Source organism: Cylas formicarius, unplaced genomic scaffold, assembly GCF_029955315.1.
Source record: "Cylas formicarius isolate icCylForm1 unplaced genomic scaffold, icCylForm1.1 PGA_scaffold_6__28_contigs__length_40554024, whole genome shotgun sequence".
NCBI classification, from domain to species: domain Eukaryota; kingdom Metazoa; phylum Arthropoda; class Insecta; order Coleoptera; family Brentidae; genus Cylas; species Cylas formicarius.
Window position 1 is genome coordinate 10,318,745 of NW_026844347.1, and position 1,153,433 is coordinate 11,472,177.

At 32.9% G+C, this 1,153,433-nt stretch overlaps 29 protein-coding genes and 1 pseudogene across 80 annotated transcripts in view; 15 read left to right on the forward strand and 15 right to left on the reverse strand.

The window, feature by feature from the left end:
• Nucleotides 1–4,870, reverse strand: part of LOC132703930 (odorant receptor 4-like) — a 7,988-nt gene extending 3,118 nt beyond the window's left edge. For both annotated transcript variants that reach the window (XR_009619190.1, XM_060673477.1), the window contains exons 1-3: nt 4,342–4,870; nt 3,856–4,105; nt 759–999 (exon numbers count right to left, since the gene is read on the reverse strand). Coding sequence is in view for 1 of the 2 variants with exons in the window: in XM_060673477.1 (XP_060529460.1) it covers nt 759–999; nt 3,856–4,105; nt 4,342–4,701 (851 nt within the window). In the remaining variant the exon portion in view is untranslated. The remainder of the gene's footprint in view (nt 1–758; nt 1,000–3,855; nt 4,106–4,341) is intronic.
• A 5,245-nt stretch (nt 4,871–10,115) lies between these two features.
• Nucleotides 10,116–17,008, forward strand: LOC132703931 (guanine nucleotide-binding protein subunit alpha homolog). The gene is made up of 2 exons (XM_060673478.1): nt 10,116–10,998; nt 13,901–17,008. Exons 1-2 carry the CDS (start codon nt 10,513–10,515, stop codon nt 14,525–14,527), a joined length of 1,113 nt encoding a protein of 370 aa, XP_060529461.1. The 5' UTR covers nt 10,116–10,512; the 3' UTR covers nt 14,528–17,008.
• An 821-nt stretch (nt 17,009–17,829) lies between these two features.
• LOC132702754 (rotatin) lies at nt 17,830–51,941 on the forward strand. Its single transcript, XM_060671489.1, has 29 exons — nt 17,830–17,966; nt 18,100–18,311; nt 18,364–18,551; nt 18,609–18,898; nt 19,011–19,248; nt 19,300–19,527; nt 20,637–20,777; nt 21,663–21,878; nt 21,936–22,102; nt 22,170–22,389; nt 22,908–23,166; nt 26,325–26,524; nt 26,577–26,836; nt 28,833–28,998; nt 29,391–29,700; nt 30,976–31,179; nt 31,231–31,498; nt 40,083–40,267; nt 40,325–40,591; nt 41,529–41,779; nt 42,227–42,386; nt 42,780–42,967; nt 44,057–44,355; nt 45,387–45,583; nt 46,552–46,764; nt 49,054–49,860; nt 50,534–50,745; nt 50,804–51,086; nt 51,589–51,941. The coding sequence occupies exons 2-29, from the start codon at nt 18,269–18,271 to the stop codon at nt 51,840–51,842; spliced, it is 6,714 nt and encodes a 2,237-aa protein (XP_060527472.1). The 5' UTR covers nt 17,830–17,966; nt 18,100–18,268; the 3' UTR covers nt 51,843–51,941.
• A 183-nt stretch (nt 51,942–52,124) lies between these two features.
• Nucleotides 52,125–66,596, reverse strand: LOC132703932 (chaperonin CPN60, mitochondrial-like). 10 transcript variants are annotated; one of them, XM_060673480.1, is made up of 8 exons: nt 66,131–66,283; nt 60,979–61,026; nt 57,514–57,553; nt 55,037–55,153; nt 54,861–54,887; nt 54,756–54,788; nt 53,732–54,031; nt 52,125–52,522 (listed from the first exon to the last, which is right to left on the reverse strand). In XM_060673480.1, the coding sequence occupies exons 3-8, from the start codon at nt 57,521–57,523 to the stop codon at nt 52,497–52,499; spliced, it is 513 nt and encodes a 170-aa protein (XP_060529463.1). In that variant the 5' UTR covers nt 57,524–57,553; nt 60,979–61,026; nt 66,131–66,283; the 3' UTR covers nt 52,125–52,496. The 10 variants fall into 10 exon arrangements, with proteins under 10 accessions (XP_060529463.1, XP_060529465.1, XP_060529464.1 ...); XM_060673482.1 differs by lacking the exon at nt 66,131–66,283 and adding an exon at nt 66,458–66,596 and having other exon boundaries at nt 52,126–52,522; nt 57,514–57,537; XM_060673481.1 differs by having other exon boundaries at nt 52,126–52,522; nt 57,514–57,537; nt 60,984–61,026.
• A 32-nt stretch (nt 66,597–66,628) lies between these two features.
• On the forward strand, nt 66,629–244,623 carry LOC132703929 (inositol-trisphosphate 3-kinase homolog). 10 transcript variants are annotated; one of them, XM_060673468.1, is made up of 7 exons: nt 66,629–66,768; nt 67,048–67,122; nt 73,953–74,015; nt 231,556–231,756; nt 241,334–241,612; nt 242,473–243,048; nt 244,025–244,623. In XM_060673468.1, the coding sequence occupies exons 1-7, from the start codon at nt 66,691–66,693 to the stop codon at nt 244,109–244,111; spliced, it is 1,359 nt and encodes a 452-aa protein (XP_060529451.1). In that variant the 5' UTR covers nt 66,629–66,690; the 3' UTR covers nt 244,112–244,623. The 10 variants fall into 10 exon arrangements, with proteins under 10 accessions (XP_060529451.1, XP_060529452.1, XP_060529454.1 ...); XM_060673469.1 differs by lacking the exon at nt 73,953–74,015; XM_060673476.1 differs by lacking the exons at nt 66,629–66,768; nt 67,048–67,122; nt 73,953–74,015 and adding an exon at nt 140,445–140,647.
• Nucleotides 244,624–246,764: 2,141 nt separating this feature from the next.
• LOC132702921 (serine/arginine repetitive matrix protein 2) lies at nt 246,765–278,807 on the reverse strand. 5 transcript variants are annotated; one of them, XM_060671783.1, is made up of 10 exons: nt 278,661–278,807; nt 278,233–278,478; nt 278,025–278,129; nt 261,960–262,265; nt 258,923–258,979; nt 258,114–258,246; nt 254,432–254,484; nt 251,231–253,093; nt 248,769–248,966; nt 246,765–248,255 (listed from the first exon to the last, which is right to left on the reverse strand). In XM_060671783.1, the coding sequence occupies exons 2-10, from the start codon at nt 278,469–278,471 to the stop codon at nt 248,084–248,086; spliced, it is 3,126 nt and encodes a 1,041-aa protein (XP_060527766.1). In that variant the 5' UTR covers nt 278,472–278,478; nt 278,661–278,807; the 3' UTR covers nt 246,765–248,083. The 5 variants fall into 5 exon arrangements, with proteins under 5 accessions (XP_060527766.1, XP_060527767.1, XP_060527769.1 ...); XM_060671784.1 differs by lacking the exon at nt 278,661–278,807 and adding an exon at nt 278,639–278,657; XM_060671787.1 differs by lacking the exon at nt 246,765–248,255 and adding an exon at nt 248,539–248,697.
• A 916-nt stretch (nt 278,808–279,723) lies between these two features.
• LOC132703243 (death-associated protein kinase related-like) lies at nt 279,724–468,243 on the reverse strand. Of its 8 annotated transcripts, none has more exons than XR_009619041.1 (8): nt 467,775–468,243; nt 289,002–289,197; nt 287,184–287,448; nt 285,730–285,976; nt 284,468–284,700; nt 281,290–281,443; nt 280,962–281,183; nt 279,728–280,604 (listed from the first exon to the last, which is right to left on the reverse strand). XR_009619041.1 is itself a non-coding variant. In XM_060672389.1 (7 exons), the coding sequence occupies exons 4-7, from the start codon at nt 289,098–289,100 to the stop codon at nt 284,349–284,351; spliced, it is 963 nt and encodes a 320-aa protein (XP_060528372.1). In that variant the 5' UTR covers nt 289,101–289,197; nt 326,928–326,973; nt 350,065–350,099; nt 362,986–363,281; the 3' UTR covers nt 281,450–284,348. The 8 variants fall into 8 exon arrangements, 5 of the variants coding, with proteins under 5 accessions (XP_060528371.1, XP_060528372.1, XP_060528374.1 ...); XR_009619039.1 differs by having other exon boundaries at nt 279,728–280,276; nt 280,341–280,604; nt 280,962–281,443; XR_009619038.1 differs by having other exon boundaries at nt 279,727–280,604; nt 280,962–281,443.
• A 233-nt stretch (nt 468,244–468,476) lies between these two features.
• LOC132703405 (zinc finger protein 45-like) lies at nt 468,477–473,279 on the forward strand. 2 transcript variants are annotated; one of them, XM_060672647.1, is made up of 7 exons: nt 468,477–468,500; nt 468,952–469,255; nt 469,309–469,474; nt 469,524–469,693; nt 470,332–470,593; nt 472,335–472,492; nt 472,955–473,279. In XM_060672647.1, exons 4-7 carry the CDS (start codon nt 469,594–469,596, stop codon nt 473,143–473,145), a joined length of 711 nt encoding a protein of 236 aa, XP_060528630.1. In that variant the 5' UTR covers nt 468,477–468,500; nt 468,952–469,255; nt 469,309–469,474; nt 469,524–469,593; the 3' UTR covers nt 473,146–473,279. The 2 variants fall into 2 exon arrangements, with proteins under 2 accessions (XP_060528630.1, XP_060528629.1); XM_060672646.1 differs by lacking the exon at nt 468,477–468,500 and adding an exon at nt 468,561–468,902.
• A 464-nt stretch (nt 473,280–473,743) lies between these two features.
• LOC132703407 (HIG1 domain family member 2A, mitochondrial) lies at nt 473,744–474,956 on the reverse strand. Its single transcript, XM_060672650.1, has 2 exons — nt 474,654–474,956; nt 473,744–474,605 (listed from the first exon to the last, which is right to left on the reverse strand). Exons 1-2 carry the CDS (start codon nt 474,799–474,801, stop codon nt 474,439–474,441), a joined length of 315 nt encoding a protein of 104 aa, XP_060528633.1. The 5' UTR covers nt 474,802–474,956; the 3' UTR covers nt 473,744–474,438.
• Nucleotides 474,957–475,163: 207 nt separating this feature from the next.
• Nucleotides 475,164–479,977, forward strand: LOC132703406 (electron transfer flavoprotein subunit beta-like). Its single transcript, XM_060672649.1, has 5 exons — nt 475,164–475,318; nt 477,961–478,278; nt 478,448–478,528; nt 479,092–479,232; nt 479,724–479,977. The coding sequence occupies exons 1-5, from the start codon at nt 475,268–475,270 to the stop codon at nt 479,895–479,897; spliced, it is 765 nt and encodes a 254-aa protein (XP_060528632.1). The 5' UTR covers nt 475,164–475,267; the 3' UTR covers nt 479,898–479,977.
• A 400-nt stretch (nt 479,978–480,377) lies between these two features.
• LOC132702985 (uncharacterized) lies at nt 480,378–484,188 on the forward strand. Its single transcript, XM_060671956.1, has 4 exons — nt 480,378–480,480; nt 482,024–482,345; nt 482,745–482,931; nt 484,048–484,188. Coding segments are annotated over exons 1-4 (591 nt in total). The 5' UTR covers nt 480,378–480,479; the 3' UTR covers nt 484,129–484,188.
• On the forward strand, nt 480,489–481,869 carry LOC132702984 (tubulin delta chain-like). The gene has a single exon (XM_060671955.1). The coding sequence runs from the start codon at nt 480,509–480,511 to the stop codon at nt 481,721–481,723; it is 1,215 nt and encodes a 404-aa protein (XP_060527938.1). The 5' UTR covers nt 480,489–480,508; the 3' UTR covers nt 481,724–481,869.
• A 1,966-nt stretch (nt 484,189–486,154) lies between the features above and the next one.
• LOC132702983 (E3 ubiquitin-protein ligase HECW2) lies at nt 486,155–640,007 on the reverse strand. 7 transcript variants are annotated; one of them, XM_060671952.1, is made up of 15 exons: nt 639,435–639,500; nt 631,964–632,133; nt 574,136–574,234; nt 570,544–571,089; nt 567,690–568,182; nt 567,175–567,635; nt 562,860–563,137; nt 562,244–562,429; nt 561,170–561,265; nt 560,795–561,051; nt 491,865–492,098; nt 488,689–488,955; nt 486,797–487,094; nt 486,489–486,739; nt 486,155–486,428 (listed from the first exon to the last, which is right to left on the reverse strand). In XM_060671952.1, exons 3-15 carry the CDS (start codon nt 574,170–574,172, stop codon nt 486,170–486,172), a joined length of 3,663 nt encoding a protein of 1,220 aa, XP_060527935.1. In that variant the 5' UTR covers nt 574,173–574,234; nt 631,964–632,133; nt 639,435–639,500; the 3' UTR covers nt 486,155–486,169. The 7 variants fall into 7 exon arrangements, with proteins under 7 accessions (XP_060527935.1, XP_060527931.1, XP_060527933.1 ...); XM_060671948.1 differs by lacking the exon at nt 631,964–632,133 and having other exon boundaries at nt 639,435–640,007; XM_060671950.1 differs by lacking the exons at nt 631,964–632,133; nt 639,435–639,500 and adding an exon at nt 628,151–628,305.
• LOC132702987 (FUN14 domain-containing protein 1B-like) lies at nt 599,593–600,041 on the reverse strand. The gene has a single exon (XM_060671957.1). The coding sequence runs from the start codon at nt 600,036–600,038 to the stop codon at nt 599,595–599,597; it is 444 nt and encodes a 147-aa protein (XP_060527940.1). The 5' UTR covers nt 600,039–600,041; the 3' UTR covers nt 599,593–599,594.
• Nucleotides 640,008–647,730: 7,723 nt separating the features above from the next.
• On the reverse strand, nt 647,731–650,786 carry LOC132703599 (uncharacterized). Its single transcript, XM_060672951.1, has 5 exons — nt 650,509–650,786; nt 650,337–650,454; nt 650,077–650,288; nt 649,382–649,946; nt 647,731–648,856 (listed from the first exon to the last, which is right to left on the reverse strand). The coding sequence occupies exons 1-5, from the start codon at nt 650,604–650,606 to the stop codon at nt 647,759–647,761; spliced, it is 2,091 nt and encodes a 696-aa protein (XP_060528934.1). The 5' UTR covers nt 650,607–650,786; the 3' UTR covers nt 647,731–647,758.
• A 948-nt stretch (nt 650,787–651,734) lies between these two features.
• LOC132702905 (YEATS domain-containing protein 4) lies at nt 651,735–652,833 on the forward strand. Its single transcript, XM_060671765.1, has 4 exons — nt 651,735–651,866; nt 651,920–652,201; nt 652,251–652,440; nt 652,670–652,833. Exons 1-4 carry the CDS (start codon nt 651,819–651,821, stop codon nt 652,831–652,833), a joined length of 684 nt encoding a protein of 227 aa, XP_060527748.1. The 5' UTR covers nt 651,735–651,818.
• A 116-nt stretch (nt 652,834–652,949) lies between these two features.
• On the reverse strand, nt 652,950–662,061 carry LOC132702901 (coatomer subunit gamma). Its single transcript, XM_060671759.1, has 12 exons — nt 661,880–662,061; nt 661,698–661,828; nt 661,251–661,645; nt 661,069–661,198; nt 659,224–659,581; nt 658,709–659,066; nt 657,556–657,799; nt 656,523–656,739; nt 656,264–656,452; nt 655,342–655,521; nt 654,319–654,579; nt 652,950–653,091 (listed from the first exon to the last, which is right to left on the reverse strand). Exons 1-12 carry the CDS (start codon nt 661,917–661,919, stop codon nt 652,961–652,963), a joined length of 2,634 nt encoding a protein of 877 aa, XP_060527742.1. The 5' UTR covers nt 661,920–662,061; the 3' UTR covers nt 652,950–652,960.
• An 80-nt stretch (nt 662,062–662,141) lies between these two features.
• LOC132702903 (ubiquitin carboxyl-terminal hydrolase isozyme L5) lies at nt 662,142–663,585 on the forward strand. The gene is made up of 4 exons (XM_060671762.1): nt 662,142–662,329; nt 662,410–662,569; nt 662,638–662,701; nt 662,756–663,585. Exons 2-4 carry the CDS (start codon nt 662,494–662,496, stop codon nt 663,573–663,575), a joined length of 960 nt encoding a protein of 319 aa, XP_060527745.1. The 5' UTR covers nt 662,142–662,329; nt 662,410–662,493; the 3' UTR covers nt 663,576–663,585.
• Nucleotides 663,586–663,924: 339 nt separating this feature from the next.
• On the reverse strand, nt 663,925–665,667 carry LOC132702904 (protein IMPACT-B-like). 2 transcript variants are annotated; one of them, XM_060671764.1, is made up of 4 exons: nt 664,694–665,667; nt 664,396–664,635; nt 664,111–664,305; nt 663,925–664,063 (listed from the first exon to the last, which is right to left on the reverse strand). In XM_060671764.1, the coding sequence occupies exons 1-4, from the start codon at nt 664,933–664,935 to the stop codon at nt 663,961–663,963; spliced, it is 780 nt and encodes a 259-aa protein (XP_060527747.1). In that variant the 5' UTR covers nt 664,936–665,667; the 3' UTR covers nt 663,925–663,960. The 2 variants fall into 2 exon arrangements, with proteins under 2 accessions (XP_060527747.1, XP_060527746.1); XM_060671763.1 differs by having other exon boundaries at nt 664,396–664,638; nt 664,694–665,662.
• Nucleotides 665,668–665,834: 167 nt separating this feature from the next.
• Nucleotides 665,835–667,262, reverse strand: LOC132702902 (programmed cell death protein 2). The gene has a single exon (XM_060671761.1). It carries the CDS (start codon nt 666,926–666,928, stop codon nt 665,894–665,896), a length of 1,035 nt encoding a protein of 344 aa, XP_060527744.1. The 5' UTR covers nt 666,929–667,262; the 3' UTR covers nt 665,835–665,893.
• Nucleotides 667,263–667,600: 338 nt separating this feature from the next.
• LOC132703124 (uncharacterized) lies at nt 667,601–673,318 on the forward strand. Its single transcript, XM_060672201.1, has 7 exons — nt 667,601–667,727; nt 667,869–667,966; nt 668,018–668,158; nt 669,664–669,841; nt 670,869–671,004; nt 671,114–671,343; nt 672,465–673,318. Exons 1-7 carry the CDS (start codon nt 667,649–667,651, stop codon nt 672,575–672,577), a joined length of 975 nt encoding a protein of 324 aa, XP_060528184.1. The 5' UTR covers nt 667,601–667,648; the 3' UTR covers nt 672,578–673,318.
• A 4,099-nt stretch (nt 673,319–677,417) lies between these two features.
• On the reverse strand, nt 677,418–704,346 carry LOC132703479 (ileal sodium/bile acid cotransporter-like). 10 transcript variants are annotated; one of them, XM_060672758.1, is made up of 10 exons: nt 704,173–704,346; nt 701,830–701,877; nt 697,429–697,546; nt 685,689–685,851; nt 682,761–682,895; nt 679,900–680,144; nt 679,375–679,812; nt 677,909–678,095; nt 677,630–677,705; nt 677,418–677,568 (listed from the first exon to the last, which is right to left on the reverse strand). In XM_060672758.1, the coding sequence occupies exons 3-10, from the start codon at nt 697,459–697,461 to the stop codon at nt 677,445–677,447; spliced, it is 1,401 nt and encodes a 466-aa protein (XP_060528741.1). In that variant the 5' UTR covers nt 697,462–697,546; nt 701,830–701,877; nt 704,173–704,346; the 3' UTR covers nt 677,418–677,444. The 10 variants fall into 10 exon arrangements, with proteins under 10 accessions (XP_060528741.1, XP_060528743.1, XP_060528740.1 ...); XM_060672760.1 differs by having other exon boundaries at nt 697,459–697,546; nt 701,830–701,928; XM_060672757.1 differs by having other exon boundaries at nt 701,830–701,928.
• LOC132702758 (uncharacterized) lies at nt 704,115–706,535 on the reverse strand. Its single transcript, XM_060671508.1, has 3 exons — nt 706,216–706,535; nt 704,325–704,491; nt 704,115–704,122 (listed from the first exon to the last, which is right to left on the reverse strand). Exons 1-3 carry the CDS (start codon nt 706,533–706,535, stop codon nt 704,115–704,117), a joined length of 495 nt encoding a protein of 164 aa, XP_060527491.1.
• A 2,464-nt stretch (nt 706,536–708,999) lies between these two features.
• LOC132702759 (enhancer of split m7 protein-like) lies at nt 709,000–709,548 on the forward strand. The gene has a single exon (XM_060671509.1). It carries the CDS (start codon nt 709,000–709,002, stop codon nt 709,546–709,548), a length of 549 nt encoding a protein of 182 aa, XP_060527492.1.
• A 28,734-nt stretch (nt 709,549–738,282) lies between these two features.
• LOC132702760 (uncharacterized) lies at nt 738,283–764,704 on the forward strand. Its single transcript, XM_060671510.1, has 3 exons — nt 738,283–738,432; nt 757,392–757,903; nt 764,548–764,704. Exons 1-3 carry the CDS (start codon nt 738,283–738,285, stop codon nt 764,702–764,704), a joined length of 819 nt encoding a protein of 272 aa, XP_060527493.1.
• A 58-nt stretch (nt 764,705–764,762) lies between these two features.
• LOC132702970 (uncharacterized) lies at nt 764,763–796,652 on the forward strand. The gene is made up of 22 exons (XM_060671917.1): nt 764,763–764,890; nt 766,323–766,404; nt 766,451–766,574; nt 768,938–769,133; nt 770,189–770,436; nt 773,186–773,404; nt 773,463–773,572; nt 775,712–775,888; nt 775,941–776,043; nt 776,099–776,187; nt 777,611–778,173; nt 779,840–780,096; nt 782,321–782,489; nt 783,382–783,510; nt 785,386–785,644; nt 788,144–788,375; nt 790,982–791,130; nt 791,183–791,465; nt 792,590–792,769; nt 795,760–795,883; nt 795,944–796,079; nt 796,529–796,652. The coding sequence occupies exons 1-22, from the start codon at nt 764,785–764,787 to the stop codon at nt 796,650–796,652; spliced, it is 4,059 nt and encodes a 1,352-aa protein (XP_060527900.1). The 5' UTR covers nt 764,763–764,784.
• A 16-nt stretch (nt 796,653–796,668) lies between these two features.
• LOC132702971 (tRNA (cytosine(72)-C(5))-methyltransferase NSUN6) lies at nt 796,669–804,222 on the reverse strand. Of its 5 annotated transcripts, XM_060671918.1 has the most exons (7): nt 804,088–804,222; nt 803,895–804,026; nt 803,131–803,317; nt 802,841–802,997; nt 802,576–802,783; nt 802,220–802,516; nt 796,669–796,953 (listed from the first exon to the last, which is right to left on the reverse strand). In XM_060671918.1, the coding sequence occupies exons 1-7, from the start codon at nt 804,178–804,180 to the stop codon at nt 796,669–796,671; spliced, it is 1,359 nt and encodes a 452-aa protein (XP_060527901.1). In that variant the 5' UTR covers nt 804,181–804,222. The 5 variants fall into 5 exon arrangements, with proteins under 5 accessions (XP_060527901.1, XP_060527902.1, XP_060527904.1 ...); XM_060671919.1 differs by lacking the exon at nt 803,895–804,026 and having other exon boundaries at nt 804,088–804,197; XM_060671921.1 differs by lacking the exon at nt 804,088–804,222 and having other exon boundaries at nt 803,872–804,007.
• An 85-nt stretch (nt 804,223–804,307) lies between these two features.
• On the forward strand, nt 804,308–808,091 carry LOC132702973 (ADP-ribosylation factor 1). Its single transcript, XM_060671923.1, has 4 exons — nt 804,308–804,459; nt 804,856–805,023; nt 805,209–805,318; nt 807,206–808,091. The coding sequence occupies exons 2-4, from the start codon at nt 804,876–804,878 to the stop codon at nt 807,494–807,496; spliced, it is 549 nt and encodes a 182-aa protein (XP_060527906.1). The 5' UTR covers nt 804,308–804,459; nt 804,856–804,875; the 3' UTR covers nt 807,497–808,091.
• A 201,666-nt stretch (nt 808,092–1,009,757) lies between these two features.
• Nucleotides 1,009,758–1,107,797, forward strand: LOC132703760 (dorsal-ventral patterning protein Sog). The gene is made up of 7 exons (XM_060673208.1): nt 1,009,758–1,010,398; nt 1,059,149–1,059,252; nt 1,069,870–1,070,002; nt 1,096,701–1,096,766; nt 1,100,014–1,101,539; nt 1,103,519–1,104,229; nt 1,106,252–1,107,797. Exons 1-7 carry the CDS (start codon nt 1,010,278–1,010,280, stop codon nt 1,106,417–1,106,419), a joined length of 2,829 nt encoding a protein of 942 aa, XP_060529191.1. The 5' UTR covers nt 1,009,758–1,010,277; the 3' UTR covers nt 1,106,420–1,107,797.
• A 16,255-nt stretch (nt 1,107,798–1,124,052) lies between these two features.
• Nucleotides 1,124,053–1,138,315, reverse strand: LOC132703956 (alanine--glyoxylate aminotransferase-like; annotated as a pseudogene).
• Between the last annotated feature and the right edge of the window lie 15,118 nt (nt 1,138,316–1,153,433).

The window sequence follows — 1,153,433 nt, forward strand, 5'->3', positions numbered from 1 at the left end:
AAAAATTAGCATCTCTTTCAAATAAAACAATTTAATTGCACTCTACAGTCTGTTTCAGTTTTTTGTTGCATAACTTTAACGGTTGGTAAAAGTTTTGAAATTAATATAATGCTCTTATAAGTACATGTTATAAGGAGCTTAATAAGATACCTAATTGGTTTGATACATAGCTAGTAGAGATGTAGAGGCCCTGTCTATGCCTATATTACAAGAACTTATGAAGCAACTATAAAAAAAAAAGAGAAGATACAACATTGCCGCTTGGCGCAGTATTTTGTCAAAGTATATGTCGATCTGGTTAAATGTTCTGAGAAATCGAGTTAAGTATGTTGAAATCGCTGTTTATATGATCTAATAGCTGTATAGTTTGACATAATGAGATTTAGGAGTTTTTGTAGGCAGGAAATTTAAATTAATTTTTAGTTTTCATATTGCTGATAATTTGAGACTTTTATCGATAGAGTGGAGGACCAGCTGAGTGGCCTCCACGATTTCCAGATTTAAACGGAGCACTTTAACACCCTGTAATATTTTGAAAATTTGTGAAAAAAATGAAACACCTTCACTTTTTTGAATATAGCTTTCAGCAACGTTAAAAACTATTTAAAAATATATAACTTTCATGAATAACCATGCACAATGTATTATGTCGCATTCCTGCGACATAATACATTGTACGTAGAAAGATGCGAAACAACCTCAAAAGAATTGCCATTTTAATGGTACGTAAAGTACGATAATTTAATCAATGAACCCACTGTAGTACAGTCTGAAGATGCCTGGAGATTTTTCTAAATTGTTTATAGAGCTCATCAGTGAATTCAGCGTTTTCATGTAATCGAAGGCTAGAGATCGGCTGGCCAACTATCTTTGCAGTTCGTCCACGAAGCGTCTTAAAAGCTCCTTGCATGATGGTCAAATTTGATCCAATGTTATTCATAATGTTCATGAAAAGGGTATCAATTCCAACGATGCTGTAGGCATACGAAAACATTGGACCTAAAAACAATCACGTACAAAATACGAGTTGACTTCATTATTATTATTATTATTATTATTATTATTATTATTATTGTTATTATTATTATTATTATAAAAAGTATAAATGATCCAGTGCTCTATATGAGAAGGCAATCAAGTCCCACGAGGTCGTTTTTCCTGGATCCGGTTTCCAGTCAATTAGTCTATCACACAATTCTACATTTAAGTAATTCTAATTCTTTAGACGTCTATATCTCACCCTATAGCTCATCTAATTAACCAGATGTTTGAAACTGGAATATTTTCAGGAATAAGCAGGATTGTGCCGCTACACAAGAAGGCAGATACCAACGTCCCCTCAAATTATAGACCTATTGCAATCATCCCTATAATGGGTAAGATCGTCGAAATAATCTTAAAAGATCGTTTGCTAAACTATCTTGAAAAACATAAACTTTCGTGTAAAGAACAGTTCGCGTTTAGGGGCGGAAGGTCCACCACGCATGCTTTGCTAAGTTTTGTTGGAGCATTATCGAAGGCTTTGAGCTGGTGAAATAGCAGAGGCCACCTTTTGCGATCTCACGAAGGCTTTTGGTTGTGTGGATCATGGAGTGCTGATGCAGAAGCTCGAGTGGTATGGCATCAGGGGCATGCCTTACAGATTATTACGCTCTTACCTTAGCGGTAGATTTCAGTGTGGAAGAATGGAAGATTTAGTAGTTCTAGCTTGCCGGTATCGTTTGGAGTGCCGCAGGGGTCGGTGCTCGCGCCCCTGCTGTTCATAGTTTACATCAACGATTTGCCTTCGCACATACCATGTAAAACTACGCTCTACGCAGATGATACAATTCTTTTATCCCGAGCTAGGAACCCATATGAACTTATTATTGATAGGGTGGCCGATAGGACTAGAACGCGTGGATCGTTCGGGTCGAACTCCTTACAGTTAAACGAAAATAAAACGAACAATCTTATTTTCTCTTGTAGCAAGGTGCACAATTTAAACAATGCTCCGGTTAAGGTACTTGAAGTCTGGATCGATCGGACTCTTTCTTGGAAAGATCACATTGAACACCTTTGCCACAAACTGTCAAGTCAATTGTTTCTAATTAGACACTTAAACAAGTCACTCATTCCTATCACGTCAAGACTTGCTTATTTCGGATTGTTCCATTCTCACTTAGCGTACGCTATTGTTTTGTGGGGTGGTTCTGCGCATGCCCGCAAGGCTTTTCTTATGCAAAAAAGAGCGATACATGTGACTGCGAATGCAAAACCTCGTGATCACTGCCGCCCGCTCTTCTCAAAGCTTAATATTTTTACCTTACCATCATTATTTATTTACTATACAGTCACTCCCATACATACATGAGCTAAAGAACGATATGCCTAAGCACTGTGATCGCCACAATCACTACACCAGGGGATCTGAATTAATTGTCCAGGGCCACAAGCTGCGCACATCCGAGTTAAATAAATTGTACATTAATTACTACAATGTTCTACTAACCGTTGTCAAGGATCTGCCATTCCCTAAATTTTGTAAGATAATAAAACAATTTCTATTGGAGAACGCATTCTATACTGCAGATGAGTATATCCGTGTTGCGTCACGAGTGTCTCCATAATATTAACTGGGAATTTATTTATATATTTATTTATTTTTTTTTAGCTAATTTTTGTTTCAATGTTTGGTGTTTGTCGATCTGATAATTATGTTGGTCTCTATGAATGTTATTAGAATGTGTTTGGTATTGCTTTAATTCATTTTCATTCACAGATGTGACTTCCCATTTGTTGTTCTTGTAATGTATTTAATGGCCAATAAAGTCTATTATAATAATAATAATAATAATAATAATAATTATCATTATTATTATTATTACATTTAATACTCATGTGTGTAATATGCAATGTGGAAAACAGTGTTCTGGGAAATTAGAATTCCTTTAACATCTTTCCTTGTTCGTCATAGAAGAGTCCTGTTCTCTAAACGGAGGAGCCTTCTTAGATAGCAGTGCCCTATGTGGATTCCTAACATCCTTGACTTTTATTAATTACTGAAAACCCTGGCTCTTGAATATTTTGATCAAATTTCTTAATTTAAATAGGTTTTAGGCAATAAACATCGACGATATATTTCTATCTATACATTTGCCATTTATACATTAATTCATAATATTTTTATTTTGCATTTATACTTTGTTGTGGTATTAATACAATTTATGCAAAATCACAGAAAAAAATTCTAATATCAATATCAACCGAATGAAAAGCTAAACAAATGAAGGGGCATTTTCTCTGTTGGCAATTATGAAAGTGGGCAACAAATTTATTGTTTGTTGCAGCTTCCCGTTTTGAGTGTCCAAAGAAGTTTATGTGTTGGGAACTGCAATTTTCAAGTAGACTCAATGTTTTAACTTTTAATAATATATTATATTAGGTATATTTTATAAACAACCATTTAAGTCATGAGTTTTGGGTGACTGAAGAATATTAAGTTTGTAAAAGTATTACCTAACTACTTTTATACGGATGCATGTGTTTAATCAAGCTGGAGTTTTAAAGTAACACCTTACACACTCCTGATTTGTGCGTATTTAGGTATTTAAAGTAGGAAGTAGAAAAATTTCGAACAAAATTAAGTTTGTATATAATTTCTTAAAAAATAGAATCGAAAATTTTTCTATTTATTGGAGTTAAAATGTGGTATTTTTGGTTGTGAATTATGAATGTCCAGAATTAAAGAGGGAGCACACAGCATCAAATGTACACAACAAGAAATTTATTTGGAGGTGTATGCTACTAAATTTAAATCAACTTTCATTTAAAAAAGAAACTAAAGTACATGTTTCCACATTATTATGGATATACCTGCTTGATATGCGACAGCCAAAAGGTAAAGTTTTTCTGTGTTGTATGCAAATGGCATCCAACTGTAATAGGGTAACTTTTCGGGTAACAAGTGCGTAGAATTTGCGTCGCTACGCATATATCTCGTAACACTGATGATGGGCGGAATGTAAGAAGAAGATAGCGTTGCATGCGCCAAAGCGAGAAACGACAGCGTATATGTCACACCTATTTTCTTATAACGTTTGGAGATCTTGCCAGGATTATATTCCTGTAAATTGAAGGAAATGATTAATCATTATACAAAAATAAATATAATATATAAATAAAAATATATAAATGAGATTTCAGATTTGATTTAATTGAGCACCCGATGATATCATGTGTGCAATATTTAATTTGTCAACTGTATGTAAGATTATTTATAATCATTCATTTATAATTTCAATTGGTTTAGTTTTAAGCTTTTCCCTAACAACACTGCGAAATCTGCGATTTCGTACTTACCGTAAAAGGTTTGTAATGCAGATCGGGATCTTCCAAAGTCTTCATGATTCGAATTAAACAGTCGCCCCTGAAGTACCAGAATATAACCTTGACGGCTCCCATGAAATGGGTAAGGAAAAAGTTAATATTTTTGATGAATGCGTCTTCGCGTTTGTAAGTGTAAAAGAGAGAAACGAATTCGGTAGAGGTAAACCACAGATTCGGGAACAAAAAGACAACAATAGCGTAAGCGTTGTACGCGAATTGAGCGTAAGGGTTTTTATTTTCGGGGCACCACAGCCCAGCTAGACGCAAAATCCAGCGGTTTACGTAAAAAAAATCTTCCGCGTATTCCCGACGAAGACTTTGTATTGAGTTCATTTTGACGCTGCCCAAAACTTGATTAGCAACACGTCTATTTGGTACGTAAATTTTCTTTTATAGAGGTATGTTTCGCCGCATATCCTGCAAGATAATTTATAACCATTGGCGGGGATGTGTTATTCTTATCCGAAGCATAAAAATCATATCATATTATTGTGACACTGCAATGTTTCCCCATGTGGAGCCTACTATGGTTCCTTTCAAATGCTAAAAGTAATGAATAATAATGAATAAATTAATGAACATCTGAATCTTAAGGATTCGCAAAGAATTTGAATTTGAATTTCTAAAATATTTACGTAAACAAAATTTACAGGAAAGTGTAACCTTATTTCATATCCCAATTATAAAAAAAATACTATCTTATTCTAATCTTGTAAGAACTACTTGAATTTCTTAACTTCGAAGAATACTAGAAATTACGAGTTTTGGCGCCATCTGGTGTTTTACGGGGTGTGTTTTAAATAAAAGTGTTATCGCATCTGAGTAGCATTTAGAAACGTCAAATGATTTCTTTAGGCGGTCAGCCATATAGTGATATAGAGGAGAAGGTCTATTCAAGGTGCGCATGCGCAAGATTCAAAATCTCAAAATGTGGAGATCAGTACATGATCCGAGTATTCATATTCAGTTTACGTCTAAATTTTTTGTGTCAAGGGAGTAACTAAAGAAGAAATAAACCGGAACCCTAAAAGTTTGACATATTTGTAATCTAAAAACAACATCTAACCTGTAGGACGCTAATTTACCGCTTAGTTATTTAATCTCTTAAAACCGATGCAGGTATCGTTCACCTTACTAAAACACATTCCATAATACACAAATAAGAATAAACAACTTCTATAGCTTTAGCACTGTCTATACTAGTCGTAAGCATATCAATATAAATTTGGGAGACCCAAAGAAGCCTGATGATATTGACGGTTCTCTTGTGAGGTATAACACACAAAGTTTTATTTAATTCGTTATGTACTAGAAGAAAAAAAATGTTTTTCTACTCCCGTCTGTAAAATACCTAATTACGCACCGATCTAGCGAGCGGGAAGCGTCGCTTCACCACGTCAATTTCATTTCCCACAAATCCGAGTCACTTCGGACATTTCCGGGATTTTACCGCACGGGTTTGGGAGCAATCGGATGTTTTCGGAGATATTTTCCACGCTTTGAATTTTGACGTTTGTCAATTCTGACAGTCATGTCAGTGAATGTAGTCGTGTTTTGTGAAAATGTACCCAAAAACTAACGGTCGTAGAAAAAGTATAGTATGCAACACGTTCGGTAAACTTTTCAACTCACTCGTTTATTAAACACTCGCTTCGCTCGTGTCAAATAAACTCGTGGGTCAAATGCCGTTTACCGCACTTGTTGCATAATATACTATTGCAGAGTAGAATATTTCATGGCTTCTTTGTATGGCACGGCTTGGAAAAAGTTCCAAATGGATTTAATTTAACTCATTTAAATTTTTGAATTTTGTACAGGGTATTCAGAATTGTGGAATAATCACACATTGGAAACCAAATTTTTTCAAACGAAACACAGTGAATATTTTTTTACCGAGTGATGCAAAATTAAATAACAGCGAAGGATATTTACGAAAATACATTTATCTTTATTTCAATATTTATTTATTTGCAATCAAACTTTAATAATCTTAGTGTTGGGTAATGTGTTAAATAATGTTAAAACAAAAGAAAACAACGGCAGCAGCTAAATATCTATCTATTATTATAGTCGCAACCAAGAAACCTCTTAATATATCTACTTCAAATGATTTTCCATATTTTACGTTTCCTGATTAATGATTACTAAATTTTTCTTGTTAATTTTATATTTTTTGTTAAAATCCCTCCAATGCGATCATTTTTGTTGAAAGTACACCAAAAAAAAAAATCAATTTGCATTATTTCAATTTTTTAAGCGTATTAACACATTGGATGTATATATTTTTTGCTCCAATAAACATGAGAAACTCTCAGATGTTACGCCTATGCCAGTCAAAGCATATAAATTTAATATGCTCTCTCTATATTTGACACATTCTTAATATCTATATATCTACCATAAAAGTGTTTGTAAACTGACTTTTTCCACGGATAGAATTTTAACTTTTCTGATCTCATTAAATATTAATTTTACCTTTGAACGGAAACCGATTTTATCGACATATCTCTTTATGGGTATTAGGCGTTATTATCCTAATGGGAGAGATTAATATGATTAGATCCCTGTAATAAATAGCAAACGTTATTTTTCCGACCCATATTACTATTACTAATATTAAAAGATTAATGGGAAATTGGTTACATATGTAGCTCGTAAATGGTGACCAAAAATGAAACTTCATAATATTGAATTTGCAAGGGGGGTAAGGGCTTTTTTCTACAAAACGTTTATATAGGGTGCTTCGTTAAAAAATACCGGGTATTGCACATGAAATAACGTATTTTCATTGTTTCTACATATTTTAAAAACGCGGGTGATAGAAAAAATGGCGGAGCTTATGGAGTGGAGAGTATCGGCGGTTCATTTTTTCCATTTTTTTTTGTGAACTACTCTCTACAATAAAATGATATATATCTTAAATATATACTATGGGCATAAAAATAACGCTGCACACAAAAATGCCAAAACAACATTTCCTTTGACATAACTATGTAGTTACTAGATATATAGGCATTGCAACATTTCAGTACAGTTCTTTCTTATTCATCCTTGTGAAAATTTCCTTGGTTTCATATAATTTTATTCAAGGGTTCGACTTACTTTTCTTTAAAATTTTCCGACCAAGTTTAAAAAAATGAAATTCAAAGCTATCTGTTGTTATGGGATACAGGTTATGAATAATACCACGGTATGATAGCACGGTAGTAGTGTATATTCCAATATGGCTAGCTTTATTTATGTAAAAGTGGGAGGGATGGAATCAATACAATATATCACTATTATGGCATCCCTCGTTTTAATTAGAACACTATTAATAATTTAAAACAAGACAAGACAACAACAACAAGAAACTCAAGTAGGCAGAGGTAAGTCGATTAAATTATTCAAATCAAAATAAGTTTTTGTTGTCTTAATTCCTCCAAGTCATTTTTTTTACATTTTATGTAAAATGTGAACACAGTTTACAGTCTTAGTGTAATTTATGGAAAAGGTAAATTTATGTAAAAATTTTTGCTAATAAAAAACTTTATAGTTTGTCCATTTACTTTTATAAATTGTTTTTTCTATACAAAGTTAATACGTGACATGATCTGAAAATTTTGTGTTTTTCTTGACGGATCTACCAGCCCTGGAAATAAAGTTTTTAAAATCTGTATTTTCCTAGAAAGGAGTAGAGCTAGATCCTGAAGATCTTCTTTGAATTTTTAAAAACGTGATTTCCATTTACCGACTGCGCCATGTTATGGGATACAGGTTATGAATAATATCACGGTTTGATAGCAACTATTCATATTCCAATATGGCTGGCTTTATATATGTAAAAGTGAGGGGGCCGGAATCATAATGCCAACAGTACAATACAATATATCGCTATGATGATAGTTACAATATACAATATATTTTGAATACAACTCAATTTGGAAGTAATTAGTTATTTAAAAGTATGAGAATAATATGAGTATAAGTATAAAACCAAAAATTCATTTGCGTAGAGATTCTTTCTCTAGCTTAGCCCAAAAATCAATTAATCAAATGACCGCTTAGTAAAGAAAGATAGAAAATTCATGTACTAACAAAAAGTGTGATCAATTGAATTAAAATAAACTATTTCTACTGACATTTTACTAAAATCAGAAATAATTATCTATAAAGGGTGTTTCAAAATATGATTAATCAAAAACATGTTTAGCAGGCACATAGCCTGACAAGGATTTTGGCACAAGCTGTTTTTTTTTTTTTAATTTTAAACACGATCGTGGACCTACGTTTTTGAAACACATTTCATTAAATTTCTAATTAATTAATTTTGTCACTTATCTAGCTGAGTAGATCCTGTTTCCCTTTTTATTTTCATTTCGTTTGGTACTTTTTCATTTTCCTTTATTTGCCTTTAAATTGTGCTGCTGTCACTTCTTACGATGTTTCTGCTTTATGTGACATTGCTCAGTAGTTTGAATACAAAATAGTACTAATATAATCAAAAATTTATTATATAATCATTTAATTGTTCAATAATAAGGGTTTTAATCCAATAATAGGGAATCGCATTAATGCAGAAATAGCAGGCAGATATGCATTTTATGTGCAACAAACACACAAAAAAAAGAAAATGCCATGGAAGGTTGTCTTTATACACAAATATTGAGGTGCAACGGGAGACAAGTACCAGGAAAATTGCAGCAGGATTAAATACTGATGCATCAACTGTAGGGAGGATATTACCATACCATGTCTAGAGCGTTCAAGCTTTCAGTGCTTTCCATTTTATTTGAAAATTGTAAGTTTGATGAGAAAGTTGCAGGAAACAAAAAGGTTTCTAATAAACCCGCCTGTAAAAGTGTCAGTATTGCGCTTTTCTTCACATTTTAGTTAAGAATTGTAGGGGTATTGTTTGCACTCATTAAAAAAATATACATAAAAAAAGCGATTTCTTGTAATATTAATTCTTCCTTATTGTTTTATTTTTATTTTAAGATAAAAAATAAAAACAGTATTTTTTCGTCGTATTTGCAGCGTGATATCACCCTAATGGTTGGCTTTTGATCTAACGTTTATATGACAAATTACCTTTTATTTTAAAGAACGAATCACGCCCTTAAGTTTGCATTGGTTTTGAAACACTCTGTTACTTTGTTAATACGAGACATGTTTAAATTAGGAGACCTACACGTCACGGATTGGCGAACGCAGCACTTATGGCAAGTGATTATTCTCTTTTATTTATTGTCCTTGCGAGAGCTCAATCCATTGAATTCCAGCGTTCGCCATTTGATAAAACTTAAACAAATTTGTTTCTATGGCAACGGTCAAAGGAAACTGCGACATTTTTGTAGAAAGTATTCACAAAAAGAAGCAGATCAAAATATAGTGGATTAAAAACAAAATGACTTTATTTGATGTTACCACTTATTTCTTGACGGACTTGAAATCATTCATTATTGAATTTTTGAAATCGGATAATAATTGAGAATACCACAATGGTGAGCGTTTTCAGTGCACCAATACCTATGTAAATCAAACGTTTATCGATGATTTTAAATTAGCTGAATAGAAATATTAACGCCAGCAGAACAATTGCTAACTATAAATAACAATACGTATAAAACGGGTATTGTTTTAATTAACAAAGAAGAAAACAAAATGATACCAGTCTCGGCAACGCTGCGTTTAAGTCAATGGCTCTTTAACAAATTTAATTTGTAAACGTTTACTACCGCTTCCGTAATTTATGGACTCGACTACGTAAACTTCACTGGTATAAGTGCGGTAATTGTTATTTTCGTTTGGTGCATACTATCAGAAATAAGACACAAGAGCAAAATTGATCATCCGATTAACAAAACATTTAGTTCATTTTCAATAGAACATAATAAAAGACCGATTACCTAACTTATCTATCTGGTGAATGGTTCCCATTTCGCAATATAATTCATAAAATGGTTTACAAAACGGGGAGTGGTAATCGAATAACAAATAAAGAATTCGCAAAAAGCGCGTGACGCTTTGACAGAAGCAGGCGGACAGGAAGCGCGTGCGCACCACCGCAATTTCTAATGTCAGTATGTGTCAGCTCTTGTGGTTTTGCAGCTAGTCGTGACAGCTATGTAGTTTTTAAATTATCATTTAAAAGTTTTATTAAAAATGTCCACTTTTAAGTGGTCGTGTCCCTGTTGTTTGCGCTTTAAATTTACACCGGAAGAACTGGAACAAAGGAATAAGAGCCAAGAAATCGACAAGATGATTGAAAAAGACAAACAGGCCATGAAAAGACAAGTGAAGCTGTTGCTGCTCGGAGCAGGCGAGAGCGGAAAGTCTACGTTTTTAAAGCAAATGCGTATCATACACGGAATAAAATTCGAGGGCCAACAAATTAAAGAGTACCAGCAGGTGATATATCAGAATGTGCTTAAAGGTATGAAAGTGCTAGTGGACGCAAGGGAGAAACTCGGCATTCCGTGGGGAGACAACAACAATGGGGACATTGGGAGAGAACTCCTCCAGTTTAAGGTTGACAATAGTATGGTGTTTGATTCAAGAGTGTTTTCCCAGTTTGCGCCTTTGTTATCGATGCTGTGGAAAGATTCAGGAATACGTAGGGCCTTCGAAAGGCGGCGGGAATTTCAATTGGTTAGTATCGTGTAATTGCTTCATTTTGTAGATAAAATTTGAGGCTCAACATATTTGAATAGCTGAGATAACATCAGCAACAATGCAGTGTTTCTATGATTTCATAGGATGTAAAAATACAAAAACTAACAAAGATTTTAAACGCAAATCCATAAAGTACTAGAAAATTTGTTTAGATTTACATATCAGGTCAAGCAGATTTATAGGATGTAAATTCTGCTATCAAGTAATTTTTAATTGAAATTAAGCTAGGTAAATAAACGAAATACAAAACAAATAAATAAAAAAAATTCAAACTGTTACGCCTTATAATTTATCATTCATTTAGCCTATATTGACTAATTTAATACCTGGACATCTTGTAAAATTTAAATACTGAAATATGAACAGGCACAACATGAAATGTGAAAATGGTTATCATAAAATGCAACAAACACAAAAAAGATATGTATTTAAAAAATTCTGAGTAGTTGACTTCCTGGCAGCAAAGATTATTCCTACCTACATACATTATTAATTCATCAAAACCATTACAGGAAATGGAACTAAGGTTATGAAGCTAAATTTAATATCTAGGCGCACTTGTTTATGTTAGGCTTGTTTATGAATCATGAAGCATGAAGTAAAGTTCTCCATAGTGTTGGTATAATGCTAAATTATAATTATATTTTGCTTAAATTCCATTCAAAAGTTAAATTGTTTAAAGCTTTTTTTGCTTGTACATTTTTTTGTATTAAACAGAAAAAAAAATTAAGAAAGTATCTTCATTACATATAAAAATTTTCGCGAGGTATTCCAATGCCAGCCTTCGCCAAAATTTCAATATTGTGCTTGTAAATATTTATCGGGGATTATAAATTTTTACTGGGATTTTCCTCTCTTGCGTAAATATTTACAACTGTTTTTCTTCCAGAAACCTATATCGCCTACCGGCGTCTGCCATCAGGCTTAGCGGAAAATTGCGTAAAATATGAAAAATATTCGCGATTCATTATTCTATTATTCATGGGTTAATATCCTTTTATGTCCCGCAACATTATTATAAAATTTTGTCGATTTTGGAGATAGCGGCATATTAAAAAAGCGAACAAAATATAATGGAAACTTTTATAATGAATTCTAATAAAATCTTTGTTTTGTCGGTTAGGTGCTTCAATTCCACATAGCAGCAGTAAGGAATATTTATTGTTGACTTTATTATGCAACCTTTGTTTTATTTTATTTTTTAGAAAAGCATATTTATACTGATTTCTCTTAACTTTTGTACGCATTTTTGGATCCTTTATCAAAATTTCACAAAATAATTATTTAAAAAGTCTGCAGTCACCATAAATAATGAGGTTTATGTTGCAAAGTCTCAGAGAGCTTTTTGATCGAATTAGAAATAACTGTCGACGTATTAAAAAGTCTATAAGGAAAACTTAATTTATTAAAATATCTAATATTTCAATTTTCACGAATTTTCGTTAGGTTCTAGTTATATGAAGTTGTCTTTAATTAAAAAAAAAATTACTTAAGTTACAAACAAGATTCTAAATTAAATTTTGTTAACTAAGTAGTGTGAGAGTAGTGTTGGAGATTTTTTTAAAATAAAAAATATCTTGCTTCATAATATTTTTTAAAATAATAAATGAATGATGAAATTAGCGGTGAGCTTTGCTTGCGTGCTTATCTATTTTTAATAAATTCTTTCATAATTGAAAAATAATTGGATTTGGGCATATTGACAATGGAGTTCCATGGTGAAATTTTGCACTTTTTTTTCCAAAAAAGTGAACTGTTCTTATAAATTTCCTTTAAATGGGTGCTTAATTCTAGAAAATCAGATTTTGACATGTGCCCACATATTTATTATATTTTAAGTTGTAGACATTAGTGGGAAGAAATAATTTATTTAAACTACTATTTATACAGTATTTTCCTCTATATTTTTTCTTGATTTCATAAAATTTCCCAGTGAATCTTCATAATTTCCTGTATTTTTTAATAATAATAATAACTTAAAAACTGTTCCCTATATTTTCTCTGTCTTTAAAAACATGACCTTAATACTTTTATTATTTTTCGAATCATCGGAGGGACAACCTATATAAAAGCTATCCAAAAATACAACTTTTTCAAGCACTGACTGTTACATTCTATGCCATATAGCATGAATATCTTTGTATAAACATTTGAGACATTTTTAAAACGCAGTTTTTTACATTACTATCTTGTCTTTGTTTCCATTATCGGGAAACAAAACGAAATACTTGTGGCATTAGTCAAATTTGCGCAATTTCTCTTATCTCTCAAAAATAGTCATCTATTGATTCGAGGTTTTCATTATAGGTTTGAATCGATGCTTGGATATAAAAATTATTAACTGTAAATCAATATGAAACTAACATTTAAACATTAATCATGATGTAGGGACATAGTTCCAGCTGAATCGAATTGAAACACAAAGATTTAAATAGACACGTGTCCTAAAATGTCTGGTTTTGAAGTGTTAAAGAAAACAAATATGTTTTTTATTATTGTCTGCAGAGTTTGTTGAATTTGGCAATTGTTATTAACTATAACAAGACAATGACCACTACTGACTTTTTTTATTGTTTTTTGTTTTTGCCCTTTTGTCAAAACGAGACTGTCAAATTTCAACAAATTCTTGAGAAACATTATTACAAACATTAATTTTAAAAAAATTCTATGTCATTCATTATCTTGAAAATTGCCATATTGGAGCACCAAAACCATTCTTGATTAATTTTTCAAAAACATGCATAAAAAATCATTCATATCGACGATTTGTTCTTTTCTAAATATCCGTTTTATATTGGCACATGGTGCCGGTGATTTAATTGAAACGGTTTTAGTGTCATCTATAAATAAAACAGTCTAAATGTTACATTTGTTGCAGAGTGATTCGGTGGAATATTTTCTAAACAATTTGGAAAGGATAGCGCAGCCCAACTACATGCCCACAAATAAGGACATATTGCACTGCAGAAAAGCTACCAAAGGCATAACCGAATTTGTAATATCAATTAATAACATACCGTTTCTCTTCGTGGACGTTGGCGGTCAAAGGTCACAACGACAGAAGTGGTTTCAGTGTTTTGATTCCGTCACTTCGATTCTATTCCTGGTTTCTTCATCAGAGTTTGATCAGGTCTTGTTGGAAGACCGGAAAACAAACAGACTGGAAGAGGCTAGAGATATTTTTGATACAATAGTCAATAATATTATTTTTAGCAACGTTTCAATTATATTATTTTTAAACAAATTTGATCTCCTGGAAAAGAAGACTAAGAATCCTGAAACCGACATCCGTTGGTACTTTCCTCAGTTTACTGGGGACAGCCATTCACTGGAGGACGTCCGTAAATATATTTTATATTTATTTACAAGCGTCAGACGAGATCAGAAAAAGTCACTGTACCACCATTTTACAACGGCAGTAGACACAGAAAATATTAAAGTCGTATTCTATTCCGTGAAAGACACGATATTACATAGGAATTTGCAAAATTTGATGCTGCAGTAAAAGCTAAGTGTTCTTTTATTTGGGCTGTGTTAAACGGAAAATAATACATGTTTAAAACTAAGACTGACTAAGTTTAATTAGTCGTAATTTTATATAACATGGATTATATTATTTAGATGTAAAGTTTTTTCGAACCTCAAAGAGATAGTAGAGTACAATGCCATAGTTATAACGCGCGCACATATATTCTTAAACCGTGTTTTGGTATACTGATCTACGATGTCTTTCCGATACAAATTTAAGCCAAAAATATTTTATTAAAGACTTTACACTCATATAAGCATTTAAATGTTGTGTGAACTTGCGATTGAGTTCTGCCAAAGATTTTGTAGGTGGTTTCTTTCTACTTTAATGTATTGGTCATTAAAAAATGCCTGAAATAACTCATTCAATTAGAGGACAATGCAGCAATGCGCAAGTCTTACAAGTGTTCGTGATATTGAATCTTAAATTTTGACATAATATTAGTCCTACACAGGATTAAGTTAAAAAAAATTGAGTTGAATTAGTTTTGAGAAAGTGTAGGTTGTTTTTGTGACCTTTTTTTGAGTACATAATTACATAATAATTGGAGTTTTTATAATTATCAAAACAGCAATGCAGCGACTGTCTAACAAATGCACTGTTTACTAATTTTTTTTCTGATATTTGTTTTAACAATGGCACTCCAATTTGACATTTTGTGTACAGCATCCAAAGTGTTTCAAATTGGACTTTTGTAATCAGAAGTGGTACTTATTTACTTATTTCGGGTTGTCTATTGGTCATCCTGATAGCAGTCGGTAATTGGTTTTTTATATAATTTTGGGTAAAAAAGTAATTTAAATGAGCAATTGCATAAGACAAAAAATTGAGACCATTAAGAAAAACTGTAATGTCTCCAAAGCGATTTTGGGCAACAGATGAAGCTTAAAGTATTCCACTGATATCTAAATTTTGAAATAAACTCAAAAAATGAAATAAAATCAAAAACCGGAAGTTTCAGTTCAGAAATATCAAGTTGAATTTGAAACACCTTGTACATGACACTAATCTTAAAGTACAAAAAATGGCCTACATAAAACTTAAGCTTGTTTCAGAGTTAACCTGGCAAAAGCCTAGGAGATTCCCGTCAGCTAAATATGTTGTTTCAAAGATACATAGTGTTTTAATTAGTGACGCTTTTGAAAAAAATCTGTTGTTAATGGTTTAAGAACAGTTGCATATTTGAGTCATTTATTATTCATTATTAAACTAATTAAGACTAAATAAAATTTCCGTTAGACGAGCAAGCAATCAAATTATTTGTTTTTTTTTGCATACAACATTTTTTATTAGAAAATTCTTGTGATAGTTTAACAAGAAATACAACAATAGGGTTTCTTAAGCATTTTTAATTCTCCGGGTTGAATTTGTTGAACTGAATAATTAATAAAAACGGTAACAAACATTACAGACTAGATACTAGATAAATTTCAATTCATCCAGCAAACTAACATTTTTGTAAAAAATACCTTATGGTATAAATTAAAACTCTTTAAAAAAATATTTTCCATATTTCGCTGGAAGGTGTTTCCTAGATTTGTTAAACTTATAGGGCTCTGAAGCACCGGATATTTTCAATTTTATACTCCAATTTTTATTGCTGCCAAACTAGTGCCTAACACGATTTTATTTTCTTATGTAAGCAGTGAAACGCACATAAGCAGTATTATTAACATTCAATTCAATATTGAAAATTCATTAAAGTCAGAAACGGTCTAATGAAAATCATATGTATAATATTATAGTTTAAGCTCAATATTATCATAATCACTTGTACAAGAGCTCAGCTATTTTCTTGTGGTGAAATCGGAAGACGGCGTCCTTATATTTTCTCTAATTTGCTTTAGCACATATATTACTAGTTTATATGGTAATGTTTGTTTTTGAAGTACGATATTATATCCCAAATGTTTAAAATTAAAAAAAAGATTTAATTTAATTTTTAAATTCTTGTAAATCCTCGTTAATTTAATCATGTGATAACCTTTTCATTAAAAGTTTAGAACGCAAATCTATTAAGGACAATGTCGAGTTGACCTCTCCTATGTTGTAAATAAATGTAAAATATAATTTTATTAAGTTAAATATTTTATCATTGTAGATTCAGGTACTCGTATTTAAAATGGTGTAAAATACTGATTTAAGTTTACAGATGTTAAGCAGTCTATTATTGAAAATAAGTTCTATATTAATAATGATTCGGAAATTTTCTGGTATTATGCTCATGGATTTCCGAATGCATATATATATGGATTTCCTTTACTCTCATTGTTTACATATTTTTGTAATTGTTAATAAAATGATTAAATGTCTACCATTTATTTAAAGTCCACTATTTATTGAGCTCCGTGGATTTTAGATTTTTATATGTAAAGCGTTCTATTATAATATTCAACAGAATTCATTGCTGAAATTTTCTTTGTTACTTTTTGGGAGGTAAGATTATGGAAGTTAAAAAAAACTACTAATATTCGTCGCTAAGCTTGTTTCTTTTTAATAACCCAAATGATTCACAGGCAACAATTACGTAACCTAGTTGACTTGCTCGACTGTCCTCTCCTCGCGTTTTCATTCCGAGTGGGCCAATAAATTAAGAGTATTCGCCCATTGCCGACTATCGTCGATTGAATAAACAATTTTTAGTTAGAAGATTTTTTACCAAGACAAATGATTTTTGAAAGTCATATGCCATAAACTTGTCACAACGTATTGAAATATTCTTGGAAATTCTAGTAAATTTACAGTAATCCAAATGTTTTCCAAAATTGCAAATATTGCCCAAGATGTCTATATTAATTTGAAGAATATCGAAGTGTTTGATGTCAAAACTGCAGAAGATTTGTACAAACTATTTTTCTTTTGTCACATTTTCTCGTGGCTGGTTGTTATGTGGAAATTGAAAGATTAAAGTTGATTTAGTCAAACGCAAGATTTTGTGTTTTAGTGTCGCCATTTTCCGTTTAGCAATATTCCGTGAGTGTTTTTTATTTCAACGCATCAGAAACTCCCTTTTAAAAACTAGAAACAATTTCAATTAATTGTTTTAGAATCTTTGTATTAAAAAGAAACCCAAACCGCCGTTGTATTTTAATTCGATATTTAATTAATAAAACAATTAAAAGAAATGAAAGGTATTGCAAATAAAAAGATATTTCCAAATTGTAATGTTCTTAATGTTCGTTTTGTTTATTATCTTATTAACATGTGCACGTTTATTTTCTGTCCTTGATCTCTAACTCTCGACCACAGAATACTAATGTTAGTTTTGGTGAGTAAGTGGCTGTTGACACTACTAAACGGATAACCCTTAATTCACATTTACATTAGATTAAATATGTTTTCTTATAATCACTACGGATATCAAGGTTGGCTAGTGACTATTTTTTTGTTCTACAATAGAAACGTATCATTTAAGGTAAATTTATTGGAATAAAAAACAAAATAATAGCACCAAAATGCTAAACTATATTGTGTCCTTTCTTCCAAATAACGTATGAAACATTTCTAGGTAATGTGATGCCCCTGTTCATTATGAATCTATTTTTTAGTAAGTCTGGTACCAGCACGGTTCTAGGTTAAGCACGTTTTGGAACGTAGTCAAATAGTATAATGAGGACGGTTATGGGCGGTTTGCCCTGATCAAAATGAAGAGTTACTTATTTGAATTTAATTTTTCGGTTGTCACCAACAAACTATGAGAAATAAGTACAACCTATAATGAGTGAGAAATGTATTTCTTCGTTCCATATACAAAAATTGGGTAACTTTCATTAATTTACGTTTTCAGGATTAATTTCAGACTATTGTTATAGGGCATGAACTATTAGAAATTAGACAAAGGGCACTTTTTACTATAATATCCAAGTTGGAAAATGGATTTATATTTGATAGTGAAATTCCAAGGACCAGAGAGCTTCTTAGCCGGTTGTTTAAGTGGTTTCTTTTCGAACCATGTACCAATGAGGACCAAGTTTTAAATTTATTGAAAAATGTCCTTAAAGTATGTTCCTGTTCAATGAAATTTGCTTAATCGTTTTGTTATTCCCTGTGTTTTTAGTCTAAATCTGGTATGTTATTGATAAACCATTGTGGAAAAAACATCATCCAATCAGAGTTAGAGAAAATTCGAACATATATTAAACCAAAATATTTTGAAGAATTAAAAGAGATTATAGAAATGATCAATAGTAGTGGTTCTCCAAAAATTGAAATTCCTCCTTTAGAAAGTAATATACCACTAAGTTTCCGTTCTAATGTGATGGGAAGTGGACAGCACTTACCTAACACTACAGCTACAACAATGAAGGGGGTGGTGCAGCAAGAATCATCTGTTGATGATCAACTGGGGTAATATTTTTTATTGACTCAAACTTTTTATTTAGAAATAGGAAGAATGGTGGACTGATTTGAATTTGATTAATTATTAATTTAATTTTTTGTGTAAAGCTATCATTTTTAGACATATTAAGGATACTGGAAGTTCCGATGAACAAACAAGTGATGTTTATGAAATGAAGTATACATTGCCTTGGCAGCCCCTTATAGAAACTGATGCTCATGTGCTACATTCAGTTGAAAAATCACTAATTGAAGAGTCACAATTAAGTACTTTATTTCATTCCTGTGAATTTTTTATGAATGTGCTTCTCAATGATTTTCCTGCAGAAATATTTATCCAAAGACCTAAAATAATTTTGGTAAGTTTTTATATATATAAAAATATACAAAATTATGTAATTCCCATTAAGGATACTGGAAGTTCTGATGAACAAACAAGTGATGTTTATGAAATGAAGTATACATTGCCTTGGCAGCCCCTTATAGAAACTGATGCTCATGTGCTACACTCAGTTGAAAAATCACTAATTGAAGAGTCACAATTAAGTACTTTATTTCATTCCTGTGAATTTTTTATGAATGTGCTTCTCAATGATTTTCCTGCAGAAATATTTATCCAAAGACCTAAAATAATTTTGGTACATACTTTTAAAACTATTAAAATTGGTTAATTTTTTTTATAATAATATTAGCTCCAAGGTAATATTGAACTGAGGTGGCTTTTACTTGATGAAAATCCATTTATCAAAATAAATAAGAACTAAAAGTTCAGATTTTCACGAAATTATATATTATGACATGACAATTGTTTCGACAAGACCGTGTTTGATAAAGACACGGTGTTGTCGAAACAATTGTCAATTGTCAACTTTTAGTTCTTATTTATTTCCAAGGTAATAGTGTTTCTACACTCTGATTAAATGGATTATTTATTTCTATATTTAGTGTCAGTGAATATATGTTTAGAAAATTCATGCATGAGGTGCTAATAAAACATATGGGAACACTTCTTTAAACATATGTTGTATGTTCCATTTAGTCTCTAGCAACCATATTTTTCTGAGGTTTCAATACCATTTGCTGCAGATTTTTTTTGTATTTAGGACTTTTTGAAACTCTATACCCTACTACTATACTACTATACTATATTAAAAAAACAAAATTGCATAGGAAAATTTAAGATAATGATGCTTTAAAACACGAAACTAAGGAATTTGCTATTCCTCACTCTCTATTATCAAAAATTTATAGGTTTAGCTAAAATCTTTGGGAAAGGGGTGATTTACTCTTACATGGTAAATTCCTCAGCCCCATTATGGGTAATGAGAAAGATGTAGGTAAACGTAAAAAATAAAAATATAATTGAAAAAAAAAATAGATTTGTTGGAAATTGGATGACACTAAATTTTTTTCAGCTTCTGTGCCCACGTTTTGGACATTTATTGAAAAACAACTCTTTTTAAAAACAAATTGGGTTGAAAAAATTACTCTAAATGAAAATTTTACTTTTCCCATCGATTGCAATTTTTTAAAGGATGATCGTACTCACCGATACTGCATTTTCATCTAACTGTAATCAGTAACTGGCAGGATCAATAGGATTGCGAAACGTAGAAAATAATAACTGCTAATGACGCGATACACGCTCTGCGCATTAAAATCTGCGCAAACGGTTCTCTCGAGACTCGTCTTATTGTATCAGAAATTTAGAGATCAACTGAAGATTATGATTAATTATTATTTGCAGAATTTCCACGAGTTGCTGTTCAAGATAAACTCGATGAAATTGATTAACCTTATATTAGAGTGCTTACATAATTTGACTCAGGCACTTCAGGTTAGAATAAATCAATCCCGGGACCCTTCTTTGAAGAATGTAAAAGCAGAGGTAAGAGATTTTAGCCGCTGTACTTTGACTATTTGTGAATTTTTTGTACGTTTGTTGTGACGCAAAAAAGAGGATCACTTAAGCAAATTGTGACAGTGATTTCAAATAAGGTAGTGTTAATAAGGATAAAAGTGTTATTGACACTTCCAGACTTGAGAGGAAACGACTGTAACTTTATAATTTAAAACTATGAAGTTGAGCCTTTCTTCACACTACTAAAATATACAGGCTTACACATTTGCAATTCTAATGTTACTGTTCTTTCCATTCCAACCATTAAATCTATAGCATATTAATAATCCAAAAAATATGTAATGTTTAAAACTTGCCATTCAGTTGTATTATCCGGTAAATTGATTATACCATGTTTATTAAAAAATGATTTGGACTAGGTGATTAGTAGTAAAAGAGGAGAGTTTTTGCATTTTTTAATTTTTTAGTCACTTTCGATTTTACTGGAAATGATTCGGGTTTCAGTTTATTAAATGTTTATATATGTTTGTTTTGGATTATGTAAGTCAATTCTAGATCTGAATGTGACATTTTTTAAAAGTTTTTCCTCTTACTTAAAACGTCAGCGACATTGAACACGATCGCGAGTCAATTCGAAAATTTCCGGTCACAGGTAAAAATATACTGAGCGCCCGAAAATTTACTGTAAATTCTAAAAAAAATTACATTTATTGAAAACTTAAGAGTTTGACTGAATACGTCCACTAGGTACCTGAGAGAAAAGTTCTCAATCCTTTTAAATATTCGGAAAAAATCTAGAAAATGAGTTTTTCGGTTATATTTTTTATGTATTCCACAATTTTAATTCAACTGTTTTTGTTATATGTCCATCTTTATGTTGTAAAGGAGACCTATGTAAAAACATTTTTGTAGTTCCTGTTATACTCGAATTCAGTGTCAAATATGTCTGAAAAAGACAGTGCTAGGAGTGAAACAAGTGAAAAGTCAAATGTTCAAGAAGATGTTTTTGTTCTAAAAAACAATCAACTAACACTGCCAGACTTCGCGTTCCGTACCATTAAATTGATATTGAAATGTTTGGTTTTTAAACAGGAAACTCTTAGTGATTCTACATCAAAATTTGACAAAGTAAGTACTTTTTTAATCAGAATATATGTCGATATCATCTAATGATTTCTATTTTAGAAAGGTATAGGTCTGGCTCTCGTGTTATTGGATGAACTTTTTAAATTGTTATTTTTATGCATTAAGAAAAAAATTTGGAAATATTCGTACCATTTCGAAAGCAAGAACATTTTAGAGAATTTCTTAGATGTGTTGACATTTTATGGTGAAGTTCTGGAGTATTACAGGTATGTAGATGTGACCAACGTATTACTCAAAATCGCATTCAGATTTCGATTATTCATTTCATTTTAGGGTTGAATCCATAAGTCTTGAAAATGATTTCCTAAAACGTGAGATTTATTTGCACCTGTTAATTGGCTGCACAAAATTTTTGGAAAAGTTGATCCCGCGTGAAAAAACCAAAGTGATTTTTCCAAAGAACTTTAGAGTTACTATTACAAATAGCTTGCTCGATATCAGTCTAGCAAGATTATATCCTAAAGTTCATAAGTCTTTGTTGGAGTATGTAGAGGTAAGGTATTTTAGATTTGGTTAAATTATAGAGGGCTAAACAGAAATCACAATCTTGACGTAGTGGGATATCTTATATGAGTTTCTATATAATAGTACATCTCTGCTTTAATTTACATAAAATACCTGTGTTATTTAAAAAATGGCATTATTAGTTAAATGATGCTACTGGCATTTTTGTCAGATGAATAAGTTTTGTACAAGGTTGTCAATTAAGCTAACAAAGCTGTATTTTGTAATATATCCGTTAGTGGGCGTATGGGTTATAAGCGGCTATATTCAGTTTAATAGGACCATTGATATAAATTATAGCAGGGATCCCATCTTTATAGGGTGGCAAAAATGTTATTTTAATCTAATAATATCAAGCGGCTAAAACATGATTTATTTAAATGGAATGCCAATGTTGTGGTTTCGAATGTCCGTCGATAGCCACGGACGTTGGTTTGAATGTGAATGTGATTCAGTGCTTGGCCATATCCAATTTCAGTTCAATTGTCATGTATTTGGTACTTTTAGAGTTTTAGTGGCCAAAACGAATTCAATTATCTGAAAATGTACCGAGACGTATCAAAAATTTGCGACGGTTTGAAAGCAACGGTCAAATTTTTGAAACACCAGGAAACTATGACTCTCACGGAATGTTTATATTCAGCGAGGAGTGCGCTACCAAGTTTTGAGTTGCATCGAAATTTATTGGTTTTGTCGAGCTTTGTTGATGTTTGTTCTGATAAATTGTTTTCCGCCCGTGAGGAGCGAATAAGGGAAGTTGCTGAAGGTAAGGTACTTTTGCCTCAACATAGTTCCTCTAAAACGATTTACTTTGGAAGGTGGTTTTGCAAAAAGTGCCTCTGTAAATTTTCTTGTAGGTATGTTATTTTAAATATTTTAGTTATTGTAAAAACTATCATAAAATTTAGCACTTGGCACTCAATATTTAGCACAATCCCTTGGCTGTAGCTTCACAGCTTTATTAAATTAATGTACTTCAAGAAAATGTAGAGTAGAAGGTATAACTAGCGCCCTCTGGAAAGGGTGTCTCATTGTTATGGGAACATTATACATTTTGAAAAAACCGGAGGTTTTTGATGCCCCTCTCTATAAAATATTTTCAGTGCCCCCGCTTGGCCCGAAATTGTCTAGAATTTATAAGATCAGACGAACGTACCGTGATGTTCAGTCTTGAGTATATGAAGGCCTGGACGAAATAGATAAAGTCTCCTATTTTACTTCTCCCTGATTTGGTTGCTGGGACTAATTTAAAATGGGCTGACTAATAGATTTTATGAGCATTATAAATAAATAACGACTGAACGTATGAAAACTATTATTGTTACCATAGAATAGATTTCCAATAACATTGATACAAACATCCAATAAGAAAACTTTTCTACGGCATAGGAATAGGATATTCATAACTATTTCTAATAGGAGCATAAACTGGATATCTCTCGCCGAAGGTGTTGATTACCAGGGTTTAGTCTCAATAAAGTGTTTATTTTGTCTTCTTCAGCTTTGAAGTTGTGAGTCTATTGACTAGAGGTAGAGGTGTTACATATTAGCCCGAACATTATTTGATTTTTTAAATGGAGCAGCTTCTGGAATCTTTTTGTAAAATATTTTCTAGATTTATCCCTAGTGGTTTTCGAGATGTTAATTATTGTCTATATTTTTCAGTCGAAATAGACGCCAATATAATTTCTTATTCCTGGGAAAGTTGAATACAATGAACTGGGGTTAAGAAGTACCTTCTCTAGGGACCAGAAAATGAGTACTCTGTTAGCGGAAGTCCTGTTGAACATCGTCGTCGCTTTTGTTACCAAAGATTTGAGGATCATTTGGCTCTAAAACTTCAGTAATAATACATTATCGGTTAATAACTCCGTTGTTAATAAATTATCATCAACAGTTGGGAAGCTATCCAGCTCAGCAATATAGATTTCAATGTTAGTCAAATCTTGGCCGCTATTACGCAACCAATTACTTACGGGAATTGCCCGGTCATCGTCGTCATTATTTTTGTACTTCACGAACTACTGAACAACCAGAGGTAAGTCATCGTCTGAATCAAACTCATCTTCTGATTTTGTCAGACCTGCATGTCGAAAGCAGTTTTAAATAGTGGTTGAAGTACCATTATTCCAACATTTTGCAAGTAATTTTATGGAGTGTAGGATAGTGATATTGAGAGGTTCCTTATTTTCAAATGACTGGATCAAACGATATAAAAAATATCTGCGGTAATATGTCTTAAGGCATTTTATTATGCCTTGGTCCATTGGTTGGATGACTGAGGTACTATTTGGAGGCAAAAACTTTAATGTGATATTTGAAAGGATTAGATTTTTTGGATGAGCTGCACAATTGTCAAACAGTTAGTTTTTCATCTCAATCATTTAAATAATTATAAAAAATTGCTGAAGTTATCCATCCACGCTCGCTGGTTTGACTTATAAATGACAGGTAGATTTTTCACCTTTTTCATGCATCTTGGTCGTTCATATTTACCAATAACAAGAAGTTTGCATTTTTCGCTTCCTGTCATATTTGCACAAACCAAATGGTGTACCTTAACTTCGACTGCTTCCCACCTAAACACTTTTCTCCTATAAATTTAAGAGTACAATATGGAGTCATCTTGTAAATTAGCCCAGTCGCGTCACCAACGAAAATATCCTCAGAGCTGTAATTTTGTGCAATACTGGGCCACTTATCATCTAACCAGTTCAGTATACCTTGTTTGTTAACATCTGCTTTATCAGAAAATTTTCCGACGTTTTTGTTGTGACGAACTTTAAAACGTTCGAACCAACCTGTAGAACAACTAAAATCCCCACCCTGTAATCCCCTGGCTAATTCTTCGGCTTTCGATTTTAGAACTGGACCACATACTGCAATATTTTCAGATCTTAGAACTTGAAACCATGGTAAAGGAGCTTTATCTGCATCTGAACATACAGTACTTCTATTTTTTTTAATCCTGTGCGATTTACAGTCACCTACTTTCATGATCTTTACCCGATTACTCCAAATTGTAGATTTGTTGTTTTTGCTAATTTCTTTTGTCTAGTAAATTCCGCCTTACCGATGCTACTCTCAATACTTCTGATAATCTCTATCTTTTCTTTTACAGTTAAAGACTTGCACCGTTTTAGTGTACACTCGTATTTTATAACCAGAACAATAGTGAAAATATTGTACTTTATAACCGTAGTAGAAGTTACATGTGGTGCGTAATATCCGACGAAAAATCAAGAGTATTTTGACCAGACCAGAAAAATGTAAACGGAGTTTACTGTATTACCAAGCTGAAATTTTCACTGCAATTTAGTATCCTACTAGTTCCTTGTGGAGTAATAAATTCTGAGATGCTCGGGGTTTACATAATCCTGATTTAACTCTTACTCAAAATTGTCGAAAAGTTTTTTTTTAATGGAATACCCTGTTTTAGCAAATTTGTACATGGTGTATAATTGTGCCTGCTTCATGTAAAAACCTCCGATTCAAAGCGAAGAAGTTCTTCTCGACCAAACTAGTGTGAGATATACGTATAGAAATAAGAATTTCGAGAACATTTTACTAAGCTATATTGGCTATATATTTTTATTTTAATTAGTTATTGAAATATTGTAGATGTTTTATCGTGCACTACGTAAATATTGTTCTGAAATAATTAAGAAACTATTTTTTATTTTATTGCTTTTTAACTCTTTAAGTTGGTTTCTGGCCAGGCTGAGTCTATTCAGCTCGTTCGTCAATATCCGTCTGAGCTGCGTTCTCAAAAGACTCTTTTTTTAGTTGTTATGTAGATAAGAAGAATTTATATTCTTTTGGAAATATTTTTGTTGCGCACCCAACTTCTCTTGTCAATAATATCATTTACCGTACTAAATTTAATGCAAGATTTGTTTAATATTCGTGATTTTGACGTTTTAGAAATAATTCTTCAGCTATTGGCGCATCCGGTGGAATCTATTAGGAAAGAAATGTACACACTGTGTCGCAATAAAGTTGTACGCAATATAGGCACCGAGATAAATCTAAACAATATAAGGTGCCCGGGCGTCGAAATATATTTCTTGCTTTCTTCAAAAATTCTTACTGAGATAGCACAATTTGGGTTACGAAACGAAAACGTATAACACGACAATATTGGTTTTTGTCATTCTATTGTTGCAATATTTTCAGACGAAACATCTCGCAGAAGACGTTCTTATTTATCTCATGAAGTGTAAGCATATTGTTAACGAAAGCATTTGGAACTATTGCGTGGAAGCTTTAATTCCAACTATGCCTTATTTGTTGTGCTACGCCGATAATAAATCACTTTTGGGTCGGAACATAGTTAACCTTGCAGATCCCGATACCGCAAATGCTCTTGATTTGCCGCACATTGTCATGTTCAAAGCTAATGTGCAGTTATTATTTTCAAAAGAATCATTTCTGAGGTAAGTTGAAGAAGTTAAAAAGTGAAATTTGAAATACGGTCGTAAAAGATACGTAGTCTAAAACAAAATCTTTTGCAAGCTATAAGACATCAAGTCCAAGTGCGGTGCTGCCATCTATTAGGCCGCAGGAAGTGTCCGAATACATTTTAGTCTGATTATTTGGTTGGCTAAAAACGTATTTACATGGACAAATAATTAAGCCTCTCATATATTTTGAGTGGTATGTGTGCAAATACTTATAATGAGTATCAAACGAAAAAATGCGCATTTTATTACAATTCTCAACAATTTAATTTATTATTATTATTATTTATTTCAATTTAATAATTATTGGAAAAGCGTGAAAGTCGATGGCCAGATGTATGTCGGTCTACGGATTAACTTTTCATTCGACAATTGTTTTTTTACTGATATAATATCCATTATGCTTTATTGATAAACAAAAGGGAGTTTCAAATTCCTGTCACGGCCTGGAAACAGAGTTAAATATCTCGTTGAATTACGATTTTGTTTTAGATGGAGTATCAATTTTAGAAATAATTTGTCGGTTTCAGCATTGTCAAATATACCAATTTCATTGCTAACATATTTTAAAGGAGATTAGGATCCTATAGTGTTTAAAAAAAACTATTTATGTTATATATCGCAAATAAGGAGAGCTTAATTTTTTCTAGAATTAAAATATGGGCTACAATTGAAATTAATTTGTCTAAGTAGTTGAGGGTTGTCAGATTTAAAGTTCAATTAATTGTATTGAAATACTACCATTGTATATTTCCTTCTTACTTCTGAGGATATAAAAATAAATTCATTTAGGTAAGTCTAGTAACCGAGATTGAATATGTATTCATCGTGCTTTTTATAATAAAAATTTTAAATTTTATTTTGCATGCTTTCAGCTAGGCGTTTATGATCTACGTTACCAAATTATTCCTGCGTTTTCTAGTACGCTATGAACAAACGCATTGTAGAGCATTTGTAGTGTTTTTAATCCCAGTATTCTATAAGCTCTCTTCACTATATTGTTTATATGTCGTATGAAACCAAGTCTGCTGTCTAGTTTTAGGCCTGTCTTTACACTCATATTTTTTATCAGTTTTATCTTGTTAATTGAATAATTATTGTTATTACCATGATAGATGATTTGCCAGGGGCCAGTCATTTACTCTATCCAAGTCATTTTGAAGTAACAACACATTTTGACCCTTCTCTATTTTCCTATAAACTTTCAAAATCATGGGCGCTCAGAATTCCGAACTATCCCCGGAAAATAATTTATCATTTAAAAAAAAAGTGGTTCAAGATTTGAATCTTTGTCAACAATGTGTCGTGATCTACTCTGGCAAAAACTTTTATTTTTGTTGCAAATCTTTTAGGTAAAAAGCCATGTTCTTTTCGCTTAGACAGGAGTTGTCGTGATTAAACATTTTATTATACTACAGAGATTCAAAGACCTAGAAGCATAAACAAGAGCTACCGCCCTATGGTTTTTCACATCAATCTTTCATTACTGTTTTCTAATTTGACCATGATTTTCAAAATTTTACCCTTTAATTTTTTTTTCATGCATGGGTGGTAAATGGGGATATAATTCACAAAGTCTTCTACAGGTTCGGTTGATAACTTTGTGGTACTCACCATGAAAGTAAAGTAAGTTTGAAATGTGAAAAAAGCGAATTAATAATAGGGAAATGTTAATAAAAGTTACTCATAAAACCATAAAACGTACATTTTCAACGCAGCAGGTGAAAACAAATTGAAAAGAAAAAACTGTTTAGCTCTCCAGAATTTCTAGATTTTCTTACATTCAAGATTGGTCTATTTGTAACATAATTTCTTTATTTATATTCGGAAAAAATGCATATTTTTGGAACACCCTTTTATAGTATTTTTTTTTTTAATTTCAATGTTATTGATGGATTGCTGTTTGTAGATTTGACAACGATGTATTTGTGCCTTCGTAGCACTTCAGAGACAAATTAAAGTTTATTTTTAGGGAAGAAGCATTTTCCAGAATATGTTGGTTAATGGCACGTCAAGAAAATTCTAGGGAACTCCTGCCAAAGTTTAATACGGTTTTTGATAAGGCTCTGGCTGGAGCCTGTAGAATGAGGACAATTGTTGATATCAATAAGATTAGAAATTCTGACCATTTTTATCAGGCATGTTGTTTTTTTTTTTAATAATATTAGAGACATTCTTTATATTTGTCTAAAATGTTTCTCGTAAGGACATCAAAATTTTTAGTTTGTTGAAAATAGTGGCGAAATACATTCCCAAAATATAATTGATGAAAATTTAATGAACGTTGGTAATCTTTTCAATTTTTGTTCTCTAAAATTTCATTGAATTTCGTATTCAGTGGTTGATTGTACTACTTATCTAAATTCATATATATTTTCCAATTTTAATCCTTTTTTTAATTTTTCAAAATCAGAAGTGGGAAAAACTACATCCAACATAATAAAAAATATTTTTTAAAATCGATTTTGTTTAATAAACTTTAAGTTAATAATATTTTAACATATTAGTTAATCAAGTGGCCGTTTTTTAGCCAAGTAGCTTAAACCAAGTTATGGATCTCCTAAGAGCACCGGACGTTGAACCTGTAATCAGAAGGTCTGCACTAAATCAAGTAAGCGTTATTATTGAAGATCCATTGCTGCACGAAACATTTTTGAAAAATCGTGGAATAGACTTGATAATTGATGTCATGAAAACTTCGTTGACCGAAAAAGATTACAGAGATTATCCAGATTCAGTTGTACCCATAATATCGATATTGAAGTCTCTGTGCCTTTACCATTCTAGCGTAAGGGAAGAACTTTGCACAAATGAAAACGTGATGTATTTTGTACTAAGAGGTTCGTATCCATTTAACAGATGTGTCAGGTGACGTTGCGGCTTTAAGAAAATTGTCAGAGGAACATTACGTTATGAGTTTTTCTTTTTATCGCGAGTACGAAATTCCTCGGAAAATACAGTTTTTTTAAAGAACTTGACAATATAGTGACGTTGACAGGATTTCAAACTTTCATTTTCTTCTATTACTGAAAATTTACTCAATGGGACGGTCAACTGACTGCTGCTGTCCACATAGATTTTAAAAACGGAAAATTATTTTTTTCAATATGTAATATGTTGGAAATTTACTTCAAATAAATAATTTAAATTAAAAATTATATACCGGTTGTCCAAGTCAGGTATTTTAAATTCTCTTATTTGACTATTTAATGACATAAAAAACATATCTTTGTATTTTCTTCAGCAAATAAATTTTTTGCGTTTTCCAGAAAAAGCCCTCTGGTGGCATAAATCGCAATCGCACGATTGGTCGCTTAGAAAAAGCTCTTTTTACTACTTCAAATGCGTTAAGCCTTTTGGGAGTTATCAACATTTATGTAATAGCATGTTCTAACACCCCATCTTCCTTTCAGATATAGAGCAAATAGCATTAAATTAAAGAGGTCACTTTCTTAAGCGAAATAAAGAGAGTGAATATATGTCCATAGTTACCAATAGGTTGAAAAGAACAAAATGAGGTTCTAATTTGTTAAAATTCTTTACATTTCACTATCAAGGTTAAAATTACCTGATTGTCCATCCTACTACCCTTAGTTCAAACCTACCTTTGTTTTTAATTACCTGCTAAATTTTAATTTACGGTAATTCCTAATTTGGCCTTTTTAAGTGCATTGTTGAATTCTGTTTCTTTTCTGGTGACATGATAAGAATAAGACTAAAGGCGCAACCATTTTCTTATTTTCGTCTGATTCTTTTAAATTTATGAAAATATTATTTTACTTTAGTGTAATATGTTTTACACCCACTATAAAAAAATGTAATACACAACCAGCTGATAATAATAATTAAACCTCAAATTTTAATAGTTTATTGTTCTGTTGCGTCCTGACATTTTGTTTAATATAAAATAAAAATAAAATATACAGACAAGAACGACCAAATAGCTTACTGAAATTTAAAAATATTTGCAAATACTGAGCCTTACTTGTGTTAGATGTGTTACAATGTTCTAGTCTATATTAGGTATCTTTGTTTCATTCTTGATTTGACGCGTTAGTTATTATCAATAAAATAAACTAAATCGCAAGTAACCTCTGGCGTCTTTTTCATTTCAGGTTTATTTCTGTTTTTTACTGATGAGAGAATGCGGCATGATGCAACAGCATTGTTATTTTTGCTTATTTTTAAGGATTGTATTGTTGGGACACCCGCAAGAAGTGATCTTTCTTTGCCTGTCTTGATAACGGAAAGCACAGTTGTGCCGTTTCAAGCCCACATACACGGGCACGTTAGTGATTTTATTCCAGAGAGTTTCTATGGTAATCGCAAGTAAATCGTTAAGAAAAAGCTTATTTCAATTACAATTTCAGATTCTATAACTAAAAATAGGTGGGCGCTCAGTTCGTTGCAGATACAGTGGAATGCGGAAATGAGAGGGGGCTTCGAAAAGCTCCTGGAAATAAATGATCTGGACTCGAATGGAGATATTGAAACTGAGGCAATTTTACAATTAAATAAGTGTGACCTGCAAATAATAAAAACTTCCTGCATAGACCATTGCATAGAAAAATTGCTATTTGCTATCCAAAATGCTACTTCCCACATGGGGGTAATAGACTCAATAACTGAATTAACTATGTAAGATGCAAAAATATTTCTTATATCTAATACTTAAGAAGCTTCAAGAGACATGGTTCGCTTACAGTATCCCCAAGTGTTATATTTTAAAAGCATACTTTTAGATGGGATACATAATTTTGATGCTACTGCGCATAGCCATGTATTTATTATTGTGTTTAGACTGACGTTGTTGTTTTCATGCTTGTAGTCTTTAACATCTAGAAATCAGTACTTATTTCTCGTTTTAACAGAACAAGTATGACCGCAACCGAGCATCTCACTGTCAGACTAACAATCGCGATGCCTCTTAACCCAACGTTGCCAAATGATTGCAACATATTTCTCGCAACAGTTAGTTTTGGTTAGTTTAAATGTGTCCAGCAAATAAAATTAAACACTCTATTGGTTACTATTTAAAAATATACAATTCAGATAAATTTTAGTTACCGCAGAGAATAAATAAGGTTTTAAACGACTGTTAAGGTGTCAGTGAAGAGGTACAGTTTGATTTAAATATTTTTCGGAGCGATATTTGTAGCGCCATCTATGTTCTAATATGCGAATCATCAATAAGGAAAGTTAAAATAGAGGCTAGCGCTAAAACGCCTCCATTTAGCATTGCAGCGAGCTTATTCACATGTACAGTTCCCTACCCATCAAGCAATACTTGTTTATTTATTTGTTATATATATATATATATATATATATATATATATATATATATATATATATATATATATATATATATATATATATATATATATATATATATATATTTATAGTTATACTTATTTATTTTTTGGCTGCAAATAATTGTTTCAATTCAATTTAATTCAACAGAGTTCGTTTGAGATTGTCAACGACCTGTAACAACTATTTTGATCCAAATTTCTTACAATGTGGTATAACGAATACTGTTCAATATAGAAGAAGTAGTTGCACTGGTAGGTGGAGTGATTAAACTAATAACGAAGTAATGGCGTGTAAGTTTGTTGTTTAGTAGCGGATTAGACTATTTTTTGCGGTTTAAATTGATGATATAGATATCTTGATTTGTACCAAAAATGAATCGGTAATCAATAATACTGAAACAAATATTTTTTGGGGTTTGAATTTATCAGGTTAGCAATATTCGTATTAAAAATTGACCAGAAATCCTTTGTAGTGTTAGAAGGCAAAATAATAAGTCCGTCGAAATTGTTTTTTTTTTCTTCATATTTAAGCTTATTAAACAAGAGGTTGTACGATTTGGCAGCATGGCAAACCTTATTAATAATTATAAAAGTCTCTGTTTGTTTAGAAAAAATACATTAAGTAGGATATTAATAGTATTAATAGTTAGTTCTAAAGTTAGCCAGCGCGAGTCACGCTCACGGAGATATGGTCAGTTACGAATATACGTATACTGTATTACAATATGAAATATTTAGCAGGATGGAATTATTCTGTTACCCAAGAACGATGATCATAAGGTTATGGGGAATTATCGTCCCACTTCGCTTTTCTGCTCTGCCTCTAAAATCTTACAAAAAATAATATTTTTAGACTTTCAACATGGGTTTAGAAAACGCAGAAACGGCGTTACAATTTCTAGATAAAGTCGTAGCCCTGTACACAAAAATGAAAATTATTTGCGTTTATTTATGCATGTGCTAAACCTTTGTAGATCATATTTTGGGTAAAGTTTCAGGTTAAATCTTACCTATTGTTAAGGGTTGAATAACATTTTTCGGTAACTTCATAATTTTTTTGTTTTGGGTTAACTTTTTATTTTCGCGCTGTGTATACAACACCCCCACCATACCCAACCTTGGTTAAGCCGCGCGAAAAGACAGACTTGCGTGAGCGTCCGTAGTGCGAACCACGAAAAAACAAGCTCCCTTTTGTGACCGGTTCGCGAGAACCCCGCGCTGTGTTGTGGTCCTTACCACCCCCAACCCTGCAGAAAATACCCCTAAGAAGACCCGGCCGGGCAGACGACGGCGCGGGAAACCATCGAGGTGGGTGATTAACCGTTTCGGGTGTTGTATGTCCTACCGTTTTCTTGCCGCTCTTTCTCGTTTAAATTTTGAGGGTGATTTACAACCACCTTCCCCCAACCCCTTACATGTTGGTTCTTCGAGCCGGATCAGAATCAGTCTTTTGGATTTTTATAGTCATTCACAAACTTTAGTAATTTTAAATACGTTCGCTATCGTGAACAGGTTAGCAAAAAACGTGTAAAGTTTGGAGCGCAAAAAAGCGGTTTCATAAAAAGTGTTTACTGTCGTTTCGAATTGCGGCCGTCTTTTTATTTGATTCGTTCTAAGCATATTTTCTGCGTGCTCAAATTCTTCTTCCTTTTAATTTACGTGGGTACTTAAATTTATTGCTAAGCGGGATTTAACACTTAGACGCTTTAACGATATATTGTCAGCGGGTCAGAAAGCTCGCGTTGAATCCGATGATGATGAAATTTTATGCAAATTCCAGTGCATGGTGGAGGATTTGCCGAGTTTAGTTAGCACTTTTGAGTCCTTGCAATTGGAAGTAATCTCCTTAGCGAATGATTCGGAAAGAGATCGACAGTTTGCGGTTCAAGATCACTTTGATCAGTTGCATTATTCAATTCGATCTATTGCCAAGCGATTATTTGAGAAAGTGGAACCTAAGGCAGGCTCTCCGGTACCATCTGTAGTTGGTCGAGAGTCGCAAAGAAATAGTAATCTCCGACTCCCCCGTATTATCATTCCGAAATTTGATGGCGATTTGAAAAATTGGCCTACATTTTTTGATATGTTTAACACGTTGATCCATTATAATTCTTCATTTTCAAACATTGAAAAATTTCAATTTTTAGTGTCTTATTTGGAAAAGGATGCTCTCAGTGTCGTGAAGAATTTGCCAATTAAGGATGCCAATTATAGTATAGCTTACAATGCCCTCGTGAAGCGTTATCAAAACGATCGATTGTTGGCTGTCGATCTTTCGGGCTCCGACTATGAAGAGTGACTCGGTTGTTGAACTGAGGAGATTGCTTTCAACATTTTCAGAGAATCTTGCAGCTATCGATAAATTCGATATCGACTTGTGGGATTTTACAAAATTCAATTTGCTTTTAGAGAAACTCGACTCGACTCTCAAGACGAGGTTCGAACTCAAATTTTGTGATAAAGATATCCCAACTTTTCAAGATTTATGTGATTTTTTGGAACAGAATTGTAAAGCTTTAGAAAACTCTTTAGTTACCTCAAAAGGTATTACCCCTACCAAGAGGCTTGAGGTTTCGAAGCGAGTTTCAACCGATACACGTAGACCCACATCTATGATAGCGACGTCTACCCCTCCGAGTGCTGATGTGAGTTGCACCAGTAAGTGTTTATACTGCCCTATGGACATCCTCTGACAGAGTGTGATTCCTTCCTATCTCTTGAGCCCCCTCAAAGGCATGTGTTCATCAAGCAACATCGTTTGTGCTTTAATTGCTTCGCGCGATCCCATGGTGTTGGAAGATGCTCCTCCAAGATTAATTGTCGTCTATGTGGCAAGTGCCACCATACTTTAGTGCATTTTGGAAATGCTACTACCCCCTCCCCGGCGAATGAAGCTCCCCCTGCTTCCATCAACCAGGAAGGTACTATCCCTAGTCCTGTGACCATGATGACCAATCTCTCCTCTCAAAAGGTCGTGCTCTTTGCCACTTGCTTGGTGTCCGTTTTGAATAAATCTGGCAGACTTGTTACTTGTCGTGCACTGTTGGATTCAGCTAGTCAAGCCAGTTTTGTGACAGATTCCTTTGCGAAGAAATTGGAGCTTCCAAGGTCTCTCTCTCCGACACTAATTCAACCCCTCAACCAAATGTCGACGTCTGCGTTAGGGAAGGTTGCCCTGAGCGTGACTCCCTCCCAAAGAAAATCCGCTGCTCTCCATATAGAGGCTTTAGTTATTCCATCTATTTGTGATAAGGTACCCTACCAGGTGATTGATAAGCAGAATCTAAAACATCTCAGGTCCCTACCCTTGGCTGATCCTCACTTCTGTGAACCCAACGAAATAGACGTGCTTTTAGGGGCAGAAGTTTACGGAGATATTTGTTTGCCTGGATTTAGAAAAGGACAGAACGGTGGCCCATGCGCTTTTCGGACCATCTTCGGATGGGTTGTCCGAGGAAAAGTGAATTCTTTAGAACCATCTTCTCCCTTTAGTTTTTATACCACTGTGAGTACTGCTGTTGATGTTTCTTTGAAGAGATTTTGGGAACTCGAGTCCGTCCCTTCAAAGACCTTCATATCTCCTGAAGACAAATTGTGTGAGAAGATCTTTCTCTCTACCCATTCCCGTGCCCCTTCAGGTAGATACGTCGTATCCTTACCCTTTAAGGATAAACACCCTTCACTTGGTGAATCTTACCCTCAAGCCCTTAGGCGATTCCAGTTGTTAGAGGCGCGTTTGGCCAAGAACCCAACTTTGCGATTAGCCTACAACGAGTTCTTGAGAGATTATTGGGAACAAGGTCACATGGCACTCGTTAGCGACCTGCCCCCCTCTCCCCAAGGTTACTACATTCCTCATCACGCCGTCTGGAAGCCACATAGCGAACCCCTTAAATTGCGTGTTGTGTTTGATGCTACCTACATCGACGACATTATCGGAGAAACAGACTCGTTGGAGGAAGCCCGTGAGTTGAGGGATCAATTAGTATCGCTGCTAAAGTTGGGTGGTTTCGAGTTGCGCAAATGGGCGAGCAACTCCCCCGAGTTATTGAGTTCACTCCCCGCTTCACATCATCAACCCGTTTTCCTATGCGGAGACGACAATCCCAGTTTAAAGGTGTTGGGATTGCAGTGGTGTCCCTTACGGGATGTGTTCTCCTACCGCATCCAAGTAGCGGATAGGACGTGCACAAAAAGGAATATTTTGTCACAAGTAGCCCAAATATACGATCCCCTAGGTTTTTTATTCCCGGTCGTGTTGACTGCCAAAATGCTCCTACAGAGGCTTTGGTCCCAGGGCGTCGATTGGGATGCACCTCCCCCCCGCGACATATTCGAAGATTGGAGTTCGTTTTCATCTCAGCTGGACAGTCTTTCTGGGCTGACAATCCCTCGTCGGGTACTGCCTAGCAATGGCGTCCAGGTGGAGACGCACGGATTTTGTGACGCTTCGGAGCGCGGATACGGTGCAGTCGTGTATCTGCGAAGCATCAGAGAGGGCTATATCTCTGTCACCCTTCTGTGTGCAAAGAATCGGGTAGCGCCTTTGAAGCGAGTGTCGATCCCCCGTCTGGAGTTGTGCCCAGCGTTGCTGCTCGCCCAACTCGTAGATTTCGTCCGATCCACTATAGCCTCTGAGTTGACTATCACGAGAGTATTCGCCTGGAGTGACTCCAAAATTGCGTTGTCTTGGATAAAGTCCTCCCCCCACAGATGGAAAACTTTTGTGGCCAATCGCGTGTCCCTCATTCAGGACATCATTTCCCCCAGTTCCTGGCATCACGTCGCCGGTTCATCCAACCCTGCTGACTGCGCATCCCGAGGGCTTTTCCCCGAGCAAATATTAATTCACCCCTCTTGGTTCTGTGGTCCCCCCTGGTTGCGTCTTCCGGTGGAAGAGTGGCCCACCTCCGACTTCACCCCCGGAGACGATCTGGAACTGGAACGTAAACCAGTGTTGACTTGTGTGTCCACCCCTTTAGTTGACTCGCTCGGAGAACTGTTAACCCGTTTCTCGTCGTTACGAAAAATTGAGAGGATTCTGGCTTATTGTTGTAGGTTTCTAAATAATTGTCGTATCCCCATTCCCAAGCGAGCGCTTGATAATTTGTCTTTTGCGGACACGTACCACGCCCGCACATTGCTCACAGGATACATCCAACGTGAGGTGTTCGCCGGTTTGCTGAAGTGTCTTCGAAACGGTAAACTGTGCCCCAAACCTTTACGCTCCCTAGCGCCCTTTATCGACGAGCACGGTCTCATTCGAGTCGGTGGCAGACTCCGAGGTTCTGCGTTGTCTTTCGACGCAAAACATCCTCTTCTACTACCTCGAGACCATCGCTTTACCGAACTCGTGATCGAAAAGTTCCATAAGGAAAATTGCCACCCGGGCCCCCAATCGTTGTTGTACCAGATTTCACAACAATTCTGGATTTTGTCCGCCCGCAGAGCAATTCGTCACACCCTATCGCAGTGTTACCGATGCTTCCGTGTCCAACCTTCTTGTGTACAGCCATTCATGGCTGATTTACCCCCCGTTCGTGTATCGCAAGTCAAGCCATTCGCGCATACCGGTGTCGATTTCGCCGGTCCAATTTCCATTACCCTTGCGCGAAGACGTGGCGCTAAGACTCAGAAGGCTTACATTTGCCTATTCGTTTGCATGGCTACCAAAGCCATCCATTTGGAATTGGCTTCTGAACTCAGCTCCGACGCATTCTTGGCCGCTTTTCGGCGCTTTGTCGCTCGCCGCGGGCGTTGCACTGACATGTATAGTGATCAGGGTAGAAATTTTGTCGGTGCTAACCGGTTGTTGGTACAGTATTGCCAGCAGTCCGCCGACCAGTGTGAGGTGCGCTGGCACTTCAACCCACCCTCCAGTCCTCACTTTGGAGGTCTTTGGGAGGCCGGCGTCAAGTCGGTAAAGACCCATTTGTTTCGTGTGATAGGCTCTCAAATCCTGACTTTCGAGGAAATGTCGACAGTGTTAACTCAGGTGGAATCCATACTGAATTCCCGCCCATTATGTAGTTTGAGTTCCAACCCAAACGATGTGCATAGCCTTACTCCTGGGCATTTTCTGACCCTGGAGCCCCTATCTGCCCCTCCCGACGACCCTTTAGCTAATCTGAACACTAACAGACTCACTCGTTGGCAGCTCGAGCAGCAGTTGCATCAGCACTTCTGGGACAGATGGCATCGGGAATACCTCCACCAGCTGCAGCAACGGCATAAGTGGAACACCACGACTAACCCCCCAAAAGTTGGTCAGTTGGTTTTAATTAAAGACGAGAACCTCCCTCCGTTAAAGTGGCTTCTGGGCCGCATCACGCGCTTTACCCCAGTTCCGACAAGGAAATTCGCGTTGTGCAAGTGCACACGGCCAAAGGCACTTTCGATCGACCTTTGGTCAAATTATCTTTTGTCCCTAACTGTTAACCTGTTCAAGGGGCAACCGTGTATATAGTATAGGATAAGTGTATGGGAAAAATTGGGTATTTTTGGGAAGCCGGAATGTTAAGGGTTGAATAACATTTTTCGGTAACTTCATAATTTTTTTGTTTTGGGTTAACTTTTTATTTTCGCGCTGTGTATACAACACCCCCACCATACCCAACCTTGGTTAAGCCGCGCGAAAAGACAGACTTGCGTGAGCGTCCGTAGTGCGAACCACGAAAAAACAAGCTCTCTTTTGTGACCGGTTCGCGAGATCCCCGCGCTGTGTTCTGGTCCTTACCACCCCCAACCCTCCAGAAAATACCCCTAAGAAGACCCGGCCGGGCAGACGACGGCGCGGGAAACCATCAAGGTGGGTGATTAACCGTTTCGGGTGTTGTATGTCCTACCGTTTTCTTGCCGCTCTTTCTCGTTTAAATTTTGAGGGTGATTTACAACCACCTTCCCCCAACCCTTTACACCTATTATTCCTGTTATTTATTAATACTCTATATGACACGCCAGTCCTGCAAAATGAATATTTGGCAGGATGACTATTTCCACCTATGTTGTGAGCGTTCGATCGAGAAAGCTTCCAATAAACTTCAATTAATTAATGATACTTTTAACGATTGCCTTGTTAAGACAGTTAAGACTTTGTCAAAACGGTTTTGGAAATTTTTAATCTGGCAACATATTTTGGGGCATTTTCCCTCAACGAGATTGAATATTTAAATTGCAAAAAATATTATCGGTGCCACTGTAAAGCATTTTTTTAAAGTCTATCCCTATCTAACTTACATTCACTTAACAGTGACTTTCGCGATTTTGGTACCAAATATGGCAATAAGTTCACTTATAAACTAGAATTGTGTGGGAAGTCATAAACTCAAAAAAAAATTTTTCGAGTAGTAGAACATTCAGAAATTGGAACATACCTTTTTAATAGAAAATTGTTTCTATAATATTGATGAATAATTTAATATGTAATATTAAATTTAATTCATTAGTAGATCTGTCCGTCAACTTATATTATTTGGTTTTGATGTTTGAGTTGATTCGATTTGGGAGGGTAGAGAATCCGAATTTCGGATTAATGCCTCCTTCAAAGCAAAGATTACTATTAAAAAATACTTCTAAGCTTTCTTTGACGAAAATCAAAGGTTTATCGCTGTCATTATTTCATCCAGTGACACAAGCATTTTGTACAAAATTGTTGGAACAATTTGTCCGGAATTCCAGGCAGCAACCGTTGTAACGAGTATTTTTGCTATTCCTCCATCAATCATTACATTCATTCGCTAAATTATATGATGTCCTTTTAATAACACCCTGCGGCTACTCATAATTTAATTCTTACTTTCATCCAATTGCTGTTAGCAAATATATCGCGGTACACTTTGGGGCTGCAGTAGGCGAAGCTATCTCTATTTTTTAAGAGTGTTTTAAACGTGACACAAAATTATGTATTTTAGGTATTTAAATCTGTATAAAATTGCAATGAAATTCGGTTCAACCCATCATGGTATTTTGCATCATCGATGGGAATCGAGCTTTAGGCGGTTTTTACAAACCTTGCCTTCCAGTAAAGAGGACGTGTATCTACTGAAAACCGTAATACGACTTTTATTGGTTTTAATTCCATTTTACAAACAAACTGGTAAATCATATGAAACCGCATTTTGCGGCTACGATAACGCTTGAAATTTTTTTGTAGGCTCGAATTGGATTAGCTGTTTTCTCAAAGACCCAACGCAATGTCTGTTGGACTTGTTGTACACCGAAAACTTGTCTGACGATGAACTTAAAGACTTAAGTCGAGATATTTTGAAGCTGGTAGCTCTATGCGTGTCTCAGGAGCATCATTACCTCGATTATGTCAACTCCTGTCCGGTTGCAAATTCTCAACCAAATTGGAATCATGTTATTCAGGCAATTGCTGAAAATTTGAAATTGAATGACTCCCAACACTTCTATAATTTAGGTAATCTTTAAGATTTCTAAATTGATTCTGTTCATGGATTATTCATATAGCTATTAGATAAACGCAGTGGTCGTTTTTTCACTAAGGTTCTATGAGTATTTTTTAAGAAAATGAAGATCAGTGTCAGTTAAATCGAATAAAAGTTGTATATTTAGATGTCGCGAAGCTACCACAATGAAATTAGCAAAGCTGGACTAAGAAATACTTTAGGTAAACTAAATTCCTTAATTTTTGTATTTCTTGCCTTGTCTACAGAGTGTTCCAATTTTGAACTATTACTACCCTGTATTTTTGTGCATTTTTAGTTTCTTTATAATAGATCTCAGCTACCTTTAGTATTAGTTTTCATTACTATATCTTTAGAATTTGTTGTATGTATATTTTCATTTGTATGTTCATTCGAGACTAATAATAATAATTTAATTTAATAATAAATATATAAATTGAAAAAAGATTAAATGATATTCATTTATTTTGGTAGTTTCAGGACACTAAGCATCTAAAAATACATATCTTTTATCTCATTAAACCGACACTGTATTTTTACTTGTTTAAAAGTTACCGATAAAATTCTGCTGAAAAAGTGTTCACCGGCCTTGCTCATCCGCACTAATAAGAGTTTCCGGCGTTTAGTAATCAACATGGCCACTGACAGTTCGCTAATTCGATAGTTTTAATTAGGGATATGGCATTTTGTAATCAGTATTTTCCCAAAATATGGTCAGATTTCGTTATATTTTGGATCTTTTTTTTTTGTTAAACCGCAAGATTTTACATACGATGTTTTTTCTCTGAAATTTTTATCTGGGCATATTTTGAAAAAATGTCAACGTCAAAGTGAAAACTCAAACTCAAGAATCGATTCCCAGGGCTGTGCAACGCCAAGACCTTATTAATTAGAAAGGAAGCGATGTCTTTGTTAAAACTTTGATTTTAGCTTATTTAGACGCACTCCTTGGTTGTTTGGTAAATGTAACAATTGTTCTGGGATGGAGCACTGCGAAACATGACCAAAAGCCTAACAAGTTATTACTCGGATTGATATCTAGCCTTTGCGAACTTACTAGCTCTTTTCATTGCGGTAAAGGTCAAACGGCAGCTAATTCAGTGCTTGGTATAAATATATCAAAGAATGTACTTCTGACCCTGAATAATCTACTTGCCGAATTACAATATGTGAAAACGAAGGTAACAGCTATTTATTTTTACCATTTATATATGCAAATGAGACTCAGCAAAGTACTATAATTATGTTGACAACTTAAAGTCACATTTTCAATGCACATTGCGTAGTATAATCTAAAAAAAATCTATTTTTGAAATCCTTATTACTTAGTTTTAGCATAAAGCGTCAAAATTTCAAATCGTTATAATTATGTTGAAGGTTTTGCAATTTTTACAATTTGATGATTGTGTGCTAAACTTACCAAACAAACCATTTTCGAGAGCACAACAGAATAACGGTTTTTAGCTCCAAAAGAGTAGGGGTGGTTCTCAATTTTTTACGGGGCGGGGTTAAGGCTTCGTTTATGTTAGTTTCCAGTTTTAATACATTAACTTATGCGATTTTCTTGGGTTAATATTACTACCTGTCCATTCCATTTTTTTTTCATTTAATATGTAAACATTTTGTAGAAGTGGGAGTATTGCTTTTTTGATGACATCGAAAGCCCGGCAAATTTAACTAGTTTCTTAACCCTTTGGACTAGTCGAGATGTCATTCTAAGGGCTGCAGCTTTACAACTGTTTGCTGGGCTGGCGAACTCGGAAAAAATAGCTCTGAAAATAATCAATGGTAAGATTTCTTATTATAACTAACTTAAAATAAAGTTACCGTTATGATGCAGCTTTGTCGCTTTTTGTTCGAAAATTGGACCTAAACAATATTAATATTTAATGTCATCCTTCTAATCTGCTATTGAATTTTTCGAAAGTATTAAATAATAAAAGATTAACCATTCTTAACAATCCTTTTTACGGCTCTTAACTTTTTGGAATTTAACCTACAATTATTAATGGTTCTTATATATCCTATATTGCAGAAGGTCACCTATTGAAATGTCTGTCTTAACTGTATCTAAAATAAATTGATATTTGAAAGAAAAAGAAGAATGTCGTATATACAGTTACAGTTATGATGATTTTTTTTTCTGTAATCAATATTGTTTGATATTTATTAAATTTACAGATTTAAAACATGTCAATGGTAGCTTTTGGGAATTGGTCTTTGCCGTTATTATTGACCACACCGAGGCTGGAATAGTAAGAGAAAATGCCGCTCTGTTGTTAGTGAATTTAACAAATCACATTTACGTACCATTTAACGACGGAAGTATAACATCAGTTGTTACATCATTGGGAGTAAATTCAAAAAAGGTATGTTACAGTGCGTAAAGGACGACTCCTTTATATAATATATATAATCTAGCAGCTACCGACAGCTGCTAGATTATATTGCATGGCTAGACAGTCATATAGAAGCATTATTTGAATGTGTAGTTAATTTTATAAGGTTAAATTATATCATATCAATCAAAAATACACAAGTCTGGTTAATACGTCTGACGAAAACCGACTACGACTCTGGATCTTATGTAAAAATACACTTGTATCATATTTGTTTTTTCCTTGTTTGGGATATTTTAGCACTAATTTTGAAATTGTTTAAAAGTTTACCTACTATAATAATTAAAATGTCACAATTATGGGCAATTTATGGTTTGTCTTTTCCTTTATAAATATTGGCAAACCTCACCATTGTGTAAAGTTTAATTTATCCAGAAATTTAATGTTCGAATCCTCCGGGGTAATGAATGTTATTACTAAAAAATCATCCATGCAAATATTATGAATTATAATAAAAACATGTTACTTCATAAGATTTCTGGATGAATTTATTATAAGGCTTTGGTTAGTTCGTTTCTTAATGTTTGCTTGTCTCGGGCCCCCGTATCCCTAAAACCCTTGACTTCCGTTCGCAAACGTGAACTATCCAATTTGGCGTCCCCTTACTTTGACTCCCGACTGATTCTTTGTTCTTTCGTAAATGTCATTGCCATTCTGTATGGTTCATATAGTCACTAAATTTTTTTTTAAATTATTTCCAAGTATGCCCTGATGTCATCGTGCGGCTAACTTTACTATAATGTTAATTTTTAAAAAATACAAAACTAGTATTTAAAATATCAACAAATTGCTTACTATTGCACTTTGTGAAAAGATTGTTTGCAATATATTTACTTGGGCAAACTAGAAAAACTCGTAAAAATAATAAAAATTATTGACAATAAATAATAAATAAAATCAAACCCTCTTATTAACCTATACGGCAAAGAAAAGGATACCCATTACTATCCGTCTCCCTCTATATAAAATTTCCATTCTAGTTTGGATGCCCATTGGAGCTGTGCTTTTATTAATTAGAAACACGGAACACTCTATATAATGTAGTGTACTTTCTTTCAGGGCTTCATAAAAGAATTAATGGACGTATTTACAAAGCACGATTTCTATAGTCACCTTCAAATTATCCTGACGTCCTTGTTCACTTTGACGATCGGCAACGACTCTGGAACTGAAACTGAAAAAAATTATTATTTTACTGATAACTGCGGTTCTTCCAGCGCAACATCCGAACATGTTAATATTACCACTCCCGGTTTCGTGAAAGCTGTATGTATGTTTCTGAATAATGTTGCCTGTTTTTCTACAAATGACGTCATTGGAGAATTGTACAGGAAAGGCCTAGTAAAACTGATTTTCAGGTAAGTTTTTGTGCCCCAGTATATGCAACGGATGTACGACCCTAGAAATTGGAAAAAAAATTATTAAGCAAAAGAGAAATAGCTAAAAATTATTTGCGAGTGTCTGAAAGGGCCACCAAAGGGTTTAATTCCTATTAATTTATTATTCAGAATGCCAAATGATATTTAAAATCAAAATAAAATTTTGTTATTTTTCTTTATTACCCATTTTTCAATACTTCGAAGTGCACGAGCCTACCCAGTAGCTGCCGTTACCACTTTTTGATGTACTTGCCAGTATTCAACTTATTAATTATTATTACTTATTTTTTTATTAAAAATTAAGTTTAGTCAACTGATCAAAACTAATCAATTGTTGACGACTAACTGATTTTTTTTAACTTTGGAGTTATGTAAGTAGTAAATTATGTATTGAAATATATATTTTTAATGCTATAAATAGTTAAAATTTAAACTAATTAAAATTGTAGGAAATCAAGAGACTTTGACAAGCATCAAGTAATGACATGAAAAATGCGTACTATTTAGATTGAAAAAAAAAAGTTTTCTGGGCAAACTTGATAATTAGGAATGACTTTCCACATTTTACTACATAAATACATCAATACTTAATAAAATGAAGTTATGCTCCAATTAATGATTTATAAGTGATAATTCTAAATCTTTGGAAACGGGTAAGAATATCAGAACATAGTAATGTTAGCTACGGGCTCACTTAGAAGATATTTAGAAAGAAAGTAATAAACATAAATTTGATGATAAGTATCACTTGGCATGCCAAATAATAAATTATCGCTTTATTTGGTAGATTAGCAATAATTAGGCAATAATGACAACCCGCAAAGTGACGCAGGTTTTCCAAAAATGAACTATTTTTGAGTGTTGTTGTATTCATATTTTAGGTTAGGGTAAAGATATGGAGATGCGGTTTTCACTGAGTTGCTGGGCGCTTATTAGATAAATTGCCGTAAAAATGTCTTCGTTGTATTAATTCTTTTTTGTGATTATTTATATTTATAACTTATCCTTAGGATCTTATGCTACCCGTCAGTGACTGTAGACACGACCAAGGAATTAATGTTCTACTGTGATCTGTTGGAGATGAATGCAAGTGTATGTTTGCTTCTGAAAACTTTGTGTCATAACAACACATTGTGTCTTGGTACCGTTCTTCACACAAAGGATTGCCTCAATGTTATGTTATCATTATTAAACCGCAACATGTACCGTAAGTATATTTTATTAAAATAAAAAAAAAAACTTTGCAAAAACCATCATTGACCCATAGTTAAAGTAGTTCCAAGAAACCATATATTACCACTTTGCGAGCAACCCTCGTGGCTTTATTGAATTCATTCATTCAATTCTTCAAACAATTCTTTAATTAAATGAGGTTCAGTCTCCTAACACACATAATATTAACTTTCTTGATGAAGTGGACGTGTTACTGTTAACAGCTTATGTTGTTGAACTTCTTAACCTCTGAAGCTGTGGTTATCATAGTATAAAAAACTACTATGCTCAGGCATTCAAAGCAGTGTTACATTATTACAGCACTCTAGCCTCTTTGTGTACTATTGCACAAGTTGCTTCCTTACCAGCATTAGACAGATTTCAATCGCCTGCACTTCCGCTGCCATATGCTAGATATGCGGCAACAGATGTGGATATGTGCCTTTTGGTTTTCCGGCCCCTATGAGGTCAAGTCAGGTTCACTTTATAGAAAAGATCTATGTCTCAGGTATCATGTCCGATGACATCCCCAGAATGCCCTGGTTAGATACCCTATCCGGCAAATAGGGGTTTTATCTACTAATATATTCATTAACATTTATTAGTCTAGAAATTTCTTTGAGAATTATTTTATTTTTAATTTTAGTATTAATATTCCTAATTAAAATACCCATATATATTTTTTATTTATGACTATTAAAAGCTCATGTTGAAGAGCCAGTTTCAGGATCAATAGTATTAGCCGGAATTTTATTAAAGTTGGGAGGATATGGACTTTTACGAGTAATAATTATATTTTTAGATTTTAAGTTTATAAATTTATTAATTATAAATTTTTCTTTGTTGGAAGCTGTAATTATTTGTATGGTTTGTTTACGTGAAAGGGAATTAAAATTATTAATTGCCTATTACCATCCCGGATGATATAATTGTAATATTTTAAACTATCTATTTTGAATTTAGATACGAACCTATCCCAACTGATATATCTGAGAAACAAACTCTGGAGCGAAATTTTCAATTTATGCGCTGTATTACTTGGAGCGAGTAACCATGATCCCAAGTTGAAGCTAGCCGCTGAATCTTTAACTATTATTAGGGATACCATAGTAGACGTAGGAGTTAGTCAGTTTTTGGAAATTCTGTTTGAATCCCTTATTTGTATTGGAGAGAGTGGTAAGTATTATTTAAAACTAATTTACTTGCGTTATTATATAGAGTATAAGACCTCTTAACCGATTATTTCGTAGTTACACCCCGACCTGTTGTGCCAGCATGTTTGATAAACGCTGCTTTAGTCAAGAGCAACTGAAAAAGTTGTATGCTATATTTATTCTACGTTTTGGGTACCTTTTTGCAAAACAACCCGGATGCATTCACTGAGTGTGACCATCAGAACTGACAAACGTTAAAATACCATTCTTACTCTAAAATACCCGTTTATGCGTAGTTTATATAGCTGCGCTAGAGAAATTTTGTTGAAAGTTTACTTTCCAGTCTAAACAAATGAGTTTTTGTTAACTTTTTATTTATTATTTTCGCAAGAATGGCGGTACGCCGTGTTTAAAATAGGAAGACACCCTTGTGTTAATTGAAAATCTTTGTACTGTACAAAGAAATATGAAATCTATTGAAATGGACTGCAAAAAATTTAAAAATAGAGTGAAATAATAAAACACATTTAAAAAATTAATTAATTAAGAACTATTTAAGACGTCTGAACATCAACTTAAGCGCAAGCTACATTACTTGAGAACACAACTGAATCAGAAGTGGTGAAAGATGGAAAAAAAAGACAAGAGACACGAATTGTATAAAAACATGTGCAATTTTTTTGATTTTTTAAAATTTATATTAGTTCCAGCCGGTTATCTGGCAAGTTTAAAGTTTTTATTACAAAAAATTTTCTTACAAATAAAACTTAATATGTAATATAACATTTTAAAGGTAATTTAATTTTATGTAGACTTTTAAATATAAACTATATTGCCATTCCACAAAAAAAAATAGTCCTTACATTGTAGGAAGTTTTTTAATGACTGAGGATCTTCCATTCCCATTTCAGACAATCGTCTTATGTATTCCTAAAGTAGATCTGCGTTTTTTCTCACATTCCTCTTTTTTATTTGTTTTTTTTTTCTAAAGTGCGTGTACCTGTTTCAAAGCAAAAATACATAGTTCCACAAAATATATGGAAATACAGCAAGAAGTATACGTTTCCCAACTGAACTGTCACTATAACTTGTCATCAGTTCATCATAACATATTTGGAATAATGTTTGAATTTTCTTTAGAGAATGCATGCACCCACTTTTAAATTGCGCTTTTTACCCCCGCTAGATTAAAACAAAAAATAAAATAAAACATAAGTGTCAATAGCCTAAATAAACCTAACCTAAAATAAAGTGGCATATTATGATATGAGCAAGCCGTTTAGTGGAGTTCTTCCGTAGACCTCGAGAAATGTTATCTTCCGAAGCGGTACGCCATCCCTTGAATTGAATGCGTTTTTAAAAATGGGAATTAATTCAATAACATTTTCGTGGCTGTTCTTTATTTGAACTTATCAATACAAAAATACTCAAAAACAAAACTGAATACACTCAAGTTTTTGTTTTTATGAGTTGTATATTGGTTCGACCACCATCTTTAAATGTAACGACCGCAAAGCCTAACGTTTTATTACAATTGACAAGAAACCAATTTTGTTTTTTTTTTAATGGGCAACCTGGCGCTTGCTTGCTGCTTAGGTTAATGATGATCAACCGCGTTAGAACACTCTGCCACAAAAATAAAGACGAAAAAAAATTGACATTAAACGAGACAGCAAGTCAGAATTAGGTGAAACTGTGATGAGTACCAGGACACGAAAGCTCCTCAAGGCGCATGGTTGGACCAGAACACACTTTTTGTGGGGTGGCTCAACTAATTGCGACATCAGCCAACAAAAAATAGACCTATGGAAAGTGCTGGAGGAGCCACTATGGAAGCTAATCAGAGTCAATCAAAGGGACAGAGGTAGAACACTTGCTATGGAATCACAATAGATCTTTTGAGTTGCAGTAATGGACAGGCCAATTGCTAATAATTTTAATTTGGATCTTAAATATTAGTGTCCGAAAAATACTTGAAAACGATTATTTTACAAAAATCGTCAAAAATGTTTAACCAACCTTTTAATAATTAAGCTTGTGTCATAATATGCCACATTTCTTGGTGACCTTCAGTGCATCGCGGTAACTGGAAGTGCTGGAAGAGTGTTTGACACAAGTACGCACGGTTGCTGCCGACCTTGTAACTTTAGGGTTCTATATTACAGCTCTGGATTGGGTAAAATAGTATAATTATTATTAATTGAATACAAACCCTTTGCAGAGCGAGCATCGCTATATTTCAACAAAAAGTGTTTATTTTAACGATTTTATTCCCGCCTTTCCATTTTTGAGTAAATTATGTTTGTTTTAGACTTACAAAATGCTTCGTTGTGTGTTCTGATTTCGTTTTTGAAGATCGAATGTCAGTTTTCCACCGTTGACTCGATGAATCTTTCATTAAATTCTCCGTCTTTTGGAACACTTCTTGATACAGTGCAGACTCCAAGAACTGTTATTATGTCATCGTCTGACGAAAATCTTGAGAACGAGAACCCCAATCTCACTAAACCCAATAAAATACGTCAGAAATCAGAAGACAGGGCCAATTTACTTCAGGAACTTTACTTCAATAGCGTTATTCCGCAACGAAAATCAAGTTCACTGGATGAGATTGAAGTTAGTTTTGTAGAAAACGGATCAAACGTCATGATGGCCGGCGGCGAACTATGCAAAATTCTGTTATATTTGTACGACATTACCAACATAAAAGTTTTTCGTGGTAATAAACTTTCTGACAAAAAAACGTTAATATTAGCCGCCCTTGCTGGACTGCTGTACGCGTCCCAAGAGGCAAAAAAGTTTGCAATTCAGAATAACCTAATGCAGATTGTAGTAAAGCAACTTCGAGATTATCATGTAAAACTCAGCTTGGAATCGGTCGAGGCATTAAAGAGAGTTCAGGATAAGAAACGCATATGCCCTGTCCTGAAAGAAATTGATGATCTTATTGGCCTTCTGACCAACTTTATGATCAATAGTAATAGTGCTAAAAGTTTAGCTAGCCAGTTGCACGTTGCCGACGTTATTCATAAACTGTGGATATGGTTCTCGTTACAAAATATTTACGTGGTAGATGTGCTGAGAATGTTGGAAGTTTATACCACTGAGTGCAGCGAAGGTGAGTTAGTTTGTTGGTTTTCTCCATGGAAAAGTTTTTGCCATATAATATGAGAAATATTTTTTTGAATGTATTTTTTGCGGTTTTACATAATAATAATACGTTTATTATATCAATTTATTACAAGAACAAAAAACAGGCTTAAACAAGCCAATAATATACTAACTTGTCTTATGAGGCGAACGCTCACAAAATACTGTTGAAGTTTGGTTAGACTTGTTACATCAAATAAGATCAACTCTCTACTACTCTCTTCTTTATTATTCTAAATTATATATTTTTTTAAGTGCCAAAGGGGTAAGGGAAGGGAAAGAAGAAACGGGGTGAGACGCAAATTTGCTTAAAATTAATGCAGACATTTGTTAATATACACATAACATAAAAATCAAGATATAAAAAAAGTCATTTAGGTAAAACTAAAAATTAATATTCTAAATATTGTGTGTTGTGAATTTGAGTTCGATGTTGCACGTAGTCTACGGGACAAGGTGCACAGATAAGAGGTTTCATTTTAAAGTTTTTATGTGTATGTTAGTTTTAAAACTTTTTTTTATTAAGCCACTTTAACACACTACACAAATAATTGATGGCATTCCTAACAGTATACGCGACCTTCCCCTCTATTTTATACTCTTTGGTTTAAGAATAGAATATGAAAAAAAATATTTTTCAGCTTGCCGTTCCTTACCTTTGACCAGTGCTGTAAGCGGATCCGGACCTAGAAAGATACCAGGAAATCCATCTCTTTTGCATGTGATTATTAGTTTAATTTTAAAGGAAATGGATCAAATCAGCAAGACTCACGATTTAATCTGTTTAGAAAAGGCATTTAACATTTTGCATAATTGTTCTGATATTTTGGAGTGTCGTATTTTGATGTCTAAGGTTAATTTACTCAGGTTTTTTATTTACCGCGTGGGAAGAATCGATTTTTTTGTTGTAGAGCAACCTCTTTCATTGTTTAAATCGATTAAATCCCACAACAACCAAATGCCAAACGATTTGGGAAAACGTCGAATTTATTTGGCTGGAGTTCCTGCAGGCGTTTTCTAGACACGCAGAAGGTCAGTCCGTTATTGCAAAGTCTAAGGACGCGCTAGAAGTAATCATGTTATTATGCTGTAACGGCACAGGCAACCGCCGCAATACCAATCGAGAGATGGCTCTAAAAGTGATTAGAAATATATCGTTTTATCAGCCCAACAAACAAAGACTGCTTTCGTCAGGTGAGTAAATGATTTTACCACAGCACCATCCTAGTAGTGAACGAAAATAAGACAGGCTACTGTAATACATTTACCAAACTTCTGGTCCTCCTGTGTCGGTTTTTGTTGAGTCGAAGTTGCCAATGTTTCGCTAATCGTCCTGTTGGCTTCTTCAGGTCAGAAGTTTTGTAAATAGTAAAATAAGACTTTTTAGACGGGAAAATTTATAAAGTTTTGGTTAGTTTTGGTATTGAACTCGCAGTAGAAACCCAAATATCTTGCTCATAGTTTTGAAGATATAGCAAACATCTTCTGTTATTTTTAAACACGGTAGTTTTTGAAACTGCCCTGTATGTCCAACATACAAATATTCTTGTGCAAATTTATTTTCTCACCAAGCAGGACTTTCGAGGAAGAGGCACTTTTTTTCGTAAAATTAATAATTAAAAATTTTCCCATTTGGAGCAACTTCCGAAGGCACATATAAATTTATTTTATTGTAATTGTCTCGAATTACTTTTAGGTACTTTTTTAAACGTCCTACAATCAAGACTAATGACGGGAAGCACAGAAGAAAAAAAGGTAACAATAACTATACTATGGTCTCTCGCTGCGAACAGTCAAAAGGCAAAGATAATTTTTAAGTCAGCCCAGTTAGACCTTAAGCTCGAAAATGCCATAAAACAGTGGCGGCTTTTACATGAGAATGGCGACCTAGATCAAGCCGATCTGCAAAGGGCTTTTTCAGTGTTATCCATCTTAAGAAGTGGTAGTTAATAAGAACACTTAAATTGTAACTAATTTATAATTTAATATTTATAGCATCTTCTACTGTTTTGTGTATATTTTTAACAATAAAGTTATATTATGTGTATTTTTGGTGATAAAAATACTCTAAAATCTTATATACAGTTTTTAGTCCAAAATTCTAGTCAAATCTAAAATAATTAACAATTAACAGATTACTTTTGATTGCGGCGGTGCAAAAGTGACAACCTTGCTCTATTTCTTTTTACATTGCTCCGTTGCTCATTTATAGCATGAGACTGGCAAAGCTATGTATTTATTTTATTATAGTGTTTTTAAGGAAATATTTTGTTGCAATCATTTTAAATGCGTATTTGTTTTGTATAGGATAAAAGCGGAGCGCAATTCATTACTAACATAACACAAATATCATAAATAGCTAAGACTCTTTCAAGGTTTTTAGCGAGTATTGCTGATCTGGTCTGATCCACCTTGACAGTAACAACAGATAATTGCGTTTCCTGAATTGGTGTTCTGGGAATGACATTGTCACTGCATTCTTCTCTTTTGACATTGATATTACAACATAAAATAGTTGTGGTTTTTAAATAAAGGAAACGGGTTACAACAGTAAACAACTTTTATTTTCAATCCTTTGCTGGAATAGCGTAACTGGTGTCCCTCTCATTTGCCGAAGTTGTAATACAGCTCTACAACATAACATAACACATGTAATTTGGGAAATTGTGGTATTGTGCATGTGCAACGAAAATTATTTTTTATATGTATTTTATTGAATGGACACCTCTATAACATGTTTTTCCCATGACATGAATTTTAGTTCAGATACCTATACAAAAATTTCATTTATGTCTAAATTGTTTGCCAAAAACCACTCCGAGTTCCTGCCATGTTTTTAAGGCCAAAAGTACTACAGAAGACCCCAAGCCTGACATCTACCCCTACACATACCCGATTTTTTTCTTGTTGCCAGTTCGGAGTCGTATTTATAGCCCTTTTTTGAGACGTCTTTGTACATAAGACCAGTTTCAAGACAGACGTTTTTAGTACGGAAAAAAAAAACAAGTTAAGTAAGGCTCAGCGGTTTAAGGAAAAAGGCTATAAATTGACCCTTTAGTACTCATCCATTTAGACTACTTACTTACGTGCCGTGTGTTCCATGTTTGAGATTATACGGCGTAATCCCCTTATTAATAAAGTTAACGTTTTTCGGATTTAGGACCCAAGGCTAGTTTTTCATGAAATGAAAGATGAATAGATATATATTGCATACGCGAATGACTAACTTTTTGCAATCAATGATATGGTTTATGTAAAAATCTGTATTTTCTATGTCTTACTCATAAAAAAATAAAGTTAAAGATATACTGTATTCGAAATGTGTCTTATGTATTACATATTATTAAAATTATTAAAAAATATACGGGATTTTTGTCAGTTTTAGAATAAAATAGAACCTACTTGAAAAGCCGTATCCAGATAGGTTTTTGCCTTTTCATATGTTTAGGAATAACCGAAGTGTATCTACAAATTCAAAATTACCTTGTATCTCTCATTTGTGAAAAAGTTAGCTTTAGGTTACGAAAGTTGCAACACGCCAGCTTGATTAAAAAGAGATATACGCTGTAACACTATAAAAGATGGGATAATGTACACACTATTGACATCTATACGTTTTCAGTTCAAACTTGTCTGTTTATTATAGTATCCGGCCCAGTAGTAGCTTTTGAATCAACAAATGCAAATCATATATACAGAGCATGTCATAAAAAATTTATCAATTTTAAGAACCGACAACAATAGCACCAAAGAAATCATATTTAAATTTGCAAATTACTGTTTTCTGCCTGTACTCGCATCATATTCTTTATAAATTCAATCATTCATTCATAACTTACCTTTCCAGTTAGACGGGCGTGTTTTATATCCCAGATTAATCCAATACAAATCGTTATTTGGATTATTTGTGTTACTCCTAAGCCTGTGTATTTCATAATACTCGTCAGATTCGTCTTCATCTTCCTCACCATATTCATCGTCGTCATCGTATTCATCTTCATCATCGTATTCATCTTCATCATCGTATTCATCTTCGTCATCATATTCATCTTCGTCATCATATTCATCTTCGTCATAATATTCATCTTCGTCATAATATTCATCTTCGTCATCATATTCATCGTCTTCATCATACTCACCTTCACGAAAATAAGAAAAATTGTGCAAAAGCAAATATTAAATTTTTGAAAATGAGAAACTACTTACGTGACTCAAGATTATTTATTTTTAACGAAAAATTGAATCACAAGCTTTCATAATATGATTAGCAATCGATTGGCAGTGTTCAGAGCATGGCTTTTTCGTAACTATTCCACCAATGAAAAAGTATTGAAAGAGACTATTCAAAACGGTAAAAATTAAAACCTTCATCAAGGTTTTAAGAAAATAAAAAGATGAAGCTCAAAAACTTCCGACGAGAATGTATAGAAAGTAAAAGCAAAAATGCCGAGTACGGTTTTCACTTTGTATAATAAAAAATATGTAATTAAAAAAAAAGAGAAAATATGGTGTTAGTGGGCAAAATGAACCCCAAGTCCTTGGCCAAATATCTTTTTCATCCCCCGACACAAGTGAAAATACCATAACCTCATCTTAATTCGTGGTGTAATTCTTGAGCTACGAGGAGTGTTTCGAAAGGCATAATTTTTTTTTTTAAACTCAATGATTCTCGTTACCGAAGATAAAGAATATAAACAAAATCTAGTTTTTAATCCTAAAATATTTAAAATGATTGAACAGATACCAAAACCATCAATTTTCTGTTATAAATAAGATAATGATGTAAAATATACACATGTAATCTTGTTAAAACAAATATTTTCTTTCTATAAGCCAGCATAACTTGTTTATTCGTATGCTCACCATCTTCTTCATATTCACTTGCATTCTGGCTTCCTTTGTTGTGGAGAACATAAAATATATGCGTAAAAATTAATTAGTAAATATTTCTTCTGTGTTGCAACTCACCGTAGTAATGCATGCGCTGAAGCAAATCTAAAACAAAATTGATCACAACTTAAATGGTAAAGTGTACATTCAAGACTTCTTCTGAAAATTTTTCAATGCAATAATAAGATTAAAAAAAATATATCTGATTTTATGCTAATACAGTTTTCAAATATAATTTAACTTCACCAACTTACATTTCCAATTAATCGGACGGCTCTGATATCCTCTACTTTTCCAGAATAAAACATCACAAGGATTTAGTTGTCTGCTTCTTAGGTCTCTTTGTTTCTGATAAACTAATATCAAAAAGGCATAAAAAAATTATTAAATGGTAAAAATAATTAAAAAAAAAAGTATTTGTACGCAATTATTATATAACACCATAAAGTATGAGCTCAATAATAACGTATTACGTAAATGCACAACATATACTGTTGATAAAGGATTATAAACACTAGACGTTATATTAATTATTAATAGCGTGTACAGTGAAGAGTAGCGTGTAAATGATTATTAGTGACTTTAATTGCTATTATGTTAGGTTCATTTTCTTAAAATATATTTGGCAACATATTACGAAATTTAAGGATGGAGAAAAGGTAATAAATAAATAATTCAATAAAATAGTATTTAACATTAAATAATAACAGAAAAAATAGCAAAATTTTTCACGGGATAAACACGAATAGCAACAGTATACTATGCAACAAGTGTGGTAAACGACAGCGGAGGATTTATTAAGCACTCGCTCCGCTGCGCTCCGTTCTTGCCAAATAAACTCGTGACTAAATGTGCTGCATTCTATACTTTTTCTACAACAGTCAGTTCTTGGGGACATTTTGCAAAACAACACGAATACATTCACTGCCATAACCGTCAGAATTAACAAACGTCAAAATTCAAGCCGTGCGGTAAAATCTCCGAAAACATTATTGCTCCCAAACCCGTGCGGTAATATCCCGGAAATGTCCGAAGTGACTCGGGTTAGTGGGAAACAAAACTGACATGATAAAATGACACTTCCTGCAGGGTAGATCGGTGCGTGCAGAAAGTGTTATTTCTGGGTGGAATCAATCGGATGTTTTCAGAAATATTTCCCACGGCTTGAATTTTGAAACTATTCTTATTTCATACTTATCACTTACATTTTGAAGTAGACAGTTCACTTTATGTTGCTCATCTGATTGCATTTTTTCTATCATTGCTCATCAGAATCGGGCTTAAAATTTGTTGACAAAAATTAAAACAATAGTATATTATGCAACAAGTGCGGTAAACGGCATTTCACTCACGAGTTTATTTGTGTTTAATAGATAAGTGAGTTAAAAAGTTTACCGAACGTGTTGCATACTATTTCTACGACCCTTAGTTTTTTGGTACATTTTCGCTGACACGATCGTCAGAATTGACAAACGTCCAAATTCAAGGCGTGGGAAATATTTCAATTTATTTTAGAAAAATTTAATCTATAAAGATATCTTACTAAAATATCTAATAGCAGATGAACATAGTAGACCACCTACATAAAAAAAACTACCTATATCACCTTGCGCCTCAAAAATACTATTGTCACTATCACTTTATTTGTGGTTCCTCGCGAAGAGCTAAAACTTCTGTTGGATACTGCCAGAATTTTGTAGCAGAATTCTTTTTGATATTTGAAATTAGAAAATCTGATGACACAAGAATTAATTATTAAATATGCATCTATATTGCCCAGAAGTTGGTATATTGTACCAAGCATATCTACTTGCTAATTGATTCAAGACAGGATTTTGAATTTGAATTTGAAAAGCTCTGTGTTGACCTTGGAATCACTGGGTATGGTTTGCAGGTCTTCAATAAAACCTATAATTCTTGCAGAAATATCTGAATTTTCAAAAAAAAAAAAACGCCTAGTCGTATTGCCACCGTTTGTACTACCAAATCCAGGCTTTCGTCTATCGACTAACAAACCCAAATCTTTTAAAAATAAACCCTGAGAATTTTTTTTATTTGGCACTATCTTTTCACAGTTTTCTTTAATTCTAAGTTTATTTTCACAAAATCAAGCCAAAGCATAAAAACGCCATATCAGTCTTCCAGATTTTTTCAAAAACATTTTTTTATTATCCGAAAATTTTTGTGGTTTTGTTTTAAAAAAATATTTCAAGTAGAACAGCACATTACTTCAGGATTTTTTGATATTTTAATTTTAATATTTCATATATGTTTTGAAAGCGTAATTGCGCGGAAGAAAAAGTTTTCACTTTTTCTTTTTGAAAAACTAACCAAAACTATATTATTAAAAAAAAATGCCTGTTTCTACAATACTGCCTAGAGGGTTATCCATATTAATATTAAGGTATTTATTTAAATAAGTCACAAAAATTTGTAAAAATGTTCAGTCTTCGATTTTTGGCCGGGATTTCCCCGAAATTCGCCTACGTGTAACGCTAAAATCTCGAGTTATACACGAAATGTGTGTATTTATTTTTATGGTGTGTCTTTTTCAAGTGTTTTATGTTTTTTTCAAAAAAGAAAATGTTGAAAAACAAATGAGCTAGATGGTGTCAATTTTGTACCCGTTACACATTAATGTGATTTTTGATAAAAAGTTTAATTTTCTGGACACGATCCGTGACATATTCATCTTTATCAATCAACTTTAAAATTACATGTTTGAACTCACCGTAATCCATGTCCTCTGCTGAGGCTAAAATTAAAAATAACTGAAATGAATAATAAGAAATGTACAGATTGTAACCAAATTTCAGAGGTATATAGAAATAAAGGCCTCTTCTCGCGCCCTAGTAGAGAGCGTTGAGAGATTTTAAATGCGTTTGTTTCGGCGAAATCAATATTAACATTATTTTTTCATATGGTCCGTGAAAAAACTACACCATGGATTAAATAACATTTTTTTATTACGAATAACACAATATGGTTCTTGTTTAAATCACAAAAAAGGGTTTCTAATAAATTTTCAATGTTTTGGTGAATATGCGAATACACTAGACCAATTACTCAAAAAGAACTAATTAAAAAATATATAAAGAATAATCAAATAAGTGACTATTGTTTTTCCAAGATGATACCTTGTAACTGCCGAGTTTAAAACATTATTTAATATATCAGTTGTAATGTAATGTTTTGAAAGGCTGCAAGAACTAGTCCTCTTAACTTTTTTTTTTCAAACTAGGACATTTAATTGTCAATTTTCTTGATTTTCGTTGAACCAAAAACCAACAGCGATACACAATTTAATTAAATAATGTCGATAATCCATAGAAAATAAAATTTGCTGAATTCCGACAAAACTCAAAATTTTGCTTATTGCATCTTCAAGAGCTACTACTATCCCTCAAAATGGGCAAAGTGTTCAGGCATTTGCCATCATATTTACATACAATTGTTTCTTTCAAAAGAAAACAATCTGAATCCGTCCTACATAAAAAGGAAAGTTCTCACCAAATTTTTTTTTAAAACTGTTTTAATAATTAACTGCCTTATGAACACCACTTATGCTTGCATAAAATTTCTTAGGCCGTTTATAGAAAAATCCAGTACTATAGGGTAAGGACAAATATTAGGGCTTCGATCCAATATGACGACCGGACAGAAATAGAGCCAATCGTTTGCCTAGTCCCTTACAACATCGTAGAGTAACAAAACAGTAAAAATTTTAAGTGGCAAAATATTCCTCATGATTAACATAAATCTACTGTTTTTACAAATACTGCTAAGAACTGCATCCCATTTTTTTTTCTCTTCTTTCTAGAGCCCATAAATCCACAATTGCAGTTCATCCATCGAATAGTAGCGCACTAATCGCGGTCATTATAGTCACTTTCACTGTCCAAATGTTACCGAAAAGTTTTGATCCCACTTCTGATGTCGGAGAAAAATAAAATAATAAATAATAAATAAAAATAGTAAAACAGAAATAGAAACCGGGAGTGGCGGGTTCAGATGACGAGCGAGGCGCTATAGGGTTAAACTTCTCTGATATATTAAAAGACTGCACATAACACAGTGCGTAAAACAAACAAATAAGATAATCACTTGATTGATTATTAAAACGGAATCCAACGATCCGCGACCCGCTAGATCAACTATAAAATAGCCAATCAAAAATAAACTATCGGAGCTACTCAAAATCCGACTTAACCAGTGCTTTTATAAAGCCAGACAAGCTTAGCCGGTCCACAATATTACGAATGAATAACCATTTATAAACATTAGAGAGCTGGATTTGAACCGGGATAGCATCTTCGTGCGAACTATACATTTTTAAATCATCTGTAAATAATAGAGAGTCACATTTAATTTTATCAGACAGGTCGTTGATAAAGATCAAAAACAATAATAGTCCAAGATTAGATCCATGAGGCATGGCGCATGTTGCGACAAACTGCGCCGACTGGAATTCGTTATAGTTTGAGCAGACAAGACATAAAAAGATACAAAAGTGGCTCGCTAAAAACCAGCACTGAATGTTTTTTAATCAAGCCTTAGCCTTAACAACATCCAAATATACTAAATCAACCTGAAGTCCCTTTTTGACACATTCTGAAATATACGGCGTCAGTTCAGTTGGATCGTCCTGGTATTAAGCCGTGTTGATTAGGCGAAATATGAAATTTAATATGGCGAGCAAGATGAGTATATTAGTTATTAAAAGAATTTAGCAAAGGTTGATAGAATCGCAATTGGCCGATAATTTTTAATATAATCAGGAGTGGAGTCGGTCTTCAGACCGGGACGCACCTTAGCCAACTTCCGGCATTGTGGAACAGTGCAGTATTTTATAATTCGGTTAAAAATGGCTAGTAGAGGGAAACCCTATTACATCTAGCTGTAAGTTTTCGCCATAGCTGGCAAGACTCTTAATAACTTTCCTCCATCAAGCTGTCAATATGAATAGACAGGTGGAGGTACAAGTTCATGGTAAGGTGATCAGTTTTAGGACCATAAACATTACTAAAATACTCTGCAAAACAATCAATGATCACCTAAGGGGTGTCATCAGTTTCATTGTTAAATTCAAGCAAGATATGTATCCTAGAAGATCAGTAGCAAAAGAAAGTTTCACCTGTTTCAAATAATTATCATAAGCCAATTTATATATATCATAAGATTTTATATGTATTCTCGTCCTACAGAATTCCTGATAATAGCATATTAGTTCGTCTAAATTTTCTGTAATAAAAAGACTTTAATGTTAAAGAGCAATCTATATCCGATGGGTACCACTTAGAATAAGAATATTAAACCCAAAACAATGTTGATGTTTAGGTCTTTTGTGTAATCAAGGATTATCTTTTGCTTAATAATGAACATTTCGCAGGTTAAAACATCTATTATTTGTTATCATACTTTCGTCCGACCAGTTAATCTTTAGGGGAAAATTTTCATCTCTTTGACACTTCCTAGTATACCATTCGCGAAATGTTCTTCGTCTCTATTTACCGCCACGTCTGAGCGATTGACAAATTCTATATAAAATGAGCAGTAGATTTCGATATTTCATGTTCTATTGTTGCGGATTTTCAGTGACAGCTAACAACACATTATTTACTTTTTCTTGATTGCATTTTTATCTCTGGATAAAACTGGTTTAATAAACGCACCAAATGAAAAAGCACTTTGAATAGTAAATAAAATTAATATGACATTTTCTCAACGTCATCATGTGAGCAACTACGCCAAAACATTGAAAATAAAAAAAAAACATTTTGTGATTTAAACAATGTAGAATCATATTGTGTCGTGCATTGTTGTATTTGGAATAAAAAATTCTTTTTAAAACATGGTGTAGTTTTTTCACCGCAAATATGAAAAAAATTTTTGCCGAAATCAAACTTCCTCAAAATCTTGTAGAGCTTGAAAAGTGGCAAGGAGAAAGTGTTTTTTTATATCTCTTTAAATAATACCAGACAAAAAAACGAAAACGAAATAGGAAAATTTCTTTTTTTTATTTTATCTTAGGAAGTGATTCGAATTTTGCAACTTTTTTCTAATTTAACCATTTTCTTATATCTCTTATGGTTTTCAATATCCTCATTCTTATCTTGGCGACTATTTCGAGTTCGGTAAAAACTGTCAAAACCTCTATCTAAAGGAGCCTTTTCTTATAATTATTGACTTAACTTACTCTACCAATTAGACATTGATATCCTTTCCAAGAAGTAGTGGTCACAATCTAAAAAATAAAAAATTAATTAAAAACTTAAAAGTACAAGATTTGTCCACTGCACGCCATCGAAAGGTATGTAAATTTTGTTTACTAATATGTTCATTATTCTAAAATAAATAGAAAGGTAGATAATCAATACTTTGAGATTTTATATAAATCATTTTTCCTTGCTATCACGTAGGTACCATTTGCTTTCAAACCCTGAGTGGCATGAAGTTCAATAAACGGAGCCTGCCGGGTAGTTGGGAACGTTCCTAATTCCCCTAGTGCTGATGATTGATAGCCTATTGTTTGTGTTTCCATGCATATTCTTATGTTTTCTTATTACAGTACCAAGTTTATATCTCAAAAAATAAGATACATTTCTGTGAATTAAAGAATTCTAAAATACGAATTAAACTTCATAAAATTCATTTTAAATATGTTATTACTGTTATAAATTGTTCTAGATGCCTTGAAAATATATACGTAAGGCTGAATCAAAATTCCAAGTTCAAGACCTTCGTCACGCAGTCAAAGATGTCAAAAGTAAAAGGCCGACATTGGGCCCAAGCTAATACTACGTACCGAAAATAACATTATTCAATCAAATCAGGCAAAATGAAGTGAACACACCAAGAAAAAACGTCGGTACACCGTATTTAACACGATTACTTTCGAAAAATCGACACTGGGCGGGGCAAGTTCGTAGCGCATAGCGCGAAGCAGCTTTTTATTATAAAAGCAAAGAACTTGCTTTTGTTTTTCTATCGTGCTCCTGCGCACCACTATGAAACTTTCGCAAAATCGATGTAATTTAATTGTGCATACACCGTGTATAAAATGTCCTTCACATCTCCTCGAACTTCAAAGTTGCAGCAAACATCGATAAGTATCAAAATTTGCACAAATAATAGCGTACCCGAATGATTTTTTCATAAATCTCGCGCCCTCTATAATTGATGAGACCTGAAACTCTCACGACACGATTTACGATACTGTTCAAATAAAATTATCCCATCTTTAACGGTTTTTCACACGACACACCGTGTATATGATACAATCATTGTTCGAACTAGAGGTTATAGCCCTGGATTTTCCACGCGTCCTGGTTCAAGAATGGTTTTCGAGAAAATAAGTTTTTTCTGAAACCATGCAGTGCGCCGTAATAATCAATGACGTCATGGCGTCTTAACAGCCCCCGAAATAGCGATTTCAATATGGATTTTTTCAAATATTCCGAGCAGCGTATGTGATAGACAAATACAAAAATTGTAGCTCTTGATGCGGCCTATGACACCGTTTCAACCAATTAACCAAATTTTTTACGATTTTTGATTTGCAGTTAATAATTTACTCTGTAAAAAAACAATTTCTTTTACATTTTTGTCTATAATTTGAAAACCCTGTATATAATCGAAAAAATGGATGAATGGCTTTGGAGGAAAAGATGTTTTTCTGGATGCCAACTAACCACAAAATAAAATCAAAAATTAGAAAAAAATACTTTGCGTTATTTTATTGCGCCCAATTTAATATCGCGAACACCCTGTACCGTAAATACAAAAGTTTAAGCTGTCTATATGAGCTATATCGGCATGTGAAAGAAACTGACATCTAAAACACATATTTGAAATTCTTGCCAATTTTCAATAATAGGGGGACCAAAAAAATGGGTTTTTTTGAATTTGCGGCGCACCCTATATATTTTTGAAAAATTATCAAGAATGATAGTTTATGGAGTCTTCCGGTTCAAGAATGTTTTCGGTCTTGTAAACAGTTTTTGAAAAATAGTCTTTTTTGTAGACCCTGCACACGCGATTTTTATTTTTTTTTTTAAATACTTCCAGACCCCCCACCCCTATTTTCAATAGGTTCCGTCACGGGGCGAAGCTGCATATATGTGCCAAATATGAAGTCGAATGCTTCAAATTTCGGACACTTATCGTGTTTCATAGCAAGATCCAAGAAACAGTCGAAAATCGCGAAAAAAAGATGGATACCGGCGTCGGATCAGGGCCATTTCTTACAAAGCTTATGTGGCAAAAGGCTTAAGGCTTAAAAGGCAAATTTCAATTTTGTAATTTCAACGGTTCAAAAGTTATTCAGGAAAAACCAAAAGACGAGAACGGAGAACGGACAGAGAAAAGAAATTTTTTTTTTCGACGGTGATTTCTGTACCAACGGCGATCCCGTAGGACTTACTGTTTATACGAGCGTAGATACTTTCGAAAATTCGATTTCATCGATTTTCGAAAGCAACAAGAAACAGGAATGCCACTTAGGAAAATACATACTTAACACCAAATTTATCACGTAAAATTGATTTCCGATTTGCTGAATCCAACGAACTGAAACAATTTTAAGAGGGACCCAGCTGGCAGGCTAGTACAAAATGATAAAAACGAAACCCAATATATCGGGTCATTGTATTTTTAATATTGATGAAACCGAAATTAGTGCAGTTCAAGAAAATGATTAGATTGCAATTGTTTATATGAGGTAACGAACGCTGTGTCACAACAATAGTTTGTGATGTCAGCGCTAATGGTATATATATCTCCCTTGTTTACGTCCAAAAGACAGGACGATCACACTGTTACTTAAAGGCCGTAATATCGTCTTGATTGCCACGGTTTCTGATTCTGGTTGGATAAATGAGTCCATCTTTCAAGACCGCTTATGACACTTCATTTCTTTTGTGATATCTACCAAGGAAGAACCAATTCCAAGTTTTTTCCTTGTCACCCCATGTTCCTCTTCTTCTTGCAATTTTCAGTTCACTAAAAGTGGCATACAATCCTGGTAACGCGCAAGTCAATATGAGGTTGGAAAACTTTTCAAAAAGGCGTACACCAAAATTGCTAACATAAGTAAGGCTGTCAGTGGATTTAAAGTCCATTTATCCTGACAAATTTAAAAATAGCTTCGAAAATACGATATCTGATCATTCAACAAATTTTGAATGACTCCGTTAACACCGCCACTGAAAGTGAAACAGGAACATAGGTTGCCACTTCTATTCTTACAAATTACAATGGTCTGCTGCATCCACTGCTGTACCACTTGACAAAATAATGTACGAAACGACAGAATAAAATATATTCTCAGATTTTACCCAGAACACCGATAAAAATTCAACAGAAAAGACAAAAATGAGAGAAAAGCTATGGAAACGAAAAAAAAAAAATTGAAAAGAACATTACACCCATACAAAAGAAGCCACAAGTTAAGAGCAAAGCAGTCAGAAATTTGACCAGCAGACCATTGTAATTTGCATGGGAATGGAAACGAAAAGGAGTTTTTACTGCATAATGTGTAATAAAAAGTATGAATCCCTAGCGCGTTAGACAAGGGCTTAACTTTTCGCATTTAGTAATATTTTTGAAAAAAAAATGACAAAGTGTGGTTTCTCTTACTTTTTAAGCATGCATCCCTCTTTACTATTAGTTAAAATGAACATACCGTTAACTTAATTTTTTTAAAAAAACGTGCAATGTTAAGTTGTATGACGGCGCCTTCTAGGTAAAATGTTTGAAACAAAGAATTGTAAAATTTACTGAAGATTACGATGTTTTCGTTCATAATACGCCTTACCTAGGCAAAATTTTGTAAAAATTACATTTTGTTATTCGCGATAGAAGTTGCGCCCTCCAGGAGTCATTCTAGGAACTTTATAATAATTTCCACAAATTTCTCAAGGCTTTTTGTTAGTGGGACACCCATATGCCCATACCATACCCATAATGCATATTTTTTATTTATGTTATGTTATGTTATTTATGTTATGTTTTTTATTCTGTTACGAGTATCCTATCGGGACGCCTTAGGCAAACCATTTTCAGTATTTTTTTCAGAAGTTTTAGGAAATTTTATTCTTAATAAAATGACATAAATTGTATATTATGCAACGAGTCCGAGACCGTTAATTGGTGGGTACATTGACATGACCGTCAGAATTGACAAACGTCAAAATTCAAGCCCTGAAAACATCAGAATAACTCGGAAATGTCCGAATTGGCTCCGATCCGTGGAAAACGAAACTGATGTGGTAAAATCACACTTTCCACACGCTAGATCGGTGTATAATTAGGTATTTTACAGAAGCGAGTAGAAAATAGTATATTATGCAACAACTGTGGTAAACGAATGACTTAAAAAATTTACCAAAGGTGTATTATAAATGCATCTGAGACTGAGAATTAGTTGTCTTAGCTTCTTAAGGACAGACCACCAATGTCATTAAATTCTCATTTGCAACAGCTTGAAGTTCAGCCCTTGCAAATCTTGTATCTTCGTAAACTTTGCATTTGACAGCTCCCCACAAAAAATCTCTGAAATATTGGAGATCTTGGTGGCCATAAAACAGAAACGTTTCTATTTATCGAACAAATCGGGAATATTTCATTTAGGTAATTTCTAACCAGCGCCATGCTTCCTGTATTTTTATTGCACCCTATATATTACTTTATAATATCGCGTTGTTCTAAATTAGAAAATTCCATTTTACCAAAAAAAAAAATTTGAAATAAGTAAGTTGTCAAAATAATACCATATTGTTATTTGTTTGTAAATATGGTAAACATACTAAAGCGCAATTAGAAAAAAAACGCTCATGTGCTTTATCGTTAGAATAAAAAACTCAAATTCATTTTATTGCGAATAAAATTTACTAAAACTTTTGTATTTATCACTTTCTATAGAATTAATACCTACGCAACTAGGAGCATTTTAGTAAATCACCGAAAATCTTTTTTTTATTAACCTTTGACAGTTGTCAAATCAGGAAAAACAAAAAATGGTTTTGAAAAGCTTAGACAACTGCATTTCGCTGTATATTTAAATTTTAATCGATCAAGTCAAATACTTTTTAGCTCAAAACCAATATGCGTGTAAATTTATAACTAATTTGCCAATAATTAAGCTTATTAAATTAAGAAACATTTTTTATAATTTATTAACTAGTTTTCTCCAGTACTATTAGCAGAGACATCAATACCACTTCGATTTTTAGTTCTTGATTCGGGAGCAATTCTATCCTGCGGGAATACCAGAGAACCACTTCAGAAATAACTGTGCAACATGTTCAAAAGAACTTTAGTTTTGACGTTTCACAATAAGCTATACATACCAGCAATTACGACGGTTTAATATTAACGAACCACCACGAATGTAAATACTTTCACTTTTATAAAATCTGTTAATTTATTTCGTTTTAGATAAGTAAAGGTAATACAAATGTCACGTCCTACTAGATGTCACGGTTCATAATTGGTAAGTAACAACTTTGTACCACAGAACACTCTGGATATCAAATATTAAGAAGATTGCTGGTTGATTTCTAAAAATATTTGGATAATTATGAAGAATGCTCCAGAGAGGTCGCTAGAGTATGCGCACATTAAATATTCCACATTTACTTCTCGAAAAAATGCAAGCTCAAGTTTAGCATACGTACCCACTGCTTTTCGTTTATAACGTATTAGATAGAAATGAAGCGATGTGATTGCGTACTTAGCTGCTTAACTTCCGAACTAAATCAAACTGTGACTATTTGTGACTTGTGCGTCGAAGCAAATGCAGCGAAGGAAGCTCTATTGCATAGATAATAAACTGTACTTTTTCTATGTTTTCGCCGAATATCATTATTCTCGCGACGGTATTTGTGTTTACGTCTGTGATTTGTGATTGATGGATATGTCTGACAACGGAACAAATTTTCCACCGCAAACTTATTCCTCTCTGTATGATTTCAACGGTTTGATTGAGGTAATTTCTAGGTTATGTAGTCAGACATAAACAAAAACAAATAATATGAAATTGTACCACTTGGTAGTGATTTTTTGAAGGAAATTGTTTTTACTATGTTTTTTGTAAATTTACTTTTGACCCTCTCTGCAGTTGCGAAGTTGTCGTAGTGGTTTTTAATATTTTTTGTTTCCATTTCATTTACCTACTGGTGACAACAGAGATTCTTTATAAAGTTGTTCCAACATTTCAGGAATATTTACTATTACAATTTTAAAAGGTCAACTTCTTTATTTATAGGATGAAAAGAATAAAAATGGTTTGAGAAGAACTGGAAAAAATGGATCAACTACAGTGAATCGTTTCATTAGAACGGTATGTCGTATTTCAGTAATATTTTGCTGCAAAAATCTATAATTGTAGATTTTACATTTTAAATTAATTGCAAAATACGAAGAACAAACTTTATTAAAATTATGTAATACAATGGTGGCGGTGTTCTGCTTAAGAAATTGCTTTTCAGATTTGTTGAAAACATGTTTTTGTGTAACTCATTGACTTTTTTTATTTAGGCCTTGTGGTTTTAGTTGTTCACTTAGGAATCCTGTTAACGCCAACAATTTAGCGGCATTCAAAAAATGCATTTTTAGTGATATTTCGATAGCATTTCATCATTTAGTTTAAGGATACATTCGTTCGGAAAATTAAAAACTTTCTGGTATATTCGACAAAAAAAAACTAGAACTAATTTTAAAGTAAATTACTGATTTATATCTATGGACACTACAGCGTGGATTAAAGTTACGCACATTTTTGGGACGCCACCGATATACCTAACGCAACTGAATTATTATATATTCCATTTTTAAAGAAATGACAATAGAACAGAATAATAGTATATTATGCAACAAGTGCGGTAATAGTATATTATGCAACAAGTGCAGTAAACGGCATTTGACTCACGAGTTTATTTGACACGAGCGGAGCGTAGCGTTGAGTTAGTTACTTTAGTACTATGCTGATTCACTACTTCATACGATTGGTCGTAATGTGAGACTCCCATTTGTGCAACGCTTGATCTAACGTACCTTATTCTATTGTTCAACTTGTTATATCATTTAATAAATGCAGTGACAACCAAAACAACCAGACAAAAATAATTAAAAAAAAATGCATAGCATTTAATACAGTGTATACCTACTTCGAGGTTAAGCTATACGTGGATTAGCTTACTCTATATGAAGTCTCATGTATGTAATGGATTGGCCAAATTCATCAGTTTTAAAAATCATAATGGTAAGAATCGCAGATCAGATATCTGCTACCGTTTGGTTACTATACGGTGTATTTCTAAAGCGCACATTTTTGAAAAACTACTTTGATTTTGATGATTAAAAAAAAATCTTTAAATTCCTTGTCTTATGTACTGAGTATGTATGTAGTATGACTTCTGTTAAGGGCAAATATTACGGCTTCAAATGTTCTTCTCATTTTGTTTCCTGTCTTAATGAATTTAAATTTTTATGCAACCAAGAATGGTAAAACAAAAAAAGTATCTTTTTGAAACAGCTTAATTAAATAAGAATAACAAAATATACATTATTTGTTACCTCAAATCAGTACGTTGATAGCTCTGAGCTCGATACTTAAATTACCAAATTAACAGTATGATATGTTGATTAGTGTTTCTAATTTCTTTTTTCAAGGAATATTCAGAAAGTTTGTATTTGATTTTTGTAAGTTATTAATTGTTTTATATAAGGGGTGTTTTTTTTTATGTATAGAACTTTAAGTTGCAATAAAACAACGATGGATTGTTGTTTTATTGCAATTCGTTTGACATGAATTTTATTTATCCGAAAGATAATCTTGTGGAATTATATTTTAAATATGATTTCTGGCATATGACCGCCACGGCTGGTGCTTATGTAGTCCAATCTGGACGTCCAATTTTCGATGACTTTTGCCAACATTTGTGGCCGTATATCGGCAATAACACGGCAAATGTTGTCTTCCAAATGGTCAAGCGTTTGTGGCTTATCCGCATAGAACAATGACTTTGCATAGCCCCACAGAAGGTAGTCTAGCGGTGTTAAATCACAAGATCTTGGATGCCAATTCACAGGTCCAAAACTTGAAATTAGGCGGTCACCAAACATGTCTTTCAATAAATCGATTGTGGCACGAGCTGTATGACATGTTGCACCGTCTTGCTAAAACCACATCTCCTGGACATCATGGTTATTCAATTCAGGAATGAAAAAGTTAGTAATCAAAGCTCTATACCGATCACCATTGACTGTAACGTTCTGGCCATCGTCGTTTTTGAAGAAGTACGGACCAATGATTCCACCAGTCCACAAAGCGCACCAAACAGTCAGTTTTTCTGGATGTAACGGTGTTTCAACATACACTTGAGGATTAGCTTCGCTCCTAATGCGGCAGTTTTGTTTGTTGACGTAGCCATTCAACCAGAAGTGCGCGTCATAGCTAAACAAAATTCGCTTATGAAAATCGGGATCAACGGCAATCTTGTTTTCTTCTTCTTCTTCTTCAATTCTTGCACGAGTTGGATTTTGTAAGCACGTAAACCAAGATCCTTCCGCAAAATCTTCCATGAAATGGATGGACACAGATCCAATTCCTGTGCTCGATGGCGGATGGACTCATTCGGGTCTTCCTCAATGCTATGCTCTACAGCAGCTTCTTCTGTACGCACCGTACGGCGTCTCTGGGGATGCCGGATGGATGGGGATAAGAGTAAACGGGGTGCGAAAACGTTCCATGGTTAATTGGGCGTAGTGCGCGATACGTATTCAGCACAGAACCATTATTTTCGAAATAAAAATAAAAACCAAATTGAGAATAAATCACTTGACAGCTGTTAAATCGGCCGCCATCTTGAACAGTAATGCCATCTTAAATTTCTATACATCGAAAAAAAACACCCAATATAAGTTTCCATTGCTAAAATTCCAGTATAGTTTTTTTTTTGCTTAATTGGCGTCTCATTCAAAATGGTCTTTCGACAAGTCTTTGACAGGGATTAGATATCTCAGTGGTGACAAGAAAAAGGTACCAGTTTATTTGTCTATTATAGATATAATTTTTATACTTTTAGGACTCACTTTATATCTTATCTATGTGCAATTATCAGTTCAAATACTCATTCAAAATTAGACGTAAATATTTTAGGGATGTTACTTTTTCCAAATGGATGCTGTTTATTTTTAGATCAATATTTTGTTTTTTTGTTTAAGAATTATAACTTTTGTTTTGTCAATATATATTTGATTCCCTTGTTTATTAGTTTTGTTAATTTCTTCTCATTTTCTCCTGTCTATACTAATAATGTGTCATCCGCAATTGTGTAACTTTAAGGCTAGCCATTTGCAAACCAAGCAGGTAAATGGAATCAATTAGTGGTCCAAGAACAAAACTTACCTATTACCTTTACCTGTACCCTTGGCTTAGATTGACGCAGTTACAATTTCCTCTTGGTCTATTGCTTTTATTACATAAATTGCCAAGCCCTTCACTTTTTTGTAAGTAACCATTCTGGAATTTTTCTGATTCGCCATAAATTGGCTGATTCTTTTTTTAATCACCATTTAATCTTACAAAGAACACTGACTAGAGAAATTGGTCTATAATTATACTTTTTATCTCCCGTCTTAAAAATGGGACATACTTTACTTGTTTTTAGTTCTCCTCGAAAGTAGTGAATGTCTTACTTATTATTCATACAAGAGTCAATCATTAACTTTAACTAAATCCCTAGGTATTTTTAAGGCAATATTAATGATTTTGAAATTCCGTTTTTATATAAAAAAACGTTTTAGTTGTTGGAAACGTGGCTAAACCAAATGGCGCATTTTTTGCAATCGGGTCGAAAGTAAAAATTGACAGTTTGTCCCATTAAAAAAAAAATGATCATATCTGTTTTATTTCTCCTGCTTCGAGAATTGACTTGATTCTGTCTTGCTGGCGTTTCGTTAAACATACCACTGACTTCTTCAAAGCACTGCCTGAAACTAAGGGGGGTTTATTTGCTTTCTCGCGGTTTATGCTATTGGCGTGTATGATGATTTCGATAGACTCGAATTTTTCTTGGATAGAAGGAAGCGTTAGAGGCTAGTATTTTGGTCTTATCGAAATAATCTGGTGTCTTGCTTCGTGATGAGGTTCAGAAACTACTGATGTCGTTATTAGCCGAACTCTGACTCTAGTGTTCTCTTTTAGTCTGGTTAATATTTTCTGTGTTCTTTGCTACATCTGCACTATATTGTAAATATTTGCTGTCTCTAGAGGAATTTTATCTTTTACCGATCGTAGATGTTGGGAGATTTTAGGACGAGCAGAGAATCTAGTTTTGATCTTTTTTTTTAATTTGTGATATTTGATCGGTAAAATTTTGATCATGCGGAAGGCGGAAGTACTATGGCGGCAAACGAAGGTCTCAAGAGAAGTACTGTTTAGTATCCAGGTTCTACTACAACGATATCGAGACATAACTGTTGATGTTCGTAAATCACGGGTCTGTTCCACATAATAAGTTGATGGCTATACGGAACTATGTCCTATGTACATGAGACCAGTTCGACAAGGCTGTGTGCTCTCCCCCCTTTTGTTTAATTTATATGTAAAAAATCTTCAGAGAAAATGTTACGGAGAGGTCATAATAAATTTAAGATATGGTTATACGGTTTTACAACAAACAGATAAAGATGATTTACAGTTAGTGTTCTCGGCGGTAACACCACAGACAGCAAATGGGTCTAGGCCTAAATATAAAGAAAACCAAGAGAGCGTGCGAATTTCTGGGCTGCTGGGTGAATGAAAAATGAAACTCAACTGAAGAAATCAAAAGGAGAATAGGGCAAGCAAGAACATTATTCCCTGCACACGCTTCGCTTATTACGTTACTATATCTTCAGCATATTATTCTACGGTATGGAAGCATCCAGCACTGCAACAATGTACAATGTATATCATGGGATAACATAAAAGAAGGAAGATATAGGATTATGCACACGTAATGAGAAATAAAAAATATTAATTGCTACATATAATTTTTCGGGAAAAATGTGGGGGGGGGGAATACGTGGTCTTGGTCACTCAAGAATTTTCGCTAGTATGGAGTATCCACCAAGAGATTGTTTATTTGTGCTAACGTTACGATTCTCAATTGCTAGTGATATTTTTACGGCTTAAAGAATAATAAATGTTAATAAATATAAATGAAAAAACTGCTACATCTGTTTCAGCGACGCACTTTTTTAATTATTGAAATGGTCGGTCGATTAGTGCAAGAAAATGTGAATATTATTAGTAATTGCGTCACATGCCGTTAAATATCCGAGATTCGTGAATTGAATGTTAATGCGATATGATTTTTTACTTTTGCGTACATTGTTTGTTAAGTTTATTAATGTTTTACTAAGTAAGTATATTTTTTTGGTTAGTGTTTAATCTGATCTGTTTTCTGTATTGGTAAACGGAAATATCAAGATTTTTTAACCGTTGCTTTAAATTTGTGGAAATTATTTCTTATTTAAAAAAAGGTGAAGATCTACAATATTCTGCCCGAAAGCATTGGAAAAATATAGATATTTAAACAAGGTACGCAATTTTTTAGCAACCTAATCCGAGTTAAAATACCTAAAATTGTAAAAAATGATTCCTTTAAGAATATACATTTTATATACATAATTTCTTTCCGCCTTTTGACCCTTAACGGTACAGTGTCAACCTTTTAAAATTAATGATTTTTTAAAACATTCTTTTGAACTGTGATTGTGATCATAAACATCACGTAGAGTTGACTTTTATTGCATTTTTTAAATGCTTTTTCTTGCATGTTCCTTATTTTTCTTCGATTTGTATGTTGTGCTGTTCTGTATGTTTTGAATAAACCTTATTGTTATTATCTATCTTAAACGGCTTTTTTGTGAAATGAAAATCAGAGTTAATCAAATTTTAAATTGTGGTTTTTCGGGACAACTTGTTAGTAACGAAAACGCCTTTTTAAATAAGCGGGATATTAAATAGATTATTTAAGTTTCAATATAAATGTACAACTTTTATTTTACACTCAGACATAAATTAACAATTTAAATTAAAATTAAATTTACTTATTTTTGTAAAGCAACGAATATTATGGAAAAACTTTAATCGATATGAAAATGCTAACAAACATGCTGGAGGGGCAATAGCTAAGAACTAAAACTAAATTTAAAAAAATATATTATATAGGTGTTTCATTTAAAAAATCAGAGAGATAGTCAAGTTGGCAAGAATTTGGAAAACACCCTATATGCAATAGTTACTTAACTCTTAGTAACTATTAAGCATAAGCATATTTTTTGAAATAGTTTTTAATTATTTTTCAGTAAGTTGGCAATGCCCTTTAAAATGTTGTCGAATAGGCATTTCTTTCTTTTACAGAAAATATTTTTAAAATGTATTCTCTCGATTGTGTTCATTTTTTCAAAATTGTATTATATAGGATTGTTCAGAAAATATGAGCCATTCTCCGCTGGAGATTCGTTATAAAAAGAAAGAAATCCACGATTTCTTGTATATTGTAGGGTCCAAAAAATTATTGTGATATTTATTTTTCACTCGAAAACGAGGCAAGCTACGAAACCAACTCAAGAGTAAAAAAAGTTTTAATTTTAGTGGCGTATTCAAAGTAAATTCGACAATCCTAATCCTCCTCCTCCCGAGAGGGCATTGGACTTCACAGTTTTCTCATTATACATGACTTGCTAACTTTTAGCATCGGACAAAAATTAAAAATTGTAAAAAAGTCGTTTTTTTTAATCCTGTATTTTGCAAATTAAGTATTTCCGGACCTGCATTTGTATGATTTTTTTTTGTTTTTTTTTAAGACGAATCTCCAGCCAAACGTTGGCGAGTATTGTACGTTGCCTAAAACTAACTAAAAATAGAGCTTTGCAAGATCCATTGGAATTGTTATTAGTATCTTATAATTGTATTTTGCTCTAGAGAGAGGGTTCATCATCATCTCGGTTTCAAGTAAATGCTTAATAAATGTATTTTCAACGGGGCGTAACGAAAATAAACAGCAGCAATTAAAGTGATTTAAAAGTGATTATAATGAAAAATATTAATAGATATTATTTACAGCGATAAGAAGAGACGATAGGAGGCAGTATTGATATTTGTTGTGGTTTTTCTAGCGGGTAGTCATTCCGTGGCACTCGGAAGAATTAAACCGCATTATTAAATTTCAGCCGATCAAGGTAAGTCAATAAAAATTCTTTGTTTTTGAGTTATTTGGTTGTTGTGCATGATGCGCATGTTCGTAGTGATAAAACGCTGATGCATCGTTCTTTGTTCTGTTTTCATGCAATTGTCGATAACCCGCGTTAAGTCTTTGAATACTGTCGGAACATCCTCGGTTGAATACCGTAAAACGTACGACAAATCAGCGACCTACTCAATATTTCGAAATAAATATTGATTATAAAACTCTTCTTCCCCAATCGTTGGCAAAATCGATTTAAAAACTCAAAATAGGGAATAAGGTATAGTAAAGAAAGTAAATCGTTTCCTTCGTTATAAGAAAAAGGCAAGCGTAGGATTGATTGCATGCTTCCAGTACCGGATGACCCGTTTATTGCATTATGTCGGAAAAAATATCAAAAAACTGAAACACAAAAGTTTATACGCATAAAATATTGCAGTGTTATATATACGGGGTGTATGTATTTTTGTGGACAACTAACAATTTTCTTATTTAAAATAAAACACTATGTATTAAATCATTTTTTAATTCCTCGGAACTTGTAGACATATTTCATTTACTGTTTCCTATATCACTTTTCTAGGTCACAACGTTGTTGACATATTCTGAATTTTTTTATCAAAAGTATCTTTCTTCAATTGAAAGCCTTTGTTTATATTTGGGGTTGATTCCCTTATGTCCGGGTTGATATTTTAAAAATAAAAGAACACGTTGTGATCAAAGACTGACATCGTTAAAAACCATTCTTTTGGAATAAAAATACCCCATTTTTATCATTTTATCGGATTTGGCACTAAGAAAATGGTGACTCTTGTTAAAAATTTCGAAAAATTAGCAACTGGATTAGCAGTAGTAAAACGTTTTTCCATTTTAAAAATGCTGTAAGGCTTTTAGGTTTGGCTAAGTTGGTTATGACGATGACGGAGAAACATGAGAGAAAAACAATTGGGCACTACAGAGATGTCACTATTTCGGCTTCTGTGAGTTTGGAAAATAATTTAACTTTATTTTAATGTGTTTATTATTAATTCAATCTACAACCCTTTGTCGCAATAACACGTTGCTAAAATTAACTTAAAATCTAGTACTACTTACAATAGGCTTACAATAGAGATATACAGTGTGTCCAAGGTAAGTACGTCTCTCATGGGGATTTTCGAAACCATACAAAGATGGTGAAATTAGAAAAAAGTAAAACAAAATGTAAAGCTTAATAACGTTCTGTTGAGAAAAATATTGTTATTTGAAGAGATATAAAAATAAAGGTCACTTTCTCGTTGTCACTTTTTGAGCTCTTCAAGATAGTGTTGAGAGATTTTAAGTACGACGTTTTGTTTCGGCGAAATCATTATCAATTTCATTTTTTCATATGGTCCATAAAAAAACTACACCATGTATTAAATATTATTACGAATACAATGATGTATGACACAATATGATTCTACATTGTTTAAATTTGCTAAAAAAGGTTGTTGTTACGTCTTTTTGCTGTTGGTTCTTTTTTGCTATACAAAATCATCATCATCTGAGGAGAAGTTAGATATGCTAATAATTCAAATTCAAGTTCAAAAATTAAGCACTATGGATTTATGAAACCAGTTTTATCGAGAAATAAACCCTGCAATGAAGAAAAAGTAAATAATGTATTGCTAGCCGTAACCGAAAATTAGGAAACATCTGTTAGAAAGATAGAATGAAACCGCTAAATCTGCTGTTCATTTTATTTTGAGAGAACAAAAATTTCACCCGTTCAAATTTAGGTGAAAGGTGAAGAACCTTTTGTAAATGGTATTCTAGGAAGTGTCAGAAACATTAAAACTTTCCCCATAACATTATTTGGTCAGACGAAAGTATGATTACAAATCAAATCTTTTTGTGTTTAATGTATTGGTTCAGATTTTTGAAACCCATGTTTTTAATAATGGGTCTCTTAATTGTGGCCGTTACCGTAACCTCCTGAACCATGATATTGAAGAAGTTTTGCACAATTCACCGCTTGCAAAAGTTGGAAACTGTTGCTTTCAAAGGGGCGGCGCATCCGCGCACAACGCCCTAAGGGTGTGCGAATACTTATCGGGCGGATTTCCGGAAAAATGGATAGGTATACGTTCAGCAGTTTCGTGGCCCCTCGTTCGCCGGATCTAACGTGCGGGATGCGTCACTTTATCACATCAGCTTCGTTTCCCACGAATCCGAGTCATTTCGGACATTTCCGGGATTTTACCGCACGGATTTGGGAGCAATCAGATGTTTTCGGAGATATTTCCCACGCTTTCATTTTTGACGTTTGTCAATTCTGACGGTTATGTCAATGAATGTATTCGTGTTGTTTTGCGAAAATGTACCCAAAAACTTAGCGGTCGTAGAAAAAGTATAGTATGCAACACGTTCGGTAAACTTTTTAAGTCACTCGTTTACCGTACTTGTTGCATTATAAACTATTACCAACGAGTTTTTGAGACTGGAGGACAACTGAGAAGACTAGTTCTTCAAGTCTTTCAGAAGTTTGCAACTGATGTGTTAAGAAATGTTTTAAATTCGACAGTTACAAGATGTTATCTGTGTTTATAAAATAATGGTCACGTGTTTGAACATTCTTTATAATTGTTTTTTGTAGTAAGTTTTTTTTTCAGTAATTTGTCCCTCCTATGTAGATATCATTTCATTTCTTTTATTTATCATGTGAGCGCTTACTACACCAAAACATTGAAAATTTAATAAAAATTCGTTTATGTGATTTAAACATGTAGAATTATATTGCGTCATACATCGTTCTATTTGTAAAAAAAATGCTTTTTTAAACATGGTGTAGTCTTTTCACGGCCCATATGATAGAATAAAGTTGATAATGATTTCGCCGAATTGAATCGTCTCAACGCTGTCAGTAGAGCTCGAAAAGTAGCAACGCGACAGTGACCATTATTTTTTTTATATCTCTTAAAATAGCAGCAGAAAAAAAAAGAATACGAAGTCGGCAAATTTCGGTTTGTTTGGCGTATCTTTGAATTTATGGAAATTTTTTCTTTTTCTCAACAGCACGTTATTAACCTTTCAATTTTGCAATTTTTTTTCTTTTCTTTATTATCTCTTATGGTTTCCAATATCCCCATGATAGGCATATCCTTATCGTAGACACACTGTAATCAGGAAATCTTTCAATTAAAATAATTTAATGACGTTGATAACCTTCACTATTAAATTTTCTAATAATTTTGCAAACAATGCTTTTTTTATTACATGTCTATTTTACTTGGGTATTGATTATAAGATGTAGCCATTGTCATGACTGGGGATTTCAACTGGTAATTAGTTCTAGGCGTGCCTTTCATGGTAAAGGTCCCGTAGCCTTTTAAACGTGTTTTATTTGGGACAAAGTAACTGAGTCATGATTCTTTCGTTGTGCAGTGTTAATATTTTATAGCGTTCTATGTTGACATAAGCTTCACTTTGTCTTTTTTACTTGAAAGTCACTTTTAACGATTTTTTTTATTTAAATGGTAAATGATTCTTAAATATAGTTTGAAGTAATGTTATTTCGATGCAAATTGGTATTCCGTTTGCAAAGAACTAAATCTTGGTTCATTGCATTTTTGGCGATTTCTCTTTAATAATTAAAAACGGTCAAGAATACATTTATTATGGAAGATACCCTATCAAATTTTATATATTTTGTCGTACATGAAGGTGGTTGGTGTGATATAATACACATAATACAATCCGTTTTGGAATCATATTTAAGAACGGCTGAAGCATTGGAACAAATTCATTTAAAAATATAGTATTGGATTTCAAGAAAAATGCTCGCACATGGCCATCATAGTTTCTTTTTGCGTATTTTTTGCAGTACATAGAAAATCTACAGGAATTCTGCGTCAAATTTCACATAGAATTCATAATTCATACCTATACCAATCTTTTACTTTTTATGAGCAAAAGAATAAAAAAAATATTTTGAAATGAACAGGTAAGTTGTAGCTAGTACCAGTAAAGTTCTTAAATTGTTCTGTCTGGAAAGGGCGTGAATATGGCGCATACAAATGAAATTGGATATCTTGCAGGCCATTCTATTGATCACCTTTTACCAATCCACTGCCCGGCCGAAAATAAATCTGTCTCTCTGACATATCAGGCTGATTTGGATTGGCTGATTTTAAATAAATTTTAAATGTCGGACTCGAGGAAGATTTTGAGTGAAGAAATAAGCTCCAATAATGTTTTTTAAAATCCCTGCCGAAACATTTATTTTTTGTGGATGTTGTGTATGATTTACTCTCATCCATCGGGAATTATTTGTACTCCAATACCTACAATTTTGTTTGTTTACCGCACCATGATTTAAGTGTAATATTTTCACAAAACTGTAGTTGTTCTGTCTCCATTTACTTTGTATTTCTTTTTCTTTTTTTATCTTACATTTATTTAACTTTACGAATGATTTTTTTGTTTACGTTGGGTGGTATTCATTCACTTTAGGAAGTGCTTTGGGTTTCGGGATATAGTTAAATTATTATTATTTTGTGCGTATATACATGCCTTGACAACTGTATACTCCGTCTTGTTCTCCCTCCTTTATTGCCGGGAAACCTTTCCTTCTTTTATATATACATTTTTTGTTACTCCATTTTTACCTGCCTCCGGCACTTCGCGAGCGGCCGTGCCGGAATCGAGAATTGCGCGTTGCGAGTCGGAAATTTGAACACCTGTTTTGAAAAGCAGTGTGCAACACCCTCAAGAGTCGAACCCTCCGGTAGAACCGTGCAGCGCATTCCCTTCAACCCAGCACATCCTCCACAAGGAAATTTGGGGTAAGTCAGGGCATGATTACGGTCATTTTACTTCGGATTCGGGGAACCAGAGTGATCTTGGAATTACAGATTGGTACCAACAAATTTATACACAAATTTGTTGCGTAACCGAAACAAATTAGTAGTCTTCGGTCGGGATCATCTTCGTTCAGCTCCTGTCGTAATTAATCATGATGATCTCCTTTTATTAAACTCATAGTCGTTCATTGGCTGACATCATTTTTTGAATCTACTTCAGAAGCTGCTTGATGGGATGGAGTTCTTGAACTTCTAATAAAATGTTTGAATGTTATGTTCTCATTAGCTTTTTACTCGCTCTGGATCTTGTAATGGATCTTTCTGGATATTTTGTGTTTAACAAATTAAAAACTTCTTTTTGAGTTCTCGTTTTGTCTCCGTATCCAATAAAAATTAAAATTTTATTTTTTTCGGTTGACGTGAACGAGCATTTTCCTTCAAATCCAATACGTTCTTTTTAAATGAATTTGTTCCATATTTTAGACGTTCACAGTATATAAAGGTCACATTTAATTAATAAATTACAAACATTTTTTAAGGCTAATCAGATTTATATTCGTAAGTAATTTTAGAAAGATTTTTCATATTGGGTTTCCATTTCATAGTGTTATACTCAGCTCGTCTATCCGTGGTACGAAATCTCGATGTACTGTATGTGTATCAATTTTTAATTATTAAAAACTACAGGAAACCATTTGTAAACCAGATGTTTCTGTGTTATTGCGAGTTGTTACATCGCATCGAGATGACTAATCCATTCTTTGAAGCATCATTTAAAATCTGTTTGGTAAGATGATAGGGTAAATTAAATGGCTGTGGAAATAGAACACTAACAAATTCTTATTCCACTTCTGCGTTTTAACACAAAACATTGCGAAAACCAAAACCAGGAAATGGAAAACTACTTCTCCAAAAGATAATCTTTTTCATTTTGAGGATTTTGTCTTGATTTCTGAATAGTGTATTCTTTTAATAATAATTCTAATCCAGTAGAGAAACGAGGGGCATTGTAAACACTATGGAAAATATTTTTTGAAATTCTGCAAACGTTATAAGGGACCGGAGTAGTATTTGCTAAAGTCAGACTTACCAACTAACTGAACCAACACAACTTCCAAAAATAATTTTAAAAAAAGTTACCCAAACAAATGTTTGGTACATATTGGGTGCTATTAAAAGTCATTAAGTCATAAAATTATATTATTATCAAAATAAAGTTAATTGACTCTAGCAACAGATAACTTGCGGGATCTAACAAATACTCTCTTCTGCCTATGCAAATAACAAATTTGAAGATGACATTTAATATCATAACCGTCACCAGAATGGATTTAGGCATGTGAAATTTTGCATTATTGTTAAAATTTCTTGAACCCATTTTTCACATGACAACTTTTCAGTCATGCGCATAGACAGTGTTTCAGTCACTCATTTTAGTAAAGCATTGGATTGGCTTAACCACTAGGTACTTCATTCCACATCATTTAGGATTAGGATTTAGGAAATTCATATGTTCATTTTTGTCTGATAGAATTCAGCAAACTGTTTATGATACCTATAAAATTCTGGGACCCTTGGTAGATATTGTTATATGTGTGGTTTAATAATGAAAAAACAAATATTTATTAATGAAATAGATTTTATTGTTCTTCAAAATATTCTCCATTGGAACCCATCTTTGAAGCAGTTTTCCACTCTGATTGAGTTAACTTCAAAACAAGCGATTTGAAAGCGTAACTTTTTTTTGTCATTAGTCATTAGGTGGCAAATCAGGGCTGTACGGCGAATGGCCTGTCAATTCGATGTTTTCGCTGGTCAAAAAATTACTTTGCTTTAAGTTGATGTGTGAGAGCTCGCATTGTCATGATGAAATATGATTCGTCTCTTCTGCTTATTTTAAAAAATATTTTCGATGACTTATGGCAATTACATGGTTGTGTACCATTCAGAATTGACCGTCCTCCGTTACTATCACGTTACTGCAACCACGAGACTTGTAATACCGAAAAGACAGGCAAGCATTTGCTTCTATGAGCTTCTTCCGCGAACAACTTTTGTTGGATTTTGTTCGTCTTGGAAGATCCATACGGCCGCCGATTGCTGTTTCGTTTCAGGCTCATATGCATAGATTTAGACACGAACCTTTTTTTACGCGTTTGTCAAATTATGCGGAATATAACGTTGACAAATCTTTTTTACAGCCAAATGATAATGAAATATCTTATCGATGCTTGTCATACTATCCTCAATCTCACGATATGTCACATGAAGATCTTGCATTGTCAGTTCACGGACAGCGTCGATGTTTTGGTGATCCATATCGAAAGTTATGAAAAATAAATTAATTACTCGAACATAAGTACCTGTAAATAAAAGAACGGTTATAGTTCAACACATTTTGCAAAGGACTACTTAATTAATCAACCTCTACATCTTTTGCTGTTAACAAGGAAGTACTACTGAGTAATATTTTAGGACAACTTCTGTCTGCGATTTTATATCCAGGTTTACAACATTATTACTGGTTTGTGTTATCATCTTGATGCCGATAACACTCAACTGTACTTTTCTTTTTCCGAGAATTGCCTTAGCGAAGCAAGCAACAGTATTAATTCCGATTGGAGTAGATTTTGCGAATCTGTATTCATAACGTAAAGATCTCTATAAAGATCTCCGTTTTGCTTTAACAGTTGTAAAAGTTTGAGGCGTAATCTAGATTCATGGCTAAAATTTAAAAATTACGTTACAAGCAAATTAAAGTAATACAGTAATGTAATGTAATGTATTATCAGAGTTTAATCATTGTTCCTTGTCTAAATAATAGAGTTTCATTCAATAAGTTCAAAACTCCCGTCTTCGACTAGTATATGGAGTTGGAACGTATTTCAGATTCTGCTATTCTAATGCGCAATCATTGAATATGCGACACCGTCCTACAACAAAATTAAATTTCTTGGACGCTATGACTCCAAAAAATAATATGAAAAATTGCCTTTTGGATGAGCAAAATTAAACCGTTACATAGATACTTTCTTTGCCCTTAATTCCCTCCCACTGTCACTCCAAGTGTTGTCTGTCCCCTTCGGTTATTTCAATGCTAAATTTTGGCTGTAACAGTATCTGGGTGTGCCAAATGTCTAACGCTCTTAGCCCTTTGCTACCAAATTTAATTCAGGATAATAAAGACTTCATAATTCAGGTAAATTTCTAAATTCTTTGAAATGATGTACCTACCGTTTTTTTCGGGGAGACTAATGAAGACATTCAACTGAAATATCTTAACATTTCCTATTCAAATTAAGGGAAGCGTATTTTTGTGACCTAAAAACTTAATCGATAAATATTTTTGCAAAAACATCTCGTTTGAAAAATCTAACTTAATGGCTTCGAAAATCGAAGTCAGAGGTTTTAAAGTGATTGCTAGAAATTGTAGGTTTTGGTATTATTTTATTTATGTGGTGCCAGACGTCAGGGCTTCTTGAAAATCTACAACAAGAAGTGACACTAGGCACAAATATTATACGATATAAGAAAATAAATGCACCATATGAATACACCTAATGAATACACGCATGGATTTGCTTGCATACCCATGAAATGACATGTTGCGGCATTTTCACTATAATCGGTCCTTATAATATTATTATTTCTCGCTTTTAAAAACTTGCTCTTCTCACACAAACAAAGCAAACTTGGATAAAAGTGCATTTCTTACTAACCATATTGCTATTAGGATTAAAAGATGTGCTTTTCGGTTTATGATTTATCAAATAGTAAAGCTACATTTTATACCTAAAAATGTTATTGTGTATGTTATTAATCCATTGAAACCTTTGAAATGTCAACAACGCCATCTCCCTTGATTATCGCCATCTCCCTTGTTTATATATCAATAGCAAATCCCTTATCCTCGACCCTATTCACCAAACTGTGAATAGTTTAACAGAAACACTAAATAATTCGAGCTTCAGGTGCTTTCAAAATGGCTCTTGCGAAAAAATACTTTTTCACTTGTTGTATAAAAACATTTTCCACTTTTTTTGTGTGTACAGGTAGACCCCTACCCTGGCCACATTTCACTCTATTAATAATAGATCAATAGATCGATGATCCTACTATACATTGCCAACTTACCCTTGTATCCAAATAGGTTCGGTCTCCTCTCTGTAGTAATCTGTAGAAAAATCTGCCTTCTAACTTATTGATTGATGTCAACTTGTTTCTCAACGATTTACATTAGATTTTTTGAAAAATTTCAGATGTATGTCTATATGGTGCTTCTGATCTGCAACGTCCCTTTAATATCAACGAAGATCCTCGAATGTATCGTCCAATCGTCAGAGAAAACAAGAACGTTTCATTCTTTGAGGGACTATCAAGCCAACGACATTCCATTTGACCCTCGCCATATGGGCTTTCTAGGAAACCACGTTAATTTCGATTTCGTCTCCATAGATAGAATTCCGAGGAACGCATTCATAACCTACAATTCCGAAAACTTAGTAAGCTTAAGTTTGAGCAAAAAGGGAATAGTAACGGTAGACCCCGGAGCGTTTAACAGCTTGTTTTGTTTACACCGTCTCGACTTGGACGGTAACTTTATTGCCAACTTGTCTGCCGAAGTATTCCAAGGGCTGGACACTTTAAGAGTGTTGAACCTTAGCGGCAATATGCTCGAGTTTATCCCCCGATTGCTGTTTAGCAATTTGAGGAGCATAAAACAAATCGATTTGTCGAATAACGTCATTAAGCGGATCGATAGTATGGGCCTTCGCAACGCAACTACATTGGAAGCGTTATATTTGGGCAATAATAAAATCAAAGCGTTTCCGGCTACTTGTTTCGTGGAGTCGACAAATTTGAAAGTGCTGGATCTTTATTCGAATTTTCTTACGATAGAAGGGGCGAATATGCTGCAGGGCCTCGAACGTTTGGAGTATCTCAATTTGTCGAGGAATCACATCGCGACATTGAACTTCGAAAACGATACTTATGTGTGGGAGAATCTAAAAGTTCTGAATGTATCGGGCAACGTCTTGGCAAATATCGATGTTCCCGGCTTAAGGAATCATTTTCCGACGCTACGCATGTTGGATATCAACGATAATAATTTTCTTTGTACTGAACTGGACATAATTTTTAGAAGTTTGAGATACGAAAGCATCGACGTAGCAAAGGGAAGATACGTTTCGTCTCACTATTCCATTCAAGGTGTTTACTGCAAAGGTGCCATCGTAAACGAACCCAGCAGAAGTTTACCAGTTGCATCGACAGTTCCACATGTAGAAAACTACGATGGACGTGTCGACGCCAGTCTGAGTCACTGGCTTGGCTTCGTGTCGGCTTTAACCGGTAGCGTGCTAATAACTGTGGTGTTGTTTTCTTTATATAAAACGGGAATTGCGGCCACCGTGTACGACCGGATTAGGCACCGGGTGACAAACAGTTCTCTTAATCCAGAATATATTTCGTTAAATAGTTAGTGTAGGACGCGTTGTTCTAATTTGACGGTTTGTGAGAGTTAATAAATGTGCTGTGAATTTTAATATAGGTTTGAAGTGCAATTATCATTTTTGTTATTGCTACCTACTATTCGATTTATTTCATTTCTCCACAAATATACTGCACACAGATCCGTCAAAACTTTTTTAATGTACCGGGTGGCCAATTAAGAAGAGCGCTCTGTCGTAGTGTTGTGGAATTAACTGGTCAATTTTTTTGTGTCAATTGACCAGTCAAATGACCGAAATAATTTTAAAAATACAATGACATTTATATTTATTTATTTATGTTGTGCTTTACGTCGCTGTAGCGTCGTTTAAAAGTCGCTATTTTTATTGAGATTCTCCGAATCGCCAAGTATCGTATTCGGGTATGCCTTGAAGAGGTTATAGGTAAATTGGACATCTCAATCGCATAATAATTTATTGTAAGATACATATTATAATAAATAGTGATAGATAATACTCTCCAATTGCAAGTTGTTATTTAAGACATTTTGATAGCATTTGTCAATTGTGTCACTGATGGTCAATTGACCAGCCCCAACACTACTCTGCCCTCGGTGGATTTGGATTGCTCGTATCGCCACTAGAGAGCGTTTTACGACATCGCTATAAATAAAGTATATTTTCTCAAAGAAATTTAATGCACCGATATAATTTTTTTGTGACAAAAGCTAGCTAAATAAGCATCCAACACGCTAGTGAAAATTCAAAATAATATCCCATCTTTGGGAATATTTTTAGTATACCTGCCATTATTAGATCCTGATTTTCGTTTTTTAGCAATATACAGGGCATCCCAGTGAGGGCAACGAGATACGATAATAGGGGGAACGGGAAAAAAACTAGGTAAACCGTCCGAGACAAAATGCCGGAAATAATTTTCGAGGTTTCTAAAAAAATTTTAACGTTAACCATAGTTACAGTGAGAATCTTTAATAAACTTGGAGCCATTAAAAAATGCTTTTCCTAGCCTGCTAATGGCATACCAATATCTTTTTCCTAACCTAAAATATGAATAAAAAAACTTAACGCTTCAGAAAAACTTCGATTTTAGGAAAAATTCGCATTTTACTCCACTTACAACGCTTATTTAATATTCCTTAATAATTTTTCTTCCGAATTTCTAGGATCATCCGATTCCCTAATGCAGTACCTCGTCGTGCTTTCTGAGACACCCGGTATATATACATTTACATTTTCTTTATAAACAGAGATTTACACACACTGAACTCATTTTGTCAGATTATTTAATGAGATCTAGGCATATTTTGAGAAAAATATGTCTAATTATATTAAGATTATTACAATTTATAGTCTATTTTGTATTTATTTGTACAAAATTGTCAACCTTAGAATTGCTCGATGCTGCATTAAAACAGAAAGTTCGTAGTCTGTTATTACTGTAATATATTGAATTCCAATATTTAGTTATGACTTCTGGGTTTCTCGTGCACAGGTTGTTGATAAATTCAACTTGTTGACGTTTCTTCAATCATCCTGTTGACTTCTTCAGAGCTTAACTGAAACTAAATGTGATTGCACCCCCAAGTTAGAATCTTACAAATAGTTTCTAGCATTTTCTCTTGGTTGCTTTTGTTTTTTCACCGACGTCACCCTTAGAAAAAACTATCGGCCAATCTTCCTGAATCTTCAAAGTCCACCGTTTTTGAATTATTGCTAGAGAAAAAAAACATGTCCAAGGAAACGTGCTGGTAGACCAGTAAAAGTCCTTGATGAATATACAAAATAGGTAATACGAAGAAAAGTTCAGATTTTGAAAAAAGTTTTTGTTGGAACTTACCCAGGATGATTTAAAAAAAATCTCTTCATATATGGATTGATGAAGGCTGTATAGTATGTATTTTAGTAAGTTTGACACTGTGATAAACTCATTCTATGACTGATTTGGTTCGTAATTTTTTTCCATCAAGTTATATCCCAACCAGTATTTACTAAATTTTTTAAATTAAAAGTTGTTTAAAAATTAGAAATTAAACTCAGTACGAACCTAAGTAAAAACAGCTGAATGCAACTAACTAATTCGTACAACGTTATCTATGTTATTTTCTTGGAAGAAATACCTCAAATACGCGACAAGATATTTCAATTTTCAGAGAATCAAATCTCAAGGTAAATAAACAACATTAGAGAAGCATGTGCACGAAAATCATTCATTAATGTTGTTTGTATGCAAAGCTCGCAATCTTAATGTGTCCAAACGCTTTGGCATGTTATTCGCATAATGAATATTATTAAGTATTTATTATTATCGGCGTTCGCTTGATTAAAATAGGCTGAAAATTATTTCTAGTTCCTCTGGGATATTTGGTAGTTCTGATGTTTTGAGTCAAATCAAAGCAATATTTAATAGTATTGCATTGTACCGTTCGTGGTTATAAATATGTTTCTAACCAAATTTTGAGCGGATTATATTATGGGTTGCATACCTTCACGTATTCCGCGCAAACTTACCGGCTGCGTCAAGTTTAAATAACCTTGTTATTTTCGACCAGACTCTACTAGGTGTCCGTAGTTGTATCGTTTATGATTTTCTTGTTCAAAGTCAATGACTCACCCACGCAATAGATTCGGTATTCGTTCAATTGTACAGTGTGTCCCATTTTTGATGGTTTTAGGACTTACCTCCCCTGTTAATAAGGCCAGCGTGTTGCGGTTTTCATAGCTATCTTGGATATTTATTTACATGATGAATTTGAAATTATTGTAGTTCAGTTATGAGTTAAATTGTTAAAAAGGTGAAAACCGTTCTGGACTGGATTTTTTCCGCAGAATTCAGCGGCGTACTCAGTTTTCTGATTTTCATGTACGAGCTAAACTTGTTTTTTTTTTATCTTATTTAAAATGATTATTTGACCTTGCGGTATAAACAACCAACATGGCCGCTGACAGATCGACAATAAGTTCGGATGCAGAAATTTTACGGCAGTTTTAGAGTAAAAAAAAAAAATTATATTTCCCATGGCATATTTAATAATGTTAAAGATATATTTAATTTTTTAATGCATGCAGGGTATTTTATTAAAAAAAATACAAGTTTAGTTTGTGATTTTCAGAAGAAAACTGACTATGCCACAGGATCCTATGTACCTTTCACATTTTCGATAAGTTTATGCATAATCGAGCTACAAAGGGTCTCTAAAAAATTCTAAAATCACCGTGTTTCTAAAAATCCAAGTCCAAATCCAAATCCATTTTTGACTGTGTCATCTTATGAGAAAGTACCCTTGGGCCACAGTTGGTCATGGTGTTTGTGAGATTTTGTGTCGAAAATACAATATACGAAATTAGGAAAAGGTGCAATATTTTATTTATTAAAAAACTACCATTGCAAACTCAAAAATACATAACATTGACAATAATGGTTATAATTTTGATATATTAAAACTGCAGCCTTAACTAATATAGTATTGCATGGTCAACCTTATATCATGGGTATATTTCATATTTCATATTTCAGTTGTTCAGTTAACTAATATTTAAATAATAAAAATATGGTCCTGACTAATTAGTATTAAAGATTTGGACGTATGCTGAATTTAATAAAATAATAATAATGTGAACATTTTTTGATTTTGATCATTTTTGTATAAAGATTGTGAAAAATGCAAATAAAATGATCATACAAACACACATTTAGAAAATATAACATTTCGTAACTTGAGAAACGTTTGACATATTTTACACCTTTTTTGAAATTCGACAAATCTTTCGACAATTTTTTTTTCTTTTTTTTTGTGAAGAATTTAAATTGATTTAATATAAGTTTCACTTTTTCTAAATTTTTCGAATTTATTGTACTTTATTGCTAATTAATAGTGTTTCAATTTTTAAAGATACTTAATTGTTTTAATTTTTTTTTCTTTTTATATTATAAAGACTAACGATTTGAATAGAAACACATTATGAAAATCTAGAAAAGGGGAAATCATTACTGCATCTTCTTTTGGTATTTTGTGGAAAACATTAATGCTGTCTATTATCGACATTTTTCTCTTAAATTTCGGTTAAAATAATTTTGAGAAACTTTTGGCTGGGCTTATAATTTTTTAACAATATTGGTAGAAATGCTTTTGAAAATGCAAATAATGATATAATCGTTATATAAATACAAAAATTAGGAAGGATAACATTTCATTTAACTTAACAACTTTTTGATATATCTTACACCTTTTTCGAAATTCTAATTTATCTTTTTAAAACTGACGACACTGCTTTGTTGTTTCTTATCATGATTCACAAGCTCTTAATTTTTAAAGTCTTAATTGTTCGTTCCTTTTGATGCTACGGATTTACATCACTTTTGCATCATTTCCTCTCTCGACATTTTAAGGATGAAATTAATGATTGTCTCATACGCTTCGCTTAATTCGTTAAATTTCTGAAAATAACCCGTTTCGCCGGTATTTCGTTATCGGCGTATAATCGATTCGTCATTAATGACTTGACATCGAACCGATTTGCCCAGCTCTACTTTGTTCTGTTTAGAAAAATATGGAGCTCGGTTTGGCTTATAAAGTGGGTTAGAAAAAAAACAGTGGTGGAGTGTATTGGATTGGTTTGTTTTAATCTTATGGAAAAATATTTGTCGGTAAGTTTTCTCACGTTTTCTTAATTAAAAAATCCTTCGCCGCAATGTAGACAAAATGCTGACAGTGTAAATAATTCTTGAGCCGGTAGTGCCTCTTAATAAACATTTTTGCATCAGGATTAATATTTTTCGTAATTAATAATAAAAATACGATTTTATGCTAATATATATAAAGTGGTTCATTAACAATTGGACCGGAGATAACCATCAAATATAAAATTGCTATTGTATTGTATTGTATTGTTAATATATATTCTTAAGAAATGGTTCTTGGGTTTTTTTTTGTCCTTTTTTAGTGAAATTAAAATAAGTTTCCGTTACTTGTGAAACATTTTATTTTTTGTGACGTTTCGGCCTTCAAGACCTTCTTCAGACATTTAATTTTAACCTACAAAAATGTATTTTTACATAAAATTATTTATAGCATTGTTTTCCTGGTCATATTTAAAACATAGATAAAAATTTGTATAGGAGTCAGCAAAATAGATGGAAATGATTAAAAATTACTAGTGCAAGTCAATAGAACATACAAAGTGATTAAAAATAGTATAAAAATAGATGCACAAGAATAAAACATACATAATTTTTTATATTACGATTACATACCTTAAGCCAAAAATCAACGGTTCACTATATAGTTGTTTGGTAATTTACAGTTTTACAACATTCAAAACAGACATATCGAATATGTAAATCGACAAGCCACATTGATAAGACGACGAACCAAAACAATAATGCGAAGCACGGATGTACGTTTCTTCACGGTAGGTCAACGGAGTTTTTTTTTCTAAAGCGTTTTTTTTTTTTTTGGTTTGTGTGAGATTCACGGGTTAATTTGTCTCTTTATTTAATTAAGTTGTGATAAATTTTGCTGAGATTTTTTGTGTCAGTCTTAGAATTTATGGCGTTTGGATTTTTTTGGATCTCAATCATTTCATAAAATTCTCGTCTTTTTGTGTGGCTTTCTGAGCGTAAAATTTTCACACTTTGAAAGTCAAACGAGTGCTGATTCTCCCTGGAATGGCTCGAAAGAGCAGTGTTATTTTTTTTGTCATATTTATGGCCGTTTAAGCGACTTTTTAAGTATTGACTAGTTTGTCCGATGTAGACACCGTTACAATTTTGGCACGATATTTGATATACAACGTGGCTTTTTTTCTCGTCAGGGATTTTTGATTTTAATTTACTAAAGTTTTGTTGTAATAGGTTATAACCTTTGTGTGCCACAGTAATGTCGTGTTGTTTGAACACATTGCACAAATTTTCCGATAGCCCTGGAACGTACGGTAAAGGGAGATATTGTTTTTGAGTATTTTTCTTTTCGGATTTGTTACCAGCATTTTGATTGTAAAATTTGTGTATCCGTTTATTGAAAATTTTATTTATTAATACATCCGGATAACAGTTTAATTTTAGGGCTTGTTTTGCTTTTTTAATAGCTTGCTGTCTGTAGTCAGGATCGGACAGTTTAATAGCTTGGTCGGCTAAACCTATTATTACGGATTTTTTTTGGGTGATGGGATGTTGGGAGTTGAAACTTACATACCTAGATGACCAAGTATCTTTGGTGTACCATTTGGTTTTGATCTGGTCTTTGCTTGTGTATAGAGTCAGGTCTAGAAAGTTAATGACGTTATTTTTTTCGATCTCTATTAAAAATTGAAGGGGGATATGAAGATTTATATTTTTTAGTACGGATTCTTCCAAATCTTCCATTACTAACTGTGCAATGACACCGGAAATCGATGCTCCCATTGCACAACCATCGACCTGTCTGTAATATCATGTCATTGAATAAGAAATAGGTTGATGTTAATGTTAATTCTACAGCTTCAAGAAAGTGATTTAACGGAATGTCTGTGAAATGTTTAATTTTTGGCCATTTTTTCTTTATTATATCTTTAGCTAGAGGGATGGGAATATTTGTGTATAGAGAAATGACATCTAACGAGATCAAAACATAGTTTTCAGGTATCCTGACATTTTTTATTTTTTCTTTAAAATCGAAAGAGTTTTTGATTTTGATTTATAACGTTTTTTAGTATATTTTTAAGGAACTTTGATAATTTTTCACAAGGGGATTGAATGCATGACACTCTGTATATATATATATATATATATATATATATATATATATATATATATATATATATATATATATATATATATGATGACACTATATTCCGGGATATCATCCGTTCGCTCGTTGAACTCCGACTGGAATCCTGCATCCGACTGGAATCCTGCAAATCTTGCATCCGACTGGAATCCTGCAGACGTTTCGCCAAAATCTCACTTGGCATCTTCAATGCTCGCGCTCCGAAAACACTTCGAACACGAGCGCGAGCATTGAAGATGCCAAGTGAGATTTTGGCGAAACGTCTGCAGGATTCCAGTCGGATGCAAGATTTGCAGGATTCCAGTCGGATGCAGGATTCCAGTCGGAGTTCAACGAGCGAACGGATGATATCCCGGAATATAGTGTCATCACATTTTTCCATCCGTGAATCAATACGTGAGATATATATATATATATATATATATATATATATATATATATATATATATATATATATATATATATATATATATATATATATATATATATATAAATATATATATATATATATATATATATATATATATATATATATATATATATATATATATATATATATATATATATATATATATATATATATATATATATATATATATATATATATATATATATATATATATATATATATATATATAAACTTCCCACCAATTCACGATTATAGGACAATAGTTTGGAGTACTAATTGTTGGTCAACGTTTCGTTTATACCGGGTGTCCCAGTAAGGGCAACGAGGTACGATATTATTGCGGCCAAGAGAAAATGTTGGAAATCGTTATAAAGTTCCTGAAATGGCCGCCAGAGTGCGTAATTGTGTCTTGAATTTTACAAAATTGTATACAAAATTTCTAATATTGATTATTGTTAAAAATGACACAAATTCAAATGAGTTTTGTGGATGATCTTTTCTCTATCTCGGCAAGGAAAGTGATACGGGGATGTACACATTTTCAGAAATGTCCATATCTCCAAAAGACGACGTATTTTAATTAACTTGGAGTAGTTAAAAAGGGCTTTCCTATGCTGTCAAACGTGCGACCAGGTGGTGTTTTCTGACGTAATCGCAAAAATGATTTTCCGGAAAAAGAATAAATTCAACGGTGAAAACCGCATCTCAATCTCTTTATCTTTATCCTTCCTAGCCTGAAATGTAAATAAAAAATCTCAAGAATTTTCACTTTACGAGTTGTTAATAATGTCTAATTATCCTTAAATTTACTAAATAAAAATCTAAAAAGTTTGACATTTATCTGAACAAAATGCTGCCCCTCTTGATTGTCTGCTATTATTGGTATTTCAATACACATTTTACTTCTTAATATTTTACGTTAGAATAAAAATATTTACTAGGTTGTGAACCCTTATTTGACCATCTAATTTTTTAGAAAAGTTAGATTGTTCAATATATATTTTTTTCAGACCATTAATTTTCCTGATATTCGAAAATAATCTTGAGCACTTGGTCGATTTACTTAATAATGTTTTCCCATACCTAGTTGCCCTTACTGGAAAACCCACTACAAGACAAGACGCATGAACTAATCTCGCATTTAATATATAATAACTTCTACTGTATCAGAACGAGATGCAAAGTATTGTGCATCGCTGCTTTCTTTCCATCCTCTTCAAAAGCTAATAAGTTTATACACAATATTTTGCTTGATAAACTTTAATTTGTCTTGACTAAAATATAATCTTGCTGGCTTTCCTTCAGCATCGGGCAGATTTTGATCTTTTTTTAATATATCTAAATAAACTTTGCTCTTGAAAACATCGTTATAACAAGTAGTAGCTTAACAAATGCACTTATGCAGTCCATATTGTCCACTCCGGTAGTAATTTTGGGTTGTCACTTTTTTAGAAAAAAATCCACTGAGATCAATGTGAACGTAAACACTATGCACAGCTTGAGTGGCAACAGTGTGATCAAAACTAAAATGAAAAATGCATCTGAAAAGCAGTTTGCAAATTAACTTAAGAAAACACTGCTCGTGATATTTTTGGGCGGTGTACTTTTATGTAGCCTTGATCATATAGTAATTGAAATAAAATATTAAAATGATAATAAATAACTGAATAAAAAGAGAATTGCGACCAGTCGTATTTTTTTTGTTTCCCTTACGTCAACATTATACAAAATACGTAATTGAATTTAATCTGCACGTTTGTAATATATCGAGCGGCAAATAAAGAATGTATTTTTCCTTTCACTTGTGGTAAATTAGCTTACTTATAAGTTACTAGCAGCTTATTTGCTGTTGCGATATTCTAACTAGCTATTTATAAGCATTGAGCGAAAAACAATTTAACATAGAACGCGCATATTTAACCGAAACGAATTTTTTTTTTGCAACTGCAACTGAAGTTTTGAATTGATATCGGAAATAAAGTTGCCAAAATCAGCAGACAACAAACTGTTTTTTACTGGGTTTTTCAAAATTCAAATTATATATATATATATATATATATATATATATATATATATATATATATATATATATATATATATATATATATATATATATATATATATATATATATATATATATATATATATATATATATATATATATATATATATATATATATATATATATATATATATGATGACACTATACTCCGGGATATCATCCGTTCGCTCGTTGAACTCCGACTGGAATCCTGCATCCGACTGGAATCCTGCAAATCCTGCATCCGACTGGAATCCTGCAGACGTTTCGCCAAAATCTCACTTGGCATCTTCAATGCTCGCGCTCCGAGTGTTCGAAGTGTTCCAGTCGGAGTTCAACGAGCGAACGGATGATATCCCGGAGTATAGTGTCATCACATTTTTCCATCCGTGAATCAATACGTGAGAATATATATATATATATATATATATATATATATATATATATATATATATATATATATATATATATATATATATATATATATATATATATATATATATATATATATATATACAGTGTGTCCAAGATAAGGATGCACAGCATGGGGATCTCGGAAACTATAAGAGATACAGTGTCGGTTAAATCAGACAAAAGTTGCGCATTTTGATACCGAACAAGATCCCGTTTTACAAATTTGAAAATTCCAAGCCGTTCTGGAAATATCCGAGAAAAACCGAAATATTGCGATTTCGTTTTTATTATTTTTTAAAGCTATTTGAAAAGATATGAAAAAACGGAAAACACTTTTCCATTGGCACTTTTTAATCTCTCCAAATTGACGTTAACAAATTTTCATTACAGCGTTTCGATTCCATGGAACCACCATCAACTTTGATTTTTCTTATGGGACGGAAAAAAAGTACACACAGTATTAGGTTGTGCTTTTCATTGCGAATTCAACGATGTACGATACAATACGGTTACTTATGTTTTTATCCAGAAAAATGGATTTTTAATACATTTCAGCATTTAAATGGAGTAGGCCATGACAAAATGACATCCAGTCAATTTCAATGACACATTAATGTTATTTGTCTTTGTTATCAGTCGATCATAAGTTTATTCCTTTAGTTATTGTTTTTGTATTTTTATTGTTGTTGTCTTTTTCTAATTTATTTTGTTCTACAATGGAGGGAGGTAATTTTACAAAGAAGAAAAATGTGATATGCTGTCTTGCTACATCTGATGCCAAAGAAATTGTGTGGAAGCCGAGCGTATGTATTCTAACAAATACCCAGAGCGGAGACAACCTGACAAGAGTATTTTTCGGCGTTTGTTATTTAATCTGAAAGAATATGGATCATTTAAGAAGCCTGCATTATCCCGACAAAAACCTTCCAATGAAGAAAACCAATACATTGTTCTACAATCTGTTATCGAAAATCCACAAACTTCTACCAGAGAAATTGAAGACCAGAATGGGGTAGCTAAATCTACAGCTCAGTTTATTTTAAGGAAAAATGAATTTAAGCCTTACAAATTCAGAATATGTCAAGGATTAAAACCGGGTGACGACGAACGACGTAGACATTTTTGTGAGTGGTATAGCAGGATGTGTGATGAGAGTTTTAATTTTCCATATAAAGTGATTTGGTCTGATGAAAGTATGGTGACCAATAACGGTATTTATAACAGGCGCAATACACACTATTGGTCGCAACAAAATCCACGTGTTAATAGACTATCCAGACATCAAGTTCGCTTTGGGTTTAATATTTGGTGTGGGATTTTTGGTAGCAAGATTATAGGCCCTATTTTCTATAATAATTCCTTAACTTCCGAGCGGTACCTTGACATCTTGAGGCACGATTTAGAAGATGCCTTAGATGATTTACCGCTAGGCGCTGTGCAAGGCTGCTGGTTCCAACAAGATGGTGCCCCAGCCCATAACTCCAGAGAAGTTCGCCAATATTTAACTGAACGGTTTGATGGAAAATACATTGGGACTTACAGTGAAACACCTTGGCCTCCAAGGTCCCCGGACTTAACTCCCTTGGACTTTTTCTTATGGGGCTACATAAAAAATGAGGTATTCAAAGAATGTTTTGACAACGAGGAACAATTACGTCAATCAGTACGAGCAGCGTTTAATAAAATTACTCCTGAAATGTTAAGTCGTGTTTTGGAGTCTACCGTGAGACGGGCGTACTTATGCCTAGAAAATGGAGGTCATTTATTCGAACATTTGTTATAGAATGTGTTTTTCATTAACTTGTTGGATTTAGTTGTTATGTTAAATGAACAGTTAGAGTTAGTAAATAAATAAACACATTAACTCGAACTTGTCAACCATTTTCTTTTGCCTTTCATCGTTCGGATCTCATGGCCTACTACAATAAAATACTAGAAATGTATTAAAAAGCCATTTTTCTGGATAAAAACATAAGTAACCGTATTGTATCGTACATCGTTGAATTCGCAATGAAAAGCACAACCTAATACTGTGTGTACTTTTTTTCCGTCCCATAAGAAAAATCAAAGTTGATGGTGGTTCCATGGAATCGAAACGCTGTAATGAAAATTTGTTAACGTCAATTTGGAGAGATTAAAAAGTGCCAATGGAAAAGTGTTTTCCGTTTTTTCATATCTTTTCAAATAGCTTTAAAAAATAATAAAAACGAAATCGCAATATTTCGGTTTTTCTCGGATATTTCCGGAACGGCTTGGAATTTTCAAATTTGTAAAACGGGATCTTGTTCGGTATCAAAATGCGCAACTTTTGTCTAATTTAACCGACACTGTATCTCTTATAGTTTCCGAGATCCCCATGCTGTGCATCCTTATCTTGGACACACTGTATATATATATATATATATATATATATATATATATATATATATATATATATATATATATATATATATATATATATATATATATATATATAATGATTCACGGATGGAAACATGTGATGGCACTATATACCGGGATGTCATCCGTTCGTTTGTTGAACTCTGACTGGAATCCTGCAGACGTTTCGCCAAGATCTCACTTGGCATCATCCATCTTCAATGCTCGCGATCCGTGTTGGAAGTGTTTTCATACAATGGAATGCAAATGAATAATTCTGAATTATTTAATTACTGTACAAGAATTATAAATAATTTGTATTTGCACCTTACTAGAACTAATATAAGTTTATACATTCCTAATGGAATGCGCAAATCTTTTTAATAGTCTTTCAAATAATATAAGTCTAATCAAAATTATAAACGTCTCGTATATTTTGAAAATGAACCTAAAAAGTTAATTCAGGATCTTATTTCTTCTCAAGGTACCGTCCCCATTTAGTGAAGGTGGGAGCAAATCTCATTCGATCCTTGACAGCTTGGAACAGGGTGTGAGTGTCTTTCAGTCCAGCCTCGGATATTCTTAAGGCAGGAGTGTTTTTTTCTCCCAATACCACGTCGACTCTCATTCTCACCTTTCATTATCAGTTTAAAAAGGTCGCATTTACTACTCCGCATTATATGGCCTGGTTTTTCTTTTCTTGATGATTATTAGCAATTTACTTTCCCGTTGTGCTCTTTTCAATATTTCGCAGTTAGTAACATGTGCTGTCCATAACTTTGCCAAGTCTCCGTTAGGTCCACATTTCGAATGTTTCTGTTGTATTTATGGTATTCACTTTAAGCGTCCATTCCTCACATCCGCACATGACAACAGAGTGGATTTACGATACCTTGTCTCGAAACTCAGAGCATGTTTCATATTTTTGAATGTACCTCTTGCAATTTCTTCTTAGCTATCTAGATCGGGGTCTAAGTTGCAATGTAGCTAAGTTCCAAGATATATAAAGTTTTCACCCACTTTAATGTTTTCTCCAGTTATCATTATCTTTGGTTTAGTTTCAGGTCTTGGTCTTATCAGCGTAGTCCTAGCTTCTCTCCCGTTATAGTTAACGAGTGCTTTCCGGGTATCAGCAATAATAACAGTGTCATCTACGTCCCGCAGATTGTTATTGATCTGTCCGTTAACTTGAATACCATCCGTTGCATTCTGTAGGGCATATGCGACAATGTTTTCCGAATATATATTACAACAAGGGCCATAAAACACACCCCTGTGGTTTTAATTGAAGATTTCTTGCTTTGATTACAGAATCGCGTAGGTAAAGTACTGACTAGTGAATTTCACGTAATTATTGATTGTATATCAGCTCCTTTAACAGGTGTCTTTTGTATAACTATATAACAGATAGCAATGTTCTTAGTTATAATTGTAGTATAATGGTTGTTACCGTAAGTAACCGACTAACTGACAAACAAGCAAAACAGTTTTATGTGATTAAAAGTTGATGTGGTAAAGTCTAGCTAAGCATCTTCTTATGGGTGTAGGGACGGCTCATGACATAATTTATGCGCAAAATATCACTTGTAGATCGGATGTTTTCGGTAGATTTTAAACTAGTGGTATAAAAAAGTAGTATGCAGCCCCTGGATTAACTTCACTTAGTCGTTTAAGTATAAGCTGAGCTGGGCTCCGCTCGTCCCAAATCAAACTCGTGACTAAAGCGGGGTTAATCAAACTTGTTGCATAAAATGCTGTTAAAATATGAATCAACTTTCGTTCAATATTTTTTTTCATATTTCTCAGTCTAATTAAGTTTTTCTGACGGATTTGATTGTAGAAAAATTTGATAAACGTGTTTAGCCACCCATTTATTAAGCACTCGCTTAGGTGCGCTGAGTGACTCGAACTAGCTAACGTTTCGCCAATCATCCGGTTGGCTTCTTCAGAGCTCGACTGAAACTGAAGTTAGTTCGACTCAACAAAAACCGACGCAGGAGGTATCCAGAAGTTTTATAAAAAGATACAAAACTATTTCCAGCTTTGTATGATTCAAAAATATTTGAAACGAAATTTAGGCAACGATTTAAATTTTCTCCAAATTTGCTTAGTCGGCTTCGCAATATTGACATGATTTTTTTTTAAATTTTGTTGCGGAAGGTTCCGTATATGGAGATATTTTCATTGGTTGGACTATTTTCTTATAATTCAATTTGGTTGTCATGTCAGGGTGGCTAAGGAACTAATACTGTAGTTCTTGATGCGAAGTTTAATCAGTTTTAATTTTTTTTTCCGAGCTTCAAAAGCTGCGTGCTGGGTTTCTATTTCCAACTTGCATGTTGATTGATGTACAAGTGATAAGAGTTGCGAAGTATATTATTATTAGGAATCAGGCTTGTAATTATGTTGTTTGTTTTTTGCATGTTCACGAGCCAATTCCTGAGCCAAAAATTCGTCGAAATTTTAATATGCTAATATTCGAAAAAATTACCTCATAATTACCAGGAACACTTTTAATATTTTTAATAATCGGTTAACCCTTGGTATTGCTTCAACCTGTATTTAACAGTAAATGACCACTACCGCACATCACACAACTTAATTGACTTGCATATCATTGTTATTAATTTTGGGTTTCTCATAATTACGTCTTTCGAGATGACGGTGTTTTTTCTTGGAGATAAGAATAATCATCATGCGTAGTTCAATGATGTTAGCAGCACAGGGACTGAGTAATGTGAAAAACCAATCCCCGCATCGTTTGCTCTTAGAACACAGGCTTTATGCGCTGTTATTGCGTCAGGAATGATAAAAAAAAGAGAATAAAATTATCTATGGGAAAAATTGTCGAGTTTGTAAGACCAAACTTGGCTGAGCTTTTTTCCTTCAATGTGTATGATTTAGTGGTACCGGTTTAGATTTATGTTTGTTAACGATAATTAGATTTTAGACCATTTACCGCATTTACAAAAATACAGTTATAACGGTTCGACCTGTCAAAGTGGTTTCTTGAACTTTACGTATGGGGTGGCCCGTTTATTATGTCAGTATCTGTACACAATATCAAAATAATTTAAAGTTGTGTGGTTTCATTTGTGATAAATATATTAGTTAATTAATATTATATAATGTAATATTATTAATATATTCTTTGTATGTTCGTGGACATGTAACAATTTTCTTATTTTTATTAATTATATTTATATATTATTATGTTGCATTTTAGAGTTCCTCGGAACTTTATTGGCATATCATATCCAACTGAAAGCTTCTGCTAAAGGGCTAATTGGCCAAGAAAATAACAACGAAACATGCCAAAAAAACAATGGAGTACTATATAAATTCTTTAAAATTGTTTTCGTTGTTGCTTCATAAGTTCCTGTTTTATCGGCATAGCCAGGGCATTTATATCTCCTGTATATCTGATTAACACAAATGTTTTCAAATTATTTTAATTTCCAAAAATGGAACAGCATTTTGGAATTTTTTGAAAAATATCCTGATAGACAAAACACTGTTTTTTTTGTAAATGTTGAAAAATGTCTTTTTAAAAAACGTTTAAAATAGGCTGTCTTAGACAAATTGATCCTTTTTTAATGATTTTTTCTTTAAATTTTTAATGTATTGATTTATTTACTATTAATTTTTTAATATCAACGCAGGCTACTAAACTGGATCCCCTTCTATAAGGAAATCAGCTCCAAAGACGGAAAAGTCTACCTCATTTGACATAAAATTTAAAATGTGTCAAAAACGATAGGACTTGGGTCTAGGATATTTTTTTTACTAATAATTAAAAACTTATTTATTGTATATATGTTTTATTTAAAATAAGAGAGTTGTTATTCTTGTTTTTTTGAAAATTTAAACAGATTCTGAGAGAAGGTATTATCGCACAATAGACTGGTCATTCCGTAACTATATCCACTTATAAGCGAAATACCCACTGACAAACTAACCAAGCGTTATTTCCAAATGAACTTTAACAAAGTTGCAAATTATAATTTTGAAAACACGACCCCACTACCCAATAATAAATTTTCTTTGAAGATCGATTGATTGCGAAAAAACTGTTTTCTTCGAATTAAATTTTTCCCCTATCTGCTTTGCTAACATTTTGAAGATGATAAAATTCCATTTCGCATCAATAATTTATGCGAATTCAATAGTTTAGCAATATAATTTCTCCATTTTTATCAAGTGTAGGTTTTACGTATATTTGGGTGTAAAATTCATCAACGTATTGCGTTGATTTTTGGCTATCATTTTAACAAAACAGCACTTTATATTCTCTGATTGGCTTGTTACGTTATCGTCAGAATTGACAAACGTCAAAATATTATTGCTAGAATCTACGGAATACTCTCAAACCCGTGATTAAAGTTTCGGAAATGTTTGAAGATGCTCGCTACCGTGGTTAACGAAGCTGACGCCTTTTGGTTAATGGCACTTTTACCATGCTTTATCAGTGCATAATAGGTTATTTTTTTGAGTAGGGAGTAACAAGAAAAATTAACGTTTTAAAGTAAATTTAATATTTTTGGATTATATAAATGAAAGATACGTACGTATGAACCGAGTGTCCAGTAATATTTTGACAAACCTGCGCCTTTAGACTTTATTATGGGTTTCTGTTAAATTGAATAAAGAACCTACAAATCTTGCATTTACCACTTTTTTGTATAACCCGCAATTAAGCCTGTTGGTGCGGGTCAATAGGTGGCTAGACGCTCTGTATAATTTCTTCTTCTTTAATAAGATGACGTAATAATCTATGTAATATACTGTTCGCCAGTAATCTGTTTATTTCAGGGCATTTTGTATGTACATCTCAGATAAACATATGCTTCTTGTTACTGTTCAAGTACTTTTTGATCAACACACAATTTCGTCGCTCTCAACCAAAAGGACTTTGCGGCGATGATTATTAATAGTTCTGCAGACCTAGAAGGTCACTGGCTTGGTTAACTCTGTTTCTCTATTACTTTTCTGTTTTCTTTTTTTCTTCTCTAGTTGTTAATCCCCAATTCCATTTTCTAATATTTTTTGGGTAGTCTATCATTTTTTATATGCTCTATGTGTCCTCTACATCTTAGTCTATAACCCTTTGCTGTGCCTACACTTTTAGGTTGGACAAATAGTTCTGGCATTCGGTTATTGCTTCTTATTTCCCATCTAGCACCGACTTTCTTTTCTTTAAAGATTTTGCGCAAACACTTTCTTTCCCATCTTTTGCTCGCTTTTGTTCATGTCTATATTTCGCTTCCAAAGAACACTATAGTTCTCAGGAATTCTTAATTTTGCAATTCTACACAGCAATTTTGCTATTAAGTAGATTGCTAAGTTTATATACACATTAATTCTTTTTCAATAACCTGCTTTAAATTTTTTGTTGTAGATTTGGTTTCCTAGTAAATACTACGCCCGCCCTAATATATAAATAATTCCACTCCCTCAAAAGTGTATACTTTCCCTCTTGCTGTTGTTATTTTAATTTTATTATTTTATTTTTATGTACTTTGTTTTCTTTTCATTTATTTCAAGTCCATCTGTGGTCGAGAGGTAGGAGTACTCCTGTTGTTTGCTTCCAGGCCCCAATGCAATGTAGTCTGCAGATGCCGGACATTGGTGCCTTTTTTGGTACGACATATTCCAGGACGTAATTAAAAATGTTGAAGATAATTTTTCGAACGTTCTCTTACCTCCAATATTCTCAGTTATACTCCTCACTCCGATTCTTACTCAGCATTTCGTCTAATCGAATATTAGTATTATCATTGTGATGAGCTCGCTATCTACTCTGAGGCTGTATATATTTTTTTTTATTCTGTCTAAGATTTGTTTAAAATCTATGAATATAATGTTTGTGTCCTTTTCAAATTCGGCCTGAATTTTTCTGAGCATCTATCCTTTCTAAATCCGCAATGATATTCACCCGGTTCATTTTCTGTTTTCGCGATCAATAATTTCTTTATATATGAAGCAAGAATTTTACAGAGCTATTTATATACCCGGAAAAATTCTTATCCTTTAACAGTAGTTTTCTATTTATTCAAGGAATACTGTCCCAGTGTCTAAGATCAATTAAAATTGTGTCTAGGATGTCTCCTTCCTTTTTAAGATAGAGACAGTGAACTGAATCGGATATTTTATGTCATCATCAGAGATTTTTATTGTTGTACCGCTTAACGTTGCGCTGCAATAGTTTAAATACAGCGATCTTCAAATTTCAAACATTCGGCAACATCCATCCATATTCTTGTACCGTAGAATTACGTTTATCGAGTCTAAATGAGTACTAGATTTGAAACGATGTTTTCGATTCGCTAATGAGAGGGCATTATATCAGCTTCTTTTTATTGGAACGAACGTCGATGATGTACTCACCGTTTTACTGATATCGTAATTATTGTTGACACTATGATTAACAGCATATTTCAAATTTTTTAATATGCCATTAGGAGCATTTATCACCTATCTGAGATATTGTCAATCGCCATATGAATTTATGAATTAATTTTCAGCATTTTTACTCTTCCGACTACCTCATTCGGTATGCAAATGGACCCAACAAATACTTTAACCAGATTTCAATGCTTCGCATTCATTTCGTTGTAAAATTATTTTATTTAGCTTGAAATTTTCTTATTCATCAATATTGAAATCGTAATATTGTTCATCATCTGAGAAACTATTTTCTCTTCTTAACGCTATAATTAACGGGTCGACGCCCAGTCTAACGAAACATTCATTTTGTTCGACATTGGGCAATATTTCTTATGTCATGTTTTGAAACTACACAATATTTCACAGAATGGTAAAAAATCCATCCTAGCATAATGTGAAATAAAATAGTGTTCAAAAAATTTTTATTCTTGTGGGATTTATAGAAATATGAAGTAAATAGTAGGATCCTAAATCTCCTAAATATTAAAAAGCTTTTGTGACTCGTTGCTATTGTTCGTTGTAACATCTAAAATATACTCTAAACATTAACTTGGTAATGAATTTCTTATGCATTTCTTATAATCTGAGATTATAAGGCAAGTCTAACAAATCTAAAGCTTCTAAAGGCAGTTCAGTAATATATCATAATTTTTCAAGTATATAAAAGATATTAGCACATCTAGATGTTTTCTTGGTGTGGATTCACGTGAATGATCTAAATAATTTGTTCCTGAACTTAGTTGTCCTATGGGTACCAAAGCTTTGTCAGTAATATATGCCCAATGGATGACATACAGTACTCACCTTATAATTCAACATATATTTTGCAGTTTCAGTACAATAACTAACAAAATTAGTTGATTTAGCTTGTTTTTGGTTTCGTTTTATTAATGCCTATTTGAAAAATATTTGGACTGCCGGAATTATTTAATGTTAAAGTAAATGTCTAATAAAGCGTGCAGGAAAGTGCTTTTAAGGAAAATAACGATTGTTTAGTGATGAAATACTAATTTCTCATTTGGAAATTATTTTTGTTCGGCTTATAATAACTGACATCGAAGATGTATCCAAAAAAAGGAATGGGGAGGATGGTTTGGTTTTTAAACAAATGAATATACGATTTATACATGATATGAAAGAAAGCTCCTAATATATTTTTACAGCCAGACTTGTTCAACTTACTGAAAAGACCTCTAGAAATAGTGCGCATCGTACAGTTCAAAATTCAAATTGCAACGGTCTTTCCAAAAAGTGTTTCGATACAATTTAAACAGTTAACACCATTGCACGTGTAAATAAATTATAAAACTTAGATTGAACAATTATGTTGACCTACTGGGAAATAATGAAGAGAGACAAAAGAATTGAAATTTGCATATAAGCTATTTCGAAAAAATGTAGAATAATACAATGGAAATTCACTTCATTGACAGAGTAATTAAAACAGGGTTACGGTGGAATCTCTATAAGTATATATTTTTAGTATTTGGTTATTAGATTATAGATTGATAAAGAAGGAAGGACCAATTGCAATATGGCAAATTTACACAAACATCGTTTTATGAAATACGGCTTCGAAGATATGGCAATGATAGGATTAGTAGTAAGACACCAAGTGACATTTAGAATAAAACGTCGGAAAACTGGCGAAAATCAGTCCAGAATATCACTAAAGAAGAGGAGAAAATTTTTGACTATTTGATCGATTGCACCGTCGTCAATGGAACAAGTCCTTGTTAAATGTTTTACATGGGGCTAAATATTTGTTTCTACTCCCTTCTGTAAAATACCTAATTATATATAGATATAGCACGAGAAAAGTATCATTTTACCACGTCAGTTTTGTGTTCTACGGATCCGAGCCAGTTCTGACATCTCCTGGATATTATCACATAGGTTTGGGAGCAATTGGATATTTTCTTCGATATTTCCCTCGGCTTGAATTTTGACGTCTGTCAACTTTGACGGTCATGTCAGTGAATGTATTCGTCTTGTTTTGCAAAAATAATACTCAAAAACTAATAGTCCTAGGAAAAGTATAATATACCATAAGTTTGGTAAACTTTTTAAATGCCGATAAATGGAAAATTGAGTACGGTAGTTTCAAAACTTATAAACTGATTTTTAGAATACAAAATGTGTTATGGCGTTTTTATAGAGGTCTAAAATTTTCTTTTTGGAAAATTCATATTAAAAATATTAATTGTAGTGTTTTAAATATATTATTATTTATATTGTATAGTTTTTAACATAAATAGTTTCGACCGTTTTAACCGAAACTTTCGAATCTTTATATTTAGATTTCAGCATTAAGAGGTACCATAAAACGAGAATGGGCCATAATAGACCATTATACAGGATTATAATTATAGGGATGAGCAGATAATTGAGACATTCATTATTCTAAGATCAAGTAAATAAAAACTTATACAAAGGTAAGAATAACATGAAACTAGACAATTTGGGATAAATATTATTATTTAAAAAAATCTACTATTTACAACACAAATTCATTTGTTATTTTCCAATTTTAGTCATCATGTTCCGAGTAGACATTCTTTCAAATTTTTCGATTCCATGTTCGACGCACTTACTCTATTTTTCACAGTCCACTGTTTTTATTCACCCTTGCAAGAGGGGGAGTAAAGACAGTCTCATTTTAAAAGTCGGGTTATGCATTACTTGCGCCCATACCAATTCTATTAATTCGCAGGTGTGTCACGGAAGGCGAATTACCATTTTATTTCATTTTGAAACGATTTCGTCGACAAGATATTTCGTACAATGAGGGTTATTTAAATTTAAAATCTCCAGTATCTTCATTGTCAGCATATCTGAAATTGCTTCTTATTGCTATAATTGCTATAATTACTATACTAGAACTAAGAAAAATAAAATCTAGCTGGAAATAGTCTCTAGTCTAGTTGTGATTGAAATGCTAGTAAGCCACGCCAACAAATCCATGTTTGCTAACAATGTGAACAATTTTTTACCTTTTTGCAAGGGTGGTTTTAGTTCAGTGAGGCACCCTTTCGTGAAAGCTTGCTCGCTTTTTACATTTTTGGCCTGCTACATTTTACCAACGGTATATCCTTCATTTACCCAAGCTTTGTCCACATAATAGATATTCTTGTTTTCCCTTAAACGCTGGTACCATACTACGCCTATGGAATTCGGCTAATACCACTAAGTTTTACAGTTTATTAATTATTCAGAACTCGCTTGCATTTAGAAACAGAGCATGGTTGCACTTGAAGTCCTACCAGTGATCGATAAACCCAAGATATAAAGTTATAATATTAAGGGGCCGACATATAGATCACACTCTAAACTATCATGATCAATATTGATGCATTTGACTAAGTTTCATTCAAAACAATGATTTATGTTTTGGCTGCAGATTTTTATGAATGACTTCCTGCCAGCATTCATTGTGGACTTCGATTTATTTGATCCATATGCACCCATTCTTGTTTACATTTATATTTTAAATCTGAAGCTTTCGCTAGGTGTTGCTGCAAAGAGTGGAACAGCAAATAAGGGAAGAACAATGTCGAACCTCCGTCATAAATCATTTCTAAAATCATTCCAAATTTAATATATATATATATATATATATATATATATATATATATATATATATATATATATATATATATATATATATATATATATATATATATATATATATATATATAATATATATATATATATATATATATATATATATATATATATATATATATATATATATATATATATATATATATATATATATATATATATATATATATATATATATATATATATATATATATATATATATATATATATATATATATATATATATATATATATATATAATATATATATATAAATTGATCCGCCCAGTATCTAGAATAAAATGGAAAAATGGACGCATATTAAATCGCGCGGAGCATCTTCGCCTTCTCTTTGATACGACCTTGGGTAGAATAACGTAGTGTGCTTTTTAAAGATGGTTCACCGGCAAAATTACCGTATGATTACCCGCGTATTATAATACGAGTGAAACATTTATACAATATATATTGCGTTGTTTTCAAATCGGTAAAAGAAGGTCTTCGGATTTGGAGCAGAAACCGTGGTGTTCGTAACCGTTCGTCAGACCCAGCCAGAAGGTCACCATTGACGTCAATTGGTGGTCACGTGGTCGCTCGATTCTTTAAAGTAAATGTACTCTCCACGAGAAAATAAGTCGACGTTTGTAGGAATGGAGCGCGCGATCGACGTGTTTACGAATTTGTCTACAGTGTGTTGCATACATTTTCATATTGGTTAACCACTAAAACAAAAAAAAACATTATAGCTACTCTCCTTTAATAATGATGATTTAAGACAATGCATACACTTTGCAATAACAAATACAGTGACAATAAAATGACAGTAAAACTAAATAAGACGCTCAAAGCCAAAAAACATTCAGCAACCGGGCAGACATTTACCATATTTTTCCACGTGTTATCAAATTTTAGTTAGTTTTGGTTAGGGTATGGTCTATATTTTAGTCCATCGCCGCTAATAGAATAAGGAAAAGTTTTATAGGAAAACCTTATGGGAAAAAAGATAACTTAAGAAGAACTTAAGACAAAGAACAAAGTTGACAAGACACACGTTACTCAGTAAACGTATTCGTCCTGTTGTACCCAAAAACTAAAAAAAACTAATGGTCGTACAGAGATAAATTTTTTGAGTCTCTTTTCTCACCTTAATTTGTAACGCAAGGACTCACATTAGATATTTTAGATGAATCAGCTATCTGAATATTTTGATAGTATCACTTTTGAGCATTTTCTTATCGGTTTACCAAGAGAAGGTTGAAAAGAAATGAAAACTTTGTAAATAATATAAAAGGGATAATAATATTCCTATTCACGTTAGATGATTCTGAAACGTCGTGAATATTGCGCAAAATATCCTCCTATTATAATAAATTATAATTATCCATTCTAAAATTTATGTTTGGAAGGCAAAAACTCTCAGAAGAAATTTCCATTCCCTTGGTTGCTTTAGAATGACATTCAAAATTAGAAATTTATTCTATTGCGGTCAAGAATAAGGGCCCTGATGTGAGATCCTAATAACGTGGTTGATAAAACGATAGACCGTTTAATAGCAATATTAACAGAAGACTCTAATGAGGAAGAATATGAATTTTCATATATAGTATGTAATAAATTGTACTAACTTCGAAACTTTGTATCTAACTGTTGTTCTTTTGCTTGGTTTCTTAAAACAAAACGAAACTTTAATTCGATCATTTTTACCTTTTATATGAGTTTTTTCACTTATGCTGGGGCACACTGTATATACGATCAAAGCTTGAGTGTGGTATTCGTGGGTGTGTATGAAATAAATCATATCTCCTCTCTCTATTTGTTGAGGTATTCCCCTAGGTCATTTTTTAAAAAGGACTGGGGGTCGATATATTTTTATTTTGCAATTTGTAAAAAGTGGGCCACAAAATCAAGCTCTAAAATGTAACGTGTTGGATAGACGTCACTTTAGCCACGAGTTTAATGTGGCACTAGCGAAGCGATCAGTGGATAATGGGATATTTTATTGATGTTTAGTAAATTACGGAGGGTTAGACATAAATCATAAAGCGGCAATACTAGTTGTTGGCTCCTTGTTTGACTATCTAACGCCATCTGGTGACAACGTAAACAGTTGCAAACACGATTGATAGCCTAGCGAAAGCCATTTTTAACGGCTCCAAATTTATTCTACCCCCTCCGAGAGATGGAGCAAAGAGAATTGAAAAGAAAATGTTTTAAATTTGTCTCAGCTTTAAAGCAGTACTCATTAATGTATGAAAATTTTGCAGAAATCGAGTTTTAAAAATCAAAATAGCAATTACGCCTCCTGGTTGCCGTTATTCGGATAGCCGGTATAGACTTGTTAGAATTTCCACCTGGTAAACTATTAGTGTTGCAAATGAGGGGATATTCTTAAAATAAATGGTTTATAATAACATAAAAATTAAATGCTTGCCACTTATACTTTTGCAATTATTTCTATACTATAAACTATAAAATAATTACTTCCTACTGCCATATTTTATAAATAATAATTTGTGTTTTCCTGGCACTCGATATATATATATATATATATATATATATATATATATATATATATATATATATATATATATATATATATATATATATATATATATATATATATATATATATATATATATATATATATATATATATATATATATATATATATATATATATATATATATATATATATATATATATATATATATATAATATTATTATAATATTATTTTTACGCGCAACATAGCTTAACTTTTCTTATTTGTTTTTTTATACTATTAATTTTTTTCATATTTAATAGTTAGTTCGTTCTTTTTTATTATCGTTCTATCTATTTTCGTCATCTCGTGTTACTGCAAACATAAACTGAAGCGTCTTTGTCAGTCGTAAGATTTGAAGACTTGGAGACCTTTTCTACGCACTAAGGGGTTTGTATCCGTCGATGTGTAACAATTTATATGTTCCTTTCCGGTAGATTTACGTGTCTCACAAAAAATCATTAAAGAATGGGCAACGTCGTTTTAACGCTGTTTGTTGATATATCCGATTTCAAACAAGTTTATGCTGCACATAAATTCTTACGCCTCTTCGAGGTAGACGCAGTAGTCGCGCAATATGATTTCATCTCATTCGGTCATTTATCGGAATTATGCTGATTGCGTACTACTGCGAAAGGAAAGAATGTGCTGTTTGGTCTTGCCATTTCAATTAAGACCTTTTTGATTAACTACGTGCTACCTAACCACACCGAACCAATAGAAAAGAAGTTTAGATGTAATCGTTTAAACCTTTTGTTTCGTGTTGAAATATTTTTAGTGAGAAATGGCGGGTAAGTGAAATAGTTACTTTTTTATGAAGGCGGTGAAACTATTTTAGTAGAAAATATATTTGAAAAATTATAATGACAAGCCAAATTTTGAAAAAAAATATCTTCTAAAATATTTGAAATAACATAATGCAGTTTTGCAAAAAATTGCTGCGAAGTATACAAAAAATACGCATACTTACGATAGAAAAAAATGTTAACACTCTATAACAGTTAAACAATTTGAGAAAATGAACTGAAATTGGGATAGAGTCATAAAGGCTAAATTTATCATTTTTTTTCTCTATGTTGTGAATGAATTTCCGGTTTGACCGGAAACGATAGTAACTTTTGCGGGACAGTGCCTTTTGGTTTTTCATATTTTTTTTATTTTGAAATTATTATGTATTGAAAACATATCGGATCATTATTTTGGAGATTGTTTGCCGTTAGATAAGTTAGATAGCAAAAATATTTGGAAATGCTATCACTATTAAGTAGAATATTATTGGGACGCAACATCCAACATTGTTGCTCTCATGCAACCCCCTAAACAGACATTCCGTCCCAGATATGCAATTTTGATTATACAGGGTGTTTCAAGACAAACGCGAAAAACATATGCGGGGTCATTCCTTGTTTAAAAGAAATTGCATTTTTTATATAAATGTTAAGTCACAAACCAACCATTGGGATATCGAGCTACAAATATTGCGGAAAAATTTGTTACGAAAATACATAGATAGAACAATAAAACACACTCATACACTGTATATATTTTTTGTTTTTTTAAATTTAGGGGGGTTGAATTAGATCACTCCTATCTATCATTCTTCCACTCTAAATTTAAGAAAAAAATTTAGCAATGACATTTTTTTTAAATTTTGGTTTATTGTGAAAGTTTTGTCTCCTATGAGTTTTTTTATAATACTTACCGTTTTCAAAATAGGAAAATAATTTCTAAATCAATACACGTCGAGATAAAAAAATGTATTAGCTAAAAAAATCTGCTGTCACTTCTTTCTTTTTTCTATTATCGCTTTATTTGATGTTCCTGAGTTAGTTTAAATACAAAATACGAATAGTTAAATAAAAAAAAGTATAAAAAAACAATTGAAGTATCCTCCTCTTCGAGCCCTAGTAAGTATGCATATTAGTCAAAAAGATCATTTGGTCTGATCTACACACACACACACATTTATTAAACACTCGCTCCGCTGCGCTCGTACCAAATAAACTCGTCACTCAAATGCCGTTTACCACACCTGTTGCATAATATATTCTTTTGTACTCCCTTCTCTAAAATACCTAGTTATACACAGATCTAGCGTGCGGAAAGTGTTCTTTTACCATGTCAGTTTCGTTTCTCACGGATGCGAGCCACTTCGAGCATTTCCGGGATATTACCGCGCGAGTTTGGGAGCAATCGAATGTTTTCCGAGATTTTACAGCAGGGCTTGAATTTTGACGTTTGTCAATTCTAACGGTCATGTCAGTGAATGTATTCTTGTTGTTTGGCGAAAATTACCCAAAAAACTAACGGTAGTAGAAAAGTATAGCATGCAACACGTTTGGTAAAAACTTTTATGTCATTCGTTTACTACGTTTACTAGGTTTGGTTAACTTTTTAAGTCACTCGTTTATTAAACACTCGCTCCGCTGCGCTCCGCTCGTGCCAAAAAAACTTGTGGCACAAATGCCGTTTACCACACTGGCTGCATAATATACTATTTTTCCATGTATAAGTGCTTTCTTAGTTTTAGTTAAGAAGAATGATAGGGATAGTCTATTCGAAATATGCAGAAAGTGTATTTTTGTAATGGTAATACATCCGTAATATTGATTGTATTCTTCAATCTAGTCTCGTTTTTAAGATAAGAAATAAAATCATGAATTTTTCCTCTAAAGGTTGACTTTTACCCAACGTTTACATAACAAACTACCGTTTGTTTAAAAAAGGGGATTACCACCTTAAGTTTTTTGCAATTGTTTGAAACACCCTTTTTATATATTAGTTAAAATAAATTGATATCGAGTAGGTATGCCAAAATAAATCATACACAGCGGAAAAAGAAAATGACGTTACTTGAGCAAAAAAGTTTTCAATATAAACAACTTAAAAAAATATGCAAAAGGAAATTTAACAATACAACACATTGACATTCTAATTAAAAAGATGTTCTATTTTACGTAGATGTTCGGGCTCTGTTTTAAAAAATGTGTTGCCCTAAAGTAGTTAATGAGGTAGTTAGTTAGTGAGGTCTTTTGTAGAGGAAGTTTATTGTAGTTGTTGATGGCGTTATATGTAAAGCAACGTTTAAATTGAGCTGGGCAGGTATATGAAGACGCCGAAGGCTGATTTTATCATTTTGAAGTATTGGACGGTATTAGAGAATCGATCAGGTTCAACTTCTTAGCTATGTTTACCACATCTTTAACGAGCGTGCTTTTTAAAATATTTATATTTTTTTCCAATAAGTTGACAAATTCACATTGAAATTCAAAAGCGATTACGGTGTCATAATAAACCTTTCTGGTGGACTCACAGAATACAAAAATATATAGGACTTCTTTAAAAAAACAAATTTTAGTATTGCCACGCTTTCACACAACACCCTGTATTACTGAAAATATTTTTAAAGCGTATACCTTTGGATTTTATGCAAATAATTTTTTTGAAATTATGCTAAACAAAGCACATATTGTACTTTGACACATTATTGCGCCACTCTGTATATAGTTTCGGCTAAACGAAAGTAGAATGTTTTGGTACATCAAATTCAACGCTTTCTTTCATTAGCAACAAGTAACAAAAATGATTTTGCAGCAATCTCAATTGTCCTGGAAAGTAAAAGTTATACGCGTTAAAAAAATGAACTTAAAAACTAATTTGTTTTTTTTGTTGTTGTTGTTTTTTAACCGATACTAATTAAGTTTAACCGAAGCATTTAACTATCTATACATCAGGCCTAGCAAATACTTTAAACTTTAATTATTACGCAAGGAAGGATCGCGCGCAGATCATTTGTTAGCCGCGAATGTATTTATAATATTTTATTAATTTGTTATATTTGGTGTTGCGACCGATTGTGTCATAAGCAGATAACGTTAAGAACTATTAGCCAAATCGATATTTGATTAGTTTTTAAGTTGCATAATCCGAATATCGTAGAAGATGGCCCAAATTTTTCTATAAGGAGGTCGAAAAAAAATAACTCAGTGTATAATTAATAGTGTTAATGATAAAAATACGACTTTATTAAGGCAAGGCTAAATCATACATTGCTTTGGTTGACCGTGAAAGAAAAAGAGGAATTGCAAATTACTAAACATGAGAAGCAACATTAATATGGGATGACGGGGATGACTTATTACTTATTACTTATCCTTTAAATACAGTTTTATCGTCACAGATACATGAATGCTAGTGTTAAGACGTTGTAAATATAAGTCTAGTGATATGTAAAACATCCCTTAAATTAAGTGATGTAATGATGTGGAAGAGTAATTGTTTTACTGGATTAAGTTTCAATCGCCTTCTTGTAGACCAGGGGCGGATCTGATGAAAATTGGTGTTTAAAAGATTAGCATTAGTATTAGCATAATTTTAAAATTATGTTAGGTTGATAAGCTCTGAAAATCACAAAAAGTAATGGCCCTAAAATGGACTCCATGAGGATAATCGGCCGTATAACCCTATAATTCAACTCCTCCAGATTAAATATCGAATAAGATTTAAACGTTGAATTAATTTAAGAAAATGAAATAATTGACTCTAAGAATGAAGAATGAAGAATGCCTTATTTTTCTTATGAATATCTAATTTTAAATTGTTTGTGTTCTGCAGCATTTTGCAACACAAACATTGACTCTGTTTCTACATGTATTCAACGGTTTTATGGATATACCCCAAACCTAGTATTTTTTAAATTAAACTCGCAAAATTATTCCCACCCGAAGAAAATCGAGAAAATATAAAAAGTTAAATTTTCAATTTTTGCCTGGAAACCCCAAAATACGCGACACATGATCTTGGGTTTAGTAAATTATTAGAACTCTTTTAAGAAGAATTTAATAACATGAAGACCGATTTCTTTTTTTCACTTGTTTTCGAGATCAGCACCAATATTGAAATTTTCATATGGTGGCCATACTATTGGACTGAGGGTACAATGTTTTTACTTGATGCAAATGCAATGCAAAATCAGGCCAGAAATTATGAGCCTGATTGACTTTCGCTAGCGGTAAGTTACTATTAATCAAACCATTCCGTCAAGTCATGGCAAAAGTGGATTTTGAAAATTCCGTAGTTTGTTACCTATTTTCATCGTAAAATCATATTTTTGTACTCCCGTCTGTAAAATGCCCAATTACACACCATCTAACTTGCGGGAAGCGTTACTTTACTACGTCTGTTTCGTTTCCCACGGATCTGAGCCACTTCGGACATTTCCGAGATTTTACCTCACGGGTTTGGAAGCAATCGGATGTTTTCGGAGATATTTCCCACGGCTTGACTTGTGGTGTTCGTTAATTCTGACGGTCATGTCAGTGAATGGATTCGTGTTGTTCTTCAAAAATTCACTCAAAAACTAACGGTTGTAGAAAAAGTATAGTATGTAACACGTTCGGTAAACTTTTTAAGTCAAACGTGAGTCAAATGCCGTTTGCCGCACTTTTTGCATAATATACTATTTATTAACCATATTATCGTCATCTCGGTATTTTCTGGTGTACCGCTCTCCACCTAATGTCGTCAGGCCTTAGTTCTTGACAGATTTTAATTTTGTATGGGCGATAGTGTTGTAGATTTTGGCGTTCCACTCACTTGTTTTTAACCGAAATTGTTTACGATTACAGTTAACATATAATGTTGATTGGTTTATGTTTTTCAGTAACTTTTTTTTTTAGTGGGCCATACTAACATTGGCACTTACATACTACACACAATATCGCAAGGCCAAAAAAGCACCAACACGCCTCGAAGTACGTGTGCCCAGCTTCTGGAGAATTACTATGGCATAAAATGCAACAATATGTCGAAATTATTCTCTAAATTATATAAAAATTGTTAATTATTCTAAGATAAATTTAATAAAATATTAATAATAATAATAATAATAATTTTTATTGTCTAACAGATTAACATCTATTTAGAAGACAATTTCATCATGAGAACTCTAACTATAATTATAATAAGTAGTCAACTGTCTACACTCCAGCAAAGTAATAGTGAAACATACAATCCATTACAATATGTCAAATTTACACTTAATTAACTGTGGCAGTTCCCTAGCCGGGTAGAAACCATTTAAATGAAAGTGAAGAAATTTCAGAAACTTTCTCTGTACGTTTTTAATTTGAGTGATGTACTTGCCAAATATTGGTTGCCACACCTTTGAACGGTACTGTAGTTTCGAGCGCACATAACTATAGTATAACAGTTTTAAAGTATGTTCCCTTGCAAAATCTCTAGAGTTTCTCACTATTTCTCTCACAGGCTTTATCGACATAATTTCTGAAGGAGAGTTTTGTCTCAAACGTTACACCCAGATCTTTTAAGTTATCACATTTTCTTAATAATACTTGATCCAGATGGTAATTAAAAGTTATAGTGTCAGTTTTGTTTGAAAATGTCATTGCGGATTAGGTTATTAGAAGTACACCAAGAACCAATAATCTCCAAATCATTCTGCAGAGAGACACAGTCGAATAAAGTAAGAATAAATTTGTTAATTTTATTCATCATGTTATTAGGTTGCCACATTTTTTCTTCTATTTAAATCACATGTTCGACTCACTTACACGTACGCCCTTTTTTCTTAATGAAAAATTCATTTCCGTTAAAGTTTTTGCACAATTTTCATTTAAAACATTTTATTTCAGATACTATTTTGTCCAATTTAGGTATTTTTTTTAAATAATACGAGTGTATCATTATTCATTTCGCAATCTGTTTCTCCTTATTTAGTTCAGTTTCTTTTCTTCCTGAGAGCATAGACTCACAAGTTTTCGCACAATTACCTTGCGAAAAATGTCTATCATCCCTCCTACTATCCCGCCATTACGAATATCTATTGGAAACTATTCATTTTTTAAGTGTTCTTACAATAAATACCGTCTTCTTGACATTCAGATGGAAGAGCGGAGAATTAAGCATAATACAGAAATTTTAATTTTAATAAAAACAATTATTATAAAATAACTTGTAACTCGCTTCGATAGACAAACAATCATATTAATAGTTGATTAAAGACTTACGTCGACCTTTTTTTATTGTAGAAGTAGAAAGTCTGAGACCTGTTTTGACGACCGAAACTTGAATCGTCAACTTTCATTGACGTCATTGTGTTTCGCAAAGTTATTCAGCCAAATTTATTTGCCTATGTTATGGTCCTATGTAATTTACAGTCCAATTTTTCGTTAATGAACCAATTAATAATAATCATCTGTCATTGTGTTATAATATACCGGGTGGCGTACAGTGGTCTCTGCCGAACGACTTAACGGATTTACTTTAAATTATACAAGGTTATGTAAGACGCGGTAATCCATCGCTGTAAAATATTTGAATTATCATGTTAATTAGTTTAAATGGGAACCTCTAGATTCCATTTCATTTTAAGATTTTACTCAAGACAGTAAAGTAAATTGTGTTTAGGTTTCTCTATATCGTTATCCAAATAAAAAATAATGTGCTGGTTTTTTTAAATTTTAATAGTTCCATGCTTTAATTGAACAGAAGCTTTTGCAGACTGTTCCCGAAATGACTCGGGCTTTCTTTCCGGGCATAGGATTTTACATAGAATATACAGGGTGGTTCAGCAATAAGATTCTGTACGAGAGATCTGGAGACAAAGACATTTTTTTTTAATAACACAAGCTGTATTTTTTTATTTTTAAAATCTGGGGAAAGAAACTAACCCATTTTTGTTCAGGTTTTGCAATACCGTCTTTGAAATAAAAATAAATTTTCACACATCAGTTAATTCTAAGAAAGCAACTCTCATATTCAGAAAACTTCGTAAAATCTCATTTTAATTTAAGTTTAAAATTGTTGGCTTTGAAGCTTCTATTCTGATTGCGAAACTTTTTTCGAAATGACGGTGTTTATTGTTGAGATTACGTAAGAATGATGAAAATTAATTTTTATTTCAAAGTACAAGAAAGTAAAGAAAGTGAAGTGCTAAAAAATGTAGTATAAACTAAATGATATCGCTTAATAATGTGAGCTAAAGTCTACTCGTACGCCATGACTCGATTTTTTGACCTCTTCTTTTCATTATATACAGTAGCCAGCAAAATTTTAGGCATAGTAATAGTAATATAAGGCGCAAGCAAAGCCAAGGAAATAAAATATTACAAAAGTTCAGTATAAGAATGGTTTGACGAAATCAAATCAGCAAATTGAAAACATTTTTCAGAAATCTATTAGATTATTAGAAACTATAAAACAAAATATAAACATTGTGAACAAGCACATAAAAAGAAAAAAAGGTGTATTCAAAATTTATTAATAGAATAAAACCAGTTTATACTATTCGATTAATATTTTATATTCATTTACATTTATATTACATGTCAGTTTCAAGATATCTTGCAACTGCACTAGCTTTTGCAATATTTTTTCCTTCATTTTTTTCATTTTTCTTATAAAACTTCTAGTAAATTATTTTTACTGGTTATTTTACGACAACGAATCCTTTTTTCTAATATATTCCCGCAAGTGCTCAATAGTTTTGAGATCCTGACTTTGAGGAGAAATTGTTGGAAAATAATAGCCACCCTCTAAAAAGAGTTTTTGTATACGCTTTCTGATTTTCTTAAATTATTTAGGTAAACATTTTTATCCATTCTTCCTTAACTAACTATTGCTAAATAACCATAATTCCCCGTACCATTATGCCGCCCCTCCATGCTGAACAGTCTTAATTGTACTTTTAAGATTTAATGAATCTCCTCTTTTTCCCTACACTTTTCTGATGTCGTCTGATCTATACACGTTACTGTGATCATTACCTTATTCCAGAAGTTCATTCTATGATTTCGGTATTGTTTTGCAAAACTGAATCTTTTTCTTCTATTAATTTTACTGTCCAGCTATCCTTTTTGCCATAATATTATACCACAACTGCAAAACTATTGATTTGACATTTTAGAACCCATGCTTTTTTTTAGTCACATTCTATTTCACCAATTCAAAAGTAATAAATATAAAATATAATGTTGAACGTTTATAGCATTTTATTTTCTTGGATTTAGTTCCACTTTATAATATTTTATAAAAACATTTTTTCACACACATTTGGGGGCTACTGTATATGAATAACTTTGGCAACTATATTAATCAAAGATTATCTAAAGCTATACGCGGATGATACGATCTTAATACTATGTAATAAAACATCATTTTCAATTATATTAATTATAATACAATATAATATATAATAAAAAAAAGCATTACATTGTTTTAATATAAACAAGCTAAAACTAAATCGAGCGAAACTAAATGAAGATGTGGCGATCGTTTTATTTTACTTATACTTTTGTGGCTCTTTTATTTTTACTTACTGAGAAACTAAAGTCCTACCGAATGCTGCGTTATATCTAGAAATAACAATTAAAGTAACGCATTTTGAGTTTAATGAAGTGTTTTTTGGACAGGTAATAAATTTGCTTCTTTAGCGAGTTATATACTCGCATAACTTACTCACTCGATCACAAAACTGTTATAGTATTGTCAAAGCAGAGTCGCAGGAAAATAGTTTTAAAATTTAGTTAAAATCGATCGAAGTTTTCAAGGTTAACTCGGACAGTTACAACCTGCTCCTAAATAATATGATGTAAGGATAAGGTATGCTTTTTATAAAAAAAAATGCTTTTGCGTGCAAGTCGATAGCCAAAGGCAGATAACTTTCATTGTAGCTTTTAAATGTCCTTAGAAAAATACGTTTTTTGACCCTTTTAGAAATCTCTACACAAAATTTATATTTATTAATGCTCCCTTAAAAACACTTGTTAGTTCATTGTTTAAATTTGGGTGAATTTGTCAAAATTTACCTATTTAATAAATCTAAGTCGAAAAAATATGGTATTTCCATTTTACTTTTTCTATAGCTTCTAATGAAACGAGCCTACAGTGACTACGTAATATAAATTTTACTAAATTTAGACTTTTTTTATTCCCCAGAATATTTAATAGGACCAATGATGGAAACGAAGAGGTGATCAAATTGGCGAAAGAAAATATTATCTTTCCCCTTTTTCTATTTTGAGATCTCGACATTTGTAAACAGTAGCACCGATCAAGGTTGCACCATTAATCTCTTTAATTTATGAAAATTGTAATACATGGAAACTTATTTTTAGTATGTTCTATTTAAATTGGTTTCCTCTAAAGCAGTTTGTCAAACACCTCCTACAACGGAAACGTGCGTATTCGCCGGAATATACATTTAAATGGAAACTTAATTGTGTCCATATTTCAGATTAAATTTATCTCTTTCCGCGTTTACAAAAAAACCTTCGGGCTAATTGCGCGCTACAAGTCCTTTAAACTACTTACATGTGTTTGTTATAAAGATGAAATATGAGTGTTACGATTTAATTAGGAATATTCTAATATGGCAGCGAACGGGACAATTAAATCCTTCCCGCGAGAAATTTTCGAGTTATTGAGATTATGGTAATTAATTAAATAGAACGAAAAAATACCGCGGGACTAATATGAGACGTGTTGGTTAAGGTGATGGTCTTCTGGAGTGTTAATGAGCTAATGAACCGGCTGCACGGTTAAGTGAAGGTCAGGTTGCTAATTCTATTGTATTGTTTTTTTTTTACAAGCTTAAGTCGGTATATATAAGTTGGTTTTTTCGGTAGATAGATTAATTAAAATAGAAACTTGGTATGGACGTATTAATAATAGCAATAATAGTAAATAATTTCATCAACTGATAGAGAGGACCTTTAATCAAAAAATTGGTTCTTGGAGTCACTAGGTGATGCCCTAACACTCCTTGAAGGAACGTGAAAGTCCAGTTGATTCAACAACTCAGGGCAATCCACTAATGAATTGCAAAATTTATACAAAAACTGAAATGAAAGGTACCTCCTACGATTGAAGAGTGAGTGAACCTTAAACATTAGTAATAAGTAATAAATCACTCTGTGGCAGTCCTCTAACCGGGTAGAAACCATTTATATGAAAATGAAGAAATTTCAGAAACTTTCTCTGTACGTTTTTAATTTGAGTGATGTACTTGCCAAATATTTGATGCCACACCGTTGAACCGTACTCTAGTTTCGAGCGCACAACTATAGTATACCAGTTTTAAAGTATGTTCCCTTGCAAAATCTCTAGAGTTTCTCACTATTTGTCTCACAGGCTTTATCGACATGATTTCTGAAGGAGAGTTTTGTGTCAAACGTTACACAGGTCTTTGAAGTTATCACATTTTCTTAATAATACATGATCCAGATGGTAATTAAAAGTTATAGTGTCAGTTTTGTTTGAAAATGTCATTGCGAAACATTTATCTGTATTCTGGAGTAGGTTATTAGAAGCACACCAAGAACCAATAATCTCCAAATCATTCTGCAGAGAGACACAGTCGACCATACTGCCAAAGTCTTTAATTTGCCGGAAATGTAGTGCGGGTGTTACAAATTAGTCAGGGTCAGAGTTTCATGAAAGTTTATTTATTTATTTATTTATGTACAAAACTACCCAAAACCCAATTATATGGCAGTAAAGCTGGAATATAAGAAACAAAGATTAATAGTGCATAAAACATAAATCATACAATGTTACGTAATGATAATTAAAGCAATGTTAGGTAATAGCTAACAATAGTAATAATAAACTGTCTTTATAAAATACTACAATATAAGTTATAATACAAGAGTGGTGACATTCGCAAATTGCGGTCTTCCATGTAACCACAAAAAACAGCACCATTGTCAAAGTCATACGCTTTTGCTAGATACTGGCGGGCCTAATAAACAATATTAACACTTTTTTGAAGGAATTTCTTGTGGCGAGGGACGTTATAGCGTAAGGTATTTCATTAAATATTTTAACTGCGTTCTAGCTAAAAGGTCACTGGAAAGTTACCGAAGCGTGTCTAGGAACGCAATATCTTAAACAGTGGCGTGTGCCACGATTATGAATATCATTTCCCCTGCAAAGTTTATCAAACAAGTACGACGGGGTCTTATTGGAGTTTAGTAAAAAAAACAAAAGTGGCTAACTGAACTTTATAACGGTCTGTCCTCCAGCTTGAGGCAACCCTAATCAGAGAGGCACTAGGAAATATGATCATACTTTCTGAGATTGTAACTAAAACAAATATAAGCATTCTGAAGACATTGGATTATATCCTTATCTCGATTTAGTATAGCTGGCAAATAGACGAAACTGCAATAAGTAACATCGGATAAAACGTATCACACAGTTTAAGTTTGACTTCTTTACTGAGAAGATGTTTATGAATATACGATGTCCTCAACTTATAATGGGTGTTTTTTTTTTCGATGTATAGAACTTTAAGTTGACATTACTGTTCAAGATGACGACCCATTTAACAGCTGTCGAGTGATTTATTCTCAGTTTGGTTTGGGAATTCATCATGAATAGACTCACGCCTGAACAATGCTTGCAAATAGCGCAATTTTATTTCGAACATAATGGTTCTGTGCGGAATACGTATCTTGGTTTACGTGCTTACAAAATCCAACTCGTGCAAGAAGTGAGCCCAAAACGAGATTGCCGTTGTTCCCGATTTTCATAAGCGAATTTTGTTTAGCGATGAAGCGCCCTTCTGGTTGAATGGCTACGTCAACAAACAAAACTGCCGCATTTGGAGCGAAGCTAATCCTTAAGTGTATGTCGAAACACCGTTACATCCAGAAAAACTGGCTGTTTGGTGCGCTATGATTACTAACTCTTTCATTCCTGAATTGAATTACCATGATCTCCAGGAGATGTGGTTTCAACAAGACGGCGCAACATGTCACACAGGTCGTGCCACAATCGATTTATTGAAAGATACGTTCGGTGACCGGCTAATTTCAGGTTTTGGACCTGTGAATTGGCCTCCAAGATCTTGTAATTTAACACCGCTAGACTACTTTCTGTGGGGCTATGTAAAGTCATTGGTCTATGCGGATAAGCCACAAACACTTGACCATTTGGAAGACAACTTTCGCCGTGTTATTGCCGATATACGGCCACAAATGTTGCAAAAAGTCATCGAAAATTGGACGTCCAGATTGGACTACATCCGCGCCAACCGTGGCGGTCATATGCCAGAAATCATATTTAAAATGTAATGCCACAAGATTATCTATTGGATAAATAAAATTCATGTCAATCGAATAATCCATCGTTGTTTTATTGCAACTTAAAGTTCTGTGCATCGAAAAAGAAAACACCCCTTAGAAGGATTTTTGTAACACCGAGTCAATATGCTTAGAAAATCGCAGGTCAAACCATAATCCTAAATTTTTACACCCGTACGAAGAAGGAGATATAATCTCATCATTAAGCTTAATCTTAAAGATAGCTTTTCTTACAATTTCTTCCGTTTTATTTCCAAACAATATCTGCGTTTTGTTAGTATTAAATAAGAGGGTATCAGCCGCAGACAACTCCGAAATTAGTTTTATACCCAAATATATTTTAGTAGCAGCATTTAAAGTTTCACTAGGAACAGAAGTTAAACATAACTGGGTATCATCGGCGTATTGATGAGATTTACAAAATTTAAGAAAAGTCAGCTTTAAAAACTGAGAATAAAATAGGTCCCATAAAACTCCCGTGGGAACACTGCTTTCCTATAACTACTTTTTGTTATGTTTGACAAAAAAATTAAAAAAAAATGAAAGAGCAGTACCTTTTATCCCGAAGTATTTCATTTTAGCTAAGAAAATGAAATGACCCAAGGTGTCGAATGCTTTGCTATAGTCCAAGAGTATGAGAGAAGAGTTTAATTTTGAATCATTTTCTCTCAATAAATCATCAGTAAAATGAAGCAAGGCGGAGTTAGTGCCGTGAAGAGGTCGAAATTGTTATTGCATACGAATTGACGAAGTTGTTTAGCTGTATTTTTTTTAACAACAAAATAAGCTAGTTGGTCTAAAATCGGTAATGCCAATAATGCGAATAAGGTAGAAATTCAAAAAACAAACAGGAAAATGTCAATTTCCCTTTGAAGCATTTCAGGCTATCCAAAGGGTATTCAAAATAAGGTTCTCTATCCCCTTAACTTACAAACTACTAACGACAGAAATAAAGATAAATAAGAAAGTCACATTGGGAGGTTGCAGGGTGGTCGGTTCAACTGTGGTAATTACCAGTTTTATTTTAAATAGAACACGCTGTATGGTATGGTATGGTATGGCTATATAGTTCTCTAACTTGATTAACCTGATTTTCTTCGTTAAAACACAAAATGTATTCAGATAATTAAACATTGGACCGATATAATTGTTATTGTGAAAACAACAAAAACATCACAAGAGAATATTAGAGAAACTACCCACAAAGATAAAACAATTTTTGGAAAAACTGAATTTGATTGGGGAGCATGGTGTTAATGTTCGAAGACTATACATTTCAAAAGACAATCTTATAAATCGTCACCTTAATTATTATAAAAATTATAAAAATAGAGGGTTTTCCTTTGAAAAAAAAAAACTTTTTTAGGTTTCTTATAATTTAATTTTTGTACTACATTTTTCCTTCCTTTCTCTCCTCCACGACGGGATCGATCCAAAATATCTTTCCCTTATAGGAAAAGTTGTTAATCATTTTTGAGCCTAAAAACTCCTTTATTTTACATAAAATTTTAATTTTGTCGAAAACGATTGGAAATTTATCTAGAATTTCAAGCGGAATCCAAAAAAGGAATATTGTATAGGGTGTTCTATTAAAATTAGAAAGCTGGTTGATACGATCTTAATTTTCTGAGTTAATGAAGTAGGCTAGGATACCACTACTTATCACACGTTCCATGCAATGCCGAAAACTTCCTTATGAAAGTATGAAACGTCTGGAAGTAAACTCCAGAATTTAAGCACGTTACCATAAATTTTCGTCACTGTAGTAAAGAATGTTATTAGTGGTAACTTATATAAGACCAACAGTTAAAAATTAGCCCGCCGCTTTCTAAGCCCAACAAAATTGGGGGTTTGTCTAAAACAGTTTGTTGAACAACAGTTTAAAATTATTGTAAAATTATATTATAATATATATATATATATATATATATATATATATATATATATATATATATATATATATATATATATATATATATATATATATATATATATATATATATATATATATATATATATATATATATATATATATTGCTAGATGTTGAAACGGCATATGCCGTTAAAAACACACAGCCGAATATCCGGACAATGCAGCTTTCTGGCAAAAAGACGTAGATTTCACTCAAAAAAAGTCTGAGTAAAGTTTTTTTCTTTTTTTACTGAATAAAAAAAATGTTTTGGAAGTATCTTTTTCATTTAATATTTGCAAAAAAAACTTACTTGATACGAATAAATGCATAGAATTTTTGAAATCACCCTAGCAAAAATATAGAAAATCAGTTTTAAAAGCATCTGTTAAAAAGTTTAACTTTGTAAACCTGTCATATCATATCATATTTAATATTAGCCTTATTCGAAGATGATGGAATTTAAAATGTTGAAAATTAGTGAACATATTAAATGGCACATGATAATATCATTATTGTTTCTGAAAGATCCTACAAAACCCTACAACTTTTATTAAGTATGTGATTTATTGCAACTTTTCGAATATTTCTTCTTTCGATCTAAGACTATGACTATAATATATATATATATATATATATATATATATATATATATATATATATATATATATATATATATATATATATATATATATATATATATATATATATATATTGTTTATATTTTGTTTTTTCTTAGACCTTCTCTATATTTATGTTTAGCTTTTGGTTCTTGGGTTATAGGTCTTTGTATTAAAAGCGATTAAAATTTTTTTTGTCCATATATTGACGTTTCGGTCTTCTATGACCTTCTTCAGAAAGGGGTACAGTCTAAAATTATGTTATAGTACAGTTCTTTTTTTTTTACATATACACAACGGAATTACAAAGAACCTTACCAAAAAGAGACAAACACAAATCTTAAAATTGAAGAGGTAGCATCATATGAAAGTTTATACTTTAAAAGCGTTTGGTTTTGTCATAGTGCCTAGAAATATTATTGTTTTGGTTTTTTCCAACTATGAGAATAAAAAAGTCATACCCTTGATAAAAGATAAAAGTCCAACAAAAAATGATTTGTATACGGCACTCACACACATAATACACACAAATTTAACGAAACAGTTAAAATATATATAAGAGTTTAAAATAATAATAATAATAATAATACCGATACGCGAGGTTTGCTCGCGTCGACGTTACTGTAAAAACATCGTACGATGCACGATTGTTTTGGTGCAAGGTTCAGAGGATATACAGAGTGTTTTTGTTAATTTATAATTTTTTTCTTTTATTTATTTTAAATTATTTTTATAATTTTATATTAATATATCCCTATGTTGTTACTTCCATTGTTGTTTTATTTCAGAATGTTGCAATATAACTTACTGAGATTGTTGGTGTCTGTTTTCGAATTTATAGAGTTCTTATTTTTTTGGATCTCAACCATTTCCAGAATTTCCCTTTTTTTTGTATTATTTTCGGTTTTTAGAATTTTTACTTTCGCAAAGTTGAAAGAATGCTTGGTTTTCGCGCAATGACTCTTCAGGGCAGTCGTATTTTTTTTGTCGTATTTGTGACCATTAATTCTGTTTTTAAGATACTGGCTTGTTTGACCGATGTACACACCCTCACAATCGTTGCAAGGTATCTCGTAAATGACGTGACTCTTCTTTTCGTCCGGTATCTTGTCTTTTAATTTACTGAAAATGTTTTTTACCAAATTGTATCCTTTGTGAGCAATAGTAATGTTGTGATTCATAAAAATTTTGCTAAAATTTTCGGACATACTGGGTATATAAGGAAGCGAAAGATAATTTTTTTTTTGTTTTTGTTGGGTGTTGCTTTTTTGTTTAGTTTGGTTATAGAATAGGTGTATACGTTTTTTGAAAATGGTGTTAATTAATCGTTCCGGATAGTTATTTAGTTTTAATGCTTGTTTTGCTTTAGTAATCGATTTTTCTCTGAAATCCGGATCAGAGAGTTTAATTGCACGGTCAGCCAAGTCAATAAATACGGATTTTTTTTGCGATATAGGGTGCTGGGAGTTAAAATTAACGTATCTGGAAGACCAGGTCACTTTAGTGTACCACTCGGTTTTAATTCCTTTTTTTAAATTATGAAGGGTTAAATCTAAAAAGTTGATTTTACTTTGGGACTCTATTTCTATTGTAAATTGTAATTTCTGATGGTAGCTGTTGAAGAGTTGAAGAATTTCGTGTTGTTTGTTTTTTGGTATTGCCGTTATGCAATCGTCTACGTATCTGTAGAAAAAAGGTATGTCAAAAAGGGCATTGCTAAGGACCGACTCCTCCAAATCTTCCAGTACAATTTGTGCGATGGCGCTGGAAATTGAAACTCCCATGGCGCATCCGTCGATTTGTTGATAAAAAACTTTGTTGTATGCAAAATAGGTTGATTTTAGTGTTATTTCGACTGCTTCTAAAAAGTCATCGAGCGGAATGTCGGTAAAGGTTTTGATGTTATCCCATTTTTTGATGATTACTTGCTTAGCAATATTTATTGGAATGTTGGTGTATAGAGAAGCAACATCTAATGAAACTAGGATGTAATCGTTGGGTAGAGAAATATTTTTAATTTTGTTTTTGAAATCAAAAGAGTCTTTAATATAGTATCTATTTTTATGTATAACGTTTTGCAAGATGTTCTTTAAAAATTTTGAGAGTTTTTCAAATGGTGATTGGATACATGATACTATTGGTCTTAGAGGGATGGATTCCTTGTGAAGCTTGGGTAATCCATAAATTCTGGGTGGCTGAGAATTAAGAATTTTTAAGCTTTGCGCTGTGCTATGGGAAATGTATAACTTTTTTTCCCAGGAGGACACTAAGTCGTTGTTCTTTCTCTGAAAAATAGCTGTTGGGTCGTTTTTCATTTCTCTGTAGGTGGTATTGTCTTTTAGTAGATCTAGCATTTTTTTGTCATACTGAGCGTCCGTCATAATAACTGTTTTATTTGTTTTATCTGGTATCAAAATTTTGAGTTCTTTATGTTGTTTCAGGAAACGTTCTGTTTTTTTAATTTTAGCGCATAGTTTTGAATTTTGTTTATTTTGATCTGTTTTTTTTGGTTTTTTGTTGAATTTATTTTTGTAATTAGTTATTATATTGCAACATTCCGATCGCACCCCGTCCCTAGTTTGAGTGTTAATACCGTTTAAGGAAATTTTGTGCTAAATACAATAAATCTTTTAATCACGGACACAACTAAAAATATCTCAAAACTACAAAGGCAAATTGACGGTTTTATAGAAAAGCTCACCACTCTAGTCCCTGCAAACATATCAACAATTTTGATCGACAGACAAACAAAAAAAACCGAATTCTTGTTCCAAAAAATTAAAAACAAAAACATTAAGAAATTCGAACAATTATACAAAAAAAACAAAAATCCAGATATTTGTGTCACCGATTGGGTGGAAAATCTAACAGAGACCGTTATTCCGGAATACGTAAATGAAGTTTTGAGTCTTGGTCCAAATTTTGCTACACCGTTAGAACGAGCCGATCAGTTACCAATCGGTGACAATTGCAGGTATAGAAACTTCCTTAAACGGTCTTAACACTCAAACTAGGGACGGGGTGCGATCGGAATGTTGCAATATAATAACTAATTACAAAAATAAATTCAACAAAAAACCAAAAAAAACAGATCAAAATAAACAAAATTCAAAACTATGCGCTAAAATTAAAAAAACAGAACGTTTCCTGAAACAACATAAAGAACTCAAAATTTTGATACCAGATAAAACAAATAAAACAGTTATTATGACGGACGCTCAGTATGACAAAAAAATGCTAGATCTACTAAAAGACAATACCACCTACAGAGAAATGAAAAACGACCCAACAGCTATTTTTCAGAGAAAGAACAACGACTTAGTGTCCTCCTGGGAAAAAAAGTTATACATTTCCCATAGCACAGCGCAAAGCTTAAAAATTCTTAATTCTCAGCCACCCAGAATTTATGGATTACCCAAGCTTCACAAGGAATCCATCCCTCTAAGACCAATAGTATCATGTATCCAATCACCATTTGAAAAACTCTCAAAATTTTTAAAGAACATCTTGCAAAACGTTATACATAAAAATAGATACTATATTAAAGACTCTTTTGATTTCAAAAACAAAATTAAAAATATTTCTCTACCCAACGATTACATCCTAGTTTCATTAGATGTTGCTTCTCTATACACCAACATTCCAATAAATATTGCTAAGCAAGTAATCATCAAAAAATGGGATAACATCAAAACCTTTACCGACATTCCGCTCGATGACTTTTTAGAAGCAGTCGAAATAACACTAAAATCAACCTATTTTGCATACAACAAAGTTTTTTATCAACAAATCGACGGATGCGCCATGGGAGTTTCAATTTCCAGCGCCATCGCACAAATTGTACTGGAAGATTTGGAGGAGTCGGTCCTTAGCAATGCCCTTTTTGACATACCTTTTTTCTACAGATACGTAGACGATTGCATAACGGCAATACCAAAAAACAAACAACACGAAATTCTTCAACTCTTCAACAGCTACAATCAGAAATTACAATTTACAATAGAAATAGAGTCCCAAAGTAAAATCAACTTTTTAGATTTAACCCTTCATAATTTAAAAAAAGGAATTAAAACCGAGTGGTACACTAAAGTGACCTGGTCTTCCAGATACGTTAATTTTAACTCCCAGCACCCTATATCGCAAAAAAAATCCGTAATTATTGGCTTGGCTGACCGTGCAATTAAACTCTCTGATCCGGATTTCAGAGAAAAATCGATTACTAAAGCAAAACAAGCATTAAAACTAAATAACTATCCGGAACGATTAATTAACACCATTTTCAAAAAACGTATACACCTATTCTATAACCAAACTAAACAAAAAAGCAACACCCAACAAAAACAAAAAAAAAATTATCTTTCGCTTCCTTATATACCCAGTATGTCCGAAAATTTTAGCAAAATTTTTATGAATCACAACATTACTATTGCTCACAAAGGATACAATTTGGTAAAAAACATTTTCAGTAAATTAAAAGACAAGATACCGGACGAAAAGAAGAGTCACGTCATTTACGAGATACCTTGCAACGATTGTGAGGGTGTGTACATCGGTCAAACAAGCCAGTATCTTAAAAACAGAATTAATGGTCACAAATACGACAAAAAAAATACGACTGCCCTGAAGAGTCATTGCGCGAAAACCAAGCATTCTTTCAACTTTGCGAAAGTAAAAATTCTAAAAACCGAAAATAATACAAAAAAAAGGGAAATTCTGGAAATGGTTGAGATCCAAAAAAATAAGAACTCTATAAATTCGAAAACAGACACCAACAATCTCAGTAAGTTATATTGCAACATTCTGAAATAAAACAACAATGGAAGTAACAACATAGGGATATATTAATATAAAATTATAAAAATAATTTAAAATAAATAAAAGAAAAAAATTATAAATTAACAAAAACACTCTGTATATCCTCTGAACCTTGCACCAAAACAATCGTGCATCGTACGATGTTTTTACAGTAACGTCGACGCGAGCAAACCTCGCGTATCGGTATTATTATTATTATTATTATTTTAAACTCTTATATATATTTTAACTGTTTCGTTAAATTTGTGTGTATTATGTCTGTGAGTGCCGTATACAAATCATTTTTTGTTGGACTTTTATCTTTTATCAAGGGTATGACTTTTTTATTCTCATAGTTGGAAAAAACCAAAACAATAATATTTCTAGGCACTATGACAAAACCAAACGCTTTTAAAGTATAAACTTTCATATGATGCTACCTCTTCAATTTTAAGATTTGTGTTTGTCTCTTTTTGGTAAGGTTCTTTGTAATTCCGTTGTGTATATGTAAAAAAAAAAGAACTGTACTATAACATAATTTTAGACTGTACCCCTTTCTGGAGAAGGTCATAGAAGACCGAAACGTCAATATATGGACAAAAAAAATTTTAATCGCTTTTAATACAAAGACCTATAACCCAAGAACCAAAAGCTAAACATATATATATATATATATATATATATATATATATATATATATATATATATATATATATATATATATATATATATATATATATATATATATATATATATATATATATATATATATATATATATATATATATATATATATATATATATATATATATATATATAATTACTAATATTCCTACAAATTAACCCATGCTATTCTTAATTATTATTATTTCGCAATAAATGTTCAAAAATATACGCTTCCATATTTTCTGGTGTTGTAAGGGGATTCACATAAACACGATCTTTAACAAAAAACATTTGGTGGTGTTAAGTCACATGATCGATTTTCACTAGCTTCATTTAGAATTACAATATATCTTCTATGAGTAACGCTAATATCAAATATGAGTGATCTATTTTTAAAAATAATGTTGCCATCGTAATTTTTCTTGCATGTGTGAGAGCTAGTTCTTTTTTTCGAAAAATTTAATTATTGTTTTTAATAAAAAAGTTGGGGAATTTTAAAATGAATTCAAAAGTAAATTTAAAAATTGGGTGTTCCTTTTAAAAAACTGTATGTTTTATTCTTCATGGTTTTCTCAACCTCCCTGTATTCTTTAAAATCATTTTAAATTGTGCATCCTAATAATCTTTATAACTTTTGTATTCCTCATTTTGTCGTAACTTTTGAAACCAATGAGATAATTAACTTTACTCTTTCGTTAACTCAGCCTGACAAGTAAATTTACAAAAATGGCAAAAATAGCACAGTAACTTTTCTTCGCGTAACTCCATATATTGAGAACTAAATCGTATAGCACTTATAAAGGACTTATGTATTGTGTGTTGTAATGCCTAATTAATATTCTATTAAAATAAAATTTGTCCCTTTTTATGAATACTTTACCGGAATACCTTTGGCACACCATTTTCAATGTTACTGAATGAATAAGTCTTTAACATTGGCAATAACTAATTCATCTCGTGTATACTTTGTTCCTATGTATTATTATTATAGTTACGTTTGTGAAGTTAGCTATGATTTAAAAATATTGTCGTTTATACCAATATTTTTATTAAAAATGAAGAAATATTGTAGGGGAAATTTTCAACAAAAAGGAAGGGTTTTAAAAAGGTCCCTTAAAGAGCTTCCACGATATCATAAACGCGTACATTAGAATTGACAAAAAGAGAATAAAGATATATAAAACAAACAATAAAAAATGGAGAGGATATTTGGATGCATCCTAGGAAAGTAGCCTTAAAAGCGGAACTAGACAATTCAAAAATTATTCTAGCTATTCGTGTTAAAGAAAACAAAACGTTAGCACTATTTTAGAAACTTCTGCATCATTACGCTAATAATTTATATTAATCATTTTTTTTGTTATTATTTACAAATCTTCTGATTTGCTTCTGCATCGGTTGTTGATAAATCGTACATTGCACGCACCGCATTTGCAATTCAACAGGTCATTCTGTCCATTTGTAGTCGAATTTCTAAAAATTTTGGTAACGATTGTGGAGAAGACAACATTTACAACTATTTAGTCGGTATCGATGGTACGGACAGTTGGACGAGTATAATATATAAATTCGCGTTTTAATAATAATTTCCCTAACGACGCAGCCAAGACGTTAAAATCATAAAATTTAAATTTTTGTGAAAAATTAGCATACGTCCAATTTATGTCCAAAAATAAAGTTGACGCAATTTGTAGTCCCGGAGAAAAAAAAGTGATTTTTATGGCACGACGTCTGGTTTCAATAAGTTCGTATCAAATTTTGTTCCAGTTAGATACGTCTCTGGCTATTCAATTTTGAAAGGGTATTTCCGTCATAGAAAAGGGCAAGGTCATACAAGTAGATCATTTTATTCACAAACGTACAAACTCAAAAACATGAATTATTGTAATGATATATTTCTGTTGAATAAGAATTTTTATATGACGCAAACTGTGGTAGGTAATACTCAATTGATAGCTCCTTTACCATAGATAAAGCCAAATATAAATTTGAATGCTATTATTGGCTATGTCGAAACATTTTAATAAATAATGAACCCAGCGGTTGACTTGTCTTCTTACTAATCGGCACAGTAGTCGTAATAGCTTTGGAGTAGAGTATTGAAAACATTTAAGAGGTAAATTTTATGGAAAAATAAAAAAATTCGACGTGTACACTTATAATTCCAAACCATTTGATAAATTGCCTATTCCAACAGTGCTTGTGTAACCTGAGAGTGTCGGTGTACACGGTGAACTATTGAGGCGGGTCACTACTTACGTTTCTAACAACTCGCAGTGTGTTAAAAGAAATAACTCGAAATCCAAGTTTATTACAATAACCTCTGAAGTTCCACAGGCGAGGCCCCTCTTTCGCTGCTCAATATTTCTTAGTGTTCGTTCTGGTGTTTTCGTTATTCTGAATTCTTGTTCAATTCCTTTTCCGTAAAAGTTAGTTTTGGTTATTTTTATTTTAGGTTTGTAGGTCTTTGTTTTTAATTATTTAGGGATATCAATGTTTTTGTTGTTAAATGGATAAAGAAAATTTCTTTTGCTTTTGTTGGAAAAAATTTCTGATGTTCATTCTGCAGCACCATTAGTCTTGGTTTATTGTTTGGTTTGTGTTATTGTTTATTGTTATTTAAAACTAAATCTAGAAGTAAAGTTCAGTATTAAAACGTTCGGATAATGATTCTCAAGGGCAGTTACTCCAAACCCTTAGTTGTTGTATTACAAAAATTATTTTTCTTGTTTTCAGCAGTTTTCTTGTAAGTCTTCGAATTTCTTTGGGGCCCATGTTGAGTTTGATAGTTTCTTTGTATTTTGATTTATCTATATACCCGATCTAGACAACATACCTAAGCTTACAAAATACCGCTAGTCTTGATGGCATATCAAGTTTTATCGTGAGAGACTGTTCCCACGCACTGCGTGCCCTTTATGTCACATTTTTAACCAGGTACTTGAATGAAATGTTTATCCAAAACCTTGGACAATTGTCAAATTTTATCCTATTCTCAAAAAAAGGTGATCCTTCCGTAGTTGAAAACTACCGACCTATTTCGATCTTGTGGAACTTTTCTAAGATATAATTAGAAATAAATTATCTACGCCACAACATGGTTTTTATGCGAAAAGATCATGTATCACCAACTTATGTTCCCTGTGACTCCCTGAACAAGCAAGGTCAAGTTGACGTTATATACACTGACTTCCATAAAGCGTCTGACCACATAGGTCATCACTTACTGATTGAAAATGTATTTCAAAAATTTCGTTTCTCCGATTCGCTGAATATAGAGGTCCTATCTGGTGAATCGTCGACAGTTTGTTGAGATTGAATGGTTTCGATCAGTTCCTTTTGTTCCAACTTCTCGTTCAAAGTTCTAAGCTTGGACGACTTTTGTTCAATATATTTATAGACGATCTCATATATTTGATCATCTGCAAGAAGCTTGCCTATGCAGATGGCCTAAAACTATATCAGTGCATTAAAACCGGCACAGACTGCATGACTCTCCAGGACAACATCAATATTCTCAGTCACTGGTGTAAAAAAAATAAATTTTTTCATAAAAACTCCTATAGTCTTTAATTACAATATAGATGGTACTGTCCTGACTAGACTTGCCACTATGAAGGATCTGGGGATTTTATTTGACCGGACGTTCTCTTTTGTACCTCACATTACTAAAATTTTAGGATTCGTGATAAGAAATTGCAGGCACTTTTTTTGTAGCTCAGCTATTGTTAAATTGTTATTTAACTGTTACGTTAGGTCCAAACTTGACTCGCTGGTATGGTCACTAATATATAACTGCCACCCTCAGTCCATTGAGAGTGTGCGGTGAAGGTTACTGAAGTATCTAATGTTAAGGGAGGAGGGGTCCTATCCTGACAGGGGAGTTGATCACGATCTTCTGCTGGGAGGGTTCGCTGTACTGCTTCTGAACCTGCCCAGAGACTTGCAATCTGTTTCATTTCTCTACAAGTTAGTTCATTACGGAGACGATTGTCCGTTTCTTTTGGAACAATTAAGTTTTCATGTGCCGCGGCTGGAAGGGAGACATCAATCAACTTCCTTATCGCAGTTACCCAGGTCCGATAACCATTTTCAGAACCCTGTTTACAAGATCTGTGTTACCTTCAATCAACTATCATCACACTGCGATTTATATTATGATGGTCTCCAGGTGATACTTCGGCAACTTCGATTGGCGTCGGGTTATCCGTACTGACGAGTCTTATCCTTTTCTTTGTCCTTTTAGATTTAAGATTAGTTTATACACAATAAATAATTTCACGCACAGTGGCGGTATCACTAAGAACTAGACATATCATATGTAAGATTGTTAAGACCAGGTTTCTTAAACTACGTCCAATCTTTTTTAAAAACACAATAGTATATTTATATAAAACTCAAATAAAGCTTACTTTTTTAATCCATATATCTTTTTCTTATATTTCGTAGGTGGATTTCAGAGAAAATTAAAAAAAAAAAATGTATAGGACTTTAGATTTGAGGACGATACTGTTACCAGTTAGAATGATGGAAAAAACGCCCATAATTTGTATATTGGACTTGATTTAGTGCCGTGTAAATATTCAATAATAACCCATAATTACATTTGATGGTTTTCATTCTCGAAGTACAGGGGAATCAATTGGTTGGCGTGGTGTTGAGAAGCGGCTAACGAACAACAGACCAGTTCATTTTCATAACTAATTCTAATTTATCGTTATAGCCTCGCTTAGAGGATGCAATCTAAGTATCTTTCACCGACTTGACGATCTGACAAAAACATCGAAAGATATTCCTGCTGAATTCACGTCACTGCCAACCTTGTAAATTTATATTCATTAATACTAACCAACACTTAGCCAAAACACTTATTAATTATATCGGTAAATTACGATATTATTAGTTATTTCTGGCGTTAATTTGTAAAAGTCGAGAACTGAGTTATTTATAACATTGAGCCGTTCGATGTCACTGCTATAAAGCTGTTTCCACGTCAACAATTTTTGACAATATTTTTGCAAGTCGTTCTCTTCGTGTCCGAACATGTACTGCCATTTATTGATCAATTTTTTACTTTATTAGCGTAAAATCAAGCAAATCTACACGTAAACCTTCAGGATTATCATCTCGGCTGAATATTAGTAATGCTAAAGTCAAGCCCCATAAACCGGAGTTCTTAGATAAATTAAAAGGTGATGAGAAAATGGAAGAAATAATAAAGTTTGTCTAACTTTCCGTAAAACCGGAAGTGCTATTCTCTTATTGCAAACTTCAGAATATAGCTTCATTCATATACCCTATTCCTAAATACCCTAAATTTCAAATTTATTCATTTTTTCCCATCCAGTATGTTGTATGTTGTAGTTTTATATCTTTCCGACTGTCTCAAGTTGCGCTCTCTTAGCTTTCTCAAGTGGTTCTCCAAAGGCCCAATTAAATATCTGGGACATGTGCGATGGGAAACAGGGTTGTTTTCTCTACTTCAACCTTGAATATGGTTTTTGGGAGTTCCTTAGTAGTATTTGTTTTTTTTTTGGGTAGCGTAAGTGACGAAGAGTGCTGCCCACTTTTTCGTGCGTGAGACGGCCACACTGGGCTTTTACAAACATCAAAGGAAAGAAGGAGTGGGTCATTTCGAAAAAGGTCGACGCAACTTCGTATTCCATTGAGTCTGTTGCAATCGGAACTGATGGCATATGACTGACAATTTTATTATTCCCTTGTCCATATAAACTCCTGCATCTCTTCCCGAACATTTCCAGATTGTTGTAAACCAACTCCTGTCTTACGTTTTCCTAAAGTTGATTCTCCAACTAAGCTCTAACAATTGATACCTATTAGTATATTGCCCACACTTTCCAAGGTATTAGAAAAAATTCTCGACGGACAGATAAGATTCCATGTTGTAGGGTATGCATTAGTACCATCAATAAATCGGGTTTCAACAACTGCATTGCTTAAAGTGACGATGACATAATGGAGGTAACGGACCCTGGTGAGCTGACTGCACTCGTTGTTTTTAACTATTCAAATGCATTCGATCGCCTCAATCACTGTCCTTTTAAGTATTCTGGGATTTATGGGCTTAAGCAATAACTTACAAAGATTCATTAAATCATATTTAGTATGCGGATCATAGATAGTAAAAGTAAAAGATAATTAATCTATCTTCAACGGTTCATGTGCCATATGGTGCGCTTCCAAGCACTCCAGCCCTCATTTCTATGCTGACGATACGCGGGTCAAAGACTGACATGCCACTTAAATATTTTGATATGGGTATCGTAGGCGCATTGTTTTTCTATAAACCCACGAAAGTCTCAGATACAGAGTCTGTTGCGAGTAAGTGTTTGGGTAACTCCTCCCAAATACGATCCTGTGGTACGAATCTTGGTTCGACTATTGATACTGAGATGAGATTTTCGGACCATATAAATAATTGTGTAAAAAAATCTTTCGCTGATCTTAGTATATAGTCCAAAAAGCGTACTAAACGTTAAAATTGTATGTGACTCAATGGTACTCTCTCTCTCTCTCTCTCTCTCTCTCTCTGCCTTCTAGAATACGATACGAAAAGTATCCAGCTTATTCAGAATTATTGTGTTACATTAGCGCCAGAGAGTAGTAGAGTGATAAATTAACTAACCAAAACTAAATGACTCACGATGGTAGACAGACGTACTCTTCATAGGCTAGTGTTCAATAAAGTAATTAATAATAAATGTCCTTATTATTTGCATGTTTAGTTGTGATGAACATAACCTAGATCTTAGACATCACATAATTTTGTTATTGCGCCTCCAGCGCATACCACTACATTGTTTGAAAGTTGGTTCACTTCCGAGTTCCTAAATTGTATAATAAACTTTCTTCAGACTTAAAAATTTTTTCGAGCTTTTGGTTTAAAACTTGTATCAGGAAATTTATCCAATATTAAGTGTAACTCCCCCGACAATAACCTTAATGCTTATTGTTTCATAGAATTTCTGTGATTACGGCCTATTTTGTGGAAGATTGTTATAGTCGGTACGATTTGCGATGGCAGAGATAGCACCAATTACCGGATAATTTCAGTAGTTTCCACTACCAAAGAGGGTCGCATTTTTCGAAAACTGCTGCCAAACCTCAAAAGGCCCTGTTTAATTATTATTACCGTCGGCACCCTTTCATCACCTTAGAAACGTGCCGTCGGCGTCCGTTATCGGCGACTCAACCCCGTCTTCGCATATTATAAACACTATTAGTTTTGTATTACTTTTGGAGGCCCACGAAATGATGAGATTGGGCTTAGGTCTTTCAGTTATTAAAAAGCTTTCAATGTAACAGCACAATTCTTTCACAGTGCACGTAATGTTAAGACCGAACGATTGTAAGAGGGGGTAACCAGAACAATAAAATTTTAATTTGAAAATTTATAATACATATATTTATTTCTTTTAATGAATATTTATTAAGTTTTTGGGTCTAAACGAATGGTGATCAGTCAGTCAGCGCGGTGACACGGTTCCCATCTGAAACTAAAAAAATAACCTTTGTACCAAAGAATATTAAGATTCATAAAACAAACTTAATATTACTTAATATCACCAGAAAACACAGATAACATATATTTTTTGCATAAAATCTGGTACTGAGTTTAGGTTGGTACGCGAAGTATCCTGTTGCAAATAACCACACCGGCACTGAAGGGTAGCAACACACGACAGTGCAATAAACAACACTGAAGGGCAGAGACACTCGACAGTAGCCCCGACTTTCAACCAACAAAGTAACAACGTTTAAAATAAGAAACTTCCATAGGCTACTGTAATACTTTTTACAAAGCTTCTGGATTCCTCGTGCATCGGTTGTTGCTGAGTCGAAATTGCTGATGTTTCGCCAATCATCCTGTTGGCTTCTTCAGAGCTTGACTGAAACTGGACTGCACTCAGCAAAAACCGACGCGGGAGGAATCCAGAAGCTTTGTCAAAAGTGAACGTTTATAATAGTTTAATATTTAACTAAATTCCTTGGGTATATTTAAAAAAATTAAAATGAAACCGATCAATAAATCATTTGGTACTTTGGCATTTTGGCCAATAAAACAAAACCATCATGAAATTCAACTGCTGTACTCGTGGGAACACTCACCTTTAAGTCTTCGCAATAGCTCGCAACACTGGAATGCACGGTTAACCGAGAAATGCCGGAAAGATATTTCTTAAAATGTTACTGCACCCCAATACTGCCCTTCTACTAATCGATATTTTTATAGAGCGACGGCCAAAAATGCGGTTTTAAGAAAACATCTGGCTCACAAGTGGTTGTTTATTGCGTAGTATGTACAAAAATTTTATAGGGTAGCTTAAAAAAATATGCGTCTTACACGATTAAAGGTATTTAATAGTATTTATTTCAGAAAGGAGGACTTTCAAGCGAACTTATTATTTTTAGTGTAGTAAAGTAGTAAAAGATACCGATCACGAAGTGTAACTAGTGAATCTAGTGGGACTTCAAGAAGTAGTTCCCGTTCTTCGTCTTCCTGTGACAATACAAGAAAGGAAGTTCGTAGATGGCGAGCTAAGTTTCATAAAATTCGTAAGAAAGAGGAATAAGGGTATCGACCACGGCAGTTGGTATGGCGAGAGGAAACGGACAGGTCAAAAGTGCAAACAAGACAGCATTAGACTCGTTGGCAACAATCGGTGCCAAATGAGATAGCGATTTGTGGGAGACAAATCTTAAGAACATACAACTTCGTAAATTGGGGGTTAAACATAAAATTCGTAAGAAGGAGAAATAAGATAGAACGACTAAACGTATTAAAAACAGGTTGTAATTATTTCATAAAGACTTAGTTAAAGTGTGCCAAATGCATCGACAAGAAAGCTCATGAATTACCCAGAAAATGGTTTCAAATGTGAGTTGTTAAAAATTGACAAAAATTACAAAACAAACTTGCTGTATGCTACAGACGAAATAATTGCTGAAATAGGTCATCACGTTTTAAAATTGCCTGCCTACCATTGTATATTTAATGCCATAAAATTGTGTGGGCTCAATGCAAAATATTTTTTTATAAAAATATTGTAAGTGAGGCAAGCCACGATGATGCTGCAGTAGTATCTGTTTGGAGGCCCAGCAGTTACCAAAGAAAATTGGATCAGTTATATAACATAATAGAAGAAGAAATAGAAGAATACTGGGAAAAAGAGATATAACGGACCGCCACTTATTATTAATGTAGACTACGGATCATTTTCTGGTAGTAGCAGTTCCAATTTTCTCTCTGATGATAACGATATTTCGTCGAAATTACAAACTAAATATGGCTTACTGGTATATTTATTCTTGGCAAACTGTTATACGGTATGATTTTTTTGGTATTGTTTTAATTTTTATTGCATGGACAGAGTTTTCGGATAATAGTTTATTTAGCAAATTATGATGATTTTTTTCATGTAGATTTACCTACTTAAGTATTCACGTATCATTAACGAACACCCTGATTGAATAACATGAATCTATCTCTGTGCATTTGCGTAATAGTTAAACTAATAAATGCCTACAACTGATTCTGTCTCTCTAACTCCCGAGTAATATAATCGTGATCATAAGTGACGCCTATCTTGCATGGACATTTAGGGCTTAACAACATCTGTTGAAACATAAGCAGAAGCAAGATGAACCATCTATTTTATTCTGTCCGGCATTTTATTGCCGACTATACCACCACAAATCGTAGCGACTATATTCTACTTACTCCGCACGCTGCGCTCTATTAATCTATATTATCTACTCTATTGCCATAATGTTGCATATTAGTTCATGACAATGCGTTTTTGTGGTTAAGATAGGAAGCATTGCATCAACTTTGCCAATTCCCTAATTACAATAAAGTTTTATTTATTATTATTGTTATTTGCAAATCTGAGTCCAAACTAAAATCTAACTTGAACCAGATTCTGGCGATCCTTCCAAAGGCGGAATTCAACACCCCCCGTAAAATCAGGTAAACCACATGCGGACCACCCGTCGTCTTCTCCAACCGTTTGATCTTACTGCAACGATGGGCATAACGAGAGTGTCCCTTATCGCCGCTAATGTTCGATGCCCGCGTGAATGAATTCGAGACCCAATCCGAAATATAGTTCGTTATCTGGTGGGATAAATATTTATCACTATGTTAAACCACTCACTGGATCAGTTTTAAGATTCTAATGTCGGGATCGGGGTATTGACCACTTGTTGCTCTTTACGTCATCAGAGTTCGCCGCCAATGGTCCGCGTTCGCAGCGAGATAAATGCCTTGACGTCAATCGGCATGTATTTTTCTTCCATTTCCGCCGATTAAGCGAATTCGTGCATATTGCGTGTGGCCGGAAAACGGGGGTGTGCGGCGAAGATAGTGCATTTATATGGGCGGACCCGATAACAATTTCATACGTACATTGTTTATTGTTATCTAAATTGGTACCCATTACCGGCCGAATGGCGACCAAAACGGTGGACTAATTTTTCGTGCGTCGCGAGCGGCGTCAACTTAAATAAGTTCGCGTTTGATTTCTTGCTTATGAATGCCGAATACTTGCCTCAGTTATGATCGTGAAAGTATTTGAGAACTTTTTCACGTTATGCAAAAACAGGGACGAATGTTCAAAGGTAACAAATAATTATTTGGTATTTTTTGATCGATAATAGCAAAGTTTGCAGAATAATATATAAAGTTGCTTCACTCTCCGTAAATCTGTTGTCCACGTCGCTTCAGATTGCTTTTATAGAGGTTTTCTGGTATAGTGCAGCGATCGACAACCGTTTCATGAGGTTATGCAAGTTTTTAAAATTCTTGTCTTCAAGATTACAGTGCGAGCGAACACTTGAAGGGGGCGGGGGTAAAATTTTTATTGTATTCGGTAAATTTATTATCATAATTGTAAAAAAAAACGTTACATGGTTTTTTAGAGACGGATTTTTTTCATTTCTATGATTTGCAAAATATAAAAACTGCAGAAAAATGTTCATAATTGTTAGTTACTTTGCCGTGCCATTAAAAATCCCAAACTGTGCTACCTAGTGGTAGATGTGGTATTTTTTATGCGACATTTGGTACTCATGTTTCTCAAGCAAAATCTCCAACCTAGCCCTAGCAGTTTTAGTCGCCATAACCACTCTACGGGCGTAAAAACAGTGGGCTTTCATATCTTAATCCGAGAACTTTTGAACAATTTTAATGAAATTCCGTTCCGTTTTAGAGAGATTTAAATCGATTCAGAACGTAATGCAGAGCTTGGCTTGTGGGGCATCAATTAAAAGGTAATTAAGATTAGATTGTAAAGAAATATATTTAGGGATGTTATCTGTCAGATTGACATTTTTATACCTAAATTATTGCTTCTGGGCAAAAAAAAATGTATGTTGCAACCTGTAGACGACTTTGTTCCCGTCAAAAACATGTGGAATAGAACTCTTAAATAAGCTTTACCCACTAAGGCACACCCCAATCTGCAACATCGCCTGCTAGGTCCCTTAGCTGTTAATCTGTATTGCATACATACAGATATGTCCCTAGTCTAACCATATTTTTTTCCATATATTGTTAAATATATTAATGTTTTTTTTAAATATGCCAGTGTGGGTTTAATCTGTTCTTTCTTCAAATTGTCTTAAAAAAATTGAGTTTATTTTATGTTGTTGCTTTTGTAAACCATAGATTTGACATTCATTGATTATGTCAACTACGGTTAAATTTACTTCACATATATCACACTTAAATGGAGGTTTGCCGTTAAGATGTTTAAGTTAAAGTTCGTATTACTTCCAGTCTGGGTTATATAATATGATTATATTTTGTTACTTATTACTTCTGGTAATGCTTTTCGAAGTAAAGTTTTGTTTGCAATTGCGATTTCATCGTCACCTATTAGTTCCCTTGTTTCCTCAATTATTTCGAGATACTCTATTTTTGTTACTGCTAAATCACGTGTGATACATCTACTGGAGTGAGCATGTATATCGGAGAAAGCGTTTTTTTGGATATGTTTTTACAGTCGTTATATATTTTGCCATCGCTACTTTTCTTTGTAGGTTTAGTGGCATCAATCCAGATCCACAGTAGAACCTCTGGATTGGTGTTGTTAGAAAAGTACCCAAGCAACACCTAGTTTTGACAGTATGAGGGCTTTGTATATTTGAAGAAAACTTTTCGGATCTGCTCGCCATTTTGTGTGAGATTAAAGGTTCAGGATATTTAGTAATTGCTTACATTCGAGTTTCTTAATTTGCTTTTGCCAGATAGGTGTGCTCTCAAAAGCAAGTCCTAAAAATTTGATTTTATTTACACACTCGATGATATTTCATTCTATAATTATATTGTAGCATACTTTTGTTTGACGTAATTACACTTTGTAATAATATGTTGCAAATTTGAAATAAATATAAATAATTTAAATATTATTAGTAGTTATAATTTGTATAGAAAACTTTCCAAAGGGTAGTTATTCCGCAATTTATTTGTGTTTTTGTCTTTAACTATCTGTTCCTTCAAAAAATTTGCTGGAACCAAAATCTTTACGCTACCTTCTTGTTTTAATGGAATTTGAATCTACTTTTTTCAACAAGGCAACCTAAATTACATAATTCATTTGCAGCGGCACCATGCTTAAGTCATCTATTAAACAAAGAATTATAAGGAGTTGTTACAATATTTGACAAATCAGCAACGCACTATTGGTATTCACTTGAGAAATTAAGACTAAATTTTTGAAAATAAAAAAAAATCCTATATCTACAAAAAGGCCAGTGCCAACTACGTATTATCTTTACAAATAATTATAACACATAACATATTGCTGTCAAAACCATTTATCTGCGAAATCACTATAGTCGCTTATTCAAACTTAAGGGGTGATTCTTGGACGTTGGACCAAAAGACAACCTTTAGGGAGATATCGCGCTGCAAACGTGGCGGAAAAATAATATAATAATATAATAAAATATTACTATTATTAAAAAAATATCGACTTATTTTTTATTTTTTAACGAACTAACTTTGAGAAAAAACTCCATTCATTTTGTCTACTGTATTTTTTTCGTAAAACTTACACTTTCCAAAGAAAAAAATAAAATGTAAAAGCATGTAAAAAAAAGATTTTAAAAATAATTTAGTCATAAATCAATACCGTCTTGAAAAACATTTTATCTAAACAATGTAACTCAAATGAACCACAACAAATAGGCAAATCAAGAATAGAATTTTGCGATACAATACGTTCATTTATCTTGAGCATTATTGAATCAATAATACGCTGGAAATTATTCCTTATCATGTTACAAGACGCAATTATCCGATTTCTTAGGCCTTTGATAGCCTGTATTGCGAATTGTAGACTAACTATTTTAAGTATCCCCAGATACAATAATGTATTCAAATTTGAGCAAAGTCAAATAAAGCAATAATAAGAAACGCCTTAGGAGGTTTTGTTATCCACTACATTTTTTCTACTTCCTTCTGTAAAATACATCATTAAACACTGATCTAACATGCGGAAAGTGTTATTTTACCGCCAATTTTAACGTTTGTCAATTCTGACGTTCATGTCAGTGAATCTATTCTTGTTGTTCGTCAAAAATTCACCCAAAAACTAACGGTCGTAGAAAAAGTATAGTATGCAACACGTTTGGTAAAGTTTTTAAGTCACCAGTTTTTTAAACTCGTTAGTCAAATGCCGTTTACCACACTTGTTGCATAATATATTATGCATTGCTGTATATTGTTTAAACACGGTAAGTATTAGGAAACAATGGTAGGAGACAAAGAGTATCTAAATAAAACAAAATAAAAAAATATTTTTTCATTCATAATTGTTTCCCTAAATTTTAGAAGAATGAAGGATTCATTTAATTCATTCCCGTCCACGTGTTTTAAAAAATATGCAGATAGTATTTTTTATAATAGTAATACTTCCGTAGTATTTTACACATTATTAACATTTTTTTCAGCCATATTTGTAGCGCGATATCTACTTAATGGTTGAATTTGAACGTTTATACAGGGTGTTTTCTAATTTTAAAAAGAAAACTTCATATGAACATATGTCCTAAACGTCTTAATTTTTCAGATACGGGAAGTTTTCAAAAATATATATTTTTTAATGTCAGTAATACCACTTTAGATATTTTAATGAAACTTGGCACACATGCACTATGTATCAAGAGGCATTATTGAGAGTACTTTAAAATACACTAGTGGCGAGCGCACGGTATTTCACTATCCATTTTGGTACACCACTGATTTCTTTTAAAATAACAACTATTCTTACAATCTCCAACCTTTCCTAAAGAAATTTAATTTCGTGACTTTTCAATCCGATGCACGGTTTTCGCTTAAAAAGATAAAAATCTCTTCTGCACGTTCAAAACAATATTCTTTAATATGACAGCATGCAAAGAAATTAGTTTTTATTTTTAAGTGAAAAATAAAATATCTAGTTTTTGGCTACCAACTAATGTCCTTTAGAAAAAAAAAGTAAAAAGAACACTTTTACAGTTTTAATGAAATAACATAACAAGATAAATAATAAACGATTCTTATTTAAAAAAAAACTACCTAGCATTAATAATTTTTAACAAAATTGCCTTTTAATAAATAACAACATTTTAAAAAAAAGTAGAAAATAGAAACTAGATAAATTGTAAATTGTTGAAAGTGTCCTCCACCTTGAAAGATACACGCTTCGGCTCTTTTCCTCATATTGTTGCGCATATCTCCAGTGATTCTTATTAAATATCAGGAATCGATCCTTTGGCTCTTCTATAGCGATAAACCGGACTTTTAAGAGGTCCCCATAATAAAAAGTCCAAACTTTTAACTTTTTTTTAGGGGGTCGTGGTTGAGATCCGCCGCGACCCACCTATCGGTTATTAAATGTGTAATTTAAATATTCTCTACCGTAACACTAAAGTGGGCAGACGCGCCATCACCCATGAACCACATTCGGTTCCTAATTAAATATAGCGCTTCTTTTAGCAATATTGGCAAATCCTCTTCTAAAGACCGACGATAATTGTGGCCATTTAGCCTTTCTGGCAGGAAAAAGGATCCAATCAAGTAATTTCCAACAATTCCAGTCCAAATATTTACCGAAAACTGTTCTTGATATTTAAATTCTACAACTGTATGGGGTTTTAGTCGGCCCAAATATGGTTATTGTGGAAATTTCTGATTACGTTTCTGAAAAAGTTAGCTTCACCTCTAAATCTTGGTCAAACAAGAGATAATGCGCAATGTTGTTCAAAAACCGTTTACATAAATTAACACGCAAGGTAAAATCTTTGAGATGTAACGCTTGAACTCGTTGAATATGATATGGGTACAATAGAAAATCGTGCCAAATTATCCAAACCAAGACGTGAGAGATATTCAGATTATTTCCATTTTTTTTAGTACAAGGTTGAGGATTTTTATCAACAGAATTTAAAACTGCTTCTTCAATTTCTGGAGTTCTTATAGTCCGATGGGCTCCTTTGCCCTCAAAATACCTGTTTCAGTCAACCTAAAAATGTTAGCCTATCCGGTATGAAAGCGCTCTTGATATTATCGCCTAGCTTCCGGTACACTGCCATCAGCCAAACCATACATAAAATGCATATCTGCCGACTCCTCATTAGTAAACTCGATTATTCTTTTTTAAAATAACAATGTTCGTATATTTTAAACACCAAATTAATAAAACGCGAAGAACTGAATTTAAAAGCAGATGTCGAACAACTGTCAGACAACCGCCTTGACAACAGAATTAATAAATCTTACAGACACAACCTACTCCATAGATAAAAAATAATTATAAAAATTTCAAAAATACCCTTCAGAGTTTACGTACTTCGTATTCGTACTTCGATTTTTTAAAGTATTTTAATAAAACTGATAGACAATTACTTAAGTAAGAAATAATACTGATAATATTTCTGTGCATGCTGTCATGTTAACGATTTTTATGGCCATGCAGAGAATAGGTTTTTATTTTTTTAAGCGAAAACCGTACATCGGATTGCAAAAAAAATCAAAAAATTAAATTTCCTTAGAAATGATTTGAGATTGTTAGAATATTTTTTATTTTGAGAGAAATCAGTTGCATGCCATCAGGGTCTACCAAAATAGACAGGTGAAATTCTGTACGCCCGCCACTGGTGTATTTTTAAAAAATTGTGGTACACTAAACAGTGCCTCTTGATACATAGTATATGTGTGTCAAATTTCACTAAAATATATAAAGTGGTATTACAGATATTAAAAAAATATATCTTATTTTACCATCCTTTAGGACACATGTTCATATAATTTTTTTTTAACGCACCCAAAAATCACCTCCCTAATTATTGACATTCAGTTAGAAAAAACTCTGCATAACAATCTACCTTTTATTTTAAGGAATCACCCCTCAACTTGTTTTGACACACCGCGTATAATTATTCTGTAAATTTTCATAATAAATCTCATTTATAAAAACGATGCTGTGGAGTGTTTGAGCTTATTTTTTTCTTCACCCCACATCAAATCATACTCGCACTAACGAAATGTGAAAATACGAACAAAAAAATAACTAATTTGGTATGATTAAATACGTTCGCTCTTACGTCATATTAGAGTTTTTTTGCTGTAACGCCCTTACGTTTTATCAATTTTCACGATTCTCTGTGTAAATGTTTTTGAAAATTCGTTCGTCATTCATTGGACTCTGATCCCGCCGCGTTTTAAAATTACTGTTTTTATTGTATAACGATATCAAAATACGTGATACAAAAAGTGCACTTTAATGGCGCGATGTCCTGCCGATTTTTTCGCATCGAAATTAGAATAATCAAATAAAATTTTCCACACTACTGAATTGATAGGAGATATTATGGCAATTTATTTCTATCGATCTATTATGGTTAAACAGTCCAACTTTTTTTGTTATCTACTGGTAAAGCTTACGTTTCAACTTTTTCTCGAAAGTTGCCAGCAACGGATTGCCTTTATAAATATTAAAACAATCTAAAAACTCGGCGAATTAATCTTATTAAATAATTGAATTGAATAATTTAATATTTTATCCTTCCTAAAACTGAAGCGCCCTTACTTTGAGTACCTTAAAACTTAAGTTTGTTAAAAACCTTGAAGTTAAAATTGTGTAATGAATTCTTTTTTGCAGTTAATATGCAGAATATTTTCTAATCACATTCTTAAAAACATGTCGACGGACGTTATGTGCACCAGGTTCCCTTTTTAAAAACTTAGTTTTATGCGGGCTGCCAAATAATATTAAACTTTGAAACCAAAGAATTTGGGAAAGCATGGGAGTCCATAACGCTGCTGCTTTGGCCCCCTAGAAATAGAAATAACTTAGTGCGCAACAAAAATTTATTGTCGGAATCTGTTTGGAAACAATACGAATGCAATATCGTTCAATATAGATGGAACGACTGCTATTAATAAGCTCCGAAACTTTTGCCAAGAGTTAAATAATCCGAGAAGATAACAGGTAGTATCCTTAAGTATTTTCGGAGCTTTAACTGAAACTGCCAAGCTCCAACATGATGATAGGCGAAACGTCAACATTTTCCAAATAGAGAGAAAAGTTTGTGATTTGTACCCAGACTTTTCTTGGTTTAGGGTTGGACAAAAGGCATAATTGGAAAAGGCACACGAGGCATATTGCCGTATCATTAGGTAGATGGCTCGTTTTTTTCTGCAGGCGCCCATAAGAGAATTTCCGAAAAAGGTGGCCAAAAGTCCATTACACCAAGTCATTAAACATCAGGTAGTCATAATCGCCCCTATTTTATTTGCATTGCAGCTAATTAGTGCTTTTTGTAAATTTAGTGTTTCGTTACTTGTTTCTTGAAACTTTCAGAAACGGCCATGGCCGGTGATACATACTTTTAATTTTAATTTTTTAAAAAACATTTAACTTTCCGCGTAGCACTATTTTGATATGGCTGGTAACCAAAATTGTTCTTTCTTGGGCTTGACGGCATATGGCGGAAACACTTGTTGTAAAACCTCTAGCTCGTATTTCAAATAACTGTATAAATAACGAGATATAATTTTTAAAGAATAGGTTGTAGTTGGCGACAAAACCCACCCCACAAATTACAAATGTTAAAAATTTTAATCATACACCATCATCAATTTGGAATCCATAAAGGTAAATCAACCCAAGATTCTATTAATAGACTGACAGAAAAAAATTTATAAATCATTAGATAGAAATCTTAAATCACTCTGTATTTATTTAGATATTAAGAAAGCGAAAGGATAGCGCATATCAGTTGATTGATGTTTTCGAGGGTATAGGAGTTAGTGGAGTAGCCTTAAAATTAATACCAAGTTATCTCAGTGACAGAACGCAATGCATCATTCAGGATGGTGTACTTAGTTGTGAAAGAAAGGTTGAATATATAGGAATTTTATTGGGTCCAATTATCCTTGTATACTAATGATATGTTTCGTGTAAACTCAAATGGAAATGCTTAAAAACAACGTTGAAAATGATTTAATTGTTGTATAATTACTTTTTCTATAAAGAGCTAACTTCAGCTTGTCAAAAAGTGTTTACTCCATTTCTCCTGTAAATCGCGTAACTTGCCAAATTTCGTTAAACTCCAAATCCTACCTAACTAAAGCTACATAAATGAGTTTATCGATATATAGTTTCTCCCGATGATGTTAAATAGCGCTATTTCTATATGGACAAGCGCATGATTTGGAAATATAATACTGATAAACTTATAAAAAAATTGAGATCCTTTCGCCCAATATTCAAGAATGTCAGCGAATAGGGGGTGGTTTGACTAATAACTACTACAGAAGAACTCTACCAAATTATTTTTACAAACGCAAGAACAGCTTATCTTCTGTATGATCTATATCTCTTACTTAGTAACAAGAATTAATGCCGTGGCATCTGAAGTGATTCAAAATTCTAAATTCTCCAATGGATATACCAAAGAAAATTAAGGAATGGGTTATTAAGCAGCGGATTTTTAGAAAAGAATCGTATAGTTTGTTGCAAGTCTGTGTGGTGTAAATCTAAAATCTAAATCTAAATATGCTGTTTCCAGCTCACAAACAAATATTTATTTCCTAATATTTAGTAAGCTTTTTCCTTGTTTATTTCTTATTTACGTATCTCAACTTATTTAATGTTCTTTTGACCGAGTTATTACCAGTTGTAAATAAACGGTTATTATTATTACTATTATTATTCATGGTTTATCCTAAGTCATTTTTATATTATACATTTAGATAAAAAAATAAATGTTCATAATTTTTGCGCAATACAAGTAATGGACATTTTTAATTCAGCAGAGCAATTTACTCAGGTTATAGGCGCAGAACATTTTTGTATATAACGCCTTTTTCGCCGGTTATTGAATAAACCAAGTATAATAAATGCATTTTATATACTCCTATTTCCAACTTTAAAATATCATTTAAATTGCATTTAAATCTTTTAATAAATGCTAGTAGTTGATATAGCGAACTTCGAATAAAAGGAAGGAAAAAATGGAAAAGTTTGGGTTTCTATAAAATTAAAAGGCATTGTTGTGATTTATGCAATAGCTTAAAAATTGCATAAATTGATTTAAATGGGGGACAATGTAAACTAAGCAAGATGGTGCGTTCTTCATTGTGCGGTTCAAAACTAAATACCCTAATGTACCGTCGATCCATCCATTCTGAGCCACCAGACACCTATACGTATTTATACCACCAGAAGTTATATGTGCATGAAAAATAATACCTTTCAATATTTTTAATAACTCGGCAACCCACATGGTATGCCGGTGGGTGCGTCCGGAGGCTGTACCAGTCGCGCATGTTTGTTCACGAACGAAGCAAACCACATTTAATTATCATATTGGTTTGCGGACTGTAATAAAATACGGCGCTGATTGTATTATCAAGTCCTTTTATTACGTCGAACATTTTCAATTGGATTAGCGCTAAGAACTTGGATCACTTGCCGATGCTTTGCGATTGCTTTTTGCCGATTTCACAAAAATGATACTCAAAATTTTGTTTTTTAATTTTATACCTGTACACCGTGTTAGTTGCAAATAAATTATTTAATTTAATAAGTGAATCTAAGACCGGAGGAAAAATGGCCTTAATAGTCGTTGCTGCCCAATAGAAATAAAAATAGATCCCAAGATTTAGTATAAAAAGTCAGTGCATCTGGAGAGAATAATAATAATAGTCATCATACATTGCGGTAATCTGATGTTAATCAGTTACAGTAACTACATCCAATAACCAAAGTTACAAGCAAAAGAGGGGCTGAAATTCAATTTAAAAAACGGGAGGAGAAAAAATGAAAAGGAGTTACTCGTAAAGCACTTACTTAAAGAAAACTGTATATAATAATAATTAAATAGAAAAAAGAAGTCACTCATACAATATCATCCTAAGCTGTTTATATTGAGATATCTTGCATAGCACCTAGACTGTGATCAGAACTGTAATTTCGAAACCCTAAATTTTTTATTTATTAGATACGAAGGACAATCAGTAGTTTTAATTTTATGCAAAAATTAAGTTTCGTTTATTTTAATTTATAAAAGACAAATTCTCTACCGCAAATCCTATAAATTAATCGAAGGCATGCTTTCTGGGCGCACTGCATTCTATTGCTGTCTATATTAATTAGGGGTTCATATACAACATCCCCAAAATTAAAATGACGAAGAACATGAATATAATACGTTTAAGATGAGAATATGCCATTTGGATGGATACATTTGTTGATGGAAAATTCACATCTTAACTCAGAATCAAAAATTGTTCCAAGATTCTTGCTCTGATTGGAATGAGGAACATCATATCCAACACAAAAGGCACCAAATTTTTGAAGTTAATATAAAATTGAGCGATGTTTATTTACATCTCTGCAAATTTGGCAATGTTTAATACATAATTTAATATTAAACGTATAAAAACAAAAGAAGAAAATTCACCACCATGGTAGTCTATACAATTATTTGATTAGCGCTGACTCACCAGCACTTGTCTCTACAAACTGAACTCTATCTTGTAAATGGTAATTCAATCGAATTAGGATGAAAACCGATATAATGAAAAATTGCTATTAGGCGATCAAATATCTTGCGGAACTGCATTAAAATCAATCAATTAAAATCAATTAATTATCAGTAACATTAATGATTTCGTTAGTTATACTTACGAGCGCAGTGGTGCAGCTGAATCCGGGCCTGAATCCCAAAATCCATCAATGCTCTCTCATTTGATAATTAATATTTTTAAGCTTCAGAAATTACCAGATTAATTTGATCTGGTCTGATCGCCGAAGATTTTAATTTAAAATTATACATAGCGTCTTAAGGTTTATGTAACAGTTTAAAAATTCCTGGCTCTATCGAGTTGTTATTGCTGGATTTTAGTAAGTGTTTATTAAAACTTGTGGATTTATTTAAATTTTCGGGTATTTTGTATTAATAAAATTCGAAGCAACTCTTGGCCCTGAGGTCAAATAACAAAAGGATTGTTAACGTCGTGTCTTCAGAGTTTTGGTTATAGATAAAAAGTGTGGAGGGATTTTTCCTGAAAAGATTCCATAAATATATTTGCGTTGACTCGCGATAATAGCTGCTGTTGAAATTTATTCATATTTTGAACCTTACATGAAAAATTTGTTCCATGAAGCCTTTTTCAATTGAGATGAGAAATTCTCGAATTTCAATATATCTAAAATTGTGTTGAGAGTTTGAGGAATAGGAACTTTAATAAAGAAGGAGTCGACGTCGGAACTATCCAAAATATCGTAATTTAATGGTTTGAATTGCAATGCAGTAAAAGGGAAATAAATCTATCAGTAAAGGTTTTAATATGGAAGCAAGATTATATTTCCAAGAATAGGTTGGAGAAAATATTAGATTTAGATGGTCCTTTATTTAGAATAGACGACATTTGAAATGATTTCCTCTTTTGAGATAATACGTGGGGCAGGAGAAATCCAAAAGATTTGTAAATAGTAATAAACTCTTTTAAATAGTAAATAAACTCTTTTACAATAACTTTTGTATATTTGAGAAGTCTCCTGATTAAATAACAAGCTGCATGTTATTTATATAAAATACAGTGTAAAAAGGTATAATTGAAGTCTATGTGACGGTTAATCCCACCATAGCAATTTTCTTGGTTACATTATAGAGAAATCTGCAAATGTTAAAAAAAAACGATTATAACGGTTTATAATTAAATAATTACTGCCGAAATTGCCCAAACGGGGTCGTAAAAGTTGCGCGACGCGCATTTTACTGAGAAGTATTGAGCAGGCTATTAATAGAAATCTATTTCGGGCGTATTTAGCACGTCAGAAAACCAAAAATAGTGTCGTTTAATGCCTTTCGGGAACGATACTAAAGGAATTTTATTGCGAATTTAGCCGGCCCGATATGTTAGGCCACCGCAGATGTTCCCTGACAGGAATAAATATATACTTATTTGGATGGAAACTACACGATAAATAACTCTATCGAAAGCGTACGGCAGCTCTTTAATGGTAAGCGACGTTAAAAGTGCGAAATTTAAATGCGCTGTTTATATCAATCACTCCGTGTGGGGTCCCCCATAAATATTGAAATTGAACGTTGTCGACCGGGGAGGCAGATATTTTATGCCACCTTGTTTTGCCGGTCTAAAAATAATTTCCGCGAAGGATGACATTTTAGTCGAGACGTCACTGCTGGTAAGGTAAACATGAGTCCGTCATATAATGATGGGTGGTTATCATAGGTGCGAGTTGGAGAACTAAATTGAAGTTTATACAGAGTGTTTCAAAAAATACAAGGCTGTTTCTAGGGTATATAGAATATTAAAAAATGACATTAGCTTGCTTAATCTTTCAAAAATTATAGATTGGTTTCTTAGTAACGACGCTATGTCATAAATTTTTATGCAGATTTGAATTTAGGTATTTACGGCGTGCAACAATGAGACGAAATTTTTTTCCCAAAATTTGGAACACGCTGTAGAATGCAATACTGTCAATTGGAATAACCTTGAGCATAATCTTTTCTGAACGTTTTGTTTTAATTAGAAAACTAAAAAGAACTTTATCAATAAGGTAAAGTGCGATGCCATCAAATTTTCTCCGAAGTGCAATTCGCAGATCATAAAAGTAATGCATGAGTCTGGTTTTAATCCATTGGAGCATGGAGCATTTCGATATAAGCAAGGAAGGATTTGATGGCATTCCACAAGAATTTGTTGCAAACCTCATTAACGGCTAGATACTAGCTTTGTTTTATTTTTTTTTTAATTTTCATATTTTTGAGTTTCCAAATAGCATTAATAAAAATTTATAACATTCCTTCGTTTCTAAGAAGTCAATCTACAATTTAAAAAAAAATGATCAACACCAAACGAGTGGAGCGGTTCATATGTTCATGCTAGCTTTGGAATTGAGTTTTAGTGGTCATTTTTTTTTACGGTGAGCGTAAATATTAACTGTCATTGTGTTTCCATACTTGTAGTAATGACTTGATTTGAAAAAACGTATTAAACCATTTCAACAGTATTTTTTATATTGAACCAAGAATATTACTTATTTTGGAACATTTTTTATTTTTTTTTATTTTTTCTGCATATTTATTTAGTTAGTGTATGGCTGTACCACGCAATCACGATCAAAAAATGGCAAAATATAATAATACTATTTACTTCTAGATTCGCGCTACCTCACGTTTTATCCCAAAGAGGAAATCAGTTCCGATGTCGAGGCTATTCTAAACAAACTGCCATCTCAAGCAGCTAATAAAATTCTATTTTAATTTTTCTTCGGAATTCCTCCTGCGTTGGTTTTTGCCGACTCGAACTTGCTGACGTTTCGTCAATCATCCTGTTGACTTCTTCAGAGCTTGACTAACCAAAAATCTCTCAACATCTTCGGCCCGTCAAAGACAAAATTCCATTTGAAATGCCAGGAGTTTACAGTATTCCATGCATGTGCGGCAAAGAATACATTGGAGAGACCGGACGAAAAATATCAACTAGGCTCAAAGAACACGAAAGAGCCTTACGACTAAGACTAATAAACTCATCAGCTGTTGCTGAACACAATCAGGAAACTAAACTAAAATTCTTGCATGTAATCAATTCTTCTACCAACGAACAATCCGAGAGTCTATAAAAATATATAAATAACCTAACAATCTTAACCGCCACTCAGGTCTTTATCTGTCAATATGGTAATCAGTCATCCGAGGCAATACATAAGCAGGTACAGAGTAAAATGCGAGCGTATTTCAGTCAGGCTCCGAAGAAGCCCAGGATGATTGGCGAAACGTCAGCAATTTCGACTCAGCAAAAACCGACGGAGGAGCAATCCAGAAGTTTTGTAAACACTAAAATTCTACCATCTAATCAATCATGAATTTTAAAAGCAGATAAAGGAAATGCTACGGTATTTATGGACACAACTGGCTATCAAGAAAAAATCTCGCGATCTTAAATCTGCTATTACAACCTCTTTTTTTATTAGGATTTGCAAAAAAATCTGTGACTCCTCACGACTTTAAACTTTCTCGTTTTTACGTAATTCCTAAGACTTACAAACTAGGATTACCCCTTCGATCTATCATTAGTACCATTGATTCTTCAATCTGTTTTCTAGCAAAATAACGTAGCTTGTATATTAAAATCCTTTACAATCTGGGTTAGTTTAGAAAGTAACTACAGGCGAATACACGGTCGGTCATCAGCCTACAATGAATACATAGGGTGTGAGAGCCCACAAACAAGTTCCTATATCATATAATAATAAAACATAGAGCAAGGGACTCAAGTAAATACGATCCGAAATAGTTTTTAAAAGGTCTAGAAGCCTCCCATGCAGATCAAAAATTTCCATGTTTAACAGCCAAAGTTGGGTGATCAACCTTGTCAAAGGCTTTGGACAACAACCGACCTACAAACAGACTTAAAAAACTGTTCCCAAATGACATAGTAGAAAAATCACATGAAGTAAGCATTACCTAAGATATTTTCAAAACTACTGCACGACAATTTTTTTCTTTTACGACGAAAGAATGGCAACTTTTAAGATATGCAAATTTCCGTATGATTTTTGATTTGTTTTTCGAAAAATAATATACACATAAACCATTAAAAATTCATATATATAATTAAATTTATCACGTTTTGAAAATAAGGATAATCGTTTGATACTGTGAGTTTTTAAAAGCGCTTAAAATTAAATATTAAGGTAACACACATCTTACCCAAAAATAGCGAAGCAAGGTAGACAGACAGTCTGGCAGGGCTATCGGTCCGCGCTCGTATTACGTACTGAAAGTGTGACCTTATCCAATAACATTGTTCTGATTGACGTTTAGATGTTAATCTATCGAATTGTTGCAGATGTTGAATTATTTATAAGGTTCCTAATGATTTCTGATATATAAATCTTTTGTGTGGGTAGGTAACACGCTCGTTTTAAATGGATCTTTAAACCCGGTTTACGCACATGCCGTTATATTATTAATTTGCTTAACGAAGCAGACTAAACAACAATGTAATTGATTTATTGCTAAACAGAGACGATAGAGTTTGTGTTTAAAATAAGCAGTGGATATTATAGCACGCGGAACCAGAATATGCTATTTCAGAAGACATATCTCTGTTACAATTTGCTAATGATACTGTTTTAGTTTCTTGCTGCACCAATATCCAATTAATGATAAATGGTTTAAATAGAATGAATATACTACATGGACCATGGACCAGCAACAGATCATATGGCATTTTTATTTTCAAGGAAGCCCTTTGAATGGAAATCTCCCTATTCTCTACTTAAAAATAATCAATTATATGGAAAATGAATCAACGCGGGAACCTCAAATTAGGAGGCTGATTAAAAGAGTTTCAGACGGTCTAAAAATGCTCCGTTTTATTAACACCTTTCTGATATTCTACAAGGCATATATTAGGTCTGGAGCCGGTGCAGTAAAAAAATCATCTCTCAAATAGATAAAAATTCTGTTCCAAGCCTTCAGATTAGCTATGGACCTCATGAAATCTATCACAACTAATGTAAGCGTGTGAAATGGATTCGCAAACCAGAATAATTCTGGTGTCGTCTAAATTGTTGTTAAACGTTGTTTTCCTTGCTTTCTTCAAACGAAAAAGTCTTCCTGCCCTAGAGAAGCCCTAGAAATTATTGAACCAATTTTAGAAAAAAATTCATACTTTGAAATTCCTCCTTATTTTCACAGGTGTGCTCTAAGAGATGTTCCAATTATTCTCCAATATCAGTCAGTATGGTTTTTACCTTTTCTTTTGATGATACGTGGAAACGAGTGGCAGTTCCTCAGATGATGAATAATATATTTTTTTATTATTATTTAATTTAATTTTTTGTATAATATCGTATATAAAATAAGAGAATATAATGCGTTGACCCTCCCACTTTCGTCTACTCAAACTTTGTTTACTTTCTTTCGGTCATTTCAATATACCAGCAACGGTAACAATAAAAGTTGGAAATAATACATGAGCGACCCTGTCTTGGTACTGTAAAATGCCTTTTTTTTAACTCGAAGTATTAATAAATTTAAATAAAAACGTCCTGATCGAGAACAATTTAATTCTTCTCAAAATCTTTCTAGTTGTTCGCCCAGAAGAGAAGGACAAGTCAGTCAGAGTCAAAGATAAAACCAAAATCATCGTCGTGCTAAACGAAACGTACAGTTCCAGCAATTTTATCTAACTAACGAAAATTACTCTGCGTAACATGACCGGTTGACTTAAAGCAGATCAGGACAACAAGTAAATAAAAATGAAATATACCTTAAGAAAATGTAATTATGATACCAGTGATATAGGAAGTCAAGGTGGAAAATAACAAAAGCAACATTTGTAAATCAAAATGCTAGAGTCTTTGACCCCCAACCCGTGGGTAATATCTTCAGTTGTTAAAAAAAGTTTTGCAATGAAATCAATACCAAGTGGTTTAAATATAAGGTGGGTCACTCTGTCGTCCCTTTGCATACCTAATCAGGTTTTATTCTGAATAGACTTTAATTAATTTTATTTTTTACACTAGGTCTGTTTTATACTACCATTTGCATTTACATCATTTTATACCTTTTCGAATTTTAAATAATCTGCATTTTCAATTTGGAAAAATAGAGTTTTGTGCATTTTTCTGTATTTAACTCGATAGGTATAGAAACGTAATAAGCAAAAATGATCAGAAGGAAGCAGTGAATCTATGTTATGGTAAGAAGCGGCAACATTGAATCGTCCAAAATATTTTAGTTCCATACTCAAAAATTAAAAAAAAGCAACATATTTATCCTTAAATGTGTAACTTAACAGGGACCATCAACATCCAGTACATATGGTAACATTCTACAGCACTCTTACAATTGGATCGTTATCCTTTTCTGTTTAGTCATACTTCAATACGTCTTATAGTCCAGTCTAGTTTAGTATCCGGAAGTCTGTGGTCTTTCTTTTATCCCTATTGCTTTTAATTGATTTCCATGTCCTAATCGGCAATCTTTCATCTGTCGTTTCCACTCACTTCCAAATTTAATATAAGCATCGAATGCTCTTATTTTCTTCTTTATTCTTATTAAGACATTCGTATTTATTCTTTAAGGACGGTAAATACATTTTTTCTGATAATAGTAAGTAATATTCTAAATTACATTGTTTTGAAGCGTTTTATAAAGTAATTTAATTAATAATTAAATATATTACAAGAAAATTGCTCAAATCTGTTCCAATTTACTGAAATTACGATTGCGAAGTTTTCGTAAATTTATTATATTAATTTCGTAATTATGAATTTAATAGGACCTTAAAGCTTATGACGTCTTCAACAAATCACTTTTAATTGTTTTAATGACGTTAATTAATAAATTCACCATACGCAGATATGTTAAAAAATTGAACACTAGCGATTATATGCGTTCATAATGCATCAATATTTTGATTGCTCGCAATAACGGAACAACAGAAAAGTTTATCCCTGATGACACATTTAACCTCATTTGGCAATTTGCGTCAATAGGATTTGAACACGATCGTTGCAATTGTATGGTTTATTAAAAAATAAAATTAGTTTTTGTTGTACATCTGTCATTTGCATAAACGTATGGTGCTTATGCGCGTGTATTAGAAATTTTGGTTATGGTAACATGTTCTTCCATTTTTTCTACATTTCTACATTTTTTACGACTTGTTTCTCTCAAATGAGAACATAGGACCTTATTTTCTCTCTTTTATCAAGACTAAAACTAAAAACAGAGGCTTTTTTGTACGTTTGTACTTTTGTTACTCAACTGTTTTTCTTTTTATTTTTCTTCCTTTTCTTTGTGTGTGCTATTCTTAGTTTATTTCTTTTGTTTCTGTGATTAGTTTATGGTAATGATGGTGTCGTGATCAGCCAATATCTCCTCTGCTGCAGAAAATGCGGTTTAAATTTCGATTTTTTAAATTGAAAACTTGCGCTTCACATTTAGTGGAAAGATAGATGTTATGTTAAATAGTTCAAAGCTTATTTAATTTAATATTTCTGATTGAACAATTTTAAATAAAAAAATTTACCCTTATAATATCGACTTTCACTGTGTCGCATCAAAATCCGACTCACAGGACATCGATCAATCACCTTTCGTGTGGAATTGAATAAGATCTTAACTGGATTAAAAGTGAATTTCAAAATTTGTCGTGTCTAAGCCCAAATGATATATCAACGTATCGGTTCTCTCTTTGACGACTAGCGTAATTTTCTCGAGGTGATAATTTTAGTAGCTAATAATTTGTATTCAGTCTCTAGTACTCATCCTGGAATTTAGGTGATAAAGTGATGACTGATCTAAACTGGAAAATGTTTTTGTTATAATTATTTATTCAAAATATAATATTTTTGATAAATGTATCGATGAAGATTTACTTTAGTAAACTCTGTCTATTATTTAGTTTCTCTGAAATGTTTAATATGGAAACACTGATGTCAATGTCAATTCATAATTGTCAATATAGCATAAGAAAACCGTAAGACTTTCACACTCTGTATCTCGCAAAAAAAGCTCCCGCGGATATACCGGGTGCCCAGTAAGTTTTTTTTTATTCTATCTATGAAAGAATCATTTCCTCTGCTTAACTTATTTTAATAAACTTTTCACGTCATTCAATATTCACATAAAGATCCAACAATCCATCGAGAACCGCTCCTCAAAATCTTCATCTTAACATAAAAAAAAACTCAAAAAGGAGTTGAACTGTGGTAAGCAAGCAAACCGCAAATTATCCATAATTTAGCAAAAAATGCCAAATAATATTTTTTTCAATTTATTTAAATTGCTGTTGAAACTTGGTGCCTAATATATTAAGGAGATTTGGTTATTTATCGTTATTACTGTTTTTACAATATCTTCGAAGGACAGCAAATTCCCCAGTAGCTTACATAGATGTCTTATATTTTGATACCCTTTCTCGTTGGTTGGTATAATGACTTTTTTCTTATTAAAAAATATTTTTAGTCACGAATCACTAATTTTATTAATTCTTAACATATAAAAGTAGTAAAATGTGTATTAAAATTATTGACGTTTTCCTTCTTTCCCAACATGATTTATCATAGGCTCTATACGATGAACTAGTTATTACCTACACTGAAAAATGAAAAAGTTATGAAATAAAGAGACTTTGACGAGCACCAAAGAGCGACGTGGATTATTTTCATTCCTTTTCGGAAACATTTTCGCAAAACGTATAGGTCTACTTGGTTTTTAAATATTGTACGGATACTTTGCTGCTGTCGCTATTTTTAATTCTTAAGAAACGTTTATTAGTGGGTACTTCCCGACTATTTGGGAGCATACGAAATTAGTACCTGTTCATAAGAGTGGCCGTAAGATTGAGGTTATAAACTATCTACTCATATCACGTCTTTCTACTTCGGGCAAAATGTTTGAGCCCATTATAACATAGGAGTTATTTTTTAGAGTTAAGAATCTTCTTAAACTTAAAAATTTCGTTGTGCACGCATTTCTTTACAAAATTTTGCTAGGTTTTGTATATATCATTTTGATTATAAATTTATTGGTGTAAGTATTAAAGAAGTTTGCTGGACCTCGAAGACGCAAATTTAAAAAAGCGTATAAAAACTTGGGTTTTATTTTAAGCAAAGCATTTCAAGATCCCAAATCGCAGATCATACTCTGTAACGCCTATGTGCGGTCTCATCTTGGGTTTGATATGGAATCCCCAATATCATAAGTTGTGAATAGAAATGAAAACATTATTTTGCGCATCCTATGAAGCAAACCTTGACTTCTATCCTATCTCGTATCAGATAATATTGTTAATAACAGATCAAAGGGTCCAAAACTGTTTTAATGCTAGGGTGGTACGCGCCTAGATATAGTACAAATTTAGGAAACAACTCACCAATATCTTGTTTGCAAAGAGATTATAACGGTTACTTTTTGGGAATAGATGTTTTTGTTTTCTCACGCAATTCTGAACTAAATTTCTACTTTGTTTCTTGTTTTTTTCTTTTGTTTAGAAATATTTTTAATTACTAATTTGAATTAAGATGAATGTAAGTATTCTTGGTAGTATTATGTTAGGGCAACTTGTTATAAAATTAATAAATAAACTCTTCCGAATGATTGACCTCTTGGAATTTTAACAAAAGTGGTTAAAAATTGGCACTTTTTGTTTTAGGGATCGCCGATTGCATATCACTCTTTAATTCGACCTTCTACTATCGTATTTGCTTCTATTAAGAGACCAATAACGCCGTTTAATTTATTTTAAGCACTTCGGTATCGAATCTATAATTATTGAAAAGTGACGCAGTCGCTGGTATATTAAACCTTAAGCGAAATGGAATGTCGGTACCTATATATTCAATCGGAGATTAAACAAAATTTAAAACGTCTGATTTTGATCAACGTCTGGTTCGAATTTGAGATAATAAACTTGTTTGCCCAAGTTTCCTGTGCATTAACTTGATTTATTGGAATCGGCGGCGCATATTGGAAAGTCAAGTTCAACGGTACAAAATTGAACAAAAGACCGGCCCGTAATTTTACTTAATTAACACAAAATTGTCGTATAATTTATTGTTTGAACGCAAATGTAGCGTGGAATTTGCGTAATGAAACGTTGTTGCTAATTGATAGTACAGCGATATTTATAACACTTAAATCGGACTGTTAGTATCGATGTAAATGTCAATCTTGCCTATCGGAGTCTTCGTGTAGTGTCAATTTTAATTATCGTTATAGTATTTTCGACGCCGCATTTTGTTTTCTAGAGTTTTCCTCCACACGAGCGTTCCATTCGAAACACGTACGTTTCGTTATTGATGGCCGTGTTTAATTTTTAAGTGCTGCTATTTTCGAAGTGTACATTTGTGTGTCTCTGAGTCGGTAGTCTAATTGCGAAAAATGTATCGAAATATCATGGAATGGAAACTTCCTCTAATAACGAAACCCTAATTCTTCATTCGAAATAGTATTCTGAGACATTTTTGCTAGAACCTATATTTTTACAATTATTATTAAATAAAAATTCTAGTTGTTAAAAGAGTAAAAAATTTTTTTGTTAAATTCGACTAGTCCAGGAACTAAACTAACGATTAACAACAAATTTCCCTTTCTTCACCGACAGTGTATACGATCGCGGACAGTCTGGGTAAATCATTTAGAGAGAAAATTAATTTTAACGGAAACAAGTTGGCTAAAGGCCACAACAAATATTACATTTTTATTGCATACACCAATGATTTATTACCCCTCTGGGGCAAGTAAAAACGTCATACTAGCACAAAGGAGTCTCCTGCACTCTATTATCGCTACAAATTATCTGCGTAAGACTATGGTCTTAAAACTTGGTTCGTTTAACAAGCCTCTCTTTTAGGGCAATCCTTAAGTGATATTTTTTATATTTGAAAATTTACTCGGTTTAAGAAGCAAAGATTTTTTGAATAATAAAAAGATCAGTGCTGCATTTAGCATTGCGTTACGTTGAGCTACGTAGTTGTGAGGAGTTATCTCCTTTGTTTATTCAAATCTCTCTTGCAATAACGCATTTAATGGTTCACGCGATCACCCGAGATGACCTTGCAAGATTGCCTCTCGCGAGCAAATTCGATAAAAAATTGTTAATAATCGCGCGTTCTTAAAAATAGGCTATTTTGATAAAATTTGTGAAACAAACATACAAAAACAAGTGGGATTCACGTTCTGAAAAACGGAGAAAAAAATCCAAATTTGTAAACATAATTTCATTAAAATTTGAAAGTTTATTTTATTTCATTTAGCATTTCCAAGCAAGTAATTTAGTTTTAATTTATTTATTTTAATTTAGTTTTTAATTTAAATTAACTGCCGAAAATTCAAAAATATTTCTTTTCCGGTATTATTATTATTATTTATTGGTAAACTATAAGCAAAGTTTATTTTAATTTCATCACTTTTCATTAAGTATTTTTGTTGTTTTAAACATTTTGATCGAGTTGTGGTTTGATGCTACAATTAATTTTAAAAAATATCCATTTTTGATGGTGTTGTGATTTTTTTTAAATGAAGAATATACTTAAACCAAGTGACCGTGCATTCCTCCTGCGTCATTTGTTGCTGAATCGAACTTGCTGACGTTTCACCAATCATCCTGTTGACTTCTTCAGGGCTTAACTAAAACTCTTTCGCATTCTGTTCTGTATATGGTTGTATACTGTTTGAGCCGGGCGGAGCCAAATGAGGGACATAGAAATTGTGTTGGATTACTGATTCCCATATTGGTAAATTGGTAAAGACCTGAGTCGCGGTTAAGGTTGTTTGGTTGTTTAGAGATTTTTGGGATTGGGTTGTTTAGAGATATTTAGGATTCTAGAATATTTCTTTGGTAGAAGAACTGATTAAATGCAAGAATTTTTGTTTTGTTGAATAAGATTTGACCTCCGGCTTCACGATTATTTTCGGCAACTGCTGTCGCAGTCTTAAGGCGCTTTCATGTTCTCACTCCTCAAACGGATTTTTATTTTTGATGGAATGAAAATGTTGTGGGATTTTTGGACAAGTGGTAAACTCGGTTTAAGATTATATTTCTTAAGAAATTTTGATATGTGGTCAGTTGAATGCAAGGAAGGCCCGTAGTGGCCAATGTGGAGTTGCTTTCGGACTTTTTTTTTGTAAGGTTGTGGTGAAGGGTATTTTATGTTTGAATGCTTAATGTCTTTAACGTGAAAACTGTTTGAGAAAAGAGCAGATGCTAGTAGTATTAACACTGCGTTTAGTGATTCGGGTTCAGATAGTTTTGCGGCTCTGTAAACAAGAGAGTTGATAACTGATGATTTGTGAGTCAGACAGAAAAGCTCCTGGAAAAAACCGCATCCCAAACGAACGCCGGACCTGAGCTAGAAATGCTCTACAACAAAATTTTAGAATCATCGGAAATACCTACGAAATGGCCTATATTCAAAAAAGAACAGAAGACGCACCCAGACAACTACAGAAGCATAACGCTGTTGAACACAAGCATGAAACTTTTTACTAGAATTTTGGAGGAAAGACTTGGAAAGACAAATAACAAACAAGGATCAACAACAAGGCTTCAGACGAAACAGATGCACGACCTAGACTGAATTCATTATCAAACAACTAAAAGAAAAATTAATCGAATTCAATACACCAGCGTATGTTTGCTTCATGCTTCATGCGCATGTTTGCCTCTGCGACATCATAAATATACTGATAGCGAAAGAATATGAACAACATGACGAAAGTAAGGGCAGGAGACACTTATATGGAAGAGATATCGACATCAGGAGGCATCAGACAAGGTCACAACCTTAGTCCATTTCTGTTCAATCTACTTGAATGTACAAAATTATAGAGGGAGTGTCATCACTAAATATGGGATTCCGAATGGGACAGAATAAAAGAATCAGCATGGTGCAGCTATTTTCACGGAAACCTAGGACGAGCTACAGAGACAACTACACAAATTCTGCCAGGTCAGCCAAGCGATGAACATTACCATATCTATAGAAAAAAACGAAAAGTATGACCTTTGCTAAAGAGGCCATACTATGTAAGTTGGTAGTTCAGGACAAAATCATCGAATAAGTATAACATTTTTAATATCTGCTTATGGATCTGTCGAGTTATCACGACCCAGTGAAGGACCTGAGAAGCCAGATCAACAAAGCGACTGCCATGTCGGGCTGCTTAAGGCAGATAATATGTGCGAACAAATACGTGCGAAAGGATAGCAAGGTTAGGATCTATAAGACCTGTATCAGGCCAATCATGACATAGAGAATAGAAACCGGAGAAGAAACCAACAAAATGAAAAGAATGCTTCGAGTAGCGTAAATAAAAATGCTCAGGATTATAGTGAGGGACACAAGAAGACACTGAATTAGGAACACTGACATCAGGGAACAATGTGGGGTGCAAGACATCATAAGGTGGGGCGGACAAAGAAAAAGATATTGGTACGCTCATGTGAGGAGAAGGGAAGAAAGAATACTGCCACGAATTGCACTTGACGTGAAAAGTGAAAAGACCACCCGGAAGACCACTTAACAGATGGAAGGACAGCTGGCAGACAAACACTCACAACAGTGTTCGAAGTGTTGTCGGAGCGCGAGCATTGAAGATGCCAAGTGAGATTTTGGCGAAACGTCTGCAGGATTCCAGTCGGAGTTCAACAAGCGAACGGATGATATCCCGGAATATAGTGTCATGATATATATATATATATATATATATATATATATATATATATATATATATATATATATATATATATATATACGGAAACTGTTGAGAAGAAAGTCCAGAGACAAGACGAAAAATATCAACTAATGGTCATGTTCTTTGGCTCTGTCTAACAATATATAAACAAATACATAGTAGAATGCAAACCAGTGTCAATGAAGGTCTTAAGAAGCCAACAAGATGATTGGGGAACCGTCAACAAGTGGTATTGCTCTTTAGTTTACTCAAAATACTTTTCTTTATATCTCAAGTTCAACAATAAAAGAAGTCTATTGATACCGCAAATGAAGGTGCTAAATTTTTTTTCAAAATTGTGTAAAATTCTTGTGTCTAATTAATCAAAAAATAATTTGATCATTAAACCTTGGCTCACTCTGTATACTCTCTTTGAAATGGAGATTAAGTTGCGAAAAAGTGCGTCAGAATAGTATTCGACAAACACATACATAATTCCAAGCGTCAACTATATACAATATTTTTCAGGATTGACTAAAAGAATAATCAGATGCAAGGTAACCAAATCATCATTATCATCATATTTATTTCCTCAGCAAGTCGAGGTGCAATATGAACGAATTGATTTTCAATTTTTGTAATGACGACTACAATTTTTTTTTCAATTCTTTTGCATTATACCTACACCTTCTATTCTCTTTTCAAACGTTTCGAAAACATCGGAACCTAAACTATATTAAATCTGCTTCTTTGTTGCAGGTAAGCTCTCACTTAAATGAAACGAGCGCAGGTAAGATTCGTAACTTTTTAAAAACTCGAAGCTAGCAAGTATTTGGTTTGTGGATTACATGGTGTTATGAATATTTTTCTTTACGCATAAACATTGTGGGAATATGACTTGATTCATTTCGACTCGTGTGGACCTAACTTCTCTTTGTGGCTGTTTAAGCTAGTTGTAGCTTCTGAAACACCTTGCTAGTAGACATTAGAAACATGAGACTGTCAACATGTCAAAACTAAAACTGAAATATATATTTCGTTAAGGCTTTAGATTTAGATCAAATTCTGAGCATTCTCGACATGATTTTAAAGAAATTTATTTAAAAATAAGAAGACATTTTGCGGGTATTAATTAGACATTTATATTGTATATATATAATTAATATTTGCTAAAATGCCAAAAATGATATAGTTTTGGTGAGTTTTGTTTAGTTTGCAAAGCCGCAGAAATAATGAAGAATAAGCATTTATACAAGGTAATATGGTACTCAAAAATAAAACCTCATAAAAAAGTATCTTTGATGTTTCATTAAACTGATTAAAAATATGAAAATTTTTCTACATATTTTGAAAACGACGATCAGGACACAATCAAAGTTAGGTGCATTAATCTATACAAATTATTTGCACAAAATTAAGAAATTTTTTAAAGTTTAGATGCGCCAATAGCGGAGATGCAGGGTAACTCAAATCCTCCGCACTGGTTTATGATCACAATATTTTTGGATTCGTCTTTCCATTGTTTAGAAATTAATAGTGTTTTTTAAAATGGCTTCAATTGTTAAGTACAACTTTTGAAATCATATTTATATACCATAATGAAATGCTCTAATAAAAAATCAGGTAGATAACGTCCAAATTGTTGTCCATAACATGAATCATTTTTTCTAAAAGTTATATATACCAGTGACTGAGGTAAAGAATATCAGTCGTATATTTTCTCTAAATGAAATATAACGCAGTGGTTAACTGACAACCGATACCCTATGTTGTTGTCACTGGCATATCTAATTTTTAGAAAAAAAGCATTCATGTTATGGACACTATTTCCGTAAACCCTTTAAAAAAGTTGTAAATGTGAGACGTGCAAAAATTATCTTGAATGTGGATATTATAGATTTCACGATTTAAAATACAAACATTTTTTTCAATACAAAAAAGTATTGCCCAGAGTTTTTGATTTGTTTTACTGTTCGAAATTCCTTTGGGTAAAACAGTTCAAAATAAAAAAAAAAAGAAAGTAAGAATACTTTTTTAATTTTCTTGAAATTAAAATCCACGTAGTTGTTGTAGAACCAAATAAAATATACCGTATAAACTCCATTTTCTATAAACAAGAATGTGTCATTTTACGTCAGTGCGTCACCTACGATTGCGATCCACTTCGGACATTGCCAAAACATTACCCAGGGGTTCGGGAGCAATCGGATATTTTATGGCACTCGCCGAAAATCACAAATAAGTCATAAATGTGAGAAATGTGTAATTATTTTCAATTCCAGTCATTTTTGTCTTACAATTGATAAACTGTACTATTATGGCGTACTTGTTGATAGCTTGGCGATGGCTAAAAGGTAGGTAGATAGGCTATGTGCGCCCAACAGCAAGTTCGGCCATTGTTACATGTAAATTCCCATAAGAAAATTTAAGGTTCATATTAGCGAAAATTGGTCCGCTCAAGGTCATTCGATCCACCACTCCTCTTAGAACCAACCTACCCACCCTTGCCCTCAACCCCCCCCCCCCCTCCTACACACTTCCCACAAACATCACCACCCCCCTCTCCCTCAACCATTACCACCCCTGCAAGACGGCGGAATGAAGGGGTGTGAGGGTTGGGAGGGTTGAAGGAGGGGGGTGATGGTTGAGAGAGGGGTTGAGGGTTGAAGGGTTGAGGGTTGAGTTTATGCATACGGGTGATGGTTGTCCAGATGATGATGGTTGTCCAGAACTAACCCTTTTTTTTTTGTACACTCTGGACGGCTTTAGACAGCTCGTTAGTCCAAGTTATTCCTGTATAAATGTTGTTTCTAAGTTGATTACCGATACTTAGTAGTTTCTAGTTTCATTTTAAACAAAATACTGTAGAAATATCCCGGCAAAAGTTCTTGATATACGTATAATTGGTCCTCTACGTGAACTACCCTGTATTAAATCCACAATTAGTATTGCTTACTCGTTGCGGTTGATTAGAAAATACTTTAATACTTATTTTCTAACAAGTCAAAAAACGACAGGAAGTTAAGATAGCATAGCATGGTTAGGCTGTAATTGGCAATAATAATAACTATATAACAATTTAGTTAGATACGCATAACAAAGGTTACAAAAAGTACTGTTTGTAAATAACCGAAGTTATTAGGCGGCGCACCCGCACATGATAGGAGGAATAATGTTGCCATTTCCGATAAAGAAAAATCTAAAATCAATTAACTATGGCAAATTCATAAATCAAACAGTGCCATTTAAGTTTATTTAACGATACAGTTGCATTTCCTAAATACGTTATGTAACATTTCATCACGTTCTGTTATTAAGTCTGAAACGAACTTAAAATTTTTAGTATTGAAAAAAAATTCAAAGGAATTTGCTTTCGCGTAGTTTTCTGTTAAATGTTTATGGTCGAGTTTATGCATACTGGAATTAATTTTAGCATTAGAAATAGCAAGGAAATTAGTGTACAATAGCGGAAGAATGCGGGTCGAGTTTCTTTTGTAGACAATTTGGAACGCTAGGGGCAATAAATAACTTTTATTTTTGAAATTTGACAGGAGTTGTGAGACCATAAAACATATGGTTATTAGATTACATACCAGTGGTTTATTTGGATATTGTGTAAATCCAAAGAAATCGCAAATGAAAGTTTATATTATAGCTATATGTGAACGAGGATTGAGGCTCTTCGGTTCGTTACTGGAACAAAAGGGTCAAGAGAACGGAATGGCTTTTCATGCATCGTTTCTACAGAGACCAAGCTAACTCTTTGTTTATATCGACTGTCGATGAAACAATATTTGCAAACTTGCCCTACCCATTTAACTCAGAAACTCTAAAAACTACCGATAGAAAAATAGTTAAATAGAAAAGTTGCATATTTTCATTTAGATTTGTTATTTTTTTATTATTTATTTTATTGTTCATACATACAAGGTATTTGTATGGGGTAAATACAAGTTTTCTTAGATTAGATATTACGCAATGTACATTATTGAATTTTTGGATTCCCCCGGAAGTTCTAGATATATTTCATGTCCTATGCTTAAGTCTAACCGTTTTGATAAATCTTGATTTTGATGTCAAAAACGACATCTGCAGGCCTTTAAGTAACTAACAAATTTTGTCACATTTTGGGTGGATATTTTGGATGTAAATTAACCAAGTGGAGCAAAAATGAAATACAAAAATTACGTTATAAAAAGCGTAGAAAGTAATTTAAGTAAAAATTAAGTTGAAATAATTAATAATAATAAATAATTAACAATTTCACATTGTCCTATTGCAATAATGTTATAATATAGCTGTTATGTTTTGTTATTAGTTGGTCATGATACTAAAGATCTAAAAAAGAAAATTAGGAACCAATTTTTAAATAGAAGGGATACTGTGAGAAACACAGTTCGATAATTAGAACTAATATATACAACTTGTATTGCTGAATATAGAACACTTAGTTTAAATTTTAAAATTTTATTTATTTAATTTGTAATGTAAATATGATAGTTAACACGTGTTCTGTAATAATTTGTAATCCTCCTTGTGATAGAATCTTTCAAATCTTATTCCTTTTCTTGTAGTTTATGCTTCACCAAATTACGTTCAATTGTTCCACAAATTGCTTTACCGGGAATTCTGTTATGGTGATATTTTCTCTGACATTCCCTTGTGGTAAAAGTTGTTTTCAATCTAACAATTATATAGACCCAATCCTTTATTTTCTGAATATGTTATTTCTGGATTCCTCCTGCGTCAGTTTTTGTTCGACTTCACAAAAACCGACGTAGGAGGAATCCAGAAAAAAAATTATTACAGTAGCCTGTAGAAGTTTCTTTGAAAAATTAACTCGTGTCAAACTGACATGTCAATAGATAGGGTTTGACGTATTATAGCATTATTACAATAACAAAATGTTAAAATTTCGGAAACTATCAATTTTTAATACCAAATCGAATAAAATCACTCTCTATCAGTGTATATCCAAAATATCAAAACTAAATAATTAAGATGTTAATTATTTTAGAGCCTGCAAACGTCATTTTTGACATAATTCAAGGTTTGTCGAAAACGATTAGATATATCTAGAATTTCTGGGGGAATTCAAAAATTCTATAATGTGGTTCTATTTAAAATAAGAAATCTCTTATTCACCCCACGTACCCTGTATTTAAGAAAAATTAAAAATTAAGAAATCTAGATGAAACTATGCAACTTTTCTATTTAACTTTTTTTTCTATCGTTTGTAGTTTCTGAGTTAAGGCGCAAAAATAAATTGCTATTAAGTAAGTCTATACTACATCAATACGTGACATTATTGTTATACATGTATTATTATTATATAAGAGCTAGTCTATATATACAATATCCGTGTGAACATTTTGAACAACTAATACAATAAAATAAGATGTAAATTAATAATAAAATATTAAATGGTCTTTATTTGACGTTTTTAACTTGAAATCACCCCAGCAACACACTCCCAAACTATGGTAGTCTTATGGTGGGACACCCTGTAGATTGGGATAGGATACCATATGGATATGGGAAACCACTAGGTATACAGGGTTGATTAAATTATGAAAGTTTTAAAGAATTTTATAAGAAATATAGATCTGCCCTGAAAAATTATACAACATATAAAAAGTTGGATTTTTTATTTTGTATTTTTGTTTATATATTTTTATCGGATTATTTATTTTAATATGAAATATTTATTGTGGTTTCCACAAGTGGAGCAATATAATGTAATTAAAAATGCTGGGTTGTTACAGCTCTCCATTATGCAAACTTTCCTCAATTATAGATTCTCTATAGGTCGCGAATTGTTGAGAAAGCCCAGAATAACCCCTAGATCTTTAACCGCATTGACACGTTTTAAGCTTCAGCTTAGAAAAAACTATATTATTGATACTTTTTCTAAAACTTCTGGATACCTCCTGCGTCGGTTTTTGTTGAGTCGAACTAGCCAACGTTTCGCCAATCATCCTGTAGGCTTCTTCAGAGCTTGACTGAAACTGGTTCGCATTTTACTCTGTACCTGCTTTTATATTGTTGGTCTCATGATCAGGAATCCTAGCAGACATTTAAACGCTGTACACCCTAACATACGTTTTACCATTGAAATGGAAACTAATAACAACTTCCCATTCTTAGATATTCTTGTCAATAGAAAGTCACACTTAACATTGAGTCATTGTATTTACAGAAAACCTACGCACACAGACCGATACCTTCCTTAATGCATTGTCAGTCACATCACCATCCTAACCAAAAAGCATCGGTTATAAACTCTCTTGTTTACAGAGCCATAAACCTATCTCAGAACGAGTCATTGAACGCAAAATTAAAACTCCTTACCTCTTTTCTCTAATAATTTCCACATTAAAGATCCAGAAGTTTTATAAAAAGTATTACAGTAGTCTGTGGAAGTTTCTTTGAAAAAAAAAAGTTACTGATAGTTATCAACATTTAAAGTCCATGGTGAATTATCGACAGTAGAAATCTTCAGGTTATCAGCATCTCTCGGAATATACTAAATAATTATCATTATCACCATACCCAAACTTATACATCAAAGTTTTCGCCGAAACCTACTCCAATTGATAATTGCAGTAAATTCGAAAGGTTTTTTTTAGTTTCATAAACACGTTATATTTGATCAATGAACAAAGGACTTATTTTAGTTTTATAAATACTGATTTGCACTTAATTGTTCAACGAGTGCCTAAAAAGCGATGAACACCTTTAATTTAATCACGTCACAAAAACCGTAACGCGTCAACGAGGACATTCATTGGCACTTTGATTAATAAACACCATACGCTACGTAGCGTTCGAAAGGCGTATGTATGTATGTTCGGCCTATTAGAATTACAAATAGAGAAGCATTCACGTCATACGCCGGAGAAAGTGTTTTCCAATTTATCAAAATAGATCGGTGGAGACGGTTCTTTGTACCCGCGATGACGCACTGATGAATGAGTTGGGTTTTCTATCGTTCCGGCTTTTCAGCGGGCGATAATAATTATCTGTAGAAATTATACACGGTTTTATTGAAATGAAATCATATAATCTAGTGAGTGAATTTAGACCCAAGCCTGATACCGAATCGATATTTTGATTGGTCGATTTCGGTTAATAAAGGGCATTTTTTTGTTACATATTTTTCACAAGAACATAGCCCAAACAACACACCTCACTATAAATTAATTTTCGAAACACATGCAGTCTACTCTCTGAAGAAAGAGTATGGTAGCATCATGTTATATCTGAATCGATCATGTTGTGTGTCGTTAGAATTAAACAACCTACTATTTTTTTTTAATATCTTCCCGACCCCCTATCTTCGTGCCAAATTTCAGCCGGATCGGTAAATATCCACCTTGATCCAAAATTTTCATAAGCACTTGGTCGTTTTTAAATTAATTTAAATTTTTAATTTTTTAAAATACCTAGGTTGCTCCGAGAAAGTTGAAATTTTTACTGTAGATGGAGCTCAATTAGGTCTATCCGCGGATACTATAGAATAAATTCCAACCATCCCCATTTACTTGTAATTATTTTATAAAAAAATTTAAATTTGGCACGAAGATGGGTCGGGAAGATATTAAAAAAAATACTGTTTAATTCCAAGTTTCTTAGCTCCTCCGGGAGACAAAGTATTGGTAAAAAAATTGAAAGTAATAAATCGAAAATATTAGTGGCAAAAGGAAAAACCAAAGTGCTTTAGGGTTAGTTTTTTTTACGTGCTATTGCCAATCTATATTTGATTTTTATTAACCTTTGGTAGTTAAAACTCAACTTCTCAACAAGAAATTTTTCTGTGTTTCTGACGGAGGGCGACGAGTGATTTTGGTCTAATTTTTGCTTTGAATAAGACCTTTTTTGGTTTCTGATTCTCTCCGGTTTCTTCATTATTGGGACCATTTCTTCTTCAAAGTAAAATAAAATTTAAGAATCATCGGCGCAACGGGAGGTTCGTGATCTTTTTTGCCACCTATTCCGCCCTTCCAATCTCGCAAGACCTTATGTATTTGTAATTTGTGATTTTTATCGCTCCATATTTTTTGCCGAAATAGCTTGTAACGAATGTTAAATTTTAATAATTTCAACACAATGAGATGTTTGGGAATCTCGATATTTTCCAAGACTAATCACAGCCTCCTCCGCTTCACGCATCGAATACCTTGCTACTAACAATATCACAAAACTACTAACTAACAAACGGAACTTTAAAGGGCGCGGCGAAGTATATATTTTTTAATTCTCAATCGCTCTTTTGTCAATTTTGTGGAAATTTGATAGTATGATGGGGCGTTAATTTATGATGACACCCAGACGCTCGCTTTCACAATTTTAATCTTTATAAATGACAATGGCAAATTTGATCGAAATTGGATAATTTGGTAAAAAACTTTTTTTTTAATATAACACCTCGTATCTTGGAAATTTCATTTCTAGACATGAATTTATATGATTTTTTTATTTGTTGGATTGGATTTTTGAAACACAAAATACGCTAGCATATTTTTCCTTGCTGGTGGTTCAATTTGATTTACTTTGCCCTCTATTTTGACTTTTAATATATACGTATATGTTCTTTCAGTCATCTATCTTATCTTTTCAGTCTATCTTTATTACATCGGTTTTGAGAACTTTCTTCGTAACATGAAACCATTTCGTGGTTAAAAAAAAAAGTTCGCTTCATCAAATAGCGATACGTCCATCTGCAAGCTCTCCATTTCTAATCGACGTAATGACGTTTTGTTTTGATTTATGTATTTTACAACGCTGGGGGACTATATAAGTAATTTCAATAATATATAACGTATTACTGTGACAGCATTAAACCGAAACATGTTTGTGTCAATCAGGAATGATTAGTCGCGCGTTATTTAAGAATAGGCAGTTTGAATGCAGAATTGCTTTTCATTGACGTCAGTGTAGTTATAAATGTGGAATATTGACCGTGCAGGAAACGAAAACGTACACCACCGTAAATTTTAGGAACTGCGATTTTCCTTTTCTATTTACATTAAGTAAGGCAAGAAAAATATATATTATAGAGGCCATAAATACCTTAAAATTAATGAGCCTCAGACGCCTGTGGCATTTTCATACAGGCATGCCCCTCACTAACCAGCACAGCAGCATTTTCTTATTCTACACACATTCACACTAACAACGAATTGACGAACTGACAGAGGCCATGTTGATTGTCTTATTAGACGAAAGGGACATTTATACTGGCGAAGATGTGAATGTAAAGAAAAGATAAGTTTCTCACAGTCATATTACGGTTAATCAGTATTCAGATATACCCGTATTTACTTGAAGACTATTGCTGGTACTTAATCAGTGGAAACTTTGTAGAAAATAAAGAAAATCTCTCATTTTATATACATTTTTCATTGTCTACGATACTCAAACAAACAAATATTGATCAGATCCCAATAGATGACCACACAGCTCAGAACTCTTTAATAGATAGCATTGATCTTGAGGCGAAAAGGCTGACCACGGAATGGGAATGCCTTTTCAAAATTCACGTGCCCGCCACTGCAACGTATTGCTTCATAGCTATTGGGCTGTACAACAACATTACAGTTTTGTGATTATTATGTTTATTCCGATGACACTCAACTGTACTTTTCTAAGAAACTTCACGCCCTGAGACAGCTTCTTGGTGTGCCATAGCAATCAAAGACCACTTGAATAGGTCATTCTTATATCATGTTGTAAATATGATTAGTAAATGTCTCCTTAATATAGACTTCTCTCGCCTTTGGGGTCTTTAGGGTGAGCCAAATACATGCTGGCAGGTTCGTTTCTACCTAATTAAACTTTGATGCTCGCTGGTCCTTAGTTTCCTCCCACTCCTACTCCCAGGGTTGCGCGTTCCTTTGTTTCTCTGTTAATTTAATGTCGAATTTTGGGTTGTGGTCGTGGCTGTGCCAGTTGTCTTGGTTTTTTGCTACCAATTTTAATTCGGGATATAATTTCGTCAAAACTATTTTTATTAATGGTTAAATCAATAAAACTATTCATTATTATTATTGTGGATCTGCAGATACATTTGGTTCATCTTATAATCTACCTTGTATATAATTTATTCGTGCATTTAGGGTAAACTTTTTAATATTAACTGTTTTTGTCAAGTGTTTCATGTATTGTGGGATATAAGTCATCACTACTGGAATGATTTTGACTTTCATACTCCATATTCTTTCAATCTCTTTGTATTTCAGCCTCTCTTTTGCTTTTTTTTGAGTAATGTAGTCTGAATGATTGCTTGGTGTTTGCCTGTCTGAAGGATTCTGACCGTAACCTAGTTAGTTACTATCGACTGTTTTGAGCATGCAGTGATAAGCGATTCTATTTTCGCTTTCAGGTCTTCTAAATTTAACCATTCCCATGACTTCACTTCGTTAATGGCTTCTTACTCTGACTTTGAATATTTGCACGTGCATTTCTTTTTCCCCGCACTTATTTTTTCTTCTCCTTTACTTGTTTTTTTTTTATTTCTTCCATTTCTGCTATAGATGATCTGCTAGGATTCGTGCTTATGGGTAGGTTTCTTTTCGATTTTCTTATTCCCTGTCTATACATCGTTCCCTGATATTTCTCTCGCTGTTTCAGCTCCAGATAGCGAGAGAGTGAGTGGCAATTTCATCTCCCTTTATGACGCCTTATTATTATTATTATTATTATTATTATTTATGTTTGTCTCTCAGAATAGAATCCACAAATTGGATGGTGACCCCTTGATATTGCTCATTTCCTCTGATTTGTTTATGCGCAGCAGATGAAAATGCACACTCGATAGATTTTCTGGGATATTATTTTAGTCTTTTTACAATGCGAAAATCACAATTCATGTCGCAGGTTTGTCACCTAGTTACCACAATATAACTGAAAATGTCACAATTTTGTTGCATTCCTTCTTTTAACCAGCGTTCGTCACAACTCCAAGTTGAAAATCAAGATTTCGTTTACCAGATGGTCTGCTAGGTTCTAGAATTTTTAAATATTGAACGAAAATCAAAATTGATTAAAAACTTTCCAAAAATTATTGCCATAACTTTCAAATTTCCTCCAATTTTCGGAACCACAGTTGAACAAGATCAAACAAAGTTTTTTAAACCCTTATAAAAGAAAGCAAACGGTTGCGACAAAGAATGTATCATTTTTCTGCTTGCATTATTTTAGTGCCAAAAAAATACCTCCGTCATTAAAAAATAATTTCTTTAATGACCATTCTCGTTCGAGTTAACAGTTTTTTAACGCGTTTTGTAATAAATAATAACTGGACTCGGTCGATCCTACGAGAGAGCGAAGATAGCGAAATTAAATTTTAATTAACAGACGTCATTCTCCAATCATGTGTAATTTAGTTGATTTTTCGAATAATTTAAATATTAAATATTCACTGGGTTTTTGTTTGACGACAGAGAAATTTACCCTTCGAAAACCCGATTATAATTCCGCACCTAATTAGTCCTGGAAGAAAACGGCGGAATAACCAAATGTATAATAAAAATCATATGTTTCCTAATTGCCAGCATATTGGATGGAAAATCACAAGTTGTTAAACGTCAAAAAAAAGTTTTATCGATACCATTATTCAGGCAAGTAATTGAGCGTCGTTTCAAACGTCGTAGAAAAAGAATTACCAATTTCATTCTTCATTAGCAGGACTAATATCAGTACGCATCAACTAAAATGTCGCTGGACTTTTAAGAATTTAATTGTTATATATATTTTCTGAAGATTGTTTTCACTGCTGAAAATTGGCCGAGAGCTTCAGCAATCAATATCGCTTCGAAAAAAGGAGACAAGCCAATAATCGATAGGATACTGGGATGGAAATAGTAACATAAAATGAAAAGCGTTTGTTAAAATGTTTTAAGACAAACTCCATGATTAGTTAAGCGAGGAGGCGGAGGTAGAGGGAGCATTACAAGTTAATAATAGAAAGGTGAAAGGAAATGAAAAGTAAAAGAGAAAGGATAAAGAGAAGAGTAATTCAAGAAAGATTATTGTTGTTTAGATGTAGAAATGAAAAAAGAGACAGGTAAGACAGATAAAATAAATGTTCAAGAGAAGAGAAAGAGAACTTAAATGAGCAGCGAAATGGGATTGATGTAGTCGAAGATGTTGAGAAACAAGTGCTAAATTTAGTTTTAAGATTAAATTTCTTCAGAACTTTTAATATGTAGTCATAAAGGCTTTGAATGTAAGGCAGGACCACTAGGCAAGTGTGGGATGCTTTTGGACTCATTTTCTTTGGGAGGTTCTGGCGAAGTGTATTTTGTAATGGAATATGTAATATCCCTAATGTGAAAATACTTAAAGAGAAGAGCAGATTTTAGGTGTTTTAATTCTGGATTCAATGATTTGGAGGGTGATGTAAAAATGCGTCTGTTTTTGTAAAACGAATGAGATTATTATTAGTTTCTAATTCGCAGCAGCCTTACGATTAACGCGTTTTTAATTCTTTTCTGGTACATTTCCCAATTATTTTATAATTTTAACTCAAGCATCTTCCTCATATTTGAATATAAAAAAATTTGTGGACTAGTAAGTAGTTGACCAGATGGCGGTATACGATACGATAAAAACCCAATAAAAAGACTACCGTACAAAATTTTTTTTTCGGCAATCTTTTACTAAATTTAAATCTGTAGCAAAAATATTTCGTAAGGTTCCCCTAACAGTGGTTTATGTTTTTATTCAAAGGCCGAAATTCAAAAATCTCTGTGCAGCGAAACTCGTCACCGTTGGGCAATTTTATTTTTGATTACCACCGAGGAGGATTGGCAGGAAACAGTTGACTTGCTGAATGTCGCAAGATGTTGAAATCGGAAGGTGTCAGTGACTAGCGCATGTATATATTTATTGCTATTAAACTTCTTGCTAGGAAGTTGGGTTTTCCATTACCTCTCAGTCCAGTTCGAGTGGTGTCGATTTCATCCATACCTTATTGCTTCAACTAGCTTTAAAACGACATATATCGGTGAATAGAAACGAGTAATAGGATATAACAGCACTTTTGGAATGAGAGAAAATAAAGACTATTTACAACATTTCTGCATTCTTACGAGGTTAGCGCCAAAATTTCCCGGCCTGACATAGATGCAGCTCCAGTATCACAATAAAACTTTGTCTTCTTTTAAATATATATCTTAGTAGGCTGCTAAAAAAAAATTAAAGTCTTGCGTCAAATAGTTTTTTATTGACTGCATTTTAAACAAGACGTGTCCGAAAAAATGTCACAAATTGAGTATAGAGCAGTCATAAAGCTTATAACAAAAGAAGGGTTAGCACCTAAAATTATTCAAGAAAGACTGAAAGATGGTGTATACGGCCAAAGTTCTCCTTCGTATTCTGTAGTGCAAGAATGGGCAAAACGTTTTCGAATTGGACAGGAGTCCCTTCAAGATGATTCAAGAACTGGTCGACCAGTGGAGGTCATAACGGAAGATATTGTTGCGATTGTGGAAGAGGTGGTATTGAGTGATCGATGCTTAAAGGTCAAGGAAATCTCAGAGATTACTAATCTTTCTGATACAAGTGTTCATCGAATCCTGCAGGATCATTTAGGTATGCATAAGGTTAGTGCAAGTTCCTAAAAACATTTCGGCTATTCAAAAACAACGCCGTGTCGAGTGTGCGCGGTCTTTTTTGGAACTCTGTGGGCCGGAACCGAAGCCTGTGATAGAAACTATTGTCACGGGAGATGAAACTATGGTTCTCTATTATGACCCTCTATCGAAAAACAATCAATGGAGTGGCGTCGTAAGGGTGAAGCACCTCCAAGAAAATTCAGAGTCTGCCAGTCAACAAAAAAGGTGATGGCCACGATCTTTTGGGATTGTGAAGGGATTCTTTTGATAAATTTTAAAGAAACTAACACCGCTGTCAATGGTAAATATTACGCAACATTATTACATAAATTGCTAGACTGCATACGTGTAAAACGTCGAGGAAAACTGACCAGAGGCGTTCGTCTTTTGCATGATAATGCACGTGTCCATACTGTTGGTGTTGCACAAGCTGCCATTTTAGAGTGTGGATTCCAACAGATAGATCATCCTCCCTATAGTCCAGATATGGTCCCCAGCGACTATTATTTGTTTGGATATTTGAAAAAGGTCTTACGTGGACGGCGGTTTAACGACGAAGTTGAGTTAAAAAAAGGTTGTTTTAGCTTATTTTGCAGACAAACCAAAAGAATATTTTTTTTAAAGGGATTGAGTTGTTAATAAAGAGATGTAATAAGTGTATTGAAGTGTATTCATGGGGGATTATATTGAAAAATAATAAAAAATTGTTACTCTACTTTGTTTCTTTCATATTCAGGCCGGGAAATTTTGGCGCTGCATTCGTACTAATGTTTCGCCAATCATGCTGTTGAATCCTTCAGAGCTTAACTGAAACTCTTTCAGTATTACAGTAGCCTGTGGAAGTTTCCTTTGAAAAAGAAAAGAAAATAAAGACAGTGGAAGAACTGCTGATGATATGCTACAAAACACTGTTGGTCCCCTTATTACTTCTCTGGATTCCACTGACTATAGTTCATCTGGCTACTTTGAACATGATGTCGTTTTACAGTTGTTTGTTTTTCATTATTTATCTATACTTATTTATTGAAATTTATCTATTTTCATGTTATTCTTACCTCTATATGAGTCCCTATTTGATCTTGGAATAATTAATATCTGAATTAACTAATATTTTTCTAATAAACTACCTGCAGTAGTATTTCAGGTGTGTAAGTCTGTGGTGAAAAACAATCAGAGAATTAAATGATTGAAATGTGTAAACCAATGATATTTTTTATTTTGTCCAAACCCACTGATCAATATATAATTTATGCATTACCTATTAATCGAATAATTGAATAATTACAACTAACCCGAGAACATTTTTGAGAGGTGATTTTACACGGTGACGTATTTCCTTCTCGCGGAACGATTCTTATGAATTGCGGTAACCATAATATTTCTCACAAAATTTTCGCGGAAAATGAAATCGTAAACTCTTTAATCTAAGAAGTCGCTTCTGTGAATAGATCGTAAATAAGAGCCGCCAATGTTCGTTTACAGTAACCTAAATTACGGGTTTAGTTGTTAGGTAAAGGAAAATGGGTTAAGTGTAAAAACACATAAACAAACATTCACTTTTTTCTTTCTTTAAAATATTTGCTTTGGTTTTCACTTAATTGATGTACTATTAATGGTATTATGGTTTTTTGTTGCCAAGTCTTCGCGTTTTTCACAGATTTTTCGTTTCTAAAAAGGTTTTGTTATAAAGTGTATTTAGATTCTATATAACTGAATTAATAATTTTATTTTTCGTTGTTACCAGTAACATAGCCGATGCATTCCTACTGTCAAGAGTTCTATTAAATACGTCAGAGTTGTGGGTTGGCTTAACCCTATATATATATATATATATATATATATATATATATATATATATATATATATATATATATATATATATATATATATATATATATATATATATATATATATATATATATATATATATATACATTATATATATATATAAATTCGAACGCTCTTGACCAATTTCATTGGGTAAAATTGTCAGAGTGTATTTTATTTCCATGGAAAGTAATTCAAAGGCCAATAAACTGAAACAGTCCCAAAAAGTAACAATTAGGCCTGTAACCAATAAATCATGCAACAAGTTTAGTAAACGGCGTTTGAGTCACCAGTTCATTTAATTTAATTTAATAAACAAGTGACTTAAAAAGTTTACCAAACCTGTTGCACACTATACTTTTTCCTCGACCGTTAATTTTTGGGAAAATTTTGTAAAACAACGCGAATACATTCACTGACATGACCGTCAGGATTCGCAAACGTCAAAATGCAAACCGTGCGGTAAAATCTCCGAAAACATCCGATCGCTCCCAAGCTCATGGGGTAAAGTAACGCCTCAAGCACTCTAGATCGATATTTTTTTACCGGACTCTAACGTTATTTTCTTAGAAACTACGATTTGCTGGCCTAATACGAGGTCTATTTTCCATTATATTGTGTCTTTTATTGTCTTTTGGTAATTCCAAGGGTAGATAGATAAGAACAAAATATTCAATAATTACTTAAAAAAAGATGGTCGACACTACTTTATAACTGTATAGATTGGACATAGTTAAAGCTTTCGTAAAATATTTGATTGATATATCTATCGTCTACAATGTTTGTGCATTTATGGGTACATACAAAAGTATGCCACAATATTAAACTTTCCGCAAATCATATATATAAATTGTAAAATGTTATTTTAAAGGTATTGGATAGCAAAGCGTACGTTTCAAAAGTTTTTTCGATATATTCTAGAAGTTTTTCAGCTTTAAAAAACCCGTAATACCGCGTCCACATGAATCAAAAATTTATAGACATTCAATAACTGGTAAACTAAAAAGAATTTACATAAATTATAAATATAAAAGGCATTCACCGTTATTCCAGTGGTGTCTTTAAAAATATTCAATTTATTTAAGTATCATTAGGGTTAAGCCAACCCACAACTCTGACGTATTTAATGGAACTCTTGACAGTAGGAATGCATCGGCTATGTTACTGGTAACAACGAAAAATAAAATTATTATTTCAGTCATATAGAATCTAAATACACTTTATAATAAAACCTTTTTAGAAACGAAAAATCTGTGAAAACGCGAAGACTTGGCAACAAAAAACCATAATACCATTAATAGTACATCAATTAAGTGAAAACCAAAGCAAATATTTTAAAGAAAGAAAAAAGTGAATGTTTGTTTATGTGTTTTTACACTCAACCCATTTTCCTTTACTTAACAACTAAACCCGTAATTTAGGTTACTGTAAACGAACATTGGCGGCTCTTATTTACGATCTATTCACAAAAGCGACTTCTTAGATTAAATAGTTAACGGTTTCATTTTCCGCGAAAATTTTGTGAGAAATATTATGGTTACCGCAATTCATAAGAATCCTTCCGCGAGAAGGAAATACGTCACCGTGTAAAATCACCTCTCAAAAATGTTAGATTCTCAGGTTAGTTGTAATTATTCAATTATTCGATTAATAGGTAATGCATAAAATATATATTGACCAGTGGGTTTGGACAAAATAAAAAATATCATTGGTTTACACATTTCGATCATTTAATTCTCTGATTATTTTTCACCAAAGACCTACACACCTGAAATACTATTGGTACTTTCAATAAATAAGTATAGATAAATAATTAAAGACAAACAACTGTAAAACGACATCATGTTCAAAGTAGCCAGATGAACTATAGTGGGTTTGTCTGCAAAATAAGCTAAAACAGCCTTTTTTTAACTCAACTTCGTCGTTAAACCGCCGTCCAAGTAAGACCTTTTTCAAAGATCCAAACAAATAATAGTCCCTGGGGACCATATCTGGACTATAGGGAGGATGATCTATCTGTCGGAATTCACACTCTAAAATGGCAGCTTGTGCAACACCAACAGTATGGACATGTGCATTATCATGCAAAAGACGCAAATATATATATATATATATATATATATATATATATATATATATATATATATATATATATATATATATATATATATATATATATATATATATATATATATATATATATATATATATATATATATATATATATATATATATATATATATATTATAACACGATATGAACAAACATACCAAAATTCTAAAAAAGTTTAATGTTTTTGGTTAACATTCCAAACACTCAAACAAATAATCCTAGGTTATTCATTATTAACAGAGAAAAGAACTAAATTGTTAGAGAAAGGGTTTATATGCCGAGCCAACGAATCCTCATCGACGTCGTTTATTGGTTAAAAGACAATGTTTATCAAAAACCCGTAGGAGTATATATGTTGCAGTCAAAGTGTACATTCCAGTCAATGTATACATTTACTAGCCAATGCATACATTCACTTCCCATTTTATTGGAATGAACACTTTAACTAGTAACTGCATGCATTAACTAAGTAATGCATGCAGTTACTAACCAACTGCAGTCAAAGCGTTAATTGATGAATTTCAAAATAAAATTTAGTTTAGCGAATAATTAAATTAATTACTGACTCGATGATTATTGCACTGGAGCTAGTTATAACATAAAAATACAAAAGCACCTAACATAGAAAGGAAATAATTTGAAACACAAACACATTTATAAATAAGAAAAACACTTTATTTGTTTGAACAATTCAAACTTCCATGGCATTTGTAATTGCACAATTTTAACAAACTCTCGGCCATTGTCCGATTGCAAAATAGATGGTACCCCAAATAGTAAAAAAATTCGAAGGAGTTGATCAGCTACTTCATTAGCTGTCTTATTCTTAAGAGCTCTAAGATTAACAAACTTTGTTAAGTGGTCCTGGTATACCAATATAAATTTAAATTTATCATCTGGCTGTGATTGGAAGTCAATTAAATCTACTTGACATCTTGATTTAAAATGAGAAAACACCATTGGCTTAACCACCAAGCCTTTCTTTTCATTCGCCCTTTTTTTAAGGCACACTTCACAATTATTTAAAAATGTTTGAATATCTTGTGCTGTTATATTTTTTAAGCGAAGGTTAAGTTTCATTCTGTCTCATCCATCATGTCCAATTGATAAATGAGTTTCATATAAAACTTCAAACAATTCTTCAACGGTAACGTAATTCAGCACTTTTTCATTTGCTATTGGTGCAATTAGTTTATCCACATTACATACATACACTATATCATAATGTTTTAGTAACCAGAAGTGACGATTTTCCTTTTTCTGCGCAGATTTAGCGGATTTAACATTATTTATTAGTTTTGTATATCTTTCCGCATTCATACGAAAGCCGTTAGCTTTTTGTGGAATATTGTTAATATATTCGTAGAATTTAACTTTCATCGCTTCTTTATCCATTTTATATTTGTGACTAAAATGAATAATTATTAATTACTCTGGATACATACAATGTAAACAATTCACTTACCAACAATCTCAAACGGAAAAACAACAAACAGCAAACGGTGCAGCACGAATAAAGAGGTTTTAGGTTTCCCGGTAAATTTAACCCACTTCCCACTTTAACTAGAAGCAGTCCGTCAATGCATACATCCACTAGCAAATGTGCTCATTTCCGTTAAAATGAATACTTTAACTACGGAGTTTAGCAAATATATGCATTGGCTAGTAAATGTATACATTTACTAAATGAATGCTTTTACTGCAACATATACACTAAGTAAACCTCCCTTTGAAATAGCTACTTTCTTAAAATTGCCCAACCCAGCGGAATACACAGGGAAATGTTTGATAGATTAGAAAGATTGATACAGCTTGTTGACCCAAAAGTCAATAATTTAGCATGAATAAATCTTTAAACAGTACGGTCTGAAACTAATTTTAAAATGATCTCCCAAATTGTTAGTTGTTGGCTCAACATCTCGGTCGAAAATCGACCGCCGCCCGTAGTTATTCCCAATGCAATTTCTTCAATTCCTTTTTTTAACCCATATTTTCATCAAAAAATTCAATTTATGCCAACTTCTCAAAAAGTGCTGTGAACGTGGATTAACTTCTACCGTTCATTGTTGCTGTGCAAATTCGTCTGAATTAAATAAGTTTATTTTTTGTGCCATGTACTGTAAAACTTGTGGGAAGCAATACAAATAGTGTTATACACCCGGGTGCTTTATTTATGACAATTTTTTCTGCTGATTGGGAATGTGAGGAGTTTATTTCGAATTTTCCACTACTCTAAAGTCCTAAATTGTCCACGCAGCTGGCAATATTCAATAGGAAGTTAGTTCAAACACAGGTTGTGTCGCACACGTATTATAATTTAATAATAAATAATGTCAACATTTAATATTAATATTCGAAAATAATGTTTATATTTTTTACTAAACACTAATTTCAGATTGGTGGAAAATGTTAAAAATTGTTAAACACTGAGCCGGCTTTTTTTTACGCACTTGTCCAGTAAAATGGGACCGGCGAAGTGCTTGCGAGTGCTTAATTAACGAGTGACTAAAGGAGTTTATTAATGTCCTAGCAAACTATACTTTCTTTACGGTACATTTTTGCAAAACAACACGAATCCATTCAATGGATGGATGAAAGTAACGTGTGACGTGACCGTCTGAACTGAAATCTGCTAAATACTATCTCAAAAATCTACCGCAAGCATCTTATCGCTCTCATACCCGTGACTATAGTACCGGAAACGACTGAATTGACTCGAGGCAGTGTTTAACGAAGCGGATGTTTTAAAGCGAGACTTTGCGCACGCTCGATCAGTATATAATTGGGTATTTTAGAGGAGGAAGTATTAAAAATAAATTACCATAAATTTACAACTGCCCAATAGTCATTGAAATGAGTTCTACCATTAGTTGATAATTTTGGCGTGACGTTACAAGGCATTCAGCCGAGATTATTAACTAACAAGTTGATATTTAAGACTTAACATTTCTTGGCTTGTTAAAACACGCACCTTTTGAAAAGTTTGATTTAAACAGGTTCACGCGCACGTTAACAATAAATAAAAAAGGATCGTTTTACACGCAAGTCTTCGAAAAACGTGCACGTAAAACATATGCAAAGAATTCGCAATCGATTTCATTGGAATAAACAAACATGTCCTTTTTCAAGAATATAAAGTTTGCATCGAAGGTCTGTTTATACCGACTCCATGCGTGGTTTGCAAAATTAAAATTTTATACGTGCCGACTGGCCCTTGAATGTATAGTAAATCTTATGTATCTTAAATAGGTATTTTTATTACCGGTTCGGATGTGTCATTCGGAAAAGTTAATAATAATAAAAACGTACATTTCCGAAGTTGTAAATCCAAAGCCGCGAGAATATTTCGTCGGCGGCTCTTTGAGATGTACGTATGGTAACGCGACTTGACGTCATTTGATTTAATAATAATTCAAAATGTGGATGACCCGATTAACGCGTTTACCCGTACGTATATACGTCTGTGTTACCCTGTCGGCGACTTTAAGGACAACAAAATGTTGTGAACTTGGCTTTATCCGTTTGGGTTAAATTTACAGCGTGTTTCAAAAAGCATGCGTCAATGCTAGGCGGGAGATTCGCCATTCAAAAAATTCAAATTCAAATAACTCCGACAATGCTTAGTTTCCAATGTAAAAAAATGCTGAAATCTTGCTTGCTATATGCTTGCAATTTGCAAATTTATTCTCCCATGGTGGTTTACTTACAATCTAAATGTTCACATGAACCTTTGACCAGCTGATTGTACCTGCATAAGCGACAATTATTATCAATTTTTGTGGTGTGCGGTTTGTAGAAAATGACGCAAAATACGATAAAATCCATTTTTATCCCATTTAAAGTGTAATGTAATAGCTGAAGTTTTGTAGAAAGAAAATATGCAATTTTAATTGGATATAGTATGGGACCTATAACTTAAAGGCGAAAATTTTCACACAATTTCGCTAATTGGTAGTCAACATTTTCTTTACTGTCCAAAAAATAGATGTTCACCATACATTTTGTCTATTTATATAAGTTTGTGTGCATTTTTTTCCCGAGGGCCGACGGCTGGGGCGTGTTATATTTAAAGACGATTTTGATGAATGAGTGGTGTAATATCGTCCGGCTGATTCAGTAGTAGTTATGGATAATGGAAAATACAATTCACAGCGCATACAGCCTGGTTAACTTCCAAAAACGTTGTATTTGAAGATAATTTGATAACTGTATTCTTATAGAACTTATAATATGGGCGCAGCTGAAATGATTTATAGCAAGACACAACACGATATTCGAAATGATGCTGTTTCATCAAGCCATTGAGCAAGTAACACCAGATAACTGACGAAAAGTAGTCCAGCTTGTCCTTAAAGATGAGGAAACAATGTGGGATCGTGACAATAGCCAAAAAAAATAAGTCGACTCAAACATGAGTGGTACTAACTCCAGTCAATAAAAAGACAGAATTTGACTTTAAATATTCTTTTCGTAGCCCTGTTTCCTCTTTAAATTCAAAATATGGTTTTATTATTCTTCCTGAAATACAATTTATAAAAATGGACCTTGAGATAGTCAAATTATAACAAAGAGTTCAGTAAAGGGGCTAAGTAATTATTATTTATAGGGTATTTTCCCACACTCTTGACGAATTCTTAAACATTAAACTAGTTTATTTCTGATTTTTTAAAAGAAGCACACTATGACTAACTACTTTAAAGCTATTATTGCATCTCTACCACTTTCGCTGTTAAGGCTTCCTGTCGATTTACAAACTTACACAATGTGTTTTTTATTTTCTAGAATAAATAAATTTAAACTTAGTTATTCGACAACCCCTTCGTGAATAAACACTCACAAAATCATAAGTCAATACATTGTCATACCAAGATTTTAAAAAACGTAGATTTCTCCTTATTTGATTTTTGTTATTCTTTCTTTATCCCATACTATATTTATACCTAAATTTATTATTTAGTAATAACAAAAATTTATTTTGACCTGAGTTAGGCTCTTACTTACTTACTAGCTTACTAGCGCTGTCTCAGCTCGCTAAGGTCATTTATCTAAATTATGGGACCAAAAACAGATCACTACGTCTTAATTTGCTGTAACAAAAATGTGTTTGTAATATAAATAAATGGTATCTGAAATTAAACGAAACCTAAATTTTGCTGAACTTTATCGTGCCTGAGCAAACGAAACTTTTGGATAATCAGAAAGCTTAAAAGCAAGTAATTGAGGGCAATGTAATTAATGGCAAAATTTTAAAGTTTGGTGATAATTGCCATCATAAACTAAGAAAACAATAACAAAATATTTCTCGGGACCTCCACCGGCAAATTACCTGCTAAAGTTTAATTAAGATTATTTTTTATTTGCGTTCATCCGCTAAACAAACGTAATATTTGGTTTGAATTGTTTAATTAATGTTTCGAGAGATAACAGTAATCCAATACGATTATTCGGGGGGACAATATTTTCTATAGCAATGTTTTTTACGCGCCATTGCTGTAGGAACCAATAGCGCAGGAGGTCCAAAGTTCGCTGAAATTGCTTTTGTTGGGTGCTTATTGAAGTTTTACCTACGTGCCTCCTGCTTGTTGTAAAGAAAGAGGTTTTCCAGAAGTGTCAATAGTTTCATAAAGAAGCGCGCTCCCATCTTCAGTTGCTATTGTTTGCCATATAACTGGCTCATTGTGGACGTTTGACTATCCGTCAATGGACATACTCACACATTGTTCTGACAGAGTGGAAAAACAGTTTGCCTTTTCCTTCTCATAGATGTCATCCAAAATCTTGTTGATAACGCTGTTCATGATGGCGGAGTATAGTCATGTCTTAATAAGTGAATCGCTTTTTTTTACTTCACAGTTTTCAATGCATCGAAATCTCAAATTAGGAGCCTTTGCTATCTGTTTGTCGTTTGTCAATCTATTCTATAACTACTCAAATTAGGCCCATTTTCTGTTTTTTTCTTTTCTTTGTTTGAACTTTGTGGAGACTTCCAAGGGCTTGAAAAATCTGTCGTGAGTGTCATGGAACTGGAGGCAGACGAGGTAGTAACAAGATCTACAGAACTGTCAAGCGACATTTGGGTGCCTAAAAAGAAGATAAGAAGATTAAAAACATAATTTATAAATTTATATCATGGTTAATAAATGATAAACAATATACGCGCCCAATTTTCGTTTAAAAAATTAGTAAGGGGTTTATTGAATTTTATTAAATTTATACGGTTACCTATTTTTTTTAATACCTTGAGAATACCTTTTATACCTTTCCTAAGATAAAATGAAATAATTTTTGTATGTATCGTAAAAAATGAAAATAATATGCATGAATTCAAATTTTGGCAAGAAGAGACAAGAAAAACATGACATTTTTTAAATAATAAATGCCTTAATTATTTTGAAAACGTTTTTGTGAACACCATACTTCAACCTTTTTACGAGATGGAAAGTTAAATAAATAAAATGAAATATGTAATAACAAAACAATTTTCGTGTATTCGTTTCTTGCTAATTATTATTACAAACATCATGGTGTGCTTTAAGTATTTGAAGTGTCCCTTGAATTTCTTTCTTGCAGATTTTACAAATCGCTGTACACCCAGATTTATTTGGATCTGTTGTTTTAAGGTAAAAACACCTAATGCTCTATTGTCCACGAGCTTCACTGTTTTGACAAACCACCAACTAAATACGAGACGTATTCGACAACGACAATTTATGGATCGGGAAAAAAAAACAAGCCACGACAGAAATGTTCATGCAAAAAGCACGTTCTGAGGAATACTACTACTACTACTACTACATTGTACTACATTGTACTATATTGTTTATAGTGGCTTTAAAATATTTTATAATTGCTACAAAAAAAACGGGAGATCCATAATCTTAGGAAATTAAAAAAAAATCATTTAAAACAACTAGGAGGCTAGAAATATTAATGTTATTTATCAACTGAATGTCGGGACTTATAGCCTATATCAACTAATATTAGTTCTTGCATTTGATTTGATTTGACTTTGATTTGATATATATAATATTTACTTAATTTAAGTCTTAGAAATAGTTTTCAAGATATTTTTTACTCAATTGCTTTGAGAGTAAATTATAATTTATTTGTCAAAAAATTTAAACAATGCTTATCGAATGAGCGAATTAGCTGTGAATTGTTTGGTGAAATGACAACACTAATTTAAGCTATTTAGTCTTTTTTTACTAGAATGTTCGAATTATGGTAGCAGTATTGGACACGTTGATAAACTGTTCCATATACTCATTTATTAAACACTAACAACCATTTAAGTGATGATCAACCGTAATGTAATAAATATATTATTAATTAAAACTGTTGTGTTATTAGTTTTCTGGATGCTAAAAATTCTTGTTTAAAAAATAGTTTTGTGGATTTCGGATGGTCATAATATTGAAAAGGATAAAAAATATTAAAAAAAGGATATTTACATCCAATAAAAATTACCAAAGTGCAAAAGTCATGTTTCATCGACGAAGAACATTATTTTTTATTAACATGGAACGTCAGCGGGAAAATACGGCAATACCATTTGTTTTCTTACGCGGCGTAATTTTGGAAAAACGGATATTAAGCAGACAGCCGACGTCATATTGTACGAGTATATTAACAAGAAATAACGTTCTTTCGTGGATCGGGTGTTTTAACTTTCTTTTCGCCGATGGCGTCAATCATTTTTCAAGAATAAACAAGTTCGGTTAATGTGTATAAACTATGTAAACATATTTACGATTTAATATCCTCTTTGATCGACTTACGGATGTGACGTGGGTTGGTGGAATGTGTGGTTTATATGTTATACCTGATAATTATTTGATCCTTTTGTTTATTTTTAACTTTCCGTATATTTTATATTAAAAATTGTTTATAATTTTTCCCTGAAGAGGACTCTATATGATTTTTACTATTTTTTGAATAAAAACATTTCCCACAAGAAACTCTCCGCTGTGATATTCAGTACTGAGGCTGTGACAGAGATGAACAATAAAGTTACAATATGATGAAGTTAAATCATAGATGAAGCGGTTTTGCTATTCGCTGGCTAATACTGTTGACTAAATTACGGTTCATCTGTCACTGTCTACCAAAAATATATCATAAAGCTCAAAACATTTCTTTGACTATTAATATTTATGGTACAAAAATTCGAACACAAAAGCCGCGAAAACAAACAAACATTTATGAATGGGAAGTAATTGCCTAAAGCTGATTCATATTGTACTTTTGGATATATCCCTGCTTTCAAGTTCTGCTTCAATTTGTTGAGTGTGTTAAATGAGCTGTTATATCAATTAATCGCCAAAACTAAGAAGCATAAAACACATCAATCTCAAATTATGATCAAGAGTTTTACACATTCTGCTCACGGAGTTTTGTTATTTATTTATTTGTTTGTTAAGTACAGTACTATAACAGTTAAATCTTAGTCTTGTCAAATGTTACTCCAAGGTTAAGGTAATAATAACATACATGTGCTTTTTGCTTAAATCCGACGGCCATTAGTCATAACAGTATATTTTTGGGGGTTTAGTGGTAAAATTATTCTTTTGACACCATAACTAAACATTACGTAAGTTAACTGACCAAATTTGACAATCAATAACGATTTTTATACTACCATAAAATTTAACATCGATAGCATATAGATCTAATACTAATGATACCTACTTTATCGTTGATAAAGAGATTGAACAACAGGGGTCTCAAGTTGGAAGTGGGGCATCAGGGGTATTGTTTAATTCTACAGTCTTAAATCATTGACTTCAACATAATGAGTTCAGATTGGTATTATTTGAAAAATTTAATAAGCGCCCTAAGCGCTCAGTTTATTTACTAAATAATATCAAATTGAAGTCTGTTGTCAATGTAATCAGTAATCAAACCCTTCATGAATCCATGTTGATAGACTGTTAGACGATTCTCAATATTTTTCAATATTTCGATTTGATAGTTTTTTCCAAAAGTATAGCGAATAAATAATAAAGATGACACGATAAATGCACACATCTTTTCTGTTACCTGTTTCAAATTTTTTAGATAGACGGAATTTTTGACGATTTTGAATATAATTTAATGATTGTTAAAGGGGAAATCTTTCAACGATAATTATTATTTGAAATTTCTACGATACGGAGTATGCTTGAACATTGATTTGTTTCTAACTGGAACTGTCAGATTTGGTTCGGGTTGAAATAATAAACCCACATGTCCACGCGTTGTACAAGAATCCCATTACTGTAATTTATTTATTTTATTTGTTATAATTTTAAAATAAAGTGATTAAAAAGTACACACCATTCAGGAACTTATCAGAATAATATTAAGATATTTAAATGGTTTTCCAAATACGACGGGTCATCAGCCTTTGTGAAACATCTAATCCCAATTGAATGAATGTGCATGTTTGTTTTAGCGCTTTGATCACAGCATTCCAGTCTCAAACCGTATATTTCTCCACCAGGATGTTAAACTGTAAATATTTTTGTGAACGTGTGTGTCGGTATAACCTGAACTGGTTCGTTTCCGAAAACTGATTGACGCAAAATATAAAATGTTTAAATTCATCAGAAATACGCCTTCTTGTTTAGGCAATTTTGCGGATTCATTCTGTAATTATATTATAATAGTCAAAATCAAATAAGTATGTTAAATCTGGCAACCCCCCTTAGGTTTGATACGCTTGGAGATTTTGAAAAATTTTCAATTAAGGCTTAATATTGGAAATCTAATCAAAAGCAGAGATGAAAACTATCAAAATGAATTCAATATTTTAAAATACAATGTTGCAAAAGATTAACAAATTTATACCTTTAAAGTATAAATCATAGAATTATAAATTTTCCTTTAGCCGTGTGAGTGTAAATTGTTCACCGCTCATAATTTTCTGTTTATTTTTAAAAACAAGTAACTGCGCAAAAATAGAGTACAGTTAAAGTTTAAAGTTATGGTTAAATATTTTTAAAAATACAATATTGAACAGACACAGTTATTTACATACATAAATTATATCTATTACGAGATATCATGTCAAGGAAAAATTTTGTCACGATTGTAGTATACTAGCTTGGAGCGGCGTGAGCTCATAATTGTTTTTATTTAAGAACAGTTTACAAAAAATTGAAAAACTTTATTTGCAGCAATTAGAAAAAAAGGGAACAAATTTATGTAATATCACATATTGCGTTACTAACGAGGGACATTTACAACAACAAACTTTTTTATATTTAAATTATATTTACATTTTCTGGGACAATTAAACCTCCTATTTCGTAAGTAATTATCGAATTTAGTAATGAAAAGGAGTGTTCATATATGTCTTTATCCCCTGCTTTAGAATTTATTCATCAACCTTTTTTGCTCCTTATATTTTTTATTTCTTTTCTTTGCTGACTACTTATAGTTATTACTAAAAATGGTCACTGTTGATGATTGTTTTTCCCTACATGAGGACATGGCGAATGGCATGGATCTCAATATGTCAAAGTGTAAAGCAACGAAATGTCACAGCATATGTAAAAGATATAAGATACGATGAAACTTTCATTATTCATCATTTTGTGACACACTCAACCTGTCAATCCTTGCTCATAGGTAGCAAAGCGACTTCGAACTTATCTACAAAATTATTAACTTTGAATGACAAACGGCATAATGAAAGAATACGTCATTAATGGGTTGAACCATCTTTTTGATGCATATTTTATCATAATTATTAATTATTAACTTTATTCCCCATAAATAATATACAATGAAAAGGAGAGTGTTCAGATGAACAAAATACCTGTTGTGGATAGTTTACAGTTCGAATTATTTAAATCTTTAATGCTAATAACACCTCACGCATGCGTGGGAAAAGGAGACCGATCCAATCGATTATATGTTTTGTTTTAGCCATGTCTTATTTAAAGGATCCTTCGAAAATTCCAGATGTGTAACGTGGAGAAGGCCTTTAAATCTTAAATTTAAATTGTGAACATCCGTGCGAAAACTGATTTTCTTGAAAAAAATGATAAGTTCTGTAGGTTACCAAACACACGAATATGGTACTTCCTGGACTCTTCCCACACACACTTACAGCAATTGTACCCACTCGCAGTTTTTGGTGCCGATTATCATTAAATATGTTTTAAGATAAATCCACAATCATGATTTTATGTTCACTGGCAGCTTTTTTCCTCGATTACAGTGCAAAACATCCAAACTGCAGGTCAGAATTATTTTTGAAATTTGAAAGCGAAATACAAAGCCTTGTCACACCAATAAAAAAAACAGACGAACATTGTATTGCTGGTTGCAGCGAGCTATTCATGCAAACAGAAACAAAACAAAACAAAAGTTTCATAACCATATCACATTCTGGTGAATGTTTCGTCCTGTGCAACAGGAAAAATGTCTACACAATTGCAGCGTGTGTGTTCCTAGTTTCTAAACAATGTGGTGCGACGAAGATTTACAGAAAACAGAAAAAAACGAGTCCGCAAATGTTGGATTAGACCAAGCTTTTTAAACCGAAAGTCACATTCGTCTTCTAAATTCGGTAATGACAGATAATATCTGAATGTATTGACAAATATTTTTGTCGTATGAGTGGTATTGGTTACGGTACAAAAGTTCACCTTTAATCAAAAAAGGACATACGAATTAGAGCTGTTCTATCTCAATTGGAGCGCCTCCTATTAATACTTTGATTTCTTGCAACGGGAAATTTATATACTTCTCCGATTCCGATTTTTAAACAAGCAATTTTCTTAATTAGACCAAAATTCTGTCTGTTTGCGATAATAGCAGTTCTTCAGGATTAAATTGAGGTAAGTACAAGTATTTTAACATTTAAAGAAATCAAAAGTAGCTATTTTATTCAGACAACAATAAATATAATACATTCTGCGTTTATCTAATATTATTGTCAAGGCAATATTACATAAAAACATAGTTGATAAATCAATGTAAATAAATATTCCTTGATATTTGAGTATCAGTTGATGACATTGTTTGACGGAAAGGTGAAGGCGGAGAAGAAAGTGTCACAGATGATTAATATGCCGATGCTGTAGCTGTTGATATATGAACCTACGGTAGCCTATTGTAAGTGTGGGGGTGGTCGTTTTTGTCAATGCAAGCTTCCGAGAATATGTTTCCAATTAAATTTTCAACTGTTTTTTGTGCAAAATGGGATTTTAAACTTGAAAGCCACCTGTGCAGTTTTCTTTCTTGCTTTTCCTCTACTGGCACACCTTTTGAATTTTGTGTACCTCGTATTTTCTTTTTTCTTCGTCTTTCCTGCGTCTAGCTTCTCACTAATGTGAGAAGCTAGACTTCTGTTCAATAAAAATAAATGTTTGTTTAAAATTTTTGCCAATGTTTCTGTATTTCCTTTGATCTTTGGCGCTAAATATGGAAACAAGCAAACAAGTTATAGGAACTTTTTTTGCTCCAACGGTAAGCAATGAGGAACCTCAAAAAACTTTTGCCAACATTCAGAAACAAGATTGCTTTCGAAAAATCGTCGCTGGGCGGCGCAAGTTCGTAGCGCCTAGCGCAAAGCAGCTTTTTATTATAAAGGTTTCGTGTGGTAAAGAGACGCATTGTTTTGCTATCTTGCTCCCTGTATAAAGTGTCCTTCACATCTCGTCGAACTTCAAAGTTATAGCAAATATCGGTAAATATTAAAATTTGCACAAATAAAAGCGTTGTCGAATGATATTTTTTCAAATATCTGGCGCTCTGTATAATTGACGAAACCTGAAACTCTCACGACACGGTTTACGATACTGTTCAAATAAAATTATCATCTTTAACGGTTTTTCATTTAACGCCCACAAAAACTGAAATTTTTAGGATCTTTTAGATTTTTTGCCCATAAAGGACACACCTTGTATATGATTCAAACATTGTTCGAAGTAGATGTTATAGCCCTGGATCTTCCACGTTTCCTGGTCCAGGAATTTTGCCTATAATTTGAAAACCCTGTATATAATAGAAAAAATGTCTGAAATAAATGTTATTGCACTGATCGGGTAAACGGTTATGGACGAAAATATATTTTTCTGGAAGCTAAAATTACTAAAAAATTTTTTTTTATTTTTTTAAAAAACACTTGGTAAAATTTGATTGCACCCAATTTCTACCGTTTCAATGAGGACACGGACTTTTACTCTTCTGCTGAATTTGAAGTTGGTATCTGCAAATTTGGGACACTTAACAAATTTCTCATTTAGCACGGAATATCGGGAAAACCTTAAATAGAAAAGTTTTTGCTGTCTATGCGGGCTATATGTCAATATAAAAGAAAGTGAGATCTGAATCATAGTCTTTCAGTAATTTTCAATAATAGCTGGACCCATTTTTGAGATTTTTTTTAATTTGCCGCTCACCTTGTATATTTTAGAAAAATTGTCAAGAATAATAGTTTATGGAGTCGTATCTTCTGCGTCCTCTGGTTGAAGAATTTTTTTGGTCCCGTGAACGGTTTGTGAAAAATGATGTTTTTTGTTGCACACGCTATTTTCAATTTTTTTAGAATACTTGTCGACCCCCTAGCATTTTCAGCAGGTTCCGTCACGGGGCAAAGCTGCATATATCTGCCAAATATGAAGTCGATTGCTTCAAATTTCGGACACTTATCGTGTTTCATAGCAATATCCTAAAATTAGTCGAAAATCGCGAAAATAAGATGCATACCGCCGTCGGATCAGGGCCATTTCTTATAAGCTTATGTGCCTCATGGAGGCAAATTTTAATTTTGTAGAGAAAAACCAAAAGACGAGAACGGAGAACGGACAGTCAAAAAAAAAATTTTTTTCGTCGGTGAACATTTATGTACCAACGGCGATCCCGTAGGACGTACCGTTACCGAGATATAAAATTTTTATACGAGCGTAGATACTTTAGAAACAATCGATTTCATCGATTTTCGAAAATAACAAGTTCCAGGAACAGGCAACATAAAAAGAATGTTCCTATGTGTTGCTTTCGGTGCGGACGTAGCTTAAACATCCGACAAGCTGGGGTTGTCGCTAGTTCAGTAGTATTTATATTCAACCCTCTATTGTAATCAGTTTAATTATAAAACCTAATATTATTTGAACTGTTTCCCAAAGAAAAAATGTCCGGTCCGACCGATGTGCCACTTGGATCGAAAGCGTACACCTTACGTGTTCGGTTACGTGCTTAAATTCATTGACGACGTTGAAATAATTGCTTTAATTGGAGTTAGAAACGCGTGCGTTCATTAATTGCAAAACTCCAATAATTAAATATTTTAAAATTAACACACAAAAAATTGCATATAGTACATCAATCTGCATCGCTACATTAATTGACCTTTATTATTTAAATTGTAAAATTGTACATATTTTGATAATTTTGTAACAATGTAGTAAATGTGTGTCGTGACTTACGTGCGCGATATGAAAATAATTACACGGGGTTGATGATATGAAAATTAGCAGCTTAGAAATTTTGTATAGGTGTTTTTTTAGTGGCCATGAAAAAAAGAAGTTAGACGTCATTTAGTTCAAATAGTTTACTTATGCTTTTTTCATTATGCAAGAAAATTATGCCTTCCCTTCAAATTTGACTTTTGTTGACATACTATTTTTCTCAATGTGCGAAGCTTCGGGAATGATTTAATTGTAGGCATATCTCTGGTTCAATCAGGCAACCTCAGAAAATATCTTTTTCTAAAAACGTTAAAAAATGCGTTGCGTTGATAAACTAACCAAAACACATGCGCCGTGTTGAAATTTCTTCCCGACATCGTTAGAAATTAGTTCACTAACAGAAAATTACTATTAGTTCTTCTAAAGTAACGATTCAGCCGGTTAAATTTTTTTTTGTTATAATATCCAAAATATATGTTATTACAAATGTTGTATTTAAATAAAATAAAAATTGTTGATTGCACAATAGGATGTTTTATGCAAGTGAACTGTATGAGATATTTTTTGTTTTAATCTTTGTGTTGCTCAATCAACCAAAATGTATTTATTTTGATTGATTTCATTTGATAAAGACTGTTGTCGAAACAATTGTCGTGTGAATCTATTTATTTACTACATATAATTACGAGCGAAATTTTATTGATCTCTTTGTCTAAACTTCTGATACTTCTATTTTCTTTTCCTTTATCTAGCGGCTTCCAGTGGTCTTTCGCTAGACTTCTGACAAACATTCCCCTTTCTCTCTCTTTTTTTGAGCGGTGCCTGTCGATTTCGGGTTTGCTGAACTGAACTAAATAACCATGATAAAGTACAAAAAAAAAGAGTTTGTTTTTGTGTTTGAATTATGTCAAAATGATTCCATTTAATAAAAGTTACTAAAAGGACTGACATGCGCATTTTCAAAAATATTTTCCGGCGGACGATGGATAATTCGAAATTTCAATTCTAAACTGTTAGATTCAATATAGCATATGGTTAATTGTGGTATCTTTAGAACAGTGCGCATTGGTTTAGTAACATACCTAGAAAAGTTTTGGATACCAATTATGAGAAATCAATTTTGTCGATTATTGTGTTGACGAAAAAAATAAAGGAAACCAAAGAGAGAATGGCAGCATAAATTTACTTAAAGTAGCAAATATTTAGAAAGCGGAGAAGCATTCTTAAACAAATAAGGGATAATCTTAAGTACCAAGAACGACGTCTACGCGAATAATGCAAGGGGTTTTTGATTTTTAATTGATTAAATTGGTTTCTTGATTTATTTAAAGTGACTTAGGCTGTTAAATTGCTCAAATGAGTTAGTGATATAAGTTAAGTTACTTATTGTTTTGTTATAATTTCAGTATAAAGTTTAAACTGGTTTATTAAAGTTAAAATGAAATCGCCGATTACACAATAACATCTTTTATGAAAGTAAACTATATGAGATATTTTTATTTTAACCTTTGTGGCCTTTAATCAAGCATTTATTTATGCCAAAATGTTTAACAAAAATTATTTATTCATTGAAATTTTATTTCCACCAGACTCGTGACAAACATTCTCTTTTTTCTTTCTCTTTTTTTTTTTGAGCGCTGTCTACCGACTTTGACTTCCAAAAGAAATAATAATCAATCAATTATTACTTTTATTATTTTAAGTAATATTACGATAAATATTTTAGAAGATATATTCCTTCTATTATCCATTATTCAAAAGAACTTTACAAATTAATGGAAGACAATAAAAGTTTGATCGGTTTACTATTATTTTTGGTTGAGCTGAATCCCTATGATAAAATACGTTCAAACTCTTTGTTTTCTTTTATGTGTGACTTGTGTCAATTTTTCTGTGTAGCTTCGTTTCCACAAGACGCCCAACTTAAAAGCTAAGAGATTGGGCAGATCTGAAACACGTTGATTTGGTGATAGTCAGATATTTATTACTAAAAATAAATTTCTTAGTTTAATCATGAAATAAGGTTACAACAAATATAAACAACATTTGTCCTACAAAAAAAATATATTAGCATTGTTGTCCCCCAACCCATTCATGTACCATTTACTGGGGCATACGAATTTATCACTAACCATCTAATTTGTATACGTAAGCTTAATTAATAATCGTACAATTAAGTGGTCATATTGTCATACAAGTTACAAAATAGGTCTTCTCAGACCTACATCTGAATTCCATGGGGCACTTTTTTTTATTACTAACTGTAGGACACAAATAAAATATTATACTTTAGCATATTTTACGCCCAGATAAAATAATGTCCTCCAAAAAAATTGATATTTAACACTAGTCCGATTATTATAAATTTGTTGATCATCCACCCCCAGCTAATACTTTGCTCTTATTTAAATTATACGTTAAGTTTGTACATATATACACCATTTTTGTTATATAGATATTTGTACACGCATAAATAAATTTATATTAATATTTTTGAAAATAAAAAAATATGTTAATTATAATAATCTATAAAAATAGGTGGAATAAGTTGAACAAAAAAATTTTTTTCTCTCAATTTTCGATAGTCCATTCCTATAGGTGAATTGATAAACGAATATACGAGTGAGTGGGTGGGAGTTTTGAAGGGTAGAGAGTTAGATAAAATATGTTGGAAATATAATTCTGTTTTTTTCTAACTATGGGTAAGGACAATAGTAATAAAAAATAATGATGCATAAGATGTATTAAGAGGGTGATAAAGATGCGCAGTGATTATAGGTTGGAAGAAGGAATGCACAGTAGTAATAGGAAGGTATTAGAGATGCGCAATAATGTTAGGAATGTTATAAAGAAGTATCATCAATGCAATCAATGCAATCAGTATTTTAAATGTTTCGTCACGTTTGCAAATCACATAATTCGGTAGCATAACTTTTAATTTTGTCCAGAAATGCGACAAATATTAGTTTTTTGGTAGACTTATCGTCTGTGAGACTCTGAACACTTGCACTGCATTCGGTGTTATCCTCCTCAACTGTGTCATCCACAAGTTCAGTATTATCTTCAGTATTACTGGATTTTATTATTATTAATTGGAGTGTCACCGGAAAAGCTGCAAATGATAACAAAATTGCGATTGTATAACCAAAAACAAGTTCTTTTATATACATATAAATAACAGAACTGTAGCTCATAATGATTTCATTTTTTTAAACAATTATCGCGCAGTCCGACACTCCTAGACGAGTGCAAATAAACATATAGACCCCAAAAATTGTACAAACGTTTTTTTTTTTGTATTGATGCGAATAGTAAATAACTATTATTGTTTATAAAAAGTGCGTAAATAGTTGTACAGACTTTTCCAAAGGAAGCGGATATCCTGCAATTGCTATAAAAATTAAAAAATAAAGTCTTTTTAGTTCATGTACAAACTAAAAATCAACGGAAAATACGTGCTCACTGCTTCGCCGAACTCCTCTGCCAGTAACAACTGTATTAAATATATACACTTTATAAGTATAAATATACATACATAATCTTTATTTATAATCACTAATATATTTATAAAATACTATTACTTGACAATAGTATACAGCAAATATAAAAAATATAACAGTGTTTATTAGGGTTCTGAACTTCGGGCAAAATATTTCCTTAATTTTATATAAAGCTACAAATTCTGTAAATTAAAGATTTTAATAAATAAATTGTTAAAATAAATATTAAAAAGTTGCACAATTGAAAAGTTAATGATTAAAAAGACACAGAAAATTTTGAATTTTTTTTCAATAGCTGAAACTTTGTAGAGATCAATTTTTTATAATTTTTTTGACGAATATTTCTATAAAAAATATTAATAATTTGTACTACCAGATATTTATATAAAAATAAAAATATGCCTACCAAGTAGCGGACATAAGTGATTATAAATAAATAAATAAATAAATATATATATATATATATATATATATATATATATATATATATATATATATATATATATATATATATATATATATATATATATAAATATATATATATATATATATATATATGATGACACTATATTCCGGGATATCATCCGTTCGCTCGGTGAACTCCGACTGGAATCCTGCAAATCTTGCATCCGACTGGAATCCTGCAGACGTTTCGCCAAAATCTCACTTGGCATCTTCAATGCTCGCGCTCCGAAAACACTTCGAACACTTCGAAGTGTTTTCGAGTTCAACGAGCGAACGGATGATATCCCGGAATAGAGTGTCATCACATTTTTCCATCCGTGAATCAATACGTGAGAATATATATATATATATATATATATATATATATATATATATATATATATATATATATATATATATATATATATATATATATATATATAAATGTATATATATATATATATATATATATATATATATATATATATATATATATATATTGAGGATATATATATATATATATATATATATATATATATATATATATATATATATATATAGAAATAATTTATATTTTGATATTCATGAAAATTAATTATTATTATATGCATAATAAAAAGCCAAATGTAACATAAAAATCCGGTTGTTAAAATTAGTATGAAATTAAACAATGAAAATAATGAAGTATCGTCGAGCCTTTTTATTTGTATTTTCATTAATACGAGAAAATATATAATTTTTGAAATACTTATGGCTTAAGTGACTTAATATTAAAAAATATTAAATTTAATTACCATGCCGTGGGATCACTGCAACGCTGGGTTATTGAGGGACACGCGCTTTTTGATGCCTTATCACTGAATTGTTGATAAAGAAATAATTGATTATTGATAGTTACAAGTTAACAAAAAATTGTTAAACAATCTAACCGTGAAGTGAATGGCAATAAATTCGTTTCTGTAAATAAAAAGTATTAAGAAACATAACATAATAAACAAAAAATTGTTTATATATAAAACAGTCAATAAGTATTTATTTTAAATGCCAAGCGGAGTCATTTTTTTATATGAGAAAAAATAAATGGTCATATTTTTTAAGTAAATATCTAGTTTTATCCAAGACACTTAAGTAAAATTTATTTCATGGAGATTCTTTGCCATATTTAATCTTGAAAAATGCAATGCAATGCAAATAAGGGGTGTTTTTTTTCGATGTATAGAATTTTAAGTTGCAATAAAACAACGATGGATTATTTGATTGACATGAATTTTATTTATCCTAAAGATAATCTTGTGGCATTACATACGTGTCTTTCAATAAATCGATTGTGGCACGAATTGTGTGACATGTTGCGCCGTCATGTTGAATTAAAGGGTTGGTAATCATAGCTCTATACCGATCACCATTGACTGTAACGTTCTGGCCATCATCGTTTTTGAGTACGGACCAATGATTCCACCAGCCCATAAAGCGCACCACCAGTTTTTCTGGATGTAACGGTGTTTCGAAATACACTTGAGGATTAGCTTCGCTCCAAAGTTTTGTTTGTTGACGTAGCCATTCAACCAGAAGTGCGTTTCATCGCTAAACAAAATTCGTTTATGAAAATCAGGAACAACGGCAATCTCGTTTTGCACTATTTGCAAGCGTTGTTCAGGCGTGAGTCTATTCATGATGAATTGCCAAACCAATCTGAGAATAAATCACTTGACAGCTGTTAAATCGGTCGCCATCTTGAACAGTAATGCCAACTTAAAGTTCTATACATCGAAAAAAAATACCAATTATTTATTTAGAGCAATTAAACAGTATCTTTTTTTAAGAATTTGGGATAATTTTCTTTCGTATAATGGTTATTTGACCTAATTTTAAAAAAATTAATTTGGCTTAATTATATTAATTAAATAAAAAATTAGTAGTAAGAGTCATGTATAATAATTGTACATATGTTTTATTCATTTACTTTAACATGAATTTAACCGAGTCAAATAAATAAAACACACCCAGGCCAAAAGCACGTGGGCCGAATTAATTAAAAGCACGTGGTTCGATTTACTATTTAATATATATTTTGCACATAAATATGGGCGAATATATATCAAAGAAATTATGATATATTTTTATGATTAAATTTTAATAATTTATTTTCTTACCTTCTATAAGACAAAAAGTTTTACTCCGAATTCCAAGATTAATGATAACCTATTATATCATCATTCCAAATTTCAGGCAATATCACGTCCTGATATTTATGTTTATGATGCTTTCAAGCCGTAAGAAAAGTTTACGCGATAAAAAAAATCTTTTGTAAAGTTTTTTATCTCTTCTCTATAACTATAATAAATAAATAATAAACAACTAACTATAATAAAAATATATAACAAAAATTATTTCTCCGTAGACATTTTTCGACAGATTAGCTTCGTATGAATATCTAAATCGAAAGGGACTTACGGTCCATACCACCGTGGGATAGCTGACGCTTGACAAATTGGTGCGCGCATGCGCGTCGATATCAAATTCGTTCATCAAACTTGGTATTTTAACATTTCTAACAGCAGGACAATTACAACCTATTATATAATTTGTAGGAGAACAATGATCATATCTTTTTTTTGTTTGGAAAATTGTTGATAATATTTGTTATTACATTATTTCACGATTAAAATTTTACTGTTAGTAATAAATTTTTGATTATCACCAAATCAACGTTTTTCAGACCTGCCCAATCTTTTAACTATTACGATCGAACTTTTTCGCAGAGGAAAAAATTGGGCTTCTTGTGGAAGCGAAGCCTACAGCTTGATATAAATAATTTGAAAAAACCGGCCTCGGCCCCTAGACTCTAGATTTCTAAAAATCGCCGATTTGATTAGAATTCAAATAAACTGCTTTCAAGATAGCGCGAACATTTTGAATGACATCGCAAAAAGCGAATGAAGTATAGTAAACTGTGTATATCCCGGAGGCTCGTCATACCCCACGAAGCGGCGTATGTAGTAAAAGCTATTTACCCGTTTCCTAATGACCGTATGTTGACAAAGGCGATTAGATACAGACCATAAACGCAGATCAAATAAATTGAAATTTGCGCGGAACTCAAACGTCGTGTTTGTTTCGTTTTATTTAACTTTACCATCACGATAGACTAATGTCGCTAATTCGTAACGTTGGACTTGAACTTGGACCATATAGTTTTCGCGTTAGATTGACGCACAGTGTCTTCGTTCACTCGTACCAAATCTGTTGCACGTATTTTGCAATATAATTGAATTGGGTGATGGCGTAGAACAATCCAATCCGTTTTTGACAATGATGTTGTATTCACATTCCAAACTCATATCCACACGTCAAATTTGTCAAATTTTGTTTGGTTGTAGACCCCATTGCTTCTCCAACTTCGACGTTCCAGCATCTTTTCCTCCTTTCTCATCAGATGGATTCCTGGCATAAGCCATTTTCCAAGACAAGATAAGAGATACGAAGGTTGTTAAACTAGAAATAAGTTGCAAAATTTAAAGGTTATTAACGCGTCGTTGAGAATATTAAAAAAATCCCATCACTTCCGAAGATAGGCAAAAAAAAAACAAAATTTGCCGATTCCGTTTTTATTTTTTCTTTCTTTCTTGTTGCCACTTTTTAACTTTAAGAAATTTTAAGTACGACGTTTCGTTTAGGTGAAATCATCAACAACTTTATTTTTTCATATGGACCACAATTTGCCAAACACAAATAAGACCTCGTAACTTTCGAATTCAAAAAATTACAATGTTTCAACAACTAGTCTTTTCCGTTAATCCTCAGTCTGAAAAACTCGCTGGTAAACATAATTTTTGCAATGTGCCCATATAAAAAAAATCGAGTGGAGTGAGGTCCGGCGAGCGAGGGGGCCACGAAACTACCGGAGCCATTTTTCCGGAAATTGGTCCGTTGATCCGGTCGGTACTCGCGTACGCTGGAGCGTTGTGCGCGGGTGCGCCGGAAACCAACAGTTTCTAACTTTCGCAAGCGGTAAGTTGTGCAAAGCTTCTTCAATGTCGTGCTCCAGGAAGTTGTGGTAACGCTTAGAGTAAGAGAACCACTATAAAAAACCTATTAAATGTGTTCTAAAAATCGCAACCCACACATTAAACCCAAAACGATATTGATGTCTAGATATTCATGGTACTTAAGGGTTATCTCTTGCTCAATAATGAGCATTTCAATTTCAATTATTTGTTGTTAGACTTTCACCCTACTAAATAACCTTATGAGGGTTTTCATCCTTTTGACTCTTCCAACTATACCATTCGCAAAATATTCCTCGCGTTTCTTCATCGTCAGGTCTGAGCGTTTGACAACTTCTAACATATGTTTCCGAATTTTCAGTAGCTGCTAACAATGCATTATTTATTTTTTTTTATTGCAGGATTTAATTCTCGATAAAATTGGTTTCCTAAACGCACCATACTGTTTTAAATTTGTGGTTAATCTTCCATCCTTATCTTGAACACCCGATATATTCCTATAATAATAAAAAAAATAAAAAATAATAATAAAAAAGAGTGCGGGTATTCATGATGTACGAGAAAATGAGACATACCGAACATACACATATTTTAAAAAAATGTTTTATAGGCTATTTCAGTAAAGGATAGACTAACAAAAAAGGGTAATTCGTAGACATAAACTTTGAGCAATAAATACAAAACAGTACAGAAGAGAGCAGAAGAAAATCTATTGTCATCATAATGAGACGTTGATTAATGGAGATTAAATAGTATGCAAAATGTGAGAAGACAGAGCTCGCCAAACTTTCATGGAAGGCCTGTCAAACGGATTGCTAATCATACCACGAGGACATGACAAAATATCTTCTGGCTGATTCAGTAGTAGTAATGAATAACTATCATCACCTTCACCAACTTCATCTTGGAAAAAACAAAAAAGTATTGACCAGTTAAATACTAAAAATACTGAAGATACCATATGGGCACAAGTGAAACGATTTTTGGCAAGACACAACAATACATTCAAAATAAAAAAAACCTTGAGGTACTGTTTAACCAAGCCAATGAAGAAGTGGCGACAGAAAAATGGCGAAAAGAATTCCAACACATCATGAAAGAAGACGAGAAAATATGGAATATCGACCACTTAATCGATCTCACTACAAATAAAATGTATTTCCTCAAAAAAATTAAAGCAACCATGCAACAAAAGATAGTCAAATAAGAGTCTAATACGCTAGTGAAAACTGCATTGCTATACATCTTTCCTTAGATCAATGAAAGAAATAAAAGCAAAATAATGTCGCCATCGATAATAATTAATATTCATTCCTATATGACTGAAGAGTGCAGTACAATAAAGTAAAATAATGAAAAACAATTACACACCAACAATCAATATTTTGAAAATAAACACGAAACATATCATGCACTTGTACAGGAGGAGCGTTTTTCTTTTTCAAATAAAGCCACCAAAAGGTACTTTTAAGTAGCTGCAATTTTAATAGACCACCAATATAGTTTTTTATTTTTCAAAAAAAGTTACACAGGGATACTGTAATACTATTTACAAATCTTCTGGATTCCTCCTGAGCCGGTTGTTTATAAATCGAAATGAGAGAGATACTATTAAGCTGAAGCTTTGAAGATCTGAAAAAGCCATCTGGCAAATTCAATTTATCAATATCCCCAATGACCCAAACCCGGATGATACTGCATGCATTCGATAAAACGAAAGAATTTGCGATTAAATCAACGCCAAACAAGTGCATACTTCGCATACCTAGTAAATTTTAATCACTCATAAAAGCATGGCAATACAAGAATATATTGTTGGAAATTGAATTCTAAAAATATGTAGGTATAGAACACTCCGATGTTTTTTAATTTTAATTTTACGTTTTTTTTTAAATAGATATTCCTATTTTTTCTTTAATATATTCAAATGTATTACCTACTAACAGTTTAGTGAAGCCCCTAAGAAATTATTTTATTCAGAGTTTTTGAAAGTTTTGCCAACTTGACAAGTTTTTAACTAATTTTCCTCTGAACAATACGTTGCCAAATTATATCAAAATACCAACGATTTTATAGACAAAACAAACGATATCTATACAAGAAACAATTTCATATAAGAAAATTAGTTAGGTATCGATTCTACTATTTATATTATTTATACTATTACTTAAAGCAGACAACATTGTTAGAATATTTCAGAAACAAATATTATTATCTAACATCTAAATCAATGCCATCAAAATTTAATTTGAGCAGGTGTTATGTGTAAGCAAAATGTATGAATAATAATGATCAATCCTTTGTATAAAATATATCAAGCACCAAATTTCACAGGAATCTCATTGTATTAATACTAATGTTAACACGATTAATTTTTATCATTAATAGATATTAGCGACAATAATAGGTGTAAGAAATAAACTGACTTTGCCTTAACACATTTTATCTCAGAGGGTTCTCACGTATTTATTTTAATATGATAATGCTAAAAAAATTATATTATTTTAATATTTTTTAAAATTTAAAATTTATTCCCATTTCAACCAGTCTGAGGTCTGTAAAAAAAGATATGTATATCTATTTAAAAAAAAAAAAACAGACACTCGGTATGCAATTAGTATAAGAGAATATATTTTTTGCCCATTTGGATACTTAACTAAACTAGATTAACTAAACAACGGCCATAGCAAGAATAACATGGGAACAGTTTGATAAACTTCTTCAGTCACTCGGTTGCCAAAAGTGGCGTTTATCAGACTTGTTGCATCATATACTATTAAAACTATGAAGGAGCTATCTGGTAAAAAATATGGTTTAGTACCTACTGGTCGCCAAACAAAATGATGAACTCGAACGGGTAATTTCGACAACTCGTGACTAAAGTCGTTTATTTAGTGTTGTATAATATACTATAAATATATTTGATCGCGTGATTTTGGAAGAGCTAGTGTTATACATAGTGGTCGAAAGTTTTGGTGATCTATGGACGAATTTAAATCACTTTGTTTGTTGTCCCTTTGATTTGTATATATGTTATCTTGCAAATATATGGAAATAAATATACATTATTTATGAAGCAACTATGAAAAAAAAAGAGAAGATCCGTTGAACATGTGCATTCGTCATTCGACAACCAACATGGCTGCAGACAGATCACCAATAAATCAAAATAAATGTTCTGGAAAAACAAGTTGAATCTGTTAAAATCGCAGTTTAGAAATAAAATGGCGCAAAGTGCGAAAATATTAATGCAGCCTGCGGCGCATCAATTATATTATATATTATCTAATAGCTATATGAGATAGTACACACATAAAATTTTTCTTTTTCTTCGTTAAAGTATAGGGGTATAAGAATCCAGGAACTGCGCAGAACGTGTTGTTAAGCAATATTACAAAGTAGGTAACTGAAATTTATTCGTTAGAACAAAGTTTCAAATAATAAATAAGTTCATGTGTTGCCAAAAATTAAAATTAGCTTTTATTTTTGTCAAATGATTTAGTGTAATAGCGTGTTTATTGAAAATATCACCCATCACTTTTACGCAGCAAATCTTTACATTTTGTAATGCCTAAGTTTACATGTCCACGAAATTATCTCGAATCAAAAAAATGTAAACGATTCCTAGATAAAATAATACAAAGTTTTGCTAAAATGACAGAAGTAACATAACCATAATACAATAAGTTGCCAAAACTTAAAGTAGAAGTTATATTATTAATAATAATTTTAAAAGTAAAAATATAAAACATTAATTCCATGAAAACAATACTAATTAAAGATAAAAATTATACTCAACATATTAATTTTCCAACCTGCTCGCAGCATCACTGCTTTTCTAAGAAGATAGAACATAGAAATTAATTTCACTTATTATAACATTTTGAATTGCTGTAACTTTTTTTTATTTTTAAACATCTAAGGATATGTATAAAAAAAATGTAGAGTTACCTAGTTTAAAAAAAAACACACTATCAATGTTCTTACTTGTAAGCTTGCATTATGTGCTTTTAATGGAACACAATGGAATCTGGCAGAGTAACGCAGCTGTTAATTTATTTTGAAATCATCAAAATAAAAAAAATGCTGTGAATCAGAATGATAAATTGAACGCATGGTTGTTTATAATCATAAATCCAACAACAAACACCCAACAATCATCTTCAACTGCAGGTGAGTTAAAAACCAAACAAAAATGTCTCAATTTTTATGGGGATAATTATTATCAGATCACAAGTGGAATTAATACAATAAATCAAGTTGCATTAGCTAGAAGTATAAAGACTTTAATAATCCCCAAAGCGAGGATTTAAAATAGAGAGGCACAAAATGAGATGCTTTTGTTGTTGCTCAACTTTTTGGCGCAAAAACACATCTTGTTCTTTTCATTTAAGTTAAATTATTATTTTTTTTCAACATGAAAGAAACAGAACACGATTCTATACTCTGCAGCCATATAATTAGCCAACGTTATAATCAGTTCAATTTTAGTTGGTACAAGACGTACAAGTTGAGTACAAAATTTTAAATTTTAGGCGAAACCAAAAGTTTACACACTTTTACCTATCCATTAAAAACAAAAACAAAACTTTTTATTAAACACTGACGTCAGATAATAGTTGATTTAAACTTAAAACATTTGAGGGTTTCCACAACGCTATATTTTAAACATTTAACAATTTTCTCATAGTTGTCGAAGTTATTTCATTCATTAAATTACATAATTTGGCCTAGATAAAGAATGGAGGAACAATGATAAATGAATACAAATTGCTACTAAACCTATCTACAAGATTACAATACTACAATTAAAACAATTTTTAGTTCTCAGATTAGGGGTTAAAAAATATTCTCTTGCGCTTTTCACCTATTCTTTGATAATCTGTTATACTGATTTAATTTCTCGAAATTTAAAACTAACCAAAACTGTTATTATTGAGAACTTTATTTGAAACAATCCTGTATCAATGGTATTACGATATTTCCACTTTTCACACTTTTCCGTGATTTTTTTATTTATTTATTTGATGGACATTAGGCACACTACAAGCGAACCCAAATGGTGCCCACAAAAATTATAGAACAATTTAAATAAGAACATTTTGTATAGCATTAACACTACTTATTCTTAATTCAATCAACATATGAAACAAAACAAATATCATATACTAAACGCCCACATATCAACAGGAAGCTTTTGAATAACAGTACATACAAGTCATCTAATCTTATCACTTAATTGATTATTAAAAGTTCCCGTGGGTCCACAATATTACGAATAGCAGAACTATAGCTGTTTAGGCTAGATCGATAAATAATACGAGTCAAAAAGAGACAATTCATAACACTCAAAATGCAACAGGGGAGAGTGTCGACCACTTAAAGCTAAGGGTGCTCATACGGACATACTGATTAGTACAGGCCTTCCAATCAAGCAAAGCTTATCGAAACAATCACTTTAGGTAACACGTGCCCCTCCACTAACGCAATATTTATCGGGATAACCACCCTCGGCGACACACGCCTCTCGAATAAAGCATTGCACACACCTTACCTGATCACACTGTTTACCTTCATGTAAACCTAACCAGTTCATAACACATCTTCATTTAGACTCTTCTTACTGGGTAAATCAAACTAGGCAACAATATGCACACACCGGCGACACACGCTACATCTGGCTCACCGTTTACCTTCATGTAAACCAAACCAGGCAACAACGCAACAAACGCAACAAAACTTGGCAAACATATGCCTTCACCACATAAACCCCGTTAAATCAAGTAGCAGAAATCTATGTGACCAATCGAAAAACAAACTAAAATGCTGAAATGTTCCAGATAACCAATAAAAAATAAATAAGCCGTAATTATTTTCTGCTTAACTTTGCCATGACGAAGTGAATTTCATTTATCGAAATATTACCTATTTCTTTTAAGAATTCGCCGACACAGGCTCATTCTGCTATTCATTTTCTGGATCTGATTCGCTGAAGGCTTTATTTTGCCCATCAGGCACACGAATAAGCTGATCATAATCAAATTTGAAAAACGTATTAGTGCTTTTAATGAGTCTAATGACTTGAAAATGGACATTTTTTAAAACTGATGTAATTTTAAGTGAACCTCGAGATGTATAAGATAATTGTTTGCTTAATTAATCAGATTATTTATTTATATACTTATAAAAATAATAGTATGTCATGCAACAAGTGAGGTAAAGGGTAAAAGTTTACCAAACGTGTTGCAAACTATACACTTTCCAGCACTGTTAGTTTTTGGGTGAATTTTTGGCAACACAACACGAATTGCCAACGTCAAAATTCAAGTCGTGCAGTAAAATCTCAGAAAACATCGGATTGCTCCCAAACCCGTGCGGTAATATCCTGGAAATATCCTAAGTGGCGTGGGTCCGTAAGACAAGAAACTCACGTTGTAATGTGACGTTTTCCGCATTTTAGATCGGTGTATAATTAGGTATTTCACAAAATGCAGTAGGAAAAGACATTTTTCAAACAAGACCGTCATTTTCGACAAGACCTACAACAACTAAAACTAACCAAAACTATTGCTATAAGAATAACCATCTTATTCCCGGAAAACGTACTATAATATGCTTGCTGCTGAAATTAGAGACGTTATAAAATTAGATGAACAATAGATAAAAATGAAAAAGTTTCGGTGACAATTTAGCTCTTTGTTGGAGTTTTCACGTAATATTTTTTATTTGTTTATTTTATATAACATTTTTATGTTTATAATTTTTAACAACGTTTAGATATATTGCTATCCTTCCTGACCAAACTTTTCTTTTGTTATATTGGTATTACTTTTTCAAAGTCTTTGGGTACATTTTTGCAAAACATCACAAATACAAATACTGAGTGACGTGTGGCGTGATCGTCAAAACTGAATCTCCCGAATCCGATCGCTCTCAAACCCGTCGCCAAACTATCGAAAACATCGGAAGTGGTTCATCACAAACTTTCGTTTTAAAACGACACTTTGGCCATGCTTGAACAGTACATAATTGGTTATCTTATAGTAGATACTAGAAAAATATTTTCTCAAGTCCGCTTCTTGGATGGATTTTTTAATCGTTTGCCGTATTGTTTCCCAAGATTTCATATATAACGTAATACCACCCGATAACGAATTTACGTAAGAAAATTTCATTAAGGCGTAATTTGAGCGGGACGATGACGTCAATTTTCTCTTATCTGCCAATGTCTCATGATAAGCCGATGCCGCTAACAGCCCTGTATGCGCGAATGTATAACGTCACAGTCACTTGACTGCAATTAAACGACTACTTATATTAAATTCCCACTGACTAAAACCAACAAGTAGACGGCCAACAAAGCTAACGTTATACTTTAGTACCAGTGTATTATTTTTTGCCACCCAAGAGAAATTAGAATGACTCAATGTTCGTGAAATAGCGCATAAGTACATTAGCTGCGGTTAAACAAAAAAAGAAGTTGATTACGTTCCAATTTTAGTCATACTTAAAGTTGTCTGCGAAAATGGCTGACGTAGGAAGTATTAGATGCCGACCTAAAATCTTAGCACAGCAAAAAATAACAACAAAACGATGTTTGGTATGTTTGGTCAGTTTCGGCGCATAATGCGTCCGATTCTCCTCAAAATTTGAAAAAATATTAAATGGTTACTTATAATGAAAAATAGAATGTATATATTTGGAAAGAGCAATAAGAACACGTTGGTTTTCTATTTGGGTGAATTAAAAAAAACAGACGCTTTATTTTTTTTTGTTTAATAAGCTACAGACCAAATGAGTTACCACATAAGATTTGTAAGTAATTTGTTTTAATTTGTTACACCTACTCAGTGAAGTATGTATTAAGCAAAACATAGTCATTAGAAAGTTTCCACCGTAAGTCCGGTTTTATAAAATGTAAGATGGGAGAAAATGAGACAATATTAAAATTGTCATAAATAATTTATAAATAGTTAAACTAAACAAACCTGATATACTTTGGCAAATAATGCAAGCCATAGCGTTCACAGATTTATATACAGATGAAAAAGCACTGCGGAATTCAAACCGCTCAGTTCTTGGCAAACTTTGTAATAGCAATATCCAAAAACACCTTTTCACTTTCAAAAAGTCACGAAAAATATGCAAAAGCAGACGCGTAGTAAAAGCTCCCGTACATAGGAGTAAGCGTTTATTTGTTGCAACGTTGTCACATTAAAAAAAAATCATTTCTGGCAAACTATATCGCTATAGTTAAAAAAAGAACTAGTTGATATTTTGTGAGTAATGTTTAACGTAATGTTAGCAAAACATTTTATTAACGTATATCCTATACGTATATATTAGTTTAACTATACTTTTGAATACATAAAAATATGGAGTGTGTTGGCGTTGGCAATGCATCACGTTGAAGTGACAATACCGTAAGATATATGGTTGATTTGCAATGTTAAATTACATTTAAGGGATTTAGCTTTATACATCTTATTAAAAAGTCGCTATTATTAAGTGTATAATATCACCTTGCTTACCTTAAACTTAGGTCACTTTCAAAATAAAAAATTGTTTTGTTACAAAAAGTGAAAGAGCTTAAATCCGTTACACATAGCTTAAAAAATGGGAAAAAAAACATTTAAATTATATTTTCGGACAATACAAATAAATTTACCAACAAGTTATTCGTTAACATTCTCAGTATGCGGGAGTGATTTGATGTAGTTATGCTGTTCAGGAGGTATATACCGCATCATGTGTCGGTGTTTTAGTGATGCGATGCTTCTTATACTTTTATATAACGATGGCAATACAATATTCCCATTTCTTTAGGTCTATCCCGACGTGGCAGTAAATCAAGAATTTTAAATTCTGCGTTCTCATCCATGGTTGTTTTGTATAACATTTTATATGGTTCATTTCTTAAAAATCTCATCCAGCATATTTGAAGCTAGTTTATTTTTTGGATCTTTTGTAAACTGCTTCTTCCAAGAATCTTGTTGATATAAAATTCTCTTGTTTCATTTCAATTAGTATGAAAGTATTACCTTTTCTACATTTTTTAATTATATTATAATAATCTCGTGGCACGTGCAATAACTTATTTCTTTTTAACGACATTTCTATAACGCCAAAATCTCTGTCATTAGGTAACAATGATATTAAAAATTTGTGGTATATGATTTCCACATTATTTCACATCGATCGAATTTTTAACCACATTAAAGATATTTTGATGTTTTTGTTTTGTCGTACACACATATGCAATGATGTGTTTTTCACCTTTCAGGGTTTTTAGGTGTCTCAAGAGGCATGAAGCCATTTCTTGGGAACCTTTAGAAGTTTTTGTTTCATCCCAAACGTACATGTATACATTATGGTTGGGAAATTTGTATGCCTAAATTTAAAATATACATGTCACATTTATGATAAACTACTGAAGTAGTTAACTTTGGGAATGGTAACGCTTTCTGCAAATCGAATGAAAAGCCAAAATAATGAGATGGATTACTTGATACTCGCTCTTGATCTTGTTTTAACGCAGTTCTAGCCGATTCTTCTAGCTTCAAATGAATGTCATGTTCTTCCATAAGTTTTTTCTGTTCTTCATGGTTTTCTGATGCTTTGACTTTAATGTTTAATAGATCACATCTTTGACATGTGTCTTTGCGTGGTTGGTGGAAATGTACATTAAAATCCTTTTTGAATATTTTTCTGTAAGTCCATTCATTTACTGCTTTTAAATTATTTTCTTTACAGTGAAGCTCATAAAAATTAAATATTTTTTTTAAGTCAATTCAGGATGAAGATATTTTCTGTCGGGATTATGGTCCCTAGTATAATGGGATGCAAATTTCGGGAAACTGTTAATATGGTTTTGAACAATCATATTTGCTTCATCACATATTTTTCGCTACGATCCAGGCAAACGCCCAAGTAAATCCGTAGCCAACGTTTTTAGATTTTTATACACATTTCAATCGTCCTTCGCTTATTTGAAAAGTATCTAAAAAGATTTTTTTACAAACAGCAACTTTGCCTGTTTAAGAACATAGAATTCTCATTTCTACATGAACCTTTTCCGTTTCTCTGACGTCTTCTTTTTACAACACTGCGTCCGGTCGCTTCGTATAGCAATATATTTTGCTTATTAAAGTCTCTTGAGTTCCAAAACATTTCAAAAATACATTTTCTTTCTGTTTCATTTTCGGCATTGGCAATCTTCATTTTGAGAAACTTTGGCAGGAATAATTTGCAAGGTGCTGTTTTGTAAATTCTCATTCTCAATTACTTCCTCTGTTGAAGAATGAACTTCTAAATTCTCCCTCTTTTTTTAAATCTGTTGTATGAGTTTAATTCCTCTTCTCTTTCAGAATCAGGTTGTTATTGTATCCTTTCCCATGGGTTTAATAGTTTGTTTAAATTAAATATTATTTTTTTGAATTTCAATTTAATTCCAAAACGTAATTTAAATTACCTTCATCACTGCTTTCAACATTTTGGGCTGCAAAAATTTTCAAATGTACTAAGTATATTTCAATACCGATTTATTACTTTTAAAATTACAATTACTTTCAAAATAAACGGCTCATATATACTACGAGTTTTTGGTTTTTATTAACCCTCTGCGCGCAAAGATTGAATTCACATTGGAGTTTGTTCAGGATACTAGTCTACCCTTTCTTGATCTACTCTTGATTAGAAAAGATGATGAAATTGAGTTTGAAATCTACCGAAAATCTGCAACAACGAACAACATTATTCAGTTCAGGTCCAATTGTCAAGCTTCACACAATATTTCCATTTTCAATTTCCTCTTGTTTAGATTTTTTAGCCCACCTGTATTAAAAGTAGCTTTCAGTAAGGAGTCAACTATAATCAAACATAATAATGCTTGCGGTCTAAAAACAATTAATAAATTAATACTTCAAGATGCGAGTATTCATTCATGTTTTTATACATTTTGGTAATATTTAAATCTAGAGTATATTTGACACGAGCGGAGCGCAGCAGAGAGCACCAGTGACTTAAAGTTTAGAAAATGTGTTGCATACGGGACCTTTTCTACAAGCATCAGTTTTTAGGTATATTTTTGCAAAACAATCGAATTCATCCACTGTGTGACATGTGACATGACCGTCAGAATTGACAAACGTCAAAATTGAAGCCGATTGCTCCCAAACCTGTGGGTAATATCCCGGAAATGTCAGAAGTGGCTTGAAGCTGTAGGTAACGAAACTGGCGTAGTAGACGTAGTAAAATAACATTTTCCGCATTCTAGATCGATGTATAATTTGATATTTTAGGAAGGGGAGTAGAACATAGCTGTGTGGTAAAAGCGTAAAGTAATCGATATTTTGATATGCTTAACAATTCCCTGCGTCCAAAAATGAACGAGTTGAACAACGATCAAAGAGAACATCTTTGGTTCCAGCAGGATGGTGCTACATCGCACACAACACGTCGTTCACTAAATCTTCTTCAAGAAATGTTCCTAAACAAAGTGGTGTCTTAACGGGGTGATCTTGGCTGGCCGCCACGTTCACCTGATTTGTCGCCTTGCGACTTTTTTCTTTGAAATTACCTGAAAGCGAGATTTTTCACACATCGTCCATGGACTTTGGAAGAATTAAAGGCAGCCATGAGACAAGAAATTGCCTCAATTCCCCAAGAAATGATCCATCGGGTAATGATGCGCTTCCGCGAGAACCTACAAGAGTGCATCGACAATAATGGCCGTCATTTGAAAGACATCATTTTTAAAAAATAACGTTCCTAAATGGCATGAAATGTACATTTCAAAAATAATTTTTAAAAAATGTTTGCTTTATGTAGTTTGGTTTTTATTAACATCCCAAATAGTACCTATCATTTTGCGGCACCCTGTACATTGCCGTTCTGTGAATCACACATGATTTTTTCTATAAACCGTGTTTTTATATAAAATGTTTATCAAAATTATTAGTACCTAACTAGTAATCAAATTTAAAAACGTAAGCATCACTTTGCACTACACGTGTTTTTCAAAAAATATTTTCATTATACGTAAACGAACTTAAAAAAAAATCTTAAAATCATTATGGTTTCCATGGTAACTAAAAAAATACTTCCGCCTCGGAAAAGTGCAACTTGTGCTTTCTTCTGGAAATAGTATAGTATGATGTACCAAGTGTGGTAAACGGCATTTGACTCACGAGTTTATTTGGCACGAGCGGAGCGAGTGTTTTTTAAACGAGTGAACTTGAACTAACCAAACATGTTGAATACTTTTTCTACGGCCGTTAGTTTTTGGAATGCAGAACAACAGGAATATATTCACTGACATGACCGTCAGAATTGACGAACGTCAAAATTCAAATCGTGCGGTAAAATCTCCGAAAACATCCGATTGCCCCCAAACGCGTGAGGTAATATCCCGGAAATGTCCGAAGCGGCTCGGATCCGTGGGACAAGAAACTCACGTGGTAAAGTGACGCTTCCCGCACGCTAGATTGGTGTATAATTAGGCATTTTATAGAAGGGAGTAGAAAAAATCATTAAGTAAGAACTAAAGGAAATTGTGCCGTTTAAAATCCTTAGGTGAGGGTAATTTAATAAATTTAAAATTATTTCCACCTGAGCAAATAATAGGGGTGCTACATATTTGTGATAATGAGAGAAAGCTAGATTTACTGGGAAAGATGAACATCAAAAAAGCACAAATCGGAACTGATATACGGTGCCTTAATGATCAATTTTTATTTGAAAAATTAATTATATCAATAATCCTTAACGCCACACCTTTTCATTTTTGTTGTTCTTTTCTTTTATTTGTTGTTCTTATTCGAACTTTAAGTTAAAATTTTTAATTTATGGCGTTTCAACCTCTTAATTGTTAAGCGAGTATTTTTTAGTATTTTTCTTTGACATTTAGCACATCTTGTAAAGTAAAATTTTTTGTTTTTTTCTTATTACAAATGCTTTAAGTCAATTGTTTAATTACATATCAATAACAATTTATCTAAAACTATTACACGATCCATTAATTCTACTTGCCTCCACAAAATAGTTGCTTTTTTAAAGCTTCTAAAACTTTTGAATTCAAAGGCACACATTAATCATCCCATTTCCGTAAGCAGTATTCTCTAAACTTACGCGCCTTTAGAGGACTTAGACGTGAGGAGCTGTAGGCGAATTAGACATAATTGTTAGAAAAATTCAAATATCTAATAATAAATTCCATTCTAAATAACGAATTGCTTAACTGTCAACTTCCAGTAGAACCACAAATAGCTGTCTTTATTATTATGGGTTAGTTTATGCAGATTACACAAAAATTGTGCCATGTCCCAGCGTGCCGCATATCAGCAACAAAAATATTGCATACAATGATAAAATCAATCAATAAAATCAAAAATGCATTTTTAATATCCAAACCTAAATCTCATCCAATAAAAAACTTTATATAGCAAAACCTTGCATTTTTTGTAGTTAAACTTCCGTAAACTTTCTATAAATTTTTACGAGTACTCAAAATAACCAAAATTTGCGATGTTTGACTTTTGGTACATCAAAATTGAGGAACAAAATCATTAAATTTGCAGAAAAAGTTAGGAACATTTTAAATATTTTCAGCTAGGTCTCACTCATAGTTGATGATGAGCTGATTATCACTATCGTTGCTCTAAGAGAAAATTCTATAAGTCAAGTTCAGGTAACCCTATCTTTAAACTTTTTTTTTTACTTTCGCTTTGTGTTAGCGGCTTTTGAAATATAAAAATGATCGTTATCAATAATGCAAGAAATACACAAGCACGCAATATTTGCACCAGGAAATTGCAACACGTATTTCGAGAACTACATACGATAGTATCAAATATTTAACATCTCAAAAGTATGACTCACTTTAAATTCGAGTAACTCCCGCATATTTGCTATTAGATGTCAGTGCGGCTTTTAATTCACACTAAATAATTACTTTAACTATTGCGGACTGAGAGGAAAAATATGCGACTTGTCGAGTCTATCTAATAATAAACAATGCCTAGATACTGACAATGTCCTAGACGATATGACAATAACAAAAATATTGCGTACCACGAGGTATCGTTAGCGTTTACAACACATAGTTTTGCACAAGCAAACTTATGGTAGTTGCACTAAAGCTAAAAGGATCAGGGTCGGAGCAGACCTAAATTTTTACAGAAAAGCAAAGGGAAATTTTATAGATAATATCCTTTAATTCTCTTGGCATTACTATCGATCGCCAGCTAATAGTGGTACTTAAGAAATAATAGGAAAAGTACACTTCAATTCAACTTTTTTTATTCATATTTTAGATTGCTATAAAGATATTCAAATGCGGATTTCACTGAGTTGTTCACCCCAATCATAGCACAATTAAGAAACTAAGAAAAGCCCTTTTTAACGACCCCAAGTTTGTTAAAAATCGGTTTGGCCTTTTATTTATTAAAATGTTCAAACATCCAGACCGCGCACAGAAGATAGAGCGTTAGACATAGAAGTCTTACCATAACTATCTACCTGCTGGTCATTTAAAATTTCTAGGATGCCTTTTGTGGGCTATTTCAACTCGGAAACAATTTCCAGCATTTGCTCTTGCCCTATATACTGTTTTTCTTTTCAAATTTCTAGCACCACACGTTTACCTAATACATTAACACCCTAATCCTTGCCGTTACTGGGAAACCAGGTACGAAACTTTTTTGGAAAGAGGATCCGGAATGATCTTTTGATAACTGTAGAAAACAAACGTGAGACATACCGAAGGCGTATATATTTTTTCTCGTCGCCCAGTATTAGTTCCCATTCCAGAATTTTGCAAGTTGGTAGCACATTTGTTTATGTCTGATATCGCTGGAATTATAAATATGTAGTTCATTTACATATATTACATAAAACAAATAATACTCCTATCTCGTTCAGTGCTCCGATTAGAGCGTACCTTAAGTCTTTCCTATTTACCTGTTAAATAACATCGGCTCGTAATGTTACAGATCGACCCAGACCTTTGTTTAGTAGATAATAATGTGGTAGAAGTAAATAAATATGGCAAATCGTTCATTAACACCGATTCACCGCTTAAAAAACATATAAACTTCTTGGGAATAAATGTATACCATTTATTTGAAATGGAATATTCAATGTTCAATTTTTGTTTTGGAAGTATAGGGTTAAAGTATAAAATCAAAATAGACATTTTGAATACCAAAAATGGCGACAGTGCTGGATTTTGGTGGAGTTGTTTACTACACCAGTGTAAATAAAGCGCCAAAAGCCCCCATCGATTCCATAAATGCTAAAAATCCATGATCAAAAGTCAAACTATTCGGTTCTTTGGAAGTTTCAGTAAGTTTTATCAAAAAATATGTGACATGGACTGTAAATTCGAAGAAAACAATTCCTTAAAATACACAAGCCAAATATGGCCTCTAGCTTGTACCTACAATTAGGTGCTGTGCAAAATACCCATTAGTATTCTGACTAAGAATATATCCATATCTTTAAAATTGTTAACTTACTGTAAAATATTCAAGTATGCATTGACCAAGAGTGCTCAAAGTGTCACTTTAAGACTGAATAATTTAAAAGATGTATAAATTGTAATATTTATTGTATTTATAAATTTTATTGCATCTCAAAAGCTTTGCCCTATAATGAATTGTGATTGACGTGACTAGTACTGATAAAATGTTAATGAAACTTTATACCATGAGTTTCTTCTTGAAACTATACGTTTGGTAATTTCTAATAACAATTCAATATAAATAACAAAACTAATTGCAGTTAAAAAAAAACAAATACTTGCTCTTGGAATAAGACAAAATAAATATAAATTGGAGAGTATCGCCTTTGTTAACAATTTTAATGAAGGTAATTTATCTATCCAACAAGAAGTGTCAAATAATGTGATCTAACTACACTGATACAATATTATGGTGGTTTACTTAAAAATGCAGTGTACCAATGCTTTATCCAAAACATTGTGTAACTTTTATGATAAATCTCTTCTATTTCTAGTCGCTTTATTTTTAGTATTTCAAAGAGGTAAAAATAAAATGTCTATAGAAATAATTAAAGAAAATTTCCTGCCATATTTAACGTACATATCTTCCCAAAAATTTAAGTCGAATGATTTACATACAAAACAGAGATAATTCGTGTCTGAAAAAATATATTGAACTTAGAAGGATCTGTTCTTTTTTCTCAAATTCTCTGCATTCTTTTTCTTTTAAACTGAACCGCACAGCTATTTAACTTCAACAACGATATCCATGCTTGATCCCAGTTCACAAATAAACTAAAATTTTAGTTGTACAACTAGGCCTCACCGTCTCTTCCCTTCCGAATAATTTTTGCCTCAGCTTTAAACGTGACTTATCAGCATGGGCTATATGAGAGTAACTTCGTTCAAAGCAGCCTACATTAATAAAAAATAAAAGAAGTCAGGCAAAAAGTATGGACACCTGAAGTGATATTTACATATTGAAAAAAATAATCCGGACGCCAACAACATTTTTAGGCACGTAGGCAGTTCAGTCGCACTAAACGCTGGAAGTGGCATTTCTGTGACGCAAAACAGTCGATGCGTGCATTCCAATATCTAAGCTCCATCCCGACCCGTTCATATTCAGTACGACCAGTCGACTCGTTACGGTTGGTAATGATTGATCACGACGTTTCGTCCGTCAGCTTCAACTTCAAGATAATCTGCTTGGCGTACAACGCGAAAATTTAGGACACACACAGTGACTCTTTTTTGTTTGGTTCAGTGGAGTTTTTTTCGGTTACTTTTCGTTTCGGAACTGTAAAATGTGCGTTAGCCACATTGAAATGGTACCGGCTGTAGTTAGTCTTGTTGCGAGTAAAGGAAGGGATACGTACTCTGGATTGATTCAAGAGTTTACCTGCTTCAAATGCAAGAATCTTTCGGTAAGGCCAAAAATCGGAATCTTCTTAGCGTTGCGGATTGTTATACCTATAAGTTTTGATAAACCTTTTAGGCTTTTATCGGTTCGTTATATAGCAATAGTTCAAAAGCATTTAATCTTGCATCCACAGTTCAATCTGAATCGGACACATCCGTTTTATGTTTGTCTCGAATGAGGACATGTCCGGTTTTTCAATGGAGGCTCCTGATCGACAAAGGCCGAATACATAGGGTGTTCATAAAACATGCGCCAACGCAAGTTTCTATTTAAGTAGGTCCGGATATGCTTAGTTTCCACTATGCAGGATATTTTAAAAAACGGTGTGCAAATTTTTTTAAGTTTATTCTGATCAAAGTCAAGAAAATTAATGTTCATACAAATACGTTTTTTCGATTTTTATTTTTTTGCAAAATACCTTCCCGGACTTTTTTGATTTTGAAAATGAACTCAAAAATTGGATACCTTGCTATATTTACTGAAGATTTAGTTGTTGCATTTATAACAATAATTTATTTATTTTTTTAAAAGCCTATGGTCGATCCTTATTCTCGTTAACAATTATTGTTTAGAGATTTAGGTGCTATATTAGAGGTAATGTATATTCCAAATCCACAAAGTTTTCAAAAAAATATAATAACACTACTTACGTTTATATGAACCTTCGAAAACTTATAATTAAAATTAAAAAATTATAAACATCGTAAATGTTTTAAATATTTGGGATGATAAAAAATTCGCTCCGGCAATCTGGAGATGTAAAACTGTTCGCGTGTAGATACGCTTAACAAGGACCAAAGTGTTTTACGTCATTAGATATTGTTGAAGTACCCGCGTGCGTCATTTTTTGTATTTAGGTCACCCAAGTAATTCAATACACATTTCTTTCAGTGTACGCAACGTTGTAAAAAGTCAGTACTCCCTTTAATTAATTGTCGCTCTCGTAGCGCGGCAGCTTTCACTAACCCGGAGTAGATGTTCCAGTTACCGATTTCCGGGTGCGGACATTGTTAAAGGTCAAATTATTTTACGAATTTTAAATTACCTTTCTGTCGAGGTAGCAAATTTCGTATACGCATAAATAACGCAAACCAATTAAATTATTGGCCAATTACCTGTACAGAGTGTCCCGTCGGGAAGTATAATTAAATTTATTATCCAAAAACTGTAATTAACAATAATAATAAGCTTTATTTAAAAACATACATTTTTTGCCAATAGCATAGCAAATAGCACCCAAGTAAGTATTAAAATACAAAGAATATGAATTTTAGTAAATAAAGGTTAACAAATCACAGAAGCATTGTGACGTTTGTATTTGATTATCATGATTGCAAAATTACACATTTTTATATTATGTATATATTTTACTCGAATATTCGTTTTTTCGAATAATTTTCGGGAGCATATTGTACAATCTACTAGAAAATTATTATGTATTATAATAATAATAATAATAATTAAATTATTAATTTTTTAATTTAATTAATTAGTTTTTTATTTTATTTATAAAAACGCGACTAAATATTTCGAAGATGGCAACCTTAATTTTTTTTTTCAATTCTTTAGAAAATTCAAGCTTCGGCTTTTTTGAGATATTCAATATTTAAAGCGACGGTATAACATAAAAAGCCATCTTTAACAGACTCACTGGGCAGATTTAATAAATTAACCAAGATATTGGTATAAGATTGCCTTTCACCTCAGGCTTAAAGGTCGATCTAATATGGAACGTTTGGAAAAAACGAGTTGCATTTTTATAAATGTTATTTTCATTCCTATATTTTAATAAACCTAGACCTAAACCACCCTTAAATCAAATTTCCCTTTTCAATGAAGACATATTCAAGCAGACATTCTCCGTCTTGAAAATATTACATTTCAAATATTAAACATCCTAAAAATCTACATTTTTTTAACATAATTTTCGAGATGATGATTCTATTGACAATAGCAGAATAAAAAATTTTCATATAACTTTAAATTTCGAGAATATATTTCGTTATTTTTTTTTAAATTAACGTTTTTATTTTATTAACTAAGCTATTTCTCGGTACAATTGTTATCGTAATTTTGTAATGTATTACATTATTACGTGAGCATTATTATCTCCAAACACAAGAAATATAGAAAAATAAATTGGCATGAAAGATCAATTTGTCATAAACAATTACACTAGAAATGTTTACATAACTTAACTTCAATAAATTGGTTACCAAAATTATCAAAATGCAACGACTTTATTATCAAATTTCCCATGATGTCCATACAAACTACCGTGAGTTTGTAAGCGGGAATTTGATTTTATTCCTGGAAATGATTTATTTTGTAATAATATACAATAAAATGATGCCAAAGAAGAGCTTAATTTATCATCTAAATAAAATCTCGCAATGTTACCAAACATTTTCAAATCGTTTTTAAGCTGTCTATATTTCAGACACGTATCTAATCTTATCAAAAGTGATGAACCGGCAATAAACGAAAAAGTTAATTCATTAACTGCCCTCACGTGGTTAAGTTAAATTGTATACCCACGTGTTCGTTTATTTGGATTTTATTGAATTTATTGCCGCGATTTTACTGAATGAATTTTATTTGCTTTATGTAGGACACCTACAACGTGACGATAGATATCAGGAACAGCACCGACTATACGGAGATAATACCCTATATTATTGTGATGTGGGATGATCATTTTTTTAGAGCGATTTGGGAGTACGTGATAATTTATCAATAGTGTACTAGACAATTATTGCTTTGAAAATATTAGAACTAGAAATGAAACAACCAATTAAAGTATTTTATTGAAAATTATAATATGACTTAGAAATATTAATATTATTGAGGGTGTCATAGCAGGAGTGTCTGAATATTGGCTTTCCATATTTCAAGTTTGGTCTTAAATGTTCGGCAATCAGAGGGAATCCTGAAATTTATTTGAGATAGGTTGTGTTTTCATTTTCTATAGAATAATCTAACTAGTTTTATTTCCAATTCTAACAATTACAACTGAGTAATGAATAGTACGCTATTGATAAATAATCACAAAACGCACAAAACTGAAACATCCACAAATCGGTTAACTGGAATCTAAAATATAAGATGCCTGGTCGTGTGCAATCGAAACAAATTGTTTCTACTGTGTTACCAGCGTGATTTGAGTGCAAACTAAATTCTATCCGAAAAATCCTGTTCAGACCATAAATTAGTGATTGAGGTGACATTCAACTGAAACCAAAAAATTGTCCGCGTTCCTATGATAACCACATGATATAATTAATTATTAAGGATTTCAGGAAATATGCTGTTTGGCTATGCTAAAGTTAAAAAAGAAAAACTCCAAGCGGAATGTGAGGATTTCAAAAAAAAACTTTGTTTAATCTGTTTTTGTCTTTTTTTTGTAGATGATTTTGACATGTGTACATGATAATTCTTGAACATTTTCTCAGGCGAAACATGTTCCATTTGAAATTTCCAATTTATTCATTCTATTTCATATTTCAAAAAACTTTTAGAGATTCGTAAATTTGTAAAATCGTATTAGTTGGTATACGCCATTTCGTAAAACTAGGGAAGAAATGTTCATACCAAAACGGATAAACAACAATAGCTTTTTTATATTTTACAAAAACTGACTAATGAACTAAACTACTACACAATTCCATCTGTATGGTAAAATGCTGTGTTATGATAATTTTATAGAAACATGGTACATACAATCGTTCTGCCAATAAACAAATTTCCAACACAGCAATAATTTTACAGAATATTGTTATAGGGTCATCCAAGTAGGTAACGTTGACAGTTACCGAGCAAAATGGCCGACGCTACGCCATCAGTAACATAACGCATAATATACTATCGCATCCGTATTAAAAATAGAATCCGGCGTCTTTCGATATAATATACGCTTTCTTTTTGCTGGGATCCGGTTCCGCATTATATCTGCCCGTCTACCAAACGTTAAAAAAAATTGAGTTCATGGATGTGTAACGACAGTGGAAATTCACGGATGCGGTTTATGACGTGGGCCGCAGATTTTCATTCACAGTTCGGTGTTTATTATTAATATTTTCACATACGGACGAGCCTCTCGATTGGATGCTCGTCCCATAGTTGTAAATTGAAATTGTCTGTGTCAACAGTAAAGCTTATTTTTATCTGCGTCTCTTTTAAGTTGCCGGTCTGTTTTATTTTTAGTAATCCATGGCTCGCTAATTTGATATATTTTGTATTTGTATTTCTACGCGAAGCACACAGTACACGGTGTCACAGTATTTGATTGAAAAAGAAAATAAGTAAAACGGCCGATACTGGAAATTATTTTTCAGTTTTCGAAATGGCCACCAGGGGGCGTAATTGCAATCTCGATTTGTAAGACCCGCAAAATATTCCTATATTAACAATAGATAGAGTGAGCAAGCCAGCAAATGGTGAGGGTCGGTGGAATATTTTTGGAAATATATGTCTGTAATTTCAAAAAGCCTTACAGCAATTTAATAAATTGCGGTCATTAAAGAGGACTTTTCCTAAGCTATCGAACTTGTTTACTGACTAGAGTCCCTACAGTGCCACGATAGGGCATTTCCTGACATAATTAAATAATATACGCCAATTTTTACAGAACACCTGAGTTTCTTAAGCAACTTTTACCTTTATGTAGCTTTACCTACCACCCAAAAAGTTAAGAAAATAACCAAATAACAACGAAAGAGTTAATCATAGATTTTTGCTGTTGTTTCCCTTTCTCTTTTATTAATGAACCTGTAATTTTCTTTTTTTAGTTTTACTTTCTTTGCATGCATTTTTAGATATTTAAATAGGTCCTCAACAGTTCAATGAAAACAGCATCTCCTAACTAATCTATAATATGAAAAAATTAATTCGAATCTAAAAAAAAAAGAATTTTATATGAAATTATCCTTACTTTACCAAATACAACGCTAATTTATTTCTTTTGGATACCAAAGTAAATTTGAAATAAAAATAAAAAATAATGTATATTTGTTATTTTTTTACAATACGTGAACATGTTATAATTCCCTCCACCATTGTTCCTTTTACAGCAAGAGCACTAAACAAAAATATTTGACTTTAAGTATCGGACATTCTGCAGAGACCTTTTTTTTAAAAAAAGAGTCTTCTAAACACGATCGAGGAATTTTTATAAAAAGAAAGAATTTAACAATATTCCCACCATCGCGGTGTTGCCGGATCCACTTAAAAGTAACGAAAACATTGAAATTTCATGTAGATTATTGTCTGTAAAATAACTTCAGCTGTTTTTAAATTATATTTTAACTTAGGTTTAGCTATTAAGTCGTCTTAAGAAAACCAAATTTCTGCGGTTACATCCGAACGTATCAGCGATTTGACAACCTATTTTTATTTTTTGTATAGTGTTTCATGTCAACCTAGTTATTTGGACGGAATTAGCGTTTTCAGAATACCCGCAGACTAATTTAAGCAAAGCAGCATATAATTCTCGGCGTACGACTTAAATTCGAGTTGTTTTGAGTTTGAAAAGGCACGATTGTTTTCCGAAAAGTTGGTGATCCCTAATACGAGTGACGAATTTGGGCGGGTCAAAGTTGATTCGTCCCCAATCGAACGATTTAAATACAATGCGATTTGAAAGAAATATTGAATTAACGAGTGACTAATGCTCCGTTTTAAGTTTGTAGCGGGTCAACATTTTAATAATTTGTGAGTGAATATTAATCAACCTCTAATATGTATGCGATTCATAACGTCAATGTATATTGTTGCCCTACTAGCTTGTGGAATGATACGGTGTTGTATTTTAATAAATTTGCCAATTAAATTAAATACCAATTCGCACTACTACAGTTTACCGGGCGACAAAATAAGTATACAAATTGATTCTAAAATAAAAATTTAATCTAATATGATTTTTTTTTAATCGTGATCAGGATTCTCTTGAAATCTTTAAATTTGACAAGACATTTTCTATGGAACTTTTGAATCACTAACTTCACTAATCATTTTCGATGTTCAAAAGCTCTGAAAATGGAAAATATCTTTTGTAATTTAAAAATAGTAACGAACCAAAAGAGGCACTTCCTATACCGTCCTCTTACGCCTTGCCACCTTTAATGCTAAGAATTCATAACATTAACATGTAATGGAATGGGCAGTTAGCTGTAAGTTCGTAATGGGTTAATTTTACTCTTGTTTAATGAACATTAATTGTTATTTTCAACGATGAACGGCGACCGCGCCACATGCTTCGCGTAGTTTATTCTTTTTCCGAAAACAAACCGTTTTACACCCGAACAAACGGTAATTAAACGGCAAACGACTCAATAAAACGAAGAAATAAACATAAACTTTTAACGCACCACTTGTCGAACTCGTATTTTCCATTGTTTTAACCGAAATGTAGAAATTGACGAGAAATTGTAGTTTATTATTTCGAATCGTATGCAAAAAAAAAAAAATTCCTAAGGTGTGTGTTTATCAAATAAATTTTGCTTTGTAGACCACGGGTCTAGGTTGTCTTGTTTCCATGATCCATGATAGTGGGTGCCCTAACTTTCGTACCAATGGTTATATGCAAAAAAGATGAAGATGAAGATGAAAAAGCTGAAATGTCAAGACATTTTTATTTTTCTCAAAGCGTGCATCCATCCAATCTGAAAAACACATAAAAAAATAACAGAAAACTTATCAAGAAGCAATTGGCTGGTGAGAATTCAGCACTTGCAGCAAGTGCCTCTTTGATCACGTGAAATTACAACATTTTATGATTTCAAAAATAATTTTCAGTAGCTTTTACTCCTTTAGTAACCATTTTTTTATCTCTAAAATCAGATCTAAATATATTTCGACATTACTTCCGTACACTTGGTATAAAGATTAACGAGTGGCAGCCTGCGATTGGGATTTACAAAAAAAATAGACCGACGTGCCAATTGGGACGACAAAATTCGCATAGTATGCGTGAGAAACAGCGTCTGTTTTTCTATCTTATAATTACACATATCCTTTTTAAATAAGGCGCTCGACTACTATTTCTTAATTAATATATTAGCAAAGGTTTGGTATGCGTCGAAGTGTTTGTTCGATTGCGCTGTCTGCGAATGGTGAGATATCGACCTCAACATTTTTCCAATTTGAGATTTTAATCGCTATAATGGTTCAAAAGAGACGTCAGAATGAAGACAACAGCTCGCTTTGAAGACAATACAATCTTGGTCGATTGGCGTAGTTATCGGCCATGTACATGTGTATACGCTGTTTTTTTTTTCTGTTGCACTTTAAAAGAGAGTTTTTACTTTGTGTTGACGCTTATCGATCAATTACCCAAGAATGTTGATTGATTCACAGGGTTCAAGGTGACAATTTACAAATGTCAAGGGATTAAACTTAATAATTCGTCATTTTTATTCAACCCTGTTATCTGCCAAAGTTTGAATAAATATTTTATGTTGTCCATTTTCTAAAAAATATTGTCACAAAAGGAACTAAGTTAAAGAGAGAATTCAACCCTCATTGCTCAACAGCTCATTGATTATAGATTAAAGGAGGCTACTATCACACCAATAGAACTCTGAGTCCGCCTAGTCGATGGCAACTTAAAGGATACAGTCAAAGGCAAAGATGTCGAGGATCTTGATAATATTTTTACCTACCTTTTCTATCAAGTACACACAAGAAACCAACATTGCCTAATTTTTAGGAGCAAACTTGAGTGAAAACCAACATAACCTCTAACACTAATCTCTTGAATTTAAATTTTTAAAGAAACTTTTGAGTTTACTTGGTTGGTTTGTTATTTTTGCAGGTGGTAACAATTCTTCCAGTTCATGATATTTTTCATTCTCTGTAGTCTGTTGTTTTTGTTTCCTCTCTAATTTAATCTGAATGTTTTAAGCATCTCCAACTGTTAGCGTTCATATCGTTTTGTGATTAATGTTTTTGATTGTCTCGATTCAAAGTTGTAAAGTTGTGTTTCCAACAGATCCAATAGATAACAAAAAACAATCTCTATTCACTGAGCTCGTGCATCTTTTAAAAAATCGAAACAATTGATTAATATATTTTAAATTAATTGCCATTAACAATCCGCCTACAATTTTCTTTTCTTCATAATAGTTTGACCTTGGAAAAATGAGCAGCCTCATAAACTTTACTGATCCATAATTCGGAAATGATTCTCTGGTTCGTATTTGACCTTGAGAATCATACTTAATATAGTAGGTATATAGGTAGTACAACGCAAGACGTAAACGTAAAAGTTGATACCCATTAGGCCAGGAGTCGGATTTAATATTACGACAGCATATAAATAATATCTGCAATCTACATTCACAATAAGATATTAAGTAACACGTTCATTGTTAACTTCATTATTGTATAACCATAATAATTATTCGCGATTGTGTGAACCGACTTATTTCTAGGTGCCTCCTTCAAGCGTTATTGAATTTTAGAAACAATATCGTTATTTCTTCGCTTATCTTGATCCCTGTCCGCATCTTATTCGCGTGCGAGTTTAAAAAAAAAATTAGGTTCAGTGAAAACTTTTATAATCGGTTTTTGGACGTTCTGTTAAAAAAGGATAGTTTTAAATCTTCAAAACCTTCATTGACCATTCATCCTCAACAGACACAAATTGAAGAAAACATGGCATTCAGACTCAAGTGAATACACGTGGAAACGGTATAAATTAGATTAAAATAAAACTAAATGTGACACATTTAAAATTTGCATTGTTTCGGGCAATGAGATTTTATAAACCATTACCTGGTGGCCCTTTGTTTATAATAAGCTAGTGAATTTCCACAGGCTACTGTAATACTATTTGCAAATCTTCTGGATTTCTCATGCGTCGGTTATTGAATTGAATTGAATCGAACTTGCTGTTTCTGTGAAGAATTCAAGAGGATGATTGACGAAACGTCAGCCAATTCGTTTCGTCAACAACCCACGCAGGATTAATCTAGAATATTTGAATTTGAATTAGTCATAAGCTAGTGCTTTATAAACGAGTGACCGAAGCAATTTATCAACGTATTTAATACATAGCGCACATTCACCAAGTGAAAGTGGTATTTTAACATTTGAAAATTGTATGCGTGCTGTTTTGCAAAACTGTACCCAAAAACTAAAGGTCGTAAAAAAAATATAATTTGCAACGTGTTTATTAAACACTCACTCCGCTTGGTCCTAAAGAAACTCGTGATAAGTGTTGTTTATAAAACGGGTTGCATATTAACTGTTAGAAGAATTATTGACATTCGTAAAAGTCATTACAAAGATATGATTTTATTGTTGTATAAAAGATTTACAATGGCAGTCGTCAAAAACTATTATAGAGTATGTTGAAATAACATTCACTAGTCTGATTTTAACATATTTTTCAAGTTGAACTAAGACTTTTCTTCCTACAAACATGACGTGGCTACAGCGTGTTATGTTTTCAATTTTTTTTTATAGCTCTTGCAATTTTGAATGTATGATGATTGTTTTTTGAGTTCACGCTCCCCTTTTGCTCGCACTGAGAACTGAGAACAAATAAATAAAAAAGTAGTTGACTTTGACTACTGCATTCATTTTGATTTTTGGTTTCATTTCAACATTGGTTTTTGTCTAATTACGTATTTGTTCGTTTTGTTTTTATTTATTTATCATTACATTGGAAAATAACTGTAAATCTTGAAACTTTAATGGCTAATTTCAATTCGAAAAATACGTCATTAAATTTTGGATAGTGAATTTTAAAACAGTTCCATTCTACGCCTCAAAACATAATCCCTTGAGCATTGCTTTTTTCCAAATTCATTTTCTTTCCTGGCCTACCCTATATAGGGTAGTTTTCGTTAGTTAAACGTTAATTAAACGTCAAAACAAATTATCCTAAGATATTTTCACAATGTCAGGCGCTATGTTAACACGTATTCGGGTTTTAGATATTATTAAACACGTATGTGCTTTGTTGTTACAGGCGAACGATGCGGAAGCGGAAAACACGGATTTCTGGAAAAACAGTAGACACGGGAAAACCGTGAGGTCTCCATCGCCGCACAACGCGTTCAAAAGGTGGAGGAAAGCGAACCAAACGAAATCCGCGATAAATGGGGGAAAACACAATTCGGAAAGTATTAATAGCGAAGACGACATGTCGTTCCTGAAATTTTTAGCGATTGTAAGTATTATAGATGAATAAGATTTACGTAAGTTACGTACGACCCAAGCTAAACAAATTGATTAACACTTAAGCCAAAGCTTCCGGTGAAAGCGGGGAAGGAATTGATTCCTGAATCGAAAAATGTTTTTTGAGACATCGCCATTTTCCTTAAGCGAACACAACATGTACAATAACACCAAATAATAATATTAATACTAATTTTGCAATTAATGAGCAGTAATTGATCAACGTTCTGCCCCCACATTGATCCAAATTTATATTCACCAACCAGGTCTATTTCAACTATGAAAAAAAACAAAATTATATACTTAGCAGAAAAGAAGAAAGACAGAATATGAATAACAAAACCAAAGGTGGAAAATAGTTCAAAAAAACAATAATTACAAACGATGATAATATATTCAATAATAAAATATTTTTATTCTCTTCTTTAAAATGTGGAGAGGATGAAGATCTTTTAGTAAAACTAGCACAATGTTATAAAGCTTATATGAAAGCCTCTTTTAAAAAGTGCTGTGCTGTAAGGAGGTGGAGAAAGAGGCCCTGTAAATTTGAGAAATAATCTATAAGATATTTTCTTTATCAGATGCGGGGGACAGTTATAAAACAAAATTTTGTGGTAAAAAAAATTGTATCTGGACTGTATAACATCTTCACATAATTTGAGGATTCAATGTTTTAAGGAAAGATAAGCTTTTTGTAGACAGCTTGCAATATCGTAAATTACTGTCAAGTTAAAGACCCAAACATCTTTGTACTTACCGAAAACCGTAAGTCATGGTTTTGTGTATTTTTTACTATATTATTTATCATTTTATTTAAATAGGTAGATTATTTTTAAAACACACTATCGCTTAATTAGTTCACTGATCTATAAGTTATTTATATATGACCATGCTTAATATAGTAACCCATAGAATTAAATAAATTTCACCGTTTACACATTACATACACGTGTTTATTTATTTATTTATCCCTGATGAAATTAGGTAGAAAAATTATCCATCTCCTTGACTCTTTCGCCTACAACCATATTTGTACGTGACCGTTTCGTTTTATAGATCAGTTCCACATCGTACTAAAATAGATTTCAAAATAATTAAATCATTTTTATTGGCTGCGAGTTAACAAGGTTTACGTCCAATAATTGAAGCCAGTGACTATCGAAGTATTTAACCGATTTATCGGTTTATTTTTAGATATAGAGTACACGCCGTTCCAATTAACAGACGGGTTATTCTAATTAATGATCGATATGGTTTCGACGTAAAATTTTCGGGGTTGTTGGCTGGAATCCTCCCCCCCCTCCCTCGCATGCAAAACGATAACATGTAATTTCCATCTCACCGATTTTTCCTCGTAATTGATGTTATTTTGATCGAATTTGCCGGTTAATTAATTGCAGGAATAAGCATAAATCAAAACTAATGAGTGATTATTATTTTAATCGTTGTGCTATAATTTCTTTATTTACTGGGTTGCTGCTAATATTAGTGGTCTTATTCAAACGGATTTTTAATTTGAAAGTTAAGCTTTCGCCCGGATATATTGACACATAAACAAGTTCAAGTTTATATTTCATTTGATTAGTTGTCAGGCAAAATTGGGATGCAAGCGAAACTAAGGGCGCTAATAACCGAAATAACCCGCAGTTGCGACCAAAGTCTTCTATCGGAAAAATGTTAGCCCTCCAAATGGCTGTTGCGATTGAGGTCTATATTCAATTGAAAAGCCAAATAAGGCACAGGATGAGAAACTGCATGAATATGCTTTCATTACTAACAAAAAAATACTGATCAATAAAGGAAGTGTCTTTCTCCACTGCTTTTTAACCTATATTCGGAAGTTATCTTTAGAGAATCAATGTACAATTCAGGGCGGAATTAATTGAGATCAATGGAACTACACTAGACTACATAGACATCCTGATCGTACCGTTATAATAGCAACAATTTGCAAGACTTACAAAATATAATAAATTCTGTAGATCATCATAGCGAAGTGTTTCTTTTGCATTTCAATGTCTCGAAAACGATAATAAATGGTCTTTTCGAAAACAGTAGTGCAGTTGCATGTCAAGGGACAAACAATCAAACAAATGAAGCCTATTAAATATCCAGGATGGTTGGAGCGACTCGAAAATAGATGTTCTCTCGAGAACAAGCGAGGAAAATCTTCATGAGTATGAAAAAATTTTTCACAAGGATCTCATAATATGATATTACTCAATTTATATCTTGTCGGACTTGACTATCGAACTGTGTGGGTGGAACTGATCACCAATACCGAGAAACTTAATCGCATGCATAAACAAAAAGAGTTATTGAAAAACATCAAGGAATGGCAAATTTTATATTTAAGTCATGTGATCAGAGGTGAAAGATACGAATTACATCTGCTCATAATAACACAAAAAGTACAGGGAAAAATATAAGACGCCAAAATTGATGGCTAAAAGACTTAAGAATATGGCTTCATTGCTCGTCTACAGAAAATTTCATACTGCAATTTACAAAGCTACAATTGCCACTGAGGGCGCCAAAATTCGTGAGTCGAGGTCGTGGATGAAGAACTAATAAAAAATGGATCACTGTAACATTTTTTGAGTATATTCTTAGAAAACTTTACGTAAGATATTAATAGATATTTAATCAGAGAATCTGTAAATTTTTGTATTCAAGATATTCACCAAATTACAAAAGTTTTTTAATATTTCATTTTGTTTTTGCGCGTGATTTAGTTCATTTCACAAAAGTTGTACTCTGATAAAATACAGCAAGCCAATGAATATAAATATAAAACGAAAGTATTTAGGGGTCATGAGGAAAAAAACTAGAAGTTAGGAAACTCCGTGGCTTTAATTAAAACCTTTACACTCATTACGCGCGTGTTTCTTTTTTTGTTTAGTTCCAGCTTAATTATTTGCTGTCGGCGGTCTAACTATTGCACGTTAACCTTTTCGTCACTTAAGTCATTGCTCTCGTCCTCTTACGTCGTCCCAAAGGTATTTTTTAATAACTAAAATTAACCAATAACCGACGATTTCGTGTGATAAACGCTCTCCCAATTTCGACACGTTAATTGGAATTCTAATAGGTCCGTCTTTATTGTAATAAATTTTCGTACCCGTTTATTTAACGAAAGTAATTGCCCATTTAAGAACGCGATCACACTTCGAAAGCGTGCTCCAACATTGATCCGTCGTTCAATTGACCTTTTCTTGATCGAATCCAGTACGATGTTTATTTTCGTGACGTCAAACCGAAGCATCTGAGAGAATAAATTTTACAGTCGGCTATTTGAAGCCCGCATCTCGACCGTGCACTACTAAAGCAACATTCCCAGCGGATATTGTTTTATTTATTGTCTTTTTAAGGTTCGTGTTTGTCCGAATTAGAGGAAATCTGCCATTCCGTGCGTTTAAGATCAGACGACCAGGATTAACTTTGCGGACGACAACTTCGTAATTAAAAAAAAAAAAACAAAGAACGGGTCATTTTTATGAATGGGGATAACAAACAATCAGCTACGAGACAAAATTCGCACAAATTACTTCGACGGAAGTGATAAGCTTAAGGCTTAATTAAGTGCAGCCAAGTTCAACACCACGCTTAACACACCATTTAGGCTATCGGGAGATAAGGTTTGAACATATTTAACCACAGAAGAGATCGTTAATGTTTACCGCAAGCGGAATCAAAAGTTATATCGTATACTGATGGTCAAAGGACTACACAATAATTTAATTGATGAAAAAAAAAGAAAAAAATTAAACAGGCTGCCAAAACAATAATAAATCTAGCTAAACAATAATGGGTATTAATTTTTCGAAGAACCTTCCAGTTGCTACCGTAATACTATTTACAAATCATAATCATGAAAGGGGATATAAAATCTAATTCGACCAAACCAAAATTCTTTTATATTTGAGGCACCAGTTTACAGCATTCCGTCATGCATACTCGTATGCAGAAAAAACACATTGGAGAGACAGGACGATAAATGTTAACTGACCAAATGAAATCTTATTATTCTACCAATGAAAAATCTGAAAATCCATAAAAACATTTAAACAACCAAACAGTCGTAACCTCGACTCAGGTATCTTGGGCATAATTTTTTATTTTTATTTTATTCTAATGAATCGCGTCACAAATTACCCCATTTTTTAAAGACACACAACGTTCATGTTTGTTCTAACAAAATCCGTAACATGCCGAGTCAGTAAAACATAGTTAAACTAGTTAAATAAAAAAAAAATACAAAAAAAAATCGATCGTTAAGTTGGCACACATGTTTATTTCTGAAAAAAAGTTTCTAATGGAATATTTATTAATGAGACATATCGCAGAAAAAATACAACAAATGTTTAATCCGCATAGACAGTTTGCGCGCCTATCTCTTATTTCGTCTAGACGTGTATTGCGGATTGCAGCGAACCCATTGACCTTTTACCTATAATTCTATTAGATAACAAATATACAGACACAGAGAATTAGAACTAACCGTCGAATAATGTAGATAACTCAATGTGGGTAGGTACTAGGTATAGTGCCGTCGTAGATAAATAGTTTTGACCAAATGACTGAAACCTGCAGTCGTTAATTTGCCAGTGGCATGTACCGATAATAAAGATAATATGTAATAATCGTTCAATCGTTTACCTCATAGTTTCCTACTCATGACACGACACTCCATCCACAGAATTCTTCCGAAAAGTATAGAACAGGTTCGTCTAAATAAGGGAAAAGATTGAGTCCAAATATTTGGTGACTGCTGTAAAAACATTAACATAGCGTTATAATAATATACAATACGCACAATCGTGAACTAGGTAAGGTCCCAGGGTCAAATAATACAAAATTGGTAATGCCAAACTACATGGCAGCCATTTTGTTTTAGAGGGGCTATACATAAAGTGAAGTTTTGAAAGCATTCAACATAGAATAGTATATGTTTGTAACTCGTTAGCAGAGGTAACGGTGCATACCGTGTTACCGCTACCACCATATTATTGTGTCTTCTATTCTATAGAGCAGCTGTGGCAGCAACTAAGTGCTATTGTTGTTTAATTTTAAAAAATATGTTAATGAGACGCTCCCGGATATTTGGAAAAATTTACTTACCCAATGGATTTTTTCTATAATACTTTTAATCGCATTGTTAACTCATATAGAATATTATAAAATCTGTATATTAGAATATATAGGTATAGATTCTTATATACCAAATCGGAATAAGTATTATTTTAAAACTTGTTTTGTTAAATTTGGGCACTTCTTTAAATTAATTATAACACTTTTTTCTTACCTAGGCTATTTACCATTGCTCACTTACAGCGTATTATTGGTAAGCCCTTCTCCACACAATGGGACCAGAACATGTAGTTACATTTAATAAGCCAAAACAATTGATCTATGAAAGCACTATACCAGTATATTTCCGATACGCTTAAAAGCTTCTATATGGAATTGTCATTATTTTTTCAAAAACCGCATGGCATTCAAGAACATATGCGAATGAATCTCTATCACGTACGAGCGACCTCAACGCGATTTTTACTGTTCCGAACGGCATTTTTTGTCAAGGCGAAAACCAGGCAAGTCATACGTTTATTTTATTTTTTCGATATGTTAGCGTCAGTTTCATAACGATTTGCGTAGTTATTCATCTAGAGGCCACGTTCATAAATTAACCATTAAATTGTCATATCGTTCGCATAACAAACAGCTTTTCGGATTGAATTTCGACCGGCCACGGTGCATCCTTTTAGTTTATCCGCCATAGATCATATGGGAAATAATAGATTTTTTTTAAATGCAAGAAAGCCAAATCTATAAATGTTGCTCTTTAGAGTTGATAGCACAAAGTTCCTTGGAATTAAACCCGAATCTAAATTAGAAAAACCTACGTGATTTCTTTTACGTGGCGAATATTAACAAATAATTCGTTAACATGCGTCATGCGCTCAAGAACCTGAGGCTTAAGATGGAATGAGTCCTCACTTTAAGAACATGCAATTGTTGACTTCGGCAAGTATTTTCGAACTTGGATTTGCATTTTTAGAAACAAACACTGGTGTGCATTAAATGGCGAAACAAGTAACCAGGATACAAGAAATAACATGAAATAAAAGTAATTCTATGCAATTTTAACAAACCTAAAAACAATTTTACTGAAAATGTTAATTGCCATACAATTTAGCAATTATTGGAACTATCTAATATAATATATCTTTTTATTGTATCGCATTCGCATATTCATTCTCCAATAAAATGATTGGACTGTGAACATATAGACACTAATACGCAACATATAGGCACTAATAATAACCACGGGTAGATTGCAAAAAAAAAAGAAAATTTTGTTATAATTGCTTATTGTATAGTAGTATCAAACAATAACATTATTCTATAAAATAGGTATACTGGAATTATTAATCTTAGGTTCATTTTAAAAGTTTTGGTTAGTGAGGTAACGGAGATTGCTGCGGTACTTGGCTTAAATAAGAACAATGACAACTTTTTTGTAAAATATCATTTTTTCAAGTATACCCTGTAAAGTTACTTCTGATCAACAGACCATTTTACGTTAAAGTGTATTTTATTCATTTGTAAAAAATTATAAATACCGTCCCATCTTGCCCCATGAAGGCGATTATCTAAACAATAAGTACCAAAAAATGAATAACATACGAACATATTTTAAAGCTAATGCGAGACAAGTATCGAAATAAATTATGCACGTTCAATTTCACCTATTTAAAAATTCGACGGCAGAGTAACTCGTAAAATCGGTTTACCATCGACCGGTGTTGACTTATTCGTTCAGGTTTAAGAATTTATACGCGCGCTTATCCTTGCACATGATAAATATGTATGGAAGTAAGTGTAGTATGCTTCAGACCTTTTATAATTGCTTCCCCATTTAAAAGCTCACTACACTTGGATAAGTAATTTTATACTTACTTCCGCTACTACCACTTGTCCTACGTTTATTAACCTTAATATAGATTCTGCGAATTATTCTTGCTCCTCAATAACACACGCACGAGATTATTTAACGTATGTTGTATGATGATGTTTTGAATCGTAAATATATATTCGGTCAATTTTTTTTTCCACTCACTACAGATAATACAAGGGCTCACTAACGTGCACTTTACGCCGTTTTCATGTTTAACACGCACTTACCACGTCGAAATGTCGAATTGATGATCTGTCAGCGGCCAAGTGGGTTGTTAACCTCATCCAGTGTCACCACCTTCGAATTTGTTCATCCTCTGTCTCAGCGACACGTACGGCCTATAAAAAATTTGAGCCGGTGGTGTAAATCGGGTAATCATATTTCCGAGTCAATTTTGCATCCACTTGAATAATACAGTGTCAAAAATATGTACCATGAGTTTATGAAATGTAATAATCGAGCAAATCTGCATCACTTTTCGATTTTCACCGGAATGAGTTTTCGGATAAAGAAATGTCTTCCTTGGCAATACATCAGCTGGTCGGCTGTACACTACAGGTTCCGTGTATAATCTTAATAATTGGGGCAGAGACTACTAATTGTTGTATTCTGTGATTATTTATTTTTTACAGGATCTACTTATAATAATGAAAATATTTAATGTTTAGAATTTAAACGATGCTGATCTATCGCCAATCGACAGTCATGCAAGTGAAAAAATCTTTCATCATTTGGCATACTGAAAAGAAATTTGTTTATATTGATATATTTCGATCTAAATTTGGCTCTGTTGTGACACTGTTAATTCACGATTGCGTCAGATGTGACGTGACATTCGCGTAAATATGCCGTGGATCGGTTGCAAAACTGAGATTTTTTTTTAATCGGCTGTTTTGATCAACGGTGGCGCTATGTGGACAGATATCACGCTGTGTGCGTGGTATCAGAAAGGTCATAATTTTATGTAACACGGCAAATAAAAAACTGTATAAATAACAATAATATCATGGGATACGTTTCGTTTGTAGTTAATTTGTTCCCATCAATTTGAAGGACGTTTTTGAAATTAATAATTTATGTTGCCAAGGCTTATTCAACATAATATTATCGCACGTATTATCGAGGTAAAATATTTTCAATTTGTGTTTCAGAAAATTAAATAAAACAATGTTTTCCTTCAATTTTTAAATAACAGTGACTAAATTTACCCGTGGCAATCAATGGTCGCCCCAAGCAATAGGTAATACGTGAGCTTTTCGATGTCCTTTGGTTTCGTGACGTAAATTTTAACATATTTTTTTATATATGAGTTTGGTACAGGCTATTTTCATAGAGTCAATTAATTTATAGAAAGGAATAATTTTTTATTTATCATCCATTTGATGCTATAATATGAAATAGAAAATAATTTCAATAGGAAAAAAAGTATTAGTTATTAAATCCATCCATTAAGTTATGCAACCCTTTTTACTTTCCATTGTTTTGTAACCTACCAATACTGACAGTATGTGTTTCAAAGGTTAGTGTTCCCTTTCATGCCTCAGAATGGCGCTAAGCTATTTTATATGCAAATAAATAAAATCTTTAAAAATTATAGCCATCGGCAGTTATTGAGTTGTTTGTCTCGTATTCCTATATTAGGACCAATACAGATCAGGGGGCCTGTTTTAAAAAAGATTCGTATTGAACCATTCGTTATCTTTCCTTGAAGCATTTTTCAATAACCAATGCATTATTAACAACAAAATCTCTTTTATGATTTTTCATTACTTGAACAAAATGAAATCGGAGGTAAATGAAGCAAATCGCAAAAAATCCGACTGTTGAATGTATTTAACCCGTTTAAAGAATTTATTTTTATTTCATTTCTCAAAATGTTTTGGAGAATATGTTGCTTTCTACACTCACATGCGTAGTAGTTTTTTTATACTTTGTACATTTAAAACAATTAGAATTGTTTAAATATACGTATATACCTAATTATTGCAATTCCAAGTTGTTAGCTTATAATTTTAGGATCCGAAAAACGCTTCTATTTTTACTTGTCTAGACAGCAAACAACGGTTTAAATGTTTATCGTCGTCTATAGTTTGTGCGTATGTGTAATTTTTACAATAAAATATGGAGCACTAGTATGGCATTAGGTTGGCGCGACAATATCTACTTTATGGTGAAAGTAAGGGAAGAAGTTATAGAAGTACTGAACGAAAAGAGAGCTTGAATGAGGGGTAAAAGTAAGATTAAAGGATTTTGCAAACAAAAAAAACTTATTTTTGGTATTATTATTATTTTAAAGTTTTGTAATAAAATTTATAAGTTTGATTTCTCACCTCTAACGGTTTATATGAACTTTTCTTCTTGTTTTTTTTTTAATGATGCCGCGCCGAACGTTGGGGCATGATTTTTGAAATCCCAATTTTGTGACAGAAATTTGGAATTTTATTTTAAAACTCAGGGAAACCCTCGAAGTAAAGCAATTATTATGGATACCTGGTAATTCCATCGGAAGCTTTGGCTGCACAGCAATTTTTCATATAAACATTTTTGTTTTTCTTTTCTTTCTTTGCATCCATTTACTGTACTTTTTACCGTTTTTTCGTATTTTCAGAACGCCTTAGATCTCAGCCTGCCAGCTAGTCCAGTTTTAATAAAAAGCCGCGGCACCAATTGGTTCCAGCTCAGCGGCCACCCCGATAGTCTGGCACCCGCCGGTCCTGGAACGGTTTGGAAAAAGAGGTCATCGAATTCCGACGACACAGAGCGGATCGTCTACGAAGAACTTTTACACGATCCCGTTTTACGAGACATCGTGCCAAGGTATTACAGGGAAGTCGAATACCAAGGCGAGACCTTTATCGAGCTTCAGGATCTGCTTCATGGATTCCAGGTAACTTAACTTTTCCAATGTAAACCAACCAAATAAACCAATAAAACCAAATAATTTTATGTGTTTTTGAGAAATCACCATGTATTTCAGAAAATATAACTAAATTGACAATTCTATAACAACAACACTCTATAAATGTATATCTTATAATAATTTTAGTTTAAGTGGTAAATTCTTCCTTACTTTCTTCAATACATGTAACGATTAAACTAAACGGTACTGGTTGCTATTTTAAATTAAAAAATAATTCATAATGCGTGCGATATCAATATAGTCCACGAAAAAAAAAACATGCACAACACCAAGCATTAAATAGAAAATATTGAAAAAACAACTAGAAAACAAAGCACGATCCAAATGAGCATTAAACTGACTATAGCTATTGCTACACGCCTATTAGTTCTCATCACTGAGTCTGCGAAACATAAGATTTCTATTAAATAGAAATTAGTTATTTAGAAAATGGTAGTCAGAACTGCACGAAATCCTTTATCTCGAAGACGTAGCTCCCAAGTATCGAAGTTTACGATGAGATAGATCCTTCCTAACCTGTTGATATTACAGGAACTTTTCAAGTCACCATGAAGTCAGTCATTTTCTCGGCAACCTTTAAACCCACACATGTGCAATCATTTTAAATCTCGTTGTCAACCAGTAAAACGGCTTTCAACAATCAGTTGACCAGCAGCCATGTTGGTTGTTGAACGCCGCTATGTTTTCTTGGTTGGTTTGAAATGACAGATGTTATCGTTTGAAAACGAGATTTCAAATGACCGCATATTGAATGGCCCTTCTCAACTAACCAAAACTATATAGTTTTTTAAAAAATGTATTTTTTAACAGAATAATATGTTTTTCAGGACCCCTACGTAATCGACATCAAAATGGGAACCAGAACATTTTTGGAATCGGAAGTGGTGAAGACTGTACCCCGACCGGATTTGTATAAGAAAATGATGGCGATCGATCCGGCAGCACCGACCGAAGAAGAACACATGAACAAAGCGGTGACCAAACTGCGTTACATGCAGTTCCGCGAGCACCAGTCCTCGACTTGCAGCCACGGCTTCAGAATCGAAGCGATGAAGTGTAGGGGTTCGCCGCCAGTGACGGACTTGAAAAAGATGAAGTCCATAGATGACGTGGTGAACACGTTGGATTTGTTCCTCGGTGGGAGAGACGACGTGAGACAAAGACTAGTTGCGAGACTGTGTGAAATCAGGAGCAAAATTGAGCAGTCCGACTATTTCAAAACGAGAGAGGTGGTCGGCAGTAGTCTGTTCATTGTCTACGACGAGACGAAAGTGGGGATTTGGCTGATTGACTTTGCCAAAACCAACAAATTGCCCGACGGAAGGACTGTAAATCACAGAAGTGCCTGGGTTCAGGGGAACTATGAAGAAGGACTTTTGTTTGGATTTGACCACCTTATCAATGTGAGTATGTTTTATTTAGTCGGTGCACAAAACGGTTTGAACATTTATTGAATCTGAATTTATAGCGAAAATCGATAAAAATAATGTGGCGTTTTTGTAAAAACTAGTAATCTGTTGTTTCACTCTATCCGTTTTTGTTTCTTGCTCAAGACCTGAAAATAAGCCCTATTATTCAGTCAACTGACCATTTTGACAAGTTGCAATTCAACGTCATCTCGAAAACGCCTCTTATGCCTTTCTCTCACAAATGGTGTACATAAGGACTCTCTTTTGTTGGTCAAGCATAAATTTTTAAAACAAATAGCTTACAAATGACACATTCTGGACAATTAAGATAAAAGTAAAGTCACTTTCTATTCTGAATATGGGTCTTATGAAGAGAATACCTAATAACATTCTACACGCAAAAGCTGCTTTCCTTGGAAACCTTAATAAAATTAACCTCAATATTATCCATTACACACCACAACCAAGACTCTAAGTTAAACTTTTTTTTAACTTTATCTGGAATCAAATCTTAATTCTTAATTTTCAACACTTTTTCGACTCTAATTTATAACGCTTGGCTTTTAGTTTTACTTTAATAGATAGTATATTAATACTTGCAATTATAAAACCTTATACCATTTTCATACTAATATTCTTTTTATACCTTTACTACAACTGAGCCATAATTTTCAAAACTTTGGACAATAATAATCAAATAGTAGTAGTTTTCTTCTCTTTAAATAGCAAACAAACAAATCCACATGACTAAAATCCTAATGAAATTAACCACCTTTCTGAATATTTTTGAGCAATCACTTTTATACTTTCAACATTTCTTCTTAATCTTAACATTTTTTTCATAGTGGATTTAAAAGTTCTACTCAGAATAAGCAAGGCCTCTATATTATATCTAGTAGCCATAGGCTTGTGATTCGACCGCCCTTTATTTTTAGCTTTGGTTAGAAATACGTTGCTTTGCTTGTTGCAGATTATTGAAGGTCTAAAACGCCCTTGCGGCGATAGCCGAGGCGATTCAATCAAGAAGCCCGTCCCAACAGTGAGCGTGAAGACCTGAAAATTCGCGACGAGCGTTAAGCGTAAAGCAGATAAAGATGCTTGAAGCACTCCGAAGCGGGTCTGAAAGATTGCGATGAGATTATCTGCCCCGGATCGCGTCATATCCCGTGCTGCAGCATTTGCTTGTTGTGTATCCCGGATCGGGCCGCTGTATTTTAAAAGTATTATAAGTTACGTCGAACGCCATTCTTGTGGAACAAGTCGAAAGTGAACGTCTTCGTCGGACTGCCGGGTGCGACCACTGCGGCAACGGCCGAAATTGTGAAAACAAAACGGTACGCACTTTTGTTGCGATAGACTTAATTGATTTCTTCTAGTCAATATTTCTTAATATTATATTTATGAACGTAAAGCGACGTGCGAGAATGTTACCAGTTACGTGGAACTACTGTAAATATTGTAATTATGAATTTTTGTATTAAATTATGACGATTTTTTCATTATGTACTTATCAGAAATTAAAGATAATGACATTTAAGTTTGGTGGTTTTATTAGCTAATTCCGCAACAACTCGGGATAGTTAACACTTAATCCATAAGAAAACTCTTAGTTTTCTCCACCAACAAACAAATTTGGAAATTAAAGAATTTTGTCATCAATCACAAATTCTATTTTAATTTCAAAACATGTAACATGTAATTAAAAACGGTTTGGTAATATATCTTTCACAAGTTTGTGGAGAAGACTCAGTGTTTTCTTTTGGCTTATCCTTACGCCCCGCTGTGTTAAAATGGACTATTTTTTTCAGTAAACAATTACTGGAAAAGTTACTCTTAAGTGTCTACATCAAAAGAAGTTAAACAGCCGAACCTAACACACAACTAACCATTCTATTGATGGAAAAGATGTTATTCAATATGTTAACAAATTGACGTTACATTGTTGTTGCGTTCGTACTATGTATGTGAATATTTCCAAAATAAGGCGCTTTAGACCAGGCTTGGAAACATTTAAAAAAAAAAGTCAAAAAGCGTTCCGCCTAGCGGTTTAAAGTATAGGAGGTAATTTATAACCAAATGTTTCATAAAAGATTTAAATATAGTGTGACCATCGATCTCGGCTAACGCATCTTAACATTGGTTAAAACATTTTAATGGAAAAAAAATGAAACCTGAACTACTCTGCTCTTTACTTTTTGAATGCTAGTAAACTGAAAACTCCGTTGAAAAGATAAAGGACCTAAATGGTAACATTATACCAATAACAAGTTACTTCAGCTTTATCAATTTATTATTACGCAAAAGCCATATTTACCGGAAAGATATAATAAATAAAATAATATCATAATCCAATTAAGTTTCATAATCACATATAAAAGCAACACGGTGCAAGTATACGAAAATTTTTAAGGTTTGTGTTGATTTATTGTGGACGTCGTGATTTTTGCTTTGCTAAATAAAAAAAGAGGTAGGTACCATTTTCTCAAAAAGAATTTAACGAAAAAGAATCGAATTTACCCCAGCTTTGAAACGGTGTCAATTTTATATATACGTAATATAAGATTATTTCTCAAAAAACGGGATTTCAAATTCGAGAATATGAATACACTGCCTGGTGACCATTCTACAAGCTTAAAAATAATCGTATTACTGTTATTATTTAATTTGAGTACCCCCAGTGTATTTAAATCACGACCGCATAAATTGTCTTTTATATGTATTATGTTTTTACTTTACAAATACACTTTTATAATTGTAACACTAATAAATTCCCTATTTGACAATTTTATTCGGTGGCATTTTATCTGGGCCCCTTTAAATAGTACCAATACCAGTAATATTTCAGTTTGCCAAACTAATTTTCTTCCTATAATTTTTCACCTACAAAAGTGAAACAAACTCTAATAATGAAAAGATCTAAGTTGTGTAATTTTCAGGAATACACAAATACTTAACAACTTGACTACCTGATAGCGCAATCCGGTATATACATATATTTTCGTAGAAAAGGGAATTATTTTCGGCGCAATTTTTTTAATTTGGCACTAACCTGCATTTTCTGAACAGCGATCTCCAGTCGGGATATTTTGAGAACAGTGCTAAATCTCAATTGAGATCTGTTAAATTGACACACTGTCAGCGGTCATATTGGTTGCTGAACGCCCCCGTTATTGAGGGGCGCCAACCACACACGTCAAATGTTACTATTAAAAGTACGCAAAATATTCAAACAGAAGCGTCTACTACCATAGATATATAATCATTATAATATATAGATAAATAATTAAGTATATCTATTATGTAGTCTGTCCCTTGCCTGCCGGCAAACTCCCGAATTTTTACGAATAGTGCCTCTAAATTTTACATTCCCAATTTTTTTCGGTTAGTGTTGGTTACTTTTGGTTTTGAAGGACCTGTTAAAGATAAGTGCCGGAGACTATTGTTTAATGATTTCAATTCGAGTGCCAAGTTCACCGCTGGCGACATGTTAGTCAAATAAATGGACCACAGACCATAAAATTAAAAAAAAAATAGTTTACATGTATTACGCTTTCTATTCGTTGAAAACGAGATTTGCGGATATTGAATGATATTGAATGAACTTCATGAATTCTTGAACCAACTTTATGAAGAAATTGTGAGTGTAAAAATAGTATGAGATGTATTTATGATCCTACATAAGTCAACAAGGGATAAAATAAAACACCCGATTCATTCAAATATTTTTAATTGCAGTATACGCATTAAGTAGACATTTTAATAAATAAATTACTATAAATAAATAATGCCGCAACAATATATTACACTAATACAATGACTGGGCTAAATGAATGACGAAAATATTGAAGGATTGGAATGATCAAGTGCCTAATATCAATAGTTTAAAAAATCTGAGTATCAACAATTTCTTATAATAACTAAAAAATAATTTCAGTTATAAACTTCTTTTGTGTCTATAAAATTCGGCTCTTCCGAATTAGATATTTAAATTAATTTGTAACAGCAATTACCACTTGTAGCAAACTATGCGTGGTGTGTATACAGAAAATTTTCTAAGATGGCCGTATAGAGTGATTGAAATTGATGTCCTATTTTATAGAATTAAAAAACGGAGCCCAAATAAATTTAATTTGCCAAATTTAATTAAAATCTACGCGACACCGACGGCAAAATTGACATTTAAAATGGTTTTAAAACAAAAATGGGTAGGGGATGAAAATATTCTAGAAAAGTATTGACACACAAATGTATCTAACAAAAAAAAAGTAGTTTTCGATTCTTATATTGGTCTATTTTGGTTATATTTTTTTAAATTCAAAATTTCGGACCCAATGTATTATTTATAATTAAATTTTAATAATCGGTTATATATGCACTCAGCACTTTTATATCCTCAATACCTTTTCATAGGACCCTCAACATGAATCACCCTGTACGTGCCCAAACATTTCCCTATATTAAATGATTTTTGGAGATGTATAAGTGATGATACGGTACGAAACGTCAACGATTTTGTTGATATAGGTACCGAGAATTGGGTGCGATGTAGTCAAAAAGTAAATAATGCTGATGGCGTAGATATTTCTACTTTTTCGTAGACTCACTGATATTGGGTTTATCAACTATAATGCAATAAGCAGAAAGAACTCGAATTCACCATGTTCTCTGTTACACAAAATACTAACAAAGGCAGAAAGTGCTACTCTCCGTCAACACACATTACATTAATACAAAAAACTGGGATTGAGATTTACGACTGGAACTGTTTGATCTAACCGCAACAGTGGCAAAACGGAAAGCGGTCATTTTTGTCTTCATTAATTTTGTGATTTATTCTAATGATGAAAAATAAGTGTTAAGTGGCAATAGACTGAGAAATGCCCAGAATGTCTTAAATACGCACAGAATATGCGAATTTATCTTTTTGTAAAATCTATATTTATTGCACATTTTGTAAAGCAATGAGCTAAACGACAACAAATACGATATTAAATTGTTTGCACTTTTAATTGCTGTCCGCACGGGTCCGTTAAGGAGATTTTGATGAACGTACAGGAGAAGTACTTGGTGATCGACTTGTTGCACTTACAGAATGACTCAACGACCGCCTTCGGTAGTATGGACTACCGCTGCTATAGCTGCTGTCACTTGACGGCGAAGAGGGTGAAGGTCTTGTGTAAGGAATAGGTCGTTTTCTGGCGCTATGTTAGTAAAATTAGTGTTAAAGTTAGTGGGTATTAGTACAGGATTTGCATGCAGTAAGCTTGTTTTATCTCAGAATATTATGGCCGCATAATGCGGTTAATGCTGCATAAAAATGGTTTCCAATCAAATATGGCACTCCCTTATCTCTCCCCAATCTAAACCAACCTTTTTTGCAGCTCTGAGCAAACGTTATGTGATAAAATAATCATGCAACTTACCTGGACATTCGCTAGTTTTATATGATCTAGTAAACAATATAAAATGAAATAAATAAAACTAAAAATGTGAATATAACTAACATTTATTTTACAACGGTCTAGCTAATCTTACACTAAATTATACAAAGGTTTTTATGACCGAAATACAACCAAAATTGAAAAAAAAAAGAAAAGAATGATACTGTATAAATAAAAGAAAATCCTCAAAAATTACTTGCGTCTGAAAATAAAAAAAAAGCAAATAAAATAAGGAAAAACCACTAACTAGGTGCGCTCCTGAGCAACATTTACCTCGTTATCCTTCTGCGGGAAAGGAAGCTGGGGGACCCATGACGTCGCGGAATTGAAATGGATCTGGATCGTCTAGATGAACCGCTTGATGAATACGAGCTGCTCGAGTAACTGGACCTGCTTCGATCCCTAGATCTCGACTTTGAACTTCTGCTTGAATCGCTGCTAGAGGAAGATGAACTTCTGCTATGTTTTTCACTGAAACACCAAACAATTAATGTACTTGATTGGGATTAAAGAGATTCCCTTTAATAATTTCACTCTCTGAACTTTTAAGCTACTTAGAAGAATTAACAAAATTTGTTAGAGAAATGTTATTGAAGGCATTAAACCAAAGTCATGGAATCATTCGATTAAATGCGCATCATAAATTGTTACCTAGAATCAAAATTAATAAGCAATGCATTTAGAAGTATCTGAAGAATAACAATGACTTTGGAACTAACATATCAACCATTGACGCAAATTTCATAACACGTTAGAGCAAAACAACATAGCCATAGCAACTGAAAAAACCAAAAACAACAACATACAATAGGATACATTTTCAAGCTGTTATGTTTATGGGCGCCTGAGTTTCTGGATTGCTACAAAACATGACAAGAAGATATAAATATATCAATGTAGACACAACAAAGGTAGAAAATTATAAAACAATGATGAGACGCATAATGGCATATTGGATAGAAACTCTGTACAACTATACAGTTGAAATGAACGCGTTAGGAGAGCTACAGTTTGGAAAGGCTCAAGTAGCACGGAGAAAATTCAATTAAACGACAACATACTCTAAAGTAACTGACATCACGAAATTCATAACACCAAGAAGATATTAGAATTAACCTGTAACAAGAACTAATAAATATAGCCCCCAGGAATATATAGATACAAACTTGGCTATCTTTTTTGCCAAGAAAGGTTAATAAATAGTAACAACTTTTAGATAATACGATTATTTCTAACAATGAATTAATTAATAACGTTCATAACCAAACCTTACTCAGGTACTTATTCAACTAACAACTAACCAACAGATGGATGAAATTTAGTAGTTATGAAAGGAAAGAGAAAGCTATAGGACCCTAAATTTTATAAGTAGACTTTAAATCCTTTACGTTTTCCAAATTAAGTCACAAGTGTTCTTTATTTCTTTGACAACACCGGTAAAATTTGATTAAAAAGGTTATTCTATAATTACTTATAATCCTAAAGGATATTTTTTTTGTATTATAAGGTTAAAAAAAGTTCAGTACAAGAAAGGGTGTAAGACAGGGATGTGCTGTACTCATCTGCTCATTTACGGCGAATGGACTGTAATCCATTCGCCAAGGCTACAGAGGATTGGAATAGAGGAGATAGATCGGTGTTAGAATGTCAAATTAAGATCTTCCAACGATTCCGGCACACACGGAGGGGGAAATGGAATTACGCCTTCAGTAGTAGAGCATTTTAGCAGATAAGGTGGAGTTAAATTAAATATAAAGAAATGCTTTTTGTTGGTCGTCGATAGAGTCAATGTGCTGCCAAAGAAAGGAAAAACAATATACTAGTATTTCGAACATTGGAGGCAGCATAGAAAGACATTAAACAGAGAATCGGAATGCAAAATCGGCCGCAAAAAAAAGCTAGTAAAGATTTACATATCAGGAAAGAAACAAAAATTCGGTTGATGTAGGCGTTCACATTTCCGATTGCCATCTACAGATCAGAATCATGTACATTAAACGCAGCATGCCGCAGGAGGGTTGATGCTTTCGTGAGAGTGATTGGGGGGGGGGGGCGAAAAGAGAAAGGGGGAATGAGAGAGGGGGAGAAGAGAGATAGGGAAAGAGAGAGAGGGGGGAAAGAGAGAGAGAAAGAAGTTGTAATTTTTTCTTCAATTCAAAGATATAATCAAAGACGGCGGCCAGCATAAACAAACATGTTTGGTTCCCATGCACGAACGAATTTGGTTCTATTGATCATGCTCTACACTTGAAAATGTCAAAACTTCGACATTTCCAAGCATAGAACGTGTTTCCCTGAACCAAATGATGGAAAATCCATTTTATCGCCACAATTATAGCACCCAAATCAATCATTAAACTCTTTCTGTCTGACTAAAATAAACAAAAATATTTATTTTTTATTTTTCAAATAAATTAATAGAATAATTTTAAACTTCAGATTTAAAAAGATTTTAATTTTAAACTCTCAATTTAACTTGCAAAAAAAGAGACCCCTAATGTTTTTTTACAGAACCAACTATCATTTAATGTTTGATCGATCATGAAATATTATTTTAAATTGTTTATTTCATATTCTAAACTGTTATAACAGTCATAAGATTCGATTTTTATACTTGAGAGACTCTACCCCGTAAGCTGGAAACAATGACATATCCCAACATATAAGCCTAGAATCACTTTACCCTTCCACAATAATAAAAGATCAGTTTTGCATACATAACTAAATCCAAATACCTTCCACTTGAATGCGAAGATCCTTTGCTGTGAGACCTGGACTTTCTACTTTTGAATAGCGACTTTTCTATCCTAGAAGTTAATCTGGTCTGAATCGCTTTCGCCTTATCTGGGATGTCAAAGTCGTCCTTATTAATTCTTGGCGAATTTGCGACTTCAGTCCTCAAAGGCAAAACTTTGATATCAAACAAGTCTGGCTGAATCGTTTTGACGGGAGTGTTTGGTCTCTCTTTCTTTTTCTCGAGACTCTCCTTCGCTTTGGCAGCCAAACCAGATTTCAAAAGACGCAGCATTTTCAAGTCCTTGTCTTCCACCTCTTCCTCTTTCTCGTAGCTATAGTCGGACTGTTCCGATTCACTAGACGACGGCCGTAACTTAACGACGGGCTGCGGCTTTTTTGATTTGGGCGACCTTTCACGCGTTCTGTCCTTCTTCTTGGATTTCGCGACTTCGGGCGAAGTAGACTTAGATTGCCTTCTACGCGGGCTCTTCGACGCATCATTCTTGCCAGAGGATTTCCTTTCGCTGCTAGAACTTGCTCCGCGTGATTTTTTTAAACTAACCGGTGACTTTGACCCGCTACTCCTGGACTTGCGCTTTTCCTTCATTTTTTCCCGCGATTTTTTCAGTTTCTCGTACTCGTCCTTTGCCCGACGCAACTGTTCCAACTCCAGCTTCGCGTTTCTCAATTTTTCCAGATGTTCTCTCGACGCCTTTAACTCCTCTAATTTTTTCGCACGTTTCAGATTTTCCAAATACTCATTTTGCGCGTTGGCTTTGCCGATCTCAGCTTCTCTTTTCTCCAATTTATCGCTCTTTACGGGATTTTGATTGTTTTTAGTTGGCGACTCGGGTTTGGCAGATTTCATCCTAAAGGTTTCATTTGGTGACGGGCTTCTACTGGGTGATTCCTTTTTGGACCGACGCTTCTTGTCTTTAGATCGGCTTCTGCTCCCCGACTGTTTGCTACTTTTGTCGCGGTCCCCCGAGACAGACCTCTGCTTAACTAAAGTCTTTTTTACAACCGGCGATTGACTCCTACTCAACGACTTTCTGTTTTTGTACTTTCCGTTTGGTGATGGACTTTTGCTACTTTGATCTCTCGATCTACTCCTGTGCTTTTTATGTTTCTTGTCTAAAGATTTATTTCTGACGTTCTTGTTGCTTTTACTGTAAGACGGACTCCTGCTGGGAGTTCTTCTAGTTTTTTTTACTTGTTTCCGATCTGCCGAAAGACTTCTACTGCGGGAACGATGCTTCCTGTTGTTTCTAAGATCGGGAGACCGGCTTCTACTCGACGAAGTTTTCCTTTTCCCTTTAGATTTCCTCTCTTGTGACTTGGTTTCATCGTTGGCGTTTTTTTTAATTTTCAAACCGGGTTTCCTCTCAGGCGATTGACTTCTATTAGCCGACCTGCACCTTTTTGTCGTATCTTTTCGTTTCTCGTTGGATCTATCTCGAGATTTTTTCCGGTTCTGAGGTGAGTGCGATCGAGATCGCTTAGACTTTTTATAATCGCGAGAAGAGGATCTTCGGCATTTTCTGTCCCTATCGCCTGACGGTGACCTTTTCCTAGACTTGGGTGATTTCGATCTTTCCGTACGTTTCTTGGATTTATCACCTTCGTATTTCTTGTCTGTTATTTCGGTCTCGTCCTTATCGCGACGTTTCCGTCTGCTTGGAGACTTGGTCTTTTCTCTCTTCCCTCGATGTCTGTCGTTGGATGACGAAACCGAATCCGCGGACAAATCCCTTTTCTTCCTTGACTCTTTTGATTTTTCCCTGCTTTTTTTCTGAGTTGAATGATTATTATCTAGATGTTTGTGATTTTTAGTTACTCTGGGTCTTTTCACTTCCGGTGAACTGGAACAAAAATAATTATTATAATAATTGAAATATTCAACATGTGTAAATAAAATATGAGCTTCAGCTATTTCACTTTCGAAAGAATTTTCGTTATAAAATCCTCCATTTCTAACCTTAGAAGACTACTTATATCTCAAACTGATGTCTACTATAATGGTAATTTTCGCGATATCTCCAATTATAGTATGGCTCGCCAGTACCATCTGTTAATGAACTCGAGTTTCTTAAACCTCAGTCTGTTATTGATGCATAACTGTTGAAATCGACATTAAAGAGTACGAATCTGATTAACATATTAAGAGAAATCAGAACCACTGCCATATATCGATATATATAATTATGATGAAGTAAATAACGTATTTCTACCAAAACAGAGCGTAAAGTACACTACCACACGTGTGCTGCGGAACAGGGTGTATATATCGCATTGAACTTCCTTAACTTTTAAAATCACGTCATTTTGTAGATAATGTTATAAACTACAATTTATGTCCGAGACAATTTTATTACACAGCTTATGGTAATCGAGAAAAATTCGGACGGTGATTTTTGGCACATTGTTTCTATTGATGTACCCACCAAAATTCAGTTCTGTCGGAATTTTTATTTGATTACTATTTCTATTTCTAATTTCGCCTGATCATTTACTAACATATCGGCACTGGCAGATGCGAACCATGGCTGGCATTTAGATAGGGCATAAGGAGAAGTGGCATTCCCAAGTGTAAATTGATCTGGGAATGAAGTAACCAAGGCTCAGAGAAAGGCAGGATCTTTCAATGTTGGAACCGGAAGTCAAAAGGTAAGCCATAATAAAAGTTAATTCAGAGGAAACTCGCTATCCGAAGTTGTTAACGAATGGAATGGACGGTCGAGACCCAATGAAAGCTTGCAAGTCGTTTGAATGTCACATCCTTAAATCTGTTTGTTGGATATCCGCCCGTCTGGATTTTATAACATCAATTATAATTATAATTTCGGTTTTGAATATATACTCAAGCCAATTTATGGAGTGAACAATATGAGTTGTTCAAAAATATTCAAATGAATTTGATAAGTAAAACAGATTTCAAAAAACTGACAGATGCATCACTGCTGGTACAAAGTTATTCACAAAGTTTTGTTGCCAAAGCAATAATGTTCCTAATTTAGCTTTAATATTTTTGTTTGCAGGTTAGCAATTCTTTTGAAATATCGTGCTGTTTCTATTTACTATTTCAAATATGCGATAGTAAAAATTTTGTTTATTCCTTAAAAATATCACCGCTCTATATTCAAGTCACAAAGTGTTTAGTTCAATCAAATAATATGTTCCACAGATTTTTATATACTAACCTTTCTCGAGAACTGTCAGACGAACTTTTTGGCTTCTTCTTTGATGGTTTCTTCTAGAGAATAACAAAACGGAAACATTAGTTACCAATCTGCTAATAACAATCAGAAACACACAGTGCCATCATAACCGTTTGAAAATACTCTACAAAAAATCCTATGTTAAACATTGTGTTGTACAATTCTAAAGAATAAATTGAATTCATTACATTCCAAAATATCTCGAAACAGAAAAAATTAGTTTCTATGATGACTTTTGATCATTGAAATTCGAAAATTTACAATACGTGGTAACGTGGCATATATTCAAAAAATATTTTGCATGCAAGTCGATGGTTCTATGAGGCCTTTGGACCAATACTTACAGAATAATGTAACCTGTGAGGCTATCCTATAATGATGCGCAAGGTTCAAAAAAACAATGTTTACTTATCTGAACAAAAATCTTGAAATCAAGCAAAATAAACAAATAATAGTAAATACGAATAAGGGAAAAGGCAGATTTATAAAAAAAAAACTACTTCAAAAATCTCCCCAGGAAAAAAAAAGCGGAATACATTGAAAACGTTTGTATTTATATACAAGAACGACAAATCTGCACCAATACAAACCTGGGTTCTTGAAATACTTCAATCAAAGCTATTAGTGTTTCCACGGCTAAGAAAATTTGCACGACATATAAAATACGAGCGTAAATAATAATAACTTATGATCAAGCCAAAATTAAATAAAAAGAGTGTGTCTCAGTCAAACACCTATGATGTATTATCGCGAACAATTCATAAATTTCTTCTTTTATACATCATGTATATAAGGCTCGGAACTTTCTTAGCATATTTCATATTTAATATCTTATACTGAAGTATCACTTTTTCAGACATCGTTTTAATTTTGTCCAAAATTACCTTTTTTCTCCCTTCTGTAAAATACCTAATTATACACCGACCTAGGGTGCGGAAGGCGTCACTTTACAACGTGAATTTCTAGTCCCACGGATATGAGCCCCTTCGGACATTTCCGGAATATTACAGCACGGGTTTGGGAGCCATCGGATGTTTCCGGAGATTTTGCTGCACGCCGTGAATTTTGACGTTTGACAATTCTGTGTTATTTTTAAAAAACGTACAAAAAAACTAACGGTTCTAAAAAAATAGTATGCAACACGTATGGTGAAATTTTTCTCCGCTCGTGCCAAATAAACTCGTGACACAAATGCCGTTTACCCAACTTGTTGCATAATATACTATTACAGGCTTAAATATATCTAGCAATTTTAAAAAATAGTACCGCTAGGTTTAGGCAATCAATTTAACATAAGTATTTTCTCCGTTATCTTTTTTTAAGAAAAAAGAAAAAAATAGCTGAGATCATTTTTTTGCATTAAAATAAAAATAACAACAAAAATTACTAATTACACTACAGCTTTTGTTTTTTTTTTTGTTTTGTTTGTTGTCGTCATAGCATGTGCACAATAGAAAAATGTTTTATTGCTAATATTTAGAATATTCCTTTTTTTTAATAGGCAGAGTTACACACAGCATTTCTACATAAAAAAAATCGCTATTAACGATTTTCATTTAAATATTTTAAATATCAATCCAACAAAATAGATTCCAAATATATAGCAAAGCCTTTCATTCGAATAAATCGATAGTTATAAGGTTGATTGTACATTTAAAGTGCTCCTATACTTTACTCCAATAAGTACGACACTGAGGAAAAAAATTAAATACAAAAAATGTTCGACCCTAAGTATTTATTTTATTTATAGTATTTTTATGTATACAGGGTGTTTATTTGTTAAATCGACTGCTATGAATAATCTTAAAAATTTTAATTATTCCCTTGATTTTGAATATTTTTGGTCATTACATAGAAAACGAAATTTTGAGTTTTTGAGAAATACTTGATAACTAAAATTGGAAATTTGTATTATGGGTCGATATAAGAGGTCAATATTTAATGCAATCTATTTATCTATGGCTAAAATATAATATACAAGGTGACCAGAAAATAAAATCAAAAAATGAGTTGTCTAATTTAAAAAAATGTTATTTAGCACTTTCGTTGAGTTTAGGATTTAATTCTGTATCATTTCATATAAATATAGCTTTTATTACAAAAATAGGAGCATCTCAAATGGGCCATCCTGCACCTAAGACGTAGAAGTAGCATAAATAGTGAAATTTATACAAATATAAATGGGACACCATGTATATTAACGCATTTTCCGATCCGCTAATACTTTATGATTGTTTTCAAATAACACCTTCCCTGTGTATGCATCTTCAGCGGTTTTCGAGAAAATCATTTTTCCAATCAAAACATAGATTAAATTAAATTTTATTAAATTTATTTTTATTAAAAGATTAATTATGCCAAAGTAAAACAGTTTTCAGAAAAACTTGATTTTATTTCAGAAACCAAAAGATTTAGGTATACGTACATGATACATTAATTATTCGAAAGGGTCAAAGTCGCCGGGTTGAAAACATTTTAGGTCGAGAGAGCTAACCAAATTTTCAGAACAATCCAATGTACCGCTCGCAGTAAACGTCTAAGGTATCATCAACTCTGAAACATCCTATACACGAAATATGTTTAGGAAATTCCGAGGAATTCAAAAATACCTAAATATACACAGGGTGTTCTATTTACAATATACCCGGTACAACAATGGATCAATCAATCGTCACGTGGGCAGTTGGCTCAATCAAGATTTAAACAAGACACTATTAACGCAAAAAAAAAATTAAAACCCTTAAATTTATATTTTAAAAATAAAGGAAATAATAACAAAGGATAGAATATCACACTGATAATTCGTGCCAATAAAAATAATAAATAAGTAAAAATGCAATAGCATGTTTTTATTTGTCTATTGGATTTTAGTCCTTAACTAAAATATTCTTCCTATCTTATCCTTCCAGTTACTGTCAAAATAAGTCGTGTCAACTATGTTAATAATAAATAATAAATAATAAAAACATCATCGTATCAACATCTTTTTGAGACCTGGCGTAGTGCAGAGACCCTTAAATGAATAAAAATTATGGAAAGTTTATGGCAAATTATTTTCTGTAACTTTTGTGAGGAAAATAATTATCTCTATACGTTTCTCCATAAAAAGATGTTTTCGGAGAAAACCACGGTTACATTTTTTTTTTTTGATATCGGAAAATAAATTTCCTTAGAATCGTGTCAGAAAAAACGATTTTGCTTTACAAATAACACACTTTTATGAAATTCAATAGCTTAGGTGTGGCAGTTTTGGTTAATAAACTTTAGTAACTGTAAATGAAAAAACATAATCTGATAGATAGCGCACTGCGCCCTCTACCGGCTCGCTACAATTACAAAATACAATTTATATAACGGTAAAGAAATCCTAATTTCATCAATGTCCCACCATCTACTATGCCAAATTTTAAAAAATGTCATATGTATGTTATAAAAGAACAAAAATATAGATAGTTCGTGCAATTTTTTATTACTTAGGGTAAATATTTTCCAATATTAACCATTTTCTGTGCAGCTCTACGTTCACTTTCCAGCATTTCCACAAATTTATCCTTTTTATATCACCAACCAGCTAAGGCATCTAACACAAAAAGAAGCAACCAAAAAAAAAACACAAAATTTTATTTTTCACTTTATAAAACGGCACGCCTCATCTACGACTTACCTCCTTCTTTTTCCCCTTTTTCTTCTTTTTCGACCCATCATCAGAATCGTCCTGGTCAGTACTAGAGTCAGCTTCATCTGACGATTCTTCCGCCTTATGCTTCTTTTTTTTCTTCTTCTCCTTCTTATTCGATCTGAACATGAAAGAAAAATATAGACTAAAATATTGATAGGCTAATTATTTGAACGATAATAGAAAAGAATTCAGAAATATGCACATTGACATTATGAGTAAATTGTGACATTAACACGCGTTTCTTACTATTAATTAATTAAGTAATAGTAATGCTTGTATACATTAACAATTAATTCGCATATTACTGTCCTAGAACTGGGCTTGAAAAAATAATACAAATTTTTCATTCGTTAATAAATTAGCGACATACGTTATTGAAAGCAGTGGCAAACGAACTCAAATTCTTGCGCTCCATTAATTCTTTGCGAAAATAATTCGTTAGCAATTGGCTAAACATGCATAATGTAAATGCGTATATTTATGAACGCGATGCTTCACAATTTGTCGCTTGGACTAGAATTATTAATGCTGAACGCACCTTCGATATCCATTAATGGAACCGGCTAAACATTTAAAAAGGACAAAAAAACGAGAATAAATTATCTTCAAAATATATAGTCATACCATACAGTTACCTGGTTACAGCCTTCATTACAGTTTTGTAAGGCAAAAAAATATACCACCAACGAATTAGTATTAGGAAAATATTTTTCTTTATTTATTTTTTTTTGGTCAAAATAAAATCAGCACTTATACACTAGTATAACGTTTCCACAAACAACAAATTTACTTACTTATCCTTTTTGCGACTTTTTTTCTTCTTTTTCTTTTTTGGATCCTCACTCGATAAACTAGGCATTAAAAAAGAAACCTATCATTCATCACATAATATAGACAACTATTGAAAAAAGTGAATTTACACTAGAACTAGAATCATGCTGAAAAACGTACTGCTTCTTTTATTATAATTTCAATGCGGTACCAATTGGAGTTTCTTTAGAAGAATACGAAAAAAAAACTGACATTCTCTAAAAAACGGACTAGAGCTCATAAAAAAGAAATAGCTCGAGATTTGTTGGTTTTGTTTCCGACTGAAAATCGAGTTCGCTAAGTTCTGGTTAAGTCGGAATGAGCTCAGCGCTGTTTAGCACCAGCACACGAAATTGTTTGATATGAAACATTAAACAAATGCAAATTTTACTAATGAGACTCACTGCAATCTTGATTTTAAAAACGAAAGCTAATTTTTACAGATCTTGCCTATAATATTTAGAATGAATTACTTTAAAAAAAGTAAAATTTGTCGTTTGTTTTTTCAATTTTGACACAAATTTTTGAAAGATTGGCAAAATATGGTGTCTATTGTCGTCTATGTATATCCCAAAGTGCAATTTTGATTTTGACTGCAAATTTGCTCTGAAATACACATCCCAATCGAGTTCGTTATGTTGTTTTGGATGAGATCTACTTGTTTGTTGTTTTACGGTTCTGGTTCTGTGTAATTAAGTACTTTAAACCATTCCTAGGTGAGACCAAAACAAACCAAGTTGTAAATTAATATACAATGAAGTCCAGGCTACTTCGAACACAATATCAACACTGTCACATAACAAACCGCCAAATAAAAAAAAGAGCTCACCTTGAGAGCATTTCATGCAGAACTGCTCAGATGTATTAGCCACAATGTGTTACAATAATAGTCACAATGTATATCCAAATTTTACATCTCCCAACAAATTTCAAACGTCTGTTTAACAATTGTACGTTGAAAAGAATATATTCTAAAATCAGCCTTTCCGGTGATTCCAAAATTTCACAACTCTTAAAAGAACATAGCTGACGTGAAAGTAAACTTTTAAATAAAAAAGAAAAACCGTATATCTAAGCTCGAATTATTATTTAGAAGTTTAAAAATTATTACAAAAAATCGGCTTATTGATTGTGTCCTTGTGGGAGTGTCCACGGCACTGAATGATTTCTTAAAAGCACAAAAAAAAACTGATCTATTGCAGTAGAGACAGTTTTGTTAGTTTATTTTTGAAATTTTTCCACAAAACCGAAATGTGAATGACAATGATACTCATAGTTTAACAGTATTTAACAAACTTCCGACAAAACATCCAAAGAGAGGTTTCTTTCTGTGTCTTTTTGTCTCTTTCGGTATCGCAGGCTCAAATCTCTAATAATTGCTTCTATTTTTATTTGTTGCATTTGTTTGTTTTACCGTAATGCTTTTATGGCGTTTTCCACATAGAAAAATAAGAAATTATTATTATTGTTATTAACATACTGGGTATTTTATGACAACGAATGGATGAGTATCAATGCTCTGAGTTGATACTGCTACCTAAACTTTTTCGGCGGCCAATAAGCTACGAGAAACGAGTAGTAATTCAATTAAATTTAAAAGTAGTATTTTCGTCAATTCTTTTACGAATTCCATTACATCCACCCCATCCATTTTATTGGTAATTAAATTCATTGGGAGATGTCTATCCTGGGTGGAGCAAATCAACACAACGTGTTGTAAACTAAGTTAAAAGTTTTTATACTACAAACTCTTTTGCCTTCGTATATTCTATAACATTTGTGTCGTGTTGTGTTTGTGTTGCACTGCAATTTTTTTCATATAAAACCTAGATACGAATACAAAAGAAACTTTACTACTCCAATTCTGAATCTACTGATTCTCGGTCTTGTTAAGGATATAATTTTAAATGAGTAACGCTTTTATCTGTTGCCTTCAAATTGTTATTCTGTATAAACAAAATAAGTACAACTTCACTCACCCACTTTTTATGTTCGTAGTAGCTTGGACATTGTACTACATCAGCAACTAAACCCAAAATCTAATAATTTCTAAGTAATTATTTTTATGATTGTTTAGCACATCATTATTGTTCAAAGTAATTTCAGATATTAATATTTTCGAAAATTGTAAATCTAACGCGTGTGCGACTATGTGTTCATTTTTACCACATACATGGCCTCTGGCGGCAAATGATATTACTTTTATCGAATCCACACTTCCCGAATGATGCAGATTTTGTAAGGCACATGCAGTAAACATGAACTATTCGTTTCTTTAGTATTAAAGAATATGTTCCTTAAATTTCAGCTTCGCTGTTAAGTACTGTTACTATTATAATTTTTACAAAACTTCTGGATTCCTCCTGCGTCGGTTTTTGCTGAGTCGAACTTGCTGACTGAGCTTGACTAAAACTGGCTTGCATTTTACTCTGTACCTACTTATATATTGTTTACCCCTTGTGGAAAAATCCCTCAAAGACAAAATTCCATTTGAGATGATAGGCGTTTTCAATATTCCATTCATATGCGACAAAGAATGCATTGGAGAGACCGGACGAAAAATATCAACTAGGCTCAAAGAACATGAAAGAGCCTTACGATTAGGACAAAACGGGACATAAAATTTTATTCGATAAAACTAAAATTCTTGCAATCTATTAACAACTTAAGAATCTTAACAGCGACTGTGGTCTCTACCTGTTACCAATATCGGAATCAGTCATCTGAGACGGTGTTTATGCCCCTCATTTAGCTCCATCCCCCTCAAACATATATAAGCAGGTACAGAGTAAAATACGAGTCAGTTTCAGTCAAGCTCTGAAGAAGCCAACAGGATGATTGGCGAAACGTCAGCAAAAATCGACGCAGGAGGAATCCAGAAGTTTTACAAAAAGTATTACAGTAGCCTGTGGAAGTTTCTTTGAAAAATTTACTGTTACTATTACGGACATTATCATGTGAATATGTACGATTTAGTTTTAATCAGCTAAAATAGCAACCACTAAAGGCAGCAACACCAACCTTCTGTCTTTTAGTTTTCTCTTTTTCTTCTTGGAACTTTTTTCATTATCGGATGGCGGCTCCGGTTCCGGACTAGGCGTTCTGACCAGTTCGTAGCGGGCTGCCTGTTCTTTTTCTTTCTCTCTCTCCAACGCTTTCTGCTTCTCCCTATCTTGGATCGCAGCGCTGGCAGCCAACTTCTCTTTCGCTTCCCTGTCAGGATCGAAGCTGCTTCCTTCCACGAAATATTCCGATATTCCAAACGCCTCTCTCAGTCGCGCATTTTTTTCTTGCTGGGCGGCCGCCACTTGATGCGTTTCCGTCACACTGCAAAAGAACACAATCGTTATCGTTACCTTTAGTATGAAATATTATCAATATTAAAAACAAAACAAAAGTATTGTTTGTTTGAAGGCAAATATTCACAAAATGAGATATTTGAGATTTCCTATTAGGTAGCGTTATAGGAAAGTAAAAAAAAAGATATATTATCCTTAATATTGTGAGGATCGACCTGATGAACGTGCTGGCCTGACCCTGTATGAGTCCAAAAGAAAATCGAAAATACGTGTATGACCACCTCTCGAGCATGGTGAACTGTTCCACCACAGAATCAAAATAAAAGTTATGTTGGGCAAGAATTACTTAAGTGCCATCCCAACCCGACCTATTTTGCGAGCAGGCACTGCGTTCCATAAAAGCGGGCGCCGCTCTCGTTAGTCAGTTAGTCGAAAAGAGAACCCGGAGCGCGGAAATACTAATAATCTCCGGATATAAATAGAGACATAATATAAATTATATATCGTGTATAGTAAATAGTAATATCTAGTTAGTGACTGTTATTTTGGACGAAATAAATTTTACCCAGAATGACTTGTTTAATTTCGGTGTCACCTTTATCAAGTTAAAAAAGTAACAATACAAATATACTATAATAATTGCAATAATAATAAATTATAATAAATACAAATAAAAAAAAATTAGGTGTTCACTGCTGGCACAGTCTAGCTTAGAGATACTGTACTGAATCAGTAAGTACACTGTAGATTAGGTAGTAAATTTTAAATAAAAATGGCATGCACATACTTAAAAAATATAATTTTAGGAAAGAATAACCTGGGTAAACAATAGTCACTAACTTGCACTAATAAGCTAAATCACAAAAATTTACATTACATACAATTATTTAGTTATCAAGGAAAGTACTGTATAGTTTGTTGTATATAAAGTAAATATTTTTTAAATTTAAATTTGAAATTTTCAACACTTAAGTTTAATAAATCAAATGGCAACGCTGCATTACAAGCAAACGAACGCTGAACATGGAACTCTGATGGGGTGGAACCGGCAATTTAATCCTATACTTCATTTGAACATTGAACATTATGAACGTTCTGACGAAATAGCAATCCCTGAATGAATCGTAGTTTTCGTTTTTACTAACTTTATATAAAATTCATGCTCGTTGTATAGGTGGGATACATGATCATACTTTCTAAAGTCATATATACATCGTATACAGAAATTTTTGATTCTTTGTAATAATTTTCTGCTCTCCAGATCGAGGCAAAAACCTTAAACATAATCATTGTAAATAAAATGTGACAATACTAAGGTTTCACACAAACTTTTCCTGCTTTAATAAAATATAGTTTTAATAAATTAAAATATGTCGGTTGGTGTAAAGCATTTTTAGAAACAAAAAAGTTCTTTGCAATATAACCTGTAGGTGTTGCCTAAACCCAAGATTACTATCGATTACTACTCTCATCAACGAAACCAATGTTAGTATCGCCTATAGAGATTTGAACATTGCTTTTAAGTTGCGTTTTTGAGAAACATCACTTAGTATTTGTAAATCTAATAGCCCCCAAGAAACATTCCGCATCAAAAGAAAAATAAATTTGAGTATCATCAGCTAATACTTTTACAAGATCGCAGTGACTTAAGAATATCTGACGCATTAACGATAAAGAGTAAGCGTCCTAAGATAGAAGCTTGTGGAAACGTATCGTCTAAATAGGAACTTATAAGAAGGTAAGCTACTTAAGACGCCGACGTTCTGACAAGATGCACGTTATGGAGGAAGAAAAAGTACTAACAACTTATATTAAAATATACAACGTACTTACAAATTCAGTATCAAAATTTTAGTATCACAACTCATGGGAAATTTTTTATTTATAAGGGAGCCAAATTTTTAAGTGACTGACCTAGGTGTAACCTAAAAGTACATCTTGACATCAGACATTTCGTAAATGTTGCGTTTGTGAGACAGGGTATTTTGGATATTGGCTGATCTATACAATATTAGGTTTTTGATTAGTTACACAAATTAAAACAAAATTAACAAATATAGGATTAAATATGAACCAAATATAAATAATGTACTGATAACTACTTGAAATAAAACGAGTTCGCTCATGCAAATAAATTACAAACGATTAAAAAGTTTCTCAACAAAAATTTCATTTTGTATTTTAGACTTAGCTCTTTTGATTTTCATAAAAAACGAAATGGGGTTGTGTATTCTAGGATCTTAGCAAATGCAAACTACGCATTGCAACTATTATTACACTTTTTTGAATTCCTAAAAAAATATTCATCGTAAGAAGTTTTAATGGAAATGTTTTTATACACTTTTGAATTCAGGAAATGATGCCACATATAATAGAATATATTTTCCATGTTTGTTTTTGTTTTTGGCCAGGACAACCATAAAGGTACTGAGTTTAATATGTTGCCTACAGGTCACACGAGGTTGTAATTTAAAATAATTAGTTGTAGCTCCAAATGCTTTTTTAACACACACAGATTTATTAATTTGAAAAGGAAGAAATTGCTGCTATTTAAAATTAAGACCCTAAAAATTATACACTGCAGTGGTGAAAAAAAAAAGCATATTCGAATAAATGCGCTTTAAAACTTTACAGAAGGCGAGCGATAACCAAACTTTCTTAATAAGGCTAATCAGAAAAATCTATTGGTCACATATCAGAATTGTTATCGCAAACTGATTATAAAACGTTACACCGCATTTTTTTTAAGTTTTACTTAAAAATCAAATTATTATTTATATGTGTAACACAAAATTAAATTAAATCAATCTTTACAAAAATTAAGATCTCTAGTTGTTTAGTAAAAGAATTAAAATCAAGCAAGATAATTATTGCAAAAAGCAAAACTGAAAATTTGAATTTTATGTAATATGAGAACTTGTTGTTTAAAAATATCCCATCAAAATTCTTTTCGCATGCCACTCGTAAACATTTAAAAAATACATTGCTCAAAAATGACTTTTGATCTGTACCAAAATTTAACAAAAAAATGTAGTTTAATAATGAAATAATAAAGGGTGATCTGGTGATCTGGACGGAGAGTTCTAGAGTTTTTTAACCTTTTTGAACTAAATAAAGCCAAGGACGTGTCCACTTTTCCTAAAATCAATCAATCAATCAATCATGAAAGAAGGGATTCGATTAACTTTTGATACAAAATACGAAATAGTGAGAAAACCGTTCGAAAAGGGTGTAAGGGAAAGAAAGGGGTGATTTCGTTCTAACTGAAACTTTTATACTTTTACTAAGATTTTAAAACTACACTTTCTGACTTTTTGAATGCACATTATTCATCGATTTTACTATAAAAATAAAAACCTGAGAGGATTTCACTATAACTTCAAAGCGCCAACAACGAGGAACAAATTTCAAATTTTCCGTTTCACGGTACTGACTCATTTATCCATAAAATGAATTAGAGTTCTAAATTCATATAAACTCTTTGTACCACAAATTTCATCAACTCTATATTCGCAATCAGATGACGTACTTTCAACATGATTCACTGGACGTTTCATATATCTCAAGGTAGATGGCGCTCGAGTGATATAAATTTAAATTCGAAAATTCGTTAAATTTTAAAGAGAAAACCGGAATTCAGTGTCAACTTAAAATATTAACCAAAAAAGTGTTATCTTTTTTAGTTTGAACATAGAAATAAGAAATTATGACGTAATTGCGACAAAAGAATTAAAAATTTATCGATAAATTTTAGAAATTATGTTATATGTTCATGATTATAAATTTACATACATACTATTTACAAATCTTCTGGATTTCTCCTGCGACAATTGTTGATGAATTGAGCTTGCTGACGTTTTGAAAATCATCCTGTTGGGTTCTTCAGAGCTTAACCGAAACTCTTCAGCTCAGTTAAGCTCTGAAGAAGCCAACAGGATGATTGGCGAAACGTCAGCAAGTTCGACTCAGCAAAAACCGACGCAGGAGGAATCCAGAAGTTTTGTAAATAGTATTGTGGAAGTTTCTTTAAAAAATATAAGAAAAAAAATCACAGAATTAGATTGTAAAGGCGTCACATTTGAAAATGGCCAAAGGAGCATTGTTCAAAGCGATGTTAAATATTTCAAAATTTTTAAATTACCCAAAAAAAAAGTAATAGGAAAGAAACTTGCCATGAAATTATCTCAACAATAAAAATATAAAATAATGTATAATAAATTCAAACAAACAGATATGTATTTAAAACTTTTATATAAAATAAAATATTATGGAGATATATTTTATATGGGGTAAATACACTTTTGCATGAAGTTTAGGCACTTAATTAAATTATCCGAACACTAAAACTAAATTTTTTCTTTGAAAATAGCAATTTAATGCGACTTCAATATAGAATATAACTTGTGAATACTTTGTGAGCGACAATTTTAGTAATTAAAATCGCATAAAAAATCTTACTCTTCTTTAAATTCTTTTTCATGATTGTAGCACACCATTTCTCCTCCGCGAACGTTCGCATATCAAACACTATAAAACATAACATAAAATTTACGTTTGCACCGACATCCCGTAACCCTATAAATCCACTGTTAAAAAAAAATCAGTAACACTTAGAACGCATGGAGTCTCACAAAAAAATCTTTTGTATAATCCAAGGCACTAACGTAAAATGGAGCGGCGTCGTAATAGAAGCGTGGGGTTGGCACGCGACGTTGATCAATATTCACCCGCGTAGTGGTGGTGGAAACTGAGAAATCGAAAACCGAGGGGAAGGCAAAGTAGGGAAACCCTGTTGTAACCGGAACAATGAGTCATAATCATAGGACGCGAAGTTGGATTTTTGATTAAAGTATATTTAAGAAATGTGTAGAGTAATAATTCTCCATTAGGTACGCAAATGAACTAAAAAGTGAATCAACGAATTCTTCATGGCTTTGCAACATTCTTCATTAATTGAACTGAGGTGGCTTTTACTTGAAAAGCCATTTAAAGAAATAAATAAGAACTAAAAGTTCAGATTTTCACGAAATTATATATATATTCACATGACAATTGTCTTTGTAAATGTAATATTTACAAACTACCTGCTACTATATATATCGAAAAATGGCAATAAAACCTTAATTAATGTTGTTGTGAGAATTTAAGTTTAATAATGTAGAGGTATTTAAATCTAATTGATCGTTAAGCAATACATCTGAATGTCTCATTTTGTTAATCTCTATGGCTTCCAATAAATTTAGTTTTCTACTTTTTGTGGCTGTATGTTGTGAAATATGGAATGTGGCTGTACGGAAAATTGGCGTCAAAAATGTGTTTTTCTGTGTTTAAGTGTGTAGCATAATTAGAATCTAGACTATTGTTTTTATGATCGTTTGTTGAAGGATCTACCTGTGTGTCCAATATAAATTTTAGGACAAGATCCGCATTCCAACCTCATTTTTGAGATTTTGGACATTTTGAAACACATTTTGACAAATGTTTTGTAAAAAAGTTACTCTAAAAGGCAATTATCCTTAAAAAATTCTACATTGTTTTGAGTCAAATTAAAAAAATAGTCCAAAGGTGTTTGTAATTTATTAAGCAATATGTTACAATTTTAGCATAATCTAGGGTGGTGTTGATACTATGTATTAAAATAACATGTTGTGGTGTTACGTGCAAGACACAATCTTGCTCCCACCTGCTCCATTTTATAAAAATAATTTTTAAAGAACTTACCGGGTGGGCAAAAAAAAACGGAGAAAAATGTTTTTCGTTATAAGTTTTGACCTATTAATATAAAAATTTGTTTTCTTTTTTTTATAGAGCGATAGTGTAACTTACTATTTTTGGCATTTCAATAACTTTTGACACTAAGACTAACTATAAATCAAAACCTTAAACGAACGCTCTTATTGCAAAGCAATGGTTTGACTTTTTAAAGCTGTGACTAATGCAAAAATTGTAACAAAAACATAGCAAAGTGAATGATACTTTAAATGTATAAAAACCCTGTTATTGTTTTATTTCGATTCTTTCACGTAAACAAACTTAAATATTTTAAAAAATATATTAAATGAATAACTAACTTTTTTTGTTAAATTGTTACTTTTAATATATCCTATTTTTTTTTAAATTACTTTAATATAATTATTCTGAAATCTATCTGAATTTTGTGAAGTGTTATTAAAACGTTTTTATGATTTAATTAAAAACTGTTTGTAAATATAGAGTTGTTTGTGAATACTCTGTATAATAATTATATTGTATTAAAATTTAATGTTCGTAATATTTTTTTCTTTCTATTGATGTGTTTTTAATAATATTAAGTAAAAGTTATTGGCATTACAAGAAAATCGAATAAGTCAAACAACTAGGGTCTCCCTGACCCACTGTGGGGCGTACCTTATCACCTACATCATTTAAAGCCTCATGTACACAGTGTAAAAAATGCAAGTATTTATAACTGGTGATTTTTTTATTGTCGACACGATGCAATTTGGGCATGATTATTTGGTTGAAATTTTATTTTTAAGGGTTGATTTTGTTTTTAAATTTTGATACTACAAACTGTTTAAACTTTTTAGCGTTTGTTAGTGTTAAATTGTTTTTACCAGCATATAATAACTTATGGGTATATAAGCAAAATCCATAATCCAAATACTAAAAAGAAAGCAATTATATTAATTTATTCTGATTTCTGTGCAATTCCCTTAAATTTAAGACTAATTAAAGTTACATATTAAAATATTTTTTTAAAACAAATTGTTTATTGCCTTGTTTTAAAATAGTTCTTAATTTTCCTGTTTAATTTTTGCAATACTCAAAATTTTTCAAACAAATCGTCCACTGGTATTTTGTATAATCGTATTTGGGAGATGAAACTTTCATCTGCAATTACTTACGACGAAGCAATGAGCCTTCCGTCTATACGAATTTACGAGGGTCTACATTTGCTTCTTCAACATTTTTCACCTTAGATTTTTGCTGTGCGATATTTAATAACTCATACAGTTTTATTTACTTTTAAGAGCCATCTTTCAAAATTTTGGCCTTATGGCCTTAGAAGTTAAACCTGTACGTTCCGGAACAAATCGGAAAAAAATTAGCTGGTATTATATGAAACAATTACTGAAAAAGGCATTTTCATTAGTCAAAATGACAGTTTCGCATGGTTTGTTTTTTTTTCTGGAAAAGCGGGCCATGCGACATGAGGACCTTTTTATACTTAAATCAAACATCGATTAACACATTCACGACTAATAATATTTTATCAGCAATAATTTGTTTTTTGGACGGACCTTATGTCCTCGCTGAAAATATCCAAGAAGCAAATGGATAACTGGAGAAAGAAAAAAGCAAAATTGGAAGATGACTACGATGACTAAGTACAAACATCACCAAAACAGAGTATTTCAGGGTTGCAGATATACACAAGAAGATCATCTACAAATAAATAGACTCAAAATATATACTTTTTGGAGATACTGTTTCTGAGGACAAAATTGGATTCGACAAAACGGAACGACCTCCTGACCAGCGAGCAGTCCAGATTTGACCTCGATGGACTTTTTTTTGTGGCGCACATTGAAAGATATGGTTTACAAAGATAACAATACCCCTAAATTAACCCAAACCCGAGTGGTACACTAGGCAAAATGAAAGAATTTTGGAATGAAATCAAACTATAGTTTGTACAGTACCTGCATACATACAGACGTTATTGTTAATAACTTTGCTATCATACCCTATCTTAAGCGCGCCTTTCCTTCGACTCTCACAACATACCTAGCCATACATTATTTTTTATTTGTAGTAATTAAAAAACATCATTTAACATTCAGCTCAAAACATCCGATAGACGTCCATTTCGGATCCATTTTAAGTGGGTGCATGTTTCATGATGACAGTCCTATGAGTGTAAAAAAGATACTATTGTACATTCATTCAATTATTTCGACTTTTTTTTCCAACTCTTACTTTTGCAATTTCTTAATATAATAAATTATAGAAATTAACTTCTACCCCATTTAACTCTTCCTTCAACAATAAAATCATTTCAAAATAAATAATGATTAAATATTTATATTTTATATTTAATAAATTTAACCATAGTCAAGAGTTTGAGTGGCATACTATACTTTTTCTATGATCAATAGTTTTTGGGTACATTTTCGAAAAACGGCAAGAATTCCAAAATTCCATCTTCGGCTAAATTGCAACAAACAGATTCAATCGCTCCAAAACACGTGACTAAAATAGCGGATATATTAAGAGCTGACGTCTTAAAGAGAAACTTTCGCACGCTTGAACTCTGCACAATTATTTTAGAGGAAGTAGAGAAATATAATTAAAGGCAAACAAATAGCTTTTGAGGAAAACACAAAGAGCAAACGCTTTCGAATGCGACCGTAATCTCGAAGGTGGATTTTCAGGCTGCAGTTTAAATATTATTAGAAGAAACCTTTAAGTTAATCCTTAATCGTATTACCGAAGAGATTTGTCACTTGGGGTGATGCAGTCTGCAATCTCGTTATCGGACTTGGCCACAGGTTTTCAAAATAAAGTTCAGGGGGATTCGGGTCTAAACGATTTTAGCCATTCAATGGGCTAGTTTAAAATCAAACGTTAGCTCTCTGGTATGCCTTTGACACTGCGGTAATAAGAAATCTACTCAAATATTACAGATACAATATATTTTTTTTATATTATCTTTGTACTTTTTCTCTCGAAGCTGTTTTTTTAACAAATATATTTAATCTCAGCTTTTTTAATAAAGTTTAAAAACTTTGATTTCATGTTTGATTGTTCATGTTGAAATAAATTTAGTTTAACTCCAACTATAGTACCTCTACAAACTCTGGCATATAGAACAAGTAGGTTTTCACCCATAATTTCCAAGAATTGTATCACGCAAATGGCATTTTCAGTAAATTTAAATATTCGTTACCCTGTTATATACTGGGAATAATATTGTGACGAGCTAGCGGAATGGGCTGGGCGACTGGAATATTCGACCTCCATAGCGAAAAGGCGCTGCGATCTATAAAAGCGAACACCGGTCCAAAAAAGGTCCATGTTGTACAAAGGAAAAAAGATTTAATTATTTCTCTAGTGGAAAACCATCTTCCTCTCTTTATAAGTGTCTTTATTAGATGAATAAAGTTACCCAAATCACTTTAAATTTTAAATATACACCTATAGAGCACAGAAAGTGGTTTTTGGTATGCTTTTATTACATAAAAAGGGTTTTAAAGACGTTTTTGAAACATTTTTCATCTTTTACACCTGCTCAAATTCGCTAATATATATTTTTAATAGACACAAAGTTGCATTAGACGCATAACCTAAAATTATATTCATGTTTTTAATCATTTAATCGATTGTTGGAGACTAACTAATTTTATTAATGATATAATTATTTAACTATTAAAATGTGTATTGAAGCGATCAGTATTTTTCGGCGTTCCTAAAGGGTCGCTTTCTTTTACTCCCTGGATTACGATGAACTCGTCCTGTTTAAATAACACATTTTCATTAACGCCATTTGGTCACATAAAACCAAAATTAGTTTTTATAGCAAACTTGATCATTAGAAATGAATTATATCTGCAAAGCAAATGTATTATGTATTTTCTCAATGGTTTTATAATATTTTTATAATATTTTATCTGCAGGAAAGAAATGATGTGAGTTTTTGAAGGGTTTATTAAGTTATTTTCGATATTGTCTTCGAAATGTAGATTAGTAAATAGAATATTTACAGAGTTTTCTTGATTTATCCTAATTACCTATCTTCAATTTATAAAGATTGCCTCTTGATTGGTAATAGTTACAAGTACTTTAAATATGTTAGATATTTACTGCTTTAAAATGTGTTTTTACTATTTAAATAATTCAATAATTAATAATATTGGCTAGTCTTCAACAATTGATTAGTTTTGGTTTGTTGAGTAAACCTAAGTATTAATGGAAGGATAAGTGATAATACCAAATATTTGAAGACGGCTAAGCATGTCGAAACGTAGAAATGTCAACTAAGGGGGGGGAAATTTTGTGGCCTTTCGAATATATTGTAAAAAAAGTAATGAAGATAAATAACAATATTTTACTTTGACTTTAAATATGATCTGGCATTCTAAAGAATAAATTAACTGGATAATTAGATATTAATAAACATCCTGCAATAAATCTTTATTTTGAGCGGTAAGTTCATTTATATATTTGGTTAGGATAGAGCAAACAGCATTAAACAAAAAAGATTTGATTTGGCTCAGCTTTAAAATAGTACAAACTTTAAAGATGATTACAATTAGAACTCAAACACAATTTCTAGGATTTTCTCTTAGCCCTTAGTGTAACCCCCGATATATATGCTATGTCTAGAAATTTCCAATGAACAAAAAATTGCCCTATATAGGGTGGTGTATTCAAAACAAGAAAGATATTAGTTTTCTACGAAAATGCAAACACTCTGCGTATTCAACTATAAAATATTTTAAAACCAAAAGTATAAGTAAAATTATAAGTTTTTTATTATTTTTAGTAGGGCAACATGACAAAAATTGTCCATACGACGTTTTTACGTTAAACTCTATGTCTCTAGTCTACCCTACTTTTTTGAGCACTTGTAAACAGAACAGCGACTACCCTGCAAACTTACAGAATAGACAGATGAATCTAAATTTCAGACCAAAGGCTCAAAAAAGGAGCTAAATACCTAACGACGGATCTCATTGCGTTTTTTCTGGGCGCGTTCGAATTCCTGTTAACGGCGTCTTCGCTGACACACTGACAATGGCAACAGCACTGTCGTCGTCTGGCCGCGACCAAATTGGCCCTCGAACCCAACGCCTGACAAAGGGCACCTCTCCATAACCTCTCGAATATTAATCTCTCGTCCACAGGAATACGTTGACTTTTAATGGGACAATAATCGGAAGACAAACGGCCTTCTAAGACCAAACGATTTTTTGGACTATTGTAAAACATTTTCGTCGGAAAAGCACAACAAAAAAACGCGAACCCTAATATCATTTACGAGCTAGAAAACTGGAAGACGCGGTATCACCACTGTTATAACTTACTAGTACTATAATTATAAACTAAATGGAAGACATATCGGATTTTGTGTATCGCGAAAAGTTCGTTTCACATTTTGATTTGATCGGAGGAACGTTTGACGTTAAACGATCCGCGTCACGACGGGCACTTTCTGTGTCGAAAACAGACCCGACTCCGTGGGTGGTGGGGCGGGGAGGGACGAGCGCCGGGACGCGCAGCATCCCGACGCCGGATGCACGGGATTCACGCCGGAATCGATTGGAATTAGGGAAAATGACACTTTCGAAAGGCTTAAAACGATCTCGAGATAATAAGTTTTTGCTGGAATTTTACGTACAGTGGCTTTAAATGACCTTCTATAGCGAAATAAAGCATGATCTTGAGATATTTGCCAAACTGCTACGAATTTATTTTGTTACTTAGATCACTTTCTTCTACTGTAACACGTCTACAAGGCGGTGAAACGGCATACCGTAAACAATCGGTGAGTCATCACGAAAAGGAGAGTAAATGCCGGTCGCTAAAGGGTTATTTGTTCATTTATACACATGATACACAGGCAACAGTACAATATTCCCAAAGGGCGAAGTCTAGTGGACCAGGTTATCTAGTCATTCATTAACCCAACTAGATAAATCCATTTATTATACACCTTTTTGCACTACATAATACATACATTTTACTCTATTCAGATTTATGACAATATACTAAGTATTACCCGTACTAAACAAAAATAAAATAAAAGCGAAAGGAAGAGTAAGATTAAGTAAGTATTTAGAAAAATAATCATGTAACTATTAGAAGTTGAACTAAAAACCCAAGTCACACAACAACAACAACAAAGTTTTTGCATTATTGCTCGTAAAGCGCAGTTCTGTGTTATGGCACAGTTAGGCTATTCACCCTAATATTTACATTATAAGTTTCGCTACGAAAAACTAATGTATTATTATCTATTATTTAAATAGAGAAGTTTTTATTACCTTATATACAGGTGTCCCTTAAAGAATGATACATGGCAAAATTCTATAGGAAAAATATTACGATTTAACGAAACCTACCTGAATCCAAAAGTTGATATTAACTCAGACACAGGTTCTCAAAGTTGCAATTTCATTTTTGATTTTTTAAATAATTTCTGAAATAGTTTGCACAAAATTTAGTAAATCGGGATTTTTGGAATGAAAAATTCATTTTCTTGAATAATTTTGGAAGAAATTGTAGAGGGCGCTACGTATGGTACTTTTCGCGCATTTCATACTTCTTAACTTTTTTGCGCTTTAGTCTATGCAGACTTTTAATAAAGATATCATCGCTAACAGGTTTTTTAAACAAATTTCTGTCCAAGTTGCCGTTTTCGAGAAATGCACATTTGAAATTTTCGTTGCACCTACTTCAACAGTTTCATGACGACATGCATGGCTTTGAATAACATAATCACAATAAAAGGCAGTAAAATAGTGCGAGATAGACTCTGACGAAAACAGAGACAATAAAATACCTGCAAAATTTTCCTTGTAATAGGCGTTGTAGTCAAACCAAAACTAACCAAATGCGACTTAGGTTCTGGGGAATTTCTTTGCTGTTTTGCAATATCTTGGGTGTTTTTAAAAAAGTTTTGGTTAGTTTTCCGATAATGCCAAGACATAACTTGTTTCATAATAAATTGATACATGTTGGTACCCATCGAACTACCACCTAATTTAAACGGTGAGCTGTACATCAATTTATTGCAGACTCAATCAGTCGATTGTCTGGATGATCTATCCTTAGAGTTAAGAAGAACAATTATTTTCGTGCAAGATGGAGTTTCGGCGCACTTTTCGAGACATTTTAGAGACTAACTAAATAATCAATTTTCTTATCGGTGGATTGGTCGTGGGTAGTTTTGGGACTGGTCTATTGACTAGTCAATTGACCACTTCTCGACAAAAAAATGTTTTAAATAACATCTGGAAATTGTAGAATGTTATCTACCATTATTTAATATGTATTTTATAATAAATTATTATGCATCTGTGATGTCCAATTTACACATAACCTTCTTCAAGGAATATCCGAATACGATACGTAGCAATTCCAATAATAATATCGACTCCATTTGGTTCACAGAACGACGCGACGGCGATGTAACGCACAATAAATATAAATTTCATGGTATTTTAAAAATTATTTTGGTCAATTGATTGGTCAATTGACAAAAAAATTTGACCGCTCGATTAAACAACCCTAGTCTTGGCCGCCTAGGAGTCCAGATTTCAATCCTATTGAATTTTGTGTTTGAGGGTATATGAAGTCACTAATGTATGAAGTAGTTCATAGTCGAGGTTAATTATGGCAGAGGATTATTATTTCAGGCAGCCTTTCAATAAACGTGTGTCTAAATGCAGCACAGTGAATGGAAATCATTTTAAACATTTATTGCTGAATAGAAGCCTTTTTTTAATAATCGTTTTTTTATATACTATATATAATATAGTTTAAAAATAATTTTGTGGTTCCATAAAATTGTTTTCATTGAAGGCGAAGTTTTTTTGAGTATCTTGTAAAAATCTCTAAATAAATAATATTAAAAACGCTGTTAAGATCTGTACTACCATATTAGCTCAGTTCACTAACTAGGTGATTTTAAAATTGATTGAAAATTAGTACGTAATGATGTACTGAAAATTTCAAGTTCAAATTTCTCGAAAACATCGACTCCGGGCGAAATTTAGGCATGCGTTTTCTATGCAAAAAAGGTTTAAAAAGTGATATCTTAATTAAAAATCTGCATACTCTAAGGCGCAAAAAAGTAAGAAAGAATCAATTGCACGAAAAGTACCATACGTAGCGCCCTCTCAACTTTCCCCAAAATTGTTCACGGAAATGGATTTCTCATGTCAAAAACTCCAATTCGCCAAATTTTGTGCAAAAAGTTCATTTATTTTATTAAATTATTATTTAAAAACGTCAAAAATGAAATCGCAACTTTGACATAAAGTCTCTCGGTTAATATCAACTTTTGGATTAAGTAAACGTTAGTTAAATCATAATATTTTAACCTAAAGAATCTCCTATTTATTATTATTTATAGGATACACTGTATTAACAGAGAAAACAGGTATTCGAATAAATTGTATATATGCAGCTCTTTAATTTTTGGGGACACGTGGTCATATTTCCTTAAGTCAAACACAACAAACCTACAACAGTTGTTTTGTATTTTTTGAATGCGTTGACGATGAAAGAGTAAACATGGGTAATACAGTACGAGGCAATATGACAATGGGGATATACACACAGAGTTTTTAATACAGAGTAAGAATAAAGTAAGTTCCTTTACTTAAATATGAAATGCTCTCACTAAATCTTAATGAAGCGTCCACCGTTACCCCAATGTTTTTTAACCTAGTAGCAAACGACAAGGGTTCCCCATTTATTTCAAGATGCAACTATATTTTTAGTAAGTGCACTGCACAATCGGGTGCAAAGAGTAAGTAAGTAAATACAGGCAGCAGATCAAAATTAATATCCCCTTGCCCTCATCATAATGTAATAGATCAAAAAAGTTCACCAGTATCGTCAGCATATGACTGATATTGGCAAAACTGCGACGCGGTGCCCAAATAAAAGAAATACAGTAAAAATAAGAGTGGCCCCAAGATTAATCCTTGAGGCACCACTATTGCAATTTTACAGATAAAAGTGAATGTTCCGCACAATCAAAAAGATACAGAACGAGAATTTATTTGGTCGAGGCTGTGAATAATTCAATACGTCATATCCAACAAAACTGTTACCGGACGGAGCTCTGATTACTTTTAACAAATTCATAGATATCTAAGTTCAGAAATTCAGAAATTTGCTAATGTTCACGCCTCAATGAGGATAATATAAAATTACGAAGGTGATAATGTATCTGTCTCGATTTATTCAGTAGATCTTTGACAGTGAAAAAACGTCAAACGTCAGTATTTTTATCAAAAACGTTTACCCGTCGTTACGGGTCTCACAATTAGTGTGTGAGATTTTTTTTTGTTTTTTGATACGGTGCCTCGATTTGTTGATTGCCTTAAATTACTACTGCTCAAAGTTTTTCTGCAAAAGACCGGATAAAAGTAAGCCATCCCTTTCACGTTTTCTCTATGTTATATTTTCATTAAATTAACTTTAATAATAATCATATATATATATATATATATATATATATATATATATATATATATATATATATATATATATATATATATATATATATATATATATATATATATATATATATATATATATATATATATATATATATATATAACGTACCAACGATACCAAAGTTGTATCAAAACTACAGATTTCCAACTTGCCAAAGCCAAATTTTAGGTATCAACTAGAGTAACTTAGGGACGATTTTAGTGGTCTAGCAAACCAATGTCTCTTCCAACCAAAATTTTGCTGTTGTCTAGCATTTGGTGGTCAATAAAAATATTCTTCACATGCCTTGAATTTTTTGATTTTACACTGTCAATTAAGCAGAGGGCAACAAAAACCTGTTTTTAGATAAAAATCACTTAAATCAATTTAATTACTATTGAACATAAATTTTGCTAATAGTTGCCATTAAAAATCAACTTGACTATGTCAGCTATATTGCAAATCATAGGCGATCACAAAAAAACAAACCAAAACTAACCAAAACAAATGAGCAACATACTTTGGAATTAGTACATACAGTCTATAAATACAAGTAAAATTTTTCTCTTACCTTGGTCTACCCCAATAATCAACAGATTTGTCTAATTTTGTCCCTTGTTTCATTAATACATTCCTGTAGTTGTTCACTTTGTTTTGAACAGCTTCCTCACTAAATCTGTAACAAATAAACACATCACACTTATATAGAATACATAGATATCAGGTGCACACATTAACAAGTGAATATGGGTTAACACCAAAAATTGGAATTTACGTACCCTTGTTCTTCGAGTATTTCAGAAAATTCAGCACATTTGAGTTCAATTTTTCTTTTTCGCTCATGATCTAATATTTCTTTATTTGGTTGTCTATTATTTGCTGTGTCCAAAATCGCTAATTCTTGTTCAGTTTTGTAGGAGGTTGACTTAGCCTGAGGACGAACAGATGCCCAGTTCCTCTGTACATGACCATTAGTACCCGAACCCCTGGGGGTAGCTAATCCTATTCCGTTGTACATTTATAGACTAAAAATTCAAAAAAACTTAGTTACGTGCAATGGAAAATCCGCTAAAATTGAATTTTGCGTTTAAAACCAAATGTCAATTATAGTACGCCTTAAATAAGTATTGATTTATTCGAACTTTCAAACCCTAAATGTATGAACCTAAAATAGCACTACATTACCGACAAAAGTGAATTTATCTACCTTTCATTAAATTGCATACAAATAACAAAAAATAACTAGCATCTAGCATTCATAAAGCATTTCGTATAGCAAATCGTCAACATCCACCCCATAGATAAATTCAAAGCATAAATTAAGGTTGGAGTCTCATGAAGAAAAATGACATTTCTGACACGTTAGTAAATTGGTAACCATGAAAGGTCACAGACCAAAATAAATTGGATTTTACTTAGAAATCAATGGCCCAGAAAGTAAAACGAAAAAAAAACGAAGAGATGGGAATAATACTAAATTAGTCGGGCCCAACTGTATTAGTGAAACGCATCATTGAATTGAATAATACTAAATTCTGGATTTGTCCGTGGCATTGCACATGGCAGTTTAACCTTCGTTCGCTCCCGACAGAATCCGTTATAATCGTCCTTAATTTTTTTAAACTTATAAATCATTGTCGGCATCACTGTTTTTTCTTGTTCACGCCGGTATAGAGGCCCGGTTGGTCTGTGGGGGTAGCGGAGGAAGCCGTTTTTTGCTATCGGTTAAAGATACTTTTTTGTTGAAATCCATTTTGTATATGTTAATCAACCTGGAGGATGATGGATTGGTCCAGAGCCTTCTTTTAGGAAGGCATTGTTCAGGATTTTTGGATTCTGTTCACACTTGTCGTAAGCTGGCCGAATGACCTATTGTAATTGTGGCCATTAGAAGTAATTCCAATCCAATACTAAATTTCGTTTTATTACGTTATAGTTTATAGTGGACTACTTTCTTTGTGGCAGATTGTTTGCATCATTGGTTTGTGTTTGGTCACTTCAAGAATTATAAGGGTATTGTGAGAATAATCCTGAGATATAATTCGACGCGTTTGCTTCTATAAACTTATAGGTTTAACCTCGATGAAAAATATAATGTCGCAACCACTAAAGATGACTGTTAAAAGTGTATATATATATATATATATATATATATATATATATATATATATATATATATATATATATATGTATTGGTTTAAATAAATAGGATAGCAACATGTAATATGCTATGTATATTCTTTTATAGGTATTTATTATCATCCATAGCTTTTACTTTTTCACTCGCCGCTTCATTGGTGATTACTGAATCGAAAGGGTAAGGGTAAGGAGGTTAACGGAGATGAAATATATAGTCGTAACGTCTAAGGATAACTATTAAAACTGTAAATATATGTATTTAGTATAAATAAATGGGATATCAATATATAACATGCTGTGTGCATTCTTTTATAGGTATTTATTGTGATCCATAGCTTTTACCTTTTCACTCTCCGCTTCATTGGTGAATACTGTATCGTAACGATCGCCTAACGGCGATAAAAAATATAAATAAAGTCAGAACCTCTAAGGATAACTATTAAAAGTGTAAATATATGTATTTAGTATAAATAAATGGGATATGAATATATATGCTGTACATACATTCTTTTATAGGTATTTATTGTGATATATAGCTTTTACTTTTTCACTAGCCTCTTCATGGGTCTTTTCAAACGTGATTTATATAAATCGGCGTCTCCTTTGATGCGTTTTCATACACGTTGAAAACCTTTTTTTGTTGTCTTTATAAATTGATGCGAATCAGGAATCAACACAAATGTCCTGAAGAAGGTGAAGGCTTGGAGTGGGACTGCCAAAGAGATGGGAATCACACATTTACCCATACCTATGTCGCCTCGAGTTTGTTGTAATCGTCTCAAATCGTCAAAATTTGATGTTGACCTTGATAAGTATTATAAAAAAGCGATATTCATGAGGGCGCAGCTCCCTGTACGGACGGTGGTGTTCACCCAGTTCTTCCCACTGCTGGGTGAACCCAATACCGCTTCCTCCTATATAACTGCGTGAACGACGTAGTCAGTATCGCCGAACACCAAGCTGGAGGTCGTTCCATAAGGGCTGCGTTACAAAGTGTTCTGTATGCTTGAGCCTATAGATAAATCGTTTTTTTTGTCTCTAGAGTTATGGTTGAAACATGATGAAAATTGTTTAGGCCGCCTAACTGTGTATTTAAAATGTTCAAGGTATTTTTTTAGATATACCTAAAATATATGGTGCGGGGAGCAAAAAAAATGTATTTAGCAATCACAATTCCAGTAATAGTAGAAAAAAAACTTTAAACCAAATGTAATGGTCCAAAAAATCAATACATTTTACAATACACTCTATTAAATGTCCTTGAATGTTAAACGAAAGTTCTCTATTATTTCTGTGGATATGCCTGGCTCATTGTATTCTCTGCCGCAACTCAAAAAACGACAGAATTAGACGGCTTAAACAAAATTACCTTTTTTGACGAAAAATAAACATTCTTTCATATTTTCTTCACATTTCAATCACAACGACAGATACATTTAATTGCCAGCTAGAAAAAAAATGCTGGTTTGTGGTTTCCAGAAAAAAAATGTGTTCCATGAAAACAACGTTATTGCGTTTCCTGCAAGGAGCGGGCTGTGTAATTTACTGATATTTTACCAGTTCTAGCGCTTAACCTAGGCTCTCCTAAATACTGCAAAAAAAAACACTGGTCGCATAGCAAAGATACAAATATTACCAAAAGTCAATTCAATTTTTATTAAAATAAAAACTTTGATTCCTTCACTTAGTCTTTTTACCTCTTACGTAATACTGTTAAATTATTTAAATTCCAGTTGGAAAAGTATCACATTGTCCAGCGTTTGGTAAGCACAGATAAAATCCTGGGCCGCTTTGAGGGAATTATTACAGATCCATTATATATATCGTCCTCTAAGGAAGCGCGGCGTGATACTAAAACAGTATAAAAATAGCGTGAAAAAATGTAATATCTTGACAGTGACCAAGACAATAGTCCCAAACCGATGCATCTAAATTCTGAAACATTTTCCAAGCCATACACTAAACAAATGAAATAATCATATCAGAAGCACATAAAATCCCCAAATACCTTTTTTATAGCTCAATATAAGCAGAGAGAAAGTACCTCAACAAAATGGGCTGTTAGAGATTTTAAACCTTAATTGCATAATACAATTTGTCTTGAAAAAAATGTATGTACAGGCACTACGTAATTTGGGAGCACATTTCTTAAACCCCAGTTTTCGATAAGATATATGTACAAAAGTACTTGATTACTGAGATGTAGGCTGTTGAATTTCTCATCACATCACTAAAGAGATTGTTATGAAACCAAATGAAAATTGAGTCGTATTAAATTCGATCTTGTATTTGTTATTCTGTTGTTGTTGTTGGGTGGATAGAGCAGAAAATTATTTTAAAATTGGACCATTTAAGGATATTATTATTATATTATATTATTATTAGTGTAAGACCAAGTTTAAACATACTAGCTTTATTTCTCAGCTCTTTTCCCTAGGGAAGGAATTTAGTCCTAATGTCCAACGTTGGCCAGGCGGATTGGAAGATGTTTTTCACAACACAAACACCCTAGGCTCGCGGTGGCAATTTAACCCACAACCTCTTTCAAGACGCCAGGCCAACCCAGCCATCCTCCATCCCCAAATACTTGCCTATTTCTACACAATTGAGAAAGCCAACAATAACCTTGGACCAAGGTCAAACATTTAACACCTTCTGTATTAAAGCATAGGTAATCAAGGGAATTTCATTTACTCAAAATTGAACGGGAAATAATTTTTATACAAAAAGGAGTGGCTTATACATTTTTACTTCAAAAACTTTTTGTTCCAGAAATATTTATATTAGAAAACTGACAAAATCACACCTTAAAATATGTGCTCCCAATTTATGGACACTCAGTGCACTGTTTTAAATACTTCCTATCCCTTCCACGTCGTTAAAACCCTACTGCCACTAAAGGAGTGGGGAGAAGAGTTTGCTTTAGTTCATAATCTCTATAGAGGCAAAGTTAAGCTATTGCTTGCGGCAAGGCTTTTAAGCACTTTGTGAATGAATTTGTCCGTCGTCGCTTTTAGATGTCTTCGGTGGAACAGACGACGAAACACAAACAAATGGGCTGATACGTGCAGCGTTGACAGGAAATAAAAAGCGGATGGCAAAAAAAATCAACTTTTATTTAGGTACACACCATTCAAAATTAAAAAAAGCAACAAAAACATAAATTACCGCTTATGTAAAAACTAAATCTGTACAAGAAACCCGACATACAAAGCACGAACATATGATTCACTGAATTTTGTGCTCCATGAGGGTGTAAATACAACTCAAGACGTTTATGTACTTCCAAACAACAAATTGCAAAACCGATGTCGTTCTGCATAAATGAATAATAAGATATACGTACCAGGAAAAAAAATTAGGTACCATGTGTTTGTAATACACTATATTTGTGGTGACATCCAAACAAAAGCATTTGCCTATAAGTTTTACGGGTATTTCAGTTTTTGTGCGTTTTTTAATTATTATAGAATATTTAACGCACTTTGTGATTATCTACCAATATATACAATTATTACTGTGTAACTATCAAAACTGAAAATGAAAAAACGAATTAGTTTAACTTTTCTCACTCGTGGCATTTAAGTGTAAAAATAAAAAGACTTGAAAATTTTAAAAGCCACATTTGATAATTGTATTGAATTTGCGTTATTAGGGTCAAGCAATATTAGAGCTCAATTAGATTCTGCTTCTTGGGTAAATATATAGAAACATAATGAAAATGTGTCAAAGAACAGAGATATATTTTATCAAACATTATGAATTGTATTCAATTTTGTTGAGCGAAAATTCCGAGAATCCCGGGATATATATTTTTAAATTTTCAAAGAAATTCAGAAAAAATAATTGACCAAATTAATAATTCTCCATTTTTGGGTCCGGTAAGATTTTTGCAAGAATTGCAGAACACCTTAAAGTTGATCCCTATGAGCCGCCACTGGAGTTAAAGCATTTTATTAATAACGGAAATAAAACCTATAATATTAAAAAAACTGCATGTTTAGCTTTGACAAATTGTGAAGTGTTGGATACTAATTATTCAGACACTGATCAATTCTAGTAATTAATTAGCTGAAAATTTATTGGGCCTATTAATACATAGTGATAAATGACCACAAATATGGTTAAATAGTCTCCGATAATAAAAAATCACGCACAGACTGAAATAATCCTATAAACTTATTTTGCAAATCCGTTTGTTTATATCCCAAACTTTGACAGCTGACGTCACACTGATATAACGTATTAGGACGCCGCTAGAAGCTTTTTACCTACAGAGTGAAGCATCATTGTCAAGTTTCAATTCCTAATCAGCAGTTCCTGCATTAAGTTTTACCTTATCCTAGATACTAATTAGCTGTAACCAGGTAAACCTAATTTCAACAAAATCTGTTTATGTAAAACAACAACGCTGTGTTGGAGGAGATTATACAACTATTATCGCTTTATTCCTGCGGCTTTTGTAGTTGTATATAATTTAGCGTAATATGATATGAGCGATTCATCGCGATATGGCAGGGTAATTTTGGCGGGAGCGCGAGAGAAAAAAAATTGGAATACCTCATTAAACAATAATACTGACAAAGTTTTCGGCAACTTCTTTCTCTCTCCCCACTACCGTTGCAACGGCGCCCACCATTTATATGTATAATCGATTAGGTACAGAGAAAATGGTTTACTTGGACCTACTCTCTTGACAAACATCTTTCAATTTATCGATTGAATGTACATGGTGAAAGTTGGAAATATAACCGAGCTAACATAGGATGCCTCTATCGATTGTAATATTAGTTTTAGACACTGGCGCGTGTGTTATATGACGGCACGTCGTACCACACTGAGGACATAGGCAGTTAGCGGAGACTGTGTACGTACGAACGGCCGCGTCTGTGAATGATCCGTTGATGGTGTTCCGCTTGTGTTGAAAGTCTTTTGGTAGGGATTTTGGGGCATCTGATATGCAGGAGAAGCTCTTCCGTTGGCTTATCGGGGTCGCTTTGGGTGATATATTTAACAATTCTGAGGACTTCATTGGTAAGGTAGGTACTAAGTTCGTTTTCAATGATATCCAGGGATGGTCCAGCAGTTCATGTACTGAGGGCCTCTTCCTAGAATTGAGAAAAATAATCGTTTAATGCCGATACGATACGATACGATTTAATAATAATAATAGCCATAAATAAAATAATAATAATAATAATAATAGTAATAACAAAAAAAAATAACAATAATAATCTATTAATATATAAAAATAGTATATAAGAAAAGAAAAAAATAGGGTTCAACTGCCCAGCAACGAAAAGTCTTTTTGTTGTTGTAGGAGGCAAAATTCTAAGACCAAGAGTCATCTAATAAAGAGTAACGTTTTATAAGAGGAAGGGGATATAATCTATTTACGCTTAAGGCCAAATTATGAGCATCATATCTAAATTTAATTATGGTCATACAGTCGTCATGAATAAATTGGCATAATACAAAATATGAAAAGTAGCATGAACGGGATCAACCCCAGTACGCAAACTAGTGCATTAAAGTCATAGCGCACGTACCTAAATTTCAAGGAGTAACCTATAAAATGAATGATTTAATGAGGCGTTTTTAGAAAATTGTTGCAACCAAGACCTAGATTCAATTTTTTCTCAAATTTCATTTCGTTTAATTAAATGACATAATATTCAGGAGTTATAAGCATATAATAAGATCATTTGGTTATTTGAGTCCTATCAGACAGAGAATCCTCAAGCCAGGCCCCTACAACATCAGATGATTTGGAACAGCCGAGTATTACCTTTAAGATGAAATTAATGACTTTCGTGTTACTAGTGTATGATTTTTTTTTCAGAAGAATTTTGTTCTTAGGAAATTTGTCTACCACATTGTCGCTAATAACTGTACGCAGAAATAGCTTTGAAAAAGAGGTAAATTGACTGTAAATCATAAAAATAAACTAATTTATCTGTCAATGTTAGTATCAATGTCAACTGTCAAATTGATGTCAGTGGGGTTAGAACAAAAGCACTTTTGACTCCAATTAATAAAAAGTATAAAAACTGGTGAAAATGTCTTTTTTTTGTGCTTCGTTAAATCTAACAAAAAAAAAGTTAGTTCTGCGGAGTCAATTGTTTCATCATATTTACCTGGGATCCACTATAAGGGCGGTCTTAATAAAGTCTATAGCTGCGCTGGATACATCATCGAAGTGTTCAGGTTCGAAAGACAATGCGCATTTTGAAATGTTGAGGAAGGTCTGCTGCTTATCGTCCGCCCCAAATGGACTGAAGCCTGATAACAGCACATAGGCTAACACGCCTATAGACCAAATATCTGTGGATAGGCTAATGGGCTCGTAACTAAGCACTTCGGGTGCTACATAATCTACAGTACCTGGAAAATAAAATAAAAGCATTCTAATTTAATAATTTTTTGTTGTATATGGATTAAGAATAATTGGAAGAAATTATCGATTATCAATCTGGTCATTTTTGAACAATGTAGGAGAGGCCGTTTTCTATGTTCTTTTCGAAGTAAAACATAATTATTTTAAAGCAAGTTTTAAAAAATTACTTGTTGTTTTATATGGGAATTTACAGTATTGTGGTCATGCACCACATCCACTGAGTTGAAAGTTTTAGACAATCTTGGTAGTTCGGTTATGTAGTCACTTTTCTTATGAAAAAGTAAACATTATATAGCATACATTAGCACATAGACAAGTTTATTTTGACTAGTAATAAATTGTGTAATTTATGTAAAAAGTTAGTGTTACATAAAGAAAAATAACACGTTTTGCAGTTGAAATAGCTACACATTTTTGAAAAACGAATAGCAAGTCTAATGAAATTCTTCAAAGGCATACATACAATGTTTCATAAGAAAGATTTGTGAGTTTCGGAAGAAAACTGACAAGTGGGTCCATGTCCCTAAAACTAAGTAAAAACTGTTCAAAATGTGCTCTTCGAAACACCAAAGCCTCAAACCATTTACTTATTCATGGACCATTTTAAATTAAAGTTGTGACTCTAATACTAGTGCAGGCAGTTATTTGCTTTCCTTTTCATAGCAAGAGACCGAGTCGAAACGAACGAATAAATGTATATATTTAGTAAATTGTATAAATAAAAGAACAAATAAAATGTTTTTTTAGATTTTTTTGGTTTCAGTTCCATTGAACGTCGAAGAAGATTCTATTTAAAAAAGGGTAGCGTTTCATCTGAAATATCTTCTTCAGTTGTTTTTTGTTGGCAGTTTTCAATATATCCTTTTGACGTTTTGGAAAATACGTTCAGATATAAATAATTTCCATATAGCGCGAAATGTAAAATGTTCGTACGAGTGATTAACCGCAAATAAATTAGTATACAGTATGCAAGAATTCCAGGGAATTCTAAACGATTTTCTGCTTAATTGCGACAAATTTTAAGGAATTCTAAATATACCCAAAGGATCGTGACGAATTCCAGGGAATTCCGAGTAATTATAAATTTAAAAGGAATTACTCTTCGCTATGCGATTTAATCTTCGTTTTCCTATGAAAATTTTCTTGGTGTCACTGTGACGCACGCAATTTGAAAAAATATGTATGTCAACTCACCTAATATTTCTCGTACTGTAACGCCGGGCTGTAACACTTTGGATATACCAAAATCGCACAATTTGATGTCGTCGCAGCGATCGGTCACGGATAACAACAGATTCTGGGGCTTGAGATCTAGATGAGCAATGTTTCTGTCATGTAAAAACGATACACCCTCCAGAATCTGTTTCATCGCTTTGCGTGCTTCGATCTCTCCCAAGCATTGGCCGCCGTCCAGGATGTGTTGGAGTTCGCCGCCTGCGGCCAATTCCAAAACTAAAACCTGGAACAGCAAGTAACGAAATGTTTATAATGTAATGTAATACGTCTGTTTACAAATAACCATATTTTTTTTATTTCGAAGAAAAATAAACAATTTATAGTTAGTTTTGGTTAGTTAAACTGAAATTTGTCTAAATGCAGTAAAGTAGATAACTTTTGTTAAATATTTATTATTTTTGGGCCACAAGCCAAACGTATGCTTTTATAAATGGAATGCGTGTGCTAACTATACAGTTTGTAATAAATAAATGACAATTTTGTCAAATGAAATTCATTATTAACAGTGTATGATAAGAAACAAAAGTAAATGTAAATGTCGACTTTTGGATCGACTTTTGCTTTGTAAAAAAATTATTTCAATTATCAATCAATTTATATCAATTTACCAATGTATTGATCTATTCGCAATAATTTATTAGCGAAAAAACAAGAAATTCACAAAGCATCTTTTTTGGTATAACATCTTCTGCGCTCAATACGTATGCTTCTATATTTGAAGAAAGTAATTTGAAATCGATTGGTTTTATTCTGCGTTAGAAAAAAATTCTCGTTTATTACGGTTGTTCTTCGAAAAGTACATTTAAAAATACTAAAACCAATGAAATCGGCGGCTACATATAGTCTCTCAAGTATCAGTCTGTTTCTTTAAGGCAACGAAACAACAATTGCAACAGGCAATGTTCTCAAAGAGACATTGGAAAAAGAATATAAAATTAAATAACGCAGCTAGTAAAGCTTTCGAGGTGTTACCCCGAAATTTCGATCAAAATTAAAAAAAAAAGTATTTCACAATGTTGTTCAATTATCATGTACAAGATGGTTATGCAGATATAATGTAATTAATATTATAACTGAACAATATAAAGGACTGAAAGTTTATTTTAATGCAATTGTTCATACCGAAAAATCAAATACAACTCTTTTGTTAAGAAAAGTTTTAATTTAAGGTATAGGTTCCATTTTTATTATTTTGTATCTTGTAACATTTTTTTGACTTACGAAAGAAAAGTATTTTACCTTGGTAAATTATGTTTAATTGAATTAACATCGATCAATTTGGAATGACGTCATGACGGAGGGTGACAAACAAAGCATTGTGTGATTTAAATTCATATGGTTAAGTTTTACTTTTTTTTTTGGAAAAATGCCAATGTTTTGGGCTATTGTGGTTTGTTGGAGTGCGTCTATGGAAGACAAAGATCAACCTCGAGAATTCCGTTTTTTTTTTTCGTAAGGATGTTTTATTTTGACACTAAGGGTCTTATAATAACCACCTAACTTCATACATCAAAATTATCTAAAAAAAAAAACAAACAGATTAGTACAAAAATAACTTCTAAACAAATTCTTGTTCTTATCTAAGAAAACTGGCCGCTCATGAGTTCAAAATGATTCTAAATAGTCAACGGGTATAAATAGAGACGTTATATAAATTAGTTTTATACTGAATCGCAGCGTATAAATAGTGTTAAGTTATACACTCTGTTTATCGAACCAGAACAATGTTTGAAAAATTAATAACTTTGAGTAAGAGAATTTGCAAATTTCACTTACCATTTCTGTGGAAGACTCGTATACTTCGTGGAGACGAATAACACGGCTAGTGGCCGAGCACTGCATCAATACGGCTATTTCGTGTATAATTTCTTTCATTTGATCTTGATTTCGACGTCGCTTTTTCACAAATTTCGCGGCGTAGTGCGTTCCCGTTTTCTTGTGTACTGCACGGCATACTGTTGCGTATTTTCCCCTAAACAAAAAAATACTAGAAATAAGTTTTGTTCTTCTCAAGGTGTTTCAAAACTCAAAATGCAAAGATTTTATTTAATAAGCGCATAGTGGAAAAGTTCGTTTTTTATTAATTACTTAAAAACCTGAAATAAATTTCAGTCCAATAGCAGTTGAAAAAGATAGGCAAATAAGAACCAAATTTTATGAAAATTGGCTTTTAGTAATTAATAAAAAAAATACCGCTTTTCTATAACCTTTAATACTCTGGATCTTGAAAACGCAGCAACTTAAGACGTATATTTATATGAAAAAACTGACTGTTTTTTGAATGTAAAATCTATGTACTAAACTCCGAAACACTCTGTATATTTCTCATACACTCTATTCTATATCTGAATAGATTTTTAAACAGAAATATATTTCACAATACCCCATTTTTAACTAAATTAAAATTAAAATTAAATAAATTAATATATTACTCAAGAGACACCTTCACGTATACAATGGTACCTATCTTATTGACAAGCCGTTATTAGGACACTATTTTCAGTAAGTGTAGTTATATTCTCATGAATAATTAGTGTTGGGACTAGTCCATCGACCACTTCTTAATTGACTAGTCAAATTCGATCAAAATGTTTTAAATAATATCTTGCAATTGTACTGTGAAATCTATCATTATTTAATAATATTATATATATAATAATAATAAATGCGATTGTCATGTCCAATTTACCTATAAACCTCTTCAAGGCTTAACCGAATACAACACTTGGAGATTCTAGAAATCTCAATAAAAATTTCGACTCCATTTACAGTTCTTAAAACGACGCAATGACGACCTAACGCACAATATAAATAATAAATAAATATAAACTTCCTTGTATTAATAAAATTATTTCGGTTAATTGACCGGTCATTTCACTGGTCAATTTACACAAAAAAAATTGTACCGGTCAATTTCACAACGCTAGTAATAATGCTCACCTATTAATAATAAATTTAGACTAACTCTAACTTTTTACTTTTAATTTTTAATTTTTTATTTTCGCCTAAAAAGTTATCAACAATTTGTTGTTCAAAACTCTACATTATTTGAAATTCGACTTAAAGTTTAGATTCGATTTTTGAAACCAATCGGCAAAATCTAACAAACAGACTTTGAGGCAGAAAAAATATTTATACTAATTTCAAATAATACACAGAGGGTATTATTAAATCTGAAAATCAACCTGTCGAAATTTGATATTTACCAAAATTTGTTAATATTATTGAGCAAATTTTCACTTCACCTATGGGAGACGCCGTAAGTAAAGCAAAAATGTACAAGAAAACACTGTACCTTGTAATAAGGGCATTTTTTTCATATTTGCTAATTTTGATCAACCTGTATATAAGCGGAATATAATTTCCATTTGTGTTTGATGTTTAAAGATAAACATTAAGGCTAATAAGGTATATAAAAAATAACTGTATCTTATAAACTTATCTAAAACATTTGTGTTTTATAATAACCATTTAATTTGAATGAAAGAAAATAAAATATTATGCAACACGTTTGGCAAAACGCCACATTAGTTACGAGTTTCGTGAAATTATCAACGTGAGCCAGAATACATTCACTTAGTGACGTCATCAGCAAAATTGACAAACGTTAAAATACTATGGTTAAAATCTACCGAAAAAATCCGATCGCTTCAAGCCCAAACGAAATTTCCAAAAAATCATATCTAAGTAAAGATATCGACGAAAACCAAAAAACGAAAAAGTCAATAAAAGTAGCTTGACAATTAAAGGGCAACAATTGGATCTCTATCACTCTATCCCCCTCTAAATTTTAGCTCAACATTTATACTTGTATATTAATTGCACCTATATTCATGCAATTGCAGATGAATTTACCGATAATATAAAACAAAAGGAACTAAATTTACTGACTTTACCGAGGCAGCTGACTCAAAGTCTGCTATACAGCCGCAAATTACGAGCCCTTAGACAAAAAAAGAAGATTTAAACCGATTCCTCGAGCACCAGTTTTCGCGATGTTTGCGGTGCGAGGTTACGTTCTTTATCGCCCGTTAATGTCTCCATTTGAACCAGGCCGTTTCCGAGAAACGATATCGGCCACGGTTTATTATTCAATTAACGTCCGTCGCGCGTCTTCTTTCTCGGAACTGCGCGTCATTCCCGTATACGCCACCTTCCATTTTTCTACACCACTGGCCGGTCAAAGACGTAAGTGTAGTATGGATTCCGAGAGGTGATCGAATGTCATATGGCCAAGGCCATTAAAGGCCGACCGAAGTCTGCGAAAGAGGAAGCTTAATATCGAACACAAAGTGACGGGATTGGCAAGAAGCCAACGGGCGCGGCGTTGCCAATTCGTTGGAAACTTAGCCGAAAAGCACGACTGCTTCTTACTACTCATTTATTTATTTTTGCACGGATGGAGAGTCACAAAATTAAAGAAGTATAACATAAACTGTGAAAGGAGATTTCAAACAAATTTATTAAATGGAATTCTTAAGTAAGGTTAACATTACGTTATATTAAATCGAAGAAAATCATTTTTAAGGTAAATTTGCGTGATTTATATTGCCATACAGCGAATAAATACATAAAAAATGTAAAAATTTCATTTTTCTGACGACATTTTGAAAATTCTCTGGTAACCAAATGTAATTATTATACGTTGCAACTTGTCTGTTAATTCTCGTTAAAAATCAGTGGTTAGGGTCAAAAAGGGTAACTTGTGTATTTGCTGCGTGTTACTAGTTAAGAAATGCTGAAGGTATCATACGACTTGTGTGTAATTCTTTTCCAAATTAAAATGCCGGCGATAAAAGAACATCTCTGGTAAGAAACCAGTATATATTTTGCTGTAATTTTTTGACAAAATTACGTGAAATTACAATTGCAACATAGGTTGTCAAACAATAATTTTATGTAAAATTAGTAAATAGTTTTAACAGGGTGGCCTGCGCCTCCACCTAAGTGTTGACATTCTGTAACTCTTTGTGGCATGCTGCGATCCAGTTGATTGATTCAACCGATCATATCCTATATATGTTAGTAGACCATAAATGTGATTTATTAGGATTATTTAGGATTGAGGTTTACGTTTCGGTCTAAAAAACTGGAGGTGACCTGTTTCATTCAAAATTTATATTTCTTCAGGTCTTGTCAATTTTGTATTGAAGCATATGGAGAAAGAAATGACATTTAGCCGTATTTAGCTGTATTCCGTCCAAAGCAGTGGCTAGTCTCTCCAAGCTTGGCGGCAGAAGAAAACTACGTTTGATACCTTGAAATCTATATAGACAGAATCAATCTCTCCACCACCCTCCAAGGACTCGACCAGACAATCAATATATGAAATCAAACAAACGAAAAATATAGATTTATGTGCACTAGAAAATAATACAAAATGAAATGAAAAGTTATTATAGTCAGGTGTTTGCTGAAGATGCAGAAATCAATATTAAAACAACTGTCCTCCAATGTTAGGCGGTATAGCAAAGACATAGAAACATTATTTGAAGTTGTTGAAACTAAAAACAGAAAAAATAATACCGGCTTACAAAAAAGGTGCACAAGATGGTTTCTCTTAGTAGTACAGTGTATGAGCAAGTGTATAAATTCCGAATATGGGATTAAAATAAATATAAACAATAAAATATAATAATAAAAATAAATCTTTGTTTTCATCAACCTACAAAAAACAATCGACACTGTCTATTATAATGACACAAAGTTGACAAAATTTGAGAAAATAGGGTTTCGAAGTATATGATAATTTGTTTTGCATGTATATGAATTAATGAATGAAAGCTTATATAAGAAGTACAGTAATTTTTTAAAATGGAAGGACAAAAAACTTTGGAGCAACTTAAAGAGCCATCCGATTGGTTGAAGGCAACCTTCATACTTAATACGCAAAAAGGCTAACTCCTCAACCTGTGATAATCACTCAATAGAATTTAAAAAAATATATGATTTCCCCGTCCAATTTGGATTTAGTAATGGTATTGGTGCGAGAGAAGCATTGTTTTCTCTAACCCAGAGGTGTAGAGATATTGAATGTGGACGTATTGAGTGTTTTGACCACTGTTGTAAAGCTCTTGATAATGTTTACCACCACAAACTAATAGAAATCCTAAAATCCAGTGAACTGTACTGGAATCAAATAGTTGAAATCAACATTGATCAGAATATATCTGAACAAAACAAAAATTAATTGTTTAATATATTCTGAAGAAACAATTAGAGAAGCACTTGACGAAGAATCAAAAGAAATTAAAATAAACGGAAACCCAATAACTAACATTAGATATGAGGATGACACTGTAATACTATCTGCGAACTTAATGGAATTACATATGATAAACCGTATCACGCACCACTGCGAACCTATTGGTCTGCAAATAAACACCTCTAAGACCAAACTGTTTTTTTCCAAAATACGTGGAAACGCGTCACTTTGGTGATTTAGTTGAATTGAAATAAAATACAGGACTGAGCGGGCTCGATGAACATTTATAAGCATATAGAAACTGTTCATCAGATCTACCCTTAATCTACAACTTCAGAAAGGCGAGTTGCTATATAACACAAATAGAGCAGCGATTAGCATTTGAAATGTATATTTACCGCCACATATTAAAAATATCTTGGCCCCAAAGATTATCAAATGCCGAAGTTCTCAACACACAACACTAAAAAACGGAAAGCTTCATATTGAAAACATACCATGAGAAGCGATTGGTTCAAGTTGTTAAAATTAATTATAGAAGGCAAGATACAAGGCAAGAGATCGGCACTTGAGAGAGAAACTAATGTTAAATATATAAGATTTTGGTAATAGAAAATATTAATTTTTGTTATCTGTTTATATAAATGGATGCTGAGGCGTCGCTGCCAGTATGCATTCTGCTGTTTATCATTAAGCCACCAGTCAGAACTAATCTCTAGGATAATTTAAAAGAGAATTTTGCTTCTAATTAAAGATATCCCAGTCAGAGGTACGTTACAAGTTTGTTTTGTAGACTAGGTAGTATTTAAGAAGGGCACAGGAAGTAGAAGCAGCTGTTGACGACAATTTTTTATGACGCAAACCGTAGAGTGCTGTGTGTTAGGTTCAGCTGTGATTGTTCTGTAGTCAAATTTTCATATTTACCACCCTGACAGGGAGGAAAGGAGTCATCAAAGGTAATTTAGACAACTGATAACCGTCCGTAAACTTGATAACGGATTGTTCAAAATGTTATTAACGTAATTAAACGCAATTAAACAAATATAAAGCCAATTGAAGTTCCCAGTTCTTTTAGTTTTAGCACTGAAACAAGGCCTCCTACATTCTAGCAGCCACGCGTAAATCAAAGTCATTCTTGTTAGGCGTGATTCTTTCTGTTCGACATCTTTTGTCTATAACGACAAAATAATATAAGCGATGGCAACGTCGTTACGCTAGAAATACCACACAGCTGATAACGTGGAAGTAGAACAGGTTTTTCTGCAGACAACGCTCCAGCGGCTACCGTTTGATTTAACGTTCCTTTTTACACAAAGAAGTCGTACAAAAGATGTTGCACGGCCAACAGTTGGTAGGCACGGGAATATAAAGTACGTTAAATAATCTAGCAGCGCTCTTACGTAAATTGTTTTTGTTAAGGGATGCAGCTTTTTCTTATTCGACGCATGAAGAAGAGAAGTCGCGAATTTTAATGCATCCTTTTAAAATCTCGCTAAGCTAAAACAGATCAAGAAAATATAATCAAAAAAAGTAAATCTGAACAGTATTCACTTGTATTCCCAAGTGAAGAAATAGGCAAACGTATAATTGGTTGCATACTTATAAAGTGTAGTAATGTATTCACTGAACAATAGGTATAAAATCTGACATCGTTTCCTTATACGTTTTAATAAAAACATAAATTGTAGTAAAAGCAAAATATTGTCATATATTCACGAAAAATAACTATTATCATGCTTATCAAATTATTTTTTTTAAATGCCACATGTAATCAAGAGTGTTACAAACATATAGACAGTATCCGACAAAATTAGAACGACTGCTTAAAATTTGCTAGTTCTGTTTTTGTACTGACCCTATAAAATAAATTGAATGCTGACTTTATGGACAACAACGACAAACATATATTTTTTTAAAGAATGTGGGTCCTTATCAAAATTTTTGGACTGAACATAAATTTTCTGCGGACAAATTAAAACGATTGGTTCATTTTCGACTGATCACTAGTTGAGTGTAGCTAACTGAAGATAAAATTTTTCGGTACAGCCTAATAGTGCAAGATGCCGGTACAGCCTAATAGTGCAAGATGCTTCGTAGCCTACATTATTCTGCTGTTCTTAAACAAATATTGACCCGAAAAGCTGGAAAACCACAAAAAACAATAAACGAACAATTCAGGGTGACAAAACAAATGGTGGAAGGGTTATAAACTTGAAGCGAAGGAGAAGAAAAAGAAAAACTATCAAGCAAGAAGATCGGAGAATTAAAAGAATTGGTCCAAGCTGTCCACTCAGATTTTAGCAGGAATAGAGTACAGAAAATGTATCTTCGAGAACCATCCAACATCGTTTTCGTGGAGGCCGGACTTCCTGGAAGACGACCAGCAAAAAAAAAAGGAACCCGTCGAGAAAAATCGAGATACTGTCTGTTATTTGCTACTCGCCATTTAAATTGCACAGGCAGTTTATACATCGAGCTGATAAGAAAATACTTGACCCCACGTTGCTGGTACTGTAAAGCACGGTGGTGGCAACATTATGGTTTGGGGTTGCTTTTCTGCATCATTTCTATTCATAAAATTGATACTAAAATGGATGAATTTATTAGAAGACTTTATATTCCAGCACGATAACGACCCCAAACACACTGCAAAAATAATTAAAGAATAGTTTACTATAAACAATGTACTAGTTTTAGAATGGCCAGCGCAGAAACCGCATAGGAATGGTTGAAAAAAAAATCTCGCACAAAAAAACTCCAAATAAAGATGACGCTGAAAAGATTCGATGCCAAAAAATGCCAGTCAGGCAGGTGGTTGCAAATAAAGGATACTGGACCAAATACTGACTTCAGATAATTTGTCACTCTAGTTAGTCGGTTTAATTTTATCGCGGTAAACACTTGTTTTTGAATTATTAATAATATAATGTAACAAGCTAAAATTTTAATCAGTGCTGACCAAGTTATAACGAAACGTCCGTCAATGGATATTAATGTGCCTTCAGTGCCTTTGAGTCAGATTACATAGAAGATAACTACCATATGAATGCGGAGCTTTTTGAATACTGCTTTGAGAAATAATAAAATATGACTGCTTCAGCAAGCTATCATTCATGACATATAGAGAAGATTCGAATGGTATCTTATACAATAGGCAAAACTGGCTGATAATAAGTGACCACCAAAAAAAAAAACATTTTGCAATGTAATCATTTCCAAACAATGAAAGACTTAATATACGATAAGTTGAAAATTCAATTATGTATTTTAATAAAATCTTTAAGATTAAAAAATTCATTTTTTCTATTTATAAGTAACACATTTGTTTTCATGTTGTATGGTCGTTATATGCTTGTCGGTTCACAATGTGCTTTATAGTGCAATTTTGTTCTGAAGACACGTCACTGCGAACAAAAGATTCATAATTCTATCAAATTTTAAAGTTCGGGTCAAACACTCGATGGCGATTCGCGGACCATTGGTTGCCCCGGTCGATTTTGTCCGGCAAATTTTCCCACGTAAGGTTATTGGCGCTTTGATAACCTGGAGCGCTTCGAGAACGGGTCACTCGAGACGAGTTCCCCCCCGTAGTCACGTTATCTCGTACCCAACAAGTCGTCGATGATTTCCCTACGAGTTAGAAAACGTTTAGATCATTTCAATATAGGAGTTCGAATCAGGCTGTCACTGTAAGAAAAAGGAACAATAAAAATATTCCAAAAAAGTTCAAGAATATATTACTTTTCGACATTATAAAGAGAAAAAACGAAACAAAAAAATCGTAGTGCACGTTGCGAGGAAATTCGTCCAAATACAGATTCTAAAAGATATGCTGTAATTAATTCTGTCGCGAAAAAGTTTTGTCACGACAGAGTAGCAATAAACTAACACAAATGCGATTAAAGAAACTAATCGGCTAAAGAAAATCTATTATAGATTTTAATTTTCTGTTTACTTTGAAACTGCAGCTGTGAGCTTCACTGATTCTTGATTTTTTTGGCAAAAATTCTCCTTTAAGCTAGTTTAAGGTAGTTTTCATTACATATGTGGTGGAAAAGCTGCTTTTGACTGGAATTTGATCAAAATCTATAACAAAAAGTGGAATTTCGCTATTTTTTTTCGTGTGCTCCTTTAAGCTAATTTTCAACCCAGAAAGTGACATTATAAGTTGAAAACTAGTTTAGAGGTAGATATTGTCAAAATGGTGGACAAGCTGATTTTAACTGGAACTTAAATCATGAAATCGGCTACCAAATAATTACAAAATGAATATTTTTTATACTACTACCATTTTATCTAGTGTATGCTTTTTCAGGGTAGCTTCAGAGAAACATGTTGATTTTCAAGCATGTCTAGATTATTTTTTTTGGAAATAACAAAAAATAAAAGAGCATCGAATCTGGATTAACATTGGAAAAAGCTAACACAGAAAAACACCATTTTATGACACCCAGAAATCAAGCCTTTAGATAAAATGAAACTTCTTGTTTTACTAGTATGTAGTAAAGTCTATTTTTAAATCAGAAAAGAATCATAGCATTCTTTTCTACCTATATTCTATTTGTAAAAATATATGTTTTAAAAATAAAATAATATGTTGAAAAAAAGAAAATAAATAAAGTATATACATACACAGAGAAGGTTTATTAAGTTCTTTTGTATTTCTTTAGTACTGGCTTAGTTTTACAAACAGCATTTATAATTAATTAATATAATTAATAATTTTTATTTGAATATAACTAAATTTGCCTCTGCTTTTCATAAATAGGTATTATCCAATATTGAAAAAAAATCTTTCTAATTTTCCTTGTGATTTTGCAGCGTACGTTTCTAACATCTTGTATACATTTATGAGGATTTTTTTTCATAAATAACCACAACTTTCGCAAGAAAACGGCTTATAAAACTAACCAAAAACCAAACCAGACGTACCTAAATTAATTCTATTACAAAATAAACATTTTTTTTCTTGCTAAACCGTTAGGTAAGTGCTGCGGACCGTACACGGATGCCGAGCTGAATCGATATCGAATGTCGCTGCGAGCAATAGGACAGTGACGACAGTTCGTTGAATACTTTATTTATAAATATAATCTTCACATCGTCCAACGTGTGACATTTGCTTAACGTGTGATTGACTAATCGTTTTAAATATCGTAAGACAGTTTTTCTTTCCATTTCGACGGATTTCTGGGCGAAAATTCCCCGTTACCGTTTGGATTAGTTTCCGGTTTTTGACTTTTTGCGATGATTTTTGAGTTTATTAATTAACGGTTCATTTAACTTGTCGATGAATGCGGTCGTGATACTTTTTCACCTAGCTCGGAGGATAGTATCGCCTTAAAAAAAATGAGTTGAAAAACCGAACCAATTAACAAGTAACCAGAATGCCGATACAGATTGTAGAGAATAAACTGAAACAAACAGAAATTTTGCTGCAATATTAGCAAGTCAGGAATATAAAACGGCAATGTCAACATTTCCATTTTGAGAACACAAAGATTTGGCATCATACCCGATGAAGTCGGTGTTGTGGCAAACAAATATCGAAGGAAAAGAATGGCCCTAGATGATTTGTCGTTTAGCATTAATATTTTCCCCTTTTTCGCTCAAATCTCACAAAAAAGTCTACACGAAAGATACAAAGACCTTGGAAAATATTTCGGAGCAATCGTGGATCGATTAAATTCCTTTAATAATGGGTGCCACAAAAAGAAGACCAAAATGCAAAATTAAAATATTTTAAAAACGCAATTCAATTAACTATCTGGTTACTGGGTGAATGAAAAATTTGTCAGTGCTGCATTGCTGAACTGAACTGAAAGCACGTCCGGCAGTGTTTAATGTTTAATAATTGAGTTTTATAGATTAGAAGCGCCTGTCGAAATTTTTTTTGGAATCGGGGAACCAAAAAAACAACGTTTTCTACTATTAAGGATTACATATTTCCATAATAAACAAATGAGGCTCTCATCGACTTACATTTATTATTTTTATTATACATGGTAAGCCAGGGTTAAACATGTACAGGGTGATTCATAAAAAAGTGCCAATCTCTGAATTGGAGATATTAGACAAAAAAATATGATTAAGCTCCATAAAACTTATACTGTCTGTTTGTACTTTAGGAGATAATAATTAATAGAGAAAGTTTTTATGCTAAAATAACAAAAATTGGCAGTTTTAAATTGCTTTGATCGGGCAATTACAAATTTGAAACTAATCTAAATGGAATGGAAATGGAATAATCTTTTTTTTATCTGTTGACCGTTTTGACCAAAACTAATAGAAAAAAAATCAAATCACGTTTTTCATATTAATTAAATTAAACCTTGTCTATTATTTTTATATTCGCGGCTTCTTTTACTTCCCAGCGCAAGTTCTGCAATTCCTTCAGCGAATACCAAACATTAAATATGATCAGAGGATTTAAGCCTGAATTCATTGGTGGCCAAACAAATTCAGTTCCACTGAGGGCATCGGTAAAATATTACTATCACCAAAGGTTATTGTTATTTGTTTTTTAATTTTTCATCTAATCAGGATTTATAAGAAAAAAACATCTAGAACTTTATAAATGGAAACAAGTCAAATACCGACTTAGTTGGATCAGGAGCACTTCTCTAGGAAAAATAAGGCTTAAATTCGTAGATATCATGTCAAAAAACCTAAAACTGACAATTTTTGGAATACTGTCATTATCAATTAATGACAAAATTCAGAATTCAGAAACCTGCAATCTGAGTAATGTTGAGTTCAATTACAAAAGTTTGAGGTCTAGTATCTCCATTACAGAGATTGTCCATTCTTTATGCACCACCCTGTATAACAAAATTAAACTACTGCGAATTACTGCGAATAGCTTTATCGTAGATATTAGTTTTTTTATTATTGATATGCATAGACGAAACTCTAACATGGAAATATTACATTTTGAAAATAATTGAAAAAATCGAACCGGTTATTCCCATAATTTTCCAAAGTGCAAGTGTAACATTTCTTTTTCCCATCGCATGTGACTACTACCTTCATGGGACATATATCTACTACCTATATACCTTTCGAAATAAAATATTGAAAACTCTGTTTAATTTTGAAATAATAACCAATAATGCATGGTTATATGACTTAGTAAAGGTAGCTGATATTTTAAAATCATAACAATGTAAATTAATTTATAAAATCGTAAATGGCCTGCGAAAATTAAAGTCGATAATTTTCACAAGATAATTTGTTTTTAACATCTAGCAGAATTAATGTTGGATTACATAGGGGCGTTAGTGATTTATAATAAATATTCAAAAAAATAAATAAATATAAATTAAATTAAATTAAAAAACGAAAATAGTTAAATTAATTAATTAAAAAATTAGTTGTGTCGTATTCTATTAAACAGCATTTCATTTACATACCGATTATAAAAAACAATTGTCAAATTTTTCGCCGAATTTGTGTTCATGGAGCGTTTTTATTTATTTTTTTCATTATTTTCGGCGGCAGCGTCACGCCGGTCGTACTTGTCCTCCGACGACCTCGGAAGTAGAGAGGTTAACGATTTAAATTCACCGCGTACGCGTTTAACTGTTCACGTTCGTCTCGTAATATTTTCGTCACACGCTACACGTTTTAACTTTAAATTGCCTAATAAAAACAATCCGGAAAATCATTAGTTTGCGTACGCCTAAAAGAAGTAGCAGTGCTACCATCATCAACGTTGTTAATCCTTATTTCGCGTGTTTCAAACCTTTAGATTCGATTATTACACAGATTACGGTAGGACAAATCATCGTCATTCTTCAGGTTTATTTATAACGAGTAAATGATTCCTTCCTAGTCCTGATGCGATTTCGACTACCGGAATCTCATGCTCGATAGAAAAAAAAGTCCTCTTGACCTCTTTAACGACTCACAAAAAGTCATTAGTAGTTTAAAGGTATTTTAGCTATTTGAACTGAAAGGGCGCAACAAATATACAGCTGACAATGTAGGTGGACTATGGCGGATGGCAGGGTAGAAGTTTATGATTATTCTCATATAATACCTCCCTATACCTATTTTTCAATCGAATTAATCGACAATTTCATGGCTACCTACGGCCAATATACCAATTTTTACAGAAACTTGCTTTTATTTTGGACCTCTTAATATTTAAGTAATAAAGGAATACGATATATTATTTGAATCGGTTTGTAATTGTCTTGCAGAATAGTTAGTAAAACTAATGAAATTTTCATTAATTATATCTACTAAAATTACTGAACCCAAATTACTGTCAATTAAATATTGCATGGCTTTCGTAATGTATAGCCCAAATTTCAGTTCTGTACAAATTGAAATATGGCTATAATAAAGATTTAATGGAGCTGTACTTTGAACAAATAAATAAGGAAATTATTTAATTTCTCGAAAACAACCAGAAATTGATGCCGGAAAGGAAAATCCAATAACATACAGGGTGTCGCATAAAAAAAAGTTTTTTGCTACTTTCCCGAAAAAGGGTGCTATTTGCAATTTTGCAAGGATGCAGCGATGTAATCCTAATAAAAAATAATGTCATAGGTAGAAATAGTAATAGAGGCAGCAACGGTTAAATTAAACAAAACCTGCGTTTTTCGGATCTTTAGGAATTAGAAAGAAAGTTGTTTAGATCCGACGTCAAATCATGACACAAAGGTACAATCGACAATTTTTTATTACTGAAATTGCCTACATTAGATTATCATCCGGATTTCGGGGCAGTATTTTCTGAACACCTTTTAAGGACACCCTGTATATAGATAAGTATATGTCTAACGTAACGCTTCTACTTAACAAATCCTCTTTTTTTAGATATTTCCTATTTCTTTTTTGCCAGTATATACGAAGCTACGGTTCTGGGAATAGGTGAAGTTCTGCAAAACTTTAATTCAATTTATAACAGCTTATGCGGCTGCATAAGCATTAACTCCAAATAATGTATTCATGGCAATTCTTGCCTTTTGTTTCTGCTTTCCATAATAACGGGTGGTTAAATTGTAAGGGCCGATGTTGAATGTGAACCACACCTAAACGCCAAGTTTTTTTCCGAATTTTATTTGACATTTCTCTATTTCAGACTTACTCAATTTGAACCATGGAGAGATACACAATCCAACAACGTGTTAAAGTTATCCAGACTTATTATGAAAATGGGCGTTCAAATCAAAATGCATATCGTGCACTTCGTGATTTTTTTGGTCAATTTGATCGTCCAAATGTGCGTACAATCGCAAAAATCGTGAAAAAATTCGAGCAAACCGGGTCTGTAGAAGATGTGAGAACACCAGTGCATGCTCGTGCAGCTCGTACTGCGGAAAATATTGCTGCTGTTCGCGATAGTGTGGCTGAAGAGCCGTCCACCTCAACTCGTCGTCGTGCCCAACAATTGCACCTCTCACGCTCGTCGTTGATAAACATTATGCATAAAGACTTGCATTTACACGCTTACAAGGTGCAATTGGCTCAAGAACTAAAGCCTCTTGACCATTCCAAACGTCGTGAATGGGCAGAATGGTGGCAAGAAATGGCAACAGTGGATGATCAATTTTCGAAGAAAATCATCTTCAGTGATGATGCACATTTTCACCTCAGTAGATTCGTCAATAAACAGAATTGCCGCATTTGGGTGAATGAGAATCCAAGAGTGATTGTCGAAAAACCAATGCACCCCCAAAGAGTGACTGTTTGGTGCGGTTTATGGGCTGGTGGCATCATCGGGCCGTATTTTTTCCAAAATGAGGCCAGTCCGGCAGTTACTGTGAATGGTTTTCGCTATCGTGAGATGATAACGAACTTTTTATGGCCCGAATTGGAAGATATGGATGTGGACGATATGTGGATTCAACAGGACGGTGCCACTTGCCACACAGCTAACGAAACAATGGCTCTTTTGCGCAACAAATTCAATGGTCGTGTTATCTCACATAATGGCGATGTCAATTGGCCGCCAAGATCATGTGATTTGACACCGTTGGACTTTTTTCTTTGCGGTTATTTGAAAGAAAAGGTGTACGTCTATAAGCCAGCAACAATTCAAGAGCTAAAGGATGAGATAATTCGGCACATTAACGGCATAGAACCTCCATTATGCCTCAGGGTCATCGAAAATTTGGACCATCGGATGGAGGTGTGCCGCCGTGGTCGCGGCGCCCATTTGGCCGATATTTTATTCCATACATAATTGAGTAATACCAATATATCATAATAAAATAAAATTACAATAATTTCCTAAATAGTTTGTGTTTTATTCAAAATCAACATCGGCCCTTGAAATTTAACCACCCGTTATTATAACAAGTGGTGGGATTGGTTTGGTTTTGCTAAAATATAACCCAGCACTTTTTCTTTTTTAACAATCACTGTTTATAAAATAATTATTATCTAAAACTTCATCATCCATATTATTTTACTATGTAAGGATTGAGTACTATGACTTCATCCAATGCAAAAACTTGAGCTGTGGATGGTGTGAAGAACGCATTTAAAAGTAATAATTTACTATGCAGCAAGTTTGGTAAGTAAAGTAAATAAAACGTTCAGAACTAAGAAAAAGCACATTGGGTTGAAAATTTCGGTATATGAAGACATTATTTCTGGCATGACAGCGTTTCATCCAAACACAGAGTTTTAAGCTAGTTTATATATATTTTTTGTAAATGTCTATACTTTAAATAGTATATTATGCAATAAGTGTGGTAAAAGTCATTTGTTATGGGTTTTGTTTTGGTACGAATAGAGCGAGTTTACCAAACGTGTTGCATACTATACTTTTCCTACGTTCATTAGGTTTGGGTATATTTTTCCAAACAAAAAAAACACATGCAAACATTCACTAATATGACCGTCAGAATTGATAAACGTCAAAATTCGTGGTGTGGGTAAGACTTTCGAAAATATTCGAACGCTCTCAAATCCGTGTGGTAATATCCCGGAAATGTCCAAAGTGGCTCGCATCCGTAGGTAAAGAAACTGCACCAAAATATATCGGGACACTTTAAAAACACAGTGGCTTGGCTTTTGATTATAGCGCAAGTGAAAAAGTATTGGCAGTATCGTATGTTTTTCTTGTGAAATTTTTTGATTTACCTTTGCTTTTAGTAGCGGCTTAACCGGCAATAAACATTAAAATATTTTTTTAACCAGCAATTAAAAAACACTTTTATTTTAATCAACTGGTATCTAACTTAAGGTTATAGGTAGGTTATCAATTATTGAAGAACCGGTCCTAATAAATTATAATAAATATGTCGGGTTGCGGTATATTTTTATATTTGACGAAAGAGAAAACGGAAATTGATATTGACTAAGTAAGACCGGACGCGAAATTAAACAATACTTAATGAAATGTAACAGTAGTAACGATTGAATTGTTCCGTGAATTAACCAAACCTTCGCCGCAGAAAATTAGAGAGACCAAATAAAATAACGGACGCTTAAAAAGCACCGTAAGATTTAGCGTGGAGCGATAAATGTAAGCGGAGATTCGTAATAACGTTTAGGCACAGTTATAAAGCAATCAGCTAAATTGACGCATAAAGCTTAAATTAGATTTAAGTTACATAAATTCTATCGTTGCAGTATAAATAAATTGTATTTATTAGTACATTTGCTTCTACCGAATGTTTATAATCGTGTGGCGAATTTATGAAACGAGATGTTGTGGTGCTTTTCACCGTGGATAATTTAAACCAACACTGACTGGATACTAGTGCAGGTTCTGAGATGCTTATTTCTTGACGGACCTGTCTTATTCTGGCACAAAGTTCACCTCGATTCTTTTATGATTTCTCAATAATAAAAATCGAGTGATGTAATATCAGGGGTTCAAAAACAAACCGCATAGGAATTTTTTGGTTTAACCATTGAAGAACAATCATTGAATTGAAAAAGTAAACATTGAGAGCAGGATTTTCTATAGCATCCTATAATGCACTATCGAAAAAGTTAACTAAACGATTAATGAGTAATGATTAATGATTCATTAAAGAAAAAAGGACCTACTGCTTAGCCTCCCAAAATCCCACACCAGATATAGATTTTTTGGGAAAATTCATCTTTTAAAATTTATAACCCAGTGGGGTCCAGTATCGATCTATAATTTTGAAATGACACAACCCATTGTATCACCTTTAAAAAATTACCCTGGGCACAATAAGATCACTAAGCAGTGGGATTGTTTCGATTTTTTCGTTTAAAGTCAATGGCATTTTAATTCGGTGATCACCAAATACAACTCAATATAATAAATTAAGTATTGGGATGCAAGCAAGAAAAAATGCATTGACAACTACTAAAAGACTTATCATCGCATTTTAATTACCTTGGATGTTGTAAAAAAGGTTTATCCAGTGCTATAATCCCACAAAAAATGTTTTTGAAAAAATGCAATGATATGGCTATGTTTATTGTATTAAATAGTCAAATAACGGTCCAACAACTTAGAGAAAATCGCATCTGTCCTAATCAAAAATATGAAAAAAAAGAACATAAACTGGAATTTTGGGAAACATTTCCATGAATATCCCGAATTTACCAAATTAAACGTTAAAAATTAGATTTAATCATTAATTCGGCCACTAATCAATTGTTGGAGATAATTAATTTTATTTATTGGCGTTCTTAAGTAGCAAAATAAGTAAAACAAATAATTGAATAAAATATCTCGTCTTACAAAAATAATTCATCTCTAATTATCAAGATTGCCATGAAAACAAATTTTTGTTTTTTTCTGACCAAAGGCTAAGCATTTTTCATGTCGTTATTTGTTGCTTGCGAAAGCCTCTTAACAGGCCACCGTTTCAAATAGTTTATTTTTGTTTTAAATAAAAGCACTGATTACTTTAATATACATTTTACTACTTAAATAATACATTAGTTAATAAAACGAGTTAGTCTTCAATAATTAGTTTTGGGTAGTTAACCAAACCTAATTTTTAAAGAGAAAATATGTGAATATAAATTAATTGAAAACCTACGAAGGTATTGTAAAAAATAAAATAAAGATAAGTTACATTTTTATATGAGTTTAAATATCATCATTACACAAACATAAATGACGTAATTACTAATACGGGACAAAAAACTTATTGGACTATCTATTGACTCAAAAAGCCATATCGTTGAATGGATTGCTTTATCACGATTTTTTTTTGTTTGCGATTATGTCAGAAAGCGCCATCTGCAGGCAAGATAAGCAACCGCATATTACTTTATTTTTTAAATAGCCTGGGGAAAACCCTTTTTAACGACTCGAAGTTTTATAAAATTGGAGTTATAGATATTTATTTCGAAAAATGTGCAACCATATTCCTTACAGAGATAGAGGACATATTATTTTAAAAAAAAGGAATTTGTCTCAATTTTAAAATAATTTCCAGCATTTTGTTTAGGTCGATTTATTTTTTCTTCCAATTCTTATGTCCATGCGTGTCCCTAGTCCCGTACCTCGTTCCCCCCACTGAGACAACCGGTATAGTGTCATATAATCACAAGTTTGAGTCATGAGTTATAACAATGGGTGAATAAGAACACATGCAGTCTCGGATTAAACAATTTGTAAAGACCAAAAGAAGGTGATCATTTTTAGTTTATACCTTTGTTAAACGCAGAATCTGGATCCTTAAAATCTACGAAGTAATTTTTTAAAAGTACTTAAAAAACACCTCATGGAATTCAATAATTGGCGACGGGATATTTTCGTATTCCGTGTGGCGCCTCCCGAATTTCGCGAGTCGCCAAAAATGAGGAATGCGAGAGACGCGAATATTTTCACTTTGACTAATCAAATATTTAACGACTGAGTAATAACAGCTGCTCTCATCGTTTCGCATTGTCGTGCGGTTTCGTTTCGTTGTCGGTAAACTCGCAAAGAATTCCCGGTGTTGACACCTCAAGCTTTATTTAATCCGATTGTGTTATTTGAATAGGTACGCTGTCATGCTCTTGTTGAATTAATTTCAGCGAACGTCGACGGTGTTGACTCGTACGCTATCGGACAAAATTAGAGCGACTTTTACGATAAAGCCAAATATTTAAATAATTATGGATTCTTTCGGTAAAGTGTAAAGGAAATTCCGTCCAGATCCGCTCAATTTCAGAAATAGGAGTAGTAATGTGGGAGGTTACGACAAGGACGTTTTTTGGAGATTTTTTCGGTATAATGACAATATATCTTCCAGCTAATTAGGTAGTAGTTATGGACAACGCAAGGCATCATTCATAACTTCATCTTGGAGAAAACAAGAAATTATTAACACGTTAACCACCAAAAATATTAAATTTGGAGATAGTTAGATAAAAAGGAACTAATACATACAGCAAATTTACACAAACACAGTTTTATTAAACTTTTTATAAAATTTCTGGATTCCTCCTGCGTCGGTTTTTGTTGAGTCGAACTGACAAACATTTCACCAACCATCCTGTTGGCTTCTTCAGAGCTTGACTGAAACTGGCTCGCAGTTTACTCTCTACCTACCTATCTATCTATATTGTTTGAGGGAGGCGGAACTAAATGAGGGGCATCGGATGACTGATTCCCATATTCGTGACAGATAAAGACCTGAGTCGCGGTTAAGATTGTTGGGTTGTTGTTTATAGATTTCTGACCATGAGGCCAAATAACAAAAGTATCATCGACGTAGCGTTTAAATAATTTTAGTTTTAGATGAAAGGCGTCGAGAGCTTTCTTCTCAAAGGCTTCCATAAATATGTTTGCTATGACGGGTGATAGTAGATAACCCATAGCTGTTCCCGACGTTTGTGCAAAAATTTGACCGTTATAAGAAAAATATATTCCAGACAAGCATTTTTCCTTCTTCATTCTCACCTAAGACAAATAAACTCAGCAGCAGTTGCCGAACACAATCCCGAAACCGGACATAAAATTTTAGTCAATAAAACTAACATTCTTGTATGTAATCAATTCTTCTACCAAAGAAAAATCCGAGAGTCTATAGAAATCTATAAGCAACCTAACAATCTTAACCGCGACTCATGTCTCCACCGGTCACCAATATATGGGAATCAGTCATCCGAGACGGTGTTCATGCCCCTCATTTAGTTCCGCCCCCCTCAAACAATATAAAAGCAGGTACAGAGTAAAATGCGGCTCTAAAACTCAGTCAAGCTCTGAAGAAGCCAACAGGATGATTGGCGAAACGTTAGCTAGTTCGACTCAACAAAAACCGACGCAGGAGGAATCCAGAAGTTTTATAAAAAGTATAACAGTAGTCTGTAGAAGTTTCTTTGAAAAAAAAAATAGTTTTATTAAATACGCACATAAAAACATGCATCAAAGAAGCAGCTACTGAAGCTCTCGGAGAGAAGGAAGAATCACAAAAGCAACATAAAATAGACATTAATAAAGACCTAAATGAAATCATAAATGAAAAGAAGGAACTTTATATGAAGTGGTTAAATACAAAAACAGATGAGAGGAAAATCCAGAAGTCAAAAGAATAGTAAAGAAAGAAAAGAACAACAAATGGGAAGAGGCCTGCAAAAATGTGGAACAATATATAGGAGGAACGCGTAATTCAGAATCCTGGCGTCTAATTAAATCTCTTAGAACCAATAGGAAAGAAAAAGTACATCTAGAATATGTACCAGATACTATGTGGGAAACATACTACAAAAAACTGCTAACAGAGGATAGACCTACTTTTATTGGAGAAAACTCGGAGACAACATCAGACGAACAAAAGGATATAGATCTTAGCTTAGAAGAAGTAAAAATGGCCATTAAAAATATGAAGAATAATAAAGCTGCCGGCCCAGGAGGCATTGTTACTGAACTAATAAAATACGGATCAGAAAAACTATACCGAATGATACACCAAATGTTTCTAAGAGCAATAAATGGAGAACAACTACCAAAAGAGTGGACAACTGCATATATGACATCGATATTCAAAAAAGGCGACCGTAAAAATAATATCATCTATGGGAAGACTATATGGAAAACTCGTAAAGGCAAAACTAGAAATAGAAATAAAAGGCAAAATTGGAGAAGAACAAACAGGTTTTACGGCGGGTCGATCTTGTATAGACATATACAAGATATATAGATATATACTACAAGTGATAGAGAAGAAAATGGCTAAAAATAGAGCGGTTCACTTAGCCTTTATAGATCTAAAAAAAGCATACGACACCATACCCAGGGGGATACTATGGAAGGCAATGAAGACCATCGGATTGCCACAAAAATTAATAGAGACCGTTAAAAAATGTTTGAAGGAAACCAAATATCTTTAAAAATCGAAGATAGACTCTCAAAAAGCTTTAAAACAACAAAAGGGCTGCTACAAGGATGCTCCACACCACCAACATTGTTTAAAATATTTCTAGAGGAGATCTTAAAACCATGGAAGAAAAAATGTGAACAAATGGGAATTGCAATCAGAGGCGACTGTCTTTACACTTTAAATTTCGCGGACGACCAAATTGTACTCGCACAAGACGAAGAAGACCTAAGTTACATGTTACGAAAACTGAAGAAAGAATATGAGAAAAATGGAATGGAAATAAATTTTTCGAAAACGGAATACCTGGCAACAACAGAAGATGGAGAAAACTACCTACAAGTCGATGAAAATCATCAAATAAAGAGAACCAAAAATTTCAAATACTTAGGTTTCATAATATCTCAAAAAGGGACAACAGAGGAAGAAATGAACAGTAGACTAGGCCAGACGCGAAACTGTATCAGACAACTAAATCCAATACTCTGGGATAGACACATCACTCGACACACCAAATCACATATATTTAACACCATAGTACAGAGCGTAATGACATACGGCGCGGAAAACTGGGTGATCAACAAAAAATACAAAAGTAAAATACAGGCCACTGAAATGGAATACTTGAGGAGAAGTTGTAGAATTTCGAGAATAGACAAAGTAAGAAATGAGGAGATCAGGCAGCGAATGGGTGTCAAGAAAGATACCTTAACATTGATTGATGAAAAGAGATTGGTATGGTATGGGCATGTAAGAAGAACGGACAGAAATAGGTGGATACACAAGATAACAGAATGGAGCCCCATAGGTAGAAGAAAAAGGGGTAGACCCAGAAGATCTTGGAGGGATGAAGTAGATGAATCTATGGAAAAAAGAGGTATCGGAGATGAATGGCAGGACAGAGATGGATGGAGGCGTAGGTTGAGAGAAGGGAGACAGCGACAGCTGTAAAAAACTCTATATATATATATATATATATATATATATATATATATATATATATATATATATATATATATATTCTCACGTATTGATTCACGGATGGAAAAATGTGATGACACTATATTCCGGGATATCATCCGTTCGCTCGTTGAACTCCGACTGGAATCCTGCATCCGACTGGAATCCTGCAAATCTTGCATCCGACTGGAATCCTGCAGACGTTTCGCCAAAATCTCACTTGGCATCTTCAATGCTCGCGCTGTGTTCGAAGTGTTTTCGGAGCGCGAGCATTGAAGATGCCAAGTGAGATTTTGGCGAAACGTCTGCAGGATTCCAGTCGGATGCAAGATTTGCAGGATTCCAGTCGGATGCAGGATTCCAGTCGGAGTTCAACGAGCGAACGGATGATATCCCGGAATATAGTGTCATCATATATATATATATATATATATATATATATATATATATATATATATATATATATATATATATATATATATATATATATATATATATATATATATATATATATATATATATATATATATATATATATATATATATATATATATATATATATATATATATAAATACGCCGTTGAACATATAGCAGAAAAACACTTATGTGGCAATACTTATTCACCATGATAGCTAGCTCGGTAGCGTTACTAGTTCGAAGAATTTACATTATATACATTTTTAACGACTTTACATTTTTATCTATGGTAATTTTACCCTCACTGTCTGCAGGTCTGTTTAGTATATTTTATTTACATTTTTATTTTTGCATTTCCTTGAATTGCTCCTTAATTTTAATTTCCTTTGCTTCTCTTGTTCTAAATTGTTTTGTCATGTTCAGTAGATTCTAGAAAATATCTTTTCCATGAATTTCGTTGATCATCGACGAAACCGTTCAGCTTGACAATCTCTTCCTCTACGGTCAAAGTGTCAGGGGGTATTTTAAGTTCGCAGTTAAGTCTATTTTCAACTTGCTGTCTTATTATTGTAAAATTTTTCGATTTTCCATTGTCCAATTTTTGAGCCAATTTTTTTCTGTAATTTTCGATTTACCTCAGTTTCGTTATACATGATTTTCATTTATATTTTGACATCCACGTACCTTTAAGAGGTATCGACAAAAACTTTTGATATGTAATTGTAATGTATAAAAAATTAACATCACTTTTTTCTACTTAAGATGAAAGTCGAGTTCATTATTCAAAAATAAAATTTAATAAACAACATCAACATTGACTGAAAGAAAAGGAAATTTTTAAATCAAACAGTAACTCAAACTAATAAGTAATTAAAAAATTTTCAACGTAATCTCCATCGTTTGCTCTGTAGCTGAACAGGTTTTTTCATAACATACTTGTGGTTACTCTAAAAAAAATCGGAACAGTTTCTGTTAAGTAAAAATATTTAATTTTCAATTCTTTATCTTAAAATATTTTCTGGTCTATCCTGATATATTTTATTTTTTAAGTAACCCCACAACAATAAGTGAAGGATATTGTAATTCTGATTAGGTATGTTTACTAGCATGTTTTCTACTTCATTTTGAAACAAGTGCAAATACCTTTTACCCGTTAAAATCCCTTAAAATATTACCGGTCCGATAACTTTATCAGCTAACATGCCGCACCAGACATGAACGAACTTATATTTTTACCGTTTGCTTATTTTTGCAGTTTTAAAAATAATTTCGTTAAAAAAAATGCCAATCATTTTAAAGATTTTCAATCATTTCTTCACAATATTGAAGTGGCTGAATCTTATAGTGGGAAACATTTGTAGGAGTGGAAATGGTGTCTTTTAAAGTATTATGAATTTTTCCCTATATCGTTTGCAGCATTTGGAATTGATGTAGTTACTGTTACTTTCAAAATAAAATTCACCTTCAAAATAGCGTGCTTAATTTTTCCTCCTAATACTTTTTGTCTCATTAAATCGATGAACATTGAAAGTATACGCAGTACATGCGTTATATTTTCATTTTTTGAATAAAACGGGAAAATTATTTTATTTTTTCGATATTCCGAACCATCCGTATTATAAAGATATAGTGTTTCTAAAAAATATAATTAGTCGTCGTGACACTATTAATGTCTGTTAGAGAGCCATCAAAACTTATAACCAATATTTTGTTTTCCCACGCAATAATGGTGTTGATCACTAAATTCTAGTTTTGAATAATAAACTAGAGTTATTTTAAAAACGGCTAAGCCGAATACCGACAAACTACATATTTTTGAAATCGGGTTAAAAAGAACTTTCAAATTAAGTAGACATATACAAGGTGTTCCATACAAAAAAGTGAAGTTGCTAATTCGTTATCGATTTGCGGCATGCATTTGTTTTTATTAGTGCGTTCAGAAGTTATAGAGAAAAACCCGCATTATTTTTGGAAAAAAGTTTTTGCCAAAAATAACCGTGTGCTAATGAAAAACAGATAATTTGCAACGGTTAGTGAGAATTTTGCTAAGGACGCAAAAAAAAAAATATATACATCCGCTCGCCAAACGGCACGCCGAATGGCAATGACTATGTTTATCGACGAAATGGAACTGTGAAAGTAGGTTCGCCAGTAGCCAAAATCAATTTTCAAATTTGCCGGTGGCCACCTTCGTCCTATTAATTGGACTAATTGAACGTTGTAAACTAAGTTTAATAGGAACGGGCCGCGTGGCCTAAGGGGTTGTAGGCTAATATCTTCCCACAATCCGACTTTAAAAGGATTAAACAAATTTACAAGCAAATTTATTTATTGCGCTCAGAGCGGAACTGTCGAACCTACGGCAAACACTTCTAAACTGTCTTTCTTGACGCAGCTAGGCATGTGGCTAGTTCACCTAATAATTCACCTCGATAATACAGTGTGGTACACATTAAAAAAAAAATTTACTTGTTTTGATTTAAATTTCTTAAGTATAAGTATACAGGTGGTTGATTTTTTTTCAGGAAACTAATCAAAACTTTCTACTTTTAAATGGAACATTCTACAGGAAACAGCTAGAATATGGAACAAGTTCATTTAAAAATCGGGTATTCAATTTTAAGAAAAATGCTCGCACACGTCAATCATAATTTTTTCTTGAGCACTTTTTGCAGTAAATATAAAATAGATTAAAAAGTAGATGGCGATTCCGAGTTCCTTTGTTTAAATGGTATCTCTCAATCTCTCAAAATTTATTTTCGAATTGCACGCAAAATTCATGTAGCATAACCCATCTCTTACTATTTTCGAGTAAAAGAAAGAAAATTATGAATTTAATTTTGAAATTTTGAAATGAAGTAGGTAGTACCAGTATAGTTCCTAAATTTTCCTGTGAGGTCTTTCATATCTAGAGGCATTTTTCTTTATTTCTGACACAAAATACCTGTAAATTATATATATTCAACATATTTTATTCAATAAGTATGATTTCGAAACGGTCATCATACCCATCCTACGGTTTAGGTTATTTGAAAAATTTATGAGGATGGTTCACATAAAATAAGACACGCACGACATGGAATATATATATATATATATATATATATATATATATATATATATATATATATATATATATATATATATATATATGGAATGGGTAATGTAATTGGAAAAATTTTCTTGGATATGCCTGAGATGTATACATAACGAATAGATATGTGGTAGTTGAAGATTGATGATTTGACTAAGGGTAAATACAATGAATCAGGATTTGCCAGCGCGAAAACAACTTTGTTGCTCTTTTTCTTTCAACTCTTTTCCTATTCTTTCGTTTATGATCTTACCATACAACCTTCCCATGGAATGTTTCCCGGCCAGCTGCTTTTTTAATTTTCATTTTTCTTAACGTGGATTTGAGTTCAGTCAAGGTGATGTGAATTTCATCTCTCTTAAAAGATAGTACGCTAATCTTTCAACTCTCACGAGGATATTTCGGGCATGTTGCTGGCCACTTTTGTATTGTTCCTGAGATTCGTTGATTGTATCTTTTGATTTCGTCACATTTATTCTTCCATGTTGCGTTTTATAATTTTGCTACCTCTTTCATGACTTCTCTCTATTGCAACAACCAACACTTTAAAATAAATATTAAGCAACGATTATGGAGAATAAGCACCGTGAAGGATCAAACCCAAGCTACTTTTTGGGGAGGCGAAAATCATTCCAAAATCAGATTTCAAAAAATAGATGGAAAGAGAAACTCGGAAATGAAGGAGAGACCTGCCAGAACAAAGACAGATCAAGGAATTTCTCTAGGGGAATGTGAAGGCCTCTCCAGAATGCGTTTTCATCTGCGGGACGTATCAGAAAGACGTAGCTATATAAAGCTCTACACCTATGGGGAGAGTCACGACTGATCATTTGAGTCGAAGGTGAAATGATTTTTTTCCTAAATTTTGAAACTTCAATCTAGTATATTCATACATTTCCACATCGAATAGTGTAAATCTTTATGAATACATATTTTAAATAAGGTATAAAAGGGTATAGGGACAAGCATTTCTGATTTCGATTCACATATTCTTACATTTTTTCATCCAATGGTGTAAAGTTATCTAAATATATAATGTGGATGAGGGACAACAATCTTGTTTCAGACCTATACTGATTTCGAAGGGCGCGGATATGTTTTTCCCTGTTTTAATTACTAGTTTTGCGTCTTTATATATGTCATAAATCGCTCTAACATTGCCTTCTAAAGTCAATTTCGTCTATCACTTCAAAAAGTTTATTTAAGAAAGAGAATTTCAGAAATGATGGAGAGACTTGCCAGAACAAATCAGACCAAGAACTCCTAGACGAATTTGAAGGCCTATCCAGAATGCGTTTCAATCTGCTGAAAAGCGACGAACCATGAGAAACGAATAAAGAAAAAGCTATATAGCTGTTTGGGTCCCAGTGACGAACAAGTTAATTGATTGATTGATCCTCCCCAATCTTGGATCTTGAATCGAGTAGCTACATGAATTAGGAATAGGATAAGACGATCCGAAACATCATTACGCGACACGCGCTGTCCGCACTGAACAAAATAAACGAGCCCGAAATGTATTTCGTTTTTTTAATTTCCTGGCAACCGTCTGCCGACTAGGGACGCGCTCATTACCTGTCTCAATTAGATTAGGATTGCGTTAGGAATGCAAAAAAATAAGAGGGAAACCGCGTGCCGTTTCACGCGTCTCCGACCGTTGCCAAATAGCTGGGCGAATATCTGAACCGGTGCCAAAATACCTGAAACGCCGCCGCCGCCGCCGTCAGAGGACTTTCAAGATTTATATTCGTTTTGGTTTACTTTTCCAGACGCGCGTAAACACGCGATTGTAACATTGTACGACAAATAACGAAAAATCTCCGAATGACACGCTATATTAGTATGAAGCAGGACTGTCAAAATTTTGCATCCAAAAAAACCATTTGCAATTCAATTGTTTAACAGACGTTGTGATCATTTAACAATAGTGTACTATTCAATTAATGCTTTGTACGTGTTGGAGACGTTAGAGAGGAGGTAGACCTTGGGAAAATACAAGAAATAGCGGATGACCTCAAATGAAATGGGTGAATGACCTGAAAAAGCATGATGGGTCCAGGTGGATGGATGGGACGCCGAAGAGAGGTGTGGACAAGACTGGAGGAAGCTAATGTCCAAAATGGACTGCACAGTGCTAAATGGAAATGAAACAAAGTGTAATATCATCTACAAATATTAATAGTTCCAATAAGTTTTCAACGCATTAAACTTATTATTTCAGGTTACCATACTAGGAGCAGTGTCTGAATATTGGTAGTCTAATTTTAACCATCACAGCTATAGGGAACCAAGCATTTTTTAATATTACAGTTTTCAGTTCAATTCATTTATTGTCAACATTTTTACCATACAAAATTTCCAATGATGAATGAAAGCGACAAAAAGGTTAATAAATCTGATTGTTTTGCCATGCTGGTTGCAAAGGTTCTGTTAAAATAACGTCTAAAACCGCTTTTTCAAAATTTTATTTTTCTGGTGACGACGAAAAACTCGAACTTGAATACTCAAGGATATTAGTCAAATCTACTATATTTATCGCAATAAATAAATAAAAAAAAAACACAACTTATTTTTCTTTTTATAGGTTAGTCAGGAAAAATCAGGTATTTTGCACCTTCTAGATGTTTGTGTCTATACACTTATGGCCAGATTTTAGCAAATGAACACTTATAAATTATTTCAGAAGTGAGCAATTGTTTGTTCCAGAGTGGTGTATTTTCCTCCAATTTTTTTTTGTTCAGCATCAATATTCAAGCGAAATTAGAGCAATTTAAAATCTACTTCCTTCTACTCCCGTCTACCTATTTATACAACGATCTAGCGTGCGGGAAGCGCTACTTTACCACGTCAGTTTCGTTGTCCACGGATCCGAGCCACATTGGACATTTCCGGGATATTACCGCACGGGTTTGGGAGCAATCTGAACATCAATTTTGCAAGGTAAACTTCATTTGCAGGAAGACATGTGGTAATGGAGATTGTTGTCTTCGTCATACACGTTAATACTAATGATAACATAAACAAAAAGTATTGTAGAACAAACTTACACGCATCGATTATTTCAAGTCAAGATATTTCGAAAATGTTCGACTCCTAATAAGATGATTTTTTTTAAAGAAAATATGATCGAACCATTGATTTTTTTAAACAAAAATATATGACAATTTCGTACAAAGAGCCATGAAGTGAGAAAACCTAATTAAAATATAACTCCGATCCCCTATATCGCAAAAACGTCTTTAGTAACTTTTTACTTTAAGTATATTGGAGAATTAAACCTATGAAATTTTAAACACTCATCAAATAACACACTGTATATTTGCACCGAAATCTTACCATAAAGGAAAAATATACAACACAATAATAACAATTATATCGTGATATAAAAAATATTTATAGTAAAGTTCATAAATAGGAATTTTTTTATCGCACATCTTATTTAGTCCGCCATGAAACATAATTCGTGGTACACTGTTGTAGCTCTAGATACTTGTCAAAATCGGACAGTCCAGCCTTTTGCTTGATTCTTGCAAATAGGGATAGGGTGGCTATGGTTATCATGATTGTGTCTTAATACAGCGCTGGATGTCCGTATGGCTTTTTATTTGCTCGCTAGCTTTTCACAAATTGATTATAAATGCAGCTTGCATTGCGAACCAACTGTCTTCAGAGAACTAATATACTGAGCGGTGCACTGCATTCTTATCCGACTTCAAAATTTAGTAAAATTTAATTTCTTTATTGTAGTTTTTTGTTTGTTTTGGTTTCAACTATTTTATTAATCAGGTTAATAGTAACTTTGTGGTTTTTCTTAATTTTCCAAATTTGGGAAACAGTAATTTATTTAGAAAAATATAGTATGGCAGTAATCACCCCAGATTTCTCTTACGGCCCGATCTAATGCAATTGGGACTCGCCTTCGGTATAGGTGAGGGGCGTGGTACATGATGATTCTGTTAGTTATGGAGTGTCGAAAAGGTCATAGCCTAGTTTGAAAGGGTCACGATCGGTTTCAGAACCCGCCCACTAAATTGTATTATTCATTAAGGTCGTTCATCTTTTCCGCTATCATAAAGTTTGTTTCATAAATATACCTCTAGCGGTCGTAGGTAACTTAAAATCCAGTTGATTGAAAAAATTGTTTTTCTATTTTCCATTATTTTGCACCATAACGAATCATAATATAAACTGGCATCCATAAATGCTGTAAAATTGTCCCACAGGCTGAAATAGTAAGTAAAGCTCCAGATTTGCATTAGTGCAATTGTTAGTTTGAAAACCATGTAGATCATATTGCATATGTGTGCGAAACTAGGCGTTTTTCAGTCAGTAGCAACGTATAGTAGGTATGAAAACACTCAGCTCATGCGTGGCGTATATTTGCTTTGTAAATAAGTAAGCGTTGCTGCTAGTCAAAAGTATAGGGTTGATGTTAAAACAAAATTTATTAAAATTAGAATATTGCCACAAACATTTTAATTACTACCATGTAAACTCCTTTTACGCGAGGGTCTGTTAGTACACAGATTAAAAACAATACTTATATCAGTAAACTACCATTCTCTTGTTTAGCTCCAAGTACTTTAAAGCAGTTACCAAAAATTCTGCTTGTTTAAAAAATAAATGCGTTTCTAACCGAGAAAGCGTTTTCCTCCATGAATTTGTTCAGTACGGTGTGTTATGTATTTAATGCCTTTTGGTAAACGATAACATTTCGGAACCTGTAGACTTCTTCCAAGTTCATAAAACTCAAAAAGTTTTATTAATTTCCTTTTAGAATGTGTTTGAAGTATTGAAGATATCGTCTAGCAACCACCTTCTATAAGAAGACGTGAGAGGCTATGATGTAGTTTTGGGAAGTTGGACAGGCTGGCATGCTACTACGCTGACATACATGTATAGGGACGTTAAGAAGAATCAGCGATCGACTTCTAAGACTGAACGACCAAGACAGCGTGTCAGCACAATCAGCGCAATCGGACAGGAGTGGAAGGTCGATACCGTTCTTGGTTGGAATGGGATCATTTTTAATGGCGACGCATTGTGTTTAATGAATTAATGAATTAACTAACATCGATCAATTTGGAATAACGTCATGATGACAAAGCATTGCGCGATTTAGATTCGTATGATTAAGTTTTGCTTTAGTTTTTGTTCTATTATGGGAGACACAAACAAACTTCGTTTTTTCAAGAGAATTACGGTTTCTTTTCATAAGGATGTTTTATTTTGGCAGGAAGAGTCTTATATTAAACCTCCAACTTCATGTACCAAAATTATCTAAAAAAAAACAATTAGGTCAGTAAAAAAATAACTATTAAACAAATGCTTTCGCTGTCATCCAAGCAAACTGGCCACTCATGAAGCCGAAAATTGCGCTTGTCCCAAATTAGAGGGTGTCTATTCCGATCTCGAAAACAGCGAGATACGGTTAAATAGAGGCAAAGTTATGTATTTTGGTGCTTAATTTAATTAATTCAAAATTGAGAAAATTCTGATTAGTTTTGAAGGCATTCGTGAAAAACTTCATTCCATTTGAGTTTTCCTGGACTTAATTTAAAGAAAAAAAGTGAACAAATAACACTTTGTCATTGCATTTTTTTTTCTTTAGAAATTGATATTATCTTAAGTATGACGTTTCAATTTTGTGGGCCCATCATGAACTTCATTTTTTTATACACACCTAACTTTGTCATTTCAAATTTAAACAAAAAATTAAAACAAGCATTATTGTGTCAAACCGTCTTGACGTATTTGTTAAATATTAGAGTTTTAATTCCATTTTACGTTGGTAACTAATTATTATAGTAGAAAAAAGACGATTTTAAAATAAATTTACAAAAATATTTTATTACTGTATATAAACAATTGAGAATATGAGAACACACACGCAATTATTAAAATTTCTTTGATCTCGTAAATTATGTAATAATAAAATAAAATAAATAAATAAAGCCTAAATGCATTTCAAGAACTTGCAATTTTAATATTGTACGTTGAATGAACCGCGCAGGAATAATTCTAATTTCTCGAACTAAATTGTAGTTCATCTACGTCGATTTTTTTAAATAACCCCATAAGAAGTAATGCAGTGGATTTATATCTGGACTTCTGGCACGATTTGATATCCTCTTATTTCGGTCTATATTTGATGATTTGTTGAGAATATTATTTAATATCAATAGTTGATATTTTTCGGACGTTATATTGAACCGATAATTTTATTATTTCAAGAGCCTACACAAACATTAAAGGACGATCGCCTGTGTGCTCTCACTTATTCGTGTTATTGCGGAGTTTCAATAAAGCAGGAATGTTCATTATGCAAATTAAATAAAGTTGTAAAACTACCATTCATCGGTCAAAACTATTTTTAATGCGGTTTAATTCTTTGACTTAACTTGATTTTTTAGGGATGATAGCGGTTTGAAATAATGTCTTCCATATTCACATTCTCGGAGTTATCGCGTCATTTTCAAAATATCCGATTGATCTTCGCAATTAGGGATTTTAAATTATCAATTTGGAAACAAATTTGGATACGGATGCACTAGCCGGGGATATAGATTTAGGTACCGTTCACTAGAAATTCTGGAATTTATGAGTGAATTGTAATAAATACACATTAATACATTAATACTACAAATAATAATTAACAACTATGTCAAGACTGTTTGACATGAATGCTTTTGTTTCATAGCCACCTTATTTTTTGTGTAAATTTGGCTTTATTGCCAACTTTTGGGGAAGTATTGATTAATAAGTAAGTAGTAAGTAAGTTAAGTTGTAAGTTAACTTGTGAGTAAGTGTAATTTGTTTTCAATTAAGGCCAGGGAAAAATTCAAAAGAAATCGCTGATTTTTCCCATAGATACTGCGGGCTAGGGAGGGCTTCTCGCACAGGCACATGGGACCAGAGCGCCGTGCGTGAGACGGGGAGCTCTCGAATCGTGGGTGAGAGAATGGGCCGTGAAGGGCTGGAGGGTTGCTCCGGGAATGAGGCAGGTGAGCTTAGGATGGATGGGTCCGCCCTTCCTCGGACCAGAGAGCTGCTTGGACTGACCGGAAGGGAGTGTAGAACACTAACAGCGGCCTACACAGGACATTGCAGGCTTAGGGGGCATCTTTGCTTGCTAGGCATTGGAGCCGACCCGGAGTGCAGGTGGTGCATGGAAGGGGAGGAAACCCCGTATCACCTGCTCACCGAGTGCCCTGCTTTGACATGGGCAAGATTTGGAGTCTTCTGCTGACCTTCTATACGAGGGACGGTATTCTGGACGCCCTCTAGCGCGGTCTGGGAGCACAACGGGCCCATCTGGTGTCCTGAGTGCTCGGGCGCGGGGGGCGCCCCCCTTAATACCAATACCAATAGATACTGCGCTATAAATTGACAAGCCGTAAGCAATATTGATATTTTCGTTTAGAAGGTAATGATTGCACCAACTAACCTGCAATTTGTGCTACCTTCTTTCTAAACAGCAATTTCCTCATACCTAACTCGTTATCACAAACCATTTAACGAGATCTAGTGCCGCATTCAAACATATAGTGGGGGTGTTGGGTGCCGCAAGGTCAATGGTCAAAAACTTCTTCTTCTTCTTCTCTTTTTTTTCATAGCTTCATAAGTACATGTAAGGATTAGCATAGACAGGGCTAGAAGCTAGAAGGTTTTTACGGATATCACCGGAACTAATCGGAATTTTCTCGATTTGGAAACGGTTTTAAATTTAGCATCAAAATGCACAACTTCGCATCTATTTAGCTGACTTTGTATCTCTTACGGTTTACGAGTCCCCCTCGAATTTGGCACGCTGGTTGGCCAACGCAGCACCCGTACCGGTCGGGATTAAAGAAAAGCATTCCGAATTTTCCCCGCGGGAAATATTTTCGGATTGTTCGCGGACGCATTACGAAATGTGCGCGGCTAATTCGCATAATCCCCCGGCAGTTGTCTCATTAAATTTTCAATATTCATTGGACCGCTTAAGCCGCGGAATGCGTATACCGGGTTTAGATGTCGCCACGAAGTGCCACGAGCTTTATAGCGGTCGTTTCGCGTCGTATTTCATCCTCGCCTCGGACACGGCGATGCAAATTATTTAAACGGCGCATATATTAATAACGCCCGAGACTCTTACCGCATTGCTCGAAAGGAAATTTATCGAACGGAGGACAATGTCGAAACGGCCCGAATCCGAAAACGCTAATGTCGTACGTAGGCGTTGTTTACCTGTTTTAATCGCAGAATACCGAAAAGCTGACGATTGCGAAGTATTTTTGTGAGCGTGTGAGCTTCGAAAGGAATCCGTTTCGGTATCCTTGCCATTTCATATTGAAAGATGTTACAAAACATCTTTACACCATGCACTCGATTGATCTGAAGCTACGACAGGCTACAAGGAGGGCACGACTCTTACGTCGTGCCAAAGTCCGAACTGTGAGTGAAAATAGTGGCTATACTGAAGAACATCGGAAAAAAGGATCCTAATAAATATTTATTTAGAAGTATTTTATTCCTTTGAACATAATTTGCTTCAGTAAACTAATTCTTGGCTCGCATTAAATCCGTGTATGTATTTGAATATTTTCAATCATTTAATTTTTTTTTGTTCTTATTTGGATTTGTTTAGTTCATTATATCAAATCATAGCTTCTTTTACAAATAACTCTAATTATTTATTGAGTAAGCACCGCCCCACCAACGTGACTATGGCCTAGGCTTTTTAGGTTTTTGGAGATATAACTTAATACCAACTTAACAACTTAATATAAAATGAATTACGTAATATTGTATGTAGACCAATTCAATGCATATGCAGTTGAACATTCACTTTCTCATCTTAAATTTGCGTATCTCCTAGCTCCTAGTTTTCGACTAAATATGGCGTCTTTCACGGCATCTTGCCTTTATTGTTTTCATCTAAATGGAAGATCGGCAGCTCTATCGACCTGTTCACATCATTCAAATAAACTTTTAATTGATCTAAATAAATAGCATTTCATTCACTTAACACTTGTGACATAAAAAAAAACACTTATTTAAATCAAACTAACATTAAAAAAAAACCACTCGACGAGCCTTAACAGCCATAAAATATAGAAAAATCTCCTATCTGCTTTAATTTCAAAATAAATTGCACGTTTGCACCGCCACGAATTTTTTTCTTTCATTTTTAGACTTAACGGATGATAGCAATTTGTTAATTTTTATAATTGCTTTCTTCTATTTTTTCGTTTTATTTTCTCTCATTGGAAAATACGTGATACACAGAGATGTTGTGTTTACAAAAAAATCAAAACCACTGGCAGTTATACTGAGAAAGCACGTTCGAATAATAAGAACATTTTTTCATATGATAACATGAATATGGGTTACCAAGATACAGGATCACGAACTTAAAAAAAGGGGTTTTAATAAATAGTTAAATATTCCTTGACCGAATGGTGGAATTTCTTAGTGTTGTTTGTGGCGACAACAGCCTCGTTTAAGAATAATTAAATTAAACAAGATTTTTTTAAAGTTTTATATTCTGTGTCTTGAAAAGTATGCAGTTCCGGATCCACGTAAATATAAAAAAAATATTATATTTTCAAATTATTTGAAAGTTATTTCCTTCAATCATATATAAATAATCCTGCAGTTTCTGTCATTGCTATTGAATTTCATATCAAAAGCGACGTTTATAAGTTTAAATATGTATATCTATCTATTTATGATACTATTGAAATTCCCAAAATAGATAAAAACAGGCGACTACAAACAAATTAAATATATACACCAAAGAGTAGCTGAAAGTCATTTTATTCAAATAGAAACACTGTATTTTTATAATTTATCATATCGTATTTATTAAGAAGGGTGACTTTGTATAAACATGTTTATATTTGAAAAAGTTTATTCAGATTTAGAAATATTTCCAATAAAACGTTTTTCTATTGGAAAAATGCTATATGGATATGGATTTGCCAAAAACTATTTACTCTTTTGATAAATTTTTATTACTCTCATAAATCACGACCGACAATTAATGACATTTTAAGATTTTGCTAAAAAAATCCAGACAGACAAAAACCCATAAAAAACATTATATATATATATATATATATATATATATATATATATATATATATATATATATATATATATATATATATATATATATATATATATATATATATATATATATATATATATATATATATATATGATGACACTATATTCCGGGATATCATCCGTTCGCTCGTTGAACTCCGACTGGAATCCTGCATCCGACTGGAATCCTGCAAATCTTGCATCCGACTGGAATCCTGCAGACGTTTCGCCAAAATCTCACTTGGCATCTTCAATGCTCGCGCTCCGAAAACACTTCGAACACTCGGAGCGCGAGCATTGAAGATGCCAAGTGAGATTTTGGCGAAACGTCTGCAGGATTCCAGTCGGATGCAAGATTTGCAGGATTCCAGTCGGATGCAGGATTCCAGTCGGAGTTCAACGAGCGAACGGATGATATCCCGGAATATAGTGTCATCACATTTTTCCATCCGTGAATCAATACGTGAGAATATATATATATATATATATATATATATATATATATATATATATATATATATATATATATATATATATATATATATATATATATATATATATATATATATATATATATATATATATATATATATATATATATATATATATATATATATATATATATATATATATATATATATATATATATATATATATATATATATGATGACACTATATTCCGGGATATCATCCGTTCGCTCGTTGCGAAGTGTTCGAAGTATTTTCGGAGCGTGAGCATTGAAGATGCCAAGTGAGATTTTGGCGAAACGTCTGCAGGATTCCAGTCGGATGCAGGATTTGCAGGAATCCAGTCGGAGTTCAACGAGCGAACGGATGATATCCCGGAATATAGTGTCATCATATATATATATATATATATATATATATATATATATATATATATATATATATATATATATATATATATATATATACACATATTTTTAAAATTTAAAAAAATACAGGGTCGGATTTGACAAATTCAAAAATCAACCGCCTGTATGTCAATACTTAGAAAATTGTTTTAAAATACGGAAAGATCGTAAAAAGGTAAGTAATTTGTTTATACAAGCTGAGTGCTAACTGCAACCTGCTCTGATCGCCTACTACCTCAAGTAATGGAACATAAGACACAAGTCATAACCTAGCCTAGTCCCGGCCCTCCGAAATTACATTAAAATCATCTACTAAACGGTACCAAAAAAGGACATTCCTTTTAAAGCTAAACATCATTCGACCAATTTTTGTTAAACATTTTATTTAAGTATTTAAAATAAAGTCGTAGAGATGGTTTTGTCTTGAAATTAACTTTTATATTAGTTTCAAGTAATACAGCGTGTTCGGTTTTTCACGGGCGATGAGTATTAAAACTCAACTCGCTATCGCTTATAAAAGTGATTTAATAATAGTCTGCTTTTTCTAGTTTCTATTGAATTCTTATGGAGCATTAACGACTAACCAGAGAAATGGCTGAAGACAAAACAAAAGTTCGTTTATTTAGAAATCTTCGCGGAACATTAAACATTTCATGCCGGTTTGTCACTACACGTACACAGAACTCTCAACTAATTCTCAATTGATTAGCGAATAATGCTAATATTATTGACATAAAAATGTACAAGAAATGTGAGCCGAGAAGGTCTATCGTACGGCGCCAGTGCTTTTATAACGATCTAGGAGTATGCAAACACGGTGCGCGCTCCTCCATGCAACAACAAAAAAAAAACATGGCGACGATAGCGGTCGTCGACGTTCTCGAGGAATTCACGACTGGGGTTACTAGACGGAACAATATTTGCTAAAAGTCGAGAAAACTCCAGGAAACTAATATGCCAGAAAATAATATGCCTGAGGTACAGGCTCATAATCAAGTTTTGGTTAGTTTTTTTAAAAAATACGAAATATACGGATACATAGGTTCCATTTGTATTCAAATCCACCCTTATGACAGCTAACTAACAATATGGACGCAACGGCATTCGAAGCTTTCGAATGGATAATATAAAAATCACGATGTTTAGTTGGTAAAAAAAATAATCGTTTATTGACCACTTATAAATAAAAAAACGTATTTTTGAAGTCAGGAACAGTACAAACAAGATAAATATATTACACATAAACAGTTAAATCCCCAAAAAGTAAAACTTTGTACACTCTAAGAATAATTAATTTATAAAATAACTTAGATCTACTGTGCCTGATGAGTAAGAAATTCGTTTATAGAATAGAAACAATGCTCTTAAAAAAACGTTTTTGATAATTGTCTGAATTTTTTAATGGAAAGCCGGTTAACATCAATATTTTTGGACCGGATAAATTTGTTAGAAAAAAGGAATTTCAGTTGTGGTAACGTGACCTTACTAAAATTTGCATAATTGTTGATAATTTTAATCCAAATTCGTCAGACAGAAAAAATGTAAATATTTAAATTGCTTTCGTCAATTAAACTGTTTTTTTTTTATTTTAAGGGGCGTGAACTTAATGGAATGTTAAAATGTTATTATTAATATTTTTCAAAAGATAACCAGTAAAATTATACAATAATAATATCGTTTTGTATATAATGTTTGCACAATTTATAAATACATTTTGAATGAAACAAAAACATAAACGTGTTTTGTATATACCCCACTAAATATTTGTTTTGCAACATAAAATTTGTTGTACTTACCATAGAGGTTCTTTGTATTATGCACTAGAGAAAGAAAAGTATTTACCTGAAACAAAAGAAATCGAATTAATGATCAGTTTAGTACAACAATCACCTAAACAGAAAACCCAATTTATAATAATATATAACCTCAGTACTTGCAAATTAACAAGATTTTTGGCCAAGTCCTTTTTTACTTTAAAAGAACTCATTTACGAAAAAAAATCATTTTGGGTTTGAAGATCTCTATTTTAAATGCAACTGCGTACATTTTTCATATCAGAACTTTACATTTACATTCAAAATCGCAGTGGAATTGGCAGTTCAATAATAAATCAAGTTATCTATTTGACGCACAAGAAAACAGATGAATATAAAAACAAATGTTTTAACGAATAAAAGAGGCGTTTACTTCTTTACTGAACAAATTACCAAATTTTGAAAACGGATTTTAAATTTTCACCAGCATTATCACCGTATCACCTGCGGAATATGATACGAAAATGAAGTCGGTTGCCACATCAATCTGAAGAAGCTATTACATCAGGTATATGTAGATCATCTCAATTGCAGTATGCTATGAAGAATTACATAATTTCTAAACTTAAATGAAATTGACTATTAATTTTTATGAGTTTCATTTAATAAATTTGTTTGACAGTGTTATCCGTTGTATTTCATATTTATCATATATCATATTTATCCAGTCAAACCCATACAACTGCTAGAGATATGCCTGCCTAAAGTCGATAATACAGGAACTTGTGAAAAAAATTTCAATAAGCTCCATGATAGATGACGATGTGACAGGTCGCCAGTATGTTTGGATTCGGCCTTTTTACGGCAGTATCTTTGCAAAATATACCTAGACCTAGTTAAATGTTCTGGGAAAACGAGTTAAGTGTGTGGAAAGGTACAATGAAATATCAGTGCCGAATGTGGCATCAATTTTTACCACAGCAGGGCCACTACATTATCTATTAGCTATATAGGCAAACCATACGGTTTTGTTCACATTTCCCCATATCAAAATTGTATGTTTTTGTTATAGTTACTTACTTAATATTAATTTTTATAATAATATGTATCAAATAGTACAACCATGGTTTGTGTGCAAATCTAAAAAAAAAAGATTTATTGACCCAACATTTACACTAGCTCACTAGAAGAGTTAATACTTATTAAAATCGACCATGGCACGATACTGTTAGAACACCACCAGGGCGTCCGTAAAAGCTATCATTCTGGAAGAGCATCGGTTAATCGTGGCCGGTCGCGGCGGTATCAACTTGATTGAATTAAACGGACTAAAAATAGGATGCAGTACATTTCAACAACACCGTCCGTAAGTACTTTAATGGTGGAACCACTTTTTCAGACATACCGCCGCAATTCCTGTCCGTAATATTTCAAAAAAGTAGATCTATTTACGAATAACGACTTCATCAGTATACGAAGTTCGGAATCAACCGAATATAAAATGATATTTTTATAAATATAAAATATAAAAACATAATTTTATGGAGTTATTCTCCTTTTCTTATGAACTTCAGAGGGACACAAGAGTCTCATTCAAGAGTTTTCATTCTGTATATCAACAACAAAAAGTAGAACTAAAATTATTTGAAAAATGATAATCGAAACCATATTTTGAAGTTACGTTTTCATTAGATATGAATTCGTTCAACACGTAAAATTGTACCCTTACTTTATATCCTGTATAACTGGAATTGAAGCTAAAATATTTTTACTGCTTGTATATAATATTAAATGTCAGACCGGAAGTTTGTAATTTGTTTAACGCCAAAACCATCTAACCAAAACTATTGAGAGAATATTTATAGAAACAAGGTATGTAAAAGATCATCTACCGGCCGAGTCGTCCAAAAACTAATGAGAACTCAAGGTTAAACATTTGATTTGATTCTCAGCGTGCAACTTCTGAAGTAGCTTCAAATAATGATGACAGCAAAAGAACAACTTTGCGTGTATTGAAAGAAGAAAATTATCTTCCGTACAAGGTAACGCGGTAACACTACTACAAGAGCTGGGAAACTATGATAGAAATGTGCAACTGAAATCCGTTTATTCATCTTCAGATACTGTTTAGTGATGAAGCCACGCAGTGTGTAATTGGTACGGCAAATAAAGAAAATTGTAGGTATTGAAGTACAAATAATCTCCGATGGATGAGAGAAAATTATACACAACATCCACAAAATAAATAAATAAAGGGATATTGAATAACAAAATTATTGGACCTTATTTTTTTTTTATGCAAATCTTTGTGGAGCCCGATATTCACAATTCATGGGTCTATAGAATGACCTGCAAGATCTCCAGATATTAATCGACTGAATTTTAAAAATTTATATAATTTAAAACATAGAATTAGATACAAAGTAAGGCAAAGTAATGATATAGGGTATGATGTGGTGTTCCACTGAACAAAGGAAATTGCTATCAACGTCTTATTTTTGACTCTGTATAATTTCTATTTCCTAGTTTATCTCTTGATGCTTAGCTTTGGTGGTGCTGCTAACAGTAAACATTTACAGCTTCTTGAAAAATGGCGCAATATCCTACGATGAAATCCATTTAAGCATATTTAATTTAATGTGAATAGCCCCTGTGTTGTAGCAAACGAAGCACTATTAAATGCAGAACAAGTACTTTTAAATGCGTCTACTGCAGAAACCGATAACTCAAAAGATATTTTTGCAATTGAAAGTATATTGCTGCAGTTCCCCTAAAGCTTGTTAATATAGTTTATAAATATAATGTAACATTCCTTGATTGACATCAGAGTGATTTTCAATTCATGATGATGACCGGGATAAATCCATACAGGACTCCATATGGCGAATGATACCAAACGAACTATTTTTTGACCAATATCAATATAAACCATACAGTACAAAGGTGAGACTCATATGATCACAACATAACCATTCCCACTCTCCCTTAGTTAGTAGATTAACAATTTTTTCCGCCAGAGGTCCATTGAACTGGAAAATCTAAAATAGTTGACGCAAGATTCGATGGGTTAAAAAGGCAAAGCACGAAATGTAGCCACAAGTTATCAAAAACAACAGCCATATTCACTAAATTGCGCATCTACCTGACTAACATTTATTTCTCAAATTGAACGAATATTTGCTTGGAATTAAATTTAAGATTTTGATGATAGACGTGACGAGTATTTGGCAGCCCAGCATTTTTTATCGTTATCGTTATTGCCAGTGTTTCCACTATGTTGAAAAACGGAAAACTCCACTATCTCAACAGTTTCTATTTAATTTTGAGGATAAGTAATATTTGAACGACACTATAGCAACTAAAAATCGTTTATTTATCTCAAGTTCCTTTTAAAATTTTGGTCGATAATCTCTTGTCTTCTTCAACGCGAACTTTTTGTGTGTGTTTTTTCTTTAAGCGTCTCCTTAGAGAGGACTCAAGCATCTTCTAGGAATCGATCTTCGCTCATGACGTACAAAAGTAATTAGTCTTCTTTCTCTTCCCGATGGTACTTTGACATTCCTCGACATCCATGAGTGTCTCGCGAGTGCTCGTTATATTTTTGTCAGGCCACATTGTTGATTACACATATAACCCTCTCATTCATTAACGCCGCATAGGTAACGCTTTATAGTTTTCAAGTTATTTTCTTCGCCAACAATTTCATCGATCTCAAGCAACTGACCTTTTAATGTTTTCTATAGAAGATTTCTACTTGAAAAAAACGTATTAACAACTCTGCTAAAGGAAGAAACACAACTAGAACTAATGTTGCTTCAGTTGATTGTGGAATTATTGCGGTTTTCCAGAGTGAAGAAATGACATGTCATCGGGACGCGTGTTTTTCGTTTTTTTATAATGGCTTTTCACTCCTTCTACCTACCTACTAATTTAATACTCTCCTCTTATCCAAGATCAAATTAAAATTCTGCCTTGGATGCGTGTTTCCTCTTTTCAAGACACCATCAAGGGATTTTTGCTGGTTTTACTGGACTTTTTTGCGAACGCCCTCTTCAGTTAGTGCCTTTGTGCAATAATTTGCATACACTGGTATTTCCAATGTATAAATAATGGGAGAGATCTCGCTATTTTGCGTCGCTGCCTTTTGTTTTGAACATTTTGTTCCCTTTACGTCTCCGTGTGTGTATGGCAGCGTTATCTTTAGAAACATGTATAACGTAAGATTCGCGCGGATCAAATCCGACAATCGAAACAGTTTCGACACGCAATACGCGGTGGAACGTCGCACCATCTTTTCCCCGACGACGTTCAATATCTGACAGGTAAATCTAAAGTATGTGGCCGACCGTGACGGGATATACGAAAATTACCGCACAGAAATTTATTTCCAGCACAAAACGTCCGTCGAGAATTATCTTAATCGCAACAAATACTGGCGGGATAAATCGACCTTTTGATGTTGATTCATTGAGTGAGAAATTATTCAGACGCGCGAAGAATTTAAAGCCTTGCTGAAACGCTTTAATAACATTCGCTCGGTGTGTCGGTCGGCCCGATCAGGAACAACAAATCGCCAAACGGGCTATATTTAACGCAAGTGCAATGCAAAAGATAAAGTTTGGGTTGAATGCTAGAACGAAGAAGACGAGTTCGGCTTCAATCTAGATAAACAAAAATAATTGGCGCGAGTGCCGCGCTCTGCTAAGAAATAGTTCGGTTTCTAAACAAAACAAACGCAATTCTATTAATTAATGCAAAAATAATGCAGATACAAAGTGTCTGAAGTAGGGTGCTCCTCCTACCTTCACTCAGAAACCACGAACAATAGAAAAAAGGTAAACTCTAGACGTTTCAATTTTTCATATTTGAATGTTCCGTTCTTCTGGGACAAAACCAACATTATTATTTTAAATAGAATATCCTGTATATTATTGCCATTTTTGAATTCCCCGGGCAATTCTACGAGGGCTGCTTATTATATTTCGGGATTTTCTTAAACTAGCCCTGCCATCTGGCGACTAACGTTTTTACAGGGAAGTTTGACATTTTGAGGTTAGGTTTACTCAGTTACGTTTTCGCGAAAGAGTGTTGTTTGTGTTTTTTTGTGATAAATTAAAAATATTGTATAATATATTTTTTTATAACTTTAGACGTTGACTAACAACAAGAATGTATCGATGAACTTAATTCGACTTTTGGAGTTAAAGCACCATTTAGGACTACTGTTTATCGCTGGTTTCCGGACTTCAGTCGTGGTCGTAGTTTTTCTTAAGGAAAAATTTCGTTCAGGTCGTCTAAAATAGGTGGTTGTCCAAGAAAACATTGATGCAGTGCGGAAATTGATATTGCAAGATCGTCCTGTGACATACCATGAGATTGAGGTATCGTTGGGCATTAGTGGAACCAGCATACATAACAATTTTGCTTGATCATTAGGCCGCTAAAAAATTTTGTTCGCATTGGATTCCACACAATTTGACATCAGCTCAAAAAAGGCTCGTGTTGATTGGTCGAAGGAAATGCTACAAAAATCTGATCACGGGGCCTCCAAACACGTCTATGATATCCACAGGTGATAAATCATGCATCTATGCATATGAACCTGAAAGTGAGCAGCAGTCGACTATGTGCGTCTTTCAGAATGAGACAAAGCCCACGAAATTGTTCGTGCGAGAAGCACCTCGAAACAAATGGTAGCCTCTTTTTTCAAGAAAAATGGCCATGCTGCAATTGTTTCTTTGGTGAAAGGTATATATATATATATATATATATATATATATATATATATATATATATATATATATATATATATATATATATATATATATATATATATATATATATATATATATATATATATATATATATATATATATATATATATATATATATATATATATATATATATATATATATATATATATATATATATATATATATATATATATATATATATATATATATATATATATATATATATATATATATATATATATATATATATATATATATATATATATATATATATATATATATATATATATAATCGAATAAAACCCGAATATATATGGGTTTTATTCGAGCGGCTCCGGAACTGTTCGGCATTTTAAAACTTTGTCATGCACTTCTATAGTTACAATTTACTATACTTTGGAAGCTCCTAATGGAAGGGGTCGAATTACCCTGTCTATACATTATCCGAACGCCATTATTGCGCGGCTAGACACATATTTTAGCGACGCCGCTCATTAATTTTAGTGCCTAGTGCGAGAAGTGATTGACAGTAACCGGTATTGCTCATCAAACGTTTTATTAATAACCAAACCACTAACCATGCGCCGTTTGATGTTAAATGTTCCACGGGCAATTGAAACTCGCAACTATACGAGGCGAAACGCTCACTATCAACTATAGAGATAAATAAAGTTCTAATGAGCCAAAAAAAATCTGTTTTTCGTTAATTTAAATGAAATATAATACAGGTTGTTTCAGAATTCAGTACAAAGATTTTAAGAGTATGTTATAGGGTTTATAGAAAAAAATCGTTTTTTTCAAATTCCTTAAAGGTCTTTACGTAGTAAAGTAAAATTACTCAAGCCAGTGGCGTCCCTGAAGGGAAATTTATAGATAAAATCATAGCAATCGACCAAGCAGTTAATAATGAAGCTCTATTATTTGTTCATCTTCAAAATCGCAGGATAAATATATAAGCTAAAAAGTTAGGAGTTCATAAAAAAAAAGAATGGATACAAATTTTGACACCCTGTATCTAAAAACCGAAGCAAGTTAAAACACACGCTTCTATAAAAAGCAAGCTAATAAATATGGCCTTAAAATACTTACCTACGAATTTGCTAAGTATGTACAGTGTTCCGCAACACTTATAAAGCATATTTTTTACCTTTTACCAATCTAGTATTTATTCCATGTATTTTTGTAGAGAGATAGTATTTTATGCAAGAAGTGCGGTAAACGGCACTTGACTCACGAGTTTATTTGACAGTAGCGGAGCGCAGCGGAGTGAGTGTTTAATAAACGAGTGACTTAAAAAAATTACCGAACGTGTTGCATAATATACTTTTTTTACGACCGTTAGTTTTTGGGTACATTTTCGCAAAACAACACGAATACATTCATTGACATGACCGTCAGAATTGACAAACGTGAAAATTCAAAGCGTGGGAAATATCTCCGAAAACATCCGATTGCTCCCAAACCCGTGCGGTAAAATCCCGGAAATGTCCGAAGTGGCTCGGATTCATGGGAAAGGAAACTGAAGTGGTAAAGTGGAGCTCCGCGTATGTTAGATCGGTGTGAAATTAGACATTTTACAGACGGGAGTAGAAAAAATAAATTTTATTACAGTTACAAAAAATTTCTTCCCCGCTATTTTTATAATTATTATTAGTAATTTGCACTTCCTTAAAATTCTGGAAAATTATAAAAATCTGGGTGCGATAATGTCCCTACACCCCAGAAAAGCAGTAGGGGACGACTCTTGTAAAAAAGTGTAAGAAGTGTAAGTTAGTATAAATAAATTGGAAAGTGTTAGATCGCAGGATACATCTCTAACTTCAAACTGGCTGGGTTTAAAATATCCATCAAATGCGGCATATTTTGCGTAACGTTGACAGTTTTATTTGATAGGCGTACATCGTTGCTAACGAAAGATCGCGATAAACATTCCCGGCGATACCATTTTGTATTTCTGCCTTCGTCCCGGAGACAAAGTGAAATAGCGGCAAGTCTGGATTATAAATCACGCACTGAATATTCGCAGAATGAACTTAATTCCACCAAATGCGATGTAATGCGGTTAAGAGGTTATTTCGGCACTTATTAAAATTATCTTGTCAAATAATTTAAAAAATAACACCACCGGCCAAATAAAATTAGGAATCATTCATTATTCATTCATTAGAAAAAGTAAAGCAGTTTTTCTTCAGAACGAACCTCTAGCTCTTTTAGAAACATATATGCATTTTTTTTTTTAAGAAAGAAGCTTGGAAAATTATTCATTTTCTTCAGTTCAGTTCAGTTTCATTATATAAAAGTATAATTTTTTATGCAAAATGGCTTCAAATTAATAAATTTTGGACAGCTGATTTGAAAATTTAATGAAATTTACTTTTGCACATTTCAAAAATATATTAATAGAGTATTTTTTATTTTAAAAATTACAATCTTATATTTTAGTTTGTGTCATAACCAAAAAATGAAACAATTTATATGATGGGTGGAGGGAAGGGGGGACTCGGTCACCTTTTTAAGAATAATCCAAATAGCATGAAAAAGTGTACTCATTGCAACATTGTTTTGATCTTTCAATCTGTATCTTGAAAAATTAATGGAAATAAATGGAAAATGAAAAATTACACTGTATTATAATGTTTTGAACTTTTCAAACACAATGTAATTTGATTGATACATTTAATATTTTGATAATTGGACACGAACGCGTTCGGATCAGTTAAGTGGCCCCCAAGCGATGTAATCACGACCTCATTAGTTCAGGTCGTCAGAACCACTCGCTAACCACAGCAGGTGACCCAAGGTTAGATCGTATTGTTGCACATTTTTAGGAGGTGCGTATGCTAGAACAAAGCGATTGATTTGAAACTCTAGAAGCTATAATAGGGGCATACAAAAAATCTTTCGCCCATATAAGACAGAATCAAAAACCGTGATCATGTCGTTGTATTACTGATACGTCAGAGGTTAATTTTTTTACGTTTAAGTCACTTCGAAATATCTCTTCAAGTTAGCTCGAAGAATTGCTATATAACCCAAAAAAAAAACTAACCAATATGTGCTGTGATCCCGGCGTAGTCGGAAATCGGGGGGACATCGTAGACGGAAATACTTGCGTTTCATAACAGCGGAACGCCGCGCCTGGGCCAGTCAGTCAATGGAAAAGAAAAACCACAAAGTCGTTAGTAACTTTGTGATTGTGGAAGAAATAAATTCGCAGTTCCCTGCCTAAATTTTGCGAGGAGTGCAATTTTTGTTGGGTTCATATGATCTAAAATAAGTATTAGGAAAATTTGGCAAAACATTGCTCCCTATAAATATGAAAGGGTCACTAAAACCATACCAAAACCATGGTTTAAATGTTAGAAACGGGTTTTAAAAACGCTGTATATAGATATTTTCAATATATATTGACTTTACACCATGCTTGTCAAACTGTCAAAACTTTATTTTTATAACACAAATGCAAATAGATATGATGTACATATACTATAAGTCAAGTTTGTTTTGGTTACTAATATAGTAAATGATTGCTGACCGATTTTTATTATATCATTTCAGTGTCACTATTTTATATATAACACTATTAAGAACAATAGAGTTTATTATTCCAAATTACAAATTATACATGCCATGGCAAATACGACAATATGCAGAAAGAATATTCGGCGCTTACGCAACTTCCTTCGAAGGGAAGTGGCTGTTGATGTTATTTCAACAAAATTGTAGATGCTCTATAAAAGGGACCGAGAATAGTACCCCGATTTTATTTATAATTTAATCTGAACTGTGTCTGAAGAACAGTATAGTAAACCATCCTCTGATTAGTATGGTACAATAAATACAACAATCAGCTGTATCAGACAATAAACAACATATTTAAATATATCTTAAAATAATAAACATAAAAATATTATATAAACCAAATAAATAAAATCAACAAACAAAAAGACAAACTTGTCGATTGTCTGTGTGATTTTCGTATTCAGACACGTTATTTCTAAAAAACATTTGTTGTTAGTAAATATTTTAAATAATTTTTGAATGAATTTTGATTTACGTCTCTGATTACAGCAATATTTACAATTTTTTTAACTGAAAGTCGAATTTTTTGAAGCATAGTCTAATTGATTGGCCTATTTTGACAATATGATGCCTTTACTTCTTGACATATTCGTAAAATACATTTTCCATATAACCACCACGTTAAGACATTAACATAATAAGTAATTAAAATTTTAAATTATATCTCAACAAAAGTAACATTAAAAACAGCAAGCGTAATCTTGTAAAAATTATTATTTACAAAGTGAAAAAAAAAAAGAAACTCATTTACACTGCGAAAACATTCAACTTAACTCAGACCTTATATGCTTACTCAGTTTTTTTAAAAATATGTATCAATATATTTGGAGCCTCTTTAATACTACTTAGGGATTTTATTAAACCCTTTTTAAACCCTTTAAGGGCATTCTAGTTAAAAGATAGAACTTCCCTTTTTTAGGTACTCTAAGGAGATCACTAAACTTCACATCTGTGATGGAGATTCAGCAGATAAAACGCACAGTGTAACGTTTATCTTGTTTACTTAAAGCGTTCTTATGATTATATAAGATTTTAAGTTAAGCATACGATTTTTGAAGAAAAATCGAGGCACGATGCCGAATCGATCCATAGGCTCAGATTTTTAGCTGAGTTCAAAAGACCGACAATTATGTCTTCAAACCACGAGATTTGGGTAGTTCATTAGTAATTTACAGATCACAGTAGATATTATTGATAGCGAGATCAACGTCAACCAAATCAAAGCTGCAAGCACAAGACTACTAATAAACTCAAACTGCTGTGCAATTTTCTATTCATAATTGCGTTACACATTCGATTTATTACGTTTTCATTTCCGTCAAAGAAAACTGTAACAAGACTCGCTTATTATAAAGTACGACGGTATAAATACCCGCGAAAATGAGACCTAACAAAAATATGGACAGTAAACAACTCAAATTTTAAAATATACATGCTCGCGGTCGGTTAAACAACATTCATTATTAAACGGGTTGTCGTCGCAACAAGGACAATATTATATATGTTAATTGCGCGGGAACGCGGAAAGAGCGTTAATAACCTTTTTGGTTATATAATTTATATGAAACGAAAACGTATATAGCACACGATTTAATCTCCAAGAAACCACGTCTACGCTATAAATACATGTAGTTAATAATGGAAAAAGTAATCTTCCGCATATTATTATTTTGAAATAGAAGTATTATGTGGCAGACGAAATCGTTTCGATCGATTTAAGTGCTCGCGAGACATCCGAGCTTGTTCCTATAAATATCGGGTATTTCATTCGTCTTCGATGAAACAGTAAACAAATGATGAAGAACTTGACAAGATTCTTCGGCTCGGTCATATTTTAAATAGGGGATTAAATACCCAGTTCAAGATTATGCGAGCTAACAGCCTGGGAGAACTACAAAGTTCGATTCTGGGAACAATTAACGCTTTAATGAAAAATATTTAACATTTCATAGCGAAAATATTCGAGAAATGTTAAAAATTCATTCTAACAGAATTTTTACACAAAAGGGTAAGGGTAAGGGTAAAAAGGGACAATTGGTGTCCCAAGTGTGATGCATTTAAATGATTTTGAGGTTAGTAATGGTAAATCGCTGCTAACTAAAGCTTATGCAAACTCCTTAAATTCTGTTTTTGTCAAAGATGATTTTAATCACTTTTTATAACTCACATCAGATTATTTTTGTCTGTATAAAATCCGATATGAGGATGTCTGTCATCCTGTCAAAGACCTCAAGAGTAAGTCCTGCTGATATTTCTTATTTCATCTTTAAAGATATGATTAGTTTTTGCTGAACCGCTTAGGACCTTGTTCAACATCTCACTGCCAATTAAAAACAAATATATTTCCTTCATCATGGAAAGACATAATAATCTGCAGAGTTTAAAAAAGCTGATGATACTGATATTGAGAACTACGGACTATATACTTTTGTGCGACACAAAATATCAACAAACCTTAGTGAAATTACTCAATATTACTGAGGGAATGGACAAGAAAACTCAAGTTGATGTTATTTGCACATATTTTGTTGCCGAAGCGCTTGAGAATGTATCACATAATGTCTTTCTGCAAAAAATATATTGGATTTCATAATAACCTGGTTAAATTTTTTTAAATCAGACCACAGCGAGTTGTTAAAAAGGGTCAATACTCTCACTATTATTATTAAATGTCAGGTGTTCTGCAGGGTTCCAATCTTGGCCCATTGTTTTTTCTTTTGTTTATTAATGATTTGGTTGCATTAGTTTTTGATTCCAAAAATACTTTTATAAGCCGATGAAATAAAACTTGCTCTAATTAAAAATTACATTAACTCTTTAGAACACGAAAGACAAAGCTAGTATAATTTGAATACAGAATTGGAGAAACAGTAAGGATCGGAAAAACTTTTTTTCTACTCCCGTCTGTAAAATACCTAATTACCCACCGATCTAGCATGCGGGAAGCGTCACTTTACCACGTCAGTTTCCTTTCCCATGAATCCGAACCACTTCGGACATTTGCGGGATTTTACAGCACGGATTTGGGAGCAATCGGATGTTTTTGGAGATATTTCCCACGCTTTGAATTTTGACGTTTGTCAATTCTGACAGTCATGTCAGTGAATGTATTCGTGTTTTGCGAAAATGTACCCAAAAACTAACGGTCATAGAAAAAGTATAGTACACAACTTTTTAATTCACTCGTTTATTAAACACTCGCTCCGCTCGTGTCAAATAAACTCGTGAGTCAAATGCCGTTTACCGCACTTGTTGCATAATATACTATAATGAAACTAAACACCTTTGCTCGGTATACTGTTATACTATATTCAATAACAAAAAAGTCAAAAACAACATTCTAGGATAGCAGACACGGTTCTTTCGCCAACCTATTTGGCAAAAGTTTATTGCTTTCATTTAACATAAGTCCTTATAGCAAATTTAATAATCGGGAAATTTTGGCCTCGATCGCTCCAATAGCCTTTCTACGGTGAGAAACATCGGAATTAATTGCCGTGAGATGTTACGAAACAATAGTAAGCGTTAGAATATGGAAATGGAGTCACAGTTACGTAACGGCCACCAGCAATCAAAATAAATTTGTCCCCAAAAAGTATGTAAGGGGAACATACAGGGTGTTTCCGAACAAAATGCAGATTCTTAAGCGTGCGAATCTTTAGGAGATTTCACTTTTCGAGATAAGGGGTGATATAGCCTTACAGGTGATTTCAGATAAAAAAATAAAAAACAATTTAACGACGAATATCGCTATGTGCCTTTTGAAAAGTAAACAATGTAACAAAACTTAAATAAAAAAAAATCCACCAAATCTATGATATTACAAAATATAATTTGACAAATAATACGATGACTATGATGACAATGATATAATACTCAATAAAATTCCATAAGGCTTCGTTAAATTTTCTCGGAAACATTGGCGGGCATAATATTTTTGCAAAATTATATTTATATTTACTTCACATCAGCAACGTTTGGAAGTATAAATACATATATCTATAGAATTTTTTCGACTAAAAGCATTTGTTATATATTTATAAATATGTCAGAAGCGGGGTGTCTAGAAAGTTTCAAGGAAATAAAAAAATGTTTTAATATAGAGCGTGTCCTATTTTATATAAGAAAGTGGTTAGCAAACCTCTAAAATACAAAACCCCGTATATATAACAATATAATATTATAAAACTATAAGTATAAGTAAATCCAAGCAATTTTTAACAGGTTCTGAGATCCCGATAATAAAGAGGGCAACCTTGGACTGAACTTCGTGTTTGTAGATCCACTTTGACCATCTTGATTGGGCATTGTCTGTTCTTATGAGATAATCTTAGATAATTTCGTAATTCTGCTTTCAATCACGCTCTCTCCTAACGAAGATTGGTGATCCAGATGACAATTGTAACTTTCCATCACCAAAAATTTCTGTAGACGAGCGGTCAAACCATCTTAAGTCTTTTTAGCCATGAATTTTGGCTTCTTCCTACTGTTTTTTTTCCCCTACGCCTTCCTTTTTATTTTGAGGCGAAACCAGTCGTATGTCTCACTTCTTACCACATGACCTTAATATTGAGTTTTCTTTTCTTGATTATGTTCAATCACTTTTTTACATGCGTGCATCCATGAATTTTGAAGCGTCTGTAACGATTCAATTCGAAATCTTCTATTCTTTTCTAACGGTCTAGGCTCCAGCTCTTACACCCATAGCTCAAGATAGAAAATACGTAACCCCTTATTATTCGAATTCTAAGTTCTATGGTAAGATCATGAAAAAATGTTTTCATGTTGATGAAGGTTTTCTTCGCTTGTTCAATTCTCCAGAGAGCTTCTTTTTTCCACTCGAATAAATAATTGATGTTGCTACTCATTTAGTAGATTTCACTTATTCTATTGTTTGTCCCTTCACATGGAACTGTACATTTATTGGTGTTGTCGAATATTAACTTTTGTTCTAGATAAATTGATAATGTTTATTGTAGTTCCATTGTTCCATTATTTCAGTGCTGAACTGTACCTAATACCTGAACAAAGATAACTTCTGAATATAGGTTGAAAACGGTAGACACTAGTTATTATTATTGTCCATCTAGTTTTTCGCCTATTTCCTAGCGGTATCGCTGTGCCCTTTTTAAAGTTCTCAGTGCTGCTAATCCTGCAGATCATGCTTATTTTTAGTTCAAAATCTCTGCATTTACTAAACTTCTCAGTTTCCTTTACTGGCGCATTTGAATCCTCAGGGGAAAGGATACACCAAGTAGGAGGCACATTTTCTGATTTTGTCATGCAGGATTATATCTGGCCTGTTGGCTAAGATGGTACGATCAGTTGTGATTAGGTAATCGCAAGGGACGATTATATCGTTGTGCTTAACTACCTTTTCCGGCATATGTCCGTATAACTTTTCTGACACCTGAAGCCCAATATCTGGGCATATGGTCCAAAGCAAACATGCAGCCACTTTGTTATGGCCGCGAGTAGACTCGTTTGGAGGAAGTGTTAATCACTTAGCAATGTGGCTTATACGTTTCTCTGCCCATGTTACACATTCTGCATTGGCATTTTGCTAAAAGATGTTCTTCTAGTAGTATCTAGTCTTCAGGGCTTGATTTTGTCCTGCTCTTATTAGACATTCCGTTCCTCCCTTAATTAATAAACTCTTCCGGGTTTTCCGATCAATAATTTTAATTCTCACCTCTTAACCAGTCAATGGTACCAATACGATATGTCATGATCGGTACAGCACTTAACTCTGTGTTTAAAATCTCGGTAAATAGTATTCGTTAGACACGGTCTTCTTCATGCTATCATTATTAAATTTTTTATCATTGTCTTTTCCTCCGGTGTTATATTTTAACTTTTGCTCAGCTTGCCGCGTTTGTCCAAAGTCCTGTTCTGCCTTTATATCGTTACTGAACTTTGTCACTATCGTAAGTGCATGCTGTAGCTGGTTTTCATTATTAGTGAACAATTTAAGACCGTCCGTATAAAACAGATGATTTATTTCAGTTTTCTCATCGATTATTATTATTATTATTATTATTATTGGTCAGGAGTGCGAAGTCCGTAATTTAGAGTAGACTACACGATAGTGTTCGTTCGCATAGCTGTTTTACATCCGTAGGATTAATTAAAACGTGAGAGTATTCAAAGGTATTTATACTTCTCTCATTTTTTGTATTCAAAATTATGAATTATTAATTACATTTGCCCGAACAGCAATACATAATTTATGAGTTCTTAATTGGGTATACCCGGTCACCGGTGGACGCGTTCATAATCGAGACTAAAACGCGCATAAACCCATTTAAAATCCGGTAGTGCTTATACAGACACGCTAACTTGTAATCGGTCAAAACGGGACCCGCCCCGACAATTTTTTTCTCACAACCTCGTCAAATCCCGTCTAATGTAATGAATCGACAAATTTCCAATTTGCAAATTAAATTAAATCCCTTTGTAACAATGTTCTTTGCGCGCCTACGTCCCGGCTACTTTTTAACGTGTAGGTAGAACGGTTTAAGTTAATGCTCGTGGCTTTCATTACTGCGTTTGTACTTACGTCTCAATTAAATCAAACGTTACGAGTCGTAAATTTTCGTTGTTAACGACTTTGTTTAAGTGACGGAGGTCGGGAGTTCGAATTAAAAGGACATTTTAAATGACCAACGTCGGAAGGTTTTCCTGAACCGCCACACGCAAGTGTTTAAAATAGCGGATATAGGGTGTTTAATGTCGGTACCTTTCAGCAATCATTCTGGGACTGGTCTAAATACAAATCTACGATCAGAGCCTTCAAAATGTTCTGCATAACACTACGGCTAATGAGTTTGGTGTCCCTAATAAAAGAACACCTAAACGGCTCTTGAACTGAGGTGGATTTACTTGATGAAAATCCATTTATCAAAATAAATAAGAACTAAAAGTTCAGATTTTCACAAAATTATATATTATGACATGACAATTGTTTCGACAAAACCGTGTCTTTATCAAATGTGCAAATGCACTTTTAGTTCTTATTTATTTTGATAAATGGCTCTTATCGAATATTGGGTAGTTACTCGTCCATTTTATATTCATCCACTGCCGAAAACATATAATGCTATTTTATTTGAATTTCACGAAAAATTTCATAACGTTTAATTAGATTTGTCTTAATAAAATCTGTATAATCAATCAATCTGTATAAACATAACCTTTATGGTATTTTTAAAATTATTTTGGGTCAATTCACTCAAAAAAAATTGACCAGTCATATCCACAACTCTGAATGTTCCCTTATATACACTACACAAAAACTATCGCATCATATACAGGGTGTCTCATCGGGAACGTCGACCTGTTTTGGTAACTATAAGTAAAAAATAAATAATAAAATTCAAATTTATACCGGTATAGCTGATGATAAATAGAATTTTTTTTATAAATAATTTTTATTTATCTTCTAAACCTTAAGTAATTTTCTTAATCCTACCAATTAGGTGTTTCAAATTATAAGACTTTTGTTTAATGTATTCTTAGCTCTCTTGAGGTTACCAATCACATGCTGTTTATCAAAATTGGTGACTTAATCTTACAACAATTTCACATAGACGAAAAACAGAGAATCAAAGAGAAACTTTGATTAAGAAACTTTTCATGAATTAGTCAAAAAATCCTGCCGTTGCCTATACAGACAAAGTTAAATAATAAAAAGCGTCTTTCTAAAATTGTATATACATTTTTAACTATTGCTTATCAGTGTAACCGCCAGAGGCCTCTTCACACCATACATATAGTCGCATAGTCGCTTTCAAGTGACCGTAATATTTTTCTCAGTGCAATCTTCATTAATTTTTGTTAAGGAAATAGTCTAATTGGCATTTCTGAGCAACGAAATTACTCGACGTATGATTCGATACGACAGCGAAATTTTAAAATTCTATTGAATAAAAAATGTTGCTGATAAAAAGTATCTTAAGGAACCCATTAACAAGATTCGGCAAATCATCTTAACAAAAAAAAACTGCAAAAATACACTGAGAAAAATCATCTTTTCAGAACACTGGGCAATCTCGGAAATAAACAAAAGATGATTAAGAATAAACTAATATCGAATTTAGATAAAATGCGCCCAAATTATAAAAAAACAGCAGCTGCGTTTCTGAAAAAATGAAGATTTTGATTTGATTTCACACGAATTGACTGGTCAATTTTTTTGTGGCAATTCACTGAAACAGTTTTAAAGATACAATTAAATTTATATTTATTTATTTATATTTATTTATATAGCGATTTACACAGCCCTAGCGTCGTTTGAGACTAAATGGGGACGATATTTTTATTGGGATTCCCCGAATCGCTAAGTATCGTATTGGGGTTTCCTTAAAGAGGTAAATTGAACATCACAAACGCATAATAATTTATTGTAAAATACAAATTATTATTAAATAATGATAGATAATATAATTGCAAGATGTTATTTAAAACATTGTGATCGAATTTGACTAGTCAATTGAGCGGTTAATTCACTAGTCTATTCACACTTAACATGAAAGTAACCAAAGCCGCCATAACAAAACTTCATTTATTTGAAAATATCTGTCGGAACAGGGGGGCAAAAACAATGGAAAGTGTCCCAAATTGGTAAGATATATCCAAACGGCCTTATACTGAGCACCAAATCATATGGTGCTTTAGGCGTCTTTAAGGAAGTAAATAGTGGTTGTTATAATGAGGTAAATCGTCTTTCAAGGCGCCTCAGGACACTTATCACCGTTATTAAAATTCAGTACTTACATGGGTTTAGCATTTTTGAGTTCCTTGAATTACGGAAAAACTTATTTTTCTATTGCCAAGTTAACAAAATTCTTAGACCAACTAAAGAAATTTTAGATAAACAGTTTATTTATTATTAAAACAAAACTAAACATAAACAAGAAAAAATGGAAAATCTTAAGACGTTTATCACCACATCGAGAAAATCCCGCTTTCATCTAAATAGTGAAAATCGTATATATGACGCCCCGTATATTAATAGCACTCGTAATTTAAACCGAATTTTTTGTTACAGCCATTACCGCGCACGGCTTTATATTCAACAAAATTTCCAAATCGAACGGCAAAGGTAAATAATGTATTAAAAGCGTTTTTCGCAAATATCAATAAACCTATAAATAATTTGCCTTGGCGAGACAAGTCGACCTTATTGTTTTAGCAGATGGTTTCCAGATGTAAAAGTAAACAAAATAAGTGAGGTAAACGTTCGACGAAATATTTAAATGAACACATTCGTGAGTCAGGAACGCCGCGTTCCGTGCATGACAATCCATTGATGCGCAAACAAAAATATAAGTGGACAGTTTCTGCTTTTACAAATAGCTCACCTAGTTTTGGTGTAAATAAGAGTCTCCAAATTACTCTATGGTGAAAGAGGAATAAAATACTGCATTTGCAAAAAAACACCTTTCCTCCAGAAGATATAAAGTAAACTATCCAAGCTTGTGGTCATTTGGTCATAACGATGGCCTATGGCCAATACAATACAACAAGTCTTATCTCTGAAATTATCTATTACCTACAAGCCTCGCCATTTTTAATTCATTGCCTAATAAACATAGACACAAGAAAATACAACATGGGACACTGATACGTTTCATTACAATTCTTATAAAAACCAATACAAGAGTAGGGAGTTGAAAAAATATTTTCAAGCATACAGCGTTGCCGCTTCCATCTGAAAGTAAAGAAATGTTCGTTCATTTAATTGGCACCCCAATTTAACTAAATATATATGAATTCTAAACAAAAAAATAAAGTAGGAGTTCAGGTTTTCCTATAATTGTATGGATATAAAAGCGACAGGTTTAATTTAATAAATTTCCAAAAATAGGAAATATCATACTGGTTATTATTTTTGTAGCAACTACAGGCAAAAACGTATGAGGCGTTAAAGGTAATTTTTTTGTACTATGTGGTTTGTATTTATATTTTTTTAAAGTTCTTCAATTGCTCCTATTCTCAATTTCTTGAAACTTCCTGACCTTATCTGATGTATAGTTTCGTTTTTTTCTTTTCAAACTGTCGACATCTTCCAAAAATGTGTTTCAGAATGTTGGTAATAGTACAAATTACTTGCCGTATCTGCTTTCTTCTAGGCTTTCATAAAACATATTCAATTTATTTGAAAGGCCAAACAAAAACTGAGCCAGCGCGCATTTATTTTCTGTATTACGGCCAAAGCTATCTTGTTCGCAGTGCTAAAATTCTGAAAAAAATATTAACATTAACATTCCAAAGTATACATACAGGTTGTCCGATATACAAAATGTTCTCATAGAAACATAACATTGCAGCAAAAAAATTACAGCAACGGTAATAAATATCCACATGCGGATGTTAACATTACAATTTTCATTAAAACTAAACGACCACAGATACCGACATCAGACTTCGTTTATCTGTTTTAGAAAGGAGAGATTCTTTTTAAAAATGTCCCGTTTGGCTCACTCACTCTGTACAATGTTTCGCCATATATTTTTCCATTTTTCTCATCAACACTAAAAAAAATGTACCGGGTGTACCAGTAGATAAGGGCATCGGGGTACAGTATTAAAGGAACGAACGGACCAAGAAATGGAAAAAAAAATTAAATCGCCCAAAGCCAAATGCAGAAAATCATTTTCGAGTTTCTCAAATAACAACTAGGGGGCCTAATTCTTTTCTTGAATTAGAAAATTCGGATTCTACAAAAAATTCTAATGTTATAGTTGAAAACTAAGACAAATTCTCCCAAAAGCACTAACGCATTTTAATAAACGTGGAGTGAATAAAAAGGACTTTTCCTAGGCTATCGGTTGTGATATGGATGACGCGATTGCAATTGCTGACCTTACAACTAGATGGCATTTTCAGACAAACGAAAAAAATCATTTTCTGAAAAAGAATAAATGCATAGATATGGCTATTTAATGTCATTACGCAGTGAAATAAGGGACCAACAACCCAGAGAAAACTGTATCTCAATATCTATATCCTAAAAATGTAGAATTTTGGGAAATATTTTCACTTCACAAAATTTTGCAAATAAAACACTAATTCAATACTTAGCATGCCGCAGATATTTAAATCAAATATTTTAATTATCGTTATTAGTTTTTTGCGGTACCCTCGAAGGGTATCAAATTACACCGTGGCTGAAATTTCTGTTTTTATACACGAAGCCCTTTTTAGGATTTAGTATTTTCAATTATTTTGCATTAGATTTAGTTAAGGGAACTAACAAAATGTGTATTGAAATAATTCTTTTTTTTTGTTTCAAACGGATGAATTTTTTCTAGACACTGGATTTTATATAAGACATTTTGTATGGAATAAACATTTAATCAATTTGAACTAATTAAAACGGTAGGCAATCAAGAAATTTTGATAAGCACCAAATAACGACAACAAAGATGCAGCGCGTGGTCAGATAAAAAAATGTATTTTCATGTCAGGGGTGACGATTAAAAACGAATCACTTCTGTCAAAAGATGCTTTATTCATTTTTTAAACAGTTTAGCACATTTTACTAGGTCAATTCCCTTACTGAGACAGCTGGTATATATATCCTCTAATTCAAGCTGCCCAATTACTTCTCGTCAACTTAACATCATATGGAAAGGCAAACGTTACGAAACAGACATGTCGGTCAGAGTTCCACGACTGATACACAATCATCTCAATCAACCAAACTAACTCGTGCAATGGACCATTGTATTGCTTCACGTACGTTAACTGCTCCAGGGCAATCGATTTAAATCAACCTAACACTAAACCTAATGGGACAAACGTGATCACCGCTTAGTATTCCGTAAAGCTAAACTTTCACCTTTATTTTGCAAAGCCCGTCAAGATTTACCGCGATTTAATTTCTGAATTGCAAAATCGCTTATTATTCCGAAGAAGCGTTTCGTTACATTTGATATGTATGTCCCGGCTCGATTGTTTGTACGAAACCGTATGCCACGTTACACTTAATTATCAACCGCGCTCGTAAATCATCTATTAACGTTTAATTGGTGTCGTTTAGGCCCATAGAAACGTTCCAATTGCCATGCCCGCATCCAAATCTAGCTAAATGAAACGAAGGGAGCGCGGTTTCAATTACTAGGCCCGTTTTACGAGCACGCAAGGATAACAAATATATAACATCGATTGCATGTGAAGCAAGATCTCCATTAGCAATTAAGCACTCGTATCGCTGCGCTTCGCTCATGTCAAACCAAATTCCTCGCCAAAGAAGCGTAAGCAAAGGACGCATGCATGAGTTGGGACTAGAAGATAACGCAGCAATAGAAAGCTTGAATTGGTCACTTGACTTTTAAGACGACATAGCCACATACCCTAAAATGAGCGTGGATTTTATATTGGTTCAAAAATTATACAACATTCTCCTTTAAGAAGTGACTGGTTATGTCTAAAGTGCCAAATTTCACTTTTGTTAAACACTTCAACACAATTTCAAAAATTCAGTAGTATAGTGCATGCGTTTTTTCGAATTTTCAGAAAAAATTAAAAATTGGAACCCTTAAGGATCGGCAAACTATTTTGAACTACCCTGTATATCCCTGCTGTATATTTTTTGTTGACAAAGCCAAAATTTTAGAATAATCAAAATATAAATTTTCCATAATTAATTGTATCATAATAAAAAAAAAGTTTTGTCAAATTTGGACATATTGTAGAAACATCGCAGAATGTTCGTTTTACTTACTGCAGAACTAACCAAGAACAAAGTGGGTTGTATATACTGACTAGTATAAATGGTATACCTGGTGAAGCCTATTAGAACTATCTGGCAATCGGATCAACGGATTTACTTTAAATTATATAGGGTGATGTACAAAGTAGGTGCTCCATTGCTCAAAAATATTTTCAGTGTTGTCGCTCCGATATAGACATGTCAACCACTTGTTTACTTTTAGTATATCATTTCGTTTTTTAGATTCTACGCAAGAAATGAAGTGTTCTTATTATTATTATTCTTACCATTATCGAAATAAAAACGAATTTCCTAGATTTTTAAGCAATTTGGACTATTGAAGAAATCTTAATAGTTCCGTGCTTTAATTGACCAGAAAGCCGAACTTTTTGTGTTTAAAAATGAGATTTTGTAAGGGGGTTGCAGGACCACGGTATACTGAGTTTTTTTAATAGCACACACCGTATATTCTATCATTTACGGATTCTACTATAGAAACTAACCCAATTTTGTTTAAATAGAATCAGCAATTCTCGCTCATGAAAGAGTAACAGAGTTTAAAAAAATATCAATTTAAAATTAACTAATCAAATTATGTATCTGTTTTTACTTTATAACTCACAACTGGAATATAATATATACGTGGAATTTTTCTTGCTTTCTTCATTTGTTACGATACCGTGTAGATTTTGTATTACATGAGTTGGAATTTTCTTCATTTATATCAATATATTTATGGTTGGAATCAGTTGAAAACTGATTTTCGTTGCTTTCGCTCTTCTGATAGTACAAAACGGACCCAAATGGACAGCTATCCTCTAAATGAGAGCAATCTGGCGAACTTTATCCCTCAGCTAGATAAGTACAACTTGCCAACGGCTTACTCTCCGCCATATCTGTCAGGATGGTATCCACTTGTGGATATAGTAGCGTGAAAGAACAAAAATTATGCGGGACAGATACTTAAGAATTGACGTTAAAAAGAAAACAAGGGGTGAATTAGGAACAGATGTGAAAATGAAAATTACGTTACGAGTTAACAGACGAATGTAAAAAGGAAGGTATACACTACAATAGAATTTCTATTAAGTAAGTTAAATTACACTAAAAACTAAAAACACTTACGCAAATCCTTTGAATGGAAAACTTGGGACGCTTACCTGAAAAAAAAAAAACATTATATTATGATACATAATATTGAAAAAAAAAACTCTGTGAGTCGTAGAAAGGACTTTACTTTTTTCATCATTTTGGGTTAAATAATTCATGACTGCGCAAAGCCTAAAACTATTCGCTCATTAGGAACCAATGGGTAAAACATTCTCTTTTAATTTGAAGTTTTTTTAAATAACAGCCTTTGAAGAATTTTTTTAGAATTAAAACAATTATTATGATTTATTTCTTATCGAATTTTTTCATCAAAACACAATTTTTATTTTATGTATAATTCTGACCACTGAAAATTATAATACATTGATGTTTCTGCTGTCAAGACTATGACAGGAATTATATTTATTCTATACTAAGCTAATTATTTTCCGAAGTATTTGTTTCTGACATAAACAATCATATTTTATTTTCATTCTTTTATTATGTTGTTAGACACTTGGTCTTATTGGACCACAATTATTGCATCCCGCATCCAGAAAGGGTAATGAAGTAGGTTTGGTATTTAAAAAACTGTGTTTATTTGAAGTTATACATATCGGAAAACCAGTATTTATGCATATTTTTATTATATTGCAGCAGGGAACTACAAATCACATAAAATATTATCATCACTTTTACAAAACTGAAATTAAAAGATTCTTTTATCTTATCAAAGTCCCCTTTATCTTCATTATATGCCTCTCTAACAGATGTTATTATTGAGGAAACAGAAAGCATTTAACAGTTTCGCAGCAAGTTTTGTCCTGGATAGACAACGTCACTAGAAAATGACGTCACAGGACAATTAAAGGTTTACATGGTCTGAACTATATATTTCCCACTTAAAAAATCACAAAACCAAAATTATTGTCTAGGCAATCAATAATCAAAAGCGCCGATATCAATGTTTTTTTTTAAATAAAAATATAATATAAAGTCGGTAATATTTACTGAAATTGCACGAATTTATCTTGACATCAATGAGGTAAGCGAAATGTTCATGTTTTATTTGTTATTGTTATAAACCACATATCCACCACACATTGGGAACTTCAAATCGTTTTGTGGAATAACCAAGTTATAAATGGGCAAAAAAAGTGTAATTACCGCTTGCAATACAGAGAAAATAAAGTATAAAAAAAAAAACAAAGAGACTTACGAGAAAAAAACATTCGAATTCGCAATCACGCGTCGATTAACCAGTAACAAATACACACATAAAGGTGCGTGTATTGCAAATAATTTGCTTAAATGAATATAATAGAGCTTCAACAATGCACCGACTGACTGCCTTTGTCCCGTAACGAAGGTCAGCAATAGGTTAATCGAGCATTGTGCACAGAGAGAATATTACCGCGGGTCGTGTAAAACTTTTATAACGACCAAAAATAACAAATATATATATAACTTCCGCATAGTAAATAATAAATTAATGACGGCCAATCGAGAAATTAGGAAGCAATAATTAATCAAATACGTTCAATTCTGCAAGTCAAATGCCAAGGTGCGTACCAATTTCTTCTCGAGTTTATTTGACTTATTTTCGATATTAAGTGCGGAAAATTATGCAACGAAAATGTTGGTCGATATTGTTGTGTGCATTTTTGAACCAATGAAGACAAGAAGTTGAAATTTTGAAAATATGACACAAAATGTTTCTTCCTTTTTTGGGTTATTCTGATGTCACCATTCTAAGTAAAATGCAATGAAGCTTAACATTGGAGTATTTTATAATATAATATAAATAATTAAGTTATTTTTATTTTTACTTCGTGTTTCGTAACATTTAATTGTTTTTTACCAGAAGTCTTGAAAAATAAACTTGGTATGAAGAAGAAATCCATATTATTTTGTTACATTCTGGTACTGGTTGTGTCTCATTTCATTATTTAAATTTTATGTATATGATTTCTTTGGCACCAAAAGACACACGGTAGTCACAGTGAGCAATTAGTTTGGGTTAATAGTTATAAATAAAAATGCTATTAATTCTAAACAAAATTTCCATATCTTCTGAGTAAAGAAAGACTTTATGTTTTTGTAATTATTTTTTTTATTATAGTTGTTGTAATTTTGTACTACGTATATTACACAATATAATAGTATCTGTAGATTATGATTATCTGGATTTTATGCACTTACGCAGAGGTGGAAAAAAGTATGGAAAATTTTTATAAGTTGTGTTCTTAAAGCACTCAGTTTTGATTCTACAATTTTATAATATTTAAAATAGTTCTTTATCACGCCCAGTCGTCGTTACTTCTCATCTGATTTCAGACAAAAAATTGTAGTGCACTAACGAAAATATTACAAAAATATACTGGAGATGTAAGAAATGTGTCCAAGTCGAGAAGACCCCTCAAAACTATTTCCAGGGTTGACAAAACCATTTTAAGTTAGAATAGTTTGGCATAGAAGTAACCAGTAGAACGGTAAAAAAAATCGCTTCTGTTAACGAAGAATAGAATGGCCAAGAGAAAAATGCAATATCGTCCTTTTAGAGTGATGAAAGCAATGGGAGAAGATTGAGATGACGATTTCAACAGGCCGTAGATCCGAAACACGCATCCAAGCTAGCGAAAGAATGGTTTCCCAAATTCCCAGATCTAAACCCTTGGGATGTCTAGAATCCGCGTATTCCATTCCAATTTTAAAACCCAATAGAATTGTTTTTTTGATTTTGACTATACAGTATACTTACACTGTTTTTTCTTTCTTAGAGTAACTTTTAAATAACCTAAAAAAACAAACAACTTCTAGACAACACTTTAAATATTGATATCGGAGGCACACAGATGTTTATTAATGGTACTGGTTGTAATAAGCTATGAATTCTCATTTCAATAAGTTTCAAGATACTTGCCTTTTTATCGTATGGGAGTATAGAGAGCCTTGTTTGTTATAGCAATATCTATATAGATATTGTTTCTCCTTGTATAATGGGGATGGGCTTTGTTATTGTGAATAATCCCAGTCTTTGATTTGCGCAAATTAACGATTTTATAGAGTTTAATATCATTAAATCGGAGTGGTCATAGAAACTCTGCAAAAATTGGTGAGATGCTATGCCTAGAAGAATCAAGGCATTTTAGATGCTCTAAGTAATGTTACAAAACATTAAAAATAACAAACGTTTAATTTAAAAATATGAAGAAAATAATTCTTTGAAAAATGATAAAATACCATCTAAAAAAAACATTGTAATTATGCCATACATTGTTTGACACAGATGCTCTTGATATTAAAAAGTTTTCATACTTTTTCCGCCATTATACATATAAATTAGTAGAGCATGTATATACCATTTTGGAGAATTCTTATAAAATCCTTAAACCTAACGCAATTACATTTCTTTCAAAAAATGTAAATTAATGCTCATAAAAATTTGTCGCAAATGTATAAAAAGCGGTTTCTTGGCAACTTATATCCCAAACATAAATGGCAACGCGACGTGGGAGATTCAATGCCAAACGAAAAATTATCATAACTTGTTGCGCAAAAAGAAGTACTACTTAACTAGAGCCAGAGCAAATTGGTCATTTTGATTAATTCTCCACGGCGAAATCAGATTGTTATTATAATTAATTGGGCGAAACGTGGGTGTTCCGAGTCTAGCTAGCTGGAATGAATATTAATTCGTTAACCGGCAATGCGCAAAGCCACAAAGCAACGAAATTGGTCGGTTAGCTACATGTATCAGAAAGATATAGTATATTAACGATCTAAACACAAAAATGATAAAAATTATCATATCAATCTTGGTTTAACATGTTTTAATAATAGTCCAAAAAATATTTGCAGCATTTGGAATTAAAATTAAAATTCAATTGGAACAACTGCTAAAACACGATTTCGAATATTGTGTTGTGCGCATAATTTTAATAGGAAATATTGCGAGCACTTTTGGAAGAAAGCTAAATTGTGTGGTTATTAAAAAAATATCCTCTCCTCTCCTCCGAAACTTAAGCATAACACTAGAAGCTCAGAATTAAGAACTATTTTTCAATGAGATCCAGCTACGTGTCTTTCAGACAAGGGGTACGACATTCCGCATGGTTCAGTAGATCTTGGGTAAAATTTTAACGAAAAAATTGAAATACAAAAGTTATTTGTATGCAAGTGGTGCATGCGATGAAAATAGCTACCATTAAACAGCATATATCGTAAGTCGCTCACAGCTCCTCGCTTCTTATATTATTTAATATTTAGGTTTCTTTATACTTAATTGCAATAGTTGGATAATTGATTTAGAGCTTATATGGTGTTAAAAATTTATCAGCAAATCACTTTATGATATGATTGCATTCTATACCTATTTTCAAAAGTCAATGGAATTCTAAAGTTAGCATTGACTTTGACAAAGTTGGATATGTTTTTTATATGAGGTTATACAAAAGTCCAAGAAGCTGTCAAGAAGATTGTGACATGTGACTACCAAGATCACCTAAATCTACTCTCTAAGATTTTCACCTCTTTAGTTGTAAATTTAATTTAATTAAATTTTGAATTTTTAAATATGACACCCGGTACATTATTTCGTGGCCGCCTTAAATATTAATAAATAAAAGGAATATTCGAATATGGAAAAACACAGAGGAAAAAACGAGGAACCCAAGAAACAAGAAACGAAATGAAATAATATATAATATAAAAATAATATAATATATATAAAATAATATAATAATTTTTATATACAGGGTGATTTTGACAATGTTGCATTTTTAGACACCCATTGTAGTTACGCGTTAGTTTATCGAAAAGATGAAAACTCTTCTATTAAGTGTTTTTTTTACATAGAATCCAGTGGGGAAGAAATTTTGATATACAAATTTGTATTTTTTTAAATAATAACAATAATATAATGTTATTAGCATATTGAAAAATATATAACATGGGCTAGTACAAATATAAAAGAAATATTTTTAAATTTATTTACTTTATGAGTAGGTTATGGAAAATATAGCTATTTTTCTTGTGTTATCCGCCAAAATAAACTTGTGTTTGCGCATTGATAAAACGACTCTATTCTATTTAATTTCTCATAATTGTAATATGCTCAGTTAAAATGAGTCAAGGAAGGAAATGAGAAGGAAGAGGACACTGAAATTAAAATAACACCTTTCCCCATGTCGTATTCATAAGAAACAACAACTCAAAAGTGAAAAGTTCATAAAAAGCATAGAATTATTAAAAACATTTTCCATTAAAAAGGACACAAGTTAGGTTTTAGTTTGTGAGTTTCGGAAGAGAACTGCTTACGCCACTGGATCGTACGTAAAAAAAACCTTATCGATAGCAGTTTTCACCTTTTCGGTAGCCTAAAAATTTAAGACTTTAAAAATCACCATTACGATATTTCTATTTGTGCCACCTTTCATTTCACGAAAAAGTAGCTATGGTCCATTATATTATTACTATTAATAAGTGTAAAACTATCACAAATGGGATACACTGTACAATACTGTACTCTAACTTACGTTTTTAAAATTTTTCGATAAAACTGCAGAAATAAAAGAAATTCGCGGTCATAAATAAACTCCCCGTATATCGCTAACGAATACGAAACTCAACCGGCAACAATCAAGGCAAATTCTAGACGTAGCAGTCAAAATAACAACAACAAAACAAGAGAAAAGGAACACGCCAAGTTCGGCGCCTGATCATCCGTCGAAGTTTCTCTATGCCGGCATCGGAGAACTTGTCGTCAACCGGCGTGTAAACAAATCATTATGCAAAACAAAGCGCCTTAATTGTCCATTAATTGTTGGACCGATCAATAAGGAACCGTCCGAGCGAGTTGTATTGCGAGCCAAGGCCGATCGCCTTATACAAGCATGCGGAGAGATGATGAACGCCATATTATATTCCAGACCTGTTAAATAAATTATGAAAAGTGAAACGGTTTTATCTAAAAAGCACTTCGCGTCGCGACTGGGGAATGCGTATACAAAGCTTGAGAAGCACAATAAGACAAACGGCGGAGATTTTATGAATTTTAATTGCAAAAAATGCACCATATTGAGCGTTAAAAGCGTTTTCATTAACCTTAGCTTACATCACGGTTTTGTCACTTCAATCACTTTTCAAATGACAAACGTTGCGACAGTACTTCACACACAGAAATAAAGTGTGTAAGTCCCCATCGATGTGTGTGTGTGTGTTGGATTTTTCTAGAAAACAGTAAGTTATATCAATTATATTGGACATAAATTGTAGATCATCAATTGTCTACAAAAATCGTTCTTATACTTTTTCTCTAGGAGTCACCATTCCGATGGTATCACGATTCAAAAAATTGAAGGATGTACATTCCACATTTACATTATATGCACCCATTTAACGCCATCGGTGAGGGGATGTATTTTTTAATAACATGGCCGAATTTTATGGGAAAATCCTCGACACAGTTTCAACTTCAATCAAAAGTTTATTGGCAATAAACAACTGTGCCACTTTTCATTCCAAGATTAAATGTAACAAATTCACCCTCAGTCAAAAGTAAATGGCAAATAAAAACAATTGTATCATTTTTAAAAAAAAACATTAATTGGTACCCCTTGTAATAAATATCTATATTCATTCGAAAAGAAAGTTCAACACTAAAATTTTTTCTCAATATACAATTTGCGTTGAGTCGCTGTTTCTATATGGCTGTTTTACTGTTTCCGCATTCAATTTATAACACAGACACATAAGGGATGGTTACGAGAAAGAGCTTCTTTCTCAGTCGAACTCCATTGAAGTTATTTATCAAAGTCACTTTAGGTACCTTGAATTGTGGAGAAACACTAAGTTTGGTGCAGAGGATGAATAGTTTTCGTACCTACACTTAATAAAGGCACTATACTTCCTAAATGTTTTAGGAAGTGAGGTGGTGAGGAAACTGTCATTTTTCTTCTACCTTAGATATGCACACTACATCTACCTCTAATATGAGCGACATAATCTCATAGCTCTGGTTATGATGGTGGTTCATGTAAAACTTTAAAGCATACACTTGAATTTATCATGAATTTTTTTTCTGTTGGTGGATTTCCATCTGCCTTAGAAAATGCAATAGAATTTCCACTGCACAAAAAGAGCGACAGTAGGTTAATTTTTACTACAGAGGCTTTGCTGTTAGCACTTTCCACAATCATTGAGAAAAAAAGTTTTAAGAGCAACTATTTTTTTTCAATACTTTCTCTCTAGAGACATATTTAGATGAAAATAGCGTTCTAAAAGTTAACACGGTACTTAAGAAATTATTTGTACATGGTGTTTGTGGTAATGGATTAAAATCACGATGCAAATAATAGTTATATGTCAGAATCAATGGTGGTTCTAAATGTGGTTCCTCTTTTGTATATTGCATTTAATAATGCAATATACAAAATATATAGCCAAATTTTGCTGGCAGTTACCTATCTATTTGAGTGATATGAGATTGAGAAGTATAACTCGCCAAATCCTTTTATTTTTAACTCTCTGTTGAATGTTAAAACTAATCCTAATGAGTCACTTCAAAATAGCAACCTATGTAAACAATTAAGAAATCATTTTGATAAGAAAATTCGTAGTCATAAATTGTCCATTGTGGCTAATAGCCCATCTGGCATGGCTATAAAACTTAATTTGCCCACTTCAATGACAAGGTTGCACTGTGCAAATAATTAAATGTTTGCTAAAATATAGTTTTGTGCGCCATGCATTTTATAGCTTGAATGAGTTCTTTGATAATAGTTTATTACCATAATTTTTGTTTTGTCCTATGTTTAATTTGCTTTGTTTCAATTTTTATCACGTCGACGAGTCGAAATGGAAATGAATCGTGTCGAATAATTGAATTTATTGCTTGTCAGTCATCTAGCTCAGCTTCACCCACAATAACACTGGAGATTTTCAGAATGAGTGTTCATTATTAAATATATTGTAGTTCTATTTGAAGAGATAAATTTATCTATGCACGTTGAACGAACATTAAAAACGTAAAATTTCTTCTAAATGTATTTCCTATTAAATGAAAAAGTCGCGGTGGCGGCAATCTAAGACAAACTCCCGCGAAATTTATAATTAACCGAGAAAACAAAAATAGACATGTGGGGGCCGTACATACGAGTGACTGGTGATGCGCATCATACGAGTTCAGGTTCACGTTCGTCTCTAAACATATACACGCATTCTTTCATGACCGCAGTTCATTCTATCTTCTACTTACTTACGGAAATATGTGAACGCCGAATCAATAAACACGGTCGTAAAGTCAATGTCTGTGTGTACGTTTTGGCTACGCTTTGTGTTTTATGTGGATCCGTTTCAAACATCAGCCACACGCGTATAACCCTATTTAAGATCGTTATTTATTGATGCTTTTAAACCGCTGCTGCTGCTGCTGCTGTTGGCCTGCTGGCGGTTCACAGAACTGCTGGCTGCTATAATCAGTTGCCTTTTGAAATTTTTCCGTCGTGCCATCGAACACTTTCGCTTTCTTTGTAGGGTATTGTACAAGCGCGTGCACGTGCGGTGAAAATGTTTCGGATGTGATATGTAAATAACGCCGAGAAGGATCGTATATTAGTTTTCTCTTTGCGGGTGCCTTCAACTTTACCCTATTGTGCCGTACGAACTCTCAAGCAGTTTCAAGCTCCCAAAAGATTATTACACTGGCCATTTGCTTCAATTATGTAAATATTCCCATGAGAAAGGCGAAATTATCTAAAATATTGAGTCGGATATGCATATAAACGAACAGAGATAAAAAATGATTTTTTGTTATATTACCTTGTCTTTAATTATAGACATTCAGTGTGATTAATCTAGTTTAAGAATTACATTTTCTGTTTATCGGTTCGTACGTTTGCTTGAAGGTTCATATGGTATACGATTCAGTAGAAATACTAAGAGATTCTCGATCTTCCATTATCTTTATTTTTTGTTTACACAACGCCAACTTTTAAAACTATGGTCTCGCTCGAGTACAAAGTTAAGACTGTATTCCCGTCCGCCACGACATTACGGAGTATACTTGCAAGAACAAAGCCAGAAAAGAGTAAATACACTATGAATATATCGCAGAAACAAAAAGATCTTTAAACGTTTGAATTGAAAAAATAGGAAGCACACAATGAGGGGTGGAATCCAAAAGTCACAACATTAAATGGTCTGAAGCTCGAGTTGTCTGCAAAAAGCGCAAGTTTAAGGAAGTAGTGTAGCACTCTAAGCGTGGAAAAAACACAAAATATATACGCACCATGCGGTCAGCTCAGCCCTGGTCCCCGTTAATTCCAGACTAGTAGGAAACTTTTCAATGTAACTTCAGTGAGTTTTACAGAAGTTATTGAGGAGTGAAATTAGTGAACCATTTGAAGTAATTGAAGCGACCTAGGCTACAAGGTAGGTTTGCATTTATTTTGTATTAAACTCGCCATTATAATTATTGCAACATATGCTTCATATATGCTCCTATTGCAGTGATACAGTGAATATTTGTACCGCTTTTTTTTATCGTAGTTTACCATCAGTCTCGGAATTCTAGTGATTAACTAGTCAACAGGTGGAATTTGCTACGGATTCGAGTTTTATGTATTTAGTAGATCAGTTTTGTTGTTCTAATTATGTCTTCTGTTTCTCCTCTCCCCCTTAAAAAAAAAGCAAGATTATATTGATTTCAGATTGAGATTTTTGGAAGCAGATTTTAGATGTTATGAGAGATGTAAGAGCACGAAACACTTGAGTCATGAATTTATTTCTCTAGTTTTTACTTGAAGAACTAATTTCAAAATCTTCAATCAAAGTAAATATTTTTGTAGAATTAGTGTACATGATTATTCATGTACACTTAAAAAATATTTTGGATCACGATTGCGGCTACTGGACCAGAGTAATGATTATCTTCTATAATATATAATCTTGAATGAATATTATCCAAACCAAAGAATTCGTAGATTTTTGTTAAGATATTTGATCATATGCTATATATATTCTTCAATTTCTCTTGGGTATTCGGTCTCTCGAAAACAATTAATGTGATTCTTCAAAATATTTATTAACGCTTCTTATTTTGTATAGATGATATATTAGCAATTAGCAATTGTCACAATGCATATTACAAAAACTGATGCTGTAAAATCTGCAAAAGGGAAAGAATTTGTGCCAAAAACAAACGCTAATTCAATAATTAATTCATTTCGTTGAAAGTTGAAAATTGAGAACTGACCACTATTTTTTGAGGTGTCTTCGTACATTTCTCTTATTTGTTCGTTAGTAAGTGATCCATTCTGAGACAGTTCTTAAAGTCATCTTGAGTACTATTTCGAACTCTCACACGAATGTCATAATGCCAAATAATCACTCTTTAATCCAAAAACGCTTGATTGGTTTTATTGGTGAAAATTTCAATAATAAAAGATAAGCGCTGCCAGTTACCTTTTTTATGAATAGTTTCACTAAAAAACATTGTTCACTATATGTGGACTAACGATTAATACTGACGAAAAACGACTGTTCAGGCACACCGTACGTGAACGGGTAGCGTTTTAACATCTTTTACAGATCTACGATATTGGTTGATACTTCTGAAATTACGGGGTACCATTAATAACGCACGAAACATTTGTTAGGGAACTACTAACTGTAACAGTTGATACTGCTGCATTACCTGATGAATTTTTGAATGCCATAGCACCAAAACAAACCAAAAAGTTTTCCTTTTATTTATTGTACGTCATAATCCTTAATCAGATCTATACTTATGTCTCCAATTTCCTCTTACATTTACCCGCCAATGCCAAGCCAATGATTGATTGATAGTTTATTAATGGAAAATAAATACCTTATCATTCTAGCCTGCCACTTAATTAATGCCTCCAACTCCATAATATTATAATTCCAATTAAAAATATTCGAAGATGCATGGCAATAAAAGTTTTTATTAATGCTATTCTTGCTTACAATAATTAAACACACACAAATAAAAATAATGCATTGATTAATTCAAAAAAATTATTTAAGTTATCCTTTGTTACTAATGTTAAAATATAATATCCTTGGTACCTACACCTTTTGGCAATCCAAATTTATCTGCAAAACTTACAATAGCAGAACCTGTTAACCGGAAAAAAATGCTAATGGTTTTTTTTTTAAGTTAAAATACCGTCTATGAAATACCATTTCAAAATTTCGATAGGATTTTCCTGATTCAAAACATCTGTCTCACTCAGTCACTTTCACACAAAAACATTCGTCTTTACTAGATAATAAAGTGTGAAACTGCCGGCGAATGATTTAAAACTGGGGAACGAGAGCAGGTACCTTGAATGTGAAATAAAATATTAACAACAAACTTTACAAAATACGTTGAAACTCATGTATAAGTTGGTAACTGGCCTTTCAAACATTTGCTGTATCACACGTCTTGGCGGTTCGGGCAAATCCATCCCGCGAACGGACATCGAAATCTTTGCAGCATACCAAATATCCCCCCACTATTCAAACCCACTGCTCGATCGTTAATGGCATAAAACACCGCTTTATGCATAATAATACGTTTTTGCCATCGACTTGCCCAAAATGGCAGGCAGTTTCGCGAGTCGACGGAACGCCATTAAAATACCAGGAAAATAGCAAACAATGTCGGCAGATTTTGACCTTCTCTCATTGTTGAAAGTGTTCTGATTTATTGCCTGGTATCCGAAAATACGCAAACAAACTTAACGCTTCCGCCACGCGATTTTATTAATAATCTTCGCTAAATTTATTTATGGGCTATTAAATGAAGCCACTTATGGCCACTTTGAAGTTTCGATTCGTATGTTTTAAAAATAGCGTCTCGACTTCCTGAAATAATTTCAATGCTGTCTCCGATATAACAGTGTAATTTGACATTCCGGCCACCACTATCTCTCTCGATCTCGAAAACTATACCGCTAAATTAGGGTATCGTTGCTGATGTCACTGCCTTAACAATACGTGGTGTAAAACCTTCATGTTTGAATTTAAAACTTCTAACTTTCTGTCAGTCACAATGGAAGGAGACTATAAGAATAAATTGCTGCCAAAGGTGATACCAAATTTCTTGAAAAAATAAAGTGAAAAAAGTGATTTTACTTTAATTTGTTTTGCTCCCCAAAGTGACCTTATCAATTGAACATGTTTTTAGAACATTTGGATTGTTTTCCTGTTGTTCCTATAAAATTTTATATTTAGAAAACCTAATAATTATCAACTTGAACATGACATCAGAGCGTTCACTAACATAAGTTATTAATCGAGGCAGGAAGTATTTATTCTTTGTTGTACTGTTGAACATAAGTTTAAGAAAAAGAAACGGGTTGAGTTGAGGGTATAAGCTTTCTGTTTTGCTGCGTTGAATTCCAGGAGCAATAGATGTTGAAAAATTGAAAATTCCTACAATTTTAAGAGAAGATGCTACTTCTCAGCAAAAGAAAAAGGGCAGATGTATAGAGATAGAACGGTATAGTATGGTATGAAGTTTATAGAATATATGATTCATCTGTAGAGAATATGACGTGATGATTTGTGTACAGAATTTTTTACGTCGAAGAACATTTTTGAGACGCTGACGTTTTAACGCGCACTGGTGATCATTGCACAAGTACGTAATTTATACGATCAGAAAATAGTTACTGAAATAACTAATGCAAAAGGGGACGAAGTTTACAAGATTGCCATCAAATTTTATATTACGTGCATCAAATTTCATTTTTGTAGATATAGATCAAATTCAATTTTTAACAGCTTTACGACAAAATATGGAAATATTAAATTTAAAACAAATTATAACTAAATATTAGAATAATTACACCTTTTTTTAAAATAACAACTGAACAAAGTGGGTACCTTAATATGGTTCTGTCCTATAATGTCGAGTACTATTTAAACTTTTAAGAAAATACTCACGAATAGATTAATAACACTAAAGCTTCCGACATTGAATATCAACAACACTCTCTATTTTCATTTATAACATGAACAAACACCAATTAGTGAAAATAAACTAACCAACCAGAGCAGATTGATAAATCAGGGTTTTTTTACGGAGAACAATTTTAGGGCCGCTGCTATTATCAAACTGCTAACCGATTTATAGCTTCTAAAAATTGCGAGTTCGAATCCGAGTTGATCTGAACTTTTCCACGTACAAAAAAATTGTCTGTCAAAAGTCGTAATGTAAATCCGATACAAAAGCCCAAGGAACTAACATCGCACGAAACAATTTCACTTCTCCGAGCGCGTATTATATAGGCGAAGATAACACAACAACAATAATTAAAACTACTTAAAAGTCACGATTCTGATAGTGAAAATATAATTACATAAAAAAGTTATAGTCTAGTTGGCAATGTTAATGGCAGATACGTGTTCGGCTGTTGCTTTCAATACAAGCGGGCAGTTAAAATTATGTTTTCCTGAATGATCTAGAGTATAATTTTGCATTCCAACAAAAAAAAAGTAACATTACATTAACAAAGAAAGCACGCAGTTTAGACTATAAATTTTAAGGTGCCATTGGTTAATTGCTAGAAAAACATTAGCGCAAAAAAGATTTCCTTTAAGTATTGCAGTAATCAAACACTAACCACACCTTAAACAAACCAGAACCAGTACGAGGACTCACAGAATAAAAATTGGTCACAGACTCTTATGAAACTTCTATGTCGATAAAGAGCCGCTTCAAGGCCGCTTGAAGTTGACGCGAAGACAGTCGCTTCATTTGCTTTTAGAGACTTATGGTCTGTTCATAGATATAAGAAAATGACCATGTGCTTTGGAATGGGATTATACAAGGGTGGTCATTAATGGTGGTAATAGAAAATAATTTTATACCTACCTGTGTTTAATATTCTTTGGTTTGGTATACTACTTAGTGTAAGTTTATTAGTAATCATTCTTATTTCGTGTGTAATACAGCGTGTGTTGAATCGTGTGCGAATTATGCAAAATATGTGCGAGTCTAGTGTATCTCAGGAGATTCTCCCGCCCAAATGTAGAAAACACTATTCTATTAAGACTAAGGAAGTTATAAACAATGTTTATTTGACTCGCATTGAACGTGGTGCCAGCAAGCAAGCATCTTTAGAAGAAAGGGCCAGATTGACGAAAATTCCAACATCAACTGTATGGAAAATTGTGAATAATCCCATTTCAGCGAGGAAAAAAAGAAGCGATGCTGACATTTTCTCGAGTGTAGATGAAAGCCATCAAGATATAATACGGAGTAAAATTTACCAGTTATACGAGGAATAAAGCGTGCCTATATTAGATATCATAATTAGGAGGCTTGAAAAAGATGAAACCGGTGTTAAATGTGACAGACCTACCTTATCGAAGGGTTTTAGATTTAAAGAAATTGACAAAAGGCAAGTTTTAATGGAATTTTTTAGAATTCGGAAATGGCGACTGGAATATCTAGAAAAAATTAGGATTTACAGAGAACAACAAAGGCCTATTATTTACTTGGATGAAACCTGGTTCGACACTTATGATATCCCGGAAAAGGGTTGGGTTGACTCAACTGATAAGTGTACAACAAACGCGCCATCAAAAAAAGGTAAAAGAATAACTATTTTGCATGTTGGCTCTAAAGATGGTTGGATTCCAAATGGACTTTCTCTGTCTGTGAAAAATATTAAAGATTCTTCTCTGGATTACCATGAAGACACCACAAAGTTGGTTTAAAAACAAACTAGTTCCAAACATTCATCCTAATAGCGTAATTGTAATGGACAATGCAAGTTATCACAGTAGACAGTTGACGAAAACCTCTTCCTCATGTGACACAAAAGCAACAATCCAAAACTACATATATAATAACGACATTTATTTTCACGAAGTTTATACCAAAAAGCAATTAACTGAGGTTCTACAAAGCTTGAACCTACAAAACGAATACGTCTGTGATAATTATGCAAAAAATCTAGGGCATACAGTTTTAAGGCTTCCACCTAACTACTGTATATTTAATCCCATTGAACATGTTTGGCACCAAATAACATCTGCCATTCGTCGTAACAATGTTTTTCCCCGTGTTAACTCCAATGTCCTCAAACTTATACTAACCGAGGCTTTTAACATCCCTCCACAAAGTTGGGCAAATTCTCTTAAACATAAAGAAAAAGCAGAACAATCGTATATCCATAGTGCAAATAATAGGGAACAAATAATAATTAGAACAGGCGATGATAGCGATAGTGATACTGATATATTATGTGAATAATTTTAAGTAATTTAAGTAGGTAATAAAAATAATTTGTAATTTTATTTTAGATTCAAACATAAACACAAACATAATATACATACAATAAATAATGTTTAGTATGTTTCCTAACAAAACCCCAAATAATTATATTCTAAGCAAAGTACGGACGTGTTCAACATATCCAGAATAGAAAGAACACGATCCAATAACTTTCAAGAACGAATTGGAGCAACACTAATGACAGATATAGAACAAATATGGCCCTATCACGGGACGTATTAGCGGTATGGCACGTGGAAAAAAAATACTAAGACCTTGAGAAATTGCAGTAAGTTGCACTCGAAGGGCCGTTAGCGCGAATAGCAAATTTTAATTTCTACAAAATTTTGCATAGGCGAAAGGTATTAGAAATAATGGCATCACAATCTGCAGCAACTTTTCATTCTTATTGTTTCAACCATTTGCCAAAATAAAGTGGTGGGGAAAGTTTAGATCTGGTTTTATTTAAATACAAATACCATAACTCCTTTATGGAGTTATTAGAATCAAATAAGCAGGTTATGTTTAAAAAAGCATTGCATGTCCTTCTGAATAACAAAATTTAGAAAAATATAAAATGTGAATGTGGGATCGAAAAAAAGAAAACTTAAATATAACACACAAAATATTGCTTGAGGGCAAAGTTTCAATAACAAAGAATAAATTAAAAAGTATATATACTGAAGACGAAATCTTTAAAAATAAGATTAGTAATTTAATAAAAAGGATATTATTTTTTAAAACTTTTTTTCAATAATTTTTTTAGACATTTTATGTTCACAAGGTATGGTCTTGCTTGGTATATAGCACATTGAATGTTACCTCAAAAAATACCAACTCTTGGTTTCTGCTGCAGCTATCGGTATACATGTATCACGATATTCTAGAAATCCATAACTCAAAAACTCTTTTTACAAAACTTCTGGATTCTTTCTGCGTTGGTTTTTGCTGAATCGAACTTGCTAACCTTTCGCCAATCATCCGGTTGGCTTTTTCAAAGCTTGAACTGAATACATTTTTCTTGTATTTAGACGTATTGCAGATATGTTCTGCATTGCAAAACAGTCAAAGAATCTACCTATACATATCTCTAAGACTAACGCAAGAATAAAAATGTTAACGAACATCTCAATCTTGACTTTGATTTTAAGATATTGAAATTGGTGACTTCATACAAAGACATGAAGAAATCATTTCAGGGTCAATTATTTGATGCGTCTTGATCTGACTACAATTTGCCATACATATGATTTTGTGAAAGTCACTGCAAACATAGTGAACAGTTACCAAGAGAAACGTTTTAATCGCTTATAGGATGTAGGATTGCGATAAAAATAACTCTTGAGGCAAGAACCGATAAACTGAAAATATAATTTATCGCTTTAATATCAAAAAATTGCGAAAAGCGTCGGTTGATGATGAAACGAACTTGCTGACGTTTCGCTAATCACACTGTTGGCTCCTGCAGAGCTTAACTGAAACTGGTTTCCATTTTGCTCTGTACCTGCCTGCGTCGTTTTTTGCTAAGTCGAACTTCCTGACGTTTCGCCAATCATCCTGTTGGCTTCTTCAGAGCGTGACTGAAACTGGCTCGCATTTTACCCTGTACCTGTTTGACGGGGGCGGAGCTAAAGGATGAGCATGAACATTGTCACGAATGACTGATTCCCATATTGGAGAAAGGTGAAGACCTGAGTCGCGGTTAATATAACTTGGTTGTTTAGAGATGTTTCGATTCTTGGATTTTTCTTTGGTAGAAGAATTGATTACATGCAATAATTTTAGATTGATCGAGTTTGATTTTATGTCCGGTTTCGTGACTGTGTTGGGCAACTGCAGATGAGTTTATTTGTCGTAGTCTTAAACTTTTAAGGATTTCTCATGTTCTTTTAGCCTAGTTGATATTTTTCGTCCTGTCTCTCCAACATCCTTTGCCGCATATGCATGGAATGCTGTAAACTTCTGGTGTTTCAGACGGAATTTTATCTTTGCTACATCGAACATATTTGGACAACTGCAAAAGCTGGTTTTAACATTATATTTCTTAAGAAATTTTGATATATGGTAAGTAATGTTTTGAATGTAAGGAAGGTACGTTTTCGTTGGGAACTTGTGGTAAAATGTATTTGGTAATTAAACGCTTAATATCTCTAATATGGAAATTATTTGAACGAAGATAGATGCTAAGTATATTAATTTATTTTGGGATTTGCTGATCAGGTCGAGATAGTTTGATAGTTGTTGATTTGATGATTTTTGAGCCAGATGGTGATGGACAATCATTCTTCTGTCAAGTAATTTCCACATTCGAGATATTAAGCGCTCTACTAGATAGATGATAGATAGATGGTTTATTTAGTACTTTACAATATCATTGCTTGTAGCAAGTCATACAAAGGGAAAAAATTAAATTGAATATATGTAAGTATATGCTAACATAAAATTGTATATAACGTCATAATATACTAAATCTAGATATACAATGTACATAACTTCACAACAAAACCTAACAGGACAACAAATAAAAAATAATTTTTTATGTATATAGCACCGACCAATCATTAAAATATAATCTATGCACAACGCAACACGTCAAAAAATTCATCAACGCTATAATAGCCCCTACTAAGAAGAAAACTTTTAATTTTATATTTAAAATGTTTGTCGTTTAAAAGTTTAAAAGATTGTGGCAATGCGTTATAAAGTTTTATATAAGGAGAGTTCTGTTTTGATTTCTGCAACCTGTATCTCGGAACCACGAGATTATTTGCACTCAGGTTGTTATTCCTATGAGAATCAGAACCCCTCGGCAAACTATCGGTCGTGGAGTGTATCTCAAGAACACTTTGAAATATAAATATACATCGTCATTATTTTATGTTTAATAAACAATGGCTTACAGTGTTCGTTAAAATTTGAATTTGTGATTATCCGTAGTGCCTTTTTTTGCATTCTAAATATTTTAATGGCATAAGAGGAGTTACCCCACCGTATGGTGGCATAGCTTATACGCGAGTGAAGTAAACCAAAGTAAGTTGACTTCAATACATCAAAGCTCACCATTCTGCGAAGTGGACGGAAAAGAAAATGAATAAATGAAAGATTTTTACTTAGCTCGCCAATGTGATCTGACCTATTCAGAGTGTCATCCAAGGTAACGCCCAGAATCTTGCATCCCTTGCCACATGTCAACCTACTGCTACTAGACACTAATAAATTCTTCGTTTTAGATTCATTAAGTTGTAGATTATGTACTGAAAACCATGCTTTGGCCCTAGATAAAGTATATGTTTCAATATTACTCATAGTAGTGATGTTCCTGTTTGAATTAAAAAACGTTGTGTCGTCAGCAAACAGCCCAATCTCAGTATCAGACATCATGTACTGGCAAATATCATTTATGTATATAATAAAAAGGAGGGGCCCAGAACGGAGCACTGGGGTACTCCAAACTCAACGCAAGCCAAATCAGACTTATTGTTTTTTACGCTCAAAAACTGTTGTCTATCTGTTAAATAGGACCTAAAAAGTTTGAGTGGAACACCACGCACTCCATAAAATTCAAGCTTGCTCAAGAGAATCTGATGAGAAACACAGTCGAAAGTCTTTGAGAGGTAGCACTGTGAAATCCAGGCCCCCGACTATGTCCTCCACTACCCTCATCAAAGCTCTAGTTGTGGAAAACTTGCTTCTGAAGCCAAACTGGGCAGTCAAGTAATTGATTTACCTCAACAAATTTATATAGCCTCTCTTTTAACCGGATTTCAAAAACTTTAGAGAAAACAACAATGGTAGAGATAGGACGATTATTATCGACCACTGCACTGCCATAGTTGAGGAACTGTACTTTGTGGTCAGAACAAACATGGATCGAACACACCTGCCGATCCACTAGAAATTTTCAAGTTAGTTATAATGTTATCAATACATGTTGAAGACTAGTGCACTCCGAGATTGTTACTGTCAAACCAAAAGAGTCGAGTAACATAGGAAATGAACTGAGTCTTGGTGAATGAGTATTAAAATTTAGGACAATATTTTGCTGCTTTTCAAGTGATTCACACAAAACGAGCTCCAAGCTATCCAAAAACTAATGAAAATTACCAGAACAACACCGATAACATGTTATAACAATAACTTTAATCGAACACAATTCCACTGCACAAAATTCAGATACAAATTCTTGATTATATTTACTTAAGCACACTGGCTTGCATGTTATATCATTTTTAACAAATATACATACACCACCATGTCTACCAATCTCCCTACAAAAGTAGTCAGCAAGATAATATCCATGAATGTGTACATTCTTTATATTAGATTCAGAAAGCCAGTGCTCTGATATGCAAAATATGCTTACCTCGAATTTGGTTAAAAAAATATTAATTTGATCAACCTTGTTGCTGAGGCACTGCACATTGATATGAAATAAGCTGATAATGTTATTGCCCTCAATAATCTTTTCAAAACTATTACAAGATTTCTGAGACTGTCTCACACTGCTCTCGTCCCCCTTGCCAGATGGTGAAAAAACTTATTCACGCACACGCCTCTTGGCCAGATGGTGGGGTTCATTTGTTGTTGAAGATTATTTTCACTCACGGTGAGCTTAAAACTTAAATAATAACTACGATACTTTGATGCAATTTGCTCACATACAGCTTCTGGAAATATTTGCCTTAAATATGTTGACAGATTTTCGACTGTAGTCTGAGGATGAAGCTTGGTTACATGCAAAAAACCAAACCTGTCCACTAATTTCAATCATGGAGTCACCTCCTTGAAACCATCATTATTGGAACTTTCTATTTTAGCCATTGAAATCGCTTCCGATACGCTCTTTTTCGTAACTTGTTGCTTGTTTTTCGCATCCTTTTCTTTTGTTCTCTCAGTGCTAACCCGTTCAGTTAGATCATTTTTTTTTGTTTTGTGTTTGTGTTGTTTTGTTTTTGAGGTTGACGTGTCAGATTTCGGTTTGATGAGCTCGACAGCACCCTCTCTCAGTTCGTTATATTAGCTTGGTCCACTACTACCGGTACGACGACAGAGGACTGCGGAACCATAGGAACCTTTAAACTGTCCTGCCTATTGTCATGATCTCTGTTTGGGTTTCTTCGGTGTGTAGTGGTATCACCTGTAGAGGGCATATGTGATTCCTAATCCTTCAGTCGTTGAGATAACCTTTCAGCGTGATTTTCCATAAAAACCAGTCTTTGTTTTAAAAATACATTGGTATCTTGCAAACTTACGACGAAGGCGTCTTTGTCATCTATTATTCTTTTTAGTAGTTCAATCTTTTCGTTAAAATTTGCGTCCGTTATTCTATCGGCACTGTTAAAACTTTCATTAGGTTGGCTATCTCTCGCATAGCTCGCACTGGCCTTTTCGTAGTCCTCACTGTCACTTAATACGATTGTTTTACAACAATTTACCAGTTTGTCACTAACTTTCTCAATTCCACGAATGTATTTAACATATCCTGGGTGTGCGAGTCCACCACATACATGGCATTTTATTCCCGAAAGGGGGGATAATCCCACATTTTTTACACTTTTTACTGTTCGCGCACGCGAACGTCACGTTACCGGTTGTCGCCATTATCTATTTACAAACACACAATACACAATACACAAAATACACTTCACCACAACTTCCCAAAGAAAATTAGACTGAATGTAAGTAATGACCACACATAACAAATATAACGTTAAAACTAAATTAACCACTTGTCCAAAAATCTTAACATTCATCAAAGACAAAATTCCGATCGAAATATCAGGAGTTTACAGCAGAAACAGGACGAAAAATATCAACTACGCCAAAAGATTCTTAAGACCAAGACAGCAGTTGCCGATCATAAATAATCATGAAACCGGACACTTATTATTTTATTTATTTATTTATTTAGGACTTGGCTATTTACATAAGCAAGTAAAATTTGCATAAACAGAACTATAAACTTCGCAAATACCCCGCAAGTCTCTTCTTGAACACTCTTGGGCAAGGCGCGCCCTTAATATTATCCGGCACTTTATTAAAATTACAAACACCATCGTAGAATAGAGTTTTCTGTAAATTTGTTGTTTTTACCATAGAACCATTGAAGTGCTGATTGGAACGTATATTGTATTGAAAAAAGTTTGACCTTTTTTCCAACCATAATTTAAGATAGCCTGGTTGGTGATCGTGCGCAATTCCATAAACATTAAACTTGCTCTTTTAATGAACTGCCCGGCATTTAGCCAATTTAGCTGGTCTAACATACTCTTTATAGAAGTATATCTATCACAGTTCAGAATGAATCTTATAACCCTATTTTGTTGTAACTGTAACTTATTTAAATCTTCTTTTGTACAAGATATAAGCAATGAACAAACATATGAAAAATGAGGCAAAATTATACTATTATACACTAATATCCTAGTCCACTGCGATAAAAACCGCGATACACGGTTAAAAAACCCTATTTTCTTACCAATTTTTTTGCATAGATATTCAACATGATTACTAAAGCATAATTGTGGATCCAAGACCACATCTAAATATTTAATTTCGGAAACAAACTCAATTTTATTACCCTGTATATCCACATAATACCCCGACTTATAAAATTTTTGACAGTTAACCTTAGAACCGATAACCATGCACTTGGTTTTGGAGCTACTTAATTTCAGTTTATTTTGACACAGCCATTCGTAGATATACTGCATTTCGGTGTTCAGTTTGATAGCTATTTCTTTGCAATCGTTTCCAGAGACTGAAATAAGCGTGTCATTAGCAAATAAGTTAACAAAGGAGTTTTTTAAAACCTGATACATATCATTTATATAAATAATAAATAAAAGCGGGCCCAACACGCTTCCCTGCGGTACCCCCATCTGCTATCCCTATGACTAGAAACAGTATTATTAATTTTAGTCTGGTGAGATCTATCAGATAAAAAGTTCTTTATTCATTCTAGTGCAGAGTCTTTAATGCCATATAAACCTAATTTTGTAATAAGAATGCCCCTGTCAATAGTCTCAAATGCACGTTTACAATCTACAAAAACACTCAGAATTAGTTTTGATTCATTCATGTCTTTCCGCCACACTGCACACATATATCGCAACGCAGATTCGCACGAGTGTTTGCTCCTGAAACCAGACTGTCCACTGTAGAGTAGGCAGTTCCGCTCCAGGTAGTCTCTCAACTGCCCACACACTATCGTTTCCAGGATTTTATCCACTACTGGCAGCAAGTTAATTGGTCGAAAATCACCAGGTGTTTTCGGTTTTGACACTTTAGGTATGGGCACTATGATGCTTTTTTTTAGTTTATCAGGGATTTTTCCGACACTTAAAGACGCATTCACCAAATACAACAACGGATAACCTATTACACAAAATAAATCCTTGACGAGCTTAATATTTAGAACAGCAACATCAAATCATATTCGACCAAACTAAAACTAAAACTCTTGCATGCAACCAATTCTTCTACCAAAGAAAAATTCGATAATCCAATGAAACCAAACAATCTTAACCGCTACTCAGCTCTTTACCTATCACCAATATGGGCGACACGTCAGCAAGTTCGATTCATCACCAACCGACACAAGAGCATTTGTAAATAAGATTACAGTAGCTTGGGGAAGTTCTTTCTTTTTTCTTTCTAAATGTGGATGACATACTACCTTATTAATAATAAGTCATTTTTAGCTATGTACTCACTGTGAGATCCACCGCGTAGCGATCGATTCACTGGTCATTTTTCTTCCCAGCGCACGGTACCATTGTAACTTGTGCGTCCCGAGAAGCCATTAGCACAAAACGACTACTCATTGGTCCGAAGTAAATAAATAATTCCGAGTAATTGGACACTTCGGGACCATCAATATCGCCTGGAAACGGTATTAAAAAGGGAATTGCATCGCGATTCCAACGAAAGGCGTTTACGACAGTCATAAACACCGTTCCTTACAAACATTAATGCCATAATTTAGAATTTTAAAATGCGGCGTATTAGAGGGATGCCCGGGGCAATTAATTCCGCAGATTGCGCGCGACGTTGGCAATATTCTCGGGAATATTCTCCAATATTTTAAAGTTAGACTCGGCGAAAAGGTATATGAAGCCGGCACTCGTTAGATACCGCATTTATACGGACACCGTGATTTATATTTATTGCCGAAGCTTTGTCGGTGTTAAGAACATTCCGAAGATGATTTAAGTGGCAAAATGTACCCGCAAAACGATTTTGGAAACGTTACGAAATGTATGCGCACGATTCCCATTGGTGGGCCAACCCAAACTAAACGGCAACTAAATTATAACTGCAGTTACATGTTTCTATTCATAATAATAATAATAATAACAACAACCACAATAATGATAATAATAATAATAACAATATATAATAAATTATAATAAACTATAATTATAACATATAACGAGGTAGCTAAGCTAGTGCATCGAAAGCTAGGAATACTTACTGACAGAACCATAGAGTACAAGCGATATACCGAACTTGGTAGTGGTAAAAAGAAAGAAAAGTCATTTTAATCGATATTCTCCATTAACCTGCGATCTGGAAAAAACAGAGGGCCAAAAGATCAGAAAATACCAGAACTTGTGCATCAACTTGCCTGGTAGCATGAAAAGGTTCGAGTGGTTCCTCTGGTGATTTTGATTATAGGGATAATGACAACTTGTGCTGTCAGCAAATTTAGTAAGACTGCGATAATAATAATATTAATAATAACAACAAACAATCATTTATCCATTTTTCACACAATTAATTAGACAATGTTATTGGTAGAGGGGCACATCAAGATTTTTCTCATGCAACTCCCCACATATACAACTGTCATATTGCAGGTCAAGAGGCATTTTGGTGTCTACGATTTTTCAAGGTAATTTTCAGGGTAATTTTGAGTGCAGAATCTATATCTATCTATCTGTAGAATATCTTTATAATTTTATATCTCTAACTTGAGTATATTACACATTATAACTCTTACATTATTAAGTTTTGGTTAACCACTCATCACTTAAAAATCTTCTAGGGCTGACTAACGGTTCCTATTTAATCGTCCTTGGATAACTATTTTCCATAGTTCCAATGTCGTGATGAAGTATTTTCCCTTGTTCTTCACGACAATCGCCTAAGCGATCTAGTTGAGGTAGCGAACTTTTATACTCATGGTACAAGAATATGAAAATTTGAATTTCAATAGTTTCCACTAATTCTATTTAATTCTCTGCTTTATGATTACCAAGAAAATTTTATACCACTTGAGCAAATGAACATCATATTATATATAATTATATTCAGTACCGTTCAATGATCTGGTGAATTGAGGATCTTGAACAAGTTGTCTTATTCAAGGACCATGGAATATACCAGCATTTAGTTTTCCTGTGCTAATCCCCGGAAATTTAGGCGACAAGTACTCAAAACAACATCTCGAATTAGAGTCTTCACAAATCAGCCCCAACTCGATATGAAGGAGTTGAAAGTAAGATTTTTTCTTTCGTTGATTACGATTTGTTTTCGTTTAATCATTATATCTCTTTTTGTTAACATAGTGCTCATTTTTCGATCGGCTGCTATAAAATAACATAACATAAAAAACAAAGATTATTTGTATAACAATACTGCTGTCCAAGTTGAAATCAATGCAAATTGCCCACTGATGGTTCTTCAACAGGAATTGAGCCTCTACAAATTTTGAAACAAGTTTTGAATTGTCAATAAGGCCCAAATAGTTTGAGTATATACAGCACACTCATTTCTTTTATCTTGAACTATCGTTCACTTCTCAATTGAAAACCTGCGTGATTGTTAAATCGGTTCGAAATTCGCTGGTGTTTTCTGAATCACCTTCCGTGAGTTCAGGAAAGCTGCTGAAGAATGGATCGGCTATTTCTTGTCACTGCACTACAGGACCTCTTACAGAATCTAGATCGGTGCTTATTTTGCTACTATTTTTCTCTAAACCACTGATACAGAACATTTTAGGCTCTTTTTCTTTCCAGTTATTCGCTGTCGCAAAATGAAGCAAATGAAGCCCAAAATTGGCAAGATACCAATGGGCTTAATTACGCTTGGAAGCAAAATTTGAAACGGACTTTCCTATGTACTCTGGTATCGTTCGTGATTCAGTACCTTTATGGATTCATTAATAGGGCTTTGTCTTCCCAATACCCCGATGTTGCACATTACTATTTCAATACGGCATTCTCAAAGTTCGCTTGTCATGTGATGGTGGTAGTCTGATGAGCGGTCTTAAACTTTTTTTTGATTGTTTGGCATTTTCAACCAAACCAAAGAAGACAATTTTTTATACAATTTTCAAAAAGTTAATTTGTCATGTCCTGGTGGTAATCTAATGAGAGCAGTCTTTAATCCGATTTTTTGCAGAAAATGGCGCGATTTTTCACGATTGCCAGTAAGTCGACGACTTTCCTACAAGTTTTGTTCCAATGATTGAAGTGACCGTATCTGATTACTTTCATATATTGAATATACCTCCCTAAACATAACAAACACCAACTGAAACAGCATTAATGTCAAAGCGCAAATAATTTTAAAATTTATATAGTGTCGACACTACTAAAATAAAAATAACTCGCTGTATTATTCGTTTATTGAGGGTAAATGATCTTTTATCATTTATTATTTATATATGTGTGCATCAAGTACTAAAATCGAGATATCGATTAGTGATTTAGGAAAAAAATTCAAAAAAAAACAAGGGTTTAATTTATTTTTATTTTTGCTAGTATACAAAAGGTGTCCACCAAAATCCAGTGTCGAATTTCTGGGATTACTAATTTAATGGGATAGTTGAGTATCTTATCAACACTTACATGGTGGTGTCACTCACCACAGATGTTTTTCTATGCTTTCTTACCAATTGTTGGTTTCATCGAGCCATTTAATTACATTTACAAGGCATTTCTAGATTTTGTCTCAATCAGCCGAGGCTGCCGAGCAACAAAAAAAAAACATAGCCGCGCCCTGTTCTCTATAAAATTCTTCAATCTGCAGCGTTTCGTATTAGGTATGTATTATTTACTTATCCCGCAACCTTGCCGATGGCGAAAAATTTCAAAACATCCAGGCTCAGTTAGCAACCGTTACTTCATTGTAATTACACGCATTGTTCGGCCATAACATTCCTCGTTAGAATACGTCGTCAAATAATTTACTTTTACATTTATGACAATACCAATAAAACTTTTGCATTAGGTTTCGGTTCTGTATATTTTTTAAAAATACTAGAGGCCGACATTAAAGTTACACTATTGATCAGCTAACTATGTGTATATTTTATAAAAACAACTCCAAATTGACACTTTTGAAAAATGCGATGAAATTTTGTCCTGTTGAACATTTATTTGTAGCTTTGTTGGCATCAAACTTCATTTTTATTGCAGCAAGTTATGGTTGCATTGCACTGAACAGAATGCCAAATATGAAAAGCATCTGATGGCAAGACCAATTTCTTTTTAGAGGATTTTCGATATCCCAGTATATTGCAAGGCGATACGTCAGCAACTTTCAGATAAGAGCCATTCATATTTAATCTGGACATATCCTAAAATAACTTTCGTTCGGATTAAGATAATAGAATGAGGCCTGTACACATTAATAATGTCCTAAAATCCGGTATAAACATTCAATTTTAGCCATATACGAAACGATACAACTCGTTTGGATGGCCCTATCTCTACTGTTTCTCCAAGTGAGTCGTGTTCCATAGGAAAATAGCAAGGGAATATGGCTTCACCTTTTTGTCTTTCTACCCACTTTTAATAACACCCTGTGGATTTAGGATGACTTCAAATATTAAAAATCTAGGTGTTATCATTTCACTCGACAATGGAAACCAAATAAGTGGAATTAAGTGGTTAAATAAAATTATTGGGAAAACCCAACTGAATTATATTAAATAAACATTTAGAATTCCCCGTTAATATCTTGCTAAATTGCAGTAAGCTCGTGTCAAATTCGTAAAAAAAAAACCGTATACCGGCCCTAAGAGATGTAGAAGCTCATACGACTGTCTCAGTCCCGGTGCCCTCTTAGTCAATCTATGAATAGGGTTGAAATGCAACTTGTTGAAACGAATTATTAACAGTTCTGCAATAACAACACTTAAACGTACAGGATCCGATGAGAAAACTATAACCAATAGAAATTTGTTAAAAATTTAGCACCTAGTTTTTTGTATGACAGGAATCATTGAACAGGGTGGACAAATTCAGTATTCCAGTTTTAAAGATCTAAACATTTCGATTGTTTCCTAAATTTGTAAATTTTAGTCATCATGTTCCGAGAAATTAGATGAACTATAGTAGTCTATTTAGTCTGGACCCCGCAACAAATTCAGAAACACTAGCCGTATTTAAGAACGAACTTTGCCGAAAACTACCGGAAAGTACCTATAACACTATTAGACACAGATAGGACAACTACCTGTCACTCTCGCGAGCCTTGATAATACAATACATACAATACCAGCCTATAGAATTGGGGCTAAAACCACTAAGTTTTACAGTACAATAATAATTTATAATAATTGATATTATTTTTTCGTATTTTTTTTTTACCTTCTCTTCAGGACCCGGTTAGAAAGAAGATATATCTAAAAATGTTTTGAAGTGGAAATAAACATATTAAACCAGAAGAAATAGAAATATTTTATTATTAATAACCAAAATCGATCCGCCCCTTTTAGTCACGTTGTTTATATATATATATATATATATATATATATATATATATATATATATATATATATATATATATATATATATATATATATATATATATATATATATATATATATATATATATATATATATATATATATATATATAATAGATACAACGTAAGTAATTATAACTAGTTTAAAAATAAAAAAATAATAATAATTTTAAATTTATTTATTTAAACAGAAGTGAACATAGCAAATGACAATGAGTTACTTGAACAAAACGTTTGTTTTATTACAATGACAGCAAATATATTTTTTTAAATTTAGAGCAAAGATAAAACATTAATTCACTAGCAAAGAGGAATGAAAAATACTAACATCGAACTTAGATGAAATGGGACATATCTCTCAAAAAATACATTTAGACAGCCAGATTTATTTTGAAAACGTTTTTTTTTTCCTGTATTTTTTTATTACCATTTCCAAATATAAAAAAATAAAACTGAAAACATTGCACGTCGGAAAGAGGAACTTTAATTTTGTCTATCGTGTGTAATTCAGGCCCCCAAAAAAGCGAAAAATTATTCGGAAACTGTATTTTTATAATTATAATACCTCCATTAAATTTGTACTCTGTTTTTGTTTTTAAGTTAAAAAATACGAACTTAATTTTTCCCTCATATCTGTAGCGGTTGAGACTTGAAACAATATTTATATTGTGACGAGGCCGTACCTGGCCCGACCCCGTCGCTGTTCCAGGAACTCGGATCTAAGCAGTGATTGGAGAGAGATCGCGGTGAAACGGCTTCAATTTTCTATAAATTCGAAGCACCGCGCTCGATAGTCAGTCAAAAAGGGAAGCCAGAGCGCGCAAATATTTCTAAATATTCGATATATACAGAGACTTAGTAGTGAACAGTGGTGTGGAAATAGTTAATAACTCTGTTATTATTGGAAGAAATAACTGTTAAATTCCATTAAAAACGTATAACAATATTATACGGTACAATTTATTTTGAACGTTGAATCACTCTCCTATGTATATAAAGTTTGACTTACGAATTAAGCCAAACAATTTGCCCCGTACATGATATTCACGCACACCCCGTATTAGCAGGTGGATCGAATTTATTTATTCAAATTTAACGGTCGAAGTGTGCCAACGGACGGTCGGTGACGTCAATCATAACCCCATTTTGCGCGACGGCAAGTTCAAATTATTAATTAATTAAGATGCGTTCATTAATAAATCGGTGTGTTTAACCTTTTTGTTTGGCATTGCCTGAAGCGGAGAGGCGCATCGCTGGAATATTTTCGTTCTATTCTTAGGCGACGGGGTTTATATTTATACGATCGAAAGTATTCGTTCCGGACGACGTTATACATCATGTTATTCCTTTCGACAATAATAATCCCGCGATCTATACTCTGGCGGCCAGCGAAGTGTGTGCGCGGTGCCGTCAATCGAAAATAGTTTTTCAGGAATGCCGCGGTGGCGCCCTGTGATCTGCTTCCTATTGGATTAACGTGCTACGAAATTTAATTTTTTAACAACGGCTGCTGATTTCAAATCAGGAAACACTTCTATGACCTAACAGATGCTATTCGAGTTTCCGATAACCTATGACGTCACGTTCAGTTTGAGTTGAATGGATTATTCAGTCACTATCAAACCCCAAAACAAACAAGTAAAAGGATATGAAATGAATAATCGAGAAGGAGGCATCTTTGACTTTCTTTAAATTACAAAACATTAATTCCAAATTTAATCAATTTAATATAATTTAGAGCATTTATCAAATAGTCGCAAAACCCGCATTATTAATACTGCTGAACCAATGGCTCCATTATAAAAAACACTTAAGGGTTACATCCCCACCTAAAATTAAAGTGGGTTGAGTCTCGTCTCCACAATCTGAAAATCAGTTCATATTGGCCAAATCTATAAGAAAAAGGGTTCTACGAGCAGTCAATGATAGACATAACTAAAGTAGTTCAAGAATTCAGTAGAAATCTGAAGTATTCAAGTGCCCAAATAGGCTTCCAAAGTGCAATGACATCTGGGTCTACTTGGCCTTAAATTATACACAAATTTAGAAAGCACAAGTAGGTTTACATTGTTAATCAAATCTGAACTAAAAATAAGGCCATAGTGAGCGCCAGAACTTGCCTTGGTTAGAATTATGAAAGAAATCCAAAACAAGTGCAGGTTAGAAAGAGGGAGCATTCATCCCCTTTGTTAAGAAATATTGTTTAAAAGATCTTGACTCAATTCTACTCTATTTTATATTTATGTTGCCGTGTAGCAAGAACAAAATTAAAAAATATTTAATGCCAATGAAAGATAGCTATCCCCGACTCTTACTGTAAAAAACTCCAGAATTTTTTTGGACAAAGTTATTGTGATAATGGTGGAAGAGAGGTGACGTTATCTCTTCCGGTACTGAAATAGTTTTGTTTCTGTTAGTATTGTATTGTATTTTATAGTTTTTAGAAATACCGAACGAGTTAATGCTAAAGCTGTCCTACACAAAATTTTGTTCCAGGACAATAATAACAAAGAAGAAAAAGTCACTAATAACACTATTTATAGCTATTCATATACATCTGCATAAATAACAGCTTCTTTTTCAATCTTGATATACATATAAAAATATAATTCTGAAGTTGTTCTTGGGTGGATTCTGTGGTGGAGTATTGCACATGGCGGTCTAACCTCCGCTCCCTCCCTTCGCTCCCTGCAGAATCCGTTGTAAACCTTGATATCGGTCTTTTTTTCGGGTGATTTTGTTTCGGAAGTGTTTGGTGAACGTTTTTAAATGTTTAAAAGTATCGCCGGCCTCGCCGTTTTATGCGTTCACGCCGGTTGGAGGCCGGATGGCCTCGGATGATCCGTGGTGGAAGCGGGGGGAGGCCGATTTTTTTTGGTATCGGTCAAAGAACAAATGTTGGATATATTTCTTTTTTTCGTGTTGGTATCTGACCAAAACGAAAAATACCTCAACGGATGTCGGTAATGGGCGAATGACCATAGTAGTTGTGCCCAACTGTTTCTGAAAAGTATTGTCTTTCTCTCTGTTGTTCTTGGGTGGAGATTGTTTAATAATGTTGTTTTATTCAACGTTTCAACCACAACGTGTATTTCGGTCAAGAATCTTAGTGATATTTTGAATGAATTAAGAACACGTAAGAAATAATTGACAGGAATATTATTATTTCATAATATTTAAAAATTTAAAGATTTTGCTATTATTGAACAAACTCCACTCAAAAACTACTCCAGCATTATATAAATTGTTTAAGTGCGGACACTTGCACAAGTGACACAGACGCGCAGCCCCTGAAGATGCCAGATGAAGTTCTGGCGAAACGTCAAACAACCGATCTTATCTACTCTAGGATCAAACAAAGGACGGATCAATACCCGGATCAGCACCATCACATACATATATACCTATATACATAATGGCACAAATGGCCCAATTTGGAAAAGATGTGTTCCATGACACTCAAGGGCAAAAATACGTTTTCGTATTGCGAAGAAATATGAAAACATATTTTTTAAATGGTACCCTATGTAATATTTTAAAAATGCTATAGATATTAGCGGCCATCTGTGGGCCACCTAGCAGTTTTACCAATAAAAAATATTGTCTGAAAACGGTCGCTTTGTACATAACCCAAATTACGACACCGATCCTCCTCCCTTCTTTAGAATAATTATTCCCGATATAAACGCGCAAGGCACCTGCAGGGAAATTATTTAGCGGAAATTTTGAGACGACAAAAATCACACAGGGGTCATCAAACGTTCTCGCGTTTGGTATGCACGTTTCAGGTTCAACGAGTTGCGTAATTATCTGGTTAAGTTTAGGACTGGAATGATGAGTCTCTGCCAACACCTTTTTTCGTCGACTACCTAAGTGACGAAACGTTTTCGTCGTGCAAACTTGTTTCCACTCAATTTAACAACAACGTCCCATTTTTCCACATCATAAGCTATACAGGGTGATTTATGTTTAATGACCTATTAAATGTGCCGCAGAATTGGAAATAATGTTCAACTTAGATATATCTTTAAAAAAAATTGCCAGAAAAACATTTTTATTCCTGGGACAGACAACGCACTGATGTAACACTTTGACATGGCGAAGTAATGGGTGTTTTTTTTTTCGATGTATAGAACTTTAAGTTGGCATTACTGTTCAAGATGGCGACCGATTTAACAGCTGTCAAGTGATTTATTCTCAGTTTGGTTTGGCAATTCATCACGAATAGACAAGTAAGGCGTAGATTCGTCGAATGAGGCCAAAACGAGATTGCCGTACTTCTGGTTGAATGGCTACGTCAACAAACAAAACTGACGCATTTGGAGCGAAGCTAATCCTCAAGTGTATGTCGAAACATCGTTACATCCAGAAAAACTGACTGTTTAGTGCGCTTTATGGGCTGGTGGAATCATTGGTGAGTACTTCTTCAAAAACGATGATGGCCAGAACGTTACAGTCAATGGTGATCGGTATAGAGCTATGATTACTAATTCTGTCATTTCTGAATTGATTCCAGGAGATGTGGTTCCAACAAGACGGCGCAACATGTCACACAGCTCGTGCTACAATCGATTTATTGAAAGACACGTTTGGTAACCGCCTAATTTCACGTTTTGTACCTGTGAATTGGCCTCCAGGGTCTTGTGATTTAACACCGCTAGACTACTTCCTGTGGGGCTACGTAAAATCATTGGTCTTGGTCAAACGCTTGACCATTTGAAAGACAACATTCGCCGTGTTACTGCCGATATACGGCCACAAATGTTGGAAAAAGTCATCGAAAATTGGACGTCCAGATTGGACTACATCCGCGCCAGCTGTGGCGGTCATATGCCAGAAATCATATTTAAAATGTAATGCCACAAGGTTATTTTTCGGATAACTAAAATTCATGTCAAACGAATAATCCATCGTTGTTTTATTGCAACTTAAAGTTCTATACATCGAAAAGAAACACCTTATAGTAAACAGGGTGGCCCAAAGGTTGTAAAATTTAATTATTGGAGAAATAAGTTAATTATCATATATTTGTCTGTTTGCAAAGGTTAGCCAGTTACCTCTAAACCTCATCACCAATGCAACGACGGAACTCAAGTGTGCAAGCAGAATACAAGCAATTAGATTGAGTAAGGCAGGGATGTTCTAATTACACGGTGCGTCGAAATAAATAAAAAAAAATTTAAATCAAACTTACCCTAATGAACTCTGAACGGTGGTTGTAATGAAATTAATAGTTAGAAAATGTCATGGCAACTAAAGTATAATTAGGAAAACTACATAATTTCATGGCGTGGTAGTAAAAAAAATAAAAATATGTGCATTCCATTTGAAATGCCTCTTATGTGTTGCATAACAATCCTAATAAAATTACTTAAAGGACATACAGTATGTTCCATATTAAAAAACACAAGTTTAGTTTATATATTAAAATTTGCGACTTTTAAATGAAAACCCAAACCCGCCAAACCCTAAAAAACCCTATTCACAACAGTTTCCACTTGTTGGTAAGTTAAGGCATAACAGTACTACAAATGCAACATTTTCAAAATTACCATCTAAAAATCTAAGATAGCACCTTTCACAAGTAGACTTCTGTCACAAAACCATCAAAAATGAAAAATAGAGACATACAAAAAATACTAGTGCAAAAGTGCTTGTACGTGGAAATTTACATAACTTACATAAACATGCCAGTTAAATCATAAGAAAACTAAAACAATCTTTTGAGAATTTTTCATTTGGTTTCCAAACTAGGGAATAGAAAATTGAATAAAGAAAATTTAATTTAGGAAAGTTACTATGGCATTTGGTCTTTTATAAAACATAGCCAAATATCCACAGGGTCTCAATGAGATTAATGGTCAAAGCCTAACTTCCTTAAGTAAAAAAATATAATCGTAAATTTGTACTGCATGAATTGGTAAGGAACATGTCCATTTACATGAACGAAACAAAAACATTTCCAGATTGATTTTGACTTTTTTTTATATATAAGGGCATCTTCTTGTAACATACATGTATTCTAAATTTTAAAAAAATAGATATCTTCTTAAGTAAACAAGTAATGCCTTAGCGAACAATCTCGTCAACACCCGGTATAGCGGGTATTGAAGGCACGATTTATTAAAAAAAAAAAACGAAAATCCAACAATTTCCTTTTACGAATCCAACACCAACAACACCACTGTCTACTTACACCCACGTCCCCAATAATTTTCAATGCCAAGCGAGACGCCAGATTTCCAATACAAGTTTTAAGAAATAAAAACGGGTAGGCGCTAAACTATCGAGTATAAACCATTAAAAGCGTTCCTTTTCTCGTAACGGTAGGTATCCATACATATGTATATCGCGGTATTTTATTGATACGTGTTGGTGTTTACATATTTTTGCAACAGCAAAGTTTGTTTTCATACAAAGTGGGCCCCTAATTACTAAAATAAATAACGGTCTAAATGTCGCCCGATATATGAGTTAAAACGATATTGAGAAATTGCTTGTTTCAATTTGATTTATGCAAGAGATCCTTGCAATATATCGTGTTAATTAGAAGAACTAGACGTATTAGGGCACAGAGATATAATGTACGGCTTGGTGCATCATAAAATATAATCTAATAATATAAGAGCCCATCATCTCTGCTCTTTCTTAAAAAAACGATTACTAGGATTTGTGATTCTCTATCGAAATTCACACCCATCCAACAAAAGTAGTTTGCTGTACACATAGTATGTGATATTGCGTAAAACATAGCCTCAAAATAAATAACGTTCACGTTACGACACAAAAAATAACGACTAGTTAATTATAATAACTTAAAAAGACAATTTTGGATTACTATAAAGGAAGTTTGCCATGTTGCCATAGTACACAGGAGGATGAACCGGAAGAGCTTCAGTTTTGGTTAGTTTATTGAATTGAGGTGGCTTTTACTAAAAGTTAAGATTTCCACGAAATTCGGGAAAATCTGGACTTTTAGTTTTTATTTATTTTGGTTAGTTTATGTTTATGTTAGTTATTTTTGAACTGTTATATTGAATTTTCTTATATTCCTAGATCAGTTAGTATATTGTCTGTTACTCGGAACACAAAGGGCCATTTTTTATGTGCAGCTCTGTTTCCTATATTTTTCTACATTATTGAATTTAAGTTTTATACCAAAATTTGGTTTTTGAATTTGTTGAAACATTTTCTTTTTCAAAAATCAATTTTTTCTATCTATCTCACGTTATGCTCCTGTTGGCTTCCAAAAATTTAGTCATCTAGTGTTATGTATTCATGTTTATTCGATATCGTTTTAATACGATGATGGTTGATTTTATTTTTATTTTATTTTATTTATTTATTTATTATTTTATTTTAATTTATATTAAATAAAGACCGTTACCGATAAGAATAAATGCCTCAGAATCCCAGTGCATACGTAATTTAAAACGAAATAAATAGAAAATATAGTAAAATATACAGTATGCTCTTAAATCTGAAAAACTAGAAGAGCTAATACTGGAGTAACTCTATTCCTGAATTATCTCAATCTATGTATAGGTTTGGTTTTAATACCTATTTTTCCACCTAAGATTCAAGTCAAATACAGCACAGACATTATTAGCTGACATATTTAATTATTTAATACAATTATCAAAGACTTATCCATAAATCGCATATACCAAAAATATAGGCAAATATATGGCGATAAAAAAAAGTAGCGTTATGTGGTGGGATGCTGTGGGCAGACACCGGCGAATTTGTGTGGATACTGTCGAAACCTGCATAACTTTATTGGACCGATTATTAAAAGGGAGCCATAAACATTAAAAAATAATAATGACGATATTAAACAGATTAATGAGGTAAAAGCGAGTAATTTCCGAAAAAGAAATTTAAATCCTTAATATGATTTCATCCGGTTGATCGGAATCAATCAGGATGCAAATATTTTCTACTACAAAATCTTCTGATAGTATTAATTGGTGTTTTATTGACTTTTTCGACTTCTGTTCCTAAATTGATCCCCGAATGCATATGCTTGAATAATAATAAATACTTATTTATTCTGAATGTTTTTGTAATTGCGTATTCAATTATGTTTCTATCTAGTGCGAGGAGAAATGAGAAATTGTTCAGATCTAAATGTAATTTTATTAATAAAGTATAGAGCAGCCCTGAATACTAAAATCGACGGGTAAAAAGTAGCGGAGTGCAGTAACCTTCTGTGTATTAGATACGAGCTCATATTTTTTAATCCCATTGATGTATAGGGGTGCGCCGCTTATCTTGGGATACTATCTTATCTCGGAAACCATAGGGTATGGAGCCAACAGTTACATAAAAAAGTTAATTCGGGTATTACGAACCTTTAATTTATTTTAATTTTGTATTAATTTTAGCAAATATATTTTCTAAAAATTGTCTCTCCACAAGATTGTTGCAAAAATCTAATCTGATGTTGTAATCTCGTTGTTCTAATTTCTGAACTGGACAGAATTTATAGTCCTTCCAGTCGTTTATTTGAAGGCACGTTCGAAGCGTCGTTCTTTTGACATCTAGATTTAAACACGCACTTCGGGTTGAATCTTTAGGAGCCTCTGCAAATTGCAACAAAATATTTAGTTAATTGAAAATATGACGGCGGCTTTTTTTTTCTTTCTTCAAGGTTCCATATATTCTAACTAAAATGTTGGTAAATCCTGCCGAAGATCTTTTTTTCTGGGCGCCTGCTTAATGGAAATTTTGTTATTTAATCTCTAAGAGACCGGGACCGGTTTTTATTGTTTCATATATAACTTTCTAACATATCAATCTTTTCCTCTGTGGTAAACATGATACGCAAGCAAGCGAATAAATTAAATTTATAAACGATAAATAAATAAATCAGTAATATGCCAAAAAATATTTGAATTATGACAGTAATCAACAACAAAACACACGTCCAAGGAAGCAGTGTCCAGCACTTGCTTTGTTTAAAAAGTCATAGCCCCCTTATACTAACTGAACTTATATGGCACCAGCATATTATTTGTGATAGACAAATGTTTAAAGGAAATATTTCAAAAAGTAAAAATATCAGGTATATACAACCTTATATAAAATTGTCTTAATTTTTAAAGCCAAATATGACAAGATTAGAAAAATAAAAATAATAATAAAATAACAAAAATCCATTTAAAAAAAAAAAAAAATTGGCAGTATTTTTCATCTTATTTCTCGGGTACTCTTTTATGTCTTGCAAACGTCATTTTTGGCATGAAAAAAATAAAAATGTCAAAAACGGTTAGACTTAGGTATAGGACATTATACAAAAAATATGTCTAGAATTTATAATAGAAGTCAAACAAAAAGTAATATACCAGGTCTTTCATTTAAAATAAGAAAGTTAATACTTGCCCACGAAAAATGAAACACCCTGTATATATAACATTCCAATAAATTGAATATTTGTAATACCCTAATTAACTTTTGTATGTAACTTTTGCCTCCATTCCCTATAGTCTCTGAGATCCAAGATAAACGGCCCATCCTATACATATGATACAACGAAAAAGAAATCCTGGATGACCACCGAGATTCTGCAGTGGATGTAACACCGAGAAAAGCTCGTCAAGCTAAGGGAAGACACCTTGAAGAAAGGGTAGTGAAAGAGAAACACTGCGGGCAAAACACGATACGTACATCAAAAGATTAAACAATTAACTAGGATTTATTAATGTAAATATGTAACCACCCTAACCAATAAGGAGGCAAAAGATTTAACGGGTATAGTTGACTCTAAAAAACAAATAGGAAACATACATAGAACATTTTTTATGACAAGACTCGAGTCTAGGATACAAAGTAGGGGATACCCAAGTACAGATATCCTCATTAACGAGGTTAGAATAGCAATAAAGTCCACTAAGGAAGGAAAATCTAAAAAAAAATCGGAGTTCTTGAAAATTTTTGATGAGACCAACGGAAGATGGTTAAAAATCAGGAGCGAAAAGTGTCAAGACTTTAGGACAATAACTATGATGGCCCATCTATTGAAACTATTTCATAAAATCATATACAGAAGGATTTACAGAATCTATCAGGAAGAAATAGGACAACTATCGCAATGCAGAGACTCCGCATGTTTTGTTGACTACCAGGAGACTTTTGATAGAGTGAAACATCAATAGACAACCTGTACAATCAGCTTCAAACAAACGCTGGAAAACACTTTGAGAAATTCAGTTTGCTGCAAAAACCTCGTTTAAAATTGACTGTTTGCCAGCGTTCTCCTGTCCGGTACACGTTTAGATTTATCTGTGGACATCAGTCTACACATACTTTTACAAAAATTGCGCGTTAACATATCGCGCGACAGTTTTTATGCAGATTTCGCGCGCGCCTAATTAATAAGCACCATAAATCAGTCCAGGTGTTCGGGCAGTTGTCCGTTTTCGGCCGTTAAATTTTTCAAATAAGGCGACTAACTAAAATCTCGCTGACGGTTTGTTTACACGGGATAATTAAATATCGGAATACGAAATTAGGTTTTTTCCCGGCCGATTCATTATTCAAATATGACAAATGAGGTTTAAGAATGCTAGACATATGCTACGTCGAAGACTAGAAAAAGAAACAAAACCGCGCGAGCACATTGAAACAAACATATTTAAAACGTGAACGAAAAAAACGAAATCCTGAGACATAGTATATTATGCAACAAGTGCGGTAAACGGCATTTGACTCACGAGTTTATTTGACACGAGTTGAGCGAGTGCTTAATAAACGAGTGAGATAACGGGTTGCATACTATACTTTTTCTACGACCGTCACGAAAAAATCACAATTCAACAAATTAAAAATAATAACAGATTATCGGATTGCTAAATTTCGCACCACCCAAACCAAATATTTGTTAGTTAAACCTATTCGTTTATCGTTCCGATCGGATCTGCTATTGTTGTCCCTTTTTAACTGTGTCCAGTAGACAGAGAGAAATATAAATTGGATCTCATATAAATAACGGAATAAACACAAGTTTAAAACGTTATGTTGTTTATTTAACTTTTTCAATCGATCATTAAGTAGTTTATTTAAAGAAAAAGACCATAATTGGGCGAAAAATCATCCAAGGATGGAGATGTCAAATGTTGCTTTTAAAAGGATTAAATTTTTAAGATCGTATATGCAAGAAAAAGCAGGTCCTAACTTTCAATTTTGTTTTGTTTGTACTGATGAGATATGATTATTTGAAAATGTTACATGTTGTCTTGGCAGGGTATTAATATAAAAACTGTAAAAACCACTAAAGTTCTTACAAATGTTATGTACTATTAATAAGGAGCAAAATTTTTAAGCTTCTTCATGATAATATACACTTCTAGGGATGTCATATTTCATGTTGATAAAAATGGGGTTGTCGATGGTACCAAAACTTTTCATTCAGAAGTCACCAAATTAACTATTACTGCGAGATGAATGATGAAAATTTTTGACTATTGTATCAAAATGTGTTGAAAAATTTTACTGGGTCATCGACAATTGTTGTTAGTCTCTATTACAGCAAAATAAATAAGAACTAAAAGTTCAGATTTTCACGAAATTATATATTTTGACATGACAATTGTTTCGACAACACCGTGTCATTATCAAATGTCCTACATTTGATAAACATCTGATTGCTCCCAAATCCGTGCGGTAAAATCCCGGAAATGTCCGAAGTGGCTCGGATCCGTGGGAAACGAAACTGACGTGGCACGCTAGATCGGTGAATAATTAGGCATTTTACAGACGGGAGTAGAAAAACACCTTATTTTTGTAGAAAACATAACACGAAGAATTAAAAGTGTGTTTTTATTTATATTATTCTATTTATTATATATGAAAATTTTAATGATAATATACAATAATTTCAGATTAATATGTAATATGCTGGACTTATGCGTTAGCTATTTTATCAGCCATGGATAAATTTAAATTTGCAAAACACCGAAACCCCCGAGCAAACCTTATAAAACAAACTTGAAGTCTTACTTTCAAAAAATAAACAAAATATAAATCTCCAAAGTAATACAATTATTACAAGAGAATAGAACAGTAAGCCAAGATGCACGCTGAGTTGTAAACCCATGGAGCAAGTAACTAAGTAAAATAATACAAATAAATTTATTTGTCGAACTGTTAATTCACTTTAATTAGATAAATTTTCATTTAGACCTTTACAATTTTAACATAACAGCTCATCATTTGTTCTTAATCACCTATTCGTGTATTAATAGAATTATTATCATCTTTCGCAACCCTGAATAAAATTTCTTCTGAAAGATACTTTTTTTCAACAACTTAATCAACAAAAAAAAATTTCCACAAACAAGGTAATTTTTTAAATACCAAAATTTAATATTTTAAAATCAAAAACAAGTTAATGCGCTTGGCGGTTCTATAGAACACGTAATGCTAATGCAAAAAAAAACAATGACTTAAGTATCGAATCAGTAGTTGAACGTGGGCGTATACAACAAAAGAACCGAAAAAAAAGCATTAGTCATTAAATTATAAACTACAGAATTTTAATTTCTTTCTTCGAGACAACTGCAATTAATTCCAATGTCGATATATATTGCCGGGAGAATATTGCCGGGTTCGAAAAAAATTAGATAGTTACATCCTGTGGATAATTTGTGCTAAAAATTGTGATATTACTTTAATAAATTTAACCTAATAAGCAAGCAATAATTTTAATGAGCATAAACTAGTTACAACCGAGTTATATATAAGCCATTAAAAAACGTCTTTCTCATTGCTACTCATATTTTTGAAAGTGATAAATAAATAAAACGTACAGGGTGTCCAACAGAAAATTCTCCGTTCCAATCATATCGAAGGATATAAATTTATATTAAAACTTTTATATTATTTGAATATCTTAAAATGGCACTTAACAGAGTAATGTTAGCACAGCACAGTGTAGCATATAATTTTAATTAACATATTTAACTTTCCGAGAAGACAATATAATCATTACTTTCCTCAAACCAGACACAACAATTGAGAGAACACTTTAATATTTACTGATATGATACGTTGGGTGCAATTACTAAATGGATAGCAAAAGTTTAAAAATTTAAAGACCAATTAATGAATACTATGTAAAAACAACTCAAATAAAATTACTACACTCTTTTTAGCTTGATGGTCCTGAAGAATACGTTGTGTTCTAAAGTTCCTTTTCAAATACGGCTTCGTATTATTTTAAAACTACGTAGGAAAACACATTTGTACACTATTTCATTTTAAAGTAAAACACGGAGTGATCCATTTAATTTTGAAAAGTTTTGCTGTCGATGAGAGACCGGGCACAAGGCACAATCAAGTTTATTTAAAAATAACAAACGTTTGTTGCGTAGCTTTAATTTTTATATTACCATTGCACATCTTACAAGATAAGGGGTGATAGAGGGTACCCTGTACATAACGTTTTAATTTGGTTCGTGTAATATATTATGCTGGTTTACTTGCTCCGTTATAAATTTGTTATAATCTAGCAAATCAACTTTATTAACAGAAAGACGCTCCATCATAAGTAAATATGTATGTATAATACTTACACTTTGTTGTTTTCGCTAAAGCTGATAAATAGAGGCGCACAAACAAAACCATACACGTTTCTTACCTGAAATTAAAAATAACCAAATATGACTATGTATGGTGTAGTAATTTTTCAGCATCATATGGCCCTACAATTTTCCGTCATAAAAATATTAATCCGCCTAAGTTATTCCTATATATCGACTGTGAAAAAGACTGTCCAAGCATTGTAATCTATATCTAACCGTATTTAGGTTTTCCGGAAATGAAATCCTATACCTTGAGAACCTCTTTCATGTATGCTCAATGAACTGAGCTTCTAGTATTCTGCCTTCTCCACTCCTGTCCCTTAATCCTATTAAGATTCCAACCATCACTCCTGAGACCTCATTTTTGATGTTTTTTTCATAGATATAAGCCTAAAAAAACTGTCGAAAACAGTAAAATATTAAGTATAGAACTGATATTTGCAAATGCTTACACTTTTCTTTTAAGGTTTTAAAATGTTCTTTTCTTCCCAGTTTTCAAATTTGTTTTATTTCGTTTTGCATTATCAATTCTCTTTTCTTCGCGTTCTTTAATATTTGGGGCTTATTTTCTGGTTAGCCACTCAATTGACAGAAATAACTTTCAAACGAAATGAAATTTATATTCACTTTCTTATATTTATTTATATCGCGTCGTTCTAAGCACTAAATGGAGTTCATATTTTTATTGGGATTCACCGAATCGCTATGCATCGTATTCAGGTATTCCTTGAAGAGGACTAAACGTAAATTGGACATCACAAACGCATAATAATTTATTATAAAATACATATTATTAAATAATGATAAATAACATTCTACATTTGCAAGATTTTATTTAAAACATCTTCTAACTTCAATAAGTAAAAATGTTTAAAATTGCATATAAAAAATTAAATTTTCAGAAATGAAATTACCGTCTCATTCTTCTCATATTTATTAGTTGTGTATTGCATACCTGTATTTTTTTGCGATTTCGACTAGGAAGCAAAACTGCGCATAGCAATTATCTGACTACGACAACCCTTAAATGGCAAAGTATAGCTTATAAACCACTCAACATTAACCTAGTTGAAAAAAAGAAGAGAAAATTGTGAGACGACGTAACTACATAATAACTACTAGATAGTAATACCTTTCTTTTTTTTTTTTGATAATCGTAAATTATTTATAGGTGCGCCACTTTTGTTGTCTTTTTTTCCAGTAAAGACGATTTATTATTATAACTAGTTTCATTAAATGCTAACACGCAGTGATCCTTCCTTGACATCGACAGTTGCCTTTTTTAGGATTTCCAAAAATTCCGTTGGCCTTTCCCATCAATACAAGACTCAGGAAAAGCAAGATTCCCCCATGTCAATAATGTATGTACATACAGCCGCATGTTAAGCACAAAAGTATCGAATAGGTAAATAAAATTCGGTTTCACAAATTTTCGTACGTTTTTACAGCTTCTTGAACAAAAGCCAAAACCAACGTTACGGAATTTATAGGCGATCGTTAAATATTACGTGCGACACATACGAATCCCGACAGAAATGATTAAGGCTGGTCAGTTTTTACGCACTAATGGCCACTTAGCGTCGTCGTAAATCTCGGGCGCCGTTATTTTTTTCAACTTCCGTCATAACAATATTTGGCAGGGAAGATTCGCGAGTTGGTATGATTATCGGAACGCCGAGAGATCAAAGGATTTATTCCCGCGGCAAATTTGGCACCGCGATACGAGAGTGACTAATGTTATTGTGTCTAATAAATTATTATACGTAACGGCAACGCCGAATTGTTTTATCTAAATTAATCCGAGCGAAATAGTTGCAACATCGTCCGATTAAATGCAAAAATAGGACTACCTACGTAATTTTTAATATCATATAAATTGAACTAAACCAACCAGGTTGCTACTTTTCCATTTCAATTCTTGATTCAAACGAAATTGAATGATTCAAAAAAATAATAACAATAATTGAAGTGGTTATGTGTAAGGTTATTTACAAAATGGTCTTAAACATAATACCGTAAGATTTACACTCGCATATTCATTTAATCCGAATTTAAGGGCCATGTTGTATTTAACTGAACTTACCAGAAAATTATTACTTGTTTTGTAAGTTTAAAAGCACTGAAAAAATTACCAAATTCATGTTATTAGTGACAAATATACTGCTACATTTACCGTTAAGACGCATGCGTATTATATCAAGATTAAATAATATCAAATAAACCTTCCGGGATTAACCGATCCGATATAAATCTGATGTCGTTTTGATCCGGATTAAACGTCAAATATAAACGTTGGCAATAATGGTTTGTTTCAACCTCTATTTTGCGTTCGCGTTCCTACATTTCGATTCAATTTTCTTTCTCAAAAAAGATAGTGCTAGTATAACTCAAGGCAAAGTAACAGTAAAACAGTTTTCCACTCATTTTTTTCAATTTATTGAAAATTAATTTAAAAAAATGTTTTTTTTTTCAGACAGTACACTTCTCAGCATTCAGCAACCTTACTGCTGGAATCAACTGAAGAGGACACGAGCGAAAAACATAATTAATTTATCCCACGGTATGTTCAAAAACAATTAATTGCTCAGCACACGAGCGTGTCTTTTCCACGATATTGATAGATGATATTGCTATTAAGGAACTAAAGAAAAAAATATGACAGCTGTTCAAAATGTGACACTTATTAATGCTAGACACAAATATTCAGGAAGCTCTAAAATATCAAAAATTATTTTTTCTACCCCCGTCTGTAAAATACCTAATTACACACCGATCTAGCGTGCGAGAAGCGTCACTTTACCACGTCAATTTCCTTTCCTACAAATCCGAGTTACTTCGAATATTTCCGGGATTTTACCGCACGGGTTTGGCAGCAATCGGATGTTTTCGGAAATATTTCCCACACCTTGAATTTTGACGTTTGTCAATTCTGACTTTCATGTCAGTGAATGTATTCGTGTTGTTTTGCGAAAATGTGCCCAAAAACTAACGGTCGTAGAAAAAGTATAGTATGCAACACGTGCGGCAAGTCACTCGTTTATTAAACACTCGCTCCGCTCGTGTAAAATAAACTCGTGGGTTAAATGCCGTTTACCGCACTTGTTGCATGATATACTAATTTTGCACTCCAGATTAAAATGTCAAAACAAGTTCTCAAATTTCCGTCAGACAGAAAATTTCCACTTGACAGATTTCTTTTTTTTTATGGAGAACTACTTTAAAGAATTGATAGAATTTATATAAAATATTTGCAAATTAACTAGATGTATTTTCAATATAAAGTTAAAAATATTTACGATTTTTTGACAACTAAAACATTTAATTTTTATTTTAAGTTTTTTCTTTAATAGTTCCTAAAGTAACTTTTCCTAGCCTTTACTCTAAACACATCAAAGACCGTAGTGAGCTAGTTCGAGCTTTACTGGTATTTTAGTCACGGGTTTGGGAGCGATCGGATGTTTTCGGTAGATTGTAGCTACTTTTGACCATTTTGACCATATTCGTGCTGGTTTGCAAAAATGCAGCAGATCGTGGAAAAAATAGATTTAGCAACACGTTAATAAACCTCTTCTCCTTAATAAACTAGTGACTATAGTGTTTCTTTATAAAACTTGTTGCATAATCCAGGTGTTTTTGACCCTCCACGTGAGACACATGAACGATGAACGCAAAAACTGCACAACAGCCTGCCTGTAGATTGACGTTTCCTAAGGAATAGATGCTACGTTATTTTTTTCGATTAATAACTAATCTTATCTATTTTATTAAACTATATGTTTGTACAATTGATATCGCGGTATTAGCGTGTAAATTTTATACTTGTATACTTGATTGGAAGAATTTTTAGACGTTGGTTCTTTTATTTACATTTACAACCTGCTTCTGAGAAACTATATTTCCTGTTTTTTTGCGGTATATTTGTTTAAAGTTTCAGATACTGAATTATTTGGAAAAAATTCTCGCTCATTTCGGATATTGCGTGCCTATACTCGATATATTCAACAACGTCCCATTCAACTTTCGTCGTTGTTGGATTATATATATATATATATATATATATATATATATATATATATATATATATATATATATATATATATATATATATATATATATATATATATATATATATATACATATATATATATATATAAGAAGCGATGGACAGTAACGGGGCTACTGGTAACACACAAACAAACTGTTAATTATTGGGATCACCCCAACTTCGATGGATCGCCGTAAAGGGAGCAATAAAAGATGTTGAAGTTCAAAGCAAAGTGGCAATTTATTGTAATATCTAGCTTTCGCCCATGGATACAGGCTTCATCAGGACACTAAGTCATATAGAGAACAAAAAAAACACTCTATCAGAGTTAACAATCTAACCAAAAAATAGTGAAAAAAACTTACACAACACGCCTCTTTCAACCTCTACATATAGAGACATGACATTGGTATATAAAATAAAGTGTTTCGCCCGTTCTAACTATCAACATAACACTCGATGGATGAAATTTATGGAAAAAAATTTACAATTGTAAAAAATATTAACATCCACCACAACGTTACAAAACAATCCCGCTAACATAAAACGTTAAGGTCAATAAAATATCCGGATTGATAAAATATTAAAAGATGAAAAAAAAAACAGCCGATTTGTTACAAATGACACTCCGTATTGTCGAGAAGCAAAACTAAATGTGCGGGAACTTATTAACAATTCGCAATAACCTAAAAAAGCCACAACCAAAAAACCAATCAATGATACCAACTGTACATCCAACCATAACAAAACACCAAACAAGGGAGGGAATTTCAAACAGAATTCTTTCAAATATGCACCCATTGTACACTATTTATATAACTATGTTTACATTATTGAAGTTAATAATAAATAAGTTAATATATATATATATATATATATATATATATATATATATATATATATATATATATATATATATATATATATATATATATATATATATATATATATATATATATATATATATATATATATTGTCTTTCCTTATTCGGCATGCAATTTCACATTTTAACTCAAGATATGTTACTTTCAATTATCATCTTCCGGAGGTCCTCTTACGTACACATATTGAGTTTTGTTTATATCTACTTGCAGACCTCAATTTTCATGTTAGAAAACCCATTCAAGTCAATAAACAAATAAAGTACTAAAGCCACCGAGAAATAAGAAAACATGTAGTCCCCTGCAGAACTTCAACATTGTAAACATATTCAAACTATCAGCAACAAGAAGCATATAGAAATGCGGAAGCGGAATATAGAATGAAGCATATCAATGAAAAGTACTTGGAGAAACCCTAATGCCAGTCTCACCGAAGATAAGAAGATTAGTGAAAGGAATTGGAGAAAATCTAATATCATGGAAAATCGGATGATGTAAGCCAATCCATAAAATAGGCCAAAGCGACTCAAACTATCGATACATAGTAGTGATTTGGAGAAGGGGGAAAAGAGGCACAAACTATCGATGCATATAAGTGAGCAGCATTCAGAGAAGACCTACCACAAGATTCATGAAAAATCGGGTGATATAAGTCACTTCACAAAAAGGGGCGAAGCGAATCTAACTATCGATGCATATTAGTGATTTGGAGAAGGGGGCAAAGAGACACAAACTATCAATGCATAACAATGAAAATACTCGGAGAAGATACAAACTATCAATGCATATCAGTGAAAACACTCGCAGAAGACCTAATACCAGACTCATGAAAAATTGAATGATAGTGTAAGCCAATCCATAATAAAGGCCAAAGCGACTCAAACTATCGAAGCATATGGGCGAAAAGACTCATGGAAACTCGGATAGTGTGAGCCAATCTATAAAAAGGGGCCAAACGACTAAACTAACGATGCATATTAGTGATTTGAAGAAGGGGCAAAGAGACACAAACTAGATGAACAGCACTCAGAGAAGACGTAATACCAGACCCATGAAAAATCGGATGGTGTGCGCCAATTCATAGAAATGGGCAAAGCAACTCCCTATCGATGCATATTAGTGATTTGGAGGAGGGGGCAAAGAGACACAAACTATTAATGCATATCGAAGAAAACACTCGGAGAAGACACAAACTTCCAATGCGTATTAGTGAAAACACTCGGAGAAGACTTAATACCAGACTCATGGAAAATGGGATAATGTAAGCCAATTCATAAGAAAGGCCAAACCATCGATACATGTCAGTGGAAACCCTTTCGATGGTGTAAGCCAATCCACAAAAAGGGGCAAAAAGACACAATCGATGGACATCAGTGACAAGCATTTGGAGTAGCCCTAATATGGAAAATCGGATGCATTACGCCAATCCTGGCCAAAAAAAACTCAAACTATAGATGCATATTAGTGACAAGCACTTTCAGTAAACTATACGGAAAGCTCCTAAAACAAATTTTAGAAGAATATGGCCTCTTAGGAGGGCCCGAATGGAGGGGCAAGTAGAATTTAGAGCAGACTCATCTACAATAGAAAATATATTTACAATGACTCAGATCATTCTCTATCAGCAATGATAAAACCCAAGGCCTTACGAAAGTATGAGACCCTAGTCCATTGCTGGCACCGCGGCCGCTTGTCCGGTCGTCTCGCTGACCCCCCCATCTTTAGTCGCGGCTCGGTGAGCACATTGTGTGTGTAATGGAATGACGTTTTGTTCCGCGTATACGCACACATAATGGATAAATATTAATGACGAGAATTCCTAGTCGGGTTATATTATGCCTTTTCTGTAATAATCGTTTTGCGCAATTCGATTCTCTCCGTTTGGCGTTGTTGTGGTGTGTGAGTCTTACGGTGGCGCCGACCTCGTTCGCGACGGTTCCGACACAACATCCTTTTGGCTGACGCCTCTACAGGGAAATTTTTGCATAAATCAATAATGACTGGGTAAATCGAGATAGTATGCGTGTATGTGCGAGCTCGCTCGACCGCGAGGTTATTGTTTCGGAAAGTTTACACTTCTTCTTTGTGTCCGACGAATGTCAGGGGTCAAGTTCTTCTCGAGTAAAACAAATAAGTAATCGAGACGACGCCACGTCGACAACGTGCGCCCGGGGAAATGGAAACGAACGCACAAGGACTGAAAATGTTCTTTCACAAAAAAACTGGGTCCTAGCTCGCACACCATTTGCAAATTTCGATTGGCCCTAGTGCTCCGACACAAATTAGTATATTCGGGTTTGTAAAGTCGGCCTATCCTGCAACAGTTCTCCGATTATCTTCTGACGAAGCGCACATAGGTGCGAGTTTGCGTGATCCTAACACTGTTTTCGAACTGTCAACGAATTGGTAAAAACGCCTTTTTAGAATTATTCATTTGAACACGATATTGCCACACAGTGATGAATTAAACAGATCCATTTATTTTAAAATGCTGATTGCGAAGATTCTGTTAAAATAAAGCATCAAAACGCCTCTACAAAATTGTCACGTAAAGGAAATTAGCATTATCAATTTTAAAATTTTCATGGTTTATACCACAACAAAGTACTGGAACTCTTAAACATCTCCAAAACTGCCAAAGCTGGAACGATAAAAAAAAATTCCTGGGCGTGTTTGATCATCAAAAAATCCCTGTTAATAAAAATAATCAGCTTTATTGTCTAACAATATCCATTGACAAGATAATTAATTTGCCAAGTATAGTTAGCAGGTCAACGTAAACAAATAACGAATACTGAATATGCATCAATACGTACCAACAAATTTTTAATACCTAAGTAAACTGAGCCGATGTTAGATTAATGACATCTATATACAATTAAAGCAATTAAAGCAATGTTAATTGCTTGAAAGAATGGACTTTTAAGCAAAAAGGTTGTAGAAGAATCGGTAGGTGGAATATTGGTGATGTTCTGATGCCCGTGAAGGAACGTGAAAACTCATTTGCGATAACAATATCACAGATCAACATAATTTAAATAAAAATTGAAATGATGCATAGTTCATTCTTACAATTAATTAAATCCGGTGTTTCGAATCGCGTTAATAGAACATTATGACCAAATAAATATAAATAAAAATTTAGAAAATTTCCTATCAACTTTTTCTAACTGAATAACGTTGCATTGCACTGCACTGCAGCTTAGATCTAACGTCACTTACTGCCTGTCCGCTTGTTAATCTACGAACATTACGGAATATGAATACCAACATTTTTAAGGCACAAGTTTGACGGATATGGTTAGGAAAACAAATCAAATAAAACTCCCCAACTCCCTTTTGTTTTAGATTCCTATTACCTAGATAATAATTAAAACAAATAAAACCAACCCTGTTCAAAAAACTAACAAAAAAACATTAACCAATTCAATGGTAGCATGTTGAATTTACAAAAGGCCGTTGTGCGAAAGTGAGCATTACCCCAGGGAAGACTTGTAATTTTTGAATAATGTGTTTATGGAATAGGTGCTACTTTTTTGTCGCGACGCATTTTAAAACACACAATTCTCCTTAGAATGACATTTACTAATTTATTTGTTTCGGTACTCAACATAATCTACAAACATTACAATTTGTAGAGTACACATAACTATTCCATTCTACTCCTAAATAATAATAAGTCATAATTTCTGACAAAGGCAGCTGAGAAGCAAGTCATAATTTCTGAGAAACAAGTCATAATTTCTGAAAAATAAGTCAGAATTTCTGAAAAACAAGTCAGAATTTTTGACGTAGCTCTCTCGTAAGAGACATTGCGAATCTAAACGTCAAATATACAGGGTAATCATAAAGAATGGACAATCTCTAAACTGGAGGTACTAGCCACCAAAGTATTATGAATTCCCAATATATTTGTTTTTTCTACTAACACTACTACTAACAAAATTGTTATTGTTAAACTTTAGTTTATATTGTTCATCGTACCTACAAAGTCAGAAACCTAGAGAGTTAGAATGAATAAATGAAAACTTGAAAATTCGGTCAGATTTCCATCATGTTTCTACTACGAAAAATATAGTTCGATGGTGAAGCTAGCGCCCTCGAGGATCCACGACCAAATAGGTTTCAAATGTGTTATCGTCATGTCAAAAAAAACCAAAAACCTAAGCTAACCTAACCTAAAATTTTTATTAGGTACCCTAAAAAAACGTTCTAAATCAATGAAAAAATTCAGAATAAAATTAAAACATTATGTATTTCCGAAATCAGCGACATTTGTATAAGGCATGTTGAGCTCATCCGTAATATCTTGGTGGCTAGTACTACCACTTTGGAGTTTACCTATTTTTTATGAATCTGTATATCTGACGAGAGACATGTTATAAATTTTGACTTCAGAACTTTTGACATATTTCCCACAAATTCTCACATATTTCTGAAAAATTCTGACCTCAAAAGTTCCGACGTGTTTTTCAGAAGTTCTAACTTAAGTCAGAAATTATGATATCTTTCTCACAATTTCTTGTTGATTTGTTTTTCAGAAATTCTCACTTATTGTTCAAAAATTTGCCCAAGTTAACTAAAACCGTTTGGTGGCCTTTCCTAGCAACCTAATCTCCTCGTTTTCGAGCGAAACGATAAAAATCATAATGAATTCAACAATTGAGTAATTTTTCCCAAACAATACAGTATCGCGTTCTTAACTGATATAAATAAGACGACCGCTGCAGTTTTCTATCTTGCAAAGGAATTCGCTAAATCGACCATTCCGTTAGAATTTAATTGGTTCAAGGACAACGATATTTCCAATTTATAGATCAATTGGGTAATTTTTTTAATGCTTTTCAAGATTGGATCAATTTGTTCAAATATAATGATTTATTATTTATTTGGAGGCGTAAATCCGCCACGACTGTACCGTGAATAAAAAAATATCGTTAGCCAGCTTAAGCCGCTCCAGTTCCACAAAAAGTGGCACAAAACACTTGAGCGTCTTGTATTGATTTTTTTGAAATTGGGGCGGACGGATTTTGCATTATTTATTTTATTCTTAAAAGTGTTTGTCTTATCAAGAGAAGCAAATAAATCTGTGGAAGATTAATTTTTATCGATACATCGACCGCGACGGGTTTATTAAAATTTAATTTAATTTTGAAATTTAAGGTCACCAACATAGGTAATTACTTACAGACATTTAATTGAAAAAAGAAAAACTCTAATGACTTCGGAGGGCTAGAAAGAAAGAGATAAGTCGATAAGGTCGCGTGTCGACATTTCTTTTCCTATTTTCGATATTAGAACTAAATGAGACCTCTGCCGGAAAGAATATTAAGCTACCTGGGAGGTCAAATTTGAAATGGCGAGATAGGGTTCACATGGATTGCACTAAAAAATGGTTCGTTTGGTATCGTTTGTGACTTGTTGCCTTTATGAATTTATTCGAATGTTCTACATGGAAGGAAAAAACTTACCGGTTCCAATTCAAAACCAAGCCCTTAATTCCATAGGAGTCTTTTCAATTTTGCTAGTCTGGAGGCACACTGTCAAAATGCCCTTTAAGTTACTCCTCTTCTTAAGGTAGTCTAATTAGTTCTTCTACAAAACTTCAGCTTCCGTGTAACACTTTAAATAGGACACAAAAATCGCTAATACTTTTACAGTAGCTCAAGTTTTCTGCCAATTTTAGCGATTCTTTAAGTTTATATATTTAAGTTATATATTCAGTTGACACACATAGCTAATACTTAACAATGAAGGCTAAAACCAAACCCCAGTTCCATACATGTGGTTTATCGAAAATACGGCGCCCCTATTGGCGGTTGTAAAAACCTAAACAAGAGCACGAATTCCTGATTTTTTTTTTGCACGAGATATTCACCAAAGTTTTTAACTATACATGGCGGATCAACCTATCGTAGTACAGTAAAATACCAGACATTTTCTAGACAAAGAAACAATAACGCTATTTTCTGGAAATTTCTTTTTTTTTTAATGAAAATTGAAGTAGAAATCACCCATCTCGAAAATTGTTTGCATCAAAAATTGTCAATATAAATGGTAACGTCTTTTTTTTTCAAAAACGAAAAATAAAAGAGTTGGAATGCATATCCTTCGTACTTAATACATTTCAAAGTTCAAAAATAATTTACATCTATTTAAATGGAAAGTGTCGAATATTGTCAAAATTAAAACAAAACAGTTTAAACACACCTATATAGGAAAAAAAATTATAATAAACTATTATCACAGTCAAAAAAACTCATTTAAGCTACAAAAAGCATGACGCATCATCTACAATTTTTTGGGTCGGAAAATGATGACAACTGGACAATTGTACACAACGGACAGATTGACCAGGAATTTTCTTATCAAAAGCAAAATAACGATGTTTAGAAAAGATTGCATTAAGGGTTCGCTTTTGCAATTTAAATACTTCGGTAGAATACGATGTCAGGCAGTTTTAAAGCGGCAGCAAAAGCAGAAACAGTATCGTCGGGCAAGAAAAAGTGCATTAAAAAAAGACGGCCTCACAAGCCTCCTTGAGGAATCCCATTTAAAACCGCTATACTGTGATGTAACTATTAGTCTCATCTTTGAGCTTTAAAAGAAAAAAAATGATGAGCACACTTAATAACTTTGTATTTTGTAAAACGGAACATTACTGTATGATTTTGGAGGAATTCAATGTAGTTCCTTAGATATTGGGTCGAAAAATGCCATATTGGAAAACGTTTCAAACAATTACCGGTGTAAACAAATAAGTACACGCTTTTTCATACCGGCCAGACCCCATTGCATAATGATTATGGCGTAATAAATTAACATTGACGTAGGTATTAATCAGACGTTAAGTATTATGTTAATGGCAAGTACAAACGTGTCTGAAGTGGTTGCCAAAAATCAATGTCCGATTGAGAAATCGTGGTCCGTAAATACAATCCGTTGGCATTGACCTCAGAAGCTTTGGAGCCTAAATCAGGTAGGCTGAACAAAGTCTTGGATTTACATTTACGCCCATGTCGTCAAAACAAAATATTTTTGTTCGATTTTGGTTAGAAGTTGAAGTAATATTCCCGAGATATACAAATTTCATTTTAAAAATATACATAGTGCGCAAACTGTGCGATAACAGGTTTGAAAAAATGGATTTTTCATTTTACTTTCGCGGTCGGTAGCTTCAATGGTGAAAACCAGAACTTGCTATCGAAAACACTGAGTTTACACTATAAGTGATTACTAAAAAAACAAAATAAGATACACCTGTTACGGCAATTTTAGTCTACTCAAAGAACAGCCTAAAAAAATGTGTAAATATCCTTTTTGTACCTTCAAAACTGAACTCTTTTTGTAGATAAAATTTGTCTAACAAAAATTATTTTATTACACTAACACTTTAATGACAGACTAATTCGAATGTTTTTGAAGACGATTTTCGTGAAATGATAAAATATCTCCAGGAAGAAAGGAAGCTATCATTCAAACAAGAAATTATTGACCGGTAAACCAGCAAAAAATATTGAATTTTGCCACACAACGAAATATTACACATAGCAAATTTACACTTGTGTTGTTGCGAACTAAATCCTATAGAACTTATATGGACGCAAATGAAAGGATTTGTAACACCTAGCAGGACACCATTGCACCAGAGAACTGACAGTTCAGTATGACATTAAGGAAAAGAATAAATGTGTGTGATCGATAGCATCGTGGAACCCTTAATTATAAATAACATCAAGAGGTGAGCTTCCTTAAGATGACGATGATAATTTAATTTCTGTGTAATCAATTTTTTGTATAGTGTTTAATAAAAAAATGCGGGTACCTAATACTATGTACACCAGGTGGCCAATTAAGAAAGACACTCAACCCCATCCCGAAAAGTAATTGTCAAAACGCCCTCTACAGGCGAGACCACTCCAAGACGATTCCAAGTTTGACAAAATGCTTTTAACCATTCTGAAGTTATTAACTCTTATTTCCGCCCCCTACCAATTTCCTTTAAGAGGTAGAACAGCAACAATTCTATTAAAAAAAAAACGAATTTATACCAACTTTAAAACGGTGTTCATTTTAACTTGTAATTTAGTTTATTACGCCTCCTGGCGGTTACTCTAGAAATTTTCATTTTCTCTTGGCGCCTTTGGTCATAGGTTTTTGCACCCCAAGTCTTTAAGACAATTACTTCTCGAGATGGATGGTACGGTATGGTCTGTTCATACAATGCAACAAGATTATTACCTAAAGTTTCGGAATTTAAATTCAGGTAAAATTGTGGTCGGTAATAGAAAATAATTTTATACCTACCTGTGTTTAATATTCTTTGGTTTGGTATACTACTTAGTGTAAGTTTATTAGTAATCATTATTATTTCGTGTGTAATACAGCGTCCGTTGAATCGTGTGCGAATTAGGCAAAATATGTGCGAGTCTAGTGTATCTCAGGAAATGCTCTCGCCCACACTATTCTATCGAGACTAAGGAAGTTATAAACAATGTTTATTTGACTCTCATTGAACGTGGTGCCAGCAAGCAAGCATCTTTAGAAGAAACGGCCACATTGACGAAAATTCCAAGATCAACTGTATGGAAAATTGTGAATAATCCCATTTCAGCGAGGAAAAAAGGAAGCGATGCTGACATTTTCTCGAGCGTAGATGAAAGTGATCAAGATATAATACGGCGTAAAAGTTACCAGTTATCCGAGGAACAAAGCGTGCCTACATTAAATATCTTAATTAGGAGGCTTGAAAAAGATAAAACCGGTGTTAAATGTGGCAGAACTACGTTATCGAAGGGTATTCAACACATGGGTTTTAGATTTTAAAAAATTGGCAAAAGGCAAGTTTTAATAGAATCTTTTAGAATTCGGAAATGGCGACTGGAATATCTAGAAAAAATTAGGATTTACAGAGAACAACAAAGGCCAATTATTTACTTGGATGAAACCTGGTTCGAGACTTATTATACTCCGGAAAAGAGTTGGGTTGACTCAACTGATAAGTGTAAGAGGTAAAAGAATAACTATTTTGCATGCTGGCTCTAAAGATGGTTGGATTCCAAATGGACTTTCTCTGTCTGCGAAAAATATTAAAGATTCTTCTCTGGATTACCACCGCTGATTCATTTGAAAGCTGGTTTAAAAACAAACTAGTTCCAAAAATTCATCCTAATAGCGTAATTGTAATGGCCAATGCAAGTTATCACAGTAGACTAAAACCTCTTCCTCACATTTATTTTCAACAAGATTATACCAAAAAGCAATTAATTGAGGTTCTACAAAGCTTGAACCTACATAAGGAATACGTTTGTGATAATTATGCAAGCAATCTCGGGCATACAGTTTTAAGGCTTCCTTCCACCTTACCACTGCATATTTAATCCCATTGAACATGTTTGGCACCAACAGAAATCTGCCAGTCGTCGTAACAATGTTTTTCTCACTGTTAACTCCAATGTCCTTAAACTTATAGAAACTGAAGTTTTTAAGATCCCTCCACAAAGTTGGGCAAATATAGAAAAATAATGATACTGATATATTATGTGAATAATTTTAAGTAATTTAAGTTGGTAATAAAAATATTTTCTAATTTTATTTTAGATTTAAACATAAATACATACATAAATAAATAAATATTGTTTAGTATATTTCCTAACAAAACCCCAAATAATTAAATTCTAGGCAAAGTACGGACCTGTTCGGCCATATATCATTCTTAAAGATTGCCCGGGTCTTTCCTTAATTCGTATCAGTTAGTCACTTTCTTATATCTATGAACAGACTTTACCACCTGCACTTGATGAGAAATAAGAATTTTGCAATGCTAAACAAACTATTGGTTGGGTCACATTAGTTTAGTTACTACCCTTTTGTGAATTCAAAACATCAAATGCTTGAAAACAAAAGAAAATGGTGCGTTCTGGAATTCACCATTGAGCCCCTCTCAAAAAAAGAACGTGCCAGGCTGATATTTCCTATAGAAACAATCCTATACATAAAAGTGTGTGGCGAAGATAAGGACGAATCGCTTATCTCTTGTAATTTGATTGGCTACGCAACGCATTTCTCCGACGTTGGTTAATGTTATTATAATTATTTTCAGGTCTAATTTTGCATGGCACCTTTCGAAATGACTAATATTAATAATGTCAACGTAATTATCGCAGTTATTAAATATTTCTATTTTCATAACGTTGGTATCAATGCAACATTAAAAATAATAATTATCACGTTTAATTATACTTGAACAATAAATGCTTTAACCTTTGCAGGCCAGGTAATGCATGAAAGAAAGCGATTATCAATATTAGCGAAATACCAGGAGTGTCACAAACGTTAACGCTACCAGGCAAAAAAAATTGATTTCTTCCATACCGCACTTTATACTAATATATAGTTCGATCAAGGATTTAATATAGCCTAGAAATTTATCGAACAAAATTTGTAGTCAGTTAAAAACGCAACGTTGTCGCTTCTTATAAAAAATAGCGTCATCTTTCATATTTTCATAATATTGTATTTATTGTTTTTGTCTATTTTCCCATACCTACTTTCAGCGATTTTCTAGAAATTAATAAATTTCCATAATTTTTTGCTGCACACATATTTGAACCAGCAGTGCCATAAGGAAGACCACAAATGTACACGTCAGAAGTCACAACTTTTTGGGGCACATATTTTTGCAACTCAAATGTTTTCTAATTTTTTATGCAAAATAATGTATTTATAACTAATTAATTTTATGCTGAAAATTGGATTATCGTGTCGTAATCGCCTATCATAAACATCTAACCTGCCATCCACCATAAAAAAGGGGTTCCCTCCTTCAACAAGACAATCCCTACCTTGTTGGACACTTCTCAAGTCTCGTTTCTAAAATAAGGTTCGAATTAAAGCCAAGAAACCAAACCCAAACAAACTGGTGCCTCGAGTAATTGAACTCGGCTAGATCAAGGGATTTATTTTAGCGCCAGTTAGAAAGTTGTGGTGAATTTATGCAGTCACCGTGTCGTTATGGCGAACTTTGGCACCGTGTCTCTTTTACCTCAAATTATGGCTTCATAATGGCTTAGTACTTCGTGCACAATGTTGTGTTATAAAGTCAGACTTCTAGTTATGTATGTATACATCAGTATAATTTCGAAAGATATATGATGCTTCAAATATCAGCTTGTTGACAATAAGCAACATTAAGTGATGTCAATAATGGCCAAACGGCACTGGAGTGAATTGAATCGCGATTGAATCATAGAAAACATGCGTTTTCTTTGTCATTAAGTTCGTTGCTAATTGGCCGCCAAAAAACCAATTAAGATAAAGAAGTAATAATTGCATTGCGGGTTAACCTCCGTTCGAAACTACCAGAATCCGTTGGAATCGATTAAAAATTCTCTCTGTAGGTCTGGATGGTCCTTGCCGTAATCTTCTTTTTTTTTGAGTCGTTCAAAGTTCAACTTGGAACCTGAGATGAATTGTTGGTGTTATCAAGTCATAGAATACGTGTCTTGCTGTGAACGAAATCGTTAACCTTACTTGAACTAAGCTGAACTATGGTTGGCTGAATGATCGTGGCTAATAGAAGTAATAAAGAAAAAGAAACCTCAAGAAAACACTAACGATAGGTTCTTCTTTATCAATTTTTATAAAATTTAATTTCTTGTTTGAGACAGTTTGCTTAACTACTACTGGCAGGCACAGCATATTTTATCATTTCATTAAAATAGTTTTCGAAACCATCCGAATTTATATTCTTATGGTAATCTCCCGTATGAGAAAAGTTAGCAAACCTTCTTTAAAAAATCCTTTCTAGCTTTAGTCTCTTTCATTTTCCTAAAGGCAACTTAATAGCCCATAAATGTTAGAGGAATACTGATTATATTTTTGTCATACCATGCCATGTCATGTTTTGATTAGTTTAGACGTTTCATCAACTTGAAACATTTTCTTCTGTACTGGCTTTACACTTTTCAAGTATTTTTGACGCCAGCAAACAATTCATAGTTTTCCAGTAAAAGTGATCTACTATTATGCGGTATTCACTTATAGCTTCACTGTTTTTCGCGTAGATTCGGCAGCGCAGGCCAAGTCGCTTTATAGTTTCGCAGATTTTTCAGATAAAACACAGTTATACGTAGGATATCCTGCACTTAATTATGCGATCTTATTTTGTACGCCTTGTTTACCTTTAGCGACAGTCGAAACGGGAAATTGGGTATCTAGTTACCGTTCCTTATCGCATACATCGCATCTTTATGGTTGCAGCAATAACGATGTGCCGTATTTGATTCGCTTTCCGAGTTACCTTCCTGCGATGTGGATTACTGTAAATATAGGAAATGCCTACGCCATCATTTAAAAAGTTTTATATTTGGATTACGATTTTTGTTTCCGGTGTTGGGTCTCATAATCGATATAAATGATATATGTTCTAACGACACGACTTTTCACATCAACGAAACTCAAAATTATTGTTAAAATGGATGCTAAATGTCAAACATTATTGATATACACCTAAATCTAATTACTTTAATTCGTCGTTTCTCTTTTAATATTATTAAATATATTAATTTACAAATGTGTGTTAGGTTATGAAGTTTTAAATGCATTTTCTTAAGTTTCAAACCACCCGAAGATCAAGATGAGGATCGGCATTCCGAGCGGAAGCGCAACTGCTGACTTGGTATCCATGTTAGCTTAACTGACATAGTGAAGCTTGAGAATCCGAGGGACATACATACCCACAAATTAAGATTAATGGAGAATAACAGTGGTCCTAAAGACGTTCCTTGTGGAACCCCGAAATTCATACCTTTGGTTTGACTCGTTACATCATCGATTCAATAAATAGTTCTTCATTCAATAAGAAGTTGTATTTGTGTCATTTGTATGACAGAACAACTAATCGGCTTAATTTCGCAACCGCAACAGAGGAACATATGGAAAGAGTAATATCTAAAATTAAGTCAAGTGCAAAAGGTGTGGACGGCATCGATCTAAAAATACATTTTTTAATTACTCCTCACCTGACACCATTGGTGACGTTTATTGTTAACCAATGTATTATTACCTGCTACTTTTGATACGGAGTAGCACCTGAGATTTCGCTGGATCTAGGCTCAAGCAGCCACTGTCATTATTAGACAGAATTCTTGAATTGAATTAATCTTATCGTTGGCGTTAGCGATATTTTCGGGTATAAACCAGAGTCGTCAGCATACAAGCGAGCAAAGCAATGACACAAGTGCCCTATAAGCTGAGACGTACTGTAGAGGGAAAAGTGTACAGACCCGAGAATAGGGAATACCGCAAGTTTCGAAGGTGATGTGCAAATCTTGCCTGCCTGCTACGCAGTTAAGTAATTTGCGATAAGTGATAAGGCGTTTTAGCGATTAAAAGGGAATGATCGAGTTTGTCGACGGTTTTGCTAAAGTCTAAGAGAACCAAGATAGTTAATTCGCCAGCAGTTGAACAACTGTGATCTAACTGAAACCCCGACTGCATTGCGGGAAAACCCCTACTAACATCTGGATTTTGTTTCAGTTATTTATTAAGACGGGCTCCAAAACTTTAGATAATGTAGGCTAATGAAGCGCAGATCCTTCAATTTCCTTGGTAAATTAGATTTTAGTACTGCAATGTGCTCTTTCAACACTCAGGACAAGTGGGAGTTTCAACGCAAAAATTTACTAAACATGTTACTACTGGTATAATTGCGGGACAAGGTGCTCTTTTAGGTGCTGACGGGAACATGACGATCGAATAATTCTGTCACCAGTGTATTAAAAAATATCATTTTATCGTTAATGTTTTTCAGATAGTATAGATTATCAAAGCGACTACCATCAAAGTTCTTGAAATTCTGATGTATGAAAAATTAGCTTAGGTTTGGGCAATAATAACTTAAAGGTACACTTGATTTCGAGATGATCAGATATCAGATATAACTAAATCATGGTCAACAACCGAGTCAGCTTCGAAATTACTATTTGAGCACAGAATTATATTCAACGCTCCGCCTAGTTGGTTAACCTCTGATTTGCTCTAAGTCGTATAACCTCATGAACGACCAGTATACACTTAATCAACATCTAATAATCATAATCATCAAATCGCCTACTACATTTTGAGAATATACCAGAATCCTCCACTAGTCAAGTGGATGTTAAAAGAGCAAAGCTCAGAAATTGTTTAAAATTAAATAAGCGAAAAGCATTTAAGTTTGGACCGATGAGCCCTAAGTTTTAATCGGGAAAACACATATTACTGGAATGATGAAAATAAGAAAAGGATGTTGAAAGTAAAATGACAACGCAGCCGATTTGTGAAAGTGTGGTGCGGAATATACACATCAAAGGTTATAACGCCAATTTTCTTTAATGAAAACTTTTTCTACTTCTTGGAGATCTGTCGATCTGTTAATTCTGAAGCTGCCTCAGCATCTTTTCCTGTGATGTGGATTGCGAACTATCTTTCCACCTTTTAGGTGGTCTCCCGGGACGTCTTAGGCCGGGCGGGTTGTTTTCCAGGGCTATTCTCGGAAGTCTGTTCTCGTCCATCCATCTTACATGGTTGTACCACTGCCTCTTCCGTTGTCTTCCCCATCTCACAATATCTTGCCACGTCTCTTTTCCACTGAAGGTGGAGGGGAGACCAAAGCAATCCTACTATACTATGCTCACTTTGCTACTGATTGAAAGCAGTAAGTATAGGGCCCAAGCAGCTCAGTATCTCAAAATATGGGCGGGTTATAGAAAAAATAAATAAATAAATAAAAGGTTGGAAACCGGGGCGCCAGCTAGGACAAAACCCCAACCTATACTATAATCTGGTAATAGTGACTAGTGTCCTTGCTCACTAGCCACCAAACAAACTCACAAAGTTAACAAAGTTCTGGGCCAAAAAATAATAAATAAATAAGACAGGCACGTCAGTTTAAATCTCCATATATTGGCTTAAGTACACACTAAGCACAGGAAGCTTGGTTACGATAGATCGTTTACAAATAATTCTCACAAAAAAAATGTTTCTATAATTGTGTACTTTATCTTTACCCTAACTGAGCTCTTTAATTTGTATTGATGTTTAAAAATTGAAATTTGTATTTAATAGGCATAAAATTAACCGGAACGTAAATAAAATGGCCTTATCTGTGATCCTTCAGTTACCAGCAACGAACGAGTGGGGTAAGCTCTAAGATAGCTGTGCTGTATACTGCCTACGGGTTCACCAGTCAGTGGGATAAGCACGAATGCTTATCACTCTTGGACGAGGAGATATGCACTGCAACGTCCGGAACAGAGCTAACTAAGACTTGACGAATTCTTGGGTTGCAGAATTCAAAACGCGTGCCGTTCACGAAGGAAAGAGGCACCAAATCCAAATGAACCGGAACTAGGGAACCCAGTACCAAATGGGAAGCCAAAACCAGTCCAACAATCAATAACTGGTTCCAAAAGGAAAACCAAAGCCAAACCCAAAACCAAAACCCTACAAAACAAAATAATGAGTTGCGGTGTTCATAATTACTTGCAAAGCGTAAAATACATTGTGAAACTTACGCCTGATGATCGTGGGTGGCGGTGAAGAGTGCCAGGTGCTAGGTTGGTTAGCTTTAATCCAGCTTAAGCTGTAATATTGGGGACATCCAAGCAAAATACTACCAACAAGACGACGATCCGCAACTTCTATACGATTTCAATCCGGTTTAATCCTCGAAAACTACGAGATGCCACAAACTTATTCTTGCAACCACTTGCACCGGCGAAAATCGAAAAGCCAAAGAAAGAAAGACCGATGAAGTTTCACAAAGTTCCAAAAAAGAGACCGATGGTGCTGGCAATACGATGTTCGGTTCTGACACCACTAGGGTCAATGGGCCAACAATGACAGAAGTTAATCAACGCAAGGAGACCAAATATTACCTAACTACTACCCGCTATTACCAATAATAACCAATTATTACACACACATGAACGAGATTACACAGTAACGTCTTAGGAAATCGAAGACGAACGTGGGCCAAAGGTCGAGTGCTTAACTGTACTAATGGCCGGGTGCATTCGCGTTGACAGAGGATTGAAATATAACCTCTCCAAAAAGCAACAAGTGTAAATAAATGAAAGCAAGGGATATAAGAATAGAAATTGCCGTTAGTTCGGAAATAAGAAGGAATACAGGACGATCGTCTCGTGCAATCCAACCGCATTCTGCAGTAACATCTTAAATTGCAGCAAAAATGCAAGGGCTTACACTTATTTACATTTATTTTAGGACAGGCAAACCATACCTAGCAATTAAGCAGTTACAGTGTGTCCGAACAGAATGAAGTAGTGAAGAATAATTAGCAATACCAGTAGTTTTGAGGATTAAGACAGTGTGTAATTGTGAGAATAAAACATTTAATAGGTAGTCTCCGAGCATTATTAACCTACATGTGAGAAACATAAGTCGAAGTAGCCAATGACAAATTAAACCCGTTACAATCTTGTATCCTGCACTGCCCTCTGACATCTGTGTTTCTTACTCTGTCTCTTCTTGTTTTCTCCACTATTGTCCTCAGTGTTTTCATCTCTGCTACCCTCAGCATTTGTTTCGTCTTGTTGGTATCTCCGCGGACTTCCGTGCCGTACGTCATGATGGGTCTGATACAAGTCTTGTAGATTCTAATTTTGCCATCCTTATATCTCGTAGGCATCCTGATAGTGCGGATGCTTTGTTAATCTGGCTCCTTATGTCTATAACTGGGTCGTGGGTGCTTGATATATCTATGCCCAGATATCTAAATTGCATCACTTGTTCTATGGGTTTGTCCTCCACCACCAGCTTACATATGAGCGGATCCTTCGAGATTGAGATACATTTAGTCTTGCTGATGGAAATGTTCATATTGAGTTGGCGGCTTTCTAGGAAGAACTGGAACAGTTATCTCTGTAGGTCGTGATGATTGCTGCATCATCGGCGTAGCACACCATTCCAAATCTTTTGTTGCTCAGTCTGTATCAGAGGTTGAGCCATGTTACTTTGTTTATTATTTTGTCCATGGGGAGATTAAACAAAAGGGGGCTTAGACTGTCACCCTGTGTGAATCCCCCCGGTGTTGGGATATTTTCAGTGAATTGATCTCCTACCTTGACCTTTGTTACGTTATTGTTATTTAGGTTGTGAATTATCTTCGTTATGTTTGCTGGTGCCGTATTTTCCATTAATATATGTAAAACGTCTCCCAATCGGACCCTATCAAATGTTAGGTCAATGAAGCAGATATACGCTGGCATGTTGTACTCTGTGGCCTTTTCTTTTATTTGTTTTATTATGAACATTGGGTCTGTTGTTGACCGTCCCTTTGTGAAGCCCTGTTGTTCTTCAGCATTCTTAATTTGTGCTTCCAGTTTGTCCTTGCGAATACTTGTGAAGAGTTTAATAAATATAATTTTTTTTTTTATTTATTCATAAATTTAATAATGAAAACTTAAACTCTAGAAATTAATAGTAAATGAAATATCTGTTTTTAAACGTGCTCAATTAATATGGCAGCAAGCTGACGCTCCGTACAACCGGGGAAACGATATCACTGAATTCTTAAATCAAAATTACAATCTTTGCATAGGACAAAATGGAAACATCTTGTGGCCACCTCGAAGTTCAGATCTTACCCTACTGGACTTTTTTAATAGTGGACAATTAAAGATGTGGTATATAAAGAAAGATGCACTACCGTAAATGAACTACAAAGGTGTATTAGAGAAGCTGTAGCCCACCTAAGTAACACAGATTTTGTTTGTAATGCTATAAACCAAAAGTTGTTTATACCTGATGGACATGCTGAAAAGCTACTGTGGATTTTCTATTTTGTTTCACCTTAGTTTTTACTTTAATTTTTACAGTTACTGCCGATTATTGCTTTTGCTTGTTACTGTTACTTGCTTTAAATTTGATATCATCCGTTCGTTTGTTGAACTCCGACTCGAATATTGAAGACGCTTCGCCAAGATCTCAGGTCGAACAATAACAAACTCTCTAGATTTTAGTTAAAATAAAAGTCATACGAAAAATGTCGAACCGATCTATTAATGTCGATTTGGAGGCACCTTTGAAGCCCACTACTTCCTATTTAATATTGTTAGCAATCAGATACTGCGTATAGTGTGATAACCTGAATCCGCCGGTGACCGCGAACAAGTTCGTATTTTATGGTTTTATGCGACGAACGTCCAATTAATAAATTGACGTCGTCGTTGATCTTGAAAGCGATTTCTCGACACCCAGACTGCATACGCACGCGTACATGCGCGAATCTCAGAACGTACATATATACATGATTGCCGCGTTTTTCGGTTTAAACTAATTGCCGCCATAACAATTTTATGTACACGAAGGTATTTGAATAAGTTTAAGCGCGAAGGAAATCCGGAAACGCTAGCCGTTTTACGGTTTGTTTACGTATATGCGTCTCGGGCTTTTTAATGATTTCGACCGTGTCCGTTTTCGATTCTATGGACGCGGAGGTAAACAATTGCGTTATATGTTGTTATTAAATGCGCGACTACGGAATTCTGGAAACGCGCGTATTTAAGGTCATAATAATAATAAGACTAGTTGGCAGATATATTCGAAAAATGTAAGCCGACTAGTTGATTCAAAACTACCCAAAACTAACCCATTCGAGGATGAAAATAAAAACAAATTTTCACTACCCATATTACGTAAAAAGGTATGTACGTATTTTAAGCATTTATTAAACTCCTGAAAAAATGCGTACTATGTAAAAAAACGTTAGAAAATATTTAAAATTCATAAATATATCAATTTGCATGAGGTTTTTTGGTAGTTCTTTTTTAATAAGGTAAATCAAAAAATTTAATAAGTAATTTTTTTCAAATATTTAAACAAAACATGGTCTATCGTAAAATATAAATATGTATGTCGGTAAATACTATAATTAAAAAATGAGAGCACTCCAGTCTTACATTAATATTAATGAGCAAGAGAAAGACAAGAATGGCCATTAATTTAGCGCCTTTTTCTATTGCAAAATTTTCTTCATTCTTTCAGTTCAGTTTGGTTCGCCTTTGCACGGTGCAAAATGACCAGTTACTAGGTTTGTGCTTTTAATGTAATTAAAATAATTTAAATTTTCAACAATTAGAGCGCACAGTGAATTCAGGTCTTCCTACAGTACTTAACACTAGTAACAGTAGTGAATAATTCCTTTTTTCTACACCCGTCTGTAAAATACCTAATTACACACCGATCTAGCGTGCGGGAAGCATCACTTTACCACGTCAGTTTCGTTTCCCACGAATACGAGCCACTTCAGACATATCCGGGATTTTACGGCACGGGTTTGGGAGCAATCGGATGTTTTCGGAGGTATTTCCCACGCTTTTAAAATTTGAACTTTGTCAATTCTGTCGGTCATGTCAACGTAAGTATTGGTGTTGTTTTGCAAAAATGTACCCAAAAACTAACGGTCGTAAAAAAAGTATATTATGCAACACGTTCGGTAAACTTTTTAAGTCACTCGTTTATTAAACACTCGCTCCCCTGCGCTCCGCTCGTGTCAAATAAACTCATGAGTCAAATGGCGTTTACCGCACTTGTTGCATAATATACTATTTTCGACTCCCTAACTAACGGTCGTAGAAAAAGTATAGCATGCAACACGTTTGGTAAACTTTTTAAGTCACTCGTTTATTAAATACTCGCTCCGCTCGTGTCAAATAAACTCGTGAGTCAAATGCCGCTTACTGCGGGAAGTGTCATTTTATCAGTCAGTTTTCCATGAACCCAGCTACCTAGGATATTTCCGGGATATTACCGTTGGGCTTTGGGAGCAATTCGGATGTTTTCGGACATATTACCGCCCGGCTTGAATTTTGACGTTTGTCGATTCTGACGGTCACGTCAGTGAATGTATTCGTGTTGTTTTGCGAAAATGTACCCAAAAACTAACGGTCGTAGAAAAAGTATACACGCAACACGTTTGGTAAACTTTTCAAGTTACTCGTTTATTAAACACTCGCTCCGCTAGTGCCAAATAACCTCTTGACTCAAATGTCTTATTTTTGAAATTCTATTCGAAATTCCATCTGCGACTGAAAAATAAACCTTTCGACGACGAACGCGATATAATCACCCTTACAATTTTACACAAAGGCGGTCAACGCTTCGGAACGCGTGGGAACTCTCGCTCTATAGAAATAGTATATTATCCATCAAGTGTGGTAACCGGCATTTGAGTCACGAGGTTATTTGGCACGAGCGGAGCGAGCGATTTAAAAAGTTTACCAAACGTGTTGCATGCTATACTTTTTCTACGACCGTTAGTTAAGGAGTCGAAAACTAGTATATTACTAGTACGAGTTTATTTGACACAAGGAAGGCGGAGCGGAGTGAGTGTTTAATAAACGAGTGACTTAAAAAGTTTACCGAACGAGTTGCATACTATACTTTTTCTACGACCATTAGTTTTTGGGTACATTTTCGCAAAACAACACCAATACATTCCATGATATTACCGTCAGGCGTCAAGGCGTGGGAAATATCTCCGAAAACATCCGATTGCTCCCAAACCCATGCGGTAAAATCCCGAAAATGTCCGAAGTGGCTCGGATCAGTGGGACACGAAAGTAATGTGGTAAAGTGACGCTTCCCACACGCTAGATCGGTGTGTAATTAGGTATTTAACAGACGGGAGTAGAAAATAGTATATTATGCAACAAGTGCGGTAAACGCCATTTGACTCATGAGTTTATTTGACACGAGCGGAGCGCAGGGGAGCGAGTGTTTAATAAACGAGTGACGTAAAAAGTTTACCGAACGTGTTGCATAATATACTTTTTTTACGACCGTTAGTTTTTGGGTACATTTTTGCAAAACAACACAAATACTTTCATTGACATGACCGTCAGAATTAACAAACGTCAAATTTCAAAACATCCGAATGCTCTCAAATCTGTGCGATAAAATCCCGAAAATATCGGAAGTGGCTCGGATCAGTGGGAAACGAAAGTGACGTGGAAAAGTGACGCTTACCGCACGATAGATCGGTGTGTAATTAGGCATTTTACAGACGGGAGTAGAAAAAAGGAATTATTCACTACTGTTACTAATGTTAAGCACTGTAGGAAGACCTGAATTCACTGTGCGCTCTAATTGTTAAAAATTACAAATTATTTTAATTACATTAAAAGCACAAAACTAGTAACTAGCCACTTTGCACCGTGCAAAGGCGATCTAAACTGGACTGGAAAAATGAAGAAAATTTTGCTATAGAAAAAGGCGCCTAATTAATGGGCATTGTTGTCTTTCTCTTGCTCCTTAATATAAATGTAAGACTAGACTTTTCTGATTAAGGAAGTTAAAAATAAAGAGGAGTCCTTATTGAAAACAACATGGTGTAGGATTCATTAAGATGTTATCAGCAAACGCATCAAAAGATTTAGTCAAACCTGACAAAATCAAAAATATCTGCTAGTCTCCAAAGTCTGAGAACATGATCCGTAAAAGTGGGAAGCAACCAATCACAACTATACGAAGTCATTTCAAGACCAGACCAGACCACACCATTTTTAAGATATTTAATCAATAGAGTGTCAACAAATACACCATCTGGGCTTCCATATTCTGCCTCAAACGATATAAACGAATTTAAAAGGTGTTAGTTATAATGATCATAGTTGAATAATATTCGACTAATAGCTGGGCGGCAATATTTGGTTTCATGCTCGGTTTCATATGAAAAAGACCAATTTTGATTTCAGCTTACAGGCGTTTCCAACTGATTTTCCTCTGCGAAAATATTTACAATGGGACGATTTTAAAGGGTAGAGGGGTCAATAGAGAGTGTTAAAGAAATAAGATATTATTTTTCAAATTGAAAAACACGATTTTTGGATACCTTCTTGAGAAAGGAATGCGCATTGGCATATATTATCGTCTTTCAGACATTTTATGACAACTAAGGGTTTAATTTCTGGAACCTTTAAAAGTATTTTCACATGAGATCAACTGACCTATCCAGGTTACACCAATAAGAGTTACAATCTCTTTTAGTTTTTTCATTCGTTATTCCATTTAATCATTTTGGCTGGTTAGAGCTTCTTTTCCAATAATTAAAGTTACGTCCCCAATCCGGTCCAAATTACACCTTTATTGACAGTCGTAGCAATAAGAAAGAGTGAGCATGAAGTTGTTGGAGACAGTTAAAATTGAAAATATTCAAAAAGCAATTCAAATTCAAACGTTAAAAACTCTGAAAAAAATCTAATGTACTCTTTGCGGTTGTCACTGAGAAGTCCCTTTCATGGTTTTAATATCCCCAACAGCCGTTCAAATTCAGATTACAACAAAAATGCATCCATCATGAAATCATCCTGCACTGACTTATTAAAAAACACATTTCGTTTTCAAATTCACTTAAAATATTGGGCACGCCCCTGTATATAAGTATTTCATTTTCGGCAAACCGAAAACTAATCAACAATTTCCAATTTCCATTCAATCCGAAACAAAATTCACTGTATTTTTACCGATGCTAATTTTAATAATTTCGTAGTGGAAGTGAAAAACCGCAAGAAGAAATTTGTAACAATAAAGAAAGGAAAGTACTTTCAATGATTGTGACTAGGTCGTTTCTAAATGTAAAAACCACAGTCGTTTCGTCAACAAAATGGCGAAAAAAAAACGTTGCCGCAACCTTGGACGAAATATTAATTGTCAGAACGTGTGGACGCAATATTAAGTACGGAAATGATTAAGTACGCATGTCCGTGTCAGATGTTCAGTACCATTCGTTTCAGTGATTCAGCGATGGATTGTAAATTAAAATATCACCTTTAATACTTTGGAATTTATGTAAGTTGGGAGGAATGCAAACAACTAAATTTGGATTTCCAGTTGGAAATTGATGTTGGCGGTTAGTTAACCGCGAACATCAATTATAGGTTATACCCGAATCATAGATAAGACCGGTAAATTTCAATACCCGTCAATCTATGATAGATCGCTTCCGTATGCAATAAATATTGGTTTCAAAATAAGATTCGTCGGCATTATCTATAAGAGTCTACAAATATTTTAATCCTTGCAAATAAATGCACTAAAATAAAAATATTCACGCAATAACTTTATGCCAAACTAACATCAATAATTCCTGATATGTCGTTTGAAATAAAACAAGCGCACACTTTTAAAAGAAATTAAATTAAGAAGAGTTTCTCATGCATATGACAATATTATAAATGAATTTACTGAAACACACGCCTCTGTTATAAAAATAAAATTCGAAAGCACATATAATAATATCTCTCATTCAGCATTTCAAATTCCATTTCTACTTTTTACAGTTATCAGAAAATAATGAGATTTGCGATATAAATGGTATTTTATTATGGTCAAACCAATACCACATATACCTAACACAAACAGAAATGCGGAAACTATGACATATTATTATATATACAGGAACGAAGCATTTGATATTCGGAACCGAATAAAATAAAAAACATAGGCATTCAATTTAATTTAATCAATCGATTTAAAATCACGATTCATTTTACCTGAATTTTTTATACACCCTGTTCAGTACTGACTAACTGTATTAACTAAAGCAGTTAAATCGTAGTTTCAGTCATATTCCTGGCAAAAATCATAATTTTGCATGTTATACAAAATGTGTTCAGAATTAGCGTTAGTATATAAATACTTTTAGGTTTTTTATGCAACTTTTAAATAAACTAAGCATGGCATCAGCCTTTTCAGCAATTGACCGTTTATATTATTTGTTGTAGTTGTTGATATGTTCGTTTTTATGCTGACGCATTAATAGATTAGCATGGATTTAAAAAAAAATTATACCTGAGGCACTGGATCAAAAACAAACTGTCTTGGTGCTATTTGCGGATTTGCAGAAAGCATTTGATGCCGGTAGTATGGATGTTCTTTTGAACCAATTTGGGATTTTGTGAAAATTGTCTTAGATAAATGCATTCATATTTGTCTGACAAAGAACGGGGTCCTTAGGGTTCAATTGTGGTCACACTGATATAGTTCACTTTATGTTCTAAACTTAAAGCTTGCAAACTTAGAATGCCGGTATTTTACCTCTGCTAGTAACAGACCCTTAGTTTATAGAGCCGAAAATAAGAGTATGGAAATGACCTGGAACGTTACATCAACTGCTTGTATCATAAAATATAAAAATAAAATATAAAAATTAACAAGTTAAACAAAGCATGTATTCCTTCGTTCTAAAAATAAAGATGGAAAAACATAGATAATAACAGTTCTAAAAAAGCATTGATTGAAGTTGTCTAACATGTGTCGCATATGAGGTATCTACTACCTATCTGGAGAATGTGGGAATGAAACCCACTTTAATGAATAAAATACTTAAAATACTGAACGGTAATAAGAAAATACTGAAGTTAGTAAGTAGTAAATGAATACTTACATTAAGGAAAATAAACGGACCGTTTTAAAAAGAAAGTTGAAGAAAAAAGAATAGCAAAAGTTTGCACGAATTTAACTCTCAACTAACTTATGGATCCCTGTATACGATTGTAAAATGTCAATTAATACAAAAAGAACACGGTGTTAGTATGTTAAGATTATCAAATGTATGCAAAATAATTTCCCACAATAAATTCGGATCGTAAAAAAATTGTAGACTATCTCGCATACATTTACATAATTCCCACATAAAATTCCATTTTGATGCAACTAAAGCGTTTCAAATAAAAGAAAATCCCGAGTTTATCGTTTTATGTAAAAGGAGGTGCGCATCGGTGCAATTAAAACTATATCAACAACCTCTCACTTCCTCTTTCGTATTTATATGCTCGCGTCGAAATCTCCGTGAGAACTAATTAAATTACGTTGCCGGACTCTTTCGCCCGGAGCATTTTATTAGTAACCTCAAAAGAAATATGCCAAGAAACGGAACTAGTTCTCGGGCTACTAAAGACAATTCGCCTTACAACTTCTTCTACGGCCCGTTAAAAAAAAATCAACAAAGGGTAAAAGCCGGTGTAAAATTATGCAACCGGTAAAACTTCTCACGCGTTTGAAAGGTCACATAGGCTTTAAGTTCACCGTATTTATGTACACGGTGTTTTTGCAACAATATTGCTTTTTTTTTAGCATTTCAAAGGTACTAAGTGTGTAGGCGAATGATTTTACCATTAAAATTGTGGTCTTTTAAACCAGTTATTTACCGTTAATAGTATATATATTTTTTCTTAAATATTGCTAAAAATACTCATGCAACAAGCGTTGAAAACGAGTGTCTGAAGAAGTTTTTTAACGTTTTGCCCTAGAGATTCAAATATCTACGGAAAACATATGGTCCGTATGAAATCCTTGACTAAAGTACCGGAAATGTCCGAATGTCCGTGGGTAAAGTGGTTGATATCTTAAAGTGACACATAATTGGGTACTTTAGAGTACGCAGAGTACAAAATTCAATTTTCACAAAAGATTCGATTATTTTTTTGGACTTAAAAATATTTTGAAAATTATCAAGAATCAAGGTCGAGGGAAAATTTTCTAAAAAAATATTCATGAGTGAGAAAAAATAACGGGATCTAATTTTACCTCGAGTGGTAGTTGGTAAGAAAATTTCACACTATTCTATTAAACTATTCCACTTAAAACACTATAATTCCGTTGGAGCGACTCCAATCAATCACGGACTCCAAGGCGCGGTTACCCAAAGCAGAAAGTTCGCTTATATCAGAAGCGTGAATGATATCATTGGAGTCATCCGAGTAGAGAACAGTGTTTCTAAATTAAGAGAGATTACGCGGTAAATCATATAATTTTGAAAAAAAATGGTGATAGGCAAGAATCCTCAGGCGTCGTATCGTTGGTTAGTTTTGGTTAGTTGGTTGGTTGGTTGGTTACCTTAGAAAGAATAATTACCGATAAAATAAATTCCGTGCTATTGCAATATGAAAACTAGAGATATAATAAGCGTAAATATAGTAATTTTAAAAACACTCCAATCCACAGTTAGAGTTAAGTTTCTCTCAATCTAAAATTTTGCATAAGTTAGATGCTAGATGAACGATCATTCGGGAATTTGATAGCACACACAATACTTCCTTAGTGCTTATCTTTAAATAATTCGAACAATGGTCTATTGACCCCTTAAAAAAATAGAGAGTTCTAGTAGGGAGATAGGATAGGAAAGTTGAATAGAAATATCAACTTATATAGTTATGTTTAAAAATAAACGTGCTTGAAGATTTTAGCCATGATTTTAGGCAAAAACAATTTTTGGCTAACACCTCACAAATTCCTTCTGACTGTGCAGTATAACAGAGCTTTACGTCTTAGTTAAGGTATAACAATATATAACAACAAAAATTTAACAACCCCTCTTTCGATATTAAGGAATTGATGAGTTTTGGGCTAGCTTTACTAAAAATCAAAATCTTATGTGGTAGACGTTTCGGCAATTTTCTTGCCATCTTCAGCACCATTAAGAATGATTTTTGTTATCTACATAATGAAATCGTGGACCATTATTTAGGTCAGCACATCAAGCACAAACATTTTTAATTTTTAATAGTGATGTGTGTGCGACCTTATTAACAGTCCAGTATTTCAGTGTAAGTATTAACAGGAAAAATGATCCTTATTGGTAATTCCTTAATATCCTTCAAGAATACCTGTCAATTATAAGTACAGCTTGTAAGTAAAATGTTAGAATTGTTGAATGCAATTGATCACACGTAAAATATTTTTGTTTCTTATTTCGTCGGTGAAAAGCAAATTTAACAATTAGTAAGGTATTTTCTTTATCAACCAAGGTCGAAATAATCGTACTTGTACACAGATATATTTGTCTAGGTCACTTACCAAAATCCAAAAACGAAGTTTAAGCAGAATAAATAATTCCCAACTCACCTGGAAAAGAAAATACGAAAATTAAAAAGAGAACAAACATAAGAATTTATCGAGAATATAAGGACAATTATATAAAGCTTCACATATAATTAGACGCAATTAAAATCTGACTTGATTAGTAAGTCCATATCGACCGGAATATTAACCGCCGAAGGAAAAAATCGGCAGGATTTCCTACGCATCAACTTATCACGCATACCGACAAAACTGTAAAATGCACAAAAACGTAATGTGTAGATTACCCGGCATATTCTTTGTTGGAGATAATAAATAACAACTAGCAGAACTGGTTTATATACATTGTATCAGCTTCCTTCTACTCGGAATTGATGTCGACGCAAAAATAAGCATTGTGATAACAAAACGAAAACTTATAGTTCCAACAATATTTTATTCAATTCTCCTATGAATCGCCATTTTAGAGTGGCGGATAACTAAATAACTGTTTAACGAAAGTTATGTATTTTATGAACTTTGATTAGCTACGTGGTACCAACGATCAGACCAGCGGATTTAAGTTCCCATATAGAGACGTCATACTCAAAAAAGAACGTGTTTAAGTTGTGCCATTCCTATCTCATAGCCCTCTCGAAATAAAAAGTAATTTCCCCAATTTTTAAGCGCAATTTTGACCATGGAAGAAACATTAATTGTCAATTTAACAGAAAGCAGAAGAAGACTTCAAACATTCTACCATGGCATTAATTTGTTTGTCAGTAAGTCAGGAGTTGCTAGATTCTGGGACCTTGAAATTTTTTATTTGAATAAAAACCTGACTACCACTGCCTACTTTGCAATTTGAGCATTTCCGGTATTTTAGCCACGGCTCAATGTTTTTTTTTTTTTTTCGTTTGTCAATTTCGATGGTCACGATTGAGGGTCAACTGTCTTTATGCAAGCACTTTGAGTATATTTATTTCAAACTGGATAAAAACTTCTTTGTAGTAAGTTCCTTAAAAAACTTTGTCAGTGCTCAGGCACTAGTAAATGTTTAGTGCTATTTAGTGCTCTCGATAATCTGTTATTGCATTGTGGTCTAGGAATAGGCCATCTAGTTATCATTCATTGCTTCAGACTCCTTTTTATCCTGGTCCATAATGGGAAACCTTATAGGGAAACCTCTAAAATTACTTAATTGACTGCATAATATTTTAAAATATTTGTAGGAAAATAAATTGAAGATAATGGAAACAATTTTTATAACAAAAAATAAAAATTATTTACTTTAGGTCGGGTGGTACGCCTTCCGGGAAGTTGTTTTTAGTAAATAACAATCCCGTTGAAGTAATTAGTCATGCATGTTTGCCAGGTGCTTTTTCTTATTCACAATTCAAATTATTTCAAGCTTTGGCTGTAGATTGTATATATTTATTATTCTTATAATTAGTTACTTTATAAGACTATATATGAAGATGCCACTGACATGAGTGAAATTGTTATTACTGTTATTACTAAATGATGGAAAACAATATAATAGATCGAGTCGCCGACATTTTCATATTGGTCACATGTAATGTGATAAAATTAATAAGAAAAGGTTAAAAAACGCATATAATAACAACTCACAGAGTTGGACTGTTTGCAAATATAAAATTGATAAATTAATTAAAAATATATAGGATTACAACAGGTAATTATAACAGCTTAGATCTTCAGTTTCTGTTCCAAAGAGTTATCTTTTCTTTTCAATTTCGATCAAATTCTAGTTAAAAATTGACACCTTCGGCCCTCATTGTCGTTAACTGAAGGAGCAAAACAACACTTCAGTGACTTGAGTGGCAATGACGCCTACAAAGCCGGCAATTTTAAAATTAATACCATGTTATTAACTTTCTTTTATGTCCTCTTGCTTCCGACAATATGGCAACAAGAAAATCAACAAAACCACTAAAATTTAAACGCCTCATAATGTTTGTTCATATCACACTTATGCCATTCAGATTCAACTCTAGGTCCACTATCGCAACCTCATCAAAAGAAACCAACGCAATGCATCTTTTTAACCCTTCCGACTTCCTTTAAAGGTCCATCTTCTAATATCATTCTGCCACTGTTATAGGCGTAAAACATTAAGTACATTTTTATTAAATTCCCAGCGTTGTGCGTGCGATAAAACCTTCAGACTTTTAAATGAGTACTAAATAGGTTACAAATAAAGGCGATGAATCACGTAAAGGTAACCGCGCAGACTAAACGAAGTCTGTTTGTATCGCGTTTTCCAATTTCACGGCATTTCTGCTCACACGAATTATTAATTAGTGACTAAACCGACAAGTTGAAACGCTAAATGGAAAAATATCGCCAGCACATTGTTGTCGCAGTTCCCGGCAACAGAGGTGAGAGCGAACGAACATTCATGTTTTATGCAATCGAACAAACGGCTTCGGCTGACGAATAAAAGAATGTCGCCGTTAAACCGACTCTTTAAACGACACACCGTGTACAAGTGTAGTCATAACGGGAACTAAAATAAATGTAATCGATATGTTATTGTTGCGTTATCTTGACATTTCTTGCGCTTGGGAACTAGTATTGCTTTGAGTAATGTTTTGATTAGATGTTCCGGTAGGCAATACGGTGCAACCTGGTTAACATCTTCAGACTTTGGTCCTCATCAATGAATATTTAAATACAATCTTGTAAATGATGTACCGTGTGTGTACTACAATGGACAGGTTTACAAAATGAATACACATATTGGTATATGAGCTTCGATATAACGAAAAGTTGAACGTAAGGACAGCGGAAAGGACAGCTGGTCGATGTTGATGAAGACACCATTATCAAGTTCATTATCAAAATGTTATTAAAAAGCAATTGATATTTTAGTGAATTCCTAATTACTAGCTGTGCAGGTGCAGACGATATATCAGGATTGCGAACAAACTGATAGCAAAGAAATATTTGGAAGGTTATAAGTGTAGTAAACCGGAAACGGAACGAGCAATATGGAAGTAATTCATGAACAATTAGTAAAGATCGTGTTAAATATCAGAAGAAGACCTTACCCAAGATAAATAATTAATTAGTGGCCACTGCTGGTTCATTATACTTCTAATTTGAAATAAAATGAGAATTTTGGGATATTCTGGGACAAGAAGGCAAAATGTCCCTTATATGATTAATGGGTGGATAAGAACCAACTGCAACATGGTAACGAAATACGGAGTGAGTTGGACATTCAAGTTTATAAGAAAAAGGTAATCATTTGTCTGTTTCTAAGGTTTTCTACAATTGCCTCTGTCACAACCAGTTCCCCGGAGAGGGCGATACGGATACTGGACATTATTTTTTATTATTTTCGATTTTCTGAAATGTTCGGCGGGTGCGCAATTGCTATATTGATTTTGAAAACTTGATTTCTACAAAAATTTCTAATATTAACAATAGTTAAAGCGAGTACGACACAGAGCTGAAACAAGCTAAAATCGTTTTTGTTTAATGCTTCATCTCTGTAAGCAGTGTGGTGGATGCTGTATGAATATTCTACTATCTTAATAAACTTGAGAGTATTAGAAAGGACTTTTCCGAGCCAATCGATCATGTTATTAGTGATACGACTGCGATTGTTTACTCTGCTACTAGATGGCTAATTTTATGAAAAAAGAATAAATGCAACGATATGCTTTAGGTAGTTAAATAGATGCCACACAGCCTCTCAATATCTTTGTCCAATCTAAAATATGAATAAAAGAACTAAAACCTAAAAAATACAGTTTTTAAGAAAATCTATTGTTCTTGTTATTTTATTATTTAGAATCCAATTTGATATTTAACATCTAAATTCAATAATTTATTATTGTTACTTAACAAACCAATACTCATCATTTGATTGAGACTAACTAATTTCATTAATTATCGAATTATTTAATTATTAAAATGTCCATTGAAATAATAATTTTTTTTTTTATTTTAAAGCATCGATTTCTTCGATAGTCACTGGATTATGGTGATCTCGTCCGGTTTAATGCAACAAACATTTAACAATGATAAGCAGCAAGAGATTTTGACAACCAACAAATAACGATAAGCTGCGTAGCGTTTAGTGAGTTCGATACATGTTACTAATTAAAAATTTCGTTGGTAGAAGAATCAATTAAAAAAAAATCCGAGAGTCTATAGAAATCTAACAATCTTAACCGCGACTCAGGTCTTTACCTGTTACCAATATGGGAATTAGTCATCCGGGACAATGTTTATACTTCCTCATTTAGCTCCGCCCCCTCAAACAATATATAAGCAGGTACAGAGAATACGAGAAAGTTTCAGTCAAGCTCTAAAGAAGCCAACAGTATGAGTGGTGAAACGTTAGCAAATTCGACAAATGACAGTTTGTTGAAGGTAACACACATATTGTAAATAGGGTTTTAAAAATGGATATTGGACCTGGGCAACTGCGGTCTCCCTTCCCGCCGCGGAACTTGAAAACGTACTTGTTCCAGAAGAAACGGACAATCGACTCCGTAATAAACTAACTTGAAGAGAACTGAAACAGATTGCAAGTCTCTGCGCAAGCTCGGAGAAAGTACAGCGAACCTTCCCAGCTGAAAATCATGATCAACTCCCCTCTCAGGATAGGAGCCATCCTCCCTGAATATTAGATACTTCAGTAACCTTCATGGACCGAGCGTGGCAGTTATATATTGGTGACCAAACCAGCGAGCCATAGTTAACCTTGGACTTAAAGTAACAGTTCAATAACAACCTACAAAAATGGGTGCAATTTCTTATCACAAATCCTAATATTTGCATTGCACTGGAAACCATTTTAGTAATGCGAGGTACAAAAGAGAACGTCTGCTTAAATAAAATCCCCAGATCCTTTAGAGTAGCAAGTCTAATCAGGATAGTACCTTCATAAAACACTCCGTATAAACGGAACCATAGGAACGATAAAAGTCCCGTTCTGACAAAACACGACCAGATAGATGTTGGGTCTGACGATCTACGCTTCACTTATCCGCGGCAGGCATACAAATCAAACAACGGCTTAAAGGGGTACTTTCGGAAACCGAACACGTACTAAATAATTATTATGCCACATTCGGCGGCTCGAAATCGACATGCGGCGGCGCATTACGTAAGACAACAATACACGTAAATCTTCCGTTATGTGCCGCGCGTTTATTCCGATCCGATAATAGTATTGACAGTGCGAAATGCCGGTCGATTTTATCCGCGTAGATTCTGGCCGTCGGCTTACCGCGCAAAGTTCTGCGTCGTTCCAAGTATACCGCTACTTTCACTGATAGCATCCCGCTTTTATAAATTCTAAGATTATGTTTGCTAAATATCGAAAGGCTTTGCTATACCTACGCTGGATTTCCCGTTGTTAAATCGACGTTAATACGACATTTTAACGGAGGAAGATATTTATCATACGCACACGTAATCCTTAACTACTAATAATCCGAAATTTGGTGAAAAGCGTTTCGTAATTGGTGTAAAAAACTACATCCGACATTTACACGAATAGTTCCCCATATTTCCTCAATATTTCCCCACAATTTCACAGCAGTTTTAGTAAAAATTTCATCGGTATTTCCACACAGAGTTAACTAAATTTAAATTCCATGAATTAACTCTTGATTACGAACGTTTGTGCTGTGGTATAAACAATCGGTCAAATCTCATATTATAATTATGGCTTTTTGATGAAAACAATCTTTAATACTATGAATTGCAATAAAGTGAAATGTATAAAAACACGCGGCAAATGCCACAAACAAGTGCCGACAATAAAGCTTGAAGATGTTTAAAGAATTAAGTGAATTAGAAAAATGTCACTGGATAACTCTCGTGACAAATTTTCGGTGTATGGAAACCTACAAAGTTTGTCATCAATCGTTAACTCAAGGAGTTTTACTGCATTAGCTACAGCCAATCTGAATCGGTGATATTACTGCGTCGTTTGTTGACAAATAGAAATTGCTGACGTCTCGCCATTCATCCTGTTGTCTTTTGTTCAGCTAAGCTCTAAAGAAGTCAACAGGATGATTGGCGGAACGTCAGCAAGTTCCGCAAGCCGACGCAGAAGAATCCAGAAGAGTATACCAGTAGCCTGTGGAAGTTTATTTGAAATCGATATAGCTACGTCGTGCATTGTGTCAAGAAGAAGTTCCATAACATCGGAAGCAGGTAATATCTAGCCTACATTAATAAGCGTGTTATAATTTGTGGCGTTGTTCTACCTTCAGCAGATGCAAAATACAAGTTTTCAATAAAGTATGCTATGCTATAAAGTTTGAGTCGAATGTCGAATCTTATAAAACCTATCGATCATATGATTCGAAGTTTGCCACTAAAGGCCCCCACAGACGCTCAGTTTCTTAGCACAGGCCAACTGTGCAGGCCAATTTGTGCAGTTTACCTGTACTATTGCCTGTCCCACACACACGCAGTTTTATAGCACAGTTCTTTCTATACAGCCAACTGGGTAAATTCACACTCACTAGTTTTGGCACGGTTTTTCTATACTTAGTAAAAGAAAATGGCTTCTCGAGACACGGCATTATATTGCATTGTGCTTGCCTGTGCAATAAAGAAAAAACAAAAAAAGCAACGGTTGGTTCAAAGAAGCAAATGGACCAAAGATTGGACTTTTGACTGACCATATTAGTGTTTCAATAATATCCTATTCCCTTTATTCCATGTTCTTTATCATCTAGGTTACTCGTTGTGGCATTTGGTGTCTCGTGATCACTTGAAAAGATCAGCAATTCATAATACCACAGGTTTGGAGTATAAATATTTCTGTACCGGCCCCACTTACTTTGCTTTTCAATACTTTTTTTAATTCTTTCCTAAATGAACTCCTTAAATTATTTATTTTTTAACCACGGCTTCCCTATTTGCTCCCGTATCAACTTCTTTGAGTTTTTCGACCAACACATCATAGGCTGCGGACTTTTTATTTCTGTCACTGTATTCTTTACTTTCCATAAACATGGTAAGCTTTCGTATACCTCAATAAATTCGCTTAAAAACTGTTTGTTTGCGCAGGCTAAATTCAAGCACGGTCTGATTTTGCTCAGGCCAGGCCGACGGCCTGCGCAGTCGGCCGAACGTTCACACAAACGCACCGATATGCCTGCACAAACTAGGTTTGCTCATTCGGCCTGTATTAAAAAACTGAGCGTCTGTGGGGGCCTTAAGAATTCCTTTCAACAAATTTATTTTAATATGTCATCGATTTACAAAATCATGACATTTATGACAATCTTTAAATGATATATTCCATTTTCTGGATGTTGCAACTTTTGTCACACAGTAAATGCAACACTTAATATATCATAAAGTTTTTTTTGTTTTACATTTTTTCAGTAAGCGTTTATTTTAACATATAATTATTTATAACTAAAATTGTACTGATTTTGAACAAAACAAAAAATGTTAATTGTTATAAAGCATATTTTACTTATCAAAATTGTGCGTTAATCGAAAAATATTGATATTTAAAATTATAACGAATACCAAAAGAGAGTATTTAGTACAATTAAAATCCGGAACTGATTCACCAAGGCAAAAAAAACACTATGGAACAAAATTGTTTACACCATAATAGAAGTATGTCACGACCTTTCTCACGAAAATTTGAGATTTTTGTGAGAACATGAAGGAGTTATTATAAGCATATAATAGAAACGTTTGCGAACACCTGTAACCCAAATATGCTGTCCCAACTCAGACGATAAGCTTAAAGGCTTCCAAAAAAATAGGTGACGATCTATAAAAAAAGTTCGATAAAGATTTAATAAGCGCGAGCGCAGAATTTCCAGAAAAACTGTATCAGTTTTCCGAAATTTGGTTGCCATGTAATATAAGAAAATTGTATTCGTTTGTGGAACATTAGAAAATTATAGAATAAATCTGGGTGCGTATTTGAGTCAAAAAGTGTTCGAATAATGTTTTTATCCAAAACAGAAATATTGGTAAATAAAAAAAATGGGGCGAAAATTGAATCAGCGTTTTGAACCAACGACTTTTTTTTATTATGAAACGGAAATGTCACAGCTATCTTGGATTTTTAGATACAGGGTGATTTTGAAAATCTAACCTTTGTGGTTCGATTATGCGTTAACTTATCGAAAATTTTACTTTTCGGTGTGGATAAGGTTTTTTTAAATAATATCTAGTGGCGTAATCAGTCTTGATCTTACATCTCACATATTTTAATACATCAACTAAACTTATAAAACATATTTTAGTTAAGAAATAGCAGGAGGAAGAGCGGACAAAGAACAAATAATTACGAAATGTCACGACTGTACAAAAGATATGTGCATTGCTATATATTTTTCAAAAGCTCATAACAATCCCAATAAAATTATTAAATTAAAAAAAAACAGAAATTTTGTTTTTACATCAAAATTGCGACAACGCCACTGGATACTACTTAAAATGCTCTATCTAGAACAGTTCTCAAATTTTCGTTTAACGCATAATAGAACTACAAAAACATCTGCAAAAATTTTAAGTTCTGTATCTAAAAAGTTTAATTAGCTATGACATTCCTGTTTGTGCCAAGGCGTAAAACCATCAAAAATGGGAGACACTGTACGACGGCCTTCACACTGATAAAATTCACAGGTATTCTTTTCCGAGTCTAAAATTGTTACGCTACTGCGGCCACAAATCCAAGTACAAAATAAAAAAACGCAGAAATCGGCCTTCAAAGGTCACACCGGTTCCAATACGAGGCAAGTCCGGTCGTCCGGCCGGCAGTTCATTGGCTCAATCGCCGTGTAATTAGGTGAGAAACGATTTCGTTTCTTACACCAAAAGTTTAAGCGCAATGAGAAAGCTACAGTAAGGTTGTTATCAACGTCTAGGAATTTAGGTAGTAGTCAGATCATTAACGTTTCTATTTTAGTCCTAAAGTTAGACCTCGCGACATCTTATCTAATACGAACTACAAATTTCTTGTTTATTAATATATTTTTTAAATCGTTAACGCTCTTTTCTGGCTGCCAGCAGAATTTTACGGAAACAATGGAAAATAATATAAACAATTAAATTTCAAACTAATTTAAATTAAATTATAAAAAAATTACTTTTAATCTTTAGTTTAATCACATTTTTTCTTAATCGTTAACGCTCTTTACCGACTACCAAAAAAGCTCATGGAAGCAATAGACAATAATAGCAATTAAACTAAAAAAGGAAAAAAAATGTGTACACCATAATTTCTTTTAAATGTATAATTCCTTGGAATTCCTACTCAATTTCAATTCAATTAAATTTGCTTTCAAACCCAATAAACTTCAAATATAACTAAATTGAACATCTAGTGCAATGGAATATCAAAACTTTTACCGACTATAATAATGCAAAGATTAAACAATATTAAAATCAAAAGAAATTTGTATATTTAAGAGAACGATGAATTTTTAAATAACATCATTTTAGAAATTAACGATTAAAGATGTTAAAAACGAATTTAAACAATTTAGAATCGCTATTCCAAACCACTAAAGTTTCAAATTAAAAAATTGGTGTGATTTTTAAAACTCAAAGCTTAAAAACTTAAAAAGTGGCAAACTACTATATCAAACCGACGCAAAACGAATACAATGTATATGTTACGACACTTTGTCGTGTTACGCCACTGAGGTCGGGCACTGGGGTGCACGTCCTTCGACGGTATGCCTTTGGTGGGAATGCTGTTGGAGTTACATCTTTCTGACGCGCTTGAGCGAGTGTTACATCCTGCGCCGATGCACTTCCTTTCTTACGTTGACCTTTTGCCCTTTTCTCATGACTGACTTTAAAGCTAGTCGGTTGCAGCAGCGTGCAGCCATCCAAGAACGCAAATTTATAAAATGCCATCGGTGGCTCTAATCCCACCCAAGTTATGAGAGCAAGTAACAATATAAACGAACGTCATTTCATGTTGAATAACGTCTATTATTCTTCTAGGTTATAGAAAATCTAAAAACTACCAACCCCTATGTTTTTACTAAATAGTTTCTCAATTTTTTTTATAAAACATGTTTTAACTGCTAGTAATCATGGATTTAGAGAACGGCAATCGGCAGAAACCGTTACCATAGGCTTTGTGCATTGGTTGCAAATCTTTCAACATACTGCCAAACACCCAAAATTCGGAACAAAATTAAAACGGACTGGAAACTAACGTGAAAACATGAAAGCTGATGTCTTTGAAGACGACTTCCTGTGGTCTAGTTATGCCAAATACCACTCAAGAAAATCCGAATACCCACGTCTACCATAAATAAAAAGCAATTTCTGAAAGATATGCTGAAAAGGTAGCTTTGAACGAAATTTTTTGCGGACAAAACAACTTCAATACGATATTTCGCCTTGCGACATTCACTGGGAATGGGCACAAGAGTAAAGGTTTGTAGCAAACCATCAAACCACTTTCAAAATGAGGACACTAAAACCCGCTTGCAAGAGGAAAAAAGACAATGAATTGTGAAAAATGGAGTTTGTGCGCCGAGCATGTGATTGAAAAAATTCGAGTCCCTTATTATTTCTCTGGTTTCCAACGACTACAGTTTGTATGATTACTCGGAACATGATAGCAAACATTTAGCAATGAATTTTTCAAAGAATGTTCCACAGGCTACTGTAATACTTTTTATAAAACTTCTGGATTCCTCCTGCGTCGATTTTTGTTGAATCGAACTTGTTAAAGTTTCGCCAATCATCCTGTTGGCTTCTTCAGAGCTTGACTGAAACTTCTGATAGTATAAAACTTATAGCTGTTCCCGACGTTTTGTTCAAAATTTGGCAGTTATAAGAAAAAATGTTCAAGACAAGCATTTTTTTAATTAAGGTGAGAAGGTTTGGTTCCAGATTCTCGGATTTTAATATATCTGAAATCATGGTGAGAGTCATAGGAACTTTAGTAAAGATGGATTCTACGTTGAAACTAACCAGAATATCTTGTATTCAGTTTTCCCTGTAAAGAGTTTTAATAAGGAAGCTAGAGAATATGTTGCAGACAATAGGTCGAAGGGGTAGTCCTGGTTCGTGAATCTTTGGGAGTCGTAGAGACGAGGAATTTTAGAGTAATGAGGGGTGACAGATTTTTTCACAGAGTCTGATAGAGAAGAAGCCTTAATCACAGATTTAAGGTTACGTAGGTTCTTTTTTTAACTTGACGATATGATCCAGCTATAAGATTGTCTTGCATCTTTTCCTGATATTCATTCGTGTTCATGATCTTGAATCTTTTCCTGATGTTCATTTGTGTCCATGTTTCAGTCAAGCTCTGAAGAAGTCAACAGGATGATTGGCGAAACGTTAGCAAGTTCGAGTCAACCAAAACCGACGCAGGAGGAATCCAGAAATTTTATAAAAAGAATTTACCAATGAACTTGTGTCGTAAATAGTAGATGTTTTTTTAGAACAGAATAGAATAGAAAAATGGTACGTCCAAAATAACAAAATTCTATACAATAATATAGAGAAGTAATTGTATATTACATACAAATCTAATAATGAGAGCACACAAAAAAACCAAGTTTTTATGACTAAGTAGCTCCAAGTATTTATTTGTGTTATAAAATGACTAAAAAAATCTTTCATTTTTATTTTAAATTGCTTGAAAGGTAGGTTTTTAAGATTCGGCGGAAGGACCTTAGTCTGGAATAACCAGGTGCAATCATATCAACTTGCCTGGTATTGCAGTTGTGCCTATTAGTGGTTACTCGATAGACATCAACGTTTTCACGTCTATCTATATAGAAGGCAGCGTCATAATTTGCAAGCGGGTAAAAATAGAGTACTCAAATAGAACTCTGCACAGCACCCGCACAAGTGTTTTCCGAATATCTAACCCCACCCCAAAGCACTATACCATAGGTTTTTTTAGTTCATTAGGTACTAGATCATTTGCAGACAACGACTGTTGCAGAATATTTGTAATTGCATCAACATTTTCAGTGAGTTTTCTATGATGTTTAGTAATTGACAAAACGGCAGTATAGTCCGCGAACAGGGTGATGAGTATAGACAGCGGCAAATGGTTTATATAAATGACAAATAGCAGCGGTCCAAGAATCGGGCCTTGTGGAACACCGCACTTTACGTACGGACACCTGTTAGCGAGATATGATTCAATTAATATTAGAGGAATTCTCTGATACAATATAATTCTAAATTATTTAAGATTACATTGTGGGTCACACAGTCGAAGGCTTTAGTAAAGTCATATAAGAGTGAAATTGAAATGTCACCATCATCCAACCATCATTGAACCATTCCTACCTACAAAATAGATAAACACGTCTGTAGTACATTTAATTGCACGAAAACTGAATTGCGATTCACTTAGAAATTTCTTCGCGTTAAGGAACATAGATTAACGGATTTTTAAGGTCTTTTCCATAACTTTCCCACAAATGGGGGCAATAACAGTAGGTCAGAAATTATTTGGAATATCCAGATCTCCTTTTTATGGACAGAAATTAGTTTAAAGATTTTTAAATCTAAAGGAAATTCGCCACCCGAAATTACGACATTTCTTATAGCTGTCGAAAGAACCTACAATATACTTTCCAGTGTACTTTAGTATTTTGAATTTAAACGGATACAGTCAGTGGAACTTGCATTCACAGACTTAAGAGAGATTAATAATAATATTTATTATAATTTATCTATTTTCATATCTTTTTTACTTACTATCTCTGTAATTATAATCATATATAATCATAATTATTTTTATTATTTTAATAAACTACTTTGAGTAACGCCGCTGTCACATTACTTTCGTTCACCCAACTCGTCTTTCTATTGTATGGCAATTAGTGTGATCCTAATTTAGGGATGATTCCAGGTGTGTATCTTAACTTTATGATATAACCTTTAGGTCCTCCGGTCTGTTTAATGATACCTGTCAATGCAAATTTGCATTTTATAACTTAATTTCTGTTAGTCCTTTATATTTTGATTTTTTAATAGATGTGGCCGCTCGATATCCTTGACTGATCACCCCGTACACGGAGCATTTGGCGCTATTACGTACTAACCTAAATTTAAAAAATGTTGAAAAATTAAATGATCAATATTAATTTGCAAATAGATGCCGTGCGGCCACAATAACTTAACGGTACTTGTCGCGTTGATTGCACGTATCTACCACGGCAAGGATAGCAATCGGTTGACGACGTGCAAAAAATGGGTCGAACACATTTCCGCCTTTTACCGATTCCATTTTCTGATTGCAGAGTAAGAAAGGCAACATACCGGGTGAGATCATAGCTCCATCATTATCGCCCACTTTATCAGATCAATAAGGTTTAAGGAGGTATGTGTGATTGATCAGAGCTGAGTATCGCAATATCTCATTCGCCGTTTCCCCTAAGCCTAACACTAAATATACGTAGTTAGTGTTTATTCGAAACCGTTAACCGTTTCGTGCGCGTGCTTTCGGTACAAACAAAGAAACATAGCTTCGTTTTTTGAGTACTGTGATTGGATAAATATAAACTTGACGTTTAGCACCAGGAAAAATAATTACAATAGAGACATTTTCGAACAATTTCAATTTTAATCTTTTAATAATTTAATCCAGCTAGTTTTGGATCCAACTGGGAATTAGAATCATTTGATAATAACGTTTCCATGGCTGTTAAACTTTATTAAAAACTGGAAAAATAATAATAAACCATTTTAGAACATTTCAAATTCTGACTTTCATTCGAACTTCAGCATTGCCTCTTTGACAAATCTCACTCGTTTTAGATTCAACTCAGATTCAGAGTCATTTTATTGTAACGTTTAGAATTCCGTAACTGTTTCAACTTTATTGAAAATATACTAAATTATATATATATATATATATATATATATATATATATATATATATATATATATATATATATATATATATATATATATATATATATATACGCCAAGGCAAGAACGTTATTGTTTTTGGCAATGATGTATGTTGTGGTACTTTTTCACAAACAGCGCTAATAATAGACATTTAAAAAAAAAATAATAAATTTGTGAGTATGACTAATATATGTCATTTATTTTTATAATATTTGTAATTTTTAAATTCGTATATGTCTACTGTTTAAGATATTCTGTGTTAGACGCTTTTTTTGTCCTTTGTTTTGCAGTTTTTGAGAAAGACCTGGGTTGCCGGTCGAAACGTCAATGACAATTACAGTGTTTTAAAATTATTTGTGAGTTTTGTTCACTGTGGACCAAATCCTAAGAATCATCCTATAAAAAAAAATATATATATATATATATATATATATATATATATATATATATATATATATATATATATATATATATATATATATATATGTATATATATATATTAAGCACCTATATATAGTTTAAAATGCTCTTTACAACAAACGGATCGAAAAAATTTTGTTCTATTCTCATGACCTTAGCGGTCATCTAAGAGTAGCAACTACCACGAACAGATCAGATTTTAGATAACAGAAGCAATCTAGACAAATTGTAAAAGGCGCTTTATACTGTAAAAATGGACAATATTTTATCATTTCTAATATAAGCCCGAACAAAAATCTCTAAAATTAAACGAAAAAAAAATTGTATCTGTTTTTACGCCTTTCGCTGGCGCAAACCATTTTATTAAATATTTCTGGTACTGTGACTATGACTCCCAAATTGGGAAAAACGTTTCTCTCTGAGTTATTACAAGCTTGGGAACGCATCACATTGTGTAGGCAGGTGTTTAATTTCCTTACAGTTTTATGATCATCAGCCCTAAATCTCAAAACTATGCTTTAAAGGTATTTATTTCCGCTTTAACTTTTACCTCTTGAACACTTTTCCACTTACATTTTCCTGTCCTATATTTAGTATAGTATAGTTTTGAAAAAGTGGATCTAAACGGTTTTATTTATACTTATTACATCTGCCAAATTTCTTGAAATTAGGTGTAGACACGTTGCAATATTTATGTGCAATACTGTACTTTTCATGAAAAAATACATATAGAAATTGCATTGTGTTTACCGGGCTTTAGGTAATATGAAAACAAAAAAAAATCTAAAAAAGAGAACTCTTAACATTTATTTGTAAACAAAAATTGAATTATTTATTTCATTTACGGTTTACTTATAAGTTGGTGGGTGGCCTATCCAATCGCAGTGATAAAAATTGAGCCTATGGATTGTTAAAGTGTATGATAAACGCAGAAGTTTGATCTGACATGAGCGTTTAATAAATGAGTGACTAAAAAAGTCTATGATCCACTTGTTGCATACTGTTTCCACGACCATTCATTTTTGGGTACATTTTTGCAAAACAACACTGAGAGAAGTGACCATCAGAACTTGGAAACCAACCACACCAAACCAAAAACGTCCGATCTATCCCCCAATATGTGGCTAAAGAAGCTTATAATTCGGCATTTTAGAATATCATACATTAAATTTTAACATACCCATGTTAAATATCTAGAAATCGAATGGAATTAAAATCGCCGCGGATCAAAATGTTTTTTTTTATACTGCAACTGCACCACGTAACCTTACCAAATACGTGGTGAAACGTTTAGCATTGACAATAGAATAGGTCAGTCGCAACAAAGGCATCGCTATAAAAAAATTAATTCCGATGTGTCGACCCGACGTTAAATAGGAAACGCACAGGCGAACATGTATCGTTTAGAACGAACGATGTCAGCATTATTTTTTTTAATTGATTTCAAGGAAAACAGAACGTGTGCGATGGAGCTTTTCCGAATTCTTATTTTTTTCATAATTTACGTCGGTTTCACAATATAGCGTGTTTGAAAAAAATATTTCAAGGTTTTATGGACTTATTTTTCACTCCTTTCCCATAAACCGATGTACAGTGTCAAAGTTTCAAGACATTTTTATAATTTATAGCTCTTGAAACCTATTGCAATTAAAGTTACATACAGGGAAAATTTTATTTTCCCTTGAGTTTTTTACAAACTTTCTAATTGACTCAAATCTGCAAAAATAATGTTCTTGGTTTTTGCTAATTTTTGCCGTTTCTGAATTGGTTTTCTAATTTTAAGATGTGTGAGAGAATGCTCATTTTATGCTAATGTTTGATAATTATTATCTTGTGTTAAAATTTTAGTTTCCTTAATATTAAATTTATGGTTTGTTAAATTTTCGTGTTTATATGTATGTATGTATGTATGAGTAAAAATTGATTTTATTAATTTGTAAGATTTGTGAGAAGAATATGTTGTATTATTTCAGATAATTATTTATGTATAGTATTGCAACATATTTCTGATTAATTGGGTTATTTTTTGATATCTTATTTTCATTATTCTGTTAACCTGATAATAACAGCATACTTTCAAGTTCGGGGGTGGTTAGAATTATAATTTAGTTATCTTCCTGATCATGTATCTTTTGCATACCATTTTGTTTTTATGTTATTATCATAAAGATTTTTTATTAAATTTGTTATTAAAATTTTTATTAAATTTAAGTGAAGGAAATTTATTTTTTTATCTTTTTCAATTTCATTAGTACAATAGTACGATTGAAATTTATAATGAAAATTATTAAAAGCATTAAGGATATTATTAACATGATTTTTTAAAAAAATTATTTAATGTTAGGTTAACTGCTTCTATATAATCCTTTATTAAAAGAAAAGTGTGGTCTTTAATATATCATATGTTTTTTGGTTAAAATGGTAATTTCAATTTCATTCGAAATGTTAGTATAAGAATTCATAACAATTGTTTTATTTATTTTATCTGGTTTCAAAATTCTAATTTGTGGGATATGCTTAACAAATTGTTTTGTTTTATTCAGTTTTTTTGTAAGTTAATATGTAATAATAGTATGTCATCTATAAAGTCCCTTTTACACAATTATTCGATTTATTATCATCAATATCCATTCAAATGCCAATGGGCTCTGTGAAGATATGCAAAATAAAATAATAAAAATCAATTGATATTTTGAATATTGATCTTCTTACAATAATCACAGATCCCCGTTAAAATAACGATTCAATAAATTGGTAGTCAATTTAATATCTTTCAGGTTTATCTAATCAGTCATTAGACATAATTAAACGATAAACTTAGCTTTGTTCAACTATGTACGTTTAGTTGAGAAGAAAATGTATTCGAACGTTGCGCGCGTTTTCTTTGTGAATAACGTCTTTGTTTGTTCTTTAAAGAAGGGAGTTAATAGTTTCCGCTTGAGTACCCATCCGCACACATCCGGCATGGCCGTTAAGAGAGATGATAACGCCGACGAATAAAGAGTCATAAATTTGCGCGAAATTAATTGTTCAGGCGACAGTAGTTTGCATTCAGCTGCAGCTTGGCTTGTTACTGTTTCGGGGAATGATCGGGTGGCCTGCGTAGGAGACAAAGCCGCGTCGTATACAGGGTGCGTCGGTTTATAAGTTTTATAACAATCGCGGATTTTTGGTTAACGACGCTAATGACATTAATAGTGAACTTGAAATTTTGTATGACTGGCTGTGTCAAACTAGTTTAAAATTAAATTCAATGTGGTTATACGTTCCAAAGGAAATTATTTGAAATATGCTTAGTATGGATTAATATTAAATATTAATAACACTTTTGGAAAATCAAATTGTTTTCGATAGTTTCTGTGGACCTCTCAGATCATTCCTTTGCGATTCATTAGTCTTATGTCTACAAAATTAAATATATTCAATACTCAGTACTTGCGCATACAGCAATGCGCATAATTACTTAATTGTAACAGATTCGCTCCAGTGAGGAAATGGCTACAGACAATGAACTGCCTAACGGTTGAACAAACCATTAAAAGGGCACATTGATAGAAAATAGACCGACATATTTAAATGCGTTTTTGGTAAAGAGGTCTAATTTGCATGAACACAACATACGTGCTGGATAAAGCCTAGGATTGTGGAATTGACCTTTCAAATTTTAAAAATACAATGAAATTTATATTAATTTATTTATATTGTGCGTTATGTTACCATCGGGTAGTTGTGAGAAATAAATGGAGTCGATATTTTTATTCGGATCCCCTGCATCGCTAAGTATCGTATCGGGTATTCCCTTAAGAGGGTTATAGGTAAATTGGACATCACAAATACATAATAATTTATTATAAAATACATATTATTAAATAATGACAGAAAATAGTCTGCAATTGCAAGATATTATGTAAAACATTTTTTGCGGGTCAATTGACCAACTCCAAAAACTATACTTACATATGAAGCAAATTATCTATTATTTTTTAATTAATATTGCGTATGAGAGTCTCTCAAAATCTTAAATAATAACCTCGACAATAATTTTTAATTATACGAGTTTTTTACAGCGTAAGTAAGATCTTTCAGTTATTATCATGTTACACATATTCCAGTTTTTTGTCGTTAGTTCGTCGTTTTTTTTAAACATGAAAAATAAGAAAAAATTCAATTTTAATACGCGAAATAAATTTTGATAGAATCGAATTTGACTAGTCAATTAAGTCAATTGGCCAGCTCCCACACTAGTAAAGCTGCAATATTGAAGCAGTTCTCACAGTGTCTCTGCAGAAATCATTATTTTGAGAAGGGGTTTGTTTGTTGAAATAAATTGCTCCTAGTGTATATGTATTTATTAAAACAGTAAGTGCGTATTTAGAAGATGTCTAGCTAGGCAATGTTACTCATTACTTTTTGTTCTAACTAGCCAAGTTCTAAACAACAATTAAAGAGTTAAAAGTTACCAGACAAATTTTCAAGAGATAATTATTTAATCATTAGTACAGACATCGAAATGGATTTGGTAGTTCCAACTTCAATTAGCAATCGCTTTGTAGATATAATAACAATTAAAGTAGAATACGCTCGGTTACGTACATCAGAAGAAAAATTTCCATTATCTCGAAACTGTTTTACTGCTACATGATGTATATATGAATTAGTTTATGTTTGATCACCTATAATTTCTAAATAGGAAATTTTATCTCGTACAAGCGAATACCATATATTCTACTTCAGCGATTATTTTGTGTTTATTTACCATAAATTTAAAATTATGTGAGTTAAAACCGAAAAGTATCCTATCCTATCCTATTATATAAAGCTGTATAACAATGCCTTAACAACAACAAAAACACAACACTAAAAAACAGGGTGTACTGTACAGGTTGCCTTAATCGAGGAATTAATTTTATTGATCTTATTTTACGTCGTTTTAGGATGCCTCATTTTTCAGGACGTTAGCTCGCTGTATTGCGAACTAACTAATACAACATATAATACGTGTATTACGGAATCTTTTCATCCTTTAATAAACCAAAGTTTAACAATGTAGTAAATGAAAGGTTTTTTTTTTAAATAAATATCTCATCTCATCTTGAAATTGTGCCTTATTTGACAGACTTTTTACTCCACGTCTCCATATCATATAACTAATTAAAATCCAGACTGCAAGAGTTGAAGTTCCATTAATTATAATGTTGCCCAAAACAAAATTTCATCTAAGAAGTGATTTAAGGGTGAAGGTTCGAGAATAAATATTTTTAAAAATTCGTTTCATTCGTTAAGCAATAAATATTAACATCTTGACAAATAGGAAGTACATTCTGTTTTAGTATATATATGTAGAATATTTTTTTATACGGGCAGTCACGCTGTACTAACCTTCGTTCAATAGGTAATACCAAAACGATTTCAAGGTTTGTTTAACTTACTCTTTATACACCGGTACCGGCTAATGGCGATTAAATCGCGAACGTTAATATCGTTTCGTAATCTGGCTCGACGGTGAAGTTAATAAATCTCGTTAATAAAAACAGTTTTGTTTATCCATTAAGTCTCTCGCGTCGAATGGGATTGAGTGATAGACGTGATTAATATTTGGAGAACAGGTCGCGTTTAACGGAGTGACTGCAAAATTTCGGCTGAAGCTTCGCCGCGAATCGGTCAAACGTTTTTGTTATTCAGAAAGTCCCCAAACTAAGAAAACACAGAAAGGCCACCAAAAATATAGTATAGGTTTTAGTTAAGTTAAGCAACTTTTTAAGAATAAATCCCAATTTCTGAACAAGTCAGAATTTCTGACATAACCCAAAATTTCTGAGAAACGTACCGGAATTTCAGACTCAAGAGACATTGCGAATCAAAACATCAGAAAGGTATACAGGTTAACTCATAAAGGATGGACGACAACCTCTAAATTGAAGCTACTAGACACCAAAATATAATTGAACTTGCCTCATCCAAATGTCGCTGGTTTCAGAAAGACAGAAAGTTCAATGTTTTAATTTTAATCTGATTTTTTCATTAATTTAGAAAAAAAATAATAGTTTATAGTTCAGTTGGGTTTTTTGACACAATGAAAGAATTTTTTTCACAAAAAGGGCGTGCGTCTAACTATATAGGTTTTAGAGTAATTTATATATAAAAGGTTTGAAGTATTTTTTCTGATTTTATTCATAAATGCTTAACTCTTACTTGATTCTCAGAAATTCTGACATGTTTCTCAAAAATTCTGATTTGTTTCTCTGACACAAACGAATGAGGAAAATTATTTTTGTCTTTTAATTAAGAAGAAATTTTCCTAAAATTATTGTATTTTTCATTTTCTGCTACAATTAATAATTAATCAGTTTTACTGAAATATTGACAGCTGTCAAATCTTCAAAATTCTAAAAATAGTTTTAAGTAAAACTTACAAAACTGCAATTCTTAGTATATTTAAACTTTTTCGTTCTTCTCCTTCCATTCTTTATATAACCCTTTGTTGTATGCAGAATTGCGGATTGTTTGTTTCCCGTGTTTATAAAATAATAGATTATAACAATAATAATATGTGTGACAGAATATTTAGAAAATGTTATGCAGCTTTGTATATTATGCTAAAATACACTAATATTTCCTTTTTCCTTTTAATTTACGACTAGCAATTAAAAATCCGATACATAGAAAACTATATTAACGTTGTCAATTAATTATCTTTGAAACTATTTGATATTAAAATAGCAAGATTTTAAGTAAACTTCCGGGTGTATCAGCTTATTGTAGAAACGCATCGTCAAATGGAAATTTTCTTTTGAAGTACTTCATTGGGTGTATTTTAGTTTAATTTCGTGTAAATCTGGAAAAATTAAACCAGAATTAGCCCAGTGACGTACATCAAAGAAGCAATTGAAAATTGATTGATTTTAAAACTGCAGCACTCTCATTTTCATATCTATACTAATGTTTAAATAATTACCTGTTGAAGATTTGTGTGCAAGGTCTTAAGATTAAAATTTTAAAATTAAAAAATTATTTGAATTTTTTATCTTTTAATACTTCGTAAACATCGAGAACTATGGATCTGTCCCTGCGGGTCAATAAAAGGACATCTCGTTTAGTCGGGCAAATTTCCTAGAACCAAATTTTCACATTTCAATCACACACAACACAAAACTTTTACAGCCCCATGATTTTTTTGAAGTGATTTTAATTCGTTTGCGAGTTTGTAATGTTTATTTTAAAGAAAAAGATCGAAATTGTGAGAGAACGCGCAAGCAACTGAAATATCCAAAACTAAGGCAGATGTGCACAAATAAATGGCAATCTCGAACAACTTCTATTTTTTGAAAGTCTTTAGTCCTCCCCGACACATAAACGAATAAGTCTTCGTTTATTAGAGCTTTCACTGTAAGACTAAAATGTTCCGATGCATTTAAAAAATGAAAAGTGGCATAAAATTCATTGAAGATGGGTGCGACTCAAGCGGTAGTTTCAATCAAAATTTAAAAAATATAATATATATTAACCACAATGAATTATAAAATAAGTTTTGACGTTTTCTCATTTTTGGTTAGTTAATAATACAAAAATGAGGTACGTCAAAATTGATTTTTTTAAAGAAAAAACTAACATCTTAATCTTAGAGCTTTAGTATCCAAATAAGAGTAAAAGATATTGCAATTGACTCAAAAATTAAAAAAAAAAACTTGTGACTTCTTTACACCATTTTTTCCTAATTTTTATAATTTTCCAGGAACAAATACAAGAGAAGGGAATAAAAATTTAAATAGAAAATATATGTAATATGATAATAAGTGGAAGATCATAAGAGCTGAAAAGGATTCTGGTTTTCAATGCTTATCAACCTGTCATCAAAACTGTAGAAAACTTGTATAATTAAAAATTGTTGCCGATGTTATTCTTCAAGATTTTAAGATACAGTCTCATACGCTAAATTAATTTAAAAATAATAGCTAATTTGCGAGCGTCAAGTGTATAGGGTAGGCTAACTCCACAACATTTCAAAATAATATTATTGGAGAAAATAAAGTTTCTTCCGGTAGTTTCGTCTAGTGTGCGTTATCTATAAACCTGCATACTTCCGGTATTCTAGAGTTTTAGCTTACAAATAACATATAGAAGCGATTAAGTAACCCCAGGATCGCGTTAATATCCTGACGATCAAACGAATAGGTATAGAGGACGTCGACAAGGTATTGCCCCCTCATTACGGCACATTCTAAACGTGTAACGATTTAACTTTCAAGCCGTGAAAAACGAGCAAAACGCACCTGTGTGTGAGTGCGGAGTAGATGTGTGTGTGAATGCGAAACGAAAATGACTAAGGCCGCGAGCATCTTAGACCGTTACAAAAACACGTCTTCAAATACCGTCTGGGCCCGAAACCCATGCTGAAACGCAGTACCGTACGAAGCAAACCGACCAAAATTTATGGCACAGAGCCGTTAAAGTAAGTTTAATATAACAAACAGTTTCTAGTTCTTGTATTGACTTGAACGGCAATCTGTTAAAGTATAGATGGTGTTTGATATTTTCATAACCCTCACCTATATAGGTGATAGGTGGTGCACATTCGAAGAGTGCGTTCCAAGACGAGTTCAAAGTCCATAGTCGATGCCTACGACGAGACCTAGAACGGTTTTCTTTAGTTTTTGACCAGACCGAAAATTGTGATAGCGAGAATATTTTCCATACCTTTCATACCAAATAAAGGACTAAAGTTTATGTTGCCTTAATCCGCAATGGTACAATGTTGCCACATTTCGCATCTAGTAAATTTCACTTATATTACATTACGTACATTAAAAAACAACTTATGGAGATAATAACCATGTTTTGAACATTGTTTACTTATTGCTTATAATTAGGACAATTACATTTATTTTATTTAAAATTTGTATTTATTTGGCTGGTTATAATAATCATAATAAACAAAGTCTCAAAACATAAAATAATAAAATACAAGTTTTCTGCAAAAATTTTTTATAACAAAATAAACTATAGATATTCAATCAGTATGATAGTGTTATTATTTAATGTCGTTGAAATTGTCACGTAATACTCTAAGTATTAAAATATATATAAAGTAAGGGGAAACATGACTAAACTGTAGCACTGGCTTCCTTAGGTTTAAACGGACATACACAAAAAATTTAAAAATTTAAAACATGTTGATATGACAGTTTACATGTGCCTCTAAGAGTGACGAAAAACTCCATTTAAAATAAGAAAAAACACCAGAAACTTGCATAGAACTTTTCTTTCTTTTATCATTTATCAAATCGGATAGATGGTCATCTTATATGGACCACATTGTACGTATACAATATATGTTTGCTAACCTCTTCATAAAACGGAAAATCTGAACCCAATCACGATGCAAATGTTGAAAAATAAAACATAATATTTGTCAAAGAATTAAATAAATAAAAATATGTTCTGCCTAGTTTAAGAGATGAATGAGCATCACTCTAATTCTTACTGTCAAAATTCACCAACATTAAAGAAAAAAAACGAAAATATGATCGATAAGATTAAAATTTCCCGCGTTTATTGGCAAAGACTATGTACATCAACAGTTGCCCATCGTATCAAAATAATACTCTCAGAATGGGAAAAGTCCAATACGGCTCTGATAAATCACCAAGGCATTCCAATCACGTTGAAATTCAGGTATATTGTGCAAAGTATTGTTCCATACCAATTCGTTGAATATCAAGGGGCTGCTTTTGTAATCCAACGGCCATTTATTAAGTCACTGAGAATAATAATAATAATAAAAATAGCTGTTTTTAGTACAAATGGGCATATTATATAATATAATTATTGGACGAAAAAAATTAATTATTTAGTGTGAAAGGGTATAGGACAAATTTCTATACCTATTATTCGGATCCTTTGAGGGGAAACTAGCTTCCTGTCAGGCTGTCCCAAAAGCTTTGCCAGTCATTTCCTGTCAATTTCACTTCAATTTCAAGAAAGAAAGAACCTGTGGCAGGTATATGTTTTTCAAAATCCAAGGGGTATTTCTAACTTCTCTCTTAATACACGTGAAATTTAGCGTTCATATTAAGTATCAGTATAAGTTGTGTCAGACACTTCGCGATTTATATGCGGATAACGTGTAGCATTGCAAAAGTATAGAAAATTAAAAAATCACATTATTCTTGATAATTTTTAGTCATTTAAAAACATTAGTAAATCTTAAGAACTTGTAATTTTTGCTTGTTTTTAATAAGTCAACTTCGACCATGCTAGGAAAGTATGAATTAATAGACTATTTTAAGTGCTGAAATTTGCCACTAAAAGCATAGACTAGTTTAAACCACTGGGTTTCGATAAATCCTCATCCCAAAGTCTTACTTTAGTTTTGAACAAGTTGGGTTGGAAGGCATATGTAAATATTAATAAATTAAAAAATATTATCCTCACGCACAATTACTTAAAAATTAACATAGATCAAACGAAATATATAGTATGCAGGCAAAAAGATTACAATACGGATAACATTTATAGAATGAAGAATGATAAAATATTTAAGCTTGGTAGCAGGCTAGAAATTCAACTGGCCTCTAAATCTTGAATTGATCACTATAAATATAATTAAGAAATAAAGACGAAGTATCTGCTTCACGAAATGGACTGCAGAGGGAACATGCAACAGTGTTTCAGGAAAACCCGCGATTCGGTGCAGCGACATAGACACCACACAAATATATCCAGAAACTGATGTAGGTAACTAAAGTCCCAATAGTAAATCCGTGTAAACATTGAAAAATACTCATAATTAAAAATATAAAATTTTAGATCCCGAGACCAGTGCTATTACAAGTTCGGTTAAGATAATTAAATAAATGTAGCCAAATAAAAAAATTAAAAAAAAAACATGTTCAAAAACTCACACACTGTAACATATAGATAAAATCAAAATAATTAAATCACGCGTCCTTGATTCACAAAAAAGGGTTCCAGTTTTTATGCCATTTAAGTAATGACTTAATTTACAAGCTGTCCAAAAGTATGAGAACTGTAGAATATCTCGAGAATTACACATTTAATCAAACACAAAAATGTATATGAATAAAATAACTGTTTAATAATACCAATGCCACAAGTTTTATTATTCTCTTTGATTTTTGGTGGATGACGCTGTAATCGCAAAAAAAACGATTCATCCTATTTGGCAAGAAATACGAAGGGGGGCAATGTTATTAATCAAATTTAAGTGTCATAATACATTCGTTTTCACGTATTTTTTTCCACTCGCTATTCTAAAATGCTAAAATAACGATACGCATTCATAAATAAAAAAGGGGTAAATTATTATCCAAAAGTAATTTCACAAGGATTTCACCCTATTCGGATTTTGCCGTATTTAAAAAATTATTTTTAGGTAATGTGGATTTTTTTTTATTCCGTCGTAATTACAAACTTAACAAGTAAAAATAGTAGGTAAATAAAAAATACACACAGCGAATACAAATTGGGAAAGAGTATTGTCATTGAAATTTTTAAATTAGTAAATGAAAATTTTATATATTCCATAAATTTAGAAAACGGACAAATTTTAGTTTTCTTTTTCTTCAACTTTAATTAAGTAACTTCCTTCGTTAATAAATAAAGATAAATATGAAAAAAAGGGGAGAAAATATTATTCATGGCTTTTTGTTATGTTTTGTATCTTATAAACTTAAACATGAAAAGTGAGTTTGTTGAATTAAAAAAGTCACACGCGAACGGGGGATGTTATCCCGAAATAATTTTCCTTCATTATTTGAGTCAATACTACAGAAAATGAAAATGAAACATATCATCGATAAAGTTCTATTTAATCACACAACGAATATATAACATTAAAGTCGGATTAACCGCGTTGTGGCATAGAATCTTCCTATTCGGTAATAAAAAATTCCCAACCATCAATGGGTTTGGTTGGAGGTCATGTTTGGTGTTATTGAATAGTTTTTTACTGCTAGTCAAATGGATTTATCAAGATATTCCAATATTTCCATCCCATCATCAGGACGAGTACCAGATTGACAGAATTAGATACCGCTGGCCTTGTCAGTGTTTTTCGGCTGTCAAGTAGGAATCTTCATGTTCACACAGGTAAGAGTCTGGACAACTGCTCAACTGTCTCTGCAAATAAAGATGTGCTTGTCCGAGTATCCTTTGTTGTGATTCTCGTGAACACACACACCAATATCGCATAGATCTCCGCCTGGAATATACGAGGATGGATAACTAGAGATACAGATATCTATGCTCTAGGAGCAGCTGCTGTCGGTGCTCCTTTGTCGCCGACCTTTCCATAATCTGCAATCTGACAGCAGTTCTCCAGGACTCAAACCCCATATGGCGTGGTTTTCAAACAGTCGGCCTTCATTATGTAGCCCAACCTCTGTATTCGCCCTAGATCTGCCCTGATATTTTATATATCGACGAAACTCCACCATGCTAAGGCAACACAGGTAATGAGCGGTCTCCCTTCTTTTTCAAGAAAAAAAAAAAGCGCTTAACACGTATGAGCGTGACGGCAACTATGCTTAGTTATAGACGTTATTTAATTCAATTTGCTCGTTCAACTTTAGTTAACGAGCAAAAATAAACGTATTTATGATTGCAGTATATGCCACACACTCGATTTTATTCGACGTCTAATTATCCCTTTCCACCACCGTTATATTAATTAAGTGGAGCAGTAATTATTTACAGGAGTTATTTTCAAGTACGTTTTTCGCTATATAGTTTAGCCCGCTCCCTTGCCACCACGTAATACCGGGCGATACGACAGCACGGTTTGTGCCGAACCGAACGACACAATTACGGCAACACCGTCACGTTTCGCTTAATTCAAAAGCAAACCTCCATTAAGTAACTGAAATCGAATTACGATACGCGGGTATTATGGCCCGCGACGCCGTTCAGGAAATTTGATAGAAACACTCGAAGAAACGTTAGAAAAAGTAACCCGGTCAGATATTTCACCAGATATACTTGTTACTCAACTATGTATACAACAATAACGGCCGTCACAACAACGGTGTGCAGGGTATCGAATTTTCGACACTTAAAAATACAGTGTTCACAGCATATACAGGGTGAACTAGAAGTGGGACTGTTTTGAAGAGTTTATAGTTTACAAAAGCGAAGATAATCTATAAGTATAACGTTGCAGTGGAAACGAGGAACAAATATCATTTTTTTAAATGCAGAAATATATATTGTGTATATAAGTATTAGAAAGAAACCATATGCAAAAGTTTTTTAACCTTAATTTTAAGAGAGTAGTATATTATGCAACAAGTGTGATAAACGGAATTTGAGTCACGAGTTTATTTAGCACGAGCGGAACGAGTGTCTAATAATAAACGAGTGACTTAAAAGTTTTACTAAATGTGGAAATGTAAACGGGTATACTATTAGGTATTTTACAGTTTTACACGAAAAAATTCTGGATGAAGTAAAACTTGCTCACTTAATTATATGCATTAACTAACTAACATAAATAACTATCTACAACAAATACAGAAAAACAATTTAAACGGTTTTAGATTGGAGGTGCAGCTATATTCCCTTATTTTCACGTAAAAGTTGATAGTTTAGAAAGTCTAAGTTACAAGCAAGTTTGTTTTTGTGTGTCTCAATGAGCGACTGAAACTAGACTGGAATTAGACTCAAATAATGGCCTACAGTGCACGCGTTGGTTAGCCCCACATAAGATCCGCACTACCCGTTTCTACGAAATTGATATTTCGGGAATTACCTGACAATTTGATTTGATGGGCAATGTGTGAGTAAAAAGGCGCATAATAAGCGCTTTTAAGTGCATCAAGGCTAAGAAACAATTTCAGACCTCTGAATAAAAATATGTGGTTAGAAAGTTTGTTACATTATATGTATAAAGTGAACTATCCACTTCAATGAATTATCTATATTAATACCCAATTTAGTTACCTTTCTGTACTATTGGATTGCTTGAAATTATCATTCTGTCAGTCTTCTCTTTTTTAAGGCAGAATTTGTTTTGAGTTAACAATTCTGCTGTCCTATTTTCAAGGAAGTTTGTTTGTTAAAACACAGTGTAAAACACAAAAGTCAGGATGGAAAAAGTAATACAGATTAATGTCAGAATTTCCCTGACTTGTTGTGCCCTACTGGTTTTCGTCTGCAAGGTATAATTGTAAACGTTTCAGTACTGTCTAAGGAATTGCTGAGCGAGTGAGTGATGGAGTCCCTGGCGCCTCCCTCAAGGCACACGATAATAAGATGACTGAAGTGGACAGCCTAGGCCTAAAGCCAAACTGTTTCGGAAGAAGGTTTGAGACAATACGAGGCTTCGAAGCTACCAATTTTCCAACAATAGGAATTATTGAGATAGGGCGATAGTTATGAATACCCCTTCTTAAATACAGGGAATACGCCGCTGACCTTAAAAGGGTCGGGAAAGTCTCCTTCACAACTGCACGAGTTGATAAGATGGACTAAGGGTAAAAACCACTTGCTCAGCACAACCTTTACTATTTTAGATGGAAAAGACGATGCCAATTTGTAAATAACTAAAACCCCCAAAACTCTCAACAATTCACCTCTAAACTTAATAAATTGTAGTTATAAGACAATTCATACTTTAAGAATCAATTCAGTCATAAACCTAATAGTTAATTACAGTTCCTAAGAAAATTTCATTGCAAGAAGCACCGCCATTTTTGAGATGAAAGCTGATGTAAACTGCAAATTACTTCAAAAGTCCCATGAAAGAAATAATTGTGTTCTCAAAATGACCACTTTTTTCTTAAATTCAATATTTCATAAACTTTTTGATTCATATTATTGAACATACAGTTTCATAAAGGTCAACCCAAAGCAAAACGGATGCGTACATGACAAAAAATGCTAAATTTTAAGGTTGTCTTGGTACTTGCAAGAACCCGACTTTTAGTCACAGCGAAACTCCCGATCCCACAAGTCACGTTCATATTCCTTTAGACTAGCGATTATATGCAACTTTTGAATTCTTAATTTGTAGATATATCGGTTGTAATTATACGGCTTATCTTTATGTCCAACATTTGTTTTCAAACGACGTCATTTATGTTCTGTGGTAATTTGTACCTAAAAGCATTTTTATTAGGCATTTAAAATGCAATCATCCTCGAAAATTTACGGAATATAAATTAAATAGGTAGGGCACTATTTCCACCAACCCATTCCGTAATAATTTGTGATGATATTGCCTAAATAATAACATATAACAAATTATTAATATAATAAAATATGACAAACAAATTAGTCATTTATTGAACATCTTTTTAGCTCAAAAAATAACAAACATATATTTAAATCGAAATCCAAGTACGAAATATACGAAATGTTCTTTAATTGTGTGCCAATACTGAAGGAATAATTTACGAAGATGAAATTATAACCTAATAGTTTGACATTTCCAGTGTTTTATCAAAATACACTCATGAATTTTCCTCTTCAGTATTAGGGAACACCCTGTACAAAGTCAAATTTAAGCATTTAGAGGATATTGTGCCAGCAGTTCAAATTTCTAAACAGAGAAATATTTTATTTACTTCTTTACTCCAAAAAAAAGACTTTATTTAGAAAGTCAAGTGTGGTTTCGCGTCTTGTGAAAGACTGAATGAACGTGTAACGCCCATAGATACTAAAAGTAGACCAGTAAACTAATTCTATCGTAGTTTGCGTTACGAATTTTGCAACGGAAAGGACAGCCGACTTGTGCAAGTCGATAAAATAATAATCCGCGCGCAATTAACTAAATTAAAAATTTGACAAATTCGGTTTACGTAACTTATCCGGACGAACTAATAGAGTAAAAGTAGAACACCAAACAAAAAATACTGAACACAAGATCCAATATTAACAGAACTAATTGTCAAATAGCACTGGCAATATCAAATGCGTTCAATACTCCCTGCTTAGAGCATTATTAACAAAACCTTAACCAAAAACGGCATAATTTTGAGTGTTTTCCCCCATTCGGGGCTGGTCATAAGCCACAGGTATTTTTTATCCCTGTTGTAAATCCGATATTAATAGATTTTGATATCATTTTTGCCTGAGAAAAGCGTAGTCATAAAGCACTTATATTGGAACGCGATGAAATTGTTTGCTGATTCCGAAAAGCAGCATCGAAAGGAGCAACAGAAAAAATAATTGTTATATAATACCAATAAGCATCCATAATGGAAAGAGGGATTTGCAAAAAAAGGGTTTGATAACCTCTCAGTATTACCAAGAGAACAACAATGCGAAGATAAGAAGAAGAAGAAGAAATGATAAACAATCTTCCGGACGATTCAGTAGTAGTTATGGATACCGCAAGCTAACGAATAGAGAAGACTCCAACTTCATCTTGGAGATACAAAGCAATTATCGATTGGTAAAAAAACAACAAAACTATTAGAACATAACCTGAACAATACGGGGCAGAAGATAACCAGAAAATAAAAGTAAACATAAAGAATTTTTATTGTTCGCTCTTCTATCAACCACTGCTACAACATTTGGGCTGAAAGCTTGAGCTGCCACAGAAACTTTTTGTCTTTATCGATGTAATGACAAGTTAACCTTTTACAAAGCTTGTAGTCATCATCCCCACCTTACTCAGTTTCACTTAATGATTGTTTGGTTGTTACTAAACCACATCGATTCTATTGAGGGTTTATTTGTTGTTTAAATGTTCCTTGAGTCGCTCTGTAGTGGACTCAAGGAACACTTAAACAACTCTGTACTCTGTAACTCGAGTAAATAAAAAATGTAATTAAAACCAGCGGAAAATATTAATCTATCTTACAATAAAATAACCAGTTTACGACAACCAAAAAGAAAAATGGGTCTGTCGATTCCACAGGTAATGCACTAGTTAAATTGCAAATCTACGTCATCACATTAACCCAGATCTGCATATTGTGCTTTTAATTTGCATAACGTTAATCAATTTGCAGTGATGACGTTTCGTCTTTCGGATAACCGTCGTCGATTTTATTTTCTTACAGCCGCCACATTGGATTTTTAAACCAATAAATAATTGGTTTCATAGGCACACCTATAATTCAGTATATTAGGGACATCGACCATTTTGGTTAGCAACGATTTTCTAAAAAAGATTTATGTGATTTTTTAATTCTTACGAGATACTCTAACTTGTTTCATTTCCACCATAAATGTTCAAGAACTCTGCAAAATACTCCAAAAATTGAAAATAACTCAAAAATAGTATAAAACAGAAGATAAATCGGTTTGTTTGGAGCCCGAACTTTGACAGGTGAAAAGAATAGGTCCGTCTACGTCACACCAATATTACGTATAGCTCAACGCTTTTGCTTATACTTTGTGCCCGCACACGACGCAAGGTTCTGATTAATTTTCCGCTAGGCGATTAGCAAATTGCCGTCCAACTGTTGCGGGAAGCTAAACCAATCAAATCCGCTTTTCTTATTTATCTTCTCTCTTATCCGACGAATTATCTATGCCCATCTAATAAGGGACGCAATTCGTTCAGATAGACTCCTAATAACATTTCGCGGACAATAGCACAGGTTATTATGGAGTTGCGATCTCGTCGGCATATGATAACTGAGACAGACTAACAAATGGTCTTCGCTATTGTGAAGAAATGCCGGTTGTTTTTATAGATACTTAAAGAATTCTATTAAATTCAAAGTTTTACTAATACATATTATACCTTTGACTACAAAAGGTAAATAAAGGCGGACATCAAATTAAAACATCAAACACGTTGGCTCTTCAAGGCAGGTCCCTCGCCAAGGAAACAATTGGCAACATTTGGCAAAAAAGCGAAGGTGATGGAATAAACAATTGTTTGGACAACTTGGTGCTGTTTTCGAGAATGTCACAAAAATGAGTTTAACTGCTTTCCACAATTTATTAACTAAATTAGCTCCTCATACACCAAAACAAGACAACGAACTATCGCAACAGTGAGATTATTGATGAATTTTAACGTTTTTCGCAAGTGGCGATTCGCACAGGTCATTAATATATATCTGTTTGAGGTATCCCATATGAAGATATCTATAATTATGCCAACAATTTGTGGAGCAATATGGCTTAAATTAAATTGTAGTCACCTTGTAATAAGTTTTGTTGTTAAAAGTTCCTTGTGGATTGGCAGTAACAAACAAACAAATACAAAAACAAGTCCATTTTCCATAAAAATACGTATTGAGTCGAAAAAACACATTATCATCAATTACTCAAATACCTTTTATATGATAAATCATACTGATGTTTTGAAGAATTAATAATCTTTATTAGATGAAACAATAAAAAATAAAACACGTTTCTGTATTTACTTTATTCGTTTTTGAAAAATTAATCAGAAGACGGTTCCAAAATCCAGGAAATTTCAAATCTTCCTCAAAAAATCAATAGCGTACCATGATTTTACCTTATAATTAGATCATTCTTAGCTACATTTTGTTTGAGTAATTAATAAAAATAAAATGACATCATATATCTGGCAGATGAAGCAACTTAAGATATATATTTATATGAAAATACATACTCACTTTTGGCTGCTAAAGATGAATGATGAATTCTGAAACACTCTCTTAAAGTTGGAAAAAGAAGACATGTTAGGTATTTTATAATAAGTAATAATCATAATCACGTGGTACCAAGCAACAATAATTCTGGTGCTAAAAATATCTTAAAGTTAAAACACTTTATTAAAATGGCCACTGCAAAATATTCCAATCTTCCGAGGTCAAATTCTAAACCTTACTTATCAATTTACTGCGTACGATCCGAGATAAAATCTGGCAGTCTTCTAAAACCTTAGCTAAAATCCGAAAAGGAAACTAAGGGACTCAGTTTATTGAAAACACAAATGCAATACAACCAATGAAAATTATAAGCAAAACTCAAAACGAGATCGACGAACTCTTGTTTTAATGTTGACGTATGATATACGTGCGAATCAAGTAATGACACACTTTTGATCGACGTCGAGACGTATAACGTATATCTCTCGTATCTACACGATTAAAATTAATCACATCTCTACGATACCTACCATAAAATTAATGTCAATTGTCAACAACAGAAAACGGAAAATTCTTTGTGATAGATAAATACCGCAGAAGTAATTAATTTCCTTAAAAGATAAAGTGCCGAATGCAGATATTTCGAGAACACTGCACAAGTCCAAAATAGTTCTAATTTTTAACGGGTGCATAATTTTTGTGTTTAAACGTAAAGAACGCGTTTTGATGTTTAATCACATTTTATAAAATATTCTTGCTAAATTTTAGTGTTAAACTTTTAGTACCGTTTCATGAGGCACTTAAAAACTTAAAAAACACTCAATCCTTTAAAAAATGTTACAAAATAATATTGCCACAACCTAAAATGGAATACAGTGCTGCAAAACAGTTGCAATGTTGACAACGGCACATGGTTACTTTGAGCAAAAAAAAATGTTTATAAGGGGTACAAACTCTTCTAAGATGGTCGTGAAGACGTCGATGACGAACCTCGCTCTGGACGCTCCAGCACGTCAATAACTGATGAAAGCTTTGAAGAAGTGAAACAAATGGTTTTGAAAAATGGTCGAATCAATATTAGAGAAGTGGTTGAAATGATCGGCATCTCTATTGGCTCGTGCCATGCAATTCCAAGTTTTGGACATGAAACGTATAGCAGCAAAATTTGTTCCGAAACTGCTGATATGCTCAAAAAGTTCACAACTGGTAATGAATCATGGGTATCTGGTTATAATGTCGAAACCAAAGCCCAGTCGCTCCCAGTTCTTACCACAAGTTAGCACGATGAATAAAGAGTATTACCTTGAAGTTATGCGCCGTTTGCGAGAAGCAATACGAAAAAAACGTTGCATCACGATAATGCACCTGCTCAATCATCGTTGCTTGTACGTCAGTTTTCCGCCAAAAATAAAACCAGAATCATGCCTCAGCCACCATATTCACCGGATACGGCCCCTGCGACCTTTTCCTGTTCTCAAAACTGATGAAACTCATGAAAGGAAAAAAGTTGGCCCAATGTGATATATGAGCACATCAAAATCGAGATCGCGAAACCTACAATAAAATCAAGCCAGCAATTTTACAAACAGTTCACAGCTGCTTCAAACAGATTAACTCAATAAATATATTTTTGAAATGAAAAAAAAAATCAAGCAAAATTAGAAAGGTTTCGCATTTGATTTTTTTTTCGTATCGGTTCAAATAAAAAACAACAAACACCCACTCTCCCAATATGAGAGTGAGTGCAAAGCCAGAAACAGATAAACTCAAAAAATCTGAGAAACTACAAAAATGTTATCCGAATGATCTTAAAACCAACCGCAAAATAGGTATAGTTAGAGACCCAGACGGAAACGTTTTCCCCGTAACTCTTTATCGGTATATTTTTCGCCGAATTGAACGATAAGCGTTCATCGCGCAAACGGAAAAAATTGAATTAACTGTTTATGCAGTCGACAGCGCGTAGCGGATCAACGTTAGCGAATAATCTTTGTGTGTTAATATGGTCTTTACTTGGGGGGTCTATTGAAGTGACAAATCATTGCCCCGCAACTAGGCATCGCCATTAATATGATGAATATGCGTTACGTGACACTACAGAACTTCATTGTAAACAACTTGACATTCTACGGGATCAAAAAGCGCTAAAACAATAATATCTACGACCTCGCCAAAGACTTCGTACGATTCTGTATACAGGGTACTCTCATAAGAGGTCGTTATTTCCGATTAAGGAGCAAAAAATCCCCATCATATAAATGGTCATTCTGGTGAAGATCTGGAGAACTAAATGTTTGTTTTTAATTTGGTAAATGGCCGTGCGCTATGATCTACATTTCCAAAATATTTACCCAGCGTTGCTAATTGTTAGTACGTTTCTATGGTTGACACAACATCACTTTATTAATGACCAACCAATACGTGACTTTGATGGTAAGTCATACAAGATGCCCCCAAAATGTACTTTTCTGAAGAAAAAAAATTAGTAACAGTAACAACCCATTATATAAAAAATAAATTAAATTAAATTAAAAAGTTGAATAATTTGTGTACAAAATCTCCATCTCTGTTTGCTGATGTTTTATTTAATAATTAGAGAGTAAAAGAGGTATTAGTAACGGAATTAGTGGGTATTAGAAGTATTAATAAGGGATTTAATGTGTATTAGAGGAGTATAGTTATTTACAATTGGAAATCTACAGGCGCTACTAGTAATTAGAAGACACTTAAAAAAATTATAGGCGATAGCTAGTAAATTCATCATGCAATTGAGGTCGATGAATTACACAACCGAAGACTGTTGGTAATAAAAGTTCGGTAAAAAAAAATTGGCCATATTATCATCCATTGTTCCCAACGCAAAGGTACACCACGTCTAAGTTGTGGTAACTTTATTGTGAATAAATATTTTAATAGCGATTGTAAATTCAGTGGTTGAAAGAAAATTGCACAAGATTTTATCATTTTTTAAGCGAAGAAGAAATTTACTTTCTCAAAATAACAGACTTTTGATTTTTAATAGTTATAAAGAAAAAACCAAAAAATGACCAATTTCAAGTAATGTTTGCAATTCGATCGGACCATACTGTATATAATTCTATAAACCCACGTTGTTCATTTACTATTTTTAATCGCACATCATAATATATCATTGGCGTCGCCATTTATTGGACGACCTTTCTCGCGTTCTTCACTTCGCCGCAGCCTCCGACTTATGAATCACGTCGTCCGCTTTTTTTTCCTCCTCCCAAAAAATCCTCCGCAGCAGCAGCGTTGAAGTTGAAGACGAATGAATAAAAATTACGGCACCGGCAAAAAACAAACAATGGGTCCGCTCATTTTGAACGTTGGAAGGTTTTTGGTAACGGTCGTTTTTCAAAGTCCGCCACGTTGGACGTTTTACCATAATAAGTTCGTATTTAAAAATAACTTTTCGGACCAACCAAGGTCTTTAACAGATTAAAATACACACTCGCTGGTGGAATAACGAACCAACTGTTACAATTTCGGACCTTGACTGAAATTTTCCTTATTTCGTGACGCGAAAATATGTTTACTATCGGCGGAAAAGATACCTTTTGCATTTTCGAGAATCTCAGGAATCCAGAATTTATAGCACATTACCGAAATCTAACTCTACTATGTAAAACTAACCAAAATAAAAATGCCTTTATTTGGAAACTCCAGGGTTCAATCAATCAAATAATCAACACGCGTAACAATAACAGATAATAATCAGTGTAATTATTGATGAACAGAAGTTTCTACTTCTATACACTACTTTCCTTATATCACTCAACAACAACGGTTTCTAAGAATTTTAAAATGTTCTACCAAAAATATACCAGACATCTCCTCTAAAGAAATCAAGCAGGTTCTCAAAAAGATGAAAAACTTAATATTTTGTTGAGTAAAATTAAGAAACTATTCAACATGTGCCTTCTAAATAACGCAATCATAATTCTACTCTCTGCTGACTAGGAAGGAGGCCTATGTTCGACAAGGGACAAGAGAAGAAGGCTGGTGATGATGATGATTTATTTTGGTTCAAATTCCTGCAAAACTATGTTTCATAATCACTCTTCAATGAATAACATTCTATTCTCTACAGTACGTTATTTGGACTAAAGGCTGGAACTTTGGTCTAGGGATCTCAAAAATAAGAACTTGCCTTGTCGTGTAAGTTGGGACGTAGATATTTAATTAACAAAACACGTTTATCTCATTTGTATCTTAATTTCTACCCCAAAGGATACCTATTTGGTTCAACCAGTGATTAGAGTAGTACATAATAAAAAGCAAAGTTATAACTTACGAAGTACAGTCGTAAAAAAATAGTTCTATTTTGAAAAGATGCCAATAGTGGGTTAAATTCGAAACACCCTGTATAAGGCTCACCATCAAAGTAATGAAAGTTTAAATTAGAATGTTCTGAATCTGAATCGACGGAACTGTGGAAATCCTCGTATTTGCACTTGCCTTAGCGGTTTATTCATTTATAACGTAATAATACCGATTACTATAAGGTAAATAATGCCAGGCAAACATTTCAAAATTCATCATTTATATTTATTGAAATCGCGAGCAAACACTCTGGTGATTTCACTTCTAAATTTAAATTTTATCACATCCAATTAAAATGCGCTATACAACACGATAACCACCTGCAAACAATTTTTAAATACTTACGTTACAAATATTTATGCACTTTAACCCGATGGGTCACATCATTACAATTTTTATAAAACTTTAAAAAAGGCATCGGGCAGTACAGTACAACTTTTGTTTTTGGTTTCATAGAAACAAGTTTCATGACACACTATCTTTCATATCTTATAAATAATTCAAAGTACAATCGAACTTCGACAAGTCGAACTGCGATTTGACACATGAAAATTTCGAGTTATCAAGACTTCGAGTTATCAAGACTTCGAGTTATCAATAAAAACTACAAATGCATGTACTTTTTTGTGAATGAACGTTTATTCATTCATTTTTAAAAATGGGTTATACGTTACATAAATGCCCTAATATCTATGATTTTTGAACAAAAAACGAAAATTATGAAATAGTAGTACATATGTATGTATGTATTTACATAATATATATGTACCCAGTATATATAAACATAGTATGTATGCACATACACATACATATGTATATACATATTAAAGTTTACTGTTTCACTGGAAAAAAGTCAGTTATTTGTGACTGACGACCGGATTTCTTATTTTGGTTTTCAACAAAAGCTTCAATTTTATTTAAACAATCATAGAGGAAATCGGTTGTGTATTCACTGGTTTTCAAATAGGAACGCAAGGCAATCAACGAATTTTCAATCAATTCATTTGAAGGTGGTTGCTGAGAATCATCTTCCAATTCCTCCTCCATCGTGTCACTTTCGCAGTCATCTTCGATGTTTAACTGTACCGGTTCGGATCTGCAGGACTCGATAATATCTTCATCAGTAGGAAACTCTGAAGTAACAATATCCTCATCCACATGTATAAAATCGTTGATGGTTCTACCTTCTGCTATACCTCTAAGGTTTGTCCAAGCTTTAAACTCAATTTCTATTTGGATTTCGTCTTCACTCTTTTCTTTCAGGCGTTCACTTAGGAAAATCTCATCTTCTTCTTTCCATTCAGAATACTGACCAAAACCGGCTTTGTTTCAGGCTTAACGTCGATATTCCATGCCGTAGTTACGTCGTCAACACAATCCATTAGTGTAATGTTATTGTTTTTGTTTTCTTCGAAACGTTCCATTGCGGTGATGACTGAATGTTTCTTTTTCGAAATTGTAGACACTTTACTCGCCGAAATCCCACACTTCACAGCTACATCTTTATTTTTTGAGCCACTTTCCACTTCCTTTATAACCTTGAATTTTTGATCAACAGACAAAGCTTTTAAAGTACGTTTTGATGACATATCAACAAATGCAAAAATCCAAAAATGTCTTTAATATAATGTGTAAATTGAATAGGGACAGTATTTTTCACTTAATATTAACTAGTAAGTCATACAAGTGAACTTAGCAAGCACAGAAACTGAACTGCTTAACGTTAACGTTAAAAAGACAGGTTAGGGGGTTCCCCGAGAAAATTCGACTTTCCGAAGTTGGCACCAAATGTTTCGTTTGAGTTATCAAGATATTCCAGTAATCGAATTTCGAGTAATCAAGACGAACTAACACGCATTTCCTACTTTTGACGCTATTGCCAACCAATTTGGTTCGACTTATCAAAAATTCGAGTTATCGAAGTTCGACTGTATTTGAACTTTCAAGCAAAACATTCACTCTTGATAGTTTTTCTAAAAAACTTGATTGATTTCAAACTTACATTACGGCGTGTAAACTGGCCCCGAAGATTATAAATATATTGATGTCAATTAGGGTTTTAAATAAAATTAATAAACACAGACCATCTTAAATTATAATTATAACAATGTATCTGGAATTAACTAAAGTTTTTAAATTAAAGTTATATGAGCAAAAACTGATACAATCTGTATAATTCAATCCCATGGGTCTTATTCTTATAATTTTAATAATTTAAAAAAGGCAGCGGCTGGTAAGACGAACTGGTTATCGAAAATAAAGAAATCATTCTGACTGTAAATGATTCACTACATAGCAAAAATATATACACAATACACAGAACGGGGCCTTTGTGTAGTTTCCCACCGCAAGCTATGTAAATCAATGTTTAAACAGCGGTACTGTACTGTAACTTTTTATAATGTGTTAATATCTTTCACCCATTTTGGGAATATTGTATGTCACGACTTAAAAGGCGATGAAAGAAATATTTTAACAGTATATACACAAAGGAGGCAGAGCACTCACGTAGAAAATATCTGAAAACGATTCTCGTCTAGATATTCTCTGGAAAATTTAGTCTGCAGTAATATCTACGTCATCAGGGTTTTAGTATGTCGAACGAAAACCATATAATCGCTAATCCATCTTCTGAAAAATGTATGAAAAAAGATAAATGGGTCACGAATCTTGTTAAATATTCCCAAACAAGTTTTCTGTAAAGTAATGTTATGATTTTTTTGGGTTTAATTTAATCTAATTTCAACACCCCCATAAGAGTTTATTTATTTTATGGTAAATACTTTCTAGAAAATCATCATTTAAGTATTTTAAACACTTTTAAAAACTACAGGGTGATACTAAGGCAAGGTAAAGGCTTTTTTTATAACCCCCCACCCCGCTTAAATTTTATCCTCAGAAAGAACAAATTTTACTGGACGACATTAAAGGGGTACTACGAACAGGTTTGTTGGGAAGGGGAAAAGAAGCCTCTACTCGCAAAAATGTAAAAATGCTTAAAACGCTTCAAATGACAATCTTCTGGGGATCATTTATATGTAAGTGAGCCAGATTAATAGAAAAAGATAACCAAAGGTTGACCCCCTGTTAATATAAACGTTTTTGCTTAAAACCACCGTCGTCCACATAAGTCTGTGCCTTGAAACCTGAAATATCCAGTATCATGCATTTTGCTCACAAAATGTTTTAAAAACTCAATGAACTAACTGTGACGAGCCATAATACGGCCCTAATTTTTTTTACTAGCGTTGAATACTTTCAAACGACCACCGACTCAACGGGCGGAACACGAATAATTCGTGATACACGTTTATGAATTGTGAAAATGTCCTACAAACCTTTAACGTAAAGCCTTCTAAACTGGTTTTAGCGTCGCAAATGCATACCCACAATTAATTAAACGGTGAATGATATTTCAGGCTCGATTTCACGTCGCGATCAAAATTAAACGCGGCGATTTTGCGACGCACAGTGGATCGACGGAAATTGAGGAAATTTTCAACATTTAACTTTGAAACTTTCAAGTTGTACATATTAAAATGATTTTTATTAAAATACATAAAAACACGACTTAATGTCACAAAATCTCATACACGCATAGAAATAACCTGAATAACTTTTATAAAATCAAACTGCGTGATTCATAAGTCGTAAGTCATTAAAAAAAACACTATTATGCAAATAGCTACTAGAGATATATAGAGGCCCTGAATATGCTAGCTGATACTACAGGAACTTATGCTGCAACTCTCAAAAATTTTTGAAAACAAACACATCGGGAAAAAGCGAAGGAACAAAAACTGAATCCAATAGGGGCGCATCAAAGATGAAATTGATCCTCGCACACCCAGCCTTCCAGCCAAAAGGAACGTAGTGTCACCCGTTTTCCACGTTCCCACTTCTTCAGATAATGTTTATCCATATTTATAATCTATAAAAAGAAACAGACAAACAAAACTAACCAAAAGGCCAAAAAGCAGAAGAAACGACTAAATTCAAAATATGTAAACAACATACTTAGCTATAAAATTGGGAAGGTTAAATGGGTCGAACAAATTTTATTGAAAACCCCGTTAAACCCTTAAATGAATTATTTGCTTCGTAATACGACTAATACTGAAATGCTAAACATATAGCACGTAACAAGTAAACTTTAGTCACGTAGGAAAACATTCTTCGTTGGTTCGAAAATCAACTGTTGAAGAACTTGACTCGAGACTTGAGTGAGCCATGTATCAATGCTCCTTAGCATTGCACGTTATTGAAACAAGGCTGAAATTCAGAATTGATTAACCAAACAAAAACTTGGGTATCCGAACATAGCATCGAAATCTGAACTTCTAACCTTGGTGACAGGGTAACAAAAATTGTATGCATTCTATAAAGCAACAAAGAAGTAGGTGGTAGATGACACCGAGCGAAAGATTCATTCAAAAATGTGGGAAAAGATACTGGAAACTCTTACCCTTGAAATGGGGATAAACACATTACACACATGACGAATGACATAACAGGGAACAAACAACGCACAGGCAGGAGATTCTTCCACTCATGTTGTCGACGACTCTAGTGATTCTAGTCATATCAGTAAGAATAATAAATAAAAATATTCTACATATATTCATAATACCTAATTATTAATATTTAAGAGGTTTGAATGTTATGGTTAGATCTTTTTAATATGAGCGATAAATGAACAAATAAAATCAAGTTCTGGGTAAATACCTTTAAAATTAAGCATTGAAATATTGTTTATATTTTAATTAAAGAAAAATATGTAATGACGTTTATTTGGTATCAGCTATATATTTGCACTACCATTTTGGATCCAAGTTAACAAGGGACAGTAGCTTGGACAGTGCAAATGTTGCAACATCACTAAATCTATATGCAGTTACATCAGTGTTATCATTCACAGTTCCCTAAAAGCTTTTAATTACGTACCAGCAATACCAGCAAAGATGATTGTGGACGTGAAAAATTATCAAACGGTCTTTACAGAAAAAAAAATGGCAGCAACTTTCTATAGGCATTTTATCCGTGGCTCTTTCGAATGTAACGACATTGGTGATTTTTATACTCGATTTTACGTCACCGATAGTATAAATCGGCACCGTCGCGAGCGTGCTTGTTTTTGGGTTAATCCGTAACGCGACAGAGTAGCGATTACGCATCGGAGATGCGAGTTTGCGGCTGTTGGACCGGCATGCGATTGACCGTTTCTCGAAAAACGAATACTTAGCCTACTTTCTCTGCCGAGATCGCTCAACCTCAGCCGTCGGATTAAAACTTTGTGCTGTACGCGAATATCAATTTGAAAGCATGCCTTCAGAGCGCCGACACTGCCTAGACTGTACATTTTTCTCGGATAGTTCGCCGCTTCCGCTGCAAATTCTCACGCAGTAAGGCGAGTCTAGCGCATGAGTGCCATAGTACTCATTTTTGTTTTTTAATGGTGCTGATCGCTTATAAGACCATAAATGAACCATCGTTTTTTTACTGGTCGGGAGTTCGAATTCAATTCTTCCAAAAGCTAACCCGAAGAAACTTTCAACGTAACAATTTAAGCACGATATACGAGTTTATTTCAATTTTCGGTTTTTTAAGTTATTCATTTTTTTCGTTTTTAAATTTCCTATTTCCTTCTACCGCGTATTCGCCCATCGTTTCTTTTTCGTTAGTTTTTGTAATGTTTACTAATCACTGCTTAGGAAGAAACCACGATGCTGGGTTATTTATTTTATAGTTTAAAAAATACATCCAATATGCACTTCTGCACTTCACACCATGTCAACTTTTGATTGAGCAATATTTTGTGATCCCTGTCTTTCGTTGCCACGGTGGATTCTTGGATCCTAACTTTTTTAAAATTTTCACTGGGCAATAATCTGACGTTTAATTTATTCTCCTAGGACCTACCTACCTCTAGAATATTTCTGAAGTTACCTTTTTTTTTTTAAACTCACTTTCAAAATAAAGACAAACATTTACCCAACCATATTATATGTATTTGAATCCTTTCAAATTTCAAATTCTGGGCAACTATAAATTAAAGTTTTATTATTTATTAAAGTACCTAAAACGTAACTGGCGACGGTGCTTAATAAATCTAACGCTTTAAATTAATATTCTGCGGGACACGCCTAATGAGTGCATAGTTTCACCAAATATTCTCATAAGAAACACTTAGTCGGCAAAATGAATAGCACCATAAACCCCTTAGCTCGTGTGCAAAATATGACCCCAATTTTATTTAGGTACTGCTGAAAATATTTTCGGGAGTCCTTTTTACAGGGAAAAGGCATTTTCACACACATATTTATTAACCAAACCAATTGCTGCATACCTAGATGAAACTTTGAATATTAAACATAAATTCCTTACACCAAAAAATTTGGTTGTGATTTAACTTCCAAACTAACCAATATATAGCATTGTAGGTAATTACAGCTCGCATAGACATAGGTATTTGTATTTTCAATGCTTTGCTTAAATTCTATAATTTTCTTAGTGACAAGTTACTTTAATCACTTTTTAACCGACTGGTAGTACTATGGCTTATATTAACTCAATTAAATAAACGTAGCTATGTAGAGTAAAAAAAATAGAGTTCGAAAGTAATAAAAGATTGAAGTAAAATTTAAAAAAAAATCAACATCCTAGTTTGGGTTTCCAAAACTCTAGGTAGGTACATCCTACGTCTAAAATCAAAATGCAAAAAACAATAATAAGAGGTAACGCTAAAGCTAAAAGTACGTTGCAAACACGCTAAGTAATTAATATGCAAAAAGTTGGGTGGCGCCCATTTACCTGCGAAAATACCTTAAATTTGATCTTAGTAGTTCTTATTCCCTCCGACCCAAGCAATTTAGGAAACCTGAATAACTAAAGAAACCTTTAGAAATACTCGATTGACTTCGCCAACTATGAGGACAATTTACCGTCTAATTCTTTGATAAATTTGATATCAAATTAATATTTTATAGGTGGTTTAACGCAACTTAAAAAATCCTTGATAACATAACATGTTTCCATAAACGAATTTCGCAAATAAATTAACTACTTATCTTGATAACATATAATACAAGTACATGCATAATATTCCAGATAAATCCTAACGTTTTAAAATTAATACGAAATCCAAATAAAAGTCCACATACCTGCCAAGCGGAGTTTTATCTACGTCATATACTGCCAAGATTGATTCCTTTTGAACTACGGTGCCCAAGACACCTTCTTCTAACTGTAGGAGACCGTCACGTGAAGTCGTATATCCCAACATATTGCCAATGTCACTAATTTATTGCAAATAAATAATCACAGTACAAAACAATAAACAATTTGACAGTCTCGTTGAATTTCCAACAACCGTTTCTACCTGTTCCTAATTCGGCCAAACAGCTGCCGACTCTGCGAAGGTTATGTTTGCTTTGCTTTCAAATTAACGTTTTTTTTTTCAAAATCTGGTTTTCGGCAGAAAAAAATAAGACATAATGGAGAATATAACAGAAAAGTTACATACTCGCATAAATATACGCGCACTACTTATTGGAAATGCACAGAAATAAAAGAAAAAACAAAACTATAAACACAATCAAGCCATACGATCCGAAGCGCTTGCTATGCCCTTGCCCACATGGAACTAACTGACAAGAAACATGAAAATTTCACATGCGTTCTCCACCTCTCGACTTGGACGATATTGGCAACAATCAGTGCGACATCTTCTGATCAAATGTGAATGCAAAATTGTTGAAATCAAGTTTTTGGCACGAAGGGCGCTAGATGTCAGTAGTGCGGTAATTGATATTTTATTAAATTTCTCATTTTATTTATTCAATGATAAGTCGTATTAAAGTTTTAGCGACATAAAATTACCAAAGCATGTATGTTCGATATTTTTGTTTTTATAAATTTACACACACATGTAGAGAGCAGGTTGCGACAGTAAAAAACGCGAAATAAAAATTTATAATCTATTTTTAATACGCATGAGCATATACTACATTTTTCTCCTTTCCAGAAACAATGAATGAAAGATTGGGAATATTTCAGGCACAGCATATTATTCCATTATCTATGAAGTTAACCTCGAATATTTTAAATTTAAAAAAGAGTTCTTGTAAATAAACTAAAAAGAACTTTAAGAATTGGCCAAAATGTACAGTCCTCCGTCGCAATTAATTTTTCACAAAATTTGCCGAATTTGTCTTAACGAATCAAAAGAGTTGTTAAACATCTTTTCTACAAATTGTAGGAATTTTATCCAGCAACTTTCTTCAGTCCAAGTAAAGTTATCGTGTTGCGCTTTGGATTAATTATTGTAGATTGTTTCAGATCCATGTGAACGACCATCTACCACAAAACATATGCAATAGCTGTGTAGGTAAACTAAATGAGTTGATAGAATTTAAAGAACAAATTGAAAATAGTGATCGAGTGCTTCTTGAAGTATTAAGCATCTCACAATCAGAGGTAGGAAAAGAACCTAATAATTGTGAATTGGACACAATTCTAAGCAAAAAGGATTCAAGTAACCATGAATTATTTGCCAAAGAATCTAATAATTGTGAATTGGACACAATACTAAGCAAAAAGGATTCAAGTGACCATGAATTATTTGCCCAATCAACTTCAAAAGGTAGCACTAATTACTTATTAGCAAATATTTTTTTTATAAACATCATTTAAAAGTTTTTTGTAGTATATGCAGCTTGAGTTTTGTTGATAATCAGCTGCAAGAAGCACATAATGACACATTTCATCCCAAAGATGATTTACATTTTTGTCACATTTGCACCAAAAATGTTAGTAAGGAATATAAGAAAAATTCTCTAAAAAGACATTTATATAGTCATAGGTAAATGTGAGAACCGACATTAAGTTGGCAATAATGTAGCAAATTTTAGAAAGGAAGTCAAATACTCTTGTGATGTGTGCGGGAAAATCTGTAAAAGTCTGTTTGATCAGAAACTGCATATGAGACAACATAAAGGGGTAGAACCAGCCATTTGTAATATTTGCATGAAGTCCTTTGCAACCCCTAGATATCTTAGAAAACATATGATTATACATAAGTGTAAGTTAAGTTCAAATTTCAATTTAATTAGGGATTACAGTACCTGTAACCGTTTCCATATATGTTATATAATGTACCATGTAAAAGTGCTGAAGGTTTTTGCTTAATTCAAAAAATTAATACGTGGAGACAGTTCTGGACCAGTTCTAAGTAAAGCATATTATCGAACATCCAGCCTAGAGATGGTGCATGGTTTTTTAAACACTTTCCATAATTTAGAGTATGTTTGTAAGTTTTAATGAATTTTTAGTTTGTATAAGAACATGTAGTTCAAAACCAGCATCCAAATCCAAGTGTGTTCGTTTTTGTAAAAATTAATTTATAAGAAGCTCCATTTAATTTTGTATAAAGGCTCCTCGTTTATTGTTGAACTTTTTATTTAAGAATTGCAAAAAAGGATTTTTCTTATTTTAATTACATTCTTCAATGCTGATGGCATCGCAATTCTGCCATTTAATATTGGTTTGGGAAATGACAGAAATGACTGACTCACTCAAACTATACTACACTTTTATAAACTTGTTGCATAATATACAAAAATGATTGGAAGTACCAAATTTAGAAATTTTCACAAGTTGAGAATGTGATATACTGTATAATTCAAGCAAGGGAATTTCGCATCAGTTTTTTTTTTGCAGCTGAAAAACCACATACTTGCAAAATATGCGATAAATCTTTTGCTCGAAAATTCAGTTTGAGAATTCATCTCAGAAGCCATACAATGGAGAAAAAGTACATGTGTACCGACTGTGGCAAAACATTCCGATATAGCCACAATTTGACCATCCACTGTCGCCAACATTCGGGAGAAAAACCCTACAAGTGTAAGATCTGCAGCAACGCATTCCACTCCAGTTCAATTTTAAGAGCTCACATGCTAATACATACGGATCATAAAAAGTAAGCATACTTTTGCTTGATGGTTGTAATGTAAATAAAGTAAAAAATATCCTCATAACCTTGATAATTGTGTAGGTTGGTAGAACAGGAAATTACAATGTCACCAAATGTATTATTAACATTTACACTAATTTAACATTCATATTGAAAAGTGAATCCAGATTTACATGCAGTTCCACTAAAGAACATTAACATTAAAAAGTCAGTCAACTTTTTACTTTATGCGCATGTGCATCACGAATATCAGTTTTGTCAGTTATGTTTCAAACTCTACTTACTTACATGACCGTCAGAATTGACAAACGTCAAAGTTCAAAACGTGGGAAATATCTCCAAAAACATCCGATTGATTGCTCCCAAACCCGTGCGGTAAAATCCCGGAAATGTCCGAAGTGCCTCGGATCCGCGAGAAACGAAACTGACTGGTAAAGTGCACGCTAGATCGGTGTGTAATTAGGTATTTTACATAGGGGAGAAGAAAAAATATTTTTTCCATTATTTGCTATTGTCTGTTAAGTAATTAATTTTTAATTATTGCACTTAATGCCACCGCCTACCGTTGTTTTCCCAATTTTAATGTTGAATTAATTAGTGCTAAATTTATTTTAATTTTTGTTAAATTTTTTTATTTTAATTTCCTTGATGGACGTATTTAGGATGAATATACTAGTTATTATTACTAACATCATAAAAATAAATTTTACCGTTAGGTTGGAATAATTGAAATACCATCAAATTATCTAACAAAAAAATGAAAATTAAAAATGAAATACATAAAAGGTTAAAAAAGCATAGTTTTTCAGGCACTTTAATATGATATCCTGTATGAAAATAATAAACAAATTGTTGGTTATTTTAATCCTTATGATATAGGAAATATGTTCTAATAATTATTGTTATCAAAAAAATTATTTTTTTAAACTTTTATTTTTATCACTTCGCTTTAACTTGATGAACAAATTAAGGGACGAGTAGAATTCGTAGTTAGCATGATGAAAAGGAATTGCGAAACATTGAGGTATTACGGCTTGTATAACCCATGTGAGCTAGCCAAAAACAAGTACCATTCAAAATTTTCAGTAGAGTTAGTACATCAAGATGAAACGTTTGAACGAAGAGAATCAATTTGATATGCGCAGCTAATTGCATTATAATTGATATGATAACAAAAAAAAACGCTCTCTGAACAGTTTCAATATTACTTATATAACACACATTGTATGTGAATGTATGTAGTACTTATATAACACACACTGATACTCAATTCCAGAGCCTACTGAATCGTCAAATAGCTCGAAGCAAATCGGAGTTAGTTAATTACTGTTGTCTATTATAAAACCCAGGTTTCGCATTGCTCTATTTATAATTATATGGTAATAGTCTACAAAAGTTAGTTTACACTCATTGGGATATTTGAGAAAGAAATCAACAGATTAAATGTTCTAAGAAGGGGAAGTTTTATTCAAACTTGCTGGTAGTAGCCTACACAAATAAAGTAATTAATGTTGCAGTCAACAAGAAGACCCTTCTTTTTTAGCTGAATCTGTGACTCCTCATTACCAGTAAAAGTTTTGATTAGATGACCCAGGCAGCCTGTAAACAAAACTCCAAGAAATTTATAGGTCAATTTTTTTCAATACTTGGTTTAGGCGTTGTTGCAAGTGCATTTATGCACAGGTGGAATTGTCGACCAAAGAAATAAATGGTAGCTAAAGTAAGAATAATGGGATACAATTTTCAGGTTCATTTGCAATGCATGTGGCAAAAAGTTTAAACGATCCGGCGACGTAAAGATACACATGAGAAGTCATACAGGGGAGAAGCCCTATGCGTGTACCATATGTTTAAACAGATACAAAATGGCTTCACACCTAACGGATCATATGAAAACTCATAAAGGTGTGTATGAATAGCAATATACAATGCAATATAATGAGTCAATGGTGAACTGAGTATACAATAATAATGTTGATAATCGATAATCTCAATGGGATTGATTTTTGTTCCAGGAGCCTAATTCCCCTAGTTACTTTATGTATAGCAACTGGACATTTTATTATGTATTTCTTTGTGATTTAATTTTTAATTTGACAAATTACTTAGCGCGAATATGGGTATTTGTAGTTATTTTTTAAAAGTAAGCCATAAAATAACCAAAACCAAGTGGGGTTGAGTAAAAACACTGGCAGTAATTTTAAAAAGTTTAATTACAAGAGAAATTTCTGAATTTTTTCCTGCATAATCAGAACTTTCCAAAAACTGGCATCTGCAAAATTTGATCAAAAACTATACATACGGTTACTTTTTACTTGTAGTTATAAAAATATGAGAATCAAAACCTAATGAAATTTTGATTTTCAGGTGAAAAAGATCACAAATGTGGTGACTGTGGCAAGGCATTTTATGATCAGAAAACTTTAAACATTCATAGAAAATGCCACAGTGGAGAAAGGTCCTTCATTTGCGATTTATGTGGTAAATCATTTATACATCAAAGCTCGCTTAGTGCACATGTTAAAAGAACACATAAATCAGAAACTCTGAGACACTGACTATATATATTTCTTATTTGATTATTAATAAAATCTAAAACTAGGTATATGATTATTATTGAAATTGGAAATTTTAATTCCCTCACTATGTTCGGGGAAAACCTTATACCAAAGTACTGAAGTGGTAAACACGTTCACCATTCCCAGGAGCACCAATTTGTTAAATAAGGCAATAAAGAAAAGAAATCCAAATAGTACAGTATCTGGAATAAACAATAAGGAACAATAAAAAAAAATGTTAATGGTTTTCTTTTTTACAAAAAGGATACGAAACATGAGCCGTTCCCATTTTTCCACCATAAACAATTCCGTGACTAGCAAATACCTGAAATACCAATAATCTAAGAATCTTGCGATAGAATTGAGCATTTTAGTATGGACTATTCTCAAGCTGTGACGAATGTTCTTTGAAATTCTTATTTAATACTCAAATGAACACTTTGACCCTAATTAACTAAATAGTCGCTTAATTTAACTACTACGACGTACTAAGTTACTAACTTCAAGTTAGTAACTTATCGATCCTCTCGCATTCTTAGCTTTTGCGACCACGATATAGCCAACATTGTGTGGGTCGTTCGCCCAACTTCATTTTTCTATACAAGGTAAGGAGTTCATTGAATGCAAGTCACAACGTCGATCTCGTTCTACGGACATCATAAAAGGCGACAGACATCAAATAAATTCGAAGCCTACTACTCATAAAATTTAATAAATTAAATCAAGCACTTTTTGAAACTATTTTATTATGGTGTCGTAAACCCGTTTCTCACTTGGCAACTTTTCACTGTTGCAATTTCAATATTTTCCATCAGCTGTTGCAATTTTATTACATTGCAAGTATTTGGTTAAATTGGTGAACGCATTTTTTTTTAATTGCAGGTCCTGAACATTCAGCAATGTCACTAGAATACATAATACAGCTAATTTTAGAATTTTTCTGTTTTTGAGATTATATTTCTAATCACCTTAATCAAATCATAAATCCAAAAGAATAAAAAAATGATTGTTTTATTTAAAATTGAATAGTATGCCCCAATTCCTTTGTAATGAAGGAATGTGAAACAACTAGGAACAGTAAAATTGCCAAGTAAAAAAGGAGCTTTCCTTATAGCAAGTCCTGATATACTTTTGTTTGTACTTCATTTCAATTTTCATTTTAATTAACATACATGAAAACGCTTAATGGAGTTCTCAATTTTTTATGCACAGGTTCCTAGCATAATCAAAAGTTATATTTACATTTAAGCATATTGTACTTGCTAAGTCAACAAAGTGAACTGCTCAATAAAGTTATTTTGCAATGCCTTTGGCGCCCATGAGTATTCCAAAAACCAAAGCAGCAACTGTAAAACCTTGGGCTACAATTCGAGTTCTCATCATATACTGTGACAGCTTTCTTCTACCTGTTCGAAAGCTCCAAAGTCCAACAGAAAGAGCAGTCGCAGTTGCTAATGCGCCTGTAAAATTATTAATGCATCAACTGCGCTGAGCCCTCTGGCTCCTACCTATTGGTATAAAAGGTTCCTCAGAAAACTTTCTGCGGAATTTTTCTGCAGCAGTTTCAATAGTTTTCCCTTCATCCATTTCATTTCGCAAACTTATCCAGTCATATTTACTTAAATCCTCTTTGGTACTTTTTTTATTTGAATCCATTTCACAAAAAAAATTTCAGGTTTGAGATTGAGGTTAATTTTACAGGTCAAAAGACTTAGAGCAAATTTGGTGGGTTACGAATAGCATAAAAGGAAGAGAGAAAAAAATCGCTAAAAACTTGCAATACTTTAAGAACAATTTGGAATTATCACTCAATATTGGGACGTAAACAGTATGCAACATAGTAAAATTTGTCTGAGTTAAGATCAGAAATTTGTATTATGATAAAACTATTTCTTTTTATTAATTGTCTCATGTTGAATGAAAGTAGAGTTTATCTGTGATGATTGCCACACAGTTTGCATCTTGAATCAGCAACGACCTTTTTTAATTCTTAATTATACCATGCAACACGTTGACAAGTTAACCTAATTTTGTGTTCAAACTGTTGACAAGCAAAGTGCAAAGTCCAAATCCTGCTTGTGCCTTCTATTCGGCCTTCTATAATAGTTTGTTTGAAATTAAAATGGCTCGTGTCTTAGTTGGTGTAAAAAGAGTAATTGATTATGCAGTTAAGGTAAAAATCTGTCCTTAAAATATGATCAAAATAAATTATAAAAATGTTGCAATAGATCTACCATTAAATGGCTGAATCTTGTGTCATTATCTCAAAATTTTTCTTTATTAAACTATTGATCTTATCCTCGTTTTTGGTTAGTTTTTGAACATTTAATAAATAAGGAAATAAAGTATTACTGAACAAACAATTTCTAGAAATTGTTATTATTAATGTGGGAAATAATATATTTTTGGAAATCCTAATTGAACAAACAAAAATAAGAGGCTGCCCATTAAATATTTTCCTTTATATATCTCAAAGCTGATAAAAGCTTATCTTTTATTTTTTTTCTTATAATTATTCTGGTACAACAAATTGAGGATGGCAAAAAAACATTGGCTCTATCAAATTTTAGGAGATTATGCTTGAAAATTTATATATTCCTTATTTATTGTGATAAAATTTTCCAGTTTTTCCGGTAAAAGAGTATTAGAAATCAGCAGAAAAAATATTATTTTGGTAATAGCAAAATTGATTAAAATTTAACTTAAATAATAGTTTGATAAATCAGAAACGAAGAAAGTTAATATTTCTTTACAACTGAAGAAAAATATGTAAGCGTGTAATTGGTTGCATATTCTAAGTTCGATGCCTTCTCACGGTTATATGATTGAAATATAGAAATTAAAAATGTTTTCTTATACTAAGTAATAAAATGATTGGATTTTGTAGTGTTGGGGCTGGTCAATTGACCACTTCTTAATGTATAATAAAAATATCCACTCCATTTAGTTCTCAGAACGATGTGATTTGCGATGGAACACAATATAAATAAATATAAATTTCATTGTATTTATAAAATTAATTCTGTCAGTTGACTGATCAATTGACACAAAAACAATTTGATTTTTGAGAAACAAATCTTTTACTGTTGTGAAAAAAAAAGTGTTTTTTAGTCCTAGTGTTTAGATATGATAAATTATGCTCATTGATAATTTAATGCAGAACAAACTTCTTCATAAAAAACAAAGACACTTGATCTTGGTCAACCAAAAATTTCAGTTTTTCTAATACACATAAAGAAGGTTCGCACGGCACAGAAAACATCTCATGTCAGCTCAACACCGTAGGTCTGTAAATCACGGTCATCTCTTTATTCCTAAATTTAATTTTCAATTTCGGTGTTGCATCGCGATATTCTTTTGTAAAGCCTCATTAGCATCTATCATTGCAATTTATAGAAATTAATTACTTCTCAGAGTCTAAATTAATATGCTACATAAATGCAGGCGTTGTGTTTGAAGGGCACATGGGTTATCTGCAGAGATCAAAATTTTTACAATTTTCAAACTTACATGTAATTTTTTTTTGGCATTTTTCTATATATTATAAAAATAATCTAGAGGGTCTCGACAGGGAACTAAACCAAAATTAAGTAATTAACGATTGCTTTTAGAAAAAAATGATAGGTACTATATTCACCTTAATCAATGGGTATATGGTTTAGTATATGGCTTAGTAAAATGTCGCTCATCCCATCTGAAATTCTTTTTTTTGAGATAATACATAGAGGGCGCTAGTTTTGGTTATTTTTTTCGAAGTAAAACTGTATACTAAAGTGTATACTAAATTTCCTTTGATCAAACACACGATTTCTGAGACATTGACATTTTAACACAAAAAAACAAAACACAAAAAAACAAAACAAAACAAAAAACAGTGATTTCAGTGATCTTTTTCTGATTTATTCGTCGGCAACAATACAATATCACGCGAATTTGATGTGTTCATATTCATACATATGACTCAAATATTTTTTGTTCAGTTTCAAAAAGGACTTTAAATTTAAATTGATGAATGTCAATGCTAATGTCAATGTGAATGTGTTCATTTCTAATCCATAGCCTACCCATTTTTAGTGAATTGTGTTTCCGTTAACTTGGAATATAATATTACAATGCAAATATCTCTGTGGGTTTTATTGCAATAAATGAAGTATATTTTTTTTACTTAGAAATCATTACCAGTAATTGTAATCAATATCTCCAAAAATCCTGAATTCAAGTTTTCATGTCAATATCGCAAAAACAATTTAAGCTATAGAGAAATACCAGTTGTGCGAACTAAATTTGTACACTCTCTATTGTCGGGTTTCATATATACCCAAATCAAATTCTGAATAAAAGCGTTGTTGCCAAAGAATCAGCCATATTATATTTCGAAACCTCAGGTATAAAAGATCTTATTAAACAAATTTGAGCTCTCATTTTTAAAAGCAATGAAATTCAGTTTTCAACTGTTTTTTCAAATTTGCACTATCTTAGATCTTTTGTATTTGTTGCATAGCGCATATTTTCTCAGATCAGCGAGTATCTCAAGAAACGCACTACCCAACCACAACCATACAAATTTAAGTCAATTTACAATTGATCCCACTAAGGAAAAATATAATACCTGCTTATATTTTGCTGAACTTAAATTGGTTCATTCTTTAAGCAGTAAGGGCTTCTATGAGTCAAATTGTCAATATTTGATTACTCTCTTATAATTTTGTGGTGACTGTGACTGACATATAACAGGGGTATTTTGCTGATATTTGCTATAATCAATACATTAAATCTAACTGTGTATATGTAACGTTCAATAATGTTGTGCATTAGGTAAGGGTAAAACCTGACAAGACTGGTGTGGTCACTGAAGGCGTAAAACATTCCATGAACCCGTTTGATGAGATCGCAGTCGAAGAAGCCATTAGATTAAAGGAAAAAAAGATTGCTTCGGAAATAATAGCTGTCTCGTGTGGTCCTCCACAGGCGCAAGAGGTGTTACGGACTGCTTTAGCAATGGGAGTAGATAAAGCCATCCATGTTGACGTTGCAGGTCCAGAGTATGAAACATTACAACCTCTCCATGTATCTAAAATATTGGCAAAAATTGCTCAAAATGAAAAAGTGGATATTGTAATAGTGGGCAAACAGGTATCTTTTTTAACACTTGACAAAATAGAAATTAAGTTGGTATTAAAGCCGACAAAGGGATAGTTTTGGTTGGTTTAGTTTAGATTAATTGTTTTTTCAAAATGTTTATTTTTTTATATTTCACTGCGAAAAGCATTAGTACAAATATTTCACTATATTGTTTTTTTAGGCAATAGATGATGACTGCAATCAGACTGCTCAGATGACAGCAGGCATTTTAGGGTGGGCGCAGGCAACATTTTGCTCGAAGGTAATACCTAACTTAATAACTATGCATCGATAATACACATCCCTGGTCTTTATCAACCATATGGGTACTAGACATTAAGATTTCTTAGTTCAAATCTTCCTGTTATCCAATATGACCTTTCGGCGTTCAACAATTAAAATGGTTTCTGATAGTTTGTCAAATCAACAGTTTTCAGTTTGGGTGTGGCATTTTTTTGGCACAATTTTGGCCAAATATAGCTCAGATCCCATTGAATTTCTAGGGAGCAAAAACGAATTAAATGTTTGGAGATTGCTTTTTAGAAAGATATCTCTGTATTTTGTGTTGGCCTTGAAACGTGCCCATTGGTCGTATTAACCACGTTTTAGAGTATCATGGAGGCTTACAAATTCGGCTATACTGTGTTCGTAGTTTTTTTTAGTTATAATATACCAATCCACTTCCTAAGCACCTTTGTGTGGACTAATGAGTCTGACGGCTTTTTTATTTAACTGATTCCACTAGATGGAAAATTACTTTCACAGTGTTAAAATAATAGATAAATAAGTAAATGTGAAAAATGTTTTCCAAATAATTAATTTTAGATTGAGAAGGGAGACCAAGAGTTGACTGTTACGAGAGAAGTTGATGGTGGATTAGAAACTGTAAAGTGCAAGTTGCCCACTGTTATCAGCGCCGACTTAAGGTTAAACGAACCAAGATATGCTACTCTACCAAATATTATGGTAAGCTTTCAGGTTGAAAAATCAGTATATGTATATTTCACTAATTCTGGTAATCAAATAATAATTATTGAACAAAATATGTGTTGTTCAAATATTTAAATGTGATAAATACATATATACAATTATTCTTAAGTTTCTTAAGGTTTATAGTTTTTTAATATAGATAGATATTCATAGAGGGCGCTGTTATAGTAAGTAGTGTCACAAGCGTTTACCTCAAACATTTAATATCAAATATGTTTCAAAATCGGAATGAGCAACGTTTTCTACAATTAAACTATGAAATGCCAACTTATTGGGAAATATTTTCCAATATGCGTTCTGAGAGACACAATCCTTAATCTAGAATTTTTGTCGGTAGTGTTGTATTTGTTGTCACAATTTCTCAGAAATAGAAGAAGGGATAATTGTTGGTTGTTTATTTAAGAAAAAATCAATTAAAAATTATATTTTATTTTATATATTATTATATTATAATTTTTGTTGTTTAGAAAGCCAAGAAGAAACCGTTACAGAAGATTACTCCAAAAGATTTAGGCGTTGATACCAGCCCAAGAGTTCAAATTCTAAGTGTTGAAGATCCACCAACTAGGCAGGCCGGTACTATTGTTCCAGATGTGGATACTTTAATCTCTCGTCTTAAAGAAAGCGGGCATATACAGTGATAAAGAATCAATTTGTATTTTTGTTATTATTGTTTATATAAATTTTGAACAGCTATTTTCTTGTAATATATTCTTGTAGTATACAAAATTTAATTTTTCATTTGCTAACAATTTAAAGGGGGAAGAAGGTATAACAGTGAATATGTAGTGGCGAATTTGACAGTGGGAAAGTACTACAATGTCTTATACTGTGCGTAGTCACTTTCTACCAGAAAACGGTAAATCTGTCCTGGTACGCTTAGTTTGTGAGGACGTCAAATATCAGCAACTTTAAGTCTGTTGCGAAGTTGTTCTTACGAGATTGCTATGATGTTGCAACTCTATTTGCTAGCACAATTTTGTGCTAGTATTGTTGATTTTCTCGATTCTTGCCTGTACAAGTCCACATTTTCCACTATTTACCGTTAGATAAAATATGGAATAGATAATGGGAGAGTGGTCTCAGTGAAGTAAAGTTAACTAAGTAAAGAGGAAGCAGCAGTTATCACAGCGCCACAGACTACGGCTAGTATTCTGTGACAGCGTAATACAAAATTTGGAGAAAATTTGTTTGTTTTTGTGATTTTTAAAAGACTGAGTGAAAGTAAGTGTGATATTAATTGTTTTTACGAATGAGCGTTATTTCGTTGCAATTTGGACAGTGCGGAAATCAAATAGGACAAACCCTTTATTCTGTAGTTGACGACGATATTAAACTCAACTATAAAGATGATGTTTACTTGCAAAAAAAATGGTTTCGAACAAACAGAAACGGTGTTTGGGAGCCTCGCTCAGTTTTAATAGATACCGAAACAAAAGTAACCGACAATGTCCAAAGATCGAATTTTAAATTCAGAAATGTTGTTGCAAAATCTTTCGGAGGTGCTGCGAATAATTGGGCGTTTGGATATTTTCAACTTAGTAGGAAGATTGTAGACGAAGCACTTAATTGTGTTCGTCTTGAAGTAGAGGAATGTGATTTTTTAACCAGTATTCTTAATATATATGGTTTGGCTGGTGGGACAGGATCTGGAGTGGGAAGTTACATCATAGAACAGTTGAGGGATGAATATCCTAAAAAAAATATTTTGAATTGTTCGGTATTGGCCAATTCAAAAGGAGAAATTTCAACACAGTGTTACAATTCGCTTCTGACTCTATCTCATTTGCATTCCATCAGTAGTGGAACAATATTGTTTCAAAACGAAAAACTTTTTAATATTTGTTCTTATATACTTAACCAGAAGCAAGTGTCATTTTCACAATTGAACTTGGTACTATCCAACCAATTAGTATCTGCTGTGCAAAGTGAAGATATTACATTGCTTAACAATTTAACTGCTTATCCTTGTTTCAAATATTTAGAAATTCAAACAGAACCATATATTCGAGAGCATAATATGAAGTTTGAAGGTATTAGATCTTGGGATGCTTTAGTTTGCTCCACATTCAAAGGATCCAGGTATGATTTGCATCTTTTAAAAGAAAACTCTTTCAATATGAAGCTGATATCAGGTGCTTTGATGACACATGGATCTAAAAATTTTGTGTTTAACAAACAGGTTTATCAACATTCCACAAAATTTGTCAATTGGATTCCAAATGAGGAAGTATTCAAATCATTTCATAACAAAAAAAAATTTCTTGACTTTGAGAAATATGTTACTTTGATATTAAATAGTAACAGGATATACATACCTTTGAATTCTCTAATAAAAGATGCCTGGACGTCATTTGTACATGGGGCCTACTTACACCATTATAAAAAATTTGGATTGGAAGAAGATAACTTCATAAATGCATTTCAAGAACTTGAAAATTTGTTAGATGAATATAAAAATATATGACATATTTTGTATTTGAATGTCTTTTGTGTTCAAATAAATTTTTTTACACTTTTTTGTTTTGCTTGTGAACCTAATGGTGGATATGATGTGAAGTCGAACTGTTGGTTTTTACAGTATATTTATTAATCCTTTAATCGCAAATTCAAAATCCCCTGCCTTATCAAAGAGTGCTTAGTTGGCTATCTGAACACCCAATATTCTCCTTAAATATTGACTAGAGCTTATTGTATTTTTGTTTGTTCTGGAAATTAATGTTTTGTTATTCCCAACTTAAAATACATATTTATTACTATTTTTTAGTGACTGTAGAGTGGTCGATTGAGGACAAACGAAAGTTCTTGGTTTTATTAAAAAAATATGGCGCCAGCGACCTTGAAACTCTTCATCTTAATATGCCCAACAAGAGCATAGGAGAAATAAGGTATATGATCGATAAATACAAAAAAATGGCCCAAGAAAGATGGTCTCCTACGAGTGGGACAAATGAAACTGTAAGCTGGATTGAAATCATAAAAAGAGTGAATCTATCGCAGCAACATCCGGTCCAAAATATTTTATCCAGAGTTTTCAAGTATATAGCGCTCTATGAAAAAAAAGCAGAAGAAAGTGACATATGTTTGAGGTAACTGAGCACAACAAAATTTGTTTCAAAATGCCTTTAAATATATACAGGATGTCCTACCAAGACATCCTTAGATCTGGTCTTACAACTACAGCTAAAAAAAGGCATTAGGTACACAAAGTAAAATCATATATTTTGGAAAAATTTACCACAGGAAAATATTAAAAATAAAAAAACGATAAATAAAATCTCAACTCAGAAACTCACATAAAATAAGTTGATACCTATTTTTTATTATTAGTGAAAATTCTGTCATATTGCCAAGGCTATAGGCTGATATTGTACCATCTACTTTGGAATACCGAATTCTCATATTTTGGAAAAGTTTTTTTAGTAGGGCATCCTGTAATGGCTGGTAGCGCTTATTGTTTTTAGAATTGACCATTCATGTTTTTTCAGAGATTGTTATATGTTTTTGTCCGATGTTTGTAATGATAAGTCACCCAAGGAACTATCTGAAAGAGATGGCTATTTATTAAAACAATGCTTAGAGGATATGTCAACAAATCTTCAAGGAGAATATTTGTACCAAACTAAAAAATATTTTGAAAGTATCAATAATTTTGAATCATTAACTTCTAAGAGGGTAAGTTTGAATAAACCATTCACTTTTATTTAGCATTAAATGAACTTCACATTAAAATTAAGGTACCACTAAAATTTGGGTGAAATTGAAATTGATTCTTCAAAAAAGCGAAAAACCTATTTTATATTAAACATTTGTCACATTCTGTACTGTCTGTCTAAGTCATTGCACTATTTTCTTTCTAAACAGCGATCTTCACAAATTTTATTCAGTTTTCCATAACAGTTAATAAGGTCTGGGCATATACCTAAATTGATACCTATCGAATTTATCAACCGTTTTTGTCACAGTTATTACAAAAGTTTGCCACCACAAAAATCGAAGTGCAATAGAAATGGCTATAGAAAACCAAAGCATGTCACTATCTGTCATTACATTACATGCCTTGACTTGGTCAGGTCATGTTGACAGGAATTCCCACTGAATGTAACAGACTGTTCTGTATTGTTTATATAAACATTATTTCTAAAATATCTTTGGGGTGACAACTAAAATTATACCGGGTTTCAGGGTTAAAGGGCAAATCACAAAAATACTTGTAACATTATTAGGTAACAAATTGAACTATCGTCAATAGAAATTATGAAAGTGACCTATACTGCTTTCTTGTGGATTTTAACAAAATCATTAATTCACTATTCTATGCATCTCACAAGTCACAGTTTAAACCTTGCTGATATAATATATTATAATGTCAATGGAAATAACAGCCTCTTGTTAATCTCAAATAAACTTTTATTTATTGTGCCCGCAAATATATATTGTCATAAATATATATATTTTAGGCTTTTTACAAAGTAAGATTGCTTGACAAGTATCTCTTGAAAAAATATGTAATAAAATTAAGTTTAACTTTTTTTCTATCACCTTGCAATAGATCATTTAATTTTGTTTGTGTAATTTTTTATGATGCATTTATCGCATGCAAAGGAGTTACATCAAATTAGAAAATGCTGAAAAACTTGAAGGGATAATTTTTTTTTGTGATAGAGAGAGAGATGAGAATATTATAAATGGACATGCATAAATAAATATGTATTTTAATGTTTAAAATAATTTGTTTGTCTTTACTAAATAAAACCTTTTGTTTTCTGATTATGTTTATTTTTTTTTTAGGAAGGATCATTACTAAATCCCCTGAATATTCCTGAAACTTTGCTACAACCCAACAATCAGGATATCAAGGCTGAATTATGAAAAACCACGGTTTTTGGGAACAGCTGTTTATTTTGAGGAATGTTACAGATCATTTTAAATCCAGGAGAAAAACGATTCTTATCTCCTTGCATAAGGGGGTGAGTCATATTTCTTAATTTGTCAAGGTTAACTGAACGTTTTACTTTGTAATAGTTGAATATAATCCACGTTTTTATGATCACCTAATTGAGCGTCATTCCCTTATACAGTGAGGTCACGAAATTCATTCTAGAAGTAGCTTAGAAGGCAGAAGTAAAATGGCAAACATGTCTTTGCGATTTAATGAAAGCATTCAACTTTTGTTTCGGTTTATACCTCTTAAATATTGACTAGACTTTTAAAAATCACATTTTACCTTTTCTTTTATATAAAAATGAACAAATAGTATATTATCATTTGGTAACTACATTTGTAAAAGCTTAACATTAAAATAAATTATAGCTTGACTTGTATAAATAAAAACAAATAAATGCGAAATTTACATATCAATATTTGTGAGTGATCTATGTACAAAAAATTTTTCTTCCGTTAAACCCTTAGCAGCTGTTTAATAAGAAATTAACTTGTCGCGAGAGAAAAACTGAAGAAAAAACACACCTATAATACAAACGCTAAATGTTAAAGGAAAGGGAATAAATTACTCTACATAAATTATTTCTAGCCACGAAAGAATTATTTGGTGATAAAATCGTTGGTTACAGATTATATTAATATATACCTATGGTTAAACTGGCATTTGTTCCTACGCTTTACAAAATACCGCTGTACAGTACTACTACTGGCTTTAACTTGAAATTTTTAAAGAGGAACAAAGAACTTTTCAACAATGTGTAGTATGTCCATTTTTCTTTGTTATTGTAATGTATGTCAGTTATTTACAAAAAATGCCGTTTTTAAAACAATCCTAGCTGACTTTGTTTTTAAAATACAGCGTGAAATAGAAAATTTTGGCCATTTCAGTTACAGTTTGTATTTTAAACATGTTGAAAACGAAACCCTATAGATCTTTTTGGGTAGAATCCGGAAGCGTATTCAGATTTTTTAGCAATATCTAATTTTTAAGATACAGGCTAAACGTCATGCATATTTTAAAAAATATTTGAATTATTATTTTATTTAAAGGAATACGAATAGACTACACAAAAGTAACCTTAAAAAATTGCTCAAACTGCAATCAGCTGCCAGACATTCAAAAAAATTATAATTTGAGACCTCTTCTCACCTCACATCTTCTTATTCACATTTTTTTATAAATGAGTCACAAGCCAAAAGTAATTTAAATAAAACATAATGTGTATTTAAAAAAAAAATGAATTGAGCCTTTTATGTAAAAATGTAAACAAGTACTTTAAGAAATATAAGCAAGACCTATTGACCTCGTAAATGCCCAAAGAAGAATTTTCAAAATATGTGAAACATGTCTGAATGCTGATAGCTGCTTTTAAAAAATATGTACTAGTTTTTTATTCTCTAGTTTTTTCTGATTATAATAATAAAATTAGGATGTTATAAAAAACTAGTAAATATTAAAAAAACTGTCCATCAGCTTCCAGACATGTTTGACACGTGACGATTGCTAGTGATACTTTCTAGAAAAAACGTATTAAAAACGTTTATAGACAATGGATGTTCGAAACGCCCATGTTTGACACATTTTGCTAATTCTTTATGGGTAAAATATTTTTCATTTAAAAAAAAAGAATGTTTCATAAAAAAACAAAAGTTTTCCTAATATCTTAAAAGTTAAAAACAAAAGTATTTCACTTGATTCTAAGTGAGGTCTATAAGGTTTCGTGTTTATCTGAACTGAATGTTTAACTGAACTGGCCAAATTTTCTGTTTCATCTTGTATCCTAAAAACAAAGCCAGCTAGGAATGCTTCGAAAACGGAATCTTTTGTATCACGAAAATAAACCATGCAATGACAACGAAAAATCAACACGCTGTACAATTTACTCGGAACACGCAACATCTAGCTTTTAACGAAAACGAATATGAATGTATCAACATTAAGTACCATTAACAACAATAATAATTATATCTATTCGATACCGAACGTATTAGTCTCTTCAACTGCCAACAGAAGCTTTTCAAACAGAACTTCAAATGTTGGATAGGGTGGCAAATCTAACCTATTAAAACAAGTATGCGCCCTTGGTAGACTATTTGGCTTTCCCCATTTCTCTATGCAAAATTTTCTAGAACCTATCGAGCCTCTAAGCGCGGCGAAGCCTTCAAATGGAATACTAGAAGTACCCGTAACGAACTGTAATAATCTCAACCTTTGCTCATTAGTGAACCTGAAAGAAAAAATGGTAAACAGAATAGTTTGTTCAACTTTTATTTTTGTTTGAATATACCTTTCGATTGCTTGCCAAAACCAAGCAACAACAGGATGCTGATCATGATACCCGCTCCTGTATTCTGTATTATTTCTCCAGTCCAGCAAATCTATTTCTGCTGTACCGGCTATAACTAATTCTAATTCTCTGGCATCGAAAACGCTTACTAATCTAGGATCAACGACTTCGTAAAATCCCCTAACTAGAGATTCGGTTTGTTCTGAAACTCCTCTCTCTAGGCGCCACCTTACTATCCTTTCTAGGTACTCCTAAAAAAAGCCCGTCACTATTGCCTATCGAACCTTAACGAGTCAAACGTCGTCAACCTTTTTATTTTTCTCTGTGACCGGAACATTTCTTCCTCCCGGTTTCAATTCCTTCTCCAAAACTTGCCCGAATACTTCCTCCGTTACGGCAAAGGTAAGCTCAAGTTCTCCTTGCAGTGACACGTCGTGTTCCTTAATCCACTGTAGGGATTGGTGAAATTCAAAATCTAAGCTTTCCAAATCTGACAAAGCCACGGGGAGTCTCAGCAGAGCTTTGTAAAAAGGGCGTGTGAAAAACGCGTCCAAAAGATATTGATGAACTAGCGCTAATCCTAATACTCTTCCGCTAAATCTAAACCTAGAACAAAATTAAGTAGTAGGGTCTAATTTAACATTGTTTGCATACCGAGTAGTATATCTGAATAATAATAATTAGAGACTATTATAGAAGAAAAGGGCATTTTCATAGTCAAACACAAGCGTTAGTTAAAATCTAATAGTTTTTCAAGAAGAAAGAAAGTTCTTTTTGGTAACTTCGATACTTTTTACCATTCTTATTTTCTGAAACATCTTGTATAACGACATAACGAAATACTGATCATAGAACTACTAAAAGAAAGGGCAAAATGTAACACTAGCAATTATTATAATATGGAAGTCAATTTAATCGCGCGAGGGTTGCTATTTATATTTCTGGTCTAAAAATGAAGAAATAATTATCATAATGAGTTTTACTATTTTTCAAAATACTCTTGAAAATCAATATACAGGGCTGCAGAGCAATTCGATGTTATTGGTCAACAATTCCTTTGTCTGAGCCGCTGAGAGCCCGCATTGTGCTGATGAAAAATGATTATTTATCTTTCGCTTTTTTTGAATTTCCCCAATAACTTCTGATAAACAAATAGTTCTGTACCATTTAGAATTGATTGACTTGCTTTGCTCTAACGCAATGTGAGCAGTAATGTCAAAGAAACTGGCAAGAATTTGCTTCGATGTACATTTTGGAAGATCCATACAGTTGGCAACCGTGTAGATATTATACATAAGCTTCGATGCTCCTTGATTTTTTAAATTTCCTTGGACCAATCGACACTGACCTTCTTTTGAGCGTTTATGAAATTTTGTAGGATCCAATCCGAAGTGCATAAAATTGGTCCTGAAGTGAACGACGATCACGATTGAATTAGTCATACCAGTTTTTTACACTTCTATAGGATGGTGCTTTATCACTAAAGAAGCGAGTAAGTTCATCTATGCACTCTTGTCTCGATAATTCGCGTTGAAAGTCTAGAAAAATGATTGCTCAAGTTGTTACATTTTTTGTTCAGGATGAATTTTTCAAGTTATGTGAACGAAACTTACTCATGGTTTTAAAATGTAAAACTTCGGATTGGAAACGTCAACACTGTTGGATTGGACGTAATTTTACAATGGGACACTATCACGTGACCGATTGCAGACGCCCGCAAACCCGAAACCACTCGCTTGCCGCGAGGGGCATTGAGGTAGCATAGTTTTCCCTTTTTTACTATTTTTTTTTTTGAACCATATTTGTACAAATTGTTTAAATCAACTATCAGAGCCCTAAAAAATAAACACGCACAAATGAGAACTCATAATGAGACATTGACTGATTGCCTAGGCAACGGCATTGGACGACTGCAGCCGAACAATAGCAATCGCCACGTGCTGTCCCATTTTAAAATTATATTCTTTTAGGCTAGAAATATAAGCAACAACCCTCGGTACCTCTCATATATGGCTTATTTTTAGTCGTGCTTTACTTTTCTCTATCACTCTAAAAAATATGAATATATTTAAGCAACTAAAGTGCAAAGCGACCGATAGTAACAATTTTTTCGTCAACATTCAGTTTCTTTAGTGTTACAGTTTTGTGCATTATAGAAGGAAAACCACCGATTACATAACGTATAGGTAACGCAACTCACCAGTCATGATAGTTATCTACAAAAGCCGACATAGGCGATATCTGGACGGTATATGTGTCATTAGCAGAATATTCAAATAGCCCGTAATAGGGATTAAACAATTCACGAGATAGCAAGAAGAAAAACTCCCTCGATGGACCTCCATAATCCAAACCCTCTTCATTATCCCACACAATACACAATTTTCCTTTTTGGAGTTCTTTTTTGTTGGCCGACATGATCCTTCTGAAGGCATCTTCTAAAAGGTGCTCTCTTCTGATGTGCAACCTAGAAAAAAATATATTTCTCTGAACTTGGACACAAACATAGTAATTTTGTTTTGGAAAAACAAAGGAGTTGGGTGAACGGTTGACAAAGGACAAAATAGCATTCGTGGCTAAAATCTACCGCAGTCTGAATTAACTTGGGAAAGTGTTTAATGCAGCTGATGCCCTTTGCATACGTTTGCGAACCAATGATTGAAAAAAGGAAAATTTTTACTCCCTATCCTTGAAATTGCGGAATAGAAATGCAAGAGAATTTCGCAACAGCAGTAATCCATAATATAAATAAATATTATGATTGATGATAAATATTATGATTTTCATAATCAACTGGCTAAAAAAAGTATAAGGTTACCTTTGAAACGTCTATTGGGTTCGTATATAACAGAAAAGCCTCAATTAGTGGCCACACCCACAAATTCTTGAACGATAAGTTTGATTAGTCTGAATAGCAGAGTACATTTTCTGTTAGAAACTTAAATAAGCTAATCTCTTCCAATCTCAATCTCTTTCAGAGCATCCTCAACATCGGCATTGATCATGCCAGAAAGGCAGTTGGTTGAGATCCTCCATTATTATTCCGATTTTTGGTTAGACATTAATTTAGTAGTAAAAATCATCATCATCATTATGACCAATAGAATAGATTTCTGCTGAATTTGTCTCATTCGTTTTCTCTCCCTTTCTCTTTTTATTGCTCTTCTACATTATTTACTCTTTGTAAATTTCTTTTCTGCTAATAAAACAAATTTAGGCTTTAGCTGAACTAAAAGTTGTCTGCAATGATATGCGTGATATTTTTATTTTATAATTAAAAATTGTAAAAAAAAAATGTTATTATACAGGCTACTGCGGGATTCTTTAATAGTTCCATAAGAGTTTGTTTTGGAAAAATTTTAAAAATTGAACTGAGGAGGCTTTTACTTGATGAAAATCCATTTATCAAAATAAATAAGAACCAAAAGTTCAGATTTTCACGAAATTATATATTTTGACATGACAATTGTTTCGACAACACCATGTCTTTATCAACAACATTTGATAAAGACACGGTGTTGTGGAAACAATTGTCATGTCAAAATATATAATTTCGTGAAAATCTGAACTTTTAGTTCTTATTTATTTTGAAAAATTTTAACTACAAAGTTTGTTTTTTATGAGCGTACTGTATTACAGAGAGTATCTCATAAGCCTCTCATGTCATCCGATTTCTTTATTTTAAATGCAACGCCCGGTATATTATTTTATTTTTGATTAATTATTTTAAAAATGTTGATGTCGATGTAACATTTTTCCTTTTGACTGGTGATTGATCCACAAGAATCATCTTCCAAAAAAAAATTATTATATGGCTGATGTGTATATGCTGTCAATTTTTTTTTGCGGTATAACACCCTATATATTATTAGATAACGTGATGCATAATTTATTTCTATCATGATTGGCTATGTCAAACTTAACCAAAACCAATGTACATGTACATATAAAATGCAAAATTATGTGCAAAGTTTGGTTTATGAGTATATAACGCAGTTAAGTATGGCAAGAAAATTTTAAATACGTCTTAGACACATTTAATATCTTAAAATTTGCGCCTGGGGTAACATGTGGATGACTACTTCTGGAAGTGTCTGGGGCATTCGTCATTTCAAAGGCTGCAGGTTATTTTAATTTATTTTAAAACAGTGCTCCGAATTTTTACAATGGCAAAAATAAAAAATTGGATTCTATCTAAATCCCTCTCAAGTCCTAGTAATTCTAATTATTATTATATTTTTCTTTCTCACCTTCAATTTTATTCTAATGTTGATATTTGTCGTTTGAAGAACAACAAATAAGTAGACTTCCCAAACTTGAAACACAACTAAATACTGTGTACAAATAGATTTTGATTAAATAAAATATCGCGGTGCTGTTTTGTTTACCGCAAAAGGTTATTTATCAAAAATCAGTTATTTTAAATATTTTGATTTAATTTTTAATTATTTTATTTAATTTATTTGGATAAAAATCTTACAGAGTTATCCCGCAGTTATAAGCTGTATAACAAATTTGAAATTTTGTGTGTTCTGATCACTGACCCCCTATACATTATCGCTCTCCATTGACTTTGATCCTGAGCTATATTTACAGACTTGCAGAACGAGGTGCCGGTGGCCTTTTGGATCTGATCAGTCCATAGAGTTGGTGAGCGCCATTCAGACCTCCATCCTTCTGTGTTTCAAAAAATTATCATCGTCTATACTCGCGATGTGTTTGAAAAATCTATAGTCTACTGCGGTTGTTCAGTTTTCTAAGGATTGAATCGTTTGACTTGTCTGCCATTCATGGAATTCGAAGCATGCGCCTCTCCAGCACCACATTAATCAGTTTCAGTCTCATATTGGAAAATGGAGGAAATGAAATATTGAATTAATTTATTTTTCATTTTCAAATATAAAATTTTATGAATTTTCCTATGAGTTTGGCCTTCACAAAACCTTCCTGTTCTTAGGGATCTGTCGATCCAGATAGAACCCTACTACTTACTCTTACTTATGAAATGGTATAAATATAGGGGAGAACCACTCTTTGGGCCCCTGATCATGCTTTCATATTATATTACGGTTAAGATGTTGGCGCTATGTAGACCCAAATTCTGCAATACTTCTCCCACAATGTTATCAAAAGCTGCAGATTTTCCTTTCAAATCTGCTATTGCTTCATTTGTATTGTAAATTTTATCCTCTGTGTCCCCAACCACAAAGTTTATTTCTATGCGCGTGTGGACGTCTCTATAGGTCGCTTCATTGATAGGGCCTATTTTCAATTGTTTCCTCTGTTCTGTGTGTGTTTATAACAAAATATAAGTTAGCTATCAAAAGTCCAGGTCCGGATTGGCTCAGTGGGTAATTAACATAAAATAGCACTTACTTGAATTTTCCGGGACCCTGCCCGTATCCTTTGTTTTCTAGTTTCCTATAGAAGTTCCTCAATTTGGCTTCGAAATCTCTTTTATGTGGCGCAGGCACTCGATGTCTGCTGAGACCGGGCGATGCAATCGGTGACGGTTGGGGCGAATTCCTGGGACTTCTAGAAGTACCGCTCGTTGCGGTAGTTCGACTATCGACCGTCGGAACATAAGACATAATCTCCTGCTCGAAAAGGCTGAAACAAAAATGAATGATAATTCTTTTCACATTTGTTAATATAATTTATAATATAATAATAATAAAGACTTTTTTTGTAGAAAATAAATAAATATATATAATACAATTTTCCAAGTTAATATATCCTACAACGGACGAGATTCAGTTCATCTGCCTTAAAGAGGCCTTAAAGAAGGATGTCTGTTGTTCCCTCTCACCCAAGTACTTAAACGTAAAAGAAATATTTATACGAAAGGGAAAAAAAAGTAGATGCTTACACACTTTAGCGTCAACCCTGAAAAAATAAATAAAATCAAGGAAAACATAAGATAAAATAAGAAAAATAAATAAGAAGCCTGAAATATTGTAGAATGTGCAAGATCAATTAAACAGGCAAATACTAAAGTTTAATTAATTAATTAAAAAAAAATAATTAGTTTTTAATTGTTGTATTTTAGCAACGAGTTTATTAATGAGAAACGGAGGTTTAACGTATGTGCATATGTTTGCAGTTTTTGGTGCAAATGCTTCCATGTATTAATTCTTTATCAATTAATTACGACGTGTTATTACTAAGCGTTTGCAAGTTCTTCACTAGCAGCATATTGCTCCAAACACCCGCACAACAACCAGTCAATTGACCGAAATAATTTGGGAAATGCAATTAAATTTATATTTATTTATATTGTGCGTTACGTCGCCGTCGCATCGTTCTGAGTACTAAATGGAGTCGATATTTTTATTGTGATTATCCAAATCGCTAAGTATCGTATTAGTGTATTGCTCGAAGAAGGTATTGGTAAATTGACAATCACAAACCCATAATAAAATTCGAAATATTTTATGTATAAACTGATAAAAATGCATATGGCCAGACGCCAGTATATGGAAATAAACAGGGAAGACAGGCGCATTAAATTTCGATGAAGAACTAAACATCATATTATGTTACTTATTAAATAACTGATTTAGTCAAATTAATATAACATTAAAAAAAATTAAAATCTGTTAAATTCGTAACAAACAATAATGATAACTTGTTATCTATGTTTCAAATCAGCGTAAAAGGGCCTTTCTTTTTGTGACATAATAGATATATAGTGCTAACTTTGATATACTATGCTTTTTGCTTTTCTTTTATATAAATAAGAACTTAATATCTAAAATAAAAAAGTTAGAAGTACAGAATTCTGGTGTGCGCTTTATGTACACCTTTAAACACAAGTCATAAACTTCGCGATTTAAAATGGTTAAATAATGCCTGTTTTGACTAGTGGAAATAGTGTTCAGTGCAGTGGAATTCGTTTTAATATTTAATGGAAAATACCCAAAATTAATAAAACCATGGGTGAAAGTTTTCTCTGGTATAAATCTGTTCGGATGGGCTGCTTTATCGGTATACTTAGATTAGCCAAGGGTGTCTGTAGTTCCCTGGAGATGCAAAAAACTTTTTTATTTTAAATAGAACATTCTATACATTAAAGCACGTGTTACCGTTTCCGACATATTTTTAATCATAAATCAAAAGTGACGTTTGGAGGTTATTGATTTCTGAGACTGAAAACATTTATTATATATTCGGGGTTGATTTCTTCATAGAAGGGGATCACTTTATTAATGGTTCATGTTGACATTTTAAAAATAAATAAATATAGGCCGATGAAAAGTAACATGAAAAAATTAAATGAAAAAATGTTGATTTCTAAATGGAAGCACCCAATTGTAATGTATTGAACATTTAAGAAAGGGCCACTTTGCCTCATTAGCAATAAAACGTTTTTTCATGATAAAAAGGCCATTCGGATATTATAATTGGAAAGGAAGATGAGGGCAAAACGTGGCATAAATGTAAATCAATAAATGAATAAAGATTTCTTTAAATATACCAAATAAAAACCTACAAAAGTTCTAAAAGAATAATAGAAAAAGTTAAAAATTCTAGAATATAGGGTTTGGCAATTAATAGAACCGCCATATAAAAAAAATGGATTTTTTTTGGTCGTTGCAAATTTAAACTAAGTCTTTTTGATTTGTTTCATTTAGTATTAGTATATTTTGCTTTTTTTTTTAGAACAACGTCGTATAGGCATTTCTTTTTTGCCTAAAATAACAATAACAATAAAAACTGATTCAGTTAAGGGGCATAAAACTGTCAACCTCCAATTCACAGGACAGTGACGTTTGTGTAGTGCTCTATTGTTTTTTTTTCTGCCATGTTTCCGGTGATCTTGGCCAATTAATATGCGTTTAACATTTTAACAATGAAAAAATAGGTTATTAAAAAGAAACTGCAAGTTTAGATTTAACTAGGGTGTCAAATTTTGAAAAGTGAAGGTAAAGTTGGTGCTTTTGTGTTTCAAGAAAAAACAAAAATGTTACAAAATTGTATTCTTAAAACCGAACAAAAAACATACTGAATACAAGAAAAAATAAGCCAAATCTTCATCCAAACATTATATCTATTTAAAAAATAACTATACAATACACTTTATACTTCTAAACATATTTTAATATCATCTTTTTATTTAATTAAGAAATGGATGAATCGTGAATATCTTAGTTTAATATCTGCACCATTTTTTTTTCTTAAATTAGCAAATTTTTGACAAGATCGGGTAAAATTTGAGCATTAATTAATTCGGATTCCAATGTTTTTACCTGAGTCTCCTTCTCTCTTTGCTTTTGCATCAGTCTGTGGCGGATTGATTATAATGCAATAAGGACTAAAAATTAAAAATTAAATCGGTTGACAACCCTAAATAGAACTTCTCCTGACTGACTTTAAGGTGTAAAATTCTAAGAAATCCTGACCAAAATTGTGAACCATGCTATTTAATCTAATGAAGGCACGCGATACGCATTCTGCCCTTGCGTTTGACGTTTACAATATTCCGCCATTACCAAAATTAAAATTTCCGGGAATGTGACACACTCGACGGGGAAATCTCTAAACATTATTATCGAAAACAACGGTTTGACAAGGCTACATTTACTACAAGTCTAATGATCGAAACAAATATTTGTACTTAGATAATATAAAAATAATACATAAAATCCACTAGACTTGGTCCTAATTGAAAAATCAATAGATAAGTTGTATCCCGTCGTGTCAATATTGTCGACATATTTATCTATTGAGAATTCTAAAAGCGCGACGGTTAAATTTGACAATAACATTAGTGCTTAATGTCGGACTTGACGGGTGATATTGGACCGTCAATTAAATTTCCTAAAGAATCCCTATTTCCTTATTGCTCACGGTCCAGTGAATTTCAATCGTTCGTCCGTAATTAAAAAGAATGGAAGAAGATATAGCGATTTTTTAAACATTTTAATCAATTTAACTCATTACGAACTTACGGCAGCGCACAGGCAATAGCGGGCATTACTTTGGTGCCATTTGCACGTAAAAGGTGCAAATGGTGTCTGGCTTTGTTAAGCCAATTTAAAAAAAGAAGTTCAGGTTCATTCAAATTTTTTTTTGCACGAGTTTTACGAAGAAGAGCCGTATTTTCAACAAACATACAAAAATACTTTGCCGATATATGTGAACTATCACTGGCGGCTGCAATCAAATATGAGTCACTAACAGTGCACCTGTTTATGTTGCCTACTATTTTTTTTATCCTTCCAAAATTAATATTTTTCGTCCTAATATTAGGCCAGGAAATCGTAGTTTATATGAAAATGACGCCAGAAGCTTATTTTAAAAAGCGTCCTCAGACTGAGTGTCGAAATTAGGACTTATTTGTCGACTCAAAATGTGCAAAAAAACGTATTTCAATCAGCAATTCGAGGAGATCCGCAATTTTGCATTTTTGGAATCAGATGTAAGGCACATTACGTTAAGTCACTGCCCTACGCTCCGCTACTGCAAAAAACAAAACAAATGCCGTTTACTACACTTGCTGCATAATATACTATTTGGCATTCCAAAGCAAGTGATCAAATATAGCCGTTTAGGGCAAACAACTGAATTAAGTCAGGTAGAAAATCATTGGTGTGGTAAGTTCTGAAGTGTTAAAGGCAATTGTTGCAGCGTCCTATTTTGTACGTTGGTTATTTTGAGATGAAGATAAAACTGCAATTAGAAGATGGTTTAGATCCATTTATTTTAGACATAGATAGTTGAAATAATTCAATTAATGGAGTTCCACCAGATATTATAAGTTATTTGGGGTTTTCACATAGCGTTTACACTAAGGAGGAGATACAAGCTTAGAAGTATTTTGAATCTGCCTTTGTTTTAAAAGTGGATACTACTATAAGCAACGACATTTTTGTTTAATAGGTGAAAAGTTTCCTCAACTAGCTCTTGAGTAAATTCTGCACCAATGAAATGGGAGCTGCTGAAGTTTCTCATAATTGCATTTGTTGCATGTTGCATTGCATGAGTTGACGATCCAACGTGAGCAACAAATATGTGAAACAAAATGGTTTCATTTTGAATGTGTAAATTTAGAAACCGTTCCCAATGCATCTTGGTATTGCAATGTTCTGATTCAAAAGAGATTTTTAAAAATAAAGTGCTTTTTTCCATAGTTGTTTGATGATATAACAATCATCATAACTTGAGTGCAATCGTTCAAATTAGAAAAACAGATACCATTGTAGTATTAATTTTATTTTACATAAAAAAAATTTGCAACTCACACATATGTTAATTAATATTTTAAAAGTAAAAATTTTAAAATGATATGCCAAATCGTTAAAAGACTGTTATAACTTTATAATTGTGAGGATCCACTGATAAAAACAACTTAATGCTGCTGTACTCGTCATGGAAACATATTTTTTAATGCTTTCAAATTTGTTTATATTTGATATACGACCCATTAAAGCATGTGGTGATTTTTCTGTTTTTTGTTAAAATATTCAATTTTTTTCGCGGCCAAATAAAGTTGTTCCAATTTTAGAGTCAACTCATCGATAGTTAAGTCCGTTTGAGTAGATTTTCCAGCAGGTTGATCCTTATCTTTTCCAAAACATTCAGTTTTTCTTAACTGTTTGTTTTTTTTTGCGTAGCTGGCACTCGATCGCGGTTTGATCGATTTTAACCACCAACCACAATTTTTTCATATTTTATGTAATTAAAAGTAATATAGTAAGCTACACTAATAGAAATGAACGTTTTTACACAATATCTACCAAGCACAAAGAAAAGCAAAATACACTTTAAAACCAAAAATTAATAAGCTTTTAACAGACACAAAATGCTTTGCTTATAAAGAAATGTAATTTACTTTGTTTGTTTGCCCTGGGACGCCATATTGAATTTCATTTGACAGGTCGTTGGATTGCCTAGTTCTTCGTGTCAGTTTTCCAGTGCCTGATATTTCTAACTGTTAATTAACGGAAATTTCAATCGACCAGTAAGTAATACGATAATTTCAAATCTGCCACCAGTTAAATCTAGCCGCCTGTAAGAAATTGAGTGGTGTGGAACAAATAAAGCAAAAAAAATATAGGAAAATGTACTGTTGTAGATCTTTATTTTATGTTGAAATCGACACTTAATGTTAAATAAAACGTAGATTTTAAAAAATTGACCGATCTAAGGTACGAGATAGGAATTTAATCAATTCATAATAGATGAAGACGATGAAACTTACTAATGGGCAAGGTACATTTTTAATGATTGTTTGGTGTTTTTATGAATTATTAAATATCGCCATTGATTTCCTTTTAGGTCGCGTTAATATTGAATATTTCGGGCGATAAAACATTTATAATTTTTTTTTTAATTACTAATCGAAAAAAAGCAGGCGCCGCTGCAAGTTACCGGCAAAGTCCGTTATGCAGTTTTACCTAGGTTTGCCTAGGCAAAGTCCGCATTACCGGGCCACTTTAGGCAAAGTCCGAAATTATTAGATATTTTGGACATTGTCTGCACTGTGGTACGACAATCTTAGGTTTGCCAAATGTGTAGCAGGCAAGCTCCGAGATAAACTGATATCCCGATTGCAGACGCTGGAAACTTGTCGTTACGTGTTATTAATTAAAGAAACTAAGAAAGCTGCGAAAAAAACAACTTTTCAATATCGACGTCTTAAACGTTACGATGTGCTACTTGCTGGTTGCATTAAAAAGTTAATTTTGTCAGTTTCTGAGCAAGTTACTGAAGTGAAATTCTTTGTGCCCAATGCTCACAAGGAATGTGGTCATGCTGGAAAAGATATTATGATTAAAACACTAATCAACAAATATGCTAACGTAACTGGAAAATATATTACACTTTACTTAGAGCTATGTGAAGCCTGTCACAAAAAGAAAAACTATCCAAAAAGGAACAACCGTAAATCCGTTGCTATTCCGAGAAGTAAATTCGATAGGACAAGTCGATTTTATAGATATGCAGACTTGCGCTCATGGTGATTTCAAATATATCGTTAATTACCACGATCATCTTTCGAAATATCTAGTTTTAAGGCCACTAAAACCGAAAACAGCAGAAGAGGTCGCTTATTGTTTAATATACATTTTTTGCATTTTGTGATGTGGCCACAACTGAGTATAGTCCACGGAAAATCACGTCATTCCCAAAGCCATCTAACCAAGATGTTGAAAACATATTATCTGCCTGGATGGAAGATAAAAACATCAAGCATTCGGGTGACGGTATCCGTTTTTATCAGTTACAGAAAAACAATGCAAATCAGAGTGGAATCCGACAAACTCCTTTTGAAGTAACGTTTAGTGAGTAACTGTTACATATTTATTATTTTTCAAAAATATAAAGTGTGTTCAAAATTGGGCACTTTTGGGGGGTTTAAGGTACTTCCAGGGCGAGGCTCAAATTTCAAGATAATAATTTTAGTGAAAACCACATTTAAATATGTCCTAATTTTGGGATAGGGTCTGTAACTTTTTTATTTAAGAAAATTTCTTTTTGGTGTACTTTGCTTTTTTGTAGTATTTTTAAAGATGTTTCAAAGATGCAACTGTACCGAAAAATATACCACTAACTCTTGTAAATGTAAAAGATTGAAATTGTTATGCAACTCTAAGTGTCACCACTCGACATAACGACTAATAAGTGACACAATTAACACTAAATATATTTTATAAGGGTTCCTGTATAATATGTACTTTGTAAAAGGTGTAGAATGCAGGAGCTCTAATTCTACCCAAAGAGACTTCTCTTTTTTTTTGGCAAAAACCTATGTTTTGGTAGTAAGTGACGTACATAAACAATACACTTTGGTGTATTAGTGATTGTTCTTTAAGATACAATAAATTATTATTACAAATTGATTTCATTTTCTTCTATTGCAAACTGTGCCTTATATTTGTACAACAAAAAATATTGACAGTATGACAGTAGTAATGCGGCAGGTTATTTCGGAGATTGCCTGCTGCACATTTGGCAAACCTAAGATTGTCGTACCACGGTGTAGGCAATGTCCGAAATATCTAATAATTTTGCCCTTTGCCTAAAGTAGCCCGGCAATACGGACTTTGCCTTGGCAAACCTAGGTATGACTGCATAACGGACTTTACCAGTAACATATACACAGCTATTAGGCAATATCACGACCCTACTATGGTTAAAAATGCGAATCAGACGCCTATATTTTCGGAAAGATGGAAATGATCTTCGGCGCCTGTGTCTACATTTACCCCCTATCCTGCACTCTACGCCATTTTATTTTTGAGGCCTCTATATTTATTGACGATCTGTCAGCGCAAATATTTGTTGTTGAACGCATTGGTTAAAAACGAGATTTCAAATCTCGCGCATGCGCATACGTGTGGATGCACCTTCTCAACGTAAGTTCTTGGTTTTTCCATATAGATTCTGCAGCTATAGGTATGTATTACTAATTTATTTTTTGTATTCAATTATTTTTCATTGTTAACCAACCAATCCTATTCTATCAATAATAACATTCAAATATTCAACAAAATATTAGACAGGATCAACTGCCTCTATGGTATCTCTATGGCAATTGCCTCCACATCATAACTAACCAAAATTAACTGATTTAAGAATAAATATTGGTTCATGTACTGGCTACACCCTCAATGTTAACATTGTAATTAATAAATAAAATTAAGTAGTGCAAATTTGTGTTAATTACTTCTTAGATTTTTGTTTGATTAAGAACCACAAAGGTTAACATACAAAAGTTTACATGCGGTGGCCGAAATATGTGTGTAATGGTGTTATGGTAACGTAGGAAAATTAAAAACGGATCATTTTTTTAGGTTGTCAAAAGAAACATTTGTGATTTTTATATTTTGGATGTATACTGCGAATGCGGGTACTCTAAAATGCGTTCGATAATAATTATTCGATAGCAAACAAAAAAACGAGCAACACACTCAAATGTGGGCCGTACATACCCGCAACTCGAAAAAATTCCAAACTCCGAACATAAAGGTTAGATTAACCTTGAAACGAGATACGGCCACTATACAATTAAAATGGTATCATCGTTTGAAAAATGTAAGTTTACTTTTGTGTTTCTGCATCCCATTAGGAAATCTACGGACGTTTAGTGCTATACAGGGCGATGTTATACGTCGGGAAACTTCAATAATTAAAAATAAATAATTAATAATAGACTATCTGTAAAATATCGGAAATTGTTTATACAGAGTGTCCCATATCCTATCCGCAACAGGGCAAATGACAATATTTTTTAAATAAATGTGGTGATAAATTTAAGTCACTAAAAGGATACACTGCGTCTAAAGTGAAAGATTTAATTTTTTTTTTTTATAAATATTGTGGATTCCTCCTGCGTCGGTTTTTGCTGAGTCGAACTTGCTGACGTTTCGCCAATCACCCTGTTGCCTTCTTCACTTGACTGAAACGTCAGAAAGTTCGACTCAGCAAAAACCGACGCAGGAGGAATCCAGAAGTTTTGTAAAATGTATTACATTAGCCTGTGGAAGTTTCTTTGAAAAATTAAGTTTTAATTATTTTGAAATGTGTAAAGACATTAAATTATTGATAGAAGAGATGTATAACCATTGACAACTCAACATTCATGGTCACATTAGAATAGAATAGGATAATTTATTTGTCCATTAAACTAGTAATAATTCACACAGAAGAAAATTACAAAAGAAAAAATGAAATAAAAATATAAGTACCAATAATTAGACGTTCAAAGAAAAACACTCAACAATTCAATCAGTAGTAATTTGAATGTTATAAGCTTAATAAAAAGAGCATGTTTAACAGTGTGCCTGATAGTAGATAAGAGATTGAATCATCTTTGGAATAAGTCAATATAAGGGGACTTTTTTTTTTATTGTGATGATAAATTACCGGCTTCAAGATATATTATGTCTAATTTATTTCCAGTATTTGGTGAATTTTTGACTCCGGGATATCATCCGTTCGCTCGTTGAACTCCGACTGGAATCCTGCATCCGACTGGAATCCTGCAAATCCTGCATCCGACTGGAATCCTGCAGACGTTTCGCCAAAATCTCACTTGGCATCTTTAATGCTCGCGCTCCGAAAACACTTCGAACACATATATATATATATATATATATATATATATATATATATATATATATATATATATATATATATATATATATATATATATATATATATATATATATATATATATATATATATATATATATATATATATATATAGTTAATTAATTAAATATATTATATATATTTAAATACATATGAATTATTTTTAGATTAAAAAAAACAATTCTAGAAGAAAATGAAATTGACCCATAGCAATAATTATTTCAACTCAATTAATTCAACTAAATCGAAAGTAGATTTGCTATTTTATCAGCTCAAAAAGTGGGTTCCAAAAAGTAATTTGAAACTGTAGATAACGCCTACCAGAATTACATCTCATTCCTAGAATTTATAATATATATCATTTGTTGATATTTCACATAACATCCGTAATTATAGCTGCATTAACAAAACGTTGCAATTTTTATCAGTTAATGAGAACAAATAGTTGATATAAACAAGAAAAACCGTTAAATAACGGTTTAAATTGATAACTCGGACCATTTTTTACCCAAACGAACAATACATGGAAATAATCTTAAGGAACAATTTTTAAATTTAAGCAACGAATATCAACAGTCAGATGATTTCAGTAATCACGTAGTTATCATGTAGCTTTCTGAAATGTTTGATCTCACATTGTTGAAAAAATATGTCTTCAAGTTTCTGTAATTTTTGCCTAAAATGCGTTTTTCTCCCGTTCAAAATTCGATAAAACAAAATATTTACCAGGTGATTCTTTTAAATCTATATTTCTATATGGGCCTTCAAATAACATCAACAACAAACCTTTAGAAACTTTTATAACACTTTCCTAGGTCTTATAGCAATATTGTTGCAATAAAACTTCACTTAATTTTGAAATACTCTCGGACTTATAAGTTACCAAACAAACTGAAAGCTATTAGTGGTCAATCATCACATTTCATATAATTAAACTAAAAATGCCTTTTAAACGAACAAAAGAAGTTGCGGCATGCATGGAAGTGTAACGAAAGCTGTCTTATCGCACTGGCACAATTTCTTTCTTAGTTATTTATATCTTTAGGAAAAAATATTAAACTTCATAACCTTAAAAATACAGTGACCTCCTCCTACACGAACAAAATTTATTGAAGTTTTATAAAAAAATTACAAAAGCGCTGAAAGGTCACCAAAAATAAAATACAGGTTTCAGTTAACTTGGGCAAATTTCTGAAAAATAATTCAGAATTTCTGAGAAACAAGTCAAAACTGAAACTCAGTTTCAGTCAAGCTCTGAAGCAGCCAACAAGATGATTGGCGAAACGTCAGCAATTTCGACTAAGCAAAAACCGACGCAGAAGGAATCCAGAAGTTTTGTAAAAAGCATTACAGTAGCCTGTGGAAGTTTCTTTGAAAAATTAAGTCAAAACTTCTATCTGTATGTCAGAATTTCTGACAAATCAGAATTTCTGAGAAACAAATCGTAACTTCTCAGAAATATGTCATAATTTCTGACATAAGTCAAAATATCTCAGAATTTTAATAATATAAAATAAGTACGAAATTCTAAAAAAATAAGTCAGAGTTAGTCTTGCGTGAGTTATATTGCGAATCTAAACATTAGATATACAGGGTAATTCATAACGAATGGACAATTTCTAAGCTGAAGGTATTATGATTGAGTTGGACATAACAATTTTGATAATAATAATAAAAAAAAATTAAAACAAATATTGGGATTTCGTAATATTTTTTTAGTTAGTTTGGTGTCTAGTGACTGTATATCTGATGTTTCGATTTGCGATGTCCATGTTAGAAATTCTGAGTTGTTTTTCAGAAATTATGAGTTAAATCAGAAATTCTGACAAAAATTAAAACCCATATTTTATTTTTGGTGCCCAGCGCTTTTCGTATTCTTTAGGGTTCATAGTAGGTATAGAATATTTATTGGGTCCTGTAAAATTTATAAAGCTCTTACGGAGTCAGCTATAAAATCCGAGGTACAAGTTATAAGGTTTTTAAGCAAGCTATAAACCTCTATTCAACCAAATAAACGCCAAAAATCCACAAGTATGGATTTAAAACAGGAGACACGAAGAGTTTGCTAGACTTTAATTTACGGAAATATAGGTTTAGCGTAAAAGGTATGATGTCTACCATAAGAACGACAAAAAAGGAGAAAACGTACGACAACCGCCTTTAAATTATAATGAGAATTAATTCTTAAATGTAACAAAGTTCATCGTTAAATTGCAATTGTTTGATTTACCACATAAATCTGAAAATAAAATATGAAGACCCAAACTATGATATTAGAAAATTGTACATCACGCTGCGATAAGTTTCACTTGTGGCTTAGTTTATTCTTTGCATTGGCAAATCTGTGTTCTCTTTCTCAAGACTCACCCTTTTTATTAAAAATTTTTTTTGACATCCTCAAAAACTGTTTAAAATATTGAGGTTTTTTTTTTAGCCAATTTTAACCCCCCTTTAGTTTTATTTTCCGGCCAAGACCTAACAAGAGCATTACTTTTTCCAATTCAATAAAAACAAGTAAAAGTATCCTATATACTATGAGTTGAACTGTTGTACATTTGGAGATGAATAAAGAAATGAATTGCTTTGTTAACTGATTGTCGGTGTAAAACTATTATTACTAAATCTTACTAGGCCTACTTTAACTTACTTAAATAAACCCATTGTAATAGTTTAATAATTCGAATGGATATAGAGTTGTAATATGTTTTTATGATGCCGAATGTGTCACACTAAACCGACGTGGTTAAAATATAAATACACCGACCCATATGTTACTGGAGAGTGATCACAAATAAAGACGCATTTTAAACAATGCAATAAGTATCTAATTACGTATCTGTGTTTCCGGTCTGACGGCAGTTATATCTCTGAGAAGCATAATTTAACGGATCATCTTCAACTCGATAAACTGACATAATGTTGTCACGACAATTAGCCAATAATAATTGCGAAATAAATCTAACAAGTAAATGGGATTGAGTGAAATTTTTCGCTTCAAACGTGATTCATGCGGGCGTTGGATCTGTTTTTGCTTTAAGCGATGACAGGTTGAATGACGTGTGCTACGGCGGTATATTAAAATGGACAATTAGCAAGGATTTTTACTACGATCTCGTTGCATCAAAAATAGATAAGGATCCCACACGCAACAATTTTTTATATTTATTTATTTATTTATAAACAAGTCTTTCCTACAAACAGACGCAGCTGTCCAATAAAATGAAAGCACAAAAAGAGATACTTTGTCAGTGGACTAGTTTAAATTATTTTTGACCAGCTAAATCTAATCAAGAACTAATTACAGCGTAGTTTGAATGATATCTAGATACAGCAAGCGTTTGCCTGTTTCGAAGAATATAGGGATTACAATTAAAGTATATTTTTTCCAAAACGAAAGGAGGTTCAATCAAATTGTTTCCAACTTTATAAAGAAATAATAAATCAGAATTTGTTCTACGATTTTCCAAAGAGTGCATTCAATAGAAATGAAGGTTTTCAGTATAACTAAAAAAATGCCTGTTTCGTTGTACACGTTCCATATATTTAAAATACATTGCATTTCAGACTGGCGTAGCATATTCCAACACGGGTCTGAGAAGACTGTAAAAAGTATTATTAAAGATTTTTTATTATTAAACTCATTAGCCACCCGCAAAATAAATTCAAGACTCTTTTAACCTTTAGAACAATGTTTTCTACGTGCATTTCAAAAATCCAATTTAATACCCCGGTCCTTTGCGGGTTCAAAAAGTTCAGTTTGTAGTTACCTAGGTAGAGATCACTTTTAATTTGCAATTGTGGTAATTTTCTTGTAAACAAAACACAGTGACATTTCTCAGAGTTACCAAACAATATGTTCAGAGAACAATATTCTTCAAAATTTGATAAATCTCTCTGCAACAATACGTAATCTGCCGCCGAGTGAACCGATTTTGAAATTTTTAGATCATCTGCGTACATGGATTAAGTGCTATGTAAAATGCACTGGCCAACATCATTATATAGGAAAATAGCAAACAATAAGAGACCCTTGAGGTACCCCGAAGTTATATTTGTACTCTGTGATTTTATCCGATTTACAACAACATACTGGGATCGCCCGCACAAGGAACAACCCTTCAGGAGGGCGAGCAAAACACCGTGCACACCGAAATTGTCGAGTTTCACGGCAAGAGTTGGGTGGTGTATTTATCAAAAACTTTGGAGAAACGGCGCACCATACTGTCACTCGCTAACTGAACAAACGGAACCAAATTAGTTAAGATTGATCTTTTACGAAAAAATCCGTGCTGATTCGGGTCAATACACCCCTTAACAATAAAGAATAATTGCTTCAAAACAAGTTACTCAAACTACTTGCCAAAGTGGCTTAAGAGAGAGATCGGTCTGTAGTTAGTTTCTTTACTCTTATCACCGGATTTCAAAATGGGCACGACTTGGGCCATTTTCCAAAGTCCAGTATATTTACCAGTTAGGATGGATTGATTGTATAGCAAAAAGAGGAGCTCACAAAGATCGGGGCATAATTTTAAAAATATCGAAGGAAAACTATCTGTCCCAGATCCCTTTTGGAGATTAACAGAGCATAAAGATTTCTTTACATTTTCCTTCGATATGTGATTAACATTAAAACAGTGTTGTGATGGAATTGGTTTTATAAGTGAAGCAAAAGAACATATACTTGGGTGGACGGAGACAAATCGCAATGCTGTAAGATTTTTAAAATTACTAAAACGCCGTACACAAAAAAGTCACACACTATATACACAGTAAATATTTTTTGATATACATGGAAGCGTTTAATCTTTTTGTGGGTATTAATTAAAAACAAATGCTATGTTTATAGTTGATAACTTATATTATAATAACTAAATAAACCTCGACCTGACGGTTTATTAAGCAACATATATTATAATATATATAATTATTTTAATAGTACAGCATTTAGGGATTTATCAAGTAGACACATTTCATCGGTCAGCGTCGTAGGCGTCATTTGAATCTAGTGGATAATAGCAAAAAAAAGATTTATTAAAAATAAGTGAAAGCAACCGAGAATTATGTGTAAAACATTGGTATAGATTTATGGAGGGAAGGAAACTCTTACAGCATGATTGGTACAACTATCGATAAAAAAACGTGCAACAATTCAGCATATCGTAAAGCAATGTATGATCACCAGTTCATACAAAATAAAATTCCGTTCTGGTCGCCCAAAAAAGTTGAATGTTCGTGAAGAAACATCCCTAGTTAGGGAAATATCGAATAACCCCCACGGATTTGGATTTTGCATAAGAATACGTTACAAAACTTATAGAGTTTTGAGAAAATATGGCTAAACAGGAATGGTCAACACATAATGTTCGCCATCAACTGCCTACTAAACCCTTTTTTCAATTCAGGCTTCAGTATTATTTGTACTCCAAGTTTGTTAGTTTATTAGTATCGTTTAACTTTTTCGTGTAGGGAATATTAATAAAAGTATTCTTAATTTCCCTGCTTATTCGTCATAATTGGTATTAGCAAAACACAAACAAAAAACAAAAAAATGTAGAAAATTATACCATTTTTTATATCGACGGACACAAACTTATGTTTTCTTAATAAATTAAAATCGATTTTTCAGCTTATGATGTAGTTTGCAATGAACATGCGGTTGTTTCCATAGAAATAAGTCGAACCAAACCAACCTTACCAAAAATCTTTTTTTCTCTACAGTTCTTCGATATTTATTTCTGGTTATTTTTTGGAAAAAGCCTAATTAGGTAATATTTCCATAGTAAATATTGAAAAAAATAATCATCAAAAAGAAATCATTGACAATCCTGAATTACAGTAAACAATCTAAAAAAAGTATCATGTTGGTCACCAATCACCAGATTACTAAATATATTAATTTTCATTATTTTCTTGATATCGAAATTTTTGTTACTCATACTAAATGCCGGATGACAAAATATTTTCTAGGTTATTATGCGATATAGGACCCTAATTCAAATATAAAATTACGATAGTCATTGTGTGTTACTTTGCATAATGCTGTTAATTGCTAAACTTTAGATTTAGTTGTCAACCTATCTTTTTAAGATACAAAGGAGATGCTTTTTCGGTACGTTATGCTGTATGCAACCTAAATTGTAAATAAGTAAATAAATAATAAAATAAAACACACTCAATGCGGTTCGGGGCAAAACACGCTCTGTCTGTTTTCAGCCTTGCAAGTTGGAATTCTAGTTGTAGTTATACCAATAACTAACAAAAGCTAACAAAATATTGACGATGAAGTTTTTTGCTAATTTAAAGCAAAATCGAATCAAAGCCTTCTAATTTTGCCATTTTTTGAAATTGAAAGGAACATATTTTCTTGTAAGCTGTATTTGCGGAACGTAACTTTTCCCCTAGTTTTGTTTCTCATGTATTCCCATGTATCTGTCTACATCATTTTATATCGGACACTGCATACAAAAATAAAAAGCAACGTTTAAGTATAGTCGGGACTGTCACTAAATCTCCATTTGCAAATTCGCTGCCGTTTACAGATTTTCGCTGACCTTTATTTGGTCGCAAAATAGGTTTTTCTACTCCCTACTCCACGTAAACTTCATTCAACACTGTCGCAAGTCCATTGAAACGTTTGCATTACTTTAATCGCGAGTTTTTTAAACTAAATGATGTTTTAGGTAGATCTTAGTTCACTGATGGAATTTTTTCAGTTCTGCATTGATCACGTCGCTCAATAAATGTATTTATCAGGCAAAAGGTAGCAGAATATTCTATTCCACAGTCACTTCATTCATGTCGTAAATTTTTTTCTGCCAAACGCTTCAAGTTCGGTAAGTGGCATTTGAGTCAGGAGTTGGTTAGTGGCTTAAAAAGTTTTGTCTGTGAAATGTACCCAAAAACTAAGGGAAGAAGAAAAAGTATGCCGTTTACCACACTTGTTGAATAATATACTATTATTGTATCCTATACTTTTTCTACGACCATTAGTTTTTGGGTACATTTTTGCAAAATAGCACGAATACGTGAAGTATAATATGTCTCTCAGAATTGACAAAGGTCAATATTCAAGCAGAAACTTCCGATTGTTCCCCAACCCGTGGGTAATATCCCGGAAATTTCCGAAGTGGCTCGCAACTGTAAGTAACGAAACGGACGGCGTAATATGACGACACTTTTCGCAGACTCAATGCGTGTATAATTGGGCATTTTTGAGAAAGGAGCAGAAAAAAACAATTTAGTGGCTACGACATCAAATAAAATTTAATTTTACTACAATTACCGAAATAAGACAAATTAACCTAAAAAGGGGTTTCACTTTTTTTAATAAGTTATTTTGCCGATACATTTTAAAAAATCCCTTTGTCTATAACGACAATGTTCTGCAAAGATTGTGAAAATGTAGAAATCATAATAGTCGGAGCATTCTGGTATTTTTTGGCAGAGTGAGCCAGATCAATTGATAAACTCAGTTAATAGGAAAAAAAAATTTTAAAGGCCTCATCGACATGTCCCCTAAGTTTTTTTTTTTGACTGATTTATGAAAAGAAAGTTTCTTTTTTAGTAAAATGTACGAATAAGGTATTTATTTTGGATTCTAACATTAAAATGAGTGTCATAAGTTTCGTTAGTTTTGGGTATTCTCAATAGTCTATAAATAGCACGAAAATTTAAAGACGTGCATCAATAAGGCTTTTAGTATGTAATAACGTATTAAAATATTAAACCTAACCAAATGGGCCTTGTAAGTGATCAAAACCCAAAAAGATTGCGATGCAAATAGTGACTCAAATATCTACAAATGAAGAGTATGTAAAACTTAAAACGAATAGATGTAATAAGCAAGGTTTTGTGCAATAACGTATTTATAAGAAAATATACGGTACATAATTTTCGATAGCATAATATAGAATGACTTCTAGAATGGTACTAGCTATAAATATTCACTATTTAGTCTGGAGTGTTACAAAGAAAGTTAGACGGTAAGCCCAAATCTTCACAAATGCAATATGCACTAAAATTTTTATAACGTAGAATCCAAATACCAATCGCGAATATAATAAAGAGAAAGTTGATTGAGACTTTTAGGACAACCTGTGCAATACGAACATAAACTTTTTGGTAGCATTGTATTTTTGGGCGACATATTCCGCGCCATACTCCAGTCCCTATAAAGCTTGTACTCTTTTTGTGTTTAAACTTTACGTGCGGAAATAAAACCAGGAATATTAATAGACTATTGTTTAAGGCGTTTAGGAACCTTTAATTTTAATTTCAAAAACGATACAGTCTCGTATTTAAATCCGTCCGGCATTTTTTAGAATTGCTCTAGGAAAACTGCGGAACATATTTGCCACGTAAAGTTCCGATATATCCGTCATAACGGTCGATTATTCCATAATATAAATGCTTATTGCAGTCTTACAGTTTACGAACGTTATATTGACTGGACGGTAATTCGCAAATCGAATTACTCAAGAACAATAGAAATTCTACAAGTTATTATTTAAAATGTCCAAGGAAACTTTATGCTTTTTTTCTCATTCAAACGATAGAACGACATATGATTAAGCTCGTGGCTCGAGAGTGCGTGTCAGTTCTCGGTGGATGACCACTATTTAAATTACGTGCCCAACATACCTTGCCTTGCATTTTAAGTCAACATAAAAAAAATGTTGAGATAGGCAGATAATAGGCAGACTTTCCACTCATTTCTGCCAGAATTTAAACAATTTAGTTACAATATCGAATAAGCGTAATCTAAAGATAAGTCCTGTAAAATCACTAGTTTTGTTTTTCTGGGAAAAAATAAATACTGAAAAAAATATGCGGTTAATTCTAGAAAATATCAATTGTGAAAAGGCATACGCACCTCTAAAATTGTTCCATTCGTATAGGCTCATTCAAGGGTCACAAATTTCACTAAGATTTCACTGATTTTGAAAAATATTTTTTAGGTTATGTGGAAAATTATTCTATTACCACACAATTTTAAAAAATATATATTAAAAATATATGTATTTAAAAACTACATTTAAAACGTTCTTAAGTGGGAAAGGAGATTGTCAGTGTTAGTGTTAACTCAATAAATATAAATTTCAAAAAATTGAATAAATTTTACAGACATAATTAATTGTTTTCTTCTCCTACATCTTTAAAATGATTTTCTTCATAAAAAAGGGAATGCTTAACATATAACATACAAAATCTTAATTTTCTGTAGATAAAAAAAAATGCAATCAAAGCCAAATAGAAAACAAAGCAGAGAAAATATATATTTTTTATTTTTATTTATTCATTTCCTTACAGAGTACACATATTTGGTATTGGTATTGGTATTAAAGGGGGGCGCCTTCGAGGGCGTCCAAGCACTTAGGCCACCAGACAGAGTACACATAATTCTATTACTATTGCTATATAATAATTGGAAAAATGTATACATGAAAATTTAAAAAACTAATTAACCAGACTCGAATGGGAAAAGAACAGGAAATCAAAGTATCATTTTATAATATTAAAAATGCCAAACGAGTTTGTTGAATTCAACAAACGGAGGGAGGAGGATATCCCGGAATAATTTTCATTCCGTGAATCACTAGTTAAGTGAATACACCAAAAATTTCAAATAAAACATATCACCAATAAAGCCCTTTTAATTCTATGATACTTAAGCTTAGATGGCCTTCTTATAGTTAGTTAGTACTTTAGACGGAATTAAAATAATGATAAAAAAAAAGATTACTTGGTTGATTTTTACACATCTTGCATATTAACATGGTTTCATTTTACAATGATTTCACGGATTGCACTGTTAGCAAAGATAAGAAAACTTCTTTCAGATTTTTTTGGTTCTTAACCAATTCAACTATTGAGGTGTAATATATGAACCATGTATTGTTGAAAAAGATCCACTACGTATACACAAGATACAGATATCCTGTCCTTGTTTTGTTGATGGCATTAACAAATACCAACCTATAGCTAATTATGGAGCAAAGGAAACAATTACACTCCTACTCTACAACAAATTCCCACCCATCATATATAAAATAACCTATAGAACTACATTTATATTCGTATCGCCTATATATTAATTAACATCCCGCTTCTTAAGTACAAGACGTTTAAGTTATATCAGTTTAGAAGTAAGATTAAAAAAATGTTGCTCAGTGCTTCCGGATTCGATTGACTATAATCACGACTCTAACTTCAGTAAGAGTTCACGCCTTGGGTTAAATAAATTAAAAATAACTTAAAAATTGGCTCCAGTCACCCCATTTTTTGTACATTTTCTTTTGGTTAGTATAATTTCTGGTTAATGTTGTTTATAGATGTAAAAAATAAAGATTATTATTATTATTGTGTACGCATGGGCTGTCATTTCAAAACTCGTTTTCAACTAGTAAGATCTTACGGCCTTCAACAATCAACATGGCCGCAGATAGTTCGTTAATTCGACAGTCTCCTGCTTGGATTTAAGCGAGTTGGAATTAAGTGAATGGAGGAGGTCGCTGTTTGCGGTATAGTACGTAGTTGCACTTAATAACACCTACGATGATAGTAGCCAGTTCTAAATAAAGAATGAAAGATTCTTCCTGCGTTGATTTTTGAAAAATAGAATTTGCTGACGTTTCGCCAATTATCCCGTTGGCTTCTTCAGAGCTTAACCGACACACAGTTTCGGTTAAGCTCTAAAGAAGCTATTGATATTTGAAGATGAAATATTTGTTTGTCTAATCAAATAAATCAATGAAGTGGTGTAGGACTTCAGCAAATTAATCGAAATAAAATTACAGGAAATAAATAAATCAGACGCTTTATTGAAAATACACTTGTGGAGTAAACAAAAACACAGACTAAGTATATTTTAATCGAATGTCTGTCCCCGATAGGTTTTCTGAAAGCATGAATATGCATGAATGCGGAGAGTAGTTGTAATTGAAGCGTTTTAACAAGGAAAATCTATTTCTAGCAATTTTCGATCATTTTACAAATTACTGATGTTTCCCTTTTTAATTTTTGAAAAAATTTATTAATCGGATACTCGGAATTTGTTCTTTAATGTTTCGTTTTCTCAGTACACGGTAAAAATTTTTGTCTACAAAGAAAACTCTTTCTTTTCTTGAACATTTTGTTTTACCTTAAAACAATTTGTCTTGAAGTGAAATATTCCTTTTTAGTTTAACGCAGTGTTTCACCTTGTAATGAGACTTTACTTTTTTTCTTTAATTGTTTTGTTTCGAAACAATTCATTTTTTAACAAAACCAACTGGCTTCATACAAGTCATTGAGAGTTCTTAATTTATTTTATTTAGCATAAAAGAAAAATTTGTTTCTATGGAAGCTACGATGCTCTGTCTCCCTTTAAGAAAAATCTAATCTTGAACATTGGATTTTTGCTCAAAACAACCCGGTATAAATTATCTTTGATGAAAATAATAAATATGTCACACGTTCGTCCAAAACAACCTGGCGCATTTGTCTTGAAGTAAAAAAATTAAACCCCCATTGTCTTGAATCGATACATTTTCGTAATATTTGTCTTGGACCTGTTAACACGCAGACACGCATTTCATTTAGTTATTTATGTGATGTGGAGTGAGTGTGTCGAAAAGGTGGCTTTGGTCCGCATCGCATCGGAAACGATCTACGGATCTACGATCGGAAAATATCTAGCTCATATGGAAAACATACGTGACCTTTTGACACTTTGAGATATGCCTCTTGAAGGGATAAAAAATTTCGAAGGAATGTTCTTTGCATTAGTAGCACTGTTAACTGTGTCATGGTTGTTATGCGTTATGTTTCCGACAGCATAACATTTGTTTTAATTTTTTTTCAAACTTTTAGAAAATAAGACTATGTTTCTTAAAGATGTTCTCGTTTGTGGTACTTTTAAGTATGTTGCTGTTACTGTTGAATCCGTATTTTCGTACGATTGAATTTCTTTCCATTTTTGATCTTCACATCAAAACACCTATACCCCTATGTAAACAATACAATCACTTCTAGAAAACAAATTCAATTTGTAATACTTTTATATATACAGGGCGTCCCAAAGTCAACGATAATACTGAAATGGTTGATGGAAAAAGTCATAAGCATCAAGAAAAACATAAAATGGCCTTAGTAAAAAATCGATGGTTTTCGCGACTAATTTCGTCGTAAAACCCCTAATGTCAAAGGGTCTTAGCTGCCCATATCCTTAAGAAAATTTCTTCAATCATTGTGGATTAATGTTTTTCGCAAATTTAAAAAGTTACACAATTACACAATTTTACAGTTTTCTATTCGATATATCTTTCAGCTCATAACCTTAAGCTTAATGCCAATTAGTCAAGTGGCCATATTGTTCGAACTACAAAAACAGGTAGACTATGTCAAAAACCATCTAAAGTTAACCATATATATAGAGTTTAAAACTGAACCAAAGTTTTAGGGCTACGATTCACAAAACATAAGTACCAACCTCTGTGTGAGTCGTTAATTATATTCAGGTTATTATATGCTGATGAAATTATCACCTTGTTGATGGCTCCAGAAAGTTCGGAATGCTTGCTTCAGATTTTCTTACAATATTAGAAAATATGACAGGGTCAGGCCCTTTACACTGAGGCAGAAACGCCTGAAGCTAAAATCTTTGACATCGCTCCTTAATCAACAAATTACCAGTAGATTTTTCAAACGATTTATCCTTACTTAATTAGAGAAAAAGCCTAAAAATATTTATTTTTGATAATGAGAATGGTTTTTTATTATAATGATATGACTTTTATCAGATTTGTGTTGGTTAAAAGTTTCCTGCTTATTGGACAATAAAGACAAAATAACACTTCCAGGCAGCGAATCAATGCCGATTAAGTTTTATTTATGCTCAATAATTATCAAAGCATGCTCTGGAAACACTGTTTTGAACAAATTTGGTTACGGAAAATAAGTTAAAACAATTAACTAACAATAACTGAGTTTGAACTAAAATGAAAAATATGCTTTGAAATGAAAATAGGCGATTTTCTTGGAAATGGTTTATTTTATGTGGGTTTTGCAGAAACTATAAACAGAAACGTCAAAAAACACATTTTCTTAAGATCACAGGCAGTTGGCCTTTGGTATTAAGGATTTTAAGACAAATTTATCCAAAACATACAAAAATCATTAGTAATACGTTAGCTAAATTCATTTTTTTGACACCCTGTAATAAAACATTTGTCAGCAGAATCAGGTCTTAAATTTTTTACTTATCATTTCCGTATACCCTGTAGACAGAAAGATATCTTATGATTAAAACAAACGAAATGCCTCGCAAGAATATTAAGTTTGCGACTTCAAACGGAACCATGAAATGCTATAAATTAAATAGAACAATTATGCCGCAATTCGGCGGAAGTCTAAAACCCGAGCATGTTGCCTGAAGATTTATATTTAACCATGGAAATTGGGTTAATTTGTGCACATGAATTTATTTATACGAAAACCTATCAAATTCTGTGCTTTCAGAAGCCAACTGTGTCGATATTTATACGACTTGAGACATGATGCGATGTATCAAATGAGGGACGTTAAACGAGGGGAAAAATAATGTCGAATGTACAGTGAGAAAGATTACGCTTTTTATAGGTTTATAGGCTCGAAATACAGGCACATCGGCTGAATTTTTACCCAAATCGAAAGGGAAATTTTAAATCAGGCTCGTTGCGGCTTTCTTGATCCAAGGCAGTCTTTTTATGAAGTTATGATTTTTATATTTATGAATATTGGTTAAAGGATGATTTTAACATATGTGGTAACTTATCGAAAACATCAAAAGCGGTCTGGACAAGGGTTTTAAGCCAGTTTCCTACTGAAACTCATAAATTCCGATATAATGAGCTTATCAAAAATATGTAACAAAAGAGCGATTTTAAATACAAACCATTATTAATTTTATTTTTCCACTCCCTTCTGTAAAATACCGATCTAGCGTGCGGGAAGCGTCACTTTACCACGTGAGTTTCTTGTCCCACGGATCCTAGCCACTTCGGACATTTCCGGAATTTTACCGCACGGGTTTGGGAGCAATCGGATGTTTTCGGAGATTTTACCGCACGGCTTATATTTTGACGTTTGTCAATTGTGACGGTCATGTTAGTGAATTTAATCGAGTTGTTTTGCAAAAATGAACCCAAAAACTAACGGTCGTAGAAAAAGTATAGTATGCTGTACGTTCGGTAAACTTTTTAAGTCAATCGTTTATTAAACACTCGCTCCGCTCGTGTTAAATAAACTCGTGATTCCAATTCCGGTTACCGCAGGGTTACCGTTTTCCTGTACCATATACTTTAATTGTCAAACAAATATGACATTTGGTAATTATTGTTTTAATTTTTGCCTCCTCTTATACAATCTCTCAAGTTAACCCAAAATACATAATGAGGGTTTATTATTAATGCGTACCTAATATAAGAAACGCACATGTTCATTTTGACTGGTGACTAGCTTCTTGTAATAGACTCTGTAATTTATGTGAAAAAAGCTACTCATAAAAAAAATAAGATAATATTATAATACAATAAATATTGAAAATAGCTCTTATATTTCTTATATATTTTTAAAAACCTAATAATCAGCCTACTAAACTTATTAAAAGACATACTGAGTGTTCCCAAAAACACAAGTTTATATATGAAAATTTGTTTCAGAAGTAAAATGTTGTAAACCATTTATTTTATTCAAATAGGTAATAATCCATAGGATTGAACACGCGAGCTTGTCGTCACGCGCTTTAGTCACCTATTTGAGATCAGAAACAAAATCACTTGGGTTTTCACCTTTGTTACTTAGCACTTTACAAATAAAATGTCATATTTTCACATTTGGAACCCGAGCAACTTCTTGTAATATTTTATGCATCTTTCAAGTATTTCGAACACCGATTCAATTTAGTTTAGTTGACATTGCGAAATTTTAGCAATACTTCTAATTATCCTACACTTTTATTATCTGATTAAATAAAATATAATTGAAGACGAACACACACAACTGAGACGTTTAAAATTTTAAAAAGTATTCTTTGAACCCAAAATACCAAATTAATTTAGAAAGTATGTTGAGAAATTTCTTGAAAAATATAACCTCTTATGGTCACAATTAGCTCTATCGAATCATTTTTTGAGCTGCTGGTACCCAAAATACCCAAAAATATTTTATCATCGACTTTTTCTGTCTATTTACAAAAATAACAACAAATTACTAAATACCTTAAGGATAATTTCCGCAATTTTTCAATATCTTAAAACTGTGCTGAATTTTAATTCACTTTCCAGTAAAAAATAATAAGATAAAGGTGATTGAAACACCGAGAGGTTTTCGCACGTATGTTGATCAACCTGAAGAAACCATTGTCTGATAATTTTTTGACCTGAATGAGGGTTGTTGCGTAATTGCGTAGTGCTTTCTTAAACAAATCTTTCATTTTTTATGTACACGTACGCCTGCAAGAAATAAAAGGCCAACAAGGACATAAGTCAAAAGATGCATTAAAAAGTGTCGCTTCTATTACCGATTCTTTGGTAAAGCGTTTCAGATATCCACTTCAAATTGAAATAACAGTTACAAAAAAAATCCGAACAAATTAAAGCAGATGCAATTAAAACAATGCAAATTACCATTCTGAATATACAATATTTTTTTAAATATTTATTAAGGTAAAAGTATAACGCAGATGTTCAAATTAATATGCGTTGAAAGTAATGAAAGTGAACGAGAAATGTACAGTTTATTAAATAACAAACATGTCATTATTTACACACAAAAATTACAAAATGTGATTGTATTTTTGGATTTATGGTGTAAAATAAATTATTTCAAAAAATATTTTTATATCAAAAACAGAGTGGTCATTTTAGTCATGGGCTTTTTTTACTAACTGCGCAACTAAAATATTAATATAGCCAAAAGTTGGTGCATGTTCCATAATAATATTAGGTGCACTTAAAATATTTGCAAGTCAAACAGCAAACAGGCCAAGACAAAAAATGCAAAAATTGCACAAGAATAACGTACTCTTATTTTTTAAGTTTATAAAAATTCGTTTTAAGTAGCCAAAACATTGCTAATGATAATAGGCATATTAAGAAATCGTAATTTAAATAGCTAAATCTTTATTATTATTATAGATATACAGTGAGTAACAAAAAATCTACCCGCACTCGTATAAGTTGTAACTAACCAAAACTTTTTTTGACCAATTTTCATAATATAATTTTTATTTTCAATTGCATGAATTTTTATATAGCTCAAAACAGTAGTTTATGAAAATTTGTGCCAGAATATAATGTTCGATATAATAAAAACAAAAGTATTTTGTGATCAGTATAAAAACTGCATATTTTATAGGGTTGCTAACAATGTAGATGGATCACACTGTATGCGCTTGCGACCGACAAAAAATTGAAGACATTGATATGACATAATGAAGAAAAACAAAAAATAAAGGTTTATGTGTATTTCTAAAGAGTAGTAAAATTCAAGCCGCTGAATGAATCGCAAAGATACATGTTATGCATAACGGCGATGTAGTTTGTAGCAACAACATACTACTAATTAAAAATGACAAATGATGGGCGAGCGTCATAAATAACGGAAGCCAAGAAAAATTCTTAAGTTAATAAGGTAATAATTTTAATAAATTATTATCTTTTTGAATTATTAATCATTCGAGTTTTTAGAATTTCGCTTCCCTATCTTTTCGCAAAATTCCAAGATTCCCCAAGCTATAGATACTATAGAATATAGTCTCGGCGTTCTATTAGGAATTGGATTGCGTAAAAGATCGCGACCTCCATCTATACAATAAATAAAAAAAAAAACATTCATTTCATTTAAGTATTATATCTACATTTCTAGGGGTGGTTTCCAGAATAAACTTTAAGAAAACAACATTATACTTAATAAGTAAAACAAAAAACTACATAATCCTTATTTAGATCACAGAAACCGTCATTCATTCTTACATAAACATACTTTAAGCACGTTCATGGCGATAGACTAAACAAAAACCCGAAGGTCCAATAAAAAGGTTTAATGTCTTGTTTCGGTTTACGGGACAGTTAATGTTACAAATTAAAAATAATTTACCGGGCACTGGAAACTAAAGAAAGACATTTGACCAGGAATTGTTATAATGAATACAAAATTTTATTTTTTGTGTGTGCATAGATTTTTTATACTTTCGAGTCCTTAAGTTTTTAGTGGCCATCTCTTATCTATAAGTGGTTTTTATTAAAAAAAAGTCCATATAGACATACCTCTTATATTGTTTAAAGTTATTTTAGACTGACAATTTCTTCATGACTTAAATCATGAAATTGGTTTGCGAACACATTTGACGAATGTATGTGTAATGCACCACTATGATATTAAATATTCGTCAAACAAATTCAAAAAGTTCTTCACAAATTTATTTATGAAATAGAGCTTTTTCAAATTTTTACGACTCTTGAAATATATTTAAAAGCAAGATCATTTTATTATCCAAACCAAATAAACTCGCGTATCTCACTATTTTTTTACCATATAATAAAACAAATTATAACATGATTATAATTGGTTAAAAGTCGTCCTTAAAAGTGGTGCTCTACAAAGTTTTCACCTGTGTTTACAAATCTCCACTTTATCTTTTGCACTTATCGCATCTATAAATATGTGTTCATTTTATCTATCTGTTTTAGCTATACTTCAACAAAATATTCTTTCGGCATGCTAAAAAACTGTTTAAACAGTTCAGTGTCCTTTTAACTTTTAACCATTAAATTAAATTAATTAAAATTAAAATTAATTCCACCTTATTTTTATTTTCTAGGTAAGGCCTATCCCACCACCGTATTTCGTTGTTAAGTAACAACAAATTGTTAGCAGTAATCATAAGGGCAAGGGAACATTTCTTTTCATCATTCTTGTATAATCTTTATTTTTCTGTAGAACAGACGACGATTAAACATTTCAACTAGACTAGAACTATTATGAATAATCACTGTTCTAAAACTTCAAAAAAAGTAACTATTAATCACAGTTAGTTGAAATGTTGTATTTGACAATTTGTTCCCCAAGTTCCCAGTGTAAAACCATTTGTTTCGTCAAGAATTTCATAAAGATATTGATCAAATTAAATCATTAAAAGGAGATACTAAAGAGAGAAAGGTAAAGAAGTTGTTAATAATGCGCTGATGCTTATACTGTTTTTCAAAAATATTCATTGGATACCAAGAAAACCGAAACCGAAATATTATTAATAATATTTTCCTTAAAAAAATGGCTTCATTTTTAAAAGATGTGTATTCACTTAGATTAAAAAAAAATACTTTACTTTCAAAATTATTATAAACGAAATTTTTCTTTGGGTTTCAAGCACCCTGTTTCTAAAAAAAAACGAACTTTAATTATACAAAAAAGGGTAGTAGCCGTTTCTTTCTAATATCACTTTCATTCTCCAAATTCGTCATCATTGCAATTTATGTAAACTTTACGATATAATCTTTAAGTTCTTATTGATATTATTCTCTCGCATTAAGAAACATATTATAGTTTTTCATGTTCAATAGTAAATTGTGATCATTTCACTTTTAAATTAAGTCTAATGATTTAATAACATTTTTATTGTTTTCATCGGACGACCCAAAGTCAAGAAATCTTTTTTTTACTAAGAATTGCTATTTATTTTTGAAAAAAGCAGTGGCGTATCTTTTTTTTATATATTGATATTATTTTTGATGTATATTTATATTAAGTTTTCTAATAGAATCATTACAGGAATCACCCCCTCAGCATCTCATTATGAAACACCTTGTATTCTATTAAAATTTGAGAATAGCAAATAGGAAACCTTTATTTCGAGTGATACACTTAAAATGAAGTCCCCGTACAACCGGTGCCTCTGTCTATTAAGCCTAATAATAAACACCGAGTCGGTGCCCCCACGCCATGCAAACAATTAAAAATAAAAGTGCAAAGAAAAAATCGTTTCGTTTAAGCTCAGCTCTTTAATTGAACGTTTTCCTTTACAGCGACGGGGTCAACGCCCCCTTAATGGCATTCACTGCGTTTACCAACATTTAGAATATATCGGACATATTGCACAGGAAGTTGCATATTTAATGGATATGGTTCGAGAATTTGAATAAAAGCGTCGGGTGGGCGTCGCCCAGCTTCACTCAATTACCATTTAAAGCATGTCCTTACGATAGAGTCGCTAATGACAACAAAAAAAGTTTCAATCGATTGAAATAAATAGAAACAGTAAAGTTTAAATAGCGTAACAGGCAGATACAGACATCTTAAAAAAATGCTACTATGCTCAGTACTTTATTGTCCAAGAAAGACGGGACAAAACAAAATATTTCTGATTGATAAAGCTTAAAAAAAGAAAGAAAAAAAGAAGAAGAAGTATATAAATTATGTTCACAAAATACAATAAATTAAAAAAGACAAGCAGATAGAAAGGAAAGTAAACAATCAAAAAATAAATGAATAAAGGAATAAGAATTTTAGATAGGATATAGGTACATAATATTAGATATTTCGAAGAACTCTGCTGAATAGAACGCCATTCCTGACAAATAATTTTTATGAATGAATGTTAGAAGTTTCAGGTAACGTTATGTTACGCAAGAGGAAGAAATTTAAATAGAATTTAAAAGTGATAATCACTAACTATTCCATTATTTATTTCGCTGTGATGTGACAACTATTTGCTTAAAATGTGTTTCGTACAATTCTTAACAAAAAGCCTAAATCAAAAATAAAATTTAATAATTAATAAAAACCCTTACAGCAAATAAATTATTCCTATTATTATTACTATTATTACAATTTTTATCTTACAGTGCTTTTCAAAAACTCATTGTGTCCTTTTCCTAATAACACTTATAATGAAGGCGAATCATAATAAATAAACTTTATTATCATTTAGTTTTATTTTATTATTTTTTATTTTATTATTTATTTCTATATGTGCATTTTAAGGTTCTATAGATTTTTTCTCATTTCATAAGTCGTTTGTAACATTTCGTTAATAAGTTTTAACCATCACAAGTAAGATCGCAATTAAAACAATATCTTCATCAAGATTAATTAGATATATTTTAAAAGAACTTAACATAATTTCCGATTTATATATTTTAAAAATTAATGGTTGGATAAGTTAAAACAGTATTATATTTGTGACACATTAATTTGTCAACATTAGAAACTTAATCTTTCATGCTTTTAAAACACTTTTAATGATGCCCCTCAACAAATAACTAAGATCGCAATTAATCATGATCAATTAAGGTATATATATACATATACATATATATATATATATATATATATATATATATATATATATATATATATATATATATATATATATATATATATATATATATATATATATATATATATATATATATATATATATATATATATATATATATATATATATATATATATATATATATATATATATATATATATATATATATATATATATAAACGAATTTACCATAATTCTCGACCTATATATTTTAAAAACTAATGGATGATAATTGCAAACATATATCTTAAACGTAATCTAATATTTTTTTGGAGGAAGTGTTAAAGGAGTGGAAAAAGGAAATGCAATCAGATGGAAATGGGCTATATACATTACAATTCGCAGATGACCAGGTCATGATTGCAGCAGATAGTGGCTACTCTAGATATATGGTCAGGGAGCTAGAGAAAGAGAATACAAAAAGTGGGGCCTTGTAATCAACTTAAAAAGAAAAGAGAATATATGGTAGCAGGGGATGACCTCAAAGAAGATTTGGAGGTCGATAATCGCACACTTAAAACTGTTCTTCTTAGGAGTCACGGTTTCAGATGGCAGAAGCGCCCAACATGTCTTAAACAAAACTGCATAGGAAAAGCACGTGAGACGTCATTTAAATCCAATCTTAAGTAACTAAAAAATTACAAGCAAAACCAAAAAAAAACCTTGTATAAAGCCCTCGAAATGGAGTTTTCAAGAAGACGGTGTCGAGCATTAAAACTGGAACATATTAGAAACGAAACCATTAGTAATGTAGTAGTAGTGTAATATTGAAATATTGAAATAAAAAAGTAAAATTATTCTTAATACTACATCTACTCACAGACTAAATATTACTCCGATTGTCTTGGTGACGATTCCCATTTCCGTCACATTAAAGTACAGGTAAAACGATATTTAATAAAAGCAAAAGTCCACTAAAATCCTACATTTTGACTATCCCATGCTTTAGCGACGTAAATCAAATTGTTAACGACGAAAAATCCACAGGCACATTAAAGTTACGCACTAATCGACACAGAAAGTGACGGAACTTCGAACTGGCGCGAGCATGTCTAATAACCGGCAAAATATTTCGCGTGTGCGAAGAACCATGTGGTGGTGCGTCAACAACTGAGGACCCGACGTACGTACGATTGCGAAGGTGGACAGAGGCACAATGAAGTGCCCGTCTCGGGTAGGGGAAACACTAAAAATCTCCAACTACAAACCGTACGTACACGATAAGGCCTGGCGGGTCGGTCGTTACAGTTTATTTTCAGATTAGATAAATAAGTATGTATTAGACTGGGATAATTAGCATTTCTTCCGATACCATTCGTAATATCGAGTTTCAAAACCCGACAAGTGAAAGAAAATTGTGTTCGCCCAGGGCAGGTTTTAAGGATTTTTTTATAGGGTAAGATACATGACCATAAACGCTGTGGCTTTGAAAGAACCAAGTAAATTAATGAAATATAATAAAAACAATAATGATGGATAAGATAATTAACAATATATGAATTTAATTATCTAATGGTTGTATATTGTAAGAAAAAGGCGACATATTAACTTGAAAATTAAAGAAGATAATATGACTGAGGCAACCGGCAACAAAACAAAAATCATTTACACTAACACTGGCAGTTTCAAAACAACTTACATATTATAAGAGTGCATCCGTTTAATTGGACTTTAACAAAACTAACAGTGGATGGTAATGTCAAAATCATTAAAAAAAGATTCATATAAATATATACAGGACCTGAATATTTATCTATTTTTTTGGGGAGGTAGGGGTAAGCAAATATATCCAATAATGGCCATGAAATATATTAAAAATAATAATGACAGTTTGTTGATATAAAAACAAAAAAGTTCATTTAAGCCCAGGTCTAGAAATGTCTGGCAAGATATTGAATTATCAGTATTAAAAAAAAGCGACTTTTAGGCTTTTTAGCCCAATTTTGTTGAAATTTTGTAACATAATTTACAATGATTAAGAGCTAATTTTGCTCTATTTAGATAAACATTGTCAAGTCCAGCGCCATCCCGGAACGATATTGTTAAAGTAATGTACGTCACTAAAGTTTTTGCAATTTTTTATTTTAACTTAAATAAATAAGAATTTATTTTATTAACAAATCTTCTGGATTCTCGCTGCGTTGAACTTGCTGACGTCCGCCAATAATTCTGTTGGCTTCTTCAGAACTTAACTGAAACTGTTTAGGTCAGTGAAATGAACGTTCAGGAATGACGTAAAGATTTACGCAGCAGTTTTTGAAAAATATTGAACAGCCCCTCTACAATGGACACATTTTTGGATCTAGATTAATTAATTAATTAATCTCCAGTGAGCGCATATTTTTTGGAACATCCTGTATATCAAATTCAAACTAAGCAAAAATAAATATGTAGATATATAATAATATCAATTTTTCGTGTACAAAAAAAAATAGAGTGTTGTCAAAAATTATTAGTTTTTAATAACCCCACTGACAGACTACATTTTTTTTTTATATGTTAAACAACACCTTTTTTTTCGATTCTCTGGCATTAGGTTTGATCCCGTAGCACTGCCACCTTGAGGTGCTTTTTGCCCCTACATTATGCTTAGTATAGAAGCCTGTTTTTGCATTACCCTTTGCGACCATTTTGAGTTTTACACTGGCAGTCTTTCGCGGATATGGACTTTTTAAGCAATGTAAAACATTTTTTTTACTATTTACTTTAATTCAATTATCAGCTGTTTTTGGTAGATTTTAGCCAGTATATGGGGACATTTGTCAGTTCAGAAGGTCATGTCACTTAGTCACTTAGTATTCATTTTGTTTTGAAAAATGTATCCGATAAATTTAATAAACCTCTTCAGTTGCTCGTTAATTAATCACTCGCTCCGCTGCGCTATACTCGTGTCAAATAAAACATGTAACTAATGCGGCGTTTATCAAACTTGTTGAACAACATCTTACTCTTCGACACACACTAAATCCGGGCCTGCGTTCACCTCTAATTTTTCTAAAAGTTCTGTTGGTTCTCGTAATCACTACGCGTTATCTCCAATAATACCGATAAAGCATCATCATCGAACAGTCAATAATGTGTCCGCGGACAATAAAAAAATCGTCTACATCTAAATGACGCCAACATCAAACGGGAAACATCTTATTTATTTAAGTTAAAATCGATTGTATTCGGAATTATTGCGCTTAATTTTGTTAATATTCAAGTCGAGATTAAATTTTTTGAGGTCACCCGCATCATTATCGTCGTTAACGGAAGATCGTGAGTTAATGATACCACAAGGAACGACTCCAGAATATAAACGCTCCAAATGGGAAAAGACATATTTTAATATGTCTAAAATTAACTTCGCATTGAAATACGAATATATTAGTTTCGCATGCTGGAAAATGATTTTTATAAAAAAATCTATTTTGTATTAATGTATTTATTTACCCTTATTGGAATTTTACGATATATTTTAGGGTATTTCGTTGTTGCCATTTATTTAAGATACGGATTAAATCGTATTTTTGACAATATTTGCGGCTTAGCATACTTCGCCAAAAGTGTATTGATATGCGGATTGATAGGTGGAGATTATTATAAACGGATATGCCAACCACAATGATGATCATAAAACATATAAAAAGGTAAATAATCATGGCGATGAAGCGTTAAAAGGTACAATAAAGCATTAAGCTTATAAACTTTTTCTGCAAATTCCTGTCAATTATTGGTACAATCGGAAAAATTTTACTGTTATAATTATCTAAATAAACTCTGATAATTCCACACAAGCAAAACAGATACATGAATCGATGTTCAAAACAGAAAAAAGAAGATGTAATCAAACAACTAAATAAAGTTTTGAAAGATTTACCTCTATATCTAGTAAAATCAATGGTTTCTTGACAAAATGGTGGTGGAGTAAAATCTCGACGTGATATTTTAATAAATGTATTTTTAATAGGCGATTTACGAAACAAATAAGAATTTTTGTGATTAGTTCTTGGCTCCGCGTAATAAACAAAATAGTATACTTTATTCGTTACTATCACCCTTGGTTAATGTTTTTTTTGGAAATCGTAATTACATAAGTATCATTTAGTGTTCACTTACAAGGCGTCAATACCTTGTCTCTCGTTCATGCATTCCAATATTATATGCCAAAAACTCTTGTATAGAATAATTCTTATTGCAGTAAAATTTGGTTTTTATTTTATCTTTAATGTAATTTAAATTAATATAAAAAGCTAACTGGTTTCAATTTTTTTTATTTGTCATTATATTACTTATTTTTTGTAATCCTGTACTAAGTTAACTCTAAAATGTTGGTGATTAAACTATTACTACAACCACAACTAACCAAAACTACTAGCATTAATAATAATACTCTGGCTCTGGTGATTTATTGTAACTATCCTAACAAAAGTGGTGGAGAACGAAAACAAGTGATTTTTTGGATGTTACCGAAACTAATCCCAATTTTTCAGTTTTAAATTTAACGGCTTAAGTAGCTTCATAATCTACGGTTACCAATATTATTTTTATAACTCACTAGTATGAAAATCCGCAAGTTAGACAAATATTGGCAGTAATACCGTCACATAGGGTGACCCCAAAACGTTCACTTTTTCCCTAATTCAACAATGACAATATATCGTTTTTTTTTAAATATAAACGTAAAAAATATTTTCCTGTTTTGAAATATGTACCTCTATATAGGTTTTTGTCTAAGCTAGTAATTGACCCGCCAAAAAATAGTCTAGTCGAAGATGCAATGAAATACAAGGAAAACTAATCAACTATCAAATTTGAATTAAAGTTCACATGATGTAATAATAATAATACGTATATGAATTGTCTTGTCTATGGGAGAAAATGGTTCAGATAGTCTAAACTAGGAGTTGACATTTTGGAGCTTGAGAATCTGAAGGCTAAATAGCCCCGCAAATTAACGGACTTCATAAGAGGGCTGAGATTGATGGAAGAAGTATAAATTGGGAGTGCGTCGCAACAAATGCTCGCCGGTCCGGCCTCTATCTTTAAATATAGCGCCCGTAGAGCCAAACGTCTAGTCCTACAGCACTCTGCACATTATCACCAACCAACGAATACGAAATAAATGTAATGCTACAATGTAACAACGTGTTGGACAATTTTCAACAAAATTGACTCTAAAAAAGGCAGGTTTTGTCCTCCGCGACCCAATTATATTGTATTTCACAGTGGCCGTACAGACGGATAATAGCTTTTACAGCTTAGCAATCTTTACCCGTATATCGTGCGCCCATTTACGGCCGCGATTTTATAGATTTTGTATTTTTTTTATAACGCGCCGTCTCGGCTGTTTGCTAATGTTTAGGGCGAATTACTTTCGCAACGGTTTGACGGCTGCCATTTGAATTTATTATTGTTTACCATCGAATTGGAGCAACAAAAGTTGCGCGACATAAATTTATTCAGACACACTTAGCCGTTCGTTATTTGTCTGTGATTTACTGTCGAATAAGGCAGATCTACGAATACGTTAGAAAATGGCGACCGAAGCAACAACGGCAATTATTTTTGGGTACTCGTTAAGACTGATTTTTGAAAAACTGATTTTGAACTTTCCAACTGAAACGTTTTTCAATTAGATTGTAAGCAATTTTTCTATTCGACCTAAAAACGGCAAAAAGCTGATCATTATTCAAAAATTTAAATATCAAGTAACAACTCAATAAGAGACAACAGCGGTCATTTTACTAAGTTAAATATTTGTTTTAATCTTCGATAAAGAGGCGCAGTAAAATAATTCAAGGGAGTAGAAGAATTTTTAAACAATAAACAAGTCTTTATTTTAAAGTTTAATTGGTTTAGATCATCAAAAACAAGCAACTTGTTACACTGTTATGCCTTTTTTTTTCGCATTTCTTCTGGAAGTATATTGTAAGGAACTTTTTTATCAATCAAATTGTTCGCTTATTTAAATAATTAAAGAAGAATCAAAATAAACTAAATACAGAATTCAACACAAATAAGCGGAAAATTTGGTATAACCCTTTTTTAGTTGCCAATTAGGTATTATTCATATTAAGAAATGCTAATTTATTTCTAGATATCCTTAAGTAAATTGATGAGAGTGACGCCAAAAAGTGAAAAGAGGCAAAACAAAAAATTATTTAGAACTTCTAGATAAAGGTCCCAAATCAACCTATTTCTTAAAAAAAAACTCTTGGCATGGAGGTCGACACTAAAACCAATAACGAAGTTCCAATTAAACACGAAGATGTATTTGTAGATCAAGATAGCGAAATAAATGTATCTTGCTCATCTAAATACCATTCACAACTAATAACGATAACGTCTTTACAAAATACAAATATTCCTGATCCGGATAATAAGAGTTCGATGTTTTGAAAATTCAGATTTTAACTTTATGGGCAGCTTAATGAAAAAAGTACTGATACAAAACTCGAAAAGTCGAAAAGTTAGAGGTCACGCAAAGACAATATTATAAGGAAGTATTTAAACCATTAGTTAGAGTAATAAAATATATTGCTACGCGAAACTTAGCAATTCGAGTATTTAGATCATGCCAAGATGCCAATTCTTTAGGATTGTTAAAACTTGTAGCAAAATTCGATCCCATTTCTTAAACAACACATAGAAAAATATGGTAAATCTGTTAGCGAGAGAAGAGCTACCTATCTGTCGAAGACATGTTAGCATACAAGGTAATCGATTTTATTTTTCAGCTGTTAGATTTGAGAAAAAAATTAGAGCAGAAATTTATAGCAACAAATATTTTTCAATATCCTTTAATTTATTGAGAATTTTTGATAATTATTATCTTGTATTATTATTATTATTCTCAAGCATTATGTGCAATCTATTTATTATTATTTTTATATAATAACCAAAACTGTCAAGTTTGATGTCTGAAATGGCTTAGGCTTAGACTTAATTCATTAAACACTAAATTAAGTAATTTTTTTTTATAAGCTATATCGATCGAATATTTGGGTGATTAGGTTCACTATAACTGAGCGTTATATTGTTATTCCCTTTTAATTTGGAAATACTATTTCATTTGGTATTTTGTCTAAACCATTGGGTTGAGACATATCTAATTATAAGTTCAATTGAAGTGTAAAACCATAAAAATGATAAGCGATCTATAACAAATTTCGATTTGAGCTTATTTTATAAATAATGTTGTTCGACAAGATTATTTAGTCGCACGATCCAATGCTCGCATTTAAGGGGTATTTGGAAACATGTATAAAAAACATTTGGTGAAAGACATTTTATCGAATTTTTTAAATTTTTCAAAGAAACTACCACAAGCTACTGTAATACTATTTACAAAACTTCTGGATTCCTCCTACGTCGGGTTTTGCTAAGTCGAATTGCTAACGTTTCACCACTTATACTGTTGGCTTCTTCAGAGCTTCACTGAAACAGTTTCAACCGACACCCGGCGCAAGAGGAATCAAGAAATTTTGTAAATAGGCCATTTTGTCGATGTTTTCAAGGGATTAAAGCGTTTTTTTTTTTTAATTAGGATAAAATATCATCACTTCCAGCATTACAATTTATTTGCCTCACTCACGCAACACGCCTGCTATGGTGTTAGAATATATTATTAAAACTGGCAAAACTACGTTAGAGAAAAAAAAATTATATCTCAACGCAACTAAACGCAAAATCATTTAAAATCAGGTATACAGAATATAAGGGTAGGTCAAAAAGTAGATTCTGAAAGTAGACAACCGAAGCCCGACATTTTCAATTTCTTCAAAATGACTTAATTCCGACTCTCTCAGTTTCTTTCCCAAATCAGCCTGATATGCCAGATGGACAGATTTGGTTTTAACAGAATGTGACAGTGCGCGAATATTTACATTACGGTATTTCCCGGACTACGGATTGGTAGAAGGGGATCAATGGATCCTGCCTGCAAAATCTCCAGATATTCAAAGGTGTATAAGGAAAAACCACAAAATTTAGATGATTTAAAATTTAAAATTAGATACGAAATAAGGAAATTATTCATATTTTGGAACAACAACACTCAATAAAATAATTTCTATGATGTTTTTAATTTTTTTTATCATGAAAAGTAAGTGACAGGTATACGAAATGCTACATGAATTATGAAATGGTATTAACTTGGTATCAACAGATACGATACCTATGCATAGTTTCTCTGTAAAAAAAGCGCAAAAAAAATTAGGGTTATGTTGATTTGAACAAGTCATACAGATTTAAGACAATGAGAACGCAGAACATATTTCAGTTGAAGCCAAATTTATTAGATACTATATCATTCGATTGATAATTCAAAAGGAATTTGAAAAATGAAAAAAAAAATTCGCTTTTGTCGGAAAGAAAATTATTTCATAAAATATTCAAATGACTCATTTTGAGGGCTGTATCTATATATCAGCCCCACACCATGGTTCAGAAAAGCTTTTTTTACTATTTTTGGCCCTATTTCAAATCCTTGGAATTGTTTGGGTTCATTTTTCAAATTTTATAGTCAAAATATCAAAAAACAATAAAGCCCCGAAATGTTTAGTAACTGTAACAGATTATGTTATCATTACAGATTTCCAACAAACACAAATTTGCATACAACTGGCACTTTAGGCATTGGTATCTTAAAAACGAAAAAGTTCCGGCCCCTAATTTATAAAAACTTTTATCCGACGTTTTCATATCGTATAACGCCGGACTTCCATATTAGCTTGAAATAAAAATTATGATTTATAACATTAAACAACAATTAGTACGAACTAAACGATTTTTATTGACATTTATGGTCTAAGAAATACCATTCCATTTCCAGATCGCCTGCAGGTGTTTCGCTGTTATAAACGGATTCATCCTAATTTGGATAGAAAACAACTAATTACAATCATTTTTCAGATGCTGATAAGTCGGTGTTGATAAAAATAATTGCCGTTAGTATAGCGTTTGAAGAAAACATTGTTTGACGTTCAAGGAAACGAAGAAATAATTATATATGCTGGCGCTAATTGAATTTGTCAGGCAGGCAAGCTGATAATCATTTTTGAGTGCTTATCTATTATAACTAGTAATAATAATAATAAATACATTTTTTAGCGTGAATTTTTCTAGCTTGTTTGAAACAAAATCAATAGATTCACTTTTCAATTCACTTACAATTGTCCGCGAATATTTTCATGCTGCACGTAATTTGGCCTGAATTTTTGTACCTAACCACATCCCTTTCAAATTAAAAGAAACTCCTACCTACTTGGAAAATATAATGCGCTAGAATTCACATACTTGATTTTGGTTATTTTTTCAGGCAGAAAAAAAGCGTTGCCTCTAGTACTCATTATCAATTTCTTTCTGCATTATTCATCAACGGTGAAACAGAGAGTACGGCGATATAGTGAACTAAGTATTGGCAATTTATGAAATTTTAGCGTTCCTTAATCTACGCTGTTAAAAAAAGTAAATTAGAAAAAATGTCTTGAGCTTTATTTTCGAGACATATCTAGTTAACAAGATAACACTCAACACTGTTTTTTACCTATGTAACAACCAGTATTTTATTTCGTATTTGGCATTAAAAGGTCTTTAAATCAATGTATCCCATTTGATATTTTATTAAAACTGTTAATGAGAAATCGAATATCGTGACAACTTCGAAGGTGGTCGACTTACTATAAAAAATGGCACAGAGCAGATGAATTCGGTGCTCTTTACCTCCGATAATACTAAATTTTCATCTAGGTGCCTATTACTTTTTAGACGTGGAAAACTATCATTTTGAAGTTAATGCGAATGTATTACTTTTTTCTACTACTACTGCGTATCTAATAGTAGTACATATAGCTACACATAGCTCCCCTTGTGAACTATATATCCATAGCACAAAATAACTAATTAACCAAATAGCACAAGACATTACTTCCCATCTGCAATTGCCAATCACTTGAAAACTTACCAAAAATTTATATTTGGTTTGAAACTTCTAAAAAACATATTCAGAAATGAATAACAATTAAAATCCATTAAAAAAAGTAATGATCGATTTCTATTGTACATGAACGGTCATAGCCTTCAGAATTATATCTATAGGGTGCCATCCCATGATGAATTATTGAATTTCTCAAAAACAACTTTAGTAAAATATCAAGTGTGATCTATCAATTTAAAAAGAATAAAATAAAATATTGTCCCAACAAAAAAAATCACAATAGATTCATACCTAAAATGCAAAGATTAGAATATCCCCTTGTAATACAAAATGGTTCCACGGTCAACAAGGAACTGTAAAAGAGCAAACAGATGCTTTAGAAAACGTTCTATCACAAGAAACAAATTAGAGATTCTGTAGAAACAGTTTAAAAAGGTAAAAAATACGCTGCGATATCAAAAAAACAAAACAAAAAGGACACGTATAAAAATTACAAGCTATTATAACATCTAGAATCTGTTAACTTGTTGTTTCTACAGTGAACGGCCAAAATATGGAACAAAATAGAAAATATATAGGGTAAGTCAAAAAGTGGATGTCAATAACAAGCAACTTTTTTAAATGGAATAAAAATAAGACCCAATAATTTTGTTATTAAAAATCCAATACCTACAATTTTGTTTATTTACAATACTATTTAAATAAAATGTAGCTTCATCACTGTTCTGTTTGGTCACCATACGCAATAAAAATTAAAATTTCAATTCTCTAATTCTCTGGGTTTCATTTATATGCGCCATATTCATTTTCTTTACTGGCACAAATTTGATTGTAACAATTTAAGAATTCGTACCAGCTATTTACCGTCAATTTCAAAATTAAATGCTATTCCTTTGCTCATAAAATGTTAATGAAATTTGATACAGAATGCGAAAATGGTTTTATAAGAATTGCGTTCCATTTAAAAAAAGAAATTGTTATCGACATCAATTTCTTGGTCGACCCTGTATATTTTATGTTTACTGCAAAAAATGCACAAGAAAAAATTATGATGGACGTGTGGGAGCATTTCCAATACCTGATTTTAAAAAGATTTTGTTTCATCTTTTAGCTGTATATTTTGTTAATAAAAAATGCTTTTCTACACTCTTCTATAAAATAAAATGAAAGCGTCACTTTAACACTTCCCGGGGATCTGAGCTCCTTTGAACATTTGCGGGATATTACTGCACGGGTTTGGGAGCAACCGGATGTTTTAGATTTTACCGCACGGCTTGAATTTTGAGGTTTCTCAATTCTGACGGTCCTGTCAGCGAATGTATTCGTTTTCCAAAAAATTTACCTAAAAGCTCAAACTCAAATCATTCGTTTGTTAAACACTCGCTCCGCTGGGCTCATTATATGATATTTATAAGGAGAAACAAAACTAAAAATGATTACTACTAAGCTATACATTATTGTTTTCCACACATTTAATTGATACAAAAAAGTGGAAAGAAATTGGGAAAGTTTAATATATGACATATAATTAATATATAATTTTTCGATGAGTGAATGCACTGTCGGTTTCGTGTAAACGATGGTAAACTCTGTTCATAGATATAAGAAAGTGACTAACTGATACGAAAGACCCGGGCAAGCTGTAAGAATGAAGTATGGCCGAACAGTTCCGTATTTTGCTTAGAATTTAATTATTTGGGGGTTTGTTAGGAAAGATACTAAACAATATTTATTTATTTATTTATGTATTTATGTTTAAATCTAAAATAAAATTACAAATTATTTTTATTACCTACTTAATTACTTCAAATTATTCACATAATATATCAGTATCACTATCCGCCTGTTCTAATTATTATTTGTTCTATATTATTTGCAATATGGGATATACGATTGTTCTGCTTTTCCTATATGTTTAACAGAATTTGACCAACTTTGTGGAGGGATGTTAAAAACTTCGGTTCCTATAAGTTTGAGGACATTGGAGTTAACACGGGAAGAACATTGTTACGACGAATGGCAGTTGGTGCCAAACATGTTCAATGGGATTAAATATACGGTGGTAAGGCCTTAACACTGTATGCCCTAGATTTTTTGCCTAATTATCACAGATGTATTCTTTTTGTAGGTTCAAGCTTTGTAGAACCTCAATTAATTGCTTTTTGGTATAATCTTCGTGAAAATAGATGTCATTATTATACATGTAGTTTTGGATTGTTGCTTTTGTGTCACATGAGAAAGGGGTTTTAGTCAACTGTCTACTGTGATAACTTGCATTGTCCATTACAATGATCAGTGGTGGTGTCTTCATGGTAATCCAGATAAGAATCTTTAATATTTTTCGCAGACAGAGAAAGTCCATTTGGAGTCCAACCATGTTTAGAGCCAGCATGCAAAATAGTTATTCTTTTACCTCCTTTTTGATGGCGCGTTTGTTTTACACTTGTTGTTACGTTGTTCTCTGTAAATCCTAATTTTTTCTAGATATTCCAGTCGCCATTTCCGAATTCTAAAAGATTCCATTAAAACTTGCTTTTTGTCAATTTTTTAAATCTAGAACCTATGTGTTGAATACACTTCCATAAAGTAGTTCTGCCACATTTAACACCCGTTTCATCTTTTTCGAGCTTCCTAATTAAGATATCTAATGTAGGCACGCTTTGTTCCTCGTATAACTGGTAAATTTTACGCCGTATTATATCTTGATCACTTTCATCTACACTTGAGAAAATGTCGCATCGCTTCTTTTTTTCCTCGCTGAAATGGGATTATTCACAATTTTCCATACAGTTGATGTTGGAATTTTCGTCAATCTGGCCCTTTCTTCTAAAGATGCTTGCTTGCTGACACCACGTTCAATGCGAGTCAAATAAACATTGTTTATAACTTCCTTAGTCTTAATAGAATAGTGTTTTCTACATTTGGGCGGGAGAATCTCCTGAGATACACTAGACTCGCATATATTTTGCATAATTCGCACACGATGCAACACACGCTGTATTACACACGAAATAAAAATGATTACTAATTAACTTAAACTAAGTAGTATGCCAAACTAAAGAATATCAAACACAGGTAGGTATAAAATTATTTTCTATTACGGATCACAATTTTACCTGAATTTAAATTCCGAAACTTTAGGTAATAATCTTGTTGCATTGTATGTTAATTGGATAATTCCATTCAAGAGCAATTGGTCACTTTCCTGTATCTATGAACAGACCATAACTCTTGAATTGGAACGTTGCTCTATATGACGGAAAAAATTCTATACTATAGTTGTCTAATGACAAATAATTAAAATCCGTTTCAAAAGGCAAAACAGGGATCTATAAAAAATATTGAAGTTTGTTAATATTCAATAAGTTAGTAAAACAAATAGAAAGGAAGAAATTATTCGATCATGGGAAAAATAATTATACAAAAAGGATAGTCATAAAAAATGTAGTTGTGACGGAACGATCCACGCAGTAGCAATCGAAAGTATAACCGGTATCCCGGTAGAATTTTTGTCACACGAAAATCTCTATTGATTGGCCTACATCGGCTTAGTAACAGGTAAGTTATAAAAGCGGTTGACAGACTATTATCCGAATCTACAAGACAACTTCCGCTCCTCGAAACACGCAAAACGATATCGTGCAGACATAGACAGACATACCGGATAAAACTTTTGTTTTTCCAACGGATACCGCTTTTTGCCGTATCAAAAGACAGGCAAATATTAATTTACCACAAATAACAAACGCGGTCGGCGAATAATTGGAATTATTATTTTAGTTGATCAAACCGCCCCGTAATAACGATCAGTATATATTTGCAACGAAACAAAATGCAGTTGCAGCGTTATAATGTCTAGTTTTAAGCGTTTCGTGTAAACCGAAAAGAATCGAGTAAAATTCTTAAACGCAGGATGGATCTGTTAGCCTGCATGAGCTCAATTCTTTTATTGCTCTCCCATTTTTCCTGCTTTTTTTTATACACAATCCATTTAGAAGGTGCAATTTTCAATAGTAGAAATAATCAAATTTCTTTATTTCTTGTATTTATTTTTTCTAATTTGGTATAAAGATTCTACGTCTCAGATCTCTATACAAGTTTGAGCTGAGCGAGATTTTATTTATTTTCTACAGAGTGCGAAAGTTCTTATACTCAACATATCCTTTCATATGCTATGAATGCTTTAATTTTAAAATGCACAAGAAATCACCTTGTAATAAATCAACTCTTTTTTACAATTTAACTAATCAAAATATAATATTTTGTGTAAGTTTTGTTTATAAATTATTCGTTTAGTCACTTGAAAACATCAACGATTTTCTTTTTTCCTACATTATTGCGTTACTGTTTGTGACAAAAGGAATTTTTTTCATTCTCTTATAGTAATAATACACCGTGCGTGTAGTTTTTGTGGACATCGATATATGTCGCTGCAATTTATAGATCAATGGAGGACTATAAAGCAACGCAAGAAACGAAGCGGCATGTAGTGATCGTCGTTATATGCGTGAAACACATCCGTTTAGATTTCTCAAATTTTCTTAACCGCGCCCGATCGTTTTTACATAAGGTTCTTCAACAAGTACAAGAGATCGTTCACTAAATCGTGTCCAAGAAGGCCATTGCGAGGAATCTTAATATCTCTGAGGGACTAATCCGTCGAGTTGTCCACGAAGTCTGTTATATCGGCACAAACTCGGAATCAGAGGCAAGACACAAGATTGGATGGCGGAAAATCGTTATGACCACATCACCCCAAGCTTATGGCCACCTAGCTCCCCAGACCTTAATCCCCTTGAATATTTCGTATGGGGCGTAGCTGAGCGAGAGACCAATGAAACACCCCCATTACACTATTTCACCACTGCAGAATTCTATAACAACCATAATGATTAACATGAAGAAAGACCATTTGATTGGGGCATGCAGTCGTTTCCCATCTCCGATTGAGTTCGTTATTGCCGCTAATGGCGATTTTATTGAATAATTGTATGGTTTAAGAGTCAATTTACATTATGTAAAAATTTCATGGCATTATAATAAATTTTGCAATAAATATGAATAAATAAATTTTAATATCAATCTGTCTTCAAATATCGTATGCAGCCTGTATGACTATAATAATCAAAATGCAATGTTTTTATTTTAATGGCGGTCCGTTGTTATTTCTAAAAAATTTCCTAACATTTTAAAAGGAAAGGAGGTTCTATCATATGAATTTTACAAGCCTTCTCGAAGTCCACTTGTTGGTTGTTAGGTAGTGTAGCCCCGGTTTGCATTTTCAGTATCCCCTGTGGTGTGTTTAAAAAAAACTGTGGCGTATTGTACGGTAAGTACGTACTTGCTTGTGTCTATTATTAATATCAATTATTACTAGCACTATTAAGAAAAGAATGAGTTACGATATGAAAAATATCAAACATCGAAATTGTATTTGGCAGACATGGAGATCTATAAAAAAATACCCAGTATATTGTGTCTTTTCTATATACCCTCCGATATTCGCACCTGTATTGAACGGCTTAATAAACAAGAATTAAATTTAACGAAAACTGGCAATAAGCACCCTTTACATAAAAGTAAAGGTTATTTACGCAGACAAATAAAAAAGGGGCATTCCGCTGACAGTATCGTCATTCTAATTTTTTCTCTGGATGAACCACACAACTTAAACGTAAGAGTAACAAACGATGGTGTTTCGTTCAGATTCGACCGTGGACGAAGATTTAACTCAGCTTCAAAAATTTGTTACAACAGTAGAATTTACTGCACCTGCTACCAGTACTAACAGGCAAATAACTACCTACCAAGGTAATAAATGATTAAATAATTTAATCATTTGGACTACATGCTTGTTTTAGATAATGATGTCACTTATAGGAGTTTAGTTTATCTTTCCAAAATATTGGTTTGCGAGCAGAATTCCGAGAAAGGTTTTTTTGATGGAGTAAAGCTGAAGCAAGTGTTTTATTTTTTTACCACATGATTTTTACTGTATTACCATTTTAGCATAATATAGACGATGACTGTTATTGATTTTCTTTCATTTTGTTGCCTAAACCTAAATAAAACCAATAAGGTATGATTGAAAAAAATCTGTTTCGTTTTATTTAAGTTGAACGGTTTTAAAACTCGGGTTTTATTTGTTTTTTAATGCTTGAATGGTAATTTTATTTAATTATTCTGCAAGGTTCTCAAATAAATTTGCCTTACATATACAAAAAAGTTGTTTTATTGGCTAAACACCATTTTCACATTTAATTAATGAATTTTTCACCTAACCGAAAACATATGTTGATATTAATTTAATGTCGGGGCAAATTTAATTTCAATGAAAACATTATATTTTATAAGAAACGTATTACAAAATCAATGGATAGTACTACGCTGTAAATAAGAAAATCTGTTACATTAACTTTGCATGTGCTTGAAACAAAAAAATTATAAGTTATAGTGATTTAAAATAATATTTTGTGATGCTTATTTTATTACCTTTGTCATTTTATTGTGAATGTTTTTCTTTTCAATTCAAGTGCAGTCAATATTTTTATAGAAATAAGAATAAGTAATACAAATTATCATGCACATGTTAATTTCAAGAAGAAATTATGGAATCATATAGCGTCTTATAAAAAAGCACCAATGAAGCAAAATCATTTTTAATTTTGATTAAATCATTAGCGTTTCTTTAAATTTTGCAATGTTTTTCTTTGAGTGTTACTTCATGGAATCAAGCTAAGATATTGATGAATGTCAATAATCTAGAAAGGCGTTATTACTACTGCAGACTTTTGTGGAAATCGTTCCTTACTTTCATATGAATCAGTTTTTCTATTATACGTTAGTAAAGCTAAATTATTGTATAGTATAAATTATAATGATATCGTCCATAAAAAGTGTAATTCTGCGGTGCTTTCAGTTGCCAGGTATTCCCAACATAACACCATTTGATATTGGTTGGTCTAATGTTACAAGAAATAAAACTTACCATTCTATTTCTATATTCGGCACTTAACAGACACTAACTTTTGATTGTCGCTGTATTTTTGAAAAAAAAAACCGTTTCATATGACTTTTTATAAAAGCTACAACCAACCAACAAACTAACGTCACGGATTTTTTTTTAAATTTTTAATAAAATTTATATCGCAAACTACCTAAAGAGATGTTGGCTTTTTCCAATGAGATAAAAAAAACACAGTTGCGTTTAAATAGTCTTGATAAAATTTTAATGCAACTAGCTTGAAAAATGACCCTTTAGACACGAGTTTCTGCAAAACAGCACGAATGGATTCATGAAGTGAAGTGTGGACAACTGTCGAAACGGAGAAACTTCAAAATATCAATGTTTAAAATTTACCGCAAAATATTAGACTCGGGACTAAAGTAACGAAGCTGGCATGTTAAAGTGATACTAAAGTAAAGATATTTTAAAGTAGACAATAGAAAAATCTTTTCTTCAGTTATTACAATTTTAACTGCTATTTACGAGATTATGATAAAAATAAAAACGAGTGCGGCTAATATATAATAATACATAATAAACACAAAAAAGCCGCGCCATTTAGGTAAAAAGTTACACTAAACTGATTTAATTGTACCTTAAAATATGGGAAAATGCCCTATATACTAACATATTATTAAATACACAATGTACATGATTATATTTATTCTATTTTTGTTTAGTAATACAGATTTTTCTGATAACCATGACAAAGTTTTGCTTTTTATGTAAATTTAACTGAAAATTTCCTGCGCTTTATGCATTTTAGTTCAATGTGAGTTTCCGTTTAAACGAACTGCGCTTATCGCACGTAATTATAGTGCGTGTTCCTTTCGGCATTGAAGATAATTAATTTTTTTATATACATATTCCATTTAGACGATGCAATTTTCATGGCAATTAATTTACAAAATTTCCGCCTTGATCCATATTTTTGCCTGTTGTAATTTCGCAAAATGTGAGAATTTGCCTATTTAATATGAATAGCAAAAGTCAACTTGCGATTTTTGTTGCTAAATTAAGAAACATTATTTTGTAATTAATCTGTTTAAAATGAAACGAGAGAGGATGAAAAACGCACTTTTTGTAGCAAAAAGTTTATAGAAAAAAATTAAAGACATATTATAACATGTCTTTAATTTTTCCTATACATCATTATTTTTTAAAGCTCTTAACCATTGGTTAATTCAGAGAACTCATATTTGTTGCACTGAATTAATCAAAAATACTTGTAACAAAAGCCAGTTACTTTTGAATAATTACTTTTAGTCGTTGTGAGGAAGAAAATTACCCAGAAAGTTACCCAGGCGTATGTAAGAGAAACTGTTCCGAGAAAAATATGTCGAATAAATAAAACGATCTAACCAAAACGATCACTGCGTAAAATGTGTCCGAATTGAGCAAACAGTCCTCCTCTTTTTCATCATTTCAAAAACCTCACGATACTTCTGTTGAACAAACAGCCCAGTATCCACATTTGCATAGACCATAACCTGCTTATTAAACTTCTCAGAACTCATCCATTAATACGCCAATGGACGGGTCAAAAATACCTTTTAATCATCTTATATCCAAAATTAGATAGGTTCCAGGAGGTTTACTAAGTTTTCTATGATAGTGATTTGCTTTTCTTTCATACTAACTGTTTCGTTATTTGATAATGTTTTGAGCTTTAGATTTTATTCTGGATCTCCTTTTTGGGCTATATCACCTCTCATCCACCAGAAGTAAAGCTTTTTGCGTATTGACATGCATAATGATACAAGCAAGCAAATGTTTTAAATACAGGTTAATATTTTACCAATATTACTGAGTGTGATGTATTTTCCTAAGAACCACAAGGGCCTTAAAATATGCACAACTTGGCTTGCTGAGGTAAGGTTTCTGAGTTACCTTTGGAAGAGACAAACCGAAAGAGAAGCTTCTAAGCCCATCGGAAAATGTAGCTTAATTCAAACCTGTCTGAATCATTTTTTTATGGGGAAACATCTTTAGTACTCAAAGTGTATTTGTTGTTATGTATTTAATTATGATTTTTATGAGATTTTAATGTATTACAACAAACATATGGACATTTTTAGGTTTTGCGGATGCCCGAAATACCCGAAAAAATTCTAGAATACCTACAATTTTTAAACACATTTTAAGAAAAAAGACTTGTTATTATGGAATCTTTTTTACTAATAGCTCCGAAAGAGTTGATTTTCCCCGCCATTAACTGCGAAGTAAACAACAATCATTTACAATCAAATTGCATTAGATTGGTCAATAACAATTTAAGTTATGTCGATGCGGTTTACATCGACGACCTTAGGGTCCGTTCTTCAATCTCTGATAAACTTGAGAATAAAGCTTAAAGTTAAACTGGAGTTTAAAAAAAAAATAGCTTTTCAGTTGCTCAGTGCAGAATAAGCCATACTTTACTGTTTACTGTTTGGTCTTATTATTAACCTAAAAATTAATTTTAAACCATTTGATTTGTATATATATATATATATATATATATATATATATATATATATATATATATATATATATATATATATATATATATATATATATATGCAGAATTTTAGCGAAAAATCTATAAGGTACTACTGAACTTCTCTGCGAATTAAAATTTTTCAAAATGAGTTGTTCAAAAGCATTGCGGAATGGTTTAACGGTTAAATATCACACTTATTTCCTCTTTCAAAAAAAAACACATAGTTTCTTTTGCGTTAAAATTGTATGTTAGTGATTTTCAAGTGATTCTCAATATTTTCGTGGCGTATCAAAGACCACTTCAGGTAAAATTATTTTTTATTCGTGTAGTTTCGTCCTTATGTAACCTAAAAAAATATTTGGCAAATCAAAGTTTAATTTAACCAATGCAAAAACTTCGCTACATGGCGAGGTTCTGTGATTCTGAAGTTTAACTTTACACTGAAAAACCGGCACTACGTACGCTTTTATGACGGACACTCGATTTTCTACATTTGAAGCGAACTACTTTAAATAAGTACCATAATTACCAGAGTAATGTTTGTTAGTAATTTGACTTACAACGAAATTTTTATATTGAATTTAATGTAAGTTTTTTGGTTCATAGATTTTTAATGGCAAAGTATTTGTTTTTCGCATTTTATTTGAAAAGGTTGGGTAGAAAATGTGCTCGATTATATTGATTCGCTATATATAGTGTACTTGTGTTTGGAGTCCTTTATCCGGTTTGGAATAACAAAAATTCGAAGATGAATAAGTGATTTGCTCTAGCTATACAAAAACAAAAGCAATCACAAGATAGACGTAAAGTGTGGTTAGCTTGGTCTTGGTCGATTAGCTGTTCCTACACATGCGCACGATCACGTTGTGTTAACGATCGCATAGCGATACTTGTGATTTTCTATTACAGTTTTGGATGTGATATATAAAGCCGCCTTAAGTCCGATTGAAAATTCACCAGAGACGATGGCTTTTTTTGAATTTGGAACTTTTACGGGAATTTGTGATTCCTCGTCTACAATAAGCGTGGAACTATTGGATCTGTCGGTTTATGTAATTAACCAAGTTTTAAGGATTTCTTGTTAATCCAAGATATTTTTGGCAGCGCAGTACGTTATTCCTATGAGAATGTTTTGAGATTTATGTTGAAGTATAATAAATCTTCTTTTTAATGGAATAACATATACAATCAATTCTTCTTCAAGAAATTATTTTGTCGTATCTTGTGCGCTGTATTTCGTGTTCGATTAGAACTCATCTAAACGGGACTCCATCATCTCTCTCATTAACCTCGTCATTACATATTAAATGTGAACTCGGTATACCTTTTTTTGGGGGTATTTTCGCCCACCAAACAATAATGAATATTACCCTACACCTATAAACATTTAATTTGAAACTAGAGGCGCTGCTGGAAAATTATAAATATTTGGAACAATAAAAAAAAGGGTCTTAAATTAGAATTTGTCTCATTCACTTTGTCTCATTGCTTTTGTTGAACGTAAAATGTAATAATATTTGATAGCCTGATTTTATATTTTGCTTTTTAATTTAAACCATGCGCTGCCAAAATTGTTTTCTTTCTTATCGCATGTTCAGTGACTAGTTTGTTTCTAGGATATTTGAATTTTCAAATTGCATAAAAATTTGTTTGTTGCACACGTATGCTTCAGTTTTCTTACTTTGATATGTGGAAATTTAAATCCGCCGCTTTGGCTATTGTTTTACACTTTTTTTATGTATAATACACATATACGAAATTCGATAGTACTAAATGGAAAATTCCTAATTTTTGCAAAACATCAACAGATGCTTAGCCACGTTTCGAGTTACCGATATGATTTTGTTTATAATTTCTAATATATGTGCAATTTAATTAATCAGATTATGTAAATGAGCCCAAGGTAGTCAGTTCATTTAGAAATAAATCTTAAAATAATAAAAAAAATTGAGGCGTAATTTACGTACATATACACAATGTTTGAAGTAAATGAGTTATTGATAATGTACATAAAAATGAACTCTAATAAATCTCTGTTAATAAAATATAGAAAAGACAGATATTAAGATTTTCTCAATAAGTTATACCGGCTGTCTAATAAACTGGCGAATGCATATGGCGTATTAAAATTTAATTTAAAGGATTTATCACATTTCCGCTATCCAACACGGCAGCAGAATCATTTTAGACCATTTTTGGTGCGGTCACGACTATCGATTTAGTTTTTTTGTTAGAAACACAATAATTTTGTAATACAATTAAATAATTTTTTCTACTTCCGTCTGTAAAATACCTAATTACCCACCGAACTAGCGTGCGGGAAGCGTCACTTTACCACGTCAGTTTCGTTTAGCATGAATCCGAGCCACTTCGGACATTTCCGGGATTTTACCGCACGGGTTTGGGAGCAATCGGAATGTTTCGGAGATATTTCCCACGCTTTAAATTTTGACGTTTGTCAATTCTGACGGTCACGTCAGTGAATGTATTCGTGTTGTTTTGCGAAAATGAACCCAAAAACTAACGGTCGTAGAAAAAGTATAGTATGCAACACGATCGGTAAACTTTTTAACTCAATCGTTTAATAAAAACGCGCTCCGCTCGTGTCAAATAAACTCGTGAGTCAAATAAAAGGCATTTGACTCACGAGTTGCATAATATACTATAAACAAATTTGTAATATTTAATAACCTTATAGGACTATGACTACATTTTTGCGAATTCACAATAACCTCTTCCAATTTCTTATTTTCTTGTATCTCGCTAGCTTTCCAATTTTACGATACGAATCACCATGTACTACAAAAGCTAATACGAATTTGACAACGCTGCAAAATAATCTTTCAAGCCCCATTAGCGTTTGGAAGGCAACATTGGCGGCACACGCGATGAAATAAATATGATATTAATTTCGGATAAATTAAAATTTTGATCTTTAAGTTCAAGGCCAGCGTTTCCGAAAATATTTGCATTTTTTGTATTTGTATAAACTTGTCCACGAAATATGTAAACATTTTTGTAAAATGCCAATGATAATATATAAACGCGTTTGTCGAAAGATCATGGATAAAATCTACCGAAAATACAAAATCGCTTCCTAACCGTAACTAAAGTATCGGAAACTCTACCCGTCCCACTTTGGTCACTCCATGTGGATGCGGATTTAACCGTCACTCTTTCCAAATAAATTTGTAGGGTATTAATTATGATTTGGATAACTTTCAAGAGATCTCGTCGAAACATTTTTCAGTTCAATACTGATAGGTGTTTAATTTTGGAAACGTAAGGACAACAATAATTTTGTTTTTACTTGGTGTATATTTGTTGGAAACAACAAAATAAAACAATATACGCAGACAATTTTTTTTTGTGTTACTTTCCAAAAAAATATAGTCAAATTCGTTTATGCGTCATAACCATAAGATATAAGGCTGTGAATAAGAAAAAAGTTAATATCAACGTATGTCGTGAGTTTTTAGAAAATAATATACTTTTCTGTTACTATATATTATGTGAAAGTAAAAAATTCTTTTTAAACTAGTATTAATAAATTTACTTTAAAAAAGAAACGTTTTGGTTTATATTTTTACGCGTAAAAAATGTATCGTATGAAACAAATAATTCGGATTTTGCTGTAGAAATTTTCATAAAAATAATTAGAGTGTTAATGAAATTATGATAACAAAGATTTTTTGTACTTATCGACACTTGATTAATAAACATAAGTATAATAAATACAGGTATGTTATCATATAAAACTTCGATGTCTATAAGGAAGTATAGGATGCCCGAAATTGGCTCCCGATCCCCTTAACTCAGAAACTACGAGCGAAAAAATTGAATACAAAACTTATATAGTTTCATAGAGATTTTTAAATTTAAATTTTCATATTTTTTCGACAAAAGAAGTAGAAAAATTAAACTATATAAAAGGTTTTTATAATTTTATCCGATTTGGCATCAGAAATAAAGGTAACTTTGTATAAGGTTAGCGGGAAATTTATGGTTTATTTTATATTTCATATAGTTCAAATAGGATTCGTCCATAAAAATTGGGGATATGCACTTAAAAAAAATTGACTTCTAACGTTTTTCATAGTTTAATTATTGTACTTCACTTTCGTTTACATTCAAAATATTCACGCAATATATGACAATAAGCTCTCTTCCACAAGAAGTCAATCTAAAATTATATAATTAACGCAAGCTAATAGGAAAAATTGTGGCTTGGGGCCTGCAAAGGTCATTTATGACATATAATTGGAGATTGAAGAAAACGGTTATACTTAAGTATATATGAAATATATCTAGAAGTTCCCAGGGAATTAAAAAGTGGAAATGATATACAGGGTTTATTGAAAATAAGAAAGCTGCATATACGAGGTGTGTTGAAAAAGTAAGGTGACCTCGTAAATAAACAATTTATATAAAAAAAAAACTAGATCAAACTATGCAACTTTTCTATCTAACTTTTCTTTTCTTTCATTCGTAGTTCTCTAGTTAAGGGGGTACTTAACTTTACTTCATTCAACTTGCGGATTGTGATCTGAGATTTTCACTTGTCTAAAGCATTCAAAAAACTGAGGTAAATTTTACGAAAACTAATCACAATAAAATCACTCAATTCTGCTAAATTGTTTGTTCTCTACATACCTGTTAAACAAGATTTATTAGTAGTTCGGAAATATCAAGACAATTTGATATCTCGGTCGAAGCACTTGCATGAGAAACATATTCAAAAAGTTATAAACTTTTTAATTTTTTTCTTTGTTATCCCCTTTCGATGTGTAATTGGATACAGCATTTTTGATTCCGTGGTACTTTTTGTATCTAAGCAGTGTTTACATAGAATTCACAGGTTACACGTTTCGCATAATTAATTAAAGTTCAGTGACACATTTCTGATTTGATTCTCGCATTTGCCTTCATTGCTATTAATGATATGTACAACTTTAAAAAGTTAGCAGAAAGAATGGTTAAGTTAAGATGGCCTATCCCTTTCGCAGGGCCCTGAGAAATCTTCATATTAAACAAATCCAACAGCAAATTTACAGCCCCCTCAAAATTCCCTCCGACTTTAACTAATACATAAATTCCGATGGAATTACTATAAAGTAAAACGCATTACCTACTAAGTATAAAATCTTCTATTCTCGACGTTTTAATTCAGATCCTGGAGCAGCATATAATGCCGGTGCGTAAAATTAACGATCAATAAAAATTAACCCACAATAATTACCGATCTGGTCTAAGTCATGGTATCCCGAAGAAGACCCAAACCGAATTCTAACGGTAACCGAAAACGCTTGCAGGTGGGAATTTTTACCTGTGCAGCTACCTCCACATCTCTATACACATATAGACGATATTCATTGTAATAGGAAGCCATTGTGATGTGCGTTTGGAAAGAAACACGCGAAAACTTAAAACGGTGAGTTATCGATTTTGCACCCGACGACATGTCAGGCATTGTGGTGGTGTCTCACACCAAGCGTGGACGATTCTTTCTTAGGATTATAAAAGACCTAATTTCTTCTGGTTTTGTTAAGTAGATGAATGTTGGAGTGCTGAGCTTTCAAGCCTTCCCTTGAAAACATCCTTTTTGGTCGCCAACAAAAAATCGCGGGATCAATAAATTATACGGGGTGTTATATGTAGAAAAAAATTGAATATTTGATGGACAACATCAGGCTAAAATATGTGGAAGTGGGTGTCCACTTAACACATTTTAGAGAGAACAAAATATGGGTGTTCCTTTTAAATTACATATTTATATACACACTACCGGGTGAATAGTGAAAACATGTTAATTTTTTAGATAGAACATAGATTGAAGTTTTATATTTTTTCGGTTCCACAATCTTCGAATTTGTTATGAATATGATATCTGACAGTTTTTGTTTAAATATGGGCCCGGATTTTTAATGGTTGTTATCTTCAAAATAACATATAACCCAATAGCATATTATGCAACAAGTTTTATAAACACCATTTTAGTCACGAATTTCATTTGATACGAGCGGAACGAGTGCTTAATAAACGTGTCTGAAAAAGTATATTTAGCAGTTAAGTTTGAAATTTTAGAAATCCGAATTAATTACGGTAATACTAACGTACAGTGACAATAGGAGGTATTAGCAGTTTATGTGTCTAGCGTTAAAACCTCGGAACACCTGTGATTTAGACATTTTAAATGGACCAGTGTGAAAAAATATATTTAGGAAAATGTATTTGGCAATACATTTAATTAAAACTCCATAATAATATAACAAGATCTTATTGAACTACAATTCCCAGTTTGAGATGAGGTTAACACTTCAATTTATGAACGGTTGTTTTTCACACAAAACGGGTTTACATACTGCATCAGTTTAAATTAAATACTATTTGTCAAAAATACATAAAAAAAGGTCAAAGTTGACCGCTCAGTATAGTGCGATATATTATTTGAAAGAGAACTTCGAGTTATAAAAAGCTATTTGTCAGTTCAAAGCAACTTTTTCAAACACCCCCTGGAACTCCCACAAGTATCATCAAGGGTCTAAATGGATTTCAGTTACTAAGATATCTTGATTTTTTTGAAAATTTTGACCGTCAATATATTATCAATTGATTATTGGATGCAGACAGAATTGAAAAATGGGTAAACGGGTGTTCAAAACTTTTAAAATAATCAAGATATCTTTTGAACTATTGAAATAACAAAGCTGATAAAACCTATCATGACCTTTCCTCGGGAATCAAAAATTAAAGTAATATACCGGGTGTCGCATTTAAAATGTTCCACTTCGGGTACAACCGGAGTGTTACGACCTTGAAAACTTCTAAACAACAACCGCTGCCGTGAGAAACCCTGTATAAATCGACTAAGTCGAGTTCCTTGGATTGACTTAAATTGCACAGTGTATACGCTAAATGAGTTCATCAATATGTGATAGTAAGGATCTGTGATGCGACATTTTGTGTTTAAAAGCGTTTATATAACTTTTTTGACACAGACGGAAACTGTAATAGCGAGAGTATTTTAAATATTTTTCGAATTCTATATGTGCCAAACAAAAGATAAATTCGTGCTGCCCCATTATAGTAAAGCAAATTTTTAAGTGAGCATCATGCTACAGTGTTGCCAGGTTGTGTGTGTTACAAATTTAGACGATTAAAAAAAACCTTTATACATTACTTTCACTGAGCATTATAAGTTAACATACAAAGGTTGACATTTAAGGAAATAGCGTCAATCACTTAGAAATTTGCTTTCTTAGCACAAACTTTCGTCCCTTATTTGGTATATATAAAAAATAGAATTTTTTTTTAAAATATTAGCGCTAATGAATCATATCCCAAAATTAAAATTCATTTTTCTTAAAAAACAAACCCTCAGTGTCGTGGCAGAAACTAATTTTGAAAGTCTATTTCTGTTGAGTACTTCATTACGAAATGTTATGAAAAGCAACTGCCGCAGCCACTAGAAAAAAATAAAAATGAAACTGCCTGCTAGCAAGCGTATAATTACAGCCGAAAGACCAAAGCAGAGCAGAGGCCGGAGACTATCTATAAATATGCCAATATTATATGCCCATTTTAGCATGGATTCACACGTGGGGTCATTGCATTGAAGAAATGAGAGCAGTTTAACCGAACCCAGCCACTCGCAACGCAAACAGAAACAGAACAACTGAAATAGACACATGCACTAAACACATACCGGGTGATTGATGGTCGATGGGTAGGTTAGACGCGAGGTTAAGAAGCTTACGAAGAACCGAAAATAGTTTCCTTTTTGAAAATGTTGGTAGTCTAAAGCGGCTTTCGTAGTTTTTTTTTTGCTTTCTTATTCCACATCACCAAAATATTAATTTGCCCAGTAATAGCAAAAATTTAATAAAGTAAAGGATATGTTGTATACAGTGTCACCCCACAGTTTTATACGTTTTTGGGTACATTTTCGCAAAACAACACGAATACATTCACTGACATAATAGTCAGAATTGACAAACGTCAAAATTCAAAGCGTAGGAACTATCATCCGATTGCTCCCAAACCCGTACGGTAAAATCCCGGAAATATCCGAAGTAGCTCAGATCCGTGGGAAACGAAACTGAAGTGGTAAAGTGGCACTTCCCGCACGTTGGATCGGTGTGTAATTAGGCATTTTGCTGACGCGAGTAGAAAAAAAAATACTTTTACAGTTTTATAGCTTACTACGTAAAACCCTTAAACCTTACAGGACCTAATAAATATTCCACACCTTCTATGAACCCTGGACTCCCGAGCGCTTGAAAGGATCGTCAAAGATGATACCTGTTTCCTACCTTAATTAATGTTTTTTATTGTGTGTTTTAGGTCAGTTACCTGTTTGAATTGCAGTAGAATCAACTAAACTATATTTGATTTTAAAATGTTACAATCATGTTAACTTTTCATCAACATTGACAGACTTTCTTTGAAATGAATTTTTAAGTAGTAGTATCTAAGTAGTTTAATTCCTATTTATTTAAATTAGGATGTATCAAAAAAAAGTTGGGTTGGAAAAACGTGAAAAAAATGAAGTTACTCAGATTTTTCCGAATATAGGCACATTTGTAGAAAATTAAAAAAGAAACAACTTTTTCAAAAAAAAAATGTTTTCAAAAATAACTTTATTTTTTTTTTTTTTTATTAAAAAAAATCAGAATAGCCAAAATTTGCTATAATTCATGTTCACATCTGATGGACTTAGTGGTGACACTGTAGATATTTGGCCGGTTGAAATGTAGTCACAGTGAAGTCCGAAATATCTTGTTTTATCAAAATGAAATGAACTTGCGAGGAAAAATAAGTAATAATAATCTAATAATCAGTTTTATGCAGAAAGGAATATATTATACCAAGAAAGAAATGTCAAAATGGAGAAATAGCTACCAAACACAAAAAAATAGTTTGGATAAAGCGAGAGATCGCTGACTTGCACGTCCATAATCCAGTACAAAACTAGATGTACACAATATTTGTTCGAATGCAACCGAAATAAACAAGGAAATTGAACAATGAAAAGTACAATAAGTGAAATTTTAATAAAAAGCAAAAGGACCACTGAACCAATTGTCTTAAATAATAAAAAAAATGTATAATTGTAGATTCCGCGCCTAAATAGAAAATATTCCAAAAGCAAAGCTAGTTATTAGTTATTGCTTGTAATTATTAACTAAAAACGAAATCCTTTCGTTGTTAAGTACAAAATATTACAAACACGTAGGAAACAACGGAACTTTTTAATAATTGGCCTGTACAGTATCAAAGATTATAAAACAATAACCATAATTTAACCAGCTTCCAGGCATCAAATTTTCGGGCACTTTTTGCAAATTTTAGCGGAATCAAAATAGACAAAATGAAAATTTAATTAAAAAATGTTCATTGACATCAAACAACAAATAAGAACGCTAATTTTGTAAACGAGGAAGTTATTTTAATCTATTTTTGATAAATTAATTATACCAAATTTTTCTTATAGCATCTGGGAGTGTTGTAATTTTATTTCTCCATTTATATTCTTTTCCAATTGTTTCAAATTTTTATTATTTAATATTTATATCATCAGTAGCTTTGGTTTTCTTTTTTGTTCTCTACCAAGCTATAGACTCACGTAATTTTGCAGTGATTTTTGGTCATATGACTAACACATGACTTGTCTACGACGTCATAATTGTATATATTTCATATGAACATTTGTTTCATTGTTCCATAAAGTCAAAATTGTTAGATATTGAAATTGAGGCTAAATGTTTAGGTTTTAAGTTTGAGTCAAATATATTTATTTCATTTTCATTACCTTATAAACGTTAGTTGACAACTTTTCAAAACATTCAGGAACAATAGGTGGTGGGGTTTCTGAAGTTTTGATTTATTTTTATGCATAGCTATTTCAAAAAATAAATTTTTAAGAACATGTTTCTTGTTTCTGTTTAATTATTTTGTATACGTCTTCTGATGTCTTAAAATTAGTTTGTACTATTAAAGTGATGTCATAATGCGATGCGCAATGACGTCGGAATGCATCTTACAAACACGTCGTTGAGTTGTGACATCATGCTAGCTGGGTAGTGCGTAATAACTTCGTATATAATTCCAAAAATCAGATTATTGTTTCATATAATTTTACAGCCCCTATTACATTTCAGCGACAAATGTGGTTGTAACAATTATTCTCAAAACATTCACGCACATGCGCATCATATAAAAGTAGTTATAGAAGCAGTTTATCGGAAAAAAACAAATAAAACAGAGATATGACATTATTCAACAAATAAGGAAAAAAAAGCAAATTGACATAATCGAGCCCAACGATCTCGAAACACTTTCAATGTGGATTACGTCACGCGGCTGCTTCAAAAGCCTGGACCAGTCGGTTTGTAATGAACGTTTAAACGCTAATTGTTAGGAACTGCTAAGTTCGCATCCGCGCGAATAATTATTAGTGCATGAAATGACAGCTTACCTCCAAGCTTACCTGTTTCATCCAATTACGCGTGATATATACAAAAGAAATCGCTTAGTTTAAGTGTTCCAATAAACTTAAAAAAAAAACAACTAAAAGCAATATAAGTAACATTTCTTACCTGCTTTACTTTTAAACTACTTTATTGCACAAAAAAAATGAAACTATTAATTTATGTTGGCTTAACTGAAAAATTAACAGAAATTATTCATTTTCCAAAGAAACTTCCAGAGGCTACTGTAATACTTTTTACAAAACTTCTAGATTCCTCCTGCGCTTGTTGTTAAATTGAACTTGCTAACGTTTCGCCAATCATCTTGTTGCTTTATTAAAGCTTGACTAAAAATGCGAGCCAGATTCAGTCAAGCTCTGAAGAAGTCAACAGGATGATTGGCGAAACATCAGCAAGTTCGACTCAGCAAAAACCCCCGCAGGAGAAATGCAGAAGTTTTGTAAAAAATACGAAATATTCAGTTTAAATTATCATTAATTAAAATCTCTCAAGCAACATAAAAATTAATATACATCATGCTCCTAAGAAATGGAACATCGCGACCTGGCCCTGTACAGTTGTTCTGAGAAAAACTTAGTTATAATTACAGGGTGTCTTAAAAAGTCATTGCAATGTAAAAATGTTTTTTTTTATGAAAGACAAGAAATGTTTATATGACACATTGATTGTGTTGAAATTTTATTGCTCAGGAACAAATAATATTTTTAAAAAGACTTTACCTCCTTTGTCAATTCTGACGGTCACGTCAGTGAATGTATTCATGTCGTTTTGCAAAAATGTACCCAAAAATTAACGGTCGTAGAAAACGTATAGTATGCAACACGTTTGCTAAACTTTTGAATTTAATACCGTTTACCACACTTGTTGCATAATGTACTATTACATCCTGTAACATGTAACAAGCAGCTCATAATTACTGCTTAGGTGAAAGGTAAAAGTTAACTACCACATAAAAGTATTGCTTCCAAAGTTGGGGTACACATTTTATTAAATAATTTAAGTTAAACGGAACATCTCGTATTTAGTGTCCTGTTATAACGCTGAATCAGATTCTCTTTAAAACCATATTAGGGTCCCCTATACCTATTACCTCTTCTTTTTATACAAGAGGCTTTTCCTGTTTCCAGTAGTTCTAGTTAGTTTAAAATTATTATTGTTGCGAAAGATTGTCACATTTAATTAGCTAAAATGAGAACTTACCCTCAGAACAAGCGAATTGACATTCATTTTGGCCACAGCTGAGAGTAAACTGTTTACAATCGTCAAGAGTATATGACCAAAAGTATCTTAACAGACCTCAACCTAATAAGCGTCGATTGGAAATTAGTAAAAAGCCAATTTAGTGATGGAATCTCTGATAGAAACCCTTAAATAAGTCAATATTTGGAATAAGCAGATGGACTGTCCAAAGAATAATTTAAAAAATACAAATTTCACCTGTATCATATTCAACTCCATCAACAACTTTTTCAAGAAGATATGTTCCACGACTGAACTCTTGTTTATAGGTTTTAGAAAAGTGTGACAATGACGAAAATTTTGTTGAATTTGGTTGTTTCCGATGGTTCAACACTTCATAACAATGGGTTAGTTAACAGACATCACTTTCACAACTATAGTGAACCTATGAGAACCTTTTGGGACACGACCAGCCAGATTTTAGGACCTCAGAAGTCCTAACTATTTTTATGGGGTTATATCATAAATATTGTTTACAATGTGCCGCCTCAGGAAAGGACCAATATAAAAAGCGGTTCATTCCATATTCAGAGTACAGCAGTCATTTTAAAAAAATAGTTCGCTTATGTATCGAGAATAATAGACCCCTTTTGAACATTTATTATTCAAGTTTGTTAATTTTTAAACTAAATGAGTTCAAAACTACTTTCTAAGCATTTGATACAATACAGTGCGTTCCATTTTTAATATAAAGAAATTATTCATAACTAAAATATAAGATCGCCCTTTGCATAAAAAGCACAGGAAATAGGTTAGAGCACCCTAATACGGTCACTAATTTTCTATTTAACTTTAAGAAGTTGTGCCCCAATTTTTTCACCACTGTTATATAATATTCAAATAAAACTTAGGTGTGGTAGTTAACTTTAACCTTTCAGCTAAGCAGCAAATATAAATATGAGCAGCTCGTTACATGAGTTACCAACGAGACCCTAACAGATTCCCCTGACTCAGCGGCTCAGCTTTTTATATGTTTTACCTTATATTGTAATGGCGTTTTTACAGTCAGAGTCGCGACACGACGAGTAAAACATCCAAGTAATTAAATGTAATTTGAAAAATAAAAGCTGTTTCTGAAAAGACGGTGTTTGGAATTCGATAAGTTAACTGGCGCAGTCGGTAGGATTGGTAGTGATTGATCCGCATCGCGCAAATCAATTTTCGGTACCCGATTAAACTATCTCTAAAAAGACAATGTTTGGAATTCGATAAGCTAATTCATGCAACACTCTGTAAATTTCTCAGAAACGGCTAGACTTACGTATAGGCAAGGTGACAGTAAGTTATCCTTATTTGGTCTATAGTAACCAAACACACAATAAAACATAATACATAAGAAATAATACAACTTTGATATGTATCTTTTTGGATCACCCTATGCATTTTAAAATCATTTTGAAATATGCCTTCGTACCCATGGGCTCACATAATAATGTGCCAAAAGTTTGTACACTTTTTAACAAGAATTCGGTACCACTCTCATATACTTAGTCAAGTCAAAAAGTTATAGGACACTACTTTTATTATTTTATGGAACACCCTGCATACCATATTGCTCAGAAGTTTTCCACTTGTAAAACAACACAATTTGCACAAAAAAAGAAATAAAAGGGGAGAAGAATCTATGAGCAACGCCCATAACGGTTTTAAGACTGTCCACACATTACAAACAAAGGGGACTTAAGTGCCAGGTGGGCCCCGACAAGCGTTAAAATAAAAAATGGCTTTATGTCAGGTGGCCTCTACACGAAGAACTTAATATATTGGAGCATATCCGAACTATTCATTAAACATAAGACAGGCCACTTTCTCCTTGACTCCAAGATTATTTAATTTTATTTGAGAAGTGTAAATTTATTTTTAGTTACTCTAAAAAACAGTTTTAAATTTAATTATTTCAATGATCGAATACTTTTCTCTGAATCCGAATTGCAAATTAATATACAGAAAGTTGTAATAAGGGCTAGGGAAATAATCAACCCATATTTCGAGATAAGTGAGAAAAGGATCGTAATTGGAACACCCTGTACCTGCGCACATTGTGCAGAACCAAATAATGCAGATCATTCTTACATTAAATTTATTTTCTCACAAAAATCACATAAAAAATTATAGATTTAATTAATTTCACTTATAAATATGCATAACGCCAGTTCTCGATCTTTACTTCCGGATTACAAATTAATCTAGACTAATTGGATATTTAAACGATCTAGTTTGCATTCTTGGAGTGCAATAAAAACACGACCATTGGGAAAAAAATGTTTTGGGTTCGCTTTTTGTAACGATTCAATCAAAATCCATATTATTATTGCACGTTATCATATTTGGCCTTGTCGTGAATTTTCTTTTTTATGCTAATTTAATAATATTCAACTAGCGCTTAACATATACGTTACATCAATGACTCACTCGCGACGTTGCCAACTTTTTTTTTCATAAATTAAATTTCAAAAATCTTATACCGAAAGAATTTGAAAATAAAATTAATTGGTCGAACATTCATGCTGTCTTAAGAGTTGCACAAGAAGGGTCCGAGTGTCATGATCGTCGTTCAATGTTTTTCCTTTTGCATATTCGCCCAGACGGTTCCAGTTTTACAATTAAAACTGATACGATTTCGAACAATCTCAAGATATCAAAATCACAGAAAGGTGGTGGCATACTCTTCAAGCAAACCAATACAGGGTGTTAGTAAACATTGAGATAATTTTCTAATGTAATCCGATCAGAAAAACAACAACAGAAAAACTCTTAAACCGACATGTTTGGATAATATTTAACTAACAAACCAAAATTTGTATAATTCGTACAACAGTGTTCAAAAAGGATTTTATAACATAAATATCTGATAATATAAACGATAGAATAGAGTTGTTTGGGATGATGTTGAAATAATGGCTTCAAAAATTTAGATATTGGCTCTTGCGTTGCTGCGGTAATTGCAAAAGTAGATATAAGAGATACGAAGTTGGTTAAATTAGAAAAAAGTTGCAAGATTTAATGAAAAGCCTTCCTTATTATGAACAGACTGTATAGATTGCCGTGGCAACAAAATGTGGTCTAGTAAATATTCAAATACGTGAAAAAAGGATGTTTAGACCCAGAATAAATTATTTTCTTTCTTTGTTATCTAGCTGGAAAAATTGCGGTACAAAATGTCTTTACCTTCTCTAATTTTTTAAAAAAATAAGAACTTATTTTCCATAATGACACTTTTAGACGTATTTCACTTTGGCTTATATACGTTAATTCTAACTCCGGTAAACCAAATCTTTAGGTTATCTTGCATCCATTACAAGTGTTATAGACATTTTCAAGATTTCAGATTATGTACCTGTGCGCAACAACTGTTGTCTATTTGTGAAATGGACTCCCATGTTCGATGTTATTAATTGGACTAGTTATTTTAGGGAAAATCAAAAAACAGTAGAATATACAAATACAGTGTGGGTCCCGTTTTTGATAGTTTTAGGGCGCATCTCCGTTATTAATAAAGCTAACCTGTTGGGACTTTAGGATTTTTTTGGAATTTTAGATAAAGGGTGATTTTTCCAATTTTTCATGTTAAGGCATCCTTTGTAATCCGATTATGTATTAACTTATTAAATAGTCTGGGTGAGGTTTTTTTACGTAGGGTGCGTAGTCAGGTTTTTACACCAATTTTGATGTAACTGATAACTGATAACTAACCTTGTGTTTGTTTTAATTACGACCCTGTACGAGTTTTAATATATTTTTATTATTTTTATAAGTTTTTCATAAATATCTAACACATAAGAGCCAAAAGTGTTAATTTGCCTAATCTTCTTAAATTGTGGAAATCAACGCGCATTTAAAATTACACACGCAATTTTATCTTGAGATGCAACAAACTAGTGACTATGACTACGACAATGATTATAAATTTGATTTTTTCTTTTTAGAACGAATATGAACTATGTCTAAAGAAATATCTAGACATAGCAAAACAAAAACAGTAACGAAAATCCAGTAACCATTTCGCAGGAAAATAAAATGGAAAAATTTTATGGCTTCACAAAGATATTGCACGGAAATATGGAATGTGTTAAGACTGGGATGCCCGAACTAGCTACTTTTTTAGCTTATAAGAACTAATTTCTTTTTTAAGAGGGGAATTTCTTTTAGTTTAGAAACTAGGTAGATATTTATTTCGAATAAAAGACCAAAAAAACAATAATATATGCCATTTGATAAAATTTAGTTTTTAATTTGGTTATATGAATCACTGCTTTTCACTAAAATAGTACCAAATAGAGTAAAATAGATTCAATGGTACTTTAATTTTAGGAAAACTGACACAAACAATGATTGTAATTAATAACATTTCTGTAACTAGTTTGTGTTTTGCTCTTTGTGGCGCAAACAACCCCCAATGCGGTAAATTTTACAAATTTTAAAATTTATTGATTTATTTTGTTCCTAATAGGCAGATAGATTAAACAAATTTTAGATTGCAAATCTGAGTGATTGTTCAATCAATGAAAACGAACAAAACAAAACAAAAATAAATAGATAAGTGAAGTAAACAAAAAAAATTAAGGCACTTAGTAGAAATACTTGTATTTTGCCAAGTTTTCACTTGGCAACCTTTCAGACAAGTTGAATTAGCGATGAAAACTGACAACACTGCACTGACTTCTTCCAAGTTACAAGCAGACACGGCTTTTGTCATTGTTAATACCTATATGCGCTTACATACAATATAATGTGTAACGGAGCATGAAGGATTCTTATTAGATTTTTTGCTAGCAATCGAAAATAAACGCAGATTCAAAGTCTCGAACTAATCGCGATACTAATTGAACGTATTGAAGTTTTGAAAGGTGTGTGATAATTTCTCATTTACACCCAAAGTCACATTGATTGAGTGACCTTTATTCGCTACGGGATTAACGGCCAGCGAAATAAACAACTACGTTTCAAATTGCACCTAGAAACTTGCTAAAATGTTTCGAACAAGACAAAAGTGTTGTTGTTATATTTTAAGGACATCGTACGAAATACAATCAATAAACACTTACAACATACCTACCTCTATTCGTTTATCTTTTCAGATGGTATTTTTCACAAACTACCAATATGCGATCTTTTATAAATATTTTTAAGCAAAATAAAAAAGATCTCTTAAAAATTAGTTTGGTACTTTAAACCTTTTATCTCAAGTCGTTTGGTCAAGAAATAAATAAAATATTTCTTTAATGTAAAAATATGTTCGGTCCAAATAGGACGACTATGATCACCATCGGATATTTCACTGTCAAATGGACAACCACGGTACCTGTCAAACGATCCAACTTGGTAAAAGGATTGAGTACATCTGCCTTAAGCATGGTTAAGGTAACAAAATAAGAACTGTCAAATTTTTCTGAGATAATTGAGGTTATATAAATTAAAACCGGATTCTATTAAAATTAAAATAAATTGTTTTAATTAATTAATTAATTAAATAAAGCCGTCCACATATATTCTTATTAAAAACCGGAATCGTTTGTCATTTCATTTGTTTATTTTGGCGCACTTAAGAGACATATTACCTCCTTCAATACATTAGAATAGATTAAGTTTTGTTTAAAGACAAAGACAAAGTCACATTGATGGTAGACTCTAAAAGATGGAAGAGCGGAAAAAAGTGTGAAGGCATAACTTATTTCTACCCAATGGCACAAGGAAGATGGCAACAATTCATTTCGCGCACTAAATACGATAAAATTATTTTTGCATTTTTGGTAAATTTGCTAGCTGATAATTTAAAAACAACTTTCGAAATCACAAAATTACTGAAATGTAAATAGTCTAACAATGCTTCGAAATGTCAAAAATTCCAAAGATAATTAGAATAAAATTCTTACACAATAAAATGCGACAAGTTTTTTGGCCTATTTAAAAATTGCGAACATAGAACACTATGATCTCTATCTTTAAAATATCTAGCAGTGGCACGTCTATTTCAAAACACTCAACTTCATTGTTTCAAATGGAATGCAAATGCAGTGGAATCCAATGGAATGAAATGTAAAACTTATGTTATGGATTTATAGAAAATATAAAAAATATTATCCTTTTTTCAAATCTGAAATTTTGCTTTTGAATTGCCAATGGGTTGCTGTTTCATATTATAACATTAGATTTAAGCAATTGTATACAAAATGAATTCTCTATATATATAATAATTATAATTATAATTATAATAATTGCAAAAACAGAATAATGCAATTTAAGCAAATATGACTTTTTAGTAGTAAGCTTTGGAGATATATTTTGACAATTTTATTAGTATTTATCAAACAATTTTATGTTATTTTGATGTGGAGATTTATTAATGTATCAACCAAAATGGGAGGTTTTATATTCGAAAATTCTAGGTTTCTTTTATTAAAAATTTTTTTTTTTTGATAATTTATACTAATCAATCCAAAAAAGTTTGGATCCTCTTGAGATATTATTTGTTTATGGCAGGTACAATATCGTTTATAGTATTGTTAATTTTGAATTTAACCTCAAAACGATTCAAACTAAGTATAGTATGTTATATAATACTTTTGGATCAAGAATAAATCGTTTTTTTTCATTGTCGCAAACAAATACAAGGGATTCAAATTCTGTAGTTGAAAGATGGTTAATTATTTACATGACCGATTTTTTCCCAAAATTTTCTCAAAAAATAATTTTTCTCCAAAATACTTCACATATGGTACATACAAAGTTTCAAAATTTTTCATAGAATCAGAAAAATGGAACGTATAGGATTTTCATTTATATTTTCACACCCTCCTAGAGAGTTAAGAATTAAAGGGAATAGACAAAAACTTTTTATATAAAAGTTATATTATTTTTTCTCTATTGTCTTCTGAACGTACCACTAAACACGAATGACCGCCCGCAAATGTATAAAAAATTAACAACTTCACTTTTTTAAATGGAACACACTGTATATTTCTACTTAAAATACAAGTTGGTCGGTCAGGGCGTCGGTTAAATTTTGGTAAAATTGTTGTTGGAAATGGTGTTTTTTGAAAGTATTATGAATTTTTCATAATACCAATCTGTTCATATAATTTGCAGCATCTGGAATTGATCTCTCGGGATCTTCTAGAAAGTTAACGCACTTTTTGTTTGTCCCATTAATTTTGGAAATAAAATTTATCTTCAAAACAACGTTTTATTTTCCAAGGAACTAACCAACGGCTAAACCAAATCCCGACAAATTGGGTGTTTTAGAAATCGGTTCAAAAACTTTGGTCTTAGTAGAAATGTAGAGGGTGTTCCATTTAAAAAAGAGAAATTATTAATTCTTTTTATACATTTGAGTACTTCATTTGTTTTTATTGGTAAGTTCTGAAGAAGTTCTGAAGAAGAAGGAGAGAAAATCAACAACTGCAGGTGGGTGTCAAAATATAAACAAAACCCTGTACATGGCATACCATTTAAAAAAATGAACTTGGCGTGATGTGACAACACTGCAACGTCCCAAAGATTTTTAAAATAGAGATCATACCCTTCTATATCCGTAAATAAATTTTTAAATGCCTATCACTTTTCATCCTCCATATACTTCTCATAAGCCATCCAGTTGGAGGATCCCTGTATACATTGATTGGTAAATAATAACAAAGTCTCCTTTGAATATCAATCATCATATAGAAACCCCATTATAGACCCCTCTTTATGTATATTTTGTATTGCAGCATGCGTTACAATATTCAATCACTTACCTCAACAAAATCGTCAGATTGATGTCGTGACTCAGCTTGTCCAACGCTGTCGTACCGTCTACTCTAACCGAATTAATTTTATCCCTAAGAGACGATGAATTTCCAACTGGTGGGTGTCGTTCCTTCAAAATGTCAAAAATGTTGGGTTGCCGCAAAAACGCCACCACTTTGTCATTATACGCGACGGGAACTTCCGAGACGCTTGCGGCGAGCGAGTTCAACGTGGCGATTGATGGCCTTGGAGGCGGTATGGGAATCTATAAAAAATGCCTCGTGTCATCGAGTTTCTTCACTACTTATTGCAACTAACCAAAAGCGAAATGTTATTTCTTACGGCACTAAGCCAAAGAAGACAATTTTTTACGCACTACTTACTCGTAACTCCTCAAAGAACCTTCTTGCAGAAAAGTCCAGAGGTACTCTTGGATCCATGTAAGTAGTTTTCTTGTTAGTATGGTCAATGAAGAATGGCTAGTTTGCAAAGCAACAATAGAGTGTTAGTACTGTTAGTCAAACATTAGTTTAAAAACGATAAAATTGCTTAACCTCAATTTGTTCAAGCAACTGTCAAATTTTAAATTTTTTAAAACACATCTTTGATAATGAAATATGTTTTTAGGTTCTTCAATGCACTGATGAAGCATTTTTTGCAAGTAACTGATCTCAGAAATGGTATGTTAATTGATGTTTAATTTATTGCGTAATAATTTGTAAAATGTTACAAATAAAAAAAATGTTTCAAAGAAAATTATGATTTAACAATTTTTTTAATAACATTAATTCTCAAATTTAAAATTTACAGAGTTGCGCTAAACAAGCAGAATAGGCAACAACAAGCGTCACCACACTACCCAGGGTTTTAAAAAAAAAGTGCCAAAGTATACTGAGATACAAAGTTCCGGGTGTTTTTCGATGATTTTACGTGGTATCTCGCTTATTAGTAAAAATAGAAAGATCCCTTTGCATTTTGCGACAGCCCTCGTATACCGGTTATTTTAAATCTTATTAGAAAAGTAAAATGAGGGTTTGTTGCAGTTTTTTTAAGCAGAATTCAGTGGCACACTTAGATTTTTTTATCTTCAATTATTTTCGAGAAATAAACCAAACCAAACATGAGTAAGTTTCAAAAATATATCAAACTCTACAATTGTTTTTAATATTAAACTTAACATTTAACTTTTGATAAAAAAAAATCGTTTTGTTAGTGGCAGATTATAAATCCAAGCAGCTCTTGCAGGAAAGTAGAAGATTAGACCCCTGAAATTGCAATTTATAAATTTTTAAAAAATCATTTAATGAAAATAATTGATTTTTAAGATTAATTTAAACATTCCAAGTAATAAAACAAATTTTAAACCTACTATGTCAAGATTACCATTTTATTTCCCTTTCAGCCTACCACACACCACACAGATCCCCATCATTTTAAGTAACTTTATCTAATCCTACCTTTTCATTTCTGTCTTTTTTCGTATCCCATCCTTCAGGCAGATCTTTTGTTGTGTCAGCAAACAAATTGACTAGAGTCACCAACTCCTTGTTGTGTTGATACTTTTCAAATAGGGAGGAGTCCCTTCTAATTCTAACGATCATATGCTTTAATGTTGGATTGCCATTATAAAGCGTGAGCGCCTCCTAAAAACAGCGTTTATAAGTGTCTATTATGCCAAATGTTTAGTGTAAATTATTTAGGTAATAATTGGCTGTTTTAGAAACACAGGGTGTCAATGTTTTTAATAAAGAAATATTGTTGGGTCTAGTTAATAATCATAATAAAATGTTTGCATGTAGATTAAGCAATTCAAAATATACTTTTTTATCTCTTAAGTTTATTTTGTATCTCTTGTTTTTATTATTACTATAGCATGTAACTCAAATCAACAATTTTCATCAACAAGTTTAACCAAAATTCATAAAGATGCTTTTAAGTAATTTAAGTTCATAGGAAAAAGAATTCATTTTTATATAAATCTATCCTAAACTTGTTACCGTTTAACCCGGGGTAACTGTATAAGAAGAAGAGATTTTGTATTAAAAAACGTAAACATTAAAGAAACACACGTACGTCGTTCATATGAAGTAGTGTAAAAAAATCTGGTCTAGTTAGGAATTTGCACCCCGGGGGGAGCGCTGCTGAAAAATCGATTCCTTCTATTCGATTCGAACTTATAGTCCTCCTAATGCTTTGGTATCGCCTGTCTAATTGTCTTCGATGTTGATCGGCACCGGTTACTACATTTGGCAAGCCACTGGAACTGCCGCCTGGTCTGGTCCAGGAGGTAGTTCGAGTAGAATGGTCTATATAAAACACCCTTCCGTGGCTGTCCATGCGAGCTTCCCACGCTAAAACGAATGCAGAACGAATAGGAAATTTCTACACCCACCAAAACTTTATTTAATCAATGACCTAACAAGGACATCTTCAACTTAATGAGATAGTTTTTATGCTCCATCAAGTGAAATAGCAAATATTGTTTTAATTTCTCTTGTGTAATTGAAAGAAAAAGCATCCAGCCCATGTTTTGAATTTGTTTAAAACATTCAAAGATGTTATTCGCTAACGGGTGGTCCAACCGGCACGCTTAACAAAATGAACAAATAACTAAATACAAGGAATACAAATCCAGTGGAGTTTTGGGAGAATAAATCACATTCAAATGGCACAAAGATATATTTTTGCATAGAGTGGAGAAATTAAGTTTTATACCCAAATTTATAAATTTAAAAAAAATAGTTCGTTTTGCTTGCTATAATTTAACTAGGAACAAAGATTGCAGGAGATATTTACTTTGCCCAAGTTGAGTTTAACATAGGTATACCTTATCTTTCTGGGGCTCTAGTTTCCGACATGTTTTTTCGGGCTGTGTTTGATTTTTAAAAGAAGGCCATCATCATTTATCCAAAAACACATTGTAAACCATTGGTCACAAGATTTTAAATTTATCGTGCTTCTTTATGTTAAATAAATACTTACTTTAGGAACTTTTCCAGACCTACCGTTGATCTGACGCCGCTAATAAACTTCAAAATAAACCAAAAGTGAATTCGGTCACAAAAATGTACATCAAAACTGTTATCGAGATCATTGTTGTTTCTTAAATGACAGCCAGCAAGAGAGCAATTTGTGTTGGATTGGGATTTAAAGGTTATTAATTTAATATCGCGAACTATTTTTTAAGCAATAGTACAACATAAACTATACAACGCAAACGCAAACATAAATCTTATATGAAAATAAATCCGCTCTTGGAAATTTTACTTGCAAAGCAGATTAATATTTTTTCCGCCAGAGGTACCATTAAATTTGATAATCACCAAAAGGCCTACAAGTTAAAGATTATTTCAATGTTATCCCAGTTTACTTTCGTTCTGTCATACATACACAGTTTATAAAACTCTTTAATGGATGGCGCATTAACTTAAAATAATAAAATCACCAAGACATTCTTTTTTCTGCAACAAGTGGTGACGCACGTTCTTCTTTTGTTTTGCACAATATAATGCTACGATTAGTCGTTCAATTAAAATATTTGGAAACCGAAATAGATGTTATTAGTGAGCCCCAAATGAATATATTCGACAGTTTATCCCCGAAACTGCTTACTTAATCCACAGAAATAAACACTACTGTCCCAGTCACCAGCAAGGGGATCCTAATCATGGAACAAACTAAATAAAAATTAATTAATTAATTAATTAACAATAGGCTGGATAGAAATTCATTTATGTACAATGGCATCAAAATTTATCATCATGCTGAACTTAAGGTGAGGAATATTAGGATACTAAGATGCTTTAGAAACGAACTAAAAAAAATCAGCTAGGGAAGGCCTTTTATTCTGTAAGACGAGTTCTTCAGAAAACTATAAACTATATGTTATATATGTATAGCATGTACCTACTTACTAGTTTTATTCTTATTTGATACACCGGGTGTATAAAACGTATGTATATCTCAGGAATTACACAAATGATCAAAAAACAAGAAAAAGTGCAGTGAAAAATACCTGACCCCCCACCCCCTTCACATTGGTAGTGGGGAGATAATAAATGGAAACCATCATTTTCGATTACAGATTCGCATTCTATTCCACAAAATATCAGGTTTTGCCAGAAGCTATTTTTTTGATTCTCGGGAGATGGCGCTGTAATTTTGCAAAATAGAAGATTAATGTTTGATCCCACTTCTCTGTTACGGCCTCATTTTTGCACTAATAAATGTAATATATAATGAATGTAATAAATAAATATTAAATATTTTAACACGTTGTTATTGAACAGTTTTGTTTTATCCAATATTGAAATGCATTTTTTGTTTTTTGATGAATTGCGTACTTGTCGACATATTACACTAACCAAAATTGTTGGACACCCGATATATATATATATATATATATATATATATATATATATATATATATATATATATATATATATATATATATATATATATATATATATATATATATATATATATATATATATATATATATATATATATATATATATATATATATATATATATATATATATATATATATATATATATATATATATATATATATATATATATATATATATATATATATATATATATATCTTTGTTTTAATTATGGTATTAATTTATGTTGTCATTTTCCTGGATTATCAAATATACTTCATCATGGAATATTCCTGGATTTTACGACTGCAGGTGGTTAGTTAATGGGCACCTAAATTTTATTAATAATTTTATTTTTTTATATTTGACTTTACAATTATTTTTTCCATGGACGGTACGTCATTTTTTAAGATTGCGATGCAGTTTCTTCTGGTGAAATTTTGGTTGCTTCAATGTTTTTATATGAGGGTAAGTCAAAATTATATTTTTAGTCTTAAGTTTAAAACACCCTGTGAAAAATGTAAGCAAATGAATCTTGTTCAAACGGACTTTCTTGTTTCCTTTATCAGCTGCATTTGAAAACATTTTTTATTTCAGACACTTAAAGTTGTCATTAGAACACTGAAAATTAAAACCTATTCTTGAGGAATGGCTTCTTATTCTTCATTTAATGTTAACCTGAGCTGTGCTACAGTTGTAGGTTTATTGGGACGCGTCTTTTCAATGCATCCCAAAAATTCATTTACTATCTGACATTATATTGCATGAGTATAAACTTTTCTCCAATGAAAGGGGCAAATGCAGTGGTTAACACCATGTGAATTAAGATTTTAGTCACTGTCAACATAATCTAAGAAAGTGACGTCTAGCGAACTTGAGTATTTTGCGCTGACCGATTTCATTGAAAACCATGTTTGAACAAGGTTATTAGGGGGATCTTAATATTAAATCAAGGTTAAGGCAATTTTTAGCAATTAATCATGTACTGCAATTAACATACTCTTAAAATAGGTAAAGCCGTAATGCTCTCTAATTCCAAGAGTGCACTCCAGAGTCTGACGTCTACTAACTTTAATGCAAAACGAGTAGAATAGTTTTAGGACTTAAAAATGGATTAAAAATTTTGCCTCACCAAGGGTTCCGAATATTTCTTTGCTTGCGAAATTGTGGATAGTCTGGTCAATCTGGCTAGGGAGATGGAGTCGTTGGATGTAAAACCACAGTTTACTGAATTTTTTAGAGAATGGATTACTCGAAAGGAAAAATCTATAAAAGCTTTGATAAGCACCCTCCGGATAAACCCTGCTTTCGTGAAATAACTACTCTGTGTTGATTAAGTTAATTAATGTGAGGGCCAATGCGGAGAAGTGAATAATCTCAGCCATATATTAATTGGTTGTGTGGGGCAATGACTTAAGACCTGATTAATGCTTACGTCCCCTCCCCCATTTTCCTGCCACCTGTTTTATTTTACCCATGTAATTCGGTACTTACTGCTAAGGCTACATGTAGCTTTGTTAGTTCATGTGCTTTGAACTTGTAGTGTGACCTATAAATTACTTTACATTATGTGCTTTGCTGTGCATGAAACTAAAGTTTTGTTCTTTTGTTTTCTTTTGTTTTGTTTGTTCTTTGGATTTTAGGAAGATGCTTCGGCGGATGTGGGCGATGAGGGTTTTTTGGCGTACTTTTTGCACAGGATATTTTAACGTTAGGACTAAAAACACCATTTTGACTTACCCCGGTATATAAACGCTAAAGCAATCAAAATTTTACCAGAAGGAACTGCATCTGAATTGACCTATAGTTCAGCGAAAGAAAAATAATCATGCTATGCTATACTAAAAAAATGTAGGGTCCGTCCCTTTTTGTCGGTGAGTTTATTAGAGACAAAACAAATAAAAAAGAAAACAGTAACGCAAAAAAAATGAAATCTATATTTAGAAAAAAGTTGACATTTCAAAGACGACGCGTGGTACTTTTGGTAAGTAATACTTACATGGTGGCAAAGGTTCTTCGTTGCCATTCAGCACTTCAGACAGAGCGAAGTTTCGATGTTTCCTTTCGGGTATCGAGGGCAGGCCCGTAGTAGACAACCTTTGCAAAGGCAACGTCATATACGCGCTCGTTTCGCCATTGACTCTAGATCTTAGCGTAGGCCTGGACATGTCCTTACTTTTTAGCTCGGATATGGCGATTAAACTAATTTGGGGTAAGGCCTCTTCGGAACTGCTACACTGCGAGCCTTCCAAAGTTCCTAAAGGCCTTATATCGGCCTGTTTAACTTCCGGCGGCGGCAACACCTCGACGCCACCCAAATCCGGAGGGTCGGTCGATTTGAGGGTCGGAGGGCGAAGTTCCGCAGATTTGTTTTTACGCGAATGGTGAGTTGGTGTCGGTGGACAGACAGGGGCACCGCTACATATACCAGCCACGCGACATAATTCCCTCGGATGCGGCCTAAATTTTGAATGTTTTTTTTTAAACGAGCACAAAAGGCGGATATTAATTTACCTGACGATATCCTTAATTTCTTTTTTTCCTTTAATTTGACGAACAGGGGTATGAGTCCCTATCGCTTCCCCGTTTGATTCGTGCTTTCGAAACGAACCCTGTCTGGTCAAAGGTTTATGAGGTTTACTAGCTAAATCGCTATTAATCTCTCCGTCTACCACGTCGGTAGAACTACCGCTGCTTTGCGTCGAACTGCTATTATTACTTTCTAAACTTTGATGAGCATTTATAGGACTAGATTCTAAATTTTTACTTAATACCGTTCTAATGTAATTATCACAACCGATGAGTTTCTTGCCGTTTTCGGCGAGAGACGCTTTTAGTTTTTGGACTGGCGCGTTAGAAGGCAAATCGGCGTAAGACGTCGATGCCTGCGAAGAAGAACTGCATTCCTCGTCCGTGTCTATTAATTCAAACGTGAACGTGTCTTCCAAGGTTTGAGGCTTTTTCGGTTTATATTCTCGCTGTACGACCGGTGGATTAAAACGTGAACCTAAAAAAAAATGGTCTAAATTGTTTAATAGTAATGCAAGCCCCCTTTTTTTTTCGAGGTATGTGAAACAATTTCCGCTATCTGGAAAATCTAAATGCCAGAATTTAAAAGAGTCCAGGAGAGAATAGTCCAGCACATGATAGTCGATTTACAAGGGTTTATCAGTACAGAGATGTATTTTATTTTAGTAGTCTCCATAGAAATTTTCAAATCATTTACGCTTTGCCATTAGTCAGGTTATTATCATTATTTGTTATACTTAGACTGTGGGTTGAATCAAATTTCGACGACGCGATGAAAGCGTCCTTAAGTATGTACTGCAATCATTATACAAGTATATGAAGGTAACATTTATATAATATTTATCTTTCTTATCAGACAATTGCCGATAGTTTGCACGTACATTAATTTTAAAAAACCGTTTGAAAAGACATTAGTCACCGGTTTATTGTAACTAATAATTTATATTTTTAAATGCAAAATTTGTGTGTACGTCTTCTGAAGTCGTCAGAGGGCATGAAAGCTGCCATTGGGAGGACAGCGGAGTTGGCTAGCATCGCCGGACTAGCGTCGATTCCTCGATAATGATTCACTAGAAAGGAAGGAAGGAAGTGACAAAGGCATAATTAAACTGTTTTTTTGGAGGTGGTGGTGATGCAGAGTGGATTTGCAGGGAAGTGTATGCAAAAAGTAATCAGTTTCCGTCACTTGAATTTTTGCAACAGAAATTAAAAAAAAAAGATTTAAATTTAAAAATATTGACACGCGTAGTTTCATTAAAAAGATCCCAGGATTGGTGGAATGAAGACAAAAATATTTAACTCAAATTCACCAATTTGAATGAAAATGGAAACATTCGACAAACTTCGGAAACAGCTATGGGTTATCACCAGTCATCGCCAATATATTTTATGCGAAATTCATCTAAAACCAAAATTATGGAAACGCTATGTTGATGATACTTGTGTTATTTGACTTTATGGTAAAAAATCCCAACTAGATTTTCTTAGCCAGTTAAACTCTATACACCCTAACATACTTTTTACCATTCAATTAGAAAATAATAATAATCTGCCATTCTTAGATATTATTATTAATAGAAAATCAGAAAATCAGAAAATACTTTAATGTCACATCACCATCCGGCCCAAAAAACATCTGTTATTAACGCTCTTGTTTACAGAACCGCCGCAAAACTATCCCAACCGGAGTCACTAAACTCAGAATCAAAACAAGAAACCGTTCAAACAAAATGAGTCTGAAAGCAACCCCACACTTGCCACTGTTGTCCTTCCTTAAATTGAAAACATCACTGACCATATATCAAAAATACTTAAGTCAAAACCAGATTCTCCACTAACCAAAAATTTCTCGTCTGTCAAAGAGAAAATATGACAAATTCAAACATTTAGTTTGAGATACCAGGAGTTTACAGCATTTCATGCATATGCGGCAAAGAATACATTGGAGAAACAGGACGAAAAATACAAACTAGGTTCAAAGATTATGAAAGAGCCTTAAGACTACGCAAATAAACTCATCGGCAGCTGCCGAACACAATCACAAAAACGGACATAATTTTTTATCCGAAGAAATTTTTTATAAATTTGAACGTTTTTGGACCTTTTAAGCAAAAGTTGTAGAGGAATAGATCTTTGCTAATTTTTTCTAAATTGGTGAATCAGGTTTTAAAATATGGACAGTTGAAAATTGACATTTTTCTACTTTAAAATCAAGACGGCTTACCATTTAATGTTCTCATCTAACCGTAATTTTACTTTTATTTGACATTTATGTTAAAATTTAGTGCTCCCATTTACCTTCTAGATATATACATTTCTTAAAAGAAGACAAGTGGTAAAACTAGTTTCAACCTTATATTTCTTAAGAACTTTTGATCTGTGGTCAGTGATGTTTTTAATGTAAGAAAGGAAACTGTGGTTTTCGGACTCATTGTCTTTGGAAGATTGCGGTGAAATGTATTTTGTGAGAGAACTCCCCCCCACAAACAATATATTAGCAGGTACAGAATAGAATGCGAGTTAGTTTCATTTAAGCTCTGAAGAAGTTCGACTCAACAGCAACCGACGCAGGAGGAATCCAAAAGTTTTGCAAATAGCAAAATTTTCATTGTTCGTTTTTTTTGCACCTGGGTGTATCTTGTATTAATTGTTACGTTATTTAATCAAATGGTATACCAACTTGTATAAGTAGTTTAAACGGGACCGCGCATTAATTAATCACCCTGTATAAACATTTAAACTTTCCATGTCGCTGGTACCCACAGTACATAAGAAACCTTGTCCAACTGTCTCAAAAACATTGTGCCTCAAATTAAATTTCCATACGATCCAGACTTACCCACGGCGTGTGACCTCTTAAGCGGTCTATGCAACTTTCTAGGCGGTAAAGGTGGCGCCTCGTCCGTCACTCCGTTCGCGCTATCTAGGCTTTTGCTCTCTTCGTCAGGCGACGACGAGCTACAGGACGTCCAAATTTGATAGTATTCTTTACCCAGTCCGTTCGATGTGTCGCCAGAACTACGCTCTTTACACCAGTCTACCGTATCGAAATGGAATCCGTTAATAGGCGACCTGTTCCCCATTCCCGATGTTTGCGGCTTGGTCATGTCCAAATCCTCGGTAGATGTTGACGTTTTGAACGAATCCAAAGTTTCGAGGGAGTTTGACTTTTTTAACGCGCGGCTGAACTCCAAATGGGCACCCGGAACGGCGGTCTCGTCTTCGAACGCGTCGTTCTCGATCCCATTGCATCCGCTTTCGCCTTTGCTTTTAGCGGTTTTCTTCAGTTTGCCCAGACGGTGTTTTATAATAAGCGGATCGGACTGCGCCAAATACTCTAACGATGCCGCGTCGTAATAGCGAAAGCAAAGCAATTTATCGCAATCTGAAAATAGAAAATTTGTTAGTATATTCCAATATTACAATACATTTTTGAAATATACGCATATACACTGAATAGGGGACAAGCCTAAAAACTATTTGTACTTTGGATAGATATTATTAGCAAAAACGAGGGGTAAACCGCAGAGCTATGCATGCCGTAATTCCTTTTTTACGGAAAATTCCTCGTAATTCCACGTTATTCCAGGAAACTCTTCTAAAATTCTTTGTGTTTTGTTAAACACATTAATTATTATATTAAACGAATAAGGAACAAAAATATGGTATTAGTATAATTTTTTACTTAGGCACCTACAATTTAAAATGACATGACAAGATTTAACGTGGTAAAATAATGGTAATGGCACGTAACATGTAACGAGTCAGTGGGAAAAGTCATCGTTACAACATAAAAATGTTTCAGAAATCTGTCACTAGAGGACACTTTACCTGGAACATTTTTTTTACTTTCCCTGCATTTTATTTATTTAGATTGATATGGCAAAATAGAACAGATTGCCTTAAGCGGAATCACAAATCCTCAAAAATTGTTACTGTTGTTTTAAGTCGATAAGTGTTATCGATTTTTTATTCTCGGCTCGAATTTTACCTCTAAATGTGATTTCACATAACAGGACTTAATAGAATTTGAAAAAGTTTCTATTAAAAGAGCTTATTATCCAACTGCTACTGTGATGGTCCATCAGTAATATTTAAATAATGAATATCGCGATTTGCATTCTTGCTAGTGACAGATTTCTGAAACAAATTCTAAAGAAATTTTTAAGATTTTTATACTATAAAAAACATGGAATTTTTACAATAACAAAACATATTTGACATACCATATCAAACTTTACTTCAAGAATTTCGTTATGAAACGCTAGAATCAAGGCAGAAGATAGATATCTACATTAACGTTCTTTTATAAATTAGGTCATTCTAAAATTGATTGTTCTTTTCTCCTAAGTAGCACAAGTTTCAAGTGTAAATCCTATTCCACAAATAGAAGGAGCGAACAGTCTAAAAAACGAAATGGACATTTTTAATTGTACTTCTGCCGATTCATTTAAAAACCACTTGAAAAAATTTGGATTTAGAATCTAAAGTATTGTATTCAGTATTATCTGTAAATTTCACTTCGATGAGTATGTATTTGCTTATGGGCTGGTGTTTTTTTTTGTGTTTGTAATCTGACATTGGGCTGTGAAGTCTGTTGATTGCAATTAAATAAATAAATACAGTCGTATTTTCAAAATTGAATTTGAGTATATGTGGGGTAAGCGATATTTTACAATCGTATCTATTATATGTCATTATGTCCATGGCATAGTAAACATTTTTTTTTTGGTCCAGCGATTTACTAAAACGGTATGTTTTATCGAAAGAAATGTAGTTTAACTTTTTTGTTTAGAAATGATGACCCTACCATAACTTAAAAAAACTAACGGCGTGAAGTGAAAAAATATTTTTTCTACTCCCGACTGTAAAATACCTAATTACGCACCGATCTAGCGTGCGGGAAGCGTCGGTTTCGTTTCCCACGAATCAGAGCCACTTCGGACATTTCCGGGATTTTACCGCACGGGTTTGGGAGCAATCGGATGTTTTCGCAGATATTTCCCACGCTTTGGATTTTGACGTTTGTCAATTCTGACAGCCATGTCAGTGAATGTATTCGAGTTGTTTGTGGAAAATGTACCCAAAAACTAACGGTCGTAGAAAAAGTACAGTATGCAACACAACAAATGCCGTTTACCGCACTTGTTGCATAATATACTATTATTGCATGAAATAGCGAGCAACTAGCACCTTCTACATATTATATGAAAAAATGTCATGTCATGAAAGACTATCTGAGTCATAAGGAAATAAGTTCTGGAAAAGAAAATCTAACTAAAAGATATTTTATCTTTATTTTAAAATGGACTAAAAAAATAATATTAATATGCCATAGGCATAAAATAATGACAAATATTAAATAATAAATATCTCCTTGCTCTAATTATATGTGCTAATTCAACACACATTTGAATAGTGATTGAGGGTATAAGTATAATGTTCCACTTGGTTGATTCACTCAACGAAACAATCGAATAAATAATAAGAAACCATGGTTAGGTATAAGGTTAACGATTTTTCATTTTGGCAGAACCTAAAAAGCATGACATGATATGGGGAAATCAGTTAAGTGTGTTTATATAGCGGTATAGACTATCCTGGACAAAAATATCTTAGTCTAGGTGAGGTGTAACGATTTTACTCCATTTATATGAAATTTGCATATCAGAAGGACACATACGAAGGTACTTGCATTAAGCGTCTACAGTAAACGCGACTTTTCAACTTTTAATACGTCGAAAATGTGACTTTTTGATCATCAAAATAACCAATAACGTTGCACTACATGGTTCCGAGTAAATTGTTAAATATCGATTTTGGACAATATTAACCGCAGATATGTAATTTTTAAAAACCATAAAGTCAAGTAATATAAGATTAATATCGTGTGTTATACCGATGATGCTGTACTAATTCCAGAAAACGAAGATGATCTACAGCGCCTTTTATACCAACTAAACCGCACAGTACAATTTATTCAACAAGGAAATAAATTCAAATATCTGGATACAGAGATCTCAAGCCATGGAGATGTGGAGGCAGAGGTTAGGAAGCAATGAGAGTAGCAGGATGCCTGAATGTGTGGCGCAACAAAAATTTACTGCAGAAACGACACCAGAGACAATAGCTGGGAAAAGGTTACTCGAGAAAGTAACCTGTAAGGAACATGTGTAGGATATAAAAAAAATAATGAATGAGTAGAAGTAGAATAGAAGACAGAAGATTATGAAAAATCGCCAGAGATAAATCACCAGTGGGGCAAAAGTACGAAAGATATACAGGAGATTCGCCTAAAATAAAGGAAGAAGAACAAGAACAAAAAATATATCCAATTTGTGACCATGAACTTCCCTTACATCCCGCGCTTTTTATATAAAAATATAACTTACGCAATTTTATTTCAAGTATGTTATAGAAACCAAACTTACCATTGTCATGGGAGCTCGGGACATCTAATAGCCACATGATCGTTTCTTCCCCACTGTTGATCAATTGTTTCCCCAAACACTCACTGACATCGGAGCTTTCTGTAAAAAAAAACATTTAAATACATACAAATATTTATTTAATTAGTTTTAACAGTTTATGATATATTTTAATGACATAAAAAATTTAAAACGCATAAAGTAAATGTTATAAATATATTTATAAATAGTAATTAAAGCAGCGCATTTAAGACGTCAATCGCACGATTTATCGACTTTAAGTAAAAAGGAATATGGTGGTATGCGGATATGCAACAACAATCTCACTTAAAAATCAATTAAATATATTAGTTTTCCATAACCAAACCTTTGTTTCATTAATACGGGGGAAATTATACGTTTGGTTTAAATAGAAGATAGTTTAAATCTGTTGTAGGATATATGAATCATCGTTCAAGAATTTATATACAGGGAAATCCGTAATGGAGATGGAATCAATCGAGGAACTTGTGTTAATTTGAAAAAAAATCAATCATTCATGTCTTTGTTTCACTATAGTTTTGGTATAAAAATGAGAACTTAAAAAATAAATATTTTATTTAGATCTTAATATATTTTTCTACTCCCGTCTGTAAAATACCTAATTACGCACCGATCTAGCGTGCGGGAAGCGTCGCTTTACCCCGTCAGTTTCGTTTCCCACGAGTCCGAGCCACTTCGGACATTTCCGGGATTTTACCGCACGGGATTGGGAGCAATCGGATGTTTTCGGAGATATTTCCCACACTTTGAATTTTGACGTTTGTCAATTGTGACAGTCATGTCAGTGAATGTATTCGTGTTTTGCGAAAATGTACCCAAAAACTAACGGTCGTAGAAAAAGCACTCGTTGCATAATATACTATTCCTTACATAGAGCCAAAAAGTGGTGGACCTACCAAGATAGGAGGATTACTCTACAGCAAAGTAAGTCGAAACTACCTGAGCACGAATACATTAGCTGAGTGACCTGTTCCATGACCATGACTTACAAAGGTACTGGCAAAAATCTACTGAAACAGCCATGACTAAAATATCGGAAAAATCAGAAGTGACTAGCGACTGTGCACTTGATCTATCTTAGAGAAGAGAGGAAAAATGTATTTGAATACGGAAAGTGTAAAAAAAATTAGTAATAGTAAACTAGTAACTTTTTAGGTCTAAGGAAGTAAATTATTTATTGTTGGAGCTTTATAAGTAATGCATTTTTTTGAAAAATTTTTTTCGTTTTAGGAATATTATGTTTACCACACCATCTAAACTCTAAAGGTTGTTTTTGTTTTGTAGGAATATAGCTTAATTTAAAAAACGGGCGCTTCGAGGTAAAATAGAATAGGGGTCTCTAAGAGGTTTTCGCATGGTGAATTATATTCTCATAACTAAACGCCACATGTCATATTGTAATGAGAATGTCATATTGTAATATTTTTCGCAAAGTGCATCGCATTTTTATATTTTTCATTATAGATTCTATGATACTTTTAAGCTGAATCACAAAGACTAACAAATCGTTTATATAGACCGGGAACCAAATTGGTACAATCACCGTTCCTTAAGGTATTCCAAACTCGACTTTACTCTTTGAACTTGTGGCAGCTTACACCTGCAGCTTCCGCATTCTGTCGCCCAAATAACTTTCGAACAAAGGTCAAAAATTTATTGGGAACAGTTAGTGCACAAAAACTGTCTGAGTTGGTCAACTTTGATAGCTCACATTTTTTATAAACTAATTGTTACGAAGAATTATCAAAACGCGAAGATTTTGAAATTTGGTATTAATCGAGACATAAATTTTAAGTAAATTAAATTTAATTAAGTAAAAAAGTAAATTTCACGCCAAAACCGTTTGAAAACAGAAATGTTACTAGTTTTATTAGAGATGTCAATCCAGAGAATTTTCATTGATTTGCATGTAGGTGCTTATGGGAAGAAGATTTTCTATAAAATACATGGCTCGTCATGACAAGCTCTCAAAAAAAAAATGAGGAATAAAAACACTCCCTACTATTATACACCACATTACAAGAAAAAATACCTAATTTAAACTGATAAATTTAAACAATGTAAGAATAGAAAGCGATAAATTACTATTACCTTCGAAGAAAATGATTGAGGTCGCACTGTCAACCTGGCAGATTGTGCGCGTATCACCACAATTCACAAGGAAAGTGTCAAAATACCCGTAACCGAAACGGGCTTGTGACTAACAATCGGGCCGACACCGAAAAAGACAGTGAAACTGCTGACTAACACGCACATTTTTCATCTGATCGTGCACTTTTCAGAATAGGTCGCATACCATTGATATATTTATTGTTCCTTCCGGTCGTGGCGGGCACGCAGTCAGGTGGTCAGGTACCAAACCGGACGTAACGCAGGTCCGGCTTAAATAATTCCGACACAAATTTAATGCCTAAATAAATTACCCCAATTAAAAGTTTCCATACAACCGAGGAAGTGCAACTTCGGGATTTAAATAACCGAAGTGTTTCTTAAATCACGTGTAATGTTCAAATACAACAATTGTAAAATGGAAATTGAAATAAATAAATTTGCTCCGGTTTTAATTTTTTGTTATATTTTTTTTGTGAATAGCAAAGTACAGTATTTTGGTATTACATACATATGTATGTAACGTGTGTTAATAACACAAATTAGTAGTTAAAAAAATAATATGGCAAAAATCCGGATCCTCTATAATTTATATATATATATATATATATATATATATATATATATATATATATATATATATATATATATATATATATATATATATATATATATATATATATATATATATATATATAATGGTTCTGTGCGGAATACGTATCGCGCACTATGTCCATTTTATCATCGACAAAATCGTCCATCAGAGCAGTTAATTCGATTAACGTTTTCGCACCACGTTTACTCTTATTGATAACTCGCATCCCCAGAGACGCCGTACGGTGCGTACAGAAGAAGCTATTGCTGCTGTAGAGTGTAGCATCCGCATCGAGCACAAGAATTGGATCTGTGTCCATCCACTTTATGGAAGATTTTGCGGAAGAATCTTGGTTTACGTGCTTACAAAATCCAACTCGTGCAAGAATTGAAGCCAAACGATCAAGTAAGGCGTAGATTCGTCGAATGGGCTCAAAATGAGATTGCCGTTGTTCCCGATTTTCATAAGCGAATTTTGTTTAGCGATGAAGCGCACTTCTGGTTGAATGGCTCCGTCAACAAACAAAACTGCCGCATTTGGAGCGAAGCTAATCCTCAAGTGTATGTCGAAACACCGTTCCATCCAGAAAAACTGACTGTTTGGTGTGCTTTATGGGCTGGTGGAATCATTGGTCCGTACTTCTTCAAAAACGATGATGGCCAGAAGGTTACAGTCCAATGGTGATCGGTATAGAGCTATGATTACTAACTCTTTCATTCCTGAATTGAATAACCATGATGTCCAGGAGATGTCGTTTCAACAAGACGGCGCAACATGTCACACAGCTCTGTGCCACAATCAATTTATTGAAAGACACGTTTGGTGACCACCTAATTTCACGTTTTGGACCTGTGAATTGGCCTCCAAGATCTTCTGATTTAACACCGCTAGACTGCTTTCTACATTGGTCTATGCGGATAAGCCACAAACGCTTGACCATTTGGAAGACAACATTCGCAGTGTTATTGCCGATATACGGCCACAAATGTTGGAAAAAGTCATCGAAAATTGGACGTCCAGATTGGACTACATCCGTGCCAGCCGTGGCGGACATATGCCAGAAATCATATTTAAAATGTAATGCCACAAGATTATCTTTCGGATAAATAAAATTCATGTCAATCGAATAATCCATCGTTGTTTTATTGCAACTTAAAGTTCTAAACATAGAAAAAAACACCCCTTATATAAATAATTCAGGAAACAAATCAGAAAATGCAACAACAAAGATTATTTCACTTTATTGATGTATTAAATATCACCTTGTTGTTGACGGTCAACAGCTGCTTAAGTAATGCCAACATGGGCTAATCTCTGAGAGACCCAAAGAAATATGAATGTGGCCGGAATTGAACAAATAAAAGTAAATTTATTTTTTTTTATTCTATTTTTGGAAACGTCCTTAACCTTGTCTACAATTTATCCAACATAACCAAACTAATAATACTGGACGCTGCAGTTGCATTAAAAAAATATCTTAAAAACATCCTTTTAATTATCTACTGTTCAGTAGGTTCAAAGTTAACTATTTAAAACGTTTTCTTATTCTTATTCTTTTTTTTTATTTAAACTATTTATTTTTATTAATTGTAGCATCTTATCAAATTAATCCAATCCAGAAAAAAATAAAAAGTGACACAAGGAAAGTCCCTTTTTTAGCCTAAATAATATATGGTTACTGGATTGCCCCACTTCTTTGTAACACTTCGTTATAACTGAAATGACCATCCAATAAACTTGACATTTAATGACTGAAGAAGCTAGATAATCTAATAGACGCTCTGCAATTTAAACTATCTAAACCCAAATTTGCAGCGATTAATTGAGGCATTTAAAGTCTAATAAAAGTGCAAAAAAACACCCGAAGAGAAACGCGAACGAGTAAGTATATAAATAATGAAGAAACTATCTAGGGAAGTCTTTAAGGAAATAAAAACACGTTAATGTAAGAAAAATATTTAGCTTTTTTCTTGTTGCTGCTGTAGAGTTTTTGAAAATTAATAAAATCAACAAAAAATATTAAAATAATTGTGTCTACTCCCTACTCTAAAATGCTCAATTGTGCACTAATCAGGAGTGCGCGAGGTGTAATTTTTGGATGTCAGTGTCGGTACCCATGGTCGACAGCCACTTCGGACATTTCGAGTACTTTAGTCATGGGCTTTGAAGCAATCAGATGTGTTCGGCAAATTTTATCCATGCTATTTGATGAATGAATGTATTCGTACCGCTTTAAACACTATGGCTTCATAAAAATTCGCTTTATTCATGCCAAATCTAACTCGTAACTAACTGACTAAATATTAGTACAAAGCTCGGGATCTCATTAAGACTGACGTATAAACAAAAGGATTATAAAAGGGAAACATATTTTTATTCTTTTTTCTTTATATTTTTTTGGATGAATTTAAGTAAGTGCTAAAAGGTAACAAAGACGTTAAAATATTTGGTTGACGCCCTTTGGTTCTGCAGTTGATCAACAAAATGGTCCTTTGAGAAGGATAGAAAAAATCTAAGCAAAGCAAAAAAAAAATCGGGGAGAATAGATTCTCCGATTCGACGGGTTTCATCACATTTAACAGACAAAATCCCGCCGTCTCAGCGAGGCACACACCAAGTAAAAAAAGATTATAAACCGGATATAAAGCAGAGGTGGATTTAAGGATGACGATGGCGTTTGCGTTTGCGAGAATCCGTCAAGAAAATAAACAAAAGTTATTATGCTTTGTCAAATAAGTTACTTGTGAACCACGAAAATACGATAAATAAACAAGAAACCGTCCAGGACAAGGAAGACCCTTCCGGTCAATACAACGTGGCCGTCAGGTACCGAAACGGATTAGAAACCGTAACAGAAATTTTAAGTCAATAAATTATATTTTTACAATTCCGACCGATGCAGAATAAATATTTAGCTACGGCCCGATTTATAAATAAATAATTGTAAATCATCTCAATATACGTTACACGAAGGAAAATACTATACTATAACATTCATGTCATATTTTTTATTATTTTTTAGTTCATGTATTGTAAAATACGTCATTACTTCAGAATCTATTCCAATGAGGCCAGTTAAACTAACAACATTAACCAATTCAAAAATAAGAACAAATTAAACTAAAAATAATTAGATAATTAAATTAAAAATATATAGAAAATGTATAAATGTTAAAATTAATTTTGGAATAATAATAAATTGTGATTGAATTAACTTTTATATTGTTGTTCTCACAGCGAATTTCGAACAAGTACATGACTATTTCCAAACTATGTGACAATTCTTAACTTCTATATTTTTCCTTGGATAAGAATTGCTCAACGGTGTTGTTAATTCCAACCTATTTTTTCTAAAAAATTGTGAAGTATTACCCTGTATATTTTAATATCTACAAAGAAAAAAATATATTTCAATCTGATAATGTTAAATAATTTTTATTATTAGTTTAATCGAAAAATTACGAGATGAATTTGTTTTTTGTTTACAGTTTGGTACAAACTTTAAAAGTTCACAAAAAGACCATTAAAGTGTTCGAACATACCACAATAAAATAAAGCTTTTTCGAAACGACTTTGACAGTAGATTAGAACAACTTGGTTCCGGAACATAATTTAAAACTATTAACTAACTAATAAACTAAAACTATTACTATATTAGCTACTAACAAAAACTAAAAATATGCTTTAATAATTTAAATATAAGCTAAAATAAACGGTCTATTTTATTTTGGTGTAGGTACGTTTTAAATCTTTTTTTAATGGCCTATGGTTGAAAGTCTTTGAAATTTGCAAAAAACTGAGGACATTTCCTTAAGATTGGCAGTTCTTTGTCATTAAGTCTTTTCCGTCAAAGCTGGTATAAAAATACAAAAGAACATTAATAATAAGAGTGGTAAATTGAAAGTTAATAAGTAAATTAGAAAAAAAGTTAATAAGAATCTTTATTTTTTACACACTGTACTTCAGTTTTTTTCGCATTTCCTTCTGGACATCTTTTGGACATTGCAGAGAATACCAATTTGATAAAAGGTATCAAATGTTATGTATCAAATATTATGTTTATGATGCTAGACTAGAACCGACTAAGGTCGCCGGTACACCTAGAATATTTGCTTACTGTGAATTCAAACTTTCCTCCTAGAGACTATACCGGATGGCATACACTGGATGACCTATTAGTGATTAGGTGCTCTACCACTTTAAAATTTTAAATTTTAAATTTTAAATTTTAAAATTTTAAATTTAAATTAAATTAAAATTTTAATCACTACATAAGTAAGCCCATTGATCCGTTCGCCAGATACTTCTAATAGGTCATCAACTGTACGCCACCCGGTATATGTTGAATCAATGCCTGTATCTATTATCAGCGAAAGCTGATTTCATATCTCAGACCAAATCAGTTTATAAGACACTATGAAAGGCGACCTAACCAAAACTGATCAAAAAGTCGTCTTTCCTAAGCCTTATGTTTTTTTGCTCCTTTCCTTCCTTTTCTTCTGGGATGATATCTACCGGCAAAGGCTAATCTCTCAATTTTTGTTATTTCGTTGTACTTAAACACACGTAGGGGATCAAGTTCTACAGCATTTTATATATTAATTCAGATCTCACGCATTTACTCTCACACTAAAAATATTGGTATATTCATGTATTATACTCTCAAAGTCATAAAAATTCCGGTCGATAACTAATGAATTATTATAAAAATGACAAAAAAAGAAAATAACATTCAAACACAATCAACATTCCGTCAAAACACATTGGGAATACTCGGAGATTTCGCAGTGTTAATAATGACACACCCTGCGGGTAAAACAAAACATAGAACTTTGACGAAACGTATTTGCACACAAAAACGACATTCTAAAAATTTATCGCGCAAGAATCAAATCAGACAGCGAGAGGATGTATTTTTTCTCACGCCTACCGCCATAACCTCATGACCGCTTGCTACGATGATAAATTTAATTGACAATCCCGCATAATTAAAATGACAGTGCCACCAGTTAATTTCTTTTTTATGACACCTATTTTTTTAAAATCCGGAAATCGCTTGTGCCAATTCTCTACTATACGGATTATCACCTAGTAATTGGAATTATTTCACTACATTCATCTAATTCCGAAGCACGCTATTTTAAATGAATCCCGAAAACTTTACCTTTTTTTAATTACATTATTGCGTAGAAATAATGTTGGTTAGTGTTGCCGTATTTATGATATTATCTTATAGGGCATAGGGTGTTTTCGGAAAACATATATTTTAAAAATCGCTGTAACATATTTGTTATGGAAAACTTTGCGTATGTATGAAAACAGTTACAAAGCAACGTTACACGCAAAATTTAATGCTTTAAATATAATATTTTTAAAACTCATAGTTAATTAGCTATCAATTGAAAATTTGTTTTTAATATGGGACATTCCGTATATTTTTAGGTCTATAAAAAGAACTTGAGACCTTTGAACAAGTATGATTTGAACGAAGCGAAGCCATTTTCGTAAAATTGAGACACAACCTAATTAATAGTAAACAGTCGGAGAAGCAGTGACCAAAAACGTTATTATGAAAGTTAAAGATACAAATAAGACTAGCAAGAACTAATGTCAGATTAAAAAACCGTGCATGACACATAGTACTAGAAAAGTGCAATGCAAATAGTTCCTAGAAAGATATAACCGAGTACATGATACAAAATATATAGGGTGTTCCATATAAACAATGGTTTTTAAATGTTTTCGCAAAACGCAAAAACCTTTTATAACAAAAAAATTAAATCGAGTTTTTAAAATGAACATTTTCGAAAAACAGCATCTCTCTATCTATCTCCTTTACCAAGTGGAATATCCATTTAAAATTGACCATCCTGTACAATACCTCGCGCCACTCACGTAAGACTTTGTAAAATATCAGTTCATTTCTTAGCTTGATTCCGATCGAAATGGATAAAGCGGTATGTAATGAAAATATTCAGAAATTCTTTCAAAAATTAATTTAAAAAAAAATAACGTAGGTATTTTATATCATCATTTCTTCTTGGGCATTTTTGCCGTAAATATACAGGGTGAGTCAAAAAGTGGAGGTTAAAACTTTCTATTTTTAAATGGAACACCACCTTTTTAATCCATTTTCAAATGCTGCGTCAAATTTTATGCATAATTCATGCAGCCTACCTTATGCCTATCTGCTACATTTTATGAGTAAAAGAATAAAAAACAAATTTTATTTTGAAATGGGCAGGTAAGTAGCTAGTGCCAGTAAAGTTCTTGAATTGTCACAATTACATTTCTGTCACTAAAGAAAGTGAAGATGGTGCAACTAAATTGAACTCAGAAAATTGAAATTTTAAATGTATTCAATATGGAGACAAAATGAGAACTCAAAAGTTTATAATTTGTTTAAAGCAAAATATCAAGAAAGATCCACAGTGAGCAAAATTAACAGACAATTTATAGAAACAGCGCATGTCAAAGCAATTATTTTATTAGGTGTTGAAAATGCCCACTATTAATTTTTTGACAATATACTAATCAGTTTTAAAATCCTTCCAAAATATCACTCAGGATATTTTCATCAATTTGCCTTATTTCGTATCTATCTCTAAATTTTAAATCATATAAATTTTGTGTTTTTTAGAAACACTTCCGATTTTAAATACCCCTAGAGGAAAAAATCCAGTGGTATAATATCTGGACATCTTGCAGGCTATATTGATTCCCTTCTACCAATCCACTGATACTTACATATTCTGTTTCTATAAATCTCTCAATTTTACTAATTGCGGATCTTGTAATGGATCTTTGTGGATATTTGGTTTAAACAAATTACACACTTCTTTTTGAGTTTTTGTTTTGTCTCCACATCGAATAAAACTTAAAATTTCAATTCTATGCGTATCGTTTAGTTTACTGACAAATGTTGTGGTGACAATTTGAGAACTACTAGTACTACTGGTACTAGCCACCTATATGTCTATTTTCCCGTTTGCTCATTTCTAGCCGAGTTGAGAAACCATTCAATGGAATTTTCAAAATTTTTCAATCGGATAACAATTTAACCGAGCGGTGGCCCTTAAAAATACTTTTCATAGGACCTAATAAATATTTGTGCCGACAGTTGGCGTCTACATTTATCGAAAACAAACAGTTGTTAAAGCAGTTGAAAAGTCATCGCGCTAAATGTTTCGCGTGAATAAATCTTGACATCTCGTAAATACGTTTTAATTTGGAATTTTACTATACCGGATACAAAACATCCGATTCGGCTTTGCAACTGCCAGGTAACAATGTGGTTCCGTTTTCCGGCAGTGAATGAAACATCTGTTTATGACGCCACGAGGACGGAGGGGTAGCAAAATTTGTTAACGGAGAAGGCAACGGACATGACCCTGGGCGTGGCCTCACAAAATAACACGACGCGCACAGGCGAGTTCCAACGAACAGGTGGTGAAAATTATTTCATTGCTTATAACGAAGTCAATTGTAGATGAATATATTATTAACGACATTAAAAATAAGTTTTTTTTAAATTGTTTAAGGCATAAAAGTTTTACGCAAAAGCGAAAGCTTATAAAACAACAACGACTTAACTTATGTTTCACCCCAAACTAAGTAGGTAATAAAGTAAAAACATTAGTTCTAGTTCTAAACAGTAACCTATTTTTAAGATGCTCCTATATACTATATACTTAATAAGTACGACACTGAGGAAAAAAAGTTAAAAACAAAAAGTATTTGACTCTAAGTATATATTTTATACATAGTATTTTACGTATACAGGGCGTTTCGTTGTGCCATTACAGTAACCAACTTTATTTTTTTATATGGAATGCTATGGCATACGAAATTATGAATGGTTTTTTTATTATGGATACGTGGAAGTGGTTAACATTTAATGCTATGACCTATAGGTGGTCATAAATGAGCATCAAAAAAATTTTCTTTCTAATTAAAAAAACTCAATTTTTGTAAATGGAAAATCCTGTAATTAGCAGCTTTATGGGTTTTGGGACTTAATTCTATATATATATATATTCTATATATATATATATATATATATATATATATATATATATATATATATATATATATATATATATATATATATATATATATATATATATATATATATATATATATATATATATATATATATATATATATATATATATATATATATATATATATATATATATATATATATATATATATATATATATATATATATATATATATATATATATATATATGATGACACTATATTCCGGGATATCATCCGTTGGCTTGTTGAACTCCGACTGGAATCCTGCAGACGTTTCGCCAAAATCTCACTTGGCATCTTCAATGCTCACGCTCCGAAAACACTTCGAACACGCGAGCGCGAGCATTGAAGATGCCAAGTGAGATTTTGGCGAAACGTCTGCAGGATTCCAGTCGGAGTTCAACAAGCGAACGAATGATATCCCGGAATATAGTGTCATCACATTTTTCCATCCGTGAATCAATACGTGAATATATATATGTATATATATATATATATATATATATATATATATATATATATATATATATATATATATATATATATATATATATATATATATATATATATATATATATATATATATATATATATATATATATATATATATATATATATATATATATACAGGGTTTTTCACATTAAACATTTCTTGATTAATAAAAAATGTGATTAACGCTTATTTTTACAAGTATGCCATGAATGTTAGTTACTATGGCAACCATTGTTATCGCAGTTGTCTTAAGTGTAATTACAAACAATAGATTTCAACTATTTTAGTATGATTTTATTTATTATTTTTTATTGATTTAGTTCTGATAATATGATAAATAAATGAAAAAACAGTAAAATACCTACAAGTTAATAACCAAAATTATTAATGCAATTAACTACATAATAAGACATTTCAAAAATTTTGTTCAAAATTATGTCCATCTGCTCGAACACAACTATCAAAAACTTTTAACAGATGAGCTTGGGTCACTTGTAGGAGTGATAGCGGCACACGCTGCACTAATTTTGTTAATGAGATCAGCCATATCTTCGATAGGTTCTTCATAGATAACGTTTTTTAGGTAGCCTCAAAGAAAATAATCTGGTGGTGTAATGTCCGGGGACCTCGCCGGCCACCTTACCGGTCCATTAGTACTAAACCATCTATTGGGATATTCTCGGTTCAAATACCTCGTTACTATTTGGGCATTATGTGCAGGTGCTCCATCCTGCTGTAGCCACATATTCATTCTAGTGTCAAGAGGCACTTCTTCTAATAGTTTCGGAAGTGTAGTTTGAAGAAATCTTAAATAGCGATCTGCAATTAAAGTTCCTTCGTAAAAGTAAGGTCCAATAAGGAATCCATTTAATATGCCGCACCAAACATTGATACTAAAAATTCGTTGGTTGCCTCTTTCTGTAATCCAATGAGGATGGTTTTCGGACCAAAAACGACAGTTGTGTCTATTAACGATTCCATTATTTTGAAATCGACTTTCGTCGCTCCATAAAATTTTCGAGAGAAAATTTGCATCTTGGCTATACAAATCGGACAATGTCGCTAAGAAATACATTCTTCTAGCATAATCGCCTGGTTCTAGTTTATGAACTAGTTTACTTTTGTACGGGTGAAAAGAGTTTCTATGTAGAATTCTCCACGAAGAACTTATGGTAACACCGGTATTTTCTTTTATCTCTGATAGGGATATCTTGGGGTTATTATCAACCTGCTGAATTACAGCAGCAGTATTTTCATCATTTGTAGCCGTCCTGTTCCTATCTCTTTTAGGTTTTATGAAGCTGCCATATTCTCTTAAGTTTTTACATAAACTTGAAAAGGTTTTTGCATCGGGGACTCTTCTATGCGGATAACGCCGTGCGTAAACTCTTTTTGCTTCTCTACAATTGCATCTGCATTCTCCAAACACCAGTAACATGTCTACTTTTTCCTCATTGCTAAATTGCACCATTTCACATAATAATTCTTAGTTTTTTTTAAACCGAACAATTTTGGATATTTCCTGTAACAAAATGTGACAATTTTTTGATACAGCAATAACAACTTACGTTTGTAATTGCACTTAAAACAACTGCGATAACAATGGTTGCCATAGTAACTAACATTCATGGCATATTTGTAAAAATAAGCGTTAATCACATTTTTCATTAATCAAGAAATGTTTACTTTAAATCGGTATAACTTAGAAACGAGTAAAATAAATAAGTTTGAGTAAATAACAAAAAAGTTTTTAAATAATATGTACTTTTGTATGCGCGTATTTCCAAAGTCTCTGCAATCGAATAATTTTTCGACGCGTCGCGACGCCCAGCTCTTTGCAGGCGTCGAATTTTTTAAACTTTAGGAAATATCTACTTGACCCCACACTTTGACTACTTTTTACATAAATTAAATATTTCTTTTCGTTTTGGACTTATTGGCGTGCGGAGTTTTAAGTGAAAAACCCTGTATACTCGTTATTATAAATCTACCTAACTAACAAACTGAATGTCAATAATTAATAGGGCGATTTTTGGGTCCATTTTAAAAAGAGAACTTCATTTGAACATATATATGTCTTAACTTTTGAGATGCAGGCTGGTAAAGATGTTTTTATTTTTCAAAGCGAAAACCGTACACCAAATTGAAAAAATCAAGAAATTAAATTTCTTTAGAAATGATTGCAGATTGTAAGAACAATTTTTATTTTAAGGGAAATCAGTGGCGTACCACCAATGTCTGGTGAACTTCCGTACGCCCCCCACTGGTCTATTTTTATAAAAATTGTGGTACACTAAATGTTCCTCTTGATATATTGTACATGTGTGCCAAATTTCATAAAAATATCTAAAGTGGAACAGATATTAAAAAAAATTATCTTATTTTTGAAAACTTTACCATGTATCTCAAAAGTTAAGACGTTTGTTCAGATGAAGTTTTCTTTTTAAAATGGAGCCAGAAATCGCCCCCTGAATTATTGCCATTCAATAAGAAAACACCCTGTATAATATCCTATTCTAACTAAGTTTCAGTTTCAGTTTCATCAACAAGTAATTCCAGTAAATATTACTTATTTACTTACTACTTTACTTGACTTATTACCAATTACAAAACATTTTCATGACCTCCATTTTGACAATGCAAGTAATATATATGGTTTAAATTTTCGCAATAGCAACTCTAACTACGTCTGCGTTAAGTCTTGTTGTCAATTAGTTTGTAATTAAAATTTTACGGATTTTTGAACACTAGTCTTACGAATACCCAGTATATCTCGGAATGCGAATTTTCATTGTTTTCCTCAAAATACAGAAGAGCTTGCTTGCTTCTCTTCTGTTAGGACAATTTTTGGATGGCATTTTAGAGACAAAATAAATTCCGTTTCGCTTAAGGTTAATTCTAGACTCTTATTATTTTTTATGTCTTTAACACTGTAAAAGGTCACTTTTTCTTTGAAAAAAAGTTGGTGACAAAACCTGTGCATTCCTGTCCAGGCAACAATTTTATTAGTTCTTTTTTTTTCTTCGTGAATATCTTGTAAAAATAAGACCAGGAAGATTGCGGCAATTGAAACCACACTATATGTTTACGGGGGTTAGAAAACGTTTTGTAATTAGTAATAAATTAATAAGTTAATGTTAAAAAAAACTTATATCTAGTTTTAGTTATATTTCAAATGAAATAGACGAAACGTTGCAGAAAATTGGCCATAACTTCTAAACTACAATTTGTTGTAATAAAAGCTCATAATTCACCACCCTTTTTAACTTTTGATTTGAAGAGAGAAAAATTATATGAAAGTTTAATACTTTTTTCTTAAGTTTTCGGTGTATTATTTCACAGAAAACCGAAAGACCTTTTTTGTTTTCAAATATATAGGGGTATATGCAACTTATTTTGAAAGGTTTCAAAAATATTTAGCTTCAAAGTTATTCAATTGATTGAAATGCAAATTCAATCAACAAATGCCGTCAAATTATTTTAATAAATATCAAAAATTTGAAATTATATGTACATTTTTTAAAAATAATAATGACAGATATGAAGCAAGAAGGATGGAATTATTTCGCGAACCTCTGCCGCCAAGAACATTCCGATTTACCTATAGAAATGAAGTTCAGGGAAAGAAGAGCTTTAACTAGAAAACCGAGAATAGTTACAATACATGAAAATAAAGAGTTAGGCATTTTACCTTTCATTGAAAGTATGAACAAAATTTATTTTGAATAATTTAAGAGGGTTTTGTATGAATTTATAGAAAATCCTGGAACCTCCAATGAAACTGTTAGAAATTTTTTTGGTAAGTCACGATCATCAGCCAATTATTTATTTATTATCTCACGACATTTTTTAAGTTTAATGTACTTTTAGCTACTTTTTTCGGAAAATTGGCCCGTATGCAACGCTCGAATTTTCATTTCAAATTCACAACAATTTTCATTCGAATTTGCTCAAATTTTATATTTTCAACTTTTACAAATATGTATGTATTACCCCGACCCAAATTTTATTCTATTTATTTTTGTATTTCGCCGGCGAAATTTTATTCTATATTTTTGTATTTATTTTACGTATCTGTCAAGTCCTTCGAATTTACCAAACATTAACATTACCTTAGAGACAAAGCAATTTTAACATACCATATCAAGGCTATAGCTGAAAAAATCTAATTATGCAAAATGGGTCCCACATATTTATTTAAAAATCATTCATTCATTCATTCATTTGTATCTTTTAGATTTTTTACACATTTTTTTGAAACACTGTACACAATTACACACATCTGTATCCTATTAACACGTCAAACTTTATAATTACATAATTCAATCATGGGCAATAATAAAAAATAAAGATGGCACGTCCGTTAATGTTTTAAATAAGAGGCGGTCATTTTCAGCAGTTACTATAAGAATATGCTTGTGGTTTCACTGATTATGAATGAATAAAAAACAATTAAAATGAAATAAATTATTTTTATATTTATTGAACGAGAATCATTTTTCAACAGCTGTAATGGTAAGAAAATGTCTCTAGTTGTACAGCCTAGGAATTATTTAAAAAAAAAAGGTAATATCAAAATTTTTGAGTTTCAGTAAAAAATTATTACGCCACTGAAATCTACCTAAAAAGCATGTTTTCCAAGCTAAATCATAGCCGAACTACTAAAAGCGTTACATTTTCAAAATCATCCTGCATCTAAAAATACAATATAGCGTTGACATTTCTGTTTATGCCGCCTTTCATTTCATGAAAAAGTAGCTTGTTTCACGAAAGCCGCAATACGCTAGCTTTATCGAAAATGTAGATGGTTGGTAGTTAAATACGTATTTTTTGTTAATATTAACCGACATTTTGCAAAAAAAAGGACAATCACCATTATGTCTGACATAAGTTGTAAAAATGCTTGTATCTCTAGTGATTATAAATCCATAAAAAAAAAGAAATACATGATATTATTTATTGATTTAGAATTATTAGTTAACAACTGTTATTGTAAAAAAGTTCTTAAAATTGGTACCATTACAGAAAAAGAAAATAAAATTCAAGTCGAAATATCTCGGAAATGAGCCAAAAATCATCCTTTTATTACAAATGTTAAAAATGTTATACAATATACAAAGATGTTCCAAAAGACTAAAAAGATAAGTAGGTGGCAGCGCCTTTGACCAGCCACACTAAAGTCAAATTCGAATTTCGCTTTAACTTTAACTTTAACACCCTGTATCTCAAAAATGAAGGTCTCGGGGACTCCTTAAACACTAAAGGATTATTTCTTAAAATTAAGATACTTATTAATGTCTGTTATCTATCTTACCTAGTAGATATTAGGGTTGTGGAATTTACTGGTCAACTTTTTTTGTGTACGAAATAATTTTACAAATACAATGAACTAAATGGATTCGATATTTTTGTTAGGATTCCCCGAATCGCTAATTATCGCATTCGGGTATTCCTTGAAGAGGGTTATAGGTAATAATTTATTATAAAATACATATTTTTTTATCGTATCTGACTAATCAATTGACCAGTCCGAACATTAGTAGCTGCACTAAGTATTGCACCAAATTAAAAATTTTCTGAGCCTCGAAATAATTAAAAAATGCATGAAGCTATACTTACTATACTTTGAGTGTTATTTTCTTGATAGATTAGTTAACCATTGTTCACCGAAATCTTTCATTAAGGCAGGATTCGAGGCAATATGCCCAATAAAGAAATTGAAATGGTAATATACTCAAAAACACTGATGATGAAAATATTGCAACATTTTTTTTATTAAATAAACAAAGAAAGAACAATAAATATTTTAGGCACTCTAAATTAACAAGAATACCATTTAAAATTATTTACAAGTTTAATAACCAATAGCGTACCCATTGATGTTTATGCAACATTTTGGCATGAAATTGATCAACTTCTCTAAAACATTAAGTGATAGGTCTCTTCAAATTTCTAGAATTTTATTTATCAATGCTCGCTTGTTTGGAAATGTGACGGTTTGTATTCTTGTCATAAGTATTCTATTGGGTTCAAGTTTTAGACAGCGCGGGCCAGTCTAAAGTTCTGACTGTGGTTAGGATCATTGTCCTGCTGAAAAATGAATCATCGCGGCAATTCTTATTCTGCCAAGAGAGCCATAACATTTTTCATAACATGTGAACATGAAGCTGTCCGTTACGTCATTAATAAAGTGTAGAGGACTCACCCATCCCAGATGAAATCAAGCCTATAACACTACACTTCACAATGCGTTACTGTCATACTTAGGATGCAAGTCTAGCGAAGCTCTATTTCTAGCAGAAATTAAAGGTTTCTTGGCTGGTCTCCTTCATCCACTAACTTCCTTTGAATAGCTCTGCAAGACATATATTTGTGAGGTATTTCGGCTTTGATTTAAGGTCCGCATTTCCACGGAAATGCTTTTTATCAACCTTTCTTCCTGACCCTGATTTAGGAATAGTACTTCGTTCATTCAAGTATGAGATTATTCGTGCTACGCTAGAAATTAGATTGTTTTACTCAATCTTGTTAAGCTCCTAAAATTCGTGATGTTAAATATTTGGACACAGCAAACCTAGTTTTCGTTATGAAACCCACTAATACATAAACTATTTTGTTACAGGACTTTTGACGCTCTAAAAACAACAAGCGACTAAACGTGAAACAACAAAATCAAAATGGCCGACTACCAGAGCTTTGTTATGTTGGATATGATCACAGCCAACTCCAAAAAGAAATATGTTATGATATTGATAACATAATCTCCTGTTAATTTTTCAAAGAAACTACCACAGGCTACTGTAATACTTTTTACAAAACTTCTGGATTCCTAATGCGTCGGTTTTTGCTGAGGCAACCTTGCTGACGTTTCGCCAATCATCCTGTTGGCTTCTTCAGCGCTTGACTGAAACTGGCTGGCATTTTACTCTATATCTGCTTATATATCGTTTGAGGGAGCGGAGCTAAATGAGGGGCATGAACACTGTATCGGATAACTGATTCCCATATTGGTCACCTGAGTCGCGGTTAAGATTGTTAGGTTATTTATAGATTTCTATAGACTCTCGGATTTATCGTTGGCAGAAAGAATTGATTACATGATTGAGTGACATTTTTCGTCCGGTTTCTAAAATATATTCTTTGTCGCATATGCATGGAATTCTGTAAACTCCTGGTATCTCAGATGGAATTTTATACGATTTTAACCGCGACTCAGGTCTCTACCTGTCACCAATATGGGAATCAGTTATCCGAGAAAGTGTTTACGCCCCTCATTTAGCTCCGGCCCTCTCAAATAATATATAAGCAGATACAGAGTAAAATGCGAGTCAGTTTCAGTCAAGCTCTGAAGAGCCAAAAGGATGATTGGCGAAACGTCAGCAAGTTTTACTCAGCAAAATCCGACGCAGGAGGGATCCAGAAGTTTTGTAAAAAGTATAATCTCCTGTTTTTCTAAAATATTGTGCAGTTCGCTTTTTTTATTTCTTGCAATACGTCCGATACTATATGAGTTTAATCCAACATAATTCTGGACCTATATACAGTGCCTATTTAGTGGTTAATTGAAGAACCAGTGATATCATGGTGATGGCTTTGATTTATTTTGGTGCGATTTGTTAAAGCATATAATAGTTATTATCATTACTTACGGATAGGTGGGGCAGTTCTTATTTTATTCTAAATTGCTGGTTTCTCCCAACATTAACGAAACCCACTCTAATACGTATAGAAGAAATATTTTCGTTTCCGCAGATTAATCGGGCAGGTTAAGCGAAAAATAGCAACGTTTACGTCTTCCGTTTCAACTTAAGCGATTTATTTTTGCAAACGCGGGCATAAACAACTTTATTAACGAAATGAAAGAGAGGCGTTTTGTAAATGCACCTCGGACGGAAGCACTCCACGTATATCCCTTATTTCTAAACGGATACGCTCCGTACAACAATTATATAAATAAACACAGGAAACTATAAGAGAGCAAAGTGTAAATATTTAATAGACTGCCAGACGAAATTCGTTACGCCACGTGCAGAAAAAAAATTGACTTTGCACAAAAACGAAATTCGCAATTGCCCACTTTTTCTACGATACAGGGTCGGTTAAATGGGATAAAAGTACATTTAAATGCATAATCCAATGAATTTATATAAATTACGTTATCAGAGAGGGTATAGAAATATTCTTTGATGTTGACTTTGGAAATTTTACTATTTTTTCCTGGTGTTAATTTTGGACCACAACTAAAACATCTCCACTTTTTATGCCTTCTCACTGTTTTATACCGGGTGGTCTATAGAAAATGTACATTGGCCTTGCATACTGGAAAAGAACAACCAAAATTATAAAATACGTCAAGTCAGGGCGAATAAATTTTGCTCAAGTAAGCGTAGCAAAAACTTAATCCAAATTTTTTCCTATGGGAAGAAGAGTTCAAGTAGCACCTCTTTAAAAAAGTCTCTCAATTACCTGCAGCTTATTTTATAAAAATCAATGGACTCGTTTAGAAATTTATGGAGTTTTGCGGTTTGACGAAAAAAAAATGAAAAATTATTTTTATTATAGTATTGCCTAAAGTGAAGTAAAGTTTTTGCTGATGTGCAGATTCTTAACACTTTAGAGCACTTTCACCACACTTAAGTCCTTCAATTTTTTTTATGGTGTTTACAGGACCCCAAGATCTGCGTGGACGTGGAAATTCATCAAATTTTTGAAACTTGTTTTCCTTTGAAAACTGTAACCTGTTATGGTCAAAAGGACTAATTTAATAATGAGGTGAGAATATCAAGTCAGAATTTAATGAACACGTGCAATCTACAAAAATTGGGTCCATCTTTAAAAATTGTATAAAATCAACACAAACACAATTAATTTGTCCACGAAGCAAAAAAAAAAAAAAGGTTTTTATCAAAATAAAGCAAATACACATAATTCTACGATGACTGCTTGGAATATTGGCAATCAAGTGTCGAATAAGAATCGAGATTGATTTTTCAAAGAAACTTCCATAGGCTACTGTAATACTATTTACAAATCTTCAGCATTCCTTCTTAGGAGTTTAAATGAAAGCGCATTCTGCTCTGTGGCCGTTTATATACCGTTTGAGGAGGGCGGAGCTAAAACAGATTGTTTCCTTGTTTAGAGATTTCTATTGATTCCTCGAATTTTTCTTTGGTTGAAGAATTGATTACATACAAGATTTTTAGCTTTATCGAATAAGATTTGGTGTCCTGTTTCTCCAATGTATTCATTGCCGCATATGCATTTAAGCGGCAGTGTGGAGGTTCTTTTGGGCCTTTTGGAAGGTGAAGCGTATTTTGTGGTGGAACGCTTAATAGCTCTTATATGGAAAGATGTTTTACTTCTGCGACCAGTGACTCGAGTTGAGAGAGTTTGAGGCTCTATAAATACGAGATTTGATAACCGATGATTGTTGAGCCGGATGGTTATATGACAATGGTATCCGTCTAAATGACCCTATGTTATTTTTGATTTTCTATTAATAAGAATGTCCTAAAATAATAGATTATTATTAGTTTCTAATTCAATAGTAAAACATACGTTAGGGTGTATAGGAGGGATTCTTGTCCATGAGCTCAAATAACCAAAATATCATCAATATAACGTTTCCATAATTTTGGTTTTATATGGAAAGTGTGAAGGTTTTCTTCTTAAAACCTTCCATAACTATGTTAGCGATATCTTTTATATGGCCGCCAAAAGTCACGTAAGCTGAGTCAGGACGGACGAGCGGCATACCGGTCCAGCTACCGCAAGAATGAACGGCAGTACGACATAGACCGAAGAACCGAAAGGCAATGTTGTAATAGGTGGTCAAATGAACAGTGCTTTGGTTTTTGGGGAGAGTTTTATTCAGGGTTGAAACCCTTACGCCACCCCTTAAGTTAACATCGGAAGTGGGATAGTTCCTGTCCAGTGTTGCAAAAGCAATTGAATCTTACAATAGATTCGAACGGAGATAATGTATCACCTAGTGTCTATTCCTGAACTTTCGAAAAGGACAGTGCAGTGGCAAGAAACTTTAATTAATTTAATCGCTGCCCAACAACAACAATCCCGTAGCAGTTGGACCAAGTACGCAAGCGTCAACATCGACACTTAAATTAACCAGCTACGATCTAGACAATAACGCTTACGCAATCCGTGAGTGGTTAGAAGACGCTACGAAATTAAAAGACGAATTAAACGTCGGCGATAATTTAATGATCGCTAGGGCAAGCGAGGCTGTGAAAAATTGAGGTTATCGATACTGTTGCGAATGGCGGCCGATCCGCCGAACATGGGAAAATTTTTGTGCTGATCTCATGACTGTGGTTTCTGATAAAGAAACACCCGGGGCATTTAAAGCTGTCAGAAACTTCGTAGTACATACAGGTTTTATGAAAAATTGTCCTGGGACAAGGTTTTAAGTATGGTTGAATATGGTTTAGATCGCGCAGAAGTACGTACCTCGCTCCATTTACAACTACCGCAATCCGATAGTGGAGTTTTGACATTACTAAGCGAATATGATGCAAGACGAAGTGTAAAACGTGTTTTGGAAATCGATGATATGCCTAAAAGAAAATTCCGTTTCAGGGAAAAACGAGAGGTAAGCCATAAAAAATCCAAAAAGACTTTAAAAGGATCATGTTTTAATTGTGGCCGCCAAGGACACCATCGTGATACTTGTCGCAATAAACACGATTCACTAAACGTAATTCGAGAAAAGGCTCCAGGTTCACCCAAGTTCCAACTTGCAACCATAAAGTAAGAAAATTGGCCACGGTGAAAGTGATTGTTGGTATAAGAATGGGAAACCCAAAAAGACATTTTTATTTAAAAAAAATGACGCCATTGGAACGCAACACCAACATCGACGTTATTGTGCAAAAATAGTGCTCTCTCTTTTTCTTATTTGATTGATAGTGGTGCCGATGAATCTATTATAAAGCATTCTGTAGCTTAAATGTTAAATAAGATAATCAAAACAGTCGATAAGGTCCGTGCTTTCTCGGGATTTGGGACCCAAATTGTTTATGCTATCGGTGTTTGTAATTTAATCACTGTTATGCCGACGTTGAGTTTGGATATTACTTATCCGGTCGTACCAAATACTGTTATACCAGGGAACATTGACCTAATTATTGGATGGGATGTCATCAGTCGACCTTGTTTACGAATCGAAAAAAAAACAATTTTGAACTCGAATTGCACCATAACCTGCTCAATATTTCGAACGTAATGACTTTAAAAATTGTGGAAAAGATTGTGATTAATCAACCTGACTTAAAAGAGGACTTGAAATTACGAATAGCAAGTCTTTTATTGTTTTACAAAAATAAAACTCCCGACCAGATTATGACTGGTGAAATGACAATAAACTTAAAGGACACTAATCCAGTAGCGTATCGACCTCGTAGGTTGGCATATCAAGAAAGACTTCAAGTTAAGACAATCGTTAATGACCTTTTAGGTGCGGGTATAATTCGTGAAAGTCGCTCAGAATATGCAAGCCCGATAGTTCTAGTATCAAAAAAAGAATGGTGATGTTCGAATGTGCGTGGACCTACGTGATGCCAATAAGAGAATCGTCAGAGAAAGATACCCGCTGCCGCATATTCAAGATCAGATCAATGCACTCTGCCATGCAAAATTCTTCACTACACTAGATATGAAATCCGGCTTCTATCAAACGCAAATTGAAGAAGAATCCAAACACATCACAGTTGATACATTAGAATAAAAACTGGCGCGTTGAGGAGGCAATACAAAACCTGGACAATGTTGTTTATGCGCTCGTTATCCACTAATGCATTTGCTTTGAACTATGAATGAACTATGAAAACAACTTTGACTGCGGAGAAAAAAATGGGATGTCGTACTTCCTGTCATAGAAGAAATCCCAGGCTGCTGGCCAATCAGCAGGTCCTATTGGACGCGTGACCGAGCGATAACTTTGTTGATCCAGACAAAGCCGTCGCAGAGACTGTGGCTGTGGAAGATTCTCAGCTAGCCGGAGGCGGAAAATTGAAACCGAAACACAGAGGATCATTTACTGTTCGTGCAGTACCACCTAATGACCGATATGCGTTACAAAAATGGGGAGGGCGGACTACTGTAGCTGCTCATGAACAAGTGCGTGCATGTCCGTCTACGAATTCGCAAAAAGTCGGTAACGTACGATTATTTACTTTTTGATTGCGTATTTAAAGTAAAAAAAAAAGTGAGATTAATAATGGCAATCCCATTATTAAAAAAAAAGTGAGGTTAATAATGGCAATACTTAAGTTAACAACTATATTCGCAATGACTGATGATACTGGAAAAAACAGCCCAGCTGTTCCTGACCTTTGTTCATAAATTCTCGGAATCTCAGATTCTCGGATTTTAATATATCTGAAATAATGTTCAGAGTTTCATAAATAAGGACGGTTTTTAATTGTTCAATGTAGAAATTAAGTACGAAACAATAAGTTTTCCTTGAAAACGAGACAATATATAAAAACGTGCACAGAACAGTAAAAATAATACAGGTAATATCCATCTACAAAGAGGGAGAGGAGATTTACTGGATAGTCATAGTCATGCTGCTACTATCAAATTAACACTTTTGGTTTGGTTTCCGCGCAAGGCGTTCTATGTCGGATAAAATTCCTTTGTTTTATCGGAAAATTATCAACCCCAGCGAAGCCTTCGATTGCGTAGACCATAATATATGGATGACTTTGGTTCCTACTGAATAAGGGACAGCATATTTTTGCGCACCCTCTTATTTCAATAATAGAGAAGAATATGTTGAAATGCCAGGTACAACCGATCCAAACAACAACAAAATTACGTCAAAGGGACTTAATGTAAAGATAGGAGTGACTCAGGGTTCTGTCCTCGGGTCGTTTTTCTTTATGATCTACATAAACAGTATTTTTGAATGTCTTGACCATGATTATGTGGCTGTATAAAAGATGATAAACAACTGGAAGCAAAAATAAATACAAATCTCGATAATACATCTAAAGCAAATTATATCCGGTTCCATAATCCCCAGCATAGAAACGAACTTTCTCTAACTATAAGAGTTGCTGAGGAAGGAAGAAGGGTGAAATCTAATCTTCGTGTATGCTTTTACAAATTTAAGAAAAATATTAACAAAAAACTAACTTATTAATATGTATCTTGCTAAAATGGCATCTATTCTGAGGTGCGGGGTGCTTGGCCTGAAACAAAAATGAGGGATGTAAGAGCGGACCATTGTGGGCCAGCATTTTTATTTTCGAACTTAATATTCAACAAACAAACACCGATTTACATGAAATGGTGAAACAAGTAGCCTCAATGTCCGCTAATGGTCTAGATTGTGGCCTCAATGGGAATAAAAAAAATTAGTCTGCTGCCTATAGAGATAAAGAACCAAGGGACGCTTAAGAATGTTAAAATGAAACTGAATCAATTTTGAATAAATGACTGTTTTTTTTTATAATATTACTGAATTTTCTAATAAAATGTTTCTAAATAAAGTGTTCACTTGTAGCGACTTGGACCTTGGTCTTCGGTTGAGATTTGTGGGTTGCTATATTTGATCAGTGCTTCTGTACGGTGTTGAAGGCTTGACACTAAGAGTAAAAAACCATAAGCAAATTGGAAGAAGTTGAGATGTGGGTATACCGTAGAATTCCAGCCAGAACGAGAAACGAATGATGTTCTCAGGCGTGTTAACAAAGATCGCGAACTCTTTAATATTGTAAAAAAAAGAAAGACTGCACACCTGGGTCACATAATGCGCAATCATAAATATCAATTTCTGCAACTGATTATTGAGGGCAAAATCGAGGGTAGAAGAGGACTAGGACCAAAGACAATGTCACGTAATGAGGAACGTAAAACAATGGACAAGCATACGCGACATTCAGACATTGATCCACACGGCCAGAGATATACAAGCAATGGAAAATGTGGTAGCAAACATCCATTAATGTATAACAAGATAAAAAAGAAGATATTTTTGGAAGCCAACTTTTTTGAGTAAAAAAAAGTAAAATTACCCTTTTTTTGTCAGTGTATATCATTATCATTCGGGGAAGAGCTTTAATTGCCCTTATCAGCGAAATGAAAAACGCCAAAGATCTGAACCGTAATCGATTATTATTATTATCTGTTTGCTTAGCTCTTTAAGTAGCGCACATTATTTTGTGGCCAATCCAATTAAAAATCCGCCCAAAAATGATACCGAGAACGGCACATTTGTTTTAAAAAATATTATCAACTTGCAGATTAAAGGTACAACGCTCTCCGATGCTCCGGTATCCATCTCGTTCGAATCGTTTACTCGTTGCTCGTTCTCGTATATTTTATCCCAATTTATGTTTATGTAGTTAGCGTCGTAGCCCAACTGAATTAGCAATAAAGCCCCACCGGCCGCTAGCAGCGCAACTCTACCGATCTTCATAGTCAATAGTCCCACCATCCATCCCGAAGAAACTCCTACAATTCTTTGGCTGGACAAGCAGTACTTTACGATTCTTCTGCCGATTTCGAACGCCACTTCGGTCTCTGATATGTCATTTTCCGACACGTGTTCTATCCTCTTACGGTTATTCAAATTGTGAAGATTTCTTATCGATGACATGAGTTTGATACGGGAAACAGCGCGATGTCACCGAAATTTTGTTTGTTCTGCTGGTACTTTTTTGGTTAGGTTTTTGATAGATCTGTAGGAATTAAATAAAGTAGTCGAAATACAATTTTGGCGATTACGTTATAGTGTAAGCATTTCCCATTTTACACTTATAAGTTAGCCCAGGAATTTAGGTGTATGTACGTAAAGTGCTTGACATGTGAATTGGTCAAAACACCGTTCAATTACACAAAAAATTTTTGATAGTTACCCATGGAGTCGCCCTAAAAAAGAGTCTATAGTCCAGGTCATGCTGAGAATACAATTCACTACAAGTATCGATTCCTCAAATTAAATACTTCTTATGTATTCGATAAATTCAAATTAGGTTAAATTTTAGTTTAACTATTGACAAACGCTTCTCTCATACACATAAGCACAAAAATAACAATTAATGACTTGGAAATTAATTTATTAACAAAGTGAGAGATGAAATTATTTTCAAAGTGTTTTTTAATGTTATTTTCCAAATATGACAACCTGTATATTATTTATGATCAGATGCAGCATAAATCTGCATTTGAATATATTTTTCTATTCCCTACACCAACAGTTTCCTTGTTGCCCTGTAATTTCTAATTTTGCTTTAAGAAATAACATGAACATCGCAAACGGTAAAATTAATAACCATATGACATCAAAACACAAAAATTGAATTTAGAACGCAATAATTAATGACAGACATAAAACAACTAGGAAACACAAGAAACAAAAAATACAAAATGAAACTAAATGAAGTGATGACATGGTTGCTTCTATATACCTTTCTTTCAAAAATTTAATACACTCTAGTATTTTACTCTAGTAAAGGTATCGTCAACAGAACTCAATAATTCCTGTCTAGTTCTTTAGTTTGTACAGAGTACACTGTCGGGTGATCTGGATGGCCAGTTCCAGGGTTTCTTAACTTCTTTGAAGTAAATAAAACCAAAAACATATGAAGTAACTAGAAAGAACTTTGGAATTTAATTGATAGAAAATACTAAATAGCACGAAAACTGCTGAAAACAGATATAGGTAAAGGCACATCTAATCTAAACGAAGTCTGGTATCTTCGAAAATTATGGAAGTGCCTGATTAATTTTAAACACTTTGTAAGCGATAAAAAAACAATTTGGATTAAGTATAGGAAAACGGAGTGTTCTATTTAAAATAAGGAAGTTAAGTGTCTTCGACAAAATAAACTCTTATGGAGATATAAGCGAATCCCTCAGTAGTGCACTGGATTTTTATAGATAACAACAAGCGAATACAAAATGCAGTAAATAAAATCCGGGCCGACAGATCGCCAGCGCGTTACGTTTCCTTTTTATATCCCAAAGATTTAAAACATAAAACGGAAATTAACATCGAAATATAATTAAGTAATCGTTAATCTGCGCCATATTTCTAGCTAATTGACGCGATGGTCATATTAAACAGACATTTTCTGTCTATACCGAGAATAGCGACACTGTATCTCATCATGCCAAACGTGTCATAAATTACAATACTGGGATTTAACGTCGTACGGACCACTTGCGTTGGTTAATATTTATCTTACATCCGTTTTTTTCGTATGCTGCGTGAGACATCCTAAGAAGCCTTTTTTCATTGTAAAACCCTAAACGCTAAATCTGCTAAAATTTGACCCCGCCTTTTATAGTTGCTGCAATTTGTTGCATAGATATCGTTTGACATATAGCAATAAAGTTTGCAGGTAATTGAAAATCTTGTGTGTTGCTGTGGTGGAAGGCTCTTGCAATTAAATCACTTGCTACTCCGATAGTCAAATAATTTTTCTAATTGTATTTTCTAAATTAGAAACGAAATTGGCACCCTAACAACTTTGACATTTAATATGCTGGTGACACAAAAGTTACAAGAAAAAAAATGGCACCGACCGCTAAAAATTCCGTGCAAACATTACTAATGAAAAAATACCTTAACCCCATTCAGCGAAAGTTCGTAAAATGCAACAATTTTAACTTATCTTTACATAAATTTAAAATTAATTTTTATAACTTAAATGTAAAATACGTCCAAATACTTACAACCAAGCAAAAGTTTTCAGTTAGCAACAAAAAATATTACAAAAACTACCTAATAAGAAAGCCAAAACCAGTTATTGTCTCTGTTTTCGAGGAATATCAGTAAGTTTCTGTTTTATCGATTTCTCACCAAAAAAAATACATCCTTGAAGTTTTTAAGGTTTCAACTTGACTATCTATAACGGTGTCTCAAAAACGGCAAGCTACCCTGTATCTGAGAGCTTCAGTTAGGACAAAGTTAACAAAATCACGTTTTCTTTGATTTTTTCTATTGAATCGGTGGGAAACAATTTTGATGGAATACCTTGTTGTTATTGGTCGAATTCCAGTCATATGGTTTATTTAGTTAAACTTATAAACAGTGTGTCTTAAATTATAGAAAAGTTACTATTTTTATGCCCTTTGAAGATTATTAAGCAATGTTGTCAATTGCAGGCTGGTTTCTGAGACACAGAGTGATCTGCAAGCTCTTGAAACATAGTTTAAATATGAAAGTTTTTTAATGTTTTTGCCCTCTATGACATGGTCTCTTTAAATGTTATTTCTGACGTTTCCCGTTAACTATTCATTTTTTTAAACGGACCTGGATTTTTTATTTCATATTGATACGCAATTTGCTTCACAGTCATGTACCGAACAAATAGGATTCCTTACGTCTCTCTCAGGAAATTTCATTATCGGAAAATTTAAAAAAATAATTTTCTTAGTTCTATTATTATTATTATATTACTATACTTCATCCTTTACTGTATATTAAATAGGCCCCTTTTTTTGTTAGTAGTTAGTAGATTTTAGAGTTGTTGTTTAATAATAGCATATTATGCAACAAGCGTGGTAAACAGCATTTGGGTCACGAGTGACTTAAAAACTAACCAAAGGTGTGTGTACTATACTTTTTCTACGACCGTTAGTTTTTGGGTGCATTTCTGCAAAACAACACAACAACACTCACTGACATAACCGTCAGAATTGACAAACTTTAAAATTTCTAGTCTAATTAACGACAAATATTTTAATATGGACTCACTATACCAAAATTTCCCAGTGATGGATTTTCCGAAAAGAAACCGCAGGAAATCCCGTTCGTGTGGTACATAGTTGCATAGCAAATTACATTTTTTCTCGATATATGAATTTATCAATGAATATCCACATCAGTATTTAAAAAAAAATTGACAGTGATGGCCAGAACAGACGCCGTCAGAAATGACATTTAAAGATAGATGTTGCAAAGCGCAAAAATTATGAAACTTTCCAATTTTTTCAAGTTTTTCACAAATCGAAAAAATAAAAATTTTGACCTTTGAAGCAGTATTTAGCAAAAAGTCTGTACTTCAAAATATGAAGTGTGCTATATTCCAAAAATATACGGAGTGTTCAGCAGAAAAGTTACGATTTTATAAAAATGCACATTTAGAAAAAACGGCCTATAAGTCTGAAAAGGTAAGGCACATCCAGAAAACTACAGCTTTTTATATAATACTCAAATCTCGAAAATATACAATAGTTTTTTACAACATATTTCATTATTTATTCTAGACCTTAAGCTCACACGCCGCGAAATGATCCGCTGCCGAAAACATGTTCCATTTCATCATCCGGTCAAGCTGATTTACACATTTCCAGAAATAAAATCTCCGAGTTGCTTAAACACCGGCAGATAATTTTTACATTTCACATTTTTACCTTCAGAAAATTTTGAAAGCAGTTCCCTATACACTTTTTTTTGAGATACGGGGTAGGTTAAATGAAATATAAGTTAAGAATTTAGACGCATAATGCCCTGAAGCTACAAAAATTAACAATGTTTTAGCACATTTATTTACAATTTTACAAAAGAAAAAGTTATACAAAAATTGTAGGGTTCAAAAGTAATCTATCTCGTTTTGAGCACGACTCATTTCGTCGAGATCTTTTGGACAATTTTTTTTTATCTGACGGGGCAACATTTTCAAGAGATAAAACTTTTAACTCTCACAACGAGCAATTCTGGAGTCACCAGAGTTATTCCAGAGTTAACGTGTGGATAGGTATCATATTAAAATGTCCTTTTATTTTGCCCATGCTAAGGCTCGCTTGGAGATATTACTCAGCGTAACTGAGCACTATGGGAAGGGTCTAAGAAACTGGTTAGATGAAAATTTTGAAATTTTGTTGGTCCAGTAAATTGGCCAGCTCAGTCGCATAACTTGAACTCACTAGACTACTAGGGTAGTATGTGTAATCCTATGTAACTAAGGTGAATTAATGTTATGCCATTCAATAAGAAATTGCTGATGCATTATTTTTCATAAAATAGTCTGCTAGTGCTATCCAATAAAAATTAACAAACCTATCAATCCGGTTTCAAGGCCTAATTTTCAATATTTGATCGGCATGCTAAAGAGCGTATTTTTAAAATCCATTTTCCTCAAAAAGTTTCATCCTAACGATATCAACGAAGTGTTCTTTTTCTCGTAATAGATCACACATTTTTCCGACATTATATGGAAAAAGTCTAAAAGTCAACCTGCAAAAAAGCTGTTGCAGTTTCTGTTACTCGAACCCCGCCAAATTTTACGCCTTGAAACTTACTAAAGCGCTAAAATTGCAAAACTTTTTATAAATCTACTTCGGAAATATTAATAAAAACAATTTTCAGTCCACTGCGTTTAGGGCATGTGGCTCGGTTAGGTGATATATGTTTAGACAAAAAATTTCGATTTATTTTGGACGTAGAATATACTGCAACAGTTGGCCCACTAATTTCGTGACACCATGTATAAAATAAATTACAATGTCGCAGAATATTTCCGTTCACTGGTCAGGCCAAAAAAACTCGGAAAAATGGTAAAACTAGCCACCACAAATGCGAACCTTTGGGAAACGAAATCCCTAGTCAAAAGTCATTTTGGGACGCCCCGTATAAAACGTCATATTCGAATTCGGTCAAACCTAAATTGGTCAACGGACGGTTAGATTTCGCCGATGTGTGAATGTCACTAAAACGATACCTACGTTAATTACTCGCAATAACCTTCGCATGTGAAAAAAGTTTCGGATATTTCAAGCGAGACTTCTGCAATAGCGACCATCAAAAATGTCACGAAATCCTCTAAAATTTATTGGGAAAATGGTAAAAATGTTTACGAAAAAACTTCCAAAAGGCTGTCGAGTCGACGCGAATAGCCTACATAAAATTAGTATCCGTTACAACAATGATACCGGCGAGTGCAGAGGTGTCGGTACGCGACATTCAACCTGTTGTTCTTATATCACGGTGAAAGACCCGAGACCGGCTTCCCACAATGTCTCCTACCTGATCTATGCCGGCACATATGGCGACGCTTTTACCAACTCGGAATTATGGAAGGCTAAAAAGAAGGAGAGAAATCGCAATGGGACGATATACTTGTAATTGAGCTTCTGAAAATTACCGCTAGGGGAGCAGTTATCTAAGGGAACTAACTATTTCTGTCTGGTTAGCGTAAATCTGAATAACCATTAAGAATAAATCATCTTTCATGAACTATTAATTAATTGTTGGATGACAAAAATCCATGGTGTATTCTATCAAACTTCAATATGGAGAATTTCAAAAGATTCTTAGCGATTCTGACGAACGCTGGTATGCTTCTGTAGATTTGAATATACAGTGAACGACTAAAATATTTTTGCTGTAAATAGAAAATATATAGAGTCAAGCGTGAAATTCAGCTTATGCTCCTCCAGGTAGGGATCGGGCAAATATAACAACACTGGTTCAAATATTTCATACAACCTGTACAAAAAACTATGTTCCCTTTAAAGAACTCACTTTCCCAGGTGCCTTCAAAATGGTTCACGTAAAAACGCACTTTGTAAATACAGGTAGGTACAACATTTCATTCATCAGCAAAAAGTCGGTCCCTGCCTTAAGTTGGTTAACCAGGTTCTATCGGCAATGAATAATAATGAGTTCGATAGATCGCTGGTCCTACCATACCATGTAATACTGTATAGTCCAGCACACGATAAATGGTCACTTGCCTGGTCTAACGGAAGGCCCTTTACCCACAATAAACCGGGCAATAAACCAATAAAAAGCAAATTTTCCAGCATGGATCAGCACAGGGAGATGTTTTTATTTTAGTGGTGTCGACACCATAGGAATTTTCAAATTATTTATGCCATTAGTCGTATTATAGTCATTATTTGTTTTGATTAGATCTTGGGTCGAAGAAAATTTCGACGACGGAATGGAAGAGAGTAAAACCAAAAGCAAAGTGTCATTTCAATATGTGCTGCAAGAAAATCGGTTTACGAGTATATGAAGATAAAATTTATATAATATTTATATTTTTAACTTTATTGCACATACTGGTTGGACATATCTAAATTTTTAAAAATTATTTGAAAACACATCAGTCAACTGTTACTATAAAATTCCAGAAATTTCAACATGGCAAGTTAAAAAATCCGCTAATAATGCCAAATTTGTCTGCGCGTCTTCTAAAAACGTCACAGTGCATAGAAGCTGTCATTGGGAGAACAGTCGAGTTAACTGTCATTCCAAGTTCAATCTTGCCTCGGTACCTTGATAATGATGGCAAAGGCACAATGAAAGTGTTTAAAGTGTAAGGGATGCAGAGTACATTCGCAGGGAAGTGATATATGAGAGTAATTCCATAACTTGAATCATTACAACAAAAATTAAAATAAATATAGTTGAGACACATTGAGCCGATTTCTGCACAAAATCGGATTTAGATTTAAAAATAGTGATAAGCGTAGTCGCAGTAGTCGCATAAAACAGACCCAACGATTTCGTGGATAAGTCAAATTTAACTCCATTGCTTCCATTAATTCGACATCTTTATTTTGAAGAAACCTTTACAAAAAATCAACTAGTTGTTGAAGTTTTAAGAATAAAATCGTATCATAAAATTTATTTCGCGGAAGAGGTCGTAAATAAATCCTGTAATATATATCCTTTAGATACCTTATCGCTACGATTTGAATTTGAAAGTTAGACGCAATAATATAAACCCAAAGATGTCCGTCCTTGTAAGTGATGCAAGGAAAACTCAGTGTGAATGAATATCAGGAAGCAGTTGGAGAGGATTTGTTAATACTGTAGTGGAAAATTATTCTGACGAATGATTTTAGTTAATGTGAATTTACTATTTATATAATTACAATTATACACTACGCAAGACAACAGAATGTACTGATATATTTTCTGTTTCAATTTCCTTAATTCTACACTGTACCGGTACGATTTATTGACGCAAAAGTGCCTACACCAGCAGATAAAAACTATACCGTATCTGTGGAACTATTGACCGTTACTTCCCGAGATATGGTAGCTTTTCACCACAAATAAATCACCCGATATAATTATTATTAAGTGCTAATTGGTTTTCCACAAATTGCCAAAACAAAAATGTAACTTCAAACATACATAATGTATAAACATTCTAGTGGTATAAAATTCATATTGGCCGCAGCTTAATGTACCGTAATTGAGTACCGGATAGATTACACGCATCGAACGGGATTATCAGGTAAGGAAGCCACTACTCTCTACTGCTTTCATCCTAAACTAGAATTTAATCGCCATAATTTCATTTAAAAGTAAACTGGCTTTCATTGATTTAAACGGATACTTAAGCCCACTATCGCTGCCGATGTAGATATTAACGATCGCCCACTCGCGCTGCCTTATTTATGTTTTCGGTTTTGTGTTTCGTATCGCGTATCGTATTAAAGCATGCACACGGGTCAGTTACCATTTTGTTTAATTTCCGCCTAGGCTGCAGGAGGTACAAGTCCAGCTCGAGCTTAATCCAATGACCCGAGCCGCATTCGAAAGAAACCTTTTTACGTGGATTACTTTGCTCCATAGGACTAACTACATACTGATTTGACAAGCACGCTTATCAAATCAAAAATAAAAGAATCAGAACGCATAAAAAAACTCAGGAACTACCAGTGTAAGGGAAATTAATTAATGAAGATACGAAGATGCCGTTGCACAGTACTGCCAAACTTTTTTGAGACTAGCATTGACGATTTTAAAAATTTCGCATATCTTGTTTAATAAGAGAGAAAGATATTTTTATTTTATAAATACAATATTTAATAATAAAAATAGTAATGACGATAATAATTAAAAAAGCGTTCGCGTACTATTTTGTCTCTTGGGACCGATGAATAAACACTTGCTCTTACCAGGAAATACCTTAAAAAGGGAATAGAATAATAATAATAATCATCTAATAATAATAATATTAATAACAATAATAATCGACCCGTCCTCGACAATGACAACCGTAGCCCAGTCTAAGGCGAACTGGAGACGAAAAGCGCTACACGGTCGGTACCTACCGACGATTGATGGTGACCGGATGGATACCGTTGCCTCTACGGCTTTTCTGCGTTCGGGCGGTTTGTTCCCCGAGACTGAGGGATTTATCTTGGCTATCCAGGATCAGGTCATGGCTACAAGATCATACAGAAGCCGAATACTTAAACAAAATGTGGAGAGTGTGGTGTGCTGTATTTGCAGAAAGGTAGAGGAAAGTTTCGACCATCTAATGGCAGGACGTGAAGTATAAGCTCATAAGGCTTACTTCGAGAGACACAACGAAGTCGCTAAAATAGTCCACCAAGAGATCAGAGTGCAGTACATGAGACTTAAAGATACGGTACCGTACTACCTGTATGAGCCCCCAACACTTTGCGAAAACGAGAGCGTAAAAGTACACTGGAATAAACCTATTCCCACGGATCGCCACATACCAAACAACATTCCGCATATAGTCTTGGAATTAAAAGATAAAAAAAATATTTTATCATAGACGTGGCTATACCATTGCCTAGCAACATATCGGGGAAGTATACTGAGAAAATCAATAAATACTTGGCACTAGCGGATGAAATAAAAAAAATGTGGAGGCTACAGTCAGTGCGAATAATACCCATTGTTGTCGGGGTGACGGGCGAGATCCCAAAAAGCTTACACGAAGAACTTCAAACCCTGAGTTTTGGAAACCAAAGACTTTTTATCCCTATGCAAAAGCCAGTGCTTCTGGACACATGTAGAATAGTGCGCAGGGTTCTTGGAGATATCTGAAACCGAAAGTGGTTGCCCAAGTTCAGCCATCTTGTCTAAGGATCGATGTCGAATATATTAATATTAATATAACAATAATAATATTAAAAATAATTATAATAAACGTTTTACACGACGTTTATAATCTAAATTCCGAACCGTCATCTGTTTAAATACAAATCTAATATTTTTTTGTGCATAATTCCACAATTCGCCACAAGAAAAAAAGTTCATCTTAGTAGTAGGTCTGAAAATGCTTATTCTGTATAAGGCGCTAAAAATACACTTTTTTGGCCCTTGATTCTCGTGTCTTGCCTCGTTTTCGACGAAAAAATAAAACAATGAAAATTGGCGAAACGTATTTTTTACTGAACATTTATTTAACATCAAATAAATAAAATATAATAAATAAATGAAATAATATAAACAGTTTTTTATTTTAAACAAACATTTAAAAACTGAAAATTTTAGACATATCTTTATATTTTTTTTATCGCCCTGTATAATGGTTCAATTAAAATTTTATATTCGCTATATTTCCAGATCCAAAAATGTTAAATTTGCGGCAATATCCCTTTTATGTTTTTTATTATTTTAGATTTTTTCAAATTCTTATAATAAAATTATGGTTTGTGTGCCAAATAGTTATAAAAATAAAATATGGTAAAGTCAAGTTTTCTAATGTTCTGCTGTTAATAATAAAAATACTTAAACTAACAAACGATAATTCTAGGCAAAGTATTCTTCCATTATGGAGAACATCTGAAATAGGTATAAATTATTCCAAAACGTCCGTATGTACAATTATGACACTAAAAAAACACAATTTCATTAAAATAATTTTTACAAAATCAAAATATTATTATTCATTCATATTAAGAACTATGTGGCAAACTAGCCAATTTTTCCTCGTAGCTCAGAAACTCTAGGTGCCATTCAAAATCTCAAAAAGTAGGTTCGTACGACTACATATCTTCAATAATAACAGAGTCTCGCTTCAGCTTACATTCAAAAGGGGTCCGCCAATTTTTGAGACTTGCAAGAAGTGCCCCGTATCTATAGAGATGAAAAGATTTTCGCCATAGTGTACTACGAAGTAAAGGTCAATTGTTTTAAAGTTTTAACTTTAAATTTTACTTTAGAAATATAAAATTAACCCAACTTAAAGAAAAGGAATTTCAAAAAAACGAAGAATTGTTAAGGGTGGAACATTCCAATATTTGTGATGTCATTAAAATTAAATGGAGCTCTTTCGAAAATTTTTGAAACTTTACACTGGGTCGCTGTACAAAGTTCCCCTGCAGAAATATATAGACAAACAGCATGCCATATTTGGTATATGTTTTAATGGTTTCAATAAGATGTTTCAATAAAAAAAGGAAAAGCGCACGAGAAAAAATAATACACAATATATATTAAACTGACATCAGTTTTTTTTTAATATAGCGATTCGTTGGGCATATAAGAATACTTCAAAATCTACTCCCTACACCTAATTGCACACCGGTCAAGCGTGCTTAAAGTATCACTCTAAAATGTCGGCTTCATTAAACTATTGGGAGTAAGTTCAAGCGTCTATAATATTTTGATGTTTTCCAATTCTGATGGTAATCATGCTGTTTTCCAAAATTATACCCAAAAATTTAATGTATATAGTATAGTGGGCAATAAGTTGATATTTCCTCAATTACTCATCTATTAAGCACATGCTCCGTTGGTGACAAAACAAACTCACCACTAAAGTGACGTTTATCAAACTTGCTGCATAACATACTATTACCGAACCGGCCAAAACCAGATATAGATCATTCTTTAATATTGTCCGTTGGTTTAACTGAAAGTGATTTCATATTTAATTGCTAGTGCGTGGTTCTGTAAAGCATACCAAGTATTTCTGATAACAGTTATTTTTTACTATTACCGAGAAAAAAGACAGAATGTAACATCTCTTGTAAAAAAATAATTCCGAAACGAGAACTTATACAGGGAACAGTAAATTTAAAAACTGTCCCATTTTCAGCATCTCACTTACTTTAAAGATGGAGAAAGATGTATTAAAATAGCAGAGGGATTTTTATTCGGTCGTTCGTATTAGTCATCACATATTATATCAAATACCCTCAACACCAACTGTTAAAAGTGGCAAATGTAAGACATTTATAATGGATATCAAGGCAACCAAAATGAGCCCGCACAGAGCGAAAAAACATAGTAATACTCGATACTGAAAGATGAAGTCTAAAATCGTTGTCGCGTTTTAGAAAACTGCCGATGAGTATGAAACGAGAAAAGAAAAAACACAAAACAAAATCACCGTCGAAACGCGTGCTCATGATCTCAAATCTAATAGAACGAAACGATGAAAAGCAAAACTGAAAATTGAAGACAGCATCAACTAATGAATCAAATACAATAACTGCATCGTTCGGTATTGAAGGTGTTGAGAGAATGTCATGGTTGAGGTATGTGAGACAGTGGACTGGCATACGTGAAATTCAGACACTGATTCACACTGCTGGAGATAGACAAGCTATGGAAAATGTGGTTGCAAACATCCATTAATGGATAAGCAGAGAAAGAAGAGAAGAAACATCGTTGACCTCATCAACTTTTGAGTCAGACAAAGATGGAAAGGTACGAAAACCAACTGTCGTCATTCCAACCTGGCCAACCATATGACGCAAAGTGGTCATGACATCGTCGAAATCGAATGGAATTTTTTTGACCGACCAAAATTGGCCGGCGAAACGTGGCGAAAGCGCCTTATTCAACAGGTGTTCAATTCAACTCTGATATTGACGATTACGAATTAGAATGCCATTTAGATACCGCATTATGTCGTGGTTTGAATTTAAATAGTGCCGTTGCACGTTAAATATATATTTGTAAAATATAGTTCTAGCTCCCATTATTAATTTTTATTTTACCAAGTATGGCTATGTAAGATGGTTTCAGTTGAAACCCATCAGTTGATAACTAGTTTCGGCAAGGATTAGCGAAATTAAATTAGAAAGTTTAGTTTTAATGCACCATACCAAAAACAATGATGACTTAGCTATTTGTTTACGTTAATGTTTTAGAGTCGCTATTATGCATTAATAGTTTTAGTTATTAGTTATTTATTATTACCAAAAAAAAATTACTTCATATACGCAGAAAAGCATAGCAATAATTATAATACAAATTATTTGATCGAAAATCAGCTGTCCAGAGCAGAGAATTTTAAGTGCAGTTTAGACCTCATTTGCAGTTAAGAGCGATATGTATTTTATTTCATTTAAAGCTAGATCTACAATACGACAAACCTTGTATATAATACATATAACAATCCATGACATTTTTCAAATAAACTTAAAACAGGCTACTGTAATACTATTTACAAATCTTCTGGGTGCGTCTTGTATCGGTTCTTGATAAATCGAACTTGCTTACGTTTTGCCAATTATCTTGTTGGCTTCTTCAGAGCTTAACTGAAACTGGCTTGTATTTGACTCTGCAGCTGCTGCTACTCTGTTCGAGAGAAAAGAGCTAAAACGTCTCGGATGGCTAACTCCCATATTGGTAAAGACCTGAGTCGTAGTTAGGATTGTTCGTTTTTTTACAGATTTCTATGGCTTATCGTTTTTTTTATTGAAGAATTAATAACGTTCAAAAATTATCTCAGCATCTCCAGACAATATTAATCGGATGAAAAATATCAACTCATCAGCACTTGCAGAACACAATCATGAAATCGGACATCAAATCATATTGGATAAAACTAATTCTCGCATGTAAACAATTCTTTAACCAAAGAAACTAAACAACCTTAGCAGCGATTTAGGTCTTTAAATTTCACCAATATTGGAATCAGTCATCCGAGACTATTTTTATACCACTCTTTTAGCTCCGCCCCCCTTAAACAGTATGTAAGGTGGTACAAACTAGAATGAGGATCAGTTTCAGTGAAACTCTGAAAAAACCAACAACGGATACAGGAGGAATCCAGATAGTAGCAGCAGATAGTAATCCACGACATTTTTCCAACAAATTTAATGCAAGGAATTTTTAATATTTCAATAATTACTTGGGCCTCGATGTATTTGACATTCTTCGCAGCATATCTGATTGCAAAAATCAGGATATTGTAGCAACATAATGTCGGGGGCACAGAACAAGGGTTACATTAGCTTTTCGGAAGAAGTTTGCAATTGCTGATGGTAGGGCAACGCGGTAGATTGCAACATGTTTTTAATGTAGGATTGGGCCTTCACCTTCACTGTCTTTACTCTACTACTACTGACTCACTACTACTACTACTCTACTCACTGAAATCAACCCGATTCTATTCCTGATGTCAGTGAGCCTATTCTTAAAACCATGCCATATGCTACTATCTACATCTTTTGGTTCATGGCAATACGCTAACCTCAAATTCTTTGATAGATTGATCTCGTTTAGCCGTAATTTCTACTTATATACTAGTTTTGCTGTTCCGGTGTTTAAAGGAGTCTTAGGAGTCGTTCTTTGTAATCTTCCTCTGCCCAATATCCCATCAGTGTTGTGGTATACAAATCAACCGTGCAATTTCCCAAAAGAATATCCCAGTCTCTCGCAGGCCTACTATCCTATCTCGTTCAAATTCATCTGCACGGCACGTTTTCTTGCAAGAGGTGCTTTTGCTGAACGATGTTTTCATTACCACAAACAATAAAAGTCAATAGCTCTAAGCAAAGCAAAAACTTTTCATCTGATTCCCTGTATGCTGCGAAGAGACTTAGGATGTCAAATATATCGAGGTGCAACTAATTATTAAAATATTAAAAAGACTAAAATATACAAAGACTAAAAACACTGGAAAAATAAATAGAATATACCAATAATTCAAAAAATACCATCACAAAGTTTAGAATGGTACGCGTAAAGCTTGTATTTTTTCTAAAAAGTGACAAATTTAGCATAGCGACTATAGCTACAGTCGAAACGACAACGATCAAAGACAAACACTCACGTTTGTTTTTCTTTTATCTTCTTTAATTGTTAATTTAATGTTATAATTTTCAGCGGTGTTAAAAAAATTTGATTTAATGCTGTCAGTTTTGAGACAAAAAAACATTTTTCTGCATCCCTAAGCAAAAACCATGGTTTTAAATATGATCAATTATTTTCAAAATGAAAGAGGAAGTGGAAAATCGCCAACGAATATCCAGCAATTAGTAGCGAAAGCACTGGGACTGGGCAGAAAATTGTGCATGAGAAAAAACAATATAATAGCTAAGCAGACTAAAAAGTGTAAACGAAAAATGCCAAAGACTGAATATTTGACGGGAAATGTGAAAATGAATGTTCGAAGTGTGATTTATGATCAGATACAATGACTTACAGTCGTCATAACAAAAACTAACTGATCTGAATGTCTCTTTATTTATTTGGAAAAAAGCAACTTATTGAAATTAAGTTAGTAAAGATCCTTCTAAAAAACTGTGAATTACTTTTTGTCTTAAATATGAATTACTTAGTTAACAATAATTAATTAAATTATATGTAATATTAACATCACAGCTTAAATGATGCAAAAATAATAACCGCGGTCAAAACTTAGCCGTTTGAAATTTACCAAGGCTTTCATTTATTACTGCAATTGTTTTTTGTTTAGTTTGAAATTTTAAAATACGTTTTCATTCAGTAAAACGATTTTTTTTAAATCATCACATAAATGGATACAGCCAAAGAGACATAGCCAAAACGGTAAACAAATGCCCGGCAACTATGCTGAACAGTTGAGCGTTACTGTAACGAAAGTAGGGTCGAGATTCAGTCAAAGATGGATTGTAAGACATTTAGGAAAAAGGTATAAGATCGAAACAATGCAACGAAACCTGCGAAAAAATAATTTACATGGTTGAACTGCCAGAAATAAGCATTTCTTTAGCCGAAGAACTAGACTTCTGGAATTCAGTAATATTTGCCGATGAGACCAAAATAACCTTATCTGGATCCTATAGAAAAATATCATTATGGAAAAAGAATAAGGAAGAATTTAAATTGAAAATTTTAAAGGCTACGGTAAAGCACGCCGGAGGTGAAGTGTTAGGGGACTGTATGTCATCTGCAGGAGTAGGTAATATGCATTTATTTCATTGAAGGAAATATGAACCAATATGTGTATTTGAAAATATTAAGACAGTATCTGGTTGCCAGTGCCCAAAAATTAAATACCGCGGGTCCGCAGTTGGTTGCTTTATAACTGCCCAAATGTTATTAAGACACCAGTCACCAGACTTGAATGTGATTGAAAAATTGTGGTTCATATTAAAAAACAAAGTAAATAGTGTCCCAAGATCTAACAAGAATGAATTAAAAGTAAAAATTACTGAAGCATGGAACACAATTTCCCCGGAGTACACTAGACTAGACTACAGGCAGTCATGATAATCAGGGAGGCCCGACTAAATATTAGCAGGAGTATTTAAAATTAAGCAGTTGTTTTTCTCTATTGATTTGGTTATAGTTTGTTTTGCATCATTTAAGCTATGACTTTAATATTGTATATAATTTAATTAATTCTTTATTGTTAACTAAGTAGGGCATATTTAAGACAAAAAGTAATTCACACATTTTTGGAAGGCTGTTTACTAACTTAATTTCAATAAGTTGTTTTTTTTCCAAATAAATAAAGAGACATTCAGACATTCAAGTTTTTGTTATAGCGACTGCATCATTTAAGCTGTAAGTCAGTGTAGATCAAAAGCCTTCCAGTTTTGAAAGAAATTAAAAAAAACGGTGTTTTTAATAAAAATACGACCGTATACACGCACTGACAGTAAATCAGTATGTTCAATTTTTAAAGAAATATATGTAAAAATTACATATCACAATTTAGAAAAGCGGTATTTTTAGACGAAGCGTTGATATTTTCCAATGGAAGTGGTTCAAAATCTTAAAAAGATGAGTCCGTTAAAGCGTTAAGAGTCAAAATTTTTATAGTCTCTGAAGTTTGTGAAGGCATAGGACATTTTTAAATTGATTCCTTAAGGTGCCGATTAAGAATTATAATAATGGTTACAAATATTTAATTTTGATATATATATATATATATATATATATATATATATATATATATATATATATATATATATATATATATATATATATATATATATATATATATATATATATATATATATATATATATATATATATATATATATATATATATATATATATATATATATATATATCGATATTGATATATATTGATTCACGGATGGAAAAATGTGATGACACTATATTCCGGGATATCATCCGTTCACTCGTTGAACTCCGACTGGAATCCTGCATCCGACTGGAATCCTGCAAATCTTGCATCCGACTGGAATCCTGCAGACGTTTCGCCAAAATCTCACTTGGCATCTTCAATGCTCCCGCTCCGAAAACACTTCGAACACACGGATGATATCCCGGAATATAGTGTCATCACATTTTTCCATCCGTGAATCAATACGTGAGAATATACATATATATATATATATATATATATATATATATTGGTTGGTGACTTTTAACATTGGATTATTAATAAAACCATCTGGTGTTGGAGACCTTATAAAAGTTTTTACTTAGTGTTTCTTGAGTTTATCTCTTGCAGCACCTTCTAGTATTAAACGAATAAAAAGCGCAGAAATATACAGTTTCAAAACCAAACGAATTCGCCATTCCGTTAATTCCAGATGCATTATCGTCTTCAAACACATTGCAGATATCTCAGGATAGGATAATAAAACTAATTTTATTTGTCCTCGACCCATAATAAAGGCGATTCACTACGTCCCTGTCCGCTACGGATTACATGGCAGGACGCTACGTTTAAAAAAACTAATTTTTACGAGTCCACCTACATACATCCTGTTTAAACCCTCCGCACAGTTAAAAGATCCGAAGAAAATGGTCAAACGGTATGTCGACATCGATAGCGCTGGTTCGTTGAATTGGCTAAAATTTTATTATAGGCGTGTTGCTCTAATTTTTCACTTATAGCCCGAGAGCTGATATACATTTTTGGGTAGGTATTTTACTTAGGCACAATTAATATTTTTAAAATAGTTTTTCTATAATTTTCAGAAGTGTTCAATAAACATTTATATTTTATTTTCCTTCTTTAGTAATTAAAAAAAATGCTTCAATCTTATCGGCTGTGAATCTAGGTGGTATCTACTGCTTTGCTGATGATACGGCTTTCAGAATAAGTGATCAGGACTGGAAATCGAATGTTATGTTATCGAAAAGAAAACAGTATAAAATATTTGTATACATTTATTTATTTTGTATTTATATACATACATACAAAATATTTGTAAACATGTATAGTATGCAAGATCAGAAAATTAATCCAAAAAATTTATAAACTATGGAACATACTATTGTTTAGCTTTAGGGTCGTCTATCTCTCCCCTGTACTAGGTACTAGTGATTTGGGGGAGGGATGGTAGGACAATTGCTTCGAAACTACAAATGGCTCAGAAATATATCATAAAAATAATGCTATACAAGAATAAGAGATCCCAATGATTTACCTTATAAGGAAAGCAATTTGCTTGCCCCATGCCAACTTAATCTGAAAACAACTTATTATAAGAAAGATTTATCTCATAATATTAACACCAGGCTTGCAGCTCAGGAGAGTGTTTTGCTATTGTATCGGCTCAAAGATATTCCTTTGCTTTACCTTGCTTACCTCATAAATTTTGTACCAAGCCTTACACTGTTATCAAAAAACAAAAATAAATTAAAAAGTACAAACTATGCTGTCTATTCCAATAAAGAATTGCTGATTATTTCATATATATTTTTTTTATTTTAATTAAGTAATATATATTATTTGTATAAACAAATTTTGAAAATTAATAACACGTCCAATTGCTATGGCTTTTGGGTGAATGGTATAGTATGTCCAATTTAAAACTTCATTTAGGTTTGGTTCGTTCATTTATTGTTTATTAGATCTTATTGAAGAATGTAACTATTCTTTTTTATTCGGTATCTTTATTTATTTATATTCTCTAAAAATTATTGAACTGCCAAAATGTACTTATTTATTTATTAGGTCAATAATTAAAAATTATAACATCAAATAAAACACACGTTTGATTTTTTCTTCCAGAGAAAAACGTGTAATAATAAATAAAATTAATAGTAACGTTTAAACCTCTACAGGAGAATATTTTAGTCGCTTAATCAAAAAAGTCTTTAATTATAATGACTTAACCACTGTATCCTAACTCCCGACATATCGATAATTTGTCCCCCTCCATAAATATTTTTTTTCTAAATTTGACATTAAAATATTGAATTATAACATTTGAAAAAAATAGGCATGTTCTATAAACCCTTAAACGAAAGTCTGAAAAAATGTATATCATATCAAAGATTAAAAAAATAGAGTTGCATCTCATAAATTGGCAGTCAGAATGTGACTAATAATGCCAGAACAGTTCCTGTGTCGGAGCAGACAACCCAATTTTTTTGAACATTATAACTGTGTGTGGGTACCGGACTCAACGAATTTAAAAAGATTCTTGGAAATGTGAAATTTTTAAGTGTAAAAAAAAACTCGAGAAAAGATATAGATATAGAGGACCTCAGTAATATTTAAACTTTCTTAGTACTTAGTACTTACTACATACATATTAACTTTGTAGATAGTCTTTTGATGTTTTGTGCGATTCTTTATGCTTTTTGACCCAACAGCCCCTATAGTTTTGATACTACGCATAATTAATAACAATAAAGTTGATAGTGATGTTCCATATAAGATAAAGAAGAATATTTTAAACTAACTGTAAATTTCCCTACTTTACTACTTTAGTTTTTTTACCAGTTTCTTTACTTTTTACTTAGTAGGAGGGGCGGCATTCTGGACGCCCTCTAGAGCGGCCTGGGCGCACAACGGGCCCATCTGGTGGCCTAAGTGCTTGGACGCCCGCGAGGGCGCCCCCCTTTAATACCAATACCAATACCAATACCAATACTTAGTCACGGATTTGGAAGCATCAGTTTTTAACTTTGTCAGCTTTGATGGGCATATCTCATGTTGCTCAATGAACGTATCTTGCTGCTCAGTCATGTCTTCACAACTCATTGTTGCGTAATATATTATTTAAGTACCTACCTCCATAATTACACTTTTTTTTTGAACACATAAAATAAAAAAGTTAAAGGGGAGTATGGAGTTTAGTTTCATTTTCGTTAATTATTCTTATTGCGGCACTGAATGAACCTCACCTTTGTATTAAAAAAATACATACGAGGGGGTAACCAAAAAAAAACCGAAATCATTTTTTATAAACTATATATTGTATTGAAAATCACAAAACGACCTCATGCATGAACTACGCCGTTGATGTCGAAAAAGCAAATCAGCATCGTTTTGATGTTTGATTTGACCTGACGACATTTTTTTGGACGGGGAGACAGTGACGTCTTCCATTGGTTGGACTGTTGCTTCGTTTCTGGATCGTAACCATAGCACCATGACTCGTCACCAGTATTCTTTGAAAGAAAATCTGGATCCGTTTCAAGCTGTTGATTCAAAACATGTCAGTCAGAACACGAGGAACAAACTTGGCAGCAACTCTTTTCATTCCCAAATCTTCGGTTAAAATTCGCTGAACCGTACTCCAAGACAACCCACTAATCTTTGATAATTGTTCAATTGTCTGTCGACGGTCTGTGAGCACGAACTCTCGAATCTTTTCAATATTTTCGTCGATTCGAGCAGCTGATGGACGTCCAGAACGAGGTCGGTCATCAATTGTCGCCATTTTTGAAGCGAACAAACCACTGGTACACTTGAGTTTTTCCCATCGCATCGTCTTTATAAGAACTTTTACCGAGCAGGAAACAAAATTTCATAGCTGCACGTTGTTCTTTTAAACTTGGCATCGAAAAAAACGAAATAACAAAAAATGGCACTGCAAGTTAAATTTAAAACGAAGGTGGCGTTGAATTCGCAATAAGTTGTACTATCCACAACCTAGCGGCAGAAAGGTGTACTATACAAGCTCTGCGCGCGGCAATTCATTTCCGGTTTTTTATGGGTACCCCCTCGTAATTAGAAAATGACTTAACCTTGTCGGGCATGATTGAACCTTTCGCTGATTTAGAGTATAATGCGAGTTGCAAACTTAAAATATTTTAACTGAAATTCAGAGGCGGAAGGCTCCCCAGGTTGATAATAAAAAAAATAATAAAAAATTTGCCATTTACATAAGGTTGACAATAAAAATAATAATAAACAATTTACCATTTACATAACATGTTTATGTGTTATACCAAAAGTGTCTCTAAAGGGAGTTCGGGAATCTTCCAGATAATATTTCAGGCAAAAAATATCCCATAAAAAGATCTAAATACATTTTCTCCTCGATTCCTATTAATGATTTCATTGCGTCATCTTATTCCGTGCTGATTTTAAAAGTTACAAACACTTCACACAACACACTGAATCTTTCGAGAAGTTTATTTAGTTTTATTGGAATGTGTCGCCATTCGCCATTAATACATTTTAGGAAAACTATCCCAAAAATCATATCAATCCTCTGATTGTGAGTAAAATTTTACGGGCCCATAGAGATATATCGAGTTAATAAAAAACTGGGAACATTTAAACGGTTCGACCCATCGATTTGAAATTTGGTTGGCTTGATATAGGCGAAACTTGCAATTTTCCAGCACTATGAAAGTACTGGATGCACTTCCGGCTTAGGCGAGAACTACCGTAACTTTTCAATGCTTAATGGTGCAAAAACTAATGTTTTCCGCATTTTTGGATTCAGGAGCTAAGCAGGATAGGACCAATTTCCGAAATATTTTTTGTTTTTTAAACGTTGTTATTTAATATGGCAAATTGTATCTAGGCCAACTGGTGATGGCAAAAATTCTAAATAAAATTTTTCCTTACTAATGGGAAAATGCATTAAATGTAATACACTTATTATTTTTTAGAACAACCTAGTTTTTTTTTCAAATAGAATGGGAAAAACCCAGCATAGAGGGCTTTGCTTAAATATCTTAAGAAGAATATTTCGATTTGGTTTTCTACATAATTAAAGCAGAGTTTTCTGTAAAGAGTACTTATGGCAGGCACATCCGAGTACATACTATACATACGTAAGCATATGGACAAATGTGATGCTCGTGTTATTTGAGAGTTTTTACTGTAGTCCGCTAATGCCAACTGTATGAGGTATAAACAACATTGCCGTCTTCAAAAATTATTTGTTCTGCTACCGTGGCTATTTAATAAAACTAGGTTATCCAAAAAAATATCTATGTAAAAAAAAATCATTTAGTATTTTCTTCATCGCCAGGTAAATAATATATGTGGTTGTCATAGCCATCTGGATGCAATTTTCAAAATTAAAGAAATAAAAAGAAGATTTGGAAAACCGGCCTGCATTAAATTACCTTTTTAATTCAAATAAAAAAAAATGGTCCACCTTTGAAATGCCAAACTTGCAGCCGTTTCCGCTTAAACCATAAATGCTCAAACCATTAACTTCATAGTGTCCAAAAATTTCCCGATTGACCTGGTATATTGAGCATCCAAATTTCAAACCCCTGTCTCGCGTCACCCGGTATAAATATCTAGGTACTATACAGAAACAATGAACGCTCCGGTACAACGTAACAGAAGAATAAAAAAGTACGCCGCGAACTTAAGCGGATAAGTAACATTAAAATGTCACACAAGACATGTCCCGGATACTTTGTATTATATTCTCTCCGCTCTTTACTAGCAAAATTGTGTAACAGTTATAAGACCGCTTCCTGTTTGTTACATAAAAAAACTACTACCATGGTAACAATGACTTATCATTATTCCAGTTTCAAATTCATACACACACAGTCACGAATATCTGCGATAGAAGAAATTAAAAATTTTACTCCGATACTATTCTGGGCATTAAGTATGTCTCGCACGTTTTGGGTTTAGTTTTTTATTAATATTAGCGTTGGATATCAACGCTGTTGGGCATCAAAATGTTGAATGTTATTTTCATGTAGTGTAGCTATTCTTGAAAAAAGACAAAATTTTACTCTCCATTGGCTAAAAATTTCTCTGGAAACCAAAAACCCAAATTCTTGAAATCGAGCAATGTTGAAAGTCCTCTCAACAATAAAAGTCAGCAATTTTATCCCATTCTCCATAACATATTTTGATTTTGAAAGTCAACTGTCCAAAAGCTTGCTCAAAACCATTGCAAATTCTAATCTAATATAGGATCGATGAACAAGTATACAAGTATAAATTTGCGAGATATATTTTTTTCATTGTCACTGTTGTCAAAAATATATCAACATAATAGCAATAATACGTTCTATTAAACACACATAATATACATATACATTTATACGTAACTTTAAAAGAATTTCTGCACTTTTTTGTCTTGACTGATATCTTCATAATAAAAAAGTTACAGTAAATGTTATCGAGTTAAATTAAACGTACGGTACTTTTCTTTAAATACAAAATACAATATGACATACTAAAATTTCGAAAACAATGCTGTCACGGTTGGTGATGTATTAAATTAGCACACAACTATTTACTGTAGAATACTTTGGTGCTTTCGTTTAATGGTCTAATAAAGTAAAAACAATCTATATATGTGTGTCCGGAAAAATGTTCATGAAAAACTGTCCACGGCGTTTATAGTGTGAAAACGGTAAAAGCTGCATGCTAGCTAAATTACAGAAAGATTGCATATCTTTACAAAAATTATAGAATTTTGGAAATATCCGGAAAATTGAAATTTCAAAAACCTTTTTAATATTTGCAGGTGGTAATTGGGAAGAAATCAAAATTTAAAACAATCAATCCAGATCACTTTTATTATATATCTAAATTTTCTTAAATAGCATTAGCAAAACATCACGAATACGTTCACTGCGAAAATTGAACAACGTCAGTCAATATACCCTCAGTGTTTTAGATCTACCGAAAACGATCGATTTTCCCAACCCGTGACTAAAGTCGAAAGCTCAAGACACTCTTTAACGAAACAAGTATCTTTACTGATACTTTGTGCACGTCTTATTTATTATTAAATTTAGTATTTATACATGCATACTTATAGTAAAAAAAATATATATATACTACTTCACTTACATCTATAAAGTTATCTATGTAAATAATCTTTTTTCAAATCACAACCTAAAAATATCCATTATGCCATTTACAAAATGTACTGGTGTATGATAAGTTGGTATTGATAAGTTATTAACTCTAGTTTCATGTTGGTTTTTCCTTTGACAGTTTTGGAATTTTAAGTGAAAACTACATCAAATTGCTATTCACTTGTTGCCGTCTAATTTGAAGAGTGGTCATTTTTTACAACAATAAACCGATATGATGACTTATTTAACAGAAAAATACAAAGGCAAAAGAAATAAAAAGACAAAAATTAAATTAAATACTTACTAACTACAAATTATTTTCTTAACCACTTTACGGTCATTTAAAGAGGTCGTAGATTAGGACCGGAAATACTCGTTAATGGTGAAAATGCTTAAATTAGTACCAGGGAATTAGTTTGCGCTTTAATGAGCCACGTTAGTCGTTTCGAATAAAATTTACCCATACACCTACAGTTTTTCCTCAAGCGAAATATATTTTATAACTTCATTGGAAATATTAAAGAATTTTTACTAAGACGACGCCAAAATCACAAGATTCACAAATTCACAAAACTATAATAAAAATATTCCTAATTTACGCTTCGGGTGATCACAATAAAACATTGAATTCAAAAACATTCACTATCCCTGCTCTAGGCAGTAATTTGATCACACCATTAAAGAAGCAACTAGTTGATGATTTAAGGAAAATATTATACAATATTTTACCGTCTCTCACCTGCTAACTTTTGAACAGTTTGGTATAATGAGATGAAATTTGGGATGGTATTATATGAGACAATTTGTTACTGAAAATGACACTTTTCATAAGTCAAAATGACACGGCTTGGAATAATTTCATTTATTTTAGTAGGTCATATGAAGGTCTTTTTATGCTTAATTCAAACATCAATTTTCACCGCATTCGCTTTCAAATGGCGAATAATATTGTTTTAACAAGACTATTATTATTACTATTAATAGCATTAATTTATTTTTTGATTATTTTTTAAATCCTGCAACCTAACTTAGTTGTAAGTTACAATAATTTTGGTTAAATAAAAAATACAAAACTGGTTAGTTAGTATCAGAAAAACTACATAAATAAAAATAAGAATTGCGAAAAGTAGAAATAAAAAGCATAAGTTTATCTAAAATACTTACCGCCAAAAGCTACGTTACCAATAAAATCAAATAAAATCGCTCGCATTTAAACATAAATTGTGATTTTGACTTATGAAAATGTCATTTTCAGTAAAAAAAAAACTCACAATTGTTTCATATAAAACCTTCCTAAATTTCATATATCAAACAGTTCAAAAGTTAGAATTCTTAAAAAATATGTTTTCTACTCTCTACTATGAAATACCCAACTATGCACTGATCAAGCGTGCGCAAAGTACCACTTTGAAATTTTAAATGTTGCATAATGTATTATTTGCGTACCTATACTGGTCCAAGAAAGACCCTTTGCACTTATGACATCGTGGTAAATTTGTTATTACTTTGAAGTTAGCATTAAATATGAGAACAAGAATTTTAAGCAAATTTAGAGCAAAAAATTGCTCCAATTTTTTCACAATTTACAACAAATTAACTTAAAATTCAAAGTGCTGAAATCCTGATTTTGGAGCAAAATTTGAAACAAAATAATTAGATAACACATTGTAAAAAAATCTATTGCGATGTTATTTTTGCAAGTATTGTATATAGTATTGAGTATAGTATAACGGAATACCAAACCAAAAAGGATAGAGCGTATGGAAAATATGAAAGGAATCCAAACGACAAATAATTTAAACATTATAGAACAGGCAATTAAGTTCCTGGGACTTTTATTGGGTTTTTCAGCTATAACTAGCTAGCCGGAAATCTGTCTATTAAAACGAAAATCGTTTCAAGATACTAAAAAATCGCAAAAGCTACCAAGTTAATGTTGAAATATTCCGTGAAAATGTCAAAAAATTCTGAATATATCTAATGTTATAAATTGAAATATTTCAACATAGTAGTAAACAGTGAAATTTCAACAGACTACCCAGTAAAATAATTTCTTTAATTCTAATTCAAACAAGCAAATAAACCAGATAAAAAAATACTAAAATTAATAATAAATAAGTACGCGCACTATAGGCACCAATACAGCTGCCAAATCCCTTGCCGAATGTCATTTTTTCATTATTAAACAAACAATAGATAACAAAACTCAACTTCACAGGTTATTGATTTTACATTGCATTTGCTTCTTGTCCGTATAAAAGAGGGTAGTTTTGTTCAAACAAAACAAAACTCATCTTTATTACAATCGTTTAAACTATATTGAAAGGACACATTTATTTTGCGGTGTATACGCTACAAAAATAATTCGGGCCCGTGAATTAACGCGAAAAATTTAACGGCAAACAATATCCTACATTAAATCGTGCGAAATGACACTGAATGATATTAAATATCAGAGGTTGAAGTAAGGTTGAAATATTTGAGCCATTGCAGTAAAATAAAGATCAATGTTGCCAGCGAATTTACACAAAATATTAAAAAAGGAATTATGATGCAGAGGGCGGAAAAGCTAATATCCCAAATTTAAAATTCAAACTAACAAGTAAATAAATAAGATATATATAATTATCATTAATAAAACTGCCAAATTCTTTAGCGAATGCCAAAAGTTAAAATGTCAAAACATTCTGAAAATATCAAATCTGATTGGTCGAAATATTTTAGGCGTTGTGGTAAAATAAAAATCAATGATGACAGCGTGATTAAAAGAATTATTTAAAAAATAATTTTGGTACATTGGCAAAAAAAGCAATATTCTAAACCCTACTCAACTAAAGGTCAAAACACTTTAAAAGTATCAACGCTGATGGGTGGAAAGATTTTAGCCGTTGCCATAAAATAACACTCGATGTTGCCAGCGAATTTACACAAAATATTAAAAAAGTAATTTTGATGCCATTGACAAAAAAACAAAATCGCCAATTCTAATTCAACCAAGCAAGTAAAATAAATAAGATATAAATACTAATCATTAATATAATTGCCAAATGCTTTAGCGAAGGTTTTTTTTTATTATTAAATAAGCGAATATTGTTGGGAATACTCTCCTCTGAATTCGTTTTTTTTTGTAATATTTTTTTTACGAATTGTATAACCAAACCAAAAATATTCAAACAAAACAGTTAGGAGGATAAAGAAGGAACGAAGATGATCAATAATCGAAACAATCTAGCAAAACAAAAATTGATATGATGGTAAAGAAACACAAAAGCCCCAAGTAAAGATCAAAGTGTAGAAATATTCTAGCCGAGGTAGTACAATAAAAAACAATATTGACAGCGTGATTAAACAGAATATTGAATAAGGAATTTTGGTGGGTTGGCAAAAAAACACAACACACAATCCTCAACTCGCCTTATTTAAACGCCAAAATATGCCCTTAAAAATAATAAATCTCAGAGGTCGAAATATTTGAGCAGCATTGTAGTAAAATAACGATTAAAGTTAACAGAATGTTGGAACAGGAATTTTCGTGCTTTGACAAACAAAAAGCAAAATCGTCAACTTATTTAAAAAAAAAAAAAAGTCTAGCTAAGCCCAAGCCCAACTAACAGATAGGTTGCAGTACAAATTAGTATAATAGTTATAGAAGCATTGGATGAAATAATTACATCACGAAACATAACCTAAAATCTAACCTAACATAAGCATTAACTCTCATACAAAAGAAGAAAAGAGGAAAAGACTGAAATTTATAATTATGGTTAATAACGTTTTCACTTTACTGATATAATACGAAAAAAAGTCCAAATCGAGTCGAGTATTGTATTCGGAGCACATCGAGACAATATGCGAAAATTTTAAAATATGTGTTCTTGGCGTGGAAACAAAGAATGAAGGGCAACAAACAAATTTAGTCTATATAATATGACAGCGCAATCAAACAATTCGTGAAATAATGATAATCATGACGATCTCAACCAAATCCGCATTAAATACATAACAAAAACTTGTGCTGATTTTTTTCCAGGCTATTAATGTGACAATTGTGACCACACTACTCACTCTAACTTCGAGCTGAGTTATGAGTTATATATTATTATTATATCTGCATTGTTAAAGTCTCTAGTGCAAAGTTGCTTTATGAGGCATATGCGAGTACCTTACTAACATGAGGAACACAGGATAGTATGAGAACAGGAGAGAGTTTTATCAAAAAGATGGTAGTCATATTTAACACCTACACCCATAGTGGTAAAAGACACTGCTTTGCACTTGGCTATATTATTAAGCTGCAAGTTACTGAAAACTACGCTGAACATTACGTCAATCCTCTAAGCACTGGATTTTTTAAAAACTTTCAACGCATTTAAAACATTCTGAAAATATCAAATCTGTTAGGTCGAAATATTTTAACTGTTGTAGTAAAATAAAAATCAATGTTGCGATTGAAGAGAATCTCGAAAAACAACAAACAAAATCCATAACTTCAATTCAAACAAGCAAATAAATACATTAATTCAATTAATTAATGAATTCAATCAATTCAATAGCTGCCAAATAAAACTCATTAATTATGGGCTATAACTTTGTATGTAATTGTTTTTTTAAAATGTTGACAGAACAGATTAATTTGCCGATTAACTCTACACAAATAATTCTAAAATTTATAAACGACACAACCCTTTTCCGCGCGGCTTAGTCCCACGTACGCACAATTTCATTCATGCCTCCATCAATCAACCAGAGACCGTCGTTTAATTGGATCCTCGCAAAAACCATAACGGCAAACAATGTCTTACCTTAAATCGTGCGAAATCACCGAACCCCGACACTAAATAATTGCCCGCCAATGATACGTGTATACCCACGTCAATTCGAAAAAAAAATGTAAAGTTCACTTTACTGCGCAAAACGATAATTCGAAAAATAACCTTCTTGAAACTTCTGTGGTGCCCAGAAGCAATGAATAAGCCGGTTTCAAATTTACAACTGAAGGCGTGTGCTATTCCACGGATAAAGTGGGGAACATGAAAGAATGATGACGATGAGAGGGGAATCGCGACCGCTAGGGGAGCGGCGGGTTTCATTCATAATATTTGAGCGCCTACTATTAATAAGACAAACCGTAAAACCTTATCGGCAGGCAGATAATGCCGGTAATTCGGGCGTAACATTTTCAAAAGTGTCGCGCCTAGATGCGACGACAATTTAATGAGAACGTAACGTTGTTCAGATTTTTACAAAATATTTACTTTATACTGGGCGATTGATCGTCGGTAGGTTAGACGTTTAGCGGAGACCCGAAAATACACTGGCCAGTTAAGTTAACGCACCACTAAATTATTTTCAATTTTATTTTTAAATTGATACAAAAATGAAAACATTTATTTTTATTATAACCTGTCATAGTACATACATTCCAAATTTATACAGTTGTTTTTTTAATCAGGTCTGTTTATCTCATTTTTATATGGTTCGAATTCAGGTAAATAACATACATCAGTTTTACTAATTACAAAACATCTGGATTCCTCCTGCGTCGCTTATTGTTGAATCCAACTTGTTGATGTTTCGCTAATTATCCTGTTGGCTTCTCCAGAGCTTAAATGAAACTGACTCACATTGTTTCGGATGACTGATTCATACACTGGCGAAATTTTATGTCCGGTTTCGTGATTGTGTTCGATAACTGCTGATGAGTTTATTTGTCGTAGTCTTAAGGCTCTTTTATGTTTCATGTCTGTGAGCCTGGTTGTCTCTCCTATATAGTCTTTGCCGCATATGCATGGAATGTTGTAAACTCATGGTGTCTCAAACAAAATTTTGTCTTTGATAGATCGAAATATTCTGTTTACAGAGTTTGCAACATTCCATGCATATGTGGCAATGAATACATAGGAGAGACAACTAGACATGAAACATGAAAGAGCCTTAATACTACGGCAAATAAACTCATCATAAGTTGCGGAAAACAACACGAAAACAGACATAAAATTTTATTCGATACAACTAACATTCTTGCGTGCAATCAATTCTTCTACCAATGAAAAATTCCAGAATCTATAGAAATCAAAGCAATCACACAATCTTATCCGCGACTACACGACCACGACCTTTCATCACTATGGGAATCAGTCATCCGAGACATTTCCTTTAGCTCCGCCCGCCTCTAACAATATATAAGCAAGTACAGAGTAAAATGCTAGCCGGTTTCATTTAAGCTCTGAAGAAGCTAACAACATGATTGGCGAAACGTCAACAAGTTCCATTCAACAACAACTGACGTAAGAATCCAAAAGTTTCGTAAATAGTATTACAGTAACCTGTAGAAGTTGCTTTGAAAAAAAATAGTTTTTTGTAAGTTTTATTGGAAGAGGGATGGAACTTTCGAAGAATTGGACAGAGATTTGGTATATCGCATAAATCCGTTTCCAGTATGACGTGACATCGTGCTTAGTTTATATAGGATTCCTAGATTTTTAAGAAATTTGGATCCTTCAAGAAATCTTAACAGTTCCATGCTTAAATTAAACAGAAAGGCGAACGTTTTCATACAGTCAACAGTAACACTCTGGGAACGTTCGGAATTCTGTTTAATCAAAACAACAATTAAGATTTCTTCAAAGATCCAAGTTGCTTAAAAATCTAGTAACTTATTCTTTATTTCCATACCGGTTAAACAATGCTATAGAGAAACCTGAACAAAAGCTATTTTGTTTCTTGCCTAGATTCTGAAACTGAAATACCACGTTTCGCCAAAATATCACTTGGCATCTTCAGAGGCCGCGCGTCCATGTCACTCGTACGTGTCCGTACTTAAACTGTCCGCATTTAAACAGTTTAAGTGCGGGCACGTACGAGTGACATGGACGCGCGATATTTTGGCGAAACGTCAGGCGAATGATCCTACTCCAGGGTCAAACAACCAACGGATGAACACCCGGATTACCACCAATACACATAGTTCCATCCGTGAAGAACTAAAACAAAACATATATATATATATATATATATATATATATATATATATATATATATATATATATATATATATATATATATATATATATATATATATATATACATATATATATATATATATATATATATATATATATATATATATATATATATATATATATATATATATATATATATCATTTTCAACCAATAAGACCTAGCGACGTACAAAAAACAAGGCGGCTGACAGTTCGACAAACTTCAGTTTAGATATAGCAATTTCACAGCAGTCAATTATGGGTTATGGTCAATTTTAGTTGGAATTACACCTAGTTTTATAACCTTGTTTTATATGCATCCGTGTTCATATTGCCTGTTGCTTAACAAATAAAAATATCAGGTTGAGTTAAGATAACGTATTCTAATAATAGTATTAGTTGGTCTTTCAACACGCTTCAAATTGTATTGGTAAATAGTAGAATTTGAACCGGTTTCAAGTTTCGATAAACTATCCTAGGAAGAATGCAGCTGAAAACTGATTAAATTCACACGGCATCTAATAAATTGGCTTTTTAGCAAAACATTACATTACACAACAGAAAATGGCACCATGCTGGAAATCTATGTAGTAATTCAAGTATAAATAAGAAATATTTAATCATTTAACAAAATAAACAAATAACGATATGTTGAAACGTTTTGAAAATATGTTGAACCGCTTTTTGTTATTTGCTAGAAATGTCTATCATCTAGATTTAGAACAACATGGCAAATATTTTTTAAATACACTAACGGACTAATTTTACACACATTGGAAGTTTGAATCGACATGGAGCCCACTAAAATCGAAAAAATAGACTGTGACATCACGATGTACTATTGTCACAAAAACAGGAAGATATATCTTATATAAAGTAAAGTATAACGTACAGTGAAGTCCTCAACCTTAAAAGAATATTAAGAGTTTAGTTCAGCAATTCCCAGACATGTGATATTCAATGAGCTCTGGGTAAACTTCAGGTTCCCATGATGGTCTTTTTACAAAAAAAAAAAAAATATGTAGACTCCAACTAAAAAAAAGTTTATGATGTTTTGACTCAAGTTTAAAACTAACGCAAGAAGCTTCGCAAATTTTATATTTAACTTTTCGACGCATTACCAATATGTTTTGGGTATCCCTAGACGATGGTCAGGTTTAATTATTCAACCAAATGAATTGTGCTAAAAGTGTTGAATATTTTTAATTGAAATTTTCACTATTTCATTTGCTCTGACATGAGAGTTGTTAAATATTTTCTACTATCGCTATGGTAAAATAACAATTTTAGACGTTTCTTTTGCAATGATTTTTTTGTGTAAAAAAAATAATAAATAATTTCCCAACTTTCAAAATTAAATATAATTTCAATAAATTAAATATGTCGAAAAATTGGGTTTCATTCACAGCTTACTATATTAAAAAATTAAATGAGCATGTCCACAGCTGCGGAAGAAAGTGGGGTGGTGCAGCTACATCTTATGACACCTAGTACAAGCTAATACCAAAACAACTCCCCGGACCGTGTATCGTGTATTCTTTAAGAAAAAAACTTAAACCATTAAATGGCCGGCCATTCATACTTTTAACCGCGTTAAATCGCAACGGCCTTCACCTGAGCACGGGTGCGATGAATTAAATCCGGTTTCGCAACAGGATTAACCGTTTTCCTTTCATCCATACAATTGCACGTTAGATGACTTTACGTTGAAGCCATCGCCTAAATAAATGCTCAATCGTTGCAGACATCACTTACCGTTTTACCAGAAAAATGGTTGTCCTTACCTGCAATAAAAAAGTATATCTTAAAACTTTAAAAGGACTAACAAAATATTTAAATACACAAAATAGAGGGAAGTGAATTTTGCGGGATATATTTATAGGAAAAAAAGCTTTACGGGGTGTTCAATATTTAACGAGATTTTCTCCAGTACTTTTAAATCAAAGTTCCTATAAACGGGTGGTGGACTAAAAACAGGGAGTCAAAATTTTTATTTGTATGGGACGCTACCTACATGTGTATTCTCATGACCCACCACTCTTTGTAAGACCCTGTAATATATTTTTGGTAAAAAAAAAAATGAATTCCTCATTTTTAGGCTTCCATAAATGTTTTCACGATGACTGGTGATAATGGAGAATCGACAGCTGTTCCCGACGTTTGTTCAAAAAAGTTCTCGGATTTTAATATATCTGAAATAATGTTGAGAGTTTCAGAGATACTGATATTGGTAAAGAGGAATTCTACGTCGAAACTGGACAGAATATCCTGTGGATCTAATGTAATGCATTTTAAGTGTTAAATGAAATGAAAGGAATTAAATACGAAACTACTAGTTTTCACTTTAAAGGGTAGAAGCTAGATATTTTGAGGAACCAATGGTGCTGACAATAGGTCGAAGGGGTAATCCTGGTTTGAGAATGTTAGGGAGTCTGTAAAAAAGATGAATTTTAGAAGCATGAAGGGTGACTTTTTCACAGATTCTGGTAGAGAAGAATTAATAACAGATTCAAGGTTGCATTCCATAGATGACGTAGGATCTTTCTTTTTTTCGATGAAAGATTGTCATATTAATTCGGTATAACATTTTTCCATTCAGTGTACAAGACTTGTATATTGCACTCTAATGGGATATTGACAAACATTGATGCACTTGAAAGAGTTCAGCATACATTTTTGAGATCATGTGCATATAAGTTGGTCGTCAGATTGCAGTACATTGCCACGTCTCAACAAAGTAGAGTTCAAATTGGAGTAGAATTTGTTTTTAAACTGGTGCATGGAATGATTGAATGTCCCGATCTGTTGGGCAGGTTAAGTTTTCATGTTCCTTATCTAAATCTTAGATACCAATATACTTTTTGAGTTTAATATAGCAGATTTATGAATTAGACATAGATTTACTGTTACATTTTGATTACGAGTTACTTAACTTTTTACACATTTACAACTACATTTTTACTTATTTATTAATTAATTTTTATGTAATAGGTTAACAGAATCATTTCAATCATGGGACAACAATTTTTCAAAGAAACTTCCACAGGCTACTCCAATACTATTTACAAATCTTCTGGATTCCTCCTGCGTCGGTTTTTGCTTAGTCGAAATTGCTGACGTTGAACCAATCATCCTGTTGACTTCTTCAGAGCCAACAGGATGTCAGTTAATTCAGAAATCCAGAAGATTTGTAATTAATTTTGCAGGTCCAATATACAGTGAAAATATAAACAGTATAAAAAATTATTATAAGTACGGCAAAATTTTTATTTTGAAATTTAAATAACGTATTCTTAAATCAAAACCTATCTTAATATGACAGCTTGTTATAAGGAATTAATAATTTTGATGTAGAGAATAAATGTACTTTTTGAAATTACATAAAAATTTACAATTTTTGCCGATTTGTCAAAAACGGGTGGACTAAAACATAAAGTGTGTTACATCATTGTAATCGGAATAAGATATTCTATTAAACACATACATTATATATAGGGTGTTCCATTAAAAAAACATGGTGTAGGCTTATAAGTCAGAAAAATGATAGTGTTTTGTTTTATATGTCACTTGGAAAAACTTGGCTACTAACCTACATTTGATATTTTAGTTTACCTTGATATCTCTAAAAACAAAAAAGTTACAGCTAATTAAAATGTTATCAAGATAAATTGAACGCACGGTACAGTTAAAAATGTCAACACTCCGTGACACTCAATCTTACTTTCTACACATTCTATTCAAAACATTGCTCAGAGCCTGGTTGGAAAAGGATTTTCTATAGAATCAAGTTTCCACACACCTTATATGCGCATATGGAATTCTAAAATCCAACAATCAACAAGTTTATAAAAAAAATGTTGAAAAGCATCTTTCCTTGGATCTTCCAAAGATGAAATTCCAAATCTCTGTAACAGTAAACAGAGTCATTTTGAAACCCTATGGAGGATATATGTGATCTATTTTAGAATCAGAATAACTTTAAGGAACATCTTTGACGTCTTGACAAGTTTAGACGAGTTATAGATAGCATAAAAAAGGCAAAAGGGTAGTTTTGAAGCATATGTGCAAAATGTTTTTCTAGTAAGTTCCAGCGTTCTATATGATCAACAAAGCTCAGTTTTGGATCAAAAATAAACACCAGATCCTTGGTGAATTCATGTCTCTCTAACAAAATTACTTTAACGAAACAATCATAAACAACAGGATTGGTTTTTTCTTCTAAAAGTTATAGTTTAATATTTGCGATAATTAAGTAATTAGTATTAGTAGACTGAAATAAATCGGCAATATATGGCACCAAATTTGATGCCAGATATTGAAATTGTTGATGTTGACGTTGAATTCTCCTCAAACCCATAATAAATAGACTGTGCTAGAGAATCCAAATAAAAAGCAAACAGTTTAAGTTCATGACCAAAACCTATTTTGTTAAGCATTGACATTACAGTCTCGAGTTAGTCGTTTATTAACCACTCGCTCAGCTGCGCTCACTCGTGACTAAAATTACCTTTATCTAACTTGTTGCACTATTGAAGTACAATTGAATAATATGTAAATAATATTGTGTGATATTAGAAATCTCCTATTAATTTAGAACAAATATGATCCTTTCTTCCATATATACTTTATTTTAAAAAATATTTGTTATTTGCTAACGTAGTTAATACGGAGATATTTTGTAAAGTGATGTACCACCACCTTCCACTAATTCTAATTAACGTTAAATTTAAACTTGTAACAAAATAAACAATTAATGTTATGTTGTCAATTAACCACTTCCTAATTGAGTAGTCAAATTCGATTAAAATGTTATAAATAACATCTTGCAATTGTAGAGTGTCATCGTTTGTATCGAGAGTGAATTAGTTTATGATGTCCTATTTATCTATAACCCTCTTCAAGGAATACCCCGACACCATACTCGATTCGGGGAATCCCAATAAAAATATCGACTCCATTTAGTTTTCAGAAAGACCCGACGGCGAGGTAAAGTATAAAATAAATAAATATAAATAAATAAAAAATATAAATTCAACTGTATTTCAATTGTATTTGACACGAATAAATTTGACCGGTCAATCCTACAAGGCTACCTGCGAATAATTTTTTTTATTTGCTAGAAATGTCTATCAGTAGATTTAGAACAACATGCGAAATATTTTTTAAATTAACTAACGGAATAAGTTTACACATATTCGAAGTTTGAATCGATTCGCTAAAATCGACAAAACCGACTGTGACATCGCGATGCACAATTGCCACGCAAACGAGGTTAAAATGCATAACCTATAAGTTTATAATTATATATTTAACTTTTCGACACTTTACCAATATTTTTTTGGATATCCCCAGTTTTCAGGGCAACACTTTTTTGACTTTGAGAAAATAAAACTTTGAGACAAAAAAAAAACGAAAATATTGAATATTGTTACTTGAAATTTTCACAATTTCTTTTCATAATATTCCGTTCAAATACCGGGCACTGGTTGAAATTCTTAAAAATCTTTTACAGCACAAAAACGTGCTTTAAGATATATCCAGTCTGATATGAAAGACATATAGAAAAAATCAACTATCAAACAGGCGCGTTTCAAACAGCTTTGCTTCCAGTCCGAAATCGAATCGAACGTGCAGACTAGCACGCAGAAATATCCTTGAGAACGTCTCAACAATAATGGTTTCGCGTCGAAAGGGATTCGTTTATCCTGCACGACTTCCTTTGATTATCATTGACACCCATTCCGTTAAATGCATACGAATCGATTTAAAGACGTCACGGAATTATTTTTTGGAATACAGTCGAACTTCGATAAGTCGAACTGCGATTTGACACATGAAAATTTCGAGTTATCAAGACTTTGAGTTATCAATAAAAACTACAAATGCATGTACTTTTTTGTGAATGAACATTTATTCATTCATTTTTAAAAATACATACAAGCTTTAAACTCGATTTCTATTTGGATTTGGTCTTCACTCTTTTCTTTCAGGCGTTCACTTAGGAAAATCAAGGGAATCTCATATTCTTCTTCCCATTCAGAATACTGACCAAAACCGGCTTTTTTAAAATAATTGGAAATTGTTTCAGGCTTAACGTCGATATTCCATGCGGTAGTTACATCGTCAACACAATCCATTAGTGTAATGTTATTGTTTTTGTTTTCTTCGAAACGTTCCATTGCGGTGATGACTGAATGTTTTGTTTTTCAAAATTGTAGACACTGTACTTGCCGAAATCCCATACTTCACAGCTACATCTTTATTTTTTGAGCCACTTTCCACTTCTTTTATAACCTTGAATTTTTGATCAACAAAGCTTTTAAGGTACGTTTTGATGACATATCAACAAATGCAAAAATCCAAAAATGTCTTTAATATAATGTGTAAATCGAATAGGGACAGTATTTTTCACTTAGTATTAACTAGTAAGTCATACACGTGAACTTAGCAAGCACAGAAACTGAACTGCTTGCATACATACGTTAAAAAGACAGGTTAAGATCGGTCGTAATTAGGGGGTTCCCGGGAAAATTCGACTTATCGAAGTTGGCACCAAATGTTTCGTTCGAGTTATCGAGATATTCGAGTAATCAAAACAAACTAACACGCATTTCCTATTTTTGACGCTATTGCCAACTAATTTGGTTCGACTTATCAAAAATTCGAGTTATCGAAGTTCGACTGTATTTAGTTTCGGCGTATTTCGTTTTTCTTTGCCGCTATTAAAGATACGAAATAAGATATAAATATTTAATTTTTAGAATTTTGTTTTTTTTTTAGTTTTTTTTAATGCGAGGGAGATACATTGATATATTGAACTTTAAAGCTGGGTGTTAGTGTTTCCAAATTGAGATTATAGTTACTATGCGCTTTGCGCTTTCTAAAAATGAAAGAATTATTATTCTCAACGTGTTCAAAGCTCTTCGCCACCAAAACTCAATATTCTGAGTTGCAACACTACTTAAAATGTGTTCGAATATGACTGTCAATGTATACATACGGACTTGTGCATGAGTCTCAATCAGATCACCAAACAGAAGTATGGCAAGAAAAGAAACTAAATAAATGAAGACAAAAAAACTAGAATAAAGACAGTGGATTATGAACAACTAAGCAAGCGGGTTGAACATGTAATTAAAATAGGAGAGACGGAATATGGGAAGCTGGTAACATTATATAAAACGCTGTAGTGTGGTTTAATATTTCAATACACTTTAGTTTGACTACTAAAATTTACGAATGAAGTTGTATGGTAAATGGCATAATAATATTTATTACAATTTATATATGTATTTTAATATTATTCTTAATTCTATATAAGTTTTTGTTTACTCTACTTAATATCTTAATAATTTATATCTAAATGATCTGTCCATATCTATAATTACGTATAATTATTCTAACAAAAAAAATCGTTTAGTAACAGCACTGTCATATTACTTTTATTCTCCAAACCTATCTTTCTATTGTATGCAAATTACAGTGGCCCTAACTGACGAATGTGTAGGTCTTAAAAACTGAAATACGGAAAACCATAATTGCAATTTATCTAAACTTTATTTTATTACTTTTTGGCACTAACAACCAAAGCATATCATTAGTAAAAAATAATGAAATAAGTTGATATAAGACTTTTGATTTTTAATATTTTAAAGACAATTTGAAGACAAAATAGAAGTGCAGGTATTGAAACTTTTAAAATTTAAATCAAATTTAGAGAAACAGAAAAACATAGGAAGCCTAAACAAAAATAATAATAATAATAATAATAATAATACTAATAATAACAATAATGATTCTGTTTCGTTACATATTTTACAAAAAAAATGCAATTTGAAAATAAAAACAGGATTGCCACCAACCCTGTAAACCAAAAAAATATAATGGGGAGGGAAAAAGTCTGATGTGAATGTCACGTGAATTGGTGGGAATTATAAGCCTTTAATTCGTTTAAGTTTCTTTTTTGAGACACTATTTTCTCGGAAAAATACCACAACAGTAGAACATAAAACGAATCCAAAAATATTGATTAAAACAAAACATTTGGAGAATAAAATAAGCAGATAACTAAGTTTAATACATAATGGAGGATGGATAGTTTACTTTGCTCTTTTTATATGCATCATGTTTGCAATTTGTTGTTGACCAGCCCCTAACAGCTTAAAATTTCATATAGACACCTTAAAAACTCATATCATATATAATTTTGGGCAAATTTTTGTTGATTTGGTTTTATGAATTAGTTTTAGTTAGTCTTGCTTTTTGCATTAGTTGGATTATTTTGGATTTTGCAGTACATAATATTAATCTAAACTGCACTGAGACTCTCCAATAATAATTATTTTTCGTAATCTTAGATTGGGGATAATATAATATACTTATATTCTGTGAAATTAATATACTTAATTATATAATAATAAATTGATATTTGATATATCACCGTGATTTCGGAGAGAATTCAACGTGAAATTCAATAATTAATTTAAATCAAAAATGAATCTATATCACTTTTCTTAAATATGAAACCACTGCTTTAAATTTGAAATAAATTACTAGAGCCCAAACGAGAGAGATCATGACAAACTGAAGTTTATATTAATTTTAAATTATTTTTGTGATTTGTGGGTATTATGCGGTATTATAAAAAACAATTGTGCAGCATCGGAATCTATAAAAAATGCTTAAATTGAAATGTGAATTACTACATACCCATAGCTTACGGTTACAAAGTTTTCAACGAACAAGATACCTCTGCAGGTTAGGTATCCCAACTGTGCAACAATTATATCTTTAAAATTATTGTATGAACTAGATTATCATTTATACAAAACATGTTATGTAATTAAAGGTTTCTTTATGTGGTTAGATCTAATTAACTAGTGCTTCTCACAATAATTATGTCCCAATCCTAACTGCAACTGCATCAAAATGAAATGCATATAATTATCCTAGCAAAACGGCAGAAGTTTAGGTATGGAATACTCAAATTTCATTTTCAAGAACTACTTTCTAAGTATATCTAGTAGTATGAAGAGTAAACAAATTTTTAATTGGTGGTAACAAAAATTTCATCCTTTCTACTTACCTTGGTAACATAAGGCGATGAAGTCTCCTATATTATCTTTGTTTATGTGCCACCGAAGTAACCATCTACCATTATCCAGTTCTTTTGCATTTAAAACATTTTCCCCCCGACCCGTCAAATCTAAATTTTGTTGAGATGTACTTGGAAATTCCAAGCAGTTTTCTGCAGCCTCCAATAAATTTTCATTACAACCACAAATATCTGGATTAATATCCAATAAATTTAATTCTCCTTCAGAAGATTCTTTATCTGCATTTGATTCTTCCATTTTACGCTTGCATATTTCTTCATTTCAAAGATTATACCGGAGACTACATCCTAGAGGATAGGTTGTCATAGAAACAGACTTTGTGGCGCCTACATTTTAGGATATTTCGTTATTTGAATTTTTGCCCATTGAAGGTTGAGTGGTTTGTCCCACTTTTTGTATACAAGTATACATTGTTAATTCGGTTAATTTATGCAAATTATTTTAATCCCGAACGAAACCACACAAAATGTACGTGAAATTTAATATGTTTACTAAATAAATACGTTCAATGCACCAAATGACAACAAACATTCAAAACAATTCTTTTTTGCTTTAAACCACAGAATAATTGACATGTGCTCACAGCTGTTCTCATTTAGCCTTCGAAAAATATCCTTATCCTGGACCTGTAAAGAAGAAGAATAATTACATCGGCGATTTATTCTGCTAGTTAAGCGCAAGCAATGACGCCACCTATCCTAGCCTTCATCTGTTACGTGTTACTAATATTTTCGCTGTTAATACACAAAATTTCTTTTGAAACGCAAATGCCCATTAAGAGAATGTAACAAATTCATACATCATTAAATTTAATTTTGAGAGTGGGTGTTAATCTTGTGTACATTATACCTACGCTAACAATTTCATGCTAGTAATAAAACTCGCTTTGCTCGAGCTAAATAGAACTCGTGATTAAAATGGTGTTTATCAAACTTATTGCGTAATATACTATTTTATATGAGAATTTCTTGTGTTGCATATAGTTGCAGCAGAGTATATATCCGGCGTAGAAAGTTTATTTTCTTCGAGCCATTAAATTAATAAATATTCATATTTTCATTAAAATTTTTCTCTTTTTTTGATTCTATGTACACATTGAAATTTCAAGTTTTTTGTTAAATTATTTTTTTAAACTTTAGAATAGATATAAATATTTTAAATTTTTAAGTACATCAATTTGTATATGACCTTTTTCGAAGGTTTTTTAATATGAGATTATGATAAAATTATTTTTTGAGACAAAGTTATTTAACATTCTCCATTGCAAATTTCCCTCACTTTTCTAACACACCGGGTCCATCCTCTTCAGCATCGAGGTCACTTTAACTTTTCCTGTAGGTTATTGCATTTTTTATTTATTGTTTGCTGATTATTTTTGCTTAATACCTACCTATCTGGCTTCCGAAATATTAATTATGTCCCTTGAAATCAATGATTCGGACGTGACACACAAAAAGAATCAAATTACAGTTGTTTCAAATGAAACAAGCTAGTGGTTAAGCAAAGTCGGTTTCAGACCAGATTTCCGTACATAACCTCAAACCTTAAAACCGTACAAGCAGCTAGACTCCCGGCGGTTTTGAATTTTGAGGTTCCTTAAGAAATTCTGCTCTGGGATCAGCTTTGCTTATCTACTTAACCCGTATATTATCAAAAGTTGTGAAGGTTAATCAAATTTACTTTTAAATAATTTATATTTAGTCGTAAGTTATATTCTATGTTATATTATTTATGATATTTTCTTCATCATATGTTCCACTGTGTTAAGTTTGGTGTAACCCTGATAAGTTTTAAATCACAGTCAATCAAATTATCTTCTTTATCTTTAAATGACAATGACGATTTATAAATATTATGTACAATTTAAATAAAATTAGTAGTACAAAATTAATAAATTAAGTCATTTAAGAACTATGTGTCATTAATTAGTCAGTGCGGGCGAAATTTAGCACTTTAAATTTAATTATTTCAATCAATCAAGGACGGTGGATCTGACAAGAAAAACGGAAGATGTGACTTTTGCATAGAAATGACAAAACCATCCAAAAAACTATTCACCTGAAAAAATGTAATTTTGTTGAAAAAATTGTATTCACTGACGGCCGCAACCGCTAGAAATAAAAAGAAGTGTTGGACATTTCGCATTTGAAAGGATTTAGGTAATATAAAAAGAAGACTTTTTCATGAAAATTTTATCACTGGTTGACCTTTATGACGCATTTTCGTATAAGGTGTTTTTCTTTGAGCGTATAGGCGATTGCTTTACAGTTCTTTTGCTATTTTGTTTATCTGGATCTCCACTGCTACTGTCACTTTCCAATCATGACTACTTTTGATTATAAATAAAAATGATCATGAGGATGATATCGATAGGAGAAAGACGACCTATAAATAAAAAATTATGTTTATTAAGTATATATAGCTAAAAAAGAATCGGGGTCAATAAATACTAACTTAACATTTTTTACTTATTTAAAAAATAAAATAAAAATTAATTTGAGCCATGAACACACATATACTTAGGCTTAACTCATACACAGCATACAAAACAAACGTGCTTTTAGTGCGCACTTAAAAACAAAAATTAAGTTTAAGTCGTTCCGGTAAATTCCGGTTACTGGTAAAATCGACAATCAAAAAAAAAATCTATACATTATTAAAAAAAAATGTACCCAAATTTCTGTACATAATTTGCAGAGCAGTTCTTGGCGTAAACTCGACGTCATTTTGAATAATTGATAAACCGTTAATCAGTTTTTTTTATCGCCGAAATTTTGAGATATCTGTTTAGAAACATTAACCAAGAATATTCGATTCAACCTATTCTTACTATTTACAAATCTTCTGGATTCCTCTTGCCTCGGTTGTTGTTGACTCGAACATCTTTTTCAGAGCTGAACTGAAGAAACCAACAGAATGATTGGCGAAACGTCAGCAACTCAGAATAAATCCAGAAGATTTGTAACTATTACAGTAACCTGTGGAAGTTTCTTTGAAGAATTACCTATTTTTCTTACAACCAAATATATGAACCCGTAAATTAAAAGCAAAATAAACAAAGTCTGTTTTACATTTATCGGAACATGAGACTTGCTAACTTTTATGGGCACAAACCCGATATGCTTAAAAATCCACCTGCAGCAAACTGGAACATTTAAATATCACTTAATTTTGAATTATTGACTAGCTTCAAATTAGCGAACCACCGCCAACTTATATACTATACAGTTTAACTCCAAACATGAATAATATGAACTACCATATCTTTAACTTTTAGATGTGTGAATTTTTAATGCTTCGGAACTGGTAAGATGATATTCAGTCTACGATTTTTTAACCCGTTTCGTTGATAATTGCTTGGTATTTTCGCCAAAGCTACAGGAAAATTTGTTTTAACATTGCAACGACGAAAAAACTGATCGAAATATAATTGCAAAATTTTTGACAGCCGATTCGAAAACAGCCACTACAAAATGCATCAGATAAGCCGTTACTTCTATTCCGATATACCCTTAAAAATGAAACCAGAAATCTCAGAGAAGCTATTTAAACATCAAATAACTCATAATTTTAACAGATTACTTCTTGAGTACTTCACATTGTTCATTTGTGAATAGATAGATGACCGATTTGTCTGGTGTCCTTTGGCTATAATGCGATGTTTCAACAAAATAATCATACAACAAAACAATCATTTGGTTAGACCTAAATTCGCATAAAAACTTATTAGCTTAAGCATGATACACTTCATTTAGTGAAAACATTGTAAGCACAGTTTCCTATCCGAAAGTATTTCAATGTATTATTGTAAAACTAAGTACTACCAAAAATGTTGAGAGGGCCATCGGTATAAAATATTTTTAAAATGGAATTTCAATAAATTGCCTTTATCGATATTGGATAATATTTGATAGCAACACGATGATAATATAGTATATATTCTACTCTACTTTCTACGCCAGCCGAACGCAAGGTGCCACTTTAAAACGTTAGCTTCATCAAACACTGTTCAGTCAGGTCACACGTCACTCAGTGAATGTATTCGTGATTCTTTGAAAATGATTGAAAATGTACCCAAAAACAAATTAATACTTGTAGGAAGCTTGATAAACTTTTATTATGTAACAAGTTTGATAAACGATACTTTAGTCACGAGTTTGTTTCAGTGCACAGATCACAAATTAGACTGAGTAAACAACAATGCTGTTTTTCATTCATTTGCCGTGTTTTAAAACTGTCTCTAGACCAAAATTGTTTTTTATTGTTTAAGGTTATGTCTCACTTTATAACATATACCTCAATTTCGGACATTTTAATAAGGCTCTAGCAAAAGAACCAAAAATAAAATTGACATAACATCAAAATCAGATTAATTTTTTTCATTCGGTCAATATACTCCCTAGGGGAGGTAGGGATCTACATTTTATTGATGAATGATTCAGATCAAAAAGATTAATGGGGCATAAATAATGAAACGTAACTATTTACTAAGTCATTCTTATAACTACTAATATAATATAGAAAATCTCGTTTTCAACCAATGGCCGCGTTGAGCACACCTCAACATTGGGTGATCGGTTCTTTGATACTAATTGTGTGAACCTTTCTACTTGTTTTGAGCTAGATGCAAACGGTTTGATTAACGGTCCTCATTTTCTCAAGTATTCAATAATATCGCTTAATTTAGACATTGTTCATTGACAGGCGATTCAAACCTTAAGAGACTAGGATGTAGAAAATGGTGTTTATAAATATGGTATTACAGACCCTTTAGTAGAAATTTAAAAACATTTAATCGATTCTCATGTTGCAAAGTAGAGACAATGAGATATGAGAAAATGGTTAAAGAAATAGTCAAACAATTAATAAATATAAACAAAAATATTTTGTTGTCATATAAATACTAGATAATATCAGTTATCAGTATAATGCCTCCAGATCGCAAAAATTGATGCGCCGAAGACGATGTTGACATTTTCGTGGCTAAGCTGCACTTTGCGCCATTTTCTTTCTTTTCCATACCTATTCTTTTCTTAACTCTTTTATGCCTAAAGACTTAAAGGGATCTGGCCATATTTTGATAAAATACTGCTGTAAAAATGCCGCAATCAAACTTATTGATGATCTGTCAACGGCGCGAGGTCATTGGTTAAGTTAAAGAAAAAAATTCGTAGATGCTTCATAAGTTCCTTCATAGGGCCTCAATATTTCCAGTGCCTATATGGGTTAAAATGCGCTTCCGTGTGCAAAGTTAAAGTGCCTTTAAACAGTTGAAATGGCTGAATACAGCAAAGTACCTGTGTTGAACAATCCACATGGCCGCTGACATTTCGTCAATTCGAGAGGTTTTAGTTTAGATTTAGCACATTTACGGCAGTTCCGCGTGGGGTTGCTAGTCCCCCATCGGACGCCTCCCCAGGTGGCGGATAGGGGAATGCCTCTCAAGATATGGGTGGTACCGGTGAAATGAAATAGCCGGGGCGGACCAAAACTATATTGGTGAAAGGCAGCAGTTTCATCAAAATCGGGTTATGGCGTGAGAACGGTGTAGTACCGAACACCAGGAGGCGACAAGCAACAGTTCAGCGAACTCGGCTTGTGTACTGCGGTATAGAAAAGGAATGGAACCCTTACTATACAAAAACTTCCAAAACCTCTTAATGGCTGACGAAAACAAAGACACGGCCCTCAGTCCGGGGCACCTCTTAGATGAGGAGAGGGTGCTAAGAATCCCCCCGTCGTCGACTACTAAGAGCAATAACAATGAACAATGAACATTCATTCCCAAGATTGATATCTTGGGAATGAATGAAGTCAGGTGGCCTGGATCTGGTAAACAGACAACTGATAGTGGCGTCATTTACTACTCCGGAGGAACAGATGCTTTTCACCGATACAGAACTGCCATACTTGTCAGCAAGGACATAGACAAATCAGTTATAGAGTTTATACACTTCAACGATCGAGTTACTCTCCTAAAATTACAAACTACTCACCGAAACCTGAACATAATACAAATATACGCCCAGACAAACGACAAAAGTGATGCAGAAGTAGAAGAATTTTACTCAGTACTAGAGGAGGCGATGAAACACGCGAAGAAAGGTGAAATCAATATGGTCATAGGAGATTTCAACGCAAAAGTCGGTTTCGGAAAGGAGAATGATGTTCTAGGTCACCACGGGTTAGGTGAACGGAATACCAGAGGAGATAGACTTGTTCAGTTTTGTACAGAGTCAGGCATGTTCATTGCTAATACATTTTTTAAACAACACCCTAGGAGATTATATACTTGGAAGTCTCCTGTTGATAATGCAGGTCATATTATAAGAAATCAAATCGATTTCATACTGGTAGGACAAGAGCTGAAGAAATACGTGCAAACGGTAAAAACATATCCTGGCGCAGACGTTAATAGTGACCATAATCCGGTAGTTATGGACTTTCTAATGAGACGGTTCAAGAAGATCAGTAGGCCTCAGCCGATTCGTAAAATCAACACCAGGAAACTGTTGACACCAATTGTACACACCCAAGTAAGTGACAAGATCAAATGTGAAATGGCAAAAATCCGAAATGAGGAACAACTGGATATAGAAGAAACCTGGAATAGAATAAAATCTTCAATAACACAAATACAGGTTGATGACATCGGATATCCTGAAGCCAATATGAAGAAAGAATGGATGACCCCTGAAATCCTAGAACTCATGAATGAGAGAAGAGCTCACAAGGCAAATCAAACATTATATGCCAAACTGAACAGAAAGGTCAGAATCGAGTGTGGGATTAGGGTCAACGGGAAAATAATCAACATCAGATATGCCGACGACACCGTTGTGCTGGCCGAGAATGCGCAGGACCTGCAGAATGGATCACATAGTGCGATATAGCGAAAACGTTGGCCTCCTCATAAACACTACAAAAACTAAGGTCATTGCATTTACCAAGACACCTGTTCAGGTTCGTCTAAATGTTGATGGTGCTGCTACAAATATTTGGGGAGCATCATAAATGATCAATGTGATCCAAGAAAAACATTCTTGAATATGAGACGACTTTTCGTAAGATCAGATTTGAGCATGGAGCTCAGGGTACTCATGGTCAGATGCTATGCTTTCTGCGTTTTTCTGTACGGATGTGAGAATTGGACCCTAAACCCATCACTAGAAGAGAAAATAGATGCATTTGAAATGTACATTTACCGTCGTAAATGTACATTTACCGTCATATACTATACATGGGTCCAAAGAGTAACAAACGTAGAAGTTCTCAATCGCATGAGAAAACAAAAAGAACTTATGCTTACCATCAAAGAAAGAAAAACTCGTTATATTGGGCACATAATGCGAGGTGAAAAGTATGAATTTCTGCGCCTAATCATAGAAGGCAAAGTCCAAGGCAAAAGGTTGGTCGGCAGGCGCCAAAACTCTTGGTTGAAAGACATTCGACCATGGTTTGGTTGCTCATCGCTCGACATCTTCTGTATGGCCGTATCTAGACCCACGTTAGCTATTTGTATCGCCAACCTTCGAAAGGAGACGGCACCATAAGGAGAAGAAGATTTACGGCAGTATTTCTCAAAATATACTAAGAACTCGTTAAATGTTCCGGAAAAGGTAATGTGTGGAGATCGAATTAAAAAAAAATCGCCCAAAGTGCAGGTTAGTGTGTGAAATTTAGAGGGACGCGCGGAAAATCATTGCCTTCTCTACGAAAATATCATTGCCGCCTGACGCGCATCAATTTTTACCGTTCTTAGGCCGTTATATTATCTAATAGCGATATGGAGTGACTTGAATTTAGAACAACTACTGACAGACGCTAATCTACCATGACCATAGGTAACTATAGAACCAAAACACAACAGTTTTCAAACAAACTGTGACTAACCTTTTGATTGAATGTGGTAGATAATGGCAGTTGTGTCACTGTCCATTATCGAGCCTACAACGTCGAAAGTCAAGACAATGGAAGTTCAACAATTTCTTAGAATTTAAGATCATTGAAGTTAAATTTTATTTACAGAGTAGCTAGTAAATAAAATATACAAATAGAGTTGAAAATAAGTTCAAATCTCATTTTAAAAATATTGTAGCCCAGTGGCCTCCATGAAGATCATTATAATTCCAAATATCAAATAGATTATATATTTAGTTTTTCCATAATAGGTTGAAGTACTTTCGTTCGAGATATTCAATATTTAACAAAACTACTAACCAACTTGACTTATTTACATTAGGACATACACATCTTACTTCTAAGCTTATTTCATGTTAAAAATTCATTTATCCTAACTATCTAAATGATATGGCACTTGAGAATGTCTCTCCGGAGAATGATTCCGGGAATTTGGCAGTGAAACATTATTCGCAATATATTCGTTACCTGACACAAAACCCGAACTTCTACTTGAAGACCTGCTGCTACCATTGACAGTTTTGTCATTAACAAAGATTCCCAAGTTGCTAGCTATCACCGGTACTGAATTACTTGGTACCGAAAACACACTTTCGCTTTCTGTTAACCGGGTGGAAAAACCAGTGGCCGTGGAGAAATTCAGTTGTTCATTGTCTTTTAATTTGTAGCAACAAGTTTTGAACAAGTTTAGTTTGGGAGCAGACAGGGGGTTAATTTTTGGCGAGTTCACAGGATAATCACATGTTTCTGCCCTGTACACGGGTGTAAAATTATTCTGAAAATAATTGGGATAACTAGTTTGTGTAGATGATATATTTTGGAAATAGTGATGTCTGGTACCATCATTGGATAGGTTGAACCCATTTATGGATAATGGTGCCTTTGAGCCAAACCTGTTCTGCTCAGTAAATTGTGGTCCAACTGCGAGACTTAAATTCGGAGATAAAGAAGAAGGAAACAGCGAATTTGAAAAATGTTCCTGTTGGTGCAGAACCTTATTTGGTGACCGAGTACCTTCAAATCGTCCAAAAGAAAAGACACTATTGGGCGAAAATGAACGATGTGATACCATAAAAGGATTTGGAGATGGCACCCTATGGTCGTAAGACTTAAAAGCGCCTAAGTTCAGACCGTTAAAATGTTTGTCTAAGTCTGTATTTAAAGCAGTATGATTCCGATTTGAAGATAAGTCCTGAGTTGGGGCTATGTTAAGTAAGGATCCAGTCTTGTACAGTCTTGAAAAACTTAGATCTTTGTTGGCAGTATTAGTTGATATTTTGCTTGAACCAAATGAGTTTGAAGTTCCAGTAACACCTAAAGGTTCTGAGTAATCACCTTCCTCATCAGAATATTCTTCACTATTGTAGGTTGAGGAAAGTTTCTTAAATTCATATTTCTTTTTCGATAAATTCTTCATTGGTTCAGATTCAGATATTGCATTGTTGTAAATCAGCCACAGTGAGCAGAAAATCTGAAAAGAAGATATGTGAAAATATTTTTTTATCAATAGGCACAAAAAGTAAAACATCAAAATAGACTACTCAATCTGCATATATAGAGTCCTCAGTTATATGACAATTTTTATATTAGATTGGACTTGAACATATGTTCACAAAATAATTAATAAGTTCTTTAAAATTTTAAATATGCTAAGATATTGTGAAAAAGTACTTGAAAATCAATCAAAGTCTAAAATGGTATTTATATACAATAATAACAAAAGATAAACAGGAACACTGAAAATTAATATCCCTTTGAATCCTCTTACTGTTCTGTTTTGGATAGTTTGGATGCAACTTTTAGGTGAAATAAAAAAGAAATGTTTATTTAACATTTGACTTTAAAATTACCTAGTCACAACTTGCGAATTCCTTATCAGCAGTACTTTAGTGTTGATTTTACTAAATCACAAGTGTAAAAAAAATAGAATTCAGCTACCATCGCAATCCAATTTTTTTCTTTTCAAAACAAGCAAGAAAACTAAGTAACTACATACCTGCAATGTATTCACATAAGACAATATATCCTTGTTGAACTTCCTCATAAATGAAATGGAAAGTATAATCCATCCTAGTAATTTGCTAAATTTTAAAATGGCAGTATTTTTCTTATCTAGTTCCAAAAATGTAGTAATAATTTCTATAGTAAATCCTACCAAAGGCAAAATGGCAGTTCCTTTTATTTTCAACATTTGCAATAAATCTCTTCCAGTTAATTGCCAGTCATACAATTTTAATAAATTGGTATTCAGAAGTGATTCATAAGTTGTAGTGCTGATAATCTGGTTCTCAAAAACAATTTTTCTAAAATATTGCCAAAAATTTGTGTTTAAATCACCAATTTGAATTAAACACAAAATGGATAAAACTATTAGAAATCCCTTTAGAAAGATCAAGTATGCAGTGGGTTTAGCCTCTTGTGTATTATCCTGAGTTAAGTTGTGAACCTTTCTCCTCTCTCTAATCCTGTTAGCAAACAACGAAGCGTTCTGTCTCCTGATGGTGCTGTCTACTGTTTTCCTGCACCGTCTACATAGTTTGTAGGTTTTCTCAAGCTGTTTTCTAAAAGAAAACATGCAACTATATTTGTTGCTAACACTCTAAACAGGACTACAAAATTTATATTTAAATGACCTATTACATATTGGATAAATAGCATTCTCTAAATAACCAAAACTAAATTTGGACTTACCTAAAGTGATCTATTTCAACATCGTAATTGTTTTGATTTAGAGGTTCATAACTTGCTAACTGAATTACTTTCAAATTTAAATTATTATTACAATTATTACATAGGCCATTACATGAAGTTATTCTATTCTCTGCAGTAATTGTTTTTGAGGTATTTGAGGTATTCCGTGAACTATCACGTTGAGCTTCAATAATTTTATTATAGTCACCTTCCTACAAATATATTACAATACTTCTGAGATTAGATATTAAGAGTCTTACCTTATTAAATCCGTTATACTGCAAACATATTGGACAATCGAAACTATTTCTTAAAGAATATAAAACTCTTGAGTTTTCATTGCAAAACCAACAATTAACGCAAACATAAAAGCCATTCCTGGAATAAATCAAATCATTGCCGTTTGAGGAGAGCATTTATGACTTTACCAACCTTAGAATAAAATGCAAATTTAATATTAATGTAACAAATAACAAACAGACAATAATGATAAAAAAATAAGTCAATACATTCTCCACACTAAAATCCATTACTAAGAGGAAATTGGGCCTTAATTCACATTAAAATAAAACAAACGAATCACAAAATTGGCGGCATGATTCTTCGTAAATTAACATAACCATATTTTTTTTGTTCACAGAACGGTAAAAGGAAACTTCAACAATCCAATCTGTGCCATTGATTAATATCTGGTAAGAACATTTTTATGGAAAACGAGGATCTGTTCGGAAAAAAAATAAGGTTCCATTGAATTCTCGAGGGAACCATTGCACATGGCAGACGTACTCCAGCCCGGTTCCATAAAATGTAGAAATCGGTTGAAATTAGTGTCGTTTGATGTAAAATACTGTTTTGTATATTCGTTATCTGAAGTGATAGAGGTGCAGTACCTATAATTTTGGGAAATAGTGTTTGGCTTATGCGGATGTACATGGTTTTGTTTATGTGTATGTTACACTATTTCCAGATGTCTTATATTCACGCAGGTAACCTGGCCAAATTGAATCGGAAATGCCGTATGAGAAAATTGCGGGAGCCGTTAGAAGAATCGATCGTCATTTTATGACAATTTATTTAGAAGCTGTTCCACTGTTTGAATCTGTTAATTCATTGGATATCCATTCCCCTTGAAGGGTGATGGATTCGTCCAGTCCCTTTTAATTAAGACACCCTTTTAGGTTCCTTCCTTCCATTACTTCTATAGACCAAAACTACTATGATCACTCGGCCACTTACGAATATTGTTCAACATTTACTTTATAACCTGGAGAGTGCCTTAATTAAAAGGGACTGAACGGATCCATCACCCTCCGAGGGGACTCAAACAACAAATGGAACACTTTCCGATTGCAAAATAAGGCCTCCCCCGCTAACCCCGCGGACAAACCAGGTCCATCCGGCCTCCATGCCGGCGTGAATAGGAAAAAACCACGGGGCCCACAACGATTATAAGTTTAAAACATTCATTGAACACTATAAACACTAAATCCACACTGTGGAAACCGATTTTAAAAATTTTTGGGGACGATTACAAGGGATTCTGTAGGGAACGAACAAAGGTTAAACCGCCACGTTCAATGCTCCAGAAAAATCACCATTCACCGAAAAAATCGCCGAATGTTCTTAGCCAATAGAAGTAAAAGAAGAAGTAGGTTACATTGTAACAAAAAGAAGACGTAACCTACAAAATTCTGGAATTGTTAGAAAATTTCTATTAAACAAAAATTGTTTATATATCTAATATGAGTTTACCTACTGATTTTGGACCGGATTCCGGAGGTCGAATGAAGGTATGTGCGTGAAATTTCTCAAGATGCCAAAATTAAATTAGATTTAATTTCAGGGTGTTTGTATTGTTAAACCAATTGTATATGGCAATATCGCAAGATATTTCGGTAAAAAGCGGGAAGAAGATGGCCATACCCATCAGTGGACTGTATATGTTAAACCTTACAACAATGAAGATATGTCTGCTTATGTTAAAAAGGTTCATTTCAAATTGCATGAAAGTTATGCCAATCAAAATCGAATTGTAGTCAAACCTCCATATGAAATTAGCGAAACCGGATGGGGCGAATTTGAAATTGTTATTAAAATCCATTTTCATGACCCAAATGAAAGACCAGTAAGCTTTTGTGTGAAAGCTATCTGTTTACCGTTACTAAAAATTTTAGGTTACAATGTATCACATACTCAAACTCTTTCATTCGGGAAATACACAAGATATTGGAATAGAACAAAATAAAGGTTTAGTATCGGAAAGTTATGATGAAATTGTATTCCAAGATCCTACTCAACTTATGCACCATTTGTTGACAAATACCAAACCTCTAACATTAGGCAGGTGGGAGCACAATACAGACTGTAAGTCTTAGGAATTTATGTAAATATGTGACATATGTGTCGAGTACAACATGGTAACTTATCTTATTTCTTTGTTTTACTGTTTTTGCCAGGTTAATAAGTGGAAAAACACTTGTAACTTGCCAAATTCGGCAGCCTCATAGCTTGTATTGATAATTAATAGAAAAGACAAAAAAGATAAATTTTAGTGCCTGTAATATTAGCTGTAATAACTTAATTACTCTTTTAGTTGAAAATCGCAAAGATAAAACTTTGAAAGCGATCATTGAAGCCAAACAGAAAATAAAATCAGAAATAGCTATTTCAAAAACCAAACTGAAGCTTGCCAAGGAAACTATTCAACAGTTTAAAGAAGAAATTGCTAAAGTCCAGAATGGTCAGTACACAATGTAAAAATAAACTAGAAGTGAAGTTCGATTCCAATGACTGATTTACTTTAAATATTAAATTTAATTTTTATACATATTTTTATTCTAATTGTAAATAAGACAATTACATCCGTAAAAATTGGTTATTTAATTTAACCCACAGCTGATGTTATAAGCTCGGCCACACCTTCATCTGTAGATCGGACAGTCAACTGCATTGTAACGCCATCTGCGAGGGCTAGCTTTGCTCGTACAAGAATATCTACACCACCACGAAATATTCCTTAAAATATAAATATTAATTAAATAATTAATGTTGATATTAGGATTGCTTAATTTAAGAACACATACAAAAACTTTCTCATTAGTATAAAATTTTGTGGAATTTAAACGCTAAAATTAGAGTATGCAATGAGTCAAAATATAATTTTTTATAGCAATAGTTGAAGTTTTTAGGGAGCACCGCAATTTAGAGAATACAGATTTTTTTATTCTTTGATAATTACAAATAAAATCATACAAATTCAATGTTTTATGGTGTTTCTAGCAAATATATTAAAAAAAAAAGGACAGAAAAATCTCCTGAGCTTTTGAGTTACAAAAATTTTGGTTTTGCGTATTTTTGATTATATTTTTTGAAGATTTTTTTTTTAAACATTAGTTCTGAAGACATCAAAGTTGCTCTTTCCTAGCAATGCCCAGTGCTTTAAATCATTTCTAGATTCACCATAAAATTCTTTTTAAAATGATGTACCACTCTTGATCTCAACCTAGTGTGGCCCTGGAGTGGCATATAAACTCGATTTATTTCCCTGGCACAAAATTACGAACCAAATTTAATAATTAATAAAGTTGACTTACTTAAATTAAGTTTTAGACAAAAATTTCTTATATAACTAGGCTTGGAAAAATTAATTATCTAGTTAACCCCCAGGTGAATAGCAATTGTATATCTGTATTATAATTATAATAAGGAATTTCCGAAATTTTCTCAATTTCTATAAACTTTGAAAAGCTTTAAAATAATTCTTATTTTGCTAAAAATTTTAGAAGGAAAATTAATACATTATGTTGTACAGGGTTATCAAATAATTTGTATGAGGGTTAGTTTTTCTTCTCGCATTGTATAACAGTGTTAGATTGCAAGATCAAAGTAGTATTAATTGCACAATATTTTTAAAATGATCAGCAAGGATTAATGTTTAAAAGTTAATTGAATGTTTTGCTCCAAAGCTGATCTTACATATACAAAAATCTATTCATGTATTTGCGAGTAAAAATTATAAAGTAAAATTTAAACACTTAAAACAACAAAACAAAAAAAAACTGGAACTAATACTGGCTTAGGCATTATAGAAGTTAATAGGTTCAATAACAATAGAATCATCTATGATTTTGCTAGTATCTTGGGGAGTGTAAGAATTGTGGTTTGTTGTTACCTTTTCCTTTAATAAATAACTACCATCTAATGTAAGTATTGTGCGATGTTAACTTTTTGGGAACCACTTACCGGCTAATAATAAAGTATGTGTGGTTTTTCCTTCAGGAACCTTGTCGCTTCTTTCAGCAGGCTGCAAACCTAAAAATTGAACTATGTTTTTTACAGCTTCCTCTAAGGTGTTCATTGAGCTCAATGAATAGGTGTCCTCTACTTCGTGGAAACTTGAGGCGGCTTCCTCCCAAGAGGCAGCCCAATTAGCTTTGGTGACCTTTTGAACTTGATCTCCTAAGGTTATTTCCAGATCTTCAAGAATATATTCATCATCGTAACCTAGAATTTGAGTTGTTGATGAATAGGGTACTCAAGACAAAACGACTAAGCCCAAACATTTTACTATTTAAAAATACCTTATTTTTAAGTGGCTATTAACTGTGAGGGAAGTTGGGAGATGATGGATAATGGGGTGAGTTTTTATTCACTAGGGTCCATAGTAAAATTTCAAGACAAAACTAAAATTGAATGAGCCCTCCTAGAGAAGATTACAATACAAAACGTAACAGATAGTGTAATACAGGGTGTTTCAAAAAACGTCCTGAGTAAAATATTAAAAAATAACATTAGTTTGGTTAATAAACGTGTCCTGAAAATACCTCCATTAGAAGATTATGTCAAATATAGGTATCAAAAATTCGTTTTTTATTTTTAATTCTGATAAGTTCCAATATTTTTGCCTAAGAGTTGTTTCTGAGACAAACATTATTCCTTGAAATAGTTTATCCTGCACTTGAAAGTTACCTAAAGTAATTTATTAGTTTGGTCAGCATTACTTTCTAAAACCTCCAACACCAGTAATTTGTTTGACTTTGAACAAGAAAGTTTGGAGCAACAATAAATGGCACCCTCTATTGAAACATTGAGTATATTAAGCACTGCGAATTATGGTTATTATTTGGTGTAATATATTGTTGTAAGTAGTGATAAATGTAATCGTCTTCTGACGGCCATAATTGATCAGCTGTTTCCATTGTACAAGCCCCAAACATAAAACATCAAACCATTAACTTACTTAAAAATAATATGCTCATAACTTACCATCATCAGTGTCCGGTAATCCTGTTGAAGGATCACAGTCCTTCACAACAAACTTGAGCACAGCACCAAAAGTTCCAATACTGCTAGGCAAGTCTTCTGGAGTTTTCAGAATGATGTACGTTGTCCCAGTCTCATTATAAGGTAATTTCTCACATGGAACTTCACTCAATATTTCATATCCTAGAATAATATATCCGATGTAAATGTTTGCAGGATTGATAAAGCATGACGCGAGCAAAATCATATGTATACTAAATTCTGCCATAAGAGTGTCAGGAAGCTTGGAGCTAAATCACACAACATATAATAATGTTACACTTTGTCGACATCTATCCTGATATTTTTCTGGAAAATTTATTATTCTTAGACATTGTAAAATATTTTCTAACGATTTAAAGTGCATTCTTGGGCAAAACTGACTGACTTTGAAGGATGGTGAGCATAGAAACCTGAAGTACAAAAAAACAAAAAAATTTTGACTATTCCTATACAATTTTGTAGTTGTCTTTTGAAACTACCTCAGGCTACTGTAATACTTTTTACAAAACTTCTTCATCAATCGTGTTGGCTTCTTCAGAGCTTAACTGAAACTGGCTCGCATTTTATTCTGTAGCCAATTATATATTGTCTGAGGGGGGCGGAGCTAAATAAAGGGACATGAACATTGTCTGGGATAACTGATTTTCCATTACAAATTACCATTGGTAACAGGTAAAGACCTGAGTCGCGGTTTATATTTTTTGGTTGCTTATAGATTTCTATAGATACTCGGATTTTTCATTGGTAGAAGCACTGATTTTTGTTTTTTTAACTAAATATTAGAGGATAAAACCGTTACTGTTTTCAAACGCAGGGAACCTGCCTGATTACGCCATTAAATAGGAATAGGATAAAAATGGGGATAAAATGTTGATAAAATTACCATCGCTGGGCTCCAACTGGACTCGCACATTTTCTAACAACTGGTCGCTTAAAGTATTGAGACAATCAAACTGTAAAACGACATGTTTGGCAAAGCAATGTTTTATACATCTCACAACGTATTCAGTTTCAGATTCTGTTAATTCGGAAACATCAGAACTGCGGAATAATGGTCCAAATTCCAAGACATCTGAATAAAAACAATGCAGATTATTTCGCGCTAAACCTCTACAGTATCAATGTTTTTCAAAATAATTTACCAGGAATGGAATTCAATTTTTCTGCGTAATTTTCTTCTCTCGATGCTGGTACAGACTTAGGTTGGCCGGAACTAATGAGCATCCCTTCAGCTTTATGTTTAACCTCCTCTTCTGACTTGGTTAATGCAGCCACTGGCACTAATCTTATATCGAATGGTCTGTCTGTAGTCGACTGTGTATACTCCCTTAATGATCTTTCTAATGCTGGGATAGAAACCTACCACCAAAGGGGGCACACATGATTGCAGAGTACAACAGTCAACAGTATAGTTACGAGAGATGTTTCCAAAGTTCTAACAATTCATGATGATAGATTTACATTTAAAAACGCCAGCTTAAAGTATAATGGAAAAGTTATAGAACACTTAGAAAATTTAGGTCTTATGAAGAATGGTATTCAGACGAGGAAATTGGAAGCAGAATTGAACAAGTCTGAGACGCATTCCTAAAATTTAAAAAAGTGTTCACTTGCAGCGACTTTGACCTTGGTCTTCAGCAGAAATTTGTGGGCTGCTATGTTTGGTCAGTCCTTCTGTACAGTGTTGGAGGCTGGACACTAAGAATAAAAACCATAAAGAAACTGGAAACATTTGATATGTGGATATACTGCAGAATCCTTAAGATACCATGGACAGCCAGAAGGAGAAACAAAGATCAAGAACTCTTTAACATTGTAAAAAACAAAGAAAGACCATCCACCGCGAGAAAAAGGAAAGACGTTTTGAACGATTTATGATGACAATTGCTTCCGCACCCACCTTACTCAAGGGATCTTGCAACTAGTGATTCTAAATTGGATGATTGGGGAAACACCTAAAAAGTTCTTGGAGGATGCCTTAAAAAAAATAGTTTCTCATTAACATAATTATATTCAGTTAAATGGAAATTATGTTGTTACAGCTAGCTGAATTCCCAGAACTTTGCAAACATCGCTTGTATTTATCATGAGCAAAGGATAAGTATCTGCCAGTCCAAATGACATATTTTTAATGCCAAAGTTTTTTTTAATTTTGGGTGAGTGAAAAAATTATACCTGTAATGTATCCAATATATAGTTGTTGTATAAACTTTTGTCATGCCTGCTTAATATACTGATGTAGTAAGTGGCACGATCCCTAACTTCGTCATCGGAATCCATCTGACAGCGCGCAAGTAAAACCAAAATATTTTCTAACAAATCGGGACAAGATGCGCCAAACTGAGCCATTGCTGATACCGCGGCTGCTCTAATTGTAGGACATTCCAATATCACTCGATTATAAATAAATCTTATATATCTGAAAAAACAACATATAATGTGTCAGCATGAGATGTAAGCAATAGCTATTACTCATATATTTATTGTAATTTATTTGGTTTTCTACAATAAGAGTCTGTCATAAGTTACTATACCAAAAGTAAAAATTATATAAAAGATAGCAGGAAAAAACATATGCCATATTCATGAATATATTGTCCAAAGTTCGCAAAACATATCCCCTTTATCCAAAATAGAGTGCAAGACTACACCCAAATAATTTTTTTGTTGTATTTTCTCTGGAAAATCTGGAAGCCACAAGCAACACCCAAAATTTGAAATATTTCTTTGGCACAGAGTATTATACTATTGGGTGATTCTTTTATACATCCATAATTGTATATTTGTATATAATGGAACACCTGGTATATTCTTTTATTTTTTGAGTTCTAAGCAAATTTCATGGTAGGTTCCTCAAGGTTTACTTAATTTCAACAGCTACTCAGATATCTTGATTAATTTTCAAATTTCGAACCATTGTTGGCTAGTGGTAATGACCTGAAGGGTAAATGAAAAAAAAATCGATCCTTTAAAAGTTTTTGGTTTCATTTACCTCAAAGGAGTTAAGATAGCTACAACTCGCCACCTGTCTAGGTCTTTGGATTTTCACGACAAGTAAAAATAACCACACAGATTCCGATTGAGTGTATAGTTTTAAAATTATACATATTTTATTTTGATCTGTTTTTTTTTTGAAAATGAAATTTATCACCAACTTAATTTTTTGAAAGTGAATTAAAACTATTTTAAGTGATTTATAGATGTTACTATAAAATCCTTAACGTAAGTATTTTTCTAATCAAAATCTCAAAAAGGAACATTTTAAAACGAATTTAAAAAATATAACGATAACAGTAAAATATACATTGTCCACATTGATGTTACTAACCTTGAGGGCTGTTTTGTTTTTGGTCCCTCTTTTCCTAGTAAATGCAGAATGCGTACTGCTAAAGAAACATGTTCGCAATCCTCGATAAATTCGCACAAATGTGCCAATCCGGTTTCTTTAGCTTCCGGATTATCTTCAATTATTGTGATGATAGTATCAGCAATTGAAGCCTTGTATTCTAAACCCCCTTCATCTCTTAACATTGCCGATAGAAAATTCATAAGCACGCTGTGTTTTCTGGGAAATTTCAGTGCAAGAGCTTTTATTGCTTGCACCACGACAACTTTAAATTCATCACTTATTTCAGATACAAAAGTTGCTATTTGCTTCATCAGCCTATCGACAGAGGATTCAGCTCCTACAAAAAAGGATGATAACAGGCAAATAATAAATATTAATTCAATTAATTAATAAATAGCCACGAAGTAACGAAATAATTACAAAATCCAAAGGTAACTCAAAATGCTACTGCCTGAGTGAAAATTAAATTAAACATGATAATGTTATATATTCACCTGTCTTTAAAAGTGTGGTAATTGCCAATGTGGCAATTGAGCGGTTGGAGTCGGTAATTAAATTTTCCAAATCCAAGTTACAAGCCGTTACAGCTGCAGGATGTGAAATAGCAACTTGATTTAGTGTCCTAACAGCAGCAAACCTTAATGTTGGTTTTGGAGAACCACAGAACAACTGCAGAACACTGATTGCCTGTGTCAGTTCCCTGCTTGTGGTACGAGTTAAATTGACCACTGCATGTGCTGCTTCATAGACCACCATTTCAGATTTATGACGGAAACATGATTCAATATATTCAAAATAGGGAGAATCACTACCAGTGTCTTCCTCTTCTAACATTTTTGCCGCAATCCTAATCTTCAGAACAAATAAATTATTATAAACAATTCGGACTAGATTAAAAAACAAATAAAAAATTAAAATGCAAAACATATCTTAACCGAAAATTATGATCGAAATAAGGCAGAGAGAAAGAGTGATGGACAGACCTAGTCTCCACACAAAAAGGTCAAGTGGAAAAAATAGACAAAGCAATTAAAATTGTTTTTAAAAAACGCTCAAAACTCTTAGAAAAGTTGAAACTGATAAAAATTAAAAATAAAAATGAAGACATATTGGGAGAAAAACGAGATAATAACTACAATAATCAGAAGAACCCAGACAAATATGTCATAGATAACCACGGTGAACAGTATATAACAGGAGAAGTAAATGTAATAAAGGAACTTAAAAACATAAAGGCAGCTGGATGTGATAAAATAACAAAAGAAGTGATGAAATACTTTGGTTAATTAATAAAGTTTGGTCAAAAGAACCTCAAGATTGGAAGACAGCTTCAATAATTCCAATATACAAGTAATATACCGTACAAGAATCTCAAATTGGATTCTGAAAAGGTTCAAGTATACAGGATCACATATCGTCACTTAAACAAATAGCTGAAAAAGCATTAAATCATGACAAAGAAATATATGTGCTTTATTGACATGGAGCAAGCATTTGCTAAGGTACCAACTATGGAAAATTTCAGCCAAAAAAAAAAATTGAAAATAAAATGGCTAGTGTTCAAAAATATATACAAAAAACCATATACAATATACTAAAATACGATTTTAGCATGATTCATAACCAAAGCAACCAAAGCAGGGTTATTGCAAGGAGGAGGCCTAAACCCTTTACTATTGACAACCTTTATTGATGAAATAATAAATAAATGCACAACGATGGTCAGGAAATTTAATGTGGACTATAGATACATGAAAAATGCTGAAGTGTCTGAAGGAGTGCTTGCCGAGTTGTAATCGCAGGAAGCGACTTACAGAATTGCATGACAACATCCAACAATGCTCTAAAATAATGGTGATAAGAAACGAGCACAAAGAAATACAAATAAAACTGGATAATATATTCATCTAGCAGGTCACAAATTTCAACTGCTTAAAAGTAGAAGTACAGAGCAACAGAAAAAATATACATACAAACATGAAAATTGAGTTGATCAGGACATCTACAAAGATTGAAAAATATGTGTCACATAGAGCAGGTGTGGGAAGCAACCAGACAGAAAAAAGGGAAAATTGGAAAATCAATCCAACCATAGGAAAGAAATAAAAAATAAGTAAAGTTTTTACATGAATATGAAACCAGTGATACTTAAAAATGATATTCAAGGTGTAAATGTCATATTATTAACCCTACACCATTATGTAATTGTAACAAAGTTTTTTTAACAATATAGATAATATGTTAATATTATATATAATAATGTAATGTGTTATTATATATAATATTGTATAATATAATATATAATTCTTATATCAATAGGTAACAATTTTTATGCATACCAGCATACACACAGCATATGGAGACTTCAAAGACATTCTTGTTAATCTTGATACCAACTTTGTTACAGCCAATCTATCTGTTTTTCGTATATGATAAAGTAGACCCAAAGCATGATATTGCACCATTATACTATAAACAGACAATTATAAAATTTTAAGTCAATCTTCAACATCAATTTTACTTGTCATTATTGACTGCTTCCTGAGCTTCATTGACCCATCTCTTCACAACTTCTGGAGCAATCCTTGTCATATGCAGGGAACTCACTAAGGCCGCAGAACTTACAGCTGGGTTACGATCAACAATGGCTTGTTTCATATATCTTTCAATGGCTTGCAACATAGTTGCATCGGTGATACTGCATAATGCTCTAATAGCAGCAGCTCTGTACATGTCTTCCTTACCAGTCATATCTTTCGTAAGACTTGATGTTACTATAATGACATCATCTGCAATGGAGCTTAACTCTTTTATTCCCAAGTAAACAAGTCTTCTTAGAATAACATCTCGAGATTGAAAAAGTTTAGTCATTGCAAAAAATACATCCGTAGCTTCTTTAACACTTAACTGTTCACCCTAAAGGTATTAACAATATTTAGCATACATCATTAACATATTTAAAACAAACCTGGTTCAACATGTAAAGAAGTTTGGTTAAAATTGGAGTACATTTTCGTGGATTTACCGACGTTTCATTAAAAATTCTAGCTTCTTGAAGAACCGTTGTTTTTTCAATATTTAGGAAAGGATTACCTCCTCCTAAAATGAAGTATCTGATGAATTTAATATCAAGTTACTATTAATGTATACCATCTTCCTCCTCCTTTTTATCCCTTTTAAAAGAACTCATTTTAAAATCAAGAAGCGATTTTTTCAAAATCCACGTCACAATTTGACACCCACGGATGTCCAACACAGATAAATAAGATAAAAATTAGGTAAAAGAGAGGACAAAGATCAAAAATGGATAGAACGTTTTTGAACGAACCAGAACGTAAAGAATAGATTACGATTAGGAATTTACGACCATCTAAAAATAGTCACGTGACTGTAGCGCTACGGTTTAGTTGAGATAATTTTCATAATAACTATATTAGTGGAAAATTCCATGCTGAGCGAAGAAAAATGTCTTGTAACTTTTGTGTTTTAATATCATGAATAATCCGTTTGTGAGATTTTGCAAATGTTCAGTACATGGGCCGATTGCACGTAAACCTAGCCCGTTTGCAATTGAAACCTAAATAAATATTAATTTTCAAGGTAAATAAGGGTTTATTTACGTTTTATTTTTATTAAAAAATATGTCGCTAAATAACAATACGGGAGTGTTTTCTTCCAAGGTCATGAAATAAACGAAGAAAGAAGAAGTAGATGTTTTTTGAAGGTTAGGAACCAAAATACAAAACTAATTTTTTTGGACGATTATGGAAGCAAAATCTGGAGATTGGTGTTTAATTGAAAGCGACCCTGGAGTATTTTCCGAGTTAATTCGCGAATTCGGTAAGTTATAGTAGCCATTGAACCACTTTCAAAGTTACAATAATTATATTGGTAAAAATATTTTTAAGGTTGTAAAGGAGTACAAGTGGAAGAATTATGGAGCTTAGATGGTGAACAGTTCGATAGTTTGAAGTAAGGCATTAGTTTTGATTTTCCTTATAATTTTTTTATGTCATATCATTTTAGACCTATTCATGGATTAATTTTTTTGTTTAAATGGACAAAGGATACTGCAGAACCTAGTGGTTCGATTGTTCAGGATAACCGATTAGAAAAAATATTTTTTGCTAGACAAGTTATAGAAAATGCTTGTGCTACTCAAGCAATTTTGAGTGTGTTGCTTAATTGTCGTCATCCAGATTTAAAGCTGGGCCCAACACTAACTGAATTAAAGGACTTTTGCCAGAGTTTTGATGCATATATGAAAGGTTTAACTATAAGCAATTCTCAAGTAATTGCCTCTGTGCACAATTCCTTTGCTAGGCAACAAATATTTGAATTTGATCCCCTGGCTGCCAGCAAGAAGGAAGACGCATACCATTTTATCAGCTATGTGCCCATAGATGGACGTCTATATGAACTAGATGGTCTGAAAAAAGGGCCAATTGATTTGGGAGCTGTGCCTGTTGAATCTGACTGGACCGATATAGTCAGGCCTATGATAGAAAAAAGAATGCAAAGGTATAGTGAGGGCGAGATTCATTTTAACCTCATGGCAATTGTGAGCGATAGAAAAATGCTTTTGGAAAGACAGGTGGAAGAAATACGAAAGCAAATTGAAGCAAATGGAGAGAGTGAGTCTGTACGTAATGAACTGACAAAACTGCATTTGCTAATTGAAGAAGAGGAAAATAAGAGACGCCAGTACAAAACAGAGAATATCAGGAGGAAGCACAACTACCTGCCTTTAATAGTTGAAATTTTAAAACTACTAGCCAAGGAAGGCAAGTTAACTCCTTTATATGAACAAGCAAAAGAAAAGGCACTAAAAAAACAAAAAGAATAGCAATACCTAAATAAATGGTTTCTTTTTTAATAATAAAGTGTGTTCTTTGTGGCCAGAATTTCAAAAATTATTTTTTTAAAAGTACATAATAATTGTTTAGAGAATATGCGGATGATCACTGATAAGTATAATGATTTCTGTAATGCCTGCAAAATTGTTGCAAAAGGTATATTGCAGTCAAAAACAAAAAAAAAAGAACGAAACAAAAAGAAAATCTAGTTGTAAATATTGCTCTAGATTTTAAAACTTAAGGTCAATATTTAACTTTTTTGTTATTAAATATCAATAACAACATTCTAAGAAATATTCATGTATTTATACAAGTATTTACAAGTTAATATACAAATTATGCATGTGCAGTTTGAACTGTATTTACATTTATTATTTATTTTGCCTTTGATGGAAGAAATCCTCCTTCAATGAGTGCTTGTCTTGCAGCATTGTTTATATGCTTAAACCTATCAGGACCCAATAAAATACCACCATACCTGAAATCTTTTGTTTACATAATATCACCCAAAGACAGTGTTCCTACCATCTTGACACAACAACTGCAACATTTTTTAGCTCCAATATTTCTAATAAATGCAATAATCGTCCACCGGCATGAGTTTCACCATCATCATCACAATCCTGAATAATTGACTTATCAGATAACACCCTATAGGCCCAGATATTGTGTGTTGCTTGGGCAATTTTTTTATTCTCTAGCAAATATTCCAAAAATTGCCTGAAAATATTAGTGTTACAAACTATTATAACGAAAAATTTTAATAAAACTTCATAGCTCACTTAGAAACAAAAATTAGGGTGACAATACCTAAACTGCTTCTGATTTTTAATGGAGCACATATGTCCTTGAAAAGTACTTTTCCTATCCACAATTATAGGCCCATGAATCACTTCTGACACATGTTTGTTATCAACATTATGTTCTTCATCAGACTGAAAAGAAGCACTAGTAATCTGGTCTGGCAGTTCGTAATTGTTTTCAGAAGTCTCTAATGTAATTTCCTTTAGTTTTTCAATCCATTGATATATAATAGGACTTCCTCTTTCCCTACTAGTAAAGTGGCTTCATAATCTTCATTCCTCATCCTTAATTATTTTAAACTTACTCAAATATAGTTTTAAATTCCTGATCTACCAAGTCTTTTTGTGATTTACTTAACGTGGGAGCCAACAATTCATGGGTTGGAGGCAAATCTGAAGGGTATTCTGGATTTAGAGTAATCCAGAGCTCCACATCTCTAGTAATCTGTATACAATAACTGCCAGCTTCTGAATTGAAGTGCCATTGATCTTCGAAGATTGACTTCAATGCCTCAATTTCGTCAGCTTGTTGTGAGATATTGTCCATATTAGATATTTTAATTTGAAAGCGTTCGTAACCACGCAACCATGGAATGTTTTTATCATTGAAAAATGTTGTTTCATATTCTCGTCACTACGTCTTAATAAAACTTTTGTTACATAAATAATCTATGCTAAAACATTTGCATTGGCTCTTGACCAATGACGTAAACAAAAAAAGAAAGAAAAGAAAAGGAAAATGTTTTTCAGTATCCATCTATTTGGTATGAGTTGCGATAATTGTCCTCTAAATTCGTTCTCAACGAAAATATCGTATTTCTGTAAATTGTTCGATTTTAGAAAAACAAGCGTTCAACTATTTTTTATTGGTTGTCAAAATCAGCAGTGAAAAAATGTCAAGCCAGTTCTCCATTATTATCGTTTCTCTATAAATTAAGCCTACTGAGGCTTCCGACGTCCAAGCGAAGGAATGTGGGAGCTTAAGAGGACTTATTTTCCTTAAATTCATTTTTTAAAATACTTAAACCTAATAGTTATTAATATTATTTTTCTCTGAAATGTGTGAAGTGCGGTATATTTTTGTATCCAATAAAAGTAAAACTTTGAATATGCTTTCTTAATAATATGTTAATGTTAATACATATTGTAAATATATAGGTACTAGAGATAAAGAGGTCTATGCCGATAATACAGGAACTTATAAAGCAACCATGAACATAATTTTGAGGTCATATACCGTTTTGTGTGCACAATACTCCACCAAAATATAAAAAAAAATGTTAATATTTCATAAAGAATTCATGGAGATGATTCCCATACTTCATGAATGATTTTACGTTTTAGTCAGTGACCAAAACTGAATGTCATAGTCTATGTGTACCGAATGTCAGGAATAAACATGCTCACATTAGAAGCAAAGAAGACTACTGTGATAAGAGCCTTCAAATTTACATTTCTTCACTTTTAGACTTCAATAAAATGCAATAGATATCTAATTTTTATAATTATTGTTCATTCAAAATGTCTTGTTTAAATACAAATTCTTTTTTGTAACTGTACAAAGAATCACCTATACAACTATTCTGACAGGTATAAATCAGCAAAATACCCCAATCTACACTATCTTCTTTTAAAAGTGTGATCATCTGGGGCATGATTTGAAACTCAAATTGGCGTTTGGCGCCACAATATTCACAATTGGGAATGGCATCTGGCACCGGTTCTTTAGCAATAAATAAAGGTTGACCACCTCGACAGTAGCGAATAACTTGATCAGGATATTCAGATATCTTTTTCTTGAAGTTTGAGAATATCTTATCTTCGCTATGACTGACATGAGCATCCAACTCATATTCAGATACTCCTGCCAATGTACCGGTCCTTCCTTCAGCTTTCATCCGATCAAATTTTTTTAGCTCAACGCCTTCATTAATGACTTTTGTTTCAGTCTCCTCAGTAATAGTGGCAACTTCCCATTCAGTGAATAACATGTTTGACTTATATTGGGTTGTTATATCCTTCAAGCATGACAACTTGTGACCTTCTTTCCAGTCACATATTTGATGTTCACGACAACAATAATAAACTTGTTTACATTTGCTGCATTTCTTCTCAGCAAAACAACCACAAATGTTGCACAATTCGACCCATTTCAATAGAGAAAAGCTTTCATCAGGCTTTTCTTCAGGAGGGATGTATGAATAAAACTTATTGTCTCTTGGTAATGTGCTTCGAAATACTTTTATGTTTTTGCTGTTGTTATTTTCACAGCACAATGAATTTCGACATACAAAAACAAAGAGGGTCCTATGAAAATTATTTGCCAAAGTATTAACATCTATCAGTTCCCTTTCATAGGGAGCGTAAATCTGACATAAGAATATCATAATACATTTACATTCTGGGCACTGTAGGTCTTCAAATTTTGGAAGCTTTTCGAGGCTTAACCAAGCTGGTTTACCTCCCACTTTACTAGGAAAAAGGCGACTTTCCAGTTTCCATGAATCGGACTCTTCTAAAAATCCCAATTCAATGCTCATCTCACGCTTTTTTAGAAACTCACTAGCGTATTTTATGTTTATTTACATTTGCAACAAGGTTTTCTAAATATCAGTTGCTAATAACCACGGTTCGACTTTAGTTAGTTAGTTTACCATTAACCAGTTGTCACGGATAACATTCCCCGAGTATCGTTACGAGAAATGTAAAACAATTTACGGCCGGTAACTGGTCGAACCCAAGGACTGTAATAAAAGATTGTTTTGGTTTATTAATTGCTTAAACAGGGGAGAATTGTCATTTTCCATAAATTCCGCTATACCGGTCAACCGCAAGAGGGAATTTCACACCTTAAGACTCTCAATCACAAGATACATTGTTTCGTAATAAAAATGATTAAATATGTTTTAAAACAGTATACAAATTTTATTTCAAAGGTCGCTATAAACAAAAAGTTGTGACAGGCATAGATAATGTAATGTTACTTAATTCCTATTTTAAGGCAAATACTAATAAGCCTTTAGACCAATTAATTTCCGTGTAACAGGTGTCAACTTCGATCTATACTTTTAGAATCATATGATTAAAATGTAAGTGATTATTCAGACTAGAAAGGTGTAATCTATATTAAAGTAATTCAAATGGCACTCTCAAAGCATTTGCTAATTAATCAATCGATAATTGCTTTTAACTTCCAAAATTGTATACTTGGGTTGGCAAGCATTTGTCACTCAACAGATGAAACGAAACGTCAAGCGAAAATGTCACAATTACCGAAAGAAGATAAAATGTCCAGCTTGTTAAAATTGGCACAAAAATTTAATTGCTTCTATTTGTCAGGTACATTGATAAATTAATTATTGTATAGAAATGTTTGTTAAATCGATTCGGCTAGAGATAATTCAAATAGCACGTCGTATAAATGGTGTTTGCCGAAATTATTGATCTGCTCCGCCACCCAATATTTACTTTTTTTTCTAGATTTAAATGGTAGCGCCTGCAAGCCGTTTGTAGTGAAAGGTTTGCAGGTGGGTTTAATACGAGCCGACGTTATGAAGCAATTAACGAACTTTCCTGAGGTTAGTAATTTAGAATTTTTTGCATTAATTGACTCAAAAAAATATTTTTAGGTTTTTCATATCCACTCTGGATGTGTAGAACTAAATCCGGCGTTTAGAGATTATGAAGAACGTAGCACAAAAGTGGATGAAGTCTTAAGAAAGTTGAGGATCAAAAATGCATTTATTACATTAAAGGGTTGGAGAGATGAGGTAGAGTAGTCTTCAAGTAGTGTTTTACCATAGCATGATAAAGTTATCAGTCTGATTGTTGCACACATATTAATTAAATTTACTTATCTATTTTTACTTTTTACCGAAATGTTTGTCATTTGTTAGCAAGGTAAAGCAAACTAAAAGGAAAAAATATACTAAGTAGGCTTTAAGTCGCATTTAGCTTGACAATTTCATATCAAACAATTACAATTAAAACTATGGAATTGTTGTAATCTGGTGATATGGGGCAATGTAACTAGCCTAAACTTGTTAATGCTAATTGGCTAATTAAAGTTGCAACAGAATAAGCATTCAAAACATTTTAATTCTGACATATCTGGAACTGACTATTAGCATTTGCTTAGAATGCAAGTCACATTTAATTCTAAAAAAAAGGTCATATATGTGAAATACTGTCATAGGTCTAACTGGAATATTGAATAAAAAGTACCTATTACATAATTTTATTTGCTTTTCAAAACCTACCGAGGCATACATAGCTAGGTCAGGGAGAGTTTTGTGCAAGATTTGAGGTAATAAAATAACTTATGTTAGAAATTTCAACATTACAAAGCTAGAATAGATCTGGCAACACGACATTGCGTATTTTTAAAATGCAGATACCGATCACCTAGTATGGTATGATGTTAAGTGTGGAATGTGAATCCTAAAATTTAACCATATATACATTTTTTTAAATTAGAAATTTCCAAAGTGCTAAAAATATTTAAAAAATACTCCACTTTCTCTTCCTTCACCAATTTTAATATCAAATTTTAGGAAGCGACTATAAAAATATTTCTTTTAGTTAATAACTTAAACCTTTTGAAAAATCTCAAACAAAACCCAAAGTAGGAGTAGTTTTGGATCTTACCAATTTCTATCAAATTAAATGCTGAAACAGATCAACACATCCCTTGGGATGTGTGTGTTCTCTACTTTAAGGCAACAACATTCATAGGGTAAAGCATCATGAAACGGATTATCTTCAAAAATTTTGGTACCTAACGATGTCTGAAGCAAATCTAAACATAATTCTTAACCTACGCTCACAAAAAAGACCACGAAATATTTGACAAAATTTCGGGTTAAACTCCAATCGTCCAATTTGAAAGGAGTGGACCTAAAACCAATTTAAGAGAGTGTGTTTAAAATCCAGTGGATGCTTTCTCGCTGGATGGTTAATTTTGGTTAGGCATTCGAAATGTTGTAAGTATTGGGGTGGTTTTAATTTTTTTTTTTGTGAATTGGACCATTAAAAATTTGTTTTTTATTGAATTTTAATGTTTATAAAAAATGACCTGTGATCCTAAAACTTGTTTATATTTTTCAGTGAATAAGTATATTCTCAGGGGAGTGCGACTGAAAATAGTAATTACGTATAGTTTTTAAAAATAAAATAAAACTTGAAAGAAAAACAAGTAATTAAGTTATTGTACGCACCCTCAATAAAGGTCCCGCGCTTATTGCAATTCTAATGAAACTTTGTGGTACATTTTCAGTGTTATGAAGTTAAAACAGAATTTAGTGCTTCTAGTCTATTGAAAATGGATAGATCTGCAACATGTTTATTTGGTATTAGAAATTATGGAGTTACGATAAATGGATTTGTTAAAGAATCCCAACAAGTCAAGTATCTCTGGTTTCAGAAAAGATCACCTACGAAACAAACTTGGCCAGGTATGTATGTATTTACGTTATTAGCTCTTTTTTATTCTGCCTGTATTAAATGACAGGGATAATAACTCCGAAAGAATAATGCACCTCACCACTACTAATAAGTCACACCCATTTGATGGGTTGGTTCAATATGCAGAGCTCTTTAATTCAAATATATTTTGAATCCAATTAATGCAATTTTTGCGATATGCTTAACCAATACACATTTTTGTTTGCTGTAGCAGTTGAAACACCTGACTTATTTTATAATAATATCATTTATATAATATTGCTCAATATTTATTGAACAAATCAATACATGTTTATATATACTTACTTGATGTTAAAAAAAAAATACATACAAACAATATTGTACAAACAGATTAAATAATTTGTTATTTGTTGATGTTGATTTCATTTCTTTATGGAGGTAATCACCATAATTTTAAGAATTCGTGAATAATATCTTGGACCTCTCTCAATTTTATCCAATTTTTCAAAAATTTGAGAAAACTGGGTTTCAATATGCATTTCAAATTACTATGAAACGAAGTCTTTTTCTTGCATCACTTTGAGTATTTTAAAGCTAGTGTCCTTTATCAAAGTTGTTTTGAGAATCGTGTTAGAGTGTTAGTATTTTAGTGCCTCAGGAGCCTTGAGGCCACTGTTATTTTTAATATGTTTGTGATGTAGGTATTCAGGTCTGTATTCTTTATATCTTTATAATATACGAAACAGAAATAAAATAGTTCTTAATTACCATAGCATCAATAGATGCAAAAATGATTCTGGTTGCTATAATTAGAGTTTAAATCATGTATTTGTGTTGTTATTGTGCCATTTAATGTGTGATTTTTTTTGTTGGTAACATGTATTTTCGAATTTAAAGAACTTTATGTTAGTTTGTTATTATCACTAATAAACTATTTGAAATTGAATATGTATTTTTCAAATTTGTTTAAATTGGGCACCTGGATAATACTAAATATTTAATAACGTGGCATTTTTAACCGAGAATCTCTCACTACTGGTGTCTTCCCAATTTCAGGAAAATGGGATAATATGGTCAGTGGCGGTCTCTCTGTAAATCATGGAATTTTGGAAACGGCCTGCAAAGAGGCGATGGAAGAGGCCTCAATACCTTCGAATTTATTAAAAAATCTAGTCAGTGCGGGATGCGTCTCGTGAGTATTAACGCGCACAACTCGATTAATTTTGCCTAAAAAAAAAGAAGATAAAAAATTGCAAATTGCAATTATGTTAGTCATATACGCAACAGGTAATTTATTGCAGGTTCTTTTTCGAATCGGAACGTGGTCTATTTCCAAATACAGAGTTTGTGTTTGATTTAGAGCTGCCATTCGATTTTGTTCCAGAAAATGCAGATGGAGAAGTTGAGACTTTTGAAATTTTGCCAGTCGAGAAATGTGTGGAAAAAATTCTAGCTCCCGATTTTAAAACAACAAGCGCACCAGTGGTGTTGGATTTCCTAATTCGACATGGAATAGTAACCCCTGAAAATGGTAAGTAAAGAGGAATTCTTATACCGGGTCATTCACCCTTTATAACATTTTGAGTACAACTGGTAACATTCTATTTGCTTGCATGCTTTAGGCCCATATACCAAATTTAGGAATGTTCTCTTCTTAAATTTTCCAGAAGTTTTAAGAGGGCACTCAACTTAAATCAGTTGCTCTGTTTGTTCTTCACTGAACCTACTTATATAAAAAAGGTGTGTTTTCAAGTGAAACATGGACTATAAGTCTGGAAGAAAATTAAAAATCCTTTTATATAATATTTCATGTTCCTATATCTAAACTATTGCGATTCTGAAATGATCTTGGAATATATATGCGCTTTAGGTGCCAACAATAGAGACAAATGAAAAATACTTTCAATCTCTTACTCGCCAAAAGCGTGGAAGTCGCCTAATAAATCAAATATGTATACGGGGTTTTTCACTCTATCTAGAATGCAAAATTTTGGACTGCATCCAGGTTCTTTGATTTTAAAATATTTGCACTTCAGGTTTTATGTACTGTACCTAATTTCAAGTGTCTGAGAAATCTTTAATTCAAACACAAGAATGACAGATTCAATATTGGTATTGAGAATTGAATGTTTCTCCTGGAACTATAGTACCTCTCATGGGGAGTTTGGATAGTTCCTTGTCTTAAATAATTTGAGCTCTTAGTACTCTTAGTAGACTGACCTCTGATGGTGCGCAGCTGGTTAGGAGATTAATTGAAGTTTTTGTCTTATCTAAATACACCATTTCGCTCTTTAGTATACTGTCTGTTATTTGAAGATACAGTGTTATCAAATACTCATCTACACACCAAGAGCTTGGATAGCCACTCGACTGTCGTTGCAAATATTGATGTGCCAATACATTCTGTTGATGCCAACCAAAAATGGTTACAATCAATATATCTAAAAAACTATTCAAGCAAGGTATATGGCAACCTGTTTTGAACTTTGGTTAGTTATGATCGGAAATGAGATCCTAAAAGTATTTCAAAATGCAATTCTTATATCCGCAGTTTTAGATTTTTCGTAGCCACGAAAACTCCGAAACGAACGATTATGAGTGACAAACCCTATATAAAACTCACACCAAGTTCTGTTCACCATTTTGTTGCAGAAAGTGAGTATTTGAAGATAATTGAGCTACTACACATTCCACTGCAGACTGTCTACAAGCAATATGCTTACCAAATTAAAGAAAACGGTTTCGCTGCTCTAAATAGTGTATAATTATTTAATTTCCTTATTAACTCGAATAGCTTTTATAGTTATGGATAGCTTTATTTTTCAATCATTAGATGATATGAATAATGGAAAAAATTTAATGTTGCCGTAGTTTTTATCGAACATTAATATATCATTTTTAATAATTAATATTCAGTGCAGCTCTTTTTTTCTTAAATAACTAGTCATTGTGAGTGTTGCATGAACGTTTTTATATGAGAAGAAAGAAGTTCTGAAATGGTTTTAAAGGTATTTTAATTGCAAGAAACAGCTAAAGATGTGTTTTCTTAACTTTCGCTTTCAAGCATTCCATTAATTTTACTAATAAAACTTGATTTACGATTTTACACTCAAGTTACTTTTCTATAATTTATCCGATTTTGTATCGTTAATATCACTTTTGAGTAAAATATATTTATTACTTATGAAAAAACATTATTTATAAATCTATTGATTGAAAGCTTTTTTTAGATGTTTGTAAAATACCTGTTACTTTTTATACGAAAAAGAGACTTAAATTTGCTATGATTTGTTTGTATGCAGTTTACAAAACTTTTTGAGTTGTGTATATGCCATATTTATAAATAATTAGGAACCAAGTATTTCATAGTTCTTGAAAAGTGTAGTCAAACTGTTGTCATTCAATGATATAGCTGTTTTGTATAAAATCTGTTTTTATTGTGATAAACTCATTAAACTAAATTGAGAATAAAGAATTACTATACCTATCATCATTCCAAATAATAATGTTTTGGAATCAGATTTGATCGTTACTACTATGCTGTGTGTCCAAGGTAAGCTAAGGGATCAATCAGTTTATAAGTTTCGCAATTTTTAAAAGTTTTAAGAAAATCAGGAACAGCAAAAAACGACTAAAATAGAACTATTTTCCAAAATGTTGGTTGTTCCTATATTGGGTGTTTCAAAACGAATTGATCATAGAATATTCTTTGTATCAAATTATTTCGATTTGTCAAATAATCCTATGTCCTAAAGTTAATACTTACGGATATACAGGGTGATAAATGTAATGTTGTTTTTTCGTTCTTTAATATTGACGTTCATAATTTTAAAAATGTAGGCACAAAATTTCGTGTGTGGGGGTTTTCGGGGGTGACAAATTAGATGATGTAATCAATTTTAGGATAATACAATACAAAAATACAATAAAAATTTTGGTGTATATTCTCGAAAAAAAGGTATTTATTTTTTATTACCTGTATTTTAATCGTTTTGACGATCTTTACATTGTTACCTAGTACTGCAAGCCAATGCGAAATACTTTTTACTGTTCCCGTAAAAACTATTCCAATTCCTAGATATAATTAATTTATTACCAGATATTTTTATTAAAAAAAAGTTTAAAATTAGATACGCTATTTTACTTTTTAGTTAGTTTTCTGTCTTATAAAATTAAATTAGGTTTTGGTTTTAAGTTAGTATTTCATAAAATTAATGTAATCTTTTTCGTTTCTGGTTCAGTTCATAATTTTGAATAAATATTGTGCCTGGGCATAATAGGTATTCAAATCGAAAAATTGTAATGGTCGTCCTGCACTCTGACAGATCCCATCCAGACAGATTTTTGGTAACATTTTATGACTGAGAGCTTCAGGATTTTTTTTATCAAAAAGAACACAATGGAGAACTTCCAAAAAATATTGCACTAGATCACTATTTAGAACAATAAACCGGGAAAGTTTTTATCTCTATTATTTCACACCAGTCCGGCATTAGTTGTCTCCTGATCTGCAAGCAAGAATAAATTTTTCTACCTTTGTTTAAAAGCAGCAAAAAAAGAATCTAATTTTGTTTACACAATATGATTTACTGACGATGCTACTTTTACCCGCAGAGGTATCTTCAATTTTCATAACAGTCATTCGTGGGAATTAGAAAATCCTCAATTGATATGGTAAGACATTTCCAGAACGAATTCAAGATAAATGCGTGCGCAGGTGTAGTAAATAATTATGATTATGACCATTTCAATTAATTTGAATTGAACACGACTTCATGGTTTTGATGGATGAGGATGACCTTTGACCATAAGAAATTAAATAATCCCTTTGTTTGACGGAGCACCGCCTCATTTTGCGCTAATTTAGATATTATTATTCAAACTTTCCCCATAAATGGATTCGCAGACGAAATCCGCTTCTTGAATAGCCGGCAAGTAGTCCGGATTTTAATTCAATGGATTTTGGATTTGGAAATAGTGGTTTACATAGACCCAATAAACAGTCGTGAAGAATTTTTGCTGAAAATTCAGAGTGCTGTTAATGAATTCCGAATCAAAATCTAAATAAGACAATTCTTCATTACAGGAATTACAAAATGTATTGAAGTGCATGGTGGTCCCCTAGAATATCCACTTGAAGTTTTTGTTTTTTGCAATAATTAAGTTAAATAAAATTTGATTTGATTGCAATTATGTCTAACAAAATTTTCCTTATTGTGGATTTTCCTTAGTAATAGTAATAGACAACACAATAGATTGTGTTTTTTTGTTCGTAAGTCTTCCATCTTTTACGGTATTCACTCCCAAAACTATTAGTCTACATGGGGTTAGACAATAATACCTTTTTTACTTAGAAAATACCAGAAAATGCATGTCTTATCACAAATTAAATTTGAGAATATACACAAAAAATGTGATAGGATTTTTGCAAAAAAGTGTGTGCAGGTGGCGCTATCCACAAGTTATTGCAAATTGTGTAGACCATCTAATTTTCTGAATTTCTGTGTCTACATTATTAAAAAATTGTGCACGAAGTTATAAAAAACGAAAAAATAAAATTACGTTTATCACTCTGTAAGTTTTAAATTTAGGACATAGGTCAAGCTTAAAACTGCGAAGTTTTCTCTAATTTATTATACCTCTGAGCTCTTGCAGTTTCTTAGATGCGCAAAAAAAAAATATTTTCATGTAATTCCGTTTCTATTAAAAATAACCCATCACATTTTTGTGAAATTACTGGGAATTATTGTGTACAGTTATGACGGAATATACTTCAGTATTACCATTGTTTAAGGTTTTATGGAAAGGACGGAATCCTTTACTATATTTGTATTACTTATAAAATCCTGGGGATGTTGCGAAGGAATACACGACTAGGTATAGTGTATGTACACACCCAAAGGGCATTGCCATAAAAACGGAACGGAATAACGGACGATTTATTTTTTATTATTATTTTATTATTTATTATTTATTTATTTATGATTTATTGGATTTGATAGAATTGATTGCATCTTAATAACAGGCAAGTTATTCACAAGCAACTGGAAAATACTTAGCAGACAATGCACATCATACTGCAAACTCTTTAAAGTTTAATATATTATTGACTTTTAAAGACATGTCTTTATACTTTGTTAATACTCCCATACTATTCAATAATGCACTGCTTGACTGTATGTTTGAGGCATTCACAGATTTAAAAATTGTCTTGGTCATCAACTTTACTTTTGCTTCCATATTCTTGCTAATATTGCCACCCTTCAACTTCTTATAAAACATTTATAAGAATCAAATTTGCAGAAAAGTCACATTTTCGGAAAAAAACGTATAATTCCTATTTTCCAGCTGCTATGCTGAAAAAAGTTGTGACAATATAATAGCTATTCAAAAATGAAAATTCAACAGTTTTCCATTGAAAAAGGTTAATAAATTTAAAATTATACGCAGAGTTTGCTTGAGCTAACTTTAATAAGTAACCGACCTGTAGCAATGTTACTGATTGACATTTCAAAAATGTTTTTCTACGCCTGTCTGTAAAATGCCTAATTACACACCGCAGGAGTCACTTTACCACGTCAGCTTCGTTTCCTACGGACTTCGAACATTTCCGGGATTTTACCGCACGGGTTTGAGAGCAATCGGATGTTTTTGCAGATGTTTCCCATGCCTTTAATTTTGACGTTTGTCAATTCTAACGGCCATGTCAGTGGATGTATTTGTTGTTTTGCGAAAATGTACCCAAAACTAACAGTCGTAGAAAAACTATAGTATTCAACATGTTCGGTAAAGTTTTTCAAGTCACTCGTTCATTAAACACTCGCTCCGCTAGTGTCAAATAAACTCGTGACTCAAATGCCGTTTACCGCACTTGTTACATAATATACTATAATGCACCATACATAAAAAAAAACTAAATTGACATCATTACAAGTAATATCGCTTACAAAATGCCCTTCGCTCATCTGTACATGCGCAAAATATTTTCATTGTATATAAGGGCTACTTCAAACGTTTCGAGTTAAATAGGTTTGTAGGGCTAATGTAAACACAAAATGTTGCACTATTTTTTTATTGCAAGAATAATCTAAAAAGTATAAATTTTATTACCTTCTATTGAAGCTTTAGATGTCAAGAAAGATAAGAATGGAACGAAAAACAGATCTGCCTATTCTTAAGATTTTGTTACTTGCAAAATCAATTTGAGCAATCAGTTTGGCATACTTAAGTCTGAAGAACTTGATGTTTATTTTTATTATTTCTTTACCCAGAAGTTAATCTTTCTTTTGTGTTGGAAAAAGGAAGCTTGTCATTTTTTGCTTTTTGAAAATTAAGCTTCTGACAGTTCCTTCAGAAGTTTCCCTGTAAGATATTTCATTAATTGCACTATCCCTTGCCATGTGTGCATATAAAAGTTACATAATTTCTGCAAGAACTTCATCGACTTTTTGTATTTGTGGTCATATGTTGAAGCCTCAAGCAATAGTTTGTATTTTATTATTAATTTTCGTTTAGTTTCTCTAGGCGATCCAGTGTGATGAGAGAAATTTGTAAATTTGAAAAGAGGCCAAACTAATCACATATAACTAAATAAAAACAACAAAATGTACAAACAAATAAAATTAACGTTTCCTAGTCTAAACATGGTGAAGTGCTGTTTTGGCGCTTATGAACAATGTGATTCAGATTATTATTGTCTTGTTTTCTTCTTTCACACAAATCCTGCATAGTTTCAGACTTTTTGTACGGATAAAACCTAAGGCAGAAAGTATTTAATTATTGAAATCCTAGAATATCTAGTTTGACCTCTTGTTTACCTTTCTCGAAGTTTTTTGTAAATGAAAACCAACATCAAGGGAAATGGTGTCATAATTGCGACTGATACTGGAGCAACTGAAAAACAAAATATGGTAAGTGCTCTAGGTAAGTATTATAAACCATTTTTTCAGTTGAGACGCTTTCAAATATATAACACAATCAAATAATATACTTCCGAGTTGTTTATAAGTGAGAACGTTAAAGTTTTAGTTTTTACTTTATAGCGAAATATTGAATAGTTTGAAGGATTTTCGTAGAATGTTTATGTTAATCTTTACCTGTTGTGAGATCTGCGTGTAGCGGTTCCAAAGCAAACCTTAATAAAAATATTGCTATTCCAGTGTTCTGAATTCCAGTTTCAATCGCTATGGCGAGACAATCGGGTGCTGGCTGCCTTAAAATTTTTGCCATCACATAACCCAACATATATCCAACCCATGGCAAACCCATACCGGCAACAACAATCTGTAAATATCAATGAATCAGGATATAGCTGATCATAATCTCTCTTTGCAGATATTTTCTAACTACACTATGACACTTAAACACGAATTTTTGCCCAACAGTGGCAACATAGGCATGTAAATGATTCAAAATTTATATTCCCACATTATTTTGGTTAGTGTTGGTGAGTTTTAGTTTGTTTGGTTTTGGCGGGCCTCCAAGACAGATATTGGAGAATTACTGACTTCACTTCGCGAGCCAAGTTCACTGGCGAGCTAGACGTTTCGAAAAGCAAAATTAATGAATTTCTGCATAAAGTTCTTGAGAAAACATAATGCCGTTACACTGGAAAGGAGCAATTTAGGTGACATTTGAAAGTGTCATTTAACAGACCAACTAATTAATAGTATTAAGAGGTTTTGTTTGATAGTTTTTATTGTTTTGGAACAGTTTTAATGCGTAATAGTCCTTACTTAGTTGAACTGATTGAGACCCAGTTTTTTCTATAGAAAAATAAAAATTATTATTTTTGTTGTTAATCATTTTTTGCTACCCAACATCAAAAGATTTTCAACAATTTAAACAGTTGTTGAGGATGTCCAAGGAAAGAGAGATAAACAATAGGTTATATTGGTTTATAACATAATTGTGCTTTTTGATTATGCCCTACAATCGTCTAATTTGTGAATCAACTTAATGAAATAATTTTGGAGATATTGACAGTGTAAAACTAGTATTAGATGGATTTTGTTAGAAGAAAAAAAGCGGGCGATCAAATTTTCTTCAAACTGAATAGGAACTGCCAAAATAATTTTCTTTTTAGAGGACTCAAAGGCTGTACTTTTTTATTTTTCGCAAAATCTTTAGTCAAAACCCCTATTGAATGGATGCCTGCCAGTGGTAAAAAAACATTTTACAAAAAAAAACTTACGCGGTGTGTGCCAAATTTGGTAACAGAAATTTTAAGCAGTATTAAAACTATATATATATATATATATATATATATATATATATATATAAATAAAACAATGCTTTTTCCAGAACTATATAACCCCAAAGCACCAATATTTGCATGAACTATGTTTCTTTAAAATTTGTTTTTTTATTTTGTTCTTTTAAAAATTACTTTGAATATTTTGTAAAAGTTCTGAGGTATTTAATTTAAATTGGACTCATACTAAATTATCATTGAGTCTAAACCTCTGAGCATAAAAATGTATTTATTTTTATATTCCTGTATTTCGTCAAAAACTAAGAACGATCGAGATAATTAGGAAAGATTATATCACTATTGACTTACCCTCCACGAAAATAGTTCAAACAAATATAAATTTGTAACGATGGCAAATATAATAATAAACAATATTAAAAGCGAAGAAAAGCCTTTTAATATTCTCGCCATAAATTGACCCACTCTGTTCAGATATCTGGTGATCAAATAGCCTATTCCGAGTGGGATTACTAAGGCAAATACATAGGTGGAAATTTGGGAGTATGGAACTTCCAAATCCGCTTGCTCGAAAATGGTCCTTCCTAGAGTAAATATCCACAAAGGCATCATCCCGAATGCGGCTATGGTGCTAATAGTGGTCATCAAAATGGATAATTCTATATTGCCTTCTAATATAGCCGTCCAAATATTGGAAGCCCCGCCGGCGGGAGAAACCCCTGTGAAAAACATGCCGAGACGCATTTCTGGATCGTCTGGGAAAAGTAGGAAACCAATTACATAGCTGAGCTGAAAATTGAAAAAGACGTTTCGTAAACTAAACGCTTCATTAATAACTTTTTTTCAGGAATCTTTCATGTCCAATAACCTACTCACCACTGGCATAATAACAAATTGTCCACAGAATCCAATAGTCGGCCCGATGGGTTTTTTCAACAGATTCTTTAGCTCGTTCCATTTTACAACACACCCAAAGTTGATATAGATTATCGCGACAAGAGCTGCGGTGGAAGCGGTGAAAATTTGATCAATTATCCGCTTTTTCCTCAAACATTTTACCGCAACTTGTTCTGACGAGCTAATACCAGTATTTATATTTCTACAGGACACTACTGTTTGTCCTAAAAACATAAACTTATTGAAACAAATTCTTACGTAAAGATATCAGATTTTTAGTTCTGAGATTAGCGGAAAAGAAAATAGCGCTACAAACTTCATGGAGACTATACATATGTGCCTGTATCTTCCATCAAACTCAGCAATGTAAGCAGTTTGTGAACTAATTTGATTTTGTTTGCTTTGAAAACGTTATCCTTAATAAAGTCGTGCCACAAGAGTCTAAACAAAAGAATAGAGAATTTATTTGAAGAACATGTGAAGATCTGGATTAATAAATAATGAGATTGGAAGACCAATGTGTAAAGGGCCTATAATATTGGCAAAAGAAAACTCAATAGGAACATGGTAGGGGATTTAGAAAATTTTGCTATAATTTACAGTAAATATTACCTCGAACAAATTTTCGTTAGTTTCTTCATCAATTTTGTATCCATATTTTAGTCAAATATCGTCAAGTTTGATGGTCACATTTCAGTATAGACAACTGTTTAGATGTATTTCCGATGTCTTGGTACTGTTTCTATCGTTTTTGTAGTAAAGTTTTGTATCAATATTATCTAGTTAAAAATCAAGAGAAAAAAAAAATTACGCAATTACCTAGTACCAAAGTATTAGTTTGAAGTATCACTATTACAATCAAAAGCTAAATAGGTAGTCAGTTATGTATTTATCCATGGGCAGAATGAGTCATAATATTTTCTTCAACAAAATGTGGCGTAAATCTCAAATCTATTATACTTATTTGTTTAATTAAGCTATAAGTTACAGTTATATAGTTAAAAAGCGCAACTTAAGTAGAAGTTTTTTTTTTCTCTATCATATTCGTTAGGAGATGAAGAATACATTACACATTTGTTTATTTATACAATTTGTGTCTTATTTACAATAAAACACAATATTAGACATAATACCATCGGATAGAAAGTTAATATAAAACTTGCGGTAAAAAATATAAATGCAAATTTCAATCAAATTAACATATACAAAAAAGTTATGGCTTGAAAATGTAATGCCATAAAAATTGAAATACCAAGGATATGGTTACATCGTCTTAGGGGCATTAGAGTTTTAAGAAGTACCCTTAGAGAGCGTTTTAGCAAAACCAGCGCAATTTGACATGAGATCGATTTATCGAAGAATTATGGGCAACAGTCATACCGTTTTCGGGTTGGTATTGCCACTGAATCAATAGAGAAAGGCAAAAGATAGGAGACAGTTACGGCTGGCACGGTGTCCAAAATTGGTTTAATTGAGAGTGGAATCGGATCGTTTTCAGGACGCGAGTTGCGCTTAGAGGGGGCGTTATGGTTTACAGTGTCGTAACACCTCTAATCCTGTTGAAAAGAAACAGAAACACGACCGTCAACCCTACAGTAATAACGTGTTACCATTTATAAGTAAGTACAAGATCCATCAAGATTACGTTAGCATACCGCTCCAGTTATTAGAAACTTCCAGCGCTCGTGTACCCCCAAGGTCACCAGACATCACCTATTGAACATGTATGTGATAGATAGAAGGCTGAGTCGATTGCCACATCTTATATAGGATGTACAATTTCTACTTCAACAGGTAAGGTGATCCTGGCACATATGGAAGATCGTAGATGTCAAAACTTTATGTTGCTCCTCCACATTCCACATTTCTTTCAATAAATTTGTTTCAAAATGTAATTGATTGTTTTTCATATGTATCCCTACTATACTATACTATACTATAGACCTATAAACTGCACACTTGAACTGGCGGAGAGAAAATTAGAAGTGTACCTTAGTAAGGGATTCTTAAAAAGTGGTTTAGATTATATTTACATAATATAACACAACAAGAAACAAGTATAAATACTTGATCCATTTCTTTTCATAGTGTTTATCAGTGATCTGTCTTTTTGGATAAACTTCGAGTACCAATATAATGTCAAATATGCAACTTGATTGTTGAGAATAATTCTTTTTTCAGTCTTGTCACAGAATGGTTTAACAATAATAGATTAATTTTGAATAAGAGAAAAACAAATGTGTTAATGTTTAGGACTAAACAAATTTCAACAGTAATACGAAAAGTAATAAAACTTGAAAACAAAGAAATCGCAATTTCAAACAATGTTAAATTTTTGAGGACTGATATGGACGAATAGTTTGAGTTGTAATAATATTAATAATTATGACTTTGCAAATTGCAAAAAAGTTAAGAAAGTTGCACAACAGTATTCAACAGTGTAAAAATAATGCCGGTATATGGCGTCTACATATACGAATGTTTAGTTTTTTTCTTAATCCAGAACACAAATATCACAAATGGTAGAACCAAATTATGCAGCACACAAACTTGCATTAACAGAAAGATTCCCACAGCATATGTGTATAAAACTGTTGAATGCCACTTCAGAGAGTTTATGTATTTTTTATCGTGATTTGAAATAAAGAGTATTATTAATATTATTACTTCTGAAAATATACATATATTTACATGTACTTGGTGATGCAATTTCTATGACACGTATCATATTTTACAATTTTGCATTTTACAATGCTTTATCTCACACCGTTTTGAATTGAAACTAATTTAATTATTTAATTTATCATTTAACAACGACAAGACGACAACACGCAGCTTACCCAAAAAATTCCCGGATATGTTGAAGGTTCCACGTGGAGGTGATAAAGTACTCAATATTATTTCTTTATCTATAAAAGCTATGTGTGGATTTTCGCTGTAAAGTATACACTCATCTTCGTTATCTAACTCGCCGCCTGAAAGTGATTGAAAAATATAACTTTTCAACATTAGCAATAAAACAGGGGCGCAACAAATTTACTAGCAGTCTTATTGGCAAGATACTTTTGTTTAAAAAAAAAAACGAATTTAGATAATTTCTTTTGGTAACGACTAGTTGCTTTCTCTTTAATTATTTGTCTTTTAGTTATTGTATTATACTTATTCTTCTTATAAAAAATAAAAATGGCAAAAAGGCTAAAAATATAACAATTACCGACGTCAGATGCATTTATTAAGAAACATCAGAAAAAAAAAACTTTCAAGAAAATGGAACCGTGTAAACTAATATTTAACACAACGGATTTGGAAAGAAATAAGAATTTATATTAATTTTAATAAATTTTGTACCGAACAAGCTTAAATTAATTACGCAAGAAACATTAAAAGATGCAATTGATTGCTTTGAAGATAAACTATTGATAATTAAATTAAATCAAATACTTGAGCCCATATTAAAAAGTGGAAATTTTGAAGAAGTACTTTATAAAAATGTTGTTTAAAAAGAATATGGCAACTATTTTTCCAATAGCAAAAATAATTTACCTAGTTCCCCAAAAGCAACTTCTCATCGGCATTGATAAGTTAGATATTTTTAAAATAAAATTTAAAAAATCATTGCGGAAACAAAGACGAAATGAGGTAATTAATTTAGCTTTTATATTAATTTAAATTTTTATTAAAGTATTTCATATGTATCCGGTATTTTGAAAAATTAACGCTCATAAAAGCTTTATTTTCAGAAATAATCCATCGTATGCTGCATTGTTCGAATCGTAATAAAATTCTCTATTTATGAAAGTGCGAGGAAATAGTATGTTATGCAACAAGTGCGGCAAACGGCATTTGGCACGAGCGGAGCGAGTGACTTAGAAAGTTTACCGAACGTATTGCATACTATACCTTTTCTACTCCCGTCTGTAAAATACCTAATTACCCACCGATCTAGCATGCGGGAAGCGTCACTTTACCACGTCGGTTTCGTTCACCATGAATCCGAGCCACTTTGGACATTTCCGGGATTTTACCGCACGGATTTGGGAGCAATCGGATGTTTTCGTTGATATTTCCTACTCTTTGAATTTTGACGGTTACCCAAAAACTAACGGTCGCAGAAAAAGTATAGCATGCAACACGTTCGGTAATAGTATATTATGCAACAAGTGCGGTAAACGACATCTGACTCAGGAGTTTATTAAACACTCGCTCCGCTCGTGTCAAATAAACTCGTGAGTTAAAAAGTTTACCGAACGTGTTTTATACTATACTTTTTCTACGACCGTTAGTTTTTGGGAACATTTTCGTAAAACAACCCGATTACATTCACTGACATGACCGTCAGAATTGACAAATGTCAAAATTCAAAGCGTGGGAAATATCTCCGAACCCATCCGATTGCTCCCAAATCCGTGCGGTAAAATCCCGGAAATGTCCGAAGTGACTGACGTGATAATGTGACACTTCCCGCACGCTAGATCGGTGGGTAATTAGGTATTTTACAGACGGTAGTAGAAAAACGTTTTAACTCACCTAATATACCTAAAATACCTAATTACGCACCGATCTAGCGTGCGGGAAGCGTCGCTCTACCACGTCAGTTTCGTTTCCGACGAATCCGAGTCACTTCGGACATTTCCGAGATTTTACCGCACGGGTTTGGGAGCAATCGGATGTTTTCGGAGAATTTACCGCACGGCTTGAATTTTGACGTGTGTCAAGTCTGACAGTCAAGTCAGTGAGAATGTTCGTGTTGTTTTGCAAAAATGTACCTAAAAACTAACGGTCTTAGAAAAAGTATGCCACACGCTTGGCAAACTTTCTAAACCACTCGTTTATTAAACACTAGCTCGGCTATATTTCTCACTCTTTGAATATTGACGTTTGTCAATTGTGACAGTCATGTCAGTGAATGTATTCGTGTTTTGCGAAAATGTACACAAAAACTAACGGTCGTAGAAAAAGTATAGTATGCAACACGTTCGGTAAACTTTTTAACTCACTCGTTTATTAAACACTCGCTCCGCTCGTGTCAAATAAACTCGTAAGTCAAATGCCGTTTACCGTACTTGTTGCATAAATACTATTTTCTACGACCGTGGCAAAGTGACGCTTCCCGCACGCTAGATCGGTGCGTAATTAGGTATTTTACAGAAGGGAGTAGAAAAATATTTTTTGACATTTTTTTAAGAATAAAAATTCCTAAACCTTTCGTGTTTATCATTTTATGTTACAATATAACATTTGCGCAGCTAGGAGCATTTTAAAAAATCACCGAAATTCGGTTTTTCAAATATCTATTGACAGCTGTCAAATCTTGAAAAATAATTATCAGTAGAGCGTACACAACTGCAATTTTTTCTCCATGTTGACTGGTTCGTATCTACAATACATAGTTTAGTTACCAAACATCTAAAAAAAATCACCCTGTAAGTGTAATTTCGTAATTTAGTTAGGTAAGGGTTTCTATTGGTAGCTATTAATTAGTTACGAGTTAAAAGATAATCAATTATTTTTGATTTGATCTTAGTGTCTAAGTGGGATTTGAGTGATGATTCATTTACTCATTCTTGCATTGTTTACTTTTATAAGCCGATATATACAAATAAATAAATAAATAACAATTTCAATTAATTTTTCACAATCATACTTAAAAAATATTTTCAATTAGCTACACCAAAGAGCTTGGGTTGTTAACTAAATGGAATAAAACAAACTTAAAAAATATCAATTATACGTTTTGCGAATATATCTCGCGTAGAACCGACTCTTACCCGTATCGATGGTGTAGTTTACCGGGATAAAATCGCTCATATAAACCGTTACATTCTTGGGATCAAATTTAACGCTCAGCGCTCTGACGACCACAGTATGACCAATTAACAGTAACGTAAATATTATAATAAGCAACTGACATAATCCAGAAATCGGACACATCTGAAAAAAAAACACATTATTACACAAATTAAACAGTTCAATATAATATTTATATTTTTTTAACTCTGTAATTTGGGTTTCAATCGAAGCCAAGAATTGTAAGTCAGTTTACAAACTAGGAAACCTTAAAACTACAGTTTATAATCTGATTATCCCTATTTGATACAGAAATCTCATAAATTAAAAATGTTTACATGTAGGAGGGACATCCATAACAGACGTTAAAACATATGCACTTGTTAAATGAAAATTAAAGACCGTAATTAGAAACTCGATTTATGCAATACAGGCCATTAAAAAATAAGAAATGTAAAGCATGCGACTAGAAATAAGTTTTATAAAACATGACATAAAAAATGTGTCAAATTAACAAGAAATATAAAGAGTGTGATAACAGACGTTAAAGCATATGCACTTATTGAATGAAAATGTAAAAAATTTAAAGGGCCTTTATTAGAAAACCGTTTTATACAATAAATCCATTAAAAATGTGTCAACAGGAAATGTAAAAAGTGTGACTAGAACCAAGTAGGATACAGTTCGACATGAAGTATGTGTTAATAGAAATTTTTGAGAAATAAAAAAATATAAAAAGTGTGAGTAGAATTGCATTTTGCAAAGTATGTGTTCAATTAAATTTCAAAATATTAAGAGAATGTAAGCATACATATTTTGTAAAATAAGTGCGCGTCAGTTAAAAATGTAGGAAGTGACACGAATACGACTTAGGGAGTTAATTTCTCTTAAAAAAAATATAACATGTATATATTAACATTTAAGAAATATTAGTATAAACGCCGATGAAGATTGCGATTAGCTTATCTTTGCCACATGGCAAAATTTAGGTACTTAAATGCGCAGAATAAAAATCATTAATTTACAGTTGCCATGTACTTCAACATGAAAGTTTAATATCAGATATTTCTCTCTCTAAAACGATTAAAACACAGAATTCGATAAATTTATAAATTGATCATTATAGCTGTATATTAATTATGTCGACAGCTATCGCTCTCTCATTAAGTTATGTTAGGAAATATTTTGTGTGCTTCTACTGCTGCAGTTTTAAACTGAAACTCACTTTTCCAGCCCGAGGTCTAATATTTGTCATTTGTCAATAGTTGAAAATTACTTGGCAATTTATAACAAAACATTACATATCCGTCATTCATAATCATAAATTTCCTTGGTTTACAATTTCCATTGAGGCAATATATAAAGGAGAGGGATACAAATTAAACCAAACATAAGGATTAATTACACAGGTCTACAGTGATTTTGATGTTTGCAAGCTGTTTGCTTATTTTTATATTTTTGGGGGCACTTTTTCCAACAAAGACGCCTTATTTTCGATCTATCACGTCACTTTTTTCATAGCACTCTATATCGTAAAAATGTCATTTTATTAATATACGTACCTATGACATTAACATATTTGTTCCATGTTGGGCATGATTTTTAAATGAATAGATTTTTATGAAATTAAATGTGATTTAGCAACACGGATAATATTAGATTTCTCTGCATGGCAATAGAGTGGGCGCAGAAGCGTCAATACAGCTTTGTAACCTGCTTAGACGGATGATCTACAACAGAATATGCCCTATCATAAATGAACATCTACCGCATGAGCAAGCAGGATTCAGACCAAACCGTAGTTGCTGCGAACAAGTACTGGCCCTCACCTCTTACATAGAAGCAGGGTTTCAGAAAGGCCTAAAAACATCAGTGGCCTTTGTCGATCTTAGCGCAGCATACAACACAGTGTGGATAGATGGGCTGATCCTGAAACTCATGAAAATGATCCCTTGCATGAAACTAACCAGATTACTGGAAAGAATGCTGAAAGGTCGCTATTTCAAGATCACTTTAGGCACATCAAGTAGAAAATCAAGAAACATTAAAAACGGTCTCCCGCAAGGCTCAGTACTGGCTCCACTACTTTTTAATGTTTACATAAGTGACACCCCAAATTCTACGTCACGTAAGTTTTGTTACGCAGACGACATGGCTATAGCCACTCAAAATAAACACCTTGAAGAAGGAAAAACAACCATAACAGCCGACTTAGAAACCTTAAACCAATACTTTCAAAAATGGAGACTGCGCCCGAACCCAAATAAAACAGAGACATGTGCCTTCTACTTAAATAACAGGATGGGGCACAGAGAACTAAATGTCACGTTTTGTGGAGAACCAGTCAAACACAACAAACACCCCAAATATCTAGGCGTAGTCCTCGATAGGTCTCTCACCTTTAAAAAGCACCTTGAATTGACATGCCAGAAACTTAAAACCCGAAACAACATCATACGTAAATTGGCAGGCACCACATGGGGAGCAAATGCAGCTACCTTACGCACTGCAACACAATCACTTGTGTACTCTGTAGCGGAGTATTGCGCTCCTGTATGGGGCAGAAGCTCTCATGTAAATAAGATTGACACCCAATTTAATGAAGCCATGAGAGTAGTAACAGGGACACTGAAGTCGACTCCTTTACCATGGCTCCACGTACTATCAAATATCGCTCCCCCAGGAATCCGAAGACAACAGGCTACATTCCAAGAATGGCAAAAGATAAATCACCCAGACCAGCCAAGAACGTGGCCTATTCACAAGGTAATCGATGAACCCTGTGTGAATCGACTGAAATCAAGGGCCCCAATATGGAACTTGGAAGCACTTGCTCCAGGAAAAACCTACAACGCTTCTGAATCATGGACATCCGTATGGAATAACAGCAATGTCAATCAACACAACATAGAAGATCCTAATAAACAGCTCCCAGGGATGCAACTACCTCGTAAAACATGGGCCCTATTAAATAGAGTTAGAAATGGACATGCAAAAACGAGATCAGCGATGCACAAATGGGGAATTGCCGACAATCCAGCATGTGACTGTGGAGCTGAAGAGCAAACATTAACACATATAGTCCAAGACTGCCCACTGAGAAGATTTACTGGACAATGGAAAGACTTTACTCATGCAAGCCCCGCTGCCATTGCATGGTTATCCGAACTGGATTTGGACCTGTAGATTTGATTTTCCCATACCGCTAGGTTGCTCACATGCACCTGTTATATGTACTGTCTGTGTCATATTTAATGTGTATTACTGTGTTTTACATTACTTGTATTAATTGTCATTTATACCTACCTTTTATAAGAATTTTATTTGTAACCTATTATATAGCACTTGTAGAGCCATACGATAAATAAATAACCTGCTTATGCGCAGTTTGGTTGCATTGGTCGTCGTGCTACTGTGTTCGCGGCTGTTATCTTCGTTTTTGCGTATTTCTAGTGTTGTAGAACATAGAAGCTTTTGCCGGGATGGTAACGAAAAGGCTTCAGTTTCCGTTGCATATTTGGTATATTTAAAAGAAACGTATGAAAATTTAGTTCTTTTGAACAAAATAAACTACCCAGAACATCAGTGGATGCTTTGTGGTGACCATAAAGTACTGTGCAGCCTCCTAGGACAACAAGGGGGTTATACAAAATTTCCATGCTTTGTTTTTCAGTGGAATAGTCGGGTAAGAGATAGACATTGGACTCAAATAGAATGGCCCTCTAGAACAAGCCTTACACCTGGTAGCAAAAATATATTAAAAGATAGCTTAGTTGACCCCAAAAAAGTTTTTCTGTCTCCTCTTTACATCACTTGATGAAACAGTTTGTTAAAGGCCTAGACAAAAATGGACAGTGTTTCAAATATTTAGAGAAAAATTTTCAGCCATATCTGATGCCAAGATAAAAGAAGGTATTTTTGTTGGGCAGCAGATAAGAACATTATGCAAAGACAAGGATTTTCAAAACACAATGATCAAGTAATTGATAAGTTTCTTAGGAACTCTAAGGACGAAAACTAAGAAAGTATATGAGTTTGAAAACGCACTTCCTGTTTTCACACTTGAACTATTTTCCTGAGAATCTTGTAGCAGTTAGCGAAGAACAGGGAGAGAGGTTTCACCAGGACATTAAAGACATGGAACTACTGCTGGATGTTCAAACGGGATATGCCCTTAAAAACACAGCCAAATGTCCGGACAACGCAGCTTTCTGGCAAAAAGATGAAGATTCCCCTAAAAAAAGTCAAAGTTCTTTTTACTTTTTTAAAGAGGATTCTACTTTTTTATTGAAAAAAATAAATAAATTATTTTAGAAATATCGTTTTTTTTTCTTTAAGATTTGCAAAAAATCTTACGTGATACAAATAAATGGATTCAATTTTTGAAATCAGCCTACCAAAATTATATAAAATCAGTTTTCAAAAAAAAAGATCAGTCAAAAAGTTTAAATTTTGTACTGTTGTCAGTGTTGCAATAGGATTTGAAATGCCTTTTTTTAGACACAAATCTATTGTTTAGATTAAAGATCAAGTTGATTAAATACGGATATCCTCCTCTTGATACTACTACTATTTGCTAAAATTTCTGTTGTTTGACTTTAAATACAATTTTTTTAATGGCAATCGTTCCGATTATTTGCGGGATTGTATTTCAAATGCACTTAAATAAGGGAAACACGTAACTTGATTTACCCTTTAAAAACAGTTCTAAAATATATGCTGTTATATAGAAAAGAGCACAATTTAATATATTAATCAAAGTGTTCGAGTATATTTAAGAAGTTAATAAGTTAGGACATAGATCTGCTACAGCAATACGTAGTAACAAAAATATTTATTATTTTTGTCAATACTTAAAGTGCATGGTTTATTTTTCAATTATGTGAATTTATTTGCATAGTTATAAAACAAATTTATGCAAGTTTAAAGGTTATAATAATACGCGGTAAGTATTATTTCGCTGCGGTCATTTGTGCCTATTAAAAAAGTGTTTTCAAAAACAATGAATGCTATTGCTACTAACCAAAACTATTATTGCTATACAGGGCGGACTAAATTAGGAGAGTTTTAAAGAATTTTATATGAAATTTAAACCTGAGCACGAATAGTTTTTGAGAAATTCGAGAAAATAATATATATGAAGTCGCAATTTACATTTCATTTTTTTTCATTTGTTTTAGAGGTTTTTTAATTTTCTTATGGGCGCCATATTAAATATTTTCATTATTAGATCGAGTATAAAAAAATGATTTTAAACAATGTATAACATAATGCATTTATCATCATTCTTAGGGTGACCGAAGCAAAATTTCATTTTTTTACAGTAGACATTCGGAAAACAAAAGCTTAGACAGTCGGATTCAATTAAACAATAGTTGCTGAACATAGTGGACTTTGAAAAAATATAATTATTGACAAATGCCTTTAGTTCCTTTAAAAATGGGAAAAAAATTCTTTCGGGAAGTTCGAGATGTAACACTGAAAGATTGCAGCCAAGTAAGATTTTTGATAGACTTATGTTGGTGTAACCAAAGACCTTACAGTGACAGTAAGTAAAGAATTTTTTTATGGAATTTTGAACATTACTGAGTTGACTATAATTTTGAATAAACAATAAATTTAATATTAATAATAATACTACAGTGTATGGATTAATTGACCGTCAAAACTTTTGTTTTTCCGAATGTCAGAAGGAGCTCATGGCCTATCATAAAAAAACGGATCGTTCTAAGTCACCAATGTTCAAATTACATAATAATACAGATCATAAAGGAACTTATACAGCAACTATTAAAATAAATTTGGATCCGGAATTTTTAAGCCACTAGATCTCATTAAATGTTCTGGGAAAATGAGTTAGTGTGTTAGTGGGTAAAATGTAGATGCATGCGCGGAAAATCATAACCCTCTCTACGCCTGCGGCGCATCAAAATTACTATAAATTATTTAATAGCTATATGGATAATACCACTCAGCACGTAATTGTCCTAAAACAGTTACAATGTGTATACGATCATCTTGGACATTATAAACATTATTTTAATATTAAGATTTGGTTCCTTATAATAGGTTAATTTCTTTCTTGTAAATCTGTTTCATTGTTTAATAACAGACTTGCTAAATTCTCTATTTGTGAAATCTCAATGATAATGTAATTTTAGAAAATATCTGTGTGGCTTAAATTGGTTTCTATCAATTGGTCCACGCCTTTTAAATGAAAAAGATCGTTTTGTTGTTACGTTCTGCATGAACCTGTCACACACAGGTAGAAACTTAATTTCAACAAACATAAATTGGATAACGCAATATTATAATTCAATTTATTTGCCTTACTTTTTTAAGCTTTTGATATACAATGACAATGCTAAAGTTATAGCCATAGAAAAAAAAACAAATCGATAAAACATCTTGCATCTTATTAATTAAGGGGAATTAGCTAGTTAGCTATTAGTGATTCGCAATAGCCCAAGTGAAACTTGTGCGGTTCGTATACGAGTTGGCAAAATTCAGGCCATCGAGGCTAATTGCCGCCTCACCCAGATCGAGAACTTAGAACCACTACAAAAGACATAAACGTTTACACAGTCTTTTAGTCTTCCGTAGTCCATTCTAATCCGATAGCATGTCAACTGGAATATGTGTAAATATTATTTGTTCGCAATGACCCGTTTATTATGGGGTGACACCTTATCTTAGAACCCGTACAAAATACAAAAAAACTTAAAGACAAAAGTTGTTTCGATTCATTTATACCCTTAAAATATTATATTGTCATATATACAGAATATTTATATTTTCATTTTCAGCAGCTTCAGTTAAACTCTGAAGAAGCCAACGGGATGATTGGCGAAACGTCAGCAAGTTCGATTTAACAACAATCGACGCAGCAGGAATTCAGATGTTTTGTAAATTTAGTCATTTTTGTAATAAAATTTCATATAAAATATCATATTTCTAACTCTTACTAAGATATTTTGAATTCTATGTCAAAAGTGTTGGTTGTAGATCTGAATATAACTAAGTATCGATTTCTCCCACTAAAATACTTCATTTTAGAAATAAATAAATAAAGGGTGGTCAAAAATTAATCGTGAAGTCATTTTTTGGAAATGGAAACCATCCAATTTTTATAATTAATCGTATTATTAAAAAGTGTTTCCTTTCCACGCATATGGAAATATCACCTACGAATTTACGTCAGTATTTTCTTGGATCTTATAAATCATGTTTGATAAGTTATTAATATAAAAATTATTTGAATTTGAATAATACAACAAATTTTATCAAAAACCGACAATGTGAATTTGGAATTATTATAATGTTTAATAACCACCCTGTACTTATTTATTTTTAAAATATTTTTAAAATTTTAAAAATTGAAGTAGATCTACAAGACATTCAGTCGGAAAAAGCGATAGACCTAACAAATGTCACTTTTTTTTCCCGGACTCAAAGCCAAATTAACGATTACTTGCATCTTTTTTTTTCGGTATTGTTTTTAATACTTACCACGTACACTTTAATAGATAACAGAAAAAGTTTTTCACTAATTCCAAGTCTTATTCCAAACTGAACCGAAAATTTTTACTAAATACACGAAAAAGTTATAAGTTATATATTTTATTTCCCGGATTATCAGAAATGTTGACAAATTATTGCAGAAAATCATGCATAATCAATTCCCAATAAGGTTTCGAGCGTTTTTTCACAAATAACGAGAAAACAACGTGCTGGGTTCATTATATTATCCGACTTATCAGAAACCGCAAACCATACTTAAAAAGATATTTTTACAGATGCAATCCGAAACCCCGCTCGGAAAAATATTTACATTTCAACGATATTTTGATATTACGAATTTTTTAAATTTAATTTTATCCGGGATTTTCGATCGTTTTGTAGGGACACAAAACAAAAATATTGAAAATTTGAGTCTATTTTTGGCGTGTTTTTTTTGCCGATTATTTTTTATAGAAGAGCAGTCCTATGATATTCAGCCTGTTAAACCAATAAAAGATATACATTTTTTTTATAATCCCTACTCTAAAAGACCTTATTATGCACTGATCACCTAAACCGCAATAAATGTGTTACAAACTCACCGACAAAAAAAACAGAAATACATTTTTCTAATAATTTTTAATTTGTTATGTTTGACTTTATTACAATGCTTTTTTCGCTGGACGATAGGTGAATTTTTAAGATGCATGTCCTTCTGATGAAAATTTGTTTGCTTCAATGCTTATAAATAATTTATAAAATAATGTTTTTAAAATAATCGGATCTTGTTTCTTTTAAGAGCTACGCAGTTTGAAATAAAACCCCGCATTTTTAATTCCAGCGAAAGTAATTTTGACAGTAATGTTGATGAAGGGAAAAATTTGAATAGTCAAAATGATTAAATTGTTAAAAAAAAATAAAGTGTCGGTTGTTTTTATCGGTGACATTATATCCAATAGGAAAAGGACTAAAAAAAAGTGTTGCAAAAGTGCGCGCAAGTGAGTCCAGAGAAGTCCACGAGCAAGTGCGAAACGAATTGCGGCCACACACTATTCAGGTAAACCTCCAGATTCGTCAGTTGGTGGGACCTGCTGCTGTACGCAAAATGAAGTTGGCCTTCGCACTTGCTCTAAAAATCAGACACAATCTGATTCGCTTCGAGCCGCGCTTGGAACTGAACGCGCCGTGAGTTTTGACACATACACATTCGCACTTACCCGCGTGTCTCGACCTGTACAGGCAAGTCTTAATACGTGCCTGCATGTGTATAGGCCGCTTTAGTCTCACTTTCAATAAGGTTTTCAAAATGTGGCAAATGGCACGAAGGTTCTATAAATTTTGCGTGTAAAAAAATGTGTAAAAAGTTGTTATTGCTTATGATGAATATGAAAAATTGAAAAATTAATTAAAACCAAAACGCATAGGTAAGGAAAAGATTAGTAAATGGCAAATGTTTTCATTGACATTGGGCACGCTAAGCAAACGCAAATTTTAGTAGAGTAGAATCGCGATTATGCGATCCTATGATATGATAAATATAATTTTTTTATAAGTATATGTATATATGTATATAATAAACATTCATTTTTGATGAAATCTCTATTATGTGAACTGCAGTGGTTTTAATTATTGCACATAATTGCGAGTCTACGGTAATGAGAATGAAACCTACCAAAGAGAGGCATTTTAACGTGATATCTGGTTTGAAATATGCAAATAAAATAAGTTTACCGCTCTGTATATAAATATCTGCTGTAGACCTGAATAAAATGAGTCTTCACATAACTCAACTTTTTTGGGTACGTCTTTGCAAGAAGCACTAATATAATTACAGAGTGATGTGTGGCGTGAAAATTTCAAGTTATATTTAATTAGCAAAAATGTTGTTTGCATACGTTTTGCATTAGTTGTACAAATATGTAAATAGACTCATTAATATTTTTTTTAGTTTTAATTATCCAGAATTACCACCCAAAGGCTCAATAAAAGCAATTTCATTTAATTTTAAATTAGTCAAAAGATTTCTCGAAATTTGGTGAGCCAAATAAGATAATTTTAATCCAGCAATGATTCTAAGCGGTTTAACAATATAGTTACGTTGTGGAGTGACTTCTCAGGAAGTCGGCTCGAATGTTCTACCCCCATCCCGAGAAGGAGAGGCTGGATAGTCAAGTTTTACCGCGTGACCAATTTAATTTTACTATCGCGTTTGTTGAAACTGAACGATTTAAAAACGTAACAGTACCAACGCAAATGAACACATGTCTGAGAAACTGTTGTCATGTAGCGAAAGTTTCGAGACACTTTCCCGAATTCGGTATATGTTATGGTTTTACGTTTGACGTCAGCAATGATCCAACTAGAAACTATTGATATGTTAAATATTATTTTTGATTAATTTTCATTTTGTCTTCAGGGATTTTCAAAATAATGTGTTGATATTTAATCATCCCAAACTGTTTCGTGGTACGCCCCTGTCTTTTGGTTATTAAAGCATCAGATTCACCGTTCAATTTAGAAACAAAATCCAGCTGAATACTATGAAGACATAGAAAAGACACATCAAAAAATAAATAGGCAACAGTAAGATTTAGTGTTTTAACTCTTAATTAAATCTTCAAATTTTATTTTTGATATCGAAATTTTAGGTCAAAGTATACGCACACACATATTACGTGTCAACGATTGATACTTTGGAAGCGGCTGGCAAATTAAATTAGAAATTTGCACATAGACATGAGTTGCATAACTTAAAATAATTTTCATGTATTTAATTAAATTAATTAATTGAAAAAATTGAGCTAAGATGTTTTTAAATTTCATCCTTTCTCTTAAATATTTGGGACACTCTATATAGATTGTAGTAGATTACTGTCAACAGTAGAAGTCTTTGTGATTATGCCAACAATCAAAATTCCCAGACAAAAAGTAAATTTTAAACAACAAGAATTTGCCGGATATCCAGTGAAAATAATTTTAGGTTTTGCATTTCAGTAACATGTGCAACATTCTAATTTAATTTTTTCCAAAATTTAGCCTAAAGTTTGTACCGAACACAAAATTTAATTCAATTTACAGCACGAAATTTTAAATTTTGAGTTGGAATTTTAGGCTAAAATTTTCTTCAAAGTTTTTCCTAAAAAGCGTTAGTATTAGGATACATATTTTATTTTTGATATGTAATAAGTGTACCAGATAATTATTGTGTAAGATAAAAAAACAAAAGGACTATTAATATTTCACACACTATATTTAGCTAATAAGGGCCCTTTATTTCTTATTTTAAGATGAGAAATACACCCGTAATCTAAAACCGTGTATCCAACAGTTATACGCTTTATACGGAGTGGTTTATTGATAATATGCAGCGTATTTTAAAATAAATGCGAAAAACTTAAGGGGATGATTCGTACAAATTTGGCGGTTTTTATTTTTGATCTTAAAAAGAAAAAATTACTATTACTATTACTAAATGAGTGGAGAGGATTAAATTAGAGTAGCTCCGGTATTTTTCCTAACTAAATTTTAAAACAAAACATATGAAATGAAAATTTTTTAAAGTTTTATTTTGAAACTTTACATTTAGAACAAAATCTAAAGCAATGCATAACGAGATAAAAAAATAGATAAAAAAAACTTCTTAAGACATTTCTTATCATTGCTCAGTTAGTTTGAATACAAAATAAGACTAATTTAATCAAATTTTGTTTATCTAATCATTTAATTATTCATTAATAAGAGTTAATTCAATAAAGGTGAATTTATACAAAATTGTAGTTGGTTAAAGTTCGAACATTCGGATTAGAAGTTGCTGTAATAAATATTGTTGAAGGGCAACTGCAGAAAAATACCAGGTAAATTACAGCAGAATTAAATACTGATGCCTTAAATTTAGTTAAGAAGAATGATAGGGGTAGTCTAATTCAATCCGCTCCACTCATTTAACGTTTATATAGCAAACTACCTTTTGGTTTTGAAACACTCCGTATAAGTGAGCTGGAGATATTAAACCTTTTTATCAAAAACGTTATATTTCTTGGTTCAATTTTTACTTCATAGACTATGCTAATAATTTTATTACTGTTTACAGAGGGCGTATAGAAACCATTATTGTGCCATAACCAAACCAAAATATGAACCGATTTGGCATTAGAATTAGAGGGAAAAAGTTGAACAACGTTAAAAATATCAGCTTATTTATACCAATACGCACAAACCTACCATGTTTTGAGTAGATAATTTAACTCTCACCATAATAATGACAAAAAGCTTTCAACGCACTACATTTCCTGAACTATCGATACTCGGATATTCGGGGGGCTCGCATGCAAAAAGGAACCTAAAAAAATATTTTTAGGAAAAATACAAGATGTTAACATTTTTGTTGATCGAGCAGTTTTGGTTTGTCTTATTTTAAAGATAATTCCAACGGTTGGCGTTATATATAACAAAAAGAAAAGAAATATATAATAAGAAACCTCGTACATAATAAACATTAATAGAAAAATGCTGGGCATTAACAGCTCAAAATAGAGAAACAAAAATTTAAAAAATTAATTTTATCACTGAATGATTCTGCAATAATGGCAACGTTTTCGCAGATAGCCGGCACTTAAAATTGAAAAATAACAAAATACGTTTGCCAAAAAATGATTAACGTTAAAATTGCTTCACTCACCTTTAATGTCGAGCTTCGGACTATGTAATCAAACTAAACCGTCTTAATAAAGTAAAAAGCAAGAGAGCGAGATAACGAGATAATTAATCAAATGGCAGTGCCGGTAGACACGCGATAATACCCAAGTTTTGAGCCTATTATTTACAAGGGGTTATTCTTTCTTATTCTGTAAAGAAAATTAGGTCTTATAATACACGTACGTTGCTAGTAAACTACGATGAACTACAAACTACAAGTTCTATAGAAATGGCACGTGCGGAATATTGACTTAAGCGAAGTTGAATCTTTTTTATTAAATATTTTATTTTTATATATCGACTATTTATTTGGGCTTGCATATGCTTATATTGGAGTAAAGTTTTTTCCACTACTCTTCCTCATCACAAAACAAAACATTGAATGTAATCTATCTATTACTATTTTTCCGACTATGTCCATGTTTTTGAGGAGATCTGATGTACTCAAATAACTTTATGGAACTCAAGAATTCAAAAGCAGAATGCAGCAAGCAAGAACATCATTGTGGTTTCCTTAAAAATACGTTTATTACGTTACTATATCTTTTTATTCATTCTACGGTATGGAAGAGAGGAAAAGCGTGGTCCTGGTACCAGAACATCTTGACTCAAAAATCATCGTCAGACCAACGTTATTGTTTTGACGAAAAACCTCAACTCCCAATTTAATTTTTAAAATTCAACTGCCTAAAACATTAGGACTTCTTATGCTCGTGTAAACCTTAATCCAAAACAACTAATATACAATAGGACACTTGATTTAGCTTGAACTACTGCAGTTTGGTTTATTGGCCTCCAGGCTTGAAGCGAAATTGAAGGAGCTTGCAGATAATCCTGAATTCTGAGAGCTTTGCTCGCAGTAATTGGCTTAATTACTGCATTACTTATTAGTTACCTACTAAATGATTTAAAAATACCGTAAATCATATCTTCTATCGCGACCGAAACCATGTAGTCCCTGCGTGAGCAGTAGGTCAAACTATGTCATATCATTGCAACGCAAAATTCTTGCTGGTACCAAAATTCTTTCTCTAATAAAAATGCAAGCTTTAGCAGCTAAGCAGCATTAGCAAATTATTAGCAAAATTAGCAGTATTAGCAAATTACCACCTATACCCCTATTTAAGCAGCATATTAAGTCCCGTATTAAAACCAAAATACCTACTATTTTGTTTTTCTTTTAATACATATAACTGTCATAACATAAGTAATTTAAAATTATATATTCGCTGAAGTGGCCCAGTGAAAGGGCTATGCACTCAAACAAGAAATTTTTTTGCTGGGTATTCGGTCATATCAACTCAACTCAAACTAAACTCAGTCTTTCTAAAAAAAGAACTCGATTTCTTTGGACTTACGGAAACAAATGAGATCAATGTATAGAGTCATACGTAACAGACAGGGAGATCACGGTCAAGGTTGAGAGCAACCCCGCAGGGGGGAGGATTGGGTACTCTTTTATTTAAAGATTATGTAGCTGACCTCCCAGAATATCTCGATGGCGCAAACTATATCAATACTGTAACCATTGTAGTCCCGACGAAATCAATAGAAAAACTAATCGCTATACAAAAATTGGAGAATTATTGTTTAAAAAAGCCACTTTATATTAAATACTAAAAAAACTTCGGTAGTTAAGTTCACCGGGCCCTTTAGACGAGTCTAACCAAAAAGAATAATTCTATTAATATCCAATATCGAAAAAATCTTAAATTTGAGAGGTAGCTATTTACTCAAACTAACTAACCAAATCAAAAAAGTTAAAAGAAATTATTGCTATAAAAAATCATCTTTATAAGTGTCTCGTAAGGGACATTGCTAATCGAAACATCACATCTACAGACAATAGACATCAAAATATTGAGAAATCGTAACACTTGTTTTGAAGCCTTTTCATTACTAACCCCAAAATTGTTATTGTTAAATACTAGTTTCTTATTGTTATCCCAACCTTTTCATTTTTTAAGTATTTATTAATAAAGTCAGAAAAAATAACTTCAACTTTTTAAATGGAAATAATTCAAAAATCAATAGAGTTAGACAACCTTTCTATGAAAAATTGAAAATTCTTTCAGAACGAAATTTTCCTTTGTTGTTTTAGTATTAAAGAATAAAATGTCTACCCTACTACACTCTGTCAGTTTTACATGTAAGCAAAACATGCGCAAAATAACAATGAACACAGTCGTAGACTTGTAATCGACCTTTTTCAAATTGCAATATATAAGATACATATAGATAGATAGAAGATGTGACGACTCTATTTTTGTCGGCAGCTGACCATGCAATCGTTGTTACTCTGCTTCGAAGTAAATTTTTCGGCCCTACTGAATTTAAAGAAAAATCCATCCGAAAAGAAAAAAAAAATCCATTATGAAGCAAACTATATTTACAATTTAATTGATTTTTACAATTTTTAGTTTATATTTAAATTATCACAACACACGGAAAACTTTTAATATTATTTGTAGTGCATATGGCGCCACTTTACAAAATGGATTGCAACGATTTGCAAATTTCCTTAAGCTACGCATTGTTGGATGAAATTTTTTTTTTAAATACAGGAAATAAATGTAGTTATAAAATAAATCAATAAAAAATATAAAATTAATTTTTTTCCAATCCCTATTTCGTCAATTACAATTCTGCATCGGGACGCTTAAATCCTAAAGCCGGCTCTGCCATATTCAGAGATATATTTTTGATAAAGGAACTTAGTTTAAAAATTAATGCGTTTCATGCACAAAATTATTTCAAAAATATTAAAATAGATAAAAGTCGGACGAAAATCAAGTTAGACGATGGCATGATTGTACATGAAACAAATTAATTTTTAAACTAAGTCCCTTTATGTACAATATATGGATCCCTGAGGATGGCCTACTGTTTTTGACCGAAACGTACGTAATAAAAATAGTATTTGATCGAATTTGCCCAGGAACATTTCATTTCATTTAACTGAAAACGTATAGAGTATTTTGCTAGTTAATTTAGTATAATAAAGGCACTGCTGTCGGCTGGTAGGTATGTGAAACTTAACGTACCAAAGGATTAAGTTCAATCCTCTAATTTTTATTGATACGATTAGAATTATCAGAGTTTAGCAGACTAATTTTCGGCGTATAAATAAACAGTATTATATACCGGGTGTTTGACTATTATCATTGCGTTCTCCGAAAATGCTAAAAAACTAAGCCAAAGTTGAGCATTGGTAACCCCAACAATATAGGTAAAATCGAAATTCTCGATTTCGAGATTTTTTTTTATAATCTTATATAGAATTACTTTTCGATATCCGTCTTAACTGGCTACCTTTTCAAATTTTTCGAGCTTCATCTTGTGTTGATGTCAATTTTTTTTTTGGGTGTCATGGGATTTATGCAAAATCGAAATTTATTTTTAGCAGTATGTTATACGTTACTCATTAAGTTTGAAAAACCGAAGTATTAAATAAAGATTAAAGTAAATAAAATAATAGGTAAGTAAAGATCGATAATGGAGTGAACGCTATAAAACTATGGTGACTTGATATCTTGCCGGCCATCTCACCGCTTCAGTATTGCCAAATACATGTTTTTTGTCTTCGAACCAAAATTTTATTATAGCGTCATTTACTATAAATAGATACAAGAATTATTTGAAGAAGTAGTGGAAAAGTTATCAAAGAAGGTAATTAACTTGCGAAATAAACTGTTAAAAATATTAAATCAAACTGAATAAGTCGAACCTTTTTCGCCACATTTGCGAAAATCCCAAGCTTTTCAGAAAAACATTATCAGGACCGTCGATACGCAATATTGTCAAGATGTCAAAAGTGAGTGTGGAGATTGAAACACTCCGCATTCTAACCAGCTGTTTAATATTTTACTAAGAAGACAAGCAAACACATTGAGAAAAAAATTAATGTGAGGTGAATATGACACTTACTATTGACGAACTCCTCTTTAAGTCACTGGGGATGAATCAGGCAATAAACTGTAATAGGACAAAGCGGCAGCTGAATACCATTACTTCTTTATAGTAACCCTCAAACAAATAATAAAGAAAAAATTTAAAACATTTTTATTGGTTACTTTTGTGCGTCCATTCTAAGCCAGCTAATTACAGAAAAAATATCTGCTTGCAAATTAATCAACAATAAAAAAAAACATTGTTTCTTAAACCAAAGATATAGTCAGTTTGGTAAATAATAGATACTAACATTCTCAAACTTTAACGTTGTAGTGTAAAAAAAGTTATATTCGGCGATATAGTAAATTTACAGCAGTTTTTAGGGTTTCTCGGTAGTTTAGAATAACATTAATAAGTTCAGTTTCCTGCCACAAAATAGGTTACATATTCTATATAAAAAATATTTAGAGTATACATATAGCATATATACCCAAAAACATTTTCATTGAATTTAATTGAATAACACTTACAAAAATAAAATAAAAACGTAAAAAAATTAGAAGCAAAAATTTTTGCGTCCTCTACTTTAAAATATCAGTTGTGCGCAAAGTGTCACTTTGAGATTTTAGACTCGGATTTGCGTAGATTTTAGGCTCTGATGATGTTTTGACGTTTGTTAAGTCTAAAGGAACGTCAAAAATATGTTCATGGTAGAAAAAATATAGCAAAACGTTTAAAACTGACAATGTTTATATGCATTTTTTGCAAGCTCGCTGGAAAATGGATTTTCTTCTAACAAATGCTTTCAAAATTAAATTTTTTCTGAGCTTTGAAAAAACTCTTTTCTGTTTTTTTTTCGCTATTTAATAAAAAAAAATCAGGAAATCTTTAGAAAAAACAAAACTGTATTATTTTTCTAAAATAATATTTTTCATAATTCAAATGTCCATAACCTCCAGAAAAATTAAAATAAGATATGTTTAGCGCATATTTACATTGAAAGTGAATTAGAATGAGCCTAAAAGACTAGTAAACATTTTGTCTTATCACAATCCCACAATTTGATGTCTCCAATACTTTAAAAACGGAGACCGAGGTGGAGACTTACTTTGCACACGTATATGCTATTGGGTATTGAAGCAATTTTTTTTTTCATTATTTTTCTGTAAAAACAGAATTAACTTACTATTTTGAAACAAATTATTTCAATTTAAAATATGTTATCGTTGACACAGAGTATCATATTATTAATTAATTATTAAAAAATTATGTTAAAAGCATTTTATAATATTTCTTCAACTAAAAAAGGGGCGTAGTGATTTATGAAAAATATTAATAATGCCAATTAGCAAGGTACCTATCAATTTCATAAAATAGCAGCATGCACTGAAATTTGTTAAGCGAATATTTGTTGGTCACGATTATTTACTGTGAATAATATGGGAAAATCATGTGTTTACGCGACAGGAACTATCAGAAAAAACGAGATATATTTATATTCTGCTTATGGGCAATACCAAGATTATTAAGAATATTCCTCAAGGAAGTATACTACAAACAATTTTTGGGATTTACATTTTTAGCAAACTAAGCAAGAAAAGATTTGTATACCTACATAATAGAAACAATTATTGTTATATAATTTTGTTTTAAGGCGTTAGAAAATTATTTATAAAGAAATGAAGAAAACATCGTCTTTAAATAATGTGCGGGAAAGCATAATTAATATTAATCATTTTTCTCCTATGACGCTGTATCTCCAATGAAATTTGCAGCAACGCACTACGTGGTTGCCTTAGGTACATATAAAAAAACAATACTTAATAGCTGTTGCATATAAAAAATTATATTCTCATATTACAGTTGCTGAACGTTAAGTAAAAGTTAATAGTGATAATTAAATATGTGTTAAATTAAAATTTCCTCATTCGTTTCCTAAGAATTTATTTATCCAATAATTCAACTATTGGCAAGAATTTCTATTAAATATATCACCTAATATTGGAGGGTCAGTGGTTTTATCAAATAATTGTCTATAGTTTTTTTGGGCAAGAGACAAATCTTATCTAATTATGCAACACCATCTTATTACATACATCTTTGTTGTATAATGTGAGAATGGAACGAGTTGTGAAGTAGACAATCTAGACTTTTCACTAAATTATCTACTACCCCAACAAATTGTGCAGTAATTTTTAATTAGGTAGGACCTAAGAGATAGTTTATAATAATCGTTGTTTTTATTTAAAATGGTATAATATTTCAAGTAAGTAATGTTTCACAACAAAACTATTATGTTTTGAGGTATAATATAGAAAATACTAGTTATCTAGAATTAAAAAAAAAACTTACAACACTTTACATAACCTATATGTTTACCTGAAATCCTTAAAAAAATGAATGAAGTTCAATTCCAATTATTGCGAACCACGAAATTTATCCGCACTTACGCACTCACTTCGCAAAATAATGTATTAAATCCAATTTCTATCAAGAGAACTTGCATTTAACCAAGGACGATTTCCAGTTACCTTTGGCTTTCACTTGTTGATGTTGTCTTTGTTTGTACAGTTTATTAGACAAAGTAAAGCTATCCGTCTTGGGTCGGTCAGTTATTTCGAATTGCGCAGGCAACCAAAGATACACGTTAATCACGTGTGTTGGGCTACTAGGGTATTGTTTCGTAGTTTCGGATAACCTGAATGGAAAAACCAGAAAAACAAAACTTGACTTAGGTAATATCACAAATAGAGCGCCTTATTTTCCCTTTCTTAAAGATGTGAATCCTTGGGTGATTTTAAAAAGAAAAGTATAAATTCTTAAACTTTTCATCTTTCGAGTTGCAAGGTGTTAAAATTATCAAAATCTAACAAGAATAAAACATAGTGTTTGATCTTTTTTCGCCCATTGCACGATTTTCGATTAATGCAAAAATAAAAATTAAATTAATCGCCATGCTTCTACGAATTAAGGTGCTAGGAATTTTATTATTAGAAGAAACAGTATTTTTCGTCCAGTTTTATACTTTTTTGGAATGTTCTGGTTCTCGAGTAGATCTGTTTCGCAAGGCGTTTGAGGTTTTTAAATGTTTAGTTGTCGACTGTGATCACCGAAAAAATTCAAGATAAACTGCACAACACAACATTTTAAATTCGTTAATAAATTAAAAATAAAATCAAAAGAAGAGTAAACCCCTAGTTATGCCAGCCATTTAAATCATAGATTCAAGAAAAAATAATAACATTTAAATATAAGGAAAAACGATAAAGGAAAATAATTGTAATTAAAAGTGAAAAAGAAAACTGCCTAATATAAAAGTTGTTTCCGTTACAATTTCGCTTTCAGATTCATATCAAAACCTTTTTGGTAATTTTGGGTTTCACATTTTCTTGAACCACTCGGTATATATGTCTGCTTAACGTATGACAATTTTAAGACGCAGACTAAATAGTTTCTGACCAAAATCATGATAATAAATTAACTGACTTTATCTGCATCAAATTAAGTAATGAAATTAATTAACTCATTAATGATTAATTTAAATATAAATTTATTGAATTTATTCTAAAATCGTAGAATACAGTAAGAAATTTCTATTATTATCAAATCTTTTTTCTTTAAATGTTTTTTTTGCTAGTTTCAAAAGGTTTCTGATATAAAAAAAGTGAAATTTCAAATTTCAAAATCGGTGGGACATGGTGGAATGGGTATAAAATCATATTCGTTTAGGTTGGTTGTATAGCAAATTAAATTTATTCTCAAAATAAAAAATAATATATCAAAAAATAATATTCGAGAAATAAAATTTAAAATAATTAGAAAAATTGGCAAGAAACACTCGAACCAGAAAACATCATTACGGTTTTCCGTTTGTTCAAAACATTTTAAATGAAACTTCATAAAGAAGCAGATGCATAGGTCTTATCTAAGAAGTTGTCTATAAAATGTGTGTGAATAAAATCATATTTCTTTTCAAAATAAAAAAAATATCCATATTTAAAAAATTAAATAGATACCAAGAGGTGGTACAAAAATAATATTCGAGAAATAAAATTTAATATCGAAAAAATCTATAACATTAGTAAATAATCAGAAAAATTGGCAAGAAATACTCGAACCAGAAAATATTATTACGGTTTTCTGTTTTTTCAAAACATTTTAAATGAAACTTCATAAAGAAGCAGAGGCAGTAGCAGTATCTAAGAAGTTCTCTATATTCAAATTAATGCAAAAAATATGGTGTCGTGGAAAGTTTTGGTAAATGACACGCATTTGCTGGACACTATTTCAATTTTTATTTGCAAAAGCCAATCAAAGAGCGAATAAAATTAATAAAACAAATAACATTTTCATATATACATAACATCTAAATCACAGAAATTGGTCTCAAAAACACCGAACAATTTATATCGAGTAAACTACCATGGCCTCCATATTTCCAATTTTTTCTCGTGTTTTTGTTTTTCCGAAACACACTCACAGTCCGCATCCCTGTTGGCTATTCTGTTGTTTTCGCACTTGTCTTCGATTTTCCTGGTTAGTTGTTTGAGATGATCTATCGTCATTTCTAAAATATCGACTTTTTCCATTTTTCCTTGCCTTGGCCCGTCCCTTTTAATCGTAAGCAACCCTGGGTCGCAGTTCAACAATATTTGTTTGAGTTGGTTCAAATTGCGTTTCACTCTCCGTCTTACTTTTTTCGTCTTGGGTTTTGTCATTTTCCTCATTCGAAATTGAGACATTGCCCCTTTTGAATTTCACGAGCGAAGGTGCTTTGCTCGGTCGAACTTCTGAACTAAAAATGTCGAATTTTCGAAATAATATTCGCTTTATTAGTTCTGGTTTCCCCTACTAAAAGTTCTACCTAGCGCCCGACACTAACTTTACAACCCCAAATTCTGGTGGCAATAAGATATCACTTTATTGTTGATCATAAAATCGGTGCTTTTGAAATCGGCGTGGACACAAAAAGAATGTTTGGGAAACTTTTTAGTGTGTCTAATTGCCATCGAGAGATTAGCATTCGGATTAACGATGATTTTTAATAAAGAATGCAATGCATGATTGTGTTCTTAAAGACATTTTTATACTTTTATAAAATGTGGTAGATCTGTGCGGATTTAAAAAATGTATCTACAGGGTGAGTTAAAAGTGGAAAATATTGTTAGGATGCAGAATTTAAAATTATTTTAAGTATACAGAGTGGCTCAAAAATGCATGGCGATTATTTTTTAAAAAAATGGATTTAAATTTAATTTTGAATTCGTTTTGAAATTTTTGAAAATTTTGTTTTTCTATGTAATAATAGTTTAAACAAATGCAAAAAAAATCCATAACGTTATTATATTTGGTAGCAGCGCTATTCGAAGATGACATAAAAGATACAATACTCGGAATTTGAATTTGAAAGAAAAGAATAGGTATGTTTGTATAATTAAAAATTGAAAAATCTCAATTTTCTTAAATTGAACACCATATACAATAAAAATGCAACTTTAATAGAATATATCATATATCTATTTTTAACACTTTGCGATTTATTTTAACTTTTTCAATATTTACCTTTCTTTCTGCCTAAGACTGCGTATATTATATTAGTTCGCAATGACAAAAGTATAAGCCAACAGGGCTCTGTTAAGACCAAAAGACGAATATAAAAAAGAACTTTTGGTGAAAATATCGGCCAAATTTTAAATTCACAGAAAACACAAATTATATTAATAACTACTTAATAATATTTTTTTTTAGAAAATATGCCCTTCTACTTGGATACCTATGTTTAGTCTTATAAATAAATGCTGAATTGATAAGGTACGGTCAGCACAGAAAAGTTAATCAAATAAGATACGCCAGTCATGAGGTAAGATCAGAAGAACACAGATTAGAGAATTTTCTGAGAGATAGCAGAAGATCAAGAATTGGAAAAGTTACTAAGTCTCATCCTGAGTTGTAAGACCAGGAAAGAAGAAGAAGACTTAAATGAACCTATAGAAATCGTTAAGTTGATGCCAAGTTAATATTGTTTTAACATTTTAAAACCAAATAAAGTTTAGTTGATTTTATTACAATTCAGAGAGGTAGCTAGCTGACTTGCAAAATACAATAAAAAAATAAAGGATAAATAAAGTAGTTAATTGGATAAAAATGGTCACTCATATGATGAGCACTAAAACGAAACAATAACTTGACGCTACATATGCAAGGTGCATGATGGATGGCAGCTGACCTTTTTTTTTTTATTAAGAAGAGAAAATTTAAACATTGAAGCCATAAGCAGATCATCCAATCAACCAACTACTTCATATTGTGCCATTATGTCGAACCAATTTGGTATAAGGAAAAGATAAAATGTAACGAACTCTTTAACACGCAGTATGTATTTTGATAACTAAGCATAGAGACTTTTTGCGTTAATTTTAAAACTTTAACTGTTTAAGTTATGTGGCGAGAAAGTAAAACCAGGCAAAATCTAATTTATTATTTATACATACATACATACATAATAATCATCTGGACAAATATACAAATAAAATTTTTGAAATAACTTGGGTAAATAGGTATGTATTTTTAATCTTTTTTGAAACATTTCTGCAAAAAAATACAAACTGCCATTTTTGCCCATAAACATTTTGAATTTTCAAGTATATCAGTCTGTATGTCCTGATGTTTCGTAGGTTTTTTGGAAAGTTTGATTATTATAATTTTTTTTTAAATTTCAAATGGTACTATGTAAAGTAACAAACATCGAGAAAATCCCACTATCCCATTTCTATAAATGAGCAAGTACAATACAAGTAACTTGGGATGTCACACATGTATTTCAAGTTGTTCAAGTAACCTTGCATTTTTCTGGTATAGTTACTATTGTATAATTGTTTGTATAATATGTCATGTAATTATAATTATTGAAAATTATTTTTCGCTTTTTCACTTTCACTAAAATGCGCCATTAATTAGGCTGCTACAAACTGAACGTCCTACCTACGGAACAAAATCCGTTTCAGGGCGTAAACAGACAATATTTGGAAAATGACACGCTTTGGCGTGCTTAATCAAGTTTACTGCCCAAAAACCATAAACCAAACAAAATCAGTCAGGTATAAAGAGCGAGAGGGTGGGGAATGATGGATGAGCCAACACGAGTGCCAGAAAAGTTAACATTTCTTAACCATAATTTGTCCCAACAACAAATCGGGACTAGTAACGATGGCGGAAGATAGAAAAATTAGAAAACCACTTATAGAAAAGAAGAGACGTGCAAGGATAAACGAAAGTTTGGAGATACTAAAAAATATATTGCTCGAGTGTGATCCGGAAGTTGCTAATCGGGGCGCACATAAAAGTGCTAAATTAGAAAAAGCTGATATCCTGGAGATGACCGTCAATTACATGCAGAGGATGCGGGCAAGTGTGAGACAAGGAAGCATGGATTACCATCTTGGTGCGAACCAGAGCTACGCGTTTGTCCGATACAAGCCTCAGTTTTTTAATTGTCCACCTAAACAACTGTATCGATCGGGAATCTTTCAAACCCATGCCGGAGGATATCATGAGATGAACGGTAGCTCGCAGGTGATTCCGAAGATCTCATCGCCGCTGGACTGTGTCGACTCTTTTGTGAGATCCGGACCATTTTGCCCGGTAAAGGTGGAGATGATTTCGCCCCCTTCCTCGCCGAATTTACACAATGGTGATATGAAAGTGTGTAACACTTCAAACGAGCCTGTACCGGAGGATGTGTGGAGGCCCTGGTGAGTTACGCTAGAACAGTTTGGATGGACTAAGTTTTATTTAATGATGTTAATGGTTTTGTAAATATGCTGTGATAATTAATAGGTATATGGGTAGTTATTGTATAAATCGATAAGTGTATATATTGCGTATATATTTTGAAATGTTATGTATATGTTTTGTGTTGCCAAAGAAAGAAAAATTATGTTTAATGCCATCTAAATTGTTTTACTTTAGCAGCCTCCAAATATCCCGAATAGAAGGCTAACCATAAATAATTTTTTTTATTTTCAAACTCGATTTTATATTAAAACTTAATCCATGGACACATTTGACCTAAAATTTACAAAGTTTAGTAGAGTGACTGTAATTACATCTCGATTACTTTTTGAACAATTTGATAGCTGCGATATCATTTTCTCACTGGTTTTCAGCCATGCCACTTTTATTAAATCTGCATTAACACAATAAAATTCAAATAACCAACAACTTAACTTTCACAATAATAAAAATTAATAACACTTGCGCAACATTAAATTTCGAAGAAATATTTTAACAAAATAACCATTATATTTCTAAAAGTGAATATAATTAAAAAAATATATAATTAGTGATCTCCGCTAATATTATTAAAATGTTAACAGCAAAGAGTGAACGGGATGTAGCAACAAAATTTAAAATGTTGCACCCTAGTAAATCAATACTTTCTTACATTTCAAAATAATTAAAACGTTGATGGTATTATATAGTCATGTTTATTATAAGGATCATTTGTAACATCACTAGTAAGCGAGAAACGAATAGCAAAAAAAAGCAATAAAATTTTCCTGATTTATTCGGTCAAACTTTTTTGTCACTAAACATGTAATAATGTACTAAAATACACATCGAAATAAAATAAACATAAATTGCTAATAACGTAATTTTGACTTTGTCTTCATCGGTTATCTGACTTTTACCTCCAAATTTTTTAAATAATATTTTGAATGAAGCAAATTAATTATTTCTTTTGTAACTGAGGTTATAACTAAAAAGCATACAGATGTGGCGTTCTATTAAATTAATCATTGTTATACTTGTCAAGGGTCAAACAATTAAATCTGATTTTAGTTAATTTTTGGACAACTCGTAATATTGGCAAGTCTTTTAAAATAATTAAATTAGTCTTCTCGAGTAGTCAAATGATTTAAAAAGTTTAGGCAACTGCGGTAAAGGGCATTTGACTCACGAGTTTATTTGATGCGAACGGAGCAACTTAAAAAGTTTACCAAACGTGTTGCATACTATACTTTTTCTACGACCGTTAGTTTTTGGGTACATTTTCGCAAAACAATACGAATACATTCACTGACATGACCGTCAGAATTGACAAACGTCACAATCCAAGCAGTGCGGTAAAATCTCCGAAAACATCCGATTGCTTCCAAACCCGTGCGGTAAAATCTCGGAAATGTCCATGGGAAAAGAAAAAGAAGTGGTAAAGTCTCGCTTTCCGCACGTTAGATCGGTATGTAATTAAGCATTTTACAAACGGGAGTAGAAAAAAAAACTTTTTTTTTGGATAATCCGTATAATACGATGATTATACAGAGTATATAATCATCTTATATGTCCCAAAAGTGAGCGTTTTGATTACAAGATAGCGTATAATTCCTGTGTGGAGTAGCATCTTTAAGCAGTCGAAGAAAAATTTATAGCAGTATCTGAAAAAGTTTATCAAACTTTCCACGTCCATTAATTACTTTATTATGTTGTTATCCTACTACTAATGCTACAGCTGAATATTACTTTATTTCGTACCGTTATTTAATTACAAAAATAAATATTAACCACTAACAGTAAGTACGGCTTGGTCAGAAGCTAAATTTCTAAAGGTGCTCCCACCTCAGATGCCCATCTATATGTACCCACAATTACCTTATTTCTCCCTGCTATCAAAAGTAAATTCTAAGAAATTCCGGTTTTATTTTGGTGGTACAACTAAATATGACAAATTTTGTTTTGTGGTTTTAATTATCAATAGTTTGAAATGAAAGTAATTACTTTAAATATTTTAATGTTTCTTCTGCAATTATTTTAAGCTCTATTCAGTAATCTGGTGGAGGATACCACGTATACATGCTATTCTGTTAGGAGGGCTTAAATTATCTTCTGGGGTAAACCAGAAGTAACAGATCGTAATGTACTCAACTTATCTCCAATCAGGATTGTCTTGTTTTCTCTCGGTTAAATAAGTTTTAAATAGATTAAGATCGCGAGGTTCAATCATCTGTCGCTGTCGAAGACTTTATCAAGGTCTACGAACAAATAAACACGGATTAACAATTACAAATTGACAAAATTGACGACTCTAAAAAAGCCCTTATCACATTTTTACGGCATAGCAAAAAAACGAAACTCTGCAAACTTTTTAAACCCTTTGCAATCGGCTCGCAATAAAATGTTAACGAAATATACGCCGACAATGGTAAAGGGTCCGCTAACCCCTTGTAAATATTGCAGTACGGTTGCAGAAATTTTATAACGCAATGCAAAATTGTGCTCTATTTCGTACTTTTACTTTCACCCCCTTGGCGCACAACGTTGCAAATTGTTTTATTGCCCGTTTACCTCTTTATATTGGACTTTAAATCCTTTCACCAAACGTAAAAGGGTTCCCCGAGATTTTATCCCAGGCTAGTCTTGTTATAATACTTTGGGGGCGTTCTGTTTTCAATCGGAAAGGCTAATATTTACAAATATCATATTTTCATAATACCGGAGATTCAATTTATTAGGAATGAGAAAAGGGTTATTATTATTAACGCAAATTTCATTGAAACAGTTAGCCCTTTCACAATAAGTTAAGGCAGAATTACTTAAGACTTAGATGAGACGTTACTTTTATTTGCAATTGGTAATTTGCGAAACCAAATGTTAATTATAAAAGTTTGATAAACGCCAATTTAGCCACTAGTTTGATATGTCACGAGTAAAAGCATAACGGAGTGAGTCTCTATTTTGTACAAGTTTTCGGGGACATTTTTGGAAAACTGCACGAAACAGCAGAGTTGAGAAAAGGCTACCGTGGGATGGCTAAAATCTACAGAAAACATCCAATACTTTCAAAACCCGTGACTAAAGCACCGAAAACGTTCGAAGTGGTTAGTGGTATCTCAAAAACTAGTCGTCGTCTGAACTTGCTGGAAAAAAAATATTATGGAACTGGGCAAAGAAGACAGCGGGAAATATATTCAGATTTCTATGATGATCGCCAGCTGTCACCTCAACATTTTAAATTGTTGAACATTGTAACACTTTAATAAAGTAAAACAACATAGGGGATTTTTAACGAACTTAGTCTTGTTGGAAAAAGCATGTATTGCTGTATTACACCGAATTTCATCTGTGTTATGTTAGTGGTGTCACTAGAGCGCGCTTTTTGATAAAACAGAAAATTTCAAAATTGCTAAAAATATTAAATTCAATAATTTGATGTTTTTTATTACAATATAATCATGTGGATGAAAATAAAAGTCAGTTATCAAAAAATTCTGAGAAGACACTATAACACCGATATTTATTGTTAATATATGCTTTTCATGATTTTACACTTCTCAAATTCAAAATTAAAAAAAAAAAATTAGACAGAATCAAAAATTCTTTGATCAGCATAAACAAAGCACAAACGAAGAAGTTTAGAAAGCGTGATGCATACTATATTTTTTCTATATTTACCACGAAAAAAAAAAACGATTAAAGGAGCTGCCTGATGAATGCAGAATCACACGCCCAACCATCAGAGCTGATAATCGTCAATATACCAATATTTTAAATATATACTGATCGCCCCCAACTCGTGACTAAAGTACCGGAAATGCTCGAATTAACTCCCACGGTGTGGATTTTGACGTTTGTCAATTCTGACGTTTATGTCGGTGAATGTATTCGTGTTGGTTTGCAAAAGTATACCCAAAAACTAATGGTCGTAGAAAAAATATAGTAGGCAATACGTTTGGTAAACTAATTAAGTGACGCGTGACTCAAATGTCTTTTACTGCAATTGTTGCATAATATACAATTTTTACCCGCTTCTGTAAAATACCCAATTATACACCGATCTACCCAAGCTTATTTGGAAAGTTTAGGTTAAAAATACTAAGAGATTGTCGAATTTTCATTGTGTTAATTTTTTGTTTACCCAACTTCTCGGTCTAACTTTAATTTGATATGGTGTTGTTTGGTCCATACAGGTCGCGCGATTTCTGACCTTTGGATTTCACTCCACATTGTCTGTTTCCTATGTTCTTCAACTCTAACGTCTAAAGGTCTTCTGTTTCTCCAATGTATGACCTGTGTATTCACGGAGTATTTGATGGATACACTTTTTTTTACTTTGTTCTTGTAAGTATGCTCCTTAATGTCATTACGGACCTGAATACAATCTCAACTTTGTATTGTTTTGCTATTCGACTGATCTTTTCGGAGATGTCCTTCAGGTATGGGATCGTCAAGAGAGGGAGAGGACTACTTCACATCGTTCGACAACCTTTTAGTATTTCTACTGAATCTTTGTCTACCACCTTCAAGCGAAAGTTTTGGTTAGGTTTTTGTTGTAAAATCTGGGTAACGCGCATAATGTTGGATAATTTTCGAATTAGGGATCAGTAAACTCGATCATGTAATCAAATTATTGAAAAATTCAAATTTCAAACTTGTGGAAGTATACGAAACTCTCTATTAAACATTTAGAAACGGGAGTTGCAATTGACGATTTTTTCCCTGCCTCCCTATACTGTCTATCCTCCGGTATAACATTATACGGAAAAAACATATTTACTGCCCGAACATGTTTGTGGCTTCCGGCCGCATTGACGCTATTTCAAGCGATTAATGTTATCATAATGAATCGATAAATCGAGGTCGGCTACCGCCTTTGGCGACTACGTGAAGAAACGTTTATTAGTTGGTGCTGACATCTCAGCAGAGACCTTGGTTGCAGCTTAACATTTGTGTTACTGGGTGTTAATTTGGCAACTTTCTGGCTCGAATTGGTCGTCATATGAAGATTTAAAAAATCACTCAAACCGGAATGACCATTTCAAGAAATAATAAAGGGCAAAGCAAATTTAAGGCGTATACCCTTGGAATCCATTTTTTAATTGTAATTTGTCTGTTGCCAATATCATAAAGTTCAGGGAAACCCAAAAGTGAACCGCTCTGGTTTTAAGGATAAATAAAGAGTAGTTTTTCGTAAAAGGTTGTCCCCTTGTATGATCCTCAATTTATTAAAGAAAAAAAAACATCTCAAACCGTGCTAATTATGGAAGGGATATTTTTGTAGGTTTACAATAAGATAAATGGGCGTCAATAAATGCTGGTCATATTATATTAATTTGTAAAAATTCTTTAATGGAAAAATGGAATTACTATTAAATTTAAAAGCTGTACAAGAATTGTGAAAATCCAACAGGGTTTATAATTATATTTGTTTAGTTCCACCGGCGGATCCTAATTAACTAGACCATGCGCACAAGCGCGTAAATACCGCTATTTAAAGAAGCTACATCCAAACGACTTTTGCTTGGTAACAACCACCTCGGGAGGAGAGTACCCTCTGACTCGCTTGAGCGACGGTTTGTCCTCAGAGTCCTCTCTTCATCGAACCGCATTTTCATTGTACCTGCATCTAGAGGAAAAAGAATATCCGTTTTACAGCGTGGATCGACGGATGGTATATTGCTAGTTATCACAGCACTTTAGCTAAAAAAGTACCAACGATCAGCAGCAAAAAGAGGTATTGCAAGTGCTTATTAGTCAGCATGACTTTTATTTGACGTTTCAAGAACAGAATCGTATGATAAAACTTAATTCGTAGTCGAGATCCAAAAAAAATTCGGTAATGTATTCCTTAAATTACCACCCTATCACTGCGATTTGAATCCTATCTAAATCATATGGTAATGTAATTAAAACTCAGTGTGTATTAATACCAGAGAGCAGTTAGAGATAATATGTGGATCATGTATGGCTGGTACCATATAAAACTGATACTACTCTTATCCCACTTGTTTTTTAAGTTTTGAGCAGTGTGTTATAGGCCACCATGTCGTTATCATGCAAACTTCATTGTTTTTATATTTCTTATACTATCATTGTCAAATAAAAAAAAATGTCAGCGTTGTCACAAATACGTTAGAATATATAAAGAAGGCTAAAATGGCTCCACATACGAGCAGAGAATTAAAAGCAAGAATTGTGACCAAGTTAGAAAATGGTTGGTTCTTATCAGCGGTAGCTCAACATTTTAATGTAGGCGGAACAACCGTTTGTTCCACTGATAAAAGGTGGAGACAAGAAGATCTCAAGTGCGGACTGCAGCAAAAAAGACTGCATTCGCTTCCCAACAAAAGTAAGCATGGCTTACTTTCGCTGCTAACTATCAAGCTCAAGAATAGCAGTTTTGGGAGAGAGTCCTATTTACCCATGATAAAATCTTCCAGTCTTCCAAAAAGTGTTAAATCAAAGTGCATAAACCTCGATTTGTCGAGAGCTGCATGTCATTTCAGTGTAAATGTATAGGATGGATTTTATCCAGAGGAAAGGGAGTGGTATGGCGGATTAAGGGAAGATTTGTTAGTCAAACTTATGCCGAAATATTGCAGAACGTTATGGTGCCCAGTGTGGAACAGTTTTACCCCGGAAAATAATTTCTCGAACAAGACAAGTGTCCTGTCCACACTGCAAATATCATTACACAATGACTCCAAAATGCCAATATTGAAACCTTGTCATGGCAAAGCAACAGTCTTGATATCAACCCAATCGAAAACATACAGTGCATAATGTATTACAAAACAACTAGGAGCTATGGCAAGGTATTCAGGATGTATGGGAAGAATTGCTGCTTGAAGAAAACTTCATAACTCCTTTCATGACCATGAGCCGAAGTGCGATTGTCCTGTCTATGTTAATATGTTAGTCCCCTGATGAAAAGGATCATCTATGTCCTCAATTTTATTATTATATGTATTATTTTTGAGTTGTTTATTTAGACGGTAAAAATTATCTTTTTTATTTTTAAAATAAATATAAGTCAAGTTTGTTTAGTTACGAGAATAACCATCGGTAAACAACGACGTCTCCCTTATTGCTTACAATAATTTCGTGTACAAACAAACAATAAAGGCTAATTAAAGTAAGAGTTTCTAGTAATAAACATAGATTTAATAATACATTTTATTGTACGAGATGGATACACTTTTTTTGGAGTTATGAAATGGCTGACGCAATAGCAATGCAATAGAAATACGCGCTCTTACGCCCTTGATTATTGCTCATAATGTTTGCATAAACCTGACCTTTAGATGTCATATTGGACTTTAAAACAAGCTTTGTTTTGTCAAAATGTGATTTGACAGCCTGATGATGTGTATGCTGTTCAATAAAGTGGAATTTACAAGCCGTATCAGTTTTTTTTAGGAAACTAGCTGTACTTGAAGTGGAAAATAATTTAAAAAAAATTTGGAAGAATGTAAAGCATATCCTTGAATGCTTGTGATAGCACAAATTCAAACTATTGTGATGACTAATTTTATTTAATATGTATTTATTATTTATTGAACTGAGGTGGCTTTTACTTGATGAAAAGTTTATATTTTCACGAAATTATATATTATGACAAGACAATTGTTGCGACAACACCGTGTCTATGAAATTTGAACATTTGTCATGTCATAATACATAATTTCGTGAAAATCTGAACTTTTAGTTCTTATTTATTTTGTTTTATTATTTATATAATTTCAATTACACGGTACACAATACAATAGAATTTAACGCGAAAAAGCGACTATAACTTAGAACAACTAATTGTACAGTTCAAGATAGAGGGAAAAACATCACAAGGTAAATTCCCACAATGGATTGACCAAATACGGATATAACGATACAGCCACTGCAAATCAATTAAAGAACGGCAGCAATGGAGGCAATTAAGTAACGAATACCAATAACCTTGTTGTCAGAAATCTTCAGCCATGAAGATACGACCAAGAAGAAATTAAGAAATCAAAAATACAATAATAATAATAATAGTACGTTTATTTGCCAAAATCTGGTTGAGGACAATACGTAATATATTGATATCTATGGCAAAAAGGAGGCTAAAAGTCAATTTAAAAAAGATTCGGGTTCAACCTCCCAGCTAATAATAGGAGCAGTATTATTGACAATTTTAAAATCTGCGGCGAAAAGTCGCTAAGATGATACTTGACTCATAATAATAATTTGGTTTAATTGTAATTAAAGGTCACTTGTTGGGCAGAAATTGTTTATATTGTGTCTTGAATGCAACCACTCTCTGTTCCAGGGTACTATTATATTGAAAAATTTTTACAAGTTGAAAAGTTAGAAAAATTGGTGAACTTTTACTATATAAGTTGTACATTCTTTTCGACATTCTTATAACTCAGCGTGTATGAAATGTTTTTACAATGTAGGAAGACTATTTCTATGCTATCCAAAATATGTTCTTCTCTTTTGCACATACTTGAGACATATTTAAATACTAATACTAATTTAAATTATAATTAATTAAAAATCAAATTTTCAGTATATTATGTTTTATATCCTTTTATAAAGAAATATCAATTTCAATATTTTCGCTAACCTAACCTACACTTTAAACTCGTGTAGGTATAGGCACATTGAAGCACCTTTCAGGTATCAAAAATAATTCATTCGTGCTTCTATTCAACTTATTTTTCCACATTATAAATTTCGAGCATGTATTCTACGTCAACTTAAACGATAGTGAACCGACTTAAAAGGAGACTATTAATTTCAATAAGGAACCATATTTTAAACCAATTTGACCATATTAAAGGCAATTCGTTCGAATAGTGGCAGCTGGTAAAATGTCGTATATCATTCGACGTAAACGACGAAAAATATTCAACTAATTCTTGGACGTCTTTTGGGTCGTTTGACAGAAGCTTTCGTTGTGGTAACAATGGCTTGATACGTCGGCTCACGACGAAAGTACGAGACGTTCAACCGGTTTTTGAATTTACTTTAATCAATATTAGTGTTATGGATTTTCCTTTTTTTCTAATTTAAAATTATTTAATGAACTTCATTTGTTCATAATTATCTTAACTTTTTAAATATTTTTTAAATTTTATTCATATGTTGGTTTAATGGATTTTCCGGGTTTGAAAAAAAAATCTTTATACTGGGCAGAGCCAGTAGACTTGGATTATTTTCTTGTAACGCATTTACATACTTTTGTGCATGTAGAAAATAACTACGAAGCACACGAAGTGTTTTCGGAGCGCGAGCATTGAAGATGCCAAGTGAGATTTTGGTGAAACGTCTGCAGGATTCCAGTCGGAGTTCAACAAGCGAACGGATGATATCCCGGAATATAGTGTCATCATATATATATATATATATATATATATATATATATATATATATATATATATATATATATATATATATATATATATATATATATATATATATATATATATATATATATATATATATATATATATATATATATATATATATATATATTTTATAGGATGATTCTTAGGATTTGGTCCACAGTGAACAAAACTCACAAATAATTTTAAAACACTGTAATTGTCATTGACGTTTCGACCGGCAACCCAGGTCTTTCTCAAAAACTGCAAAACAAAGGACAAAAAAAGCGTCTAACACAGAATATCTTAAACAGTAGACATATACGAATTTAAAAATTACAAATATTATAAAAATAAATGACATATATTAGTCATACTCACAAATTTATTATTTTTTTTTAAATGTCTATTATTAGCGCTGTTTGTGAAAAAGTACCACAACATACATCATTGCCAAAAACAATAACGTTCTTGCCTTGGCGTACGAATCACAAATAGAAGTGGAAAATAAACATTCATTGTATCTGATGTCTTTTTTTTTTTTACCTCTTTGTTTTTATTTATTTATTTTTTTAGAGTGTACGTTTGTGTTAAGTTTAAGATCTACTGATACGCAGTGAAGCATCTGAGCATTAAAATGGTCTACTTTAACAATTCGAAATAGATTTCACTCAGGTGTTTTATGTCGGTTTTCGCGTTTATGGCGTTTTTATTCCTTTGAATATGTATCATCTCAATTATTTCCCTTTTTTGTGTGTTTGGTTCGGTAGCAAGTATTTTTGTGTCATCGAAGTTAAAGGTATGTGTTTTCTCCGTTATATGGCTGCTGATGGCTGTTTTATTTTTTTTGTCGTACTTATGACCATTGATGCGGTTCTTCAACAGTTGGCTAGTCTGTCCAATGTACACTTGGTCACAGTCGTTGCATGGTATTTGATATACAATGTGACTTTTTTTATCTTTGGGTATTGGTGTTTTTAGTTTACTGAAATTCCTATTTAACAAATTTTGACCCTTGTGGCAGATTGTTACAGAGCTTCCCTTAAACACATTCGAGATTTTTTCCGATAAATTTGGTATGTATGGCAACGAACAATATTCTCGTTTTGATGGTTGTGTGTTTTCCTTAACAGAAATCTTGTTGTAGAATTTATGTATCCTTCTTTTAAAAATAGAGTTAATTAAGGCACTTGGGTAATTGTTTAGTTTTAGTGTGTACTTAGCCTTATATACAGCTTCTTTTCTGTACTCTGGATCAGATAGATTTATAGCTCTGTCAGCCAACCCGATAATAACAGTCTTTTTTTGTGATATTGGGTGTTGGGAGTGAAAATTAAGGTATCGTCCAGACCATGTATCTTTTGTGTACCACATCGTTCTGATTTTGTTTTCCTTGCGTATTAGTGTCATGTCTAAGAAGTTAATTTTGTCATCTTTTTCATATTCTATGGTAAATTTTATCTTTGTGTGATATGAGTTAAAACTATTCAGAATGAGGTCGCCCTTTTCTTTAGGTATTGCTAGAAAACAGTCGTCGACATATCGATAGAAACAGGGTAATTTAATAGTCATTTTGTCAATAACTGTTTTTTCTAGGTCTTCGAGAACAAGTTGCGCTATTACACTCGAAATAGAAGCACCCATGGCGCAACCGCCAATCTGCTTGTAATATTTATTATTATATATGAAATAGGTCGAATTTAGAGTTAATTTTATGGCTTCCACGAACTCGTCTAGTGGAATGTCTGTGTGAAGTTTGATCATGTCCCATTTTTTATTTATTATGTCTATAGCTAAATCGATAGGAATGTTTGTGTAGAGGGACACTACATCTAGAGATGCTAAAATGTGGTCATGCGGTAGAATGATTCTGCTAATTTTTTCTTTAAACTGCCACGAATCTTTAATATAGTATTCATTATCATTCACTATGTTTTTTAAGATGTTTTTTAAGAATTTTGATAATTTTTCGAAAGGGGACTGAGTGCAAGAGACAATAGGTCTTAACGGGATATTTTGTTTATGCAGTTTTGGTAAGCCGTAGATCCTTGGGGCGATAGCATTATTAATTTTTAAGTGTTTTGCAGTTTGCGGCGAGATTAGGAGAGCTTTTTCCCATCGATTTATTATATCGTTGTTATTTTTTTGAAATATGTTTGTGGGATCGTTTTTTAATTCTCTATATGTGGCCCTATCTGATAGAAGTTCATTTATTTTATTGTCATAGTCGGTAGTGATCAAACTTCACACAGACATTCCACTAGACGAGTTCGTGGAAGCCATAAAATTAACTCTAAATTCGACCTATTTCATATATAATAATAAATATTACAAGCAGATTGGCGGTTGCGCCATGGGTGCTTCTATTTCGAGTGTAATAGCGCAACTTGTTCTCAAAGACCTAGAAAAAACCGTTATTGACAAAATGACTATTAAATTACCCTGTTTCTATCGATATGTCGACGACTGTTTTCTAGCAATACCTATATATATATATATATATATATATATATATATATATATATATATATATATATATATATATATATATATATATATATAATAATTAACGACAAAAAGTGGTCTAAAGATTTTGTCTCACCTTGTAAATTATTAATACATAGCAAAATAGGTTACACACAACAACAAATTAATCAGTATCCTCGCCCCCCTCCCGTCCATAAATAAACAATTTAATAAGAAAAAATAAACAAATGACCTTCTCAAACATAATAATAATATATGCTTATATTTTCTGTCCATTTAATAGAACTTTTTCCTAATTTTCTCAAATAATAATAAGGGTCAAAATATTTCTAATAGCCGTTTTGATTAAAAATAGGCTTGAAGGAAACAACAAAAAAATTGGGCGACCAACAGTTTTGGCTGTGGAACAGTATCCATCAAAGATGTGACAGCCTGGGTGTCGATGATAAAAATATTATTAGGTGTATCACAGATTGGTATAAACTAAGAACACCTTTCTAGGTTCAAACTTCAAGTGTTTTTAGGCAAATTTTGAGAAAAAAGTAGGATATTTATCATGGATCATCTAAAGTCTACCGGTAAATAAATATTAAATTTTATCATTTATTAATACTAAAAGAAGTGCTATTAGTCCAGGTACTTTTAAATAAAACATTCTCTCAAAGCAATATTGTTTGTTTACTAACTCAAATTATGGTTATGAGATGCTTTGTGTATAACCTCTATGAACATTTAAATGAATTTTAATGTAAAGTATTGAATAGTGAAAATTTCGCACAGTTTATTTTCTAACCAATAATTTTCTAGTGGTAATTTGCACAATTTTAATCTAGTTGGTAGTATTGATTATTATATAATTAATTGTCAAATTAAGATTTTAAACTGATTACTCGAAATAATTGTGATGGAAATTATCCCTGTTATTCCGTCAGTCGGATTTTTTTATCATATATAAACAATTTTCTCTACCGACGCATTATAAAAAAAAGAAATTACTTACCTGAAAAATGTATATTTCGCGTTCGTCAAAGATTCACGTCCCTCCGTGGACAAGTTCCCAAAAAATTATGTTTTATTGCGCAAAATAAATCCGTTGTCGTAAAATCGTGCTTAAAATTGACACAAACTGACGCAAATTTTTATGCCCATTTTAGCAACCTTTTCAAATATTTTTTGCGTAATTTCCGGAAACCAACGGTCAGTCATTGTACTACTCCAATTGTAAAGTTTAAGGCTACAATCCAAAACGGTACTTCTATGGCCAATCTGAAAAAATTAGGCGAGCGGGACTAAAAATTGCATAAAGTTACGAAGCTAACTGTACCATCATTGTACAACATTTATTGTGGTTGTATATTTTGGCCTAACGCCTATTTACGACATAATTTTATTGCAGCTTTTATCGTGTATCCGTTATTACTTGAGTTTGTATTTTTGAAAAATAATTTCGAATATATGATTAAATCAATCCGCTATCAGATCTTCAATCATTTTGAGTTTTTGTATAATTTCTGCGTCTAAGCGTACCAGTATCAATAAAGAAATCAATAATCAACAATATTTGCATCAAAATATCGCAAATCTGATGTTACGATTTTCTATTCTGATGTCTGACAACATTCCTATAATAAAACAACAAACCTATAATTGTATACAGGGTTATTCACTCTATATTGGGGCCATATGGAAGTCCCCTAGTGACAAACATAAAAATGAAATAGGTGTTATTTTAATTAACACAAGGTAGAAAACTTCCGTAAGAAACGCGAAAACCTTTCCTGGCGCGGACTGTGGCAGTGATCATGAACTGCTAGCAAAGTATCTCAGGCTCAGATTTAAAATTATCCCTTCACCAGACAAAAGAGGCTAACAAAAAGAGAGTTAGAAACTTTCAGGGACAGAATTAAACCATTATTAAGAATTGTGGATGAGTCTTAAGGGAGTGTCTACTAACTGATGAATAGTGCTGTCGGCCAGGAAGGCGGATGGTCAGTGATAAGACCAAGTTATAGAACAAGGGAAACTATTAAAAAAAATTCTTCTAAACTTCCTCTATAGACTTATAGATCCCTATCTAAAGTGAAACCCCCTATCTAAGGTGAAACCTCTTGCAATGGACCATACCATGCAGCTGTGCTATTCAAACTGAACAGGGCACTGTTTTTGCACCAAAATCTTAGCCCATTTATGTAATATTATATGGGAGGTATTGTCAGCGGCCCATACTCTATATTTCATAAAATGGGCGCAACGACGTAGTATATGAGTTCTGGATTCCTTCTGCGTCGGTGTTTGTTGACTCGAACTTCTTTTTAAGAGCTGAACTGCAGAAATCAACAGGATGATTGGCGAAACGTCAGCAATTTCGATTCAACAACAACCGACGCAGGATGTATCTAAAAGTTTTGTAAATAACATTATAGTTGCCTGTGGAAGTTTCTTTGAAAGATTACATTATTACAGCTGCGATCAGGAATCTATCCAGATCGACAAGTCCTCCAGGAACAGGCAGGTTTTGTGAAGGACAAAGGCACCAGAGAAGAGATTCTTGATGTAAGACGGCAAAATCATTAATATTGCAATGGTCATCTGCTTCTATGTATATACGGGTCTATATTTTAGTCATAATTATCGTCATAGCTTTATAAAAAAATAGTATGATATATAATATTGTATGGATCTAAATATTAAGATATTCGTGCGTATTTCCTTTGACATTTTCTTTATTGGTTCTTTTATATTGTAGTATCTTGATTGTTGAAAAAGACAGTTTATTATTAATATAATTATTATTATTTTTATTCAGAAGTTAAAATTAGATTATATTTTCACAAAACTCAAATTAAATAATAATTTAGGTATAAAAAAAACCACTATATATATAAAATAAACAATAAAATAAAATTCATTAGTCAATAAAATACATTAAAATTGAAAAAAGTACTAATTTGATACTTTTTGCACTTTCGGGTCTACCTGTATGGTATAAAAATAATTTTAAAAAGTTATCATAATAATCTTTTTGATAACCTTCCGTGTCTCTAACTATCATAGATTTAAGTAATCGAAGGATATTTTTTTCGAAAACATATTCGAACACGTCGATTAGTATTTTAAATTTCCCTATTTTTGATGTTAGAAAATTTTATATAGCGTGCCCCAAATTTTAGGTTTCAGATATGACGCTATCTGGTATTTTTTAAAATTTAGACTCTAATTTCTTAGACCTGTTATACATTTAGAGAGATTTAATTACAACTTCTATATAGAATTCCTGTAATTTTTGTATATATTTTGTATATACTATTAGTTTAAGATATATTCAATATATTTTTCCAATTTTAATAATTGGTCATATAAAAAACGGAATGGAAAGCGTCTTAAAATGAATTCAAATAACAATTGCGAGTTTTAAAAAGCTAAATAATATTTAAAAGTAATGCTAATACAACGATTAGATTTTTAAATACTTGCTTTAATGAACTATCCAAAAAATACAAATTCAACCAAAATACACAAATCTTTTTAATTTATTTTTTTGAAACAGTGGGGTATTATAATTTTTATTTATTTATTTGCGAAATTGAAGCTTATTTCAAATAACAACATGATAAAAAATCATTCCTTAAGAGATATAGACAACATAAATATAAAATAATTTAAGTTCAGTGGATTTCTTGCACTTCTAATCGTTACAAATAATTATTATTTTCAATTAGGTGGTATATTTCAAGTGCTTTGCAGGTTCATAATTTTTGACGTAAAACTAATATTTGCGTAATATTTACGTGGTAATATTTAAATTAGTGTCTGAAAGATAGAACGGTATATCACACTATCATAATAAATCAATAAATAAATAAATAAAAGAATGTGGATATATGTAAAATAATGAGAAGCAAGCAAATTAAGCAAAGTAACGTCAACATATTTTGAGGTAATAAAAGTAGTTTCCCAAAATCCTTTTATTTCGCTTATGCGATATAATATAAGGTTATAAAAGTTTAGATATACAAGCAGTAAAAGAGCAATTGCAAAAACCATTTTTTTCTCATCGGTTTTTTGTGCATTTTACGATTTTTGCAAATTGAGGCCTGATTAAAAAACGGCCGCGTCAATAAAAAAAGACTTTATAACACCCATATAACCATAACCATCTCAAACCCGTCCTTTCAAAGGGGAATTGTAGACCGGGGCGACAATAATCTTTTACCCGAAACAGAGGTAGTTTTTGGGCCGTTAGACGCATTTTGGCGAACATGGGAAAAACATGAACTTTTAAAAAATTAATAAAATCCTAATCAACTTTCTTTTACCATAATTTTTTGAGACGCCCTGTACAATATTTTAAATTAGCTCTCTAGCAGGAGTGATCAATGTAAACCGAAGCTAATCAATAACCCTGTACTGGTGCGTTGGGCCAAAATGCGCAAAAATAGCTTTCCTATCTCTATTTCGCCTTTCGTAAACTGGTCATTCCATTTGCAGAGAAATTTGTTCTTATCGTTTTATGGATGAAGAGTAAGTCTTAGTTTAAGCGATTAGAATGAAAACCATTTTTTGTACTCCCGTCTGTAAAATACCTAATTACACACCTATCTAGCGTGCGGGAAGTGTCACTTTACCACATCAGTTTCGTTTCCCACGAATCCGAGTCACTTCGGACATCTCCGGGATTTTACTGCACGGGTTTGGGAGACAATCGGATGTTTTCGGAGATATTTCACACGCTTTTGTCAATTCTGACGGTCATGTCAGTGAATGTATTTGTATTGTTTTTTGAAAATGTACCCAAAAACTAACGGTCGTAGAAAAAGTATAGTATGCAACACGTTCGGCAAACTTTTTAGCTCACTCGTTTAATAAAAACTCGTGAGTCAAATGCCGTTTACCACACTTGTAGCATAATATACTATTCTTACAAATAACGCGTTAAAGGATCTCGCAGTAATTACGCCTGTATATACAAGCATATCTTTTTAAATATCTCATTTGATATTATCAAAATTGCAATTCTTGTGAAATGTCAAGTATTCGGCTCCATCTTGGTCTTGGTAAACCAACTCCCGTATGTTTTATTCTCTTTTACCAGATCTTTTCATTCACAAAATCTGTATTGATAATATATATAGGATTTATTTCGTTGGTAGTTCACGTTTAGTCATTCTACGTGTGTCGCTCGAAATTGAATCTTCCCTATTTGCTGTTTTTAAATTTCGAAAGCCATTTAATATGTATGTTTTAAGGGAAAAGTCGAATCAGCGAATGATAATGATGGATAGAAAAATTGGTTGTCTGAAAAAAACGGTTTTTTTCCCGGAAAAATTGGAAAAAAACGGAAAATTTGGGAAAAATTGAATTTTTGTTTTAAACGAAATCCAAAAGCATTTTAATATCCAGGGAGGTTTACGTGTTAAATATTATTCACTACAATAATTTTCAAACATATTTTAAAAAATAAGTGCAGTGTAACAACACTGACAACTTGTTTACCGGTGAATCCCTTACACATTTCCGCGAAACAAATCTGATTGAGTCCGATAAATCCTTATTATCGGAAGTGCCTTTTGTTTTTAAGTTGATAGAAAATGCAATATATGGTATTAAAATGTGTAAAAGAGCGCTTCGAATTTTGTTGTAAACCTATTCATTTTGCAGCAAATCTTCTTGATTCCCGTTTTAAAGGGAAGCAATTAAATGAAGACCAAGTTATATTGGCAATTGATGTTATTTCGCAAATGTCTCAATTGTTACGTTTAAATACAGGAGAAGTAATAGCAAATTTAGCCCACTTCAAAACTGAAACGGGATTTTTTAGTAGGAATTCTCTATGGGAATCTGCGAGCAGTACCCATCCAGTTATATGGTGGCAGGGGTTGTGTACCTCGCAGCCACTTATGCCAATTGCTTCCAGAATTTTAAATGGACCTCCATCGTCCGCTTCGTCAGAAAGAAACTGATCTTTGCATGGTGTTATTCATACTAAAAAAAGAAACAGACTGACACAAGATAAGGTACAAAAACTTGTTGCAATTCAGTCTACCTTAAATTTAGAAGAAAATGACAGATTTGTCTACGATTCTAGGTGAGTTCCGTTTTTGCAGCGGGCTGAAATGGATATCGAATTAATTGGGAATATCCAGGTCGGCGATGCTGCGGAATCAGAACCAGATTCTTTCTCCGAAGACTCGCACCTTGACGATGAATGTGCTTTGCAGAAATGACAATGACAATGACAGAAATGACGTTTTTTTAATTGCATTTTGCTTGCGTTGTCAGTCCTTTTTCTTTTTTTCTGTATACATTTATTTTTGTTTATTATGTATTCTAGAGTTTATGTTTTGTTAACGAAAGAGTTCTTATTTTATTTTTTTATTATTTTGAAATAAAGTAGACATCTTAATTTTTGTTTTTTTTTTATTGAAGCAACTTATACTAACGAATATACATTTATATCATAATATATTAACTTGTTTAGCTGTCTGGCATTTAATTTAAAAAAAGTCAAATTTTCCGTTTGTTTCCCAATTTTTCCGAGGTTTGGGAAATAAACGGAAAAAACCCATGTTTTTTCCAAATTTTCCGTTTTTTTTCCGACCCGTTAAATCTCTAGACAATGACAACTGTCATATGTCAAAAATACGACAATATAAACAAAGCTTCTCTCTGAACGCACCTTTCCATTCTGAATTCAAAAATGTTAAATTAGGGAAATTGTGCTGCAATATTTAATAGCGAAGCTCCAATTTGGAGTGAAACATCGACAATGATGTGTCTGTACATACATTGTCGGTTATTAACCTATATTACCTGCATTTATCATATTTCACATCTATTCTGACTACCTATCCGACGTGCCCTTCAATCTGCAAATGAAGCGGCAGTCTCTGTTGACCTGCTCAATCTTCTTGCGTGCATTGGATTGTGTGATTGCAAATTGTCTACGTATAGTTGTAGTTGCATTCTCATAGTAAGAATGAATTTATGGTGGATAAATAAATAATGTTCAATAATTATATAGTTTATGTTATGAGTTTTTTTTCTTTATGAAATTTAACTTTAACTGTAGGTTTAACAAATAATAAGAAAGTTAATAATTATCGTGATCTTCTATCTGTCTCCTTAATTAATAAATGTAACACAACGTTCTGATCAGGGATCCTCGACATTCCGAAACAAGTTTTATTAGAAAGTGTTCACCTGGTTCAACGGACTTTTACTATCTATCAATACTTCAGTAGGTATATCCTGTCATTTGAATATTTTTCAACCATATCCCTAAAAAATCGTTACGCCGTCTTTTAAATACGCAAAAAAGGCCAACGTACGTTTCACAAAGCACAGGAAGGAGGAGTGGCAGTCGTAATACGAGATAGACGGCTTTAAAAATAACAAGTGATCTTTTAATGCCGATTTTTCTTTCATTCTCGAAGACCGTTCTAGTAGTTTTATGGGTCGTTTTTTTTTGTATAAGCGGGGCCGCTTTGAAAGAAACCCTGAAAAATAAGACCTGCCTAAATCACGAATCTCACCTCAAACAGAGAAAGATAACATCAAATTATTTCAATTAAAAGTAAAAAACTTAATTAATGTGTGCCAATCAGTTTCCACCATCTTGAGTCTATCGAGAAGATGAATCAATCATTCAATCAATGTGAGAACCACTCAAAATATTTTAATTTCTTGAATCGAATTGAAATAAAGAGAATATCTTAAAGAACAGGGATTACGAGATGTCTAAAATTAAAAGTAAAATTATTAAGCAAAGGAGAATTTAATTCATTTTGATTGTACTGTAGCCTATAATTGTTGTGTAGTCGATTCTGGGAAAACCACTGGGGATTGAACCCCCAAATGTAGACGATGGGGGTAAGACTCTTACCTTGCTACGGTGGCACTTTACTGGGAGAGCAGCTCTAGGGCGAGAGCAAAAGTTGAGCTTCCTAGTGTTGAAAACCACACCAAGTACTTCAGAACAAACCCAGCTTGCATTGAGCTCTTACACTTTAGGGTAGACGTTGAAGCCTGGAAAGAGGTCCCAAATTACAGGTCCAGGGAAACTGGATCTGTCTGAAAAGGGAATCAAGAAGTCCTCTCTATGAAGAGGGATAGGATTGAGGCTAACTTATTCTTTCATACACATACTACTTACTCTGTACGCTAAAAAATACTCTTGTACCTTACGGGCTAGTCTGTTACGCTGAGAGGTCCAAAACAGAAACAACAAGTAAAAAAGGTTGGTTTATATGACAGCTGTCCTAGGATATATTTGCAGGGACAGTCCAAGCTCTTACCTCTTTGAGGATGGGCTAGGGTTTGCTACTCGATTGTCGAAAAACATTAATTGGTGGAATGTAATTCTGTCATTCTCATCTGGTCATCTAATGGCGTATTTTGGGATAGATAAATTGGGGACGAAGAAGTAAGTGCAGAGTAGAAAATGGTATACTTTAACCCCCTAGCTATTGCATAATTGAATGAGCGGAATTTCTCGCTAAATTTTGCAAATTGTGTAAAAGTCGCTGTATCCAACCAAGTACTAAGTGAATCTGTGTGTACTCAGTGCCAGCAGAAATTAGCCGACAGCGTCGCAAATCTTGGAGGAAAGTACATGTTGAATTGGCAGCATAGCGTTTTGCTGACCAGTTTTTAAAAATATTTTGTTCTTTCAAAACGTTCGTTCTAAAATCCAAAACTGAAGCCAACTGACACCACTCACCAAACGTAAAACGAAGAGACATATATAATTTCCTTGCAGTTTGTTTCGAACAAGTAAAATTAAGTGCTTTTTCTGAGAAACTTTAAGTTTCCATATTGATTGCAGAATTTAACAGAAGAAACGTCAATGCATTACAGATTTATTTGTTTAAACTTTTTTTTAAGCTTGTAGGTAGACAAGGAGTGTACCTACGTGTTGAACGTTTTTAAAAACTGTCTTTTGTTTAGGTCCGGTTAAAGACCTGGATGCAGTAGATTCACCGTATCAACCTACTATCACCTCCTCGTAGCAAAATCAATCTGCTAGTTAATAAATACACACCAATACCATGCGATATGTAAGTAAAACCTAGACTTCCCGGTACGTTAGAAGAAGAGGCAAAACACAACATTTAATCATTAAAAAATTATGTGAAGTCTATTTTCTAGGTAGATTTTTAGGTGTTACTATTTTCTTTCATTTTACTGATGATTTATCGTTCATTCTGTTGCTTTTTGCTTTTGCTGTAATGGTGTAGGTATTCTAGAGGACGTGCTTTATGGAAGCCATGTGCTTGTTTTAAGTGTGCATCTTTCATAATATGCCACGCTGAAAGTTTTTATTTTCATCAAACAAATTCTCAAAGTTAAATGTTGAAATAAATTAAAACGCAAGGTTAGGATATTATGATTATTATAAACAATATAGCTACTCGATATATGCATGCAATAAGTCCTGCCTACAAGAACTCTTAAAAGGACCACAAAAAAAAATGTGCGCATTCGCGGTCAATTTCGTTTTCGACCAATAACGCCTGACAATTCAAACCTACTAATGCGAGTGGCGTTCAACAACTAACATAGGAAATTATCTATAGGTTTCAGTGAAGGTGTAGCTAACATTTTTACGCATTTTTAGCAAACGAGTTATATGTATGGATATCGCTGTTTAGAAAGAAAATAGGTAACTGTTACTTAAATTCAATGATACCTCTGGCGGAAAACATGCTAAATCATTTTGGAAGTAAACATTTGGAATAACGGTGTTGTTTTAATATAACTTTCTTCTTTGTATGGTATACTTCGTGACAGAGTCTTTATTGGTTGAAAAAAACTGATCGTTTTCAAATCTAAGCACAATACAAATTGCAGAAATGTTAAATAGCAATTATCTTAATAATAGCTTGTGATGTAAAAATGTTATTCTTCAAATTTATCTAGTACACTTTAGAACTGCTGCAATATACTTGCAACTTTCCAACAAACCAGCTTTATAATTTCAAGCAAAGCGATTATATTAATTTCATAGGGGGTGCTTTTAATTTTGTTAGTTGGAAGGCACTTTGCAAAAATATCCTTGGAATTATCGATCTTTGTTTTATTTTTTTACTATTATTTTTGCAGTGATTTTTTCCAGTTCTTTACCATTTCTTAGACTATCATCGAGATACTCCCGTCTCTTATCCGGATACCCTGTATATGCATATAACAATTTTTAAAATAACGGATTTAACTGTTTTGTCGAAAAGCAGTCGAATCTTTCATACAGAAAACAATTTTTCACCCGGGCTGTAAGCAAAACTTACAGTCTGGTAAAAAACAAGGGCTCTCGAATAAATAAGCAATAAAATATTAAAAGCAATTTCTTGAATAACCTTAAAAAAATGATTACTCAAAAATCTCGCTGATTATCCACAACTGCAGATATTTACAAAATCAGTTAAGGAAGTTTGGAAAATACATCTAATTGCACAGGTAAGAAAAATTGGCCGAAATTTAATTCTGGAGAACTGCAGTGGAGTTATGAGTCTTGCTTTTACAATAAAAAACTTTAAATATTCTGAAATGAAGGAACGATAATATGTTGCAATTTATTTAGTTATTTGTTATCTGTATGTTGCTTCTTGCTAGCTAGGTATTTCTTGCCCTTTATGATGTCTATTTGTCCCAATACTTTCCTAAAAAGGAGTAAAAGAACTAATTGCGTATCTTGAGGTTTGCACGTTATGTTTCGGTTAAATTTTTGCAAATATTTAAGTGTAATGATTTTCGGTTTCCGGAAACTATTTTTCGAAATTCCAGCTGGTCATTTTGTTTTTGAAGTGCCGCCTTTTATAGTGTTTCGTAAAAGTAGTGCCGACAGGGCCCGAGTTCAACCCCGACGTTAAAAGGCTTTTATGGACGACAATAAAGAAATTATGAATTTGGAAAGTAAAAGTACGAACGCGTTTTTCTAGTTTATAGCGTCGTCATCCCGTAAATATTACCTTAGCGGTAGTAATTGTTCTTCAGGTAGACCCAAAATGCTACGGAACAGCCCAAGGAGCCAAAATCTCTGTTTCAAACAAATATTTAGAAAATTATGTTTCCTTTTGGTAAATATTTACAAAATTGTTATCTACGGTGGCAGATTGTTTTTTTTTGTTTTGTTTGTAGCCACCTATTGTTTGACCGGAGTGGAGTTTGTATTTTTGTATTTTTTATTTGGTATATGTTTTTCTTTTGTTTGAGCAGTCGAATCTTTCATACAGAAAACAATTTTTCACCCGGGCTGCAAGCAAAACTTACAGTGCGGCAAAAAACAAGGGATCTCGAATAAATAAGCAATAAAATATTAAAAGCAATTTCTTGAATAACCTTAAAAAATGATTACTCAAAAATATCGCTGATTATCCACAACTGCAGATATTTACAAAATCAGTTAAGGAAGTTATTGGAAAATACATCTAATTGCACAGGTAAGAAAAATTTGCCGAAATTTTATTCTGGAGAACGGCAGTGGAGTTATAAGTCTTGCTTTTACAATAAAAAACTTGAAATATTCTGAAATGAAGGAACGATAATGTATTGCAAATTATTTAGTTATTTGTTATCTGTATGTTGCCTCTTGCTAGCTAGGTATTCCTTGCCCTTTATTTATTTTTATTATTATTTATATATTTATTTTAATAAAGCAAATTAACTAAAACCAGGTTCCAAAAATGACTTTCTAAAAGGCGCCCTAAAAGTCGTTTGTTTTTTATTCTTGCTGACATGGTTTGAAATACCTAAATTAAATTTATTGCACAAATAAATACAATGAATATTGAAACTGAAAAATATACTGATGACAAAATTTTAACATTTTTCAGTCGTTCGAGGGGAGTTTTGAGGGAATGTTTTTAATTTTTTAAGCAAAAATTATCATTAGAATTATATTATAGTTTTAGCAACTAATACCGACCGATTTAATAAATTTTTATAAGTAATTTTTTGAAGTGAGAACGATGTATCTCATTTAATAATGAAGTAAAAATATTGTAATTTAACTTAAATTCTGTTAGAACGCAACTTTTATGAGCCAATCAAAAGTATTTATGGTCTAAATGTAAGATATGTAAATAGAGAAAAATACCAAGTAGCTGGACGGAAGCCCTGATACCAATACATAACAAAAGACCAAAGGACAATTGTGGTATGGTCTGTTCATAGATATAAGCAAGTGACCAATTGCTTTTGAATGGATTATCCAAGGGTGGTCATTAATATACAATCCAACAAGATTTTTATTAACAATTAAGGTAATTATTAATTAATTAATAATTAATTAATTAAGACCATAACTACAGATAGAGGCCACATTTCGAAATGGTAGATCGTGTGTCGACTATTTTCACCATGGTACACCATAATGAAAACATAGTATCAAGAAACCTGAAAAATATTAGAAAAATCTCTGGAAAAATACTGGAATTAGAGTTATCCAGCAACTGTATGAACACTCAACATCAAGAGTTAAGAAAGGAAATTCTCTGGATAGCTTCGAAGTTATAAAAACTTGGGACAGAGATGTTGCCTTTCCCCCACATTTTTAAAATATACTCCAAAGATGTGCTCAAGAATTGAAGAAAAACATAACGTAGGATGGACATAAAACTCAACCAAGATACCTATACGATTAGGTGAATGATTAGGTAGTAATTTCGTAGGATAAGGAAGATCTGGAATTACTGATTCGAAGACTGTTCAAGTACAACGAAGAGTGGGGCTTATCAGTAAATAAAACAAAACTCAACATATTCAAGAAACCATAGATACCTGTAGCTATCTAAGAACAAAAATCGATAAGAAAGGACGAAGAAAAAAAGAAATCAAGTATCGAATTATGAAAGAACAAGTGCTTGGCTATTATTTACATCTGGATTAAATAGTATTACAGCAACCTGTGGAAGTTTCTTTGAAAAAATTAAAGAGATTGGCTGTTTTAATTCCATTCTTTGATTAAAAACATTTCGTGAACACCTTGTATAAAAAACAGTTTTCTTAAGTATGACCCAATATAGATGTGAATCATTGCAGATCAATAAATCTCTGGGACGTGGACTGTTGGTACTAGAAATGGACACGAACGAGTCAGAAACAAAGTCTTTAGAGAAATAATGAACAAAGTACAAACAATAATAGATGAAACTAACATGGCATGGGTACATTAAAAGAATGATTGAAGAAGGGATTCCCAAACAAATAATGAAGTAAATGCTAATGGAAAGAAAAAAAAGGCGTAAACCAAAACAAACGTGGATAAGAGGAATTGAAAGAACAATGTTTAAACGTAATCTGCGAAGAGGCAGCAAACTGGAAATCGGATAGCGTAGAACGCTATAAAGAGCAAATAAACTTTTTTAATGTTTTTTTTTTACCCTAGAATTAAGTGGAACTTTTTTTGATAAATTGATTTTGGTGTTTTTTGGCCCAAAATAAAAAATATTTTTTTGTTTTATTACCACTTCCTTACTTCCTTAAAGTCGTTTTCGCATAATTGCTTTTCCTGATTAGTAAAAAAAAACAGTTTTATATTAATAAATATTTTAATTTAATTGTGAGAATTTCATTTAATCTGGAACATCTGTGATAAAGATTCCCAGTACGTTCGCAGAATGGCCAGGTCTTCAAATGTCAACCGTATGCAAATTTTTATTCTGTTCCTTCAACAAGCGCAGCTAATTTAAAACCGTCGACCTTGGCGGAACATCCCTTTCGACAAAAGGGTAAATATTTAGGGTTAGCTGCAATTCTTTTCCTTATTGCGGCAATATCTCTGTACACCATGTTGCGTAAAGAGTTTATAAAAGTGGAGCAATAAAAATATACCTAAGTCTACGTAATATCTACGGAAGGGTTTGCGAGAACTGGTTAAATATTCGGTAAGATGACTTAACAACCCCTGTCGTTTTTGTCACGGACAAGATTGTGTTCTTAGAATTTTGCTGTGTTTACGTCACTGTCGCAACTTATTTTGAATTCTCAAATATTTTATTAATAATTTCTAAAAGAGATAAATAAGAACTAGAAGTAAAGATTTTCACGAAATTATATAAAGGCACGGTGTTGACGAAACAATTGTGATGTGAAAATATATAATTTCGTTAAAATCTGAACTTTTAGTTTTTATTTATTTTATTAAATGGATTTTCATCAAGTAAAAGCCACCTCAAATCAATATCTAAAAGAAATGGCGAGATTAAAATAACCTGCGTGAATCAGGGACGAGAACGCAGTGATGGTCGTAAATTACCATATTCCTCTTATAAGGTAATAGTTTAAAAAAATATTTAAATTATACATGGAGTTTCGCAAAAGCCTGGCATACATATTTTTAAATGGAATACCCTATACAGTGTGTCCTAGCGGAAAAACTATTAATAGCAGAAATTTGACAATGGGAAATTAAACTAACACCCTATATATTATTGCTTTTTGGATTTCCTGACATATTTTATGTATAATAACATATATTTAAATTTAAGAGTTTCAGAGAATAAAATTTAAAATCAAATGGATTACAGAGCGAATGGAAAGTGTATACGAGGATAGAGTTGGTGTCTGCCACTGCTAGTTTTTGTCACCGGTCACATTTTATCCCTAAATTAGCAGACGTTGATGCTTTTAGGTCTTCTCAACTCAATTCCATTCAATGTATATAAAACATGATTATTTTTACTTGACAATGTGACAATATTAAAATTTTATATCAAAAATTACTTTTGCACGTCTGCTTTAAAATATGAATCTGTTATTAATTTGGGTTATAATTTCTAGAGAAATGGAAAGGAAAAGGAACTTCGAACTGCTAATTACTCTATAACGCTATTTAAGTAAGCACTTTATATTAAATAAATAATGTGTATCTTTACTTTATTTTGAGAAATTAACTGCCATGGTTTTTAAAGGCTTGCTGCTTTTTGCTGCTTGCTGCCAGTTTTAGTTTGTCAAAACAATTTAGCAGTAACATATGTTATGCTTTGTTTGACATACGCTACTTGAGTCGCGAGTTCGTTTCGGTACGTTTTTTTCTACAAAAATTAGATTAGCTACAAAGAGAAATCAAATTTGTATATTTAGTGTATTAATTTGAATAGAGGAAATTTTGCACCATCTTGATGATGTGATCTACTTAATTTTAATAATATTAGGTTACATAATTAAAAATCGATTTGGAATAGGTACTACGACAACAAATGCTATCAGACCGTATATTGACCATCCTATATTTTTCTAGATATTGCAATGGTTTTCTTCTCATGCTACATTTCACCCACTAAACTGCACTTTGCGTCGTTTTCCTTCTAAACAGTATCCATACTGTTAACTCATTTTTGAATGAAGATTTAATGGGATCTAGGCACCTTTTGAGAAAAGACTGCTGAATAAATATCGCATCCAGGACTATGTGTTATCATAAGTTTCAGTATTATCAGCATTAGGCAGGGCCTCTATATCACCAGTAGCTATACGGATCCCCCAAGAAAACTTATTTTCCAAATATGAAGTTAAAAATTTTACACTCCATCATATCAATTGTTATATTATCGATTAATAGTTTTCACGGCCATATACGTATCGTCCAGTAAATTCTAGTATTGTTGTCTTTTCGTGGCGACAATCTTTTTTTCAATATTTAATGAAAGTATGTATGAAAATTTATTATTAACCTCTTCTACTGATTTTCCTGTTATCATGGCTGCCATATCTTCTTATTACGTATAGAGGTTGCAGTCTTTCAATGCATTTGACAAGTCATAACAAGATTAGAGGACCAAGGATTCCATTCCACCTTGGAGGGGACCTAAACTTACTCGAAAATTCCTACTACTAATTTTACATTAAATTTCAGTGAGACCACATGTAATAGGTATATGGGTCAGCTATTACTTAGGGCTTCAAATATACAAACAAAATTCCAACCACAATTTCAAATTCATCAAAGCTATTATGTATAAAAGGTACAGAAAACAACCCAGGTTGGTCCACTTATATGGATTTGCTTACAAAATGGCAGTCATATCTTGTTTTTCATAAAAATGTGCCAAATTTGTTTTTCCCCGTACTTTTAATATGAGCTTTATTTAGTTGAGTTAAATTAATACATTTTAATTTATGAGAGGTGCTATCTCTTTTTAGAATATGTTTTATTCATACATACAGTGCGTCCCGCTTAAAAATTTTAAAATCTTTGTTTATAGTTCGATTGTGATTGCTCGAACTGGTCGCCTCGCTTTTGATCATTCCATTTAATTAAAAAGGATTTTAAATTCTAATCTAATAATGAAAGTAATAGAAACAACAAAATTGATTTATTAAACTGAGGCAGCTTTTATTTGATGAAAATCCATTTAAAAAAATAAATAAGAACTAAAAGTTCAGATTTTCAGGAAATTATATATTTTCACATGACAATTGTTTCAACAACACCGTGTCTTTATCAAATGTCATATAATAAATTTTTATATAATTCATTAATTAATTTATTAATATTAATATTTATTTTGAAAATTGATTAATTTTCTAATTCAAATGCAAATAATTCGCTGCCAATTTATTCTCTTTTGTTTGTTCTCTTTTGTAAACCCCAGTTGACCAGGATAGTAGGTCAAAACAAGGGTATACAGTTTTTAAGTGGGACACACTGTAATATATAGGCACAAATAAGTACAAATTAATACAGCTCAGGCTATGACTTTATTGTTCGGAAGGAAATGATCCAGGTCAAACTATACGAGGGTATTATTTAAGCAAGGGCGTGAATTTTTTTTTATCACCCGACGACTGGTAAAGAGTTATCGCGCAGCTTCGATCGAATTTAATATACCCAGTCGTGTACTTTGATATGAATTTTTGAACCAATATGGTCGATCTCAATCGAGGATCAAGTCTCGTGTTTCGGGAACAGGTTAAAAAAAAACCATCCAAGTGTGACAAACACGACAAACGTTACCGACAGATCGCCGAGGAACTGTTTGAAAATTCATGCTGCGCGTACCAGAAAAGAGCGTCGGTACGTAACTTTCAAGGTGATTAAATGTATTGAAAACGTAAGCTTCACACCACGGATTAGTATGTTATCAACGGTATCAACTTTACGAAAAGGCTGCGGCAGCGTAACATTTTGTGTGAGCATATTCTTATTCCCTAAAGGTGCGAAAGGGTGCTCCGGATTTCTTACGGTATGGGCTCAGTCCATTGTTTACTACTTACTACTTGTTCTGAGATTTAACGCTATATTTAGTGTAGATTACATACTTTCTATGGTTTTGTTAGTTTCTGTTCAAAACAAAATAGTTAGCCTGTTTTGAGCAGAACGCAAGAGGCGATTACGTGTTTTTGCCAAGGTCATTTTATCGCTGTTCAAATGTCCACAATTTGAATCTCCGAAGACGGGGTCTCCTTAATGCGTCGAAAAGAGCATTTGAAATATGAAAATATCTCTTTAATAGATTTTTCTAGAACGCTATTGGCCCTCAAAAATAGGTTGAGAAAAAGGCTTGCAGCTAAGCAAAATGCATACTAGCAAAATTTCATCTTAATTTCTAACAAATTAAAACTTAAATTAAACACTTCCGTGCTTTGATTACTAACCAGTGTCACTCCAAGCCTTGTATATTGTCTTCAGTTATTTTAACGAATAATTTTGGCTGTAACAGATTTTTTTGGGTCAGATATCTAACTTTTCTATATCTATCGTATACAACGGTTAAAGCAATGAAGCAATTTATTATTAACTATCTCGTTTCTGGATTCCAAACAATTTCAAGGCATATTTGAGACTTGGATTTCGAAAATTTTATTAGGTCCAAATCTGAATGTTTGTAACGAGTGATTCAATAAGCGTTTCCACATTACAATCTGAAATATTTTTGAAACGCCACTGAATTTATATACAAAATATAAACAAAATTAGTCATGAAGCAATATACGACTGAACAACGCGTAAAAATTGTGCAAGCCTATTATGAAAATGGTCGATCAAGAAAAAATGCATTTCGGGCTCTACGTGAATTTCTCGGCGCGCAAAATCGACCTTCTGATAGGACAATTTGGAATGTGGTTCAGAAATTTGAGCAAACTGGATCTGTAACTAACCTCAAAGTCCCTCAATGTGCTCGTACAGGTCGGTCAGATCAAAATATTGCCATTGTTCGCGAAAGTGTAGCCGAACATCCAAACATATCGATTCGTGATCGATCGCAGCAAGTGGGCCTTACGTATTCAACCGCACAGCGAATTTTAACAAAAGACTTGCATCTACACCCATATAAAGTCCAAATAACTCAGGAGTTGAAACCTCGAGATCATCAACAGCGCCGCCTGTTTGCAGAATGGATACGAGAACAAGGGGTTCATTTTCACGTTGGTGACTTTGTAAAAAAAAATCCAAAAGAGATTGTTCAAAAAGCAATGCATCCTCAAAACCTGACTGTTTGGTGCGCCTTTTGGTGCGGAGGAATAATTGGGCCTTTTTTTTCGAGGATAATGCGGAGAACGCTGTTACGGTTAATGGTGTTCGCTATCGAAACATGATATCTGATTTTTTCTGGAAGCAGTTGGAAGGTATGGACATTGAAGATTTGTGGTTCCAACAGGATGGAGCCACTTGTCACACATCCAGAGAAACGATGCAATTGCTGCGGGGCAAGTTTCCTGGTCGGATTATCTCACGCATATTCCCCAAGATTTTTTTTTGGGGTATCTAAAAAGCAGAGTGTATAGAAATAAACCAAACACTATTCCAGAGCTGAAACAGGAGATTAGACGCGAAATAGCCGGCATAGAACCTGAATTGTGTCAAAAAGTGATAGGAAATTTCAATAAACGAATTACGTCATGCCACATGAGTCGCGGGGGTCATTTGAATGATATCATCTTTCATACCTAATTGTAATACACTAATCTAAAATGACAAATAAAAATGTTTGTATATTTTTATATTCTTCCGAGTTTTTTTTTATTATTTTAATGTGGAATCCCTTATTGAATCACCCTTTAGAATAAAATTTTTGTTTTTATGAGTTTTCAAAGGTCCCGATTAACCCAGCACTGTCAAACTTAAAAATCGAAGGTGTTAAAAGGGACAGTTTTTAATGCACGAAAAAGGGAAAAAAATTATATAAACAGATTGCAAAAGTAACCCCGTACTTGTAGATTATTTGAAAAAACGTTTATTTTATTATAAAAATTTATAAGTTAGTACTCAAAGATCGTTTAGTTATAATACTCCCAGTGTCTTTAATTCCCTACTACCCGACATCAAATTCCCTGCAAACATAACCATCTTTAAGAATAAATTAAAAAATCATCTTTTAATCCGTCACAAGCTTGCATAAGATCTCTAATTATTGATATTTCTCTGACGCCTGCCTTCTCCTTTCATTTATTTGTTTATATTTTTAAGCACTGCTAAGCGTTTCTTTAAATTAGGATGTTTGTATAAGTGCAGCCTAGTTGGATACCATCACTCATTATGTAATAATATTTCCAGAACTACAGTCTAAATAATTAAAGACGTTTTTATTTATTTGTTCCACATTTAATTGGTGCATCCGATAAATAATAGCCGGCGTTGTAAGAGAATGTAGTAGGTATATATTGTATTATGTTTGTGATTTTGGTTTTAGTTTGATGATACCATTTGAGGCAACGTTTTATAAATTATATTAATGTTTTGACTACTACTTTAGATTTTGTTACTTTTATGTTTTACCTATATATATCCTCAGTATCTGAGAGGACGGATGAATTTTTCAATGTATTATTAAGTTTCTGTAAAATTTTACATTCTAAGCTCTTCTGTCAGCCGCCGAGATAGCTGCATTGCAATGAGCAAGATAGAATGTCACCACTTAAAAATAGAACTGGTTGTCAGACTAGGGAAAAACTGAACTAGGCGAGGTAAAAGAAGATAATCTAAAAGTTTAGATGAGCTAGAAAAAGACATTTTTAAATAATAAACAGCCTTTCAGATTATTATTTACAAAAATTCTGGATTCCTCCTGCGTCTGTTGTTGTTGAATCGAAGTAGCTAATGTTTCGATAATCATTCTGTTGGCTTCTTCAGAGCTTAACTGTCTTGTAATTTCCTTTATTTTCGGGAATCGGTTGCTTATAAAAACAAATAGTATAAAACCAATTGAATACTGGGGTGTTCCAGGGCTAGCGGGTCTGCAGTGAATTTAGTGATACGTTTATCAACAGTGAGTCCCTCTCAAAAGGGGTCATCACACCGTTCAGCAGTATAGTTTTAACAAAATTTTTGATTTTATGATATTTAGCAAGTATCGTAGCAAGCCTGTTAATTTACATATTTCGTCAAATGATGTGACTTTGCAGATCATTCAATTTGAAAAAAATTGACACGAGCTCAAGATTCCCAAACCATGTGTCAGTGGTGTTGCAAAAATGTCATTTAAAACTAAAGTTCCTATTTGGGGACTTGTGATTTAACCTATCATCAAGTTTAGTTGTAGCGTTCCATCATATATCGCAACTATATCCTGAATGTAATTGGTTACGCAAAATATATGTAAATATATTTTGAATATAGGTACAAATCTAGACGCAAAAAATACTATTCATATTTTTTGGTGTTTATTTACTTACAAGGCTGTAACAATTTTTAATTCTCTACCAGTCCAGATTAAAAAGTCCTCAACGGTATTCTCATTTAATACGGCTCTTCATGAATAATTGTCAGACTAATCTTGAAGTACAAAAAATTTAAGTTTTTGTTACATAGTTATGAGCTGTGGTTTAAATGGCCATTTTTTGTTCTCACTTAACTGTATTTTGCTTTGACGTGCTCAAATAAAGGCATTATTTATTGGCAGCGCGATTATGTTTATTTCATTCGTCATACTTTTTATTAGTTTTCGCTATAGATAAAAACTAAATGCAATAAGAAATTTGAATATAGGGTTTAAAACATTGTCAAATTCGGCAAATTCGGAGTATAGAATCTGCTCATTTTTCGTGAGGCGTCAAATAAACCAGTACATCCTCGTTACTGGTTCAGTCGTGCGATGAAGCGTGTAATTTTTTCGACAAAGCGCGCGTACGCAAGACTCCCAGTTCTTTTACTTGAGCCTCAGACTACCTGTACATTGTATCTGCCCACATCCTTCGGAGCACGACGAGAACGTATAATTAACATATTAAAATAAACATCTGAATCTCTTTGCAACGAACTTTTTCTTTTTAATTATGTCAACGGAGAGGATCTATTCAAAAGCGTTTTAAGTTAGATTTATGGAATATAAATCAATTAATATAGACTTATCTTATGTTGTTCTATCTATTCACAGGCAATTTCTAAAATGATAAAAGCGGGATATCCTCTTTCAGACAACCAATTTTTCACGCATTTAGGACTTTTCGGGTGATCCAACTAAGCCATAACATTATTAACATAAATTGCACCATGCGTATAGTGCGTTTTTTTCTTATATTGTTTTGGGTATATTTTTTTACTAACTCGAAACACATTTATTATCAATGAGCTGGAACTGATACTAAAACTTTTAACTTGACGAAAGACTACGGTTTTGTTGGCACCCCAAACAAGATCTGGCAGATGAAATGCACTAGCACCAATTGCAATTTCAAAAACTGAAGATACATTCTGCTGCCATAGGCTGAATATTCTCCATTTTCAAAAAAAATATTAGATACCTGAATAGGCTACCTTGGAGTAAATAAGAAAAAATAAAATAACAAACAACGAAAGTAAATACTTCCAATCGGCAATTAAAATACTGTGTGTCATCAATATGCTATGGCTTTCCTATGAAATTCTGCAATAATAACGCGGTAAACATAAGAGAGTTTAGAAATCACGGTGCAAAATAAATGTCTACAATTTTAAGAAAATATGTTTTTTGTTTAATAGGAGACAAACGATATTTTAAACCCAAAAAAATAACCATAAAGCTGGAAAATATTGATGTGTTATGTTTATTAAATTGTTCTTTTCTGCTTTCTCAGCTTTGTTAACGATTAGGATTCGGAATGAGACAGATAAATTTTGTGTTTCACAGGTAACACCTATCCCTGAAATATCACTTAAATATCCAAGTTTTAACAACAATTAAGTAACAAACTAATGCATTATTATCGGAGTCCATTACAGGGGACCTCCAATATTCCGGGTTAGTAAAAAGTACAGGACCGCCTAAATATATCTAAAACTGTCAAAGTTGGAACGATGCAATTCAATATCTGAGGGTTTTTGAACATGCAGAATTCAAAAATGCCAACAGCAATAGCAAAGTTTGCTATTTTCAAAATTCTCAAAAATTCTAAGATGGAAAGATTTTATTTTATTAACAGTGACAACACTGTTACATTTTTCAATTTTGCATGTCCAAAAACCCTCAGGTTTTGAAGTTTATCGTTCCAGCTTTGGCACTTTTGGAGATATTTAAACGTTTCAGTAATTTTTACTGACGCGATATACTTATAATGTTTTATCGAAACTGAAATACACTATTTTTGAATTCTACTATCTAAAACTGAAGCAGATACACCTACACGCATGGAGATTTCAACAGTCGATTGAACGAAGAACCCTTTAAAACGGCACTCAAAAATTATCTAAAAATGTTTTATCTCCTTTTCTGTTTCATATATGTATTAAATTTTGTCGTTCGAAGATGGTAATGTAAATAAATAAATATTGCTTTTATTTAAAACAATTTAGGTCAAGCACAGTGGGGCGCAAATTAATTTAACAAATTTTTGTGGCATATGCTACCTCATTAATTTAAACCTATGTTAGAAAATTAATTTTTTATCATAATTTTGAACGCATTCTATGCTTCCTTTCTTAATGGGAGAGAGGTACAACCCATTATTACAATCAGTATTGTAAAATTTAGTGGTCTTGGTTTTGGTTAGTTTTCATTTCAATGCACATTTTTTTTATTATCTCAACGGAAAGGATTTGTTCAAGAACGTTTTAAATTAGATTTATTGAATACAAATAAAATAATGTAGTCTTATCTTATGTGGTTTCATCTATTCTCTGGCAATTTCTAAAATGATTTTCTGACAACTCTCTTAAAAGCTGGATGTCCTTTTTCAGACAACACATTTTTCACCCACTTAGAACTTTTCTGGCGTTCCAACCAAACCATAACATTTTTAATATAAATTGCAGCAATGCTAGTACGTTTTTTCCTTATATAGTTTTACATATTTGTTTTATTACCCATGTGCTGGAACTGATACTAAAACTTTTAGTTTGACGAACGACCACGGTTTTGTTGGACCTGCAACTAGATCTGGCAGATGAAATGCACGAACACCAATTGCAGTTTCAAAAATTGAAGATATGTCAGGATCCTATATTAAATCATACATTCTGCTGCCATAGGTTGAATTTTCTCCATTTTCAAAAACTATTACAGACCAGAATCGGCTACTTTGGATTAAATAAGAAAAAATAAAATAACAAATAATGAATTTAAATCTTTCCAATCGGCAATTAAAATACTGTATGTCATCAATATAGTATGTAGATTTATATTAAATTCTGCAATAGTAACGCGGTAAACATAAGAGAATTTAGAAGTTGCGGTACAAAATTAATGCTTACAAAAAGTAAGCGTAAAGCTGGAAAATAATGATGTGTCCAATGCTGCATTATGTTCTTCCTCACCTTTGTTAACCACATGGTTAAAACTTTCTGACTGAGAAAGATAAATCTTTTGTTTCACAGGTAAAACCGCCTATCGATAAGTATAAATACAAACCAGAATAGTCAATATCCCTAAAATATCACAGTTTAAAAAACAATTAAATAATAAACTAATACACTACTAAGGTTGGGACGATACAATTCAATATTTGAGGGTTTTGAACATGCAGAATTCGAAAATGCCAACGGCAAACTCAAAATCCTCAAAAATTCTAAGATATAAAGATTTTTTATTAACAGTGATTAATGGGACAACACTGCTGCATTTTTCAATTTTGTATGTCCATAAACCCTCAGGTTTTGAAGTTTAACGTTCCAACTTTGGCAATTTTGGTTATTTAAGCGTTTCACTACTTTTTACTGACGCGGTAAAGTTATAATGTTTTATCGGTAGATTGTCTGCACAATACCATTTTTAAACCTGAAAAAATTAGACCATTATTTTGCGAATAGCGGTACGCCGCCACGTCGAAACTAAAACACGCTGTAGTTGAATTCCACTAACCAAAACTAAAGCAGATATTAATAATTCACCCATGGAGATTTCAACAGTCGACTGGCCGAGGAACCTCACAACACAGCACTCATAGATCATCTAAAAATGGTTTATATTTATGGTTTTATCGATTTCCGGCTAACGCGCTTGTTATTGCTAGCTTTTTTCTTTGACGGAACTATTGCAAGCATCGCATTTTTGGTAAACGAAACAATAATAAATATTAATAACAGTAGTTAATTGTTTATTAATTAAGTATGGAATTAACTAAAGCATGTAAGTTCAAAAATGCGTAAAAAGTAGGTTAAAAAGTAGTCATTCACGTATCCTACCCTCGAAATTGCAGATAAAAGTTTATGTAACCACATATCTGATTATTACTTTTGTGAAAATCGGTGATAATTTAATCGTAATTTAATGTAAAATGTAATAGTATTAGGAGACAAATATTGAAAATAAATCAAATATATTTGGTTTAAACGCACTTTTTAGTATAGACAAAGTGTGACAGATTTACGTTGTGTATTGCAGACATGGAAAATGGTCTGTTTCAACTTTTGAATTTATATTGGTTGTCTGATTTTGTTCGGTTCGCCACTATTTGGAAAAAATATAATTATTTTCAGGAAGGTACTGAATATAAATACATGTTCGGTGAGCAAGGTCAGAAAGTAAAAGAAATGTCGTAAAACCATTTCCTTGCTTATTAGGGTAACCGCTTCTAATTGATGTTGTCGATGAAACGAAACCTTCCTCGGTTTAACAGTTTTTTCGTTTCTCAGAAAACCGACTACCGATTTCAGAGTCTATTGAATGGCGTGGAAAATTATTTAATGGCTGTATGCCTTGATAAATGCACAAAGTTGCTTACACTTAAAAACTTTTTTCAGGACAGTAAAACCAATTAATTATTAAGCCGCATTAGTAAACAACATTAACAAAACATACATAAACATAATAATAAATATATGAATAATCATTCCCACCATAAAATTTGAAAATTCCGATTTTGGTGTATTTAAATTTTGTGACGCACTGCATATTTCAGTTATTTTTTAACATATTGAATAAATAAAAGCTTTCTTGTATTTATCTAGAATGCAATGCAGAGGCCAGTAGTTTTTCTATCATGGAATTACAAAAAAGTGACAATTTTGCATTAATTGTCTTCAGTTTCAACTTTAAAAATCTATTTTATCCTTTAATAATGATTGTTTTCTTACTGCTTGCTAAGTTATTAAGAAAGGCAATTCTCTGTTAGCAATTTGCAACTACCAATTGTTATTCATGAACATTGATAGATCCTTAGAAGCTTTGAGAAAACGGGAAATTTGGTCACATAAAATCACTAAAAATAATTTTTTAAATAAAAATTATGTGGCTGTAACATTTACAAGATTTTGCACATTGCCATAATATAATATTTGCTAATATAATTCGTATCTATTCAAAACTTTCCTCCCTTTCCAGTGTTGCGCTTTCATTCAAAACTTTTAGATAATTCAATTTCCTATAAATGTATATTCAGAAAAATACTCTAACCTCAATTGTTCGGCTGTTTTGAAGCAATAACTACGTACGACAAAAAAGTTTAAAATGCAAATGATAGAAATCTTTCCATTAATATTAGGCGTCCTTTCTTCACTTTTTAAATGTCGTAAATAAAACATTTGATTGTCAATACAATAACTGTTATCAGTATGAAGTGCTTGTATTTCAAAAACCTTACCCGATATTGAAAGCCCTTTAAACTGTCTGTTATAATTTTTGATATTAAACGGGGTTTTTCATTTTGTCAGTTTGTGTAACTGAGTGAAATAGCATGTCTTCTACAAGTTGCAGCTAAAATTTCAGCTTTCCGAACAATATAAATAATATAACTCCGCAATCAGAATAAATTTGGGTCTATTTCATTCGAAAAATATGGAAAATAATTAATATCTCCAAAACCGCTGGAGATAATGATCAACATTACATAGGTTGGCCAATTAAATAATCAGAGTTGATATTACGTTTTGACACAGTCCCGTTTTCCCAGAAAGTTTACACCCCGTATTTTTAAATTTTCTCCAGTGTTTCAAAAAGATAATGTACTCTTATTTTTGCAAAGAGCCACAATTAATAGTCTGCAAATATACAGGGTATTTGACTTAAAACTAACTCAAAAACAAAAACTATGTTCCAGAAATAATTCATTATAATTTAATAATACTAATACTGCATTCTCAGAAAAAAAAAACAAGTGCGATAGGAGGAGAATCCCTAAATTGAAACCTTTTCACTAAGGGAGCTATGTAAATTTTATTCAGAATAACATAGATAGTCCACAAAAGTACCCAAAATGGCACACCCGGTATATAATTTCTTCTTATGATATGTGACCCCTTTAAAAACTTTATTAAACTGTTTTAACAAAAATTTTAGAGTTATATCTAAAAATAATTAGTATACTAGGCATTTATGAATTTTTCTTGTTTTCTAATATAATCGATTTCTCACAGGGAGTGTCCAAAAATATTTTCGTTTTTGCAATGTTGCCGGTTCTCCCCGAAATCCTATCTGATATCTTATTCGCAAAAAAAAATCGATTTTTTTCTCTTAAAACACCGCTTCGATAAAGTAATTAATTTACACAGGGGACGCCGAAAAAGTGCACTTTTAAAAGAAATAATCAAAAGACATTTTTTTTAAATGCACACCTATATTTTTCTTAATTTCGCTGACTAGGCCGACATATTATCTACAAAATGATTATACGTCTTCCTATACCTATGCCGATTTTTGAAAATTAAAGATATTCTGTATTTTCACAGGCACCCATCATAATTTACGTGTTAGAGGCGCTTATAAAGATTACACGCGGTTGACCCTGGCTTTCTTTTATTTTAACGCACACGTATTATCAGGTGTCAAGTAATTGAAGTTTCCTGACTAAAAATTACAAGAAAAGGTCTGGAGGTTGAATGACGTTAAGTTTGTAGTATTGAAAGTCTGCAATATAATCCATATTCTTCTGCTGAAGTATCCATATTTATCTACTATGAATCCTACTAAATTCAGAAGGTTCAAGGAATTAAAGTTCAATCAAGCTTACTTTCAAGACATCTTCCAAGACATCTTTGAACAATAGAAAATCAACTCCCATAAATAATGTTTCGCACTTTTGTTACTGAGAAATACACATCAAGCACATTTATTGTTTCACCTTGCCACCTTTACAATACGTTTCTGCATGATGGGTTAAAATAAAAGCCAGCCATGGTCAACCTCGCGTAATCTTCATAAGCACGTCTAACAGGTAAATTGTTATGACAATAGAGAATATCTTTCATTTCTTAAAGAACGGTAAGAAATAAGTATAGAGACATATATTATCATTTTGTAGATAATTTGTTATCCTAGTTAATGGAACTGAAAAACATGTAGGTACGCGTTTAAGAAAACCACTTTCTATCATTTGACATTTCTTTCAAAAGTGCAGTTTTTTGGCGTCTCCTATAAAAAATATTGTTGATATTATATTAACAGTTTTTAAGTACATTCATTAGCTCTCACCTGTGAAAGTGTTAACTGATTAAAAAAAATAGGGAACAAGATGGCAGTTAATTGTATGAACATTTAGTGGAACTTGTTTAAATTTTTATGTTGAATTCGAAAATGAATTAAAAAGCTACATGTTAAATTCGAAAAATCAATATTGCCACGGATTTCGGGTAGAACCGCCAACATTGTAAAAGCGAAAATTCCATATACAAAGTTTCACAACAATGTATATTTTTCTCTCATCGAACTTGTAATGGACGGTCACCGTGAGAAACCCTGTATATATCAATGTAAACTAGTCGCTTTTAATATTATAATTAATTTATATTGACTATTGCTGTACCGTCTTTTGTCTCCCTCAATTTCAACTACAGTAGTTTATTGTAGTTGTAGAGCTTTATGAGAATTCTTATAAGTACAGCATACAATTTTCGGATTAGAAATTTAAAAAAATACATTCTTGTGCGACATGGGTAAGCATCATTAAAACGAAATACGATACAAGTACACAAATAAAGCTTATCTGAATAGCCTTTTTATACTTCGAATATCGTGTGGTCATCTCCAAAACTATCCACTTCCTGTCTACGGTGAGTTGGAAGGCCACTATTAGGAGATTATGCAAACGCATCTCAAATAACGCATTATGTGTAAGAAAAACATGTTAAAAGAAATAATTGAACCGAAAGGACACTGAACAAGGCCTGTCGGCGTTCATTTGCCTTTTAATTCCGTAGATTTGCTTTAAACATTCAAACAGAGATACCAAAATACCCAATTTTAAAACGACTTAAAAAGAGGTCAATAACGATATTCCCTAATCTAAAAATAAAACAAATAAGATTATCATCAAAAAAAATGTACTTTAACCTTCAGATAGTTTTGTCTTCTATAAATTGTCTTGAGTAAATACCTTGGACATTTTAGGATGGTTTTAACAGAGAATTATTTCAGCTTGTGAAATTTTTCAATATCCACGTTTTCTTTAACATTAAGTGTTGTTTTCACCATAGAATTATCCATAAGGTGGAAGACTTCACTACTCTAGGTTTTTGGGTAAAATATCGCAACCGCATATTTATCGATCTTTTTCTTTATTTGCTTTACAACACTTTTTTCCTGTCACGAGTTTGCGGTAATATCTCCGAAATGTCCGAAGTTTCTCGGACAAGCATCTCATGAGGTAAAGTGACGATTCCCGCATGCTAGATCGGTATAAAGTGGAAAATAGTATATTAATAAAAGAGTGACTTAAAAAGTTTACCAAACGTGTTGAATACTATACTTTTGCAACGACCGTTAGTTTTTGGGTATATTTTTGCAAAAGAACACGACCCTGACATGACCGTCAGAATTGACAAACGTCAAAATTCAAGCCGTGCGGTAAAATCTCCGAAAACATCCGATTGCGGATCCCGTGCGGCAATATCCCGAAAATGCCCGAAGTGGCTGGGATCTGTGGGAGATGAAACTCACGTGGGTAAAGTAACGCTTTCCGCACCCTAGATCGGTGTAGAATTAGGTATTTTAAGAAAAGGAGTAGAAAAAGTTATTATACAGAATGGAGCAGGAAAAAGATTTGAAATCATGAAATTTTCCGCATCTTTTTGTTACAGTGAAAATAATTACCAACTGCCATTTTATTTATATAGTTACATTGATTCCTTGATTTGAAAAACATTTTAAGTCTCGTTAAAAACAACAGTTAAAGTTCTTTCTTAGTGCGTCTTCTAATCTCTCTAATGTCCAAGTCTGTCTCTACGGCGTCTGTCCTTACTTTTTTATTTTGCCCTGAGGCCTGTTCTCAGTGTCTTATTTGCTACTATTAGGAAAGAAATTTTAATTTTATTCCATTTCTGAATAATTTAATAGATGACACCAGCTGTAATAGGCGATATTTGTGTCTTTGTGTCTCATGGTGTGACCAAAATTTTCCCCTTTTCTCTGTAAAGGTGGCCAATCTTAATTTTAGTTAAAGGGACAGATATATTTGCTAGTAAATAGTTTTTTCATCCTTTTAAGTGAGCAGGCTTTCAATTATCAAACACATTTTTCTTGACTGATCCTAGTTAGCATCGGTTCAAGATATTATCCTGGCCTACAGGCAACGACTGGGTATCTAGCTTTTTCAGCATCAGTGCTCTTAGTTAATACCGCTCATGCTTTCCCATTGTTTGAGACGAATGATTCTTCACCTAGTACCTGAACTTTCTGCATCAGATTGGTTAGCTTTTGAAACAGGAAACTCTCCTAAAGAACTTAAAATATCTATAATAAAATCACTATTTAATCCGATAAGAACTTCCCAAAAAATATTGACTAGTTTCACTTATAAGCAACATAGCAAAAAAAAAGAAAGTCTGGAAAAAGAGGTTTTAATCTTGTAAAGTCTTACTGCCAACAAAGCAATTTTTTCCGCCCCACCCAGTATATAAATTATATCAATAAGGAACTTGAAGAAAATTTTAATTTGAAAAATATTGCCTATAAAAGTAAGTTACTATTAAAAGAACCACAGTTCACAAAAAAATGGAGTTCTATATAACAAATATAAGCAAAAATCAAAAATAAAGTTTTGAAAATGACCACAGCAGATTTTTTTAAAAGGTCAATCTGATAATTTACGTTTAGTGGATATGTTCATGGTTACATCTTACATACAAAACACCGAAAGCTTTTCTTTTGCTTTTCCTTTCTTTCTTCGGTGTTAAAGCTAAAAGGGATGTTCATAGAAAATTTAGCCACTAGTTTTAAACCATTATATTGGTTGAAATTGTAATCAGCTTATTATTCAACAAAAAAAATAAGGATTTTGAAATTTAAATACTGATTTTAAGGTATATTGGCATTGATAACTTAAAGTGTTTTTTATTTTAAATAGATCAGGAAGCCATTCCTATGGAGACTGCAATAGGATAGGTGAAAGTTCGAGGAGTTTGCACGATTAAGGTTAATTTTGATTGATAATTGAGCATAATTTTAACATAAAACGCCTTTTTTATTGTCTGGTAGACGAATAAAAGTTATTTCTGGCGTTTTAAGAATTGTACTCAAACACGATGGCAGGATTTGTAATTTTTTTTTGTGTTACTTCCATTATTCTAATGTAAAGCTCACTAAGCACAAATACAAACTGTGGTAGATTCAATACAAACATACCTTTACACGAGCCAAAAATAAAAGTATATAATATTTTTGGCCTATAAGCTGAGAATAGCTTCATAACATGTCGCCGTATCGATAGAAAACCAGCGGTATGACGTCACGATCATTCCCGCGTGTTTAGTGTCGTATAAAAGGAGTAGCAGGAAGTCTCAACTTTATTTATTGCAACTTAAATATTGGGTTTTGAGATTTGGTACGCGATTGTTTTATCCATAAACAAATGTATTAAAGAAATAAAAAAAATGATCAAGTTCGCTATTAATTCAGCTTTAGGAAAATTCATACTTTTTTTTAATTTACTACAATAAATTTTACGAATTTATTTACTCAGTTGTCAGGTAAAAATTTGACAATGTAATTTTGTGATATCCAACTAATGCTTTGGCAATAGTCTTAGACAGAAAGAAGGGTAAATATTTTAAAAATTAAAATAAATCGCAAAGTATTAAAGATAGGTACATGACATACACAATAAAAGTTGTAGGTGTTTTTAAGATCTTCAGAAAAAATATTAATATATATGGTGTGCTAGAAAATCGAGATTTTCCAATTTAAAATTATCCAAATATATTCGTTTATTTTGAAAACTAATATATTCATTGATGCATACTTTAAAATGGTTTTAAATTGTGAATCTTAACAATCTTCACAACTTTTGAAACTAGCGAGATATTGAAGTATACGCTTTTGTTAACTCACCCTGTAAAACTGTATTACGATAAGGCAATTATTTTTTCAAGCAACGGTTTAAAAAATTTTTAAAAACAAGACTTTACTAAAAAATATAAATCTTTCTTAGAATACAAGGTTTAGAGAAAAGTGAAATGTTATAACAAATAAGTGTAAAAATCAAATAAGCTATTTTTTAATTTTTTTTAAATGTTATGTTTTCATTTGTCTATTTTTGTCGATATACTTTGAATATGATTAATTTTTAATTTATAATTATCGTTATCTATTGAATAAGTATATTATTATTTATATTATTAGTAAAATTATAAAAACAGTTTATTTATTTATGACTTTTTTTCATAAATTGAACGTTTTTAAAAAGAACCTGGTTTAAATTAAATTTCGATTTTGACAAGTTAATTTAAAAGGAAATATTTAAAATAGCAAACGAAGCCCTACAAATACAAATTGACAAAGTAAAATCTTGGATGTCCTAAAACACCTTGCTGAAAATTGATTGGCACGATGGTACTCACTTCCAGGGATACGTCGGGGAAAAACTTAGCGTGAGGCACCTCCTGACTAACACAATACGTGACTTTTGTGCATCCAAATAACTTTCAAGTTCGTGTAGTATAGAAATCATAGTAAATCGAATTCCTTTGTGTTCTTTTTTCGCATTACTAGTGAATTCCAAGGGGTGGGCGAAGGTACTCGATTCATGAATGGGAACGTACTTTTGAAAGAAATAGCGCTCTTTTTGTTGGGATATTTTCAAACGGCACAATGTACCAGTTTGTACGGGCAGGAAGTGGCTTATTATTGACTGCTTAAAATACTCCAACTTACTCGCAGAAAAATAAACTGCGCCTTTCGGGAAATATTTAAATACACATTTTTGGATGTTTTGCTTTCGGCTGTCTCTTTGGTTATTTTTATATGCATTATAAAGTAGACAATATCTGGGAAGTTTTCTGTTCGTAACTGCAGTGATATATGAACCTTGCTCTACTTAATGTACTAATATTAGAATTTTTAGAGCACAAATTTGATATTCTATTACTATTTCTAAATAGTAATTGCAAGAAGATTTACATGGAAATTTAATAAACTAATTAACCAAATAATATAAGAAAAGGAACAGGTAACCAAAAAATAATTAATGGAGAGTGTAATGTAATTGGTATTAACAGTCATAATAAAATTCTCACTTCTTCACGGTAAACATCTTAATTTTAGTTGAAAGGTCACGTTAATCTTCGTTTGTGAGTTTCTTAAAAGTGTTGAATTTGCTAATACATTTTTACACCCTATTAGCAACGGTCTTCTCGAGATCATATTAATTGAAGACGCCTAAGTCTTTTTTCGTTCTGAAAGATTGCTTATGCAAGGTGGTATTTTGTCATATAGTGGGAATTTTTTACGTAATAAAGTACAAATACTAAATTATAGAAAATGTAAAAAGTATTTATTTTTCGAATGGAAATAACCTATTTGTATAGTTTTCTCCGATTTCACATTAAAAATTTTAAATTTTCCTGTTGTAACAAGACTGTTAAATTTTGTTATTAGTTAGCTACGATAGTATTGCTCTAGAAAACAGAATTAGTGAAGTGGGGTGATAGAGAATGCAGTTAGGAAATTTGAACTAATATATAACTTGTATCGCTGAAGATGGGGGTCATGTGAACCACTTACTTTGAGTTTTAGAATTTCATATATTTATTTTTAAATTTATAATGTAAATGTTATAGTTACACATGTTAGGCGATAATTTATAATCCTGCTTGTGTCACAGGATATTTCACGTCTGATCAATTATTTTACATTTTAAAACACTACGCTTCCTCAAGTCATGTTCAATTCTTCCAAAAGTGGTTTTATCTGAAATTCTTTTTTGTGGATATTTTCTCTGATATTCGCTTGTTGTTAAAGCGTTACTTTTGTCCTTTAAAATCAATGTCAGAGAGCTCCTGTCAAACTGATGGTGTTTTGAAGGTGACGTTTCTGTGCTGCTCGACTGTATTATAGCATTATTACAATAGGAAAATGTTAAATGTTTAATGCCAAATCGGATAAAAGTATAAAAACAGCGGTTTTTCATATTAAAAGATTGTCTTTTTACGTTTTTTGTAATTTAATTTTTATACTTAACTTTTGTCCATCCTGTATTAATTTACATCCGAAATATACACTTAATATATGACAATAGACCTCTTCAAAAAGGAATTTGTATAAAATTAAATAATATAAGCTCACTTACACAAAAAAATGTTAATCGTTTTGGTGCCAACAATTGTCACATAAAAATATTATACTTGAAACATATCTAAATTTTCCGGGAGAATCCAAAAAGACAACAATATATGAGGTGTTCTATTTAAAATATGATAGCTGATATTTACCCCATGTAAACGGACCACCTTGAACATATGAAAACTTAAAAAAAATATAGATGAAACTATGCAACTATTCTATTTACCTTTTTTTGTATCGTTCCTAGTTTCTGAGTTAAGGGGATAGGAAATTTTATTTCGGACACCCTGTAAACTAACATTTTGTGAAAACTTTTAAAAAACTTGCGGGCTGCGGCACTTTTTACTAACCCACTATATCCTGAACAGACGGACTGGGACTACTTGATGCGGAACGACCCTCGTAGAATCCATGTTGTCATATATGTATTTTTTATATTAAAGAACAATTTTTTGTCTCAAATATTTTCGCTAATGTGTTGTAGACTTCATTTTTGATATTGATTATGATAATTTGAGATTTTTGGGGGTTAAGTTTTAGGCAGTGCTTTATTGCAAATAAGTTCGAGTCGTTAAGATCTGCCTTGAGTTTTTATTGAACTTAAGAACTTAATATTAGGTTGTAAATTATAGTATTACCCTAAAGCGACATAGGCTGCATCATTTGATTGAAAACTGAGCTTCAACCAGCATGTATATGCCGGCTAGCTATCTTTTGTTATTTTTGTTTATTCTATGTCAATTAACATAGTGAAAAAAATTTTGAGAGAAATCACTGTCGTTTTTTTAAAATTTTGCAAGGTTCCGCGAAGCAATCATAGCTAATAATTTCAAATATCTTGGCTTTTTTTCAATTAAAAAAAGATCAAGCTAAAAATGGAATCTTTCCACACGTTGATAAAGTAGTTGAACGAGCTTCAAATGCAAAACAACTTGGCCATACAACAAGCACAAATATTACCTACCTACATATGTTTAGGTTATTGCTAAAATATAAATAATATATGAAATGCGTTATTTGAAACCAGCGTGAAGTCATTCCATATGCCAACAAGTTGAATGTATCCTAATTACCTATATATATATATATATATATATATATATATATATATATATATATATATATATATATATATATATATATATATATATATATATATATATATATATATATATATATATATATATATATATATATATATATATATATATATATATATATATATATATATATATATATATAATTACTTAATATGATTATGGAATAGTAACTTTTGCCAATTTTAATGTTTTAAATTTATTTATGTTTCACACTAAACGCCTACACTGTATTTTTGAAGGTCCTATATAAATCACAGCAAAATGGTGCTCATTTTTAGAAAATAAGGACGTACATATCTAACATACATATACAACAAGCATAAATATCACCTATATACGTTTAGGTTAGGGATCATTGCTAAAATATAAATAATATATGAAATACGTTATTTGAAACCAGCGTGAATTCATTCCACTTGGGTTAATATTGAGCAGCTGACTGAATCAGCCAGACTTCATGTATATTTCTGAATGTACACTAATTACCTATATAGACTGTGATTATAATCATTATTATTATTATTATTATTATTATTATTATGTTAGGTGCACTTAATATGATTATGAAACACCAACTTTTGGTAATTTCAGTATTTTAGTTATATAGTTAGTAAACAAAATTTATATATGTTGCACAATAAACGCCTACACTGTATTTATGAAGGTCCTATATGAGTCACAGCAAAATGGTGCTCATTTTTAGAAAATAAATACGTACATGTCTAATCTGTATGAATCATGATTTAATTTGGAATTTAACAACAGTACTTAAAGTGAAGTTGTTGGATATCAAAAATTTTCGTTCGTAAGTAAAGCCTTTACCGCTGCATTTTTTTAGACATCGACGTTAACCTACACTCGGTTCGCACAAAAAGTCCAAAAATTCCCCTTTCACGTCCGAATTTGACACCCGATCGGTTCCATTCAAGCGGGACAATTCATTCAACAGGTAGGACGAAATAGAGGGGATGAATAGCCGGGGCGCGTCTTGAAATACGCTGAACATCTCAAGACATCTGACATATATCGTTTAGGTTCAGCAGAAGTCGTATCGTAAAAATTGTTCTTGGTCAGTGCGCGTCGTAGAAATGAAAACCGATAGACCGCCCTGCGTGTCCGAAAGTCGAAAAATTAGAAAACCTCTGATGGAAAAGAAACGTCGCGCAAGAATTAACGACAGTTTGGAAACGCTCAAGCAAATGTTGCTCGAATCCAAGACGACGATAAAGGAGTCCAGGGGAAAAAACGGACATCGTACCGCAAAAATGGAGAAAGCCGATATTTTAGAGATGACCGTGAGTTACGTCCAAAATTTACACCGTAAGTTGAACAAGTTGGAACACCAATCGCAAAGGGATTCCCCAACGACTAACGTCTGCATACGTCCTGCCGATAGTTCCAGTGATTGCAAAAAAGTGGGGGTCGCCTTGTACCCCACGAAGTTGAAAGGCGGTGATATAGTTTTCCTAGTTCCTTCCCACTTCGCGTCTCCAAAACTGACCTCCGAAGAAAGCGGTGATAAGGACGGAACGGTCTGGCGCCCTTGGTGATATAACAATGGACTCCTAGGACTTGTAAATATTTCTAAGACTGGTTTAAATTTCTGTGATATTTTGACGTAGGTTATAGAAAAAATCATAAATAATTTATTTGTTATTACGCGTTGTTTTATTTCTGAACCCCATTTTTTTGAAATTTCCGTGTACTTGCACTACCGAGAAAGTCAAAATATTCTTATATGCTGGGTGTTTGCTAATAATTCGCCACCCTCTTTTTGAATAGATACAAAAAGTCTCATTTTTTAATGGGACACTCTTTATATTATTTAAAAAAAAACAAGATTTTTTCCTGCTTTCAAAAATATGGAGTTTGTTTAACTTACTTTGAAAGATTTTTAAAAACCTTGCAAAATTTTTAAATTGAGGACCAAAAAATATTTCAATGTGGTAGTGCGAAATTTTGACGTTTCGCCGAGGTAAAAAGTATATTGTTTATATTTGCATTTACTTATTTAATTGAACAATTCTGTTAAGTTATTATAATGAAAATCAAACATTTGAAATGAAACGTTTATTTTATACAAATAATAACAACATATCTCAAGCAAGAAGAGAATACAGGGAATTATTTGGCGTAGTATGCCGTTAATAAGCAAGTTCAAATGTATAGAAAAAAAAATCCTAATACGACAATACAACAAATCTAAATTAATTATAACTGGAAAACGATATACTATCCACGTAATAATAATCTTATAAATGTTCAATGTATCCCCCATTATTTTCAATATACTTCTGATAATATAGAGAGTGTATTGGTTGTATAAAATGTTTTACGTCAAGTTATTAATATTTAGATTTCTCTAGGGGCAGACTTTTCCTGTAAGACGTTCCTATAAAAAAGTATCCACGGGAGTAAAATCTGGAGCATTTGGGGGCGGAATTGGTCCGTGTGTTTGGTATAATTGGTCTCACAACACCATGTGGTGGAGCACCGTCTTGTTGCCAAATGGTGGTTTAAATTGCCTTAAGGGAAACTTTTCACTGTTAGTCCACCACAAAAAATAATTGGTCCAATCTATTTGTTGTTAAAGATGCCACAACAAACATGGATCTCTTGTCGTACCTGTCTTTTTATCTCTGCAATACTTCAATGATTTTGGATGACCCAGAGATGAGTGTTTTGCCTGTTAAATATAAAACAGAACAAACTTTTAAAAAATGCGTGAATGTTATGTTTTATTTTCTGTTACATTTTCTTTCAAAATTTGCAGAATTGTGAAACAATAATAGCTTATTGGAATATGCCTAGAGATTCCCAATTTTGTTTGCTTATTGCTTATTTCTTAGTGTTGCCCTGATTTTAACAACAAAAAAATCTCCATTTTATCTCAAAAGTTCTTCAATTTTAGGATAGTTTACTGCAAAATTTTGCAATATAATTGGTGAATCTTTTAGAATTAACTTTTTTTTTGTTGTTGTAAGATTTCAAATGAGAACAAAAGGAGAGAATGAATTGTTCATCAAATTTCCTTATTACTATTTTTTTTGCGTGCGATATCTCCTTTTGCTTGCGCCTTGTTTGAATTTATTTTTAATTAATTTATTTTTGAGTTTTCGAGATAAATCGTCATAGTACTATTTAATTAACAAGAAGTTATTTTACTATATTGCAAAAATTTCCAGTAAAAGCTACTATTTTTTAAATCACACCCGCTGGCGGAAGAAATGGTAATGTCCAGTTTATCTTGATTTGATTTTTCCCAAACTTATATATTAGTTCCTGTCAGTGATTAATAAATCAGTCCGTAAAAAAAAGTAAGTACAAATTTAAAGTAAAACATTTTTCCCTAGAAGAGAAAGTAAAATTGTTAAACTAATTTAGTCAAATATTTAGACGTGTCACATGTACCAGATAAGCATCTTCAATAGAAATCAAGGGTAATGTCCAGTTTATCTTAATTTGATTTTTCCCAAACTTCTATATTAGTTCCTGTCAGTGATTAATGAATCAGTCCGTAAAAAAAAGTAAGTACAAATTTAAAGTAAAACATTTTTCCCTAGAAGAGAAAGTAAAATTGTTAAACTAATTTAGTCAAATATTTAGACCTGTCACATGTACCAGATAAGCATCTTCAATAGAAACCAAGGGTCGCCCAAAATTAAAAAAAAAACTATGGACCCTATTTAGACGCACCGTCAATAGCAGCAGACTCGATAACCTAGTTTAGTTGTAAAGAAATACCTGACTGATAAAAGAATCCGATTTCTTACACAAACTTAAGAAGTCCTTTTTTGAAAGGAGTAGCTTAAGCATAGAAATAAACCACAATTAATGTCGATATTGTACCCACAAGCCTGAAATTTGATTTCTTTATTTGGAACCTTTCAATATTGTATTTCTATTACAAAATAATTTATAGTTTGTGAGTGACAGACAACCTGTGCAAAGCATTTTTTGAATAAACTTTATAGTTTTAACGTAGATGAAAAATGTAAATAAAGCCGAAATAATGAAAGATTTAAATGTGAAAATATCCATTTTATACAATCTATTTATCTTTTTCAAAATTACTAAATGCCTGGCACGAAAAATGTAATGATCATGGAGCAACCGTAGAACCTTGGGATAAGAAAATCAAGGAAATTCAAATAACTCCCGAAAAAAGAAACTTAATAATAATAATTTAATAATAATAATAGAAAATTTAACTCTTATTTTGCTAATCTAAGGAAAGGTGATTTGTACCGCAGAGAGCACTTGGGCTACATTCTACACAGAGAAATATTATTTTTCTAAAAATGCTAAAGAACTTTTTTTTTTAAAGGAGTAGGTGTTTTCACTTAACCAGGAAAATTAAACACGATTATTATATTAAATGCTAATAAACATTTTATGTAAATACAGAACTAAAACCTAAGTTAACCCAAAATTTACGAGAATTATCATTATCATGATTAATGTAATAATTTATTTTAATACAGCACTTCAAACGCTGGACATTATTTGTCCCTCTCTTTTTGGATATTTAATTAAAATATTCGAACACTAAAAACTGCGTTCATTAAGTGTCAAACAGCATTTTTTAATTGATATTTATCTTTTACTTTGTAATTCATGAAGAAATACAAGTACAAATAGATCGTGTCTGCCGGGCTCTCTGTTTTGAAACGCTGTATTTGCTAAAATCTATGGCAATTGATTGCTATATTTTATTAATTATTAACAATTAATAAATGATTGACCAAAATAATTTTATTCTTTTATTTTCTCTATTAATTACTTAAATTATGTTGGATATGGATTGTTTATAATACAAGATTGAATGCCTGAAAATGTACGCCGTGTGCCAAATAAAACGATCTCCTATACGATCTGGAAACCCATAGGAGATATGAAAAAACGTTTCGTACAAAGGTTTCTTGGACTCTCCTAAAGATTTAAAATTTTACAATTTTGTTGATATAGGGTATTCCAAAAGTGTCCCCCCAGACGTCAACTTTGTTATTTTAAATGGAATACCCTATATACTTTTTGCATAGTTTACGCAGAAATTGAAGTTATGTGTTTTTTTTTCATATTTTGATTGCCCCATATAAAATTGTCTTGTGACGCTACTGATCCAGGTATTGCAACAAAAATTTAACCATAGAGTAAGGACATGATGCATTACTCAATCAGTTTGACAGAGGCGACTCAGCTTATACAAAGGGTCCTAAATAGGTGGTAGCTTTTTGGCGAATTTAATTAACAAAGTCTTAAGATTTTCAAATTGAACACCCTATATTTTTATTCAGATATCAATTCTATGGCAAAAAACAAGGTAAGTTTGTAAATTATGTTTTATTTAAATTTTATTACTTTTTTAGATATTCAGTGTTTAAGATAACACTCGTATAAATTCTTGTTGAATTTAAAGCTGCCCACATTAGGTGACTTGTTGGCAATACTAGGTATTTTTTAAATAGCGAAGACATGATACTACCTCTTTTAAAGATGTAATACTCGAGATATACGAATAAAACCTATTGCTAACAATACAGAGGGTCCATAAATACTTGGAAATTTTGAAAAAAATCGACTCTATACTAAACACTTTAACAGATTTAATAAAACTTCAGAATTTATATTCAAAGAAACATTATTAGTTAATTGTCTTGATTGAAAATATCTAATAACAAAAATTAATAATTAAAGTTCATAGGTTAACCCAAAAAACTATAGCTTATTTAAAATTCAAATAAAATATATACTAATAAAAAATTTGACAACTATGAACTTTTAAATAGAGATATGTACAATAACAAACAGAAATGTCAAAGTTTGTTAATACCTTAATGCGTCAAGAAAAATATTGTGTCGTCTTAGCCAACTACATTTTTAAATATTTTGATATTTTGTTGTTGTTTTGATGCCAGATGAAACGAGCATTTTAAAAGGAACATTTTCAATTAAACTTTATGGACCGAATTAACGAATCATTTTTAGTTAACTTTTTTTATAGACTTTTTTATTCAAATTTGTTACCTTGGTTAGTTAGCCTATAAACTTTAATTATTTATTTTTGTTATTAGGTATTTTTAATCAAGCTAGATAATTAGCTATTAAATGTGTCTTTAAATACGAATTCTGAATTTTTATTAAGTCTGTTAAAATGTGTAGTATAGAGTAAACTTTTTTCAAAATTTCCACATATTTATGGACACCCTGTATTGTTAGCAATAGGTTTTATTCGTATATCTAGAGTATTATATCTTTAAAAGAAGTAGTATCATGTCTTCGCTATTTCAAAAATACCTAATAATGTCAAAAAGTGACTTAATGTGGGCAGCTTTAAATTCAACAAGAATTTATACGGGTGTGACCTTAAAACCCGAATATCTAAAAATGTAAGTAAAATTGAAATATAAGATAAATTACAAACTTACCTTATTTTTTGTCCTAGAATTGATATCTGAATAAAAATGTAGGGTGTTACATTTGAAAATCTTGCGATTTTGTTAATTGAATTCGCCAAAACGGCACCATCTATTTGGGATACCCTGTATGAGCTGAGGCGCATCTATCAAACTGATTGAGTAGTGCATCATCTCCTTAGTCTGCGGTTAAATTTTCGTTGCAATACCTGGATCAGTAGCGTCGCAACACAATTTTATATGAGGCAATCAAAATATGAAAAAACACACAACTTCAATTTCTGCCTAAACTATAAAAAAATTCAAATTGGAATTTTTTAAGAAAGTGATCATTATTTTAACCGAAGATTCCAAAAATGTCGAAATATACAGGGTGCTCCGTAACAAAGATGATGTGGGAGGGACACTTTTGAAATACCCTGTATCAACAAATCTTCACAATCTTCAGGAGTGTCCAAGAAACTTTTGTAGGAAACTTTTTTTCGTATCTCCTATGGGTTTTCGGTTCGTATACTGGATCGTTTTATTTGGCACACGGTGTACAGTGTCCCCAGCTTTAATGATGGAGTCGCTATAACAACTAACTGGTCTCAGCGTCTTTTTATTTAGTTGAAAATTGAGTTAGTAGTCTTAAAAAAATATACATATAATACACTTTTATCCAAAAACAAAAGAAAATAAATAGAGAAGAAAAACTACAAAATATGAAATACGCTTGATAATTTTTTTTACAAAACTTCTGGATTCCTCCTGCGTCGGTTTTTGCTTAGTCGAAATTGCTGACGTTTCGCCAATCAACCTGTTAGCTTTTTCAGAGCAGTTTCAGTCAAGCTCTGAAGAAGCCAACAGGATGATTGTGGAAGTTTCTTTGAAAAATTATACGCTTGATAATATTTGTTCCGGCCTCCCTCATTATCAATAATGGCTTCTAGACTGACCTGTGTTTTGGATCATTGTCTTGATAGAACCCATAATTGTCATCAATATTTAATTTTTATTGACCTCCATGAAATGCATATTGCATACTCCGGCAAATGCCATATAGGCCCATAGCATTACTTCACCTGAACCGCATTTTATCGTGGCTTTTCGATTTTAGTTCTTCGTTAGGCCCATACTGATATTTTAGAAGACTTTAAGTTAAATTTTATTAAATTAATTGTTCTCAGGATCGGTCGAATCGATTCAAATTTACACTTTTTTCCACTTCAAAGCAAATATTTGGCGTAGCTTTTTTGTATTATTTGATACCATGCATTTATCCATATCTACTGACGTTCATTGAAGATCTTATTTGGAGTCAATGTTCACCCATTCTCGACTCGTTTTCGTTTCGGCAACGTTCATTGAAGTGACGAAGATTTATTTACGCTTTGGTATCCTATCGTGAGTGGAAACCTGTTTTCAAATGTCAAACTAATTAAAAAACAATTGCATTAAGAAATCAAAGCAAAGAAGCTTTCGTACTCTTCAAACTGACCCATGTTATTATTTTTAGATCATTCAAGCTGTGTTGTTTGAATTATATATAATTTAGTTAATAGTTTATAGTTAACTAAGTAAGGCATATTTAGGACAAAAGTAACTTGTAATATCTTGGAAAACTTTTTACCATCTAAATAATTAGAGACACCGAGTTGGTTTTCGTGATAGCGTCTGCGTCATTTAAGCTTTGAGTCACATATGACATCTTGACATTAAAAATATTTAAAATGAATTTTGCGCCCCGTTTATCAAGTACTGGTGATAACCACAAAATAACTGCCATTTTCAGGAAAGTGTTCCCTGAGATTTATACTGAGCCAGTGTTAACTGAAGAAATTAACCAAAATGTAGCTCAATGTTTTATCCACGACGATAGCAGTGTTAAAGAACGCGACGATAGTGTTATTGAGGTGCTATTTGCAATTTTAATTCTACATAGTCGCTGAGAAGTTTGCAATTATTAATTTTTTTAAAGAATAATTTAAATGACGATACTAAGATTGTTAGAGATGAAGCGCAGAAAATAATGTTACACTCGACGTTAGAAAAATGCCAGGAAGTTGGGAATCTGAACCTTACTGAGACAAGCGAAAGTTCAAAGTCTGATCTGGATCAGTTTCGGCGATATTTAGGTAAGATTTTGCAAGTAATAAATAGTTTAAGGTTATAAGTGCCAACACAAAAGTATTGGAAAATATTAAATATATTTTGAACGAGAATTTTGTTTAGCAGTTCAAACTAGTAACAGGCTGTATTTTTGTTAAACTGGATGACGACAATATTCCCTCGAGAGATGATTGCAAATTTAAACAAAAAAAGTTATCTTTTGGTGGAAAAGTACAAAACAACGTTAACTTTTTTAATAGAAAATAATGAGAATACTTTAATTAGCAAAAATTTGAAAATTTGTGATTATACAAAGTTTTATGTTTTACCGTTAAAATATCTTTAAGATGGCGGCTAGCAATGAAAGCGATTTTAATAATGCCTGCCAAAAATGACGTTTGAGAGTGACATATTTCTTTACATTGATACCATACGCAATTCTTTAAAATTTAAATCAAGTAAGTAATAGATTAAAATAAATATTTAGCAGATTTAACTAATAATTTCGTTAATTGCCAATGTAGGTTGATGAAGAAATACGGAGAAAATATATACCGGCTGTCCCAGTAAAGCTAACGAGGCACGATATTAGGAAAACGGATTATCCTAGAAATTTGAAATTCAAATATTTGTTTCATGGTCTTTCAAAGGAAAGTAGTGGGGGGTGTTCGAATATTTTCTCAAATAAATGTCGATAACGCGAAAAAGGCTTAAGCATTTTTATAAATTCGAAGCCGTTAGAATGAATTGATTCTAATTACAATTTGCTGAAAAATGCAATAATATGCTTATTTACTACATTAGATTATTAAAAAGTGTAAAACGTGCTGGTCAAAACTGCTTCCCAAAATCTTTTATCTCAACCCGAAATAAAAAGTTTGAATTTTGTTAATTATCCCGAATGTACCAAATGAAATGCTAAATTATGATTTAGAGTGCCAAATAATATTTACAAATCTTCAGGATTCCGTTATTACAGTGACTTCTCGAAGTTTGGTTACTTATCTTTATTCCTTTTTTTTTTAAATACTTCGAAGCGCACAAAATTATCCAGTAGAATACATTAGCCGGTGTTAATATCTTCGTCCGTTTTAATTTATAATTATCACTTATTTAATTCACGCAAACTAATTAAAAATATTGTGAACAATTGTTAAGGACTAACTAATTTTATTTATTATTGAATTATTTAAGTAGAATTGAAATAATCAGTATTTTCCTTTTTTTTTCTTGGCAGATTTGCATACATTTTTTTTCAAATTTCTAGAGCCGTCCTTTTTTTAATACCGTAACTTGATTTTATATTAGGATAGTAATAATATTTATGCTTTTATTTATTATAAATTTATTATCCACCAAAAACAGAAACCATGCGTTAGTTTAAAAAAATTAGAAATACTTTCCAACAATCTTAAACAAACGTTTCTCTACAGTCAATTGCTAACAATAAATTTTTAGATTTTAGGTTTAATCCAGACCTGCGCAGTTGCAAATTGTGTTCGGAAACTACGAGAGAGTCCATTAAAGTTAAACGAACGAAGTAATTTTAAGATAATATTAATTGAAATAACGCAACAAATGTGTAGTTTTGGTTTCAGGCGCAGAAAGAAAAGTAAACATGTTGAAATTAGAGACACAGCAGCACCGGTCTTGAAAATTTGTCCTGAAGAAGTGGTGTTTCACAATTGCAAAAGTGGAGAAACTTCTAGCGTAATCTATATTATCTCATTATTTGTTCGACTTACAAAGACAGAAGTTACAACTCGAATTTAAAAATTCGAAAAAAAGTTGTTTGCATAACTTCCATTTTTTAAGTCTCCATACATGGAGTAAATGTCATATTTTTGAATAAAAAAACAGTAGGTTACTGCTTTTTGTACAAACATGTATAGATGATGTTATGTGATTAAATACGAAAGATTTCCTAGTTAATTTTAAGACAAGAAGTTCATATAAATTTGGTCCGCAAGGCTTTCGTTTTTGAGATACAGGGCGTTACAGTTTTATTTTTTTTTAATAACGTTTGAAGTAATTTTGGTATTTAGATGGAAATTTATACTCTGCGGTCTTCTTAAAGTAAGATATTAGGGCTTGAAATAATCGAGCGATCAATAATAAAGTTCCAACATTTTAAAATAATTTTCACTTTATTTTATAATTCTACCATCTTTAACAAATACAGTTAGTTATTTCAATTATTAATTCGATTTAATTAAAAGGCAGTACAACAAACATTTTCCTAAAGATGGCCGCCATCTCAAATAATGCCGTTTTTAGGCCGATGCCGATAACTTTTTATTAGCAACTAACAAATTCATAGTCAGTATAAATACAGACATTTTATTATAGTTGCAGCTGTTGAAAAATGGGTCTAATTAAGTAAATAATAGAATTTACATCTTTTTTTTTATGAGTTATGATTTTCTTATATTGACTGCTGAACTATTTTGTTAATTAGTTAATTAATTAATATTGCGCATATATCACTCTTGAAATTCCTTTAAAATTTCAGGTGAAACGTTCTCTAAAAAAAGTTGGCGTTCAATGAAGTGGACATCAATGATTCCCACCCAAACTTTGAAACAATACTATATTTGGAAATTATATAATTAGAGAGGTTTTGGATAAATTTTAGCCCATACCTGATTATCATAAAAAATTATCAATAAAAATAACACCGAATATTAAGAGTATTGAACTATGACTTAATCAATATCAAAGTGGTGTTCTTAGAGGAAAATCCTTTAGGCAAGGGGGCCTGCCTGTACTTGTTGAATATGGTAATAGGTAAGGCTGCTAATTTCTTAAAATCTGTCATACAGTTACATCCTGAAAGTTTAATACCACTGCGAGTAGTAAAATTCATTTTGGACTGCTTCCACGCTCTGAGCTGTTCTATCTAAGTCGTTCTAAAAAAACTGCAGGCCTCTTAAAACACCTGTTTGACAAAGTCTTGTGTGGGGCTTAATAAAATATTGTGCTACGATTTAGAGCTTTGCAAAGCAATTGGAATTTTTGCCCACTCTGAACTTAAAGTGATAACCAAATACAGCAATTTTGAAGCGCAGCTTTTGAAGGGAATTGTAGAAAGATATTCGTTGTTGTACTGCTAATTAATTAATAATTAAAATAAATAACTGCATTTTTTGAAAGTAGTAGAATTATAAAATAAAGCGAAAATAATTTTAAAATGAAACTTTAAATTTAATGCATTGATTATTATAAGGCCTAATATCTCGAGAACAGCTGCTCATGGCGACTTCTACATAGTAAACCGATTTTACGTAAAAAAGATAGCGAAATCTATTTTCCTTTATCTTACCTTTACTCTTCACTTCAAAAGAGAAGTGAAATATGAAGGGGTGTCCCTACAAGTCGGAGCCATGCTAAAATCATATTGAAATTTCGCTTGTAAAAAAACCGCATACCAATTTTTAACCAAATATCAATGCTACTTTATAGTATATTTAGATAAAATAACGAAGGACGTCTATCTATAGTTCTATGCTATTTTTTTTTGTAAAATCGGAAAAAATTAATAAAAAAGACAATGAGAAGTAAGGCAAAATTATACTTTATGACATTATTACATATAAAAACGTTCTCACAACACAATTTTTTTTACGCCAGATTTTGGTTAGCTTAAAATTGTAATGTTGAATGACTCTTTTTGACATATAAACAATACTATTGGTCATAGGAGTTGAGGAAGAAAATTGCTGCAAATACTTTTGAAGTTCCTATATCTACTGCTAGGATGCGTAATTGCTGAGGTGATATAAAGAATGCATTTTCCTTAGGAAATTCTTAGTATAGGTGGAGAAAGAGTCCTTTCACGTTGAAACTGCCTAAATATTGTGTCTTTTTGTTTTAAAACCTTGTGCTGACTTAAATAAAAAACGCGCATGTCAAATTGATCCTTCCTGCATTCTTCAGTTTCCAAGTTCATCATTTTTTTGATTCGATTGATATTCCTATGGATTGTTTCCCAAACTAATTCGACTATTAGTTCTCTAGATTTAGTACCTTGCCATCAATAACGAATCACCGGACATTTTTGTTGATTCTTGTAGAAAACGATTAAAATTATCAATGTTCATTCCGAATTGGATGGTGTAAGCATTATTAAGCTTCCAAAGGCATCTCAGGTTACAATAGAGTTTGGTGGTGGTAAACTGGCTCCCGGAATGTCGTTGAATGCGAGAGTATTTTACACTCAGGAAGGAGTCTCGATGGTTGACGATGAAGCAATATTTAAAAGCACGAAAGGTTCGTTCCTTAAATATTTGTTTATACAGGATATCGTCTAATTCATAGAGACCGTACTGGTATCTGCGACTGTTAAAGTTGCGATTATCGTTAAACTCGAAAAAGATTGTCGAAAAAATTCCTAAATTTCTATTACATTCCGAAAAACACAGTGACTTACGAAAATATAAAAATTTCCTCATAAATAAATAAGATTGAGAGTTTTATTATTGTTCGCGCGCTCTTTCACATGTTATATTTAAATTTAAATACATTTCGTTTACAAGAAACCATCATAAACTTAAAAACAATTAGCTTGTTGCATTTTTTTCGTAATAATTATAAAAACCGTATTAAATAAAAATAAACTGATGATGGTAGCATACAAACGAGAAGTTTTTGACGTCTAGAAAATGACTGTATTAAAATAAATAAATTTGCATTCGTTTGCATATCACCATCATCAATTTATTTGTCTAAATACTGACTTGGTGTTCATATACATTACAAATAAATGCAAAAGGTTATCGTTTTAAAATTCATAAAGAAAAGCAAAATGCGAACTATTTCGAGTTGTTATGTAACACCGGTTAAGTAGCAAAAACTGCACATAACCTCAATCCCAAATACTCCCGCAGCGTGGTGCCCCGCCCGCCATACACTTTGAGCACATTTTTTTAAAACATCGATCTCTACCGAAAATAATGCCGCAAAAAATATGATGTGTTGTATATTTATAAAAACAGGTATGAATTTCCTAAGGTTAGTGGTGGAAATAAATATCCAAAGAGGAAGAAAGAAAAATACTTAAAATTTTTTCTTTATCAAATTCTATTATAAAAAGTACATAAAAAAGTATTACCAACGAAAGACTTTTAAAAAAAGTTATGGGTGGGAAATATCTCCTTTGTGAGAACAGTTGTAATACCATGACAATATTTGAATTATTCTGTAAAAGTAATACCAACAAATGTTTGTAAGATGAGTGAGATGAGTGTCGATCCAAACATCTTGTCAAATAGGCACCGTTTGCCTCTTATCTGTGACAAAACACGTTCTTATGATTTCTTTTTAAGGCGACGTCGTTAAGGTAAAAATCAGAAGCACTCGTGATCCACCAAAACTTTATGGATACATATACAAGACCATAGAAGAAGGCACTTTTTTTGCGAAAGTAGATCAAAGTTCGCAAAATCTATCGATAAATTGCGGAAGTTGTTTTGTGACTAAATGTGTGCCTCTAACTTTGATACTAAAAAATGTTGGTTATGGCAGCCGTTTCCTTATGGTGTCGAAGGAGAATTGGCTTGATAAATACTTTTCGGTAAGATGATGTTGAGTCTAAGCTGTAATTTGTCTTCATCGATTTGAAAACTTGCATTCAGATCTTTGCAGACTTTGCCGCTAAGGTCTCTGAAATGTTTCATTTCTATTCTAGATATTAATATGTTTTACCCGCTTACTTTTTTTTTTTCTATAACACAAGTTCACGTTATTTGAGTCTTTCTTCCTTCTTTCGAACACCTAAGTGCCAATATGACTTGCTATGCGACCACATACCATTGGCTTAAGGTTGAAGTATTTTCTCAATGTTGACTCCGAAACCAAGTGCCATTTTAAAATGTGTAGCCACTTACTGACGTTTCGCTAATCATCCTGTTGGCTTCTTCAGTGCTTAACTTGAAACTGGCTCACATTCTACTCTGTGCCCGCTTATATACTATTTGAGGGAACGGATTTAAAGGTGAGCCATAAACATTACCTCGGATGATTGATTCCCTTATTGGTGAAAGATTGTTTGGTTGCCTATAGATTTCTATAGATTCTAGGATTTTTCTTTGGTTCTAATGGAATAGATTATATTCAGCAACCGAATAGGATTTGATGTCCTTTTGCTCCGCCATCCTCAAACAGTATATAAGCAGGTACAAAGTAGAATGCGAGTCAGTTTAAGTTAAGCTCTGAATAACCGACGCACTAGAAATCTGGAAGATTTGTAAGTATTTTTGCAGTAGTAAGTTTTTTTTGAAAAATGAATTTAGTTTTCATTAGTTTGTAATGAATATTATATGGTGTCGAAAAATAATTTATAAACCATGGAAGTTTCGAGAAGGGTCAGTCTTTAGAAATGCCACTTTATAGCAGATAAACAATTGCGCTCGGTCACATCAATGGCAATTAAATGTTACATGTCAGAAATTAGAACAGTCAAACAAAGTTTAATAATACTATTATAAATCCTTGCTTTTTTAAAATGAAAAATAATTAACCATTTGTGAATAGTCAAACATTTCCAGATTACTGGGAATCCTGCGTTATTAATGAAGGTTTTGTGAATTAATGGATTAACTTTATAACAAGTTAATCAAAAGGTTATTCTGGACTATTTTGTAAACACAGCAGGTGTTGACATAGATCTCGACTAGTGTATAGAGCGAATTTGCTAAAATATGGAACAAATTCATGTAAAAATCAGGTATTGCATTTCAAGAAAAATGCTCGCACACGTCCATCATAAGTTTTTCTTGCGAATTTTTTGCAGTAATCAGCAAATATACGAGGGTTTCGCAAAAAGTAGAGGATGCTATCAATTTTTTTTTTAATGAAACACCACTTTTTAAAATCCATTATCGAATTCTGCGTCAAATTTCATGTATAATTGATGTAGCACACCCTAATCTATCCCTTACTTTTTACGGGCAAAGGAATAAAAACAGAAATTTAATTTCGAAATGAACATTGTCTCAATAATATTTTTGTCAGTCAATGAAACCCAGAGAACTGAAATTTCAATTTATCAAAATATCATAAAGAACCATTACAATATCCAACAGTGGGTAAAATTGAGATAAAATTAATAGAAATTGTAATGAGAACACAAGATTAAACATTCAATCAGAAGTTGAGGATAATCCCCATCGAGCATCTTCTGAAGTAGCTTGAAATAATTATATTATCCAACGAATAGTTTTGCGTATGTTACATATTATTGTGTATAGTATTAAAAGAAGAACATTATCTTTCGTACCAAATTACATCACTACATGTGCAACTGAAATCCATTTTTTCATCATCAGATACCGTTTAGTGATCGTCAGGTTTTGGTAAATTGGAGTACAAAGAATCCCTGACGGATGAGATATAATCATCCATAAAAAATAAATGTTTGGGCAGGGATTTGATATTGCAAAACAAAATTATTAAACCTCTTTTCTTCGATCAAAATATTACTGGAGCCTGATATTTACAATTTCTTTGAAATTATTTAGTGTTAAAATTACTAGTATGCCAAATTTCAGAACGATTGTGCTCTGCCCCAGTTTCCTCGACAACTGCGTGAATATTTAAATACCCTATAGCCAGGCGATGGCTGATAGAAGGGAATCAATAGAACGATCTGTAAAGAAAAACCACAACATTTAGATAAACTGTAATTTAGAATCAGATACGAAATAAGACATATTAATGAAAATATCCTGAGTATTGTATTGGAAGAGTTTTCAAACCTAATAAATTCGACGCAGAATTCGAAAAAGGAATTTGGCATTGAACATCTACTCTTTGACGCACCCTGTATATTTTCCCGTAAATACAAAAAATGAACAAGAAAAAAGCTATGATGGTCTTGTGCCAACATTTTTCTTGAATTCCAATACCTGATTTTAAAATTAATTTGTTCGATATTTCCATATTTTAGCAGTTCACTCTTTATCTAGGCATATAATAAACTTGTTGTTAATTCTTAACTGAAGCAAGCGATAGGTTAAAAGTCGAATTTAGCAACCAAATTTGCTGGCTGGTGGCTTTGGTGGTTTGGTTGACGTAGACTTAAAGTGTTTCCTTGTAGATGGACTTAATAATTTTGCTTATACCAATTGTTGCGGTTGTTTTAGTTCAAAAAATGTTTTTTTTTTAATGTCAAGAACGTAGACGTTTGAAGGTATTTATTTAATATGTGCAATAGCGTGTTAAAATTTGTATTTCCTAACAAGAGTTTTCACGTATCTCAAATTTGAATATACCAACCACCTTTGCTGGTTAGGTTGACGTAGTGATCAAGTGTTTATTTGTAGATGGACTCCAATGAGCTTCAGACTAGCAGTTTTTTAATTAGGCCTGCTTACTTTGAACTCGGCTCAAAGGAAATTTTAGAAATATGCATCATTTTCCACCCTCAATCTTGTGGGACTCACATTGAATCGCTGTATTTGATTAGCGATAGTAATTACTGCCAACCATTAGAAATTTTTGGAAACGCCGTCTACTTTACAAGAGGAATAATAAGCGTTTTCGTAAGTTAAAATCAAAATAAATGTTCAATTTGAAATGGTTCCGCATGTTTGGTTTTAGGTTAACCCGTCTGAGCAAGATATTGCTAAAAGCGGAAACCATTGCATATTTTTAGGGCGCACCAGTGTAGATGTTGTCCGTTCTGTTACTTTGGAAATTTTCAACAACAGGTACGCTAATCTTTATAATCTGTAATTGTTTTGGTTACTGTAGACTTTCGCCAATTCTTGATTTGCAACATTTGGTGACAATTTTGTATTTCAACCTGAGTATATTTGGTTTTGTTTCGTAAGACGTGTACTTTGTAAAACGAGGAGAAAAGCCGCAAATTGATTATTACTAATTAGTTTCAATTCACTTCTTCCAAAATCGACTAAGTAAAGTGAAAGAATAATCGAGGGAATAATACGCTGGAATCAAACGCTGTTGGACCGCTGTGTTCATAGGAAATTTGAACCAAACTCACGTTAAAATACCTAACTAACTAAACGTTAGGGGGCTATTAGTTAACAAAAACAGCAAATCATTTCTGAAGAGGGGAGGGGAAGGGTCGGAAAAGCATAGAAGAGGCATAAAGTTAATCTATCAAAATTTTCAAATTCATGTGTTTATAAATCTTCTGGAGCTTAACTAAAATTGGCTCGCATTCTGCTCTGTACCTGTTTATATATTGTTTTACGGGGAAGGAGAAACATTAAGGCTTCCTCTTTATCAGAATCCGTGAACAAATTTGTCACCCCTCATGACTCTAAAATTCCTCGTCTCTACGGACGCCCTATGATTAACAAACTAGGATTACCCCTTCGACCTACTGTCAGCACCACTGGTTCGCCAATATATTCTGTGGCAAAATATCTGGATAAAACCCTTTACAGGGAAAACTGATAGTATCGTATTTAATTCCTTTTATTTCATTGAAAAATTGAAAACCGTTACATTAGATTCGAAGATTATTCTAGTTACATTCGACGTTTCTTTACCAAATTCCTAATTACTGAAAATCCCAACATTATATCAGATATATTAAAATTCAAAAATCTGGAACCAAACCTTCTTATCTTAATGGAAAAATGCTTGTCTTATTATTTATTAGTTATTAGGGATGGAGCGATGCGGTTTTTGAAATACTGTGCTCGACGCTCCTAGCTGTCTTTGTTTATGGGATAATCGGTAAAACAGCAAAATTTGGCTATTTTACTTACTCTTTGTATTTTAAACGCCCTCTTTCGTAATGAGATGATAAAAACGGACCCTATAGATTTTTTTACGTAGATTAAAATTTTTTCTTTTAGAAAGTACGAACCAAAGTAGTCCTTTCTTAAATTGTATATTTAGGGTTTTTGAAAAATATATAATTGCTTAAATGCAGTTTTTCAAATAAACAAAAATTACTGTTCCTGTTTTCTATCTGTTAAGTGCAAACCGCAAAATACAAAATATAAGAAAACTTCTCAAACTGATTTCCATCAGTCTCCAGGCATTTTTCACGTACTTTGCTAATTCTTCTTTGGGTATTTACGAGGTCTTGGTTCTATTTGTAAAAATGCTTGCTTCACGGATTCACGTACCTTATTCACGTAATTACGTTTTAAGTGTCCCTAGAAAAAAATCTAAAATAGATATGTCAGGCGACCTCGCGGGTCATAGCACGGACCGACGGGTTGTAATCGAGCTCTGTGGAAATTATTTCTCCAAATACCTATTAACTATTTGGGAATTTTGTGCTGGGGCACCATTCTGCTGGAAGTAGGTTTCCTCTCTTCTGGCAAATCTGGTAATATATTTTTCAAATTATTACGGCACCTTTCAGCTCTAAGGCCAACCTAAAAAATATGGCCGTTGATTTTGTCGTCAACAACGAAGCGAAACGAATATATTTTGGACCTTGAATATGGCAGTGAGATTCGTGAGAACTTATTATTATTATTATTATTTATTAAATTTGACACAAAATTCTTCTTTCACTTTCCGGCATGATTCAACGAGTGTTACGTTCATGAATGCCATATAGATCTGGATCTTGAACGTTGGCTTATTAAGTGATCCAAAATTCAGGAAATTATGTTTTGTGACTAGGTCGTCGTCTTTCAAGTCAGATTAATTTTAAAAAATCTGTATAAAATATATTTGGAGTAATTTTCTTAAGTAGAAAACAGTTTATTGAGTCCGAATTTTATTTCGGTGTTTCGATATATCCAAAGCAAGGAAAACCTTTAATCCTTTTTTGTGCGATAAAAGTAAAAACTGCCTAACACTGTGTAACAGCATTGTCAACTTTACTTGATTATTTGATAAGATTTTTTTTGCAGCCCGATGTTTCTAAAGTTCTTCATCGGATGGGGAAACAAATGTGACCATCGTAATAACGCGGAGTGGATTAAAATGGGAATTGAAGGAAACAAGCTGGTCCCTTTCGGATGCAAGGAAATTTTGTTGTACGTCTACACGGATAAACTGAAGCCCGGATATAATTGCGTGCATTTAGCGTAAGTTTATTTTGCCAATATCTAGTGAAGTTTTAGAAATATATTCTTTTAGACTGTTTATAAGCGATGTGCCTGTAATTAGTTTGAACGAAAATGAATATTTTTTGGTATCTACCAAAGAGGAGTCCCTGGAAAATGCCATAGAAAATCGCTCGGTAAAAATGTGTTTCATTTTTGACTGTGTATAGTAATAGCAAAAATATTCTGCAGAATGTTGATGTTCAATGTATAGAAGTCGAGATTGCTTGTTGTATGGATACCCAGTCGCCATCTCGCCAACCAGAGCTGAAAACTGTTGAGTAAGAACCTACCAATTTAACAAATTTATTTATGAAACTACAGAAATTAACGGCACCTTTTAAGTATAATTTTCTAATTGTTGTAGTTTTTGTCGTAATAATAAATTTGTGGAAATCTAGGAAACTTTTTTTTAAGTTACTTAACTATTCAAAAGACGAGGGAGAGAGTAATAAAGAAATAGATATAAAAAGGAACTGAAATTAGGAGAAATAAAACCTCTTCTTATGCAAGGATCAAAAACTGACATAAACAACTTCTGATCTATTTCTTCTCCGCCCAATATCTGCACTTTTTAAAAAAAATTATATCTCAATTAGCAAAAATTGAAAGCAAATTTCTAGAATTTGGCATGGGAACTCAAGATAATTGTTAGAGTAATTGTTATGCTCTAAAGAGACTGTAGTTATGTGAGTCTCACTTAAAAGTAATTTCAGAAATTTGTGTTGAACGCTTTTGATGCATTTTTCCATTGAAACAAATAGACTTTTTGGTTTTTGTTTTGTGTTGCTCATATTTTTAAATTTATTTATGCATGGGCAAAATATTTTTAAAAAACAATGATAAAACACTAATTTATTAGCACCCTAAACGGCTGCCAATTTATTTGTGGTTTTTATATATGTTACTTGTAACTTGTATATGTAACTAATAACTCTGTGAAGATTAAAAAAAAGTTAATGCACACAAAATAACTTAATTTAAAAAAAATGCATTTTAAAAACAATGTTGTGTGGCTTTTTCCAGTTACTGCCATTTTAAATATCACTGTTGACATTTACCTCTACTAATTGGCAGTAGAAAAAACCCGGTATTGGCTGATATCTTAGTACTTGGCTTGCTACTGAACCAATGCAAAATGCTTATTTTTCAATTTAAAAAAAAATAATAAATAGGTGTGTTTAGTTAAATTAATATTTTATTCCTGTCTTAAGCAAACAGATTAAAATATTTGACCACATAAATTATTTGGGAATTTTTTTAGTTTTTTGGCAAAAAATAAAAAAAATATTAAGTTGATTATAAATAAATTATGAAGCATAATTAAATTATAATAAAAGTAAAGTAACAAAGCGGCGAATACCTGCGGATCATTTATAAGGGTTTTGTAGTAGAATTTGTTACCAAGTAATTCGATATAACCATATTATCAAATTTTACGTTTTTTTATAATTTAATTTTTGCTCATTCTGTATTAATTTACATCTAAAATATTTACTCTATATAATAAATAAGCTGTTATTTAGCCTAGATAAACAGGACACTCAGTATATATGATAAATTAAGATTAAAAAAATCTAGATGGAACCATGCAACTTTCATATTTAACTTTATCTCTCTCGTTCGAAGTTTCTGAGTTCAGGACGTGGGGAACCATATTTTGAATACCCTGCGCAGATTAACATTAGCTACAATTTGTTTAAGGCACAATAAACTACAACCACCGATACCGACAATAGTTTTCTCGAAATCATTCTTGGAATTTGGAACGGTGCCTGAGGGTATCGATTATCAAGGGAAATTGTTCTTAAGAAATTTGAGTTCAAACGAGGTGCGATGGTCATTAGTCGAGCTTAGCTACTATGTCGATCGTTCCCCTTATATGGAAATTGAGCGCTACTCAAATTTATCCAGCGACGAAGGGTACCTAAAACCTGGCGGGAAACATTGCCTAATATACAGAGTTGTCAACAAAAGTGCAACTCAGCATTTGTCCATTTTAATACTCTATAGCGAGAAGGATGGCGAGCTAAAAGCCGAAGATGCCTGCTTGGTGACATACGAGATTGTTAAACAAAATGTCGTCATAAAAACAAACGATTCGGACGATCCTGTCATCACACCGGGGCACATATTATATACGGATGTCCCCGTAATCATATCGATTGAATTAAAAAATTTGAGCACGATAACTGGATGTTTCTATTTCCTGAAACATGTTGGAAAGGATGCAAACAAAATATCCATTAAATATAAACCTTTATTTGGTAAGTCAGTTTAATTAATAAGTTGGTTAGTGTTTTATTCGAATTGAAAATTCAAATTCAAACATTCAATCGACCAATTTTGCATGTAGGTCGCCATGTCCACTAGTTTGCCTTTTTTACATATTTACCAATTATTACCATTGTTCTTTGATCTGACGTTATCGATACTCTGCCACTGTCTACGACATACATCTTTCGTACAGCTCCACCTCTTCATATTCTTATTTCCATTTCCTTTTTTAGTTTCTTTGCGAATTGTTCGACATAGGCGTGCTCCACTGGTTCAATTTTCTTCTACCATCGCACAATATAAACTGTTTTTTCGTTTTTTGTTCTAACTGAACCTTGATCGCCCATTGTTACCGATAATAAGGACAATCCACCATAGCTATTTTAGATTCTTGGTCGGGTTGGTCTGCATTCGAGGTCCACGACAAAAGAAGGCAGTGTATTGGTTGCTTACCCCAGATTTCAAAATCTCCTGCATTGAATGCTACGCTAACAGACCTTCAAGAGTAAAAAGGGTCTAAAAGATATAAAAGAATTTCTTCGTGCCAATACATTAAATTGAATCTAGATACTGATATTAGAGGCAAAATATTTTCAGATAAAAGTAATAAAAGGGTCCTGTGTTCTTCTTTGAGATGACCTTCATGATGTTACGTCAAAGAAGGTTTGTCATAATAAATAAGAACTAAAAGTTCAGATTTTCACGAAATTATATATTTTGACATGACAATTGTTTCGGCAACACTTTGTCTTTATCAAATGGTTTGTCATATCTAAGTTGCCTTGGTTCTTAGAATTTTTTTGCTAATTATTGGGTATACGACCCTCGTTCTTGATTCTTTTGTTCACATTGACGCACTAATTCTCTTTTTTTTCCATTATGTCTATTGGTAGGGTATGAGCGATTACCATAAGTGCGATACTGTGCATTGCTTTTGGATTTTGTATATTTTTGTTGCATTTCAGTTTTGGTTTGGGCTTCCAGTTGAGTTTTCTTATTACCTTGCCATCATTTTCCGCTATCTTTTTGGCATAACTCATATGGCGATTTTTGTCTAAATATACACATGAGTATTTGATAGCATCTCGTGTGGAAATCCTTATCCCGCTTAAGTTGATGGTAGCAAATCTTATCGTTCCAGCTGCAAGCAGAACCACCTCTGCCTTCTGCGGGCAAAGTTTGAGCTTTTTGATGTTCATCCAGTCAACCACTTTCTCTAGGACCTTGTTGGCTATCTCCTCAATACGGTTATCGGTTTTCACTGTTATCATTATCTTTAAATAATTCGCGTAGACAAGCAGTCTGAATCCTCCTGGGGCATGGAGTCTCAAGATACTGTCAGTACAGTACAAGTTTCATAGCACCAAGCCCTATGCTACACATGTGATCTCTATTTTACGATTTTGATTTTTGGTTGATCATTTTCTTACATGGCATAACAAATCAGGAATTATTATAACAAAAAGTATTTACTGGTAAGCCGAAATTATAAATAATATTTTTAAAATTAATTTATAACATATGTTATAACTATTTACTCATATTGTAATATTTATTATTTTTATTACAGTTATTATTATTATTAGCATTATCATTATTATTATTTATTATAATTGTTATTATATTTCTGATACTTATACAACTATTATGTTGTAGGGAGACTAGGCCCTTCTGGTAGCAAACGGGTTGATTTAAAAGTGACGTGTCATGACCTAGGAATTTTTGAAGAAATTTACATTCGATGTTTCGTGGGGTGCGGCCAAGAAATTCTACTCACCAAACTTATCTGCTTAGTGGACTGTATTCACGTCAATTTCCATTTGCCAACCGATACAGCAGGATATAAAAAAATACCGTGGCCACCAAAAGTGGTTTATGAAGGCGCTTGGAACGACTGTCGGTGTAAAGAAGACGTAACAATTTGCATTTTTGCTTCAATAAGCTTATACAGGGTTATACGCGGTTGATGGCAGGTTGGACGTTTATAGAAAATGAAAATTTCACGTTATTTAATATTATAATGCTACTTTTGTTTTATACAGTAAACAGACTTTTTCCTAGGCATTTTACAAAAAAACGACATTATGCGGACATAGAATATATTTTTCGTTATGCTGACTAAAATTTAAGCAAATTGATAAAATGCCGGCAAAACAAGAACAGAAACATGTATATCATGTTGTGTTCTAACACTTTTTGTGACTTGGATTTGTAATTATCATTTGTTACTCATGTTAATAAGGCAGAAGTAAAGCTATGGATTTATCATACGCTGCACTAGAGACTTATAAACACTTAACACTTCATTAGATAAAATATACCTATTAACTTTAGTACCTACCTAACGCAAATAAATAATAAAAATAAAATAAACTAATAAAATATTTATATAATTTAACATTTAGGCAGGTAGGCATGTACCCACGCTGTTGGCAATATAATAAAACTAACAAAAAATTGAAAAGAAATTCTTTACTTATTACTGCATGTTTAACTTAAATGATTTTGCAAGAGCATAAATTGCTATTTTTATAGCAAGCTCATTTTTCCGTATTGCACTGTTGGAAAAGTGATTAACCTGAAAAATAACCTTAACAAAGTAGGTGCCTCTAAAGTAATTCTTAAAAATGTATTTTCTATAAATGATATTTAAGAATTCTCAACAGGTTTCGAAGATCAGGTTCCTGATGGACTAATTGCTCTCATGGAGGCATATCAGTCAGGATTCGGAGGCTTTAAAAAATGTAGCTCCAAAGTTAGTAGTAAACAGTGCAATATAGAAAAATGGGTTTGCTATAAAAATAATAATTTACGCTCTTCCAAAATCATTTAAGTTTAATATGCAGTAATAAATAAAGAATTTGTTTTCAATTTTTAGTTATACTTTTATTATATTAGTAATAGCGTAAATAGGTACATTCCCACCTACCTAAATGTTAAATTTATGTTATGTTTTCCCTCATGTATTTGCAAACAATTTCGCCGTTAGTAGGTACGTACAGGATTATTCGCCGAATCCGATTTGTGAGCACAAATTAGAGTTTTTTGGGTTGATAATATTTCATTTCATATTCAATTTTAACATCTTACCAACTTATAAAATTAATAATGAAAAAAATGAGGATATAGCAAATAAATTTAACTAATACGATCCGTATATTTTATATTTCAATAAATTAGCGTCTGTCCTTTTTGAATTATGTGATATTTGAAAAAAAAGGTATAACCTTTTTTTTCTACTTTTTATTGCTTCATAATTCACAAATGATTTAGAATTTGTATATTGGGGATTCTTCCTTAAAGAAAATCCTGCATAACTTTGACCTAGAATTAGATCGTTTTTTCTTTTCATTTTGAACGCCATTTACTTCTAACAAGCACCTTAAAATTGATATTTATTTTCCGTTTTACTTTTTTTTTCTTTTATGCTCGGAATTTTCTATTTTTATCTCCCAACATTAAAAATTTAATTTCTAGTAAGAAAAACCCTCTGGATATCGATATGTATTTTATATTTTGAAGCTCTGCTCTGCACAATGTGATTCATATATGATATTATGCTTATCTAATATAGCAACTGGCAAATTATTTGAAATATAGCAAGGATCTGGCAACACTTTTGTTTGCTAGAGGACGTCTTATTAAAATGATCAAATTTTCACTACTTTTTCACATGTCGTTTTTTGAAAACGTCTAATCAGTTAGTCACCAAAACCCACCAAATACAGAGTGTTTTCTAATTGTATGTGGTGTATGTTCTAAACGTCTTAACTCGTGAGAGTGACTCGGGACAGTAAATAATGAAGCTGACTTCTTAAAGTTACACTTTATAGGTAAGTCTTTTAAACTGGGGAATAGAACAACGTGTATTTTGAAATTCTTGTTTACTGCGCAGCAGACTAAATATTTTCACGATACATTAGTGGAAATTAATGTCGCAAATCAAAAACTGCCTCTTAATGCCTAGGGTCTGCACTCCAAATTTTATTAAGATATCCTAAACTATCAACTGTTAAGAAATATTAAGACGTTTGGGACATACGTTCATATGAACTTCTCTTCTTAACATGAAAATAAAAATCACCCCTCAGACACATTTCAATAAAAAAAACACTCCGTATATCAATAATATCCTAGATATATTGCGAGGAAACTCCAATTAATATTCAAGAATTACTTAATGAGGATGGAAATGTACGCATACATTCGCAGTCGGCCGACAAAATTGACACACATTTGAAAGATTTGAAATTCGAATGTCTAAAAGAAAACGTCGTTCGAATATACGATGTGCCTATAAAAAAACGTAAGTGTGTCACGCGAAATAATTGTATTGAGCAGAGAATTAAAAAACGCATTGTGTCCAAAATAAGGATGAACTAATTAGGTTAGGTTAATTAGTTCTGGATTCCGGATTACCATTGTAATTGTTTGCCTAGTGATGCAGAAGAAATCCAGTAATGACAAGTCCGGGCTGTTGGCTGGTTAATCAACAGTTCCTCCATTCCTTATTCTACCATCCAGACATTCCATATTTGGAAATTTTTTACCTCCATGACATTGTGTTGTGGAGTGCCATCTTCATGCCATATTATTAGTGTTGATATCTCCAGTTAAATTTAAATCTACAAATATCGGACCCAGAATAATGTGTGCCTGTAACAGCGCAAAAAATGTAAACCGCATCAGACTGTTATCAATGTTATCAAGATAAATTGGAAGCAACATTGTGCCAATTTACCTTTAGTTCATTAGTTAGCAGGATGATCTCGTTAATCCTCACTAAGCTAAATTACATATTAATACCCAAGTCAGCTACCGTGTTGACGGATTAATATTACATTTTTTTATATTTACTGCAATATTGATTATAACCTTACGCGCTGGTATTTGGACACATAAATGTAAATTAATAATTGTTAAATAAAAAAATTGGTGCCAGTTCCCAATAAATTGATAATAAAATAAATATCTTGTGTTACACAGGGTCGGGTTAAATTAATTATAGATTTAACCCTACCAAAACTAACCAAATAAACCGACCCTTAAAAAGTCCCGATTAGTTACGGAGATTAAAATAAGAAAATTTTCTTAACACGCGCCATTTTGTCCTTTTCTTGGACACACATGCCCCATTTACGCAAAAACAATATTTTAGTGTATTGAAAAATTCAGAGTCTGATCTAGTTCACTTTTAGCCCACAAAATGACATTCTGTATTGAGAATATTACCCCAAAGGTTGCGGGATACACAATCAAATCCACCAATTTTTCTGCAAAGGAAAAAATTGCTTTCGATATGGCTAATAAAATATTCCAAAAATTGGGTAAGTAGAAATAATAAGTAAAAATCATAGATTATTTTAGATCTGAATAAACTTATCTAAATCTAGAAATTCGTTACTTTACTTTTTTTGACGTAAACATGTAAAGCGATTTTGAATATTTTTTTATATTTTTCTGTATTTTGTATAGTGTATTTTAAAACTGTTTATCCTAGAGTTTGAACAAATTATTCTTGTAATTACTGTCTCTGTTTTGTACTACAATTATAACTGGTAAACATGGTATTGTATATGAAAAAAACTTTTTAGGTTGTTACCTAATCCCTCCATTTCGTCTTTTCATTATTTAAAATTTTATATCTGGCTATGACCATTTTGAGGACTCTAGGAAGTGCCGACTAGTTAGTGACGTCTTTCTCGCCACTGCTTGATCAACTCGAGTGAGTGAGCATATAAAATTTAGTTAGTCTTTGCGTTATTCAGTACACAGAATGTGCTATATATGATTCTATGTATTTGGTGGATTTGGTTAGTTTTGGTTAATTTCATCATATAAAATTCTACAAATATGTTATCCTCATCTGACAAAATTAATTTAGATGTACTAAATAGAAACATATTTTCCATTTCTTGCCATTTTCCATGATCGTAAGTTGGCTTCTGCTTTCTTTGAAAAGACAACAAGGTTCGACATCTTCTCCATTTCCACAGCACACATTTTCTTTTTCATACAAACATTTAGCTTTTTTTTACTCGAAAAACCAAGCCATCACGGGTTGACGATCCTTTTTCTCTAAGAATGTTGATCCCAGTTTTTAAGAATGTGATGAAACTCGGGTTCCTTGGCTGTCAAAAAATCTAGGTATTACTTCAGACTAATTTCAAAATAATAAAATAAAATATTTTGAAATTGATAAATAAATGACCTATTGTTGTTGGAATTGATGTAACAATTAAATCGAATTAATCAGTTAATCCTTTTTTAACGAAAATCGATCGAAAATCTTCGAAATTAAATACATATATAGGCATTCAACCTACCTTTAGTCATGTCAAATTAGGTTAAATAATAAAATTTGTACCAGTAACAGCAATTTCCAACTATACTTCTTCTGGTAACGCACTATGTTTTTTTTATTTACGACTTATAATATTCCCCTAAAAAACTCAATTTTAACGATTTTTTTTTATATTTTTGCCCATAACCGAAAAACCCTGTATATAATCCAAAAAAATCCAAAACAGGCCGTCGAGCTTCCGTTTCCTTGGTCCCAAAAATTTTCCTATCGGGAAAACAGTTTTTAAGAAAAGAAAGAAATTTTAATTGTTAATATTAACAAGTGGTGAAAAGAGCTGACAATTAAAAGACAGTGTTTCAGTTATGGCTGATTGTTGTTACTTTTTTGTGAATAACCGGTACACCCGACACATTTTAGAAAAATCTCGTACATCCTCTTGTTCAACATTTTTTTTAAAAGCGCAAACGCTATTCGAGAAATAATTTGTTTCTTGCAAATTCAAACCCTTGCAAATGCGATTTTTGAACTTCAAAAAATTCTTTCTGACCGCTGAGCCGCCAGTTGATATAACTTCCGTCAAAACCAAACACAATCCGTCTTTATAATTTCAAGTCGATAGTCCTGGTTAGTTTCGTACATTTATCTTGGTTCATAGCGATATTCGAAAAACAAAGATAAAACTCGAACTGATCATTTCTTTTCATTTACCAACAGCATACATTCGAAAATGTCGATTTTCTAGATTTTGCGAAAGTAATAAAGGATATAAAAATTTTTAAAAATCCCTATTAAATAAATGTGTTCTAGTTTCGATTTCCAAAAAAACAAAAAAGTGAACTAAATAACTACTTTTTCACTACAGTTTAGGAATTTAAAAATATTTGTATTTTATACGCAGAAGATATTTTGGAACCAATGTTATCAGAATACGGAATCCTTATATATGTGGAAACCGATGGTGGTAGCTTGGGTGCATTCGAATTCATTCCAATTAATGTATTGATTTACTCAAATACCTTCGGAACCTACGTAGAGGACATTGTAGTCGACATCGATAACGTTATCTACTTTGAATTTTCTGTAATAGTCGAGGTAGTAGGATGTCCGCTATACTTACCCATGTTCCAAACGTATACGACATATTATCCCACTTTGAGGTAAAGGTAACCGTAACTAATATCAGTATTAGTATGACTCGTTTGAATTAGAAGTACCTCTTAGAAAAAAACGACATCGATTGAAAATGGGCGTTTTACCGGATTATTTCCAATTCAAACTGTTCAGGGTGATCAGATAAGAAAGCTGGGTACCGTATCTCGGAGACTATTTCTCGCCGTGAGTTGCTGTAAAAAAAATTATAAATATAAGAAATTGATCAGAATTTTTTTTTTAAAGATTAATGTTCTGACCCTGGAAAGTACCGCACCTTAAAAATTAATCAGTTGAACAGAAAATTAAGGATCTGCACACTTATTTGGAACATTTAAATGCGAGAAGATATTTAAGATGTCTGTAGAAAAATGTTTCAGACAGTTTCATCTTGTAAAAGGTGAGAGGATATAAGATTTCTAAATCACCTAGCTGAAAGGAACTTTGTGAAGCTGGGGTAAATTCTATTTGTTTTCTTAAATGGTTTTTACTTTATGTTTTAATGTCAATTGTATGTCGAATGGCATACACAGAGCACTGCTTAAACACAAATCATCAAATGAAAAAAAGACAAAAAGACAAAACGCACAATCAAATGGCCGAGGTATATATAAAATACAAAACTAGATCAGCAACCCCACGCTTGCCACTGTTATCCTTCCTTACATTCTAAACATCACTGACCACATGTCGGAAGATCTTAGGAAACACAACTTGGAAACCAGATTTAGCACTTGTCCAAAAATCTCTCAACATCTTCGATCCGCTGAAGACAAAATTCCGATTGAGCCATCAGGACAGCATTTCATGCAAGTGCGCTAAAGCATACATTGGTGAGAAGAAAAATATCAACTAGGCTTTAAGAACAGTTAGGGTCGTTAGTCATTTCCCACTTTTGGGTCGACTAGTGCGTTCTTCCAGGATTGGTCCTGAACCGGTTAAGGGTTGTCAGGGTTGTTCACTATTAAGGCGAGTTTCAATAAAGTAAGGGTGGTTGCTGTTTATCCGGGCAGGTCAGCAGTATTCCGCCACATAATATGAGAGCTATTGCGGTTGTTTTCAGGACTTCGACATCATTGCCACACTCCAAACCATGTCGTAGACTGAGGTTAGCTCCATGTGGTTTTTTGACGAGATTTAGTACGGCCACTATCTTAAGTTTTTGAATGCTGTAGAAAGTTTTCCCGATTCTAATAACAGAGCCGCAATGCCTGAGGAATTCTGAGGGTTTTACTTCTTTCAATATATTCATGCCCATAACTTATGGAAAGTAGTGGGGATGTTAATTTTAGAAAATAATTATTAATAACTTCAGAATGGCTTAACGCATTTGGTCAAACTTGAAATTGTTATAAAGGTTATTTCTCGATTGATGGTAACGCAACTAGGGGGCGTTTTGCAACATAATTACAAATAAAATTTATTTTCTTTATATTATAGTCACTACACCTGCCGTTGTATTAGATTTCAAGAAAAATGCTCGCAAACATCTTTTTTTTGCAGTAAACAGACCTAGAGATTTGAAATTTTAATTTTTATTGGATATGGAGACAAAACGGGAACTCGGAAGAAGTTTGTCATTTGTTTAACGCAAAGTATCCAGAAAGACCAAATTACAAGATCCACAGTGAATAAAATTGAGATAAAAGTATAGAAACAGGGCATTGCGAAAGATCGTCGATATATAGCTCGTAATGGAAACGTAAAAACACAAGATCCTATTTCCTGACTGCCTCTTGAGGCTACACTTTCGTGACACATGAACATATTCGTTTCATTAGTAGCATGTACAAAAAAATTGTAGATGCAAAGTTGCCTCAGAAAATATACCTTATCCACTGCGGGTTAACATAGGAGTTTATAGTGTTCTCAACAATCTCAAATCAGATTGCTTTTATTGCAGTAGGTTTATCTCTTCTTGCTTCTTTGTGCGCCCTTACTTTTTCGGCTTTTCGTAAATAGAGGTATGTTTGCTTGATGGATCACGCTGTACACGTATCAGCATGATTCCGATTAAAGTAAAGAATTTATTGTAGCCATGCCAGAAGGCCTGGTTTTCTTCAGAACATTACCATAACGCTTTTGACTAATTTTTAACGTTTTTACAAGGAAAAGTTTGCTGATTCGCTTTCCTTGTTGTTTAATTGTAACTGATACTTGTCGCAGAAGTTTTGGTGAAATTTTAAAAAATCCTTTGTAGATTGCATATTTTGATTTCCTGGCGCTTCTCACATATTAATTGTTAATCGAAGAACTCGTTGATGCATTCAATGTAGTTGGGCTGGCAATTTCACTCTCATCCTTTGCATTTAATCTCGTCATATTATTCTACCTACTCTTGCACTTGCATATTGATTATTATTATTATTATTATTATTATTATTGTTTTGGTACATTTAAGATGACCGTGACAACTCTATAAATATTTTTGGCGGAATAGTTTTCGAGATCCACTCTGCATTCTTGTCTGCTCAGTCAAAATTTAAAGCATAAAATTATATTTGAAGGTTAGGGTCTTTATTATATAATGCCGAAGATGTTAAAAGGAAAATTGATATTTTGAATATTTCGTCCATACCACTAAGAGTCATATGGCACACTTTTCTCTATAATTCCGAGAATGACGAAGCACCTTCAAAACCGTTTAACGTCGTTTGCAATTGGTTAGGGGATAAGGACAGTATTCTCCTTGATTTCACAGAACGTTATTTCGGAACCGACTGCTCTCAATTTATACAAGTAGGTTTATAAAAGCAAAAGGGTGCTCAGGATAGCACTAAACGTGTTAGGTGGGAGCGAACCGATTTAAGTTATCTGAATATAAGTGACTTTCGCTGACATTAGTACTCTAGACAAGATTAGTACTCTAGACAATATTCCATCCTGTATACAAGGGGCACTTGAAAAGTTTCTGACCTAACATACAAGACATTTTTTCCTTTTTTTACGTTTTTCTACATAGTCTTTTTGAAACTCGATCCAAATAGTACACAGCGTCCTTCTTCTCAAAATAAGTTTTTGTAATCCGAGCGCAGTTTTTAGATGAGGTCACAAAAAGATGTCGCTTGTTGCTAGATCTAGTCAAACAGCTCAAACCGTAATTCGTGGATTTTCGTTATGGCAATCGCTGAGGTTGTCTTGGCAAAAAAAGATTTTTTTTTTGTTGAAATTGTGCTTGTCAAGTAATGTAGAATGTTCCTTTAATGCTTTCTTCTAAGCTAATCGACTAGCTTTTGGTAGCTAGTGCCGCTATCGTCAGGTTGATGTCGGAAACTAAGGGTCAATGTCATTTTATTGACAAAAATAGGTGAATGTTGAATCAACAGGTGGCAATACAAACCAAGACACCATGTTTTACACTATTTCTCTTTCCCTTTTACAAGTATGAAATGTTAAAATAGAAAATTGTCCCCGAAATTTATCCCTTTCTGAAAATGTGTGCGCAGAGTATAACTTTTGTACTCCCGTACAAGAGTTGCTATATGGTGAAATTAAAAAATTGAAAATATGTTTTGCCTCCGCTCTTTTAGTGATACGGAAGGAAGTACAAGCAAGTATTTTGGTTGAAAATTGAAATTTTCCGCTACTCACATAATTTTATCCATAAAAATTTCGGTTAAGACAAAAAAATATGCATTACTTTTTAGTTTCATCCTGTAGCATCCCTACGGGAGAACAGTCGAATATTTTTTCTGGAAACGAATATTATTCTCTACTCACACATTTTAATCAAGTGTGTAAATTTAGATTACAAAGTAGAACAAAAAAGCTTTTCTATTTTAAAGTTTCATCAGAAATCATAGTCGTTAAGGTTTAGGTTTATTTATTTAACCATGATATACAAAATGTATGTGTAGCAAGTCAAAATAAAATAAACAAATACATATATATGAATAAACTTATTACGAAACAAATTTGCAAAAGTAGACAGGTTACATAGGTTACACATTTGAAAAGTAGGTACTCATCAGTAATGTATAAACAGTTTATTGCCAGTAGATGCTTGACAGCTCTCTTAAAAGAATTGTTACGAAGGTGTTTTTATTACATGGTAATTTATTGCACAAGTTCAGGTTTAAAGAATTTTTAATCGATTTATTAAGACGGTATCGGGAAATCCATCCCATATGGTGACCCACATTGCATTTTAGAGTGAAATAAACCGAAATACACTCTTCTAATAACTTTAGTATTAAGAGATTGCTTAAGCTTTCGCAGTATAAACAGTGCCGATGGAATTGATTTACGTGAATCTCGTAATATTAATATTTGAAGAAACTAAAAGATTTTATTTTGGATTCAAAAGCAAGTAATTTTCCCCAAACCAAGATACATGGCACAATCGCACGCACCTCTTTTATAGTCGACATTCTGAGTAAAAACCTCACTGTTCATGAGCAAAAAATGAAATTTTTAGCAAGTAGTTTAACAGCAACTCTTTCAGTATAATTTCAAAAATCTTGCCAAAAATTGGCAATATTGAAATATGACAGATCAATTAATTGGCTGTTCATATTATAGATATCTATCTTGCTTTCATAATTTGAGTTAAAAATAAAATTATTGAATGCTAGTTTTTGTTGTTATCTTGCTTGTATTCCCTTTTTAAATATCTGTAAATATTAATGCAAGCGGAATCTTTTTTTGAAGTGAATGATAATAAAGTTGATAAAAGTAGTGCATAAAATTTGCTATAGGTAATTAACATCATAATTTGAATATACCAAACACGAATTCGTTTTCAGAAGGTAATGTTTAAACTTGTTAACGTTTCTAACGGTAAACCTCCTAGTGAAAATTGAAGAGCTAAAAGAAGAATTATTTTTTATTCTTAATATTTGTGCTTAATGGTCAAAAATGCAAGAATCTAGAACTTCAATGTTGTAATCTATGTCTGTCAAGTTCGTGAATATGTTATCGAGGTATGTACTTGATGTTGGTGTCACCCCGGTTGGTTCACCAACCGAAACGGCCAGACGGCACGACTCCAGAACTCAGCTTAACTCTTACAAATTAGCTGAATTTACGAGGAAATTCACATTAAAGTCTCCTAAAAAAATTAGATTACAGATAAGCTAAGTACGAAAGAAGTTTTTCAAATAATTCTAAAAACAAATGAAAGTCGCACAAACAATATCTATAAACACATATTAAAAGAGTTTTGAGAAATAGTGTATGATATGGTATCGCGTCTATTTAATCTGAATCAGTAACATATGCCAAAAATCTCCGCCGTCACTGGTTATTCAGATATGTTCCTCTAACACATTTAGTGCAATCCTGAAATAGGTCATATCTATACAATCGAAAAATGAAAGCAGAAAATTTTCGTAATATTTTCTTAGGTCATTCCAAGTGAATCGTATTTTTCAAACTGCTCCAACAAGCTGAACGTTACGGTGTTATTTAAACCGTCAAAACTGGAATGGTTCAACTACAAAAAAATGTTAACTTGTTTTCTTTTGGGAAGAATCTTACTCGACGGAGATAGTAGGTATGTGTTGGTCAAAATAATCATGCTTAGGAATATTAAGACTAAGTTTTAGGCAAAAACTGAATTACTATTATCGTAAACCGGAACCGATCATTATTGCGGTAACAGTAAAATTGGAGATTCCATATCTTGATGTTGAAATTAAAGAAGAAGATAAACAATTGCACATTTTTGCCAACGATATACTGCTCCATAATAAGTTGAAACATGATATCCAATGCCGAATTAGGAACGACAATAATTGTGGTGTCGAAGTTCACTTAAAAACTGACGAGCCTTATTACTTAGCGTACGGAAACACAAGGTTAAAATTAGCACCCAGTGGTTGGGAAATTGTAAGTGACAAATAAAATTTTGTGATAGGCTGATATTTGCTTTGAAAATGGCGCTGTGCAGAAGTCATTTTATCAAAGTTATGAGTTTTTTAAAAATACTAATAGTTATTAACTTTAAAACTTAATTTATGGGATAGATTAAAACTAATTTTCAAAATGTAACGATATTTATAACGAAATTCAAACTCGAATCATTAAAAATAAGTTCTTCTTTTAAACTAATTTAAAAAGAAAAAATGAAAGTCTTTCTCTCCACTGTTTGGAAAATTTCTTTTTCCCAAAAAACGAATGTGCAGGGTGATTTATTACTACACCGCCCGCCCTTTGATTTACTAACATTTTGGTTAGTTGTGTTTAGTTTTCATTAGTTTTTTTGAGACAGTCTGTCAAAGCGTCTTTTCGGTCATTTGAATATTTTTCATAAACTGTATCAAAAAATCGAATCTCATCTCCAAAAGTGTATCAATTTTAATACAACATTTTTAAATCGGAGAAGGAAATTTGTGCAGGGACAGAAAATGTTCTCTTATTCTCTTAATTAATATTTTTATTTATTTGTATTACATTTTTTTAACTAATAAATAAATATTGGGTTTGAAAAATAACGGTTTTATTACAAATAAACAAGTTTACACAGTTTACGAAAAATATTCATACAGTCACAACAACAGAGATTCTTAGCAAAGCTCCAAATAGTCTGTTTTTTAAAGGCTTACTAGGCGTATCAGGCTTTTATCCATTATTTTCAAAATTGTAGGAAAAAACTTTAAAAAGCTCAAAAATCTTGAAACGTTGACACCTTGTTACACACTTGCCTTTATCGGTTGATGAGTCAAATATTTCTATGTTCGACCTCTTCTTCCATTTTGTTTTCATTCCACCCTGTTTGGTAAAATTTAAATGATTCCCCACTTTCTATTAACAAATCGCGAAAATAATGAATACAGTAAACCATACGTGCCCAAAAATTTTTATATAAATACTCTGTAGATTATTAAAGAAAAGATAAGTCTTAAGTTGATTTCCGTATAGATATTCTAATATTATTTTTTCCTTTCTCAACTCATTGTAATAACCCTTGAATCCATGTAATTGTATTACTATTATTACTAATTTTATTTCAGATCTCCATGTTTGTCGCCGTTTCACACGATCAACTGTTAAAATGGGCAATTGAATTATACAGACCTGCACGTTCCAATGAAAATGATGAAAATTTACAAGTGGAAAAGTTCGATCGTGGAGATAAAATCCTCACGATGAGATCCTACTTAAACATTTATTACAACCAAAGACTTAAAGATGTAAGTTTTAGTACGCATATTTTAAATATGTGAGTTTTTGCCTGTTGATACTTATTGATATTGTAACTTTGCTTCGAAGTGTTTCTTTTTCGTTAATCAGTTTTTGGCCAAGAGAGTGACCAGTAGGGATGTAGCAAACGTCAAAGAAGTAAAGAGCTTTACAAAGTTCATCTACGAAAAATTTAACTGTTAGTTTCTTGTTAAGTGATAGGTTTAAATCATTTCAATGCAAAGCTTTTATTTTGTTAGATTTAGGTGTTGCTAATGCGTTACGAAAATTTTTTACCAAAAACAATTTACCCACTTTTTAAGTGCTATGCCTTGAGAATTTTGCAATAAAACTTCCACAAGGCTACTATTTACAAAGTTCTGTTTCGCCAATCATCCTGTTGGCTTCTTCAGAGCTTATCTCCAACTGAGGCAGGGGAAATACAGAACATTTGTAAATAGTATTTCTTGAGACAGAGCAACAGCTTGAGGTAAATATTCTAAATTTCCTTATATAGTACGACCAAAAAATATAGTGCATTTATTGCCTTGACGTTTTAAGTATTTTACACTACCTTAACCGCAGACCTTAGCAGGGCCGTGGTAAAACGCATCCCCGAGATGGACCGCAACGAATATTTGTAGAAACTTTTTATTTGAAACGTAAATTGACCGTTTTAAATTTAACTGTAGAAGACTGTACTCGTTCCAGTGAGTACAGTCTTCTACATAGTTCTTCGATTTGTAAACAACAGCCTTTTTTTAAGACTATAGATTATATACGCGGTAGATAAAGGTATGTTATAAGAATACAGATAAATATTTATTAGAATCTTAGAATTAAATATTTTCTGAAGGTTCCTGTTTTTTAAAACTTTGAAATATGGAGTCCGCGGAATGAAGCAGTTGTTCCCCTATTAGAACAAGACATGGAAAACAACGCAGAATTTGAAGATGAGTGGGGATGGTGGTCGAAACTAATGACAATTTGGAAGACAGACTACCTCAGCAAATAAAAAAACAGATCTATTTGTTTTCGGATGCTAAAGAAATTGTTTTGAATGTTTACAATTTTATAAGAAATTCAAAAGGGGAAGTAGGAGCAGCAATAAAAACAAGTGACTTGACCAAAGTCCGAAGTAAACTGTAAGAAAAATTGTTGCAAATGGGATAGTCAAGCGGATAGTAAGAGAAGATGCTGGTACTAAGCGAGTTTTTAAAGAGCAACACGCAGCTCTAATTAAACGTATAATCTATGAAGCTTATATTGTGAATAGTGTTTTAATCCTAGAAGAACTGCATAAAAAAGTACTGTCAGACTTAATCATTAATTGTACCAAAGAGTCGTTGCGTACGTTTTTGAAGAAAATGGATATGGTAAGAGGTGGCTAAAATATCAGTACAAAAGCTGGTCTGTGGAAAACGAGTAATAAAAATATTTATCGAGAACGATTGGAGTTGATCATTGAACTAGGTGACGACAGTAGCGATAGTGACGATTTTTTAAGTGACTGATACTTTGTTATTATTATATTTAATATTTTGTTTATTAATAATGATACTATGTAGAAATGAAATAGAACGTAATAAATTGTTACTATGTACATGTTTCAAGAATTGCTCGTCGAAAAAGATTTGAAAACATACTTATATCCCGCTTGTTGTGTTGGTCGATAAATTCTTAGCGGTCCTGCAGTGGTTACGGGTAAGGGTCTGCTCGGCAGGGTTTTTATAAGGGCTGCAGTTTTGGGGTACTAAACAGCAGGCAAAGTTAATCACGGGGTCTGTTGTAAAAGCACTATATTTTTGATCGAGGTATACCTTTAATCTCTTTTATTCACACTTTGCTAGGGGCACATCCTAAATGACAATCTGCATAAGGTAAACCTATATATAATGAATAAACCTACTTCCTATTAAAGGTCTTGATTATATTTATTTATATTATTTTATATCATCCCTCAGTGGAGTTTTAAATATTTAAAACGAATTTCACTTTAAAAATTGCTTATTTTTTTATCCTTATATATTCCTCTACAAATTGTTCTATAACTCCATAAGGGCGAGAATTAAAGAAAATAACTAAGTATCTTCAGAAACCGGAACTTAACCAATTTGTCATTTAGAATGAAATATTTTATATATTATTTTATTTATGAATTTTTTTCGACAATTCTATTAAATTTGTATAAGGTTGCCTCCTTATCTACGTGTCCAAACGTCCTAGAAATAAACCAGCCTTAAAAAGGAAACCATTGTGTTCAGTAGACTTAAAAGTGAATCGGAACAAATTCTTCAAGAATGTAAAGCAAAAAGAATTCATTGTGATCCACTTTTAGAGATGATCAATCTCTCTAACATAATTTCATATAAAATTTTACAATTAAATACACACTTCAGATGAGCAACAAATATTTTACAAATCTTATGTTGTAAATTTGACTCATTTCCAAATAAATGCTATCATATTTTAGCTTTCGGATTTTTTCAAATCTCATGCCAACTATATGTAACTTAAGTAGTAAGTAGCTTAATAAACGATAAAACAAAAAAGAGAAGACTTTTTAAAACTACGACATTTTACCAATATTTAAAAAGCCTTAACTGTTAATTCACTTATCATCATCATCGTATTGCTTTAAAAAAAAATATATTTCAATATTTTGAAGCGAATCTAGCTCATTGTGCGCCATATAGGCTTCTGTCTAGGAAAAATATATTCAATAGATTTGTTTTGTAGGAAGTAATGTGAGTAACATATAGTAAGACATCTTATTATTAACTAATTATTATTAACTTATTTATACAAAAAGCAATTAATTCAATAAATATAATAATGTAAATATAATCTAATAGATTTTTTAAAATTCCAGATAAAAGATAAATTTTTTACAATTGCTCTTCGTTGTAAAGAGAATAAAGTTTAAAATTATAATTGTTGAGTGAGTGCACTGTACGGAAGTTTGAAATTAATCATATGTTTTTCAACGTTTTCCTCGCAGGAGTTTCCGCTCTTCCTGCATCTTCATTATCCGAATATAGCAGTTAAACCCGACCGCATAAAATTTGGTTATATTTTGACCGGATCAACAGTACAGGGTTTGCTATCAATTTTTAATTTAACAGGTACCAATTTAGTTCTTTTCTTGTCCTATGTCATTGAGGCCTTTGTTTAAATATTTTCAGGTAGTGAAGTTACGTTCCATATGTTTAAGTCGTGTCCTGGATCGGCAATTGCAGTGATCCCAGATTCGGGAAGAATAGATAGAAGTACCGGTTCCAATCACAGCTTCATAAACATAACCGTGTGTTTTACACCCAGGTAAATGTATAGTATAACATGCAATAAGTTTGATAAACACCATTTTAGTCACGAGTTTGATTTAGCGGAGCCAAGAAGTGATAACGAGATATTTTCAGTAGTCTTTAGTGAGTTTGGAACTAATGAAAGTAGGACTAAATTTTATACTTAAGAATTATTTGCAATAGTCAACTAAAATTAATTATCATTTTTTAATGTTTAATTAAAAAAGTAAACAAGAATTGAAAAAAAATGCTGAATAAGGGCTTCATTAAATAAAATAAGATTTAAGGCCATAGGTGTATATTACGCAAATTTAATTGATATAACCGGTTGACCCGTCTTTATGTCCCACCCTTTAAATTTATGAAACCAGCAATAGAGTTCAAAAACAATATCCATTAAAACATTAGAACTGGCTTTTACTTTGATTTTGAAACTCTTATTTTGATTTTTCTCTCTTGTTTCAGCGAGAGTAGAGCCTACCGGGAAACAATACGAGTCATCACGAACATACCTGAATGTTACATGGACGTTGCCGTAGAAGGATGCGGGTCGTGTGATGAGAAATTTGTCACATATTGTATAAAATAGACACAAACTACGCAACCTAGTTTTTTATTTTACACGTTTTCCTAAAACAGGCGATAAAAAATCCGACGGAATCCATTACGGGATTCTCTGCTTCGGGTCCAAATCTCTGTACCTTTTGTCTCTCATCCTCACTTAACGTAATGCCTTCCCAACCAGGACGGCCTAAGTGATGAGTCGGTGAAATAAGTTTGAGACAATTAAAGGTGCTCAGTGCCCAGGCTACCATCCCTTCATTTTCTGAAAGAGTTATTGTACAAGTACTGTACACTAAAGTACCCTCTACTTTTAAAAGGTGTACGGCCTGTAATAAAAACAAAACTCATTAATTCTAGATTTGATTTAGGATTACAGTCGCAATAATAATAATGATAATAATAATAATAATAATAACAATAATAATATTCTTTATATAGTGTTAAAGTATCGAAATATTAGTCAACATCTTTATTATGATCATTTTCCCAAGAGAGCAAAATTATGCCTGGGAATGCTCTATTTCCTATTACCTCCATGTCTTGTCAAAATATCATGTCATCAGCCCATCAATCTTTGTCCTTAGGCAATAAATTTTCTTTTTCTCACTAATATCAATAACTGAGCAGAGTATAGGAACCTTTTGAACAAATCCCAAGATAGATCTCAATATTCGTTTGTGTAAATTGAAAATATGTGGTGCCTTTTTGGAAGACCTGACCATAATAAAAAGTTTAATTGCCTCGAATGACACAATCTCCCTCAATCTTCTGACAAGTGCATACAAATTGCTTACACTTAAAAGAACACATGAAATGTGATAATTCTAGCTTCGATTAGCGTCTATGAAGTCCCGAGAATTATATGATCTTTCGTTGGAACTATTTTTCCATCAAATTGTATCAACAAGGGCTCTGTATTAATAAAGTTTTTAGAAAAAATCATCAATCCCGTTTTTTGGCATTTAGTTTTAAAGTTTCTCAAGAAACACTTTGTTTTATCCATCCTGTCTTACTTGAACATCCAGAGGGAACGTCGTCACAAAACTGACACACCCAGCGGAAGTCAGTTCGCCACATTCTTCGCATTCAACACAAATAGGATGGGTCCAGAATGGAGCTCTGTGATACCCCCTTTCACATGTCACACTCAGATTGTTTTCTATTTTACAAATATTATTTCATAAAATCTGCCGCAGCTCATGTAATATACATCAACAACTTTATGATTCTTATCAAAATTTTCAGTTATAATTGTATCAAATAATGCCAACCCTGTAGGTTTCTTTCATATAACCCCAAAATTAATGTTTATTTAATATATTATACCCAATTAAATGATTTATTACTCTAAGGTGAATAGCTTTTTCAAAAAATCTTAGGCACTGAGTGCAACAGCAACACTGATCTGTTATTTTGAATATCCAGCCTGCCCACTTTTTCAAATACGGGTACCAGCTTAGCTGTTTTGAATCTTCTTCTTCTTCAGTGTCACAACATCCACTGCTAGATATAGGTCTCTCTTGCTAGCCTCCACTTTTGTCTGTCTGTGGCCTTCTGATAACATTCTCATTCCGCCGCCTCTCTTACGTCGTCCATCCATCTTCTGGAAGGTCTACCGATGTTGCTTTTATGGTCCCCTGGTCTCCATTGCATAGTGTGATTTATTCATGGTGTCTAGTCTTGTCTAGCAATGTGTCCTCCACCTTCGTTCATCGTCTGATCTCTTCGTTACGAATATATGGTCTCCAAGGTTGATACCCTGTGTTTTTCTGAGTTGACTGATTTTTCTAGAAGTCAGACTTGTCGATGCCAGTCCACAGGTAAAGACTAGAAGAACACAGGTGGTTAAAACTTTTGATTTCAAATTTATGGGTATTTCAGGATTCTTAAGAATGATGCTTAGCTTGCCAGTAACCGCCCAAGTCATTCGGATTCTTCTGCTAATTTCGGCCTTTTAGTTTTCAGCTTCTAGATTTTCTTGTCGACCCAAATAAATGTAGTCTTCCAACCTTTCAATTATTTGATTGTCTATCTGAATTTGAATTTCTGGTGCGATTATTTTGGTTTTTCTTAGGTTCATTGTCAATCAGGCTGTTTTCAGTCCCGTTAATTTGTTTGAAAACGTCCTCTAACGCTACTATAAAGAGTTTGGGGATACAGTGTCTCCCTGGCTAACCCCTTTCTGGTATTAGCCGTGTAGTTAGATTTTATTGTTTTTACTTTACTTTTACTTTTCAAAAAAGCTTATTTATATATCAACCATTTTCTATGACAGCTACTAACATGATTGAACAGGGCTCAACACAGCAAAAAACATTAACGCCAATTTTCAAAATGTGGGTGGTGGGCAGTAAGAAAATGAGGCCATGACCAGTTTAGACTTAGACAGAGACGTTGGTCGGAATAAATATGAAATTAATAATCCCATTTAAATGTTATTTTTATTTCACAATACATTCATGATTATCTGAAGAGAGCTAGCCAAGATTCAATATTACAAATATCTCGTTAATGGAAAAAGTTATTGACTTAATTATCAACTAATCACCAACAACGATATATAAATACTGTGTCTCCTAACGTAGTTACAGTGATGCTAGAACAAGTAAAGAGGATGGTTAAATGTTTACTAAAAAAAAGTTTGATAAACACCATTTAAGTCAAGAGTTTGATTAATAAATAAGTAACTGTTGACTTGTACAGGGTGGCCCGTTTAAGAGATGCCTATACCTTATCTCAAAATGTACGGGGTTACAAAAAATAAATAAATACATTTTTCTATATATATTTCTATTAAAATGATCTTTATTTTTAGTATTTCCACTTTTTTGGAATATGGAATATCCTACATTTTATTGCATTTTTGGATAGTCCTTTGAAACACAAATTCAACGATATACATGCGTATGGGATTGTGATGCACCGTTTCGAACTGATTAGCGATCATCTTCAGAATTCGGATTATGTTATCATTGTTGGGATGCTTATCAACTTTTTAAACTTTTTTCCATCTATTATTTTTCCGAAAATAGTGCTTTTCTTTAGGCAGTGATTAATGTTAAAATATTTTCTTAAAATAGGTTGTGTTGCCACGTTTCGCAAAATGATATTTTTCTCAATTTTCTTAAATGAGACATCCTATATATTATTGAATTTTCGAATAGCCACTTCAATAGCAATTTCAAATATATATCATAGTACGGGTCTCTGACTTACCGTTTTGGCTTAATTGGCAATTATTTAATCTAAGAATCTTGTAAATAAGGTCCTTAAATGAAAAAAAAACTTTTAAAAAATATTCATATTCTTGACAGTAGCTTTGCCACTGTTGTGGCAATATTACTGACTTTTTGACAGGTATCAGTGTATTATAATATTTTAAGCGTATTTTTGTGGACTTCCACAAGTTTCTATTAATTTTATTAAGTTGCATTTTTGTTGAGTCTATTTTGTACAATGTATACGAAGGAAGAAAAGGTGGACCTATTACAATGTTACATCGCCAATAAGAAAAGCCCGGCTCCTGCTCTCCGGCAATATGGTGCCAAATTTCCCCATAGGCGATTGCCAAGAAAAAAAATATTTGCCAAAATATATCAGTAGTTTCGAACAAATGGCAGTGTTTTAGTAAGAAAAAGTAGCAGCCGAACGGTTTTGGATGAAAATGTGCAGCTAGATATTCTTCCGCATTTTGAAAATACTTCAGAGACCACCACCCGCCTTGCCGCTTCACTTCCAACATGTTTAAAAATTAACAGTACAAAAACTACAAGAAGCAGATTTTAACTTAATATTCGAATTTTGCAATATAATGATGGATAGGCATTTTTTAGAGAACATATTTAAAAGTATAATTTGGACCGACGAATCAATATTTACGTCTGCGATGTTATTTAATAAAATAAAAAATGTGTTTTGAAGTAAACAAGCAGGAGCTAAGATCCGTGAAAGTATGGTGCGCAATCTGGAGATCTAGAATTTTAGGACCCTTATTTTACCAACAAAATTTAACATCCAATTTAATTTGGCAGCAAGATGGCTCTGCTTACCATCGAAGTGCTGCAATCATTCGTTTTTTAAACGAAAATTTCCGAGAGTGAAAAATAGACAAAACGGAACCACCTCCTGGGCAGCGAGGAGTCCAGATTTGACCCCATGAACTTTTTTTTGTGGGTCACATTGAAAGATATGGTTTACAAAGATAAACCATCATCAGTTTGGGAAGTGCAGCAAGTACTTCGGGTGGCAATACATTCTCTGAATGAAACGCATTACGTCTCAAATCCCATATATCATTTAGAAATAGCATATACTACTTATATTCTTCAATTTTTAATATGATTTTTTAATAATGCTCTAAAACGGTTGTGAACAAGTTGATAAGATAAATCTTATACCCAGTTTTTAATTTTATTTGCCAAAACGGTAAGTGAGAGACCCGTAATATGTTATATAATTGAAATTGCTATTAAAGTGGCCATTTGAAAATCCAATAATATACAGGGTGTCTTATTTAAGAAAATTGAGAAAAGTATGATTTTGAGAAACGTGGCGTATTTAAGAAAATATTTTAAATTTTATCATTGCCTAAACAAAAGCATTATTTTCGTAAAAATATTAGATTGAAAAACGTTTAAAAAGTTAATAAGCAACCTAACAATGATGGTTTAAATATAACCCGAATTCGCTAATAAGTTCGAAGCGGTGCATCACAGACCCATACTCATATATATCGTTGAATTTTCTTTGAAAGGACTATCCAAAAATGCAATAAAATGTGGGGTGTTCTATTTAAAAAAAAGGAACCTTGGTTTACCACCCTGTATATAAAAAAGTGACGACGAACTTTTGAATTTAATTTTTTTTGTAACGCCCGTAAGTTTCGAGATAATGGTATATGCCCCCTCTTAAACGGGTCACCCTATACATGGAATAGGAAATAAAAAAAATAAGTTGGTAGAATAATCTTTTTATATTCTTTAACTGCTACCACAGTAGTGAAGTGTTCCGCTGTGATGGATAAAGTTTTGGTTAATATTTGGTTAGCTATTATCTTTATTCGGGTTTAAAGGCCGTCGTCGATTGGAATTACTTCCTAACGTTTCGCTAGCACGAGTGGCGAGCTTCTTCAGAGGTCCTTCCATCTCCGATGTTGGACGTAGACTCGGAGATGGAAGGACCTCTGAAGAAGCTCGCCACTCGTGCTAGCGAAACGTTAGGAAGTAATTCCAATCGACGACGGCCTTTAAACCCGAATGAAGATAATAGCTTATCAACAGGCCGCGAAAGCCTTAACCAATTTATAATATTTGGTTAGTTGGTTAATATGGCAGCGATCAACAGTGCTCCAATATCATGTTTCTATAGAACTCGGCTTTCCAAAATATTTATTGCTTAAATTCTTCTATAAAACCGTTAAGCCGTGCTTCTGATAACTCTAATGGATCATTTGCTATTAGCAATTATATGTGGATGGGTACCAGTTATTATTCACGTGGCAAGCACCTATATTATATTATTTACGTTCCCATTGATCAAAATAGGCCAAGGACAATATAAGGACTTAAGATTACTTTATAAAATATCATTTACCGTTCTAAACAATTTTTTCTGAAGAGGCACATAAGACCGAAGAACTTTCTCTGAGACCGAGTTAAGAAACTGCGGTCTCTTTCCTAACGCACTACATGGTACATCCAAAAGAATTTTGTCAAAAGACTCTGGAGAAAAAGGAGGTCCACTCTCAATTCCTGCAGAAACATCATTTTCGTAAGTTAAAATTTTAGTCGAGTCGGCTTGAAAACATTTTACTTTGGCACCAAACTTAATGCAGTTTTTCTCCAGCTGTTCAACTTTTTTCGGTGTCTTGTCAATTGCAATAATTTTACCCTGAAACAAGTAAATGAAACATACCTTGTAAAAAAACAACTTGAATCTGTTTCAAAAACCTGATTCTTCATAATCGACGCGATATGCGTAGTTTTGTTGCCAGGTGCTGCGCACATATCAAGCACTACTTCGCCTTGCCTAGGCCCCAAGTTAAGAACGCAAATTATAGAGGGCGTGTTTTGTAAAAGTCCCCAATCTGGTGGCAAACAGTCTTTGGGTATGGACGGACATCCCGAAATGGTTTCGGTAACATGAACAGCAATTCCACTAAAGCATAAATATTTAAATAGTTATTATTTAAAAATGTAGTACAGACATTCAAACCTTGGGGTTAGATTTTCTCCAAATAAATTCTTTCTGACAATTTTAACTAAACCGTTTCCTATAAACACTTTCTTGCCCTCGTATATTTTTTGAAATCCTTTTTTGCAGTTTTTTTCTATGTCGACATAAATGCTGACTGCATCGTTTAATTGGGTGCCTATAAAAATATTTCAGCTGGAATACAACAGACCCTGCGCAGTCGCCAGAAAACGAAAATGTATATATTAGCCAGTTAGTTAATACCAAAGTTTACAGAACATTTCGGTAAATATTGCAAATACCATATTTACCAGCAACCATTCCCAAGACGCCAGGCGCGTAAATATGTGACCCTCTCAGAACTGCGGCCCCGCAATCATTGTCTACTACCACTTCTTGCCGAAATTTATTTAAACTTAATTGAGTTGTATCCAAATGCCTTATAAATATCATATCAGGGATAGAAGAGTGTAGTTCAGCATTCAACTCACATTTCGACTAAAAAATTAAATTTAAATAACTGCGGAGTGGGTAATTAATAAAAGAGCACGTAAACAAATTTTTATATATAAACGTTTATACTTTTTCTAAAACTATTCGTGTTAGGGTATATTTAATGAAATTGTATTAAAAATGTTGAAAAATATACCTATATTCATGGCAAATTACAGATAGCAAACCGCGGTTGTTACGTATTTTGAAGATTGCTGCGAAAAAATAACGTTGATGCATTTTATACGTGTATAAAACAATTAGTATTTACCTTACTTTTCAAGAAAAGTCGAAATATAAAGATTGGTTCTAGTTATTTCTAATTTAAATGTTGACATATTGACACAGAACACAGTTTAACTGATTGCGTCATTTAACCCCTTTATAACAGACATTGCGGGTACCTTCAATCGCTTTAAATAGTTAAAACGTAATAATCCCGTTGCTTTTGAATATATACGCACGATTTTGCTAGCACATTGAGTGTCACCAGCAAAAAAGTATTCGAAAACTTGATACCGCTTAAAGAATGGTTTTCTAGCACTGAATTTAAAACTTACAGCGACAAATTTTTCGCTCTTACCAGCTCTAGTTGATTCTGAATACTCGACAAAACAGATCCGTTATCAATCTTCAGTCCATTAATTCTGTAAGTAGTTACTTTTGGAAAAGTGCATAACCATTTTACTGTTTTTTGGAGGTTTTCAAGTTGAATCTGTCATTGAAAGCCGCCTAATAGTAAACAGGTTCGTCACCTTTAAAAAAACAAAGCTTACCACACTAGAACCGACATTTTGGTGACCATCTTTCAATTCGGTTAAAATATCCAAGTTAAAATCTTCATTGAAAGGCGAAGCTGGATATGGCATCTTCTGCAATCGAACTCAATATTTTTTCTGGTTAAACCATTAAATTTTGCAAGGAAATCACTAATTAATTACGCTTGAACAAATTCCTTGATTAGAACGAAAGTTGGCAAGAAAGAGTCACGTGAGTGAAAGGGGCCAATACCACACACGTTCGTACAAGACGTGGCATCCACACAAATCTCTTTTACGCCGGCCATATTGATTTTCGACGAATATCGGGGTGGATTGGTGAATGTTTTGGCTTTTTAAAGGAAAAAACGTTATTTTTTTAAGAGGAAGGTAGGTTCGTATTTGCAAAATTTGCTTCATTCCATTTGATAGAGAGTGCGTGTCAATTAATTACGCATTTGGCATTGATTCTGTTGAACTTTTCTTTCAAAGAGGAAATCGTGACAAGTTCGGCATTTTTGTTTTTTATATAAAAGTGTATAATTCGTTTATACCTTATTAATTGCAAGCATTTACGTTTGGCGTAAGTAGTAATAATTTGAGCTTAATTGTTAAATGTTGAAATAAAGATGAAAAAGAAATCAATATGTCAAATTACTGCCAGATAAATAATTTTTATTTTTTGTAGAAGCACCTAGTTGTCTGCCTTTGTTTTAAAAGTACGGATGCTAATATCAATATTCGATAGTTGATTTTGATTTGACTTTTATATTTCATTTATTCTAGGTTAAGTGCAACCAGACAAAATGGGAAATGTGTTTGCCAATCTATTTAAGGGGCTCTTCGGTAAAAAGGAAATGAGAATACTTATGGTAGGGTTAGATGCTGCTGGTAAAACAACAATTTTATATAAACTTAAATTAGGCGAAATTGTAACCACAATTCCTACTATTGGTAAGTACAAAGTATTCTGCGTTTTATTTCAATTTTTGACACTGTCTATGTTTTATCACCCTAGTTCTTCTGCATATATTTCATTAAGCGCATTGCCACTTTAATAGCGAAATTGGGCAATTACTCATAAATGATTAGGTGAATGAGTCATCATTTTAAGAAATCACATGAAATTTGTGTTTCAGGATTTAATGTTGAAACCGTAGAATATAAGAACATCAGCTTTACAGTATGGGACGTAGGTGGTCAAGATAAAATTAGACCTTTATGGAGACATTACTTTCAGAACACACAGGTAAAATTTTGTTTTTTTTTTTAAATACTAGTCTAGCGTCTAGGCAACGGAGACCTTGGGTGGCAAGCAGTTTTTTCAAATTTTTATATAATTGTGGGTTCTAGAGTGACTCAAGGCCTAGATTATAATTTAGTAGTTGCTTAGAATTTGAATTCTCGGTCATGACTAAAAACATTTACCCAAATAATTTAAAACTGCTTGATAAAAGGTTAAAATAATATAAGTTTTCATTTTTGTTGTGTTGCAATTAATTGTAATTCAAGAGGGCAGGTGGTTATGAGAAAATGATGTATTTTTAAATAGTTTTGGGTCTGCTTCATAGAACAAGAAAAGCAAGCAAAATCTTATTTGAATTTGACCTTATTTAAAGATCAAATAACCCCCAGTATGTAGATAAAAAAAAACTTTAGTTCAGCAAAGTGGGCTTGACAAGACTGCAATGTAGAGAACAATTTCTTAATGTATTTAAATTCTTCATCAAGTTTAAAATAGTATTTCCATATTTTTTTAAAAATAATAAAAATAGTCAAAATTAGGTTAGATTTGCCTCGAGGGGTTAAAATTAAAAATTGTCCTGTTTTTTTTTTTTAGGTAAATTAAGATGTTTCTTGGGATTTTTATGGAATAACAAAAGCAGTTTAATTTTTAAAACATTGATAAAAATGTGTTATCATGGGAATACATCCAGTATTATTGTGTTCCATTTCAACTGAAGGTTTCATAAATGTTTAGGAATATTGAATGATACATTTTACAATTTCCATATCCTTGATAATATACAACGTCAACTAAAGTCAGCATCATACAGATTTTTTATTAATAAATTTTGCAAAAATTTGAGTCTGTAGATAGTTTGTACATCAAAAATAATAAACTAATTAATTCATAAAAGTTATTAAAATTTGTGTTTATCAATCAAATTGCCATATTTGTAAAAAATATTACAAAATTAGGTTATTTTAGAAAATAATCAAAAATTTTATTAGAAAAAGTTGTTCCATTTTAGTTTTCTTCAAATATTCCAATTTTTGAAAAAAACATTTTTGAATATAACTTTTTTTGGTACGGCTTAATTTGAGGAAATACTTAGGTGGACTGGACTGAACATTTTCATATAAGGTTTAGTTGAGGCAACTGACTAAAATAATACAATTAAAAATTAGTTATTAAAAAATACTTCCATAGAGGGGCTGTGGTAGTGGCACATAAGTACATGATATTTTTGGCTTCTTTTTTGGCAAATAGTGATTTTATTTTGTGCACTTATGTGTGGAATGTATCGCTTATGGTTTTTTAAATTTGATTTTATATATTTACTTGTCTTGTAAATATGCCGCCTTAGATCCTAAGTGTGTATGTGCCCAGAATATTTGCATGTTGGAAAGGAACTGCTATAGCAGGAAATTACTCATTGCCTTCATGGCGTTGTTATGTTGCTGTGAGAACTGATATTAAAACTTCTTCCTTGTTTTCAAAGCTTTTCAGATTTTCATTGAATTGATTTTTAATTGGACTCTGTGTTGTCTCTTTCTACTTGTTTCCTAAATATTTATGTGCCCAGAATATTTTTACGTGGAAAAGAAGATAGCTATTCTAATAAAGTATCCATTGATTGGATCACAAAATCACATGTCCAAAACAGTGAAGTAAAAATTCCTTTCATATTTCTGAATATTTAATTTTTTTTTGAATTGATTTTAACTTTGTTTCTATCCGCTGCCTTTGTTCTTTGATATTTAGGTGCACAGAATATTTTCATCCCATGCCAGGAAAGTACTCATTGACTTGATCTGGTTTGTTATGTTTCTGTGAAGTTTAAAAGAAAATTTGTTTATTTTCGAATGTTTTAAACCTTTAATTGAATTGATTTTTGACTTTGATTTTTAGGGTCTCATTTTTGTGGTCGACAGCAACGATAGAGAGCGTATCGGAGAGGCGAAAGACGAACTCATGCGTATGTTGGCGGAAGACGAGCTCAGAGATGCGGTACTGTTGATTTTCGCCAACAAACAGGATTTGCCAAACGCAATGAACGCGGCCGAAATCACCGATAAACTCGGTCTCCATTCATTAAGAAATCGTAATTGGTACATCCAGGCTACGTGCGCGACCAGCGGAGACGGGTTATACGAGGGCCTCGACTGGCTATCCAATCAGCTTAAGAATGCTAATCGTTAAGTGCAGTGTTATTTGCAGTCACGACGTGATTGTTTATGTACTGAACTGAGTGTTTACTATACCATATGTTGCAAATATGACCGCTCTGAGCTGTTTGTCGTCATACTGCAACTTATATCAATAAAACAAAAATCTCCTTACAGCGTACTTTTTTCTTGTATGTGACGAACAGTATATATATATTTTAGTGAAAGGTTGCACTTGAGATTTTTTATATGTGTTTTTATTTATTCTGGTATTGCAGGTTTATTTTGTACAATAATTGATATTTTTGTGTACTAGAAGGTACTGTACAGTAGTTATTTGTATGAAAATAAACTAAAATAGAAAATGTTATTTTTGTAACATATGGTACGTAAGTTGTTCAAACTTGGAACAATTTTTAATTGGGCCCCGCCCCCTTTTATTGTTTAAATGGAATTTTCTCTTGTTTCTCTTGTATTTCCTTTTTAAGAGCTAAAAAAAATTGGTCGCCTTTTATTTGACAAACTGCGGATGAACATGGCTGAGCAAAACAAAAAACTATTAAAAAAAGTTTATTCGATGACATTCCCGTTTGTCAAGCTGTATTATCAAAATAAATTTATACTATTAACTTATTGTCTATAATTTAAATACATGATAAGTTTAATTTTTTTTTATTGCTAGCTCCCAAAGTTTATTAAGAGTTTAATAGCAAAAGTAGTGCAGGGCGAAGGCTGCAAAAAATAAATATGGTTATATACAGAGTCAAAAATATTTTTTGTTTGTTTAAACAAAATTGGAAAAATGCTATGCAGTTAAAAACATATAATAATAGTAATATTACAAATTAGGCAACTTCCAGATAATAAATTTTCATCATGTGTTAAATTTTTGTTTTCTTTTTCAATTTATTTGAGGCCAGGCCGGGATAAGCTCTTATATTAAAAATATTTTTGTACTCTGCGTCTTTTCAATAAACATTTGAAATCTATAAACCTCGATAAAGGGTTGATAGAAACGGATTTTCTTTTCCCGATATACCGATTATTTTTCCAATATTGTTTATTCATTGGAAACATGTTGTTCAGTAACTAAATAACCATACTTTTGATTTTTAGAAGAACGAGATATCAATATTGTAATTTCACATTGTGTAATTCAAAGTAAGCAACAAACTTTTTTATAAATGTGTACAAAAAAGTAGTCAATTTTTCATATTTTCAAAATGTTTATTCCAAAAGATGTTTTTTTTTGTATTAAATTTACTTCCTGAGCTCAATTTAGAGAGAAACGAATCTCTCAGAAAATAATTCTTTCGTGTTCCATGTTTTGCTTAGTTTTGGAAGCTTTGTGAGGAAAATTATTTGTTAATACTCAACAATGTTTATAATTCCCTTATACTTTAAATACTCCAATCCAAGTATAAGATATAAAACTTATTCAATTTTTAAGCACCCCTTGTTTCTCTAATAACTTTGGAAGCAGATCCTATTAGAAATTTAGTAGTTCAACCAACTTGATAAATATTTACTTGAGCAAAATTATTTGGAGGGAACTAACTGCTATAAATTTGAATCTGAACCTTATAATTCATATTCCGAAAAATTGTGAAAAGCAAAGAATTTTAGATTGATTGGGCAATATTATTCAAATGTAAGTAATATTAGAACTCAACGCGGTGCGTAAATTGCTTCATTCTAAGTGCGGTGGGGAAGTCCAGAAGGTATAGTTGGTTGCATATCCCAAGTATTATCAGAGCAAAGCGTATAATAAATATATTTGAGATAAGAAAATTCGTATTTTAAACTAAATAGACTAGAATTTGAAACTGTTTTTTTTCGACGTATATGCCAGAGTCGGTATAATAGGCTGCATACTACGCTCATTTGTTCTACTGAACATGATTTTTATCATAACGTTAGAACATAATGTTTTGTTATAAATATGATCTAGTAATATTGAATATGGTGCATTTTGTAGAGAAATGAATTTACTTTGTTCACTTAGTTGTTTTTGTTGATACAGTAGTTCCGTCCGCTATTTTGAGTTCAACTTAAATTAATTCTGCGTACGATTATTTAAAAAAAATCTATTAAAGCAAATCCGTAGTAAATGCAAAAATATTAGTACATTTTGCAACAAGTTTATTATTGTGTTGCATATTATACTTTTTCTATGACCATTACTGACGGACGTGACACAGTTCGGATCACAAATTTAAAATTCCTTATTTTATGGTTTGGATATTGTTCAACGATACGTTTTATTTCAAACAAAACCCATGAAGTTATCTCGATCAGTATAAATTTCGAAACGAACATAGGTACATTTCTACCCGCGTGTTTCATCTATTACGCCATAGATGACGGCACTTCTTTAAAACATACATTTTTGAGCAATATTCGGCTCTTTGATGGGTATATACAATTTGATATTTTATGTGGGGAGCAGAAAAGACTATTTTTTGTGTAGCAAAAACAAAGAAGTAAAGTAATCCGTATTCTTAGGTATTCCTCATATGAAATTACCGATATAAGATCAGCTTATTCTGAAAATTATTTTTGCGTCGATTGGTTGTCATATGATATTAATTTATTCCTAACGAGTAATGTAACAGAGTGCGTGCCTAGAATGGAACTGTTTTTTTCGTATAAGATTGATTGTCCAGATATTGGTCAGGATATTAGAAAATATTTATAAATAACGGTGATCTAATTCATATTTGCATGCACTAGATAATTTTTCGTCTTTGGCGAAATTTCAAAAGTGCACATTTCGATAACACGAAATTAATATTTAGCCAAACCTACATTTACATTTATTTTCGCCTTTGGGGTTTCGAAAACGGTAAGATATCTCGCTGATATTCGGGAAAAATCATCATTTGTTCCAATTTCAGCCACATTGTGTACCTCATCCCTCTTTAGAAAGACGGCAAAAACAGAAAAAAAAATATAAAAACGTAGCAAATTGCGTTTGAGAAAATGACAATTATTTTTTCTACTCCCGTCTGTAAAATACCTAATTACACACCGATCTAGCGTGCGGGAAGCGTCGCTTTACCACGTCGGTTTCGTCTCCCACAGATCCTAGCCACTTCGGACATTTCCGGGATTTTACAGCATGGGTTTGGGAGCAATCGGATGCTTTCGGAGATATTTCCTACGCTTTGAATTTTGACATTTGTGAATTCTTACGGTCATCTCATTGAATGTATTTTTGTTGATTTGCGGGAATGTACCCAAAAACTAACGGTCGTAGAAAAAGTATAGTATGCAACACGTTCGGTAAACGGCATTTATATACTGTTGTAAAGTAATTTTTTGAAAATGGTTTCATAATAATTCTTTCTAAAGTTTTTTCTAAAAATTTTCATAGAGTAATTAAGATTCAATATTGTAGTGGAAGGTTTATTAATAGCTTATTAATTTGATGTTTCGAGACGGAGGGCTTATCATTTCGATTATCTAAATTATTATTGTTGTTATTTTTGCGTCATTATCCAAAAAGCAAGAAACTTAACAAATCAATTACGACAAAAATTGTCACGAATTCTGAATAAGACGGTTTTTAACGTCTTGTAAGAAGATAGGGAAGATGAAAGTACCTTAAAGGTTTGCGATGAGACATTTCTGTTTATGTATACCTTGACTGATTTTGTTATGTTTTCTAATATTGTAAGAACATCTGAAGCATCTGAATTTTAAAGCCTGAAGCTTAGTCAGTTTGGTTTTTGTCAATCGTAGGTTAGTATGCATACATAGCGCTAGATTTTTTGATTCAGTTTTAAATTATTATTTACCTTATTTATTGTTACTTCTATACATTTTTTTTAAATAGTCTACTTATTAATATGGTTCAATATGGCCACTGATTTCTTGGAATTAAGTTAATGTGTTCTGATGATCGGCACACAAAATCGAAATGTCATACTTGAAACTTAGTAATGTCAAGTTGTAGAGCAGAATAAGTTGCAATAGGAAAGTTTTGTTTGTTCAATTTTTTTCTTAATTAAGGCCAGGAAAAAATTCAAATGAAAATGCTGATTTCCGGTTCTTTCTTTAAATTAAAAACATTGTTCTATTTAACCGACTTACAGTTTCCGAGATCTGTATAAACCCCCTTTGAATTCGGGATAACCTGTACAATAAAAAAAAAAAAATAGCATTTTCAAATGATTTTTTTCGGAAATGTTTCTTAGTTGGATATACATTGTAAGATTTTACCAATACTCAATTCAATTCAATATTCATTCAATATGTGAAAAATAAAAAATGTTTTTTTTTTAATTTTTATTCCACGATCGAAGTTAGCATAGCTTCAGGCCCTTATTGGCGCACCCGGTATATATATCGATAAGAGGCGAATTGATTTGCAAAGCCCACGGGATTTTCTAACTAAAAGGATGGCGAATTTACGATCGTGTCGCCCATATTTTTTTCCACGGCAAGAGCCATTTATATCGTTACCGTGTTCCGTCAAACGTGGCGCCCGTTTTATAACTTTTTAATACGGTACGACGAGATGGCGAGAAAGGCAATTGTGGGTGGACGAAAGAAAACCAGATTTCATTCAGGCTTGTGCATTTAGCAGAGGCGTTGGATATACACAATCAGATTTGCCACGCGATTTGCCTTTTGGCTGATGGCCTAAACTCTCCATCGAATAATTTTGCATAATTATTAGAAGTAAGGCTGGGGAGAGTCGGCCGAAATCGATACCGCATGTTTACACTGTGCGGAATTATAAAATTTAAGTAACACATTACAATAATTATTTAAAGGTCAAAGGAACATAGGTTAAAATAATACAATTTCATAAATAACCGGTCAATACAGAACACATAGTTTAACTATACCTAACGGAATGCCAAATGACGTAGCGTTGCAAATAAAAAGCTTAAAAAGAGCTGCTTCTCCGGTAGCGATCACATTGCTGCTGTTACTGACTGGTTGTCTGTAATAGATACCATTATACCTTTCAAAAGTGGTTATTTAAAAGTGCTACAAACAAATGAATGCAGACAAATTCTTTATATTGATAACATTTTTTTTTAGTGATGGGTGGTAAGTTTTGCAATTAATTATTATTTCATGCAATCTAAAGACACAAGGAATATATTTAGAATGTTTTTTGGCAGTGTGTAAAACAGAATTATATATTCAGTTGTTGAGTTTGATTGCGAACGAACTATTTGTTGTTATTGAGGAGCTCCCTTACGACAACACTAGTGAACTGTGAAGTTTTTGACTCACCATTTGTTGCTCCGAAACATTTCAAAGCTGTATGAAAGTGAATCCAGGTTATAGAAAATCAATGAATCTTTGTAGTAACCTTAAACAATAAACCCATAAAAAGAGTGTGGATTAGTGCTGATGAATTGAGCTACGGATGCGAACAGGAAAGCAGCAGTAGGTGGCACGAGGCTAAAAAGGAGGGAATCTGATTGGCGAGTGAAGGTTTGATAGCTTAGTTTGTGTAAATGGATAGATAATAGGAATGTTTACTTTCTGAACAACCACCCGGATCCCACCACTGTTGAAACCGCGATCCCAAAAGCATTGTCTCACAGACAAAAGAAACTGTTTTTTAGAAGTTCACAAAAATAAAAATAGTATATATTTTTACATAATAATGTTATTTCTACAAAATTAGCAAAGAACGAAGGGTTGAAATTAAAAACAAAAGACAGAAATATATTCCATATAGGAGAATTAAGCTACCTAAATACAACTTTTATTCGATTATTTTAGGAAGATAATGCTAAAATACCTTCCTTTCCAGAATAAATTATCTTTATGAAATTGGAAAATGAGAAACCTGCTTTCAAAGTGCTTTTTCCATTGTAGATTAAAGGATTTGGGGCTAATAGTTTTTTTTGCCAGAACCACCTTAATTTTCTAGAAAAGTAACATACGGCACTTATATATTGTATATCTGAACTACTCACAGTTTTATTTGACAGTATACAATCGCAATACTTTGTTTTGGAGAGAGCTACAATATTCCTTAACCGTCCTTGCTCCGCTGGAACCAGTTACCCACTCTAACATACATTTGTTGATACGGGTGTGGGCTGGTGGACCCCTAAAATCTCGATACTTATTTATTTTCGATTTCGATTTTTATTTTCGATAGTAAGGAAATAGAGAATTTTTCAAAACAAATTTTTCTAGCCGAATTAGAGTCGATAATAATTGTATTGAATTTAAATCTGTTATCAACAACCAGGGTTTATATATCAATGAAAACCTAAGTTTAGCATTTCATGTAAACAAATGGCAACATAAAACTTACATCAAATTAAAATTTATATTTCAGACATTTTCTTACGAAAGCTTTAAAAATACTTCTGACTCCTTAGTCCTGGCACATTTTAACTATTACAATAGTCTCTTTAATAGTTGCATAACAGTTGGAATCACCAAATCTCAGAGAATTTGTCACAAAATTAAGGAATCTGGGTGACCCCGTATGCAACATAGAATTTTGTTTTACCGCAAACTTAGTAATTTAAGATCTCCATCATATTTTTTTTAGAACTGATGTCCACAATCTTAATATTAATATAATTTATTGTTCATATCTGCCGCTCCTCTTCCACGCATCGACCATGGAAGGTGGAACCTTTCTGTACAGGCTTTAGGATGGTGTTTGCGGTATTTAGTAAAGCAAACTCGTACCGTACCGTTCAACTTTTCCAAGTCCATCGGAGACCACTGAATCATATAAAAGCCAGAGGTGACAGTTGGTATGCGTTAACAGCAGCTCCGATGTTGTGTCCAGAAAGTTCTGTTGTGAGAATGGCTTGAACTCTCTCCTGTAGCGTGATTTTTAGTTGACATTTTACCTGCGTGTGCTGTATACCCGGGCCTGAACAAAGCTTAGATATTTGTACATTTATTCCCTCTCCATACTAGTAACAGTTGCAGAGCCCGATGCCTTAGTCAGAGGAAAGTCCCCAGCTTCGTGCCACACACCCCTGTGCATTCCGTTCACCTTACATTTGTGGACGCCAAATTTCATCCTGATGTCATTGGAAAATTATGACACAGCGCAGTTGTTGTTTCATACCTGGCTCAGTTGCCGAGAACAGCTTTTTATCATCCATGTACATCAGGTGTGCGAGTTGCATATCTTTACTAATTTGATAGTGGACAGGACAGTGGACTTAATGCAATGCAGAACAACAACGCAAGTGAGGGACGCTATCAAAAGCCTTCTCGTAGTCTATGTATGCACTATATAGATCTTTTCTGTTTTTCACTGCATGCGCCATGACGATAGAGTCGATGATCAGCTGTCCTCTACAGCCCTGCAAGTTCTACCTTCCTTTCTGCTCTTCTGCCAAGATGTTATGTCTAGACATATGGCCGTAGATCTTGTTACATACCATGCCACTTAAGATCCTATATAGTGTAGGTGGGCACGTGATAGGTTTGTACTTGGATGGGTCTTCGGATGGTTGTTCTCTCTTCGGGAGTAGATAAGTGACGCCTCTGGTTATGAAGGATGAATTCCTAAGTATTTCATTGAACAGGTAGCAGAGTCTTCGCCAAATTCCGTAAAATTTTTTGTATCAGAAGTTCTGGATCTTGTTAAGTCCTGGCGTATTCCAGTTAGAAGCACTCCGCAGGACTTCCTGAATGTCGTCAGGAGATATCGCTTGTGGGGGCATTACAGTGACATTATCCCTGATTGAGGACTCGTGTTCAATCCATATTGTTCTGTTTCTGTGTTTTGCAGGCACTCTCCATTTATTCTTTCGTGTAACTCTTTATACTTCCGCAGGGTTAATACCAGAGTTCAAGGTATTCATATAGCCTCATGGGCCTCACAGTTTTCAGGTATTTCGATCGCAATCCCGACATCATTGTCCCTGTTCAGGTTGGGTGGATCTCGTTCTGGATTTTTGTAATTATGGCAGGTGGTATCAGTTTTTAATAAAAAGTTGCCTTCTCTGATCTAACATGTTTGGGAATGATTTGTTCCGCAGCTCGGGGCATCTTGTTGTCATCTCTTGGTGTAGCCTGTGTCCATAGGGAATACGTGACGTTTCCATTCGTGAAATCGTGAAGTTAGTTAGTGAGTTAAAGTATTAATTTCTGTAGTCCACTTAGATCGCCTACCATCATCAAAGCGGCACGGGCGGGTCTATATGCTTCGCAACTTACTGTAGACTTTTCAGGATTGGAGTCAGGTGATGTCCAAGTAATGTCCTAGAGGTGGAAGCTATATCCAAGCAGGTGCTACCATGCTTACCATGTCTTGGCCCAGATTGGGAGTCATCAGGACAATTCCGAACAGAATCAGTCTGGTTGTCTGCCACCCCCGAATACCTATTTGTATTCCCTGGTATTGGTATTCCTATTGGTAGTTCTAACAGCGTTCGGATTTTCACTTGAGTTGACCTGCTACCATAACTACCATAACTCACACTGGTGCTGGTTTTTGTCCACCCCAGCTACGGGTTATATTATATATATATATATATATATATATATATATATATATATATATATATATATATATATATATACATATATATATATATATATATATATATATATATATATATATATATATATATATATATATATATATATATATATATATATATATATATATATATATATATATATATATATATATATATATATATATATATATATATATATATATATATATATATATATATATATATATTCTCACGTATTGATTCACGGATGGAAAAATGTGATGACACTATATTCCGGGATATCATCCGTTCGCTCGTTGAACTCCGACTGGAATCTTGCATCCGACTGGAATCCTGCAGACGTTTCGCCAGGATTCCAGTCGGACGCAGGATTTGCAGGATTCCAGTCGGATGCAGGATTCCAGTCGGAGTTCAACGAGCGAACGGATGATATCCCGGAATATAGTGTCATCATATATATATATATATATATATATATATATATATATATATATATATATATATATATATATATATATATATATATATATATATATATATATATATATATATATATATATATATATATATATATATATATATATATATGTATATATATATATATATATATATATATATATATATATATATATATATATATGTTATTATTATTATTATCCTTATTAATATTAATATTAACCCCACATAAGACATTTGATGCTAATTAGTTGAAATTTATAATTTGCAATAATTATAAGTAAAAAACATTAGTTTCAGGCTTATACCACATAACCCATAAGGGAAGGGCGAAAAGTGTATTATGTAAATATTAAATTTTTATCGCACCAGCTTGCCCTGCACAGAAAAAATAACTTATTTTAATAACAAAAATTGTCTACGTAGGGTATAGAAACCAAGCATTTCAATGGTACAAAATTAAGACAAATTTTAAGCAATGCAATCCTGATGATTTCGACATGAGATATAGGTCAGCAGTTTGCGACTAGGCGGAGATGTCATAAAGATTTAATTGCTTTGAGGCGAGTTTAATGCCGTATCGCCTTCTATAGTTATTTTGCTAACCGACTTCGAGAAATTGTGCTGTCACTTTATAGGTATGTTCATAAAAAAGAATATTTTCAATCGAACTATAGAACCATGTCGAAAGTGATTAGAGATAATTCCGTAAGATGCTTGAAACCATTAAGCGTCATTAATTACCTTCTGCGTACAGAGTGTCTAAATTTGATTGAGTACAGGGTGGCCGGTTTAAGAGGGGCTTATACCTTATCTCCAAATCTATGATTGTTATAAAAAAGGTTTGAATACATGTATACAGCACAATCGAAGTATTTTTATCAAATACGCGTTATTACGATGTTTCGCAAAATGTTACCTCTCTCTTTATTAATTTATTTAATACTGAAAGAGCCTCTGATTTTTATGAAAATGCGGTATCTATAATGATTTATTTATTTAAACTTAACAGTAAAGTTTATATATTATTTTATTACTAAGATTGTAATATTATTTGATAAAACTTAAAAAAAAAATGAAATTAATAGTTCTAAACGTCTTAACTTTTAAGATACAGGGTGGTAAGGTTTTAAAAAATGAAATATATGTTTTTAATGCCTAAAGTTCCACTTTAGATATTTTTATCAAATTTGGCACACAGGTACTATCAGGAGGCATTATTTAGTTTTTTAAAAATACAACAGTGGCTGGCGTACGCCATTTCAGGTGTTTATTATGGCAGATACTGATGGTATGCCACTGATTTCTCTTAAAATAAAAATTATTTCCTCAATGTTCAATCATTTCTAAAGAAACTTACTTCTTTTTTTTTTTCAATCCGATGTACGGTTTTAGCCCAAAAAATAAAAACCTCTTCCCTGCATGGTCATAACAATATTGTTAATCTGTCAGTATGCAGATAATTATTATCTCTGTCTGTCCGTTTTATTAAAGTACGAATACGAAGTACGTAAAGCTGAGGTGTATTTTTAAAATCTATATAATTATTTCTGTAGTAGGCTGTGTCTGTAAGAATTATTAATTCTGTTGTCAAGGCAGTTACTTGACAGTTGTTTAACATCAGTTTTTAAATTCAGTTCTTGGCGTCTTATTAATTTAGTTTTTCCCAAATGTCCTAGCATTGTTATTTTAAAGAAAAAAGGTCGGGTTTACTAATGAGAAGTGGGCAGATATGCTTTTTATGTATGGTTTGGCTGTGCCGGAAGCTAGGCGATGATATCAAGAGCACTTTCCTAATAGAGTCATGCTAGATAGGCGAACATTTTCAAATGTACATAGAAAAGTGACTGAAACAGGTACTTTGAGAGCAAATAATCATTTAAAAGGGGCATTCTTTACCATTGATTTCATTGCAACACGCTTTCTTTTCGAGTACAACTGTGTGTGCAAGAAAATACTTTTGTTGTACGTACAAACTGTTAAAAAAACGTACAAACTGTTGGTGTCACTACGTCAATGATCTGATAAAACACTAGCTTAAGCTTTTCATTTTGAATTTCGTTTTGCGCCTTGTTACAAATCATTTCACTTGCGGACATATCAGTTCTGTAGAATTTAATCCGGAACGATATAAGTGTATGCCGACCACAGTTATACTCCATAAAGGTTTTTTAGTTGTTAACGGAAGAACTGTCATTGCGTTCAAGCTCATATACTTGTTACACTCTACCTAATATAGGAAGTAAAGAAATGTACAGAAAAACAGAATAAACATATCATGTGATCTTTACAACTCCACATTACATTTGGGACATCGGTCGACAGTTTTTTTTGCAGTAAAATTCGGGTTGGTTAAATAAGAACAAACGTTGTTCAGATTTTCACATAAATATATTTAAATGACAGCTGTTTCGGCAACACCGTGTCTTTATCAAAAATTTAATTTTGATAAAGGCACGGTGTTGCCGAAACAGCTGTCATTTAAATATATTTATGTGAAAATCTGAACAACGTTTGTTCTTATTTAACTATTTTAAATGGATTTTCATCAAGTAAAAGCCATTTCAGTACAAAAATTCGGGTTTTCGTATTTCATGAAATCATGTACATTAAAAATAATAACTTTTCACTCACTGATTGTGAAGAACTAGTGATTTGCCTTTATTTCTTCCTAGTAGTCAAATATACCACAAAGAGGGCTAAAAAATAATTCTATTGTGCAAAGTTTACGTACGTCTGTTCTCTACACTTTTCTGAAAGAGCAGATAGTAGCTGTGAGAACTAGCAATTGTTATAATTACTATGTTATTAAAGTCTCATTAATTTCCCTTTCCTTCTTCCTATAGGAATAATGATGAGAAATATATCAAGCAAAGTATTATATAGTGAAATTTAACATGAAAGCCTATTTATTAATAATCCAAAATAATTTGATTGCGCAAAGTTTACGTATATCTACGGTCGATACCGATATTCGAATTGTATGGAATTTCCATACGCAGTAGCTGCTGCATAGGAAAATAGTCAGCTAACAGCTGCTTTCAAATGTAAGTCTGCAAAATCGAGAAAACAACAGCGTCAATGTCGATCTGTTGCACAGCTCTAGTTGCAATTAACGGATCTAAATGGTAGGTATCAACGGCGGGAAAGCTTGGACGTGGGTTTTATAATAATTTAAAGTATGTTTTATTGAATGAACTCTAATAGTGACTCCAGGATGCATAAATATTGGAATCTAAGTTAACATCAGAATTATTTTAGGGCGTAAATAATAATAAAATCAAATAAAGGGGGATTTAGCAAGCCGATTTTGTATACCTACTCTGCAACTTGTTCTGGGGGGATTGGCCAGTTGCTGTAACGCATTCTGTGGGAGGATTGAGGTTTAGCGGCTGTACCAACATAATTTCTTAAAACGACAAAAAAATATGATCAATTTGATTATTTTGATTTTGATCATCTCAGATTTTCGCATTAAGTAGGTGTATTGGTTAAAAGAAAAGTAATTTTGCTTGATCTGTGTTTCTACCAAAAGTGTTTTGTTCCTATTTTACTCACATTCATAAAAATAATTTAGCATATTGAAAAACCAAATTTGAGCTACTCTTTTTGTGTTATAATCACTCTTTAAACTTTGATATTTGTATCATGAGGATGGGCTTCAATCATAGAGATATAGGATAATAAAGGAACTTACGAAGCAATTATCAAAAAAAAATTAGAAGGGCCATTCAAAATGGTCACGCGCTATATTTAAAATGTACAACCAACATGGCTTTTAAGAGATCGTCAATAACTTTTTTATGGCTGTATTATGTCAAAATATGCCTAGATTAAGTTAAATGTTCTGGGAGAATTATTTACGGGTGTGGAAATAGCTCTTTAAAACGAAAACAGCGCAAGGTGTTACTTAGTAGATAAAATGTAGAGTTAACATCAAGGCCGCCTGCGCTATTGCGTTCAACAAAATACCATCGAAATAATCTGTTTCCAAAAGCCAAATGATACAGATTTCATTAGCATTGGTTCATAAAAAAAAATTGTTTATTAGTAAAAAAAAATCAACAACTAAATTAACAGCCAGCAACTAAGTATTTAGTTTATTCAACGGAATAAAAGGAAGAAAAAAATGCAAATAAAACAGAGTACGTGACATGGACTAAGAATAAAGCTGGCGAAGATGGACAGTTTTTATTTTAACAACAGTAAGAGGAAGTGGAATCATGGGAACAGAATTTACTAGAAAACCAAATCTGAATAAGAAATTCAAAGCAGGTTATTGAAAGATAAATGTTTATAGAAATGTTAGCAAATAATAGCAAATGGCTGTCTAGAAATGCAAACCTAAGAATTTACAAGTGAGTACTGAGAGCTATAGTATCATTTGGAAGCGAAACATGCACAATGGATAAAAAAGAGTGAAAAAAGATAGTCTACCGAAAAAATTATTAGAGGGTGGAATTGGTGGGGAGAGGAGGGGAGGCAGATCTAAGGTAAGATGGTGCTTAAAGGCTTAAATGAACAACTGAATAAGGAAAGAAGAGGACAGAAAAGAATAGAGAAACAAAGTTAACCAAGCCGTGAACCTTTTAGGTCTGCAGAGCTAGTAATCATCATTATATATAAATAAATACAAATTACAATATTAATAATAAAGAAAAGATGTCAGTTCACAATCGTTAAATTTATATGACAAACCTTTGTACGTAAATTTAGTGAAATAATTCTTCATAATTTTAATACTATTATTCTCCTACACTCACTACACTCTTTATGGCGTACATAAATAATCTTCTTCAACTTCCAATCATGTCGCCTTTGTTACGGAGAACTGGTGGAAGAATTAAAAGATCAAAAAATCTGAACAAATGAAAAACATTAAAAACTGGTTTGATGAGCATTTACTTATAATAAATAGTCAAAAAACGAAATACGTACCTATTTCTTCACATAAGAACTACTTACCTGTTTTTAAAAGGTAAAACTACAACAGGATGAAATAAAGCTTGGGTATCTCGTGTACACATTTAAATAAATTGTTGGGGTTGGGTCAGTGTCATTAATCTCAAAGCGCTAATTGTCCTACAAAAGTGATTTTTAAACAATGGTTAAAGTGCTTATAATGTTCAAGTAAGGCAATTTTTGGACAATACAGAATATTAAATAGAAGGCGCAATAGTTATTATTACAATATCTGGCAAAACACAGATGTTCATCTCGGACCCACAATTTTCATCTCGTTCCTTCATTTTTATATCAAATGTTGTGACTCCCAAATTTATATTTTGGATTAGATATTTCTCTGTGTTTGTTTGATTAATTTTATGCCTAGTATAAATAAGTCTTTCTTTCTTTGTGGTTTCTTTATGTTGTTTACATTTTTTTTGTAAATGTCCATACTTGTGCCCCAAATGTGAGTACTGGGAGTACACATTTTTCAAAAATTCTAGTTTCAGGTATTGTGGATATTTTTTGTTCTTAAGGATAAAACTCTTTCTTTCCAAATGCTATCCAGGCACTTTTTGATTTCTGGTGTTTGATTCTCGTTATCCCTTTTGACATGTTATCCCAGATATATCTTCGACTTGTTCTATTGTATGTTGCCCTATTTTGATTGTAGTGTTCTTTTGTGTATGGTTTTGGTTGGTTTTGGTTTTATTGTAATTTATTTTGAGATTGTATATCTGTATAATACAATCTCTTCGATTACTTCAATCAACTCGTTGTTGTTGTTTGCTAGTTATGATTCCTTTTCCGTCCTAATTTAGGTTTTTGGCATATGCCATGTTAAACAGTTTCGGCGCTTTCGTAACTCCTTTATTTATTGGTATATTTTCTGTCCGTTAGTTTATTTTAAGGGAAGTTGTTGCTCTGTTCTATATTTCAGTATATTATGTAAGTATAGTAAGTAAAAACGAAAAATGAAAAAACTAGATATTAAAAAATTAATTAATTAATAAATTACGGACATACAATTCAATGGACTCTGTGCAATTCAATTTTATTTATTGTTTAAAAGGAAATACAAGCATTTCTATAACAAGGACCTCTAAACACCTACTAAAATAAAATTAAATGAAATAAACAAAATAAAATAAAACAAGATAGTAATAACAATAAAAAGACGGTAGAACCTGATTTGTGAAACAATTTCCTGAAAATCGTTAAGAAAGAAAAAAAACAATATGTTATTGATTATTAAGAAACGACCTAAGTTTTATCCATCCAGGTTCTAGGTGTAAGATTATCCAGTTTTTCCAAAAAAAAATCAACATCTTTAAACTTCGTCATCCAAAGAGTCCATAGAATATAGTTTCCGGGAAATTACCGCACGGGTTTGGTAGCAATCGGATGATTTCGTTTATCATTATTTTCATTTAGAGTTTATACGTGAATTTTGTGAAGCGATTAGTCCAAGTTAGCATTCTGGTTATGTGGAGTGGTTAATTAGAGGTAAGGTATTTTGGAAATCAGAAATTTAGTTTAAAGTTTAAGTTTAAAATAAATATTGAAATTGATTGCTAATAATAATATGTGGCATTTTAGCTGAAATGCGACTCACAAAATTTCTGCCTGCTTAGTTATGCATTCTTTTGTTTGTTTACAAAATACCGTGAAGGAAACTACCGATTAAACGTGCAAAATTGTTTTGACTCACTGTATTATAAAAATAGAAAATTGAAATGCATTCCGTGTGTATTATGCGTCTAAGAATGCGAAATATTTATTCAAGCGATGTCAGTAAGTGCGATCATTTTAAAAAACGGAACTTACTTACTCATTACTATGTGATTTTCATCTGAAACGCTCTTTAAATCCCGGCAGAAACTATGCAATCTCCAGTTAAATTTTAGTCAATTATTTTAGTTGATATTTCCATCCATTCTTACACACACTACTACGCCCTTCTGTGAAATACCTAGGGTGCGGAAAGTGTCACTTTACCACGTGAGTTTCGGGTCCCATGGATCCGAGGACATTTCCGGGATATTCCGGATGTTCTGGGAGATATTGCTGCACTGCTTGAAATTTATCAATTCTGACGATCATGTCAGTGAGTGTATTCGTTTTGATTTGCAAAAATGTAGCCAAAAACTAACGGTCGCAGGAAAAGTATTGTTTGCAATACATTTGGTAAACCTTTTTAAGTCATTCGTTTATTTGTGTCTCAAATGCCGTTTATCACACTTGTTCCATAACATACTTATTGACAATGAAACCCTTAATTTTTCAGGGTTGTAAACCGCAGCCAGTTACGGTTCTGCAATAGTTTTTGCTGCCAGAACTAACGAAAACTTCCAAAGCATACTAAATTGACACATGTATTTATTTTGTTTGAGAGGGTAAAATGTTAGCCCAAACCGTTAGAAAATGTAATTCAAATCAGTGCTTAATAGTAATTCCATAATTACCCAGGTACAATAAATTTAATACCATTTTTCACATTTAGTGTTATTTAAGCCAAACGTAAATATCTCCGGTCGATAATTATAATTTTCCAGTCTAGACAATAATCTGAATTTATTCAGCGCCGACATGTAGAAAAAGTCGCCACGTCTAGACTTTCGTAATTGTTTACATATAAATTATCTATGCGAACTTGTGTGACATCTTCAAGACGGAAATGATCACTTTTCTCACTTGGGAAATATCGTTGTTCCTGGCGTTGAGAAGTTTGTTTTAGATTCGCTTGGTGTCTTTGCTTTAATACTACCGGAGATACCGGTAAAATCTTCTTAGCTTTCTTTTAACCCATTACTCTCAAAGTATCAATAAAATGGAATTTTTCAAAAGTACTAGTATAATGTTGTATTTCGGTAACAGACATTTTTTTTGTATTAAGGCGATAACTTTCGAATCGTTAGAGCACATACTTTGTCGAAAAATGTACAGGGCGCGCCGATTATGAGCTAAAAACTGAAAATTGAGTTCTCCTTGGAATGAGAATTGGCTATAACTAAACCAATATGATTAAATTGGCGATCTCGATAAAGTGGCTAGTTAGATCCTATCCAGGGTTTAAACTTTTGTATTTAAGATTTTTGCATGTCATACAGTGGGCGCAAGATATTCCTCGCTATGTTAAAATGTACTAAAAAGTACGGATCTTTGCAATTATCGACTAGAGATTTTCCATGTGGTTAAAAATCCAGCCACGTTTTTTTGTGTTATTTTGGATTCTTTGTTCTGAGATCCGAAGAAAAACGGCTGTACAGAATTTTACAAAAACTATACTAGTAATTCAAGGGCAATCAGCCTATATGAATTTCGAAATTTTTGAAAAGCTCCATTCTCATGGACACTGGATTTTCATCAAGTCATAATTTAACCGAGTCCAAAAAATATAAATGTATAAAATTTTATTTTTTTATTTGAGAAAAGTGATAATCATAAAGGCAATTATGTTCTGATGTATGCACAGGTAAGTTTGGCAAAGATTAAAAAAAGAAATTGTTTTCTTCTTACAATTTGTCTGCTTATAACGGATGGAATTCTTAATTTTTACTAACTCAGGTAAATGCATGCGCTGATTCCGTAAGGTTGGACTGGATCTTGGTGTATCATAGCTCGCCAAGTTGTTTCTTGTTTTCAATCTTATGAAGCTGGGAGTTCGGCATTAGAATTTGGGATGTCTTTTGTGAAATTAAAAATATGTTTTTGCCTGTGGCCTAATTTTTTCCGGTCTTGACGATAAAAATCCACGAATTCGCTATTGCTAATTCAAAAATTAGAAAAATGGTTTTTACAGTCTATTTTTCAGTCCTACCAGACATCCTGTAGTAACTTAACATCCTGTATATGAAGTCAATGCCTCCCATGCAGTCACTGTATAACATTTGACTTGACACTTGAATGTACATAGAACTCTTTTTACACTATCGTTTATCATTCCTATTTCTTTGTTCCGTAAAACCTCTTTCAAACTTCTCTATCACTTTTTCCTCTGTCAAATGTACTGTAGAAGGTGTCATTTATTTCATAATTGTTCCTGTGCACAAAATTTTTGTTTCCCTCAAAAGGTACTCTAAAAGCAGAATTGTTAGAATTTGACAAACGGATTATAGCCATAGGTCCTACTCCCAAATATATAAACTTGAAGTAATGTTGCTTTTCGTTGGTAGATTTCAATGTCTAAGAGTAATCCTTCTGGTGTCATAAAAAAAAATTAAAGCCTTCTGGGTTAGGTTTGCCTCTGACAAACTGCTTAACTTTACACACCCGTAAAATGAATCAAATGCTCATCTATAACTGCTATGCGGCGATGTTCTAAGGATAAACAGGTAACTTTTATTTTGTTCATAAGTGGTCTTACTTTTCATAATTTATCCTATTATCCTCCTTGATATCTGGTGCTTGAAACTGTTTTGTTTACCAAAGGCACAGTATAAAATTATCGATGAGTTTAATAATGAATTAAAAATAGATGGTCCATTTAAATGGACGCTGGATCTCAGGAGGATATTGTGGTACGTACGCCGAGGTAGACAACTTGGTATGCAAATAGAAATGTTTCAATAGGAGACTTCGGTAACTATTAGAGCTATATTATGTCGCTATGCTATATTAACTAAAAAACTGAACTGAACTGAAAAATATCAGTTAACTGGGTTTAATAATCACGACATTAGCAACTATAATGGATATCAGGAAAGATGACGACTATATCATAATGATGATACCAGCAAATGCCATAAGAATATGTTTGGTGTACTTGCTAACGTAATCGTTATCTTTCTTGAATACGGATATACATTAGTTTATTTTAAAAAAACCAATTCATAGACTTTCAATGCACGTCTTATACACTGTTAGAAAGATAATTTCTGTTTTAAACTCAATTTGATTATGATTATTCAACCTTTAGATCGTAGATGGCGCGATAGGGCTCACAATTTAGCTATTAGATAATACATTGGAAGTAGGAAGGTAATGATTTTCCGGGTATGCCTCTACATTTCACCCGCTAACATGCACTTTGCGCCATATTCTTTCTAAACAGCGATTTCCACACACTTAACTCGATTTCCCAGAATATTTAACTAGATCTAGGCATATTTTATTATTATAAGGTTATTGGGTCCATCGTTGGGTAAAAAGAAAATTGCTGATGTCTATAAGTGAACATATATTCCGAAGATGTGGCAATATCTCATTATATTATGGATGTCGCGGTTGTCATGCTCCTTCCCTTGATGCGAGAGAGTGTACTGTAAAACCTAAGTGGTTTTGGTTGTATTTCATATGCGCAGTATCGTACCTATGATGATTGTCGAGGGTTTCGAGAGTGACAAGTAGACGGACAAGTGTTTAACATTTGGTAATATCATTTATATCGCGGTTGATATGTAACCCTTTCTTAGTGCGAGAGGGTTATTTACTCACCTCCAGTTATTCTCAAAGTTAGCCCTTGAAAATGGCTAGCTTTATTTGCATCATATATATGCTGGTGGAAGGCTTCAGTTCAGTTCAATTTGAGTGATCACTTCGACATTAATTTTCTCTCTGACTTTGTGTTTACTAATTGCCTACTTGCTTACTAATTACATTTTTTTATCAAATGAAAAGTATACCAAAATGATGACTGGTGGAAAGAAACGAAAAGTAGATGCAAAAAGTAGCCAGTTTCACGAAAAATAGACCGAAAGCTGTCTAATGAATCCATTTTAGTGATGAAAGAATTCAATATAAAGAGGCATTACGCATTCAATGCTGCACCCATTCACAGGATCAATAAGTAAAGCTAGTTTTATGGTTAGTTCAAAATTGGCACTCACTAGTACATTTGCCCAAGGAGAGTTTATCAAGGAATGTATGTTGGAAGCTCGCACTATTTGGTGTCCTGAAAAGAACAGTGAATTTGGAAATATATGTTTGTCAAGAGGAACTGTCGTCTAATGTTTAAAAGTGATACCAAACAACCAATAATCGATCGCATAGCTGGTTTTTAACCATTTTCCATGAAACTAAGGCAGGACACCGATTTGTCCAAAACCGCTCGACGGGCTATATTTATTCGAGGTTTTGATAAAGAGTTCACGATTACTGAGGAATTGCTTGCTTTACACCCGTTTAAAGGAACCATCATACAAGAGGTATTTTTAATGAAATTCAAAATGTATTCACAAGTTTAGATTTGCCATTACCAATATGCACAAATGGTGGACCTTCTATATTCAACTTCAACTTCCGTAAAAGAATTTTGAATGAAAAAGCAACTGAATTAAATGTGCCAAAAGATGATGTGATCGTCCTTCATTGCTCCAATATTGATGTAAAAGCCATTAATTTTATTCGATCTCGAGGGCTTTCAGAGTCTTTTTGGAGAAAAATATCAGCCGAATATAACGACCCAACGTATTCGGTGAAGTTAAATGGCTAAGTAAAGGGAAAATGCTGAAATGGTATTTCGAGTTTAGAAATGAGATTTTATGCAAATAAATGATAAACCACTATCACAAACGAGTGTAGGGTTTTCTTGGTTTTTCTTGTTTTTTTTTGTGTTGTCTAGGCAGTTGATTAAAATGTCCGGATAATTTAGAACAAAGTGAACAGGTTTATTTACAGTATTTACACAATTCAGCAATATTACGCCTCACTCAACTATGTTATTCGCACAATAATTGACAAGCATTCGCAGTCACGTCTCGACCTGAGAATTATTTATTCTTACTTGCCTGCGAGATTGTGTCATCGAACTCCTCTAGATTTTTTTATGGGGGTGATTATTTTTAAAGATAGAATTTACCAAAGTAGAGTTAGAGGAAGTCACTCGAGAAGTGCTTGCTTCCATCAATCCGAGTCAGTAAAGAGTTTAGACAATGTGGGGCCGCTTTATGGCGTACGAAATCATGTGATCCAACTTTTTAAATTAGTTTTTACGGGGGAGATTAAATTTTATTTAAAGTTAAATTTTTCCAAACCAAACCAGAGGTGGAGGGAGCAACTAGAGAAGCAATTACTTTTCAAAGTTAGTCTTCTTGTTAATGAACACGTCTTTAACAATTAAATCTGCAAAGTCGCGGGTCTCCTTTAGATTCGTCTTACTAAAAATACATCTTAACATTTAACCAGCGTCCTTCGTACGACTGGCGCCGCCAGCTTAAGTTAGTTAAGAGCTAACCCGTCCAGTCTCGTCCTTTCGTCGTATGATTTGCTGCTTCTCCCTCACGAGCGTTATATCTTATCAGCAAAATATCGTCTATGGGGAATCAATGTCTTGATATGTTTATTTTTTAATTTTTATTGTAGATAAAAAATACGAATTCCGTATGAATGTGACTAGGGGCTTCCGGTCAATCTTTGAATGATTAAACTAGAAATTTTCAAAACAAGGACAGTTCATAAATGATTGGTGTAGCCATTTGAAGTGTTCAGAACAAAATCCCCTTTTGGTAAGCACAGATGCTGTCTGGTAACATTTATCACCTTACCACGCTGTCTGCGTATGAGAATATTGCATACGCTCAAGAACTCGGGTTACTGTGGGAACAATTTTCGAAGAGATTTAGCGATTTGAAGACTGTTTCAATTCATGTACTGCTCCATAAAGAGTAATGCTTTAAATGCTCCAATACACTTGCAAATATAGATCCAGAGTCAAGAAAAGTGTGCTTTTCGTGGTACTTATAAGAGCACGTTCTTTACTTCTTTGCATCACTGGAATTAATTCTAACATCGATGTATCAATTTTCCAAATTCAAGCTCAAGTGTCTCATTGATTTCTCTCTATTTAACTTTCGTAGGTTGTAATCACCTAAGTTGTATGATTTAATTATAATGTTGTATCTATTCTTTTCACTTCGTTTTGTTATTTTAAGAAATTGTATTATATCTATGAAATCTATGATTAAAAATTATAACACTATCTTTACACATGACCCGCGAACATTAAAGTTTTACCCACGACATGTCAAAGGTTGCTCATACCTGTTCTAAATCATGACCGGCACAAATAAGTTTTGCAAAGCAGCTCGCGATCATTCATATCTGTAGGTAACCGCTATTCAAAAGTCGAAAGCTTTTAAACGTTATCTGCGTCCCACACACGTGAAATATGGTAATTTTTCAAATTAAATTCCTGCCCCGACTATACATATTGCGCGGTGCCGGAACAAAATAAGCTCGATGGCGCGACGTCTAATCATCGTGTTGTGCTTTCGCAGGAGTCGAGAGCTGATAACGAGCAACGCTTACGGCCAGATTATCGAAGGTTTAAAGTGGGAAGGAGACGATGTTCTTAACATAAACCCGGACAAACTGGAGCTCCACAATTTATGGCCGCCTGCAACGTATATGCCTTAATCTCTTCAATCTATTCATTCTATGCCAGAAAGTTTGGTTGGTGCGGCATTTTATTTTTGTTGCCATCGATGCATAGAGAAACATAAAGTCAAGCTCCTATTTCTCGGCTGACAAGTATTTACAATTTTCTATTATATCAAAATTCCATTCGTAATGAATATGACTTAGGTGGATTTCATAAAACAGTTTCACATTATTCACGTCCCATTTATAAATAACTAGTTAAATTGTTAAATAATTGTTGAAAGGTAGTTCCGCAAATATTATTACATAATAAGTGGAGGTATCCAATACTACTAAAAAAATAAATAAAAATAATTAAATGAAAGGACAAGGCAAACATTTTCAGAGAATCATAAATATTTTGAATAGGGAGGGAATCTGTCAAACGAAAAATAGGTTTCAATTTCAAAAAGAAGAGGACACAAGATACTGGCTCTCTTAAAATAATTGGAATTAATGCTAGCACGGTCCCTACCCAAACAAAAAAACGTTTATTTGGTAAGTAATACATATAGCAGCTTAAAACGTCAGATGCTGTAATCGAACAACGCAACAGCAGTTGGCATCTCCATCCCTGAAAATATCATCGGAAATAGAATTTTGTTATTCATCACAATTTGATCTGCTGTTATTTTTTCAAGAACTTTTGAAAGCAATAGAAGGAAGCTGATAGGTCTATAGGGCGAAAGTTGGCATATCAGGAAATTCACCGGACAAGTTGTGTGAGGTATTTTGTCAGATGTGCTGTTACATAATATCTCCTTACTTACTTACCCTGTCATCGCCTGCACAATTTGTTTTGATTTTGTTAACGCAATGACCATCCGTCAAAGCAAAATTGAATATTTCATTAAATCTTAAAGATTTATTAATATAGTTTTGAGAAAAGAAAGAAGAATCATAAGGTAAAGAGTCAATGAAAAAGTAATTTAAATCATTTACCGAGTCAATGTCAGTTGAAGAATTCGAATGTTTGCTCTTGGTGATGTTCATGTACCTTAGAGTGTTTAAAGTGTGCGTTAAATAGTACAGAGTAGTAAAACCTAGTTATAATATGCAAAAAGACGACAATTAGTTTCTCATTGGCATTTGCCATTTTATACACTATTTTGGGTTTTCGAAAATTCAATTCAAAAATAATAAAATTATTTTAAAAAAAGATGAACATACATACAAGAAGATCCTGTATATCAGATGTAAGTGGTTATTTTAAACTTTTCAAAGAAACTTCCACAGGCTACTGTAAAATTTTTCACAAAACTTCTGGATTCCTCCTGCGTCGGTTTTTGCTGAGTCGAACTTCCTGACGTTTCGCTAATCATTCTGTTAGCTTCTTCAGAGCTTGACTGAAACTGGCTCGCATTTTACTCTTTACCTGCTTATATTTTGTTTGAGGGGGGCGGAGCTAAATGAGGGGCATAAACACCGTTTCGGATGACTGATTCCCATATTCGTGACAGGTAGAAACTTGAGTCGCGGTTCAGATTGTTAGGTAGTTTATAGATTTCTATAGACTCTCGGATTTTTCGTTGGTAGAAGAATTGATTACATGCAAGAATTTTACTTTTACCGAATAAAATTTTATGTTCGGTTTCGTGAATGTGTTCGGCAACAGCTGATGAGTTTATTTTTCTTTGGTGTTCTTTGAGCCTAGTTTATATTTTTCGACCGGTCTCCCCAATGTATTATTTGCCGCATATGCATGGAATGCTGTAAACTCTCAAATCTCAAATGGAATTTTGAAAGATGTTGAGAGATTTTTGGACACGTGGTAAATCTATTTTTGACGTTATACTTCTTCAGAACCTTTGATATGTGGTCAGTGATGTTTTGAATGTAAGGAAGGACCACAGTGGCAAGTGAAGGATCGCTTTCGTCCTCATTGCTATTGGAAGGTTGTGGTAATATCTTTAATGTGGAAATTATTAGAGAGAAGAGCAGAGGTAAGGTGGTGATGTGACCATACATTAAAGAATCCGTCTGTGTGCGTCTGTTTTCTGTAAACACAATGACCCAATGTTAGGTCTGATTTTCTATTGATAAGAATATCTAAGAATGGAAGGTTATTATAACTACTGTAATTTTTCTTTTTCCTTCTTTAAACATAAAAATAAATAAAATTCGTTTCTCATTCTGGAATTCGGACGTGAATTATTTGGTGCTCCACCATTTTGTTATTATTAAAACGTATATATAAATGTTATTTATTCATAGTTAAATGGCTCGTGAAAAAAAAGCGTTAGTGTTAAAGTTTAGTTCTCGAAGTTGTTTTTTCTCTATGATGGCTCAAGCAGTTTTGAAACAGACATATTTTACTAAAGCATTTTTAAAAAATTGTTTCTCATTATTTATTATTGCTAATTGTAATTTTTTAAATTTCGTTGTAAAATAACGGTAAACTATGAATGTCAACGCTAATGTCAATGTGAATGCGATCAGTTCAAATCCATAACCTACTTAGTTTTAATAAACTGTTTTTGATCCAGCGATTTGCTTGAAATAACGTAATAACAATAATAACAATAACTCTATAGTAATATATGAAATTTAGTATTTATAATCTATTTTGTATTTGTACTAACTCATTTTGAATGGTAAGTAGCAAAACAAACATTGATTTTGTTTATTTTTGTATTTTGTTTAATGATAACTACATATTACGCTAAGATACTTTTTGTTCACTATTAGTATAATATAACAATTAAGGCATACAAAAGAAATTAGAAAAGGAATTACGGTGTACAAGGCGTGCTCTACGCTTTAACCTCCGAGGTGCCCACTTTACTTTAAAAAAAACTTTAGTTTAATTTTTTTTTGCTTGCTTGCGGCTTGCTCTTTTTTCGTTTAAATACTTTTTCTGTATTTAATGCTGCACTGAATTAATAGTGAGTTCCATAAACACCGTTTCTCTGTCCTTTTTGTTTTATTGATAACAAAAATTTGCGTAATATTATGTATCAGTAGTGGGTACTTGTTATCGCTAACAAAATGTATCCTTTCTATTTTTTCCTCAAATCATTTTATTACCACTACAAATGTTTGCAGTTTTGCAATTTATCACTTTTGGCTGATTTAGTTGGATTCTGGAAGAAGGAGGTCATCAACCTCTATTCGCTCACAGCCGTCTTGTTAATTTCCAATGTTAGCATAATAATCGTAGGATATGCGTTATTTTTGAAAAACGGTAAGTTACAAAAAATATTAATTAACTATACTGAGTTGATCCGAGATAACAGCAATGTTTTCTTTCTCAAAAAAAAAAAATTAAAATAAAAATATTAAAATATAATAGTCACAAAGTGAACAATTTCATTGACCACGTCGGCTTTTATTTCGAGATCTCACAACGAAGATCGGTTTCACGAGCCCCGAGGAACGTTTAGTACCATTAACATCTGTCAGGCAACGAGACGCGTATGGCCAGTCATTTCCCGCGGTAACCGCGTATGATATTATCTTAAACGAATACTTTTTCGCGTATAATTTATGCTCAAGTTTGAAGTCGAGTGACACGGGTCAACCAATAAACAGGCAATAATTTTCATTACAATCTTTGTACGGTACTTAAATTTACAAATTGTCGCTTCAGAGGTCCTTGTCTTTTTGTTTCGTTGGTTGGTTTCTTTTTTTTTATTATTTTCACACGCCCAGTCGACTGTACATCATTTAAGTTCGGTATGGCTTTTTTGCCGATTCTCAATATATTATATACCGGGTGTATCAGTCGGGGCAAAGTACGGTATTAAGGAAATTGTGGATTTTTAATTGCAAAATAAACCCCGACTATTAAAATTCATTAAACGCAAATATGCGTACCAAATGAGAACGTGACAATACAAATTAACGAGGGTATCACATTTCAATTTAAGTTATCTAAATAATTTTCCATTGTTTTGTAGTAAACAATCTCTTAGTAAATGCACGTGTAATTACTTTATTTTCCAAACTTACTGATTATATTGCGCACAAGGATGCGTCGTATAAATATGATTATGAATTATTTGTTAATTATTGAATTACGCATTTACTGCGCCGCGATTGAGTTTATTTTTCATTATCGCGTTAAATATTTTAACCTTTGCGAGGGCCACAAACGAATTCCACGCTAAATGCAGCGTGCTCTGTATTAAATTGCGTACAGGGTGGATACACTTTAAGAAATTACGAATTCAAATTTATTGAGAATGATGATTGCGTTAACAAAATTAAAACCCTGAAGGCGATGACGATATAAACTTTGAGATATTACATGCAACAGACAAACGAACAACAAAATGCACCACGTTTTTGAAGCGGGGAGATTTGCGAATGTTCCTGTTCCTAAAAGTCCAAACCACTGGCAGCATATGCAGCACTGCCAGCGTTCTATTAAGGAAGAAGCTTCTGTTATATATATAAGCCTCCATCGCCATTCTCGTTTCTTAATAGCTCTATCCTCCTTTTATTGCAGTATTCCATCTAACCAAGTAGTTGTAGGTATAGGTTTTGTTTTGGGGACAATATTCAATTGCACTTTTTCGTAACCTCTGATCTCCCATTCTTTTTACATCCCTAGTAACTGTCTTGATTCAATGTTGTCGATCCTGTTACATACCTTTCTTGTTCTTCACCTGATCTCCTTATTGCTGACGTGCTCTTTCCTTGATATTCGGCACACCTTTTTCAGAAAGTCCATCTCTACTGCCTCTACCATTCTTCTCTCTTTTGATGTAAATTGCCAGCATTGGGATCGGTTCGACGATTTACTTTTTTGTTTTATTGACTCTGCTGTGCATGCCTGTCATGGAGTTTCCGTTTTCAGGGAAATATTTGTATTTTGTAGGCCTTTACATTACGAGGATGTGTACTATCTCAAATTTGTCTCTCCCACTTTCGGGTATTCCGTTTTTGTAGGGTTGATGTTAGCTCCCCATGTTTTACATTTTTCCTCAAGTTTCCTAAGCCTATGGCCTATGGTCGGGGTATAAACGAGGTGGCAAACTGCACCGTTCTCTAAGTTTTATCATACTTTTTATTTCTTTTTACATATTCCAGATTGCATTCATATACGTTTTACTCATATCTATATGAACTCCAGTTTTAAATAATATATGCTTACCTTTTTTGAAAATTATTTTAAAAGAAGGCGCCACAAAACTGTGGCAAACCAGCAACAGCAGTGCTCCCTGTTGTTTTTCTTAAAATGAGAACTTGTGCATAGTTCTTCTTTTGCATTATACATCTCAGATATCTTAAAGTCGTTCCAGGTGTAATGCTTGTTTGCTATCATTGGGGTATACGATAAATTAAGACGCAGAAGTGTTTCCCAAGCACATACATTGGTATTAATTTGAAAGTTTAGAGTACATTTGAATGATACTGACTGATGCGTATGATTTGCGAATTGGAAGTTTTTTGATGCAGGCATGAGATTTTCAACTTATTTCTTCATTTCTTTAAAAAACCTATGGTAATTTAAGATAGCGACGTCTTAGAAACTGATTCCAGAATACAACTAATAGGTGTTTTGACGAATGTTAGAAATTTTGAATTGTTTTCCAAAAATTCTCACTAATTCCTCGCGTAAATTAATAAATATATTTTATTTTGGTGTCATTTCAGCTCTTCCGTATTTTTGCAACTTTATTAATAAAATTTTTCACCAGTCTCTAAGACGAATATTTTCGGATTTGATACTTATCTAATCGTCAAAACGGTAGGAAATACAAAGAATCTACGTTGCCATTCTTTTGAAATTCCCTTCATTACTTACAGTTTGAAATTAAAAAATATGCGTTTCACAAAAACGGAACACCATCATTTTGCGTTAATTGTAAGTTGAAACTTTACCCATAAATGGATTGTAGTTGGCAGTCGAGATTTTTGAGACTGTATTAAGGCAGTGGTTTACTAAAACTCATGGTTTACTAAAACTCAATAAACAGTCATGAAAACTTTGGCGTGAACCTCAAGATGCTGTTAATGGGTTTCGAATCAAAAACTCATTTTTTAAAATAAGACAAGTCTCGATTAGTGGAATTACAAAATGTATAGTTAAGTTTTTGTTTTTTGTAATAATTATTAAATAATTTAATTAAAAAGATTTGATTACAATTGTATAACAAAATTTTACTTGTTTTGGTTTCTCATCAGAAATAGTAATGAGAAAAACACAATAAGATGTTCTTTATTTGTTGCTAAGTTTTGGTTAGTAACTATTATAGAGTTCATTTATAAATAATATTTTTAATAATAAATTAATAGTCGGCTATTATTCGGTCTACATAAGGTTACACACAGAGTTAAAGATTGTAAATATCTTGAAAACAGCATAAAATACAAATGTTGAACAGTAATATCTTCTTTACTTAAAAAAACAAAAATTACCGTCTTATCAGAAATTAAAAATATAGAAAATAATATTATGGTATTTCGTGTGTGTAGGTGGAGCCATCCACATCCATCTATATCATCCCTAACATTTTATCCCCGCAAACTTTCCACCATATTTTTAAAATTTTAAACGTTGGTAATAAATACGAAAAAATTAAATTACTTTCTTCACTTTGTATCTCTGTAAACATTGAGTTTAGGACATAGGTTTATTTGACAAATCGAAATATTTTGAATGAGGTGGGTTTTACTTGATGAAAATCCATTTAACGCAACTAACTTATAACAAAAAATGTTCAGATTTTCAATTATTTTTCAACTCAACTGTTAAAAAATCGTTAGTTCAAGAGTCGATTATGTGACGGACAGACGTTTCAAAATAGTGGCTGGGTTTTATTTTTGCCAGTACCGGAAAAGTACTGGTAAAGATAGGAACTTGCGGTTTGCAGTATTGAGGAAATGGCCACCAAAATGGGACACACTGTACAGTACAAAAGAAATTGATAGCGCGATTCAGTTACGACAAAGCGTTCCGGTGAAAAATCTGTACATGTACTGGTCTAATTTATCAATCTTAATGCAGTCATTTACTGAAAAATACGACCTAATGTATTGCCCAGATACCTACATTTTGAATTTACCGGTTGCGGCTTACAGTTATGAATGACACTCTTAAGCAACATTGTTGCGAATTGACTTTTAAATTCGCGAAAATGTTCTCAGTATTAAAATACCGCGGCGGCTCCGCCAGTGGGTGCGGCCGTATCAGAAATACTTTTTCACACCAAAACGTTAATGCCGGATCGTGTTCAAGCGGATATATCTACGGATAAAATTATATAGAATAATAGTATAACTTTACTTAAGTCATATACATAAAAAAAAATTGTCCAATCAAAAGTATAAGCGAATTTTAATTATAACTGGGGAGAAAAAAAGGCTTTCGAGCAAGAACTAATAATGAAATGAACTGTAAGATTGTCATAGATAACATAGACTTGAGATCCTCAGCACTGAAGAAACAATAGTACAGAAGAGAAATAATGAATCCGATGTTACAAAATATTACATTACAGTGTCAAAATTATACAACATTTTCAAAGAAGCTCATCAAGAAACTGGACACACAGGAATACTTGGGATAGAAATAGAGATATAAAAAGTATTACAGTAGCCTGTGGAAATTTCTTTGTAAAATAAATAAATAAATAAATAGACAACGGTAATTGTATTTATTTATAGTTTGTAGGAAAGGCTTTCCTATAAACAGACATAGCTGTCAACTAGTGCAAATTCTTCCTTACCAGCTGAACAAAAATAATAAATAAATAAAACTACACTTGCTTATTTATTTATTTAGTTATTTTTTCAAAGAAACTTTCACAGGCTACTGTAATACTTTTTTTTGTTGACTCGAACTAGCTAACGTTTCGCCAACCATCCTGTTGGCTTCTTCAGAGCTTGACTGAAACTGGCTCGCATTTTATAAAAACATTTATAAAAGCAGGCACAGAGTAAAATGCGAGCCAGTTTCAGTCAAGCTCTGAAGGAGTCAACAGCGAAACCTAAGCTAGTTCGAGTCAATAAAAACCTACGCAGGAGGAATCCAGGAGTTTTATAAAAAGAATTTGTTTATTGCAATTGTAATTGGTATACCGTGTTACGTGCTGCTTAAAGGCTTTAAAGCTCAGAGCAAATTCTCAGCTCTGTCATAAGTATGGTACATCTGGTAATTGAACAGTTACAAGAGTGGAATAATAACTCTTGCAAGAATCGACCACTTTGATTATGCCATCGCGTTGTCTGTGGTTGTATCAACACCTCGTCGATATTAACAAAAATCATGAAAATATTCCCAGAAACGCAGACAATCCTAATTATTTTAGTGGATTTAGCAACAATATACTGAAAACACACCTGAAATTAAAAATATCGATACAAACTTCACAACGACTTATATAATATTTGAAGTACAAATATTAGATCATTACATCTTTTTAAAAAAACAAATTAAAGAGCACTTACGTGCTAATTGCTTTTATACTGTTGCCGAGTACATAGATAAGGCTAAATCTAACAAAGAGCGTATTTTGGATTAAATTTTCTTCATAATATTTTTTGTCTTTTTTTACCTCGTTTGTATTCTTATTTGGTTTTTGTTTTTTAGACATAATCTTTGTATTTAAATGTATATTCAATATCTTGTATTTTGTATAATATGTAGAAGAGAAAAAAGTAAAGATTACAGTCAGAAAGCCATTCAATTTAATGAAAGCAGTCAAGTTGATCTTATATATATGCAATCCGAAAAAGATGGAGAATTTTGCATTTATTCACTATTCACTATCAAGATCATTTTACCAAATTTATATTTCTTTTACCCTTGGAGACAAAGCGAGCCGAAGAAGTAATGGATATATATTGTAAAATTGGAGCGCCATGTCTACTCCATAGTGTGATTGAAAATAATTCCGATTTGTATAAATGGAGACAAAAATATTCTACAACAAAGGTATTCAAAGAATTAAGGAGACAGTTCGGGATGCACTGCATTATTTCCTTTATACTTCATCGCTTTCATTGTCTTCGCCCACAGCGGTGCCCCATAAAGTAGTATCGAGTGTACCCCGCCGTCAATAACAAATCTTTTTGTTTTTGTTGGGTCCTTTTAGATTAGGCAGAATATTTTGCGTGGAGTGTAGTTTTTTCCCGCCTTTTTAACCACTGTTTTAACATGCGATCCACAAGTTCATGAGCCTTCAAAGTATATCCCAAGGTATCTAACTGATCTCTGATACGTTATAGGATTCCCTCTGATCTCCAATTTATTTAAAAATCTAATTTAGTTTTCACAAACAGTCTAAAGCATATGTTCATAAAACTAAATGGATTAGTCACAATATAATCATTACAAGAAAAAATAATTTAAAATATAATATAATAAAAATATAACATAACAACATAACAAAAATACATTGTGTCCTTAAAAATACGGTTCTGCCCTCCTATACCAAACAACGCAATACATGTTTTCATTTCTATTCCCATTTCGGAAGAGTTCCTGCTTCCGGCTGCATGCCATTGGGCGCGACTCGTATACCTATAATAATACAGCCGTTTTTTTTCGACAAAGTGTTCTACTTTTTATTATTGTTGCTATCAAAATTATGGACTACAAAAAATAATTTTTTTAAGTGTAATATACAAAATTAATTTCAATTTTCGTCAAAAAAATTCGACAAATATAAATATAGAGGATTATCAATATTATGTCACATTCAGAACTAAAATGATGTCTAGATTGCTTCCCTAAAATAGACCCTGGATCTAGATTATTATAAAGGTGAATAAGATAAATGAACTTATTATAGTAAGTGCTTCGGGAAACCCTAAAATTTTATTTAATTTTGATTTAATAATTTCAAGATATTATATTTATTATTTAAAACCATTTTTATTTATTTTATTTCTATACTTGTCATAAATTGTGTACTGTACTTAATTTTGTATTTAATAATGCCATTGCTGTTTATGCTTTTATTAAATAAATTAATTAATGATCAACATTTTGAAGAAAAATTATATACCTGGTTAGTTAATTGTTGGACAACTCCTCTCAATCAGGGATTTCTTGTAATATTCTGCAAAATGATTTTAACAATCACGACAATTCTTGTAAATTTTTTCGGGCTGCAATAAGCCTAACTTGGAATTTTCAATTTCTTTAATACAATTTTCAAATACCTGCATACAACAGATTAAACTACAACGTAAAAAAATCTCATTTTCAGGAAGTGACACGATGGATGAATATTTCACCAATACAGATCTATATACAAGATGAAGCGAAATCAGTTGCATATAGATTACTACAAGGCCAGTCACTAATAACATAGCAAGAAACATGATAAATTCTACAGGTAGATAAAGACAGCCGAGATCCATCATAGAACATTATAAGACTCAAATACGCAGATACGGCAGATATAATCTGGTACACAGACGGCTTAATAACCAAAGAAGGAGTAGGAGCTTGGAATGAACCCAGAACGAAAACAAAAATTTCTATTACAATGGGCAAGTCAGCAGCAGTGTTCCAAGCTGAAATCACCGCAATAGAACATTGTGCAAGAGTAACAGAAATTGCCATCTATATCGACAATCAAGCGGCAATAAAAGCTATGCAATTCCAAGTTAGTTCTCGATTGTCATAAGGCATTAAACCAGATAGCAAGTCAGAATAAAGTGACACTGTCATTGGTAGCAGGGGACGAAGGCCACCAAGGTAACGAAAGCACCGACAAAGTAGATTACGAAGGCTCGCCACGGTATATAATCGGAACAGAGCAGACTCAGAAAGGGGGTTTTACACCGATATTTATTGGTTTATAAAGGTTTTCTCTACTATAATGCATAAAGACGCCAATTTTGGCTAGTATTTGAAAGATATTGACATGAATATGTAACTCTTTGGGTCAAAAAATGCATCTATCTGCTTTTCTAAGGTAGATTTGGGTGGGTAGATGATAGTATAAGCTATATATGGGGTGGCAAAGTCAGCCATCACACAATGAATGGGAAGAGAATCTCGGCAATGGTAGGATGCCAGGATAAAGACAGATCAAGGAATGCCTCAGAGGCCAATTGACCAAATTTACAAAGAAATGTCGTAAATATAATAGGTAAATATAGCAGGTCTATTGACGGGTCACTGCCGGCTTAAGCCGAATGGTGAGTGACAATGAGCTACATTAAGGAGTCAGTAACCAACTTATGGAGTCTGGTCAGAGAGACGAACCTAGATAACGCTCTATACTAATGAAGAGAGTGACAATAGATCATCTGGGTCGCAGTGACGTTCAGACTTTCGTAATCTCAATTTGAATCTGATGATAATTCATGAAAGTTTTAACTGTCATTTGTTGCGATGCTAGCGACATACGGTTGTAATGCAAACTACAGTAACTTTTTTCTCCAATTTAAGTGAATCACACGATACAACAAACAAAGACAAGACATTACGTAAGTAGCCTGAGCCAACGGGTTACCCAACTGACGTCAAGCGGAGCTTGATTTGGCAGGATTCCTAATCAAATATCACTGTTTGTGTTGTGTTTCTTCGGTCTTTGTAGAGCTTCAGTGCTTTTTTGTGGTTTGGATTAATTATTCTTTATTAAAATTCAAATTCGAGTAATTTGATGCTGTTTCGGTTTCCTATTGACGAAAACATTCAAACGGACAGACCCAATTAATATAAAAACTGCCAGAGACATTTAGATGAATCTTCTTACAAACGTAATCTACGTTTGGAACTTTTGGGCTATACCGCCTGAAATCGTTAATCCAAATGCAAAAAATATTTTAAAAAACAAATCTAAAAAAAACAAATTTCCTAACATTCACAGATCATCTTAAAAGCACCTATATGTTTTATTAATAGTTGATAAAATGGTACTTAACCCGTTATTATAATATCAAAACGTCATTTTAAATACCTACTCCAAAAAAATTAGTTTGATAAGTGCAAATGCCATTAATCAAATTCGCGCCTATTTTTAAATTACCTTATAATACATTTTATAAAACAAAACGTAAACATTTTTTGATACGTTTCTGCATATTTGGTTTCTACAAATATTTTATTTATTTATTTATTATAAGAAGGTACCCTAACATGACGAACTAACGTCGCAATTTACAAAGGTACACTAAACATTTATATTAATTAAAAATAGCAAAGTAGTAAGCAAAACTATTTCTAAATCCAAAAAAAAAGAAAACCAAGAAAGAATGTAAAAATAAATTTAATTTCGTCCTAGCGCAACGCCCTTATTACTTATTCCTAACTGAATTGGGTGACAAAGTAAAAATATCTATGTGCAAAAAGTAACTGTTATAATTTCTTGGTCAGTTGCTTCCTAAATCAGGCGTTCTACTGAATTGGGTGACAAAGTAAAAATATCTATGTGCAAAAAGTAACTGTTATAATTTCTTGGTCAGTTGCTTCCTAAATCAGGCGTTCTAGTCATCACCACCTTAAAATTAAAGGATAATTTTTTTGCAACAGTCCTCTGTTATGTACAATATTGTGCTAAAAAATATTGTTTGCCTAACAGATAATTTCAATATATGATAGAAGCCAAGGCTTTCTTCATACGATACACCTTTTAGATTATGCATATATCTAACGTTTATGAGAAAAATGCTTCCAATTCTGTTTACATACTTAGGATATTGGAGCTTTCTTCATTATGTTTTCAATATGAATTTAAAAACTCACTTTGGCTAGATCCCTGATATGCTTTATTCCTTTAACACTTACTCCATTTTTTAAATTTACTGAACTTAAGATAGTAACATTTGTCAATATTTAACAGTCGATTTACTAAGCAGTAGTCATAAAATCTATCAAGGTCCTCCTGAAACATGCGACAGTCGTCGAGCCTCCAGGTGCATACACCTTTTGGTTGGTTTTGGTTGGTTTTGTTGTAAAACGAAAACATTTACCTGCGTCCGCTATGAACAAAGAAAACAGGATAGATCCCAAGTGCGATCCCTGGGGTATGTTAGACGTGATATCAATAGATTTAGATTTAGTTCCATTTAACACAACAACCTTTGTCCTAGAACTAATCTACGAGGGAGAGTTTTGTAAAGAGAACCGTGCACATCGAAGTTTTTTAGTTTTACTCCATTTGCAATCTATTATCTAACGCATCAGACAAAAATGAATATACAGTGAGAGATCTAGCAGCCCTGTTGCAAACATCGAAGTTTTTGAGTTTTACTAACATTGTAGAAGAAATCGGTGTACACAACATACATTTGCAATATATTATCTAACGCCTCAGACACATTCTGAATATACGGTGAGAGATCTAGTAGCCCTGTTGCGTTTCACCAACAACGTACCTAAGTTTAAAAAATAACTCCTCTTATAATTGCCCCAAGAATTTTGCCTGGAATAGAAAGAAGTGATATCAATCTTACTGCCACTCCTGTGAACAGGTACTTCTTTGCCACATTTCCAAATAGTCGAGAAGTACCCATGTGATAAGCTTATATTAAAGATTAAAAATAACGGTGACAGTAGAGATTCCTTACAAGATTTAAAAAATATTGGAGGCAACTTGTCTGGCCCAGTGCCTTTATTTATATCTAGTTTGTTTAACTTTGCCTGCTCTTCAGAAATGGAGTTTAAAGTAACTGTGGCATGGCGTATTCAGCAACAGAATATTTGCAGGAGTTGTTTCTGGCTCATAAACACTAGAAAAAAAAAAGCAGAAAACGACTAACAGATATCCGCGCCCGTATTATAAGTGCTGTTCTGATATGTTACAGACTTTGGGACGTTCACTGTTTTCCTCTGATTGCTTTCAAAATTTCATAATAATTTGAAGTTTTTTTAAAGTTTATTTTCTCTATTTTTGCAGTAATTTTTATAGTTCAAACTATTCGCTGCCCTAACTTTCTTCCGTAGTTCAGAAAAAGTGACCAATGTAATAGCAACTTGCTTTTTACCCTCAACAATTATAATTAAAAAACTTTAGCAATTGTACTGTCAACGAGTATCACATCGCATAAGTACTCTGCGTCAAATTCAAATTTTTAGCTCCGCGTGATGTCATGCGCACGCCAGATGAATTTAAATTGGCGATCTGTCATATCTTTGTTTGTTGTATCATGTATGTAGTACAGACATTTAGTATTTTTACTTGGAAAGTTTTCCGGGAGTTTTGAATATTGGCATTTTTATAGATTTTGATGCGCTCTTTCCAAATAAAATAAATAGTTTCGGCGGCCGAACGCCGTAACTTGTAATTTAATGCACGTTTCGGCAGAAACACTCATTTCCACACTACCATGAGGTTTTTTATCGTGGTATCCTCAGTAGGCCTATTCCACATCTGACTCACTATTTCAAAATTTAGTTAAATTTCCGTTGCTTTCATCGTGGTCCTCTTTTTGACAACTTTTCTTGCATTTGGAAGAAATAAGTTTCAGTAAGCTTTCCGGAGCAGTAACAGTAGCAGTAGTAACAGGAATGAGCCGGTTCTTGTCTTTTTTCCATCCCCATTGGTATACATTTTGTTCGTTTCCATACCACTGCTGAACCTGGTGATAAGTTCGAAATGAATATTGTCCTTCTGCTGGTTCTGTTGGTAGTAGCGACGCAATATTAAATTTTCTCTTATATGCTAATGCTGTGAAACACGCATATCTATCGCTAGAGCCAGATGTTTCTTAAAAGGGAGAGAAGTGTGGAAAAGGAGAAGAATGGTTTACCGAGCTTGTACGGCGAAACTACTGATTTTAGGAAAAAAATATACATAAATTGTAACAAATTTTCTCGGAAAGGAGTTATTATCCAATTTGTCAATATGGCGGCGTGAGCGGTAAAGATACGAGGTGGCAAAGTTGAAATTTGGAAAGAGCGCATCAAAATCTATAAAAATGCCAATATTCAAAATTCCCGGAAAACTTTCCAAGTAAAAATACTAAATGACTGTACTACATACATGATACAACAAACAAAGATATGACAGATCGCCGATTTAAATTCATCTGGCGTGTGCATGACGTCACGCGGAGCTAAAAATTTGAATTTGACGCAGAGTACTTATGCGATGTGATACTCGTTGACAGTACAATTGCTCAAGTTTTTTAATTATAATTGTTGAGGGTAAAAAGAAAGCTGTTATTACATTGGTCACTTTTCCTGAACTACAGAAGAGAGTTAGGGCAGCGAGAAGTTTGAACTATAAAAATTACTGCAAAAATAGAGAAGAAGAGCACATCAAAATCTACAAAATTGTCAATTTTCAAAACTCCCGGAAAACTTTCCAGGTAACCTCTATTTTTTCGACCATATGACTGTACTAGAGTTAAAGATCTATTTCTTTTCTTCATGGTGCTACACCCGGTACGTTAAACGGAGCGCACGATTCCTCATCGACTACGGTGCGTCGTCGTTTGAAAATGCCATTCGGTCTAGACGTCGCCACGTCGTGCTTAACTTTGTTCCGGTACCGCGCCGCCGGCTTGCAGCAGGAAATATTTTTCACGATCCGTGCGCCACGAGACTGGCGCAGCTTGCGATAAGGTTGACGGGCGCCACTGACGCCGCGCGTTTTTTATCGAAGATCCTCTGTCCCGCTGCGAAGGTGTTACTTAGCTACGTGAGAACCGGACTGGGCGCTGCACATAAAAATGCAAAATATGCCACTATTTATGCGGCGCAATTTACTTAATAAATGTACGTCTCTTCCCGATTCGCGACTGACAAATTGTCTAGGAAAAATTGTTTTTTTTTGCCGACAGTAACCAACCCCAAGGTCTGCGGGACGAAGGGGGAATTTTCCGGGGCGGTACATCCGGGGGGCGGCATGAATATAAGAAAATATTTAATAATACCCGGCATTTAGATTTGCCGATTTTTTTTTGAGGAAAATTAAAATTGATTTAGTATATTCTTTGGATTTTACGAAAGGACTGAAAGGCCACATATTTGGATTTATTTTCCACAAATACTGACTTATTTATGGAAAATCTGATTTATTTTGCCACTAACCTGCACTTTGAGTCATTTCCTTTATAAACAGAGATTTCCACACACTTAACTCGTTTTCCCAGAACATTTAATGACATCAAGGCATATTTTGAGAAAATACTGCCGTAAAAATGCTGTATCCGAACTTACTGTCTGTCAGCGGCAATGTTGGATGTTGAATGCCGCAATTTCATTGATTGACAATAACATCAATAACAATGTAATTATAACAAAAATAACAGTATTTATTTCAAATTTGTTACATAATATACCAAAGTAAAATGATTTAAAACCGAAGTGTCGTACAAACATAGACTAAACATACAGAAAAAAAAACAAATCATTAAAGCAGTACGCGTTGTCTCTCAATCCTATCAATCTGTTTGATATTCACATTTTGACACACATGAGGTGTGAGGAGTGAGGGGTGAGGGGTCATTAAAATTGTTAGCTCTGGTTGCTCCAGTAAATGTCGAAAAAGGCCCAAATTTCTACGTAAAATCATTAGATATTCGAACATATATGGATGGTAAAGATATCCAATTCGGCCCATTTTATTTACAATTCGAATTATTCTTTTTTGGGATACAAGAATATCTTGAATTCTACTCTGATGACCCCAAAGATCCCAAAATATTATTCCATACTTAAGTACCGATTCAAAGTTTGCAAAATAAACTATTTTTAATATTCTATTACCTGAATATTTACCAAGGACCCTAATTCCGTAACAAATCTAGTTTAATCGATTTTGCAGCTTTTTGTTTTTAAACGTATTTATTACCTACGCTTTATTTGTGTTAATAATGATTTTATTTTGAATACATTGATTTAATTATTGCTTAACAACTGGGCCATGTTCTTGATGCCAGTTATCAAACTTGTATCATATGCATAGTTAAGTATTCTTTGATCTGGTTGTTACTAGATGTACTGAATTATCCATTTTTATTAACTCCTACCACTTGGGTCCGTTCATTTTAAAATCAAGCGTACACAAATGCTGCTGCAGAAATCGAGCTTCGAACCAATTAGAATTGGAATATGAAGTAGAGACATGATCAAAGCGTCTCAATCCATAACAAAACCTTATAACACTGTCTTGTGATTTTTGGAGTATGCCGATGTAGCTAAAATAATGGTGTCATGTAGTTTCAATTGCGGGTAAGAAAATTTTTGAACAGATATAAAATCTTAAGTTTACAATAACTTAGGAAGGAATTTAGGAAGGATAGATAGGACACGTGAAGTCTAAATCTCATTTTTATCACAAGATAGGCCCAAATTTTTCCAATTTAAATTCGTTGCTATTGCTGACATTTAGAGCTGTTAAGGTGAAGTTAGTAAACTAAACCTAAAAGATATAATTGAAAGACATCTGCAAATTGAAGCGAGCTGCGAAAGTTAAGATAGTTCAGATAATTGGATAGTTAATAGTGAGATAGATCGTTAAGATAGTATAAACTAACCAAAACTAAATAGCCATATTTCTTACGAATTGTGATTTATGGCTAGTAACAGAAGAGTTGTAAAGCGAGAACAGTTCTGGCTCCAAAACACTTCCCTTCGAACCACGTCCAAGAAATCAGAGTATAAGACGTTTTAAAAAATAAATTGCAGAAGAATCCCAACCAAAGAATTTAAGTTTGCTTCACAAAATATTATGAACGAGAATGTGAAATGCTCTGCTATAATCAACAAAACATTTTTTTCGTCGTTCTCATTCAGCGTATTTTCTACAACAGAAAAAACGAGGAAACTCCCAATTAAGCATCCTTTCAATTACCCAAAATTAATGGACAACGCGTAACGAATAGCATGACTCACACCGATCAATTAAAATAGTTAATATCAATTCGAAACTTTACGACATATCTAAATATAAATCAGATCTCAGATGCGCCTTTTGCAAAACAATTATTACTTTCAAACGCACATCCGTTCATAGAGTACGAAAGTCAATAAATGCAATTTTCTTACGATGCACACGCTATCGGTTATAAAATGACACTTAATTGCGTAATTGCCGTTTATTTTAAAGCTTTATAATAAACGTAAATGCCCAGCCTGGTGGCGGTTTTCGCACCTTTTGACTCCTCGTTATTAATTTACAATATATGAAATCCGATAATTAATATTGCGCAAAGAAGTCATTATCTTAAAATCAACCCCCGTCGCGCTTTATTTTTTGATCAATTTGAAATTTCAAGTTGAAATTTCATCAACACCTTGATGAGAATATTTTTGGCGGCCACCACATTCTAGGTGGTTTTACTGCATCAACTGACGCCATTTTCCTATGTCTCTAAAATATTTGAAGTTTTTAGGACGTTGTGAAAAATTTGAATTATTTAAAATCAAAATAGTATATTACGCAACAAGCTTCATAAATTCCACTTTATTCTTTTTCCATAATACATAAATTTTTAATTCTTCTAACCAAAGAAACTAAAACTGGAGAACGCATCCACCCGAATCAAGAATTGCAAGTACCATTTAGTTGGATGATCAGTTAAGCGAAAGTTATATAAACAAACAAAAATATAAATAAATATAAATGTTAATCGCCTTTTGGTTCGGTTGTTCATTTTGTGCCTACTTAGATACTTAATAAAGAATAAATTGGATTTCTAAAACACTTCGCTTCCAAACCTGTGACTAAAATACCGGAATGTATGTGTACAATGTACCTTCGAAGAACTTCAAGCTAATATCTATTTACAACGATATTTTTTCAAATATTTCGCGCTACGTATGATAGAGGAATACCGTAAATATGAAAAGTGTAGCTCTCGATACGGTTTACGGCTAATAATTTACCTGCTAGAACGGCAATTTTAAGGATCTTTTATATTTTTGTTTATAACTTACACACTCTCTACATAACAGAAAAAATGTTCGAAGTAAGGATTATAGCCCGGAGCTTAGGAGCTTCTTGGTCCCTGATTTTTTCAATGGCATAAATGGTTTGCGAGAAAATAAGTTTTCCTGAAACTATGCAGCACACCATCTAGTTTGAGCACACGAAATATCTCGAGCAGCGTGTGTGCCAGACGAAAACTGTAAGTACGAAAGTTGTAGCTCTAGTCTACGCTCGGTCAACAGTACTGTTTAAACTAAATGGCCATATTTCTTACGAATTGTAATTTACCTCTAGTAACAGAAGAGTGGTAAAGCGAGAACAGTTCTGGCTCCAAAACACTTCCCTTCGACCCACGACCAAGAAATCAGAGTATAAGACGTTTTAAAAAATATACTGCTGAAGAATCCCAACCAAAGAATTTAAATTTGGTTCACAAAATATTATGAACAAGAATGTCAAATGCTCTGCTATAATCAATCAACAAAACATTTTTTTTTCGCCGTTCTTACTCAGCGTATTTTCTACAACAAAAAAAACGAGAAAACTCCCAATTAAGCATCTTTTCAATTACCCAAAATTAATGGACAACGTGTGCTAGACGACAATCGTAAATACGAAAATTGTAGCTCTAGATGCGGTCTACAGCAGGGCTTCTTAAACTGTGGGGTCGCGAGACTAATGAAAGGGGGTTGCAAAGATCTGATACTTTTCAATCATAATAAATAAAATTTAAAATTAGTATACACACTACGTACAAATATAAATACAAATAAAAATCATACAAAATACTATTGTAGTTTTATTATAACTATTTTTTGAAAAAAGTGGCAATGCAAAACTGATATGTAGGGCCTATAAATGAAAATATGGAAGTAGCATATTATACAAGTTTATTGCTACATGCTGAAGTTAGGTGGCTATCAAGAGGTCGAAGTTTGAAAGGATTATTAACTTTAAAAGATGAAGTTCTTATATTTCTAACAGAGCAAAATTCTAATTTGGCCGATTATTTTCACGATAATTTACGGCTTCTCAAGCTATGCTATTTGGCAGATATTTTTGATAAAATCAATGATATGAATTTATCAATGCAGGGAGTCTGCGTTAATATGTTTATGTTAAAAAATAAACTTGAGGCCTTTATTAAAAAAATTCTTATATGGAAGAACAGAGTAGAAAGTGGATCGCTCGAAATGTTTCCATTTACTGACGAGTATATAATTAGTAACAATATTTCAAAAAAAGATATAACAAAAATTATAGTTAATCATTTGAAGCATATGCAAGTTTACATGCATAGGTATTTTCCCAATGATATCGATACACAACAATGGATTTGCAATCCATTTTCAATTGAAATGGAAGAAATTAATTTTTTAAAGTTAAAAGCACAAGAAGAATTTGCCGAATTAACAAGTGATACTACCTTGCGACTAAGATTTTCTCAAGTGCCTGTGCATGAATTTTCGATAGAAATCAAATCAGAATATCCCCTACTATCGAAAATGGCAATGGCAAATTATGTGAATCAGCCTTTTCCACATTAATTTACATAAAATCAAAATACCGTTCAATATTAATAAACGTTGAAAATTTATTACGATCTGCACTAACTGAAATTGATCCTAGATTTAATTATTTGTGTAAAAATAAACAATCACATCCGTCACATTAATATTGTTTGATGTTAATAATATGTTTTTATTAAAAAAATTGTTACAAAAGTTTATTTTTTCTATGGAATATATATATATATATATATATATATATATATATATATATATATATATATATATATATATATATATATATATATATATATATATATATATATATATATATATATATATATATATATATATATATATATATATATATATATATATATATATATATATATATATATATATATATATATATATATATATATATATATATATATATATATATATATATATATATATATATATATATATATATATATATATAATATAACCCGTAGCTGGGGTGGACAAAAACCAGCACAGTGTGAGTTATGGTAGTTATAGTAGCAGGTCAACTCAAGTGAAAATCCGAACGCTGTTAGAGCTACCAATAGGAATACCAATACCAGGGAATACAAATAGGTATTCGGGGGTGGCAGACAACCAGACTGATTCTGTTCGGAATCGTTGACGGGATATTGGTCGTTATAAAACACAATAGATAGAATGACATAAAACTATATATATATATATATATATATATATATATATATATATATATATATATATATATATATATATATATATATATATATATATATATATATATGATGACACTATATTCCGGGATATCATCCGTTCGCTCGTTGAACTCCGACTGGAATCCTGCATCCGACTGGAATCCTGCAAATCCTGCATCCGACTGGAATCCTGCAGACGTTTCGCCAAAATCTTACTTGGCATCTTCCATGCTCGCGCTCCGAAAACACTTCGAACACTGTGTTCAGTTCAAAAAGACATGACAATTGTTTCCACAACACCGTGTCTTTATCAAAAGTAATATTTACAAACTACCTGCTACTATATATACCGAAAAATGACCATAAAACCTTAATTAATGTTGTTTGCGAGAATTTAAGTTCAATAAAGGCGAGGTATTTAAATCTAATTGATCGTTAAGCAATACATTTGAATGTCTCATTTTGTTAATCTCCATGGCTTCCAATAAATTTAATTTTCTACTTTTTGTGGCTGTATGTAAAATATCAAAATTGTCGTCAAAAATGTGTTTTTCTGTGTATAAGTGTGTAGCATAATTAGAATCTAAACTATTGTTTTTAAACGCTTTTTTATGTTTGTTAATGCGTTTCTTGAAGGATCTATCTGTTTGTCCAATACACATTTTAGGACAAGATCCACATTTCAACCTGTAGACACCTGATTTTTGGGATTTTGGACATTTCGTTTTATTGTTTTTTTAAATATTTTCCTACTGTGTTGTTAGTTCTGAAAGCTATTTTTAAACCACATTTTGACAAATGTTTTGAAACTTTTTCACTAGGTTCTCCTGTGTATGTAATTGTTTTAAATTGTTCGTGTTCTGTATTAGGTTTGGGATAAATAGAGTTTACTGTTGTCTGTATTTTTTTTATTTATAATTTTATCTATAATGAACAGATTGTAACCGTTGTTCGGTGCAATTTGTTTAATGATATTAAGTTCTTTGTTGTAATTTTCTGTCGAGAGTGGCGTATTAAGAAGTCTGTGTATAAAAGAGTTAAATACAGCCATTTTATCTGTATAAGGGTGATTTGAGCTTTTATGTGTCCGTGTGTGAAATTTTATGATATTTTGAAAAATCTAATTTATTTTACGCTTTTGTAATAGTTAAGTGTAAAAAAATAACAGAGTTATCCTGTTCAATCTCGATATTGAATTTTATACGATTATGTAATGAATTAATCTAATTTAAAAAATAATTCAATTGTCTGTACGTTCCAACAAAGCAAGCAAAGATATCATCCACGTATCAATACCACCATAAAAAACTTTTACTTAAAGGATGTTCTAGTATGATATTTTCCAAATTATCAATAAAAATCTCGGCTAACAAAGGACTAAGTGGGTTTGCCATAATCAAACCTTCTTTAGTGATATAAATCTGTCCATTAAATTCAAAATAATTTTAGTCTAAAGATACTATTAAGCAATCTAATAAATCTTGTTTCACGAATGGGTTAACCTGTTTCCGAGTTAGGGTAAAATCTACTAAATCTATCACATCCATCGGTGGAATACTGGGAAATAAGTTTTGTACATCAAAAGAGAATAGTGTTGCGTTAGAACGTTGCGCTCTAACCAGGTAGTTTGTAAATATTACATTTGATAAAGACACGGTGTTTTCGAAACAATTGTCGTGTCATAATATATAATTTCGTGAAAATCTGAACTTTTAGTTTTTATTTATTTTGATAAATGGATTTTCATCAAGTAAAAGCCACCTCAGTTCGAATTTTAATAAAAAGTTCCGCCACGTTGTCATATTTCCTATTCGGTTTTTTCTATGATGTGTTGAACATAATTTCTCCAATTTTGGAATTGTTCATTGCCACATATCGCTTTACTTGATTGCATACCATTTCGATAGGGGTAAGCTCACAGTGATGTAGTAGTCAACGCAACTCATCTGTCTCGTATTTTGCAGCTATTTCTTTAATTTTATAGTTGTGATACTCATTTAGGTGTGCATGGGCAATATCTGTTTGCTCTAACATTACACTTTTGTGACTATGCTTCACGTATTCAAAAGTTATGTCTTTCATTAATCTACCTAAGGTACTTAAAGAAAAACTTGGCAAATCCTTAGCTAATCATTATAATTATAAATATTATATTATAATTTTATAAAATGCAATTAAAGCTGGAGGAATGCTTTTACTACCTATTTTCCGAACGAATTCACAACATGGTGTTCTAATATTAGTAAAAGTAATCCATTTAATTTGTCTATTTATATGTATTTAAAATTCTTAAAAACCGACTCTGTTTTTGAAATGCATTGCCCATGCTACCCACACTGTATTCTCAGTGAACTATAGCAAAGAGTGACAATACACGAAAACACTGAGGTCGTGCTATTAATTTGCCTTTACGATTTTGTAATAAATGAAATGAAATATTTAAAACCACCGTTTTTTTAACAAATTTATACAATTGCATTTCACTGAATGTCGATCCTTAGCGGCACGACGTACCACTTCAGGTAGATTCTGTTAAAGAAATTCATTAATATAAAATATATCCCTCGATATAAAAAAACTCGTCCTTTTTTTCAGAATCCGCTGTATCTGATTTTAACGATTCAGTAGGCGCCACAATGAATAACATTTAGCGCCATTGTGTCGCTACGAATTTATTATACGTGTCGATTTATTCTAAGAATTTAGTAATGGGGTTGCGGATCAAATCAAAAATGTTTTAGCACCGGATCTGACGACTTCAATATGGCCAATTAGTGTTTAAAATGGAAACCGCAATTAGCGTCATCTCACGCCTGGTTTGATAAATTAAACGAAGGTAGATCCCTAAAGCAGTGCTTAATTATTTGTTATTGTTTGTCGATGACTTTCGGAAAATAACATTATTTGTCGTCACTGCGATTGTGGGAATGAATAAGAAAATGTTCGTTGCGATAACATTTTCCATTACTTCCCTATTTCTTGCGGTGTGCGTTAACGACTGTACATCGTGTAGTCATGTCCATTGTCTGATATTTCGTAGCAAGGACATTTTTTCTCTTCCGATCAAGGTCAGGCCTTCGATCCGTAGCATTTCATTAATCTGATTATTAGGTTAAGGTCAAAAACGGAACATCTAAGCACCATTCGAAACTTCTAGAATGCCTGTAGAGCCTGTCCAATATGAACTTTTATTTCTTTATCTGATGTCCATTCTTCGCAAAGCCAGATGTCCAGGTACTTAAACTAATCCATGGGCTTTGCGTTAAATGTTATGGTGGATATTTAGGTTTCTACAGATAACCATAAATTTTGTTTTTTTGGTGCTGATATTCAGGCCCATTGAATTGCTCTGTTCTTATTGTGTGTAGGTCGTGTATGTTTTCAGCAATTAAGACCGTATCGTCAGCATAGCGGATATTGTTGATCCACACTCCCCACCTTACGTTTTCCCAATTTAAGGAAAAAGCGGAAGAGCTATTTATTCACAACTCACTGTAAGATTTTTCAGATACTAAAGAAACAAAATTATGCCTTATTTATTATTATTTATGTATTTACATAATTTGTTTCGTGTTGTAAACAATGGTTTTTTCTTTTCATTGTAATATTATTTTTGTTGTTGCTCATGAATGTGCAGGGTGTCCATTTACTGATACGTTTGCGGGATGTCCTCATCAGTGTACTTTTCCGTTAAACTAGAGACGCTCTTAACAAATTTTTTATAGCCCTCTTAGTTTTTAAGTTAAATTAGTAAGTTTTTGGTTTTTAAATTGAAAATACTTCCTAGTATCTCTAATATCTCAACTAAATTATCGAAAATGTAAAAAATAACTCATGTTCGTCTTCCAAATTGGTATTACTACACAGTTTAGTATACAGGGTCAGGTCAAAAAGTTACCGGACCCTATTTTATTATTTGAAATTGAACATCGTGGATATTTATAGACTATTATTTTTTTTTACGCTAGCGATGACACCAAGACTATTCTTATGGTATTTGCTGGTGTCATCATTATGATCATCATCATCAATCATCAATCAATCATAGGGTTATTGTTTATGACAACAAACGAAAGTAAAATTTAAACTTAAAGTAGTTTATTTACGTTTGATTGATAATTTATCAATTTCTTTTAATAATGTCACCTTATGAGAATTATGTGCTTATTAAACACCCAGAAGGAAGGCAATCGTTTTTTGAGATATTTTGTCGTTTAAAAGCAAATTTTATCTAAACGCCAAATCTTCGAGAGTGCTTTAGCAAGTCTTCCACACAATTGTTCCGGATTGCAGGAAACAAAATTATCCCAGCCAGAATGATAGCCAACGTTCGTAGCGGACAGGCACCCTAAGAAGAAGAAGAAGAAGTGTCATTTGGTTACTTGCATTTGGTGCGATTGTCCTCATACCGAGACATCAAAAAGGTTACATACACATGTTTTATTGACTTCAAAGAAGCGTTTGATGAAGCACGACATTAAAAAGTCATAGATATGTGAAAGTGGAAAAACCGTAGATAGTCACCAGATCAGACTAAAATTAGAATGCTTGTTGTTAAAGTGCAAAGCAACCTTTGAAGAGGCCCTGTCGGGGAATATTGGAGGGGTTACTAATACCATCATTGCGCTTATAGACTTACAATTAAGAATTCGAATGCTTAGATACTATGTATTCTCAAGAATGCTATTTAGGGCAGAGGCTTGCACACTTAAACAAGCGGAAATGCAAACGTTTAAGCGTTCGAAACATGGTGTTACCGTCGGATCCTAAGCATATCGTTTGTTGATAAGGTTACAACTGCAGAAGTATTGCAGGAAAAGCAGGAAGAAATAATAAGAATGCTTAAAAGGAAAAAACCTGCACACCTAATTAGAGTTGAAAATATATGATGCTGCAAAACATCATGAAGGGCAAAATAAAGGGAAATCGTGGTACAATTTGAAGAAATGGTTTGGAATGTGCTACGACCAACAGTTCAGGATAGCCATGAAGGACAAGAGAAAAGGCTCACTTTAACAAAATGAAAATTAGAATTTATTGGAAACGATTAGAGTCGGTAGGTGAATTTTGTGAAAGTTTGCAAAATTGGAAATTATTCATTCTCCAGACAATACACGGGAACTTTCTAAAGAATCAGTAAATACGTAGAGGTTGATTTTATAGTAAGAACAACCCTAAAATATTTCGGATGATTTTGTCTGTCTGGGCATACGGTAAGGAATAGCTTTCGAGTGTTCGTAAACATGTCAGTATTCTTCTAACCATAAAGAAAACCTACCGACGGTATCACACTAGAAGAGATTAAAATTACCCATCAAGAGAATTACCAGTTTACTACACTGTCGTTGCTTTCCTACTGTGGAAGTTTTACGATTTGAGAGACTTTACTTTATTAAGCTCAGTTGCTTGTCTTATTTCGTACGATAGAGCTCCGCTAAATTCACGTGTTGTTATTTTGTGTAATGAAAAAATTTGACAGATGAAAATAAATTCAGTTATTCAGTTAAAAGTTTTAGGAGTTCAAAGTTATCAATTTGGATCGATTTTTGCAACTTAGGGCATTTTGACGTAAAGTTTTGCAATCACGTATGGTGGCAGAAAAAGCATAGTACGCAACTAATAATATAGTTTTAAAAAAAAATTTACAGTGTAGTATTTCACAATCATAAATTAAGTGGCGTTTATCAAACTTGTTTTTATGTTTATTATATACTATACATGTCACGAAAGCTATGATGTCACGACGAACTCTAGAATGTCTATTCATAGGTTTCATTTCTGTCTTCGTTAACTTTATCGTTATCTTCAGCGATAAGCTTATAGATAACTGCAGTCACAACCAAAATATTTCGCACATAGCTCTCCATCGTGTGGTACTGACCACCATTTACTAACAGCAAATATAATGTTTACCATCAGAAATACCCCTAAAAAAAACGAAAAATGACAGGGAGGTAAATATGAATGACTAAAATTTTCATTCAATGGATCAATTTATTCATAAAAACTATCTGTTTAATGAGTTACACTCAATAAAGTAATTTCAAAATATTAAAATCAATATAGGCATTGTACTTGTAATAGTTCTTACATGTTACATATTTTTGAAAAGTTCATAACAAGCCTAATAAAATTATTAGAGTAAATGGTAGGTGTTTCGTTAAAAAACACAAGTTTGCTTTATAAGTCGAAATGCCTAAGTTTCAGAAAATAACTGGCTACACCACCCTATCCGAACCAGTTTTTAAAAATTTGATAAATTTTTCACGCATAACTGTGCTAAAAAGGGTATAATAAACTAGATAGGAATGATATTTCAGTTTTTGCTACCTTTCATGTCATAAGCAGCATTGGCTCAAGAAAACCGCAATATGCTAGCTTTCTTAATAAGGAAGATACACCGTAAAATCATCAAATATCTTTATACAGGGTATCCCAAAATCGAGGGGGACTACTGGGATCTCCAAAACCGTAGGATATACAAAATCTACTAAATAAAGGCAAAAGTTGTGCATTTCAGCGCTTAATTTAGAACCCTTTCAAAATCTAGGGAAAACTGGTTAGTTCCGGAGATATCCGAAGAAAACAAAAATCCGAATATTTTCCCAATATTTTCCCGGCATTATTTAAAACAATGTTTGAAAACAAATGACACTTTCTCATTGTAACTTTTTTCCGCCTGGCAATATTAGGTTTTAGTAGTAGTGGTAGTAGTAGTTTTAGTAGTAGTAGTATTAGTAGTAGTAGTATTACGTTTCGGTTTTGTGTGCCCATCATCAACTCGTTTTTTGAAATATAGAAAAAAGAGGTAGCCATGAAGCGAAAGCATTATTATGTCAAACCGTTTGGAAGTATTTGTTAAATATTAGAGTTTTGATTTTATTTGACTTTGGTAACTGATTATTACAGTGACAAAAAAGACGTTTTTGAAAATATAAAAAAATATTTTATTATCGTAAATCAATAAGGAAACAACTGAGAACCTGCGAAGATCATACTTATTAAATTAACATTGAGAATATAAAATTTCTTTGATCAATAAAAGTAGGTAATAATACAGCCTAGAATCATGTATTTTGCGATAAGCCTTCGCAAGTTTCATATTGCACGTTGAATGAAGCGAGCAAGAGTAGCTATGATTTGTCGAACTAAATCGAGCCATGTGGGGTCTTTATTTTCAGATAAGAATATGACACTTGATTTGAAGATAACAACATGTTCACAATTCACACCGATTTGTAAAAAGCATAAAAAACATGGCTTAAACAATGGATTAATACTAATTATCTTGACATTTGCTTTAATAAAAGTCGGTCTTGTTTTCTAAAACCATTTTGGCCAGACAAATTCATGCTTCCTTCGCCAATCGGTACATAGAAACTATTTTAAACCTGCTAGCTATTGGACAAGTAAAGATTGTACGAACGAAGTGCGCTCGGTATTTTTCGGGATAAGCACTGTCCTAAAGCCAAATAATTCGAAATGTACTTTAGCTTTTTGTAGGAGATTTTAGGCAATAACCACAAATATTAAAAAAAAACTCAAATTTGGTGTTCGGCTATTAATCAAAATTAAATACATCGCATGCAAATAAAAATCGGTTATTTGTTATTTGCTTTAATTTTTCGAAAAAGTAAGTGCAAAGAATTTTGCAAGCTGTTACCAGGATCCAACTGTGATAATATCAGTGTCTTTTGGTGTTTACAAAAACGTCCTTGGATCTTGAGGTAATGTTTTTGGAAATCGCTTTTTTATTATCCCCAAAAGTTGTTTTTTAAGTTCTTTCAAATATTGTATGTTTTTCTGATTGTTTCTGATTTCTGCTGTATCTGTTTTATTTTTTGTAAGCTCTAGTAACCAGCTGCTTTCCTGGGTTCCTGGGTTCACAAAGAAGTGACTGTCTTCTTTGGGGATGACTCTGGTAGTCAATGCAATTCTGTAACTGATTTTGATTTGCCTTTTAAAGTGTCATTTTTTTTATCTTTAATGAGCTGTTCCTCCGTTCATTCCATTTATTCTTTCTTTAGTTAATAATTTTAAATTAAATATTTACAAATATAAGTAATGCTACACACAGGGTATAATAACATCATATACCCTCTCTTAAAATGCAATTAAAGTTATTGATGACATGTCAAGAGTGTTTAGATCTGGTATTGTATGAGAGTTTACTGATAGTAGTAATAGTAGTAATAGTAAAAGATAAAATCTATTAGGTTGGATTAGATATTATTATCCAGGGCATTGTTACCCTAGAGGTAATTTAATTTATAATAAAGAAATATGTGTAAGTATCTCACATAACTTTGGAGAATATTTGGTCTCATAAATGGTAAATATTTTTTTGCAGTACTTTTGAAGTACCTTATTGGGCATTTTTACAAGAACTCAAAAAATGAATCATAAAAATGATTGATCCTTAAGAAAATATATATTTATAGCCTTAGAATAAATCTAAATGGCTTTGAGTGTAAAATAAATAGACAGCATCAAAAAACTTTGAAAAAACTTATTTAAAAACGTTTTGACTGCAAAATGTTTCTTCATATATTGTTGGACAGATAATTTTATTATTCCACAAGCCTAGGCAAACATTAAAAGGGGCTCGCCCCTTGTGCTTGATGTTTCCTCGGATTTTCTATGGATCAGTAATGTTCATTATGCCTAGTAATCAAACCGTGAATTGGAAAACTATTTTCATCAGCCCAATATATTTTTAATAAAAAGTCATCTGCTTCACCCTGATTTTGGAGCCAATTACAGAATTCTAGCGGACTAATTTCATCATTAGGTCTAAGTTTTTTAATTAAGTGGATTTTGTGGGGATTTTAATGTAATTTAGCCCCTATTCGCATTTTTTAAATATTCAGTTCATTTTCAAAATGTCCGGTCTTCGAGGTTATTAACAAAATTTCAAAAAAACAATTAGAGATCTAAAATCTTACTAAATTTTTAATATTACTCATTTCTTGGCTTGCTCAAACTGCCTAACTCCAACGAATTTCTATCCAATTTCGCAAACAAATTTGGATGCGGTTGCACTCGCTGGGGATATTGATTTAGGTAACTTCACTGGCAATTCTTGAATTTCCGAGTGAACTGAAATAAATAAGAAATCTATTTAAACCTAAAATCTGAATTTTGTTCGAAATGTTAAAAAAATGCAGGTCTGTATTAACTTAAAATGTCAACTGGAAGGGAGAAAAATATGTTTAAATTATGGCCAGGAAAAAAATCAAAAGAAATTGGTGATTCTCGATATTTCCTGATATTCGTGGACCCATACAATGACCTATCAGAGGTCCAGATATAAATACACTGGATTACTTTGGATGGTGATTGAAAAATGCTTTATATCGTAAGAACCCGAATGACATAAATGACCTAAGGCTCAATTTAGTTCGAGAAATCATAGCTATTCCTACCCGCTCCATTCAACGCGCAATATGAAACTTTTGAAGGCTTATCGCAAAATGCATTGAAGCAGATCGCAGAAGGCAGGTCGCGGTTTTAATTTAAGCACCAAAATGCGCAACTTTAGAAGACTCGTTACAATAATTCTTGCATTTCAGAAATACTCGATTGTGTGGAGCCGGCTTAATAATAATACCACAATAATAATATATGTCTGCGTCTCGAAAAGTGGCGGCGCTGTCGCCGTCGTCCTTGGATCTTTGTCGTTGAGCTACAGGTCGCATTCCTTTGACCTACAACAAGAAAAACTATTATCCCTCGACTTATTAATGACAAATATAAGCGTGCATAATCGCGCGAAGACGACTGTAACGGACTGCTAGATCAGAGGTTCTGAGAAGAACACAAAGCCACATGACCACAGGAACGCCTCTTCGAGCCGTTGCCAACTGCGCGACTCGGATAAATCATTGCCGGTTCATTTTTACCCGTTCGCGACTAATAGCGTAAAACACCTACGCGAATGGTCGAATGTTCTTTTGTATTTTACGGTTCAGTGGCGTTTTTCAAATGAGCCTGGGATTCCGATATCGCTCCGGGGGTCGGCTCCAAACGCGCCGATAATCCCAGTAACGATTCCAAATATGATGCGACCAAATGGGTCGTCTTTAACATTAAACGATTTTTAAATTTCTGTTCACTAAATGTGAAACGTATTCAAAATCTTACCAGCTGATTCCTGTAACACAAACCGTCCTGGGTGTTTCCACTTAATTCGTCACTGCTCTTAATATTTTTATTATTTGAAGAGATAAAAAAAAGTTTTTTTTTATGAAAGAGGTATAGCTAATCTTAACTTTTCTAAATTGATACGAGTTAAAATAACAAATTATAAAGATTTGTTTTTTTTTGTATCCAGTTGGTTAAGCGAGATAACCGTTTATTATGCAACAAGTGTGGAAAACGGCATTTCAGTGACGAGTTTATTAATACAGGAGTGACCTCAACAGTTTTTATAAACCTTTCTGTAAAATTCCTAATTACACACCGTTCTAGCGTGCAGGAAGCGTCACTTTACCGCGTTAGTTTCGTTTCCCACGAATCGGAGCCACTTCGGACATTTCTGTAATTTTTCCGCACGGGTTTGGAGCGATCGGATGTTTTCGGAGATATTACTGCTCGAGTTGAATTTTAGCGGTCATGTCAGTGAATGTGTTGGTGTTGTTTTGCAAAAATGTTCCCAAAAACTAACGTAGAAAAAGTATAGTATGCAACATGTATATAACGGCAAAAGGCGTGGGAAATATCTCCGAAAACATCCGTTTGCTTCCAAACCCGTGCGGTAAAATCTCGGAAATGTCCGAAGTGGCTCGGGAGAAACGAAACTGACATGGTAAAGAGGCGCGTCTCTCATGCTAGATCGGTGTGTAATTAGGTATTTTACAGACGGGAATAGAAAAAACCTTTTAAGTCATTCGTAACTTAAATGCCGTTTACTTTACTTGTTGCATTCTATACTATTTCTACGACGGTTAGCTTTTGGGTACATTTTTGCAAAACAAATATATTTACCGACATGACCGTCGAATTGACAAATGCCGTGGCAAATATCTCCGAAAACATCCGATTGCTCCCTCACCCGTGCGATAATATCCCGGAAATTTACGAAGTGGTTTTTAAGATACACAGTTATATGTAAAATTAGAAACATGTCTAACATATCAAAATGTAGTAATGAATATTTTTAGAATATAAAGTGCCTATTTAAATTTTCCTTTATTGACTTGTTCGTCAATTTAAACAATCATAAAAAAAACAATTTTATTAAAATTTTAGTTTGTCATATAACCAAAAACAAAAAATAGCGCCATGTTTTAGCAAAATTATATGCGTATCAATAGGTCCTAACAAAGTTTTCTTCGTGGACTATGAATCTAAGTTTTTTTGCTTTCTAAATACAGTACCGAATTTATTAATAGTATATTATGCAACAAATGCGGTAAACGGCATTTGACTCACGAGTGACTTAAAAAATTTAACAAACGTGTTGCATACCATACTTTTTCTACGACTGTTAGTTTGTGGGTACAGTTTTGCAAAACAACAAGAATACATTCACCGTCAGGATTGACAAACGGCAAAATTCAAGCAGTGCAGTGATATCTCCGCAAACATCTGATTGCTTCCAAACTTGTGCTGTAACATCCCGAAACATCCTAAGCGGCTCGGGAACGTGGGAAACAAATTTTACTTGGAAATTTTCCGCGCTCTGAATCGTTATATAATTGGGCATTTTAGAGAAAGCAGTAAAAAAACGATTTACTAGTGAGGAAAAATTTTATATTTTTTGATATTTGATATGTTTTTCTGAACATTGGTTTGACAGTAACTGTACAAGTGTAGTCCAAATTAAAAACTATTATTTAGTTACTCATTTTTGTAGAAGTACTGGTTAACATGATGGAACTGCAATTTAAAATTTTTTTAGAAATTATGCAACTTCATTCATTTTACAATGTGAAGCTTGTTGTACGACTTTCTATGTACTGCTATGCATCTAAAAAGGAATAAACGCTACTCTTTCTAATACATTTTTAAATTGGACATATTATTCTACAGAAAGATACTATTTGCTGCTTTATAAAATTTAGGGTTTGTTAAACTGATTTTGAAAGGTTTTTTAAAAGTTTGAAGCTAAATGTTTTAAAAACCTTTCAAAATGAATCAGACAAATAGGAAAAAAAGAGCTTTTTTCTCTGATATACAGGGTGTCCCGTTCAAAATTTATAACTTTATACAAAAATACCAAAATATTTGAACAGTGCCTCTACAAAAGTCCCTTTAATTTTAATAGTAGTAATGATTTATTTATATATTTACTACTTTTGCGGAGTACTTCCGTTATTTTTATTATAATACACCTTTCTCCAATTGTAAGAGGACCTGCTACCTTGACTACGTGCTGTCGACTGACTATATATGTGTATATGTATATCAGTTGCTTAACGTTATTTATTTACTATAACAACATTTTTAGTTTTTAAGCTACAGATAATTTTTAAAAATGTTGCATTTTGGGATCCCTCAAGTATCTTTGTTTTCCTTAAACTTTTCGAAAAGGCAAAATAATATTCTTTTCGATTTGTTGAGCTACAAACCAAACTTATGTTTTTAAAAATTTCTTCCTATTTTTACCACTTTAAAAATGCATAACAATATGCACTATGCAAAAATAGCACATAAAAGCATATTTTTTTTGCAATTATCTATAGAATTTTTTTTGAACAGTAAGTTTTTAACAACATAAAGGAACAAAACAAGAAACAAAAACAACTTTATTAAAAAAAGATAAACGCGATGTTCGAAAATGTACCACCGTACCAAAGTTCTGCTATACCGTCACATCATATTTTATATACTTCATTTTTCATACATATCTATAAAAAAATATTTCTAAAATTGAGAAGAGATGCCCTTATAAACCTAGAGTTATGACACGAAGCAAATTGGGCTAACGGAATATTTTTGAGCGGTACTACAGTAACTGTCTTATTGATTCTAGGAACCTACGAGCTGTAACTTTTTTATGAACCAAATGTATGTCCAAAATAACACATGACACTCCCTTGTTGTACCCTTTCAAACAATAAATGTTTAATTTTTTTAAGTCAGTTTGTGCTGTTGTTCTCTCTGTGTATCATTTTTTCCTGGGAGGTGGACTGCCAGCTGTCCTTTCATCTCTTAGGGGGACTCTCAGTGCCTATTTTTGAGTTTCCTTTTATAGTATCTTCATTTAAGTTTCTCGCAACACGCTTTTCGTTCTGTTGGTTTCTTATCGGTTTTAATAATAATAATACGGAGTCTTTATTTCTTCATACTTTAACGAAAAGATTACAGTTAAATAAATGAAGAAAGGGCGGTATCCAACTAAGTTGCTCTAATACAATCCTAACTGTGTTAAACCTTATTAGGAAAAGAAAAAGTCTTACAAGCTATAAATAATAATTTTAATACAACAAAAAAAAACTATTATTCTTTTCACTAACAAAACAAAATAAAATAAAATATTATAGGCAGGTAATAATAATAAAAAATAAATAAATTTAACTTAAAGGAAAAGAAAATCATGTGTTAAATCTTCTCCAGTGTGTTACTTTCGGTCTCTGACTTGCGTTATATATCATTTAAATTTATATTTAAATGATGAATGAGCAGTTAGTTTGAGGTGCTGAGGAAGCCTATTGTGGTTTTTAGTAAAACTCCGTTGAAAAGGAGCCGTGCTGAGTTTGAGAATAGTAAATAAATCTCTGTAACGTGCATTCTACGTGTGAATATCCGAATAACGAACAAGTCTGGAATATAAATATTTCGACTCCTAAAGAGAGAACTATAAGAGATTTGACCGAAAACGCTCTTTCAAGGATTGCCAACGTGACTGATGGAACTTATCTGATATGTGGTCAAACTCATTTTGTTCTTCTGCCTAAGAGCAGGTCAATAAACACTGGGAGCATAGGATAAGTTAGATAAGTGAGTCGGTCAGTTTTAGTTAAGGGGTCAATATGTCTCTGTGCCAATAAAGTGTTCGAAATTTTACAAAAGACTTTTGGAGTAATGAGGAAACGTGGGTATCAAATCGTAAGTTGGTATCTATTAATAAACCAAGGTTTTTGCAGCATTCTGTAGAGTTCAGAATAACGTTGTTTAAAATTATGTTTGGTAAGAGGTCATTAGCTAGAATACGTAGTCTATCTTTGTCAACAACAATTAGTTGAGTTTTCTTTTCATTAATTAAGAGCCCGTGATTCTGTGAGACCCGTCTCAGAGCTTTTAGATCTCGATTAATTTTATTAATAGCCGCTGTAGCTTTTAGGTATTTGAGTGAGAAGCAGAGTTGAGTGTCATCCGCATATTGGTAAGAATAGCAATTAATTTACTGAAGTCTGAGGTATAGATAGATAACATCAGCGGACCAATAATAATACCTTGAGCGACAGCTTTGTTGGAATTGATGTAGGCTCAGTAGGTGCTGTTAAAATATAATCTTTGAACTCTTCTTTTGAAGTAATTTTGCAAAAAAATGTATGGCATTATCACTCAAGCCGTAGTGCTTGAATTTAGCGAACAGTAATTAGTGGTTTATGGTGTCAAAAGCTTTACTGCAATCCAACAGTACCAAGCAGGTATTATCTCCTATATCGATGGCACGGAATATATCATCAGTAATGTCTAAAAGTGCGATACTAGTGCTGTGGTTGCTTCTAAAGCCATATTGACTAGAGGGTAAAATGTTGTTTCTGTTAATAAACTCTCTGAGCTGTTCATCGACAACTCTCTCTAGTATCTTTGACGAAAGTTTGAGAAATAGGTTGGCTTATTTCCAACACTCAGGAAACGCATTATGGGACAAACAGTGGTTTATAATATGCGTAATATGTGGTAAAACGAGGGTAATAATGTATCACAGCGTCTTGATATTTATAAAAATAAATAAGAACTAAATGTTCAGATTTTCACGAAATTATATATTATGACATGACAATTGTTTCGACAACACCGTGTCTTTATTTCTTCTTAGTTCTTATTTATTTTGATAAATGGATTTTCATCAAGTAAAAGCCACCTCAGTTCAATTGATATTTATACCATGCGAACCCCATGACATGAATTACTTTTTCAATTTTATTTGAGTCAGCAGGGGTAATTGTGGAACTTATTGAATTTAGACGTTATCTTTATAATAGGCATTATTGAAGTCCTCATTATGAAAGTTAGATTTCGAAGTTTTATAACAGAAGTAGTTATTTAAGTCTTCGGCTTGAGGAAAGCTTGAATCAGATTTAATCTGGGAAGAAATTTTTTGCAGAAATTTTTGGGATCACTGCGGAATGAGTGCAGAAGGAAAGTTTTTCCACATTTGATTGCCATCTAAGACTGATCAGTTTTGAGTTTTTTTATATTTAGACGATACTTTGCGGTTTAATTTTATATTAGATGTAAGTCATGGGGCCGGTTTTTTACTAATTCTAGTGGTCTTAACCGGGGCGTGAACATTGAATAAGGTCATGATATTAATATTAAAATACTCAATCATTTCGTAAATGTCAGGTTAATCCCAGTGGACATTTGATAGGTCAGGTAAAAAAGATTCGTGATTAAAGGTGGAAAAGTCTCGGTTAGTTTTAAAGAATGGTTTAAACTTCTCCTTAGGTATCTACATCTTGCAGCATACTATATGATGATCTGAAATGTCATCCATTCTCAAAACACCAATCCCGCAGAAGTGCTAACGGTCAAATCTAATGTAGTATTGGTGTCAGTGATCCTGGACATGTTGAGTTCATTTCGATTCTGTCATGATCGCCCTGATACTTATATATCTTAATCTTGCTGTGCTTACGCATGTATTCATTCGCCCATACTATCCGCCTTAAGCAGCCCGACATGGCAGTCGAGACTTGTCAGATCCCTCGCTGCGTCATATTGACTCGACAGATCTATACCCAGATGTTTAATTTGTGAGACTTGCTCAATGGTTTTGTGTTGTACTACAAGGTTATGGTCTCTTTGGTAAAGATTATCCTTTTTTTTGTTATTGATTTCTTCATGTTCATCTTTAGGCTTTAAGCGTAGAATCAGTATAGCACACCATGCTGATCATTTTATTCTGTTTCATTCGATATTCGTTATTTGAAAATGTAACTTCCTCTATAATTCTGTCCATCAAAAGATTATACAGGAATAGTTTAACGCATGTACAGAAAAGGATCTTCTAAAGTTCCTTTTGCTTCTTATAGTATTACGTTCTCGAATGTGTGTTTTATATCAAAGTTCGCGGAATAATATTACTCTCTATGGAAATTGTTTTGACACAGTTTCTGATTAATAAAACAACTTAAATTCGGATTTTAATTAATTCCGTATGTTCTGTTGGGTTGGGAGTTGTACCATTGTATGTCACATTTCCTTTGTCAATATCGACAATGTATGTAAACAACCAATTGCGGATTATTGAAATTTTCAACCTTTTCGTACAGTAATTATAAAATATAAGTCTTTCGAAAACTATGTGGGAAAGTTCACTTAGCGCTTAAAAAACGATTTTTCTGAAAGAACTTGATTGTGCCACTGTAATCACGAAATTCAGATCTTGAAATCCCCTAAACCATCTTTCATTATTAACATTTTTTCAACAAGAATTAAACTTTTCAATTTTAATTAACAAAAAAACTATTGGTCAAGTTTAAAACGCTTAATTGAAAATTTTAAAATATGTTTGAAACTCTGGAATTTGCCTTGAGGCCAACGAATTTTTAACTTACAATTTGGGATCTGAATGAAATAAACACACCTTAATAACCAAGGTTTAATGTAAATAAACCTTTTACCCAAACAGGAACAAATTCATAAATCTGAAATTTTCTTGGCTAACGTTTGCAATACAATGACTCACTGGGGTATAATTAGATAACTTTAAATCGATTTTAGCCTACAAACTAAAAAAAATTGACGATTTGAAAGAAGACCAGTTAAGTTAAGTTTAAGAGTCGTAGAATAGCATTTTCATCCTCCCAACATGTGAATGTTATTAACTCATGTGCAACCAGATACGTTAATGAAAGAAAATATCATGGCAAAAGTTCTTTTAAAATAAAAACGAGGCACGCGCAATATATTGCATACAATGAATTATTAAGGATTATGCAAAACGACTTTTTAATGCCAGAGTCGGACTTTAGAGAATCTAGAGATCGTAATACGAATGGGTGGCATATACTGCTTATAGGGGGTGCTAATTTCCAAAAATATATCTGATAGATGTCAAATTTTGGAATTACTTTTATTTTGGTTTTTTATAATTCTTTCAATTTAATTCGTTACTACAACTATAAATATTTCGAATGTAAATATTAACACTTTTTTTGTATTAAATGAAGCAAAGCATTCTGTAATATCGTGTATAATATAGTTATTATTCCATAAAACAATACGCAAATTATTAAGTGTGTCAAGGAGAAGCATAGAAGATATTATTATTATATGGAAATTTCAAAATCTTTAATCAGTTAGGTACAATATTTTCCAATGAAAATGCTAATGTTTATATCGATTTTTCTCCAATTTGTTAAGTTAATTCTTTTCTTTAAGTTAAAAAAAAGGATCGAGACCGATCCTGATGGTACTGGCGTAGGTGGCCCGTATTCTTATTAAATCTTTGGGATCTTGTTGGAAGGTCAAGATTTTGAATTAAAGTATATTCACCTTCAGACACTGTTCATTGAATCGACGTTATCCGTAAATTATAAACTTTCTAACTTTGTGTATTATCTGGGGTGAAGGCTGTGATTTTTACCGTACTACTATCGCAATTTCCTCCAAATTGGCTTCCTTAATCATTTATTGCTGTCGTTATCTGGACTGATACCTACAAACATTATTTAAAAAAATAATAGTAATAGTCAGTAGTAAGTAATAATGTTTATTTGTTTGCGCGGATAGCTAGCTATAGAAGAATAGTTATACGGGGTAATATAAAATATATATGCCAAAATAAACTTACTTTTACAAACGGAATATCCTGTATATTATTCGATATTTCAATTCCCAAAATTTTGTAAAATATGTCGAATATTTAAAAATAAAGTTGTTACTTTTATCTTTGCAACTGACTTAGCAGTTTACACATATAAGGTGGTACTGGGTGATTCAAACTTGGTCTTTCAACAAATGGGAAAGTTAAGGTTAATTTGCTATGGAAATTAATTTTATAACACAAAAGCGACAGATTATTTTTCCTTCAATTATCTCAATTACCTCAACATCTCTCTAATTATTATTAAAGAAATACACTTTTTTTTCAATTAAGCAGACATTTAGATTTGTGTGTAACTCCACTGCTTCCCGAACTGCGTGGCACCGTCTTAGTTGGAGAAACATATCAAACCACAAAAACTCCGTTAACAGTGATAACAAACCCCATTAGCTCATTTCCAATTTTTTGAAGATATACGGTCTAATCACTCCTTCAGACCCATAATTCTGCAGTTTTACTTATTTACATACCCGTTTAGTTAAAAAAATATCTTTTTCGATATATTTACGCTAATTTGGTGTTTCTCCAACACTCAATCAACGAATCCGCGCTTCCCATGGTCCCTTTGCTTCAGTTCTGGCATGGCTTGAATATTGTACGCGTGCAAATGCAGATCTGTTGTTATGCCCAATGAAAATGAATTCCACACTACCCCTCACGGTGGCTATGTCTAAAATGGATGGAGGACGGTGATGAACACTGGTTTCAAAGTTTTTGGTGCATTGTTGCGACCAAATACTATCTGACAATTGTTTTCGCAAAACTTTCTACACAATAATTAAAAGTTGTTCGTTTAAATAATGCTTTATAGCTTTAAGCGCTTGGTTTTTAACACAAACAAATATTATATTGGTTAATTTGTAAATGACAGCTGCCTCGCACAAACAAAAGGGCGGCAAATTCAAATTTGGCGGTCTCATCCGTTACAATTATTATTATAATTAATAAGTAATTTAGAAATCGTTTGAGGTATTAAAACTAAAATACGGAATTTCTAAAAACTGAACTTTATGATATAAGCTTAAAGATGACCACCCTATTTAACGATCTCTTTCTGGGTGTAACTGAAAAACATTTGACCATGATAGCAGCGCCGGTTTTATATACCTTTGACTTTTGGGCAATCAACAATCAAAAATCGGGAACAACCATGACAGCTTTTGTTTCTTTTTATTTTGAAAATCGAAACAAATCGAACAGAAAAATAGGTATCTAAATGTTTTACTTATTATCACTCAATAGTATTGCAAAAGCAATTAAGTAATCCATGTAACTTTTGACTAATTTTGACTAATTACAAAACAGAAAATGATCTATCTCCTGAAACGTTACTCACAGGAATTGTGAGAAACATGTGAAGGGCTGTTTACATATTAGGCAACGCTGTTGTTAAATCGTTAGAATAAATTAAGTGCTGAATGATTTTTAAAACTGTATTTAAAAATGGTTTAAAAATAAGGCATTCCTCTTCTAACTCATCTTATTATCATCATTATACAGTTTTATTGAAGTGTGTACTTCTTGTTGCAAATCTTCGTTATGAGGTTCAGTGAGTTGGGTTAAAAAGCTGAAATGTTTTTCAATAAAACTGTATTTCTTTAACCATTTTTGCATTTCCTCATTCCACATCTATAATAACAAAACAAGTATGTACTTTGAAATACTCTGACGCATGTTTACTTCTTTCATAATAATAATGAAATTTATCTGTAACTGGGTTATATACTTAATCAATATACGTCATTACGATTTGATGTTAACTTTATAAATTATCTGGTTACTTTTATCAAACAACGACAGAATGTCTTCCAGAAAAACGTTAAAAAGGCTATCCTTACTGTGAATTGTTTTTTGTGTAGACTTTTATTTTTTTTATTTAACTGTTAAACATTTAAAACGTTGTTAAAAGAATGATCGTAATGACAAAGCTTTACATGTGTCGGGCCTAGTAGAACAAAAATGGCTAAGTCTGTATGTCTGTCTGTCTGTCTGTCTAAGACTATCTAAGTCTAGGCTAAGTTGTTTTTTTGGCCTATTTTTGATTGTAAACCGCTATATATTCCAGCCATATTGCTGCCAAAATCATAAAATCACCCCTACAATTTGCAATATTCAAATATAAGTCCTTTAGGACATTATTAAGAGTGATTTCCATATCTGCCGCTTTATGCCCTAAGGAAATAAATCTAACTAATCTCTCAACAATATTTCCTTTACACACATCAGGTTTGGTTATATCTGAAGTGGAATCCGTGATTATTGAAAAATATTTGTTTGTTGATTCTTATATCTAAAAAATATTTTATTATTTTATAGCTAATATTTGAAAAATAATAGTATGTTATGCAACACGAGCGGAGCGAGTGTATAATAAACGAGTGACTTAAAAAGATTACCGAAAGTGTTGGTTGCACACTATACTTTTTCTACGATAGTTAGTTTTTGAGTATATTTTCACACGAACACATTCACTGACATGGCCGTCAGAATTGACAAACGTGTAAATTCAATGCGTAGAAAATATCTCCAAAATCATCCGATTGCTCCCAAACCCCTGCGGTAAAATCCCGAAAATGTCCGAAGTGGCTCGGATCCGTGGGAAATAAAACTCACGTGGTAAAGTGACGCTTCCCGCACGCTAGGTCGGTGTGTAATTATGTATGGTCTGTTCATAGATATAACAAAATGACCAATAGCTTTTGAATGGGATTATCCGAGGGTGGTCATTAACATACAATGAAACAAGATTATTACCTATAGTTTCGGAATTTAAAATCAGGTAAAATTGTGATTCGTAATGGAAAATACTTTTATACCTACCTGTGTTTAATATTCTTTGGTTTGGTATACTATTTAGTTTAAGTTTACTAGTAAGCATTCTTATTTTGTGTGTAATACAGCGTGTGTTGAATCGTGTGCGAATTATGCAAAATATGTGCGAGTCTAGTGTATCTCAGGAGATGCTCCCGCCCAAATGTAGAAAACAGTATTCAAACTATGTTTATTTGACTCTCGCAAGCATGCATCTTTAGAAGAAACGGCCACATTGACGAAAATTCCAACATCAACTGTATGGAAAATTGTGACTAATCCCATTTCAGCGAGGAAAAAAAGAAGCGATGCTGACATTTTTTCGAGTGTAGATGTAAAGTGATCAAGATATAATACGGCTTAAAATTTACCTGTTATACGAAGAACAAAGCGTGCCTACATTAGATATCTTAATTAGGAGGTTTGAAAAAGATGTGGCAGAACTACTTTATGGAAGTGTATTCAACACATGGATTTTAGATTTAACAAAATTGACAAAAGGCAAGTTTTAAGTTTTAAAATCCGGAAATGGCGACTGGAATATCTAGAAAAAATTAGGATTTACAGAGAACAACAAAAGCCAATTATTTACTTGGATGAAACCTGCTTCGACACTTATGATACCCCGGTAAAGGGTTGGGTTGACTCAACTGAAAAGTGTACAACAAACGCGTTATCAAAAAGAGGTAAAATAATAACTATTTTGCATGCTGGCTCTAAAGATGGTTAGATTCCAAATGGACTTGCTCTGTCTGCAAAAAATATTAAAAATCTTCTCTGGATTACCATGAAGACACCACCGCTGATTTATTTGAAAGTTGGTTTAAAAACAAACTAGTTTCAAACATACCTCCTAATAGCGTAATTGTAATGGACAATGCAAGTTATCACAGTAGACAGTTGACTAAAACCCCTTATGCAAAAAATTAGGGCATACAGTTTTAAGGCTTCCACTTACCACTGTATATTTAATCCCATTGAACATGTTTGGCACCAAATAACATCTGCCATTCGTCGTAACAATGTTTTTCCCCGTGTTAACTCCAATGCCCTCAAACTTATAGAAACCGAAGTTTTTAACATTCCTCGACAAAGTTGTTCTGTTAAACATATAGAAAAAGCAGAGCAATCGCATATCCATATGCAAATAATATAGAACAAATAATAATTAGGACAGGCGATGATAGCGATATTGATACTGATATATTATGTGAATAATTTTAAGTAATTTGAGTAGGAAATAAAAATAATTTGTTATTTTATTTTAGCTTTAAACATAAATACTTACATAAATAAATAAATATTGTTTAGTATCTTTACTAAAAAAAACCCTTGCCCGGGTCTTTCCTTAATTCGTATCAGTTAGTCACTTCGTATATCGTATATAGTCGTATATCTATGACCAGACTTTATTTTGCAGACGGGAGTAGAAAAAGTTCTTTACCTGAGATACTAACATATTTAGTAACACCGCTGCTGAGGTCTTTGACAGATAGGTAGCTCTTCTGCTGTTCCGCTTCCAAAATTACCATATGTTTCAATGGATTTTTTAAGAAATTAATCGAATTCTGCTATAAGCTAGTAAAAATTTCCATTTTAGCATGAACCATATACTTCTCGGGTAACAATATATTTAATTACAATAAATACTCATTTGAAGGCATCCTTAAAATATTGTTTTCTCTCTAGTCTTACCTACTACCTAATATTTGCCTACCTAAGATTTTGAGAACGGGTAATAAAATGTATTGATCGAATATGCATGGTCTAAAGTTTGGTTAGGTATATAATCACAATGCCTCACAATGTCATTATGCTCTTCGTTATATTCGTTGTTTTTTGAACAAAATGATTTACATTACAGTACACTGTTTTGTTGTCTCTGAGCAATGAAGCCATGAACGCCTTGCACTTTTTCCATTTGAAAGACGGTAAAAAATCGTCTTTTTTCTATTTTTGCATTCATATCGTCGACCAGAAATTGAAAAATCTATATTTTTAATTTGAGACTTTTTTCTAATATAATTAATATTTTTTTCATTAAGCTGCTCACTACTTATTCTCTCCCATCAAGTTATAATCAGAATATTCAAAACATGTTATTGACCTGTTATTATATAGATTAGGAATATTGTTATTTTTGTTTTGTTTGACGTTATCGTTATTAGTTGTGAAGAGATGTGGCTGAAAAAGATACATTTATCTCGCTATCTTGATTAGTTTTTGATGTAGACTGGGACTTCATCTTGAATTTGAATATTTTGAATTTGAAAATTAATATTTATTATTTATATTAATAAATGTTTTTTTTTTATTTTTAACTTCTCTTAATTTTGCTTCCTTTTTCTTTTTAGCGCCACTGTCGTAAAGTCGCTTAGACATAACTAAAAATAAATTTGCATTCCTTATTTATCGCAATAATACCTAATTGGCAATTAAAAAAGGCTTAAACTAAATTTTCCCTTATTTTTGCAGAATGCACCTTAAATATATTTTTCGTGTTAAGTTCGATTTTTCTTTAATGCTTTAAATAGGCGATAAAACTGACTCTGAAATGAAGTCAATTTAATAATTCAAAATTATAAAAAAATCCTTATAATAATAATTTCAGAAAAAATACAAAAAAATATATCATAACAGTGCTGATCTAAAACAACTAAAGTTTAAACTAAAGATGAGTTTTTTATTTGAAAATTCGTCTACTTCCTGCAATTATTTCATGTCGGAAAAATGTGAATGTGTAATTTCCTAAAAATCGATCCCTTTGGCTTTGGCGGTATCGTAAATATTTCTGGTTAACTTGCCACACAAATTTTTTCGCCTCTTGCGCCTCTTTATCATAGATTTTTTTTAACTAATACACAATTTTCGTGAATAACAGCGTACAGGCACATTTAACCTGCGTACCGGATTTTAAATCCCATCCACTGCACACTCGAAAGTAAAAAATGGTCGTGTACAGGTGTAACAGTATATCGTCCTGTTCACAAAGAATCCTACTCTGAAAGTAATACAAAAGGCGCGACAGAGCGGCGCCAGCAGATTCATTCAGATTTACCTCAGAATACGTCCTGTCTTTTGTTCCATTGACCGGTTATTCTCTAGAAAAGTAGTTATTCGCCCGAAAAATAGTAGTTTCGGAATTTCAAGTTTGCTGCAAAGGTTTACGCACGACAGCACGTATTTCCTACTACTTTTGACGAGACCCATTGTCGGGTTTGATTTGACAAAGGGACTCTTTTCACACCTGCCCAGTCTCATTCATAAATATTTTCGGTATTTCGTGCCAAAATAAACGGTCCATTGTGTTTAGGTGTAAAATATATTTCTGCCGAACTTGGGTTACGAATTTGTCATTCTACCTGCCGTTTGCGCTAAGTAAAATTACATCGATTTATTACTTTTGATTATTTGTCAGTTAAAGTCTGTTTCATAATAGTATGGAGTAATAAACGGGACAATTCCGTTCAGTACGACTAAAATAGAGCATCGCCTACACAAAAATTAGCCGGACGCTTTTTTAACACAATGATAATATATTAAGGGAATATATAATATACAGGTTTTCCAAATTAAGGTTGTCTATCGTGGGGATATTTCAAGTCATAAGGGATACGAAGATGGTTAATTTGGAAAAAAATTGCAAAATTTAAAGTTTAATAACGTGTTGTTTATTAAATCAAATTTACATTTTCACATGGTATGTGGAAACACTAGATCATTTATGTACGATGTACGATACAACAGGGTCCTACATTGTTTTAACCACAAAAAAGATTTTTTATTAAATTTTCAAATTTTTGGTGCATTAGGCAATTTTTTTTACATATTTGTACATGGCGTTTTTTAACGTTATTGTTGCGTCTTTTTGCTTCTTGTTCTTTTTTGCTATACAAAATGTAATGTGCGTTTTTATGTGAGGAAAAGTTATACATGCTACAATGTTATATTTTATGCAATAGTAACGCCGTAGAAGCTGGGCGTACGTATTTAAATAAATAACTACCCAGAGAGAAGACAACAGTTTTTGGAAGATTCACTAAAAATTTTAAGCACTCTGGTGCGTTTATGAAACCCATTTTATCCATAATGAAGAAAAGTAAATAACGCATTGTTAGATGTAACTGAAGATTATTGTTATTATTATTATTATTATTATTATCATTATTGTTATTATTGTTGTGCCTTTTTTATTATTATTATCCAAAAATCAGGAAGGTTAATATAAGACATAAAAAATAGGAAAATAGTAAAGCCTTATCCGAAGGGTGCTTTTAAATTCAAGCTTTTATACGTAAAAAAAAGGAAAGAAAGACACTTACGGGTATCAATCTAAACAGTCAAGACACATTGACAATCCTACACATTTTTAACGTTTATGCTTTTTTTATATATTGACGATATTAGGGCATTCTTCCCACTCTCCTGGGGATTCTCGCAGAATAGAATTTTTCACAATACTGATGAGGTAATTTTTTATTAGTTCAATGCTAATTTTTGCAAGCCCGGATGCTTTTTTATTTGTCATGGCTTCTTTTGTTTCATTAAAAGTGATACCCTCGATATTTGCTTCAATTATATTTATGTTTCTAGTTTCAGGGTTGGTTATAAATTCCTCCCTGTCCTCGGTCATCAACTTCTTGTAATATCCAACCCACTCAATCATGTGTATCAATATTTATGTCACCTCTTCTTACGTTCGATGTCGCAGACCATTCACAACTTTCCAACCACAGGCTTTTTGCCAGTTAGCATTTTTGGATTTCTTTCTTTTTTTCTGAGCTTCCTTTCTTTTCATTTGGTGAGTAGCTTTACTTTCTTGGACACACATTAAATTTAATGTTATTTACAGTTTCGTTACAGTTACGTAATTGTAATGCAATTACCTATATTGAGCTAACACCAAGTCGTCCTTTTAAACGTATGACGAGGTTTTTTTAAAAATCAACGGGCATGGCATTAAAATGTATGATCTCCTGACGTCAATCGGCAATTAGGAACAGCTTATTATATATCGTGTCAATTCTTTATTTACCTGTGTGTCAAAAGTTAATTTAAGTAGATGAAAACATTACCGAGGCTTGTAAATTGGCGTGTTATTAGCGTGTGATTGTAAAGCTGACTGGGCTACGCTAAGCGCAGCTGTAAAATTTACATATAAAAAAATCTACTGAACGAAATATGAAGGAAGTTTGTACAACCTTGGCCCTGGACATAAAGGGTATCCCAGAAAAACGTTGTTATCGTATTTTGGTTGTGCCGATAGGGGGGTGTTCTTTTTTAATACCAGATCAATGGTACCATATTCTTTCATTTCTATTGAGGTATCAAAATTTATCAGCAATGGAAGGCAGGAAGTGTGCTTGCTTTTATTCTCGTTTAATATCGTAATACATTATAATAACACTTGATTTGACATTTTAAAAACAGCAACCGCCATGTACACCGATCGATACACTTAATGCAGAGACCACAGACCAAATTACAGTATTAAATATTTAAAAAATGATTGCAAACCATTTAACAAGAAGTTCACATTACAGACAGATTACCCAGCTGGTGAGGTCACAATAACTCCAAAAGTTGCTGTCAACTTGTCTATTTCAAAGAGAACACCCCGTATATTATTACATTTTGAGAATCTGTGTAAAATTATAAAGATTTTTTCTGTATAATATGGTACATCTATAAACTTGAAAAAAATTGTGCCTTCAGCTTAATCAAATTAACCATATTTGGGCAAATATTAAAAAAAGTAGGTTGTTATTTTTGTCATTTTTTTTTGTTTTAATACAGGGTGTCCAAAATTAGGTCGCAAAAATTCACATTTTCAAAATCGCTAAACTCGTTTTTTTCGAAGTTGAGTACCTTGTAACTTTAAATGTTATCAAGTCCAAGACTTATTTCTCCATAAAACTGTATTAGGATTACTAATACCTATTTTTAACCATATTCGAAATTAGTTTTTTTTGATAGTATTGATATTGATAGTAGTATAGACAGTGTTGATCATATATTTTCAGACGAACCTTTTACCCTCACCTACTTGGCTATAAAAAACCAATTATTGTGGTCTAATGACAAACATGACAACTAATAATTGAAACGGAAGTGAAAGGACGTTGACAATGGTTTAGCAAAGAAGTATAATTGACAGTTAGCCCAACCTCAATAATTGAAAGGTTTTTAATTATGGGGTTGGGCGAAAAATCCTGTATATTATTAATTTAATTATTAATTTTCCAATTTTCCATAGGTAGAATGAAAAATATGAAACGAATTTGTGTTTTACTAGATAGTAAATAGCAGTAAAACGAAAATGAATTTATTTCGAACAAAATAAAGTCAAATCACCTTGATACCTTATTAAACTAAAAAATAAACAAATCCATAGCACGCGGGACAGTTAGTCAGCGTGGTGATTTTAAGAAATAATATTTTTTAATGTTTGCTTTACTTTTAAAATTAAATGAGTTCAGACTGAAAATAAATATTTTGCGTTTAACTGTAAGTTTTAGTTTTAACTTTACGTGGTACAACTACGCAGAATTAAGAAAAAAGAAAAACAGCAAATTTGTTGAACATTAGTGTTGAAGATTTTGTCTTCAATGTAACGGGCGACAGAAGAAAGTGGAAACATTTTATAGGTATTTTTTAAACTATTTTATGCGTCGATTTTGAATTTAATTGTGTTCAGTATGAAGGAGTTGCGGAATTCCTATAATTTTATTATAAACTTTGCAGGCGAAAAAATTCAATAAAATTTAAAATTTAAAATTTAAATTTTAATTTAAAAAATTTAAAAAAGCAATTATCTAAAGATATATGAGCCCTTGATTCTGAAAGTGGTACAAGTCAAAAAAAAAAGTCTTGTTTATCATCTATTTCATATTATATCCTAATGGTTGGCAAACAAAATACAATTACTGTTTTTTTTTTATAGTGGTATACGTCAGTCTGTTATCCAAGTTTGGTAAAATAATTATTAGTACTTATGCCATATCTTCAGATAGCCGGTATGATCAGGAAATCCTATTAATGTAAAAATGTACTAGCTACAGTTAAATGTAGACCGTATACGGCGAAGATGTATAAGTTATGAACCAAAGGAATCGAAACGAATAGGACTAATATCGTCTTACTACGAATCAGTTCATACTTTAAAAGTGAAATCGGAACCCTTGCAAATGGAAGAAAGCAACATGAAATCAAGAAAGAGAACAAGAAGTCTCTAATTATGCACAAAATATAGGAAAAATGAAGAGACATAGTGATGAACAATATGAAACAAAGAGTTTGAGCATGTGAGTGGAAAAGCTGTGGAAAAGTGGAATTTTCATTCTTTTTGGAAATGAGCAAATTTTGAAAATAATCAATAAAAGAAAGACGCCCCAGAAATGTTATAAAGTCATGCGGTTAATTTTGCAAATGGTATTAGTCATTTCAATCTTTCACACACCACACTTCCTTTTGAAAATGCTTATAAATTTTATAATCATAATAAATAATTATTTGTTGGGTTCATATTAGCTGGGCTAAACGAAAAATAGAAATAGCGAAAACAAAGAAAGAAAGAAAAAAATAATATTAATAATGAATCTAGTAAGAATTTTTTGTTCTAGACTTAATCAATTTTTTAAATCTCGGTGGAGAAAATGGTCCAGCATCACCATTCCCACCTTTCGCCAAAATAATAAACATGCCAATCCGATTGTTTAAAACCAATTTCTTTGACACCTTGGGTAAAATGGTTGGAAAAATTGCCCGCCATTCGAAAAAAACGCGCGATACGGTGTATCGACGATGTATTCTTCCCACAATGTAATCTCGGAAAGCTCATTAAAAACTTTTGATTTCGGCTGTACCTCGTACAAGAACTTAATAATAATTTATTAGTCTCCAACCCTTTCTTCACACTTCTGCCCCCCGCAGCGCAAACCCGCGCTTAAAACGTGGAATTCGACCTGAAAAAGGAGCCGCCACACAACGACATAAGATTCGAGACAAGCGGCCACCAACATTGTTAAAGCGAGGTATCAGATTATCACGAACCGTGTCAATCAGGTGAGAGGAGAGCTGGCGTCATTTGAAAGAGAGGGACGGCGTACCAACGAGCACTTGATCATGCAGTGTTTATGATTTAAATGCGGCTCGAAACCATTTATACAGATCCTCATAACGTTTGCCGAGCGTTATATACTGTGTGCCACAGAAATACGCAACACCGAATACAAAGGATGATTCACGTTGTCCTAGTAGAAGTTCTGGAGAACTAAATGCTTTTTTTTTCAATTTGATGTATGATCATGGTGACAAATGATCCATCTTTTTGAGTATTTACGTACCCGCAGCGTTGCCAAGTCAATTCAAAACAGACTCCAACATTGGCAATTCAAATAAAACACTATATAGGTATATTATAGTTTGCGTCCTAATGTGAGATTAATAAAATGTCAAATGCATTGACACATCTTAGTCATTCCTAAATTACAGTTGCATAAAAGTAAGCCCAGTATGGCAAATGAAAGTAATGTCACAGCGGCATTTACTGCAGGTAGTTTGTTAAAATAATAAATATAATAATAATTATACATGATTATTATGATAGAGATAGAGAATATCATGTACATAGGGATGTTGGAAACTGTAAGAGATACAGCGTCGCTTAAATGGAAGAAAAGTATAAGCTAAAAAATAATCTTGTTTTGTTTTATTTTAAATCGATACCCTTACGTAGATACAGGCTTAAAACGGAAAATGTCTATTTTTGAAAAACCACAATATTTTCCTTAATATGTAAAATGTTCAAATTTTCAACTTTTATTTTTCTTATGGGCGCCTTATTGAAAAAAGTCTGCTGTTTTCAAACTCCTGTTTAAAAATACTTTTCAACCATGTGTAACACATTTATGTTTGGTCAAGATAAAACCAGAAAAATAACATAAATAAGATTTTAGGCTTTGATATTGTCAATAGTCAGTCAGTTGTGTAAAGTCAATAAATTGTTAGTTTTAAAACGAATTACTTTTCCAATATTGATAAGTATGATGTAAGTGAGTGTTTTATAATCATCCATAGAAACTTCAACCGGGTAGAGATATGTTTAATCGTGTGAAAGACAACCTGTCACCTAAGGGAGTTTTGCTAAAGTAAAAAAGGATGACATTTGGTCTTGCAAAGTGTGGTTGAGTGAGATACCAAACTTTGGTCGGATGAGTGTCGATTTACTAATTGTAGAATTGGGCAGATGTAAATCAACGGCTAGCTTGTGAAGTTAGGTAACAGGTGACGTGGGGAGTTAACGTTTGGTTTGGTATTTCGGGTACCAAAAAATTTAAATTCTGAGAGATTTTAAACCTTGTACAAACGATCGTAACAGAATATCTTACGAATCTTCCACTAGCGGTCTGTCACACAATGCACAGATTATTACGAACTTTTTAGGGAACTTGGGACTAGCATATGGTCTGCGAGATCCCCAGACATAACACCCCTTGACTTCTTTGTATGGAGTCACTTCAAAAATCAAGTATACAGTAGGGGCTATGGAAAAATGTTAAAACAGTCCTTTGAAGCAGCGTAGAAAGAAAAGTTGTTTATGCGGGCAACAAAACGGCGGATTATTTGAACAGTTACTCTAATACTATTGACAAATTCTGTGTATTTCTCGATCCTTTCGCTTGAATTTTATTGTCTTCTTTCTTGTCCACTCATTATTTAAATGTGTTTCAAAATTAAATAAGCTACTATCCTAGAAAAAGAAAAACAAAAGTTGACTTCTGCCGCCCGCAATAGGTCTAAATTTTTTTGAAACCATTTTCAGCATCGCCGTATCCTTTTACACGTATCCTGAAAATTTGAACGTTTAAGCTCCTATAATAAAAAAATATAGTGGTTTTTCACAATTTGTCATTTTCCTTTTTCACCCTGTATCTATATAAGGGTGTCGATTTAAAATAAAATAAAGTTAGATTATTTTTTGGCGTATACATACGCTACTTCTCTTCCATTTAAGCGACGCTGTATCTCTTGCAATTTCCAATATCCCCATGTATATGAATTTATATAGAAATAAGCGAAAAAATGAACATAAATAAATTGTAAAAAATATTATATTTAAGAATGAGATGAAATATGGTCGTTAGATATTAACAAGGAACTTTAAAGTGTTATGGGCTTCCCACATTCTACGAGCTTTTAATTAAGCACATACAGGAGAGAGAGAGAGAGAGAGAGTGAGTATGAAACAAGGTTTGCATTTATTTATAATATTCTTACTGCTTTCTACAAAACTTCTGGATTTCTCCTGGGTCGGTTTTTGCTTAGTCGAAATTGCTGACGTAAGAATAGCTTCCATCTCAATGGTAAAACGTATGTTAGGGTGTATCGAGTTTAAATGTCTAAGAAAAGCTACTAGGGTTTCTTGACCATGAGGCCAAATAACAAAAGTATCATCGACGTAGCGTTTCCATAATTTTGGTTTTAGATGGAAGGTGTCGAGAGCTTTGTTCTCAAAGGCTTCCATAAATATATTCGCGATGACTGGTGATAGTGGAGAACCCATAGCTGTTCCCGGCGTTTGTTCAAAAATTTGACCCTTATAAGAAAAATAGGTTCAAGATAAGCATTTTTCAATTAACGTGAGAAGGTTTGATTCCAGATGCTCGGATTTTAATATATCTGAAATGATGTCGAGAGTTTCAGGAATAGGAACTTTGGTAAAGACGGATTCTACGTCGAAAGTAACTAGAATATCTTGTTTATCTGATGTAATGCTTTTTAATTGTTCAATGAAGCGAAAGGAATTAAGTACGAAACTGTCAGTTTTCCCTGTAAGGGGTTTTAATAAGGAAGGTAGATATTTTGCTAGAGAATATGTTGGAGAACCAATGGTGCTGACAATAGGTCGAAGGGGTAATCCTAGTTTGTGAATCTTTGGAAGTCCGTAGAGACGAGGAATTTTAGAGTCATGAGGGGTAACAGATTTTTTCACGGAGTCTGATAGAGAAAAAGCCTTAATAACAGATTTAAGGTTGCGATCCATAGATGGCGTAGGATCTTTTTTAAGTTGACGATATGATCCGTCTGTAAGAATATCTTGAATCTTTTCCTGATATTCATTTGTATCCATGACTACCGTAGCATTTCGTTTATCTACTTTTAGGATCACGATGTCTGGATTGAACTTTAGAGATTTTAGAGCGATGCGTTCAGGCTTTGCAATATTGGATTTAGGAGGTTATGATTTTTTGATTTTGTTTGTACCCCTCATTAGCGCCCCCCTCAAACAATATATAAGCAGGTACACAGTAAAATACGAGCCAGTTTCAGTGAAGCTCTGAAGAAGCCACCAGGATGATTGGCGAAACGTCAGCAATTTCGACTAAGCAAAAACCGACGCAGGAGGAATCCAGAGGTTTTGTAAGAAGCATTACAGTAGTCTGTGGAAGTTTCTTTGAAAAATTAATATTCCTACTTTTTATAAACTACTAGTCCTACATTTTGCGTTTTTGTTTATCTTAATGTCTTTAAAAACAAAAAATTACACGCGCAATTTTATGATTCAGTCTCAAAAAATCTAAATATTCACTTGAAACAATATTTGCATATCTTAAAACTTTGTCACATAGCGCTCGCCGTAATTGCATATATTTTATCCTCGCCCGACAGGGAACTAGCCCGTCTCCAAAGCCTTTTGGCAAAATATTCACATTATCACTATATTTTTAGAATATTTAGCGCCACTTAACGCGTCTAAATTATTACCCGTTTTATCTATTTGTTTTTCTACCTCCCGCATTCTTTCACCGGTCTTATAGCCGTGTTTGTTTTCGTCTAAGTTTATAGTTACAACTAAAATACAGTCTAGACTAGACGCAACAATTTTTAAATTGGCCTTTGTAGATACGAAGAATTGAATGCGATTACGATAAATAAATTTTTGGCGCGTTTCCGGCGCCACGCGATGTTTTTTTTTTTTTTTTGGTTTTGATTTACTATTTAGAAACGCCCCTAAAATGGTTATCACATCCTCCCCAAATACCCACCAAAAGATGAAAAAACACGATGTGAAATATTATTCAAAGATATTTTTTTTTGTTTGATAATTAAACGACACTATAATTAAATTTTTATCCTTCAATAATACGGGATGATTCACGTAGATGGTCCATTAGATGTCGAACAAGGACTTTTTATAATATTCTGAATTTTGGTAGGAGTATATATGAGTAGTCTTTTAGAAATATTTTCAAATATACTGGGTGTAATATAGCTTTTTTATTTTCAATTAAACTCCCTATTTGCATCTTTGGACTCTAAATAAAATTGTGAACAGTTTTTAATTAATGTATAGTCCAGCACACGATAAGTCCTTATAACTTGCCTGCCCTCAGTAAACCGACCACACTCTAAATTTATCCTCGAATTTGACAGTAACATTAATCGTAATAATTAAATAAAATTTACCAATGTGAACTGTGAATTTAAAATAATTATTAAAGTTACTTCAGTTTTGTAAAACCTGAGTCCTTTTGCTATCTGCACATTAATTTTGATTCAAAATTCATGTACCATGCGTTCAATTTATCTTGATAAAATTTTAATTGGCTGCAACTTTTGTTTTAGTGATATCAAGGTAAACAAAAAAACAAAATCTAGGGTTAGTGGCCAAGTTTTTTTCCAAGTGACGTATAAAACAAAACACTATCAATGTTCCCTTAAGCCTACCTCGTATTTTTTTAAAGGGGACACCCTGTATATTATATATTTTTTTAATAGAATATCTTATTCCGATTACAATGATGTAACACATTTTTTGTTTTAGGGGAAGGGAAAGGGAATGAGCATAGTATTGTGTGTTAATGTTAGGGATTAGTAAACTGGAGAGATTATTCTGTTAAGGAATAGGTAAGTAATATGAATTTTTGTTATGTAAGGTTAATATTATTGAAATTGATGAACATTATTCAGTTTTACCTGTATTACATGTTTTAATTGTTTATTCTTATAAGTATTATGTGTGTTACTTATTTTGTTAAATTTGCCATTTTTATATTTTATATTAATATAGTTTATTTAATTATATGTTAGCGGGTAACTTATCAGTTCCTATTTTAATGGCAATTGAGACTGAAATATTTGGTGATTCTAGCTGTAAATTTACAGACTACCTTTAAGTGTTAAGTGTGTGTTACACTTGATAACGAGTAGTGATACAACTGTCCGAAACGTTGTGTAAGTTAAAAATACCCCATATTAAAACTCACCAGCGCTACGAGTCTGTTTCAGTGAAATTGGCATATAATTAAAAATATTTTATGGCAAAACAACCTCACTATTGTATAGACAATTTATGCATGTGACTTTTTTTTATCAAAATTTTGAACTGGCTCATAGCTACTAGAATTAGATTTAACAATGAATACACAATTATAAATGAAAAGACCAGACCTCGAAATAGTTGACCACAAAAGAGAAACTTAGGTTTAAATAACATTGTTCTTGTGATTCGCTTTTACAATTTAGCCTAGTATTATATTTTAGGCACGGATGAACATGTACAAAATAATATAAATCTCCATATTACGTAGCAATACTTAGATTTTCTTTTAAATATGGTCTATTTCATTAGTCCAAGTTAACTTCTCCCTGGTGGATAGTTTTTGTTATTCAATCTAACTAAAACGTTTTTGTTTAAATCCCTGCAAGAGAACACAAGCAACTGCGTGTTCTCCGCATTTAAAATAAGATTATTAGATCGATAATGCCAAGGACGTTAGCGTTAGTACTATTGCCCAGCTCTTCAAAACTATTGGTATCAGATGCGGAAGCCGCATCATCAGCAAACAGACATGGATAAGTGTCCTTAAAAAGTGGGGAGCTGTCGTTTAAACAGTAGAGGTCCTAGCAGACTGCCCTGAGGAACCTCGCTAAAAATCGGCTTCGATTCAGAAATATAAGTGGTGTTACCATCTTTAACCTTAACTGCTTGACTTCTATCAGTCAAAAAGGATTATAACCATTCAAATGCATTTCCACGGACACCATAACCAAATAGTTTATCGAGAAGCATATCAATATATAAATCGATCAATACAAATCAATATAACGTCCAGTGTTCTTTGAAAATCAAACAATACAGAAGCAGTTCTCTGGACTTGATTTAAATTGAGAGAGAGTGAGAGGATTGCATGATCTGTTGAACGCATTCTCCGACAACGAATGATTTTCATCCAAAAATAATAAGAGGCTTATGTGGAAGGCTTTTTCAGAGATTTTAGAAAATTCTGACAACAATGCTAAACCTCTTTAGTTCGAAATTAACCTAATGTCAAGTACCAGTGGAGAAAGAATAGTTTCCAAGATATGCTAATGGCACAGTGATGGTAATAGTATAGTATAGTGTAGTAGTGATAGTAATAATAGCAATTGGGTCAACATAAAGACTATTAGAAGTGGTAAACAAATCCATGCCCTGCAAGAGCATCGTTTGACGAGCTAATGAAGGTAAAATATATGTAATCTTATATTATCGTTAATATCGGACAATGACACAATTGATTTCTACGTATTTAGCTACCATTGGGAGGACAGGACAGGAGGAGAGATTACTGGCATTCCAAGGTCAACTTTCAGTCGATTCCTTGATTATTATGCAAAAAATAGGTATTGCAAGAATTCCCTAGTCAAAAAGCAACTAGTTGAAGTTGAAGTTTTAAGAACCAAATCCTATGATAAAACTTATTTCATAGACAACTCACAAAAAAGCCGGTAATATATCCATTTGATTAGTACCTTATCACTGCAGTTTGAATTGTTTGAAAATTAAAAAACAAAGTTAGAGGCAATAATATAAACCTAAAAATGTCCGCCAATATAATTGATGTAATTAAAACTCATTGTGAATTAATACCAGAGAGCAGTTAAAGAGAATGTGTTAATCTTATACGTGAAGTGGAAAATAATCATAAAAAAACTTGGAACAACGTAAAACCATTAATTATAGCACAGATCCATACTATTCTCATGACAAATTTTATTTAATTTGTATTTATTGTATATATAATCCCAATTAAACTGTACGCTATGTAACGGAATGTATTCATTTACTTTGTGTTTCCATTTCCTTACTACCATGGACTGGTTTGATTTATTGGCATAAAAATGTCTACGAGCGAATAAAAACGTTGTTGTCATTTCCTTTTATAGTCTGTCGTACTATAGTATAGAAATAGCTCCACCAGTGATGAAGCCGAATATTGTCATATTTCCGAAGAATCACAGCACACCACACATTTTTTTTTAATTGAAAATGCTGTGTTGAAACACTTCTTATGTTTCTTTTCGATTGCTGCCCAGGTGAAATTTACCATGCCTTACACAACATTTTCTTACCTCTCTTTATTTGTTACCACCTTCTATCGGCAGACAGGTATTTCTCCCAGTTCTATCCACTTAGTTGTGATTAACTTAAAATCAATATATGCATCTTCTAAAGAAGATGTGCTCCTAAATATATCAACACAAATAATATGGCGCCTCATCTAAATATGGAATATTCGAGGCTTGGGATAGAGAATAGGAAAACTATGGGTTGACCAGACAATAGCCTAGACTTGGCATTAATGGATTTCTTCTTTTGGTAGCCCATAAAAATCAGGTACACAAAACTGTTTTGTGATAATGTCTTAGCAAATAATTTAAAGATTTTACAGTGGTAATCAATCAGTCAAGAGACAATTCCAAACTAGTATATTCAGGGTGTTCTATTTAAAAATATATCGAGTATGATCAGGTCTCAGAAAATCGATGGAATTTTGTTTTAAATGTGATTCACGTACAAGCGAAAAAATGACATTTCTACCACGCAAGTAATAAGAATGTTGAAATTAGCATTTCCTTTAAAGTCATCAGCTTCTTTTATCACATAACACCTCTCGCCGTAGTTAGAAACAACAGCGATAAGAAATTGGTCCTGCTCATGTTTCCCTTGAAGTGACGAGACCCTGGCATTTCTAAAATGAACAGTATCTGAGATATTTGATAATTCACTAGGTAAACTACTTTGAAGGAAGATTTAGAAATGGGAATAATATCCAGCAAGCAATTCTGGTCTTGTGGAAAATTTTCCAGGCGCTTTCTTTCCAAATATCTGGCCCGTACAATTATTTGGACCCTGTTGATAATATCATTGGAATAATTTAAGAAAAGGTTGTAGTCAATACTTATAAGGCGAACAATTATTAAATTATTGTGCAAATTCGTATAATAACTGTCCGGAAAAACGCTGTCTGGTTTTAGCGTATAATTACCGTAAAAAAACATTTTCTCTTAAGGAAATAGGTACCCGCATTCTGCAAACAGATTCGCGCAAATTAATTGCAATTGTCTAAGCATTTCTACAATCAAATAAAGCCATAATTACTAATAATATAATCACTTTTGCCAAGTGAAAAATTACTTCATGAAATATTCACGCGACTCCGTAATTACCGGTTGGTTTATGAGAAATAAATTAAAATATTTCGTACGAATAAGGTAAGAACTGGCAATAAATAAATAAAGTATAGTTAAAATTTGCCGGCGGGTAGAGCACATAGAGAATGTAATGAACTCGTGTTCCTATATAATAAGCGACATTGTATTATTTGGCGAAACGGATTTTATGAATCTCGATTCATAGATGAACGGAACTGTGTCCGCTTAATGTATCGAAAAGAAAAATCGGCTAAGGCACGCGAAGGCCGTTATGGCGGAATTATTTGCATGTTTTCAGGAAGTTGATAGTATAATCTTACATTATGATAATAATAAGGGAAGCCCCCAATATATTTCCACTAGGGTACTTAACGATATCTGTGAATTCCATACATGTGTAGTGCAGTCTCATATGTGTAGAAACAGATGGATATAAGCATATTTGTTTTACGGTAAGTGTTTTTGTGGTATTTATTAACATTTATGTTTAAATTTCGGAAAGTTGCTGTGTTAAAATAGAGACGGGTGTTTGATATTCTAAAAGAAAAACTAACCTAAATACTCAGTGGAAAAGAAATAAGATTTTTCAAAAAACTTCCACAGGCTACTGTAATATTATTTACAAATCATCTGGATTCCTCCTGCTGCGGTGTTTCATGAATCGAACTCTTTGACATTTCGCCGATCATTCTGTTGGCTTCTTCAGAGCTTAACTGAGACTGCCGTGCATTCTACTCTGTACCTGCTTGAGGGGGCGGAGCTATACGAGAGGAATGAATATTGTTTCGGATGACTGATTCGCATATTGGTGAAAGGCTTTTTGGTTGGTAGAAGAATTGATTACTGTGAGACATATTAACTATTCTCAAAGAACATGAAAGAGCCTCAAGACTACGACAAATAAAGTCATCAGCCATTGCCCTCCTTTAGCTCCGCCCCTCCACCCCCCAGAATAGAATGCGAACCAGTTTCAGTTAAGCTCTGAATAAGTCAACAGGATGATTAACAAAACGTCAGCAAGTTCGATTCATCAACAACCGATGCAGTCGGAATTGTAAATAGTAAGAAAAAATAACGTCGTGGACTTTTAATATGGGCGGATTATAAGACTGCGCTCATATTCGAGCCAAATATTGATAAAGTATTTCTTTTGCGGTTCATTATATCACGAAGCAAATTGACGGTTATATCACAAAACTTAAGACAAACATCTAGACGTGATGATATGGTGAAGTTAAGAATAAAACTGCAAGCGAACAGTTCAGTGAGTCACGATCTAAAGCTATTTTAAATGTCATTGATGTGCTTAAAACTCAACTAGGAAAGGAACCGAAGGAAGAACTTATAGTTCACATAGCTCATTCATTTGAAAATGATGTGGCGTGGCGTTAGATGCACAAAAAGTACACTGTTCGAATACCAGGAGGAACTTCCTTCGGAAGAGCATTAGGCTGCAATATAGAAAATGTTGAGCAATTTTTTGACCATTTGGAGAGTGACTACTTAAAAATAACTTTTCGACTCACCAAAGTTGCAATATTGGGCCTGTTAGTTCCTCAAAGTAAGGCGGCATAGCTTCAACCACCTTACTAGTAACGTTTTTAGTTGGAATGAACGTTGGAGGTCAATTTGTACCACCCATGTTTATTTTCCTAAAAAAAAATTGAAACAAACAGCTGATGCGATGGTCTCAACCTGGTTCAATCTACGCAGTACATCCAAGTGGGTACAATAGAATCTGTTTTCTGAGAGGATGAGGTATTTCGTCAATTTTGTTAAACCAACGAAATAATGTACAGTTCTGCTAGTGTCTCCTCATTCGATGCATAAAATCCAATCTCTTGATAAAACCTTCATAGTAAGTTTCAAAGTCTATTACAGTGAGGAAATTAGCTTGACACACAGCTTGACCTGGCAGAAATTTTTGGTAAAGCGTTTGTAAAAACACAATTTGCTGATATAGATGCTAGTGGTTTTAAGGCGACAGGAATTTACCTCTTCAATCGTCGCATTGTCGCCGATGCAAATTTGATATCCGAACAAATTCAGGCTGATAAAAACTGGCATTTGCAACTTCACTTTCCGTCTCAAAAAAAATACCACTCGGGAATAAAATCAACTAAATTTCAGGTGATCACCTCTTCGCCTTGTGAGTTGGAGAAGTCCATCATCAGCACTCCTAAGATAAGTCTTTTCAAAAGCAATTGAGGTTAACAACTCCGAAGATGGAAGTTACGTGTGAGTCCCAGGCTATAAGGGTATGGATATGGTTAAAATTGGACAATATGTTCCTGATGACGCAGCATGCCCATTTTGTGATGGTCGCTTTTACGATGACCAGGCGACATAGTTATGGATGAAATGTTTTTTCATTTTCATTTTCTGATTTTTTGGTTTAAAGAAATATACGTTATTTCAAACTATTAGTTACCTTTCGGTTGTTTCACTAGGAGGCCCGTATTCCATGTAGTCTGATCCAGAAGTTGATTTGTATATATTTTATTTTTTTTACAAAAATTTAACTCTTTTGATATACTATATGCTATAAATATCTGAGCTTGGAGTGTGTCATTTACTGGATATTTATTGATAAGATTCCAAAATTTATTTTAAAAAATAGAAGAGGGGCTCATCTTCGGACCACTCTCTCTGATAATATTGTTTATGTAAATAATTCAATAAAATAAAAGCAGCATTTGTAAATAAACGAAAAATTCATTGAAATAATGAAAACTGCTTGGGTGTGGTGAATGGCACATGCGGTATAGAATGACCATTATATGACGAGCCATTAAATAGCGATTCCAAATGCAGTTAAAATCCTTTTTACAAAACTTCTGGATTCCTACTGAAACAGTCAAGCTCTGAAGAAACCAACAGGATGATTGGCGAAACTTCAGCAAGTTCGTCTCAGCAAAAACGGATGCAGGAGGAACCCAGAAGTTTTGTAAAAAATATCACAGTAGCCTGTGGAAGTTTCTTTGAAAAATTAGCAGTTAAAATCGGTATGTCATAACAAATGAGGGAATTTTTTTCTTTGCTTAAAGCTTTTTGTTTTAACTATTACCTTACGGGTATGAGATACTACTTCAAATAATTTTGGAGCTAAATGTTGACAATTTCTTGGGTCAATAGCATTTGAGTTAAATGGTATAGTCCGACGCAGGATAAATGGTCGTGGTTGTAATAATGCTATTAATGCTTTCATCTGCTCGCAGATATTTTTGAGCCAATATATCAGACCGGTAGAGGGTAGTACTAAGAAAATTAAAAACACAAAATATATTAATATATTCTGTTGTATGCGTACTGTGTAATGGTAATTATATGAATAACAAATTCATATTAAATAAAATTATTGGTGTGTGTATTGTCAGCTTCGATAGCGTTATAGCTAAAGCAGTGTTTAAATTGGGTTGAATTATGCTTTGGAATAGCAAACAGTTCCTTATGGCGTATATTAACTGAATAGATATCCGAGCCACAAGCAAGTTTCTCGAATAAATATGTTGACCTTTGCAGGGTGAGAATTTCTTTAGTTAAATCTGAAAATAGCAATCTAAACCGCTCGTCTAGCCAGCGTGATTCCTCAAGGTCCGCAGAAAAATTATCAAACTTAGATGACCCTATGAAAATCTGAGACACGCATTCTGAAGACGCTGGCTGCTGAACTTATCTTTCTGAAGCAAAGTAGGACAGTAAACTAAATTATAATATGAAATATTAGACAGTGATAGAGAATCGACCAGTTTTAACTTCATTTTTATGAGGTTAGAGGATCCGAAGTTTATAGAACGACTTTCGCATTAAAGAATTACTTAAGATTACTATCAAGATAAACACCGAAATATTTACATAAAAATATAGTGTGTAAATAAATTTTTAGCATTATTTTGGTCAATTATTCTAGCTATTCTTTGCCAAAAATTGAAAGTAGAGTCTTATTTTTGTTCAATAATAAGCCATGCTTACTAGATATGGACATATTCCGAATAACTCTTATTATAATGCACTCTTTAGAAAAGACCAGAGAAGCAATTTTTGAAAAAGTCCTCAGCATTTAATTAGTTAATGACAAACGGTGGTCTACATTAAAGAGGTATTTAAACCTTCATCGTTAGCACAAAAAATTTCAGCACATACTTTTAAGACAGCCCTATTGGCACTATGAACTGCCCTAAATATTACGGCCAACTTAGAAATCACTTAATTACTGCTCAACAGTTTTTTCAAGTAATTTAGATATAGTGGGCAAAATTCTAATATGCAGGAAATTACAAAGATCATGTGGCTGAGTGATCTTGGGGGCAGGAATGATGTTAGCATAGTTAATAAATATTTATTGATATATAGATGGTATGAGGTAAGAGACCTGATTTGATATGTTAATTTTGCAACTATGTTAGGATCCACAGTGGAGAATGAAATTTTTTATTGATTTACAGAGCTTCGAAAACTTTCACGAGAGTATTGTTCTAGTGACTTGAGGGATGTTAGTATAAAAATAGTTAATTAAATACCCTAGCACCTGTAACATTTGAAAGCGTACTAGACCGGGACCCCGGACAAACATTAAGGTAATTTAGTACTTAGTCACAAATGATCAGTTTGCAATTTATATTAAGGAAAGGCCTTCTCGGACGATTAGCATTTCTCTCTGGTATCAGTTAACATTGAGTTTTTTATTTCGGCCTATATCATTTCTATAGGATTTAATCTCAGTCAGTCAGTCTAAGGGGTATATTTCCGGAGTTTTTTTAGGACCTCGTCTGCGAAATGCTCAGAATGCCATTGCCAAGTTTTGGTTTCATCAACACCAACAAAGCGACACCAAGTAGTTGAGCTGAACTACCATTCGTAATAGCTTTATTAGTTGAAATTGCCAAGGTTTAGTTTTATGGCGTTATCGTCTAATCAATTGGTTGCAAATTATTCAAGAGTACCCCATTTACACTTAATTCTTGAAAATTTTAAGCATTTAAATGGAAGAATCGAAAGACTAAGGTCGTTGATATATATGACAAATCGTAAAGGCCCTAAAACTGATGTCCACCATGAAGCCGAAGGAAAAACAAATTTTTTATGGAATGTCTAACAGAAGAGGTTTGTCTCGGAATAAGTTTAAGGAATGTAAATAGGTGTCTCGTTCGACGCGGATCGGTTAGCGAGGACACGATACAAAAGCTTTTTTTTAAATAAGCTGGCCTCGCCAGACGGTCCCCAAAAATCCGATCTTTATTACTGAAAGGACCCGTCAAAATCCCGCATGCCTTAAATAGCGAAATAAAGTGAACTTGCTGCTGTCCCTATCGTAACGTAAGCCGATTTTTATTGAAATATTGTTGAGATTTTACGATTTTGTGCGTTGTCGACCGCGACGCTCTTTTATGAAAAAATAAATTTCAAATTACCTAACTGGATGAAAAAGATGAAAATGGGAAGCAGGTGAATCCTGCGTCTCATTTGATGGAAAGTAAATATCTCATGTTGTCTAGCTTTATTTCTAGCTTTAGATAATTACATTTTGGGAAGTAATTCATAATATTCGTGTTGTGTTTTTGTTTTTGATTCCTTAGACCCTTTAACCCTAATCGTCGATAACTTGCTGAAAGAGGGGCCGAAAATGACAAATGAAAACTGTTAGGAAACATATCTAGACATTTCGCAAACCATCACAACTATTTTTTTATTTATTTCAAATTGAAGTATTCTTTTGCCAATAACTAAGGAACGGACCCATTACTATTTAAAAAAAAAGTAAGGCGCTATCAGCTTATTTGATTTCTTTTACTTAATATATTATTAAAGTCTATTTTAGAACTGCGTGAAGTAATATAATTTAAATAGGTGTCCAAATATAACAGAATGTGACAACGAACACTTCAGCAAATTTGATTGATTGGTAATGCAAAATTATTTCTTTTTATCGAGTCTGGGTTATGCGTTTTGCCTATTGCTATCCATTTACCAACCGAAAATTGTGCTCCAAAGGCGATAGGATACTCTTAAATAATGGCATCGCAACAGAATAAAAATTAGATATTATGTACATAGTATTAGGTACTTTGATTTTTTATTAACTATTATGCACATTATAGAAAAAGTAAATTATAAAAAAATATATTATGTTGGTTGTCTGAAGAAATTTGATCTCCTCTTGACATTTCTCTGATGTTGTGTCTTCCTTTCACTAGCGCCACAGTATTAAATACATTTTAATTTTAATTTAATAATTTAAAATTAACTTCGTTTAATATTATTGATGGTCAACCATTCGACAGTTTCCTGTTTTCTCGAAAATGAAGTTGGAGTCATCCATATCAGCCAGAAGATATTTTATTAGTTCACCAAGAACAAGGGGACGATTACTAGTCTCTTCTCTTTACCCATAGGCACTTTAACAGCCTTTGACACTATACAGGCTGTTTTGAACCATATTATAAAAACTTAAGGGGGTGATTCATAGTTAAAAATGAAGGGTCGTTTGTTATACAAACGTTAGATCAGAAGACAACCAATATTGCGCTACAAATGTGACGAAAAAATAATGTTTTTACTTTTTATTTTAAAAAAGAAAATAGATAGAATAAGAAAATCTTGCGAAAGACTCACGAAATTATCAGTTTTTTCCTGTAAAGGGTTTTAATACAGAAGTTAGATATTTTAATGTAGCGAATATGCTGTCAATGCTGGTAATTCTCGTTTGTAAATCTTAAGGAGTCCGTAGAAACGAATTTTATAGTCATGAGAGGTTTCAGACTATTTCACGGATTCTGATATGACAGAAAGAGTTAAAAGGACCTTTTTTAAGTTAATGATAGAATATATTCATAGTCAGTTGCGTTCATTATCACGCTGTTCCTTTATCTGCTTTTAGTATTACGATGTTGAGATTTTATTTTATAGATTTTAGACCTATGCGTCCAGAGTTCGGATTATTAGATTTAGGAGGTTTGTATTTTTTAAGAATTTATGATATTGTTTTGGGTTTTATTCATTTTTATTTTATTATTAATCTTTTAATGTCAATGCATACGTTTTAGTTTTAGGAAAAATGGAGTAATTCAATACCCTCCACTAACCAAAAAAAAAAGTGAAAAACATTGCAGAAAATGTGTTTTTATCATCATATATTTTATTATCATATCCCTTATATTTGACTTTTAGACCGTTTTTACCAACATTTATTTATTCGTGCAATAAAATGTTATTTATTTTATCCTTTTTATTATAATAAGACGTGGATAATTGAAGATTATACCTGGCGTCCATTTCTCAATGGATTTTAAGGAATATCTATTACTTATTACTAAAGTTAGAGTGATGCGGTTTTTGCGACACTGAGCTACTTTTTCGAGAAATAAAAGACGCTCTAAACGGACTTTTCATAACCCTTCGGATTTTGGGAATACGAGATTTTTTGGAAACTTTGCATTTTGGGACATCCCTCGTATCTCGGTCATTTTAAAGCTTATTGGAAAAGTAAAAAGTGTGTGTGTTGACATTTCGCAGAATTCAGTACGATACACAGATTTTATATTTAAATTATTTTTGAGAAATAAACCAAATGTAAATATTTTTAAATGACTCACCCTACATATTTTAGGTTAATACGGTTAATACACCCCCGTCATATTCAGAATACTGCGGTTTGTTGTGTTTGGTGATCTGCGTTATAAAATTTAATTTAATATTTAAAAACAGCTATGGTAGCCAATATTAAATCTAAAAACTATGAATCTCTAGTTTGTTATATTTACTGCAGCGAAAAGGCTAATGATAAAGTCTATTTTAGCTAGTTTGCATTGTTATATTTTCTTCTAGTCAAAACTATTTATAGTCATCTGTTACTTATACGCAGGATAAAAGATGATTTCTAACGTTAAAATCAAATTTAGTTCAATATTTTGTAAACCCCGGCCCAAGATTTCCAAAATAGAAAAGAAGGAAATTGATGAAATCAATGTATTTGATTCAATTCGAATAAATCCAAGTAATTGTTGGAGGAAACTAGAAGCGTGAATGATTAAATCACGGGTTCAAACGATCTTAAAAAAACACATTCAAGTCATAAAAATGTCATCTGGTCCACGACTTATGTCCTGGCGGCACACAACGCTGAATGGAGTTTTATAAATGGTGTTTGAAACTCTGTTATATGGCCCGTATAACCGTATTGCACAACTGTTGGTATATTCAATCAACAAAACTCCAGATTTTTATGTCAAGAAAATGCTGGTTTGGTTTTAATATTTTATGTTTTATACTGGGACAAAAATGTTGTATCTTGACACTACTTTTCCTGACCACTGGATTGGAACAAATGAACCTATAAAATGGCCAACTAGGACACAAGGTTTATCAATAATAGCAAATTTTAGAATTCATCTGAAATAGCCTTTAAAGAGCTACAAGCATGCCCATTTATTGTTTTTAATGCAATAAGACGGAGAAGAACCGTGCGTGAAAAATATGTTTATGACAATTTTCGCAACACTTGTGATCAAGTTTCATAATCCATCCATTTTTTTCCATAATTAAAACAAAGTTCATTATTATTTTTTACCAATAATAAGCAGTTTTAATATATTAGGGATCTCAAAATATGTACCTTAAGTAAATAACAATTTAAGAAATTGTTTTTTTTTAATTAAATATTAAAAAATATTTAAAAAATGTAAGTCTATTTCTGGAAAATAATTAGAATGGAATAGAATAGAATAGACGGCAACAAACTCTTTTCTAATAATAAGCTTTAGAATAACTCCAAGGGTGTCCCAAAATGCAACGCTTCCAAAAACAACCCGTGTCTGAAAAATCAAAATTTGTTTAATAGCACAGTGTGGAATAGACCACATATAATCACTTCTCCTCGAAATAAAATATGTTCTTCTACTCTCTTCGGTATGCTTTATTCTTCGCCAACATACAACAAGGGATCAGAATAGTATATTATGCAACAAGTGCGGTAAAGGGCATTTGACTCACGATTTTATTTGGCACGAGCGGGAGTGTTTAATAAACAAGTGACTTAAAAAGTTTACCGAACGTGTTGCATACTATACTTTTTCTACGACCGTTAGTTTTTGGGTACATTTTCTCAAAACAAGACGACTGACGCGACTGTCAGAATTGACAAACGTCAAAATTCAAATCGTAGGAAATATCTCTGAAAACATCCGATTGCCACCAAACCCGTACGGTAAAATCCCGGAAATGTACGAAGTGGCTCGGATCCGTGGGAAACAAAACTGACGTGGTAAAGTGACGCTTCTTGGACGCTAGATCGGAGTGTAATTAGGTATTTTACAAACGGGAGTAGGAAAACAATTTTATGGCACTCATATGGATGACACCGAAAATGAACGGACTTTTCCATTTCATTACTCTACAATATTCTGAATTAGTCTATAGAATATTTGGGTATTTGCTGATGAATATGCTGCGTGCAAGTTTTACCTACCCTGGCTAACCAAAATTTTGCAGTTATCTACAGAAAACTAGAAAAAAATATTGATGTTTGTTAAAATGTATTGACCAAACATTTCCAAGGTCAATCAAATAAACTTTCGTATTTACACTCTACCTTCGTTTCTGCACGGAAATAGTTCTTGAAACATCCTTTTTTGATATTGGTTGACCCCGAAAAATCCTAGTTCTCTGCACCTTTCGTGCTCGATTACGTCCTAAATGTTTCGTAGCGTAATTAAAGGCCGCAAAAGAAATGTTTATGTCACGAGGGAGCGTTTATCGATGAACCATAAATCACTATCTCTCGACTACAGTGTCCGTATCCTGAAATTAGTAATTATCAAATTTGTTGGGTAAACAACGTCCAATTAAAATATGATTTAATGTGACTGGGTGAATAAAAATCATTCTTAAAATAGACATAAACGCCACGACTGTATTTTTTCGTGATAGTCGTGAGGTGCCACATTATCGCATGTTCAAATAAACAACTCGTAACAGGTACGTAAGTCACCGTCTTCGTGATTATTCGCAAATTTACAACTAATTAATTAAAATATTCCCAAAAAACTGGTGTAATTGTGAAAGTAAAAGGCCCTAATTATTCCATCACAATTTTATTTATTTATTAATTAAACTTTACCGTTTGGGACAGTTTGTCGCTACAATTTTGGTAGTTCACATTTGTCACATTTTCAACGATACAAGCATTCATTTTACTTCTGATTTAAAACCCTAGGGCAGAGGGTTGTATATTCGTATATTTAAAGGTAATTTTTATAATAAGGGCTTTTAAAAATGAATTTTACAATTTCTCCAGAGTTGTGGAGAAGCAGTTATTAATAATATATTTTTTCTACTTGACTTTCTTGTCCCTTGGATTTCAGCCACTTCGGACATTTCCGGGATTTTACCGCACGAGTTTGGCAACAATCGGATGTTTTCGGAAATTTTAACGCAATATATCAGACAATTTAAATACTACGGGCTATAAGCTACAATTAAAATCTAATTGACTAGTCCGTAAGTAAAGTGACATTTATAATTTAAGTTTCCCACAGAAATGTTACATACCGTTCGCAGGAACTTTAGTGGTTTTTACAGTTTTTATATTAATATCTTGTCAAGACCAATTGTACCATTTTCAAATATCCATGTCGCATTAGTACAAACAAAACAAAATTGAAGGTTAGGATCGACTTTTTCTTGCATATACGATTTTAAAAATGTAATCCTCTTAAAAGCTCTATTCTTGGAATACGGCGTAGGATTTAAATGAATTATACACGATTCTTCTAATATCAATTTTATTAAGTCTGTTCAGTAGGATTCGATGTGCCATAGTGTTAAAGACCATAGCTAAGTCCAGAAATACTCCCACTTCCATTTATGTTCCAGTATTTGATTGATCCGTGGCATTTTTTTTTATATTTCACACAAGTCCTCCTCCTCCTAAGTGCCGTCTCTGCTGAGGTTGGCGACCATTGTGGCATACATTTCTCTGTTCTGGGCTTGATGTATGAGGGCATTTCCATCTGTGTGGGTCCAGTCCCGGATATTTCTCAGCCATGATTTCTTCTTTCGGCCTATGTTCCGTCTACCCTCTATCTTCCCTTCCAATATCAGCTGAAGCTGTTCGTGCTCTTGGTGGTGCATGATGTGTCCGAGGTAAGCGGTTTTACGTATTTTAATGAGCGTGTACAAGTATGCTCGTGTGTTCATTTTACGTAGCACCGTCTCGTTAGTTGTGTGGCTTGTCCAACTGACCCGAAGCATACGTCGATAAAGCCACATCTCGAATGCGTTGAGTTTCTTGATGTCGTCTTGCTTAAGTGTCCATGTCTCACAGCCATAAAGCAATAGAGCCCATACGTAGCATTTAAGTGCTCTTAGTCTGAGAGTTATTGATAGTCTCGGATGACATAGCACTTTACGCATATTTAGAAATCCAGTTCTGGCGATTTCTATTCTTCTTCTTATTTCTTTTGAGTGGTCCAGTTGGTTGTTGACTTCTCTGCCCAGGTAGATGTAGTGCTGCACCGTTTGAAGTCTGAGACCATTTATCATAATGTTGGTTATGTGCCCCTGTGAGGATCTGTCAAATACCATGGTCTTGGTCTTAGCGGTATTGATTTCCAGGCCCATTCTTGAGCTTTCTTCATTTAGGATGCTCATCAAAGTTTGCAGTTGTTCTTCCGAATCTGCTATCACCACGGTGTCGTCGGCGTACCTTATGTTGTTGATAATGTTCCCATTTATTTTAGCTCCTTCGGGGCAGGTCTGTAATGATGCTTTCATTATAGACTCCGCGTACACGTTGAATAGGAGTGGGGACAGTATGCATCCTTGTCTTACCCCTCTTTCTATATTTACGTATTCGGTGTTTCCAGTCTCCGTTCGTACGCAGCCCTTATGGTCCCAGTACATGTTGCGGATGATGATTATATCTCTACCATCCAGTCCTATTTCCATCAGGATTCGTATTAATTCCTCATGCTTTATAAGGTCGAAGGCCTTTTTGTAATCGACGTAGCACACATAGAGTTTCCTTTGGACTTCCATGTACCTCTCTGCTATTAGAGTTAATCCCAGAGTAGCTTCCCTTGTGCCTGTGCGTTTCCTAAACCCGTACTGCGATCGGCTCAGATATTCTTCACATTTGTTATAGATTCTGTTGAATATTATTCGCATGAAGATTTTTGCTGCATGGCACACAAGTATCGGTCACTTATTTATTACAAATAAAAAATATATATTTCGATTGTACCGGATGTTTCATAAAAACGTAGCAACACAAAAATGTAGATTTTCAATGGGATATCATACATTTTTGAGTTTAAATGCGACTCTTATTTTTGTTTGAGTGTTATGCGAAAATCTATTAAACTATTTTTCCAAAATGGTGATTAATATTAAAGTTATAGTACTTCGTTACAGCATTGCTTCCCCTGCATGTATAGTTTGGCTTAATTTGTATTAGCAAGATGCTAATTATGAGCAGCGGTCGTATACTGGTTCCTATCTGACGCTTGCACCTAGCGGTTGCAAGACTAAGAAACTGCCCCGATGTTAGGGTGCCGGAATAAGGTGACACTGACATCGATTGTCCAGGGCCTAGTGGACTGGGAGGTAATGAAAAAAGCAACCTGCTGTTCAAGGACGGGACTAAAGACACCACTAATACGTGTCAAGAAATGCAATCAAACCTTGATAGCAGAGGAAACTTAAGCACACTGGTGACGATTTTCAGGGTTGAGCCATTCTAGCCTATCTAGCCTTGAGCAGATCAAGTCTGAAAATTATCTTACGGATGTACACCGGACCCTGCAGCCTCACACACCATATGCACAAGATTGGCATCGCTAATTATGACGAGTGCCGGTTGTGTATGGAAGATGAAAAAACGGCAGAGCACATATTATGCGTTCGTGGAAGTCGAAATCCTCGTAGTACGCTGCAATAGATCACCAGGTCGCCAATCACAACAAGTCCTAAATTCTAATCTTAAAGTTTGCTAGACTCGCCCCTAAGTCATTCTCGTTAAAAAAGGTTAAAATTTGTTTTGCATTGGAAGATTTTGCGGGGGTTGAGGCAGTTGATCTAAGAAATGTATAGTATTATGGTGGGCACATGCAGGCTGTGTTTATTTAGAGTACTGAGCTACCTAATGCACAACCAGCCAACTAAGTAAAATAGAAAATAAAAATTTACACGAGTGTATATAATTCATAGACAACTTTCCCCACTCTTATCAATTGCCATGAACTGGGGAGTTTAATTTTTAAACTCGGAACACAGTCCAATGCCACATTTAAGAGCAACGGAGATAGAATCTCGATTTTTCCATCATTTATGTCAAATAGTTCTGAAAAGTAATTACCAATCTTTACTTCGCTACCTGAGCTACTATCGAGGCATTTTGACTAGTTTTCTTTAGTAGTTCAGGTTTTCAATTGCTTATCATAGTTTTATCCTCTGAATACCACTGTCTAAAGTCTCCAAACAGGTAATGCAAATCTCGATTGATTTCAAAACATTTTTTCATAGTTGCCATTTGGTGAATATTTGATCTAATGTGGATCGACTTCCCCTAAAACCGCAATAATAATGCTCTATGCATAAGATTTCACTCTTTCTAATGGTATATTTGCAAAGATTTTATAGGCTGTCCTCTATAAAAAGAAACAATTTTGAAATCAAATAACCAATAATGAAAGTAGTGTAAATATTTGTTTGGTTACTCTTCATAATCTACACACGTTTGCATACATATTCTTTCTTCTTTCAACTCAATTTACTGTCGTCCAAGTCACACTAAGAACGCAGTGTGGGTAGTATACGCATCAAATTTCAAACGGGGGTATGCGGCATAGCGTGGACAAGAATCGCAAAGCATTCGAGGTTCAGCGTAAAAGATATTGTTATACAAAAAGATTAGAATAACATATTTTTAATATGTTGGTAAAATAGGCAATACAAGCTGAATAGTATCAGTGTTTAAGGTCAAGTATATTGGGTTAGTTTAATCAGGTATTAATGACTCATATGGTGTTGGGGCTCTCAATTGCCTGTCAATTGACCACTTCCCAATTAACTAGTCAATTCGTTTAAATTATTTTAAATAGCATCTTGAAATTGTGTTAACTACCATTATTTGATAATAACATATATTTTATAATAAATTATTATGCGTTTCTGATGTCGAATCTACCTCTTCAAGGAATACTCTGCCTGCGAGTAAGAATGGGTGAACCGAGTAGCCTATTCGAATGGCAGCCTGTCGCAAGCCCGGATAAAAGAGGAGGGAACCTCATATAAAACTACCGACCTGCCTGAGGGTACGACAGTGCTCAAAGTAAATATACTACTGCCTCGGACAGGACTTGAATAAAAGTTGATGACACGGCATAGAAACGCACTTGACTATGGAAACCATTCAGACTTGGTTGCTAGAACGTTACATCCATGAACAACAAATGTCAAGAGGTGTTGCTGGAAATAAAAAAACACAACATTGAAATGTATGCACTTTCAGAAACCGCAAAGAAAGGCAAAGGCAACACAAAATATGGCGAACACATCTTTATCTATAGTGGCAAGGACATGAATGAAAGAGCAGTATCTGGTGTCGAACTACTCTTACACGAAAGGTTGCAAAATAACATCTCTGACACAAAATATATCTCTGATGGAACACTGCAAGTTACCATCAGCTTACACAAGTCAAAACTCACCCAACGAATAAGTGTCTAGGCTCCGGATAACGGCAAACCGAAATAGAACAATTCTATATGAACATTCAGGCAGCACTGGATGATATCCCAAGACAAGACGAGGTCATAATACTTGGAGACCTCAATGCGTGAATTGGGAACACTGTGATACCTGGTGTAATAAATCGTTTTAATCAAGAAACTAATAACGAAAGCAGAGAACAACTAATATCTGAATATGCGCAATTACCGAGCTAAAAATCAATAACACATACTTTCCTCACAAACCATAAATTGAAAACACCAGAGGGCAGGAGTCAGTAATCGCCTATATAATCACAGACAAAAACATTCATCCTAACAGAATCCAAGATGTCAGAGTCCTAACATCCGCAAACGTTGGAACCAACCACAACCTAGTTTGGCTAAAATAGTTATGGGAAACTCAATATTGAATCACTGATATTCCCATCAACCAAACAACTGTATCAACACAGACTCAAAGACAAATCCAAGCTGCCTGGCAAAGAATAAAATCAAACATTCTGGAAGCCGCCGAAGAAGTTGTAGGAAGAAAAATTTCACACTAATCTACCATACCAAACACTAAACCATGGTTCACAGATGAGGTAAAACAACTGGCAAATAAAAAACGAAAACCATAAGTGAAACAGATCGCAAAACCTAATACTTGATGAATTCAAGGTCGTAAGAAACACAGTAAACACAAAAAATCAGCACATTGGGAAAAGCTCTCGGCAGACATGGAACATGATCTTTACGGAGGCCAGAGGAAGATTTGGAACATACTAAGGAATAGGAAAAAGCCAATAAATGTAACAAAAATAACACTCAATGACTGGGAACGATACTTATGCACTACACATGCAGCACACATTGTGTCTAAGGAGAGAATTGAACAAACAACCATCAAACTAAAAAACCGCAAGTCTGCTGCAGAAGACGAAATATCTAACGAGTTACTGAAGTACGGAGGAGAGGAACTAGCAAAGGAGCTGCACCTATTCTTTAATAAAATAATTAAGACGAACAAAGTACCAACTGAATGGAAGGTAAGCATAACATCCCAATATTTAAGAAAGGAAGCAGAAAAGACCCAGCAAACTATCGGGGAATCACGCTGCGTAAGATCCCATAATGTTGGGAGACTTCTCAAGAAAAAAAACGTCAACTCAGACTTAATAAAGGTCGTGGTTAAGTTAAATATCCACAATATGACCCAAATACAGGTGGAGGACAAAAAAACTTGAAAAATACCCATGCAGACAGGAATAAGACAAGGCGAGAGTCTGAGCCCTATCCTTTTCAATCTGATTATGGATGAGCTAATATCTGAAGTGAAGACGATTGAAAAGGGATATCGACTAGGGAACAAAGAAATAAAGATAATCTGCTTTGCTGACGATGCCGTGTTGATATCAGAAGATGAAGACAACCTACAGAGAATGCTCTTTAAGTTCGAAAACATGGCCTTCAAGTACAATATGGAGATATCGGTAGCAAAATCTAAATCACTAAGGATATCAAAAGATCCCAGAAGATGTAAATTGGCCATATACAATTGTAAATAAAATATATCCTTTAGTTTAGTTTTCGCCAGCGCGATAATCCTTTGTTCATTGCTTCTGCATGCAATTATAAAGGGTTATGTTTACATTATTTCTTTTGACGGACGTCAGCCGACCTCAAAAGGAAGCCTTTTTGCGGTGTTTCCTGAGAGTTCGGGTCTACTTTTGATGCGTACCGACGAAAGGTTTAAAAGCAGGTCACGACACTTGACCACGGGCAATAAGTATTAGACGATTAAACTAAAAAGACGTGGGTAACGCGGAAAGCCGTTCCTCTTTCTCTTTTTTTTTTAATTCGAAAGGCCAGTAGACGAATTGTAAGACGAAAGACGGGTACACGAATTGTTGTTGTCCATGCCAAGTGTAAAAGAAGTTGTTGTTGTGCGCTGTGTAAATAAGTGAAAATATAGTCTTATTTAATTTGCCAGAAAGTCGGATTGCGTTTATTTCCTCAGAAACTTAGACTAGCGACAAACAATCCTACACAATGAACCTCTAGAGCATTACATCTCCATAAAGAAGTAAAATGGCAAACAACCAAGGCAATCTTAATAGCAGGGTACCTGCGAGATGTAGTATGGGGAAACAAACATATGACCATAGAAGGTAAAACTCGTATATATAAGACCTGTATGAGGCCCGTTATGACGTACGCTTTAGAAACAAGAGCGGCAAACCCTACAACAAAAAGAACAGCAGAGATGAGAACTCTAAGATCTATAACAGGCTACGCACTGAGGGACCACAAAAGAAGCGAAGACAGCAGAAAGTTGGTGGTGTTCTTGATATTGTACGATGGTCCTGAAGCAGCGGATGGAGAGATTATGTTGAACGGATGGATGACCACAGAATTCCAAAAATTGCGAGAGATGGCCTTCCAAGATCGAGCAGACCTCCTGGACACCTCCCTCCCATACGATGCTACGTATCTGACTACAAAGTACAAGGCATAAGCCGTATAAAAAGAAGAAAAAGAAGAAGAGAAGGAATACCCGCGAATACTCAGCGATTCGGCGAATCCTAACAAAAATATCTTCTCCATTTATACAATAACCAATTTATTTTTCAACAGGTCTTAAAGCACCTACAAAAAAGGCTCACGTTTCGTTCTGCTTCATGCAGAATATGCGAAAGGAGAAGCGACGGCGATTATCATGACGAACTTATTATTATGGCGAATAGCAAGAGTTTGAGGAGTCGTTAATTCCTAGTTTAACTAACACTGGGCAAAAAAATGTTGTTGTGGATAATAAAGCGTCATCTTCATCATTCTTGTAAATTTACGTATCGAGTGACCTCATAGAGAAATGGCATGGCATATCGCATAGAGATGGTATAGAACCTATGTGGTAATGAGTAACTCCGATTTTAATTCAGAATATGTTCGCTCGTTAATAGATGAAATTTTTGAACATGTTACTAAACAAAATTGGCGTAATTATGTTCAATATGTCATAGAAAATAGCAAATAGGAAATGTGGTTCGCTAATAATCTCCAAGACAACTTATTATTAGTATAAATTATGGTGGCAATTCCGATCTTGATCAAAAATAAAAATTTTTATCGATACGACCGTGCACTCCATAAGACTACACGTGCGACTTGGACTATAGTCAAATGACGGGTTCCACCGCTGCACAATTTCCATATATAAAAATCCGAATGGCAGGTCGACTCGTCGCGATGACGGAAACAATCGAGAAAGGATTTCTAATAATAAATCATCGTCGGTTATTATCTAAAAGCCGCGTCGTGAATGAGAGAGTTAAATACATGGTGGCTGGCGCCTGCTTTCGCATAAACATCGCAGCAATAATAAATACGGTGGATATGGGAGCGTTTCGAAAAAAAAGACGGTTAACAATAATTATCCGTGGCGGATCGGGTTTATTTGGCTTTGGGACGAACAAATATACGGCACCGCGTCGTAGCCGCTTTTTAGAATCGTTACCCTTAATTCGTGTTTGTTTTTGTTTCCGCGGCACAAGTATTTTTCGAATTTCTCGCATATTGGAGGAAGCGATTCCACTCAAATTCGATACTTAAAGTGCACTCGTTTTTACGGTGCGATGAAGACAGACAAAACGGTAGGTGGTCTTCTTAGCTATCTGGTTTTCTATAACCGTGCCGTTGCTTAAAATACCAGTTATCCCACTCTTAGTTAAAGAGTATCGACGTCATGTAATTAAGGAATCACCCACAGGGAATTTCTAAAGATATATTGACGCCACCCGATTTCGCCCATTAGGGAGAAACCTTGTTTACTTTCTAAAAATAGATATAAAATGCCAACCTTCCTAAATTGTAGCCAGTGTTAATACGAGGGGGTACCCAAAAAAAACCCTAATCATTTTTTATAAACTGTATATTGTTTTGAAAATCACAGAACGACCTTATCTCCTTCAAAATACTCTCCATTATAACTAATACATTTGTCCCAGCGGTGCTTCCACTGTTCGAAACATTTTTTATATTCATCTTTGGCTATAGCCGACACCTCATCCCTCGTTTGTTTCTTGACCTCTTCAATGTTGTCAAATCGCTGTCCTTTCATGTCCCTTTTCATACGTGGAAATAAGAAGTCACACGGAGCGAGATCAGGCGAGTAAGGTGCATGGGGCAAAGGAACTATGCCATTTTTAGCCAAAAACTGCTTAACAGAAATGGTTGTGTGTGCAGGTGCATTATCGTGGTGAAAGAACCAGTCCCCTGTCCGCCACAAATCGGGTCTTTTTTGTCGAATACTGTTGCGCAATCTTCTTAAAACTTCCAGATAAAAAGCTTGATTAACGGTCTCACCTGGTGGAACGAACGAACGAAAAGCAAAACAGCATGGTTTTGATGTTTGATTTGACCTGACAACATTTTTTTGGAAGGGGAGACAGTGACGTCTTCCATTGGCTGGACTGTTGCTTCGTTTCTGGATCGTAACCATAGCACCATGACTCGTCACCAGTAATGATCTTTGAAAGAAAATCTGGATCCGTTTAAAGCTGTTGATTCAAAGCACGACATGTTTCAACTCGATGTTCTTTTTGCATGTCAGTCAGAACACGAGGAACAAACTTGGCAGCAACTCTTTTCATTCCCAAATCTTCGGTTAAAATTCGCTGAACCGTGCTCCAAGACAACCCACTAATCTTTGATAATTGTTCAATTGTCTGTCGACGGTCTGTGAGCACGGACTCTCGAATCATTTCAATATTTTCGTCGATTCGAGCAGTTGACGGACGTCGAGAACGAGGTCCGTCATCAATTGACTCGTCGCCATTTTTGAAGCGAACAAATCACTGATACGCTTGAGTTTTTCCCATCGCATCGTCTTTATAAGTTGTTTTTAACATTGAAATAGTTTCAGCAGCACTTTTACCGAGCAGAAAACAAAATTTCACAGCTGCACGTTGTTCTTTTAACCTTGCCATCTAAAAAAACGAAATAACAAAAAAACAGCGTTAACAAAAAATGGCACTGCAAGTGAACAAAACAAGTTAAATTTAAAACGAAAGTGGCGTTGAACTCGCAATAAGTTGTACTATCCACAACCTAGCCTCAGAAAGGTGTACTATACAATTCAATTCCGGTTTTTTATGGGTACCCCCTCGTATAGTAGAGTTCGAGTAAAGTAGTTGTGTGTTTTTTAAAAAACGATATTTTCAAGATGGAAATTTAATTGGCCCTGCGAACAGAGAGCTTTAACTCCTTAGAAGCAAATTCACTTAACGAACACTAACCCTACTAAGAAGAACAAGCTGCGCCCGTCGAGGAAGTCCCCAGAGAAAATCTTGGGTCGACTACAATTGCCATGAGCACTTACCGCTAGACAAAGGCGAAAACGGAAAAGAACTGGTCAGCTACGACATCTCCAATCCGCTTTTTATCCGATGTTATTAGCATTAGTTTTGTACGTAATAATTCCAAAGAATTTCTAACACATTGTTTAAAATAAGTGTAACTTTAACAAACTCTTTGGTTGGGATCATTTCAACATAATTATTTAAAACTAAAGATTATTTACATTATTATATGGTTCGCGATAGATCTCCCGTAGAAAGAGAAATAAATCACGAAAATAACATAGCTATCTCATACGCAGACTTTCAATGTCGTTTCAATTTTGAAAAATGCATGGTTCCTGATTACTTCGGTACTTAGGATTTAGACCTCAATAGATATTTCCTACAGTATGTAATCTCTCAAATTAAAGGAAAAGCCAAAAGACATTATAACTTGAAATAATCCCAGAACATTCGACGAAATCAAAACAATTCCACTTAACAAACGTAGGGATTCTAGCAGACAAGAAAATCTTCTGACAAATTTAATCACTAATTTTCAACAACATAATCAGAATTTCGAATAATTTGCATTAGAAATAAACCAAATATTACACAAACTTAAAGAAAACGCCCAAATAGAATATTCAAATAATGAGGCTCTTCGCAGGTTAAAATATAAGGATTTCGATAGACAAGTTCTTTAATATTGTTTAATACAATCGAAGGAATATATCTCCTACTCATGGAAACGTCCGATATAATTGAAAGGGAAAAATCATTAGCCTCAATCTTTTCTTCACATGAACTTTTACCAATGTCACAACTTTATTACATCGAAATTCTCTATGCAAGTTAAATACTCTAATACCTGATAATGAGGTAGTTAATCTTTGTTTTAAAAATCCTAATCGTCTATAGTGTTGTTTTTAATTACGAAAAACTGTTTCCTATACTGTTTAACTGAGTCAATTTACTTGTACTATCAAGCTCTTATGTATTGGAAGTTAAAAATATCCACATTCACAGCATTAACCATGTAATCTGCTATAGAAGAATACGGGATCAATGTAATTTAAGAACCTTGAAAACCCATAATTATTCACATATAAACAGCATGGAAAGCAATCAACTATTGATAAATACCAGCTAAAAAATTGTAATTTTCGAGCATTGTAATAAAAGTGAAATTGTAATTACTACTCCTTCTAAAATTAAGGATTATTGTGAAATTTCTGCCATAGATAACACATCTGTTTATAAAGAAACACTTAATTTCAGTGTAAAAATACCTGGTATGGATTTGTATCAGTTTCAAGCAAAATAGATACAATTTAATCAATCATAGAATCGTGAATAGAATTGAAACTCTACAGCAGAAGATAGTACTAGAAAATGTACAATGGAAACAGATCGTTGTCCATTACTTTATACATCATTGTATGTCTATTATGTTCAGCGTATATAGGTTACAAATATAGGACAAAACTCTGGCATTGGATGAAAAACCCACAAGTTAAGGAAGAAATTGACCAGTTCACACCTCTTTAAGCCATACGAATTACTCCAACCTTGTCTCAGGAGATTAAAGCCTATGGGAGGAGGAATTAAGGAATCACCCATAGGGACCTTCTAACGTTATATTAACGACACCGATTTCATCGATTAGGGAGAAGCCTTGTTTACTTGCAAATGTTTACTTTCTAAAAATAGATATAAAAGAGCCAACCTTCCTAAATTGTAGTCAGTGTTAATATAGTAAAGTTCGAGTAAAGTTGTTGTCTTTTCAAGACAGAAATTTAATTGAAATAACAAAAACTGATAATTTTTATTGCAAGATATGTTAAATTCGGTTCTATAAAAGAGTAGTACCAAAAACAAATCACACAGATCTAATTCTAAGAGAGAAAATCTTCTTTCTTAGTAGATCTCCCTATTGTAATCATTAAGAAATTATAGCATTGTAGTCATGTCCATCTTTTTCGATGCATATGTCTGAATGGCACACTGATAAAAATTACGCCATTACTTTGGGTTTCTTGCTATTTTTTCTCTTATGTCAAAGCAGGCGAATTTAATCCAATTGCGTTACTCTCAATCCAAGGAAATTGAATTTCTTGGTTCAAATCCTACATTCTTTTGCCATTTTATTATTTAATGATAAATTCAAAATCCCGGGAATTTGACTCAAAAGCATGTCAGGGTATATTGTTAATTTTGTTTTCCCACCCCACTCCGGGTATTCGCAGTCAACGAGTCGCTACTGGTCAGTTTGTATTTGAATGTGTAAGGCTCCGCAGGAATGGGTGAATAACTGAAATTATTATTAGAATAGTGGTGTGTTGGCCATTTGTGGCCAAAGTTTATGGGTAAGTTCATATATATCTAATTGCCGTACTACAAATATAAAAAAAAGTTAAGTCTCACACCCTAAACAAAAGTAAAATATCATCACCTTGTCGTGGTGAAGGGGCTCAGTAGCCTTTATCCATAGAGCGATGCCGGTGGTAGCGTAGCCACCGGTAGGATCAACCACGCCGGTAAGGTCTCGAAGTGACGAAGTTGAAGCTAAGAAGGTTCCCAAGTAGCATCTGATACAGATTGGGCGGCTGCAAACAGTGTCTTTTCTCCAGGTTAGTTGCGGCCGAGATAAAAGTTAGCAAAGCAAGGGGAAACTACCTAGCTAAATACTTCCCCAAGACAATCATGATGGATTAAAGCTATTCAGAAGAGGGCCTCAGTCCCGGGCACCCCCTAAGTGGGGAGAGGGTATGAAGAATCCCTCAATGCTAAGGTGGGCAAATGTTCTGTTGATGGTGTTGTGGGAAATTTTGGACTGGGGTTATGAAATGATAGGGGAGACTGCCTAATCCAGTTTTGTAAAGAAGCAGACAATATGATAAAAAGTCGTTGGGAATCAGATTGACTTTATCATCATGAATAATAGCTTCCAAAACTCCGTAAAATCTGTAGAGACGTGTCCAGAAGCGGACATCCTGTCAGACCATCAACTTCTGCTTAGTAAAATCAGAATACGTATAAAGAAAATCCGCAAAAGAAAATCTCAAAATCGCCAGAAGCTGAAGAATAACACCACAAAAAGGGAAGTTAAAAAGGAACTAAACAACAACATTAACAGCATATCTCTAGATCTAAATTATGAAGACATGGATATAGAAGACACTTGGGGCAAAACAAAAAATGTCTGTATCCATGTAGTAGATAATAAACTAAACCCTGGAAAAGAACAAAAAAGCAGCAATGGCCGCTGAGGAAATTCTGAATCTTATGGACGAACGATGAAAATATAGGAATAGGAACGAAAAAAAGGAGAAGGAAATAAATAACAGAATCAACAAAAATATCAAAGAAGCAAAGGAACAATGGTTACAGAACATTTGTAGAGATATTGTAGCTTTGGAACGAAGGCATGACACCTTAAACCTGCACTAGGAAGGACTAGTTTACGCAGCAATCACTGGATCGTAGACAAACAAGGTAATCTTATAACTTATAACAAGGAAAGGTTATTTTAAAGATGGAGACAATAGATGGGAGAGCTGTTCGAGGAAGAACGACAGGCGGAATCTACGATCCATGCTGACTCAGGCCCATAAATAACACACAGACTCCCACCTCCTACTGAAAATATTAGTTAATAAAATATATGAAACAAGAGAATTGCCTAGATACTGGCTGGTTTCGACATTTATTCCTCTTCCTAAGAAAGCAAATGCTACTAGATGCTCTGATTACCGAATTATAAGTCTGATGAGTCATGTACTGAATATCCTATCCACTCGTATATACAGAAAGCTCGAATAAAACATGGAAAACGTTCAGTTCGGGTTTAGAAATGGAATGGGAACGCGAGAGGCCTTGGTTTCTATTCGGGTCCTGATGCCAAGGGCCAGGGACGTCCACTACGATGTCTACGCTTATTTTATCGACTTCGAGGAGGCATTTGTCAGGGTGCAATACCACAAATTATTTCAAACACTAATGGAGTCTGGTATCGACGGCACAGACTTGCGACTCATAACTAATCTGTGTTTGCACCAGAGAGCGACTGTGCGTATAGACAACGAAACCTCCCAGGAATTTACAGTTAAGCGGGGAGTACGCCAGGGATGCCTACTATCATCAATAATATTGCCTTTTGCTGAGCTTTAAAGTTCAATTTTTTTATACGTTCAGTCGATCACAGATTTTGCAAGTATTCAACCTTGGGAGGAAAGATGGGTTCGATAAATTTTTCAAAACTTGCAATGTGTGCATCGAAATCATCGCTCAAATCCTCTTTCTCCGACCTATATCGATTGTAGTGACCAACATCTATCGACGATCATTGATACTGACGATTGACTATTTCATTGACAACAAATTTCCTATACGGAGGTTTATTCAAATTTACAAACATAAGCATATCCCCCTGAAATTGCTTCTTATTGTAAAAATAGTAAATGAATGAATAAAGCTGGTGTTAGCCCATTAATCATGATTATAAAAAAAAATCCAAGCGGAATACGATCCAACATGTGCTAGAAGTACATACCTTCTAGATTTTTAGTGCGTCGCCTAAATGTTTGACTAATGCAATTTTTTTTGTAATGCCAGTAAATTTTACTTAATATTAATAAAAACACAACAATAAAACGAAAAAAAATGCTAACATCAATCTTTAATACAATATAATTATTATGCAGGGTGTTTACAAAAAAATCTATATTTACAAATAGTTGTTAATTAAATCATGAAAACGGTTTAATAACACTACACAAAATGTGGAAACATTTTGAAATAGTTATATTTAAGTAAATAAAAAATAATAATACAGGATGCCCCAAAAGTAACAATTTAACAACAAAAAAATTATTATTTATTATATTATATATAGAAGGTGGGAGTAAGATTGTGTCTTACATGTAACATTACAAAATGTTACTTTAATAAATAGTATCAACAGCATCCCTAAATTATGCTAAAATTGTAACATATTGCTTAATAAATTACAAACATATTTTTGGGCTATTTTTTTAATATGGCTCAAAACAATGTAGAATTTTTTAAGAATAATTGCCTTTTAAAGTAATTTACTTAGCATAAAATTAGTCCCAAAACTTACCTTTATTGGCTTTCTGCATTTTAAATTTTATTAAAAGCTAATTTCCTTAAAAAAATCCCCTCCACTTTTCACACGGAAAATTGTATTAATAAAACATTCTCAAAATGACACTGACAACAAAGGTTAGAAAATTATTGTTGACGTTTCCATTGTAACAAGACGACTTAAAGCGCTTGTTTTGTGAATGTGCATTTCCTACTTAATTTGTTTGTGATAAGGAAAATGTTCATTGTACGAAATGTATGATGGGTTTATTTCAATAGTTTGGGCTCTTCCTGGCCCATCGTGCGTCGGGTGTAGATTCTATGTCACAAAAACATGCTCTTTAGATTGCTCTCTGAAACTTATGCACGCACCTTAAATACCTGCCAGGGAGATCACGAATGAACGAAGCCCAAATGGAAAACACCTGTGTCGCGGGTTATATTATTGGGGTGCTGGATTATTTAGATAGACTCACGAATTTTTCTAGGTTAGAAGAAAGGACTAAATGTAAGTATATCGTGGCAAAGTATATTTCTTAATTCACTTTACCAAAATTACTTACACAAATTAATTCCGTAAATGACCCCACACCCCCCATTGTGATACTATAATAGATTCAAAATATCGCTGATCAAATATGAAAAATCCTTCTTCCTTTCATCTAAAATCTTTTAATTTAAAATTTCTCTCGAGGCAGCATACCGAACAACTGTGGCAAAGAATACATCGTGCAAATAGTTCGAAAAACACCAACCAGGCTCAAAAAGCATCAGATTTCGCCAAGTAACTACATCAACGGTTTCTGAATATCGTAACGAAACAGGACACCACATTTTATTTCATAAGATCAAAATGCTTGCATCTAGCCCTTGTTTCTGTCATAGAAAAATTCGCAAATCGATCGAACTATTCCTACACCTCCAATAATATAAATCGCGATAAAGGTTTTTACATAGGATTTGGTTATCCGAAATGTCATTAAAGCTCCCTCCATTCGGCCTTCTCCGGCATGTATTCCAGGTGTGTGCAAAGCATCACCCGACTCAGAAGAAATCCAAAAGGTGCAAGTTCCACAGCCTGCGGAAGTTTCTTTCTAAAACCGAAAAAGTAGTCTTCAGAAACATCAGCATTAATATAATAGTATAAATTCTCCATCTAGCAGCTGAGGCTTTTCCTGGAATTTACAGTTTATTCTTTATTCAAAATCAAACGAAGTACGAGAGTATGATAAAACTTAAAAAATCGCAAAAAACTTGTAAAATTAGAGGTCCATTTCCACAACAAAAGCATATTTTAAACCGGGTTTTCACATTAGAACATTCAATGACAGAGAAGCTACTTATATTTAAGGTAAATATACTACATTCATTGAATGTAATTATCGTGGCCGGATTTAGCATTAAACAGTGTTTATTAGTCTAGTCAGAAAATTGATAGGGTCGAAATTAAATTAAAATTTGAGCCTCTTTCATCACCGTGTATTTTGAGAAAATGTGTAATTTAAGAAAGTGTGCTATAGAAGGAATTCCCTAAAATGGTCATTAAATTTGCTAGTTTTAATGGCTTTTCTCCTTTTAAGTGTGTAATGTACGAGTTTAAGAAAAAAAAAAGAAAAAAAATTACTATTTTGTAATGAAATTATTAAAACTAAATTAAAAATTATAAAATCAAAACTTTCCTCAAAAATTTAATATTATTTTATAATCATTTAGATTACAGTTCTGAAATAAACTGCATAGCAATTAGGAACACATAAAAATAATTCACTACAAAAAAAATATTACAAGAACTAGTTCTCATTAGTATACTTAATGTTAAACTAACCAAAACTTTGTTTAATTTAGGTGATATCACAAACCAAATAAATGGTGACACAACTAAACATGAATCAAAGAGAGTTAAAATCACAGAAAAAAAATGAAAATTTTCAAAAATTTTGATGGTGTTGTTTGGGTTGAACTAACCAAAACTAGTTTCCAAAATATTAATAAAACATATTTACATTTTTTTGTCACAAAGTAGATTCGAGTTGTACAACTCCCTAAATGACTAAAGAATGGTAATAAAGTTGGTGAGCCAACTTCTCCAATGACTCCCGAACATTTTCAATACAATGCAAAATTTAAATGTCTTGTAAACCCTCAAACATATTTTTTTGTCATTTTTTGGTTCTAATGAATTTTGATCCATTTTTACTCAATCCTGCTTAGTTTTAGTTAAATAAGAAGAACATTAAAATAAAGTTGGAAAAAAAAAATTAGCTATCGCTCGTTATTTGCTTAAATTAAACTGTTTTTATTACTTTTTTTCTTACTTATATTACTATTAATTTTTGTTATTGCTATAAGTAAAAATTCTGACCATATTCTATGTCATTCTCAGTTTTTGAGACAGTGTTTTCTTTTAAACCTGAAAATAAAATGCAGTCCGTCAGCTGAAACTCTTTTGGCTTCAAATTTTACAGTTCATAATAAGTATAAATCATTCAACAAAATTATATCCCAAAATAAGAACGAAAAATAAGCACGAATATATGATAAAAGTTCAAAAATCGCGAAACAAAAATAAAATTGAAGGTCAATTTAATTTATATTTAAAATGAATATATCGTATTCATGGAATGCAATCATCTTGAACTGGTTTAGGTTTAAAAAGTGTTCAAGTTATTAAAAGTTTAAAAATACTAGTCACAAAATGTTGAATTTATAACTAAACTACACTAAAATCTCAACAATTCATAGTTTTTTTTACGTTTTTAAATATATCATCTAGTCAAACATTGAGTCTTATTCATCACCCTATATTTTAAAAATCATACAATTTAAGAAATTTTGCTAAAGATTGTAAACCTTGAAATCGCCCTCAAAAGATCTTTGTTAATTAACTTTCAGCACAAATCATCAAATCAACGATTTCCTTCACAATTAACTACAACAAAATTATTACAAAAACTCACTAGTTTTTATTAGCGTAACTGAGAGTTAATTTGTCATAAAAAAATTTTGTGGTGATATTACAAACCAAATAAGTGATGTCAGAATTGAGTGCAAAAAAGAGGGAAAATGGAAAAAATAGAAAATTTCAAAAAGTTTGGTCCTTTTGTTCGGCCTAGCCAATTACTTGTAGGTACTCAAAAATCCAGAAGAGTTCTTTTAAAGCAATTATTCCTAAAGTGTATTTTTTTCTCATTATTTGCACTTTTAAATTTACTGAAAACTTTGTAATTAAATATTATGATGCATTTATTGGTAAGCCGGACATATGTGCAAAATTTTCACTTCACTTGCCAATTTAATGCAGTTTTAATTTGTCGACACTTTTAGTTCATCTGGTATACCAATATTTATGTAACGAAATAATATGCGTAATTTCACGCGACAGAGACTGGCGATATTTTGTCGACATTTAAATTATTAATATTATTTATTTTAGCGTGGCGCCTCCAAAACTTATTTTTAGATTGAGGTCAATAAATCGACCAAGCTGTAAATTTAGTCGAATTTTATTGCTTTCTTGATTTAACGGGGCCTAAAAATAAACGAGGAATATGTTGTGTTATTGTTTATGGGCTATTTTGCCCCAACTTTAACGCACATCAATATTAAATAAAAACAACATGGTCAATGGTGACACAATTTGTTAACGCGGAAGCGTTAGACACTGTACTCAAAATTTCTCAGGTCCGTTTAAAGTATTTCATAACACGATGTATCCTTAAAAAGGGTAAATGCAAAGACACCAAGCAATTTGAACTGCGAATAATCTCCTGAGAGAAAACCTCTATTTTCCGAAGAAGACACAACTTAATTAATAGAAATAATGTAATGGTTTCAAAGAGGAATAACAAGTCATAAGTTAAAATAATTATATAACGTCTAAAGTAAAAGACACTAACTCGACTTGTAAAAACTAACACAAACACAAACCAGCAGAAAAATGCAGGAGTACAATCGTTGATTTCTTGGAATTTATTTGAACGATCTACTTTTATTTGCAGGGCCTACTTGCTTAAAGTTGAAACCTGCTAACTTTTGAAGGTCATTGTTTTTAAAAATATTATATTTAAACCATTGCTTTGATATTGTTACTGTTTATTTACAAAACAGTTAAAACAGGTAAAATCCAATTACAAGGCAGTAAAGCTTAAAAAAAAGGAAACATTAAACATTATTCCCACAAAATTATGAATGGAAAAGAAGTAGACAAACAGGACGAGAAATAAATTTACAGTTTTCAGGGTATTATAAAAAATGTCAAGGTTACTTACATTATTGTACTTATCACACATTGCATGCAACGGATAAAATTTGAGAACGTTAGTGCCGCAAGTCGATAGTACTCCCAACTCCAGAATTTATGGGCGGTATCTTCAATTGAAATTTCTCTAGTAAAAATGAAAATTATCCCGCTTTCTCAGTAAGTGAAACTAATTTTTGTCTAAAACTTATATATTTTAATAATTTCTTCTGAACATCTTCTATATCAGAAATATTCACGTTGTAACTGGGAGGCCAAAGAAGCAAAACTAGAGCTTAGACGGAACAAAGCCATTTTCAACGAATTCGTTACTATAGAGTCATAATGTGCCGTGAATGAAAACCTGTCCTCAAATTAAAAGTGTTAGACTATATCATATGCTTTCTGCCTAAACTATGATTAAAATAAATTGCTTGTTTGCTTTCTTAGTGAAGGACACGCCACTTTACTCCTCAATAATAATTTGAAGTTTATTATTTTTGCACACCTAAAATCGTTTGCATATTATTTATTAGCCTATATAATTTATTAAAAATTACCTGACCTGACTATCGAGACTTGCGAGACCCCTCATGTGGTTGCAAATTTAGCACATTGTAAGCCGTTAATAGTTACATATTGACTGCGCTTAGAGAGATAACATTTAAAGAGGTTTAAATCAGAAAAAAACATTCCAAAGAGTTTCGGTATAAGTAGCATATGATCTAGCCACTCGAAAGCTTTGGAAAAATTGAAATATACGCCTGTTAACATTCGTCAATATGTATTAAGTACAAAGCTTCATTTACATTCACTATGGTGTGCTGTTTGCACCTCCGAGTACTCATTGATACATTGATTTGATATTGATCTTGACATGACCACCGGCTGAAAGAATATTGCTGAAGAACTTTCCCTCACTTGCAAATTCTCGCAACAGTGCTTTGGCCTACCCTGCTACAATACCATATGAAGTTATCGCTAATAGACCAGCTTGGCGTTTCCGGAATGGTGTTTTTGTTAACTTTTTCACGCAACGGAGTCTTAGATTCTCAAAAATTTTTGACAACTTTTGAACTTATCCAAAGAGTGGGACTGACCGATACTAATCACTGAAAGGTGCAGCAAATAAGAGCGACGCCAATTTATATTTATAAAATTATTAACTGAATGGAATTAATGGAAACCTGACTTTTAAAAATACTCATCGTATATCGAGCATTACAGAAAAGTATTAGTTTTGTGCAATTTTATTTCACATGATACAAATTGATGAATATCGGCTTTGAACACGGTTTACGCTTCAATGAAATTTCCAATTTGCCATGTGCTTATAGGTTTTGAAAGGAAATAAATTGCATTGCTGGGATTTCTTTTAAATTCAGTCGTTTATGTCTTTAGTGAAATATATACATGCATGTTTTAAATTTTACTTTCTAGATAAATCTGTTTAAGGACACTATTACTGTTTGCAGTAGGGAATGGAAACAAATTGAAGGTAATATAAATTACTGATTGGCCAAAATTTAACTTTATAAAATTCTGAGAATGCAAAGTACCTACTGTATGCCGGAAACCCTTTGTCATCCAGATGAATGGTGAATTTTTTTATTACTGTTGTGTATTCTGCTTTCCGGACTGGAGTAGGTATAGTCAATAATACACGATCCGACAGTCTAGAGCTTAAATGAGGGTTTACAATAAAATCTTCAGCATTTACTAAATTGGTCAAAAGGACATCGTTTAAAATATTTTTAGATTTCGAAAATGGTCACCAAGGAGCGTAACTGCCATCTTACATTCTTAAACTTGGAGTAAATTTGATATCTTCTTTAGAATTGTAATAGGTCGAATCAAAATTTAATCTTTGTTGACATGCTACTATTTTTCAATCACCAATCAGTGTCAAACTTAGAAAGCAAAACGCGATAAGTTGTAGCAGACATCCACCTTTCTATTTTGCCTTCCCTCAGTTTGTTTTTAAGATTATTTTTTTTATTTTTTGAAAATGTAAGTCTAAATAAATTGTACCTTCTGTTTTCTTAGATTTTTTAAAGGAAACAACAAATCTGATAAATTTAGTAAATATCGCAAATAACGCTTTTTTGTTGGCCAGATCTTTCAACTGCAATAAAGCTTTTACCTACTTGAGGATCTGGTTTCAATCTTTTGCTGCATGTTATTGTCACGAAACTGGAACCACACTTCCAGAAGATTTTATATTACAATAACCTACTAAAAGCTATGTTTGCAATTGACACCATCTTACATTTTATATCTCAAAAAATATACAGTGAACGGCTACGGAACGGAACAAATTCATTAGAAAAAAAATTGAAAAATTGATTTCAAGGAAAATGCACCTACATCAAAATTTTTTCTTTCGAATTTTTTGCAGAATGTTCCTATTTTTAAATGGAACAACATTTTTTAAATTCCGTTTTCTAATTCTTCGTCAGATTTTAAAAAAATGCCTGCGTTGGTTCTAAAATAAATTTTGCATCAAAATTAATGCACTAATAAATCTTGTGGTTTTTTCTTATGTACTTTTGATTAGGAAATATCCCCAGAGGAAAAAATCCAGTTAAGTAATATCTAGAGATCCTGCAGGCCATTCTATTATTAGGAAAAGAAACTGCGAGAATAGATAAATCATTTTGAAGAAATTATAAATTTTTGATTGAGTAAGATTTGATCGAAGAAATAACTTTCAGTAATTTTGGTATTTAAAATACTAATCAAATATGTTTGTTTATATTGTGTATGATTTTCTGCCATCCATCGAGGATTTCTTGTATTCCACAACCTTTGTTTACTTACCGACGATTTAATCAAAACGTGACTTTATCACTAAACAGTATCTGACGATGAACAAATGGATTTAATAATTTTACGAAACTGTAGTCTCCCGTCTGGATAATCTTTGTTCTTGTTCTGTTATATTTGAAGTTACTTCAGAAGATGCACGATGGGGATTATCCTCTGCCTCTATTGAAATGTTTAAACTCGTGTTCCCATTAGTTTTTGGACGACGATGTTTTCAATTTTACTCAGTGCGGATCTTGTAATGGATTTTTCTGGATATTTTCCCTTAAACGAACTCCAAACTTCTTAGGTTTTCGTTTTTTCTCCAATATTCAATAAAAATGACAATTTCAATGCTCTGTGTTTCATTTAGATGCGCCATTTTCACGTTTTTTTACTGACAGACTAGCTACATACCTGTTTATTTTAAAATTAAAATACTCTTTAGTATTATTTTGCTCATAAAAAGTAATAGGGCATGCTACAGAATTCAACAAAGTTTTTTTTAAATGTCCATTTCAAGAAAGAAATTTCTTCTTGAGTCGCCTGTATATTTCCTGTTTACTGCAAAAAATGCTAGCATTTTCCTTAAAATCCAATGCTCTATTATGCTCTATTATTAAATGAATTAGTTCCATATTGTAGCAGTTATCGAGTTCATACTAAAGTAGTGTTCATTTATTTATTTTTTAATCAATATTGATCGTTCACAAGAAAAATATTTCAGTCCGATAGGTCTCATAACTAATAATGAACCCTACCATAATTTTCCCATAGCAGAACCCGCGTGGCGCCCGCTATTTGTACAGACTAAATAGTTCGTTTAGTTTAAGAACGTTCAGAGGCCGTTTTATCTTTTCCTGCCAAGGTCCCTCATTATAAAATTACATGCCATACTGTATTTAGGGTTTAATAAGAGAGAAGTTTTAGTTAAAAGTAAAAAATCGTTTATTCCCACAAACACGTAAACGGAAACATTGTCGCTGCTTATTCAACTGTTTAACAGCTTTCGCTCTGTTGCAAAATGTTTGACGTGTAATTTTAAGGGCGTAGTTAATTTTCTTTAATTTTTGTTTTTGGAGGCATAATTCATGTCGATGTCATCTCGTCGTCACGGGAAGACAGCAGCTTGCATGTTTTAATAGCATACAGTAATAATAATGATGATTTATGACGGATGAAATTATATGTCGACAATAAACCTATTGTGTGTGGTCTGATAAAAATCTGGGTCTATGTATTGATGAGAATATGGAGTTTTTGGATCATGTCGTGCATGTCTCCCAAGAGTATTATATGAGTTTGAGATTGCTGTATTCAAATAAAGATGTATTGTCGTATGACATGAAAATACAGTTATGTGTTGGTAAGTGTTGGAGGTGTATAAATTGTTCCCAGACACAACGTTTTCCCTTCGATCTTAATAGACAATGCTATAACCATGAATGTTTAGACCATCATTAAGTGCCAGAGTTGAAAGCCAAGTTTCTAAAAGACCCACAAAGTCAAGTCCAGAATCCAAAATAAATTGGGAAAAATGATCAAAGTTAGAACAAAGTGATCTTACATTTAAATGAGCAAAAGCGCAAGAATCGCTAGACATGCGTATCCTAAACAACTAAATTACTTAACAAAAATAAGGAATTTACACGCAAAAAAGCACTGAGAAGTTAGGAGACTCCCAAACAAAACAATAAACAAACGTGACTGTTGGGTCTAGTACATGTCGTTTAGCATAAATCAATGAAAGTTCTCATAAATCCCATAAAAAGAAAAGCATACAAATAAGAAAAAATAATTAAACTTGGTTCTACAAATACCCAGTAGCGTTTTTATTAACAAATAAGTAAAAAAAATTCTCAAAAACGAGACGAGATCTCATATATCCCATACACCGAAAAGCATTCAAATCAGCAAGTCTCGTATTAACAAATCCGCAATATAAATCGCAAAACAAGGCAAAAGTAAGATTTATGAAGATAAGCGAATTTGTATAAAATAAACCAAAGTTTACCGATAAAAAGTAAAATAAAATGATAAGTTTTTCTCCAGGTCCATACCAAGTGCAAACCATAGCCGTACCGGAGCAATAAATACGTGGGCATGCTCAGGCAGTATTTTGAAGCGGCACCTGGATCTTCTTCTCGTTCAAATAAAATATTTTACCGTTTGCAGACCAGACCTGTCTATGTCCGTATCTAGCTTTAGTCGCTGTTAGTAGTTTATGTCTTTGGGGAGACAGATCTTCGTAGACCGATACCTGCTCTTCTAGCAGTAAAAACTTCGTTCTTTTTAATATTTGATATAAAAGTAACCAGCACTGTGGGATGTTTTTGGCAGTTATCTTTCTCCTTAAGCCTAAAACCAATCTATCTCACAGAAAGAACAAGAGATTTTCAGAGTATCCTTTATAAAACAAGTTATATCAGTCAGCAAATCCTCGTTCGGTTTAACTTATAATCCATTAAAACGCAGTTCGTTGCGCCTACTATGCTGCTCCAAATTGTCAAGCCTCTTTTACAGCTTGACAATATGCTCAGAATTTTGGAGAATACTTTGGTTAACGCAGTCTAAGTTACTACTAATTTGGGACAATTTGTTATCAAGGGCGGCAAACTTCGCATCGATTTTTGTTTCGAGGTGCGGGATAAAGTTTGCACATACCCTGGACACAATCCTTTCCATGTTCTGGTTCTCCAATTTGCTAGAACTTGCGAAGCACATCACATCATTACGATGTCTGGATTGGATTTTAGAGATTTTAGGGCGATGCGTTCAGGCTTTGCAATATTGGATTTAGGAGGTTTTGATTTTTTAAGGATTTTTGCGGTTTCAAATCGAATTTCATTAGCTGTTTGAGATGGCAGTTTGTTTAGGATAGACTCGACATTTGAAATGATTTCCTCTTTTGGGATAACGCGTGGCGCAAGATCGAAGTTGGAACCTTTTGAAAGAACTAATTTTTCAGTTTCCGAAAGTTGGTGCGGTGATACATTTATTACAGTGTTTGGTAGTTTAGAAGAGTTTGATGGTTTTCCTAGTGTTGACGTTAGTTTTTCAAATTTCTGAATGTGATTTTTGGGTAGTATATAATTGAAGATTTAAAGCTTTGTCATAAATCATGTTTGAAAGGATATCGAATTCGGATGGGAACAAAATAGAAGAAATTTCAAGGTGTAGAGACAGAAGAGCCCTATTGATTTGGTCTATTTCCTTACGGGTATGATGAATTCTTTCTTGAAGTAAAGCGAAACTAGTTTTTCGAAGAATTTTATAAGCGGATGAGGTTGTGACGTGATGGGATATTTTAAGAAAATTGGGGATAACGTTCGCGCCCCCTCAAACAATATATAAACAGGTACAGAGTAAAATACGAGTCAGTTTCAGTCAAGCTACTTTTACTTGAGATGTGTAGATTTTATTTATATATGGGTTAAGTATGGGTAAGAGTGGCTTTAATGCCAGACTTCTCCGCGTAATCTTATTAGATAGGCGTAATAATTATTATTTCCAAGTTCTGCTTTATAAGTACCAATGACATACGTTGACTTTTATTTAAATTTCGCATCAAAATTAACACACCACTAAAATTTGGGTCAAATTCAAAATTAATGTTACTGCTGCTGACACCTGGATTCGTTGGCAGTATCAAAACACGGGAAAGAACAATGGTCGCCTCGACGAGCAGCGATTTTTGAAATACTCTAGTCTTTATGGAAAAATAAAGATACGACTATTCTGTATTTTACTAGTATTCAACTTACAGTATTCAAAACATATCTTATTAATATAATATAAAAAGATATCTAATTCTTCATCCTGCTTTAAGCACTCCGTTGCGCTTCGCTCGTGCCAAATGAACCCGTGACTAAGATGTCGTCTACACACTCACCTGCTTAATATAGTAACCTCAATGAGACGTTCATTTGGTCATCATAATCACTGTCTCTATTCTATCCTAAGAAAATCATTTTGCATATACTGCATGAAGCAGAACGAAACATGGCTTCTTTTTGTACGTGCGTTAGGATCTGTTGTAAAATACTATAAAGGGCGATTTTCTGTGGTATTGTCATACCAAGCACATTTAATCGTATGACCCATATTGTTCACCATCTAAATAAATGATATTACAATTTAGAAATCTCGCCAATCAGTAATTTCTGTTCGCTCTACTTTATATATTTATATTCAAAACCCTTATCTTTCATTGATCTGCCTAAGGTATTTAAAGAAAAACTTGACAAATCCTTATCCCCTCGGACATTTCCGGGATTTTACCGCACGGGTTTCGGAGCAGACGGATGATTTCGGAGATATTTCCCACGCCTTGAATTTGGCGTTTATCAATTCTGACAGCCATGTCAGTGAATGGATTCTTGTTGTTATGCTAAAATGTAGCCAAAAACTAACGGTCGTAGAAAAAGTATAGTATGAAAATATAGTATACAACTCGTTTATGCCGTTTACCGCATTTGTTGTATAATATACTATTCCCGCTCCCTTCTGCAGAACACCTAATTATACTCCGATCTAGAGTGCGTAAAGTGTCATTTTACAACGTCCGCTTCGTTTCCTATTGTTGCCAGCCATTTTGAACATTTCCGAGATATTACCACACGAGTTATGACGCAATCGGATGTTTTCGGATATATTTCCAACGGCTTGAATTCTGACAGTCATGTCAGTGAATATATCGGTGTTGTTTTGCCAAAAAGTACCCAAAATCTAATGGTCGTAGACAAGGTATTGTATGCAACACGTTTGATAAACTTTTTAAGTCACTCGTTTATTAAACATTAGCTCCGCTACTATCAATAGTAGTTTATACTATTAATAGAATATTAAGCAACAAGTGCCATCACCGTGGATCCATATATCTATATAAAAAATAGAAAAAAGAATTTAGTGGGTTGCGGTCACATGTCACGTAGTAATTTAATATTATTTGGCTTCGTTCAGTTAGTTTAAACACAAATTGCGACTAATTTAATTAAAACTTTATTATTTAATCATTTAGTTTTCAACAATAAAAGTCTTAATTCAATTATGGTAGATTAAACTAATGCAGAAATTCTTTGGAAGGTTCCGAGTTTGTACGCAAGGGTAATTTTAATAGTAGACCTCCTCATCACAGTATATTTACCGGGCTTGATCAAAGGTAAGTTAAATCTGGAAGTTCCCAAAAAAGGAGTTTCCATATCGAGCACTCGAATTAGAAGTTGCTGTGGTAAATATTACTGAAGGGCAATTGGAGACCATTAGGAAAATTTCAGCAGAATTTTGAATGTATGTAAGTATGAATGGTATAATGGTTCGAGTTTTTTTATTTTATTCTTTACTGTTTAGTGAAAAAAATTGCGGGAAACAACAAAGTCTCCAATAAACTCATCTATCGAAATTTTACTTTTCCCATGTTTTCGTTTAAATTTAGTTAAGAATGACAGGGGTGGTAAAAGTAAAGTAAGATAAAATTATTTTTCTGCTATGTTTTCAACATTTGTAAGATTTCTTTTGAGACACTCTCTATAGGCAGTGTAGTATATACAGTAAAGCTAATAACTTTTTCGTACTGTGATGAAGCTGTTGATATTAGAATACCATTTTAATAAAAAAATATTACAATTTTTGAGTTTCCTTGCATTCTTATCTGACCACCCTGTTCATGTTAAATTGATGTCATTGTTTGAGATTCTAACGGTTTATCAGCCATGTTATCAAGATCCCAGATTTGTTGTTAGTCTTTAGTTACCTTTCTTCTTTGGGGTCACTTCCAGAATAGCTTTGTTGAACCAACAACGTTATCTCTTTCATTATAAGTGTCGTGTTTTTACTGGCAAACGATCCTTTCATACTTGCAAATATGGGTTCCACTTTTAAACATAAGATGGCAATATTTTACTTTTCGAAGAACGATATATCTATAAATTCACCATAGCAAATAGTTCACTGATAGTTTGTTGGTAAGAAAGTCGATAGGTTATTGTTTTCTTCAAAACGAACGTGTTTTCCAATGCATCTTGAATGATAACTGGCATTTTCCATAATGAATACAGCGATAGAAGGAAAATAATGTAGCATTTCTCTAAACAAATCTTCCAAACCATCTTTTTGGAATCCGTTAATCTTCTTTCTTTTCGGGGCGACAATTAAATACACATCAACCAGCAATTCACGAAATTCTTGACTCTTAAGTTTTTGTGCTTTGTACCTCCTAAGTATTCTCTTAGCCAAGCAAAATCAAGGTTTTCCATAATAGGTTGGGTTTTTTCTTTTTAAAATAGTTTTCATCGCAATCGCATATTTTGCTTTTGCGAATTTTTGCTGGTCTTGGTAGACTTTTTTTAATTACTGTTCCTGTTAGCGCTATAAATTGACATGTCATATTCTGCTGTTAGGAGTGTTTATTATAAGGTTTTATGGGATAGTTTCTTACCTACGCCTTAAATTTGATAGTACTGAACAGTATTTCTAATTTACATTTACAAACAATTTTAAATACATTACGTCAAGGGACAATAAAATCATAATGTTTATAATAAAGAAATTATCATCTTAGCAACGAGCGTGATTTATTTTAACTGTTTTTTAATTGCAATAGTTTGTATGTCCATGAAGTGATTTTTATAGCGAAATTCAAAAATAAGTCGAGAGGCATACAAGGTTATTTTTAGTTGCTTAATTTGAGAACAATTAATATTGGTGAAGAAACACTTCAGGACAGCTGCGGATGTAATAATTCCAGTCTACTTGGCCCTTAAGGAGCTTACAGTGTCAACATTTGAGCAATATCGACCAAAGAGTGTTTCAAATACTAATAGATAGCCGATGATTGTAAAAGAAGTAACTTTGACACTCTGTACCTAAAGAAAAAACAAATATTTTATTCCACATGTTTATATGAAATCTCAAAGCTTAAAATGGTTCAGGAATAGATAGATAATTTATTGATTTAACGTGTTCTGTACAACTTCGTCTAAATACCTAGCAATAAGTAATACATAAGTAAAATAACAAAAATATACACAATACACAGAAAAATTATAACTCGTTCAAAAACGCAAACATTAAAAAAGAACAAAGTTGTAAATTTTACATTAAAAATTATCCTTAGTTTGTTAAAAATTTGAAAGTCAAAAAATTATTTTCTTTTGCACCACAAATGCAAATTTGACTGCAAACTGTCAGTACATACGAAAATTGTGAACGAAATATTCCAAAATAATAACTTTTTAAAATGAAAATACCGAGAGAGGGCTTTAGTCTACTAAAAAGAATGATTAAACTTGAAAGACTTGAAAATACAGACTCCCCATGTGCCGACCAGTTCAAACTATAGTCAATCGTGGCTGCTAGGACTTTGATGTGCATTTTTTCTGAAAGATGGTTATCTGTCTTCACGAGCAATATTTTCGTGTTTTCACCATTTAGCAGTAGTAGACATTCCTCACCCCGGCCACTTTCCTCCGTACCCGTTTGCACTCCTTTATCAACAAGTGCGCACGTCATTTTAGCGCCATAAGTGCAGCTCTCCTGTCAGAGTAGAAGATTCTGCTACCGTGGTTGAGCCGAAGCACCTCTCTAGCCGCCATCAACATAGCGAAAATTTCGGCCTGAGAGGGACCGACAAGCTCGATCCCGTTGTCTCGCAGTACGCTCCAGCTCCGGCGAAATCTCCCTTTCTGGACCCGCCCTTGTACCAGAGGAGTTCATCCCAAGAGCCAAATCTGCCCTTTTTCCATTCCTCCCTTGATGGCACGAGAAAGGTCCATTTGTCAAAGAAGGTTATCTCATGGATCATGACGTCACTCGGCATGCCCATGACACCGCGATTCCCGGGTCAGCCCTCTAAAATGTCCTACGGGCCCCGCTTGAAGGTTCCCTCTCTCCAGAGCCTGCAGCTCGCTAGCCTTTCAGCCGTCCTGTCCGCCTCCATCCGCACCCGATCCGCCAAAGAAGGCAGACCCACGAGAGCATCTAGGGCCCTCGTGGGTGCCATCCTCATGGCGCCCGTTATGCAAAGGCATGCCAATCTCTGCAGTTTATCAGGAAATAGTCTTGCTCCTAAACTTTTGGTCGCCGGTCACCATGCCACTGCCCCATGCGTGAGCAAAGAGCCTTGATCTTATGTGTTCCTTTAAGGTCAGCTTGGAGTCCAACCATACCCTCAAGTACTTGACGATTCCGTTCCATCGAAATGTTGAGGTTACGCTCCACCTTCCTTTTTCTGGTGAAGATGACCACCTCCACCTTGCCAGGATTGCGAGTTAACTTGCTGTTCCGGCACCATTTTCAGAATATTGCCAATGCCCCTTTCAGAAGCCCCTGCATCCGTCCCATTTCTGTCCCATGTGTCATTATCACAAGATCGTCTGCATATGCCTGGACATAGGGACATTCTGAGCTACCAGGCAGCGGACTAGTGCCTAGTTCGAGACACCCGCACCCAGGCCCGTAATCCAGATCGCCGCCCTTCTGAGCCTCAATCCTTCTGGATTGACTTCCACCAGGTTTGCGAGCCCCCAGGGCCTGACGTTGATCAGCTCCCTACGAACCCACTACCTGGTTTCCTCATTCATCATTTCGATCAGGATATGGCTCCTCCATAGCCTAACCGAGCGTATCCGGGGGAGGGGGGTGCTTTGCCACCACTGCATAATATACATGCTTACGCGGAGGTTAAGAGACCATATGAACTGCAGTAGTTCTTCGGAAGACAGGTCATTCTTCTGCCCTATGAGACCCACCACCAGTTCAGATCCCCGGGCCGCCGCTTACACATAGGATTGGACTCTCCTGTCAGAGCCCCCCGAGACGGCCCGCCTTCGCCGGGCCCAGCTTTTGCGACTACCGACTCCCGACAGGTGACCTGGGTGGTCTCTCCCGCTTTTCGCATGCCGTTTCCGGTGTGCCCCCTATGAAGCCCTCCATTGACGACGTGGTGGGATTTGTGGGCACCGAAAGAGAGCCCGTCCGCGTTTCAGGAACCGTCACCGCGAGTCTCTTCTTCTTCGCCCTCCTTTTTTCTGCCCCATTCCGGTGTCCGAGGTAGTTTTCCCAGTTTGTTCTGATCCCCCACCTCGCTCGCGGTCTGGGGATCCTCCTCAGATCGCCCTTGTAGGAGACCTTCCTAAGAACGCCCCTGTATGCTGCAGCCCTCCTGGGGCCCCTTCTCTCCTTCCTCCTTCTTCTCTTTTTTCTTTTTCTGGTTCCATATCGGTCCCACGAGCAGGAAAAAAATATACATAAGACACGCCTTCTGCACCTATTCTGTGATGTTCTGGGATAATCCAATTTCCTGAAGATTTCCTGGGAGACTCTTCGAAATAATCCTGTGTGGAACAAAACTAACACTAGTCAGCTGTCAGATGTTCTTCAGCTCCATTATTATTATTATTTTTGCCGGAAGTTGTGACACCAAGGCAAAATAACCCACCTCCTTATGGGAATATCTGCGGAATATCACACCAGGCCAACTAAAACTAACGAGTCAACAGACTGTTCAGGTTTTATCTTAAGAAAACAAGCAAATAATAATAATGAGATCTGTTAATAAAAACAACCCGTCGAATAATTTACAAACATTTTATTAAGCGTCGAAAATAATATACGTTTCAATACGCAATCAAAGAAGAACTAACTTAAAAAGCAAAACAAAGTTCCTTAAAACCCGCACACTACGTACCGAAGGCGAGAGTAAAAATCGATAAAAAAATGTCTATTTTTACATTGTGATTTTGCTGGCAGGTCAAATCTTAAATATTTGTTCCAAATATGATTATTTTATTCGTACATGTTAACACTCCCACTTATTTAAGATTTTACCCACGCTTTTACAACACAAAAAACTTATATTACCAAATTTAACTTACTCAATAAATTGTCTGTTTTCACACTCATCTCTAACAAACTGAACCTTAATATCAATGTGCTTGGTTCTACGATGAAATTGCTGTGCTTGAGTTAGCTTAATGGCTGATTGATTATCAACAAAGATTTTAACAGTTGAGACATTAACTTCAAGTTCCTTTAGGAAACGTTTTAGCCACAAAACTTCTCTAACACCAATAGCCAAAGACAAATATTCGGCCTCTGTGGTTGATTGAGCAACTACGTTGTGTTTTTGGCTCTTCCAAGTAATAGGACTATCAGCCAGTATAAATACATCACCACTGGTGGATTTTCTAGTATTCACACAACCTGAATAATCAGCATCGGTATAACCTATAACCTCAATCTGTGAAGTTTTTCGATACATAATTTTAAAATGTACAGTATATTTTAAATATCTAAAAATTCTTTTGACTGCATGCCAATGTTCATTATTATAATTATTAAAGAATCTGCTGACCTGATTAACTGCATATGTAATGTCTGGATGACTTGTAGCTAAGAAAATTAAAGAACCTACTGCCTCACGATAAGGTATAGATTTATTAAAATTCAAATTGTTTCCTGCAGACAAGGGCGTATTAGGTTCTGCAGGTATCTTTAACGGATTGGCATTAGTCATATTAAACCTATTAAGCAATTTTTCAATATACATTTGTTGATGAATAGCAATTGTACCTGCTTTAAGATCTTGTTCGATCTCAAGCCCAACAAATTGTAACTTATTACTATTTAAATTTACAGTTATTTTAAACATTTGCTGCAAAGTTTTTATAAGTTCATTAATGGCACTTTCTGATTGAGACATAACTAGTCCATCATCAACGTATATTGCCAAATAAATTTCAGCATTAGCAAAATTAGCAATGAAAACACACTGATCACTTTTCAATTGTCTAAAGTCAAATTTATTGAGAAAGGAGACAAACTTACGATTCCAGCATCTTGGTGATTGCTTAAGTCCATATAGGCTCTTATTCAGCTTGCAGACTAAGTTCCCTGTCTTCTTGCTTTCAAAACCAGTTGGCTGCTTCATGTACACACACTCACTCAAGTCACCATATAAAAATGCAGTCTGTACATCAAAGTTAGCAATTTTCAGGTCTTTTTCTACTGCCAATGATAATAGAATTCGCACTGAGTCATACCGCACAACCGGTGCGAAAGTGTCTTCATAGTCTATTCCTCGTTCCTGCATAAAACCCCGTGCGACCAGGCGTGTTTTATAACGAACAGGGTTACCATCCGAATCTGTTTTAACGCGATAAACCCACTTATTGTCTATCACTTTTGCACCAACAGGAAATTTTACCAAATCCCAAGTGTTGTTTGACTTGAGAGCGTCCATCTCTTCCTCCATTGCTCGCTGCCACTTGCTGGAATCCTCACATCTTATTGCACTTTCATAAGTGACAGGTTCAAGAATCTCACAGTAGTCTGCTACACCAAAATAATGAGGCTTAGACAGTGCATTTCTGTTACATAGCTGTCTTTCGTTGATATTCGCATCTTCCACATCAAAGAACAGATTACAATTAAAATCTTCATCATCATGATCTGTATCTTCAATGCTACCATTCTGTGATATCTCTGAATTTTCTCCCGTGTCACTCTCCTGAGATTCATGTTCAATATCGTGATTTCGTTCATTGTCCTCTAGGATTTCTAATTTATATGAATAATTTTCTTTTCTAGTTCCGACTGTGTCAGCTTCGTTAAAGTTAACATTGCAGCTTACCTCAATTCTTCTTTTCTCTGAATCCCAAAGCCTATAGTTTGATGAATGGCCATCATATACAATAATTTTCTTGCTTTTGGGTCAAACCTCTTACGAAATTGTGATGGTATTAATATGTAGGCAGTGCTGCCAAAAACTCTGAGGTGTTTTACGTCTGGTTTCCGTTCAAACCATTTTTCATATGGCGTCTAGTTTGTATTTGAGTTGAAGCTGTTCGGTTAAGAACATACACAGCAGTGCTTACTGCTTCACTCCACAATTCTTGTGCGACATTTTTATTGATAAGCATAGCTCTGGCACTCTCAACAATAGTCCTCAACTGCCTCTCACTGCGACCATTCTGTTGAGGTGTATATGGTACCGAACATTCATGTAATATGCCATTTTCTTTGAGAAAGTCCTGAAAGTCAATAAATATATATTCTCCTTTACCTTGGTCGCTTCTTAAAATTTTGATCTTGTTACCAGTTTGATTTTCCATCAATATTTTAAATTCCTTGAATTTGCTTAGGACACCTGATTTCTGCTTTAAACACTGCAGTAACCACTACAATCGTGTTTAAACAACACAAAATATTTTGATCCACTGGGAGACAAAATATTTACTGGTCCACACACATCTGTGTGAATTATTTCCCCTGGTTTGGTTGATCTGCTTCGTGCTTGAAGACTTTTATGAGACTTTCTTGACTGCTTTCCATACTGGCAAGTCTCACAGAAAAATTTTTTGTCATCAACTGCCATATTGTTAACCAATGCAGCTGTTTTCTTTATTGTAGTAAAGTTAACATGTCCAAATCGATCATGCCATAATTTCAGTGGTAATTTACTGACCAAATTACACTCTGGAGTAGGCTTAGCTCTGAACTGCATGACCCACAAATTATCTCTACGGACTCCGATACGTGACACTTTTCCACTGGGCTCTATAAATTCACATGAATTTTTATAAGAGCGACATGTAAAAGTTCTATTTGTCATAGCTCCCACTGAAAATAAGTTGTGACTGAGTTCTGGGATGCAAAAGAGCATTATTGATAGTACGGTCATATTATTGACCTTGGTCAAGGGCTTGCACTTCAATGACACCTTTACCTTCCGCAGGGATCAACTTATTATTCGCGATTCTTACAAACATTGGTCCACTGAGTGATTCTAATCTGGAAATCCATCCTTTTTCTCCAGTCATGTTGAGGCTTGCCCCTGACTCACATATCCACTCATTTTTATTTGCATTGGTATTTGATAGGTACATGGCAATGTCGTAAATGTAAGCTGATGAACTAGATGAATTGTTTTGCAATGTCTTATTTTTAAAGTCTTGTATCCTTTTCCTGCATTCTCTCACCCAATGCCCTTTCTGTTTTCAGTAATTGCAGGTAGTTTTCTTCTTCAAATCCTGTATATTGGTTTTCTTCTTATTGGTGGCTTCCAATTTACTCTGTAAAGCTTCTACCTGCAAAGCTAGACGAGATATTTCTGATTCATCATTATTCATTCTAGTCTCCTCTTTAAGCAGCCTCGCTGCCAAATTTTAAAATGTTTGCTGGTCACTTGCCACTGAGTCCCAGGCAGTGCGAAAGGTATTAAATCCTGGTGGCAAACTATTAATTACTTTGGAACAAATTGCACTATTGCTAATCGTTTCTTTTACGTCCTTTAGTTGTCTAACTAACAGCTCTATTGTAGATATATGCTCAGCAATTTTCCCTTTTTCAGGCATTTTATACTCATAAAACTTTCGCCAAAGTAATTCACTGGAAATTTCTGTTTTTTGCTCATGTATTGTGATCATTATCACAATTTATTATTTTTAAATGTTGTATTTGAGTTCTTCACATCCCATTCTTTCCAATCATTGCTGGTTTGGTCTGTAGGCTCTACGATTGTTCCATTCACGATTGGAAGCAAATTCTCTGCCTTAAATAAAATAGCCACACTGAATTTCCAAAGTTGAAAATTAGATCCATCAAACTTGGCAATATCGCCGGAATCGAGTTTAACAGCACTCGACGCCATCGCTATTGTTTATTTTAATAATACGACTCGAACGTATATAGCGGAAAATAAACAAAACTTATTGTCCACGACTTTAACGCGAACACAAAAAAAAACCGACAGGCTGCTCAATAATAAACTTTTCCCGTGACTGGGCCCATAACCTGTTAATAAAAACAACCCGTCGAATAATTTACAAACGTTTTATTAAGCATCGAAAATAATATACGTTTCAATACGCAATCGAAGAAGAACTAACTTAAAAAGCAAAACAAAGTTCCTTAAAACGCGCACACTACGTACCGAAGACGAGAGCAAAAATCGATAAAAAAATGTCTATTTTTAGATTGTGGTTCTTAAATATTTGTTCCAAATATGATTATTTTATTCGTACATGTTAACAAGATCATTTAATTCAAATTCTCTGGAGCCCGAAATTAAGCACCTACGTTTTGGATAATTAGACACAACCAGCCGACAGCGACGACTAACGGCATGCAAAAACAATTAATGTCACATTAAATTCGCCATTATGGACAAATTTATTTCAGCAACTTGCTTGTGGTCCGATCAGCGAAACTAGCGTATTTTCTAAACTTACAATGTAAACACAATAAAAGGACAGTGGCGAAATAAATCGCATTAAACTTAAGTGACGTATTTAGGAGCACAAATTGTCTTATAAATAGCGTGAGAAATAAAAGCGATTTTATAGCTACTAGTTTACGTTTACATATCGGGACATAATACCGTGGAGACCGAGTAGCCATTTCTACTTAATATTTCAATGAGATTTCACAAATTTCTGTGGTTTTGAGTTTAATAACTTGCATACGTTCTTTTAGCTTCTAAAAACATAGCAGGGCAGGTGAATATTTGAAGGATGGCTTCGAAAACCTAAAGAAAATAATGTTCCGATTTTTCCTGATTGACCCGTCCTATATACTTGTCCCGGTGTGACTATTGACTCTTAGTTGTGACATGACATCATGTTCCTATAATACCTACGGTTTTTTAATATTAATTAATTGTAGGAATAAATTATCTGTCTTACATTTTTTTTATTTAAATGTGACATAATTACACCGTAGATTATTTATGGCTGTAGTATATATTTGACGCATTTATTATACGCGCTTCTTTTTGACCTGGCAAAAAATATACTTCTTAAAAAATTACTTTAGAAGCGTATGAATGTTTAACAAATGCACAGATTAAAATTTTCAACTCCTTTAAATAAATTTCGAAAATTTCCTTTATTTTAGTCACGGGTTTGCAAGAGATGGTATATTAAACTATGTTAACGTTAGTCAATTAATACTTAATAAGAGACCCCATGTACAGAGATTCAAGTTGTGGACATCGCTCTGAAATCTAATATAGGGTGCTGTCGTACAATGAATGATTTTTCAATTTTTGCCGAGAGTCCCAAACTTTTGTAACTGCTGCAAAAAGGCAATAAAAATTTCTTTATATGTAATTTTACGTTGCTTTTACCATCATCAATTTGATTATTTCCCATTATCATCACTGCGGATTCATTTAAGTACGAGCATATGTTGAGTGAGAGAATCGTAAAATCTATTCCAATGAGAATTAATTCTGTTGCTTACTTCGATAAGGAATTTCTCAGAAAAATAAAAGTACAGTTGAGTGTCATCAGCATAAAGATGCTAATCACAGAACTGTAATGATTTTATAAACTTGGATGTAAAAATCTCAAACAGAACTAGACCTAAAATACTACCCTGGGGTTCCCTCTCGTTTACAGCTGAAAGCCTGGAGGTTGATTCGTTAGATATCACTTTTTATGTTCTGTAATTAAAAAATTATTATACGAATTGACAAGATATTTCCGTTAAATCTTATGTGGTAAAGAATTGAAATAAGGGTTTCATGGTTTTGCTAAAAACAAGTAAAACAAAGGCAGTAATTTTATTATCCACATATTAATTGTTTCTTTACAAAATAGTGTAGATATTGACAAATGCTCTTATTATTATCCATTATGATCGATTATTTTCTCTAGAATCTTAGAGGATGTAGGCAGCAGATTTTCAAAGCATCAATGAACAAATTCTACAGGTTTTGAGGACAAAATACATTCATTAATTCTTTTATTATTATTATTATCGATTATTTTCTCTAGAATCTTAGAGGATGTAGGCAGTAGATTTTCAAAGCATCAATGAACAAATTCTACAGGTTTTGAGGACAAAATACATTCATTAATTATTTCGACAATATACTGTACAAAGTTGTAGTAAAGTGATATTAATACTGTCGGTTCTCATTGCCTTCATCTGAATAGTGTTAATTATATCAAGCACTTCAACTTAAACTGTTCATAAATTCTATCCATAACGTCATTTTTATAAAAGTAAAGAAGTAATTAAACATTAGAGCCAGTGGAGTTTATAAAAAAATATTAATGGCAACTGTATGATTAAGATAATTAGGAAGAATTTTTTTTTTGCTTTTTAACCATTGATTTCTTTGAGTTCACGTCACATCTCTTTAGAATTAAAATTTTCGTTTATTGTAATGAAAATGTACTTTCAGTTTAGTAGAGAGAATGTAAAATATTTTAGTGCTATTTTGTAAAAGCCTACTCAAAAACTAATTGGTCTTAGAAACAGTATCTATATTAGTTGTGAGTGCTTTATAAACGAGTGAATGAAATAGTATACTTGTTTTACGACAAATAATTTTGGGGCATATTTTTACAAAACAACACGAATACATTCTCTGAATGGACAAACGTCAAAATTTAAGCCATGGATAATATCTCAGAAAATATTCTAACGCTCTCAAAACCGTAACTAATATTAAGTAATAAAACTGTAATTTGACTCAAAACTCTGAAATCTTCAAACGAAGAATTTATTTTATTTGGCAAGAAAAATTTATGGAATAATTTTATATTTTATCATTCCTAAAACTAACTAAACAATTTTGGTGAAAACTTGAAAATTAAAGTAATGTTTCATGAAATAGAAAGTAAATAAAATATCTTGGGAATTGTCACCCAACAACCTAACATCATTGTGGCAGACTTTATAAGTTACCAAAACGGTAAAACTTCAGGTAACCCTTCGTAATTGGTAGAAAACTTACACTTACTAAAAGTAAAGCGAAAATGTCAAATTTCGATAATGTAATCACACCATCCCTTTTCAGTTGTTATTTACTTATTGTGCTTACATTTTTATAAATAATTAGAAAAATTTTTGAATTAAAAGAAAAATATTATGTATTACCTTTCGATTTTCGCTAGTTTTTGGATGATTTGTCGCCTTTTGCAATTTTTTAACACACTCTCTATAAAATTTGATACTATTTTTTTTGTCAGTTTTGTTAGCATGTGATTTCCCTATGAAAACATTTGTTTAATATCATATATCATGAAAAGTTTGTTACTAGGCTGTAAGCTTTATAATATTCTTTTGGTTTAATACTAGCTGTAGAATATTTATTAATCGTTTTAAAGTGTATATGAATTTAATAGAGTAAGCTATAAAACACAAGAGTAAAGGTTCTGCAATAAGTTGTTTCAGAACGGTTATTATAAAACTTTTTTAAAACACTTAAAGTATCCAAGACCAAAGGTTTTATAAATAATGCAACGGAAACGGTTTGGATGCGATATTGTTAAACTTACTTTAGTTTTATCGAATTGGTGTTGAATTGAATTGAATTGAAATCGTAACTTTTTCTTCAGACTTGTTGCTCAATATGCTTATAAATTTTTGTTATCACTCAATCAATTTCAACTGTTGAACAAACAGTATTAAAACCGTTTTTCTTTAATTCAAAATTTATTTGTTTAAAGTTTAAAACTACTTAGTTTGAAATTTCATATTTTGTATCAGAATTACAAAAAAAAAGGATTCACTTGTTACATTTCTATGGCCAAAGTGTCAAAGAGAAAAATCGTCCACTGTTGTTAGCTATTCTTCAATTTCTCGGATCTTCTGAAGCAGCTGTTGAACACAAGAGACGGCAGTACGTGGAGGCTATGAATAGTGTGTCATCCTGTGTTTCTTGGTATTTATAGAGTCATGCTCCCTTAAACACTGCTTTATTTGTATGCTTATAAAACTAACCAACGGAATGACATTTAAGTATTCATAAATGACGACGAGAGGCTAACTATATTCTCAAAAAAAAAATAACTTGAAACCGAGCTTATAACTTAATGTTTCTAAGTACCCACACGCTTAAGGTAAAAGTTCAGAATATTAATTTTAGAAATTTAGATGTGAAACCGGACAATATTAAGGTTTATATGTAAATAAGGGTATCCAAAAAGCACACATATTATGGTGATGTTCTGTGTTTAGATAGTTTTGATATAAATAGAATAGATTTACGGCATTCGTAAATACAAAAGAGTGCCCTACAACCAAATGGTTAACCATGGTAAGTTATTTGAAATTTTGTTTAAATATAACAAAATGCCCTCCGATTTTAAAATTCTAAACCTTTTATAAGATGTAATTTTTTGATATTATTTGCTTTTGCTCTGCTTAAATTATGGATATTTATAGGCCCAATTAGGAATTATTAATAGTTGACTTAACAAATATTTTTAACTGCACACACGAAACGTATAACGCCACATTTAATTGACTGACAATAATATATTATAGGTTCTATTGAAACTAATCCAAGTGACATCATTCATATTTCTATTTTTTAAATTGCTATTCGTTTAGGGACTTCTAAATACGTACATGTACGTTGCGGTTACGAAAATTAATTGAGCAATATTAATAAGGCTCAGTATTTATTGCAAACGAGAAGTTTTTAAGAAATCAAAACGGTTTGTAACAATTAATACAGGGTGATCCACGGCAAGTGCTATATTAAAAGTGCTAGTCTTAAATTTGGTAGTGGGGCATACCACTTGTTTGCGAAACGTCGTTTTAGTTATGAGTTTGTATTGACAGAAACGGAGCGAGTGCTTAATAAAGGAGTGAGAAGTTTATCAATGTGTTGCATACTACAGTTTTCCTACAACCATTACGTCATTAATTCAATGAAAACACAACATCTTTAGCTTCATTGATGCTTTTTCATAAATCATATGATATTGCAAGGTATTTTTAAAACATGTGCAGAACAAGTGTTTTTATGAATCGTTCTTAAAATAAAGGGAATATAATTAAATTAGAACAAAACAGATTTTTAATTTTTATGACAGCTGTTTCGGCAATACCGTGCCTTTATCAAATAGAATATGTATATATATATATATATATATATATATATATATATATATATATATATATATATATATATATATATATATATATATATATATATATATATATATGTATATATATATATATATATATATATATATATATATATATATATATATATATATATATATATATATATATATATATATATATATATATATATATATATATATATATATATATATATATATATATATATATATATATATATATATATACTACAGTACATAGGACACTAAAAAGTAGGACCGTCTTATAAATATGCGTATTTAAAATATCAGTGCTAAAAACAAGGAATGTCCATGCGTAAAAGGTAAGAACAAGGAGGGTCTACTGGAACATCAATCAACACATAACAAAAAATAGATAATTATTAATTGTTTAGTTTATTTTGCAGAGTCTTGTTTTTTTTTTTGAGTATTTATCAGTGGTAGTACTAGAAAGAGGAAGAAAACTGGAAGAGTGGCTGATGAAAAGAAGTTTAAATATATTTTAATGGTTTGAAGTCAAATAATGACCAAAACGCATATTTGGCTGGATTGATGTCTCTGGTACCAGTTCAGAGAAGACGACCTCGTCAAGATGAAGAAAAGCCAAAATTTCAAGATGCATATTTTTTCCATAAAATAAGAGTAAAACGTGGCGTAGTTGCAGGGGAAATAAATGTCTGTTTTAAGGCATTCCAGTCAATTCATGGTATCAGTAAGGGCACAATTGAATACCTACAGAAAAACTTTAATGCAACGGGGACTTCTCGAAAAGACATGAGCGGTAACCATAGTTCTAAGAATAGGAAGTTGCCCGTGGAAACTTTTGAAGCTGCATATAACCACATAAACTTTTTTAAAACTAGAATATCGCATTACAGCCTGCATAAATATGAAAAAAGGTATTTGCCGGAAAGTTTAAATATTACAAAAATGTTCAACTTGTTTAAAGAAAAATATCCGACCACTAAAGTTTCTTACGATACATATAGGTACATTTTTAACACGAAGTTTAATTTGTCATTTGGTTATCCAAGATCGGATATATGTTCAGCATGTGACGAATTCAAGGCAAAATTAAAATCATTAAATTCTGAAAGAGATGCAGAAGAAAGTCGTAAATTAACAATACAAAGTAATTTGCATAAACGTAAAGTGCAGTCATTCTATGATTTAAAAAAATGCTGCTCGTAAGAAGTCACAAAAATCAACTGTTTATTTGGCAATTGCTCTGTACTATCAAAAAAATATTTCATTGCCAAACGTCACAACGATTGACGTGTACTATCTGAGTACAGTTTCAATATTCACGTGTTATCTACAGGCCAATCCATTTTTCACTCATATCCTCAAACAATTGCAAAGGACCATATGAAATGTTGTCGTTCCTATTGCATTACATTACTAATTTTATGGATAACAATGCAAAACATATTTTGCGACTCCGCAGGCGGTCAAAACAAAAACTATTCCCTGCTTCGCTTTATTCATTCATGAAACAAAGCTTTTATAATCTGTCAGAATAACATTCCCTGAAAGAGGCCATGCCTATATGCAATGTGATAAAAACATTTAGCTGGTAAATTTAAAAACGCACATGGAAATACCGAATGGCTGGTTCGAGCTTTTGAGGATATCAAGGATAAGACCACCACCGTGTGAAGTAGTTGAAGTGAAACAAGAATGGTTAAAAGATGAGACTTATTTTTAAGTGATAAATATGTTAAGAACGTGCCTTTCCCATACAGAAGATTAAACAAATAGAATTCACCCGGGAGCATCCCAGACTACTTGGACACAAAATCATATTACTGCAGTAAAATCCAAAAGATCTTTAAAAGTCAGAAATGTATTGCCAGAAGGGCAGTTTGAACTTCCATCACCCGCATATACCGCTAAGTTATAATGTGTGTTTTTTATGCATACAACATTTCAGATTAAAGTATTTTTCGAAAATTAAACTTGGAAACTGTTTGTCATACTGGCAATCTGATTCTTTGTGTCTGCAAAACAAGTCCAGCCTATAACACAGTAAAATAAGACACATTTTTGACAAGTTTCTTTAATATTATCATTTTGATTTTAAATTTTCAGGTCTATTACCAATTCCTCCTTTTACCAGTAAGAGTAAGTTAATCTTTTTTTTTCTTTTTTTTTATTAACGGTGATATTTTTTAGCTTTGCTGGAAGTTTGTGTAATCAGAGCTCCACCATGTGACGTTAGGACGTTCCTTGTATTTTTCGATTTTTTCATGTAGTTGAGATTCTTTTTTATTTTCTTTATCTATTCTCGAAAAATTGATGCCCATTTCAAGTTGTAGACTCCGGATTTTTGAGCTTTTCGTAATTTAGTGTTTTCAGGTTTAAAAGCAAACATTTTTTGCTAGGTTCTCCTACATATTTTATTGTTTTATAAATTTTGGGTTGGCTGTTTAATATGGGATAGATGGAGTTCAGAGTTATTTGAAACGGCTTTTTAGTTATAATCTTATCTATCAAAGAGGGGTCATAACCACCGTTAAAAGCTATTTGTTTTTTTATAAATTTAATTCTTTTTCAAAATTTTCTGTAGGAAGAGGTATATTAAGTAGTCTGTGTATTAAAGCATAAAATGGATCATTTTGTGTGTAAGGGTGATTTGAGTTATTATGTATTATTGTGTGTGAGGGTTTATGGTAAATGAAAAAATCTAATTTATTCCGCAGTTTAGTTAGAGTTAGTTCCACAAAGTTTAGAGAATTATCTAGTTCCGTCTCTATGGTAAATTCTATACGGCTAGGTATGGAGTTAATATGATTCAAAAAGGATTGCAGTTACCTTTCCGTTCCAATCAAACATGCATCTATGTAAGTAGTGGACTAAGTGGATTTTCCAACTTAATCCTTCTTCAGCACTGCAAAGTTGACATTAACTTCAAAACAATTTTTGTCAAAACAAACTATTAAACTACAGGGTTGACTTGCCTCTGAATAAGAATATTGTCTATTATGTTTATTACGTCAATTGGTGGAATGATAGGAAATAGATACATATCTAGGTTTAAAGCAGTATGATATTCCAAAATTTTAATTAATCTTCTTGAGAATTTAGCTGATGGGGTTTCTACAAGGGAATACTTGTATTTGAAGTGACAAGCAGAATATCGATATTATAATTGAAGAGATAATAAAATAAATATGTAAATATATTATTTTAATAGCAACATTGAATTTATTTGAAATATTCAAAACAACACTTTAAGGTTTGTCATTGTTAGCGCTGTGGTTTTGTTAAGAAAATATAAGTTAATATATGCAATATTAATATAAATGTAAATTTCAAATGAACTACTAAGTAGCTTGTCCCAGTAAAAAATTGTTAAAATTAAATTTCTGTCAGTAAAGAAAATGAATATTGCGAAATTTAAATTTTTATTGAATATGGGGGCAAAACGAGTTCTCAAAATGTTTTTAATTTTTTTAACTCAAAATATCCAGAACATAAAAGCACTTCTAAACATTTTAATTCATTGCAGTTTCTTGCATAAATCCAAAAACGTCTTTTCTGCTGAGAATGTAAAATCTGCTTCACTCAGTATGGAAGGGTACTCTTTAAAAGATAAATGAACTCCGATCTCTCTCCCTATGGACATGAGATCATCTCAACAACTCTTGATAAATATGTTTCTACCAAGGATAGCTTACAAATATAATCTGAAGAAGCGCGAGACGTTGATCTCGTTGGATCTGAATCATTTCAAGCCAAGATTCTCCTCTAAATTTGTATGTTAGCTTTACAGAATCACAGATTAATTGGAAATAATGAAAAAGAACATTTCGGCCATTCTACAGCAAAACAATTTTTCCGGAATTCTACTCTCAAGTCAGTATCCGCTCTTGCGTCGCCTTTGGAAAGATAAACCAAATATATGCCAATAGCTAAATGAGACATTGCAAAATGGCAAACGAAATTAACCATCGTAGATGATTTTGCCTTCTGTTTTTTTTTTTGCTAAAAATAAGATAAGAAAAGAATCTTTGGTTTTTTAAAAATATAAGCGAACCATTTAAAGATAGTGAGTGATCGCACTTGGAGGGTAAACATTTCATTTTAAATAGTTGGGCATGTTGTTATTATAACCGAAAATGAAAGACTTAGTTTTATAGCACTTTCTTTTAAATGAGAATCCATTTAAAACTAATGTGGAATATTGCTTAATACTCCGTCATTCTAAACATGAAGGAAAAAGCAGTGACTTATTTTTTAGAATAGTGGAGTAAATGATTTAAAATCGTTAACAAAATAGTAGCAGATGTACATAAAATGATTAATTTTCGTTAATTAATTTTTGTGTTTCTATTACAGAGGTGATTTTTCAGCACTCTTGATCTGTTGATACTTCGGTATTTTGTTGTGGAATTAGAAAAACCATATGTTGTTCCACGGCTTATACAATACATGTAAAACTGGCAACTCTTGAAATTCAAAGGTGTATTAAAATCATTTTATTGTATCTTCTAATAGACTTACACAGGGTGATTCAAAATTAGACATCAATATTTTTAGCCGTCCTTAAAATACGAATATAAACGCGTTTCAACAATTTGGAAGAATAAGTGAGACATTAAAAATGGTTTCTCTACGTTTTATAAACGAATGTCTGAAAAAGTGTATCAACGTGTTACATGCTACGATTTTTCTTTTTTTCGATTTTCGATTTTTCATTTGCCATCTGCGTTTGAACAAATAACTAACCAACAAAACTATCTACCTGCTTGTCCCAAAGCTATGACTAAAGTACCGAAAACGCTCGAAGTAGCAGCGACATTGTTTAACAAAGATGACGTTTTTATAGTGACACTTTCGCATGCTTGATTAGTGTTTAATTTGATATTGTAAAGTAAGGAAGTTGAAAAGGGAATTTAAATAATATTTGGTACATTTTGTACAACCTTTTAGCCCCCGTTGAACGAATTCAAACTTGGTGTAGGTTTTTTTTTTTAAATAAATTTTCACATACTGTTTACAAATCTTTCATTTTCTACGGATTCTCAGATTTTTCTTTGGCATTAATTGATTACATCAAGAATTTTGCTTTGGTCGAGTTAGATTTGATGTCCGGTGTTCGGCCATTGCTATTGTCGTAGTCTTATGGCTCTTTCGTGTTTTTTTATTAGGTCGTGATGGAATGTATTCTGTGATGGAACGCTTAATATCTCTAATGTGCCAATTATTAGAGAAAAGAGCAAATATTAGGTGTGTTAATTTGGAATTGCGTGACTCAGATTCAGATTTACGGCTCTGTAAACAAAAAATTTGATAAATAATGATTTTTGAGCCGAGTGGGAAGATATCGGTCTGTGTGCGTAGGTTTTCTATAAATTGAATGGACCGATATTCTATTAATAAGAATATTTAAAAATGGAAAATTGTTATTAGTTTCGTATTCAATGGTAAAACGTATGTTATTGTGTATAGACTTTAAATGGCCAACAAATCTCCAAGGGATTGTTGATAATTAGGCCAAAGTGATTCTACAATTTTAGTTTTACTTGGAAGGTGTTGAATGGTTTCTTCTTCCGTTAATATGTGTGCGGTCACTAGTGATAATGGAGAACCCATAGCTGTTGCTGTAATTTGTTTACTATTCGGCCCAAAAACTATCGGTTCACAACTTTTTTGATTACAGAGTGTTCCATCACAAAATAGACTTCACCACAATTTCCCAAAAGTATTGTCACATTTGTCACTATGGTCCCTCTGATATTCAAAACATCACTGACCACATATCAAACGATTTTAGGAAATATAGTGTGACAACCAGATTTACCACTTGAGCATAAATCCCACAAGATCATCGATCCGTCGAAGACACAATTTCGTTTGACAAACTAAGGGTTTACAACTTCCCAAGCATACTTTTCACGAATATGGCAATCAGTTATGTCCCTCCTTTAGTTGCGCCCTCCTCAAACAGTATATAAAAAGAAGCGAACTGGATAATTGGCAAATTCGATTGTTTAACAACCGTCGCAAAAGGAATCCAAAAAATTTGCAAATAGTATTGGAGTAGGATTAACTAACTTCTTGGGTGGGTAGTACAATAATAAAGTACTTTAAAAAAAATTATAATTAATATAATTATGTAATTAATATAAATTGATGATCCCATGAATTTAACTAATGAACATAATTTTCACTTCTCTAACGGAGGTAAAAATATAATACAAGAAATAGACAATCAAATAAATAATCTAGTGCAAATCCGATGAAATAATAATAATTAAGTATTTTTGGATCTGTGTAATGAATAGGAAATTATGAATATATTATTAGTGTTTCAAAAAACGCAGGCTCCTGGTCATGATCAGGTGACAGTTCAAGATATACTTAATGTTAGGGATGATATTGTAATTATTTTAACTAAGCCTGTCAACGGGGGTTTTGGGCAGTAGTGTTTTACCACATGAATTAAAAATTTATAGAATAAGTCCCATATTTAAGCCTGGTTGTATGCAATAGATGCATAATTATCGCCTTATTAGTGTTCCTTGAGTTTTTCAAAAAATGTTGAGACTGTGATTAAAAAGAAAATGATGCCTTTAATTATTAAGTACATAGATCTCGATGAAATTCATTATGGCTTTATCAAAACGCCGTGATCGATCTTGTAAATGTTTCTACTGAACTATATAAGGGGAACTTAGTAATAACAGTGTTTATAGAAAGTTTTTTTTTGTGGTTAGTATTTCATGAAAAAAAAATCTACTTGTCTGATAACCTGCAGTATGTAAAAACAGGTATCAGCCGTACGGAGGGTTGTAATTTTGGGGTGCACAAGACTCGGTTCCTGGCCCGCTATTTTACTACCTTAGCTCAGTCTGAAAGACACTGGTTTGTTCTCAAGAAAATAAAAATTAATTTTGCTGATTACATAGTGCTTGTATATAGTCTTGGTAATATCAAGGACATTGATTATATTGTGAATGCTGATCTGAAGGTGTATACAAATTTGTTACTACTGAATAAGTCAAAAATCAATCTTAATAAAACCAAATATATATTCTTTAAACAAAAAATAAATAAATATTAAACTAAGCAATAAACGTATTGACTATGAATGAAAAATAAAATACCCTGAACTTTTAATTGATGATAAGCTGAGTTGCACTGAACACATTTCTAGTAAAATTACACCACTGCATAGAAATAGAGACCGCATATCTGACAATATTAGTAATAATTCCTTCTTTTTAATGAACTTTAGATATTTGAGTCCTGCCTGGGACACCTGTGAGTTTGCTAAGTGAAATTGGATGCAAAGCCGATCAACTTTCACGGGTTACCTATACAGGAATTTAGGTATCTGGTAGCTGGATAAAGTATTGCGTTTGGAAGAACGCAATCTTACGTATAGAATATTAAATAAAACCCAAATAACAGGTTTAAAAATAATTCACTGCAGAAATATACATTCAAAGAAATGGACACAAAATTATATACATCATAACATCATTAAAATTAGCAAGGGCTTATATAGCCCTATTTATCAGGCATCTATGAAACTATGAACGATTTGTAATGCGACTAAAATCATTTGTAAACTTCAGCATTAAGTTTATACCAGAAACCCCTATTAGTGTATAATGTTTAACGTTTATTTGTTATTTGTATTAGCTCGTAAACACTGGGGTATATGAAATTAGAACAAGTTTCCTTTGTTAGTCCTCCAGAGCGTTTATTGAGTCACCCTATACATTTAGGTTACGTGACGAAAATGTCGAAGCAAAGCCATGAGCCTTACATTATATTCAAATTAAAATCGGCGCAAATTACGTGGTACCGCTCCGGGAAGAAAATAATTATTTATCTTAAAAGGTTTTGTTACATGTTAATTGCGATTTTTAGATAAAATCGCACTAATTTTATTCATTTCGATTTAAGTGGATGTTTTTCAAAATGATATACGATTGCCATTTAAAAAAACGAGCGCGGCCTGCAAAGTCATTATTTGTTTAATATGTATGAGCAAAAATAATTTGTTTGACGTAAACCTCGACACCGTCAACTTTACATCAAGCAATGTTTCCATTTATTAATACTATTTTATGCAACAAGTTTGATAAATGTCATTTTGTCACGAGTTTGTTTTGACTCAAGCGCAACGGAGCGAGTCTTTAATAAACGAGTGACTGAAGAAGTTCATCGAACGATTTGCATACCATACTTACTCAACGACCTTCAGAACAAAAAATTACAGTTTATCAAATTAATAGAAAATCACTGCTTAACTGTTTAACAACAAACAAAATATTTTGCAATTTGATACTAAATCTAATAGTTTATCGCCCCTAACAGTTCTTCTATTGTTGTCTCCTTTTATAACTGTGTATAATAAACAGAGAAATTTATTTTAGGATACATAATTTAAATAAAGGAATAATCACAATTTTAAAACGTTTTATTATATTATATTTTTATTATATTATGTTAACTTGACTTTAACAAATGAGGGCTAAGCAGTTTTTTTAAGAAATAGGCTTCATAGGATTGATAATTCAATTGGTCTCTTCAATTTTGTTTTTGCTCATGAAACATGGAGATATAAAAATGGTGCGATATGTCGTTCTTAGCAAAGTAGTAGTATAAAAAGTGTAAATATCAGCAATGTTGCTTTAAAAGGTATATAGTTTTCTATATACCATTTCTATATATCATACTTAATACTGGTGCAATTTGTTGATGGCCCAAAAGCTTCCATCCCAAAGGCAACAATGTGACTGCCATGGCGAAATTAAGCCTGAAAGCTTTTCACTGTTGCTCAAATTCAAAAATTTGACTAGGCCATCGATAATTATTTTGGACAATGCTCTGCATCACGACATTTACACCACAAAATTTAAAATATCACCTGCTATTCACGAATGATTTACTAGCAACAATACAATACACGATTTATAGCTGTGACCTTAAAAGCTGAATTATTGGATATTATCGGTAAGTATAGAGAACTGAAATCTGTATGTTGTTTCGACTTAACTAAATCCTGGTTCAAATATTTGAGCATTAAGTAACTGCATCAGACACACGAACGATAAGAATTTCATGTAGAGTAAATAGGGACAATTATTTTATAGACAAAGAATAGTCTTGATGATGATGGTGATTCCGAATTTACTTCCTACTCAAGATCAAAAACTTAATATGAAGTTTGTATTACAGTTAAATGAAATTAGCTTTTGTATAATGTATAATGCTGTATAATTCATCATGTTTAACTTTAACAACTGAGCTACGTCTTTAACCAAACTTTCAAATTGGATGGTACTAACAGTGTGTTTAAAGCATTTTTCTCTTAGATGGTATAAAAACGTATATCTGATGTATAATCAAAATTCACCGCAAATCGACATTAGTTCTTGTATTGAAATTCTTATTTATTACCTGCAATTGCAATCTGATCTTCGAATTTAATCAGTTGGTTTGGTAGTGATCAGATTTTAGTCATGATCATGTTGTAGGCCACTCATTCCTATTCGTGTTGTTTTTCAAAACGTACCTAGTCGTAGAAGCATTGTAACATGCTACAAGTTGACGAACTTCTGGCATTTATCAAACTCGCTGCGTAACATACTGCTCTACAATGTTCACAAATGCATTTTCGAAGCAGGTGCGGCGACATTTTTCACGAACGGTTACCGCGCTTCGTGCTGCTGCAAAGCAAACGCTTTTATCGACATCCCCATCAGAACATTCTACTTACTTTTTATGTATTCTTCATATGTCAAATGGAAAACGTAAGTGTTTCACATTAGTCAGACAAACTGACTTGAATTTTAATTATTAATGACCATATCGAACACCTGATTAATGAAAATTAGTATGCTTACTGTACAAAATCTGGGAACTTAGTATGGAATTCGCCCGAGATTTAAATCGCCTTAAAATATCCCAGTCGAATTTTTTGGAGTAAAAAATCAGTGCCAGACCCGTTTATATCGAAATACTGCATATACAGGGTGGTCCGCGATGAGAGAGATAGTCCAGAGTCGTAGATTTTAGACGTAGATCGACACTGTTTGAACCAAAAATAATTCAATAAAATGTTGCTCGTTGGTCGTTGCAAGGTGTTAAAGTTTCTCGTGGTAAGTACCAAGACATTGTTTTACATTTTGCCTGATGCAATATTCAGATCGGCATTTGGACATAGAACTCGGGCATGCTAGACTGAAATAGCTTCTTCATAATTATCCAGTCCACATATTGCGTAATTACGCCTCATAACACTGATAGATTTTGAAGAAAACAACGTAAACATTCAAGCCAAGGTGTTTTTGGTGATAAGAAATTTGAATTTGATTCCACAGGATATTTTCATTATTACTTTCTAGCCTGAAAAATCTGATAAATTGATTTTTTTTATACAAAAAAATAGTATAATAGTTTAACCAGTATAAAATAAATTTTTACTTTATTCATACTATTCCACGCCACACCTCATGACGCTTTGTGCAATTTGTAATTAGAAAAACAAGTGAATGATGCTGCATTTCTAATCAAGATATCGTTTACGGACGAAGTCACCTCTAAGAGGAGTGGTATTTTCAATTGGAGAAACCATCACACTTGAGAAAAACATTTTAAGCATGAATTTTCAATTAATATGTGGTGTCAGGTATCAACGTGACTTAACAGTGAAGAGCAGTGCATTGTTCGTTATTAACAATTGTTTTGAGATTGCCTGGATGAGTTTCCTACCTCAACCCATTGGATTTTTAGTACACTTGAAAGTTTGTAAGGAAAAAGTCACATCTCATGAAGATCCCTTACAGGAGATTCATAAAGAAGTCCATGGCTGACTGAAATTAAGACAAACAGCATTTAAATATGGGAATGAGGACAAAAATGCTGAGTTTCTGAAATAGTTCTTATTATTTGTTATTGAAAATATTGATTTATCATTTGTTGAGTGTTTATGCCAAAGTTTTTTTTTCAATTGTCAAACCTTACTTGGCTCAATAAACAAAGGATCCATGGACATTTGTTGTCGAGAACTGTGGGTTTTATGTGTTTGGCTTTTCCAAACATTCAAGTTCGAGTCTTTTAAAACAAAACGAATGTTTTGTAACAAACAAAAATATATTTTTTCTACTCCCGTTCGTAAAATACCTAATTACGCACCGATCTAGCGTCACTTTATCACGTCAGTTTCGTATCCCGCGGATCCCAGCCACTTCGGACATTTCCGGGATTTTACCGCACGGGTTTGGGAGCAATCGTATGATTTCGGAGATATTTCCCAAGCCTTGAATTTGACGGTAAACTTTTTAAGTCACTCGCTTATTAAACACTCTCTCGTGTCAAATAAACTCGTGAGTTAAATGCCGTTTACCGCACTTTTTGCATAATATACTATTCCTCATACACATTCACTCTATCAGATCTCATCCAAAATTACGAAAGACTGGGTAAAGAAGTAATAATGAAAATATGAAAATTGCAACTAGCGCCATCTACAAGCAACCTAAAAACTAACTCCAAGTTCAAATTTCCCACATTCAAACTAACCAAAACTAAGCACAAACACCTCATTACGATCTTTCTTCAAAACTGCTCATATTATAAAGTAAATAATAAATTGAAAATGGCACTTTAACAAGGCTTCATTAAGGGTCACCCTGTATATTAAGGTCAGACTGCAGTTGTTATTTAAACAATGTCTTGAATTATATAGAGCGTTGAAACACTTATTGGATATTTAGATTTTACGGTACTGGCCACTCAATAAAAAAGAAGTAACGAGTAAAAATGATAAATGTTTCATACGTAATATGCCGCATCAAATACTTTGTCACACCATACATATATGCCTGATTCGATATGTGCAAACTCTTGTGACGAATGTCGTGCACGATTTATTTTTTGATGGACGATTGAGATTTTTCTCTACACTACATCTTAAATTTTCAAACAGCGGTCAGCTATACAGGGTGATCCAGTATAACATGATGTATGGGGAAATTGGAACCTCAAAGAGATACAGAGACGCTTAAGTGGAGGAAAAGCAGCGTATATATAATGCCAAATAATTCAGCTTTGTATGGGTAAAAGGATTCGGCGATGCTAAAATGGCGTCAAAAAAAATGTGAGACTATTATGTTGCGCACAGCTTTTGTTTTTCTATAGGTCGCCATATTGAACTTATGCTTTTCACACATTTAACACATTTAAGTTTGGTCAAGAAAAATAACAAAAATAATATTTCAGGATTGTACGCTTTGATATCGCTGCGATTATTTTCCCATGTCATTCGTAGTTATTGTCAACACTCAGTGTCAGTTGTGTGAAATTAATAAATTGTAAGTTTTTAAATAAATGACTTAGAAACGAAGTAAAAGCCAAAGAAATGTATTAAAATAAATATCCGAAAAGACGTCAACTGAGTAGAGTTATGTTTGGGCGTCTGAAAGACAAGCTTGAAAATAAAGAAAATTCGTTAGATTAAACAGACAGTGAATACTATTTTAAAGCATCATAAATATTATCCTTATCGTGGTTTATTCAGAAAAATAATGAGATACCAAATTTTTCACTAAAAGTCCTTTGGTCGGATGAGTGTCTATCTCGGAACACTGTATTTTATGCAGATGTAAATCCACGGCTAGCTCGTAAAGTTAGGCATCAAGTGGGGTGGATTTAGCGCTTGGTTTGGTATTTTAAAAACTCAAAAATTGGACCATATTTTTACGATGATAACTTAAATTCTGAGAGATATTTAAACATTGTATAAACAAACGTATCCGAATATCTTACGAACCTTCCACTAGCGGTCCTGCAACAAATATTTTTCCTACAAGATGGCACACCGCCACAGCATACAGATTATTACGAACCTTTTAAATGCAGAATTTCCCAACGGGTGGGTAGGCAACAGTTGGAAACGTTGGATAATCTTATTGTAAAATTCTGTGTATTTCCTTAGTTTTTTTGTGCGTTAAAGAAGTAAAGCAATATATGACAATTTTACTGAGTGTCCTAACTTCTCGTTCATTAATATACGCATCGCCCACGGTAATCAGGGAGCCTGGGTGGAGTCACTCGGCTTGATATAAAGCGGATTGCTCTATTCAGGAAGAAGCACAATAAGCTTGTTGAGGCTTAAGTGCTCTACCCACTTCCAATTACAGACACAGACGTACTTAATTAAAATACTATTTACAAAACTCTGGATCACACCTGCGTCGGTGGCTTCTTCAGAGTTAAACTGAAACTGGCTCGCATTCTATTCTATACCTGCTTATATACTGTTTGAGGGGGCGGAGCTAAAGAAGGGTTCATACCAAACTGCTTTCGCAAACAGCTTATGAAATTCGATTTGAAACCCTAAAAATCATTAAAAAATCAACACCTCCTAAATGTAACATTCCAAAGCCTGAACGCATTGCTGTAAAAATCTCTAAAATCTAATTCCGACGTCGTAATTCTATCCACAAATAAAGCAAATGCTACTACGGTGGTCATGAACACATATGAATATCAGGAAAAGATTCAGGATATTCTCACAGGCGAATCCTACCATCAACTTAAAAAAGATCCTACGTCATCTATGGGACGCCATCTTAAATATGTTATTTAGGCTTCTTCTCTATCAGAATGCGTGGCTCTCATGACTCTAAAATTCCTCGTCTCTACAGACTCCCTAAGATTCACAAACCAGGATTAACCCTTCGACTTATTGTCAGCATCATTGGTTGTACAGCATATTCTCTAGCAAAATATCTAACCTTTACAGGGAAAACCTATAGTTTCGTACTTAATTCTTCCCATTTCATTGAATAATTAAAAAGTATTACATTAGATCCAAACAATATTCTGGTGGGTTTCGACAAGTCGTTTTTGCAAATTTAAATCCGTTTTTAAAAATGTAACAAATTTCCAACACACACATAAAGAGCTATATTCTTCCCTACGTAACTTTTGCATATATGAAGCTATGACGCTAAGATTTAGAGGGAATGTCAGCAACAGATGTACTAACGTAACAAAAAATAACCAAATCTTTTTAATTAAGGGGTTATATCTAATAAAATAATAACAGCTGTAGGAAACATGTCGAATGAATATTTGAATTAATTTGTATAAAAATAAAACCTACTCTAGTTAAGAACTGTATAATCTGTTAATTAATAATAATATACATAGTCAATCTTTCCTTCTGTAAAGGGCTAATGTGTCGAAAATGACAGACCTATAGCTGTACCGTCTGTATTTTTAAAAATATTAGAAAAGGTTTTCAGCAATTAATTGCATTTTTGGCGGAAAATAAAATAATATCATCAACTTACCATTGTTTTCAAAGTGGTAAAAATACCGCAGTACACATATTTTACGAAAAAGGGATAGAAATGATCGACGGAGGAAGGTGCTCTGCTGGTATTTATTGTGATCTCAGTATGACAGTCGATTGTGTCGATCACAGCGTTATGCTGGATACCCTTAGACCTTAGGAGTAGTTGGAAGGCTATTAGAATTGATTACATCTTTTCAACAAAACAGAGGACGATATGTAAATGTAAAAATGTTGGCAATCAAGATAAAATTCGAAATTTTGAACGTGAAAATTTCGGACGGAGTGGCCCAAGACTCTGATATTTCCCCAATTAATGTTTATATTCGCCATAAATAGACTGGATGAAGTGGACGAATTTTTTGCAAAGTTGGCAGGTACGGGTGGTGTGGATTTACAAGGCACTTGTGATTTATTTATGAAGAAGCTAAATAATTGGTTCTCTAACCACAGCTCGCACTGGGTTGAAGAGGGCCCTATACCTCATCTCAAAATCTATAAGTGTAATAAAAAGAAGTTTGAATACAAAATTTCGAAACTTCGAACAGTGTTTTCGGAGCGCGAGCATTGAAGATGCCAAGTGAGATTTTGGCGAAACGTCTGCAGGATTCCAGTCGGAGTTCAACGAGCGAACGGATGATATCCCGGAATATAGCGTCATCACATTTTTTTTTAATCAATACGTGAGAATATATATATATATATATATATATATATATATATATATATATATATATATATATATATATATATATATATATATATATATATATATATATATATATATATATATATTTCATATGTCAATTGCTACACACAATTGCTTTGGAAATAAACTGAGCTGAATTGAACTGAATCCCGACATAAAATCAAAATTTCAAAATTTTTGGGAATAGGGCGGTATTCAACTGCATGTACGATAAGTACTTGACAATATAAAAAAATATGTTCGGTGTAATTGGAATCATCTTAAAATTAGTCTATTAAACTGATCAAAGTCCATTTGCGCAAAACTCACGACATTTTTATTTTTAGTACGCCAACGATTGCATCTTCCCTTGACAATGATCCTATGCTTTCTCAATAATTTCGGGAATCGAATTACGCGCGGTAATTTTTTGCGTTTAATTAAGACGAACACATATTACGGTTATGACTCACGTACACAACTACAATAATTAAATAATCACAACATGAGCTTGCCCAGATGTTCCGACTAGGCAAATATCGTTGTTTTCTGTTAAGACTTGCATCATCCTGTGCGAAACCGTATAATGTCGGCGTTGCGATGAATGAAAAATAAACGTTCCAGATGATTCTGCTTAATTAAACGCAATTGCTAAAGATTTTGTAATATTATACGAGAAACTGTAATGCCGATATCGCATGTCTATGCCCGATTGGTATTGCAATCCAAATAGGCGCCCTTTTTTTGTATGTTTGAATACCTACGGGAGTGACTTTATTTCCACGAAATGTTTGATTAAATGAAGCAATGGCCGCCAGTCTAGTAACGAACCAGTAAGAATTGGATGAGAAATTTCTGACTGGCAGTTTTACGTTATAACCATGATTATTTTTTTTTATTTTATCAGTTTTATAAAGTTTTTGAGAACTTATCATCTTCCGTACTTGAAGATTTTTAACATACATATTTGAACAAAATAGTGACAGACACACGACTAATGGTACAAATTAATTTAAAAATAGAGAATCGGATTTAAAAAAAATGCTGGCACACAACCATCATCATTTTTTCTTGGGCATTTATTGCAGTAAATAGAAAATATACTGGGTTGGTCAAAAAGTAAACCTTCTTTTTTCTTAATGGAACAAAAACAAAATTCGAATTTTACACATAAAGGAATAAGAACCAGAAATTTAATTTTGAAATAGACATGAAAGTAACTAACATTTCTCTCACTAAAGAAAGTGAATAGAGCGCATTGGATATGGAGACAAGCCGAAAATTCAAGTAGAAAAGTTGTAATTTGTTTGCAAAATATTTTTGTACGCTTTTAATTTGAAATATCCCAGAGGAAAAAAATTCAATAGAATAATATCTGTAGAGCTTGCAGGCCATTTTATTGATCCCTTTCCACAAATCAACTTTTTTTTAATATTTGCCCACTTGTGGAGCAAAGTGAGGCGGAGCAGCATTCCGTTGAAATAAAATCTGCCTCTGTTGCATATCTGGCTGATTTCGATTTGGGCAAGAAACTGCTAGAACTGGAATTAAGTTACTTTGGAGAAATGATAAATATCGGGCTCCAGTAAGATTTTGATCGAAGAAATAAGGCCCAATAATTTTGTTATTCAAAATCCCTGCCTAGACATTTATTTGTTGTGGATGAGTTGTTCCATATTCTCTCATCCATCGGGGATTATTTGTACGCCAATATCTGCAATTTTATTTATTTACCGTACCATCTAAACAAAACATGACTGATGATGAACAAAAATTTGGCCTATGATAAGGATCATCCTCCTTCAGCTCAGGTACGGATGATACTTTAATATAAGCAAAGCTGATTAACATCATTATTTGCTACTTCAGAAGATGCATGATTGGAATTATCCTCAATTTCTAATCAAATGTTTAATCTTGCATTTTTATTAGTTTTTACTCGACCTGCTAGTAGAAAATCTTTTACTTGCCCTGTTTCTATAAATTTTCTCTCAACTTTACTTTGGATCTTGTAATGAATCTTTCTTCTCGAGTTCTCGTTTTGCTTTCATATCCAATAAAAATTAAAATGTCAATTCTCTGGGTTTCATTTAGTTGCTCCATATTCACTTTATTTACTAATAGAAATGTACTTGTGACAATTTAAGGACTTTACTGGTAGTAGCAACCTGTTAATTTCAAAATTAAAGGTCTGTTTTTCATTCTTTGCTCATAAAAAGTACTGTTTACTGCAAAAAATGAAAAAAAAATTGATTATGTGCGAGCACTTTTCTTAAAATCCAGTATCTGATTTTTAAATAAAGTTGTTCCATATTTTAACCGTTCACTGTTCACTCTCCCCCTGTAAGTGTTTTATTTTTAATTTTAGGAAAATAAAGGTTAGCAAAAAAATTATAATACAAAGAGGTTTAGCAGGTATTTTTAATACTATACATTTGTTTATATACAAGGTGTAACAAAAACGCATAATATATTAAAGTTATATTTTTTATATTGAAAGCCCTCTATAATATTTCGCAATAAGAAAGGCGCTTTTACGATGATTTCAAAAATAATATGTTATAGTCATTTTTTACATTAACGCCAGAATTAGCAAAACTAAAGATGGTCGTAATTATGACAGTTGTGGCATATCTTAAATATTATTATTGTTCAAAATGGTTCATGGTTAACTAAGTGACAATTTTACTTTTGACTAATTATGTCCTTAATGTAAAAAAAAAACTTTAACACGCAAAAAAGACTTAAAGGGCTTCCGAGTTAAAAAAAATATAACGTTGATATACTATTCTTTTTTGGAAAATTAATTTTCACGTAATGGAGAGTAAGGCTAAGCCAAAAAAAAATTCAATCTTCTTCACCAACTTCGAAAAGAATATATATCGGAATTGGTGTGCAAGCAGAAAAGTACAAAATGGTTCAATTAAATTTAAACTCAGCATTGCAGCAGAACTAACGGTTTATAAGTTGAAAGCAAAATAGATAAAACTAATAAATTTGTGAAAACCACTACTGGCAACACTTGCGCATACAGTTTGGAGATAAAAGCAATACTTGTAGTCAAAACAATTTAAACAACTCAGCTCAGTCTTGAAGTTTGAAAAAAAAATGTTTAACTTTAAATCCAATAGAATCCTCAGACATTTGATGAAGAGGACGAGGACAGACTTTCAAAATTGAAGAGTTGACATTGAGGGATTGAGAATCTTGCATATAACTGCAAGGATTTTTTCTTTTAAATAATAGGTTTACAAAAAGTGCAGAGCTTACCTTAGCTGCATTTTATTATGTATTTGGTTGTCTTTTCTCTGGCTAGTTATTTAAATACCTCCGCACAGCTTCTACGGAGTTGCTATAGTATATAACATTGCTGAATGTCAAACTTCTTAAATGATCAGCACGTTCCATTTGTATAGCAAAAAGAAGGCAAACACGGAAAAGCGCCATCTACCAATATATCAATGAAATTATTTCGCCATTTCTTAACGCCCTCATATCAGCGCCTACTACACCAAAATACTGAAAAATTAATTAAAACCTTTTTTTTTAATTTAAACAATGTAGAATCATATTGTGTCGTACATCGTTGTATTCGTAATAAAAAAATATTATTTAATACATGGTGTAGTTGTTTCACGGACAATATGAAATTGTAAAGTTGATGATGATGTCGCCGAAATGAAAAGTAGTACTTAAAGTTTGTCAACGCTGTTTTATAGAGCTCAAAAAATGACTCGGAGGAAATAACCTCTATTTTTTTTATCTTTTTAAATAACACCAGAAATTTATTTAGTTTTCAGCACGTTATTCTTCGTATCTCTTATGGTTTCCAATATCACCACGATAGACATACTTATCTTAGATGCGCTGTATTGTATATATACTCTCCTTTGCTTTAGTGTAAATTATGCTTTGGATGGCAATTTTACGGAATTCTAAACTTTAAACATCAAAGCTAAACAGGCAAGTAATAACTCCGGAGCTAAGTAAACATTTTAATGGGCTAATACGTCCAACTTCGAATTAGGCCTCTCCCTCGCTTACTACTTGAGGAATTGTCGACTTAGTTGTGCAACTTCCATCTCAACTTGGAAGCGACTTTGTAACTTTATTTTATGGGGTTTTCCTAAGTTTGCGTATTTCGAAGTTTGGTTAAATGATTATTTGAATAATTCCCTGAAAATGTCGAGTTTCGGAATTTTGCCCAATTAAATTGTAAATAACTTCTTGGACATTTTGTCCTCAAAAAGGAATAACCGAATACACCGACACAATGAGATACAACTTAAAGCTTTAAAAAAACTTTAGAAGTACCTTTTGGAGCGCTCAATATTATTTGATCTTAAAGTCTTAAGTCTTATAATAAAATCTTGATTTGCAATAAAATACACGATGTTTCGTTTGAAACTCCAAAGTTACCATTAGTTTCGAATTCATGTGCCAACGTTTCATTTGCAAAAATAATATGTGCTGCTCTTTGTTTTTAATAATAGATGGGTGAAACCATTTCCAATATAAAAAGTCTTATAAACACCGAATTCTTGGTGTTTGTTTTATAATTTTTTCCAGTTATATATTCTATATTACGGCTATGTAAATACATACGGATTTGAAGATTTGCACAGTCATACAGGTCCTTGGTTCAAACTTTTTAAGATACTTAACTGAAATTTAAATTTTAACACGACCTACTGCGAGTCTACAAACGGACAATTTCCGATATTTTTCTTCCCTTTACAGATATTGAAAAAAGTTATCTGAAAAAGTGGTTCCAAATATTATTCTAAATTCTAAATTAATGAATCTAGGCAACAACTTAAATCGACCAGCTTACTTTCAAATCACGTTAGGTTACTGAGTGTTTATTTTAGTTATAGATTTAATTTTTTTGAGTATAAAATACATTGACACCGAAGCAATATTTTAATCGTGGCTACGTTATGGTCAATATAATCCTTGTCTTAGTGTTTGATTTGTTAAGATCTCACCTTTCAAACAGAACTCGTACGTTAAGCGCTGTGGTTTTGCCTCTTAGAGCCTTAAGGTGAGGTGCGGTTTGTGGTATGTGCGGTATCTTAAAGTTCAGTCAGAGCAATTGTGCATCTAGTTCATTATTGGATGTCGTAAATTGACACAGGAATTTTGTTTGTCAGTCTTGAAATCGTTATTTATGGTTATGGTAGTAATATAGCTAAGTTATACGGATCATTTTTGATTACGTCACTGTACGTGACGTAACTGCCCAACTGCTCTGACTGGAAGATTGATATTACAAAATTAATTGAATCTGCTTAATTCCTGACGCAAGTTCAACAACCTTTCTTTAAACGCAGCCAAATGCAGCGCTATGAATTTTACGAGAATTGCTTATTCCATTCTCCATAATTAATAGTAATTACCTATACAGATCTGATTTTGTTACAGATCTGGATATTTTCCTCAGGTATTTGTAACACATTCGCTCTTATACAATGCAGTTGTTATGTCAGAATTGGAATATATCTCCCTAATTTGGCAGCCAGGGTACCATATATATGCATATATATACAGATGGATTGGAAAAATCAATGAAAATTCTTGAAACAGTCAGTCCTAAAAAAGTATAAGTAGTGGAGCAACTAGGGTTATGCGCACCAGCTATTTTATATTAAGCTTCCCAGAATTTCTTGAAAGTCTTCCCGTCGCATTGTATCGCATTGCATTTAGTGTTTTTTTTAACAATAAGAAGCTATGTTTGAAAAATATTAGTTTAGAGAATAGAAATTTCATCTATCTATGGATCCATAAAATTCTCCATACTTTCCATTCTCATATGACTAATCTCATATGACAGAAAATGAGAACCGATCTAGTCCCACCTATTAATTTACAGAGCATATGACTCAAATTATCGGTATAATTATCAAACTATCGACTGTTGATATTGGTACGAACCCATTATTAGGATCTGAATCTGACTTGTCGCAAAATTAGATACAATCAATTTTATCTCCTTTTCTGGCGATAGTAACACACAATCGAAAACATTAAATGGAAATGTTATTTATGAAACAAACTATTTTCTATAATTTTTTCCAGTTTTTCAAAAGTTATTAGAAGTAATTTGAAAAACGAAAGTTCCAACGTTTGCCTTGAACCGTCAGAACTCAAACTGAACAAAGGACCAACGGGAAATGAGAACTGTAATTTTAGAATTTTCGTATAGAACACTCTGTATTTTAGATCACTCTTCTGTAAATTACACCTGCTATGGAATATGTTTATTGCCTTCGCGCCGAAGGCCAATGCGTTTGTACGACATGTGTGTCAAGGAAAAATAATTCCCATGGATAATAAAATAGATCAGTTTTTTAGAGATCTATGGAAATAGCCTTTAGTCAGTTTAGGCTGTATGGCAACAAAAAAAAAGCGTTCTTCCTCCCAGTAATGTTGAAGGAAGGAATAAGATAAGATTAATTATTAAAAATGTGTTGAACGAAGTGAATGTGAATACTGAACGAACTAACGAGATACGTAAAAGTTAATTAGGGTTTTTATGCTCACGTTTGAGACTCATCTTAGAATATTTTGGGTTATAGTGGGAGATTCAACGTCATTTTTTATAAGCGTATCCGATCATTTCGTTCAATGGGAGTATATATTAGTGGGTTTAACCGCAACTAAAATCATTAAATCAATCAGGCGACTATAGCGAAATATACGACAATTTATTTTTAGTTATCGCAGGTAGATTAGTTAAATACGACAAGTTGATAAGATACTGCCCAAATTGAATAAAAATCCTTAAGCGCATTTGAATAACAATTAAAAACTTAAAATTATCAATTTCCAACAGTTAAAAATGTTATGGCATTATTTGAGTTGTAAGCAATGTTGTTATTCGGAGACTTATGGTACTATATTTTAAATACTTGAAAGTACTTGAAAGATAAAGTCAAAAAAACCTTAACATTAATAAAAGTTTTGGAGTTTGCAGATAAAAATGGGACGTTGAAGGAAATTTTATTAAACTAATGTTACAAATAGTTGTAACATAAATTTCGACGTATTTCTTGTACATTTTCTCTCTTAATCAAATTAACACTAGGGACAATGTACATAAGAAATTATTGTAAGTTATTACTAAGAAATTGTCAGAACGAATCCTTTTAAATAATGGAAATTATTACAATTTGCGGTAATTCATTCAGCCTAAAACTCTCTTTTTTAATCGGTAGTATTTGAGAAGGCTTTTTATGTTTGACCGGAATTCATTTCTGTCAAGTCGTACCTTCACCCGAATCCTATCATCATTAAAATTAATTACACACTTACATATTTATTTTTATTATTCTTATTCTTGCTTATGATTGCTTATTGTTGCTCTCTGGTTTCCACTCACCATTATTATTCACAAACTGCCCGATAAACTTCGACAGAAACATTGCTGAATGTTGAAAATAAATACTTTTAATATCTAGACACTTGACTTACGATTTAACTGTTATCTACCTTCGTCTTTATTATAAATTTTTTAAAATGTATTCTTTCTAATTTTCTGTTAATAGTTGTATTAGTTAATAGCAATTCTCGATACAATAAACTTCTATTTTAATTAAATATTGCTACTAATTGGTTAGTGAAGTACAGTACTTCCTAACTCTACTTCTCTGGATCCAAAGTGGGCCTTCAGTCTAAGTTGCGCGAAAGAGCGACTGTTGGTCCTTACAGGATGCATGAAGAAGGCACCTTCATGTCATGGGGATGGGTGGCGACAGCACATTTACGCTGTGTTTAGAACCAAGAGAACTAGTAGCGCAATTCATTACGCCCAATAGGCTAACCAATCTCAAGCAGCACTGACTTTCCTCTCTTCTAGGAGGAGAAGTGAGGATTTGCGAAGATGATGGATAGCAAACTCAAAAAGGAAAGTCCTGAATTTTAAGACAAGGACATTAAGTGTCCAATTTATGTTTTTAATTATAATTATTGCAATGCAAAAGTAGATATTATGAAATGTTTGGGTGTACTAGGGGATATTTCAAAATGTACATTGTAGAAATAGTTAAATGAAAAATACGGCCAATTGCCATTAAGAAACCTTTTAGAATTAAATGTTGTGCCAAAAGCCATTGTCCTCTTTTCCAAAAAGTTAAGCCTAATAGTAAGTTAATATAATGATATATTTTTTTAATTGTAATTTTAAAGACGAGATAATTTTGAGAACTAAAAATCTAGGCTGGTATAACTTGCCTCCCTTAGTCATAAATCCGAATAGGTATTTTTTTTGCAAGGAGGGTCGTACTTACCTGATACGTGTCTTCAGATCCATTGAAGAATGCAAATCCTTCGTGTCTAGTTAAATGCTTAACAACAGAGTTTTCCTGGCAATGGATTTAGAAAATCAAGAAAAACAAGCCTATTAATTTTCTGACTTTTTTAATAATTTTTTAAAGGTTTATATTATGATTCTCGCCATAAGAGGAAATATTGTTATGCATAATAAAAAATATGCCCGATATAACAAGCACCTACGATTTCAATAAATATTAAAATTCAAAATGAAACATTGTATTACGTGTTAAGATAGAGAACTGGTATCGCAGATTAGCGCAAGATATTTTATTATCGGAATGTATTAGATAAAAATATAATATAATTGTACTGAAGTTTTCGAGGTATCGCACAGAAATAAGCTTGATGCTAGGCTCTAAAACAAAAAGTAACATATTTCTTAAAGGGCCATTCACACGAAAATCTTTTTAGAGCAGACCAATGTTTGCTACGTTGCTAGGTAGGAAAATCGCGTGGCAACATCGCTTGTTTAAATAAAATGTTTAACTTTCTGACTGACAAATATAATGAAAATAAGGAAATATTACCACAAGATTTTTGGATTAAACACCAAACAGGGCATGCAAGTTTGGTTGTTTCCGATGTATCAAAAATATAGGATACATATTTTGCGTCTGCGTTTTTGTTTAAGGATGGTTTTGTTGCTTTGAAGAAAAGCAAGACTTGACATTTGGGACCATAAATTTAATAAAAAAACATTTTTTATAATTTTATATTTTTATTTATAATAAAATGAAATTTCCAGAAATCATATTCTTAGAGTAGGTTAGTATATTAGTAAGATGGATAGTGTAAAATTAATCCCCTCCTGAAAATAAGTATTTTTATTTTTAATTTGAGGTACTCAGTCCAGAATTAGGTCAATTCATTGAGTTACAAAAGTAGAAATTTTATTTAAAGTGGCGATTTATTAAACTAGACTGTCCTTTAAGAAGAAAAGGAGCTGGACTAGAAAGTTTCTGTCAACTGAAAGGAAGGTAACCGATATGTTAATTTGTTATGAACCTATGCATATTTTGGGTTTGGTTTGATTGAAATTTGATTTTTACAATAACCACCTACTGCTTGTATGTATCAGTTTTAGTCAAAATTGTTACCTATCAGAAATGAGAATGGGTGAGTTATAATCACTCATTTACTTCTTTATTAATACCTACTGTCGTAGCGGGTGTTGCTAACGCCGTTTCTAATTTCATTGATTCCAAACTACTCAACCGCAATTCGGTGTTTATATAAAGCAAGCTTTACGGGAGAAGTATATTGAAAGCAAAGCTGTTAAATAACCTATATGACTGTATATGACATATTTTCCCTTGCTTTCCCTTGCAAATAGTAAAAGGTTTTTCTTTCTAGATTAACTGCAGGTTACAGAAGAGTTAGGGAGGCAAAATGGCATATGTATTAATGACATCACTCTCACCACGTAGACTCTCATTCACTCAATTTGAGTTTCGGAAAGCGCTTGACAACAGGTGAGGATATTAATTATTAACCACCGAGAGTGCATAAAAGCTACAAACCCTATTAGAGGGTTGAACTGAGGTGGCTTTTACTTGATGAAAATCCATTTATCAAAATAAATAAGAACTAAAAGTTCAGATTTTCACGAAATTATATATTATGACATGACATTTGATAAAGACACGGTGTGGTCGAAACAATTGTCATGTCATAATATATAATTTCGTGAAAATCTGAACTTTTAGACCTTATTTATTTTTATATTAGAGGAAGTTAAGCAAACGTCCGTAGAAGCAAGACTCAACCCTCACAAACTAAATTCATGATAATATACGAATGTCATTCTTTCCATATCGGATGGGAACTGGGACCTTAAACTTGAATTTTTCGGGATGTGGCTCTATATGCGCATATTAAGGCTATCCTGAACACCCTTGATAAAGTTCTGAAAAGTATTGGTTACTACCGAGAGATTCTAACCACTACTAAAGCACGTAAAACAGCTAACCAAACCAACCAAAACTATCCTAAACTATTTACAGGCCAGATCTTGAACAAGAACACATATTCATTGCTACAGACATAGTAATTCACCTTGCAATACTTTCTTTGGCGAATATCAATATCAAAGTAACAATAACCAACTTTTCAATACCTCCCACACGAGCAATGTGTTCTAAAAAAAATCAGCAGACGTCAGCAACAAGACTTATGAGGCAATCGCCATTTTATTATTATATTCTTAGCACATTTGCACTTGCTTACTTATCAATATAAAAACCCAAATTACATCAAAATATTTACGATGACAGTTACGCCATTGGAATAAAGGGAGGCACATTAGCACTTACTTGTTTATCAACATAAAAACCCAAATTACATCAAAATATTTACGATGACAGTTACGCCATTGGAATAAAGGGAGGCACATCTTATAATCGTCAAAAATCGTAACCATCCCATATTCAGCCTTTAAGTTAAAATAAACAAAGTTTCATTTGTTTCCCGTGTTTCCTTTTTCAGCAAAATTTTTAACCCCATTCATTATTTATAAAGACAAAACCACGAAATCAGCAGATTATTCCGCGGCATCGTCGAGAAGACCAAAAAGAAGAAGAGAAAACGATCAAATGATAAACAAAGAAACCCCGAAAATTGACAAAAGAGGAAGTTAAATAAGTCGAACACGTCTTATTAAAAAAAAAGAGAAATAAACTGTTAACAATATTAAAAGGGAAGTAATGCTTTCTAATAGGAGTATTACCTAAATGCTAAAGATTTATTTGTATTGTATATAAGTGCAAGTGATAATTAAAGGTTATCAAGAATAGTTTAGGAATTATTAAGAGTCGTTTAGGGGATACCTAAATAATACAGCAAACGACGTCTAAAGGTGTCATTACGTTTTTGAAACAATTAAACGCCAAAAATTAACGGGACCGAAAATGTATTTAATCCAAAATAAATATTTACGCACTATACTAGCATTAATATATAATGAATAAATAATAAATAAATTATAATTATCAGCAAAAAGGGACTGAAAGCAGTTTAGAACTGGTCAAAGTTCAGCCCCAAAAGTATGTAAAATCGGGAAAAAAGGCAAAGGATGTCCGCAGTATGGTATATCTAGAAGTAATAGCTAAGTTTTGTGATACTAATGTTAGATTTTGCATGAACAACAGAAGATAGAGAAAAAGAGGAAATAAAAATAGGAAAGAACAACACAACACCGCACTAAACATCATCCAGGAGGTACTCTTTGTAGTTTTTTTAAACAATTGATACTTAAGTTGGCGAGGAAAGCTGTGGTATATTATGTAAAGGTTATAAGACAACGATCTTTTATAAATTGAGGTATATCGAGGAGGAGGCGAGATGTAACCCTGAAATCTTAAATTGAAATTATGAACGTCGGTTCTGTATTTAATATTAATCCCTAGCTTATTTATATGTATTATATTTATTTATTTATATAACGTCTATTATTCATATCAGTTGAATATCCCCATCCATGGAGCGGTACTCGCTTTTATAAATCGCAGCGCGTTCTCTCTATGGGAGTCGAATATTCCAAGGGTCTCTCTTAAAGAACAACTAGTACATTTAATAACAAAAAAATGTATTTAAGGAATGGTCCTTAAAAATAGAATTTATAGAAATTATGCAACATGATGTTTTTAAATTAAAGCACCCTGTATAATAGCAGTATTTAACAAAAGTTTGCTAAAAAATTGTTAAAATTGTAATAAAAATTTGGAAATAGTGGATTTCGAGTTCTATCAAAATATATATACAGTATTTGAGAAACCGCTATCATACGAAACTTATATTTTCGGACGCAGCAAAGTAGGAATCAATCGATTACCTCGTATTACCGACGCCGCTCGGCGCCCTGAGACCGATTAAAATTTAAAATAGTTTAAATTTTGATTGAAAATATTACCCTCTTCTTCGAGATCAAAGAAGTCTCTCGCCATCGCTACAATTACTTATTATCGCGCATATCTATACGGGCTATAATGTGTTTTTTGGAGCCGTTAGTCGAAATGTATCGAGCTGGGTATTTAAATTTTCGTTTGAGATGTAGCACGCGGTAATTCATTCTTTTCACCAAGGTTTGGATAATTTTATTGCGCTTTTGTCAATTCGATTCTGTTAGCCTAATCGATAATATAACGTCTGGACTTACATATCAGTGACGAAAGTTGGATGGTAAAAATGTGAATATTTCCTGACGTTTCATTATTCTGCAATAAAGGATATCATGCATTTCTTTCAAAGAGGTCAGTATATTAATAAGTTGAAGAAGTAACACAAAATCTGGATCTCAACCGGTCAGTATTGTTAATTGGTTTTGAAGGTTACACGTATGTCGCTGCAAAATCGAAAAATTCATAAGCTCAGAAGAAGGGTGGTTGACGAAATGTCAACAAGTTCGGTTCAACCTCAACCAACACAGGAGGAATCTGGAAGTTTTGTAAATAGTATTACAGTAGTCTGTGGCAGTTTATCTGAAAAATTAATTCTTAATGCACATCGTTCAAGTTTTCTTCAATAAAATAAAATAACATACGACAAAACCTACATAACGACAAGATATACAGAGGGGTTCAAAAAAAGTTTTAAAAGTCTATAACTTGCAAACTGAATGGCGGAGTGGTCTCGTTTTTGGTGAAAGAGTAGCTTCAACTGCAACACTTAAAGATATCACTGAACAAACATAAGCAGACAAACAACAAAAAAGTAACTAAGAATATAGACTCCTAGGATCGAATCTGGAATTCGCGAGGTACAAAACTATCATCATATGCGCCATTTTATCTAGCAAATCCAACTTGGTACCATTTTGGCAGTCATGCAAAACTGAAGCCTCTGGAAATTTGAATTTGTGACCCGTAGAGAAAAGATGGTTGGCAAATGCAAACCTCGTTAAGTTCTTTGCTCTTTTTGAGCTCTACGCACCACAGCATTTCATTGGATTATATCATAGGCTGCGAATTTGTGAGTATGTGGGGAATTTAAATTCAGTTATATGTTGCATATGTAGCGTAGATCAAGAAAAGCTAGCTTTTCTTGGTGCGTTTTTTGATGCTCATTCAGATGAGGCAAATCACCAAATCAAATTATCCGCCTATGTCTTATACGCCACTATGGAACCTAATTAAATGAATTTTTGTCCCAGACTGTGCATGATCCGATAGCTCAGATGTGTTCCTGAAACAGACAATTATTAAAAATATAGAAATCTTGGCTGATAACGAGTGTCAGATTGTTATGCAATGGGATATGGATATGAATGCATAATAACTGAAGAAAGAGAAGTTTCAAGTCCGTTTCTTAACGGTCAGGTGGGATACTTGGGATTCTCACATCCAGAGAAAGCACGTATCGCATGTGGCATGTCCAGCGTGCTTTCAACTTTGTTGAAATTCTTATGAGTCAAGGTATTTCAGGATATTACTAGCATTCAAATTTCTAGATAACGTTTCAGTTTTGCTCAAGTACCAAGAGGGTGTCACGATGGATTGGCTAGAAAAAGTAGACGTGACAATTTAGATGAATTTAGTTAATCACTCTTATTAATAGTATTAATATTTTGCACTAATTTCTATTATTAGAATGAACGCAATATGTTGTTTTGCAACTCTTTTTATGCATTTAATTTGGTGCATGTTTTATTATTGAGTACTTGGAGGCTTATTGGAATGCAAAGTTCTGCCTCGTAAACTGTCTGTATCATGTCATGTCAGATGTATCCATGTTTCGTGTTTCAGATTTTGAGATTATGTCGGAAAAGTACTTCAGAAAATAAACAAACATTGAGCTCAATTTTTATCTCTACCTATAGTAGAATGCATCTTATCGCTTTGTGTAATTTTCTTCGAAAAATTAATGTTCTTGAACGGCAAGTAAAATTTTTTGTAGGGAGTAAACATTTCCTGGTCCAAACGAAACATTTACTAGTATTGCAATGAATGTCAGTAATGATGTTTATTCTTAGAATAAAAATAAGATAAAATTGGCAATTTGACTTAATTGAACTCTAATTAAAACTCTTTACTATGGAAAAGTTGGGCATGCTGAGCCGTAAACCACAGTCAATCTTAAATATAAAAGACTGCTTCATGAAAACCACGAAAAATCAATCATAAGCGACAGGATAAAGCAGCAAAAAACAGTGTGAGACAAAATAAAAGAATAAAACCTCTGTTTACAGGGTTTGAACTACAAATTTGCTGTACGCTGTAAATAAGCAAATTTTTATGTGACTTTGAATTACACGCATATAGCTACTAGCGATATAAAGGCCCTGAATCTGCTTATAATATTTGTGCCAATTGTTACTGTATCTGATTGAAAACCTCTCTGTTGATATTATATTATAAACATCGCTCAAGGTCAGTCTGCAACTCGTTAATGTCATCAATACATGAGATATTTTTGAGAATCTTTAGGTCACCAGCGTAGAGCAAGCATTGTGATTAACAAAAACACCGTTAAGTGTGGCCATACATAACTTCTTCGTTCCTTTATATTGCCATCTACTGTTTGATTGCTCTTTTGTTTGAGCGTCTAAGTGACTGGTAGGGTTCCTTGATGAACTCTATTATCAGCGACGTCACCAGGCCCTATAAAGTTTAGTCCGAAACTCACCACCGTGAAATACAAAGTGGTGCCAGAAGTGTCCGATAGTTTTCTGCACTGAGCTTTTGACAGCAAGTTTGAGAAATGCGGAGTACACCCCATATCCAGATCTCATTTTACATTTCGGTTTTTCCGGGTTACGGGCAAAGTAAGTTATTGAAAAACACATGTTGCAAATAAAATACCAAAACTATGTCCTGCCATAGTAGAAATTACTATAATCGATTTGTTCCAGCAAAACAGTCGTCACATTTCGAGCTACAACATTTCCATTATCTGTACATTTAGATTTATTGTTAATTCATTTAGCTTTACAATTGCAACGTTTAAAATGTTTACCTCCTAAAAGTGGCGCTCCATTTGCAAGTTTGCAAACTTTTCTTCACTCTTTCCAGATCTAAAAGTTTCTCACTACACACCGCAAAATGATTTCCGGGAAACATCTTCTCCATACCTTCTCTTTGGTCTTCTAGATTATAAAAATTGTCGTCTTTCCTCGATAACTTTCATGAGAATGCTTGTAAAAACGCCCCTTATTAAACTCGATAAGGTTTTCATTTTCTTTGCTTTGTTTCTTAATTTTTTTGGCGTCTAGTGTGGTTAAAAGTACCTTTTTCAATAGGTCTAATTTTCTGAAATTTCTATATCAATGGCATTTTCTATAATTATTGTCCATATTTTCTTCTTTATTGCCACCTGCTGCAAAATCTTTGAGCAGGAAGTTACTTTTAGTAATATCTGCAACATCTGTTTCTAAGTCACCTTCCATAGGATTGACGTCGTTTCGTTCCTATTGAGGCTGTTCACCCACCCCAAATTCACTGACAACTCTACCATGCTCTCCTTCGGTTCGTAGATTTTCATATTTTCTTTTGGACCAGCTGATTTCGACAGACCGATTTAAATATCATGCCCAAACATGGCGACATAAGGACATGGCGTTTAATTCGATCATGATGCCATGTTTTTCATTAACTTGACACTCGATGTTTTTTGATTTTCTCTTTCTGCACTGCCTTGTGACTGACTGTGGTCATGAACTATTTTATGTCCAGTCCACATTGTTCGATTGAAGTATAGATGGGGCAACAAAAATGGAAAATATATGTATCGGACTCTTAGCAACTTCCTCAACCCTTTTCGATTTTAATGCACGTATTTGAGCAAATTTTGTCAAGTTGTCTTAATACACCTTGAAAAATGCATGGGGACTACATAGCAATCAGGTTGGAGGATTTCTGTTTCTTTTGGCAGATTTCACAACAATGGAAATATAATTTACCCACCGCTCATCAAAAATGGGGCACACTATGCAAGGTGCTTATTTATAAAGGAGAGTTGCGGCTTTCGCGTCACTACAGTTAATGGATCCCCAGTTTATGAAATTTAGATGCTATCAACAAAATTTTAGTAGCCTTCTCGATTTCTGTGATATAGAGTGCAATTGAAAAATTGAGTTTTTCAGACACCCAGGGTGTCATTTATTTAAAAATTGATAGCTTACTATTATATGGCTTTTTTCGTCGAATCCAGTGATATATCTAGTTTTAACTGAATGTGTTCCGTTTTTCAGTCATCACTCAATTATGTGTTTTTTTAAAAGGGGTTTAACTTTGTAACAGCACTATAAATTTTAGTTGATATGGTGGGTTACTGGTAGTCATTTAAAGTTTTATAGTAACTCACTGCACGTTTTAATTTGTTAGATTAAACAAAACTAAACAATTTTCTCATGAAAGCTATTTTGTATAATGCAACGATATTAATATTTTTAACATGTCGTGTTACCAATTATTAAGATTCAAAATCTTCAAAATTTTTCGCTTATCTCTATTTATGTCTTTTTTTATATCCCTCGTTTTAAAGCATTCCACTATATTTTAAATGGATATTTGTGCCGCCTGATGGACCATAACTTTAATTACACATAAATTTCACATTTCATGTATGTATGTATAAATATCCTTTTTCAACAAAATAATCATTATTTTTTCCTTTGATATCCCATGCTTTACACTTTTGGTTAGTCCTGGAAAATTTCGACGTCTATATTTTGGAAAAGCAATGAAAATTACAACAAATGTCTAGATATGGTCCCCTCTTATGCGACCTTCAAATGGTTAACCTGTCTTCCATAGTTTTGTTAGGTTTTCATTACCAACAGTCGTGTAGAGCTCGTTTTCTGCGGTAGGATTCTGGGTAGTAAAATGATGCCTGCATTTGTTATCAAAGTCAAATAATTCTAAAACCAAACGACGTCAGTGTCAATTCTTACTGCTGAGACTGAAGTTAATTTTAAAATGTCAAACGTCCAACTTGATTCATGTGCGATAAGAATAACGTAAAATCAAGCAATAAATTTATTCTTTACACCTGTTTTAATTTTTAATGGGTCAGGGGTTTAACTTTGTAACAGCACTATAAATTTTAGTTGATATTATGGGTTACCGGTAGCCATTTAAAGTTTTATAGTAACAGTAATTTATCGCCACGTCTCATAATTTGTTCAGGTTTTTGTAGTCAAGTCAAATGAGTTTAATGAAATTATTATTTATTGGAGCTTTGAATGACTTTTAGTTATCGGCTTCTGAAACCAGTCTACCTAAGAAATAACACTTAAGTATTTTTGGATTTGCCTCGTATATGACAGCAAATATCAGAAGAAATCGTTTTAGACTTTATCTTATCTTTGGTTTCAATTTTTTGTCGTTTTAAAGAATTACCTAAATTTTTCAAATGATGTTAGTCGTAATTCTAGGAGTGCTGTCAAATTTTGATGCATTTCAAGTGGTCTATTTAAACTGTTCCTCGGGTCAGTCCTTGTGACTGATATTTCGTTTACGTTGTTAATTTTTTAGGTAATTTTCTACTCCCGTCTGTAAAATACCTAATTACACACCGATCTAGCGTGGAAGTGTCATTTTACCATGTCAGTTTCGTTTCCCACGCATCCGAGCCACTTCGGACATTTTCGACATTTAACCGCACGGGTTTTTTGAGCAATCAAACCGTGCGAACATCCGATCCGATTGCGCCCAAACCTGTGCGGTAATATCCCGGAAATGTCCGAAGAGGGACCAAGAAACTGACGTATTAAAGTGACGCTTTCCGCACGTTAGGTCTGTGTATAATTAGGTAATTTACAGAAGGCAGTAGAAAAAATAAATTAACGATGTAAGCGTTTTATTTGACATAGTTCTAATAGGGGTTTCATTTAAAAACATAAGTTTAGTTAATGTATTAAGATTTGTGAGATTAAGAAAGAAACTGTCTATGTCACTGAATCCGACGTATAAAAACGAGATCATCCTGTATCTAAAAATCTACGATAGTTATGACACTTCTGCTTGTGTCATCTTTCATTTAATAAAAAAGCAGCTTTGGGTCACAAACGGCGTAACAGGCTACCTTTACTAGTGAAGCCGGATGAAGAATAAATTTAAGAATCAAAATGCTTTTTTTTTCAAGATATTTCTACTACCAGTGGGGTTCCAACTGAAAGACTGAATTTCATTGAAAGATTTAAAGAGAGGCCACTGATTTTTTTTTAAATAATAAACATTTTCGACAGTCTCATTCAATTTATAGTTGATGTGGTCTATTCCTATTTTTTTATTACAACCGGCCGGTTTAGCATGCAAAAAGTGTCACTTTAAGATACTACGATGCCCACAGATTATGTAAGAAATCAAATTAACTGATCATGAATTATTATTATTATTAAGACGTGTATATTTAGATTTATTAATATTATTTATTTATAGCTGAACCACAATGATCAAAAAGTATAATTTTTACGAAGGACTAAAAAGTAATCAATTGAAAATGGTATGTTATGTTGGTGAAAATAAATATTTAATATATAAATAAATACATGCGGTTTTTCAAATGTGCGATTTCGTTATTCTACAGGAGTTAGTTTGTATTCAAGTCAATCTTGAAAAGACAATATATAGAGTGGTTCGTAATAAATGCGCCAAAAAGCAATCCCATATGAAACTATTGAAAATAATCATATTGAGCTGAATCTGCGTTAGGAAAATATCGCTCATTAGTGAGGTACAGAACGTTAAAGTTTCGTTCTGTAAATTGTTATTTTTCCATGACCTAAACCGTTTTTGAAATATCGACACAAATCTCAATTTCGGGGTTTTTCGAGATGGTAAACTCGACTACATTTTATTTTTTCAGATAATACAGGCCTATAATATCTCTATTTAATGCAATATTTTTTTTTGATAGTAGTAGTAGTAGTATAGAGTGATAATTTTAAAGCAAAAATAGTTCATTAAGTTCATAAATAGTCTATGGATTAGAAATTTAATTATCAATTAGATTGACATCCATGAATCTAAATTGATAATTCAATTTCTAATCCACAGACTACTTATGAACTTAATGAACTGTTTTTGCTTAAAAATTATCATAATCATCATCATAAAAAAAAGTAATGTAGCGGTACTAACAAAAAAAATATTGCATTAAACAGACTTTTTAACATTATTTTAAAACGAATCAAAAAATAACTTCTAGTGGTTATACACCATTATTCATTATGCCAAATAAGGATAAATAATAAAAATATCCGGTGGCAATATTTCGGTCATTGTCACACCTATTATGCAGGATGTTTTGAAGGGTGTCAATTGAAAAAAGAAAATTTCATATGAATGTAATATGTTCTAAACGCTTTAACTTTTGAGATACAGAGTGGCAAATTTTTCAAAATTAAAATATATTTTTTTATTATCTACCACTACTACTTTTTATTATTTCATATTTTTTATTTTAATGACATAATTTTGTGTACCACGATTTCTTTAAAATACAACAGTGGTGGGCGTACGGAATTTCACCTGTCTATTTTGGCAGACATTGACGGTACGCCACTGATTTCGCTTAAAATTGAAGCTGTTCTTACAATTCCCAATCATTACAATTCCCAATCATTTCTATTGAAATTTAATTTCTTGATTTTTTTCAATCCGTTGTACGGTTTTCGCTTGAAAAAATAAAAACCTCTCCCTGCATGGTCCTAACAATATCGTTTATATGACAGCATGCAAACGAATTTTTTTAATTTTTTAAGTGGAAGTGAAGAGAAATTAAGAGATCAAATTGCTCATAAATGAATGCAAAGTCATTATTTTTTTAAAGAAATCAGTGGCGTACCACTGACGGTCTATGATTAAATATTATTTTGGTTAATTAGGTCGCCGCTGCACTATTTAAATCGAGCACTTTTTTCGCAAAATATAAAATATCTGTCTAAAACAAACTGTCTAGTTTTTAGTTAGCAACTAATGTCTTTCGGAAAAAAAAAATTAGAAGATTGTGCTTTTTACTTTTATACTCTTCATCAAATCCATAACATCCTAACAAAAAGATGAATAATAAACGATTCTTATTTAAATTTATTTTTAAGTTTACGTACTTCGTATTCCTTCTTCGATTTTTAGTATTTTAATAAAACAGATAGAAAATTGCTTAAGTAAGACATAATAATGATAAAAATTATCTGCATGATTTGAAATTAACAACCATTATGACCATGTAGAGAAAAGATTTCCATTTGTAAAGCTAAAACTGTAAATCGCATTAAAAAAAAAACAAGAAATTATATTTCTTTTCAAATTATTGGAGATGGTAAGAATAATTTTCATTTTAAGAGAAATCAGTGGCGTACTATCAATGTCTGCCTAAATAGATATATGAAAGTCTAATCTAAAGTGGTATTATAGGTTTTAAAAAAATATATTTTTCATTTTTGAAATTGTTGTCACGCTGTATCTCAAAAGTTAAGATGTTTAGGGCATATGTTCATATGAAGTTTTCTTTTTACAATGTATCCAATCCCTTGGTTATTGACATTCAATTAGAAAACATGCCCAAATCAAATTTTAAAAATATATTCTGAAATAAAAATTAGTTACGGTCCCTAGCTCTGCCGTATAACCAATAAAAATAGGATATACTTTATTCATAATTTTTTTGCATCTAAACATATAACATAACTATTAACTATTAATTATTTTTGTTATGTTATATAAAAAAAAATTGCAGTAACAGCACCTGCATTAGATATGTTCTTTGTAGAAAGCAATAACGGTCGTTCAACCTATGCAACTTTGATGTATCCACTTTATCTTTATTCTATTGCGTTAGTAATAAACATAAAAATAATAAACAGTAATTAAATTGGGTCAAATTATATACACGTAACGTGTTAAACCTAGTAGCATTTTTGTGCGCAGATTGTTCGGTCGATGAGCGTATTTAACGGCCCATAAAGTCGACACGCTCGTATCATGGGCAAAGGATTGAATGAACGACCTACCGGTTCACATTCCTGTTGAATTCATTCATAAATAATTCTACAACAAAATCGTTTACAGCGCCGTCAGTAGAATAATATCTAATAACAACGCGATAAGCTAATTCCGGTCCTAATCATTTCAGGACAGATGTTCAGCGGAGCGATGAAACACTACCCGCGTTTACCTGGGACTATTGTTAATTGCATGATTTAAGATTCTTCTAGTGGCGGAACGTGCCTTTAAATGAAATTTCCAACTTAACTCTACCGCCTTCAGTTAGATTATTCCCGGGAAGTAGCTGTTAACTTTTCGACTGTGATTTATAATAGCGTTTTAAACTGGCAAAGGATGCTGCCCCAGAAGAAATCCGACAAGTATCTACGTCGATAACATAACAATAATAATAACGGAAATAATAAAGTGTCTTAAAAATAAAAGTTCTGCTGGCTAAGGAACTCTTGCTAATTTTCATATAATTCAATTGTCATGTTCTGATGGTGGTCTAATAAGCAGTTTTTAACGTTTTTCACTGAAAATAGCGAACCCAACCTTTCCTAAAGCTACAGTATGAAACGCGTTCTCTCTTTATACTGTCATGAGTGTTGAACCAAGTCTCGTCTCAATAATATCTATTTCGTTTTTCCCAAAATTGTCTATATTTTTAAATCTAAATCCGATTGTTTGCAGATATCGGCTCAATGATTCAAGATTTCCACGATTTCCACTATAAGTTGTATTGATACAAATAGAAACACCAACTGACATACATAAATAGTTTACCTACCACAACTGAATAACTGCTTAATAAAAATTACTCTACTTGCCTGATCTTTCACATTTCTATGGCTACCTCAATCTAAAGACCGATTCAGTAAAACTAACTCAATCTGGAATCTAAAAGCTTATTATATCTAAATGATGCCATACTTTACATAGCTACCGATCGACAGATATCCATGAAACATTTGTCGGAAATGGAGCTTGTGGGCTGCGGTAATGCCGTAATCGGCTGGCATTACCGTTAACCAATTGACTTACACTAAAATAAGAAGAACAAGATGGAATTGGATAGCAAAGTCACCTTTTTTTAGGTATTCTTACGATGTTCGTAGACGATGGAGAAGGGCGCCAACTTTAATCTTGCATTTAGTGCGAGACTGGACTTCCTAGAGGCATTACAGTTGCGAAGCAGTTTTCTCAAGTTTTCTTGGACAGAAACAAGTGCGTTCAATTTTAGCTCAGGTATTACAATTTGTCATGTTGCCCTACCTTTAACAACTTCAAGATACCGCTGGATTTACCAGAAGCTCAGTTACAACTAATCACTAGATAATGCGGCACTTCCTCTGCGACTCGCAAGGTCACCCTGAATTACCGCATGTTAAACATGTATGGAATATGAGGCTGAGTCGGTCGTACAAATTATGAGGTAAGATTATAATGGCAACAGGCAGCTACCGATTACCAATATTGAATCATCGAATGTTATTCAATATTGTTATTTTAACGACGCCACTAGTCTCGAATTTCATCTCTTCATTATGTCGGTACCAGGAGAGACAATCTGAGGCTGGTTTTTCTGCGTCAAAAAAAACTCGGGAAAGCGGAAAGAAGCGCCTGTTTTCCTGTGCTCCAATTCGAGAAACAACTGCAACATTCGACCCCGATCACAAGAAAACATATAAATATGGTATACAGTTTCAGCTTTTGGGTACTCCAATTCTTATTTTGGACGAAATTTTAATTACGTTAAGCTTCAGGTGTCGCAAAAATATATATGATTGATTACTAGTAGATCCTTATTTGATATTTCGCTGCAAGTACATCTTACGGCACATTATAATTAATACCAAGTTGGGTAGAGACCTAGCAATTGGAGCAACAAGAAAAGTCGTTAAATATGGAAAATATTCACGGAATGTCTCATAAGTCGGACCCGAAGGTTAAATCTCAAAGAACAAAAGAAAACTAAATAACACCTGAAAATGTTATAATCGTGAATTACAGTAATTGTTTTGTTCACACACCATTATTTACTACCGGCAGTATTAATTGTGCAAATCTGTCATACCGATGCCTCATAAATCGTGCAAGAACGAAAAACATTTAAATAGATACAGTCCGTAATCGTTATGCGCTCTTTCAATACGATTCATGTTTGTATTGTTCCTCTAGTCGTGACTTTCTATTAATTTTACGAAAATAATTCGGCGCTCAGAATGCAGTAAATCCAGACAATTACATCAGCCAATCCGATCCAGATTGATGTATGAATCTATTTCGCGAATATTGACACCAAATATTTCATTAAAATACACAAGGGAGGATTATAACTGCAAAAAAAATTTCTCGTTTATGTGTGGGATAAGATTTAACCCTTAATGTTGGCAATATAACAATTAATATTATTTTTATTCGATGTCTAAAAAAAAAGTCAATAATTGCACTCGCTATTTTTTGAATTTACTTATAACAGACAAATAATATACACTATAAAAAAACAATAAAAATTTAAGTAATCTGCACTATTATGTATTTCAACTGCCTGTCTGCATACCTCTCTGGATATGGGCGAGGTTTTTCTCCATGATTCGCCATTCTTTCGGTGGCAAAATTTTCAAATAGGCAATCTGATACAAACTAAGCCCGCTAAATTTATAAAAATATGATCATTTTTTGTCAGTTTCAATTTTTAACTAATTTATTTTTAAAATATCAACACAGACCACTTAAGTGTATCCCCATCCAGAGGGAAATCATATAGTCCGCAAAATTTATATACTTAGACCTGTGACATAAAATTGAAGATATGTCATAAACTGTAAGATAGGTATGTCTTAAAATAAAACGTATTAAAAATACATTTCTTACTTCTCCACCAGTATACATACAGAATGTATTAAAAATTGTAAAACCATATAGCTAATAGAAATATAGAGGTGCAGCCTATACTGATATTACAGAAATTTATGAAGCAAACACGAAAAAAAATTTGAGAAGATCCATTCAACGCGCATGCGTGAGATTCAAAAAACCCATTTTTAACAGATAACCTTGCCACATACAGTGTAACTCCAAGTTGTTCTAGAAAGTTCGCTTCATTTGAGAGTACAACCATTACTTTCGATTCTGACCTCAGCCTCTCGAAAGCGCCACTCCTCATTTTAATGTGAAAATTGTACTGTCGGATGATTTTATTGGACAAACTTTCCAACAGAACCTAATGGCAGTTGTGTGAAATAAAATTTATTATGGATCAGTGAATGATTGTTCTTAAATAAATAATTATTTTATCTGTTGAAATAGGCAATTGTATTCGATTAGACAACTTCAACTTTTGAAACAACAAAAACTTTTTAATGTGGTTATTGAATAGACGCCATGATTTGTTAAGCTTCATTCAATCTTTTTTCAAAATTAAAAATTAAATTTTGAAAAAGGTTCAATTGTTTTATGGATCGGAGTAAACTGCGGGGAGATGTAATAAAAAAGAAAAAAAAAGTATTGCCTATCTATTTCATTTTGGGTATGAGCTTCTTTATTTCGTTTTTTCCCTCTGAGACTCACGTTGAGAATCTTGCATTTTATTTTGACTCAATGTTTCGTTTCCTTCGCGTGAGTGAGCTAGTAGAAGTGGAATGTTTGGGCCTCCACATCGGACGTCTGCTGATAAGAATCCTCTTCTTCTTAATATACCTTTCTATTTTGTAGGCGATGAGGCTTTTCATTTGAATGAAATTAATGCGCCCTTATGCTCGTTACCACTTAAATTTTGTCAATAGAATATTTAGTTATCGGTTATCCAGAGCACGACGAACAGTAGAGTGCACTTTTGGCATATTAACCAAGAAATTCGCTATATTCGCAATAAATGATAATAATATAATAAATAATTATAAAACTTAATCAATAGGGCTTGCATATTACAAAATTTTATATGCCAAGCTCAAAACGAAAGTGACAAGTTTCTGGAAATGGAATTTTTGGAACAAAACTCAATTAATAATAAACGTTAGTCGTTGAGACCTACAAGTACAGGGCAAATACAAAAGCGATACAGGTCCTAGAAACATTAACAGAGTCTTTTATTTCTCCAAGAGTTTTTGTACCAGATTTGTATATATCTCGCATAAAAACTTATTGTAACAAATTCCAATTTTCTTACCAGTTGTGTTCAATTCTCTGGTTATGCCTCTTCATATAGCAGCAATAAAATCCGGATCTCTGTGTTTTGAGAGTTTAGGATCGTATATTGGCTCTTTTCCTTGCAATTAATGCCTCCACACATCCATTGTACACGCGACTGTCACGACTGGCATAAAAATTATCGACCGGCTGAGTCGCAATCAGTCTTAACAAGTCTTGATGCGATTGGACTTGACACGAAGCGCTTGGTGTGAAACTAGATCTACCCATTGCATTTGTTTTTAACGATAAGTTAATAATTCAAAACATGCAGCGGCCGACTTGACTGGATTCGACTGGACTGGACTGGCTTGATGCGAAACTGCCTTAACTAAAAATATCGTATCCAAACTCGCCAAAACAAAAATGGAAACTACAAGCTCCTCAAAGTCCCAAGACGAGATAGCAAGAACAGAATCCAGTAAAGGTAAATTCCGATAGCGTCCACTGTGTTAGGCGCCCCAAAACCGCATATTACTTGAATCTAGCATTGAATCTGTTAGTGAAATAATAAATCATTTTGGGAGACACAAAGCTATTAAATAATAATGTGTAACAATTAAAAATAATTAATTTATGCGGATAAAACGATGACCTTAATAACACCCATTATCTTTTAAAGTTCTAAACACGCTGCATTCCAATACACAATTATGATTTATTTCTTAGCAACGCAACACTCGGCGTAGTTTTATTCGAAACAGCACAAAACAGTCCGATAACGACACGAAGATTCGAAAACAATTATGTAGGGAACATAAAATTATTGATAATATTATAGGGGCAAGGCGTCCTCGATGGGGCCGGCGCCATGATTATCTAACGAGTTGCTATAACATCGCGAGTTGATACAGGTCAAGATCCACGATCCATAACTTTTTGGTGCTCTTAAATAACTTACGTAACTTGGAGCCACTTTTGTATTTAAATATGTTTGTTTTGTGTAAAAGGCTGGATTCAAAGGTTTAATAAACAAATTTTTGAAAGTTTTCCACGTAGTTTCGATTACAACGACACATACCGGGTGTCCCGAGTAAGAGCAATGAGTTGTAGTATTAAGGAAACGGACGGCCCTAGAAATTTAAGTAAATCGGTCAATAGAAATTATCAGGAATCATAAAAATGACAAAGACAGATAGTAGAGTGAGCGGAACGGAATTGGTAGAAATTAGTTTTTGAAATAAAGACTGTTTCTGCAAAATTTTCTAACTATCCAACTAACCACAACTCGATTGCTTCCAGTTTTGTCGTGGTATATTCAGCAAGCGTCCATGCTTCTGCCAAAACAGAGAACACGTAAGAGCGGAGGAGTCTTATCTTGAAATGCAATGTTATCTGAAATTGAAATGTTTACACCCCAACTCATCAGCATCACTGCTTTATATCCCTAGAAAAGAAGGTGGCTGGGGGCTTCTAAATATAAGCAAAATTTGCAGAAACCAGGTCCATAAAATTAGTGCGAAATTATTAGGATCCACAGACCGTATCATCCAGTCTATAAGAAATGTTGATAAGAACTTTATACCACTCATCTTAAGTATGCCAATAATATCCGGTCCAACATCAACACTACATCAGAAAATACAAACTTGGAACGAAAAAGCACTTCATGGTAAATACCCTCCAACACTCAAAGACACATTCATCGACAAAAGATCATCACCACAGTGGTGATGAAAAACATATCTTTGAAATCAACACCATTGAGAAATGTAGGCAATGTAGCAATACTGGCTAATCAACAGAACACATCATGGCTGGGTGCAGCGCAACTGGGGTTGGAACGGGAACTTTTGTCTAAAGATACGCCTGCATTTTACAAATATGAACCAAATTAATTCTCGAAAATAGGTCACATCTGCCATACTGGGATCGTCCATTACTAACAGATACAACGGTCGCTCACAACAGACCAGATATTTTCCTCATTAAAAAACAGGAAAAAAAAGGGACAATCATTGATACTGTCATACCGTCGACCCACAATTTGAGATCTGCGGAAGCTGAGAATGTTCGAAAATATGAAGACCTGGCCATCCAGCTAAAACAAGTCTGGCGTCTTAACGCAGTAACCATATGTCCATTCGTTGTGTCAACGGAGAAAATTGTTACAAAACATTTCAAGAACAACCTGGAGATACTAGACATGCAGAATAACATCTTTGACGCATCACAAAAAGATATAATACTCCAGAAATATCACATTGTTCGAAAATTTTTGAGTTTAGGTGACGTAGGATAGGAGGACGCTCGTCTCTACCAATAGCAATTAGCAATATCTTCAAAGCAGACAAATCTGAGACCGATAATAATAATAATAATAATAATGATAATAATGATAATAACATATATACAAACAAATAAAAAAGAAACGGAATAATAGTTAAAGATAGAAATTGGAATTTTGAAGATCCAGATATTCTTTAGCCTCAATTGTTCCAATGAATTTTAATAAATCCAAAAATATAATCAACTCAATTTACAAGCACCAAAAAGAATTATTTAGCTTTTAATGTTGAATTAGATAGACTTCCATTGTTATTCTGCATTCTGCATTCAGAGCTTTCGATCCATTATGGTGAGTTTGAATAGTTCCTTGGGCTAGTGGTGCGTAGCTGGCTAGGAAATGAATTGAAATTTCCTCCTTCTTGAATGGTAGTGTCCTGTTGTGACTGAGCGCGACTGATAGCCAATGACAATTGTCTTATCTCTTCTCAATATCCGTTTCCAAAAGGGCCTGATACAATTCGATCCGGAGTATACAGTTGTACTTTAAACACAGTTCAAAGTTGAATTTATTTTAAATGTGCAAATCCAGTTGTACAAAGTCAGTTCAAAGCTAATCTTGGTTCACTATTTACTGTTCTAAGGTTGAACTGAGCGCTCGAATTTTGGGGCTTAAACCAAGTTCTACGATCTATGTCACATTATTCATTATCTTACTATTTAACGATTTCCTGTAATTTTACCTAAATTAAGAAATCAATTCTTAAAGTACCTATGTAATGGCTAAACGGCTCCGAGAAAATCTGGAACTAACAAATGACGAAAACTTTGTTGAAGCAATAGAAGTTTTAACAAACGGGAGAAGACAACAAAAGAAAAGCGAAAGAATTGATCATTTTTTACCATTGAATGGTGGTGAATTTATTCAAAGATTTCGACTTTCTAAACAGGGTGTTGGATTTATCATAAACCAGATTGAAGCTTAAATAATATTTTTCAAAGAAACTTCCACAAGCTACTGTACTACTCTTTCTAAAACTTCTGGATTCCTCATGGATCGGTTTATCTTGACTCGAACTTGCTAACTGGAGTTTGCTAACGTTACACCAATCATCCTGTTGGCTTCTTCAGAGCTCGACTGAAACTGGCTCTCATTTTACTCTGTACCTGCTTATATATTGTTTGAGGGCGCGGAGCTAAATGAGGGACATAAACATCGTCTCGGATGACTGAGTCGCCGTTAAGATTGTTAGGTTGCTTATAGGTTTCTATAGACTCTCGGATTTTTTGTTAGTAGAAGATTTGATTACATGCAAGAATTTTAGTTATATCGAATAAAATTTTATTCAAGTCTCGTAATTGTGTTCGGCTCATCAGCAGTTGATGAGTTTATTTGTTTTAGTCTTAAGGCTCTTTCATGTAGTTTGAGCCTAGTTGATATTTTACGGCCAGTTTGTAGCCTGTATTAAAAACACTTTTTTATTAACCATGCTGTAACTGCTGAGCAAATGGTTAACAGCAGAGTTTGGGCGTTTTTCTTTGTGATACCATTTGCTGGTCAAAACCGACAAGCCTTATCCATATAACCCAGTACGCAAGCAGAAATGAAAAACTCAAGGCAAGGGATTAAAACTCTCCATTTCATACAGTCAATTTATCTCCCTAAAGAGTTCTTTTGAGAACATGTGTATAATATGTGTTCTCATTTTCTTCTTCTATTATATCGTCATTATCGTCAGACCTATGAAAGGAAGCAAATACCTACATTATATCTTTTGAATGAAATTTCATTATTGTCATTCGTACTGCCAAAATCTCCTTAATCGTTACGTCAGTAACAGTGATTTCTGGAAGCTTATTAGCTACTTTTTTCTTACTTTTGACAGAACATAACATCTACGCATGTGTAAACGTTACCACATAAATGGCTTGTACAACGGAAACGTATTTTTGAACCCGGTTCATCAATGAGAGTGGTATAGTAGAACTGTAGCTTGAACCGACACTTTACAACCGCTCCTAAATAGTGGATCTCTTAGGGATAGGGATTAATGTGAACTTAGGCAAAGAACGTAACTGTCGGGTTTTTTTCAAATGCTCCAATTTCTTCTAGGCTATGGGCTAGGATTAACTCGCTCGATTTCACCCACAATCTTACTTAAATGACGAATTACGGATTCTAATAAAGCGTCTTCTATTAGGATAATTGACTGCGAGTGGTTCGGCCCTATTAGTAAAGTAAAAAAGTCATACCTTGTGCCACTTTTTTCAGAAACACCATCTGCCGGCAACAATGCTTATAGAAAATAAGCTATTTGGCTGCCCTTTTTCCGAGTTTATTAATAGACGATATTATTACCTGCTGAAGTAAAGCTTAAAATAGATTATAATAATAGACTAATAATAGACACACAATAACAATAATTTTAAAAATTAGAAATGGCAAGAGAGATTTAATACTAATTATCCGATATCGTATAGTAAAGTTCTACATCTATTTCTGTATTCTTATATGAATGGAAACAGAAAAATATCCAAAAGCCAAAAAAGAGAGACGAGCATAATTAAGAAAAGAAAATCTGATCATAAACTGGTAAAATTTGTAGGGAATACAGGTCCAGCCAGAAAAAACAACAGAACAGAAGAATCTCGAACAAAAAATATCCGCGAATGGACTGGTATAAATCTTCAAACACTTCAAACACTCAGAAGAGCAAAAACATCAGAAGAATTTGCTGTAGTCTACGAGGAAGGAGACTAAAGGTAATTTGCCAAAATAACTGACACCACTTGATTGGGTATGATAGTTTGTGATGAAAGACTGTCAATAAACGAGTGACTGAGGAAGTTTATCGACGTGTTGCATATTATACTCTTTTTGCGACTAATAGTATTTGGGTATATTTTTGCAAAACAGCACTGAGTTACAATATACGGGACTGTCAGAAATGACAACTGATAGAACATCCGATCGCTCCCATATCAGTGATTAAAATACTGGAAATGTCTGACGTCACTGTCAACCGTCAGTGATGAAGATAATGTCTTAAAGTGACATTTTCCGCACCCTTCGTCCGTGCATATTTCGATATTTTAGAGTACAGAGTGAAAAAACATTTAACGAACTTTTCTGACTCCTTTACATCTCTCAAAAATTAAGCCCATGACTTGTAAGTCGACTTTCCTCCATCTTGTTCAGAAATAGTTTTTTCTGGCTAGGCACTCCAATCACGACCCTGAACCCCCCTACTTTATTGTGTTATCCCGTAAGGATGGTAATTTAAGTCTTATGCCGTGAAACATCCGTCACCGTCGACCTGTTAAGTCGATTGTATTAGTAATGCATTTAGGGGTGAAAAAAACCGACCGGATAACAATCAATCTTTTCCTAAACTAGCTAGGCACTCCATCTGTTTGATTCGTTTACGCAAATATATGCTTTCAAGCGAAATTAGATTTTCAATCTATTTGTTGGCTTTTCCACCTCCAGAGCGTTAAATCTTTTTATTATTCTTTATGGAAAGAACGCTATCAATCATTATCGCAAAATATTCCTAAAAGCTTTCTGACGTCTAGTCTGGAGAGCACGTGAGTGTAATCTCTATGCTGAACGCATAAAATATTGAAAGCCTGTAACTGCTGAAAATGATAGATTAAATCGCAATAAAACAATATTTTTCTCAATATTCCCCACTTCTCGTTGCTAGACTGTTCAATTTTTGCGCTTTATTAAACCAAATTCCATATTTCCTGCGGTATAAAGAGGGAATTTGGAAAAATTGCAGCGTGGCATAAACTTCTTATTACCCTTTTGAGAGTTTGCTAATCCATTAAATACGTCATCAATAACAAATCTAAAATAATATTTCCAACTAATTTAACTATAAATATAAGTAAATAAAATTTACTTGGGCAATTGAAGGGGATTGTGATATAAATAATTTTGAAATTATTTTTATATAGGGTGGTTCATTAATATACTTACACAACTTAGGTCCATGCTTCTAAGCTCAGAAAAAGAAAAATGTTCGTATACATATGGGTCCAAAAACGGTTTATTACCGAGATACACGATGTTGCAGATTAAAATGTTTTATAATTGCTTGAAAATCACACCCATCTATTACATGCAATTACGTGCTGAATGGTGCGCTAACCGTGGCATGAAGGGTAAGAAATGTATGTAAAGGTATGTTTGTATTTATTGTATGTAAAGGTAAAATATATATGTTGATATATAAAAGAATAAAACGTGATTTTTAATTGATAAATAAAATACTCTCTAAAACGGCCAATTTCAAGGAAAAATGAAAGTTTCTAAATGATGTTGTAAGACCTTCAAAAATTTACCACAATGTAGATGCTAAAAACCGTTGTACTATTCCAAGTACTGTGTTTGGATACGTAACAATTCTACCACAGTTCAGAAAATTGTAGGAGATAAATTGAAAAAAAAGAAATTCTGCCACACAAACAAAGCGTTTTCGAACCCATGTTAAATTTGGCCAAGTCAAAGAGTTTTTCCAATTATGGTTGTAGTGTTAACAAAGTAGTCCGTATTAACGAAAGTCAAAAAATGCTTTAGTTATCGGGATACATCGACTGATTCATAGTTGATGGTAGGTTAGGCATTTAAGGCTAACCAAAAGCAGATTTTTTTTGAAAATATTTTATTAAATTTCTATCTGCCTTCTTTCAATTATTTTGTTAAATACTTTCCATTTTTAAATGTTATTATGGTTTTAAACTTTTAACGCCATTAGCAAAGACCTGAAACTCGAAACAGGGAAATCTAGAAGCGAAGTAAGAAGTTTATTCTTTCCTATACAGGATCATTTAAAATATTTTAGTTCGTAAGTACAAATAAAAAAAAATCCAATTTTCAAAAGTTAAGCCTAGCAAAATTTGAGGTTATCGAATTTAATGATAGAAATAAATATACTCTTATGTGTTCAGATCACATGGTGTTGAAAAATTTCGTTTTTAAAGAAACGTTGTGAAAAATGAGGACAAAACTTTTGGCTCCCAAAACTTGAAGTATAATCTACATATTTTAGGAAGAAAGTTGTTCGTACAACGTTTTGCTTCAAACCGTATCACAACCTTTATTATTACCGTTGTAAATTCATATTCAATTTGCTCTATTTTTTTTTTTTCATTTGGTTAGTAGTAGCACCGTGAGAGCAGTTGGTCAGAAAATGGTTGTGTCGTGAATTTAGAGAAGCTAATGGGAGAGATTTTGAATTGTTTACCTACTTAATGATCAAAATTTAAACTGGGTGGCAAACCTACTTCTTGGGGGAAAATCGTGAAAGAAAAGGAGACACGCTTTCTCCAAACCAACGCTATATGACCACTCCTGGATTTCAAACGAGAGTTGGGGCGAAACTAGCAGTCGATAAGTTGACTTTCCGAAAAAATGCATCTGTTATCAATAATACAATTGAAAAGGCCCATTTGTTGATGAAGTTCCATCAATGCTATCCAAAGTAAACGAAGCACAGCAGGCATGGCTAAATATCAGTTTCCCAGTGTTATCGGTATAATTGATTTGATTTGAAACCGAATCATCATGGTGACGAATATATCAACAAAAAGGAAATGGCGACTTTAAATGTGCTTATATGAAACTTATTAGAAATATAAACATATCAACATGTAAGTTGGAGTTATGTACACAAAGATAGAATTTGAAAGAACTCTGATGTACATGCAACCACCCAACAATTGTATGTTTAACAAAGAAAGAGTGGTAAATGAAAAGTGTTTTGGCCAACTTAAGGGCAGACTTCCAGTTCTGAAATATATGCTGCCAAATTAAATTACAAAACGTTCAATTAATGGCTATTTGTTGTATAGTACTCCACAGTTCGGCGATCGCTTGTTTCAAAACCTCGTACTAATAGATGAGAAACTCGTCGAAAGTTATTTTAGTTATTAGATTTACGTTTACAATGCAATCAAATTAATGCAGACGCAACATCAATCGGCAGCAGCAACTCATTATTTTTATTATTTAATCTAACTATTTTATTCTTTATTTACTTTCTTTTTATTTATGCATTCTTACTGCCCCGTTACAATTAGGGAAGTAAAAAGATTCCGTTCTCTTGTCATGGAATTAGCTAGATATAGCTAGACAGTGTTTGAAGAAGTTAAAATGGGGTACTATCAAAAAGTTGTACCTTCAAAGACAGAAAAACAGAAGACGAGGATTGATAATTTAGGAACTGAATCGTGGGTTTATTCGTTCGTGAATTTAAAAATAATTTATAAATAAACTCAAAAATACATTTTTTTTTAATTTTGCCAAAAACAGGTAGCTCCACTTTTTTAAATTATTTTTTAAAATCTAATATTGTATTATTCATAAATATATATTTTCATATTGATGTTATTGCGATTTGTAAAATGTTAATTTTTTTTTTTCCTATTAATAATCATCTATTATAATTTTTCGGAAACCCCGGTTATGATGTGTTCGTTAAATTTTCAAATATAGGCATTTGTTTAGTGACAAAATTTAAATATTAACACACTCTCAAGCAAACTTCGGCGACAGCAAAATCACACCGATGAAGCGAAAATAGTATTATAATGACAAATTACTGGGGTTTTCCGGTGTTGCGAAATGATATAGCAGTAGGGTATTAAGTGAGATTAACTTCAGGTAATTAAATAAATCGAATTAAGCGATACCAGACTTGAGTAAGCTGTTAGTTTAGAATTGTGGGTTATTATGTTTTTAAAAACAAAGCTATACAAATACAAGATAAACTTATACATTCAATTATTTAAAAGAAATTCTAATTGTAAAATAATTGAAATAAATTTACGGTTCTAGAACAGTAAAATACAATTTTTGCTTCCATTTTTTTCTGCCAGCTCGCGGCTTCCATCTGTTCAAATTTTCTCTTCAAAAATGTGTTCATGTTATGTTTCCGTTATCTACCTCACTTTAAGCAGTCAGACACCACAAAGCCACTTGCGAATATCCCCAATTCAAGAAAAAAGTAAAGGGCACAATAATATATATCGCAGCTCATTTTGTTATTCAAATTTTGTATGCTCCGGCACTGACGAGACACATTAAACCATTTTTGCTTATTCTTCCTTGGATTATAAGTTCCGAAATTTCATACTTGGTGACACCCAAATAGCACAAGGACGTCCGTCAAACATACAGCGTATATCCCAGGGACATCCTGTTTTAGCTAAGGGACATCCTTAAGACGTCTCAAGGATATACGATGTTATTAATTGTAACGTCCACAGTATATCAGAGACGTATGTCCGTAGGATGTTTGTTAGGGCATACTAAGGATATCTAGTTATACTAGTTGAGACGACGTTAGTATATCCGACTGTGAGAATATAAGATCTTATATGCCAGCCTATAAGAAATACTGAAAAGGTAATGTCTAGTAGTCCAATTGGTTGTACGACTACAAAAATTCTATCTCAGTATTTGGTACTCGCGTGTGATGGAATTAACCTATTGGGTATGGTTTGTTTATCAAATGTTTTGTCGGTGTTGTCGAAACAATTGTCATGTCATAATATATAATTTCGTGAAAATCTGAACTTTTAGTTCTTATTTATCTTGGTAAATGGATTTTCATCAAGTAAAAGCCACCTCAGTACAATTTATATTACACTTACGTCCTAGTTATTTTTAAAAAAACATAATACCTACTTACCAAGTATTAATTTGGACAATTTTATTTTCGAAAATTTCTTCTTTTTCTTCATGCTCAACCAATTAAATTTCATTGCAAGTTCATTTGAAATCAGCGTGGTCACAGCTTGTTTTACAAACTCCACCGCCTGATTTTGCTATGTCATTGATCTAGCAAAATAATAAAAAGCAATGCATGACGTTGGTAGACTACAGAACAATGGTACGTTCAGGTTAGAATTTATCAAATCTTTTGTTATATATTACCATAAAGCGTTACTTACATGAATTATTAGTTTTTCAGTAATGATAATACCACAAAAAAATAACTGAAATGAAAGCACTGAAAGCAGTAAGCACAGCACACAAATACTCAAAATAGACGCCAAGAGACCCTATAATTTATACCGCCAACAACAACTCTGAAAAGATGGCGGACGACGAGACGGAGGAGAAGCCGATTTCGTTCCGTTCTTCCGTTCCGTTTTTTTAGGATTTGCCAATACTGACGTCGATGTAGATGTGCACAAAAACGTTGCCAACAAAATATCTCTCAAAACACCACAAATCTAAAAAACTAAGTATTTTCCTTCTCAGTTTTTCAAAATTTAACTTTTTAGGTTTCTATTCTAATGTTTCAATTATGGCGCAAGGGGATATCCTCAGAACATCTATTTCGAGGATATCTGTGGTAGATAGTGTTCAGTAAAGCCGCAAGCTATCCATTCATCCCTGGGATATATTTTACAGTATGTCCTTAGTATAAATGCTAACGCATATCCTAAAAATATCCTCCACATGTCCCGGGACATGCGACTTAAATGGAACATTGACCGGATATGGGGATATTGTGTGATACCTGGGCATGTGACCAAGATATTGTAAATGTCTTTTTTATTTTACTTTATGTAGGATCTGCAGGTCTTTCTTCATTTTTCTGTGCCTGTCCATTATATACTCAACGTCGTAAAGTAGGTCAATACCATACAAGAATTCCAAGAATACATAACATTCAAGCATTCGAGTTCTCGAAGTTCAGTAGCTATTCATTCACAATCAATCTCGCTTTCGCACATTAATAATACCTTTTGGAAACATAACTTTAGAACGATTATTTACAATTATTAAAAAAATTACAATTTTAATCCGAGTTGCGAAATAATTGCATAATTATGAGTATTGTATTATATATTATTAATTTCAGGTAGAGTTTTGAATTCATGTCGAAGCGAAAGCTTTGAAAATGCCAAGTAAGATCTTGGCGAAAATAGAAGTTTAACAAACGAAGGGTAGTAAAAGATAGTAAATAGTAAGATAATCAACAAAGAATACTCTGTATACCTTTATTTAAATATGATTTTGGTGTTTTTTGAAATATAAATTGTTATATAATAAATATTATCCTCCTTCATCTCTTGTTTTCATGTTTTAAATAGCACATAATTTAAAAAACACAAAAAATGTCCAGCTTGCACTTTTGAAATTACTGTATTCTCCTATATTACCTGTTCCGTTCACATTCGTAATTTTATTTATTTTGCTTGTCGCGTTTATTTTATTCTACATTTGCATAGTAGTATAAATATCCGTTAATTCCTACAGACTTTAAAACAGTTATCATTTTTTAATCTAAAATTATCTTGTAATCTTCATTATGATAAATGGACCACCAGGATCAGGAAAAATAATTTATATATAACTATTACGACTTCTGCTTTAAAGATTTTCACAATTTTTGATAGTTAATTTCGATACCCCAGTAATTACTGTGGTCAAATCTACGATTAAATCATTCACAGTAAATGCTTTGTCGTAAATTATCATGAATTTTAACTGCTGCCTTTCCCGAGATATTTCTGAATGAACATAGTAGGTAAAGGGCTACCTGTACTGAACATAACGAATTGATTTATTGTCCGTGTGCTTACTTACTACAGGAAAAACCCGCCATTCTTCTTGACAAATTGCCTTACGTTATTATCATCATTATGCTACTGACTTTGATGCCACAGAAATTTAACGAAATATTTCTGAAATTATAATCATCATTACGCCACTGCCTTTGCTACCACAGAAATTTGACTAAATGTTGATGAACCTTTAGTTTCGGTATTCTGTATTATAAAATGACCGATCATGAGCGATATTTTATGGTTAAACATAATTATTTATGGAAATAAGTTTTGGGTCCATTTTAATATCTAACGTCTTAATTTTTGATGTACAAAGTGGTAAATTTTTTAGTGTAAGCAGATTTAAGCTCTGGCCTAATAAACAAATTCTCTCAGTGATGTTTTTGTCAATAACGTCTATTAAGCTGTCACATGAAACGCCTCTGAGCCTAAAAGTATCAGGCAAGTTGCGAGTTACATTATTGCAATGCTATAAGTACCAAAATGTTCTTTGTCAAATTCCGCACGAACGCCAATAAAGAAGAATTAACTTATAAATTGTTATCATTAGTTACACCCCATTATATTGAATACGGAGAGGTGCCATATTGTGAGAATACTCTCTGCCTTAATTTTATTTGGTGCCAATTTCCTTTTTTAAACTTAATCAGTGCGCAACCAATGATTAGCACCCATAAGAATATTTCATGTTCGCATAATCAATTAGTCACTAAAGGACTTATACAAGCACCGGAAAGTGCATCAAAGTCCCTTATCGGTTGATATCTTGAAAACGGATAGCGACGTCTGGATTCATCCATTAACTAAAAATTAATTCTAAAAATATATATGATTTTTCATTTATAAGGATCCTATTTTCTATGTTAAGCAGGCAGGCAGACATTAAGCAAAAGATATTCAGATATCCTGTTATGAATTTTTTTCCTTACACATATTTGAGACACGCTGTATAGAATTGCAGACCAGCGAGGGTGAAAAGACCTTGCCAGTCATATTTTTGTTTTCCGAAATGCAAATGTCCGAAAAATAATCAGGTTTAGCTTTGTGTGTCTTAAACAAAACATGTTTTTTTAAATTGCATCGAAAACCGCAAAACCTTATGCATTAAAACATGGACAAGTATTAGTACTATTTAACTAAAAGGAATCTGCAAACGTCAAATATTAGTCAACAGCCTTACGGCAACGTTATGGAAAAAAGCAGGCACGACACGCGTACAACGTGTGAGAGCTTAGAAACAAGAATTTCCAGAAATGAAGACCAAGAGACTTCAATCAAGGTGTAAAATATCTTCATTTACCAAAAGCGGAAAACGAAAAGGGGCACAAACAAGCAGCAAAAGATAACTCAACTGTAATAAACGCAATTTATTTTGACCTTGTTGAGAAAACACTTCAAACTCCTATGTTAACTTGCTGTAAATTGTATTATCTAAGTGAATGTTCATGTGGCGCTAGGGTGAAGCCCCAACGAGTAATCAAGAAATAAGGTTTTGCCTTTTTATTCGCAATATGTGGTTTCGCCTAGAAAAAATAATCAGTACACACTATTTTTCAAGGAAACCTTAAATGATGATATGGACTTCACCAAACTACATTTGAAGAAAGACCGAAAGAATCGTCCATCACAGGTCCGCAATTAAATGCACCGTATCCAGAATCACATAGAATAAAAACGGCTAAGTAAATTTTTGTTATCTGGATTTCTAACTAATAGAAAATTTTCAAAATTTGAACTTATCCAGCTTTAAGCTATTATCTTGATTCGGGTTTAAAAGCCGTCGTGGGTTGGAATTACTTCCTAACGTTTCGCTAGCACGAGTGGCGAGCTTCTTCAGAGGTCCTTCCATCTCCGATGTTGGACGTAGACTCGGAGATGGAAGGACCTCTGAAGAAGCTCGCCACTCGTGCTAGCGAAACGTTAGGAAGTAATTCCAACCGACGACGGCCTTTAAACCCGAATCAAGATAATAACTTATCAACGGGCCGCGAAAGCCTTAACCAATTTACTATCCAGCTTTATTTTCTTAGTTACTTAAAATTAGCATGTTAGTAGGAAGCTGTCAGCGACAGCACACCTAACTTCAAGCATCTGTTTTAAAATGCATTTGACAAAAAGCCCATGCACAGTTGAAAAAATGTCGGTAAAAGTCCTAAATGCCTGTTCGATTTTTTAAATGCGATTTCCCATTTTTCTCCAATTTTAACTTTTACCTCTATTTTCCTGAAAACGGTAATTTGTTACCCATAATAGATAAAACATAAGATCAGTTTCTTACGAATTTCTAAGATATTCTGTATTTATTAAAATCATCCTATGCCAAATTCTAATTTATTTTTGTTTTCTGACGCTTGCCGTTTCCAAGATATTAACTGATTACGTACACAATCTGTATATGAACAAGCACAGAATATACATAAGAGAATATTAAATATGACACTTAATTAAATAATAAATGTATTTTTCCTAGCCCTACTTAAGCTAAATAAAAAAAACGGAATTTATTTTAAATAGAAACAAAGCTTCTTACACGGAAAAAACTTTCGGGGTCTGAATTGCTAACAACTCTTTGAACGAAATAAAAAGTTCATACCCCATTACAAAACACAATAACTGAGTGCGCCATATGCATAAAAATAAATAAAAAACTCTATGTGTATCAACTTCTAAAACTGAATGATTTAATTCCAATAAGTTAATTACAATAAATTGCACTTCTGGATGAGCCTAATTCAAAGTCGGTATTTTAAACACGTTGCGCCTCAAACTGTGTGCTAATATAAAAGCCCTAATCCGAAACCGATAAAGTCAAGAATACTTAAAACATTTGTCGGTTACGATGGTAATTATTTTATTGTCCAAATCTCTATACTTAAACAGTCAATAGTTTAATAGCAACCTAAACGATTTCCTCCAATAACTCGGGAAAAACCCAGGATTTCTTCTAATGTTCCAGTGGCAGTAAATCAGGTAGATTTTAACGCTGTGAAATCTTTTCTGGGATTTACAATTTATCTAACAATTATCTGTATTAATTTATTGTTCAATAAATTATTAAATAAATTCAGTTTTGAAAATATATAGTCTTCACTGAAAACAAGATAACGAAACTTACTCTTTAATTAAGTAAAATAATTGTTAAACTTTTGAATTTGCTCCTAATTTCACTTATACCTTTCTGATAGCTGCATTCGACAAAAATCGTATTTTATAAAATAAAATCAGTACAGAAATCCCTTATAAATTAATTAACAATGTAACTACTTCCGCTAACTTTCAAGCAAAGAAGCAACTAACTTTTACAATCCTTATTTGATCCAGCAAATAATAAAAATATTTATCCGGCAGATGTTTTTTATTTCATAATTTGTTATCAATTGGATTTGTTTGCACTTCTAATCTGAAACAAGGCCATTAAATTATAAATACTATGCTTTACCTACACCCATTATTTTTTGAATGCATTTTTCCAAAGCAGCACGAATATACTCACCGAGTTTCATGTCGCGTGACGACTAAAACTGACAAATGGCTAAAATCTACCGATCACTTGTAAACCCCTGACTGAAAGACCGCAAAACTTCCCAAATATATTGCAAAACTTCTTCATATAAGTTTTATATTTCCTTTTTCTGTTTTACAATGTAATAAAATACGACCTAAACGGTATATGGCCTTCTAATGTGCAATAAGTTTCTTGTTTGTGACACTCTGTATGACCTTAATATATGCATATTATTGGCAAAATGAAGAATATCAGCAAAATTATTACATTTGGCTAAATCACATATTTTACAAAGTTCAAAGCTCTATAACTAAATAATTTCTGCCTATTGTTACGTAGAATAAATATTAATATAAAAACTGAATGTTTTTCTGTTTCTATTTCTTTCAGTCAGATGGGAAGACGGTATGTTCAAGCACTCAGTCCTAATAAATCAGTCATCAATTTAAAACTCCTAATCCGAAAACGATGAACTCGAAAATATTTAAAATGTTTATAGGTCACCAGAATAATTACTATTGTCCAAATGTCTGTACTTGGGCGCCAAAAAGGTTAAGACCAACTTGGGAAAACCTGGGATTTATTTTAATATTCCAGTGGTAGTCAGTCAGGTAGCTTTTAACACCTGTCAAGTCTCTTCTGGGATTTGTCAATTTGTTATATTTCAAACAGGAGCATTAAATTCTAAACATAAACTTCAAATATACCAAACAGATTATCTCTAAATCCAATCAAAATATAATTGGTAAAAAAAATCTTACAATTGTTTTTGTTTATAATTCCAGTCTGTAATGTGCCAAGAAGGACAAGTTTTTGGGTATCTTTTAGCAAATAACCACAATGCATTCACTAAATGACGTGACCGTCCGAATTGACGTGAAAACACTAACTCCAAAATATACCCAAAACATCCAATCGTTACTAGACGACGTGACTAAAATACCGAAAAACGGAGAAACGGAGATGACGGTTTAAAGTGCATAGTGCATGCGTGCGTTAGAGTAGGAAGTAGAAAAAAAATCCTTAACCCACGTGCGCTTTTCTGATATCACTCGGTGATAGCACATGGTATCTCTCTGAATAATACGTCAATAAATTTAACTTTAAAAGAAAAATTAACTTCTAAATTGGAACCCCTTATTCGGCAAGAAATCGGAATTGACATTTTAATCGGCAATTTTCCCAACCATAACAGAGAAGGTGCAATGTCTATCCATGAAATTGCTACTGTGAAAATATTACCTGCCTTAATAATGCCTTTTTAATAGCTTAATCAGGTAGCAAAAATTGTAAGGTCGCACATGTTCAGCATATTATCTTGCAAACGGTTTGCGGCAACATATACCTATTTATTCTTGAACCTAATAGTTTTACTGATACTCACAAAAATCTATTTTCGGTTCCTATTTTGCCAAGTAATAAAATACAAGAGTTTTCTAATCAACATGTGATAATTTTTTTCTTATAAAAAGCTAAAGTGAATACGATGCACACACAAGATCTGTTTTGAAATTTATTTCTCCCAAATATAGGATTAGCTAGGACGTATGTTAATAATTAATTACAATGCTGTGCAACTTTCTCATTTATTTTTCTCTAGCCGACGATGACTATGTATATAAACAAATACAGCACAACACACAAGGAGAGAACTTATTCGAAAAAGATAAATAGAAAGCATAAAGTACTCACAAAAGGAATTTTGGTACATTGAATTTGCAACTCTTTGAACAAAACAAAAAGTTCATTCTTCATCAGAAACCACTCTATATAAGCTTCAAGATTAAATAATAATCATTGCCTATTGATAATGAAAATGTATTGTATTTACAAATCTTTTGGATTCCTACTTTTTTAAGTGAAACTGCTCAGATACAGTCGCATGTGGAACTTCCTTTGAAAAATTCAAAAGTATCAATTCAGTGAAATGATCCCAGTTAACCACAATAAATAACACTTCGGTGCGGGTCAAATCGGAATACGGTATATCAAAGCATCTTAGCACCCAGTCCTAATAAATAATATACTAATCCGAAACCGATAAAGTCAAGATTACATTTGTGAGTCACGAAGGTAATTACAATTGTCCAAATGTCTGTACGTAAACAGCCAAAAGGTTAACACCAACGTAAACGACTTTGTTCAATAACGCGGGAAAATCCCATGATTTGTTTTAATTCTTGAGTCAGTCAGGAAGGTTTTAACTCCCATCAGATTGCTTCTAAGGTTTTGACAATTTGTTGTTGTTCAAACAGGAGCATTCTAAACTTCCGAAACATATATCTCCAACAGATTACTCAGTATTCCCTTATATCCATTGTTAATCAAATTGGTAGAAAAATTATATACGTAAGTAGTACTGCTGAAAGTTTAAAAATTTATTTTATAATAAACTAGTAGACTTCGCATTGCCTCAATCATATAATAAATTGTGGCATTTTTACTTTGCCTGCAGCACAACATAATCCAGTAAATTCACCAGTGCATTTTAACGCCTTACAATATTTACACTCAGCAGTAAAGCGTCACAATCACAAAATATCAAAAAACAGAGAGAGCACACAGCAAAAGAGCACATTACTTGCGATATCAGTATCACAAAGGATCACCAAAGTAAAAAAAGTTCTCGCGCACTCATAGATATCGTAATACTTTTTTACGTGTTCTGAAGTGCGACAGGATGGATTGACATATTAGTTGGTTGTCAAATCTAATGTCAAATATTGTGGTTGCGTTCAGAAATTTAATTTGTGACAAAATAATGTGATAGATTATCAACTGAAGTTAGCTAAAATTAGTATCGCGAAGCCGACCAAATTGAAAATCAGTACTACCAATAATCTACATTTTGTGACTATACATTCGCGATAATATCACTTTTGTTGAGTTTCGGAATGCGATGTTAGATCCTCCAATGCGTCGCAAAGACTATTTTGATAGATATGATTGAATTTGAACCCTGTGCAGTGGTAATAAATTGAAAATTGACTCTTTGAAGTTAGGAATACACCTGCATTTCTTAGACAACAATGAGTGATTATACAATAATATGAAGTTTATTGAATAGCAATAAAGTTCAAATTGACTCTACATTTTATTTAGAAAAAAGCGTCTTATTTACCTTTGATATTTTATGTTAACGAGGTCATCAAAAAATCGTCTGCCCGTCTGAAACATCCATATTTTGACATCTTTTTTAAATTTCGTAAAGATGGTTTGTTCTCTTATATATGCTGGTAGCATGTTATATAACCTAGGTGAGAAATGATCGTTGTCCGTGTGTTTTTGTTCTAACTGTGGGATAGACGTCCTTGTTTTGTCTGTTCCGGGTATGATAAGTGTGATTAGCATTAAGAACAAGAATTTTTCCTTTTTGGATGTCTTTTAATATACTAAAGCAGTATAACTGACCTATATCGAGAATTTCTTTCTCCTCAAACAGTAGGTCCGATGGGTAAGTTTTTTGTTTGCTATAAATTATTTTTAGAAACCACTTTTACAACACATTTAGATTTTTCAGGTGATTTTCAGAGACCCCGCCCCAACCCAGGATGCCATAGGAGAGTTGAGTTTGTACTAATGACATATATAGGTTTTCCAATTGATTTCGGCTTAAAAAATCTCGTAGGTAATTAAATTTTGATAGAAATGATCTGATTTTTTCTACTATAGATTTAATTTGCAGATTCCATTTGAGCTGGCAGTCAATAGTAATACCAAGATAATTAAACGATGTTACTTGCGGAATTTCTGTCTTCCAAAAATTACAGTGTCATCGGCAAAACTGAAAACTGTGTTATTGGTGTCTAAATTTAACATATCAGTCACGTATATCGTAAACAGTAGCGGTCCGAGAACTGTACCCTGTGGTACGCCACATGTTACTGTCTTCATATCGCTCAAAACACCGTCTATGCTTACGCACTGTTTACGATTAAACAAATAACTACGCAGCAACTCAAATACTCTCCCTCTCAGTCCACAACGGTTTAGTTTATCAAGTAACTTATTGTGGCAAACAGTATCAAAAGCTTTGCTTAAATCTAAAAAAACGCACATGCAAGGGTTACTTGTTACTTGTATGTTAAAGATTTGATAGCATCATGTGTTGACTTCCCTTTTCGAAATCCAAATTAAAAGTTTGAGATTGTATTGAATTTATCAAGAAATTTAATATATGTATATAGATTACTGGAACAATTCAATTTTCGAATTTTCAACGGAAACCATGTTAGCTAAATGAAATAATTCGCTGTAAATAAAATATTACCTTAATTGAACTTTTGAATTCGTCTGCCAAGAAAAATTAGAAACAGCAAACTTTTCCACGTTGAACATGCAAGTGAAAAAAGTGTCTGGCAGTTTTTTTTCATTTAATCACTTTTTAATTTATCAATTGGTTTTATTTGCACTTCTAATCTGGAATACTGTCATTACGTAATAATTCTGCTAATTTTTACAACGTGCAAATGCTATTGTGTTATCTGACATGATGATACCTGCTTTCATCTGTAGCAAAAAAACTCTTATCAGATAAGTACCATATCAGAACGATTGGTATATTAGAAAGCATTAGAAAGTATTTTAAAGGTATGATGAAACTGAAATGTCTGTTTTCTTTAAAAGTCTAACCTAGCAAAAATGAATTCTGAAAGGATTGAATCATTGCAAAACATTCGACTAGCGTTGTGTGGACTACTGTTTATTTTTATTTAGTCTTTTTTTTGCTATGCTTTTGTTTGTTAATAGTATATTATGAAACAAGTTTGATAAATTCCACTTTAGTTACGAGTATGTTTAGGCACAAGCGGAGCGCACTGCATTTAAGTGTTTCATAAACGAGTGTCTGAAGTTCATTAACCTGTTGAATACTATACCATTAGTTTTGCACGAATAAATTCACAGAATGGCTTATGACGTGGCCTTCAGAATTGACAAACTTCACAAGAGTTTTAAATATCTTTCTAAAAACTTTGACCTATGGTTGAATGTGGATGCTCTAATTCAATCTCGGGTATTTTAGAGTGGAGTATTAGGCACAACCCAGAAAATTAAAATAAAGTGAACTTCGCTACAAGAGAAAAGCTCGTAACTGGCGCCTAATGCAAATAATGCTTTTTGTTACTGCAAATAATATCTTGTTTGTGGTTGGAAAAACCTTTTGCCAATCCACCGAAGTCCTCTTGTCACCTAAATGTTATTGAGAGAAACGTATAAAATCTAAACGCGGGTAGCGAATACCATCTAAAAGAACTAAAATAAATTCTTCCTCTCAAATTTTAAATGTAAGTTTCATTGTCAAACAAAAAAACGCTGTTCTAGAAAAATATGTCCTATCCTAACCTGGATAATATTGATTTGCAATCTAGCCCAATTTCATTACTACAGAACCGAGCGGAAACGAATAAAAGCAAAAACAAAACAAACCTAAAACATTATACTAGATCAGTAGAAAAACATTTCCTATAAAATGCAGAATAATTAATAGAAAAATTTGATACTAATAATACCTTCTTTTTTTTCGTCATTATATAATAAAACCTTATGAAGACGGCCATTTCAATATACTAACTGATTAATCCCAAATAAGCAATAACAATAAATGCCTTACGAAGTGACAGCAGCCCAGTAGATCTGTTTTATCTTTTTTTTTACTTGTTATATAAACGGTAGGAAAGTATTCTTAAAAAATTGCAGAAGGCGAAAGTTTTTCAATATAACACAAAAGACGATTTTTTGTCTTTGGCTAAATGTCTCCTTAAATTTAATTAATAAGGATGATAGGGGCAAATTCAATCCCCTCCACTCATTTTGAAATATAAAAAATATAATAATAGTAATAATTCCGTAATATTTTATTGTCCTAATCTATTTTAGTTTCCAGCCCGATATCTTCGTAACGATTAGTTTTACACTGGGGTGTAAATCACGCATGAAATCTGGTTCTGCACCAGCTCTGTGAAATCCGTGAAATCATAGAATTTTGTAACGATTTTTTATCTATTTTCGTTAAATACTTTTAAATAATGAACAAGTTAAATTCTCCAAAAATGCCAATATGTGATTAAATGACTATTTTCAAGTTATTTGTAGATTGAGCCTAAAGTATGACGCTTGGTTTTACTCTAACCAATTTTGTGAAATATTGAAAAACTGTAATTCCAATGCTTTTTTATATATTTTCTGAAATTCTTCACTAAATGTGTTTAAGTTGAAGACATAAGATAAAATTAAGTGACAATTATGTTGTTTAAATCAGAATATAAAATGTATATTTTTTCATTTAATACTGAATATTGACAATATTCTTTCCCACTTTTGGAAAAGAGGTTTGAAGAATATTTTTTATTATTTCAGCTTAGAAGTTTTTTAATAATCTGGACATTATTTTTCAAAATGGGTGGAATGGAAATCTTTGTGAAATCTGAAATCCGGAAATCTTTATTGAAATTCGTGAAATCTGCCACATCTTACAAATCTTATGGTTGTCGCGTTGCTATGTGAAATCTGGTCCACCAATTTTGGGTGGTGTTTGCGACAGTGTTGGATCCAACGTTTATATAGCAATCCAACGTTTACATCCTATTTCAAACAACTGTATTATCTATGAACAGACCATACCGTCAGCTGACGCAAGCAAGGGCATTTTCAAGCAATTTAATGAAACCAAAAGTCTCAGTTGCAAAAAGAGAACCGTTGTTAGAAATGCAGATGACGACATGAATATTTTGCTCTCTTTTGAAGAGAGCTATATTTTTACGAATAATAATCATAAACAAAATTCATTTCATACAACTTTTTAGAAACTCCCGAAAGTTCCATCTCAATTGTTGCCGCACAATTGGGAATGACATATTACAAGATTTAGTCCACTTTAAAATTTTATAAATATCACCCCTACACTAAATGTGTTCAAGGCTTATCTAAAGGAAATAAAATTCAACAGTCATAATATTTTCAAGAAACATAGAGGCATATAAAACAGGATACTGTTTTTTTTTTTGAAAAATTGTTACGACTTATGAAGCAACAATTGCAAACATTATCATTATTGGGCAATTGAAAATTCACATAAAATTCAACTACTAAAAATGCAGGGTCGTAGATCGACTCCTGTGTGGTATAGCATGTTAGTCAAACAAATATTCGGAATTTTCAATTCAATTTTTCTTGGTGGATATCTGATGGACAATCGATATTTAATTTTAATTTAATTGTAATGGAATTGTAATTTAATTTTAACTTAATTTTAATTTAATATTAATGTAATTTTAATTTATTTCTAATTTAATTTGAATTTAATTTTAATTTAATTTTAATTTAAATTAAATTAAATTTAAATTAAATTAAAATTAAATTTAAATTAAATTTAAATTAAATTTAAATTAAATTTATTTTATTTATTTATTTAATTTTAATTTAATTTAAATTTAAATTAAATTTAAATTAAATTAAAATTAAATTTAAATTAAATTTAAATTAAATTTAAATTAAATTTAAATTAAATTTAAATTAAATTTAAATTTAATTTTAATTTAATTTTAATTTAATTTTAATTGAATTTAATTTAAATTTAAATTTAATTTTAATTTAATTATAATTTAATTTTAATTTAATTTTAATTTAATTTAAATTTATTTTAATTTAATTTTAATTTAATTTAAATTTAATTTAAATTTAATTTAAATTTAATTTAAATTTAATTTTAATTTAATGTAAATTTAATTTAAATTTAATTTAAATTTAATTTAAATTTAATTTAAATTTAATTTAAATTTAATTTAAATTTAATTTAAATTTAATTTAAATTTAATTTAAATTTAATTTAAATTTAATTTAAATTTAATTTAAATTTAATTTAAATTTAATTTAAATTTAATTTAAATTTAATTTAAATTTAATTTTAATTTAATTTTAATTCAATTTAAATTTAATTTTAATTTAATTTTAATTTAATTTTAATTTAATTTTAATTTAATTTTAATTTAATTTTAATTTAATTTTAATTTAATTTTAATTTAATTTTAATTTAATTTTAATTTAATTTTAATTTAATTTTAATTTAATTTTATTTTAATTTTAAATTAATTTTAATTTAATTTTAAATTAATTTTAAATTAATTTTAATTTAATTTTAATTTAATTTTAAATTAATTTTAATTTAATTTTAATTTAATTTTAATTTAATTTTAATTTAATTTTAATTTAATTTTAATTTAATTTTAATTTAATTTTAATTTAATTTTAATTTAATTTTAATTTAATTTTAATTTAATTTTAATTTAATTTTAATTTAATTTTAATTTAATTTTAATTTAATTTTAATTTAATTTTAATTTAATTTTAATTTAATTTTAATTTAATTTTAATTTTATTTTAATTTAATTTTAATTTAATTTTAATTTAATTTTAATTTAATTTTAATTTTATTTTAATTTAATTTTACTTTAATTTTAATTTAATTTTTAATTTCATTTTAATTTAATTAACAATAATAAATAATCAGGACACAATCAAAAAATCTAAAATTTTAAAAGCCTATCCAAAAAAAAAATAAAAAATGAAAAGAATATACTATAAAATAAATATAACAACAAAAAGACAAAAGTAAGGCACCCCAAATACTAATATCGAGAACTATAAGATAACTTGAAAAAAGTAATTGGTTCACTGATAAGAATTATTAACTTAGCCATAGTTACACAGTTAAAGCAGACAGACAAAGGCTTGTTATAAAATAACTTTTAAACAATTTTTTAAATCGGTTTTTCCTTTAATGTTACGGAAATTGTATTATATTCTATAAGGCCTTTTGATATTTTCCTTTGGAGATTTGTAAAAAACGTAGTATACAATGACAGACCTTAAAAGATACGCAAAAGAATTGAACAAGAAATATTCATTATGGTTTGTTGTTGTTGATATTATGTTCTTTAGAATTTTTAGTATTATCGGTTAATTAATACTTATTAAAATAAAAAACACTAACTACTTGAAGCTTTTCTCTTGCTCTATCTTGCTTTTATTAACTGCTGCTACATTTGCTGAACGCCTGGTCAAGTTGATTAACAAGAATTTAAACTTAAACTATTCAGGAACGGCTTGTGTAAATATCAGCCGTCTATATATTTTTGAAACGAGAAAAAGATCTTTTGTCGTAATAGAAAAAGTGTAGGGTGTTCCATTTAAAAATAAAAAAACTTACTACTGTATCCCAACTTTGCGATACGCATTTGTTTTCTTCTACATTTCCAAAAGATAATGCTGCAAAAATTATACAACTTTTTTATAAAAAGTTTTTTTCAGTGGCTTCCGTAACCCTCTGTAAGTGGGTACGCAAATATAACAAAAAAAGTCTGAACATGCCGAATTTTAAAACGTACCGCTGCCAGATTTGCCACTGTTAATAAAAAAAATTTTGACCCCACAGAATTTTGGAAATTCTTGAATAGGTTACTGATTGCAGGATCTGATTACGAGAATTATAAATAGTATCCCGAAATTTGCCTACATTGCGGTCAGCACTTTTGAATTCTGCATTTTCAAAAACTCTGAATTGTCAAGGCACTTTTTTTACCGAAAAAAGCGGTGTTGTCGTAACTCAGTAATTAGTAGAAACAAAATTTTCAATTTACTAATTGCAATTCATTGCAAGCAAGAAGGAATAGGGCATCAAAAACCTCCAGGTATTGAATGTCATCCTTCCAGCTTCAGCAGTTTTGGAGATATTTAAGTGTTCCGGTACTTTTCCCTAACCCGCTATAGAGAGTACGATAGAAGCCAGAACAAACATTCGAAAAAGTTATCCTTTTTTGACTGCACCTCGTATACATACTTTATGTCACTTTGCTTATTAAGCAGTTTTTTTCCTTCACCCTTACTGCCCATATCTCAGAAACGATTAGAGACAGTAAATTTGACTTAAAAAAAAGTAAGTAGTAGTTTAATAGGGTTACGTTGTTTTGACGAGTTTGTTTAGCTAGATGCATGTGCTTCTCAAACCTCGGCAAAAATTTCGGTTTTTCCTTTATCACAAGTGTTAAAAAGTGTTTGTAATTGAATTATTATCAAGGTAAGTGGAACTTAGACAATTTTCCAGGATTATTAAGGCTTTGTTTTCTCCTCATTTACTAGTTTCGAATGTTTCATTTTTATTACTAAAATAATTTAAGAGAGTTTACATTTAATTTTCCAAAGAAACTTCCACAGGCTACTGTAATACTTTTTACAAAAATTCTGTATTCCTCCTGTCAGAAGTTTTGTAAAAATTAGTGTTTACATTTGCCCAAACCATCATTTTGGATAAATGTAAACAGGCTTTTTATATTTTTTAATATTCCAGATACCTCGAAAATACGTGCGCAAGACAAGTGCGCCAGCATATCCAAAAGAATCACATCAAAACTTACCGGAAAGCTCAAGAATAGTAAAATGTCCCTATTGCAGTAATTTCCCAAAAGATTAATAGACGCAAAACTTCCATGGACTCCACTGGTCCAGGCCGCAAAACAGCACTATATGCCCAGATTGAAGATAAAATTGTGGAATGTTTGCTTGCTGGGGCGAAAGCAGGCTACCCTTGTGACAAGGAGGAGCTGTTAAATCTTTTTTCTACTCCCGTCTATAAAATACCTAATTACGCACCGATCTAGAGTGCGGGAAGCGTCGCTTTACCACGTCAGTTTCGTTTTCCACGAATCCGAGCCACTTCGGACATTTCCGGGATTTTACCGCACGGGTTTGGGAGCAATCGGATGTTTTCGGGGATATTTCCCACGCTTTGAATTTTGACGTTTGTCAATTCTGACAGTCATGACAGTGAATGTATTCGTGTTTTGCGAAAATGTACCCAAAAATTAACGGTCGTAGAAAAAGTATAGTATGCACCACGTTCGGTAAACTTTTTAACTCACTCATTTATTAAACACTCGCTCCGCACGTGTCAAATAAACTCTTGAGTCAAATGCCGTTTACCGCACTTGTTGCATAATATACTATTTCAGGATTATGTACAGTCTCACAATATAACAACAACTTTTCTTAATGGAAGACCTGGGGAAGATTGGTGTTACCTGTTCCTGCGAGGACACAATGTCATTTTACCCCTAAAAAATCCAGAGCATTTACAAAAATGAAGGAAAGGAGATAGAAGACCGGACATAAATATTGTTCAACCCACAAGTTCTTCAGAGGCGACTACTATTGTTGAAAGCACACAATCACCCTCAAAAAAGATAGCAATTCCAAAATTAAAACAACTCAGTTATGGAGCAGAGGTATGAAAAAAACTAAAAGAAGGCCAACAAAAAATTTAGAAATGATCAAAAAACAAAAATCAACCTCTTTACTATTTTGTTATTTGTTGTTGAACAATGTTAATTTGTTTTCTTTCCTAACGTATTACTATAACCTTAGTAATAAATTAGAACTAGAAAATGGAGTTTTTTCAAGCGTGTATGCCATGTTCCCCAATGATTTTGGGGAAAATGTAAACACCGGCCAAAATTAATAAAAAATGATCTACTAGCTTATAAAGTTAATGTTTACATATGCCACTCAGGAAAATGCATTTTCTTGACCCTGTCTCGTTATATATTATATATTATATATACAGTGTGTCCAAGATAAGGATGCACAGCATGGGGATCTCGGAAACTATAAGAGATACAGTGTCGGTTAAATTAGACAAAAGTTGCGCATTTTGATACCGAACAAGATCCCGTTTTACAAATTTGAAAATTCCAAGCCGTTCCGGAAATATCCGAGAAAAACCGAAATATTGCGATTTCGTTTTTATTATTTTTTAAAGCTATTTGAGAAGATATGAAAAAACGGAAAACACTTTTCCATTGGCACTTTTTAATCTCTCCAAATTGACGTTAACAAATTTTCATTACAGCGTTTCGATTCTATGGAACCACCATCAACTTTGATTTTTCTTATGGGACGGAAAAAAAGTACACACAGTATTAGGTTGTGCTTTTCATTGCGAATTCAACGATGTACGATACAATACGGTTACTTATGTTTTTATCCAGAAAAATGGCTTTTTAATACATTTCTAGTATTTTATTGTAGTAGGCCATGAGATCCGAACGATGAAAGGCAAAAGAAAATGGTTGACAAGTTCGAGTTAATGTGTTTATTTATTTACTAACTCTAACTGTTCATTTAACATAACAACTAAATCCAACAAGTTAATGAAGAACAAATTCTATAACAAATGTTCGAATAAATGACCTCCATTTTCTAGGCATAAGTACGCCCGTCTCACGGTAGACTCCAAAACACGACTTAACATTTCAGGAGTAATTTTATTAAACGCTGCTCGTACTGATTGACGTAATTGTTCCTCGTTGTCAAAACATTCTTTGAATACCTCATTTTTTATGTAGCCCCATAAGAAAAAATCCAAGGGAGTTAAGTCCGGGGACCTTGGAGGCCAAGGTGTTTCACTGTAAGTCCCAATGTATTTTCCATCAAACCGTTCAGTTAAATATTGGCGAACTTCTCTCGAGTTATGGGCTGGGGCACCATCTTGTTGGAACCAGCAGCCTTGCACAGCGCCTAGCGGTAAATCATCTAAGGCATCTTCTAAATCGTGCCTCAAGATGTCAAGGTACCGCTCGGAAGTTAAGGAATTATTATAGAAAATAGGGCCTATAATCTTGCTACCAAAAATCCCACACCAAATATTAAACCCAAAGCGAACTTGATGTCTGGATAGTCTATTAACACGTGGATTTTGTTGCGACCAATAGTGTGTATTGCGCCTGTTATAAATACCGTTATTGGTCACCATACTTTCATCAGACCAAATCACTTTATATGGAAAATTAAAACTCTCATCACACATCCTGGTATACCACTCACAAAAATGTCTACGTCGTTCGTCGTCACCCGGTTTTAATCTTTGACATATTCTGAATTTGTAAGGCTTAAATTCATTTTTCCTTAAAATAAACTGAGCTGTAGATTTAGCTACCCCATTCTGGTCTTCAATTTCTCTGGTAGAAGTTTGTGGATTTTCGATAACAGATTGTAGAACAATGTATTGGTTTTCTTCATTGGAAGGTTTTTGTCGGGATAATGCAGGCTTCTTAAATGATCCATATTCTTTCAGATTAAATAACAAACGCCGAAAAATACTCTTGTCAGGTTGTCTCCGCTCTGGGTATTTGTTAGAATACATACGCTCGGCTTCCACACAATTTCTTTGGCATCAGATGTAGCAAGACAGCATATCACATTTTTCTTCGTTTGTAAAAATACCTCCCTCCATTGTAGAACAAAATAAATTAGAAAAAGACAACAACAATAAAAATACAAAAACAATAACTAAAGGAATAAACTTATGATCGACTGATAACAAAGACAAATAACATTAATGTGTCATTGAAATTGACTGGATGTCATTTTGTCATGGCCTACTCCATTTAAATGCTGAAATGTATTAAAAATCCATTTTTCTGGATAAAAACATAAGTAACCGTATTGTATCGTACATCGTTGAATTCGCAATGAAAAGCACAACCTAATACTGTGTGTACTTTTTTTCCGTCCCATAAGAAAAATCAAAGTTGATGGTGGTTCCATGGAATCGAAACGCTGTAATGAAAATTTGTTAACGTCAATTTGGAGAGATTAAAAAGTGCCAATGGAAAAGTGTTTTCCGTTTTTTCATATCTTTTCAAATAGTTTTAAAAAATAATAAAAACGAAATCGCAATATTTCGGTTTTTCTCGGATATTTCCGGAACGGCTTGGAATTTTCAAATTTGTAAAACGGGATCTTGTTCGGTATCAAAATGCGCAACTTTTGTCTAATTTAACCGACACTGTATCTCTTATAGTTTCCGAGATCCCCATGCTGTGCATCCTTATCTTGGACACACTGTATATTATATACATTTGCCTCAGAGTGGCAGGGGTAAAGGTAAACACTGACAGATAATTTTTGTAATTTTTTAAAGCAGTCTTGGATTTTCTTTTTGAAAATTAAGTGACTTGTATTCATTCGTGAATTAATCTTATTTAAATCCCGATTTAGTTATTTGTTGTTCAACAATGTTAATTTGTTTTCTTTACCTAATGTATTACTATAAATTCTGTAATACATTCGAACTAGGTTGGCAAAAATTTATATATAATTTTTGAAATTTTTGAAATCAGTCTTGGATTTTTCTTTTTTCTTTTGAAAATAAAGTGACTCATCAAGGCAAATTTGTTTTCTTTACCTAATGCATTACTATAAATTCTGTAATACATTAGAACTAGGTCTTCAAAAATAAACGTCAAATAAACTATTCCAAAATGAAGTCTTTTCAAGCCTATATGCCATGTTCTCCAATAACTCTGTGGGAAATGTAAACATCTGCCAAAATTAACAAAAAAATATCTACTAGCTCATAAGGTTAATGTTTACATATCCCACTCAGGAAAATGCATTTTCTTGAACCTGTTTAAATTTGTCCCAGAGTGGTAGGGGTAAAGGTAAACATTGACAGATAATTTTTGTAATTTTTTAAAAGTAGTCTTGTATTTTTATTTTTAATATAATTCTGCGTTTTAGTAAAGCTTGCCGACTAAACAATGCTATATAAATTATTGTGTAGTTAATATTAGAACAGTGGAGTCATAATTTACAGATGAAATTGAAAAAATATCAAATATTCGGATGTCCCATGCGTGTCACTGGGGATCGTTAACGAAAACCCATCGCCGAAAACGAATCGGCCAACGAAAGTGTAGTGATAAATTAAATCGTGTAAATTAATTGTTATCGTGAAAACGACTCCTACTAATCTTGGCCCGCGATAAGATAAAACAAACCCGACTTAAAAATAAAACCGTTTCAAAAATATCATTTTCGCGTTTGTGTGTTACCGTTGCCGCATCGTACCGTTTCCCATTCCATTGACAAAGTCAGCAGAGTCCACTCCGCCACCTTTAATTAGTTTTAGTATTATGATCGTAATCCGTCTTCGTTATGGAAATAAAGCGATCTCGGACAAGACCGACGAATCACGGCGAAGAGATTCGGGCCTAGCCTGCGTTACCCACCCTCCGATTGGTCAGTGCTCGAAGGCGCATCGTCTGTTTCAAGAGGATTCCGTAGTCCTACAGGATCAAATGAGCCTGCGAGAGCAAGGAGTTTAGAGTAGGGGAACAGTACATAGGCATCACGTTTGACTTTCTTCTCAAGCAGTATAGTCAGCGCTGTAGAAGCGTTTAAACATACAGACGTCAGTTGCACAGGTTGTCACCATTCATTACATAAATAGTTTGCCCGCTGTATCGGCTCGAAGATATGGTATTCGTGAAAATTTAATACGCGAAGAACGTTGATAATTTTATTGTGAAGTGCCCGGTGCGCCGTTGTGTTTTTGTCCTGACTCCGTATTTTGCGAAAATGCATTTCGAAAACTGTTTGATTTTTTTGGTGTTGGTTAGTTTCGGCGGCTCGAGTCACGCGAGGAATAAGGCGCCCTTGCTGGACGAAGACAGCGTGAAGACGAGAAATAAAGCGGCCGGTAAGTTTTGGAATTTTTCGAAATTGTTTTCGAACGCTTAACGCGGGATTTTAAAACAACCGATTAAACGGACGTCGCTGTTTTGCGTTTAATTTCGACCTTATCGAATTTCGCTCTCGCCGCGTTATTTTTACCATTTTGCAATTAAAGTGTTAATTTGGGGGCGTAACTGTACCGTATTTCTGCGTGTGCCGAAATTTTATGTCACCGTTTGGTGTTTTCATGTTATACGCGGCTTTATGTGCGCTAATAAATCCTTTAAGCTATTAGACGAGAAAAACTTTTTTAATAGCTCATTCATTGGTTTTGATTTTTGTTAATTTTATGACATGGCATTTTTTTTCTTCACAAACAATACGAGAAATTACAATGCTGTGTTTAGTTGTTTAGTAGAAAAAATGCACAAAAAGTGAGTGGTCCACGTTGAAGTTGAATCTCCTAGTTAATAATGTTCCTAGCTTACTCTAAATTGCAACAACAAAACAAAAATCAAAAATAAATTAAAAAATGGGTTGCCGCAATCATTTTAACTGTTGACTGAAATTACCTATGAAAATCGCATTTAAGTTTTGCTTATTTTGTTAGATTTAGTTTTTTTTATACCTATATGTTTTTTAAATATTGAAAAGATCAAATTAATACAATTGTCCTCATTAAAAAATATCAGCGGCTTGGGATTTATTTATAATTTATGTTTTAGACCATCTGGGAGTTTGATTCCGAGTCATTATTATTATTTAAGTTAATTAAAAAAAAAATAGCAATAATTTGTGTAACAGTGGTTGATACAAATTATCTATTAAAATTCCAAAGAATGGCTTAAATTTTTGTTTATTTTGATAGTTTTCTTAATTTATTTTTTTAAATATTGGTTTTTGAGCTTGAGCCTTATTTTTTATCATGAATACGAGAGAGAAGACTAAATTAATATAAATATAATCATTATTACTTTTTTTATATTAAATTTTTGCCTTATTTTAAAATGCATCTGTTCTTTCTTAGCGACAACCTGATGTAATGTTTGTATGCAATTATCGTTTTACATTATGAAATTAAATTTAATGAGTTTATTTTTTGGTTTCTTAAAAAAAATGAACAGATGCAAATATTATGTTTAATAAAAAAATGCAGAAAAAGTGAGTGGAATATATTCTATTGGATGTAAAATTATCTTAATATTAGCTCGATATGTGCAAATTGCAACAATGCAACAGAAATAAGAAAAATGATTTTCACATTTTGACAACCGAAGCCATGTTCTCAGGTACCATATGCAATCATTTTTATTACATTTGCTGACCGAGAGAAACTATGTAAGTTCCGGAAAATGGTAATTTCATGGTATTTTGTTACATATGGTTTTTTTTACATATTTTTTCATAGTATTTCTGAATGTACATGTGATTTTTATTTTTCACTGTGAGGCAAATGACGAAATTCATAAAATTTTCAATTTGCATTTGAACCTAAATTCGACTGAAAAAAGATTATTTAAATCGATGTTATTTTTGCTGGATATTCATTTTTTTACTCTTTTTTAAATGCACCTGTTTTTCTCGAGTTATCGTCAGTACTAATTTTATTTTTGTTATTCTTAAAAATGATAAATTAATATTTGAATAATTGCATAAAATTAAAATACTGTGGCATTTCATTGCCACGTTATCATAAAATTTTCTCCTAGTTGATACATTACTCGTTTTATAGAGCCAAATTGCAACAATAATAACAAAAACAAAAGAAAATAGTTTTCACAAAGTGAAACAACCTTTAGCATAACATTTTTATTTATATTATAAACCATTTTTTTACAAAAATGTTGGATGCTGAAAATGAAAAAAAAAACATAATACATAATATTTAAATTAATATATTTGAATACATTAATTAAATTATTTTTTTTAGAACGTAAGTATATGTTTGTCACAATGTTCGCTTTTTTACAAAGTGAATCTGTTTTTTCTTAGCCCAAGGAAAACCTGATGTAATAATACATAATTATCGTTATGACAATTGTTGACTGAAATAAAATATGAAAATACCTAAAAATGCATTTTCATTTCTACCTATTTATATATATATATATATATATATATATATATATATATATATATATATATATATATATATATATATATATATATATATATATATATATATATATATATATATATATATATATATATATAAATGTAATTATTTTTTGAAACCTTAATTTTTTTTTAGAACACATATGTGCAATATTTGAACCTCTTTTTGAATTGAGTCTATTTGTACATTTTAAATTTAAATTAAATTTTTTTTTTGTTTTCCCTAACCCACTACAGGTATTTTGCGAAATCTGCGAAGAGAAAATCGAAACAGAAGTAACCAATATGGCAAAATCGTCGCGTATTATTTTTCCGGACTGTAGTCTTAAAGCAAATTAAGAAAGGTGCCGACTAAACATGCTACTTTTTTATGACGTCGGTAACTCGACCAAACAAGCAGGGATCGTCAATATTTTTCGTGTTGTAGGTCAGATTCGGGATAAGGCATTATTAACTTTTCAATAAACAAGCCAATCTGTCGGTAAATGTTTAGGGCCTTGTTAATGGTATTACAACTGGGTTTCGGTCCTTCAGCTACAACTTTTAACACCCGCGTTTCTCAGTCGTTGGAAGTGTGATTTTATGGTCGAAACAAGCCACCTGTTGACTTTTCTCTTTTTTTTTCCGAGAATTAATAAAATAAGGCACGGGATTGCGATTCAAAACGCGCGTTTTGTTTCGTATATTAAACTGCATTATTAATGATGTTTTTTTCTCCCGTGCCGCGGGAAAACCTGCGGAATATCACGTAATTCTCGGTTTGAAGCAAAGGTGCAAATTGGTATTTTATTGCGAGTGATTTACTATAAAATTTTCGCAGATACTTGCAATAATAACCGTAAATTTTTCTTTTAAACCGTGCTGTTTGACAATCTAATAGACATGAGGAAGTCATATTAACAGCGTTGTTTATTACGGTACGACGCCTAATCTCAGAGCCCGTAAATAATCTCTTAAAACTTGTTTTGATCCACTTATATTAATATTGAAATAGTACACTGGATTTTTCACCCTACCCGTCCATTAAAAAATTATCGAGATGTAATATAGAAACGCCTTCCGATTTTTGGGGATAAGGTAAGTGCCAAGTGTACTAATGATTCAACCGGAAGTTGCTGTCGACTTGCTTATTTTAAATGGAACATTTTCCCTAATATGAGGTTCAAATTTTGAAAAACTACAAAATCATGCATTTTCAAAGTTGGTTGAGCTGCTAGAACAGAGTTTTGTCAAGGTCAACACAAGATATGTTTAGTTCAAACGGAATCTGAATATATAATAATGTACGCCGTGTTCCATTTGAAATAAGCAAGTTGACAGTAACCTCAGGTTAAACCGCAAATGACAGGACCACAAATCCCAAAAATGGAAAGGGTTTTTAAATGACGTCTCAATAAACTTTTAATGAACGGATTGGGTGAAAACCCTTGTATAGAAAAAAGGCTTTCAGATGGAGGGGTCTATGGATATAGTTAGACCTGCATACGTAAATTTTGACCTTTTTCTTTAAGTGTCATATCCTTATTGAACGTTGACGACTGCCATGTTCACGTTGTCGCTATAACTGTCCCGATCCAGTGCTACATGGAGTAACTCATCTGCGTTAAAGCCTGTCCATTGTCTCAGGTTTCTTAGCCATTAAAGCCTCTTACACCCAATCCACTTTTTTCCCTCTATTTTTCCGTTAAGGATAAGCCCAAGAAAGTCATATGGAAGTCCTCTAATTATATGGCCTAAGTATTCAAGTTTTCGTCGCTTGAATGTCGGCAGTAGCCTGTCGTGTCCCATTCTTAAGTACTTTTTCATTTCTGGTTCTCGTGGTACAGTATATTTTAAGCATTCTCCTGTATGTCAACATGTTTCCCATCCATACATAAGAATCGACCATATGTAACATTTTACAAACTTTTCTCTTATTTTGATGTTTAGTGTGTTATTTGAAAGCAAACTGAATTTCTGAAATGCAGGATATATATCTTAATCAATCCAGCAGCCGAGATATTTAAAGTTTGTCACTCTCTCAAACGGTTCTCCGTTTAAAAGTAATAGGATCTGGTCAACTTTACTTACAATCATATATTTAGTTTTATTTATGTTAATAGATAGCCCCCAGTTCTTACCAGCTTTATTTTCTGATTTAATTACGGTATGGTCAGCATATCGCCATATATCAAGGATATGCCAATTTTGACCTAAAATTCAAAATATCTCAAAAACAGCGAGACTTAGGATTATCTGCAGAAAACTCCAAGGAATTAGAAAATGACTTAAAATGTAAGAAGAATTTTTTTTTTATATTTATTATTTACAGGCTCTGTCGAAATGTGTCATTCCCTAATAAACGGACCACCCGGTACTTGCGTGCATGTACATGAGAGTAAAAGGTGGTGGTGTCGCATAACGAAAGTTTCGACTCATTCATTCATATATTTATTTTAAAATCTGGCCGCGTGGAAACGCCCTCCATTAAGTTTTTTCCGAGTGTAATTACTATGGCTTATTACGAAATATTCGACCCGTTGGCATAGGTGCAATTTTTGGCGGATGTGACGTTTTACTTCAATTAAAATTATCCGCGTGATGGAGGTCGTTATTTATTCGAAGAAAAATGGACGGTTCCGCGTACTTTTCCAGGTTACCTGAAAAGATGTTACAATTATTATATTATAAATTAAAGTCAAGTTCATTTAAATTAATATAAAGTTTGCTGAAGCCTGTGGAATGTTTTATGTATTTTTCTTGTACTTCGATTTTTTTATAGCAGTAATAGATTAAATTTTGAAAGAAAGGGCAAGGTTTGATAATGAAAATACAAACAAAAAAAGCTAAAAACTTCACACACTGTTTTAACTAAGGATTTGAATGTTTAAAATTCAACTAATTAACTAAATTTAATGGAAAAAAATGCAATAAAAACGTTAAATTTGATGCTAGATTTAAAACGTCCAGAAAAAATATCAGCAAGTTATTATAGGCTCAACAGAGCACATTATTTTTCTTTTGACTCCAATTTAATATTTTATAAACTTAAAAGCTCTGATGTTTTGTATATAAGCTGGTTACTAGAACTGAAGAACAGCTTTTTGTCAGTTGTTTTTTTAACTAATTAAATTAAACTAAACTAATTGTAACTTTGTGCTGTCTTGCACTGCTGTCTGGGAGGTAGCTAGTGTTTCAAATAAATAATTAGTATACTCTGCTTAAATTAAGAAATAACTTTTGACCTCTGTCGGGTGAAAGGTTTTTCATTTTTCGTATATTTTTTGTTATAAATTATTTTTGAGACGTGTTGCCAAACTCTGTTTAATGTTTTTCTTGTATTTCGATTTCTTGATTTTCGTAACAGTTTTGAAAGAATGGGCGCTACTTGAGAATTAAAATACAAATAGAAAAAGTAGTGTTAACTACAGATTTAAAAAATAATTTTCGACTAATATTTAGAAATCGACTCATAAAATAGAAAATTAACTTAATTTGATTTTAATTTTTAAATTTATCCAACTATTGCATGGACCGGTGCTAGAATTGAAAGTGTTTTAAAAAAAAAATATCAGAGCAGTCAACAGAGCACGACATTGCTTTCTTATGCTGATCCTCTAAACTTAAAAGCCTCGAAGCTTATATGTGCTTTCCATATAAGCTTGTTAATGGCCACATAGACTCATCTATCTGTGTTTTAATGCAACTATCTAGACCGATACCGTACGTTTTGCACAGAAGTTATAATGATGTTTGTTGTAAATATAATGGCAATTGTGATATTTTCCAGTAAAGTTTAAATGGTTATAAGAACCGCTTGTTTCGGGAAAGAAAGTTATCAAGATGCGAGGAACGGGTTTTAGTTTTGACATTACCTTTTGACATTTTGTTTTGTATAAATTTATAACACCTTTGTCGACGAAAAAATTCATCATATTACTGCCTTAGTTGACGCACAATGACCGTTACAGTCATTAGTTAGCAGCAGAGTTAGTTCAAAAATAGATGTCGGGCAGACGCAACAATTTCGTGACAAAAAGCAAAACACCATCAAAGTGCGTTTTATTTAATCGTAAGATTTATGTAATCGGTTAAACCACTTGTCATGCACCGGCTGAGTTTCCTTCCAGATAAATCGCGTTTTTAGACGTCCAGATTTTCAAATTTAAAAATATACCGTCTCGACTGGCTAAATTTATGTTATTATTTTGCAGTCGCGCTCACATTATTCTTCTATTTAATGCCCAATCTTTCTTTTTCGATATCTCGTGTCGATTTGTTCATACTTTGTTGGTATTTGTTGCGATTTCGATGGTACATTAAGAGCGTAAATTAATTAAATTCTGCCGGTGATAATGATAATTGTAAATTTTAAGGTTAAATATGCCCTTAAACACCGTTACGTTATGACGGGCTGTATGGGCTATTTTTATCACATCGGCATATATTTAGAATACATTATCACGACATTTGCACTACTTACTCATCATTTTTTATTGTTAATCAATGTTGATATAGTACGCAACAAGATTGATAAACACCAGTGTAGTCAAAAGTTTGATATGGCACTGACGGAATTTGTTGTAGTAATTTAATCCATAGGATTAAGGTTTCTTCAGTTTTTCAGGAGCAAGTACTATATTCTAATGCTCTATTGATGTTATTATTTTGCATGTAACCTCGGAAAATATAATCGCTTCTATATCTGTAGTTATTTCCCCAAAGTCACACTGACGAGTTAAAAATTTGGTTTTCATCTACTAGGCGTAATGAAACTAGAGGTAACGGGCTACTCTACGAAGTCTAAGTAAGTCTTACTTAGAAAAGCTTTCATACTTTGAAAGGACTGACTATAAAACAGATTGTAGATTACAGTTTTAGGGGTTAGCTTTTAGCTTTCTGATTAAACTACACCGTTTCCATAGTGACTCCTTTGTATAGCGCGTTGCCCCACTCTGTCTATTTCATTTGACGAGTGTGTGTGCATTCAATGTTTTCTTCCATTTCCTTTAATATTGCCTTACCCGACAGTGGCCCTTAGATTTAACATTATTCTGGGATGAAACAATTATTATTAAATAGGAGCTTTTAAGCTTTTAAGCGATAAGTGGACATTTCTCCTCGTAGTCATCTCAATAAATCAATCCGATCCGTGATAGTAGTAAAGAAATTGAAACACAATATATAGTAATACTTGTATCTGTGCTATTACTATCATCCGAGGATAATATTAATGGTTTTATGTTGTCCGAAATTTTTTTATAGTTATTTTACACTTTAAGTATACGATGAACACATTCTCTCTAACTGCCTTCTGGTATACTGACCTTTAATTGCTTCAATTACATGAGCGCACTTTTTTGAGTTTATATTAATGCGTGTAACTTTTTTAATTCGGCCTATATCGTATCTGTCGTCAAAAGTTGGGGTATATTACCTTATTGCTCATCTAGGAAATAAGTTTTGTCATACCATATGATTGTTGAAACTTCAGCTAGTTGTTTTTTTGTATAAGTAAAGTCAAAATAAAGGTCATGTATGTCCTGATGGTGGTCCCATAAGTAGTCTTTAATGCATTTTGCTGAAAGTAGTAAAAAGAACATTCTTTTCCTCTAGATGCTAGTACATTCCAAATTGCAGTTCGATTTTTGTTACCCTTTCTTTTTGAGTGAAATATTTTGGTCTCCATTCTACCAATCGCTGGGTCTCTTAAATGCAACTACGCTTGTCAATATTTTAGATTTAAATCCGATTTTGTGCAAGAACTCTCCTCCTGTCCTGTGCTTCTAAGGGCCGCTAAATACGGAGAAATAGTATGTGCAATTATCCGATAATAAAGATAATATAAGTATTATCTAAATTTTACCTTTACCTTCGTATACTCGTAGCGCATATTCCGAATATACTTTCTTTTTGATGATGTATATAGAATACTTATTCTTTTTAAGGACTAGCACCACTAATGGCAAAGCGAAAATAAATTTAAAATTTTGAAGGTGTCGACACTACTAAAATGAAAATACTTGCCTGGTACCGATAAACGCTTGTAACTTTTTGTCGGTTTATTTATCGATAAAGGGCCTTTTCTTTATGCTTTTGCAGTTTATATCTCGAAATTTACGTACTAATATAATGAATAATGTCAAGAGCATCCTTTTCTCTATAAAGATTTAAAAAAATTAAAAATCTTGCAATTAAATTGCATTTTACCTTAAATATTCTGCCATTAAAACCCGGCCTAACCTAAAACATAAAATGAGCACTCATTTGACGTAAATTTCTATTATAACTTACCTATTAAATATTTGTCCGAAACAAATAGGTATTGACAAATATTCGTTTCTGGTGTTGGTGCTTTTTCATTTTTCGCACTTACTTGTAAAATATTTATTCGCTCGCACAGAAAAAGCGATATGAGTTTTGCCAATATTTAGGTTAAACGTGATGACTCATAGGTCGTCTATTCCTGGAATTAAATATATATCCTCGCCGAATTTTGCAAAATGGGAAATTCAAATCGGACATATAAATAAACACTTGCTAAAATGAGACCGGTTATAAACATTTATTTCGCGATTGAAAAGCATACGCCTGGTACGGTTATTTTAAAAGAAGGGGAGATGAAAGTTCTGTCTCATAATTGTTTTAGGACATATTTTGGAACACAGCGGTAGTTTTCTTGAAACCGTTTTTCCTACTAGTGTGGTATGTTTTATGGTTTGTTATTTGTTCGGAATATCGGGGACGCCCTATACAATAGGTTAAAACTTTAAATACAAACATTTTAGTTATCTATACGGGCTATATCGTTATGTAAAATAAATTGGCAATAATATATAATAATAATAAATAAAAATAATAAGATATACCGATAATTGATTCTTTTCTTGGACTTTTGCAAATGCAGTTTTTAATTTTTCAAAAATACTTCCCGACGAACCAGCTGCCCAATTTCAACAAATTCCGTCAGGGAACTAAACTCTATTAGCATAGTCTGTAGCAAGTCAATAGCTCTAAATTTTGGAGGCCATTTTTACGGATCTTGTACAACCCGCAAGAAGCAAAATTTCAATCGTCTGGCTCAAACCGTACAAGTGTAAAAGTAAAAGCAGAAAAACAGACAACGAACAAACAGACAAAACAAATATTTACAAATATCTCGAGTTTAGTAAGAAACGCGTATACTTTCGCAAATAATCGATTTCATCTATTTGACAAAAGTAACTAGCCCTTATTTTGGACATAGTTTATGCTGTTCTAGTTTGGAACGTTAATAGTGCTTTCAAACAATAACGCGTCCAGATTACGGATAAGCCGACACGTAATTATACGTCCACCGTCCTCTAATCTTCGAAGCATACCAGACGTCGACGACGCTCGTGTTGGAAACATTTAAAAATAACGCTTATCTGCTTGTGCGAAAACTATTGAAACATTCCTCCGTCGTAGTAACCCTGGTGATTCGCATAGTCTGCCGCCTCGGTTGTCGAAAATCGAACAATTTTAGTTTTCGTCGCGACGCAAGGCGTACGTAAGGCCTGTGTCCTGTTTCTATTTGAGGCTGCACTCGATTGGGGTCATCCACACTCGGCGACAACATACATAAAATGAATGCAAAGCTAAATTTGCGGTGCTTAAAAAGCTCCATTCCTTTAACTCACTATATACGGTGAGCCAATTTCATTAAACGCTGATATCGCATCCTGTCTCGAATAATTTAATAATTAACGAGACTCCGGTGGCTTCAATCTCAACAAGAAGATGTCGTGATGCCATAATTATTTCCCCAATGATTTCGAAACAGTAGCAATTTTGACAGTTTTGGGTTGTTTATGCAGAATAATACGCTTTAAATAAAATTTAAAAATAAATAAACTTAATAACAGTATACCAAAAGCACAATCTATTATTAACAGAACTTTACTTCGGTTAATTGCCTTGGATTAATGGATTGGTTATAAAGAAAAGATTTATATTTTTTTCTTAAAGATGTAGGCATCAGTTTTTTTACGTTATTGGGAATAGTTTTATACCATTTGGGGGCACAATAAGAAAACGATGTTTACTTAATATTTGACTATGGATTTTCAAAATTTTATCAATTTCTTTTTCATATTTTTGGTTTTAATATTTATTAACGTGGATCTTCTGTGTAGTTGAAGGGAACTCATTCTGGTGAATATTTCTATAGGCTGCTGCAGCAGGAAACATTGTGTACGATGCAGTATGTGTGTTCCTAGCTTCTAAACAATGTGGTGAGACGAAGATTTACAGGCAGCAGCAGCTGCAATTGTGAAATATTGGCTATATCAAGTCTCTTAGACACAAAGTCAGAAGATGTCATACTTCTTCATTCATTAAAGAAAGCTGATATAATAAGGGCTGTTTTTTTTCGATGTATAAGTATAAATATAAGTTGCAATAAAACAACGATGGATTATTCGATTGACATTAATTTTATTTATCCGAAAGATAATCTTGTGGCATTACATTTTAAATATGATTTCTGGCATATGACCGCCACGGCTAACGCGGATGTAGTCCAATCTGGACGTCCAATTTTCGATGACTTTTTCAAACATTTGTGGCCGTATATCGGCAATAACACGGCAAATGTTGTCTTCCAAATGGTCAAGCGTTTGTGGCTTATCCGCATAGACCAATGTAGAAAGTAGTCTAGCGGTGTTAAATCACAAGATCTTGGAGGCCAATTCACAGGTCCAAAACGTGTCTTTCAATAAATCGATTGTGGCATGAGCTGTGTGACATGTTGCGCCGTCTTGTTGAAACCACATCTCCTGGACATCATGGCTATTCAATTCAGGAATGAAAGAGTTAGTAATCATAGCTCTATACCGATCACCATTGACTGTTAGCTTCTGGCCATCATCGTTTTTGAAGAAGTACGTACCAATGATTCCACCAGCCCATAAAGCGCACCAAACAGTCAGTTTTTCTGGATGGAACAGTGTTTCGACATGCACTTGAGCATTAGCTTCGCTCCAAATGCGGCAGGTTTGTTTGTTGACGTAGCCATTCAACCAGAAGTGCGCTTCATCGCTTATGAAAATCGGAAACAACGGCAATCTCGTTTTGGGCCCATTTGCAAGCGTTGTTCAGGCTTGAGTCTATTCCCGATGAAGTGCCATACCGAACTGACAATAAATCACTTGACAGCTGTTAAAGCAGTCGCCATCTTGAATAGTAATGCCAACTTAAAGTTTTATACATCGAAAAAAAACACCCATTATGTGTGAATGTATTGATAATCTATATTTAAAAAAAAAATGGTATAAGAAGTACTGATTTGCAATGGTTACTGCGCAAAATGTTATTTTAAATCAAAAAGAATATATATTTCCTATTAGCACTTTGATTTCTTGCAACGGGATATTCACATACTTCTCTGAAAACCCATAAAAATTTTCTGTGATCTTTGTCGCTATATATGGAAACAAGTAACTTACAGGAACTTTTGTTACTGCATCTATAAACAATACATTTCTGGCAACATACAGAAACAAGTTTCAGGAACAATCAAGATAATCACAATCCTCCTATGTGTGGACGTAGCTTTAGAATATTTTCCTGTTAAAAAATTTTACAATTTAAGTTTAGCCTAGGCTTAACTTAAAACTTTAATGATTTTGATGTTTCTAACATTGTGTACGTACTGCAGCGGCCCACCTTGACCTCACTGACTTGACTTGTATTTATGAATCGCTATATTTTCGGTTCATGACATTGATCTAATTTTAGGCCCTTTGCTCTTAGAGCACCTTTAGAGACTTTTCCTAAATTAAACAATAATATTATTAGTTTGTTCTGCTTTGTTTTATTCTCTTATAATAAAATACAGCTGGGTAAGTTGAAGCGTTATGTGCACTTTTTGTAAACCTAATGTTAAAAAAGTTTTTGCTTTCCAGTTATATGTAAGGAAATCTCAATGCCTCAATGTTAACTATGTTTGTCATTCAATTTTGAAAGTCTGTCCACGTCCTCTTCGTTAAATGTCTCAGGATATTCCTAGTGGTAAAGTTTTTCTTTAAGACATCTGGTTTGTAAAAGTTTCACGACACGAATTGCTTTTCTCTCCCAACTTTATGCTCAAGTGTTGCCAATAGTGGTTTTCACAACCTTATAAGTTTTTTTTAACTTATAAACCGTCAGTACAGTGGTGAGAATAAATTTAATAGAAGCACTTTGTATTTTCCTGTTTGGTTATTAATTTATAATATAATCTTTTTTACAAGTTGGTGCACTATACGGAAATCGACTACTTTTTTCAAATTCGACATTATTGACTGGAGAATGTCCTGTCTTACTATTAAATCATTACCATAGTTAAAAACAAAGCGTTCCAGATAGCGTAAACAAGTTTTCTGTTTTATTTGATTTTGCTTTTATAGATCTCAAATATTAGAGACAGCCTTTTCTTTTTTCCAAAAATATGAGTTCTTGAAGTCTTTATATTACACAAGTAGGTCATTAGCAAAAATAACTTGATGGTGATCGCACGGAAACGAAATTTGGGAATAAAAAGCATTTCACACAAGAGTAGCAATGTGGAATTTGTTTTAAATTTCATCTTCAAGTTGCAACAGATTTTTTAAAAATTTAGTTGACGTCACTAGCCCTCGTTTCTAGCAAGTCGTACCGTAGTTATTCGTTAATGTATTACTCTTCTTTATGACCGAAGGTTGGGTTTGTGCGCTCCTTCGTTAAGTAAGTGATGACGTTTTGTTAGTGGTGGTTTTTAGAACTTTTGCAAGTTTCGGAGAAGTTTTAAATTATTAAATAAAATGTCATTTACAAGGGCGGTTATGTTTACTGTGTGAATTAAATTGCTACATGGACCTAAATTCCTACAGCGAAGGGATTTGAGCAACTGCTTCGCCTTCTTCTTCATCCCCTTGACTTTTCCTGAAAACAATATCTATACAATACAATACACATACAAATACAAATATTCGAATATAATAGAAGAATTATTTACCACTTGACTGATATAACTAAATAAATGGTTTACTTTATTTTTCATTTTTTCAAAAGATTGCATTAATAATCAACAAACTACTCTCAACATTGACCAAATATAAGTAATTTAGCACAGATACTAGATACTAGAATATTTTTTTACGAAATAGATTATGCACAGATTATCTTTGTTTCTAGTATTTATTGCATATGTTCTTGTGGAGAGTTGGATATAATTTGAAGGTCTCTATTTAATGTTAGTTAATTAGCTTGTGGAAATGCATGCATCCTGCAAAACTGTGAGAGTGTAAGTTGTAAAATATCGGGAAGCCCTCAGATCACCCTCCACTCCTCTGAACACTATGTAATCGTCATCCACAGTCAACAAAAGTGTACACGGAGGAGTGCTTTTAGTAAAATCTTTTGATAGATCATCATCGTTACTAAGTTAAGAAAATTCGATAGGTAAACTGGTAGATGTTCGTGGCCAGCTGTGTAAATTTAATTTATGCTTGAAACTTAAAAGTAAGATATGGGTGCATCCCGGAAAGCGTTTGTTGTACTCCCTGTAGAAGTGCATTTCGCGCGTGCTATGGACCGACGCGTTTCTTTTATAGATCAAAACTGCTAAAAATAGCGTCGCAACGCTCATTTTGTAATCAAACAAGGCTGGTCATAGTACGCCAAATGATCGACCGATACCGATGAAAAAGTTTATTTTTAAAACGCTCGGACAGTCAATTTTTAAATATTTTAAAACTGTTCGAACCGTTTATAAAAGCAAACAAGTCAGTCGACGTGATTTTATTGACCCCCCCCCCCCCAATTAAATTCTGCAACGGATATTTGCTTTAACGGTTAAGTGAAAACCATAAATATTCATTGTGGGGGCGCTGAAAGGACATTTCACAGCAATTTGGGAAATCGGTTTATTGCACTTGCATATCCGATGGAGTATATTTTTGCGCAGATTACCGGTCCCTTTAATTGGTCCGTCTCAGAGGCAATTTTCAAATGGAAGCAAAAATCGTTATGAGAAAAATTCAAAGGATATTACGTGTGAAGTTAACATTGTAGTACAAAACCGATGATTTAAAACACCCACTAACCAAAACTAACCTAAATGTGTCATAATATAAAAACTTATACGCTTAGTAATTCAACAATTATTGTTAGATGACACTTTAAAATGGTTTGTGCAGAGTTTTCATTTAGATTTTGACAGCCACCTATAGAGTTTATGAAAGGGGTGTGGGCAAAAGCTTTTTATACAAAAGTTGTATGATTTTTTCTCCATTATCTCTGGAAGTATAAAAAAATTAACACCTTCACTTTTTTAAATGACACATGCTGGATATTTCTATTTAGGATGGCTAATATATTTATTAAAAATGATATATATTTTAAAGATTCATGATGGAATAACTCTGGACTGGTTTAGATCGCTTTTATCCACTCGTAAGCAGTATGCCAAAAATGAGACAAGAAAAAGGCAACATATGTTCAATGTGTCGAGAGATATTGTTTTATTTATTTTTTTTGTCAATAACTTTCTGCTCGTCTACTTAGTATGGGTTTATTAGAGTTTTTTTTTAGGATTAGAACTCGACGAATGCTTAATCTTAATGCCAATTGCGTTCTTCAAAGCTACATGGTTATTGTTTCATAATAAAAACAATATCTATTTGAGACTGTTCCATTGTATTCTCTTTTGTGTAAATTCATTTTTTTGAATCGCAGGGAGTTTAATTAATGCCTTTAGCGTATATATACACATATTAGAAGTTTGTTTATTGGTGTTTAAAAATTGAAATGAAGATATCCACGACTATAATACTGGCAACAAAGGCTGCTTTTCGATCTAAAAAAATAGACTAGAATTTTCAAAAATATGTTTTACGAACACCGTTGTGATAATCCTTAAGAACATTAAAAATATAAAAATTTAAAATCTGACCCAAAATATTTCTTTTTCATTTCTTTAATTTCACGCTATTGTCATTTGCTAAAAAAATTATAGCAGGTATAAACCAGATAAAGACTAGGAAAGTGTGCCAACACTAAAGGGATAAAATCGAAGATAAGATTACCACATTGGAATATTTCATTCAGCATGGTAATAAGGATCGAAAGGAGATCGTTTCCTCTTTCAGCAGTACACTAATAAGAGCCGTTCAAGAACTCTATACGAATAACACTAGTAAAATTAAGAATGCGCAGGCTCTATCAAAAGGATTCGGTATTAACAAAGGGTTAAACCAATGTTGTTGCTTGTCGACTTTGTTTAAAATGTACTTAGAGCAAGCTCTAAAAATTCAAAAAAAAAGGGAACATAGATTATACACTCTATGCTTTGTGGATGATCAAACAAGACTAGAAGTAAATATCAACTAAATGAATAGGCGGAGAACAGAGAAATATGGGTCTAAAACAATTAAAACAAAGAAAACTATCAAAAATACAAACAGTATCCGAAGAAAATAAATATAGACTTTGTAGTACAATGGAATCCGCGAAATTATGAGAGTGAAGCAGAAATTAACGAATTTACATGGACGGACATGTCAAAAGAATGAAGCAAAACAGATTATCAAAATAAGTACTTAAATGAAACAAGACCAAGGGTGAACTGGTATAGAAACATCGTAGAGACTGAAGACTGAAAACTGATGAGACATATTTATCTGGATTTCCTCAATTCCAAAGATTTTTTTAAGAAAAAGGGTATCATGAGAACAGACGTCAATTCGCCACCAATTTTTTACAAAAAAATGTCCCCCTACCTTTCACGTGTTAAGCAGTTTATGTACAGTTTCTTTGTTTCTTTGCAAAAGGAGAGATTGATAGTTAGAGGTTAATAAATATGCGTTTCATAAAAAGCAGACAATTTTGGACACATTCATATGAGCTTATATTCTTGAATCTCGTCGCGCTATTCTGGAATCATGACCTACTATTGAGTCGCTCCCTGTACAACCATAATATCGACTTTTAATGCACTTTGCATCATTTACTTCACTAGAAATCCTTCAATTCAACTAAACTGCGCAGCAGGTTCAAAAATAGAAAAATCTCCCGATCCATAGATAAATAACCTGTTTTTAATATAATTTTTATATTGGGTATCGCGTTGTAATTTCGGTTTGTCTACGAGTTATCGGCGTTAGAAAAAAAAAAGCGAATTGATAGCGTCGGTATCGGTATCCGATTAGTTTGATCTCGAATTTGATTGAACCGAGTTTCGATCTCTTAATCCTATTGTTAATTACGAACGGCGCCAGCTTATATTTGCATTAATTAACGGACGCTGCAAACACCGCTATGGCGAATTTTCGGTCATTTGAAAAGGCAGCGAAAATAGTACGTAGAATTCTACACCCTGTCGAGTGTATTTAGTAAGGTATTTAGTAGATACACTTGTGAAGGTGAGAGTAGTTGGTATACTCGGTTTGCCAAACAGTATACCACTGACCAATCATGTGAGAAATTCCTAAAGGCGATACCAAATTTAATGACCTGTTGCAATTTCCGAAATATTTGAAACAATTCAAATTATTACAGAAATAATAGTTGGATAATCTAATGAGCAAATAGCCAGCCTGCATATTTGTATGGAAAGGTAGTGAGAATTTTATAAAAGTGTGTATGATAAGTAACAATTAATTATGTGATTGTGAATAAGGCTTATGGCATCTATAAATAAATGATTTCACATCACAGTACTAACCCTTAAACAGATCCATTGTACCTTCTCTCAGAGACGGGCAAGTCGAGTGATAGCTTCGAAGGCCAACCTTTAATCATTCCTAGTTTCTATGCTGGTGGGCTCGGCTTATATCTTCATCAAGCTGGTCGCAAATGAAATTGTAATAAAATAGGTTGATTCTATGGCCATAAGATAATTTAGATCTTGTACTGGTGCAATGAATATCAGCAAAGGCAAACTCAGGTCGGTTAGGTAGATTGATTCTCTGCATTGCATTGCATCTATCGGCAAAGATGAACACAATCTTTTTTCTCAATTTAACGTTATCTTTTCTTTTCCGTCAAATAATTAGTTCGTTGTAAAACTACTAAATCCCGGGCGATATTTTGCTACCTATTTCCTAAAAAATAACTAATTTAATTAAGATCTACTTGGATTGTAAATATAAGCAATAAATCAACAAAACCAAGGAACACTGCCTATAGTTTTCGTTTTAATTAATAACGTATTATTTGTAATGTATTCTGAAAGACACACAACCAAAACCGGCATTGACCGTTATAAAGAAACAATGGTTTTTTTCGATATTCTAGATAACCAAAAATAACGTCATTACCACAATGGTTATATGCCAAGTTATAGGTTGGTATTTCTTAATTCCTCAAACAAGGCGATAATGGGAAACTTGGTTTATGCAGTGACAGAGCTTCCTCTATGTTACTGCTGTATACCTGGATACAGATTTATAGGTAGACGAATCGCTTTGTAATAAAATCTACAAAAAATATATATGATATCAATATTGTGGAAATGCTTGTTTAGTCACCAAAACATGTTTAGTTTTTTTATGACATCTGGTATTCGTTTCATGTGTTTCAATTGGTGATGATAGTTTGGATGTATATATTTTAAATATGCCCAACTAATATTGCTTAATTGCTTGTAAAGTTTTTCCTTCCCAATTAATCAGTAATTTCTAGCCGCTACCAGTTCTGTATTTGTCTTCAGGCTTACATTATTACGTTTTCGCACATTGCATTATTTATCACTTTTTATATGTGACGTATATCCGATTCTATTGGTTTAATAAACTGGACAAACACAAACGTTATGCTAATTATAACCTTGCGATAACTAGTTTTCGAATTTGCTAAAACGAAAAATGGGAATCCACGCGCTATCTGCGAATTTTGTGCGATTTTTAAATATGCTTAAGAAATTCGTATCGTAGTATTGCCTAATATTATACGTATATAATAAATAAGCAAAGTAAAATGTCTCGTTTCTCGGAAATTCTAATCTATATACCGTCTCGGTATGAGTCCGCCTACGTTTGCGGATCAGGTTTGTTTTTTATTATGCAAAAGTGTAATTTGTAAGTGTCAATGAAAGACCAACGACACCGGAATGTAAATATTTTGAAATTTTAGCGTAAATACAAAGCAAACAACGGGCACGTTGCTATTTGCGCTTTGCAAAACTTTAAAAGTGCGGTAGTTATTTTATCGAAACTTCCACTTACCACTTATTAGGCAACTATTGAGTCTAGAAATGAATTACATTATCCATTAAGGAGGAACCGTCTTTTTTTTCAAAAGAGCTCAATAGCCCAAAACAAAATTTTAAACTTTAAAAATTAAGTGTGATGAAATATTAACAAGTTCTTACTGGCATCGATACTAGAATAGCTAAAGTAAAACTAAGCTTGTATGTACCAAAATTTTGATTTTCTGGAGGGTTGTGTAATATTAAGCAGAGACGCTTGCTGTTGGCATTAGTACATCGCAACTCGAAAATCTTTGACAAAACACCGTACAATTTCTCGTACCTATCTTTGAATGCAGTAGGGTCGGCATACTTTTGTAGAAGTTTTTGTTATCTTCATATATCAAAATTGCATATTTCTTTTCATCTTTAAAAGAAAGTTTTGAAGCGAGCGATACTCTAAAGAATTTTGGCTTTTATAAAAAGTATATTGAAATAAAAAAATCTCATTTAAAAGCAAAGCTACGACCGAATCTTGTATAAGCATGGAGTCGTTTTAGGTTCATTCTAACAATCGATTGAACTTGGAACGAACTGCCATGAGACCCTGAGAAATCTTGTAGAGAGATCAATAAAATGTGCGTTTAGTATATAGGGTGAGTCGGGGATATATGGTCATAATTTTTTCGGAGATTTTTATAAGTATATGGTTTTTCACTTGTTACTTAAGTCGAAGAAAATGGATGTGATGAAACATTCTTTTAAGAAAAATTAAAAAAAGAGGCAAACATTACTGGTAAGATGGCCATACAAAATTATAAAAAGTTTTTGCCTTTTTTGAGTTACTGTCAAGTTTTTCACATTTCTGACAAAAATTGTCATAAGATATGCAGTTTTCCTGCGGCCGTTGGAGGTAAATTATGAACAAAACAGAAGTCATTGTAATTTTTGCCACACCCTAGACACTTCATTTTTATTGAAATCGTCACTTTCTTCATTGTCACTCTCCAATATAGATTTATATGTTCACGCCACTTCATATGTCAAATTTTACTTTTTTTAGTATTTTTTCTGAGTAAACTCTAGCATAGCACCTTAAATGTGTAATTATTTGTCAAGTCGAAGCAAACCCTCGTGAACAGCGTGTCCGATTTTTCATGCTTTCATTAAGCTGCTTTTTTGTTGCACACACATAAACGATAATATATAAATAATAAATAAATAAATAATGAATGTCTCTTAATAACTATATTAGGCTTGTTATGAGCCTTTCAAAAATATGCAACACATCCACACGATAATAAGACTGGTACGGCGAAAATTATAATTTAAAGTTTGTGACAAATGCCCGAATGTGCGAAGCCAGCGCAAGTTTGTCGCACTAAAGCAAACTCCTTGTAAATTAACGGAGAGAATCATTCCAAATTTGGCGCCTCGAATATCTGGGTTAGGTTGTCACAATATGCGGTGGGATCGGACCTCCCGAATAACAAACAGTGGAGTGCGTACCTCTTCGGCAATGATCGTACAAATAAATAAAACTCTCTACTCGATTATCGAAAACGTTGTTGGAGGTTTCGGCAATCGCGCTTACCATAGTGGCAAATATGAAACGCCATTTATTGTAATAACCAAAATTGTAACAAGTTCTAGTTGAACTGCGATGTCTAATATCTAAAATTTAGCGGATGGTTATTTTTGTTTTGTACAAACCAGAACCTTATTTAAAAAAAACCGTTGTTAAGGTGGCTGTTGTCAAAACAGAAATGTATCTTTTATCTCCTTTCATGGTCAATTTATATAAAAAATTAACAACTATCACGAAAGAAATTCCGACATTGCTTCATAAAAATCAATTAAGTTGTCGTTGAAGATATGGGTATATTTCTAATATACTTTTGAACACAATATTTACATCTATCTATTTTTGCTAAATCTACAGCTGAACCTCTTAGCGTAAATTACTGGACACTTGGATTTTCAAGACAATTGTTAGCAGAAAGTGCAACATTTAATTATTAATTCGTAGTTCTTAATCATTAATTTGATTCTATCTACCCATTTGGTTTCATTACATTGAATAAAGTAAATTATTATTTGTTGATTCTTAATTTAATCATATGGGCACTTGCATTTTCAACTAACACTTAAAATTCAAATTCTAATTATTAAAATAAATTCGATGTGGTTCATTCTTAATTTAAGTCTACGGTGTAACCTGATGCCCGCAAGTTACGCCAGTGGACGGGCACGGTGAGTCGCAGGCGGTCTGCAGAAAATTATCAATTCACATTACTAGTACGTTGACTTTAACGTAGCTGTAATAGTGACATATTGAAAGAGAAATTCGGTACTTTTATATAACTGGGTGATGACCACCATGAATCGAGATCAAATTAAGATACCACTCGGCTTGTTTTTTTGATCGGTCGATTTCGCGATTAAGCTCGGGATAAAGGGTGTTAACGAATATTGTTAAGAAAATGTAAAGCCTCTAAAAATATGAAGAAAAGTCATACAAGCATACGTCCGAAAGTGCTTCATTTCGTAGTTGTTTATAATATGCACGTTTATACTACATTCTTCCGAACAGTTCCCAAAACTTAAACCCCGCCTCGAAAGAATAATAATAATGACTTTATTAGACAAAAATAAATTAATAGTATATTTTCTATATATATATATATATATATATATATATATATATATATATATATATATATATATATATATATACATATATAGCACAGTCTGCACTGAATAGGATTTTATATAAAAACCACGAACAAAATGACCATAGTAGAAGTTAGACAGTTACAGTGCTTTGCTTAAAATATGTCTGCTATTGTATACAGCATTAATGGAGGCAAAACATTTTTCTAAAATAACCCCCAGATTTTAGGTACAGTCTATAAAATTTATTTTTGAATTACTGACGGTAATATTTAAATTGTTATTTAGAAATTTAATACTCTTATCAATACCAGAGACCAAAACGCACGATTAAGGATGAAACTTCCAAGAGGCCTGAACTTCAGATGTGTGAAGAAAAAAGAGGAATTGAAACAACAGCTTATGATTAATTGTATCGAACACCTTTATTAAAGCAATTGATGAATCGAACCCACCACGAAAGTCTCACTGACTGTTGGGAATAACGTTATTTTGACTCCAAAGTCATAAGCAAATTCAATTCAATTTAGGAAATCACCATGTTACTTGAAATATCTCTCACAACATTCCGTCTCAGCCGGCATAGTTAGCAAGTCTTACTGACCAAATCCCCCTGTATTTTGCGGGTCGTTTCGGCAAGTACATTTGTAAGAATAACACACCGACCCGTATTAAGCGATTTAATGCTTTCGTAATGTTGTTTTGGTTAGTTAGCGGCAGGACAAATTTGGCGTTTAATGACATTTCGGTTGCCAACATATTTTTCACACCTCCAGTAGCCAAAAATGTCCCTATCGCAATTAGATGACGATCCCGCGATTTTGTTTCTCCCGTTTAATTAAAAACAACATATGGTCGGCCAACCGCTTGCATCTGGCACGAGATAAAAAATTTATATCTGTAAAGTCACTTTCTAAACATGCCTTCTGGCTGATCTTCGTTACAGGATGTCAAATGTCTTAAACAACGTTAACGTTAAAATTCGATCAATATTTTATATTACTAATAACAAAATTACACCAAAGACAAAGACTCCATAGAAAATCAAAGCAATGTTCTAGGAAAAGTGTGATTCGTTGTACTGCACTTTTCGTTATTCACTGGTAAATTTATGCCAGAAATAAGAATTTCAACAGCCAATTGCCTTGAAATAACACCATCAAGGCATATTTGATAAGAGAATCCAAGTTCTGCAAGTTTTTATTATTTTATCAGCCAAATCACTAGGAACGTACGTAAAATCAATATTTCTGAATAAAGTGGTTCGACTCAATGAATTAGAATGATCATGTCTATTTATTTCACATACTACCCAGCGTAAATCCATTGTTGCACATGAGCATGAGCCAACTAAGAAAATGCCTCAGGCGTCATCAACTGTATTATGAAATATAATTCAATGGCGCGATAGCGTATAGGCTTTTTAATTGTCATTGGGCATTTTAGAGCCAAAAATAGTATTTGATTGAAGGTCACAGACCATTATAAATCTCAATAGACTGCCATGGTCATCTACTTCCACAATGTTTCAACCAGTCAAATATCTCCGATGCCTCTTGATGCTCTCTAGAAGACCATGTAATCATGTAACATTGTTTTTGTTTCAATGTCTTGGTGAAAGGGTTAACTTGTTCCCCAATGAATAGATTGGTTACTGTATTCATTACATCCATGAATAGAATACTAAAAAATAAGTTCTGGTTAATTTAAAAGAAATAATGTATAGAACTTTAAGTCGGCATTACTGTTCAAGATGGCGACCCATTTAACAGCTGTCAAGTGATTTATTCTCAGTTTGCTTTGGCAATTCATCATGAATAGACTCACGCTTGAACAACGCTTGCAAACAGTGCAATTTTATTTCGAAAATAATGGGTCTGTGCGGAATACGTATCGCGCACTACGTCCATTTTATCGTCGACAAAATCGTCCATCAGAGCAGTTAATTCGATTAACCATGGAACGTTTTCGCACCACGTTTACTCTTATTAATAACTCGCATCCCCAGAGACGCCGTACGGTGCGTACAGAAAAAGCTATTGCTGCTATAGAGCGTAGCATTGAGGAACATCCGAATGAGTCTATCCGCCATCGAGCACAGGAATTGGATCTGTGTCTGTGTCCATAAAGTGGATACTTTATGGAAGATTTTGCCTAAGGATCTTGGTTTACGTGCTTATAAACTCGTGCAAGAATTGAAGCCAAACGATCATCAAGTAAGGCGTAGATTCGTCGAATGGGCCCAAAACGAGATTGGCGTTGTTCCCGATTTTCATAAGCGAATTTTGTTGAGCGATGAAGCTCACTTCTTGTTGAATGGCTACGTCAACAAACAAAACTGCCGCATTTGGAGCGAAGCTAATCCTCAAGTGTATGTCGAAACACCGTTACATCCAGAAAAACTGACTCTTTGGTGCGCTTTATGGGCTGGTAGAATCATTGGTCCGTACTTCTTCAAAAACGATGATGGCCAGAACGTTACAGTCAATGGTGATCGGTATAGAGCTATGATTACTAACTCTTTCATTCCTGAATTGAATAACCATGATGTACAGGAGATGTAGTTTCAACAAGACGGCGCAACATGTCACACAGCTCGTGCCACAATCGATTTATTGAAAGACACGTTTGGTGACCGCCTAATTTCACGTTTTGGACCTGTGAATTGGCCTCCAAGATCTTGTGATTTAACACCGCTAGACTACTTTCTGTGGGGCTATATGAAATAATTTTTCTATGCGGATAAGCCACAAACGCTTGACCATTTCCACAAATGTTGGAAAAAGTCATCGAAAATTGGACGTCCAGATTGGACTATATCCGCGCCAGCAGTTGCGGTCATATGCCAGAAATCATATTTAAAATGTAATGCCACAAGATTATCTTTCGGATGAATAAAATTCATGTCAATCGAATAATCCATCGTTTTTTTATTGCAACTTAAAGTTCTATAAATCGAAAAAAAACTCCCCTTATAAACATATAATTGGAATTTTAGATTGGTGTGGGATATGTTGAAATGGCAACAAAATGCCAGCCTGATTGACACACTCTAATTCAGATAATCTAATCTTTTATTTCGTGACCATTGCGATCTAAGGAATTTACCCTGCTTACAATAATACGGATAATTAGGCACAAGTATTTAGAAATGGTAATAACCATATGACGAAGTGGTACTAAAACAACTGTCATAATTAAATCTATATATCAATCGAGAATGTTTTTATTTTGTTTTATAAATGAAGACTTGGGACCATCGAAGCAGATATTATAAGGATGCGTGTTTACGCGAAAGTCTTGCATCGTAGCCAGTTTTTATTGAATATGGCGCCCCTGACACATAATCTTGGTCTAAGATACAATAATATTACCGCTGACTACGCCAGTTGCGACTGCTGTGGCATTTTCTTAGAAGCACTCCAATAACTGAGTAATAATATATAATAATATAAAGAACAAAATAGGTGTTTGAAATTTCAATGAAATTATATTAATCCGTTAACTGTTTGCTGGTAAATAAGACCTTTATGGGAATATATTTTAATAGAAAATATGCACATTGCCGGACAACCGATTCGTAACTTCTTTTACTAAAAGTTCGTAAATTATGAAAACATCGAAAAGAGAAAACTTTATTTTATTTTATCTTTTAGTTAGAAACTCTTAGAAATAGGTCCTTATTGAACTCGACATTCTCCACTTCCCAGTTTTCCAGGTTAGTGCGAGTCCTGTGTGATATTATATGGTTTTCGAAAAATTACTTCAAATATTCAAAAAATTGTCGATCGTAAATTTATAGTCAAGGTTACTATATCGGCAAATCGGCAAATAAATTATGTGTATTAATTAATTCACATGAAAACGATAATATACATTCGTTATAATGCACCGCGCGGTTTTCTCGTAATCGTAGCACTCGTAGCAGGTTTTATAAATTGTTAATGTTGTGTGATATTGTAAAACTCCTACAATGTTGGGTAAGTTGCGCTTTTTCCACAATGGTGTTGTGAGCTCTACAAATTTCTGCAAGGCATCAAGTATACCGATATGTTATAAGCACCTTTGACTGGTCCCTTCCCTTCACACGTCATGGTGACATCATTTATTTATTTATTTAAGAAATAATGTTCTAGGGTCGTGTAGACTTAACAAACAATAGTATAAAACTAAAGACAAGAGTTAGTAAAATGGTCATAAAACTGCTGGTTTAACAACATTTTTGAAAGCAGCGAGACTGTCTGTTCCGTTGAATCGAAATTGGAAACAAAGAAAACTGTCGACAGTATTGAAATTGACATTTTATAATATTACGGTATGGTAAGGAAGCCTGATCTTAGAGAAAGTAACCATTTCAGAGAGCGCTCTACTGGTCTCCAGTGACAGTACCCCAAATAGATAGATAGATAGATAGATAGATTATTTATTCACAAAACCAGGTGGTACAGTGGATGTTTCGTCAATAAATACAAATAATAAATTACAAGTTTCATTGTAAAAACAATGTATATCATAATCTTAAGTAATGTATAGAACGAATACGAGTATATATTTATATAACAAATATGACAAACAAGTTAATGTAATTTAAAATAAAAGAGAGTATACATTAGAAAAATCTCGGTAAACTTTTAACGTTATTTACGATGCTCTCAGGTACGCTTCCAATTCTTTCAGGCTATAGAAAGCATTGGCCTACAGGAGCCTCTTGATGTGTTTTTTAAATTGATTTATAGATAAATTTTTTAAGCTTGGAGATAGCAAATTATAATAATATGGTCCCGCGTAACTTAGTGATTTTTTATAAAACGTATGGTTGAGTTTTGGCTTCAGCAGATGTTCTCTATTGCGAGTATTGTAACTGTGGATATCAGTATGTTTCCTATGTGAATATTTATTTTTATGTCTGATCAAAAGATATTTTAAATAGGTATATACAAGGCATTGTTAATAATTTGTGCTGTTGAAATGTCTCTTTGCATGATTGCCTCGGAGGAAGTTTAAAAATCAGCCTAAGTATTCTTTTTTGCTCTATAAACACTCTCTCAGCATCATTCGCTTGTCCCCAGTTGACAATATTGTGTGAAATGGAAGAGTAAGCTGACGCGTAGTAAAAAGCTATTAGTGCCTTCTCAAGAAATGAATCTCTAATTGTTAATATTGCGAAAAAGGTTTTATTTAGTTTATTGCAGACATTGTCAATGTCCCGGTCCCATCTCAAGGAGCTATCAGTATAAGAACCAAGAAACTTCGTGGTCTGATTTATTTCCAATGGCGAACCAGCAAAACTGATCGATAAGCCAGCTAAAGGTTTACTGACCAGTAAACTCAACCACGACTGTCTTTTCCACATTCACGATCAAATGATTTTGCCTACAGAAGTTATTAAACTGTGAGACAACAAGAGATACATCATCCATCAACACTTCTGCATCTCTTCCAGAGACAAAGACGGACGTATCGTCCGCGTACATAAAGACACGACAGTCGCTGTTGAGAAATTCCGGCAAATCGTTCACGTATAAAAGAAACAATAATGGACCCAAAGTTCCAGCTACTGAACGGTAATTAATTCTGTAAATAATTTTTGTGCCCTGCTTTCAAAAAGCGTGTACGACAATTAAGAAACTGATTCCGGTGCACTTCAAAATGTCAACTCAGCTACTGCTGAAAGTAGCAACAATAACTAATTTGATGTTATGATTTATTATTTTATTTTTTCTCAAATAATTTACAAAGAGGGAAAATAAGTTTAAATAAGCAAGTTTGTTTTTGCTTCTCCAGAAAATCAAAAATAATAAAATGATACCGAGGTCCTCAATTGCGCACTCGCACTTTGTTTTTCTAGCCGTTTTAAAGCGTCGGCATTATGCAAATTTAAACATTGACCAAAACGAATAAAACTGGATGTCACTTATTTTAAAATATGCAAACAATCGATGAGACCGACGATAATCTCCAGAAGGAAAAAATGAAATTCAATGGGCTATTTTGGAACAATCGCCGTTCCAACGTTGCCTCGGTGGGTTCGGCTTTAATAGCTTTATTTCTTTTAAACATGATATAATGTGGCATAATTTTCAAGGTCGTGTCGCTAATGGGATGCGCAAAGTGCCATGTAATAAAAGCCTCAGGAATCATACGTCACAGAATTGAATTATCTACTAGAGTGAATCATATTAACTGGTAACAAACATCTAAAAAAATTCACATTAGTTTGTAATATTGGGTTCATACCATCACTATCATACCATGGTTGGTTGCCTATCCCATCTCAATTCAAGACATGTTGGCGAACCGTCAGAACTGTTTTTTACAATTGATAGTTTTATGGCCACTATTTTGAACTATTGTCGTCGCATCTAGCATTGTATCCAGTCATTGTAATAAAATTATATTTTTACCACAACCAAAGCTATCTATCTGCCTTTATTTGAAATTCGTCTTCTGGTGGCTTTTTTCGAAAACTTTGGGAGGGTGCCTTAATTAAGATAGACTGAAAAGGACGATATGCCTCCAATATTCAACGATGAAAGGCAATGAAATTACCATTACACACTGAAAGAAAGCTGCAAATACTTTTAGCGAATACTCTATGCTATGATGAACGAGAATAGAATTCAGTGACAAATCCTTTATGTAAGGAGAAATGAATTTGCCAATATCCTCCCATATTCAGAAAATCCATAGCGGAAGTCTTTAGCGTTCACAATTCCTGGATTGCACGTCATATATTTTGGACTATTCCATGGCGTCTAATATTTGACCCAACTGTGCTAATAACATTGTATCTTTCAGCCGTACCAGAACTGTCTGTCATAAACTCATCTGAAATATCGTCTGTTAATCGCTCTTCTTTTTTTCATTTTTAAATTCTAAAGCTTTTCTCTTCAATTTTTTCTCCGTCTTTTTTTCTTAAAATATCAGAGAGACTTTTGATAGGACTATGTAACCCAAAATGGAAGAACAAAAAGAAAGAATTAAGACGATCACTTTAGTCATGAGTTTGAATTGGCACTAGCGGAAAGCAGCTGAACGAGTGTAATAAATATAGTGCACTGCTAGATACTAACTATATGAAAAATAACTGCCATTTATAATACATATCAATCTACTGTTTTTATTTATATATTAAGCTAAAAGAAACAATTAAAATATTACAAAATACAAAATTCCATATGTGTCGCTTTTTAATTAAACTGTTATTTGATTTCTCATATATTTTGACTTTGGAGCTTCGTGGTTGAAATGAGCAAATAAACAAATGCATAATATATTCGTTTTAGTCCATTACCTTAATTTAAAAAAAGAGACTATTTTCAAAAGTATTAAATCAAGTGCTCAAAATCGCATTAAAACGCAAAAAAACTGCTCATACCACTGACTACACTTGGAATTTTACTGTCAGGGAAATTATCTGAACATTTTTCGATACCGATTATTACCAATGAACTTAAACAACACTAGAAGCGTTACTCTAAAACCTGCTTTTAAAGTTTGCTTCTCACTTTTCCTTCTTCCTTATCGAATTGATATCTCAAATACCTACATTGGGGTATTGGGGTAAATATAATTTTATAGTTAACTGCATAAGTATTATTTCTATTTTTTACATATTTATTTGGTAACATCTGTATGCAAACGGCTGAAAACTGCTATATGTCAAAATGCGAACGTACAGTCACGAATATGGTCAAAACTGCGAACGGTATTATGCAATTCGCGGCCCGAGCGTGCGAACAATGGAGCTTCTTGTCGTCAGTTGATGCATTTAGCAAGTTTTTTTTATTTGCGTCACTCACTTTCATTAATTGGCAACGAAACCGACTAGCAACATAGACGTGCAGCATATTATTGACACGCTCGACAAAAGTAAATATCCGTTCTATGTATGGGTATCGCAATGGAAACAGTTTCCGATTCCTCATTTAATTTTCTCGATACGCAGTCCTTGACTTAACACGTATAATTCATACAATACATCTTATGTACGCCCAGACTAGGTGGGTGATGAACGTCTAGAGTTCAAGAGCAAATACGTTGAGTCGAAAAAGTTCTCGCCATTGTTAGCCGCGTAAAAAAATAGCGAAGTATTCCTTTAAGAGCCAACCTTTCTGTCATATATATTTCAAAACACCTGCGCGATTATGCAAGAGGTGTACATTTAATATACATATAATGCGGTAGATTAAATTTGACTAGAAACACCAGTGGGCGAACTATTTGTCGGCAAAATGTCGGCATTTATTAATTTAGTTGTTATATCACCGGCCCTCGGAGTTTTTATCATAGCTTTATGAATTGTTTAGTTAGCTTGAAACGATCAGAACAAGCGTAGATGAAATGCTGAGTCACAATCAACCATCCGGACTCCATGCCTCCTTCTCTTTGCAAAATCCATTTGCGATCACATATCCGCTTAAAGTCATACTCAGAGGTTAACACAGGTTTGATAACCATACCTGTCAAGGTGATTAATTATCCCTGTTAAGAGTACGGCGGGTAAAGCATTACAGTTTCTTCCTTCTGAATCAAGATTTTATTGTTTTAACGGGTTATGTGCACAATTTTCACTGAATCCGCTACAGTCTGCTGAATAGAAGAGTATTTACTATTTGCAAATCGAACTTTGAAATTGGTTTGCATTCTACTCCATACCTGCTTATATACAGACACGGACGTTGTCTCAGATAAGTGATATTGGTAAAAAGGAAATATCTAAGTCACAGTTAAGATTCTTTGGTTGTTTAGAGATTTTTATTGCTTCTCGGATTTTTCTACGGCATACAGGCTGCCTATTATCTTCCTGGCCAAAAAAAAAATCACAGCCGTAAAACTATCTCAGTACGAGTCACTGTACTCAGAATTAAAACACCTTATTCTCTTTTCTCTAATAATTTGCACATTAAAGATATTAAGCGTTCTATCGCAAAATGCACTTTTCCACAACCTGACAAAGACAATGTGTCTGAAAGCAAACCCATACTTAGCACGGTTGTCCTTCCTTACATACAAAACATCGCTGACATATCAAAAGTTCTTAAGAAACATAACGTCAAAACCAGTTCAAATTCTGTTCGACACCAGGACTTTACATGCATATGCGTCAAAGAGTACGCTGTGGAAACAGGACGAAAAAGAACATGAAAGAGCCTTAAGAATACGAAAAATAAATTCATCATCAGTTGCCGAACACAATTATGAAACTCGACATCAAGTCTCATTCGACCAAACTAAAATTCTTGCATGTAATCAATTATTCTCCAAAGACAAATTTAGTAATTGCACTAACCAAAACCATCTATCCATTTGGTTATTTTTAAAATCTTCGTCCAACTAAAATTAGCTCCACTCTAGTTTGAATATTATTTAATCAGTTTACAGACTATAATAACATTTGTATACTAAGCAACATTTTCTGTTCTTTACTATCATTTTATTGAGCTCGCTCCGCTCGTACCAAATGGAACTAGTGTCTAAAATGGTGTTTTAATTAACTTATTTAAGTAATTTATTTAATATTTCACATTAAATTATTATTAATATTGTTATGCCTTGAATTTCTAGTGGCTTCGTATTATCTTATCGAATAGTAGGGGGATTATGTAGAATAAACTTAGGAGATTATTTATTTAACCGATAGGGTATTTGAAGAAACTTTAGGGTTATATTTACTAGTATTAACAGCTCGTAGATGTGGTATTGGTTATGCGGTAAATATTACTGTCACAAATGTTCTCGACATTTTTTTTACTTCCGGGTAAATCATCGAAAAAAAATTATATACTAAACACAGAGTAAGTTATTATCTATTACTAGGCAATATTAAGTTTGCATTTTATCCTCACCTTTTTCATGGTTTTTATTTTCTAGACAAAGCTCTGGTCTTTAGATTATTTAGATTATTATTAGGGGAAAGCTAGTATTCTACCAAGTACAAAAATTAAATTCATGAAAATCCCTCAGCTAAATGTTCAATGCACCTTTAGGTACTGACGAGACGACAGAACGGACAATGGACGTTATGGACCACCATAAACTTTATCGAAGCCTAAGACCATGGTTGGGCCTTCTCAACAGATTAACTTTAGTACAAAAACCATGAAGGTTAAAATGTTCATTCTAAAAAAAATATACTTAATGTGTAGGATTATAATTTTTGCTGTCTGACAGATGGAGGAAAAAAGCGGTTCTGCCGCCGAAAAAGAAAAATAGCTTATACCACATAATTCGTCGAATAACGCACGGCCAGCAAAATGTTGTTACTGGATATGCATGAGAAGATTAAACGCGAGATTACTACATTCATTTTATTTTCTCGTAAATAATAAAACAGTGTAGGATTGCCGTCTACAAAAATTCATATCGACAAATTACAGATATACCGGTATCCCGTCCGAGACAATTAATAATTATCAAATAAAAGGTGCAAACACAGTAAGAGGAATGTCTTTATGGTTGGCTTAACAAATTATTATGCGCACGCGAAGGATTTCGCGAACGCGAAACTGCATTAACGTTACTCGGAAAAGCACGTAGCCCGAGAGTTGAATATGGACATTTATAATTATTTTACATACGGGCGCCGAGGCTTTCGAAATGAACGAGATTTTTCCTTTAGAAATACCGAAACGTTTAATAATTCGAGTTCACTCTTATTGCTTGAAACTCCCACGCTTTCAATAGGTTCTAGGATAGGGCACAGAAAAATAAAGTTGGCCCAGAAAACTATAACACACCAATCTTACAATTTCGCGTTTCAGCTCGAAATTTAAATTTAATTTTTTTAATTTAATAAAACAACTTGTGCGGCACAATAGCATGATGTGAGATAACATTTTTTCTGAGGTGAGGATTTGAAGGCTTCTTCTGGATTTTCAAAACCTAATCTTAGGAAAAAGTGCATCGTCCACCCGTAGTCCGACGAAGTTCAATTACAGGACTTTAATGTCAAAATGATCCCCAATAAGGGCAGAAATAATCTCACATAACCTTCAAAACCCGAGAAGGACTGGTAGCTAGAAGATATGAACCCAGGACGAACAAAAAGGTTCCAATAGTATTCCAAGAAAAACAAAGATAAAAAAGAATTCTTAACAAAACAATTGGAATAAATGGGAGCGGTAATAAAAGCTATGCAATCCAGCAAAATAACATTTAAGTTAGTTTCGAATTAGCAGAAGATATTAAACTAGATAGCAAGACAGAATAATGTTACGCTGTCGTGGGTATCAAGATACGAAGTGCACCAAGGAAATGGAAGCGCTGACAATGTAGCCTGCTCGTCAAGGTACATGATTTCGCAAGAAGCCTGGCGTGAGGTAGTGCTGGAGGGATGTGCCACAGGAAACATCCAGGAGTCCTGAGAAGTGCATCGGTCAACAATGAATCTGCTGACTGGCCACCGACGGTTTAAATTAGATGCCTTTAATCCTTATAGAAGGGAAGAAACCAGTAAATGCAGATTCTGCCAAAAGAAAATGTGGTTCCAAACCAGAGGCAACGGGCTACACCAAGGAGCCACTAATCAGCGAGACATCTGTATAAATAAGGAGAAAGTCACAATAGATTGCTAACCCTCTCCATTTTAATCTTGATTCTTGAGTACTTTGGATAGAAAAAGTAAAATGGCAAAATTCTGGACCGCCTACAGCCACCTTCAAATCAATTATTTAATGTTGAATTCCGTTTCCTTTTCACATTTTTAAAGCGTCCCATTTATACACTATAGAAAGAATCTGTACAATTTGAAGTCAATAGACTAAATTGCTTTTTTCGCTATGGTACTTGTTAATACATTTAATGGTTTTTATTTATTATGGTGATTCTTTGGATAAGTTCTTCTTTAAATTTAGTTAAGAAGTATGATGTAGTTTTTATAGTAGTAATACTTCCGCAATATTTTATTGTCCGATTTTGCTTTTTAAGATATAAAATTAATACATTATTTTATAGCATTTGTTGCGCGATATCTCGCTTTTGGGACCACGTTAGTATAATAAACTATCATCTATTTTAAACAAGAAATTATCCGCTTAATTTTTATACCTTTTACAGTCCTGAAGAAGCCTACACCACATAAGAATATGATTTTGTAGAAATGCAGTCCAAAACCCGTGAATTTCTTAATATTATTTCGGTTACTGAGGACTCTGATTTTGGCTTTTCGATGCTGTTAGTGGCGAAATCTTCGCAAACTAACGAAGTCGAGTTAAATATTTAAAAACAATCAAAACGTTATCCTCCCGCAAGACCGCAAGAAGCAAGCGATGCGTGTGCACCGAAACAAGCAAATCTTTGTCCGTAAGCGGCGGATTAAATTTTTTTAATATTTCTTTCCGTCTGCTCAGAACCGTACACGGACAAGGTCGTCTCAAACTCGATAATAAATGCTCATTCATAAAGTAGTGGCCGAAGAAAGGGAAACGGATAAACCCCTTAAGTTTTAATGGCCATCGAAGTATACGGTGCCCGTTAAAAGTGGGCATAGCCTTGCTAAATAGTTCCTTTAAATTTTAATGTATGCGACAATATCGTTAATGGGTATAAATTTGCTGATATTATCTTTGGACTGATTGGCATCCATGTTAATGTCTGCGGCGACGTATGCTGCAAATTTTCGAGTGCTTTCAAAAAAATATTTTATGGGCTATCGATGTGTTGTTCCAACTGCGTTTTAAATTAAATAATTGCCAATATGCAACGCTATAAACCATTTTTTCGCAAATTCCCACAGAGCGATTTATATATTTTTGCCAGTTTTTTTCTAAAATTTGTTTTTAAACTTCCATCTATTTAAAATATTCTTCTTATCTTTATCTAGTATGACATATTCATTTTTAACTTGACATACGAGGCCTTTAAAAATTATCTGTCACTTGAATAGATCTCATTAATAAAATTTGCGTTTGTTTAGGCTGGCAAACCAACATTTTTACAAAAATTTTCTTGCGATTCCCAATTTATACAGTGTTATAGTGTTTTTCATTTTTCTTTCAATTGAAAAAATGAGGTAAAAATATGTTGTGGAGGCATTTTGCTTGTGAAATTTCCAGTACCGTCTTATTCTTAACCCATTTTGTCCCAGTGGTGCGTTAATGCACCACCTGTTCTATGATTTTTTTGTCACATCCAGGAAATATTTTTGCACATCCATTTAGAAATTTCATTATTATCACTACTAAAGGACATAAAACCGTAGAAATCGCTAATTTATGTGTAAAGGAAGGATCTTATATATGACTTCAAAAGTTAACAAAAGCGGTACATAAATTTGTATCAAATTTTCAAGTAAATCCAAAATAGAAAAAAAAATATTTTGGATTTTTATTGCCATTTTTGTTAAGTCTATAGCATATAGATTACATCGCAGAAAACATAGATCGGGAATGCTATATGGATTATGCTTTATTTTTTGGAAATATTTACTGGTGCGTGAATTCACCACTGGTTTTATCTGTGAAACAAAACTTATTGCAAGTCTAGACAAGTCAGCGCATGTAGAATAAACATCCAACAGTTAGCGTGTTCTTTAGTATTAGTTTGTGCCTTGTGCAGTGAACGTTACAGTTCGTAACATATGGCATTTCCGAGGTATTTGACTCAAAAGAAATTAGGAAATGAAGACAATAACAATGAAAGTCGTAAGTATTATTTGGATTGAGGTATTCTTATGTATTGTAGCAATCCAGTCCTTGTAAATTTATGCTCAAAATAACGTGAAAAAATATTTACACTGTCTATATTCCACCCGACGTGAATACCTCGACTGACGAAGAAGATATGAACGATAACATAAATCTACAGGAGTTTGAGGGTTGATAGAATTGGAACTTTCGAGTTACATACACCGAATGATACAGCTGTCCTTCAACAGTCCTGTAATTCATCAACTACTGAACCTGAATGGGACTCATCAGATGATGAAACCCTGGAATTCAAAAGAAGCTTATGCTTTCTGCAAACGACAGTCTTGCTTCTACTGTCAAATGAATGAAAGGTCAGATTGAGTACACTAACACACCTCCGGTTGAAATATTTTTTGTTTTTTGATGACGAAGTGATTGATTTGATTTTAAATTTTATATTGCTTTGCGACATTTAAAAACTGATAAAACAATTACTCAAAGAAATCTTGCACCTGCCATAGATGAAGTGCGTTATGATAATCAAGGTCACCTCATGATTGTTCATGCAAATAAATAATTTTTTTTTATGCTTGGGACAATCTAGGTTAAGTTGGCAATTGTGAGATGTTTATTATTAACTGGATGTTGGTGAAGGTTATAATGATTATTTTTCCAGTATGAATTCGATAGCTTTCAGTATTGCAATAATATAAATTAAAAGGTCAAAAGATCAATGTGATTTAGGTATCACAATTTTGCTTGTAATTAGAAAATCACCTAAAAATGCAAGATATTTGAATTTGAATTTGTCAGATGAGTAATGAAGTAGTTTGCATTTACAGTTACAGGATGCTTGTTTAATGTGCTTTCGTCGTATTTGTTCTTTCTTTTCTTCTCAGGCATGAACTTGTTTGCATCCAGTTCCAACAGTCAAAATGTTCAGATTTTTATTTGACTTCTTTTTTACTGTTTTTTTCCCCTTACTTAATTCAATTTCGCTTCATCCTTCATTTAGCGGGCTCTCTAGTTTGTAGGCATCGAAAAATAATCAAATCAATCGTATAAACATAGGGATAAGGTTTAAAAATAACACAGAAATTGAGACTAGAAATTATCTGTTACGGGTAAATTTTTACAGCAACAAGTTTTAAAATATGCTTTTCTATAACACCCGGTATTGCGAAACTTATAAATCAGAATGTTAAATTATATATATATATATATATATATATATATATATATATATATATATATATATATATATATATATATATATATATATATATATATATATACATATGATGACACTATATTCCGGGATATCATCCGTTCGCTTGTTGAACTCCGACTGGAATCCTGCAGACGTTTCTTGGCGTCTTTTCCTATAAGCTAGACGTTTCCTACTTTAAGGAAACATACATGACCAGGCACACACCTCGACCACTTTAGAACTATCCGAGAATAATATTCTTATATAACAAATTCGAGAGACAGTAAGTCTAGCTGAGCACACGAGTGGCATGTACGTTAGGAAAGGTCAAACCAAAATTAACATCGATACAGTCGGCACTGTTATCTCACTACAATTAGATACGTAATAATTTGCTCTAATTATGAAGACGGCAATTTTATCGTTTGGTGCGGCCAAGAGGGTACAAAGCCCATGAACGCATGTTCCTATAATTGACAATGCGCTGACAGGGTCGATATGTCGCCGTGCTGCTTTGTGTTAATAAAATTGAAACAACGATTATTGTTTTATGCGAGACAATAAAACATCGAACGTTGCCTTCAGGCGTCCATAGATTGTTTTGATTGACCAAGCTAATTTCGAGGAGCTGTCCTGGGGACCATTTTAATACATAGAAACGTATCGATACATCCACAAAAGCGAGTTAACATTTCAATTTTATGTTTTGCTCTAAGTTCCGACCATTTAGGTGGACCTACTCACTCATTATTTTATTTAAAACATATAGCTTATAGATTACCTCACGATATGACTTCCAACAGAGGACATTCTCACATAAAAATGTCTGAGTTGTAATTTCAATGTCTCTGTCTTCTGTCTCGCTTTGTAATATCTAGGACCTTTCATAGGTACTTTATTTCCATGCTTTGAATCCTATATTTTGCTTTCACATCAAAATGTTTAAATTGGGATGAATATTGTCTATTTTGGTTTTAACTGATATTTCCCTCTTCCCTATGAAGCTTAATTTTAAAGTGTGAAATAGTCTTGAGGCAATCTCTATTCTCGCATTTAGTCCTGTTTAGTGCCACCCGTTGCTATTTAGTTGTATCCCCCGATATTTTCTTAACTCCCTTTCAATTCTTCATTCAAATACAACCAAATCATCTGCAAAAGCACATTCGCGTATCCAAACGGGTTCCAGATTTTTATACCCTACTAAGAAACCGGATGTATTAGTTTTTGTTTTTTTTTTATTACATAACTAAGTTAAATAGTAGCGGACTCAAAACTAATAATAATAATCATAACAATATTAATAAATACCCTTAATTCAGACAAAGAAGCTGTAGTACTATTTAAATCTGAACTGGCGAAGTTCAGCTCTATCTTTAAAAATAAAGAAGATATCGCGCAGCAATTATATACATATTTAGTTACATATAAATGGAATCTAGAGAAAAAAAATCCATGAACAAGGAAACAAGAATATTTTATCAGGTGAAACACTCCACTCTGCTTTATGATATTTGCTATAGAAGTTTTGGTTAGTTTTGGTTAAAGATCATCTGGGATACACACATAAAAGGTAGAGACATTATACGAGAAGCTTCATTCAAGAATTGCTGTTCTGTCTAACAGAGGCGTTAGAACAATATCTTTCTATAGAGATATGGTGGGTTTTTAAAGGAAATTACTTTGTGATGCATTAATGCACAGCGCAGTTTTGGTCTACACTTGATATTAAGCCAGTTTATATCTTTTAATTTGTGACTAACTGGTCGACTATGAAATCATAGAAATTAAAACTGGAAAAAAATAAGCGAATTATATAACATTGTCCTCAGATCAGAATTTAGTTATAATAGTTATAATTTGAAAATTAATTTCTTAGTACACTCAGATATGTGCTTTTCAAATCGTAGGTCAACATCTAACCAGTGTCCAAGGCCTTTTGCTACATTACAAGGTGGTTATGTAAAGACTAATCTTACTTCACTTTAGAATATGCTTTTTGTTTCGAATAGAGAAAAAAATATTATGGACTATGGGCGTAATAATAAATCGGTAAACAAATTCAAAATTAAAAATTATAATGTACCTACCGGGTGGACAGATCAATATTTTCGAAACCACGATATAACCCATGTTGCCAAAAGAAAATACTGGGACTAATTCTCAAGTTCATATCTATGCCACTAGGGGACGATATAATGTCTCGAGGGAGATGTTTGAGTGATTGGAATGCCTGCAATATTAGTTTAACTCAACATATTTGAACAAAATAGCTGTCGTGTAAAAACGTCCCTTCGTTTCCGTTTTACTAATTTTTGATCGGAAATTTGTATCTTTTTAGATCGGTTATTTTTTAGTTGTAAATTCAATTTATAAAAAAAAGTGAAGCAGCCTATTATTGATTGAGATCATATCGTCAACGGGATTTTCGATAAGATTTTTTTTGCAATTTACGTTTAATAACAAAACGCTTATCAGGCGTTGGTTAAACCATAGTAAAATTGCCTGAGATACGATTGCGAAACTGATACGAGTCGTCCGTTATCTCATTACTTTCTACCAGTTGTATCAGATTATTGTAATATGACATTAACATTCGTTAGTACTTTTAACATTAGCGTCAGTTCAATTTTTATTTAAATTATGTAGATCTCTTGTAGACTGCTGTGAATTGTTATCGCAGATCGGTTTTCACGTTCCTTCCATTTCCAATATTCCACCTTCCAATTCCCTCCACAAACTTATTGGTCACAAGTCCACTCTTTAAACCAATGGACATTGTTAATTGTATTTGTAGTAATTGGTACGTTGTCCAATTCCATTGGCCAATACTCAGTCATCTTAAACATATCACAATAATTATTAATCGAACTTCATATAGTATGATTATATTTTTAAATTCATAAAAAATGTTCGGGTTCGACAAACGTGACGGTGAAATTAAACAGGTTACTCCTCGTACAACTTTTATTTCGTCCAATCGTAACAAAGTTACTATCTAGTTACATACCGCTATGCACATATACATTAGTAATAATTTATATCCGTTTATTATTTATATTTGCATGCTTCGGCTTTTCTTTTCGACTAACTGACTGGCCGAAGCTCGGCGCTCCTCTTTTATAGAACGCATGGGGATGAAACATTCGAGCCGTTTCTGCGTACTCCGAGTTCCTGTCTCGTATCACTACATTAAAAGTAATGCGAAGAAAAATTTTCTCTAATTACTTAAGATGTTAAAATCTATTTTAGGACTGTCTATTATTAACATTCCTCTACGATATTTAGATGTAGTTCCGATATAAAATAACTAAAAAAAAGGTAGTTACGAAAACTTTTAAATATTAAAGCAATGCACAATATACATTTTCAAATAACTTTTCTTTGTATTTTACGTTATATCGTGCGTCTAGTCTTTCACTCCGTTTTCATTCGTCATATGCCTTCTCCCCTCAATCTTTCTTGCTCTACACTTGCAATCCTTTTCTTTCGTTCCGTTCTTTTTATTTACCTCCAGGTGTCTGTTACTAGCTTGTAATGCTCTATCTTTTCTCAGGTACTCTTTCTCCTTCATATTGCTAATTCCGACCACAATTGTTCTACTTTTGAGCTGTTTAACTAATTCATGTAATTAATTCTAATAATACACTCAAAACGCCCTGTATACTTCCATAGCGAGCCAAGTGAGGAAAAATGGTTGAAAAAAAAAAAACGTTTATCGAATTTTTTTATGTTTTAACCGGCAAAGGCGCTTAATATTCACCGCATGTCAAAAACAAGGACAAATTCCGATAGTTAAACTTTTTCTCTCGCTTTGGATAAAAATGAAAAAGAATGCATTGAACAATATTCTTGAAATTGCAATGCCGCAGCACAGTAGGCAAACTACTTCTGTATTTGGAAAAGTTAACAATAAAACACATAATGAGGTTTCTATATAAGATGTGCCAAAGGATTCGCGTTCCGAGTCTCCTTCTCCCTTCTACTATCTTGCAAAATTTGCACGAGTACAGTGTGAGCGCGAAACATTTTCCGTTATTTAGATTTATCTCGAGATTTTTAAATAGCAAAAAGCTAGAATTTTGATTTGTTTTCTCTATTAAATATGATTCGAATGTAACGTTAGTTTAAAAGTTAAACAAGAATGATATTTTATACTTCCAGAACCAACAAAATAACTAATAATGATGTAAATTAAATTAGTAAACATTTATTTGACTGCTTTTTTATATTTCTTAATACGCTTATAATAAGTTTATGCCTCAGTTATCGAAAACCTGTGGTTGGTCAGAATGACATTCTGGGATCCACTCATTTTTATTGTTGAATATAAAAATGAGACATTCATAAATATAGATTTCAAAACTTCTTCTGCAAAGTATTTGTTAATTATTTTTTTTATTGGCCTTATATATATAGTCAGTCCTGATACATTATGTCACAAGCAGCACCCTAAAATCGTAAGACAGATTCAAAACTACCCCAATAGACAATTCTTAAGTCCTCTGACAACATAACCTACCCTGTTTAATTTTTTATATACAATTTGTATCTGAGAGTCCCATTCCGGGTATTCTTTTCTGAGGATTCCTGGGAAATTTGTATTTTCTATATACTTGGAAGTTGTTTTATTTAACTAATCAGGGTGAGTGGACTTTGTGTTTTTCGAAATAAAATCATTTTTGATTCACTGTTACTTACATGACTTTGTTTTGCCTAAACCACAAATTTCGTTAAATGCATTTTTGGTTTTTTTGTTTGTTACCTTGGATATGTTTTCTCCAGGCACTAGGATCTTGTGTCGCTCGCAAAGTTTATAACCAAGAAATTATCTGACTTATTGGTATTTGGTGGTTCAAATAGCTTTGGTTTCATGTTGGAAAATTTTGGAAAGCTATGATTTTAACCAACTGAATTGAGTTCAAAATTTCATGGTTTAGGCAATCAAACACCTTACTCAAATCTAATAATAATCATATGGGTAAGTTTTTCTTCTCAAATTGTTTGAGAAATACTTTTAGTAGTTGATCTATCTTTGAGAATTCCTAATTTAAGTTGCCCTGGAAATGGAATTATTTACTAAATAGCACGAAGCTTATGGCATTTCTGAAATCGATAATTTTATTATAGTACCTGAAATTTAATTAATTCTATTGAAGAGTCCAGTAACTCATTTTGTGTCAAGATGTATTGATTGATAACTTTCTTTGATGGCCCTACCACCAATAAAACTGCAATTTGCACTATGCACTAGTATAATACGCAGTTTAATCTAATTGCTATCAAACAAATACAAACGCATGTTGGATTTGGTAAATTTTGCCTTTTAACCTTAACTACGACAAACTGTTGCAATCGCTGTTTAAAATATGTATTTTTAAGTCTAATAAAATAAATAACTATATATTTTATTGTATTATATAATTCTATATTTTGTTTGAACAGAAAAGTGATTATATAGTAAATACAGATGATCCAAAAATTCTGCATACTGTTTTTAGGAAGGTGTAAAATTGTGCAAACCATTTTTTGGAAGGTGTGACCGAATATTTTATAGCGACAGCGGATTTCGAAAGTCAAAAATGATTGCGAAAAGTTATTGCTTTTGTTTTTCATGTTGTAGCAGATGATAGATAAAGATAGCAATGATAGGGGTAGTCTAATTCATTGACATCCGTTCATAACAAAAAACCTGGTTGTAGAAGATCTCTTGTTTCTATAAATTTTCCCTCACTTTTACTAACTGAATTTGTTCCATCTTTTAGCCTTTCGCTGTATTTGCTTCAGCCTGCAAAGTTTCGTTATTAATGATTCGAAGAAAATATAACTAAAAAAATCTGACTTTTCTTTTTTCAAGCAAAACATTAAAATATTACGGCTTTTCCGTATTATTGGACTGCTAGAGGTATTGCTTTCCGATAAAAAGTAATTTGTGAAGTATTTGAAAGGAATTCCTAAAAATCTAATAGTATATCCTAGCCGGCTAAGACTACTACTATACCTCATTCATATTCTCATTGACTATACGATACGCGACGCATTCCTGTGATATTTTCAATGTCCCAAAGACCATAAAATTAAATAGTTCACAGCAAATTTGAGTAGTTTTTAACACGTTTCCAAACTATTATCGCCAAATGACCAAGCATAAAAAAAATATTGGATTGTGAAAATTCCTTGATTCTGAAATTGCGTTTAGGAAACGAAGTTTATCGCAATCAGAAGATGAGATTATTATCAATGTCGCTAAAAAAACTTTTGAAACTCCACTTTCGTGATAATATTTGATGTTTCAAGTTACAGTCAATTTTGTTCGAAACCCATGTCGCTATTTCGATATGCGAAAGTTAATTCGCTGCGCAGTGAAGTTGTTATCAAACCATTTTATGTTAAACAGAATAATAATTTTCTTGTTTTATAATCTTCAAGCTTTTCGCTTCACGGTGGGCCTCACCGGCGTCTCCAACGTTCTTTTCTCTTTCGTAGGATGCAACAGGTTTCGTTTTTTGTGCGTAACTAGTGCACTTACCTTACGTCTACAGTAACATTCTCACTAACTTGTTAACATTTTTCCTTTTTCTCGGAATAAATTTGAAGAGACCGGACTGTTTATAATTAAGTTAGTCAGTCGCAGGTTGTACTGATGCGTAGGAAATGATATGTTTGTACAGCTTTTCTTCAGTTGGGTGCTTGATAATGGATATATTGACGTGGTTCATTCCATCAACATGCAAGAAAAATATGTTAAGCTAGGTCAAGGGGCAATGTGTTGAAGATTTAAATAAATTAACAACCTATATAACTGATAGAAAGCTATAAAAATTGTAAGTTGGGGCAACTAGGGAATCCAATCTCACAACAAAACCTCAATCGCGAAATTGACTGCGGGAGTTCCAACAAAAATAATACTCAACTCATTGAACAGACTAACAACAAGCAAGCGACAGAAAAAATACGTTGGACTTTTTAAATGCAAATAAGTCAAAAACCTTTCCTTTCTATAAAAAATACCTAATTTTCATTATTACGCTATAAAAAATTTCTTAATGAATTCAGAATAAAATTAAAATCGTGTACGCCCTGTATTTCCGAAACACGCGATATTTGCATGTTGAAGTTATGTTGGTGTCTAGTACATTCGGTTTAGAGAGAGACTTATGGAACAAATTCTGACCTTTTTCTGACTTATATCAGAAATTCTTACTTATTTTGCTAAAATTTTTCAAAGTTAACTAAAACCTATATGTTAATTTTGGTGGCCTGTCAGCTCTCTCGTGCTATATACTATTTATTGCCCATGCGTCAAATGAAATTTATATTTATTGATATTGTGCATTACGTCGTTATTCCGCGAACTAAATGGAATCGCTAAATATCGTATTTGGGTATTCCTTGAATAAGGTTATGCACTCGTAAGATTTAAAGAAACGCTAACGATTTGATCAAAATTAAATATGATTTTGCTTCGTTGGTGCTTCTTAATAAATCAATAAGGCCTTATATGATTCTTTATAATGTCTTGTGAAACTAACATGTGCATGATAATTTTTGTTACTTATTATTATTAAAACAAAAGTATTGTCTGCATTTGGATTGGAAAGGAAACCATTCAAATTATACTTAACAGATAATAAAATAAGCATCACAAAATATTATTTTAAATGTTTAAAATAACAATTTAAACATGTTATAGATTTAAAACAAAGATATCATCATTATAAATTGAAAGGAAAGTCATTTTTTTCTGTTAACGCCATCCTTAGACTAGATAGGTCTATTTTTGAGTTTCAGCCACATTAATGTAACAGGTTTTCTTATAAAATATGATATTATATTGGAATTAAATTTGTCCCGACTTTGTATTATTAATGTCAGTCTTACTTAATATAAAACCAACAGATTTTGTTTCAGTCATACCTAAATGCCCTTTAACAATGTTTGGGTGTGATCTTTCACCTCTCCTTGGTTTCACTCTTTTGTAATTCATAATTTTGTACAGTCCATATGTGATACATACACTACATTGCTTATCACCAATGATCTAAGAGACACTGAAAATGAAAACTCTCTAATAACACAACAAGTCGACTACTTTGTTCTATTGGCTAGGAAAAGTCCCCTATTTTCTTTTTAAAATGTTGAAGAAATCCTTTAGAATTAACAACCGGTCGCCCTTAAAATATAAACGTTCAAGTTTGATTAATGTAGCCATTTTTTATTATAAGAGAACGGAACACATCACACTTTTGTAATAAGCAAGTAATAATTTGTTTTAAATTTAAATATAATTCGCTTTAAAACAAATACGCGATACATTAAATATAGGAAAAGAAATATCGTTGATGTTTCAAACTTATTAAACAAATAATTTATAAACAAATGAATATCAAAATATTTTCAAACGTACATAAAATCATATCACGAACGCATAATAATTTATTATAAACAACATATTATTATTAAATAATGATGATAGATAACACTCTACAATTGCCAGAGGTTATTTATTTATTTTATTTTGATCGAATTTTACTAGTAGTGGTCAATTGACCAGCCCCAATACTAGCCCGTAATAATGGGTCGCGATATTTCCATTTGCGGACACCGGGTATAAACACTTGATTAACTTATGCAATGTTATTAATTCCTTAACGGAATTATTACTTTTACTTTAATTAATTTCATTTGTCGGAACAGGACCTATTAGTGTTCTTATTGAATATTTATCTACTTTGTGGCGTGTCGCCCATAACTTATGTCAAATCGCAAATGAAAGGCTAGCTCGCAAACAATTTTTAAAACAAATACATTACCGCGGCGAAGAGAGACGTAAACCGGAAATGCCTCTCGTAACTCATAATTTTATTTCGCTGGATTTATCTTAATAGCTAATACTACGAAAACATCGTAAAAGGTTAACACCCATGGTTTATAACAGGTGTTACAGGCGAACGACAAATACGGGGGAAATGGTTAGAATCACGAACACGATGTCCACAACGAGTTATATTATCTTTTCGAAATAGATATCGGGCCAGGTAAAGTCGATGCGCCGGAATTCGCGATGGCCAATTTTTAAGACTTACTGCCTAATTTTACATTTTAAACGTTAGTAAATTGTAATGGTTTGTTATTTGGTTTAATAATTGAACTGAGGTGGCTTTTACTTGATGAAAATCCATTTATCAAAGTAAATAAGAACTAAATGTTCAGATTTTCACGAAATTATATATTATGACGTGACAATTGTTTCGACAACAGATTTGATAAAGACACGGTGTTGTCGAAACAATTGTCATGTCATAATATATAATTTCGTGAAAATCTGAACTTTTAGTTCTTATTTATTTTGATTTGTTTTAATCGTTTTGACGGCTTCTTTTCTCTTTGCCGAAGGTCATAAATTTTCCAAAGCAAAGTGCGACCTAATTATGCAACTATCAAACTGTATTAGACTCAATAAACGAATTATTTTTTGGAAATACGCTTGCGTAAGAAATCAATTCACGGAAACACTGTGTTTGAAAACTATAGTGTACAGGGTAGCTTACTAACGAAATAATAACTTATTTCCGCAAAAACATTAGGTTTCTTAAGGTTTCCCTATCCTTAATTCCAATAGTTTCGTTCGTACGACTTACGACTTATTTTTGATTGATTGTAATCGACTCTATAGTAAACTCAAACGAAATTAGTATTGACAATTGATTTATCGACTACAGGGTGTCCAAGATTTCTATCAAAAAGTCAATGAAACTCCAAAATTCTTGATTGATTTGAACATTTTTGACATGCTTTTGGTTTTACTTATGTCACACGAGTTAAGGAACTGGTTATCCATATCATTCGATTGGTAGCCGTAGTAGTTTTAAATTCAAATATTCTGTATTGTGCTAATTAAAGTGAAATTTAGCCATTTGTTATGTTTAAGATGTTTCTTAAAATAAAATTATCCCTTCATAGTGTCTACCAAATGTCACATTAAGATAAAAAATGCAGAACAAGAAAATTGTTGAAAATATTTACAGGAAAAAGATGAATACGTAATTAATCTACATCTCACCATAATAATGTAGAGGGTGTCATATTTAAAAACGAAAAGGAAACTGGGATAAATCACTTGATAAACTATTTGTGCTGCCCCATGCGGCATAAGCGTTTGTCAACAATTACAAAAGGCCTCAAATCATCAAATCTAAGTTCTGAGGTAGAGAAAACCAGAAACATATCGAACTTTGTCAAAATAAATATATTGCGTTTAATATAATATATTTTCGACACATCAGACAATCAAGATTTGTAAGAAGGTTTATTAATTCCAAAATTCTGGACTAATTTACGTATTTTATATTGGAATCTACTATTATTTCAAAAATTATTTTTTAATGTTTGATTCTTTCTTGAACTTCTTGATATTTATGTATAATAAATTTTAATCCTTGTTGCCATTGTTGAGTTCATTGTGTGTATTGTGTGTGTGTGTGTGTGTGTGTGTGTGTGTGTGTGTGTGTGTGTGTGTGTGCGTGTGTGTGTGTGGGTATAAAATTTTTAGCTTAACATTTCCTCCAAATCAAGTTCTTGGTTAGCGGGAGGTTAAATTGAATAACCATAACTAACCAAAACTCCTAAGTAAAAAATTGAACCAAAGTCGGTTTTTTAATGCACTAACCAGTTTTGATTGACTTAATCTTGACATTGTTAAGTAAAACAAAAAGATGAAACGTGTGAACAGCAAATCAATGGTACAACGACAAAATTTGATTTTTTTGCATTGGTAGAAATACCAAGGAACTTTAAACTTAATTGTAATAAATGGTGTTTTATTATTTTCCTCAAATGGCTAAGTTTTGCCTGATATCGATTAGTTAGTGGTAGATGTAATAATTTACTGAGAAATTTAAAGAAAATACCACAATTGCATTTTGTGCTCCCTACTCTAAAATAGCCTCTTGTGCAAGACGTCAGCTCCGTTACTCAAAGTGACTAGCTATTACTTAGCTTATTTACTTGGTAACATGTTTCAGAACGATCGGATGTTTTCGATTGATATTAGTCATGGTATTGTGACATTGCTTTTTTGCAAAAATTTACCCAAAAAACGCATGGTTGTGGAAAAAATATAGTACGCAACACGTTGACTGGAATATTAAGCACTCGCTCAATCAACCTAGTGATTAATATGGCATTAATCAAACTGGTTGCAGGATCTAATATTAATGGGGTACTACCTAATGAATATCAATATATTCTACAAAATTGTGATGTTTTGGGCATATGCCATGCGTGTAATAATAATGAACAAAAAAATATCGAAATTTCGCCATAGACAAATTCGTCGCGATGATCCGTATATTTTTATAGCTAGATTTCGTCGTTGTCGCTCTACGCTAGACGACGCGGTAAGAAATGCCAACGGCTGCGAGTTTGTTTCGATTTAAATTATCCAGATGGGCCCCCAGGATATATTAGTCACGTTATATCGAGTTTGGCGCGGTTTCAATGCCACAGACACGACAACACACCTCTAGACGTATCCGCGCACCATGGCGGCAGAACCGCTCGCGTTTCCAACTCTTCTTACTCATCTCCGCGCCGCAGTTCCCGCGTGGTTATTATTTAACTTTTAAACATTGAGTAGTGACAAAAAAAATGCGGGAAATTTCAAAATTTTGGAAAAAAAAACAAATGAAATACGTCAATCGCAGATTTAATGAGTCCATCGTTGAACTTATCCCATTTTTTTCTGGTATCTAAATTATTTATTTATTTTTCGTTATTGCTTTCCTTAGTGTAATATTTTACTTAAAACGTGACGTTTTATGCACAAAAAATTATATAGGGTGTTTGAAAAAACTTGCGCCAACTCTCAACTGGCATGAAATTAAGCGGATGGTGATTTGATGCTTAATTTTACAAATTAAAGCTAAGCCAGGGCCAAAAAAGTTGTAAATTTAGTAACAAAACTGCAAAATGGTAGCGTACTTTGAGGATACTCTTTTTGCAATTTTAATCAAATCAACATAGTTTAAATAATTGGGCAAAAAATATTTAATAAATTGTAAATAACCCGTGACTTAGAAACTAAGCATTTCCGGACGTATGTTTTTTAAAACACCCTATATACTATATGTTTTTTTTAAAACAAAAAGTGGGCGGAAGCAAAGTTGCGACGTAATATATTAAAAGATAATAAAATATAAATAAACATTTTTAATTATTGATAACATGCTATCAACAATTTTCTTAGGCTGAAACTTTATTTGTCTTGTGAACGTCATATTGGACGTTTTATTTTTAGAAATCTTCAACCGTTTATAGCATGCTTACCTTTAGGCAAGGCAGCTAAATAAGTGGCGGAATAGGTGGCATTTGTTGTCTCTTTTTTTTCATTATTTACCGCCTAAAGTAGCATGTAGTTAATGCATTGCAATTATTTCAAAGCGAAGCATAGTGCCTTGTCTAAAGTAGACATCCGCCATATAAACTGAAATTAACAAAGACAGTGCATAAAAAAAGGAATTTCTATCTTTCTAGGAGGGGAAGAGCTGTTAATGTTTTTCATATATGCAAGATCCAAAAATTGTAGCGTACTCCTATATGAATATGAAATAATCTTTTCTTTCTTCTTTTTTTTTATTTTTCGCCTCACATCTTCGTTCTTCGTAATACTCTTTGTTACAATTCGAACTTGTAAATTGTCCTGTTGTATTTTTTTCTCATATATTTCTATTTATTCTTTTCCGCCCATATTTACCTATACACCACCGATGAATGCATTGCTTCCTCAGACGTTCCTCAATGTTCAATACTGCGGCTATTATTATTACTAAATTATTACAATTATTATTAAATTGATTGCATAAGTTCCCTTAAGGGGCTCAATCAAATTTGTGTTAACGTTATTGCGTCGCTTTTTTGAAAATGGTCCTCGAGCTTGAAATATAGTATTGGATAGTTGAAGATTTGTACTTTGCCTTTTGCGAAATCATTTTTTTTTACTTTCAGAATGCGTGTTCGGGAAACAAGTACGCGAACTAGGTTCCACGTGGATACCAGACCTGGGTGTCCCGATTGGCGTTCTATATTGTATGAGATGCGAGTGCGTCGCTGTGAGTATTCAGTCTATTTGTACTTATCTTTAAATATATTGTGAAAATTGATACAAATCGAGGATAAGCATTGCTCAAAACCAAAATAATGCACGTTCACTATCGTCGTTCTTGAAATTTCGAGTGTTCTGTTTAGGTTAACAATTTGTTTAACCTGAATTGTCGTTGGGCAAGTATTTATTTGTACGAGGGCCGTTCGGATGTTATTATAGACCATGAAATGGGCAGTCGCATGGATTCACCGCCCCTGTAGCATTTATAGATTTTCATTTCAGAATTGCGTGATTTCTCTATTAACAACGTTTCTGAGAGATGGGTTTTATGTCCGCCATTCATAAAGCAGGATTCAAAATTTTTAAATAATTTAGCCGCTGAGCTTATAGCGGCTACCGTATATTATTGTCCTCAAAGAATACCTTTGTGTAATTTATTTTAGAATGACCAAGAATTTAAAAAATCGCATTCTCGGCATTTTTTATCAAATCCCAATAATATTTAACTGGCCATTGTAGAGTATTGATTTGAAAACTGCGATTACCTTATCTCCGGACCACCGCCATTAACAAAAAATAGACGGAGGTGTACACACGGACACTACAATGTATTTCTGTGTTACAATATGTTGGTTTCAAAAATTATTCACGTGCAGGTTCACATTGCCAAAAGGATGTCGATATGAATAAGTTTATTCGACATGACCATATGTTTCAAGTTCAGTTCAACTTCCTTTTATAGGTCGAAATTAAATGCCGCAAACTTGACTCGATTGGCTTTTTAATAGCATTTAAACATAAGATTTTACGAGTTGTTTGAACAGTGTTTTGTTTCAACTAATATGGTTATTGGTTCTAATTATCTAATTCGTTCTTGGTTTGTAACCCATTGGTCCTCGAGATTTAATGGTCGCTTTTGTAATTATACAGGGTTTTTAGCCAACCCGTTCATTAAACGTTTATTAATATATAATTTAGAAACGCCCTTTAGCGTTTGGGGTTAAGGTAAGTGTACTTCTTTTATAAAATAATAATATTAATATGATTATTACAAATGGAACACCTCGTATATTATTATATTTGGAGGTTCGGGCTGAAATTTTAAACATAACTTGCATAACTGCAGCTTAATTTTGAAAATGCATATTTTTTAGTTTTTGAAAATATGATCCTCATATTTGACAAAATGTTAAAAAAGTGGCTTAAGCCCACATTTTTTTTATTGTTTTTGTGTATACAGGGTGTTCGAAATTAGGCGCTAAACAATTACATACTTCTTTTGCAAACCCTGTAAGTATTCTCAAATCCAGAACTTTTATTATTATTGCATTCTGATGCACACATGACAACTAATAATTAGTATGCATTATGTATTGGCAGCTCTCACTAATAAAGTTAGTTTAAATATGTTGAACGAGTTGGGTTAAAAATATGAAATTTGCAACAAGCACCTGTTACACCAATAACAACTAAACATTAAATAACCTTACAAAAAAATTATGAAAACTACTCGAAATAATTAAATGAGATGTGAAATTATTTTTTTCACTTGTCATTGTCAGATCAAAACAAATAGATGAAATTGTGCGAACATTATTTGCACGATCGTAGCACATACGTTGTTTATGTTGCTATAGAGCAAAAATTGTTTCTTGCAAGAAGCAGCATCTGAAGACCCAGTTGAAAGCTGAGACGATGCAATTTTTATGAATGACAGTTTGCTATTGATAATAATAAGTTTCTCGCAATATACAGGTTGTTTCCAATTGCAGTATAGTATCTAAAGTTTTAAGAAAGAAAAATATTTTTATCCTACATTTCATTGATATCTTTCGAGTATCACCAACAAGCATTTTGTGGTATAACTGCGAACTGATTTAAGACGAAAGTTTTCTGCAATGAAAAATCATTTCTGCAATTCCCATTCATTCAATTTTCACGTGGAAAAATAAAATTTTTCATTATTTTCTTTCAATTATGTTAATTAATGAAATAAAATTCACCCAACCAATTTTCGTTAATTTGAATTTTGCCACGGAAATGAGCTTAATTGAAGTTTTAGCAATTTGACTATGCATGAAAATTGTTTCAGAAGATCAAATTCACTCAAAATATTAAAATTTAATTTAAAAAAATCTTTATATAGAATGTTCTAATTCGTGCAAGATGTGTATTAAATTGAAATTAATATTTAGAGCGAAATAGATATGACAAAAACTTTAAAATTTTAACACCCTCTATTTCAAAAACGAAGCGTTGCTAGAAATTCATTCTGGATGTTCAATATCTATTTTTTAAATATCGATATAACAGTTTTTCACGAAATGATTTGCAAAGTATACAAACAATATATTCCAAAATACTAAAAAGGGTTACCAGTCGCTATCAGTGATAGGTTAGTTTTTTCTAGTCTTGTAAAATGAAACCCGCCTTTCATTTTCATTCTTTCTCGCATATTTGCGCCAATGTCGTCAAAAACTGCTTTTGTTATATACAAAAAAAAAAATCGTCAAACTGATCTTCACGGTCTGTACATATTAAGGTTAAGAATTGCAGTCAATTTCTGCTTTTTTGTAGCGGTGACTTAATCGGCAATTATCAATAATCAACGATTACAGTTAACTTTTAATGAAACGATTTTTAATTCAAGCAGCAGGAAATCTGAAATTTAACTGAGATCGAAAAACCGGCCATAAGATTTTGTTCCGCAATACTAGAAAAGAATCCGTTGCCTCTACGTGGGAAAAATGGAATTAAAATCACTCCTAAGTCAAGCCTCTTTTTTCTATTTAAGTAAATGATGTCATTTGATTCGATTATCATTCACTCTTCGGTATAGATCACTGAAATTGATTTCATTTCGATCACGTTTCTGCAGTCGAGGCGGTTACGGTGATTTAATGGCTGGAGGCCCGTCCGGTTAATAACAAAGAGAACAAACGATGATGTAAATGAACAGTCGTGAATAGACGTATCAATTCAACAAATAATGCAAAATTGATGTATTTATATTTACAATTGCCAACAAGTCATAACATATTGTTTCACCATCGCTTTCAAATACGTGCATCAATTGACGGCCACCTTTTCGAAGCCACTGGCGTTTTTTGTATGACGAAAACTGTATTTGAAGGCATCCACGGGAGAGGAAAAATTTTTCTTTTCCCTGGTCCATTTATAGTAGCAATGTTCAACCTTCACCTGGTGTAGTGAATACTTATGAATTTAAATGATTTTTTTAAGTGTTTAGTAGTAATTTGTTGGAGTATTTTTCGATCGATTTCTTGCTGGTTATGTCAAAGAAAATAGGAAGGAAAAGTTAAGGTCTCTTTACCTTTCAGAACTTCTCATTGTTTTTTCAGCTGGACTTAAGAAATGTAGTTCAACTGTTTCCAATTATAGGTTGGTGTCCAATGTTTTCGACAGTCTGGGCCATAGCACTCTGCTGAGTAAATTATCAAATTGCTTGAAAACTTTGGGCAATTTTTTACAGGCGGTATGACCGCAGATCGAGTTCCCCAAGACTCAATCTTGCGTGTTTTATTTTTCGACCTATTTACTAGTAACGTTGCAAGCAGTGCGAAAGACGAGGGTTTGTTTTAGGCGGACGATATCAACTTTACAGCAAAATAAACGGTATTACGAAGTGCTCGGAACTCCAAAGTAACTTAAATCTAATTGGTACTGTATTCTTTCTTTAATAAAAGAAACACATTTTAAACAAATAAAATAATACTTTTTTCTTATATACTCGTTGTCAATATTTTACTTCTTCTTCTGCTTCTTATCTTTTGTATTTGTTTGTCATAACATATTTTCTTGACCCAATCATGTTATATATGACCAACTAATATTAATGTACTCTACTGAATATTTAGTTTCGGTTACAATATTTTAGGTTTTAGTTCCTATTCGGTTCGAATTGGGCAGAATTGGGTACGGTAAATTTTCTATCTTTATTTTGATGATAATCTAAATTATGACTTTGTACTTCGATAAGTGGTAGGTTTGACACTTGTTGAGTGTTTTTTTTTTTAAGGTGTCATGTGCTTTTTTGGTGAAGTCATACGAATACATCTCGTTGCGGCACACGACTAGACTATTTGAAAGATGCAATGTGAGCAGAATTGCTTGTGGACAAATTAAAAAAAAAAGTTGCCATGCGTGGTAAACTATAAACAACCCGCGAGGTCAGGTCACGTGCTATGCTTTTCTATACTATGACCTCCAAAATTTATTTTTCCAGATTCAAATATGTACCTATTATTTGGACCCTGTAAAATAGTGAGTAGACGGAACGAGAATATGCAACCAACTCTACGTTTGAGCATTTTTTCTCACATATGCTGATAGGATTTCCTTTTTATTACTTCTGAAGAAAAGGAGAAGTTTGCTAACAGTTTTGGGGTGATTTTACTAACGACTGCTTATAAAATAGTAATGTCGTAAGCTTTTCGACGACGTCTTCGAATATCGCACGTACAGGTTTAGTTAAAAGTCGCACAACGCTATTTATGAAATTTAGTGTATGGGGGTTTCTAATGTGACTAGACGATCCAATGGTGACATAGGCAATGTTGCCATATTTATGTTTTTTTCCTTAGTTTATAAGATAAGTTATAATTTCACATCGGAAGAGGTCTCACAAACGATTTCTTTAGTCCTGTGCTGTATTATATTAACTTTGTTCACATGAATATTAAATAAGTGGATGATAATATCATCAAAGTCGATCATTGTGGAATACCATGTCGGATTTATATCTCCCTACTCATCACATCGCCGCTTTTGAACTTCCCTCCGCCCTTGATGCCAATCCGATACCTACAATGACTGAATCAAACCAAAGAGGACCTCAGCATTCGGACTCGTGCCTATGTCTTCTATAGTTGCGGATATCAGGTCGATTTTGTTGCAGTTATCAAAGGAATATGTCTGAAATCAATGAGTACAACTGAACCGCACAGGACCGGTTTCTATGGCGTGTAATTTCTTGTATCTATTTTACGCTTTCAAATAATAACTATTTATGAAAAAAAAATAAGATAGGTAAGTTCGCGACGTATCGCAAGCATCGTAATAACGCGCATTCCTCGCCGTTGTGCAGGCAAACGTAGAATTTTAAAACGGGATAATAAATTATTCAACACACTATATTCACATAAAATCGACAAATACGGACTCGGCAGCCATTACAATGCAATTAGACGGCGGTTAATCGGAAATGAATTTCTTCAACACACTGGTTATCCGAAAGTATTTTTTTTCCAATCGACACCCTCATAGGAGGCAGTTGTTGAGGATACTTTATTTGTTGCAAGAAGACGACGGGCTTATCTGTCTCCCACTATAAATTTAAAACTTTTATCGGACTAAACAATGCAAAGAAAAGTTGTCTCTTGAATTAATTTTGATTCAAATAAGTTATGGTCTCTTAAAACATGTTTAATGAAAGGGTTAACTTTTAAACTAGATGGTTGTCTATTATATTGGTTACTTCGGTGGTCGAATAAAAAGGAGCTAATGGGTAATCAAGAATAATCTTATATTAACTTTAAATTTATAGCGGTTGGACCATATTTTGAGCAACAAAATTTACAGTTGCTAGGACACCATACTTTTTATTAAACAAGTCAAGGAAACGAAACAATGGTATTTACACCATTTTGGTCGTGACCGCCTTTGTTGATGAACCTTGCTTTTTCGCAAACTTTTAGTACTTTTTTGTGAAACCAAAGATGACGTTAACAAAATTTTCATGACGAGCTTAGGTTTTAAGATTCAGGGTGATTTTCGAAACTTTAAGTTTTGGGGCACCCCTCGTATTTCAGGTATCCTATGAAATGTCGGAAAGGTGAAAAGCGCACCCGATATAGATTTTTAATTAGACTTCAATGGTTTGGTCTTTTTCAAATAAATAAAGTTTTTTTTTTAATGAACACCCTATATCTTATAGGTCATTTTCTTCCGCCTGGTATGTACAACAGTATTGAGTTATTTTAATAAATGACCTCACAAAAATGTTTTTTTTTATTTTCATGAGGGTATTTGCGGTAGGCCTTAGAAAATTGATTTATTAAATATCTTATTTACTTACTCAATAACTTTTATAATTAGCATAAAGCCAACTTAGTTTAATATTAATATTTTCACATAGCTCTATGACCTATATATTATAAAAAAAGAAAAACCAAAACGAGAACCTAGATATTAATACAATTTTTTAAAATAAAATAAAAGCTAAAATAAAGCTAAAAAAACTGTTCAAAATGTCGACCGTTTTCGCTAACGCACAACTTGCACACAGTTTTAATCATTTCCAAAGCTTTCAGAATAACAAGAAGTTGCAGTCGCAAACTTTAAGACAGCGTGCGTAAGTAATGTTAGAGAAAATGGCTTAATAATTGTTTCATTAATTATTTTATTAATTAAACTAACCAAAACTTACCAAAAAGGCGAAACCATTTCAAAATTTTGTTAACGTCATCTTTCGTTTCATAAAAAAGTACCAAAGGCTTGCAAAATTGCACGGCACTATATATGTACGTCTATATGGACTTATATAAAATATTTGTCATCAAAAAGACTGGCCAAAATCTCTTTAGTTTTTTACAAAATCTATAATCTATACTGATAGATAAATAGAAGTTCGTTATTGCCATGTGCTGTGTGTAATTTCAACAAAAATTATAATTTTGGCGGTTGTGGGTTCTTTATAGTTGGTTATCAGAAGCTAATGTTCTATATAGTGACTTCTTGGCTCAGGATAATTCAGCATTGTCAAATTAACAAAGCAACGTCGACATGATAACAGTTTTTCAAAATGGTATGCGGAAGAGGTGTTCTTCATATTTGAGTCATTTAGCAAGTTATTAAGTTAATAGTAATTTTCATTCTTTTATAAAATAGGGATGTACCCAAATAATTGGGTGTTTTCATAAGTATGTAATCAGGGGACATGACATAGTTACCTTTATAACGTGAATTTAATTCAATATTGGTTTGCTAATATTTCGTTATACATTACAGATAAAATAACATTTATTCAACAATAGGGTTATGGTTTCTAATAATTTTGTTTTTTAATATAAGATCGTTTGCTTTTGCTTACTTTTTGTATGAAAACTGACATTTTAAAGTGAAAAGGTGATAGCAAAAAATGCCGGAATTCTGTAAAGTTTGCAAACTACTTGAAGGTTTGAATCACGAAGAATCATTTCATGCGTATGTAAAGGAATCGAAGATGTGTTTCATAGACGGTTTTCCGTTCCGTGTTTTGTGTATTTGCCTATAGTATTACCTGTTGTACATTTTCAAAGAATGCTCAAAGGCATCGGATATGGTTTGCATTAGCTCTAAAAGTGTGTCAAGTTTGGTTAATTGAACTATTTATAATGCAATTATGACCATTATAATGTTTAACGTAATCTTACACGTTAATAATTCATTGCTTCTCTCTTGAATTATTATCTCTCGCTTCATGTGGTTTCCATAGCAACCATTCATATTTAAGCGGCATTCCTCACCCCACTCGTCCCTTGCATTGACGTCACAACAATCGCAATGTTATGAATGACTGATGTGGTCTCTTTTATAAATTTAAATAATTAAAAAACTTTAATACTTTAATTTTGCAGATAAATTTATGGCAACAGGTAGGAACAAAAAATACACGTTATATAGGAAAATCTACCACTAAAAAAAAAGATTGCTTGAACAGAAACACAAGACAAGACACAAGTGAATAAAAGAAGGCATCGAATTAATTGAACAAACCGATTGGTTAAACCGTAACAAAACCAACATTACGCGTTACGCGTTACGGCAACGACAAGAAATCGATGATGACGTTCCCACAATAATTTTAAACCTGAAAGCTCGTAATAAGCGTCAAGTTGCAAAAAAAGCAAAAGGCTCCAAAAGCGGCGAAACGGAAAGCAAAGCGTCCCCGAGCTATCAGATGTTTATCATATTTCGGTTCGAGTTAATGACTACCCGTGACAAAAGTGTCTTGCATAAACTTCGCGAAATGGGTTACGTGGGCAGCAGAACAACTAAAACAGATGCCGGTAGATCACAGCCGCAGCATCCTATGAAATTGTCGGTCAAAGACCCCGGTGACCTCTACCTTTAATACGCCCCCAACGAATTTCTACATTTTACTACGCAACGATATTTTGAATATGGGGTTAACATCTGGCCGATCGCGTACGTCGATCGGGCGTCTCTCTTTTTAATCGGCCGCTAGGCGTTATTTATCTTGATACAGTTGGGTGTCGAAAGTGTTTTTCAACGGATTTTAATTTTTTCGACGCTCCAGAAACGTATCGGTCCCCTTTTTACTACGGAAAATTAGTTTTTCCACATTAATAGTGATTTTTTTTAATGGAAATTAATTAATAACGTCATAACCGTCGCAGACACTACAGTGCAACCTCAGTAATCCGGACGCATACCGCCCCCCGGAAACGTGTCGGTACCCTTTTTCCTTCGGATAATTAGTTTTATCGTTTTAAGAACGATATTATTTTTAATGTAAATTAATTAATATTGTCATAACCACCTCAGATACTACAGTGCAACTTCAGCAATCCGGATAAATATCATTCCAGTCAATTTAGATTTATCGAGGTGTGAGGATCACGAAAACGATTTTGTAACCGAAAAAAAAGAAAATCATTCTCATGTTTTTAAAATATAAAAAAAAAACATTTGTATAAAATAACTTTTATCTGAAGATGACTTCTTAAAATAAGTTAAAATATTTATTGGTCAGAAAATAACAGCAAACTATGAAAAACATCGAGTCATATTTCTCGAGTTTGATTGCTAGTTAGCTTTCCATTACTGTTTTCTCTGTATCTGGCAATTTACAAATTTAATAAGCATGCAAATTAAGATTTATGTTAGCCTTTATGTTTTGAAATTTATCACTTTAACCAAACCAATTATGAATATGAGTTCATTTTAAGACGAGATACAAACTTTTATATAATAATTTTTATACGTTTGACGAAAACTGAACGGAAGTTGCTCAATAGTTATGTAGTTTATATAGTATGAATTATGTTACATATCAAGCAGGAATTTTCGCAAAATTGTTTTATAGTTCGTTTAGACAATTCCCATTAAAAAGCACGTTTGGTGTACGAGATACAGCTTTCCAGCTCTTTAAGGAGAAAATTATAGCGAAACTTTTAATCACGATACAAACCTGTGGGGTTGTTATAATTATAATTATGTGTTTGCTTAAATTTGATCGAGAAGTTTGTAGAATTTGTCTAAAGTCGTACACATAAATGGGTGATTCTGTTTTAACTGTGATTCGTGTTGACGAAATAGTGCAAAGAGTTTATATGAATTTAAATCTCAAATTTACAGTACCGCGGGAGAGAAAATTTTAAATTTGTTTCTCGTTCTTGGCCCTTTGGAGTTGCAGTAAAATATTTTCAGCATTTTGTTTTTACAGTAAAATAGATGAATAATATACATATAAAATTTTTACAAAATCTAGTTTCAAAATCTTAGAAATTTTAACTAAAAAAGTTAGAGTTATAGCAGAATCACTTATAAGTATGCATGCATACATATTTTATTTGTACAATGTGTATTGAAATTGTTCATGAATTGTAAACATTATTTTCTATAAATAAATATTATTACTATTATAAATAGTACGGATCTTCAAGGTCCGAAAGAAAGTTGCTTTAGGACATATAAATTCCATGTGGATGAATGTATCCCACGTGATTTGTCGACATCAATAGAATTGTTTGGGTTCTGAACCCAGCCACCATACCTTACACATACTAAAGCGGGACTTAACAGAACTGTCTTTACGAATTACTGCTGCGAGTTTATCATCTGATTTTCGCAAATTTTTGATTTTTATTCGTTTAATTTTTCCTTTATTTATTATGTTTATCTCTAAAGACACTAGTACTATGATTATCATTTTTATTTCTTTAGCCCTTATTCTTGCTAGACTGCTCTGCGAAATGGGTTATTTTTAAATTTCGAATTTTCATTGTCAAGAATTATGATAGCACAAAATCATTTCATTATCACTTTTTTTTATTTTCCTTTAATAATAATAGTTGTGTGTTGTCAACTTAATGTAATGCAAAATTTTAAATTTTATTTCCTTTATTTTCTAATGCATAAAAATAACCAAAAATGCAGGGATGCTTGAACTGAATTTTCTCTGTCGAGGAATCATCAAATTAATATTTTCACAGAGACTGCCCTCAGAGTACGTTTCAGCTGCATCTGCACAAACGTTTATCTCGACAAAATATATTTATTCGCAAGCTGACCTTAATTGAAACAGCTTTTAACTGATGAAATGGCATATTAATAAAAATCCAAATTGGGCCAATGCTCTTTCGTCTTCGGATTATTAGCAAACGGATGTCGCCGATTAACATTTGGTGTCGACGCTTTGGCCTGAGGGATTTATATCCACACCCCGACGGTATCCGTCGCTCCAAATTGCCCGATAAATCTTACCGGTAGTCCGTAAATAAGACCCGAGGGTCAAAATCGACCCCTCATAAAACTACCTTGGTGCTTTTCCGTGTTGCGATTTGTCGAGGAAAGTGGTTTAAAGGGAATGTTTTTTCAGTTTCAGAAGAAAAGACGGATAGTGGCGCGGGTTCAATGCCACAACATTAAAAAGGAATGCCCGGAACCCACTTGCGATGAGCCCGTTGTTCTCCCAGGACAGTGCTGTAAGACGTGCCCAGGGGATAGCCAGAGTAAGTGCTTTTTGCATTTTTCATTGTCCGTGATCCGCCATGAATTCGAGCGCGCCTGAATTTTTAAATTCGTTTACCTCGAAGGAGAAAATGAAAAGCCTCTGCGGCGCTTCCGAATCGATATGAGGTGTATGAAAATGCCCCTTAATGTGCTTTATTTATATTAACAAAATAAAAAATATATTCATCGGCATCTTCACAGATTTGTATCCTACCTTCAGAAAGAAAGCTTATTTCTAAAGCTACAAAAATATGACACTATATTGAAATCATAAATCCTTTAATGTTTGGCTTAGGTATAACAATTGACTCAAAAATGGTGCGTCATATTGTCAGGCAGTCACAAGATTTTGCCTCAGATAGGGCCCTATCCACGCTCTAGAACTCGTTTATTTTGGCTTTGACTTGGCCCTATTTAAATAATCTCTCTTGCAAAATACATCACCACACAAATTATGTTTTTGCCTCTTTTCGAATAGGCGGCGTATTGATGTGATGATATTTTTTAAGTTTTAATTTTATTTAAACATATTGTAGCTAACAACGAATACTTGTTAGTATTCAATTGTTTTTGACCAACTGTGAACATTTCCGGGTTTGCGATTAGTTTGTGATAGTTATCTTACTCAGTTACTGCTTTGTAAATATTAGTATTGGATATGAAACAACGAATTAAGAGTATTTTAATGGAAATCACACTATAACCTGCAAATGTTCATAGTCCAATAAGTTTTCAGCCAATTAATTCTCTAAACTTATTATTTGATTTATTTAAATATTATTATCCTTCATTTCAAACTTGGTTTTAAATGATACTAGAATCACTATATTAATATATTTTATTTGTCGTGATAAAGTATCATAGAAAGCGATCAATTCAATGACAAAATATTTAAAATGACAGACAATCCAGTAAACAGATTTTGCAGCAAAACGAGACCAAATTCTCTACCTCAATAAAAGATCTGAGGGTAATATGCATTTTTTAAAGATTATATTAATATATTTTATTTGTCTTGATAAAGTATCATAGAAAGTGATCAATTCAATGACAAAATATCTAAAATGACAGACCATCCAGTAAACAGATTTTGCAGCAAAACAAGACCAAATTGTCTACCTCAATAAAAGATCTGCCATTTCTAAATATCAAAGACAAGCATATGCAATAAGAGGTTTATTGGTTAAAGGTGTTATTAGATTAGGATACATTTTTAGCCTCCGCGTATAACAAGTTTTTTATAATTGAGATATTAAATACGTTCTATTTTTTACAGTAGATTTCGCTTACTTACCTTAAATACTTATGTATTTCAAAAATGAAAATTACGATATATTTCCAAAAAATCCAAATTATTTACCTTGCACATAATACACATACCATTTAAAAAATGCAATTTTGATAGTTTGAAAGGCTTTTTGAAAAACTATCGGAAACTTCGGGGTTGTTTTTTAAGACGTATTTTTATAAAAAAAAAACAATTAATATTTCGAAATTTGATTCTACTTAAAAAATTGATTAAAAATCCCCTTTTTGCAATCTAAGAACTTAGAAACGTGTGGTAATTTTGTTTGAAACATCTTTTTTCCCAAGTTGGTATCTAATAACCGAGATACTTCCCAATTGCAACTAAAATGAATCACTCTGTAGGTCCTTAGAACTCATTAATGGAGTTTAATTCTTTTTTATACATCATAAATTTGAGTGATTGGAATTAATCACCGTTAATAATTCAAGACAGTTGTAAATGAAATATCTTTTACATAATTCTCGCTAGACAAAAGAGAGGAAAAAAATACGGAATTTCTGCAAAACTCGTTAAACCGCAGAATAAATACGGTAAGTCGTTTGAAGTGTATTTCTGTATAAAACTATAAATTATGGCGAAACTATAAGTTATGATGCAACAAAAATCGGAATTTCTGATACGGATTTAGTGTCTTCAGTGTTTTATAACGTCAGAAAGATGGTTTCGTAATTTTAAGTGGCTTCTCTATTGCAAGGAACAAATACGTAATAGGTTAAAATTGCTAATGTTTATTACAGATCAAGAAAACCGAAAGCGCATATTTGAGAACGCGATTTAAAATAATATTCATCGTTCATCGTAAACTTTGTTTATTTATGTATTGCGTTTTCATGTTTCAGAAGTTTTTAGGCACAAAATCAATTTTTTCAATGAGTTGTAACTTTTGAACCATCAAAAAAGTATGGGCAGGTATCATATTATAGTCATAGACTTGTCGCTAATGGATTTAATAAATATGGTTTACTTAAATAAATAACGCTGGCAAATTTTCGTTTGAAATACTGATGAAATTACAATTTGAAAGAGAAATGTTGCCACCATATCTTGAAAATCAGACATTTTGTTGCACATTGTTTAGTGCCTACATTTATGTAACACTTGTATGGCCAATGTAAGCTACTTTTCAAAATTTTATTTATTTCATCTTCTTTACAAACATTTTATAAAAGAAACAAGAGTAAATCATGTAGGGTACCTTCACACCCTAACCCGTAATTATAAAAAAATCACCTACATAATTCTATAAAGCAGTATTTAATGTCTACTGTGATCTCGTCTAAAACCACTAAATGGTGACATTGCTTAGATTGTCACTAGAAATTTTATTATTATTTAGATTTCTCACATTTACATTACTTTACATTACATTTACATTACTACATTTAATCTCGTTAGTTAACGGGATCATAGTCTCTATATTGTAAATTCTTTAATTTGTTATAAACAAATATCAGCGATTGTTGTTTTTTCTATCAAGAACAAATCTTGTTTTGAGGCAGTCCAGCATATAGGAAATTTGAAAAATGGTTTCAATTTTATGTACTGAGCCTCACTTGGGTGCAAAGTCTGTTTATATTAGCTTGAATCAATAGTTGATGGTTTTCTCCTAATCAATTCGACAAGTCTAATCATAAGAATTCAATATAACACGTGCAGGGTTTAATAAAAAACACAACATTCTATTCTATTCTAATATTGGGCTACTTCCGGTCCTCCAAGGGACTTTACACTTGTTGTGAGGCGATTAATATGCTTCCGAAACCTTTAATTTTCAATCACTGTTGTGTTGATAAAAATCGCACAAACTCACGGAATCGGTAGGAAAACACGAATCCCATTTTCCATTCTCCCATTCTACAAAAAGGAAAACCCGAAACAACCCAATAGTTAACAATTCTTCTTTGGTTAACATATTCTTCAATTCGGCATCGCGAGCGGCGTGAAAGATATAAAAATTCGACTACCTTTGCCGCCCGACACAATGTTAAATATATTGGCCGTAACGTTATATCAGAGATCGGCATTTGGTTCCAAATATTTCTAAAATTCACCACGGTTCTCGGAACCGAAAAGGAACACAATTTTACGGACCGGGCTCGTCGCGGCCGTCTCCTGATTTTAGATAAATTTTCATGGGATATGGGTTTCGACGAATGTCGCGGTCGTTTATTGACCATTTTCGCCGCATATAAAAGCCGGGGTAGGGTTGGTTCGAACAACCTGTATCATTTAAGTTTATTCTCTAATGATATTGCAGCCTGACTCCCAAATCAGTTCTATTTCACCTCAACTGTAATGTAATGAAATCTTGTTATTATTAACGGGAATAGAAAATAGTTTAGTCTCGGAATGTTGTTTGATTTAATACTGTCGTCGAAATGTATAGGTGGTCCCACTTTCTCTAATCTTGCTTCAGAAAGAAAATGTAATATTAAATCCTTGCGTTTTGGAATGAACTTTATACTATGGGAGCCTCCGCTCAGTTTTACTAGCTTATTGAATGGAACACCGTTTATCCGATTTTAAATATCAGTTCCTTCCAAAAATTTTGAGTTAATATATATTAGCCATTTTAAATTTTATAGTGCCATAGCATATGGCCTTGATGGAAGATAATTACCATATATTACTTACATTCGTGAAAAATTCGCAAAAAAAATTGCAGCTAAACAACTTCGTCAATTCCTATGCGGTAAGAAAATCCTTTATCTTTTATTGCTAGCGTATCTTTAAATGGTACTATCAAAATAAATTTGGATCTGAAAATAATTTCGGAGGTTTCTGCGGCTCATGACCTCTTAATATTGAATACCACCAATACGCAGATCTTATTATTTGGAAATGAAAGGGAAGAAATTGTAAGAAACGATTCGGACGGTTGCAAAAATTTCGGATTATGGTTTGACGGTGACTTGCGGTTTTCTAAACACGTTGGCTCAGTGTTACAAATATATTTCTATAAGCTGAGGACTTGTAAGGGGTGTTTTTTTTCGATGTATAGAACTTTAAGTTGCAATAAAACAACGATGGATTATTCGATTGACATGAATTTTATTTATCCGAAAGATAATCTTGTGGCATTAAATTTTAAATATGATTTCTGGCATATGACCGCCACGGCTGGCGCGGATGTACCTAGTCCAATCTGGACATCCAGTTTTCTTATTGTCTTCCAAATGGTCAAGCGTTTGTGGCCAGAAGTGCGCTTCATCGCTAAACAAAATTCGCTTATGAAAATCGGGAACATCGGCAATCTCGTTTTGGGCCCATTCGACGAATCTACGCCTTACTTGATGATCGATTGGCTTCAATTCTTGCACGAGTTGGATTTTGTAAGCACGTAAACCAAGATCCTTCCGCAAAATCTTCCATAAAGTGGATGGACACAGATCCAATTCCTGTGCTCCATGGCGGATGGACTCATTCGGGTCTTCCTCAATGCTACGCTCCACAGCAGCAATAGCTTCTTCTGTCCGCACCGTACGGCGTTTCTGGGGATGCGAGTTATCAATAAGAGTAAATGTGGTGCGAAAACGTTCCATGGTTAATCGAATTAACTGCTCTGATGGACGATTTTGTCGAGGATAAAATGGACGCAGTGCACGATACGTATTCCGCACAGAACCATTATTTTCGAAATAAAATTGCACTATTTGCAAGCGTTGTTCAGGCGTGAGTCTATTCATGATGAATTGCTAAACCAAACTGAGAATAAATCACTTGACAGCTGTTAAATCGGTCGCCATCTTGAACAGTAATGCCAATTTAAAGTTCTATAAATCGAAAGAAAACACCCATTATATTCATAAACATCTTCTCAGCAAAGGAGTCAAACTTATTGCAATGTCGTCTATTGGGCAGCCAAATACCAAATCAAGATAAAGAGAGAATCGAATATCTTCAGAAGGCTTGTATTTGGTTTAGTTAAAATCTATAAAAGTGTGACCCTATTTCCTAATGCCTCGTAGTGCCCAGTTAGCTCAAGTTGAAGAACATTATAAAGTTATTGTTTACTAAACTGCAATAAGATTCCGTCGTACTTGTTTGACAAACTTTGCAGAGAAAATGAGGGATCGAGACACCCGCGATTAAAACATTTAATTTTTTATTAATTATTAATTAATTTAATGAAATACATTATGCTATAACGTCCCTCCCCACAATAAAGTCCTTCAAAAAATTGTTAATATTGTTTATTAGGCCCGCCAGTATCTAGCAAAAGCGTATGAGTTTATGATTTTGTGTCTATTTCTTGTATTTACGATGTATATACGGGCATGTATTTTGGTAGCAATTATGGTGCTGGTGCTGTTTTCTTGGTTAGTGTAGACCATGGAAGAGCGCAATTTGCGAATGTCGCCGCTCTTGTATTACAATTTATATTGTAGTATTTTTAATGAAGACAGTTTATTATTATTATTATTATTATTATATAATTATCATTCTGCAAATGTATTTTCTCAACAAACAGAATAATTATTAAAAAAAAATCCATTTTGTACGAATTTCCGAAGACACGCTGTATAAGAAGTGGGGTAATTTTAACATCCGTACTGTATACGCTTCGTTGTTTTACAAAACATCACTCAATATTTCATTCCGTGGTCTTATACGTATTATTACTGAAACTTCAACAGTCTAATGTTCTATTGACAGAACGCCGCGATATTTGTAGAATAAACCACTCAACACGACTTCAAACACTTGACTGCGTGTATATAATCATCGAAAAATACATGCGCCATTGCTGTTTAGAAGTTGCAAACATCGATCTTCTGTAATTGCGTTACTCACCGGTTCCCAGCGTGGTCGCAATATCAAGCGTAACTTTATTGCTGTTATCTACATATCCTAATGTTACAGTTATTTTGTCTTAATACCATAGAACAGCAGTTTCGCGGCCCCAGTCAGACAGGCCCCCCGGTAATAATAGTTGTCCGACGGCATTTTCTCTTATTGTCAATGGATTGTGACATTATCTGCATGCACGCATTTTCGCAGTGTATTGACTTTTACGTGAGAGACCGACAATTAAATAGAATATTTATGCATAGTTTAGCGTGCAACCAAGGTCATCTAGATTAAGTGATGTGTGGCGCCTGCCGACCTACATACGGAAAATTTACTCCATGTTTACTACAATTTCTCTGTCGCAGAATAAATGAAATTCTAAACTCGACACTCGATCTTGTTTTGAATCGTGAAGTCCTCAGACGTTAGTCGATAAGGGACGACGCTAAACAGAAGATATACCGGCTGTTTTTTTAATAATAGATATACGGGGGAACCCAAAATATTGATGTCTAACAGAGATAGTAATAAATAGAGATAAAAGTTTTTATAAACAGCAACTTATTCAACTTTACCAAATAATTAAAAAAATTATTTTAAAAATTAACAATAGTTTTAGAAAATATGAAAAATATAATATAAACTGGTAAAAAAACTTTTGATTGCTAATTGAAAGTCTGCTGTTTCCCTTCAGGGTAGGCCATTTTCATGTTTTAGGTGTTTTTATCATATAGCTGTTGGAGATAAAGAGGCCCAGAGTAATTGTTCCAAGGAAATTCCTCTAACAATCATTTTGAACTATTGGAATATTCTTTTACTTATAAATGCAGCTAAATGACTAATACCAGAATCAGACAGCGGGGAATGAAAAAATGAGCGGAAATATTCAAAAAGAATATTTTCTGATTATATTTGTAATACCTTGACTTGACAGTCCAGGAATCTGTTTAACATTTTCTGTATAAAATATATAAAATATGTAAGAATAAAATTATTCTCATCTTTCTACCCAATATTAGTAGAATGTCTCCAGGCTGGCTGTAATAGAGCATGGATATTTTTGCAGTTTTTTATCACATAGGTTTCAGTGAAGTGTCTTTACTTTTCTGACCTAATATTTCTAGAATATGACGCTGAGCATTCTCATCATTTGAAGAATGCTGATCGGATATTTTTTGAATATTTGTTGCTTTCTGGGAAGTTCGCGCAGGTGTATGGTGAACACACTGTATCGTTTGCTGTTAAACGTTCGGAACTAAATCGGGATGTACCTACACGAAACGTATAGAGTCGGTCGGCCTTTTGAATAGATAAATACCGCGTATGGTGCATTTCGTAGGTGTGTTATTCATCCGAAGAGTTTACTAGACAAAGGAAATAAAACTTGGCGCCATCTACATGGCGTATGGTGGGTGTCCGCTTTTCTAGACGCCCACAATTGCCACACAGACACTTGTCTGGCAATCTTCGTGTCTTTCTTTCACTTTTGGACGAACGCGCTGACGTTCGAACCAGAAAACGTTTCAATCAAAACTTTCACGGGTTTCGTTTGTACCGCGTCTTAAACGCCCAAAAAGTAAGCCGCCATTTTTCCAAAACGAATTATTAAATTTCCGGCAGCAATAAATCCGGATTCGGACCCGGACGCTAAGAAGCTAGGCTATTTCAGATAAACAGAGAATAATAAAATAGGAAATTCGCACCAGTTCCAACCATAGGCGTAATTGATCAACTTATAAAATTGAGATTTTGTCTGGAAAAACAAAGGCCTGAGGCTCTTCCACTGTTTACTTGTTTGCTGGCTACGAAAATGCTTGAGAAGTATCAAGCCCCACCGAAGAGAACAGAAGAAGGCAAGACAAAAATATATCCATTGACCATCCTAGCAGGTATTAACGTGGTTCCATGAAAAGGGAAGAGACTAATGATCGCTCATATTTGACTTTTGAGTCTTGCCATACTGGCACGAGGCATAGAAAAGACTTCATATATTTTTATTATGTTTTCTCATAATTCGCCACCACTCTCAACTTATTTATTTAAAAAAAAGGTTTATATGAAAGTTTTATGGGCTTTACAAAAAATAATATTTTTTCTTCGTATAAAGCTATATTTTTAAATCACATAAAGATAAGGCATCGCTTTGATTATAAGTGCAAATTCAATCTTATTTAATCGGAGAAAATGCTGTTAAATCATTTTAACGAAGATCGGAATAACAACTTATCTCAAGGAAGAACACAAATACAAGAAATTATTTGGCACACCTGTAGCGTCAAGAAGCACATACAGGTATAAAAAAAACTTACTTTCATTTGAACGTATGAACAATATTTATTTATTTAAAAAAAAAACTCACCAAAAAACAATTTTGCTATATTTGTTTTGCCCCTCTGTAGTCCCTTTACTTGGTTATTACTCTACATCTCGCTGAAATAGACTATAATTTGCCAGTGTTCAAGAAATCATTTTTTTTTCAGAATGCTGATTTGAAATTCCATATTTTAAACTAAATTAATGAACCATTATCTAAAAGATTTATCTTCCCCCTATGTTCTCAATGACTCATTAAAACATCGATCATCATTGTTTAGAAATAGAGTTGTATAATTTTTCATAGATCATCCAATATTCGTAATTTCCTTCCGTTGGAAGAAAGGCCTTCAAAAAAGCGCAAAGTAAACGTCGTAAAAAAGGAAGTTGGTTTTGGTCGCCGTTGTCCCATACCCCACTAACCGTTTCGCTTTTTCGTATTAAATGTAGAGCAAACAATAATATCTAATAAATTATCCGGTCACGAATACAATGTTTCACGCGTTTGTTATCTATATCTCTTTCGCAATCGCGTGGTTTTCCAATTCTTTGAAAACTTTAAAATTAATCACTTTTATCTATTTGAAATGTTTAAATCCCCAAAATTTCATTTACATGTAAAATGTCATTCAAAGGAATATTTTCACCGCCTTTGATGTGGGATAAAGTTCATCAAAAATATAGTCATTGAATTGACACTACTTTTACATTATTAAGATTATTTATTAACCTAATTAGATAGAGATATGCAAGTAATTGTTAGCACATTAGTGCATTAATTATTTAATAAAATTGATAGTTGTTTTGATTGATTCTCTTTTTATCTATTCTAAAAAGTTATAATAAGAATTATACGTTCTTATAAAGGAGAAAGGTCAGTTTTTCAAATGAGCATTAATTTTAAAAATAATGACGTAAGTAAAAGCTCTGAGCTAACCTGAGAACTGCAGTGAAAACTATATGACAATATCTCTTCACGTTTTCTAGTTATGAACTGTTAAAATATGATACTTTATAAATGGACACCCCGTATTTATAGATTTGTCTTGAATTGCATTAGGCGCCAGCGGAATTATTTTTAACGTTCGTATTTATTTTTTTATAATGCTATTCATTAATAGCGGTTTAACAGACTTATTTGCTTTAGCCAAGTTTAATCACCTTAGCGTCGACTGATAATCGCGCGTGACGTTTTATATTTTACACTAAATGAGTTTAAGCTTCTGCTTTCGGAGATAAACGTTTGACTGATAGGGGGAACGGTGAGTCGTTTTCGTGACGGAAAGTTTGACGTTTCCGGTCGTTTTATTGACCACGCGTATACGATTTTATAGTACATTATTTATTGGTATATTTTATTACGCCACTTTAGTCACGAGTACTCATAGTCACCAGCAGTGCGAGTGTTTGATAAACGAGTGACTGAACACGCTTCACGAGAAGTCGAAGTCGAAGCTTTTGCTACGTACTACCCAAAACTGACCAAAATTAACCAGAACTGAAAAAACATCATAATCAGTGTCTAAATATCCAATGACTGCCAAACCCATGACTGAAATTGTCAAAATAAGAAATTAAAAATTAACAATACTTAAGTATTTTTTCCGCATTCAATTTTTGCACTCATGTTCCCATTTCTGAATGCTCGTTCATTGCTTTCATATTTCCTTACCTGCCTCGTCTACATTTTCTTTACTATTCTTCTACCCCGTACTTTTTATATTAATAAACCTACTTTTAAACCTAGCAGCTTCTTTCCTATACACTTTCTCTGCTAAAGTTTTTTAGGAAACTTTGCGTCATCAATTCTTTGTATTTTGCTTTGTAAGCGATTTCCTTATTGTTGCTACCTATTTTAGTTTATCCACGTGCATTCGACCTTCACTCAATTTTCCTATGTTCCTAGCTCCCTACCAGATATCCATTTCTTGCATAGCATAGCACTTCTCCCGACTATTTTATGGAACATCTTTCTTCTTTATCATTCGTTGGAATTTTTTCGCTTTTTTTCACTCTTGTTCCCAATTTTTCCTTTTCTTTATTTGGAATGAAATTTGGTTTTAGCCTTGGAAATAACATTACACAAATCTTGAACCTGCATTGGCTTTCGATTAAATTGTGCCTTCAAAATACTTTCGTAAAATGGGGCACGAAGACGCCGCGATCCTCATTGTGAATTCTGGTGTCTGTCGTTCCCCATAAAATTAAGTGAAATCCTCTCGATGGCTTGCCCATGCGAAACGGAGCAATTTTCTTGAATAAAAGATTGCGAATGCTGAAATTCTGAAATCCTAAGGTAAATTGGATAGAAATCATTACGCACTGCTAACCTCCGGTTTCCGGATTTATGAGAAGTATTTCCAATACTAGTCTGGCGCTGACTTCATGAATTAATTCATGAAGTTAGTTCACTAACAAATTTGATTTTGACTTGATTAATGCACCGCTTTGATAGCAAATACTCTTCAAACAAATTTACACATTTCTTCACAAATTTTTTCGCAAACTTGTTTTAATTTTTGTCAATTTTTTGCCACAATTCATTACTATCGACCATATACCAAAACATGGTTATAATTAATGCCAAAAACCAATTAAAAACAAATTTGATTAGTTTACTTGTAGAAATTCGTCCTTAAAAGTGTTGTATATTACTCTACAAATTTTTGGTGCGATTAAGGCAATTCTGGGTATCTACATTAGGCTTCGATAAGTTTCATCGGTGGATAGAAATCCTAGAATTGCTATAAGTTTATTGTTTTTAAGTTTAGACAACTCATTGTATTATCATAACATTGACATCGTCAAAAAATGTTTAAACTGTTCAGGCTCCTTTTAAAATGGTTTTTTAACCCTCTCTGTTTATATTTGCCTTATCCCACCACCTTCTTTCGTTGTTAGATGGCAAAAAGTTTTTAGCTGCAATGAAAAGGCAAAGGGCTGCATTTCCGTTTCTGATTCTTTTATCATTTTTACTTTTCAACAAACACTGTTCCAAAACAACACAAACCGTCAAACATAACCTTTGAACGGTTAAATGAAATTTTGAGACGTCAAATATATTGGAGTGTAAAGCCAGTCTATTTCGTTGATAACTTCATGACAAAATTCATCAATTACTTCATGAATTTATTATCAGTGTAAAACTATAATTTAAAAAAAAATCTGCAACAGGTTTCTTTGCTCAAGACATTTTAGTCGATTCTGTGTTACCTGAGTCACTATTCTTGAAATTTCGGAAACAGAAATGGTGTGGGCAAATAGCTAAAAGAGGTTGTGTTGTGTTTTTATATATATTATAACCTACAAATTTGTTTTTGGTGGATGGTGGATTTTAGGTTGGGTTTATAAAAAAATAATTTCTTACGTAGTCGACGTTTTGGCACAAGGCAACGGACATTTTTTTACATTCTGTCTGATGTGTAATCTAATGAATGGTCCACGATCTTACTGTATATATTATTGCGGAAAAGCTTCCTCACTAGTCTTGAAGGAGGCAATAGAATTGACTGTACATAAGAAATTGATGCTTTATAAATTCGGCCCACAATCTATTTCCGTAATATCGAAAGAGAGGCTTTCAACTTTTTGCTTTATATCTTGTTTTGATTAATTTTTGTTCCCAGTTTTCAGAAACGCGAGTTTATTTTTGTTTTTTCAAGAATGGCTACAGTGGACCGTTAGGAACAAAAATTATAAAACAGTGCCAAAAATCACCCCTTCAAATATTTTCCACCAATTCGAAACACCTTGTACATGTGGTGGGTTCGGTTACACATAAACTGACCACGCGAGTATCTATTACAGCCTTGTGTTATTTAACAGAACGCTATAAAAACAGCAAACGCATCCCATAAAATTTGTCCCAAAAATTTCTCACCGTCTAGACAATGTATTGCGTTTGAAAAATGCTGATTTGGCGGCGCCATCGATGTTAAAATAACCGCAACGCGGACAAGCCGACGTTCGAGCTTATTGGAAAGACCTCGCGGTTTCGTTTATTTCAGGGATACTAGAGATGGGTTTGACAGTTCGTTTTAAGGAACTAATTCATTTGAAGATTCACATTTTTTAATTTTTTTAAATACTATTCTAAGAGTTCTTTTAACTTTTATCAACAATTCCAATTATGTTTCCGATTGATGGTATCTTCAATTATATATTAACTATTTCGATACATATTTGAATAATTTAAATTTAGTGTTTTTTTTTAATTCAAAAAACAGAGATACAACGTTACATCCATAAGGCGAGATTTAGATGTTATTCACAAAATAGTCGATATTTACACGTCAAACCTTTGAGGAATAATTACGTACGTGCTGAAAGTCTGCTGAATAAAATCCTAATGCTATAATTAACTAAATTGATTTTCAACTAATGAGTTATATTATGATTATAAAAAAATTGTAGGCACACATTAATAATAATAAATGTATTAATAAGTAATTAATTTTATAATAACCAAATTATTTTCACCATTCAATATTGGAAATTTGCTTTTTGTTCAATAAGTTCCTACAGACACTACACTAAGTGCAGCTTGGTTTCAAACAAGTGGTTTCATATGTTAGTAAATGAAAAAATCTGAGAGTTCTGCTATGTTATTGAGGTCTTCTTTTAGGTTGATAGGGTTTGTGTCTTAAAAATTGTCTGCGCAAATACCAAATAAATACTTGAAAATGTATATAATATTGTTTTTGGAACCAAATAATCTGTTTTGCGTTTATCTGCATTAAGTTTTAATCAAACAACGGAAGTGGTGATCTCTCTCATCAGCACAGGACTGACTCAAACATTGTTTCAACAAACGAATGAAGTCAACTAGGTTTGTGTTGAAAAGCATGGTGCAAAGATTGATCGCTGTGGTACTCTTGACAAAGCATCTGCTTGGAGATTACCCCTTCAAATTTTGCCAGCTGCACCCTTTGCAGCAAATATTCCTGAAAGATAAGATGATCTTATCAAATGCTTTCAAAAACTCAATACATCTTTAATTGTATAAGCAATTAAAAATATAGTCCGACTGATAATCGGATGAAATATTCTTGAATGTAACGTATTAATGTACTAGGCGATAAACTAGCATTTTATGAATTTTAGAAACCGCAGACAATATTTCGTTAGCTTTCTTAAGACCAAAAACAAATGGCTCAATGAAATACTCACAATATCTCATTTTAAGTAGCTAATGAGATGTCACGAACATGCACTAACCAAAATTAATTGAGCAACAAATTTTTACACCTGTGAAAGAAGGACGTCAATACTGAGCCGGTCTATTGTGCCTTCTTCTAGAAGGAACGCTCCATCCTACATCAAGCCTAGTGCGGTCTGCAATGGTCCTGCTGGAAATGGAAAGTAATCTCCCATTTTTTAATTGATTGGATCCTTGGTCTATTGTATTTTCTGTAAATGTATTTTTTGCCTAAAGAAAATAGACATTTTTTTCGTACATCAAAATTTTTGGTTTTAGATACATTCGTTTTTCACAGTCTGAAAGCATTGAGGCTATTAATGCCACGTGTTGCTGGAATTGTTTAATCATTTTATTATTAATTTGATACCTCATACCGTAGAAAGTAAAATTACCTCTTTTTAGAACATAGAAAACTAGTGTATGATTTTGCGCAATAGCAAACCTACTTAGACTGACAGATTTGTATGATTGAGGTTGCAACTCTATTGATAAATGTTTTTTGTTCTTGCGTTCTGTACCACAAAGGTTTTTTGCTTAATAAATTAATTACTACATAAGAGACTATCTTGCATGCAGCAACAACCAAATAAAGCGCATTAAAAAACACTGAAAATAAAATAGGGAGACATCAACGATAAATAAAATTACCCTACAGACAAAATTTATTTAGAAAACTAATGCTGTGATATTTTAAGTGCAACTAGTATAGTAGAACGGTTAAAAAAGAAAAACTACAACCTATTCAAAAATTGTTGTAATTATTATCAAAATCACATAAAAATCGACCTAAATTACTTCCTCTGTTACCCCCAAGATGACCCTAACGCAAAAACTTGGGTCGATTTTGGCTTTTTTAGATTTTCGGCAATAATGAAATAAGATATTTCTTTCGATATTTTTTCTATAGATCTGCATTCCCTAGATCCACTATTCCCATCTCTATTGGGTTAAAAGTTAGTTTACACAAAGCATCCGTCTCGATTATTAAACGACCTTTAATTTTCTGAGACCGTGTCACTGAGAAACGTCCTACGACAGTGTCTGTGTCAGTTCCTCTCAAAAAACAAGACATGGCAATATACCCGATTTGCTCTATAAATACCAGGGCATCGTCTAGACTCTAGACCCCACAAGCTGAGTTTGGTCGCGCAAAGAGAAAAACCTCTCTTTCGCGTCTGGGATATTAAATATTTACTGTGGCGCCACGCCATTATATGCAAACATTATGAGGGTCATGCCTATGCTCAGTCGGCTAATTAAGTAAAAGCGCGCCATCAATCGAGGAAATATTACAATACAATGCGTATTAGTTAGAACAACGGCGATGACACAAAGCCAGGACCAAACCGAATTTTGAGCTGTATCTACGCGTGCGCGTAGTGGAGTTAGCGACCTAACTACGCCGAAATAACTGAACAAGCATTAATAATAGTAATAACTTATGGTAACCTATGGTACTTGAACATGAAAAGACAATACAATATAAAAAAATAATAATTTTAGTTTAAGCAACATTAAGACACAATTGCTATCTTTTTTTCTTTTTTTTTAAACTTTGCACTAAATCAATGTCTCTCAACAAATACAAGGGACAAAAGTACCTATAGTTTGTACGATGATATGCAATACTAAATAACTGTGTGTGCCTAGTCTATCTTGCAGGTACATTTAAATTGGATAATTAGCCTCATGTGCCACTCATACTTCAATTATCATCATCATTTATAAAAGCTATATAACGTATGTGAACAATAATGTCAAAAACACAATTTGAATTTCGAGATGCCATGAAAATCAGAGCGGCAATGTAATGTGTAATAATGTATTCATAAGTTTTGTAGATTATTCTAAGGCTAAGGCTAAGATTTTATCTGAGATGGGATTAGACTATAAACAAGTGTCTGAAGAAGTTATTAAATATGTGGCAAACTTAACTTTTTCTGCTAGCATTAGTTTTGGATAAATTTTTAACACCATCTTTTAAACTAGTTAGTTTTTTTGAAAGATGAATTTCTAACCGAACATAAGCAGTTTTCTAAATGCGAAATTTGAAAATTTAACGCACATTACACGTTTCAAAAAACTTCTCATATGTACAAATGTCACCGTCATACTATCAAACGAATTCTACACGACACACGACTTACTTATTGAAAATAATATTCAACTAGCTTATAAAGGCTTATAAAAATGATACGAAAAGCGAACCACGCACTCGCCTAGAAGCCGCCGGGCAAAATTGCGACGTAACATCTTAATTAACGCAATTACCATGTTTAAAGCCCCCGTTTTGTTAAAGTTGTAAATAGACACTAAATAATATAAACCTCGCGATCATAATTAGTATGCAGGTTCTTGTTTAACTGCTCGGTTCTGATTGCTTCGAAACATGGAAAGACGAATAGAGACGTGTGCGCTTATACGGCGACGCACCTACAGCGTAAATACCATTCGTTAAATACCAAATTATGTACGGTCAAATAAGAATTTCCAGTGTCTTCATTAAAATTTCTAGAAATATTTTTCTGTATATAGTATCAAAAAATTGATTTTTATATAGCGTTGCCCGATATACGTTGAGGAAAAACACTATCTCGTTTATACTTCCAATGTAGTTTACCTTATTTAGAGTAAAAGATCAGAGAACAATTTTTCTAAAATACCCAATTGTTTACTGACCTGGCGTGCTCAAGGTTTTATTAAACATTGCTTGCCAATTCCGATAGTGACTTCACACATCAGTCAGTGAATGAATTCGTGTGGTTTTGCCAAAGTGTATCCAAATCTAATAGTCATATAAATAGTATAGGATGGAACACGTTGGTAAACTTTAGTCATGTGATTATTAAACACTCGTCTCCTTGCACTGCGCTATGTCCATGGCTAACATGACGTTTATCAAATTTATTGCATATTTGCATATTTTTGCTGGCTTATTTGCCATGAAAACGATCGAAATTTGAACTGTTCAAATCTGACCGTTATCAGCGTTTTTACAAAATATTATTATGAACACCGTTTGCTACGAAAGGACTGAACGGCAGCCAAAAATAAAATAAGTCTGAGTTTTTGACTTAGGTCATAATTTCTGAGAAATTAGTCAGCCTGAGTTGATTCCCAAAAATTCTGACTGAAGTCAGAAATTCTGAGAAATAGGTTAGTCTTTTTGCTTTAAGACAATTTATAAAAAAACATATCAGAATTTCTAAGAATCAGTCAATATTCCGCACTGTGAATACATTATATTAGTCGATAATTGCTTTCGTTATAATTAAATATAAGGTTAAAAGGTAAGAGTGTTATCAAAAATAAAATTAACAGTACTAGTATGATAATGATTTCCAAAAATGTACTCAAGATTTTTATTCCTACAATTATTTTCCGATTGATACTATTCCGAGACATTTATTTTTTATCTTTGCTATTTACATATGAAGCTATTCTGTTAGAAGCTTTTACGAAACTCTTTGAAGAAAAAGTTTCGCATAGTTTTCCTTCTGCTTGAGAAATTAAGTATTTAAATTTTGTTTTCCACACAATGCTGTCTCGAAATTCATTTTCCTTTCCAACAAGTAGTAAGTGACATAAAATTTTTCAAATGTTTTTTAATGTTTTCAAATTTGGGTAATACCTAAATAAGATCAGTGCAGGTGTTAAAAGCAGGCAGTTTTGTTTTTAACTTTGTGTTTATTTGAAATATGAAAGGTATTCTTGCTAATCATGACGAAATCACTTTATTGACTCGCAAGTATACTTAAAAATTGATCAATAAAATCAAGTTTTACTGAACAAGAGAAGAAGATTTCAACAAATATTTTTCAAAAAATCCTGTGGGTACATACAGGCCTAATGATATAACCACAATATCGATGTCGCTACCTAATTTTTAAAAAAGCGGGTATTACCAAACCCAACAGCCTTAATTAAATTGGAATGTATTACAGTATATTTGCAAAAGAGAAACAAACGCTTTTGCTCAAGTAATTCGAAAAATAAACTAAATGTTGATATAAAAGTTACAATTAGATACGAAATAAACTAAATTAATGGTATAGGTTATAGGCTACGTGAATTCACATTGGTTCACATTTAAAAAAAAGAAGGAATGTATCGATGTCTACTTTTTGAACCTCTCTGTATATTTTCTAATTACTGTAAAAAATGTGCAATAAAAAATTTTGATGGATGTGCGAGCATTTTTCTTGAGATCCAATACCTGATTTTCAAATGAATTTGTTCCATATTTTAGGCGTTCTCTGTATAATTAATTACAATATATTCAATTTTATGTAATTAATTTTTAATGTATTTTAATAACTTCAAAAACATATAAATATTTGAAAGCAAACGTTAGAAGGACGCAAAATTTTAGATCAAACTTTTGAATTGCCCAGTGTAAATGTGAAAAATTACGTGCATGTACTACGGCACTGTACGAATTAAGCCAACAGATTACAGTGTATTTGTAAAACTGAGTTGGCAATACTGGGGCAGGAGCGCGTGCCAGTTTTTTAGTTTTCATCCCGCACTTTTGGTCCAGTGACTTTACTCGCGGTTACCCATCGGTCCTGGCAACATACGCAGTCGGACTAAAATTATTAGTGTAATAATGAAATGGGAGAAATATTGTGAAGACGACGCGGCGTAGCGCACTATCTCACCTCGTGGGCGCCAGTCGGCCGTTCGCAGATGCATTTATCAAATGGCAACCTGTCGGCAAACTCATTAATTATTCTGAATCCGATTAAAATATGTAAACATATATGATAGCACCGGAATATTTCTGACTGGAGTTGTTCCTTTGCAAATTTGAATTAATCGATGACGGTTTATTAGTACCGCAATTTGCAATGCAATAAGCAGGAGTTGGGACAAAAACCGTTTGACCTTGGAAGATGTGCGTTTATTTTAAGTCGTGCGTTTGTTTGGTTATCCGTGCCCGATCAATCTTTTCGCGTCGGATCGTTCGGATGCAGAAGAAGTGAAACTCCGATTTTTTTTGTGTGGTTTTTAACGTTTGGAGGCAGCAATAGACACTGATTTGGGTTTTTCAAATTCACGTTGTGATTTGGTTTTCAGTTAGTATTTAGTCAATATCTGTTACCTCCTCATTACTACAGATGGCCAAAACAATGTAGAGTGCTTAATATTTGAGCTTCCTATGCACTATACTGACTACACTAGTCACTATTTTCAAACTATAGTTATACTGAAGTGTACTGATTTTAATAGTACTAGCTGCTAGTGTTGGGGCTGGTCAATTGATCAGTTCTTAATTGACCAGTAACAAAATATTTTAAATAACATCTTGCAATTGTAGAGTGTTATCTAGCATTGTTCAATAATAATATGTATTTTATAATAAATTATTATCCTTTTCTGATGTCCATTTTACCTTCACTCTCTATATAACCCAATAATAATATCGACTCCATTTAGTTAGTTTCGTTCCCAGAAAGACGCGACGGCGGCAATATAAATAGATATAAATTAATATAAATTTTATGGAATTTTTAAAATTATTATGTTGTTGACTGGTCTATTGACACAAAATAATTTGACCTATCAATTCCACTTACACCTTGCTTATCATTTTATCACTTTTATCATTATATAACGTCTTATGATATGGGTGATACGACTGATAAAGAAGCTTTCAAAAAATTAGTAAGAAAAATAGTTTTAACGTAAGAAAACTTGGAATAATGTTGTGTGGTGGTGAAGTAGTGGTAAATTCAAGGCTCCTGGTGAGATAGGGATCTAACGATTTTGTTTTTCTGCAAGATCAACAAGAGATACGAAAACATGAAATAGAAGCTAGGGGCTTTAATATGGAATGCTTCTTAAAGACAATCTATTGAAAACTGACATTTAAGAACGAAAAATGAAAACATCAATTAACTAAAAAATGTGACTTGGTATTAGTAATAGATGTTAGGGTAGTAAGAAAATCTGGAAAAGTCCGTTATGAAGAAAATACAATAATTTTAAGATGAGAAAATAAAGGCTAGGGACCTTAAAAGTAAGAAGTTTTAAATTAAGAATGCTTCTTAAAGAAAACCTATTGAAAACTGACCTTTAAGAACTAAAAATTAAAAAAAATTTAAGAATATGATACATGTTAGGGTAGTAACAAAATCTGGAAAAACCATTGTGAAGAAAATATAATAGTTTTAAGGTGATAAAATTAAAGGCAACAAGTTCTGGAAAAATAGTAAAACCTTCAGAAAGATTTACCGTCCATAGGTTTCGAGATTTTATTGTTTTATCATAATTCAAAAATCTAAAATATATTTATGTTATTCCCTACCAGTAGTTTCGATGTGGTATTAATAACAATATTCCATTTATTTCCAACAGTGGTCTAGTCTTCATAGTATCCGTATCTGTCCTATCACGATTGCCAAATGTCGACAAAACTAGTATTCAAACTACTTGTAGGTAATTACGCGAATATATTTCTGACCTTTTCAATTAAAAGAAAACCAACCAACTTCAAAACAACAAATAACTGCTGGCGAGAGATATTCAACAAAATAACAAGAATATTTTACAATCAGGCTATATCACGCGAATGTTAGAAATGTTAACATTAAAGAAAAACTTCACTGTACCGTCATTATAATATACATATAAAAGAACATTTAGTATTCTTTGAAATACAATGTTGTAATATACCGACTTCATTCTAGGTCCTCAAATTATTACGGTCCGTTTTTTACAAATCAACTTCTCGAACAAATTCGCAGATGAGAATTTACCAAAATTAAAAGATTATTAAAAAACTTCCATAAATTTTGTATTCAACAGTTTGAACGATTACTTTAACAATAACATCGGAAATGTGCAAATCCTGATGGAGTAGAGAGAGATATTTCATTTGTGGTAGCTGTGAATATAACTTAAATGGACATTGTTTAATTTTGTTTGCTTTGTGTAGGATCCAACAACATTAGGATCCAAAATTCTAATCTAAGCGGTCAAATAATACATGTAAATATTTTATCTATTCAAGCAATATTTGCAAGCATTTTACAAACTAACCAAAACTATCCTCCTATCGGTTTTGTTTAGTTCATATCAGATTATGTGGTCTGCAATTTGGTTCAAACGATCTGGAAGCATAAAAACAATGTCCATTGAAACAAGGAAAGTGAAGAAACTCCGCGCAGTTTCATTAGAAAAGTTTATTGTTCTGTTATTTTGCACGTGCATCGTACAACACGACACTATAGATATTTGGGAAATATTGCCTGACTTGCACAATAAATTCGCTGCACAAAAATAAGCGAATAAATCTGCCATATTCTTTGGCTCCCTTTGGTTGCGTGACTGTTTGGCGGCTGTTCGGTTTTTTCCGTTTTATTTTAAAATCGCGCATAAGGCAATATTTCGGCACTTATTTCGTACGTTAAGGTGACAATAGAAGCACTTTATTCAGCAGGTTAATCGAAATCATGGCTCCAATTACCAGCGTTATTTCGTATAGGAGTAATTATTGGGAAATTAAATAATAAATCTGATATTGTTATGAATGATTGTTCTCTATCGGTTGAAATTCGCAAGAGATTCTTTAAATTGAAAATTTTAACAGGAAACATTCACATATGTCATGGACTCCTGAAAAGAGCTCACATTTTTTTGTCTACCATTTTCAATTGTCCAATATATAAATTTTCCTTCATTTTATGTCTCACCCGTTTCCGTTGGAACTTAAAATTTAATTTAGTTAGCATGTATTACCTTATATTATTTTACTAGCAAAGAAGCCTGTCAGGTACTTTATTAAATATATTAAAAACGCCGAAACTCTATTATTATAAAGTTGTAGATGGCTCGAAATTAAACTTCAAAATGTAGGTAACGTTGAAACTCCAAATATATGGTTTGCAGTCCCATTAGTGCCGTCGTATGCACGAATAAAACATTATTTAGCTTTTAAAAGTTCATGTGACTTTTGAGATTTTTATTTAAACTAAAAATAGGATAATGTTATATAAAGTTTTTGGTCATTTTTCAGCTCTCAAATATTGTACCTTTTACTATTATCTCTAGACCCAATTAATATATCGTTCATTTTTCTTTATCATTCACTATGCTTCTTAAACGTGTTAAAAAATAAAATTTTAAACTAAATTTCCGTTTTTATCTTGTTAATAATTCCAGCCTTTTGGTATTTTATCTCATGATAATGGTGATATTCGGCACTATTGCAATTTTATAGTTATATGTTTTGAATGCATTTCATTTTCGCTTTTCGAACTATTTGTCTTTCTGTCAAATATGGTGAGTCAAAAAATGTGTTGTTCTAGAAAGTGGAACATAGTGCAAACGAATTAAAATGAACCACAGTCAAAAGTCAAAGAGTAAAAAAATCTCACAATTTATTAAATTTAAGATTTCTATGTACAACATACATATTAATAAATATTTTAAATATATTGTTATAAGCATACAACAGAAGTAAAGTTTATCTTAAATTTGTAAATAAATAATTATCATTCTTAGATATAATTTTGATTTTTTCCATACTTTTCCAAAATTCCAAAAGATTTCAAAAAACTGATAATTATGGTAGATTCAAGAAAGTTGGAATGAACTATTTATAGTGGTTTTTGTTTTCAATATTCCAATATTCTAAGTGACCAACGCAGGTTAATATATCTATTAATTCTTCTTTTCGACATTTTTGTTAGCTAAAAAATTATTTTGAAAGCCTTTTGAGTGTAAATTTGAATGAATCAATAATATATTATTTAAATTTGCATTTCTTAAGATGAATTTTTAAAAAATGTTTATTTTCTCAAAATCTCTCAATTCTCAAAACTAAAAAACAAAATTAATATAGCTTTTTCCAGAAGTATTATGGAAGCTAATTATAGCATACAGCTCTAACTTCTGCATTATCTTTTAGTAAAGCAAACATTTACGCATATGCAGCGAATGGATAAAATTTGGATTTTTTTAATATTGGATTTCAGGAAAAATGCTCGCACAGGTTCATCAAGCGCATTTTTTGCAGTAAACAGAAAATTTGCAGGGTTGGTGAAAAAGTCAATGTAGATATTAAGCTCCTAAAAACTAAACTGTAGTCGGCGGTCAAGATTATCTTTATTATTATCTTCGTTTCTTCCTTTAATACATGTTCATTATTTGAAGTCACTTCTGAAGATGAAGTATGGATGTTATCCTAATGAAATCTTCAATCTTGGGCTCTCATTAGTTTTTAGACGACCTGACACTAGACGATCTTTTACATGCTCTGCTTCTATAATTTTTCTCTTAATTCTACTGCCTGTGGATCTTGTAATTTGTCTTTCTGGATATTTTGTGTTAAACAAATTACACACTTCTTCTTAAGTTCTTGTTTTGTCTCCATATCGAATAAACATTAAAAATTTAATTCCGTGCGTTTTATTTAGATGCGTCATATTCACTTCCTTTACTCCTGTTCATTGCAAAATTGTATTTTCTTTTTTATTCCCTTGAATAGAGTGTGATAAATGAATTTATTTAGCGTGTTACATGTAAAAAAAGGGAACTTGGTGTCGACATCTACTTTTTATACCTGCAAAAAAAAAAGAAAAAATTAATACGGACGTGTGCGACCATTTTTCCTAAAGTGTCTGACTTTTAAATGCTTAATATTATATGCCAAGCATAATAAATATCCCGTCACATTCAATAACGTCCGCAATGTCCCGTTTTAATCTACCACTTTATTAGGAGGAATCGACTTCGTCCCCCTTTGATCTTATTGCAGTTTAGCGAAAATACAAAGTTAAACATAACGAACGTAATTTGCATATTCATCTTCGATTATCAATTCCAGCATCGTTTGCGGCGCAACTTACACCTCTCATTTTCCTTTCCTGTTGCTTTCGTTTCGATCGGCACCGTATAATTATTACAATAATTTTAAACCGCCGTCCTACGGTCGCCTCCGTAGCGGTCGAGAGGTGAACAGATTTATCTAGCCGGGTCCAATTCATTTAGATAAAGTGGAATTTTTGATCAAGTCGTATATATATATTCAGGTTTATCCTAACAAATGGCCGGCATTCGCGTTAGATTGCATAAAAATTAACGGCTATCTGAAAAGGAAATATACGCAGACGGTCGGATCGACCTAGGTCTCACCTCGCCATTCCTTATATGCACTCTTGTAAACGAATGACTTGTGCCTGTTTTATTTTCGAAACTTTCTATTTGCTCTTGTAACAGCTCGGTCTGCTTGTGTGCCGCGTCTAAGTGAGAGAACGTTCCGCCGACATTTTTAAGTTTGCGAATTATCGTCGATTCATATTGTCACTGGCGCCATTTATATCGATGCGTATTAATATTGTCGCTTTATCAAGCGATCCTAAACTGCGAGTCGTATTTTACTAGCACGAGAACGTACGGCAAAGTGATCGAATATCGAAAAAATTATATTATGCAGTGACGGCAAAATCATTGGAAACGACAATTTTAATTGTTTAATTTGTTGAAGATATTTTGAATATTGTTGACATTGTTAGAATGTACAATTATTATACCATACGTTTAAACAATAATTTTATTCGCTAGTATATTTAATAAAACTTCCTTTTTGAAACTCATAAATAATTTTTAGTCAGCATTTACTAACAACACATAAGCTTTTGTCTAAATCTAATATTTAGTATTTAGCTTTCAAACAGCTCCTAGGCATGGACTGCAAGCCTCTAGTTTAATGCTGGCCCAAACTTCCTCGAAGAGTTGGCCGAAATTTTTAAAAGTTCCTGACCCTTACATTCTTTTAACGTTCATCAACAGATTTTCTATCGGGTTAATGTCTTGGCGACAAGACTGTAAAACATCCATATGATTATCCTCTATCCAGGCAGTGCCCCTCTAGCAGAATGCTTGGGATCATTGTCCTGCTGAAATTTTCAAAGTATCTATCAATCTATCAAAGATCTAGTGGACACCATTCCAGGAAAAATAGCCCCATACCATGATGCAACCACCTGCAAATTTCACTATTTTCATAGTGTAGTGTGGTCATATTCTTCATTTGGTTGGTGCAAAATCAAACGCTTTCCATCATAAATAATAGTATATTATGCAACAAGTGCGGTAAACGGCATTTGACACACGAGTTTATTTGACACGAGCTGCATATTATACTTTTTCTATGACCGTTAGTTTTTGGGTACATTTTCGCAAAACAACACGAATACATTTACTGACATGACCGTCAGAATTGACAAACGTCAAAATTCATTCAAAATCTCCGAAAACATCCGAATGCTCCCAAATCCCTGCGGTAAAATCCCGGAAATGTCCGAAATGGCTCGGATTCGTGGGAAACGAAACTGACGTGGTAAAGTGACACTTCCCGCACGCTAGATCGATGTGTAATTAGGTATTTTACAGACGGCAGTAGAAAACAGTATTTACCAGGGATGCATCTGACCATAAAATCTGCTGTACGGGCCTTATTCTTACTTGGAACCCCGCCAAAGATTATTTCCAAAGTCCTTTTTCTTGCTTAGTAATAATTCGTCTTTCATTTTCATTACAACTTTTTTGTGAATCCGTATTACTCATATTTGCAGAAATCCGAAGGAAGATTAACATTCAACCATTGAAAGGAATGTAAGTGGAAGTTGACAACTCACTAAATCTCATATTAGGTCTACCGTAGCGTTCCTAACTAGTTTCCCGTTTTCAAAATGTATTTTTTAAAAATAAATTTGCAAATAAAATTATTATTTAAACTTATGATTGTGCTTAATGTTAAAAAATAAACTGGTATATATCCCAACAATAGTAACAGTGATGTTATGTCCGAAATATGTTGAACAAATTTCTTAGTCCAATAATTAAAATTATCGTTAATTACCGTCTTCACTTAGTTTGCTCTCAAAAAGCATTTCAAATAGAATGTTAAAAATAAATTTAGTTTGGGTAATAAACAAATGTCTTCTTCATAAGATGTGTAAAAAATTGTGCATAAGGCGCCAAAAATCGTTTTTATTTCTGAAACAATTTAAAATACGTAAAAATTACAAAATTTTTACTTCATATACAGTACAGATTTTATTGGCTATGTTGTTGCCAAGTATCAATTAATTTCTGAAATAGTGGAAAAAAATATGTTTTCAATGCAGATTGTAAGCTTATGTCAAAACCTTGTATTTATAAATTTATAAATAAAAAATTTATCTGCTCTTATTAGATTAGTTTCTTCTTTTTCTTTAAACTTTATAAATCAGTTGGAAAGTGCTTTTCTTGATTGAACGATTTATGTGTTCCGCATTTCGTGAGCTAACAAAAAATAAGTACATTTCCGAAAAGCACAAAGAGAATTTCCAAATCTGCTGCGTTTTGTAACATTGAATCTATCTAATCAATGAAATATTTCTTCTTTATACTAATCACGCTGTATTAACAATAAATAAGGATTAATAGCCTCTTTCAACATCTTTTTTTGTTACTTTACATATTGTCAGGTGGAAACTTGTATGGCGTCAACTTCTTTGTTGACGTCATAGTAATGGAGTGCTTTAGCCCCGGAAACATGAATAGGGAAATGTGACTTATAAAACCCAAACTTTTATTATTTTTAATGCGACTTTGAAATTTCCAACCTTTTGTCGCCACACCATTAGCCTTTATTTACCACAACGAAAACCGTTTAAAACAATTTTTCAAAGGTTCGCCAGCGCGTTCGGCTATAAATCTCAACCTAACATAATTCATCGTTCATTCGCAAGGCGGTTATTAACAACAGTTGCCAATTAAAATTGACCTGTCTCTGTTTCATCATAAGGCACCTTGCATGTCGAGTCGATTCAAAACTCGACCTATCCAATGCCCACGTTCACTTATACCATTCATACGCGATATTGGTTGTTTTTTCTCCGTTTGTCCGCTGATATGGAAAAATCTCACCTCTAATGTTATTAACCGCTGAAAGCGAGTCGTTTGCATTTCAAATGTCTCTTTTACCATATTTGAACGTTTATATTGAGTGCTTAATTACCATTATTTACGCCCACCTTTACTAAATACTCCCACCGGACTAAATTTAATTCTTTTTTCTGTTTAACTTCAGATTTCGACGTTCAGCAAGACATCGTCCCACAGAACCTATTCGAGGAGGAAGAGAGAAGCAATAAACGTAAGTAAAGCCCGTTTTAGAAACGTTCGTTGATTTCTGATGAGCAATAAAATTTTGAAGACACCCTCACAGACTTAAAAACCTTCGATAGATTAGCTACAGGATATATCTCTGAGGGTCTTTGGAACACTACCAAAGGATCCGTACTTTGAAAAATGTAAAAAAAACATTTTTTGAATTTTTGAAAAAGGGTGTTTTTCAAATAATAATCTTATTTATAATATGCTTGGCCTTCGAAGTAGCAAAGGGAGTAAAACCCTATTCTGAATCCTTTATCACTTAGTTGAGAGAGCTTTGGACTGGTCACTGGGAAATCATTTGCATAACTCTTTATCAATACTTCTACATTTACCAAAATAATGCCATTGTTCTGATGGCCTGATATATTATGAGCATTTGAGAATTAAGAATTTAAGAATAGAATCTTTTGATTTGATTGCCATAAAACGCCTGGATGTAAAAGCAGCTTACTACGTCCAAGTTAGTCAAGGGGCTTCTCATAGTCAATGAAACATAAGAACAAATTATTTTTCAGGTCTCGATATTTTTTAAGTGTGTTAACATTAAATAAGTCTAAAACCCTGTCCAGAATTGGTTCCGTTTTTAGATTTTCTAATTGCTTACTCTAATTATAGTGTTGTGCCCGAGAGCAATTCTTGCAAACTACATATTATTCTAAACAAGTTTGGCAACTAAAGAAAGGAATATTCGGCTAAAGAGAAGGTGATATATCGCACTTACTAAATTAAATTTTGTTGGAGCATAAATCTAAATAACTATTAAAAGTTGGTGATTTTCCATGAACTACATGTCTGATTTATTTTATATAATGTGATACATAATTTTTTATTTTCTCGTGTGATATCTGACGTTTTAACATGTGTTAGGTCCACATTTAACTTAACTTATCAAACTTAAAGTGGTCTATACCAAATGGTGCTCTACCAATGTCGAAAAGTGGGTAGCAACTCTATTTGAAATTGCTCAAGCAGTCTACCGTCCCCTTTACCTGAAGCTGCTATTCACATTCCTTCCATATCTAGCCAGTGGCAATGATAACCAATTCTCATTGCATAGCGCTTTCGTAATATTTTCTCTGTCCTTATCACATCGCATGTTATCGTATGTTAGACGTCTACTAGCTTATTATGTTCAACTGAGTCAAACTCTTTCTCATATTTAATGAAACGTAAATGTAAACAACTCTTAAGCACTAATTATTTTGCATGACTTTTTGACCTCTCAAAGTTTTATTCAATTAATTTAGTGAAGCCTATCAAACTTGAGGCGGTCGGCGTCAACTGCAAACTACTGCAAAAGTTGCTACAGAAATGTTGACAGAAGTTTCTTCCTTTGTTTTACTCCCCCTCGACTTAGTGTTGTCCAAACGTTGAAAACATCGAAATATTAAAAAAACTATTTAAATCTTGTCATTGATGATTCAAATCCGATGTTAATGAATTCATCTTTCATATTTTATAACCCTATAAGCATTAAACGTACTATCAAACAATTTTTACAAATATACATAGTAAATATATCGAATTTGAGGACTAAGGAACGTATCCATTGAATTTTTGATCCACATACATATCGTATTATTTGTTTTGTCCATGGTTAGTCAATTTTAAAATGCTTTTAAGCATTGCATTTCTAAAGGCAACAATATTTACTAGTGCATGTATTTCAGTAAAACGTTTTTTAAAAATGTGTCCTAGATGAAGGTACATTTAAGTTTAGTTTTTAAAAACTACCAAAACCAAAGCAATAGAAAATTTGTGCTACGTGACGAAGGAGATAAATAAGAACTAAAAGTTCAGATTTTCACGAAATTATATATTTTTACATGATATTTGTTTCGACAACACCGTGTCTTTATCAAATGTATATTTACAAACTACCTGCTACTAACTAAATTGACAATAAAACTTTAATTAATGTTGTTGTGAGAATTTAAGTTAAGTTAAGATTTAAATACCTCTTCTTTATTGAACTTAAAATCTCACAACATTAATTAAGGATTTATTGTCATTTTTCGGTATATATAGTAACAGGTAGTTTTTAAGTATTACATTTGATAAAGACACGGTGTTGTCGAAACAATTGTCATGTAAAAATATATAATTTCGTGAAAATCTGAACTTTTATTTCTTATTTATTTTGGATACGAGAAGAAATGGTCCAAACAGATTCTTAAGGTTCGTTTCAGATAACGCAAAAAATATGTTTGCTAGATTCGTGCTAAGGGAAAAATATGATTCTATTCCATATCCTTGCCTTTCTCGTGGTCTGAATTTGTTATGTACGAGTAATGGTTTGCTTAAAATTAATGCTATATCGACTCTAATCGCGTGCCAGGTGGAAAATACTGTTTCTTTATCTTTATTAATACAAGTAGCTTCACAATCTTCGGCATTTTCATTTAAAAAACTTACTAATGGCAGAGCCGCTAGCTACTCTATGTATCCCATAATGAGAACTTGCCGAAGGTGAGCAGCAGCCTGACAAGAGTATGTTACGAAGTGTGATGCTTGTGACAGCGATTAAATACTCAACTAGTGTGTCAAAAAAAGGATTTTTCTGTACAATTTTGTCCTTATTTTTTATTTCTTGGAAGAATACTTCTTAATAATAAATACTAAATAAACAAACATTATCTTTTTTCATATTAAAAAAAAAACATATTTCCAATTTTTAATGGAATTTATATATATATATATATATATATATATATATATATATATATATATATATATATATATATATATATATATATATATATATATATATATATATATATATATATATATATATATATATATATATATATATATATATATATATATATTTATTTATATATTTATATGTATCCTTCACAGCAACTCTAGGCGAAATTTTTGAAGTAGTCTCTATCCCCTTTGCTTGAAGTGGCTGCTCGCATCCCTTCCATAACCAGCAAGTGTCAATGACAATAAAATTACATTTTCAGTGAGCGACGTTATCACATTTCCGAAGTACGCAAAACTTTCGTAATGTTTTCTCTGTTCTTATCATTTCATCGCGACGAGTAAATAAACCTTGGGCGTATTAAACTTTTCGCATCATACATTATCGTGTACACGGCGCCGATGCGAAATTAATAAACGATGCTTATCTCGACTCAAACTTTAACCTAAATCCAGTTAAATTAAAACGACACGCCTTTTACCGTTTTCCCGCGGCCTATATCGTAGATCTTTACTTGCAGATTACGCTGCCCTTTTAACCGGCCGATCTTCGCTCACGCTGAAGAACGAATTCATGAAGCCGACGGCCACCGATTGGAACAAGAACAACGCCGTGGCGACGGGAAGGTTCACTCTCCACAAAAAGAACCTATATTATTCATTTTACGTGTCGGAAAAAGCCGCCCGGCCTCATTCGTTGCAGTTCGTCAAAAGTAACGGCGACATTTTGGAAGAGTTTAAGCTTTCGTACGGGTCGAGCTTGGTGAACAGCGTATACCAGAACGCCACGCGGAAGGTGTGCGGCGTGTGGAAGAGATTGGCCAAGGATTACAGGCGGTACCTCAAACAGGAAGATTTATACGCCGTGCTAGTGTGGGGAGTCAAAGATCAGGCGGAGTTCACTCTGAGCGGGAGGCTCATGAAGTACGTCGCTCTGGAAAGCGAATGGTTCAGCTCGCTGCTGGAACCGGAACCCGACACAGACTCGCTGGCAATGACCGGGGCGGGAGGTACCGCTATCGTGTCGACTTCGACGTCGGTCACCCCATCCATACACCTGGCTATAATTTTCAATGGCTTATTCACTTCATCTGAAACTCGAGACGTGCCGATAAACGTGACGCTGTCGCTGGACGAAAAGAAACAAGTGATACTGCAAGAAACGATCCACGTCCCGAACCCCGCGAGAGACGTGAACGTAATCGACATCAGTTCCCCACTAACTTCAGCTCATTTGCGTCTATTAACCAGAGGTCGCTTGGTATTAAGCGTTTCCTCTGTTTCCAAACCCGATGCGCTTAAATTGAGCGGAAACGTCATTACTAAGACGTCGTGCGAGCTGTTCCAAACGGCCCTGGCGTCGCCCGGATCAGCCCCCGACGGAATCAACGGCATGGCTTGGTTTTACCTCAACAACGACGGCTCGCTGGTCTACAACATTCAGATCGATAAGCTTTCGGCCAAGGAGAACCCTCCCATTATACGACTAATCGACGTTAAAACCAAAAAGAACACCGAGGACTTGACGCCGTATTTCCAAAACGACGGATGGGCGAACGGCACGCTGGACAAGCTCAGTCCGAAGGTGTTGGAACCGCTGTATTCCGGCGACTTAACGATCAACGTCGGCACCGCTAGCGAGAACACTTTAGTGAAAGGAAGACTCGTCGCCAAGCCGGTCACGGATGCCAGGGATTCCCCGGCCCCCGTTTTATTAAAACGGGAAAATTCGAGTCTGCCTGCGTCGGTTGTCGGTCTCGCATGGATATCCGTGGACCTCGACTGTTACATCCATTACGACGTCTCCGTGAACGGCATGAGCGGCGACCGGAAATTGGAGCTATGGATGGAATTGTATCCGTTGATAGCGCCCGGCGCTCCTTTTATCAACAAGCACCTGGAGGACTTTCAGGGGAACGCGGTCGAAGGAAGTCCCGTCGAGATTCTCACGAAAGAGGAGCTCACTCGGTTGGAGAACGGTGCCAGTTTCATTAAGATTAAGGACCAGGAGACCAAGGCTGTCCTGCTAATGGCAATAATTACGAAGGTAAGTTTTCCTGCTGCGATTGGGTGTGTTAAAACTTTACGAATTTGAGTCCAAGCTGAGTTCTAAGTGCCTCGAAGTGGCAGAAGCACTTCAGAAATACGCTTTAAACAATAATGTTAACGTAATAATCTAATGAGAATTTCGGGATAAAGTACCAACTAATCCAATATTCAACGTCCCTACACTTGTTTTCGTGATAGGAAGGGCTAATGGAGAGATAGATTTGTCTGGGTATATGTTTATAACGGGAAGAAGTTACTAGGTAATAAAATTTATAAATATTCGGTTCAGTTTTGAACTCGGGACCATTTCAGTTTTTTTTTGCTTTTTGCACATGTTGGACTTTAATATTCGAGTAGCAGAGTTTTAAAGCGCAAATTTCAGTTTTTTTTCTTAATACCAGTTTAACAGTAGCTCGTGCGTACTGGATGCGCAAGATATGCATTTTGTATTGCTACTAATACTAATAAATATGCGCCCAAAAAGTTTTCAATATATGTTTGTCGAATATGTTGATTTTTGGAATAATTGTTGTAAGCAAAAGGCTACAACAGACACCATACCTTTTAGTGCTACATGATTCGGAAATTACAGGTCTATATTTGACAGTTTGAAAAATGCTGTATTTACTTTGATATTGATATATACGTTATTAATTTAAACATTAGTTCTGATTGCTGTTGAAATTATCATCTATTTCCTACTCTTCAAAGTGACCTTCAATTTCTTCAATATATTCTTCTATTTCTTCTTCTTTCTCTTCTTATTGAGGGGATATTTATAAAATATTCAAATAAAGACTTCTTATTGTAATCTACTCGTAAAGTAACAGAATATTTTGTCATCTTCAATGGCGAATAACTTTTCTTAGCACACGCAGGCACTTTTGGAACGTTAGTTCGTTTGGTGTGTCCTGCTCTTTTAAAATTATTGCTATTTTGTTACTATTTTCTTGTCTTATTCTACCGGCTTATAAATAATAATATTCCAAAAGTAGTTCATCTCCTTAACTGGATCGGTAAGCTCAAAAGAAAAGAAGCAACCTTGTCTTCCTCCGTGCCAATTTAAAAATGGATTTTACATTAAATTGTTTTTTAATTGAATTTTATTTTTATTTATTTTTAATTTGATCGCATTGTAAATAACAATATTTCAAAAGTAGTTCACCTCTTAAAGTGGAGTGGTAAGCTCAAGAGAAAAGAAGCGACCTTGTCTTCCTCCGTACCAATTAAAAAAAGATTTTAACATAAATTAAGTTTTTACATTTAATTTTTGCTAATTTATTACTGTTTTATGTCTAATTTGATCGAATTATAAATAACAATATTCCAAAAGTAGTTCACCTCTTAAAGTGGAGTGGTAACCTCAAGAGAAATGAGGCAACCTTGTCTTCCTGTGTGCCAATTTAAAAAAGGATTTTACATTACATTAAGTTTTTACATTGAATTTTTGCTAATTTATTACTGTTTTATGTCTAATTTGATCGAATTATAAATAACAATATTCCAAAAGTAGTTCACCTCTTAAAGTGGGGTGGTAAGCTCAAGAGAAAAGAAGCAACCTTGTCTTCCTCCGCGCCAATTTAAAAAAGGATTTTACTTGGTCGGAAGACGACAAGTTTGATTCTTTTCTCCCGGATTAGCAATAATATTCTGAACGTCCTACCATAGTAGATACTTCAAAACGTCAATGTTTAAAAACCAGTATAAATATTTATTAATGGTTTGGAAATTTTTGAAAACTATCAATATCCGACAAGTTTATCAGATACCACTTCTAGGCTTAGTGTAGCGTACCATCTACCCTTACCAATGAAAGATGGGTGAAAGTGATAGGTATGGCTCTTGAAAATTAATATATGCAAGGACTAATATTTCAAGATAATTGAGTATTGAAGAATTGAAATTTGCGCTTGTTACTTTGAATTTGGTTAGAGTATCGTCAACCCTGTACCATACTTACTATTAATTTCTCTTTAGGTTTCCATACCACCAACATGCCGGTCTTCCTATTCCGCGAACGACAACAACGTCCGACAATTCGACCATCCCGAAATCATCTCGACCGGGGAGTGCTTCTTTGAAGAAAAATTCTACCAAGAAGAAACGTCCTGGGTGTCCTCTAAGAACCCGTGCCAGATGTGCTTCTGCCAGAACGGCATAACCAAATGCGACTTTATGCCCTGTCCCGACATCGATTGTCCGAACGGAAAGAAAATACACGTCGAAGGGGAATGCTGTCCGGTCTGTTCAACCAACGCGACTATAAGCGAAAATAACATCCAGAAATGCATATTCAACGGACGCTCGTACTCACCGGGAAGCAAATTTCACCCGTTCTTGATTCCTTCCGGTTTCGATTTATGCACGGAATGCACCTGTGATCTTAATTATCCTGAGATCAAGTGTATGAGGTTGAACGAACACGAAAAGAATTGCTGCAAGAACTGCAAGAAGGGCGGTATCAACGATAACGATCCTCTTTCTGATGACTTCGTGCCAGTTGATATGACCAAGTTTGCCAAAAAGGATCAATACGTGAAGAAGGAAGAGAGTCTGGCCCACAAGATTTTATCCGAGGGGGGATGCAAGAATACGTACAATCCCAAGAAACCGTTTGCCAATGGAAGCGAGTACCACCCTTTCATCGATTCGCTGGGGGAGTACAAGTGTGTCACTTGTAAATGTCAGGTCAGTTGCTTAATAATAATAATAGTAATAATAATAATTGTAATGACTGTAATATCCTCTGGGGCCTACCGTGCCTGTTTTACAGAAAACACAATGTTATCAGTTAAACTAGCAAGATTTACTGAATTCTAAAATAAGTCTAAAAATGAAACTGATCACTTATATAACTACTTGGACATAATTGGTAAATTTCATCAAACTACATATTAAAAGATTCAATTTTTTGATTTTTAAAAATCAGATTTGGAAATACAATTTTTCTCGCTTAAAAGCATTCTTTGATTTTTCGTCTGAAACTCTGCATTAGATACATATACGGTATGGTTTGGTTAATAATTTGTGGAGTTTTTAATAAACATTAAACATAAAGGTTCATTTTGGAGTTTTTTAATGTGCCTGTTATTATTATTATTAATTTTGCCTTATTAAGAAGAATTTGACACTACACTACTTTTAGTAATCCGCTCGCTGTATCATGATCTGTAAGGAATAAAACTTTTATCATAGTAGTCAGTGGTTCGTAAACAATCGATATTAATAAAACAACGGTAGGCAGCGTATTATATTAAATATAATACCACCTGAACTACAGTTATTAAAATCGGAGGATAGATTGAGTTTATGACCAAAGTCCTCGTTCAGAAATGACTTTTAAAAATTTTGTATATAAAGGACTAACAAAAAGAGTAGTTTATGAAACTTTAATATTTTCCGTATAACAGGAAAGTCCGAGTCCAAGCCCGAGATCTGAAAAAAGGTCTTTCTATTGGATTTTTCAAGGAATGTCTTGAGAGTAAATGTTGGTTTGGGCTAAATCTAACGTTTTTGAATGCAGTAGAACTGTTTTATGTAATTTGTATAGTTCCTCTTCACTTTTTTTCCGAAGTGCTTTTTTTTTAAATTTTGCAATCATCACAGGTTCGTTTTCATGAAAACTCGGAATAACTCAATAAAAAATCATTAATACCAGGCAAACTGAATATAAAGCACTGGTAATTTGGGCCATTATAAAGTGGATTAACACTGCTTAACACTGCATTTACGGTTAAAAAAAATATTTCAACAAATTGGAAAAGGTACTATTGAAATTTTCCTGAAATATTGATTTTTAATTTTTATTAAGAATAATAGATACAACAAAATTTTGAAAATTACAAAACTATATTAGTCCAGCCTATTAATTTTCGCAATTTACTTTAATAATATCTGGGGGAAAAAATTGCTTCAAACTTTCATATATCGACCAACAACATCTTTTCATTTCATGCCTATATAAAATTCCGATACCGATCAGGATTGAAATAAACATAAATTTGTAATTGTTAAAAAGTCAAAATCTGTATAAATCTAAATTAGCGTGAATGGGTTTGTTTTTGTTTGAGAAAAATGTAGATGTCCAAATTTTTAATGTGTTTTTCTTTGCTACTTTTAACTCCAAACAACTTTTCCTATCAGCAATTTGGTACCACTTTTATATGTTGTATACCATTTGACCATTACCATTTTTAAGTGCACTTAAGCTTTCAACACTAAATTTTTGGACAGAGAAAAGAAAACTCTAAAATGTTGCACTTTTAATTGACCACGATGTATATTAGGATCATTACCGGTTTATCTTTTTTTAAACAGCGTAAATCTGTTGAAGTACATACATACGTGAAGTACATACGGCATCGCCATTTAAGTTACCGTTAGTCTTATCGATAAAGAAACTAATATTCTCTGAACAATCTTGTACATTTGTTGTGAAATTGTTTTTTTTGTGGTAAATGCCAACAAATTATAATTCGCAGCAATGGTAAGAGCTCTTTTTTATACAACACTAGTAGTTAATTTTATCTTCGCATAGACCAATAGGTATGAAGCTATGATAATGTTTCCAATACCAAACTATGAATATTTTTCTTGTGCTTCCATAACCCTGTCGCAATTCAATACATTATTTCAATAATTATTTATCTAGATTGAAACAAAAAATATCAAAATTTAAATAAAATATAATGATTTTTTTTATTTTTGCAGAACGGAGAGCAACTCTGCAAGCGGCAGCATTGCAGCGTGAACACGTGCAAAAAAATGTTCGAACTGAAACGAAGAAAGGAGAAGATAATTTCGTCAGATTTCTGTTGCTCCCTGAAGGATTGCCGTAACAAGCTCAGACACAAAAGAAGGCCGCAGGTCACGAGTTAAAACCCCGGTTGGTTTTTGGATGAAGCCAAACGGATTTTTAAATATGGAACTTAGGGCTCGGTCCCAGTTACCTACGTACCAAAGAAGACTGAAACAATTGTAAGATGGACGGCGACGAGGTGGTAATTTAACTTTATGAAAGCGCGCAGGCGCATAAATTCATTGTGAATTCTTTAGGATTAGGGGATAGTGCAGTCAGCAAGTTCGAACGGCAGATTATTTATATTTATTTTTGTTACTTATTTGGTATAATGCAGGGATCAACTTGTACGGCTGCAGCCGAGGTTATTTATTTGACATAATTGTAAATTATTCCATAATTGTAACGAGTTTCTATGTGTTTTCCGGTGTCGCCAGCTTTTCGCGTTTAAAAATATAGTTATCCAAACGAACAGAAAATTGTTGAGGTTGAAGATAATATTTGATGACAATGAATTAACGATTTGATTACTTCGGAGGCACCATTTAACACTCCAACACTGGTAGTTACTCAATACTCATTAGAGATAAAGGCTGAGCGATATAAGGAAAGACATCAAATTACGGGGTGTAGCCAGTTTAATTGGCACGTGGCATTGGAAGGCATTTACGTTAGAGGGGCCAATTAACTGGGAAGCGCTCCGTTATGTATAATACTTCTGTATAATATTTATACTTCCGTAACATAGTTTTTGATGTTTTTCCAGTATGAAAATATACCAAGTTTACTTTAATTAGGACATATCAAGATTGGTGCCATACCATCAGTTGCAGGTACTTAAGCGCCATGCGGTTCTTGTAATAAAAGAAATCTAGTCCCAGGTAGCGTATTTTGTATAATGGATTGAATTTAGTTTTCTTGTTCCGCGTCGGGTCATTATGATGAAGGTGAAGAAAATGTGCTTGTAAGTAACGGAAGGCTTTGTGATAGACGGTAAATGATTTGATTGTAAACAAAAGTTTTTTTCCGCAAAAACCACAATACGTATTGGAATCTCCGTTTGCAATATTTCAGTATTTTGCTAAATTATTTTATTACCAGTTAACGAGTGAATGCGGTATATGTTTGGCGATTGAGATTGATAATTTTAATTAATGTAAATATATCGATAGTTTCGCATTAGTAAGAGAAACGTATAGTAATATGCTTGTACATTTTTCTATTTTGTAAGAAAGTGGATATTTTAATTTATTAGTGAAATAAAACCATATATAAACTAACTTAATATCAATTAAGTTGTAATATATTAGGTTTACGTATCGGGCGCCACTTTGCATTTGATAATATTTATTTAATAGAAAGCAACAATATGTAATTGTGAATATATATCGAGATGTGTTAGCAAATGCACTATAACAGTACAGCTATGTTTAAATCTTGTACCTGCTTTAGGTCTAAAAATACATGCTTGATTAATTCGCAGTTGTTTTCTCTTTACGCTTCCTGATTTCTGTACGAGGCACCCGTATTGGAAATAAATAAATTTTTTGTCTCCTATCTAGGTAAGTGTCATATGCCTTTGTAAGTATCGAAATTTCTTATAGGTCATTAAAAATATTTTGAAAGTTACACATTATGTTGATATTGCGAGCTTTTAAAAGAGAGCAAGAAGGAGAAGGAAGGTTACCCGGTAGAGTGAGACGTTGGAAATAAAAATTCAAATGTGTCAATAGAGTCAAACCGAAAAACGTGAAGTAATTTCCCTTACACAAAGTTTGATCGGCATTCACATCAACAGTAGGATTATTTTCAAAATAATAGTTTCATTGGAGCGACGTTTAGCTATTCACATCAGAAGTAAGATCGTTTTCAATATAACATTTTCATTAATGTGACATTCAGCGAACTGTTATCTATCAAGATTATTGGGATTTTTTTTCCAACTGACTTATAATTCTTTTCGTGAATAGTTTTTCAAATGAGATTTTTGCGATGTTATGGGTTTGGTGTTTTCGATCAACCAATTAACTCTATTATTCAAATGTGTGACAACACATAAAAATACAATAATTTAAACTACGTATTTGCCTAGCGCTATTAGGTATTGCAGAGATTAAAGTTCTCCTTAAACGAGTTTTTTGAATATAAGTTAGTCGGTGTTTATATGAGAAGTGGGATTATTTTCAAAATAATATGTATTTCAGTTAAGTGACATTTAGCGATTTACATCAGAAGTAGGATTATTTTCAGTCTAATAATTTCATTAAAGTGATATTGAGCGAACTGTTTTCTATCAACTGGATTAGTACTTTATAAGGAAATCTTATATCTTAGGAAATGATCCTTTTGACAGTCCTATAAAATTTATTACAACAAACGATTTGTAATTGCAAAAAAATTTTTTTTTAAGTAAACTAATAGAACAATTGACTTTTTTGCAATGATATTACTTAAATTTTATTTGATTTTCGATCAACCAATGGACGGCTATTATTGAAATATTTTTTTTAAGTGTGAGAACAAATAAAAATTCAATAATTTAACCTACAGGTTTGACTAGTATTATTAGGGTCTTCGAGAATTAAAATTCTCCTTTAATGAGTTACTTAATATAAGTGTCCATGATGTTGAGTCGGAAACCAAAATCTAAAAACGCTCCTGGTTTGGATCACATGCGAAGTGATGGAAATTGCGGAAATGAATATTACGACCACTGACATTTATAGTAAATAAATGATGTCGGTTGGGTTGTTTTCCACCGGGCTTGAAGATTGGTGTCATTAAACCGTTATATAATCATAGACAGTGCCGCGTTCGGTCACCGCTAGGAATTAAAATATACTTTTGACGCTATAATTATGGCCTTCAGATTTTTTGTTCAATGGTCGTTTAATGGCGTAACAGCTGAGTTGGCAATGTTAAAACATGACTAAAGCAGAGGGCGTCGATATATTGACGCTCCTTGCACACTGTATCGGAACTACTGGTAACTAAAGTGGGTAGATTAAGCAGGGATCGCCCCTATTTCTCAGGTAATAAATAAATAAATAAATAATCGTTTATTGACCACTTATAAATACAAAAACGTATTTTTGAAGTCAGGAAGACTACAAACAAGATAAACATATTACATAAAAACAGTTAAACCAGTGTAACCAGAAAGTAACACTTTGTACACTCTAAGAATAATTAATTTATAAAATAACTTTGATCGACTGTGCCTGATGAGTAACAAGTTCGTTTATAGAATAGAAACAATGCTCTTCAAAAAGCTTTTTTGATAATTGTTTGAATTTTGTTTGAAAAAGAGTGTTTGCAAAAATTTTATACAAATGTAGATTAAATTTACTTTTTTGTGTAGTCAGCTGTTCGCGTCATGTAGCTGTGATATACAGCACAAGTCGGAAAAACAGACAAATTTGAGTGTACTTCAATTAAAGTTTGGAGAATAAACATACATGGTAACGTAAGTATTCTCAATTTTTTGAATATTGGGCGGCAGTGGCTGGACACCCCCCAAGACCCGAACCGCAAACTTCTGCAATCTAAAGGCTCTCTCGGCCTCTGTCGCTTTCCCCCTCAATAGTAGTCGATATGATAAGGCACTATGAAACAGTGCAAAATAAACTACACACAGGTGGTCTATATGAGGCGCCCAGATTAAAAACGCATCTAAGTAAACACCAAGGAGTTTGACCGGTTCAGATTTTTTACTTCTTCTATTGGTATTGAAAACTAGAGTCTTTGTTTTATCAGAATTAGATTTAAGTTTATTTGCAGTGTAGTGGCAGCCTTTTTATTTAAATTAATTGGATCTTTATCCGATTCAATCAATGATGTGTCATCCGCATAGAGTATACTTCAAGCAGTATTTGTTGCTAATACTACGTCATTTATGTATATTATAAACAAAAGTGGATCAAGGATGGAGTCCTGATGCACTCTATTAGTAATGTCCAATAGAGTGGATTTCCGATCATTCCAGGCAACATATTGCTTTCTTCCGTTCAAATAAGATTTTAAAAGGGCTAGGGTATGGGACCTACCCTACCGAAGACCAAATTGGGAATCAGTTAATAATTTCCTTCCCTCAAAGTAAGCGATAAATTTATCTTTTATTATCGACTCAAAAATTTTTCCAATGATAGGAACGATTGCTATGGGTCTGAAATTATCTAAGATATTAGTATCCCCTTTTCTATGGAGTGGAAGAATTTTTGTCACTTTTAATTCATCCGGAAAACATCCCTCTTCAATGTTATTTTTTATTAGATATTGATTGTTTAATAATATTAGCATTTAGACCATAATAGTCAAGACAATGAGAGTTTTTTAGTTTCAAAATCGCTTCGCTAACATCACTCTCCACAGCTGCTTACATAAAAAACGAGAAATTGGGTCTAGTTGATCGGGAGATGTAGGTCATAGCATCTACTATTGAAGGTGTGATGGTTTTCGTTATCTCCGCTGACACAGAAGCAAAATATCTGTTGAACTCCAACGGAGTAATTGATGTTGAATAGGATTACTACGCTTAGACGGTCTCTCCGAATTAACAATATTCCATGTCGTTTTAGATTTTTCATTTTAAATCAGTTTTCTTTTTCTCCACCTTTATAGTGTGACGTTATTCTTTGTGGAACCGTTTGTAAGCATGAAAGTCTTGGTTACTTTTTGAACTATGGTGATTTTTTTAAGACAGAAAAGATGCTGGCGCATTTCTTTAAGGTTATCATTGAACCATCTAATTGACGAATGATGGATAGTTGAGTTAACAATGGGAAAGGAACTGTCGACAGCTACCCTAAGTTGTTCAATAAACATACAACAAAACTCTACGCCACTTTGTTCGTTACTGACAAGTTTGGGCCACTCAATGTGCACCAGACTGTTGTCGAACGCAGTTATACGTTTTTTATTTATTAAGCTTCTTTTAATTTTATCATAATCAGGACAAAGTACCGACGAATTAACTTTTATTAATTGTTCCAAATGATCTGACAAAACGGGATCACAAACTAGGACACTTAACCGGTTATTAGGAAAGTTGGAAATTACATTGTCCAAACACGAATCTACTGATTTAGACTTCCTGGTAGGTTCTTTTAGAAGAAACTCTAAGCCAAACGAAATGAATAATTTTTTTAACTCCTCTGATTGGGAGGTTTTCTGTGTTAAGTCTACGTTAAAGTCGCCAACAATAATTAAGTTATCATAACGTTTATAAAGGAAACTTATAATTCCGTTTAAATGATCAATGAAAATTGATACATTACTTGAAGTAGAAGATCTGTAAAGAGTAAGCAAAACAGTCTTATTATTAATAATTTCCGCTGCACAAAATTCTGCATGACTTTGAACAGCAAATCCGGCGACACCTAGATATTTGTATTTGATATGAGGTCTTGAAAAAATCGCAACGCCTCCATGTTTATGTTTCGGTCCATTATTATAAGCTTCATCAGGACACTACAATATAAAAACACTCATTTGAGCAAAAATTAGAATAATTACAAGTATTTAAAAAAAAAATAACTAACACAATTTGGCACTTATTCCTCCACAGAGGATAATATCATTCGGCGTTGTTCGCACAACTATTACAAAAACCAACAACTAAAAATACTGAACCATCCCGCAAAATATCAATAGATGTCTACTACAATTTAGAATAATTAACTAACCGTTACGAAACTCGAAAAATAATGGACGATTGACCGAATAGAGTTAAATTACAAAATACATAAAAAGGCGCAAAAACAAACGGTTATTTTTGATTTGTCAATAAGAGATCAAAAAATTCTTATGTAAACAGCAAAGTATAAACTACTTGTTTTTGACCAGAGAAAATAATAAACTGGCCAGAACTAATGACTTAAGTCCTACACTCGCAGATGGACAGAATAGAATGGTGCTCCGGCCCACTTTGCTCGAAAAGTGTGTGAAAATTTAAATATGGTATTTCCCTGACAGAGGATATAGGAGAAGGGGATCAGGAACTGAATGGCCTGCATGGTGTGCATATGTTACTCCACTGGATTTTTTCGTCTGATTACTGGAAATTGGTCATGCGTAATGCGTCATTGGTCTTTCATTTGTCATTGGTAATTGGTCATTGGTCATTCGTCATTTGGTCATGCGTCATTGGTCATCGGTTTTTTGCGTAATTGATCATTCGTTATTCCTCATTCGCTATTAATAATACGTAATTCTTCATTCGTCAGTCATTAAGCGTTATTTGACATTCATTCGTCATTAGTAATTCATCATTGGGCACCCGTCATAGGTCATTCGTTATTGGTTATTCGCAAGTCGTCCATCGTCATTCGTCACTTGTCATTAATCATGCATAATGCTTCACTGGCCAGTCCTTATGCGTCATTAGACATTCATTCATCATTAATCATTAGTTATTAGTAATTCGTCATTAGTCATTGCTCATTCGCAATTCGTCAATCGTCATTGGTCATTCGTCATTAGTTATTAATTATTGGTCATTGGTCATTCGTCGCTAGTAATTATCATTGTCATTGGACATTTGTCATTCGTGAACAGACATTCATTCGTCATTCATAATTGGTCATTCATTATTTATCATTTGTTATTGGTCATTGGTTATTGGTCAATCTTCAGCCAATAAATTATTCTTTCTACTCAGCTATCAAACATTGGTCATTTGTCATGCGTTATTCGTTGTTCATCATTCGTCATTGGCAATCGGTTATTTGTCATTGCTCAATGGTCATTGGTCAATAATAATTGTTCATTGATCATTCGTCAGTCAGTTAATCATTCCTGCTAATCAGCTATTGAACCTAACTAACTAACCGAAATTAACCAAAACCGTCCAGAAAAATGGAGAACATAATTTTAAATCATTGACATTTAAGTCTTTTGGATCTCTACCAAGACACTGTTCGTAAAAATTCTGAACCCAAATTCACCGGCGGGCCAACTCCTTTTCCTACCACTCACAACTTAAAACAGGATCCAGGGAAATCAAAGGATAACTATATGAGTAAAAAAGATATTTTACCCCACAACATTGATGCCAAGATGTGTGACGCTGTAGACGCGAATGGATGCCTGTACGGTGTTACATGTATATGTATATACCTGATCATCGCCGGCGGAGCGCTCGGTCACCGCTAGCAACTAAAATAAACTTTTGACGTTCGTTCGGGTATAATTATGGCGTCTTAAATTTTTTTGTTCAATGGTCGTTTAATGGTGTAACAGTTGCGTTGGCAATGTTAAAACCTTGCTAAAGCATATAGCGTCAATAAAATGACGTTCCTTACACACTGTAACGGGGTTACTTATAACTAAATTGGGTTGATTAACTAGGGATCATCTTTATTATTTTGGTAGAAGGGGCAATAACGTGTCAGTTGCTCACTGTGTGATCAAGACCATTATTATAGGCTTCATCATGATGCTACAATATAATAAAATTAGCAAAAATTAGAACAACTAGAGGTTTTTTTTTAATAACTAACACAATTTTTCACTTATTCCTCCACATTATTCGCCGTTCTTTGTACCTGAAATGAGGTCCTACAACTATCACAAAAACCAACAATCGTTGTCTACTACAATTTAAAATAATTAACTAGTCGTTACGAAACACTAAGAACTATGACTGAATAGAATTAAATTTCAAAATACATTAAAATACGAAAAAAGAAACGGTTATTTTGACATGTCAATGAGAAATCCAAAATTCTTCTTCCTTAAACAGCAAGGTATAAATTACCCGTTTTTGACTAGAGGAAATAACAAACTGATCAGGACTAATGACTTAAATCCTACACTCGCAGATAGACAGATTTGGTTTCAACAGGAAGGTGCTCCGGTCCATTTTGCTTGAATAGTGCGTGAATATTTAAATACGATAATTCCCGGAAAGAGGATTGGTAGAGATGCAAGATATCCATATGTTACTCCACTGGATTTTTTCCTCTGAGGATATTTAAAATAAAAAAGCTTATAAGGGAAAACCACAATATTTAGATGATTTAAAATTTAGGATTAGATACGAAGTAAGGCAAATGGGGAGGGATTTTTTAACCCATCAGCATATTGTTAAGAAGTTACTGGTTTATATTTTCAAGACCTTATTTAATGAGTTCGTTGACATGAATTTTATTCTTTTGCTCATAAAAACTAAAAGATCGGTATAGACAATCAGAATCAGAATTCGAAAAAAAATTAATAAAATTCTCTGCAGAGGAGATCTCGGAATCCTTGTGTCACATTGTGATCTTTCCTTTTAATTATGTAACTTTTCCAGAAACTTATGTTACCAATCGTAAGATCAATACACGCAAAGTCATAGTACAGCTTAAAGGAAGAAAACCTCTTATAGGTATGGTCACTAACATTTCAGGCTTTTCTGTTATCAGATTTTACATGGTACATGGTTATCGTACAAAACTAAAAAACAATACTGCTACTTTCAATTAATAATAACCATGGAACAAAAATCTTTTGATGGTTATTAGATTTGAAAATAACCAAAATAAACTGGTTGCAAATTAATCTACATCAATCTATATAGCTGTCAGTTTTACAACTCAGTCGATGTCGTTTCCCAATCAACACTTATAAAGCAACGAAACTATAAAATAAGACTAAGAGACACACAAAATTAGAAGTACAAAAAATAGTTAACAAATAGAAGGCACTTTTGTTTCAGTTAGTTGAAATCTGTGTGATGAATAAAATTTAAGGAACTTTGGTTACTCATTTAAAAATATACAATGTGATTATATCTCAAGTAATAACAGAAGAGCATTATAATATAAAAAGTTTTCGTAGCTAATGCAGAGAAAATCACGACCATAGGTTAAAACTGTAAATCTTATTGCATACGACTGGGGAATGACTGAATGAAACTGTGACTTGTCAAATAATGCTTTTATGAAAATTGTGAAGGGTAGAGCTAGGTGATTTTGTTAAAATTAAAAACCGGTTCTGGAAGAAATAGTTACTGCTGAGTCATTTGCTATATATAGCTCAGTTACTATTTTCACAAAGCAACATGTTGAAATTTTAAGCTGCGACTTGTTATAACAAGGTTGTAGTGACTAATCTCTATAAAATAACTTTACAAGAAACGTAATATCGCTAATCGAAAAGTGACTTAACCTTACTCCATATTGATTGTTATTATTATTATCATTATTATTATTGTTATTATTATTGTTATTATTATTATTATTATTATTATTATCATAAAATAGCCGGGACAACCTTTTTCGATGTCACGAAGGCTTTTGATTGTGTGAATCATGGAGTGCTGATGCAGAAGCTCGAGTGGTATGGCATCAGGGGCATGCCTCACAGATTATTGCGCTTTTACCTTAGCGGTAGACTTCAGTGTGTCGAAGTGATTGGAAAATTCAGTAGTTCTAGCTTGCCGGTATCGTTTGGAGTGCCGCAGGGATCGGTGCTCGGGCCCCTGCTGTTTATAGTTTACATCAACGATTTGCCTTCCCACATACCATTTAAAACTACGCTTTACGCGGATGATACAGTTCTTTTATCCCGAGCTAGAAACCCATATGATCTTAGTATTGACAGTGTGGCCAATAAGACTAGAGCGCATGGATGGTTCGAGTCGAACTCCTTACAGTTAAATTTAATTAATTAATTAAGTTAATGCTCCGGTTAAGGTACTTGGAGTCTGGATCGATCGTACTCTTTCTTGGAAAGATCGCATTGAACACCTTTGCCACAAACTGTCAAGTCAATTGTTTCTAATTAAATACTTAAACAAGTCACTCATTCCTATCATGTCAAGACTTGCTTATTTCGGATTGTTCCATTCTCATTTAGCGTACGCTATTGTTTTGTGGGGTGGTTCCGTGCATGTCCGCAAGGCATTTCTTATGCAAAAAAGAGCGATACATGTGATTGCGAATGCAAAGCCTCGTGATCAATGCCGCCCGCTCTTCTCAAAGCTTAATATTTTGACCTTACCATCACTATTTATTTACTATACAGTCAGTCGCATACATGAGCTAAAGAACGATATGCCTAAGCACTGTGATTGCTACAATCACTACACCAGGGGATCTGAATTAATTGTCCAGGGCCATTCTGGGCTGCGCACATCCGAGTTAAATAAATTGTACATTAATTACTACAATGTTCTACCAACCGTTGTCAAGGATCTGCCATTCACTAAATTTTGTAATATAATAAAACAATTTCTATTGGAGAACGCATTCTATACTGCAGATGATTACATACGTGTTGCGTCACGAGTGTCTCCATAATTCTAACTCGGAATTTATTTTATATATTTATTTACTTATTTTTTTTAGCTAATTCTTGTTTCAATGTTTGGTGTTTGTCGATCTGATAATTATGTTGCTCTCTAAGAATGTTATTACAATGTGTTTGGTACTGTGTTAATTTATTTTCATTCACAGATGTGACTTGCCATTTGTTGTTCTTGTAATGTATTTAATGGCCAATAAAGTCTAAAGTCTAAAGTCATTATTATTATTGTTATCGTAGTTTGATCTCGGTTTGTACAAGCTTGATTAACCCCGTAGGAGAAGCCTTGCTTGAGTCTACGGCGTACTTAGACATGGGCACATAATGTGGCAAGTTTGTAGCTTTTCCTTTATTCTTCCTTTAACCCAAATCACCATAGGCATAATAATAAAATAATATTAATTATTATTATTATTATCAATATTATTATTATTATTATTATTATTCTTTAATTCACGCAGGTAAGTACTGCTCAAGATTCCAGTGTCGATGAAGTGTTGTCACAAAACAATGGAGTTTTGCGTCTAATGTTCTATGGTGATTTTTTGGTTTAACACCTTTCGCATTATGTGACAAGTTGATAGAATGACTGCTTTCTGGAGTTGCGTAGAGAGGGCTTTCTGCAGTCCGACGGCTTCCATATTCTGTGCCAGCTTCGTTGGAATTTTGCCTGTCGCTCCAATTATAATGGGAATAGTCTTGATCGTCCTTGCACCCCAGGCCTGCTTCATATCCTCAGCTAGCGACATGTATTTGTCAACTTTCTCCTGATGTTTATTGTCAATGTTAGTGGGGGAAGGTACGGAAATATCCACCAGAGTAATATTTCGTTGGTCCTTGTCATATATCATGATGTCTGGTCTGTTGTGTTGTACCGGTCTGTTTGTCTGTCCCAGTAAGACCCTGTAATGCATGTCTTCTACTATTGTTTGCGGCACGTACTAATAGTATGGCGTTTTATCTTTTATAAGGCTGAGTTTGTGGCAAATCTCGTTGTGTATTATTTTTGGAACGTTGTTGTGCCTTGTCGTATACTCGCGCGGTGCCATCATTTTGCATCCACTAAGAAGGTGTTCTATGTTTTCGTGACTCTCGCCACACATACGACATCTTGTATCGGTTATTCTTTCGTCCTTAACGATGTATTTCAGGTAAGATTTTGTAGGGATGAGTGGAACTTGTATTGCACATAAGAATCCTTCGGTCTCTGGGAATATGTTCCTTGATGTAAGCCATTTCATCGTAGCTGGGGCGCCGATATATTCGCTGCTAAGGTGGTGGGGGTATCTGCCATGCAATTCTTTCTCTGTCCATCTGCTTTGAAGGGTGGCGATATTGTAATCTTGGTCACATCTGTATTCCCTATTTTTAAGGTTAAGTGGCGATAGGCTTCCATCCATTTTGATAATAGCTCTATGCACCGCCGAGGGCGTTTCTTTACCATAGAAATACTGTCTGAGTAACTCCACCTGACTCTTGTGGCGGAGGCGTATGTCAGTTATTCCCCTGCCGCCTATCGCTCTAGGCAAGTGGAATCTCTAAATGCAAGCTTTGGGGTGATGTTTGCGGTGTTTTGTGAAACAGACTCTTGTCATGCGATGATTGAGTTCATCCAGGTCGATCCGGGTCCACGGAACAACTGGGACAGCAAAAGCATTTATAGCTGTGATTGTATTGTGCGCCGAAAGTTTAGTTCTGAGAATTGATGCGGCTCGATGCTTGAATTTTTTTACCAGCTGTCGCTTTACTTCGTCTGTTGCAATTCCTCTGGCCTGGGCAAATCCAAGGTACTCATATGTCTCTTCCCTCCGCATGGCCTCAATGGTCCCCCTTCCAAATGCTTGAATTAGCCTATGTCCATCCGACTCTTGTCACTCTCCCCTTGTTATGCAGTTCGTCTTACATTTGTCCAATCCGAATCTCATTCTGACATCGTTAGAGCAATTCTCAATGCACTTGATCTGCTTTGTAAGGCCTTTTTCTGTTGTTGAAAACAGTTTGATGTCATCCATGTATATTAGATGATTTAGCGTAACCACCTGGTCGATCATAAACTGCTCCCTGCAGCCTTGAGATAGCTTTCTGCAGCCTTTTTGTTCTTCTGCCAGGAGATCATACTCGATAAGGTGTTCACATATTTTATTGCAAAGAATACAGCTCAGTATCTTGAAGAGGGTAGGCAGACATGTGATGGGTCGGTATTTTGAAGGATCTTCTACTGGTAGATCGGTTTTTGGGAGCAGGTAAGTAACTACTTTAGTTAGAAAGGATTGTCCAGACTCGGGGTTTTGCAGCAGGTGACTAAGGAGGTGGCTGAGACTGGGCTTTAATGACGTGAACCTTTTATACCAAAAGTTCTGGATCTTGTCCGGGCCCGGTGCTTTCCAATTAGCATCGTCCTTTAGGACACGTTCTACGTCATCAACGGTAATATTTTGTGGTTTCATGTGCGGGATCGTCTCTCTGATCTTCTTCTCATATCTGATCCACTTCGCGTTCGCTTTATGTAGCATTGGTTTCTCCCAAATGCTACTCCAGAATTCTCTATCTCTTTGCGGCTGTGGGTACTTGCCTTCCCGATTTCCTGTCTCATTGGGTGTTAGTTTTCGATAAAACCTCTTTTGATTTGTGTTAAAGAGGTTGTTGTCGGTTCTTCTCTGATGTGCCTCTCTGTATCTCTCAAGTCTACTCGCTTTCAACCTCAATCTCTGTTTAAGGTTGTCAAGAACCTCGGTTACTGTCTTGTTCTCTTCGTTTTGGTGCTTTTTAAAGATTTTTAGGGACTTTTCTTTCACCTTGGAACTGTGTTGCGGCCTCTGTACCTCGATCAGGATTCCATTTTCCTGTCTCAGTACGGCAATTTGTTTTTGTAAGCGAATCTCCCATCCGGGTTTGCTGCTTGTAATCCCAGACGATTTCGCCAGTTTCAGTTTCCAATTGTGCAGCTGGAGAGTCGCCATTGCAGCCAAGTAAACTAGGTCATGTAGTTGCATGATGTCCTCGCACCGATCAGCTTCACCCTTGAGTACACCGTTAATGTACAACGTTATTATTATTATTATTATTATTATTATTATTATTATTATTAATTAATGGATTCCTCAGTCATCGCTGGATGTGACTCCTTCCCTGTTTCGGCATTGGCTGCAAGAAGACAGGTGGGTAAGTTTTAGGTTATTTTGAACATGTTTAAATGTTTAGTTGTGGGGGTCGTTAAGTACGAGTCTGACAATTCCGCTGGTTACAATCAGAGTTATTTTTTGTAGTTGGTGGCATGTCTGTTCTCTAATGTTAAGCTTTTTTAGGTTTGCGATCAATGTATGTGGTATTTCTGAGGTTGCGCCTATAATATTTGGTACTAAAATGTCTCTTTCTTGGTTTCACATCACTTTTATTTCATTGGCAAGAGGTAAGTACTTACTAATTTGCTCGTCATGTTTTTTTTGTAGGTTTGTGGTGAGTGCGACGGAGAAGTCAATCAGGTAGGTATGTTTGGTTTTTTTTTTCGGTAAACACCAAGTCTGGTCTATTATGTTGCAGAGATAGATCGGTTATTATTTGTCTGTTCCAGTACATTTTGTAGTTTTCCGTTTCAACTACACTTTCTGGATTGTATTTGCAGTACGGTATTGTCTCCTTCGTTTCTGTGTCGCGTAGTTTCAAGAGTTCTTGGTGTATTACTTTGCCGATGTTGTCATGTCGTTTGGTGTATTCCTTTGGGGCAAGCATTCGACATCCGCTTATTATGTGGTCGATCGATTCAGTTTGTTCTCCGCACATTCTACATTTGTCTGTTGGAATATTTTCCTTCATTATATATTTTTTATAATTTCTTGTTGCAATGACCTGGTCTTGTATTGCAATTCCAAATGCTTCGGTTTCGGGGAACAAGTATCCTTGTTTTAGCCAAATCAGGGACGCGTCTTTGTTGATATGCGGTTGCATCAGTGATGCCGGATAGCGGCCATGGAGTTCCTTTGTTTTCCACTTCTCTTCGAGGTTGTCTTCACCTGCTTCACCTCTGGTGTCTTGTGCTAGGTTTAGTGGTGTCCATTTTCCATGAATTTTCCTTAGAGTTTTGTATATTTGGCTGTTTGTGTTGTTGTCGTTGAAGTATTTTTTGAGAGCACTGATTTGTTTCTGGTGGTGTGTCGGTATGTGCACGATACCTTGGCCCCCTCTTTCACGTGGGGTGTTTACTCTTTCGACCGAGCTGCGCGGGTGATTTTTACAGAATTTAGTGCTCATGGCACGAACATCGCGATTATCACTCCAAAGCTGTACGTCAGGATGGATATGGCGTATGTGTTTATTACCTTTGTTGTGTTTTTGGCATTTAGTCTCGTTTTAAGAACTGCCCGTAGTCTTTCTCTGAATTTCTTTTTCAATATTTCTTTGCTGTTTTTCTGATCTATTCCTCTAGATTGTTGATATAATAAATATTTATACAGTTCTTCGATTTCTATACCTACTATCTGTCCTTCCTCTGCACCTATGTCATATCCTTCATGCCTCTTCCATTTTCCCCTTTTCATCGCATTTATTCGGCACTTGTCTAACCGAAATTTCATATGAATGTCATCGCTAAAGGTTCTTGTAGTTTGTATTAATTTTTCAATGTTTTCTTTATTATCCGCGTATATTTTAAGATCATCCATTATTATTATTATCGTTATTATTATTATTTTTTTTCCGAGGGATAACGCTGGGAATCTTACATCAGTCAAACACCAGCTCTAGCGTGCTGACTGTGCCACATAATGGGAAGATCCCGACGGGGATTCTCACCGGCTAAACCCAGCAAACCCTTCGTCTTCACCACCTAGCTGGGAACTGTTGTTCACATTACTTCCAGCTAGGGAACGTGTCTGTGCCAAGTGGCGTTCGTATCTGTCGTTCCTGTATTTCTCCGTGCAGTATCAGTCAACACGTCATGTGTTGTTATGTTAATCTTCTAGGCAGCCGTCTGCATTTTTTCTTAATAGTATGTCCCTTATGAATTTCTCCACAAGGTCCCAGTTTTCCGTTGTCGACGTCATCAGGTCAATCACGTTGTCTAGCGTAATCGGTCCAGTTAACGTCTCGAGTCTTTGTCTTTCTACCGTCCATCGTGAGCAGTCGGAAAACGTATGTTCCGCGTTGTCAGTTTCTCCGCAGTACTTACTTACAGAGGTAATGCCGGAAGTATCCATGCCCGGAGAGGAACTGACTGAGGTAAAAATTCACCCCCGTCCCTCTCCTTCCACCGACGCACGTCTCTATTATTATTATTATTATTATTATTATTATTGTTATTATTATTATTATTATTATTATTATTATTATTATTATTATTATTATTATTATTGTTATTATTATTATTATTATTGTTATTATTATTATTATTATTATTATTATTATTAATATTATTATTATTATTATTACTGCCGAAGTAAAAAAAAATAAATGATCCAATGCTCTATATGAGAAGGCAATCAAGTCCCACGAGGTCGTTTTTCCTGGATCCGGTTTCTAGTAAATTAGTCTATAACACAATTCTATATTTGAGTAATTCTAATTCTTTAGACGTCTACAACCTAAATTCAAAGGTTCTTAAACATACCGCAACTTTTTTAGCTGACCCTATAGCTCATCTAATTAATCAGATGTTTGAAACTGGAATATTTCCAGAACAGTTAAAAATAAGCAGGATTGTGCCACCACACAAGAAGGGAAATACCATCGTCCTCTCAAATTATAGACCTATTGCAATCATCTTAAAAGATTGTTTGCTTAAATATTTTGAAAAACACAAACTCTTGTGCAAAGAACAGTTCGGGTTTAGGGGCGGAAGGTCCACCACGCATGCTTTGCTAAATGTTGTGGGGAGCATTGTCGAAGGCTTTCACGCTGGTGAAATAGCGGAGGCCACCTTTTGTGATCTCACGAGGGCTTTTGATTGTGTGGATCATGGAGTGCTGATGCAGAAGCTCGAGTGGTATGGCATCAGGGGCATGCCTCACAGATTATTGCGCTCTTACCTTAGCGGTAGACTTCAGGGTGTAGAAGTGAATGGAAGATTCAGTATTTCTAGCCTGCCGGTATCGTTTGGAGTGTCGCACGGCTCGGTGCTCGGGCCCCTGCTGTTCATAGTTTACATCAATGATTTGCCTTCCCACATACCATGTAAAACTACGCTCTACGGGGATGATACAATTCTTTTATACCGAGCTAGGAACCCATATGAACTTAGTATTGATAGTGTGGCCAATAAGACTAGAGCGCGTGGATGGTTCGGGTCGAACTCCTTACAGTTAAACGAAAATAAAACAAACAATCTTATTTTCTCTTGTAGCAAGGTGCACAATTTAAACAATGTTCCGGTTCAGTTACTTGGAGTCTGGATCGATCGTACTTTTTCTTGGAAAGATCGCATTGAACACCTTTGCCACAAACTGTCAAGTCAATTGTTTCTAATTAGATACTTAAACAAGTCACTCATTCCTATCATGTCAAGACTTGCTTATTTCGGATTGTTCCATTCCCACTTAGCGTACGCTATTGTTTTGTGGGGTGGTTCCGTGCATGCCCGCAAGGCTTTCCTTATGCAAAAAAGAGCGATACGTGTGATTGCGAATGCAAAACCTCGTGATCACTGCCGCCCGCTCTTCTCAAAGCTTAATATTTTGACCTTACCATCACTATTTATTTACTATACAGTCACTCGCATACATGAGCTAAAAAACGATATGCCAAAGCACTGTGGTCGCCACAATCACTACACCAGGGGATCTGAATTAATTGTCCAGGGCTATACTAGGCTGCGCACATCCGAGTTAAATAAATTGTACATTATTTACTACAATGTTCTACCAACCGTTGTCAAGGACCTGCCATTCACTAAATTTTGTAAGGTAATAAAACAATTTCTATTGGAGAACGCATTCTATACTGCCGATGAGTACATCCGTGTTGCTTCACGAGTGTCTCCATAATACTAACTGGGAATTTATTTATTTATTTATTTATTTTTTTTTGTTTCAATGTTTGGTGTTTGTCTATCTGATAATTATGTATCTCTCTATGAATGTTATTAGAATGTCTTTGATATAGTGTTAATTCATTTTCATTCACAGATGTGACTTGCCATTTCTTGTTCTTGTAATGTATTTAATGGCCAATAAAGTCTAAAATCTAAAGTCTATTATTATTATTTTTATTATTATTTAATTCAATAAAATTCAAAAAAATTAAGTTGGCCTCACATAATTCTTAAAAATTATTTTTTCTACTACTAATAATTATAATAATAATAATAATACTAACTAATAATTTTGTTAAGCCTCCAAGACCTCTACCAACGTAACTTTTCAATGGGCATCAAAGAAACTAGTACAAAAATTGTGGTTGCAACATTTATTTATTTTCAGCAGTTGTTTGTCACGATTTACAATTTCGATGGTTTTGTTCTTGCATATGCAAATGCTTCTCGCAGAGCAGACAACACAAATTCCACCTATTCTGGAGTGGCGTTGTAGCCCGTTAGACCAATCCTGAACACCTGGCCAACGGTTGGTCCTAACCGCCAACTGGCAACCTCCAGCTGGTATCTAGGCAGGATTTACCTATTAAAAAGTAACTCAAAAATCCTTACACCACTACAAATTGAAATAAGGTGGCATATTTATTTATTTTAGCAAGAAAGTACAAATCATGGTTTAGAATATTCGTTGATATACTACTTTTAACCATAAATATCTAAATTAACACTTAATTTTAACATTGAATTTTTGAACTGATATATACCTTTAATGTTCAATGGATTGCGTGTGGCCTGCTAGTTGCAAAGGTAAAAGTGTGTATGTCGTTCTGTGACAATATATTGTCAAAAAACAACAATACACTTGACGAGAATGATGAGCTTTTTTTTTAGGTAAATTTGCGTGGCGACTTCTTGTATTTTAAACAATATAACGGAAGGCCGGGTGTTGGACTTTATTCGTGGAGCAAACTTAATTCATTATAAAAGGTATCTAATCAAGGTGGATAGTAGTTTTCTGTGATTTAATATGCCGGTTTTCTTATAAACAAAACACCAAACAAATAGAAAGACCAAGCCAGTAAGTTGAATTCTAACAGAAAGCAACACGCTCTATAAATTAATCGGATTTAGTAAATGGCTCATAGTGGAAAAAATATATTATAACATAAAAAAACATACGCACAATTTTCCTGTCCACCGACAGAATTGCAACATTATTCCAAAGGAAATGAAACAATCAAAATAATCTTTTTACTATTCTTCAGTCAATTTCGACCAAATTTCCACTGGCTATGATGCGTATGTTAAATTTCAAATAAAGAAAATATTTATATAATCTAGTTTAAAAAAATCATAAATATTATTGGTTTTCAGCAATAGCCAATTATTATTAGGCTACACAATTATGTGGGTTCTATTATATATCCCCGACCGGTTAATAAATAAAATAAATAAATAAATAAATATAGATATAGATATTCACTTTTCCGTTATATAATCAAGAACCGTTTTCCAGTCCACGGCGGTTGGAACTTTAATGGTTGTAACTGATGGAAGTCTGTGGTGTTCCTCTTCAACAAAGAATTCGAGTTTCAACTTCTCCAGGCCTCTATAGAGTTCACTCGCGCATCGTTGATGCCTCGCGATCACATTCTCTATCTCTTCCTGAGTAATAATTGCCAAGCCCTCTCTAAAGGCGCATAGCAGATTGGAAGATACTGTATGATGATATCTAAAAATCATAGATTAATAATTAATAGATTTAGATAATGTAGAGGTCGTATATACTGCAAAATGCTGTCCAGAAAGACCGTATTGGTTGAAATTTGAAATAACTCCCTTATATGGGTATATTGCCTATTCCTCCTCAATATTGTATTATGTTGGTTTGCGTAATACCTTTATTATCGGCATATATATAAATCCGTAAACCAAAAGTATTTTGATGTGGATTTTCAAAGTAGTTACTTACTTACTTACTTGTGGAGGAGTAGTAAAAGTAAAAAAGTAAAATTTTGATTCTTTGTAAATAATTGTTCTTTTCCAAACTTGCTAGACAAATAACTTTTGTGTTGACCGATTGTGCTCATATAAGAAAATGAGAAATAAAATTAATCCATATAGTGTTTTACTACGAATCTGTTAAATAGCATTTGAAAAACACATATAGTTTTGGTTAGTTGATAGAAAAACCATTACAATGATGGATGGATGAAATTCCCGGGAGACTCTAACCTAAGCTTATTACAGTTCTTGTCTTTTACCGAGACTAAGGAGTTTCTGTACACTTACAACTTTTTGCCATGCTTATTTTCTAAACTCGCCAAACTTAAAAAACGCTTGCTGGTTGTATTAGTACATCGCAACGGTAAAATCATACCAATCAGGAACGTTCATACAACATATTTGACAAGCAAAACATTTCTTTATCTCTATTATGTCTAATAGCTACTATATCTGATTAGAGAAAGATTTACCAAAAGAAGATTTTGTGAATGAATAAAGTTTCTTCTGCTATTTAGATACTTACATTCTGGATTTGCCTGGAAAGCAATCCCACTGTTGAGCCACGAGAGTTATATCAGAATAGTAGACTGGCACGATAGTTTTGCGGTGTAACGATACTTAATTTAAAAATATAGGGCTTTCACAGTTATTGTAAGTATTCATTATTTAAATTACTTACACAGCTGCGGGACTAAACGAGACAGGGGCTAGACCGTGAGAAGCTCCTAAAATTTTTTGCGAACCCGAATAAATAGCGTCAATCTTCCATCTATCGACGAAGACTGGAACTGTACCAAGCGATGCCACAGTATCTACAGCCAATAAACATTGGTATCTGAAAAGTCGAAAGTGCAGTTTTAGCTCTGTTGTATCTTAAACGAACAAATTTTGTTCTCTGCTTTACTTGAAACGACGTGGATATCCAATCCATTAGTTCTCTACCGACAACCTTTTCCGAGATCTGACGACAATATAGAAAAATATTTATTTCAGATTGTTTTAGAGGTCTACATTTTAGAGAGTTTTAGGTATGGGACTTTCACTAGGGTACTATCGATCCTGAGTCCTCACGTATTGTCAAAATTTCTCGAAATCCTTAATTTTTACTTGTAAAAACGCTTAACACAATCTGTTATTATAGAGCCAATCCCTAGACACCGGACAAAAATCATGCACCTCAGATTGAATTCAGATAGTTAAGTTTTACAAAATCCACTTAGGAGAAAGTGTTATCAAATCTGAATTGAATAGCGATAAAGCAGTTTTGCTCTAGAATGGTCCGGTTTCGCAATAGACTCAATGGTATGCTTACTTGACGAGACACAATGTGAAGGGTATGTCAGAAAAGATCAGACGATTGGTCAAACGATATGGATGTCAAAACACACACGACACATCGAGTCAAGATAGAGAATAGTAATTTGAATTAGGTTCCTTCGTATCAAATAGGAACAATACGGAACAGACGATTGGTCAAACGATATGGATGTCAAAACACACACGACACATCGAGTCAAGATAGAGAATAGTAATTTGAATTAGGTTCCTTCGTATCAAATAGGAACAATATTTTTAGCAATAAAAATGTGATGAATAGGATTTGGCAACCAGTAGTGGAGAACTTCATGGTTTACTGTACCCAACTCAATCGCATATGAACAGCTAGTTGCTAGTAAGTTAGAAGTAAAAAAATACAGGCTTCAGAGTTAATTTAGTTTGTACTTTATACTATAATAAAATAATCTACAATAAAATAATCTACAATAAAATAATCTACAATAGAATAATTTAGATAGGATCCGGCCACCGTCCAAATCTCGGTCAGCTAAATACAGTTCGTTCCGGGTCACAAACTTTTTATTTCGTTGACTTTCTAGAAAATGCTTGTTGCAAAGAAGCTAGGGCACAAAATCTCTGACTGAAACAGCGAGTCGTAAGATATTGGGATTCAGTTGATGTGTTGGCTTTTATTATAATATTTATCAAACCGGCCCAGATGTAAACATTGAATTGAAGTAATATACAGAGGCTTTTAAAAACAGGACAACGGTGATCTTTTGTACCAGCGTTCGCAAAAATGCGAATGGCTTTCTTCTGCTTTATAAACATCCCTGCAGATTCAGTCGCATTCACCAATAGACAAAATCCATAAGAAATACTAGACTGGATAAAACAGAGTAGGAGCTCTTAACCCTCTCAATCGCCAGACTCATGTGACTATTTTACTTTCAGTTCGTGTTTGTCCAGAACGAAGTATAGAAGATAAGATGATAACATCCCTAGGCAGTTCTCGATTCATAAGAAATATGTGTGAATTGATTGACTTTTTCCAGTTAAAATACTATCAGACGCTGAAATACTCCATAGATATATTGCATAACTCTGCACTGGTTAGTAGTAAAATGCAACAAGGCTAGCTTTATTTCATTCGAAATTGTATGGAACAAATCTCTGTTTGACAAGTTCAAAACGAGATTAAGATGACCCAGGTATGGCATCCTAACTGTCCCATTTCATTATTTTGAATGTTGTAATAAATCTGTTTTGTTCGGCTTCTTTGATATATATAGTATTATTGTGTGAAGTTACCTTTTGCAAATATCGCCAATGCCTTCTAACGGCTGATAAACTCCTGTCGTACTTTCTCCCTGAATTGTAAACAGAACTTTCGGTCTAAAAGTCTCAATCGCATGTTCAATCTCGACCAAACTGAAATTGCGAGACAATTTCTATGTTAGTTTCTTAACGACTCCACCTGAAATATATATCAAGCTTATGAATACATTTTAACAGTGAATTTTTGGAATGAATAACAAATAATTAGTTATTTCTTAATTAAATTAACAAATAATCAACATAAGCAGTTTAGATGGTGGTTTTAGTTATAAAATGACTTTGGGCAAATGTGACGATAAATTTCCGACTAACGCTGAGGTCGGATCAACGGTTAACCGTGACCACATTCGTACGGTCGTAAATAAATTCCGACTTGGAGTACGTAATGAGGGAGTAGTATAATAAATTTATAATAATTAATACATTTACAAATTTATAATAATTAATATATAATAATTAATACAACGCACAAACATCATCACAAAAGGTTTTATACCTAGCCTTCAAAGGGTGGGTTACATAAGAACCAAATAAATTATATCCTTATTCAATCATGCTGGAGATCATCAGTGCATAACACAAAGACCCGTCCATCAGCTGACCGTAGCAGTGACCACCAACTTTTGATGTCCATGGTCAAGATAAAACTCGAAATATATATACCTCAACTAAGACCAATAATACACTGAACAGAAACTAAATTATCCTGCAAGAAACAACGTTGGATCTCTGACAGAACACTCTGCGAAACCAGAAAAAAGATGAAGAGCGATGGACTAGATGATCCCCTGATATTTTGACAATACAGATCTTCAAGCAGGGATGTGTAGAGAAAATGTAGGAAACATAAATCTACACACTATGAGCACCTCTATCGTGATATTGACCCGCATGTTAACACAAACCGGCCAGAAGACCTTTTCCACAAAATTAAATAACTAAAAAACAACTTCAAACCAATATCGCATGCAGTAGAAAATGCGAACAGTGCTTAAGCAGGTGCCTGAAGTATGGAGAGACTACTACCAGGGTTTATACAGGGAGGATCGACACATGTACAAAAATCTAGAGTAGTCAGGCACACCAGGCAGGGTGAGGTGACCCAAGTAATTAAAAATTTTAATTACAACAAATCCACAGGGAAGATGTCATTCCTACCGAGCTATTGAAACTTCTGCGTGTTTGTTATTCACCAATTGTATGAAGCAGTATAAAAAACTGCTCAGTGGCCAAGAGACTGGTCTAAAACAGGCATCATACCTCCTGATGAGAAAGTTGGTATCAGCATATGTAACAACTAAAGATTTATAACAATACAATTATACAATTATATTACATGCCCGCAAAATCATGCTGTATATTATCTGCTCTAAAACTAGCACATTTTGCCACCGGTTAAGTAGCCCAAGAACAGGATTTACATATATTAAATGTTCGCTTTCTTATTGAAAAAGTTTGTTTGCATCTGTGCATCTGATAATATTTCGATATCAAGATAACTCGAACTAACTCGAAAGCAATCATTCCAATAAAATTTGGAAGTTATAATTTGTTTATATTACTACAAAAAGAGTTTGAACAACTTAACCAATGCCGTGCGTATGGGGGCTATCGCTGCAATACTTGTGGCTATCTGTACCCGGGTACAAATACGAGGATTTAATAGAACGAATATTGGTTCTATGTGTTCTAACAGTACTTCAAGTGCTTGTACCGGTGTCTTGTAAACAAGTTCGTTTAAATATTCGCAGAAAAAAAATCTATCTGAAGGGGTAAGTGACATCATTTACCTGTGGTCTTAACTGCAAAATAACGGAAGCAACGAGTCAATTAACCAAAATCTGAAAAGACCACAACATATCTATAAAAACAAAGATGGGACTGATTAACTGGCACACATCGCATACGTGCACTATAAAGATAGAAGAATTGATGCTGTGGTGTGTGTGAAATGTGGTGTTGGCTCACGCTTTTGAGAGTTCCATGGACCACCCAGCGCACCAATGTGTCTATTCTAAATTAAATTAAGCTCACACATAGCATGGTGTCATCTAATGTTGCAAAATTTTTTGGGCACATATCACGGCATGATAATATGGAACAATCATTGCTACAGGGAGTGGCTGATGAACAACAATGTTGCAAACGCTCGCCTAGACTGTGGACGGATATAGTATTCTCTCTGAAAGTACCAAAATAAGAAACAAAAATAGCGCGTGATGGCGTCTAATTGACGAACAAGTTATAAGCCGACAAGACCAAGGAAATAACATATAATGATCTGCACGCGTCTTTAACGATGTTGGATATTTCAAATCACGTTTGTTACGATCTATATAGTCGGATCTTCTTCGATTTAAAAATTCATTGATATTATTTTTCGGAAAATCAATAAATTTTAACAAGATGATTATTAACGTAACCCCGAACAAAATAATCCAGAGGAGTTGAGTCAGGTAAACGTCCCTTCACCGGAAATTAAATTTTGATAGTTATCGCGTAGATGTCCTATCCATCGGCCAGGTATAGGACTGTCTAATTGCATCCAACCTCCTTCGCGTGAATTTAATTGAACATCTTCAACAACTTTAGGCAGAAAGTGTTCCAGAAGAGCATGGAACAAATTGGAATTTAAGGAAGGAGGAAGAAAATGTGGCCTAAATACAAGTAGGATTGTCGTGAAAGATTATAATAGTTCACGACTCCAGCTCTCGTGAGAGTATGTTGCAGAAAATGTGGATTTATTTTGACAAACTCTTTAATTCATCTACGAAACGTAAGTCGTCATTCAGCATCTTCAGGCACCAAAAACCTTTTTGTACTTTTGCTTATGAACTCTAAAAACCTTAGATTAACATATACATACATCGCGTGTTTAGATTTCCTGGTTTACGAGCAATAAAACAAAAACCAAAAACATAACAAAGGTCTACAAAATTAAACATTTTGACCGATATTTTTAATTTGAAAACTGATTTTATATAATTTTTTAACTTCTATGTATTTATTTGATCAGATTTTAGTTTTTTTTTTTGAAAATATTAAAGGGGAAGAAACGATATGTCTTAACTAATTAATTTTTTTATTCAGTAAAAAGTGATATTCAAGTTCAAAAACTTGAAAAAAAAACTTTGCTCAGACTTTTTTCAGTGAAATTTTCGACTTTTTGCTGCGTTGTCCGGACATTCGACTGTATGTTTTTAGGGGCATATCTACATTTGGTGAAACCTCTCTCCTTGTTTCTCGCTAACTGTTCCATGATTTCCAGGAATATAGTTCAAATCTGAAAACAGGAAATGCTCTTTGAAACTCACATTATGACCTAGACGATGAAAGTGTTGTAATATATTTTGAAAAATACTTTCGTAGTTTTCATCCAAACTACAATTTCTCGAAAATTGTTTATGGAACCGAAAAAATTCTTGAATGAGGACGTAGAAGATTTGACTGCATAAATCTTTATTCTTGACAATTTTTCAAAAATGTACAGGGTGCGCCGCAGATAAAAAAACTGAAAAATTGGTCCCCTCATTATTGAAAATTGGCGATAACTAAAGAACTGTGTTTCAGATATCAGTTTCTTTAACATGGCAAAAAAGCTCGCATACGCAGCTAAAACTTTTGTATCTAAGGTTTTCACCTATTGTACAGGGTTTTCGAGATATTCCGTGCAATTATAAAAAACATAATAGGTGCCCTAAGTTTGCAGCTACCGACTTCAGATTTGGCGGAGAAGTAGATGTTTAGACCCGCATTTTTCAAATTTTTGTTTTGGTAATTTTGCTTGTAGACAAACATGTTTTTCTCCATATCCATTAACCAAGGCAAAATTCTTTAACTGGCAAACACGGAGGATCCAATGCTATAAGATTTATTTCAAGCATTTTTTTGATTGTGTACAGGGTTTTTAAATTATAGGCAAAAATCTAAGAGACTTTCAAATCAAAAACAGTAAAAATATGGCTAATCGTTTCAAACAGTGTCATAGGCCGCATCAAGAGTTGCAATTTTTGTATTTGCGGTTTTCGTCTATCACACATGCTGCTCGAGAAATTGGACTCTATTGGAAAAATTCGTATACCAGCAAAGGTGGGAGACCCAGGCCTATAACAACTGTTTCGAACAATGTTTGAATTATATACAGGGTATGTCGTTTTTGTGGGAAATTATTGGCGATTAATAAATAACTGTTAGTGATGGGATAATTTGATTTGAAGATTATCGTAAACTGGGTCGAAAGAGAGATCCAGTTTTGGTCGATAATACAGGGTGCGCGAGATATTTGAAAAAAATATTATTTTAATAGCAATTACCAGTACAAATTTTAACATTTACCAAAATTGGACGTAACTTTGACGTTCGACTAGATGTGACATACAGGGTGGGTTCAATTACATCGATTTTGCGTGGTTCCCAGGAGCACGAAAAAAAAACATTGCGTCCCTCAAGAACAAAAAACCCGAATTGGCTTCATTTTCTTGAAATACAAATCTGGTCTGCGCTACAAGCTACGAACTTGCCCCGCCCACCGACGATTTTTCGAAAGCAATCTTGTTCTAGAATGCCATTCTATGCTAAATTTTCATACGTTTCTTTTAAATGTACCGAATAAGCAACGGAAACCGAAGTCAGTTCGTTACCATTGTGCAATAAAACGCCTTTTAAACTACGCTTATTTGAGTCATTCTTCTATGGCACATTTCCTAATTTTGAAACTAAGGCAGGAATATCGGTGCAATACACTAGCACTCCTTCCTAAGTAAAATATTGACACAACTCTTTTTGGCGATTCCGGTAAAAGCTTGATGTGACACCAGTAGCCAATAAACGCTTGTCACGAAGTCTGGACGCTAACAATTCGCATGCATCCTTTGGAAGGTGTAAATCTCTAAATAAAGCATTTCATTCGCTCTGGTTTAATACTCCGGGCTCTGAAATCTGAGACATCTGTTGAACAAAAATAACAATCATCACTGTGATTCCTTGGCTCCCGCCATATCATAGGAACTAACTAAACTAACCAAAGCTTAAACATTTCTTCCTACTTTTTCGTCGGCTTCTTAATGCTTCAACGCACACGGAACAAACAACATGAGGAAACCAAGATTTGTCTTGGTCGACAATTTTTACACTAAAATAAGCATGGTATAACTGTCACAGATAATAATAATAATAATAATAATAATAATAATAATAATAATAATAAATTGCCTTTATTGTTGTATATTGTTAAATACAAATATACAGAGAGAAGAGGCGAAGTGTAGCAGAAGCTACTCCACTTAACCTAAAACTAAATAGGAAGTTATAAATACATTGATAAATTAAATATAGTATAATAAACAAATGTAATAGTAATATGGAATAATAGAAAATCAAATTATCTGAGAAGTTACGAGTTTCAACCTGAAATATTTTTTAAAGAATTTAATTGAATTAATTGAATGTGATTTTACTGAATCAGGCGTACTATTAAAAATTACAACAGAATTATAATCGTGTGGATATCGTGGCAGTGAGAAAACTGTAATTTAGCTCGTAAGTAGGACGGATTGGATGTGCTAATAATTTGAAAAACCATAGACGCCAAAAAGTGCTTGAAAGTACTGTCAATTTTTAGGCAGTTAAGTTCCTAGATTTTGTTGGAAATCCTATAAAATGGGTAGTAGAGGACTAAACCATAGTTCATAATCACCCACAAAAATACATGTTCCACGAACCTAAGTCTACAATCAAATATAACATCAACGTTTTTATTATAATTCACAATTTTCAAACGTTCTCCATTAATTAATAAATACATTTGGGATACTTGTTCAATGTTAGGTTTAGGAGAAAAGAACATTACACTGCATTTTTTAGCATTAAGTTGAAGATTATTCCTAGAAGAATATTGATTGAAATTGATATAAATTGAAGCAATATCGAATAATTTAGGATCGAAGGAGTAAAATAGCTGAGTGTCATCATCAAATGAATGCAAATTGAAATATTTGATGGATGCATAAATATCAGAAATATAAATTAAGAATAATATAGGTCCTAGGACAGTACCTTGCGGTACACCTGATGAAACAGGGGGAAATTCAGAACTTACATTGTCAAGGGCAACTCTCTGATATCTGTTTTCAAAAAAACCAGTCGAAACTTTATCGAAGCCACAGTAACTCAATTTGTAGCACATAAGTTTATAGTCAAGCCGATCAAAAGGTTTAAAGTAATCTAAAGATATAAGTACAGTCGCAAGTAGACTAATAGTACCTTTACGAAATCCAGATTGACTGTTAGTTACAATATGAATGGAAATAAAAACTTCATAAATTTTTATATTTATGACTTTCTCCAAAACTTTAGATAAGATAACTCACTGGGATTGTTATTTTTTGCCAATGGTGTGATCAAAGGAAACTTCCAAATATTAGCAAAATAGCCTAAATCCAAAGGGTAATTAATAATATGTGTAAAGTATGGCGCGATAATATTCTAGCAGATAGACAATCAACACCAGCAGAATTTGACTTAAAGTTTGAAATAATGGCTTTAGTTGAGTCAAAATTTGCTAGCTTAAATTCTAGTTGAACTTGCCATTTTTATAGAAAGAAGTGGCTTCGGGGCAATTGTTAATATTGCCAAAAACAAAAGTAAAATAGTGATTAATAAATATCACTGGGATTTTTAGGTTAGGTGGCATTTCCAAAGTCGGTCGAATATAAATTTTAAACATATTTAAAGTTTTTCTATATCTTTTTGAATTCCTAGAATCAAAATTGTAAGACAAGTATGTCGATTTTTCTTTGCGTACTGCAGTTGTAACAACATTCTTTATTTCTTTATAAGCAATGTAGCCAGCGATATATCTAAATTTTTTATATTTCGACAATAGACTATCTCTCATTTTCATCATTTCACGAATAGTATGTTTTAACCAAGGAGCATAGGTTTTGGTGATCTTAGAAACCGCAAAAGAAGCATGTCTATTAAAAAATTCAGTTAGAAAGAAATTGAACATATCTATTTTCTGGTCAACATAATTTTCTTGAATAATGAGATGCCAAGGGATACCGACAAAATCCTCTTGAAAAGTGTCATTATAGATATTACAAAAGTCATTTGGATTGTGCATACAATGCCTTTTTTCCATATTTATATATTCCAGAATACTAAAAATATGCAAGAGCGAAGACAATAGCCGCGAACAGTTGCACGACGAGCAATACAACTAAATTGAGCATAAGCAGGTTACAAAACTGTATTGGCGGTTCTGCGCTCTGTTGCTTTGCATATCATCCAGTGTTGCATTTAATTCCATAAAAATCAATTTATTTAAAAGTCATGCCTAACATGAAACAAACATATTCATGTCATAGTATGTATATTAATAAAATAACATTTTTAAAATACAGCTTTCAAACGTCAAAATCATTGTAGATCTGTGTAAATTTAGGCGCAATTTTGCACTGACCTTTTGCAAGCGATTATAGTGGTAATAAATTAAAAAAAACTTAAAAGAATAAAAAATGTTAATGAATAAGTAATTGTTCACTTTTCGGTCTCTAAGATTTTTTTTTCAAAAATTAATTACTTCTTTTGTTAAATAGTTTGAGGAAACGTATTTAACTTATTATGTCTGAAGATACCATCTAAAGCACATTGCTATGCCATTTATCACTTGTAAAAAAAATGTTAAAAAATCGTTACTTCTGTGGGAAAACGACACTTTGCTGACTGTTTTTAGCCAAATTTTAATCAACTTTGCTAATGATTGTGGAAAAAGTGTGTTTTAGAACTGCTTTTTGGTTCACCTGCAGAGAGTAAATAATAATACTCGGTAAATTTTTTTACCAGATTTATTTTTTGCCTAGTCAAGTAGTATGGAAATGCGGTAGGGAGGAGGAAAGGGCCTTCGGTGTTGCGACGGCGTTTACTATGTTTAAACGCTTACCGTATCTTGTAGCCAAGTCAGCTATCCTATTTCCCCAAAATCCGTTTCCCGTGATTAAAATTTTATCACCGGGTTCGATCAAATTGCACGCTAACGCTTCCATGCCCCCGTGACCGCTCGCAGAAATAAATAGGGTTACCTCGTTTCTAGTTTGAAAGACATATTGAAGGCCTTTCTTAATTTCATCCATTACCTAGATGATCATAAATATAGTTTAGAACGCACCAGTTTTACTTTCTCCGTTTTATTTCGAATCCTTTACCGGAATTGGATTTCTAAATTGTAAGAACTTTTGGTTAATTACTATTTGTAGTTTGAAAAGGTTGGTGTAAATTTGTAAAATTAATAATACAGAATGGTTATAAAACTTTGCATATTTCGGGTGATTTGGGTGTTGTGATTTAGGAAATTATTGCTGTATGGTTAATTTTCCAATTTACTATTGCCATAATATGTGGCAAAAATATAGCTTTTTAAAATTCCTTTCAGAGTGTTTAAAACAGATGCAACAATATTTAAAAAGACTTATCGGTATACCGCATCTTTATGGAACACAGGCTTCCTGGATTTCTGGATATGAACGATAGCGCAACAGCGCAGTTTAGTCAGGTTATTCATGAGTTTTTGACACTAAGATACGGAAATCGCTGGATTGGCTGAGGAGTACCTTAGTTATGGCCTGCACGATCCCCGAATTTAAACCCTGTGGATTTCCTGGGAGACCACTTAAAAGCCCGTAGTTGCGTTAGTCCTGTGGAATGTAGAAGACCCAGGAAATCGAATCATTGCTAGGTGCAATTCAATTAGAAACGACCCTGATATTTTTGACAGTACATGAGCACAAGATTGGATTCCTGCATCATGGCAACACATTTTTCAAATGTTTTGTATGATGAATATTAAATTGCTTTTAGTCAAATTGTTCGCGAGTGTCATTGGAGTGTAGAAAAATATGTAATAAAACAGTTTTTATTTTTTATATATCATAAACGAAGCAAGATATGAGAAGGTCAATAGACGAAAAGGTAGTGGTTTTAGTTGCTCTGGCCCAGGGAAATATCCAAATTATATTAAAGTCACTGGTATCTTTATCTATTATCAATAAATTTTATTAAGTTGTTCCCCCCCCTTCGTTTTTGTTCCGTGAGAAGATATCTTAATTAATTAAATCATGGGAACTTTTTTCACAAAATAATCCGAGAAATCCTCCCTTGAATATTTTAAAATTGGAGATATCGGTTTTATTTTTCCCTTGCGTTGTTTTATAGATTTCTGTTCATGTCTACCTTCACTAAGGATAAGCCCGATATCTTTTTGCGACAATATTTTGCCGGGTTGAAATATGGAATAAAGTGTTGTAATCAAATATCTCTAACAGATGAGTGTTCTCGAAAGACGTCTTTTTTATCGTTCCATTTAATTGGTAAAAATTTCTATCCTCTGTTTTTTGGTGAACCGAAATAAATCATCCGAAAAGGTTATTTCAAGTTTTGATGGAATTATGACTGGACTAGTACTCCAAATCTTGTTAATTTTGTTAGAAAATACAAATGAGCCAGATATCTTTATTAAAAATTTTTTTTGCCCGAATATATTTTGAAACAAAAATGGTAGTCATTATGTCATTATCTCAAGTTTTGGAATAGTTCAGAATTGCTTTATTTATCAAGAACTGAAATGTACGCCTTCAAATTAAATCAAAACAAAATTTTAAAAGTTCAATATGGCGCCCATTCGTAGAAAGGTCTTCTCATAGCTGAAAAAATTGAAATGTGCTTTCGGCTGTCTTTTTAAATAATGCCAGAATTATCTGCGGAACTACTGGAAATTTTAAAAATTTCTAAACTGCATATATCGGATAATACAAACAGCACCAATTGGGGAGATCGAATTAGAGTTACAACCCTACGTATAATAATATATTTTTGCCGAATCTCAATTGAAGAAGGAACCAGATTTAATTTATATTTGATTTAATTTTAATATTTATAACACTTAAAATATGAATGATTTTTTAATGTTAATTGCTAGGTAAGTTTTTAATTATTTAATTATTTCCAAACTTGCCTGGAAAGTCTCTGGATGCATGTGTCCGATGACCGGTTGAGCAAGAGCCCGAAGGACACTTGGAGCAGGATTGGAGGGTTCTGGTCCCATAAGGATTACCTATATTCAGAACCCTCAGAGGGTTAAAAAGTTCTTGAGGCGGGGCTACGTCCATGTTGAAACTAAATCGCTTGGGCAAATCGGACCGACCGACCAGTACTAACTGCGGGAATATGAACGAATGTTTTAAATATCTATAGAGGCTTTCACAGTGGCGTGGTAAGAATGTTGTTTTATAATCATATTGAAAATACCACATTAATAATTAGATTTGATGCGGTACTTTCTTGGAAAAATTAGTATTGATAAAATTAAGAATAACTAAAGATGAGTAATTATGAAGTGTCATAAGGATATACAGGATTAAGAGAAGGCTATTAACTCAGTATGCCCTTTCGTTTATTTTTTATGAAATTTTAGCTTAAGCCAAATTTGACTTTGCCGCCATTTAATATTGCTCATGGGTTCATAAGTAAAATAGGGCATCCTTATCAATCCCTCCTCAAAATTCCTTGAAATTCAAGATAATATGTAAAAACGCCGAGATGGTTCCACTCAGTTAGCAATTAGCCTCTTCGTCACTGGGACCCAAAGAATCTGTTTGTGACTCTCTTCAAACCTACAAGTTTATTGCTTCTGGTTTGGTTACGCTCAGCCTTCACATTGGCATAGCACGTGTGCGCCTGTTCGGTTTTTCTCCACTTCTATTAGACTGAGATGGTTCTTAAGCCTGCAGTGGCCCGTCAGTAGAAATTCCTAAGCTCGTTCCCTTGTAGCTCACCAGGTTTGCTGTAGATTTGCCTGATGGATTTCTGTCCTAGCATGTCTCTCTACCATTGTCGGGATTCTCTTTCCATTTATTTTTGGATGTTGATGTTTCAGCCACGTTAAGGTTCTGGTACCTATGAGAGTGTATTTTTTTTCTTACTTGCTATGCCTTATCATAATTCAATGCAAAATTGGATGTTATTTTACTGGATTGCATAGCTTGGAAGGCTATATGTAACGATATTACATCTTGTGTCAAAATTTCTATTACTACTTTTAAACAAAACATACAAATTGCACTACCACAAACAAGATTTGAAATTGATTAATTTCACAGAATATGTGAAAATTGTGTGGATTCTTTTTTCCTATATGACAATTCGACTTAAGGCTTTTTCAATGCCTATAATAAAGGCATTTTTGAAGCCAACATGCAAAAATGGTTGAAAGGAACATTTACTGTGTGTATATGCTTGTTATTTGCGACTTTCACGACTCAAAGCGAACTTCACGTCAATTCAATAGTTTGACTACAGCATTTTCTCGGCAGCACTTTCTCATAATATACCCAGTTATCAGGGAAAATATCTACTGAATGCAGGTTAATGTGTGAAATGTTGAGCATGTGAGAAAGTGTTCGAAAAGGTCGTAGCCGCCTGAAATGCATCAATTTGTCGGTATTAACAGCCCCTATACTATCTAACAGTTATACAATAAAAGATTACAGAAGTATAACTATTATAAAATACACTTTCTGCATATTTTTCGCAATGCAGTGCACCGATCATTCTCAAGAAATAAAATCTGAATCTAGTGGGCTGCTGTCACTTCATATGGCGTTTTTTTATTATATATTGTAGTTTTAATACATAATTCGACTAGTTCAGTAAAAAAAAAACTAAATCATTTAGTTGTTAAATAATCAGAGTTTTTATTTCAATAATGGTAAATCAATTACACTAAAGCAAAAATGGCAGATATGCAGTTAAGCCTGTGTTTATACACTTTATCACAGTTTGTGATGCTTGATCAAAGGCCTCATGAATTTGAACGTTTGGAAATAAGGAGTTTAGAAGTTGCTGTGCTAAATTATTATTGAAAGATAAGCGGAGACCAGTAAGAAGAAAATTGCTAAAAACAGTTATATATATCCATTCAACGTACAGAGGGTTACCGAGAATTAGTTTTCCCAATAGTTTCGCCGAATAAATATTTGATATTCCTCTTTTTTGCTAAAAAAATATGTTTTCGAATGAAGCTGGTTTTTGAAGGGATGCAATTCAAAACTTTCACCACATTAATTGACAGAAAGTAGTCGTACGGATTAATAGCGATGGATCGGAAGAAGTGCGGTTTATCCCTAGAATTAAATCCTTTCGATTATTGTATCGGGGGTTGTCTAAAAGAATTTAAAATTGACTAACCCAAATTGACAGACATATTCCACTCAATGATGCGTAGATAAACGCATGTTTTAGTAACAGTCACTATAGAATGGTAGTTTTTTTATGCTTTGGGTGTCTTGTTTATTTGTTGTGTTTTCATTTGAATTGCGTACATCGAAGATTTACACATTAATAGATCAATTACTTTCAAAAAATTTTTTTTTAGTTTTGAATTGCTTGGGATGATGTTGTAAAATCTACCATTACGTATCTCCTTACTTGACAAAGAGGATGTACAAAATTTCATTCCTTATTATGTTAAGAGATATTTTTAAAATACTAATTTTCTATGTGGGTCAGCGGCTACTTTAACCGACTAATCGGTTCTTTGTTATCGCATTGTTTTGTAAATGATTAGCTGTATCAAATCCAAAATGTCAATATTGGAAGTTTTGTTTTAGTACGCGATGAAAACAGCCTGTTCATCGGGTCGGTAATATATCTCATTGATGTAAAAGAATGCGATGTTTTGGGACTACCAACAAATCATCGCGAACTTTGCTATCTTTTTACGTGAAGAAGTTTTAATTATATCCGATATGAGAAATTATCTAACAAAAGGTGCAGTTGGGGTTATTGAGTACAATGTATTATATAAAGTCGTTGAATTACAGGCTGGATTCTAAATTAGGTAGGTGGCTGCGTTACTACATCCACAAAAGAGCGACGAATCGAACAGTACTATACAGGGTGGTCCACCACCAAAAAATGGTCCTCGTGAAAATAATTATATTGAGGCCACTATGATTTTGAAACATGTCGCTACAGGGTGATAAAAATTAGTTTTTGAAATAGTTAGTTTTCTCTAGATCAAGGTGGTGAATACGACTAAATTCCATTTTCTCACATAACATTCAGAAAGCGCTAATTAAACCCTATAATGTCATTATTTCATAACCAAATCAGGTATACGACATTTTTGCTGTTGTCAAAGTGAAAGTGTTAACTAATCCATAAGCCGTTCTTTATTGACTATCTTGAGCCATCTGATTTTATTTGTCTTGGAAAAAAATATTACTATCAAATATCGAAATGTGTGTTTCATCTGCATAAAAGTAATATACCTTTTCTATTTGGAAATACTCACTTGTCCCATCTCCAAAACCTCCAAAATCCAAGTTTAAATTTAAACATAACAATTTCGAGTACAAATTTGTTATACTCTATGTTTCATTAATGAATGAGCAACATTTTACTAATGCATATTGGGTTAATATTAAATATGCGTATGATATCGCCCACTAACCTACAGGTCGACACATATTACACCCGGTATAGACCTAAATAAAAGTTTGTGACATAAACATTGCTGCCGAAACATCATTCAAAAGGTCATAAATAGAAAACGAACTAACTAAAATTAACCAAAAACGAACAAACTTTTAAAATTGAAACCACTGTGGGTTTTATGGATTTTTTTTTTAGAAATCTTCATTATATCATAATCTTAAAAAACTAACGAAACGATACTAACTAAAAGTTGTAACACGAAGTGGCGAGATTTTAGGTTGTAACTCTCACTCAATATCAAATTCCATTTTCGATATGTCTGATATTACTTGGCCCATAGAGAAAACAACTGCGGTAGCTAACATCCTATATATCGCTAAGGAGAGATTACAATTATTATTTTTGGCTCAATATAATTATCTTAATAAGTTTTATCTAATCTTCTTGGTACATGCTTTATTGATTAGTATATTTTGTATAAGTTTTATAGACGACACTTCAGTAACGCGTTTGTTAAAAGCCATATGCGAAGCCAAGCGATTCTTTAATAAATGAGTGTTTCAAGAAGATACATTCACTGAGTGACGTGATTAATGCAGAACACATATAGACACTCAAAATATCATCTGCTTCTTAGATATTTATCCCGTGACCAAAGTATCGGAAACACTCGAATTGGGTAGCGACAATGTTTAATCTGACCATTTAATCAGCGCACAGGGCAAAGTTGAGCAACAATTAATTAAATTAATTAAAAAATAGTTGTTCAATTTTAGTACAAAAGTATGCTGGAGGAATTACAATTTCTGATTTTCGATTTTATTTTTATACCGCTTTACTTAAAAATTAAAAAAAAATCCACAACAATCTCATTTGAACTTGGAAATCAAAAATTGTGTTATCGCTGATCATAATTGTTATTTTGGGATCGTTGCTTTGAATTTCTCATTCATTCAAATATTTTGATAGCTTGTGAATTTCTCCGTCATTGAAGACTTAATTTGGTAAGCAAGAAAAGCGAGACATGATTAAAATTTATTGCAAAAATTTTGGTAAGCAAAATTAACGAAAAAATATTATATAATAAAATGATAGAAATATATACAAATATAAAGCCATGTATTTTGGAAGCTATTGGTTGTAGATATTTGCGGTTTACCACCAAAGTGGCCAAAGGAGAATCATTGAAACTTATTCATTTTTCCAGTGGAAGTAACCGCCATCTTAAATTTTTAAACTAATTTCTCTCTGGAATTTACCTAAACAATGCACCAAAGAAATTTAAAGGTAAGTTTTATTCATTTATTTTTTTGTTGAACAATTTTTGACGTATTTATACATATAAATATCTGAGAAAATTTTAGGTGGTTTTCCTTTAACCATTTTATTAATAAACTTTATTCCCTCAAATTTGTATGTCGAATATTTTTCGCATCCACTTTGTATTCTCATATGGTTAGTATGTTATACACTGTGCTGTCTATGTCCATACTTCTTAATACTTCCCAACATTCATCAAAATTCTTTCATTGATTCATCTAGAAAATTTGTGCGAATTTTATAATGCTCCCACTGTTTCCGTCTATTATTACATACATGGATTGAATGTATGGCGAATGCGCCAGTAAATCAAGAAACTAATTGAGTAGTGTGCAAAGGGCCCATCACAGAGCTGCCAGCATTGTAACTCTACTGAAGACTGCAATTGACAACGTGTTATAAACTCAAAAAATCAAAACACCACTCTAATGCAAAATGTTCAAGTTTGCCTTTCAAGGATCAAATGGTTGTATTTCAGTATTACCCTCTGACAAAGAAGCACACGTCCTGTCCCACTGACAAATCTTGGAGATAGTTCGAACAAACTCCATAGTGTTCCGGTCCTTCGCCGCCTGCAAATAATTCCCACATAAAAAATTATCGACTGAATACGGGAAATATTTTGAACCAGTATCGTACTTTGAGTTCGTTAAACCACGACGGCAACAGTTAAATGGAGGAGTAGGCTCGATGAAATTGAGTAGAATCTTGGTTGTAATATGCTCAGTTGAGCTACCAAGAGTGGGGCGTGAGGGAACACGGACGGAAATTCGTCCAAAACTTCAGAAATCGAAAATGCCTCCAGTCTTCGCAGGCCGAGAAGTCCTGCAATACACCTTCCACCTTCCAGGTTTCAGATCTGTGTAACAGATATGTATGAAGAGTTCCGTGGTTACTCATCTCTTATTTTAGTTACAAATTTCTGACGAATTTTTTCCAGTCGATTTCGATCAAATTAAATTCATCGCACCTGCAGAAATTAAGTTTATTTCTCAGTTTCTGGAAACAATAGTAGCCGTAATGAGGATTTTTGACGAATTATTTTCCAGATTTAAATCAAATACCAGTCAAAATTCCATTTATTGTAACGAAAACTACATGACAAAAGAATTTCGGAAGCACACAATTAATCGAGACTTTCAGAATATGATATTGCAAATTATATGTAAGAAAACCACAATGGAAAAAAATTAATAGGATGAAATGAAAACTTGGATGGAAAAAATCTATAATCAAAAGTCCTATAAATAAATAAATTGCTACAATCTTTAGCTGTGGACGATGATGTGGAATCTCGTTTTCTATCGGCGGGTAATGTAATATCTGTCTACTATTGATATGGCAAATATTTCTTTAAAAAGGCGATAAAGGTAAATATGATGTTTCAACCTACAATAGTGGTTCTACTTTAACAAATGATGAGCAACTTATAAAAAACAACATTCTATTTAATTGAAAAAGTTCTTACGCATAGACTTAAAGCTAGAAGCCTGAAACGGTTGAAAGAGTGCATTAACTTCCTTCTATTGAAACAATGGAACATTTATGTTATTCATTGGTCCTGCCTCACCTAAAATACTGCTTCTCGATAAGGTCAGCTTTTTAAAAAGATAATATAAACGGGATATTGCATGTTATTACTTGTTTCCCCTGCAATACGAGATCCCGTAGTCTTAAAGAGCCGAAAATATGGAGTGCACTTATGGTTCCTTCGCATTATGAGCAAGTGAACATTTTAAAGATGTAGAAATCTGGGATATATATTAAAATAATTGTTTATCTAACTAACCATTCTTTTCTTCTCCCTTTGATGCTATGATATTGGAAATTAAATTAATTAATTAGTGTTTTGTAAGTTTATTGGTATGTTGTGATATTTTTCTTTTACAAAGGGCTCACACAACTTACCGAAGCCAAGAGATTTAATCTCTTGGCTTAATCTGACATTTTACTGGGTTAAGGACTCACTCTGTAGACTGATTGTAGGTTCCAAGAAAGTGTCGTCATCGTCCAAACAGAAAACTTCACAAGCAACCTAAAGAAAGGTAATGGAAAAATATTTTATTAAACTTTTGTCCCACAAAGAATGGGTAGGTCTACAACACTATTCTCTTAATAGTAAAGACCACTATAGCCTATCTTCTATCTGTTCTATCTTCTATCTATTTTAGAAGGGACAATCGCAAAGTAATAACTGAATTATCATAATGAAGGTATTATAATGTACACAAAAACTGTCACAATTCTTTGTTTTAATCTTTCTGCAATAGAGTACCCTCTACTTGGCTACCAAAATATTACGGACCAAATAAAATAATACTACAAGTACAAATTTTCATTCTATGCAGACCCTAACAAACTATTTCTTATTCAGTTGTTGTTCGGTTGTTGTGAATATTACTTTTAACTGCTGTGATGCTGTAGAACGTGAACACGCATCTCTGAGTGTTAACTGTAATGTGACACGTACTGCAGAGATTGGTGTTGGTAAATTCGCAATTTAACAGTTTCCAAATCATCATCATCATACCAAAATCTCTTCAGGCCGACCAAAATTTGAGGTAGAAAGTTTTTTGGAAAGTATGTTACGACTTAGGGAAATAAAGAACTACTGACAATTGATACAAGTCTTACTTTAATTCAAAAAGATTGTGATTTTTCATCTATAAGCAGAAATACTTAAAACTGATATATTTTAAATGGGAGAGCAGGGTAATAGCGGAGTATGAAAGAAGTCGAGGAAGCATCCAGATATATATTTTATTTAGATAAAACATGAATTAATGAAAATTAAATATCATCCACGTTGTGTTAAGATGATAAAGCCAAGAAACAAGCTTTAACTAGTTAGTCGTAATTAGTGGTCGTAATTGGAATTCTATTAGGAAAATCCGAGTTATGAACTAGATAGACCAAAATCGACTTACATGTTAAGGGCTCGATTTTTGCAACTACTAACAACCGAGATGTAGAGCGTTTTTCAATTTTCGACCATTTTGAAAATTGGGCATAACTTTTTTATTTATTTAAATTGTGGAGTTCGTTGAAAACATTACCAGGGCACATTTTTAATGCAAATAGAGTGGTGTACTCAGATTTCTACAATTCTCCGTTTTCTCGTAAATGAATACAACTTTCTTATTTTATAAGTTAACTATGGATTTAAAAAGATGTTCCTGTCGTTTCCTTGTCAGTCATATAGATTTCTTGGTATCTGTGATGAAAAAAGGCGGAAATATAGGGCACTTTTTGTTTATGTATTAGTAGGCTGTGCATAATATGATCAAGAAACGTCACGAAGAAACCTTTAAAATATTTTTATAATTACTTGAACTTTAAAAAAGATAACTCCAATTTAAAATAACTTAAGGGAAAAACACGAAACCTGATAACTACTACTTTTATTTTGCCTTGGCTTTTTTAAACTTCCGTAATTAATTGAATTATTTTTTTAACGTCCGACATATTCGCTTGTCTGGTTGGTGCCGCTCCGGATATGTATTGAAATAAATTTCGTTGGCTGCCTTTGCGTTTTCATTTGACAAATGGTAACACATTACCATGCCATGCATTTCATAATTGTGGTACAGTTTAAAATGTGAAAAACACTAAAAGCTTAAGTTTGACCACTAGAATTATGTGTTACAGAATACAAAATTCAATAAAGAATAAAAGTTATGTTCTTAACTGATATTGACAGCTACTACTTTTTTCATCACAGATACCAACAAATCTATATGGCTGAAAAAGACTCTATGATTGCCATATAAAATATAGAAAAATCTGTTTTTATCCCAATGCAAAGTTTTCATAAATAAAAAGAGTTATGAGCAAGTTTCAAAGGGCCGAAAAATCGCCATGCAGTTTCAACCATTAAATGTTTCGCAAAAATGGAGCCCTAGACATGTAAGTCGATTGTGCTCTATATAGTTCACAAATAGGTTTCCTGCTAAAATACTCCAATTATGACCACCCTGTACAATTACTCTCAGCATTCGAAATTGGAGCGAATTTTGAGAGTTCTAAGGTTCGAAATTGTCGAAATGCTACATTAAATATCAGGTGAATCGTTACAAAAAATGTAGTAATGCAATCTTACATCATTGAAGTCTTGAATTATTAAGTTTTAACGATACGCAGTCGGATAAAAAACTAATTTGCCTCTAAAGTTGTAGGTCAACAGCTGACCAAATTCAATAACCTGAAAACAATTACGTCACAAATATTAAATGTTCTTCCTGTCAGATGCAGAGCACCCCGTTCACACCAACTCAGTTAGTTGTGTCTACAGCGTCCACTTGAATTCGGTAATTCATGCCTATTATATGTATTTGGCATATAACATTGGCGAAAGAAAAAAAAACATCTCTCTTAATAAAATCTTTTACCTTTAATATTTGTGGAGCCCATTTCATAAAAGCTTGTTCCTGGCCACACATCTCGTCCCCGCTTGCTAAGTTGAGAAGTCTTTCGCCTCCCAGGTCTCCAAGTATATACGCTTGAACCAAGGGCAAATATGGCAAACCTAACTTTCAAGTAGAATATTAGTTTAGATCCAAAATGAGACGAGTTGCTTTTGTTGCTTGGGTTGGCTAGTGAGGATTAACTCGTTCCTTGATTATCCTTATTCTTAATTCAGGTAAAATTCAAAAACGTCACTGAACTGAACCTCAAACAAAACAGCCTAAACTTATTTTTAAATGGGATACGAAAACAGTTCATTAAAAAAATGTCGCAGTCCTTTTGTGTGAGGTTGCCTTATTTTCCAAGATATTTTTTAATTTTACCTAAAACACGATTTGTAGCATTTTCGTTTTTTTCAAAAATACAAGAAAAAATCAAAATTAGGAATACCTAAAGATCGTAAAAAAGGACTAAAGCAATAACTTTTCTGCGAACACGATAATTATGTTATCAATACATATATACCAAGTGAGCAATCAATTAGAAATTGCTAAAAGCACAACACATTTAAAGGAATCAAAGTAAATTAATAGTCTTAGCATTTTGGTACAGAAGTACAATTCCATAGAATAAAAAAAAGAATGGACGGTGGATTCATTTAATTTTAATAAGTTTATTCGGATTTCCGTTTAAATCGCTTTTAGAACTCAGTTACAACGTTTTTTAAATATATTCTCTCCATCTATCAAAGGGCCATACAAGGAATTTGCCGAGGACGCCAAAGAGGATGGCGTTTTTCAAGTGTCGCTTTACACTCGGATTGGAATTGGATTTTATGGGATAGTCATTATTAAGAGCCTAAGAAATGAAACAGATTAGGTCTGCGTCATTTATAGTGCAGTAATGATGCCGATGGTCGATTATAACAAAAAGTGTCGATTTGTAAAATTAAGAGAAAGTCTGCAAGGGTGTCCGTTTTTTTAGTTTTCAATGAAGCATAGCTTTTCGATCTATTTTCGTAAACTTTGAATGAAATGAAGATCGTGTTTCTAGTGACATGAATATTATCCGGCAAAAAATAAAAGTTTATTGGGTACCATTTGGTTGGAAAAATATAACTTTTTAACATTTAAGAAACAATTTCATTATAGAAGGTGTTGAAAAAAACCTAATCCCGAACCAAATGTATTGCGAATTTTGTAAACTCTGTATAATATGTTACTTACAAAAACGTTGATTATTGAGGGCGCGGAAAATGAGACGAAAAATCTGAATGACTAGTCAAATACATTTACAAAATGTATTCATTTATTTCGAGATTATTTTCCTCATAGTTCTGCCTTTCCGAAATCTCTGTTTTTTATTTTGGAGGCTTTTTTTTATCTTCACTGGTATATTCCTTGTACTTTTTCACTTTTCCTATTAATTTATACTTTTTTCTCTTTCACATTTGTGTGTTGTTGAAAATCACTAAGTGGATTTACCCTGTCACCTTTTTTTTTAAGTGAAATTTTTATGAAAAATTTTGAGGGAAAATATTTTATAGTCAATAATCCACATCATAAATTTGCTTCTTTTAATTCTTTTTTCCATAGGCTTATTAACATTTATCTTTCAAAGGAAGAATTCAATAATGAATTCATGACGATTAGACAAATTTTTAATTTAAGGACCAGGTATATTATTCTTTAGATGAGAAATATATTCTTTAAACTGTGAAAATTGTAATGTGCTGTCTGTACTGTCTGGTAGGAAGATCTCCATCACGAAGACCTTAGGTTGGTGAAAAAGTACAGGGATACTGATGTTACAGAGACAAAATCTGCTTTTCCTACTCATAAAATTGTAAATATTTTACCTGGGTACCTAAATAGTAAAAAGCTTGACCTTTTGGAGAATTCAAGACTAAAATCAAAAAAATCACGACCTTGGTTGCGTTTCCAAACGGATTCGTATATTGCTTAATTTATGTAAATTATTTTATTCTGATGATTTCAGTGTCAGTGAAGCAAGATAAAGCAAAATAAATAGACATAAGTCATAACACGCAATTAAAACATTAATCCGTCTAATATTTTTCTTCAGAAATTTTTGATACCATTATATTTATTTATTATATAGTTTTTCTTTTTTTAATCCTGACATTTTAAAGGAAATGGAGGCAAAATTGTTTTATTGCTGTAACTGATAAGAAAACGGAAATTTTTACGATATACCACAATATTTATAACCTTTTATTTTTTTAAATTTTGACTTCATGTCGGAAAACAAATAATTTAATAGCGAAAGAAATTTTAATTATTTATTTATTTATTTTTACTTTTATTTACTTTTTTTGATTATTGCGCTGTTTTGTTAAACGCAAAACTATATTTTACTGCTTTAATTTATTTAAATCTTGACTTTTTATAACAAAATGATATAGTCTAATAGCAAAAAAAAAAAAGAAATTGTATTTGCTCACATAAGCAGAATCGGGAACGGGAGGGTAAGACAGTTCGTACAAACACCAAAAAAAAACATCAAAACATTAAGTGCTATAGTGCAATATCTAAACTATACTATCTTGTGTAATAACTACGACTGCTGCGTGGGTTCACAACGACTTTTACCTCACGTTACTGAGAGGACCAAACGTGTTATCTCCGACCACGAACCGTCCCTGAGCGAGTTTAAACGATCGAGCCCCCTTTTAACCGATCCAAGTTGACTTTGACTGTTAACTTTTATGAATGACTTCGAAGTCGCCATGCTAATATAAATTGTAAAATACCTAAGTTAATTCTGGAAAAAATGTTAGTTGAATCTGCTCAAAAGCGTTCGCTTTAATTTCTTGCCATGGCTCATTTGACATAGGTCGTTGGTCATTCGTCATTGGTCATTGGTCATTCATCATTCGTCATTCATCTTGTGTCATTGGTCATTCGTCAGTTGTCATTGGTCATTTGCCGTTTGTCATTGTTCATTGGTCATTGCTCATTCGCCATTTGTCGTTCGTCCATCATCGAGTAGCTCTCGGGTCAGTTAGTTAAAAAATATACAATTTAATTTTGTCTTCGGTAATAATAGATTGGCGTAATTATTTTTTAATACTACAGTTATGACTTAAATAATGACATTTAAATTTTATTATTTGCAAAGAAAATAACGACCATAATTGAAAACTCGCCATTGGTCTTGGTCATTGGTCATTCAGCATACGTCATAGGTCATGCGTAATGTGTCATTAGTCATTTCTCATTCGTCATTGGTTAGTTCGTCATTCGTAACTCGTCAATGGTCATTGGTCATTGGTCATTCGTCATTTGCCATGCGTCTTTGGTCATGTGTAATTCATCATTGCTCATTTGTTATGCGTCATTGTTCACTGGTCATGCGTTATTGATCATTGGTCATTTGTCAGTTGTGACTAGTTTTGGTCAATCATCATTCGTCATTCGTCATTGGTCATTCGTCATTGATCATTCGTTATTCGTCATTCATTATTCGTCATTGGTCAGTGGTCATGCGTCATTCGTCGTTTGTTATTCGCCATAAATCATTTTGCATTGGTCATTGGTCATTGGTCAATAATCATTGGTCATGGGTCATTCGTGAGTCAGTTAGTCCTGCTAATTAGCTATTGAACCTAACTAACTAATCGAAATCAACCAAAACCATCCAAAAAAATCATTCATTTGCATGATTTAATCTCTACCAAGGCACCGTCCGTAAAAATGCTGAATCCAAATTCACCGACAGGCCACCTCCTTTTCCTATCACGAAAATCGAAATCAAAGAATAATATTAGTTACTACTGACGCTTCGAACGCGAACTACTTTTTGAGTAAAACAGATTTTGTATATATTTTACCCTACAACAATGATGCCAAGATGTGTGACTCTCTAGACGCGAACGGATGCCTGATCATAGACAGCGCCGCGCTCGGTCACTGCTAGGAACTAAAATATACTTTTGACGTTCATTTGGGTATGGTGTTAATGAGAGATCAAAAAATTCTTCTTCCTTAAACTGTAAGGTATAAAAATAAACTGGCCAGGACTAATGACTCAAATCCTGCACTCGCAGATTTGGTTTCCACAGGAAGGTGCTCGAAAAGTGAGCGAATATTTAAATACGGTAATTCCCGGACTGAAGATTGGTAGAAGGGTATCATCAATTGAATGGCATGCAAGATCTCCATATGTTACTCGCCTGGATTTTTTCCTCTGAGGATGTTCAAAATCTAGAGCTTATAAGGAAAAACCACAAAATTTAGATGATTTCAAATTTAGGATTAGGTACGAAATAAGGCAAATTGGGTGGGTTTTAAAGCTATCAGCATATTGTTAAAAAGTTACTGGTAGACATTTACAATACCTTATTAAATAATTTCGTACACATGTATTTGTTTTGCTCATAAAGACTAAGACATCGATCGATATAGAGTATGCTACATGAATTATCCGCAAAATTTGAGTCGGAATTCGAAAAAAAATTAATAAAATTCTCTGCAGATGAGATTTCGGGATCCTTGTGTCACATTGTGATCTTTTATTTTAATTATGTAACTTTTCCAGAAACTTATGTTAGCAATCGTAAGACCAATACACACAAAGTCATAGTACACCTTAACCTTAAAGGAAGAAAACCTTTTATAGGTATAGACACTAACATTTGAGGCTTTTCTGAAGCTGAAGCTGAAAAACCATACTGCCACTTTCAATTAATAATAACCATGGAACAAAAGTCTTTGATGGTTATTAGATTTGAAAATAACCAAGATAAACTGGTTGCAAATTAATCTACATTAATCTTTATAGCTGTCAGATTTACAACTCAGCGGATGTAATTTTAGCGTGTATCCATCCCAGATTTCGCGCCACGTCGTTTCCCAATCAACACTTATGATACATTATACCATGAACAATGTAACAGTGTAAAAAAATAGTTAACAAATAGAAGGCACTTTCATCGACATTAACCCACACTTGACCTAATCGCTTAGCTCTCGGATCAGTTAGTTAAAATCTCTGTGACGAAAAAAAATCTAACGAACTTTGGTTACTCATTTAACAATATATAATTTGATTATATCTTAGGTAATAACAGACGAGCATTATAAACTTTTCGTAGCTAATGCAGAGAAAATCACGGCCATAGGTTAAAACTGGCCATATTATTCCATACGACTGGGGAATGAATGAATGAAACTGTGACTTGTCAAATAATGCTATTTTGAAAATGGTGAACTGTTGAGCGAGGTGATTTTGTTAAAAGTAAAAACCTTTTGCGGTTCTGAAAGAAATAGTTAGTGCTAATTCACTTGCTATATATAGCTCACTTACTATATATAACTCAATTTTCACAACGCAACAAGTTGTTGCAAGTTTAAGCTGCGACTTTTACTTTTTCTAGTTGCATCAATTTGTTGCGTTAAGTACACGTTAAGATTCTCCACAAATAAAAACAAGGTTGTAGTATCTTAGGTAAAGTCATCGAAAAAGCCTTAAAACCCGCCTTTCACGATTTTTTGAAAACCAGAAACTTCTGAGCGACTCTCAGTTCGGGTTTCGTGAAAAGAAATCCACAAACCATGCGCTCATAGACTTTGTGAGCAGGGTAGTCCAGGGGTATGATGATGGTGAGATTTCGAAGGCCCTGTTGTATGATCTTACAAAGGCTTTTGACTGTGTTGGCCACGTCGTATTATTGAATAAATTAGAGTTTTACGGCGTCAGGGGTATCCATCTACAATTAATAGAGTCATATCTAGACAGCAGGTTTCAGTACGTTGAGAGTGGCGGCGTGTCAAGTGCGCGTTCTCCCAGTAGTCTCCGGCGTTCCTCAGGGCTCGGTACTGCTCTTCATTATTTACATAAATGATCTGCCGCTGTCCATACTCAATGCAAACGTGACCCTGTTCGCAGATGACACTGCTGTTCTCTCAAAGGCTAGGAATCATAAA

Coding starts and splice junctions, on each gene's coding strand:
- LOC132702987 (XM_060671957.1), bottom strand. CDS start 600,038: ATGTCATCGATAAGAAATCTTCACAATTTGAATAACCGTAAGAGGATA.
- LOC132702971 (XM_060671918.1), bottom strand. CDS start 804,180: ATGCCATATCCAGCTTCGCCTTTCAATGAAGATTTTAACTTGGATATT. Junction 802,998..803,130: donor CGTCTTGGGAATGGTTGCTG/GTAAATATGGTA, acceptor ATATTTTTATAG/GCACCCAATTAAACGATGCA. Junction 802,517..802,575: donor CGTCGATTATGAAGAATCAG/GTTTTTGAAACA, acceptor TACTTGTTTCAG/GGTAAAATTATTGCAATTGA.
- LOC132702983 (XM_060671948.1), bottom strand. CDS start 639,702: ATGGAAGAATCAAATGCAGATAAAGAATCTTCTGAAGGAGAATTAAAT. Junction 563,138..567,174: donor CGAAGAACCTTTGCCACCAT/GTAAGTATTACT, acceptor CATTCGTTTTAG/CGTGGGAAGCTCGCATGGAC. Junction 486,429..486,488: donor TTTTGGCAAGCAATCGAAAG/GTATATTCAAAC, acceptor TTTTTCTTTCAG/GTTCACTAATGAGCAAAGGT.
- LOC132703407 (XM_060672650.1), bottom strand. CDS start 474,801: ATGGATTCAAATAAAAAAAGTACCAAAGAGGATTTAAGTAAATATGAC. Junction 474,606..474,653: donor GGAACCTTTTATACCAATAG/GTAGGAGCCAGA, acceptor ATAATTTTACAG/GCGCATTAGCAACTGCGACT.
- LOC132703932 (XM_060673480.1), bottom strand. Junction 54,888..55,036: donor CCGTCCGATTAATTGGAAAT/GTAAGTTGGTGA, acceptor ATTTTGTTTTAG/ATTTGCTTCAGCGCATGCAT. Junction 54,789..54,860: donor TCAGCGCATGCATTACTACG/GTGAGTTGCAAC, acceptor TCCACAACAAAG/GAAGCCAGAATGCAAGTGAA.
- LOC132703479 (XM_060672759.1), bottom strand. CDS start 697,461: ATGGTGAGAGTTAAATTATCTACTCAAAACATG. Junction 680,145..682,760: donor CATATCCGGGAATTTTTTGG/GTAAGCTGCGTG, acceptor TTATGTTTTTAG/GACAAACAGTAGTGTCCTGT. Junction 679,813..679,899: donor AATTTGTTATTATGCCAGTG/GTGAGTAGGTTA, acceptor TTCAATTTTCAG/CTCAGCTATGTAATTGGTTT.
- LOC132703243 (XM_060672387.1), bottom strand. CDS start 467,896: ATGTTGGGATATACGACTTCACGTGACGGTCTCCTACAGTTAGAAGAA. Junction 287,449..289,001: donor ACGAGTCTTCCACAGAAATG/GTAAGTGAAATT, acceptor TTGCTGTTCCAG/GTTTTAGTTTTGGAATTGGC. Junction 285,977..287,183: donor TACAGTACGAGAAATATTAG/GTGAGTTGACAT, acceptor TTTATTTTCCAG/GTACTGTAGATTATGTAGCA.
- LOC132702905 (XM_060671765.1), top strand. CDS start 651,819: ATGAGTTTACCTACTGATTTTGGACCGGATTCCGGAGGTCGAATGAAG. Junction 651,867..651,919: donor ATTCCGGAGGTCGAATGAAG/GTATGTGCGTGA, acceptor ATTTAATTTCAG/GGTGTTTGTATTGTTAAACC. Junction 652,202..652,250: donor ATGACCCAAATGAAAGACCA/GTAAGCTTTTGT, acceptor TAAAAATTTTAG/GTTACAATGTATCACATACT.
- LOC132702902 (XM_060671761.1), bottom strand. CDS start 666,928: ATGAGCATTGAATTGGGATTTTTAGAAGAGTCCGATTCATGGAAACTG.
- LOC132702903 (XM_060671762.1), top strand. CDS start 662,494: ATGGAAGCAAAATCTGGAGATTGGTGTTTAATTGAAAGCGACCCTGGA. Junction 662,570..662,637: donor CGAGTTAATTCGCGAATTCG/GTAAGTTATAGT, acceptor AATATTTTTAAG/GTTGTAAAGGAGTACAAGTG. Junction 662,702..662,755: donor GAACAGTTCGATAGTTTGAA/GTAAGGCATTAG, acceptor ATATCATTTTAG/ACCTATTCATGGATTAATTT.
- LOC132702904 (XM_060671763.1), bottom strand. CDS start 664,935: ATGGACAATATCTCACAACAAGCTGACGAAATTGAGGCATTGAAGTCA. Junction 664,639..664,693: donor GAATTTAAAACTATATTTGA/GTAAGTTTAAAA, acceptor CCACTTTACTAG/TAGGGAAAGAGGAAGTCCTA. Junction 664,306..664,395: donor AAAAATCAGAAGCAGTTTAG/GTATTGTCACCC, acceptor TAATATTTTCAG/GCAATTTTTGGAATATTTGC.
- LOC132703760 (XM_060673208.1), top strand. CDS start 1,010,278: ATGCATTTCGAAAACTGTTTGATTTTTTTGGTGTTGGTTAGTTTCGGC. Junction 1,010,399..1,059,148: donor GACGAGAAATAAAGCGGCCG/GTAAGTTTTGGA, acceptor TTTTACTTTCAG/AATGCGTGTTCGGGAAACAA. Junction 1,059,253..1,069,869: donor TGAGATGCGAGTGCGTCGCT/GTGAGTATTCAG, acceptor ATGTTTTTTCAG/TTTCAGAAGAAAAGACGGAT.
- LOC132702984 (XM_060671955.1), top strand. CDS start 480,509: ATGAGCGTTATTTCGTTGCAATTTGGACAGTGCGGAAATCAAATAGGA.
- LOC132702921 (XM_060671783.1), bottom strand. CDS start 278,471: ATGTACAACGGAATAGGATTAGCTACCCCCAGGGGTTCGGGTACTAAT. Junction 258,980..261,959: donor AGAAAACTAAAAGACAGAAG/GTTGGTGTTGCT, acceptor TTTAATGCCTAG/TTTATCGAGTGAGGATCCAA. Junction 248,256..248,768: donor TCCCGCAGAAGGATAACGAG/GTAAATGTTGCT, acceptor TTACTAACATAG/CGCCAGAAAACGACCTATTC.
- LOC132703124 (XM_060672201.1), top strand. CDS start 667,649: ATGTCACAATTACCGAAAGAAGATAAAATGTCCAGCTTGTTAAAATTG. Junction 667,967..668,017: donor AATTAACGAACTTTCCTGAG/GTTAGTAATTTA, acceptor AAATATTTTTAG/GTTTTTCATATCCACTCTGG. Junction 671,005..671,113: donor GTCAGTGCGGGATGCGTCTC/GTGAGTATTAAC, acceptor AATTTATTGCAG/GTTCTTTTTCGAATCGGAAC.
- LOC132703929 (XM_060673466.1), top strand. CDS start 66,691: ATGGATATGTCTGACAACGGAACAAATTTTCCACCGCAAACTTATTCC. Junction 66,769..67,047: donor ATTTCAACGGTTTGATTGAG/GTAATTTCTAGG, acceptor CTTTATTTATAG/GATGAAAAGAATAAAAATGG. Junction 67,123..73,952: donor TGAATCGTTTCATTAGAACG/GTATGTCGTATT, acceptor TGGTTTTTCTAG/CGGGTAGTCATTCCGTGGCA.
- LOC132702758 (XM_060671508.1), bottom strand. CDS start 706,535: ATGTCTCAATTTCGAATGAGGAAAATGACAAAACCCAAGACGAAAAAA. Junction 704,492..706,215: donor TTGGAAATATGGAGGCCATG/GTAGTTTACTCG, acceptor TTTTCCATTCAG/GTTATCCGAAACTACGAAAC.
- LOC132702754 (XM_060671489.1), top strand. CDS start 18,269: ATGAGTGAGAAATGTATTTCTTCGTTCCATATACAAAAATTGG. Junction 18,899..19,010: donor TCTGTTGATGATCAACTGGG/GTAATATTTTTT, acceptor TATCATTTTTAG/ACATATTAAGGATACTGGAA. Junction 44,356..45,386: donor CTAGTAAAACTGATTTTCAG/GTAAGTTTTTGT, acceptor ACTTATCCTTAG/GATCTTATGCTACCCGTCAG.
- LOC132702973 (XM_060671923.1), top strand. CDS start 804,876: ATGGGAAATGTGTTTGCCAATCTATTTAAGGGGCTCTTCGGTAAAAAG. Junction 805,024..805,208: donor AACCACAATTCCTACTATTG/GTAAGTACAAAG, acceptor TTTGTGTTTCAG/GATTTAATGTTGAAACCGTA. Junction 805,319..807,205: donor ATTACTTTCAGAACACACAG/GTAAAATTTTGT, acceptor TTTGATTTTTAG/GGTCTCATTTTTGTGGTCGA.
- LOC132703405 (XM_060672646.1), top strand. CDS start 468,774: ATGTACAGTCCTCCGTCGCAATTAATTTTTCACAAAATTTGCCGAATT. Junction 469,694..470,331: donor ACATATGATTATACATAAGT/GTAAGTTAAGTT, acceptor TTTTTTTTGCAG/CTGAAAAACCACATACTTGC. Junction 470,594..472,334: donor ATACATACGGATCATAAAAA/GTAAGCATACTT, acceptor TACAATTTTCAG/GTTCATTTGCAATGCATGTG.
- LOC132703931 (XM_060673478.1), top strand. CDS start 10,513: ATGTCCACTTTTAAGTGGTCGTGTCCCTGTTGTTTGCGCTTTAAATTT. Junction 10,999..13,900: donor GGCGGCGGGAATTTCAATTG/GTTAGTATCGTG, acceptor CATTTGTTGCAG/AGTGATTCGGTGGAATATTT.
- LOC132703599 (XM_060672951.1), bottom strand. CDS start 650,606: ATGGATTTTAGTGTGGAGAATGTATTGACTTATTTTTTTATCATTATT. Junction 650,455..650,508: donor AATTTGCATTTTATTCTAAG/GTTGGTAAAGTC, acceptor GATTTATTCCAG/GAATGGCTTTTATGTTTGCG. Junction 650,289..650,336: donor AGTATAACGGATTTAATAAG/GTAAGACTCTTA, acceptor ATATATTTGTAG/GAAGGTGACTATAATAAAAT.
- LOC132702759 (XM_060671509.1), top strand. CDS start 709,000: ATGGCGGAAGATAGAAAAATTAGAAAACCACTTATAGAAAAGAAGAGA.
- LOC132702985 (XM_060671956.1), top strand. Junction 482,346..482,744: donor GAAAGTGACATATGTTTGAG/GTAACTGAGCAC, acceptor ATGTTTTTTCAG/AGATTGTTATATGTTTTTGT. Junction 482,932..484,047: donor AATCATTAACTTCTAAGAGG/GTAAGTTTGAAT, acceptor TTTTTTTTTTAG/GAAGGATCATTACTAAATCC.
- LOC132702760 (XM_060671510.1), top strand. CDS start 738,283: ATGGTCGATCTCAATCGAGGATCAAGTCTCGTGTTTCGGGAACAGGTT. Junction 738,433..757,391: donor CGTACCAGAAAAGAGCGTCG/GTACGTAACTTT, acceptor TATATCGTTTAG/GTTCAGCAGAAGTCGTATCG. Junction 757,904..764,547: donor GGAACGGTCTGGCGCCCTTG/GTGATATAACAA, acceptor TGCCATTTTCAG/GAAAGTGTTCCCTGAGATTT.
- LOC132702901 (XM_060671759.1), bottom strand. CDS start 661,919: ATGAGTTCTTTTAAAAGGGATAAAAAGGAGGAGGAAGATG. Junction 661,829..661,879: donor TAAAAAGGAGGAGGAAGATG/GTATACATTAAT, acceptor ACTTCATTTTAG/GAGGAGGTAATCCTTTCCTA. Junction 659,582..661,068: donor CATATGCTGTGTGTATGCTG/GTATGCATAAAA, acceptor TTTGTTCTGAAG/ATTAGGATTGCGGCAAAAAT.
- LOC132703406 (XM_060672649.1), top strand. CDS start 475,268: ATGGCTCGTGTCTTAGTTGGTGTAAAAAGAGTAATTGATTATGCAGTT. Junction 475,319..477,960: donor TAATTGATTATGCAGTTAAG/GTAAAAATCTGT, acceptor GTTGTGCATTAG/GTAAGGGTAAAACCTGACAA. Junction 478,279..478,447: donor TTGTAATAGTGGGCAAACAG/GTATCTTTTTTA, acceptor TTGTTTTTTTAG/GCAATAGATGATGACTGCAA.
- LOC132702970 (XM_060671917.1), top strand. CDS start 764,785: ATGTTACACTCGACGTTAGAAAAATGCCAGGAAGTTGGGAATCTGAAC. Junction 785,645..788,143: donor ACATATTATCCCACTTTGAG/GTAAAGGTAACC, acceptor TTATATTTGAAG/GTTAGGGTCTTTATTATATA. Junction 792,770..795,759: donor ACAACCAAAGACTTAAAGAT/GTAAGTTTTAGT, acceptor TTTTCCTCGCAG/GAGTTTCCGCTCTTCCTGCA.